We start from the raw sequence: 1,153,433 nt of genomic DNA on the forward strand, positions 1-1,153,433 counted from the left end.
AACAGAGGCCATAGGCCAGGGGATAAGTCCTGTCCAGGTAAACCCCCTGAGCCTACCACCACTAATACATCAAGCTCTAGTGCCCCTAGCAGTAGTGGTACTAGTGGTGGGACTGCTGGCAACAGTCAAGCAAAGGGTGTAGTTGGGTTCACTTATGGGTCCATCATAGAAACTGGGGTAGTCAGTCCCAAAACAGTTTCTGTCACACCTAGTGGCATTGGCCTTGCCACACTGGCTGCTTGTCCCCTTACAATGGATAAGTACAGGCAGACAGTATCAATAAATGGTGTTGAGGCTCAGGCCTACAGGGACACAGGTGCCAGTATCACTTTGGTGACTGAAAACCTTGTGGCTCCTGAACAACACATCATTGGACAACAGTATAAGATTATTGATGTCCATAACTCCACTAAGTTTCTTCCCTTAGCTATAGTTCAGCTTAGTTGGGGTGGAGTTACTGGCCCTAAGCAGGTGGTAGTATCACCTAGCTTACCTGTAGATTGTCTCTTAGGTAATGACCTAGAGGCCTCAGGTTGGGCTGATGTAGAGTTTTATACCCATGCAGCCATGCTGGGTATCCCTGAGGAATTGTTCCCTCTCATTTCTACTGAAATGAAAAAGCAAAGGAGAGAAAGCCTGAAAACTCAGGATCCCTCTCCAACAACAGTAAAAAGGGTATCACTGTGTCCCCTAACCACCCTACCATTCAGGATACCATTCCTGTGGTGGGAGAAACCTCTCCTGGGGTGGCACCTGGTCCAAGGGAATCATCAGCTGGCATAGCTGTACTCCCTGAGGTGGAAGTACCTCTCTGCAGGATAACTAACATTGGTGAGAAAAAGAGCACCATTTTAGTTAACATGGAGCATCCCTCCAACCCTCCCAGAGAAACTTTATTGCAGAAACCCTGCACTGCCTCACAACACTTAGGACAGCATCCCTGCCCTAGTGTGGAGCTCATAGGACAGCATCCCTGCCCTGCTCCAACTAAAGAGAAACAGAATCCCTGTTCTCTCTTCCAGCCATATGGACAAAGTTTTTGCCCAGCTATGGCTCTACTGAGACAGCATCCCTGTCTGGCATTTTCATCACTACAAATAGGTTCAGTGGACAATTCCCACTCCTCTAAATTAAAACTTACTGATAGAAACTCTGAAAATATATCTTCACATTGTTGCTTAGCTAAAAAACTTCAAACAGGGTGGTTTACATCCCCACAGGGAAGTAACCATATAGTGGATGATAAAGGGAGTAACCAGTCTATTGCAGAGCTACTCTCTACTTATCACCACTTAGACAATAAAGTCTCAACTGGCCAAGGTTAGCCTTATTGTCCTTCGTTTGGGGGGGGTTGTGTGAGAAAGTAGCCTCTTTCTAGCCTTGTTACCCCCACTTTTGGCCCAGGAAGGCAGAACAAAGGACTTCCTCAGAGAGAGGGTGTTACACCCTCTCCCTTTGGAAAAAGGTGTCAGGGCTGGGGAGGAGTAGCCTCCCCCAGCCTCTGGAAATGCTTTCATGGGCACAGATGGTGCCCATTTCTGCATAAGCCAGTCTACACCGGTTCAGGGATCCCCCAGCCCTGCTCTGGTGCGAAACTGGACAAAGGAAAGGGGAGTGACCACTCCCCTGACCTGCACCTCCCAGGGGAGGTGCCCAGAGCTCCTCCAGTGTGCTCCAGACCTCTGCCATCTTGGAAACAGAGGTGCTGCTGGCACAATGGACTGCTCTGAGTGGCCAGTGCCAGCAGGTGACGTCAGAGCCTCCTTCTGATAGGCTCTTACCTGTGTTGCGAGCCTATCCTCCTTCCTAGGTAGCCAAACCTCCTTTTCTGGCTATTTAGGGTCTCTGCTTTGGGGAATTCTTTAGATAATGAATGCAAGAGCTCATCAGAGTTCCTCTGCATCTCTCTCTTCACCTTCTGCCAAGGAATCGACCGCTGACTGCTCTGGACGCCTGCAAAACCGCAACAAAGTAGCAAAGACGACTACTGCAATCTTGTATGGCTGATCCTGCGGCCTTCTCGACTGTTTTCCTGGTGGTGCATGCTGTGGGGGGTAATCTGCCTCCTCTCTGCACTAGAAGCTCCGAAGAAATCTCCTGTGGGATGATGGAATCCTCCCCCTGCAACCGCAGGCACCAAAAGACTGCATCACCGGTCCTCTGGGTCCCCTCTCAGCACAACGAGCGTGGTCCCTGGAACTCAGAAACTCTGTCCAAGTGACTCTAACAGTCCAGTGACTCTTCAGTCCAAGTTTGGTGGAGGTAAGTCCTTGCCTCCCCACGCTAGACTGCATTGCTGGGTACCGCGTGATTTGCAGCTGCTCCAGCTCCTGTGCACTCTTCCAGGATTTCCTTTGTGCACAGCCAAGCCTGGGTCCCCAATACTCTAACCTGCAGTGCACGACCTCCTGAGTTGTCCTCCGGCGTCGTGGGACCTTCTTTTGTGATTTCGTGTGAGCTCTGGTTCACTCTTCTTCGTAGTGCCTGTTCTGGCACTTCTGCAGCTGCTGCTTGCTTCTGAGTGGGCTCTTTGTCTTGCTGGACGCCCCCTCTATATCCTCACGTAATTGGCGACATCTGGTCCCTCCTGGGCCACAGCAGCATCCAAAAACCCTAACCGCGACCCTTGCAGCTAGCAAGGCTTGTTTGCGGTCTTTCTGCACGGAAATACCTCTGCAAGCTTCTTCACGACGTGGGACATCCATCCTCCAAAGGGGAAGTTCCTAGTCCTCTTTGTTCTTGCAGAATCCACTGCTTCTACCATCCGGTGGCAACTTCTTTGCACCCACAGCTGGCATTTCCTGGGCATCTGCCCACTCCCGACTTGAGTGTGACTCTTGGACTTGGTCCCCTTGTTCCACAGGTACTCTCGTCTGGAAATCCATCATCGTTGCATTGCTGGTGTTGGTCTTCCTGGCAGAATTCCCCTATCACGACTTCTGTGCTCTCTGGGGAACTTAGGTGCACTTTGCACCCACTTTTCAGGGTCTTGGGGTGGGCTATTTTTCTAACCCTCACTGTTTTCTTACAGTCCCAGCAACCCTCTACAAGGTCACATAGGTTTGGGGTCCATTCGTGGTTCGCATTCCACTTCTGGAGTATATGGTTTGTGTTGCCCCTGTACCTATGTGCTCTCACTGCAATCTACTGTGACTGTACATTGCTTGTGTATATTTGCTATCCTCATACTGAGGGTACTCACTGAGATACTTTTGGCATATTGTCATAAAAATAAAGTATCTTTATTTTTAGTATATCTGTGTATTGTGTTTTCTTATGATATTGTGCATATGACACTAGTGGTATAGTAGGAGCTTTACACGTCTCCTAGTTCAGCCTAAGCTGCTCTGCTAAGCTACCCTTTTCTATCAGCCTAAGCTGCTAGACACCTCTTCTACACTAATAAGGGATAACTGGACCTGGTGCAGAGTGTAAGTACCCCTTGGTACCACTACAAACCAGGCCAGCCTCCTACACTAGAAACTGCTCCCTCCTATCTCCTCTAGAAGCCTTTTTTCGTAGATTCTTCTCTCTGAGCCAATGGAAGAACACTTAGTGGTCGAGTGAAGACAGAAGATCTAAGTCCCAATATCCTGATTGTGCAACTACCTTGACAACGTACAGGTCTAGGGTATACCATCGTCTTGACGTTATGACCTTCAAGGTAAAGATGTCCTGCCGGATATGGACGCCCTACGGTACATGCACCCTATGACCTGTTCCCAATTTAGATGTCAACACAGCGAGGAGCCCACCCTCTACCCCTAGGGAACCAGATGACCCTGCATCCCTGCCCTCACCACCCGACTAGCTTACTTATTTGCTTACTCTCCCTATCCTTTCTCGCCTATACCCAGAGTGTCCTATGACACAACACTTTGTCTACTCTCCATCTCTTATCTCTTATCCCTACCTATACCTTTTCTTCTGTGCTTTCTCTTCTCCCCCGGGTCAGTAGAACATGTTTTCAAACCACGAATTACAATATTCCACTGTCTTATCCACTTTCCTTATCCTTTAATGTACAATTGTTCACAGATGCCGGGACTTCGATCCCACCTGGATTTTGTACTGTATTGCAGTGTTTACAATAAAATCTTAGAAAAAAAAAAGAAACAATAATAGGGTTCCTACACGAAACTGAAAGTCCAGCTTCCGGTCTTTGGGAACCAAAATTGTATCCCAAAATGCCTCATATTTGCACATATTTTTCTGATCAGTAAAATCATGTGATAATTTGGAATGAAGTGCTGCCCCCAGCTCCTCAGAATCTACCACCCTCCAGTACTGTTTTTAAGGTCAAGTTTCGATGGAAAGTGAGCAATACTTGGAGAATCCCAAAGCTCAATGAGCTCATGCATGTGAAGTGACTGTTTAATATATCTGAGCCAATGAATGTTAAGGGAGTAATCAGCTTCCATTATGGCCTGCAGGGCTACAGTATAGGGGGCAAGCTGTGGTGTAGTCCAGAGCCATCTCCAGTACAAGAGAGGGCGTAAGCGGGATTTATAACTTATGCTCCTCTTAGTGCCCAGGTGCTTGAATAAAAGAAGCAATGGAGTGCTCAAAGGAAGAGAGACAAGTTTTCTTAGGAAAGTATTCTCAGTAGTTGATATCTCTTGGCCTTTGGCATGGCCCCATAATTCTGCACCATGAAGAGCAGAGCTCACAGCCTTGGCTTCATAGCTCTGGAGTACTGGACAAATTGGCTTAGTGGAAGACAGGCCAAAATCCTTAATCAAAACCCCCATAATTTGTTTTTGCTTCAATACCTGCTTAGCGATGTGTGGCTTCCAAGACATGTTCTCTGATAGCATTAGTCCAAGATAGCCAAACAAGTTCACCTTCTCATGTGGACTTCTTCCAAGTGTAACCTTCCCTTTAAAAGATCTTTGGGGATTGAACGCCATCATTTTTGTTTTGGAGGTGTTGATTGCCAATCCCCGAGCAGAGCACGATTCCTCAAAACACGTCAGGAGTTTCCGTAGACGACTCAGAGTCTTAGATATCAAAAGGGTGTCATCTGCAAATAGCAAGGCCAGAACTTTATGTGTACCTAGAAATGGTGCATCTGCCTGCACCTTGACTAAGGAAGAAACAATGTCATTAATATATAAGGAGAATAGAGTTGGAGCAAGGACACACCCTTGGCATACTTCCCTCGACATTGGAATCTTATCAGTGAACTGTCCCAAGTCACCCCACCTAACACGTGCGTAGTTACGCTCATGGAGCCGTACTAACAAGGTAACAATGTTACCGGGGATTGCCATCCCAGAAAGAACTTCCCACATCTTTTGAGGTACTAAGTCAAATGCAGATTTTAAATCAACAAAGGCAACATACAGATTCCATTTACCAATAAAAAATGGCTTCCAATATAGAAGAAAAAACCTAAAGGCCTGCGAAGGTCAGCTTGCAATGGGCTAAGAATATCATGCTCTGACATCCAGTCCTGAATCTTCCCCAAAGTGCAGTGGCAGAAGACTTTCTGCACACAGTCCAGTAGGCTTATTGGTCTATTGTTGCAGCGTATGGCTCTATACCCTTTCTGAAAATGGGATTACAACAGCACCCTGTAGGAAAGTACCATCTTCCTTGGCATGTTACCCCCATTTTTACCTGTATGTCAGTATGTTTTTGCCTGTCTCACTGGGATCCTGCTGGTCAGGACCCCAGTGCTCATAATTTATGGCATAATGTGTATGCCTGTGTAGTGCCGAACTGTGTCACTGAGGCTCTGCTAATCAGAACCTCAGTGCTTATGCTCTCTCTGCTTTTAAATATGTCACTGTAGGCCAGTGACTCCATTTACCAATTTCAATGGGCATACTGGACCCCCCTTAAAAGTCCCTAGTATATGGTACCAAGGTACCCAGGGCATTGGGGCTCCAGGAGACCCATATGGGCTGCTGCATTTCTTTTGCCACCCATAGGGAGCTCAGACAAACCCTTACACATGACTGCAATTGCAGCCTGCGTGAAATAGTGCACACACTATTTCACAGCCATTTTTACTGCACCTAGGTAACTTATAAGTCACCTACATGTCTAACCTTCACTTGCTGAAGGTTAGGTACAAAGTTACTAAGTGTGAGGGCACCTTTGCGCTAGCAAAGGTTCCCCCACATAGTTCAGGGCCATTTCCCCGGACTTTGTGAGTTTGGGGACGCCATTACACGTGTGCACTACATATAGGTCAATACCTATATGTAGTTTCACAATGGTAACTCTGAATATAGCCATGGAACATGTCTAAGATCATGGAATTGTCCCCCCATTCCAAATCTGGTATTGGGCAGCCAATTCCATGCATCCTGGGGGCTCCACCATGGACCCCCAGTACTGCCAAACCAGCTCTCTGAAGCTTGCACTGCAGCTACAGCTGCTGCCACCTCACAGACAGGGTTCTGCCCTCCTGGGGTCTGGGCAGCCCCGTCCCAGGAAGGCAGGACAAAGCATTTCCTCTGAGAGCAGGGTGTTACACCCTCTCCCTTTGGAAATAGGTGTTACAGGCTAGGGAGGGGTAGCCTCCCCCCGTCTCTGGGAATGCTTTGAAGGGCACAAATGGTGCCCTCCTTGCATAAACCAGTCTACACCGGTTGACGACTCCCCTGTCCATCACCACCCCAGGGTCAGAGCTCCTCCAGTGTGTCCCAGACTTCAGCCATCTTGCTTTACAAGGTGTGGGGGCACTCTGAAGGGCTCTGAGTGGCCAGTGCCAGCAGGTGATGTCAGAGACCCCTCCTGATAGATCCATACCTGATAAGGTAGACAACCCCCCTCTCAGGGCTATTTAGGGTCTCTCATGTGGGTTCTCTTCAGATTCTGCTTGCAAGTTCCTTTAGGAATCCTCTGCAACTACTTCAGACTATTCTGACCTCGGATCAACTGCAGCCTGCTCCAAGAAATGCTGTAACTGCAAGAAAGTGTCTACGAGAGACACTTTTCTTCAGCAACCTCAGCTCCAAGTCAGCAACTGCAACTGTTTCCACAGTGTGCATGCTCTGGGGACTACCTGTCTTCATCCTGCACCAGAAGGACTGAAGAAATATCCTATGGAGTGACAGAGTCACTCCACTGCTCCAAGCAGGCACCTTACAAGATGACGACTGGTACCCTGGGACTCCTCTCACAGCGACGAGAGTGCTCCTAAGGACACAGAAGGTGGACATCATTGACATAGACTGTCCTGAGGTCCTACTGACGCAATTTGGAGGAGCTAAGACCGTGCCTTCCCTGAGAGCGACGGTACCCCTGTGTACTGTGGCTTCTTCGCCTCCTGAGGCATCTGTGCACGCTTTCCAAAAGTCCTTTGGGCACAGCCTGGCCCAGGTCCCCAGCACTCCATCCTGTGAGGCTCAACTCGCTGAGTTGTTCTCCGGCGGCGTGGGACCTTATTTTGTTGTGCTGTATTAACTGTGTTTTGCACCTCCTTTGAACCCAGGTCCTGCGGCTCCTGGGCATGCTGGCTAGCATCCTGAGGGCTCTCTAAAGTGCTGTGAGCCCCCTCTTCCTCCTCACAAAGGGTTGAGGCCCCCAGGTCCCTCATGGGTCCATCCAGCACCATTTTGACGCAAAACACTCTTTTGTCGTAGCCAAGGCTTGTTGGCGCCTTCCAACATGAAATCTCATCTGCAACAATCTTCGCGCCGTGGGACATCTTTTGCATCATGCACCAACCCGCTGGCATCTTCCTAGGGTGCAGTTCTGCAGTCTTCGACTAACTGGGGACTCTTCTTTTGCACCCTCTTCTGGGTTGGCAGGGGCTCCTGTCCTTCCTGGAACTTCGCTGGACTTCTGGACTTGGTCCCCTTCCTTTCCAGGTCTTCAGGTCCAATAATCCAGCAGTTTTTCTTTGCAGACTTGGTTGCCTGCTGCAAAATCCCAACGACGGGGTGTAGTTTGTCCTAAGGAAACTTGCAGTAATTTACTCCTGCTTTTCTGGGCTCTGGGGTGGGGTAATTTACTTACCTTTACTGTATTCTTACTGTCCCAGCACACACTACACTTGTCTAGGGGGTAATTTGTGATTTGCATTCCACTTTCTTAATATATGGTTTGTGTTGCCCCTAGACCTATTTTCTCCCATTGCATTCTATAGGATTTCCTACTGTTTGCATTGTTCTATGACTATTTACTTGTCTAATTTTGCTGTCTAATGTATATATTGTGTATAATACCTACCTCCAGAAGGAGTATTGTCTCTATGATATTTTTGGTACTGTGTCACCCATATAAATACCTTTATTTTTGGTAACACCGAGTATTGTCTTTACTTGTGTATAAGTTCTGTGTAACTATAAGTGGTATTATATGAGCTTTGCATGTCTCCTAGTTCAGCTTAAGCTGCTCTGCTATAGCTACCTCTATCAGGCTAAGCTGCTAGAACACCACTACATTTCACTAATAAGGTATAACTTGACCTGGTAAAAGGTGTAAGTACCCAAGGTACCCACTACAAACCAGGCAAGCCTCCTACACACCCTTCCATGTCTCAGGAATTGGTGCCCTCGCTGCTGTTTCATTGGATAAGATAGTGATGTATCTCGACCACATTTCAGTATCCATTAGGAACAAATCTGCCGGAACGCCATCTGGGCCACACACTCTGCCGCGCTTTAAAGTACCTAATGAGTACAATACATCCAAAAGAGTAAACAATTTTTGTGATAAAGGGCTTGGAGTTTGATCGGTAGTTGTACTCAACACCTTATCAGATTCACCTAGTATACTAAGATGATCATCCAAATACATTTGACTAAAGTGGTCCCCAATCTGCTGCAGCTATGCTCGTTGTGACATTCAATATATAATTATCAGGGCCACCAGTGGCCACAGACCAGAATTTAGTGCAATTCTTCTCATGCGAAGCATCATTTTGTGCTGCCCACCACTTATCATCTTGCTCGCGTTTGACTTTACAAATAGCATTCTTATAAGACTTCTAGCTCTACGGATAGCCACTGCATCAGATTTGATGGCCTGGATCAAGAGTTTATTTGAAGCTCGACATTCCTTGTTGAACCAATTATGTTTTTCTCTACACCTACCACCATCAGAGTTAGTACCTGCTATGAAGTGGGCCTTAATGCTTGAAAAACATTGGCAATGAGATCCAGTTATTTGCTCGCCAGTGATTGCAAGGCCCACCTCTAAATTTGCCAATGATGTCCTCAAAGCAGCATTCGCAAAGCTTTTAATATCCGGGCGTGCTGATACCTTACTCCACTTTAAGTGGCGCTTATCATTAGTCATATTTATACCAGATGATAATATAGTGGGGATATTTGATTACACAGGGCAGACATTTGGACCAAGAGCGGATTATGATCACTCTCTCTTCTCTCAATGACTGTCAAATCAATAACTAAAGGCCTGAATCTTATATCAACTAAACAATAATCGATTCTACTTGTGTGGTTAACCTTATTGTAAGTATGACAGCCCTTTGTGTCATATTTTGTCCTTCCATTGAGTGCTCTAATCCCAAATTAAATAGTCAAGGTTTTAACTCGACAGCAACTTGCGTCCACCTTTTAATTGGTGGACTGTCCAAGGAAGGCACGGACCACGCCCTATCCTCCTTACAGGTAAACCCAAGGTCATCTCTTTTTTCATGATCATCAGCTACATAGCAATAAGGGCTTTGCCCAACCTTTCCACCATGCCTCTCCTCTGTACTGACTCCTAGATACTGCTCCGTTTCCCACCTTGTCTACCTTCTCTGAAAGAAATTAATATATGGTAATCTTATATTACCACCATTCCATAAAAAATATATTATTTCTAATCTCCTACTTTCCTCTGATCCTCCTGTGCTACATACATACTTGTGTAGATTTAAAGGTACAATCAATGATATAACGCTTCTTTCTCACAATAACACAAGTATTTCACACAATTGTTATCACAAGTGCAGTACTACACTTGTGTTGCTAAAACTTTCATAATTTCAAAATTGTTCATGAATACATCTAGTCTTAACTACTCTAACTAATTATTACAACCTTGAAAAGGACCCAGGCCTGTGGATCAATGAGGGTTAAAACCTGTGTTGGCTGTCTGTTCTCCAGCATTTCTATGAAGGGCCAAATTTGAAAAGGATACAAGTCAACAGTGAACTGATTCTGTCATAGGTATGATATCCAACACTTGCTTACTATGTACAACTAACTAGCAATATTGCTGCCTTGATCCCATTTGTTTGAATTCTGGTGATTTACATTTAATAGGTTATAGGAGAGTGGGCCGTATCTGTGTAATAGGAATGCACATACACACTAGCCAGATCTAAATATTGGCAAGTTAATGGGACACTGAGGCCCTCATTACGATTCCGGCGGGCGGCGGAGGCCGCCCGCCAGAATTCCGCCCTCCATAATACCGCTCCGCGGTCAGAAGACCGCGGAGGGTATTATGAGTTTTTCCCTGGGCTGGCGGGCGGTCTCCAAAAGACCGCCCGCTAGCCCAGGGAAAAACTCCCTTCCCACGAGGATGCCGGCTCGTAATAGAGCCGGCGGAGTGGGAAGGTGCGACGGGTGCTGTTGCACCCGTCGCGTATTTCACTGTCTGCAAGGCAGACAGTGAAATACATTTTGGGGCCCTCTTACGGGGGCCCCTGCAGTGCCCATGCCGTTGGCGTGGGCACTGCAGGGGCCCCCAGGGGCCCCGCGACTCCCCCTCCCGCCATCCGGTTCCCGGCGGGAGAACCGCCAGGAACTGGATGGCGGGAGGGGGAGTCGGAATCCCCAAGCCGGCGCAGCAAGCTGCGCCGGCTTGGAGGATTCCTTGGGGGCAGCGGGAAACCGGCGGGAGACCGCCGGTTTCCCTTCTCTGACCGCGGCTAAGCCGCCGCGGTCAGAATGCCCCGCGGGGCACCGCCGGCCTGTCGGCGGTGCCACTGCGTCCCGCGGCCCTGGCGGACGTAATCCGCCAGGGTCGTAATGACCACCTGAGTCTTGTAGAGCCTTTTTTTAAGCAGATGTTCACTTTCTGTTCAGCATTCTTTCTTCATTTTACAAATGGAACAGGCATAATGTGGTATAAAGGCAAATACACAAATTGCTAAGAAGGAATCACTGCAGTGGAACATTGATCTCAATTGACACATTAATGTTCCCAAGCATAACTGATTCTAAAACAATCTTGAACTGCAAGATGTTAGCTCTCCGAAATTTGATAGTACCATTAAAAACTTTAGAGAATCCTTTTGTAAGTTTAAAGTGAGTTAAATACTTCCAGACCAGAAACCCACATTACTGCTAATAGAAGTTGCAGATTGCTGAACATTTGTGTTTTGTGAATCAGTTCTTTTGACTATCCTTGTGGAGATTTCAGATGAATTTATAGAGTTCTGCTGAATTTCATCCATTACAGGAATTAAAAGAAATAGAATACTAACTGGTAGGTTGCAGTAACCGTTCACTTCAGAAAAGTAGCAATTTGGCAGCATTCCCAGTGACCCCAGATGAATTTTTATTGCTCTTTATTAATGAAGTGCTAAACCCGGAAAGATATACAGCAATGTCTACACCAACTTTGATGAAAAACTACAGCTAATTTTGAAGTAAACCCTAATTTTGTACTGCATTTACCAAGATACAAAGTGGAAAACTGTGTTGGGATGTGAAGCAGTGTGCTTCCATCCCCACGTCTGTTTACAAGGCTTCCTAAGTCAGCAAGCTGACGAGCTTTGGAGATGCATCAGTGTGCTTGTGAGTGGTACTGTGACCTGAAAGGAATTTGATAGCATTTCCTGCAACCCAAGATATATTTTCTTTGCTCTCTACTGTTTCTGCTCTGTATTGATGATGGGATAAACCCAGAAACACGTCTAGAGATATAAAACAATGTCTGCACCAACTTTGGTGAAAACCTACAGCTAATTTTGAACCACGTGCCAATTGTGTACTGCATATACCAGGATGCAAACAACTCATTGTGCTGGGATGTGAGGCACTGTGCTCCCAACCCCCTTTCACTTCAGAAAAGTTATTAAGATGAGGCTACATACTTCCTTGTTGAGCAATACATACTTTCTGTTTCGTTTTCTTTGAAAGCTTATTATTTTTACAATGAGTGGAGGTTTCTGTTCTGTGCATTTGTGTTGGCTTTTGCTTCACAAACAATGCACATTCTTATGGAATTTCTGACTGAACCACATGAGGATCACTGGGATTTCTGAATGTACTGTACTATCTGACATGAGATGTCTGAATTTACTTTTCTCTCATCAAACTCAAAAAGGTCCAATCCTAATAGTGATCTGACAGGTGACAATGGTGTGTATGACACTCCTTTTTTTAAGACATTACTATTCACCAAAGCCATTTCTAGCCCTATACCTTGTGATTTGTGGATAATGCATGCTTAAAGCAAGACACAGCCTTTCACATTTACAAATCTTGTGCTACAACATGTAGTTTGTTTGGATTCATTTAGCTTGTCATATTGAACTGACACTGTTTCAAAATTGTTTGGGTATGTGACAAACTGAGCCACGTTTCCCATTGCACCATTTCCACCAACCATCATCCAAACTTAAGTCATCATTATGAGTGTTTTGGGGGGAATAAGCGCTATTTATCACACCAGATAAAATCTGACTCACTGTGACTCAGATTTTATCAGTTATGGTAACTGGCTCGTATTCACAATTTTTGGGGAATAATATGGAGATTTTCCTGCTTACCTCACCATAATTCATATGTGATGGAAAATACTCTGTTTTCACCTGTTATGTTTTAGCAGGTTTGAGCTGCCAAAAGTGAATAGTGGGTGAGGTTTTCAACTCACTGTGCAATTACCAGATGTGGTAAATACCACTGTACTTAGAATTCTGATCTGTGTGCAAACAGTGCTTTGTACTGAAAGTCGGAAAATACCAACCTACTCATCAGAACCTTAACATGTGTTTGTAAAATTGCACAGTAATTGATACACAAACTTTTTTCTATGTTAGTACTAATCTAGCTGTGTGAGAAATTAATATTTCTAGTAATCTAGTATTTTTACATGTTTTTTGGCATAATGGTGAATAAAATCCTTCTTGTTCCATCCAGTTAATAGATTTAAATGTAATGATTTCCTGTTTATATAACTGCAGAATGGTTGAATAAAACATTTTTCACAATATCCAATGTATGCATGAGGCACAGAATTTCCATTTTATTTCTTTCAGCAACTGTTCCATTGTTCTTGGAGCTGTAGTTGAAGTGCTACATAAGTCTTGGCAAGAATATAAATATCTGACTGTATTTCTTCATATTTCACACTTTTAGCCTGATTATATTCAAGAAAGGTTTTAACAATTTGGGAGGGAATACCCTATGACTCAAAAACCTACTTCTAATTAGGTAAAATCAAAGTTCTGAAAAAATCTCTTCTCCTTCCCTGTAGCTATGGCACCCGCCTTAGTCACTCACTAGGGAAATACATGTTGGGGTTCAATCAGAACCAACAGTTTTAAAGAAAAAAACACAATGCAAGAAAATTCACAATGCAAGTTAGCACAATTGAATGAGCCAAAAGGCACCAAGATCACAAAAATAGTTTAAAGGGAACCAGAGATAGGAATTGTTCAGTTTTTAGGGCAAAAGAGCAAGGAAAAGGTAAAGAACCAATCAAAAGTTAATATTCACAGTTCATGCCTGATTGTATGGCCAGGGTGTGGGGGGCATGAGAATCTGACTAGGGCCCACTGAATGATCAAGACTGGAGTGAGGCACTGGCCGCCCCACGTGAGGCAGTCATCACCTCCCACTTTCGACTGATACATTTCAAATTGGCACATAGAACGTACCTCGAACAAACACAACTCTGAAGAATGGCTTGATCCCCTCAGGTTGATGCTTGTGCTGCGAACAGATTTGCTACAAACTTACTGGCAAAGTCTTGCCCTTCTGACCTACTGAACATATGTCTTTGATACCCTGGAAAAGGTACTGGGATGACCTGTCACCAGAGACCCCAAACCAATATTACTGCATGTTATAGAGGGCATTGAGGGGAACAGATATCGCAGAGCTTTACTGTGGATGGGATTAGTGATAGTGAATAGGGACATCACCCAGGGATGGAAGTCACTTTTGGCTCCTCCCACTACTAAATGGACCAAGTGCAGGGGCCACTGTATGGCCCTCGAGAGACTGAACTAGCAAGCATATGGATGTCCAAAAAACCTAAAGATTTAGCAGGGGTGGGCTGACTTCAGAGGTATTACCCTGAAACCCTGGCTGGCCCCACTCTGGATCTTACATAGACACCTAGAAGCACACATGGAGGGAGGCAGCTAAATATCATGTTCACACTATTCTTTAGACCTTTTGGATGGGAGTAGGACTAAATGTTCTCACCTTGTACAGTATCAAAGTGGAATATGGTACCGTGCAATGTCTTATTGTATAAGATCTATAATGTTTAATTTGGATCTCATGGGTTGATCGAGATTTTCTGAAAATCAATAAAAAGATGTTTGACAAAAGAGTTTATGCTCATGGTTGACTGCGACCTAGGTGCGATTTCAAGCTGACCACAATAGAGCAGAGATGGGATTCAGGAAGTGGGTGGTCCTAGAGAAATTTTCTACATTGGAGCATAATCTCTCAAATGGAAGGCAAAATGTTCAAGTTGGGCAGGGCCCATGGTTGTGGCCAGAGAAGGTCCCTTGAAGTTGGATACTTTTTCATCCAGTTCCTATTGAGGCTGTTGTTCTTGATACTAAAAGCTGCAAGAAGAAAAAACCTGGATTTCATAATTGCAGAGGTTGCTTTGAGGATCAAACAGATTTGCCACCTCATCCTGGTCCAGTGTTTAATCTTCAGACTTAGTCATATTTTTGGAAGTCACAATTCTCCAGTGGGGTAAGGCTGGAAGCTACAGTGAGGCAGGGCTACATGAGGGCAACTATTTTCACCATACGGTCTTAATAAACCAGTTTTCAGGGCAGCAAAAAACTCAGAGTGGGAAGGTCCCGGTTTCCTTGCCCTCCATTGGTGCGACTTTCCTGGGTAAGGATGTTGTCATGGTTCTCCGAAGGTGGGGAAGTGAAAAAAGACTGATTCCCAACAGTTGCAATGTTGTAGAAAATGTCTTCATTGTCAGTTCTGCAGCCACATGCACCTCAAGGCAGACTTCTAGGCACCAGCATTACTCTCCAGCCAGGACCAGTCTCCTTTGGTGATTTAGATGACTGAATTACTGGTCCTTCTGCTTTTTTGTTTCCCTGAAGCAAGTCAACTGGAGGTTAACAACTTGTCATTTGGAGAGGAGTTCTAGTTCCTGGGTACCTGCAGGATTCAGGTCACCTTGAGTTATTTTAAAATATTTACTAACATTGTTTATAGAACCACCATGTTCAGCTTACAAATTGATTATTCACCTATGTATGCAAGGTTTACAGATCAACAATATATAAATACAACTTGAGATCAATCCGGGGGCCAAAGGCCAAACCATGATGTCAGATCAGCAGCACTGAGGTGTTAAAAAAAAAAGTATGAACAATAGGCTAATATCTAAACAACCTAGGATTCTTTTAGATAAAATGAAGGGGAGGGTGTTGTGTGGTTGAGAAAAACAGTCTTAACATTAAAGAGGTTAGAGAGGAGGGACTGTCATAGAAGTTAAAGAAGACCAAATAGGTTTAAAAACAAAGGTTTGAACTGGCATTCGATAAATGATTTGTTCATGGGAGGCAGCCTCGTTCATGTCATTCATCTAGTCTATGTGGAAGAGTGGGAACCATTGTTTCCACAGCCTAAAGACAGGAAATAGTGGCCACAGACAATGGCAGGTCCACCTATCTCTTAGCGTGGTGATCAAGATCTGGTACTTCAAAGGTATCATAAAGAAAAGGAGCGAGTTGCAGGGTTAAGTTATTGCACAATTCAAACTCCCAATACCCTGTTCCTAGAAAATATGAGTAAACATGCAGGATAACACTAAATGTAGTACTTCACCATTTTATTTACTACATCTCAAACGTTCCTGCGTCCTAGTGAGCTTGGCTGCATGCAGTTTCTGAGGGGACCATGTCAGTCATGGAGTAATTTAAAATAAATGAGCTTCAATCATGCTTCTCAGATGTCCCTGTCTTGAGACTACAAAATCTCAGACCAGTCAGTATCAGAGTATTCTGTCCAAAGCTTAGTGTGTCACTTTACCTGGTTACCTGGAGGTATGTTCTGAGTGGGCATGAATGAGGATCTTCTATGAGTGCCATAACCCTGAAATGATTCCTGTTAAGGAGTTCCATTTTCAAATGTAACATTAATTCTGAAAGAGGGCATGCATTATGCATGCATTTTGCAGACAGTATTTCAATTGTACATGTTTCCATTCCTATTGAATCACCAATCAATATTTGACTTTCAGGGTCACAAAAACATTTTAAACCCTCTGCATCCCAATGAGGGTCCAACATCCTGATACCTCACTCAACCTGAGGGTTACGGTGTATAATTTGTTCATTGATTTGGGTATGATTGTTGTTAGACCTGGCATCCTTGTTGTGGTTTCCCTCTAAACTTTTGCCTTCAAACCTCCTGCTTTTGCTGAATTTGTTTTTGGTGGCCTAAGGACTCAGCATACTTTACCAGTGCTAAAGTGATTGTGCTCTCTGCTTAAAACATGGTAACACTGGCTTATACCCAAATGGCATACTTCAATTACTTATAAGACCCTAGGAAAGTGCACTATACATGCCAAGGGCCTATAAATTAAATGCTACTATTGGTCTTGCAGCACTGACTATGCCACCCATTTAAGGCAACCTTTGAAAATGTTACAGGCCTGCCATTGCAAAGCTTGTGCATGCAATTTAATCTGCAATTTCAACCTGGCAAAATAAACCTTTGCCAGGCCCAAATCCTTCATTTTTAATACATATGAGTCACCCCAAAGTTAGGCCCTGGGCAACCCCAAGATCAGAGTGCAGTGTATTAAAAATGTTGGACGTGTACTTTTACGTTTTACATGTCTAGGTAGTGAAAAACCCTTAAATTAATTTTTCACTATTGCAAAGCCTATCTCTCCAATAGAATAACATTGGAATTGCCGTTTTACATTTTATAGGTGTAATTTCCAAATTGAAAGAGATAACAGGATTGTTGTTTGGTATCTCTGGAATCCTAATTAAATATCCTAACTTATGGTGATCTTTGATTTGAAACTATGGGGGTGATTCTGACCCCGGCGGTCTTAGACCGCCGGGGCCAGGGTCGGCGGGAGCACCGCCGACAGGCCGGCGGTGCCCCGCAGGGCATTCTGACCGCGGCGGTAAAGCCGCGGTCAGACCGGCAACACTGGCGGTCTCCCGCCAGTGTACCGCTGCCCTATTGAATCCTCCAAGGCGGCGCAGCTAGCTGCGCCGCCGAGGGGATTCCGACCCCCCTTCCGCCATCCAGTTCCCGGCGGTCCGCCCGCCGGGAACCGGATGGCGGTAGGGGTGGTCACGGGGCCCCTGGGGGCCCCTGCAGTGCCCATGCCACTGGCATGGGCACTGCAGGGGCCCCCGTAAGAGGGCCCCTACAAGTATTTCACTGTCTGCTTGGCAGACAGTGAAATACGCGACGGGTGCAACAGCACCCGTCGCACCTTCCCACTCCGCCGGCTCGATTACGAGCCGGCATCCTTGTGGGAAGGGAGTTTTTCCCTGGGCTGGCGGGCGGTCTTTTGGCGACCGCCCGCCAGCCCAGGGAAAAACTTAGAATACCCTCCGCGGTCTTTCGACCGCGGAGCGGTATTTCGGAGGGGGAAGTGACTTAGAATGACCCCCTATATGTCTGAAAATGCCACTTTAAGTAGGTGGGCATTTTCTTCCCTTTGCCATTTGGTGCCTGCAGCCTGTCTCTGATCACATGAATAGGTGTAGTTGGCAGTTGGGTGTTGTATATTCATCCTAGACAGCCCCACACAATAGGAGCTTACGTGTGATTGGATGGGCCTTCACTGGCAGAATGGGATGGAGGAGCTGGGCCCAGTCCCACTTACACCTGAACAGGCTCTGTCCTGCCTCCACACAAAGCATACACCCTGTAGTTAAGCTGGAGCTCGTATCAGGAAGGCAGGGCACCAGTGCACTTCAAAGGCCTGACTCTAGACATTTGTTTGCCACTTCAAAGTCACAACTGTTTATCAAAGAAGAATCTCGGACACCATCACTTCAGAATACTTTTGGACCAGTGGATTGTCTGCCAAGAAGAAGTAATGCAGTGCTGCTACAAGGACTGCCACTCTGCTGGATGGCTGCTCTGAAGGAACTGCTGCCCTGTTGTGCTGACCAGCTGCTCTCTTGCTTAGATGAGAAGAACTGGACCTGCATCATTTGAACCCAGAACACACTAAGGGGGTTATTACCTGTCATCAGGCAGGTCGCTCCCCCCATATGCCACGCAGCCCCCTCTGGGTTGAACCTCCGTTGCTGCTTTTGCCGCCTGACTACTCGCTCCCTTTTTTCTGTACCCCTGCGCTTGGCATCTGTGCCACTTCGTTTTTTCATTCTGTGTCCCTGTGTTTTGCTTTCTGTACCCCTGTGCTCTGTTGTCCCTCTCCCGCCGTCTTTTCCCGCCATTTTTCTCCGGGTTTTCCCCCGGGTTTTTCCCCAGGTTTTTCCCTTGCTGCTGAGCCCTTGCTGCCCCGCCCCCTTCACTCCCATTGGCCGCCCAGCTCCCACCTCCCAGCTGCTCCTCCCTCCCTTTGCCCTCATATGGAGGCCGCGAAGCGGGCGCGCAGCGGACGCGCGCAGCGGATGCGCCGCTGGCGCGCCGAAGGCAAGCCCGTCTGCGCCTGGACCGCACCCAGCACCAGAACCCCTGGAACCCGCACCCCTGCAAGGCCAGACTGCACTACAACGCAAGCACCCTCCACGCACTCAACACCAGACAAGACCACCCCTGCTACCGGGCCACCCCGAAACGCACCCAGGGGCCTTTCACCTGCCAGAACTGCAGATTCACCAGCATCCAACCCTCCACACCACCAGCCAGAGAACCCAACCACCTCTGCTGCATCCTCCTCAACACCCGCTCCGCTTGCAAGCACGCCATCGAACTTTGGGACCTCCTAGACTCCACCGACGTCGCCTTCCTGACGGAGACCTGGCTGAACGCCACCTCAGCACCAGACATCGCCATAGCCATCCCACAGGGCAACAAGATCTCCCGCAGAGACCGCACCAACAGAGTGGGAGGAGGAATCGCCATCATCCACAAAGACTCCATCAAAATCTCAACAAACAGCGATGACACCCTCACCACCGCCGAGCACATGCACTTCCAGATCCACACCGACCCCAACACCACCCTCAGAGGAACTCTCATCTACAGACCTCCCGGACCCCGCCCACAGTTCAGTGACACCATCGCCGACCTCATCAGCACCCACGCCCTCGCTTCCACGGATTACATCCTCCTCGGAGACCTGAACTTCCACCTCGGGAAAAACAACGACGCCAACTCCACCGCCCTGATCGACAACCTCGAACTCAAACAGCTCGTAACGACACCCACTCACGCCGCTGGGCACACGCTCGACCCTATCTTCTCTGCAAGCCCCCACGTCTCCTTCAACCACACCACCGAACCACACTGGACTGACCACAGATGCGTCCACTTCACCTTCAGAAAACCCACCACACACCACCACACCCAACAGCTACCACGCCGCTGCTGGGGCAAGGTCACCGAGGACCAACTGACTACCGCCCTCGCCCTGAGACCACCCACCGACCCCACCGACCCAGACACCACCGCAACCAACCTCACACAGTGGATCACCGACTGCACCAACACCCTCGCCCCTCTCAAGACCTTTAAAACCAACCACACCAACAAGAAAGCCGCCTGGTTCACCGAGGACCTCCGGATCTCCAAGCACACCTGTCGGAAACTGGAGAATTAATGGCTCCACGACCGAACACCAGACAACCACACAGCCCTCAAGAGCGCCACCCGCAAACATCACCAAATGATCAGGACCGCCAAGAAGACCGCCTTCAAGGACCGCCTAGACAACAACGCACACAACACCAAAGAGCTCTTCAGCATCGTGAAAGAACTCTCCAACCCCAGCTCCATCACCAACGACATCCCGCCATCTCAAGACCTGTGCGACTCCCTGGCCAACTTCTTCCACCGCAAGATCACCGACATCCACAACAGCTTCAACCCCGACCCCCCGCACCCACCACCGAGTCCACCACCCCTGCGACTACCACCCTCACTAGTCGCCTGACCGTCTGGTCCAGCGTCAGCGACGAAGACACCATCAAAACCATGAACTCCATCCACTCCGGATCCCCATCGGACCCCTGCCCTCACCACGTCTTCAACAAAGCCAGCGCAGCCATCATGCCCACCTCCGGAAAACAATCAACTGTTCCTTCGAGACAGCAACCTTCCCAGAAAGCTGGAAGCACGCCGAGATCAACGCCCTTCTGAAGAAACTCAAGGCGGACCCCAAGGACCTCAAGAACTTCCGGCCCATCTCCCTGCTCCCTTTCCCGGCAAAAAGTGACCGAGAAGATTGTCAACAAACAGCTGACCCGCTACCTCGAAGTCAACAACATCCTGGACCCTTCCCAATCTGGTTTTCGCAGTCACCACAGCACCAAGACCGCCCTCATCGCCGCCACTGACGACATAAGGACCCTGATGGACAAAGGAGAAACAGCCGCCCTCATCCTCCTAGACCTATTAGCAGCCTTTGACACGGTCTGCCACCGCACCCTATCAGCACGCCTCCATGACGCCCGTATCCAAGAGAAGGCCCTGGCCTGGACCACATCCTTCCTCTCCGGCAGAACCCAGAGCGTCCGCCTCCCACCCTTCCACTCCAAAACCACCGAGATCATCTGTGGCGTCCCACAGGGATCCTCCCTCAGCCCGACACTGTTCAATATCTACATGGCCCCCCTCTACCACGTCGCACAGCAAAACAACCTCAACATCATCTCCTACGCCGACGACACCTAGCTGATCATATCCCTCACCGAAGATCCCCACACCGCCAAAGCCAACCTCCACCGAGGAATGAAGGCCATAGCCGACTGGATGAAGAACAGCAGACTGAAGCTGAACTCAGACAAGACGGAGGTCCTCATTCTCAGACCCACCCCATCAGCCTGGGACGACTCTTGGTGGCCCACGTCACTAGGCACAGCCCCGGAACCCACGGAACACGCACGCAACCTGGGGGTCATCCTCGACTCCACTCTCTCCATGACCAGGCAAGTCAATGCCGTCTCTGCGTCCTGCTTCAACACCCTCCGTATGCTCCGCAGGATCTTCAAATGGATCCCCCTCGACACGAGAAAAACCGTTACCCAGGCCCTCATCACCAACAGACTCGACTACGGGAACACCCACTACTCAGGAATTACAAACAAGCTCCTGAGATGACTCCAACGCATCCAGAGCGCCTCGGCCCGACTCATCCTCGATGTCCCCCGCCACAGCCACATCACACTCCACCTGAGAGGCCTGCACCGGCTCCCCGTCAACAAAAGGATCACCTTCAAGCTCCGGATCCACGCACACAAAGCACTGCACAACACCGGACCCACCTCAACAACCGACTCAGCTTCCACACCTCCACCCGAAGCCTCCGCTCAGCCAACCTCGCCCTCGCCACAGTCCCCCGCATCCGAAAAACCACCGGCGGCGGCAGATCCTTCCCCTACCTCGCTGCCAAGCCCTGGAACACTCTCCCCACCATCCTACGACAGACCCAGGGCCTGCTGGCCTTCAGAAGACTCCTCAAGACCTGGCTCTTCGACCAGTAGCACCCCCCTCCCCAGCGCCTTGAGACCCTGACGGGTATGTAGCGCGCTTTACAAATGCAGTGATTGATTACAACTTTGGAGGAGGTGTTAATCCGTCCCAAAAGTGATGGTAAAATGACGGATATACCACCAGCCGTATTACAAGTCCATTATATCCTATGGAACTCGTAATACGGCTGGTGGTATATCCGTCACATTTGGGACGGATTAACACCTCCTCCAAAGTTGTAATAACCCCCCAAGACTTGTGTCTAGACTGCAGCCAGCATCTCCTTCAGAACAGCCACTGCACAATGCAGCTTCGGTGCAGTCCCTCACATCTCTCATCAAAGGCAGCCTTGATGATGATGCTGGACTCTGCATTGCAGCTTCACAGCCCTTCAGGACCAATGCATGGTCATGACTGCATGCCACATCCCACAACACCAGATTTCACATCACAGGTCCCATTGACAGGATCCTCGACATCGATGCAACAGGACCTCACACTGCAGCCTCACCACATCTCACAACTGCTGCATCGTATTGGCTGCCTAACGCATCTCCAAAGCGGATCCACACAATGCTCTGAAACCCAGGATTTAATGTACTCTGTTCAGCAGGCCTAACAGGGTCCCTGTACCCAGCTTACACTCCATTGCAGTAGCCCTGAACTTGTGACTTTGACCCAGTTTGACAGTTGGCGTTTTACACCTTTTTGGGGTTCTTTCCTCTAAAAACTTTAAAATTTAAGATCCTCGGTTCTACATACTGGATTTTTGTCATTTTGGTCTTGTTTTAGTTTTTAAATGAAATTCTGTTTTTCTAACCTGGTATGGGATTCTTTTTGTAATGTGTTTTTACTGTTTTATTGTTAGAAGCAATTTGTAAAGTATTTGTGCAACACTTCAAAGTTAAACCTGACTGCTCTGTGCCAAGGTACCAGAAGGTGAGCACAGGTTAGTTTGAGGTTTGCTTGTGCCTTACCTTGGCTGGGATTGTGGCTGCTTCTTGACCAGGGATCATACCTCCATCAACCAGTAACCCAATTTCTAGCAGGGGGCTTGTTGTACAGGTATGCATGGGCTCATAACTGTGAGGATGTTTCTCTGAGAACCAGATTCTCCCTCTCCTTTTTTAATACCCAGTTACTATAAAGACGCTCTTGGCCCACAATTAGTTCAAGAAGGTGCTGCTTTATCAGTACCCAGTCGGATCTTTCCAAATCTTTAGAATAGAAATGCACTAAGTGAGCCAGGTGGTGTGCCTTGTAATAATTCAGCATCTCAGATAGACAAAGGCCTCCCGGAAATGTGTCTGCTTGCACTTTAGTGATTTTAAATCCGCGTTTCTGACTGTCCCAGATGTAGTCTTGAATAGGTCTGTTGAGCTTTTGAAGTAGATATGAAAAGAACCTTGTCGAGATCATTCAGAAAAGACAATTAACGTGAGGTGCTGTCACAATTTTCACTATTTGATCTGATCCCATAACAAAAGTCATACGAGAGATCACTGTTTTAAATAAAGGACTGTTTAGTCAGTAATGCTTGCATGTTCTTACATGATCTTTGCATTAGATCATTACCAATGTAGATGCCATCATATTTGATTGTGGCCCACTTGCAGTTGAGCCCATTTAATGTAATTTGTGGTGCAGATTGGTTGAGAAGCATAGCCTCACTCTTGTCTGAGTTGATTGTATCACCTGAGAAGTGAAAAAATGTGGTGTAAATAGCTAAGAGATGTGTTATAGAAGTTTTACGTTGGTAAGTAGGACCAGGATATCATCTGCATAGAGTAGTATTTTCATTTCTCCTGCCACTGTATCAATGTGCATGTGGTACAGGTTTGGGTTTCATTTGCCAGTGGTTCAAGCTCCAGCAGGAATAAAAGTTGTGATGAGGCCAGCCTAGATAAGTGCCTCTGGTTATCCTGAGTTGTTCTGACTGGAAAAAAACATTCTAAATTGTCGGTGAACTGCAGAGAAGTTTGATCTTTTGAAGGACATGTTCTTTGAAGCCAGCTCTTTTTAAGGTTTGAAACAGGTATGGCCATTTAACCCTGTTGAATGTATTCTCGACATCCAAAGATATCACCACTCTTGTGGCCTGGTCCTTATTTGCCTACCACAATATATAGGATAACAGTCCCATATGTTTAGAGGATGATCATCTGTATGCAAGATTCATTTGAGATCTGTGCGTTAGTGATGGAAATTATTTTTGAAATATGTATTCAGCCCTTTTGCCAGTATTTTAACTCTACATTGATTAAAGAAATGGGTTGGTAGCTGCCACAGTGGAGGAGGTCCTTGTCTGGTTTCAGAAGAAGGACAATGTTGGCCCTATTGAATTTGTTGTGGATGGAGTCCTTATCACACAGATCTTTAAAAACCTTTGTCAACAGAGGGGTAACTATATGTGCAATCACTATATAATATTCAATGGGGAGACCATCCTCCTCAGGGGATTTGCCTGTGATCATGCACTTTATAGCCTCCCAGATCTCCTCTTCAGTTATGTCTGTTTCCAGATCGTTTACTGATTTTTCAGTAAAACATGGGAATGTAAGTTGTTCAAAGGATGATTCTTCCTCCAGACTGGTTATGCGATCATCATGGGATAGCTAGAGCTCCTTGTAAAAGGACCCAAATTCTTCAATGTTGTGTATCATTTTAGTGAGTACTCGTTGTGATGTTCTTATTGCAGGTAGGGGGCTTTTGCTTCCTCTTGTTTTACTCGTAGGGCAATGATTTATTCTCCAAATTTGTAATGTCACTTCTTCATCCATCCCAGCGCTTTCTCAGCCAATGAAGTAAACATAGACTCGAGGTCCATTGTGGCCCAAGCAAGTCTTTGAAATGAAGTTGGTGACTGGTTCAAGCAGTATTGGGCTGCAGGCAAGCCAGGTCAGCAAAATAGAGGAGTGAAGGCTAAACGTTTGGGGAACACCACACCATGGTCTAACAGCCTTGCACAGCCTTGCTCAGCAAAAGTGAGTTCCAAGGATACATCTTTTCATTTCACAGCATTGGGAGCCACGTTTTCAGCTGTCACAGTACAGAAATGGGGGTATTCAATCATACACGCGCAGCACGTGGAGGAGATGAGGGGCTGTTTTCCTCATCATTGGACCTTCCTCGTCATTTAAATTACTCTGCATGCCCCCGGCCCAGAAGGTTTGGAAGCACTTTACAGGCAGCCACAGAAAGAGGAGAACTATACAGAATGAGGATCTGCCACCTATTGTCCAAGCAGTGATTAATTTGTCAAATAAATATTTAGGCCCATATGCGCTACGTTTTTCTTAAGAGCCCGGTGCTGGCAGCACCGAAAGCCAGGGTTGCTGACTACGAAGGCTGCCTAGTTTTGATTCCATCCCAGGCATTTTTCTTCCTCCACTTAACCTTGTCTCTTTTTCTTCCTCTTTCTGGTTCATTTTCATCTATATGGTACAACATTGTCATTGTTTTCCCATTTGTACCTTCATTTTGTTCTCATGTCTCTGCTTGTGTCTTTTTTTTTTTGTTGCCATGTGAGAGATTGGTGATGAAAACAATGTCCATGTCTCCAAAACTGAGGGCCGGGGCCAACCACCTTCGACTGCCTGAAAGATGTAAGCACTGGGTCCAATACTTTGGAACAATGACGGGTTGGCAGTCTGGTTAGTTCTTGCTCCTGTGACAAGTGGAAGTGGGCCCATCACCACACTCACTGGCATAGCTGCGTGTGCCCTCCTTCACTGAACACTCTATGCCTCCCATGTTTAATTTGAATATAGGCCAAACCCTCACCTCCTCCTGCCTACATTGCCGTACTTTTTGTAACCATTTGAATAAACTTATATTTGTTTGGAAAAACTATGATACTGGGTGGGTTGGGTGGTTAGGCCAACTACCCTTAGTATCGTGCAAGTACATTTGTCGAGTACGTTTCTAAAAGTAAAAAAATGCAAAGTCACTCGTTATTCAAAAATTATTTGAATTATTCTAGTTCGTTTCACAAGGAATTAAAAAATGTCCCACAAATCGCGTCTTTGATGAGTGTTGCTTCCAAAAATTACTTGGTGACTATCAAATATACATGGGTTTCAGTATTTAAATTGTCCACAAATCACATCTTTGTAGATCATGTTGTTCGAAATGCTACTTGTGCCGTATTTCCAAAATAAAGTTCTAAGCATGGCTGCACCAGCCAACACGTGTTTAACCCTATATAATGCCTGTAGGTCAGAGACTTTCTCAAGGTTTCATACTGAACTGTTGATGTCAAACATGTGGTTCTATGCTTCGTTTTAAATTTATGCAACCAAAAATAAGGTTTCTAGTTTCCTGCAGTACTCGTATATGCCCGTCTTATCTGTCCTTTTTTATCTATGTGAAAGATTGGTGATGAAAACAATGTCCAGGTCGCCCGGACCACCACTGGCGGCCACTTGCGTGAAATAAGCACTGGGTCCAATACTTCGGAACAATGTCTGGGTGGCTGCCTGGCTAGTTCTTTCTCCTGTGACAAGTGGAAGTGGGCCCATCACCACACCCACTCCCCCAGTTGTGCCCTCCTTCACTGAACACTCTAGGCCTACAATGTTCACTTGTCCTGCTGTGTGGTCGATTGAGGTCTGTCCTGCAGAACCAGCTAAATACAATGTAGTGCTGTGGGACCATGGAAACATGCATTTCTATGCACCGTGGCTGTGTATTTATAACTTTCAATTATGGCCAAGGGTTGTTAGTGAAATATGCCTACAAATGCTGCAATTATGGAAGAAGCTACAACCCAATGTACAACTGTATTTATGATCTATTAAGTTTTTATCAGTTGTACTAACTGGTCAGAAGTGCTTTCAGAACACCAAAACGCATTTTCTGAAAATCCCTAATGTTTCTGTATCAATGTGCTTTAAAAGACACAGTTCTCAACTAACGTTCATAAATACTAATACATTAAAGAATACCAGAACATTCATTGTGTTTCTGAAAATCTCACCATAGTGTGCCATGTTTTAAAAAAATGTGAAGGCCAGAATGGTGGTGGGCACAATCTTGTATAACCTCGAGACTTTTTTTATGCTGCAGTCATTCCTTAGTGTCTTGCCCACAAAACATCTACTACCCCTTACTATGAGCCTGGCCACTACGCGTATTCAAATTTTGACTGAAAATGAAACTGAGGATCTGATCAAAGGCATAGCAGGCTCCACAGCAGACCCTTGCCCGCCAAATATTGTTAAGTCCATCCTCCTAGAGTTCCTGACTGCTGTAAAAGCAAGACTGGTCATCAACTCCTCCCTGTCGATTGGGAAATTCCAAGGCATCTTGAAGATATCCTTCTTTAATACAATTCTAAGGAAATAGAAACTTTACCAGTCTGACTGAGCCTACAGCAGACCAATATCAAAAGGTCCCTTTATAGGTAAACTAATTAAACAGTCAGCTTTCTCCTAAAAAGTCATTCTTCAACAAACAGCATATACTATAATATCTGACAGACAGAACAGTTTCGGACCAGGACAAATTATGGAATCTGCACTAATCTCCATCTGTGAGGACCTCAAGAACTCTGCTGGAATTAATGATGTTTCTGCTTTACTCCTACCAGAGCTATTGTCCTCATTCGACATGGTCAATCCCTAACTATGAGCCCAAAGCCTTTATGAGTCTGGTATTCCAAGGATGAAATTAATAAAATCCTAATTTAACGACCAATCCTAAATAATCTCACTGCCCCATGTTAACTCCACATCCTACACTTGTCACACATGCATCTCACAGGGCTCAACAATAGTACTCTTACTTTTTTATGTCTACCTAACCCCTACTTCTGACCTTGTGAACTATTTCAGCCTCATATTATACAACTATGCCAACGATCCTCAGATTATCTGAAATTGAAAACAACCTTCCAAAGACACAACCTCCGGACATGGCAAATATTTAATGTCCTTGGAACACTGGCTCCTAAAGAATCATCCAAAACTTAACTTCTCAAAAAATATTATTACCAGGGCTGACAGGTGAGAATATTGCAACCCTTTATCTTCGTGTCCTCAGGAAATGGGGCAGACCCATATGACTTTGTATGATGTAAAAAAAGAAAAAAACTTGATAATCATGGACTCGAGGCTTGTTTTATTCAAGGAGAATACTCTGACTTATTTTCCCTTACCTGTGACTCTCACAAAGGATACATCAATGTCCCTAGTGATGTCCCACCAAGGCTTAGCAAAAGAAATTGTCTTTGGATTGTCAAAAAAATGAATAAGTAAACTACAAATAATTCAGAACACAACCACTTTCTTAACCTAAACAGAGGATGTTTGAATACTCCACTCTAATAGCTCTTTACTGACTTCTTGTGGCAAGAAGAATACCGTTTGAAGCCCTGTGCCTTGCACATCAGGCTAGAGCCATATGCCAAACCATGAGCCACAGCTGAAATAGATTATCAGGGCATTACGAAGTGATAAAACCCTCTCACCAAAAAGACCGCATCCTCAGGTTCCCTGAACACTATCAATATTGATATTATGGTGCCCAAACACCTTCGGTGATGGATGAAAATGCACTGCCGACTGCTCCTAAAGATGGGGTTTCCAACGTTACAGAATTTCAAGAGGACCTCTGCCAACGGCTTGAAAAGCTCACCTCAAGGATTTGCCGCAACTGATATCCCCTATGAAGGCTGGCAGCAGCGGCAGCGAAGCCTCAAAAGGCGAATTAAATGTTGGAATCAACTTCATCGACACTGAAGATGAGGAAGAATCTATAGCACCACCGAATTCACTGGTCTGTGAAGATATGGACTTTCAGGAGGACCTTGATCCTGAGGTAGTCATCGTACAGCCGTCAAGTGTAAACTCTGATGCTGCTTCTGCATCATTGGACATGTGCGATTTCCAATATTTCAGAGCAGCCACAAAGTGTAGCGAAATAACGAGGTTAGTAAAAAAAAAAAAACTCTATTGACACTTAGGTGGTCATTACAACCCTGGCGGACGGTGTTAAAGCGACAGTAAGACCGCCAACAGGCCGGTGGTAAAAATTTTGCAATTACGACCGTGGCGGAAACCGGCAACAAAGACAGCCACTATAACACTCCGACCGCCACAGCGGTACAAACAAACAGCGCGGCGGTCACCGCGAACATACAGGCGGGAGACAATGTACCGCCCACACTATTACAACCCACCAATCCACCACCTTTTCCGGGGCGGATTCACTGCGGATAAAAACACGGCAGAAACAGGATTCCGAAGTGGAAACGCTCACCTCTACACACCCCCGAGGACACCATGGACCCAGAACTCCAAATTCTCCCTGCAATAGTCTTCCTGCTCCTCTACTAGGAGCACGAACGCCGGCGGTGAAGACCACAGTGAGTACTGCACCTACGACACAGGGGAGGGGGTGGGAAAAAACAGGGACACACACGCAACACCCCCACCCCCACCCTCACCCACTACAACACACACACTAATGCATATTGATACAACACAGTTACACCCTACAACCCCCCCAGAATAATGCAAAGACAATAGAAAATGAGTGTAACCATTGTAATATATTAAAATCAAGTAGGCAAAAATATATATATACACCATGCACAAATTATATACCAAGCATAGTAGTCCAGGTAGTGCTCCAATTAAGTCAGTGGAACACTGGGCCCACACGGTATGGGCGAGGCCCACACAAGATCCCTGACCATGACGGAGAGAACACTGCAGGGGCATCAGAGAGCAACAAAACAGGCACCTCAGGGGGAGGGAAAGGGGGGGCACCTCAGCCAGTTGAGTGTACGACGCCAAATCTACGAGGGGGCCACATGTTCACTGTTCAATCCTGGGGAGTGCAAAGACACAGTCTCTCAAGTCTATACAGTGGGTGGGTTGCCCACTGTTCCATCCTGGGGAGTGCAAAGCCACAGTCTCTCGAATCTATACAGTGGGTAGGTTGCCCACTGTTCAATCCTGGGGAGTGCAAAGCCACAGTCTCTCAAGTCTCTACAGTGGGTGGGTTGCCCACTGTTCAATCCTGGGGAGTGCAAAGCCACAGTCTCTCAAGTGGATAACAGTCTCCACTGGTTCTGGAGGGGGCATGGTGCCCAGAGTGCTTCATCCTGCTAAGGACAGAGGTAGTGGATGGATCTCCCCACTGGTTCTGGAGGGGGCATGGTGCCTAGAGTGCTTCATTCTGCCCGTGACGAACTCAGTAGCATCAGTGCCCTTGGCGCTCATGGGCCAGCGGGTGCTTGAGGCGGCGGTGCCCTGTTCAGTGGTTCTTGAGGCTGCGGTGCCCTGTTCAGCAGGTCTTGAGACAACGGTGCCCTGTTCAGCGGTGCATGAGATGGCGGTGCCCTTTTCAGCGGTTCTTGAGGTGGCGGTGCCCTGTTCAGTGGTTCTTGAGACGGTGGTGCCCTGTTCAGCGGTGCTTGGAGTGGCGGTCTCCATTGCAGTGACTCAGCTGCTGGCGGTCCTTCATGGCCCAGCGGGGCTTTTGCTGGCAGTCTTTCATGGCCCAGTGGGGCTGGTGCTGGCGGTGGCCTCCTGGGCAGCTGGGCTGGTGGTGGCCTTCTGGGCAGCTGGGCTGGTGCTGGTGGTGGCCTCCTGGGCAGCTGGGCTGGTGCTGGCGGTGGCCTCCTGGGCAGCTGGGCTTGTGCTGGCAGTGGCCTCCTGGGCAGCTGGGCTTGTGCTGGCGGTGGCCTCCTGGGCAGTTGGGCTGGTGCTGGCGGTGGCCTCCTGGGCAGCTTGCTGTGCTGCTCTTCCCAGACTTGCTGACTTTCTTGTGCCCCTTCCCCACCTTGGAAGGTATTGCAGCTGACTCCACACTCCCACCTGTAGCCCTGGGAGCGGCTTTGGTGGCTGGAGTATTCCCCCTCTCCCGCCGGGCACTGGCCAACTTCAGATGCTTCACAGGTGGGGGACTGTCTGTGCTGTGGCTCTGTGCCACACTGGCTGCCCTGGTGGCCGGTGCACTCCAGATTCCGGTGACTACAGGCACCACTGGTCCCAGAGATGTTGTGGCTGAGGTGCTAGTTCGGGACCTAGGAGACGGACGGGGTAAGGGAGGTGTGGGAAAGAGGTCAAGGTTGGACAGGATACGTTTTTTGGACACACTGGGACAGGTAGCTGGAGGGGGTTTGGGAGTGGAGGAAGAGGTTGTGGTTGTAGGAGGTGTTCGTTTGCTGACTTTGGGTGAAGGTGCATGCGCTGGAGGCTGTCGTGAGGTGGAAGGCTGTTGGGTGGGTGTGTGCCTGCGTTTGTGTATCTTGGGAGGTGGCATCACAGACACACTGGGAGAGGACATGGGACGTGTGAATGGTAGTGGGGGTGGTGACTGCACGTGAGCGGGGTGTGGTGGTGGGTGTGCTGGTGATGGTAGTAGTGGCTGTAGAGGTAGAGCATGCAGGTGTGAGTGTAGACAAGACTGGGAGGGAGGAGGGACACAGTGGAGGCAGTGGATGTTGGTGTGTCTGCATGGGTGTAATGCTTGCGTGAGTGCCTGTGGGATGTGTGGTGCTTATGTTTGCCTGCATGCTGGTCTGTAGGTGTGCTTGGGATAGGCTGAGGTACAGGGGATTGGTCTGGGTGGAGGAAGTTGGAGGGGGGAGGCTAGAGACAGGGACAATGGCTGCCATCAGTGCTGAGGCCAGAGTCTGAAAAGCTCCCTGAAGGGCCGCCTGACCAAAATGAATGCCCTCCAGGAATGCATTTGTTTGTTGCAACTGCCTTTCTACACCCTGGATGGCATTCAAAATGGTAGACTGACCAACAGTGAGGGACCTGAGGAGGTCAATGGCCTCCTCACTGAGGGCAGCAGGGGTGCCCGGGGAGAAGGCTGAGGGGCTCCTGGGAGGGCGGTGCTGGAAGGGGGGGGGTGGCAGCTGTACCTGTAGATGCAGGGGACACAGATGTTGCCACCACCACAAGGGAGCTCCCATCAGAGGACGAGTTTGTGTCACTGGTCTCAGCTCCTGTCCCCGCCGTGGAGCTCCCTTCGCCATCCGTCCCACTGGTGAAGTCCGATTCCATAGTGTGGCCCTCCATGGCCATGTGGGATGCAGCCCCCTCGTGCTCCGGTGCCACTGCTCCTCCGTCTGATGATGCTAATGCACACAAGAACAGGGAGACCACAAAAAGGGGGGGACGACAGAAGAAAGACATGTTGAGTGCATGCATTACCGCTACCGTTGGTGGACACGACAGACACAGAAGCCCCCTGCACTGCGCCGCGCTCTTGGGCTCCACTGTTCAATTCCTGGGAAATGGCCTACTAGGCTATGGACAACATCTGCACACATGGATGACACAGGGGCATGACTAGGTATAGTTGGCACTCTACAGAAGTGCAGTGGGGTGCCACATGGCCTGCCTTACGTAGAGACCTTGCCTACAGAACTCACCCTGGCCTAGGGAAACCCACAGCCCACCTCCCCCACCCAGACACCTCCACTGCGCGCAAAATCAGAAGAATGCGAGTGTACTCACCCCCTTGTGGCTGCTGTGATGCCCTCAAGCGCCCATCCTACTCTGGGTACGCCACTGCCAGGATCCTGAACATCAGGGGGGTCATGGTGCAACGGGCACCCCTCCCACGTTGGGAGGCCATCCCCAGCTGAGCCTCCGCATCTTCTTGCACCAGCGGCGAATGTCCTCCCATCTTTTCTGGCAGTGGGTGCTCCGTCTGTGGTAGACCCCCAGGGTCCGGACGTCCTTGGCGATGGCATGCCAAATATGTTTTTTCTTGTGGGCGCTGACCTACATGATTTGTACAGGGGGAAGAGAAAGTTATTACCAACTGCACCGTCAAAGTGATTGGCCCCCATCCCTACCCTTGCCATGTGGCACATGCACTCACCGTTGTTTCATGCACGCCGCACTCTCCCCCCTTCCTTCTTACATCCACCCCTCTCCACACAGGCATAGCCCATACAACATGCTCCCAGTGTACTTACCTGTTTGTCTGGACGACCGTAGAGTAGCATGTACTGAGGGAGGACCCCGTCCACGAGTTTCTCCAACTCCTCCGATGTGAAGGCAGGGGCCCTTTCCCCAGACACTCGAGCCATTGTCTCTTCCAGACCGAGGTCACAGCAGCACTTGCAGTGTGAGTCCTCTCCTGTCGAAGATCAGGTATTGAGTGATTGAACAGATAGAAAATGGCGGTCACGTCCGCGGCGGTGCGTACCGTCACCGCTGGCGTACATCGTCATTGGCTCCTGGGACCCATAGGGTCCAATGTTAACCAATGCAGCATTGCGCCGCGGTTTTCGACTGCCTACCGCGACGGTGTACAATGCCAGCGCAGTTACCTCACATCCCATTGTCCAACTTTACAGGTCAGGCAGCCGCCATTTCAGGGGCCCACAGGCCTACAATTTAAACTGTGTCACACATACCTAGGCCTAGACTCAACACACATACAGGCCACTTTTTAGATTATGAATGGTGTTCTGTGTAAGCTGTGGATACGTACCTCTGAGTTGTTTGACTCTGTGCTCGCTGTTGAGCTTCATAGGCATCGTCCGCTGGGACATGTGAGGAGATGGCGGCATCCTCCGGTGTACCGACCGTTGGTGGACCTGTCGACAATGGAGAAAAGACATGTGATAATCACATACAGGCATGACCGTGCCACAATCCAGGAACTGTGTACCCAGTTGGAGGCAGACCTGATGTCAGCTATCCGAAATCCCACAGGAATCCCCCCTCAAGTGCAGGTGCTGTCAGTGCTCCATTTCCTTGCAAGTGGGTCATTTCAAACAACAGTGCCAATATCATCAGGGATGTCCCAGCCTATGTTTTCCAACGTGTTGTACAGAGTTTTGTCTGCCCTGCTGAAACACATGCGGAGCTACATCATTTTCCCTAAGGTGGAGGATTTGCCTACAGTGAAAGGTGATTTCTATGCCCTGGGACATATCCCCAACATCATAGGCGCCATTGATGGGACACATGTGGCTTTGGTACCCCCACACAGGAGTGAACAGGTGTACAGAAACCGGAAGAGTTATCATTCGATGAATGTACAGATGGTATGTTTGGCAGACCAGTACATCTCCCATGTGAATGCCATGTTCCCTGGCTCAGTGTATGACTCCTACATCCTGCCGAATAGCAGCATCCCTTATGTGATGGGTCAACTCCAGAGGCACCATGTGTGGCTATTAGGTGAGCACCTGGAAGCTAGTCAGTGGGAATGGTTGTGTGGGTCTGGGGATATCCCTCCAGGTTAGTGTGTGTCTAACAGTTGTCCCTCGCCATTTGCAGGTGACTCTGGTTACCCCAACCTGTCATGGCTACTGACCCCAGCGAGGAATCCCAGGACAAGGGGAGAGGAACACTACAATGAGGCCCATGGACGAACTAGGAGGGTGATCGAGCGGACCTTCGGCCTCCTGAAGGCCAGGTTCAGGTGCCTCCATATGACAGGTGGATCCCTATTCTACTCACCAAACAAGGTGTGCCAGATCATCGTGACCTGCTGTATGCTTCACAACTTGGCTTTGCGACGACAGGTGCCTTTCCTGCAGGAGGATGGTCCAGATGGCAGTGCTGTGGCAGCTGTGGAGCCTGTGGACAGTGAATACGAGGAAGCAGAGGAAGAAGACATAGACAACAGGGACTCAGTGATCCAGCAATATTTCTAGTGACACACAGGTAAAAATACAGACCTGCCTACTACATGTACTTAAACACTACTGCCTCTCTACTGTCTGTCGTTTTCACCCAGTGTATGGTCACTGAGTTGTCACTTTCCCTTACGATTTCACAGATGTGGGTCCCACTGTGTGACATCTGCTTTGATTCCTCATGGACTAGAGCTGTGTGACATAGGTATGTTGACATTACCAATGAAAAAGCTTTTTGCCACAGTTATTGCTAATACAGTATTCCGAAATCACAGACAGACTCCAGATTGTTTTGTGCTTTAAGGGTGTTTATTTAAGTGCTCAATATTGAAGGGGGTTGTAAAATGGGGAGGGGTGATGGCGAAGGAATGTCCATGGCAGAGTCCAGTCTATTAGTCTCACAGGTGCATGGGCATAGGAAGTGGCGCTGAAGCAGTTTAAGGATGGACAAGGTGACAAAGTGGGACAGTAGGATGACAATCAGGGGGGTCTCATTTCTTGGCGGGGGTCTTGCCATCGTTCTCTGTCTTTGTCCTGGATCTCAGGGACCGTTTGTGAGGTGGTTCTCCCTCTGCAGGGGGTGGGGTGCTGGGGTGGGGTGCTGGTGTGGTGGTCCTGTGGTGGTGCCTCCTGTTCACTAGTGCCGGCCGTGGTGGTGGGCAGTTCATCATCCAGGCTAGTGTCAGGGGTCCCTTGTAGTGCCACAGTGTCCCTCCTGGTGTTGAGTACTTCCTTCAGCACCCCTACGATGGTGCCCAGGGTGGAATTGATGGTTCTGGGTTCCTCCCTGAAACCCATATACTATTCCTCCTGCAGGCGCTGGGTCTCCTGAAACTTGGCCAGTACCGTTGCCATCGTCTCCTGGGAGTGGTGGTAGGCTCCCATGATGGAGGAGAGGGCCTCGTGGAGAGTGGGTTCCCTGGGCCTGTCCGCCCCCTGTCACACAGCAGCCCTCCCAGTTCCCCTGTGTTCCTGGGCCTCCGTCCCCTGGACCGTGTGCCCACTACCACTGCCCCCAGGTCCTTGTTGTTGGTGGGGTGGTGGGTTAGCCTAGGTTCCCTGTAGTGGTGGACACACAGCTGATTGACGTGTCCTGGGGACGGAGGTATGAGCCCGCTGGGTTGGTGCTGTGCTGGTGTTTCCAGATGGGGGAAGCTCTGTGGTGGCCTGTGACTGGGTGTGGGGAACCGACTGTCCGGAGGTACCCGATGGGCCAGGCTGGTCATCTAGATCCAGTTGGACAGAGGTGCTGTCATCACTGTGGGCCTCTTCTGTTGGTGGTGTGGACATGTGTGGACCCTCCTGTCCAGTGACGTTGGGTAGGGGCCCTGCAGGGGTATAAAAGGATGGTTATTACATCTGTGTGTGTCATGGTGTGCAATGGGTGGGTGACCGGGTACCCCAGTGCTTGCATTCCTGTGTTGGACCTTGTGTGATGATGGTTTAGGGGGATGTATGGGTATGTGCAGTGGGCATGCTTTGGTGATGGGTGTCCATACTTTGTTGTTCCATGCAGGGCTTGGTGTTAGGATGTGTGGTTTGTGATGTTGGGACATTTGTGAGGAGTTAGAGTGATGGGGGTGAGGGTGAGGGTGGGGGTATGTGATGGCATGCAGGTAGGGTGGGGGATGTAATAGTTAAGATTTGACTTACCAGAGTCCATCCCTCCACCTACTCCTGCGAGGCCCTCAGGATGCAGAATTGCCAAGACCTGCTCCTCCCATGTTGTTAGTTGTGGGGGAGGAGGTGGGGGTCCGCCGCCAGTCCGCTGAACCGCCAGGTGGTGTCTTGAGACCACAGAATGCACCTTCCCCCGTAGGTCGTTCCACCTCTTCCTGATGTCATCCCGATTTCTTGGGTGCTGTCCCACTGCGTTGACCCTGTCCACTATTCTTCGCCATAGCTCCATCTTCCTTGCAATGGAGGTTGCTGCACCTGTGATCCGAATAGCTGTGGCTCTACCCGGACGATTTCCTCCACCATGACCCTGAGCTCCTCCTCTGAGAACCTGGGGTGTCTTTGCCGTGCCATGGGGTGGTGTAAGTGATGTGTGGGGTGGTGTGTGGGGTGATAAGTGTGCTGATATGTAGTGGTGTGTAGTGTGCAGTGCGTGGAAGTTATGTGGGTGATGGTGTTGTGTGCCTGTGGATGCTAGTGTTGTTGATGGGGATGTCTCTCTCTGGCCTTTGTTTGTGATTTGTTGTCGTAAGGGTTTGTGGGTGATGTGGGTGTGTGTTTTATATTGTATTGGGTGTGTGGGAGTGGTGTGAGTATGTGTATCAGGTGTGTGTATTTCGAATTGTCCAATGTGGCTGTGTTTTGTATGTGTCTGTGTATTTTGAGGGCAGCGGTGTGTACCGCCAATGGAATACCGAGGTTAAAAGACCGCCGTGTGGATTCGTGGGTCTTGATAGTGTGGGCATATTTCTGTTGGTGTGACGGTGGAGGTTTTGTTATCGCCAGTTTATCACTGACCTTTAGTGTGGCGGACTTGTGTGGGTGTCTGAATTTTGGCGGATTCCGAGCTGTGGGTCATAATAGGGGTGGCGGATTTCCACGGCAGCGGCGGTGTGTTGGCGGTCTTCTGCACGGCGGTACGCAGCTTTTACCGACAATGTTGTAATGACCGCCTTAATGTGTATACGCTGATATCATACTTTTAACTAATAGTTTGTCTTTCTTTCTGTTTGAACGGTAGAAAGCATCCACAAAAAGAGGTGCACTAGAGGGGCCGGCGCCAAAGGGAAACAATGTAACTTTTTACTGCTTATGCTGTTCCAAACAGTCTGAAAGTATTACAAGCCAGAACAAATAGCTGTGTAACAAATGTGTTTGCACCTATAATATCACAAATTTTGAAAAGGAAACTACGGACATCCCCTATGATGCCATATGGCCTGTTAAAAGTACTGCAGTGACTGTGGTGAACACCTGTGTTAAACATGACTATTATAACCTTTGTTATGGGCATTAAAATAACGATCCACAACAGGTAGGCTCACGAGTGTCTATATGGGTGGTTCACAGCAAGAACAATTCACCACATATGTAGCAGGTTAGATCCGCACAAGGTATATAAGTTGTTAACAGTGGTGTATGGGTTGTCCGAGGAAAAGAAATATGTCCACACTGATATGATTAAGGTCTTGGTAGCAGCACTAAATGAGATCCGACACACGAGTGAGCCCTTCCCAAAACTTGAACGTATGCAAGGGAAGTGTACCTATTTTGACAGAAGATTGATAGAAAGGGTCATAGAAAGACTAATGTGTGATATTTATTATAAAAATAGAAGAATCACATCTTTAGCCCCACGAAGGTTGTTTTAAAAAATACAGAGGTTGAGGGTAGCGGGCCATAACTGTGTTATTTAAAGCTACATACTTACTCACTTTTAGGACGATAATCAGAATGTTGCAGTGCAACATGTCTATGAGTTACACCCTGGATACATGTGCATTGCCAGAATGGTATATGTGCTGTTTAACCGCTTCTGTGCTGCGGACGTAATGGTTACGTCCTGCGGCACAGTGCTCCTGTGCCGAGGACGTAACCATTACGTCCTCGCCATGGAACCCGGAGGGAGCGCTAGCGCTCCCTCCGTGGGGTTCTCTCACGCCCCCTCAAGGCAGGGATAGAAGGGGAAGCCCTTCCCCTTCCACCCCTGACCCCCCCGACCTCCCCCACTGACGTCTGATCAGAAGCCACTTCCCCATAGCGCTGGAAGCTCAGCATCCAGCGTGATCGGAAGAGAAATGCAAAGCATTTCTCTTCCGATCATGTGATGGGGGCCTGAGAGGCTTCCAAGGGAAGGAAAGGAATTTCCTTCCCTTTTAAGTCTCTTAGAGTATTTCAAAAGCCGGATTGTAAAGCAATCCGGCTTTTGATATGCCCACTAGACACCAGGGATTTATTTTTCAAGGGAAACTGGCATGAGGAGAGGGACCCCTTGGGCAAGGGTCGCTCCCCAGGGGAGGCAATATTTTTCAAGGCCTATTTCAAGGCCTTTTCTGACCCCCCTGGGGACAGATCGGCCTATTGTTAGGCCGATCTGCCCCCAGGGGAGGCAGAATCCACTAGGCGCCAGGGATCTTTTTTTGTTTTTTTGTGTTTCTTTTGTTTTGTTTTTTTAGTTGGGGAGCGACCCCTTAGGCAAGGGTAACTCCCTGGGGGGGAAATTATATTTAGGACATTTCTGCCCCCCTTGGGTGCAGATTGACCTATTTTTATGAGGCCATCATGCCCCCAAGGGGGGCAGAAACCACTAGACACCAGGGAGTTTTTTTTTATGCCAAATTCACAGAATGGGAGCGACCCTTTAGGCAAGGGTCGCTCCCCGGGGGGGGGCAAATTTCTTTTAGGCCATTTCTGCCCCCCTGGGGGAAGATCAGCCTATTGTAATTAGGCTGATCTGCCCCCAGGTGGGGCAGAAACCACTAGGCGCCAGGGTTTAAGGTTTTTTTTTTTGTTTTGTTTTTTAGAGGTGGGGAGCGACCCCTTAGTCAAGGGTCGCTCCCCTGGGGGGCAAATTGTATTTAGATAATTTCTGCCCCCCCCTTGGGGGCAGAAACCACTTAGGCACCAGGGATTGTTGTGTGTGTATGCGTGTGTTTTCTTTAAGGGGGCAGCCCCTTGTGTAAGAGTCTCTCCCCACGGGGGCACATTACTGTTGGCCATATCTGCCCCCCATTGGGGGCAGATGGGCCTATTTTAGGAAGGCCCATATGCCCCAATAAAGGGCAGAAAGCCCACCAGAGGGAAGCTTTTTTTTTTTTTAAATGACCCCCCCACCCCAAATAAATGGGGCCAAAGTTGTTCTGCCCACCAGTGGGCAGATGGGGCAAATACCCCTGATCCACACCCCGGGGGGGCAGAAAGTCTACTAGATACCAGGGAATTTTTAAAAAACAAAAAATATTGGGGTGGTAGCTGCCAACCAGTATGGGGCTCGTTACGCCCCCACCTCAACTCAAGGGGGTAAACAGTCTTTCAGCTCTCCCCCGCATTCTAAAACATCTTATCCCACAGCAAGCAAGAAGACGTTTGATTATTTTGGATTTTAGTTTTACATTTGGGCCATGAGAGCTTGGCTTACTCTCAAAATCGTCCCACTTGGAATGGTGAGGGCTGCACTTTATGGACTTTGGGACGCTGCCATGTACAAAAATCCACAAGACCTAGACACATCTGAAAACTAAACATTCGGGTGATTCCAGGGTGGTGTGTTTCACATGCACCCGCACCATTTTTGTAACCACAATCCCCTGCAAACCTCCAACTTTGCTGGAAATCACACATTTTTCCCACATTTTTGTGATGGAACCTTCCGGAATCTGCAGGAATCCACAAACTTCCTACCACCCAGCATTGTCTCATCTATACCGATAAAAATTCTGCTGCACTTGTCAGCCTAAAAATGTTTTTTTGCAAACTGCCCTTTTTGACCCCCTTTTGTTCCCCCTCAATATCGACATGTTTTTGGCTCTTCCCTTTCACAAGCACGTGGTCCACCTACACAAATGAGGCATCATTTTTACCTGGAGACTGAGGGGAACATTGGGTGGTATGAAATGTGTCCCAGTGCGGTGATCCCACACAGAAATGTGGGAAAAATGTGATTTTTTAGCTAAATGTGAGGTTTGCTGAGGATTCTGGATAAGAAAACATTGGGGGATCCACGCAAGTCACACCTCACTAAACTCCCTCGGGTGTCTAGTTTTCAGAAATGTCTGGGTTTGGTAGGTTTCCCTAGAAGGCTGCTGAGCCAAGGACCAAAAACGCAGGTGCCCCCGCAAAAACAGGTAGTTTTGTATTTGATAATTTTTATGTGTCCAGATAGTGTTTTGAGGCATTTCCTTTCGTGGGCAGGAGGCCCACCCACAAAAGTGAGGTACCATTTTTATCGAGAGACTTGGGGGAATGCTGGGTGGAAGGAAATTTGTGGCTACTCTCTGATTCCAGAACTTTCTGTCACCGAAATGAGAGGAAAAGGTATTTTTTCCGCCAAATTTTGAGGTTTGCAAAGGATTCTGGGTAACAGAACCTGGTCAGAGCCCCACAAGTCACCCCATCTTGGATTCCTCTAGGTGTCTAGTTTTCAAAACTGCTTAGGTTTGCTAGGTTGAGCTAGAGGCCAAAATCTACAGCTATGTGCTTTACAGAAAACAGCTGTTTTCTTTGTGAAAATTTGATGTGTCAATGTTGTGTTTTGGGGATTTTCCTGTCGCGGGCGCTATGCCTACCCCCACAAGTGAGGTACCATTTGTATCGGGAGACATGGGGGAATGCTGGGTGGAAGGAAATTTGTGGCTCTTCTCTGATTCCAGAACTTTCTGTCACCAAAATGAGAGGAAAAAGTGTTTTATTTTGGCCACATTTTGAGGTTTGCAAAGGATTCTGGGTAACAGAACCTGGTCAGAGCCCCACAAGTCACCCCTTCTTGGATTCTCCTATGTGTCTAGTTTTCAAAACTGTGCAGGTTTGCTAGGTTTCCCTAGGTGCCGGCTGAGCTAGAGGCCAAAATCAACAGCTAGCCACTTCGCAAAAAACAGCTCTGTTTTCTTTGTGAAAATGTGATGTGTCCATGTTGTGTTTTGGGGCAGTTCCTGTTACGGGCGCTAGGCCTACCAACGCAAGTGAGGTACCATTTTTATCGGCAGACATGGGGGAAGACAGAATAGCAAAACAAATGTTATTGCCCCTTGTCTTTCTCAAAATTTTTGTCCTTCAAATGGAAGACAGTGTGTAAAAAAGACGTCTTTTTGAGAAATGCCCTGTAATTCACGTGCTAGTATGGGCACCCCGGAATTCAGAGATGTGCAAATAACCACTGCTTCTCAACACCTTATCTTGTGGCCATTTTGGAAATACTAAGGTTTTCTTGATACCTATTTTTAATTTTTTATATTTCAGAAAATGAATTGCTGTATACCCGGTATAGAATGAAAACCCATTGCAAGGTGCAGCTCATCTATTGGCTCTGGATGTCTAGGGTTCTTGATGAACCGACAAGCCCTATATATCGCCGCAACCAGAAGAGTCCAGCTGACGTAACGGTATATTGCTTTCAAAACTCTGACATCGCAGGAAAAAGTTACAGAGTAAAACATGGAGAAAAATGGCTGTTTTTTCACCTCAATTTCAATATTCTTTTATTTCAGCTGTTATTTTCTGTCGGAAACACTTGTAGGATCTACACAAATTACCCCTTGCTGAATTCCGAATTTTGTCTGCTTTTCAGAAATGTTTAGCTTTCTGGGATCCAGCATTGGTTCCTTACTGATTTCTGTCACTAACTGAAAGGAGGCTGAAAGCACAAAAAATAGTAAAAATGGGGTATGGCCCAGTAAAATGTCAAAAATGTGTTGAAAAATTGTTTTTTCCAATTCAAGTCTGCCTGTTCCTGAAAGCTTGGAGGATGGTGATTTTTTCCCATTTTGTTTTTACAAAACTAACTTTTCGCTGTATTTTGGCTAATTTCTGGGTCTCCTTCAGGGAAACCCACAAAGTCTGGGTACCTCTAGAATCCTTAGGATGTTGGAAAAAAAGGACGCACATTTGGCATGGGTAGCTTATGTGGAGAAAAAGTTATAAGGGCCTAAGTGCGAACTGCCCCAAATAGCCAAAAAAAGGCTCGGCACAGGAGGGGAAAAGGTCTGGCTGCGAAGGAGTTAAAGAAGAATAGCTGAAATACACCCTGTAACTCAACAGTATCTCAACATTTCTGAGCTGACAGCAACGGTTCTGTGTGACATTCCTGAATGTATAACCAGATGGTGTATCATCACGTGGATGCCTACAACGGATAAATACTGGAGCCTGTACAAAGTACGTATGCCGGAGTTAAGACTTTTACCGACGACAGTGTTATGCACCGTAGTTTTAGAGCTTCTGACCGATGATTATTTCACAAATAAGGTTTTTTTATTGTTAGGCCTAGAACTGTACAAGCTTTTGAATGTTGTCAGTATCCTGAGTGTACAAAGTTATAGGAGAGGTGAAAGGGAAGTCATGGTTAGAGCTATCAAGTGTATACCTATAAAAATAGCAAAACTTGTGATGCTGAGACTGAGTAGTGGAATGGCCCCTAGTAATGTATGTAGCATGTGTCATACTATGTACTCATAGTGAAAAGTCACCATACTGTCCAACAATGCCACCCATAAGACTAGTTGCTAAAAACTGTAAAGTATTTTGTGTTTATGCTGTGCTAATATTCTTTATTTTTAATAAAATGGCCTCACACAAAACATTTGTCATTCATTTCCTAAATTGTAACAGGTGATAACATGTATGGTGGCAGTGGGTTAAGGAAGTTTTAATACAATGCAAGTGGTGTCGGTAGCTTCAAGGGTGCCGAAGCACTGTTTAGAAGGGCTCTAATTCAAAATGAGGTGATAAGGAGAACACAGGTGAAGATGTGGTCATCTGAGGAAGAGGCGTATTCACTCCATAAGCCTGTCCAGAAGCTGTTTAAGTGAAGACCTACAGTCATTAACGCTCAAGTAGATTATCAATGGCAGGTGGATATAATCAGTCTTCAAGATTTAGCAAAGCAAAATAATGGTGCTCAATATGTATTAGCAGTCATAGATGTACTGTCCAAGTATGCATACGCAGAAGCCTTATTTGATCACAGTGGGAACAGTGCGACCAACTCCTTTATAGCCATGTTCAGGAAAGGACGAGCTCCTCAAAAACTACAGTGGAAAAGTGTTTTTAAACAGAACGTTTCAGAAATTACTAAAACAGCACAATGTTAAACATTTTGTAATGCACACGGAGGTAAAAGCGGCCATTATAGAGAGTTTTAACATAACCTTAAAGTCTAAGATGTGGAAATATTTCACGGCCTATAACACTTACCGATACGTGGATGTTCTACAGGCTTTCATAGACGTTTAGAACTCCACTTACCGCAGAACCATCAAAACAGCACCCGTAAGTGTAACAACAGATAATTTGTTAAAGGTGTGGAGAACTGTGTACGGGAACTGGATCGCCGCTGGTTTAAAGAAGCCTCCTTTAAAAGAAGGCGACCATGTTAGGGTTTCAGAATTAAAAATCTTTACGAAGGTTACCAACAGGCTTTTAATGATGAGATATTTATAGTGGAAAGTGTGGAGCTGAAAGAGGATGCATATATTTACAGGCTAAAGGACTATGATGGGGAAAGGTGTCGGACGTCATTTACAAGGTGGAGCTACAGAAGGTATCTAATGATCCACACAGGGTGTATAGGGTTGACAAGATTCTGAAAAGGAATGGTAGCAGCGCTAACCAACAGGCTTTTGTCAAATGGCGAGTGTGGCCCAAGAACTTTAACAGTTGGGTGTTGACCAGTTCTGTGCAGGTTGTGTGAGTACGACGGAGTGTTGTTGTAGATGCCAAGATGGAGACAGCACCACTTTATATCACTCTGCTATCCAACGCCTCAAAGGACATGTTCCCTGACAATCCCATTTCTAATTATACAGCGAAATTGGCTAAACCCAGAGACCTGAAAGGGGATTGGGAGTTAGCCCTAACAGAAATCTAATACCCCAGAACATGGAATACTTTTTCAATGCTCGAGGCCAAATTTACTATAGAGCGTTAGTGGGAATCTCTGAGCATCCACACCGGATTCCCTCACCGCTGTTACCCAACTTTTGCAGCTGTGGTCGAAGCCATCAACAAATCCATAGCCAACATTGAAATTATTCAAATATTCAGCTAGTGCTCGATATTGTTAGAAGGAAGGTGTTTCTTAAACTCTGAATCGTGGTACCTCGTTTTTCTGCTCGGGTAAATTAGGCAGGGTTTTAGGATCAGTACAGCATTTCAAAAGTCAAGTAGAACGGGACCTGTCGTGCCCTGATATTAACACCAGTTTCTATACACTCTATGTGTATAGCAACATCATACAGTTACAGAGGATAGGGGATAGTTATTCTCTGTTGCTAAAATGGGTCCAGGTGAAGGGTGAAAATAAAACAATGATTAATATACAACAAACCCGATTGCGCATCAATTTCTGAAAAACATTTTGACACTATTACAATCATGATCCACGACGATCAGGCTGAGCCGGCGTCCTTTAAATATGGGAAAGTTATTGTTACGCTTAATTTAAGACCGCAACATGACAGCAACTATTAACAAGTCATCATGGTGAATATGAAAACATACAATGACCCCTCTATGTGTAGGGATTATTACAGAAACCAGGCTGGATATGGAGCCCCACCACCTTACTTTTAACGGGCCCCGGTTATGTACGTCGCCGGTTTGGGGGCTTTCTTCCGTAGTTTGTTTAGAAGAGCCATGCCGTTCTTGAGAAGAGGCTACGAATGGCAAAACCGCATGTCTAAGTGGCTGCTACAAAGATTGCGCATGACTTGGTGGGTTCTGTGAAGTCTGCGGTTGTCGAACGTATGAATAAACAGCCTCAAGAAGGAACGGGGTTGGTGTACAAGTCTCGCACATTCGTTAAAAGGAAGTGCGGTACTTCAAATCACAGGGGTCCATCTTCCCCTATAAAAAAGACGCTGATCTTCAAAAAAGCTCACAAATGAAGATCCATAAGTTGGAAGAGAACTTTGAAGAAGAAGAAGAGAAGGGGTGCTAACGTATTTTTTAAAAGTGGAGCAACCTGCAAACATGGCCTTTGTTCATTGCACATTGGGTGAATGCGCTAAATCAGAGTTAGACCTGTTTTCTCTAAAACCCACGCAGACTAGCATCAAAAACAGTTTTTTCATGGAGGTATTGCTGCTAGCTGCTTTAACGACTTTGGCGCCAATAGAGTTTTAGCTGTCAGGGTCCACGGATATTTATCTGGATCTCAACAATACGCTGCTGCACATCATCTGTAAAATTGTAAAAGTGGATGGTTCCAACATAGCGAACAACGCTAAAGTGGTGACGATCTCTTACCTCATAGCAACCATGTTTAATCAGGTGGACATCACCCTTGGTGATTGGCTTATCACACAGAGTGATAACATGTAAGCGTATAGGCCATTCATTGAGAGTATTCTGAATTACAGCCATGATGCCCTTGAGACCCAGCTTTCAGCAGGACTTTTCTACAAAGATACTTACTGCCATTTTGAAGCTACGGCCCTGGACGGTCACAATAAGGGTTTTGTAAAAAGAGCAAACTTCGCGGCCGGCAGTAGACAGTTTTACCTTCAAGGACGCATACATTCGGACAATTTTTACCAAGATAAACGACCCGGTAATGTTATCAATCCTAAGACCAAACTAACCCACAACAAGGACTCGTTCTTTTTCATCAATGGAGATGCGGAACAGTATAAACTTGTCCGCCAGTTTGTTAGTAAAGAGAGTGAAAGTGTCACCAAGTGTCAGACTGGCTCATGCAGAGGCCCTACAGCTATCAAATGCCAAGTATGCCTTGCAAAGTCTAGCTCTAAAGATATTCAGCACACCAGCCAGTAGCAACAACAAAATGTACTTCTGGGCCAACCACTGAAACTTATTATCATAGGGTTTGTGGACAATACCACTTTTTGCGGTCTGTATACCACAAACCCTTTCAATTTCAAACACTACAACATCAACTACGCTGCACTGGTACACAATGGGTCTTTGATTCCTGCAAAGCCGTACACACCGAGTTTTGGAACATCGAGGCCTATATTTATACTTCCTTTGTGCCAGAAAGGCGTAATTATTTTTTTACGCTAATCTGGCGCAAACTTAACACCATATTTATATTTTTACGCTAGACCAATCTAACATCAAAATATCAGAGTGTGCGTCATTTTCTGGATGCGTGAAACCGCCTTGCATCAATGAGATGCAAGGTAGGCGTTCCCGTCCAAAAAATGACTTAAACACCCGTGCGCCATATTTATCCAACCGGGGAAAAATGGCACAAGGCTGGAAGGCGTAGCCGGAAAATGACAGAAATCCTGATTAGCGTAAAATTTTAATGCCTGGGTCAGGGCAGGTGTTAAAATGGGGCAAACACACCACTACTTAAGGAAAACTCACACAAGTAACATCATTGCTAAAGAAGGACGACATGGAGGTGCTACTCATGCAGCATGCTAGAAGACGCAGAGCACAGGACCAACAGCAGCAGCTACCACCACACCAACATGGACCCCAAAGGCAACGCAGAAGGCAGGAGAGGCTATTCAGGACCAGGACAACCCTTGAGGGCCTCAGGGAACATGATATCATCCAGAGGTACAGACTAAACTGGCAAGCCATACAGCAGTAGCTGCGCCACATTGAGCCACAGTTGGCAGCCAGCTTGCAGACACCCCACATCATTCCACCGGAGACCAATCTTCTAGCTGTCTTACACATGTTGGCAAGTGGCTCATTTGAAACCACTGGTGCCCTGGTTGCTGGGATCTCACAGCTTTTATTGTCTGCCTTCCTTCCCAAGGTACTTGATGCCATCATCTCCCTCACACCCGCCACATCAGTTTCCCCAACACACAGCAGAAGCAGCAGGAGACCAAACAGGGGATTTATCAAATTAGTGGCTTCCCACACGTGCTTGGTTCCATTGACTGCACACATGTCCGGATTGTGCCACCTGCTGCAACCGAGCACCTATACCGCAACAGGAAGCACACACACTATCAATGTGCAGGCCATTGTGAATCACCAGGGATTGTTCACCAACATCATGGCAAAATATCCTGGGAGTGTACATGATTCATTCATCTTCCTCCACAGCACCATCAATCGGCACTTCCAGGATGGACAATATATGGCAATGGCCTTCTTGTTGGTAAATACAGAAACCTAGTAATTTACACAGAGCACAGCAACCCTGTAGGTCACACAACACCTACACCACTACATTGACACGTGGCCAGGAAGACACTGAGGTGTGACACTGGTAGTTATGTTTGATATCCTGACCCAATGGGATACACACCTATGGAAAAATGACGGATGCAAATAACAATAGATGCCACTCTAGAGCCACACAGGACCAATTTAAAACCACACAGTGACAATGACATAGCCTTAACTGGCAGTACAACTTGGAAAATGAACCTTTCAATATCATATGAGGCTACAGTCAATCCCACACACTTCCAAGCAATACGTCCTGTATAAGGGGTGTGTAATGTGTGTTGCTGCAGGTCAAACACCATGAGACACATAGCATGATAACGCTGACTCAAATGAAGGTGACATGGAATTATTGAGGCAGTAGAACATCTTACATCACTCCTGGGGTGACCTTGCCAGCTAGCAATAAGGAAGTGGACTGTGCTATGAAAACGTGGATGTGACATTAATGCAAAGTACATACTGCTACACATACTGACTGAGACAATTCCCCGTATACATAACAGATGTACAGGGAGATGGACCTTCCTACACTAAAACCTTCACTCCCACAACCAAGTTAGCCAGCTCACCTGGAGCAAGTTCAGTAGTGTAGGTGCACAATTGCACATGAGCCAACTGGGTGACGGAACAAAAATAGGTTTGCATAGATCTTGTCACACATGGGATAATTGTGCATTGTCAATAGTGAATACTTCAGTGCTGCCAACGTATGGAGATGTGTTGTGCATTGTCACCTAGCAAAATCAAAGGGCCTCACTGTTGCATTTCACCTGCAATTACATATGTCAAATTGGATAGGATGTCCAGGCCATATAGTGTCACCATGTTACCACCACAGTGGAATCTATTGTGTGTGTGGAACTATCACGTCACCTCCAGTGAATGCACATGGACACATCTGTCTCACTACATAACACATGGGAGATACACACTGAATTGCAAGTTTCTAAATATACCACAGTTATCAGGTCAATCAGCCAAACACCAGTTTTACTAGTCAAATACCCCAATGCAGAAAGAACATCACAGAAGCCTAGGATCCCACACAATACCACAAACACATATGAGTCACAGACGACACAAGATAACAACTGCCATGCTCAGTGACAATCACGGTGCAACCAACAACAAAATATGTACCCACATTTTCTCTTTCGGCTGATCAGGGTTACGGGATCCAGCCATAGATCATGACCCCATTTGCCAACTCAAGCACAGCAGCAGAGAGTGCCTATAATGAGGCACATCGTAGGACACGCACCATAGTTGAGCAGACTTTTGGCATCCTGAAGTCCAGATTCAGGTGCCTGGACATCACCAGAGGCAGCCTTCTATATGCCCCTGAAATGGTCTGCAAGATCATTTTGACCTGTGCCATCCTGCACAACATTTGTGTGAGGAGGAACATTACCCTCTATGAACCGGAACAACAAATGCCTGAAGAGGAGGAGGATGTCTGGGAAAATGAGAGGGAACATCCTAACAAAGCTGCAGGAATGCGTCGCAGACAACAGATCGTACAAACCTTTTTGTAACTATAGTCACTATCACCCTCTGTCTATTAATGGTCACCCACTGCCTGTACATTTTAGTGTTCTCAGGCACTAGGGTTCTCTGGACCATCTCACTCATACGTTATCACCTTACTGCCCTTCACCCAACCTGTCACGGTTTGCATGCTTCTTACCACTGTAGTCTGCCAGTCTCAGAGCACCACCTGGTATCTTGCTTGTTCTGGATTGACCAAGGTAAGGGTGACCCTTTCCAGTAGTCACGGTGCTGCTGACAATTCAACGCCTAGCAGGCCGCAACCTCCAGAAGGACTCCCAGAGGAAAAACCCAATATTGTGAAAAAAACTCAGATTACCGGAACTCCTGAAAAACGGCAAAAAAGAAGCGGACAAGAAAAAAGAATCCGGTACAACAAAACTTCAGGCAAAAAACAGGTTTGGTCCAAAAACACAGTAAGCAGGAGCATGGAGCACCACCAGGACGGAAGTGTTTTCAACACAAGGAAAAGAAGACCTTCTGTGCTTACGTACTGACAAACAGGAAGTGACATACAGGAAGAACTAAAGGCACCATCTTGGATTGGGAAAGCCACATAGAGGTGAATGGAAAAAGTGCGATTGTAGAAAAGGTAGTGCAGTGCATGCCGGGAATGAAACACAGACACATGGGAAGAAGAAAATATGGCCACCAGAAGAAAAGGAACAAGAAGAAAGAAAAAAGGAAAGAAGAAGTCCAGCAAATAGGTAAGAAAAATTATGAGGGCTGCAAGCGAATGAGGCGCGACCCAGAGCCCAAGAGAGGACTCCTGAGCCAAGCCACGGTTGAGAAAACAGGTCACGGCTCAAAAAGTAAACCCGCTGCATGACCGTCCGCCTGAAACGTGACTGCCGATCCAACCACGGCCCACGAGGGTGTTGCCGTGGGTCCCCATGGTGTCACAGTAGGGCCCCCCCAAAGCTCCAGGTTTGTCCGGAAAATGTTGAAAAAAGTGCGGACCAAGCCGGGAGCATGGACAGAGGAAGAATCCTCCCAAGAACAGTCACTTAGGTGATATCCTTTCCAGTGAACCAAAAACTGGAGACGATTCGGAAAAATGAGGGAACACAAATCTCCTGTACCTCATACTCAGGATGTCTATCAACCAAAAGAGGAGGAGGGCAATGGGCATGCCTGTGATATGGGTCAGGAACAAAAGGATTTAGTTGAGAAACATGAAAAACTGGATGAACTTTCCAGGTCGATGGCAAACTAAGTCAAACAGAGACTGGATTCAACACATGCAATATTCTAAAGGGTCCATAGTAACGGGACTTGAATTTATTCTGGGACAAACAAAATAGTACAAATTTAGAAGGAAGCCATACTTTATTCCCAGGCTGGTAAGATGGTGCAGCACTATGCCAGGTATCAGCTACTCTTTTCATATAACATTTTGCAGCTAAAAGACTGGTACATATCAAGTCCTGTACATGGGAGAGACTTTGAGAAAATGAGGTAACTGCTGCAACAGTGGAGTGTTCCTGGGTGACATTAGGAAACGCCGTAGGATGGAGACCATAAGTACAAAAAAAAGGTGTGGAACCTGTTGCACAGTGGACCATATTATTATAGGTAAACTCAGCCAATGGGAGATACGAGGACCAATTGCTTTGAGTGACATTACAAAAATAGCGTAAATATTGTTGTAGCACCCAGATTTAGGCGTTCTGTTTGAGCACTGGTTTGAGGATGGAATCCAGATGACATAACAACATCTATGTACAAACATTTACAAAAAGCTTTCCAAAAACGGGACACATATTGGGGTCCTTAATCAGAAATGATTACTTATGGAAGGCCATGAATGTTATGCCGCGGCGCTCGCCGCGGCCGCGGGCTCAGGTTGCCGCGGCCGGCGCTCGAGTTACGGCAACCACCGCGGTTGACGCTTGGGTCGCGGGGAATGCCGCGGCTCAGGCGCAAACCAGGGAGGCTCCAAGGAGCCGGTTTAAGGGTCGCGGCACTCGCCGCCTCCCTTATTATAAATTGTACCATAAAGGCAGACGCGGCATGGCCGCCTACAGCGCGTGATGCGCCTTACCGTTTCTTGCTTGTTTACATACCACTTACCGATATCCTGGGAACGAAACAGAACCCTTACACATGGTGCACTTTATACTTGTCCCTTCTTCCTCCCAGCATGCTGACCACTTCCTCTCTGCCCAGCATGCATTGTTAGACGCACATAACTGATTCACCATTGTTTTCTTTTCCCCAATCCAAGATGGTGGTATTTCTACTTCCTGTTTTCTACTTCCTGTCTAAGGGTATATAAAGGGATCTCAACTACTTGTCCATTGCGTTGCAACACTCCTTGGTGGTAGTCACGCTCTGATTGCTCTCCTCCTGCGAATCCTGTCTGTTCCTGTCCTGCCTCGTTTTTTCCAGTCTTCCTGATTTTTGGTCCTAACGTCCTGGTGTCCTCCTTTCATTTCAGGGAGTTCCTGTGGAGGTTTTTTACCCTACTGGGGTTTTTCCTCTGGGACTCCTTCTGGAGGGCACGGACTGTAGTGGTTGCTCATAGCAAACAGCACCGTGGCTACTGGAAGGGGTCGCCCTTACCTCGGCCAGTGCAGAACCTGCCGGAACAAGGACCGTTCCCCTACGCCTCTCATCCTCGATGGTAAGACCACTGAAACTCGTGACAATGAAGGTGGAATATATCCTGCATAAAGATTTGCAATGGGTAATTTCTTCAAGGCCGTAAAATGAGCCATTTTGGTAAATGAGTCAACAGTTACCATTATGAGATGGTGTCCTGCAGAAGATGGCACAGAACAAATAAAAGTAGTCGACAACGTATGCCACGGAAAGGATGGAACAGGTAAGGGCATCAATAAACCTGCTGGTTTAGTTCGGGATATTTTGGTCTGAACACATATTGGGTAAGAATTTACATATGTTTTAGCATCAGTCATTAAAGTTAGCCACAAAAAAGAATGACAGAGCAATTCCTGCGTGTTCTTGGTCCCACGGGGCCAGCAATAGTTGGGTCATAACACATCTGCAAGGCTTCTATTTGAACTTTCTTAGTAGGCAGAAACAAGGTGTCTTGATGATAATAGTATTCCTTGTTCTTTTTTAAGTGGGGACTTAGAGTGTTCTACTCTTCAAGAGGTAAATTCTGATATTCTGATTTCACGCAGTCAAGAAATGATTGTATAACTCCAATTATTCGACATGGTTCTATGATGTGTAGGGAAGAAGTAATTGTGCTTTCTGGATAACGACGGGACAAAGCATCTGCCACAAGGTTTTGGGACCCAGGTATGTATGTGTCTACAAAATCATACTGACTGAAAAATAAAAGCCCATCTGGCCTTACGACTGATTCAACATTGAAAAAAGCAGAGGCATTGTAGATTACGATGATCAGTCCTGGCCTCAAATGTCTCCTAAGTCCCGATCAGAAAATGCCTCCATTCTTTGCAGGCAGATTTTAAAGTGAGCGTTTCCCTTTCCAACACAGAATAGTTGCATTTAGCATCTGTCAGTAAGTGGGATAAATAAAAGACAGGATGTTCTAAGCCATCAATGTCTTGTCTTTGTTGTAACACAGCTCCAATAGCTCTGTCTGATCCATCAGTGACCACTATGAATTTCTTAGTTGTGTCAGGATGACATAATATCGGGGTTTGGATAAAGGCACATTTAAGATTCTGAAAGACCCTTTCTGCATCTTTAGTCCAAATGTAACGCTTTTTTAGGTTTTCTTTTTTGATGGTCTGGATTATAAGGCCTTGTTGTTACGTAAAGTACTTTATGAATTGTCGATAAAAGTTGGATAGCCCTAGAAAACACTGAAGCCCTCATTATGCCCCTGGCGGTGAGTGATAAAGTGGCAGTAATACCGCCAACAGGCTGGCGGTAAGTTCCGCCAAATCATGACCATAGTGGTGATAACTACCATAGACAGCCAATGTACCACACCAACCGACAAGGTGGAAATAACATTCACCACGGTGGTAGCCACCAACAGCCAGGCGGGAGACAAAGTACTGCCCACAATATTAAGATACACGAAACCTCCAGCTTTTCCAGGGTGGTACCAACGGTTCTGGAGGGGGCAACATGGCCATTGCTTTGTCCTGGCGAGTGCAAGGCCACAGTCTCTGTAGTGGGTGACTTTCCCACTGGTTCTGGAGGGGCAACATGCCCATTGCTTTGTCCTGAGGAGTGCAAGACCACAGTCTCTGTAGTGGGTGACTTTCCCACTGGTTCTGGAGGGGGCTCCATGCCCATTTCTCTCTGCTGGGTAGTGCAAGGCCACAGTCTCTGAAGAGGGTGACTTGCCCACTAGTTCTGGAGGGGGCAACTCGCACAGCAGCCCCTGGAGTGTGGTCTAAATGGCTTCCTCTGGCGGTGACGGCTGCACTGTGGTGGTGGTTGGAGGTGCCTCCTTGGCAGCCTCTGCACTGTCCGATGGCTGCACTGTGGTGGTGGATGGAGGTGCCTCCTGAGCAGCCTCTGCACTGTCCGATGGCTGCACTGTGGTGGAGGATGGAGGAGCCTCCTGGGCAGCCTCTGCACTCTCTGATGGCTGCACTTCCACAGCTGGCGGTGAGGGCCCGTGATCGCTGGTGGTGGTGTCAGCCTGACAGCCTCCGCTGGCGTAGAGTGCCTCGTCTCCTCCTGTTCATGGGTCCTGGAACCCTTACCCTTCCTAGCAGGGGTGGATGGGCTATTTCCCTCTCTGCCTGGTGGTGCAGGCTCCTTCCCCTTCTTCTCAGGTGGTGAAGACCCCTTCCCCATCTTCCTTGCTGGTGATGGTTCCTTTCCCTTCTGTGATGGAAGTGTGGTACCCTTACCACCACGAGTAGGTGGTGCTACCACTGTCCCTGTGGACTGTTTGGCTGAGGTGCTGGGCTGTGTCATTGGTACCCTGCCTATACATACAGGATGGGGGGAGGGGTAGGGAAGAGGTCAAATTGGGAAAGGAAAAGCTTTTAAGGGACGGTGGGGCGGGAGGAGGGAGGAATAATGGGAGTGGAGGATGAGGAAGTGGTTGTTGGAGGTGTATGTCTGCTAGACTTGGGTCCAGGTGCATGGACAGTATACTGATGTGAGGTGGGTGGCTGTTGGGTGTGTGAATGCTTGCGTTTGTGTCCCTTAGGAAGGGTGGACAGACAGGGTGGCAGAGGACAAAGGAGACGCGTGCATGGCTGTTGTGGAGGTGTCTGCCATTTAGTTGTGTGTTCTGCTTGGTGTGGTGATGCTGGTAGTGGATGTAGATGTAGTGCATGCAGGTGTGAGTGTGGAGGTGACTGGGAGGGAGGTGGAGAAGGAAGGGGAGACAGTGGATGTTGTCATGTCTGCAACTGTATGGTGTTTGCATGAGTGCCTGTGGTATGAAGTGTGGTGCTTGTGTTTGCCTGTGCCACTCTTGTGTGTTGCTTTGTGTGCATGCTCATCTGTATGTGTACCTCGGATGGGTTGAGGTTGTGGGGAGTGGGACTGGGAAGTGGTAGTTGGAGGGGGGATGGTAGAAACAGGGACAATAGCTGCCATCAGAGAGGAAGCCAGAGCCTGAATCGATCTCTGTTGGGCCACCAATCCACTATTAATGCCCTCCAGGAATGCATTGTATTGCTGCATCTGGGATGCCAGCCCCTGGATGGCATTCACAATGGTTGATTGCCCTACAGAGATGGATCTCAGGAGGTCAATAGCCTCCTCACTCAGGGTAGCGGGCCTCACTGAGGCAAGCCTGAGGTGCCTGGGGCGAAGAAGATGCCCACCCTCCTGGGTGAGCAGGCACAGGCAACTCACTTAGGGGCTACTGGGACGGCGGTGCTAATACAGGGGTTGAGGGCTTTACCTGCAGCTGGGGTGGTCACAGAGGTGTCCACCACTACCAGGGACCTCCCATCGGAGGAGATATCTGAGTCTGTGTTGTCTCCTCCATTCTCTGCCGTGGAGCTACCCTCGCCCTCCGTCCCTCAGCGTTGGTGGACTCTGCCTCCAGGGTCCTGTGGGATGCAGCTCCCTCTGTTACCGGTGCCCCTGCTCCTCCTTCAGATGATGCTAATGCACACAAGAACAGGTTGACAGAACAAAAAAGGGGGGCAGAGAGAAAAAGGAAACACTGGGTCAATTACTGCACCAACCCCACCGTTGGCATACACAGCACCCTCACACACAAGGAACAGGCCTAAGCAATATGCATTGTACTACCAGTGATATGGCTAGTCACCAGGGCAAGATGAGGAGCACACACCGCCAACTGCAGCACACCTGGGACCCACGATGCCCTGTCTGAAAGTGACTACTAACAAGCTAGGTTACATGTATTTGACATGCAAACATTACCCTAGAGATGACCCACGCTGCAATGTCTATGGGGCACCCACTAACATACAACCACCACCCGGATACTACCCCACCTGCCAAAAGATTTAATGATACCCACTATACTCACCTCCTTGTGGCTGCTGTGATTCACTCAAGCGCCCATCCAGCTCAGGGTATGCCACCGCCAGTATGCAGGCCATCATTGGGGGTCAGGGCCGATGGACACCCCTTCGTCATTGGGAGGCCTTCCCCAGCTGGGACTCCATGATCTTCCATGCCCAGCATCTCAGGTCCTCCCACCGTTTCTGACAGTGGGTGCTCCGCATGTCCTTGGCGCTGGCACCCCATAATCCCTTCTTTTGATGGCCGCTGACCTGCAGAGGTAATACAGACGGGAATACATACAGGAGAACTTCATTAAACTAACAGTCCAGCCTGTCACACACATGGCCCACCATACCCGTTTCCATCACCATTGGCACACACATAGCCCAGCGCACATGTACACCGCCAACAGAGAATCCCCCCTTACACAATGCCTTCACACACATCGCCATGCATCCACACCACATGCATCGTGTCCAAAGTGTACTCACCTGTTGGTCTAGAGGCCCATACAGCAGTCCATACTGGGGTAGGACCCATCCACCAGTCGTTCCAACTCCTGCAAAGTGAAGGCTGGGGCCCTCAGCCCAGTCACATGGGCCATGGTAGGTACCAGACACAGGTCACAGCAGCACACGCAGTGTAGGTCTTCTCCTGTTGAAGGTCAGGAAACAAGTGAGGAATCAGATAGAAAATGGAGGTCACGTCCGCTGCGGTGTACACGGTCACTGCCACCGTACATCCCCATTGGCCAATGTACTCCATAGTGAACAATATTATCTGATGAGGAATTGAACGGCCATGCACGACCGCCTACCGCCACGACGCCCAACGTTCACGGAATTACCTCACTTCTACCTGTCCCTCCATACAGGGCAGGCTGTTGCCATTTCAGGGGGGTGAACAGGCCTATCGAGAATTGCTGCGTCACAGGTTAAAGAGGCACAGACTTGGAAATTTACATTGTCCCAATACATAAGTGCACGATGTGGACTGCTGTTGTGGGTTAGTTGTTCAAATTGTGACAGCCTACTCACTCTTGTGTCCCTTAGATACCTACTGCTGCAGATGAATAGGAGATGGAGACATACCCAGGTGTATAGACCACTGGTGGGCTTAGGTACACTGGAGGACAGGCACATTATCCTCACCTATAGACTGGACAGGGCCACAATCAGCGCTGTGTGCCCATCTGGAGCCTGACTTGATCTCATCTATCCGTCAACATAATGGGATCTCCCCTCTTGTGCAAGAGCTATCAGTGCTCCATTTCCTGGTGACAGGTTCTTTCCATGTGACAGTGGGCTTGGCAGCAGGAATTTCATAGCCAATGTTCTCAATCGTGCTGGTAAGAGTGTTGTCTGCCCTGGTAAGACACACGTGCAGCTACATAGCTTTCCCCCAGGTGGAAGATTTGGCCAGTGTGAAGGCCAGATTCTATGCAATGTGACATATCTCCAATATTATTGGGGCGATTGACAGGACACATATTGCTTCCCCACCCCCCTCAGGTGTACAGGAATCGTAACAGTTTCCACTCCATGAATGTGCAGATGGTGTGCCTGGTGTACCAGTACATCTCCCATGTCATTGCTAAGTATCCTGGGTAGGTGCATGATGCCTTTGTCCTGAGGAATAGCGGCATCCCAAATGTGATGGCCCAAATACAGAGGCACAGGGTGTGGCTAATAGGTAAGCCTTTGTCCCCACCCGGTGTTTATTAGTGTATGCCTCTGATGTTAACCTCATGGGACAGTATGTGGCTAAATGTTGTCCCTCAATACCTGAGGGTGACTCTGGCTACCCAAACCTATTTTGGCTGCTGACCCAGTGAGGAATGCCAAGACAAGGGCTGAAGAACATTATAATGAGGCACATGAGTAAACCAGAAGGATCATTGAGAGGACCTTCGGCCTCCTGATGGCCAGGTTCAGGTGCCTGCATCTGATAGGTGAATCCCTGTGCTACTCACTGAGAAGGTCTTCCAGACAGTAGTGGCATGCTACATGTTGCACAACCTGGCCCTCAGATGCCATGTACCTTTGCTGCAGGAGGAGGAGACTGGAGATGCCCCTGTGGCAGAAGTAGTCCCTGATGATAGTGAGGATGAAGAGGCTGAGGATGAGGATGTGGACAACAGAACATTAGTTATCCGTCAGTACTTCTAATGACACACAGGTGAGACAGTGCAACTTAACATTTCTATGATTATTGGTGTATTCTGTGTGGCTGTGGCATGATGGCATTACCCACTTTTTACCTCTACTTAATGTTGCATATGGATTCTCAGTTTACAGGTGTTAGTGCAGTGATATCTGTGCATTGATGTGCTGACTACAGCCACCTACAGGTCATTATTTCTATGCTCTCACACTGTACAGTTCATTTGCAATGGATAGAACTGTTTCCATTAATACACTGTTTCAAAACATGAAATACAAGTTTTTGAGTTGTGTTCAAGGGTGTTTATGGTAGTGCTAAAAAATGAGGGGAATGTGCAGTGGAATGGGGTAATGATGGAGGAAAGTCCAGGGTACTGTACCAGTCTCTTTGTAGCACAGGAGCAGTGCCCAAGTGTCCATAGGAAGGGGAGCAAAGGCAGTTCAAGGTGGACAAGGTGACAGGGTGGGACACAACGGGGACAATCAGGAGAGTGTCATTTCCTGGCGGTGGTCTTGGCAATTGTCTCTGGCTTCTGTCTGGGTCACAGGGAACGTTTGCGGGGTGGTTCACCTTCTGCAGGGGAGGGATGCTGGTGGCCTGTGGGTCCTGTGGTGGGGCCTCCTGCCCACTAGCGGAAGTGGAGGGCTGTTCAGGCGACTGGCTAGTGGTAGGGGCCCGCTGGTATGCTGTTGCCCCTCCTCATGATGTTGGCCATATCTGCCAGCACCACTGCAATGGAGATCAGGGTGGTGTTGATGGCCTGCAAGTTCTCCCTGATCCCCTGGTACTGTCCCTCCTGCAGCCGCCTGTTCTCCTGCACGTTGTAAAGGATCTGGCCCATCGTATCCTGGGAATGTTGGTAGGCTCCCAGGATCTCAGAGAGTGTCTCCGGGAGAGTCTGTTCCCTGTTCCTGTCCTCCCCCTGGTGCACAGCAGTCCTCCCAGTTTCCCTGTTGGCCTGTGCCCCTGTCCCTTGAACGGTGTGCCCACTGCCACTGACCTCAGTTCCCTGATTGTCTTGGGAGCGAGGTGTGGGCTGGGGTCCCTGTACAAGTGGGCACACTGCTGATTGTCGTGTCCTGGGGACAGAGGTTTGGGTATGCTGGGTGGGTGCTGTGGTGTTGGATCCTGATGGGAGAGGCTCTGTGGTGGACTGTGATTGTGCTTGGGTGACCGGCTATCCAGTGGTCCCTGATCGGCTAGGTAGGTCCTCCAGATCCTGAAGTCCAGAGTTACTATCATCACTGGGGGCATTTTCTGTTGGGGCACTGGATAGTGGTGGCACCTCCTCTCCACTGACATTGGCTGGGGTACATGTGGGGATCTAAGTGATGTATTATGTTTCAAGTGTATGACATTTATACATCCCTGGCTTCCCCTCTATTGTTGGTGTTGCCCTGGCACCTTTTGCTTGTGTATGGTGATGTATTGTGAGTATGTTAGTTTCCCTATGCTGTGCATGCTTTAGTGATGGCTGACTGGGAGGGCTGTCCATGCATTGGTATGGCATGCAGGGCTTGGCTTTGGGGTTAGTCATATGTGTAGGTGCAGTGTGTGGGATGGAGTGGAGTGATGGGAATGAGGGTGAGGGTGTGAGGTGGCATGCAGGTATTGGGGGTGGTAGGTAGTAAATCTTGCTTACCAGTGTCCAGTCCTCTGGCATCTCCATCGAGTCCCTCAGGTGCAGTATTGCCAAGACTTGCTCCTCCCATGATATAAACTGGGGGAGGAGGAGGGGATCCACTGCCAGTCCTCTGTATAGCGAGCTGGTGCCTTGCTGCAATGGAACATACCTTCCCCTGTAGGTCGTTCCACCTCTTCCTGATGTCATCTCTTGTTCTTGGGTGCTGCCGCACGGCATTCACCCTATCCACGATTCTCCGCCATAGCTCCATCTTCCCTGCAATACAAAGCTGCTGTATCTGTGCTCCAAAGAGCTGTGCCTCTATCCTGACAATTTCCTCCACCATGACCCTCAACTCCTCCTCAGCGGCGGTATTTTGGCAGCCGTTAGTGTGGCGGTAAGTGGGATTTACCGCCAATGTCATAATGAGGGCCTGAGTCTCCTTAATAGAAGCAGGAGTTGGCCAGTCAAGAATGGCTTGTACCTTTTCTGGATCCATGGCGATGCCGACTTGATTGATACGAAAACCAAGATATTGTACCTCGATCTTGTTGAATTCACATTTTTCAGGTTTACAGTACAGATTGTTTTGTCGGAGTATTTCTAAAACCTGAAGAACGTGCTTAGTATGTTGTTAGGGGTAACGAGAATATATCAGAATGTCATCTAGATATATTACAACAATTTGGTTCAAAAGATCTGAGAACACGGAGTCCATAAATCTTTGAAATATGGATGGTGCGTTGGTGAGATCAAAAGGCATAATGCGCTATTCAAAATGGCCTAAAGAAGTACAGAAAGCTGTTTTCCATTCGTCACCTTTCTTAATTCATAAAAGATAATAGGCAGCCCACAGATCCAACTTGGTGAATATCTTGGCTACTTGGACTGCTTCTAAAACATCCTTAATAAGGGGTAGGTAATACCTATCCTGCATGGTGATCTTATTCAACTCTCGAAAGTCGATACAGGGGCGTAGATCCTTAGTCTTCTTTGGCACAAAGAAAAGAGTAGCCCCGGCAGGTGAAGGAGAGGGAGCAATCAATCCATGTTTTCATCTATGTATTCTTTAAGTACCTTCTTTTCTTGTTCAGACAAGGAATATATTCTTCCAAATGGAACCACTTTCCCAAGTATCAAGGGAATGGTACAGTTATATTCACAATGAGGAGGCAAAATGGGTTTTATGGGTTTCTGGAACACGTCAGATAGTAACCAGGCACTCATTGGTTCATGTTGATGGTACCAATGGCTTCTTTGGGGGCTAAGATGGGACTTTTATGGGACCAATAAGAGTTCTTTGAACACCAATGTTGTTAACTGAATTGGGATGAAAGCAATATAGTCCTTGTGTCCCAATTAATATATGGATTGTGCTGTGTTAGCCAAGGTATGCCCAAAATCATAGTATGATTAGGGGAAGATAACAAGTCAAAAGTATGGTATTCCTGATGTCTTCCGAATTGCAGGCAAAGAGTAGGAGTGGTATCAACCATTGGTCCAGAGGTTAAAGGAGAGCCATCAACTGTTTGCACATGTTCTGGTATCTCTTTAGGGACACAAGGTATTCCTTTTTCTTTAGCCCATTTCTCATTAAAAAAAAATCCAATTTGATACACCGTCCAGTATCGCAAATACTTGTTCTTCTTGATTATTAGGGCACTGTAGGATTATGGACAATATAGGGAGAGCTGTAGTATTTTCTCTTGAAGAGCAGATAGAAGATATTGCAGCACATCCTGTCCCCTTACTTCTCACAGGGGACGGGAGTTGGCATTTCCCGAAGGTCTGGAAGGACGAATAGAACACATTCGAACCAAGTGACCTGCATTTCCACAATAAAGACACAGGCCCTTAAATGATCTGTTTTCTGGCTCTGATTCAGATAAAGGTCTACGAGCAATACCTATTTGCATGGGTTCATCTTCTGTAGAAACTGAATTCTCTGACCGATTTTCATCAGGGCGACGTACTGAGGGGCAAAATGATCCTGACTGGAACTGCACCCTGGACTTTCGTTTCTCTAACTTACGTTCTCATAAACAGTACTCAATATTTAGTGCCAGATCCATCAGTTCCCTCAAAGATTCTTCCTTTATTTCGTCTTCTAGTCCTCGACGGAAAAGAGTTACAAAAGTACGTTCAACCCAAGTGGTTTCAGCCGCTAGCTGTTTGAAACCAGTTGTATAATTGACTGCCCTGTTGTATATCGCATAAAGCTTCTTCAGCCACGGCCTCCAGTCCAGGTCGTTCAAATATCTGTTTAAAGGCTTTAATAAAGGATGAAGAGTTTGACAATAAAGAGTAATCAGCGGCTACCAAGGAGGTTGCCCAAGCTAGGGCTGGGCCAGACAGGACACTGATCAGATATCCCACTTTGGTCTTATCTTGTTTAAACTGAGTGGGTTGAAATGCAAAATACACCATTAAGGAATCTAGGAATTCCATTAACTTGTTTGGATCTCCAGAGTAACGTGGTGTTGAGGCAGAGACAGTAGGTATATTAATGGACCGAGAAACCAAGGCTTGTCTCAGTGCTGTATTTTCGGCACACAGTTGTTGTAACTCTTGGGCTTGTTGTTGTACGGTATGAAGCATGGATTGTGCAGTGTCCACAACTTTTTCAGGAGGTTCTTCCCTAGTTCCAGAGCAACGCTGAATCTTTTGGCGTTGCAATCTGTCACAGTTTGCACACTTCTTACCACTGTAGTCTGCCAGTATCAGGGCACCACCTGGTTTCTTGCTTGTTCTGGATTGACCAAGGTAAGGGTGACCCTTTCCAGGGGTCTGTGCTGCTGACAGTTCAATGCCTAGCAGGCCGTAAACTCCAGAAGGAGTCCCAGAGGAAAAACCCAATATTGGGCAAAAACCTCAGATTACCGGAACTCCTGAAAAAAGGCAAAAAAAGAAGCTGACAAGAAAAAATAATCAAAAACAACAAAACTGTAGGCAAAAAACAGGATAGGTCCAAAAACATGGGAAGCAGGAGTAAGGAGCACCACTAGGATGGAAGTGTTTGCAACGCAAGGAAAAGAAGACCTTCTGTGCTTATACACTGACAAACAGGAAGTGACATACAGGAAGAACTAAAGGTACCATCCTGGATTGGGAAAGCCACATACAGGTGAATGGAAAAAGTACCATTGTAGAAAAGGTAGTGCAATGTATGCAGGGAATGAAACACAGACACCTGGGAAGAAGAAAATATGGCCACCAGAAGAACAGGAAAAAGAAGAAAGAAAAAAGGAAAAAAGAAGTCCAGCAAATAGGTAAGAAAAATGACGGGGGCCACAATCTAACGAGGTGTGACCCAGAGCCCAAGAGAGGACTCTTGAGCAAAGCTGCAGTCGTAAAAACCGGTCACTGCCCAAAAAGCATCCTGCTGCAGAACCGGCCGCCCGAAACGCGGACCGCCGATCTGACCATGGCCCGTGAGGGGAACACCGCGGGTCCCCGCAGCATCCACAACCATCCAGTGACCTGCACAAAGAATCAACACATTCCAACCATGTTTGGGATGCCTTCTTCTTATAGGACCTAAACTTGTCCTTATACTACTCAGGGGTAAGATCATACCTTGTGAGTAGGGCATCCTTCATGATAGAGTAGGTGAGCCCCTGAGGATCACCTAAGGATGTCAGAGTATCCTTCTACCTCAAAGTGCTTCCACAGACCCGCCCCCCAATGAGCTTCAGGGTCCAAATTCATATGGAGAGCAGGTTCATACCCCTTGAACCACAAGAATATGTCATCCTCCCTTTTGGATTCCTTCACAAGATCTTTAGGAATGTGCACCTCCTCTCAGGCTGCACTGTGATATTGCTGTCACTATCCCTAATTGATTGGCTCCTCTGATCCAGCTCCCTCAACCTGAGCTCATGGGCCAGCAGTCTCTTCTATGGCCATCCTCTTTTCTTCCATCTCCCTTTGAATCCTAAACTGTTCCAACTCCAACTGGTGAGCCCTCTCTGCCTGTCTGTCCTGTAACTCTTCAGGAGTCAGACCCTTAGATGACACACTGCTACCTGCCCCGGAGACTCTCTCCCTGGACATAACAGGCCCACCCACTATACCATTGTATTTGGATTGCGCCTCCTCACCCTCATCCTCCTCCTCCTCCTCTGTGTGCCCCTTAGCTTCCTTGGCTGTCACCCAGGCCCTCAGTGCCTTCTGCAGCTCCTCCTTCCTGGTGGAGCCCTTAATGGGACAGGCAAGATGTTTGCAGAACTGCCTCAACTAAACAACTGTATAGCTCTCCAGCTTCCGAAAGTAAAGAGCAGCTCCAGCTGATGCATCTCCAGATTGAGACATGATGAAGAATAAACAAAAGTGCAAGTTCGAAGGCAGAATAAAGAGTTCCAAATGAAGTTCAAAAGTCAATAAAAGATCAGCAGAAATATGGAGTTACGGAAAAATCCCCACCCCAAAAAAAGCAGACACAAGCTGTATGTGGTCACGTAATGGTCTGCACTGAAAACAGTAGTGTACATTTAAACACTGTATGTCAAGTACAAATTCAAGTCCAATCCTCACTGCTGATCACCAATGTTAGAAATGGGATCTTTGGTTGGCAGTCAGGTTACCCCTGTCCAAGCAAAGACCCTCACTCTAGTCAGGGTAAAGGAGAGTCACCCTTAGCTAACCCTCGCTCACCCTCTTGGTAGCTTGGCACGAGCAGGCAGGCTTAACTTCAGAAGCAATGTGTAAAGTATTTGTACCAATGCACACAGTCATACAGTGAAAACACTACAAAATGACACAACACAGGTTTAGAAAAGTAGGTAATATTTATCTACACAAAACAAGACCAAAAAGACAAACATCCAACATCCACAAGTCAAGATATGAATTTTCAAAGAATAAGGCCCTCATTACGACGCGGAGGCACCGCCGACAGGCCGGCGGTGCCCCGCAGGGCATTCTGACAGCGGCGGTTTGGCCGCGGTCAGAAAGGGGAAACTGGTGGTCTCCCGCCAGTTTCCCGCTGCCCCTTTGAATCCTCCAAGGCGGCGCAGCTCGCTGAGCCGCCGGGTGGATTCTGACACCCCCTACCGCCATCCTGTTCCTGGCGGTTCGCCCGCCAGGAACAGGATGGCGGTAGGGGGTGTCGCGGGGCCCCTGGGGGCCCCTGCAGTGCCCATGCCAATGGCATGGGCACTGCAGGGGCCCCCGTAAGAGGGCCCCACTTTGTATTTCACTGTCTGCATTGCAGACAGTGAAATACGCGACGGGTGCCACTGCACCCGTCGCACCTTCCCACTCCGCCGGCTCGATTCCGAGCCGGCGTCCTCGTGGGAAGGTTGTTTCCCGCTGGGCTGGCGGGCGGCCGCCCGCCCGCCCAGCGGGAAACTCAGAATGCCGGCCGCGGTCTTCAGACCGCGGTGCGGTATTCCTGCGGTGCAACTTTGGCGGGCGGCCTCCGCCGCCCGTCAAAGTTGTAATGAGGGCCTAAGAGTCTTAGGGGGTCATTCTGACCCTGGTGGTAAAATCCGCCAGGGCCAACGACCGCGGGAGCACCGCCAACAGGCTGGCGGTGCTCCCATGGGCATTCTGACCGCGGCGGTACAGGCGCGGTCAGAAACGGAAAACCGGCGGTGTACCGCCGGTTTCCCGCTGCCCTGGGGAATCCTCCATGGCGGATTCCGACCCCCATCCTGTTCCTGTTCCTGGCGGTTGTGGCACTGCAGGGGCCCCGTAACAGGGCCCCACCAAGATTTTCAGTGTCTGCCATGCAGACACTGAAAATGGCGACGGGTGCAACTGCACCCGTCGCACCCCTTCCACTTCGGAGCCGGCATCCTCATGGAAGGGTGTTTCCCGCTGGGCGGGCGGGCGACCTTCTGGCGGTCGCCCACCCGCCCAGTGGGAAACACAGAATACACGCGGCGGTCTTTTGACCGCGCAGCGGTATTCTGGAGGTTCCAGCCAGGCCGGCGGCTTCCGCCGCCGGCCGGGGTCAGAATGACCCCCTTAATCCTTAGAAAACAGTGAGAACGCTGTTAGCACACAAAAGTACTTGGGTAGCGTCAAAATAACACTGCACGGGCAAGTGTGCATCATAAAAGGTCAGTAATACGTCTATTTCTCACTCGCAAGCAAGACCGTGCGTCGTTCCTCCTCCGGTCGGGTCACCGTGCGTCGTCCTTCTCTCCCGCAAGACAGAGATGCGTCGATCTGGATGGGCATCTTGGGTCCGGGCAGGCTTTGCGTTGTTTTTCTGCACCCAGCGATGTTGCATTGAAAATCCAGTTGCACAGTATCACAAAACCGCGCTGTGTGGGTTTTGCGTCGCTATCAGCTTCCGTTAGCAGGTATTGTGCATCATTTCTCCAGCCGCGTTGTGTCAATCTTCCAGCCACAATGCAGGTGGATCGGTGATTTCAGCCGCGAAGCCGGCGGCGCGTTGTTAATCAGCCGCGTCACTCCAGGTGCATTGAAAATGTCCCCGCACTGCAGTCTGTGCATAGATTTTCAGTCTTTGTCTGCCAGCTTCACCTTTCAAGGGACCAGGAACTGGATAGGGCTCCACTTGGCAGGGCAGGAGTCTCAGCAGAGAGTCCAGATGTGATCTAATTTTCATGGGTTTGGGGACTCTTCTTATACCCCTTTCTGCCTTTGAAGTAGGACAACTTCAAAGGAAAGTCTCTATGGTTTTCCAGATCCTGCCTTGCCCAGGCCAGGCCCCAGACCCACACCAGGGGGTTGGAGACTTCATCGTGTGAGGGCAGGCACAACCCTTTCAGGTGTGAGTAACCACTCCTCCCCTCCCTCCCAGCACAGATGGTTCATGCAGGCTACACCCCAGCTCCCTTTGTGTCACTGTCTAGAGAGAGGTGCAACAGCCCAAATGTTAAAATGACCCAGACAGGGAATCCACAAACAGGCAGAGTCACAGAAAGGTTTAAGCAAGAAAATGTCTACTTTCTAAAAGTGGCATTTTGAAACACCCAATCTAAAAACCAACTTCACTAAAAGATGTATTTTTAAATTGTGACTTCAGAGACCCCAAATCCTCATGTCGATCTGCTCCCAAAAGGAATCTGCACTTTAATAACATTTAAAGGCAGCCCCTATATTAACCTATGAGAGAGATAGGCCTTGCAAAAGTGAAAACTGAATTTGGCAGTATTTTATTGTCAGGACATGTAAAAAACATAAGTACATGTTCCACCTTTAACATACACTGCACCCTGCCCATGGGGCTACCTAGGGCCTACCTTAGGGGTGCCTCATATGTAAGGGAAGGGTTAGGCATGGCAAGTGGGTACAAACTGCACACACAGACACTGCAGTGGCAGGTCTGAGCTATGTTTACAGGGCTACTAATGTGGGTGGCACAACCAGTGCTGCAGGTCCACTAGTAACATTAGGTTTACAGGCCCTGAGCACCTCTACTGCAATGTACTATGGACTTACTAGTAAATCAAATATGCCAGTCATGGAAAGCCAATTACACATACATTTTACATAGGAGCACTTTAGCACTGGATAGCAGTGGTAAAGTGCCCAGAGTATCAAAAACAGCAAAAGCAGAGTCCAGCACATATCAACAACCTGGGAAACAGAGGCAAAAGGTTAGGGGAGACCACACCAAGGATGCCAAGTCTAACAAAGCCTAACCCTCACTAAGAGAATAAAAATACTCGACAATGATGTGATGTGTAGGAAGTCACTAAAATATCACACTAAGGTTGTATCCTGCTAATTCAGGGGACCTACAAAAAACATATCCAAAAACAAATTCTAATAAGTCATAATCAATGTCAAGTAAACATTAATTTTGTGTGCACACCTATTGCCATGAAACCAAGTGTCTGTGGGATATGGTGAAACTACAAGCCATATCCATTCATAATATAAGCAAAGACCAAAGTGTAATCATGCTATGAAAAAAAGAGGGAGGCATCCTCGCCCTGAGTAATTCTTACCTCCTATATAAGTTATCAGAACCCCCTGGGGATAGCTTGGATGCTGGCTGCTCCTCTATTTGGATAATCTAGCAAGCATAGTAAATAACTTGAGTATAGTAATACTATGTTCTCTCCTGTTCTTATGTCAAACTATGTTGGATTAAGAACATATAGATCAAATCCATATGATCACAAAGATCAGAAAACCCACAAATTATGGTCTGGGTCCACAGTCTGTGATCCCCTGCCATTATAAAGAAAACACGGGTAAAGTCTAATTTCCGTGTAACAAAAGATGTAGTCAATAGTTCTGAGAGTGAAAAATTCACTCATAATTGAGCAAATTAGATGTTGCTCCACAAATAACTTAAACTGACAGGGATATGCCATGCATAATCTCATATTTACAAGGAGTGATGAGAAACTTGTTAACCCAAGCAACTACCAAAGACATTACAGAAATCAGATACCACCATCTAATAATCAAGATTTATGGCAGTGCTGTATGCCCTTAGGTTTGAGTCACATCTACCACTCTTTGTGTCATTTAATTTGACAGCCCCGGCCAAGGTAATGTTATTATCTATGAACAACTGTTGGAAGGTGGGTCATTAGTTGTGTGGCCGCACACGACCACCACTGGGAACCAAACACCCCATTGTAGCGCTTGACTCTCATAGGGTAGCGTTGCAGAGCAGTCCAAGGCTTACTCCGCATTCACAAGCACGCAAGCATGACTCTTAATAAATGAATGTCCAGTCTGTGCTTTTCTTTTGATAAAGCAAAAGTACATTTATTATTCACACACACTACTCAATACTATGCAACAATCTACAAATATATACAAAGTGATGAAATCACTCTGGACCAACAGTATGTACGGCAAAACAATCCCAGTGCCCCCATTTGCGACATTTGAACATTCTGACAGTATTCAACAGTACAGTGCAATGATGACACCTACATTTGTGAATAAATACTTTCATACTGCCAAGATGTGACTGTCAGTATCATTATTCAAATTAGCATAATCAGGGAACATAGGAGACCAAATTATAGCATTCTAACCATCAGGATTACTTTTGATTACTTTTAGATTACTCTTATTTAAACATAAAATAACAGTAGAATACATGGGGCCATACCAACCTACACCTATGGTAGGCACCCTTGCACAAACAGGAACAAAAGTTCACTAAAGCTTGTGCTTCAAATATCCAGCCAACCCTGGAGGGGTTATCTCTCAGGGGTCCCACCACACAAAGGGTGGGGACACCAACAGATGTTGGGGGGGAGGCTGCGCTGCTCCTGCAGCTCCCCCTGTCTCCCAGTTCTCCGTTGGTGGTGGCCCCCATCTCAATGGGACCACCACAGGCGTGTTAATGACTCAAAAAGCAGCCCCTGCCCCGCAAAGCATGCTGGGGCGGCTGCATAAATGATGAGCGGCTCTCCCGCTGCGAGGGGAGAGCCGCCATTCCTTTTTCTTATCCTGTTTTTCCTTTTCGTTTTTGATTTTATGTTGGGGGTGCCGGTCCCACCCGGACACCCCCGTGCTAAAACAGGGATCCCTCATTGGAGGGCGGCTCAGGGAGCCCACCCCTGGCCGCCCCCGCCGGCACCCCGCACGGCCAGCACCTCCGGGTGCTGCCGCGGGAGCCGGCCAGCTGACTTGGAGTCTGCCCGCTCCAGCGGGCAGACTCGGGATGCTGGCGGCGGCCGCTGGAGCCGCACGGGGGAGTGCAATGGCACTCCCCCTTCCTCCTGGCATCTTCGGGGCCCCGGGATGGGGTCCGGGGCCCCTCCTCCTCACGACGGGGAGCGCGACGGCGCTCCCCAGAGTCCTCCTGTTCTTGGGGCCCCGGGATGGGGTCCGGGGCCCCTCTCCTTTCGTAGGGGGGAGCGCGACGGCGCTCCCCCAGGCCCTCTTCTGCACGGGGCCCCGGGATGGGCTCCGGGGCCCCCTCTGGCCATATTCACGGGGAGCGCGGCGGCGCTCCCCGACTTTTCTTCGGCTGGGGGTGCGCGACGGCGCACCCCCACTCCCGCCTCTTCTCGGGGCCCCGGGATGGGGTCCGGGGCCCCTTTGGACCATCTTCACGGGGAGCGCGATGGCGCTCCCCGACTTCTCTTCTGCTGGGGGGTGCGCAACGGCGCCCCCCCCATTCACTCTTTCTTCACGGGGAGCGCGACGGCGCTCCCCGGCTTGTCTTCGCCGCAGGGGGCCCCGGGATGGGGTCCGGGGTCCCCTCTCCACAGCGGCAAGGGGGTGCGCGACGGAGCCCCCCCCATTCAACCTCCTTCTCAGGGACCAGGCTTCACGGGGCCCCGGGATAGGGTCCGGGGTCCCTTTTTCTTCAGAGAGGGGGAGTGCGACGACACTCCCCTGTTCTCCTCTTCGTCCTGGGCAGCCCCCCAGGCCCTGGCCCACCCTGGGGGCACAGTCTCAAGCAGCTGCGGAGCTCCACTCGCTTCGTAGCTGCTTTCACAAAGGTCAAAGGTCGCCATTCTTTGTCCTGTGATATCTCGGGCCCCCAAAGGCCGATTTTCTTCATTCTTGCGTCGTTCCGCTCCTGGTGACAAGCCCTTGCCACCAGGAGCACTCTCCTTAGGCCTCCTGGCCTCGAAGGGTCCCAGATCATCAGGGAGCCAGTCCCACTGACTCCTGCGCCACTCTTTCCTCTGGGTTCCCTCTTTTCCTTCTGGGCAGCGCGCTCTCCTTGCTCCAGCCCAGTCCTTCCCCCAACTAGTCCTCTGGGGGGTAAGGGGGCCAGCTTGCCTGGCCCTGGCATTCGCCTCGCTGGCCTGGGATCCTTCAGGGGCAGAGTCCCTGCCCCCAGGGCAGTCAGGAGGTTCTTCCTTCCAGTTGTCCATGACGCCCGTCTGCAGTCCCAGTGTCCAGCAGTGAAGTACAGCCAAGAGAGAGAGCTCTCCCCTGTGCAGGACCTTTTAAGTGGGGGCGGAAGTGTCCAGCCGGTCTGCACCTCTGGCCTATCCAGATGTGCCACATCACTTCCTTGCTCCCATTCCCCTCCTTCTTGCACAGTCTTCTGGGATAGCTCAAGATGGCATCCTCCAGGAGTTAGTTGCCACATGTGCTCTGAAAGTCTCAGCCCCTCCTACCTGACATTCCTCGCAGGGCTTCTCCAGCCTGCTCCTGGCACTGAATGACAGCTGGCTGATTGATGCTAGGCCCTGCTCCAGCAACTGGACAGAGCAGTAATTGGCCCTAATCCTGAGCTGAGGCAGAAAAATATGACATCCCTGGAAGACCTATAAGTTGTACAACTATGCTCCTGTAACCTACTGCATCATTCTTTTCTTACAGGTTACAGTGTACTTTGGTGTGACTCTGGTCTCGGTGGACCCCAGAGAACTGGAGTTGCACCCTAGGCCCTCCTTTCCCATTGACATTCAATGGAGTATCTCCCCAATGCAAATACCTTAAGCACCCTGACATTGGCATTGAACTGGGTGTCCCTACAGTGAAAAGACAGTAAGCACCCTGACTCTCCCTCACATGTATACACCCCTCTCATGAGACCTACTCCAGGTCACCACCCACTCTGCATAGTTCCTCCTGCGCCAGGACTATCTAAGCGCAGTTCTAGGGCTGCGCACACTAGGAATTCTCCTCCCACAGCCCTCACATGGGTGCACATCCATGCGCACACATGATCACATGTAACCTGCCTGGGGCCTCCTGCCTTGCTGCGCCACAGCAGCCTTTCCTTAGCACGGCAACACCAGCGGTAAACACGTGCAGTCCATTTTACCATGTGTTTATTGTGCGGTAGTCACCTCATAGGAGGCTTCCTCACAGTAAACAGTCAAAAACCAGGTGGTCAAAAATCGAAAAATCAGGGCAGTCCTGATGGTCAGAACCATCCTCTAACACACGCCGCGCCCAGCTGATTCCTACGGGGAAGACGCAGCCACCATACGTGGGTAGTCTTCACCTGGTCAGCGATAACAAGTGACGAGGAGTTCTGACCAAACACCCTCCTCGCCAATTGTCCGCGACCTCTAACACTTGATGCTGGTCATCGGCCACTAGGACCACCTCCTTTGCCCAACCATGAGATCACCTTACATGATCAGGGCAACACTAGTCCTACCCTTGCCCGGGGTCACGCAACACTACGCCCCTCTCTCCGTTGGACAAGGGTACAGTGCCTCAGCACTGCGGCCTCCACCTTGAGTAGGTGTAGAGCCTACTCCACGGGCCACTGGCTGGTCCCCCTTCTGGAGTCCACCCAGTGCCCTCCTTCCTTGGGATCCCTGCATCCTGAAAAAATGCAGACTCATCGGACCCTCTCCCTCAGCATGCAGCTGGGGTCTTTGCTGCCACCACCCTTTCGGGACGACTGCCTTCCCTCGTGCAAGAACAGCCCACTCTGAACTTCTTGGTACATCTCCCTCACAGAGAAGCACCACTGGCCCGGGTCTGGCTCCCAGAAAAGTCACCAGTCCGTCCTTACTACCGCACGGGTAGCGTTGGAGGAGGAGCACTGTAGGTACCTCGTCAGGCAACCCCCAGGTCCCTCCTCCCCTCTTGATAGCTCCGCATGGAACCCACCCGAGAACCTAGACCCTACCCTTGTTCTCCTCCGTGAGAACAGGGCCTACGCCCCCGCCGTCTCTAGGGAATGAGCTCTACCCCCCAGAGCACCCTTGGAGGACCCATGAGCCCTGGGTCAGCTTCACCCAGGCCCACTTCCTTGGGCCCTCCCACGTCTCCCAGCCTCAAGTCAGGAGACCTCCCAGGAACCCTCCAGATTCCTGTCTCGCTAGCGCCACTCTGCACAGGAGCACAGGGTCCCTTCACTTAAGATAGGCCCCACCTGGCTCCAGGTGACAGCTAACAGCACCACGGCAGGCGGACCCGCCTGTGGCACCCGGCTGAGGGGACACCTTCCCCAGCCCTTGCCACCTTACGGGACCCCAGGACGCACCCTGGGGCTGGGACACCAACAGTGTACCACGCAGGGGTCCGCTAAGTAAAGGCCTCTGCCGCCCGTCACTCATCGACAGCTCAGACGCCCCCTAACAGACGTGGCTCCCTGCCCCCTTCCCTTGTCCCGGGGCCTGACCCCACAGGACCTACCTGACTGGTCAGGCGGTTGGGCATCACCCCAACCACCACCTCAGGTTTCAACCCTCCTTACTCCAGGATGACATCCTTCAGTTTCCTTGGGTAGTCTCCTACCCTACCCTGACACCTCAGGGTCCACTGCTGACTCCCCCTGACTCTTCAGGGTTAGTCACCTAGCCCACCTAGGGAACCTAGGGGCTAACACCGCACTTCCTTCGGGCCTCCCATTACCATGGTTCACCCCGGGGTCCCTCACCCTCCCCACCAGATAACCTAGGGGGATCAAGGGAATCACAACTTCCTTTCACCCTCCCACCACTATGAGAACACCTGTCTGGGTTCCCTCCTCTGGGAACTCTTCGGGGGTGTCACTACCTGTGGGTTTGAAATCTTCCGCCTCCACCCTTCCGGTGGATTTAGCCTGCGCCAATGGCGGGTAAACAAAATCTCCTCAGGAAGACTGACTAGCTGGGGCCCCCTCCCTTTGGAAACAGGTCTTATCCTCAACAAGCATAAGAATTTCCCGGGGCCCCCCTAACCACTTCCTAACCCACGAAGTCAGGCCACCCTACCACCCCAGTCTGTGATGTGGGTATCAGTTGCTGTCCCTAAACCTTTAGAGAAAACCCCCCCTCGTGCGGGTCCAGTATGTGTAGTGTTAAGGGTTCAAAAGGATAACCTATGGCCTACAACACTTTGTGAACATTTCTTGGAAAGCTTCCTCCCGGCACCCTGTCACTTTGTGCAAACAAACTAGTCCTAACAACACAGTTAAAACCCTTACTTTTCATTTTCTCACTTGACATATGTGTGCACAGGGCTTTCCCTTCTCATACCTCTAGTTCACATGACCAAACCTTTGAACCCTTCTTAGAGCCTTACGCTCTCATATTTGCTCATTACTGCATAGGCAATGTGTGGTAAAACTGGACTTATCAAGCGCCATGAATGCATACTGGAATGGGATACTCTGGGCCATATTTATACTTTTTGATGCAAAACTGCGCCAACGCAGTTTTGCGTAAAAAAAAATTGCGCCGTCTAACGCCATTTGGAAGCGCCATGCGGGCGTCAAATTTATACTTTGACGTACGGCGGCGCAACCAACAGGTGGGAGTCATTATTTCGTGACGCACACAGCGTCGGTCTGTCGTAAAGGAAACCAACGTAAATGCGACGCACATCACTGTGGGTCGATTTACGACAGCGCAATCGTGAAAACGCCGTTTTTTTTCACGCTATTGCGTTACATTTTTGCGCGAAAACTGCCCTTTCAGGAGAGGAGACCCAAAATGGATCCTAGATGCCCCAACAGACCCCAGGAGGATGAGAGCAGACCAGGAACCAGCCAGGAGGAAGCATACAGGAACCCGGACATTTAAAAAAAAAAAAGAAAGTGTCGCTTCAGTGCAGAGGAGCAGGAAATCCTGGTGAAAGAGGTGACGGAACACCAGCACCAACTTTTCATCTCCTCAAAATTGCCACTCAGTAGGAGAGAGGCCATCTGGAAACAAATTGTGGACAAGATTAACAGTGTGACTGAAGAACGCCGGACAGTCACCGAGTGTAAGAAACGTTGGCATGACTGCAAACGTAGGACCAAAGAGAAAATGGGCAGGAACAGGAAGGCAGCAATGCAGACTGGAGGGGGGAGTCCAGCACAACAGGAGGCCCTGGACCACATGGAGGAGATGGTCGCAGCCGTCATCCCGGAGGAGATCGTCACAGGGATTCAAGGACTGGACAGCGCAGACTACCACGACACAACGCACATGCAGGGTAAGTCGCATGGGGAATTCAAATGCAATAATGAGGATTGTAAGCAGGGGGGGATACCTACTACACAATGCATGTAAGTCAGCACATATATGAAGTGGCATGGGGAAAGGGGCACGGCAGGGGGGCATGCCCAGTACTGACCGAAGCTGGGGCACGACAAAATACAGCAACAACAACAGTCCCACGGGGACATCCTGTAATTACAACAAGAGAGCCAAGGGAAAGCAGTGACAGGTGGGAAGGACACTACCTCAAATCCACATCCAGGCACTTGTCTTGCAAAATCTATTCCCCATCAACTAGGTCCCTACCTGTAATGCTGTAGCAAATACAACAACTGCAACTTAACTGCCACCACAGTTGACAATAACACCTCTCATCTCTGTGCAGCTATAGTACCAAATGGCAGGAACCCCACCCTGGAACATACATACCTAAAATAGGGGGTGAGGATGACATCTGCAATTACTCCTAGAAATAAGACAAAGGTATCAGTACACTCAAATGCTGAATGTCCATAACTGACACATACATAACCCTAAGTAAACAGCAATAGGAGCCACACAGCACTAACGACACACACATGCTGCATACGTCAGGGTCCCTCACGTGCCTGGCTAACAAGGCTACATCACTAATGTCATACTGCTCAGACAACAACATTGAGGAGGGGACACAGGCAACTGGTCACTGAAACACATCTGCACAGTCTTACAAAAAAATAGGACATTCATACGATAAACAGGCCAATCCAGTAAGACACACATTATACCCCATCATATACAAACATCAACAATGTTTACATCCATACCACATCCTAACATTGACATGCATAGGTAATGCCACGTAACATGTACAGTTCATGCAATGTGAATAAAAAGTGTATGGGGCAGGGCCTGAGAGGCAAGTGTGCTGGCAGGGCAGTCACAACACCCACAGTCAGTCAAAGTGTAGTGTGGCAAGTGAAACGTATACTTTGCGCATTAGCCTCAGGCTGGAGGCCTTTGTGCATCTTACCCTGAATGTACTAATACTCATTTGCTCACATCTAAGAGCCTCAGAGCACTTTGCACTAAATGATTCTCATTGCCCTTCCTATCAGTTAATGTAGCAAATAGTCAGTCCTAGGGTGTTGTTAATTAGTCAAATCACCCTGTTTTGCCTACTTCTGCACTGGAGTTTGCCAGAACATATTCACTCTGTGCCCCAGTCAAGGATACCGTCTGGTACGTTGCTGATAGATGTGGTAGGGGCTAAGGTTTGGCATTCCTGCGTAGGGAAACCTTGTCATCACCAAGACATATGTCTTTTAAATTCACTTCCTCGTCCCAAGACACGCATGGGGGAGTTTCCAAACAGAAATTCACAACTAGATGCTGCCTGCCTTGCTGCTGATGCACAACCAGATCCCAGCCCATTCCTCTGATATGAGGGATGATGTCTCCCCTGTGAGTCAGACAGGCAAGCTCCAAACTTAACATGCTGTGCTATACATAGAACAAGCAGAGGGAGAGTAGAAACTGTTAGGCACCATGATAGTTGTGTACTAATGTATTAGTCTCCTGCGGACTATTTCAATTCTAACAGTGTGTATTGTTTGGGTTATTGGGGCTCACACCTAAATTCCTACAAGTCAGTTGTACAATGAAACTTCATATCAAACAAATGCTGTCTTTGTCATTTGTGTATGGGAACATACCGGAAAAGATAGAAATGTGTAGGACCTGAGTGACCACCACTTCCCTGCGAAGTTCCAAAGATGTCATGCGCTCGGATGTCTAAACATTCCTTTGATGTGGGAGACCAGAGGCACTGCTAGTTAGTCTGAGCTAAATTGAATATCTGGGTGACAGAGTTATATACAAGTGGGTCAAACTTAGTCCCCCACACCATTAGCTATCCTGCTGCCTAGAAAGCCAAGAATCACATGTAGGATAATGAGAGCCCACCCAACAAAATGTCCCTCCATAACAATAGTGAAACACCGAGTGAGGAGTAGGACAAAAAAACGCCTATTTCTAAATAATTACAAAGCAACACCTAGAGGCAACCTGGCAGACATGTCTGAAAGATCCATATCATACATGTGACACACAGGTGGGCCATAGGCCTACAACAATGCCCTATGACGGACAGCAGATACCAAGACAAACACAGAGTACAAAGTTAAGGCATCCAAAGGCTTGTATCTTAAAGCAAAATTGTCACAACACAGACACACTAATTGTACCCTGTTTCATTGCAGAGGAACACGGATCTCCTGCCAATCTGCCTGTCCATGAGTTCCCTGATGACATGGATGACGAGACCATCAACCTCACACAAGAGACCCTTGACATGGTCCTTGAAAGCCTCCAAACCCCACCTTCAGTCACAAGGAGGAGCACAGAAGAAGCAGCCACCACAGTAGAACCACCCGCCACCCCAATTGTAAGACCTGCCATCTCCAACACAGCTGAGGACTCTGACGACACTGGCATCAGCTTCGAAAGAACTGTCGTTGGGGTCCAGCGGGAGCTGGCCAAGGAGGTGCGGGTGGGGATGCAAACTATGGCAGCCAGCCTTGAGGGGGTGCGTTCGTGCATGTTGTCAACTGCTGATCAGGCAGCTGCAATGCAAGCCAGAACATCGCTCTTGGAGGAACTTTTAAAAACACAGAAGGAAATCTGCACAGCTGTCATCCAGTTGACACAGCAACTCCAACTGCAAGCCAGTCAACGTGTGCACGAATGCAACATAGAACCCTTCAGGGCCGACCTGGCTGCCTACCATCGGGATGTGGCTGCCATTCTGAAAAACCAGCAGGCCCTCCTTGCTGCAGTACTGCCCTTCATTACTCGACAGGGATCAGCCCCCGGGATGTCTGCCTCCATGTCTTCTAACACTGAGGTGTGTGTTGCCCCTTCACAACCAACAACAACAAGGATACACCAGGCAACACACACATCAGAAGAAGAAGACATGGAACAGATAACATTCACACGCAAGAGTACCCGGAAGCCCTAGTCCCTGCACCATGGCCTACTCTGACCAAGGTCCTACGTTTTGACACATGCCAGTCTCACTACAACTACCCTCAATGACTGTTCGGCAATCCACTGTATGACTTGTCCCCATTGGCAGTGAATGTTTCTCTCCTACCATTTGGCAATTCATGTTCCTCTGCACCGTCTGTGACCTCACCCCAGCATGTCAGGAGCATCATCCACACCCCGTCTGTAGGATCACCATGTAAGAATGCACCAGAACGGACTCAGCTAACATTGTGAATGGACATTTTGCATTACACCACCTACAAATAAATATCACTTGCACACCTATTGTGTCTCTGTGTCATTTCACACTTCAACTGTGCAGTAGATAACTCCAAAGTGGCTGTGTGGCAACCATGTGGATTCTCTATACTACTGTCCTGATTTCATGTATACTGAAACATCTGTGCAGTGGCCAGGATTGCATCATAGCTTTACTATACTGAGGAAAATAACTGATGAAGGGACTATGCACACACAATCATGCTGTGTTGGACAGAATGATGCACCATCTACAGCTATTCTAGACAACTAATGGTGGCTGAGAAATGTAGGCACCATGCGATACTAAAATTGGAAATTATGCTGTAAAATGAAAGGAATGATAAACAAATTACACTGCATCAATCACCCTTACGGCGTATACTTCCATGAAGGAAAGTCATGCTGAATCAGTACACACATGATGTAGGTCAGCAATGACAGCAACAAGACAAGAGTGTGAACAAATCCTCATCTACAAAGCTCTCCCTGAACTTCACAATGCTGTCCGACCTATCTATTTACCTACAATAACAAGTCGGGAAGCACTCTTTGTGAAGTAGGATACATACCAACCCCAAACCTTGATTATCAATGCACACTACCAATGTTGGCTCTCCCACATGGTGGATACTTACCAAGTTAGCACACGGGTAGCTGGCATGTCAAACCTCATTAGCCTGGGGATAGCGAGCATGGAACACAAATGTCATACTAAAACTTTCTGCTACACTGATGTCAAGGCTATGAAAAGGTAGCAACTAACACATCAGGTAAAGGGTTAACAAAATGTTTAGTTCTAAGTAGTAATAAAAGAGGCAACTAAGGGAAAGGTAAACCTACACTAATCTAACCTGACTACTACTAACCCACAACTGTCCCTAACTAACCTAAGCTAAACTTACTCTACACATGTAACGAAACAATCTAAACATCAACCCCCCACCCACCATTAAGAGACAAGACACATGCAGGACAACACTTACTAACCTACACACATACTATACTATCCTAAACAAACATATATATATATATATATATATATTTTTTTTTTTAATTAAACAGGAATCCCAACATTGCCCCCCACCCACCCACCCACACAAAAATATTAGATAGAAAGAATAAGGACCCCCCACCCTCTTACCTAACACTAACTAAGCTAATTTCCTATACTTATCCTATAACTAACCCCCCAAACCCAACTAACAGTATGAAAAAGGAAAGAGGTGAGAGGGGAGAGGTAAAAGTTCAGGAGGGCAAAATGACTACAGATTTGCCCTCTGTAGTGTGCGCCGGATGGAGCGCACCTTCTTCTTCACCTCATTCATGCCCTCCGCAAGGTTGTCAACCTTGCGGATCAACCTGTCCAATTTTCTGGACAATGCCTGGAAGGCTGCAGGGTCAATAGGAGGGTCAGTGCTGGTCTGGGTGCCGGTGGAGGTGGAGGTTGTTGCTGGAGTGGAGTGGCCACGGGACAGCCCTGCTCCCAACACACGGCTGGGTCCAGGTCTGGATGAAGATGCCTGGTCCGTTGCTGTGTCCCCTTGGGCAGACCTGGTGGATGTAGTGGCGGTGGTTGTTGGTGGCACCGTTGGGGGAGCCTGTGGTGTGGCATACCACGCCCCGGAGGCCCGATCCGAATTATATCTGTGGGCCATCCTCCGATACCCACACTGCACCTGCAGGATGTGCCTGTACCTCATTGCACGGCGCTCAAAATGGTTGCGCTCTGCGGCACTCAGGTTTGCAGCTGTGAAGAGAAAAGGGAAATATTGAGCATTGAATTTACAGTGGGTTGAATACCACCATGGGTCATTTGTCCATTACTAGAAATGTATTTTTGGCAGCAATTGTTACAACATAGTTCACAGAAAGGCTCAGAGTAAGTACATGTGAATCCTGCATACCTAAGGGCATATCACACCTAGCATATACATGTCTCTACATGATGGATGACATCACCCTAAACTACTCAACCAAATCATACCTAAGGCATGAGACATTATGGCACCAGCTCTTCCGCATACTGACTTCACTACATATGTCATTCTATATGATAACAATCACACTCCTCACTCAATGGCATTTGGAATTAGTTGAGTGCTAAGATTGAACCCCTGGCCCAGAATCATATGTCCACACTAGGGGTCAGATGTAGGACTCTTGAAATAACAACTAGCAATTATGCAAAGCAGAACGGTGTCTCTGACACCGTCTGCGAGTCGCTATGGGGTCCCGAAAACCCACCTCATGAACATCAATGATGTGGGTTCCAAGTTGCCCCACCGTAGCGACTATGGGCACTCACGGGGATGGAGGCCTGCTGGGACCAGCAGAAATCCATAGACGTGACTGCTTTCAAATGAAGCAAGTAATTTTTCCCCAAGTGTAGGCCGTTTACCTGAAAGGAAAATGAGCTGCAATTAGTTTAAAAACAGAACAATTCAACTTGGAAATTTTCACTGTAATTATTGGTCCCTTAGACCACTGGCTGTTTTGTGCAGGATTATTTTGGTCCACTCACAAAGGTGAAGGTTTACAATGAGGACCCCTTCCAGTCAGCAAGTTGGTTACCATCCACTTCAAGTGGATGATAATAGCTACTCACTTTGCAACCACGTACTCGGTTGCAAATGGGATTGCCTACCACTGTGATTTGCAAGTAAGTCTGGTAAACCCCTTTATCATTTCCATTTTGAAAAGCATTTTCCTAATATGTACATGACCACCAAATACATTTTGGAATAGGAAACAGACGTTTGCAAATCACAAACATATATTTATGCCATTTGCAACGTGTAGACATTTTTCTCACTCTGGCCCTAGGTACTAACTCAAGTCACAAAAGGTGTTAAGTACGTGTAACATACTGGTTGCTACAGTCCTAGGTACCCTGTTTCACAGTAACATCCCAGTCTTTGTGGGTGGTGTGGGAAGAACAACCAACAATCCCATGTTCAATGCACACCCAGGAGTGTACAGAAAGTTCAACAAGTATGTCCCTTCACACACAACACCTATGAAGGGCTAGCAACATGTTGTAGTCAGCCCAACCTTGTCACATCCCAGGTCCACACATGTCCAAATGATATGACTTAGCCCAACATAACATACTATTAGTGAGGCATGTTTAACAACACACACAGAGGAGGTAGAACACCCATTCACATGATTCAAGTGAACACCTAGGCCATTGCACTCAAGTCACATACACTTCGAGTTCACCTTGTGGAAGTACATGGCCCCGGAAGATCTGACCTACAGTGTACACAGTCCATCCTCAACTAGGAAGAAACACTTGTCATCAAAGCCATGTGCCTAAGCTATCTGGGAGACTGTCAGTCTGATATGCAGACTCAGTTGATGGCAAGTCCCTGACCAAGTCTAACATTGACCAGTGTATTCCAAATGAGTCATACCATTCCCAATTGCCGCCCTAATTGAATGGGCTACAACCCCTCAATCTGAGAGATGACTAGGTATTGCTTTACAGAAACATTATTCAAATTTGATATCACACTAAAACAACAAAGCCAATGAACGGCCAGCACATCAAATCATGAATTCTCTTGAACACACAGTAATCCATCATGCTTCATTACCAAACAATGTAAATAGCACTCAGGCGACACTCACTGTAGGTATCGGGGTCGTCAAAATGGGCCACCTCTCCCACGGTGTACGGGGCTGGTCCACCTGTAAAGCATGAAACAAAGATTATACTCAGACTGGGTGAACGGACAAATAATTTCTGTTACAATGACACTGTGTGAATATGACATGGTAATGATAGACTTTCACACATGCTCATCCTGCATGGATGACTTTGTATTCAACATTATCATTGGATGAGTCTCCTGCTCCAGTGTCACACCCTACTACACTCATGCAGTGGCCAGGACAGTCATGTGTCGTCCAAGTTAATCCTCCATTAGTATGCCCCAACAATAATGTTAACCATACATCTCAGCATGTGCATCCCAGAGAGACATTCCAAAACTGGTTCCATGAGGACTGCATGACCACTCACAATCAAACAGGCTATGTGGACAGGTTCAACACACAGCAACCAGACACACATGTGACATATGTGTGAACAACATGACTAACTTCATGTGACGTGAAGGCAACACACATGTATAGCATCATCATGTGTTTCCAATTTTCTGTCTAGCTATGGCGTCTGCATATGTAGGTATGTTGTTTCTACATGACGTACTCACTGGCCATTATGACCAGTGGAGTACAAATAGAGCAGTTCACGTGTTGCTTTTCTGACACAAATGCAACACTACATTACATGCAGCTACAGGCATCTGGTATGTGTTGCAAAAATGAGCCATCGGACTGGTAGCATAGGTCTTCATACACATTCTGCAACAAATACACATTAGGACACATATGTATACCTTTGTAGCGCAGCATTTGCAACATTTTGTGACGCAGAGAGGGGGCGACTTAGCAAAATACAAATAGATGTTGGATTTTAATGCTGTTATTGCGTGTACATGTGTTGCAAAATATGGGGATTTATGTGTATAATCATGGGCCTAGGTTTCCCTAGCATTACACATAGTCAGCTACTTATTTTGCAGATTGGCTAACAATCATCACATGTTCACACACAGATTTCTATCATTCCCATTTAATTGATTTTTACTCACCAACATGGCCACCAATCCGGAGTCCCAGGTGGTCCAGCAGGTCCTCTTCCCTGGTGATCAGATCTGCCCAGCGGTGCTTGAGTTGGTGTACATTTCTCTGACTCCCGTAGACCCGGACCAGGTGATGGCGCACCTTCTCCCACCGGATTTTCCTCGCCTCCGTGTGATACCCCTGTATCACACGGCCCCCAGCTTCCAGCATTAGTGGGAGGAAATGGCTTAATAGCCATATGAACCCCCCCAATTCGTCTTCACCCATCCTGGACAGGCGAGGCCTACCTGACATATTGAGAGGACTAATAATGGACAAAATAAATATGAAAGTAAAAGTGGGAAATGGGGAAAGGTAGAGGTGTGAAAGAAAAAGAAGAAGGAGAAAAATAGCCCAACTAACCCCCCAAACTATGCTACCCACAACAGACTCCCACTGACAATACAAACTATCACAGGTATAGACAAAATAACACTAAACAGACTGAGACAATGTTATACAACAATAATAGATTGACACTAAGACAAAATACAAGGCACACAGGACACAAAAGCAGTAAAACACAGGACAACACCTTTCACACAACCACACAGTCTAGATAAATCTGAGACTGCAAAGTGAAAGTGAAAGTTAACTCCCAGTACAGATTTTGTAAACAGGATATCCTATTACATCACTTCCTGCATAAAATGGCCGCCGTTTTTATTTTCCCGTTATGCGTCATATTTTCACGGATACACAGTTGTGTGTCATTTTTTGTTGACGCATTACAGTGCACATGATGCGGAGTGAAAAAATATGATATAAATAGTAATAATTTATAATGTACGAGATGACCAACATATTGTCCATGTAGCGTCAATTTTACCACGCATACAGCATGGGCGTCATTTTTTTTACACGTACAGTAGTGCACATGATGCGGAGTGAAAAAATATGATATGAATATTAATAATTTATAATGTACATGAGATGACCAACATATTGTCCATGTAGCGTCAATTTTAACACGCATACAGCATGGGCGTCATTTTTTTTACACGTACAGTAGTGCACATGATGCAGAGTCAAAAATATTGTGGATGTAAATTATACTTTGAAGGCGAAATATTAAGACACTTTTGGATACATTTGTATTTGACTATGCATTGTGTGCACTCATGTACGTGAACAAATTATGACGGCCATGCTGTATGCGTAGAATATGGAGCAAATTTATCCTTATGTCTTCATGTTTTTAGCTTTGGAAAGGTGATTTGTCATGGTCAAACGGTGCGATGTGATACACATTTGTGTTTGTATATGACACATGTCCGTTGTTTTATGTATAGAAGGCATTCATACTGTAATGTTTGGGATACGTTAACTAATGTATTGACCATATTTGACGACATATTTGGTGTAATTGCTGATGGCTATTTTGAAATGATGGATGGGATACCATTATGTATTCCGTCTCCAAAATGTGTCCACATTTATGATGGTGATGCTTTTATCTGTAGTCCTAACAGGGAGTGGGAGAGTCACTTTCAGTTTTTATGGGGCTGAGCATGTCCCATTATGATTTTGTGTTTCAGATTTGTGTTGGACTTGTGACATGGAGGCCACACATGTGCCTTATGCATGTGTTTAGTCCACAAGTATATGATTCTTGTATGTTTTGGGGGCGGTAGAGGTGGACTTAGGCCCCCAGCACCCTAGGATTTGACCATCCAGAATAGCTACTGTATCCATGGAGTATATTTATTATATCATGGCAAACCTGCAGCAGCGGGCTAATGTAAGGCCATATGGTATGAATGACTGTTGACCATTCATTGATCTCATTAGCCCATTTGACGTTTGCAGTAATGATGAACTGGAGCTAACTTGCATACCATTTTCCTATGACTATGTTTGCAAGACTCTCAGCGTTCCCGATGTGATAATGAGAAGAATATTTTGGTTGTCTGTGTCCCTTTCTGCATAAACTGGTTTAGTGTCATGTTACAATCTTCCTGCTAGGTTCAAACTGGGACACAACTGTGATGGTCTACTTTCAAATATTAGATTGATTGTATGACATATGTGTACATGTGTGTGGGAATGTGGATCCACTATCACCTGTCTGGGTGTATGTTGTCACTGTAACTTCAAGGTCTCCTCCTGAGTTAGTGGCAGCTGATGTTGTAGCTATTGTGTATTGCTCATATCACACACTTGAGAGTAGCCATTGATGACATGGTCACGTACACATGGATGGTCCCACCCAGTCTCTGAACACGTGTAATGTGACTTTCAAATGATCTCCAATTTTGGGCTGGATGAGAGACTGTTTCAGTTGTTTGGATCCGGCATGTGTAATTGTCACATTTGTACTCTTGTTGGGCTCTGTGTATGGTAATGTATCATGTCACATCCTACCCTCTGTGCATACAGTTGTGATGTTTATTTTTGGTGTGATGAATTTTAATGGCATTCTTGATCAATGAGACGACATTCATCTTCAGCTATTTCAAACTAAAGGTGGTCAGAAATGGATAGGCCAAAGCATGGTGTGGTGTTTGTTATCTGTGTTTATTTACAAGTGTGGAATACAAGTGATTATAATAACTTAAGTAAAAAAATTGTTCACAAGCTGTTGGCGCCTACGCACTCCTGCTGCCGTGTTAGGTTGTTCCCCCTCCTGTTGCAGGCCAGCATCCTCCTCATCATCATCCTCAGGCATGTCTGGGTCTGGTTCAAGGAGGGGAATGTTTCTTTTTAGACAAATATTGTGTAATATGGCACAAGTGAGTATGATCTTACAGACCATCTCTGGGGAGTATAGTAGGCTACCGCCAGTAATGTCAAGGCAGCGGAACCTTGACTTTAGGATCCCAAAGGTCCGCTCCACAATGCTGCGTGTCCTCTTGTGGGCGTCATTGTATGCCCGCTCAGCAGCAGTATTTGGGTTCCCATATGGTGTCATTATCCAAGGCTGGATGCCATACCCCTGATCAGCTGAAAGAGAAACACAGAATGGTATCAATTAGATGTAGGAGGCACTGTTGTACGTATCTTTGATGGAAGTAGTTGTGTTGTGTTGTCTGTGACTATTTTGTGTACTAATGTGACAACCTTTGGTTGTTGGTGGAAACTTTGGCATTGTTTTTTTTCCTTGGCTGAGCAAGTGTTTGTTGGCTAACTGTTTGTCAGCAGGATGTATTGGTTTCTCAAGTACAGTGTGCCCTCCCTTGCATTGTGACTTGTGACACAGGTGTCCGTGTGTCCTCACTGGGGGTGTGATGATAGTTACATGCAGAGTTGAAACATGAAAGTGTATTAGAAACGTTCAATTGAACATACCCAGGCCATCCCATCCCTTCAAACGTATGCATTGTATTAGTGTACAGGTTATTGTGAGACTTCCAATTTGCAAGGTGACATTTAGGCAACCACAGTCATGAATGTCTTCACACTAAGCTGTAGAGTAAATTCCAATGTGTGAGAGGTTCAATGGTGACTTGTGAAACATGGCTAGTGATGTGAGTACCTCAGTGTGTTCCTGTCTAGGTGTTGCTATTGTGGTGTATGGGTTGTTTATCCTAGAGGGTTTCTTTGCAGTGTATATATAAGTAGGTTTTTGTCCTTACCAACAAGTAGTCCATTGCTATACCGTCCATCCTGGAAGTGTTGGTTGATGGTGCAGTGACGGAAGATGAATGCGTCATGTACACTCCCAGGATATTTAGCCTCAATGTTGCTGATCAGTCCTTGGTGATCGACTATGGCCTGCACGTTGATGGAATGTGTGTGCTTCCTGTTGCGGTAGAGGTGTTCACTCGCAGCAGGTGGCACAAGGCGTACGTGTGTGCAGTCGATTGCACCAAGGACGTGCGGAAAGCCACTGATGGCATAGAACCCCTGTTTAGTTTCCTGCTGCTTCTGCACTGTGTTAGGGAAGCAGATGTGGCGGGGTGTCAGTCCAATGATGGCATCCAGTACTTTAGGCAGGAATGCGGAGAAAGATGGTTGTGAGATTCCACCAACCAGGGCACCAGTTGTCTGAAAGGAGCCACTTGCCAGCATGTGAAGTACGGCAAGCAGCTTTGTTTCTGTTGGGATAGTACGTGGAGTCACTAAAGCGGGGGCCAATTGCTGTTCAATATTTGTCAGCAGCTGCTGAATGGCCTGCCAGTTCAACCGGTACCTCTGGATGATGTCTCGTTCCCTGAGGCCATGCAGGGTTGTTCTTGGGCGGAATATCCTCTCCTGCCTTCTGCGCTGTCTTTGGGGTCCCTGCTGTTGTTGTTGTGGCTGCTGTTGTTGCTGCAGGGCTCTGCGTCTACGTGCACGCTGAAGAAAAAGCACCTCCATGTCTCCCTGTTGCTGCTCTGCTGCTCTGTTGTTTGTTCTGTGTGTTCTGATTAAGTACAGGTGTGTTTGCCCCATTTTAACGCCTGCCCTGACCCAGGCGTTAAAATTTAACGATATTCGTGCTTTGCGTGATTTTTTTTGCGCCGCCTGCCGCGCGGGAGTGATTTTTGCCCGGAAGCATAAATACGACGCACCGCTAGGTGCGTCGGTTTTTGGACGGGAACGCCTACCCTGCATGTCATTAACGCAGGGCGGGGTGCCGCTTCCAAAAACTGGCGCACATAGCGCCATTTTCCTGGTGCGCCGGATCGGGCGTCAGGGTTTAAATATGGGGCAACGTTTGCGCTGAAAGTGCGTCAAAATTTTTGACGCACATTCGGCGCAAACGGAGTATAAATATGCCCCTATGTTTCCCGCCGCTGAACACCAAATGTTGGAAGGTGGGTCATTAGTTGTGTGGCCTGCACAAGTAACGAGTCCGCACACGACCGCCACTGGGAACCAAACACCCCATTGTAGCGCTTGACTCTCATAGGGTAGCGTTGCAGAGCAGTCCAAGGCTTACTCAAGGGAGGTGGTGTGGGCTAGTAATCCGCATTCACAAGCACGCAAGCATGACTCTTAATAAATGAATGTCCAGTCTGTGCTTTTTCTTTTGATAAAGCAAAAGTACATTTATTATTCACACACACTACTCAATACTATGCAACAATCTACAAATATATACAAAGTGATGAAATCACTCTGGACCAACAGTATGTAATCGTTCAGGTTTGCGACATTTGAACATTCTGACAGTATTCAACAGTACAGTGCAATGATGACACCTACATTTGTGAATAAATACTTTCATCCTGCCAAGATGTGACTGTCAGTATCAGTATTCAAATTAGCATAATCAGGGAACATAAGAGACCAAATTATAGCATTCTAACCATCAGGATTACTTTTGGATAACTCTTATTTAAACATAAAATAACAGTAGAATACATGGGGCCACACCAACCTACACCTATGATAGGCACCCATGCACAAACAGGAACAAAAGTTCACTGAAGCTTGTGCTTCAAATATCCAGCCAACCCTGGAGGGGTTATCTCTCAGGGGTCCCACCACACAAAGGGTGGGGACACCAACAGATGTTGGGGGGAGGCTGCGCTGCTCCTGCAGCTCCCCCTGTCTCCCAGTTCTCCGTTGGTGGTGGTCCCCATCTCAATGGGACCACCACAGGCGTGTTAATGACTCAAAAAGCAGCCCCTGCCCCGCAAAGCATGCTGGGGCGGCTGCATAAATGATGAGCGGCTCTCCCGCTGCGAGGGGAGAGCCGCGATTCCTTTTTCTTATCCTGTTTTTCCTTTTCGTTTTTGATTTTATGTTGGGGGTGCCGGTCCCACCCGGACACCCCGTGATAAAACAGGGATCCACCGTTGGAGGGCGGCTCAGGAAGCCCACCCCTGGCCGCCCCCGCCGGCTCCCCGCACAGCCAGCACCTCCGGGTGCTGCCGCGGGAGCCGGCCAGCTGACTTGGAGTCTGCCCGCTCCAGCCGGCAGACTCGGGATGCTGGCGGCGGCCGCTGGGGCCGCACGGGGAGTGCAGCGGCACTCCCCCTTCCTCCTGGCATCTTCGGGGCCCCGGGATGGGGTCCGGGGCCCCTCCTCCTCACGACGGGGAGCGCGACGGCGCTCCCCGGAGTCCTCCTGTTCTCGGGGCCCCGGGATGGGGTCCGGGGCCCCTCTCCTTTCGTAGGGGGGAGTGCGACGGCGCTCCCCCAGGCCCTCTTCTGCACGGGGCCCCGGGATGGGGTCCGGGGCCCCCTCTGGCCATATTCACGGGGAGCGCGGCGGCGGCGCTCCCCGACTTTTCTTCGGCTGGGGGTGCGCGACGGCGCACCACCACTCCCGCCTCTTCTCGGGGCCCCGGGATGGGGTCCGGGGCCCCTTTGGACCATCTTCACGGGGAGCGCGACGGCGCTCCCTGACTTCTCTTCTGCTGGGGGGTGCGCGACGGCGCCCCCCCCCCTTTCACTCTTTCTTCACGGGGAGCGCGACGGCGCTCCCCGGCTTGTCTTCGCCACAGGGGGCCCCGGGATGGGGTCCGGGGTCCCCTCTCCACAGCGGCAGGGGGGTGCGCGACGGCACCCCCCCCATTCAACCTCCTTCTCAGGGACCAGGCTTCACGGGACCCCGGGATGGGGTCCGGGGTCCCTTTTTCTTCAGCGCGACGACACTCCCCTGTTCTCCTCTTCTTCCTGGGCAGCCCCCCAGGCCCTGGCCCACCCTGGGGGCACAGTCTCAAGCAGCTGCGGAGCTCCACTCGCTTCGTAGCTGCTTTCACAAAGGTCAAAGGTCGCCATTCTTTGTCCTGTGATATCTCGGGCCCCCAAAGGCCGATTTTCTTCATTCTTGCGTCGTTCCGCTCCTGGTGACAAGCCCTTGCCACCAGGAGCACTCTCCTTAGGCCTCCTGGCCTCGAAGGGTCCCAGATCATCAGGGAGCCAGTCCGACTGACTCCTGCGCCACTCTTTCCTCTGGGTTCCCTCTTTTCCTTCTGGGCAGCGCGCTCTCCTTGCGCCAGCCCAGTCCTTCCCCCAACTAGTCCTCTGGGGAGGTAAGGTGGCCAGCTTGCCTGGCCCTGGCATTCGCCTCGCTGGCCTGGGATCCTTCAGGGGCAGAGTCCCTGCCCCCAGGGCAGTCAGGAGGTTCTTCCTTCCAGTTGTCCATGACGCCCGTCTGCAGTCCCAGTGTCCAGCAGTGAAGTACAGCCAAGAGAGAGAGCTCTCCCCTGTGCAGGACCTTTTAAGTGGGGGCGGAAGTGTCCAGCCGGTCTGCACCTCTGGCCTATCCAGGTGTGCCACATCACTTCCTAGCTCCTATTCCCCTCCTTCTTGCACAGTCTTCTGGGATAGCTCAAGATGGCATCCTCCAGGAGTTAGTTGCCACATGTGCTCTGAAAGTCTCAGCCCCTCCTACCTGACATTCCTCGCAGGGCTTCTCCAGCCTGCTCCTGGCACTGAATGACAGCTGGCTGATTGATGCTAGGCCCTGCTCCAGCAACTGGACAGAGCAGTAATTGGCCCTAATCCTGAGCTGAGGCAGAAAAATATGACATCCCTGGAAGACCCATAAGTTGTACAACTATGCTCCTGTAACCTACTGCATCATTCTTTTCTTACAGGTTACAGTGTACTTTGGTGTGACTCTGGTCTCGGTGGACCCCAGAGAACTGGAGTTGCACCCTAGGCCCTCCTTTCCCATTGACATTCAATGGAGTATCTCCCCAATGCAAATACCTTAAGCACCCTGACATTGGCATTGAACTGGGTGTCCCTACAGTGAAAAGACAGTAAGCACCCTGACTCTCCCTCACATGTATACACCCCTCTCATGAGACCTACTCCAGGTCACCACCCACTCTGCATAGTTCCTCCTGCGCCAGGACTATCTAAGAGCAGTTCTAGGGCTGCGCACACTAGGAATTCTCCTCCCACAGCCCTCACATGGGTGCACATCCATGCGCACACATGATCACATGTAACCTGCCTGGGGCCTCCTGCCTTGCTGCGCCACAGCAGCCTTTCCTTAGCACGGCAACACCAGCGGTAAACACGTGCAGTCCATTTTACCATGTGTTTATTGTGCGGTAGTCACCTCATAGGAGGCTTCCTCACAGTAAACAGTCAAAAACCAGGTGGTCAAAAATCGAAAAATCAGGGCAGTCCTGATGGTCAGAACCATCCTCTAACAACAACCAATAAAGTCTTTTTTTAGATATCTAAAGAGACCGCTTTCTTTCACCTTATAATCACTGTAATTGTCTGGAAATTGTGGTGTAAGAATTTGTTCTCTATAATATACCCACTAATGTAGTAAGAGATATGACAGCCTGCCACGTAACTCTGGACACAGTGGAAAACAGCAAATCTGTGTTTGTAACATAGTGAAACTAGATGTGCATGCTATAGCGTATGGGTTGTGCTATTTGCTAAGGCAGCACATGGAGAAACAGATTTTACGGCCTCAGACAGCAGAAAACAAAAACCACCCACTTAAAATCAAGATGGGCAGCATTGTTATATATCATCAGGTTCAAGACGTATGAACTACTATTTTTATCATTTGCTTTGAGAGCCCCCCCAAGAATGTAGTCCTGTCAAAAAAGTCTCTGTGAGTAGGAAAGAGACTACTTGTTGTTGCCTCACAATCACTATCATTTATGAAACTTTATCGGAGTATTGCGACATCTGAAATGATTCTCTGTAATGTGTCCCCACATATTGAACACGATTTGACAGCTCCCGCAAATAACTTAAGAACCTGTCGAAAAACAGAGAAACTGTCTTTGTTAAATGTCGGAGCAACATCCGTGTGCTATGTCATTTGGGGTATACTATACTATGGGGGTCATTCCAACCCTGGCGGTCGGTGTTAAAGCGGCGGCCAACCCGCCAACAGGCAGGCGGTCCAAAAAATGGAATTCTGACCCTGGCGGGAACCGCCAACACAGCCCGCCACTTTAACACTCCGACCGCCACGGCGGGACAGACAAACAGCGCGGCGGTCACCGCCAACAGGCAGGCGGCAGACAATGTACCGCCCACACTATCACAACTCACCAATCTGCCACCTTTTCCGGGGCGGGAGCCCCGCCGATAAAAATACGGCGGAAACAGACTACGAACGGGAAAACGCTCACCTATACACACTCCACGAGGACGGAGAACAGCATGGAACCCGAATTAAACATCCTACCAGCTATTGTCTACCTGCTCATCTACCACGAGTACGAACGCCGGCGCAGACGACAACGGTGAGTACTGCACCTACGACACAGGGGAGGGGGGAGGAGGAAAGCTTACGGGCACACACATATGCGACACCCCCCCCCCCAACTATCTACACACCAATGCAGAGCACCAAGTCACAGTGACACCACCCAAACCCCCCGGAATCATGCAAATACATAATTAAAGTGAGAAACAAAATTTATGTATAAAAGAGGTTCATTGAAGTCATGGTAAAATAGCAATATGAATTCTAAAAAATCAAGAAAGAACATTGCGAAACCGATAAACATATGCAATAAGTCCTGCACAGTCACTTAAATTTCCACTGTCCGTGGGCCAAAGTGTATCAACACATGGGCAAAGCCCACACAGGAGACCTGAGTCCGTTGGAGAGAACACTGCTGGGGCATCAGATGACAAAACTACAGGCACCTCAGGGGGAAGGGAAGGGGGGGCACCTCAGCCACATGAGTCCACGACGCCAGATCCACGAAGGGTCCACCATGCCCACTGTGCCATCCTGGGGAGTGCAAAGCCACAGTCTCACAAGTCTCTACAGTGGGTGGTCTGCCCACTGTGCCATCCTGGGGAGTGCAGAGACACAGGCCATCAGGTGGATTACAGACTCCACAGGTAATGGAGGAGGCAGGGTGCCCGAGTGCAGCGTGAACACTAGCTCGACACAGAACTGGCACTGTCAATGGGCCAGCGGTGCTTGACAGGAAGGGCCCAGCGGAGCGGTGCTTGAGAAGGCAGGGCCCAGCGGAGCGGTGCTTGACAGGAAGGGCCCAGCGGAGCGGTGCTTGAGAAGGCGGGGCCCAGCGGAGCGGTGCTTGAGGCGGCGGGGCCCAGCGGAGCGGTGCTTGACAGGAAGGGCCCAGCGGAGCGGTGCTTGAGACGGCGGGGCCCAGCGGAGCGGTGCTTGACAGGAAGGGCCCAGGGGAGCGGTGCTTGAGACGGCGGGGCCCAGCGGAGCGGTGCTTGACAGGAAGGGCCCAGCGGAGCGGTGCTTGAGAAGGCGGGGCCCAGCGGAGCGGTGCTTGAGACGGCGGGGCCCAGCGGAGCAGTGCTTGAGAAGGCGGGGCCCAGCGGAGCGGTGCTTGAGACGGCGGGGCCCAGCGGAGCGGTGCTTGACAGGAAGGGCCCAGCTGAGCGGTGCTTGACTGGAAGGGCCCAGCGGAGCGGTGCTTGAGACGGCGGGGCCCAGCGGAGCGGTGCTTGACAGGAAGGGCCCAGCGGAGCGGTGCTTGAGAAGGCGGGGCCCAGCGGAGCGGTGCTTGAGACGGCGGGGCCCAGCGGAGCGGTGCTTGACAGGAAGGGCCCAGCGGAGCGGTGCTTGAGACGGCGGGGCCCAGCGGAGCGGTGCTTGACAGGAAGGGCCCAGCGGAGCGGTGCTTGAGAAGGCGGGGCCCAGCGGAGCAGTGCTTGACAGGAAGGGCCCAGCGGAGCGGTGCTTGAGAAGGCGGGGCCCAGCGGAGCGGTGCTTGAGACGGCGGGGCCCAGCGGAGCGGTACTTGACAGGAAGGGCCCAGCGGAGCGGTGCTTGAGACGGCGGGGCCCAGCGGAGCGGTGCTTGACAGGAAGGACCCAGCGGAGCGGTGCTTGAGACGGCGGGGCCCAGCGGAGCAGTGCTTGACAGGAAGGGCCCAGCGGAGCGGTGCTTGAGAAGGCGGGCCCAGCGGAGCGGTGCTTGAGACGGCGGGGCCCAGCGGAGCAGTGCTTGAGAAGGCGGGGCCCAGCAGAGCGGTGCTTGAGACGGCGGGGCCCAGCGGAGCGGTGCTTGACAGGAAGGGCCCAGTGGAGCGGTGCTTGACAGGAAGGGCCCAGCGGAGCGGTGCTTGAGACGGCGGGGCCCAGCGGAGCGGTGCTTGACAGGAAGGGCCCAGCGGAGCGGTACTTGAGAAGGCGGGGCCCAGCGGAGCGGTGCTTGAGACGGCAGGGCCCAGCGGAGCGGTGCTTGACAGGAAGGGCCCAGCGGAGCGGTGCTTGAGACGGCGGGGCCCAGCGGAGAGGTGCTTGACAGGAAGGGCCCAGCGGAGCTGTGCTTGAGAAGGCGGGGCCCTGCGGAGCGGTACTTGACAGGAAGGGCCCAGCGGAGCGGTGCTTGAGACGGCGGGGCCCTCTTCAGCGGTGCCTTTCTGCACGGCGGGGCCCTCTTCAGCGGTGTCCTTCTGCACGGCGGGGCCCTCTTCAGCGGTGCCTCTCTGCACGGCGGGGCCCTCTTCAGCGTTGCCTTTCTGCATGGCGGGGCCCTCTTCAGCGGTGTCTTTCTGCACGCCGGGGCCCTCTTCAGCGGTGTCTTTCTGCACGCCGGGGCCCTCTTCAGCGGTGTCTTTCTGCACGGCGGGGCCCTCTTCAGCGGTGTCTTTCTGCACGGTGGGGCCCTCTTCAGCGGTGTCTTTCTGCACGGCGGGGCCCTCTTCAGCGGTGTCCTTCTGCACGGCGGGCCCTCTTCAGCGGTGCCTCTCTGCACGGCGGGGCCCTCTTCAGCGGTGCCTTTCTGCACGGTGGGGCCCTCTTCAGCGGTGTCCTTCTGCACGGCGGGGCCCTCTTCAGCGGCGCCTCTCTGCACGGCGGGGCTCTCTTCAGTGGTGCCTTTCTGCACGGCGGGGCCCTCTTCAGCGGTGTCTTTCTGCACGGCGGGGCCCTCTTCAGCGGTGTCCTTCTGCACAGCGGGGCCCTCTTCAGCGGTGCCTCTCTGCACGGCGGGGCCCTCTTCAGCGGTGTCTTTCTGCACGGCGGGGCCCTCTTCAGCGGTGCCTTTCTGCACGGCGGGGCCCTCTTCAGCGGTGCCTTTCTGCACGGCGGGGCCCTCTTCAGCGGTGCCTTTCTGCACGGTGGGGCCCTCTTCAGTGGTGCCTTTCTGCACGGTGGGGCCCTCTTCAGCGGTGCCTGTCCAGTCATTCAAGGGAGCCAGACCTGGCCAGGACTCCCTGCTTAGTCGCCCTCCGACCGTGCAGTTGCTGGACCCTTCTGTGACGGAGTCCTGGGCCCGCGGGTGTCCTCCCTCTCACCCGGGATGGGGCTTGTGGGGCCCTCCTGGTCCGCGCCCCTGCTGGCTGACTTCTCCGCCCTGCTGCCCTTGCCCTCCTTCGATGAGGCTCTCTGGGCCTTGCCTCCCCTGGATGTTGTGGCAGGTGACGGCCCAGGACTTTGCTCCTTGGGGGCAGCCGTGTTAGTCCTCTCGCGGCGGCCCTTGTTTTTACGGGTCCTCTTTCCAGGGGGGGGGCTGGCTGTCCCCTTGCTGCTGGCCGATGTATCAGTGCTGGGAAAGGGTGGACTCCAAAACCCGTGCACAATGGTGACACTTGAAGCAGGGCTGGTGGTGGCTGAGGTGCTCTTGGGACTCTTAGCAGATGGAGGGGGTGGGTCAGGTGGGGCAAAGAGGTTATGTGTGGAGAGGTAAAGTTTTTTAGGACCAATGTAAAGGGTAGGTGTAGTGGTTATGGGAGTGGAGGAAGAGGATGTGGTTGTAGGAGAGTCAGGTGTGCTGTCTTTGGGTGCAGGTGCTTGTGACGTAGGCTGTGGTGAGGTGGTTGGCTGTTGGGTGGGTGGCTGCCTGCGTTTGTGTGTCTTGGAAGAGGGGGTGACGGACACAGGGGACGTGTAAATGGCAGTGGGGGTGGTGACTGCACGTGTGCGGACTGTACTGGAGGGTGTGCTGGTGATGGAAGTACTGGCTGATGGTGGTGTGCATGCAGGTGTGAGTGGAGACATCACAGGGAGGGAGGAGGGAGACGAGGAGGAGGGGGACACAGAGGTGGTAGTGACTGTTGGCATGTCTGCATCTGGGTGTTGTATGGGTGAATGCTTGTGTGATCTGTGGTGCTTATGTCTGGATGAGCTGCCCTTGGGTGTTGAGGTGTGTGCAGGCTGGTCTGATGGTGTGGATGGGATAGGCTGAGGAACAGGAGACAGAGACAGGGTGGAGGCAGTTAGAAGAGGGAGGCTGGAAACAGGGACAATGGCTGCCGTCAGTGCTGAGGCCAGAGCATTGAACGATCGTTGATGGGCAGCCTGACCCGAATGAATGCCCTCCAGGTATGCATTGCTCCGATGCACCTCCCTCTCTACCCCCTGGATGGCATTCAAAAGGGTAGACTGCCCAACAATGATGGTATGTAGGAGGTCAATGACCTCCTCACTGAGGGCAGCAGGGGTAACAGGGGCAGGGCCTGAGGTGCCTGGGGCGATGGACATGCCCACCTTCTTGGGTGAGCGGGCACGGAGCGAAGGCTGAGGGGCTGCTGGGAGGGCGGGGCTGGTGCGCTGGGTGGCGGCTGTACCTGTAGAGGCGGGGGGCCCGGATGTTGCCGCCACCGCTAGGGAGCTCCCTTCCGAGGACGTGTCGGTGTCGCTGGTGTCACCACGGGTCCCCGTTGTGGTGCTCCCCTCCGTATCACTGGTGACCTCGGTGTCTGTACCATGGCCCAACGGGGCCTTGTGAGTAGCAGCTCCCTCGTGCTCCGATGCCAATTCTCCTCCGCCTGATGATGCTAATGCACTCATGCACAAGAAGATAAAGAAAAAGGGTGGGGGGAGAAATAAAAACAGGTTGACTGCATGCATTGTCAACACCGTTGGCGGAGAGGACAGACACAGGAGCCTCATGCACTACGCCGCGCAATCGGGGTACACTACTCAGTACTTGTGACTAGGCCAAAAGGTCTATGGACAACAAATGCGCACATGGGTGATGCTGGACCTTCGACTGCTGTACTTGGCACCCTACAGAGGTGGGGGGCGGGGGCACAGGGCCATGCCTAAAGGAGGGGACTACACTACAGAAAGCGCCCTGGCCTAATGTCACCCACAGCCCTCCTCCCCCACCCAGACGCCTCCACTGCGTGTAAAAATAGCAGAATGTGCTGGTACTCACCCCCTTGTGTCTGCTGTGATGTCCTCACGCGCCCATCCAAATCGGGGTAGGCCACCGCCAGGATCTGGGACATCAGGGGGGTCAAGGTACGACTGGCACCCCTCCTACGTTGGGAGGCCATCCCCAGCAGTGACTCGGCGGTCTTCCTGGTCCCGCGGCGGATGTCCTCCCACCTCTTTCGGCAGTGGGTGCCCCGTCTGTTGTGGACCCCCAGGGCCCAGACTTCCTTGGCGATGGCACGCTAAATGTCGACTTTCTGATGGGCGCTGACCTATTTGACATGTACAGGGTGGGAAAGGAATTTTCATCATTTTTCTGCATGTTAGATGTGATTGCCGCTCCCTCCCCAACCCTGCCATGTGGCACATTCTCTCATCTGTCGTGCCTTGCACTCCTCATTCGCTCCCCACCCCACCATCTTACATCCACCATACACAACCCAGGCATAGCCCATCCAACGTGCACCCAGTGTACTTACCTGTTGGTCTGGAGGACCGTAGAGTAGCGCATACTGGGGCAGGACCCCATCCACAAGTTTCTCCAACTCTTCTGAAGTGAAGGCAGGGGCCCTTTCCCCAGTCGCAGCAGCCATTGTCTCTTCCAGACCGAGGTCACAGCAGCACGTGCAGTATAGGTCCTCTCCTGTGGATGGTCAGGTCTCGAGTGGTTAAGCAGATAGAAAATGGCGGTCACGCCCGCGGCGGTGCGTACCGCGGCGGTGCGTACCGCGACCGCCGGCGCACATCCTCATTGGCTCCTGAAACCCATAGGGTTCAATGTTAACCAATGCGCCTTCGCACTGCGGTCTTCGGCCGCCTACCGCCACGGTGTGCCACGCCAGCACGTTGACCTCATATCCCACTGTCACACTTCTCAGGTCAGGCAGCCGCCATTACAAGGGCCCACATGGCTTAATTGCTACTGCGTCACACAGGCCTAGGCCTTGCGTTGCCACTCATACAAGCCTTTCAATGCATAGCGATTCGTGTACTGTGCAAGCTGGGTGAACGTACCTGTGGGTTGCTTGACTCTGTGCTCCATGTTGTCCTTCCTAGGCACCGTCCGCTGGGACTTGCGAGGAGAAGGAGGAATCCTCCTGTGTACCGACCGCTGGTGGACCTGTCGACAATGGAAGAACGACATATTATACTTCGATACCGACTTGACCGAGCCACTATACATGAACTGTGTGGCCAGCTGGAGCCTGACCTGATGTCCCCCATCCGCCAACCCACAGGGATTCCCCCTCTGGTGCAGGTTCTGTCAGTACTCAATTTTTTGGCAAGTGGGTCTTTTCAGACAACAGTGGCCATGTCATCAGGGATGTCTCAGCCTATGTTTTCTAAGGTTTTGTCCAGAGTGTTGTCTGCCCTGATGAAATACATGCGGAGATACATTATTTTCCCTGAGGAGGGTGATTTGGCCACTGTGAAGGGTGATTTATATGCCCTTGGACATATCCCCAACATCATTGGTGCCATTGATGGGACCCATGTGGCTTTAGTACCCCCAAAAGACGATGAGCAGGTGTACAGAAATCGAAAAAGTTACCATTCGATGAATGTTCAGGTGGTCTGTTTGGCTGACCAGTACATCTCGCATGTAAATGCCAAGTTCCCTGGATCAGTGCATGACGCGTATGTCATGCGAAATAGCAGCATCCCTTATGTGATGGAACAGCTACAGAGACACCATGTGTGGCTAATAGGTGACTCTGGTCACCCCAACCTGCCTTGGCTATTGACCCCTGTGAGGAATCCCCGGACCAGGGCAGAGGAACGCTACAATGAGGCACATGGGCGAACTAGGAGGATTATAGAACGGACCTTCGGGGTCCTGAAGGCCAGGTTTAGGTGCCTGCATATGACAGGTGGATCCCTAATGTACTCACCAAAGAAGGTGTGCCATATCATCGTGGCCTGCTGTATGCTTCACAATCTTGCATTGCGACGCCAGGTGCCTTTCCTGCAGGAGGATGGTCCAGATGGTGGTGTTGTAGCAGCTGTGGAGCCTGTGGAGAGTGAAGAGGAGGAAGACGACGAGGACGACACGGACAACAGCGACACAGTTATACAACAGTATTTTCAGTAGCACACAGGTAAGAATCACCCACGCCTTTGTACATTTACTTCTGCCCTCCTGCATCTCTACTTTCTGTGTTTCCCCCCAGTTCATTTAAACTGATTTTTGACCTTCCCTTCCCTTTTCAGAGCTGTATGACCCACAGCGTGACTGCTGCTTTGTTTGCCCATGGACTAATGCTTATAGACATTGGTATGTTGTAATCACATTGTGACTGAACATTATTGCACCGTTATGTCTAATACATTTGTAAAGAATACAAGCAGACTCCTGATTTTTGAAGTGCAATTGGTGATTTATTTTAAGTGCTGCATATGGGTCCATGATAGTAAAACGGTGATGGGTGGGGGTGGAGTAATGTCCATGGCAGAGTCCATTTCTCAGTCGCACAGGTGCATTGTCCATATGCCTGTGGAAGGATGGAGCAGGGGCAGTTCAAGGTTGGACAGGGTGACAATGTGGGACAGTGGGATGACATCAGGGGGTATTGTTTGCTGGCGGGGGTCTTGGCATCCTACTCTGTCTTCTTGTGAGATCTCAGGGTCCGCTTGCAGGGTGGTTGATCTTCAGCAGGAGGTGGGGTTCTGGTGGCCAGTCGTTGTGTGGGGGCCTCCTGTCCACTAGCGCCGGCGGAGGTGGTAGGCTGTTCGTGGTCCGGGCTAGTGACAGGGGCCCTTTGGGGTGCCACATGGTCCCGCAATGAGGTGACTATCTGGCCAGGACGATGGTCCCCATTGCGGTACCTATGATCCTGAGTTCGTCTCTGAACCCCATGTACCGTTCCTCCTGCTGTGCCTGGATCTCCTGGAACATGGCCAGTACCGTCGCCATCGTCTCCTGGGAGTGGTGGTATGCTCCCATGATGGTGGTGAGGGCCTCTTGGAGAGTGGGTTCCCTGGGCCGGTCCACCCCCTCTCGCACTGCAGCCCTCCCAGTTCCCCTGTTTCCCCGGGCCTCTGTCCCCTGGACGGTGTGCCCACTACCACTGCCCCCAGGTCCCTGTTGTTGTTGGGGTGGTGGGTCAGCCTGGGTGCCCTGTAGTGGCGGAAACACTGCTGATTGACGCGTCCTGGAGACAGAGGCATGGGCCCGCTGGGTGGGAGCTGTGCTGGTATTCCCAGAAGGGGTTGGGTCTGCTGTGGCCTGTGTCTGTGTGTGGGGAACCGACTGTCCAGAGGTCCCCGATGGTCCGGGCTGGTCATCAGGTTCTAGGTCGACAGAGCTGCTGTCATCACTGGGGGCCTGTTCTGGGGGCGGGATGGACAAATCTGGACCCTCCTGGCCGATGTGTTGGCGTTCGGGCCCTGCAGGGGTAAAAGAGTATGGTTATTGCTTCTGTGTGTGCCATGGCGTGCGATTTGGGGGTGCCTTTTTCCCCCAGTGTTGGCATTCCCTTGTGGGAGGAGTTGTGAGGGTGGTTTGTGGGGGGGATGGGTATGTGCAGTGGTCATGCTTAGGTGATGGGTGTCCATGGTTTGTGTTGGCATTCAGGGATTGGTGTTGTGTTGGGTGGGTTGTACTGGTGAGACATTGGCAGGGAGGATGTGTGCTGGGGGGTTGGGGGTTGGCATGCTGGTGGTTGGGGGTGTAGGGTAGTTGAGATTAGACTTACCAGAGTCCATTCCTCCGCCTACTCCAGCGAGGCCCGCAGGATGCAGGATGTTCAAGACCTCTTGCTCCCATGCTGTGAATTCGGGTGAAGTGGGTGGGGGTCCGCCGCCAGTCTTCTGCACAGCGATGTTGTGTCTTGACACCATCGACCGCACCTTCCCCCGTAGGTCGTTCCAGCGCTTTCGGATGTCTTCTCGGTTTCTGGGATGCTGTCCCACAGCGTTGACCCTGTCGACGATCCTTTGCCATAGCTCCGCCTTCCTGGCTATTGTGGTGTGCTGCACCTGTGTGCCGAATAGCTGGGGCTCTACCCTAATTATTTCCTCCACCATGGCCCTGAGTTCTTGGTCCGAGAACCTGGGGTGTCTTGGGGGGTTCCATGGGGTGGTGTGGGTTGGTGTTTGTGGTGATGAGTGTGGTGTGTGTGGTGGTGTGTGGTGTTTTGTGCGTGGATGTAGTGTGGGTGATGATGTTGTGTTCCTGTGTGTGTTGGGGTTTTCGATAGCTGTGCTCTCTCTCTCGCCTTATCCCTGAATTTCTAGTTGTGGGGGTTTGTGGGTGATGTGCGTGTGTGTTTTATAGTTGATTGGATGTGTGGGAGTGTTGTTTGTATGTGTATCAGGTGTGTGTATTTCAAATTGTAAATTGTGGCTGTGTTTTGGAGCTGTGTGTGTATTTTGACCACCGCGGTGTGTACCGCCAATGGAATACCGCGTTTGACAGACTGCCGCGTGGATTCGTGGGTCGTAATGGAATGGGCGTGTTTGTGTTGCCGTGACGGTGGAGGTTTGGTCATCTCCAGTTTATCGCTGACCGCTGATGAGGCGGCCTTCCGTGGATGTCGGGTTTTTGGCGGCTTGGCAGTTGTGGGTCAGAATGACCGTGGCGGTTTGCCGCGGCTGCGGCGGTAGAATGGCGGTCTTCTGACCGGCGGTAAGAGCCTTTTACCGCTGAGGTCAGAATGACCCCCTATGTGTCAAGATTTAAAGACAGAGGCCCTCATTACAACCCTGGCAGTCGGTGTTAAAGTGGTGGTAATACCGCCAACAGGCCGGCGGTAAAAAAAAATGGGATCACGACCATGGCAGAAACCGCCAAGACAGACAGCCACTTTAACACTCCGACCGCCACGGCGGTAGCAACAAACACTGTGGCGGTAACCGCCAACAGACAGACGGAAGACAATGTACCGCCCACCCTATTGCAAAGCACCAATCCACCAGCTTTTCCGGGGCGGTACCAACGCCATCAAAAGCAAGGCAGAAACAGTACACAGAAGGGAAACCACTCACCTTTTGACACCCAAGGAAGAACTAGGACGCCATGGAGCCCGAATCGCAGATCCTACCCATGTTGGTGTATCTACTAATACACCATGAAGTGTAAAGAAGGCAGCGACGACGGTGAGTACTGCACCTAGCACACAGGGGAGGGGAGGAGGGAAAAGAGAGTGACACACACGCGACTTGCAACACCCCCACCCACAACAACATACACACACATATCCAACAACATCACAGATACACCCTCTCACCTCTTGGAAGAAAGCAAGGACAAAACAAAATGAGTTTAACTAGTGTTATATTGGAACAAGTAGATAGATCAAGAGAAAAGCAAATAGTCAGTATACACAAATATTTACATCAAGCACACAAGTCCCATGAAATGTCCGTGGACCAGTGGTCCCAAAAAGCATAGGCGAAGCCCACACATGACACCTGCCTCAAAACGGAGAGAACACTGTAGGGGCATCAGGTTGAAAAAAAAGCAGGCACCTCAGGGGGAAAGGGAGGGGTGCACCTCAGCCGGATGATGGTACGACGCCGCTGCTCCTCGAGGGGGCTCCATGCCCACTGCTTGGTACTGGGGAGTGCAAAGCCACAGTCTTTCAAGTTTCTCAAGTGGGTAGATTGCCCACTGCTTGGTCCTGGGGAGTGCAAATCCACAGCCTTTTAAGTTTCTCAAGTGGGTGGATTGCCCACTGCTTGGTTCTGAGAAGTGCAAAGCCACAGTCTTTCAAGTTTCTCAACTGGGTGGATTGCCCACTGCTTGGTCCTGGGGAATGCAAAGCCACAATCTCTTGAGTTTCTCAAGTGGGTGGGTTGCCCACTGCTTGGTCCTGGGGAGTGCAAAGCCACAGTATCTCAAGTGGGTTGTTTGCCCACATGCTCTGGAGGGGGCTTGGTGCCCAGAGTGCTTCATCCTGCCAGGGATTGGGTGAGTGGATGCATTTCTCCACTGGTTCTGGAGGGGGCTTTGTGTCCAGAGTGCTTCATCCTGCCAAGGACGGGGTGAGTGGATGCATTTCTCCACTGGTTCTGGAGGGGGCTTTGTGTCCAGAGTGCTTCATCCTGCCAAGGAGGGGGTGAGTGGATGCATTTCACCACTGGTTCTGGAGGGGGCTTTGTGCTCAGAGTGCTTCATCCTGCCAAGGAGGGGGTGAGTGGATGCATTTCTCCACTGGTTCTGGAGGGGGCTTTGTGCCCAGAGTGCTTCATCCTGCCACGGAGGGGGTGAGTGGATGCATTTCTCCACTGGTTCTGGAGGGGGCTTTGTGCCCAGTGATGCTGCACCTGGGGTGTGGCAGTTGACATCCTCTCACCTGGGTGTCTTAGCCACGTGATGTACCTGGAACAGGTAGCATGATACTCCATGGAGGCAGAGCCACACTCCATCCTGCGACGACTTAGGCTGTCAATTGCTGGTTCGTGTCAGTGCTGGAGGTGGTGTCTCAAGTGGCGTGTCTAGGATCCAGGACATCACCTGCAGACTCTGACAGCTGCCCACTGGGGATGGTGCTGACGTCCAACAGAGTGGTATCCGCTGTGCTCGTGGCAGTGCCGATGGTGGTGCAGGTGGCAGTGGCTGCAGCAGAGATGCTGCCAGTGCTGGCCATAGTGCAAGTGTCTGTTGTGGTGGATGGTGACACCATATCGTCTCCGGCAGCCTCGGATGGCTGATCCTTGGGGAGGATGCTGCAGCCTGACGTTGTGGCAGCGGCGGTGCAGGTAGTGGTCAGAGCAACAGGAGTCATTGTGCCCTTTGGCTTGTGGCCATTCCCCACCTTGGCAGTCGCTGCAGGGACCTTGGCACTGTCCTCTCGGTGTTTGGGCGAGGCCATGCTGGGTGGGTGGTGTGACTTTCCCCAGCTCGAAGCCAGACCCTTTTTGGCCTTAGCAGGTGGTAGAATAGGGTGGTCCTTCTTATCTGTCGGTGGCACACTGGCAGCTCTGACAGGTGCCCCCTTCAATCGTACCAGACTAGCAGGGACCACCGCGGATGCAGATATGGTGGCGGAGGTGCTGGGCTGGGATCTAGACATCCTGGCCATAGGGGAAGGATGGGGGAGGTGTAGGGAAGAGGTTAATGTTAGCTAGAAAAAGTTTTTTAGACACACTGGGTCAGGAAGATGGAGGGGGTGTGGGAGTGGAGGAAGAGGTAGTGGTTGTAGGATGTGTACGTCTGCTGAGTTTGGATGAAGGTGCATGGGCTGGAGGCTGTTGTGAGGTGGATGGCTGTTGAGTGGGTGTGTGCCTGCGTTTGTGTACTTTGGGAGGAGGGCCTACATTTTGAGGAATAGCAGTATCCCTTATGTGATGGGCCAACTCCAGAGGCACTGGGTGTGGCTAGTAGGTGAGGCCAAGGTCCCCACACAGTATGAGTAGGTGTCTGGGTATGGAGTAGTCCCTAAGGGTTAGTGTGTGTCTAACAGTTATCCCTCGACATTTGCAGGTGACTCTGGTTACCCCAACCTGTCATGGCTACTGACCCCAGTGAGGAATCCCAGGACAAGGTCAGTGGACCGCTACAATGAGGCACATGGGCGAACTAGGTGTATTAATGAGAGGACGTTCGGCCTCCTGAAGGCCAGATTCCGGTGCCTCCATCTAACAGGTGGCTCCCTATACTACTCACCGAGGAAGGTGTGCCAGATAATTGTGGCATGCTGCATGTTGCACAACCTGGCATTGCACGCCAGGTGCCTTTTCTGCAAGAGGATGAGCATGGTGATGGTCCTGCGGCAGCGGTGGAGCCTGTGGACAGTGAGGAAGAGGAGGCAGAGGAAGAAGATTTTGACAACCGAACGAACATCATCATGCAGTACTTCCAGTGACACACAGGTAAGAGACTTTAACTCCTCCTCACATTTCAGAATACTGTAGGACATTGTATAAGTCAGCCTGTTAACCTTTGTCTATGGACACTGACAGTTCACTTTGGATTTCCATTTTTCAGATCTGGATACCCCATTCTGCCTTCTGCTATATGTACTGCTGCCCAACAACTGTCATACATTGGTATGAGCAAATGAACATTTACATTGCTATTTGTTACTAATGTTGTCATCATACATTTGAGAAAGATCAGACTGACTCCAGATTGGTTTGTGCTTAAAGGTTGTTTATTTAGGGGCTAATGAGTATTGGGGTATGTGCAAGGGGCTGAGGTAATGGTGGAGGATGGTCCATAGTAGAGTCCAGTCTCTTGGTATCACAGGTGCATTGTCCAACGAGTAGTGGCAGTTCATTTTGGACAGGATGACATAGTGGGACAGAAGGGTGACAATCAGGAGAGTCTTATTTCCTGGCGGGGGTCTTGGCAATGTTCTCTGTCTTCTGCCTGGACCGTTTGCGAGGTGGTTCTCCTTCTGCAGGGGGTGGGGTGCTGGTGGCCTGTTGGTCCTGTATCAGGGCCTCCTGTCCACTAGCGTTGGCAGATGTGGAGGACTGTTACTCAATTTGGCTAGTGTCAGGGGCCCTTTGTTGTGCCACTGCCTTCCTCATGGTCTTGCCTATGTCAGTAAGCACTCCAGCTATGGTGACCAGGATGGTGTATACGTTGGTGAGGTCCTCCCTGTTCCCAAGGTACTGTCCCTCCTGCAGCCACTGGGTCTCCTGCAACTTGGACAGTATCTGGCCCACGGTCTCCTGGGAATGGTGGTATGCTCCCATGATGTTTGAGAGTGCCTCGTGGAGGGTCGGTTCCCTGGGCCTGTCCTCCCCCTTGTTGCACAGCAGTCCTCCCAGCTTCCCTGTTGTCCTGTGCCTCTGTCCCCTGAACCGTGTGCCCACTGACACCAGGCCCCTGATCATCCTGGGTTAGTGGGGTTGCCTGGGGTCCCTGTAGTGGTGGACACACTGCTGATTGACATGTCCTGGGGACAGTCGCGTTTGGGCGCTGGGTGGGTGCTGTGCTGGTGTTTCCTGAGGGGGGAAGGTTCTGTGGTGGCTTGGGACTGTGGCAGGGGAACCGACTGTCAAGAGGTCCCTGATGGGCCAGGCTGGTCATCTTGATCCAGGCGTGCAGAGACGCTGTCATCACTGTGGGCCTCTTCTGTGGGGGGACTGGATATGTCTGGCACCTCCTGTCCGGTGATGTTGGGTAGGGGTCCTGTTGGGATGTAAATGCATTGTTATTTTATCTGTGTGTGCCACCTTGTGCAATGGGTGTGTTTCCCTGTATTACTGTGCTTGCACTATCGCCTTGGCCTTGTGTGAGTGGTGATTTTGTGGCCTGGGTGAGTCTCTCTATTGGACATGCTTTGGTGATAGGTGTCCATGTATTGTTGTTGCATGCAGGGCTTGGTTGTGGGATTGGTGGGTTGTGATGGTGGGGTGTGTGGGAGGTGGTGGAACCATGGGAGTGAGGGTGAGGGTGGGAGTATGTGATGGCATGCAGGTAGGGTGGGGGGGATACAGTAGTAAAGATTTTCCTTACCAGAGTCCATTCCTCCTGCTACTCCTGTGAGGCCCTCAGGATGCATGATCGCCAAGACTTGATCCTACTATGTTGTTAGTTGTGGGGAAGGAGGTGGGGTTCCACCGCCACTCCTCTGTACGGCTACCTGGTGTCTTGATACCACAGAACGCACCTTCACCCATAGGTTGTTCCACCTCTTCCTGGTGTCATCCCTTGTTCTGGGTTGCTGTCCCACTGCGTTGACCCTGTCCACAATTCTCCGCCATAGCTCCATCTTCCGTCCAATGGATGTCTGCTGCACCTGTGATCCGAATAGCTGTGGCTCTACCCGGATGATTTACTCCACCATGACCCTGAGCTCCTCCTCAGAAAACCTGGTGTGTCTTTGAGGTGCCATGATGTGGTGTGAGTGATGTGTGAGGTGATGGGTGATGTGATGTGTGGGGTGATGCATTGGGGTGTGTGGTGTGTGGATGGTGTATGTGTGATGGTGTTCTGTGCCTCTGGATGCTGGTGTGGTCTTTGCTTTTCTCTCTCTCTGCTTCTTCAAAATTGTTCGCTGTAAGGGGTTGTGGGTAATGTGTGTGTGTGTGTTTTATAGTGGTGTGAGTGTGTGGGTGTGGTGTGTGTATTTTGAATTGTTCAATGTGGTTGTGTTTTGTTAATGTGTGTGTATTTTGAGCGGAGCGGTGTGTACCGCCAATGGTTTACCGCGGTTGAAAGACTGCTGCGTTGATTCGTGGGTCGTGATACTGTGGGCGTATTCCTGTTGGCGTAACGGTGTGAGTTTTGCTATTACCAGTTTATCACTGACCTTTGGTGTGGCGGACTTGTGTGGGTGTCTGTATAGTGGCGGATTTCTCAGTGTGGGTCATAATACCCGTTGCGGATTTCCGCCGTGGTCACGGTATGTTGGCGGCCGTCGGCATGGCGGTAAGCAGGATTTACCGCCAGGGTTTTAATGAGGGCCAGAGTGTTTATTTTAACACACTCATAGAACACGATCTGACTTAGTGGCTCATGTCACTGCTGAAAAACAGAGAATCTGTCTCTGTCATATATCGGGGTAAAATACCTGTGGATACGGCATGTGGGTTATGTTATGTTATACGTCGACACAGAGACAAAGTTTAAACAGCCCCCATCAAATATACAATGGCATAGCTAACAGGCAAACCTCCTGAGATCAATACGAAGGGCCTCATTATGAGTTTGCCAGTCTCAGGACTGCCATGTTGGCGGTGGCGGTTGTACCTCCAAAAGGCTGGAGGAGAAGACCGCCAAATTATGACACTGGAGGCATTCAGTACAGAATACAGCCAAAGCAGTGCTGGCACTGCCACTGATGACTACTGTATAGCCACCTACAGGTCAGCGGGGACCATGTTTCCGCCAGACAGATTATGAGGTTACACCACAAAGGTTTCCACCACGGTCGCATCACCACAGAAACCCAGGTGGAAACGAACTCCATGAAAGGAGACACTCACCTTCAGGAGGCAATATTCATCCGGAGCAGCCATGAAACCAGAATTAGACATCATCGCGCTGCTCCTGCTCGCCCAATGACTCCAGAATCTGCAACGATGACAGCAACTGTAAGTTCACACACTTACCTGGTACTGTTGTAGATTGTCAATTTTGTACACTCAAACAACATACATTCACAAGGGGGTATGAGGGCAAAACATGTAACAGCACATGAGCACGCACACTCACATACAGCCACACACTTGCATATACGCAACAACCATGTGTAGTGCTTTCCTCTTATTTAGTTTCTAAGCACATACAAAAACCACTAGAAATGCACTTGTGAGGTCAAAGAAGACTTTTATTGTTGTTAATTCTTCCCCAACCACAATATTTATGAATGACGAATTAGTAGCTTTCAAGTCCGCGTTAATCAAACAAAATATATCAGTTTGCAATATACACAGCAGGTTATATTTATAAGATATTGAATGCAAAGCAAAACAAATACTTCACCGTGTGGGAACTATCTACAGCTTCATCTTTCTAAGGTCTGCAAGCTGATGACCCCTGTCAGCCGCGAGAAAGAGAGATTCATCTACCCACACGGGATTGCTGGCAGCCTGCGCCAAGCTCCAGCACGAGGTCCGGCAAATTCGAATCTGACTCTCTGCAGCCTGTTACATTTGTTACAAAGGTGTGCCCCCTCCTCTCAGACCTGGGAAACTGAGCAAGCCTTTTGGAGACTGGCCAGGTCTCCAAGACTACTCCTGTTCCCAAGCTCAAGCGAAGAAAAAACAACACCCATGTACTCTCTCTTATCATGTCTAGTCTACTGTGAGAAAAACATCTTGGTTCTCTGGTGCAAAAACACAGCTTGGAAAAATACAGCTTGGATTCTCAACTGCAATGTCTAACTCCACGTTAAAGGCAATGGGCAGCTAACCTAAATATCAAATGCAATGTCATGTTAAAGGCAATAGGCAGCTAACCTAAATATCAAATGCAATGTCTAGTGTCATGTCAAAGCCAATAAGCATCTAAGCTGAATACAAAATGCAATGTCTTATATCATGTCAAAGCCCATAGGCAGCTGAGCTGAATACAAAATGCAATGTATAATATCATGTCAAAGCCAATAGGCAGCGGAGCTGAATACAAAATGTAATATGTGATATCATGTCAAAGCCAATAGGCAGTTAAGCTGAATACAAAGTGTAATGTATAATATGATGTCAAAGCCAATAGGCAGAATATCTAATAGCATGTCAAAGTCAATAGGCAGCTAAACTGAATACATCATGTCAAAGCCAATAGGAATGCAATGTCAAAGCCAATAGGCGGCTCAACTGAATACAGAAAGTAATGGCTAATGCCATGTCAAAGCCAATAGGCAGAATACAGAATGTAATGGCTAATGCAATGTCAAAGCCCATAGACGGCTCAACTGAATACAGAAAGTAATGGCTAATGCCATGTCAAAGCCAATAGGCAGAATACAGAATGTAATGACTAATGCAATGTCAAAGCCCATAGGCGGCTCAACTGAATACAGAAAGTAATGGCTAATGCCATGTCAAAGCCAATAGGCAGAATACAGACTAATGCAATGTCAAAGCCCATAGGCGGCTAAACTGAACAAAACATACCATGTGCTACTGGTGAACATTGAGCAACTAATATGCGCAGTGGTGAAACACAAAGTCATTGGTCAAAACAAACTTTATCAAATGGCAGTACATTCCGCCCTTTGACCAATGAATTTTTGTTTCACATATCTCTTGTTTCAAACAAAAACAAAAAAACATCAGCACAAACAAAAAAAACATTATGATCAAAGCAATCCCTGTAAAGCAATAGAAGTGAATTAACACATTGAATTCATAACCTTTCACATCAGATACATCTATACAGAAAAGACTGGGCAATTTTTTTTCTCTGAATGAGTCTCTAATTCAACAGTGTTAGCAATTTGATGTGGCATGAGTTCTGCTCATGTAAAAGATGCACGGTCCACCTGAAAGGTTTTCTGGAAGGTAAGCAAAAGTCAGAGTTCCATACGAGAGGGAAAAAAAAAAAAAACCACAGCAAACAAGTTGAACTTGAACTGAAGGCGCAGTTTGCGCAAAATGGATCCATGGTGCTGGCACTTTACTCAGCCAGGTTCAGGTTGGGGATTCGGACCCTTCCCCGACCCCACACGCACACACCGGAAGGGGGACCACACAGCACACTCAGGGACAGTGGCGAAACGTGGTAGGATCTGCAAAAGAAACAAGTATGACTTTTCTTGCAAATAACATTTTTCATTTAAACTGCACCCTTCCTCTTTCTTTCCCTGTTTTATGATCAGCAGGACGTTTTTGAGGCCCTTTGTAATATTTTCTGCAGGTTCTGGAGGGTCACTTGGGGCTTCAGCCCACACATCAGCACTGAGGTTTTTATCTGCTGCGCCACAGCTTCCCTTTTCTTGCACTGTCAGAAGGGCTGGGGCAGACTCATTCTTTACCAAACCTCCATTCACTGCACTTTTGCCAATTTGGGCCATTCTGTCTCCAATTTGTATGAATGAATCAGATTCTTTTCTAGGTATCAGCATAATTTCGATTTTTCCTTGGTAATTTGCAGCAATCACTCTCCCTAAAACCTGATCACTTTGCCATTTCTGATCTGGTAACTTTCCTCTCCCCAACTGCTCTGTGACTGCTTGCATGACAGATTGCTTTTGTGCGTGCTGCACAGTTTTTATCAAATCTAGGGGAATGTGCATCTCTCTCATCTCTGCCCACCTATAAGTGGCTTTTTCTCTCAGCTGTTCACATTTCTGGGGCACCCACTTAGCCATCCCCACTAAGGCAGAATTCTGGGTGAACACTTCTGTCTCTGAATTTTTCTCATTAACATCTGCAAGGTAATTGAACCAGTTAGGTGCTAAAACATTAGCAATGAACCAAAAATCAGCGTAAAAATGACACATCTCACGTAGCTCTTGCTTTAAAATCTGACACACATTATACAACGCTGTTCCTTCTACTGTGCCAGAAAGCAACATTTCAGTCAATGAATCATTAGTAAAACAAACATGCTTTTTATCTTCAGTGGACACGAATTCAAATGGTGCATTCAACTTCATTGGTAACTCTTTTATCTGCGGTACTCTAGCCCTGTCTTGCAAGTACCAGATCCATTGTATGATTCTAGCTAGGGGCACTATTTTCTTTCCTTGTTCATGATTTAAATGTACATAAGTATTTCCTTCTTGCACTGCGCAGAAACCTAAAGTCTGCATTATTTCATTTGCAAATCACAAGCGCGCAACTGCATATAATTTTTCACAGTGACCATATGCAAAAGTGTTAGGATTTCACTCAAATGAGGGCTATTCTTTTTCCAAAAATCAAACAAGCTAATGAAAGTCGTCTCTTGCTCTAAAATCTTTAGTTTTACTTGTGCATTTTGCAACGGTAACTCGTAAATCACATTCTGGTCTCTCTCGTCCGTGTTATCAGTTAAGGAATGCATTTTGTCTGCCAAAAACCCTGGCTCACACGAAAACTCAGTGCAGCTCGGAGCTGTCTTAACCCCCTCATTACTGGGATGGGACAAGAAAGATTCTTCAAAAACAGCAGTTTTATAACTTTCAGTCGGGCTAATTTGCTCACGTAAATTCCTATTTTCATGTTCCAACTTCCTACATTTCTCCTGCATTTCTCTGTAAGCAGATAAAGGTATCCAGACCTTTCTGTCATCATTACTTCCAAAAGACACGTTTTCTACATATGCATTTTCTTCTGTAATTCCCCAAACAGAAAACAATTCACAGTTTTTCTTAGCACCATCAGGCAGTTTAACAACACATGACATGGTCTGCCGTGCTACTGTGATTCTCCAAACAACAAACAATTCACAGTTTTTCGTAGCACCATCAGGCAGTTTAAGAACACATGACATGGTCTGCCGTGCTACTGTGATTCTCCAAACAACAAAAAAAACAATTTCTGTAATTCTCCAAACAACAAAAACAATTACACTTTTAAAGTGTGCACTTAGAAATCTACCAACTCGTCAACACCCACTTAATCACCTCTTAATGACCGACCCCACTTCTGGTACCAATTGTAGTACTTTCCTCTTATTTAGTTTCTAAGCACATACATAAACCACTAGAAATGCACTTGTGAGGTCAAAGAAGACTTTTATTGTTGTTAATTCTTCCCCAACCACAATATTTATGAATGACGAATTAGTAGCTTTCAAGTCCGCGTTAATCAAACAAAATATATCAGTTTGCAATATACACAGCAGGTTATATTTATAAGATATTGAATGCAAAGCAAAACAAATACTTCACCGTGTGGGAACTATCTACAGCTTCATCTTTCTAAGGTCTGCAAGCTGATGACCCCTGTCAGCCGCGAGAAAGAGAGATTCATCTACCCACACGGATTGCTGGCAGCCTGCGCCAAGCTCCAGCACGAGGTCCGGCAGATTCGAATCTGACTCTCTGCAGCCTGTTACATTCGTTACAAAGGTGTGCCCCCTCCTCTCAGACCTGGGAAACTGAGCAAGCCCTTTGGAGACTGGCCAGGTCTCCAAGACTACTCCTGTTCCCAAGCTCAAGCGAAGAAAAAACAACACCCATGTACTCTCTCTTATCATGTCTAGTCTACTGTGAGAAAAACATCTTGGTTCTCTGGTGCAAAAACACAGCTTGGAAAAATACAGCTTGGATTCTCAACTGCAATGTCTAACTCCAAGTTAAAGGCAATGGGCAGCTAACCTAAATATCAAATGCAATGTCATGTTAAAGGCAATAGGCAGCTAACCTAAATATCAAATGCAATGTCTAGTGTCATGTCAAAGCCAATAAGCATCTAAGCTGAATACAAAATGCAATGTCTTATATCATGTCAAAGCCCATAGGCAGCTGAGCTGAATACAAAATGCAATGTATAATATCATGTCAAAGCCAATAGGCAGCGGAGCTGAATACAAAATGTAATATGTGATATCATGTCAAAGCCAATAGGCAGTTAAGCTGAATACAAAGTGTAATGTATAATATGATGTCAAAGCCAATAGGCAGAATATCTAATAGCATGTCAAAGTCAATAGGCAGCTAAACTGAATACATCATGTCAAAGCCAATAGGAATGCAATGTCAAAGCCAATAGGCGGCTCAACCGAATACAGAAAGTAATGGCTAATGCCATGTCAAAGCCAATAGGCAGAATACAGAATGTAATGGCTAATGCAATGTCAAAGCCCATAGGCGGCTCAACTGAATACAGAAAGTAATGGCTAATGCCATGTCAAAGCCAATAGGCAGAATACAGAATGTAATGACTAATGCAATGTCAAAGCCCATAGGCGCTCAACTGAATACAGAAAGTAATGGCTAATGCCATGTCAAAGCCAATAGGCAGAATACAGACTAATGCAATGTCAAAGCCCATAGGCGGCTAAACTGAACAAAACATACCATGTGCTACTGGTGAACATTGAGCAACTAATATGCGCAGTGGTGAAACACAAAGTCATTGGTCAAAACAAACTTTATCAAATGGCAGTACACCATGCTATGTAAACACATACGTCACAAACACACACAGGTACGCACGGAAACACTGCACAGGCCCACACTCACACAGTATACCACAACACATAACAACCATAACACAACCTCACTGAGGGTAGCAGGGCTGACAGGGGCAGGGGCATTGGTGCCTGCGGCAAAGGAGACGCCCACCCTCTTGGGTGAGCGGGAGCGGGCAACTGGGTGGGGAGCTACAGGGAGGGCAATGGTAGTAGGGGTGGTGGACTTAGATGGTTCTGGGGTAGTCCCAGATGGGTCCGCCACCACCAGGGAGTGTTCACTGGATGCAGGATTCCAAAGATGACGACATGGATCATGTCTCCCCAGTGGCACTCTACTCTCCCTCTGGGTTAATGGGTCCCTCAGTGTTGGTAGTATCAGCACTCTGGGTCCCGTGGCCAGCAGCTTCCCCACTCAGCTGTGCCCCATCTCCTTCACCTGCTGATGCTGAGAAACAGAGAGAGAGAGAGATAGGGTCATCACATTCTTTACATACACATTTATTACACCATACAAATGGTAACATCACATCTATGTGTAAATCACTCCCAGGTAGGAACCATTTTGAGCCAACATCATGTCATAATAACTTACTTCCCACAACCCTATATGACAACAATGTCAACAATGTCACACCCAACATAAGCCTACTATCTGACCACCTATCGCATCACCATCCTATCAATACAGCTAAAACACAAATTATTCCTACACAAGATGATTTGTCAACATAAATCGTGTGTCCCTATACAGAGCATCATTGTGAAACAACAAACCATCAATGGAAATCAGTGTTCACTTTGATTTCAAATTCATAGCTACTCCAAATCTACACTTGATCAGTCCATTGCCAGATGTCAAGCTTTATCTATGAAAGTTACTTCATCACATTCCAATTACTACACATCATGTTGCTTAGCTATCACATCTCTAAAATGTAACTGTGTCTAAAGCATTCACAATGGCAAATGGCTCAGGTTTCAGTTTACAAGTACACTTTTGATGATCTACTTTTAAAACCTTAATCTCGCTTTCTTAATCACAGACATTGGATAACCCCTTAACAAAAACCTGCACTCAAGCTACTTGAATTCAGTGTGAAAATCGGTGTCCTCTTGACAGTTTTGTCTCAGTCTAATAATTTCTCCATACGGGATAGAGTAGACTTCTGTAAGTGGGTGCGCAAACTTAGCATGCATAATAGCATTACATGCTGTAGATTTCCTAAACAGTGTAGATAAGATCCTGGTCCCTTGACTGTGTAATGTCAAATCCAGATAAGATATCTGTTTGCGATGAGATTGATTTATAAAGTAATATTGTATAAGTTGGCATTCAGAAAATGAACAAAGTCCAACAATAAATCCATACCTCCTGTACAACATCATGGGAATATCATGTATATATCTTCCCTAAAATACCACATGTTCAATGAGTGTGGGTGGGCACTCTGACCAAATATATGTTTTTTCTCTCCACCCAATGTACAGATTAGCTAACGAGGGAGAAAATCTGGAACCCATTGCCACACCCTGATACGGGCAAAACCTCACACCATTATTTATAAACACATTATTCTCCAAAACAAGGGCAATCATATCCATCAACATGTTAATGTGTTTAAGTAGGGTTACATCCCTAGATAAAAAAGTATCATACTGCTTGCAAATCCATGCTTTGTGGAATAGAGGTGTAAAGAGACACCATATCCAATGTGACAAAGCAGCAACTATCTGTCCAGGTAAAATTCATAAGTTGATTAAGAAAATCAGTAGTATCCTGGACAAAGGAAGGAAAATTAAATACATATGGTTGTAGGAAGATATTAATGCATTCGGATATATGTTCAGTTGGTGAATCAAGGCCTGAAATGATGGGTCTACTGTTAATGCGAGGAGAAACCTAAGCTATTACCTTAGATCAGATAGTAGGTTTCACGCATCAGGCCGATTGGACTGAACCAACATTGTATAGAGGGGATGTCAATTGCATGACGCCATAATCATCACAACAACATCAAATCAATACAATCTCATAATACTTCAATAACCACACCAAGTTTAGTAAAAGGTTAACAATTTTATTTCCCTATATTAACAACGCTAAAGTCACAAAAATAATTCTCAACCACAAATGATACATATAAGGAGTCAACAAAGACTGATTAGAACGCCTCATATATCTGAGTTTAATCAAAGCAAATAAGCAAATTAATTCAATGAGTATAACGCAATAACATAGCACCAAGATCTGTGCTAAAGTAATCAAATACATCAGAACAAATGATAAAACATCAATAGCAATTCAAGAGCATATGAAGAAAACCATATCCACCACTAACCACTGATTAGCATCAATATGTTAGGCTTCATGTAAAAACTTTAGTAACACAAATTTAGAAAAACAACTAACTCAGGTTATGTCAAAAATCATTAGCAGCAGTTGAAATTAGTGAGTTGCAATTGGTACCTGGAAAACAAAAACACATAACAAGTATGAATTATGCATTACCAAATGCACTACAAAATCAGCAAGTTTGTCTGCTTCATCAGAGGGACACCATCAGTAATCAGCACCGGAATACAGGATGGGACAGGGTAATGGTTTAGATTTTGGATCATAAGCTACACTAAACCATTAAAGCATTTAACATAAACTCCCAAAAGATCTGTCATAGTGACAAACCTAAAATCAACCCAAAAGACTCTCTGACTCTCACTAAGACTGACTCTGAGAGAAACAAGAATAACTCTCCCAAATAGGACAACTCTCAAAACCTCCCAAAGATCCAAAGATGACTGCTCACTAATCTCCCAAAAATGACTGACTAAAAAATAATGGTGACCAAACATTAAATTAAAACTGACAAATGAAAATGATTGGACAAAACATAAGGTGAGCAAAGTATGGCCAATTAGAATAAAAACAGATATCTAAGAATTATACACTTAAACATTAGTCGTGATTTCATTGGTTGTCAAATCCCTAAACTAATACATTTGTATCCTAGACTTCCTTCTCTTCTGTGGATCCTTTGTTTCCCCCTCATCAAGAATTTGTGCTCAGGATATGCGATTTAACACTGTTTCATTCATTTCCACCCTCAAGGAAAACACACGTTAGTAACATTTCTCTAACAATGAGAATACTAAGACTTCGGACAATAGTTGAAACATTTCATTAATTACATCATCCAATAACCTTGTATAAGCTTATGTTTTAGTCTTGTATATGTCACTGTTAACACATTTATTTTATTAAGAAACGCACTAGAGAAAATATGTTCAGAATAAATTAAAATAATTCTATTCATGCTAAGTTAACACAGACCTACATAAGATGGTGGCTATTTCATAAAACACTTGTTTTCATTACTACATTGATTAATAAAAGTTAAACCACACATTAGTCTATAAAATGAATACATTATAAATTCTAGATTTGTATAACTAAAATCTCTGCCTCCACACTACCAGGAGGAAAAGACCCTGATTTGTGGATTTTAAGAAGGATATTGTAGGAGGCTGGCCTGGCTTTTAGTGGGTACCTTGTGGTACTTACACCTTGTGCCAGGTCCAGTTATCCCTTATTTGTAGATTAGTAGTGTTCTAGCAGCTTAGGCTGATAGAGGTAGCTATAGCAGAGCAGCTTAGGCTGAACTAGGAGACATGCAAATCTCCTACTATACCACTTACATCATATAGCACTATATCATAAGAAACACAATACTCAGAGTTACTAAAAATAAAGGTACTTTATTTTAGTGACAATATGCTAAAAGTATCTCAGAGGATATACTCCCTTACGAGGTAAGTAAAATAAACAAAATATACACACAAACCAAAATCAGGTAAGTAAAACAATTAGAAAAGTAGTGCAAACACTGTAGAACACAATAGAATGCAATAGGAGACAATAGGCCTAGGGGCAACACAAACCATATACTCCAAAAGTGGAATGCGAACCACCAATGGACCCCAGGCCTAGTGTAGTGTGTGGAGGGTCACTGGGAGTGTAAGAAAACACTAAGGGTGTCCAAGATACCCCAACCCAAGACCCTGAAAAGTAGGAGTAAATTGACCCTACTACCCCAGAAAGACAGTAAAGTCGAGATAGGGTATTCTGCAAAGACAACAACTGACTGCAAAGCACTGAAGACGGATTCCTGGACCTGAGGACCTGCAAAGGAAAGGGACCAAGTCCAAGAGTCACGCAAGTGTCCAGGGGGGGCAGGAGCCCACAAAACCCCGGATGAAGGTGCAAAAGGGCTGCCTCGGGGTGGAAGAAGCCAAAGATTCTGCAACAACGGAAGGCGCCAGGAACTTCTCCTTTGGTCAGAAGATGTCCCACATCGTGCTGGAGGATGCAGAGCTGTTTCCATGCAGAAAGACAGCAAATAAGCCTTGCTAGCTGCAAGAGTCATGGTTGAAGATTTTGGGTGCTGCCAGGGCTCTGGGAGGACCAGGAGGTCGCCCCTTGGAGGAGGAGACAGAGGGGGCGCTCAGCAACAGAGAGAGCCCATGCAGAGGCAGGCAGCACCCGCAGAGGCACCGGAACAGGCATTCAGGAAATCTGAGCACTGCGGTCGTCTCATCACAACAAAAGAGGGTCCCACGAAGTCAGAGGTCAACTCAGCGAGTTGGGCAATGCAGGACAGAGTTCTAGGGACCTGGGCGGTGCTGTGCACGAAGGAAGTCTTGCAAAAGTGAACAGAAGCCCTAGCAGCTGCAGATCATGCAGTACACAGGATTACTGCCTGGCGTGGGGAAGCAAGGGCTTACCTCCTCCAAATTTCGACAGAAGGACCACTGGACTGTCGCGGTCACTTGGATCTAGCTCCTGTGTTCCAGGGACCACGCTCGTCAAGATGAGAGGGAACCCAGAGGACCGGTGATGCAGAAGTTTGATGCCTGCGTTAGAAGGGGGAGGATTCCGTTGACCCACAGGAGATTTCTTCTTGGCTTCCAGTGCAGTGTGAAGGCAGACAGCCCTCAGAGCATGCACCACCAGGAAACAGTTGGGAAAGCCGGCAGGATTAGGCGCTACAATGTTGCTGGTAGTCTTCTTATTACTTTGTTGTGGTTTTGCAGGCACCCTGGAGCAGTCAGCGGTCGATCCTTGGCAGAAGTCGAAGAGGGAAGTGCAGAGGAACTCTGGTGAGCTCTTGCATTCATTATCTGAAGAGAAACCCACAGGAGAGACCCTAAATAGCCCTCAGAGGAGGATTGGCTACCTAAACAGGTAAGAGCCTATCAGGAGGGGTCTCTGACATCACCTGCTGGCACTGGCCACTCAGAGGTCTCCATTGGGCCCCCACGCCTCTGTATTAAAGATGGCAGAGGTCTAGGACACACTGGAGGAGCTCTGGGCACCACCCCTGCGGTGGTGATGGACAGGGGAGTGGTCACTCCCCTTTCCTTTGTCCAGTTTCGCGCCAGAGCAGGGGCTGGGGGATCCCTGAACCAGTGTAGACTGGTTTATGCAAGGAGGGCACCATCTGTGCCCTTCAAAGCATTTCCAGAGGCCAGGAGAGGCTACTCCCCTCAGGCTCTTAACACCTATTTCCAAAGGGAGAGGGTGTAACACCCTCTCTCAGAGGAAATCCTTTGTTCTGTCTTCCTGGGACTGGGCTGCCCAGGCCCCAGGGGGGAGAAACCTGTCTGAGGGTTGGCAGCAGCGGTAGCTGCAGAGAAAACCCCAGAGAGCTAGTTTGGCAGTACCCGGGGTCCATGCTGGAGCCCGGGGGATGCATGGGATTGTCACCCCAATATCAGAATCGTATTGGGGGGACAATTCCATGATCCTAGACATGTTACATGGCCATGTTCGAAGTTACCATTGTGAAGCTACACATAGGTATTGACATATATGTAGTTCACGTGTGTAATGGTGTCCCCGCACTCACAAAGTCCGGGGAAATTGCCTTGAATAATGTGGGGGCACCTTAGCTAGTGCAAGGGTGCCCTCACACTTAGTAACTTTGCACCAAACCTTCACTAAGTGGGGGTTAGACATATAGGTGACTTATAAGTTACTTAAGTGCAGTGTAAAATGGTTGTGAAATAACGTGGACGTTATTTCACTCAGGCTGCAGTGGCAGTCCTGTGTAAGAATTTTCTGAGCTCCCTATGGGTGGCAAAAGAAATGCTGCAGCCCATAGGGATCTCCTGGAACCCCAATACCCTGGGAGCCTAGGTACCATATACTAGGGAATTATGAGGGTGTTCCAGTGTGCCAATCAGAATTGGTAAAATTAGTCACTAGCCTGTAGTGACAATTTTAAAAGCAGAGAGAGCATAAACACTGAGGTTCTGGTTAGCAGAGCCTCAGTGATACAGTTAGGCACCACACAGGGAACACATATAGGCAACAAACCTATGAGCACTGGGGTCCTGGCTAGCAGGATCCCAGTGACACATATCAAACACACTGACAAATACGGTTTCCACTATGAGCACTGGAGTCCTAGCTAGCAGGATCCCAGTGAGACAGTAAAAACACCCTGACATATACTCACAAACAGGCCAAAAGTGGGGGTTACAAGGCTAGAAAGAGGCTACCTTCCTACAGATATATATACAGGGAGCCTTATGATGTGTGTTGAACATATATCTAAATTCCAAGTCAGTAATGGGGCAAAGGTCACGCTAACCCTTCAATTTTGTCTCAAAGTAGCATGGTAATTTGTTTCATGGGGTTGCCAGTGAGTTTAACATAGGCTGAGGCATCAGAAAGTTGACTGTCAATTTTCCTGATATAGTCTGACTTATCCATAATGACAATTCCCTCCCCTTATCTGTGTCTTTGATTTCTATATTTGGAACAGAGGACAGTTGTTGATGTGCCTTCCTTTTGTTTGACAACAGGTTGTCTCGTGAGAATCTAGTATAAGTTCTTGAAGAATCTTCCCAGGTCTATAACTCATTGGCAACCAGTTTGTAAAAAGTTTCAATGGAGCTATCACCCTGTGCTGGTGGAAGAAAAGTAGATTTGGGTCTGAGGCCACTGTCAGAACTCAGGTGAGGGGAAATTCTTAAATCTGTAAGGATCTCAGTCAGAGAAGGAGTCAAGGAATCCATTGTATCTAAAAATAATAGTGTTGATGGTCCTCTATATCCCTAATGGTCTTATTACAGGTGTCCCTTCATACCTCTAAAGAGTAAAAAGTGTTGCAAAAAAAAAAAATGAGTTTCAATTTATGTTTGAATTTAAACAGGTTTATGTGTATTTGTGTAAAGTTGGGTTGAGAGGTGGGACAAAAAACCCAGCCCCCTGGATAAAAGTCTCTCTTGGGCAGGGATTAGATCATACTCTCACAAGTTTACTAGAGAAATGCCATCTGACACAGTCTCTTTATTGTAGGTGATAGGTATGGTGGAATTGGCTAACTCTTCTGGCCCCTGCTCTGTCGCTAAATGACAGTGTCTATTGCTTTCTGTTAAGTCCCATTTTCTGAGCATTCGAAGATGGGGAGTTGTTATTCCAGCACACAGCAACATTTAAGAGAACTACAGGAACCATCAAAGCCATGAATAGCAAACACTTCTTGCAACACCACTCCATGTAACTTCACTCCACGCAATTCCACTTCACACAGCGCCACTCTATTGTACGCAACACCACTCCACTCTATGCAACACTCTCCATACAGCTGCACTCCTCTCTATGCCACTCCAATCTAAGCAGTACCAATCCATTCCACTCCATGTAGTGCCAACCACTCCACGCAGTGCTAATCCACTCCAGGCAAAACCACTTTACTCCACACAACACCACTCTGCAACTCATAGATATAGATCTAAACAAGCATTTATAAAGCAATGGGTGTCGCGTTTGCTCGAGGTACAGCTATTAATGTGGAAAATTCCTAACTGGCCTTTAATTGCCAGACAAACTGAAAATAAAAAGTAAAAGAGTTGACATAAGCGAGCCGATTCAAAGTGCAAAAGACACAAAATGAAAGATGTTCGCTCGCAAAGTTATAGGCAAAAGTGCAATTATCCATGTTACAAGGGCGATGGCCAACAAACGTAAAGCAGTTACCAACAAAAACAAATGATTTTTGAAAGGCAAGCCCATGAAGGAGGGATAGTGATGGGAGTGCCGTGGGCGTAGTTAAAAGCCCAGATACATATCAACACGTCGGAAAAGCTTGCGCGCTGTTATGCTCGACCTAAAAACATTCACATTGACAACTCTAAAAGCACAAAGCTCAGCCGTTTGCGAGACTTATTGGCTTTCCAAATGCTTTTTATTAAAATTGACGGAACAGTCCACGAAAAACCTGGACGTCTGGTCACCCTACCCACCCGCATTGCTTTATTTGTGCAGTAATTGACACTCGTTAAAAAATTCTTTACAAATAAGCATTAATTTCTATGTTTATTTTGCTTATCTCGTGCTGAAAAGTGTATTCAAAACATTGACGAAAATCAAAGATTGAATGAAAAGTCCTCTAAGTATGAACAGCTGCTTCACCTCAGAAAAGAAGAAACACGCGTTACTGCTTGCAGATACCGAGAACAAGTTACAAATATTAAACTGCATTTTTTTCCTCAATGAATCTTTAAGCATTTCTTGAGAGGCAAGAGCAAGGTCGCATAGATTTGTTGGAGGCGTCTCCCCGCGTCATAGACGAAAGAGGAGAAACGTGAGTAGTAATACCAGAGAAAACCGCCCGGCACACTGCTAGCTGGGGTTTCCTTTCTTTCCTCCTCGGGCAGTAGTGAAAATCGAAGCTTCGTTCTTATAAAACGTCAGTGTTATAAATAAATCCATCAGGCGAAAGAAAGATAAAGAGCGTCCAGCAGCAGGAAAACATCCCGCTCGACCGCCGATCAGGTAAAGGTAAAAAAAAAAAAGAAAATGCTTGTATAATTTATTGTTGTATGTGAACGGCTTTGTGAGCTGTGCTGAGGCAGTCATCACCCGCCATTAGCCTATGAGTGTGGCTTGTGTGGCTGCAGAGGACGCCCACTCGCATTAAAAAGGCATCGCAGCCGTCATTTCCCACCATGATGCTTTTTTTTTTTTTTTCTTGTGTGTGCTTTCAGTCCCTAAAGATGGGGATGCTGTCTCGGCTTGGCTGACATTGCCGGCTTTAGTATTCATTTTCTGAATCAGGGACGGACCACCAAGCGAATGGGGATAGATGGGAGACTAAGGGCGGGTCTGCTTGCCCTGTAGCGCGCCCAAAGATGAAAAATCTACGTAACATGTTAAAGGGTAGCAATAAGGGCGTGTTTGTGTCCTGCGTAGACCTCCTGAAGTGAATAACGTGTTTGGACGTCAGTGGGTCCCCTGGCTCTCAATGTTAAAAGGAGGCTTTGTGGCCTTTGGGAAGTGATGCCACTGTTCAGTTTCTATTCTGTCTCCAACCTGTACGGCATATTCGAGTTCAGTGGTGTTGATAGCTCAGTTGCCCGAACCGAAAAAATAAAGTAGACCTAGCAGGAGACTTAGTTTCTTTATCCTGACCGTCCCAGCGTTCCATTATTCCGAGTTTGATTAAAATGCTTTGTTTTTTAATTAGGTCCTACTAAGCCTCAGTCGTACTTTCTGTGCGCCTGGAAATTGAATGTTGCTCGGTGTGTAAAAAGATACCTAATAGCAATACCGTCACCGAACCATAACAATCCGCACTGCCCACATTTCCACATAGGGACTAACCCGATTGCCTCGGGCATGCTTAACTACACTCTTGTCGGATAAGACAGTACTTTATGACATGAAAGGTTTACAAATGGGGAAAAGAACTTCCAAACTGTACCGAAATCTGTAACTGTCAAACGTATGATTTAGTGAAAGTAGGGCAGGTGAAGATAAAGCATGATTGTGGTCACGTGGTTTGTGAGTACAGGCTTTACTTGTTTGAGCGTGTGCCCGTCTGGCTGAAGAAGTATTGGGTTTAGGTACATTACTATCTCCGGGGCGATATTGCGTCACACTGTAGTCGGTGCTAAAAGCACGTGTTGTTTCTGAGGGTGTGACAGGGGTGTTGTCTCTGACAAGGGCACTCATTAAAGCAAAATCTTTACATTCGTAACCTCTGCTGTTATTTTTCCGCTGTACGCTTGTATATTTTTCTCAGCGCTTGACAATATAACATTCGCCTAATGTTCGCTTAAAATCTCAATGTCTGCGGAGTTTATATATGTTGATAGTCGTATTTTCGCGAATGAATCTTCATTTAAACCATCCGAGTTTTTATTATATTTACGGTATCTTTTGCTTTGGTCTGACAGCCTTCCTGTCCTTAGCCATATTGATTGATTGCATTTGGGAAGGCTGAAGATTAAGATAAGGTGTCTGAACCTTTGCCTACTTTTCCTGGTGGCATTTACCACATTAGACACCGGCACATTGCTATGTTTAATTGTTGCACTTTTTTTTTATCTCATTAGGTTGATTTCTTTTAACATTTCCAATGGTGTACAAGGTATGACATTTTTAGACTGGTTTGCCTGTACATAGTGGCAAAAATAGTGGTGCTGCATTCACCATGTGGTGTGTGAGTTGTTGTTTGCATGGATGCTGTGTATGTTATGGTTTGCAGAGCTAAACTTAAAGTGGTGGATTTCAGTGGTTTTTAGATTTTGCTTTTTCACCATAACTACACTGTAAATGTAATTTTAAAGTTATTTTTAAATAAAATACGTTTTTTTTTTACCACAACTAAAAGCTGTACAGAATATGTGTAGAAATATCTGCAGCCTTTTCAATTTTTAGTAACTTACAACAAAATATGTGTTGGACTTTTTTCCTTATGCAGGGTCATCCCCAATCTTTTTGCCTCCTGCCTCCTATTTTTTCTGACCTGTTTTTGTTGACTTTAGAACTCTGGGCACTTTACCACTGCTAAACAGAGCTAAAGTGTATACGCTCTCTGTGTAAATTGCATTGTTGATTGGTTTATCCATGATTGGCATATTTGATTTACTAGTAAGTCCCTAGTAAAGAGGACCATAGGTGCCCAGGGCCTGTAGATCAAATGCTACTAGTGGGCCTGCAGCACTGGTTGTGCCACCCACATTAGTAGCCCTGTGATCATGCCTCAGACCTGTCACTGCAGTGTCTGTGTGTGCAGTTTCAATCTGCCAATTCGATTTGGCAAGTGTACCCACTTGCCAGGCCTAAACCTTCCCTTTTCTTACATGTAAGACACCCCTACATTGCCCCATGGGCAGGGTGCACTGTACGTTTAAGGTAGGCCATACACTAATGCAGTGCTTAATTTGCTGGTGCCAAAGCCCTCCACTTAAACAAGCAGCTACTGCAATTAAATGCGAGAACACAGAATACTGAGGCGGTGTAATCCTGAAGCCATCTCGGGTCCCTTCAATCCATTTAAAGCCACGCCCGCCCCTTCAGCTCACTCTTGCAGCTTTCTGCCATCTCTCTTTGTGATACTTTTTTGTTTTTCTCTTCCTCCGTCTTTTCTATAGGTGTCTTTTGCCCGCAGCAAATGCTCGAGGCAGAAGAATAAGCGCCGGCCCTCAAAAATAAGTGCCGGTACTCAGCACCAGGAACAACAAGCAGAAATTAAGCACTGCATTAATGTGTTTTATATGTCCTAACAGTGAAATACTGCCAAATTCGGTTCTCACTGTTGCAAGGCCTATCTCTCTCATAGGTTAACATGGGGGCTGCCTTTAAATATGATTAAAGCGTAGATTCCCTTTGGGAGCAGATAGACATATGGAGTTTGGGGTCTCTGAGCTCACAATTTAAAAATACATCTTTTAGTAAAGTTGGTTTTAAGATTGTGTGTTTGAAAATGCCACTTTTAGAAAGTGGGCATTTTCTTGCTTAAACCATTCTGTGACTTTGCCGGTTTGTGGATTCCCTGCTGGGTCAGTTTGACAGTTCGACTGTTTACACTTCTCTCTAGACAGTGACACAAAGGGAGCTGGGGTGTAGCTTGCATATCCTGATGAGACATCTGTGCTAGGAGGGAGAGGAGGAGCGGTCACTCATACCTGAAAGGCCTGTGCCTGCCCTCACACAATGCAGTCTCCAACCCCCTGGTGTGTGCCTGGGGCCTGGCTTGGGCAATGCAGGATTTCACAAACAAGAGAGACGTTCCTTTGAAGGAGGTCTACTTCAAAAGCCAAAATAGGTATAAGAATGGCGCCCAAAACCACAGACTTTAGATCACTTTTGGACATCAAGAAGAACCTCTGCATGTAGAAAAGCTGAGAAGAAGTGCTGTCCTGCCCGTGCTGTGCATTTGTGGAGCTATCCTGCAGTTGCTGCTTCTGCCTGTGCAATGGGACAAAGACTGGACTTTGTTGTGCATTCCTGCTTGTGAAGAAATCTCCAAGGGTTGTCCTGAGCTTGCCTCCTATTGTTGAAGTGTCAGGGCCATCAAAGACTTCTCCTGCCAGCACCTGGACTCTCTGCTGAGACTCCTGCTCTCCCAGGTGGTGCCCTATCCAGTTCCTGGGGCCTTAACAGGTGAAGCTGGCACACTAAAATTGAAAATCCACGCACAGACCGCCATGCGGGGAAAATATCAACGCACTTTCCGAGACGCGGCTGAAAAACGATGCACTGCCAGCTTCGTGGCAGAAATCGTCACTCCACCAGCATCGCGGCTGGAAGGTCGACACACATAGCTGGAAAAACGATGCGCAACATCCGCTGCTGATAACGTCACAGCTCACATAGCGCGGTTTGCTGATACCGTGTGGCAGGATTTTCAACGCAAACCTTGCTGGGTGTGAAAAAACGACAAAACACCTGCCCGGACCCGAGTCCTTGCCTGGACCGAGGCATCCCTCTCCTGCGGAGAGGAAGAACGACACACGCCGACCTGACCGGAGAAGGAGAAACAACGCACGGTCTCACTTGTGGGAGAGAAATCGATGCATCCCCAATCTTTTTTGATGCACACTTGCCCATGCATGTTATTTTGACACCACCCAGGTACTTTTAAAAGCTAACAGTGTTTTTACTGATTTCTCAAGGATTTAACTCTTTTGCTTTTAAAATTAATAACTTGACTTGTGTATGTTTGATTTTTGTCGTTTTGGTCTTGTTTTGTTTAGATAAATATTTCCTATTTTTCTAGACCTGTGTTGTGTCATTTTGAAGTGTTTTCACTGAGTTACTGTTTGTGTTGGTACACACACTTTACACCTAGTTTCTGAAGTTAAGCCTGCCTGCTTGTACCAAGCTACCAAGGGAGGGAGCAGGGCTTAACTGAGGGTGATTCTCCTTTACCCTGACTAGAGTGAGGGTCCTTGCTTGGACAGGGGTAACCTGACTGCCAACCAAAGACCCCATTTCTAACATTGGTGATCAGCAGATGGGATTGGACTTGTATATGTACTTGACTTACAGTAATTAAGTGTACACTACTATTTTCAGTGCAGGCCACTACGTGACCACATACTACTTGTCTTGTGATTTTACTTTTTCTCTTTTTGGACTTTTTCTTGCTTCCATATTTTTGGTGACCTCTTTGTTGATTTTGGAACTTTGCATTTGAAATGAAACCTTATCAACATGCCTCAATCTGGGGATGCACCAGCTGTGTCTGCAAAGGCTGTTTTTGAGTTGGACAAGCTGGAGAGTTACATAGTTGCTCAACTGAAACGGTTTTGTAAGGAGCTTGCCTGCCCCACCAGGAGCTCCACCGGGAAGGAGGAGTTGCAAAAGGCATTGAGAGCCTGGGTGGCAGCCAAGGGGGCTGGAGGGCACACAGAGGAGGAGGATCAGGGTGACGAGGTGCAGAGGGTTCGAAATGGTGTAGTGGATGTAGCTGTTACACCTGGGGGAGGGTCTCCAGGATAGGTAGCAGTGTGTCATCCAGAGGTCTGACCCCTGAGGAGTTACAATACAGACAGGCAGAGAGGGCTCACCAGTTGGAGTTAGAGAAGCGTCGGATGGCCTTAGAGGTGAAAAAGATGAACTTGACTTATGAGCTAAGATTGAAAACGCTGGAAGTCATGAGGGCTGAGTCCAGCTTGAATGGTAGCAGCAACTTTTTTATATTTAGTATTGAAGACGTACCACATGCTCAGAGGCGTGGTGCCCTTCTTGAAGGAATGGGTTAACACACACCAGGAGGTTCAGGGGTATGAGGTAGCTCCGGTGATGCAAAGGGTCCCTGAGGTGGATTGGGGAACTGGCATGGGAAGCCATATTCCTAGTGATGGGATGGACACTCTACTGGCTCTAGGTGAGAGTGACAGGGAGAGGGATTCCCCCCAGGTAGACGTCCTGGTTATGGATTGTGAAGACATCCCCGATGAGTGTGGGTTGAGTGTGAGGGACAGTCAGGTGCTGTCTCACCAGTCTCAGGAGGGTGATATGGGTACTTTTTCAAGGCTGAGCCACTGGGTGGTTGGGTGAAGGGTAGTTTGGTTAATTCATTTGAGGGGCTGATTGATGTAATTTCTGGAGGGCATATATCTAGTCCTTATTTTCCAGAGCTATGTCAACACCAGGTTGAGTGTGAGTTCTCTGACCTCAGGGAACTTACACTGGTGGAAGACCTCTGGGTGAGCACCAGAGAGTCTGGAGAGGCATTTGGGGGTGCTCCTGAGGGAAGTGGTCTAGGTATTTCCCAACCAGGTGAGGTGGGAAAGGATTGCAGTGGCCCAGGTAGGTCCCAGTGTAGTGGAATGGGTGAGGGATCCCATGTCCAGTCTCATAGGAGAGGGAATGGGGATGGGCTGATGCCCAGGGTGCCCAAGATCCAGTCCTAGGTCCTGTAGGGTTCGATGAGGGAATGCCAAGAAGGGAGCCTAGCCTGTACCATAGGGCGATCTGCTGAGGGAGGCCCCACAGTGTCAGGAGAACTTGAGGGAGGGGGGGCGGCTGTAGCCAGTGTACCACCAGTTCTGGTGGCTGGTGGTACCACTGCTAGTGAGGGGGTGTAGAAGTCCAGACAGAGGGTTAAGAGGGGGTGTCGAGCCCCAGTGGAGAACCTGGAGGATCAGGGGCTAGCACTGAGGTCAGAGCCCCCCAGGAATTACCTTGGTGAGACCATTTCTGAGTTGGGGGGAATCCAGACTCTGCCAGATGGGCAGGGGTCAGGAGACCTGCACCAGCCAGACTCTTGTGGGGCCCTTGGGGACGGGGTGTCCCTTGTGGGGGGTAGGTGTGCCTCCCTGCAAGGCCTGGTGTGCCAGGCAGTGGTTCAACCGCCGAGTGGTGACTCTGGGTTGGATGGTCAGGATCAGGGGGTGAACTCTGACCTGATGGTGGGGGTAGATGTGCCCTCCAGGAAGTCCTAGTGTGCCAGGCAGTGGTCCAGTACGAGGGTACAGACCCTAACTGGAAGATCAGGTGCAGGGGTAAACTCTGACCTGAAAGGGGGGTTTGCCCAATCACCCCCCCGGCGTGACTTCTAGGGGTACTGTCCATGGTGGGGGGGGGGGGGGTTGCAGGACCCTGGGAGTGTGGGCAGGGGAGGGAGAGGCTCACCCCTGACCCCAGTTCAATCTAAGGGTACAGACCGTGGTTTGAAAGGCCAGGTTCAGGGTGTTCCCCCTGACCCGGAGGGAGGGGCTACTGCTAACAGTGCACCTACCGTGTTGTCTTCTCGGGGGGCACTCCTGGTTGGGGGGTGCAGGACCCCAGAAGGAACGGCAGGGGGAGGCATGCCTCACCCCTGTCCCTGGTCCAACCTGAAGGTACAGACCCCAGGTTGGAAGACCAGTTGCAGGTAAACATCCCTGCACTGGTGGGAGAATTGTGCAGGACTGCTTCTACAAGCACGCTGACAATTCTGGACTCTAGGGGTGCTGCTCCTAGAGGGAGGGTACAGAGCCCCAGAGGGGATGACCAGGGTCAGGCTGTCCCCCCACGCTCCACAGTCAAAGTGGTTGGAGAGCCTTGAGAGGCCTGGGGCCTGGCTCTCATCCCTGGCTCTCATCCCTGACAGGTGTCAGTGGTCACTGTGGCTTGCTGTCCTGGTGGACAGAGTTGCCCCTGGGAGAGGAAGAGAATCACACCCCAGGGGTGGAGTGGGCAACACCACTGTGTTGGCCCTGGTGATACTATCTACCCCCTCGGATACATCTGTGAGCAAAGTAAAGTTAGGTGCTGCGCAAATGGTATCTGCAGACGAGGAGAAGGGTTCCCTATGGGTTAGCTTAGTGGGCCCTGAGAGTATAGACCGAGGGTTCCAACTGGAGTCAGGAAGGTGTAGAAGTGGAACATGTCCCTGCTGTTGTGGGCCTGGGTCCCTGTTCTAGCGCCCCAATCAAGGAATTGATTGGTCTCCACTGGCTTTAAGCTGGTAGGGGGTTGTGTTGGACTTTTTTCCTTAAGCAGGGTTATCCCCAATCTTTTTGATTCCTGCCTCCTATTTTGTTTGACCTGTTTTTGTTGGCTTTAGAACTGTGAGCACTTTACTACTGTTAACAAGTGCTAAAGTGCATATGCTCTCTGTGTAAATTGTATTGTTGATTGATTTATCCATGATTGGCATATTTGATTTACTAGTAAGTCCCTAGTAAAGTACACCAGAGGTGCCCGGGGCCTGTAGATCAAATGCCAGTAGTGAGCCTGCAGCACTGGTTGTGCCACCCACATTAGTAGCACTGTAGACTGCAGTGTCTGTGTGTGCAGTTTTGAACTGGCAATTCGACTTAGTGTACCCACTTGCCAGGCCTAAACTTTCCCTTTTCTTACAAGCAAGACACTACTAAGGTAGGCCCTAGGTAGCCCCATGGGCACGGTGCAGTGTATGTTTGAGGTAGGACATATACTAATGTGTTTTATAAGTCCTAACAGTGAAATACTGCCAAATTCGTTTTTCACTGTTGTAAGGCCTATCTCTCTCATAGGTTAACATGGGGGCTGCCTTTAAATATGATTAAAGCATAGATTCCCTTTGGGAGCAGATAGACATGTGGAGTTTGGGGTCTCTGAGCTCACAATTTAAAAATGCACCTTTTAGTAAAGTTGGGTTTAAGATTGTGTGTTTGAAAATTCCACTTTTAGAAAGTGGGCATTTTCTTGCTTAAACCATTCTGTGACTCTGCCTGTTTGTGGATTCCCTGTCTGGGTCAGTTTGACAGTTGGGCTTTTTACACCTTTCTCTAGACAGTGACACAAAGGAAGCTTGGGTGTAGCGTGCATATCCTTATGAGCCATCTGTGCTAGGATGGGGGGGAGGAGTGGTCACTCACACCTGAAAAGGCTGTGCCTGCCCTCACACAATGCAGTCTCCAACCCCCTGGTGTGTGTCTTGGGTCTGGCCTGGGCAAGGCAGGATTTCACAAACAAGCAAGACGTTCCTTTGAAGTAGGCCTACTTCAAAGGCCAAAATGGGTATACGAAGGGCACCCAAAACCACAGACTTTAGATCACTTGTGGACATCAAGAGGAACCTCTGCCTGGAGAAGAGCTGGGGAGAAGTGCTGCCCTGCCTGTGACTGTGCTTTGTGGAGCTATCCTGCAGTTGCTACTTCTGCCTGTGCAAGGGGACAAAGACTGGACTTTGTTGTGCATTCCTGCTTGTGAAGAAATCTCCAAGGGCTTGTCCTGAGCTTGCCTCCTGTTGTTGAAGTCTCAGGGACATCGAAGACTTCTCCTGCCAGCACCTGGACTCTCTGCTGAGACTCCGACCCTGCCAAGTGGTGCCCTATCCAGTTCCTGGGGCTTTGACAGGTGAAGCTGGCAGACCAAGATTGAAAATCCAAGTACAGACCGCAGTGCGGATAAAATATAGACACACCTTCCGAGACGCGTCTGAAAAACGATGCACTGCCGGCTTCGTGGCAGAAATCGACGCTCCTTCGGCATCGCAGCTGGAAGATCGACGCACGCAGCTGGAGAAATGGCACGCAACACCCGCTGATGAAGGCTATTAACGTCACAACCCACAGTGCACGGTTCTGCTGATACCGTGCAGCAGGATTTTCAACACAAACTTTGCTGAGCACAGAAAAACGACTCAGCGTCTGCCCGGACCCGAGTGCTTGCCTGGATCGACGCATTGCTTTCCTGCAGAGAGGAAAAACGATGCACGTCGACCCGACCTGAGAAGGAGAAACGACGCACCGTCTCACTTGCGGGTGAGAAATCGAATCATCTCTAACCTTTTTTTCAATGCACACTCACCCATGCATGTTATTTTGACACTACCCAGGTACTTTTCAACACTAACAGTGTTTTTACTGTTTTCTCAAGGATTTAAGAATCTTTTGCTTTTAAAATTAATAAATTGACTTGTGTATGTTGGATTTTTATCATTTTGGCGTAGTTGTATTTAGATAAATATTTCCTATTTTTCTAAACCTGTGTTGTGCCATTTTGTTGAGTTTTCACTGAGTTACTCTGTGTGCTGGTACAAATACTTTACACCTAGACTCTGAAGTTAACCCTGCCTGCTTGTGCAAGCTACCAAGGGCGAGAGCGGGGGTTAACTGAGGGTGATTCTCCTTTACCTTGAGTAGAGTGAAGGTCCTTGCTTTGACAGGTGGGTAACCTGAATACCAACCAAAGGCCCCATTTCTAACAATATGTATATAGATTAAATACACTGAAACAGGTACCAAATGCCATTGTAGGAAATTGGGGTTCTAGCTGAGGGGGATGAAACCCTACTCAAGCAGCAAACAAAATCTCTCTCAGGGTAAAAACAAGCAGATCCAAAACTAGCCCATGATTAAACATCTGGTAGCTTGGTAGCTTGGCACAAAGCAGTCATGTTTAACTTAGAGGCAATGTTTAAAGTATTTATGCAGCATTTCAAACAGTGGTAAAGGGCAAATACAACGCTAGAAAAATCCCACACCAATTTAGAAAATATAGTGAAGATCAATACATTATTTCAGGCCAAAACAACAAAAATCCCATCAGTAGAACCAGAGATTTGCATTTTCAATGTTTTAAGTAAAAATAGTGCCTAGAAGAACAAAGCAGCAACTGTGGTTATTTGGTTGCACCAGACTGGGACAGAGTCACAAGTTCAGACGTACTGCAATGGAGCATGGTAGCATACAGGAACCTAGTTAGGCCCGCTGTACAAAGTACCTTAAATTCTAGTTTGTGGAGCTTTGCGAGATCCTGCGTTGAGGATGCATCAGGCAATGGCGGTTCTGAGAAAGCTGTAGGGCTGCGATGCAAAGTCCTGCATCATCATCGAGAATGCTATTGATGGGGTTCTTGCAGTGTGAAGGCATGTATTGGGGATGCCTTGAGCAGTGTCTGTCCTGGAGCGGCTGAGTGGACATGCATTGTGGTGCATTGGTTCTGCTCACAGGACCACAGCTGGGCTGGTGGGGCACCTTCAGGTCCACTTCTAAGGGTCTGAGACTGGTTTGACACTACGTGGGGGGTCGGACTCAGAGCAGACAGAGTACATGTGCTGGGTTCAAGGAAGTCGGAGCCTTTTCTGTCCCAGAGGCTTAGATCAGGAGGCCATCTAACTAGCCCTTGGAATGTCACTGCCTGTTCTGGGTTGAAGATAGAATTCCATTCCTTTTCACTCTGGCAGCATGGCAACACAACAGACTAACAGTCCTTGCAGAGCAGCATAGCAGTCTACCTGAGTCTTCCACAGGTCCAGAGGTGTACTGAAGATTTGGGTCTGAGGGTCCATTATGTATACCTGGTGTCCACTTTGAAGTAGGAGGAATTTCTAGAGGCTTCCACCCCCAGAAGGTGCTTGGAATTTCCTGCCTCCCTGCGCTGGCTCCAGCTTGTCTGGGCTTACAAAAGACTAGTATCATAGCCTTTCTGAGAGTGCTCAAGCAGAGCCTTTGTGATGTGCAGGTGTGGTAGGTGACAGCATCTCCCCTTAATCACATCAGAGATGGCCGATCCTGCCAACACCTATTCCCCTTTGTCTCATTATCTGGAAGCAGTACACTAAGGCCAGCTGCACCTAGTCATGTAACCCAGGATACAGGCTTTAAGCACCAAAAGGCTAGGACAAGAAAATGCCAACTTTCTAAAAGTCACATTTACAGCATTGTGACCTACAATCCAACTTTACAATTGAAGAGGGGGTTTAAATAACAATTCTTTAGACAACAAACTTGAAATTTCTACTTGCTCCTAATTGAAAGTTAGCACTTATTTAAAGTAATAAGGTAATCCAATGTTATCCTATGGGAGAGGTAGGCCTTCCAGTAGAGAAAAACAAATGTAAGAGTTTTTCAATTCCACAAAATGTAAAAGTTTAATTTACATCTCCAACTTTTTAAATATACTGAACCCTGCCCTCTGGGCTGTCCAGGGCCTACCCTAGGGGTGACATATGTATTAAAAAGGAAGGTTTAAATCTGGCAAAAGGTTTATTTTGCCAGGTCAAAATGGTAGTTTAAATTGCCACCGAGGCTGCAATAGCAGGCCTGAGACATGTTTAAAAGGCTACTTAAGTGGGTGGCCCAAGTGGGGCTTTAGGCCTACTAGTAGCATTTAATTTACAGACCCTTAGTACCTGTAGTACCACTTTGACGTACTTACAAGTAAATTGAATGGGCCAATTGGGTGTAAGCCAATTTCATCATGTTTAAAGGAGAGAGCTCAAGCACTTTAGTACTGTTAACAATGGTAATGTGAGCAGAGTCCTAAAAGCCAACAAAAAAGCAAATTCAGAAACCGGAGGGCAAAGGCAAAGAGTTTGGGGATGACCCCCCAGAAAGGATCAAGTCTACCATCCATCCTTAGTGAAAGCTTCCTTTGCACACAAGATAGATAAAGCATAGGCAGCATTAGTACAAGATGAACATAAACCCACATGCACACAGGAAGAGTGCGCACAAACAGCAGTAGTGCACACTTCCTTAACAGAGTAGGTGCATTCTATTAAGTATCAGTGCAAGTCTCCATCACACAAAACAATTACAACAAATGCCACAGCAGTTAAGACTACTCTCAAACAAATACAGTAAGTGCCATGTGTTCACATCCACACTGAAGTGAGGTTAGGGATAATTATCCCGATATTCACAGAATTAACACCATTTGGGAATCAGCAGTGCAGGCTACAGTGATTCACGTAAAAAGTACAGCCCAGGCAACATTTCATGCTACACACACAGAAGCACAGGAAGAAACACACAGGAATGAGCAGTTCAAGTTTCCTTCATGTGTGAACAAGTGCAATACAGATGGAAGCTATGCAGGTTTTGCACATGTAGCAAGTGAACAGGTAAAGTTCAGACAACAGCATAAACAACACACCCCTCAGTCATTTAAAGTGCTGGGGCAGAGCCAAGAGAGGCAACCCCACGTAGCATTGAGCCCTTCTTGGCTGATGTCAATAAATCACACTTTGGGGCAGATTTATATTCTGTTTGCGCCGGTTTTGCGTCATTTTGTTTTACGGAAATCTGGCGCAAACCTAACTCCATATTTATACTTTGGCGCTAGTGCCAAATTTATGGAGTTAGAGTCCTTTTTTTTACAGTGGAAACCTACCTTGCATTAATGAGATGCAAGGTAGTCGTTCCCGGGCAAAAAATGACTCTAAGGCATTTGCGCCTTATTTATGCTCCTGTGCAAAAATGATGCACTGGAGGAGGAGGGCCTTAAAAAATAAGCTTGTTTAGAGTCATTTTTTAACGCCTGGGTCAGGGCAGGCGTTAGGGGACCTGTGGGCTAATTTCCATGGTCTCTGACCATGGAAGCAGTCCACAGGTGCCCTTCCCTGCACCCAGGGACACCCCCTGCTACCCTCGCCCACCCCTGGAGGACACCCATGGATGGGGTGACCCATCTACAGTAAGTAGAGGTAAGTATAAATATAAATATATATATATTTTTTTTTTTTAAAGTGGCATAGGGGGGCCTAACTTGGCCCCCCTACATGCCACTGTGCCCGATGGCCAAGCCCAGGGGACCGAAGTCCCCTGGGCATAGCTATTGGGCAGGGGGCATGACTCCTGTCTTTGCTAAGACAGGAGTCATTTCCATGGGAGTTGTGCATCAAAAAATGAACTTAGCCGGGTTAGAGTCAATATTTTTTACTTTAACCTGACTTGAACCATTCTTTGACGCACAACCCCAACTGTGGTTGACTGAGACTAGCATGCAATCTTAAGCATTTTGCAATGATGCTCAGTCTTCTCTACGCCTCGGCTGCCCGGTTAGCATCATTTATTTTGCCGCTAACCAGGCCACAGCACCGGCTACCGTCATTCTTGAAATAAGACGCCTGGCTGGTGCATTGGAATGGCAGTAGCCGGCGTTAAACTTTTTGACGCAAACCTGCGCTGGCGCAGCTTTGAATCAAAAAATATAAATATGGGCCTTAGTCTGTGATTACGAGTTGTATGGAGTGAACACCACCAAAATAACTTAAACTCAGTAAGGGGAAGTGAACGTATGTATTTTAAAAGGTTTAAGGACAAAAAATGGTAAGAAAAAGTAAAGAGCTAATTGGTAGTCATTATTTGTGGTTGACTGAGACTATCATGCAATCTTAAGCATTTTGCAATGATGCTGAGTTCTGATACCCCAAGTGGGTCATTCTGCTCTAGGCTGTAGGCTGTATCCTGTGAAGCCCTCTAGAAATTGGATAGCCATCGGGCAAGGTCTTGCTGGAGCTGTTAGCTTTGGCAAGAAATGCTCAGAGATGGAAAATTAGAATTTCACTTCCTCTGAAGTCTTCTTGTTGGTTGGATACTTTTTGTGTCTTCGCCAGGCAAGGTTTCTAACTTTGCCATTGTTATGGAGCTCAAAATGCTTCAGCGGGGCAAGCCTAATGCTTTATCTGACATTGCTTTTGAAAGCAGACACATCTGCCACAAAATCCAGTTGACACACCAAACATCTTGGAAGTCTGTCTTAAAAGTTGGGAATTTTTACATTTTCAGTCTGCAGCTTCCTCTTAGTCTACCCTAGGGTTATTCGGATCTCAGAAATAGCACATAGGGGCCAGGACTCCAGCAGAGGCCACCATCAGTGCTCAATCCAGGTCCTGTTGCTACTGGTATGGTGGGCATTCCATGAAAATGCCTCTTGCAGCCTCATGTGTCTCTGTAATGACGCAGGAGGTCAGTTAACTGGACTGAGGAGTCCATTTCTTACACCTGGGTACAAGTGGGAGCAATTCCAGACCCTCAGTGCTCCACACAGTTCACGGGCAGTATGTCCAGCCCTTCTCTGTTCTTCCCCAGGTCGGTATGTGTACTGAAGAGCTGGGCATGAGATGCCACTTTTGTAGGATTCATTAATCAGTGTGTGGAGGTAAGTCCTGGGCACTTCCTAACCTATGAGAAAAATAATTCCTAGGGGAAACAGTTCCCACTTTTCTTTTTGGCACATTGTGCTATCTGACAGTGCCCTGTTCTTCGTAGCATCCAACAAGGTAGCACACTTCAGCCCTTGGTGGTTTATGGTGTCCAAGCTAGGGACTTATTTTGGAAAATTGGCAGTTCCCTTTACTTCAAACCCACCAAACTTGTTCTGAACTGAGACGAACTCCCCTTCCCACTGGGCTGGTACCAAACTGGTTACCTTGGCCCAGGAAAGAAAGGGATAGATGTACACAGAATAGAAATTGTGATTTCCAAATAGCGTTTTTTGTGTGTTTTTTGTTTCCAAATCACTGTTTGGTAATTGATATTACTATGTACAAAGGGGCTATACAGCTGCTATTCCCTAAATAGTGATTCATAATGGGTCGCAAATAGGCCTACCTCATGAATATTAATGAGGTGTGTCACAATTTGTGACCTACAATGATTCACTGCCATCACAGGGAAGGTGGCTTTCTAGGATCAGCAGACCACCATGACAGTGATTGCTCTTAAATAAAGCAATATATATATATTTTTTATAAAATTCAACCCATTTTCCTTAAAGGAAAAATGGGATGCATTTAAAAATAAAAAATGAAAAGTTACATTTTTATAACTTTTAGCTGGTGATAAAGTGCAAATGTTTTGCTGCCGCATTTCAATCCCAAAACATTCATACATCCCTTTCTGATTCTGTATTTGGAAGAGACGTCCTAAACAAGCCCATTCCAAATACCGAATTCGTATGGCTTCACAGTTCCAAATTGTGATTTAGTAACATGTTACCAAATCGCAGTTTGTAATAAATACATACCAAAATACCTTTTTCCATTCACAAATGGCCTGATCTTGTGAATCGGCCCATTTGCAACATAAAAAAAGGCATTGCACATCTAGGCTGAAGTTTTCTATTCTCTAGGTCTCCCTTGACACTTAACTATGAGTGGGGAGGCCTCCTTTTGGTCCCTTTCAATTTCCAGCACCCACTCTAGCTACCCTTCTTGAGGTGAGAGAACTTAGTACTCCACACCCCGTTCTTCCTGATAAAAGGCCCAAGCCACTGTCTCTATTCTGGCAGCAGTATTTACACCTCATTAAGGTGAAGCACTGCCAAGAGCCTTTTGCTGGCAGGCTAAAGCTAATTAGCCCATTAGAGGTTCATGCAGACAGTTTAACCTTTTAAAAGTTACTTTTCCTACATAGTTATCAAAAATCCGACTTTACCAGCTAATTGACTATTTAATAAATATTAGAATTAGTGGGTGAATCACTCGTGTAATATATGCCAAACATGGGTTAACAGAAATAGGCCCTCATTACAACTTTGACGGGCGGCGGAGGCCGCCCGCCAAAGTTGCGCCGCAGGAATACCGCACCGCGGTCTGAAGACCGCGGCCGGCATTCTGAGTTTCCCGCTGGGCAGGCGGGCGGCCTCCTTAAGGCCGCCCGCCAGCCCAGCGGGAAACAACCTTCCCACGAGGACGCCGGCTCGGAATCGAGCCGGCGGAGTGGGAAGGTGCGACGGGTGCTACTGCACCCGTCGCGTATTTCACTGTCTGCTATGCAGACAGTGAAATACAAGCGGGGCCCTCTTACGGGGGCCCCTGCAGTGCCCATGCCATTGGCATGGGCACTGCAGGGGCCCCCAGGGGCCCCGCGACACCCCCTACCGCCATCCTGTTCCTGGCGGGCGAACCGCCAGGAACAGGATGGCGGTAGGGGGTGTCAGAATCCCCAAGGCGGCGCAGCATGCTGCGCCGCCTTGGAGGATTCTGACGGGCAGCGGAAAACCGGCGGGAGACCGCCGGTTTTCCTGCACTGACCGCGGCCAAAGCGCCGCGGTCAGAATGCCCTAAGGGGCACCGCCAGGCTGTCGGCGGTGCTCCCGCCAACCGCGAGCCTGGCGGTCACAGACCGCCAGGCTCGTAATGAGGGCCATAGTATGTTATTCCGAAATTTAATTTTTCTCTTAGGAACAGCTACAGCCCTGTACAGAAAAATATATTTTGAAGGCTCGTCACTGTAACTACATGCTAACACTAGCATCTTGCATGTACCACTTTTAAATACTTTTATCACAATAATGTTTTGGCTACAAGGGCTATGTAGGGTTCTCTTAATTACTATACAAAAGTAGAGTTATTTCCTGCCAAAAAGGATTATTTTGCCAGAGTGATAATTCTAAGACTGTGGGACTTGTAAAAAAAAGTTGTTATTACGGGTGCAATTGACAGATTTGCTTATCGGAAACAGTAACTCCAGAAGCAGAATACGTGCACCAGGACAACACACAACTTATAAACATGAACGTAGTGGTTCAGGCTTGAGGTGGGGGCTGTAGGGGCAAGAGAGGGGTCATCTTGAACAATGGCATTTTCCAACCCTTAACACATAACTGAATGCAATGGGGGAAAATGTTAGACTTTGTGTCTCAGTGTTTTGTGATCTATGTTGCTAGATGTGTTTGTTCATATTATGTTAGCAGGTTCAGATTTGTGGACAATTCATCAAAGCTCTGCCCCCCTTCAACATGATAAAATGTGTGCTTTTGTGTAATAGATTAGTTTGCTTTGTATGCTAAAATGATTCTCGCAAATGCTCTGAATAATAACATAATTTTAATGCTGTGTAATTTTACTCATGACCTTGCTGGACATAACCAGTCTCCTTTGTTCTCAAATACTTTTTTGTTGCACTGCTTTTAAATAATAATATACTTTGATATCTTATTTAGTACTGTTGAAGGTAAACTGTGTTGATACTTATGTCTTCACACTAACTGTTTTTGCTTGTGTTCTGCACTCTAAGGCAGGAGAGGGTTTTGGTAGAATCTTTGCAGAAGTAATTGTAGAACTGCAGGGGACTGAATCATGTGTACATTTACATGACTTTTTTTTCTACTTCCCAAATCATGTGTACATTTACATGATTTTTTTTCGACTTCCCAAATCAGAGTCTGTGCCTGTCTGTTGGTGTGTACCATGTCATAATTGTTTTTTGTGTTCCGCCACCCTCACAGCTAATTTCTTCAGATCTTGACAATTGCATCACATTTGTGAGACACGCTGATATAGTATAGTGAATGACACATATATTTGATCAGTAGTTAGCAGATTCATGTTTAAGACGAGAATATCTTTAGAGTGCACATTTTTCTTGCATTGTTTAGCTTCAATAAATCTAAGCGTGACACTCCAATGAGGTTGCTGATATTCTTTGAAGTTATAATGGAGCATTATTAATAGAATTGGGCTGAATGAGGTCCTGTGAATGTTGGATCCATGAAGAAGATGGTGTGAGGGTAGTTGCAAGGTTGGGCTGAGATAAAAACAGACCCAGACAAGAAATACAAAAGTTGCCCACATTAACAAATTATAATTCAAGACTTTCAGAAACATGCTCTTTTGGTATTACCTAGGCAACATAATTTCTGCTAGATTTGTGGTGTGAATGTGTGTCTGCCCAGCTGCCAGCCTACTTAGATGTGTCCCTGACTTTGCAACCACAACTGTTGTATTGATCTCCTTCAGTCCATTACAGTTCCATAGTACTAACCGTTAAGAAACTATCCCACATTGGCCACCGAACCTGGGGCCAGATGTATCAAGCTCCCGGTTTGCATTTCTTAAATAGTGAATTTTAAGAAATCGTTATTTAAGAAATGCAAAATGGGAGTCGGTAATAGCGATTTCTTAAAATTCGCAAATGCAATTTGTGAGTTGCAAATACTGAATTGCAAAAAAAAATAGCGAATCAGTATTTGAAAATTGCAAATTGCAAAAACGGAAAACCGGAACAGGCTGATGACATCACAACCAGGAAGTGAGTCAGCCCATGCTGTTTCCAGGAGCCACAATCACAGGAGCAGGCAGACAGAGACAGCCCAGCACCAGGGAGGCAGCCTTGTGAGCCAACCAGGACCAAACAGCAACATGGCCAATGATGGGAATGTGAAGGAGAAAGGAGACAGGAAGCGCAAGGTCAAATTCAGTGAGCAGGAATTGGAGGTGCTCACTGAGGAGGTGGTCACGAACCACAACAAACTTTTCGGTAAGATCTCACTCCAGGGCCTTGAAAGTGAGAAGAGGAAACTGTGGTCAGACATCCAGACCAAATTATGCGTAGTGGGTGTTGCGCAGCGCTCTGCTCTGTTAAGGAGATACGCAAGCGATGGTACGACTTGCGTTCCCGTGCCAAAGAGAGGGTAGCCAGCAGGCTGAAGGGGGCAAGGAGCACTGGAAAAGGACCACCCACCCAGACACCGTCCACACTAATGGAAGACATGGTGGAGTCCACACTGCTTCCTGAAGCTGTCAGTGGTGTCACTGAAATTGACACCTCAGGGACACCCAGCACCACCAAAGGTAAGTCCTCCAGTTGGATGCACTCAATGAAAACATGGGATCAATGCACAAGCAGTTGGAGTCTCTGAATGAAAACATGTGCAAGCTGCGTGAGGGTCAGCAAACAGCAGTAGAAAACACAAAGGAGATGACAAATGCCATTACGGAACTCTGCAGAGTCAGCAGGAGCGTGTCAGCCACCATAGGCGCCATCACCAATTTATGGTCAGGTTGGATGTCTTCTGCAGATCGGTCAATCGGAGTGCTACAAACAGCGAACTGGGTGGTGGGGATAGTGAGGAGCCCTCTAGCCTCAGCTGACTCACAGCCCCTGTGATGGATCCTAGGCGTCACAGTACCAGATGCAGTACTGTCTTAGAACCTGCTACAAGAGGTGCCAGCGAGGCCACTGAGCACTCAAATGGAGTGCGTGGACATAGGAAGTAATGTTGAGGGGTACAGGGGACTAGGTTAACATGTAGCAATACAGTTATACTATGATGCTAATAGTGTGACAATGTTACTCACACCTGTTTGTCTATAGTGCATAGCTATGTCCTATTCACACGTTACTTGAAGTCAATGTAATAAAGATGCTAACTACAGCAATACATAAAATAGACATGGTATTGTCATTACTTACATCAGAAATAGTTGCGCATGATGTCAGCACGGCTTTGTCTGCCCTCTGCTGCACTGCTCCTGTCTACTGGGTGAAGGAGTGGTAAGGGATCACCATCCTCATCTGAGTCTGGCTCGGTGGGTTCCACGGGTATGCGCCTTGTTGTTGCAATGTTGTGTAACATAGCACATGTAGCTGCGATTTAGCAGGTTGTTTCAGGGCATTATTGCAGTGCACCACCACGCTTGTGGATGCACCTGAATCGGATCTTCAGCAGTCCGAAGGTCCTCTCCACAACACTGCGGGTTGTCCTGTGAGCAGCATTGTACCTCCTCTCGGCTGGCGCTGCAGGATTCGGGTAGGGCGTCAGTATAAAGGACCGCACTGCCTAGGCACTGTCTCCTGGAATGAAATGAGAGTAAAATGAGTACTTGTCATATCTTACGTCACATTTACATCAACGTAACATTGTCAACTATTACATTACCCAGTAGATATCCTTTGCCAAACTCCCCAGCTAGTAGTCTGGTGTAAATCCCACTGTGGCGAAAGATGTAGGATTCATGTGTGGTACCTGGATATCTGGCCACGAGATCGCTTATGAGGTTGGAGGCATTGCTAATTACTAGTATGTTAATGGAATGTGAACTTTTACGGTTCCGATGAACATACTCTGTGGCCGATGGTGGACAGACAGCTACATGTGTCTCATTGATGGCACCTATGACATGTGGGAATTGGGCAATCTGGTAGAAATCGATTTTTGTCTGTTGTAATTCCTGTGGGGTGTTGCGGAATCTTATGTGCTGTTGAAATTTGCTCAGCATGGAATTGAGAAATGCATTGAAAAATCATGAGAGGGCACTCCAGCTGCTGCTATAACCCTTTGGCAGCTCCCTGAGGCTAATAAGTGCAGGGAGCACAATACCTGCACATGGGTGAGTATACTATTGGTCCTATGTGTGGTGCGCTGCAATATGGGTTGTAGATTAGCTATTAGGTCAAGTATCATGGCTGAGCTTAACCTGTACTTCTCATATCTCCTCCTCTGTCTGGTCAAAAAGGGTTATGTGCACTCTAAAAATGCACTCTTGTCTCCTCCTCCCTCTCCTCAAACCTGCCAGGATCCTCATCCTCCTTGCCATCAAGTAGAGTGCAGCCATTGTGGAGAAGAGGCTGAGTCATTATGGGCCTCTTTATATAGGTTGCACCTGGTTACCACATGATTTCAGTTTGTGGTAAATTTCATGCGCAAAAGGCCATTCTGTGAATATTCGCTATTTGCAATTTTTTTGATGCATAGCATTGCGAAACAGAATTTGTGTGTCGCAGTCTGTGTATCACAAATAGCGACATGATTTTGCGGATCGCTACCTGCGATTCGCAAATCCAGGTTGCAATTTGCGTTACGCAGACAGCGATTCGCTAAATCATGTCGCCATTTGCGATACGCAGATTACCACACGCAAATTCATGGCACAGTTCTAAGGAATCGCTAGTTTAGTGATTCTTTATATTTGCATTGCAAATGCCTTACATACATTGCGAAAGGCATTTTTGCATTTACAAACGGCCAAATTTTGCGATTCGCACTGTTTGCAAATGCAAAAAAGTTTGATACATCTGGTCCCTGGCCATCTGGGAATTTAAAAGCCATCTGCTTTTTCCTCCTGGTATTGCTCTTTTGAGAGATGTGCTAGTGTGAACCTGGGTGGTATAATGTTGGGATGGCAATGCCACTTGCATGATGGTAAGCTGGCATATTCCATTCCCTGAGTTTCCTGGTATTGATTTGGCCCATTTAACCTGCACATCTGGCATACATGCTGGGGTTCTCACTTACCTATGATGATTCTAACCTCCAAAACGTGTTCTGTGTCCTGAAGGAGCACACCAAGTTGTACACTCTTGCTTGACATGTGACTACTAACCCTGTCCTGGGTTATTGACATAAAGCAGTGGCAGGAGCTCACCATTTTTAGAATACAGTGCTGAAAATACCCTTTCCTCTGGTTTACATGGATTGTAGTTTCTGCAATCTTCACCATTGTAAAGTCTTGCTTCTATGTGACACCCAAACGTTTGCGCTGACATCCTGCATATATGTGAAGTGTAGATGGTAGCAAGTGCTGGTTTCAGATACGAGCAGCATCCATTAGGATGAGTCTGGTTTAACTCGACACAAGATTGAGGTTGGAGCATGGCTTCCCCAGAAAGTGGACGTGTATTGCCTGCCCTCCTGAAGGTGAAGGGAGGTACTCTTGACACTGAAATGTGGGAGGATGAAGACAGGATTGTCTTTAGAAAGGTTATAAGGGCCTTTTTAGCAGAGGATTGTTAATTATTCCTTTTAAGCACTGCCATTTGGTTAATGCTAGGGAAATGGGTTTGATCAGCCTACACCAGTGGTTCCCAAACTGTGCACCGTGGCACCCTGGTGTGCCGTTAGAAGTTGCCAGGGGCGCTGTGCACATTTTGGAAACATGATATGAACAATTTAAAAAAGATTTATGCGTGCAGTTTATAAATTACCTACTTATGATGAGTTAAAAGTATTTTGTGGCCGAGTAACTCATTAGCATTTCATGTGGGGGAGTTAATTAAGCCCCACCTGTCAACGTCTTGCCGTCTGCAGCATGGTTACACCAAGTGTGATTACGTTCTTAAATGAAAGCCTTCGTCATTGCCAGGCTCTCGGCAATTCAAAAGAGAATGTTATTGACTCCCTTTCATGACCAGCATCCTCTTTTTAACCGTAACCGATCCACGTTGGCTAATATTGGGCACCCAACACTGTACTAGACCGCTGCACCCGTCTGCCCTAGTGCTGCCTGGTGTGACCTGTTGGTGTGGTCCTGACCCTTTCACAATACTTACCTTAAGTCCAGGAGATTGGTCCTATAAGTCGCTGTACTGAATGCAGTACTTGTTTTACTCTCCACAGGCTAGCATTGCAGCTTGTCAGGAATTGCACTGTGTCAACTTTTAAAAACTGTAAAGATTGTTCTTCTGCAATGTACGTATCTGAACATATTGATTCTGGTGCCAACTCATATATAAAGATACTTGATATTTTTGTAAATTGGTGAGGATCTCCACCTTCAGGCGAATGTCTCATTTATTGACTGTGTGTGTATTTGTAGATGTCTAAGATACGTCTCTGATAATCCTAAGGCTGCTCATCCACACTACCCCCTAAAGCAAGGCCCTGTCCACTAGTAAGGGAACCCCTGGACTCTGCATGATACATCTCATTTTGATATATCATATAATGAGCCAGCTTCCTACAGAAAGGTACAGAGCACACTTTATTAGGGAAGTGATTGTGTGTAAAGAATTTTGGGCTGGCACAGGGTTTGAGGATAAACTTAAATGCAGAGACTGAGTCTAGAGTGTCTACATTTCATACCTTTTTACTGTAAGCTAGTTGACCATGCAGCATCAACTGTCATTGATTTCATTTAAGCATGCATAATATGAATATTCTTGTCCTGCTATAAAATTGCAGATTCTCCAAGCCATTTGAGTCCTGACTTTATGAAGGACAAAAGGAGAATATTATCCCTTCCTGTGTTCCCTACCCCAATGGTTTTCTCTACCTAGTTCAGACAGCCACTCAAATATCCATCTGAGCAAACCATTTCAGAACATAACTACTTGGATTACGCCAGGACACCTCAGGGGGATCAGACTCGTAGATGGGACAATTTACTGTGGCTGGGGCTGGCTTTACTTCTTCTATTTCTGTTGGTTCATTTCATGAATGACTTTGAGTGACCTTATCACATGAAGAAAAGAGGAGGAGCTTATGATAATTGGTTATTTTATAGCCTCATATGGTTGGGGCAGTTTTTTTTTAAATTGTTATCTACATTATGGGTATTGTAGTGCATTTTGTCAAAAAGCTGTCACTGAAGCAGTGAGATAAGAACATGCAAAATGTTATCCTCTTGCCCTTAATAAAACCAGGATTCTCTTTCACAACTGGCTGGGAGAATATGCAATCCATTCATTATCATCCTGTTCCTTCTCAATACTCTTATTAGTTTCATCACTCTCACTTTGGCATTCATTCTATTTCTGACTTGAAGTCAAAACACTGGAATTCACTGCCCTACAATTTTAGGCCTCTCAATAAAATGCTTTCGTTTAGAAAAGCAAATCTGACTTTTCACCCACTGATGGTCAATTTTATTTCCTCCTTTCAATCTGTCCCTTGAGCTTCATCTCTGAAACTTTAGTGCTGGGACACACTGTTGGGTAACTGAATGCTCTATAAAATCAAACTTACTATAGTTATAAATAAACTGCAGATTGCAACACATAGGATTACTTTAAAGTTATAATTACACAATAGTACTCATTGAGTAGGTGAGTCTTTGGTGGTGAAATGATAATAAGAAAAAACACAGCATCCCAGATTCGTAATAATTAACTATACAACACATCCATTTTGAAAATCATTTATCAAAAGAAGTCCATATTGTTATGTGAGGCATCTGCAGGTTAATAGTGCATGAAAGGTTTGAAAAGTATAGCTAATGGGAGAGAAAATGGCCCATAATGAGTAAAGCATAGCTGGAAGTTATACCGCACAGTTAAAAAGTAAAGAGATTTCAATAAATGTTTTATGGTAGCATAGGCTGTGCTGGGTGTAAATGGGTATGTGCACCTTACAACCAATTATATACAGAGAATGAATTAACATATGCAGGCAATGTTTGAGGGTGCACAGAGCATATCTCAGGGTGCTAAGTTTCGCTGAAGGTGAGTATTGCAGAAGTATGGTGATACTGCAGAAATAATTGCAGGTGTTGATGTGGGAGTGACTGCGGATTTCCAGAGCATCAATGAAGATGCACAGAGCACAGCTCAATCTATCTGTATAACCAGAGGGTGTTTCAAATTATATTTTCAGGCTGCAGTTCAGACACAGTCTTCGTGAAAATAGATAGCTCCCAAGCACAAGTAGATAATGCCGGCTCTAAGCAGCCCAATGATGTGTGATACCTCTGTGTCTGGCTGTCATCAGACTTCTTAATGGATTACTCTGGGAGAGACAAGAGGACAGCCTTACTTAGAAATGTCTCTTCCTGTAACCACAGTATAGGCCAGTGGTTCCCAAACTTTTTCGACCTGCGGCTCCCTTCACCTATATTGGCCATTGCCCGCGGCTCCCCATTATGTTACTTTTTTTTCGGGTGGGCGATGTAAGCCCAGCCTCGGGAGTACTTCAATTATATTAAAGAGCATAACATGGATGTTTTTTATGTTTCCTCCTCCCTGCTAGACCACATCACCTCCAATTCAACCTCTCATTCTTAAACGTCTAAAAAATGTAGCCACATCTCCCCTCTGTGTCACACTTGCTGTCCTCCATGCACGTATTTTCTTCTCTGTTTACAACATCATTACTTTGCCTTGATCACACACACCTCATCTTTGGAGCACACATTCTGCCTTCAATCTGAACACTTTCTCCTCCAACACTACTTAAGAGTACTTGATCATTCACCGGTGCTTAATTTGTGCTTGTTTCCGGTGCAGAGTACCAGCACTTATTTTTGAAGGCCGGCACTTATTTTTCTGCCTCAAGCATTTACTGCGAGCAAAAGACACATATGGGAAAGACTGAGGAAGAGAAAAACGAAATAGTGTCACAGTCCTGAGAGAGGACTGTGGGCCTAAAATTTATTTTGGACAATTTACTAGCATTTTTAAACACAAATGGGGAAAAAAGAAAGGTGTGCTTTATAATGAGAAAAGGGTGGAAGGCTAATCTTTCACAAAGCAGAAACCCTGCAATTTTCCCCTGGACTTGTCATCAGCAAGGAACTAATAATTCTAATCATGTCATCTAATCTAAATAAACAAACTCAACTTGTGCATGTGTGCTGAATCAAGCTGTTAGCAGTTTTCTCCTGTCCGGCAACTACACAGGGGCCTAGTTTGGAGTGCTCGCCTCCGGGAAATATCCATCTGTTTTAAAAACAGAACATTAGTTGTTAATAGTACTATAATTACTTTATCGGTGCTGGTTAGGAGAATTTTCTGCGCATTCCTGTGATCTCCGGTCCTTCCGTGCTCTGTCTCTCACCCTAGATTAGAAATCCTGATAATAATAATAATTACATGATTATCATAAATTCGACAAGGAACATGTCTGATGTGCACACTTCAATGAGGATCCCACAGCTCTACAGGAGTTCCTAGGTCTTTGTTGAAGACAGACAGGCCCCCCAGGCTTTCAGAGGCACAGCAGTTTGCAGGATGGGTTGATTTTGGCACAAATTGGTGGGAACAGCAGAAAGGCCAGCAGGGCTGGGGCAGAGTCAGGTGCTTCTTCCTCAGGCTTTGCTTTTGATTCTCTTGAGTGTGCTCCTCCTTCATAGGTCAGCAGGAATCTGATTTCCTGATGCCAGGGGCTTCTCTAAATATTGCATTTATAGGCATTTCGGGGAGTGTAGGGTAGCAGCCAAGTTCCTACTTACCCCTGTGTCACTGCACAATTCCTGTGGGAAGTGGGCATAACCCTGTCCCAAAGTTCCTAAATCTGTCAACATCAAGATTGCAGATTTCTAAAAGTTGTGTCCTCAACTCTTCTGTGAGTGAAGCCAGATCTGCATACCAATGGTGGTGGGCTTCTTTAAAACCCCCTGCCTTGGAATGCAGATTTTCAGTTCATCCTGTTGGGTGGAGTGAGTAAACACCTCTCCCAGAGCAGGCTTTGTGGTTGACTGCCCGGGAGCAAAGGTCTCACCCTAGGAGGTCAGACTTGTGTTTGGTGCTGGCAGACTGGCTAAAACTAGTCAGTCCCCACATAGGTAGTTGGTAGGTTTTCAGGGGGCACTGTATTTAAAAGGCTTCCTTGTTTACTCACTATGTCTAAGACTCAACAAAGACATAGCATGGCAAATCTGCTTATGCAGATATGTCCTCACATGCAATATAACGATCCCTGCCTTAGGGCTGGAAGGCGTTCTGTACGGGTGATTTCTGTATATTGCATGCAGTGTTAGGGGACATGGCACATAGGTGGTGTGCTATGTTGTGTTTTCACTTTTATCTGCACCAAGACACGTGACATGCAATGTCAGTCTGTGTGTACTAGGTGAGAGGGCCCTGAGGGTGGCACAACATATGCTGCACCCCTTTAGGGGGCTTTTTTTGGTACTCGTGCCCTGGATACCAGGGATATCATTTACTAGGCACTTGCATGTGGACCAAATATATTGCAAATTGGGAAACAATTGTATAGTTTTAGGGAAAGAGATCTGGCACTGAGGACATGGTTTGCAGTAACAGAGTGCACTTTCAATCAAAATTGCATCAAATACATGGTAAAAATGGGGTTTACCATGTGAAAGAAAAGGGGGCCCTTTCCTATACTATTCCTGCCAAGGACATGATCGACTTAATCTACCTACTAAGGGTTGCTGGAGAGACAAGAGCAAAAGGTCTAGGCATGAAAAAAAAATCAAAAAATGAGGTCCCTTCTCAATTCCCTAGTGATTTCCTCATACCTACTAAGACATCTCACTACACAAAGTTTCGGAGGGGAAAGAGCACTCGGAAAATGAATGTGTAGGCCCTTTAGTACATCTAACTATGTTAAAATATACAGATTCTGGAGTGAGACTCATTCTCTGCAGACCAAGAGCTCTAACATCTGAAACCCTCTTGAAGAACACCAGGCACAATAGAACCACTAATTCAGCAGACACAAACTTGAAAGAGAAAGCCTCATTATTTGGCCAAAACTCAAACAATTCAGAACTCTGTGCACATCCCACATGGTAGTATATCTAGTTTGTGGTGGATTCATAAAGCTAATGCCCCTCATCAATCTGCATACCAAACATTTTTCACCAAGGGTTTTCCATTCACCTTGTTGTGCTCTGCAGAAATTGCTGACCTATAAAAGTTCACCGTTCTGTACAATTGAGGAGTACCTGCCAAAGAGGCAAAAGATTAAGAACCGATACTACATCCCCTGAAATGGAATTCTGATTTCTTGCCAAACACCAGCTATTCCAACAATGCCAAGCTGATTACCAACAATGCTAAGCTGATCCACATGTGGTAGGAGTTCCCCAGGCCCAGGATGCTTCATTATACTTTGAAGTAACGTACAAAATTCCTGACAACTCATCAAATGCCCTGAGACTTTAGTTTGCCCCTTACCTCCTGATTATGCACTTAACCCTCAGGATTTCTCAAGATTTGAGGAGATACTGACAGTAATAAGGGAAGATCCACTAAATATTCTAACAAGAGAGGATACAAAAGTTAGGATCTACATAATGGGGTAATCATCACCACCCTCGTCTGTTGCCTGCTGAGTCGCGCCAGACATCTGGATATGAGAATGAATTTCAGGAAGGCATAATGAATTTCTCCTGACCAGTCCTGTAGAAACATATCTAGTGTCATAGCTTCTGGGTCTGGCCTCCTGCTGAAATATTAGGCTAACTGTTTTCTCAATCTGGATGCGAAGAGGTCTATATCAAAGGTATCCCAGGTTAGTTGTAATGTTCTGAAATTGTTAATGCCCAATTGCCACTTTCTGCTGTACAAAAGATTGAACGAGTACTAAACTGCTATCAAATTGCTTTGGCCCAGAAGGTATTTCACTGTTAGTCAAATTTGATGTTGTAGACAGACAGCCAAAAATGCCCAGGCTATCTCCTTTGGTGATTTTGCGTGTGTTAGCCCTTAATTTGTTTCAGATATCTCAATACTGTTACTGACCCTTGCTACTTTTAGTGATTCCGGTTAGATTGTCCATCTGATTGAGCATCTTATTTTTCCTGTCTTCAGGCTTTGAATTGAAAAGGAGCCTGCTTAAACCCCTACATAGTTTATTTGCCCTGGCAGCTCCTTCTCTGGTCATCTTTCCCCAGTCAAAACACTGCCAAATCTTGAACTCAGTCATGAAGACTGGCACTGAATTATCATGCAATGTCTGGGGAAGTTGGAAAGATGATGCAGCCGTTCCCGTCTATCATATGATCTAACCACCACTCTGTTCCTTGCCTCTGTGTCTAATGTAATCAACCGGGAATATACCAACCTTTGGTTTAGATGCCTGAGTTGTAATCTGTTAGTGCCCTGTAATGTAACCGTCCCAGGAATACTACCTGTACTAATGATGCAAGGTGGGGCACTATTCTGACTAAGTGTCTGAGAGATATGAGAGCATACTTTAATGTCTCAACATTCTGTGTACCACATCCCCTAAAAACCTTATGAAATCCATGGTTTTTGATGGCATTAAACATTACTTTTCAACCTCAGGTTTTGAATGAGGTTCACTGCTTCCCGTACTTGAGCCACCAGAAGGAGCTTGTCTTGACCCATGAATATAATGTCATCCAAACAGACGATCATCTGTATACCCTGTGGCTGCCACAGGGTTCAGTATCTTCACAAAGCACCAAGGTAATGCGGAAAGACTTAAAAGGAGAAATCTGAATAACTGTGACTCCCAAATAAATTGTTGATATTTTCTGTGAGGATAAAAAAAAAATGGAGACTGCTAAACAAGTGTCTTTTAGGTCTAACCTGATCTTCCAGTCCCCCATCAACAGAATGTCCCTTAAGGCCTCTTCAGTCTCCATCTTGAAGTGTCTGTAAACTAAGAATTAATTCAAACCCTTTAGGGTCTGTACCATAAAACGATTGCTAAAAAAAAAACCTCTTTGGTGCAAACTGCACTGTTCTATAGCACCCTTGAGCAAGAGGTCATCCACCTCTTTTGTTATAAACTTTTCCTCTATGTAAGGGAAACACATTGGGAAGAGAGCCATGTCCTGGTAAGGAGTAAGTAGTTGGAAACCCATCACAGTTTGAGGCACACAAGAATATTCTGTAAAGGCAACCCACTGTTTAATAAAAAGGGCCAACCCACCCTCAACCTTTGTTAATTGAAGGGTGAGCACTCTTGCCTTGAGTTCCTGCTACTCATGTTTGTCCAGAGAATGGCACAAGCCTTCTTTATCTTTGGACAATCAAATCTCTACAGAGCCTCTTCTTTCCTCAGAGTAGGGTCTGAAATAGGTCCCTCCAATGGTGAAACCACCCTTGTATCCACCGGCGCTGGAAGAGACCCAAACAGACACTTGCAAATGGGAAGCATGGGCTTCATCCAATGTTGTAAATGTTTGAACATCCTTATTGATCTCTTTAATATACTCATCCCCAAATAGTGTACTTTGAGCAGAACAATCAGCTTCAGAATCAGCCAACCCCCCAATCGTGGGGTCAATCCTTAGGAGAAGACTCTTGCATCTCTTGAAGAAAATGCATCTATTAGCATTACCTAGGAAGCAAATAGCTCACTGAGCTAAGTTTGACATAACCACAGAGTGCAACTCCTCCCCAGAAGCCTTTGCTTTCTCTGTGGTGCAAAAACTTTAATAAGTGGACCAAGAACATCCAGAATTTCTTCTTGGCATGAAGACCATGCTTTGTTTATCTCTTTTCCATGTTTGGTTCACCTTTTTTTAACTTAGGAAGGTGGCATGCTTGGGATCTCACACATGCATTACTGCTACCTTGTTAGAGCTAGACGAAAGTGGGCATTCAGCCCTCATTTCATCCAAGGGATGATATCAGCTTAGCACCTACATATTTATAATTAAACGTTGGAAGGAACCACTCATTAGGATTAGGGCTCTAAATAAAGCTTGAATTGAACACGCTATTACCATCAGCATAGAAAAACTCTTCTGGTATAGAGTCAGTTCTAGCTTTCTTAGCAGGTGACAAGGCACTATCATCATAAAAAAGCATCATGATGTACATCATCTTCATAATATAGTAATAGACAAATCAAGTGTTCTTTTCAGTTGCACCATAATAGGATGAATCCACTCGTCAAATCCCATGGAATTAACGTCCATACACATTAGCAGGTCAAAACTGCAACCTTCTGCATGACCTTCCATGCCCATCTGTAAGTCAGATTGCTTTGATACATTGTGATTTTTCCTTCATGCTTGTGTTAGGTTATCAAATACAGCAGAGGCAACTGACTGCCCAATATCAGATGCTACCACCTTAAAGGAGGAAGCAACCGCTTTAGATACAGAGGAGTTGAGAAAGTCAGTAAGGTATTTCCTAAATAAGTCCTCCTCTTCAGTAGCATTATTATCATTTTGTACTGTAGACATATATTTTTAAAGATGTGCACATGCATAAACAGAGGATGTACTTGAACCAGGAAACGAAACCCCCATTTGTACCTGAAAAATGTTTTGTATTGTTTTGCACTTCTCTAGGCATATTAAGAGCAGTGCAACAAGGTAATTATCATACATAAAACATCAGATATAAAAATGGAGTCACATAAAAAGAAAAGAAAAAGCCCCAGAAATGACCTCTTGCATATATAGCTACACAAGATCACTGACAAAAAAGGAAAAGGAACCAAAAATGGTGTGGGATACATGTGAAGCACACCAACCTGGACTTCCTCAGATGTCTAGTTTTGAAAACTTTCTGAGCCTGTTAGGGTTTTCCAGGAGGTAGCGTACACAAGCCAAAAAGGACAGCTGGTCAGCATTGCAAGTCAGATGATACTGGGAGTTAGCCAAAATCTCCTGGCACATTTATAAAAAACAACATGCAAAAGAATCAAATATCCTCTTGCTTGCCATTGGGATGAGAAGCTTTAGTCTGCAGGGGAGCAAAACGATTGTTGAGATTGTAGGGGTGAGAGTGGGGCCTGATGTTAGGCTAGGAAAGACCCACACCATTATTTTTTAAAAAATATATAGTGCTACCCCATCTGCCCCCAGTGCAGCAGAAATACTTTCCCCCCATTTTTAGGCGTGAGGTAATGGTCATGGCAATGCTGGGCAGCCCCCACCCCTATAATTGAAAACAAAAGTAATCACTTGTGTCCAGTGGGCTTTCTGCCTCTCCCTCAGGAAAGACTGATGGGGTAGTTATCCCATCTGCCCCCTGGGGAGAGCGGGAAGACTGTCCCTATTTTTCATTTTTATAGAATGGGGGCATGCCCATTCCCATGCTGGGCAGCCCCCACTGCTACAATAAAAAAAAAGTAATCCCTGGTGTCTAGTGAGCTTTCTGCATCCCCCCTGCCTGTGGGGGAAAATGGGGGTAATTGTCCCCATCTCAGAAAGACTGTTTCAATTTTCCAGCACCCTCCTGCGGCGATCTCAAAGCAGGGATCCAATAGGGAAAGGTATCATTGGAAAGGGGGAGATTCTCCCCTTTCAAGTGATACATCCCGCATCTGAATCTGTGCTCGGGTGCAGAATTATCCCCCCGGGCACCGATAAAGTGAAATGAGCCGATCTACTCATTTCACTTTAATTTTCATGTAAAAATTACGTTGAGCGCCATGCGTGCTGATCATCATTTCGTTGAAAATCCTGAAATAGCCCTGGGAGCCGTGGAAGCTCTTCCCCAGTTAACAAGGGTATTTTTAGTTACAGGAAATCCCTCTGGTGTCCACATCAGAGGGATTTCCTGTCTTGTGTGTCTAGATTTCCTAATATCATCCCCTGACCAGCAGCTTGTGGAGATCTGAGGAATATAGCATACGTGAAAGGCTTAGAGTATGCGTCACATAGATGGGCACACATATATCTTTGAACTCACTGATTTCCTGTAGGTTTGATGGCAGCTCACCCATTGCTTAGTATTTGTTGATTTAATTTTCAGTGTTATTTGCTGGATCCTAGTTGGCCAGAAAATTCCAGTTTCACCTCCTCTTCTTTTGGCTGGAACTTGGACTAAGTACTGATTACTTCAGCTTGATTGCTTATATTCTGCTGATTGGTCTATGGCTTTTATTTTGTCTTCCCTGCTATCCATGTTAAACCTCTTGCCATTTGTAGCTATGTTTTACTATGCCATACACACTTCAAACAAGACCTTTTCTACTTTGAAATGGATATTTTATTGTAACAACAGATGTAATCTGCTTCAAAATGTATTTTCATTAGGACATAGGCACAATTGCTTTCATTATGTGATAGGATTTTTTGCCAAATGACGTATTTGTCTTCTTTTTCAGGCATTGGAAGTTTAACTGATTTCCTCAGAAACACATGGGCATTGTGCCAAGGCCTAACAAGAAATGGCAAAGCCAAAAGGTCACAACATTGAAACTATTGGCTTAGCTATTGCTTATTGTTCATGCTGTAAAGTACCAAAATTTCCGACTTTGGCAAAGATTTGTAGCGAGGAGTCTGATGCATCCTGAGCTAATGCCCTGTTTAAAATTTTTTTTAAAAAAAAAAGCACATTGGCTGCTTCATAGAGTTTTTTTTTTTTTTAGATTTTGCCTACAGCACACATGCTGTCAGCAAAAGCTCTTGTTTAAAAAAAAGAACTTAAAAGAGGCTTAGAGCCCATCCATTGCTTCCTTTACTTAACATTGGTTGTCTTCCACGTCACTCTTCTTTCCTTGCTTCCCACTGGTCAGCGCCTCCTCCTCGCCTCCGGCTTCGTCCTGGGCTTCGGTCTTCGCCTCTTGCTATGGAGTACAAACCAAGCACTGCTTCCTGTGGCCAGTGTCCTTCCACTGGCCACAGGCTCCTGCAGGTACTTTTTTTCTCACTTTTCATCTCTGCCCTCCCCCCATTCCTTTCAAATCATCACCCTCACCCCACTGTCCTTGTTTTTACCACTCACCCTGCCACCCTCCACCTGCTACAATGTTTGTGTGTTGTTGCCAATGCTTGTTTATAGTTACGGTCACTCTACCTATGGTTGCTGTCTCTCTTCTTGTTGCCTTTTTTTTTACACCCTCTGTTCCGTTCTGTTCTACTTTGGCTCTCTTCTGATGACAAAACATTTCTCAGCAACCCTAGAGGCACTTCATTTGCCTTTCCCAGAACTGAAACATTTACCTATCTGACATTGGGACTTCTAAAACCTATATATCACAGTAAACACAGTGGTGCCTGCCTCATGAGATGCCTCGTTTCTCCTGTTAGTCTGCAAAAGAGCATGAGTTTGGCGGCTGATGGTGAGCTGGTGGTATTGGATGGTAAAAACAAAGATGTGTTAATTTTTCGCAGGCATTTATTAAATTAGATTAAGTAATTTGCCCAGGATCACAGTGCTAACGCGTCCGTCTATGTCAATTTATACACATCAGGACTCGTTTTAGGTCGATGAACCTTTTGACCCAGTGGTGAGTCTCCGTAAGACGAGATTACCATGCATCAAATATATTTCACAATAACCATTATTGAATCTTCGGCACACTTAGACTCAAATAACCACACCTTGAAGAAAGATTTGTGAATTTATTCCCTATTGATTACAATCTAATAGTAAGCGTATTAAACTCAAACCAAGAAGCATAAAAGTATAATCACAAAGTGGCAATTATGATGAACTTTCGACAATGCAATGTTCAGAATCATAGGATAGATATGTTAGAAGAAAATAGACCATAGTGCATGATAAACAACAGAATATCAGTTCAGCATAGCTACATGTCAGTCACGTCAGTTCCGTCTGTCAAATGAATACCTCCTCTAACCTCCGATTAGCATTAGCATGTTGGGCTTCATGCAAAAAAACAATTTAGAACAACAATTTGGAAAACATCTAACTAAGATAGCTAATTAAATATACAGCAGTTGGTACCTAGAAAGAAAGGCATATAGATTCTGTTACCGTTTATAATTACCCTCCTCGAGTTAAGTCAGCATACAAGATCAGTCTTCGTCTTCAGGACATCAGATGGTTCACCGTCAATCTATCTAAAATGGAATCAAGGGTCACTCTCCTCATATAGAGGAAAGTATAATAGGGCGGGTTATAGGCTATGGTAATTTTGTCTAAGTCTCAAATCACCAAATAGAGTGACAGAGTTTCTGGATGCAATTGATGTCATCCCTTCCTAACTGCACTTCGTCTCTTGTGTCATGAGTTTTTATCCCTTTTTTCATAATCCATTCCCCTAAAACTCTATTGGTTATTAACTACACCCCATCATTGGTAACCAATCAAATTATTCATTAAGTAATGCATTTGTTATTTCTTGATATTGAATTGTCTTTCAATTGGTCTTCTTAATCAGCATTTTCGTAGGTGGTACGTCCGGGGTTACTTCACCATCTTGGCACACGTCTCGGGTCAGGAGTTCTTTTCCCCTCGTCTCATCGTCCTTGAGAGTGTCCATTACTGTTTCGAAGCACATATCCTTTATACTAAAACTGCTAGCATGCGGATGGGAAGATTCCTCCATGTTTCAAGTTAATACAGAAAAGAACAATAGCTGGTTCATGGTTATTTGCGAGTCCGCACACAGAAAAGCAGGAAAAATAAGCTTTAAATGAGAGTTTCACAGTGATTTCGCAACTCATGCTAACTTAAGACATACACGTTTTAATGAATACAGTTTTGATTGTAATAATGCATATACCTTATTATTATTATTATTATTATTAGTCAACATTAGTGTTCATAAATGAGTAAATCTTCACGTTTATTAATGCATTTTAATTATTATTTATTAATATTGCTTTGCCAAGTGTAAGTGTTTCACGTCTATAATATATGATATTTATACTACGCTCTCTCAGTCCCTCCTCTGATGAGGCACGTCATCACACAATTCTTCATTTTCAATTTTTCATTTTTCGCATAATGCGCATTTCAACATCTTGCCCTTTATGTGAACTTTCCCACATTTCATTGAACATTTTCTCTCTTTCACTTTCTTCATTCTGTTTGACTCTTTTTGATAAGTTTCTTCTAATTTTGTCATTAATTTTGCATGCTCCCCATAATCCTTATAGACAAATTAAAACAATTAGTAGGCCCAACATAATTTTTGCAAGAACACCATTCCAAATATTTGTAAACCAATTTCCTACCCGGGCAATTCCTTTTCCAAACTTTTCCCAAACTCCAGGTTCTTTCATTTCCTTCAAATCTGTACTATCTCTAGTCAGGTTAGTAAGCATGTTTCTAATTTTCTTACTATTATCAGGTATGTAAGAGCAGCAGTGACGTTCATTAAGCATTTTTCACCCCCCCCCCATTCTTTGCTAAAAGAATGTCTAAAGCAAGCCGATTTTGAAGAGTCATAGCTCTTTCTGCAGCTAGTTCAGTATCCATTAATAATATTGCTCCTGTAAAGTTTGTCAGCATGTTATCCACAATAGTAGACAACTTTTGAATTTTCATAGAATTCAAGATAACCCCAACTGATGGGATTATTGCTCCAAATATGTCACCAATGACAGCCGCCACTGATTCTCGTTTTTGTCAAGAATGTTGTATTTCAGAAGATTTAGATATCTGTTTTAAGTCATCAATCTGGTATATCTTTGGGAAAATTACTCCCAAATAACATGTCCCATACCATCCCTTTGGGAGACGATAATATGCATTTAACCCACAGATGTAATAGATTCCAGGAATCGCTGGGTCTTGTCCATTTAACATGAAGGTCCATTTACTCTGAAACAAAAACACATGCCTACATTCACTCGTACCCACAAACAAATTGTCTTGATCAGATTTTGGTCTGTATATACATAGCCTACCTACGTGTAATGCATCTATAGCTAACTTGCCTTGTGTTTTAATGGCAGTGAAAGCATAATCATTCGCATAAGTATGTTTTTCTAAACCTTTTTCTAATTTCTCCTTTAGTGTTTTGCGTCTATCATCTGTGTGATCTAAAAAGCTTTTCTCTACAGAAGACAGTAAGCATGTTAAGTTGTTGCGGTGTGCATAAGCAGTTCCAAATGTTATTGTTGGCTCAAAGAATCCTCTCACTATTTTTATATCATGCTCTTTAGCTAGCTTATTTAGGAATTCAATTACAGGCACAAAAGAAAACACAACATCCAGATTTGAATAGAAGTATTGTACATGCTCTTGATTATAGAATCTCGTTAGTAACAGGCTGCAGCTAATTCCATAAGTAAGAGGGAGACTATGATAAGTAACCCCCTCCTGCACAGATGAAGGAATTTTAGTACACACATAACAATCTTTCGTATCCATAGTTTCCACATACTCATTTAATAAGCGATAGAAGACGTTAGTAGAAAGTTCCCTCTTCGTATTATTTCCCTCATGAAGATGTTTAGTATCTTGTTCGAATTTCTCCCACGGTGATAATTTATTAGTTGTTGTGGTAGTCTCAGGTTTTGAAGTTGCATTAATAGTTTCACTCTCTCTCCACGGCATTCCCACAATCACTCCCACAATTATTATTGCGCACACAACACCTATCATAAGTCCTAACCAACCACACACTTTACTTCCTTTGTTGCTATAAGCCATGTTTGTATAGAATCAGAATAGCAGATCAACAATCAACTTAAGATGGCAAACTCTTTCTGCGTATTTACAGCGTCTTCTCTCACTCCAGGACCCTTTTTGTCAATTCAGGATAGCAGCTTGTCGTAATCAGGTTTCTTAATGTCAAATCAGGTTAAAAATTGTCTCCCTCCGGTAAGCTTAGAAAGTCTCTTTCTTTTCAGTTTTCGGGATAATTCAGAATTTCTTCTCCTGTAGTATCTTCAGGTACCGTAGTATTGGCCAGGTACTTCTCGATCAAAACAGAATGCCAAGAATTCTTGTTGCCACTCAGAGGTTGTAGCATATGCCCATTCAGGACCTGTATACCTTCGATTAGCTATTCTCTTTCTTTTTAATCTTCGTTCACCTTGCTGTTCCCCTTCACTCAGATCATCCACCTGTGAGGTATCGCTTTCTTCTATTATTGTCTTGTTCGTTAATTTTCTTATTCTAAAAGGCGACTTTTCTGGCCATGTATCACCTCTATGTGTCTTGTTTCGGTGATTTCTTTCAGGACGTTGGACAGCACCCTCCTCTTGTGATATGGTGTTTTCTCTCGATAGGCTTGGAATTCGATCAGAAGAGTCTGATTCGTTTTGATTTGGATTTGTCACTATTCCGTCTCTCTCTCCTTCTTGTTCAATACTGTATTCTGGTTCTGAATTGTATTCGTCTGCTTCTGGGAGAACCTCTCCTTGTCTTTGTTCTCCTGCTGCCTCCACTGAGATTGGCACTCCGTCACCTCTCTCGAACTCTCTGATAGTGTGAGGGACGCGGCTGTTCTCAGCGGCCTCTCCTGTAGTCTCAGATCCTTCTTGACTGATCTCTGATTCTGAGACTTCTTCTCTCGAAGTTGCTGTACCGGAATTTTCAAGTTCCTCTTCAACAGGACACGTTACCTTCTTTGTGTGGCTGGCATGTATCCAGTTGAGAACCCCGGCACACTTCACAGCAGTAGTGGTTGTCAATATCACTTGATATGGCCCTTTCCAACGCGGCTCAAGACATGATTTTCTTACGTGTTTCTTGACAACCACCCAATCTCCAGCTTGCAGAGAGTGTCCTGGTTCGCCGATTGGTGGTAACGTGTTAGCTTCTACCTGGTGAGAGAAAGAGCGTATTACGTCAGCTAAATTTTTGCAGTAATCCAATACCATATTATCTGTAATATTCACTAGTGCATTTGCAGGTACCGCTGGTAGCCTCATTGCTCTACCCATGAGGATTTCATGGGGGGACAATCCTGTTTTCTTATCTGGTGTGTTTCTCATGGACATCAGTACTAGCGGTAATGCATCTGGCCACTTCATGTTTGTTGCTGCACACATTTTCGCTATTCTTGATTTTAAGGTACCATTCATCTGTTCAACTAGTCCTGATGCTTCAGGGCGATAGCTACAGTGTAACTTCTGCTCAATGTTGAGTGCTGCACACAGAAGCTTGATCACCTCATTGTCGAAGTGTCTTCCCCTATCTGATTCTATAGAAACCGGGAACCCGAATCGTGGTATTAATTCCCTCAGCAATAGTTTTGCAACTGTGAGACTGTCATTTCTACGTGTAGGGTATGCCTCAATCCAATGACTGAAAACACACACAATCACCAACACGTACTTCAATCCTCCACAAACAGGCATTTCAATGAAATCCATTTGTGTCCTATTAAATGGACCTCCAGCTCTTCCAGTGTGGCTCAAATTTACCACTGTTCCTTTTCCAGCATTCATCTGTTGACAGATGATGCACCTGTGACAAGTAATTTCTGCGGCATGTCTGAATTTTGGATTAAACCAATCAACTTTAAAAGATCTGATCATGGCATCTCTTCCTAAATGTGCTTGCCCATGATATATTCGGGCAAATTGTGACAGTAGACTATTAGGTAAGACCAATTTTCCATCATCTGAGACCCATATATCATCTGCTCTTTGTGTACATTGCATTTTCTGCCAGGAGCGTTTTTCTTCTTTATTAGCACAGTTTTGTAGTGTCTTTAACTCATCTAAAGTATCAACCACTTGTAATGCTAGATTCAAAGTTGTGTCATTTTCAGGCTGAGGTAGCAATTCCCACTGTTCCTTGAATGATATAAAATTTAATGCACAAAACCTTGCTACCTGATCTGCATAATCATTCCCCATTAACACAAAGTCTTGTGATCTGGTGTGAGCACTGCACTTTACCACGGCAACTTCAAGAGGTAACTGAATTGCATGTAACAAATCTCTTATTTGCTCTCCATTTTTCACAGGTGATCCGGAAGAGGTCATGAAACCCCTTTGTAACCAGATCTGGCCAAAATCATGTACAATTCCAAATCCATATCTACTGTCAGTATAAATTGTAACTTTCAAATTTACAGCAGCATGGCAGGCCTTTGTAAGAGCTATTAATTCTGCCACTTGTGCTGAAAATACCTTTTCAAGCCAGGAGGCTTCGACTATGCCAGACATTGTACACACTGCATAGCCAGCTCTTAATGTTCCAGTTGAATCTCTTAAACAGGACCCATCCACGAACATAATGCAATCATTTTCTTTTAATTGGGTGTCCTGTATGTCTGGGCGAGGTTTGGTACAGAGGTCAGTCACCTCAATACAATCATGCTCAAATTCTTCCCCACTCTTTGATTTCTGTATTTTCATTGGGAAGCAGAGTTGCCGGGTTCAGTACTGTGCATCTTTTAAGTGTAACATTCGGTGATCCCAAAATAATCGTCTCATATTTGGTAAGTCGTGCATTTGTCATGTGCTGTGTTTTCGTTCTTGTTAACAAGATTTCAACAGAATGTGGAACCAAAACTGTCATAGGGTATCCCATTACTATGCCCTCACATTGGGAAAGGCTTTGACCAACTGCTGCAACTGCTCGCAAACAACCCGGTAGGGCTGCTGCGACAGGGTCCAAAGTAGCTGAAAAATATGCTACAGGGCGATTTGCATCTCCGTGGACCTGTGTTAAAACAGACAAAGAACAAGCATCACGTTCATGACAAAACAACAGAAAAGGTTTTTCGTAATCAGGCATCCCTAAAACTGGGGCCCTGCACATGCATTCTTTCAGCTCAAGGAATGACTCAAGTTCTTCTTTTGTCAAAGTGATCGTGTATGGCTCATCCTTGACATCTTTTCCTGTCAGTTTTATTAAGGGTTTTGCAATGATTGAGAAATTGGGTATCCATTGGCGGCAATATCCCACCATTCCCAAAAACATCCTGACATCTCTTTTTGTTGTTGGGGGATTCATTTGTATGACAGCTGTTATTCTCTCCTTTGATATTCTTCGGGATCCCTTCTCAATTAGATGCCCCAAATATTTTACTTCTTTCTGACAGTACTGCAGCCTCTTAGGTGACACCTTATGCCCGTTCTTTCCCAAATGGTTCAATAATGCAATGGTATCATATTTGCAACTGTCTCTGGTTTTGGATGTAATCAACAAGTCATCAATGTACTGCACAAGGGTTGAATTAAAAGGTAGTACAAGAGGTTCCAAATCCTTCTTTAAGATCTGATTAAAGATAGATGGCGATTCAGAAAACCCTTGAGGGATTCTGCACCAACTGTACACCTTATCTAGGAATTTGAAACTGAACAAAAATTGGCTTTCCTCATGCAATGGTATTGAGAAAAATGCTTGTGATAGGTTTACTACGGTAAACCATTCAGCATCGCAAGGAACTTGGAACATTATTACCGCTGGGTTAGGAACCACAGGGCAGCATTTTATCACAATTTCATTTATTTTTCTCAAATCCTGCACAATCCGAATCTTCCCACAGGGCTTTTTCAATCCCATAATAGGTGAGTTACATGGACTGCTCAAAACTTCTTTCAAAACCCCTTGCCTGAGAAAATCTGCAATAATCTGTGTCACTTCAATGAGTACGTCTTGAGTCATGTGATATTGTGGTACTTGTGGGAATTCTGCATTTGGTTTTATCTGCACCTTAACTGGTTTAACTCCTTTAATTAATCCAACCTCTTTTCCTGTCAAATCCCACACTCTCTCTGTTACGGATCCTTGTAGGTCAGCAGGTAAGTCGATTAGTGTGAACACTGGGAATAAGGTAATTAGAGGGTAATCTTCGCTCGTCTCCCTTCCTCCTATGAGCTGGTCCTCATCACCTTCATCATCACTGTTTGTCTGAACTTCTATTCCATCGTTGGAACAGGTAATTGAACATTTAGTTTTGCATAGTAAGTCCCTTCCCAGCAGGGATACTGGACTTGAGTCGCATACGACAAACCTATGCAGGCCTTGGAAATTTCCAATTTCAACCTGTACTGGATCGGTAATTGGATTTGTCAAATACTGATTAGCCACACCAACCACTCGTATTGTGCGTCCTGATAAAGGTAACCTTGGTACTTCCACACTGCGGACTGTAGAGCGTGTAGCTCCAGTGTCAACCAAAAATGAAACCTTATAGCCCATTACTTTTCCTTCTACATATGGGCCTCTCTGATCAACTTCTAATGAGGCTGCAAGCCTACACTCTTCACTGTCTGAACTGTCATCTGACCATTCGTCATTCATCTCATTTTCACCTCGCAAGGGGAATTGTTGTACAGTATTGTTTTGACTCGACACCTGACCTGTGACCTGCTGAGGAAGCATCACCTGTTGCTGACCCATCGGGGCTAGAGGTAACTGCATTTGCTGTCTAGGCACCATAGGAATCTGCTGTTGCATTGGTTGTACTGACACAGTTTGGAATCGTGGCGTCTGCATTTGCTGCATGGGTTGTACCCCTGACATTTGCGTCAAATTATTTTGATAATTCTGATTTTGTTGTCTCATTCTTGGACCTCGTGGATTCTGTTGTGCCCCAACACTCATGCTCTGCTGAACTGTACCATCATGCATCATATTTGGACAATCCCGCTTCCAATGTCCCATGCCCCCGCACGCGTGACATGATGACATCCTCTTCACTACCTGCCCATCATTTTGAATGGCAGTATTATTCATGTCTAAATTGCGACTCACAAAGCCTCGACCTCTACCTCTCGGCTGTACCTGAAATCCACCGTTCATTTGCGGTTGCTGATGCATCATTTGCTGAACACCATTTCCCTGAATTCCAGCCTGTGCAGCTCTTATCTGCATCACCATCACCTTTTCTTTCAGCTTTTTCTGTTTTAACTCAATTTCATCACTACAGTATTTCGCATACTGCAACACCTCGTCAATCGGTTTAGCTTGCCAACAAATCAAATGGTTCTTAATCATCTGACCAACCTCTGGTCTCAGCCCTTCAACAAATCTGAACACAAGATGATTCATGTCCTTCGGCTCGATTGTTTCAGTACCACTGTAATGTTTAAATGCTTTTAACAATCTCTCATAATAGGCGTGTATTGACTCCTTAACCTCTTGCGAAGTCCGGTCAATTTTCTGCCAATCGGTCACCTTCGGTGACACCTTTTGTTTTAAAAACTCAATCACTTTATGATAATATTTCATCACCTCTTCAGAAGGTGCTCCCGTCGCTTTATCCCTTGCCGGTTCCTTTGTGGGCCAATCCACCCCTCTTTTACACTCAAGCCACAAATCTGGTGGGACAATAATCTCAAATAAAGTATTCAAGTCCTCCCAAAGACATTTTGCAAGCTTCACAGATCTATCTGTCTGCTGATACCACTCGATCGGTTTTTCTCTCAACCTCGGGTAATCGTTTGTAAAGGACAAAATATCTCCCCTGGACCATGGCACATGGACTAAAACACCACCAGCCGTTTCTCTCATGGGCAGGATTTTTACTGAATCCAGATTGGGTGCGGTCGCTGTTTCGATAGACCCTGGGCTATCCCTCTTTCCTTTGTCTTTTTTCTTTGCCCATCTGTTTTCCCATTTCTCTAAAGCTCCCCAGATTTGCGCACTCTGCAGCAATTCTTTCAGGTGTGTCTTCATACCTGCGGATCTCATGTGTTCAAAATCTTTTGTGTCGAAGTCTAATCTGTAGCTTCGTTTCAAATGTTTCGTGTTCCCAATATCGATATTATATTTATCTGCCAGATTCGTTAATCTCTGGTGTATTTTTACCACTTCTTTGGTAATCTTAGGGCATAAGTATCTCAGTTCTGCCTCAGTGTAAGATTCTAACCTATTCACCCCCATTGTTCCTTCCACCAACTCAGCAGCTTCTGCACCTAGCCGTACCAGATTCAGGTATCCATCTGGTTTTTCTTTTTCAGGATTTGCTTCGGTTACTGTAGTTGCTGTAGCCTTTTGTGATGTACAAGTTTTCTCCAACCACTCATTTAACTGTTGTACTGTAAAACCCTGCAGTGAAATGTTCCCTGTATGTATCATTGGAGTATATGAGGTATTTGTACTCATGGTTTGAGGAGTCAAGACTCCCAAACCTGCTTGCTGCATTGCCTCAAGAGGTGCCCCTATTGGACTGAGGTCCATTAAGGGTCTTGATCGCTCAGAAATCTGACTTCCCTGGGCCATTATTTGTGGAGTTCTAATAGACCCTCCTCTTATGGTTTCATGGGCCATGATTCCCTGTTCACATGTCCTTGTTCTCTCTTGGGCATATAATGGTACTGGGGGACCAACAGTGATAGGTAGTGATATTGCGGCAGGTGTCTGACCTGATCCCAGGCTTCTAGGAGCCTCAACACCATAGGTCTGCTCTAATAATCCCGGTGCAGGCTCTTTCAAAGGACCCGCTACTGGGTTATACCCCGGTATCAGTTGTGGTGGTTGTGACACTAACTGTGGGGTTGACTCAATCTGAACCAATCTTGGTTTTGTATATATCGGGTCTGGCGGCACCACCAAGTTCGTAGTAGTCTCGAGTACTGGAACATCGGGATAAATTCTTTTTATCTGTGGTGGAGGTTGTAACTGTATCGGCACGTCTGGTGCAGTAGGTACACTGTCACCATTCTGTAACGAAGCTGTATCGCTAGTCTGTACCGTATCAGTAACTCCCTTCTCCTGTGTCTGGTTCCCAGGATCCAACCTAGTGCTCGGAACATTGTCACTCACCGCATAAGGTGGTGGTCGGTCATGTAGTAACCTATCCATAAACTCCTCATCCTCTGAATCATCCTCTTCTTCCCAGGTCCTTTTTTGTTCTTTAACTTTGTCTGAGCCTTTGTTAGTTTTGCAAGAAGCTTTCTTTCCCTGAGTCTCTTCTCCCTGTGTTATCACTGGAAACCCATCTACGATTCCCCGTCTCCATATCTTATTCTCGTTATCCCATCTTGCTTCTGCATACGATTTCTCTGCTCTTGTCAACCTCCTGTGAAACCTTTCCTTCCTATGTTTAAGAGCCATCAGATCCCAGATCGCTAGAGCCTCGTATTGTGCCGGTCTCGGAGGTGGTTTCTGTGTACTTAACATCCACCTCAAGTTTTCTAATACCTTTTGATTGAACGTCCCATGTTCCGGAAACGCTAGACACCCTTCTTTCTCTGTCAACTTGCGCCATTGTTTTAACCACAAACAAGGTGCAACACCCTTTTCCTCCATAACTGTATAAGCTGGAGTACCCTCGGGTGGTGTAGGTTCCCCATCAGTTGCAATGATATACACATCTCCCCTCAAAGCACTTTTAAATGCCTTAACAAAATTAATTTTAGTTTAGATTTAATCAGGAAACGGCTTAGTTCCCAGGACACTCTTCACCTGCCCTTTGCTCACCCTATTGCCTCTCACGAACGGCAGCCAATCCGTGCGCAACCCCTCTCAACATCTGACCTATCCCAGCGCGGCACCACTGACGTCACACTCATATACACTGCAGCTGACAAAGTCTTTCGGCTTGTCCACACCTCACTAACTTTTTACAACTCATACAAACTAATGCGATTTATTGCAAACACCTTAAATGACAATACAAATCTGCCAATTTACTACAGGAAGGGTAACGCATTCGCTTCAGAACTTTACAGAGATTTCACTTGAAGCCTCGGCCGCTACTCTCTCCTTCTCAGTTCCCTCATACGCAAGCAGAATTCGACCCGCAAATCCTACTCTCGACTTGTCAATGACTCCTTCTATTGCACTTTAGAACTTGTCAAATCTCCATCGAAGGTTTCACACATACGTTGTGACTCAAACTTGACTTGTCAATCACGCCCGATTGACCTATTAAATTGCACAGATTACAACATAAACCATATTTTTCATCCTACTCCGGAGTCTTAGACCTCAACAGGCCTGTACCTTTACCAACCACGTGGATAATTTTGAATAATAAGCGCTGCATTCACATGAAGTACGCCGACTTCCCTACTCTCATACTATGGAGTACGCCCACTCCTACTAAACGACATTTAATTTTGGCCTAAATACACACAAATCTTCACAATCTTCTGCAAGGTGCATAAGCTTTGAGCAAGCGCAAGGACCCTAACCACACATACTATAGCGCCGAGAACATTCCCAACTCATCTTAGGCAGGCTCCGAGATCCCAGGAAAGCCCATGGTGAACCTAGCCACTCATCGTTTTGCCAAATTTCATTATCACAGAAAACAAAATTAACAATGAAAACTCCGTCCTAGGGTCCCCAAGGGGCAAACCGTCGCTCTGCTACCAGAATTGCTAACGCGTCCGTCTATGTCAATTTATACACATCAGGACTCGTTTTAGGTCGATGAACCTTTTGACCCAGTGGTGAGTCTCCGTAAGACGAGATTACCATGCATCAAATATATTTCACAATAACCATTATTGAATCTTCGGCACACTTAGACTCTAATAACCCCACCTTGAAGAAAGATTTGTGAATTTATTCCCTATTGATTACAATCTAATAGTAAGCGTATTAAACTCAAACCAAGAAGCATAAAAGCATAATCACAAAGTGGCAATTATGATGAACTTTCGACAATGCAATGTCCAGAATCATAGGATAGATATGTTAGAAGAAAATAGACCATAGTGTATGATAAACAACAGAATATCAGTTCAGCATAGCTACATGTCAGTCACGTCAGTTCCGTCTGTCAAATGAATACCTCATCTAACCTCCGATTAGCATTAGCATGTTGGGCTTCATGCAAAAAAACAATTTAGAACATCAATTTGGAAAACATCTAACTAAGATAGCTAATTAAATATACAGCAGTTGGTACCTAGAAAGAAAGGCATATAGATTCTGTTAGCGTTTATAATTACCCTCCTCGAGTTAAGTCAGCATACAAGATCAGTCTTCGTCTTCAGGACATCAGATGGTTCACCATCAATCTATCTAAAATGGAATCAAGGGTCACTCTCCTCATATAGAGGAAAGTATAATAGGGCGAGTTATAGGCTATGGTAATTTTGTCTAAGTCTCAAATCACCAAATAGAGTGACAGAGTTTCTGGATGCAATTGATGTCATCCCTTCCTAACTGCACTTCGTCTCTTGTGTCATGAGTTTTTATCCCTTTTTTCATAATCCATTCCCCTAAAACTCTATTGGTTATTAACTACACCCCATCATTGGTAACCAATCAAATTATTCATTAAGTAATGCATTTGTTATTTCTTGATATTGAATTGTCTTTCAATTGGTCTTCTTAATCAGCATTTTCGTAGGTGGTACGTCCGGGGTTACTTCACCATCTTGGCACACGTCTCGGGTCAGGAGTTCTTTTCCCCTCGTCTCATCGTCCTTGAGAGTGTCCATTACTGTTTCGAAGCACATATCCTTTATACTAAAACTGCTAGCATGCGGATGGGAAGATTCCTCCATGTTTCAAGTTAATACAGAAAAGAACAATAGCTGGTTCATGGTTATTTGCGAGTTCGCACACAGAAAAGCAGGAAAAATAAGCTTTAAATGAGAGTTTCACGGCGATTTCGCAACTCATGCTAACTTAAGACATACACGTTTTAATGAATACAGTTTTGATTGTAATAATGCATATACCTTATTATTATTATTATTATTAGTCAACATTAGTGTTCATAAATGAGTAAATCTTCACGTTTATTAATGCATTTTAATTATTATTTATTAATATTGCTTTGCCAAGTGTAAGTGTTTCACGTCTATAATATATGATATTTATACTACGCTCTCTCAACAGGATGTTGAGTGGATGCCGAAACTCGAACTGGGTTTCTCAGCTCTGAAAGCTCCAAAGTCAGCAGCTCTGGCTGTTATGCCACATCCTCTCCCCTTTGTTGCCATAAAGAATACTAAGCGCAATTTCGCTGTGCTGACCCTGCTTGCCACTTACCGGTCTGTGAGCACTTTGAATTTTCATGTCCCCCAAAAAACGAATTACTTGTTTCAAACTTAAAATGAGTAGTCTTTATGTTTACAGAAAGTTACAACGTCGAGTTAAACACCAAAAATATGTGGTGCACCTTTTAACAATCTAACTATCGACTGTAATTGAAGAAAGAATTTGCTTTATGCTTGATACATACACAAATAAACCAATTACTAATACATGTTTAAATTTGTTATTACATAATCAGTAGTGATTCTGCTAATTTGTTTTACATCCACATTTATTCATCTTAAATTGTTCATATTGAACTTACTGTTGCAATTGGAGATATCATTGGCTCGTCAGCAGAGTTGTATATATAAGCTACTTTTTAAATCTTTATTAGAAAATTGTATTTATCAGGTTGCTATTCTTACCCAGCTCTGGCTGTTATGCCACATCCTCTCCCCTTTGTTGCCATAAAGAATACTAAGCGCAGTTTCGCTGTGCTGACCCTGCTTGCCACTTACCGGTCTGTGAACACTTTGAATTTTCATGTCACCCAAAAAACGAATTACTTGTTTCAAACTTAAAATGAGTGGTCTTTATGTTTACAGAAAGTTACAACGTCGAGTTAAACACCAAAAATATGTGGTGCACCTTTTAACAATCTAACTATCGACTGCAATTGAAGAAAGAATTTGTTTTATGCTTGATACATACACAAATAAACCAATTACTAATACATGTTTACATTTGTTATTATATAATCAGTAGTGATTCTGCTAATTTGTTTTACATTCACATTTATTCATCTTAAATTGTTCATATTGAACTTACTGTTGCAATTGGGGATATCATTGGCTCGTCAGCAGAGTTGTATATATAAGCGTACTTTTTAAATCTTTATTAGAAAATTTTATTTGTCAGGTTGCTATTCTTATCCACTTTTGGCCCCTGGGGTGAGGACATTTTTTTTAAAGTTTGAAAATGCTTTATTGAATAAAGAAACAAAATTACAAGAATAACAGCAGTTGACAGAAGCATATAAAATACAAATAAGTAGTTTAAACATGGTGCATTAAAAAAAATATTTAAAAAACAATTTAGCATATTATGAAAGGATTAGTTTTGGGGATAGAAGGGAAAAAAGAAGGTGAGAAAGAGAGATTAGAAAAAGAGCAGAAAGGATCCTCATTAAGGCATATTCAAGTAAGTGTAGACAATATATTCATACTATCTAATAGAAAAGATAGCTTAGTAAAACTACCAAAGCATCATGGAGGTTCCTATTTAATGATTGTAACTGAAGAGGTAACAAAATGTCCAGAAAAGGACTTAAACAGCTTGCATAGCAGATTCCATTTGATTTTCCGGTGTGTGGGAGAAGCATTTGCTATATCGACTCTATTATTATAGCATATCGTGTTCCACCATCCGATATACAAGATTTTAGGAGTTTCCTTCCGATTAGGCATTATACTATTTATCGCAATGGCAATGTGCGGGTCAACAAAGTTTTCCAACCATAATTTGAGAATGACGTATATGTGATGTACCTCCTAAAAAAATGTGTTATCAAACGGTATATTTATATAACAAATATTGGATGTCTTACCTTAAACTTGTGATCAAAAGGTAATCGAATAGGAAATATACTCAAGTGGCAGAAATAAGTAGCACTCTATGGCATGCTGCATGTTGCCGTTTGAGTGCATTTTACAGCTTGGGGCAAGCTCCTGGCGTTAAAACTCAGCGTGCACTACGTGACGTACTGGAATTCTGCCACTCATGTAAGTCCCTAGCATCTCACAGAGTTTTTAAATAACTCCGTGGAGTAAGACTCAGAGAGTTCCACCCAGGCCTGACCAAAACCTCCACACTGTGGAATGACTCTGGCGTACATAGTCGAGGATACTATTAGGTGAAGTACTCAAGAATCTTCAAATCCGTACTATGGCCCTAATTCTAACCTTGGCGGACGGCGGAGGCTGTCCGCCAAGGTACCGCCGTCAGAACACCGCACTGCGGTCGAAAGACCGCTGCGGTGATTCTGACATTTGCCCTGGGCTGGCGGGCGGCCGCCAAAAGGCCGCCCGCCAGCCCAGGGCAAATCAACCTTCCCACTAGGATGCCGGCTCAGAATTGAGCCGGCAGAGTGGGAAGGTGCGACGGGTGCAGTTGCACCCGTCGCGTATTTCAGTGTCTGCTAGGCAGACACTGAAATACTTTGTGGGGCCCTCTTACGGGGGCCCCGCGGCACCCCCTACCGCCATCCTGTTCCTGGCGGGCAAACCGCCAGTTACAGGATGGCGGTAGGGGGTGTCAGAATCCCCCATGGCGGCGCAGCAAGCTGCGCCGCCATGGGGGATTCTAAGGGCAGCGGTAAACCGGCGGGAGACCGCCGGTTTACCCTTTCTGGCCGCGGCTGAACCGCCGCGGTCAGAATGCCCTGCGAGGCACCGCCGGCCTGTCGGCGGTGCTCCCGCCGACCCTGGCCGCCGGGGTCAGAATGACCCCCTATGTCTATTAACATGTTTATCAGTAATAAGTGTTATCTTGGATTTTTGCTTTCTTATTTTAAGCAAGTTGCCTTCCAGCTTTATTGTGGCCACCCTAGTATTTAGCATTTATGTTTAATAAAGGGCCAAAGGCATTGTCAATAGATATTTTATTATACTGTAATTTGTCCTTGTGCTAGAGTATTTTCTTTGCTGAAGGAGTAATATTCATGTTCCAAGTTTTTGCTTTCTTTTAATAGGATTGCGGTATCATTAAATCCACCTACTTTTTTCTTTATAGAGATACCTCTAGCAGTCGCTTTGAAAACGCACCAGATAAAATGAACCTGAGTGTCTGTAGTGAGATTACGTTCGAAAAATGTTTTCCAAAATGAACAGAATTGTTCTACAAAAGTTTTATTACGTAATAAGATATTATTAAATCTCCATGTATTCGATTGTGGAGATTTCTAGTTAGTATGTCTGATGTAGTAAGATGGGCACGATCTGAAATGAGGATAGGGCTGATGTCAGTATGTATCATATGTTGAAACACATTTTGAGTTAAAAATAATATAGTCTATTATAGATTTGAAGTGGTGTACAAAGGAGCACTAAGTGTACTGTAAAACATCCGAGTGGGTTGCTCATCAAGCATTAATTAGACTTTTGGATACAACAGCATTTTAAAAGGTTTTTGGCATTTTGATGGGACTGTATCTAGTCTGAGAACGTCTGTCAACAGAAGGGTCCATTTACTAGTTGCAGTCTCCCCCCACCCCTCCCAACAATAAGATTTTCTAATGGGCAAGACAGTAATTGGGTAAAGAAATGCTCCCAAAATTGTGGGTCAAATACTGGTAGGACTGTATACATTACATATATAGAGTGGGACGTCATGTATCTCAAGGTGTAGAAAAAGCCATCTACCAACATCTTCGTTAACCTCTTTCTAGACGTGAAAATGTACACTTTTATGAATGAGAATTGCAATAACATTTTTATGTTGACAGCAGGAGAAACAAACTTGTGACCAACTCAGTTTCGATGTAGACATGTAATATTGTGTTCCTTAGGAGAGTTTCTTGTAAGAGGACAATTTGGCATTTTAATAGGTGAGTAAGAACTCTTTGTTTCTTTATGGTGTTGTGAAGACCTTTAACATTCCAGGTTATAACATGCAAATTGCATATTGTATATAGAATATGGCAATATAAGTCACAAACATTGTAGGAAAGACATTTTTATGAATTATTATTATTGCAAAAGGAACAGGAAATGCATGTATGAATATGATAACGTTCAGAGGCTGCAGACAGAAAAACATGTGTAAGAAGAGGGCATAGGAGAGGAAAAATATAAGGAGAGTAGAAAAAGATAAGAAGAAAAGTTGAAGAGAAAGGGGAGAAAAAGAAAGTACAAAGGCATCCCAATGATAAGGGAGAGACGATGACAAAAAGCCAAGCAACCTTAGCTATGAATATCAAAAGCAGAACAAATAAGTACAAAACGTTTCAGTTACATTTTTAGGTTTCACTGATAGCGCATGTGCTGTCAGTGAAAGCTATTGTTCTTAAACAAGCATTGGCAAAGCCGATAGATTGCGCCAGTGCACCATCTACTGGGCTTGTCAATGTTTTTTTTTGTTGTTTTTTTAAAGTGCTATGACACGGCCAGCTTTTTATTTTACTTTAAGCCATGTTGCTCAGCAATAGATGTCACACAGGTGAAACCTATAGGTTTTGTCAAAGCTTGTTTCAATTAGTTTTAGCCACACTTCAAACATCTGCGCTCCTGTACAGCATGGCTGCAAAACATTGCCAAAACCAATAGCTTTTATAGGTGAGACCCACTGGCTTTGCCTATGCTGGTTTACTCTTAGGTCCCAGGTTCATTCAGTGATGCAGATGTACTACATAGAGAGGTGGCCCTGCTAGGTACTCCAGCTGTAGAACTCAAGTACCTCACCATGCACATGGTCGGATAGCATGGGGGTACCAGGCAACTCTGTCTTCCTCTCTGCCATTGAATCAAAAAAATATGTACGAGTTGTCAAATAATAATAATTGAAGCAGCTTTTTATACTGCATCTCCTACCTCTCATCCAGAGTCTGTAGGCTGAGTTGGAACAGGTCACCTTAGAAGGTATGTGCAACAAAGCCAGGGGACGCTGTGTTCATCAAAGCAGGCAGCAGAACAAGGACAGCTGCCAGCTATTCTCAGTGCTCAAGCAGGAGTAATATACTGATGGTCACACCCCAAACAGATTAGCGATCATGTCGCTGCAGGCCCAAATATGTTACTTTTGTCCCATATGCATCCTGAAGGATGGCTCGGTTGACTGAAGTGCCCAGCAGTATCAGTTGTTCAATAGGTATAGGCCTGCGTTTTCAGGTGCATACTACCTTGCATGGAAAATCTGAGAACTAGCTATTTTCTTCAAGGTGAGTGGGTGTGTGATCTATGTATTCTGAAGGATAGCTTTGCTGTCTTGCATAGCTTCGTCATTTACGGAAATTGTGCTACATAGCTCTTCTGTTTGAGTTTACAGCTATAATATCTGTGCAACATGAGACAGATCTGCTTACTAAAATCTAAGTCTACTACGCCTGTGTCAGGAGAGAGCTTTGCTGTCAGAAATCTGAGCCTATTAGGTCTGTGTAAAGTGGAGGTTTGCTGTCTGAAGTCGGAGTAATGAGAGAGCTCTGCTGTCTCAAATTTGAATATTGGTCTGTGTAATGAGACAGCTCTGCTGTCTGAAATCAGAGTATTTGGTTTGTGTAATGAGAGGGCTTTGCTGTCTCAAGTGTACAGATGTAATGTTTAGATATCCATCGATGGTAGCCCATAACATCAGTGTAACCACAGTGAAATCTTTGCTCTCTGTTGTAGTTGCTTCTAGCATCTGCACAATCCACGGGATAGCTTGTAAGTATAATTCTATATCATTCCTTGATGAATCTTTACCTTAAGCAGCAATACCCATTTAGGGGTTTGTGCGACCAGGGACCCAGGCTCTGAAATGCCTTAAAACACAGGCTTAGAGCAGAGCCCAGCCACTCACAGTTCGGGAAACTCTTGATAGCAGAAGACTTCACAGAAGTATTCATCTCGGGGTGTCCACAAGTGCAGCAGTAGAGGTATACCAGCTAAGGGTGCTTCACCTCATCTTTGTTTGGATCTGCAACCTATCTATTTGCTGTTTGTTCAGTCTTCCCTTTCCTTTCACTTGTCTGTAGTAAACAGTAGGTGACCTGTTTGTCACTTCACAAAACCCTTGAATAAATCAAAAACGTTTCACATTGAGAGAGTATCATAAATGTCTGAGGTATGCACCAGTAAAAAATATTTAGTTTGAGGGAGAGGCTGCTGCCTGGTGTGAGCCTCTGTAATCTCAAAGAAAGCTCTGCATTTTTAAACAAATGACTTTAACATCTGTGCACTCATGAATTATCTATTGGAGAAAAGGAAAAACACTGATGCCGAAGGTGTACCCCTATGAACCCTGCTTAAATTAAAATATAGTTCTGCTAAGGTGCATTCATGGATCATCTGTGCAACTTTAAAGATACTGCTGGACTATGAGTATATGTATAGTAATCTGCAAAAACTCGGACACAGTTCTGTTGACTAAGGTACACACCTTTATGTTTAAGGAAAAGCTGTGCTCTTTCATGCGTATGCTTGTAATTGTTTTGTGCAATTAGAAATAGATTTACTGTCTACTAATCACTTAGAATCAGTGTAATCTGGGAAGAAGCTCTGCTGTCTTAAACATTCCTGTCACATCGACTCTAATATCTAAATAGGCCGAGGGTCTGCTGTGCTGTCTCAAACAGAACAAACACTTGTTTATTCTACATAGCTAGAGTGCCCCAGAGTTCTCCCCATACTCTGATTCTGGCAAAAAGTGTATTCCAAAGTCATTCAAAATATGTCTTTATGTTCTCTGGATGTTACAAGTCAGAGTTCACATGGGCCAAGACAAGAGACAGGCAGCCTCAAGCCCGGGCTTCACAAACCCTTCATTTCTTCTAATTGTATCACATGGTGATAGGAGTTTCCTCTCTGTAGGCCTCGCTGGCTTCTCCTTAATCTCCGCTTGGACGCTGTTCTTCTAGGAGCTCTCTAGTGACCTCAGCCTCCTGCCTTCATAAGACCTGGGCCCCTGTAACATCTCCTCTGCCATCCTAGTGACACTTCCTTTGGACATCACTGTGCCTGAACCTTTCTAGAGCTTCCATATCTGGACTATATCCTTTCTAGCGGCACCAACACCTAGGTTTTACACTATTTAGGCACTGTTTCAGTCTCTTGATCTCACTCCCTTTCCAATTTCATCAATCCCTTCTACGCACAGGAGCTATTTTCTTTTTCAAGAAGTATATCTTATTCAATGTAAACTTTTACCAAATTTTATAGCCCAGCATACGACTGAAACCAGGGATCTCTGTTTGTCTCCACATCTGGTGCTTTGTACTCTTTAACATACACTACAACAGGACACATCTAGAGTGAGAAACAGGCACCGATGCTTGTTTAGTTTGTCATTTATCATATCTGACCCTTCTTCCAGTTGCCTCGCTTAATATTTTTATCTGAAGTGTTTGATGCAGTCGTAGATTATTGCCCAGGAAGTCGCCTGGTGTGTTTCTCGACGTGCATTAAAATACGCTGGTTCTGTAATACAAACAGAAAGAAATATGTTACTAAGAAATCGAAAACCTCTCAAAACAAACCAGAGAGAAGAGTGAAAAGAGCAAGTATAAGCAAAGCCAGTTCGCCTGGCTTTCATTCATGCACAAATGTGCACAGACTATTAGAAGGTGTCTAACCTCTTTCTGTGCCTCCTGTCTCTGTGTCCACCCTTTATGCTGCATGCTTTCTGTGCAGCAGGGATGGCTCAATTTCTTCTCTTAGATTCCTCTTTGCAGTGGGAGGTAGAGAAGGCAGACTTTTTAAGAAAAGTGCGGTATCCTCGCACTGGCACGGTAACCTTCTGGAATTTGCAGCTCACCATTTACAAATGATTTCTACTAGTCCAGGCGCCACCATAATGGTTTGATGCGTTCTATAGAAGCGTTGTGGGAACACATTCCAGTTACTGCTGGACCTTGTTCCTACTGGGATATTTTATTCTTTTATGGATGGTTTCTAGCGTCGAATGTTCAGTACAGTGGCTCTTGTATGTATTCACAATGCCCCTTGTTTGTTTCCAGTGAAGATACGTTGCCAAATGTTAAAAGTGCATTTGATGCTAGATATAATAGCAACCATTTTCAACTGGCCAGCTCGAATTTCCATTCAGGTGACACGTAAAATAGTGACTCTCAGAAGTGCCCGATTTCATTAATAAATGAGTGTTCCATTCAGCGCGTCCAAATTAGTGCAAGAACAGAAGAACACATTGTCGCTTCCTAGCAGGATTTTGCATGCTTCCAACCAAAAGTGCCAGCATGCTTTTGCTGTTTATTAGCTTGAACCACAACACTAGTTAAATTGTAATCTAAGACTCAGAGATCCCGCTCTCAGTACTACCTGATCTATGCACTCAAATTCATCATCTAAATCCTACAAATTCCAAATACAATTACATGTTGTGTGTCATAGGTTTGCGGAACTGTATTTTAAATCCTATGAACTCCATGCCTTGCCTTAGACTAAAGTGGGTGAAGTAGGGCTTTTGTGGTTCCATTTTTTCAAACTGCAAACAATTATCGTTTCAAAGAGACATTAAAGAAACAGTCAAATGCAGTTCCCATCAGAGACTGTTTTTTGACACGTCTGTTCTTGTTAAACGCTGAGTGATTGCAGTCTCTCTGTACTGAACTGACCAAACTTTCAATGAGTTGGTTCTTAGGAGAGACTTGAATCAGTCCCTTACTCATAACTTGCATCCCACATATATAAATGGACTTTTTCTTTCTTGCTACTGCAACAGGCTTTGTAACTAACCTAAACCTTTGATTAATGTGGCACCTTTAAAGTGGGCCACACATTGGATTTGATCTTCTCATCTCTTCCACAGTGATGGTGAGTGAATGTTAGCCAATCCAGTGTCAGACCATAAGGCCATAGCTATTATGCCATCTGTACCAACTGGCACCAAGCATTCACAATTCCTTATTTACCCAGTACCACTTGAGGAGCCAGGTTATGCTGGAATGAATCACACCGGTTCAGCTTGAGACTGTGATTCAGCAGGGGAACATTCTGAATTTCTTGCTTGAAATTTTAAATACCAAATTACAGTCAATCATGAATCAAATTTCGTATTCCTAATAAGCCTATAGGAAGCCCTGTTAAACAGACAAAAACTGGTTTTCTGAAAACTTGGCAGTAAGAAATCTGCAAAATAGAAAGATTGAGTGATCCTGGCAGTGCTTCTATTTAGCATCAGCTTGCTCACAATGTACATCCTAACTACAATATTAAAAGGTTTGTATTAAACAAGCTAAGCCTGAGTTCCTAGATATTAGATTGCGCATGCCTCCAATTCTGTTAAACAGTCATTTTCTGTTATTAATGATTGTTGGAGAATGGGTAACTGGCAAGGGCAGGTAAATACTTACACTTAGCAATAGGCCACTGACCTCCACTTAGGGCCAGTTAGGTCTCAATAAATTAAACCTAGCTAAACCCTTGGTTGCTTGGCAACGAGCGACAAGGCTTAACTTAGGAGACAAAGCGTAAAGTATTCAAATATTACAACACAGTAATTAAATAAAACACAGGAAACAGTTTAAAAATCCAAAACCAATTCGGAAAAATAGGAAATATTTTTAGCTTTAAAATGACACCTAAGTGAATAAAATAGGATAAAGGAAACCGGAGATATGAATTTTTAAACAATCAATGCTTTTTAGCGCATAGAAACGAATAGCACCAATCTGGTCATCTGGTCGCACCTCGACCAGGGCAAAGTCAAAGATTAAGGCGACCGCGATGGAGCCCTGCTCGGCTACAGCAAGCGGGAGGCCTCAGTCAAAGTTTACTTTTGGAACTTAGTCGTTTTCTTTAAGATTTTCTTCAGCGGGACTAAGTTGCCAGTGCAGTCCGACCTCCAGGAGCCCTTCCTCAAATATGTGTTGCAGGAGCCCTCGGTGAAGATTTCTTCGTTTGGACTTAGTTTATTTTTTGTGATGAAAATCCTTTGACCGGGGCAAACCTGAATCTTGATCTGACGTCCATCGAGCCCTCTTCGGATACACTGCCTGGGAGGTCGAGGTCAACTTCCTATGTTCAGACTTAGCCTCTTTTTTGGAGATTTCCTTCACGGGGATGAACCTGCAAGTCAGGCGGGATCGTGGTTGAGGCAAGCCGGCTAGAGTTGCCGCGGCGGGTCGGTCCCTTTATGGAGCTTTTTTTCCAAAAGTTCTCCAAACTTCTGGATCTTCTCCCAGATGTTCTTTTGAGGTCCACAGCTCTACCCAAGGTTCCAGAAGCTCTGACATGCTCCTTGAGGGTGCGGACTGCAACTCCCAGAATGCACCTGGCGCAAACTCCAAATTGGCCACTGGACAGTGGTCAGCTGGTTGGTTTCTTCAGGAGTTGGTGCAGGGGATTCTGGTTAGCAATGTTTCACCTGTAGCAAACAGGGAGTCCCTCCTTGAACCAGTTGATGCCAGGCAAAGTCCTTCTTGTGGTGAAGCCCAAGTGTGCAGCTGGTGCAGTCCTCCATACTGCAGTGTCCAGGTGCAGGTCAGAGGTCCAGCAGGGCAGTCCTTCTTCTCCTGTAGTTCTTCCTTGTAGGGATCTGAAGTGTGGGTGCAGATCTGACAGTTTTATCATTGCTCCTGGGTGAAAAACAGGGCGGGTCCTGGTTCTCCAATCAAGTGCAGGGTCCTTCCCCCTGTGATGACCACTTCCATGGAGCAACATTCCTCAAAAATCCATCATGGCTGAAACTGATTTTTGGAGGTTACATCTGGCTGAGGCAAACACTGGTGTGGCTACAAATCTTAAACACACCCCTCTCCTGCCCTCTCCTAATCTAATCAAGGGGGCACCTAATTATCTGGGTTTGCAGGATATGAGAGAGGTGCTGGGTTGCTCTAAATGTCCTTCCCTGCCTTTGAAGGCCAGTTTGGCAGACCTCCCCCTTCCTGCTTCTCCATCTGCGGAGGGAAGTTCTCCTCCCCAGGCACATCTTTTTGTGTTCAGCCCAGGCTACATCACACTTCATCATGGCTGCCTGGCCAGGCTTCCAGAGGCTGACCAATCAGAACAGAGCACTACAGGGCTGAAGGTGGCATCTTTTTAGGTATAGTTTAAAACATTTTACCTGAAAAAGTTATATTACATGCAACAATTGTAAGTTGTGGGATTTATTATAACAATTAATTTGACACCAAACTTGAGGTATCTGACACTTAAGGGAACTTTATAAATTATAATAAAATCTCCGCATTCTAGCCTATGGAGGCCATTCACTACAATGAGGAAAAACGAATTTGGCTATTTTACCTCGCCAGGGCTTATAAAACTAATTTTATAAGGGCCCTGCTTATAGTTACATGGCGCCCAACCCTAGGGGCACATAGGGCACACCGTAGGGGTGGCTTATATGTAAAATTAAGGTAGTTTAAGACTGGAATTAAAAGTACTTCCACAAAGTCGAATTTGCTTATAACTTTAGTTTAAAAGCAACCAGCAAGGCAGGCCTGCCTTTAAAATGACACTGGGCACCCGAGCAGTGCACTACCTATGCTGGGGTCCCTAAACCTACATGCCCTACCATATACTAGGGACTTATAGGTAGGTTAATATTGACAATTATAAATAGCCTAATTTGCATATCAACTTTAGACAGAACACCTGCCCTGGGACTGCTAAGCAGTACCCAGGGCACAGCCAAGAGTCAGTAACCACCAGTACCTGTCCAAAATGTTTGGGGATGACCAGGACTAAAAGGAGGACTTTCCTACAATTATATTATTCTTTTTCAGTCAATTGAAATTCAGCCGTCTCATTGCTTTGCAGTGACAAAATCACGCTTAGCCTCAGAGATGCCACTCTCACCTTTTGTATAAAAAGAGAGACATTTTATTCAGCATGAGCAACTCCTTCCGTCTGACTTTTTGCTTAGGATAAACTGTCTGTTTCTTCTGTGCTTTCTGAGGCTGTAATATTTGCACTACTGCATGTAATAACAACTAACAAATTGACCCACTTCCCTTCTTTTAACTTCTTGCTCTTGAATCATATGGAGGGCCTGGTTTAGAACTCGGGCAGATTACTCCACCACAACGGTGACGGATACCCCACCCGCCGAAATCTAAATCTCACTATATTCTATGGGATTTAGAACTCTGTGGATGGAATATCAATCACCGTTGTGATGGAGTAACCTATCTGCAGAGTTTTAAACCAGGCCCAGAATCTTCAATGATATCTGTTTTATTGACACAAAGGTGGTGAATAAGCACTGGTTCCTTTGGGCACTGCTTGACCAGTTTGGTTAAGTCCTCTTTTTAAAGTGGTCTCATTGTTCATCACCCCCCTTTCTGTGCACTTTAGTGTAAACTAGAACTTATCTCTGTTAGAGATCATTATCAATGGCTACATTTCCATTTAACTGTCCTCATTCACTCCATTTGCTTCTTGTTCTACTTCTATATCAGTAATGTCCAAATTCTACTTTGTTAGGGCCGAAGCAAGAGGTTTATGCTGTCACGGTTTAGTGATATATAAACTTCCTGATTCTGGTAAAGAGACACTCATGCAGAGACGGGCCTGCTTGTTAGATTACCGGCTGTCTGCTGATATTTCACCAACTATGTCACCAATCCAAAGAAGCATCACCAGCAGGCTGCTCCAAGGCTTCTAGTGATGAGGAGCACCAATCCATGCCAGGTCAGATGATATGTAGAGTGGTAGGACGTAATCTTTGCCTTGAATTATAGTGAGTGAGACAGACTCACTTATGTGGAGGTTTTGGTGGGGTTCACTCACATTTGCCTGCAGCCAGTCTTATTCTCTCACTCGTCACTCGATCTCAGTCATTTACTTTGATTCTCACTTGCAGTCACTTTTACTTAGTCTGACTCAGTTCCACTGACTCATGTAGTCTCACTCTCTTTCACTCTGACCCACTCAGTCTCACTCATTCGGAGTCATTCTGATTGACTGAATCTCACGCCGACTCACTTAGTCTCACTCTAACTCACTCGTCCCCTTCCAGTCTCACTCATTCTCACCTTGTGTCCCTGAGTCTCCCCATGACTCACATCTTTATAATTCACTCAGTCCCACTCACTCTGATTCACTGTGTCACTGTGACTCACTCATATTCAATCAGTACCCACTCATTCTCACCCAGTCTCACTCATACAATGTCACTCTGACTCAGTCTCACCTAGTTTCCATGAGTCTCCCCTTAACTCATTCGTCCACCCTGATTCACTAAGTCCTATTCAGTCTGATTCAATCTGTAACTCACTCATATGCAATGAGTCTAACTCATTCACACTCCGTCTTAGTCTTAATTATTCTGAGTCACTCAGTCTCAGTGTGTCTCAGTCTTACTCATTCACAGTCAACCTCAGTGATTTACTCAGTCATACTCATTCTGACTCACTCAGATGCACATATTCACTTCAAACCCACTTAGACACAAGCATTCTCATTCAGTCTGACTTAATTAGTCCCGCTCACATGGAATTCCTATAGCCTGACTCCCCGGATAGAGTTCAAGGTTTCATGTTTATTTTGTCCTTGTGACAAGTAAGCCCAACCCCCCTTGGGACAAGTAAGCACAAACACTTTGACTGCCAGTTTGCAGTACCACATAATGGATCAGGGAGGGGCATTGTGTGCAGTTAGAGTAATATTTGTGTCCATATGTTAATGCTGTTCGAACTTGTGTTTATGGTTCATTGATGGAAAGCCTTTATTATTAGAATGAGCACTCTAAGGAAGAATTGTAAGCCTGGCTTCACTGCTGACAGTGGTCCCAGTATAAAAATGTGTACATATTTGCAAAGTTTAACTATATGAAGCTAAGTATAATGCTCCCAGAATGCTCTCTGTTACATGCAAATATTTGCATAAGCTTGAAAGCAAGATTGATGAGTCTTTGCTTTCAAATTAAATGTTCACAAAAAATGAAACTTATTAAAAAGGTTTTGCTAAACTACTGTGAAATTGTAGGTAGCATTTTTTTGACGCATCATCTAATAAAATGTGTAGAAGCATGCTAGTATTCCCAAAAAATATTCTTAGTAGAAAATCAGTGCAACCAGATTCAACAAAATTATGGGAAACATGTAAACAAACAATCATTGGTAAAGCCATGGGTCTGACATTAGTGGTCAGTCTTTTGGTTTTGTCAGTGCAAGTCTTGTTTTGACATTGTTTTTATAAAACTTTATTTTTGTGGGATCTGCCAGGCCCTTATCATTATATTAAACATTGCCAACAAGCAATAATACTTTTTGGTCTCAAAAAGCACACCTTGTCACAGTAGTCTCTGGCACTAAAACTACTTTGAGTGCCGTTATGCTCCATATGAAAGAGCAGAATGCTGACACTCATAGTGAAGCTAGTAAGAATATATACACATAAGAGACAGAATTTTAATAAAATCAAAAGGTCATAGTTAACTCAAGACCTAATTAGGGGCCCAACTCTTAAATATAGCCACAAAGTGCACTCATGGTATATGGAGATTTATAGCTTTAATAAATTCATTAAATTCTCAATAATTTACAGAAGTAGCCGAGAAAATCTCCTGGAAAATATTTGTGAGCTGCAGTTTAGCACAAGCAAATATTAATGTGTAGATTTCTCTCATTAGAAAATCTGTTCAACGTTTGCAAGTTCAATTTACCTCCGACCACTTTGTTCCCCAAACGAGGAAGATTTTTTTTTTCTACTCTTTTGAGGAGTAAATTTCCAACCTTTCTCACTATGGGAAAGGATTAGAAAAGAGTTGGTGAAAACTACTAAAACATGCAAGTTAATAGATTTGCACAGACTCCAAAGTGCATTTCAACACTGGAACTATTGTTTAATGCTACCTCAGCCCTAATATGTAGATCTGTGGAAAAGTGGCAATGCAGGAATTACTAGAATTCAAAACCTACTATGGAATGAGTTATGGCATAATCAGAGATGGTATTATCAGATCTCTTATGTAATGAGATTGCTGTCATAATGTATCGTAGCACTACATGGCACCAAAGGCACAAGTGGATTTTTTTTTACAGGACAAGTAGATTTATGTAACGGCCTGTCCCATGGACAAGTAGATATTTTATTAAATTCCACACCGCTGCTCACTCTCACTCTTTCTCTGTTGGATCTGGTCCTTTCTGCAGTGTTAATCCTAAACGTTTTGCCTTCTTCCTCCTATTTCTTGTCTGTCCTTTTTTGTTGGGTTTAAGACTCTGGGCACTTTACCACTGCTAACCAGTGCTAAAGTGAATATGCTCTCTGTCTAAAATTTATTGGTGATTAATTTATCCCTGGCTGGCATATTTGATTTACTAGTGAGTCCGTAGTAAAGTACACTATTGTGCCCAGGGATTGTAAATCAAATGCTACTAGAGGGCCTGCAGTACTGATTGTGCCACCCACATGAGTAGCCATGCAAACATGTCTCAGACCTGCCACTGCAGTGTCTGTATGTGCAGTTTTAAACTGCCTTTTCGACCTGGCAAGTGCACCCACTTGCGGTCCCAAACCTTTGGTAGATGTAAGTCACCCCTAAAGTAGGCCCAACGCAGCCCTAGGGGCAGGGTGCAGGTAGCACATGTACTAATGTGTTTCACATGTCCGGATAGTGAAGTACTGTTAAATTTGTTTTTCACTATTGCAAGTACTATCTCTCTCATAGAGTCACATGGGGATTGCCTTGAAATATCTTTTAAGTGTAATTTCCCATTGGGAGCAGTTAAAGATCTGGAGTTTGGGATCTCTGAACTCACAATTTAAAAATGCAACTTTTGGTGAAATTGGTTTTTGAATTGTAAGTTTGAAAATGCCACTTTTAGAAAGTGGGCATTTTCTTGTCTAACCATTCTGTGCCTCTGACTTTCTGCGGAATACATGCCTGGGTCAGGATGACAGTTGGGCTGTTAGTGCATTTACTCTAGACGGTCACACAAAGGGAGCTGAGTTGTGCCCTGCATATCCTGATGGCCCATTGTAAGAAAGTACCCTCTTTTTTGGCATGGTTACCCCCACTTTTTGCCTGCTGTCAGCGTGTTTTGACTGTGTTCACTGGGATCCTGCTAACCAGGCTCCTAGTGACTGTGCTCACACCCTCTAAATTTGGTTGCTTAGAACTTAGCATATCTCACAATTGGCATACTGGTGCCCCCCATATAAGTCCCTAGTGTATGGTACTTAGGTACCCAGGGCACTGGGGCACCAGGGGTTCCCCATGGGCTGCAGCATGTATTATACCACCCATTAGAGCCCATGCAAAATGTGTCTGCAGGCCTGCCATTGCAGCCTGCGTGAAAAGGTGCATGCACCCTTTCACTACAGGTCACTGCACCAGGTCACTGTAGGTCACCCCCATGGCAGGCCCTCCTAGCCCAGAGGGCAGGGTGCAGGTACCTGTGTGTGAGGGCACCCCTGCATGAGCAGAGGTGCCCCTACGAACTGCAGCTCCATTTCACTGGACGTTGGATGTGCGGGGAAGCCATTTTACCCTTGTACTGGTCACACGCCACTACCTGCATCCAGCTACATAATGGTAACTCTGAACCTGGGCATGTTTAGTATCAAACATGTCAGAATCATACCCCAATACTGTGGCCAGTATTGGTAGTATGATTTCATGCACTATGGGGGATCCTTAGAGGACCCCCAGCTTTGCTTCCAGCAGTCCTCTGGGGTTTTCCGGGCAGCCCGAGCTACTACCCATCAGACAGGTTTCTGCCCTCCTGCTGCTTGAGCAGCTCAAGCAGAGGAAGGCAGAACAAAGGATTTCCTTTGAGAGAGGGAGGTAACATTCTCTCCCTTGAAAAAATAGGTGTTACATGACTGTGAGGGGTAACCTCTCCAAGCCACCGGTATGTTTTGAAGGGCACATTTGGTGCATTCCTTGCATAAACTGGTTTGCACCAGTCCAGGGACCCCCAGAGCCTGCTCTGGCATGAAACTGTACAATGGAAAGGGGAGTTACCATTCTCCTGTCCATCACCACCCCAGGGGTAGGGCCCAGAGCCCCTCCAGGTGGTCACTTGATTCTGCCATCTTGAATCCAATTTGGGCAGAGGCCCCTGGTAGCATCTGAGTGGCCAGGTCAGGCAGGTCATCGCAGCCCCCTCCTAATAGGTGGTCAGCCTACTAGGTCACCAATCCCCCTTCCTGCACTATTTATGGTCTCCCTCTTGGGTGGGTCCTCAGATTCACCATCCAAGATTCCAGCAGGACTCCTCTGCATTGTTTACTTCATCTTCTGGCCACCAGGACTGCACCTGGTTCCTCCAGGAACCGACAATCTGCAACTCAAGTGATGGCTCTGCTCTGCCGCATTGCTTCTCCAGCTCCTTCCAGCAACTGCAACATTTCCCTGGCTGTGCATCCCCTGAGGGCAACGAGTCTTCAGCCTGCCTCCTCTTCTTGTGACTCTTCCAGCTGCTGAGGGTCCCCTTGGACTCCCCTCCTTGGGTCGATTCCCCTGGACCTTGCTGGTCCTCTTCAGCCTTGCAATTCTTCTCTGACTCTTGCATTTGCCAAGGCTTGTTTGTGGTTTTCCTGCACCACTGATGAACTGCATCATGACCGCTGACTTGGGACATCACTTGCTTCACTTCTGTAACTACTCTTTTGCTCCTGTGCTGCTGTCTTTCTTCATTCACCGTTGACCTGATCCTGCATACACAGAAGGGTGGGTAGTGGCTCCTGCCACAGCCGGACACTCCAACTCGAAGTGGACTTGGTCCCCTTCCTTTGCAGGTCCTCTTCTGTCAGGATCCATCTTTGGTTTCTTCCAGTCTTGTCTGGGTCTTGCACAGTCCTTTTCCAAAGCTCTCCTGTGTGTTTGGGGAAAAACCAGATACATACCTCTTCTGTCCTGGTCATGGGGAGGGGGGCACCCTAAGACTTACCTTTTGGGGTTCCTAGTTCCTCCAGCTCCCCTCTACTGATTCCACTTCCCTGGGTGGGGGGAATGCATTTCACATTCCACTTACTCAGTATATGGTTTGGCCTCCTCACAGGGCCTTTACTATTTGCTATTGTTTTTACTATTTGCTATTGCTTTCTATGCTAATCACTGACTTCAAATGTGTACATAATAGTGTGTTTTCTTACCTCCTATTGGAGTATTGCCTATTCAGTATTTTAGTATTTGTGTTACTATAATAAAGTACCTTTATTTTTATAACACTGTGTGGTTCTTTCATGTGTGTAAGTGTTGTGTGACTGTAGTGCTATTGTGTAAGCTTTGCATGTCTCCTAGATTATCTTGGCTGCTCATTCACAGCTACCTCTAGAGAGCCCTGATTTCCTGGACACTGCCTAGACTTTACTAATAGGGGATGCCTGGACCTGGTATAAGGTGATAAAATCCTAGGTGCTCACCCCACACCAGGCCAGCTTTCTACATTGGTGGTGCAGCGTTGGGATAAGACACTTGCAGTTGCCTTACCACTCTGTCACTGGTTACTTTTCACAGGAAAGACCATTACTAGCTTCTAGGCACACACTACACTTAATTGTTAGGATTTCTAGTCTCCTAAGTTTGGTTGAGCTAGGGATCTAGCATAGCCCTTGGTCCAATCCTTTCTGGGAGCCTAGTTGTTAGAGTAGCTGGGTACACCTACGCAACTCTAGCAAGAAAATGTCTCCAGAAGAGCACTATTCTTAGGCCCAGACTTTCACTGTAAGGGTTTTACCTTCCAAGAGCATAGGGAGATGTGTACCACTAGAAAACTGAAGACGGGAGAAATCCCAATAAAAGTCTACTTCTTGGCTTACTTCTCCAAGCTGACCAGGACAATGCTGGCAGCCAGGAGGAGTAAGAAGTAGAAACTGTCCATCCAGTCCTAGACAGTGTAGACTTAGGCTACCCTGGGGAGGGTCAGGAGGAACCTGGGGAACATCACAGTCCTGTTAGGAACACTGCAGGTAGTGAGAAGGAGGCCCACCTTTACTCCTAGAGGATTGGTACAGAGAGTTCCCAGGAGGGGGGATAGATCCTTCTCCTGTCTATTTCCATGTCTCCTCAGTATCTGAGGGGACCCACTGCTCCACCTCCGGGTAAGATTCCTTAGACAGGCAGCTTAGGAAACTGAGGTTGGAGAAAGCCAAGCTGAGGCTGCAGCAGCAACATCTGGCCCTAGATAGGGAGGCCTTGGCAGTGGAGAGGGAATGATAAGGTTTCACTACTAACACCACTTCTTCCTCTAGTGCCCCTAGCAATAGCAGTAGTGGTGGTAATAACACTGGTAGTAATAAGTCCAAAGTGTAGGTGAGCTACCATTGGGGACTATAGTGGGATCTTGGATAGTCAGAGAGACCACTGAGCCTGTATTGATCTCTGATGGGTGCATTGACTTTGCCACCCTAGCTGCCTGTCCCGTTAATATGGGTAAGTACAGGCAGCATCCCTTAATCAATGGTGTTGAGGCTGAGGCCTACAGGGACACAGGTGCCAGTGTCACTATGGTGACTGAAAAACGGGTGTCTCCTGAGCAACACCTACTTGGTCACATGTACTAAGTGGCTGATGCTCATAATAACACTCTATGCCACCCCATGGCAGTTATTGATTTCAGCTGGGGGAGGGGGAACAGGCCCTAAAAGAGTTGTAGTGTCCTCTGAGCTACCTGTAGAATGTCTGCTAGGTAATGTCTTGGAGACTTCAGCTTGGGCTGAAGTGGAATTGGAGTCCTATGCAGCAATGCTGGGCATTCCTGGACATATATTTGCCCTCACCAGAGCATAGGCAAAGAAACAGAAAAAACAGGTGTTGGAAATGGCCCTTTTTGCAGGGTCATCCCTAAACCTTTTGTCTCCTTCAAGCTAGCCTGGCTGATGAAGGGTGATACCCTGATGCTGGTCCCAGGATGCTTCAGTCCTGTCCAGGGAGGACCTGGCTTGACAGTTCAGGCTGGATTGCTCCCATAGGGAGCAGGGTCAAGACTGATTTGCATATAGCTGGGTTCGAACTGGGGTGAAGTGGCAAGAAAAATAACGATAGATTAAACCCAATTCTGTGACTAGGGTGAGTGTTTGAAAAGTTTCAACACTCAGTCCATCATTTAATTTGTGATATTGCAGTGTTGCACTGCCAATTTGACTTGGCAAGTGTGCCCACTTGCCAGGCACAAACCTTCCCCTTTTATACATGTAAGGCACCTCTAAGGTAGGCCTTAGGTAGCCCCATGGGCAGGGTGCAATGTATGTTAAAGGTGGGACATGTACTTATGTGTGTTACATTTCCTAACAGTGAAATGCTGCTAAATTCAAGTCTTCACTGTTGTAAGACCTATCTCTCTCATAAGTTAACATGGGGCTGCCTTTAAATATTTTTAAAGTGCAGATTCCCTTTGAGAGCAGATAGAAATGTGGAGTTTGGGGTCTCAAAACTCACAATTTAAAGATGCATCTTTTAGTGAAGTTGGTGTTTAGATTGTTAGTTTGAAAATGCCACTTTTAGAAAATAGGCATTTTCTTGCTTAAACCATTCTGTGACTCTTCCTGTTTGTGGATTCCCTGTCTGGGTCAGTTTGACATTTGAATCCCCTCTAGACAGTGAGACAAAGGGAGCTAAGGTATAGCCTGCATATCCTGATGAGCCATCTGTGCTAGAGTGGAGGAAGGAGTGGTCACTTACACCTGAATGGGCTGTGCCTGCCCTCTCACAATGCAGTCTCCAACCCTCTGGTGTGTGTCTGGGGCCTGGCCTGGACCCAAAACCCAAGACTTCTTTTTCTTCAAGATCACTTCTGGAACCAAGAGGAACATCTGCCAAGGAGAAGAGCTGAGGAGCAGTGCTGCCCCTGCCTGTGACTGTGCTTTGCCGAGCTATCCTGCAGTTGCTGCTTTTGCCTGTGAAAGGGGACAAAGACTGGACTTCGTGGTATATTCCTGCTTGTGAAGAATCTCCAAGGGCTTGATTTGAGCTTGCCTCCTGATTTGAAGTCTCAGGGCCGTCAAAGACTTCCTCTGCTAACATCTGGACTCTTGGCTGAGACTCCTGCCCCGCCAAGTGGTGTCCTATCCAGTCCCTAGGCCCCTGAAAGGTGAAGTTGGCAGACAAGTGCTGAAAATCCACACAGAGAACGCCATGTGGGGAAGTTTTTGACGCACCATCTGCAACACGGCTGATAAATGACGTGCCGTCTGCTTCACAGCTACAATCGACACACCACCTGTATCGCGGCTGGGAGAACGACGCATCGCAGCTGGGGGAACGATGCGGAACACACACTTGCAGCTGCTGATAACGCAAACCCCATGCAGCGCAGTTTTCTAATACCGTGCAACAGGATTTTCCATGCATCGTCCCTGGGTGTCAAAGTCAACCCAACTCTGCGCGGATCCGAGGAGCCCCGTCCGGAAATCGACACATCGCTCTCTTGCAAGGGAGAAAAATGTTGCATTGCCAACCCGACCGAAGAAGAAACAATGTACAACCTCCCTTGCAAGGAAGGAATCGACGCATCGCTGCCTTTTCCAATGCAAGCTTGCCTGTGTGGCTTTATTTTTTATGCTAACCAGGTACTTTGTGGAAAAACAAAGTTTACATTGTTTTATATGGAGTAAGACTCTTATTCTTTTGAATATTCATATTTTAACTTGTGTATGTTGGATTTTTGTCATTTTGGTCATGTTTGATTTAGATAAATATTACCTATTTTTCTAAACCAATGTGGTGTCCATTTTGTAGTATCTTCACTTATTACTGTGTGTGTTGGTACAAATACTTTACACATTGCTTCTGAGACAAGCCTGACTGCCTGTGGTAAGCTACCAAGGGGGTACGCAGGGGTTATCTAAGTGTGTTTCTTCATTGCTCTGACTAGAGTGAGGGTCCTTGCTTGGACGGGGGTAGCCTGACTGCTAACCAAAGACCCCATTTCTAACAGCAGGGAACTCTGGAATCTGGAACAATGGCCCAGGAAGCTCCTAAATAAAAGAGCAGAAAGGGTAAAAAGGTACCCCCAGCTACAGTCTCCAGTGAGGACTCAACTCCTGAGGGAGGAGAACCTACTCCTTGTGTGGAATCTACACCAGAGGAGCTCTAGGCTGACACAGCTGAGATGTTGGGTGCAGGGGGGGGCACCAGGGAGGGACTCAGTATGGAACAGAAACCCTGCCCTACACTGGAGAGCCTAAGGCAACAAGCTGCAGCACAAGAGGCAGGAAATATTAATGGCACCCATGAGGTGTACTGGGAAACAGCCTCCTATACTTAGAAGCAAGGGACCCTAAACTTGGTGCCACCAGGATACTGGTTATCCCTCTGAAGTTTAGGGAGTTCCTGTTAACTCAAGCACATGATATTCCCCTTCGGGTCACTTGGGGCAAAGCAAGACTTCGGACAGGTTTGTCCCTCACTTTCGCTGGTCCCATATGTCAGAAGACACCAAGTAGTTTTGTTGCTCCTATGTCACCTCTTAAGCTAGTGGCAAGACAGGTGGCACCCCAAATGCCCCTTTAATTTCACTATCAGTGGTTGAGGTGCCCTTTGAGAGGGTTGGGAGGGGGGTTGTTGGCACCCTGGATCCTCCAACAGCCTCTGGTAATTGATTTATCCTGGTGGTAGTGGACCATGCCACCAGATACCCAGAGAGCATTCATCTTAGGACCACTACAGCTCCTGCAGTGGCCAAAGCCCTCCTGGGGATTTTCTCCAGGGTGGGTTTCCCCAAACAGGTAGTTACAGACAGGGGCGCATAAGTCATGCTTCCTTACATTAAAGCCATGTGGAAGGAATGTGGAGAAACTTAAAGTTCACCACCCCTTACCATCCACAAGCAAATGGACTAGTTGAGGGGTTTAATAAAACTCTCCAAGGCATGATAATGGGACTCTGTGAAAACCTCAGGAGGAGATGGGATGTCCTATTACCTTGCTTCCTCTTTGCCTATAGGGAAGTTCCTCAGAAGAGAGTGGGCTACTGCCCCTTTGAACTTCTGTTTGGACACCCCTAACAGGGTCCCCTTGCACTTGAAAAAAAGGCTGGGAGCAACCTCTCAAGCCTCCAAGAAAAGGACATTGTGTACTAGGCCTCAGATCTAGGATGGCTGAGTACATAAAGAGGGCTTCCAAAAACCTTCAGGCCAGCCAAGAGTTGCAGAAACAATGGCATGACCAGAAGACTGTTGCCAGGACAGAATGTGTGGATCCTGGAGCCTATGGCTCCCAGGACACTCCTAGATAAATGGAGTGGACCACACACTATGTTGGAGAGAAAGGGTGAGGTCACCTACTTGGTTGACCTAGGCACTCCTAGAAGCCCCCACATGGTGCTTCATGTGAACCGCTGAAACCCTACTATGGCAGGTCTGACATGACTTTGCTCATGACAACTGATGAGGTACAGCAAGCAGAGAGTGATCTCTCCCTGACCTCTTCTCCCACAATACAGTAGATGGCTCAGTAGATGGGGTTGTGCTTGCAGACAGCCTGTCCGAGTCACAAAAAGATGACTGCAGAAACCGCCTGAGACAGTTCTCTGAACTGTTCTTCCTGATCCCTAGTCAAACTACATGGTGGGAAAACACTATTGACACAGGTGACAGCCTGCCTGTTAAAAGTAAAATTTACAGGCAGCCTGATCATGTCAGGGAGAGCATCACGTCTGAGGTGCAAAAAATGTTATACCTGGGAGTTATTGAGCCCTCTGACAGCCCCTAGGCTAGTCCTGTAGTCCTTGTCCCAAAACAACACTCCTAAAATGGTAAAAAGATGATGAGGTTTTGTGTGGACTACAGGGATCTCAATACTGTAACTTGCAGATGCTCATCGTATCCCAAGGGCAGATGAGCTCATAAATACACTCGCTTCTGCCAAGTATCTTAATACTTTTGACCTGACTGCTGGCTGTCGGCAGATCAAGTTGTCAGAATATGGTAAACCAAAAACTGCATTCTCTACTCCTAGTGGGCACTATCACTTCACAGTGATGCGCTTTGGATTAAAGAATGCACCTGTCACATTCCAGAGGTTGGGGAACAAAGTTCCTCAAGGCCTGGAAAGCTTCAGTGCAGCGTATCTTGATGATATAGCTGTCTTTAGCTCCACCTGGGAGGACTACCTGGTCTACCATGGGAATGTATTGGAGGCACTGCAGAAAGCAGGCCTCGCTATCAAGGCCTCAAAATGCCAGATAGGGCAGGGAAAAGTGGTTTATCTGGGCCACCTAGTAGGTGGTACCAGATTCAACCACTCCAGGCAAACTCCAGACCATTCTGGATTGGACTGCCTCTACCACACAGTCCAAAGTCAGAGACTTCCTAGGCCTGACAGGGTACTACAGGAGGTTCATTAAAAACGATGGCTCCATTGTAGCCCCTTTAAATTACTTTTTCTCTAAAAGGATGCCCAGAAAAGTTTTGTTGACAGCTAGCTGCCAAAAGCTTTTAATGACCTTAAACAGGCCATGTGATCTGCTACTATATGAAGAAGCCCTGATTACTCTAAGCAATTTACTGTGCAGACAGATGTTTCTGAGGTAGGGATGGGGCAGTACTATCTCAATTGAATGAAGAGGGCCAGGATCAACCTGTAGCTTTCATTAGCAGGAGGTTGACCCCAGGGAAAAGCGTTGGTCAGCCATAGAGACGGAGGCCTTTGCTGTAGTCTGGTCTTTGAAGAGCTGAGGCCATACTTATTTGCCACTCACTTCCTTGTTCAAACAGACCACAAGTCACTCCTATGGTTAATGCAGACGAAGGGTGATAATCCAAAACTTTTGAGGTGGTCTATATCGCTACTGGGAATGGACTATACAGTGAAACATACACCTGGGAGTAACCACTCCCATGCAGATGGACTCTCCAAATATTTCCACTTAGACAATGAAGGATCAACTAGTCAAGGTTAGACTTATTGTCCTTCCTTTGGGGGTTGGAAAGTACCCTCTTTTTGGCATGGTTACCCCCACTTTTTTCGTGCTGTCAGTGTGTTTTGATTGTGACCTCTGCTAATCAGGACCCCCAGTGACCGTCCTCTAAACCTCTAAATTTGGTTGATTAGGACTTAGCACACCCCACAATTGGCACACTGGTGCCCCCATGTAAGTCCCTAGTGTATGGTACTTAGTTACTCAGGGCATTGGGGCACCAAGGGTTCCCCATGGGCTGCAGCGTGTATTATGCCACCCATGAGAGTCCATGCAAAATGTGTCTGCAGGCCTGCCATTGCAGCTTGCATGAAAAGGTGTATGTACCCATTCACTATAGGTCACTTTGTCACCCCCATGGCATGCCCTCCTAACCCAGAGGGCAGGGTGCAGGTACCTGTGTGAGGGCACCCCAGCATGTACAGAGGTGCCCCTACGAACTTCAGCTCAATTTCACTGGACTTTGGAAGTGTGGGAATGCCATTTTACCTGTGTATTGGTCACAGGCCACTACCTGTGTCCAGCTACTAATGGTAACTCCAAACCTGGGCATGTTTGGTATCAAACATGTTGGAATCACACCCAAATACTGTTGCCACTATTGGTTGGTTGTAGATTCCATGCACTCTGGGGGCTCCTTCGAGGACCCCCAGCATTGCTCCTACCAGTCCTCTGGGGTTTTCCAGTTAGCCCGCACTGCTGCCACCCCTCAGACAGGTTTTTGCCTTCCTGCTGCTTGACCAGCTCAAGCAGAGGAAGGCAGAACAAAGGATTTCATTTGGGAGAGGAAGGCAACACTCTCTCCCTTTGGAAATAGGTGTTACATGGCTTGGGAGGGGTAGCCTCCCCAAGCCACTGGTATGCTTTGAAGGGCACATTTGGTGCCCTCCTTGCATAAACTGGTTTACACCTGTCCAGGGACCCCCAGTCCCTGCTCTGGCGTGAAACTGGACAATGGAAAGTGGAGTGACAACTCCCATATCCATCACCACCCCAGGGGTGCTGCCCAGAGCTCCTCCAGGTGGATACTTGATTCTGCCATCTTGAATCCAAGGTGGGCAGAGGCCTCTTGGACATCTGAGTGGCCAGGTCAGACAGGTGATGTCACAGCCCTCCCCTGATTGGTGGTCACCCTGCTAGGTGACCAATCCATCTTCCTGGGCTATTTAGGGTCTCCCTTGCGGAGGGTCCTCAGATTTGAAGTGCAGGATTCCAGCAGGACTCCTCTGCATCATTTACTTCATCTTTTGGCCACCGGGACTGCAACTGGACCCTCCAGGAACGAGCAATCTGCAACTCAAGTGACAACTCCGCTCTGCAACATTGTTTCTCCGGCTCCTTCCAGCAACTGCAACATTTCCCTGCCTGTGCATCCTCTGAGGTCGACGAGTCTTCAGCCTGCACAAGAAGCAATAAGGAATCTTCCTTGGAGTGAAGGAGTCACTCCCCTGCATCCGCAGGCACCAACTGCAACGACAACCGGCTGCGTGGATCTTCTCTCCTCCGGAGCTGCTTGGATCCTGCATTACAGGTGGTGGTTTGGAGTGATCCCCTTGGTTCTCTCTACCAGTTGTCGAAAGTGGGAGACGGTAAGCCCTTGTCTCTCCTTGCAGGACAGTTCCCCAGTGTACTGTGACTCTTGAAGGTACCTAGGCTTCTTTGTTCCTCCTCCAAGGGATCTTCAGGCTTTGTGTTGTCCCGGCCTCCGGCACTCTTCCCTACAAATCATAGTCTCCTGCCTGTTGCTCCAGCGACGTAGGACATGGGACTGCTCTCCAGGTGTGCAGAGTGGGCCTCACTGTGACTCCTGTGCCTGCTGCCTGTAGGTCACCTATGGAGGCTTCTTCCTCTTCTTGTGACCCTCACAGCTGCTAAGGGTCACCTTTGACTCCCCTCCTTGGGTCATGTCCCTGGACCTTGCTGGTCCTCTTAAGCCTTGCAAAACCTTCTTCTTTGAGTCTTGCATTTGCCAAGGCTTGTTGGTGATTTTCCAGCACCACTGACCAACTGCATCAACCAACGTGGGACATCACTTGCATCACTTCTGGAACTCCTCTTCTGCTCCTGTGCTGCACTGCTGACTTTCTTCATCCACTGTCGGCCTGGCCCTGCATCCACAGAAGGATGGGTAGAGGCTCCTTCCAGGGCTGGACATTTCACCCCGAACTGGACTTGGTCCCCTTCTTTTGCAGGTCCCCCCTTTGGTTTCTTCCAGTTTTGTCTGGGTTTTGCACAATCCTTTTCCAAAGTTCTCCTGTGTGTTTGGAGAAAACCCAGGCACTTACCTCTTCTTTCCTGGTCACTGGTGGACACCCTGGTACTTACCTTTTGGGGTCCCTAGTTCCTCTAGCTTCCCTCTACTGGTTCCACTTCCTTGGGTGGGGGACTGCCTTTCACATTGGTTAGGTTTGGTCTCCCCGTAGAGCCTTCACTATTTGGTATCGTTTTTACTATTTGCTATTGCTTTCTATGCTAATCACTGACTTCTAATGTGTATATAATAGTGTGTTTACGTACCTCTTATTGGAGTATTGCATATTCCGTATTTTAGTATTGGAGTTACTATAATAAAGTACCTTTATCCGTGTGTGGTTCTTTCATGTGTGTAAGTGCCTTGTGACTGTAGTGGTATTGCACAAGCTTTGCATGTCTCCTAGATAAGTCTTGGATGCTCATCCACAGGCTCCTCTACAGAGCCCTGGCTTCCTGGACACTGTCTACACCTCACTAATAGGGGATACCAGGATCTGATATCAGGTGATAACAGAGGTGTTCACCACCCACCAGGCGGGCTTCCTACACCCATCACCAGGCTGATGGGTCTTACTGAGCTAGTGTTGGGAGGAGCCCACACTTGCACCTGAATAGGGCTGAGCTTGTCCTCACACAAAGCAGTCTCCAACTCCCTGGAGTGTGTCTGGGCCAGTACAGGGTAGGCAGGGCCTTGTGCACTACAAAGACTTCTCTGAAGTTTGTCTACTGGCCAACACCCCACTGTGAAAAGTTGTCCAGTTCCAGACTCCACTGCAGTTCACAATCTGACATTTTTATGGCAAAAAATCAATATCTTAGTCAGAATCCAATATCAATGAGTGGGGTCAAGGTTGTGATGTGTAGAAACAATTGCTTTTATTACTTTACAAAATCACCCCACTTCATGTCATTAAAGCTAGGTGGGTTGTCGTTCTAAATACTGGATCGTGGTTGTGAAAAATGTGGGAAGCACTTCATTAAAGTAATGATGGAAAAGTTCATTTTTATACATTAAAAATAATTATGTTGCTAGACGCCTCTTTTGTAAGGCTGGGTGCGAGTTGTTTAATTTTCAGTGGCACTCTTTATGTGTAATATACGTGTCAGAACAGCGATGAAGAGAATTATGAACGTACTATTGTGGATCAATGTTTAAAATATAATTGGTCTTGAACTAACTGTTAAAGATAAGTCAGGTTACAACCAGTGTATGCAAGTATAATATTAAATGCAAGTAATAACATATAAGTCTTTGTTGACTTGGACAGTTATTTCAAAGGTAGACATGTATAATATTGATTGCACGTACATATTATATTTGTTTGACAAATAGAACACATGAGTATGTAAGGTAATTGTGGGAATGTTTGCATTGTTTTAGCAGAAGTTCACAATGTAAACAAGAGAACCGGCATTCAACCAGGATGCAGATAACACGCTCTGCTTAATTCTGTGGCTATCTTTTTTGTTCTTATTTATATGTTTATGGTTAAACTACACCTTTAAGCAATACGGATACCTTCTGCTTATGCTTAACAATGTGCAGGCGTTCTTAGGGTATAGTTTAACGTTTACAGTTTTTAGCACGTAAAACAAGTCCTTACCACTTATTAATCATATAGCGTAGTTAATCCTAAATGAGAAAGCCACAATTCAGCATGCAGTTTTTTTGTTGATTTCCTAATTAAAGTAGTGTGGGGATAAAAATCAAGATAGAAAAAGAATTAGTGGGACATGCACATTATATAAGTGTGAGAGATTATTGAGGAACACATCGTAACAGAATAACCCGTGGTAACATATACAATTTTGTTTTAAATGTACATACTAATACGAACTATGATATAATGTTTTTATTATTAAAGATAGATTTGTACTATAATGGCAACTGAGGTGATCAAGTGTTTTAGTTATTATGCTCATTTTGCTCAGCCTTCATCTATACATCGTTAACTCAACAGAACACATTAACTTTATATATCTAAGAAAACAAACTATTGTACGTTAGATATAGGTATGTCATCGGAAGTTGACCTGAAAAGGTTGGAAGGATTCAGCAGATTATTATAGCAAGGAGATGGTAAGATTTATTTTTATGGGGTTGTGCATGCCCACCTAAAGCTGCGCCTAACTCTCCACCATTGAACGTCTGATATTTTAGAATTTTGAGTGGGTAGGTGGTTATTAATGCATGTTTGTATTTGTGGAAGCCTCACTCAGGCAAAAGCCATGATCCTTGTCAAAGTGAACCACAACAGTCACTAAATTAATCTGTACTCAACCCTCTCATAGCTTGGCACAAAACCAGTCAGGTTTAACTTAGGGGCAAATTACTTCCAAAGTCTGGCGCAAAGAGATCTGTTCTCAGTAGAGGAGGCTGAGTGTCATGGACAGTAACCGCTGTAGCAGAAAGAGCCGGTAAAGCTTTGTGGATGGCTGTAGCGCAAAGAGACGGTGAAGCATCCCAGATAGTAGTTGCTGTAGATTTGTGCTGGTGGTCTTCACTGGCTGTCATTACTGGAGTGTGAAGTGCAGGTTTTGCTTTTCAAGTCATCACTGATAGTGACTTTTGATGGCAAAGAGCAGGTATCAGCGGAGCTTCACATTGCTGGTTGACGTGGGCAGGAGATTCTTTGTGCAAACGGGCCCATTCACGTTTGCGAGGAGCCCAAACCTCAGTATTTTTACTTTCACTTTGGGAGGAGTACACCCTGATGCCAGCCAGGGGTTTAGGACCTTGGGAGGCACCTCTTGGAAATCAGGGCCTCACCCTAGCAGAGGCCAGCAGGGCTCAGCCAGGTCCAGATCTGCAAGGCAGTTCCAGATGCTTATTGTGCCCCTGTATCTCAGGTATACTTGATCCTTGGAGTCACTCTGCTTAGCCTGGGATGATGGGAAGGAGATCCAGTCTTCCTTTTGAGACAGCAAAACAGTCCTTCAGGCAGCAGTAGTAGTAGCAGGGTAGTCCTTTTTCTGTAACTTACACAGATGTGGGACTGTTCTGAAGAGTGGCTTTAAAAGTCCATTATTTATACCTAGTGTGAGCCTTTGTGTGAGTGGACTCCCTCTCCTACCCCCCACATCTAGTTTTGGAAAGTTCTTCTCCTTCCTTTGTCAAGCCCTTAAAGTGTCTGTGGGAGACACAAGGCAGGGCAGGCCTGGTGACTGGTTGTTTGTGCAGGAGGCAAAGCCCTTTGAAGTGTAAGTGGGGCTAGGTACAGCCCCTTCTTTGTCATCCTGCTAGAATAGCCCATGCTGTCCACACCTAACCCCCCTGCCGTTCTCTTTGTGTTACTGTTTGGAAGCAATACAGAAACCCCAACAGCTTAACCATTCACAGTTGTGTGACCCAGGACACTCACAGAAGGCACAAATGGTTGGGACCAGACAACAAAAGTGGCATTTTCAGTATTCTAACTTAAAATCCAATATTACCACTAAAGATTAGTTAAAATAACATCTTATATTAGTGTAAACAGTATATTTCTATCTGCTCCCAATATAAAATTAACACTTAATAAATGTAATAAGGTAGCCCATTGTTTGTCAATGGGAGAGATAGGCCTTGCATTAGTGAAAATGATTTTGAGTTTCTCTCTATTAGAATATGTAAAACCTAAGTACACATATCCAACTTTTTAAATCAATGCACCCTACCCTATACGCCTTTAGGATCTACCAGTGGGGTGGCATATAAGTTAAAAAGGAAGGTTTAGAACCAGGCAAAAGGTTTATTATGCCAGGTTGAAATGGCAGGTATAAACTGCACTACATGCTGCCGTGGCAATAAGTGATACAGGCCCACCAGTAGCATTTAATTTACATTCCCTGGGTACATGTAGTGCAACTTATCAGGGACTTACAAGTAAAGTAAAGCTAGCTGCCAAGTAGGAAGAGAATGACCCATAGAGCTCTCATGTGCATGTCTGTTGTATCATGTGTTTAACTGTGTCAACAGCAAGTGATAGGGTAAGCAGTCAGAACATTGTGGCTTCTTCAATTGTTTGATATGTCATCTCAGATAACATGCAGTGTGGATTCAGTTCTGTGCTTTGACTCGATTCAGCACTGAAGAAATTGAGAAGAAGGTGAGATGGAAACAGCATTTTGTAAATGTTAGATAACAAATTTAGCCAGGAGTGTTTCAGAAAGGCTAAGGGTTGCAAGAGGAATCTTACTACTTGGAATTGTGTGAATAATAGACATTCATTTGGAAACTGCTCTCCGTGGCCAGACATCCCTCTGAGTATGTATGGCAAAGGGCATCCACAGTTCAGACAAATCTCACCTACTGACTTAATGTGGCTGCTATTGATCTGCACATGAGGTATAGGTGGACAGCCAGGACCATTCAATTTAGTGTGTCTGCATTAAAAGCCTAAACTCAGCCAACTAAAATCAACAGCATTTAGGCAGTATTTCTCTATGGCTTCACAAATGAGAGGGCAAGCATGGACCAACTGGTCAAAGGAATAGTAAACCAAGAAGAGAATGTATACACTCTGAAATGGTAGCTCAGATTTTCAGACACTCTTAAATTGACTAGAAAAGGAAAGGCCACCTTTGGCAGAATTATATGGATTTGGCATCTCACAATCCAGACAACCCTGAATGTGACTGTTATTTCAACGCAAATCTGTAACAGATCTGCCTCCACAGTCTTATCAGTTAAGGTCAGTCTTTTTTGTTCAGACTGCTCTCGGGGTAACTGCTACGGAGTCTCTGAGGTGCAGCCTTAGGGGTTGCTTCAAGGACCAGGGACGCTGAAAGACCTCCCCCTGCGCCCATCAGGCAAATATGTACTATATGCCACACGACCTTGCAGAGAACACCATTGAACCCAATCCTGATCATATGTGTGTGCTGAAGGGAAGGACCCCAGTTCAGAGACTGAATGGGCTTTCCATGGAATGTATTGGCAGATTATTTTTCGAAACCTAGTGGGATTACCACCTACGTCACTCACTAAACTCACACCTCCCGCATCCATCAGTGGCTCGATAGACTGACTATAGTTAATTAAACACACACTACTGAGTGTTGGGTTACATTTGTGGTTTGTGCTCTGGTGTGTATTGTCAAAACAAATTGAGCACGTCCGTGGCCTTGCTTCTTTTTGAGCAATCTGAAAATAAAAAAGAGCAGATCAAATAAAAAAGACTGAACAGGTGCAGGGTGGAACAGCTTTCATTGCCACATGCATTAACACAATGTTATTGTTTTTTATCAGAGCTACTTGTGAAGTCAGGGAGGCAGCCCCAAACTTCCTCCTTTCCAGTGCCTTACTCTGAATTAATCATCCCTCTGATTCTCATTCACCCGCCACATGCAGTTTTCTCGTGGTGGTGGTGGTTTGGAGCGGGGGTCTCAGTTTTGCGACTGCTTCTTTAAAAGCCAGTAAAGAAATAAAACAGCATCCGTCAAGCATTAGCCACTGTTGCAACACAAAAACCTTTCCTCCTAGTAGAAGGTCATGCATACCTAAAGCACGAGCGGGCTGCCGGCTCCTGCTTGTGTTAAGTAAACAGTTGGGAAGGCACAGGTCATGTCAACCAATGAGGACGGGAACACGCTCTTATAGACTTGCATTTCTCACAAGAGCACGGAGTAGGTGTCAAGCGACTGTGTCGTTAGCTGCAAGATCAACGCATACTTCTGGACCTCACACCATAACAGTTCCAGGTGCTGTACGTTTTTTTTGTTTTGTTTTTTTAACTTTTATTGGAGCACATGAATGTGAGTTTAGTCATCACTTGTATATTTGTAGGAAGCCAAAATATTTTACTTAGGCCAGTGAGTTTGTAGTCTGCAGGGATTTTGTAGTCTGCAGTGACCTTTTCAGATTTCAAATTATCTGATAATTCGTAATTATAAAATTGGATTTAAAAATGTAATGATTCTTACTGCGCAGATGTAGCATAAGTTATTAAACCGGTTTAAAAAATGTTTGGACTCCTCAAATTCTTTATTGTGATATTGGACGGGTTACAGCCGATTCCGCGTTGAATTGTGAGTATTCTCCGTCATATAATAGAAACCTTCCGATCCTGGAAATTAAAAAGGCTAATCTGACCATGACTACAAGGCTTTAGTACGAGTACCAGGGGGCAGAGTTCCCTCTCTGTCCCCTTTCACCAAGCAGATTTTGTAATACAAATAATAATGCATGCATAAGGAGCTTGCAGAAAACATACACGGTTCTTAAACAGCCCACAACCATACTATAATTGTGCAGTCTTGTAGTATTTAGGTGTCTTCGGTTTTGTCCTTATAAAACTGTGCAAATCATTCGACTATTAAGTATAATTCTGACATTACGCTTGTATACATTGATTTAAAAGCAGTTTCGTAACTATACATTTCTTGCATTAGCTGTTAGAAGCATTTAATTTGTAACTTAAGAGTGGCTTGGAGTATACCATTTTAATAAGTCGGCTAGTCATGTTTTACTTGAAACTGCAGTTTCCAGGAGCTATTTTTGTCACTAACATAGCTAAGTGAGTTATGCACTTGAGGATGAGATCTTTGCAATCGCCAAGTTGGAGGCAGTTGAATCCCAGCCGGGCCGACTCAACCTTCCAGACTACCTAAATGGACAAGGACACTGCAGGTAACTGGGTAATAACTACACCTGTCCTGTTCATTATTATAAAGCGTTGTATGAAGATAGGGAGACCCTATGTTCTTTAGGGAGCCTGGGTATACATAACAAAAAATAAGGCAGTTCAGTATAGATTTACATACGTAACAACTTTACATGTAATTTAAACTACTGTTAGGGGATATGTGTAACAAAAGGCGAGAGAGATTTTACTGGCAAGTGTTGAGGTTGATAGTGAACAAATGGGGAACATGGTACAAAGAAAAGCCATATTTTTCATAAGAACCGCGCACAAGAATAGAATGGTTAAACAATTGGATAGCAGGTATCTGATAGTTCTGAACCCCTGGTCAAGAACTGGATAAAGTTCTCAACCAGGCAGTAAATGTGTAATAGGTGATCTAAGGTAATGAAATGTCTATGTAGTGGATTCTAAGTCCACGGTTTAGATTTGCATGATTCTCACTATTTGTGTACACACCTTTTTAGAATAGCTACGTTTGAGGTCTTCTGTTCTAAACCATATGCCATGATGGTGTTCAGCGATGGAGAGCCATTATTGATAAATCACTGGCGTTATGCGTAATGTCAGATCAAACTAAAAAAAAAACTGTTTCATAATCTTTTGTGTGTTCTATTATCATTAGGTTTATTGGACTCCATTATTTTAAAAGCCTTGTATTAGACAGTTCTGTGGGTTCCAAAGCAGATGCTGCAAAAATAGTATGACATTCAAGACATAAAAATCCATCATACGATCAAAGAACTATGCATACAATACTTTTAGGTCCAATTTGCAGGATTGGATTTGGAGTGTCATCTGATTCGCAGTGTCTTTTCTTATGGCACCACACTGTGAATGCTTGTGTCAAACTGTGCAAAGTCTGCCGACTTAATTGTGTATCTACAAATCTGGAGTACAGTACAAGTGAAGGACAGGGGTAGTATTGGTTCACCTGCCAAATCCTATTAGATTTGGTACAATGTACATCTGTCAAGAGAGGTGTGGTCATTTTTATTCCATTTTGATCATAAGCAACTAGCCATGGAATAAAGAACAGTCAGAAACTAGCAAGGAATGATTATGGGACACCAACCAGAATGGGGTTTCTAATGTACAAGTATGATGTGATTAAAATGTCAGTTGTTTTCAGTTCATCTGGAGACAAAAGCTGCTTGATTGTTTGCTCTGTTGTTATCCAAGACCCTTGTTTTTTTTACAAATACATATACTATACATACTTAAGTACAGGGGCTTTCAGTCAGACCTCTTCATCCATTGGTCTTGTGTAGAGTCATTCATATTTGACTTCCACCTACCGCAGCAGTACTAGGTCAGTCCACTTCAGCCATTGTCTTACCTGACTTTGAGTGATGGAATTCTGCTGTTGCAAAATGTGCACGTCTACACAATAGGTAGTCATTTTAGTGCCAGGACTACAAGTGTGATGTGAGCTTTCACACCAAGTATAAATACATTGTGGCTATATTTTTATCCTGTTCAGCTTGAGGAATGTCAGTCTACCGAAACTGACAAAACTGCATATTACAGAGAATTGCTAAAGTTGCAAGATACATTTTGCACAGAAAACATTGTTTTTGTAAAAAAGGCATGTCATCAAGGGAAAGTTAACAGGACGGGGAAACATAATTGGGAAGGGGGACTAACCCCCTTTAAACAAAAGAAATGGAGAGTTGAATATTTCATCACAAATGGTTTTCTCTGTAAAACAAATCATTGAAAAATTAAAAAAAAAAAAAAAAAAATGGTTACATGGGAAAAACTTGTCAGAACTCCTTTAAGTATATTTTTAGTCTAACATAAACTTTTTAGACAATGCTTGTTTTCAACAGCCAACACCACGACTATTGACGTTGTCAGTGCTTGTTTTAAATGAGTGTGGCTGAAAATTTGTAGAGTAGGTTATTATATTGATTTGATGTGACTGTTGAGATAATCCTTTATCATGCAATCACAATTTCAGCACGGTCATTATTAAGAGCAGGGGAGAAGCCATGAAGATGAAGGTCACTCCTTCACTGACCCACCACTGCTTTTCTCCTTTCTTTCACTATTCCCTCTTTCTCTCTCTCTTCTTTTTCTCCCCCCTCTCTCTCTCTCTATCCCACCTACAATATCTCCCCCCCTAACCCCTCCTCCCCTCTACCTTTGCCCTCCCCAGTATACCTCCACATACCCCCAAAGGGAGTATTGAACGCTTGTCAATCTCCCTTCCCCTAATCCACCTCGTTACTATTGCTCTGCACGGCACCTCCCCCCCTCCACCTGCACAGTTTATCTTAGTCCAATTACCAAGGCTGGCCCTGTCTCCAGCGGGGCCCACCAATTACAGATCGTCTCCCAGAAATGTTAATGGCCTGACGCACTTTGTAAAACAAAAAAAATATATTGTCCTACCTTCAATCCAAACGGCTGACATAGCTCTTCTCCAAGAGACACATCTTGACAGTGTAGAATCAAGTAAACTACGCAGGGACTGGGTGGGAAAGGTACTCCAGCTGTTGCCCTAAGCAACAGGAGTTGGGTGGCGCCTACGGAAATGCAGGGTTGCGATATTGCTACGTAAGACACTGCCCATAACTGTAATTAAATCATGGGTTTACCCAGAGGGGAAATATGTGTTTGCCAATCTAAAGATGGGAGACTCTTCGATCTGTGTGGGTTCCATATACGCACCAACCGGTCCTAAAGAATAGTTTTTCTTACAAATCAACCGCCTTCTGGCTGAAATAGGAGCAACTCGGTCTATAATAGGGGGAGACTGGAACCTGGGACAAGAGTGGGACTGGATAGGATAGGTCCTCTTGATGTTAGTAATGATCATGACAGAGTTCTCCTAACTGACGTCATGGCATATCCTGGACTAGTGGACTTCTGGAGGGTTACACATGCAATCGACAAGAAATATACTTTCCTGTCGCCAGTACACTGAACTCTATCCCGACTGGACTACTTTCTAGTGTCGCACAACATAGCGGCCCAAATACAAGACACTCACATACTGGAATGCGGTCTTTCTGACCACTCATCAATTCAGCTATTAATCCGATTGGGTCTGATGTATCCAGGACGCAAACCCTGGTGCATTACCGTTCAAAGCTACAGAGCTCCCCAGGGCAAACTGCACCTGCAGACCCATATGTTCACTTAGACGTGTGACAATGTCTGTACTGTCACCTCCAAGAGGGCTCTATGGGCTGCAGCAAAATCGACCCTAAGCGGACAAATGATGCGAGATGCGGCACTAGACAATAGGGACAGGAAAGCTCGTCAAAAGACCCTAGAGGACGACATACGATGTCTTACGCGACAGTACACCATCCAGCCATCTGTTGGTACGCGCTGCTCCCTGGAATGCACCCGCATGGCACATAACAAGCTTTACACGTCTCAAGCCGAATATGCACTACATCGCTTGCAGGGACGGCACTATGAGCAAGGAGAGAAGGCTGGATGATTGTTAGCAGCACAGCTCTGTCAAAAAGAGGCTGCCCTGGCCAACCCGGCCATCACATTCTCTAATGGGGAGATACTCACGCGCCCCCAGGACATCGTTAATGAAGTCATGACTTTCTGTCAACATTTATACACCCCTCGGTGTCTGACTAGAGGCCTTGCTAATGACATTAATCTGCCCCACCTCTCGGCTGACGGCCGCGCCCTCCTTGACGGAGAGTTAAGTAGGGCAGAAATATAGTGCAAGCCATCTCCAATCTTTCCCACCATAAAGCGCCAGGTGAAGATGGTTTCCCTGGGTAATGTTATAAGTGGGCTGACGAACAGGCAGTTAGCCCCGTCCACGAGGCACTCGGTGAGGCATGTTGAGAAGGCTCTCTAGGTGCGATATCCAATAGTGTAACGATAGCTGTCATACCAAAACCAGGACAGAAACCAGTACTCTGTGGCAGTTATCAACCCATATCTCTCCTGAACGGGGATATCAAGATATTGGCTAGCGTTTTCGTGGCTGGCCTGCGTAAAGTTATCCCATCCTTGATCCAACACACTCAGGTGGGGTTTGTACCGGGACGCACTTCTAAGAACCACTTGCGTACTCTTTGCTATACTCTGTGGGAATCCAGGAACATGCCGGAAGAGGCTCTTGACCTATCCCTAGATGCTGAGAAAGCTTGTTTCCCGTATTGAATAGTCACCTTGGCAAACTTCTGTCTGGGAGATCAATTCATTGCCAAAGTTTGCCTGCTCTATGACCAACCCGTGGCGGAGGTCAACTGCAGGGGCTTTCTATCAGACCCCTTCCCAATTCGTAGAGAGAACGTGGCAGGGTTGTCCTCTTTCACCGCTTTTGTTTTTGCTAACAATGGAGCCCCTCGCTGCTACTATTCGCCAATCCCAGCAGATTAGAGGAATACCCCTGACAGGTGGAACCTCAACAATATACCTATACACTGATGACATATTACTCACCCTGACTGACCTGACTAGATCCTTGCCGGCTTTACTGGAGATCATAGATGGGTTTGCGAATTCTATCCGGCTATTGGGTGAACTGAGACAAGAGCGAAGTGCTGCCCCTCTTGCTAATGATGACGAGAGCTGCAATACATGGCTTTCAGTTCAGCTGGACCCGGAACCGCCTCAAATACCTGGGTATACTTGTCAACTAGGGTTTAAAATGTATGGTAGCAGCTACCCTAGACCCCCTCATAGCTCGCATGAAACTGGACTTCGCAAAGTGGTCATAACAGGGCCTCTCAATGTGGGGTAGAGTACAGGCAGTGAGAATGGTCACGCTCCTGCGTTTTACCTACGTTCTTGGTATGCTCCCCCTTCAGGTGCCCCTCTCAACCCTCAGGCCGATAGACTCAGCGTTGAGAGCTTTCGTGTGGGGTTCTACACGCCCACGACTAACACCGGCAAAGATAACAGCACGTCCCTCCTACGTGGGCCTAGGACTTCCTTTGGTGGAACATTATTCACTTGCTTTCCATTTATCCCAACTGGCATACATGTTACCGGAGTCCCCGGAACAACCACAGTGGATGATCACAGAGAAACTGCTGCTCTTCCATCATGGCGGTCTTAGTGGCCTGTACTGTAATGGCTCTTCACAGATTAGCCCAGCCAACCCGATACTGACGGCGATGCATGCAGCAAGGTGCAGGGCACGCGCTTACTAGGAATACATCCCTTTGTACACGCCCGGGCCCCCATATGGGGAAATAACAGCCTGCAGATAGGGGGAACTACCCTCAATTGGCCACAGTGAAGCCAGGCTGGTATTGACTGCATAGCCCAGGTTATCGGAGAGGGGATCCCCAAGCTATTTGATAAACTATGAGAGGAGTACAATCTCCACCCAAGACAAGAATGGCATTACAAAAACACTGTCTCCGACAATATATGGGTGATGCCCCCTGGGAGCTCAAGACCTCACCTGTGGTTACCTATACTAATACATGGGGTAGCCATGAAGGTGTAATGGCAGGCCTGTATGAAGTAATTACCTGACATCTCTATTCGCGGCCCCCCTTGAAACGCCACACTCTAAACAGCAGGCCCAGGTGTAGACAGACTGTACCGCGTAAGACTGGTCGGACATCCTAGACGCCCTAGACAGAGGCACTCGGGAAGCCCGACTGAAATTCTTCAGATAATCCATGACTAGTACTGGACTCCTCTGAAATTGCACAGAGCTGGACTCCTGCCACATTCGAATTGCTGGCGGTGTTCGGAAACCCGATGCAACTTACTCCATATCATATGTGAATGTCCGTCGATCCAATCACCGCTTACCCCCTCGCTCACACTCTTACATAATATGGGGCCTTTCCCCAACTTGTCGCAACTGCTGCAGAGATTGCTGCATAAGGCGCTAGCAACAGCAAAAATCTGCATCCTACGGCACTGGAGGTCAACAGTGTCCCCTGCCCCAGAAGAGTGGATTGCGGCAATGATTTGAATAGCAACACATGAACGTGTCATCTATAATTTACAAGACCAGGCAGCCCTGTTTAATCAGGTATGGGCCTCCTTCCTCACAGGGGTATCATGACTCACTTATCATTGACCACTATTACTCTTCACTCTTTCCAGCCACTGCTGCCTCAGGTGGGACATCAACATTCCTCCCCCCTCTCCAAGATCATATCCCCTCCCCTTTTCCAACTCTTCCCACCCCCCCTAGTAATCTCCCTATTCCTTGAGTGCTCTCTGGCCCGGTTCACCATCACTGCATCCCTTCACCACACTGATTTTCCTCCTCCCCCTCCCAGCCATTCTCCTTCCCCCTCACCCCACCATACAAGCATATATCCCCAGGGAAACAAACAACCCTCTTTTGCAGCCACTAAGCTCCACTACACACACCCCATGCAGTGTACTGCAGACCTTTAGCCACAGCCTCATTATACCCCTCACCCTCTGACCTACGAACGTGTTCCCTTGCTTACCCACCTACCTATTATCCTTTTCCCCTTCTCTTCCTTCCTTTTCTTTTCTTCTCCTCTCCCTCCTTTACCCCCCAACCTATCAAATGTCCTCCATCAGCCCATTTGCGGACTATCTATCTTGCAAGCCAGAGGGCATCGCCCGCTGATACACCTTAACATGGACTGTTACTCTCAGTGCCCTATGTTCTCTCCTAAGCCTTAACTTGACTGCCAGCATTTAGCATTTGAACTGGTAGATAGTTTGAACACCCCACACACTGACTACTAGTCTGTAGATACAATGCTAGGCATTATGATTATCGCCTTTATTGTTATACAGTGAAACAAAATGTCACGACCGATTTAAACACTCAGACACAACAGTCACCAGGACGTTATACCCCAAACGGCGGCGCACACTTCCCTCAGACTACAAATGTGTACCGTCAATCCCCATTCCTTTTTCCTTGAGGGTTCCAGGTCATCGCTTGCCTGGTGGTGTTTGACACAGGCTTGAGAGAGTGTGATCTATCCAGCCCCAAACATCTTCTCAGGATTTCTACATGGGCAGGGAGTGGGAAGTCCGTTGCCGTAGGTCATTGTTGCTCATGGTGTTTGGCCAGTGGATTAGGAGGATTTTCCTCAGACAGGTGTTGATGAACTGGCGAGGGGTAGGGACAGTGTAAGGTTTTTTTTTTATATTTAAGAACTTCATGGGCTGGGTCGGATTTTCCACACTGGGCTGGTCAACAGCAAGAGGATAGTCCAGCAGAGCTTCAGCAGTCGACTTCCTACATGTTCCTAGCTAGGTAGAGAAGAGCAGCACTCAGCTTCTTGTTAAGGAAACAGCTGCAGATGTCATACACGTACATGTCCAAAAATGGGTTCAATGAGCTTTACGGACAGTGGTTACTTCCAAAATTAGGGAGTTAAATCATGATCCACTGCCAATAGGAGTCAGTCCATCCACCAATGTCTAATAGTAATACTAATAATGCTGGCATAAGGTTTCCTCCATTGGCCACAGCTTATTCACAGATGACCTGGTACATCTTCCAAAAAGCTGTTGTATTTCTTTGAAACATCATTCGAAGAAAGAACCAGAAAACAATTGTTGGCAGCATCCATCCTTCATCTTGCAACTGTATCCAGTTGATTGCTGGTGTATAACACCCAACAGTAATTCATCATTCAGTAAAGTAGCAGTGGCAACACATATTTTACATTTCATATTTACCAAAACAATTGAAAATATGTTTACAGTGAAACTATAAGTTTGAAACTGATAAGCAAGAATAAAAATGGTGTATCTTATTATGCATTAGATATTTCTGTTTAGGATATTGGGTCTTAAGCATAAAGAAGGCTGTCTTGAATGATGCACATGCATGTGAATCTTTTTGTTCATACGTTTAAAACTTTTAATTTTACTTGTTTTTTGTCAGCATTTCAAAATATGTGCTTGTAGATAGTAATTTTGGTGCCCTGTATAGGGATGGCTTTGTATAAATATATAGTGTACAATTAACAAACAGCAAAGTGAAAAAGTTTAAATTTGGTCCCAGGTGGAACATTATGCATGTGTAATAGGTATGCAAATTTGCATTAAAATTCATAGTATTTTTTACCCAGAGAAAAACCTGTTTTCCTTACACTTTACTCCTGCCTTTGACAGGGGCAAATGTATGTACGTTTCAAAATAGGAAGCTACTAGCAAAATGTGTATGACCGCCCCCAAAATAAAAAGTTACTGTATGTTCGCCTACTTCTGTAAGGTGCCTCTTCTAGGGATGACCACAATTTCATCCTGTTGTAAACTTGTCAATAAGACAATGATAGCCATTTTGTCAAACTTGAAGCAGTTCTCATTACCTTTTTAAAATGTAGAATTGGACCAAACTTTGATTCTGTGAAACGGAAAGGGGGTCTTTTATTTTTAAGGGAAAAAAACGTGTTTTCCCTCCTTCGTTCAAGGAAGAAAACTACAGTAATTTGGGCCCACAAAACCTAGCTGGATGACTAATTACACGTTAAATTGATTGGCACGGTGAAACAAAACCAATTTCCTTGTCCGATATGTTAAGTGTTAAACACACACAACAAACACTCCCTGTCTACAAAACACGGTAGCAAGGATAATTTCCAACGTAATCACAGTGACCCTGGTGTCACCTGTTCCAAGCACCTATCAGTAATGACTTCTGACAATTTATCAATGTTGCTAGATATAGTGAGCTTTTATTAGGCAGTTTATCTGGTATATGTTAGGATTCTTTGTTTGTGTGTCTGGTTTTCAATGTGGTAAGTACTTGGGCTCTATGCTTGATCTTTGAGGGTGGCACTTAACCGTTTTCACAAAAATGTAAATGTGAATCTTCAAAAAATATTCAATTTATCTCAGTTTTCAAACATATATCAATACCAGGCAGATGATCATGACGTTTGCAAAAAGTGAACCATTCGCTTTACATTGGTTTTGCATTTCCACAGTGAACAACTGCACATCTTAATGTTATCCGTTTGCCATTTAACTCACACTTCAGATTGCTTGCCATTTCTTATTTGATGGACAAAAAGAATGTACACCTTCCCATTGCCCTCAATGAGTGATCTATTTTTTGATGCACCCCTCCCATTTAATGTGGGTGCTTAACATATGGGGACTCTGTCTGCATGAATGTCTACTGGTTCACATATGTTAACATCACCTTAAATTCAGCCTTCTTTAAACCCTGTATTCCTGTGCTACTATTCTATCAGAGCTTGGTATTTTCTGCCTTTTTGACTGATCACCTGTCAATCAATGAATGTACTAAGTCTTGGTGATTTTTTTTCTTAACTCCATAATTAACCTTCACACTTGCATGAACAGCATGGCCAAAATGCACATTATCAGTTAAGACTACTGCCAGGGATTCAGGGCCTGCTGTAGATCTCAGCGGAGGAGCTACACCATAGCAATGGTAACACATATCCTGTCCACCGAAATCTAAATACCACTTGGCCTGATCGCCACGTTACGACCCTGGCGGTCGGACCGCCAGGGTACCGCCTTCACTGCCGGGAATAAGGTTCCCGATCGGCTGATGGCAGTCGGACTCCTGGTCAGCCATGACAGCGCTGAACTCCTGTTTCTGCCAGCCTCTCCATGGTGGGGTCACCGCCATGGAAAGGCTTGCAGAAACAGTGGTGGGGGTCACTTCCCTTCTTTTGAGAAACTAATATTATTTTCCTGATCTTTATAGGAAATATTGTTATTTCTTATGTTTTATGTCTGCATATCTGAACTCAAGTATTTTCTCCAATCCCTTTATAAAGTTCCAATGCACTGGGGTTGACTACCTGCTAAACAAAGCTTTCAAAACAAATAAATAGATAGCATTAATAAACTGTTTGTGCAGGAGTATGAGGTGGAGAAAATGGTGAAACTAAAGAGCGTAAAACTGTAACTTGTCTGTGTAATGTTTGAAGGTCAGAAGGCATGTTTGTATGCTTAATTGTGATTTTTGTAACATGCATCTATGATTTGACTTCTCTTCACGTGTATGACATGGCGTTTTCACTCTTCGTACAATTTATTTATTCTTAAATATGACTTGAATTATTCAACAGTTGCTAGGTTGCTTGCCTGACTACATTACATCATTTTGGGGAGATCCTACAATGCAATGCAAATGTAATACCCCCATCAGACAAAGGCATTTTCAGTGCCAAGACATGTTTGCAGGATACGTTATACAGTTTCTAATTGGGCAACCGCAATGCTTACCAGAACGATAATTTCCACTATTGATGTGTTAGACTGATTATTTCTAATGTCCCAAATCCTCAGGATGCGCCTAACCTCAGGGACCGAAATAGTCAGAGTAAATTTGTCCTAAAACTGAAAGAGACCCAAGAACAGAGGAAAGGGTCAGGGTGCCTCCACATCACTGTGAGATGTAGCGCACCAGCAGTCTTGAGAAAACATCTGCACAGGAACCATACTTTACTCTGCTCCCACACTGGCTTGCCAGTTACCACCTATTGATAGAAAATAATATTTATCTTATTTAGATGTCCTGGTTTTTCACGGTTTGTGCAGCATTTATTTTTTTATGTTCCTGTTTTCAAGGGATCATCAAACCGTTCCACATCTGACATGAGCCATTTATAAAACAGTAGTTTATGGCTGTATCTTCACAAATATGTATTTTTTGCACAGCAACAGAAGTGATGCAAATGCAGGGTAATGTGGGTCATTAGACTTTAGAGAGAGTAGAATGCAGAGTTGATGGTTCGCTTATTTTGTTTTGCAAATATGTGTATTGGTTTATAGACAAAACAATATCCTTTCATCCAAGTACTAAGCATGTAAGATTCTTCACAACTTTGCACTACACTTTGTAGGTATTTTCAACTGAAAATGGGCTTTGTGTGTTGTGTGTCAACTTTCAGATTATTTGCTGGAGCTTGCTATTTGAGGTTGGAATATTTAAAAAGAGATGGCAGGGTTAAGATTGGAAGACAGGATCTTCGTGACATTGAAGTGCAGAGAAACATTTCTCCTTTCTAATTCATGTCACTGTTTGTGTATGATTCATGATGAGTGTTATCCAGTTAGGTTTGTTTTTTTAATTCTACTTTGATGTAACCATCCATGGTGGTTATTCATCTGATTTCAGTCTCTCTAATTCATGAAGATAAGCATCTCTTATCAGTTTCATGGGTGCATTTCCAGTACCTTGTCAATACTTTTTGGCTGCTATGGATGCTGTTAGATGGGAGAAACTTTGTATGGGTCATTGGACCCTAATGGATTTCAAGTGCTTAGGTATTAAGCGTTTTGCCAATACTATGGTCAGGTATTTGGATTTACATTTAGGTTTCTCTTTTCTGCCTTGTGAAGGGTACAATTAGTAGTTCAGGTCTGCTTTTATTAACCAGGTTTTTCCAGGTTTATGAAAGTTGTTCATTGTAATATCCAACATCCATGCCTGTCAACCATTATTGCTTAAGAAGTCCATTAGACAAATAACCTTTTTTAATTGAAACCTTCCAAATATGTTTTCTAGACCAGAGCTATTGCCAGCAAGAATGATTTAGTGGCATTAATGAGCATTCAGGAGGGCATTATATGCTCTCCTTCAGCTTTGGATACAGAACATGAGATGTGAGAGAGATGTATATTGGCTTTCGAAACTTGTTAAACCCTACCAGATGCACTCAACTATCTTATCATAATACTCACAAGAGCTTTCAATAATTTTGTGTTTGTGCAACAAGCTAATGAGGAACCTTCTACATGAGATTACATATGGCCCAACGTAAAGTGATTGTTATCAGAGGGTTAGCTATAAACCATGACCCAAAGTAGTAAGGACCCAGTTGTCGCGCCGCGCGGTGCGGCGCGAGCCGAGAGCTCGACTTCTGCCGGGCGTTCGGCTCGGGCCGCGCACCGCGTTATTAAGACGCGGCGCGCCCCCCGCCTCTCCTGCGCGTTTCGAGGCCCCAGAATTGCTTGGGGCCTCGTTCTTCCTTCTGCCTTTCACTGTCCCAGGGGTCTCTGAACCCTCTTACCTGTTTTTCTTCGTTTCTTTGTCCTTTCTTCTTTTTTGCAGTCTGTTGTGTGCCTTTCTTTATGTTTTTTCCTCCTTCCCAGATTCCTGTGCTTTCCCAGCATTCCTTGTTCCCTATTCTCTATGGTTCCTCTACTATTCTGTTCTATGTATTGTTTCCCTATCTAAGATGGTGTCCTTTTACTTCCTGTGGGTCACTTCCTGTTTTTTGGTATATAAGGGCTGTGTTTTTCCTCTTTCTTTGCGCTGCAACACTTTCTGCTCAGTTAGTGTCTTCGCTCCTGATTTCCTTGCCTTTTGGTTTTGGATTCAGCATTCTGTGTTTTCTGATTTTTGCTCCTTTTGGATTCCTGTTTGTTTGTTCTTGTTTTTCTCCAGGAGTCTTCCTGTTTGGAGGTTTTTTCCCCTTTTTAAGGGTTTTTTTCCCTCTGGCGCTACTTTCTGAAGGGCACGGTCTGTTCTTGGTGTCTCCATTGCCTACAGCACCGTGGCTACCAGAAAGAGTCGCCCCTTTTTGGGCCAAAGCCGAACATTGAAGATTCACGCCACCAGATCTGCAAATTCCAGGCGCAAGCAGCACGTGAGTCGTGACAGATTGCAGCGCCAAACCATTCCGACGTCCTCAAACACCATGGATAATACAGTGGCGGCTGCTGCAGATCCGGAGCAATCTCTGTTGACCACGATTCAGCAACAAGCCCAGGAATTGCAACAACTACGTAATGAAAATGCTGCGTTACGACAGGCTTTGGCCCTCCGCACCAGTGATGTTCCGACAATCTCCGCTTCTACCCCTTGTTTCTCTGGTGAACCAACCAAGCTTCGCGAGTTCTTGGATGCTTTAACGGGTGTATTTCGCCTTCCGACCTACTCAATTCTCCCACGACAGGACCAAGGTGGGTTATCTTATCAGTGCCTTATCCGGTCCAGCCTTGGCCTGGGCAACCCCGATGGTGTCCTCCAACGACCCTGTATTGTCAGACTATTCCGCCTTTGTGAGTCGCTTCAAACAGATGTTTAGTCGTCCTGGATTGGAAGCCTCCGCTGAAGAAGCCTTGTGCGACATCCAACAAGGCTCCCAAGACGTCCTGCAATATATAACCCGTTTTCGTCAGCTGGCGGCAGAGACCACTTGGGTGGAACGTACTCTGGTAACATTATTTCGTAGAGGACTCAAAGAAGAAATAAAGGATGAACTAGTGCATTCTACCAGAGCGGAAGATCTTCGTGGCCTGATGGATCAAGCACTGTCCATCGAATATCGTCTTCAGGAACGGAGATCGGAGAAGAAAAGGAGTAGAGGGTTTGCCCAGCCAAGTAGCTCACGTGCATACCTGCAGCGTTCCGAGGAACCTCGCACTCCTGCTAGAGACATCGAAGGGGAACCCATGCAGGTGGATACTACCCGAGGTCCGCTCTCTGCTAGTGAACGAGAAGACAGACGCAAGAGAGGGTTGTGCCTGTATTGTGGTTCTGCTGGTCACATGCTCCGTACCTGTCCAGTACGTCCGTCCAGGCCTTCGGGAAACGCCACCTCCCGTCCTCTGTAAGAAGGGAGGGGACGGGATCTACAGCTATACCTTCCATCAGCTCCTTTAATGACAATACAACTGCCTTGTTCATCTTTCCGGTCCTGTTACAACTTCCTGACGGTCGTCAAGAAAAGACTATGGCATTACTAGATTGTGGTGCTAGTGGTATATACATGGACAAGACGTGGGCTGCTGCTAACCTAGTTCCTACTCAAGCAAAAGAAGTACCCGAACAGGTACACACTGTGGATGGATCTTTGATATCCTCTGGTCCTGTAGACACCACTACCCTGATGTTAAGTCTACAGGTGGGAAACCATCAAGAACACATCTCCTTCGATCTTATTACATCCCCTAACCATACCATCATTCTTGGAATTCCGTGGCTCATCAGACATAACCCATATATAAATTGGGTTACCTGGACAGTCTCTTTGTCTTCGCAATTTTGTCATGAGAACTGTTTTACTTCCGACAAGTATTGGTCTCCGAAAAGATCCTTAGCTACTGAAGGTGCCACTGGTATGTCCATTAATACGGTCCAAGGGATCCCAGACCACTATTTGGAGTTTCAGGATGTTTTCCAAAAACCGTCAAAACCTGTGCTACCGCCACATCGAGAATATGATTGTGCAATTCCATTGGAACCCGACACAATTGTTCCTTTTGGGAGGATGTACTCCCTCACGGAACCCGAAAAGGAAGTTCTAAAGGAGTATCTGGACGAAAATATACAGAGTGGTCTTATTGTTCCATCGTCGTCTCCGGCTGGGGCCCCTCTCTTTTTTGTGCCCAAGAAGACTAAGGATCTTCGTCCGTGCCTGGATTTTCGAGGTCTGAATAAAATTACCATTAAAGATCGTTATCCTTTGCCTCTCATCAGGGACATACTGGAAGCAATCAGAGGGGCCCAACGTTTTACTAAATTGGATTTACGAGGAGCCTACCACCTTTTACGCATAAGAGAAGGCGACGAATGGAAGACAGCATTCAGGACCCCATTTGGCCATTTTGAATATAGGGTTATGCCGTTTGGTCTTACTAACGCCCCCGCAATCTTCCAGAGATTTATGGACTCAGTGTTTTCAGACCTACTGAATCAGACAGTCGTGATCTACCTAGACGACATTCTTATTTATTCTAGAAATCCTGAACTCCATACTTCCCATGTGAAACAAGTTCTTCAAAGACTTCGTGATCATCAACTATTTTGCAAACCAGAGAAATGTGAGTTCGACATGACGGAAGTCAAATATCTGGGCTATCATTTAAGTCCCACCGGCATAGCTATGGATCAAGAAAAGGTACAAGCTATCCTAGAGTGGCCTTCTCCTTCTACCATAAAAGAAACACAATGTTTCCTAGGTTTAGCAAACTTCTATCGACAATTCATTCTAGACTTTGCCAGTCAGACTAGCCACATAACTCACACCTTAAAGAAGGACAATTTAAAGAAGGGGTTTGTCTGGACTGAGGCTGCTGAAGCAGCCTTTCAAAGCTTAAAGAGAGCCTTCACCCAAGCCCCCATCTTAAGACATCCAGATACCACCAAGCAATTTATAGTAGTAACTGATGCTTCTGAGAGAGCCATCGGAGCTGTCTTACTCCAACGACAAGAGGATGATGGCCTTGAACATCCTGTTTTCTATTTGTCTCATATCCTTTCCACAGCTGAACAACATTATTCCGTACTTGAAAGGGAATTATTGGCTCTGAAAACAGCCTGCCTTGAGTGGAGACAGTTTCTGATGGGTTCCAAGGAACCATTTGAGGTGAGGACAGACCACCGTAATTTACGTTTAAGAAATTTTGTATGCCAGAATAGTCGTCAGGCCCTCTGGGCCTTTTTCTTCAGTCAGTACGATTTTTATATTACATATATTCCAGGATCTCAAAACATTCTGGCTGATGCTCTGTCTCGTCGATATCCAGAGTGTTCTCCTTCCTCATCCCAGTATCTTCTAGAACCCAGTAAGATCATTGGAGTGGCTCAGTCTTTCCTGGAAGAAGTACAACAAGAATACGCCAACCTATCGGACCATGACATAGAAGAACTAAGACCATTATTGTACAAGAAACAAGGATATTTTTATTACCAAGACCTGATATTCCTCCCTACAAACAAGGTGCAAAAGAAAGCATTACAAATGTGCCATGATTCCCCTGTAGCTGGTCACAGAGGCATCAAAGCCACACAAGAACTACTTTCACGATTTTTCTGGTGGCCTACCTGGAAACTGGATGTGGAAAGATACGTTCAGGCCTGTCCCATATGTGCCCAAGTCAAAATACCTCACACCAGACCGGCAGGATTACTACAGCCTTTGCCTGTTCCATCGGCCCCATGGCATACTATCTCTACTGATTTTATGTGTTCGCTCCCACCATCAGCAGGAAACCGGGTTATCATGGTCACAGTGGATTCTTTCACAAAAATGGCTCATTTCACTGGCCTAAAAAAGCTGCCTACTTCTCAAGAACTAAGTCAAATATTCATAGATCATGTCTTCCGTCTCCATGGACTTCCACATACCATAATATCAGATAGAGGACCTCAGTACATCTCCCGATTTTGGAAGCATTTTTGTAAAACCCTGAATATAAATAGAGCCCTATCTTCAGGGTTCCATCCTCAGACCAACGGACAGACTGAGCGTCTGAACCAAGGACTAGAGCAATATCTTCGATGCTTTTGCAATTCTACCCAAAGTAACTGGAGCACTTACCTCTCTTTAGCTGAGTTTTCCTACAATAACTCAGTCCATAGTGCCTCCAAGGTCACTCCCTTTTTCTGTTCCTATGGTTTTCATCCTACCTCTTTCCCTACTTCTCCACAATCCAACTCTCCTCTACCTGCTATTAACTATTTCTCCAAACGCCTTCTCCAACTCCATAAACTAATTTGATCTATTTTGTTACATACCAAGAGGTATATGAAGAAGGCTGCAGACAAGAGACGTACAACCAATCCAAATTATCATCTGCAAGATAAAGTCTGGCTCTCCTCCAAATTCTTGCCCTCACGTCTCTCTCAAAACAAGTTCACACCTCGTTACTATGGGCCTTTCCGTATTCTCCAGTTGGTCAATCCTGTCACTGTCCGTCTTCACTTACCCCATACATGGAAGATCCATCCGGTTTTTCATGTTTCTCAGCTTAAACCTTATGTGCCTGATCCTTACTCACGTCAGTTTCCTTGTCCACCTCCTGTCCTTGTGAATGATGCTCCTGAATATGAAGTGCAGGAAATTTGTGACTCTCGTCTTTTTCATAAACGACTTCAGTATCTGATTCATTGGAAGGGTTATCCTCTCAGTGAATGTTCATGGGAAGATGCCTCTTCCGTTCACGCTCCTCTCCTGATTCAACGCTTTCACCGTTTATTCCCTCTTAAACCTGGGCCTTCGGGAGGGGGACCTACTGTCGCGCCGCGCGGTGCGGCGCGAGCCGAGAGCTCGACTTCTGCCGGGCGTTCGGCTCGGGCCGCGCACCGCGTTAAGACGCGGCGCGCCCCCAGCCTCTCCTGCGCGTTTCGAGGCCCCAGAATTGCTTGGGGCCTCGTTCTTCCTTCTGCCTTTCACTGTCCCAGGGGTCTCTGAACCCTCTTACCTGTTTTTCTTCGTTTCTTTGTCCTTTCTTCTTTTTTGCAGTCTGTTGTGTGCCTTTCTTTATGTTTTTTCCTCCTTCCCAGATTCCTGTGCTTTCCCAGCATTCCTTGTTCCCTATTCTCTATGGTTCCTCTACTATTCTGTTCTATGTATTGTTTCCCTATCTAAGATGGTGTCCTTTTACTTCCTGTGGGTCACTTCCTGTTTTTTGGTATATAAGGGCTGTGTTTTTCCTCTTTCTTTGCGCTGCAACACTTTCTGCTCAGTTAGTGTCTTCGCTCCTGATTTCCTTGCCTTTTGGTTTTGGATTCAGCATTCTGTGTTTTCTGATTTTTGCTCCTTTTGGATTCCTGTTTGTTTGTTCTTGTTTTTCTCCAGGAGTCTTCCTGTTTGGAGGTTTTTTCCCCTTTTTAAGGGTTTTTTTCCCTCTGGCGCTACTTTCTGAAGGGCACGGTCTGTTCTTGGTGTCTCCATTGCCTACAGCACCGTGGCTACCAGAAAGAGTCGCCCCTTTTTGGGCCAAAGCCGAACATTGAAGATTCACGCCACCAGATCTGCAAATTCCAGGCGCAAGCAGCACGTGAGTCGTGACACCAGTATTATTGATGCGCCTCTAAGTGGAGCACAGAGTGGTTGCATGACCTAAACCTCCCTGTGTTAGACCTGACATGCCTTAGGGTGGTCATCCCTAACTTTTTGCCTGCCTCTTCCACTTTTTGGACTCTGTTTTGCTGGCTTTTAGACTCTGCGCACTTTCCCACTTCTAACCAGTGCTAAAGTGCATATGCTCTCTCCCTTTAAACATGGTAACTTTGGATCATACTCAATTGAACTATTTAATATACTTATAAGTCCGTAGTAATGTGCACTGTATGTGCCTAGGGCCTGTAGATTAAATGCTACTAGTGGGCCTGCAGCACTGGTTGTGCCACCCACGTAGCCCCTTACCTTATCCCAGGACTGCCAGGGCAAGGCCTGTGTGTGCAGTTTCACTGCCACTTCGACTTGGCATTTAAAAGTACTTGCCAAGCCTAAAGCTCCCCTTTTTCTACACATAAGTCACCTCTAGTATGTGCCCTAGTTAACCCCTAGAGCAGGGTGCTGTGTGGGTAAAAGGCAGGACATGTACCTGTGTAGTTTACATGTCCTGGTAGTGTAAAACTCCTAAATTCGTTTTTACACTACCGAGAGGCCTGCTCCCTTCATAGGCTAACATTGGGGCTGCCCTCATACATTGTTGAAGTGGCAGCTGCTGATCTGAAGGGAGTAGGAAGGTCATATTTAGTATGGCCAGAATGGTAATACAAAATCCTGCTGACTGGTGAAATTGGATTTAATATTACTATTTTAGAAATGCCACTTTTAGAAAGTGAGCATTTCTCTGCACTTAAATCTTTCTGTGCCTTACAATCCACGTCTGGCTAGGTTTAGTTGACAGCTCCTTGTGCATTCACTCAGACACACCCCAAACACAGGGTACTCAGCCGCACTTGCATACATCTGCATTTTGAATGGGTCTTCCTGGGCTGGGAGGGTGGAGGGCCTGCGCTGACACAAAGGACTGCCACACCCCCTACTGGGACCCTGGCAGACAGGATTGAACTGAAAGGGGACCTGGTGCACTTCTAAACCACTCTTTGAAGTCTCCCCCACTTCAAAGGCACATTTGGGTATAAAACAGGGCCTCTGTCCTACCACCTCAGACACTTGCTGGAGAAGAAACCTGAACCAGAAACTACATCCTGCCAAGAAGAACTGCCTGGCTGCTCAAAGGACTCACTTGTCTACAAAGGACTGCTGCCCTGCTGTTGGCCTGCTGCATTGCTGAACTCTTGTCTGGCTGGAAAAGTGCTCTCCAAGGGCTTGGATAGAGCTTGTCTCCTGTTCCCTGAAGTCTCAGGACCAAAAAGACTTCTCTTTTTCATTTGCACTCTTCGTGCGCCGAACATTTCGACGCACAGCTTGCTCCGCGGCGAGAAAATCGCTGCACACCAACGCTGATCGACGCAACACCTTCGGGGCGACCAGAACTTCGACGCACGGCCTCGCAAGGACAACGCCGCCCGACTTCCAGAGGGGAAATCGACACAACGCCTGCCGTGAGAATGAAAAATCCACGCACAGCCTCCCGGAACGATACGCAGCCGGAAAACAAGCCGAAGAATCCAAGCACAGACCCCGGGACATCTGGTAATCCCGCGAACCACAGAAAGAGACTGTCCGTGCGCCAGAAACGACACACGACTCCCCCGCGTGAAAAATAACGACGCAAGTCCGTGTGTGCAGGGAAGAAATCGACGCACACACCATTTTTCCACGTATCTCTTCTTCTGCGGCCCTTTGCGGAGATTTTCCACTGTAAACCAGGTACTTTGTGCTTGAAAGAGACTTTGTTTGTTTTTTAAAGACTTAAGACACTTAATATCACTTTTCAGTGATATCTCTACAATTTCACATTGCATCTTCATTCGTTTTGACCTACAATTATCCAGATAAATATTCTATATTTTTCCAAACACTGTGTGGTGTATTTTTGTGGTGCTATATGGTGTTATTATATGATTTATTGCACAAATATTTTACACATTGCCTTCTAAGTTAAGCCTGACTGCTTGTGCCAAGCTACCAGAGGGTGGGCACAGGATAATTTTGGATTGTGTGTGACTTACCCTGACTAGAGTGAGGGTTCCTGCGTGGACAGAGGGTAACCTGACTGCCAACCAAAAACCATTTCTAACACCCTGCAATACTCAACTAGCACAATACTGACTTTGACACTTTGTCCTGACTTCTCAGGAATGTGGATTATAAAAGCTCAGTGCAGCAGCATACACAGAATTCAACATGTAATTGGTCACATGACATGGGCATCCCCAGAAAACATGAGGCAGTCAGTACTTTTTCTGACTTGTGTTTTTTGGCTTTAGGACTCTGGGCACTCTACCACTGCTAATTAGTGCTAAAGTGCATTTCTCTCTGTCTAAATTGTATTGACAATTGGTTTATCCATGATTGGCATATTTGATTTTCTGGTAAGCCCCTAATAATGTCCACCAGAGGTACCCAGAGCCTGTAAATCAAATGCATACTAGTGGGTCTACAGCACTGATTGTGCCACCCACATGCCTCTGCAGTGTCTGTGTGTGCAGTCTTGCACTGCCAATTCGTCCTGGCAAGTGTACCGGCTTGCCAGGCCCAAACCTTCCCTTTTACTAAATGTGTGTCACCCATAAGGTAGGCCCATTATAGCCCAATGGGCAGGACGGAGGGTATTTAAATGGTGGGACATGTACTATTGTATTTTACAAGTCCTGATAGTGAGATACTGCCAAATTCGTTTTTCACTATTGCAAGTCCAATCTCTCCCATAGCTTACCATGAGGACTCCCTTTAAATATCTTTTAAATGCTGTATCCCATTGGGAGCTGATGGAGATATGGAGTTTGGGGTCTCTGAACTCACTATTTAAAAATACATCTTTTGGTAAAGTTGTTTTTTAGACTGCCTGTTTGAAAATGCCACTTTTACAAAGTTAGCATTTTCTTGCTTAACCATTCTGTGCCTCTGCCTGTCTGCTGAATATACATCTGGGTCAGACTGTCAGGCAGTTTGTGAATTCACTCTAGACAGTGACATAAAGGGAGCTAAGGTGTGTCCTGTATATCTTGATAAGTCTTTCTGAGCTAAAGTGGGAGGGAGGAGCAGACACCTGCACTTGAAAGGGCTGTGCCTGCCCTCACACAATACAGTCTCCAAGATGCTAGTGCGTGTCTGGAGCAGGGCAAGGAAGAGGCAGGGTCTTATGCACTACAATGCTTTCGTTTGAGGTTAGAGGAACCATTGCCAAGGAGAAGAGCTTGATGCTTGAGGAGAACCTGCCACTCTGCCTGTTGCTTTGCTGTGATGGCCTGATGCTGCTGCTTCTGCCTGGAGAGGGACAGGACTTTACTTTGCTTTCTAAAATCCTGCATGTAATTTTTTCCCAAAGGCTTGGACTGAGCTTGCCCCCTGTTCTGAAGTCTCAAGGACATCACAAACGTCATCCTCCAGTGCCTGGACTCTTCTGCTGAGACTCTTAACTTGCTAAGTGATGCCAAATCCAGTCCTTGGGCCCTTAGAAGTGGAAGCTGGTAACCTGTGAGGGAAAGTCCACTCACCACAGTGTGCGCGTCAGAAAAATAAACGCAGCACCTGTCCCTCAGCTGAAAAATGTACACAGTGCTTGCCTAGCGGCAGGAGAATCAACAGACCGCCTGTTCTCAACACAGACCCTTCACACAGCGTGTCGGAATTTTCCACGCATCGCCTCTGGGCGTCAAAATCTTCGACATCAGTACACAGACCAGAGGCTGCTTGTCCGGAAATCAATGCATCCCTTACCCTGCAAGGAAAGAATCGACTCATCCCTTACCTGGTGGAGAAAGAAACAACACACGGCTTCATTTGCCAGCTAGGAATCAATGCATCGCTTTCTTTTCCGATGCTGAAACAACTCATCCATTGATTTCTATGGATTAAGATTCTTTTTACTTTCATATCTTCGCTTGTGTATTTCAGATTTTTTTCATTTTTGTCTTGTTTGCTTTAGATAAATATTTGCTATTTTTCTAAAGTGGTGTGGAGTCCCTTTGTGGTATTTTCACTGTGTTACTGTCTGTGTTTGTATAAATACTTTACCCTTTGCTTCTGAGATAAGCCTGACTGCTTGGTCCAAGCTACCAAGGGTGTGAGCAGGGGTTATCTGAGCTGTGTAGCTCCCTTACCCGGACTAAAGTGAGGGTCCCTACATGGACAGGGTGTAAACTGACTGCCAACTAGAGACCCCATTTCTAACACTCCCCAAGCTTAACTATTGTATTTTTTTAGCCTATCTCATCCCAGCTTCCCTCAGATAAGGGTGGACAAAGACATGGGTGGTCTCCTCAGTAATTCTGGTGGAATTTCAGTTTTCAGTGTATAACATAAGGCCCACTATCTCTGTGGACAGTAGTGTAGAAGTCCTATGTAGTCATAGTTATACTGCAGTGACACCCCTGTAGGATTTTATAAAGGACAGTTGATTTATCGTTGATTCCATCCCCCAGAATATTGATGCCTCTTGACAGGCTCAACCTTATGGAGGAAGCTCTTGATATTGCTAGAGTTCAAGTGTAGAAGAGATAAAATTACCTAGAGAAAGTTAACCATTATGTAATTTTATTTATCAGTTTCCCTGATAAGGTTAAAAACATGGGATAGAGAAAGTACCAGAGGGCTGCAGAAAGTTGATCAGTACTCTAACATCAAGCTGGTCTCCATGTTACAACCATGTTTGTGCCTCATACATCGGTTGGCCTTCACCAGGACCAGAAGGATCCCTATTAACGTAATATAAACCAAGTAATGATAGACAGTTTTAGTGACAATGACTCTGCATGCACACACCAATCCATACATACGAATGTTCAACTTTGTGGTCACCAGGTATAAATCCCTCAACAGGTTTCTTGAGACCCATTAGGGGGCCAGTGTGAGGGGGCACTACAGTCACACTTTCTGCAAAAGTGCAAGACTCACTTCACACAGCAACCACACTTGTATCCATCCCATTTCCCTTAACTTAATAGGTGTCAATGCCAGGACCCCTAAATCTCATATATCACCTGACACACATCACCACAGCTCACCTCAACACCACTCAGTAACACACCATGTGCATTCTACGCACACAAGCATTTACATCTCCATCATATGAGCACTCCCACACACAAATAACAAAAACAATTTTTCCATGCACAGCCAACCCAAACAGCAACATCAGCATTCAACTATTTATTTCACACAGCAAACACCCTTAACACACATGCCAGTGATTGCTAATCACTGGTCATTGGGAAATCGTGCACACAGCAGATCAAGCTAACATTGCCACTGCCCATAACCTTGATGTCATTTTCATCAGAGAGGTGAAGTTCAGCAGTACCCACATCTTTGGTGGCTTGACTACAGATTCCACCACATTACAAGGCCAACAATAATAGAAGGTACCAATACAGTTCTCTATCTGTAATCGAGGAACTGCAATCTACATCAATAGCCATTACTGCACTCTTGCCTCTCACCTCAGCAATGTAGACTCTCACTTTTTACATGATTTATGAACCACCTAGAACCAACTCAGACTTCAACATCCAGATGGCTGTCCTTATCACGGCTTCCTTTTACAGTTTGCTCAGAGAGCATTCATTTTCCTCTCTCAAGACACCTCATCAAACTACCTGAAGGATACTTTCCTAGAGAGGATTGATCAAATGTAAAGCCACATCTACAACACAGAAGCACCGAATGGCTCTTTGTGATTGTGATTGTAGACACACATAGGGGTGTAATATGTTTTGAGGATAACACCAAAGATATTTCCATTTATCTAAATATACATATCTGTAATTTAATTCGTAGTATCTAAGAGTGTGTATGTAAAATGTGTGTTTTTTTTTTTTTATATAAGAAAAAGCACTGACTGGACAGTAATTTATTGAGTGTTGTTGTGTACGAGCAAGTTGGGATACCTGCCCACCCTGCCTCCCCTAAATAGGCCTTGGGCTGCTCTGCTTCTTTACCTTGAGTGAGTAAAATGCTACAAAGGTGTTCTTGGTTCCCAAGAAAGAGAAAGTTGCAGATTTATTACTTATGAAGGACTCACATCCTTTTCACCTAATAATCATCTAAGCCTAATTGGTGCAGTCGTTGACAGCCTTGACCACTTTATTTGTACATAAGGAGAAACGGAGTAGAGCTATAAAACAGCCTTGAGAGTCACCTTTTTTTTCGGCAGGGAAGCACTTTGCAGTTTCTCCCACTGGTCCCCATCAACAGTGGTGAGATTCTTATCCTGTAGCCAGGCCTGGATGATCAAGTGGTAAGGCATACTGCCCAATTCATGCAAGTAACTCCACAGCAGATGTCAATGGACCTTCTCAAAAGCGGACTGTAAATCCACAAGTACCACATTCAAAGGCTCTCTGTTATAACACATTTGTCTAGAATTAGCTAGAACCTGAAAACCCTGTTAGTAGCTTCACAATGTGAATAATTTGTATTGTTACCCATTGTTCTCAACCCATATTTCTAGTCTGGATAGCCAAACAGAGAAAAAGCATTTTTGCACATTGTTTAGCATTCTTTTTGAGCGATAATTCCTCAAATCGTGTCTATTGCCATTCTCTTACATAGGGGTTATTTCTGCACCAAGTCACCGTGGAGGTAGAGAGTCATTGGGCAGGAGACCCTTACATACAAATGTAGTGAGTTGCCCCACATTGGTCTGTTAATTGCCTCTATTGTCAACACAGTATTCAACATTTCTAATAGATACAAAGGATTGTGCTATAATAAAAAAAAGGTGTGGTGATCCTGAAGTGCTCCAGTGAAAAACATGTGTGTAGTAGTAACGACCGGAGTTTAAAGCATAGATCAAGTACTAGGGCTTTGAAAGTTATTTATGAAGACCAATGTAAATCCAAGTATTATGTCCGAAAGAGCCCAGAAAAAAAGGTGGAATAACAGTATTGTGGACATTTCAGCTACATGAGTAATTTAAAAAGGTCATCAGCAGGATCGAGTTAATTACATTTATAAGTAGCCTCCCTTAAATATTAACTGAATGAAGTTTTAGAGGGACATTTTCAGAAACGGTGCGTTCTTTCCTGTCTTCAGGTATCTCATCATATAGTAATGCAGAGGTGACAAATCTTCATAAGGCATTCAAAACGAAAGGGCTCACTCGTAGTGCGCCATCACTGACTATGAGAGCTGGATGAAATCGGTGAAATCAATCAACAGGCAAATTACAAATCGCTTAACTCAGAGGTTAAATTATATAGTTTATGACACATCTCCAGAGGGAAAAGGGGCATACAATTAGCGAAATAATATGACTATCCAAATATAGATTATATATTGCCTTGAAAAGACATCAATGACATATCTGGAAAGCTAGAGAGATGAGGAAAGCAATTGTGATTGGATATTCCCTTGCACAGTATCGGCGATTAGTATAATATCACAAGGCATAAGATTTAGGAAAGCCACTCATCGACTACTGGTTGTCCGTTTGCTGTAATCACACAATTATATTTTGACTATATATATTTTTGCAGTTGCCTATACAGTGCTCGGTACTGCATCAGCCCTTGAAATAATAGAATATTCCATGCACTCTTTTTTTACAAATATTTAAAAAACCTATGCCTTTTTGCCAGTTTTCAAAATGTCTTGGTTTTGGTAAAATTCCCATATTTTGCCGAAAATAATGTCTGTGAATGATGAAGCCCATTTGTGGTGAAAGGTCCCTGACATTCGTTGGACCACTAATTTGATTATGACAAGTATGTAGTTATTAGTTGCTGGAATGTGCAATTTGATATGCGCATTCTTTTTCTAGCAGCGAGGACATTTTGGGTGCGTGGCATGATTTCCTTTGCGGAGCACAGGCGGCGTTCTTGAAGACTGGAGGAAGAGCTCCACGTTTCAATGGCGTTGTCAAATCATGGCCTCATCTGTACCTTTCTTCTTAGCTGATTACATTTGTATCATTCTATGCAAACTGTTGTTGCCACAGTTAGCTCTTTCCGACATTTTCAAAATAATGTAAGCATTCCTCCAATAGAATATATCCATTAAGCTACCGTTTGTCCTTTAAGTATTTGTTTTTAAATCCGGTCACAAAAAAATAGAAGTCAGCAATATTCGTGAGTGTAAAATCACGGTTGCATTATTAGTGCAGTGGTTCCCTTGGTGGATTTTGCTGCTGTTCTACAGCTAAATGTGAAGAAGCAGATTCTGCGACTGACCGTCCTGGAAGAAAAAAATCTTGAAATAAGCAAGATCACAAGAGCGTTTGAGTGTTGCCAGGATTGGATGCCAGATGCACGGTTCTTTCTATCGCATGATAATGCCTAGCATCACAAGCTTCCTGGAGGCAGGCCAAAAGTACAAGTGTACCTATTTTAGATACAGACACTCATATCTCACATTCATTCAGCGAATTGTTTCCATTAAAGAACCGTACACCCTATTTTACCGGCGTACATGCTTGTCAGGATAGCTATATGCTCCTCCGTTTGCATCTGTTTGTCTCCAGGACGTGGCCTGTTTCCACCATTAAAGGAAAGTGGTGGGGTGTTCAGGAGGGGGATACAAGCATGCCAAAATCTTCCTAAAAATCTCACTCAAAGTTTTTCATTAAGCTTATCTAAATAAAAAAATACCACCTGACCTTCTGAGATGTCACTTGAAGGTGAAAGCGCGTGCAGTTGGACTGGAATGCACAATGCTATCACGAGGCGAGGCAGCCCTACGTCTATTTTCGCAGCAGATTAGAAAGGTGATTACTTTCTCCTTCAGCAGGACGTGTTTTTGATAAACAAAAATTGGCTCCAGCCTTACGGCGCCTAGATGTATCCTGCCTGCAAGTTATAGCTCGAGGCGCACCACTCCAGAATTTTAGGTGCAGTAACAGGCACAGCAGTAATTCCTCTTGCAATTTAGACGTGTGAAGTAAACGTACTTAACGCACGGGAGGAGTGAGAGGATCTAGTCTTATTTCTAAATGTCCACGTGGATCATGACGCCTTGATTTCATTCTTTGTTCCTATGCTTCGCCACATTATGTGATTACGAGGGTAGTGAGGAGCACCCCAAAAAGGGCAAATTCCTGGAATCCAGTAGTACAACTGTACATTAGCATACCCTTATGTGGATAATGTACACTTGCCACATGCTCGTTACTTTAAAAACACATAGACAAAGCCAGTTGCTTCGGCTCTTGCATAGTTAAAACGTGTTCACAATCATCCTTCACACCTAAAACGTGCAACAGCGGTGAAGACTGTCCTTACATACAGTACAAAGACAAAAAGGTATAACAAGCCTAAGTCGTAAACCATCATGGAACTGTCACATGTTCATAGAGTACATTTTTTTTCGGACAGTAAACCCTCACTCTCCAGGGGTGACATGCTGGGGTTCCCTCCTACATTCAAGGCAGTCACATTGTTTCAATGGACTACACAATATAGGGAGCTCTTTCCATGGAGAATTTATTTTGGTCAAAGAATTGAGATCCCTGCAGAGTTGTATATACAAATTTATCGAAAGGAACACGTAATCCGACTATAATGATAGTGCCAGTGATAACAATAAAAACATAAGGTGATGCTAGGTATAACCATTATTCCAACAAACGATGTTGGGAAAAACCATTAATCCCACATCTGTCAGTCGAAGTGTTGTGACCAGAAATAAAGCCCAAAGAGAAGGTCAAAGGTCTTCACCAGGACCTAGGATCCCTACTACTGTCTCTGTTCTAGTAGTGTGTGTAATGAGCACTGATATAGAGTAAAATAAAGTACCGAGCTAATAGATTGATGAAAGATATTCTTGTGGTCCAGTTAACATACATTAATAAAAGTAAATAGAGAGATGATGCATAGTGTTATATAATCCAGGGCTTTATAAAAGGCGAAACACAAATTGTAAATCAAGTTATTTATCACCTATAAATACATTTTACATCCAAGTGATTCACAACAAGCTCAAGCAAGTAATAAACACACCTAAATGTGACGCACATTACGTTAGATTCGAGTGTTCTATCTTACCCTTTGTTATATTTCCTGGACCCTTCAAATATATTCTTCCAATCACACACTCTCCCATGGAGTAATGTGTTGCTGGCCTAAACCTTTCTTCAGACCCCTCAACAAGGATTGAAGTGTTATCTGAATGCTACAGTACAACAACAGAATGGCTAGCCTGTCAACAGTTTATAAATAAAGAAATAAATTGTGGCTTAATCTGTTCGTTCCTCTCCGTTTTATAGACACAGTGACACTCATACAATGGAAGGAGAGATCAATATTCTCAATCTCTTGCGAACTCTCTCTCTCTCTCTCTCTCAAGCATAACATCCAGTGTCCAACTGGCAAGCATTTTCCTAGTTAATCCCATAGCAAATTCCTCCCATCCATCAGAGGTCTCGAAGCTTGTCCACTAATAAAAGTATTTGTCGATGTGCCCAATTAGTTGTGGCCACAACTAATTACAAATAGCACAAATCTGTTTGTTAAAAGTTATTTTTATCTAAATGCATGGTTTAAAACCTTGCAGCAGTTTTACGAGTTTTTTTTTTACTATTTCATAAATGTAAGATGGCTGAATAAATAAACTTTATTTCCAACCAATATAAGTATCATTTTAACAATCACCACTGTTTGTGGAAATAGTAAAACACAATATTCTCTGCTTTTTTGAATGTACGGACAATTTTTAGCCTGGCTTGATAGCGCAGGTGTCACCAGACAGTTATGTAAGAATCACCAGAAGAGGAGCTTTGGATCTGCCCGCATGTTTTCAGTGGGCAGAAGTTGTGTGGTTCCATTTTTTATAAATTTTATACATTAGTTATGCAGTTATGTCCTTGTGTAAAATATCATGTGAGATACTGGTAAACCGCATTTGAGCTTTTAATGTATTTTCACATAAATTTCACAAAATGTTGCAAAAAAGCTTACGTCATTTCAAACATCCCTACTATTCAGTTTGACCAATTTCCTTTGGAGTCATAAGTGTTCTAAGGTGCACCTTTGCAAAAGCTGGCTATCTTTGTCCTTGTCATCCTTAGAGCACCCAAACTATAAGGGATGCTTCTAGTGTAGAAGGGCACAGACAGCAGTGCGACACAGGCCGAATCACTCTCTTCAGCAAGGGAGCCAGCCAAAATCCAGTCCCAGTGTCCTGCTGGTTTTTCCTTCAAGCTGCCCTATGTCCTTTATCAGTCTGAGAACTTTAGGAGGCCAACTTTCCTGACCTCTGAAAATCACCATCAGAACTCTGGGTCCAGGAGAAAGCAGTTATCTGTGGCAGACAGAATTACTATGCCGGTCATGGTGTTAATATGTCTTCTTCAGATTCTAGAAGTGATCTTATTTGCAGATGGTGGGAGCTGCATGTTATTGTTGTAGCATGGCAGTGATAAGGTTGTCACTCTGCCCCACATAAAACTTTTTAGTCTTTCCTTTATGACCAAAACTGTCCGAGAAAGCAATATGACAGTGGTATACTAACTCAGCTTTCCGAGAACCCTAAGTTCGCCCAAGTTCATGATTACTAAACTGAAATAAAAAGACTGGCTTCAAATGCAGAGTACCTCTATGCCCTTTACATTTTAGAGTTTGAAAACACGAAATGGGATGTATTTCTTTAGTAACTTTCAGAGCCGAGGATTTTCTCAAGTAGAATCTTCACTATAAAGTGATATTTAAAACCATTTCTTTTGGAAGATATTTTATCGAGCTGTTTCCTGAACTGCATTATTTATAGTTTATTTTTCTATTAGTTTATTACAGGAGAGGAAACAAACCTTCCTAATTTCCAAAAAGCACAGCATACATTTACCAGTAAGTATGTTTATAACTATTTATGTTTTCATTCTCTGTTTTTGCCTCATTTTTATAGGAAATTTAGTCTAATTTCTTTTCTGTTTGCAACCTCAAAACATTTTCATCAAAGTACAAAAGGAGTTCAAAACACGGCAAATTCAATTTTCACTGCGTATTAAGATTATTTCCCCTACGCTGCAGCACCCGCTGATCGGTCCTATAAAGCGTTCCAAAATGACCCATTTGTTTTCTCGAAAAATAATGCAAAAATAAACTACAAAATATAATAAACTAACATCGCAATGCAAGGTTAGAATTCTGCAATAACATGTAATTGACTGCGGAATTATGGAAACAATTGTCCTTTGGGGAGGAGGTCCACAGATTTGGAAAAAGAATGATACGAAAAGTGACAAAATCACATTAGAACAGGTTGACAAACAAGCCAGTTTGTGTGCCCAATGTCTTATGGCCTCTTTGTTTGAATGGAAATTAAGGCGATGCAGAGGGGGAGAAATGATGAGAGAGGAAAGAAGAGCAAGAGAGACGCGCTCTGGGACTGTAAATGATGCCACTTTTAAACAGGGGTGGTTCCTTCACAATGGCGAAGGAGCGTCACCCCCCCCTTGCTAAGCTAGGAGCTGAAAGATAAAACAATACTTAATTATTGTTTTATCTTTTAGCTGCTGGCTCAGCCAGCAGCATGCTCAGGGAGGGGCGGGGCTGGGCCACAAGAGGTAGGAGGGGGGATGAGGAGAGACTGCACCTATGTACGCATGTTTGTTTGGCCGGCCATCTAAGGCAAGCCAAACACACATGCCCACTTACGTTTCTCCCGCCCGGCTTTGTTGAACAGCCGGGCTGGAGAAACTGCACAGACCCCCGGGTTGTGACTGAGCAGCAGTCCAAGCCACTCAGACCAATCCTGATGCTTTTCATGCTAGGTTTTAGCATGAAAGCAGTGCCAGGATTGCTGGGGAGCCTGTGCTGGTGTCCCAGTGAATGCTGGGTCACCAGAAGAAGAGGAACAATGAGTGAGGTGGGAGGTAATGGTGGTGACGGGAATAGGTACATTTTTAGAAAATATATTATTTATTTATTCCCCTCCCCTCCCCAACCTCTTCTGGCCACTCCCCTTGAGATGTAGGGCAGCCACCACTTCTTAGAAAGTCCACCTGTTAATGTAGGCTTGGGTCAGGAGTTATCCATTGCCACTGAATTAATAGAAACATCTGCATGTAAAATAATGGTGTGACGAATGGAGTGTGACACAAGCTTATCAAACTGTTTTTATGAATATTTAGATATTAATTTAGTGTGTACAAAACAGTTCATGTATATTAATTAGGTACAAAATGTCCATATGCATAATTTTATTTTGTTCTTCACCTGTAAAAACATTTTATTGCCCTTAACTAAAGTTTTTAAGGCGGTTCCAGATGCTGTGAGGTTATGTAGTTAAGGTTAATGACATAAATAAAACAATTTCCATTAGTGTGGATAACTAATAACAAAATGCTAAGTGGGCATGCTGTATGGACCATCTCCAGGAACTTTACGGCATTCTCAGTTTCCTTACAAATGAAATCAGTGATTTGCCTTGCCTGAGTTAGTGTGTCCTTTCACTACTCACTTGAAACAGAAGATTATTCCACCATGTAGAGTCTAGAGTTGAGACTCTAAATGAACTAAGACAAATGTACTTCAACCACAGCAAAGATGGATATAAAGGTGTTGAATGGTCTAAAGCTCTACAGCTTCTCCCAGCCTGTGCTCCGCCTGGGAAGAGGTGTGAAATTCTGCACAGGTATACAAGGATTTCATTAATCCTTCTTTTGGGTGATTAGTTAATCATTAATCACTCATACTCTTCATTGTTTTTAAAAAAAATGTTCATCGTTTTATTTGCATGCATATATCATGCACCATTAATTTTGAATACTTTCCCCTTTTGTTAAACTGATAAAATCTTACTAAGTGAAAACTAGAACAAGAAAACAATGTGTTGAAAGGGAAACCCAAAATTACACTGAAAAGAGCCCATCATTCATGCATTCAGGTGATGTTATCAAGATTTTAAAAAAAACTAAATAAGTTATGGCACTCAGTTATAGCACTGCAACAAACTTGCATAAAAGAGAAACCCCGATGTTCAAAATTGAGCCTTTCTGGATAGCCAGTGTGTATAGTAGTTAATCATGGGAAATATTTCATTATCCATTATTGAGTGTTACTTGTAGCCCTGTGTTTCGTCTCTCAAAGTGAGGATTCAGCCATCATGATTGCATCAATTTTACCTGTGTATTTAAAGCCCACAACTGGTATTGTTTAGAAAGTGAGAGGGGACTATCGCAATGAAGATCATCCATATAGTGTTGACATTAATTTCAACCTCACAGTTGGTAAGTGAAAGACGCCTCTTACTTTAAAAGTCCCCTCCATCTTGACCTGATGTGTTATGCTAAATTGACAATTGTCATATATTTTGTACAGCAAGAAAATTAGTAAAAATCGTAACTTGTCCCTCAAATGTCAAACAAACATTTAAATAATATTACATTGGAATTATAGACAAATCGTTACAAATAAGAGATTGAATGAGGTGAAAACTTTGAGTGCTCAGGTAACCACAACTATGGAACACTTTTAAATACCACACACCCTACCTTGTGCGGTGATTTCAATAATACTTAAAAAGTAGCTTTTCCCTTTCAAAAGGATTATTTTAACAAGTCGCAGTGCAATATTGACACTTGCAGCAGTAAGGCTACAGTGCTACACTTGATACAATTTCTTCCTTTTCATGGTAGTGAATAGCACAATAAGTGCTGTAGGCCACAGGTGACATCTAACTTTTATGCCATGAGTAGTTTTCTGCACCATATACTTTGAGGTTCTAGAAAAGTTAATTAGGCTAATCATGGGTTAGCCAATTTCTACATATATTAGGAATTGGAGCACATAGACTGGGCACTGGGCAGCAATGCCCAGTGTTCAGATTCTAAAAAACAGAAACAACCAGCAACTAAATTCAGCACAAAATGGGGAGTGACCACACAGAAAGGGACTTTTCTAACATAGGACCAACAAAAAGATATGATTGGGTGCCTCGGGCATTCTCTGTGTATATATGCACTAGCTGCACTCATCACATAATCCATCATGCACTGTGTACCTTGTTGATTTTCACCAGAAACTTGTTTCTAGCTCAAAGGGATCAGTGCTACACAAGTGAAACACTGACAGAAAGTTTGCAGAAATTGTCCGGTTAGTTTCAGATGTTGATTGGTGTAATTAGCCATTAAATGGGAGGCAAAGTTGCCCAGAAAGCAAACGTCCACATTTTAGGCACTGGAAGAATGACTTTTCTTCCGCAGCAGGAAAAAAGTTTTTAAGTACCTAAGTGTAATTCAAACATGGAGAATTGAATTATTAATTGTTTGCTGTCACTGTTATCACAGTTTCGTGTTCCCATCATCCACAATGTTCTCAAATCTGCTGCAGTTGTTTCACAGCTTGTTTGTTTGTTATTTGCTGAATGTATTTCAGGACATTCAGGCTTGCAAGAATTATAAATATGTTGCAAATTATTTTAAGTTCAGAAGTCTTGAATTGTAACATACTTAATATTGAGATATTTGTTTAAATTGGGTTACTGGTTGACTGGAGTGTGAGCAGCAACCACAGTTGTTGTCAGGGTAAGGCACTAGCAAACCCCAAATTAACCTATACTCAACCCTTTGGTAGGTTGACATGGAGCAGCCAGTCTTAACTTAGAGGCAATGTGTAAAGTATGTATGCAACAGTTCAAACAGAAAAACAGTGAAAACACCACACAAAAAAATCCCACACCAGATTAGAAAAATAGAGCAGAACTTAATAAATAAAACAAGACTAAAACTACAAACAATAAATAGAACCAGAATTATGAATTATCAAAGTTTAAACTGCAATACAGCACCCAAAAGCAGAAAGTGCCAACCGCAACTATCTGGTCATGCTGGACTGGGTCACAGTCAAAAGTTCAAGCTGACCACGATGGAGCAGGGGCCAGATACAGTCCTAGATTAGCCCTGCTAAAATTTTACCTTCTCAAGTTTTGTACCAAGGGTTTAGTTCGTGCGGATATATTTGGCGGGAGCAACAAGAGCATTGTTGGTGATGGTCGACGTGGTGTGAAGAACAGGCCGGGTATCACGGATCAATCAATCAATCAATCAATCATAGTATTTATAAAGCGCGCTATGTACCCGTCAGGGTTTCGAGGCGCTGAGGGGGGGGGGGGAGGGGAGTGCTGCTGGTTTATCGGTCGAAGAGCCAGGTCTTGAGGAGCCTTCTGAATGCGAGGAGGTCCTGGGTCTGGCGAAGGGATGTGGGGAGAGAGTTCCAGGTCTTGGCGGCGAGGAAGGAGAAGGATCTGCCACCGGATGTCTTGCGCTGGATTCGGGGTACGATGGCGAGGGCGAGGTTGGCGGATCGGAGTTGACGTGTTGGGGTGTAGAAGTGAAGTCTGGTGTTGAGGTAGGAGGGTCCGGTGTTGTGAAGTGCCTTGTGAGCGTGGGTCAGGAGTTTGAAGGTGATCCTCTTGTCTACCGGGAGCCAGTGGAGTTCCTTTAGGTGAGGGGAGATGTGACTTCGGCGGGGTATGTTGAGGATCAGTCGGGCGGAGGCATTTTGGATACGTTGGAGGCGTTTGATGTCTTTGGTTGGGATGCCTGTGTAGAGTGCGTTGCCGTAGTCAAGTCTGCTGCTGACGAGGGCCTGGGTCACCGTCTTTCTGGTTTCTGTTGGAATCCACTTGAAAATTCTGCGGAGCATTCGGAGGGTGTTGAAACAGGAGGAGGAGACGGCGCTGACCTGTTTGGACATGGTGAGGGCGGAGTCCAGGATGAAGCCGAGGTTTCTTGCGTGGCTGGCAGGGGTGGGTGGGGGTCCGAGGACGGAGGGCCACCATGAGTCGTTCCAGGCCGAGGGGGTGCGTCCGAGGATGAGGACTTCCGTCTTGTCGGAGTTGAGTTTCAGGCGACTGTTGTTCATCCAATCGGCGATAGATTTTAGTCCCTCGTGGAGGTTTGTTTTGGCGGTGAGCGGGTCTTTGGTCAGGGAGAGGACGAGCTGGGTATCGTCGGCGTAGGAGATGATGCTGAGATGATGTTGGCGGGCCAGTTGAGCGAGGGGGGCCATGTAGACGTTGAACAACGTGGGGCTGAGGGAGGATCCTTGGGGGACGCCGCAGATGAGGTTGGTGGCTTTGGAGCGGAAAGGGGAGAGACGGACTCTCTGCGTTCTGTCGGAGAGGAAGGATGAGGTGGGATGAAGCGTCACGTTGGTGATCCACAGGGGCGGAAGATGCTTGAAGTGTGAAGAGAGGGTCTTGCAACAACTTGCATTGATTTTACATGCGAGTGGTGCGGATGCGGTGCAAACAGGCCCGTTAGTGGTCATGAAGAGCCCAAAAGCTTAACAACTGAAGAGCCACACCCAGGGCCCAGGAACTGAGAGACTCCTCTTGGGGGTTAGAAACCTGTTGAAGATGGATCCAGGAGCTGTGGGGAGCCTGTTATTTTCCTGACGCTCAGATTACTAGGTCAGCAGACTAGCCCTTTGAGTCACTCTGGGGTCCTGGATTCAAGATGGAGTTGCAGGTCCAGTTCTTCCTCAACAGGCAAGAAGGCAGTAGGCAGCAGGTCAACACAGCAAGGCAGCAGGTCTGGCAAAGTAGCAGTCCTTTCAGAACAGCAGTCCTTCTTCCTTGCAGAACATCCACAGGCGAATATCCACAGGCATATCACAATAATGAGGAGAGAGAAGCCAAAAATCTGGGTTCCCTCAGCCTCCCAAATGTTAGACCATACAATGTCAAAGTCAAATTTATTATTTCAGCTCTTAGCCATACAATAATTAGAAGACAATTAAAAAGAATACAATAAATACAGTGCAATTATTAAAAGGAAGAAAGGGGAGCATACTAAAGATGAAACGTTAAAAAGCACAATCATAATCATGCAACATTACATCCAAATTTAACAATCGTAAAAACATGGGGTCAATGAAGGTGCAAGTGCAAAAAGGAAATACTTTGATAGTATAAGCCAGTCCACCATTAAGAGCAGTGTAATATTCCAACTAAGTGGACAGCAAAAATAGGACACTTATACGAATTGCCCCACTGAGGGAAGGCAGGCTTCTCTCTGGAGGCCCATGCAAGATATATAATTCAGTCATGGCACACAGTATATAGGGCCTCTTAAGTTAAGCTGAGCTATTCCCTAACATGGGTGGCCAATCTTTCTTATAGGGCCTCACCACCCATAGGAATGACGCAACAGCGTTAACCTGTAGAGCATCCGACCTCGTGCACACTGCCACTGCCGAATTAATATTTCTAATCACATGGAATTTAAAGAGAGGAATCAGTCTGCACCATTGGGGGGGAATCATATTTCTTACAGAACAGGATGAGGTAGGTTAGGTTATCTATCCAATCAAATCTACAGTCACAGTGGTCTGCTCCCACGGCAAACCTATGGGTGCGCGTTAGAGGTCCCCAGTCGGCAGGATGCCCAATCTAAACTTTACACACACAATTCTTCTAAACTCAGGCTATAACATATCCATGCACACGGGCCATGGGTGTTACTAAATTAATGCCTCAACTCCAGGCATTTGTTCATCATCATATGCACCTGGTACCATTCTTCGATTAAGTCTGTGTTGTTTTGCCTGACATTTCTGGTAGCAGCCCATAGGGATCCTATTTGTAAGTCAATTAAAACGTTCTGGACATGAGCTGACCACGTTCTCCCCCTGCACTCCTTTTTGTGGGTAGCATCTTCAATTGTTTTCAGATAAACAGCAGTCTTTGGCTTTTTTATCAGCCTAAATCAATAGAGGTTTGGTCTTTACACTGTGGTTTCGGAGATTGGAGTGAACTTTAACTCCCCATAGAGTGCCACCAGCCCCAACCCCAGCAGGTCTCTAAGAAAGTTATTCTCAGCCACCTGAAGTGGTCGCACATTCGCAAACCCCCAGAGCCACTACCCTCTGCTTATATGTTTGTGAAATGGTGCTGATGCTTCTGGTGCCACCTTTGCACCTAAATTTCAGTACCACACCCGCCATTTGTCTTAGGGCTTGAACTGCCTTCTGCACCTGGTCCCATTGTAGCTTCACTGAAAAACAGATACCTAGGTCAACAAACTGCTTAGCAATTTCTAAATTGGCATCCACAATCACCGGGGCCCTCTTAGAACTGGGAGATGGCCTGAGTACCATGCTTTTTGTTTTGCTACCATTGATAGTCAGGGTTTTCCTGGTACAGTATTCCATAAACTGCTGCAAGAATCTACTGGTGGCATTCTTATTTTGTGCCATTAATACAGTGTAATCTGCATAAAGCATCAATGGAACCCTTTTTCCAGCTATAATGGGGATATCTAAAGCAGTGGTTTCTAAACTTTTTTTTATCTGCGGCTCCCTTGACCTATATTGACAATTGCCCGTGACTCCCCATTATGTCACTTTTTTCAGGTGGGGCAATGTGAGCCCGGCCCCAGGAGTACCCCCATTTCTCTGCCTGAAAATAACTGGGATGAAGTCGATGAAGGTACCATAATCATATTGGTAACAAAATAAAAATATAACAGTTGTTTACTCTAGGAAAACACTTTAATTTGATTAAGTCAGAAACAATACAATAATAAATATTAATTGCCAAAAATGTTCCAATAACTATTGTTGTGGGAGTGATAGTGCAAGCCCTTTCCTGAGGCGGCTGCAGGCCTAGTGGGGCTGTGAGGTTAATCCAATACAGAGAACTAAAGTTCCGGGCCTACACTACTGGGCCAATATAGGTTTCTACACTGTTTATTACTCCCTTCTCGACCCATGTAACCAGCTCTCAGAACCTTCTGGTGTCTTTCCCATGAGAGCACTCCTCAATTCCTCCCAGAGTGCCAGCTATTGCAACGATTTCTTGGTTTTCAAGAGGAGTTTGTACTTTCCCTGAAGCTCCAGAAACAGCAATTCACATTTGTTGCCAGAATGGCACCGTACCATGGCGACAAAAACATCTTTGTTCATTTTATTACATTCATCATCAAACCAACTGGCCCCAGCACTTCCGCTTCCTCCCTTATGATCCATGGTATTGATTCTGGAGGACTTGGACCACAGGGCCATCAGCTCCTTTACTATCCCCTCATAGGCTACCATCACTCTCTCATTGTCATTACAGAGAGGGTCCAAAATTATAGGTTCAAATCTGTCCATAATATCTTCAAGGAGAGGGGGATCTTTCTGATATTTCTCACTGCTCCATCGTATTCTCTGTCTTCTATTTGATGGAGTAATTATTGGCCCAAAGTAACCCCTTGGGACTTTTCCACACTACCTGACCATCAAGAACAGAGTTTTAAGCAAAGTACTACAGGGTCATGGACGCGCTCCACCCTTCTTACAACAGTCAAATCGTATACCAATTCCCACCCGTCTACAAGATATAATTGATTAGTGTCGGCCTTCTCCCGTTATCAAATGTCGACATGGCGGTACAGTCTGAGGGGTTGCGGCCATTGGTGAAACGCATGTGATAATTTATCAAGAGATCAGAGAACGCATCCATTCTTGTTGGATTTAAAATGAACCAAGGTTGTTTCAGTGATACCCTGCCAGCAATCTTCCATTAAAACCTCATTGTTAATGATCGCCTCAGATGGCTGCATATTAAAATCGCCACAAACTATGACAAAATACTTTCCTATTTTCCCCTCCTTAATGGCTTCCACTTAGCCACCTCCTCCTTGACGCTCTCAATATAGGATACAAAATATTCCCATATCCCTTGAACAGTTGGGGACCATTCCTGGAGGCATGTGAACATTCAGTATATCAACCACTCTGTTTTCAGAACCAGACAGCCAAATTTTCATTTTCTGGACATTGGATGTTAGTTTTGCTGCTCCCAGTTGTGCAGTTCTACATTTCAATTTAGAGAACACCTAAACGGAATCTCCCCTCCCCCCGAGGGCCGTCTCTTCTTGCTCTGAGTAGCTTAGCTATAGTTTTCAAGGAACCCATTTACAGTGACTCCCTCAGTAGCCCAAATTTCCTAGAAGCAACAAATGGAAAACTTTTTAATAAACTTTAACTAGTCATCATCCTCGGTTTTGCCAGTCAAGCCAGAAATGTTCCAAGGTTGCACAAGAGGATAGTCATCACCTATCCAACCCATTGTGTCCACTTTGTGAGAGCCTACTTGGGTTACAGCAGTTGTCACAGGAGGTGGGGTTGACCAAACTCAGTCTAAACCCCGCCATACTCTCCAGGGGGAGGGGCCAGTGTTGCTGCTAACCATGACCATTCTGTACAAACAGGCTTTATTTCTCTGCTCTCTGTGTTTAGGACTTCTCTCGTCCTTGAGTTTTTTCGTGACGTGATGCGTAAGTTCTAATATACCGCTCCATTTCTAATCTCTGAGTTACTCTTTTTGGTCCCCCCTCTGGGAACTTATAGATTGTGGGACACTCCTGGCTGGTGGGTGCCATTTGCACTTGATGAAGACCTGATGTAACACCCTCATAAATGAGACCTGAGCAGGGCAAAATATCAACCCCCCATGATAAGGAAATTGTCAACCTGGCTGAGCACCAATATGGTAATACAAGATAGATTAATTCAACCTTTGCCGTGTAACCAGTGTTCCCCCTTGGGGCTAGCCCATGATCCTTGGTGAACAGTTTCACCGCCCTCTGGTAGCACAACAAGACCACTCTTAACTCGGGGATTGCACAGAAAAGGGTCAACAATATAGATCTATTTAAGGGCTTTGCAAAGCCAATGTCTGGAAAGTGGTCACTACTTTGCAGACAGCAGTCTGCTACTTCCCGGTCAGCTGAGGCAGTGTAGCTGTCCTGCTGGTAGCCTTTTTTTACAATTTGACCCCCACAGTACTTTCTGCCCTAACAAAGTCTGAAACCAGAGGATTAAGACCAGTTGTTGTTCCAGCCGCACCTGTACAGTTGGCACTGTCGCCAGCAGGGCTAGGTTCTGGCACTGTTGATGGCCCAGGCTTTTTGGCCCTGTCTGTTGTGGGTCACCGCTGTGACTCTATTTATAAGATGAGTTCTCCTCTTGGCTTTCTTTTTCCCTTTTGATTTTCATGCGGGATGTATCGCATGATTATTATATTCAGAATCTTGGTCTTAACCACCTGGCGAGGAGATGCCTGGCTTATTAGTGGCACTGTTGTTGTTTCCCACCTTTTTTGGTTTGGAAAGGGTTAAATCACAGGCGGCTTTACTTCATTAGAGCCAGTCTTAGCCGTGCCATCTGTTTGAGCCACATCATTCTTATTGTCACCCTTAGGGTTTGCAAATAGCCACGTTGGGGAGTATACAGGAAGGGAGGGATCTGTTGTTCCTTTATTCTATTGTTTGCCCTTCTTCAATCCTAATGATTGAACTTGCACTTTTATGATTGGTGGGTGGCAGTAAAGACATCCCATGGTTGAACAGTGGAGTATCTGCATGCCTCTAAGCACTAGCTTTGACCACAGGCACAGATTCCTCCATGCCGGGGATAGCTCCCAATCCTAGACACTTGATTTCATTGCTATTACTTGGTAATTTCATCAGTTTTTGTTAGTCTTGCCAGGGGAGCAGATGGTCCAGATATAGTTAGGCAAACTTGGATTGTGTCCCTCATCATTAGGAGATTATTAAAGTGGGGTGTATCCTGGTCTATCAGTCTTGTCAGATCTTCTGGGGGATGGGGGGGGTCTGTCTGGTAAGCTGCTTCCCGTTTTCCAGCAGAATGTGTCTGGGTCAGCAGAAATACTATATGATCCGACCCACTTAGCAACTTTTCTAGAAGCAAAAGGATCAAAACCAGGATTCTATAAAGATCATTCATAGCCTCTGAGAGTACAGAATCTTGTGGGACCTCAAAATTGGGTGAAATAGACCCCAGGGACTGGTTTCATATGTTGTTCAAGAAGATTGAGTCGTCAAAGTGGGGCCTTTCCATGTAGACTCTGCTACGTTCTGCCGGTGGGGTGTCTGAGGCAACTCGAGCCTCTACAGAGTCTTCCAATAAGATGATCTGGCCCGCTAAGCCCCTGGACCTCTCTTTGGCACCTCTTTATGTGCCTGTCCACATGCTGGACCACCAAGCGGTACATCGGGCATAGTATAATCCAAAAACATTAGGGAACTGGTGCTTTATTATCATTATCTGGGCTTTTATCAACCCGCTAGGCAGGCACTCCTGCAAGGCTAGCTAGTGGGTAGCTGGTCAGCTCATGGGGGGGTATGAACAGGAGTTTTGCTGGACTTTTCTACATGCTCTATCAGGGGACACCACTAGGCGCTGTGAGGCTTCCATTACACTGATTTGCGGATAAGGGTTGTATTTGCTCCTCAAGCTGGGATTGAGGCCCTTAGACAGCACTACCATCCCCATAGTCACTGTTGCACTTGTGGCCCGTCCCTTATCGGATTGTACTGTCCACTCTGTCTTCACTATAAAGGGTTGGATTGCTTTTACCAAGGCCCAATTCTGGAGCTATCTGTTTTCCAGGTCAGCTGCTTGCTGGGGTTTCAGGACTCAGCACATTACCATTAGACTGTACTAATACACTCTTTTGAGACCTTTCTGTAGAAACTTGTTATTAATTTGAGAGCAGATCTGCCTACAGCCTTAGAATTCAGGAGTGCCGTGTGGTGTACCACCTGATTCTGCACACCTTTTGTCAGCCACTGGTTCGGGACCCTTCATGTACTGCCCTTTCTTTTTGAATAGTTTGCATGTAATTTAGAATAGACTCTCAACGAACGCCTCAGGCCATCTATTTGCTATGTCTATTTGTTTGTGTCATGACAAAGTTGCAGTATCTTAGTACTTTTTAGGAATGCATAGGACTATCCTTATTTCCACTTTTCAGAGCAGGCTATGTCTATAATCTTTCTGCAACCCTCCACCCTCCAATCACCAACCAATAGGAAGGACTACTGCCTCCAAGTCCTAATACAAACATTCAACACAACTGCAGAATAGGAGGAGTGCGTGCAGGGTCCAACGGGGTCCGGCAGTTAGGAGGATGGGGCTGTGGCTATTATTGAAGGGAGAACAGCATCTGTGGCAGGGATAAAATTCATAAGTTCAGGGTTCAAAATTCACAGATTAAGGATTCAAAATAAAAAATTAGAGGGTTATCCCTTCCTCTCTGTACCCTAAATCCTACCAGTGGTAGATAGTGAAACCCTAAATTCTCTAAGATTTGTTATTAGGATCCACACCCACAGGTACCACCTATGGCATGCTTCATCATCGGATCCTCACCCACTGCACCTAATGTGAGTGGGTGGGCTTAATGCACTTTGCAATGAAGCACTTACTAAACAGGGATTTCTCTAGTTAAAATTGCCTTTAGGTTGCTCAGTTTGTGTTTTTAATCTGAGGTCCTTTGGCTCCCCCTCATGGGTAGAGGCCACCTGGTCCTTACTGGTCACTGGCAGCTCCACTTTCCACAAACCGCAAGTTTTGTGTGTACCAAGGCTTGTTGGCAGAACCCAGAGACGCAAACCTGACTGCAATCCTCCTTCTGGCGTGGGACATCACCTGCATTCTCCAGGAACCCAAGTTCGTCTTCTTGGGTGCAGTGCTGACTCTTCTTCTTCACCCATGGTTCACCTCCTGGACTCTGCTGTGCTTCTTGGACTTGGCCCCCTTCTGCCACAGGTCTTCTTGTCCAGGAATCACTGTTGGTGTCTTGCAGTGTCTTCTAGGCTTTGCATAATTCTTCTCTTCTCTGTGTGTGATCCAGGGAATTTACAGTGATTTACCCCTGCTTTCATGGTCGCTAGGGTGGGGTGTGGTACATACCTTTGGGATTTCCTAGTACTCCCAGCTCCCCTCTACACACTACACTTACGTAGGTGGGGGACTGACTTTCGCATTCCACTTTCTTAGTATAGGGTTTGTGCGCCCCAAGCTTATTTCTAACTATTGTGATTTTCACTAATTGCACAGTTTTTTAACTCCTTTATGCCTATTTCTGCATACTAGTGTATATAATTTGTGTATTACTTACCTCCTAAGGGAGTATAGTCTCTATGGTATTTTTGGTATTTGTGTCACCAAAATAAAATACCTGAGTACTGAGTTTCTTTCATGTGTGTAAGTACTAAGTGTGACTACAGCGGTATTGCATGAGCTTTGCCTGTCTCCTAGATAAACCTTGGCTGCTCATCCACAGCTTCCTCTAGAGAGCCTGGCTTCTAGACACTGACTACACTACACTACACTAATGAGGGATACCTGGACTTGGTATAAGATGTAAGTACCATAGGTACCCACCACACACCAGGCCAGCCTCCTACAGGGGATCCCTAGTGGAAATTGTTAACACAAACACTAACTTTTGCAGGATTTCTTCTTGGTATTGTTCTGTTCTACAGGTGGATTTATTTTTCCCTTTTGCTCTTACGGCTATATGAGTCAGCTACAGGCACAGATCAGCTGGCCTGTAGACTAGCTCTTGGAGTCACTCTGGGGTTCTGGGTTCAAGATGAAGTTGTGGGTCCAGTTTGTCTTTCCCAGGCAAGAGGGAAGCACGTCAGCATAGGAGGACAGCAGTTTATCTAGAGCAGCAGCCCAGCAGAGTGGCAGTCCTGGTAGCAGAAAAGCAGTCCTTCTTCCAGGCAGAGTATCTAAAGGCCCAGAAGTGTACTGAAGTGGTTGTGTCTGAAGTCTTTCTTTTATACACATTTCTGCCTAAGGAGAGGGAAGAAACTGTGCCTGCCCTGGCCCCAGACTAACTGCAGGGGGTATGTAGCCCTGTGGTTGGAGAAAGGACACAGCCTATTCAGGTCTAAGTGAGGCTGGACCCAGCTCCTCCTTTCCATCCTACTAGTGATGGCCCATGAATTCACACCTAAGCTCCCACTGTGTGTGGCTATCTAGGAGGAATACACAAAGGCCAGCTGGCAACTGCACCCAGTCATGTGACCCAGGCAGGCACCAAATGGTTAAGGCAAGAAAATGCCAGCTTTCTAAAAGTGGCCTTTTCAGAACTGTAACAAAAAATCCAACTTCACCATAAGTTAGGATTTTAAATTGTGATTCTTCTGGTTAGGGGTATTCATGGGCAATGGCTCCATTGTTATATTGTTTTTCTGCGCCATTGAGTTCTGAAGTGAATCAGTGTTGATCCTGGTCTTGATGAGTTTGTCTGTTTTTCACAGCTCTAGAGTCTGTCCCATTGTGCAAAGACTCTTCGATTCATTATCTTTATCTTGCTCTTGTATGGTGCCTGCTCTTCTCCTTGAGCTTTCTGTTGTTTAGAGACAAGACTCACCTGCCCTCGAGGCCCTTTAGGCCACTGCATAGGCCAGGCCATCTTCGGAGAATAAAGACGCACTAAACGTGATGGAACTGACACTCTTCAAAAGGTGTCTGTAGTGCCATTCTTAAGTCTCCTGGGTTGACTTCCACACACAGTCTGCAACCTCAGCATCTCACTGGAGCAGGATGAGAGCTTTTGCAACTCTTGATCAGTGTCCCGCAGCAAAAATACCCTGAATCAGTGACAAGATAGGTGGGCCTACGGCATAAAGTCCAAGTCTGCTTTTGTAATGCTGCACATCTTTGGGGAGGCTGATCCACTCGGCACCAAATAAGAGCAATCAGGTGAGTCTCCTGATCTTCTGGCATGCCAGCCCAATCCTGAAATGATCGACTCTGATGTCTTGGAGCCAGCGGAGGGAGAAGTTCTGTAGGAAGAAGAGGCATCCAAGGAAGCACATTCACCTTGGTTTATCCCGGTCTACATTTGAAAACCATGCCCTGCATGTGCACTGTAGACAGCCAAGTCTCCATCATAATCAAGAAATGGTTGCACATCAGAGCCCAGCACCTCCCATCAAGGGGCCAGGCAGTAAGCCCTGTGCTTGTGCCGCAGCCTTCTTTTGCACCACTGTCCTCCAGCATTGGTCGACACTAAAGCAGGGCCTCAGAGCCAAGAAAAGATCTTTCCAGAGTCTCAACCCTTGGCAAGGCTCGAGTCCATGGGTACTCATCAGTGTCAAACTCTCAAAGCCAGCTATTCTAATTCCGAAATTGCCATTGGCTCTGAAGTTGTCCACTTCAGAATGCGAAGAAAGGCTAATTCTTAAGAGACTGCACCAGGAGCTAGACAAGAGGCAAGAGTGAATTTTTATCCATCCTCACACAGGCTAGATCTCGGCCTCGGAAAAGTCTCTACCAAAGAAATTAAGAATTTCCTTTGAAGATATCCTACCACCAGACTCTTCTGGGTCTCAATTCCTCTCCAAAAGGCCCAAGTACAAATCTTCTGCTTGTCCTCCTCTTCCTGCTCCTTCACCACCCACAGCATCACCACCTCCTCCACCTCTGCCACCACCTTCAACTTCTCCACCACCTCCAGCTCCACCTCCTCCACCACCTCCTATGACTTCATCTCTGGGGTAACCTGAATTCTTGGTTGAGACACTCTCCAAACCAGAGCTTTGTGTATAATACCTCCCTATACTCAATGCGATGATAAACTTTGCCCCTGAGATCTTTAAGGATGGGGTCATATCACGGGTGATAACACCTGATTGAGACGAAATATAAACCAGCACCTTCTGACCCACTCTAACCAGGGGTCATGTCCCACTGTATTCTCTGGTTGTTACCACCACCAGAAAACGGGCAGTAGTCCAGGCAGAGGACAAAGCTCTGCCTCTTAAAAAGGAGAGCACATGAATTGGTGCTACATGGAAGAGAGTAGCACTGGGTGCAGCCCCCCAGGGGTGCATCCCAATTCAGTACACCTCCTTTCCCGGAACAATAGAGCTCACTGGGAGGAGATGGGTGTGCTCCTGTTCAGACCACAGGTTGCCACTGTTTGAAAAAATCAAAAAGGACTCAAAAACCACCAAGGCGATGGGTACCCTTGACCCCTTTAGGTTCATTCTGGCTGGGCCTCCTTACAGAAGCAGCAAGCAAGAGGTGGGTCAAAAGCCACTTACCAAGAACCAAATCAGTCCTACCACTAGAAGCACCGGGTTTATCACCAACAGGGTGGCAGAGGATTTGCACAAGGGGGAAGAGATCCAAAGCACTTGCACTTGTGACAAGGAGTCTCTACCTCAGGAACTGCCTCTCCCCTCCCCTCTGATCCCACTACACCTGTTGGAGGAAGACTTCAGGGTTTTTCGACTACTGGGAGGAAATCACCACAGATCAGAGGTCTGTACTTATCATCAAGCACAGCTACTGCCTGGAGCTCATTTCAAACTCACCAAAGATCCCAACTCACACCCTCAGTCCAGAGCATCTCCCTTTATTGCAAGAGGAGTTGCCGGTGTTCTTACTCAAATGAGCCATAGACCTAACGCCCTGACAACACCATGGAAAAAGCATCTACCCCCTGTAGTTCCTTATTCTCTGAAACTAATAAACAAACCTCTGCATCTCAACAGATACATCCTGTCTGGACTTTTGCACATGGTCACTGGACAAGATGACATCCCCTGGCTATAGCAAGGCAACTAGATCTAGAGCTAAACCTGAAGGATGACTGCTTTCACATACCACTTCATCAAGCTGATCGCTGCTACTTCTGCTTCATGGTATGTGGTCAACATAACCAGTAGAAGGTACCACCCTTCAGTGTCAGCAGAGCCCTAGGGGTCTTCACCAAGTGTTTAGTGGTGGTAGCCACTCACTTCAGAAGGAGAAAAATGCTGCTCTTCCCCTACTTAGACCACAGGCTGATCAAGAGTTCAGGTAGTCAGAAATGCCCAGCTGATAGACAGCAATCTCACTCCTTCACAGTCTGGGGTACACAGAGAATGCCACAAAATCACACTGGGACCTGTTCTAGGTCCAACCCTTCCTACGGTCACTCTTAATCTCAGCTTACGGCAAAGCTTACCCCAGCGCCGAAAGCAAACTGCCATTCTAATACCTACTGCTTCTTTTTCATTTACTGTACATATGGCAATGCACCTTCTAGGAATGACGGCCTCATGCACTGGCATAGTGCCCCATGCCAGACTCTATATATGCCCGCTCCAGGAGTGCCTCTCATACCAGTGGTCACAAATGGAGGATCAGTTTGAAGATCTCCTGCTGGTACTGCCCAGTACCCATCACTGTCTTCAGTGGTGAAACAGCAACAGTCTGTTGCTGGACAGACTCCGCACAGACCCTATCCCTTAAGTGACCATCACCATAGGCACATCTCTAGTCAGATTGGGAGCACACCTCAACAACATGACAGTCCAGGGTCTTTGGCCACCTAAAATGGTTTCTACATCAACCATCTGGAATTGTTAACCATTCTTCGAGCCCTCAAAGCCTTCAACAGATTCAAGGCAAGGTAGTCCTTGTGTGCACAGACAACATAACATCCATGTATTACCTAAAAAAGCAGGGAGGCACGCACTTCTCTCAGTTTTTGGCCCTAGCACAGCAAATCTGGCATTGGGCCATCCATCACCAAGTTAATCTCCTAGGAAAGTATCCTCCAGGATTCGAGAATGACTTTCCACACTTGCTCAATAAGTCCATGAATGGGAACTCTGCCCACAAGTCCTTGGTCCTTATTTTTACAGATGGGGCGTCCTAATCATAAGCCATTTTGACACGTTTAGAAATGCAAAATGCCCAAAGTTCGCTTACATGTTTCCGTACCCCCAGTCCATGAGCAATGTTCTGTTGATGAATTGGTCATGGATCTTTGTGTATGCTTTTACTCTCCTCCCACTGATATTGAATATAGTCCTGAAGTCAAACATCCGTCACCCTCATCCTGGTGACTCCAATGTGTGCCAGAAAAACATGGTTCTCACCCCTTGTAGAAATGTCAATTGCCTCTTATGAGAAGCTCCCCAACAGACAGGACCTCCTCACACTAAATCGTGGAAAGATCAGACCCCCAGACACCTCAGACTGGCTATTTGGCTCCTGGAGTCCTAGAGTTTGGTTACCTAAGTCTACCTCAAGAGTGCATGGGTATACTTAGAGTAGGCACGCTGCACATACCTGCTATGCTGCCAAGTGGAAGCGTTTAGTCCCCTATTGTACTCCAGATAACATAAAACCTCTAATGTCTATGGCACAAGACATTTGTTACCTAGTACACTTGTCGGGTTAGCCTATTCATTAATTTGGCTACACCTAGCCACCATTGCTGCGTATATGCAGTACATGAAAAACGAGTCCCTCTTCAAAACCCCTCTTTAAAGCTTTTATGGAGGGCCTTAAACATGACATTCCACCAAGAGTACTTCCAACTTCTCTCTGGAATCTCAATATTTTCCTTTCCAGGCTTATGGGGTCCCCTTTTGAGCCACTCAATTCATGCCATTTGCAGTTTCTATCTTGGAAGGTTGCCTTTCTGGTAGCCTTCACGTCTCTGCGGCTTTTCAGTGAACTGCAGGCCCTCTCATCAAAGAAGCCTTTCCTTTCAGGTCCACATTAAAAAAGTGGTTTTGGAAAATGCTCATGTAAGGTGATCCCCACATTCTACCGTAATTAGACAATTGATTTTCCAGTCTTTTTTCTATGACCCAACTCAGTATCTGAAAGAGAACTCTGCATACTTTATGTCAAGTACGCGGTTATGTTTATATCGATTGGACCAAATCCTTCTCCAAAAAAGCAACAGCTATTTGTAGACTTTTCACAGCCTCATTAAGGACTTATAATTTCACAGCAAGGATCACCAGTTGGACTGTTAAATGCATCTAGACCTGTTATACTAAAGCTAAAAGCCTGGGGCAGTCAGGAACCCTACCTTCCCACCTCAGGTCACACTCCCAAACAGGATGGTACTATGGCTTTACTAGGTATAGAAACTGTGGGAGACTGCTATGCAAAGGGCACACTTTGCACGTTGGACTCCTTAGTGGAGAAAGAGGGACTGTCACAATTTCTCATGTGTGGGGTAATAGAGGCAGTCCTGAGGGGCCTATTGGCGGGGGGATGGCAAAGCCATGGACTCATGAGGTTCTACTGGGCCTCCTGACTTTTGGCTACAGCCACAAACTGATTTAATGACTCTAAATCGGCGGTGCAAATAATCACTGACAACCTTCCATATAGGTACGAACGGTGGGAAGTGGTGCTAGGTAGGAGCTTCCAAAACAGGGATTGGACAATAGGGCTGGAAGAGGTTCACAAGGTCTCACATAACACACGCTTCAAATATACACAATTCACTTACATATATACCACCTACCTGATCCCTCACTGAATAAACATTATGAGAAATAGAGCACATGCAGTGCCCTAGGTGTGTATTGGATGATGCTGGGTTCATGCACATGGTGTGGGACTGCCCCGTGATCCAGCATTTTTGGCACTTAGTAGCAGCTGATGTGACTCGTACATTGAACAGACAGAGCATCCACTCCATAAAGATCTGCCTGCTGGGGGTCCACCCGAGAAATAAGCTACGTAAGTTGGGGGACACATTCTTAGAATTAGTCATGGTCCTGGTGAAATGGGAGATAGGGCTCCACTGGAGGTCACAGGATGGTCCTCCAGATATCCACTGGCGCTCATCACTGGAGTTGTGGGACATAGCAGAGGTTGTGGCATTACAAAACTAGAAGAGGTCAGAGGTGAGGGTTGCAGAAGCAATCCATTGCTGGACTATGGCTAGTGTGCTAGAGGCTTTCTTGGCAGAGGCGGGGACAGGACCCCGGCTCAAGACCCTGCTGATGTGTAGAACTGGGCATAGGGGATCAGCGGGGTGGAAGTGGGAACCTGTGGCTTTCTCTTTCTCCCTCCGCCCCTTCTTCATATAAGTAGGACATTGCGGGCCCCCAGCGGAACAGTAGAGGGGCTCCTTAATATCCTCCCCCTGTGGTTCCTGCAGCCCCACTGTATGTACGTTCCTTCTTCTTTCCCACCTCCCAGCCCCAACACACAAAACCCCTTTAGGATATAAACTTCTCAGTACTAGTCTACAAGATCTCATTAGACACAATTTAGGTATGAATAAACATATTGCCCCACCACGGAATGAATCTGTGTTTGTGTTTCCTAGTTCTTGTTGTTCAACACTTCCTTGATACTCTACCGTGGATCACCAGCCTCAGGTGTCACCTGGATGATGAGACCAACCTGGGGGTGGGCACCACTTCATAATCTTGACAAAGAAGTGAGGGACACCCTACATTTATTCAGAATCATTGAAATGCTGTCCATGTATGATGGGTGTGCCTACCCTGCCTTGCTTATGCACGTTACCTGTTTATTGGATGAAAAATCAATATAAATTTATTTGGAAAAAACTAGGGCTTTTCTAAGGAACATCGCCATAGCAGATATTTGTAAAGGTGCCGCATGATTCACTCCACACATGTTTACAAAGAATTATATGTTGTGTGGACATTCTTGCAAGGCAGCAAGCCATAGTTTGTCAAACTGTCCTGAGGACCATGTTTCAGACCTCTGCACCATCCACTGGCTAGCCACCACTTAGCAGAGTATTGCTTTACAGTCTATATAGAGCATGTGTATCTATAGTCACAAAATGCCACAAATGGATTATGTTACTTACATTGTAAACATCTGTTAGTTGCATATAGTACTGTAGATTCACCTGCGCCCACCTTCCTCCCACAAAGCCAGTGTTTGCTACAGATATTTTATACTTTCATATTACTCTCTTTCTACATGCATGGTCACTAATCTGTTTTACTCACTACTCCATATCTAATCTCACCCGTGTGGCACAAATCAATCTGACAATGGAATTGGTGCCAATGCTTATCCACGACCAGAGGAAGAGTCTACGAGGCCTTGTGAATTGAAAGATTTATTAAAAAAACACAAGTTGCAATTGTCCCAGCTCAACACTAGATGAACATAATCCCGTTCCGCTGTTACCTAGATAGCACAGGACACTACCCAATCACGGCTAATGCCCCATAGCGAATGCCACTTGCATAACCTACAAGCCAATACCTTTTTGAAGCTACCTTGAAGTTAGGACAGAATTATTGAGCCCTGGCGAGAGGTGGGTGAGCGTAATTCTGTTTAGGGAATAAAATCATGTTTCATGTTTAAACCGGTTTGTAGATGTCACGCAGAAATGTCTACATGTACCTCAATTTAGGATTTTGAGGTATGTTTTGTACAGAAACTCTTTTATTTTATGACCCGTTTATTCCAAGGAATTTAGGTGGTGCCAGTGGTGTCCATACCTGACCTTATCCGTGAATGAGCAGTATTTTGTGCCACATGACTAGGATTAAATCGGAACCCTGTGCGTAGGCTATTTGCACTGAGTGCTTTCTCCTGTACGTTTATTCGTATGGGGTAGGTACATTTGTTTCTGCCTTGGGACCTAAAATGGGGTTTATGTTTTAACTTAGTCGAACATTCCTGCCCAAAGGGGGCTGGCTGCTCCTAACTATGCATGTCTCCTTTTCTTACCTGCTAATAACCCCTGAGGGCTGTGCCTTGCTTCAAGAGTTGAGGGATGTTTAACACTTCCTTGATACTCTACCGTTGATCACCAGCCTCAGGTGTCACTGGGATGATGAGACCAACCTGGGGGTGGGCACCATGTGTCTGCCCATAGCCGTAATTGGGCATTGTGTTGTACCACTTCTTTTAACCAAACATTCTAACTTTACAAAAGCTACGTGGACCAGGGGTGGTGTGTCATTTATTGAGTCAATCAGCTGTAATAAATCTGGACACCAACTTACAGCACGAAGGACATGGACTTCTCCCACTATACACTGGATTAGACATGTAGAACTCCCTGGCATTTGTCTAAGATCGTGTAGCTAGGTCGTTCTTCAGTCGCTAGCCACTAATCGAACAGGGTGCGAGGGCGGGTCCACACATTTTTGGGCGCAGAGCACTATACACATTTTAGGTAACAATATCAGCCACTGCTTCTGCTCTCAGCCAGTCTTCCCAATGCTAGAGATAAAGTCCTTTAGGACTCTCCTTCAAGTAACAACGACAAAAGAATGAACCCATATGCTATTGACCAAAATAGTGCAATCTGCTGAAATCGTCAGGTTGCCCATACCTTACAAAATCTGTGAAATGATCAAAAATACCTAATCCCACTTTCTTCTGTTTCCACGACTAGTCTGTGTTTCCAGACTAAAACATGTTTCATAATGAGTAGTAGGCTGGGAAGCCTTATTATTTGAAAACGTGAAAGCATCTGAAATCAGAATATAAATGTTTTACAGTACACTGATATTTTTCCCTAAGTGGTGGCAATGTTCTTTGTTAAATTGCGCTGTCTCACATGACTGTCGCCTGATTACTGCCTGCATAGTTTTATCTCACTTTTATCTGTTGCATTCTACTGCATTTTTCCGGATATGGCTAGTTTAAGTGACTCAGCAGAGTTAGTTTGACGACTTTATTACGATAAATGACAGAACGAATTTTGAACTTTAGAAAAGCACGGAACTGACAGATGAATATCTCCTCTTCACTGACCTCTCGGGGCTATGAGAAAATTGTTTCACCGGTCTGGCAGCCTCCCCTCCCCCCGTCTTTTGATAAAAAGTCTGCACATTTAAGGTTTGCATTGAATACATTCAGGAACTTTGACTGAATCCAAAACACAGAACAGAAATCATGCATTAATTTAACTTCACTGTAAACTTTGTGAATGTATTGCAAGAGTTTATTTTGCAGCTCACTCGAGCTCATTGGCTATTCAGTTGTGTAGACAGGATTTCGTAGCCACACCCCACATCACAAAGCATCACAAAACTCTTGTGGCCATTCGACCTTTATGGAAACACCAAACCCCAACTTTTTCACCCTTTAATCCCTTCGCTGCCAGGCCTTTTCCCCCCTCAGGAGCCAGGCCTTATTTTGCCTATTTGGGGCAGTTCACGCTTAGGCCCTCATAACTTTTTCTCTACATAAGCTATCCACGCCTAATTTGCGTCCTTTTTTTCCAGCGTCCTAGGGATTCTAGAGGTACCCAGAGTTTGTGGATTCCCCTGAAGGAGACCAAGAAATTACCCAAAATACAGGGAAAATTTCGTGTTTTTTTTCAAAATGAAAAAAGGGCTGCAGGAGAAGGCTTGTGTTTTTTTCAGTGAAAATGGCATCAACAAAGGGTTTAGTGTGCTAAAATCACCACCATCCCAGCTTTCAGGAACAGGCAGACTTGAATCAGAAAACCCAATTTTTCAACAAAATTTTGGCTTTTTACTGGGACATACCCTATTTTAACGATTTTTTTGTGCTTTCAGCCTCCTTCCAGTTAGTGACAGAAATGGACGTGAAACCAATGCTGGATACCGGAAAGCTAAACATTTCTGAAAAGTAGGCAACATTCTGAATTCATCAAGGGGTAATTTGTGTAGATGCTACAAGGGTTTCCTACAGAAAATAACAGTTGAAATGAAAAAGTATTGAAAATGAGGTAAACAAACAGACATTTTTCTCCACGTTTTACTCTGTACCTTTTTGCTGCAATGTCAGATTTTTTAAAGCAATATACCGTTACGTTTGCTGGACTCTTCTGGTTGCAGTGATGTATAGGGCTTGTAGGTTCATCAAGAACCCTAGGGACACAGAGCCAATAAATGAGCTGCACCTTGCAATGGGTTTTCATTCTATACCGGGAAAACAGCAATTCATTTGCTGAAATATAAAGAGTGAGAAATAGGTATCAAGAAAACCTTTGTATTTCCAAAATGGGCACAGGATAAGGTGTTGAGAAGCAGTGGTTATTTACACATCTCTGAATACCAGGGTGCCCATATTAGCATATGAATTACAGGCCATTTCTCAAATAGACGTCTTTTTTACACACTGTCTTACATTTGGAAGGATAAAATGCCGAGAAAGATAAGGGGCAAGACACTTGTTTTGCTATTATGTTTTCCCGCAAGCCTCCCGATTAAAAATGGTACCTCACTTGCTTGAGTAGGCCTAATGCTCGCAACAGGAAACGCAACATGGATACATCACATTTTTACAGTGAAAGCTGACGTGTTTTTTGCAAAGTGTCTAGCTGTGGATTTTGGCCCCTAGGGAAACCTACCAAACCTATGCATTTTTAAAAACTAGACACCAAGGGGAATCCAAGATGGGGTGACTTGTTGGGCTCTCACCAGATTCTGTTACCTAGAATCCTTTGCAAACCTTAAACTTTGGCCAAAAAAACAAGTTTTCCTCACATTTCGGTGACAGAAAGTCCTGGAATCCGAGAGGAGCCACAAATTTCCTTCCACCCAGCGTTCCCCCAAGTCTCCTGATTAAAAGTGGTACATTACTTGTGTGGGTAGGCCTAGCACCTGTGACAGGAAGTGCCTCAAAACACAACGTGGACACATGACATTTTCCGAAAGAAAACAGAGCTGTTTTCAGCAAAGTGCCTAGCTGTGGATTTTGGCTTCTAGCTCAGCTGTTACCTAGGGAAACCCACCAACCTATGCATTTTTTTAAACTAGACACCAGGGGAATCCAATATGGGGTGACTTGTGGGGCTCTCACCAGGTTCTACTACCCAGAATCCTTTGCAAACCTAAACATTTGGCAAAAAAAAAACCTTTTTCCTCTCATTTCAGTAACAGAAAGTTCTGGAATCTGAAAGGAGCCACAGATTTCCTGCCACCCAGCATTCCCCCAAGTCTCCTGATAAAAATGGTACCTCACTTGTGTGGGTAGATCTAGCGCCGGCAACCAGGAAATGCCCCAAAACACAACATGGACACATCACATTTTCCCAAAGAAAACAGAGCTGTTTTTTGCAAAGTGCCTAGCTTTGGATTTTGGCCTCTAGCTCAGCCGGCACTTACGGAAACCCACCAAACCTATGCATTTTTTTAAACTAGACACCAGGGAAATCCAATATGGGGTGACTTGTGGGGCTCTCACAAGGTTCTGTTACCCAGAATCCTTAGCAAACCTCAACATTTGGCAAAAAAAAAAAAACTTTTTCCTCTCATTTTGGCAACAGAAAGTTCTGGAATCTGAGAGGAGCCACAAATTTCCTTTATGTAAGTACGAGACAGTCAATGATATTGAAACCTGAGCATATGAGTTACAAGGAGTTCCAGGGTGGTTCCACACCCAGCCACAGGGTGTGTAGGTTGTGAGCCAGCTGGTCCACAATGGATAAATACAGTTGAAAGAACCACAGCACATCCAATTATTCCAAATATTGTCCTTTATTCTTCTTTAGTTACCCATTGAGTAAAACATTCGCTACAATGTTCCATGTACAAACAGCCGACACGTGTTTCGTCGTAACAACGACTTTTTCAAGGCTTGTTGATATAGTATATGGTATTCAAACTGTGCCAAATCATGTCCATATTGTGGTATTCAAAGTGGAAATTCTTTTCCCATATGAGGGTATGTTGTGTTGAATTCTGGGGTACACTTTAGGACTATATCAAAGGTCGTACCTGGACCATGGTAAGTCCAACCGTAGAGTCGTCCGTGTGAGCTCGTAAATCACTTCGAGTATGCCCCAAAACACAGCGTGAACACATCTCATTTTTTGACAGAAACGCATCAGGAAACGCAACATGGACACATCACATTTTTACACTGAAATCTGATGTGTTTTTTGCAAAGTGCCTACCTGTAGATTTTGGCCTCTAGCTCAGCCGGCACCTAGGGAAACCTACCAAACCTGCACATTTTTTAAAACTAGACACCTAGGGGAATCCAAGATGAGGTGACTTGTGGGGCTCTCACCAGGTTCTGTTACCCATAATCCTTTGCAAACCTCAAAATTTGACCACAAGAACATCTTTTCCTCACTTTTCGGTTACAGAAAGTTCTGGAATCTGAGAGGAGCCAAAAATTTCCTTCCACTCAGCGTTCCCCCAAGTCTCCCAACAAAATGGTACCTCACTTGTGTGGGTAAGCCTAGTGCTCGCGACAGGAAATGCCCCAAAACACTATCTGGACACATCAAAATTATCAAATACAAAACTTCCTGTTTTTGCAGGGGGGCCACCTGCGGTTTTTGTCCTGGGCTCAGCAACCATCTAGGGAAACCTACCAAATGCAGACATTTCTAGAAACTAGACACCCAAGGGAGTTCAGGAAGGTGTGACCTGCTTGGATCCCCCAATGTTTTCTTACCCAGAATCCTCACATTTAGCTAACAAATCACGTTTTTCCCACATTTCTGTGTGGGATCATTGCACCGGGACAAATTTCCTACCACCCAACTTTCCCCTCAGTCTCCTGGTAAAAATGATACCTCACTTGTGTAGGTGGGCCAAGTGCCTGTGACAGGGAAGAGCCAAAAACATGTTGAAATGGAGGGGGAACCAAAATGGGTCCAAAAGGGCAGTTTGAAAAAAAACATTTTTAGGCTGACAAGTGCAGCAGAACTTTTATCGGTATAGATGAGACAGTGTTGGGTGGTAGGAATTTTGTGGATTCCTGCAGATTCCTGATGTTTCCATCACAAAACTGTGGGGAAAATGTGTCCGGAAGTTTCCATCACAAAAATGTGGGGAAAATGTGTGATTTCCACCAAAGTTGGAGGTTTGCAGGGCATTGTGGGTAAGAAAATGGTGCGGGGTGCCTGTGAAGCACACCACTGTGGAATCAACCAGATGTTTAGTTTTCAGATGTATCTAGGTCTTATGGATTTTTCTACATGGCAGCGTCCCAAAGTCAAAAAAGTGCAGCCCTCACCATTCCAAGTGGGACGCTTTTGAGAGTTACCAAACTCTCATGGCTTAATGTAAAACTAGAACCCAAAATGATCAAATTTCCTCTTGCTTGCCATGGGATAGGATGTTTTAGTGTGCGGGGCAGAGCTGAAAGACTGTTACCCCCTTCAGTTGGGGTGGGGGCATAACCATGCCCATACTGGTTGGTAGCCACCACCCCACTATTTTTTTTATTTTGTTATACCCTGGCATCTAGTAGACTTTCCGCCCTTCCTTGGGAGCAGATTGGCCTAACAAAAATAGGTCGATCTGCCCCCAAGGGGGGCAGAAATGGCCTAAATACAATTTGCCCCCCAGGGGAGCGACCCTTGCCTAAGGGGTAGCTCCCCACACCTAAAAACATAAAGTAAATAAATATATATATAAATATATATCCCTGGTGTCTAGAGGTTGGCCAAATTATATTAGGCCGATCTGCCTCCGGAGAGAGCAGGAAAGGCCTAAAAATATTTTGCCCCCCCCCCCCCCCCGGGAGCGGCCAATGCCCAAGGGGACGCTCCCCTTATGCGTAAGGATAAAAAAAAAAATCCTAGTGTCTAGTGGTTTCTGCCCCCAGAGGGGCATAAATGGCGTTAAAATAATTTGGCCCCCCGGGGAGCGACCCTTGCCCAAGGGGTCGCTCCCCACATAAATAAATAAAATAAAATACAAAACATTTTTATCCCTGGTGTCTAGGGGTTTTCTGCCCCCGGGGGGGACGAAATGGACTACAAATATCCCCCCCCCCCCCCGGGGAGCAGCCTTTGCCCAAGGGGCCGCTCCCCTTATGCGTAAGCATAAAAAAAAAAAAAAATAACCCTGGTGTCTAGTGGTTTCTGCCCTCCTGGGATCAGAAATGGCCTAAAAATAATTTGGCCCCCCAGGGAGCGACCATTGCCTAAGTGGTCGCTTCCCAAATACAAAACAAAATATATATCCCTGGTGTCTAGGGGTTTTCTGCCCTCCCCCCCCCGGGGGGGGGGGGGCAGATATGGCCTAAAAATAATTTGGCACCCGGGGGAGCGGCCCTTGCCCAAGGGGCCGCTCCCCCTATGCGTAAGTATAATATAAAAAAAAATCCCTGGTGTCTAGTGGTTTCTGCACCCGGGGGGGCAGAAATGGCCTAAAATTAATTCCCCATTCCCCCCCGGGAGCGACCCTTGCTTGAGGCGTCGCTCCCCACACATTAAAAAATAAAGAAAAAAAATAATAATAATTATCCCTGTTGTCTAGTGATTTTCTGCCCCCCCGGGGCAGATCGGCTAATTATATTAGGCCGATCTTCCCCCAGGGGGAGCATAAATGGCCTAAAAATCAATTGCCCCCCCGGAGAGCAGCCCTTGCCCAAGGGGCCGCTCTCCTTATTGAAATGTACAAAAAAAATCCCTGGTGTCTAGTGGGCATTTCTGCTGCCAGATCACATCGCGATTGAGCAGCAGAAATGCTTCGAGAGACATGAAAGGAAAGGAAAGGTCTTTCCTTTCATGTCTCTCCCGCCCCACCTTCTGGTTGCAAGAGAAATGCAAAAGCGTTTCTCTTCCGGGATCGCGCTGGAAGCATGCTTCCAGCACGATCTGAGGTGACCTCTGCGCGCTGACGTCATCAGACGTCACTAGGGGGGTGGGAGGGTCCGGTGGTGGAAGGGGAAGTGATTCCCCTTCCATCCCGACTGGTGGGTGTGGGCCGGGTGCAGGATGAGCTGTTCTCGTCCGAGGCACACAGGAACCGTGTGCCTGGACGAGACCAGCTCGCCTGCAGCACCCAAGCAGTTAACTGCTTAGATGAAGTTATATATGTGATTAGATACATTTGCTTGATTAGTAAAAGAATATGTGTCTGGGTCCAAAGATTTACTTCCAGACAGCTAGCACTATGGCAGGTCAGGGTGCCAAATACAAAGCCTGCGTAGTCTAGATTCCACCTCATACCTCTTTCATTCACCTCCAGACACTCCATATCCCTTCATCTTACTCTTTCAGATACTTTTCTACCCCTGCTTTCTTTATTTGTTACTTTAGACAGCAATAAAAAAGTCAAGTAACTCTTGTGATTATGTTTCTGCTAGAAAAGGATCTGACTTTTGTATAGTGGCAGTTTTGATGCCATAAAGTAGCACAAAAGGTTTATATGCCTACTGAATGGATCAAAACTGTATTATATGTGACTAGCTGAGTGGATTAGTAAAGCCAGCCATTACCTGCGAGATACTACAAATGAAATGTATGTGCAAGGGGGGCTATGAAGAGATGAAATGCACTTTTGCTGGGTGGTAGAGGGGGAATCGGAAGAGGAGGTAATGGTAGTGGGAGAGTCAATAATGATTGTTGGACTGGGCACTAGAGGCGCTAAAGTCTGTGATGATTGGTATGTGACAAGGTGATGTAATAGTGTGTCTTTTTTTGTTTTTTTGAGTGTCTTGAGAGAACATGCTGATTGAGGGAAGAAGCAAAGGTAAGGTGACCTCTAGTGTTGCAGGTATCACACACACACACCCACTAGCAATTTTGTGACTGTCTACATAGGTTAGTTGTTAGAAATGGGGTTTTTGGTTGCCAGTCAGGTTACCCTCTGTCCAAGCAAAAGCCCTCACTCTAGTCAGGGTAAGTCACACACTATCCAAGATTATCCTGTGCCCACCCTCTGGTAGCTTGGCACGAGCAGTCAGGCTTAACTTAGAAGGCAATGTGTAAAGTATTTGTGCAATAAATCATACAATACCACCATATAGCACCACAAAAATACACCACACAGTGTTTAGAAAAATATATAATATTTATCAGGATAATTGTAGGTCAAAAAGAATAAAGATGCAATGGAAAATTGTAGAAATATCACAGGAAAGTGATATAAAGTGTCTTAAGTCTTTAGAATGTAACAAAAGTCTCTTTCAAGCACAAGTACCTGGTTCGGAGTGGAAAATCTCCTCAGAGGGCCACAGGAGAAGAGATGCGTGGAAAAAGGGTGTGTGCGTCGATTTCTCCTCAGCACACAAAGACTTGCGTCGTTCTTTTCCACGCGGGGAAGTCGGGCGTCGTTTTCCGGCGCGCAGACAGTCTCTTTTCGTGGATCGCGGGGATTACCAGATGTCCCGGGTCTGTGCGTGGATTCTCCGACTTGTTTTCCGGCTGCGCGTCGTTCTGCGGGGCTGCGCGTCGAAGTTTCGATCTCACGGTAGGCGTCGCGTCGATTTCTCCTTGGAAGTCGGGCGGCGTTGTCCTTGCGAGGCCGTGCGTCGAAATTTTGGTCTCACGGCAGGCGTCGCGTCGATTTCTCCTGGAAAGTCGGGCGGCGTTGTCCTTGCGAGGTTGTGCGTCGAAGTCTCGATCGTCCTGAGGGCGTCGCGTTGATCAGCGTCGGTGTGCGGCGTTTTTCTCGCCGCGAAACAAGCTGTGCGTCGAAATTTTCGGCGCACGGAGCGTCCAAGTGAAAGGAAGAAGTCTTTTTGGTCCTGAGACTTCAAGGAACAGGAGGCAAGCTCTATCCAAGCCCTTGGAGAGCACTTTCACAGCCAGACAAGAGTTCAGCAAGGCAGCAGGGCAACAGCAAGGCAGCAGTCCTCTGTAGAAAGCAGACAGGTGAGTCCTTTGAGCAACCAGGCAGTTCTTCTTGGCAGGATGTAGTTTCTGGTTCAGGTTTCTTCTCCAGCAAGTGTCTGATGAGGTAGGGCAGAGGCCCTGTTTTATACCCAAATGTGCCTTTGAAGTGGGGGAGACTTCAAAGAGTGGCTAAGAAGTGCACCAGGTCCCCTTTCAGTTTACTCCTGTCTGCCAGGGTCCCAGTAGGGGGTGTGGCAGTCCTTTGTGTGAGAGCAGGCCCTCCACCCTCCCAGCCCAGGAAGACCCATTCAAAATGCAGATGTATGCAAGTGAGGCTGAGTACCCTCTGTTTGGGGTGTGTCTGAGTGAATGCACAAGGAGCTGTCAACCAAGCCCAGCCAGACGTGGATTGTAAGGCACAGAAGGATTTAAGTGCAAAGAAATGCTCACTTTCTAAAAGTGGCATTTCTAGAATAGTAATATTAAATCCGACTTCACCAGTCAGTAGGACTTTGTATTACCATTCTGGCCATACTAAATATGACCTCCCTGCTCCTTTCAGATCAGCAGCTGCCACTTCAACAGTGTATGAGGGCAGCCCTAATGTTAGCCTATGAAGGGAGCAGGCCTCTCAGTAGTGTGAAAACGAATTTAGGAGTTTTACACTACCAGGACATATAACTACACAGGTACATGTCCTGCCTTTTACCTACACAGCACCCTGCCCTAGGGGTTACCTAGGGCACACCTTAAGGGTGATTTATATGTAGAAAAAGGGGAGTTCTAGGCTTGGCAAGTACTTTTAAATGCCAAGTCGAGGTGGCAGTGAAACTGCACACACAGGCCTTGCAATGGCAGGCCTGAGACAAGGAAAAAGGGGCTACTTAAGTGGGTGGCACAACCAGTGCTGCAGGCCCACTAGTAGCATTTAATTTACCAGCCCTATGCACATAAAGTGCACCTTACTAGGGACTTATAAGTAAATTAATAGTCCAATCAGGTATGATTCCAGGTTACCATGTTTTAAGGGAGAGAGCATATGCACTTTAGCACTGGTTAGCAGTGGTAAAGTGTGCAGAGTCTATAAACCAGCAAAAACAGTGTCCAAAAAAATGGAGGGAGGCAGGCAAAAAGTTAGGGGTGACTACCCTAAGGCTGTCAGGTCTAACATGTGTCCCCCCCAGCTGAAAGTGGGGAGAGCTACCCGACCTCCTGGGAGCTCTCATCGCTAAGGCGGAAGTACCTGGAGAGACCATCAGCATTGGCGTGGTCAACCCCTGGGCGATGTTCCACCGTAAAGTCCATCCCCTGTAGGGAAATGGACCACCTCAAGAGTTTTGGATTCTCACCCCTCATCTGCATGAGCCATCTGAGGGGCCTGTGGTCTGTCTGAACCCGGAAGTGAGTCCCAAACAGGTAGGGTCTTAGCTTCTTCAGTGCCCAGACCACAGCAAAAGCTTCTCGTTCAATAGCACTCCACCTCTGTTCCCGTGGTAACAGCCTTCTGCTAATAAAGACTACCGGTTGATCTCTGCCCTCCTCATTCAGCTGTGCTAGGACTGCCCCTATGCCATGCTCTGAAGCGTCTGTCTGCACGATAAATTCCTGGGAGTAGTCAGGGGCCATGAGTACGGGGGCCGTGCACATGGCTTCCTTCAGGGCGTCAAAGGCTTTCTGACAAGCCTCTGTCCAGTTCACCAACCTAGGTTGCTTCTTGGAAGTGAGTTCTGTCAAGGGTGTTACAATGGTACCATAGCCCTTGACAAATCGGCGGTAGTATCCTGTGAGGCCTAGAAAGGCTCTCACCTCCGTCTGTGTTCGGGGTGGTTGCCAGGCCTTGATAGTTTCAATCTTGGCCTGGAGTGGCTGCACCTTGCCACCACCCACTAGGTGTCCTAAGTACACCACGGAACCCTGCCCAATCTGGCACTTACTGGCCTTGATGGTCAGGCCTGCCTGTTGCAGGGCCTGAAGCACCTCCTTGAGGTGAAGCAGGTGTTCCTCCCAGCTGGAACTGTAGACAGCTATGTCATCCAGGTAGGCTGCACAGAAGGCATCCTTGCCAGCTAGGACCCCGTTAACCAACCGTTGGAAGGTAGCGGGGGCATTTTTCAACCCAAACGGCATCACCCGGAACTGGTAATGGCCATCCGGGGTTGAAAATGCGGATCTTTCCTTGGCCCCCTCAGTTAGGCCGATCTGCCAGTACCCTGAAGTAAGATCAAACGTACTCAGGAACTGGGCAGCGCCTAGCCTGTCCACGAGCTCATCAGCTCGGGGGATGGGGTGAGCATCCGTCCGTGTGACTGAGTTGAGACCCCGGTAGTCCACACAGAACCGGAGTTCTGGCTTCGCACCGGGGGCAGTAGCCTTAGGGACCAATACCACTGGGCTGGCCCAGGGACTACTGGATTTCTCAATGACCCCTAGAGTCAACATCTTGGAGACCTCCTCCTTGATGCTGGCCTTCACCTTATCCGACAACCTGTAAATTTTGTTTTTCACAGGGAGACTGTCACCGGTGTCAATATCATGAACACAGAGGTGGGTCAGCCCAGGAGTAAGGGAGAACAGGGGGGAGAACTGCTCCAACAGCTCATAACAGTCTCCTTTCTGATTTAGAGTCAGGGAGTCAGACAGAATGACCCCGCTTACTGACCCATCACCTTCTTGGGCAGAGAGGAGGTCGGGGAGAGGTTCACTCTCCTCTTCCGTTCCTTCATCTGTGACCAGAAGCATGTTGATCTCCGACCTCTCAAAATGAGCTTTTAGTCGGTTCACATGGAGCACCCTTAGGGGATTCCTAGGGGTTTTGAGGTCCACTAGGTAAGTGGCCTCCCCTTTCCGCTCCTTTATTTCAAATGGGCCAGACCAGCGGTCCTGGAGAGCTCTGGGCTCTACTGGCTCCATTACCCACACTTTGTCTCCAGGTTGAAACTCTACCAGGGTGGCCTTCTGGTCATACCATTGTTTCATCACCTCTTGACTGGCCTCAAGGTTATCTTGGGCTTCTTTCCAGAAGCGGGTCATCTGGTTGCGGAGGGCCAACATATAGCTGACCACATCCTGAGGGGGTGTCTTTGGAGCTTTCTCTAATCCCTCCTGGACAATGCTTAAGGGTCCCCTGACAGGGTACCCATAAAGAAGTTCAAAGGGACTGAACCCTACCCCTCTCTGGGGGACCTCTCTGTAAGCAAAGAGAAGGCATGGTAAGAGGACGTCCCACTTACGCCTCATGGCCTCGGGGAGGCCACCAATCATGCCTTTCAGGGTCTTGTTGAATCTCTCCACAAGACCATTCGACTGGGGGTGATAGGGTGTGGTGAACTTGTAAGTTACACCACACGCATCCCACAGAGACTTCATGTATGCAGACATGAAGTTAGTGCCTCTGTCAGACACTATTTCCTTGGGGAATCCCACACGGGTAAATATCCCCATCAGGGTTCTGGCCACCACCGGTGCAGTTACTGTCCTCAGAGGGATTGCCTCTGGGTAACGGGTGGCATGGTCCACCAAAACCAGGATGAACCTGTTGCCTAAGGCAGTTTTGGGGTCCAAGGGACCAACAATGTCGATGCCCACCCTTTCAAAGGGGGTGCCAACGACAGGAAGTGGAATCAGGGGGGTTTTAACCCTTTTTCCTGCTTTACCACTGGCCTGGCAGGTAGGACAGGACCTGCAGAACTTGTCTGAGTGTGTCCTCATTTTGGGCCAATAAAAGTGGGTGACAAGCCTGTTAAAGGTCTTGCCCTGCCCCAAATGTCCTGCCAGGGGAATGTCGTGAGCCAGACCCAGTAGGAAGGTTCGGTAACATTGGGGGACCACCAGCACACGTGCTGCCCCAAAGCCCGGAACCTTAGGCTCACTGTAGAGGAGATCATTCTCCCAATATAGGTGGTGATCGCCAGAGGCGTCGCCGGCTGCCTGGTTTGAGGCTTGTTTCCTCAAACCTTCTAGAGTGGGACATTCTTTCTGCGCCTTGCAGAATTCCTCCCTGGTGGGTCCACCCTCAACTTGCCAGCCAGCAAGCTCAGGTAAGTCACCTAGGGCGGCAATGTCTTCCCCAGTTGGCTCGGAAGCCTCCTCCTCAGGAGCCCCGTCAGCCACTGTGGGAACAGCTGGGGCCGGTTTCCCGCACCCCTGGTTCCTCCTCCTGGCAGCTCTCTGGGCCATCGTTCCAGGCTCCAGATGCCCTTGACTTCCCTCTCGGTCAGCCATGGACCGTGTGGTCATGCAGACCCACTCAGGTAACCCTAACATCTCCAGGTGAGACCTGAGCTCCACTTCTTTCCAAGCAGTGTGCTCAAGGTCGTTGCCTAACAGACAATCTACAGGCATGGCAGGACTCACAGCTACTTTCAGAGTACCAGAGACCCCCCCCCACTCAAAGGGAACCAGAGCCACTGGTAGGTGACTCTCGCGATTGTCAGCGACTCTGACCTGGTGGAATGTATTAGGTACTATCTGCTCTGCTGACACCAGCTGACTCTTGATAGTAGTCATACTGGCTCCTGTGTCACGCAGAGCCTCCACCCTCTGCCCATCAATGGTGACCCACTGCCGGTACTTGGAAGTATTTCTGGGCATGTGGGCCTTGGGCACCATTTCTCCTTCTCCCAGGGACACTAGGGAAATCTCTACCTGCTCCCCAAAGCTAGTTGGGTCCATCTCCCCCCCTAGTGCTACACTAGTCAACCCAGGTGCCTGTCCGGTAGTGGACGGTGCCCTCTTGGGGCACTGTGGATCGCCTTTGTAGTGACCATATTGGTAACACTCCATGCATTTGGGGCTAGATTTTCCTGACTTGTCAAATGTCCCTGGCTTTTTCCCAAATTTGGAAAAGGAAGGGTTGCCACCCCCTCCCTGGGAATTCTTTTGGGGGCCTTTAGAGAGTTCCTTATCTGTAAGTTTATCTCCCCCCTCTTTCCTCTGTTGGGAACCCTGACCACCTTTGTGGGAGTCCCCCCCAGGTACCTTTTTGGACACTCTGGTGCTAACCCAGAGGTCCGCCTCCTCAGCAAGCTTCCTGGGATCAGTCAGCTTACTATCCACTAGGTGCTGGCGCAAATCTGTATAAGTAACATTAAGCATATGCTCTCTCAGGATCAAGTCATATAAACCTTTATAATCTGCTACTTTGTTGCCCCGCACCCATCCATTCAGTGCCTTACTAGAGAAATCAAAGAAATCTACCCATGTTTGTGTTGTTTGTTTGGTGCTGTCCCTGAACCTCTGACGGTATCCCTCAGGGGTCAGCCCAAACTTGGCAAGTAAAGTGGCTTTCTGGAGTGGGTATGTGTTTTGATCCGGTGGATCCAATGTGAGAAGTGTGTCCCTCCCCAATGGCGGCACATACCCCCACATAGCTACCCCCCATTGCCCTTCAGGAACCTCATGAGCCCTTAGTGCAACTTCATAAGCAGCTAACCATTTATCTATGTCATCTCCCACCACAAAACTGGGCACCACATTTTTGGGTATACAAACCTTCTTTTCTCCAGCAGGTCCTGTCTGTATGCTGCCACCATTATTGCTGGATTCAGACTGTCTTGCCTTGATCTCCAGCTCCTTGAGACTCAGTTCATGAGCCAACAATAGTTTCTTTTCAGCCAAAGCTCTTTCAGCTTCCACTTGTTTGGCTGCTCTTTCAGCTTCTGCTTGTTTGGCTGCCCTTTCAGCTTCTGCTTGAATCTGTTTGGCTGTTCTTTCAGCTTCAATCTGTTTGGCTGCTCTTTCAGCCTCAGCTTGTTTGGCTTCTCTTTCTGCCCTCCTCTCCTCCTGTTGCACCTCAATTTTCAGTTTTGCCATTTGCAATTGGAACTCCCTTTCCTCTCTCCTTTCCTCTGCGGTCAGGCTTTGCATGGAGACACTGCTCCCTGGTCTGGAAGGGTGCACAATTGCAGTGGTAACACCATCCATAGATAGTGAAAATCCTTCTGAGGGGCCATTTTCTGGCTCCCCTTCCTCATCATCCTCTAAATGGGCTTCTGCCCAGGCCCTCAGCGCCACTTGAAAGTCCTCCTTTCTGGAGGCCCCTTGGGTGGGTACCCTTAATGCCCTGCAGAATCCTCTTAGTTGTTTGACCGTGTATGTATCCAACTGGACTAGGTCAAAGTCCCCTGTCTGAGACCCAGTCAGAGACATGTTGAGTGAGGATTTAGTTTTTGAAAATTGTCAGGAAAAAAACGGATTTTCAAAAAGAGATAAAAACCAAGTTGACCTTCAACTGTGGGTAGGTAGTGAAATACTTAGCTACTGTATGTCACTGCACAAATACAAGTCCTATCCTCACCGCTGATCACCAATGTTAGAAATGGGGTTTTTGATTGGCAGTCAGGTTACCCTCTGTCCAAGCAAAAGCCCTCACTCTAGTCAGGGTAAGTCACACACTATCCAAGATTATCCTGTGCCCACCCTCTGGTAGCTTGGCACGAGCAGTCAGGCTTAACTTAGAAGGCAATGTGTAAAGTATTTGTGCAATAAATCATACAATACCACCATATAGCACCACAAAAATACACCACACAGTGTTTAGAAAAATATATAATATTTATCAGGATAATTGTAGGTCAAAAAGAATAAAGATGCAATGGAAAATTGTAGAAATATCACAGGAAAGTGATATAAAGTGTCTTAAGTCTTTAGAATGTAACAAAAGTCTCTTTCAAGCACAAGTACCTGGTTCGGAGTGGAAAATCTCCTCAGAGGGCCACAGGAGAAGAGATGCGTGCAAAAAGGGTGTGTGCGTCGATTTCTCCTCAGCACACAAAGACTTGCGTCGTTCTTTTCCACGCGGGGAAGTCGGGCGTCGTTTTCCGGCGCGCAGACAGTCTCTTTTCGTGGATCGCGGGGATTACCAGATGTCCCGGGTCTGTGCGTGGATTCTCCGACTTGTTTTCCGGCTGCGCGTCGTTCTGCGGGGCTGCGCGTCGAAGTTTCGATCTCATGGTAGGCGTCGCGTCGATTTCTCCTTGGAAGTCGGGCGGCGTTGTCCTTGCGAGGCCGTGCGTCGAAATTTTGGTCTCACGGCAGGCGTCGCGTCGATTTCTCCTCGGGAGTCGTGCGGCGTTGTCCTTGCGAGTCCGTGCGTCAAAGTTTCGCACTCACGGTAGGCGTCACGTCGATTTCTCCTGGAAAGTCGGGCGGCGTTGTCCTTGCGAGGTTGTGCGTCGAAGTCTCGATCGTCCCGAGGGCGTCGCGTTGATCAGCGTCGGTGTGCGGCGTTTTTCTCACCGCGAAACAAGCTGTGCGTCGAAATTTTCGGCGCACGGAGCGTCCAAGTGAAAGGAAGAAGTCTTTTTGGTCCTGAGACTTCAAGGAACAGGAGGCAAGCTCTATCCAAGCCCTTGGAGAGCACTTTCACAGCCAGACAAGAGTTCAGCAAGGCAGCAGGGCAACAGCAAGGCAGCAGTCCTCTGTAGAAAGCAGACAGGTGAGTCCTTTGAGCAACCAGGCAGTTCTTCTTGGCAGGATGTAGTTTCTGGTTCAGGTTTCTTCTCCAGCAAGTGTCTGATGAGGTAGGGCAGAGGCCCTGTTTTATACCCAAATGTGCCTTTGAAGTGGGGGAGACTTCAAAGAGTGGCTAAGAAGTGCACCAGGTCCCCTTTCAGTTTACTCCTGTCTGCCAGGGTCCCAGTAGGGGGTGTGGCAGTCCTTTGTGTGAGAGCAGGCCCTCCACCCTCCCAGCCCAGGAAGACCCATTCAAAATGCAGATGTATGCAAGTGAGGCTGAGTACCCTGTGTTTGGGGTGTGTCTGAGTGAATGCACAAGGAGCTGTCAACCAAGCCCAGCCAGACGTGGATTGTAAGGCACAGAAGGATTTAAGTGCAAAGAAATGCTCACTTTCTAAAAGTGGCATTTCTAGAATAGTAATATTAAATCCGACTTCACCAGTCAGTAGGACTTTGTATTACCATTCTGTCCATACTAAATATGACCTCCCTGCTCCTTTCAGATCAGCAGCTGCCACTTCAACAGTGTATGAGGGCAGCCCTAATGTTAGCCTATGAAGGGAGCAGGCCTCTCAGTAGTGTGAAAACGAATTTAGGAGTTTTACACTACCAGGACATATAACTACACAGGTACATGTCCTGCCTTTTACCTACACAGCACCCTGCCCTAGGGGTTACCTAGGGCACACCTTAAGGGTGACTTATATGTAGAAAAAGGGGAGTTCTAGGCTTGGCAAGTACTTTTAAATGCCAAGTCGAGGTGGCAGTGAAACTGCACACACAGGCCTTGCAATGGCAGGCCTGAGACAAGGAAAAAGGGGCTACTTAAGTGGGTGGCACAACCAGTGCTGCAGGCCCACTAGTAGCATTTAATTTACCAGCCCTATGCACATAAAGTGCACCTTACTAGGGACTTATAAGTAAATTAATAGTCCAATCAGGTATGATTCCAGGTTACCATGTTTTAAGGGAGAGAGCATATGCACTTTAGCACTGGTTAGCAGTGGTAAAGTGTGCAGAGTCTATAAACCAGCAAAAACAGTGTCCAAAAAAATGGAGGGAGGCAGGCAAAAAGTTAAGGGTGACTACCCTAAGGCTGTCAGGTCTAACATTAGTGTTTTAGAGCGACAGTTTAGCCAGTAGCAGAGATGGCATCTCGTTGGATGACTGCTGCTCAAGCCCTTACTCGTATGTAGGATCAGAGACTGAGACAGCAGATACTGAGACAGCATCTGTGGGTTAGGGCAAAGGTGCAGACTCTGGGAGTGATTTTTCAGTTGGAGGAGTCCCATTCGATAACTCCTCTTCCAGTGATTATGAGGGAGGTGATGAGGGGAGTCCTGCTGTCCCTTCAGAAGCACAGCCTGTGCAGTGGGACAATAGCGGGTTAGCCCAACCCAGAGAGCAGGTGCATGCGGTGGCAAGCACAGAGAGAGTGCTCTCTTGGGAGCTCCCCAATGTAGTTCCACTCCAAATTCCACTGCCCAAATTGTACTGTGGAGACATTAAAATTATCTATCACAAGACAACCTGGTTTTGTAAGGCAGGCACCTGCATTTTTGGTCCTGGGCTTGGCAGCCATATAGGGAAACCTACCAAACCCAGACATTTCTGGAAACTAGACATCCGGGGTAGTCCACAGAGGTGTGATGTGTGTGGATTCCCCAAAGTTCTCTTACCCAGAATACCCTGCAAATCTGAAATGTTGAATAAAAACTAAATTTTGTGTTGCATTTCTGTAACACCAACTATGGGAAAATGTTAGGATACACAACATTCCTACCACCCAGTGTTTTCCCCACCTGTCCTGATAAAAACGCTACCCCACTTGAGTGCCTATACCTAGTGCCTGCGTCAGGAATGGATCACCCCAGGGTCAACAGTTGCCCTCATGTAAGGACCAACATTGACCGTTGTGTAATCTATTCCTGACACGGGCACTACGCCTACCCACACAAGCGAGGTACCATTTTTATCGGGAGACTTTGAGGGAATACTGGGTGGAAGGAAATTTCTGGCTTCTCTCAGATTCCAGAACTTTCTATCACCGAAATGTGAGGAAAAATGCACAGGTTTGGTTGGTTTTCCTAGGTACCAGCTGAGTTAGAGGCCAAAGTTCACAGCTAGGCACCTTTCAAAAAACATATCTGTTTTCATTGGAAAAATGTGACGTGTCCACATTGTGTTTTGGGGTATTTCCTGTCATGGGCACTAGGCTTAACCACACAAGTGAGGTACCATTTTTATCAGGAGACTTGGAGGAAAGCTGGGTGGAAGGAAATTTGTGGCTCCTCTCAGAGTCCAGAACTTTCTATCACCGAAATGTGAGGAAAACATGTTTTTGCCAAATATTGAGGTTTGCAAAGGTTTCTGGGTAACAGAACCTGGTTAGAGCCCCACAAGTCATCCCATCCTAGATTCCTCTATGTGCCTAGGTTTAAAAAATTCACAGGTTTGGTGGGTTTCCCTTGGTGCTGGCTGAGCTAAAGGTCAAAGACCAAAGCTAGGCACTTTCCAAAAAACACATCAGATTTCAGTGTAAAAATGTGATGTGTCCATGTTGCGTTTCCTGATGCGGGCAGTAGGCCTATCCACCCAAGTGAGGTATCATTTTTATCGGGAGCTTGGGGAAACACAGAATAGCACAAGTGTTATTGCCCCTTGTCTTTCTCTGCATTTTTCCCTTCCAAATGTAACACCGTTTGTAAAAACACACCTACTTGAAGTATGGGGACCCCAGAATTCAGAGATGTGCAAATAATCACTGCTTCTCAACACCTTATATTGTTCCCAATTTGTAAATACAAAGATTTCCTTGATACCTATTTTTCACTCTTTATATTTCACCAAATGAATTGCTGTATTCCCGGTATACAATGAAAACCCATATCAAGGTGCAGCTCATTTATTGGCTCTGGGTACCTAAGGTTCTTGATGAACCTATAAGTCCTATATATTCCGCAACCAGAAGAGTCCAGCAGATGTAACAGTATATTGCTTTTGAAAATTTGACATTGCAGGAAAAAGTTACAGAGTAAAACATGGAGAAAAATGCCTGTTTTTTTCCAGCTCAATTTCATTATATTTTTATTTTAGCTGTTACGTTTTGTAGGAAAACCTTGAAGGGTCTACACAAATGAGCCCTTGCTGAATTCAGAATTGTGTCTACTTTTCAGAAATGTTTAGCTGTCTGGGATCCAGCATTGGTTTCACACCCCAAAAAATAGTAAGAATGGGGTATGCCCCAGAAAAAAACAAAATTGTGTTGAAAAATTTGGTTTTTTGATTCAAGTATGCCTGTTCCTGAAAGCTGGGAAGATGGTGATTTTAGCACCACAAAGCCTTTGTTTATGCCATTTTTAGGGAAGAAAAACACATGCTTTCATCTGTAGCCCTTTTTTCTAATTTTTCAGAAAAAATGAAATTTACCCTGTACGTTGGCTAATTTATTGGTCTCCTCCAGGGGAACCCACAAACTCTGGGCACCGTTAGAATCCCTAGGATGTTAAAAAAAAAAGGATGCACATTTGCTGTGGATAAGTTATGTGGACAAAAAGTTATGAAGGCCTAAGTGTGAACTACCCCAAATTGCCAAAACAGGGCTCAGCAGTGGGGAAGGGGGGGCAGCAGCTAAGCGGTTAACCACCTTTCTGCATCCATATTAATACAAATGCCATTTTGCATTGTGTGTATCAACAAATGCTGATCTCAGTCTGAACTAATGGCATAATTGTAGTTCTTTAATGACCCAAACATAACATTACTAGTTTAAATAAAGCCCTTGTTGGACTTGGCCCGGTCTGCAGAGTCATTCCTAAACTTTTTGCCTTCCTCTTTTTGCTTATTTGTTGGCCTTAGGACTTTACCACTCCTAATCTATGCTAAAATGATTGTGCTCTCGGCTTGAAACATGGTGTCTTTGCCTGATACTCAAGTGGCATATTTCATTTACTTATAAGTCCTAAGTTCCTAGTAAAGTGCCTCTGCATGTGCCCAGGACCCGTAAATTAAATGTTACTGGTGGGCCTGCAGGACTTATTGTGCAACCCACATAAGTAGCGTTTTAAAAATGTCTCAGGCCTACCGCTGCAGAGCCTCTGTGTGTAGTTTAAATAAACCTTTTGCCAGACCCAAACCTTCCTTTTTAATACATAAAGGTCACTCCTAGAGTAGGCCCTGGATATCCCAGAGGGCAGAGTGCAGTGTATTTAAAAAGTGAGGCGTACTTATAAGTTTTACATGTCCTGGTAGCAAAATAACCTTGAATGTGTTTTTCACTACTGCAAGGCCCATCTCTCCCATAGCATAACATTGGAGTTGCCTTATTATTACAATTTATAAGTATAATTTCCTAAATGGGAAGAGATAAACAGTTCATGTCTGGTGTCTCACAATTTAAAATCCTAACTTATAAGGAAGTCCGGTTTTTAAACTGCAGTTCTGACAGTGCCACTTTTAGAAAGTTTGAATTTTCTTGCCTTACCCATTTGGTGCCTACAACCTGTCTCTGGGTCACATGGCTGGCTGTAACTTACAGTTGGGCTTTGTGTATTTCTCTTGATCAGCCACACACAATAGGGGGCTTACGTGCGACTGGATGGGCCCTCACTGTCAGCATGGATGGAGGAGCTGGGCCCAGTTGTGTCCTTTCTCCACACAAAGGACTACACATTTGCTGTAGTTAATCTGGGGCTAGGGCCAGAAAGTCAGGGCATCTGTTCGCTTCATAGGCATGGCTCTAGAAGCATTTCCCCACTTCAAAGGGACAACTATTTATAAAAGAAGGACCTCAGACACCAGCACTTCTGTACACTTCTGGTCCTCTGGATACTCTGCCAGGAAGAAAGACTTCAGTGCTTCTATAAGGAATGCCACTATGATAGACTGCTGTTCTGAAGAAACTACTGCCCTGCTGTGCTGAGCTGCTGCTCTCTTGCTTGGGGAAGAAGAACTGGACCTGCAACTTCACCTTGAACCCAGGACCCCAGAGCGACTCCAAGGGCTAGTCTGTGGGCCTCCTGATCATCAAAGGTTCATCAACCAGCTTCTGAACCCAACTGCAGTGGGTTCTTGACCCTTAAGTGGTGCCTCTCAAGTCCTGGTCCCTTGGGATGTCTCATAGACTCCTAAACAAAGCTTTTGGGCTCATTGTGACCACAAACGGTTCTGTTAGCACGGAGACTGTGCTGCTCACACTGAAGTCCAATTGGAGTCACTACTAACCCGTCTATTTGCAAAGAAGCATTGACAGCTTGCGGGGGACCACCAATGTGAAGTTTCTGCCTGTCCTTCCGCCTGCCCTTCCGTGATGCTTTTCATGCTATGCTGACAACCGCAGGTCAACTTTCCTTGCTCCGCACAACCCTCCCCAATGTGAACAGAACTCTTGGCACAAAATTTGAGCAGTAAACCTTCAGATGGGCTAATCTGTGACTTCATCCGACCCGTGCTCCATTGCGGTTGGCCTGAATTTTTTACTTTGACCCCATCCAGCACAGCAAGCAAGCCGTAATTGGTGCTTTGTGCTTTTTGGAACTATATTCACTTTATTCTTTACAAATGTGGTCTTGTTTTATTTATGAAATTTTGCTCTATTTTTCTATCCGTCTGTGGGATTTTTTTGTGTGGTGTTTCACTGTTTGAAGTATTGCACAAATGCTTTAAACATTGCCTCTAAGTTAATCCTGTCTGCTCTGTGCCAAGCTACCAGGGGGCTGAGCATGGTTAATTTGGGGTTTGCTTGTGCCTTACCCTAACAAGGATTGAGGTTGCTGCTTGATCAGGGCTCACAACCCTGTGAACCAGTAACCCAATTTCTCACTACCCTCCTTTAGAATGTTTCACTGACATACAATAATAATACAATTTGTATTAATACTAATGTGTTTTTATAAAGTATTTTCTACCTCAATTATGCTAGTTTCTATATGATGTAAATAAAAGGTGTTACTTTTAGCCATATTTGACTGCTGCAAATAAACCTTTCCTGCATAGTCACTCAAACCTTTTCAACTTTTTTCTGAACTATATTTTTACGAGCTCTAGGAATTTGTGCACTTTACCACTGCTAAACTGTAGTGGAGTAAACTGCTTGTTCTTCCCCTCTAAATCAGGTGCTATACTTTGGAGCACCCTAGTTGGTATTTCTACCTTCCCAATAAGTCCATTGTCTATAATGCTTTAATTGTACCCATGGCATAGAAAGGTAAATGTCATGTGGGCTCCAGTGGTTATTTACGCCATCCACATATATATGGCAAATGCACATTTTTGCCAGGAGTACCATTGTGCTCTGGCTAGGCTGTAATTTAAATGACCTCAAGTGTCTTGTGGAAGGGCAAATTGCATTTTATAAAGAAAAAAAAATGTTTTTTTATATTTATATATATGTGTGCCTTGTCAGCCGACAGAGTAGGCTACTGACATATTTAAATAATAGGGCTTACCACATATTGGCTAAAAGGTGTTTCACTCAGCAGGCCTGGGTAGACTTTTCTCTAATGGACCTAGGTTGGATAAAAGCTTTACCTCGACCTAGGAAAAGGCTAGACAAATTGTTCAAAGTTATTTCCTGCTTATTTTAAAAAATTATCAGATTTTAAATAACTTATATAGAGAAGTACAGTTATGTACCTTAGGCTGCCTGAGCCAGAACTGGCTTAAAATCAGTTCTGCTACCTAACACACCCCCAGAGCTGAAATACACATCTTTCATTGGAAGGTTTGACAACACTGATTCCGATGACAGTGGCTTACCTCTGGGCCCAGAAAAGACCAATGGGGGTTAACTGCTGACCACTTAGGAGGGACTGGCTATTTGAGAATGAGCAGGTACAGTGGGCAGAACAAAGGACAGCTTTAGCACTACCTCTTTTGACCTGGAGATGTTAAAGAACAGTTCTTCTGTTCATTCACAGGACCCTACTAGTCAGTTAGGCAGCAGCCACAGAAAGGGGGTGTAAGAAATTAGAGAATTTGTTGAAGGATGTGAAAACCTACCTCAAATAATAATCACTATCCTTGTCAAGGTGAACCACAACAGTCACTAAATAAATCTGTGCTTAACTCTGGTAGCGTGGCAAAAAAGTAGTCAGGCTTAACTTGGAGATAATGTGTAAAGTATTTATGCAGTACTCAAACAGTAAAATAGTTAATTTAAAATAGAGTACGTGCTAGTAAATAAAAAGACACCAAAACAACAAAAATCCAGTTAGTAGAACTGTAGTTCTGAATTTCAAAATTTAAGGTTCAACAGAGCCCTAAAAAGCGTTACACACCAATCGTGCTCATCTGGTTGTGCTTGATCAAGACAAAGTCAAACATTATGCCTGGCCACAGTGGTGCATGAGACAGATACAGTGACCAGGTTTGTCCTGGTGAAAAGTTATACTTTGTGTCTCATTGAAGCAGTTGACTTCTGGCAAGAAAGACCCAAGCAGGAGAAATTTGAATTTCTTGGCTCTCCAAATCATAGTGTCAGGTAATAGTATTTAAAGTAAAAATCAGCATAGGTGTTATTGGTAGTAGCATTCCCATCTTTCCTATCAACAGCTGAAAAATGTTGACGCAAATAAGTGTGTTGGGCTGTAATATTTTGTTATCACACCACAAATACCAATTTTATCTATACCACAAACACCCGGATACCTGGGTGTTTTAAGGTGTATTTATCATTTAAAATACTCCAACAAACAAATATCTCAAATATCTCCCAGGAATTTGTTTCAGCCCATCCTGTTTTTTTAGGTTCCAGCATGCGACCCAATGATGAATCGTGCCACTACTGGAGTGGGTGAGGGTCTTTAAACAAACACTGAACAAGTTTTTATGATACCTTTGAAGTGTATTTGCTTAAGTTAGGGAAACAGTATCCTATACACCTTAATTTCTCTCTTCCCTTCCGATCTAACAATTGTTTGTTTGCATTCGGGGTTGGTAAAGTGGTGTATATATTACATTGGATATACTGTTGGTATATAAATATTGCATTGGTCTTTCAACCTGTTGTGGGTTTACAGCTACCCCTGTCTTTCTCATGTTATTCATCTTATCACTTGTAAACCTAAATATGGTACAGTTTTGGGAAAAAATGTCCCTGTCACATAAACACTGTGGCTGAGATGCAGAGCCAGCAATGCAAAACCACACCCTACAAAAGGTGAACACTGAGGAGAGATTTCTGGTGCCGGGGAGAGTATTTATATCAGTTTGTAAGCTGCACTGTTTCTGGCACCATCCGAACATCTTGCTTATCAACCTTAACTTCCCAACATTAGATACAAGGTCCTGGAGGAAGCCATTGCTGTAGTACACTTTACCCTGCTTCCATCTTAATTTATGGTGGTGGGAGGGGTGAAGAGGGCTGCAGTAACAGCTTCCTCTAGCATGCCCTGTCTGCCATACCTGCTGTATTCAGTAAAAGGACTTTGATCCCGTCTATTTCTTACCAAAGGTTGACTGCAGTGTTGCTTTTCTTTGCCACCTCCTAACTGGTTCATCCAGCTGATACGTCACTTACGTTCTTGGCTGAGGAGCACTGGCTCTGTACAGTTTTCTTACGCTTTGATTGTTTATCTGTTGTTAGGGGGAACTCTCTTTTCAATTGTTTCGTGCCTCAGCTTGTGTTGTGATGCACATTTTTCGGCCCCTGTTTTTGAAAAATCACTTTACTTCCTCCATGTGATCACCCAGCGGGAATTCATTTGCAGCCATTCTACATTTGACATGTTGTTTCCATTTGTTAAAAGCGACAGGGTGCTTTTATGTTTTTTCATTTCCATGTTTGCTCTCTCACATCAAAAAGTTCAAAGTTCAAACTACCACTCTGTTTTCCCTTCTGTCTATTCTGAGCAGCTCTCATCCCATCTTTCCAACATGCCACATAATTCCACAACTAACAATTTAAATCCAACCCTCATAATTCCACTCCACATGACATACATCCACTCCCAACCAAACCACATGGGTAAAAGACATTGTCATTTACAATGCCAATAGCTCTAAATCTTGCAAATGCGAGACCTATTGCATTGCAAATGCTGTTTTGTAACTGTGGCTATCTTCACTGTTCTCATGGTATCAATAGGCTACAAGAAGAGGGGTTAAATTTACTGTAACAAACACAAAAAGCACCAGTCATCTGAGGAACATGACTAAATTCCAGTTTGACAGTTTTCCAATACGCTTTTGACCAGAAATCGTGACCTTTGACCAGCCATGTAACAAATCCTTACAAATGTTTATGGTTGTATTTTGTGTAGAAATGGCATCACTTCTGATCATATCGGCTGGCGCTGTGGTTCAATGCCAATGAAAAAAAATTTGCATACTCCTCATCGCTTCTGGCATTACCTATTGTTTCACAGCCTGGGAGTAGGTGGCAGCAAGTTTATTGGAGGGCTTAGCAGTCAGGTAAGAAAATCCTTGTATTTAGTGTCATAATAAAGTAAATGTTTACAGTCAACAGCTAACCACTGTGTCTGTGTCTTTAGTTTGCAGTGCTTCTCCAGACAGTTTGACACATGGTACCTTTATTTCAGTAATCATTAGATATTTATTCTAGCTGTATCATTTTTGCATATTTGCCTCCAAATGTGTAAAGATGGCATTAGATTCAATTTTTATTCTTTTATATGAGTTGCGTGGTCTTTTGCTTAAAAAACGCCATATTAAGTAAAGGCAATACCATACGAACACACCAATATGTGCGGGGACTACGTATATGTACCAATGGGTTGTTCTTCTTTCCAGAAAAGATAAAGAGGGAAGGGAAAAGTGAGTGAAAGAATAACTGAGGTCATCATTACCAGGAAGGACATGATCTCTGCACTGTAATGCCCCTCTAATGTGTAATGGGTTATTTAACACATAATTTTACATGACTAGCCTAGATCCCTGGCTCATTGCCTACTTTCAGCCACTCTAATCCTTCTTATATAGAATGTGTTACATAGAAGCCAATGATTCGTACTGCATTCTGGAAGGACGAATACTTCCTTGACAGCCTTCCTTGCTTCCTGTATGTTGAGTCTAATTCTGTTACTTTACTATATTGATATTCCATGTTATTATATATTGCTTACGTCGCACTTAATGAAATTATAGCACTTGCAATGTTGTGGGGCTAGAATGTTAGTAGGTACTGCGATTCAAAATTAACACAGCAGCTTTGATTCATGCTTTCTGGTCCTTCACATTGTGCCTTGTTCCTATTTGCTTACATTACAAGAGGCAGGTAAGCTGTTATCAGTTGGAGTGACTAATATAGGTCATGCAGAATTCCACCCATAAATTCAGCCTCAGTGATCGCATACTTAGATGAACTTCCTACCAGGTCATCTCTTTTTGCTGCACACAAGGCCACACAAAAAATAAAATCGACTGACCTGATAACTTAAACGTGATGAAAGACTTTTTAGGGTGGACTTCTTTCTCACCATGTCAAGTAAGCGAAGTCCCCTTATTCCACTTCTCTTATCCTTTCTGCTGCCACCTAGACTCTCTTCTAAAAGACACATCAAAGCCTATACATGACCACCTCACCTGCAGCAGTGGGCAGAGGAAGGAAGACCCCTCCCCTCACCAAAGGATTTAAACAATTGTGGTACAAGCATACATGCCCCAATATTTGTGACACAGCCAGTATTTCTTATTTCCCTGCTGATAATTCCTGACTGGTTGCTTCAGAAAGTAGACATAAAAAACTATTGCAAGCTTGTCTCCCAGTAAGTGGATTGATAACTCAGACTGTATTGCAGCACAGTGAACTGCGACTGTGTAAGAGGTGTGATACTGCTATCAGAAGCTTTAATAAAAGGTTTGCATTACTCAGTGAGATTTAAAGAAACACCCAATGAAGTCCAGATCATTGAGGTCTTCCTATTCCAAATCTTTCAAAGATGGTGCTAAAGCTGTTTGCTACCACTGCTACCTTTGTGGCCCAAGTACACTAAAAAGCCCTGCCCTCTCTGGCACATGTTGACGTTTATAGCCAGGTTTCCTTTATTTTGTGCCTGATGCATTTCCTTGGTGTTTACCACGTGGGCCTTATACATGATGCTAAAGACAGCAATGTCGTGGTATGCTGCTACATGAAAATCAGTACCCTGAAATGAAACCCTGTGTACCCTGGCATCTGTCAGCTTATAACGTGTCAACTAGCTCATTGGTGCCTGGTATAGAAATCTGCTTTAGTCACCACAACGCATCCCCAGTAAATCTCAGTTTCACTCTAAATCTCAGTCCTGTGATGCTCTCTCAACATTACAAGGCTAGGCATGAACGACTGGAAGGCTCAGGCACCCAAGGCCAAAACTTTGGAATTTCAATTTTCGATGCATTCCCTTACTTTATGTGACACCATGTGCATTTTGAATTTGACAGGTATGCTCTCCCTTCTGTGAGTACCATGAAGACCCTCACCTCAGACCTAGATCCAGGTAGATTACATCAGTTATCATCTCAACTAATGTGATGGAAATGGCCCTTTCTGCAGGGTCACCCCCAAACTGTTTGCCTTCTTCTGCCTGTTTTTCTGCCTCATTTTTGCTGACTTTTAGGATTCTTTGCACTTTACCACTGCTGACCAATGCTAAAGTACATGTGCTCTGTACTCTAAACATGGTAACATTGGCTTCTCCTCAGTTGGCATATATAATGTACTTGTCAGTCCAGAGTAAAGTGCACTATATGTGTCCAGGGCATGTAAATTAAATGCTACTGGTGGACCTGCAGCACTAATTGTACCGTCCACTACAGTAGCAACCCTTGACCCTGCTTCAGGCAGGTCGCTCCTTTGCACGGCGTACCGGTGATGCCGCTGCCCCAGGTTCCCTATTTGTTCTCTGCCCTGGTCTCCCCGCCACTGCATCCCTGCGGCCCGCCCCCCCCCTCCACTTTAAATTCCTTTTTTCTGCTGCTGCGTCCCTGCAGCCCCAGCCCTGCTCACCCATTCACTGCCCCCTCCCTCCTCCCTGCTGCCCCTCCCTCCTATCTCCCCTTATATAGCAGCCCCTGCGCGGTTAATGGAGCGTTTCGTGACCCTGCTTCAGGCAGGTGGCTCCCCTGCACCGTGTGCCAGTGTTGCCTCTGCCACATGTTCCCTATTTGTTCTCTGCCCTGTTCTCACCACCGCTGCGTCCCTGCGGCCCCGCCCCCCCTCCACTTTCAATTCCTTTTTTCCAGCCGCTGCGTCCCTGCAGCCCCACCCCCGCTCACCCATTCACTGCCCCCTCTCTCCTCCAGGCAGCCCCTCCCTCCCATCTCCCCTTATATGGCAGCCCCTGCGCGGTTAATGGAGCGTTCCGTGACCCTGCTTCAGGTAGGTCGCTCCCCTGAACCGTGTGCCTGTGTTGCCACTGCTTCAGGTTCCCTATTTTTTCTCTGCCCTGTTCTCCCCGCCACTGCCTCCCTGCGGCTCCGCCCCCCCCACTTCAATTTCCTTTTTTCCCGCCGCTACATCCCTGTGGCCCTGCTCCCCTCCCTCCACTTCAATTTCCTTTTTCCCCGCCGCTGCGTCCCAGCGGCCACGCCCCCTCCCTCCACTTCAGTTTCCTTTTTTCCCGCCGCTGTGTCCCTGCGGCCCCACCCCATGGTCGCCCATTAGCTACCCCCTCCCCCCCTCCCCCCCTTATATGGCAGCCACTGCACGGCTGCGCCGCTGGCATGCTAAAGGTGCGCCTAAGGCAAGCCCATCTGCACCCGTCCACGTCCAGACCGAACCCAGCGCCAGGACCCCTGGTCCCCAAGACCACCACGGCCAGCAACGCCATTACACCGACAGCACCCTCCGCGCACTCAACACCGGACGAGCACACACCTGCTTCCCGGCCTCCCCTAAGCACACCCAGGGACCCTTCACCTGCCGGAACTGCAGCCTCACCAGCCTCCAAATCGCCAACCCTCCTGCCGAGCCTGACCGCAACTACCACCGATGCATCCTACTTAACACCTGCTCCGCACGCAAACACGCCGTCGAACTCTGGGTCCTGCTCGACACCTCCAACCCGGACGTCGCCTTCCTGACAGAGACCTGGATGAACGCCTCCTCGGCCCCAGACATCGGCATAGCCATTCCGGGTGGCTACAAGATCACCCACAGGGATCGCACCAACGGAGTCGGAGGCGGAATCGCCATCGTCCACAAGAACACCATCAGGGTCACGACCTGTACCGATGACACCCTCAGCACAACCAAAGACCTGCACTTCCAGATCCACACCAAGCCGAACACCACCCTCAGAGGAACCCTCATCTACAGACCCCCCGGACCACGGCCTCAGGTCTGCGACTCCATCGCCGACCTCGTCAGCAGGCACGCCCTAGCCTCCGCTGACTACGTCCTCCTCGGCAACCTGAACTTTCACCTGGAGAATAACAACGACCCCAACTCCACCACAACTAATTGACAATCAACCTCGCCACCCTCGGACTCCGTCAACTCGTCACTACCCCAACACACTCCGCTGGCCACACGCTGGACCTCGTCTTCTCCCACGTCACCTTCAGCCACACCACTGAACTCCCATGGACCGACCACTGCTGCATCCACTTCACCTTCCAGAAACCAACCACCGCACCCAACAGATCCCCCGCTGCAACTTGAGCAAAATCAGCCAAGACCAGCTGATCACCAGCCTCGCCTGAACACCACCCACCAAACCCACCGAACCAACCAATCCCAACCTCGCATCCTGCAACCTCTGGCGCTGGATCGACGACTGCGCCAACACTCTTGCCCTGCTCAATAAACCGTCCAACAGAGGTGCCAACAAGAGAGCCAGATGGTTACCCTCGGACCTTTGAGCCTCCAAGCAAACCTGCCGGAAACTGGAGAGAAAGTGGCTCCTCGAACAGACACCGGACAACCACGCCGCCTTCAAGAACGCCATCCGCAATCACCTCATCAGATATGCCAAGAAAACCTCCTTCAAAGACCGCCTGGACAACAACGCACAAAACAGCAAGGAGCTTTTCAACATCGGGAATTAACTCTCCAACCCCAGCTCCAGCACAAACGACATACCACCTTCACAAGACCTGTGCAACTCCCTCGCTGCCTTCTTCCACCACAAGATCACAGACATCCATGACAGCTTCAACAGGCAGACCACCCTGCCAATAACCGACTCCTCAGACTCTCCACCCACCTTCAACTACGACCCCCTGCTCGCCTGGGCCAACGTGTACGAAGACGACATCATCAAAACCATGGGCACCATCCACTCTGGATCTCCTTCAGAACCATGCCTGCACCACATGTTTAACAAAGCAAGCGCCACCATCGCACCCCACCTCCGCAAAGCCATCAACATCTCCTTCGAGACCACGACCTACCCCGAGAGCTGGAAGCATGCTGAGATCAAACCACTACTCAAGAAACCCATAGCGGACCGAGAGACCTCAAGAACTTCTGTCCCATCTACCTGCTCCCATTCCCGGCCAAGGTCATCGAGAAGATCGTCAACAGACAACTGACCCGCTACCTCAAAGAAAACAACATCCTGGACCCATCCCAGTCAGGGTTGCACAGCAACCACAGTACCGAAACCGCCCTCATCACCGCCACCGAGGACATCAGGGCCCTGCTTGACAATGGCAAAATCACGGCCCTCATCCTCCTGGGCCTCTCGGCCACCTTTAACACCGTCTGCCACCGCATCCTACGCACACACCTCCACAACGCAGGGATCCGGGACAAAGCTCTGGAGTAGACCACCTTCTTCCTCTCCGGCAGAACCCAGAGCGTCCGCCTCCCCCTTTCCGCTCCGAAGCCTCCAAGGTCATCTGTGGCATTCCCCAAGGTTCAGCCCTACACTTTTCAATGTCTACGTGGCCCAGCTCGCCCACGTCGCCCGGCTACACAACCTCAACATCATCTCCTACGCTGACAACACCCAACTGATCCTCTCCCTCACCAAGGACCCCCTCACCGCCAAATCCATCCTCCACGAAGGAATGAAGGCCGTTGCCGAATGAAGGAGGAACAGCAAACTGAAGTTGAACTCAGAAAAGACAGAGGTCCTCATCCTCGGCGCCAACCCCTCAGCCTGGGACGGCTCCTGGTGGCCGACCGCTCTGGGAGTAGCCCTAACACCCACCAACCATGCACGCAACCTGGGCATCATCCTCGACTCAACACTCTCCATGAACAAGCAAGTCAGCGCCATCTCCTCATCCTGCTTCAACACCCTCCGCATGCTCCACAACATCTACAGATGGATCCCCACTGATACAAGAAGAACAGTCACCCAAGCCCTCGTCAGCAGCAAACTTGACTACGGAAACGCCCTCAAATGACTGCTACGCATACAAAACGCCTCCGCACGCTTGATCCTCGATACCCACCGCCACATCACTCCCCTTCTGAGAGACCTACACTGGCTCCCCGTCAACAAAAGGATAACCTTCAAGCTCCTCACCTACGCACACAAGGTGCTCCACAACACCGGTCCAGCTTACCTCAACAGACGACTCACCTTCTACACCCCGTCCCAGCAACTCCGCTCAGCTGACCTCGCCACCGTCCCCCGCATCTGAAGATCGACTACCGGAGGCAGATCCTTCTCCCACCTCTCCGCCAAGACCTGGAACACCCTTCCCTTGCCCCTACAACAGACTAAATTCCTGCTGACTTTCAGGAAGCGGCTCAAAACCTGGCTATTTGAGCAGTAGCAGCACTCCCCCTCCCCCCCCGCTCAGCGCCTTGAGGCCCTTACGGGTGGTAGTGCGCTTTACAAATTCACTGATTGATTGAGTAGCCCTTTAAACATGTCTCATCCTGCCACTGTAAAGTCTGTATGTGCAGTTTTGAACTGCCAGTTCCACCTGGCAAGTGTACCCAGGGGCAGGGTGCAGTTTATTTAAAAAAGTTGGACTGGTAATTTTAAGTTTAACATGTCCAGATGGTGAAAAACTCTTACATTCGTAAGGCATAGCTCTCCCATAGAATAACGTTGGGATTACCTTAAACATATTTTAATGAAATTTTCCAAATGGGAAAAGATAGAAATATGGAGTTTGGTGTCCCTTGACTTTCAATTTAAAATCCGATTTCACCCTAAGTTTTGATTTTAATTTGTAAGTCTGTAAAAGCCACTTTTAGAAAGTTTGCATTTCTCTTACATTCTGTGCCTCTGCCTGCCTCTAAATACACGTCTGGGTTGGGTGACACTTGAGCTTTGTGCATTCCCTCTAGACAACCACACACAATGGGAGTTTAGGTGTGATTTGATGGGCCTTAATGGCCCGTTAACTGGCTTGATGGTGGGGCGGAGCTTAGCACTGCCTCACACCTGAATAGACTTGTCCTGTCCACCCACAGTAGGGCTTAGCAACCATGCATTGACAGTCCAGACAGCTTGGAACGAGGACAGGTGAGGCAGGGCATCTGTACATTTCAAAGGCCTGCTTCCTCCATCTTCCAGAACTAGGGAACCGATGTATAAATAATGGACCCCAAAACCCCAACCAAGGCAGATCTCTACTGGAACCAAGGATACTCTGCCGGGAAGAAGGGCTGCTGTGCTGCCAGGAGGGACTGTCACTCTGCAACTGCATTATTGTGTTGGCCTACTGCTTTCTCTGCTGTAGCAGGGATTGCTACTTTGCTATTTTCTTAGCTGTGTTAGCCTGCTGCCTGCTACTTCTGTCCTGCAGTGAGCGGGCTGGACTTGCTCTTTACATCTTTGAACCCAAGATCCTCCAAGGTCTTGTTGGCTTGTCACCTGTTCTTCTGCAGTCTCAGGGACATCAAAGACTGCCTGTAACTCACCTGCTTCAGCACCTGAGCTCTGCTATTTGTAAGTCTACCCTGCCAAGTGGTGCCACCCAGTTGTGGACCCTTGGAAGCAGGCCTTCTGGGGTTTTCATCAGATCTGCTGCAAAGCAATGCTGCACAGACCGCAGTCCAGGATTTAAGGTACTGTGTTCAGCAGGTCGAAGTTGGTCCCTGTAGCCCGCCCACGCTCCAGCACAGTCAACCTGAACTTGTGACTTTGTCCCGGTCTAGCGTGACCAGATAACCACAGTCGGTGCTTTGCGCTTTTATGTGCTATTTTCAACTGCATTTTTTAAGTTGCATATCTCAGGATCTACTTATTGAACCTTTGTCATTTTTGGTCTTGTTTTAATCAGATAAATATTCTTTATATTTCTAAGCTGGTGTTAGGTATTTTTGTGATGTCTTCCACTGTGTTACTGTAATTTAAGTGTTGTACAAATATTTACACATTGCCTCTTAAGTTAAGCCTGACTGCTCTGTGCCAAGCTTCCAAGGGGTAAGCACAGGTTAATATAGGTTGTGTATCTTACTTATCCTGACTAGGATTGTGGTCCCTAATTGGACAAGGTGCATACCTTGGCCAACTAGACTCACAATTTCTAACATAATGCATCTCTGCTGCTCTAATGATAAATAACTCTCTTCCGTGACGGGCACCTCGTCCCTCTCTTTTCATCCACTACAAAAAGCAACACCTTATCTGTTTTGTCAGTGTGGGGTTTTAATCCTGCTGAGTTTGCTTAGGATCCTAAAAGTAAGACAGCAGTTCACATGGTTGATGCTTTCATTCACAGGACCAGATCCAATCTAATGATCAAAAAGGGCTGAACAGGCTCCCAAAGCTTTTGCTTGAGTTTATGCAGTACATTGGGGCCACACAAGAACTATGAGTGCTCCTTATGAACTATATAATACAATACAATAGATCACTCTGTCTAATGTAATGGCCTCACCCCTTCCAGTCAGACTCAGGTAGCATTTTTCATAGATCCCTCTCTGACCAGAAGGTTGGCACATAGTCTGCAAGATCACATAGTGGCCGCTGCAGATTGTCTTTTCATCCTTGTTTCGCATAACAAAAAAAGATTATTTCACAGAGAGCACAAATAGAATAGCAAAGGGACGAATGTCCACTCCATTCTTTCGTCCTTTTCAATAAAGGAAAGGGAGGAACTCTTTTAGGTAAGTGGTTTCTCCTTGCAGCTTCTTATTAGATCTTTTCACAAACTCATTGCTTTGGTGGTGAACATAGACACGTAGATAGTGCTGTACTCCTCACATGTCTTTCATGTAAGCTGACATGAATTTTTCCCCTCTCTATAAAAACTTTCTTGGGTGAACCCACTCTTCACAAATGCTAGCCAGAACCCTTGCAGCCATATTGGGCTCACACTTCTCTGAGGCACTACCACAAGGTACATTATTGCTTTATTTTACAGCTACCAGGTTGAAACGTTTCGATTTGTAATGACAATTTTGATTTCCTTCTTAATATTAACATCATATACAAAAGTGGTAAACTATGCTGCAGTTACATCCGTTTCTAATCAGTGCACACAGGTGGTGTTGATGTTTCTTTTAAGAGATATCAACATGGCTGGTACTTATACTCTTAAGCTTCGATTGCCAGGGAAACAAAGTCATTATTTTAATCATAGAAGACCTACTAGATTGCCCAGATCTGTTTGTGCTTTTGTGGACAACGGAAATCAGCATTGACCTTTCGTTTTAAATGTTCTGCATTAATCGAGGACGGCCTATCACTTGGTAATGCTTGGTACAGTTCCTGCATGCCATGCCTGTGCAGTATCCTTTCTTGCAATCAGCAAACTGAATCCGATGAACTATTTTCAGTCAGTCAATCTTTATTTTAGCATTTTGACATAAAAGACAAAAAATACAATAGCAAGATAAGAACAAGAGAAATAAAACATTTGTTTGCCTACTGAATAAGACAGAATCAATCATAAGACATTGATTATACTGCTATAATAAAACTAAATCAGACAGATCATATAACATTTAGAATACCGATTGATCCATATATACAAATAAGTAAAAATTAGCTGCCACACGCAATTCATTGTAAACTTATTAGGCTAAAATGGTACATTGACAAGGAAATTCTGGTATTTATTAAAATCTTGATCCAAGAAGACTCAATGGACTGTATTAATCTCCTTCTTATTCACCACATTGCAAATAAAAATGTAGATACTGCGGTTTTTAAAATTCTTTGCACCTCTTTATACTGGAAGACCCCTACATTTCTACACATAGGGGCTATCCACTTTCTTCTAGGCGTATTATAAGCATTGCTGAGCAAAAAGAACGTGGACTTCAGATTTTCTAGAATCACCAAAAAAGGGGCAGACCAGATTTACAATAGCTCCAGACCCATTTGGAGGTGTAAGAATATAAAAGTAAGGTGTCATTCCTGAATTGAACAAATAGGCCCTCATTTTGACATTGGCGGTAAAAACCGCCTACCTCCGTGGCGACGCCCACCAAAAGACTGTCACCACGGCTACCATCCGTCCACCATATCATGACCACAGCCGGATTTCCACCACAAGAAGGGCAGAAATCCAGCTGTGACCATACAGGCGGATGGATGGCGGTAAGGTGGTGCTGCTACCACCAGCAGCGCCACTCCAGGAGACCGCCGCCAGCCGTATTATGAGAAATAATATGGCCTGGCAGTGTTCTGCTGGGGGCGCTGCTGGCAGTAGCAGCGCCCCGTCCCGTCCCCTGCTGGAAGACCCCCTGGATCCAGGTAAGTCAGGGCTCCACAGGAGAGAGGGGGATGTTGTGTGTGTGTGGGGGGGTGGGGGGAGTGCATGTATGAGTGAGTGTGTGTGTGAATTTGAGTGTGTGTGTGGTGTTGTTTACGTGTGTGTATGAATGTGTGTGTATGAATTTGTGTGAGTGCGTGTATGTATGGTAATGTGTATGCATGTCGGCGTGTATGTTATGATGTGTGTGCGGATGTGTGTGTGAATGAATGAATGTATGCATGTATGTATGTGTGGATGAGTGTGTGTTAATGGGGGGCATGGATGTAGGGGATGTGTTTGGAGAGGTTTGGGGGTGAGGGGACCTCCAATCAGGGTTTTCATGGTGTTATTGAGGAACCAGGAAAGATAGAATCCCCACCCAGGGTCTCCTTCCCAGCGGTGGAGGGACACCCTAGTCCTCGTGGTCCGTTTAGCAGAGAGTACACAAATCAGGCGGGGTCACCAACTGGAGGAATAAAGAGAAGTTTATTACATGGATTATAGCTCAAGCTAATACAGAGTCCCAGGAAAGTCAAGTGACTATCCTACGGAGGCTGCCCCTTCACTCTGGGGCACCCAACCTTATATACACACAAAACTGCTTAGTCAGAGGACAACTCCACCCCTAGCGTATTCAAGGTCCTCTGCGGCCTTCAGAATATTTCAGGGATACACGTGTGGTGGGAGAAAGTACGGATGCAGCTGGCAGGAGGTGGCAACGACCTGTACGAACCTGTTCTGACAGTTACTGATTAAGCACAAAAATTCTCGGAACTACGTTAGAACAAGTAAATTACAGCGATAAGCAGATTGCAGCCCAAGGCTGCGAGCACAAGGTCAATCATCAAAGTTCAGGAGGTTTGTCGAGCACATGGCAACATAATAAAGATAAACAGATGCCTAGCAGCTATGGTGTATGATTAAGTTTATGTACATTTTCTCAATCCCTCCTTTTGCCATTGTGAGGCAAGTTTGAACGTCATTCAGTGTCTATGTTAATGGACATAAGGCATTTTATCTCCTGCTCAAGGGACAGCATAGCCGTGTGTTGAGGAGGACGAACAGGCCAGGGGGCAAGGGATGCCATACAGCAACCGCACAAAGCAGGTAAGCATTGTACACAAAGACAACAGGTGAGGAATACAGCAGCAAGCACAAAAAGGAATATTAGTATCTTCCAGCCCCATTGGGAAATCAAGCCCCAAAACCAAGGACCATGTTCCTTCGTCTTGGTGTATTGTGGAAGCTATTGTATGCAACCTTTGAATAGCTTTATACACTGAAGGGGCATTGTCTGGAATATAAACGCAGCAGCTCGATCCGATCAAAGTACAAACTCCACCACGGTCCGCCAAGATGATGTCAAGAACCATTCTGTTTTGAAGAGTAACAAGGCGGTCAGCAGCGAGCTCTGCAGTGATGTTACTCAGAGCTCCTGCTGTTTCATTTATTGTTGCTTCAACGACTCGTGTGAGATGTCTGATATCCCTACTGTTCATCATAGGGCCACAAAATGGAAGGACTCCTTTAAAGTAGTCCAATGCTTCTTGTGCTGAGGTATCTTCTGCAGATATTACCCCTCTCCGAGTCCTGTGGTGTTGAGGGCCAGCTGTGTAAGTTGGTGGTAGTAACCAAGCAATGTAACACGTGCCGGTCCAGGTGGGTACCAAGTAGGTGTAGGCATTATTACCACAAACAAAATACGAGTTTCGTAATGATATCATGGTAGGCCAATTAGTTCCATTCAATATTACTGTAGCATTGCAGTTACTGGCACCTACACTTCTATTACCACTTTTCTGAAAACAAAGTGGAGTCTTGACCTGGGTTACAAAAAATCTTCGGCCAATCCGGGGTGTGGTATTAAAGGATAAAAAATATATGTCAGTAGACCTATTTCGTCGGTCAGCATATTCTGACTTTTCTTCCTTTGTTCCATAAACTCTCGTTCCAGTGGGCCAACATAACCGGTATAGGTGGGTGACCAATAGTCCAGAATTAGTAGCATCCATTGAGGTAGCCCAAATGGCTGATAGTTCATACCAGGCACTGCAGGAGCCATCAAAAGAAAAAGGGAATGAAATATATGGCAACCTTCTTCACACGGAACTCAGTAGCAAGCCACATATCCAACAATTTGTTCTATTTACAGCCAGCTGATGTTGATGTAACATAGATAGGAAGGTATTGTTTTCATATTCCTTACGTCGTACTTCCTCATGGGGTGGTAAGGAAACATGGCTGTGTTCTGAAGGCGGTGGCGTAGTTGGTGAGACCTCTGAATCAGAATCATGTATTATCCACCCAATGCAGGACAAAAGTACCAAAAATAGTATTGTTATGGTGAGACAAGCGATACGTGGGCCTAATAGTCTTACTTATTTTCTTCTTTCTCCTCTTGTCTTCTTGTATAACACCCATTTCTCTTTATTGCTTGTCACACTAGCAGTTCAGTCCGACCTAAGTGCTGCCCGTGACTGGTGGTTGCTTCACTGTGGGGTGATACCAGCAGTCCTATTGACACATTCTGGTCCGCCCCGACAGACAAAATCACGGCCCTGCAGCTATCGTCAGACTTAGTACATTGGACAAGCAATCAGTTCATTGTTCATTTTCTTATTTTCGTGGAGGAAATCGTATCATGTGGACTGTGGTATGGTATGGTCAGGAAACAATTGTTCAATGTGACCAAAATCTGAGGGAACCTCCTGCAGCACACTGTCGTTCTGTTTTTTATCACTCTGTGTAGTGTTGCTGAAATGGTCCTTAGTCATCGGGAGGTCACCACTTTTTATTTCATCCGAGGGTACAAGTAGGGGTACTTTCTTACAGTGGGATGCATGTATCCAATTCTTAGCTTCCTCCACTTTAACTGCTGTTCGAGTAGCAAGAAGGACCTGTCGCAGACCTTTCCATCGAGGTTCGAGACTCTTTTTCCGCTGGAAATTCTTTGTGAGAACCCAGTCGCCGGGGAGTATCTTGTGACCTGGATCAGTGGATACAGATGGGAGTGCTTCACGCACCTGTTGGTGAATAGAACGCAAATAATTAGTGAGTTCATTTAAATAGTCCATCAAAACAGGATGTTCTAGTTCTGAGTACTTGTGAGGTCAAGGGACCCCCCAGACATTTGCTGGCCTTCCCATCACTATCTCATGGGGTGACAACCCTGATCTAGAGTGAGGCGTCATCCTGACAGACATTAAAGCCAGGGGCAACGAGTCCGGCCACTGTATACGGCGTTCTGCGCATATCTTTGACATCTTCAATTTAAGTGTGCCATTATATTTTTCAACTAGTCCTGCTGACTGGGGGTGGTTAGCTGCATGAAACTTCTGGCGGAGGCCCAACCCTTCACACACCCTTTTCATCACCTGCCCTACAAAATGACTCCCATTATCTGACTAGACACACCTTGGGACCCCAAACCGTGGGAAGAACTCCTTCAGAAGTACCTTGCAGTATTATCTTTAGTAAGTGGGTAGAAGCTTACCCTACTAAACATACAGACCACAACTAGGACATATTTCAAGTTGTTACACCTTTCCATCTCAATATAATCCATTTGTAGTACTTCAAAGGGATACGTTGGTGGTGAAATATGCCCAGCGGGGACTGAGGCACCCTTCCCTATTTTATGTTGTAAACAAATCATGCAGGATTGAACCAGTTGGTCAGCTACTCTTCTGATATTTTTATTAGACCAAACCGGATCAAGCAAATCACAGATGCTTTTCGCACTAACGTGTGCAGGACCATGGGCCATAGTCACTACTGGCAGAACGAATGCATCGGGTAACATCCATCTTTCCCTCTATGACAGATCTGTCCAGCACAGCGTATTTTCATCTAACTTGGCCTTCCCTTCTTCCCATTCCATTTTCTCCTGTTCAGTTGCCTCATCCTGTATCTTCCTGACACTCTTTACCGTGTTCCCAAATATTTCATGGGGACGAACCTTCTCTGTACTATCTACCACATACATGTGTCCTGTCTTTGCATACGCTGTATCTTTTGCTGTCTGATCGGCTAGGGCGTTGCCCCGTCCAGTTTCATCTGTCACCTTTTTGTGTGCACTACACTTCATGATAGACATTGTTTTGGGCAATGCCAGGGCAGAAAGTAAGTTAGTTATAAGGGTCCCATGTTGAATACGTGTCACATGTGAGGTGAGGAATCCTTGTTCTGCCCACAAGCGACCAAAATTGTGTGCTACGCCAAATGCTGTCCGTGTAAACATTCACATTAAGTCCTTTACTTAACTCACAGGCTTGTGTTAGAGCTATTAATTCTGCGGCCTGAGCAGAGTTATGTGGTATTCTAGCTGTTTCAACTACAGTGGTAGCTGTTGTAACTGCATAGGCTGCAGAGGTAGTGCCATTGGGTAGCTTGATGCATGAGCCATCTACGTATAATATGCCATCAGGGTCTTTCAGTGGAGTGTCCTGTAAGTCCACTCTCCCTTTTGTTTCATCCTCTGTCCGGAGAATGCAGTCATGTATGTCATCATAAGAATCTTCAGTTTTTTCAGTAATTGGCAATAAAGTGGCAGGATTGAGCGTGTTGCATCTTTTTAATGTTATATGGCTAGCTAAAAGTGTCAGTTCATAAGTAGTTAATCGTGCATTAGTAAAATGCTGTGTTTTTGTTTTGTTTAATAGTGCGTCAACAGTGTGTGGGACCAACAGGGTGAGGGGTGAATCCATGACTATCCCGGCCGACGGGCGCACTGCGACCGCTGCAGCGGCAACTGCCTGTAGACAGCTCGGGAATGCACGGGCCACTGGATCCAGTAGGGCTGAAAAATAAGCACAGGGGCGTTGTTTGCCGCCATGCTCTAGGGTTAACACTGATCGTGAACATCCATTTCTCTCGCTCACGTATAACTGAAAATCTTAACGATAATCAGGCGTGTCCAGTACAGGTGCTGTGCAGAGTGTATTTTTCAATTTATCAAAACCAAACTGAAAATCGTCATTCCATTCAATTGTTTCAGGACAATCTTTGTGGGTGAGATGCAAAAACGGTTTTATCAAAAGAGAATAATTAGGAATCCATTGACGACAGAAGGAGGTAATACCTATAAAGGCCCTAACCTCTCCCTGTGTCCTTGGAACCGGTATGTCTTGTATAGCTTGTATTCTCTCAGCCGTCAACGTACGTCCCTCCTTAGACAGGAGGTGTCCTAGGTATATAACCTCCTGTCTACAATATTGCAATTTGGAGAGGGAGACCTTATGGTGATGGTGTGCAAGATGTTTCAATAGGGCTACAGTATCTGTTTTACAATTTTGTTCTGAAGTGGATGCTATTAAAAGGTCATCCACATATTGAACCAGCGTCGAGGAGCAAGGAAAAACAAGCGTATCTAAGTGACCCTTGAGGGCCTGGCTAAAAATGCTAGGCGATTCAGTATAGCCTTGTGGAGTGCGACAGAACCGGAAACTGCGAGCACCCAGTGAAAGCCCAAAGATGTGTCTGCTATCTGGATGAATGGGAATGCTAAAGAATGCATTTTTAAGATCGATAACAGAGAACCAAGTAGCGGAGGCAGGTATCATTGTTAATAATGTTGTGATGTCAGGAACAACAGGGAACTGGGGTATTACAATCTTATTGGCCGCCCGTAAATCAATAACAAATCGGAGTCCTGGAGACGCGGTGCCATCAGATAATTTTTTATGAACAGGAAGGACAGGACTGTTACAATCATTACCACGCGTTTCTTCAATGACACCCAAATCAATCAACTGGGTCACAATATTTTTGAGTTGTTGTTCAATGTGTTGGGATAATTTGTATTGGGGAAGACGAGGTAATTTGGCATTGGCTTTCAAGCGTATGACATACAGTGGTATGTCCAGACATCCGACATCGTCCTTATGTGTGGCCCATAAAATGTCTGGCAAATCTCGAAGTTCGGGTGGACGTGGTTTTGACAAAAATTGTGATGGGGAAATATTTGGACCTAAAGTAACATGAACTCCATCCGGAGAGCAATAAATGGTGGCGTACAATTTCTTTAATAGGTCCAAACCCAATAAATTCTCACTACAGGCCGAAGTAAGAATGAGATGGGAGGTAATGGTGTAAGGACCTATAGCAACATGCAGCAGCTGGGAGACGGGGTTAGCCACCGGAACACCAGAAAAACCCATAGAGACGTTAATATTGCCAGACAGAGGGACCCCTTGGACCTCTTCCTGTTTAACAGAACTTTTGGTGGCCCTAGTATCTACCAAAAAATCATGTGGAGTACCGTCTAATTGTACCTCAACGTGAGGGCCATTCTGCCTAACAGGAATAGAAACTGGTCCCACCCCCCTCTGTCGAAGGCTGTCCTAGTCAAAGGAGGACCCCTGACCTTCATACGCATCATAGTCATCATTAAAATATTGAAGCTGGGATGAAGCATCAAAATAATTCGGGCGGGGGGTACTGTGGGACCGTGAAGGGGCCTGCTGGCGGGGTCTGTCTACAGGACCAGACCTACCGCGTGGTCTGTTGTCCTGTTGCGGTGGGGGCATGGGGCAGCCTGTGGAGTTGTCCTTATTGGGGCAGTCATTCTTCCAGTGGCCCTCCTGCTTGTAATAGGCGCACTGATTGTAGGAGAGGGAAGAACGGGGAGGGCGTTGGGACTGCCTTCTGTCATTGGGAGCTCCTTGTGACCTTGATCTGGACTGCTGTTGTCGGGGCTGAGGGTAGGCCTGCTGAAATAACACCTTCGTTTTCAACTCCTTCGTTTTTTTCTTGTTCTTTTCTTGTTCTTCTATCTTCCTGTTCTCATAATATTGGGCCATTGTCAGTATTCCAGTGGCAGTGGAGTGGAGAAGTGTGGCTCAATGGTTAGAGCGGCAGACCCTGATGCAGAAACCTGTCCCGGGACCAGGGTTCAGTTCCCGCCTCGGCGGGTCTTGGGCTCAATTTCCTCAGACCTGATAAATCTTGCATTCGTGCCTAATCTAATTCAGGGGTCCCACTCTGTAACTCTGGGCAATAGCTTGCTTAATCTCCACAACGGCCCCAACAGCGCTGGGATGCCTGGCTTCACCTTTAAGGTTGCCCAGGAGTGGGCACCTCACAGGGAAATGCCAGGAGGGGTTCCACAGCGGTATGCGTACAGCGCCTTGAGACCCTAACGGGTGAGTAGTGCGCTATACAAGTACGAAGTTTACAGTTTACGGTTTACTGGACACGTACTTTCACACAATTTCAATTTTCCCTTTATGTCTGGTAATAAATTGTCCACGAATTTGTCAACAAAGAGTCTTTCACCCCTTCAGTGGTCATGTCTTGGCCGCTGTAATCAGAAAAGACACCCTCAAACCTTGTATAAAATTCCGAAACACCCCATCCTTTTTCTGTGTACAGGCGGCCAATTTATCCCAATTTATCCTGTGTGGTGCAAGTATGGTCTTCATTAAATCCAAAATACGCAGTGGGAGAGCCAATATAAGTGGGTCTGGTTTTGCTCCACCAACCCTGTCCCTTTCTGCTGCTGGCAATTGGTCCCACGTGCCCCCTAGTTCCACATGGTCGTGCCTCCGTACTTTTGACCATACTTCCTGCGGGACTACTGCTGCCATTAACATGTCAATATCGGACAACGTCATAGTACAGGATTCAAGAATTTGTTGCAGTTCTTTATAATATCCTGCAGGATTCTTACGGGGGTCAGGTAAGGCGGCTTTTAGGGTATATATTTCAGATCTTTTCCACGGGGTGTGTACCCACATTTGTTGAAAATGCCCTGCGGTATTAACTTGGCCAGCGTTATCCATCACCGGCTCTCGCCAAACCGGCGGAACCTCTCTCATGGGAAACATGGAGGCCCTTTTAGAAGGGCTACATGTCCACTGGCGGTCCCTATATACGAGAAGAGTAACAACATAATCAGTCCTGCGGGAGCTGAGGAACCATCATCCTCATATTCTTGTATTATAATGTTGCACATAAGTGTAGCTGCATGTAACTGAACTAAAGTATCCCATTGTTTCATAGTGTGGACAATGTCCCTGACCCCATAGTCATTCCAATTAGTCATCCACCTCTGTGTAATTTCTTCAATGACATCTTCCTCTTGTGAATTAGAGAACAAGTGTCCGTGGAGGGTGCGCTTTCGCGGGGTCATGGGATGGGGGGTATGTGTGGTGTCTAAACAGGAGTCAGGGGTGGGCCAAACGGGGACCAGTCGAGGGATGGGTACAGTCGGGCGGGGTGTATCCTCTATAGGTCTGGTGACAGGAGGGGTGGTGGTGGGTGGCGGAGCACTCACCTGAGATCCAACCGGGGGTGGCACAATAGGGTCACCTGGTGCAGGTTGAGGATGTAGTGTAGGATATATTGGTGGAGTATATAATGGGGGTTTATCTAACATATCGTTTAAAAGGGGGTCTTCCTCTTGTGGCTTATCCACTACTGTCCTGGAAGGGTAACACTTATCAGTTTGTAAGTGAAGCCTTCGGTCATGTTCTAAAATTTTCTGTTGATGTTCAGCTACGTCAGAGTCGTATACCTTTTCAGTCACCGTCCTGGTCTTATGTCTCTGTAATTCTTTCTCTGCCTTCTTACGTCTTTGGTCTGCTTCTTTCTGCCAAGTCCGTAGTGAATCAAACATCCCTGGTCTACTTTTTGTCCTGTAAATAGTCTAATTTATCTTTATCAAATGTCCCGTAAATAGGCCATTGTAAATCAGAACTACCTTTAGTTCTTTTTCTCCATATATCAGACCAGATAATCGGACCTATGCCATATTTAACATATATATCATGATTCGGAGTCCAGGCCGGAGGAGCGGGGCATGTTTCCTCCAGGCGGGAGTCCGTACTGCAAAGACAACAACACAATTTCCTAAAACAACTCTTACACCAGTGGTTTGAATACACCAAATGAGTGGCAAATATGCCCTTTGCTTCCTATATACTTAAATGACAACTGAGGTCAGTCTTACAACTGACGTCGATCTTTGCAAAGAGCGATAGAAACCGTACAGTACTCACAGACCTATTTTTAGACAGGAATCTTTCAACTCCTGTCCTTACCTGACACTTCTGTTATAGTCCGACTGTTGGGAACTCCAGTAGTTCACGGAAAACAGAGACCCGAATTCAGACAGCGCCAGGAGAAGTCGAGCCGGCTGGAAGACACACAGTGGTGATCCGCAGGTCCACGACAGAGAACGAAGCTCAGAATCTGGTGTGGGGCGCCTCCCTTGGAAGTCCAATCGTGAGTCCTCCGTCACCTGGTCAGTCCCCTAGATGCCTGACTCGGGTCCCTGTTCGGGTGCCAACTGAGGAACCAGGAAAGATAGAATCCCCACCCGGGGTCTCCTTCCCAGCGGTGGAGGGTCACCCTAGTCCTCAGGGTCCGTTTAGCAGAGAGTACACAAATCAGGCGGAGTCACCAACTGGAGGAATAAAGAGAAGTTTATTACATGGATTATAGCTCGAGCTAATACAGAGTCCCAGGACAGTCAAGTGACTATCCTACGGAGGCTGCCCCTTCACTCTGGGGCACCCAACCTTATATACACACAAAACTGCTTAGTCAGAGGACAACTCCACCCCTAGCGTATTCAAGGTCCTCTGCGGCCTTCAGAATATTTCAGGGATACACGTGTGGTGGGAGAAAGTACAGATGCAGCTGGCAGGAGGTGGCAACGACCTGTACGAACCTGTTCTGGCAGTTACTGATTAAGCACAAAAATTCTCGGAACTACGGTTAGAACAAGTAAATTACAGCGATAAGCAGATTGCAGCCCAAGGCTGCGAGCACAAGGTCAATCATCAAAGTTCAGGAGGTTTGTCGAGCACATGGCAACATAATAAAGATAAACAGATGCCTATCAGCTATGATGTATGATTAAGTTTATGTACATTTTCTCATTATGAACATGGATGAATGCTTACATCTTCATTCTCTAGGGACATGCTGTTAAGGCACCTGGGCGCCATGTCCAATCTGCGTTTCTCATTTGGCATGTTGTGCAAATTCTGTCATTCCCAGAGGCTCCAGTTGTTATTGTTACATCCCCCATGGTCTCTATTGGGTGATTGGTTGCACTTTGTGCCCCAAGAAAGATTGACTTGTGGAGTTTCTGACCGATGCTCCATTTTTGCTTGCGCGCTCTCTCTGCAAGGGGTGTATCATGAATATAGCTGGGTATCTAGGCACTAAGAGGTTTTTGATTGGTCTAGATATCCTTGATTTTACTTCAGGACTTGGACCAGTTTAGCGCTTGCGAAGGTGACTTTTAAGCGTTCATTTATCCCTCCCCTGACTGGTGGAAGAAAAGCTACTGATTCAATATGCTTTGAGTTGATTGCTTCTAAGCCATGGAGAGTTGAACACAGCTTGATTATGATGTTGCTTCTATTTAGACAGTCAGGTTATGGTTTGATCTTGTTGCTTTCTATTAAAGCAAGACTGTGATGAATGCCCGGGCTCGCGTTAGGCAAAGTGTCTAAATGGTTTGACTTGCTTGCAGAATAGTCATTTGGAGGGGCATTGTGTCACGGAATTAATTATTAGTGGTATCAGATGATCCTATGGCAGTTGTGAGTAAGATTGGATTGCCTCTGCTTCAGAGGAATGCTACAATTCTTCTAGTTACATCCTAGTTTGTGAACGTAGAGGGGGGCATACTTCCCCCAGGTGTTTGGGGTGGTTTTCTCTTTAGTTTCTTCATACGTGCCTTGTGAATGTGCTTGGTCTTTGCTGGTTCCTCCTGCTTGCAATGGACACCAGAAAGACAATAACCCAAGCCATCATCACCAGCAGACTAGACTACAGAAACTCTCTTTATGTCGGACTCCCCGTCCAGCTACTGTACCTTCTCCAGACCATCCAGAATACAGCAGGGAGACTCTTCCTAGACCTCCACAGGTGGACCCGCATCACCTCCCACCTCAAAGAACTCCACTAGCTGCCTGTGCTCAAGAGGTGCAAATTCAAGGTTCTCACCCTCACATATAAAGCCCTCCACAACATCGGATCCAATTTCATCAACCACGGGCTCTCCTTCCACCGGCCCACCAGGGAACTCTGCTTTACTACTCTCACCCTCGCTCAAGTCCAGAGAGTTTGATGTAGCTGCAGCGAAGGATGCTCCTTATCCTACCTCATCGCTAAGATCAGGAATGACCTCTCCCCTCATGTGTACCATGCACCCCCACCTCCACTTCAGAAGGAAGCTCAAGACATGCCTCTTTGATGAGTGGATACGAGTTTGCAGCAATTACCCATCGCACCTGGATACCCTCCTCCTCTCCCCCCCCTCAGTGTGATAAGCAACGCTATACAAATCTAATGATTGATTGATTGCAGCACAATTGGGTCATGGGTTACTGGTGTTGCTGTGGGCGTGGGTCACATTTCATAATGAAAAGCAAGTTGTGACTCTAGGATTGGAGTCAGGGGTGGTGTCAAAGCTGTTGAAGGGGTCTTCACTTATTGACTTCATATGTAGGTATGGTTTTATGCATATGAATGTAGGGGCTAAGTGCTTGGATAGTTTTATTCTGTTAATTAGCAACTTATCTTTGCATAGCACTAACTCTTGGCCTTGGCAGAGGGTGATCCAGTAGTCATATATATGATTGAAATTCTTTGTAGGCGTGTCGCCTTCAAGTGCAGTGGTCAGGATTAAATATTGACATGTAGGCGAACTTTACTACTGAAAAATTGTGCTACAATCCACATAGCAGGCTGTATGAATGTTTTTGTGACATGCACTACCATGATGCAGATGGTGCTGACAGATTTGCCCATATTGTGACACTTTGTGCTTCACCTCCAATCTGTCTGTGTATGTGTCTAAATTGTTTTTTGTGTCTCCAGTAATGTACATCCATTTTTGTCCTGGTTGTCTGCAGAAGGGAGTTTTTTCCTCATTAGTTGTTGATTTTATGAGAATGTGTGTGAATCTGTGAAGTGAGTAATACCATGCACGTGACTGCCGACCAGGGCCCGCTTTAGCGCAGTGCGACCGGTGCGGCCACACCGGGTGTCGACCTGGATGGCGTGGACGCTGAACTCAGGGAGGCGCTGTGTTTAGCAAAAACGTATCAAACTTGCGATTTAAAAGCATTTTGTGCGTCCAGCCTTCAAGAAACAATTAAAGTGTCAAGATAACTCTTGCGATTAATGTTCTTGCTAGACAAATGACTTTTGTCCATTGGCTGTTTTGATTTGCCATAAAGTTGCGCTGAGGGTTAATATGCCTGCTGTAAAGATCAGACATATATTTTATGTGGATAGCTGAGTGGATTAGTAAAGCCAGCCTTTACAAACGCTTTAAAACAAATGAAATGTATGTGAGAGAGGGGCTATGGAGAGATGAGGGGAACTTTTGCTGGGCGGAAGTGAGGGAATCTAAGGAGATACTCATCGGATGGGGGGCGCCAAGAAAGATTGTCGCACTGGGCACCACCAGCTCTAAAGCCGGTCCTGCTGCCAACCATGGTGGGAAGTGACTCACAACTTCTACAGCTGCTTTGTGAGCATGCAAGTATGTCAGAGAGTAGGATCAGATTTGACTTGAAAGAGGACTCATGTTTTTACCAATTTGGCGTTGCAGGAGAGCACCATTTAATGTCACTGTTTTCGGTGCACATTGCAAGTGTGTGTGACTTTACTTTGCATTTTCTCTTTCGTAATTCGTCGTTTAGTTATTCCAGAATTAGCTGTGCGAAATAGTAAAGCCACGTGGATTTGATATTATTGCATATACAAATTACATTGCCCGAAATTAGCTCCTAAGCAGGTAAAATGCCTCAGAACGTACCTATTTCTGCCACTGACGTGGCTTTAAACGGATCAAGCGTTTTGTGTGTCTGTTGGCAACATTTACCCGTGTACATTTTTTGCTAGAAACCCCGTTTGCACAATCCAAATGATTGTTTGAAAAATGACGCTGCTTTCAAAAACCGAAAACAAAAAGTTCACTGAGTTTAGTAAATAAGAAAGGCTTTCGTAGGTAGCAGTGGTTACTGTTGGCGGAGCGCGCAGCTTGCATAGGGCACGTGACCGGAATGTTCAGTGGCTCGACTCGATTAGCGCAAGGAGCCGCTCGGATGACTGGTGCCACGGTCACAAGGATACAATTGTGACCTTGTTCACACATGGTGCCAAATCCGTGCGCTGAATTGCCAATTGAGACCTCTTACCGTAAAATTCCAAATGCCAGATTGAGCGTTAAAGCTATTTGATAATAAAAGGAGGCCATTTAACGAGAAAGCGTGACTATTTGAGCGCTCCGAATGGTTGACTACATTCGAGTTAGTCCTCAAAATATGTGATTGCAGCACACCTTTTCCATGTATGCTTCTGTTTTGCTGCATGTGCCTTTTAATTCACTTTTTCTCGTCGTGATTTTCGGCTGATGGATGCCCCTTGGAGAATCCATTAGAGTTCATTATGTTGAGCCGATTGGCTGTTTATTTGGAGCCACAGTTTTACTAATGCTGTGCTGTACCAAAAGGTGTTTTTCTTTCTCTCCCGTCTGAAAGCTATTTATAATTCATCAGTAAGGAAAACACCGTACCAAGTAAGATCGCTGTTTCAAATTCTCTTCTCCTCCACGCAGCTCGATCCACCAGGTCCAATTTTCTGCAAGTACGTGCTACTGCATTTACGTATGTAATTATGACACGGGATTTCTCTTTTTTTTTATTTTAATTACATGAATTCACATTCTTTTGAGATGCCGAGTTCTGTGGAGTTTTTCAAACAGAAAAAGAATAGGACGAAGAAGGAAGGAATGTTGCATAAGTTGGTATTCAGGTAGTTTTGAGTGCAAGTGTGAAATGGTCAAATCCGACATACAGATAGCCGTATACAAACTATGAACTAACAAGCATTGCTTGGAGAAATTAGTAGAGTTGTCCTTGGAAGATTGAATCGAGTTGATAGCTGTTTCCTCCTAATAAAACGTATACATTCCTACCTCAGTGTTGTCGATTATACAATATCATTTGTAGCTAAAGACTGAGGTTTATAACACCTTCAAGACTTTGGTCTTAAATAGGGGGTAAAATAGGGCTGATATCTTTCACAAGTCGTGACATTTTAGAGAATGAGTGCTCAGCAGTTATGGTCTGTTGTTCATTTGCCCTGTCACATTTAGGATTTCATGGAATCTATTGACCAGTTTCTAATGAACGCCCCAGCACAAAGTATTTCCATATTTCTTTTACTGGTGACAGACATGAACAACAGCTTCTGGTTCATGTTAGGGAGGAAGGGTCATGCTCAACATAGGTGGTGATTTTTTGACATTGTTGATGAACTGTCTACTCGGTTTGAAAACTTTGGGCAAAATTACACTGAGGTCTCATGTCACACATTTGATTGTTGCTTGATCACCAAGAATAAACATGGTTTGCTCTCGTTCCCTAGTTCTTGGTATGTTTTCAGGGTTTGGTCCTACTAGCTTTAACATAGTTGTGCTTTGGTACATCTTTAGTCTGTTTTAGAGCATTGAGTTGGCCAACTCTAGAGAACTTTTGAAATTCTAAAAAATAATTTATTATTATCGAGTGTTTTAAATCTAGCATTTTTTTTATTGAAAGTCATGCACGTTTTTGGTGTAGGCCACTAACATCCACACTAGAGCTGCATGATCCCAATGCACAAACACCACACTCAATGCTTATAAATTACTAGTTTCATAATAGATTATTCATAAAGTAATTATGGTCTTTAATTTAAAAATATATTACATCTTTTGCTGCAGTACTATACATTTCCTTCCAAAAACACTAGACTTGTAGTAAAACAGATGTTATAAATAAATGTCTCTGATGAGCTGCTTTAATATTATTATCCATCTGAAGTTTAAAAAAGGTTTTAAAATGTTGTAATATTTAGAAAGACATTCATTTCAAGTTGATAAAATAAATCAGCAGTTCAGTTCATCTGCTGAAATCTTCCATATTCCATAAATCTCAAGACCTTGATCTCAGCTTCAGTGTTTAAGCCTTGTATAATCCTGGTCACATCTCCAATTTTACTAAGCAGTAAGGGGTGTGCTATACATTTCAGTGTGGCTATTGTTCATGTTTTAGTAAGTGTTATTACTGTTTCACCATATTGCAAGACGTCTTGTTGAATTGCAAAGAAGTTACTGTCAAGGACACTATCTCTTCCCCCACCTCACCCCATGCTTTGTCTTTGACCTTCAATTCTTTGTTCTTTCTCCAACTTTCTTGCAGCTGATCGTGGCCCCCATCTCTAAAGTTTCATATCAAATCCCCTCCTTCCAAATGACCACCATTTCTCTGCCTCTTCTTTTTCCCTCCTCATTCTCTTTACTCCTGGTTGCTTACTGTCTCTGTCATTTGGACTGATTATTACTCCTTTGCTTGCACCTCCACTTGCCTAGTCTTCTTCTCTATCTTTACTGTCCACTCATCATCTATTGCTGTTTCCCTGTCAATGGTTTTGTTAAGCTTGGCACTTGCACATGAAACATTAATAGCATGCATACTGAAATACTAGTCTTGCATGTTTGAGTAGTATCGGGGCAACTTAAGTTTGCATAGTTAATTTTTCAGAGTGCTCAAGAGGGTGGCCATATTTTTGATATTTCAAGACCCTAGGAGAGGAGATATATCTCCAAATTATTATGACGTGCAGATGGAAAGTTTCCTTAATTTTAAAAGGCAGCTAACATATGCAGTGTCTCAAATTCCCCAGAGAAGGTGTCATTTGGAACAGGGGTGCTTTTCCTATGTTTCTAACCCTGAGAAAGAAAGCATTGCGTTTTGAAAGGCTTGCGGTTCTCAGGAGAAGGATCAAGTAGCCAGTGTTTCAAGGGTTATGGAATAAAGGTCACACCCAAAGCTTCAATACTTTAGAGTCAGTAAACAAAGCTGAAGCCATTTTGTAACTGCAGATTACCAGCATCCCCGCTGTCACTGATTCCGATCAAGCCTTGGGCCTGGATACTATAGACCCTCCAGCAGAGGAGCGATCGAGGTGTAACTCTCTTCATTTACACCGCCTCCTTTACATCTCTTAATGTTGAGGCTCTCCTACTCTGTTTCCTCCTGTGAAGGTAGCGCCTGCAAAGCAACATGTCTTACAAACTGCCATAGGCAGAGTGCCCCTTTTTTAACTGAACAGGGCCTTTGGTAAAAAAAAAAATATATCCATCCGATCTGTGCCTTAATAACGAGGAGTATTTGTCCAGCTTTGACTCTCTTGTGGCTTACTTTCAAAATAAGGTAGTTCCATTCTAACAAATAGGGACACGTCGCCTTATTAGACATTTCTTTTTTGTCATAAGCATGTTTTTCTTTAGAATATTCTTATTTCCATACTACAGGAGCGCTTAATTTTGCACCTAAACCTGTTTCCTTAACAGGTTTATTAAACATTTGAAACGGAACAGTGAAGTGATTATTCGACTTTAATGTGTGATAAGAACTGCAAATAAAGGACCTACATTTTAGGCAGATCGTGTAATGGAAAGATATTGGGTATTTACACTGCATCCACTTGATTGTGAGGTTACACGGCTGGAAAATTTGTAGCTGTTGGTATCGCCCTGGCTTGATAATTTATCAGCCACTATGTTGTTCACTGAGTGTGGAGTGTTGCGCTATATGTCCTACATGTCCTCGTGAGTGTTGCGCTATATGTCCTACATGTCCTCGTGTCTGTTTTTTTAGAGTTCACAGGAATGAGGGAAAGTTGTTATACATTAACAGTTTTTTATAATCAGAATGCTTCGAACTAGGTGTACGTCCTACTTATTTAAAGTAATATCTTAGTGAAATTATTTATTTAATAGCTTTAAAGGCATTCACTAAAAAAAGTCATTTAAAAAAACTTCACACACTCGTATTACTGCATAAACGCACACTTCTTACCTCACCGAAAAGAATAAACAAATCCACATGGTGGACCGCTAAAACTACTGCGAGCCACGTATGCATTCCATCGTTCCTGCTATCATTTCATCATTTTCTTCGTCGTTAGTCACCTTCAAGTGTACTGTTTCGAAAAACTATGCAGACATTTCCCGTCCTCTATCCTTCTGTTTTTTCAGGTCTGACTCTCAAAGATGTTCTACATGAGCAAATTGCAATCGGTTGACGATCATTGCAGAATGAACTTCAGAGTGGGGGATCATGTATCCTCATAATACTGTCACATGCCTTCAGTAAGATAGGGATTCGTCAAGTCCGTCAAAGTGCGTGATTAATTAGCAGGGTACCACTGAAAAAAGCAGCGTGCCTATAAAAAGTTAAAGATAAAGCTGCAAAGAAAAACAAAATCACCTACTTGGAACATTTTAACACTCATCACCCTGTGGCTGCTTACCCGATCTATCCAACAAGGGAAACCATAAAATGTATGACCATATCTCATTCAACCTGATCTCCTGAAAGAGCACTCTAAAGTGCTCACCCCATTGGCTCCAAAGAACACCTCTTTGCCCTGCTGCTCAGTCCGTGATTGTTCAAACAAGGCCTTGTTCACTTCTGAAAACCCATACCTCATACAAACCCTCCTCTGGCAGGAAGGTACCACCATACCAATCATTTCATGTTTTTCCTGTTATTCCAGTGAGGTGTGTTTCGCAACAGCTGTAAGATTATGACTCTCATCATCTCCTTATGGAAGAATACCGTAAGAATTGTAAAGTTCACCCTTTGTATTTTTTCAGTTTTGGCACTCCCGGTCTTGTTCTCCTGCTGAACCTTTTGGCAGCCTTCAACATGGGTTTTTAAGATATCCTGCGCCACTAACTCAAAGAAAGTATGTGCATTGATCCATATTTGTGCAAAGTAGAGATATTACACTCTTGGCCTATTAGGAGTTCCCATGATATGCACTGTGTACCTGAATAATGTTTGAACATAAGTTTGGGTTTGCCAGATGCATACACGTACTATAAGTGTTTCTGAGATGCACAATTTGAGTTTTACTTGTATTTCTAGTTGTTTGATTACTTTTTCATCGTATATGTTGACCCACTCGGTAATTTGAATGATTTCTTTTATAAGCATATAATTTTTTTTCCATAAATATATTTGCACTTAGCTTTACCAGGGACTAAGGAAGCAGATAGGCCAGACAACTGCAAATTAAATATAACACTCAAAATACGAAACGTTTTCTACTGTGTCAGAAACTGAAGTTGGGACTCTATAATGAATGGGGTAAGAAATTGGTTTATTGGTTGCGGGGATGGAAGCCCCCCTCAGGTAACAACCACAGTCCTTATCAGGGTGAACCACAAAAGTCACTACATTAACTTGTGTTTAACCCTTTGGTAGCTTGTCACAAAAGCAGGCAGGTAAAGTACTTATGAGCACACAAACAGCAATAAGGAGAAAATACCACAAGAAAAATCTCAAACCAATTTAGAAAAATACAGTACACTGGTAAATGGTATTTAATAAAACCATACCAGAACAACAACAAAAAACAATCAGCAGAACACAAGGTTTTGAATTTTGAAGTTTTTAATGAAAATAGCACCTGAAAGCACAAATTGCCTCTCCCTGTTATCTGATCACGCTAGACCAGGAGAAAGTCACAAGATTATGCAGCCCATGATGGAGCGCGGTTGGATACAGGGACAAGTTTAGTAGTTTAGTCTCACTGAATAGTTACACTCTCAAGCCCAGCATGAAAAGTTATTTTCATATTGGTGAAGGCTGGGAAGAGCAGGTCTAGTGTCATGGATGGCCATTGCTGAGGCTCTAAGATCCAGACATTGTTGGAGCTGTGCATCGGAAGTTATTGCTGGCCTTTGTCACTGTAGCGTGAAGTGCAGGTTTCGCATCGCCAGTTGTTGAGGATGGTTGCTGTCAGCATGAAATGCAAGTCTCACTGGAGATTCACAATGGCAGTTGCATGAGCACCAGAGCCCAGCATAAGAAATATCACCTTTTTCTTCCTAGATGAGCTTCCATTGATGCCAGCTGTTAGAAATAGGGTCTTTGGTTGGCAGTCAGGTTGCCCCCTGTCCAAGCAAGGACCCTCACTCTAGTCAGGGCAAAGAAGAAACACACCTGGTTAGCCCCCTCTCACCCCCTTGGTAGCTTGGCACGAGCAGAAAGACTTAACCCCGAAGCAATGTGTAAAGTACTTGTACCAACACACACAGTAATACAGTGAAACACTACAAAATGTACACCACACAGGTTTAGAAAAATAGTAAATATTTATCTAAGTAAACCAGACCAAATACGATAAAAATCCAAAATACACAATTAAAAATATGACTGTAGCTGTTAAAAACTAAAAAAAATAGGGCCTAGAAGCACCAAGGCTGCAATTTGATGTTAAGTAGCATCGTGACGGAGTCGTTTTCCACAATGGTTCTGTTTACAGAGTCACACGGACCCCCAGGCACAGTACCTTAGCAAAAGTGTGGAAAACAGCCGGTGAACGGAGTCGGGGATCGCGGCGTCGTGGGATCCGATGCAGCATCGGTTCCGGTGCTGTAGAACAGAGGAGAGGCAGCGTCGCAAAGATGCATTGGGTCCTTGCTGCGAAGCGGTGGAGGTGAGGTGACCTTGAGGCGAAGTAGTGGATCTGCACACTTTCTCAGGGTCGATATCCGGTGGTCATGGCATGGTGCAGCGAAGTCGGGTGTCATGGACATCGGGGACACAGCACTTTGGGACTCATGGAGTCGTGGACTTCTGCAGGGCTGCTGCGGTGTCCGGCCTGCAGGGTTGTCGCACTCCAATGAGGACCACGGCCTCAGGTTCAGGTGATGTCACGGAATCCAGCAGCGGCGTCAGTCCGGGGTCATCCAAAGTCTGTACACTTATTTTTTCTTGATTTCCCACCAGCTTCTTTCGAGAGCCAAGGGACTGGATTAGGCATCACTTGGCTGGGCAGGAGTCTCAGCAGAGTGTGCAGGTGCTGGCAGAGGAAGTCTTTGATGACCCTGAGACTTCAGAACAGGGGGCAAGCTCAGTCCAAGCCCTTAAATAGTCTTCTCAAGCAGGAATATACCACAAAGCCCAGCCTTTGTCCCCTGTCACAGGCAGAAGCAGCAACTGCAGGATACCTAAAAAAGCACAGTCACAGGCAGAGGCAGCACTTTGCCTCAGCTCTTCAGCTCTTCTCCTTGGCAGAGGCACCTCTTGAATCCAGAAGTGATCTAAAGTCTGGGGTTTTGGGTCCAATACCTATACCCCGTTCTGTCTTTGAAGTTGCCCAACTTCAAAGAAAAGTCTCTCTTGTTTACAGGATCCATCCTTGACCAGGCCAGGCCCTAGACACACACCTGGGGGTTGGAGACTGCATTGTGTGATGGCAGACACAGCCCATTCAGGTGTAAGTGACTACTCCTCCTTCCACTCCAGCCCAGATGACTTATCAGGATATGCAGGCTACACCCCAGCTCCCTTTGTGTCACTGTCTAGAGGAGATTCACAAACAGCTCAACTGTCAATCTGACTCCGACAGGAAATCTACAAACAGGCAGAGTCAAAGAATGGTTTCAGCAATAAAATGATAAACACAAAGTGTATGGGGTTCCCTTATAAGATGGAACCGCTGGCTAGGGATTTATCCTAGGGCTCCTCAGCCTCAAACTATGAGTTTCCAAGTCGGGTGCTGTGGAAGATTATGTGGTGAGGGAAGTTTCCTTTATGGACTAGGTGGTCTCACACACTATACAGTGTCATGCTTCATCATATGACCACCTAGCCCTACCCAGGTAGGACAGTGCCACCTGGGCGGACTCAACCTCACCGTTAAAAGAACAGGAGGGAGTGCGTAAATTCAGTTTGTCTGGAAGTAAATGGGATCCAGCTATACTAGGCGGTCTAGAGAGGAGAACGGAGTAGGTGCTGAGCGAGCGCCTCCTTTAGAGTTTGTGTGACTATAAGGGGACACTCCCCCCTCCTTTTGACCTGGGGCCAGTAGCCTTTAAGGTTTAGGGCCTCCAAAGGGCATCTCCCCACAGTTAGGCTCCTTATCTTTATATTATCTGCACTCCTCCTAGCAGAGTAGTCCATAATTTGAAATGCATGATAATGAGGGCTCCTAGGCCCTGAAGAATGCCCCCAGACCTCCTTTGGCTCTTAGTAGCAGGCAGAAACATGTTGGCCAGTAATTTTTAGATAGGTGACCCAGTGAGTCTCAGTTCTCACATAGGTGTCCCATCATCTGTTCTTAACCACACCAGCAGACACTACGAATAAAGGTGTACTATTACACTGGTGACAGTATAGCTGGATCCCATATACTTCCAGACAAACTGAATTTACGCACTCCCTCCTGTTCTTTTAACGGTGAGGTTGAGTCCGCCTAGGTGGCACTGTCCTACCTGGGTGGGGCTAGGTGGTCATATGATGAAGCATGACACTATATAGTGTGTGAGACCACGTAGTTCGTAAAGGAAACTTCCCTCACCACATAATCTTCCACAGCACCCGACACGGAAACCCATAGTGTGAGTCTGAGGAGCCCTAGGCTAAATCCCTCACCAGCGGTTCCATCTTATAAGTGAACCCCATACTCTTTGTGTTAATGGTTCTATTTTTAGGGAGACATTATGGGGTGGTTCTCTTTCTCTCCCTGACTCTTTGTGTGTTTAGTTAAACAATTTCGAACTGACAATTCAAATACCAACTTTACCAAAAGATGCATTTTTAAATTGTGAGTTCAGAGACCCCAAACACCATATTTCTATCTTCTCTCATAGGGAAACTGCATTTTACGGATATTTAAAGGCAGCCCCCCATGTTAACCTATGAGAGAGATCGGCCTTGCAACAGTGACAACTGAATTTGGCGGTATTTCACTATTAGGACATGTACAAACACACAAGTATATGTCCTACCTTAAACATACACAGCATCCTGCTCATGGTGATACCTTGGGTCTACCTTAGGGATGCCTTACATGTGCAAATAGGGAAGGTTTGGGCCTGGCAAGTGGGTGCACTTGCCAGGTCGAATTGGCAGTTTAAGACTGCACACAGAGACACTGCAGTGGCAGGTCTGAGCCATATTTACAGGGTTACTCATGTGGTTGACACAACCAGTGCTGCAGGTCCACTAGTAGCATTTGATTTACAGGCCCTGGGCACTTCTATTGCACTTTACTAGGGAAATCAAAGATGCCAATCAGGGAAAAGCCAATCAACAATACAATTTACGCTTAAAGCATATGCATTTTAGGATCAAATCGGTTTATTGTTTTTAAAAAAGAAAAAAAATATATAAACACACAAAATACAGCTCATCGCGGGACATAAATGAAATATACCAACACAGTAGCAATCTCATATCTTTATGCAGAGGTCTCTCTCGTAAATCCCAGGACCACATCCAGAGGAACCACCCAGCCAGTCTTCTCGTTGCAGAACCATGTGCCCACTGGCAGTGTCCAATAGTCTTCCCAGGTGCCAGTCCCACAGATGAGAACACATAAACATATAAATGCAAACACTTGAACTATGCCTCCCTCCGAGAAACCATGTCATCCTCCTGTCTCTCCACTCTTCAACCCCTTGCATTGTCCAAGCTCAGCCCCCCCTTTCAACTTCCCCCCCAGCCCTCTAACCAAGAATTCAAATCAGCCTCAAGACTCTCAGGTAGATTGGGCATGTCAGCTCAGTAAATTCTGCGGAAAGAATCTGAAGGAATGGCTTCCACAACTCGCCCAAGTCTCCTATCCGCTGCTGGGAGGCTAGCGTAAGTTTTTTCAAAGCTAGGATAAACCACAGCTTCTGGAGCCATGAGATACATGTCGGGACCTTGTCTGTACCCCAGAGAGCTAGAATCAGTTGCAGCGCTGCGTTAAGTGCTAGGGCCATCTGCCTCCCTTTTACAGATCTTAAAGGAAAAGTAAGGGGATTGGGCAGCCCCAGTAAAATGTACGATGGGAGTCTTGGGATCTTAACTTGGAACGCCGCATCTATATCATCTATAATGCTTTCCCAATAACGGTGTAGCTTGGGGCAGTGCCAAAGCAAATTTTACAAGCGTGCCTGTAGCTCCACACCCCCTCCAGCAAAGGTCCGACTTATGACGGTTCCATGCATGCAACCGCGCTGGAGTGTAGTACCAGTATGAAGCGACTTTATATGATGTCTCTGTCCCTGCTGCATTATATGCTGTGTGGTGTATTCTATAGAATATGCTGTCCCATTCCTCATCTGAGAGTTCTCTCTCCAGCTCCCTCTCCCATCAAAACTGACCCTTTGACTTAGGCGGGCGGTTTTCCCCTTGCAGAAGCCAATAAAGTTCTGAGATGATTCTCTTATCATCCTTCTTTAGGAACAGCCATTTCTCAAATGACGTAAGAGGCCTATCTATTAGAGCTCTGTTCGCCGGCAAGAGAGCCCAGTGTCGGACCTGATAATACATCAGTCTATCCTCCTCCACTAGGCCATAGGCCTCTCATCTGGTCAAAGGACAACACCCCTTGTTTATCAAAAGGACTTTCTACTCTCCTACAGCCCCCATGTTACCAACGTCTCAGGCCTTCCAAACGGAGTCCAGACTCGAAGTCAGGGTTCGCACCTATGGGGGTCATAGGAGACGGAAAGGAAGTCAGCCCTAAACGGCAAGCAACTGCATCCCATACGAATAACGTTGTTCCGGTAATCAGGGAAGAATAAAGACCTCCAGCCCTATGCCGGCGCATGATCAGCGCTTAAAGACAGACTAAGGACCTGAGATTTCTGCATGTTCACTTTAAATCCCGAAACCTGGCTAAACTCAACTAGTATCTCCATAAGCGCAGGTAAAGAGGTCGCTGGCTCCGCAAGTGTAAGAATCACATTGTCTGCGTATAAGGTAATAAGATGGTGGTCTCCGCCAAATTTCACACCAGAAACCAAGGGGCTGTCCCGCAAGCGCTGTGCAAGGGGCTCCATATATAGCGCAAACAAAAGGGGGGAAAGCGGGCATCCCTGTCTGGTCCCACGCCCAACCGGAAACGGCGTAGAAAGCACACCATTAACTCGGACCGCCGCTCTAGGGGACCGATAGGCACATTGGATCCAAGATCTAAAGCCCGGGCCCAGACCGAAGCGCTCCAGGACCCGGAAGAGATATGGCCAATGAACCCTATCGAACGCCTTTTCGGCGTCGATAGAGAGAAAAAGCGCCTCTCTGCGAGATCTATCAATTTTATCTAGCAGATGCAGAAGTCGCTTCGTATTATCGCCACACTGTCGATTTGGAATAAAACCTGACTAATCCGGATCAATAAGACCCGGCATATAAGGATTAAGACGGTAGGCAAGAATCCCCGTGAATAGTTTAGCATCGATATTCAGAAGCAAAATCGGCCTATATGAAGCACACTCCTCCGGGTCCTTGCCTGGTTTATGTATAACAGCAATGGTAGCGTCCAGCATACTCGGCGTCAGGGTTCCCGTCGTCCAAAAGGAATTAAAAAGCCTCATGAGAAGCGGGGCGAGCTCCACACAAAATGTCTTATAAAACAATGCCGTGAACCCGTCAGGGCCGGGGGACTTCCCACTTTTTAGGCAGGAAATCGCCGATATAACTTCCTCTGGCCTTATCTGATGGTCCAACAGGGATGCCTTCCTCTCACCAAGAGGAGTGATTGCTATGCCCTCTAAATAAGAATCCAGGGTCGCGTCATCCCACTCATCTGCCGCGTATAACCCCCGGGAAAACCCTGCAAATGCCTCAGAAATCTGATCACTCGTGCAGGCATCTTCACCGGAAGGAAAACTAATCAATTTGACCGCCGACGCTGCGCTCACAACCGGTGCGCCAATAGCTTTCTGCATCTATTGTTCCCAATATAGTATTTGTGCTTAAGTCATACTACTGCATACTCCGCCCTATCCCAGTCCAGTCGTTTCAGCTGTTGCCTTACCTTCTCTAATTCTCGCCAGATTCTAGGCGCGCCAGTGGATTTATGGGAACGCTCCAGGACAACTACCCTCTGCTCTAGTCTCTCCCTCACCTCTCTCCTTGCTCTATTATCCTTCGCCGATAATGCCATCACCTCGCCCCGCACTACCGCCTTCAGCGCCTCCCACACAGTTTCCACAGAGGTGCTGCCATCGTCATTAAAGCTAATATAATCCCTAATCGCACGTCGAAGGGACTCCACCGCTATCTCGCCCTGAAGCAGGGAGTCCCTAAAGCGCCAGCTCGGTGTGCCAACGCGACCTACCTCCATGGCCAGTTCAACCATAATAGGGGCATGATCAGTCAAGGCCCTGGGCTCAGTCGTAGCCTCCCTGACCCGGGGCATAAACTCGTGCGACGCCAGAAAAAGATCGAGCCGTGCATATGTCTTGGTCGCCGCTGAATAAAAGGAATAATCTCGGGGGGTGGGATGCGACTTCCTCCATACATCCTCCAACCCACACTCAGCCAGCCATTGACGCCCCATCTCCGACAAGGCTCCAGTCTGCCCAAAACGCTGGCCCGAGCGGTCAAGCTCGTTATCCATCACCAGATTAAAATCTCCCCCTACCAAAATGGCACTATCAGGCGAACTAAGTATAGGGGAAACTGACTGTCTCAGAAAGGTCTCCTGCTGGGAATTCGGAGCATAAAGGGAAGCAATGGTAAAAGAGAAGGCCCAAGCCTTATTCTAATAGCCAGGCACCTACCTGGTACTTTGTGTACCTTCCCAACTATCTCCCCAGCAAAAGTCCTCGAGAGCAATATTGCCACCCCCGCATGTTTGGTAGTTGTTGAGGACCAAAGCTGTCTAGGGAACCATCTTGAGCGCATGCGGAACGTATCCTTGTGTAACAGATGGGTCTCTTGTAATAGACAGATATGGCTCCCAGATTTCTCTAGACCGGACAGAATCGCTAACGGCTTGGTTGGGCTGTTAAGCCCACGGACATTCAAACTCAAGCACTTAATTGTCATACCATCAAAGGGAGAAAATCGCTCAGGGGGGAGAGAATCCACAGAGGGGCCGGGACTCAGAACAGCACCTCAGCCGCTCCAAGTAATATGACCAACCCATTAGGGCCCATAATGACCAAACCCGCAAGGAAGCATACAAACATATATCTATAACGCACAACAGGTGCTCATAACAAAAAAGTCCTCTCCCACACATCCCAAAGAGGAAAAGTCTCAACAGGGCCGTAGAACCACACCAGTTCGCCCGTTAAGTCCATCGACTCCACCGCCAAGACCCGCTCAAATGGGCACAAGCCCGCAATCAGCGACCCCTTGCTGACCAATAGCACTCCGTCATTCCTCGCCTAGGCACTTGTCCCAACCGTTACACTGCTCACTGCCGGCTGACGTTCCGAGATCCGCTCTGACTCAGTAGGGCGCTGCTGCTTCCTCCTTCTCTCCTTCCTCCTCCAGCGTGGGCGAGCTCCTCCCGCCGGACCCAGATTCAAGTCCGAGCCCTGAGTGTCCCTTTCCAGGCCCAGGATCCGGTGAGCGTCAGATACCGACTTCACCTGGCGAAGCTGGTCCTCTCAGCAGAAAATAAGGCAGAATGGGTGTCCCCGTGTATAGGACACGCATGTGCACGCAAGTGTTCTGTGATAGGTTTAAACTCCTGCCGTCGCTGTAAGGTCCGAACCAACAGGTCCTGGTATAATTGCAATTGATGGCCTCTAAAGTGGACTTGCGGGAGATTGCGTGCCCGTTGCAAAATGTTTTCTTTCAGCCCATAGTTGTGGACGCATGCTAGGATAGCCGGCGGGCGGTCCCCGGCTCCTCCAGCTCGGCCCTCACAATGTACTCCATCCAGGACGATCTCCTGGGACGCCTCCAGGTCCAGAACTGAGCAGAACAACGCCACCACGAAGTCTCTAATGTCATCCTTCTCCGCTCCGATCGGCACTCCTCTAATTCGGATATTGTGTCTGCGCAAGCGGTTCTCAAGGTCCTCCACTGTCATCTGAAGGAGGTCCTGCTGTTCCCGCAAGCGTATAACCTCCTGCTGCAGGCCCACCAACTCCTCGCCGCGGGCCGCTTCCCCATCTTCAACCTGGTTTATCCACTCACCCACGGACGAGAGCTCCACCCGCAACTCCTTCACCTCATGCGATATATCTTTGCGGAGCTCCTGCAGGTCCCCGCGGAGTGATTCAAACAGGAAGGTGAGGAAGCCCTTCGTAACCGGGGCCGCCGCCTCCTCCGATGTCTCCTTCCTTGCCTCAGGGGACCTTGCGGCTGGCGGTTCTTCAGGGGCCCCCCCCAGCACTGGGCGTTGCCCCGTCAACATATCTCTTACCGTCCGGTCTCGCTTGGGCTTGGAGGTCGCCATATCCTCTAATTCTGGCAGCTACAACCCGGGTATTCAGCCAGACCTCTGAGCGCCAACACCGGACACCGTATTCCCCAGGCGGGCCCCTCACCAGCAGCTGTCAGCCTCTTCTCCGCGGGGCACTTCGCGGAGCCACTCCTAGAGACAGCTCTACTCCACACCAGATAAAGTCCATCACGGGCCGCCCGCACCGCCAACCGGAGTCCGGGACCACCTGCATCCCCACCACAGCAGAGCACAACCACTCAGGGGGGTCCTCGCCCTTCCGCCGTCCTCTCCGAAGGCTCAACTCGCAGGGCCCAGCAAGTAGGCCCCGCCGTCTCTCCTCTCTGGCACCGAGCTCACCAGCGAGGCCTCGTCACAGGCCCATCTCTCTAGGGAGTCTCAGCCCCCACCAAGGGCACCGCCGCACCTGCGCTGTCTCCTGGCTCGCCTCCAGGCTCCAGGACTGCCGCCTCCACCAGCCGCACGCGCCCCCCAACACACGTTGCCCTGCGCGCACCGGCGATTGGTCGCAGGTGCCTTCAGTGCTCAGGCCCCCGGCACCCAACAGCTCCAGGCATCTTGTCTGGGCCTTACGGGCCCCCCCGATCGGGGTCGCGCAGCAGATCCAGGGCCTAGGCGGCAGAGCTCGGACCAACGCGTCCGCTCACGCCGCCATCTTGCCAAATGAGCATATGCATTTTAGCACTGGTTAGCAGTGGTAAAGTGCCCAGAGTCTTAAAGCCAACAAAGACTGGTCAGAAAAATTAGGAGGAAAGAGGCAAAGCATTTTGAAGGTGACCCTGCAAAAAGGGCAGGTCCAACACCAGCCAGGTGTCCAAAACCAGGGGGGACACCTCTTGGGGATCAGGACTTACTCCAGAGGAAGCCAGCAGCAGGGCTCAGGCAAGTCCAAAAAGATCCAGTTGCAGCTGATCAGCTGAGCAGTTGCAGTGCGGCCTCTGGACACTTTCCCATAGAGGGTCAGCCAGTTTACCCCTGAGTCAATCTGGGTAGCCAGCGCTTAAGAATAACAGATCCAAACTTTCCTTTTTAGGCAGCAAAGCAGTCTTCAAGCAGTAGAACAGTCCTTCTGGTAGCAGGGAAGATCTTCTTCCGAATTTTCACAGGTCAAGGAGTGATCTGAGTTCATGTTCTGAGTGTGCTACTTATATTCGCTGTACCAGCCTGTGGGTGGGGGGGGGGGGGTTCCCATTTCTACAACGTAGTATAACTGTTTCACATCTGTATTCTGCACCATCCATCCACACCTTTATCTCATATAAGCAAGTGGTGTGAGAAGAACTATGTTGAAGTATGCCCTCAAGGTTGGGTGAGGGTTTTTGTCCTGAAAATAGGAATGCACCGATGAGAATGGAGAAAGTTACACTAATAATCTAGTGAGTTTAGCTCCCGTATTGTAGACCATAAGCATCCTTGTGTGTTTGCACATTTTATCACCCATATTCTAGCTGATTCTATGCCATAAGGACAAGCCACTGGTTTATTCATAGCAGGCCATGAACATGTCTAGGAGTGATTTGTGTAGATCTCCGTAGCATACTGATTGGGGTTCTGTGAATTCCTGAAAAATATGAATCTATATGAATAATATGTTTGTGTGTGTACAGTGTGTGACAGTTTGCATTTCCTGTGAATCAAACTGATTTATTGTTCCTAATTTTTACAGAGCTGTATTAGTTTGCACATTGATTATGTAATTATTGGAGACGTTTATTTATCCTTCCAGTCTTCACTATTGCTTGACGTTCAGTATGGGAAATTTGTCTTGATTTTGCCTGATGCACGACTTGATCAACCATAATTATTACAATATACTAGCATGGAGTTTTAGTTTTTTTCTTACTTTTTGAGAGCATTTTTGTGTTATGCTCTAGAGGTTTGGCTGTTTTTAAGTGTAGCTGACAAAAGCTTGAACTCTGTCTGACAGAATAATGCATACATCACAAAAGTGAATAAAGACAAAAGCATACACAACTGCTGACATATGCCACTGTTGACGTATTTAGATTAATTTTGCACTATTAGAGTATACCTTCTTAGAAATTCAGTTAATTGGTGGTGAACTAATATGTTGATAGTGTGTTTAACCTTTCTGTGTGCCTATCTTTGGTCCTAAATTACTGCACCTCAGTACAGCAACCCAGCACACTACAGCAACCCAGCACACAGCAATGTATCCTTGGGACACTAATCCTCCAAACTGAAAGACATCCAAGCAGCACGCATCTATCACATATCAGTGCATACTAGAGACTCTAACCTACCACAAAGTACTGTAGGTCAGAGGAACTACTCATCTTAACACACTGGATCAAGGCAATATTACGGACTCAAAAACATTGCATCTAGAGAAATGGATGCACTATCCTGAACTTCAAATTAGAGACACTACTGTATTGAAATACATCTAAAGAATGCCATAATGTGCTACATCATAAGAAGAGTGATTCACCATATTGCTGTGTGTCCTAGGGAAAAACAACCCATCACATTACACTGCATCAAATGGGCACACTACCATGCCACTCAAATACAAAATGGATCATTAAATCACTTTACATAGACTGGGGGACTTAAAGTCTCACCACATTGTTCTGCGTCCTTGACACACATACCTGCCACACTACACCCAAATGATATATCACTATGCTGTATCCTAGGGAGAATAGTGCATCCCAAATAATTGCCTCATAAGGAGGTGGTCTTTCACCCTCTCCATTGCCTCTATATGTAACAAGCACCAACCCTGCACAGAGTCCTTGCGACACTAACTCACTTAATTGTACCCTAGGTACACCACACACATCATGGCACACCATTTCATGGACAGTATACCACTAGACTCCCCTGTGATATGAGACTCTAGCCAGCTACACTACACTGCAAATTTGGATAACTTACGCATTGCACTGCATCATAGTGACACTTAGGGCCTGATTACAACTTTGGAGGAGATGTTAATCCGTCCCAAATGTGACGGATATACCACCAGCCCTATTACGAGTTCCATAGGATATAATGGACTCGTAATACAGCTGCTGGTATATCCGTCACTTTACCGTCACTTTTGGGATGGATTAACACCTCCTCCAAAGTTGTAATCAGGCCCTAAATCTGTTGACTTATGTACTGTAATTTAGGGACAGAAATCCACCACAAAGCACCATTCCATAAGACACCAGCACAGAGTGCATTTCGTGCGTTTAAGATAAGAACCACACAACACTGGGAAAATATATTGACTTATTTAAAAAATAACTCCTTCCTATACAATAACTTGTAAAGACAGCAGCTCATAACATCGCAGTCCAGGAACTTCATACAACTTTACTACATCCGGTACCGCATCCCAAAGATATATATATATCCACTCACCATTGCGCTGCATGCTAGTGGCACAATGGGGGTTATTTGAAGGAGGGCAGATATTGTCCCAACGGTACTCCTTTCAGTTTCCCACCTCATTTAGACATTAGGGTAAGATGTACTTTTGAGAGAAAAAATCTACTCTTGGAGGGCCATTGCAGTATTCATTTTTTGAAGTGGGCCTGAAATGGACAGGGCTGTCTTAGAAAGGAAGGGGGCAATTCCGACCAAAAAAGCTATGGGCAGACGAAATATTTGATATTGTCAGAGGTTTGTTGCCCTGTAGGAAATAAATTCTGATTCAGGTCATTCAATCTTGTTAGTAGTGCCTCGCAACTTGAAGTGATCACATTTGTGAATGACAACTATGACATATAAAACGATCATTAATGAGTGTGATTGGTGCTATTAAGTTCACAATGGAATTTTTTATTGCAAGATTTAAGATAAATAAAGAATATAATTTCTGTAATGCATTGATGTTCTAAGAGTGAACCATACATGTAGATAGGGGGTTTGAGTATTCAGCTGGATCAGTTAATAATAAAGGCGTACCCTGAAAGCTGTTATTTACAGATGAGGTTATCTGGTCTAAGCATTTCGCACATACACTCATGGCAAAAAATAAAAACACCGAAAATAACAAGAAGGGGGTGGGACTCTCAGATATTTATCCTTGTGGTCTTCACTAGTACACTGCTCAATATGTGAATTTATTTTACAATATATTCTTGATGGATTGTTCAATTTGTTTGTATTTCTCATTTGTGCTGTGGAATGTTATTTATTTGTGCCTCTGTATGTATGAGTCAAGTTGGGAATTCCGCAAAGAGGCTGTTGTTTTCTGAAGAAAAATCCATTAAGTAGATTTACTCAACCTGTCAAGTGACATTTTAAGCTCTTTCTAGCATGTCTTTCTCTGTGATGGGTGTTGTTGGTCCCATCATGTTTGAAAGTGTTTTGGCTCCATGATATGATTCATTTAAATGTAGAATAATGTCACTAAAGAACTAATATAGAGTTTAATGAGTGTGCTACCAACCAGCCGGAGTGAAGAAAGTACTGCAAGCCTAGCAAATCATACGTTTCCTGTAATGTTAATGGAGTTTGTTTGCATTAAAAGTGATACCACCTGCATGGAGGAAGCACTTTCTGTGAAAATATACAACATAACATGGCAGGATGGCAGGCACTTTTTTTATTTTCGAAGACAAACCTAAAAAATGAATGTTTGTTTTTGAAACCTTAAAAATCAATGACTCTCCTGAGCTGTTTGCTTCTCCTAGCGCATGAGGGACATTCTTTTCCTGTTGGCGACTGGCATACTCTGACAAAAGAGACAAACAAATATGTCTTCAGTGGCACTGGAATGAAGACCTCTCCCTAGAGGTGATAAGCCTTCTGGACTGTTACAGCTTCAGCATCCACGTCGGGCTTGTGCTTACAGCAGAAGTTTGCAACCTTCGCCAACTCTGATTGGAGAGAGTGAACCATGAGATGGGTCATCTGCTAATTTTTGCTGATGCCCCAGGACCTTCCAACTCTAAATAAGGATTTGCAATGCAACGGGTCTCGCGTTTGCTCATGTTAGAGCTGATCGCGCTGTAAACTCCTAACCCGACCTTTCATCTATCGGCAAAAGTGCTTTTATGTACGTAACCCGAAATAGTTAAATTAACTGTGTAAAGCGCTCGACTTCTGCCAAGCGAAATCGCACTAGGAAAATAGAGAAAAAGTAGTCCACGATCCGACAGAAAACAGCGAGCCTCGCATTTTTTCTGTACTTGGTCGATGCGCTTGAGGAGGGCTAGCCACTGGAAAAGGCATGACGTATGCATGCCCTTGACTAATGAAAGCAAGCAGATTTTACTAGGCAAGCCCACGAACCAATGAAAAACACTGACGTGACGTCGACAGAGCTCCGAGCCCTTTTCTAATACCTAAAGCGTCTTGCTGCGATACGCATGCGCGAGCGCACGCAACGCAGGCTCGACCCTAAAAAGAACATAAGTCTTGTTCCAATGTCAAAAAGGTATAGCAGAAAAGAGTGTTTTGTCGAGTCACATAACTATCATTGAAGTGTTGTAGTTGACAATATTGTTAAATTCATTAGAAATAAATGTATCTGAAATATAATTTTATCTTCTGGTAAATGCTACAACTCAAAGAAACAAAGGGGATTTTATTACCAAGAGCAAGCATAAAGCTGTTAATTAGTGTAAGACCAATTAAAACAAAAGGTGCATTGATATTGGACGGAAAATAAACACAAAGTAAAGTAGCTGCAGTCCACTGAGAAGTAAATGTGTAATAGTGACATGAAATATGATGGCATTAGATTCTGGAAGATGAGGACATCAGTGTAAGAAAAGACGGTCGGTCAGTCCTGTATTAGGAAAAAACCTGTTTATTCCATATAGCTGAATAGCAGCCTAACATCCATGAACGCCTACTTCCTAAGCCAATAGCAACTCCCCTGGTATCTCAAACCTGAATATTCTACATTCCACACAACATTATGATCTAATCTTTAAAGTAGCACAAACCTCTGTGAACGTAATACACCTGGGCAGTTCCTGAATTAAGGTGGAGAGCACCTCCAGTAAGGAGAACCCTGCAACACCAGCGACACTCTAGATTTGCTCACCTCAAATGTCTGCTTATCTAGCAAAGTTTTTAAGCATGGGATCAGCACAGTGCTATCCATGCAGAGCTAGATAAGGACAGAGGGGCTCATTCTGAGCCCGGCGGGCGGCGGGAGCCGCCCGCCTGAAGGGAGCGCCAAATGACCGCACCGCGGTCAAAAGACCGCGGCGGCCATTCAGACATTTCCTCTGGGCCGGCGGGCGCTCTCCAAAAGAGCGCCCGCCGGCCCAGAGGAAATGCCCCTGCAACTAGGACGCCGGCTCAGAATTGAGCCGGCGTAGTTGCAGGGGTGCGACGGGTGCAGTTTGCACCCGTCGCGTATTTCAGTGTCTGCATTGCAGACACTGAAATACACAGTGGGGACCTCTTACCGGGGCCCCGCGGCACCCCCTACCGCCATCCTGTTCCTGGCGGGTGAACCGCCAGGAACAGGATGGCGGTAGGGGGTGTCAGAATCCCCCATGGCGGCGCAGCAAGCTGCGCCGCCATGGGGGATTCCAAGGGCAGGGGAAAACCGGCGGGAGACCGCCGGTTTTCCTTGTCTGACCGCGGCCGAACCGCCGCGGTCAGAATGCCCTGCGGGGCACCGCCGGTCTGTCGGCGGTGCTCCCGCCGACCCTGGCCCCGGCGGTCTGAGACCGCCGGAGTCAGAATGACCCCCAGAGTCTTTTGCCATTTGTACAGCAAAATCTTTAAGCATAGGATTAACACAGTGTCATCCTCGCCAAGCTGTAAAATGACAAAAGCCATTTACCACTCCAGGCACAGGATTACAGCTTTGGACTGGTCAAATACCATCCAAGCCAACCTGAAATGAGTAAATCAACCCCTGACATGTGTTTCGATCTCATTAGAGCTCTTCAGAGGGGTTTAACTTTGTCAGACACAAGGGAGCACCCAGTGTAAGTCAAAACAAGGCTTTTTTAGGGTTAGAGTGATGCATAAATTATGCAAAAAACAAAAGTTCTCTCAGGCCAGAGGCATGTTTAAAGGCCTACTTAAGTGGGTAGCAGGATCTTTGCAGTAGGCCCACTAGTTGCATTTAATGTACAGTCCCTGGTTACATGTAGTACCACATTACTAGAGGCCTATAAGTAAATTAAATAGGGTGTTGGTCAAATTTACCATGTTTTAAGGAGAGAGCGCAAGGATTTTGTGCACCTTACTATTGCTAATAAGTGCAGGAGTCCTAAGGCCAACAGAAACAAATTCAGCACAAATGGAGGAGTGAGTACCACAAGTTCAGGGATGACCCAGCAGAAAGGGTCAAGACCAATAATAGCCTTCGCAGCATCATTGTTCTCTTTCTGTACATTCTCATCATCCACTGGGTATGCCATGTCACTTTCGTTCTCTTCTCTTTTCATCACACTCCAGTAGAAAATGAGACATCCAGTCCACACACACATTTTCACGTCTAGGAACGTACTCTGCTACACACTGATACTCTTTAAGATTTACTGCTAACTGTGCTCTTAATATTCTTCCACCTGCAGCTGACACCATGCTCACCAATGGTTTGTGGTATGTTCTCAGCACAGTCCGTGTACCCCACAATTTTTTTTTGAACGTGTCTAACACCCAATGTACAAGCCAATACTTCTTTCTCAGTTGTGGCTTAATTTGGAATCTCTCAATAATTGTAGGAAAATGGGATAATATGCAGTGAGTCTAGTTAGGCTTCACTATATAATACTCTCATGTTAGACACCAAAATGAAGACAGTTGTATGAGTATAACCAGAGCTTTGGTTTTTTAAAGGAAAAATGAAACCGTGCAGTTCAATCTTGCAAAACGTTACCTTTGTGGCCAATGGGAAATTACACTAGTGACACTTGGTCACTTGTAGGTCCAACTCAGAGCAGATCACCGGCTGGTAAGGTGAGGCGTGTCCCGGGTCCATGGTCTGACAGTCAGTAGAATGTACCTGGTTCATAGGGCCCAGGTGCAGAGTCATCCTGGTGCTGAACGCAGGAGCCGCAGGTGCTAGATTTGCAGCTGTGATCGTGCTGGTGAGGAAGATGATGCAAAATCTCGATAACAGGATCACCAGGGCACCAGAATGAAGATACTTTGGGGTTCCCTCGAGGCACAGCATTGAATATAGTTCGTGGTAGCCCAACTGGCCACAAACAAGCCTTGGTAGAAGCAAATGTAACTTTTATTTTCTTTGACATCCTGAAGTCCGGGAGAAAGCAGTAGCTGCCTGAAACGTCCTGGTGGTCCTGACTACATTTCCCACAATGCACTGGGCCATTTACTTTTGTGTGATCCCTCTGCGGGCCAATGGCCAGGGATACCTTGGTTCAAGAAGTACAATGACCTGTAGGCTGCAGGGAACCTCTAGTCCAGGGGAGCTATGGAGCTGCATTTGGCATGAAGAGTGATTTGTCTTTCATTTACAGGTGGTCTCATGTCTAGGATGCATTGTGCAGTTGCAGGGGGGTTGCCACAGGTTCAGGTTATCGTGCTTTTGCTTTATGCAGGTCCTGAGGTCGCAGTCACAGGTCTCATCCTTGTCCTTTATTGCAGGTTGATCAGATCTGAGGTTCTGGTCTCAGGGCAGCTTCTTAAATCCTAGGCTGTACAGATCAGGTAGCCCACCCAAGGGGTGTGGCTAACCTTCTGGGGGTGTACGCCTCTTGACTATGTAATTTTCCTGCCTGCCCAGCTTACAGATTTACCTGGAGTGAGGGGGTGGCGTTGTCCTCCTCGAGTATGCTGCCTAATTGCAAATTGGAGGCAGTGTGGGCTTTGAAGGAGCATGCCTTGAAGTGCCACTTCACTAGCCATCTTGCCAGGCAGGGAGGTGACACCTCCCACCCAGGCAGGCCTATTTTCTGACTCCTGGGAGTGTTCACACCTCCTGGTAGAGGGTCAGATTCCTGTGTGGGTGATAGCAGCTGGTAGGCTGTCAGCCGGAACACAGGAAGGCTGGGGCAACCAGTTGGACAACCTCTAAGACAGCCACTTGGATGCATGTCACATTAAAACTAACATGGGAAACAGGTTGAGTATGATGAGACAAGTTGTTTGATACCAAACATGGTACCTTTCGGTGGGCCCATAATAGAGCTCGCAAACTCTGGATGCCCAGGTGCAAGCCTATATTATCCTATGATTCCTGAACACCTTTAGTAGCCTTAATGGAAAGAGGCTTCTATAAGGACATATACATTTGCACTTATGCGACCCCATCTTTAATATAATGTACCCCGCATCCTGACTCAGAAGAGATAACTTAGGGATGACTGACATATTAAAAATAGTGCTGTGTCCTTGCCGCTCATAGTGAAGGCAAGGTTGAGTTTGGGCAATTTGCACTGCTCATGCAATCTGTAATGACAGGTGCTGGAGCACATGCAGAAGTCTTCTTCCTGCATCGGGTTCAGAAACTGCACGCACTCTGGTGAGACACCAAAGCTCATCCTACCTCCACTAGAGGTCAGTTGGATCTTTCGATTCAGTGAGAAGTATGGTAATCAGATTCATTCAATATAAATCAATAACATGAGGAACTTAAAGAATTTTAAACACCATGACCAACTTGGCCATGGAAACAAGACTCCAAGCGGAATAACGTTTCAAAGCTTTTTTATAACCACAAAATTAATGTAACATAAATGGTGCGCAAAACTAAGTTTTAAACATACATGAAAACCATAGGCTGACAAAAAAATACCTAAAAAGATTAAGCCTACTGAACATCAATACGATAAAACACTCCAAGAGAATAACACAAATTAGCAGAACTAGCATCTGCACATTAAACTCAGATTTCAAAGCAGATGATGATGACATCAGTAAATCATCAAACTCAATTAATAATCAGTTTTGGGGCTGGGTCATCCTTATCCCTAATACAAATTTGGACTTGCATGTGTATGGACGGACTATCACATGTGAGCAAAATAAAAGAGGATACAAAAATATTTTGGAAAAATCATCTAGCTAGGGCAACTCACTATAAAAATGCACTGGTGCAATTATCTAAGCTAAAAAGAAAACCTGAAACCACATTAAAGTTTATATACCAATCCTCATGGGATGCAAACAGGAATGTTTCATTGGCCAGAGCACTCACAGCATCAATAGACAGCAGCATTAGGGCAGTGCAGAACATGAGCTGCATGTATGGCAAATCAGCAGTTCGGAATGTATTGGGCATATTAGTACTGAACAGCATACGCAAAAGGGGCAAACAGGACTAAATGGTAACTTGGAAAGAAAATATAAGGTGACAGCACTAACACTCCAGGAAGACAAAAACGCTCACCAACTGACTACTAATTTCAAAAGTCTCTCCCTAACTAGAAATGTCTGTAGAGTTCTTGTTGTTTCTCATGGTGGACTCATCTTGTGCAAATGGATCAATATCCAATTATAATTTTAGACACCCATCACGTTTTCAACGGTTCCCAATTTTCCCAGGGAAGATGCAAAGTCATCCCGATGAATGAATACAATTCGGACAAATATTACATTATTACATATGAAATTTTACATTTATTTATCAATAGGATGATTCTAGCAGTTCTCATGCAAAATTAATAAGGCTTCCTGTCTTGTTCGACAGCTTGACCAAATAATGTTACATTTGTTATTAACCACAACATGTTCTCTGTCTTCAATACAATAGGACATTTACCAACAGAACAGCAACCTAGGAAATATTTCAGGTCAGAGGGAATAGAAAGAGTTAGCACTTTTCCACTACTGCTGCAAAAATGGATCTTCAGGCCTAGTTTAGCTAGGAAGCCTAAATACATTTTAATTCATTTATTACATATACATTCTATTGTGCACCTTACAATTCAAATCAAATATACAAAGCAAATTATTTTATCGTATTAATTATTTATAACTTTACAGTTTAAATGTACATTTATTTTTCTGCACACATGTATCTCATGTTAATAAAATAAGTATGATTAATTCATGTTAATTTAATATTCATTATATACTTCACTTCTATTGTTCCACTTTCAATAATACTTTTAATATTATTTCATGTCAGAAGTTCACTTGAAAATAAATGCACAATATTTTCCATGGCAAACACATTGTCGAAAACAAATGGAGGTCACAATGTCCATCATAGTTCAAATGTCCACATTTTTGCATTTTATGTTAATTTCTCAGTTAGGCTTTTAAATGAAACTTGTAAGTCACCATATATTAATTTCTGTGTTACTAGTGCATTAGTAAAATTTGATGTCTCACAGGACAGCTGTAATCTTTTATTTGGGTCACTCAGGGTGGCACAATTAGTGTTAGGTGATCCTTTTAACTCCCATATCCTGGGTACCACTAGTACCATTTACCAGGGACTTATAAGGGAGTTACATTCCTTGCCAATTGGGGATAGAAATTCACATGCATCATATTTTAGGAAGAGAGCACCGGCACTGGGGCTTGGTTGGTAGGCTCCAGTGCACTTTCAGAGTCATAACCATCTGCATTTGAGAAAAAGTGTGGGAGTGATCATACAAAAAGGGCACTTTCCTACAATGATCTAGAGGCATAAGACACCACCCATTCCTTACTTTTGTCTTTTTGCATTAATAGATCACCCAGGCGACATTACTAACATCAACTGCCACAACACACTCTTTACCAATCACTTATTACTTCAAAAACAGGTGCTTCAACAATCTCTTTCTATAGCATATCTGTTAGAAATGGGGTCTCTAGTTGGCAGAGGTCTACCTTTGTCCAAATAGGGACCACAATCCTAGTCAGAGTACGTCACACACAATCCAGATGATCCTGTGCCCACCCTCTGGTAGCTTCGCACTGAGCAGTCAGGCTTAACTTAGAAGGCAATGTGTAAAGTATTTGTGCAATAAATCATACAGTATCACAATGAAAACACCACAAAAATACACCACACAGGTTTAGAAAAATATATGATATTTATCTGTTTAGATTAAGATCAAAACGATAAGGAATCAATAAGCACAAGTCGCGATATCACTTTTGCAAGATTACAAAGAGTCTTAAATCTTAGAAATCAACAGTTGTCTCTTGGTGTCACAAAGTACCTAGTTTGTGTAAAAAATAACACTTATGGAGACTGCAGAGGAGGAGATGCGAGGAAAAATAGAGTGTGCGTCAGAATTTCCAGCACGGCACAGATGTTGCATCATTTCTTTCCATGCTGCAAGGGGCTTTGCGTCAATATCTGGCGCACAGTCTTGGTTCCTCGCTGTGATTCCGGGATCTTTTTGATGCCCAGGGACAATGCATGGAAATCCTGACATGTGGGACAGCGTTACAGGAGTTGCGTCGATCCGATAGGCAATGCGTTGAATTTTCTGTCACATGGCAGGCACTGCGTTGATTCTTCACTCAGGAAGTCGAGCTGTGTCATTCCGGGCTGTGCGTCGATCCAGTAGACTGTGCTTTGAATTTCCGGCTCCAAGACAGGTGCTGCTTCGATTCTTCCCTCAGGAAGTCGGGCTTTGTCATTCGGGTTCGGCTGTGCAGCGATTTTCTCGTCGCAGGGCAGGCTGTGCATCATTTGCAGCAGGTTGTGAGTCGATTTTCGGCGCACAAGGAGTTCCTTGAAGAGATGAAGTCTTTTTGGCCCTGAAACTTCAGAAAACAGGAAGCAAGCTCAATCCAAGCCCTTGCAGAGCACTTCCCAGCAAAGTCAGAGAGCAGCAGGGCAACAGCAGAGCAGCAGTCCTTCTCAGCAAAGCAGTCCAGATGAGTCCTTTGGGCAGCCAGGCAGTTCCTCTTAACAGGTTGCAGGTTCAAGTCCAGAAGTGTCTGAGTTGGTGGGGTCAGAGACCCAGTTTATATTCCCAAAAATGCCTTTGAAGTGGGGGGACTTCAAAGAGTGGTTTTGAAGTGCACAAGGTCCCCTTTCAGTACAGGTCTGTCTGCCAGGGTCCCAGTAGGGGGTCTGGCAGTCCATTGTGTGGGGGCAGGCCACTAGCCTTTGAAATGTAAGTGTCAGGCCCTCCAACCTCCCAGTCCTGAGGAAGACCCATTCAGTATGCAGATGAGTGCAGGTGTGGCTGAGTGTCCTGTGTTTGTGGTTGTTTGAGTGAAATGCACAAGGGAGCTGTCAACCAGCCCAGCCCAGACCTGGATTGGAAACAGGCTGTAAGGCACAGATGGATTTTAAGTGCAGAGAAATGCTCACTTACCAAAAGTGACATTTCTAAAATAGTAATATAAAATTCAACTTCACCAAAAAGCAGGATTTTCTATTACCATTGTGGCCATACTAAATATGACCTGTTTACCCATTTCTGATCAGAATCCACAACTCAAACAGTATATGAGTGTAGCTCTAATGCTATCCTATGAAAGTTAGCAGGCCTCATAGCAGTGGAAAACGAACTTGGGAGTTTTCTACTACCAGGACAGATAAAGCACACATGTACCTGTTCTGCCTTTTACCTACATAGCACCCTGCCATATGGGTTACTAACGGCCTACCTTAGGGGTGACATATATGTAGAAAAAGGTGAGTTTAAGGCTTGGCAAGTACTCTTAAATGGCAAGTCGAAGTGACAGTGAAACGTCACACACAGGCCTTGTAATGGCCGGCCTGAGACATGGTTAAGGGGGTATTTATGTGAGTGGCACAACCAGTGCTGCAGGCCCACTAGTAGCATTCAATTTACAGGCTCTGGGCACTGGTAGTGCACTTTACTAGGGACTTATAAGTAAATCAGATATGACAGTTGGGAATGTTATCATGTTTAAGGGAAAGTGCACATGCACTTTAGCACTGGTTAGTAGTGGGAAAGTGCGCAGAGTTCTAAAACTAGCAAAAACAGTGTCGTAAAAGTGGAGGGAGGCAGGAAAAAAGTTCGAGGATGACCACCCTAAGGCTGTCAGGTCTAACAATATCCACAACTTCTTTTTGACTAGTACCCCATTCATTCCCATAGTCGCCACCAAAATATGTATGAAAAGACAGTCACTCCTGTATTGGAAAAAGGTTTTTCCATGTGAAGGAAGAGCAGCTTAACACCCAGACTGCTTCCTTCCTGAGCCAGTGCCAACTCCCCCAGTATCTCAAACATTCTACATTCCCCCCAAAATTCTAATAATTAAAGTAACACAAACCTATTTGAACATAACAATCAGTTGTTTAATTGTATAGCAAGAAGTGTATTATTTGTGACACTATCGTGTTCATAGCCAAACCATGGAATTAACATTCATTTCAGAATGTATAGCAACCTCAGAAACTTGTATGTTGTCTGAATGGCACTGCGTAGTACCACATTGGAAAGCGAATATAATATGTGTGGAATTCCAGTACTCTTTGAGTTATGCCCTGCTGCTTTGCTGTTATAACTTTTCTACTCAGTAACTAGTATATTTTGTTTTCTGGAGGCCCATTCCTTTAATTTCATAGCTGCAGAAAAATGTGTTCTGGACATACCTTTTTATGTCCTGAATTTGTATCCATATATTCAGTCATTTTCTTCTTGAATATTTCTGGTGGGCATCATAAAAATGTTCCAGGTTAGTCTTAAACAATCTTCTGTGCTAGCAAAATTCTGCAAGGAACAGCCTCTGCTAACTTTTGAGATACATATATTTTGAAGTTAGTTAAATTTTGCTTTGGGTGTTCGACTGTGATATGTGACTATGTTTCAGCTTTATACATTTATAATAAGAATTGTTCTAGTTAATTTTCCTTCTCTCCAATTATGCCAAGGTCCATACTCAAAAGCTTTGTTTTACTATGATCCAGGGGCTTAACTGTCATTATACAAAAAAAAGGTGCAGTGGCACTTGGGCCCAGGGCTGTGAAGAACCCACTATGCTGTGAATATATCCATTTTTAATTCCTAACAGCGAGCCGTAGATTCACTTGGCATGTCGTTCAACCCGGCACAATCTAAATTTGATTAATACTTCATAAATAAATCTGTATACAGGGTATTGCAACTGTGTGTTTCTTTGCATGCCATTGTTATGCGATGTCGTATCTAGACGCCATTTCTTTTTATTAAGACACATTGCAAAATAATTATTGCTACCTTTCTGCAATGAAGTGGAATTAAATAGTAGGTACATCAACGTGTCACCACAATATAGCACATTAGTTTGATACAAGAACAAGCCCTTCGGGATATGTATGTATACCATTGTTGGTCGGGGGGTTCTCTTGGGTATTAAGAGAAGCATACAGCAAGGGGCCGTAGCAAGGAGGGTTAATCTGCTATGTTTATTTTTAGGTACAGTTCTGATGATTAAGGTTGGTGAAATACCTACACTAGGTACAGGATTAGGGCTAATGCATGTTTGATATGAAACTAGTTTAGGTTTAATGGGCAGTATGTATGTATCTGTCCTGCAAAGTTTTCTTCTTGCTGATGTTGCAGGCATACTATGATGCATCTACTCACTCGTACAGGATGAACAATCACGCTCCAGGGAACATCTATCTGATCGCTGCTTTCCATTCTAGTATCACGAAATGAGCATTTAATAGTTCAAGAAATAATCCAGCGTTTTAATATTGCAGGTGTTGTGAATAGCCTGATGTAACTGGTTTTGGAATAGATTGATTCTTAACAACGTTTTGAAATGAACGAAGTGCATAAGTGCTGGTAGGAAAGTCCAAAAACTGGGCCCAGCTATGTTGTTACTTAATATCAACACCACTGAACAAGTGTAGCTGTGAAGCAATTAAGTGACCTTAAACAGTTATTTTGAGATTCAGTTTTATGATTATGAAATAGCTTTAGCTTGCATTTAATGGTAAAGATTGTAAAGAATGAAGCTATAAATGTGTTTAGTCAACAAATCAAACCAACAGTAAAGTGCGACCAGCTGCAACATTCCTGTTGATGAATTTTCTTTCAGCGTGTGTCGGGGACTTATGGCCTCTTCACTCTGCTGATGGTTTTCTTTTCACATTCAAAACAAAGAAGATAACAAGCTGTGGAATCAGAGTATACAATTGGATAGTTTCTGGGAAGATGTATTCATGGAGTATGCTGCAGCCCTGGCGTTGGTCTTGTTTCTCACGCTATAAATGAGCCCTGTCGTGGCCTGTTCATGCAACTCCTACAACTGAACTGCCTGGGGGCAACGCAGTTAACTGCAGTAAACGGAACAGTTCCCCCAGAAAGAGGCATAGTGTGAGACATATAACAGAGCTGACCCTGTAAGCCCAACCAAACGGCCTCCCTACTGAGCACAAAAAAAGACCTTTGTGATTACTATAAAAATAATAGGTAAAGTTGTTTAAAGGTTCTAGACTAAGGACATGGTTTAGATCCCAGCAGAGGGAGTACTCTGTAGCAAACGTGACGGCTATCCCGTCCATTATACTACGATCCCATAGGCTATGAGGAGGGATATCTGTCATGTTTGAGATGGAGTTTACTCCCCCCTCCATAAGTCAGCCTCTTGTAGGTGGAACATTTGGGAAAAATAGTGGTAATCTTCCTTGTGCAAAAGAATTTAAACTGTAGAACCGTATTCCAGATGTTCAGAAATATGACTTTAAACGTCTTGCAAAAACATCCATGTTTAGTTCACTTTTGTTGTCTAAAAATATATATGTGACATAGGAAGAGATGCATCATAGGCTTTTTTAATTTTAGATCATTTGAAGTCTAGACTTTTAACATGTCATGTAGCACACAGCTATAATGTTCTATGTTTTAGTCCATAACATTGTGTGCCCCCATCCGTTTGGAATATGAGTGCTCACATAGTTCCCTTTTTGTTTTTGTATTTGTTCTTTTTGATATGGGGACAGATTTGTTTGTCGCTGTGATATTTGGTTTGTACGGACAGGTTTCTTAAAGGCCATATTCAAATTAGGAGGGTGTACATTGCTTTGTAATGACCTAAAATATGTTTGCTGGGGAGGAGTGTTCATAAACTTTCACCAGTTTCATCTGAATTGTTAGTATATGGGCCTTGATCAAAGCACGTCAGAGCCTCAGTGTCCAATGGTAATGTGCAATCCCCCCCAAAAAAAGAAAATTAATTTGTTAGGTGGTAAAGTACACACTTGGGCATTTTGGGCCTGATTACGATCTTGGCGGAGGGGATTACTCTGTCACAAACATAATGGATATCCCACCTGCCGTATTAAAAGTTCCATTATATCCCATAGAATTTGTAATATCTCAGACAAGGTATCCGTCATGGTTGTAACTGAAAAATCCCCTCCGCCAAGGTAGTAATCAGGCCTTTTGTTTCCATCAAGGCGATCCCAACAGAGAAAATAATAGTACCGTCACATAAGCACTATAGTGTCATACTAATGATCAAAGGCACCGTAGAAATGCTTGTAGCATAACATAGAAATCCTCCTACACTTAGGGCCTGATTACAACCTTGGCAGATGGGATACTTCTTCACAAACGTGGCGAATATCCTGATCGCCGTTTTTCAAGTTCCATAGGAAATAATGGAACTTGTAATACGGCAGCCGGAATATCTGTCACGTTTGTGACGAAGTTTCCCATCTGCCAAAGTCGTAATCAGGCCCTTTATGTCTGTGCTGCTAAAGTCTCCTTTCTCTGTCATTCACTACCCACATGCTTGTTTCCGTATGCAGGACTGTAGATGCACCCATGTTTTGTTGTTCTGTTATCTTTTTTTATAGACAAATGAACTGTTTGTATGTGTTTTTTTTGCCATGAAAGGTAGAGAATTCTCCAAGTGCAGCTTTAAAAGAGAAATGAGCGAGAGGTAATATACACTTCTAATGTACCGACATGAGTCTTACATATGGCGTCCTCGACACCTTCTGTCTTCCTTCTGACATCGAAAGATTGCTAGCAATATCATTATTCAGTGATGGATGCTATGCAGTGCTACCGTAGTTCAGACTGTCTGAGCAATACACAGTTGCTTTTGATAAGATCTAAACCTTGTACAGAACAACATGTTCTGTATTTCTCAGTCATCAATGCGTGCAGATCCTCTGTATGCTCCTTCTGCCAGCAGAACTTGCAGTTAGGATCTGACAGTTTCAGGTTAGTGAGTTTGCAAGATACAAATTTGTCGGACTAAGTCACCGACTGTTGGGGCCAAAGTAATTCCCAAGATTGCTTGTTAGGTCAGAATTAAAGGAATCAAACATTTCCAGTGCGCACATCTATGCTTGCTGCATCTGGTGTTCACGTCAGAGATGCTCCCAGGAGCTTCTCCTTCTTTAATACTTTTTCAGCTGACAAGAACTCAGAAACACAAATGCTATTCTTTATTGTCTAGTGGGACACTTTAAGTGCGGTCTTCCATTTTAAAGCATTTGTTGGGTAGGTAAAGTGTTTGTTGAGTAGATAAAGCGTTTGTCGATTCGGTACAACACTTAAGGAGTAGATAAAGCATTTGTTGAGTAGGTGAACTGTTTGCTCAGCACAAGGCTTACTTTAGACACATGAAGCTATTTACTAAATAAATTGCATGTGACTAAATGTGTGGCTGTGTTAATCTGAGTGACATTGTTTCCTCTCACAAAGTGGAGTCCTCTATTTAAGCAGTGAACCTACTGTTTGTAATGAAGCACAAGGGCCTCAGTTTAAAATTTAGCTGAAGAAGGCAATAGTCTACCTCTGCCACCCTTACCCAACACCCGTCATTACCTAAGCAGTGAGATAGGCAGGTGTAGCACTAATTGAATAGGAACATCCCCATCAGATGGCAGTATTTGCTAACTGGTTATAAGTGATTATAAAATAGCCTGGTGGGAGAGAAATATGGTGATGGGGCGTTGATGAGGTCAGCCATCTGATCGCTGCCATTAGACCATATCTTCCTCTCCTTGGGCTCAGGGAATTCCTGTTTGTTCCTCCTCTTGTGTTTTGCATAGCCTAAAAGAAGGAGTAATCCTGTTACCTATGCACATAAAGACAAAATGGTAATACCATGGATTATCTTAATTTCTGACAGGCAGCACAGCAGAGAAGGAACCTGGTGGCCATAGATTTCTGGCAAAAGGGACAGGTGAGGGCAGCTCTGCCCAGGTGTGGTGATATTGAGAATACAGTTGAGAATGGAGTAAGGGGGATAAATATTAGTGGTCGCATGTGGGCTGTGTTGGTCTGTGCTGTCACAGTAAGAATAAAATATATGCCTAACAATTTCTCTCTCCTTCGCTTTGGAATCCCTGCATATGCCCATTTTTCACAGTGTCCCCCAAGTAGCACAGACTCCACATATCTCACATGCCCCCGAAAATTCATTTGTAAAATATACTCACTACTGTCCCCTCTAAACATCTACACCAGGACAGTTACACTCCTAGCCTGTTTGTTTTACCACTAAGTAAAAAAATATATATATCATTACCCCCCTGCTCCCTGTCTGGTAGTTGTCTGGAGATATGGAAGGTAATTGTTAGAATTGCTAGCTTAATCGTTGCAATTACTAGGTTGCACCACAATATCAGGGCAATCCATGTGATTCCCACATTCATACTGTGTGTTCAAGGCAACATGATTGGAATCTCAAGAACCTAAGGTACTCTGTAAGAAGGCGTTTCTGCATAGGGTTCTGACGTGTCACTAGGTGGAAGAGGAACATGAGTATGGTAGTGATTGCACCACCATGCTGACGTTCACTTCTCCCACACCTTCTGCCACCACACTCAGCCCACCTCTGTAATGAAGCGAGGATACCTCCAACGGCAATGCAAACATGTTGGTGACCTATTGGTGGACCTTGTTCTAGGTATGTCGATAAGGGCCACATGATTACAATTAAAAGCCTTCAAAGTTAAACTACATAGCCAATTGCCGTCCAGGGAACCAGACATATGTTTCACAGTAAAAGCGTAATGCAGTAGTTTCTCTAAATCAGTGATACTCAAAGTACGGCCCGGGGGCCGCATGCGGCCCTCCTGACCTTTACATGCGGCCCTCTGCTTAACAGCAGGACTGGGCTGCTGTTTACTCAACTGTGCACAATGATTAAAAATGTGTTAAATTAAAGGACACCCCTTATTTAAATGTTAATTGGAGGCAAAAAAAAAGGAAGTAACTAGGTTGCCCTGCACCTTTAGGAAAGCTTTCATTTTTAAACACCTACTGCAGCAAAATTGCATAAATATAATAAGGTCTCTTCAAAAATCAAAACTGTATTTCATTAACATACAGAGTCGTTTCAACTTAGTACATCAGATTATATCAGTGCATTGAGAAGTATTTGCTTTTTAAGTGATGGTTTTCAAACATAAATCCAGAAACCTTCAGCCCCCCACCCTGAAAACTATGCCAATAGTGAACTAATAGGCACGTCAGTTGTTATGGGCACTCTTTGAGTGGCCTGGGTTCTTATTACACATGAACAGTATAGTTTATTAAATTAAACACAGGAGAAGGTTTTGCACAGGGCACATCCTGAAGTCAAGTATTTTGAGGTTCTCTTATATGCACGAATGAAGAAAAAGGGCAGAAGTGAAATAAAAGAATTGTCTAGGATCACACATTTTGATAAAGTGGGGAAGTCAGGATTCATACCAGGTTTTCTTGTTTCACATTATGCAGTTCACCCACCATACTGCACCCTCTGCCTTCCGTCTACCATCAATGCAGCCCCCGGTCACATCACAAACCAAACTTTGTGGCCCCTTGGAAAATGTTTGTGAGTACCCATGCTCTAAATAGAGCTTTCCGTTCAGGAGTTGCAGAGCACACTCACACTGAGGGGGTCATTCCGACCCCGGCGGTCAAGGACCGCCGGGGCCAGGGTCGGCGGGAGCACCGGCAACAGGCTGGCGGTGCTCCCCAGGGTATTCTGACCGCGGCGGTTCAGCCGCGGCCAGAAAGGGAAAACCGGCGGTCTCCTGCCGGTTTTCCGCTGCCCTGTAGAATCCTAAGCTGCACCGCCATGGGGATTCTGACCCCCATACCGCCATCCTGTTCCTGGCGGCTTTGGCCGCTAGGAACAGGATGGCGGTATGGGGTGTCGTGGGGCCCCTGGGGGCCCCTGCAGTGCCCATGCTAATGGCATGGGCACTGCAGGGGCCCCCGTAAGAGGGCCCCACCCTGAATTTCAGTGTTTGCTTAGCAGACACTGAAATTCGCGACGGGTGCTACTGCACCCGTCGCACATCCTCCACTCCGCCGGCTCCATTCGGAGCCGGCATCCTCATGGAGGGGTGTTTCCCACTGGGCTGGCGGGCGGCCTTTTGGCGATCGCCCGCCAGCCCAGTGGGAAACCCAGAATACCCGCGGCAGTCTTTTGACCGCACAGCGGTATTCTGGCGGTTCCCTCCAGGCGGGCGGCTCCCGCCTCCCGCCGGGGTCAGAATGACCCCCTGAGTGTTTAAAAGAGAACTTTGTTTTCAGAAGGGAGAAAATAAGCATCATATACAAAATGTGTGCACAGGTAAGATAATGTGCTTGTAATTAAATCATCCTAAATATCCGATATCAGAATGTGGTCTAAGATGTGAAAAATATGTAATAATAAGGTTTATTTCTTTGTAGAGGTTGAATTAGTGAAAGGAGTAAGCTGATTAGTACTTAATTTAGCAAAACGAAATTAAAATATTTTACATTTAATACTTCAAACTCAGCAAAACACCTCTGCTAAGTATTCTAAATCATTAACATGGCTACAGAGAACAGTCACCCCACAGGAAGCGAATGACTGCTGCAATTCTACATACAATTCACACTTTCCACAGGACAGATGAAATCTAAATATATCTCTGCTTAAAATCAATCAGACAAATGTCACATACTAACTTAATTCTGCTCTTGACAGGTTTTGACAGGCTTGATGGGACTTATATACATGTCACCCGAAATACCACAGAGACACTTTCTTTTTAAAATGTACGTTTGTGCCAACCAGCTCTGAAAAACATTACGTAGGTCAGATTTACATTAAGCACGCACCTGTCTGATGTTTTAATATATATTTTCAATGTGATGTGTAAAAGCAAAGCAAGAGCACGTAAACTGAATTTTCAAAAGTGTAACTGGCAAAAAATGTTAATAGTCGGTAAATAGTGAAACATAATTTTAAATAAATTGAGAGGGTGCATTAAGGAGCTATTTTTTAGCATTATACACTAGTTCTATGGCATGCCATTGCACTTGTTAAATGCCTCTTCTCTGTAACAAAGGAGGTATATTTACCAATCAAAATTGCCCGTGGCAAGCCATAATATATAAATGCCCCACTCCCCGAAGGCTAAGTATTTGAAATTAACAGGGAGATACAGGAAGAAAAATACATTGTATGATAGAGCAGTAGAACTTTGTCTGCGTTAACTGCTGTCGGCTAATTCATTGTTTTAATTCTAATGTTCTAAGGTAGCACATATGAACATCCAATAGGTTGTTATGATGAGTACATTGTCTGCCTTCTGTAGAAAGGATCCTAAGCTGAAGGCATGTCTGTGTAGTGAGAAAGAAGGGGTCATTCTATTTGAGGATGCTTGCTGGGCCTTTCTATCTGGTGCACTTGATGAGTTTTGTTTGTTGGTAGGAGGGTTTAACATCGGACATGCTGAGTGGATGCAGTTTTCTTTGGCTCGTTTGGGCTGATTTTCAAACAGTTTATTGTGTTTCGCTCCTGATGGTGCGCTGCAGCCACTGTGTGGGTTAATTTTAAGCTTCCCTTGCCTAAATCGTGGCACCGTTTTGATACTTGTTTTTAACTGCTCTCTCTTTAACGATTACTGAAAACTTGGAGATCTGCCCTTCTGCAACCACCTCCCAACAGTCTTCCTTGGAGAGTGCAGTCCGTGCAGCTGTCCAGACAGGCCTCTTGCTTGCACCCCAGGTCGCAAGGCATCCTGACTACTTATAGAGCACCTATGTGTGTCTTGTAGCAGTCTGCGATCCCCCTTCTTAGGATCCTCCAGCCAGAACTGGTTCACAAAAGTTCCGGGGGGAACCGTTTCCTCCAGAATCCCCAGCTGGTCAACCCTCTACTGTCCATCGGGGGCAATGGGAAGGCCAGTTCCACTTGAAAAGGTGGAGAGGGGATCCTAAAGCCCCACAGACAGCACTACTAGTGAGAGATCTCCAAACCTCAGTGGTGCCAATGCATGGCGTGCATTGAATGAAGTGGAGATGCCCTCACAATCGCACTGAAAGCTCTGTCGGCGATCCTGCTGCTTGGAACACTTGAGACGGTGGAGAGGGGGCTCCCAAAGTGATACGGAGAGCACTACTAGTGAGGATTCTCCATACCCATTGTTTACCGTGCCCGTAGATGTCAACACACAGCTGTACTGAAGTGGATGCAGATGCCCGCACAATTGCTTTTAAAGTGCCATCTCCAGTCTCTCTGCAGACCACGTGTGGGTGAAACCCAGGCCCAGGGCGTCCCGGTCTGAGTCTGTCCTCAGCTGTGCAAGGCTGGGCTGGGCCATACCCCTTAAATGTATTGCTTGAGTTGACCTTTAAGCACCACTTGAAGAGGAGAGCCTTGTTAATAATACAGCCATCTATCTCTGTGTTAATCTGCATTGCCTCCTACAATATTCCCAGTCTCAACCATATTGGTTGGTTCCATTAGGCAAACTCAAAGCAACAGAATTGCTTGGAGGGAGGGCACAAGACTGGAAAACACTGACACTGCACCCAAACCTCAAACAAACAGTACTCTTGAGGCTAGAGATACCATAATAGAAGAGGTTGAGTCGCTGTTAGGAAATGAAGTCACCAGCCAAGATTACACCCTTATTTGGGGGAAATTTGAAGAGGATTACCTGTAACGCTCAAACAATACATCCGTCTTACCTGCATCAACTATTGATTTGCCACAGGAGTCTAATGCTGAGAGTAATAATGCAACTGCCTCTGCCTTTTGCTCTCTTATACCATTAGAGACTACTATGGTACGCTCAAACAGCTTTGCTGTCCTCTCTGTTACCCAACCCTGTTCTGGCACTGAAGAGATTCTGGGAAGCAGCAGAATGGGTCAACACAAGGGGGTAAGATAGCTCCAATGCCAGCACGGAGGATTAGCAAGAAAGAAGCATCACCGAACTTACTAGCGGCTGTACAATGGCTCCAAGAAGAGATAAGCGATCAAAAGGGGAAGGAAGTGGCATTATCAACACTTGTTGAGATATTACAGAGCTCTAGACATTTTGTGTGTGTTCACTCAATCCTATTCATCACTATGTTGCACAGCCTCTCTCTGCAGAGAACTGCAATTTGCAACTGTATCATGGAACTGGCTCCCAACAAGCACCGAGCACCCACATCAGATGAGACCTGCCCTCAAACCAACTACCCAAGACTCACATCGGTCAGCACCTCGACCTGGCCTTGGTAGGGTCTGGCATTTGAAAGGAGCAGTAGGATGCTTATACCATGTAGCTCTGTCCAGCAACTCCAGGACCCTCCCTTGCTGAGTCTGAAGGGAAGGGGTCACGATGTGAGAGGCAGTGATTTCAACCACATGTACCTAACTAATATGCTCAAGTTGGTTTATGGGTCTAGACGAGATGTGTATTCTCTAGTAAACAAATTTATCCATCTGATAACGTCTACCAACAATTGCTATTAGCTGATCTGTCCCGATATTGTCTATGCAATAAGAGTGTCAGGAGGATCCTCTGATTACATTGATCTAGGAGTAAGGTATACACATATGACTGATGGTCTTGTGGGTTTAGATTTGTGCAAAAATCCCCGGCTTAGTAGCAGCATTCATTTTAAGTACAGCCCTCTATGTTTTTCCTGCCAAACCCCTACTGCTTGACCATGCTCTTCCAGGTCAAGGATGGGATCATGAACATCTATGGTTGATTGACTTAGAGTTGAGTCACAAGATACCTTGGCCGCCAATAAGGATCCACTCCCTTCAGAATGTATCCAACATATTGTTACGTTTAAAGGCCTGGCTTCTTCTTGTGGACTTTCATTAAGGGAGATCCCCAGTTTTGCCCCAGAACTACTATACATCTGGCATTAACAGTCTATCATGGAACGTGGCTGGTATGAAATTTAAGACCAGTGACCAGGCGTGGGGTTTGTATATAAATCTGTTTGACATCTGTGTCCGTCAGGAAACAAAGTGCCTTGAAAGCATACACAAGAATAGTTACATGAACTTCTTTGACCCTGCCCAGCACACTGGGAAAGGCCACCCAAACAATTCTTTTTACAGACATCTCGGAATAGCAGACTAAGCTCTCTTGATATTGTTTCATGTGATATTCAGGCGATAGCCATCCCCTTCAAAGATGACCTTTAGCTTCATCTGTATAATATCTATATCAGGGGGTAGTGGAGGTGGAGAAACCCCAACTTTAAAAAACCTTAGTGCCCGTAGGAGAAAATTTGACTCCAAAAACTCCCTGGTTATAGCACACAATTTAAATAAGACCTTTGTACCTTCTAACAATGTAGGTCATTCCCTTACAAAGGCTGAGGATAACAAATTGGGTATCCCTGCAATGTATATATCACCAGTTAACAGGGGTGTGGAATTATACTATAACTACTTGTCCATTGAACAGGCTGCATCTTAAATCTACTTGTCCTGAAAAAAAAACTACTTGTCCCTTTGGTGCCATGTAGTGTGACAACAAATTATGGCTGCAATCTCATTTTATAAGAGCTCTGATATTAGTTTCTCTGATTATTCAGAGCTAATGCTATAATATACTAGCATTTTCCTTCGTTTGCCACCTTTCTGTGGATCTGCATAGTGGTGCTGGAAGTAGCGGTAAGCAAAAGTTCCAGGCTTGGAATGCCCTTTTGAGCATGTGCAAACCTACTAACTTGCTCTTCTCTGATGTTTTCCCATTCTGAGAAAGGTTGGAAATGTACTCCTGACAAGGGCAGAAGTAAAACTTCTTTCAGGGTTAACAACAAAGTGGTTAAAGGGAAAGTGAACTTGTAAATGCTCAACAGATTTTTGCATGAGAAAATCAACACACACATTCATACTCATGCTTATATACAGTTCACAAATAATTTCTAGGAGCATGATTTCCTAGTTTACTTCTGTAAATTCTTCTTAATTCATGAAATACGAAAATATGCACTACCGCAAGGATATATACCATGAGTGGACTTCTGTGACTTTTTTAAATAATTGGGCCCCTAATTAGGTCTGACATTTACCAAGACTTTTTGCTTTTATTAAAATTATATCTCTCTCCCTCACTGTGAGCAATAGCAGCCTACCCTTTCACAAGGAGCATATAGACACGTAAAGTAGTTTTGTTCAGTGCCAGAAATTACTGTGGCTATGTGTGTGTTTGCTTTGTGGCAATGTCGGTTACAACGGTGAGGGCCCTGCAGCTCCCACAACAATAAAGATTTACAAAAGCAATGTCAAAACAAGACATGCATTGACAAAGCCATATGCAGGGCCCCTGGAAAACTGCAGCAAAAGACAGTCAAATTATGGTGCAGGGTTGAGTGACTTATGTAAATAAGAAAAGGCAAAATATGCTGCATAATGCCGCACATTTTGTAATAGTATTACTTCATTATTTCATCGTATTTAAAATTGGTAACACTCGCTGGGCATTGGCTGCACCTCATTAGTATCAGTTTAATGCACAAATATAGCAGGAAGCAATAGAAAAGTGATCAATCCAGCTTTGAAAGGGTCTTCCCTTAGTGGTAACACATGTCTTTGCATTTTAGTATCTTTTGAACTGTCAGCGTTAGAAACAATTTATTTTGTTAATATCTGCAGATTATGCTGCTACAGGAATTCCATAACCCTGGTTAAGTGCTGGACCGAGGTGGCCCACCAACTATTAGCTTTAACACTAACGTTTGGCTTGAAAGCATTCAATGGTCGAACTATGTCTGAACTACGAGCCCATCACTCTATTAATTGCCCTGGCACTCCAACAGGATGGAGTATGTACTATTTACTCTCTCTTTGAGGAAATTTCTCTCAGATATGAAGGTAGAGCCAAGGAGTGATAGTGATCACCATGCTCTACGTTGTACACTCCTGCATATAACAAATCATCTTGATAATGCCCAGATGTAATTAATTTGGGACATCAGCTCAGCCAATTACAGGCGAACACAAAAACGGTCATGTATATCTTCGCATCCCACACTAGGGCAGCGATAAATGAGGACCATATCATTGTCATAGCGATGCTAGATGCCAATCATATTGCTGAGGCTAGCATCCCTTCCACGTTGTTTATTCAAGAGAAACTCTTCACTGAAGTGGGTGAAAGTTTCCTCATAATGGCCCTTTAGGTAGAAAAACAGACAGAAAGTAGTTCAATAAAAATTGCAGAAATGCCCAAAATGGTCTGTACTAGGCACTGAAAAGCAGAGATACCCAAACTATGAAAATAAAGAGCAAGCAGTAAAAACTGGTCCAGCTAAAGGCACATAGGGAATGGTACACGCAGTTATGGAAAGACCTCTATGATGCTACTAAAGCCAAAGATTCTAAGAAGTTTTGGCACATTGTGATCAGTGAATGGCAGAGTGGAACACACTTATTGGCAAACTCTATTTAACCATGTTTGGCATAAACATTTTGTTGGTCTCTGGGGACTTAGCACAGTGAATTAATTAATCTGCAGAGTGCCAACCGTGCTGCAGGAAAACTGTAATCTACACTGCATATTGATCTCAAGAAAACACTAATAAAGGTATTGCTCCTGCAATAGTTCCTCTGCAGCAGGCCCAGACAGAATAACAGATCTGGGATTCCCAGCAGCAGGAAGGTTGCTTAAATTATACCGATTTATAAAAAGGGAACTAAGGCTGTTTCGGTTAATACAGTCCCATCAGTTTAAGTGATGCTATCCAGAAGGTGTTCTGTAGACAGATATTTAATAGATTAGATACATGAATAGAGGGACAGAGGATCACAGCAGCCTCTAGATCTGGTTTAAAGATAGAAATTAGCATAGCCAATCAGGTGTTTAGGCTTCTAGCTGTCTATGGGAAGACAGGAACCTTACATAAGTCACATCTATGCCTCCTCCTCATGGACCTAAAATCTGCATTTGAACTGGTCCCTCGCTGCAAACTATGGGAGGCCTTGGAATGTAATTTAGTACCTGCTGATATACTTGATATCTTGATGCACTTACACCAAGTCACTAATGCCCAAGTCCGCTAGGATCTCAGGGTGAACAAACTTATTGCATTGGGATACATAGAAGTGTATGCCAGGTTGCATTTTAGTCCCCGCTTTATTTTCTATTAAAATGATGTGGCTGCCTATTTGGGGGACTGCAGTAATGATGCACCATGAATTGCTGGTAGGAAGATCCTCCTTCTACCTTTTGCAAATGCTATGTTTTTGTTTTTCAAAACTCTGGCTGGGCTGCACATACTGATGGATCGCTTTGTAGACTTCTGTGACTCCTGGGGAATGGCGATTAATCAGTTGAAAACTAAGTTTAAGCCCATTAACCCCCTGCAAGTCTTTCAAAGGTTCCATCAGGTTGGGTGGTACCCCTCTGGATAGGGTCTCCAGTTTTGTGTGCTTGGGAATTAGACTAACGTCAAACATGACGTGGACTGCCCAAGCTAAAAAAAAAAAAATAGTCTGAAACTATCAGCCTGCAGCAGGGATACTCAAGCTTTATCATTCCACCAAGACAAAACATGTCTCCCTAGCTATCAACATTTATAATACAAAGGCGGTAGGATGCACTCTATATATGGCTGAGTAATGGGGTCACTTAGGACCGTCCAACTTGACATCTGTTGAGTATAATTTCTTAAGATCTTTATAACATTTGCCCAGAAGCACCCCCCTGCTTTCCTTGCGATGGGACATGGGCATTAAACCCTTCACGCTGGAGGTCAGTGTAAGACCTGTACATTATTGGCAGAAGTTTAAGTACACCCCAGCCCTTGAAATTATTATAATGTATTTTTCGACCTAGTTGCCCTTGATAAAACCAAGAAAATAAAGTGGATTCGCTATATTAAAAACATCTTAACCCAAATAGGATTGGCCTATATACGGGAATCAAGGAATCTGTCAAGGAGGCATTATTGGCACGTAAACAAGGATTGGACTACTTCAATAAAAGGCAAGGATCTCTTGCAGTTTTTTTGAAATGATAAATTACAGCAAATTTGAAGAGATACTTGATTATACCCAAACTAGAGTGCTTGGCAACTGTACTTGATGTTCGACATTGGGTTAGTGCTATTCGTAACTGTTGGGCTCTGATAAAGCCATTTTGGCTCCTTCGAACATTTGCTTGTTTGTATAATGTTTTATGCAATGAGAATCGTAATTTTAATTCTCTTTTATAGATGCTAAATGTCTGGGGAGTACCTGTTACTCAGTTTTGTAGGATTTTCCATGCACTTTATTGCCCTAAACAGTTTTCGCTATCGGGAACTAACTTTTAAAATACGTTGTGCCTAATCCTTTGTGTTGTTCTGTGAGGAATTACATATGTAAATTAGGAGAAGCAAACCTGACACGTGGTGCTCAGACAAATTATGCTCTCCAAGGCCTAAGTTTGCTGTTCTTGTGATTATAAGAACTTTTGTGGTACTAATTAGCCTTATTATGGCAATGATACTTGTTACCTGTACTCACAAACAATGACTGTATCTTGTTTACCTGCCATGTATGCACTATGCACCTTGTATTGTGTTTCTACATCTGAACACTGTGAGCTATCCGCTTGATGAAAACATACTTGATAAATTGAATGTGCTATTTTGAAAATTGTTTAATGTTGTATTTTCATGTGATATTATTTACGGGTTTTGTTGAGCATACTTTCATGATTTTATCAACCGAATAAAGTATTTCATCTTGGAAACTTAAAACGTGACTGTTCCTGGAGACAAGAGACCATCAGAGTCCTAAGAAGTACAAGCATGTAGTCCGTTCAAGGCAGGGATTCGTCAGCCAGGTGGGCTGTCCCCCCTCTTCCGTAGTTCCCCGTTCTTCTCAAAGTGTCTTCCTTGAGCATGGGTTTATTGTGGGAACCTCTAGAAGGTGGGTGTTTCTGCACAGTCCAATGATGCCACGTCACCCCTGCACTGCTAACAACCTCTTAATAGGAGGAGCCGAGATGCTGGTTCACCCCTTTATCAAACATGATGGGATTTTTTTTTTAAATGGCAGTTTCGATATTTGGTTTGTAACAGCTCTGTCCTAAGACTTAGTCCTTCCTGTATCTGCCACAACAAACTTGTTATTTTCGTCAATACCTCAGAAGGGAGCTCCTGGTATGAGTAGTGCCAAAGGAATGGCTACTGGCCTTTGCCTCCCTGAGAAAGGCATGACGTGGACTGTCAGCATGGTAAAATGTAAAAGCTCATCCAGTTTGTCAGCTTCTCACCTTCTCTACCATAGGAAGGCTTAATCCCTTGCAAGGAGGTATATTGCTTGATGGAGGCTTTGATCTTCTTGCTTGCCAGGAGAGTAATTAACTACTCTAAGCATGGTAGTTTAAAGTCCAAATCTCATTAACAGTTAATTCAGGAAAGCACTGCAAAACCCTAAATATATGAAGGAGTGCAATCATGTCTAAATTAATACCATGTATGTACTCTTGGTCATTTTAAACATAAGATAAGGGACTTTAATCTGTTCTCCTTGTTGAGCCAATCAGGGTAACAATTTGGTTTAGCTTTCATCTATAATGTCAACTCATTAAAGCACTACAGACTTACGTGAAAGCAATACAAACACTCACAATAGCTAAAAAGTAATGGGAATATTTCTTTTTGGATTCCCAGTTAAATTTTGAGGCTGGCACAGGCCATAATGAATTCACTAAATGTTCCATCTGCAGTAGGCTACCTGTGTACTGTTACTGTGCAGCATTAGGCTATGGTCCAACTCACTTAGCCCACTCACTGGAGTACCTGCGTGTGGACACTTGTTCATACTTCCCCAGCACAGAACATTTTCTTGAGCTGCTCAATACTGACGGTTAGTACTCAAGTCAATTTCAGCAGAGCTATATATAATGATTTGATACAGTGATTCTTACGGCTGAAATTAACGCCTTCACTGAGCTTCCATTTTAAATTCCAGATTTTTGTCACTAACTTGGCATCTAGCTTTCTTAATTTAAAGCCAGAACTGAACATAAGGTTGCTTTTAGCTTGCTTTCACACACACGTATAATACAACATTGCATACAAATCTGGTACAAGAGTACTACTGAAAAATAGCACCCTATAAAATAGATGAAACTTTAATGTAGTAATATTTAGGGCCTGATTGGGAAAAAAGTAATACACGCTGTCATTTTCCTTTACACAGTTGTAGATTTATGAATATCTTTGAGTAGTCCCAGAGATGTCCAGTTACCTAATAATGCAAAAATGGCACAGTCCTTTCTATTTGTAACTGTATACATCTATCCCCTGTTAGTGCGTGTGACCCTATCTTTTTAGTTATTTGATAACTATTAAGGGGTAAGCGGCGTTAGACCGATGAACGTTTTGACTCGCTTAAGATGATCACACCATCAATCCCACATCTCAAATGAATATCATCAAATAAACAATACAATCTATTAGAGTCAGTAACTTCACTCACCATGACCCATTTGGCCCCGAATAACCAATGTTTATTTCCCTATATTAATCAAGCTAGGGTTAGGTAAGTTAGTCTCAAAACCACATGATAAAGATACAGAAACAACACAGGTTGACCAAAACGCCTAAAGAATCTTAATGTTATCAAAGCGACAATTACTAAAGTTTCAATAACAACCGTACAGATCAATAGCAAAAGTAATTGAGCAATGCTAATAACATGTATTTGATCAACAATCGAATATTGTCATTTCGTTTGTCAAACAGATAAAAAGAATAAAAACCTCACTAACTCCAGATTAGCATTAGCATGTTGGGCTTCACGCAAAAAGTTTTTGTAACATAGATTTGGAAAACTTCTATCTAGGGCACTATCAAAAGCAGCAGTTGCTACCTGGAAAACAAAAGATAAAACAACAATACATCATCTACACAGTTATACCTGTCCTTAAGGATCAGCAAGCAGAATTTTCTTCATCAGGGGGACATCAGCATCAAGACAGAGGGAATTTGGGAAATAGGGAACAGTTCAGAATTTGGGGCTCTAAATCCTCTGAACCATCGGATTTAGTATCTAAGGCAGGCAGCAAGCGTGTTTAGTCTTTAAACATCAAGCGCAAAAGTAAGCACCAGCATCATGGTATGGAGCATAAGAAATCAACTCAAAATAATAAAGTACCAGGACATCAGTAGACAGCTGGTAAATGTCAAAGTGACAGAGAGTCAATGTGTCAGGATGAATCTCAGAATAATAGCTGAGCATTGAATGACCAGCAAAATCGACAAAGTGGCTGAGAACTCCAAGTGCAATGCGGTTAAGTTAAAGTTGTCCCACATTGTCATTGGTCAGAGGCATCTTGGGATGAAGATTGTCCAATTACAGATTTACTACATATCAGAGAGATATTAGTTAAAGTGCACGTCAATGATTGGTTCTTCTCAGTTAGCGTGCAATCAGTCGATACAATAAGAATCAACGTTTGAGTCCTTCTGCTGATATCAGAGGATTGCTGTTCATGTCCATAAGAACACCATTTTCCCATTTGCTTTGAGTCAACAGTTACAATACTGTAGATCCAATTCAGGTAGTGAGTATTTCCTCGAGAGAAGTAAGAGAGAAGTAACATTCTGTTAGTGCAAGTTTGGACAAGTTCAAGAATCAAACAATGGAGTAGTTATTCAGCGGACGTGAGATCATTCTACTAATGTTGCATTTTGCAGTATTTGGCATACATTCAGTTCTAGCTGCAACCTTGCTAAACTTGAGGTCTTTTAGTTAGCACAAGTAAAATTCATAACTTTTAACTGGAAGTATGATAGAGTAGTGCATTTTCAGAAATATATAAGCTCTCAATACATTTTAATACTTTTTTTTAATAAAGAACTTTATTGGTTTTACAGAACGAATTGAAAGGTAACTTATAATAAAAAACAAACATCATATGGCACCAACTTGGCATGGCACCTGGAGACGGACACCTCACCAGCCCCGAGCCAAGCCTCATAGACAAGTATTAAGCTCAGAATACATTATGCACTTGTACAAACTTGTGGAGGGGGAGGGGAAGAGGGAAAGAAGAAAGCGAGAGAGAAAGGAGAACGACAGGCGGATGGTAAGTGGGGATGGGGGGAAAGGGGGAAAAAGGAGAGGGAGGCCCCTGCCCGGTTGTGGGTTTCAGAGGAGGTCCCCTAGTAGTTCGTGCAGTTCCCAGACAGTTCAGGTGCACCACGAGGCCTCACATTTTCCCCACACTTTATAGTACTTGTTTGGGCAACCCCTGGCTTCATACACAAGTTTTTCGCGCCAGGCGCACTAGTCCACACCTCGGCTCCATCTGGTCAAAGCTGGTGCCGCTCTGGCCTTCCAATTCGCCACTGTGTCCCTTTTTGCCACCAGGCATGCCATTCCCAGAAAGATTCAAACTGCTCTCCTCAATCCCGTCTCTCCCATGACCCCCAGCAAAAGTAGCAACAGAGCCATTTCCACCTCGGCCCCCAGGACCCCGGAGATCGCCCTTAGAACCGCTCTCCAGTAAGTCGCTATGTATGGACAGGACCACACCATATGGAAGAAGTCGGCGTCCGGACCTGAGCATCGGGGACAGTCAGCCCGGGGCCAGAGGCCCGCTCTGTGTAATCTAATGGGCGTAAGGTAAGCTGTGTGGAGATAGCGGGACTGTAGTAGATGAAATCGGGTGGCCATGGCCAGGGTACGAGGGGCCATTAGTGCTTCCCTCCAGTCCTCCTCCTCTATGTGGCCCACCCAGTCCTCCCATCTCTGGTGAGGCCCGTCAAGAGGGCGAGTCGTGTTAGCGGTCAGGGAACGGTAAATTTGTGAAACCCACTCCCCCAGCCCCCCCCCCGCCCAGACTCCCGGTCAGCACCTTCGCCTCCATGGGACTGGATTCAGGTATTGTCTCACCCACCTGGACGTGTACCAGTAGTGCGTGGCTGAGTTGTAGCTATCTGTCAAATTGAGTTTTATTCAGATACATTTTAATACATTATTAGTGAATAATTTCATATATAATGGTGGCCAATCAAGTAGGCACATTTCGTGTTACATGTTAATTTTTCATGTTAATACATTTGATATGATAAATTAAACTCTAGAAATACATAAAACAATTATTAATGTTAATTTTAGCACTCACAATCCCTCCTCTGATGACTAAGTGCCATCACACTTTTAACTCAAATGCATTTATTTATTTTGTTTTCACAACTTTTCTCAAAATTGTGTCTCTTTATTCTTTTTCCCTTCTAATTTTCTCTAAATAATTTCTCCATTTTTATATCTACCCACCTCTGATCCTTTTTCAATCTTTTTGCTTTATTCACATTCCATAATTTTCTTATTCCCCACACTCCAATTAAACAAATTATATTAATCAAATTTCCCTGTAATATCTTCATTAAGATTCCTTTTCCCAAGTTGCCAAGCCAATTCTCCACATATGCAATTCCTTTGCCAGCCTTTTCCCAAACAGTTAGTTCAGATAGTTCTTTTAATTCAGTTTTATCTTTGGTTAGATTGTTAATAAATCCCCTAATTGCTTTGTTATTGTCCGGTATATATGAGCAACAATGTTGCGGACCAAGCAGTTTACAAACTCCGTCCTCCTTTGCTAAAAGGATATGTAATGCAAGGCGGTTCTGAAGAGACATAGCTCTTACCACAGCCAATTCAGTGTCCATGAGGACAATGGCTCCTGCAAAATCTGTCAGCATGTTATCCACAATATTACACAACTTTCGAATTTTAATGGCATTCAGAACAAAAATACATAAAACAATTATTAATGTTAATTTCAGCGCTCACAACATCTATCCCCTGAAAATTCCCAATATGGTTATACTTTACATCATTGGTTCTTAATCTCTGGTCTAGAGACTCATGGGCATCCGCGACTGCTTAGAAAATTAAATAATATTAACAAGATAATAAAGTGTATATAAATAAAGACGAAAATGTGAACTTTTTCAAACCATCAACAAATGTGAAGGAATTTGAAATGGCAAGCTAAAAATAAGTCAGTATCTTCAGATTTATATGTGGGAGCAGTGTAAGTGCATCATAGAATATTGTATCATTGATTAGTGGCCACATTTGAATTTAGAAAAGCCCCAACCTTCCCATTAAAATTTTGATTTGTTTTTTATCTTTTTGAAATAAATAAAATATTTCAGCATTTGTGTATTTGTATGATGACTACTTCTTCCTGTATTCTTTTGTGGATTGGTTTGCGGTCTAAAATGCTTAGGCAGGGGTCGTCATCTTTCAGTAAAGACACAATGGGGGTCCCTGGATTTGAATAATGATTCAATGGAGGTCTCCTCCTTACAGTAATAATTAAGTAGGGGTCAACAGAAGTTGAAAAGGTTAAGAACCACTGTTTTAGATATTTTGGGGCAAATTCACAAAGGCATTCAAGTGTGTGATGGTCTGCTAGGGGGTACTAATGATTGCATTTGTGATTTGGCCACCACGTGTTCATTGTTGGTGTACAAGGTATGATTTGCATGAAAGTTGTGCAATATAACCATAACTGGGGTATTTTAGTTGTTTTTTTATTTTATTTTGTAAAAATAATCGCACTTTTAAACAAGGTTAAAACTCTCTCTCTCTCCGTCCCCCTCCTAGACACCCCCCTTGAGGCATACAGTTCCGAACCTGTAATCATTCAGTTTGCAAAAGGAGAGCAGTGTTAAAAATAAATGGTCTCTATAAATGGTCTCTTTCTGCATGCTTCACTTCCAATCTAAAACTTTAGCCCATATTCCTGTTGCTATCATCATATGCCTTCTTTCCATTTCATACACCAGACTAGAAAAAATATATTCTTGAATCCCATTCACTGGAGGCATTTACTTTGGGTCACAAGTTCTCTACAGAGACTTAAATGAAAAAGAAACATAGCAACCACAAATGAGTGAATCTTTCTATAAAGCAAATCATTAGAAAACATCCGTGCCCACTTCTTTGGATGTTACTTATTCATTCTGCTGAAAACATGTATATATAAATATAGCATCACCATTGTTACTGATCATGTGTTGATTTTAGAAGTGAAAAATGCTTTCTCTCAAACGGAGATGACAGTGTTTACACTCGTTAGAGTTCAATTTGAAGCCCAATCTTCTTTTTGCAATGACAGAACTCACTGTAAAAGACCAGGAAATGGATTAGACTCAAAAGGCCCCTGTTGTGTAAATAGCCAGGATTTTGGACAATATAGATCCCATTTTACTGCCCCTGTTACAATAACTACAGAGGAATGGCTGAATTGTTTGCAATTGTATAAAGCCATGTTTTAAAAGGAAATATCAGTGGATTGGAAGTACATTAGGTAAGTGTCGTTCAACAATTTTCTGTTAACCAATTTCTTCAACGCAACTTTCATAGAAAGTTTAATCTTTCTTTAGATGTGCTGGCATTTTCCTTGCGGATGTGCTCCTCCAGTAAATGACAGATTATTAATGCTTCCTGAAAAATGTAAGGTTGTCTTGTGCAAAGGCAATTAAAAGCGAGTATGGTGTAGGCTTGTCATCCTCGAGGGTCTGTAACAAGCAGGGTGATCTTTTCACATTTGGCGAGGCATCACAGTTTTGGATTTCATCCATTTTAATGAATGAGTGAGTATGGGGGCTCTGTGGCCCGGGATTCACTGAAGAGCATGAAGGTGGCATGCAGTAATAGTACACTTCAGTGCGGTCCTGAGGAAATGTAGACCCTGGGACTGTAATTAAAATCTGGAGAGAAAAAAATCGACTTTGCTATGTATGTGAAACATGGTTATTTAACAGTTCTGTTACAGCAAACGCATAATTCACTTAGCTTTACGTTATTTAAAAAAAATTGTAAACCACTTGTGACTATTTTGGGTACGTAGAAATGTTGTCAAAAATACTTTCACGGTTTTCTGAAACCATTATGCAAGTAGATTTACACTAAGATATTTGATCTACATCTCTAGTAGATGTTTGATTTTACATTAGATGAAAGGATGTGCTACCCTTTTCACCCTTCAGTCTTTTATTGGTAGCTGTGTCGTTAATTTTGGAAATGGCTTTATTCAGAAGTCATTCACAGCCAAAGCCGGGGGATAATTGAGGCTTAGTTCCAGGAAGTGAAACGTACAAAGAGACCGTTACCGCTTCACAGTTTCCAGCTTGTTCGGAGCTCCCTCGCCCTTTCTGCTCATGGGCTCATTCTTCCCGAGCCCTCGTTTGGTGCTTCACGAATAGCCCCGGTCCATCGTGTGGCTGCTTCTCGTTCCTGTCCCTTTACGCCTTTTACTTGTTCCGCATAGCTCCTTGCTTCTACGCCCACCTCTTCTGTAGGCCCATTATTTGGGAGCACGGCTGGCTTTCGGGCGGGACAAATGGTGCACACGCACCTGGGGCTGACCTAGGGGTTCGTTGTGTTTAGAGTAACCTACAGCTTTAAAATACCTGCTACAAAGATGTTGTGCGTCCAGCAGTTTTCAGGCAGCAATAAAGGTGTCAAGGTAACTCTGGTAATTGATGTTTCCCCTGAAGAGGGATAGAGTTTTATCTAGCGACACTTTAGACTCATAAAGTAGCGCAGAGGGTTAACGTGCCTGCTGCAAAGAATGCTTACCATGCAGATCACAGAACTGTATTTTTTTGTGGCTCGCGCAATGGATTACTGCTTTTGTCATGGAGATCCTTTTGTTACTTGCAGTCCATGAGCTTCAATGCCAATATGGCACAATGACCAGTGAAGGTTCATCAATGAGCTTCATGAAAATTGCATAGTATAGGTTAGGATGTTATGTTTTCCCTTAGCCTTTCATCGTCTATTCCTAATGTTGCTAAAAAGTTTTATTTTGACTAGATATCCATTCTTATTAGTAAGGCCACCCCAGCCAGTGTTTTAAAACAAATGAAATGTATTGCAAGAGGGGATATGGAGGGATGAGGGGCACTGTTGGAAGATGTTAATCTGTGGAGGAGGAGGTATTCGTGGAGGTGGGAGGGTTCCAAAACTGCTTTTGCACCAGGCACCACCAGAGCTAAAGCTGGCCCTGTTTGGCAGATTATTTAGAGCTGTACCCATGTCCATTTTCTTTGACACATTTTATGGTCACCTTTTTAACCCCATGGGCCCCCTCATTCTTTACTCTATATTCACTTATGTTATGATACAACAAATAACTTACCTTTTGTTAGTCTCCTCATGTAGAAGTGGAAAGTTTGCATGGATAAAGCCCGTTGGACTTTTGTTGGTGTTAAACCTTACAGCCTTATGGTGGTCTTCCCCCCAGTCTCCCTCCATTTTCTGAATTTGGTTTTGCTGGCTTTAGGACACTGTGCACTTTCCCATAGCTAACCAGTGCTAAAGTGCTGGCTTTCTCTCCCCTAAAACATGTTAGCATTGGCCCATACCCAATTGCCATATTTCATAACATCTGCATTTCAAAGACCTTTCTTTGGAGTTCTTGCCACTTTAAAGGCACAACTGGGTATAAGTACTGGACCGCTGCCACCATCAACTCAGTACACTTCTGGACCTGTGGATACTGAGCCAGGAAGAAGGACTGGTGTGCTGCTACAAGGACTGTCACTCTGTTGAGCTGCTGCTTTGCTGGACTCCTGCTTTTCTGAGCTGGCCTGCTGCCATCTTGCCTAGAAATGAGAAAGACTGGACCTACATCTCTACAACTCAGAACCCATAATGACTCCAAGGGCCATCTGACTGGTCTCTAGTTTTCTTTAGTCACAGGGACATAAAACACTTCAACTCATCCTGCTACAGCGCCTGGGTTTCTTTGCTGAAAATCTTAACCTGCCAGGTGGTGCCAACCCAGCCCTTGAGTCTGAAAGTGGTTATAAAGTGCTGCTTCAATTGAACACATGCATCCTCATCAGAACCAGGGCATCCTCCTCGTTGCATGGAGTGGATCCAGTGCATTGACATCAGCTCCAGCTCTTCGCCTTCAAAATTGACACATCACCTACTGCGGGAGGACCAGATGTGCATCATATTCGGAACCAACGAGTTGCACTCGGAACCTCTGCATCACCGCAATTGTGTGGACAAAATTGATGCATCTCATCTACTGGGTGGTTAAACAGCAAAGCATCACTTTGGCTGTACCTTGCATCTTCGTTGATGGTGAAGCATCCCGTATCAAGGAACTTTATGTCAGTAGGCCCAAGTGGGTCCCTGTATCTGCGCCGTGCTGTATTACAGCCAGCCTGAACTTTTGACTTTGCACCAGTCCAGCGTGTCCAGATATCTCATTTGAGCGCTTATTGCTTCTATGCGTTATTTTGTATTTATTCTTTAAAAATTCATATTTCTACTTTGACTCATAGGATTTTTTACATTTTGGTCTTGTTTTATTTATTGCATTAAGCTCCATTTTATATTTTTGTGTAGCATTTTCACTGTTTTACTGTTTGAGGGGTTGCACAAATACTTTACACATTGCCCCTTAAGTTAAGCTTGACTGCTCTGTGCCAAGCTGCCAGAGGGTTAGCACAGGTAAACCTATGGTGTGTTTGTGACTTACCTTGACTAGGATTGTGGTTTATGTTCTGACTGGGTGAATACCTCTGCCAACCAGAAAGCCAGTTTCTAAAAGTTGGACACCCCCTTTGCAGAGGATTCGGCCTGCACATAGATCAGGTTTTGTTCTCTGAGAATACCAGAGTTAAAGCTCCACTTCTAGCACAAGTATGTTCTGGGCGGAACTCTCTCCAATCTAATGTTGAAATCAACATTGCAATAGTAATCCCATCAAGGCATAATTTAAAGAGTGGATTTACAGCTAGAACGAAGCGTAATTATACTTTGACAAACTTAAATCTCTTGCATTTGTTGACACTCAAGCAATGGAAGAGACTCAAATCCCTCCCAAAGCCATTCTAGTAGTCTACAGACAAGGTTCCAGATACCAAGGAGGTGAAATCTCTGTTGCCATTAGACTGGAGTCAGAGATCACAAGAAGCAGGTCGACCCCGTCAAAGGTAGGGGTGACTGGTGACACCCAGCAATACAGTCCAGCATTCTGGAACCTGCCTGGAACAGTGCAGCCTAAAACATTAGACACCCTATAAGCATTCATTAAGCTTAGGAGTACTGGCCTGGTAAATGCAGGATCTCTGGTGTCAGACGAGTGGCAGTCTCAGAAGCTATAATTACAAGAGAGCAGAGCTTGGATCCATGAGTGCATATCTTCTGAGTGTATCGTAGTTGACTGCCTCTTGCTGCACGCCATAGGTTTAGGGCAGGTTTATTTGAATGGTTGCCCACCAAGTAAAAAGGGCTGAAGTTCTATTAATGCAATCTGCTGTGTAAAATGTTGGCATAAGCAATAGGCCAAATCCTAGAGCGATATCAAGATTGTGCAACTCACCTGACTCCTTATCTGAAGGCAGTCGCTAAGCAGGGGTCTTTCCTGCTTCCGTTTACTGCTGCAAGGGTGAAGAGTTCGTTCAATGGCCTTCCAAAAGGGGCGAAAATGTTTCAAAAATGTAGATGGCACAGACACAGGAAAGAACCAAACACAAGACCAAATATATAAGCCAACAGCTTCATTTTGAGTGTCACTTTAAGTAGTTTGCATTGGTTGTGACGAGATTTATGGATGAGTATGCACACACAGAGGAATGTTAATGTGAAACACGGTTTAATTAAAGAGCCGCAACTACATTATAACAGGTGCTAATACTGAAAGAATTAAAAATAAAATGTGTTTTTTGGAATGAAATTACACACGAAGAGGTGAAGAACAGCATAACAAGTGTATCAACACTTACTTACATGAGCACTGCACAACATGCACTTTAAAATAATTCTTTCATGGGTGATTGTGCACTTTATATTATGAACTGGCAACCATCACAGAGTTTGTTTGACGTTAGTAGCATCTCCAAGTACAGTTCCTATGCCTATCATATTGTTCGTATGTATATTAGCAACAGTTTTGCAGAGCATGGGTTCTAAAGCCTCATATGAAAATGTGCGAGACAGCGGATGACATTTTGATTTCACTTTATACTTAATGGGTGTTATGGTGCCGCTAGCTGCTGCAGTTGCTAAGGTTGAATAATGGTACAATGTTCATAAATGCTCTTGTTCTATCTCCTCATTACCTCCTCCAGAAACAGCTCCCTGTGGGGCTGGCGTAAAAGAAATGATGTAAAAGAAATGTTAGTTCTGAGCCATGTGTCTGACGTTCAGTGTTTTGTAGCCAGAGAGGGAGAATCTGCACATGCAAAATGCTGTCACTCACAGTGAGGTGCGCCAGTGGTTGAATTGGGCTGACCCATTGCCATGTGCTGTATGTTGTGACGGGCAAAAACAAAATGTGATTGACAATATAACAGATCAGTGGGTTGAAGGCACCTGCCCTGAGGACTCTATATGTATATCTTTTTTTATTTAAGAATCTTTGCGAAAACATGAGTTTTTAGAGACAACTAAAGTGCCTCAAATGCCAGCCTTCACATCACTGCCTTGAGTACAGGCACAAACTCTGAAAAGTTGGTGCCTTTACTGAGGAGACTGCATTAGTTAAAGATGGAACAGCGGGTTCAAACTGTGGTGCTGTCTTGTCCTGGACGCTCACTAGTCTCTCTTCTGAGAGGTGATGCCCTGGTGTCCCTCGGACCCCCAAACCACAAATGAAGCACACTCAGGGACACACTGACTGGTATTACCTATATGTTTCAGAGAGTCAGTGCACCTCCTGTTTGCTTTTGTGCCCACATCTGTGTTGCAGCCTGGTGTAAAGGCAGAGTACCTTAGCATGCAAGGAGCAAGCACTAATACCACATTGCAACCTTAGGGCACTTCCTGGCCCGTTGTGTTAAGTGCACTTTCTATCATCCATGAAGAACTTTTTGGGGTAAATCTGCCAATCTGCCCACACTGGGGGAGGGCAGGGCAGAAAGACTTTTGGGAATATGACTCAATGTCAGTACAGCAAAGAAATAACCCTGGTGGCCAGTGGGCTTTTGCCCCGTCGTACCCCTCATAGGCAGGACAGATTGGTGGTAAATTGCCTACCCAGCCTGCTGGCAGAAGAAATACAGTTTGGCGTTTAGGAGATGAGAATGATGACCTGACGCCAATGTGGGCTAGCCCCTATCCCTTGTTTTTTGAAATAATTAACCCTAGTAGCTAGTGGAAGTTCTGCCACCCTTGTAGGCAGATTTGGATAAACCCTATTCTACCCACCATTGGGACAGAAAGACTGATGGCTCATGGGGCCCTTGGTGGGTGAGGGACAATTGTCCATGCCTGTGGGGTCCTCTGCCTCAACTTCCAGTTACCCTGGTTGTCTAGTGGTGGATTCCTTTTCTGGGGAAGGCGCTCATGTTGCGATCCACAGACTGGGACCCGCTAGGGAGAGTTACCATTGGAGAGGGGAAAGTCACTGCTTTACAGTGCTACCTCTCCCATAATGATTTCTACTCAGGGGCCTGAGATAAGCCACCAGGCATTGATCACAATGAAAGCAGCTGCGGCCTGAAGACGCTGGCTGTTTTCTCTTTCACTAACTGTGACGTATAAATCACATGGCGCGTTGCACTTTACATTAAAAACTAAAAATCCCAGGTTGGGAGGAAAGATCTGCCCTCTCAGCTCAAGTTGAAAGTTTAAAAATGAAATCCATTTGGTGCAAGGATCAAGTTATTGTCAGTACTGCTATGGTTAATCCGCTATCATCTCTGTTCTGCTCCACAGTGTGTCACACTCTCCTGGACGTGCTGACACTTTGTTGCTGGAAACAAAGCCCACCTTCTAATATAAAGAACTTTCATGGCCAAACGGTTGCTTAAATGAAACCTTATAACAAATATTGGAATGATGCTTTGATAACACGTGTTTCTATTGCTGATTAAAATAACCTCCGAAAATTTAAATCTTAAAGTTTATTTTTTTCAACAATTTGGAACATTTTTGGACAATGTTTCATCCTCAGAATAAACTGTGGCAGCATTTTTTAAAAAAAATGCTTTAATGGCAGTGGCTATGTCAGCTATGAGGCGTCAAGGCACAGATTTGCTATTTTAAAGAAAAATGCTTCTGGGTCGTATGTCCTCCTCAGTGGCCCTTCTTTTCCAAATCCAGTCCAGTTTACAAATACCACTGTAGAACACACTCCTTCATAGACCACTCATAACCATCTCCAGTAGAGACACAATGACCCTTCATTTTCTGTTTATATTTCTTATTTTGACAGATGCATTACAGAAATAAATGTTGCTACAAATTATATATGGTAATGAACAGCAGATTCTGACAGTATTTTAACCAACAAGTGAATTGTAATCCCGGAACGGTAGCATGAAGTGTACGAAAATTAACTAGTTAAACCCAAACTAACCTTAGAAAAGAAATAGTGAATATCACACGCAACATATTCAGAAAAATATAAACGCCTTGTGAAAGCACTTTGAGCATAAAGCAGGCAAGGGCTAAAGACTTGTTGTAGCTGAGACGCAAAAAGAAAATAATGAAAAATACGCTGGTCAATATTTTGGGGATAACCAAAAGAGAGACTGGTAAGATTAACAGTAAACACTGGCTGTCATTGGCATATCAGCAATCTGACGAGGAATGCAACCCCAAAAGAATGCCTAGAGGAATAAATGCAATGGAACGGTTAATTTAAAGAAACTGATATAGGGGACATAGTGACAAATAAGCAGGGTCTGCCAAGATTCACAAGGGCTGTGATCACTAATGTCAGAAAGGAGCAGGCTGAGCCATTAGGAAATAGGTGTCCTTAATAATGAACTCACCTAAACAGTAAGACATTATAGTAAGTAATGATGAAATGATCTTTATAAATGTGAAACACAGCAAGGACAGACTCGATGCATTGTTTGTGTGATATAATTAAAGAGTAACATGCAAAACAGCAATAAGAATTAAGAAAAGGTTTTAATGACTTCTTTGTAAAGCGAAGATTGCATGCTAAGTCTAGCACCAAAACGCATATTTGAGCTCAGTATTAAACGGGAGTGTAACTCAAGGTGAACAGGTGCATCGAGCATAAGCATGAACTGTAAAAATTAACATGTACGGTATAGTGGAATGTAACACTCTGTTACATATGTGTGACACAGAAACAAAAGGGCGTGCACATGTTTAGAGATTTTATTGTCAACTCTTGTTGCTGGAGGCTGCAAAAAAAGCAAGGCTCAGTTGGATTTCATGCTCAGCTGTTAAACGGTAGGCGTCGCCTTACCTGCATTTATGGGGTTTCAATCTACGCAACCCGGCAAAGCACACCTGTTCTTTTGAGAGTGTTTCATTAGATGTTACATTCGGTGAGAATTAATGAGGATCTATAAACACCACAATAATCTTGTTTTTGTTCATCATTGCTATGCTTCTCATCTGTGTGCTTTTGAATCAGTGTGCATTCTACTCCACTTTTGTAAAAAAAATTCTTCGCAGATTAGTTGTTGATGATCAGCGTTCCCTTCACAGAATGTTCTCACTCACGCTAAGCCTGTTTGCAAAGTCTGCATTTCCTGCGTGGCTGTGGTTTAATCACGGCTCCCAGAGACTGCAGATTTAAGCACAGCTTCCTGTAACATGTATGCTCCTAATCTCCAGATGTTGTGTCGAACATGTGGTCTGCTGTGTACCTGAGTTGTAGCTATGGACAGTACAGCAGTGCAGTGAATCCTGCTCCAGGAGCATGAGGCCCACTACACCATAGTTAATGCTTTTCCCTATGTTCTTTAACCCAACCAAGGCGAGGGGCTCGCTCTCCCTATTTGTACGGAGGCCTTGGACACCTCTTCTTTACCACAGAGGTAAGTACTTTAACTCCCAAGGTGTGTATTATGATTGACTACAGGTCTCATCAGACTGAATTTGTGTTTCCGTGTGTTGGGTCCTCCAAATAGAGTGGCTGTTTTAATGACTCCTCACCATGTTGCTGACAAGTATCACGTTTGAATGAGAAAATATTCAAAGGTTAGATTAGCCAAACTTTTGGATGAGACCATATGTAAAAAAAAGATTGTGCGTTAGTCCTCTTCATTTGATCTGCAATTTAGCACCTGGAACCTTGGCAATATCACGCTTTCACTCCTGGTGTTTAGAGTGCTTGCTTGATTGTATCACTGATATAGTACATGAGTTAAGCATCTCATGGTGAAGTAACTTAAGTAATAGAATAATTCTTTATTTTGTCTTTCAGTGAGCTTGGTGCACTGAACAAGTCTTAGAATGCCACCACCTGTAGAATATGCACCCCCCGATGGAGGATGGGGCTGGGTTGTGGTCTTTGGGGCTTTTATCTCCATTGGATTTTCATATGCATTTCCCAAAGCCATTACTGTGTTCTTCAAAGAAATTCAGGAGATCTTCAGCACATCATATAGTGAGATAGCATGGATATCCTCAATCATGCTGGCTGTTATGTATGCAGGAGGTAAGTGGGAAAAAAACTGTTGGTACATATATCACATATAATAATGAACTGTAGGACTTCTGTCTTGGCGTGCTTATGGTATATATTATATTCGCATACCATATTTGGTTATTTTTTTCTGTTATTAGCTGCCTCTGATATGTTTTTCATCTGATTTGTATAGCAGTTGAAAAGGACAATAATTTTGAAAAGTGAGCCACATGTTATTTTTAGAGAGAAAGTAATAAGAATTTAAAGCATAATCCGTTCATTAATATACTGGATTTATTACCTTAAATGAAGGTTTCATAACCGTTGGCATGTTTTCACCAGAATTATGTACTTTATGCACTATTTTGCATAGCTTCTATACCCAAGTTGAGGATGTGTTGTCCTCTCATGCTATCTCGCTATAAAACCCAATCAGTTTTCACGAATTTAAGCCTTGGTGGCTGGTGAACTTCCAATCTGGTGGAAGGTATATCTTTACCCCAAATTACAGTGAAGATAGAAAGTCCAGCCCCTTACGGCCAGATCTAAAAAAAAGTGACAATTGGTGCATTTTCCAGCACAATTTTCATTGGAATATAACTCAAAAATGTAGGTTTTATGGACAGTTCTGGGAAGTAACTCATGAAATATTCCATGATTCTGGCTCTGCCACAATAGAAGTAATATATGTAGATTTTCTGATAAGAAAATATGTCGAACAAAAAGACTGTATGCCACTTACCTCTTCCAAAGTTTTGTACTCTTTAATGTGATATCTCGCCAAGGGTGCCATTCCATTAGACCAGTATACCAGTTTTGTTGAAATGTTTAAAAATTCCAGGACTTTGCATACCAGCGTTGTCACTCAATAGTCCAAGTTTGATTATTATTACATGGACTCATTAGTGTGCTACAGCTGGAAAAGGAGAGAGATGTTCCCATTGGGGTACAAATGTGGCATGGTGATGCTACCAGTTCCACTCAATAGAACAAGCATCCACATGCCACTTTTCTCATTAGTGTCACAATTAAGGCTAGCCCAGTAAGGTACAAGAATTATCAATAATGTATTTTTGCTTGGGCAGAATTAGCAATAAAACACCGAGACATGTGTGGTTAGTTTACACAATGCCACAATTCAAGCACATGCAATTAAACACAAAAAAGATGCAGAATCCAAAAAATATTCTTATCCAGGCACACCTGCACAAGTGCGCCCATAAACTGATTTTCATACAAGTAATGCCTTCTAGTGTGTTTTGTGGAGTGGCTTGTCAATTGTGGGACAAATGGGGGTATAGGTCTAAGTACTTGGGATGAAAATAGGTAATGATATTACCCACATGTTTTGAAATCTAAAAATATGTTTTAGTACAAAACATGCAAAAAGAACAGTTGATGGACGGAATGTAGACCAAATCAAATATTCTCCCCAGTCACAGATCTCAGTTTAATCCATCAGTTTTTTTGCTGACCATGCCATTCCAGGTTGGACTCAGCCATATGCAAATCAGTCTTGACCCTGTTCCCCATAGGAACAGACCAGCCCAAACTGCCAGGCCAGGTCCTCCCTAGACCAGAAACAAGCATCCTGGTACCGGTTTCGGGGTATCACCCCTCTTCAGCCAGGCTAGCTTGAATCTGGTGGCATAGTGAGCACGAGACCTACGCCTGGGCATACCCTTCCCACTTGGGACCACAAATGCAAAAAGTACAGTTGATGGACAGAATGTAGACCAAATCAAACATTCTCCCCAGTCAGAGATCTGGGTTTAACCCATCAGTTTTTTGTTGCTCACCATGCCATTTCAGTTTGGACCCAGCCATATGCAAATCAGTCTTGACCCTGTTCCCCACAGGAACAGTCCAGCCTGAACTGCCAGGCCAGGTCCTTGCTGGACCAGAAACAAGCATCCCGGGACCGGTTTCGGGGTATCGTATCACCCCTCTTCAGCTTGGCTAGCTTGAATCTGGTGGCATAGTGAGCACAGGACCCAGGTCTGGGCATATCCTTCTGGATTCAAGCTAGCCTAGCTGATAAAGGGTGATACCCTGAAACTAGTCCTAGGATGCTTGTTTCCAGTTCAGTGGGGACCTGGCTTGGCTGTTCGAGCTGGACTGTTCCCATGAGGAACAGGGTCAAGACTGCTTTGCATTTGGCTGGGTCCAACCTGGGGTGGCGTGCTGAACAAAAAAACGATGGATTAAACCCAGATCTTTTTGACTGGGGGTGAATGTTTGCATTGTTCAGCATTCTGTCCATCATCTGTTCTTTTTGCATTTGTTGCCCAAGTGAAAAGGGTATGCCCTGACGTGGTGCTCACTGCACCACTGGATTCAAGCTAGCTTAGCTGATGAAGGGTGATACCCTGTAATCGGTCCTAGGATGCTTGTTTTCAGTCCAGGGAGGACCTAGCTTGGCAGTTCGGGCTGGACTGTTCCCAGGCGGAACAGGGCGAAGTCTGATTTGCATTTGGCTGGGTGCAACCTGGGGTGGCGTGGTGAACAAAAAAACAATGGATTAAACCCAGATCTTTGTGACTGGGTGTGAATGTTAGGATTGTTCGCCATTCTGTCCATCATCTGTTCTTTTCGCATTTAGTACAGAATCTGGCATAGTAACATCTAGATAAATACAAAAACAAATCTTCACATGTCGGCAGCCCACAGTTGCTAGATACTCTTAAAATATAAGATCCACCTACTTAAACAAATGCATTTAGTGTTTTGAAAAAGTACCAGAACCAATTTTATCATCAAGCAAGACTTAAAGCATGAGTGTTTCAAATGGATTTCCAAAGAATTCTCTACTCGCACACCCAAAACAACTTGTTAAGAACTAAGGGACTGATTTAGATATTGACGGATGAGTTACTCAATCACAACGGTGTCAGATGTCCCATCTGTCGAAATCTAAATCCCATACAATATAATGGGATTTATATTTTGGTGAAAAGGATATCCACCACTGTTGTGACAGTGTAACTCGTCTGCCAATATCTAAATCAGGCCCTACGTGTCAAATGTTTTTGTATCTATGCAGAAATATTGACTAAGATTTGTGAGACCTAACTTTGAATTTAACATTGATCATAACTTTATTCCAGACACAATTCCACTAATGCTTCTAGCAAGCTGTGACAGTTACAGATTCCTAGGATGCGTTTAGGAAATCCTTGAGAATTCCATGCTACTTACTAGTGTCACCTATTTTCTTAGCTCAGAAAGGTGACACCTTGGGTAAATAGACTAGGGTGTCTTGACAAGGTTCTCTGAAGGCCTGCAAGACCAAAAAAACTTCTAAATTGCAGCTTTTCAGGAGTGAGAGGGGAGGTCCAGTTAGTCACAGCCAAGGATCACTTTGGATTCAACTCGCTCCATCAGTGGTCACCAGCAGGGCTCAGATTATGTCTAATCAGTAGTGGTCAGCTGGGTGCCTCAAGACAAAGGGCTCTTGCAGATTGTTGTTCCTGTAGCTGTAAAGGTCAGCCCGCTGACTCTTGGAGTCCACTTCTTTGACCCGAGTGTAAGGGGGAGCAAGTCTAGTCCTTCAGGGTTCCTCCTGGGTGACAGGCAGCAGGTTCAGTCTTCTTCTGTTCTTCTGAATGTTATGAAACTGTGTTCTCAAGAGGGTGCCTAATACCAGCCATTGGGTGCGGATGACTCTTGGCTCCTCTCTAACAAATGGAGAGGATTGCCAGGAGTAAACCGTTTTGCTGCAGTTTTTGTTTGCCTTACTGCAAACACTCCCACAGTGCCCCTCACTCTCAAAATACAAAATAGGGACACCTTCTCCTCTTGTGCAGAGACTGGGTGCCCATCAAGAGGTATGTCCAGGTTAATAAGCAGTCCCCTCCTTTGTGGTCACTTCAAACTGTCAGATGGCAGATTCCCCCCAGTAGGTTACCAAAAGCTTGACCTAGAGGACAAAGCTGGGTGCTTTCAGGGGTCAGCTAGCATTTGCTTCTGAAAGGGGAGCCCCCTTTGAAGTAAATGACATTCCTAGAACTACTGACTCTAGTCTTAAGGCCCTGGAAGCAAAACACCTCCCTGCGTCCAAGCCATTGACTCTGCCCTGGCAGCAGTTTTCACACTTCTTGATGGCTAATTCTGTCGGGGCTACTGCTGCAGAGAAAATAAAACGTAGTGCCTGATTTAGAGTTTGGCAGACAGGTTACTCCTTTACAAAGGTGAGGGATATCCAGTCCGCATATCATGATTTCCATAGGAAATAATGGAATCGTATTACTGCGGATGGGATATTCATCACATGTGTGATGAAGTAACCGCATCCACCAAACACTAAATCAGGCCCTTCGTCTGCTTGCACTTCAGGCAGAGGAAAGGTAACTTTATAAAAGTTACTGTTTCTTATTTTCTAATAAAATCCAACTTCACCATTGAGTTGAGCTTTTAATAAATACTAAAAAGAGTGGTTTAATCATGTTTTAGGTGGTCCCAATTCAAAGAAAGCAGAGTTAATATGTAATCTTGCTTCTCTATTACATTATGGGCCAGCCAGAGTATCCTTGCAACGAAAATAACATTCAGGGCCTTGTCACTGTAGGAACATGGTAAAATTAACTTCCTACATGTCCCACTTTTGAATACCTTCCACCCGACTGTATGGGACTGCAAGGTTTATTTAAGGGTGTCTTAATAATATTTAAAAGGGAGTTTTACACCTGTCAAAAAGGGTGTTTTTAGCAGGTCTTGCTGCAGGCTTTATACTGCAGCAGTCAGGCAGCACAGGGTAGACCTGAAGCCATGTTTACCCTGCCACTGTAGTGGATGGTACAATAGGTGCTTCAGTCTAGAAGTGGCATTTAGCACCCAGTCCGTGGGTACATTTTCTCCACCATACACTAGGACTTAAAGGCCAGTTAAATGTGCCAATTAGGAACAAGCCAATTATACCACGTTTAAAGGGGATACACACGCTCTCTACTCCTAGTTGCCAGGGTAAAGAGCACAAATTTAAAGCCAGAAAAGCAGATAGGACAAACATTTGATTTGACCACACAGAAAAGATGGATTTCCAACAGAAGCATTTTCACATGCACACATAGATATGAGCCTGCTTAAGAGTTCTGCTCAAGTGGTTTTGAATTTGCACTTGCATGGAAATATCCCAGCTAAAAGTTTGTGAATACTAACAAATTCACCAATTCCTGGGCATTTTCATGATTACACAAATATCTCCACCGATAACCTGCCTTTTGTGCAGATTTTTTTCATGTTTATTATTACAACCTAGAAATCCAACTTTACATCCATTGATATGTGTACGTTCAATAACTACACAAGGCAATGCATAAATAACTTTAGACCGGGCCCTAATTCTAAATAGCTTTCTGTTGAATTCTCTGTAATTATTTATGTTTCCATTAATAACATAGTGAAAGCATGTTTGTGAATCATACGACTATGTTTTACTTAGGAATGTGTTTACTCTGTTCAAAGTAGAAGTTCACCATGTGGATTCCCCACATGCATGTCATTTAGGGGTCCTCAGGGATCGCAGCTGTGACCCCTGGCTTGCCCCCTTTGACCCCTAGCACTGTCTTTGCAACCCCTGGCCTTAGAGGTGGCAAAATCAGTGCCAGGAACACAGTGGCAGCTTGTCCTAATGGACGTCAATTAGGACTTCACTTTCTTTGTTTATCTCTCAGTTTTTTTTAATTACATGGATAGTGAGTAATGAGATATTATTCACTAATAGTGTAATACACAAATTGAAAGCAACAAAGATTGGAGCTCTAACTAACGTCCATTTTTTGTTACACCACTAGTGAATAATCTTTCATTTTTCAATATTAGTTTAATAAAAAATGGAGTAAAATTAGTGAGCATATGACCTGCCCGGGCAGCTGAGGTAAACAAAAAATGGTTTTAAATACACGTTGTGTGTCTGCTTCGGTGTGTGTGTTTACATGAGATAAAGAATGTGTGTATGCGTGAATGTGTTCATGTGTAAGCTTGTGGTTGTGATTGAAACTGGCAGTCAAATGGCATGCAATGTCACTTCTGCTACCCCAGGGAATTTGGTGAATTGACGTTTATGATTCCCAACTGTTTAACTTTCTCTGAAAATGTTTTCTGCATGTTTCTTTTGAAGAAGTTAAATAGTTCAGTTCAGTTCAAGTTTATTATGTTACGGAACTCCGATGGAGATCCACATAACAGTAAAAACATAAATACACAAATGAGAAGAAATATAAAAAAATAACAATTGAATTAAACTTTGATAAACAGATTGAAATAAATTAACCCCTTCGCTGCCAGGCCTTTTCCCCCTCCTGTGCCGAACCTTTTTTTGGCTATTTGGGGCAGTTCGCACTTAGGCCCGCATAACTTTTTGTTCACATAAGCTACCCACGCCACATTTGCGTCCTTTTTTTCCAACATCCTAGGGATTCTAGAGGTACACAGACTTTGTGGGTTCCCCAGAAGGAGGCCAAGAAATTAGCCAAAATACAGTGAAAATGTCTTTTTTTTCAAACATTGGGAAAAAGGGGCTGCAGAAGAAGGCTTGTGGTTTTTTTCCCTGAAAATGGCATCAACAAAGGGTTTGCAGTGCTAAAATCACCAGCTTCCCAGCATTCAGGAACAGACAGACTTGAATCACAAAACCCAATTTTTCAACACAATTTTGGCATTTTACTGGGACATACCCCATTTTTACGATTTTTTGTGCTTTCAGCCTCCTTCCAGTCAGTGACAGAAATGGGCATGAAACCAATGCTGGATCCCAGAAACCGCAACATTTCTGAAAAGTAGACAAAATTCTGAATTCAGCAAGGGGTAATTTGTGTAGATCCTACAAGGGTTTCCGACAGAAAATAACAACTGGAAAAAAAAAATATTGAAATTGAGGTGAACAAATCTGCAATTTTTCTCTGTTTTACTCTGTAAATTTTTCCTGCAATGTCAGATTTTTGCAAGCAATATACCGTTACGTCTGCTGGACTCTTCTGGTTGCGGGGATATATAGGGCTTGTAGGTTCATCAAGAACCCTAAGTACCCAGAGCCAATAAGTGACCTGCACCCTGCAGTGGGTTTTCATTCTATACCGGGTATACAGCAATTAATTTGCTGAAATATAAAGAGTGAAAAATAGCTATCAAGAAAACCTTTGTATTTCCAAAATGAACACAAGATAAGGTGTTGAGTAGCAGTGGTTATTTGCACATCTTTGAATTCTGTGGTGCCCATACTAGCATATGAATTACAGGGCATTTCTCAAATAGACGTCTTTTTTACACACTGTCTTACATTTGGAAGGAAAAAATTTAGAGAAAGACAAGGGGCAATAACACTTGTTTTGCTATTCTATGTTCCCCCAAGTCTCCAAATAAAAATGATACCTCACTTGTGTGAGTAGGCCTAGCGCCCGCGACAGGATATGCCCCAAAACACAACGTGGACACATCACATTTTCAGAAAGAAAAAAGAGCTGTTTTTTTACATAGTGCCTAGCTGTGGATTTTGGCCTCTAGCTCACCCGGCACCTGGGGAAACCTAGCAAACCTGCGCATTTTTGAAAACTGGAGACCTAGGGGAATCCAAGATGGGGTGACTTGTGGGGCTCGGACCAGGTTCTGTTACCCAGAATCCTTTGCAAACCTCAACATTTGGCTAAAAAAAACACTTTTTCCTTACATTTCGGTGACAGAAAGTTCTGGAATCTGAGAGGAGCCGAAAATTTCCTTCCACCCAGCGTTCCCCCAAGTCTCCCGATAAAAATGATACCTCACTTGTGTGGGTAGGCCTAGCGCCCGCGACAGGAAATGCCCCAAAACACAACGTGGACACATCCCATTTTTTTGACAGAAAACAGAGCTGTTTTTTGCAAAGTGCCTATCTGTAGATTTTGGCCTCTAGCTCAGCCGGCAGCTAGGGAAACCTACCAAACCTGTGCATTTTTTAAAACTAGAGACCTAGGGGAATCTAAGATAGGGTGACTTGTGGGGCTCTGACCAGGTTCTGTTACCCAGAATCCTTTGCAAACCTCAAAATTTGGCTAAAAAAACACATTTTCCTCACATTTCGGTGACAGAAAGTTCTGGAATCTGAGAGGAGCCACAAGTTTCCTTCCACCCAGCGTTCCCCCAAGTCTCCTGATAAAAATGATACCTCACTTATGTGGGTAGGCCTTGTGCCCGCGACAGGAAATGCCCCAAAACACAACGGTGACACATCCCATTTTTTCACAGAAAACAGAGGTGTTTTTTGCAAAGTGCCTACCTGTAGAATTTGGCCTCTAGCTCAGCCGGCACCTAGGGAAACGTACCAAACCTGTGCATTTTTTAAAACTAGAGACCTAGGGGAATCCAAGATGGGGTGACTTGTGGGGCTCTGATCAGGTTCTGTTACCCAGAATCCTTTGCAAACCTCAAAACTTGGCTAAAAAAAACACATTTTCCTCACATTTTGGTGACAGAAAGTTCTGGAATCTGAAAGGAGCCACAAATTTCCTTCCACCCAGCACTCCCCCAAGTCTCCCGGTAAAAATGATACCTCACTTGTGTGGGTGGGCCAGGTGCCTGCAACAGAATAAGGCCCAAAACTTGTAGAGATAGAGGGGATAGCACAGCAAGTTTATAAGGACATTTTCTTCTTTTATACATCTTTAGGCTGACTCTGCTTTGGGGATCCACATAAGTGAGGTGTCATTTTACTTGGGAGACTGAGGGGAACACTGGGGAGTAGGAATTCTGTGCTGGAGCGGTGATCCAACTAAGAAAATCAGGAAAATATGCTTTTTTAAGCAAATTTTGAGGTTTACAGAGGAGTCTGGGTAAGAAAATATTGGGGGATCCATGCAAGCCACACCTCCCTGGACTCCTTGGGGTGTCTAGTTTTAAAAAATGTCTGGGTTTGGTAGGTTTCCCTAGATGAAGGCCGCACCCAGGACCAAAAACATAGGTGCCCCCTCCCCCCCAAACACAGGTAGTTTTGTAATATATAATTTTGATGTGTCCACATACGTCTGTGATGTGCCAAACACTAAAATTGTGAAAAGAAACGTACTTAGGTTATGTGAAAAAGACCCCTCATCCACCAACCAAGTTGGTGGCATGCTTCATCATTGGGATCCCGACCGAGGCACCTAGCGTGTCACAGGTGTACTGCAACGCCTGATTACAGCGGAGCAGGTTTTGTCATTTTTACCACACATACTGGTTGGATTTGGCACGAGGGTGAGTGATGGTTCAGTGGATCAAATTTTATTAACAAGAGATTTTACAACAATGAAATGCACTGTTAATAACTGAAAGGCAAATAACTGAACCAATGACTCACAGCTCGTGAGCTGTAAAGCCGCTACAAGGCACCAACCGCTTTACAGTCCATTCACACACCTTTCATACATGACATGCACAAGACCATTCATACCGCCAGCCACGGGCCCAGCACATTACTCACATCGACAGACAGCGCCACTCAAGGGCCCATCACTTACATACGCCCACATGCCTGATACAACAATCACACCAGCTGATGGGAGTGTGTGGACTGGTGTTTGGCTGGCAGTGTGTTGCAGTAGCCAACAGCAAGTCAATATGTACACTATGTACACCCTCAGCCAAGCCCCACTCCACACACAATGGCATCATTTTTTTTTTTTTTTAAACAGAGGAACCCCTAACTAAGTCGAAATAATTACATAACTACAAACACAAAAGCTGTAACTAAGTACATGACAGAAATGCTAACCATGAAACTGAACACATGAAAATACAAAACAGACATGAGTTTACACTCATGGTTGTTCCCAGTAATTCTTCTGGGTGTGGTAATTCTTAAAACAACCACCCACACACAGCCCAGGCTTTGAAGGACAATCTGGGCAGTACATTCGAGTCTCCCTCTGGATACCTCTTTGAAAACGCACTCTACATTTCTTAGCTGGAAAGTTTTTTTGGGTGTGGGAGGAATGTGCTCAGCGATCTTTCAATCTAGCCACATCCTCCACCACTGCTTCTCTAGGAACTCTGGCCTGTTCCACCACAATAAGGCTCTCTATCACTGACTCCTGAAATTTCACAAATGTCATCTTTGACTCTGGAGTCCTATCCCTAAACACAATAAAAGCATTAAAGGTTGCTAAGTGGAAGCGGTGAATTGCTAACTTCTTATACGAAACGTAAGACTTACGAATAGCAGTATAAGGTTCCAACCTCTGATCAACTCTATCTACACCTCTCATGTGCTTATTATAATCTAAAATGCACACAGGTTTGCACACTTCAGCAACCTGGCCCCAAACAGTCACGGGGGAAGTACTCTCAACATGGATGGTACTTAGCATGTAGACATCCCTCTTGTATGAAAATTTCAAAGCTAGCAGCTCATCATTCCCCAAGGCACAGCACTGTCCCCTCTCATGTTTTTTACAAACAAGCTCCCTTGGATAGCCTTTCTGCGTACAACGAATTGTGCCAGAAGCAACAGTGTCCACTTTAAATAATTCCTTGAAAAACTGCACTCCAGTGTAGAAGTTATCTACATACAAATGGTGACCTTTGTTGAACAGTCGTCTACCAAGATCCCACACAATTTTCTCAGTGGCTCCAAAAGTGGGAGGACAACTAGGGGGGGGCAATATTGGAATCCCTACCAGTGTAGACACGGAAACTATACACAAATCCTGTACTACTTTCAGACAGCAAATACAATTTAATTCCATATCATACCCTTTTGCTAGGAATGTACTGCCTAAAAACCAAACGACCCTTGAAGAGGACCAAGGATTCGCCCACACTTATCTCTTTGCCTGGAACATAGACCTCCGAAAACCGATCTACAAAATGATTAAGGACAGGCCTAATCTTAAAAAGACGGTCAGAATCTGGGTGATCTCGTGGCAAGGCTAATGCATTGTCAACAAAATGCAGCATCCTAAGAAGAAGCAAATACCGATTACGACTCATGGTCGCAGGAAATATAGCTGTTGCCATCAAGGGACTAGTAGACCAATAAGAAGCCAGTGACGGCTTCCTTATCAACTCCATCCAAAAAGTCAAACCCAAAAACTTTTTTATCTCCTCCAAATTTGTGGGAATCCAGTGGGCAGCTCTAGAGTGTGGCCTAAGTCTAGCAGCGTTGTCCCTCAAATGCTTCTCCGCATACAAATTAGTCTGCTCAACAATCTCTTCCAAAAACACATCATCCATGAATAATTCAAAGAAATTGACAGGCAAAAAGTTCTCTGTATTGGCGCTATACCCCGGGCGACCAGTAAAGGCAGGCAACTCTGGCTTCTCCATGTTTGGGGCAACCCAGAGATCAGGTCTTATAACAGGAAACCTTTCAGCCCCAGGTTGCTGCACTAATGGCACATCAGTGTCCTCCTCTAAAACAGGCCCTTCATCTGCACTGAGTGTGGCTTCCTCATCAGAAGATTACTCTCCAACAGAAACATCACTGCCAGAATCTCTCACTTCCTCCTCTGCCTCAGATGCAGAGTCCTTCTCATAATCATGATCAGACAATGACTCAAAAAGCATACCAACCACCTGCTGAGCGGTCATCCTGCGGCTAGCCATGATCTTTCCTACTAAAATTAACTGGACAAATTCACCACCAACAACCAGCACTGTTTAAGATAAGTAATAAAGTGTAGCTTTATTAGTAAGAGTTATAAACTCAAAAACGATACCGCTCACTTGCCTGAAAAAGCTTGAATCACCAGCAACTACTCTGCACAGACACAGCAATCACCAATGATATCCCACTAAAAAGAAAGAAAGAAAAGCAAATTAGAAATAAGACAAAACAAATATCATTGTGCACAAATGTAAGGACAATTTCACACACAATCCTGCGTTTAGTACACCCCCTACAAACATGTCATTCATGCATGGCAACAATACTCCTTTGGAGTAAATTGTTTGTTCGATGGCATCTGTCGCTGTAGATACGCATGTTTTGCAATAGCTCGCCATCTGGTGTTGGGCCGGAGTGTTACAAGTTGTTTTTCTTCGAAGAAGTCTTTCGAGTCACGGGACCGAGTGACTCCTCCTTTTGTCTCCATTGCGCATGGGCGTCGACTCCATCTTCGATTGTTTTTTTTCCGCCATCGGGTTCGGACGTGTTCCTGTCGCTCCGAGTTTCGGAACGGAAAAATAGCTAATTTCAGAAGATTTTCGTCGGTATTGTTGCGTTCGTGGTCGGCGTAGTTAGATTCAACACCGCGTCTAAGATCGAAGAGCTCCGGTGCCCTTCGGAGTAATTTTTTCGATCCCCCGTCGGGGCCTGGTCGGCCCGACCGCGTGCAGAAGAACGCCGATGGAACGGACCTCGTTCCGTTTCTGTCCCAAATGCCACAATAAATACCCCTATACAGACCAACACTTGGTCTGCAACCTGTGCCTGTCACCTGAGCACAGCGAAGACACCTGCGAGGCCTGTCGTGCGTTCCGGTCCCGAAAAACTCTCCGAGACCATCGAGCCAGAAGACTTCAGATGGCGTCCGCGCCGAAAGCCCACCGGGAGTTCGAGGAACAAGAAGAGGAGGGATCCTTTTCGGTCCAAGAATCGGACTCCGAAGGATTCGACGATACACAAACCGTGAGTAGGACGTCGAAAACCACTCAAAAGAAGATTTACAAGGCCCAGGGGACGCCACTGCCATCAGGCCATGGCTCGACCCATAAATTCGGTGACCGACCGTCGGCACCGAAAAAGGCCCAAACAGTGCCGAGATCGTCCGACTCCGGTCGAGACACCGGCACGCAGCCTTCTCGGGACCGAGAAAGTGCTGGAGACAAGCATCGACACCGAGATACCGGTGTAGACACGGCTCGACGCCGAGACAGCGGCACCGAAGAAGATCGACGCCGAGAGGTTTCGGCCCCGAAAAAGAAAAAAGTCACCTCGGAGCCGAAAAAAGATGCAGACAGGGTTTCGGTGCCGAAACAAACTGCAACCGACCCAGTTTCAGGCTCTTATACAGAAGAGCACTCGCTAACCTCCCAAATGCAAAAGCATAGGTTTGAGGAAGAACTACACTCAACGGATGTAGACCATACGCAAAAGCGTATTTTCATACAGCAGGGGACAGGAAAAATAAGCACCCTTCCCCCTATTAGAAGAAAGAGAAGATTGGAGTTCCAAACTGAACAAACACCACAAACAAAAGTGGTGAAAAAAGTTACCCCACCACCCTCTCCTCCACCTGTGATTAACGTCTCACCAGCACAAACTCCATCACATTCCCCAGCTCACACCACCATGAGCCAGGGTGACCAAGATCAAGACGCATGGGACTTATACGACGCCCCAGTGTCAGATAACAGTCCGGAGGCATACCCTACAAAGCCATCTCCACCAGAGGACAGCACTGCGTATTCTCAAGTGGTGGCTAGAGCAGCACAATTTCACAATGTAAGCCTCCACTCAGAACAGGTCGAGGATGACTTTTTATTCAACACACTCTCCTCCACCCACAGCTCCTACCAAAGCCTGCCTATGCTCCCTGGTATGCTCCGGCACGCAAAAGAAATCTTTAAGGAGACGGTCAAAAGTAGGGCAATCACACCAAAGTGGAAAAAAAGTATAAGGCGCCTCCTACAGACCCGGCTTTCATCACTACACAGCTGCCACCAGACTCTGTCGTTGTAGGAGCAGCTAGGAAAAGGGCCAACTCCCACACATCTGGAGATGCACCACCCCCAGATAAAGAAAGCCGCAAGTTCGATGCAGCTGGTAAAAGAGTCGCAGCACAAGCTGCAAACCAGTGGCGCATCGCTAACTCCCAGGCACTACTTGCGCGCTATGACAGAGCCCATTGGGATGAGATGCAACATCTCATTGACCATCTGCCCAAGGACCTACAAAATAGGGCAAAACAAGTGGTTGAGGAGGGACAGACCATTTCCAACGACCAAATCCGCTCCTCCATGGACGCTGCAGATACAGCTGCACGGACAATTAATACATCCGTAACTATCAGAAGGCATGCATGGCTCCGAACGTCTGGATTTAAACCAGAGATTCAGCAAGCAGTTCTCAATATGCCTTTTAACGAAAAAGAACTGTTCGGTCCAGAAGTGGACACAGCGATTGAGAAACTCAAAAAAGACACGGACACTGCTAAAGCCATGGGTGCACTCTACTCCCCGCAGAGCAGAGGGAATTACAGCACATTCCGTAAAACACCCTTTAGAGGGGGGTTTCGGGGTCAAAGCACACAAGCCAGCACCTCACAGGCAACACCGTCCAGTTACCAGGGACAGTACAGAGGAGGTTTTCGGGGACAATATAGAGGAGGGCAATTCCCTAGGAATAGAGGAAAATTTCAAAGCCCCAAAACCCCTACTACTAAGCAGTGACTCACATGTCACTCACCCCCTCCACACAACACCAGTGGGGGGAAGAATAAGTCATTATTACAAAGCATGGGAGGAAATCACTACAGACACTTGGGTTCTAGCAATTATCCAACATGGTTATTGCATAGAATTTCTACAATTCCCTCCAAACATACCACCAAAAGCACAAAATTTGACAAAACATCATTCCAATCTCCTGGAGATAGAAGTGCAGGCACTATTGCAAAAGAATGCAATCGAATTAGTGCCAAACACACAAATAAACACAGGAGTTTACTCACTGTACTTTCTGATACCAAAGAAGGACAAAACGCTGAGACCAATCCTAGACCTCAGAATAGTGAACACATTCATCAAATCAGACCACTTTCACATGGTCACACTACAAGAAGTATTACCATTGCTAAAACTACACGACTACATGTCAACTTTAGACCTCAAGGACGCGTATTTCCATATACCAATACACCCATCGCACAGGAAATACCTAAGGTTTGTATTCAAAGGAATACATTACCAATTCAAGGTACTGCCTTTCGGATTAACAACCGCACCAAGAGTCTTTACCAAATGTCTAGCGGTAGTCGCTGCACACATCAGAAGGCAGCAAATACATGTGTTCCCATATCTAGACGACTGGCTAATCAAGGCCCATTCGTTAATAGAGTGCTCAAATCACACAAATCAGATCATACAAACCCTCTTCAAACTAGGGTTCACCGTCAACTTCACGAAATCCAACATTCTGCCGTGCAAGGTACAACAATACCTAGGAGCCAAAATAGACACAACAAAAGGAGTAGCCACTCCAAGTCCCCAAAGAATTCAAAATTTCAACACCATCATACAACGCATGTATCCAACACAAAAGATACAAGCAAAGATGATATTACAACTCCTAGGCATGATGTCTTCATGCATAGCCATTGTCCCAAACGCAAGACTGCACATGAGGCCCTTACAACAGTGCCTAGCATCACAGTGGTCTCAAGCACAGGGTCATCTTCTAGATCTGGTGTTAATAGACCGCCAAACTTACCTCTCGCTTCTGTGGTGGAACAACATAAATTTAAACAAGGGGCGGCCTTTCCAAGACCCAGTGCCACAATACGTAATAACAACAGATGCTTCCATGACAGGGTGGGGAGCACACCTCGATCAACACAGCATACAAGGACAATGGAACGTACATCAAACAAAACTGCATATAAATCACCTAGAACTACTAGCAGTTTTTCAAGCACTAAAAGCTTTCCAACCAATAATAGTTCACAAATACATTCTCGTCAAGACAGACAACATGACAACAATGTATTATCTAAACAAGCAAGGGGGGACACACTCCACGCAGTTAAGCCTGCTAGCACAAAAAAATTGGCGTTGGGCAATTCACAACCAAATTCGCCTAATAGCACAATTTATACCAGGGATCCAAAATCAACTCGCAGACAACCTCTCTCGAGATCACCAACAGGTCCACGAATGGGAAATTCACCCCCAAATTCTGAACACCTATTTCAAACTCTGGGGAACACCTCAAATAGACTTGTTTGCGACGAAGGAGAACGCAAAATGCCAAAACTTCGCATCCAGATACCCACACAAACAGTCCCTAGGCAATGCCCTATGGATGAACTGGTCAGGGATATTTGCTTACGCTTTTCCTCCTCTCCCTCTCCTTCCTTACCTGGTAAACAAACTCAGTCAAAACAAACTCAAACTCATATTGATAGCACCAACTTGGGCAAGGCAACCCTGGTACACAACGCTGCTAGACCTATCAGTAGTACCCTACATCAAATTGCCCAACAGGCCAGATCTGTTGACACAACACAACCAAAAGATCAGACACCCAGATCCAGCATCGCTGAATCTAGCAATCTGGCTCCTGAGATCCTAGAATTCGGGCACTTACAACTTACCCAAGAATGTATGGAAGTCATAAAGCAAGCCAGAAGGCCATCCACCAGGCACTGCTATGCAAGTAAATGGAAGAGGTTTGTTTGCTACTGCCATATTAATCAAATACAACCTTTACACACAACTCCAGAACATGTAGTGGGCTACTTGCTTCACTTACAAAAATCTAACCTGGCTTTCTCTTCCATTAAAATACACCTTGCAGCAATATCTGCATACCTGCAGACTACCTATTCAACTTCCCTATATAAGATACCAGTCATTAAAGCATTCATGGAGGGCCTTAGGAGAATTATACCACCAAGAACACCACCTGTTCCTTCATGGAACCTAAATGTTGTCCTAACTAGACTTATGGGTCCACCTTTTGAACCCATGCACTCCTGCGAAATACAGTTCCTAACCTGGAAGGTTGCATTTCTCATCGCCATTACTTCCCTAAGAAGAGTAAGCGAGATTCAGGCGTTTACAATACAAGAACCTTTTATACAACTACACAAGAATAAGGTCGTCCTAAGGACTAATCCTAAATTTTTGCCAAAGGTTATTTCACCGTTCCATCTAAATCAAACAGTGGAACTTCCAGTGTTCTTTCCACAGCCAGATACCGTAGCTGAAAGGGCACTACATACATTAGATGTCAAAAGAGCATTAATGTATTACATTGACAGAACAAAGAACATCAGAAAGACTAAACAACTATTTATTGCATTTCAAAAACCTCATGCAGGAAACCCAACATCAAAACAAGGTATAGCCAGATGGATAGTTAAATGCATCCAAATCTGCTACCTTAAAGCTAAACGACAGCTGCCCATTACACCAAGGGCACACTCAACCAGAAAGAAGGGTGCTACCATGGCCATTCTAGGAAACATCCCAATGCAAGAAATATGTAAGGCAGCCACATGGTCTACGCCTCACACATTCACCAAGCACTACTGTGTAGATGTGTTATCCGCACAACAAGCCACAGTAGGTCAAGCCGTATTAAGAACATTATTTCAAACTACTTCCACTCCTACAGGCTGAGCCACCGCTTTTGGGGAGATAACTGCTTACTAGTCTATGCAAAACATGCGTATCTACATCGACAGATGCCATCGAACTGAAAATGTCACTTACCCAGTGTACATCTGTTCGTGGCATCAGTCGCTGTAGATTCGCATGTGCCCACCCGCCTCCCCGGGAGCCTGTAGCAGTTTGGAAGTTACCTTCAACTATTTGTATATGTATCATCTCAACCTTAAATAGGTACATACTTAGTCACTCCATTGCATGGGCACTATTACTACAATTCAACTCCTACCTCACCCTCTGCGGGGAAAAACAATCGAAGATGGAGTCGACGCCCATGCGCAATGGAGACAAAAGGAGGAGTCACTCGGTCCCGTGACTCGAAAGACTTCTTCGAAGAAAAACAACTTGTAACACTCCGGCCCAACACCAGATGGCGAGCTATTGCAAAACATGCGAATCTACAGCGACTGATGCCACGAACAGATGTACACTGGGTAAGTGACATTTTCATTACTTACCTAAAACATGCAACTATGCAAACCGCAGGTCAACCATCGCCAAAACCGCAAGGAGCTTTGAACTAGAACAAAAAGGAGGAAAATATTTTTTATCACAAATGCAAATACTTCATCAGTTGACAAACACCCCACCATCAAACATTTAGAAATTGGTGCCTAAGTGGATTCTGCCATAGGGGCAGATGGGCCTACTAAAAAAATAGGCCTATCTGCCCCAAGGAGGGCAGAAAATACCTTTAGTAGTGTCCCCCCATGGGGAGCGACCCTTGCCCAAGGGGACAGCCCCCAAACAAAAAGACACACACACACTATCCCTGGTGCCTAAGTGGCTTCTGCCCCCCTTGGGGGCAGATGGGCCTAAAAATAATAGGACGATCTGTCCCCAAGGGGTGCAGAAATGGCCTTGGTACATGTGCCCCCAAACAAAAAGACACACACACACTATCCCTGGGGCCTAGATGGGCCTAAAAATAATAGGCTGCTCTGTCCCCAAGGGGTGCAGAAATGGCCTTGGTACATGTGCCCCCAAAGGGGGGGGCGACCCTTGCCCAAGGGTCCCCCCATCCACTAACACACACACACACACACTATCCCTGGTGTCTAAGTGGCTTCTGCCCCCCTTGGGGGCAGAAATGGCCAACAGGTCAATGCCCCCTTTGAGGGGGGCGCCCCTTGCCCAAGGGGCCGCCCCCTCCCACAAAAATAAACATATAAAAAAATAAATCCCTGGTGTTCCTGTGGTTTCTGCCCCCCTTGTGGGCAGATCAGCCTAAAAATAATAGGCTGATCTTCCCCCAAGGGGGCAGAAATGGCCCTAAAAGACATACACCCCAAAGGGGAGCAACCCTTGCCCAAGGGGCCGCCCCCCCATCAACTAAACACACAATCTCTGGTGCCTACGTGGCTTCTGCCCCCCTTGGGGGCAGATGGACCTAAAAAAAATAGGCTGATCTGCCCCCAAGGGGGGCAGAAAAGGCCAACAGTTCTATGCCCCCTTAGTGGGAGCGCCCCTTGCCCAAGGGGGCACCCCCCCCCCCCACATAAACAAACAAAAATAAAAACATCCCTGGTGTTCCAGGGGTTTCTGCCACCCTTGGGGGCAGATCAGCCTAAAATGGTAGGCCAATCTGCCCGCAAGGGGGGTGGAAATGGCCGTTAATAATTTGCCCACAAAGGGGAGCGACCCTTGCCCAAGGGGCCGCTCCCCGACACACAAAAAACACATCACAAAAAAAAAAAAATCCCAGGCCTCTAGTGGGCATTCCTGCTGCCCGATCGGAATGCGATCGGGCAGCAGGAATGCTCAAAGAGACACCGGGGGAAAGAAAAACCCTTTCCTTTCCCTCTGTGCCTCTTTTTGCAAACCCCCCACCCACTGGGAAGAGAAACTCACCTCTTCCTCTGTTGCCGCACAGGAAGCAAATGGCTTCCTGCGCGACCGGCACCCTGTAATGAAGTCAGCACGCAATTGCGCGCTGGCGTAATTATGGGGGTGAGTGGGGGGTGGGTGGGTGTGGAAGGGGAAGGGCTTCCCGTTCCATCCCTGCCTTTGGGGGGTGGGGGGAAGCACACAGAGGGAGCGAGAGCGCTCCCTCTGGGCTGTGTGCCGAGGAAGTAATGGTTACGTCCTCGGCACAGCAGCACTGTGCTGCAAGGCGTAACCATTACGTCTGCGGCGCAGAACCGGTTAATACAAAGTTAAAAAACCCCTAAAATAATAAAAAAATCTAGCACAAAACATTTCATTAGGCAGAATAAATAAGGCTTGAGATAAATTAGAAGCAGATCTAAGTGAAAGAGATAGACAAATGGAGCACAACCACTTATGACGATAAGGCAATAAGGTCAAACAAATTAAAACAACATGCTTCAAATCCTGAATGCGGTTATAGCATAGATTGCAAATGGCGGAAGAGCCAAACCATTTTGCTTATAATGTGTTCAGGGGGAGCTGCCCCTGTCGCAGTAGGAGCCAGAATCTTCTCACCCCATGAGGCAAGTTCCAGATAAGGTATGGCTGTGTGACCCCTAGCCTTAAAGAGTCAGCTATTATATGGAAACTCTGTCTATGAATACAGGCCTGACTATCCTGGCTGAAAATCACTGCCCAAGTTGCTTTCCTGAGAGCGAATTTAAGCTGCGCTGGTGAGAGGGCAAAGATTGCAGATGGATCTAGTTGTAAAAGATCCATGGCGTATAAGAAATTCCTACTGACGGTATATTTTACTTTGTGCCTAGCTAATATTTCTTTTTTTTGCATTGACCACAAAGAGTTGTCACAGCTCGTCATCAAATTAAACATCCAACGGATTATTGCGGCCAGGCCTTGTATAAAAGAGCTACGCAGGCCCAACTCAAGTCTTAGTAATGGCGCAGAGAAGGCAGAGTTTACAGTTAAAATATTTCTTAAAACATGTCCCTCGAGTTTGTCGAGAAAGATCCACTTAGAAACTGCAATATGCCCAATACCATACAGTAACGATAGAGTTATCTTTACCCAATATACCTCTAAGAGATGTTTAAAATGCCTTCTGCCCGTTAATCTATAAAGGGTATTCAAACCATTGGCTTGAGATTGGGCCTTTCTTTGATTATGCTCAATATGCTCTCTTTCTTTGAGATTCCCACAGACAATTTTACCTAGATATGTGTAAGAGGTTACTCTTTCAAGCTGTTGAGCTCCCATGGTCCAGTTAAAATTGCTGTACTTTATTTTTTTTTCCTGTGAAAGCATAAGATTTTACTTTTTGAGCAATTTATCTTTAAAAAGTGTGCTTCAGTATATTGCTTGAGGGTTTTTAGTCTGTTATTATGCCCTGTTGGGGTAAGATCTAAAATAATTATGTTGTCTGCCTAAAGTAGACAGCATAACGATCTGCCTCCTAATTTGGAAGCAAAACCCTCACATGAAGTTAAATGTGCTGGTAAGTCTGAAAGATACAGAGAAAATAACAGTGGAGCCAACATGCGTCCTTGTTTTAGGCAGTCTTTAGTTAATATAACATGAGATAGACCTAGTTCACCCCCTAGCAAAACTCTGCACCAGGTGGAGGAGTAAAGAGCAACCACGAGGTCAAGGAGGATGCTGGGCGTGCCTAATTTTAAAAGCTTCTCCCATAACAGAACACAGTCAACCTTATCAAATACTGTGGAGAAGTCTATAAAGGCTGCATAGATCTGCTCCCCTTTCAGAGAGACATATTTTTAATTAATTGCTTGCAAAATAGAAATATTGTCAATTGTGCCATGATTTCTCCTAAAACCTGACTGCTCTAAGGGAATAATTTTGCACCTTTCTGCCCAATCATTAATCTGTGACAGCAGGAACTTAGCAAAACGTTTTCCAACCGCATCCAAAAGTGCAATCTGGCGGTAATTCATAGGACAGTTTTCATCCCCTTTTTTATACAAGGGGACAATAACGCTACCCTTCCAAGAATGAAGGATTTCCCTGACTTCATAACAATACTGGAACACCGGGAATAAAATCTTGCACCAGGAGGATATGTCATGTTTTATTAACAACATTGGGATTTCATCTGGTCCCATTGCTGCAGAACTACGCATTCCTTTTATTGTAGCCTCAATTTCTTTTAGGGTTGGATAAGAGTATGGGGAATCTGATCTGGTTTGAGGGATTTCCACAGTAGTCCCATTAGAGGCATAAAGATCGGAGAGAAAAGTTGACCAGCTTAACTCACTAATAGCTATTGGGAGGGGCCTGGTTCTGGTACCGCACCCTTCGGCAATTAAGGACCAAAACGGCCTGGTGTGGCCGGAAGAGGCTGCTTCTCTTATTGCACCCCAGGATCTATCTGTGGCGTCCTTTTTTAGGCGAGCTCTTAATCTCCTTCTCCTTCTTTTTAGAATGTCTAACTGAGATTGCCTTATGGATGTATGATCCCTATGCAGTTTACGGATTAGAGCATTTATTTCTCTGTTTACTAATAAAAGGGAGTGGGGTTTTGGTACATTTTTATTCAGAGGCTGTTGACTAGGAACTGAAGCAATCAGTTGAATAAAACTAATGAAACTCTCTCCATTTCGTTCCCTACCCAGCTACCAAGGTCATTCAGGGTACTTTCTAGGATTCCTTTAAGTCCCTTAAAACTATTCGGGGACCAGTATGTTCTACCATTCTTAACGCTTAGCTGGGGGTGCTGCCCTGCTAGACTCCATGAGTCAGTATGTTGAGTCTTCAGATCAAGAGATACTACCAAAACATTGTGATCACTAAGGGTAGTCTGTACTACTAATAAATCCTTTAATATAAAGAAAGACTGATAGCTTGTTACCTCGTAGTCCAGGATTGCAGCACCCCCAGGCGATGTATGGGTCGGATGGGCTGGGGAGTCAGATGGAAGTCTACCATTAGCAATAACACAATCATTCTCTCTCAAATACTCTAGAAAGAGCCTCCCACGCTTACCAGACTTTATTTTGTGGGGAAAAATGCAAGGCAGTAATCTAAATGCTTTTTCCTTTTCCTCATCCCAGAAGGATGCAAGCCCTGGGTTAGAAATCTTACAATTTAGGTCTCCGACCATAATGATTTGGGTTTCTGGATCCCTATCACAAAGTTCCTTAATGTAAAGAAATATTTTCAGTAGGAGATTATTAAAATGGACACCGGGCGGAACATATGAGTTAATCAAAGTGAGGGAGGCTACCTTGTCACCAACTCCAATGCGGTGTAGTGTTACTGCTAAAAACAAATTGCTAGAATCCCTAAAGCATTCATGCTGCCAATATAGTCTATTCGACAGCAAACATGCGATACCCACTTTGCCTGATCTCTCGTTGAGGGGGAGGCCTTACTGCAGAAGGAAGAGTAATTTTTAAGCTGAAGCTCCCCAATAAGCCAGGTTTCTTGAAGACAAATTATATCGGAATTGAGAGAATTCAGAAAGTCAATTTTTTCCCCTTTAGACTTTATACCTGCCACATTCCAAGATACGAGGGTAAGCTCATTGTTACATTAGTGGTGCTATTGGTCTAGAGGTTGTATTTGAACTACTCAAAACTGCTGGTAACCAATTCCAAGAGTGAGAATTGATACTTAAATCAGGAGTTGGACAAACGGGAGGATCCCTAAATAATACTTCCCAGCCGTATGCCCACAAGTGAATTTTTAGGTCCTGGTAAGTGTGAGAGTTTGAGTCCTTTTAACCAAAGGAGAGTCTGAGGGGAGAGGTTTCCACACACCATCGGAAAATTGGAGATCCCACTTGGTTAACCTTAAAGCCGCCTCGCTCAAAACGGGAACTACATCAATACCTTTACGTTGTAAAGACTCCAAATTGCTTAATATTTTGTTAACTGTCAATTTAGAGAAAAATGATACACGTGACAGACCAGAATCTGAGACCTTCAAGAAAACCAAATGTATGTCCTTACTTTAAATCATTCTAAGAGGTTCAATATCAGCAAAACATTTTAACAATTGAGATCTGTTAAATAAGAGACCATTGTCAAATAAAAGCATGAAATCTAATGTTAAGGTGTCCACAGGGTAGTGACCCTGTCCTATTGTAACAGGTTGCAGCCAGGTCTGGGCGGGTGTAAGGCAGGTGTGGCTTCAAAGGTTTGAGCAAGGGGATTTAAGGATAACCTAGTTGATTGAGAGGAAGTTGGCTCACAAGTTGAAATTTGGTTGGCCATTTCTGAAATGCCGATAGATGGATGGAGGACGCGCATTGATGACAGAAAGTGCAAGGCAAGAATGTGAAACTGGGGCCTCCTGGATTAAGGAATCTTGCAGGCCAGATTGTTCTTTGGGAAAACGCATCTTTTTCTGACCTTTTTTGGGATGTCTCCGGGTTGATTTTCTAGGCCTTTTTTTTCCTTTTTATGCATTGGGGGGCTGCTCAGGAGTATCTGAGGTACTAGTTAAGATGTTAGCCTTTGAACGAGCTTTAAAGATTGGGAACATAGCCGTCTCTGAATTTTCACAGACCGATTCCAAGTCTGTCTCTGTTTTAAAGTCTCTTAGTACAAATCTAATGGAGTTTACTGGACTTTCAATTGGCATGCGGGTCATGGGGGGTTGTCCCACCTGCGGTGCTCCAGCCTGGGAATAAAAGTCAATACCAGCGGGTGTTTCACTGTTTACAATAGTGTGATTCCGTGCTAGGAGATCATTGCAGTGCTGCGTGCAGAAACCAGGATGTGTTCTATTGCCAGTTGTAAATTCTTTTAAAATCGCCATTACGGAATTGAGAATATAATTTGTCCTGCCAACCAATTTTTCTAAAAGGTTCAAAATAGAGGATAGGAGACGCTCTAGGCTTGAGAGCGAAGAGGAGACCAAATAATTTTGATCAAGATTATTACTTAAGGGTTTAATGTTTAGGCTCAGATCAGGTGTTGTTAAAAGGTGAGAACAAAGAGAAGAGTGGTTGGAGGGTGTACTGCAAAAAAGCTGTAATCCCTTGGGTAGAGGGAGAAGCGATGGTGGGGGAGAGGTTGCTTCTGATGAGAACCATATCTTTGGATAAGTTCCAAGTCTAGATCAGGGAGGGTGAAGTCCCTGGGAAGATTCTCCTGGTTGGTATATGAAAGAAGTGCATCAGTGCCAGGATCATGAGAAGAAGTTTCCTTTGCAGGGGGCAAGCTGTTGACGTCATGATTTGGTGGGGGAATTATAGCTGAATCGGGTGAAGAGACGTTACAAAAAGTCAAAGGCTCACGAATAGAGGAAGATGTACGAGACAAAGCTGGGCTCTTTTTGAAATCTGCTAAAACATGCACGGAGGCTGATTCCATGCGACATAGACAAGTGGGAAGGGGTTACTCTGGTACAGAAAAACCCTTTTGATCTAAAGAGTCTGCCTTTGAAAAAATACGGGGCGCCTTCTCTTTATCCCATAGGGAAAAAAAATGATTTTGGCACTTTGGGCCTAAGGTATTTGAAACTTTATTGCGCAATGGATTAGATTTTGTTTTTGAACATGATCTCCAAAAAAACAGACAACCGGAGCTCAACTTTTTTGCCGTCATTTTGTCGAGCCACCAACACCTCTCTCGTGGCCTCTATGGCTCTTTAAACTGAGGGTCTGTGAAAGTCTCCAATTTGCGACGCTGTATTGTCGGTCTGTCACCCTCAGCCTTTCTAAAGTCCTGTAAGATTTCTTTAAACGTAGTAAGAAGAGGCAGTGGTAGTAAATACGGCAAATTCGATATGTTCGTGATCGCCAGCTGCAGTAAAATGTGGTGTAGCTCCAAGATGCCAAAAGCTCCACTCCAAGCCACCGATCTGCAGTGGTGGGGCCAGGTGGAATGATGACCGTGGATGGGCCAACTGCACTCCCCCAACAACCTCCCCAGCCTCCTCGGCCCCTTCCGTAGGTACTTGAAATGGGCTCCTTGCCCACAACGGAACATCAACGGTGCGAGGCGGCGGGGCAAAAAGGCGGCCCCCAGCGGGGGAGTGGTAACTCACTGTCGATGTAGTCCTCTACTGCAGAATGGATGACGTAAAGGGGGCGAGGCAAGGGCTGAATGGCCCCCACCAGAGAGCTGGAATATGGCGTACTTGTTTGCCCCTGCTGCCCCCCTCCTCCGCCCCTCCGCAGGATCCTTATGGGCTCCTTGCCCGCTGAGGAGGGACGAGGCGGCGAGGAGGTGAGGTGGTAAAATGGCAAGGCAGTCAGATGCACAAAGAACAAAAAAAACGAGAAAAAGATTTTTCAGTTTTTTTGCGGTTTTTGGGCTCCTTGCCCGCAGCTGAGAGACAAGGTGGTGAGGAGGTAAGGAGGCAAGGCAGTCAAGGGCCCACAGAGCAAGGAAACTGGCCAGTACGATGACCTCTAACAGGAAGATAGCCTCCCAATGAGAAGCCGTGGTCTCCAATGGCTTACCGCGCTAGTGGACCAGGTGGAGCTCCCCTACAGCTGGGCCAATACAAAATCCGCTATCCCTTTCCCGCGATCCTGCTTCGAGAGCCTATGGGTCCTTGATAAAGATGAAAGCTGGTGGCCCGGGCTGTCGAACCGCACCTCTGCTCCTGAGGTGGTCCGCGATCTCGCGTCGCAGACCTGCGGGTCGATCTTGCACGCCCTCGATGGAGGACGGCCCTCCGGTGAGAGTGGTGGCCAGCAGCATCGGCAGCAGATCGAAAATCACTCTGTTCCTCTGTGGCGCGGTCCAGTGACGTCAGACGTACAGCAGGAGAGTGAATGATCAAGACTTACTCGACCCACTTACTTAAGCATTGCGTATGTACCCAGTTAAATAGTGTCATCCATGGAAAAAGTGCCCCAACAGATAAAATGCTTCCATGTTTGTTAGACTTTTCATCCTTGGAGTGTTCTCCCATAACCTTTTGCCTCTGTTTTCCAGGTTGTTGATGTGTGCTGGACTCTGATTTTGCTGTTTTTGTTACTCTGGGCACTTTAACACTGCTAACCAGTGCTAAAGTGCAAGTGCTCCTTTACAAAATGTGTATGTAACTGGCTTATCCACGATTGGCATATTTGATTTATTAGTATGTCCATAGTACAGTGCACTAGAGGTGCCCAGGGCCTGTAAATGAAGTGCACCCACTTGCCAGGCCTAAACCTTCCCCTTTTCTTACATGTCAGACACCCCTAAGGTAGGCCTTAGTTAGCCCCAAGGGCAGAGTGCATTGTATGGTTAAGGTAGGGCATATAGTATTGTGTTTTATATGTCTTGACAGTGAAATATTGCTAAATTTGTTTTTCACTGTAGCAAGGCCTGTCCCTCTCATAGGTTAACATGGGGGCTACCTTTAAAACTGATTAAAGTGTAGATTCCCTTTAGGAGCGGATGGACATGTGGAGTTTGGGTTCTCTGAGCTCACAATTTAAAAATACATCTTTTAGTAAAGTTGATTTTAAGATTGTATGTTTGAAAATGCCACTTTTAGAAAGAGAGCATTTTCTTGCTTATACCATTTCTGTGACTCTCCCTGTTTGTGGATTCCCTGTCTGAGTCAGTTTGACAGTTGGGCTGGTTGCACCTCACACTAGACAGTGGCACAAAGGGAACTGGGGTATAGTCTGCATTTCCTGATGAGTCATCTGTGCTAGGAGGGAGGAGAGGAGTGGTCACTCACACCTGAAAGGGCTGTGCCTGCCCTCACACAATGCAGTCTCCAACCCCTTGGTGAGTGTCTGGGGCCTGGCTGGGCAAGGCAGGATTTCACATTCAAGAGAGACTTTGCTTGGGAGTAGGCCTACTTCAAAGGAGAGATTGGGTATAAGAAGGGCACCCAAAACCACAGACTTTAGAACACTTCTGGAAACCAAGAGGAACCTCTGCCTTGAGAAGAGCTGAAGAGATGAGGAAGAAGAGCTGCCCTGCCTGTGACTGTGCTTTCTGGAGCTATCCTGCAGTTGCTGCTTCTGCCAGCGTAAGAGGGCAAAGACTGGACTTTGTATGCCTTCCATCTTGTGAAGATCTCCAATGGCTTGATTTAAAGCTTTGCTCCTGTAGTTTGAAGTCCCAGGGACACCAAAGACTTCTCTCTGCCAGCACCTGGAGTCTCTGGAGAAACTCCACCTCTGTCTTATGGTGCCCATCCAATTCCTGGGACCCTGAAAGGAGAAGCTGGCAGCCTAGGAGGAAGAAATCCTCGCACCGAACGCCGTACGGGGAAAAGATTGACGTGACCCCGATCTGCAGCTGAAAAATAGACGCTCCGGCTTCTCAGCTGAAAATCGACGCTCGCCTGCAACGCGACTGAAGAATCGACGCATGAAGCTGGAGAAACGACGTGCAGCATCGCTGGCGGAGGCTGGTGAGCTCGCAACATGCGCAGCGTGGTTTTCGGATCATCGTGTGGCTTGATTTCCGACGCAAGAACTGCTGGACGTGTAAAAACAATGCAAGGCCTGCCCGGACCCGAGAGTGCTGACCGAATCGATGCATTGCTCCCCTGCGGAGAGAAGAAACGACGCGCCCGACCCGACAAAAGGAGAAACAACGCAAGGTCTCGCTCATGAGTGAAATCGACACATCACAAGCTCTTTTTGACGCACACTGGCCCATGCAGGCTTATTTTCAACGCATCGAATGTATATTTTGACGCTAACAGTGGTAGTGTGTGTTTAAAACTACATGAATACTCTTTTTGCTTTTTAATTGATGACTTTTGTATTGTGGATTTTTGTCATTTTAATCTTGTTTTGTTTAGATAAATATTCTCTATTTTTCTAAACCTGTGTTGTGTCGTTTTATAGTGTTTTCATTAAGTTACTGTGTGTGTTGGTACAAATACTTTACACCTAGCACTCTGAAGTTAAGCATACTGCTCGTGCCAAGCTATCAAGTGGGTAAGCAGGTATTAGCTGAGGGCGATTCTCTTTTACCCTGACTAGTGTGAGGATCCTTGCTTGGACAGGGTGTAACCTGATTACCAACCAAAGACCCCATTTCTAACACTTGTGGACTTCACAGTTTTTTGCACAATTTGGCATTGTATATTATGATGTGTGTTTGTATGGTTGTAGTCAGCTCTCGATGGATGAATTGTGATGTGAATTTAAAGCGTTGTATGGCGCTGACGAAATACTGTTAAATTCATCACGTAGACCTGTAGCATTTATATTTTTAGAAGTGTCAAGTTGTGAAATAATATAATCGTTTAAACTATCTTTCTATTTATAGATGTGTAACATTTACCATAGCAAAGAGTAAACATAACAACTGAGGAAATGCGAAAATAATTTGGTGCACTCTTTCAATATCACCTAACAATAGAATTTACAACTCTTTGAAACAGACATACTCACCCTACTTACTATGCACCCCTACACAGCGAAATGATACTCCAGGCTGTGATAGGAGCATTAGGGTAGTTATAACTTAGGCTACTGAGAGGCGCTGTAGTGCCAACCTAACGACGGAATGTGTGCTTTAAATTGGTGATTAACAGTAACAGCAAACTACCTGCCTACATTAAAAAAAAAAAAAAATAGTTGTATCGAAAGTTTCGTACCCATGCATCTGTGGTTAATAACTGCTGTATCATAAACTGTCCTATGCCCAGCATTTAGTTCGATAGTTTTTGTAAGCTCCTTTAAACTTAGTTGCACGTTGAAATGTGTTTTGTTACACTGTTTATGCTAAACACAAAATTAATCTTTCAATGTTTTGATGCACACACAATGCCAATTAAAATGCACCACAAAAATGCTAAGTTTTAACAAAGCGTAAAGTCGCTTACTAGCTTCTTCATTACAACCTCCATGATAGCAGGATAGCAGTCACTCAAAAACACATAGCAATAATTGACCTTTGCAAACAATGCAATTTTTTGGGATGCCCAGCTTGTTGTACGCACCTTGGTTGTCTGTATTGTCCTCGGTGTCCTTTTACTTGACACTAAAACGGAAACTCTTTTGCTGTTATCCAAAAACAGCTGTCGAATGATGTTAGTCATACACCAAGCCACAATGGCAAACAGGAAATCAGGGACATCTGGTGAATTTGAAATATGTAGTGTCTAAATATATGCCCAAGCTTTGCTTGTGGTGAAACAATCAAACCCAAAATTCAATGAGAAGGGCTCTTCCCTCCCTAGAAATTTTTGAAAAATTGCAAATAATGCACTTTACAGCACACTTTTCAAAGCAAGTGCCAAAAAGCCCTAAGCTTTAGAGTCCGTTTTGAAAGAGACTTTTTCATATTCATAACTTTCTTTAAGCTACTTTCCCATGTCTCTCTTGGGTTGTCAGATTTTCGCCAGGTTCGCACTTTACTCTGATAAATTGAACAAGTTAGGTTTTCTTAGTTCCCTGAGAAAAGCACCTATTTTCGGGGTTTGTCTTTGCAAAAGAAAAATTGCTAACCAGTCATGGGGGACATTCCCATCACACCTGTTTCAACGAATCAGACCAGTGGGAGACCCATTTCCCACGACTGCTTTCAGCGAAGTTCTTGTTAGCCAGCTATACTTCAAGTTAGGCCTTGGGAGAGTGTGCATTATGGGTCAAGAATTACACATGGAGCAGCTGCAGGAAATACCCTTTTTATGGATTAGCACGAAGTGCTCCGTCCATTCTGTAATCTCTCTTTGGGCTTCAAACCACGCCCATGCCACATCAGTCACTTACATTGATTCGTGGCCTTGCCTTTTAAAATCCGCGTGCTTTCATTTGTGAAAGGAATGCATACGTCATGTCTTTTCCGGTGTTTAGCCCTCCTACACAGCACCAGTAAAGTACCAAGAACATACGAGGCTTGATGTTTTCAGCCTGGAGTCCGGACTACTTCATCTGTTTACTTTCCACGCAGCGCAATTGCGCTGCATTTTACATGGCGCGATCGCGTTTTTTTTGTTGCTTTACAACGCTAATATCTCTAACTCAAACAAATGCGAGACCCGTTGCATTGAAAATGCTTGTTTATTTTTGTATTCTGTTTACATTTTCAGGCAGATGCAACGCGTCACAGAGCTTCAATCCTAAAGAATAAACAGGGACCAACCACATACCTGAAATGTTCTGGGCCTCACAAAATAGGAGCAACACCTCGCTTATCTGATGCCAAATCCTCAGAATGAACTTTCAGGGACCTTGATTATGTTACATCAGTAAACATAGCCACGAAAATACTACTTGTTACAAAAATAGCACTTTGCTCTTAAATGAATACTGACACTGTTGCACTGCAGGGAGCAGGGCGGGCTTTATGGCAGTGCGTTGATTTTGTTGGGGTGCGCTGTGTTTAAAAATACCCTATTGGTTTAAAGTGCAGGTGAACTTCCTTGTGGATCCAGCAGTTTTCAGGCAACAATAAAATTGTTAAGATAACTCTGGTGATTAATGTTCCTATGGTGAGAGATCAAATGTCGTCTAGTGGTAGATTTGAGTCATCATAAAGTAGTGCAGAGAGTTAATGTATCTATTGCAGGGAACGGGTACTATGCACTTCACAGAAAAGGTGTCAGTCAACGATGAGTAATGCCATAAAAAATAAATGTCTGTCAGAGAGAGACTTTGGAGAGATGAGGTGCACTGTTAGAGTGATAGTGAGGGAATTCATGGAGAATGAGTTCATGTGGTGGGGTCACCAAAAAAGACTGAAGCACCTGACGCCACCATCACTAAAGCCGGCCCTGGCAGTGAGAGCAGGCTGCATCATTGGCTCCATTCTTTCGCTCAGTTTATTTCTGCCGACCTGGGTACGGTGCACACAATAAACCATGGATTCTAGAGTGGCGTTGAACTGACCACACTCAGCCGCTACAACAATTTTGTGCAAAATCACATGTTGAAAATCAAAATATTAGTGCAGGCACAATTAATACTGATTATGCACACATGCTTTTAGTGCAGTTCTGCTTTTTGCACAACAGTGCTTGTGAGAATTACAGCTGTGCATGCAACATTTGCTCGTTTGTCATTTAAAACATATATTTAGGTCGATTTATGTGAGAAAAGTACTCAAGTTTCTTATAGTGAATCATGCTTCAAAAGTTGAAGAATATGTTATTAACCCTAGATGTGCAAAGAACATCAGGCATACTGTCCCATCGTCTCTGTCTGGCTATTAATTCAAGACTTTGGCCCACATTTTAAAGGTCATTCTCATATATATCCTTGTCGAGAGCCACGTTGCACATTTGTTTTTGTAAAACTAGAGAAAAGTATTCTATTTCATTTATCATAATGCTCATTATGCTTACTGCTTTTTCTTGGAGTACAACTGAGCTCATATACTTATAGTTCACACAGTTTAATGATTTATCATCTCAGTGGGACTGTTGACAATACTGGAATCTGTGCATTGGCCTTGTGTTCCTTTGCCGCTGCGTGTAGCCTTAATTAGCTGGAATCTGTAGCTCTAATGCATTACAGGTTCTTACCTGTGACCACTAAAGAAATCTGTAAATTCAGAAAAAGACAAAGCCTAGAGTAATACCAGCTATCACTCATGGCATTAATTATTAGCACTCAGTATACCCTTCGGAGATTTACTCAACAAACGAGAATACTTATAAAGCTGACACTAACAAAGGTTGTTAGTCTTCATTGTCAGTCTGAGGCCAAGACATGAAGAAGACTGAAATAGTGGGCCTGTTTGTTTGATTAGGTGAAATGAATGGGAGGAGAGGCATGAATAGCCTTCATTTCCACATGCTTTTGTGCATTAACAGATGTGAATTACTTGTTACATTTGCTCACATTCAGCTAAGATTTCAGCCGTTAGTAGTAGTTAGCACTCTCAGCAGACTAGAATAAGCCCTAAATGTTTCACATTAATTATTTATTACACTGAGGATCTCATTATGTGTTTGGCGGGCACTGCCGCCTGCCAAACACTTTGGGCCAGAAAACCACCACTCCACTTTTCCGTCCGCCGGTCCCATTACATGTGTCTTGCTGGGCCAGCGGACGGAAATAGTGTTTCCGCCCACTGGCCCAGCGGGACACACACCACAACATTAACGCCAGCTCATAATTGAGCCGGTGGCAATGTTGCGGTGCATCAGGTGCGACACCACCCGTCGCGATTTTCACTGCCTCTAATTTGGGCAGTGAAAAGCGCGACGTGGCTGTCCCTGGGGGGCCCTTGCACTGCTCATGCCAGGTGCATGGGCAGTGCAGGTTCCCCCATGAGGCTCCCTCTGCCCCCTTTCTGCCAGTCATGCATGGCAGCGAGACCACCATGCAAAGGCTAGCGGAAAAGGGACTCATAATCCCCAGGGCTCCGCTGCCCAGGCGGATTAAGACCATCGGCAGCACCATGTCATTGGCTGGCGGCAACATGGTGATGTCCGAGGTCTGACTGTGGCGGCTCCACCACAGTCGTGATGTAGAGGTTGGACAGCAACTTGCACGGTGGTCCAACCGCCACCGGGGCCTTGGCGGTCCTAGGTCAACCAGGGACGAAATAAGGCCCTAGGAGTCACATTTTGTAGCAAATGATATGCAAAGAAATATGTTTCTAGGGTATTTTAGAAAGAAGTTAAAGTGTACGATTTGTCATCACTAAAGCTATATAGCAGTATGTGTGATATTACCTACTGACAATAGCCCCTGGGTAGTTATAGTGAAGACCACTTTTTTCCTTAGATTGTTTTTTGATTTTCCAATAACTTAGCTGCTGTTTGACAAATCATCACAAAAGTTTCTAAACTAATATAACACTCATTTAAGCTGGTGTCTTGAATGTTTCAGGGTGAGCCATCAAGCGGGGATCGAGAAAAGGGGGGGGGGGGGAGGGTCCAAAACACTTTTCCACCATTCTATGTCTGAGGGATTTTTCACATTTTGGACATGACTATAGTCTGAACCAAATTTGCCAAGAAAACTAGATCTTGGTCCAGAAAGTGTGTGTTTTTTAATAATTTGGTGTAAATCCATTCAGTAGTTTTGGAGTTATTTAAGGTTAAAAAATATAAATCTATAGGTACGTGGATCCTCAGCAGATCAACCCATGGTGAATCCACAGATCTGGAAGAAAAGCGAGGACCTGATTGGCTGGCTGCGATCCTGACTGAAAAGTTGCAGTTGCCATTTTGTTTGTTGCATCGGCTGGTGGGTGGGAAAAAAACATGGCAAAAACACATAAGGGGTCAGGATGCAGGTATCCCAACCCCACAGGACACACAAAGGGACTTCTAATGGACAAAAACTGTGCCCAAGATTTTTTTTGTCTGATCCACTGGGCTCCCCACAACTCCTGTGTAAATACATGGTAGATCCGAAGATTCAGAGAAAAATTGGAGAAAAAAAACATCCACTGCATCCAACTCCTTGCTGTGCATGGCCAAAAGCCATGTGCAGTTTGGGTTTGAGTGCATGCGGGAGTGTTGGCTGCAGGCCCTGCAGCTAAACCCAACGTGCACAGCCAAAGGTTGGATAAGGTATACTTATCCAAAGAAACTATAGCTCGGACCAGAAAGTAATTTAGGGCAACAAGTGGTAGTTTTAATATAAGATTATGTGCAAGTATAACTATAACTGTTGAGTTTGTATGGTTTTGGATGGTAAAACGTCAACTTAGCTATAATGTCTCTGTAACCTTTGTTATTTTCAGTGAATATAAACACACACACACACAGACACATACACACTTACTTCAATTATAGTTTTACTTACATAATTGTATTTTTGCCATTCAGCACATCTTCCAGAAGTATTTCAAATTGTATTTACACCCTTCGTCTTATATGTTATTTCTTACTACATTTATTAGCTCTTGAAATCGAGGAGTCACATTGCATTATTATAGACAGATATATTGCACATCACCCAAAATCCTTTCTACATCCATAAGTGACATGAGATCCACTGCACAGGCTCATTTAAAAATAACCATATAATTTTAAGAACACCTGCTTCTCGGGAACTGGAATCAGTTGTAGTAGTGGGTATGGCCAGCAGTGTGGCTTCATGCTGTTACATTAGTCACAGTGATGATGCTTTTTGAAAAATAATGCATGTCATCTGGAACAGGAATGCAAAGGAAATTCTACCGCTCTGTGTAGTTCACAGAAACTGATTCATTTTGTCTAATGTGAAATAATCACTATTGATTCCTATATGGTGAAATTTCACTTAGTCAGAGAATATGTGATATTTCTGACACATTTCAGTACATTTAAGAAATTACAGACGTCATATTTTGGAGATGTGCTTCAGTGTATATTCACATTCTGGAGCATCACACGAAAATTTCTTAATATTACTATTGACTCCTAACCTCACACTAAATCGGGGAATTTGCCACAGTCTGGTGATTTCTTTCTACAAACAGATTTACAGTTTCTTGTTTTGAGTGAGCCCAGTGAAGGTATTGCCTATGCCCAAAAGGTTGGGTGAAGTTGGCAATTTTTTGCTTGGTTTCCTTAATTTGTCCGAGGTGTAAATAAACTTCTCTGGCAACTGGAGCACCACATTTTCAGGTGTGGGATGTCATATTACAGTTGATGCACAAATGGGCAGTGGCTGGGAGCTGCAGCAGGTTGCTAGCAGTGCAGTTGGAGTTAAGGAATTTGCTTTTATGTGGTGTCTAAAAAGGGATTTTAGGTATGCTGCTGATTGCCAGAACTCCACCAGTTGTCAGAAATCCTCCAGGAGCAGTGGGAATATCTATTTTTTGCAGTGAAGGCCCACAAAAGCTCTTCTTCATTTTAAGCTCAGCAGACTTCCCTCTCAAATTTTAAGAATAATTTTCAAAAGCTTGTGTGTTATCTGACTTTGATACTTCACACACCCGTAAATCACATTAAGGCCCTCATTACAACCCTGGCGGTCGGTAATAAAGCGGTGGTAATACCACTAACAGGCCGGCGGTCCAAAAATGGAATTACGACCATGGCGGAAACCGCCAACACAAACACCCACTTTAACACTCTGACTGCCACGGTGGTAGCAACAAACACCGCAGCAGTAACTACCAACAGACTGGCGGAACACAATGTACCACCCACACTATTACAAGGCACCAATCTGCCAGCTTTTCAGGGGCAGTACCAAAGCACGGCGGAAACAGTCTTTAAAAGGGAAACCACTCACCTCTCGACACCCAACAAAGAACCAGGATGCCATGGAGCCCGAACTACAGGTGTTACCAATGTTGGTGTATCTTCTCATCTACCAGGAGTATGAACGGTGGCAGCGACGACCACGGTGAGTACTGCACCTAGCACACAGGGGAGGGGAGGAGGGAAAAGAGAGTGACACACACACACGCAAAATGCAACACCCACACCCCCAAACACAACAACACACACACATGTCCAATAACATCACAGATACACCCCGTCACCCCCTGGAAGAACACAAGGACCAAACAAAATGAATGTAACAAGTGTAATATTCAAACAATCAGATAGCCCAAGAGAACAGTAAATAATCAGTATACACAAAAATTTACAGCAAGTACACAAGTCCGTACACTGTCCCATGAAATGTGCGTGGACCAGTGGTCCCAAAAAGCAAGGGCGAAGCCCACACATGACATGTGCCTCAAAATGGAGAGAACTCTTAAGAGCACCAGGTCGAAAAAAAACCAGGCACCTCAGGGGGAAGGGGAGGGGAGCACCTCAGCTAGATGATGATACGACGCCACTGCTCCTCGAGGAGGCTCCATGCCCACTGCCTGGTCCTGGGGAGTGCAAAGCCACAGTCTCTCAAGTGGGTGGGTTGCCCACTGCTTGGTCCTGGGGAGTGCAAAGCCACAGTCTCCCAAGTAGGTGGCGTCTTCCACTGGTTATGGAGGGGGCTTTGTGCCCAGTGTGCTTCATCCTGCCAAGGATGGGGTGAGTGGATGCTTTTCTCCACTGGTTCTGGAGGGGCCTTTGTGCCCAGAGTGCTTCATCCTGCCAAGGACTGTGTTAGTGGATGCTCTTCTCCACTGGTTCTGGAGGGGGCTTTGTGCCCAGAGTGCTTCATCCTGCCAAGGATTGTGTTAGTGGATGCTCTTCTCCACTGGTTCTGGAGAGGGCTTTGTACCCAGTGTACTACATCCTGCCAAGGATGGGGTGAGTGGATGCTTTTCTCCACTGGTTCTGGAGGGGGCTTTGTGCCCAGAGTGCTTCATCCTGCCAAGGACTGTGTTAGTGGATGCTCTTCTCCACTGGTTCTGTAGTGGGCTTTGTGCCCAGAGTGCTTCATCCTGCCAAGGACTTTGTTGGTGGTTGTTTTTCACCACTGGTTCTGGAGGGGGCTTTGTGCCCAGTGATGCTGCTCCTGGGGTGTGGCATGTTGACTTCGTCTCACCTGTGTGTCACAACCATGTGATGTACCCGGAACAGGTAGCATGATACTCCATGGAGGCAGACCCACACTCCATCCTGCGGCGCCTTAGGCTGCCAATTGCTGGTTCGTGTCAGTGCTGAAGGTGGTGTCTCAAGTGGCGTGTCCAGGACATCACCTGCAGACTCTGATGGCTGCACACTTGGGATGGGGCTGACGACTGACAGAGTGGCATCGGCTGTGCACGTGGCAGTGCTGATGGTGGTGCAGGCGGTGGTGGCTGTGGCGGAGATGCTGCCAGTGCAGGCCGTGGTGCAAGTGACTGTTGGGGTGGATGGAGACACCATATCATCTCCGGCAGCCCCGGATGGCTGATCCTTGGGGAGGATGCTGCAGACTGACGTTGTGGCAGCGGCGGTGCAGGGGGCAGTGCAGGTGGCGGTGCAGGTGGCGGTCGGAGCGGCGGAGGTGACTGGGGTGCATGATGCTGCCATCCCAGATGATTTGGTGGTCACCAGCCCCTCCCCAGCTGACATCGTGCCCAGAGGTGATGTGCCCTTTTGTTTGTGGCCCTTCCCCATCTTGACCGCCGCTGCAGGGACCTTGTCACTGTCCACTCTGTGTTTGTGCGAGGCCTTGCTGGGTGAATGGTGTGACTGTCCCCTGCTTGAAGCCGGTCCCTTTTTGAGCTTTGCAGGTGGTGGAATAGGATGGTCCTTCTTTTTTGTCGGTGGCACACTGGCAGATCTGACGGGTGCCCCCCCTTTGACCGTACTGGAGTAGCATGGACCACAGTGGATGCAGATTTGGTGGCTGAGGTGCTGGGCTGAGATCTAGACATCCTGGCCCTAGGAGAAGGACGGGGGGAGGTGTAGGGAAGAGCTCCAGGTTAGCTAGGTAAATTGTTTTGGACACACTGGGATGGGAAGATGGAGGGTGTTTGGGAGTGGAGGAAGAGGTAGTGGTTGTAGGAGGTGTGTATGTCTGCTGAGTTTGGGTGAAGGTGCATGGGTTGGAGGCTGTTGTGAGGTGGATGGCTGTTGGGTGGGTGTGTGCCTGCGTTTGTGTACTTTGGGAGGAGGGCTCACAGACACACTGGGAGAGGACACAGGGGACGTGTGTATGGTAGTGGGGGTGGTGATTGCATTTGAGCGGTGTGTAGTAATGGGCGTGCTGGTGATGGAGGTACTGGCTGAGGATGTAGTGCATGCAGATGTGAGTGGAGACGAGACAGGGCGGGAGGTGGAGGACGTGGAGGAGGGGGACACAGTGGAGGCAGTGGATGTTGGTGTGTCTGCATGTGTATGGCGCTTGTGTGAGTGCCTGTGGGATGTGTGGTGCTTATGTTTTCCTATGCTACTTTTGTGTGTTGATGTGTGTACATGCTGGTCTCATGGTGTGCTTGGGATAGGCTGAGGTAGAGGGGATTGGGTCTGGGTAGTGGAAGTTGGAGGTGGGAGGCTGGACACAGGGACAATGGCTGCCATCAGTGCTGAGGCCAGAGCCTGAAAGGCTCTCTGTTGCGCCGCCACACCAGAATAAATGCCCTCCAGGTATGCATTTGTTTGCTGTAAATGCCTCTCGACACCCTGGATGGCATTCAAAATGGTTGACTGCCCAACAGTGAGGGATCTCAGGAGGTCAATAGCCTCCTCACTGAGGGCAGCAGGGCTGACTGGGGCAGGGCCTGAGGTGCCTGGGGCGGGGGAGATGGCCACCCTCCTGGTTGAGCGGGCACAGGAAACACGCTGAGGGGCTGCTGAGAGGGCGGTGCTGGTAGGGGGGGTGGCGGCTGTACCTGTTGTTGCGATGGGCACAGAGGTGCCCACCACCGCAAGGGAGCTCCAATCAGAGGAAGAGTCGCTGTCGCTGGTGTCCCTTCTGTTCCTGTCGTGGAGCTCCCTTCGCCCTCCGTCCCACTGGTGCACTCACAGTCGGTGGATTCACCTTCCTGGGCCAAGTGGGATGCAACTCCCTCCATCTCCGGTGCCTCTGCTCCTCCGCCAGATGATGCTAATGCACACAAGGACAGGGTGACAAAACAAGAAGGGGGAAAAGACAGAGGAGACACATGGTCAATGCCAGCAACACCACTACCGTTGGCGGACACAACACACAGGGAGCAGCCCTATTCACTAGGCCATGCACTAGCAGTTAGAAGTAAAATCACCTGCCCATGGGGGACTATGCCTAACACCATTTAATGCACACCTGGAACCCACAGGAGTCTGACTAGTTGTAGATGCCCACTACCACTATTGGGGTTGGAGTGCCTCAGAGCCTGCCTAACAAGGGACCTACCTGACCAAGTTCGCCCTGGCCTAGGGTAATCCACAGCCCACATCCCCCACCCAGACATCTTGTAAAGCGCGCAGAGGCATCTGAATGAGACTGTACTCACCCCCTTGTGGCTTCTGTGATGACCTCAAGCGCCCATCCAACTCCGGATATGCCACCGCCAGGATCTGGAACATCAGGGGGGTCATGGTGCGACGGGCACCCCTTCCACGTTGGGAGGCCATCCCCAGCTGGGCCTCTGCTGTCTTCTTGCTCCAGTGGTGCAGGTCCTCCCATCTCTTGCAGCAGTGGGTGCTCCGTCTATGAAAGACCCCCAGGGTCCGCACTTCCTTGGCAATGGCACGCCAAATACCCTTCTTCTAATGGGCGCTGACCTAGAGGAAAAGTATAGGATGAAAGGAAATTTACTCTCCCGTCTGGTTCGTTATACTCAATGCCCAACTGTTCCCACCCATGCCCTGACATGCATACACTCACCATCCTCACATGCAGGCCTCAGCCCCCACCCCCACATGTATCTTCCATCCACACAACTCCATACATACATGGCCCACGCATCATGCTCACAGTGTACTCACCTGTTTGTCTGGAGGACCGTAGAGTAGTGTGTACTGGGGGAGGACCCCATCCACTAGTCTCCCCAACTCCTCCGAAGTGAAGGCAGAGGCCCTTTTCCCAGACACTCGAGCCATTGTCGCTTCCAGACACAGGTCACAGCAGCACTTGCAGTGTAGGTCCTCTCCTGTTGAAGGTCAGGTATCAAGTGAATGAACAGATAGAAAATGGCGGTCACGTCCACGGCGGTGCGTACCATCACCACTGGCGTACATCTTCATTGGCTCCTGGAACCCATAGGGCCCAATGATAAACAATGCTGAATTGCGTGGCGGTCTTTGACCGCCTACCGCAATGCTGCACAAAACCAGCGCAGTTACCTAATTTCTCCTTGTCCCTCCTTACAGGCCAGGCAGCTGCCATTTCAGTGGGGCACATGGCATGGCACCTAACTGTGTCACAGCACATTTGGGCAGCAATACGGACAGACAACGCTACACACGGATTTACTCACATTACAGCAAAAACACTTTTGCAGCCTATGTGGTACATGACCCTCTGCTCACCATTCTCCTCCATAGGGTACATCCGCTGGGGCAGATGATGAGATGGCCTCATCCTCCGGTGTACAGACCCCTGGTGGACCTGTCATCAATGGAAGACAGACACATCATTATCACCTACAGACTTGATCGTGCCACAATCCAAGAACTCTGTGCCCAAATGGAGCCTGACCTGATGTCAGCTATCTTCCATCCCACAGGAATACCCCCTCTAGTGCAGGTCATGTCAGTGCTCCATTTCCTAGTAAGTGGCTCCTTTCAAACTACAGTGGCCATGGCATCAGGGATGTCTCAGCCAATGTGCTCCAACATTTTGACCAGAGTGTTGTCTGCCCTGCTGAAACACATGCGCAGCTACATTTTATTCCCCTAGGTGGAGGATTTGCCCACAGTAAAAGCTGACTTCTCCGCCCTGAGACATATCCCCAACATAATTGGTGCCATTGATGGTACACATGTGGCATTTGTCTCCCCCTGCAGAAATGAACAGGTGTACAGAAATCGAAAAAGCTACCATCCTATGAATGTGCAGATGGTGTATTTGGCGGACCAGTACATCTCCCATGTGAACACCAAGTATCCTAGCTCTGTGCATGACGCTTACATTTTGAGGAATAGCAGCATTCCTTATGTGATGGGCCAACTCCAGAGGCACCGTGTGTGGCTAATAGGTGAGCCCAAGGTCCCCACACAGTATGAATACGTGTCTGGGTATGGGGTAGTCCCTAAGGGTTAGTGTGTGTCTACCAGATTTTCCTCAACATTTTCAGGTGACTCTGGTTACCCCAGCCTCTCATGGCTACTGACCCCAGTGAGGAATTCCAGGACAAGGGCAGAGGAATGCTACAATGAGGCACATGGGTGAACTAGGCATTTTATTAAGCAGACTTTAGGCTTCCTGAAGGCCAGATCCTGGTGCCTCCATCTAACAGGTGGCTCCCTATACTACTCACCGAAGAAGGTGTGCCAGATAATCGTGGCATGCTGCATGTTGCACAACCTGGCTTTGCGAGGCCAGGTGCCTTTTCTGCAGGAGGATGTGCCTGATGATGGTCTTGTGGCAGCTGTGGAGCCTGTGGACAGTGAGGAAGAGGAGGCAGAGGAAGAAAATATTGACAACCGAAACAACATCATCATGCAGTATTTCCAGTGAGACACAGGTAAGAGACTGGCACTGCTCATCTCATATCTGACTACTGTAGGACATTGTATAAGTCAGCCTCTTAACCTCTGTGTATGGACCCTGACAGTTCACTTTGGCTTTCCATTTCACAGATCTGGGTACCTCATTGTGCCTTCTACTATGTTTACTGCTGCCCAACAACTGTCATCCATTAGTATGTGCAAATGAACATTCACATTGATATTTGGCGAAGAAGTTGTAATTATACATTTGTAAAAGTACAGACTGACTCCAGATAGTTTTGTGATTCAAGGGTGTTTATATATGGGCTAATGTTTATAGGGGTATGTGGAAGGGGCTGGGGTGATGGTGGAAGAATGTCCAGGATAGAGTCCAGTCTATTTGCATCACAGGTGCATTGTCCAAGGGGGCATAGGAAGGGGAGCAATGGCAGTTCAAGGTGGCAAAGTGGGACAGAAGGGTGACAATCAGGAGAATCTTATTTCCGGGCGGGGTCTTGGCAATGTTCTCTGTCTTCTGCCTGGATCGCAGGGACCGTTTGCGGGGTTGTTCGGGGTGGGGTGCTGGTGGCCTGTTGGTCCTGTGGCAGGGCCTCCCGTCCACTAGCACCAGCGGACGTGGAAGGCTGTTCATTGTTTGGACTGGTGTCAGGGGCCCGGTGGTATGCCACTGTCTCCCTCATGGTGTTGGCCATGACTGCCAGGACCCCTGAAATGGTGACCAGGGTGGTGTTAATGGACTTCAAGTCCTCCCTGATCCCCAGGTACTGTCCCTCCTGCAGCCTCAGGGTCTCCTGAAACTTGGCCAGTTCCGTGCCCATGGTCTCCTGGGAATGGTGGTATGCTCCCATGAGGTTTGTGGAGAGTGGGTTCCCTGGGCCTGTCCTCCCCCTGTCGCACAGCAGGCCTCCCAGCTTCCCTGTGATCCTATGCCTCTGTCCCCTGAACTGTGTGCCCACTGACACCAGGCCCCTGATTGTCCTGTGTTTGTGGGGTTGCCTGGTGTTCCTGTAGTGGTGGACACACTGCTGATTGACATTTTCTGGGGACAGTGGCATGGGCCCGCTGGGTGGGTGCTGTGGTGGTGTTTCCTGAGGGGGGAGGTTCTGTGGTGGTTTGGGGCTGTGGCAGGGGAACCGACTGTCCAGAGGTCCTTGATGGGCCGGGCTGGTCATCTTGATCCAGGCGTGCAGAGCTGCTTTCATCACTGGAGGCCTCTTCTGGGGGGGGACTGGATATGACTGGCACCTCCTGTCCGGTGACATTTTGTAGGGTTCCTTTTGGGGTGGAAATGCATTGTTATTGTATCTGTGTGTGCCATCTTGTGCAATGGGTGTGTTTCCCTCTACTACTGTGCTTGCAATATCGCCTTGGCCCTTGTGTGAGTGGTGATTGTGTGCCCTGGGTGAGTCTCTCCCTTGAACATGCTTTGATGATGGGTGTCCATGCAGGTCTGTGATGGATGTCCATGCATTGGTGTAACATGCAGGGCTTGGTATTGGGTTGTGTGGGTTGTGATAGTGGGGTATATGTGAGGTGGTGGAGTGATGGGTATGAGGGTAGGGGTAGGAGTTAGTGACGACATGCAGGTAGGGTGGGGGATATAGTAGTATAGATTTGCCTTACCAGAGTCCAGTCCTCCTGCTACTCCTGCGAGGCCCTCAGGACGCACAATCGCCAAGACTTTCTCCTCCCATGTTAGTTGTGGGGGAGGAGGTGGGGGTCCACTGCCAGTCCTCTGTACGGCTATCTGGTGTCTGGATACCACGGAACGTACCTTCCCCCATAGGTCGTTCCACCTCTTCCTGATGTCATCCCGTGTTCTTGGATGCTGTCCCACGGCGTTGACCCTGTCGATAATTCTCTGCCATAGCTCCATCTTCCTAACAATGGATGTCTGCTGCACCTGTGATCCGAATAGCTGTGGCTCTACCCAGATGATTTCCTCCACCATGACCCTGAGCTCCTCCCCAGAAAACCTGGGGTGTCTTTGAGGTGCCATGATGTGGTGTGAGTGATGTGTGAGATAATGGTTGATGTGATGTGTGTGGTGATGTTTTGGGGTTGTGTGGTGTTTTGTGAGTGGATGGTGTATGAGCAATGGTGTTGTGTGCCTCTGGGCACTGGTGTTATCTTTGCTTTACTCTCTCTCTGCTTCTTCAAACATTTTCGTTGGAATGGGTTGTGGGTAATGTGGGTGTGTGTTTTATATTGGATTGGGTGTGTGGGTGTGGTGTGTGTATGTGTATCAGGTGTGTGTATTTTGAATTGTCCAATGTAGTTGTGTTTTGTAAATGTGTGTGCATTTTTAGCACGGCGGTGTGTACCGCCAATGGTTTACCGTGGTTGAATGACTGCCGCGTTGATTCGTGGGTTGGGATAGTGTGGGTGTATTCCTGTTGGCGTAACAGTGTGGGCTTTGGTACTGCCAATTTATCACTGACCTTTGGTGTGGTGGACTTGTGTGGGTGTCTGTATTGTAGAGGATTTCTAAGTGTGGGTCATAATACCCGTAGCGGATTTCTGCCACGGCCACTGTATGTTGGCGGCCGTCGGCACGGCTGTCAGCGGACTTCACCGCCAGGTTTGTAATGAGGGCCTAAATGTTTTAAAAGTAAAACTAGACTGGCTGAATTAGAAATAGTCAATTTATTGAAGGTGGTTCTAATAATTGTACAAAGTCTTATTTAGATTTAGCACTGTTCTGAATCTGGTGATTTGATGAGTCTACATTTCATTGTGTCCATTCATCATTTCCCACTTAAATTATCACACATTTTGGACACAGCAGCCTTAAACTATTTTCCATGTATGTTCCTTGCCCCCTTGCATTTGTTACTGAGATCATTTACATTTTGGAACCCTAACATCTCTTTAAGCAACTCATCACTTTATTGTGTTTTTTGAGGACTCATTTGTGTCTACCATTCCACAGTAACAGTTACATCCTTGCTTCTGTTTATTGAGTGACCTTTCAAGGGTGACCTATTATTACAAGTTTTACTTCTGTAATTGTTTGCCTCACTGATGATCCATTCAGGTTTGAGAATTACTAACATCAAATCAAGAAACTTGATATCCTTAGAATGCAAGGCCAAGGTATTAAATATTTGTCTGCTCAGCAGCCTGACAGGTTACGGGCTTCATTTTTAAATGGGTATGTTTTTCAGTAATTAGTTGCAGTTGAAATTAAGTAAATGTTTTGTCTCATTTAGGGCTGAAGTTTAACCATTTTGTGTACTTGTACTCTCCAATTGATTGATAAAACTCTGTTTTAGAAATATATTTTCAATAAATGTTGATCAAAAATATCAACAAGTCTTGAAAGAGCTGGCCTGCCCTCGGCAAAAGAGGAAAACTAGTGTGGCCTAAACTTTACTTATCAATGAAGTAGTTATTTTTATTGCAATCAGTATTTCTTTTATTGATATCAGTAGTAGCAATTAGAAGGCTAATTACTAAGTTATCAATGTACAATGAAGGATCCCACCTTAAGAAACAGAGTAGTCTAAAGGAGTACCTCTTATCTAAAAAGATAAAACAACAAGCTAATCCTATTACTGACTTTATATCGGCCAATGGACCTTTTCTGTGAAAAACATTCTACTCCATCCCCAACTGAGCAAATTTGCAAGATGTTTTGCACATAGGAAGGTGAAAGGACTATAATCTATACGTGCATGTACGAACATGGCTAAATTGATACAGCACTGCCTCTTGCAAATTAGATATTCAGTCAGCTGAGATTGCCATAAGACTATTGCAGTCTTGCTACTGCCCAAATCCCTTCATCTTATCCCTTACTATAGAAAAAAACAGCTTACAGAATTTCTTGACTGTTACAGTAGTTGACCTGTCATCATTAAGTGATGGGCCAAATATTGCATGGGGCAAGCTTGCTAAAAATGTGCCTTCCCCCTTTTTACAGTGGTGTGAATCAAATTCTAGGCCTAATAACAAAGATGGCTATTCTCCTGGGGGGATGTGGTTGGTGGATGCAGAGTCTTATTTTAGAAAGGTAGCTCAAGGCATTTAATGGTAATTTAACAAGGAAAAAAAGGAAAAAACACCCACCTCCAAATCTGGTTTCTCAATAAAGAATACTTGTTATTGAAAATCTATATGTAACATTTAAATTGGAAACAAAAGTGATTTGCATATTATTTTTCATTATTATAAGATTCAAACATACGAAGCCAATTATGGTAAACAAATGATATACTGAAAGAGAACCCACACTCCCTAAGCATTAAAATATTTGACACTCATAAATACCAAACATACTATACATACATCACACACAACCTAATTCATAAAACAGCAACGTCAAACCAGCATAATTAAATCAAAAGCTGAATCACACTTAATGAAAAAGCTAATCACATTTATAATTGTTCTAGCACTGAGGGATTATATGGCCTATTTTATTTTTACATCAGAATGTCCTATTCCCAAAATCTAACAAAATAATATAATACATACAACACAAAATAGCACATCATCAGTTGTATTCATAATATCCACTGTTGCTATCCCAACTGGAGAGGCTGATGTGCAGTTGCTGATGCTCATTTCGGTGCAAGGTGGCCCGCCGGCCCCACACCTTCCTCTGGGCGTATGTAAATAATGCATCCTCTAGGATAAAATTCCAAGGAACAAAGGAAGGGGTATCCCCATCCCACCAATTCCCTCTGATTACAAAATAAAATAGCAAATAAACAAAATGTCTTAAAAACGTTGAAATACCTCAAAAAAGAAAAAAAAGACGAATTTAAATAAATAATGAAGGAAAGGGATAGAAATGCCATGAGCACCACTTCTGAATATGACAAATAGGTGAGCCTACTGGTTTGACCTTAAACCCAGAAGAGCTGTAATCCAAGTGATGCATATTAACCGTGCTGTGTAAATCTCTTCTTAATTGCAAAATTCCACCCTGTTTTGTGTATCACTCAACATCACTATGTCAAGACACGTCAACAGCAATACCTGAGACCATAGACTCATCTTAATGTCTCCCCATTTTCAACCTTACTAACATTTCCTTTGTAGCAGCCACTAATGAAGTACTTGCTAAGGGCTTGAATGTTTATTCCTAGCCAAAGGATCAGTGTCTTTGAGCTTATTAAGGAATTCAATCCATTTGTTCTGAGGATCAGGCTTAAAAAGCTTTTCTTCAACAGAAAACATACACTCAAAACTAATTTATCTGGACTAAAACCCCCTTCAGAACCTATCCCCAGCCTGAATAAGGTGGCCCCTGAGTTGAAGATTTTTAAGAAGAAATGAAGAAAGTACTGAAATTTGTTCCAGAAGCTGGACACAATCTTTCTAAGGAACAATCTAAAGCACTCCTTGATCTAGAGTGTAACAATTTGGTCACAGTTACACCCTGCAACAAGGGTGGCAGAATTGTGTGTAATACAGGTGTATACAAAACTAAGATGAGATCTAAGTTGTTGAATACAGAACATTGTAGGAGTATGAAAAGTGATCCTTCCAAAGCTATGTACTGTAAGATTGAGAATATTTGTGAGACAATTCTATAAAACATGATATCTAAGTCTGAATTTGCATATCTGCAGGCCACCAAACCTAGAATTCCAGTCATGTATGGGATGCCTAACACCCATAAACATGTATATGACCCCCTTTTAGGATCATTGTTTCAACCAGAGGGTCTCCCACTAAACCATTATCCAAATGTATTGACACATTCTTAAACCATATACTCCTAAGTTCACTTCTTTTGTGAAATATACTGCTCACATGATTTCCAAGATAAGAGGGCCTCAGGTTCAACCCCGACAGGAAGTTTCTGGTGACTATGAACATTGAGGCCCTATACACTAACATTCTTCAGGTAATGGCATTGGATGCAGTTAAAACAGTGCTCTTTGAGAAGCTCCTGAGCTTCCTAATGTTTTCATCCTTCAGTGTTTGGAAATCGTGTTGAACAAGAACTATTTTCAATTTGATGGTAACATCTATAACAAATTAACGGTGTAAGTATGGGGGTGGCCTTCATCCCCCACTGGTTGTAGATATATATATATATATATATATATATATATATAGGAGCTGTATCTGTAATGAAGTTGCTCCCTTTTATGAAGATATCAGGATTTGGTCCTGATACATCAACAACATATTTTTCATCTGGGAGGGAGATTTGGATACTTTAAATGAATTCACTGAATCGATCAATAGATCAATGCCTGTCATGATAACCCCAGATTCAGTCCTATGATTGATAATAATAAAAAAGTGGAGTTTCTGGATATTTCGATTTTTTTAAGCGGAAGGACAACTTCAGGTATCCCTTTAATACCAAACCCACTGCACAAAACATTTTATTGCAGTTTGAAAGTTACTATCCAAGGTGCCAACTTCAGGGGATTCTGTTTGGCTCATTCCTCCGTACCCGAAAGAATTGAAGCAGACTACAGGAATAAGTCATCTGGGAGCAAAATTTATCAAAATGGGATACCCCAGGAGACGTATACTCAACGTACATAAGAGAGCTAGGTACTGTGACAGTGAAAACATGTCCACTAATCTGCAAAGGGAGAACCAGGTCTGTTTAGTGAGGCATTATAACATAAATAATAAGATAAGACAAGTGATCAATGTCCTATGGAATATTCTTAATAGCAGTGAAGATGGCCTCATTTTGCCCAAACCAGTTTTTGATTTTAAACGTTAGAGCAATTTACGTGATTATCTGTTCAGGGTGAGGAGTAAGAATCAGTCACAGTTTGTTCAGAAATCAGTTGTGGGGTCTAGCCCCATTATAGGCAATCACCGATGTGGACAGTGCCACGTCTGTCAGGATTCCATTGTGTCAGAAGCTCTCACTTATATTAACACAAAAGGCTCATGATAAGGTCAAAAGCTTTGCCATTCAGGCCATAATATTATTTGCTTTTGTGGTCTTCATGCATGTTCCCCATTACGATTTCCCCCTTTGCCCATAATTTCCAGACTAGCCGCTTTCCCATAGTGAATTTTATTTCTACGTAGGAGTTTCTGCGCGATATATAGGTATTTATTGTGCATTGTGTGCCACATTAGTTGTTATGACCATTGACCATAGATTATGACAAGCTAAGGGTTTTACTTTGTGTTTGTCAGTACCTGGTGTGTCCTTTCATCCCAAGATTGACCATTTAGCATCCACTGTGCTCTCGTACCATATTAAAGCACTTGACGGGCTTATGAGTCCTTACCAGCGTGAAGTAGAGTGGGAGCACTATCTGTGTAAGTACTATCTATTTATCATCTGCACTCTAATGTGTATGTCACTTAAAAGATGTACTTCTGACTGCACGTGGATACATGGGTGTCGCTTCCTGTCTTGTTGAGTGATGCATAACACAGGAGGCTACCATGCAATTAAGAAAAGTTTGACATGGCACTGTTATTATGCATCCCTAGGGTTATAGCTCTTCTGGGCTTAAGGTTAAACCAGTGGGTTTACCTATCTGTCTCACTAGCACCCCCTGTAATGTACCTCTCCTTCTTTATTTAAATTCCCCTTGCTTCTTTATTGAGACATTTTTTGTTTTGTAATCCTAGAGTATTGGTAGGATGGAGGTACCCCCCTCCTTTTTATCTTAGATAATTGTTTATTTACATGTGCTCCGAAGAAGGTGCATTGCCTACGGGCCACCATTCATGCAAATGCATGTCGGCAGCTGCAAAACAGCCTCTCCAGTTGGGATACTAACAGTTAGAGATTATGAACTCAACAGATGATTTCTATGTATTGTACTATTTCATGTTTGTATTATATTATATTATCAGAGTTTGGGAATAGGACATTCTGGTATAAAAATTGGCCTTACAATCCATGTCAATGTTAGAACAATTAGGAATGTGATTACTTTTTTCATGAACTGTGATTCCGCTTTTGATTTAATGATGCTGGTTTGGCGTTGCTCTTTTATGAACTAGGTTGTGTGTGATGTTTAAATTGTATTGTTTATACTTATGAGTGTCATGTATTTTAATGTCTAGGAAGGGTGGGTTATCTAACAGCATATCATTTGTTTACCATAATTGGTTTTGTATGATTAACCCCTTCGCTGCCAGGCCTTTTCCCCTTCTGTGCCAGGCCTTTTTTTGCCTATTTGGAATAGTTCTCGCTTAGGCCCTCATTACTTTTTGTCCACATAAGCTACCCACGACAAAATTGCATCCTTATTTTCCAACATCCTAGGGATTCTACAGGTACCCAGACTTTGTGGGTTCCCCTGAAGGAGGCCAAGAAATTAGCCAAAATACAGTGAAAATGTTTTTTTTTTTTTAAATGGGAAAAAGGGGCTGCAGAAGAAGGCTTGTGGTTTTTCCCCTGAAAATGGCATCAACAAAGGGTTTGTGGTACTACAATCACCAGCTTCCCAGCTTTCAGGAACAGGCAGACTTGAATCAGAAAACCCAATTTGTCAACACAATTTTGGGATTTTACTGGGACATACCCCTTTTTTATGATTTTTTGTGCTTTCAGCCTCCTTCCAGTCAGTGACAGAAATGGGCGTGAAACCAATGCTGGATCCCAGAAACCTAAACATTTCTAAAAAGTAGACAAAATTCTGAATTCAGCAAGGGGTACATCCTACAAGGGTTTCCTACAGAAAATAACAACTGATAAAAAATAATATTGAAATAGAGGTGAAAAAAACAGCAATTTTTCTCAACGTTTTACTCTGTAACTTTTTCCTGCAATGTCAGATTTTTGAAAGCAATATACTGTTACGTCTGCTGGACTCTTCTGGTTGCGGGGATATATAGGGTTTGTAGGTTCATCAAGAACCCTAGGTACCCAGAGCCAATAAATGAGCTACACCCCGCAGTGGGTTTTCATTCTATACCGTGTATACAGCAATTAATTTGCTAAAATATAAAGAGTGAAAAATAGCTATCAATAAAACCTTTGTATTTCCAAAATGGGCACAAGATAAGGTGTTGAGGAGCAGTGGTTATTTTCACATCTCTGAATTCCGGGGTGCCCATACTAGCATGTGAATTACAGGGCATTTCTCAAATAGACGTCTTTTTTACACACTCTCTTCTATTTGGAAGGAAATAATGTAGAAAAAGACAAGGGGCAACAACACTTGTTTTGCTATTCTATGTTCCCCCAAGTCTCCCGATAAAAATGATACCTCACTTGTGTGGGTAGGCCTAGAGCCCGCGACAGGAAATGCCCCAAAACACAACGTGGACACATCCCATTTTTTGACAGAAAACAGAGGTGTTTTGTGCAAAGTGCCTACCTGTAGATTTTGGCCTCTAGCTCAGCAATGCACGTAGGGAAACCTACCAAAACTGTGCATTTTTTAAAACTAGAGACCTAGGGGAATCCAAGATGGGATGACTTGTGGGTCTCTGACCAGGTTCTGTTACCCAGAATCCTTTGTAAACCTCAAAATCTGGCAAAAAAAAAAAAAAATCCTCATATTTCGGTGACAGAAAGTTCTGGAATCTGAGAGGAGCCACACATTTCCTTCCACCCAGCGTTCCCCAAGTCTCCCGATAAAAATGATACCTCACTTGTGTGGGTAGGCCTAGCGCCTGCGTCAGGAAGTGCCCCAAAACACAATGTGAACACATCCCATTTTTTGACAGAAAACAGAGGTGTTTTTTGCAAAGTGCCTACCTGTAGATTTTGGCCTCTAGCTCAGCCGTCACCTGGGGAACCTACCAAACCTGTGCATTTTTGAAAACTAGAGACCTAGGGGAATCCAAGATGGGGTGACATGTGGGGCTCTGACCAGGTTCTGTTACCCAGAATCCTTTGTAAACCTCAAAATTTGGCTAAAAAAACAAGTTTTCCTCACATTTCAGTGACAGAAAGTTCTGGAATCTGAGAGGAGCCACAAATTGCCTTCCACCCAGCGTTCCCCCAAGTCTCCCTATAAAAATGATACCTCACTTGTGTCGGTAGGCCTAGCGCCCGCAACAGGAATTGCCCCAAAACACAACATGGACACATCCCATTTTTTGAACGAAAACAGAGGTGTTTTTTGCAAAATGCCTACCTGTAAATTTTGGCCTCTAGCCCAGCCGGCACCTGGGGAAACCTAGCAAACCAGCATATTTTTTAAAACTAGACATATAGGGGAGTCCAAGACGGGGTGACTTGTGGGGCACTAACCAGGTTCTGTTACCCAGAATCCTTTGCAAACCTCAAAATTTGGCCAAAAAACACTTTTTCCTCTCATTTCGGTGACAGAAAGTTCTGGAATCAGAGAGGAGCCACACATTTCCCAAATGGCCATACCCCCACCCTCTTATGTTTGGAAAAAAAACTTCCCTGGCCTCTGGTGGGCTTTCTGCCCCCCCTTGGGGCAGAATGGCCTTCCAAAAATAGGCCCATCTGCCCCCAATGGGGGCAGATATGGTCAACAGTAATGTGCTCCCATGGGGAGCAACACTTACCCAAGGGGCTGCCTCCCTAAAGAAAACACACGCATACACCCACACCAATCCCTGGTGCCTAAGTGGCTTCTGCCCCCATGGGGGCTGATTGGCCTAACAAAAATTGGCCGATCTGCCTCCAAGGGGGGCAGAAATGGTCTAAATACAATTTCCCCCTCAGGGGAGCGACCCTTGCCTAATGGGTCGCTCCCCATCTCTAAAAAATGAACAAAAAAAAACACAAAAAATTTAGTCCTGGCGCCTAGAGGTTTCTGCCCCCCCCCCGGGGGCAGATCGGCCTAATAACAATAGGCCGATCTGCCTCAAGGGGGGTAGAAATGGTCTAAATACAATTTGCCCCTCAGGGGAGCGACCCTTGCCTAATGGGTCACTCCACATCTCTAAAAAAAAACAAAAACAAAAAAAAAAACCATACAAAAAATTAGCACTGGTGTCTAGAGGTTTATGCCCCCCCTGGGTGCAGATCAGCCTAATAACCATAGGCCGATCTGCCCCCGGGGGGGGGGCAGAAATGGCCTAAAATAAATTTGCCCCCCCAAACCTCCCTGGGAGCGACCCTTGCCTATGGGGTTGCTCCCCTTGCGTGACATTGGTGCAACAAAAAAAAACCTGTGCCTAGTTGTTTCTGCCCCCTTGGGGGCAGATTGACCTAAAATCAGCCGATCTGCCTCCAACGGGGGTAGAAATGGTCTAAATACAATTTGCCCCCCAGGGGAGCGACCCTTGCCAAATGGGTCGCTCGCCATCTCTAAAAAAACAAACAAACAAAAAAAACATTTAAAAAAAATTGCACTGGCGCCTAGAGGTTTATGCCCCCCCTGGGGGCAGATCAGCCTAATAACAATAGACCGATCTGCCCCCGGGGGGGGCAGAAATGGCCTAAAATAAATTTACCCCCCCACCCCGGGAGCGACCCTTGCCTATGGGGTCGCTCCCCTTGCGTGACATTGACGCAAAAAAATAATCCCCGGTGCCTAGTTGTTTCTGCTCATTGGGGTCTAAATACAATTTGCCCCCCAGGGGAGCGACCCATTAGGCAAACAAACAAACAAAAAACACACAAAAAAAAATTGCCCGGGCGCCTAGAGGTTTCTGACCCCCTGGGGGCAGATCGGCCTAATAACAGTAGGCCGATCTGCCCCCAGGGGGGCCGAAATGGCCTAAAATAAATTGGCCTCTCCACCCCCCAGCCCCACCCAGGAGCGACCCTTGCCTACGGGGTCGCTCCCCTCCCGTGACATTGTTGCAAAAAAAAAAGATCCCCGGTGCCTAGTGGTTTCTGCACCCTTTGGGGGCAGATTGACCTAAAAATCGTCCGATCTGCCCTCAAAGACGGCAGAAATGGCCCACATACAATTTGCCCCTCCAGGGGAGCGACCCTTGCCTAAGTGGTCGCTCACCATCTGTAAAACAACAGCGACAAAAAAATCCCCGGTGCCTAGTGGTTTCTGCCCCCCTTGGGGGCAGATCGGCCTAATTAAAATAGGCTGATCTGCCCCCCAGGGGGGCAGAAATGGCCTAAAATAAATTTGCCCCCCAGGGGAATGACCCTTGCCTAAGGGGTCGCTCCCCTTGCGTGAAATTCACAAAGAAAAATAAAACTCCCTGGTGTCTAGTGGTTTCTGTCCCCCTTGGGGGCAGATTGGCCTCATAAAAATAGGCCAATCTGCCCCCAAGGGGGGCAGAAATGGCCTAAATGTAATTTGCTCCCTAGGGGAGCTCCCCACCTCAAAAAAAAAAAATATGTAATCCCTGGTGCCTAGGGGGGCAGAAAAGGCCTTAAAGAAATGCCCCCCCTGGGAGTGACCCTTGTCCAAGGGGTCGCTCCCTTATGCCAATTTCCACATTGAAAATAAATCCCTGGTGTCTAGTGGGCGTTTCAATAGCCGGACTGCTTTACAATCCGGCTTTTGAAACGCTGAGAGAGACTTCAAAGGGAAGGGAATTTATTTCCTTCCCTTTGAAGCCTCTCCGGCCTCCTCCACGTGATCAGAAGAGAAATGCTTTGCATTTCTCTTCCGATCGCGCTGGAAGCTGAGCTTCCAGCGCGATGGAGGAGGCCTCTGTGATTGTCACGGGGGGTGTTGGGGGTGGAAGGGGAAGGGATTCCCCTTCCATCCACGACCGGGGAGTGTGTGTGGAGGGCTCATGGGGGTAGCGCTAGCGCTCCCCCCAGTTCCCGGGTGCAGGACGAGGTGATCACGTCCAAGGCACTCAGGAACCGGTGCTTTGGACAAGATCACCTCGTCCAAGGCACCGTAGCGGTTAAGCCTAAAATAAAGAAAAATAATATGCAAATATTTTTTTTCTCCAATTTATGTGTTAGGTATATATTTTGAGTAGCAAGGTTTTTTATTTAGAACCCAGATTTGGAGGTGGGTGTTTTTGCCTTTTTTCTTGTTCATTTTCCCCATCCTGCTCCAATATCAGGTATGGTTTTCATTGAACAATTTGGTTGTTTGATTTTATGGTAATTTAACCTCAGATGTTGGTGTTTGCCTTTGATAAGGCTGGACAGATTGAGTAACTAGGGCTTTTATCCCTGAGTAGGCTGTCAGTAGTTTAATGTATGAGAGGGCTCACTTGACCCGTGTGCCGCTTCCGCCGCCCTGTAAGTGTTTTTTGGCTTTTTTTGTTTTTTCAGCGCCTCGCCGCCGGCGCTTCTGCCCCCTTTGTGCCCCCCTGATTGCTGTCTCCCCGATCGTGTATTGTGCCATTATTGTATTTCTGATTGTATTTCTGATTGTATTTTTCTCATTGTAACTGCTTGTAGTTTTGCTCGTTTTCAGTGTTTTTTGCCCCTTGTGCGCTCCCCGTTCCCTGCCGCTGCCTCCCTGCGGCCCGCCCCCCTCGCGCCCCCATTTGCCGCTCCCTCCCTCCCGCCTCCCAGCTGCTCCTCCCTCCCCCCTCCCTTCTTAATGGCTGGCGCTGCGCGTCCGCGCCTGGACCGCGCCCAGCGCCACACCCCCTGGCCCTCGCGCCCCCTGCATCCGCTACTCGATCAACGAACTCCGCGCCCTCAATCCCGGCCCCTCCACTGAATGCTACCGGGCATCCCCGAGGCACACTAAAGGACCCTTCTCCTGCCGTACCTGCAAATTCTCCTGCATCAGAACGACCAATCCAACTACTGAAACATTCAACCCCAACCACCTGAACTGCATCCTCATCAACACCCGCTCCGCACGAAAACACGCCATCGAGCTCTGGGATTTGCTCGACACCACTGCTCCTGACGTGGCTTTCCTGACCGAAACCTGGTGGAACGACTCCTCGTCTCCGGACATCGCCATCGCCATACCGGACGGCTACAAAATCACCAGAAGAGATCGAACCAACGGAATCGGCGGCGGAATAGCCATCGCTCACAAAGCTACCCTCAAAATCCACACCCACTCGGACGACACCCTCAGGACAGCCGAACACCTCCACTTCCAGATCCACACGGACCCCAACACGACCCTCAGAGGAACCCTCATATACCGCCCTCCAGGACCAAGAGCCCCCTTCAGCGACACCATCGCCGACCTTGCAAGCACCCACGCCCTCGCTTCCCCGGATTACATCCTCCTGGGAGATCTGAACTACCATCTGGAAAATGCCAACGACGTCAATACCGCATCACTGACCTCCAACCTCCTCAACCTCGGACTCCGCCAGCTAGTCAACACGCCCACCCACATCGGACACACCCTTGACCCCCTCTTCACCTCAAGCAACCACGTTTCCTTCAGCCACACCTCCGAACTCCACTGGACCGACCATCACTGCGTCCATTTCACCTATAAGAAAACCACAGAGCAACACCGCATCCAGCTACCTCCCCACCGCCGCTGGGGCAAAGTCACCCAAGACCAACTGACCAGCACCCTCATCAACAACCTTCCACCCGACGCAACCGACCTGAGCACAGCCGCCATCAACCTCCATCAATGGATCCTCGACTGCGCCAACACCCTTGCCCCTCTCAAGAAACCCACCGCCATCCAAGGAAAGAAAAAACCGTCCTGGTTCACAGACGATCTAACCACCTCCAAAAGCATCTGCCAGAAGCTCAAAAAGAAATGGATCCAAGAACGCACACCCGACAACCTCGTCGCCCTCAAAAACGCCAACCGCGAACACCACCAACGGATCCGCATCGCCAAGCGCGCCCACTTCACCGAACGCATCAACAACAACGCCCACGACTGCAAAGAACTCTTCGGCATCGTGATGGAACTCTCCAATCCAAAAGCCAACTCCAACGACATCCCGCCCTCCCAGAAACTCTGCGACGACCTCTCCACCTTCTTCCACCAGAAAATCGCTACCATCCACGACAGCTTCAACACCGGTCCACCGCCAGACCCCACCCCCGACGTCTCCTCCCGCGACTGCCGCCTCACCGCCTGGACCCACGTGGACGAGGCAAAAACCATAACAACCATGAACACCATCCACTCAGGCTCCCCCACGGACCCCTGCCCCCATCATGTTTTCAACTCAGCCAACGCCACCATCGCCCCCGAACTCCGCAAGATCATCAACCTCTCCTTCACTTCTGCCACCTTCCCGGACAGCTGGAAACACGCAGAAATCCAACCCCTCCTCAAAAAACCCAAGGCCGACCCCAACGATCTCAAAAACTTCCGTCCGATCTCTCTCCTCCCTTTTCCAGCGAAAGTCATCGAGAAGATCGTCAACACTCAGCTCACCCACTTCGTCGAAGACAATTCCATCCTGGACCCCTCACAATCCGGATTCAGACGAAACCACAGCACTGAGACTGCTCTCCTCGCCGCCACAGATGACATCAGACATCAAATGGACAACGGCGAAACCTCAGCCCTCATCCTCCTCGACCTATCAGCCGCCTTTGACACCGTCTGCCACCGCACCCTACTGACCCGCCTCCAGGAAGCCGGCATCCAAGACAAAGCCCTCCACTGGATCTCATCCTTCCTCTCCGACAGAACGCAGAGAGTCCGTCTCTCCCCTTTCCGCTCCAAAGCCACCAACCTCATCTGCGGCGTCCCCCAAGGATCCTCCCTCAGCCCTACGTTGTTCAACGTCTACATGGCCCCCCTCGCTCAACTGGCCCGCCAACATCATCTCAGCATCATCTCTTACGCCGACGACACCCAGCTCGTCCTCTCCCTGACCAAAGACCCGCTCACCGCCAAAACAAACCTCCACGAGGGACTAAAATCCATCGCCGATGGGATGAACAACAGTCGCCTGAAACTCAACTCCGACAAGACGGAAGTCCTCATCCTCGGGCGCACTCCCTCGGCCTGGAACGACTCATGGTGGCCCTCCGTCCTCGGACCCCCGCCCACCCCTGCCAGCCACGCAAGAAACCTCGGCTTCATCCTGGACTCCGCCCTCACCATGTCCAAACAGGTCAGCGCCGTCTCCTCCTCCTGTTTCAACACCCTTCGAATGCTCCGCAGAATCTTCAAGTGGATTCCAACAGAAACCAGAAAGACGGTGACCCAGGCCCTCGTCAGCAGCAGACTTGACTACGGCAACGCACTCTACACAGGCATCCCAACCAAAGACATCAAACGACTCCAACGCATCCAAAATGCCTCCGCCCGACTGATCCTCGACTTACCCCGCCGAAATCACATCTCCCCTCACCTAAAGGAACTCCACTGGCTCCCGGTAGACAAGAGGATCACCTTTAAACTCCTGACCCACGCTCACAAGGCACTTCACAACACCGGACCCTCCTACCTCAACACCAGACTGAACTTCTACACTCCAACACGTCAACTCCGATCCGCCAACCTCGCCCTCGCCATCGTACCCCGAATCCAGCGCAAGACATCCGGCGGCAGATCCTTCTCCTTCCTCGCCGCCAAGACCTGGAACTCTCTCCCCACATCTCTTCGCCAGACCCAGGACCTCCTCGCATTCAGAAGGCTCCTCAAGACCTGGCTCTTCGACCGCTAAATCAGCAGCGCTCCCCCCCCCCCTCTCTCAGCGCCTCGAAACCCTGACGGGTACATAGCGCGCTTTATAAATACTATGATTGATTGATTGATTGATTGACATAAGTGGCTATAGACAGTAGGTTGACTGGAGCCTCCAGGTCAATATACACACTGGTTCGATGGCATCTGTCGCTGTAGATACGCATGTTTTGCATAGCTCGCCATCTGGTGTTGGGTCGGAGTGTTACAAGTTGTTTTTCTTCGAAGAAGTCTTTCGAGTCACGGGACCGAGTGACTCCTCCTTTTGTCTCCATTGCGCATGGGCGTCAACTCCATCTTCGATTGTTTTTTTTCCGCCATCGGGTTCGGACGTGTTCCTGTCGCTCCGAGTTTCGGAACGGAAAAACAGCTAAATTTCAGAAGATTTTCGTCGGTATTGTTGCGTTCGGGATCGGCGTAGTTAGAATCAACACCGCATCGAAGAGCTCCGGAGCCCTTCGGGGTAGTTTTCGATCCCCCGTCGGGGCCTGCTCGGCCCGACCGCGTGTAGAAGAACGCCGATGGAACGGACCTCGTTCCGTTTCTGTCCCAAATGCCACAACAAATGCCCCTATACAGACCAACATTTGGTCTGTAACCTGTGCCTGTCACCTGAGCACAGTGAAGACACTTGCGAGGCCTGTCGTGCGTTCCGGTCCCGAAAAACACTCCGAGACCGTCGAGCCAGAAGACCTCAAATGGCGTCCACGCCGACAGCCCACCGAGAGTTCGAGATACAAGAAGAGGAAGAAACCTTTTCGATACACGAATCGGACTCCAAGGAATTCGACGATCCACGAACCGTGAGTAAGACGTCAAAAACCACTCATAAGAAGATTGTCAAGGCCCAGGGGACGCCACCAGGCCATGGCTCCACCCATAAATTCGGTGACCGTCCGTCGGCACCGAAAAAGGCCCAAACAGTGCCGAGACCGTCCGACTCCGGTCGAGACACCGGCACGCAGCCTTCTCGGGACCGAGAAAGTGCTGGAGACATACATCGACACCGAGATAGCGGTGTAGACACGGCTCGACGCCGAGACAGCGGCACCGACGAAGATCGACGCCGAGATGTTTCGACTCCGAAAAAGAAAAAAGTCACCTCGGAGCCGAAAAAAGATGCAGACAGGGTTTCGGTGCCAAAACAACCTGCAACCGACCCAGTTTCAGGCTCTTATACAGAAGAGCAATCAATGACCTCCCAAATGCGAAAGCATAGGTTTGAGGAAGACCTGCAATCCACCGATGTAGACCATAGGCAGAAACGTATTTTTATACAGCAGGGGACAGGAAAGATAAGCACCCTTCCCCCTATTAGGAGAAAGAGAAGACTGGAATTTCAAACTGACCAAACACCACAAACAAAAATGGTGAAAAAGGTTACTCCGCCACCCTCTCCTCCACCTATAATTCACGTCTCACCAGCACAAACTCCATCACATTCCCCGGCTCACACCACCATGAGCCAAGGTGACCAGGATCAGGACGCATGGGACTTATACGACGCCCCTGTGTCAGATAACAGTCCGGAGGCATACCCTACAAAGCCATCACCACCAGAAGACAGTACTGCATATTCTCAGGTGGTGGCTAGAGCAGCACAATTCCACAATGTAAGCCTCCACTCAGAACAAGTCGAGGATGACTTTCTATTCAACACCCTCTCCGCCACCCACAGCTCCTACCAAAGCATGCCTATGCTCCCTGGTATGCTTCGGCACGCAAAAGACATCTTTAAGGAGCCGGTCAAAAGTAGGGCAATCACACCAAGGGTGGAAAAAAAGTATAAAGCGCCTCCTACAGACCCTATTTTCATCACTACACAGCTGCCACCAGATTCTGTCGTTGTAGGAGCAGCTAGGGAAAGGGCCAACTCCCACACATCTGGGGATGCACCACCCCCAGATAAGGAAAGCCGCAAGTTCGATGCAGCTGGAAAGAGAGTTGCAGCACAAGCTGCAAACCAGTGGCGCATCGCTAACTCTCAGGCACTACTTGCGCGCTATGACAGAGCCCATTGGGATGAGATGCAACATCTCATTGAACATCTACCCAAAGACCTACAAAAGAGGGCAAAGCAAGTGGTTGATGAAGGACAGAACATTTCAAACAACCAGATACGCTCCTCCATGGATGCAGCAGACACAGCTGCAAGAACAATAAATACATCTGTGACCATCAGAAGGCATGCATGGCTACGAACGTCTGGGTTTAAACCAGAGATTCAGCAGGCAGTTCTCAATATGCCATTCAACGAAAAAGAACTGTTCGGTCCAGAAGTGGACACGGCGATTGAGAAACTTAAAAAAGACACGGACACTGCTAAAGCCATGGGCGCACTCTACTCCCCGCAGAGCAGAGGAAATTACAGCACCTTCCGCAAAACACCCTTTAGAGGGGGGTTTCGGGGTCAGGCCACACAAGCCAGTACCTCACAGGCAACAACATCCACTTACCAGGGACAGTACAGGGGAGGCTTTCGGGGCCAATATAGAGGAGGGCAATTCCCTAGGAATAGGGGAAAATGTCAAAGCCCCAAAACCCCTACAACTAAGCAGTGACTCACATGTCACTCACCCCCTCCACACAACACCAGTGGGGGGAAGAATAGGTCATTATTACAAAGCATGGGAGGAGATCACTACAGACTCTTGGGTTCTAGCAATTATCCAAAATGGTTATTGCATAGAATTTCTACAATTCCCTCCAAACATACCACCGAGAGCACAAAATTTATCAAAACATCATTCCGAGCTCCTGGAGATAGAAGTTCAAGCACTATTGCAAAAGAATGCAATCGAGTTAGTACCAAACACACAAATAAACACAGGAGTTTATTCACTGTACTTCTTAATACCAAAGAAGGACAAAACGCTAAGACCAATCCTAGACCTAAGAATACTAAACACATACATCAAATCAGACCACTTTCACATGGTCACGCTACAAGAAGTGTTACCATTGCTGAAACTACACGACTACATGACAACATTAGACCTCAAAGACGCGTATTTCCATATACCAATACATCCATCGCACAGGAAATACCTAAGGTTTGTATTCAAAGGAATACACTACCAATTCAAGGTACTGCCTTTCGGTTTAACAACCGCACCAAGAGTCTTTACCAAATGTCTATCAGTAGTCGCTGCACACATCAGAAGGCAGCAAATACATGTATTCCCGTATCTAGACGACTGGCTAATCAAGACCCATTCATTAATAACGTGCTCACACCACACAAATCAAATCATACAAACCCTCTACAAACTAGGGTTCACAGTCAACTTCGCAAAATCCAACATTCTGCCATGCAAGGTACAACAATACCTAGGAGCCATAATAAACACAACAATAGGAGTGGCCACTCCAAGTCCACAAATAATTCAAAATTTCAACAACATCATACAACGCATGTATCCAACACAAAGAATAGAAGCAAAGATGATATTACAACTCCTAGGCATGATGTCTTCCTGCATAGCCATTGTCCCAAACGCAAGACTGCACATGAGGCCCTTACAACAGTGCCTAGCATCACAGTGGTCACAAGCACAGGGTCACCTTTTAGATCTGGTGTTAATAGACCGCCAAACTTACCTCTCGCTTCTATGGTGGAACAATATAAATTTAAACAAAGGGCGGCCTTTCCAAGACCCAGTGCCACAATACGTAATAACAACAGATGCTTCCATGACAGGGTGGGGAGCACACCTCGATCAACACAGCATACAAGGACAATGGAACGTACATCAAACAAAACTGCATATATATCACCTAGAACTGCTAGCAGTTTTTCAAGCACTAAAGGCTTTTCAACCAATAATAGTTCACAAATACATTCTCGTCAAAACAGACAACATGACAACAATGTATTATCTAAACAAACAAGGGGGAACGCCCTCAACGCAATTGAGCCTGCTGGCACAAAAGATATGGCGTTGGGCAATTCACAACAAAATTCGCCTAATAGCACAATTTATCCCAGGGATTCAGAATCAACTCGCAGACAATCTCTCTCGAGATCACCAACAGGTCCACGAATGGGAAATTCACCCCCAAATTCTGAACACTTACTTCACGCTCTGGGGAACACCTCAAATAGACTTGTTTGCGACAAAAGAGAACGCAAAATGCCAAAACTTCGCATCCAGATACCCACACAGGCAGTCCCACGGCAATGCCCTATGGATGAACTGGTCAGGGATATTTGCCTACGCTTTTCCTCCTCTCCCTCTCCTTCCTTATCTGGTAAACAAACTCAGTCAAAACAAACTCAAACTCATATTAATAGCACCAACTTGGGCAAGGCAACCCTGGTACACAACGCTGCTAGACCTATCAGTAGTACCCCACATCAAACTGCCCAACAGGCCGGATCTGTTAACACAACACAACCAAAAGATCAGACACCCAGATGCAGCATCGCTGAATCTAGCAATCTGGCTCCTGAAATCCTAGAATTCGGACACTTACAACTTACCCAAGAATGTATGGAAGTCATAAAGCAAGCCAGAAGGCCGTCCACCAGGCACTGCTATGCCAGTAAATGGAAGAGGTTTGTTTGCTACTGCCATATTAATCAAATCCAACCATTACACGCAACCCCAAAACGTGTAGTGGGTTACTTGCTTCACTTACAAAAATCTAACCTAGCTTTCTCTTCCATTAAAATACACCTTGCAGCAATATCTGCATACCTGCAGCCTACCTATTCAACTTCCCTATATAGGATACCAGTCATTAAAGCATTCATGGAGGGCCTTAAAAGAATTATTCCACCAAGAACACCACCTGTTCCTTCATGGAACCTCAATGTTGTCTTAACTAGACTTATGGGTCCACCTTTTGAACCCATGCACTCCTGTGAAATACAGTTCCTAACATGGAAGGTTGCATTTCTCATCGCCATTACCTCTCTAAGAAGAGTAAGCGAGATTCAGGCGTTTACAACACAAGAACCTTTTATACAACTACACAAAAATAAGGTCGTCCTAAGGACTAATCCTAAATTTCTACCAAAAGTTATTTCACCGTTCCATCTAAATCAAACAGTGGAACTTCCAGTGTTCTTCCCACAGCCAGATTCCGTAGCTGAGAGGGCACTACATACTTTAGATGTCAAAAGAGCATTAATGTATTACATTGACAGAACAAAGAGCATCAGGAAAACTAAACAGCTATTTATTGCATTCCAAAAACCTCATGCAGGAAACCCAATATCAAAACAAGGTATAGCCAGATGGATAGTTAAATGCATCCAAATCTGCTACCTTAAAGCTAAACGACAACTGCCCATTACACCAAGGGCACACTCAACCAGAAAGAAAGGTGCTACCATGGCCTTTCTAGGAAACATCCCAATGCAAGAAATATGTAAGGCAGCCACATGGTCTACGCCTCACACATTCACCAAGCACTACTGTGTAGACGTGTTATCCGCACAACAAGCCACAGTAGGTCAAGCCGTATTAAGAACATTGTTTTAGACTACTCCCACTCCTACAGGCTGAGCCACCGCTTTGGGGAGATAACTGCTTACTAGTCTATGCAAAACATGCGTATCTACAGCGACAGATGCCATCGAACTGAAAATGTCACTTACCCAGTGTACATCTGTTCGTGGCATCAGTCGCTGTAGATTCGCATGTGCCCACCCGCCTCCCCGAGAGCCTGTAGCAGTTCGGAAGGTACCTTCAACTATTTGTATATATATTATTTTAACCTTAAATAGGTACATACTTAGTCACTCCATTGCATGGCCACTATTACTACAATACAACTCCTACCTCACCCTCTGCGGGGAAAAACAATCGAAGAGGGAGTCGACGCCCATGCGCAATGGAGACAAAAGGAGGAGTCACTCGGTCCCGTGACTCGAAAGACTTCTTTGAAGAAAAACAACTTGTAACACTCCGACCCAACACCAGATGGCGAGCTATGCAAAACATGCGAATCTACAGCGACTGATGCCACGAACAGATGTACACTGGGTAAGTGACATTTTCATTTCCAGTCATGATAATTTCGCCAAAAATCATTTATTTCAGGTGTTTTGTAAACATTTAAATGCAAGCAAACAAAGCTACAACACCAGGGTTAATTAAGCTATCACACAGAAGTCCATAACTGGAAACAGTCAGTAATGACCAGTATGGGGATTGTTACCCTCATGAATATATACAATTATGCTGAACTTGGTGGGATTTTAATGAACCATTGTGAGTGTGCTAGAGGTGAAGTAAACGTTGTAAAAGCTTCACTAATTGTAAACTTTGATTCCAGCACACTACCACAGTGTTGTCAAACGCACACTAATCATTTAAAGTAAATTCTTTTGACACAATTGAATGATGAATAGTAACCCAGGAGACAAACAATTTATTCTGCAATGGAATATTGTGAGAAATTGACGTCTAATCAAGCCCTGAGTCCATGCAAATCTGCTTACATACTACTTGTTTCAGAATCGATTTTAGTAGAATTGTGTAACAAATACTTGGGTCTTCTGAGCACTTCTGTACTGTTGCACATAGGCGTCCCGCAAACATGTTTACACTGTGTCACTGTTGTGTGTTGAAAAATGTTCATATGAGAGTTTCAAAATATTTTGGAAGTAGGATAGTTGAGTCATGTTTCAGTGATTTCACTGCTGGTACCCATGACACCCACATATTGTTATTTAGGAATAACTAGTTGTAAGAAATTGGGCTGCTGGCTGAGAGGGGTGAAGCCCTACTCATGCAAGCACCAGAATTCTTGTCAGTATGAAACCACATGCAAAACCTAATTTAACATGTGCTTAAACCTCAGGTAGCTTGCCACGAAGCAGTCAGGCTTAACTCAAAGGCAATGTGAAAAGTATGTGTGCAACACTTCAAACATTAACACAGTAAAAACACACCAACAAAGGATCCCACACCAGTTTAGAAAACTAGGGTAATTGCCGGAGGAGATGGTGATCGCATAGGCCACGTAGTTACGGCCGCCAGGCCCCGCCCACCACAGACGCCGGCAGATCAGAGCAGCGCAGGCCGGAGGACGCGATGGGAAAATGCGTTTGGGAACTCTCCGGTTTCTTTTGTTTGAGACCTGTCTTCTTTCCGCTCGAAGTAGCGGAGGGCCCCCCTCGCTCCCACACTCTGCTCCCGGGGAGTCTGGATTTGCCTGCGAAGAGAAGTACGGAGAACCTGGGAAGCAGCGCAAGTGGGATTAGAATGGCTGGTATGCTCTATCCACATATAAGGTATGGAACCTGGTCTGTGGTGGGGGCTCCTACGCTGGAAATGGTTTTTCTGAGACACTGAGAGACTTATATTGGAAGGCACGGTGCAGCCCTATTCCTCTCCTGTTTTTGGCAAGGGCCTTGACCTGGTATGACCTGGGTTGAGCACCAGAGGACACTGCAAATGAGGAGGGGCGTGCTGAGTTGCCGTATCCCCTAAATGGCGTATTAATATTGGCAGCAAGATGTTTTTTAAAATGATGAAGATGGATGACTAATAATATTGAAGTGCATAGAACTGGGATAAGTTTTTCTGGACATGCGTGGTTTGGTCTTTCTGAAATTAACGAACCTTCACCCTTTGGATACTTTTGGCTTGTTTTTGTGGGGTGTGCAATCCTGGCTGGCGCGATTTGGGGGGATTTGCGATGTACATTTTAGCAGCCTTAACAGCATTATGGCGCCAAAAAATAGCCAAAACCTGGGGGAGAAAGGAGAGGGTACACGAGGAGCGCGGGCTAAGAAATCTAATGGTGAAATGGCCCCCAGAACTAGATGGCCAATCCCGACACTCGGGAAGCCAAGTGGAAAATTGTCCACAGGGACAAGCAAGGAGGCCAAGAGCAGCGCCCCCCCATTATCTTTCCTCGGGGGAAGCAAGACACAACCCATGATTGCAGGCTTTTGGAAGGGGGGCTCCCAAGAAAACAGTCTCGTGCATAATGTGCCTCCTCAAGCTGACACGCAGACAATATTAAGTGGGAAACTAGGGACCGATTGTGAAGGGAAGATGCATCCTGATAATGCAAGCAAAGAGGAAGACTCTCTCTTGAACTGGCTGCACGCCCCTGAAGGTTTGGATGCTCCGGAGATCGAGTTGCCCAAGGGGGAAACGGATCCTTCTAGGTTATTAGAGGATGCAGAAAAACATACACTCTCTGGGGGAAATGGTCAACCAGGATTCGAGGAGCAAGAAACCTACATCTACATGCAAACTAGCCAAAGGAGAGTCACCAGCCCATAGATGGGTGACGTGGGGAGCCTAACTCATACGGCCCAAACACTTGGCATAGGACTTGAAGCAATTGGTTCAAAGGAAAAGGGGCCTGAGTGACCTAAAGACTGAGGCAATAAATTGTATTCCTTAACAGAAGACTCCGACTTCACCAATAGTGACCAAGGCTCAAGTAAAACCGGAGCTAGTATATCCTCCGAATCTGCAAGCTTCTTATCTCTCGCAGAGTCCACTGTGCGACAACGACGACGAAAAAGCAAGGGGCGGGCCCCCATTCGTGAAGGTGTGGAGTCCTCCATCCAGACCCAGACCAGGAAAGCACTTAAATGGTACTACTCAAGAACTAATCTGGTGAGCACAGCGGCGGTGCATACCCTGGAGGCCCAGGCCAATGTGGAGAAGGGAGGTGATACATTGGTATGTAGTTCAGTTCCCAGCACTGGCGCTAGGCATACAGACTCAGAAATGCTACAGTCTATATACGACTCGATTAAGGAGCTACAGAATGAGACAAGAGCAGAAAGCCGACGGGCAAGGATGGCTACAAAACATTTACAAGGAACGGTCCGCAAGGTGGTTAAATCATGTGCAGAAATTGATGGGAAGTTAAGCACAATGGAGGAGAGGACAATGGCAGTAGAAGCAAATATTGATGCTCTAAGAGCACAGACTGCAACACATGAAGGACAATTAACTGACATTATGTGGAAATTGGAAGATCAGGAGAATCGGCAGAGGAGGAGCAATCTATGCTTCTTAGGCATTAAAGAAGGAGAAGAAGGCAATAACATCAGGGCATATATGATAAAAATGTTGCAAGATGCATTTCCCGAACTCACTAACTGGGACTGGGAGTCGGAGTTCCAACGGGTACATCGCTACCCAGTAATACATTGAGAGGGTCACAAAGAAGAGGCAAAGTACCCTAGAGCTATATTGGTTTATTTTGGGAACTATCTCTTGAGACAGGCTATATTTGAAAAAGCCTGTCCCGATGCCCCGCGTAGTGGGGGGGAGTAACCTTCTTTACTCGATCTGATTACTGCCATGTCACTGTAGAGCGAAGGTGGAGGCTGCGGCTGCTGATCAAACCCTTTCAGGACAAAGGCAGAGAGGCGTATTTACTTGCACCCGCTCGTTTAAAGACTGTGATCAATGGGAAAGTTAGATTGTTTAATTCAGAGGTTCAAGATAAAGAATATCTACTTGGGCTTAAGACAACATAATGCAAGGATTTCAAAGGGGATACGGCTTAAGAAAGGTTTGGTGCTCTTGAGGGAGCAGGTTTAGGTGGCCGGATAGTCTGGGGTGGGGTGGCGGTCTGCACATAGGCGACACTAACATTCAGGCCAATGCTGGTCTGATTACCTCTATGGGGGGAGGTGGAGGGGAGAGGTAGGGAGAGGGGGGAGAGGTCATCTAGGTGGGGTGTTGGGAAAGGGGGTGAGAGGGGGGTGGAAGGGTGCTCAGGGAGTGGCAGCGGAGGCGCGGAGGTGGGGGGATGGTTGGGGGAGGGGGTAGGAGTGGGGGCAAGTTGCCATGGGGGGGAGAAAAAGGGGAAAATTGGTACCCAAAGAAATTCAGTCAAAGATATGATAGGCCAGTACAAACCGCCTCGCATTTAGGAACTCGTGCTACGGAGATGGTAACGAAGGGGCGAGGATGCAGAAGCGAGCTTGTTTGCATACATTGTACGGTTGGCATTGGTAAGGGTGGGATAGTTAAGTAAAATTAATCAAACCTATACATATGTTGACAATCCGGATAGCAACTATTAATGTATGTGGTCTAAATAGCCCCCGCAAGAGAAAGAAAATTGCAGATGACCTCAGGATATTGAAAGCGGATATTTATTGTTTGCAAGGGACGCACATAGAAAAGGCAGATAGGAAATTGCTTGAGACTTTGGGTCTGCGTCTGTTAGGTTGCACCGAACAGATGTCTAAAACAAAGGGGGTCGCTATCTTGACTGGCAATACTAGCTGTACCGCTACTCGGTGGAAAGTGGATGTAATTGGGAGATGGGTATTAATGGAGTGCTCATTCGACAATATCAGATTTACGCTATGTTCATTATATGGTTCAGTGGATGATGATCCCTCCTTATTTGATTTTATATCTGCAGAATTAGCTCTGTGGCCCACACCGTATATCGTATGTGGGGATTGGAACTTTAATGGGTCGTGGGACGGAGTGCAGAATTTAAGAGATATTAGGAGGGAAAAATACCTGGGGCGGAAGCCTAGAGTTTTTCAAGCCCTTAAGAATATGCAAAGGGAAGTAGGGTTAATAGACGTTTGGCCGGCTTTGGAGAAGCCAAACCCTTGGTATACTTATTTTTCTGCACCTCACAGGAAATTTGCTCGATCCGATTATTTTCTTGTTTCTCCTATATTTCTGAATGAATGGGAGATTAAGCTATACCCTTGTTTTATGGCAGATCATAATCCATTTGTATTAGAGGTCAGGATTAGAGACAAGCAGAGATTTAGGAAGAACTGGACCTTTGAGCGGGCTTTGCTGAACGACCCCCTGTATATACAACATATGGAAATGCGGTTGAAAGAATTTTGGGATTTTAATGTGGGAACTGCCCCAATAGAGATAGTCTGGGACACACTAAAGGCAGTTATAAGTGGGGAGACTCTCGGCTTCAGCATAAGGTGGCAAAAACAAGCAGCAGCCCAGCTTTATGTACTCATGGGGGAATAACAAGCTGCTGAAGAGCAGCTTATCGGGGTGATTAAGAATGATGTTGGGGTTGAGGACGCCCTTTATCAGGTATCAATAGCTAAAATTACATTAGGAAAATATTCAACTGATAGGACAGCGGAAATGTTTTTAACAAAACTGAGGGATTGGTATGAATTTAGCAAGAGAGCAGGGCAAATTTTAGCAATGTGGACTCGTCAGAGGGCTTCTTCAGGCTCAATTTTGAAAGTACGAAACAAAGCAGGGTTGATAGTTACGGGACCCGAGGCAATCAGGGAATCCTTTCGAGAATACTACGTAGAACTATATGGTGCCAGCAATACTGGCCTGGAGCATATGGATAGTCACTGGCGGACACTGACTCGAGGTGAGCGAATTACCACAGAGGATCAAATGGCATTGGGGCAGGAGGTGACAACGGAAGAGCTGTTAGACACGCTTGAGGCACTTCCAAACGGGAAGGCTGTGGGGCCGGATGGCATTCCCTTGGAGCTATATAAATGCTTTAAGACAATGCTCCTACCCGTGGTGTTGAAACTGGTGAATCATGTACAGCATGTGGGCAATCCCCCTCCGTCTTGGGACTCTGCTAGTATAGTAGTATTTTTAAAGAAAGGTAGGAACCCGACTAGTCTAAGCTTGTACCGCCCTATCACCCTCATTAATAGTGATGCGAAAGTCTACTCTAAAATATTCGCGACTCGATTGTCTGTATGTATTAGTAAATTGGTCAGCTGTAACCAACATGGATTTGTCCCGGTAGGGACACAACAGATCATATTAGGAGGGTGATAGCGCTGTTTGATGCTACGCATATAGCTGCAGAACCCATGACTATGATCCTGCTGGATGCCGAGAAAGCATTCGACAGAGTCAACTGGGAGTATATGTGGGACATTTTAAAGACATATGAATTAGGAGGAAGATTCATCACAGCTGCCAAAGCTCTATATAAGGAACCTAGTGCTAGAATACAGATCGGGGAGAATATTCACATAGGACTGAACGGGGTACACGGCAAGGATGTCCATGCTCACCCCTATTATTTGCATTATACTTAGATCCCTCTCTGGGCTTCTTGGAAATGAATGTTAATGTTCAGCCAGTCATTCGCTATGGGCGGGCAACAAAAATCCTGGCTTACGCAGACGATGTTGCAGTTATTACTGCCAACCCGGATCTTGCCCTTAAAGAAATCGAGTGCGCTGCAGAGAACTTTGGGGCAGTCTCGGGCTATCTTCTGAACAAAGATAAGACTCAGATAGTTTTGAATGAACACTGTAGGTCGTCAGATATACGAAAAGTAGAACATGCAGTCTATTTAGTGATCGATATCCCACACCAGGTAGAGGAGATTGTCCGGACTAATCTTCGGCCTATTATAGATAATGCTAGGTATAATTTTAGCAGATGGAATAATCTGCATATGACAATCATGGGGCGGTGCAATATGATAAAAATGATATTCCTTCCTAAAGTGCTATATTTATTTTGGGCGATTCCATTAGAATTTGAAAAATCTTGGTTCAGGAAACTGGATCAGCTGATAATGCGGTTTGTCTGGTCATATGGTAAGATACGTAGAGCCAGTAAATATATGATATTACCAAGGAAAAAGGGCGGATGGTCCCTTCCTATCTTTAAATTGTATCAGATGGCAGCTGCAATGCAGTATATGCAACCGTTGTTAAAAAATGGATGTCTGGTAAGCGATGGGGATTATGTCCTGAATATCTATTAAGTATTAGTCAGCCCTGCGGCAAATGGGGCACTGCTCACATTTTTGGAGCCCAGCTATTTTAAGACGGCTCGGTTTAAAGTCCTAAATGCTGCTTTCAATGTCTGGGGTTCGTGGAGAAAGAAATGTGGGCTTGGAAGATATAACTACTATACTTTGATTAAGGATAATACTTTCCTTACAGAGATTTTCTGGGATAATGTCATGGAAAGGTGGATTCAACAGGGAATACAAAGATTAGGTGATTTCATCGAGGGCTGTATAGTCACCACATTCGAAAACCTTCGAGGGAGATTTGGATTATCCCAAAGGGGCTTTTTTAAAATATCTACAAGTCAGGAATTGTATTCTTCGGAAAACCGATGGTCCAGCGTGGTTTGTAAAGAATTCTTTATTAGAGATGATGATCTCTGACAAGATTATGTTCAGAACAATATATGCCAGATTGTCTGATAATTTAGACGACGATCTAGCGAAGTGTAGCAAGAAGTGGTGCAATAGGCTGAATGTGGATGAGGAGGTTTTTTATGAATCCCTTGAGCTAGGCTGGACTGTCTTGATCTCAGCATCCCTTAAGGCACAACACTATAAAACAATCTTTGATCTGTATATTACGCCCGGGAAATTAGCAAAGTGGGGCCGGGTACAAGGAGTGCATTGCCCAAGATGTCAGTTATACAGAGTGGATATAATATATATGTTTGACACCTGCACGAAGCTGGTGAATTTGCGTATTAAAGTGGGGCAGTTTATTAAAGATGTAGCCAAATTAGACATTGATTTATCACCAGGGGTGGTCATATACGGGGTTTCGGAGTTAAGTGAGTCATTTGCTAGTAAATTTCTCTTTATTGTTATGTCAGTGTATCGATTGTGTATTTCTTCTGTATGGCTGGATCAAAAAAAAACACATATCAAAATTGGTTAAATTGTCTTCTCGCAATATATCAGTTGGAGCAAGCCCTGTATGATCGAAAAGGTGGAAAAAGGGAGACACAAAGGGCAAGAAATATGGGGGGTACTGGGCGAATGGTTAGCTAGTAGGTAATGATTGCTTGGTGGTATTGTATTCTCGGCTACATATTTCTTTTATTTTCTCTGTTTGTTTTTTTTTTGATGAATTATATATGTTTTTTCTTGGGTACTGAATAAAAAGAAAAAAAAAAAAAGAAAACTAGAGTAATTGCCAATAAATAAAACAAGAACAAAACAACAAAAATCCAATCAGTATAACAGGTCATAGGTAGGTTTAACTATTTATGTGAATGCAAATAATGCAAAAAATCACAAAGCTCTACTGTGGATATCTGGTTGTGCCAGACCGGTACAAAGTCACAAGTTCAAGCCGACCATGATGGGGCGCAGGCCTACTTCAGGGACCTACTTATGCCCACTGAGCAAGAGGGCCTTAAATCCTGCTTGAGGAGGTCTCATGGCAATGATGCATGACATAGCCGAGGTGATGAGTTGTTTCCCATTCTGCAAGTAATTTCTCATCCAGGCACAACTAAGCTCTACATTGTGTGTGGCTATCTAGGAGCAATACACAAAGCCTATCAGCTACCCCTAGTCGGTGACCCAAAGACAGGCTGCAGGCACTACATAGCGAAAGCATTTTCAAAATTGTAATTTGAAATACGACCTTACCATAGGAGGATTTTTCATGACAATTCTAACGACACCAACATGAACTGCTTACCTGGTCCTATTTGGAAATCACAGCTTATTAAATGTAATGAGGTAACTCCAATGATATCCTAGGGTGGACATAGGCCTTATAGTAGTGAAAAACTAATTTAGGTGTTTTTCACTACCATGACATGTAAAACCTAAACACTCATACCCCATGTTTTAAATACACTGCACTCTGCCCTTTGGGCTGTCCAGGGCCTACCACAGGGTGACTTATTTGTAATTAAAAGGAAATTGTGGACCTGGCAAAAGGTTTATTTTGCCACTTTGGGAGTGACCCTGCAGAGAGGGCCAGGACCAACAAGTAAAAAACCAATTTGGAACAAATGACAACATCTTTGAATTCTGAAAACGTTTAGTCGTGCATGTCTTGTGAGATGTAGAATTTATGATTATAATGTGCCGACATTTGCAGAGAAAGACTGAAGGAACGGTGCATGTTGATGTACCAGATTCATGAAGCTGACCCATGTCCCCTGTCCCTTGTTGTCAGAAACCTTTCTCCTCCCCAAGACTAGGTGAATATTGCATTTTAATAACCTCATTTAGAGTGCCCTTGAAAACCCAGGAATTATCATCAACTTTCCAGTTGCCTCGGAGGCGTAAGGGAATACTTCATAGTTGATTTAAAATATATGTAAAACATTTGTGTTAAGTTGGCTTGGGACTTGCATACCAAGAGGAGCGCATTGTGATAGGAATGGGTATTAATAGGATGACACAAGTACAATGAAAATCGAGTTTTTCAAGTCACACATCAGGAAAATATTTATGAGTGCCTCAAGAATACCAGCAAATTTGCATAGTCCCTGGAACTGAAATGGCATGTTAAAAGAAGATTTTAAACCGGATATTAGCAACATTCAAAACACAAGTGACAATATGCATTTTATTGACAAACAATACACCTTTCTCCAGACATCTTATTGATTTTTTTTAAGTGAATGCTTTTAATGTTCTTTTGTTTTCATGTGCTGCTCTTTATTTGTGTTGCCATAGTGTTTGTTACTTGATAAGTTATTGGGAAACATGCTAAAGGTATTAAAAATAAATGTATTTCAGAAGAGACTCAGCCATTGCAGGAGCAAGCAGAATTCTGTTAACAGTGAGGAAAGATGGAATGTGAGGTCTGATGGAGGTAATTTGTAGAAGGCCTCCGCTGCGAAGAGGGTAGAAAAATATTTTGAAAGAATAACAAAATGCAAATGTTGGAAAAGCACATTCAAAGTACCAACACTAAAATGATAAGTAGGAAGGCTTCTGACATCTTCCACAATAACAAGACGGGAAAGACTCCAGCAGAATGCTGGTCTGTTTTTTCATCGGGCGTGAAGAAGATCCTCCATGAACTCCTCGCATTTATAAGACTGCTAAAATAAATACCTGGAGCTATGATGTATCACAAGAAATGCTCACTGCTTTATTTTCCCTACACACTAAAAATAGATCAAGATATTTCTTTTCATTTGCGTTGAGAATTAGCCTTGTATACGTGATGATTAATTAATACAACAGTTCCATGCTATTTAGCTCTATAATTTGCGGGAGAATAAATCAGCACCATTACTCCCTTTTGTGTGTAAAAGGCCTTTTTATTGGAAACAGGTGCACTCACAATTTACTGCCCTTGGCCTTTTACCTTACAAAACTAAAACCTCGCTATACATAATCTCTCATATGAAATTACTACCCCCTCCCCTACCCTACTCTTCCCCCTCCCTTCCCCCCCTTGAACTTGCCGCTCATTAGTCCAGTCCTCCTTTCTTACTGCTCCTGTTTAATCTGTCTAGTACCTTAATAGTCAGATGCTAGCGTCTTGAGCGTGCAGGTCTCCAGCTCCTAAATCTCCATATGTTATTTTCGTAGCCTTGCTACTGTCCACCCTTGTCCAATCTGCAATTGTCTTGTCATATTTTCTTCCCATCTGTTATCGTCTGTCATGTGCCCGTTCTTGGTCTTCGCCTGTACCTGTTCCAAGTGACAAATACATAAGATCCCCGTGCACCCCTTTCCAACAGGGCTTACAAACTAAACCCCCTGAAGCCCCCCCCCCCCAGGGACTCCTTACCACTATGGGCGGGAGGGAGGGAAAAAGCTGCTGCTCACCCACCACTGTGTCACCATACAAAATGGTGACCGTTTAAAATGTCCGCCACATTTATAGAGTAGCCTCAGGCTACCAAAGTGCTGCCCCACGACTCCCAAAACGGCACCCAAAACGGTGCCAATGGGCTGAACCATCTCCTGCAAACTTCCCTGGGGGGAGACTGTCAATATCAACACTCCCCCCAGGACCCCCTTGCAGGAGAATAAATCAGCACCATTACTCCCTTTTGTGTGTAAAAGGCCGCTTTATTGGAAACAGGTGCACTCACAATTTACTGCCCTTGGCCTTGTGCCTTACAAAACTAAAGCCTCGCTATAGATAATCTCTCCTATCAAACCACTCCTCCTCTACCCTAACCTCCCCTCTCTCCTCCCCCACTTGAACTTGCCGCTCATTAGTCCAGTCCTCCTTTCTTACTGCTCCTGTTTAATCCGTCTAGTACCTTAATATTCAGTTGCTAGCGTCTTGAGTGTGCAAGTCTCCAGCCCCTAAAGCTCCATATGTTGCCCTGCTACTGTCCACCCTCGTCCAATCTGCAATTGTCTTGTCATATTTTTTTCCCATCCGTTATCATCTGTCATGTGCCCGTTCTCTGTCTTCGCCACCAGAAAAGGAGAGGGGCTGACCGCAAGGAAACCCCCTCTTCTTTTCTGCCCCCCCAATGGACACCAGTCCGCCGCTCCCCAAGAGTGCTTAGGGTTCCTTAAACAGCCTCTGTAACACCTCTTTTATTTGGAGCAGGTACAATTCCATGCCCACGAAGGACAGGAGTACACCATCGCCCCTAAAGAATTCCTTGTCCTCAAACCTGATATTTGTATGCTCTAAATATGTAAAGCCCTGTTCTGAACAATATGTGTGCATCTCCTTATTGATCTTCCTCCTCGGTTTTTCAATGGCTCCCGGTTTTCGTGCTCCCCTCCAAATTCGCCGAGGGACAAAAGCCGTCCAAACTACATGGTAACGCTGCCACTGCTGGCGCAAAACACTTAAATCCTTCTTCATGTGTTGCAAAATATCCAGTCCTGTCCACTTGACAAGTGTACATCTGGGCAAAAACCCCTTCCCTTCATTCTTTGCAGTGTCTCCAAAAGTTCCGTCCAACGCATACCCCCTTTTCCCTCCCACCTTACACGGTATAATTCCCAGTCCAATCCTAAGCTGTCCCCTAGTGAAGTCGACCGCGCCTGTCTCCACGCCCATTTGACAAAGGAATGTCCCACGACCCAGATGGATATGAACTGCACCGCTGGACCCGGAACAGAACCTGTAGCAAGAAAAAATATGTTACCTCTCCGTTGTCGCAACCCCCTGTCGCACATACCTCTTATATGCATTCGATTTCCATCGCCCCAACGCCAACATTGCTGCCTTCTGCCAACCCCGTAGGCCTGCCTCTGTCGCCATGCCGATTCTAAAGGAATGGGTTCCAAACTGCGAGGCCTCCATCCCCATAGTCCTCAAGCATGCCCTCAAAACCGCAAGCAGCTGGTACGCTGAAACCGCGTCACCCCGCAAATGACAAAAAACCCCAGCATTGTCTTCCCTCAACATCGCCTTCATTTGCAGTGCCAGTTGAACCGGACAAATTTCCCGCACATGGTAGGCCTTCATGAACAACTGCCTTCCCCTACCTTGTTGATCTGTCTTTGATCGCCGCAAATGCACCTCACCCGCAATGAAATACACATCTCCTCCCACCAGATACCATCCGATAACCTGGAACCTAAAAGCTCTGATACGTGGAATGCCCCCAAAAACATCCGGGACATAAGAGTCCGAAACAAAGCGCCTTCCGCTTCATCCCTAAAAATCACCGCTGTAGCCGACATAAGCTGTTTCAACATACCCAATGTAATCGGTTGCCATGCCTGAACTCTGGCTCCATGCTCCTGAGCCCAACCTTCCAGGATGCGCTGACCTAACTCCCCGCCGACGGCGCAAAACCCCACAATAACTTACCCATAAAAGCAATACTTGCCAATTTCCCTGCAATGGAAACCTTAGACAATCCTTTGTCCACCATACCCATAATGAAATTGACTATGTCTCCCACCCGGTCCTGCTCCAGCCGCCGTCGCCGCGCCCCCGACTCCACGAAATCCTGCTAGGCCCTTACATACGTTCGCTGAGTGGAAGGTGCCAACAAATTCACAACTAATCGCAGAATCCTCTGTCGCCTACGTTCCAAAGTGCCGCCGGCATAGTAGTTCTGCTCAAGGGTTCGTCCGCAACCAACCCATGGAACCTCTCCCACTGCGAACGAGATAACGCATCCGCAATGTCATTATTCAGCCCGGCACATGCCGCGCCCTGAAATAGATATCACGCCGCAAACATTCCAACACAAGAACACGAAGCAGCTGCAACACCTGCACTTCTCTAGCCGACTGCCGATTGATCACCTGCACCACTGCTAAGTTATCCACACGAAACAGTACTCGTTTATGCTTCAACCATTGGCCCCACACACACACCGCCACCACCAAAGGAAACAGCTCCAAAAAGGCAATGCTGCGACCTCCCGCGCGCCATGCATTCGGCCACTCCTCTACACAGAACTTGCCCTGCCTATAGATTCCAAATCCCAACGCCCGACGCATCCGAGAAAATCTGCACCACTCACCCACCACTGTGTCACCATACAAAATGGTGACAGTTTAAAATGTCCGCCACCTTTATAGAGTAGCCTCAGGCTACCAAAGTGCTGCCCCATGACGCCCAAAACAGCACCAATGGGCTGAACCATCTCCTGCAAACTTCCCGGGGGGGAGACTGCCCATATTGGCGCTCCCCCTCAGGGCCCCCTTCCAGCCTCTCAGTGGTTTTCTTGAATACCCTTTGTTCCTGAGCCTCCCTATGACAGTTTTCTGGATTTAGTTCTACATGAGTTCACTTGATATCTATCTGTCTGTTTCATACTCCTCCCCCAGACCTCTAGTGATATAAGCTTTCCAACTCTGACATGATCTGTTCCCCACCCTGCATTTCTTCTGCGTCTGTTCTTGTCAGAATCTGAGTTTAGATACACACCACTATTCTGTTCAAGAGGAACATGTATCTGTCAAATCCACTTTACTTAAGATTTGTGACTTTTCTCAGCTTAATGTCTTCATGATAGTCTGAAATGTTGAAGTTTAACAGCTTGCAGTTTTGTATTGTGAATCGTTCTTATTAAAATCCTCAATTTTGTTTATCATTGTTCTACTTTTTTTTTAAAGAAAAATACGTTTTCCTCATTTTTATAAACAAAACTTTTTTACAGGATTCCTTGAGGTTAAATTACAACTCTTTGTGGAAGCCTTCATCTCCATCCTCAAAAGAGGGGAAAATTGGAATGTCTAAATGTATCTTTTATACACTTCAAGTTATTTATTAGAGCAAGTGCCTTCCTTCACATTACTTACTTTTTCTTAATGGCCCTTTCAAATTGTACTAATATAAATTATGGTGATATTGGGCTTTTTAAAAGTTACTGCAGTTTGAACATTAGTCACAGTATTAAAACTGCTTATATGTAGCTCTGAATGTGAGCCTGATATCAGAAGATATGGTGTCAACTGGTAAAATTACGTAGCTGTGGCATATGGTATTATAATTTAGTTAGTTGATATACATTCTTCTACGGTAAACTGTGTTCTGAAAGATGAAATTAGGTTTCAGATTTAGGAACAAAGGGGGAGATGTACAAAGCTTTTTGCATGGCGCAAACTGCGAAATTCGCAGTTTGCGCCATGCAAAACGCGCATCGCAAAGCACATTCCCATTTTGCGAGTCGGTACCAACTCGCAAAATTGGAATGTGACTCGCAAATAGGAAGGGGTATTCCCCTTCCTATTTGCGATTCGCACCGCGATGCAGAATTGCTTTGTGACCGCGGTCGCAAAGCAAATCGCAGTAAGCGCCCATGTGAAGTGGGTGCTAACTCATTCGCAAAAGGGAAGGGGTCCAAAAGGGAAGGTGTACCTAAGGGACCCCTTCCCCTTTGTGAATGTTGCCAAAAATATTTTTTCAGAGCATGCAGTGGTCCAATGGACCACTGCCTACTCTGAAAAAATGAAACCAAATGTTTTCATTTTCTCGATGGTATTGCAACTCGTTTTCCTTTAAGGAAAACGGGCTGCAATACAAAAAAAAACTGCTTTATTAAAAAAGCAGTCACAGACATGGTGTTCTGCTGTCTCCAGCAGGCCACCATCCCTGTGAGTGCAGGGAATCGCAAAGGGGTCGCAATTAATATTAATATTAATGAGGTGGGTCTTTGCGACCCCCTTGCGATTCGCAGATGGTGTCAGGGACACCATTCTGCATATGGTTTTGCGACTCGCAAATTGTGAGTCGCAAAACCATTGCTACCTACATCTGGCCCTAAATCCGTTTCAAGTTTGGTAATTTAATTAAAACGATTATAAATTATGCAATTTAGTTCAACTGATAGAAGTTAGTTGTCTAATTAGAAAATGTTAGTATATTTAAAGACATGCACAGTATGTGCAAAACTGTTGAAAAAGATGTGCATTATTATGAAGGCATTTTCCCAATAATACTCACATTTTCTACAAGTGAAAATTGTAATTCATTAGTACGGAACACATATACAATTATATAATGGTGCTTCCCTTAAAAATAAGAGTACATATTGACAGTATCCAAGATAAACAAGAAATGTATGCAAAATTGTGCAAGCCCAAAGTGGAATAGAGTGCTATTACTAATACTATCACAGACTGTGTCTCAGATACTGAGCTACTACTCTGGTTTGTTGTGGATTTTGTTCTTGGGGACGGAATCACAGCATATGACACCTGGAAGCAATTTTCAATCTGGCAAAACAATCGACCAGATAACTCTGAACCATATGCTGTAAATATGGTCAATGGTAAAAGGCTACACCTTGACACATTATGTATAAAAACAAACCTTAGAGTATCAGAACCTGCACAGTTATACTTAAATCACGTCTGTCACTGGAGCAGTACAAAAGGTTTGCACTAAAAAGCAGACATCCTTTTTTCATAGTGCATATAGAGTGTAAACTCACATGGGACTTAATGATGTAAGGCGGCGGGGGCAGTGGTGTTAGGAAACCCTAAGCTTCCTCTACAAGGACCCTCAAATTTATGAGCTGATGGGGCTCCCTTTAAGTCTGGAAGCCTGGGGCCCCCCACACTGCTGGGGTGTCCGTTAGGCCCCTGGAGGGGAGCTGGCAGTCTTTGGGTGAGTCTCCAGCAAGGAATCTGTATCCCAATCTCTCATAGTTTAGATAGAGTGAGGCAATATCTCAGCTAGTAGCTCCCAAGGGTTGACTGGGATTATGGTGTGCATTGATGACTGAGTGCAGAGGTAGTTGTCATGGAAATTGATGAAGTGGGATACTGTAATGTTTTTACTGCAGTTTTGTTATAAGTTAGTACTGGCATTCAGTGTGCTTCATAGGCTGTCCCAAGTATTGTAAAGTGAAGCAGTTAAACAAAACCAAAAATCAAACAGTTATAGTGTGGAGTAGATCTGGATCTGTTGAAAAGTCTAACATACATTAGTGCCAAGCTGCATGTGGTGTTTTATAGACAATAGCTTCAACGGATCATTTAATGAGCACATTGAAAGCCACTAGGATCCAACGATGTAGAGGACCAGGCCAGTAGAGGAGATCATTGATGTGTCTAGCAGTTTCTTTTACTGAATTAACTGTTTGGAATTTGGTGTTTGATCTAGAGAAACAGAATGCTGTCATAGAGGTGTAAGGGAGACTTGGTTGATTATGGAGCAAGAGGTGATACATGAAATGTTTCTTAAAATGTCCTGGGAAGCTCTGAAAAGTGTCTGCCACAGAACCTGTGGGAGTCAGTGCTGTACCGACACACAACTTTGATGGATTTATACAATTCACCATAACACTATAGGAGAAGATGTCTACTTCTTTATAACTGTGAGCTCTAGCTCCCATCTACAACAGTGCTATTTCACACAGCAGACTTCTTTGTTCACCTTCAACAGATACATACACACACATAGACATATGTTGTGTCACCTGTGCAGCACCTATGACCCCAGCTGCACAGAAAGGGGCCTTATTTTAAATGATGGGCCATAAAGCAGGCTGGGACAAATCTAGCAATCAGTCAGATATTATCAGGTTGAGCTAAATTTAGAACCTACTTGCCCCTTCTGGCCAGTTGACAAAGAACAGGTGTTCTGTTCACTCAGAAAGTGAAGGACCAATAAAATGCCTGTAAATCTTAATTGTTTTCTTGTCACATTTGCTCTGTGTTTAGAGAAAGAGGTCAGGTGTCAATTTACTTCTCTGACCACTGAGTTCTAGAATTTTGTAAAGTGAACTGTTTGACCTGTTGTACAAAAAGTGTAAAATGAAAGGCTGCAGGGTTTCAGATTCTTCCTAACACACAACAGTGAAATAGCTAATAAGTCAACTGTACAAGCCTTTCAAAATATATCTCAGTTGTTGTGAAAGCCCATTTTTTGTACTTCTCTAGGGTGTAAAAATATTTTAATAGGATGAAAACAAACCAGAGCACTTTACTTGGTGATGTACAAATGATAAATGTTTTCCAAAACTTACCTTTCACTTTCTTTCTGGTACAATATGAATGGGAACAAAATACCTGATGTGTGGAATTTCCCAACGAAGTTTGGAGGGCTCCTGCTGACATCTACAGTGAGGTCACAGAGGGACTCAGAACAATGCTATTAACAATCTTGCTTGTTATTGAAAAAAGAACACTGGAGAGAGGGTGATGTTGAAAGGCAGCAGTGAGAGTATTAGAAACATAGAGGGACTGCAGGGCGAGATGATGCTCTTGATCAAATAAGAGAATGTCATGGGAAAGGAGTTCCAAAATATGAAATACTATAAGAACTATGCATGGCATTTGTGGTGGGTATGGTTGGTTTTGTGAGAGTTGCTGGATGTCATAGGCTCAGGGGCTTTTATTTGCTGCTTGAATTGGAGCCCATGAACTCTTTGCTGTGCCACTGCTTTAAAAACAAGAGCAGCAAAACAGTATTTAAAAAGATAATTCTTAACAATGATTGTTTTTTTTTTTAACCAAAAGAGGACTTACAGATACATTGCATATCTGTAGTAAGCATCGTATGAGAAATAGCTATACAAGAGAGTTGTAACTTTTTTGAAGTTTTCCAGTTCTTTTTAGGTCAGGTCTTCTGTGCCACTTCAGATGGCTGAATCATATTTGACAGGTAGGGGAATTGCAAGAGCTTTTCCTTGGCGTTTTTGGTAAGGGTGATTCAAAGGGGATACAAGTGGTTGAAGTCCCTCCCATTAGAAGGTGGAATTGCACAGTTGTTGAGAGACAGGCATTATGCTAGGAGGGCTGCATCTTTTTCACCAATTTCCTCATAAAGCATAGTGTATATCTAGGGGTATCATCTTTTCTAGGGCACAAGCTAAGAGGGGGAGGCCATGATTTCTAACACCACAGCGGAGCTCAGTATGAGTGGACAGTTCTATGGCATGGCCGAAGTACATAAATATCACTAGGTGCTTTTGCCTGCTTTCATTCATTTTTTAAATATCAGTTTCTTTCTTTGCATATTGTTTTGAATGTCTCTTTGTACAAAGATCAGGGACTCCTAAAAAGTCTAGGCACTTAACTGGGGAGCAGAATAATGTTGCTGTGGGTATCAGAATGGTCAAATCCTCTGCTGGCCTCTCCATCTGCCATTCCAGTGTTCCAGTGAGCTATTTACTTTCCTGGAAGCGAATCATAGTGCTGTCACCTGGTCCTACCATGAAACTTAATGGTAGAGGAGTGGAAGAAAACACATGTATTGCTTCCTTCCAGTATCTTATCCATGATGGGCAAAGGCGAATAGGTGAAGGTTGCCTTTCAGGGCACTTAATTAATCTGTAAGCAGCAGCAGAGACATTTTCTCTGTTGTTTTGGGAAGCATGCTCCGTTGAAAGGCGCACCAGGTGCTCTCACTGGTAAATACAGGGAGTGCAGAATTATTAGGCAAGTTGTATTTTTGAGGATTAATTTTATTATTGAACAACAACCATGTTCTCAATGAACCCAAAAAACTCATTAATATCAAAGCTGAATATTTTTGGAAGTAGTTTTTAGTTTGTTTTTAGTTTTAGCTATGTTAGGGGGATATCTGTGTGTGCAGGTGACTATTACTGTGCATAATTATTAGGCAACTTAACAAAAAAAAAATATATACCCATTTCAATTATTTATTATTACCAGTGAAACCTATATAACATCTCAACATTCACAAATATACATTTCTGACATTCAAAAACAAAACAAAAACAAATCAGTGACCAATATAGCCACCTTTCTTTGCAAGGACACTCAAAAGCCTGCCATCCATGGATTCTGTCAGTGTTTTGATCTGTTCACCATCAACATTGTGTGCAGCAGCAACCACAGCCTCCCAGACACTGTTCAGAGAGGTGTACTGTTTTCCCTCCTTGTAAATCTCACATTTGATGATGGACCACAGGTTCTCAATGGGGTTCAGATCAGGTGAACAAGGAGGCCATGTCATTAGATTTCCTTCTTTTATACCCTTTCTTGCCAGCCACTCTGTGGAGTACTTGGACGCGTGTGATGGAGCATTGTCCTGCATGAAAATCATGTTTTTCTTGAAGGATGCAGACTTCTTCCTGTACCACTGCTTGAAGAAGGTGTCTTCCAGGAACTGGCAGTAGGACTGGGAGTTGAGCTTGACTCCATCCTCAACCCGAAAAGGCCCCACAAGCTCATCTTTGATGATACCAGCCCAAACCAGTACTCCACCTCCACCTTGCTGGCGTCTGAGTCGGACTGGAGCTCTCTGCCCTTTACCAATCCAGCCACGGGCCCATCCATCTGGCCCATCAAGACTCACTCTCATTTCATCAGTCCATAAAACCTTAGAAAAATCAGTCTTGAGATATTTATTGGCCCAGTCTTGACGTTTCAGCTTGTGTTTCTTGTTCAGTGGTGGTCGTCTTTCAGCCTTTCTTACCTTGGCCATGTCTCTGAGTATTGCACACCTTGTGCTTTTGGGCACTCCAGTGATGTGGCAGCTCTGAAATATGGCCAAACTGGTGGCAAGTGGCATCGTGGCAGCTGCACGCTTGACTTTTCTCAGTTCATGGGCAGTTATTTTGCGCCTTGGTTTTTCCACACGCTTCTTGCGACCCTGTTGACTATTTTGAATGAAACGCTTGATTGTTCGATGATCACGCTTCAGAAGCTTTGCAATTTTAAGAGTGCTGCATCCCTCTGCAAGATATCTCACTATTTTTGACTTTTCGGAGCCTGTCAAGTCCTTCTTTTGACCCATTTTGCCAAAGGAAAGGAAGTTGCCTAATAATTATGCACACCTGATATAGGGTGTTGATGTCATTAGACCACACCCCTTCTCATTACAGAGATGCACATCACCTAATATGCTTAATTGGTAGTAGGCTTTCGAGCCTATACAGCTTGGAGTAAGACAACATGCATAAAGAGGATGATGTGGTCAAAATACTCATTTGCCTAATAATTCTGCACTCCCTGTATGAGGTCATGGAGGTCACGTTCTCAGGACTGGAAATGTAGTGTTGATGTTGTAGCCACCACTTCTGAGAACATTAGTAGAAAGCAAGTTCAAATTATCTAGACTAACTGAGCATGCCATGTCTGCATTGGCAGTTCACTTATGTTCCTACGTTCAGAGTTGAGCAATGAGCTGTAAGAGGAAGTTTGTTTCATCTCACATTTATATGCCTTCCTTATTTGAAATATAATTAACCATATTCTGACAGATCTATGTGCATGCATCCTCACAGAGTGCCTAAAACATGTTGTGTGCTCTTATTTAACTTGGTTTGCAAAGAATGTATTTATTTGGTGGTGTATTTGATGTAACCGTGTCCCATATAATTCACTGTTTTAGCTTAATTAGAGAGGTCGTGTTATACCAAATAATGTGGTTAGAGTTTGAACACTTACAGGAAAACAGACCAATAGAAACTAAAATCTAGCAAATATAAGTGATCCAAAACCCATTTAGTGGAAAAGCAATTTAATAGACATTCAGTTTGGTAAAAAAAGCAAAAAAAGACTGAAGATGCCTGGATATTATTAATTTACAAAATGAAAAACAAAACTGATTAAAAACAATTATGAATTCTCACGAAGCAGAAATAAATAAACCAAGCAGCCTTCGAGCAGCTCTGCCCCATCACTTGAAGTGGCACCCAACACACGTAATACACTCTTGCCCTACTGTCCCAGGCCTAAGGCTCACCAGCGGGACTTGGTAATTACGCATGATATACTCCACTCTCATCCTGAGCAGACTCCTTTGTTGCAATTGTCATAGTTAAGCTTCATTTGCTTTGTTACTTTTTTCTTTCTATGTTTTCTTAACCATCATATCAGATGTATGCTGCTAAATCATCATGATATGCTGTCACTTCTGGGGGATCACGGATTATTATATTGCTTTGTCCATGCCATATCATTTGTTTTCTCTCCTGTAAATAATCAATAACAATTTTTTTTTAAAAGAGACCAAGCACAAGGAGGCAGGGTAAGAAAAGGTTTGGGATAATAAGGAGTGTATAGGCAGTTCCACAAAAAACTGAAAGGATTGGGGGCATGAGTAAGGGGGAATAAATGCAAAAGAAAATGACTTTGTGGCGGTTAGAAGTGCCTTGCCTCAAAAAAGCAAGGGGGAGAATGGAGGAGAAGGAACTTGGGAGGAAAAGGGAGTAGAAAGAGGAAAATGAACTCAGAGGGTATCATGGCAGGACAGGATTTGTTTTAAAAATTAAGTGATATGGTAAAGAAAGAGGAGTGAAGGAGAAAAAATATATGCAAAGCATGTGGGAAAAAAGCTGTCTAAATGTGAGGCATTTTGAAAGCTTAGCTGACAATGTGCTGTACTCATTGCCTACCATTAGCTATGTGTTTTGTAACTCACAGTTGTTTGCTTTCTATTTGCTGGCTGTGTTTGTTTTATGCTGTCCAGCATATCTTTGTTCCTCCAGTGGAGCATAGCCTGTTTACCACCTGTCCCACTGGTTCCTTGTATCCATAAACAAGTTCTCACTTTCTGGGAACTCTTTTTTTCCTTTTTATGAGGCACTCCAAAAGAGAACATTTGATTTAATTCATCTCCCTTCTATATTAGTTCAGGAAGCAGTAGTTGTGTTGTATTTCTTTGAAAAGGCTTATTACCTCCTATCTTTCTGCTTGACTGATTCTACTTGCCAACGACAATTTGATAATCAGTTTTGCGTGCCTATGAGGTAGGAAAGAGGGAAGGGTGCTTAAACATCCCCAAAATAAACATGCTGGAGTTCAAAAGTGAATGGGTAATGAACAGGTTTTATCATTTTGCTTTTATATCTTGTCACATTTCCTTTGCTTTCAAAGACATAGGACAAATGATAGGCTGTGTCTTCTTGGGAGTTTGATTTTTACTTTTCTTTCTCTGACTTTAAAGAGAGAGGATTATGCTAATATCTTTCTGGTTATAGGAATGTGAAAAGGCTGTAGAATGCTATTTTTTCGAGCATATAAGATACATGTTTATAAATTAACTGCAAATATTTCAGAAAATATTGGAATTAAAAAACACAAATGAAGCACTTTTTGTTGTAATTCTGAACTGTGATGAAAAAATCAGTACACTAGGTGATGCTTATTTTCATACATTGCTTGTGTTCTGTAAATCTCTGTCTGAGCAAATGTAATGGTCATTCAGTTGAAAATGTGTTTGTTGTAATTGCAGTGCGCTACCACACCATGCATGTTCCACTCTGCTTCACTCAACTCTACTCTACGCCATCCACCCTGACACTCTGCTCTACTCTGTGCCAATCCATGGCACTCCACTCTATGCTAATCCACTCTGTGCCACTCTCTTCTATGCCATTCCACTCTGCTCTATGCCACTCCAGTCTACTCCAATCTGCACCACTCGACTAAACTCCAGTTAACTCTACTCCGCCACTCTACTCCACGACACTCTGCTCCGCTCTACACCATTACACTAAACCTCACCCTATTGTACTCCACCTGACTGTACTCCACGTCACTCTAATCCAGACACTCTAGTCCATAACACTTTAGTCCATGCCACTCCAATCTATGTTTCCAGATTTTGTGCAACTTTATGCCACTTTACTCCACAGCACTCCACTCCACTTCACAACATGCCATTGTACGAAACTCTACATCACTCTACTCCACTTTGGCACTTGACTCAAGGACACTCTGCACCACTTTACAAAACTCTACTCCACTCTACAACACTCTTTTCTGCTCCACTCTACCACTGCCCTCTGTGACACTCTACTCTGTTGTAACCTATGACACTTCATTCTATGGTATGCCACTCTATGATACTCTACTCTGTCACTGCAGTCTATTACACTGTACTCCACTCTATTCTGTGACACCCAACTCCACTCGACTCTCCACTATGCCACTAATTCTTAACCATACTGAACAGCAGCCACGCTTGTGTACAACAAGGCTAAACACATTAACAAATGCCAATAGTCTTGCCTAGACAAGCTCCAGAATAGCTTTTCCAGTGCTTGTGAAGATTGATGGCATTCACATCTACAGTTAATCTTGGAGCTTTTGAATAAATGTGACAGTGACATGGTTTCTCAATAATGAAGAGAATTATTTTTTTGTAAACATGGCATACAACTGTACTGGTAATGTTGATTCTAATGCAAATAGGTTATTCTGTAATACCTTTGTCAGTTAAGAAACGTTTGTGGTGTTGCACTTTAAACGTGAAACGTTTCAGAAAGAAGATGATTATGTGGCTTTGGGAGTGGAGAATTGTATTGAGGCTAAATATTTAATACAAAGGAATATGTTCATATGGATTAAAGTTCATTGTGTGTTCTCCACGTCTCTATATTACATTGTTAAAGGGACTAATCTTTTGTGGCAGTGAATCACCTGAAAGGTCATTAGTGATAAAGCTTAAACTCACTAAAACTTTGTTAGAGCTGCAAAGCCTGCATAAGTGGAGATATGAATGATCCAGTGTTGCCCCAGGGAATACAATTAATCACCAGAAAATGCAAAGTAGGAACATGTAATTCTGTCTTTTCATCAGTTCAAAGCACTTATTAATTCCTCCAAGCATTTTAAAGATATAATTAATTTTTTCAATCTGTTCACTGACACATTCAACCCATTACATTTCAAGCTGGTCATTTTCCAAATGTTTTGGTTTCTAGTATAGCACTCGGGATGGCACGTCATGTGCTGACCATGTTGGTGCCATGGCACCCGGGAATCTACAACACTGCAGTGAGGCTATTTTCTCAGGTTAATCTACAGCAAAGTCTCAATTCCTTTATTTAACTTTATTTCTGTGTTTTTTATGGATAGTTCATAGAGATAGTCTGAAACATATTTCCAAACGTGTTATAATTCTGGCAACCTTTAACTCTGTGAAACTTTTTATTCCGATATATAATATTTATAGCCAGTAGGTAGTTATAGTGGGGACCAACTTTTCTCTTACAAAAAGTGTTTTTTGTTTGGCTAATAACTTTTGTGCCGTTTGACGAATCTTCACAACATTTTCAAAAGAGTTTGCCACTCACTGTATGTGATGTGTGTAAAGTTTAGGGGTGAGTCATCATGCATGTGCCAAGAAAAAGGGGCAGTTCCAAGACACTTTTTCCCCATGCAATGTCTATAGGGATATTGCAATTTTTATACAAGGCTACAGCTCGAACTACTGAACGGAATTACACCACATTTGGCAGAAACGTTGTTCTTGGTCCACAAAGAGCCCTTTTTGTAATTTGGTGTACATCTGTTCAGTAGTTTTGGAGTTATTAAAGGAAAATTATAGATATCTAGGGATGCAGATCCTTCATAGATGTGCTGGTACCTGAGGATAAAGAACCCAAAAGCAAGGCACTGATTGACTGGCCACAACCTGAAAGAAAAGTTGCAGCTGCCATCTTGTTTCTCAACTGTGCCTGGGGGAAAAATTGCAAATAAAAAATCGCACAAGGGGTCAGGATAAAGGTATCCTGGCTCCATAGGAAACATAGAGGGGTCTCTGAGGGGCCCCTTATAGGCAAAATATTGCCCCCCAATATTTTTTGATTGATCCATACATCCACAGATATACTGCAGTGCTCAGTCTAATACCCTGTGTAAAATCACGGAGGATCCGCAGATCTGAAGACCAATAAATCTTTTTTTTTTTAAACATGCACCCATTTCCTTAGCACCCCCGCCTTGCATAGCGGAAGGCCTGCACACTGCAATGGTTGTATTTTTGTATGGTAATTATATATTACTTTACGTTAAAAAAAATAGAATTTCACTGAAAACAAAAAAAAGATTACAGGGACATTACAGTTAGGTTCATGTTTTTACCCACACATAACCATAGAAATTCAGCAGTTATAGACTACTCCCCCCATTTGGAGATAGAAGTCAGAGCCTAGTTGGACATCACAGTAATCTTTTCAGGTCACATATGTTTGTGTTACGCTTCTTCATCAGCAACCTCTTACCACCCTGGTAGGGCAGTGCCACCAGGGTAGACACAACCTCCTGGTGGATTACAGAGAAGGAGGGAGTTCTTAAATAAAACCTGATTGGACAACTGACAGGATCCAGATGAACTAAAAATACCTTGGTGTACCCAGGTGTAGCACCTGTTATATTGGGACCCCAGGTATTACTAAAAGCCTCACTAAGATAATCACTGAGGACAGTGGCTCAAATTATCACACTAAGACAAGATAATTTTGTGCTAATGGTTAGCCTAACTACTCTTTGGGATTAGTCAGGTTCATGGATCCCTAATGGAGTGACCTATTCGCCAGCAGCAAAAAAAGAAAAACTTGGTTGAACCAAGCACCCACGTGAATCCTACCTGGATATAAATATATTTCACCTGAAAACGTAAACATTTAAAAAGTAAAGAAAAATCTAAATGTAAAAATACAATGGCAATCCTAGCATAAACATGCAGCGTGTAACACTAGAGGACATCGTCCCTTCCCAGACCAGGGAGCTGGTATCACCCTAATATTAGGGTAAGGAATAGTCTCTTAGTGCTAATGCACTGTTTTCAAAATGCATTTCCTGCATGTACAATTGCTGATTTCATGCATGCACATTTGTTCACTTGTATCACGTGGTGTGCTTTGCAGTGTCACATGTGTTCTCACATTGAGACATTTCTGCCTCTGCATGTTTACGCTAGGATTGCCATTGTATTTTTACATTTTACTTTAATTTAAAAGGGAACCTTCAGACCAGGTTTTGGAGTATTTGGCATAGACTGGAGTCTGTTTTCTCTTTTAGTAGGACTGCTGGTAGTGTACAATGGTTAAGATTTTGTACATATGCTTGGTTATGTGTTACTAAAATCGGAGATGTTTAAAGGCATGGGCAAAGTGGACAGTTTCCCAGGCCCCCACCTTCCAACAATAACCCATTATGGTTAGGATGTAACATTTATACAACTTTAGCTTTTCTCTGAAAAAACCCACAGGACACAGGGATAATTGCTGAATATCTATGGTTTTGTTTCTGTGCTCTCTGAACCTAACTTTAATATCCCTGTACCTTTATTTGGCTTTCTGAGTAGCATCAGAGAACATCAATGTTGCTTTAGGTCCAGCAGGCCCCAAATCACGGTCCTATGTTTTATCTTGATTAGCAAAAAGGCGCTCACAGTTTACCTTTTGTTGAACTGTGGCTGGAACATACTAATCAAGTTAAAAATAAATGCTTGTCAGAACACTGTGTACTCTAGGCTCTGTGAATGGCCTTGGGATTGCTCTGTTTCTGGTAACCTTTTTGAGGCATTTTTTCCTTTAAACTCAGGCAAGTACTAAAATATTTTTTAACAAGAGACTATTGTGAACAGAATCCCTTGTGATGACTCAAACGTCTTTATACAAACCGGAAATTCTAACGAATAATAAAGTTTCAAGCGAGTATTTAATAACAAGTGACGATTAAATGTTAGGTTATTGTGCACGCAGTTAAAAATGCACTCAACTGGAACCTGGATGACACCCTAAAAATAAACGTTGCTAAACTGTAGGCAAAGATCATCATTGGTTATTATCAAGACCGGCGGCTTGGTAAAGAAAGTAAAGTTGTTATTTTGCTTCTTTGAAGCATTTTTTTGTTTCAACTACATTATATTTTTGTATTATTTTTTTAAACATCACCCTGAGGTCTGGAAAAAGGTGAAAACTATATTTGAGGGTATCATTCAATATTATCGTCCACGAAGGAAGAACCTTGCAGAAGCAGAACTCTCCCACCCTTATAACACTAATGAAGAACTAACTGAAAGTGGTGTTGGGTTAAGGAAAAGTGAGTTGTTCTAAGGCTTGGTTGTGTATTGCATCAATAGCAATGCTTGCATAGCATCTCAAAAACGTGCTTGCATTAAAGGTCTTAATTATACTGAGGCATATTCGTAATCATAATAGTTTATTTCCTAGAACTGCAATAACAATCACAGTGTTCTTTACTGCTGTTATTATTCGTTGGCAAGTAAACAAACATACTTTTCATTATTAACAATCTCTAAAAGCGAACTAGTGCTTCAGAACAACTGAATCTCATCTGATATCTGCCAGTAGTGAAGTATTTTCATAGTGTTATTGTTCAAGTGCAACTCGAGGATTGAAACCTAGTGGCTGAATGATCTCTTAATTCAGCGTGATGTTACTCAAACATGGAGAAATAAAAGTCTGTGTTCAATAAATGCTGATACGTTTCACTCTTGGCTAGTCCTCTTTTTCAGATCAACACGTAACTATGTTTGAGACACATCAATTAAAAATAGGAAAAACAGTAGAAATATTTACAACACTTTTGGGTGATTACTGAAAAGGGATTGGCGTAATCTTTTATGGTTGAGTAAATGGATTTGAGGTCATATTTAAACTAAGCAAGAGGTCATATTTAAACTAAGCGGATAATTTGAATTCCTGGACATCTTCTAGGAAACAGTGAGGGGGTACACAGGGTCTGTATACAGCTGAGAAAGAAAGGTTGGCTTATCGAAGTGGGTGTGACTGAGAGCGATATACAACCAGATGGGGGATGTTTTGAAAGGCACTTCTTGGAATATAAAGGTAAGCAACATGTACCATATCCTGTTTTGGAAGTCAGCCATCTTGCTTGGTGTTGAAGTGAAATTGGTGATTGTGTGGAAAGATTGATATAGAGTGGGTGGGAAAATTGATGATCTACATCATTACTTACCTTGCTTGTTATTAATATACTGATCATGAACTTAACTGTTTGGTAGTGGTGGTGTATGTGATGAAAGATTCCAGGAAATAGCAGAGTCAAATTGTACCCTTATCTTCCTGGCTGTGATATAAGTGTTAGAATTTCTGAAGAGAATTAAATTGATAAAGTAATTTTTATTGAGCAGCGATACTCAAAGCTTTTAACACTGGGACCGGAGGCTGCCGCCATGGACAGTTGGAAGGAAGAACCCCCTGACTGCTATCTGGTTTAAGGACTCTGCCTCTGATTTACCCCAGGACCAGTGGGGCTTGCCCCAGGACCAGGGAAGAAGCTTTGGCGGCGCTAGCATTTTCAGCTGTGCCCCCAGGGTAGGCCAGGTCCCCGGAGCTGCCACCGAAAAGCAAGAAACAAGGGAGAATAAGGAAGACAAGGGAGCCAGGACCCCATCCCTGGGCCCTGAGGAGGAATCTGCTGAAATGGGAGTGCCGTCACACTCCCTGTTTCCTAAGTAGGGGCCCAGGACCCCATCCTTGGGCCCCACAATGAGACAGGTGGGAGAGCGCCAATGCGGTCCCCGGGAGAAGGGGCCCCAGAACCCCATCCCTGGGCCCTGAGGAGGCATTGGGTGTGGGGGAGCGTTGTTGCAGTCCCCCCACAGAATATAGGTGGGGCCCAGGATCGCATCCCTGGCCCAAAATGCCCTCACCAGAGTTGAGAAGACCGGAAGCACAGCAGGCGTGTACCTGCAGGAACAGAAAGACCAGAACAAAGTGCCCACACCTGCAGCATCATGCGAGTGTGCTGGCCATGAGGGGAGCCAACAAGATTAGCTTAGGGTGGGCACTTAAAGCTGCTCTTCAACTGAGGAAGCTGCTTGCGGTGTGTCTGGGTGGGAGGAGGCACCGGATGGAAACAGAAACCAGGGCATGAGGTCGCAATAACAAAGTGAATAAGAAAACGGATGCAAATCTCCCTGGCACAGCGGTAGAGCTGCTGCCCTAAAATCAACTGCGTTCACCGATGAGCTCCCTATAATGCCCTGCAGGGTCTGCACATATTTTTTAACAACAAAACTGCTTGTTTTGGAGTGTGTGGGCCCCAAAGGGAAGGGGCCACCACCAAAGTATTCCCAAAATTGCTGGGGAGGCTGTAGGAGTGACGCTGCCTCCCCCCAAGAGAAGTGGCAGGGCCTCCACCCCAGGTTAGGTGGGACTCGCAATAGATAACCCCTCAAGGGTTTACAAGAATTTCCAAGCATTCCCAATTGTTGAAGCTCTTCTGCTACAGCTGGGAGTGAGGCCCCATCCAGGGACAAAGTCTGTGGTTGCAGCATCTGTAACCTTGAATTGGTCTAATATGAGATTTTATGCTTGCAAACACTCCATAGTGGTGAAAGGTGGTAATGTTGTGATTACAAATGTAATGCTTTTTAAGAGCTATGTTAAATTGCCTGATATTAGGTTAAAGGTTATTTTAAAGTGTATATTGCAACCACCCACTAGAGGTGAAATGATAAAGCTGCACAGATTGGGATTATAAATGTGATATTTAGATTATGTGATTAATTTCTAAAAGTAATGTTGCACTCACCAATCACACAGACATGCTTAGACACTTTCTCATGTGAACATTTTCAGAAAGTAATGACACTGGCAATCTTTTGTGTCCAAAGTACGCATGTTTTATTAGAAAGGTAAAGGGTGTTACTCCAAATTGATATACCATCATGGCATTTTATTACAAGAAAAGGTTTTGACATGATTGTTGAGTTAAGCCTCTCTTTGGGAGAAATAAGAGTGAGTATGCAATGTCACCAAGAGGCATTTCTATCCGCTTTTGTATATTTCTAAATGATTGCACAGTATTGGGTATGTGTGTGCAATCAATGTACTTTTTCCTTTTTCAAAAGAAAAAGCACAGACTAGATAATGATTTATTGACAGTTATTATTGTGTATCTGTGAGTGGTGATTATTAGCCCGCACCACCTCCCTTAAGTAGGCCTTGGACTCCTCTACTTCTTTACCTTGTGAGAGTCAAGTGCTACAGCGGGGTGTTTGGTTTCCAGTGCCGGACAAATGTGGACCCATTACTTGTGCAGGCCACACAACTAATGAACCATTTTCTAATAGTTAACAACTCAGAACTTTTGGCTTTGAATAAGGACATAAGAAAGAGAAAGGGAAATATTTAATGGTGTAAATGTATTGAAAATTGGAGCAGCAGAAGCAGTTATGTTTTCAAGGGAGGTGGCCTAGGAAGCGAGGAGAGGTTTAAAACCAAGTATCGGGATAAATCAATGCATTTCAGGTTAGCAGAAAAGACAGAGGAAAAGAGAGAGGCTGAGAAAGTGAAGAGAGAGATAAGGGGAGACTTAGGGTCTCATTATGAGACTGGCGATCTTGAGACTGCCAGGCTCGTGGTGGCAGTTGGACCGCCGCATTCCTGGCGGTCCAACTACCACATTACAACCCTAGTGGTCAGACTGCCAGGGGACCGCCGTCCCCACCAGGAACAGGCGGTCGGACTCGCGTTCAGCCACGGCGGCACTAAGTTCAGCACCATCGTGCTGATCACGAGTCCCCTTTCCTTCAGCCTTTTCATGGGAGGTTTAACTGCCATGAGAAGGCTGGGAGAAAGGAGGTGCTGAGGGCCACAGGAGGCACCTGCACTGCCCACGGCCATGTTCTGGGCAGTGCAGGGCCCCCTCTGCCTAGCTTTGCAGACAGTGCGCATTCCAAGGGTACTGCTGTGCTAAGGGAGCTGAGACAAATACCGTAGCAACGTTCCTGCCAGACTGGCCTGCAGGAATGTTAATATACAATGTTCTAGCCGGTCAGCCCATTGGAAACATTGTAATATGACAGGGGGTGAGGCTGCTGGGTTGACGCCGGTATCATCCCTACGAGTTTGGTGGTCGGCTTGTCTGACCAGCAAAGTCATAATCAGGCCCTCAGTCTTGAACCTTGCCTGTAATAATGTACGGAACAATGAAGGATAAGGGGCATAACGGAGTAAGTACTTGGGGCCAGATGTAGCAAACGATTGCGACTCGCAAACGGGCCGAATCGCAATTTGCGACAGTGCAAAATCGGAAATGGGATGTAAAAAGCCCATTTCCGACTCGCAAAAAGCGATGGGACCCGTTTGCGAGTCGCATCCGGTGCGACCCCATTTTGCGACCCGCAAATTGCAAGTCGCAATTTGCGAGTCGCAAACCTTATGCAATTGCAACTCGCAAATTGCGACTAGTCGCAAAAAGCCCAGTTTGCATGTCCCATTTACCACTAACTCAGAGCAGGTGGTAACCATTACCAAAGTATAAAAGGGGACCCAGAAGGCATCTGGGTTACTCAAGATGGCGGAGATATACCTGATAGCAGTGAGGAGGAGAGTCTACGCAGCCCAGCAGAGGAGGAGGAGGGGCCACAGACAGGAGAAGATATATAGAACCAGGCAGACTCTTTTTCAGCAAACTGAAGAGGAGATCTATGACAAATACCGCCTTAGCAGCGCAGCCATTCTAGAATTAATAGATTTACTGAAACCACAGCTAGAACACAAGACTCTGCGTGGCTGCGCCATCCCTACGCATGTGCAAGTACTATGCGCACTGCACCTCTTGGCCTCAGGGAGCTATCAGGGGGTCATTGCCGTGGCAGGTGGGGTATCCCAAAGTGCAGTGTCAAGGTTCCTCAGGGCATTCCTAGATGCCTTAGTCACGCACATGTCTCACTTCATATACTTACCAAGGAATGAGGCAGAAATTAACAGCACCAAGCTGGACATTTACCGCATTGCCCACTTTCCTCATGTCATAGGGTGTGTAGATGGGATACACATTCAAATATGCCCCCCTGCTAATCTGGAACACATTTTCCGCAACAGGAAGTGTACCCACTCACTCAACATACAGGTTGTTTGTGATGCCCATTATGTCATCACGGACATCGTAGCTAAGTTTCCTGGCAGTACCCATGACTCATACATTTTTAGGCATAGTGGGATACATCAACGCCTGGAACGTGGGGAATTTGGAGACGGTTACCTCCTAGGTAGAGCCACAGACACTTGCAGACATACACACAGGTCACTGTGCACGACAATCTGGACTTCCTAAACGTGTACTTTTGTGCCCAACAGGTGACAGTGCATATGCTCTCAGGCCTTGGATCATGACTCAGTTTTTAACACCCAGAACTGAATCAGAGAGGCAATACAACAGTGCGCATAAGAGGACCAGGAACCTGATCGAGCGCACCTTCGGACTGCTGAAGGCAAGATTCAGATGCCTCCACCGCAGTGGAGGCACCCTCCAATACACCCCCATTACCGCTTTCAAAATTGTGGTCGCATGCGCCATCCTCCACAACATAGCCACCCGACGTGGGCTACCTCTCACCCCTGCAGACCCAGATCCTGATGATGAAGAGCAAGAACAACCACATCGCCATCATGGGGATAGGAGTCTAGCTAATCAAGGCAGACTGAGACGGGACCACATTGCAACTCAATATTTTGGACGGTACGTGTCAACTCCCACCATACTCACCTATTAACCATTTGTTAGGTGGAACAAAAATAACTGTTTTATTAATGTCATGAAGAAACTATATACAAGTAGAAATTGTCCATGGGCAGGAAAATGCCAACCAGTCATGTGGCACATTAACGCCATGTGCCACATTAATCTGTCCTGGCTGTTATCTATGATCTCCTGCCCCTCCTGCCAGCCTGGCTGGTCCCTGCTGCGTCCATGGTGCTGTGCCTACCACCCCTCAGCACCCTACTGTGAGTGGCAGAGACACTGCTCACTGTTGAGCCCTCCTCCCAGGTGTATTTGTTAACTTCCTGGCTGTGATGTCATCATCATGTGCCATGAAGTGTTTCCAGAGTGTTCTGGTATGCTTTCTGGAGTGTTCTGCTGCATCTGCAAGCAATTTTGAAGGTAATCGCAATTTGCGACACCCACTCGCTAATTGCGAGTTCATTTTTTGCACACTCGCAAACAGCGACCTCGCAAACTGCGGACTCGCACACAGCGTTGCGAGTCCGGCTGCGAGTCGCAAAATCGGATCGCTTTTTTTTCTGGCATTCCAATTTGCGACTCGCATTTTGCGAGTCGCATCAACTCGCAAAATGCGAGTCGCAATTTTTATTTTTGCTACATCTGGCCCCTGATTATGTCAAACACTGTAGAAGACATGCTGGTGAAGAACTGAGAAGAGATGTCCGTGGATAAATATCTATTTATTAACCAACGAAGATTGACATAACCATTACTTTCACTGCTGCATGTTTATTTTCAACATCGTTGAAGGACTGAAAGGAAGAATAGCGAAACTAAACATATTTACATACACCCTATGCTCTGCAGCCTGTTAAGGAACATTAATCAGTCAACTATTCTGAATAAGAAACATTTTAGCAATTTTTCCTTCAAATTATTTAATAAATGTAAAACTCATAGTATTATTATATTATATAGTTAGAAAAAGTAATTGTAATTTACAATATTTACTGTAAAAAACGACATGCCAGATATCCTAAAATCTGTGGACTCACAAGGCTATGGTGCACAAAATTGCAGGATTTTTGAGTCCAGAAAAAAATGCCGTATACTAAAGTGCAATACAATTCAAAGGTATATTAGCGACTTGCAGTGTCTACTGTGCAAGCCTTTGAACTTCTGTGAAAAAAATATTGTCAATTAGTAATTCTTCAATGATTATTAAGTTAATAGAGTTACATAGATAAAGGAAGCTATTGTAATGTCCACTGTTTGCTGTAAGAAAAAACAGTCCTGATTCCTGAAAACGGTTTTGCATGCAGTTTTAGGTTTTCAAAATTGCATACTTTACAAAAAACACATTTGCAAGTGGGATTATGAAGTGCAAATGTATTTGTGACTTGCACTGTCAAAATTGTGAGTCTGTGCAGCTGTTCACGAAAAGAAGGCTTAAATGCTCCTTCTTTGAGACTTGCAGGAACATATAGCAGTGTTTTGTAACTGTTAATGTTGTTGCAAGCCTTTAATGGTAAACACATGATAGGGGTGGTGATCGTTCATAAAGTGGATGCTATCCATAAGCGGTATGTGTGCTTCTGGCAGCGGGCAGAGCATGCCTGGAATCACATTTTATCATGCCAATTTAATGTAAGGAACAGGAGCTGCAATGTTGACATTTGGGGAGCCCAAATGCAGGGATGCAGTAGAGGCACACATAACGTGACAAAGATTAAGCAACTGTCAAAGTCCATATTTGAATATGACTGAGAAACATCTTTTTACAGTACATACTACTTACTTGTATGCATTTTACTATGTTATTTCACCCCCTGGTAAGTCATGATCTATCATGCTGACTTTTGGTCTGCACAAAAATCATAGGTGAAGCAATAATCATTAGATGGTTGACGGCAAAAATAATTATACAGTGGCATGTGCTAGCGCAAGAGTCTTAATACATTTTTTAATGAGTGTTCATGCATTCTGAGTAAGGGATTTATGGAGAAGATATAATAATGTAGAAAAATAATGTATGCATGTGAAAATGTGATCACGATGAATGGCCAGCAATGGTCACGAAATTTACTTGTTAATATCCTAACACGGTGAAATGTTGAATATATGTTTGACTAATGTAGTGATATGTCTTATAAAAGGTTATACATTTTGTACTAGTTTTATTAATTATAGGCCTTAACTTAGCGAAGGTCTTGGCCTTGTTGCCAGGCCTCATGTCAAAGCTGTATTTCTTAAAGTTTAATAAATGGCTGTCCTAGAGAGTTAAACTGTGATTTTCCATTTACATTGTTTAAATATGCTCATAATCAAAAGTTCTCATGAGAACCGACTGCTAGAAGATGCTGTTCTTGCTAATGTAACATTTTGTGTGTAATATTTGTGAAACTGACTTTCTCAGGAGGAGAACAATGGAGATACTGACTGGATTAGAAGCTGTAACAATATTATTATCTGACAAGCTGGATGATGACATTGCAGAACAACCAATCATCGACATGTGAATGGAGTAATAGTAGAATTCATAGATTTGGAGTTTTAGTTTTATTGGAAAAAGTGTGAACATGAGATTAACTGACCAATAGGGATTTGGGAAATACTTTTAGTAGTTTTGATTTAACAATGCTTCAGTGAGAGAAGACACCGTCATTGCCCATTTTCTTGCTGGTTGAAAGGTCAATAGATTCATGCCCATTTTGGGTCTTGACTAGAGATGTGCTTAACTTTAATGCTAAAAGACTTTGGAGGTTATTACAACTTTGGAGGAGGTGTTACTCCGTCCCAAAAGTGACGGTAAAGTGACGGTATACCACCAGCCGTATTACGAGTTCCATAGGATATAATGGACTCGTAGTACAGCTGGTGGTATATCCGTCACTTAACCGTCACTTTTGGGACGGATTAACACCTCCTCCAAATTTGTAATAACCCCCTTTGTGTTTTCAGAACTTTAATGATGAATCCTGATGCCTTGCTGATCGACTGATGGCTTGAAGACAAAGACTGACTCTGCTTGCTGATCCACACTGAGGATAGGTATTATGAATTAGAATGTTGATTATTATGCACATTTGCTTTTCCTTTCTAGGTACCAACTGCACTGTTTTGATAGAGCCATAGTTAGATGTTTTCCAAATTTGTGTTACTAAATTGTTTTCCATGAAGCCCAACAAGCTGATGCTAATCTGAGGTTAGTTAAGGATCTGCACTAATGATATTGTGCTAATAGAGAAAAATGTTTGATGAATTTCTTTGCTGAACTTGAATGTATGTAATCACTCTGACGCAGTTGATTTTGTTATGAATTTGTACCATAACCTTAGTATGTGTTGGAGTTTAAGCTTCGATTAGATTACCTTTCTTCAGCTGCTTTGGACAGCCAGTATTGTTTCTATATGTGTTTCATTTGATATTGATGTTAATCTACATGACTTTAGCATTGTTAATATAGGGACATAAATATTTTAACTTTCATGAAAAGGTGTGGTTATTCATGACTGAAAGGTCATGGTGCGTGACAATTACTGACTCTATTGATTATGACTGTTATTGATTGTTGTTGATTATTGATATTGTGTATTGGATATTGATTATGTACTGGAGCTATGGTAAGAACATCTTAATTGCGAGTCAAAAGGTTCATCGACCTATTCGCCTCCCCTTGTAAGTTTACTTATTAAGGTCAGACGCGCTAACACATACATTACCTAATTTTCCAAAAGGTATCATGTAATCTGTAACAAAAGACATTGGTTTACCTAGCATCATGCTACTCTTCAGTATCTTAGAATGCTGCAAGTCACTCATATATGTAATACACATTAAATAAAGATAGTGGGCAAACGATTGGAATGCTAGGAGCATGTAAGCAGGAAGGGCAAATGGCATCAAATTCATTGGCTTGCTAACATTTCTAACATAACTATGTTGGTATGCGTATATAATGTGTTGAACATGTATTGTGATGTGCAAAACATCTTCAGTAAGTTTGTAAAAAATTTGTTTAGAAAATATTCCAATTGTAAGGTAAAAAAAAAATCTGTGTTTAGAGAAGTACACAACCATTTAGTACCTATATGCAATGCACATACTGCCAAGTGGTCAACATCTTTAGGTCTAAAGGCTAAAGAGATGGGGGATCTTCCTAAGATGATGGTTTTTCTACAGGCAGCTTGGTCATATGTTCATGATCTTACATTTCCCCCTACAGATATTCAGTGCACAAGATGCAATTTACAGTGTTTTAATGACTTCTAGTCTTAAATTTGCACAGGATGCAATTTACAGTGTTTCCTTGACTTCTAGTCTTAAATTCCTACTGCACACGACTAGTCCCACCTGCTCTCCACTTCATAGTGGATATAAAATATTTTTTGAGTTTATGGCTTTTGCAATCTAGGGAAACCTCAATATGCCTCAGACTCTTTGCCCTTCAATTTTCATACACAATATCCCAATTTCTACCATATCTTAATTGGAATACTGTGTGATACTCTCGGTGTTTCATTTAATAAGAAATACAAGGTTAATGATGTTACCAACTAATTCCAAGTTTTTGCAATCTAGCGAAATGTCAAGATGCTTCAGACTCTTTGCCCCTCAATTTTCATACACAATATCCCAAATTCTACTGTATCTTAAGTTGGAATACTCTGTGTTACTCTGGGTGCTCTCTTACTAAGAAAAAGAAGATTAATGATGTTACCATCCAATTCCAACATCATCTAAAACTACTTCAGTTCTCTCTGAATCTCATTTGGGGATTATTGCTGGAGTCATTATACATGCAAGGCTGGATCATGATGATGCAATTGACAGTCTCTGAAAGCTTAATTTCCATATTCCTTTCAAAAGATTATAATTTGTTCAAAGGTTTTAGAATTGTTACAAAAGTCTGGATAGGGAGCACATGTCACATGCCACCATCATAGGCTGCCACGAATAGTAGTAATTTGCTCATAGCTGTTGATCTCTGAAGAGCACGATTCTCAACTTGCAGACAGTTTGTAATGATTTTTTATGGGTTATGAACATTAGACACATCATAAAAAATGGATGATTGTTCTTTCTTCATTGCCACACAGTATGGGAAATTGAGGACCTGCTGATGAGTTAGAAAAGTATTAGTGACAAGGAAATATAATGGAAGTGGAAATAGAAATAACCATAGTGTCCCAAGATGCCTAATTGATTGATTGCTTGAAAATCATTTGTCTGAAACTAATATTGTATTTATTAATCTGAAGTGTTGCATAGGTGCTGTCAGTCACTCAATCAATGACTACTAGTTTATTCACACAAATTAGCTGGATGCCATGTGCCTTCCAAGGTTATTGAAAAAATTTAATCATAACATTTTAACAATGGTTTTCCAAGCAGGTGAGTAAATAAATCAAAAGAATGCAAGCTGAAAACTAGATTTTTGATTTCCTTTTCCACATGAGCTCGACTTAAAGTCCTAGTGAAAGTTTCTTGGTCTATTTAAAATAGTCGTCCTGTATTCTTTTTCTTATTGCAGGAGTTGAAAGTGCAGGCTCTATGGAGAGGTATGTTGGAGGAATTTCGGCACAACCTGGAATTCCATTTGGTGCTCAATAACATTATAAGTGCACCAATACAACAAAACAATTATAAAACATTAAATCCTGCTCGAGTAATAGTTTTAAATATGTCCAGAGCAACTGATGGTGAACCATGTGAAAGATCCACTGATCTCCTACAACCTTGGCAGGATCCCTTTACAGGACAAATGCTCACAAACACCAGCCATTGAATGAAAACTGTCACTATGTAAATAGGGCTATAATATTTGTTAAATACTTGACCCTTGAAGATGCTGTTGTTGTGTTGTGATCTTCTCTCAGTAGTAAATGCATTGTTGAAGGGAAAATATACAACACAATTTATCATAATGAACTAATAACATTACAGTACGGCTCCCATGATTGTGATGTAACACTACACATTTCTATGTACATGAATCATACGGTGAAAACCTTTAATGCAGAGATCATGTCTCTGGTAACCTTACCCTCGTATGGGCCTAATTGGCCCCTGCTCAGGGGATCTTTATTACAGAGAACTAATTTAAGATTCCCTATAAGAGACAGGTTTTTACCACGGCCTACCCACTCAAGATGGCCCAAACATGTTTCAGGGGCCCACCCTTAACTCCATTAATACACCTCATCCTTTGAGAAGCTATGATTTCTTCAGGATCATCTTGATGACAGTAACTAATGGCAAAGTCATAACTAAAAAAACGTTTTCTATTATGGTAATATTCTCTGCCCTGACCACAGTTGCCTCCCTAACCGAGATTCCTAAAGCATATATAAGCAGGGCCAGGTAATCAGAAACATAGGGGATCATTATGACCCTGGTGGCCGGCGGAACACTGGCGGTCATACCGCCAACAAGCTGGCGGTGTTCTGCTAGTGTATTATGACCATGATGCATTAACCACGGCCATACCGCTGGCCCCTCCACTATACCGACAGGCTTCCGCCGGGCAGTCATAATCCCCAACCCACAGCCTGTCCTTGGCGGTAAACACCACCATGGAAAGGCTGGCTGTAAGGGGGACTCGGGGTGCCCTTGGCATGGGCACTGCAGGGGCCCCCTGGCACAGCCCCATCGTGCATTTCCCTGCCCGAATTTAGGGCAGTGAAATGCGTGACAGGAGCTGCTGCACCTGCTGCACATCCACATTGCCTTTGGCTCAATGCTGTTTTCGTCCGCTGGCCCAGTGAAAAAGTCATAATAAGGGGCCAGCCATACCGCCAGCACTGGCGGTGTGTTGGATCCTGCGGCTTCAGTGGTCTTTTTCAAAGACCACCAAAGTCATAATGAGGGCCATAATCTTTGCATAATGGACCAAAATAAAGGTTTCTCCTCTTATTTCCGTAACATCCTATCTATTTAGCCACTTAGATTAAGCAAAGAACAGACACTGGTAAGCATAGTCTACAATGTCTAGATCATGTATTAAAGGAAAATATGTAGGCCTTTTTGCCAGAAAATAAAGCATATGAAGAAAACCTAACAGAAAGAATACTGCTTTTTTTGTTTTTAAATCTCTTTATTATGAGAGATATAACAACTTATACAGTTGATAGCCAAGTCGCTACTTGCGGTCCATAATAATCGGATCAATTTACAATAGGGAAAAGGACAGAGGGAGAAGTTACTGGCAGAAGGGGGGAGGACACAGGGGTTTTCATATCTCAGTATTACTATTATTAAGAAGCAATGTAGAACTTCCATTAACACAGTCAAAACAAAATAGGAGGCAGGCAATCCGATGTACCACATCTGCACGTGTTGCAACAGCTGGGTTCATTCTGTGTTTGAGTGTTCCAGGCGCCAGTTACATCTGTGGATGCCTAATATTCGCCTATTCTGCTATGGGTGACAATGGTGATCATTGTGAGTGACGAACACTCTTGTTCCTACTAGCTCTTTACTTCGGGCCTCCCACCAGGGTTCATAGTAGAGATTGTGTTCTCCTATGCTAATGCCAGGATATCTAGTTATGGAAGTCCCCGGTGTGTGGTGCACTGTGTTTCGCTCTGGTAACCTCACGTGTATCCTGTATCTAGTCACTGTATGGGCAGTGTCTCTGATGTGTGAGCCCTTCATGCCTGATGTCATCCCTTGTGATTTTAGGGCAGGTGTCATCCTTGGCCTCAATTGAAGTTATACATTTATCCCATATTCCCAATCCTTTTATCAGTACCCCTTATCTTGGAGTGAATGTAGAACCTGTGCTTCCGCCCTTGCCCATTTGAACAGGTCACTCAGCCAGCGATGTGTGTCTGGTGTATTCGGTGCTTTCCATTGCATTGCCAGAAGACGTTTAAACAGCATGAACGCCATATCTATGCAACTGTGTATCTTTTTCCCCTTCTTGGACCTTGTGCGGACCCCTAGTAGACAGTATTCGGGTGTAGGAGATAGTGGGTGTTCTACCAGTTCACCTGTTAATGAAGTTATTGCATGCCAGGACCATAGAACTGGCGGGCAGTCCTACATCATGTGGTAAAAGGTAGCATCCAACTCTCCGCACCCTGGACATTCATGACTAGTGTGGGGGAACATGTGCTGGAGCCGGTGTGGGGATAAGTACAATTGGTGTAAATAGTTAAACTGAGTATAGCGGAATTGTGGATTGCGTGACATCTCTTTTATCATGCTGAGCGTAGTGTTCCATGCCGTTGGCGATAACGGCGTTGGGAGATCCCGGTCCCATCTTGTCCTCCCTCTAATTTGAGCATCATCAGCGTTCCCGAGTATAGTACTATACAACTGGGATATGTTGTAGTGAGATCCAAGGCCTGCTAACAAATTGTGTAATGGGGGGAAATTATAGGTTCAGTATCCCTGATTCGCCATACTCTGCGTGTGAGTTGTTGTAGTGCACAGTAGGTTATGAACCGTCCTGGTCCTAAGTTGTGTACGGGTGCGAGTTCAGTGTATGACATAATGTTACCCTCTTTGAATATATCCCCAATTGTTTGTATGCCTAGTTCTGGCCATGATTCAAGGGTGTGTTGAGCGTTTGATTTCCACACCTCTTGGCCAGCCAATAGTGGAATCCTGGGCGAGTAAGGTGGGACTGAGCCCCCATTCAGTATGAAACGGCATCAGCACTTAAGGGCCACAATTATCAGAATATTCGTACTCAGTAGAGAGCTGGTGTATACTGTAGCCACAGCAGTACATTAGTATAACCCAGGTTGTCGGGCACCGACATCATCTCCGTACTGGGGAGGTTCTGTATCCATTGTAATGGCCATTGTAGTTGTGCAGCTGCATAATATAGCTCATAATTCGGTGTGCCTAGTCCCCCCTGTGCAAGCGGTAAGTATGTGTCAGCGAGTGCAACCTGCCGGCGTCCGCTGCCCCATATTAAGTATATCAGCAAACTATTCAGCATTTAAAAAAAAGAATGAGGGATAACTATTGAAAGTGCTGTGAAGTAGTATAGTAGTCTTGGGAGTATTATCATTTTCCCGATCGCTACTGTCCCCAAAGGTGACAGCATTAGTGAGCTCCAGAATGTTAGGGAGCCCCTGATCGATCTGACCGCTCGTCCTAAATGCCTTCCCTTAAGTCAGCTGCATTGTTTGTATATCTGAATACCTAGATATTTAAATGTGGTATAGCACCATGGTAGTCTATGAGGTGTGAGGTTAGATCTTAGTTCCTCAGGGACCGGTGTCAGTGGGAACAAACAATATTTCGACCAGTTCACCTGCAAGCCAGATAGGTCCCCGAAGTGCTCCTATAATTGCAAGAGGTCTGGGAGCGATGATGTGCATTTGTGTAAATATATTAGCGCATCGTCTGCGTAGAGGGATATAGGGCCTCATTACGACCCTTGCAGCCGGTGGTAAGCTGGCAGTAACACCGCCAACAGGCTGGCGATGTTCCGCAAGCTATTATGACTGTGGTGCAGCAGAGCCGGCCATACCGCCAGCTCCTCCACTATACCGGCAAGCTTCCGCTGTCCTGGGGATTATGAGTCCCCAACCGCCAGCCTGTCCATGGCAGTCAACACTGCCAAGAAAAAGGCTGGTGGTAAGTGGGACTGAGGGTGCCCCTGGGGGCCCCTGCACTGCCCATGCACTTGGCATGGGCAGTGCAGGGGCCAACAGACACAGCCCCATCGCGCATTTCGGCAGTGAAATGTGCAACGGGTGCTACTGCACCTGCTGCACATCAACTTTGCCGCCGGCTCTATTATGAGCTGGCTGCAATGTTGATGTGAGCCCTGACCTGACTTAAGGCCAGGAACCACTCTGCACGCCGAGCAGCTCCACCAGACTGCCCTCGTGCTCGTAAACCCGCCCTCGCTGCTGCCGCGAGTTCAAGGCCCTCCACCACCCGCAAGCACCCGCCTGCGCCTCATCCCTGGTGTCTAGTCGTAGACATAAGTATTGTGTGTTGGTCTTGTTATCTTGTGTGTTTGTCTTGCCATCTGTTTTCTGTGCTTGTGTGCCGTTTTTCTGCTTTTGCCTTTTTTGCTGTCTCTGCCTTTTTCTGCCCGTATCTGCTTGCTTTGATCTGCCTGGTCTCCCCGATCCTGCCGCTGCACCCCTTGTGGCCCTGCCCCCTTGCGCCCCCGCCACTGCGTCCCCTGTGGCCCTGACCCCCTCACACTCCCATTCGCCACCCCCTCTCAGCTGCTTCCCCCTCCCACCTCCCCTTCTTAATGGCGGCCACTGCTCGGTGCTCAGAGTGACCCCTGACCTGACTGAAGGCCAGGAACCACTCTGCACACCCAGCAGCTCCACCAGACTGTAAGTATTGTGTGTTGGTCTTGTTATCTTGTTTGGTTGTCTTGCCATCTGTTTTCTGTGCTTGTGTGCCATTTCTCTGCTTTTGCCTTTTTTCCTGTCTCTGCCTTTTTCTGCCCATTTCTGCTTGCTTGATCTGCCCAGTCTCCCTGTTCCCGCCACTGCATCCCCTGCGGACCCGCCCCGTCATGCCCCCATTCGCCACCCCCCCACCTCCCAGCCTCTCCTCCCTCCTGCCTCCCCTTCTTAATGGCGGCTGCGCGCTGGAGGCACACCAGAGGCAAGCCCGTATGCGCCCGTCTGTGCCTGTCCGCACCTGGACCGTGTCCAGCGCCTGTCCCCGTGCCCCTCGCACCTCCCACGCCTCCAGATGCCACTACACTACCGCTGAGCTCCTCACGCTCAACCCCGGCCAGCCCACCACCTGCACGCAGGCCTCCCCAGGCACACCCACGGACCCTTTGCCTGCCACTCGTGCCGCTTCACCTGCAATCAAGCCACCAAGCACCACAACAGTGCCGGACACCCCAACCATCTCAGCTGCTTCCTCCTCAACACCCTCTCCGTCTACAAGCACGCCATCAAGCTCTGGGACCTACTTACGTCCGCCTCCCCTGACAACGCCTTCCTCACTGAAACATGGATGAACCCCCGATCAGATCATCAGAAGAGACAGTATCACCAAACCAGGAGGAGGAATCGGCATAGTCCACATAAGCTCCATCAGGATCTCCACCGACATCCACGACACCCTGGATGCTGCAGAACACCTGCACTTTCAGATACACATCAACGCCACCCTGAGAGGAACCCAATTCTTCTGCACCGTCGCCGACACGATCAGCTCCCACGCCCTCGCCTCCTCGGACTACCTGCTCCTCAGCAACCTAAATTTCCACCTGGAGAACACCAGTGACTGCAACTCTGCTGCCCTACTGGACAACCTCGCCAACCTCGGCCTCACGCAACTGGTCACCTCGCCCACCCACTCAGCCGGGCACATGCTCGACACCATCTTCTCCTCCAGCAGCCACATCACCTTCACTCACACCACCAAAATCCATTGGACTGACCGCCAGTGCTTTCATTTTTTCTTCCTGAAGCCCACCACCAACAGCATTCGATCCCTCACCGCAAGTGGAACAAGATCTCCAAGGAACAACTGATCTCCAACCTCGCCCAATCCCTACCACCCAAAACCAATGACCCCACCACAAACAATGGCTCAACAACTACACCAACACCCTCGCTCCACTCAAGAAAACTAGCAACACTCACGTCAACAAGAAAGCTCCCTGGTTCACCGCAGACCTTCAGACCTCCAAATGAGAATGCTGGAAAGCTGAGCACCAAGAACACTCCCGGAGTAACTTCACCGCCTCAAATCAGCCATGCGCAAACACCACCAGCTCATCCTGACCACCAAAAGATCTTTCTACAAAGAACGGATTGACAACAACGCACACAACAGCAAGGAGCTATTCAACATCATCAAGGAACTCACAACCCCAAGACCTGCTCCACCGACCCTCCCCATTCACAAGCCCTCTGCGACTTCCTCGCCATCTTCTTCCACCGCAAGATCACAGACATACATGGAAGCTTCGCAACGCCGTCCCCCACCACCACCACTGACATGGTCGACCCCATCGCACCCTGCTGCACCAATGTACTGGGACCCCCACCAACGCAGAGAAAACCACCAAAACCATGAGCACCATCCACTCTGGCTCTCCCGCAGGCCCCTGCCCTCACCACGTCTTCAATAAGGCCAGCCAAATCATCGCTCCCCAGCTCCGGACCATCATCAACAGCTCCTTCGAGACCGCCATTTTCCCGGAAAGCTGGAAACATGCCAAAGTCAACGCCTTGCTTAAAAAGCCCAAAGCCAACCCTGAAGACCTCAAAAACTACCAACCTATCTCCCTACTCCCTTTCCCTGCGAAGGTCATAGAGAAGATAGTCAACAACCAACTTTCCTGCTTCCTGGAGGACAACAGCCTGCTTGACATCTCCCAGTCTGGATTCCGCAAAAAAACCCCAGCACCAAGACCGCCCTCATCGCCTGCACCGATGACATCAGGACCAGGCCTGACAAAGGTGAAACTGTTGCCCTCATCCTCCTTGACATCTCCGCAGCCTTTGACACCGTATGCCAACAAACCCTTCGAACACGCCTCTTTGACGCCGGAATTTGCCACAGAGCCCTGGACTGGCTCACCTCCTTCCTCTCCGAAAGAACACAGAGTTTGCCTTCCCCCCGTTCCAGTCAAAGGCCTCCAAGACCATCTGCGGAGTCCCCCAGGGATCCTCACTCAGCCCCACCCTCTTCAATATCTACATGGCTCCGCTTGCCAACATTGTCTGGCCTCCTACGCAGATGACAATCAGCTCATCCCCTTCCCCACGAGGAACCCCCAACTGCCAAGAACAACCTCCACACCAGACTCCTCGCTATCGCCAACTGGATGACAGCAAGCTATCTCGAGCTGAATTCAGAAAAGACCGAGATCATCATCTTCGATCCCAACAAGTCAGCATGGGATGACTCCTGGTGGCCGGCCACCCTGGGGTCGCCCCAACGCCCACCACCCATGCACGCAACCTCGGTTTCATACTAGACTTCACTCTCCATGACCCAGTAAGTCAACGCCATCTTGTCCTCATGCTTCAACACACTTCGAGTGCTCCGCAAGACCTTCAGGTGGATTCCCGTGGAAACCAGAAGAACGGTCACCCACACCCTCGTTAGCAGCAGACTGGACTACGGCAACACCCTTCACTCGGGAACAATGGCCAAGCTCCAGAAAAAACTCCAGCGCATCCAGAATGCCTCAGCACGTCTCATCCTCAACCTCCCTCGCCATGAACACATCTCTGGCCACCTCAGGGACCTCCACTGGCTTCCTATCAACAAAAGGATAGTCTTCAAAATCATAATCAATGCTCACAAAGCTCTCCACTTCACCGGACCGGCCTACCTCAACGATCGACTCAACTTCCACAACCCGACACACCAGCTCCACTCAGCCAACCTCGCCCTCACAACAGTCCCTCGTATTCACTGTACCACAACCGGCAGCAGATCCTTCTCCCACCTCGCCGCCAAAACCTGGAACTCCCTCCCCACCAACCTACGTAAGACCCAGGACCTCCTGACCTTCCGGAAGTGCCTCAAGACCTGGCTCTTCGAGCAGTAGCACCCCCCTCCAGCACCTTGAGACCCTTCCGGGTGAGTAGCGCGCTCAACAAATTGATTGATTGTTTTCCGCTGGCCCAGTGGAGAAGTCAAAATATGGAGCCAGATATACCACCAGCACTGCCAAAGACCGCCGAAGTTGTAATGAGGGCCTTAATCTGGTGTCTGTCGCCATCAGGTATGCCCCATTTTTGTGCCCGTTGTCTGTGCTGGGCTGCCAAAGGTTCGAGAGCTAATGCGAATAACAGCGGTGATAATGGGCATCCTTGCCTAGTGCCCTGCCCAATAGGGAAGCTTTCCGAAATGATCTTGCCCATTTTAACTCTAGCTGTGGGGTTAGAGTACAGAATACCAATACATGTCAAGAATACGTGGCCAAACCCCATGTTCCTCAGGGCTTCTCTTAAAAAAGGCCATTTGAGAGTATCAAAAGCCTTCTCAATATCTAGGGAAACCGCGACCCTATTGTGGTCTGATTCCAGAGCAGCTGACATGAGCTGCAATAGGCGTCTATTATTTAGGAAGGTGTTTCATCTGGGTATAAACCCTGAATGGTCTTCATGTACCAAGTGCGGCATTAGCCAGAGCAGCCGTTTCGTGAGAAACTTGCCCAATAATTTACAATCCAGGTTCAAGAGCGATAAAGGCCTGTATGACCGTATATCTAGGGGGTCCCGGCCTGGTTTGGGCAGGACTACTATTAATGCTTTGTGCTGTGAGTCTGAGAGCTGCCCTTTTGTTTGTGTAGCATCTCTAGATATGGTTTGAATATCTGTGCAGTTAAAGTGTGGTAGTATTCCACCGGTAGACCATCGCTACCTGGTGTCTTGTTGCGAGCTAATTGTCACAATTCTGACTGGATCTGTTCTGCTTCTATGGGTTTCTCTAACTCCATCTGTTTGAGTAGAGAGAGATGAGCGAGAGGAAGTGAGTGAAAGAAGTCTGCTACCAGTGTAGCAGGGGGGTTGGGGTCTTGCCTCATATAATCTGCTATAATATTGCTTAAAGGCATTGTTTATATCTGCCTGCGTGTTGACCACTATCCTTGGGTCAAGCCTTATGACTCCAATAGGAGTGTGCGGTAGGTCACCACGAATTAACCAAACCAATAGCCTGCGATCACCCTCTGAATGTGTCCTAGCGATGTAATGTCGATAATCGTATTTCCGCATGCACAAGTCCACCTCATTCCTTTGTGTTCGTGGTTCGCGAAGGGCGTCAGGGCCGAGCGTGCCCTGCGCCACTGTACGCTCAACGTTTCGTAGGTCTGTTTCTAGTTGTGTCAACTCGTAGGACTGCGTGTGTTTGACGCCTCCCACTGCAGACAGACAGTGGCCTCTCACCACAACTTTGTGGGTGTCCCATTCTGCTGCGTGCGACGTGGCCGTCCCGCCGTTTAATTCGGAATATTTAGAGATGTACTCAGACATTTCTTGGCAAAACGGAGGGTCCAACAGCATGTCTGGTTGCAGGCGCCATGTGGAAATGCGAGCGCACGTTCTACACCATTGCATAAAGGTCATCAAGGGCGAATGGTCTAATAGCATTTTAGCCAAATAGAATAGTAATAGCCAGTCCAGTAGAGCTGAGCAGCAAGTCAATGCAGGTGTGTAATCGATGAACCAGGGAGTAGAAGGAGTATTCCCTATCTAGAGGGTAGAGAAGACGCCACACATCGCAAAGTCCCCTTACGGATATCCACGTCGTCAGCGCATTTGATATTTTTCTTCTGGGAGCGATATCTATCGGTGGATAAGACCTATCCATGTATATGTCTGGCACACAGTTTAGATCACCTCCCCATACGATATTGGTCGTTGGGAGTTCCGGAAGAATGTAGGTGTGATTGATAGGAGGAAGTCACCCTTTTTCGAATTGGGAGCATATAACTCTGCTATGGATAGTGGTTTGCCATCTAGTGAGCCTTCCAGTAAAACATAACGGCCACCATTAGAATAGTGACCATAAACAAGGTGCCAACTTACTGGGCTAAGCCTAGCTTGTAACGTGTAGGCACAATGGGTGCTGAAATTAACAATGGTTCCAACAGTGTCCCTTCAGACTGGTATGTTACACACATATTCCTGCAAAGGAAAAGTCTGCAACACTAGTGCTCTAAAATGTGAATACTTTTTCCCCCTTAGCAAATAGAGGCACATGCCATTCAGAAAAGGAGCCCAAGGTAAATATTTTCCCAAGGGCCTTTGTGAATAGTCCTTACCTGTCAGACTACTTATAACCCTGCTATGGATAGTGGTTTGCCATCTAGTGAGCCTTCCAGTAAAACATAACGGCCACCAGCCTCTGTCATGCAGTGCCCCACCTTGTATGGAACCTCTGGAGCCACCCACACCAGCACCCCTTTGGCGTATGCTGAGGTCGTTGTACCAAATATTTGTCCCTGCCATTTGGTTTTGAGGGTGTGTAGTTCCGCTTCTGTGAGGCACATTTCTTGTAGTATCGCAATGTGTGCCGTCGGAGGTATATGTATATCCTGCTGAGTTCAGTGGAAGTAGCCATGCCTCTCATGTTCCACGTTAATACGTTATAGACGTCAGTGCCCATGTGTTTGTGAAATTGTGAAGTAATATGTGGTCAGGTCGTCACTACCCATGTGTTCACCCCCCCTCCGTTGCAGCTTGGTCGGTGTTGAAGAGTATGTATTAGAATACTTACAATAAACAAGGTGCCAACTTACTGGGCTAAGCCCAGCTTGTAACGTGTAGGCACAATGGGTGCTGAAATTAACAATGGTTCCAACAGTGTCTCTTCAGGAACCCATGGGGTGTGAAGGGGCGTTGGCGAAAGGAATAAAAGTGAAGTGGGCTTCGGCCCGATTCAAGTAAACTTCTCGCCCATTCTATTCTGTCTGCATAGTCATTTGTTGTGCCAATGGCTTGGTGTCAGGTCTCGGGGGCACCGAACAGGCTAGCGAGTAGCTACAGTGACGGGAATTGCTGAGTCACCTCGAACTTTTCACCAATTACCATACCATTCTCCATGTCTTCTGCGCAGCCAGAGATTCTTTAGTCTGTTGAACAAATTTTTATGTCGTCTGCTGTGCATGGAGTGAGTTCTAGACCAAGTGTGGGAGGGGATGTGGAAGCACTAGAGCAGCCCTGCGATGAGTTTGAGTCCATGCTTTTGTCCTCGTAAAGGTTGGCATACTGATTAGATGCAAGCTGATTGGCTTCTATCAAGGCCTGTGCCTGGCTCTCGCCTGCTTGTGCCCTGGATGGGCGCGCTGTGATTCCAGGTTTTTTCTTGCTCCGAGATTGGGGTGTAATCCATTCGTCAATTTTGAAATCATCACTTTGTGGTTGAACCAGGCCATTGGCATGTAACCAAGTCCACACATCTTCCGGGGATGGGAAGATGTAATTTTTTTTTCCCGTCTACCAGAAAACTGCATTAATATAAAGATTTTGACCTTGCACCTCCAGAAAAGCACATTTAAAAAAAAAAACGTAAGTTACACAGAATTGCACCATCAAACTCATCTCTGAACTCAAATATTTCACTGTGGCCATTCTCTGATTTACTTACAGAAGAGATTATGTTTTGCACACAATGCCGAGTACCTCCTCCAGTCTATTATCAAGTACCCCTAAAAATGCTCACTGAGGTCTTTGAATTCACACAAGGCCTAGACTGGTATGTTACACACATATTTCTGCAAAGAAAAAGTCTGCAACACTAGTGCTCTAAAATGTGAATACTTTTTCCCCCTTAGCAAATAGGGGCACATGCCATTTAGAAAAGGACCCCAAGGTAAATATTTTCCCAAGGGCCTTTGTGAATAGTCCTTACCTGTCAGACTACTTACACCTGACCAAGGTTAAGAGTGTAGTTGAGCCTTTAATTTGCTATTTAGCCCCTTGTATCTATCTTTTCTGTTCACATCACCGATTCCATATACACCAGTCAACATATAGCGCAGAATTCAAATCACCTCTGCATTAACCAAGTTGCTGCTCACTGAAGAGCCTCATAGTATTTGGGACACCATGTAATCATGATGATAAAATAAACAGGGAAAGCTGCTGTAGTATCTCAAACCGCTAGAAGGAGAGCACTTAGAACTGTGCGTTCTTTTGAAGTGCCCCGCATTTGTCTTTATTTTCTAATAGGGATTATTTACTTTAAACTTTCTCTGGCTTTTGCTAAAAAGAGCGCATTCCGTGTCAGCCAAGTCTAACGAATCCTCCATGCTTTACTTTGTATTCAAGGCAAATAGATGTTTTGCTGGGCATAGCAATTGTATTTCACTGGCTTTGTAATTTTAACTAGAATGTCCCAAATCATTTGTCTGAGTGGATGAACTAATGAATTTTTCATGTGCAATTGAAGGTCACTGGTGGCAGAGCTTTATGCCACCTAAGTTCCAGTGATGCTGTTACTGCTTGGCTATTAAATATCATCAATTTAAATCACGTTTCAAATGACTTTTCTTCTGTCACAAAGAGCATGCTACTCACTTACAGGAGATCTGTAATTGGTTCGGATATAAAAATTGCTGCAAGCGAGAAAGAAAGGCAGCAAGAGGACGCATGATTTCTGACATCCCATATTCCCTTCCTTTTATAAAATATTGCAGTGCCCCTAATAGATGTGGGGTTATAAAAGGGTTTGTACCTGAGAGCTTCCCATGTTATAGATATCATGATAAAAAATACAGCGTTCGTTTTTTTGCCTTCAAGCCACGTGTCATTTCATTTCCCTTCATTACAGTTTAAAATGGAAACTGGGACGGGTTTGCATTATGTGATTGTTTAATATAGTGATAGTGCAAACATTTTGATGCAATACTAACAGGATTCAAGCTATTCAAACATCTAATTTTTTGCTGAGTAACAGAAACGCGAGCAGTTTTTTAGTTATTGCGTTTTTAAGTTCCAGGAAGCCCTCAATAATTGCCAAAGAGTCAACGTGTTCACGTTTACAGTACATGGAGTTTAATCACTGCTTAATTGCTGCACAGGAGCAGACCAATCCTATTAGTTTCTGGTCATTTTTGTCTTTGACCCTGCACAGTCCACCCCCCTTCTCTAAGCGAGGGTTGCACTATTCAGAAACCACATGCACGCTTTTGTTTTTTATTGCAGATGCAATATTTGTATATATATTTGTTTGTATTGCCAGCATATGCCACAAAAAGAAAAAAAACAGGACAGAATAACTTTGCCTAAATTTGGCATCCATATGATTAGAATACATTTTCTAAATTAAAAAAATAAATTGACTGTTACATTTACGTTTCATAGAACAATATTGGTGCTTCCTAGAAAATAATTGTACTTAAAGCCGGGAGAAATCATAATTCTTATTGGTGGAAAGATATGGTATCATTATTTGCAACCTGAATTTGTCATTTAAACACATAAATATGAATAGAAGAATACAGTGATAACGAATTAAATAAACAAATAATTTGGCATACTAAGGTATTGGCCCACAAGTTGTGGCACTTAAGCCTACTTCTTTCTAGGTAGATGTGCAGAGATGTGATCAAGAAAATACAGTCACTCGTGCAATAGAGACAGGGCCTGAAGTGGGATAACCCATTACCTCGTGCTATACCCTGCAGTAGATGAAAGCAAAATCTGATAAACAGCTGAACGGACCAGTAGGTGAAAAAGGGTGACTCAGATCCACTCCAAGTATGTCTATTTGTATTTACGTTTTACTTATGATTTCTTTTTTTTATTTTATGAGGCTAATCAGACAGTTAAGGCTGTTTCCCCGCAATACATTGAAAACAAACTTCAATTTTCCTTGTTGTAGTATGGTTGTGATGTAACCAGTAATGTGACAATTACATCACCATTCTACCATAATAACTTATTACAGTTGAGCTATGACATCCCAGTGTTTATTGCAGATCCATCAGACAGTTTGAAAGAACAATCAATGAACAGGATTTCAGCTACAGATGCTGCTTTTTTTAAAACACTTTTTATTGAAGTTTTAACAGAAACAGGGTAGTATCTCCAGAGCTCTATAATAGTATGTTTCGTTCAACAGTAGTCAGATATTATCAATATATTGCATAATGTACACATTTCAATATTACACATTAATGAAAGCAATCTTGTGTATCTTTCAAAACATCGATCTATGAATAAGAACTGGTATTTAAGTTCCCATAATAACTATCAGTCTGTGATGTATCTGTTCATTTAGAAGGATACTTCCGCTCTGGAGCCTCCCCTTAAGCCCTCTCCGTGAGTCCGCTGCCGTCTTAAGTCCGCCATGTGTTTCTGGGCTTGGCCCCATACGCATTACAGAGTCCTTCGATAAGCTCCACTCATATAATCTCATTAGGTTCTGCAGGGTTTATTCCTCGTATCAACTTACAGGACTCACTGTGGACTAAAACCATACAATAGACCATAGTGGCCTTCAATCAAGAAGATAGTGCATCACTGTTGGGAGCATTACCACCTCCTCCATCTGACCCACCAATATGCTCCAGGCCCGAGCTCTCTCAATCAACCCTTGCCCTCGTTTGATCTCTCGATCTAGTACCATCTCCTTAGATTTTGCCCATTTTATTACCTCCCTCTTCCAACTCTCGGTCTGGGGGCCCCTTGTTTGTTTCCAATTTCTGGTTATGTCCTGTTTGTCTAACAAGAGTGCTAGGTCCTGGAACTGGTCAGACACCTTTTGCTTGGGGGTATGGGGATAACCACCAAGGAGACAGTGTTTGGGGCCATAGGGGACCTCTCGTTCAATAACTTCCATTAGGGCATTGACCACTGAGTGCCAGAAGATCTCCAGTCTAGGACAGGTCCATAACATATGAAAAAACTCCACTGCTTCCTCCCCACATCTCGGGCATTTGGCTTCCATAACATGAAAATGGCGTCTAAGTCTCCCCGGTGTTAACTATGCCATGTGAAGTATACATAGGTTAATGAGCTTAAACCAGGCATTTCTAGATGCTTTGGGGATCCATATTAGTATGTTTTCCCATGCCGCTTCCGTTATCTTCGCGCCCAAGTCCTCCTCTCACTTCAATTTAAGGCCCGTGAGTGGGACGGACAAAGTACTTCTCTAATCTTTGCATATAAAAAGGTTACTGCTTTATATGTACCTGTGCTACTAGTCAGATATTGGCAGATATTGGATAAGGGAGGTTCTGTTTGTCCCGTGTGCCAGTGTTTATTGATTGCCTCTGTAATCGCTCTATAGAGCAAAAAATGTCACTTGGGAGGTCATATCGTGTTTTAAACTCTTCAAAGGGTAGTAGTTTATCTGCTTTGAACAGCATCCCTATGGTTGTTGCAATTCCATCCCAATCTCCTCCATGTGGGAAAACTGTTGAAAAGAGCATGGGGATCTCTGGGGCATGGCCGAAATACATGTGTCCTACGAAGACAGCGCAACCAGCAGGAGTGTAACACACTGAGTTCCTCAGATAACGTCTTGGTTAGGGGGCTGTGCCGAAGAACCGCTCATGCCAAGGTCTCTAGGTCTGGGGTAAAAAGTGTCACTAGCCCGTTCAGTTACACCCAGCTGGCTATCCACTGTGTCAACCAATGTAATTGGTCAGCAAAATAATAGGCCTCAAAATAGGGTGCTGCCAGGCCCCTGCCATACGTCGGCCTCTGGAGATATTCAAGTGCCAGGCAGCGTCGACCCTCTCCTCACAGGAACCCAATAATCAATTAATTCAGTGTCTTAAAGAAAGGCCGGGGTATCAATAAAGGTAGTAAAATGAAGTAATATAACAATTGTGGCAGTGCGATCAGTGCTGCTCGCCCTGCAACTGTTATAGGCAATGATCCCCAAAAGTTCATATTACTATTAAGATCTTGCAATGCTCGTCCTATATTGCCTTCATATAGGTCAGTCTTGTTATGATAGATACCACCCCCAAGTAAGTCAGACAGTGCCGCTCCCACTGTAGGCCTCTCAGATCTGGTGGGGCCTCTCGGCCCTGTGTCATGGGAAATAAACTAGACTTCTCCCAGTTAACTCGAAGTCCAGATAATGATCCAAACCGATCCAGTAATTGTCGCCCCCCTCTCAATGCGGCATCTGCATCTTTTAAAAATAGTAGTAGATCATCTGTGTTAGAAATGGGGGTTTTGGTTGGCAGTCAGGTTACCCTCTGTCCAAGCAAGAATCCTCACTCTAGTCAGGGTAAGTCACACACAATCCAAAATTATCCTGTGCCCACCCTCTGGTAGCTTGGCACGAGCAGTCAGGCTTAACTTAGAAGGCAATGTGTAAAGTATTTGTGCAATAAATCATAAAATAACACAATATAGCACCACAAAAATACACCACAGTGTTTAGAAAAATATATAATATTTATCAGGATAATTGTAGGTCAAAACGAATAAAGATGCAATGTGAAATTGTAGAGATATCACTGAAAAGTTATATAAAGTGTCTTAAGTCTTTAAAAAGCAAACAAAGTCTCTTTCAAGCACAAAGTACCTGGTTTAAAGTGGAAAATCTCCGCAAAGGGCAGCAGAAGAAGAGATACGTGGAAAAATGATGTGTGCGTCGATTTCTCCCCTGCACACAGGACTTGCGTCGTTATTTTTCACGCGGGGAAGTCGTGCGTCGTTTTCCGGCGCGCGGACAGTCTCTATCTGTGGGTCACAGGATTACCAGATGTCCCGGGGTCTGAGCGTGGATTCTTCTGCTTGTTTTCCGGCTGTGTGTCATTCCGGGAGGCTGTGCGTGGAATTCTCGGTCTTACGGCAGGCGTTGCGTCGATTTCCCCTCTGGAAGTCAGGCGGCGTTGTCCTTGCGAGGCCATGCATCAAAGTTCCGGTCACCCCGAAGGTGTCACGCCGATCAGCGTCGGTGTGCGGCGATTTTCTCGCCGCGGAGCAAGCTGTGCATCGAAAGTTTCGGCGCACGAAGAGTCCAAATGAAAAAGAAAAGTCTTTTTGGTCCTGAGACTTCAGGGAACAGGAGACAAGCTCTATCCAAGCCCTTGGAGAGCACTTTTACAGCCAGCCAAGAGTTCAGCAAGGCAGCAGTCCTTTGTAGAAAGCAGTCAGGTGAGTCCTTAAGGCAGCCAGGCAGTTCTTCTTGGCAGGATGCAGGTTCTGGTTCAGGTTTCTTCTCCAGCACGTTTCTGATGAGGTAGGGCAGAGGCCCTGTTTTATACCCAAATGTGCCTTTGAAGTGGGGGAGACTTTAAAGAGTGGCTAAGAAGTGCACCAGGTCCCCTTTCAGTTCAATCCTGTCTGCCAGGGTCCCAGTAGGGGGTGTGGCAGTCCTTTGTGTGAGAGCAGGCCCTCCACCCTCCCAGCCCAGGAAGACCCATTCAAAATGCAGATGTATGCAAGTGAGGCTGAGTACCTGTGTTTGGGGTGTGTCTGAGTGAATGCACAAGGAGCTGTCAACCAAGCCCAGCCAGACGTGGATTGTAAGGCACAGAAAGATTTAAATGCAAAGAAATGCTCACTTTCTAAAAGTGGCATTTCTAGAATTGTAATATTAAATCCAACTTCACCAGTCAGCAGGATTTGGTATTACCATTCTGGCCATACTAAATATGACCTTCCTACTCCTTTCAGATCAGCAGCTACCACTTCAATACTGTATGAGGGCAGCCCCAATGTTAGCCTATGAAGGGAGCAGGCCTCCCAGTAATGCAAAAACGAATTTAGGAGTTTTACACTACCAGGACATGTAAACTACACAGGTACATGTCCTGCCTTTCACCCACCACAGCACCCTGCTCTAGGGGTTACCTAGGGCACACATTAGAGGTGACTTATATGTGGAGAAAGGGGAGGTTTAGGCTTGGCAAGTACTTTTAAATGCCAAGTCGAGGTGACAGTGAAACTGCACACACAGGCCTTGCAATGGTAGGCCTGAGACAAGGTAAAGGGGCTACTTAAGTGGGTGGCACAACCAGTGCTGCAGGCCCACTAGTAGCATTTAATCTACAGGCCCTAGGCACATATAGTGCACATTACTAGGGACTTATAAGTAAATTAAAAGTCCAATTAGGTATGATCCAAGGTTACCATGTTTAAAGGGAGAGAGCATATGCACTTTAGCACTGGTTAGCAGTGGTAAAGTGCGCAGAGTCTAAAAGCCAGCAAAAACAGTGTCCAAAAAGTGGAGGGAGGCAGGCAAAAAGTTAGGGGTGACCACCCTAAGGCTGTCAGGTCTAACAATCTGCATATAAGGCCATATAATGAGTGTCATTCCTCAACCCTAGTCCTCAATAGGCAGTGCCTTCCCTGGCAAGGCTTGCCAGGGGTCTAAAGCCATAGCAAAGAGGAGAGGGGAAAGTGGACGCCCCTGTCTGGTGCCCCGTTCTACGTGATAGTCTCCTGATATGGTGTTGCCTGTGCAAACTCACACTTGTGGTTCAGCGTATAAAAAGCATGTCCAGGCTATAAAATTCACACCTAGACCAAATTTGCATAGTACATGATATAAATAGGGCCACTCTAGACTATCAAACGCTTTCTCGTATTCTACTGCAAAGACCACTGCATCTGTCTTATTGTAAGTAATGAGAAAAGTTGGCGAATATTTACATCCGTGCATCACCCGGTAATAAACCCTGCTTGATCAGTATCGATCAACCTGGACATATATGGTAAGAGGCGTGTCGCAAGTATTTTACTAAGGACTTTGTAGTGTGCAGATAACATAGCTAGGGGTCTTTAAGAAGTTAGCTTAACGGGCAGCTTCCTTGGTTTCAGGAGTAGGATAATGAGGGCCTCCTGCGCTGATGAGGGTAGGGTCCCAGCCAACCTAGCTGCTTCATACACCGTACCCAGTCGGGCCCAAGACAGTCAGGAATGCAGAATAAAATTTGACGGGTAGCCCTTCCAAGCCCAGTATCTTATTCCGTGACATACTATCTACAGCAGCCTTCACCTCTGACAGGTCTATTGCCTGCCCCAGGGTCTCACCCTCCTTCTCTAAAACCGTCGGAAGGTTGGCATGTGATAAATACTCCTGGATGTCCATAACTGTGGTGTGTGTTTTACTTTTATGAAGCTCTAAATAATTATTATAGAACTCCTGATTGATGGCAGCCTGACTATGGACCTGTTGACCAGTGGATGTATCTTATTCCCTACTGTGATCGACCCTCTTTTTGTCGGGTTCGCCAGCCATGGCAGTAGTGAACCTGCGCTGTCGCCTTCAGCATGTGCCAGGTATTGTTTATAGTCATAGCAGGGGAGTCTTTCAACTCCAACTGGAACCTTTTCCCGTGCTTCTATAATGGCCGTTCGGAGTCCTGGTTTTCTGGGATACTCTCTCTCCATCTCCCTCAGTTCTCGCTCTGCCTTCTCTATATCTAGTTGTATCATGTATTCAACCCCTTTTGCAGCCGAGATACATTTCCCCCTTATGACTACCATGAAAGCATCCCATTCTAGGAGTTGTGTGTCTGTAGTGCCTGCATTGGCATTAAAGTAGGCAGTTATCTCAGTTGCTATGTCCGTCCTAAAGGCTAGGTCCTCTAATAGTTCCAGTTGAAGTCATCACAATGGCACTGGAGGACGGGGAAGTGCCCAGTACAGTTTCAACAAGAGGGGATTATGATCTGATATCATTCGGCTCAAGTACTCGGTAGCGCTCGTCAACTCATGGACATCCGGGGAACAGGGAAAGGTATCTAATCGCACATGTTGGTCATATAATGGGGAATAGAAAGAATAATCCCTCTCATCTGGGTGGTGAGTGCGCCAAGAATCTATCAATCCCCATTCCCATTGCCAGTCCCCGAATGCTTTAGTGGTGCGTCGAATTGGGGATTCCTGCAGAGGGAGGTGTGATCTATCTAGTATCATATCCCTGATGCAATTAAAATCCCTGCCTAGCAAAATAGATCCCATAAGATAGGGAGCCAAACGATGAGACAATGGCCTAAAAAATCCGCGTTGATCAACATTAGGCCCAAAAATGCTCCCCATCACTATGTCTCGACCATCTATCCTCCCTGCTATCAGGATATATCTCCCCAAGGGGTCTATGACAGATGCAGTGTGTTGAAAAGGAATTCCAGACTTGATTCAAACAAGGACCTCCCTAGCATAAGCAGAGTAGGTAGTACAATAGACTTGTCCTCTCCATTTGCGTTGTAGCGCTCTCCTTTTTTTGGCATCTAGGTGTGTCTCTTGTAATAGGGCTATCTGAATCCCTTGTCTAGTGAGGTAGGACCACACTTTGTGTCTCTTACCCATTGAATGCATCCCCCCTGATATTCCATGTGAGCACCTTAAGAGTAGCTGGATCAGCCATTAAAGAAGGGTAAGCCAGATTGTGGGTACCGTAAAGCACCCATGTTCATCGCTATCTGGAGTTCCTTCCAGAATGACACCAGTAAATACAGACATATGCGGCAGCGGGCAATCCCCAACAAAATAAACAGAAACTTCAACCAACTCCCACTCCCCAGGGCAAAGAGTAGAAGCTATTTGCCCAAACAGTCAACTGTAACATATTTTTCTATGGTTATGCCCTCTGATGTCCGGGCCTTGGTCAGCCGGGGGTCAGTAGCTCTATCTGCACTCAGTCTCCGGTCCCGGGCTGTCCAGGCACCCACCGAGTCATCAATTTATGGAATTAGAATAGGATGTCAAAATCCGTACAATTATGAGCTTCGTCTGGCCGACCATAGGTTAATTTATAGACAAGTAGCTCTCATCCGTATTGCTGTATCAATAATAGTATCTATCATTCCAACGGGTCTCAGGTCAGAAAATCTTGTCTGCGGTTCGTGGGATGACCACCGGTAACATTTCACTGGCAGTTGTCGGAGACACTGAGTCTCTGTCTGAATCCGTGCCATTGCCACTCATTTCCCTCAGTGGGGATCTGGGGATAGGTGATGATCCCCCTAAGGATGCCACCGCAGCTACAGCCGCCCGTCGGCCTCTTTGCACCTCCTGGGCTGATGGCGGACCAGAGGGCATTGCTTGATTTTGTCTTCGCGCGCGAGAGAGGCACTTTCTTTTCTGTGGATTAGGTGGTCTGCTCGGGCCTGGGTTGGGCTAACCTTCCGCCCAGACCCAGGCCTCTTGGGGGCGTAGTGAAGAATTGAACACCGGTGGGTATAACTACTCGTAGTCATGCAGGGAATTTCATAGAATAGATGATTCCTGCTTCCCTCAGCTTCTTTTTCGCTGATGTAAAGGCCGCCCTTTGGCATTGCACTTTCTTCATGAAGTCTGGAAATATGGAGACTTTATTGCTGTCTACCATTAGGTCACCACTTCTCCGAGCACATTGTAATATATGGTCCCTATCTTTAAAGTGAAGCAGTCTCGCCACCACTGTCTGGAGGTGCTCCAAGCGGTCTTCGTTGGGCAGGTACCCTATGTGCACACTCAAAAGCAAAGAAAGGAGAGAGACCCTCCGGGGCCACCTCCCTCTTGATCCATTCCTCCAGGTATCGTACCATATCAGTTCTCTCGCTTTGTTTGTGTAGCCCCACTATTCCGATGTTGTTGCAGCGTGCTCTATATTCTTCATCTTCTGCTCTGTTCTCAAGGGTGTGCAGCCTAGTTTCCATAGAGTTCATTCGTCCTCCTGCAGCTGCCACTGTGGGTAGTGTTTTGGAAATCTCTCTTTCAGCCGCTGTGACTCTCTCTGAGAGGCGTCTATGGTCGTCACGCAGCAATCCCAGATCCACGCATAACATATCAATCTTGACTTCCAGTGTTTCCCCCGATGCTGCTATAGTCTGTAAGACATCCTGTAGCGTGGGGACAGAGGGCACCGTCTCCGAGGGCTTCTCCAGAGTTCGCTCTGGCGTCCCTTCGGTGGTTTCCAGTTGCCTGGAACCCCTCATTTCCTCATCTCTCTTTTTCAGCTCTTTCCCCATGGCGTAGCTTCATGCAGAAGTCTTTGATTCTTAGTAGTCTTCTAATTCTAATGAGTGCTGTGTAAGGATCTGTGTATTTAGCCACTACGGAGGAACTCCAACCTTTCTACCCTCAACAGCTTGTCCCACCCGGCTATCTAGAGAAAAGGAGATCCCGGTAGCGGAGCCCACATGGAATCCCATGTATTCACTTTAAGGTATGTTGCACTGCTGGGTAGTTCAGCCATTATCTCCCAGGAATGGTTGCCAATTTGATATGGGTGGGGACACACAGCCTCGAGTCCTGGTGCGCACACACAGGTCCTTTCAGTTCAGTCTCTATCTTCCTCCTGTGGTGTCCACTAGTTTGTGTGCTGGAAAGTGTTTTTATCTCTGATCACTCCGTGAGCATGCTGTGATAGAGGTCTCTGCGCCCCTATGATAGTTGCTGAGATATGTTTCACCGTCCGGAGATTGCGCATAGGCCTGGGCATTCTTTTCACAGTCTTAGCCCGGCTATTAATCAATGCCCCCTCATAGTGTCAAATAGGCACTATTTGTAGGGTCCCCCACAGGACGAGTCTCGCACATGTCATTCACCAGTAAGTGGGTACTTCCTTGCTCCCTCCCACAACAGGTCTCTGCGGGGACCCCCCAAACGGCCCCCACCAATGAGGCAGCGCTCCTCCTGTATGCGTACACCCAGGGAGGCCACTGTCAGTCAGCACAAGGGGCGGGGACCCGCAGGGGGACCCTCACAGCTAAAGGTGCCAGTAGTGCCCCAGGTTGCCTCCTCCACCGCTGGTCCCTGGGAATTTCCGTCAAAAAACTGTTTGTCTTGGGAGCGAAGAACCACCAAAAACTCCATGAATGTGTTCCAACACGCCCTGAGAGTAAACTGAATTTCTTTTATAGGAAAAAGACAGGATCAGGCAGTGCTAGAATTCCAAAGATCAATTCTCGATTCTAGATTGAGAAAACGTCTTGCAAGGAAAATGTATTATATCAGATTTGATTTGGAAGACCAGAAGTAGGACAAAACAGGGTTGGATAATTTTAAAAGACCCAATACAAGGTTTCTGCAGACCATTAGAAAGGTGATTGCTGTTTTTTGTCAGCTAGACTCTGACATACCAAGATAGTTCCTGCCCTGCCAACCACCATTAAGGAGAAGTGCTTAAATAGTGATTTAAATTTTCTTCTTATGTGCCCCCATTGTATTTCCTGTATTCATGTAGTCAAGTGAATATGTTTTTCCTTTTATAAATGTGTTTTATTCAGCTGCCCATAACCAACCTATAATGTTTGCTTCATTATAGATTCATAGTGCTTCTGATATTTCTATATATGTGCTAAAGTGATTTATAATGTGTTATACATTTTAGAAATCGTATACTAATCCTTGTGTTTTACATAATTCATCACATGCCAACTCTTTTGATAATTATTAGAAAGATGTATTTAAGCCTGCTATGGACACATATTCAGCAGAGGGGCATCGTCGCTCATCGTGGGAGTTTTGAGCAAACTGTGGTTGAAGCATCCAAACTGAGGCCTTTTCAGCTCAGTTTTCCATACAGTCTCGGATAAAGACATATGTTTCAGATCCTAGTTAAGCGTCTCAACAAAGTATGATCTCTACAACAAGTGGGGAAACAAGATAAGCACAACATTCTGAATGCCGGAAGAAAGATACGATGCAGAAAGCATACAACAAAGTGTAGTGTATTGAGTGAGCCAAACACTCTGCAAGACGTCTTGGAAGGGAAGGTTTCATCTTCTCAAGAAATGTCTGACAAAAAATGGGGGCAAGCTATGCTTTTACAGCACAACTTATTAAGTATATTGGTCGCAAAGCAATATATTACAAATGTAGTTATAGAGGGAGAGCTAAGTGCAATTTACAATAAACGGCATTTGAAGAATCTTAGGAATACCATTTTTGTTAATGGCCCACTGGTTTTTTTTTAATAATGCTTTATTGTGTAAATTAGAATACTCTAGTAAAATAGGAAATATATAGAATTGTATTACATAGTTCCGAACAAAGTTAAAAAAAAGTGTAATGAACTTGAGAACTATAAAGATGAAAATACCTATCTAACAGGAATATAAAATTGTACTATACAATACTGGCATTTTTATTATGTTTTAGTAAAGAAATAAAAGAGAAGAGAGAAAAGAAAAGGAAGTTAAACAGCGCAAATTGGAAATCACATATTTATAATAGATCAACCATTGATTCTAAATAGAGAATTAAGGAGGTTCAAAAACAGTATTGGCAGTGGTATGAAAGGTCTTTTGTTGCGAAATAACTATTTTTTTCTTTTATACCATTCATTTTTGTATTTTTATAAAGCGCTAGTCAGCTGAAGTGTATAAGTACTCTGTGCAGGAGACTTGTGAGACGAGGGGCAAACCTTTCAATGAACAACTAAAGATTGTTAACAGTGTACAAAGAGACTTCAACCCAAGTTTGAAACAAAACATACAGTAACATTGCCTGTTCAGCAGGGTAGAAAAGAGAGTTGCTGTAGAGCTGGAAGCAGCGAAAGAAGATAGTAGGTTGCATGTGTGTAGAGGATGGGCGGTCCGGTCAGAGACTGAATCGCAAAAGGCTTGAAAGAGGTCAGAGGAAGATAGGTGGTGGAGAAAAGAGAAGTAGGCAGAGCAGTAAAATGATAAATCTTTAAGTGTTGAAGATTGTAGATTAGCAAGATAAATCTGTGTAAAGTTTTTACAGATGATTTTCCAACATTTTTCTGACTAGCATTTGGTCCGCAGTACGTTGTGCCTGCGACTCTTCACTGGCACCTCCTTTGGGGCCGCGGTGCCACTAAGGAAACCACAACTTCGATGGGGCATCATATGCTTTGGATTGCTAGGCCACATGGAGGACTCACCTTATGTCCTATAAAACGAGAATGATAATTTAATTCTTCAGGCCATAAAATGGTCTACTTCAGATCATCGTTTCTTCTCCGTTTTGCCATATTATAATTAGGAACGTGTGACCAGTAGTGAGAATCCTTGTGCACTCCTTCCTTTTATCTGAAATTTGTCTGTCTCCCCCCCCCTTCCTTTTCCTCTTGCTTTCCTCCATGCTACCCCTTCACAGTTTCTCTCACCTTACTGTTCAACAGACTCTGAGCCACGAGTTTAGAAGCAGGATAACCGGCTGCTTGTCTTACTTTTAGAAGTAAATATATGAAATAAAACCAGGACACTATTGCACCAAGCGATTCATTCTCCTGAAACTGGAAATTTCAGATTCTGTTTTTCGTGGCACAATATGATAACTGACAACGAATATGCTGCTAGTTATCAAACTTTGAACTTGCATAGGTAATGCTTGTGTAACTTAAACAAACGCTGTCAAATAATGGCAAGATATATGAATACAAAAACTGTTTTGTGCTTGTTTTCGTCCTATAGGTCCCATAAGCAGTATTTTGGTGAACAAACATGGCAGCCGGCCAGTAATGATTGTAGGGGGCATTCTGTGCAGCATTGGGATGATTGGCGCCTCTTTCTGCAACAGTGTGATTCAACTCTATATATGCATAGGTGTCATTGGAGGTAAGTGGTACTTGTTGGGTTCTCCTCTTATTTCACACTGAAGTCTATATTGTTCCCTTTGGTATTTCATATAATGCAAACAGAAAGAAGCATTTATGCCATAGGGTTTTGTGATATAGGGTGTTGTACAGGGTGTACTATTGTGTGTTGATGCTCGAATGGGGTAATTTTCAGGAAAAGGGAATATGTGGGTTTTCTAGAACTAGTGGCAAACACTACAAGCCAGCTCAATGTATGGTTCTTGTTTCAAATATTTACTTTATACGTGCTTAAGTTTGAGGCAAAATAATTAAAGTGATGTCCAGAATCACGCCTACTTCTCTCTACTCTCAAACCGATTGATATTGTGTTTTTATGGAACTCCACTCATTTCACTCCCCGCCTTCGGAATCGTTAGTAGGTTCTACCTTAATCTAGATTTTACTATTAAAGCTGCTGCTTTTCAAAGGCAGATTTAATCAGACTATGGGTCCATAATGGCTAAAATACAAAATCATATAGTGTAGCTTTATGTTTTTACTTTTGCAATTTTATATGGATCGGACATGGCTGTAAAGCAATAAAGCGCTTTACAACACACAGAATACAGGGTTACAGCTGGTTACATTAATAGTAGTTGAACTCAAATGTTTATATCCGTGTATGTATACAGGAGTTACTACAAGAGACAGTTACAACAAAAGGGCAGAGGACATGAACCGTTAAACGATGGCAGATCAGCGCAGTAGTTCGGACAAGGGTATGTGAACCAAGATGTCTGTCAAATAGGAGGAGCTTGAGGCGTTTTTTAAGGTTGCTAGGAAGTGGTTAGATGGAGTGAGGGAGGCAGAGAGTTCCAGATTCCACTAGCGCTGCCAGAGAAGGACTCCTTCATGTATTGTTCTCATCTGAAGGGGGGGAGGGGGGGTTTCAAGAGCAGGGATCAGGCATTTCTGTAACCCCTATTTGCCCTGGAGATTTTCAGTTTCTCTTTTGAATAGAGGGCGAGGAGGAGTGCAGTGCCCTGTGGGGGATGCAAGCGATTTTGAATTGGGCCAGCACTTCAATGGGTAGCCATTGGAGGGTTAGGAGGGCAGGGGGAATGTAGTAAAATTTCTTGAGACCTAAGACAAAGCATGCTGCAGCATGTAGTTCTTCTCTCAGGATGCCTAGATTAACTTTGGGAATGCCTGAGAGAAAGGCACTTCCATTGTCTAGTCTAGAGAGAACAAGGTACTGCACCATTGCTTTGAGGTCCTGTTCCGTAACCAGTTGTCTGACGCCCCAAAGCTGCCTCAGTGGGTGTCATGCACTGTTGGCATGGCTGCTATGTGGTTGTGAAGATTGAGACGATTGTCCAGGATGGTCTAGTGACCTGGAACTCATGACTTTGTTGGGGCAGCCTAAGAAGGCTGGAAAGTTGGCCATCCATTCTTGTACAGTTCTTTTTGCTTTCAGAGGTGAGATCAAAAGACATTCTGTGTTAGGTGGGTTCCATCTTTAATGGTGGATGGACATCCAGTTTTGAATCTTTAAGACTGTATTTGAAAGCAGATCAGCGTCCTCCAGGGATGAGATCTTCAAGTATATTTGGGTATTGTCAGCATAGATGTGGAAGAGAATCCCAGTATTTCTGAGAATCACGCATACTGGTTCTAGGTAGAGGTTGAATAGGATTGGGGAGAGGATCGAACCTTGGGGGATATCTTGGTGAATGCTGACTGGTCTCAAGAAAGAGTTACCCATTTTTTCAATTTGGGAACGGTTGGATAGGTAAAAGGAAAACCAGTTAAAGACCATTCCTTCATATCCCATGCGTAGTTCAAGAATACAAAGGAGGTCATAATGTTTGACAGTGTCGAATGCAGCATATAAATTCAGGTAGACCAGAAGGTAGGAGTTGCCTGAATCAAGGATTCCTAAATGAGTCATCGACTATTTGGGGATTGCAGTTTCTGTACTGTGACCCTGGTGGAAACTTGATTTGAGAATGTCTAGGAGGTTGTTTGTTTGGATGTGCGGGGCTAGTTGGGATGCTACGCAGCTTTCGATGACTGCCTAAAAATGGGAGTGTGGAAACTGGGTGGTAGTTGTTCAGGTTCTATAGATGAAGAGGTGGTTTTTACAAGAGTGGAGTGATTTTTAGTTATTCAGGGAAAAGGCCCTGATAGAGAGAGGAATTGACCAAGGTGGGCCATATGGGAAGTAGGTGTGTGGCAAGAGATTTTCTGATAGATCCTGGAATAGCTTCCTGATGATGTTTTTGGGAGGACTAATTTGGAGATAGTTCGTCATAGGTCCTGCTCAGAGATTAAAGAGAAAGATGATGATTGTATTGCTTTGCACAATAGAGACCCAACTGTTTCAAGGAAGTTATTGATGGGAAGCGAAATATGGATGTCTCTAACTTTCTTATCAAAGAGATCCGCAAAGTCATTGCAATGTGCCATAGATGGCTTAGGAGCTGAAGTAATAGCAGAGTTAGTACACTGTGCAGTAACCTCGAACAGAAGCTTTGTACTGTTTTTTGCAGAATTCATGAGGACTCCGATACAGGAGGATTTGGCTCTGAGGAAATGGCCTTTGGATTGTTGTCTCGCTTTATGAAGCTGTCATACTCAGAAAAGAGAGTGCATTTCTCCATTCTTTTTCATATATTCTGATAAGCTTTTGTTCTCCATAAAGCTCTTTAGAGAACCAGGGCCTAGCTGGTTTTGTTCTGGATAATGTGCACTTCAGTGGTGCACACTTGTCAATAAGATATTCCATGCAGGAGTTGAACTTGTCAGAGGCCTCGTTGATGTCAAGATAGGGAGTGACCATAGTTAGGGTGTTATAACCATAAGTATGCATCTCGTTAACACTACAGTAGAATCAGAAATGTCAAAGGCTTTTCACAAGAAAACAATGCCTAAAATTGATGGCAACCACATTTCCAGTACTGTGGCTACATGCCCTATAACGCCATCTGAGCCTCATGTGACCTTCCTGCTGCCTCCAGCTGAATAGCCAATGAGTGCCATCAGAGGCTTTCTCATCAGAAACATCTTGCATCAATTTCAAAATTGTCTGATGGTGAAGGCATCCCAACGTGGATATTCTCAGCTATTCATCTGCCATTTTCCTTCCTATCTCAGAGATGGCCAACAAGCCAATGGCTGTACATCTCTCTGCTAGTAATAACTCAAGATGCATAAGTGTATACTTCATTTGTTTCTGTTCTTAGACCTGCCAGCAATACCTAATAGACCACACTTAGGAGAGAGCAGCAGGTGAATCCCAGACAACACATACAACCTCTAAACCACCTCTTTCCAGAAATCTGTCACCCTATCACAGGTCCATGTGAGGTGTTGAAAGGTGGCACCATCCACCCTATACCTGACACATACTTCCAATCTAACCAGGTATAGTCCTCTCAGTTTGACTGAGGTTTAGTAAATTCAGTGGACATAATTAAAATATAGCAACTTAAATCTTACATTCCTGGAGACCTCTTTTACTAAAACACATGCTATCCCCTAATTCCTATCTGCTATTTGTTCAACTATGTTCACTTCCCATGCCTGCTGATTCTTTAATACAGGCTTGTTGATGTCTGCCTTGAGAACCTTGTACATCAAGGTCCTAAGGCAATGACCCGTTCCCCACTGTAATATTGTGTCAAGGATGCCAATGGAGGAGGGTCACCCAAATCCAGTTTGTGCTTCTTGAAAAGTAATGAACTCCCTCTCAGGGTACAAATCCCTTAATGTATGACAGCTCCCCTACCTCCAGCATAGCACGGACATGTCCAAGTTTATACTCTGAAATGGCTGTAGGATCCAAATGTCCAGGTCCCTAGTGAATATCGGTCGTGTAAGGATTCATTTAACTATTATTTCCTAATTGCCAGCCAGTCTGTCACGTAATCTATGAATAGTTTCCAGTGACATGCCATCTTCTTATGAGTAATTCCAACAATGAGGTATCCCCATACATGTCACTGAGTAACCACCTCTGCCATTTATCATCTGGTGTAACTCATTTAGCTGCATGTTGAATATGTCCCACGTAATCATAAAGTTCCATGTTGGGGAGGCCCAGCCCTTCCTTGACCCAGTCTAATTTACCATATCAATTGCTATACTACTCCACTTACCAGCCCAGAATAAAGGTACTAGCAGGCTGTTCAATTTCTTATAAATGTCAGGAGTCAGAGGGCACAGGGAATACATTATAGTGTACAAACATCTCAGTAGTAGCATCATTTTGATGAATGTGATTCTTCCCATAATAGATAGGAGTAAAGAATTCCAAAACAGAATCGACAACTGTAATCCTTCTAACACCATCCCCATTTTATCAGCGTATTGTCATTCAGCTGTCAATGTCACAATAATACCCAAGTAAGTAAATACGCAAATTAGCCATTTAAGCCCTATGTCGGGCAACTGCTCCTTTGGATATTGTATCAGTGCCCTCAAAAAGAACAGAATGGTCTTACATTTGTTGACCTTGAAGCCTGCTACTTTACGTCCCCAAGTATGGCAAAACTCTTAAGGTTGTTCCTGGGGCATTTTAGATAAGACAAAACACCATCAGCATACAAAGAGATCAAATGGGTGGTATCCAATACTCTAATCCCCCAGTCTCCCAGCTATATACTAATTTTAATTGCCAGTGGCTGAAGGGCCAGGGAGAAAAGTAATGGTGACACCCTTACTGATACCATGCTCAATACTCCAGCTTTCTAAAACAGTTCTGCAGTTCTTGACCTTCACTGTAGGGTTGGTATTGATCATGTACACCCAACTGTGCCAGACAGGACCAAAACCCATATGTCACAGGACCTCCATTAAATAACCCCAATTAATGTATTAATGTATCAAAAGTATTTGCCAGGGTAACAGCTACCTGCCAAAGGTCTTCATCTTTATCAACTACCAAGTGCAGCATGTGTGTTAGTCTGAGAATATACATTGCTGTGTTATGACTAGTTATGAAGCTGGACTGATCATCATGCACCAGGCTTCCCACCACCATCCGTAGCCTATTGGCCAGGTTTTTACAAGAACCTTAGTGTCTGAGTTAAACACAGTCAGTGGGCCATAGAATGATGGATCCACAGAGTAACCCTGCTTTAAGCATCATGCAGATTATGCCTTCCTGCATGGTAGATGGAAGTATACCCAGTTGTTTAGCATCCTTAAAAGTCTCCAGTAGTCTCTTAGTTCACGGGGTCAAAGCATCTGATAAATTTGACAAAAAAGAGGTCACTTGCCAGGGCCTTCCTTTTGGCATTGAGTTCTTTAACTCCTCCATAATACTCTCCCCTTCAAGCTCCTCACTCATAGTCCTGAAAATGTCTTGCACCTGCATCATGGCAGATGAGCCATAAGGGAGGGTTGGAGCAAGGATGAGAGAGATGTCGCATTCACGTTTTAGTAAACAGGCCAGCAATTTGCTAAACATGTCTCTCTCTCTCTCTATGTAATCTGTCAGTTCTCCTTTAGGGTAGGTTTATGTAGTTGATTACAAAATTACTCTGTTTCTCTCTTTACACCCACAATTTCCTGTTGTCTCTGAGGGGTTTGAGCTTCTTGTTGTTTTGTCTCATATATGTTTCCTCCTGAGCTTTCAGGTCTCTCTAGGGTTGCATTTTGTCCCATACACATTGCCGGGCATTCTCCCATCATTAGTGCTTTCATCGCCTCTGATTCATTCACTGTGGTGACCATAGTGCCCCAATTTTCCTTCTTCTAGGTAGTTGGTATAGTGTTCGTAGTATACAAGCAGACTAGCCAGCTCAAAAGTGGCACCTATCTCATAGCCATAAAGACTATGCCCAAGCACCTTGCAGCGTGTATTCAGGGGAAGGCCATGTCTGAGACTAAAGTACGGTCCAGCCTACTGAGGGTATTATGAGTTGATGAATGGCAAGAGTATTCTTTTTTGACAGAGTTATAACTCTCCAAATATCGATATACCCCAAATTACTGACCGCTTTCATCAGGGCAGCGGTCATACCTGTCTTGTGATTATGTTTTGGTTGGCATTTGTCACCATCCAGGACACAACTGAAGTCTTCCAGCCATGTCATTGGGACATCTACGTACACAGCCAGCAAGTCTGTCATTTTGCTAAAAAAGTTGTTTATGTGGTAAGAATACATACTTTTTTCCTGTCCAGATAACCAGGTTTGATAACCCTTCTACCCTTGATGCCTCTTTCTGAGTACCTAAGACAGAAAGGAATCTCAGTTACCACCCAAAATCAAACCTATGCAGAGAAAGTGGAGGACACCACTGAGCCCCTCCCCTTTATTCTAACGTTCACATCCTCTGTGTCTGTAGGGTGGGACTCCTGAAGGTAGGCTACGGTTACAATTTGTCACTTAAAGAAGGATGGAAGTCTGTGTTGCATTGTGTAACTATTTAACCCTTGGATATTCCACATAAGTATTTTAAATTTTGCATTCATCTCTTGACATGTGCACCCGGTAACATCCCAGCTCCATATAATGCCATGGTAGCTAGGAGTAGAAGGATTCCATATAGGAAAACTGCTCATCTAGTATGTGGGGGACTCCTGAAATACAAATGTGTCTGTAATAAGCTATAACCAATGAACAATCATTCAATAATACTCAGTCTTTGCCAAGCAAACAACTTTCCCACACAAGGTAATGCATTGTAAATTTTAATAACGTGTCTTCCCCTCAATTCTTCTAAAATCAAGATTTCATCCCCTGCAAGAAAAACAGAAAGGAAAAAAGAATCCTACCCCCTAACTGTAGATCCACTACTTGAATCACCCTAGTTGTCTGTAACACACTGGAGGTCAGTTGCCCCTAATTAGTATCTAGGCCTAATAAGGAACCTGGATATGCCCACGATTACTTCACTCCAGCTGCCCTAAGACAACTACCCAGTAATCATTCTTTAGTTAGGAGAAACCAAATAAGCAGAAGCCACCAACATCAGTCATACCTGTTCTGCAGGATAATATTCCCTTTACCAGGACCCAGACTCATTTAGTTATTCCCAAGTGTCCATAAGTGACCCTATTCCTCTCTCACTCTGTTGAATTATCTTGGCTCCTTTCACAGCCTTTGCCAGACGTTTCTGTGGACATAACACCAAGGGAAAACCCAGCACAAAAAAATGTATTGGGCCCCTCCACCACCCTACCAGAACAACTTCTGCCTCTCCAATTCCTCCAACTACTGCCAGTAAAGCACCTCTTTCCATCTGAATAGCTACACAATTTACAAGCCGCAGTCACTGTCCACAAGGGTCCGGACCTGCTCCCCATCTCGAGCTAGTCTCAAACCCCTTCCAGAGAAGTGAACATGTGGGATTTTCCCTTATTCACAACTCACAGCTTGGAAGGAATATTTACACAGGGTTCAAACCCATGGCCCTGAACTTTAGTTTCACTGGTCAAGAGAGCTGCTGAACTCTGTATGTAATCCAGAAATATCCTAATGACAGCTCCTTTGTACCTAATGTAATTTATGGCCCTGGCTTTCTGAAGGATGAGAACCCTATCCCAGTAGTTCAAAATCTTGGTGATGACATCCTAAGAGGGAGCGCCTGATGGAGGAGTTGGCATGAAAGCTTTATGAACCCTCTCAACCATGAAAGATTTCAAGACTCCCTTAGGTGGAAGCGTATTCATGATCCAAATCTCCAGAAATATTTAAGGATGTCAGCCTTTAGCTCCTTCCGTGAATCCCAGAAACCACAGGTTGCACCTTTGGGATCTCCCCTCCACATCCTCTATTTTTTGTTTATGTGGCTGGTTCGGACAGTGAGAATTATGTTATTTAGCTCATCCAGGTTTGCCCTCAGGACTTCAACGGTCCTTTCCGTTTGGAGAGTTCTTTCATTGATCTTCCACAAATTAGTCCTTAGAAAGTTCATATCCAGGCATATGACATGTATTTTCCTCTCCAGTGTGTGACCCAACTTCTCAACTTCAGTCAATATCTAAGGCCCAGATGAGTACTCTCCAGGATGTCAGGAGCAATCCCAACTTACTAGTCCAAGACAATGCCCTTTGCTTCTGATGCATACTCATCAGCTTCTGTTTGAACATTGTTTGTTTCAGCTTGTGCTTCTTCATGATGAATTTCAGTTACCAAAAAAAAAGATCTTCCCAGGTGACTAGCTTTTTAGTCTTACTAGTGGCTCGAAAACTGATTCTACAGTCATTGACAGGCCAGGCAGCAACTTTGTCTGTACTTCTGAAGGAGCAGATTAGCTCACTGGAAGATATTGTGCAGTGATCTTTTGCCCATAGGGCCGAGCATGCAAACCACTCCACTGCTACCAGGGCCCCATAAAGTACATCTGTACGTATACCACTATATGTGAGGGGAAGGAGTGAGACTAGATGTTGCCATCGCAAACAAGTCACTGCTGTGCAGCCTTATACCAGTCTCCTCAAACCCTGTATGCCAAAAGCAGAGCATTAATTTTAACTGGAGGAGGCGGTAGGAAAGTAAAGGAAAGCCCCAATGTCTCCAGAGAATTGTTGTACTTTCAGGAGTCCAGGAGGAGAAATCAGCCCTCTCAGCTGAGTCCAGTAAGGTGGGGCCATCATCAACAGGAGGCCAGACCAGTGGGCTGCTCATAATTCCCTCAAACACCAGCAGCAGGGAGTTTGCCAACATCTCCCAAGGCCCAAGTCTTACATGGTAGACAGTCTAAGGAGCCCAGAGTATCTCATTACAGCCTCAGGTCCCCTATAAGTTAGAGCCACTTCCACATGGATAAGAACCAATGCCTTTGCCCTTGGAGCATAGCTGTCTTTCTCTGTGGGGTCCATAGGCCTGCATCCTGTCCCTGACTGCAGGCTGTCTCTGCCTTGCTTCTAGGCCCACAGCACGACCCAAGCTGGAAACCCATTGCCACCTTCCCTCTCAGGCCAGTAAAATTCCCTCAGGAAATGAGCAAAGATGTGGGCCAGCGCACACAAAAATCGCCCAACTGGAAATCATCCCAGGCTATCGGGTGCAGAGGCATCTGTCCCCAGGAAGGATCATTTACAGACTCACTCCTTCCATGTTACCACATGGAGCTGCTCCTTCAAATGCAGCCAGATTGGAGAAGAGCTGTACAGTTGAGGGCTTCAAAGAGGGAAAATGTGTATCCAGTGTTTAGGGTGTCAACACTTCTGTATCGGGTCCAGAATGTGTCAGGGTTATTAATGGGGCCTGTTAGAAATACAGCCACAAGTTGGCAGTCAGTTTACACCTTGTTCAAGTAGGGGCCCTCAATCTAGTCAGGGTAAGGAAAATACACAGCTCAGATAATCTCTTCTCGCCCCCTTTGTAGCTTGGCACAAACAGTCAGTCTTATCTCAGAGGCAATGTATAAATTATTTGTACAAACACACACAGTAACACAGTAAAAACACAGACACAAAGACTCCACACTAGTTTAGAAAAATAACCCATATTTATCTAGATCAAACAAAACCAAAACAAAAATCCCACATACATAAGCAGAAATATGAATTTTAAAAGATTAAGGGGGTGATTCCAACCTAGGCGGGCGGCTACCACCGCCCGCCAGGCGGAAACCGCCATTCGGCCAAATTTCGGCGGACCCCATTCCAACATTCCCGCTGGGCCGGCAGGCGCTAACCAAGTTAGTGCCCGCCGGCCCAGCGGGAATGAGGCCGCAACACAGGAGCCGGCTCCGAATGGAGCCGGCGGTGTTGCGGCCATGCGACGGGGGCAGACAGTGAAAAGCTGGCCGGGGCCCTGTTAGGGGACCCCTGCACTGCCCATGCCAGTGGCATGGGCATTGCAGGGGCCCCCAGGGGCCCCAGGACACCCCTTACTTCCAGCCTCTTCCTGGCGGTGAAAACCGCCAGAAACAGGCTGGCGGTAAGGGGGTCAGAATCCCCAGGGCAGCGCTGCTTGCAGCGCTGCCCTGGTGGATTCTCCCAGCCGGGCCAAAAACGGCGGAAAACCGCCGGCCCCGGTGGGGCGACCGCGGCTTTACCACCGCGGTCAGAATGGGGTTTGAAGCACCGCCAGCCTGTTGGCGGTGCTTCCGTCATTCTTCGCCCTGGCAGAATGACCCCCTAAATTCCAATAAAACACTTAAAAAACACAATAGCTCAAACTGGGGCTACCACAACGTCATTGTTCCCAAGAGTCTAACACCACTCACGGGGAGGGTGCACCAGTCATGAAGTCACACAGACCCCCAGGTACAATCCCTTTGGTAACAAAGAAAACAAGCTGAACCATTGCTGGATCTAGTGCAACATTGTCTCCTTACTGAAGAACAGGGGAGGTGATGATGTAAGGGATTAGGTGTCGGTTCCTTACTATCTAGCGGTGTCGATCAATTGAGCGGGTCAAGGCATGATGGGGTGATCTCTCGGTCTACGGTCAAACCACAGAGCTACAGGCGCCGCACTCTGGACTCATGATGTTGAAGGACTTCAGTGTGGCTGCAGCGTCATCTGGCCTGCGTTGTCAGTCGGGGTCATTACACTCCAGTGGGGACCACAGCTTCAAGTTGCAGGCAGCAGGTTCTTGAGTCATTTGTGCCTGGTTTTTCTTGGCTTCAAGCCAGCTTTCACTTCTTAGGGCCAAAGAACTGAATTAGCACCACTTGGCAAGGCAGTGTGCTTGGCAGGAGTACCCAGGTGCTGGCAGGCAAAGACTTTGATGTCCCTGAGACTTCTTAACAGGAGACAAGCTCAGTCCAAGCCCTTTGAGAAACATCACAAGCAGGGTTTCAGAATGCAACGTCCAGTCCTTTCCTTCTTAAGGCAGAAGCAGCAGGCCAGCACAGCAAAGCAACAGGTACAGTGGCAGGTCCTCCACAAGCATCACTCTGTTCTCCTTGGCAGAGGTTTCTCTTGATCCAGAAGTAAACTGAAAGTCTGGGGGTTTTGGTCCACTACTTATACTCTTTTCTGCCTTTGAAGTAGGCAATCTTCAAAGGAAAGTCTCTCTTGTTCACACAAACCTGCCTTGCCCAAGCCTGGCTCCAGACACACTCCAGGGGGTCAGAGACTGCATTGTGTGAGGAGAGGTACATCCCTTTCAGGTGTAGGTGTCCGCTCCTCCTTCCCCCTCAAGCCCAGAAAGACCCATCAGGAAATGCAGGGCATCCCTCAGCTCCATTTGTGTCTTTGTCTAGAGAGAATTCGCAACCAGCCTAACTGTCAGTCTGATCCAGACATAGATTCAGTAGCCAAACAGAGGCACAGAGTGGTTAAGCAAAAAAATGCCCACTTTCTAAAATTGGCAGTTTGAAACAGACAATCTAAAAAACAACTTCACTAAAAGATGTATTTTTAATTGTGAGTTCAGAGATCCCAAACTCCACATCCCTATCTGCTCACAATGGGAAATTACACATAAGAGGAATATAAATGTAACCTCAATGTTAACCTATGGGAGAGACAGGCCTTGCAATTGTGAAATACAAATTTGACAGTATTTCACTATTAGAACATGTAAAACACACTAACACATGTCCTACCTTTTAAATAAACTGCACCCTGCCCATTTGGCCTACCATAGAGGTGCCTTACATGCACTAAAAGTGAAGGTTTGGGCTTGGCAAATGGGTGCACTTGCCAGGTCGAAGTGGCAGTGCAAAACTGCACACACAGACACTGCAGTGGCAGGTCTGACACATGTTTACAGGGCTACTCATGTGGGTGGCACACTCAGTGCTGCAGGCCCACTTGTAGCATTTGATTTAGAGGCCCTGGGCACCTCTAGTGAATTTTACTAAGGTCTTAACGAATATGGCAATCATGGAAAAACCAATCACCACTACAATTTAGTGGTAAAGTGCCCAGAGTCCTAACGCCAACAAAACGGGTCAGAAAAAAGGAGGAAAGAGATAATAAGTTTGGGGATGACCCTGTAAAAATGGCCAGGTCCAACAGGGCCACAGAGCCAGGAGCAGTTATGTGCTGTTGGCCATGTTGCTTGACCATGCCCAATAATCCATGGAAATGTATTTCTACTCTCTCTACGTGTGTTAATGAGAGTAGGGAATGTGCCACTGGTCATTCTCCACTGAAAACATAATGATTATCAGCTGATGCAAGAGAAAAAGAGGGTTGCTATGGACCTTGGTCTGTAAAGGATGTGGTAGATTGCTATAATATCAACTCACATTAGATAGAACAGGGGACTATTGGAAACGCACCATAGAGAAAAGGGTAAACAACTGAAATCTCAAGTGACCCAAGACAATTATACGGCAATCTGACCTGTATCTCACTCTCGCTAGCTGTATGAATAGTGCTTTGAATAAGTTCCTGGTGTTATGAGGGACAAGTCTCGATATTGGTTATAGTTGAAGTCAATGTGTACTACCGACTGTTGGGAACAATGAGATCAAAATAGTACCTCATGCCTTAGGCAAGATTCTCCTTGGATGGGAGTACAACAGACACTAGTCCATGGGGGCAATGGACTTATGGGATTGAGGAATCAGAGAGGAGGGTACTCAAGGTAAGCCTGGTATAGTCCCTTTCTTTGTGACCATTGTCTACTTGTGACTCTTGCTTGTTTAGCTGGTTCAATATGTATTCAGAAACTTACTGACATCCAGTGGCTCAGTGTGTAAGAGGGGCTCACTGGCGTTGGCAAACAGTAGCCAGATTCAGTTCTGAATGGAAACTTTGCTGAATGGAGCTCAGGGTTTTCTTGATGGAGTACCCAGATGGACCTATGAATGGCCAACATCTTCTCGTATCAGGCATGTCAGTCCTCCATTCCTGTCCCACTTGCTTTTTCTTCAGCCTTCAGTACCAATGGCCATTACACAGTGCTTAATATCTTATTGATAGGCATAGTCCTCCTTAACTGCTTATTACCAACATTCATGTCAGTTCTCTTCAACCATCATCAAGTTATTCAAATGGGACCCGAGGGATCTGCTGACTGAATGTGTGGGAACCCTTGGAATAACTCAAGGATTTATCCTCTCATCCATGAGATATAAGCTCAATGTTGACCTTTTTGTAATTCCCTTGTTCAACCAAGGTGTCAAGATCCATCATTAAGGCAATAGCACTCAGCTCAATTTATGCACAAACAGCAAACTATTTAAATCTTGCCTTTCACTTGTTTAGTCTTACATATTTGGTAAATACCTTAAACTGAATCCCACCCAGACGAAATTCCTTCTTCTCATCTACAGCTCCAAAAATAGCAAATACAGGATTACCTTTCGGGTATCAGGCTGGAGAGAGACACCCTCCCACCCCACTCTAACACAGTTGTATCGCTTAATGTTGCTTTCAAGACCTACAGCACCAAGAAGAATAAACTATTAGGTATCAAGTAGCATATTTGTGAAAGTAATTCAGTATCTCCTGAAAGCTGAACGTATAACTTCATCCAAATTCTAATCCTCTCCTACTTGATGGTGACAACAGCCTGTTCACTGTCATCTTGGTAATCACCTGAATAAAATGAATATGTGCTGCCACGTGACTCAACTAGCATTAAAGAATCATGACCACACTACTGTGTCCCTGAAGGGACATCACTGGTCACTTCTAGAAATCTGCAGTTTATTGGCTGCCTGGCCTCTCGAGAACCACAGTACTATGCAACATCCTGTGGTTTCAGAACTTAAGAAGACACTGAACGAAGCCTGTTTCCTTTCATACTTTTGGCTCCTGCCTGCTGCTCCTTCTCTTTTTTACCCCAAAATGGCAATCAATAACTCAAGGGTTGCAGCTGTCTTTCAAAAGGATTCTGCGGATAGTCCACTTCAGGTTTTTTATCTGCTTTTGTTTTTCCTTTCAAACATAGCTATTCCTCCATGGTTTCGTTCTCACTTTCCCAATCTAATATGTTTCCTGTCACTGTTTTGATCTCATTTTTCCTTTCCTGTTCTTTTACTGTCAGAACCTCTTTCAGAAGTCCACAGGGCATGCAGGGTCTGCTAACCGAACCACAGTGGTTTAGGCCTTTTACTCCTGATGTGCTGGGGCCCATCCATTATAGGTCGTGAGCTACTGGGCTAAGTACCCCTTTGGCACTTGACTTTCAGACTCCTCATCCACAGCTATAACTAAGACTCCCTCAGGAGGGAAGTGTAGATACAGGCAAGTGAACACAGCTCATAACTCAAAGTGTGAACAATACAAACAATAAATCAGTATCTAGCCAAATACTTGCTTTCAAAGAAGAAAAATGACGTGTTCTATTTTGAACTCTTCAAAGGAATAAAAACATTTAGGGAAAAAAACACAATCCCCTTGAGGTTGGGGCTATAGAAGTTGCCAGGCAAATCCCTGCCCCACCTTCTTCCTCATGGTGTGTTCGGGGTTATTCCCTGTACGCTGGTGGCCACATCCAGGGAATGCTCCAGCAGCTCAAAAGTGTTCAGCATTGCACTGAGTGCCCTCACAGTGAGTACCTGTGAGATCTGATCCTGTTGGAAGTTGTGCTGCTTGCAGGCCACACAGCAACACCCACTGGTGCAGTCCCTCTGTCCTGAGCAGTGCTGCCAATGTCTCAATTTATCAGAGCAGCTCCCAGCTCACAATGGCATGGAAAGACAGCCTCCCCATTTGGAAAGAGGGTTGGGAAGGTATCCTTCCTTTTTTATCAAGAGAAATAAGAGTCTGAGGAGTCCCGCTTGGGTGTAACGTCTTCCACAGCGTCCTCTGCAGTCTTCGGGGTGGAGGAGGGGATCTGGGGCAGCCCTCTCACTGTGTGGACTCAACCTGCTGAATGCAGCCTCAGTCTATTCTCAGGTGACGGCACCAACGTATTGACAACTTTTATACTGGCAGCCCCTCTTGGCATACCGGGTTGCTGAGGTACTCTATAAATCAGAGGCATACTCCTCTGGTGTAAAGCCTTCTACCACAGCATTTGCGTATCAGCGTTCTCAAAGCAGCAACTTCAGTGCTGACACGTTCTGGCATAAGGGGGTGACCACAACACAGCGATACAGCACGGTGCTTAGCACATGACTCAGTCCATGACAGCCCTCTCCTGGCATATGGGGATTACTGAGCCGACACTGAACACGAGCAACGATCCAGATTGGTGCCCTGCCGTTCCCTCACACCTTGCTCAGGGAGTTTTTCAGTAGGGCTCCCCATTAGACCTTTCTCCCTCCAGCACTTCTCTTCATCACAAGGCACACTGGTTTTAGGAAGTAGGCAGGTACTGGTGCTCAAAGCTCCAGAGCAGGTTGTCTTGGTTTTCCTGAGTGAAGGGAGACTAGTCTCTGAGTTAAGGAACAATAGTCTCCCCAGAAGGGAGACCAGCAGGCCTTTGCACCTGGTCATAGGCAGACATCTTGCAGAGCTTCCCTTCATTACACAGCCCATCTGTCTGTTTGGCAGATGACAAAGTTTGGGATCTCAACCTCCCCGTTTTATAGTCCATTTCCAGACTCTTACGGTCTGAGTATTTGAAGTTTTATGTTGAGATCCTGCTTCTTTTGAAGTGTACAATTCTCTTTTCTTCTTTCCCTTTGAAAGGATGTTTATCACAGCAAGCAAGACTTTGAAGCTGATTGATCCACAAAACAATTCATGGAAGTGACCAGAGTTCACATCAGGATATTAGCTATAGTGATAGTGAGAGTTCACACTTCGATGTCAACCATAGTGATATGTGAATCAAAAGATTATTCTAAGGCTCCAGCCTTACTCTTTGATTCCCATGTTAGTTCCATCTCCTTACTGAGTTGTGTCCAGGTCCATTCCATATAATCTATTAATGAATCAAGAGCTACCTTTTTAATTATAAAGGGTAGTCTCTCTCTCTGTCTTTCTCTCTCTCTCCCTCTAGTGTGTCCCCACCCAGTTCACAGGAATGCAGCAATATACAAATTTGTCTGGGGGATTCCTCTACTCCTCATGTCTTCATCAGGCTGGCCTGGGCTTCCCAAACTGGAACTCAAGGTCTTGCGTGTAATGTACCATTGCAGGCACACTTGCACTCATTGTACATTCACAGCACACTTCTGTACAGCACTGTTACCTCCATGCACAGTACCGTTACAGACACACATACGTTCAGCACACACATTCAGTCTGCATGCACCGTTCAGTACTGTAGCCTTTCCGTACTGTACAGACGCACTACACACACACTCACTGCCATGTGTGCGCTGTGTAACACTTGACCCTTAATTTGTGATACTTCTCATAAGCACACGTACACCCTGCTGATGCTTCCATTATCTTCCATCACTTCAAAACCCCTGAACAAGGGAGAGACGTTTTAGAGCAAACTTGACCTGGAAGCAATGATGGGCATGGGCACTCTGTTTAAATGAAAAACACAAGGCTGTAATCTTTAATAACAGAAAGTCTCCCAAAATCATAAAGGAGCAGCGCATACGCTCCTGTGAATTTCACTTATTGGTTTTCGTGATACCCCAAGAGTCTGCAGGATCGTCGCCAATGGATATAAAGTGTGTTTCTGGGGCTGCTTAAGTGCAGCACCGCCACCTAGATTGTCCACCAAAAGTTGCCCTGCGTCTTCTAGTGGGGTTACAGGTTTCCAATGGTATTAAAGCTCACCTTGAGCCCATCTTTTTACACATGCGCTCTACTTTGTGTGACCCTGATTGGTTGGTTCTAAAGCTGCATTAGCAGTGGTATAGAGAGAAAAATAACCCATATCCACATATTGTTCAATCAACTAATACTTTTTTGAAAATGCTCACACGCTTGTAATACATATTAATAGTATGTCATTGAGAGATGGTACAATCAGAGAACATTATTAATGTGGTTTGCAAGGAGTTCTAATGCCATGTATCTATTCTTATAATTGTGATGACACCCTGACAAAGCCAGTAGGCATCACATTTTATTGTTGCAGTCTATGATATTGTGTCTAGGTATATGCTTAGGACTACTGTGATTTATGGTCATGGTTTGCTGGGGTACCAACTGTTCTGTGGGTGACACAAACAGTACTTACAACTCTCTAATTGTGCATATTTGTAAATTACTGTGTAGTGTTTGCTGTGTGTGTGTGTGTGTGTGTAACAATATAAAAAGTTCTGGCTGGGCAAATATTTACAGAGTGTTGTTGCTGCGTACTAGCAAGCAAAGTCTGGGCAGGCCTTGAACTGTTCTGATCTACTACTTGAGAGTCAAGTTCTACAATCAGGTTTTCGGTTCCCAGTAAAGAGAAAGTTTCAAACTTACTAATTGTGAAGGACTCACGTTCTTTGGAACTAATAACCCACCTTCTAACATACACGTATACAGAATCCTTAATCATCCCTCTACATCCCATTGCTATATACACAATCAGGTTTGCTTTCCTTCTAAGGTTAGCATGAGCTGCAATAGAATTTGAAAATTATGTGCGTTTAATTTAGTCTAAAATGCCACTCTCTCCTTATTGTTTTGAGACAGTGGTTACCAACATTGACATGGAGATCTGACTTTAAAGCCGTCATTTTCATCATTTTTTTCAACTATCAATCTCAATGCATCTTTTTGTAACTACAGATACAAAAGATTAAGGGCATTTTTCTTTTAATTGTATTTATCATTTTTGAACATAACAAAGAACAAACACAAAGCAATGCAGTTCAAGCATAGAAACTGTATCACATGTGAACAGCAGACCATCATTACACATTTATAAATAGTGTTTCTATCGACACTCAAAGGGTGGTCAGGCGAACAGCCAGTAAAATGTCAATTAGAGACGAGGCAGAAATAATGACATGGAAAGAGTGGGTTCGGCATGAGCTTGCATCGTTAGAGGTCTGGGAGGGTGGCGGGGAAGTGGCAAGGGTGTTCAAATAGTCCCTCAGTGTTTGCAAAATATCTTTAGGTCTAGACCACACTGGCTGCAGTAAGGCGTAAAGTTTGCTATTGGGGTCATAATATGTAAGGCTTGTCAGCCAGTAAGTAATGTTTGGCGCATATTTGGAGCCCCATAGAAGTTCTATCACCCACTTAGCCAGCAAGAGTGAAATCGTAGTAAGGCACCTAATGGAACTTTGGCAAATCTCCAGTGTAGCTAAGAAGGGCCATAAGTAGATCAGGACGGAGTGGCCAACCCATAATGACCAATAATCGATCATACACCTCACACCAAAAGCGACTAACGTTTGGACAAGTCCAAGTCATGTGTGAAAAGTCCGCAATCAGTGCATGGCATTTGGGGCAGGTAGGAGAACAGCCCAAATCGATACTGGCTGTATCACTGGGGGACGATATAGGCCCTCCTTAGGAATTTGAAGTGGACTAGCTTTTGGCGCTGGTTAAGTCAGACAAACTGGCTCTGCCCACAGAATGCCTCCCAGACTTTTTGGGGGAGTGGACGCCTCCGATCTCTCTCCCAGGACTCCCTGAGCTGAGCATCTGGAACAGGAATAGCCTTAATACTCACTTGATAGAGTTTAGATACCAATCAAGCCCCTGAGTCTGCCATATCGACCAGGGTAAGTGGTGAAAATTCAGCCAGAGCAAACGGAAAAGTGGGGTAGCATGCACGCAAATCGCATTGTACACGATAGAGTACGAAGTGCCGCAAATGTGTGGCATCTGTGAAACAAGCATCTATAGCACAAGAAAATATATGATCGTCTGAAAAGACATCCCGGATGGTATGAAGTTGAAAAGTATATAATGTTCACTGAACCAGCACATCCTGTGTAATGGGTATAGAAGGATTTTTAATCAATTTCAGTGCTGGAGAATACAGCATGTCGCAGTGAGGTAGGCGAACAAGTTTACACCAAGCCCAACTAGTTGTTGAAAGAGTTTGAATATCTTTGCAATACATTGGGATGCCCTCAGGCAGGAGGGTGCTCAGCGTAACTGGAACCGACAGGTCCCGCTCTGGGATGGAGTATGGAAGGTGAGCATCAGTTTGATACCAGTGATATGAATACTGACATTGTGCCACAAGGTAGTAAAGCTGGAAGTGGGGGACCCCAAAACCACACCTCTCATAGGGGAGAGTGAGGACCTCCCATCGAATGCATGGATGTCTATCTGCCCGTACCAGCTGAATGATCAAGCCTTGTATGTCACAAAAAAGGAATTAGTAAGCAGGACCTGAATGCTAAAAAAGAGATACAAGAATTGTGGGAAAACCACCATTTTAATGAGCGATATCTGGCACACCATAGAGAGCGGCAGCTTCACTCATCTGTCCACCTGGTCAGTGAGTCTCTCCACCACAGGACCATAATTGAAAGGTATCACCTGTTCCATGTCTCTATAAATATAAATACCTAGGAGTCCGAGCACCAGCGCAGAGGGGACTCCGTCGGCAGGTGATGGGTAATGTCCATCAGCGGAAAAAGCTCCTGATTTGTTCCAATTGATATGCAGCCCGGAGAATTCTCCAAAGTGAGTTACTTCATCCAATGAAAAGTAATATATCCTCTGCATATAGCAATACCAGGAGTGGCCCACTGGTTATCCAACAGCCCGCTACCATCACATATCTACCGTTGCCATCCGATCAGGTTGACAGTGGCCTAAGTGGTGCTGTTTTATGAACCAGAATACACACCCCAAGAGTAGGTGCTATAGCTAGTAAAGTAGTGGTGGGGGGCCCATGTGGACACAAAGGAGAGCACAGCGCCAGTGGGGAGGTGGATCTCTTGTACCAAAGCAATCTGCACCACATGCTTGTGGAGGTGTTGCAGCACCAATTTGCCTTTATGGGGGTTGTTGAGGCTACATATGTTCCAGGACATGAGTGTTAGGTCTTTTTTGCTGTAGAGGCATTAGCCTCCACATTTAGAAAATGTGTGGTTATATATAGGAAAGGTAAGTATGAGAAAAAACTGCATTGCATAACATAACAACATTTCAACGCACAGCCCATAGGGGTAGAACAACCCTTCCACCTCCCTCACCCGGCCAAAAAATGCCAAATAATACTGAACAGAGACCATTAGAACACATATCTTTGTATAAACTAAGGGAGAATGACAACGCAACTGCAGATAACTCCTGGGCCACTAGCAGGATGTCAGTATGGATAGGAGAGGGCAGTTTATCTAAGAAACCTGTAATAAAGGCAACAGAACAGCGAAACAGTGATCATTACGTATAATCAATGAAGATACATTGTTTGGTTAAACATGGTGGGATCCATAAATTGATCTGCCCAATCTAGCCCGGAGAGGGAACAGTTCCATGCTAGAAGTGGGCCGAGCATCTGGATCATCGTCCCCTTGAGAGAAACCACGGGGTGATCCACCACGCCCAGAGTGTTGTTTGCATAATACCATGGTGTGATTAGGGTTGCAGTGCACCCTCTCCACCATAAATGTTGAGGTGAAGCCTTGACCTCCCAACATCTCCACCAGCAAGTTCTCAACGAACAGGTCAAGACGGCCTCTGTTAGTGGTTTGTGAGATTATGGCTACGCTTAGGTTGTTCCAGCACCCTGAGCCTCTAAGTCTTTGTTTTTTATAGCCACTCTTTTCAACCTCGCTTCAACTTTCCCAAGGCACTTTCTCAATGTTGTTGTATCATCTTCAATGGCAGAGATGCAGCCCTCCACGCCCTCCAGGCACGACTGCTATTTATCCAACCTGCTTTCCATGTTGTCTAGCCTGGAGGTTAACAAATTTGGTATCAATGGCACGGAATCCGGACCACAAATCTGTCAGTATGTCCTCCGCCCGAATGGCTGGTCCTATGCTGGACTCTTCTGGGTGCCGTCCATGTCCGTTGCTGGAGAGACAGCCATGTCAGCCTGCTGTTGCTTCTTAAAAGGAAGTTTCCACTGTTTAGTGATCACCCAGCCATGGCCGCCTGGGGCCAGGCCCCTATCCTCCTTAGACAGCCCACAGGATACTAGTGAGCTTCATATCACACTGTCCAGAGGCCAGGCAATGCGGCATTTTGCTGGGCAGCTGGTCCCAACAGGTCCGCCAGGCGGATGCCCCATGACCACCCACTCAAAGAGAAGGCAACGTGGCAGTACAGTGCAGCCAGAACACCCAGCAAAAGCAGGCCAGGCACATGGAACCACCGCCCAGTCCAGCAATGATTGGCACTCCACCAGACGTTGGGATCTAGTGCTGAGCAAGGATTATGGGGCGGTTCACCAGCTGATTAGAGCGCTGCCCCCCCGGCGGCCAGGCAGTGCATCAGGGGCCACCAGCAGCCACCCTCGCCACCACCAGCCCCTGGGAAGACAAGCCAGGCCCTAGCCCCACCGCAGCAGGACGCAACACAGGCCGTCCGCCCCCCCATGGGTGCCATTATGGGGCAGGAAGGGCTGCGCCACCCAGCGTCCACCGAAGCACGGTCCAGGGAGAGCTGACAATGCTTTCCTGCTATCATTCTCGTCCAGGCTAGGGGAAGGAACCAACAGTCGACTGCCCCAGATGGCCTGCGCCACTGGTCGGCCCTGTGCCTCAGGCTCACCCGAGACCACTATCGCCTCTGAGGCATGGAGGCTGGGTCAGGTGAGCACAGGCCGTATTGTCAGCAACGCCCCTGCACTGCAATATTTCAGCCACGTCCCCGTGATCCTCTCCCAACCCTCACTGCTCCGCCGCCCCTGTCAGCTTTCCTATGTGTTCTGGCTGCCCGCTCTCATCGGGTATATGGGAGCCGCCGCAGGATCTTCACAGTGCCGCAGCCATTGCGGTCAGCGGCTCAGCCACACCCCCCAGAGTAAGGGCATTTTAAATAGTGCAATCACAATAGGTCCAATAAAAATCCAAGCCTTCAGCCTTCACCCTCAGACTGTCCTAACATAAAATGATACAGTTGTTCAGCTGGGAGTACATACATTCCAAATCTACTGCGATGCTTTCTATGCCATACATGGATTTATTGAAACAAGCTCATCACTTGTTTTGTTCACTCCTAGTGCATTACTCCAATTCGATTTCTCTAGTCCACAAATTCTAACTGTGGAAGATAAAATTATGCTTTTGCTTTAAACTGTAAACTCACGCTTGTTATTACTTGCTTTTGCCATTATCCCCAATTGTATCAAACAGTCAAACAATGTGAAGGTCAGAGTAGACTTGTCTAAAACAAAGAACTGTTTGTAAGGTTTATTTATTTTCTTAACTTCTTCGGTGAGCCCCCAATGATAGAAGGTTTAAAAGCATGTGCCTTGAATGTCCAATATTGGTGGCTTCATTTAGGTACAATATGAAACTTAAAAAATAACAAGACAAAGTTTGTGCTGTAGCTGCATAATTATATTTAATGTACTTATTGCTGTAAAGCTTGTCTACAGTTAGGAAAACAAACTTTGAACTGTTAATAACATGATGAAAACAGTTTATCTGTTTATCCTTTTGATCTCTTTGCAGAGGGTGTGCACATTCTTTTCTCTCTCTGTACATATGTGAACGTAGGTAGTAAAACCTGTGCAGTTATGCCACCACATACAGTGCAATACCTGTCAGCCACCACAATTCAAGAATATAACAAATTCTGTGCACAGGGTATGTATGGTTTTTTTCTAAGACAAGACAGGAATTGAAGTCCCTAATCCGAAGGCATGATACAGTATTTCTGCCCCTATGGGGAGGCCTAATGGAGGGTATACCCTGCCAGCTGTTAGCCAGCCCACATGCAACTACACCCAAATAAATAGTAAATTCCTTTCACTTGCCATGGAAATTAGCTCAGGCTCTGGGTCAGCCGGCACCCATGAAACCCTACCAACTCTGGGCATTTCGTAAGCCTAAAGACTGATGGGTATCCAGTGTGCAATGGCTTATTTATATCCCAGTCAGTTTTCCTACCTAGGGAGATGGCTACAACATTTTAGCTTGCGGTCGACCCACACCCAGGGAACACTACCAACCCTGGAACCTTCTGATGAATGTCACATGAATGGAGCAACACTGCATTAATGTAAAGACCCTACATGGCCTTCACATCATCCAAGTTGAGACTAGTTCCTGCTGTAGCCGATAGGCACACCTACGTGCTGTACTTTTTTTTATCAAGATAATCTTAGGAATGCTGGGTGTCTGGACTTTTGTCAATCACCTCAAATTCGGAATCTTCTCTAACAGAAAGTTGAGAAATCTGAGATTCAAGGCAAAGTTTTATGTTTGCATGACTTTCTAGGTAAGAAAAAGTACTTGAATCCACACATGCCACACAAGCCTGGATTGCCCTCTCATTTTTTTTAAAGAAATGTCTGAGGTTTGTAGGTTTCTATGGGTGCTGTCCGATCCTGGGCCTAGATACCACAGCTACCTACATCTCCAGGAAGAATATAATTCAGTAGAAAAATACAGATTCCTCTAATTTGCATTTTTGATCTTTCCTGTCATGGGTGGTAGGTGAATCCACAGAAGGGGGTACTTTTTATCAAGAGACGTATGAGAAACACAGATTAGTAGAACAATTATTATTATCTTTTGAACTTCTCTCTTTAGTAAGTTTAGCTTGCAGATGTAAGTCAGGGCGCGGGAAAACACAGAGTTTGCATTCCCCTGAATTAATTTGGTATTACTCATAACATCTTGTCAGAGTTATACAAATAACCACTATTCCTAAACGTGTTAGGCACATTTAAAAATGCATAGTTTCCTTCATACTCAATTTTTATTCATATGATTTTACCTTATGAATTAATGTATGGTAAGTACACAATGAAAATCATTATATACAGAAATTAGTTTGATGGCCTGAGTATTGGATATTTTTGCACAACCAAGAAACGCAATTTTTCCCAACATCTAAAAACATTCTCACCTATTTATGTTTTTCCTTCTTTCTTTCTCACATTGTTTTTTGGGTTCAACAGTATTTTCTTGGGGAAAACCATGAGCGATCTACAACAGTGATCCCTGAATTTAGAATTTTGTAAAAATATCAGAAATGTACATCTTTCTGGGTTCACCCATAGGTTTTACACATCTTTTGCCTCGAGCTGCAAGTAGGTAGAAAAATATACACTTTCTTATGCATCACATTTTTTCCATTAGAAAAAAAACTAAATTTTGGTATGTTTTTGCAAATATAGTATACTTTCAGAATCCAAACAGCTGTCAGAAAAGGACGCAAATTTGTCCTGGATATCGTTTGTGGAAAACAGTATGTTGGATTAAGCACAAACTGCTTCAAGTATGAAAAAAAGTGCTCAGCACTGTGGAAAAAACCCTTGCACTTTAAAGCTGATTTTGCCCATATTTTTCCCCACAAAATATTTTACAACAAAAACAAAATTATCATTTTGTCCCATAATTGTGATTTAAAATTGGAGGGAAAAAGTAATGTGAAGCCCTTGACAAACCCATCACTTCTTTGGAAATCTGAAAATTGGAATGGCAAAAATCGCCAATACACACTCGAAAGTGCAGCTTGATGAAACTCGGCTACTTGAGATCTGCAGTGTCATTTTTTTAATGTATCATTTTTTGATTATTTTATATTAAATAATACAATTTAATTTGTTGTAAAATCTTTCTGTAATGAGGATGGCTTGGTCACACACGTGATTGTTGGTTGATGATTATCTCCGATAAAAGTGGAAGTTACTAAAAACGTAGGAGCAATACTGCTTGTTTTTTTTTTTTTGTAATATCATGTAGGGTTTTTCCCTTCTATTGTTCTGTGCATGTGATGAAGCAATCCATGTTGCTTTTGGAAGAAGTTCAGACAGTAGCATCCACAGGATCCGCTGGACATATAAATCACTATGGCATATAAATCACTATGGCATATAAATCACTATGGCATAGCTTCTCTCAGTGAGACAGAATGCATTTTGCTAACTATTTTTGTCTCTGTGGATCATGCATAATATGAAATTCCAAATGCACTGTCTACTAATCTTCATTTGATTGAGTCACTAACCCAAGCACATAAAGTCACACATACTTCAAACTAATGAGTGTACAAAATTGAACAAATCAGCTGCTATTAGACCCTTTAAACCATCCCAATGTGTGAAAGTAAGACAATTCATTCAGTTGCCTCCACATGAGAATGACGGAGGCTTTCGTTAAATATAACATTTACTCAATAACAAAATACCACATATGCTGTTACATTTTGTAGCTGGACATGTCAAATTTTTGGTAACAGAGCCTTAGTAATAGCTCAATTGAGTGTATTCTAGTTTTTTGTATATATTATGATATGTGTGCAAAATATCGAATGCATTGTTTGCCGTTGTATTTAACATATATTTTTCTCATTTCTGTGTTTTAGGATTTGGTTTAGCTTTTAACTTGCAACCCGCTTTAACAATTATTGGAAAGTATTTCTTCAAGAAGCGACCAATTGCCAATGGAATGGCCATGGCAGGAAGCCCTGTATTTCTGAGCACGTTGGCACCCCTGAATCAGTTCCTCTTTAATATGTTTGGCTGGAGAGGTAGCTTTCTCATCCTAGGTGGACTCCTTTTGAACTGCTGTGTAGCTGGGTCCTTGATGAGGCCCGTTCGACCTAAACAAGCTCCTACAAAAAAAGATGTTGAGAAAGCTCCTGTCGAATCCATGGCCAGTAATGACAAAAAGTTGACAGTCCTTCAAACGATCAATTCGTACTTAGACTTGTCTCTCTTCAAGCACAGAGGATTTCTAATCTATTTATCTGGAAATTGCATTATGTTCTTGGGTTTCTTTGCCCCAATAGTATTCTTAGCTCCATATGCCAAACACATGGGTATTGATGAATATTCAGCAGCATTCCTGCTTTCCATTCTAGCGTTTGTGGACATGTTTGCAAGGCCTTCTATGGGGCTTTTAGCAAACTCCAAACTTATCCGCCCAAAGATCCAGTACTTCTTCAGCTTTGCCGTTCTGTACAATGGCATTTGCCATGTAATGTGTCCATTTGCCAGTGACTACACCGGTCTTGTGGTATATTCAGTCTTCTTTGGCTTTGCCTTTGGAATGGTCAGCAGTGTCCTCTTTGAGACATTAATGGACCTAGTGGGAGCTGCACGTTTCTCCAGTGCGGTAGGCCTTGTCACAATTGTGGAGTGCTGTCCTGTTCTGCTTGGCCCTCCTCTTGGCGGTAAGATTTACCAGTTCATTATCTTTGCCTATATGTGTTCTATGTCCCATTTCATGCTGCCTTGTCTAATACATAAAATAAAACAGAAACGCCACAGTATTTATTTTACTGATAACCTACAGATTTGTGGAGTCATCAGTGTGCTAGTAATGAGTTCATTTTGTGTGCCGGTATTTGAATAAGCATTACCCTTTTCTCGTTTTGTTATTGCATGTGAACTAGAATTTTGTTGGTCAACCTATTCAATTTAATGGCCTTTAATATTTTCAATTTAGGTTTGAGTCTGCCCTCGAGTCCCACTTGGGAAATAACACTGGCCGGTAGTACAAGCACATTGTGCTCCCTCAGTGTGCGAAAGCTAAAGCCCTCTTCCTCAGCTACAATAGCCACTATTTCCAATATATGAAATTAATTGTGCAATTTTATCTAGTTCTGTGAAGTTGCATTGTTGCTATTTATTATTAAACAAAACACATTATTAGCATGTTTTGACAGATGCTTGAGTGGCACCCCATTCACCTATTGTAGTTATTCGCACGCCAGTAGCAAAAACAGGCGCTGCTTTGAGCACTGGTATAAAAAAATATTCTCCATAATTTTTACGTCCACAAATATACAAACCGTCCAGGATGCTGAAAAACGGAAACTCAACCTTTAAGTACCTCGATGGATTTTGTCAAGAGTGATTGCAATTTGGCATTTAAATATATTATTTCGTGATTTCATTAACGTTTTATTCTCCCAAAAACTATTTAACAATTGAAATCATTCAACCTATTCTACACTTTGTCTTTTCGTTGCCAGGTTACTAGTATATGCTTATTTAACACGCTGCTAATTGAAAGCATCCCTCCTTACAATAGCCATTGTGTTTACAATCAGTTATGTTTACCATAGCACTCAGCGTTTTGACTGTCTTACAGCTACATTTCTTATTGCTGGCTACTGAGTTCTTTTTGCCCGAACATCTTCAAGCTGCATACCCTCTATTCTGAGCTCGGCACAACAAAATGACTTGTGTGTTATAGCATACGTGATTTACTGCAGCTGTAGACTTGTACACCCTTTTTCATTTTTCATTTATGTCCTGCCGTGTGTCTACAAGGCAGAATTGGGAACATTGTTTGGGTAGGAAGATAGTGAGAAAGTGGGGCATGGGAACTGGAACCCAGAACATGAAGCATTACAAGTATAGACAATTTGAAAACAATAAAGTAGTTTGGCCCAGATTACAGGTTGTGCGGAATTGGGTGGAATGTTTCCCACACCTGGTAAAAGATTACCCCGGGTGAGGTCTTTACCATGTGTGCTAAAAATTATTATTCTGACTGTTTAACTTGGAAATGAGGCATACCCTGCTGAAGCAATATTTAACACACCAAACTCTGCATGCTTTGTCTTCTTCTTGGGTCTTTTTACCTGATACTTTTCAGCAAGTTTGACATGCTAGAATCTATTACTGTCATGGGTGGGCCAGAAAATCCCAGCCCCTCCAGAGAACCCTGCGTGCTCAGGAGTCGAAACTGTTATGTGCAATTTATTGGAATTAGTAGTTACTGGGAGCAACAGATTCTACAGTCCTAGTTACATTTTGGTAAGACAAACTTTAAAAGGGGACAAAGAGTCCTTTGTTGCTTCCAGGCACCCACCTCGGGAGGATGATAGGTGGATTACGAAAATATAACGTTGTATAAGATGCACTACATACAGGATAAATTACAGTGCTTCAGACCAGGGTACAAGGAACCGGAAGCCTGTTGTGTAATCACAAACCCCAAATGTGGCTCCCGGTTTGGAAGACGAGAAGCCATGAATAAGAAGGCCCAAAACTCAGATTTTAGTGCCCTAAACAAATATTCCCCATAACTGGGGAAAACCTGTAACAGGTAATGATAATCACAACAGAAAAAATGCCAGCCTCTGCCGAATCAGATTATATTGAGTAAGGTAAATATCGCACCCTATTCCAGGGCACTTGTAATATGGGCCTATCAGGAGTGGGGGATTGTGAAGCTGTAATAATTATCACACAACTTGGTATTCCATTCCCTGTGCAAACTGCTGTTTGCACAAACAGCACAATTTAAAACTGACCTTATAATCAGGCAACTGACCTTATAATTAGGGATATAGTGGGGAAAACTATTTGAGTACACCAATTCCATTTCAGGAGGCGGTTCATAAGATATTAGTATTTAAACTTACGTAAGTCAAATACATTTTTATGTTAATTTTTTATTCAAAAATTATATTTTGATATACTTTTTTAAAAGAAGTCAAGTTACTTAGGGCCTGATTTAGAGTTTGGTGGCCTGGTTAATCTGTCACAAACATGATGGATATCCCATCCTCTATATTTCGATTCCCATTCCCATAGGATATAGTAGGATCGTAATAGGTGGAAGGGATATCAGTCACATTTATGACGGAGTAACCTATCCGTCAGACTCTAAATCAGGCCCTTCATGTTGTAGGCATCGATACAGCTTTACTATGAGTGACAAGCACACAGAAGCAGGATTGACTCCGGTTTTAGTTGAGCATTTGCTTGAAGGGATCTGAGTATCAGTGCATTCATGTAGAGTATAGACAATATTACAAATATCCCTTTTGAATTGCATGTGATAGACAAATCATAAATATTTCACACATAATGCTAAATACGACACCCCTTTCATAGATTCCTTATACTAAAAGTATAATAATAAATACTTCCATATTCAAAATGTATTCTTCCTAGAACTACCACCATCTAGAAATATCTGTACCTTAACGCCTGCTTTGTTCTCACAAAAATTTAGCAGTTCACTAATTAATTAGACTTACCCTATTATAGACCTTGGACCATCCAGTGCAAGTGTTCCAAGCAAAAATAAAATCTCAAGATTGATGGTAACCTAAAAGGTCGGATATTTGGAAAGTCTCCTCCTCCATCTGTTTTGTACTCCAGTTCGGAGCCAACGTAAAAACCAGTAGATTCTTCAAATCTTAATGATAATCAACCTACGTAAGGTCGTCAAGTACCTAGCAATGCATTTTCTAATCACCACACATTTTAGAATATTGTAAATGCATATCTGAATCTTGAAAATTTACACTCCCAGCTTAGGTTCGCTTATACAATACCCAAAATAAAAAATAAAAAACTCAAGCCAGCTGGAGAGATTGACAAGCCGAAAGCCACTATCTGATCTATTCTACCTGTTAATCAGTTTGTCTATATCATCAGTAAAAGAAATAGCACTGGAGGCTCAGTTTTGCGGCTGTAGGGTTGAATGAGAGTCAAAGCAGTGTGAGGGAGCGACAGAGTTCAAGAAGGAAGGAGGTGAACATGTATTATGCATCTTTCGAGTCCTATGGTGAATGAGCTCTGAACCCTCGTCTGGGATTATCCATTGCATAAGAGATGTCACATTGAGCAAAACAATAAAGTGACATGTGGAATGTTTGAATGAATCTCAGCCACTGGTATTTACTTTGGCCACATTCCAGAGCACTATTTTTGGCTACCATGCCACGTCAGACAAGATCCTGCCATATTCAAGCCTGCCTTGGTCCCGCTCCTATAACAAAAGTCCAGTCCGAACCACTGTCACCTCTGAATGGGAACACATGCAACCCCAGACGGGCCTATGAAGCATAAGCATGTGCTATAAGAATCGGTACAAGACAATCTTATATAACATAACATAATGGGGCAAATATTTTTTTTAGAAAGAGTGTTCTTCAAATAGCTGTGTCACCTATATATTAAACATGATAGCATGTCAGAATTGGAACTAATAAATTACATTGATTATACAAGTATAGGATTTTGGACAACCGTAGTGCATCTCAAAAGTCCCTGTTACAACCAATCAAAATTATAATTATTCACAAATAAGATTTATTTTGAGAGTTGTCACCTAAAGTTGACGGAAATAATGAAGACATTTGCAACAGGTCCAAGTGCATATTATCATACACACTAGAGTGAGACCAAAACGAAGACAAGAAGAGAAGAGAAGAAAAATACGGCTATACCCGTTTTTATGATTCTAAGATATTAAAGTTTGTGAGGAGCAACACAGCACTTCATATTTCAGATCCCCCTGCTGTGATAAATTCAATCTAATGTGAAGTACTATAATATTACGTTTTGGTCATTGGAATCTGAGAAAGGGTCAACTATGTAAATCAGATGATTTCTAGACAACACACTAGTACACCTAGCATAGGAATAGCATTATGAAAGTAATAAGGTAATCAGTATTCTATGGGTTGAACAAGGACAATGTATTCAAGAATCCAGTTGTGGAAGACCTATAATGCTACTAGACATTGACTCTAAATTAGCCTCGATTGAGGTCTGAACATATGCCTCTGTTGAAGTTTACAATATTAGGTAATGAATGCCATACCAAGTTGACTACAAAGTGGATTTAGATAGCAATAACTGCACTGTGTGCTTCCATATTATGAACTGCTTTTGTACTATTTGCTGCAAGTCGGCATTATTTGTACTCTAATTAGTTAAATTGATTTTATGATTGAAGATCTTCCAAATCTTGGTATAAAGGATGGTTGGACCTGTTTCTATTTTTAAGCTCTTTGTCATTTGTTTAATTGGTTTTATAATGCAGTTTTTAAGGTTTGAGTTGTACAGCTCTATTGGAGTCATTGCATTGGAAAGCAGGTTTAATATTTGTTTCAGAATCAAAAACAGATCAGCATCAAACTGACATTGATGACTGTAGACTCTTCATAGAATTGAAAGTGTAGATGTTTTAACAAGGAATTACAGGGTAATGATACCACCATCCAGGAAAGACTCTTTATAAAGCATCTTTATTTTTGGATTTTGCAGCATTACTGTAAGATGGTAAAGAAGCATAGGAGATACCAAGAAACATATCATAAACAGTTAACCTCCATCCCACCATACCCACACCCAATATCATCAGAGACATCAAATATCCTTTGGAGAGAAACATACATTGCAGTACTACATACCAGAACAGGAGCCACACATATATTTAGCCTCATGAATCGGAACACCTTGAGTCTGAATTCCCAAGGAAGTACCTTCAAGCAGGAGATCACATGACTCTCTAGAGCTAGTATCTGAGTCAGACCCAATGACACTTTCTCCATGTGTTTGAAACTGTCCCAGTACCCTTACCATACCCCAATAACATCCAGCTTTTTTGTCATCCCATATAGACAGCCAAATATGTTGCTCCTCAGTCACCCTCAAATTCCAGCACATCCCTGACCCACATGGTCATCAGGGGCACACGAGTGCCTATCCAGCCAATAGCTACCCTCCTCCTCACCAAAAGGAGCACCACCTGTGCAAATCTATATGACACTTGGTTGCTCCAAGGCTGTGGCAGCATCCGCAGCAAGCCTAGGTGACGCTCCAATCGGAAGCCCAGTGGCAGTCTCAGTCTGTGGTATTATTCCCCCTAGTATATCCTGACCTCCCCATAAGCCTATGCCATGTGTACAAACGTTTCACTATCCTCCCTGCACCTGGGGCATTTCACCTCCCTAGTGGGATAGATGGAGTGCTACATCTGCCTCTAACAGGTTGCGCATCCCATTAGTGGCCCCAATGCCAACCCTCCACACCACTGCTTAATGAACCCCATTCAGAGCCCTAGTAGTCGTATCCCACTTGTACTCCAGATACTTTGTCAGCACCTCAGCCAGTGACGCCCTACATGTATTGTCCATTAGGATATCAGGGGTACAATCCAGTTTCTCCCCCACACTACCTCCTCCTGACACTTAATGTGCAACAATGACTGGGCGTGATCAGAGAGATACCTCCCCAGATATACTGTATCTTTTGATGCGTGGTGTGGAAGGCCCACTACCAGTATGTGATCTAACAGACTAAAAGTATTGTGCACCAGGGAGTAACAGATATATTTGCGCTTTTGAGGATGGAGTGCCCTCATGCTTATCTAATAAGCTCAGATTGTTCATGACCTCTGTGAGCGACTTAGACATTAGCAGTTTCGACCCCGTGCAAAGTGGGTGGCTGTCAATAGCACCATCAACAACACAGTTAAGGTCATCTGCCCAGCATATAAGGGAGCCCATTCTATCCTAAAGCAGGTTTTGCATCTCTATAGAAAAATGTCTGTAATCAATATTGGGTGTGTAGGGATTCAGTATAGTTATAGGTTTCCCATCCAGTGTACCGTGCATTAGCCCTCCACGTCCACCTCAATGTAAGTGTTATGAAAGGGCACTTCTGAGGTCACCCATATAATCACCCCTCTAGCCTAAGAAGAATATGTTGCAGTGTAGAGCTGGCACCGCCATTTCTTTTGCCAGTTTTGGCATTTCGCCGCCCATGAGGTGTATTTCCTGCGAACACGCTATGTGTATCATAGAAAAATGTATTTCTGTGGCAAGTTATGGAGTGGAAGTGTGGGATTGCAAAGGCCTGGCAATACTACAGCTGGTTGAAAACAAATTTCTGAGTAGAATCTTTGCAGTCCAAAAAACTACCCCTGCATTTATGTGTCTATCAGAATTAGGGCTAGTCCCCTTTGGGGATAAAATAAACTTGAACCTCTCTTATTATGGCTTAGGGTCTAGGGAAATCTGGATGCACAATTGTCAAGAGATGTTCTGGAGGATTGTCTTCCTCTTTGCCCTGGACATCCTGTGGCTAAGATATATTAAGGAGGAATTTATAGACTAACAATTCCCTATCCTGTTTAGCAATTCAATTAATATTGACCCAAAGGCAGTACTTAATATGAAGGAGGCTTTCTGGAGTAAACTCCATCAGGTGAAATTTGATAAGCTCTCAGCTAGTTTTAATTATAATTTCATTAATCAACTGCATGGGTGTGAGTTCTGCCTTTCCTGGTTTCTTAAGTGAAATGTGAGGTTTTATTTTAGTAGACTGCATTTTAACTTACTGCCTTTCCTAGTGGCCTGCCCTAGGAGCGTAGTCGGGGATCTTTATTTCTGAGTGCATGTGCTATAATATTGCTCAACAAAACACAATGCACTTTACTGTATTTTGTACACCCAGGCAAGGGAATGTTTTTTACCCCAATTTCTGGTTCTCTTAATACCAACTCTCACAGGGAAGCTTGTGCATGTTTGCAAAAACTGGAGAATATGGAGATATAGGTAGCTGTGGGAAACTTTGTCAATCTTACTTTGAGAGTAAGAAACAGATACCCCTCAGTATAATCCCCCCTTTAGCTTAAACTGAGACTTATAGGTTTTGCTGATTTTTGTGCAGAATCCATCTGTCTTAGACAGGGTTATATCTAGGTTTGATGGTACATAATCTGTTTTAATCTTGAAGTGTATTTCTTTTACTGGATTTTATGGCATGTTTTATAGCTAGATACTATTTTATGGTGTGTTTTTAGCATTTGCCATTATATCTATTGTGTGTACTTTTATGACCAGAGTGCAGAATAAAGTTTATTGATGGACTGAGTCTTGGTGCGTTTCAGGCGAGAATGAATTTGGTAACTTTTCGTATCATCCCTCAACCGCTGGGCATTCTAGGAGATCACATTATTGGAGCACCTCATGAGGGGATGTGTGAGCCTTCCTGTACCCCCCCCCATCCTTAGGTGCAATAAAAGTCACCCAAAGTCGTCCACCTCCCTCCCTGTGTCTTGGTGAAAACAAGGACAATGTGCAGCAACTCAAACTGAACAAAGCCCTCAGAGAGCAATGATGACCCAAACAGTAAACAAACCCAACCCCCGGCAAATAATGTAACAAAAAACAACATTCATGTTCCCCCATCCATGTAAAACTCTCAGGACTTACAGCATAAACCCAATCCTTAAAAACTAGGTCTAGCACTCCCAGCATGGGAAGAAGGCCGCCGACCCTATGCATGAAGCCAGATTCAGAAGACACGCGAGTGCACCATCTTGCCTTCCCCCGCTATCTATAAATGAGTATTGCATATCCTCATGCTCTTTCTTTACCCCAATTCAGTAAAAACTCTGCATTACAATGGGTGCAGAAGGCCACCAAGCCCGCCCTTTTCCCCACGTAGCTGGGAGCACATTTCCAGTCAGTACCAGCATCATCTGTAGGCCCACAGATGCAACAAAGCTTAGGCAGACTCCAAATGATTTCTCCCCATCCTGGTGACACTTGACTCCGGTTGCTCCATCTCAGCAGAGGTCCTCCCTTCTTCCACCACTCCACTTGAGCCCGGATCTACTTCCATGGTGTCATCTGATAGAATCACTAATCCGGGGGGGGCGGGAGGTCACTGGTCACCCATCAGGATAGGGTGCTTTCTTTTGACTCCCCGAAATGATTCCCCTCCCCTGGACTCACTGTGTGTTATCAGATTAGATGGAGATTTTGTAGTTGTCATAATGGGCAGTATCCCTATCAAAGGGGGCATGAAGGATACTGCCTCTGTCCTTATAGTTAAGGACACTGGCTGTGATCACCAGAGGAGGTGCCTGGGGGTAGGCGGGGGCATGGCAGGGCAGAGCAGTCAGTGTGCTATGTGGTGTCTCCACAACAAAGTAGGCAAAAAGGTCTGCTGACCTCAGGACATCCCTTACTCATTTCTCAATCAATTGTTGTGCAGATCTCCCATCAGCATACTCAGGAAAACCCAGGAGTCGAAGGTTATTGCAACACGATCTCCCCTCAACATCCTTTGCCTGGACCTCCAGAGTTTCTTTCTTGAAAAGAACACCAGTCATGTGTTTTGAAGAGGCCACTTCTAATTAGAGGTCCCCAATGGTCTCCTCAGTGACATTAACCCTTTCAGAGACTTTGCTTAAATCTGCGCAAAGTAGATTGACTTCTATAGATACTGTTTCAATCTGTCCCTCCAGAGCAGCCTGGAGCTGTGATTTGCTGTCAGCAGGTCCACACTGAAGGGCTCCCATGCCGGCAAGTCCAGGCTAGAATCACGCCAAGAGCCCCCCTGGCATGTTCCTCTATGAATGCCAACCTGGGGTGTAGTATAGTGCCCCATGGTATTGCTCTGGCAAGGGCCCTGGGGCTTACTGTTCCTCATGAGGGAAACACTCAGTGTGTAGTGAGTCTGAACTGAAAAGGAAAGGGAAGACAGGACCACAGCAGGTCCCTGCAATAGCGAAGGCAGATCTCCACGATTTCCATTAGACCGGTGTTGCCAACACTTACCTGCAGTTGTCCGCCAGGTGGCCACCTACCCGAAAGGATCCACAACACTCACCTACAATGGTCTGCGCCCCACTGAGTGCGACACTGTCTTTCACAGAGGGGCCACCATTCCAGCTTCTGTTCTGGCCTTGTTATACCTTGCCTGGGGCCTCCCCGGGTTAGGCCACCACACCAGTCCTGTTTCAGGCCCCAGTGGCCTTGAAATAGATAAGGTGGTTGAAACCACCAGGTACCATCAGTGTAGCCATACTCATGTGTAGGAAAGTGGCCTCTTTCTCGCATGGTTACCCCCACTTTTGGCCTGTTTGTCAGTGTGTTTGACTGTGTCTATTGGGATCCTGCTAATCAGGACACCAGTAGTTATGCTCTCTCCCTTAAATTATGGTTAAAGTATACTGGTAATCCAGTATTCCACCCACAATTGGCATATTGGTGCCCCATTATAAGTCCTTAGTATATAATACTTAGGTACCCAGGGCATTGGGGTTCCATCGGATGCCTATGGGCTGCAGCATTTCTTTTGCCACCCATAGGGAGCCCATGCAAAGGCTTCTACAGGACTGCCATTGCAGCCTGTGTGAAATGGTGCATGCACCCTTTCACTGCCATTTACACTGCACCAGGTCACTTATACGTCACCCATATTGCAGGCCTTCTAGCCCTGAAGGCTGGGTGCAGAGAGCTGTATGTGAGGGCACCCGTGCGCTAGCAGAGGTGCCCCTACGACCTCCAGGACCATTTTTCCAGACTTTGTGAGGGCGGGGACACCATTTTACATGTGCACTGAACGTTGGTCACTACCTATGTATAGCTTCACAATGGTAACTCCGAATATGGCCATGTTTGGTATCAAACATGCTGTAATCATACCCCAAGGATTTTGCAAGCATTGGTTGTATGATTCCATGTACTGTGGGGGCTACTTAGAGGACCCCCAGTACTGCCATTACATCAATCTGAGGTTTTCCAGTCAGCCCCAGCTGCTGCCACCTCACAGACAGGTTTCTGCCCTCCTGTTACTTGAGCAGCTCAAGCCCTGGAAGGCAGAACACATGATTTTCTTTGGAAGAGGGATGTTAAACCCTCTCCCATTGGAAATAGGTGTTACAGGCATGGGAGGGGTAGCCTCCCAGAGCCTCTGGAAATGCTTTGAAGGGCACAGATGGTGCCCTCCTTGCATAATCCAGTCTACACTGGTTTAGGGACCCCCAGTCCCTGCTCTGACGTGAAACTGGACAAAAGAAAGAGTAATGACCACTCCCCTGTCCTTCACCACCCCAAGAGTGGTGCTCAGAGCTCCTCCAGAGGTTTCGCCATATTGGATTCCAAGGTGGCAGGGAACTCTTGGAGAACCTGAGTGGCCAGTACCAGCAGGTGACGTCACAGCCCTCCCCTAATAGGTGCTTACCTGTGTAGCTGACCAATCCCCTTTTCAGGACTATTTAGGGTCTCTCTGTTGGATGGTTCTTCAGATTCGGATTGCAAAACTCCAGCAGGAATCCTCTGTATCCTTTACTTCACCTTCTTACCGACAAAATTGCATCCAGACCCTACAACTGCAAAAAAGAAGCAAAGCTGACTTTTGCAACATTGTATCTTCAGCTCGTGCCAGCAACTGCAACTGCTTCCCAGTTGTGCATCCTCAGAAGACCGCCAGTAACAAACAAAGTAATTTCCCTTGAAGTGAAGGAGTCACTTCCCTGCTTTAGCAGGCACCCCTCCACAGTGACGACTGGTGGCTTGGGTCCCCTCTCCTGAACAAGTGCGTGGATCCAGCAACACGGGTGATGGACTGAAGTGGGCCCAACGGTCCTGAAGTCCAACTGTCCACTTTGGTGGAGGTAAGAGCTTGCAAGACAGTACTCCTGTGCACTGCATGTTTTGTAGTTGCCAAGGTTTGTCGGCATCTTTCCATGAAGTTCTTCATGCACTGTGTAGCTCTGGCCCCCAGCACTCCTTCTTGCAACGCATAGTCTCTTGCATGATTCTCCAGCGGCGTGGGATCCCTTTGTGTAGTGCTGAGTGGGCCTCCTTTTGCACCTTCTTTGTGCCTGTGCTATGGGACTCCTGTGCACGCTGCCTAGACTTCCGAGGGCTCTCTGAGTTGCTGAGAGCCCCCTCTGTCTCCTCCTCCTGGGTAGAGGCCACCAGGTCCCTCCTGGTCGTGGCAGTGCCATTTTCCGCTAACCGCAAGCTTTGCATGTGCTAAAGCTTGTTGGCAGAATCCAGCGATGCAAACCAAACTGCAACGTATAAGCAATTTAATTGTGCCAATTGGGGTTACACCAATGTTACCATAATTTAGGGGAAGAGCACAAGCACTTTAGCACTGGTTAGCAGTGGAAAAGTGCACAACACAGCAAAAACGTGGTCTGAAAAGTGGAGGTGGTAGGAAAAACGTTGGAAGGAAGACCATCCTAAGGCTGTCAGGTCTCACAGAAGTCCACAAAAGCACACAAGGGTCATAAAACAAAAAAGCATTCCCAGTCACCCAGCGATATTTAATGCTGTTGCAATTAATATTGTTACTGTGTATGGAATAATGGAGAATTCAATGCAAAAAGGCCAACCAAGAAGTATGACATCCCAGAGAGCACAGTGCTAGGCATAAGGTCTTCCTTCCTTCTAGGGTTATGAAAAAAAATGCATGTGCATTTATTGATATATCTCTTCACATGGACATCATATACTTGCTCCACCACTCTGCCTTTCGGGAAGCTAAGCAAATCCAGGAGCAGCTTGAATCTAAATCGAACCAACACGAGTCTCTCTGGACTTATTTACCCACTACAAATACTTATCAAGCCAAGACTATATTTTAATAATACATACACTCTCAGTGATGATTTAGATAACTTGATACGATTGTAACCTTTAAAATAAGGATGATGCTTTTTTTACAAGGCTACAAAGTTCTCGGGACCACTGTAAATTTCATTACACCCTGTTTTCTCTCGTATGGAATGGACATAATGCATGGGATAACCTTTGGCATATCGAAGCCCAAAGGACACATTTTATTGTGTTCTCCAAATACTCTACATATGGCTCCTCAAGAGGAGAGCAGAGCTGGCTGTGGCAATCCCAGAATCTGTTGAAGCATTCGTTTCTCTTCCATTTGAAGAGATTTCCTTCTTGTGTAGTCCCACAGTCCTGCCCATGCAATGCCATTACCCTCCCTTTGCCTGATGTACCTTAAGTATAGAGGGAACGTGCCCCCTAGAGCTGGTCCTTGCAAAACTTAAAATTTCACTGTTTACTTTGAAGAGTGTACTAAACCTAGAGAGTAACAGGAAACACCAATTTAATTTATCAAATATGACACCTGAATAAGGGAAAGAATGGGCCCTTGTCAAGAAGATACCTGTAGCCTCACATTTTTTTCGCGCCCAGATAAAACATTCTAAAATCAAAGATTATAAACCCCGAATGTCCCACAATGTGCCACATATTTTGGTGACTACAAACTCTACATCGTCCGCTTAAAGCAGAAAAGTGCATCTTTGATTATCAAACTAAGGGGATGTCAGATGGAACCCTAACTAATTCACTTTACTGATCATTGATATATAAAGAACCCAAATGGGAGAATGGGAGAAAGGAGGTATTCCTGGTGTACTCCCATTATTTCCTTGAAGGGTCTCATACAACCATAGGTTACCAATGATCAAACTATGATGCAATCTTCGGGAAAGCGACACCAGTACTACCTTCACTCCCATTTTAATCATGGAGGGTCACACTTTTGACCTGCCGACATGATCAAGTGTAGTAGACAGGACCATGCATGACATAGGGATGTTCCCCTTATTTTTTCATACATTTATCTTAATTAATAGAGGATAAGGCGTATATGTCTACAAGTGTGTAATCCAGGTACCCATATAAAGTCAGCAGTAGCGACTCTATAATTATGTTTAGATCAGAGTTTTCACATTGTGATTGCCTTGCCGCAGAAGAACACTTTCTGTTGTGGATGCCTTTACTGGACAAGGGGATGATTGTCTGTCCTTAGAATTGGGATGTAGAACCTGCCCAAAGATTGTAACATGTTGCATTATTTTCTACCAGTAAAATATGTGGGTCTGCATGTTGGTGCTTTATTGAGGACCTGCCTGTTAATTAAACAGGCAGTTCAGACCTCCATTTAGACTACATAGGATAACGAAGGTGGCTTTTAGTCCTGTAGAAGTTGGTGGTTTTCAAGCTGCTGTCCAGGCAGGGGTTTAACCCAGTAATATAGAATACATTAGCATGAGACTGTAAATGGTTCATAGATATTATTACTTTTGACATGTGTACAGCCCACTCATTATATTTGCAGCTGCCAGTGGATGCCCCAGGCAGTTTAGTGACGTCCAGTATGTGACAATTATTCTTAAGAACTTTGGATGATGAGTGTAATTATTTGTACTTAATGCTATGAGCGTTTGGGAAACCCACCGTACTTTTGACCTTGTCTACCAGTATATATTTGATTGTTTTGATGAGAAGGTAGGGGACACCTCTGCCATCTTCCAAGTCTGGTGGTTGCCTTGCATGGAAGGAAACAGGTTCCTGAAACTACCTACCATTTTTTCAAATCTCTGGGATCAAACCTAATGTCTGATTGAGATCCTGCAGTTATTCAAAATGTCACTGACATGGCTAACAGATATATGTTGTTGAAGCCTTTAACCTAAGGCTATGTGCTGAATGCAGGTTGTTTTAGCTGAATTTTCTGCACTGGAAAATAATTAGATTCAGTACAGGATTCAGTGCCATCTTTCAGAGTCCGCCGAGGTCCAGATTTCATCAGTGTTAGTTATTGTGTAGAAATTAGTATATTTATTTTGACTATTATTCACTGGACATGGACAGTTGCAACAAGTGACCTTATGGTGAAAAGCTTGGGTCGTCTTACCGTCAGTTTGTTTGGTCAGTACAATGGGACCGTCAACATCCTTATTAAAGACTCTTTTTGTCATGCAGTGCTATATATGACCCTTGGACGTTCTAGATGTTAAAGACTGGCCTAGATTATTTGTGGGCTTTACAGACAGCCCTTGTAACAGAAAATGTCTGCAAATGGAGAGCTCGGTAATTCTGGAAAATTGATACATTGGGAATAGCAAAAAACATGGTGAATACAGTACTTGCAATTGACATTTGTTTAGCATAGTTTTTCCTGTCTGTTTAATGAATTACTTTTTAAATATGCTACATATGTTTTCATGCATTGCTTTGTGAATTGCGTAATTTTGCGTTGGTTTCTCATAACTGAATCCAGAAAGCCAAATTACATTTGGAGCCAAGACTCCGTGGTAATTTGAAACACGTTTTATTCAAGCAGAATATAAACTTTTCGATTCGATTTGAAAAGAAGAACCATCTGCTTCTACACTTTGTCGATCGCAAGTGGTCATTTTTAAAGCGAGTTCTGACATGCCCTGAAGTTGACTCGTGAATGCAAGATTCTGGCCTGCCACCTAGTGGACAAACAGTGTTGAAAACCGATGCAGCGACAGCGCTGACGCTTTTAAGGAAACAATACACGTTTTAGCTGTGCTAAGTTTTACAAGGTGCGTCGGAGAATGGCTTTTTACCTGGTTCAGTGACCTCGGTTATATCTTAGATATCGTGGAGCGTTTAGCATAAGCCAGGTACTGAAATTGATGGCTTTAAGATCACTCTCTGACACAGTTTTTTGTGTGTCACCGGGGCCCACCATAAAGTATATTTGATTGGAGTTACTTTATGTCAGATTACTAACCCCTCCCTTAAAATACCAGCAAAAACCTTTTATCACCTTATTATAAAAGCAGGATTTATAATAATATGTGACACGAATGTTGGTGCTTAGTTGTGTGAGATATTTTGTTGTGGTGGCGTGTTGTGATTTTGTGCTGCGTTATTGCAGAGAATTTCAGTGTTGTACTATGGGCCTAGTGATGCTTCTGTTAGTTCTGTTGTGCCCTCTTATGTTTTAACTGCAGTGTTATGTTGCTTTGTGTATATTAACCGATTGTTATGATGTTTAATTCAAAAAAATTAACAAGGGCTGATTAATTCCCAGCCTGCTGTATTCGAAGTTACCCGTACTGATCGTGGAACATTAGAGCAATACGCAGTTACTCTATTGCATTTTCTATGTGGACCACCTAGACAACTTATTCTTATGGAATTTCTAATTCTCACCATTAGTTCTACACAGTCGTGTTGGGTTACCGCTGCCCATATCCTCTGTTTAGAACTGCAGTGTGTGCAAGCTATACAGAGCAAAGGTAAAAATGGTGCTATAGGGTCAGAGCTTATTTATTCAGTACCATAGTATTGCAGAGTCCTTTAAGATAATTAAAGTTGGGACGTTGGAAAAGGCCTGGTGGTCAAAAAAATGAATTATGGACTATTAGAGAGTGAAACACTCCCTTCTGAATACCATTCTCTTCAGCCTTTCTCTTGGCCATCCCACGTTCGATGAACAGTTTTGTTCAGCACGTTCATACAAACATTTTAATTCTCATAAAGGAGTTCTGAAAGGTTACTTGATTGCCCGAATCTTACATGGCCGACTCCAGGTTGTCAGCTCGAAGTGTCTGTATGCTAACAATACGTTCAGCAGATCAACCATACTTTCGAAGGATGGTGCTTGATTTCATAGCCACTGTTTTTGTCATATTTCACCCTAATTCTTTCTTGTCGATACACTATGGATATAGAGGTAACTTAATTCACAGATTTGGAAAACACACCCTCTTATCTATTGTGTGACCGGCATTACATTCCAACTTTGCAATTTTTTCTTTTCTCTAACGTCTCAACCTTTTTGACGTTCAGTTGATCTGTAGCTCCTACAATGTTCTGTTTTGCACAGGCAGCTTTGTACCTGTTAATTGCTCGGCTGGTTTATTGATTTATTGATTTTGGGTTCTCTCTTGGTCATCGCCCCACAACATGTTCATCATTTGAAATCCCTATCTCGCTCATGGCCTTTTCTTACATCCTAGCTAACCGCATATTTTAGTGGACCTGACACATTTTTTGAATCTACTTTCGAGGTAACTTACACCATTCCCTTCCTTCGTTTCCTTTCCTCTCTCTGAAAAGTAGGCATCCTTTTTTAACTCATTTTTATTACGTTTTTTACAACATAAAAAACATTACAAAGTTACAGCAGCGAGAGCGCCCACCCCATCCATCGGCTTGTTGGACTCAGTGCATCTGATAATGATCACTCATGTTCATTACAAAAAAGCTAAAAAGTTGATGTAAACGACCTGACAGCAAAAATTAGCAAGGATTATAATGTCAAAGAGGTAGAAAAACCCCGCTGTACAGCAAATAATAGCATGAATGGGAGACAGCAAGGGTGAATTGGACGATTAAGGAGTGCATGACCAAGAGGAAACTGGGGTTAACAAGTGTATAACATAAAATAGTTCTGTCTCTGCTCTGAGGGCGTTTAGCAGTACACAGTCAGGTACTAAGTGAAGCATCTCCCTGATAATTGTAGATGGCCAGCATGTGGTGGAATTAGCTTGAAGGTACTGTAGTTTGTACCTTCCTCTATCTATGATGGCAGTGCATAGTCACTAGGTACATTTCCTATATGCATGCACTGTCCATCCCAGTCATTGGCTATCGGGGGTTTATGGAGGCCATTGGCTTCCTCATGATGGAGGGCTTTACTATCAGCTTGAGTCCATCTTAGGACTGTCTGGCACCAGGTTGTAATTGATGGTGGCGCCACATCTTCCACTGGTAGGTTAGGGCCTGTTTGGCCAGCAGGAGACCAAGATCCAGAAGGCAGACAGAACTCATGCTTTTCTTAGGCCTGTGTATTAAGCCAAGTGTGCATGCTTCCCAGGTTCTTGCAGCAAGTAAACACATGTGAGTTGCTAATGTGTGTACGACCATAGCCCAAAAGGTTGTAAGGACAAAGACTCCTGCATCATGTGGTGGAAGTCCACTGCTGGGGCTGCACCCTATGGACAGGAGACCATGACAGTTGGAAAGATTGCATTTATTTTCCCTGAGGAGAGGTAGGTTCTGTGCAGGATGAAGAATTTAAATAACTTGTACTAAGCATTTGAGATCCTGTACAAGGGATTTACAGCATCCAGGCCCATTTTTGCTCATGTAAAGTTCTCTCAAATTTGGCCTCTGATGTCTCTTTCAATTGTTGTAGCGGGAAATGAAGAATGGTCCCTTATTGCTTTGTAAAGCCAGCTAATACAATTCCCACCAGCACCTATTTTACAAAGCGTTTGCATTATAGTATTGGTAGCAGGCTCCTTTGTAAAACGTGTCTGGGTTTGAGGGGACTGTAATGCCGTGAAGGCCAACTAATTATATAATAATAGGTACATATGGGACTGGCTGGTGTGTAGGTGTCTAGCTATGCATCAGGCAGCGGTGTGCCATCACAACCAGTCAAGCAGAAGTCTAGCTTGGTTTGGCTGTAGGAAAAACAATGTTTTACACATAGGTGAGGATAAGGGGATGAGTAATCCCTCCTGTTTCTCCAAGGCCTGCGCTTGTTAACCAGCGGGTGAGCCATTGTAATTGAGCTGCTTAGTATTAGTGCTCAAAGTAAGGGGGTCTGGAGCCTCCCTGGCAGGTTTGCAATGGCTACCAGACGTCAGTTATTAGACCATATGAGATCCCCTAAAAGAGTGTCCAAATCTAGAAAAAAACTGGTGCTGAGGGTAAAGTGGAAGGTTTTCAAAATACTAAAGGAGTCTGGGCAGCATCACTATCTTAAATATGGTGATTCGGCCCATAACTGACAAAGGCATTCTAAGTGAGCTGACTGCCCTAAATATATTGCCCTCCATCATATTCCTGTATGTGATACACATATTTATATCTAATTATTAGAAGGTGGATCATTTCCCAGCTTTAGGACTGTTGGCAGTGAGTCCAGAATGAGTGGGAACAGGCATGATTTCCCTTTGTTGACTATTAATCCAGAAGCTTTTCAGATTTTTTTCAAAGTTTTTGCGATTGGGGCTAGGTCTTTTCTATAGTCCTTCAAATAAAGGAGGCCATCATCTGCATAAAGCAAGACATGGCGTGTTCCTCTTCTTGATGTTTGAAACTCGTCAGAGTTTTATTGCCAAAAGCTCCTTAGTAACCACAAACAGGTGTGTGGACTGGGGGCATCCCTGTCTGGTGCTCCACTCCATCATGATTGGAGCAGAGATGAATTTACCTAATTTGATTCTGATCTCCCTGTCTATGTAAAGTAATTGCACAAGTCATATGGTGAGTGCCTCAAAACCATATTTAAGTAAGGCTTCGATGAGGTAATCCCAATGCAGTGTGTCAAACTCCTTTTCCAAGTTAAATGTTATATCGGCCAAGAGGCTGCAGTTTCTAATAATTTATACACTCTCCAAATTTGTCAGGTGTGTTCTACCAGGAACAAATACAGAGTGATTCCTGATGGACAAACAGGGAAAGAGCTCACTGCATTTGGTCAGCAAATATTTTACTTAAAATATAATCTATATCTAATATGGGGATAGGTCTGTAAGATGTTGGGTCACACCCTGGCTTTGATTGAGAACATGGAGGCTTTTCGTAGTTTGCCAGGTAATTTACCCCATTCATGACCCTTTTTGTAGAATAAAGCAGTTAGGACAACTCGTAGGTTTATATAAATCCACAGGGAAAATATCCATCCTATGGTGTTTCCCATGGCAAAGTCTTTGATAGCAGCTCTGATCTCCTGGGGTTGTTAATTTCATCTCTGATATTTGTGGGAGAGCTGGAGAATACCAGATCGATTAGGAAGTCTCAGGTTGGCCCTGGGCTCCATTTGGGGCTGCTGAATAAATTTGAATGTAAAATTAGAGCAGCACCTGGGCTTTGGTAAGAAGTATATGTTGTAAGGTCCCGTTTTTACCATGAAGAGCAGTTGTAGAGGCATGTTTTGATTTTGTATTCAGCTTTACAGGTGAATAGGTGACCCAATTTTTCTGCCTCAGAGTGAGAACGGGTAGTATAAGTTGCAAAGTTTATACAGCAAAGTTTTCATTCTAGTGTTGCCGCCTACTCAGGGAGCTTTCTTAAAGAAATTCTCACTGATGGATCAGAAACCAACTAGCCCTCCGTTTTCACTTAGATCTGCTCTACTTGAAAAGTAGTCACCTTGATGAGTGGATTCTGTAGCCATCAGTTTTCCTGGGAAAGACTGTCTTCATACTCTTTTTGCTTTGATCTTCCTTTGAGACAATCTAACTTTAAGAGGGCTCCTCTTCATCTTTGAATGATCTTTTTGTGTTTCCAGTTATCAGAGAGTATGCAGTTATAGGGAATATGCAGCAGCTAGAGTTCATTTTTTTGTTTTTTGTTTCTTAGTTTCTGTGTGCTTGTCTACTGCCATTTCCTTTATATTTTCCTTTCCCCCTGTATTTACTGCTTCATTGGGTTCTGAGCAGTCTTTCTTTCTTGAGTAGTGAAACCATACCTTTGATTAGACCATTTGTGTCTGATGTGCCTATTTACCATGTTCATTGCATTTGTCTGAGGAGAAGTGGTTGCTGAGTATTTCCTGTTTTTATTCATAGCCTTTCTCTTATGGTTGACCCTATTGTTCTAAACTTGGTTTGAACATTGAAATGATTTTCTAAGATGTGTCTAGATTGTATAAAGTCAGATGTATGTTGATAATATAGGTGAATACAATGCAAAAACAGTTCTGAGTTGTTGCAAATAATCCTGCAGCAGCAATGCATTCTATATGGGAACAAAAGAGGTCCCCTCTTCCAGGTAAAATATAGCTTACCCTGTTTCTGCCTAGGGTACACTTACAATCTTCTGATAAACACTATTGCTCCAGTAATGCGTAGACGTCTTCAATGAAGCCTTCATGTATTCTCTTTCTTATGCGTTTCGTTGAATTCTGGGAAACTTGAAAGCCTGATTGTGTGTTGGTGAATTTCTAAGGTGGAATGACTTTCAAGGAGTGATGAACAATATAGCAGAATCTTAAATTAGGCAGGATTAACATGAGCCAGTGATCTTTCTTAAGAAAGGATTATTTAAGAACGTGTTGTGTGAGAAGCAGATCAGTCTTCCATTAAAAAGGACGTATTTCGTGTTTCTACCTGAAGCTAATAAGTGAGCACATAAATCTGTTGCCCCAGCCTCTGCTGTAGTTTAACATATTACAGTACAACATTTGCAGGATTTCTGGCCTTTTAAGTAAGGGAAGTTTTAAGTAGATTCTTTGAGTAGGAAATTAGAATGTATGTTTTACTAGGGATAATTTATGAGATGAAGATCCACACTAGAAAGCCGTAAACATATGATCTACTGTGCATAGGAACATGAACTACCAGTGCAACACATGATGTTCATGTGGGACATTAGATGGGCAGCTTAATAATTATTTTGCTTTTAGGAAAGGGGGCTGATCTTAAGCTCATTTTATTGTGTATCCCACTTCAATACTTTTTATGAAAATTGTAGATGTTAGATAAACACTGAACATTATAGAGCTGCTTCCAGAACCGTGACTCAATCCTCCCACAGGCAAGCAGGGCAATCATGGCAGCGACACACCATACAAACCTCCAGTGCCTTTCGAGACTGGCACAAGAGATGTGAGCAGGGCGTAGGGCTCTGTATCTCCAGTGTCTAGGACTTTCCTAAGGTATACTTTTAATGTTCTCAACAGCCTGTGGGTCCACTTGAGGATAGTTGCCAAAGATCACCATTGTCATTTTAGTCAAAAACCCCATTTAAAAAAACAGAAACTTTGTCTAGTCTCTCAAATCCTTCCAGCCCTTTGACCCCGGACCCTCTTGTTATGTAACTAAAAATTCTGGCAGGCAGTCCATGTGATTAAATGATAGCTCTTTAATTGTTACTGCTCAATAGAACACATGGACGTTTTAAATCTTCTAGAATTGGAAGTTACTAAATGATGGGGACATAATCTTGGCAAATGACACGCCCCTAAGAGTACAAAGTTGTTAGTGCTTGCTGGGTACTGAATGGAATGTTAAGAGGCGGTAGCTATCATTTTTAAGATGTGATTTATAATTAGATCTGTCACGTACTCCTCTATCACTTGGTTGAGAGAGGTGGAAGCCCCACTCAGGCAACAACCACAATTCTTGTCAGGATGAACCACAAAAGCCACTAAGTTAACATGTGTGTAGCCCTCTGTTAGCTTAGCACAAAAATAGCAGACTTAATGCAGAGGCAAAATGTGCATTATTTATGCAACCCACAAACAGTAATAAAGTGAAACCACAACACAAAAAATCCTAAACCAGTTTAGAAAAACAGTAAATTTTAAGAAATAAAATGATATCACAATGACTAAAAATAGTCAGGGGAACAGGAGATATTTAGTTTTACAATTTTGAGTTGATATAGTGCGTAAAAGCACAATGTGCCACTCGCAGTCATCTGGTTGTGCTAAACTGAGGGAAAATCAAAAGTGCAGGCCGACAATGTGAGTGGGATATAGGGACCAGATTAGTCCTGATGAAAGAGTAACATCACACTCTGGTGGGAAGAGTTCTGTTTGCAGTGGAGGAGGCTGTGAGGAGCAAGGAGAGCTTTTCAGGTGGCTGTCACGGAAGAGCAAGCTAAGTGGCGCAGGATGACATTGCTGTAGTAAAGCAAAATATAAACGCTGTGGGATAGCGTAACTGGATGGACGGAATGCGGAACCAATCAAACATTCACCCCCAGTCACAGATCTGGGTTTAATCCATCCATTATTTTGCTCACCATGCCACCCCAGTTTGAACCCAGCCATATGCAAATCAGTCTTGACCCTGTTCCTCAAGAGAACAGTCCAGCCCGAACTGCCAGGCCAGGTTCTCCCTGGACCGGAAACAAGCATCCTGGGACCGGTTTCGGGGTTTCACCCCTCATCAGCCAGGCTAGCTTGAATCCAGTGGCACAGTGAGCCCGGGACCCACGTCTGGGCATACCCGGCGCACTTAGGGCGGCAAAAGCAAAGCAAAATATAAACGCTGTGGGATAGCGTAACTGGATGGACGGAATGCGGAACCAATCAAACATTCACCCCCCAGTCACAGATCTGGGTTTAATCCATCCATTATTTTGCTCACCATGCCACCCCAGTTTGAACCCAGCCATATGCAAATCAGTCTTGACCCTGTTCCTCAAGGGAACAGTCCAGCCCGAACTGCCAGGCCAGGTTCTCCCTGGACCGTAAACAAGCATCCTGGGACCGGTTTCGGGGTTTCACCCCTCATCAGCCAGGCTAGCTTGAATCCAGTGGCACAGTGAGCCCGGGACCCACGTCTGGGCATACCCGGCGCACTTAGGGCGGCAAAAGCAAAGCAAAATATAAATGCTGTGGGATAGCGTAACTGGATGGACGGAATGCGGAACCAATCAAACATTCACCCCCAGTCACAGATCTGGGTTTAATCCATCCATTATTTTGCTCACCATGCCACCCCAGTTTGAACCCAGCCATATGCAAATCAGTCTTGACCCTGTTCCTCAAGGGAACAGTCCAGCCCGAACTGCCAGGCCAGGTTCTCCCTGGACCGTAAACAAGCATCCTGGGACCGGTTTCGGGGTTTCACCCCTCATCAGCCAGGCTAGCTTGAATCCAGTGGCACAGTGAGCCCGGGACCCACGTCTGGGCATACCCGGCGCACTTAGGGCGGCAAAAGCAAAGCAAAATATAGACGCTGTTGTTATTGCTGTAGTGCCAAGAGCTAGTCGCATCTCATGGACCTGTGGGGCACCTCCTGGGGATTAGGAAATCACTCCAGCAGTGACCAGCAGAGCTGAAGGAGGTCCAGTTGTGGGTCCAGTGCAGCAGGTGGGCAAGTCAGCTGTGGCCTTGGTCATCTGCAGTTAAAACACCTTCTCAGCCCCCCTTACTCCTCCTGCTGCTGCAGCTCAGGGTCTTTTTTGATCCTTTTACTCCTTTTCTCAGTCACCTCCCCTTCCTCATGGTCATCCTTCTTCTGCTCCTTTGGTGTGATCTGCATCCTACTGACCGTCTCAAAGGCTTTGGGGACTATCTGGAGGTCCACTTTGGTGGTCACCTTGCCCACAATAATCCCTCTCTCCTTGCAGAGCCTCTGCAGCTCATACCTAGTTGAGCTTGTCAAATGTTGCTTGCGTCTCCTCCCAGTCATCCTGCAAGGATGACCCATCTTGTCCATATCTAAGCCCCCTTTGTGTCACGGTCTGGAAGAAATACACAGACCTCAACAGCAGAGCCATTCACAGTCATGTGATCCAAGACACTGGCAGAAAGCACAATGGTTAGGACAAGAAAAAGCCAACTTTGTAAAAGAAACATGGGCAGAGTTCTGACTTAAATCCAACTTTACCACTAAAATCAATTTGAAATTACAAATCATGTTATTGTAAAGAGTATATTTCTATCTGCTTCAAATCCAAAGTTGTTACTTATTAAATACAGTGAGGTATCCCATCATTAGTCAATGGTGAGATAGGCCTTACAACAGTGAAAAATGACTCTAGGAGATTTTCACTGCCAGGACATGTAAAACTTAAGTTCACATGTCTGACTTTTTAAATACAGTGCACCTTGACCTATGAGACTTTAGGGCCTACTTTAGGGTGACCTAAAAGCAAGGAAAAGGAAAGTTAAGCCTGGCAGATACTTGATTTTGCCAGATCGAAATGGCATTTCAAAACTTCTTCAGGCTCACCAGTAGTATTTAACTTAAAGATCCTGGGTACGGGCAGCGTTATTTACTAGGGACTTGCAAGCAAATAAAGCTTTGCAAATTAGGAGTAGTGCAATTTTTACATGTTTGAAGGAGAGACAACGTACACTTTAGCACTGATTAGCTGTTGAAAAGTACATAGAGTCCTAATGCCAATAAAAGCAAATTCAGCAAACAGGAGGGATGAAGGCAAAATGTTTGGGGGAATACCACACCAAGGCTGTCAGGACTAACCATTGTCAAGACATTTTTCTACATTTTCTTAAACTACACTAGCTGTCCCTGATCAAACTGGTATACTTTACGGCACTATCTTTACGGCACTGTGCCTCTAATGAGACCTTCCTAATGGTTTCATTTATGTTTTTGAAGTTTTGTGTATTTGTATCCGGGCATGAGGGAGAATGTCAGAGCTCAATAGGTGTATACTCAATCGGTGTATACAGCATTTCCCATATTTGGAGAAAACATCCTAATTTAAGATAGAAAACCTGTCTACAAAGACTTACAAATGGCAATTAGCAGCAATGAAACCAAAAGGAGGCAAGTAAAACCCCATTCTTACAAAGAATACGGTTAAGCTAAATGAAGGCACAGGTGAGCAAGGTCTATCAAAGAGGAGGTGTTTTAGCTATATTTCGCTTGCTTCATAGGAAGCAGATACCCAGAGCCTTTATGGGAAGAGTTCCTTAATTTAAAGGCTTAGCCTGAAAAATATATTTTCAGTGCGCGGTGCTTCCCTAAGAATTGTCTGAGCAATGCAATGATCGAAGACACCACACAAAGTTTGGGTTCCGGATAGTGGAGAGAGTTGTTGGGTCCCGTTTTACGGACCAGTAGGTTTGTTTTTCAAGTACAGCTTTTATCAGTATGTGGAACTCATAATTTATGGGGCCAAAACAACGATTGCCCGAGATAGGTTGCAACATGGAGGGAAATGTTGTGAGGGGACACATGATCAACACTTTAAAGCCAACGGCGTTATTTTAAAGTTCTGTTTATGAATGTACCTTTTTGAGGTGTGTGGCAGAACCCTTCATAAATACTTATATAATTTTACATACAGCTAAGGCCATGCTGCCTGTCACCATGCTATTGTTTTTACAAAGAGATTGTTGAAGTGCATACTAGCCTAGCGCCTATAAAACAACACTGTTCAGTGCTAGCATGCTCCTTTTAAAATTATGTGCACTTAAATGTCAGTTTTCCATTGCTCATTTTCATATGTCCAAAAAGATTTTTCTAGGCTCTGCAGCACCTTACTTTAGTGGTAACTCCCTAACTGTAAACAACCTTGCTCAGTTTGAAATCAGAGGAACTAAAATAAAGATTAGTGGCTGTTTCAATGTTCTTCATGTAAGAAAAAGGTATAAAATATATTTGTAATTGAGGTAGGGCAAGTCAGATCTCTCAGTTGCTAGAGGATGCTAAGAGAGGAATCTCAAGCTTTAGGCCTTATGGCAAAAAGTTATGGGGGCTGTACGCAGTACGGCATAAATATTATAACATAAAGTAAGCTGTGTACGACCTCATATAACTTAGGCAGGGATTAGAGCAGTTAGTGATTGCATGTGACTAGCATGCATTTGGAGTTCACTCATATGTTCATTTTATTCACTACGTTTTTGATCATCATGTCAATAATTCCTACTTGCATAATTTGTAGGAGAATAGCTCATAATAAATATTTTTTGTAAAATAGCTTTGTGTTTGTGTGTGTGGGAGGTGTGTGTGGGGGTGGGGTGTTCGTGTGTGTGTGTGTTGATTTTATAGTTAAAGATGGGGCCCTGCATTTTTACTTTCTGATGAAAGATTCTTTGACAAGTTTATTTGACACACAACGCCATTTCTTACTCAAGCATAACTCTGTGGGAGAGGCGAAGGACACCTGCCAATTTCTCTGAAATGTCACAGTTTTCCTCAGGTGCTTAGGAAAACTATCAGATGTGGACTCAATAAACTTGGATAACATGGCATTATGCCAACATGGGCTATGACCCCTGAGGGCCTCAAAGGGAATGGTACCCCACAACATTGTTACAAATCAAACCGGAGAGGACCAGAGGTATTTTTAAAATCTTTCGCTAAAGTAGAAAACATGTTTCCTTGTCCAACTCAGGTGTGTTAAAAATGTAACAGTTACAAAGTTACATATTATTAGTACCAACATTGGATTCTTTTGGAAGATGGCTAATGAGGCTGAAGTAGAAGAGGTAGATACTGTGGATATTCTTGAAAATGTATGCCACTTCCTTACTCCCCATTTGACAACAAGGGGTTTCACATTAACTGAGAGCGAGAACATGATGGAGGTCATAGCTGACCATATAAATACAGAAGTGTTCTATTCAAGAATTTAAATAGAACCTGCTGAAGCAGCAGGGATCTTCACTAGATATAAATTAACCTGTCCACCAGTGCAATATGATCCTTTTAATTTAATTAAAATAACCTTTGGTAAATATTGAGCATATGATCCTATCTCAGGGGAGATTCAATGTGGACGGTACAGTTGGAACCTTTAACTTTACCCAAACATGGCAAGCGTTAGCTCACATACACAACTCACTTAGCAAGGTAGCTAAGGAGTGATTGTAGGTAAAATTATGGGGGTGCTATCTGAGATGATAGGGATTTACCAGCAATTTAGAGAACCTTATTACAAAAGTGATACCTGATACACAAAACAGGAATTAGCCTCAAAACACTTCATCATTGATCATGCACATTTTTAATTAGTGAATAAGTGCCTAGTGAAAGGGTATTTGGATATGTTTTAATGAAAAACAATATTTGATTGAAGAATATCTTAAGAATAGCTGTAATTTCTTTTAACACAATGGGAGACTTACAACAGCATTATACCTTTGCAAATGGTATAACTTTTTGGTCATAGGGATATATAAAGGTTGCAAGTTCTCCAAAAACATGTGATACCCAGAGCGAACAACTGAGCTGCAGCTTATAAAGAGTTTTAAAGTATACCAACTATATAGCAATTCAAATAGTAAAATCTTATGAATGAAAAATGGGTATGAAGGAAACCTATGTATTTCTGGAATGTACACAAGATACTGAGTTTAGGAACAAGAGTACTAAGGGGCATATTTATACTCTGCTTGCGCCGAATGTGCATCAAAACTTTTGACACACATTCGGCGCAAACCCTGCCCCATATTTATACTTTGACGGCCGACCCCGCGGATGTCAAAATCCCACTATGTGTGTCATTTTTTGGAAGGGGGAACCTGCCTTGCGTTAATGATATGCAAGGTAGGCTTTCCCTTCCAAAAAATGACTTTAAGGCCTAGGCGCCTTATTTGTACTCTGGCGTCATTTTGACGCACAGGAGGGGGTGGGCTTTAAAAAACGGCGCACAGCCTGATGGGCGCCGTTTTTTAATGCCTGGGTCAGGGCAGGCGTTAAGGGACCTGTGGGCTCGGAAGGAGCCCAGAGATGCCCTCCCCTGCCCCCAGGGACACCCCCTGCCACCCTTGCCCACTCCAGGAGGACACCCAATGATGGAGGGACCCATCCCAGGGAAGTTGAGGTAAGTTGGGATAAGTATTTTTTTCAGTTTTTTTAAGTGGCATAGGGGGGCCTGATTTGGGCCCCCCTACATGCCACTATGCCCAATGCCCATGCCCAGGGGACATAAGTCCCCTGGACATGGGCATTGGGCAAGGGGGCATGACTCCTGTCTTTGCTAAGACAGGAGTCATGTCAATGGAGGTTGGGTGTAAAAAAAATGGCGCAAGTCCGGTTTGAGGCCTAATTTTTGACTCAGACCTGACTTGCACCATTTTTTGAGCCACAACCACATTTTCCCATACGCCGGTGCTGCCTGGTGTGAGTCATTTTTTTTTACGCAGACCAGTCCGCAGCACCCGCTAACGTCATTCCATAAATAAGGTGCCCGCATGGCGCGTTAGCCGGCTGCAAAAAGTTTGACGCACAACTGTGCCCACGCAAAAAGTATAAATATGGCCCTAAGTTTAGGAACAAGAGTTGTTTGTACACCTCTGAATTCGGGGCTAGACATACTATCACATACAGGGCATTTTGTAAAGTGTATTCTTCCTTGCACACTGGCTTATATTAGGAAGGCAATTCGGCAGAAAAATCTGATAATAACAGATGTTCTACTGGTCTATTTCAACATTTCTCCTGATAAAAACGATTACCTTCTTGTGTTGGTGAGCCTAGCTCCAGTGACATGACATGCTCAAATATGACCCAAAAACAACTCCCACCCATGGAAAGCTCAGACATTCCTGAAAAGTAAACACACAAGGGAATCCTGGGCATTGTTGACCCCTAGACACTTGTTTGCTAGGAAGGCCATAAAATTCTTAAACATTGGCTAAATCACCATTTTCCTCACAGTTAGGTGAAAGAAAGTTCTGGAAGCTGAGGAAATCAAAAAAATTCCTACCAGCCAACTTTTCTAAACTTCTCCTAATAAAAATGGTATCCCACCTATGGGTCAGGGCCTAGCTCACGTGACATGAAACACCCTAAAACACAACATGGACACATCAAAAAAATCGAAGAGGAAAATGTCCTGATTTGGCGATATGGGTAACTGTAGAGGTCGGGTCCTGGCTTTCCTCTACCTAGGGAAATCTATCAAACCTGACATTTCTGAAAATTATACAACTGGGTAGCAGTTAGCCTGGTGTGAATTTTGTGGTTATCATGTGTTTTTCCTTTTAAACTCGAAGCCCTTTCAAACTTCAAACTTTAGGAACAAACACACATTTTCCTCACATTTCTATGAGAGACTTTCCAGAATCTGGGGAGATATACAAATTTCCTACTACTCAGCATTCTCACAATTGTCTCGATTAAAAACAGTTCCCTAGTTGCATCAGTGAGCCCACTACCCTGACACAACAGGCTGCAAAACGCAATGTGAAGCCACAAACAGTTCCTATAAAAAATTACATGATTTGGCAATAGGCCAGTGGCTGTTTTTGAGCCTGGGCTTACCCGTGACTCAGGTAAAGGTACCAAATCCTGAGATTTGTAACCATTAGAAAGCCCTGGGAGTCTAGGTGGTGTGCCTTGCATGTATCCCACAAACATTTTCATCCCCACAATGTTGTGCAAACCTCAAACATTTCCTTAGATCACACATTTTACGAGTATTTCTGAGACAAAAACTTCCGAAATCTGTAAGGATCCAGAAAATTCCTACCACACAGGTTTCCTAGTCTTGGCCGAAAAAATACCTCTTTTGTGTGCCTGGGCCTAGTGCCTGTGACAGAAATGGATCAAACCAAGAACAATAGGAGTTCTTGCAAGATACTTACATTATCTATAGCTTGATCTGTTCTTGTTGTGGACACTTGTCCCAGCCACTCAAGTGTGTGGGAATGCTGCGAGGCAGGAATTATGTGGATCCTTGCATATCCTGGATGTTTCTGTCACAGAAATGTAAGAAACATTGTGAATTTAGGCAAAATTTGAGGTATGCTGAGGTTTGCAGGACAGTGTGGATACAAATAAAAATCATCATGTGATTCACTCAACACACACTACCCTGGTCTTGCTTGTGTATCTGGTTTTAAAAATGTCTCTGTTGGTAGATTTCCATAGGTGTCAGGTGAGGCTGGCCAAAATACACCAGTTCCCCGATTGCTGATGTCTCCACATTGGGTTTTGGGCCTTTTGTGGGGTAGTGTTTTTTTTAGAAGAAGTGTGGAAGAACTGGGAGTAGGAATTGTATTTATCCCTGCAGATTATGGAAGTTTCAGTCAGTTACTATGGGGAAAATACAGGATTTTATCCATTGAGGCAAAGTTTCAAGTTTGCAGGGCACAGTGGGTAAGTGAGTGGGATCTATGCAAGTTACACCACCCTGAACTTCTCTGGGTGTTCAGTTTTCAAAACATGAGAATGTCTCTTTGAAGTCTATCCACTATTGAAGTACAGAGTCATACTGTTAGAAATGGGTCTCTGCTTGGCAGTCAGTTTGCACTCTGTCCAACCAGGGCCCCTCACCTCAGGGGAAGGTAGATACTCACTTAAAATAACCCTTGCTCGCCCCATTGGTAGCTTGGTACAAGCAGTCAGGCTTATCTTAAAGGCAATGTGTAAAGTATTTCTACCAACACACACAGTAATACAGTGAAAACACAGCAAAATGGACACCACACCAGTTTAGAAAAATAGTAAATAGTTATCTAAATCAAGCAAGACCAAAACAACAACAATTCAACATACACAAGTGAAGTTATGAATTTTTAAGAAAATAGAATCTTACTCCATAGAAAACAATGGAAACATTGTTGTTACACAAAGTCTCTGGTTTGCATCACAAATAAAGCCGCACAGGCGAGTGTGTGTCAGAAAGTCAGCGATGCGTCAATTCCTTACTCACAAGTGATCCCATGCATCGTTTCTTCTCCGGTCGGGTAGGCGATGTGTCGATTGTCTTTCCTGCAAGAGAGCGATGTGTTGATTTCCAGACGGGCTCTGTTGTTCACAAGATCATGCCTTGCCTAGGCCTGCCCCAGACACAGAACAGTGGGTTGGAGACTGCATTGTGTGAGGGCAGGCATAACCCATTCAGGTGTAAGTGTCAGCTCCTTCCCCCACTCTAGCCCAGATGACGCATCAGATAATGCAGGTTAAACCCCAGATCCCTTTGTGTCTCTGTCTAGTGGAGATTCAAAAACAGCCCAACTGTCAGTCTGACCTAGACAGGGAATGCACAAGCAGACAGAGTCACAAATTGGTTTAAGCAAGAAAATGCCCACTTTCTAAAAGTGGCATTTTCAAACTGACAATCTAAAAATCAACTTTGCCAAAAGATGTATTTTTAAATTGTGAGTTAAGAGACACCAAACTCCACATCTCTATCTACTCCCAAAGGGAAACTGAACTTAAAATATATTTAAAGGCAGCTCCCATGTTAACCAATGAGAGGGATAGGCCTTGCAACAGTGAAAAACACATTTGGCAGTATTTCACTGTTAGGACACGTAAAAAACATCAGTACATGTCCCACCATTAACATATATATACTGCATCCTGCCCATAGGGCTACCTAGGGCCTACCTTAGGGGTGCCCTACATGTATGAAAAGGGAAGGTTAGGGCCTGGCAAAAGGGTACACTCTTCAGGTCGAATTGGCAGTTTAAAACTGCACACACAGACTCTACAGTGGCAGGTCTGAGCCATCTTTACAGGGCTACTCATGTGGGTGGCACAATCAGTGCTGCAGGCCTACTAGTAGCATTTGACTTACAGGCCCAGGGCACCTCTAGTGCACTTTACTAGGGACTTACTAGTAAATCATATATGCCAGTTATGGAAAAGCCAATTACAAATGTAATTTACACAAGGAGCACTTGCACTTGTACTTTAGCATTGGTCAGCAGTGGTAAAGTGCCCAGAGTACCAAAACCAGCTAAAACAAAGTCCAGCACACAGCCAAAACATAGGAAGCTAAGGGAAAAAAAGACAAGGGAGACTACACCAAGGATTCCAGGCCTAACACATAACGATTGGTTTTGGCACTAACAGTTGTAATAGGATCAAAAGTAAATTCTGAGAACTGGATCAGAATATTGAACTCATCGCGTAGTGGTGGTGAGCCATAAAATCATGTCAAGAAACCATCCAATGTACAGTCTATTCAAATGCCTTTCATGTGCCTTTCATGTGTTCCACACAGAGCCATTCATAACACCAGCAATGGCCCAACACACACAACACTTGTATTAATAAACTGCCTCCATTCAAGGGCCCATCATATTTATATGCCCACAAGAGTGCCTTTCAACTAGTTATCAGCCGCTTACAAACACATCTCTAGCAAACAGTGCATACATACTGACAGCAAATGCCATACATACCATACCACTAGCTAGCCACCACACATACCACCATCTAACAGGCGCACATTTTGTCAGCAAACATGAGCACATACTGCAGACCAAAAACCACACATTTTGTCAGTCAAGGACCGCATGCACTGCCAGTCAAGAGCCACACATTCTGCCAGAGTCAGACATTCTATCACCCAACAGCTACACAATTGCCACTACACATATAGTGCCACCCACTGATGGGAGTTAGTGCCTTGACCAGGAATTTCACTTCAAACTTGACAATCTGCGTTCCACCTACACAAGATCCCAATGAAAACAAACCTAAGCTATATTTTTACTACTTGTACTTGTCTGTCTCACTCGTAGTCGTAATAACGCTGCACTGTATCAGCCTGATTAGTCTCAAAAAGACTTCTTTTTATGCACCTTCAGCCATCTGACTGCACTAAATCCAGCTCCTTTCCAGTGTGTGGAAGAAATTAAGGGGTGTCTGAGCATACACTTGGGATCCATTCCTCATACAGTGTTAGGAAATCTAACTAGGCTAAAATTGTTGGGCAAACTCTACTGTGTTTCCTAAAGAGCACTTCCAGAAGGACTATTGGCTGTTAGGGTTTGAAGGACAGGGTACTCAGCCAAAGCACAATACGTGTCCTGTCCACTGTTAAATGCAGTGCATTGACAGTAATGCACTTGTACTAAAGCAAACAGAACATTTGTCATGTTTTGACAAAGGATAAAGTTGGCACACAGAGAAAAGCAAGACCAATATGTGCCTCCTTACTGGAGTCAGTAAAGACATGGTGACTGAAATCAAATTTAGGACAGCAGCCTCTTGTATTTGAGTCATATTCCAGAGTAGATGGAGAAACGTATAAAGCTACACAAATGAACAAGTAATGGGAAGGGATCAATCCATGAACAGCGACTTGGGACAGAGAGTAACTCTAAATCTGTGTTCATTTTTGGTCTGTACCACACAAAAGTGAATTTCTTGAAAACTAAGTGAAGCAAGTTGGAAAGCACAGGGCAGACTAAGATAAGCAGTGTGGACAGTGTCTACTCTCCTGCCTCTTTCCTTGGTGAGCACAAACTATGCATCAGTGATATCGGCGACTCTTTGCCAACCCCATTCCTGCAACAGAGCAAAAGAGTCAATCCTGGAGCCTTTTTAACGCCCTCCACAGTGAATGAAGTTGAGGCTACTGCTTCTACTGCAGGAGGCTTTCAATAAAAGGCAACTGAAAATGAAGGATGGATATCAGTGCCCACAAGATGTTCTGCTTATAGATAACACATGCATTGTATTTTGCCATTGAAACAGGTGAGTAGACAACTTCTTATACCATGTGCGAGTTTTACGAATTATATTATATGGATGAAGAACCTGGTCATTTTTATCCACTTCAGCCATGTACTTGTGATCAAGTATTCAGGTGCACTTTGTGGTCTTTTGCGGACTAACCCCAAACCATGACTAAGAATTGCTCTCATCATGAAGTGCAGGGAGCACATATACTTTCTACCTGTTTGAGAATTTGACAGCAAGCAGATGGTTACAATGCAACACACTGCCCTGGCCTTTTGAAAGATTCTTCTAAACAAGGCCCTCAGGGAATCTTTTGTAGTGCTTCCTAATTGTAGCAGAAGACGCAGTATCACACTCATACAGTTTACTAAGCAGCTAGACTCCTGTATAAAAGTTATCAAGATAAAGGTTATATGTTTTATGAAGGAGAGATTTGACATGGTCCTGTATGCTTTCCTCACTAACTCAGAACACGGAAAGGCAAACTACAGTTTTTATTGTGAAGGCCTTCACTGTATGTACTCTCCGGCTGCACTCATAACTAGAAGAGCTCTTGCACAACATTTGCATCTTAATGCCTGAACAGGCTCTTTTGCATGGTATGTTCTGCATGAGCAGAAGTCACCCATTGTGCAAAATCAAGGACTTGTGATCTGCTGTATTTTTTCCAGGAGAATAAATCTCTGGAAACTTGCCAGACAAATGTTACACAAAAGGTAGAATTCTGAACAACCTGTCATGGTCTGGGTGATCCCAGGCAATGAGGCAGAATTGTCTCTGCTCATGAATGGGGTACCGCTGGTTGTTGCCTAATCTTCTACCCAGCATGGCATACATCATGGAGCAATGGCTGAATCCGTTTCAGCTGGCAATCAATTCTTCAGGCCTTCACATTCTGCTTCTGCCCACCTAGCATAGCATAGGGCAATGTGCAAGCTCACTTCAGCCATTGATCTGTTATTGTGCCATTTATATTTTACTACCACCCACCGCAACATACATGTGGAAATGGATGAGCTCATTTCAACTGTTGATCAGTTATTATGCTGTTTATATTTTACTTCCACCCTGCACAGCATATATTATTGGAAAACTTCAGCCATTGATCAGTATTATGCCATTCACATGATACTGCTACCCGACAGTGGCTGAACCCATTTTAACTGCTGATCACTTATTTAGCCATTCACATTTTGCCCCGGCCCACCACAGCATAGGGCAGTGTGTCAGCCTGTTTCTGCCATTGATCAGTTATTGTGCAACTCACATTTTACTTTTTCCCATTAGAGCATACATCATGTAGAAATGGATGAGCTCACATCAGCCACAGATCGGTTATTGTGACATTAATATTTTACTTCCACCCAGCACAACATAGGGCAATGTGTCAACCCACTTAAATTGCAGTTCCATTATTGTGCTCTTCACATTTTACTCCCACTCAGCACAAAATACATCATGGGGCAATAGGTAGACCCACTCATGCCACCGATCATTTATTGAGCCACCACAACCTCTTCAATACTGTGGACATACCAAAACATTAATGGCTGAATAACTGTTCAGTAGTTGAATTGGGCTGACCCATTGCCCCATAAGTATGCTGTACCGGGTGGGAGGAAAATGTGAATGCCACAGTAATTATTCAATGACTGAAGTGAGCTGACACTGTTGCAGTGGAAGGGTGCCAGAAAAGTCCCTGGGCAGTAGCAGGCAGAAAACAAAATAACCATATAACTTTCCCTTCCTGCTGGGGCCAGTTGCCCTCTTACCTGGCGGTATGGGCCCCAGAGGGGAGGGGCTGTACTTTCCCAATTACAGGGCTCTGGGATTGCCAGAAAGCCCCTGGGGGGTCATCTCTAAAACATAGTGTGCCCCCATGGAGGGTTGGTCCATGCTGACCGTGCAACTCATCCCCCAGGGAAGGTAATACCTCACAAACATTGCGTTTAAGTTGACCTATTCCTTGGGGGCTATTCCCATCCCCCAGAAACACAAGACATCACTGGTGTCTAGCAGGATACCTACTCGTATATCGTGCCATGTCCATGATTCATGAGCAGTGATAAGTTTGAGAGAGGCATCACTAGAAAGGAGATATGCTCTCATTCTACAGATGCCTCCCATAAACAGATTGGAGGCAGCTGGCAGGAGAAATCCTACCGGTTGCTCAGGGAGCTGCATTTACCTGCACTTTGTGGCACTGTCCGGTAGGATCTGTGATATCATGTGCTGTCAGTATGCTGTTTGTCATTGATGGAGGTGCTGACTTGGAAGCAATTCCCTGTCGGCCCCATAGGTGCCTACAGGGGAGAAGACTCTGGAGCGAGCATTGAAGGTTCCCCACACCCACTTACCAAAATGATCTGTTGATATCCTCCACACTGCAGAGGTAGCACAGAGGACGTTAACGAGTTGTGCTCTATATTGATAGGATTATGAGGTTAATGGGATTGATGGCCAAGTGGGGACTTTTTTGTGTTTCAGATAATCGCTATCACCAAACTTTGTCCCACTGACAACCATAACTTGAGAATTATTCAGAAATAAAGACCTTCCTATCTAAAGGGCTGGAAGGCACTGCTAGTGGTAGCAGAGAGTTGCCAGCAACAGTGATAGAGCACCTATTTAATATCGCCTGTGTCAAGGGACATACCGGGTCCAGATACCCAACTGCAACCAGGGTTCATGGTGCTGTAGTCCTTCACCTCTTTAGAAATATGTTTTTATCAGGATGTGCTCCTTTTGGATTTGCACATATAGAAGACCAGATACCCAGTGGAGACTGTGGAAAGCACTTGCATAAATAAAACATGCCTTTGGCACATCTTGTTCAAGGCAGGACTGGTATGAGTCAGTGGTGGGTTACATAGAAATCAGCCAGGCAATATAAGTTGTTGCTTGAGGCACATTGGGAGTGGCTGCATACCTTTCCGTCCGCTAGCTGCAAGTACTGCAGAGATAAAATATTCTATAGACACTTTTTAATTCCAGTCAAATGGAAAGTGATTTCCGTAAGTACAGGTAACTTTATCAGTTAGTTTCTAGGGTTGCGTTTTTTTGGTTGCTGTAATGTGTATATTAATGAATGCACATGATATGCACAGTTTGTTAGTGTTGACTGAAAATTGCCTAAGAAATAATAGAAAAAAAGAAAAATTAAATTTTTTGTCCTAGACAAATTTAATATGTTTGTCATATAGTGTTTTTTCCCTAATCGTGGGAAAATTATACCATGCAATGGTACTTAACACACTTTGGACAATTTAGAAACAGATCTCTAAAAATGTAATATATACTGATTACTATTAATGAAAATGTGGTGATTTTTCCATTCAAGATGAGGTTATAGTGAAGAGAAACTCCAAAGAATACATGTCCATTGTAACCCACAGCAGTGCAAATTAAAAAAACAGAGCGATTTATTTTCCGTATGTGTTAATATGTATTAGGGGATTAAGGTAATATTCAAATATTACTTGTTAATATGAAATTAAAATTTCCATTAGTATAGGAAATGCATAAAGCCAAAACTAACTGCAGTTTAAAATTGCATTGAATGTAGAATGTGATTGCCATAAAATACACTGGATTCCTGTCTCTCTTCATTTTTAAGATATAGTAATGTATATTTAGCACTGTGAAATACTGAATACATGATTCTGCCTATAGCCTGCTTTGAGGGTAGGAAAATACTACAGAGGTATTCAGGGTGGGTTAGGATGCATTTGAATGTCTTGATTGTTATGCAGTGTCTTCATGATATAAAAAGGCATTCCCTAAAATGAATCAATAGTATAAAAATGTTATCTCCATTCTCAAATCAGCCCAGTATAGATTTGTTGCTCAACAGTGTTTGCTCTGTGGGCTACTATATATCTCGCTGTTAAATACTTAAAGAGGTGCTCCGTGTTTATTACAATTGAACATCCTCTATCTTTTGCTTAGGTTGCTTGTCTAAGTATGGAGAAGCATTAATATTTAAACAAGGCTCTTGTTGTCCCTGAAACATGCCTTTGTTTTCTACTGTCTCTGATAAAGAATCTTATTTATTTCTATTAGCTGACAACAAGATCGAGTTAAAGCTATTCGCGTTTTAAACTCCTAACAGGACTTTTCTTGCAACATAAACTGAACAGTAAAACAGTTTCACATAAGCGAGCCCACGGCCACCATGAAGCGTGACGGAAACACACAAAAGGAAACAGAAGTTTGCTTGCAGTAAAACGTGCCAGCAAAAGTGCAATTATCCCTGTAACCAGCAAGAGTGCAATTAGCCATACAACCGGCAAAAGTGCAAATATCCATATAATAGGGCCGATGTCTACTACTGCCCAGCTGGTTTGTGCTGCTGGAGAAATAAAGAAAAATAATAGTGCAGAAACCATACTTCAAACATGGAGCCTCAAATATTTTCAGTAGTTGGCCGGTGCACTGGAGGAGGGCTACACACCAGAAAAGGCATGATGTATGCATGCCTTCCACTAATGAAATGAAGCGAATTATAAAAGGCAAGCCCACGAACCAACCAAACTGATGGGTGTGGTTAAAAGCCCATAGTGAGATTACAACAAGGATAGAGCACTCTGCGCGCGACCCTAAAATGGAGGGACTTTGTTTTGAATCCTTTTATTCCTAAAACCCCAAGGAGCTCAAAAATCACAAATGCTCCTTGTATGAGAAGCAGTCTCAAAATATAGGGTTTGTGAAGGGTGACAATGAAATGTCATGTTCAGCTACAATTATTGGCAATGATGCTGTGAAAGAGTCCTAATAAGGAGATTGTGGTCATAGATTTGACCATCAATCCTGAGAAAAACACTTTTGAAAAATCTATTAGTTTGAAATAAATGTGTATGTTTTAAAAAAATCTGTATTGAACTTAGTGGTCAAGTATTTGCTTTGTAAAGATTGATCTTTAATGAATCTGCACAAAACTTTCAATGTCGGCAAACAGTATATAGGGGAGAGAATCACAACAATTGTGTTTGTTTTAAAACAATCCATGACATTTTGCCCAAGAGCACAGCCAAAACTATTGGAGAGAATCAGCCATATTTGATTAGAGAGGAAGGCTGGGTCCAAAGCATTAGTTTTGCTCTGAGGGCAAATTTAGCCAGTATTTTTCTGAAATATTTTGAATGGAGCATTAAAAGTAGTTGGAGTCATGATTCGGATAATTGACCAAAATTTGAAAGCATAGTCAAATCTAATTGGCTGAGATGTTTTGTCTTTTTGCTGTTTTGTGTGCGAACTGATATTCACAATTCACAAATATTATTGTAAGCTAAATATTGCTGAGGCTAGGGAGAAAAAGGAGAGTATACCTCAAAAGGATGGTAAATACAATTGTCCATTAGTTGAGAATTACGATGTGAGATTACTTAAGAAGTGGTTCATACTATTTGAGAACCGTCTGAATAGAGTTAATTATTCTTTCTGTTGTAGCTCTCCTGCCACAACAATATTGTAAATAAAAACGTCTAGGGCTATATGAGTACAAAATGATCATACACCATCCCCATTGGGCGAAATCAATACCTGGTATGTGCGTTTTCTTGCAGAGTGAAATTTAAGTTGCAGAGTTCATGAACCAGTTATGCAGCTTTTCCACATTTAAAACAGGTTTCCCAGTTCAGGACTAAATAGTCAAATGTATATAAATAAGAAAACTAAAGCAAAGATACGATTGCCAGAACACTTATACAGCTCGTGGAGAAAGGGAATGATAGCGTTGTTCGTATGTTTGCAGGGCATATCATCATGACGTCATGGACCAGTTCTCAGCTAGGGCATGAGTTATAATTTCTTCAGTTAACTACAACCTGGGAATTTCAGTTTTTTTTAGTTTACAAAGTTATATTAAAACTGACATTTTCACTTAACTATAACATCACTTTAACCTCTCTTTGTTTCAGAGAATTTCCAAGATCTTTTTAATGTAAAGTAAGATATTATTACCATACGTAACTATAACATCACTTTAAACCCGTTTTTTTTCCAGTGATTTTCTATTGGGTTTTTTAGACATAAAGTAAGTTTGTATTACCTTACGTAACTATACCAACCTCCTGCTGGCAGCCAATCCCCCCAACACAAACTTTGGCAGTGGGCAGCTTTTGATTAGCCTGACCTGTAGGCAGCCCTGCACCCAACCACCCACGAGCAGCCAAAACTATGCAGGCCAACCCCTTGCCATGCACACAAGACTGCTACAGGGCCCAGAAGTTCAGAGTACCTCTACCACTACCCCTTATACTTAAAATTATTTTTCATTTTCTCGAAATGGGAACCTAACCCTTGTGTCCACGAATGGCAGCCACAACATTTCTCTTCTTGCTTTGGCCAGCCAAGCCAAGCGCAAGCTCCTGCAGGACTGACTTGAGACTCTCACTCCTGCAGGAGCACAACTGCAAAAAGATCCTCCGAACCAATCAGATTGCTCCATTGTTTGAAGTTGCATGCCCACTGGACACACTCAACCGTCCGGCATACTCAACCGCCCTGGTATCTATACATTTTGAAATGTAATTTCTTAAAAGCTACTGAACAGATTTACACCAAATTATAAAAATCACACTTTCCTCAGCCCCCACTTGACAGATCACTCCAAAACTTGCAAGGTACGAGCTGAGGTGAATAAAACATTTTTGGAAAGTTTTGCAAATATTTGTCACTCTTCCTACAGAAAGTCCGACCGATCTCTAACTACCCATTATACGTATATTATAATCATATTGTCATGGTATGCACGTAAGAATACCTATTACATTGTTAACTATTTATAGTTATCTGATTTATATGGTGGTATTTGATGTCCAGGATACAATATATACAATATTTTGTAGGTCGTCATTGTAGGAAAATGGATTATTGGTGGAGGTATGCACCTTCAGCTAGTAATAATACCATAATCAGTCAGGTCTCAATAAATGAATCCTTGCTCAGCCTGGGTAGCTTGGCAATGAGTAGTCAGGCTTAACTTAGGAGACAGACAAGTGCAAAGCATCGAAATAGTAAATAAGTGAAAAGCACAACAAAATAAAAATCCAACACCAATTTATAAACATAGAGACTATTTTTATCTATAAACTGATACAAAAATGACAAAAATCGAATGTAGGGAACCTGAGATACGAATTTTTAAAGATTACATTTTAAAAAGTGCATTCTAGCACCTAAAAGCTTGAAGCGCCATTCACGGCTATCTGGTCATGCTGGACCGGAACAAAGTCAGAGTTTTGCGCTGACTGCAATGGAGCATGTATTGAATAGGGTGAGCTCTTGGTCCCCTTCAAAACTTTACTCTCGTAGTTTTTTTTCTTAGAGCTTTTCTCTCGACATCAAGTCCTCAGGTTCCTGAGATCTAGAGTTTGATTTGACAATGGCTACCTGCTGCAACAGTAAGCCCCTGGAAGTTATTGTCCTTGGTGTTGATGGTGAGGACCTCCAAAGGTTTTGGGGAGCAAATCAGCACAGTCAGGCTGGTTCACAGTTCGATGGTGGTGGCTTGACTCTTGACGCCATGCTGGTTCTAGAGCTTTTTACCAAAACATTGCAAAAACATTCCCAATCTTTCAAAACTTCTTCTGAGTAGTTATGTTGTGTTGAAAGTGTCCAACAGTCCAAGAAAAGGGTTCAGAAGCTCTGGTTTGCCTCTTGGGGTCTGGAGTCTGGAACTAAATTGTCCACAATGCACTTGGTCAGTCCAGGTAAATCCAGTTGTAGCTGGTCAGCTGGAGTTGTTCTCTCCCTGGATGTTACAGGTGCCTTCTTCCAGAACATTTCTTCCTGTTTTTGCTCAGGGACTCCACTCTTTTTCCTTTTAAAGCAGCACAGTCCTTTCTTTGTGGAAACTTGAGAGTGCAGCAGGTGCAGTCCTTTAAAGTACAAGCCTTCTGTGGGGCAGTCCTCCTTTTTCTTTTGTTCCAGGCAGTGATCTGAGGAGCTGCTGCAGTTCTGTCATATTTATCCTTCACTCCGGGCTGGCAGAAGGCGGGCACTCCATCCAAAGGGTGTATAGTTACCTCCCTCCCTGGGACCACTTCCTGTGAAGTGCGGCACATTTTCGACCCAGAATGCACTTTTCTAACAAAAATCAAAATGAAGAAATTCTCTCCTTGGAGTTTGTGTCTTTGTAATCAAACCCTGAGGTGTGGCTATCATCTCACTACATCCCCCTTCTAGCCCATCTCCTAATTTATTTAGGGGGCTGCCATCTGGCCGGGGATCAAGGAAGGTGGGGCTGGCTTGGGTCCTGTGACATCTTGTTCTCCTTCCTTTGAACTCCAGCTATTCTCCCCAGCCCTCTTCCTCTCCCTGACTTCTCCAGGAAGCAACTCTCCTCTCGCCAAATGACTGTATTGTTTCAGCCCTGGGTCTCTTCGCACCTATTCAGGTAGCAGCTTGTCTCAGTCTGCAAAAGGCTGATCAATCGGAGAATGTTGCTACAGGGCTGCTTTAGGTAACTTCAGGATAGTAAGTTCCAACATTATGTTCTAGTAATAGTTAGAATAAATCCAACCTTGGCAAGCTGTTGGATTTATTGTAATCATTATCCTGATATTTGAATGGTATCACTAGCTAGCTCCATTCAAAAGTCAGACTTAAAGTTTAAGAAAGCCTTACCATGTTAGCCTATTGGGCTTACAGCACTAAGGTAGGTAAAATGACTTTGGCTTTTTTTCCTAAACAGAGCATATAAATCATATTGTAAATTGCCCCTGGTTTTTATAAAAAGACAGCCAACACTTGGGGCACCTAGGCAGACGTTCGGGGTGACTTATAAGTTATAAAGAGGTAGTTTTGGACTTTGGAAGTATTTTTAATTCCAAGGAGGAGAGTGGATTAGGCAGTTATACCTCAGGTGTTCAGAAGCCCCAGGCCAACAATTTTTACTATATTATTGAAGCATTGTTATCGATATTTTTCCCCCTTTTGTAATGTAGCACTGTAGGTCCTGGCCTGTAAGCCTGTGCCATATGATTAGTTCACTCTACACTGCAGCTTAAAGGAACCATTTTTGCACATACGTCTACCCCCAGGTTAAATATCCACTCATCAAAAATGTCAAAAGTGAAAATTATACAGCAAGCTAATGGGATATTTAATTTGTTAATACATTTTTTTAATTGATGAAATAATTAAAAGGATCATGCTGAAGTTGTTAATGTATATATTCATGCATCTCCTTTTTCCATTTCCTATGTGTATATCCCCTTCATTTATGCCTCTGAAACTGAAACTTTTATACCTTGAATGGTATTGCTTGCTAGCGCCAATCAAAAGTTAGACTTAAAGTTTAAGAAAGCCTTTCTATGTTAGCCTATGGGGCTAGCAGCAATGCAATATGGAAAATGACTTTGGCTGTTTTTCCCAAACAGGGCATATAAAATATATTGTATGTTGCCCCTGATTTTTATAACAAGGCAGCTGACACTTGGGGCACCTAGGCAGACATTAAGGGTGCCTTAAAAGTTATAAAAAGGTAGTTTTGGACTTTGGAAGTATTTTTAATTCCAAAAGTGAAATGTAGACATAGTTGTATTTTAAAATAGGCCTGCAATGCAGGCCTGGCATTAAATGACACTAAACACCACAGCAGTGTGCGCATAAGTGCATTAAGTCCACTGGGGTATCCAAACTCTGATGCCCTACCATACACTAGGGCTTACAGGTAGGTTGTCTTGGCCAATTAGAATTATATCACTGATCATATACCTTTAGAGGGCAGAGCCCTGTCCCTGGGACTGGTAAGCAGAGTGTATGGCGCTTTCAGGGTTAGTAACCACCAGTATCAGTTAAGAGATGGGGGTGATTAGGGCAAAAAGGATGACTTTCCTGCAGTTATCCTTTTCGAGATATAGGGGCCTGTTCATAAACTGTACTTTGTATGGTAGTACTACATTTGTATGACTCTTTGCAACATGCTATTCACAAACCTATGGGCAGACTGAATATGCATAATTTTTCTGCCCCTAACTCGCTTTGAGGGTAGGAAAACACTAGAGAAATATTCAAAAGTATACATCAAGACTTGCATGTAGCACTGAATCGCTCAACAAAAGAGTCACCCAGAAAGTTTAGCAAATATAACACTTGGTTCAAGTGCAAAAGTGCAGCATAGCACCATAGAAAGGGTTTTACCCAGAGTCGATATAACTCTAAAGACAGAATCCTTATTTTGATTCATTCTCTCAGCCTCTAGTGAAGTGTCCTTATATAGGACTTGCTCAAAGAAAAGTAGGGTTTTCCTTATATGGAAAACGCACTGTAAAACATGCTGGCTACCGGGGCAAGTGGTATGGAATAACACAACAGACTCAAGTAGACAATTCAGGTTCTAGGCATAGAGGCATGGCCTTAGTTGTAGTGTAGTTTTGGGCGATTATCATATCTAGCAAAGATTTAGTCTCATGGTGATGATCTCACCTCAGGCAGTGCATGAAATAACAAACACCTTAATTGCAGGTTAATCAAAGCACATCAGAAACACCATTTAATAATAATAAAATCTAAGCAGCCAAATGAAAGCTACAGCTCACAAGTTGTTCTACATGGTAGTTGCTGTCCACGGTTTGCAATATTGGGAAAAAAGGAAGCATCGCGTCCAGATGTGGCTTCTGTGTTACAGACTGCATTGTGGGAGAAAAAGAGTGATAAATGCATGTGTTTTGGAGTAATTGGAAGGAGAAGAGTGGATTAGGCAGTTATAGCTCAGGTTTTCAGAAGCCCCAGGCCAACAATTTATAAAAAATTATTGACGCATTGTTATAGAGATGTTTAGCCCTTTTGTAATGTAACACCATAGGTTCTGGCCTGTAAGGCTGTGCCATATTATTAGCTGACTTTACACTCTAGCTTAACACATACATAAACATTCATAGTGATTCAAATAAAAGGAACTATTTTTGCACATTCCAGTACATGCTCTCATTTACCCCGGGTTCAATATCAGCTTATCAAGAATGTCAACATTGAAAATTCTACAGAAAACTAAAGGGATATTTTATTTGTACAACATTTTCCATTTGCAAATCGTTAATAATTTATTTTTTAATTGATGATGAAATAATTAAACGGATTGTGCTGAAGTTGTTAATAAATAAATATGTTCATGCTTCTCCTTTTTTTCCTTTCCTGTGTGCATATCCCCCTCATTTATGCGTCTGAAAGCGACCGCCATACCTCAGAATCATATTATTTTGTCAGAATGCTCTACTTCTTGCTCATCATGCACAGTATTGAACCTTCAGTCATCTCTAATTTATGATTAATGTTAGTTTCTTACTCCACATTTGGTGACTGCACCTTACAAATGCTGTTAAGTGAACTGCAAGGACGTGCGGCAGCACCACCATTGGAGGGACTCCCTGTCCAGTTAGCCCTGGGCGGGGGCGGAGCCAACCACCAGAGTGCTAAATAGCACAGCAGACATCCCGCTGCGGAGAACATGCAGCAGCACCACCATTGGAGGGACTCCCTGTCCCAGTCAGTCCTAGGCAGGAGCGGAGCCAACCACCAGAGCGCAAAATAGTGCAGCACACATCCAACTGCGCGGGACGCACACGGGCTGCGCCTTGGCAAAGCCCAGGCCAAGGGCGGGCCCGTCTGTGCCCATCAGTGACCCGAAGAGGCCAAGCAGGGTCACACCTCTGGGCTTAAGGTAGAGTCCTCTGGTTTGATACTTTATTCGCTCTTGTTCATATATGTGGCATATAAAATAGTAACCAGAGGATGGGAAAGCAAAAAGCACAAGGGAGTCCTGTGACTACAGCCACTTCAACCAAAATCCCTAAATCCCACAAAACCTCGAAAAGATTTTCCAACTGTGCCACTGACAAAATTGATACCTTAATTGAAGAAGTTGAGTCTATGTTGAACGGTAAAGAGAGTAGATCCACTAAGAAGACTATTAGTGCCCTGCTCTCATCCTTTTTCAAATTTAGAATGCCCAAAAGGGGCAATCCAGTCAGTTGTGTAGAACTGTTACCATCAGTGGGGCCTGATGATGCAGCAGATTCAGAGTCCGAAAACAAATGCCGCACGCAAACAGTAGATGTGGGTGGCGCAAATAGAATCACTATAGTGCATGATATACCTTGTCCTAATAGTTTTTCCTTATTAGAAGATTTTGACAATAACACAGAGGTACGGTGTTCGGATCCCAACGTGGAAATACCTAGTCGACAGGTTAGAGGTGGGAACTTTCAGATAGAAGTGGTCAACTTAATTATGGATCTAAAGCAAGAGGTAAAGGACCTAAAATGAATGTTGACAGAGGCTCTTACCCTACTTAGTCCGGAGGCAAAGAAGAGAACCAGCGAGATCTCCCACGGAAAAAGCCATAAATCCACTCTGCCTACTGCTATACAGTAGAGTGGAGGAACAAACCCTGCGTGGGTCCCAACAAGCTACCGACTAGGCTAGCACCGTTACTGGGAACCAGTAAGAATGCCCCTAGGGTATCTAGCCACAGCAGTCATCTTTCACAGCCCAGTTCCACTATGGGTGAGCTATGGAACATTTCCGCCAGGCAATCCATAGAAACTAATCACAAAAGCGACCATTCAATATACATGTGCAAGGTCCCACAAATATCTACAAATGCCCAGTAAGATAGCCTGTCGCTAAAAAACAAAGCTACCCATTGGATAAGACACGTTAAAAAATGTGGCTCCATCATTCACTCAGATATTATTTCCGCTAGGCGCCATAAAGGCAACCCAGGCAATTGGGATACCATCGAGCTAGTATTAGCCAGCCCTGACCTGGTGAAAGGTCTGATATCTCTGGAGGCCCATAACCCATTATGTAATAGATCAAACATTGTTCTCAAAACCAAATGGCCCGATTGGGGTATCCCAGCAAAGGATCTAACTACCTGTCCAGAGAGTGGGGTCCCCTTCATGGGCTCTGTTGAGCCAGTTTCTTCTTTAATAGCCCCTTTTGAGAACACCACTTGGAGGGAGCACAAGACTATGGGCAAGAAACTGAGATCGACAAAGAAAACGCAAAGCTCTGATCTTTCAGATACTGATTGACTAAAAAGAACAGAAGCCCACTTGAACATTATTTCATCGTATGAGGTGGCATTTCTCATAGGGATCTGACTGGGTGCCCCCAGAGGACTGTCATGGGGGGGTTACATTCAGGGTGAGAGTCTAAGGTTAGCAGAAGATTCTGCAAGCTTGTCTTTAGTACGTTGTTCCAAGGTTGCCAACAATATCCACTTAACATCTAGGCCCTTTTATCCATCACTAATTTCATGGAATGTAGCAGGTTTATGGAATGAGACTGATGATCCTGACTGTGGCTCTCTAATTGATTCCTGTAGTATTTGTTTTTTTCAGGAAACATGGGCTACTTTGAATGTGTATAGACAGGGTTATATCTCATTTTGCAAGGAGGCTAGTCCCTCACCAGCGGGGATGGCAGGAGGGGGGTCTTATCACATAGGTAAAGTTTGCTCAGGCAGGACAAATGAAAGAAATGTATGTGGACTCAGCTGACATCTTGGCAGTTTCAATCAAGCCAAAATTGGGTCCTTTGCTTTTGTATGTCAATCTCTACAATAGACCAGGCTCAGAAAAATTCAGAAACTATCTCAATGCTAGATACCCTTGTTGCAGAATTACTTTCCTCACATTTTGTTATCATAGCTGGCAACTTTAATGCTTTTTTAGAGCCTAATTCACTCCTTGCTGAGTTAACTCAGGAAGAGGATGGAATATGGGGAATTCCATCGTTCTCCAGCCTGAGGAAACAGCCTAAGTACAGTCAAAGGATGTTGCAGGTCATAGATTTAATGCTGTTGCATGACACTCCAGGGCGCCCCACCTTTTCGAGAGGGTCTTAAATAGTCTGATTGATTATGTGATCATTGATGTTAGAATTTGGAGGGAAATTAGGGATCTCAAAGTGGGTGACCAATGTTACAGCAATCATTTTTCCCCTGTGTTAGAGTGGGAGAGGTGGTTTTCTGCTCCATGGGATAACCAACAAGAACAGGAGCTTTTGATCCCTATGGAGGTGGAAAGTAATCAGCGTTCACCAAGATGGGAAGCTTTCATGAACACAGGTGCACTATTTGCCTGAATGTACAACCTGGTGTCTGGCTACACTGGTGCCCTTGCATCTAATCCATTTTCTCCAGATAAGATTTTGGCAAATCATGCTGACCTTTTTACTTTCCCTGAAGGCCCTCTTTACCAGGGAGCATATGGGAGGCGGGAAGCCTAGAAAATAAAATTCATGGTTTAATAACGCTTGTAGGAGGGCCAAGTGTGGCCTCTTGGAAGCGCTCAGACAACAGAATAGACCAGCTGTAACGTTGGCAAGGTCTGAATATGCTGCGGTAATCAAGTCTAGTAAGGAGCGGTGGGCAAAGAATATATGGCAAGACTTGCTGATAGCAGCCAAGGGTCCCAATGTGAAGCTCTTCTGGTCCCTGATTTTGTGAAATGCATGCAATTTGAGCGTTAGGCCTGACTGCCAAATCCCTTCAAATTTTACCAAACTTTATAGCCAGGAGTCTGTTCCTCTAGTGGACACAGAGAGTGCTGATATGAACAAAACTGACGGGGTAAGTGTTATCAGTGCGTTCACTAGTAAAGAAGCAGCAACAGCGATTAAGGCCCAAAAACTAGGGAAGGCACCTGGGCTAGATGGGATACCAGCTGACCTGTGTAAGTCCGATCTGAAACTATGGGGTCCTTACATTAAGTACATCTGAAATGCTATTTTGGAAAGCAACATCCTTTCCAGTTCTTGGAAGGGTGTAATAATTGTTCCTATTCATAAGAAAGGGGATAAATCGGTGTCGGGTAATTACAGACTGATTAGTCTTTTGGATAATCTCAAGAAGATTTTTTCTTTCCAGGTTTTGATTAGGCCTAGAGCCTGGATAGATGAGAATGGGGCCCTAAGCCATTTGCAGGCGGGGTTTAGGCAGAAGACGGCCATGGTGGACCAGGTCTTCCGTGTTCTCACAATCAAGTGGAAAACGATGGACCTGGATGGCGGTAGGTTGTTTGTTGCCTTTGTAGATCTTAGATCTGCCTTTGATTTGGTCCCCCGGCTCAAGCAATGGGCGATCCTGGCTTAAATCATTGTCCCTGGCCCACTGTTAAACTTGATTACGGAACTGTATTCTGAGAGTTTTGCTAGAGTAAGGTGGGGAAGGATAGAGAATTGTCTGATGAGTTCCCAATACAGAAAGGCGTTAGACAGGGTTATGTCTTGCCTCCCACTCTTTTTATACATTTTATAAACGCTTGCATTTCATATCTATTTAATAGCTTAAACGATGCACCTAAATTGGGTGGGATTAAGACACTGTGGGGGTGATTCCTACCCTGGCGGTCCGAGACCACCAGGGTAGGGGACGGAGGAAGCACCGCCAACAGGCTGGCGGTGCTTCTTGGGCAATTCTGACCGTAGTGGTAAAGCCGCGGTCAGAAAAGGGAAGCCGGCGGTTTCCCGCCGGTTTCCCGCTGCCCCAGGGTATCCTCCACGGCGGCGCTGCAAGCAGCGCCGCCATGGGGATTCCGACCCCCTTCCCGCCAGCCTGGTTCTGGCGGTTTTCACCGCCAGAACCAGGCTGGCGGGAACGGGTGTCGTGGGGCCCCTGCATGATTTTCAGTGTCTGCTTGGCAGACACTGAAAATCGCGACGGGTGCAACTGCACCCGTCGCACACCAGCAACTCCGCCGGCTCCATTCGGAGCCGGCTTCCTCGTTGCTGGTGCTTTCCCGCAGTGCGGGCGGGCGGCCTTTTGGCGGTCGCCCGCCAGCCTAGCGAGAAAGTCCCGCGCCGCCCGCCAAAGTAGGAATCAGCCCCTGTGTCTATTGTTTGCTGATGACACCCTGCTTTTATCGCAAACTGCCTCTGGTCTATCCAGGTTTCTGGAGAAATTTTCAGGGTTCTGTAGAGACCATGGCCTCCAAATAAATAGTACCAAAACGAAATGTATGACATTTGGTGACCTAAAATCTAGAGTAAAGAAAAGTGTAGTGCTGGATGGTAAGACCCTTCAACGTGTAACTAATTTTGACTATCTGGGAGTTAGATAATGGCCAGCACATCTGATAAAACGCACTATGTGCCTTAAACAAAAGGTGGGGGGCATTCTGAGATTTGCTGCTAGAACACCTACCTTTTCCATTACACCAGCGGTAGATATTTCTAAAGTGCAAGCTAGAGCGAGTGCCTCGTACGGCGATGAGTTGTGGGGCCATGGCAAACTCCATGATTTGGAAAGAGCAGGGACATCCTTTATCAAGGCCCTGCTAAAGGTTCCCTCGAGTTCTCCTACCTTACCTATTTGAATGGATTTGAATTTGTATTCCATCGCAGATATTGCTGCATTGAGACCGTTGCAATACTGGATTCAGATTTGGTCCACACCAGCCTTCGATCCCTATAGGACTTAGTTAGGAGTGCTCTTGAGGGACTCCCAGGTTGGGAAAATCCAAAGGGGCTATTATGTTAAAAGTGGTCTTCTTAGACTCGGGTTGGGTTCCTATTGGTCGGATCCTTTGCATTTTCCAAAAAATGCCACACAGAACCTGAAGGATGCATACTGGGAGAGGGTGCAAATGTCAACATTAGCAGCTGTCCTGTCTGGTAGCATGACGGACAGTTTTTTATTATTTAAGTGTCAGCAGTTTGAGCACTTTTTAGATATCATTTTACATCCGGTGGAACTACGTACGACTTAGAATAGGATCCTTACCAGTACATGATCTTATTTCTAGGTGGAAGAAAGCTGTTAGTGTTCTATTCCACTGCCCTGCATATAAAAAGCAAAGGGCCCATTGGATAAAACCTCCCTGCAATAGCCTGGGTATCAGGTATTGTCACCTGGCCCTGCAGAACTAGTACTTGTGGGCCTGTGGTTTGTGCAGTGGCAGTGTTTTTAGCAGCAATATGGCGCATTCGAGTAAGACCCTAAACGACAATACATTTCTTCTACCAAATTATATAGATTATGTTTTAACAAAACATAATGGTGTTTATTCTTAGCCTCTTTTTAGTGTTTATACATTTTTACTATAATAGGCGTGATGTTTGTATCCAGGGCAGGTTAACGCAAAGTCATTATGAACTTAAATCCATCTGGCAAAGATTATTGTTTTATTTCCATGACTTAGAGCATCATCTTGTTTAGTTATTTTATGGTATAGGTCCACAAACTCTTCTGAATAATTAGGTCATTTGTACATGCTGATAGTCTATCCAGCGTGTGATTATATGCCTCAGGCCCTGGTTATATGGAATCCTTCATTCAGAGGATTGTATTGTATTTTATATGTTGTGGTTTTACGGGTGTTTATGGAATGCTTTTATGGCATCTGTTCCCAAAATAAAGCTTGAAATTGAATTGAACTGCAAGCAAATGACAAATGTTCCTAGCACATACAACTGGAGGTGATGCCGAATCTCTATTTCTGCTTAATATTTTCCAGACGTTTCAAATGGACAGCCTTCTGAATTAGGGACAACAGTAGAATGGATGAGACAGGCCACAAGTGAAGGTAGAACACAGCGGGTGGTGTATGTTATCTTCTCCTTGCTCCCATAAGGATCATTGGAACATATTTTGAGTAGCCTGAAAGTATGAGACTAAGCACTAGAAGACCTAGGAAGAGAGTAGCACTAGTGAAGCATAGACATGAGCAGAGTTCTGGTCAACTACAGCTAAATCTTCCCAACTCTAGTAAGTACCAACTGTTTGCACGTTTCAATTTATATTAACACCATTTTGCTGCTTTATTAATGCTTCTAAAGTTGTACCTACCACTATTGTCAGAAATTTAGTTTTGACTTGCTTTCTAAATAATTCTGAAATTAGAGACCAAGTAAAGCATCAAGCTTGACAAACATTGTTCACTGGAATTAGCAGCAGAATTTGAGCTTTTGCTGAATGTATCTTCAAAGTTTACTTTGCTTGTGGTTTTGTATAGTTTTACAGGTAGTGTTGTTGTAACTGGGAGATACATATACGTGATAACTCTTCACATAACAGACTTGTAAGTGGTATTATCTGTAGCAAATCATGTTTTGGTATATTAAGTCATCTTTGGTAACAATGTTTTGATTCATTCCTTTACCTTCTTCTGAATATGTTCTATTAATATGCAAGGTGGTCCTGTTTTGACTGTAAGTGACACATCCTGCCACTGATAATAGTAACAAGGCAAAAGCAGTAGTGTACCGCTAATCACATACAGCACAAACTGTCTTTCTACCACCAAAACCAGCATTGTTGCTGTACACAATGTGACATGGCAGATGGTCTTTCACAATGGACAATTCTCTTGACGCTTTCCATTTCATGTTAGTTTACATCCTCCACCACATTATACAACTGGGGTGGTTCTGATGACAGCATAGTGCAGAATGAAACATTATCTTTATTAAAATATTCAAGGCAGCGCACAACCAACTGAACAGAAAATGTCTTGGCACTAAAATCATAACACTCAAGGGCTAATTTCCCTACTAAATAATTTATATGAACATAGAAAATACCCTGTCTAACAAAACACACCATAACAACCCTCCCTTGTTTAAGAGCTCAAAGCACACATTACATTCCACTTACTTAGATGCAAAAATCAACAAAAAGGGATGATATAAACTGGAAATACCACTGTTAGATTTCCTTTTAGCAAACCTATCGTGGCATCTTACATCCACAAATATTTCTAGCCATCTCACCGTCAAAAGCCTTGCTCAACTGCAACATATTGTACACTTCAGTGTTCTCTAACAGTCTTACATCCTCTTTCTCATATCTTATCTATATTGGTTAGTTGTGAACATTTTCTCCAAACTTGTCTGGGTAATTCCTTTCTAAGCCAATCCCCACTCTATTTTATCATTTTTATGCTGTTGCTATCAGACAAGATATATCTTTGCCTGCTTTTACTTAGTCTTTCCCATCACTTACTCTTTTTCACACAAATGTATACCAGTGACAACTCTGTAGTGACCAGATCTCTGTCCCTCTCTAATTCCCAAAGCAAAATGTTGTTTATGGAACTGGGTGCTGTGTGATAAGTCTCTCTGTCACAGTGTCCTTTCCTCGGGATCTGCACGTTGATGAACAAAAGGCCCACCTTCCGGCATCACCAACTTAGAAAGCTATTATAGCACATAGTTATGATGAAGCCAGTCGGGGGGAAGGGAATAGGCTAGGGACCAGCAGGGAGAGAGATCTGAAAAGAAAAGGTTAGAACAAATATGCATTTACTCATTCATAGAAATATAACTCATCAATAGACTCTTGACTCAAATGAGTCTCCGATATCTGATAGAGACCCCTTTTGAAATGAGGGAAAAGCCGCTTCTTTGAATCATGGAACAATAATAAACTACGACCTCAGAACCAAGAGATGGGAAGCTTTAGACTATGATCATCATGGAACAAGAATAAACAACAACCTCATAACCAAGAGATGGCAAGAGCTTTGGACTATGATTATAATCAGAATATCAATCCTGTAACATCCATGCATTCATAACATAAACCTTTGATCATAACCTAGAACATCTCAAATAATTAAATATGCTTTTCACATATTATGCTTTCCAAAAAACAATGAAAACTATGATTTGCTTATCTCCATAAATACTTTCACATTCACAACTATAAAGGCCGAAAAGTTTTTACTCATTGAACTTGAAACGCTTTACTGATAACACCAGAAAGCGATTTTACTTGTCTTGCCCGAAGCGCTACACTCGTTATGCTAAGGGGGCACTTTACTCATGTGGCCTGAATCACTTTGATTGTTGTACCAAGAGCCTTTTACTCCTGTGGATTGAAACGCTTTGATTGCCGTGCCAAGAGCGCTTTTTATCTGTGAACTGAAGCACTTGAATTGCCGTGCCAAGAGCGCTTTACACCTATGGACTGAAGCGCTTGAATTGCTGTGCCAAGAGCGCTTTACATCTGTGGACTGAAGCGCCTGAACTGCCGTGCCAAGAGCGCTTTACATCTGTGGACTGGAGCGCCTGAATTGACGTGCCAAGAGCGCTTTTCATCTGTGGAGTGAAGCACCTGAACTACCGTGCCAAGAGCGCTTTACATCTGTGGACTGAAACACATTTGATCATCGCGCCTATGCCGCTGTAATCTGGAAACTGAAAACACTTTGCTCATTGTGCTAAGGGGTGCTTTACTTCTGGAAGTAATTACTTCCTCCAAAATTGAAGTCATCAAGGCCTTACCGCTACGAGTACGACCTGCTCGTTTTTGAATTCACCATGGAAGCAAGGATACTTCGATCGGATACCACTCTGCCATGCAGGAACTCTGCTCTTCTTCAGAGAATCCCCCATGAGGTCTGACTGCATCGAAGTCTTCAAAACAGTGAGCAACGTGCTTGGGTGTGGCTGGGCTTTATAGGCCTGCCACACCCCAAGATGGCTGCTGCCTTTGAAAACATGGGAATTGTAGTCCCTTCATGGAATAGCACTGATAAGTGCATCTGCTCCACCAATGTCCTGAACCTGCAGCTCTATGAGCTTTGCCACAGGGCAGACAACGCTGATGGCCACCTTTGGAGCAAGAGGGTTTGACAAGAGGTGCGCAGAAAGCGCTGCAGGCCGTGCAGCGGAGTTTCGGGTGGGACCTGGACCGCGCATGGTCTTATTCCTGACACTCTCTGAGGATCTTTCATTGCTGTAGTTTGCAAACATACTTTCAGCATCCTAATCATCCCTTCTGACCTTTATGCACCCCAAGTGAACAGTCTGGAAGTCTTCTTGTGCCTTAGTCCTTCCAAACCTAACAATTTCCTGAATCGTTTTGACATGAACTGCAGACATCAGACACCATTTCTTCCAGCAGACCGGCAATGAACACACTCCTTATAGCATTAATCAAATCCATTTTGGGTCTTAGGCCATTCTTCAGGATAATATGGCGAAGACACAAAACTGGCCGTACCCATATCTGCCAAAATAAATCTTTGACTGTCACCATGTTGGATGCTCGGTAGTGTGTTGCTAGTACTGGTCTGGGCTGTTTGCAGCTCAGCGGAGCAGGACAATTTGCAGGGGTAGGGAGCGAGGAATTGGTGAAATATGAGATTGTCGTTCTTTTGACTCATATGAAGTCTGGACTCACAGAATCGCTCCTACTGTAGGTACATACTATTGCAGCCTATGTAGGTAAATACTATTGCGGCCTACGTTTGTACACGGGCATTTTGACAGACAGTAGTCATGACGCAGCAAAGGGGATTCACAAGCAAGGTTGTGTCATTAAAAGACATGCTACAAGCACCTTCCTACCAGGTAACAACTCCATCTACACGCCAAACTCTGCAGAATTCAACTACGTTTTTTGATTACTCTGCGGAATTTGACAAACTCCGTAAGCTCCACCCAGCCTAGTTACATGTTCTTTCCTGGTCCTGATCATGTTTTCTTAGACCATTCCCAAAAGTAAAGTGGTGTCTTTGAAGAGCATGATGCCAGTGGCCAGTGTCTGCTTTCTGAAACTAGAAACCAACAAGGGTTATAAGTGAAGGCAAGGTATATGTAATAAATAAGAAGAAATATCACACAGGACAAAAAACATAAATTATGCATCAAATAGAAACTCTGATCGGTCATTATTATTATGCTTCCTTGCCTAGCCCTTAGATGGTAGTTCAATTGGCTCTTACCCCTGTAATTTCCTATGGAAAATGGCTTTCTAAACATAAGATTTTTGGCACAATTTTAACCAGGGAATTTTGGAAAGACAGTAAATGAATGAGTTATTAATGCTGCATGAGAAATGACTAGTAGATGGTCTCCCACTCAGTGACTTTGCAGTTTTCATGTCTAATGCCACAGAAGGTAGGGAAGGCTGATTGTCCGGTGACCTTGCTATTTTTACCAAGCCCTCAATAGCCAACTCAATTTAATCTCTATTTTGGTGGTAGTTCAGCTTGCTGACTCGTCTGTGTCACATAACTATGAGTCAGTCATTGATAATGCTTCTCTGTCCCCTTTTTTGAACACAAAAGATTGACCCATATCATGTAGCACTCTTACACTTTATCTTGTGTTTCATATAGATTGTTTCACCCACACTATATTGATTGTAGGTGTTGACTGGAAAGCCTGTGTGGTAGACGAGTGTGTAGATGAACTAGATATAGAAGAGAAACCTTTTGTATTTCATATGCAATGTTTATAATTAAATCTCCTCTAGCAGAGGAACCAATAAAATCCTAATTTAGGGAACTAAACCTTTTCATTTTCAAAGGCTGCTTTTCTATTGCTATACTGAATGGGTGAACAATCAAAGACATTGTCCAGTTGAATGTATTCTCCTAAATTCCGTATTGTAGAGGATGAGGACTCAAAGTGTTCTTGTGGACTTGCAATGACTACTTTGCAGTCATCCCAACTTATACCCCAACCATGATATAAAAAATTTAAAACTCAGGGAATGAGACATTGCTCTCTGTTGTGAAGCAACATAAGAATAGATATGCTGAAGAAACTATGGAAAAAATGAGAAATATGAAACTATAAATAACTTAGAGGATTTAATTTTGAATTTTAAAATACTAATACGTTTTATCGTGGATGACCTAAGTGTGTGTTACAAATGTGCTTTTATCAAGCCCCAGTCTCTTTACTTTTGAGTTGACTCATATTAGTAGTTTCAATAGTTTGCTCAAAACATTACTGCACCTAAATTGGCTGCCTTGCTCTCAGGGGATCCAATGATCTCATGGTTGCCATGAAAGATGCACAAACCTCTTAGAAGTTAACGTTAACAGACTTCATTGAGAGCACACTCCCACAGTTAGATATTGTTTACCTAGGAGTTTTAGGAATGGTCCCAGATTGGGATAAGCTGGGGTACATGCCTCCGGTTTCTAAAGTGTGGGCCTCAGGTGAAGGTGAATGTTTGGGGCTTTCAAATGAGGGCATTAGTGGGAGATGGCAAAGGGAGTAGAGGGGAACAAGGAGTGAGTCAAGGAGAACCTGTCACCTCAGCAACAACAGCACCTAAATGGAGAGCAAAAGAAATAAAATATGAGGAAATAAGGACATTAGTGGGCAGGTGAGAAACTCTCCTACAACATACTCTTAGCTAAAAGTATCAGAAGGTCTTAATAAAATCCCAAAAATGTTTGAAGAATTGAAATACTTATTTTGAGGGCATTGGGCCAGATGTATCAACAAGTGTGATAGTATCTCAGCAGTGTTTTTGTACTGAGTTGTGATATTACCTGACCAGTTCAGTTTACTATGCCAGGTATAAGCCAGCATGGTGCGAAAAACAAAAACAAATGTGAATGTAGAGACAATGGTCTGCAAAGAACAAAATACCTCTATCTGTCTCTGGATTAGCTTTTTACAATCTCCAGGCATTGTTAACACTGTCCCTTTGTTGTTTGTGGGTTTTCTTTATCCTAATGTGACTACTGGATTCAGGTGGCAGAATCACCTGTACTGTGGGGGACTGTGCCTGATCCCACACCCAGTAGTCTCATTAGGATAATGAGAACCTATGCGACGTGGCGCCCCACGTTGGGTGCCATGTCACGTAGGTTCTCATTATCCTAATGAGACTACTAGATTCGGGCGGCAGAATCACCTTTACTGCGGGGGACTGTGTCTGATCCCGCACCATGTGACACCTGTTGGCCTAATCTGGGTTTGTTTCAGCTAACTAGGAGTGCCTCATCTCCACCCAAGAGCAGGGGTGATTAGGGCAACCGTGCTCATGACATATATTACTCCTCAGGGGAATCGTGGCCCCTCAGATCTCATCCGTTTCTCTCAGTTACATTAGCCTCACATATGGAAGGACAGTCAGAGGCAGAGTATACTTCAATAAGGTTTTATTGAAGTAACTGCATCTTAGATAATAAACCATGTATTGCAATAACTAGGACGATAAGATAAAAATTGTGACAAGGTGAGTAAAACACAAGAATAATGCTACTGTACTGTCACTAAGGTTTGCAGAGATATTTCCCACCTAGGGTATGTTAGAGCCCAGCATGTTAAGCTCTAATTTTGCCTTTTAGGTTCCTCCTGGGAAGACATCATCCCTCATACCTGAGCAAGAGGCTTGTAGTCTACATAAGCAGCTGTAGCTAAGCAATCAGCATACAGTTGTGGTCATCTGGCTGGAATCTCCCTCTAATGTACATGGGTCAAAGTAGTGTTTTTATAATAAAACAGCTGATGTTCCAAGAAAGGATCCCCACGTAAGAGTCTGTATGTTTCTGCGAACATTGGAGACAAAGTGTACCACTTTTGCCAGCAACCTATCTTATGGCAGCCTTGAGAAAAACACAGTGAGAGAAATGTCTTGTTTAAGAACGAAGGGTTGACCTAGGTGAAGAACAGCTAGATAGAGAATATAAAACAATACCCTAATTGTGGCTAAAGTTATAATAATATCTAGGTTAAAGTGCACAGCGGCAGGTCTAGTTTTCTAAAATAATATGTATAAAACTATAGCTAAAATGGCTACACAGCACCTTAAAGGGACAGGTGTTGCATTACCCCAAAAAGTGACAAGCATAGTAACATGCATTTGCCCTAAATGACTGCTTTCTACTCCCCCAGATTAATATTTGCACTACATGAGTGGTTACATGAAATAGAGGTATTCCGATTTATTTTTAATCGTGGCTTCCAACTGGAAGCACTCTCAGTGCGAACATCCATTTGCAGATTGCACATTAAATTTAGTACACTGCATTAAACCTGGATTAAGCATAAGCAACATATGTAAATATACTTGTGATAAATCTACGATAAAAACATGGCAAATATAACAGTGAGCTTATTTTTATAGTATTCTTTAGGATAGCATAGTATTAGAATGTCAACAGGATGGATTTCATAGTGCACATATAATTAAAGTACACTCTCATCCATTTTTAACCACCAGTGAGCGGCACTGCTCCTGTTCTTTGTAAGAATTTCTTGTCATAGGGTCAGCGTAGTAAGTTATGTTAAATATGAAACTGTAACCACATCATTCTTCAAATACATCATTCTCCCATATTAACTTCTTTTGCCACAAAGTAGGTGAAATGATAAGCACCCGCATTCACTTAGAGGAAAAGGTTAATTTTGGAAAAGCTTATGTTTACTTTCCACGGTATCAGTTTCTCAATACTGATATTTAGCAATGTGAAGGGTTGTCCTGCTCGCACCATTAGTGATTGAATCTCTTTCAAAGCTTAATGGGCTGCACATACCTCATATCTAGTACACCAAACGTGTTTGCCAAAATAGCTGCTCTCAGCCTCCTCAAATGTCCTAGATGCAAATGTTGCTACCTATTCATTGTCCTTCCTCATCTGCATCATTAAAGACCCTAAGCAGTATGCAGGTTCATCGGTCACAATTATTAACTTGTGGAAGGGAAACAAGGTTTTAAAATTACACAAACATTGCTCTTCCATTTTTAGTAACTCTATCCCCACTTGGCTCTCTCCACAAAGCGAACCAAACATTTGGCACAATATACCCCACCAACCCAAAGAAATACTTTAATTTCTTTACCAACAGGATTAGGAGCATTTCTGTTGCATCTACAACTTTAATGCTAAGTTTGACTGTCACCAATAATGGAATGGCAAAGGTTTCTATTTACTCTACTGCTCTCTTTCATTTCTTACATTTTCTATGCATGCAGTCAGCCATGCATATCTGAAAATGCTCAACTCTTGACATAGCAATTTTCCTTGCTCTCCCATATTCCAACATGTCATCCTGGAAGTATGCCACATTTGGAACATTCTTAAACAACTTTAGGGTAGTGAGGCATGTTTTTCAATCTTTCACGCAATGCATGAAAGCAAAAGGGCAGGAATGCATTGTAATTTACATTATATGGTGCACTCCTGTCCTTTTGCCAGAGCTGGCACACTTTTAGCTGCCTAGCGCCAATGCAAGCACCCTTGCATCGTGTTGAAAGGGTTCCTGTGTTGTATGCAGGATGTTTTACGTAGAGGGAGGGTCACCTTCCTTCACAAAAACAATCCTGAGAGGCCTTTTCCTCTTTCTGTGTGCTGCCTCACCTGGGAAAGTGTCGTTTTTTGACACATTCCCAGGTCTACCACTAATGGTAAATTTGGGAATGCATGGGTGGATGCTTGGAAACACCCATGCTCCACCCATGGAACTCCTCTCTGCTGCAGAGTAGCGGAAGGCAGACATTTGTGCTGCCTTGTATTACTCTAGATTTATCTAGCCATGCAGGGTTACTCGAGGTGGCCTTGAGTTGCTTGATAAATTTCCCTTAGGTTGTGCACCACCATTGTGCCCTCTTGTGCTGTGCAAGAGCAACGCAAAACCTTGATAAATATGGGCCAGTGTGTCAAAAATACATAGGCTTAAGGCAGCTCAAATGCCATCCTCAAAAAGTTGTATTCCACTTACAGAATTATGAATGATGCTAAATGCTTTGACTTAATATCTATCATTTTGTGATGGTATGAAGGTGTAGGAAAGTCCTCCTTTTTGCCCTGGTCACCCCCACACTTTTTGGACAGGTACTGGTGGTTACTGACTCTTTGCTGTGCCCTGGGTACTGGTTACCAGTCCCAGGGTGAGTGCTCTGTGTAAAGTGGATATGCAAATTAGGCTAATTATAATTGTCAAAGTTAACCTACCTATAAGTCCCTAGTATATGGTAGGGAATGAAGGTTTAGGGACCCCAGCATAGTTAGTGCCCCCATAGGTGCACTGCTAAGGTACCCAGTGTCATTTTAAAGGCAGGCCTGCCTTGCTGGCTGTTTTTAAATTAAAGTTTCATGCAAATTCTACTTTGGAATTCAAAGTAGTTCCAAAGTCTTAAACTACCTTATTTTTACATATACGTCACCCCTAAGGTGTGCCCTATGTGCCCCTAGGGCTTGGTGCCATGAACTATAAGCAGGGGCCTAATAAAAATAGTTTTATAAGCCCTGGTGAGGTAAAACAGCCAAATCCGTTTCCCCTCATTGTAGTGAATGGCCTCCATCGGATAGAATGGGGAGACTTTAATTAAATTTTAAAAGTCCCCTTAAGTAACCGATACAAAGAGTTTGGTGTCAAATTTATTGTTATAATAAATCCCACAACCTCCAGTTATTGAATTTAATATAACTTGTTCAGGTAAAAAGTTTTAAACTTTACCTGAAAAGTTGCCAACTTCAGCCCTGCAGTGTTTTTGCTGCTGTGCTCTGATTGGCCAGCCTCTGGCAGCCTGGCCAGACTGCCTTGATGAGGTGTGAAGTGGCCTGGATTCACACAAAGAGATATGCCTGTGGGAGGAGATCTCCCCTCAGCAGATGGTGAGGCAGGAAGGGGAGGGCTGCCAAACTGGTCTTCAAAGGCAGAGAAGGACATTTGGAGCAACCCAGCAACACCCCCACATCCTGCAAACCCAGACAATTAGGTGCCCCCTTCATTAGATTAGGAGAGGGTAGGATTTTTAGCCACACCAGTGGTTGGGCTCAGCCAGATGCAACCTCCAAAAATCACTTTCAGCCATGATGGACTTTTGAGGAATGTTGCTTCCTGGGATTGATTTTTGCCATACTTCCCAGGAAGTGGTCTTCACAGCGGAATGACCCTGCACCTTATTGGAGAACCAGGACCCGCCTGTTTTTTACCCAGGAGCAGGGATAAAACTGGCAGACCTGCACCCACACCTAAGATCCCCATCAGATTCCAACAAGGAAGAACTACAGGAGAATGACTGCCCTGCTGGACCCCTGGCCTGCACCTGGATCCTTCACTCTGAAGGACTGCACCAGCTGCACACTTGGGCTTCACCACAAGAAGGACTTTGCCTGGCTTCAACTGGTTCAAGGAGGGACTCCCTGTTTGCTACAGGTATAAAATTGCTAACCAGAGTCCCCTGCACCAACGTCTGAAGAAACCAACCAGCTGACCACTGTCCAGTGGCCAAAAAGGAGTTTGTGCCAGGTGCATTCTGGGAGTTGTAGTCCACACCCTCAAGGATCATCTCAGAGCTTCTGGAACCTTGGGGTGAGCTGTAGACCCCAAAAGAACCTTAAAGGAACATCTAGAAGAAGATCCAGAAGTTTGGAGAACATTTGAAAAAAAGGTCCATAGAGGGACTGGCCCGCCGCGGCAACTCTAGCCGGATTGCCTCAACCGCGACCCGTACTGACTTGCAAGTTCGTCCCGGTGAAGAAAATCTCCAAAAAGAGACTAAGTCCGGATGTAGGAAGTTGACCGGGACCTCCCAGCCAGCGTATCTGTGGAGGGCTCCAAGGACGCCGGATCAAGATCTAGGTTTGCCCCGGTCGAAGAATTTTCACCCCAAAAAAACGACTAAGTCTGAAGGTAAAAATCTCCACCTAGGGCTCCCGCAACGCGTACCCGGAGAAGAGTTCCAGGAGGTCGGATTGGACTGGCAGGTTCGTCCCACTGAAGAAAATCTTCAGAAAAACGACTAAGTCTGAAGGTAAACATTTGGCCGAGGCCTCCCGCGGGCTGTAGCCGAGCCGGGCTCCATCGTGGTCGGCATAAACTTTGACTTTGCCCCGGTTGAGATGCGACCAGATGACCAGATTGGCGCTATTTGTTTCTAGGTGCTAGAAAACAATAATTCTTTAAAAATTCATATCTCCGGTTCCCCTTTTCCGATTTTTATCATTTACGTGTCATTTTAAAGATACAAATATAATCTATTTTTATACATTGGTTTTGGATTTTTAAACTGTTTCCTGTGTTTTATTTAATTACTGTTTTGTGATATTTGAATGCTTTACACTCTGTCTCCTAAGTTAAGTCTTGACGCTCGTTGCCAAGCTACCAAGGGTTGAGCTGGGTTTAATTTACTGAGACCTAACTGGACCTAAGTGGAGGTTAGTGGCCTATTGCTAAGTGTAGGTACTTACCTCCCCTTATCAATAACCCATTTTCCAACATAAGGATCATAAACTTTCTTGCCCCAGCCATCATAGACAGATTGTTGTGAATTCTGGGCAGGTTGTGCCAGTCCACATAGTAGACAGTCATTCAAGTCTCTGAGTTCACTGCATATTCTTACCTTGCTGTTGGTGTTACAGGCTAAAACAACCAGACTAAACTAATCTTATGCTTCAAAATACCCTATTAGTTTCTCTTCACACTACCTTTTTGCATCATTTATTTATGTATCTCAAAAATGTAAAACCATACGGGCAACCACAGTATCTTTTTAATCATTATTTGAATTTGACCCTCACTGCCAAGTGCTCTTCGGTATGGTACCATCTCAAAACATTATGGGATATGGAAAACCATTCAAACAAACATACTGTGCTGTAAACACGTTTATGAATTATTTTCTCTATCTCTGTATGTATACGAAAGTGGCTTATTATTTAGGGTAGTCAGCTGCCTACGTCAAGGAATAATATTTTTGTCAGGGTGAACCCTCAAACCCTGTGTAGCTATAGTACAGAACAGGCAGGTTTAACCTAGAGCAATGTGTAAAGTATTTATGCAGTACCAAAATGGTTCTAAAGTCAAAACATCAAGCAATAACCATGTTAGAGAAATAGAGTAAAACGTAATCAACAAAATGACACCAAAATGACAAAAATCCAGTGAGAGGAACCAGAAATATACATTTTTATGTAGAAAGTATAAAGTAACATTGGCGCTTAGTGGCACTACTTCTGCTCTGTTGAGGTGGTCAGCTACACCAAGTAAAATGGTCCTAATGAAAGTCTGTAAGTTAAAAAATTTGAAATAGTTTCTAAGTCTTGCTTCAGAAAGGCACTTCACCACTATTTTTTTTTTTTAGAAGAAAAGCATTGAAATGTCTTCTAAGTCATAATACCGAATGGGACTTTGTCACTATTTGAGAAGAAGAATCGTCCCCAGCATGGGCCACAACTGAATTTGTATCTGCCTCTCTGAAACCGATGATTGGATACCAGAAGGGGGTTGAACCCACTGGATAACTGGAGCTTTGCTGATGTCTCTCTGAAACCTTTCCAAGTCCCAACCTATGGTTTTTCAGAGGAGGTGGGAATCATTGTGCAGGATAAAGATGCAATTCAATCCGATGCTTTAGAACTGCTGTTCTGATACTTTTTCCAGCATGTTCTGATGAAACTATGGAGCACTGGAGAAAAAAGTTTTCAAAAGATCTCAAACTTTCTTCTGGCACCCAACCACAAGAGTACACGTCTAAGGCCCTCAGGACCTCAGAGGTGGGCACTTAAAAAATCTCAATGTATCAGACAGAGGCCAACAGCAGAGTTCTAACCAGGTTCAGTTATGACTGGTCAGCTGGGCATTTCAGGGAAAAGGACTCTTGCAGATTGTTAGGTCCCTGTAGCCCCACAGGAGGTCAGTCAACTGACTCTTGCAGTCAACGTATTTTTACTGGGAACAGGAGGGTGCAGGTCCAGTCCTTCTGTGCTCCTCTCAGGTCACAGACATGAAGTCCAGTCCTCTTTTGACCTTCCACAGGTCCAGTATGTGTTCTGAGGAGGGTTCCTTGCGGTGTCACATTTATGCTTGGCACTAGCTAGTGGGTGGGAGTGACTCCTTTCCGAATCACTGGGGTAAAAGCTCCTGGGGACAACCCTACCCACTTTTTCAGCAGTTCTTGTTTGCCCTTCTGCAAACAATTTCAGTGTTCCTCACTGTCAAATTGAAGATACAGAAACCCTTTCTCCCTTGTGCAGAGTCTGTGTGCTGGGTTAATGACCAGGTTCCTCCTCTTCCTCTATGGATACTCAAAATTGTTTCTGGGAGTAGCTATCTTCACAGCGGGCTGGATGCCAGTCTGCCTGTGGGGAAAAAGGCGTGGCCTTTCCTAATGTCACGTAACTTTTCTTGTAATGGGGCAAGCCCCTTTGAAATTATTGAAGATCCTGAGACCACCCAAACTAGTCCTACTGAAATAAGAAGAAAAAACCTCCCCACACTCAGACCATTGTTTCTGCTCTCGGAGCAGTTTTCACTCCTGTTTCACACCTCATTCAAGCTAAGTACGAACTGGGCAGTGGCTGGAGAGCTAATGCAAATTTGCCTCTCACAGCTTCAGACAAAGTAAAGGTAACTTTCTAAAGGTAACATTTCTAACATATTTAATAGCGGTCCAACTTTAACATTAGATTGGATTTTCACTTAATATGAAGATAACTCTTTGAATGGCTTCTTTATCTAGACTAGTCTAAAAGTTATAACGTTTTTACTCTATATTTTGATTTTTCCCATCTGCCAATTACAGCCTGACCAGTGATAATGTCATGTGGGGTCTAGTCACTGAGGGAACATGGCATTTCTAATGTCACACATGTTTCACTCTTAATTATTACACTTCCTACCTTGTAGGCAGCAAGGTATGCTTGGGGGTGACTTATTTAAAATTAAAAATCAGGTTTTCCTACTTGTCAAAAGGGTGATTGTGACAAGCATGCGCAGCAGGGTTCAAGCTGCTGCTGTGAGGCATGGGTGCCCCTGAAGCCAAACATTCGCTGCCACAGCAGTGGATGGAAAAATAGGTGCTATAGTCCTCAAGTGGCATTTAACTTTCCATGCCTGGGGTGTATTTGTGTACCACATACTACAGCCTTACATGACAGTTAATTGCAGCAATTAGATTTAAGCTAATTTCAATATGTTTTAAGAGGATCAAAGGCACTTTACTCTTGTTTAGTAGGGATAATGTGTACATAGTTTTAATGACGGCAAAATAGATAGGGCACAAAGTGGGGGAAACCACACAAAAAGATGGTCATTTCCGACAGTGTGACCTTGTCATTAGTTACTACCACATGGTTGGTAAGGTTCAGTCCAACACAAACGATCATACCTCTCTTTATCACATATATTTTGCCCCATGTATTATAACATACATTTGTAATACCCCACATGGATAGTCTTACCCTTCAGTACTCATCCAGGCTGTCATCTAAATTCTTCAGTCCTGATTTTCTGAACTTCTTGGAAGTTTCAACTTCTAGCAATGTGTATCAGGATAATGAATCCAAATGTATTTATGTCCTCTCCTTATTTCTCCATGACACAACTCAAAGGGCTTTAATGGCCTCATAATGAGTGTGGTGGTCCGAGGACCGCCACACTCGTGGTAACGGTCAGACCACCACACTCCAGGAGGTCTGAACACCACATTACAACCCTGGTGGGCGGACCCACCAGGGGACCGCCATCCTCGCCAGAACATTGTTTCTGACGGACTGACAATGTTCTGAATTGTATTTAGCCGCTGCAGTGCTAATTGCAACTCAGCTTTCTGACAGCCTTCCCATGGCGGTCACCCCACCATAGAAAGGCTGGAAGAATGCCAGTGCTGAGGGCCCCCTGCCCAGCACCATTGGAAAGCGCACTTTCTGCTTTGCAGACAGTGCGCATTTCGATGGTGCTGTTGTGCTCCAGTATTGGCCTCAGCCTCCTTAAGGGAGACCAATTTCATAGCACTATTCCCGCTAGTCAGGCCGGCAGAAACATTGTAATATGCTTGGGGTGGGTGCCACTGGTATGACATGGCGTCCTTCCTGCGAGTTTGGTGGTCGGCTCGTCTGACCACCAAACTCATAATGAGTCCCTATGTGTCCAGAAAACATTATACCAATTTCTTTAAGTCCTTTTTTCATGTTTTCTTTTTGCACACAACTAAGACTACTTCTTATTATTCGCCCCAGACCTCCTCATCAGCACCCTGTACACTAGCCACTTTTGTGTTGCCACACTCAAATAAATTTTTACACATTCAAGAAAAATGTCTCACATTTTTATCAGTAACTTCTCAATTGAATTTCAGTAGAGTACTCAAGTACATTGAAATGTTTTAACCTGAAACAATAGTTACAACATAATTAGTCATTCATGTTTTTGCCATCACTTCCTTCACTCCACTCATTCCAGATTTTTTTGTTACTTAGGGCCTTATTTAAAAACTGTTTAGCAGCTGTAAACCCTCAGATTCAGTACATCTGATGGTTTGTGCTGGCTAAAACACTTTTTGAAATATGGTAAACCTCATTAACAATTCAGAAAAGTGATTCTGACTCATTAAATAGGAAACCATAAGGAATCAGTATTAGAAAGGGGTGTGTATAGGGTGTTCCTTTCAAATACCAATTCCTTTTGGAATGTATTGATGTTTTGCGACTGAAGTCTGGTTGCAAAATATTAATATTTTACCACCTACTCAAAGTAAGCTGTAGCTCATTTTCAATTGTGATGGGTCCCCTTCCTCTATATGAATGTTGATAGAAACGTTTGGACCATTGCCTATTTCTAATAAAGGTTGTGTAGCTCTTTATTTTTTATTTTTTTTAAACACATCCTGTTTTCCTTCAATGAAAATGGACAGTATTTAAAAAAAAAAGATTGATTGTTTCTAACTAAATCATAGACATGTTGGTCTGCTGACCTCAGCAGGCCAAGATCCCTGTGATTGTGGCTAGAAATAGTAGGTTGCAAATTGCCACCTATTTCCTGAATATTGATGAGGTAGATCAAATTTCAACCCGCCATGATACTGTATTTTTTTTTAACCTATCTATTAATACATATGTTGGTTCGCAAAATCAAAAATTACTGGGATCTGGTGCCCAATTTGCGACCACTATTACCAAATTGATTCTTTGTACAATGCCCTTTATTTTTACATCATTGGGATTTACTCATTCACATACATCAATAGGTTCTCCATTTCTTTGGCAATTTTTATGGCTTTATCAGGAGGAGGACTCCTTCACACACAATTACTTTTCTTGAAATTTTCAGTTGGTATTTCTGTTATTTAGATGACACATAATTACTTATTTTTTAATTAGTTAAATCAATTAGTGATTTGTTAGGTGTTCTACTCACCCGGCAGGGTCTCAAGGCGCTGGGTGGGGAGGGGGGGGGAGTGATACTGCTCAAGAACCAGGTCTTGAGGTGCTTCCTGAAGGTCAGGAGGTCCTGTGTCAGACGTAGGTTGACAGGGAGGGAGTTCCAGGTTTTGGCGACAAGGTGGGAGAAGGATCTACCACCTGATGTGGTGCGGTAAATGCGGGGAACACTGGCAAGGGTTGGCGGAGCGGAGTTGACGTGTAGGGATGTTGAAGTTGAGGCGCTCGTTGAGATAGGCCAGTCCGGTGTCATGGAGAGCTTTGTGAGCGTGGATCAGGAGCTTGAAGACGATCCTTTTGTTGACGGGGAGCCAGTGGAGATCTCTGAGGTGGGCTGAGATGTGTTCGTGGCAAGGGAGGTTGAGGATCAATCGTGCAGAGGCGTTCTGGATGCCCTGGAGTTTCTTCTGGAGCTTGGCCGTTATTCCCGCGTAGAGGGTGTTGCGATAGTCCAGTCTACTGCTGACGAGGGCGTGTGTGACCGTTCTTCTGGTTTCCGCGGTCTTGCAGAGCATGCAAAGGGTGTTGTAGCATGAGGATGTAATGGTGTTGACCTGCTGGGTCATGGAGAGAGAAGAGTCCAGTATGAAGCCGGAGTTGCGTGCGTGGGTGGTGGGCTTTGGAGCCGACCCCAGGGTGGCAGGCCACCAGAAGTCGTCCCATGCTGATCTGTTGGGGCCGAAGATGATGATCTTAGTTTTCTCCGCGTTTAGCTTGAGGCGGCTTTCCTTCATCCAATTGGTGATGGTGTGGAGTCCGGTGTGGAGGTTGATCTTAGCGTTTGCGGGGTGCTTTGTGAGAGAGAGCATGAGCTGTGTGCCGTCTGCGTAGGAGACAATGTTGAGGCCGTGGGGACGGATGATGTTGGCAAGCGGAGCCATGTAGACATTGAAGAGGGTGGGGCTGAGTGAGGATCCCTGGGGAACTCGACATGCGGTCTTGGTGGCCTTGGGCAGGAATGGGGAAGGCAGACTCTCTGGGTTCTTCCAGAGGGGAAGGAGGTGAGCTAGTCTTGGGTTCTGTGGTGAATTACGGCATCGGAGAGGCGTGTGCAAAGGGTGTGGTGGCAGACTGTGTCGAAGGCTGCAGAAAGGTCAAAGAGGATGAGGACAATGGTTTCTCCTTTGTCGAGTCTGCTGCTGATGTCGTTGGTGGAGGTGATAAGGGCGGTCTTGGTGCTGTGGTTCTTGCGGAAACCTGACTGGGAGACGTCAAGAAGGCTGTTGTTCTCCAGGAAGCGGGATAGCTGGTTGCTGACTATCTTCTCAATGACCTTTGCGGTTATGGGAGAAGGGAGATGGGTCGGTAGTTTTTGAGGTCTTCTGGGTCAGCATTGGAATTTTTGAGCAGGGCATTGACTTTGGCGTGTTTCCAGCTCTCTGGGAAGACAACGGTCTCGAAGGATATGTTGATGATGGTCCGGAGCTGGGGAGCGATGATTTGGCTGGCTTTATTGAAGATGTGGTGAGGGCAGGGGTCAGCGGGAGAGCCGGAGTCAATGGTGCTCATAGTCTTGGTGGTTTCCTCGTCGTCAGTGGGGATCCAAGCGTTCAGGACGTTGGTGTGGCAGTGTGCGTTGGGGTCGACCTTGGCCGTGTTGGAGGTGGGGGGTGGTGGTGTGAAGCTTCCATGAATGTTGATGATCTTGCTGTGAAAGAAAGTGGCAAGAGAGTCGCAGAGGTCTTGTGAGTGGGATGGGATGGCTGAGCAGGCCTTGGGGTTGGTGAGTTCCTTGATGATGCTGAAGAGATCCTTGCTATTGTGTGCATTGTTGTCAATTCGCTCTTTGTAAAAAGATCTTTTGGTGGCTCGGATGAGCTGGTGATGTTTGCGTATGGCTGATTTGAGGGCGGTGTGGTTGTTTTCTGAATGTTCTTGTCGCCAGATCTTCTCGGCTTTCCGGCATTCACGTTTGGATGCCTGAAGGTCTGAGGTGAACCAGGGAGCTTTCTTGTTGGTGTGGTTGTTGGTAGTTTTCTTGAGTGGGGCGGGGGTGTTGGCACAGTCGTTGATCCATAATTTGAGGTTGAGGGCAGAGGTGTTGGGGTCGTTGGTTTTGGATGGTAGGGCGTGAGCGAGGTTGGAGATCAATTGGTCCTTGGAAATCTTGTTCCACTTGCAGTGAGGGATACGATGCTGTTGGTGATGGGTGGTGGGCTTATGGAAGTAAAAATTAACACAACGGTGGTCGGTCCAGTAGAGTTCGTTGGTGTGAGTGAAGTTGACGTGGTTGCTGGAGGAGAAGATGGCATCAAGTGTGGTGACCGGCTGAGTGGGTGGGTGAGGTGACCAGTTGCTTGAGGCCGAGGTTGTCCAGGTTGTCCAGTAGGGCTGAGGAGTTGCAGTCGCCTGTGTTCTCCAGGTGGAAGTTCAGGTCGCCGAGGAGCATGTAGTCTGTGGAGGCGAGGGTGTGGGTGCTGATGGTGTCGGTGATGGCGTCGCAGAATTGTGGGCGGGAGCCCCGTGGGTCTGTAGATGAGGGTTCCCCTCAGGGTGGTGTTGGCATTAACGTATATCTGGTGTTCTGAGGTATCTAGGGCGCCAGGGGTGTTGGTTGCAATCCTGATGGAGCTTCTGTGGACAGTGGCGATTCCTCCTCCTGGTTTGTTGGTACGGTCTCTTCGGGTGATCTTGTAGCCCTCAAGGATAGCTATAGAGATGTCCAGTTCTGATGAGGGGTTCATCCAGGATTCGGTGAGGAAGGCGATGTCAGGGGAGGTAGATGTGAGCAGGTCCCAGAGTTTGATGGCATGCTTGTGCACGGCGTGGGTGTTGAGGAGGATGCAGCTGAGGTGGTTGGACTGGGCGGCGTTGTTGTGATGCTTGGTGGCTTGAGCGCAGGTGAAGTGGCACGAGCAGCAAGGAAAAGGTCCATGGGTGTGCCTAGGAGGGGCCTCGATGCAGGCGGTTGGGTGACCAGGGTTGAGGGAGAAGATTTTCGAAGTGGTGTGGTGGCGTCTGGCGGCGTAGGAGGTGCAAGGGGCAGAGGGACAGGCGCTTGGCGCAGTCCAGGCACCGACTGGCTCAGGCAGGCTTGCACCTGGTGCGTGTCCGGTGCTCTAGCGGCCGCCATTAAGAAGGGAAGGTGGGAGGGAGGAGCAGCTGGGAGGCAGGAGGGGGTGGCGAATGGGGGCGGGAGGGGTGCGGGGATGCAGGGGACGCAGCGGCAGGAACGGGGAGACCAGGGCAGATCAAAGCAAAGCAGAAACAGGCAGAAACAGGCAGAGACAGCAATAAACAGGCAACAAGGCAAAAGCAGAAAACGGCACACAAGCACAGAAAACAGATGACAAGACAAACACACAAGATAACAAGACCAAACCACGATATTTAAGTCTGCCACTAGACACCAGGTATGAGGTGCAGGCAGGTGCCTGCGGGTGGTGGAGGGCCTCAAACTTGTGGAAGCAGCGAGAGCGGGGTTAGGAACATGAGGGCAGTCTGGTGGAGCTGCTCGGAGTGCAGAGTGGTTCATGGCCTTAAGTCAGGTCATAATTAGTTAATATGCTTGCTGCTGCCAATGTATGCAGCGTCGTCACATACTGCTCCTTGATATCTCACTAGCATCTATGCTTTTCTGTGTCTCTTTGCCACACTATTCCACATTCACCATTTTTGATAGCCACAAATCTCTTGTGGAGCACTCAACAGCCTTCCATCCACACCCATCATCACATTCTACTCTTTTCTATTCTATTATGTTCTGTTCTTCAGAATTTATAACGTGCATTGCTACCCATTAAGCCTCCTAGCACCAGAACAAACACTAACCAAAAGCTCTGCTTGCATGTCCTAAACGGAGCTAGAAAAGGAAGGTTTTCAGCTGCTTTCTGAAGGTAATTTCTGATTAGACAAGTCTAATATATGCTGGAATATTGTTCCAGAGCTTGGGTGTCAGGTATACAAAGGAACTTTCTCTGCCTCTTGCTCTCTTGATTCTTGCACTTGCAGTAGTTTAAGACCTTCAGAGTGCAGTGTCCATTTCGGAGTACAAAGATTCACCAGATGCTGAACTAGCTGCAGACCTTTCTTCTGAATAGCACAATGAACCAAACCAAGTGTTTTCAGCTGGATTCTCTTCGGAATCGGGTAGTCAGTGCATGTCTGCTAATGCTGGTGCAGGCTATTGGTGCTTAGGAATTTTGTGGACAATCTGTATGCTGCCATTCTGGACTACTTGCAGTCATCTTGTCACATACTTGGGGCTGCCTAGGTAGGGAGTAACTGTAGTCCAGAAGTGAGTTTTCCAGTCCCTACACAACCACTTTGTGCAGTGGGACAAGGAACCAAAGTAGCAGTTTTCTGAGGGTTCAGAGAAGTCCAAAACAGAATGCAACAAGTTTCTTGGCCTGGACCTCCATGGATAGCCTTTCATCGATTCAAAATCCAAGCCTACTGACTGTGGAGAATGGTCAAGGAAGTTGACTGAGGCAATCAGGCCAGTTAGGTTCCATTTAACGGGAGGGAATGTTCCCTGCAATTTGAACCTCCACCTTTTCACAGTTCAGTTTCAAACAACTGGTGGACCTCCAGTTACTTGTTTCAGACAGGCATTTAATTGATTGGAGGTTTAATTAGTGTCTGAAGTGAGTGAGACGACTGTGCGTGATCAGTGTAGAAGACCAGTGCAAGACTGCGTGCTCAGAATATCTCTACTAGTGGGAGTGCATATAGGTTAAAGATTGTGGGGGATTGTGAGGGTAAGTAATTCCTCCTGAAGGTAAAACTCCTGTTTTCTAGAAATGCAGCAAGCCATTTGAGAACATCTCCCGCAACTTCTACTTCTTCCAGCCAGGATTAGGACAGGATGTGAAACTATGTCAAAGGCTGCGCTCAGACCCAGCAAAATCATGGCTGATAAGCTGTCTTGTTCGATGATTGCTTTTAGTTCTTCAGCTGCAGCTAATAGAGCAGTTTCTGTGCTGCTGCCTGGCCTGAACCCTGTTTGGGTTGGTAGTGGCTGTAGGATGGCATGTGCCTCCAAAAAAGAGGACAGTTGATTATTAGCCTACTTTTTGAGTGCCTTGCTAACCCCTAGAATCAGGAATATGGGCCACATGAAGGGGATCTGCTGGTGGCTTTCAACATCTAACACCACATTATTCTTATTTCCAATTTCTCATCTCAGTACAGGTAGATGTTTTTAGATTCTTCTGCTCTCCACCATCAAACTGTGCTTTGACATAGCTATTTCTTGCTTTGACACAAATGTATCTCCTTACACAGACTCCAAATACATTTGAATATCTTCCTTTAATCCTTCCGCTGTATTGATGGTTCCTGCAGTCTTTGAAAGAACATGGGTGTTGTATCATTGACTAAATCTAATTATTATTTTACATTTTGAACACTGGAAAAAATATTTTTTATAGCCACGGTTGTCACCAAAGATTTTTGACCAAAAGCATGTGCTATGAAGGTAAAATAGTACTAAGTATGTAATGAACAAACATACCAAGTTATTCACTGTTCTTCAGTTGCCAGTTACCCACCTTCCTTTCAGGTATCACCAGTATGGGGGCCACATTCGTCTTCCATCTGAACTGTGTAGTTACCGCAGTCACTTCTTTGTTTTCATGATTTTAAAAAATGCAAGAAGATTAAATGGTATATATCCACCATAGCATCTTACAGTAGACGAGTAGACTAAGCATAAATACAACCACATACACATTTGTGCTTTCCTTGTGCACTTTCAGCATACATGCAAGACTCTAATGCAGGATAGGTAATTTGTTGGGCCAATTGCTTGGACCTTCATAAGGTTTAATGTACACCCTCACTGTATTTGATCAGGCGGACACAAGAACAACTGCTCATTCCACCAGATGCTTGGGCTTGTGAAGCACCACCTGCTTGTTGATTCTCACTTACATGCTAACAGATAAAGTGCCATCTTACCAGTTGAGTCACAGTAGTTCCAAATGAGTTGGCATGATTGGGAAAATGCAAGGGACCAAAGGACAAAGTAAACTTCAGTGGTGCTGTCCAAAGCCACCTCTCACTATGTCACCACTGAAACAATAAATCCCTCTCACATGCTGGTGATGTGCTTCCATTTACAGGGCCATGATAGCGTGCTAAAGCCAGGAAGTTCTTTGAAACCATCAAAAAACATTCTATCAGAACCCAGAGATTCATCGTAGAAGTTCATAGATCCAGCCACAAGGAGCAGCTAGATCCCAATGCAAAACATAAACGTAGGCACATTGTCAGTACATTTCTGTACCTGTACTGGAACTAAATGGCAATTTGAGTAGCAGATTAGGTGAGACCTTTCCTGCCATGTGTGAACAAAAAGAGCCATAAATAAAAAAAATGCATATTTGTATAGATAAAGTCAATCACACAGAAGAAACTCGTGCTCTGGCACCTACAGGTGATCTCCCCTGTACCTCTTCAAATGTTCAATTCTTCCTAATAACAAATGTAGTCATTCTCATCTGGTCATACATTAATATTTTCAAGCTCACAATAAAGTGGTGTTTCTACTCAGTCATGGGCAAAACCAGCGTAAAGAGCCCTGATACGCCCTGTCCTTCGCAAACTGAAATGTGGTCCCACCTAGAGATCACCTGCAAGAAACTTGTACTCTGGAACCTATATCATCTTACTTCATGTATCACTGTTAGAGGAACAGGAAATTCAATTTGTAGTCACATGCCATGACAAAAGTCCCATTGGGGACAAAACACATGTCAGCTGAGGATCATATACTTGATTGGAAGCGTGTGAATATAATAAAGACTAAGAAAATATATTGCATGGCCTTGGACTTATGGACTGACTTTTCTGTTCACTCTTCATCATTTGGTACGTTCAGCAGTCATTCAGATTTTGGTCCACTCACCACAGCATACAGCAAATGTCTCTCTTGCAGTCATTGCCTCTCTTGCAAAGTGAGTGTCAACAGTTTGCCTGACCATGTGCATATGTGCCTAAAAAGAAATATGCTTCAGTGCCAGAGCCCAATACGCAAAACATCACTTTGTCTATAATTTTTCAATAGGATTAATTATCCTTTTTATTTTGTATTCATCTTTGTGTGTCTAAACCATGCCTTCAATTTACAGTAAGTCATAATAATCATATTTCCTTTGATGTGCATTAAAAACAAAAAGGTTTTGTATATGTGAGTAAGTGCACTTGGCTGCCGGGGAGCTCATGTACTTTTCTATTAAAATGACATGGAAAGGTAAGAATAGGGCAACATATTTTTCTTCTTTTTACTTCTTAGCCTATTCTTACCATTCAAAAATAAAGAACGGTAACAACTGCATGCTAGGCCTATCGACTTCATAAACTTGTTCTATAAGCTGCTAAAATATGAAGTGTATTCTCTCGGAAATCAGTGTCTTTGAAGCTGAACCCTGCTGCTCTGTTCATTCAGAGCTACACTGATTACTCAGCCTCTAAATCTAACAGGGACAACAAACACAAGTATCTACAAGTTACAAGATGTAATGGGAAATGTGCTTTGCAAAACAAAATGTTTTTTATACATTACCCATGGCTTTTTACAGAGGACAGGACCAATAGAATTGTCAGGAACTTTTGGCAGGTTTGTTTGTTGTGCTTTGTTATGTTCTGCCTTTCAGTTTCAATGTTGCATGTAAAACGATCAAGGAGGGTGGTTGTGACACCTTTATCCAATTACCACGGGGACTATGAGATAGTACCCACCATTTTTATTAGTAAGCTTTGACACATTCTCAGGAGAAGTGACATGCATGTCTGTATTTATGTTTACTTACTGTGCGAGGATTTGTTGTGTACTATCTCAACGTATGACATGATAATTCAGCAAGCTTGCATGGTCTAACAGGTTTATTTAGTAATTGTTTTAGTTAGAATTTACGGTTTATGTTTTAGCATTTTTGCTTACAGAAAGTATACAGGATTACACAGGAAGTGAAGCAACTCATGAGACAAATTTCAATTAATTCTTAAAGGGTTTAGGACCTGAGGTTGTATTTCCGACACCACCTCTCCGCAAATGTTCGCTTAAATGAAAAATGCCCTGATTGCTTACTATCTATTTACAAGAGCCCATGAAGTATTCTGAGGCCCTGCATGTATTAGCTTTGTTACTTCCACAAATCGCACAACGGCTTTCGCTCTGAACAGGTCACATATCGTAGGATATTTTAATTCATGTTCAAACCACTTTAGATTAACATTAATGTGAAAAGTGGTTCTGTTTACTATGTGCATTTTGTGCTAGTGTTCATTTTTAAACAAATGTGTTGGGTCCACAAATTGCCTTGCATATCCACATCTGCGCCTGTGCAGAATCAAAACTAGAGTTATGCCGGCGTGAATGGCTGATTTCAGAACAACCCCTTTCACTGAGGTGGTTCGAAATTGATTAAAGAAGCCCGATATGGCTTCAGGATTATGCTACCCCAGTATTTTGTGCTCGCAGATTGAAGTGCAGCTGCCACGTGTTTCAGAGGAGAGCTCTGGAACTGGCACATTTTTATTTACAAATTAAGCACTGCTCTTGCCCTTTATCGCAGTGTTGAAATAGTGTACTGTAGCCACAGAGGAACGCATAGTGCAAACAGATGACAGAAATGGCCCTTGCCTGCAGTACCGACATCTTATACAACCACTCACAAAAAGTGTTAGTGGTGAAGAGCAGACTTGCTTTACTACCCCTAACTTAGGAGTAGAACTGTCATTAAGTGCAGCAATATGTGCAGGTCCCATATATTACTATGATTGACATGGTGCGCGACAGGATCCTGTTGTTACCAGGAACTCTCTTATCTCTATCGTCTTTCCTGAGATCTATTGCATATTGGAGTAAGCAGTAGTTTTCAGATTCTGTAATATGGAGGGATCCACCTGTAAATGAGCACTTGATACCATAAAATGTGGCTGCATATTTGTGAAGATAATTTGTGTTTCACAGCTTTTCTGGCTCGGGTCCAGTGTGTTAACATGTTCTCTTCATAGTGCATTACATATGTGCCTAGAAGAAAAGTATGCTTTGTCCTCAAGTACATAAAGAGTGTTCTTTTGATGTGGGTTAGCAAACCTATTTTGGGGTTTCAGTTTGTGGACTGTCTAAAATTGGTTCACTAATTGTACTAATAGGGGAAGGAGGACATTTGTAACTGTCTCAATACGACTAAATTTTTCCCAAACTGCTCTTCTTCCATTGTTCTTCACAGACATTACAGATCCATGTAATACGATACTTCCTTAGCTAAATGTCAGCACTTTACATAGTTAGCAAACGGGTTGTAATGGTGGAAGTACCGCTGCATTTGAAATTTGTAAGGAGAATGAAGGCCTACTGTTTACCCATGAAACATTGATTGCTTATTCTAATTGGATTTTTGTTTGTCAATGCCCCACTAAAAAAATTGTAAATCTTTTAGGTTGAAGTAGATGGCCAAAATTATTTTGTATCTGAAATCACCAGATCATAACACATTATGATATTAAGGAATGTCACCAGTGACTAAAAGCTTGGATAGCATTGGAAGTAATCCACTTTCTTCCATTAACACAGTTTCAGTTCTCAAGTCCAAAGGTGTCCTCATGTATACAAACTAGGTGGTTGAGGTACTTAGGTTGCCATGCTAACTGGGGTACCAATTTCAGGAATGAAATAAGTCAAAAACTGAAATTTAAAAACATTTAATAAAAAAATTGATTTCTGAGGTGATGATAGCTTGGTTCACTGGAATGCTAGTTGGTGGGGACAAGGCTAAGACTGCCCCTGCACATTTCATTTTTAACTGAATAAAAAACACAAAAGATAACTAATCTCTGGCCACGGATATGGCCAGACATGGGTCCCTTGCTCACTGTGCCATAGGATCCACAGTAACCCTCACTGACAAGGGCAGGGTAGACCGAAACCAATGTTGCTTGTGCTCATGTCTCAAGGAGTCCTTGCCTGGCAGTTTAGGATGGAATGTTTCCATAAGGAGCTGGGTCAGGAATGATTTGCACACAGTAGGCCTTTGTTTATAGTGGCACAGTGTGCAAAAAATGATGGACTGAAATGCTACCTGTTAGAAATGGGATCTTTGGTTGACAGTCAGGTTACCCCCTGTTCAAGCAAGGACCCTCACTCTAGTCAGGGTAAAGGAGAATCACCCTCAGCTAACCCCTGCTTACACCTTTGGTAGCTTGGCAGAGCAGTAGGCTTATCTTCAGAGTGCTAGGTGTAAAGTATTTGTACTCACACACAGAGTAACTTAATGAAAACACTTTAAAATGACACAATATAGGTTTAGAAAAATAGAAAATATTTATCTATACAAAACAAGACCAAAACTACAAAAATCCACAATACACAAGTCAAGTTATCAATAAAAAAGCAAAAAGAGTCTTTAAGGAGTTTTAAACACACACTAACACTGTTAGCGTGAAAAAGTACCTTGGGTGCATCAAAAATAACCCTGCACGGGCGAGTGTGCGTCAAAAAGGGCTTGCGATGTGTCGATTCCACTCAGGAGCGGGACCTTGCATCGTTTTTCCTTTCGTCGGGTCAGGCGAGTCGTTCATTCTCTCCACAGGAGTGCGATGCGTCGATCGGGTCAGCATTCTCGGGTCGGGCAGGCCTTGCGTTGTTTTTACAAACCCAGCGGTACTTGCGTTGGAAATCCAGCCGCACGATGATCCAAAAACCACGCAGCGGGGGTTGCGATCTCCCAGCCTCCGTCAGCGATGCGGAGCATCATTTCTCCTGCTCCGTGTTTCGATTTTCCGACTCGGAGCCGGTGGTGCGTCTATCCTTCAGCCGCGTCGTTCCTTCAGCCGCAGACCGGAGTCACGTCAATCTTTTCCTTGCACTGTGCTCTGTGCTTGTTTTTTTTTTTTCTTTAGGCTGCCAGCTTCTCCTTTCAGGGTCCCAGGAACTGGATGGGCACCACAGGGCACAGTAGGAGTCTCTCCAGAGACTCCAGGTACTGGCAGAGAGAAGTCTTTGCTGTCCCTGAGACTTCAAACAACAGGAGGCAAGCTCTAAAACAAGCCCTTGGAGAGTTCCTTATCAAGATGGAAGGCACACAAAGTCCAGTCTTTGCCCTCTTACTCTGGCAGAAGCAGCAACTGCAGGATAGTCTACAAAGCACAGTCACAGGCAGGGCAGCTCTTCTTCCTCAGCTTTTCAGCTCTTCTCAAGGCAGAGGTTCCTCTTGTTTCCAGAAGTGTTTCTAAAGTCTGTGGTTTTTGGTGCCCTTCTTATACCCACTCTCTCCTTTGAAGTAGGCCTACTTCAAAGTAAAGTCTCTTTTGAATGTGAAATCCTGCCTTGCCCAGGCCAGGACCCAGACACTCACCAGGAGGTTGGAGACTGCATTGTGTGAGGGCAGGCACAGCCCTTTCAGGTGTGAGTGACCACTCCTCCCCTCCCTCCTCCCCTCCCTCCTAGCACAGATATCTCATCAGGATATGCAGGCTACACCCCAGCTCCCTTTGTGTCACTGTCTAGTGTGAGGTGCAACCAGCCCAACTGTCAAACTGACCCAGACAGGGAATCCACAAACAGGTAGAGTCACAGAAATGGTATAAGCAAGAAAATGGTCACTTTCTAAAAGTGGCATTTTCAAACACACAATCTTAAAATCAACTTTACTAAAAGATGTCTTTTTAAATTGTGAGCTCAGAGACCCCAAACTCCACATGTCCATCTGCTCCCAAAGGGAATCTACCCTTTAATCAGATGTAAAGGTAGTCCCTATGTTAACCTATGAGATGGACAGGCCTTGCAACAGTGAAAAACGAATTTAGCAATATTTCACTGTCAGGACATATAAAACACATTACTATATGTCCTACCTAAACCATACACTGCACCCTGCCCTTGGTGCTATCTAGGACCTACCTTAGGAGTGTCTGACATGTAAGAAAAGGGAAGGTGTAGGCCTGGCAAGTGGGTACACTTGCCAAGTCGAATTTACAGAAAAACTGCACACAAAGACACTACAGTGGCAGGTCTGAGACATGATTACAGAGTTACTTATGTGGGTTGCACAACCAGTGCTGCAGGCCCACTAGTAGCATTTGATTTCCAGGCCCTGGCACCCCTAGTGCATTTTACTAGGGACTTACTAGTAAATCAAATATGCCAGTCATAGATAAGCCAATTACATATACATTTTGTAAAGGAGCACTTGCACTTTAGCACTGGTTAGCAGTGATAAAGTGCCCATAGTAACAAAAACAGTAAAATCAGAGTCCAGCACACATCAACAACCTGGGGAACAGAGGCAAAAAGTTAAGGGAGACCACGCCAAGGATGAAAAGTCTAACACTACCCGAATGTTGGCCTGTGTGTAGGCTTTTTGCAAGCATTCTCCCGTCACCCTTTGTGTGTAATTTGTAATTGAATAATCACTAAGTGATCACTGCTGTCTGAAAACTAGAACTGTTACCGTGAATCTCATGTCGTGTTCCAATGTCCATGCATTATTAATGTAAGATATTTAGAATGTATTCGAGAATTAAGAATCTAAAACTAATTGAATGATTCTAAAACTTTTATTCCTTGCTTTTCAGGTTGGATGGTGGATATAACAGGTGACTATAAGTACATGTACTTTGCATGTGGAGTCATTGTAATTATTGCCAGTATATGGCTCTTCATTGGGAATGCTATCAACTACAGAATGTTGGAGAATGAAAGGAAAATTGAAGGTGAAAAGAAGAATCAAGACGCTAAGGCAGATATTAAAGAAACGGAACCTCTGACCAGTAATAAAAATGATGATCTTTCCTTAAAGCCTGCCAAAGATGTTGATGATCCCCCATCAAAAGAAACCAGTATTTAACACAATACAGATTGCTAACATGCCGTGACTCTTGCTGGGAGTATTTTACTGACGAAAATGTGCCGTTTGGGGAAAGAACATTAAGGAACAGCAGAGATACAAATGAAACACAACTCATCATGCTTTTAATTTAAGGGGGTGGTGGATGCGGCTGTAATAGGCAATTTTTCAGAATGTAAAAAACAATAAATCTTCAATTACCACTCGTATTGAAAAAGCAGAAATAAGATATTTCTGCATTTGAAGAGTCTTCAGTATTTCAAGAGGTCTGCATAATTTAACAAATGCCTACTGCTTGCCTCGGAAAAGACGCAGAGAAAGACATATTTACCTATCAAAATTAGCTTCTATATCAGATTCATGAAACATTTGTTTAATTAAAAACAATGGCCATTGGTACAATTTGCAGTGTAAAGATTGACATAATCCTTTTTTATCTTATTTGAAATTGTATCCTAGTGTTAGGATTATACTTATAATCTTATGTGTTATAATAAAGTCACATTGGAGCTGGCAACAAGAATCATGGACAGCAGCTCTCAAGTGTACGTCAGTGTCTACATTCAAGCTGCTGAACAGATTGGGAGTCCTTGCAAATTTCTCTTCTGAGCCATCATCAACTTTCACAGTTTACTGCATCACAGGTCTTTTGCAAAAAAAGAAAGAAAAAAAGAGAGATTTAAAGGCAATAGGTTATTTTGAGGGGCATGTGCCTTTTACAGATGGGGTCTTAACCAAAGCCTCGTTTTAGTTATAGTACAATCAAAACAAAATTTAAATCATAAAACGTTTTGCTTTCGCAAAGATTCTTCAGTGTTTGGGGCTTCACTAGCAGGTATACAGTTGTGAAGTTTTTTTTCACTGTTCTGATCCTGTGTGTGTAACAACCAACCATTTTTTGTTTCATGTGGCAGCATATATGTTTGAATTAAATAGTGTCTACCTGTGGAACAGAACATTTTATTTGTTTTGCATTAATTATGCTCTCGATTATGTTTCACTTTAGAAATATTTGAGTAGTCTTTCATTCTTAAAGTCCCATCCACACGCATTACAGCTGATCACATGACTAAACCTGTAATTTACAGTTACATTTTGGCATGCAAGTAGACACAGCTGGCAAAGTTAAGTGAGGTACTTCAACTGAGATTCTTCTGAAATGTCTAAAAGAATACACAATGAGAGAAATCCTTAATGGTGTGCCACATTCCAAGTATATCTTTAAGATTTATGGCAAGCAAGTTGGTAACAGAGCAATGACACTCTGGCCCTCATTACAACATTGGCGGGCGGCGGTTGTAACCGCCGTGTGGCCGCCAATGCGGCCGCTCCGCCCGCCGGCCCTGCGGGGATGTGGGCCGCAACATGGGAGCCGGCTCCAAATGGAGCCAGCGGTGTTGCGGCCGTGCGACGGGTGCAGTTGCACCCATCGCTCTTTTCACTGTCTGCAGAGCAGACAGTGAAAAGCCGCATGGGGCCCTGTCAGGGGGCCCCTGCACTGCTCATGCCAGTGGCATGGGCAGTGCAGGTGCCCCTACGGGCCCCGCGACTCCCCGTACCGCCAGCCTTTTCCTGGCGATTCAAAACGCCAGGAAAAGGTTGGCGGTAGGGGGACTCGTAATCCCCTGGGCAGCACTGCTAGCAACGCTGCCCTGGTGGATTACTACGGCCGGGGCCATTGTGGTGGGAAACCGCCGGCCCCGGCGGTGCGACCGCAGCGCTTCCACCGTGGTCGTAATGACCCTGGAAGCACCGCCAGCCTGTTGGCGGTGCTTATGTCATTTCAGCCCTGGCGGTCCTGTACCACCTGGGTTGAAATTACCCCCTTTAACTGCTTCTCTCCAATGAAACCTTGATTTTGGTTTAGCTTCCACGCTGGCTGCATTTACTCTGGAAATCCTGCTCTGCTTTTAGAACTCAGACAATTACCATTTCCTAATAATGATTTCCTGAAGTTTCTGTAATGCAGTGGATGTCAAGAGGATACCCCAAGATCATCTCTGGGATCAGCTCCAGTGGGTGAGGCAGCTAGAGAACCTAGAAAAAATAGCTGAAGTCTTACAGATCAGTAGAAGTTGAATAAAGAGTGCTTTGATTTGCTTAAAGCAATGCAAGTGAAGCATTCACATTTGTGAACAAATATGCATTGATATATTTCAGAAATGTGTGCTTTCTACATGAGTCTATTTAAGAAAAATACTACTAGAGGTGTTAGGCGAGGTACCACAATACAAGGAATAAACCCAAATTTAAAAGAAAGAATTTGTACTTTGCTTTCACTTTGTTAGTGGTTAAAACCATTTCATGATAGATGACAAGAGTGTATGTGTGTTCACTCCATGAATGTGTGTATGTACCCATATGTATGTCTATCTATCTATCTATCTATCTATCTATCTATCTATCTATCTATCTATCTATCTATCTTTGTATTTATCAGTATGATTGTCTAATTGAATATTGTCATACGTTTGAATATTTGCTGACCAATTCCAATATACAATTCTTATTTATTTAGTGTAAGCCTTTTCAAATATGAAATAGAAGCGAAACCATTGAAAACACTTTTAGCATTGGTCAGTTCTTCACAAAAATCCAAATACGTTTTGTTATATTCTCTCTTCCTCAATGTAAGAATCCACAGGTAAGTACTTAATTCCAATAAGCTTCACCAGATTCACAGATAAGTTTATATGAGGAATATCAGCTTCTCTGAAACTCTGCTGATTAGGTTAATGTAAGATTTTACATGTATGTATGTTTTTCTTTTATTCTTGAGGTACAACATCATTCTCCCTATGGAGACTTCCCTTTCCAAATCATTCTTGTAATGCGCTTGAGTCTTCAGGACACACATTTAGAGGTGCACATGAGGGAAGTGCACAGTAAATGTGCGTTCACCCTAAAGGATTACAAATGTGAGTGTTCACAAAAGTTGCATTGATTTCGTCCCTTATACTTCACTCATTTCCTCTCTATAAAGTGGATTCCACACAGAATGTAACTGACATCTCTGTGCACACCTTGACCATGCTAATCTAGAATGTGACCAGAATGTATGTTTCTTTAACGCCTGAAACTGATTTTCATTCATAAAATGTGCCATGAGTTGGGCTCAGTGAGGCTCATCCATTCCAAATCATTTAACTGAGCTTCGTGTTTCTTATTAAAACACTTTGCATTTACATCACAGGCCTGGTCGTAAGCTTTATGTTTATTTATATGGCATGTTTATGCTCCAAAGTGTCACAGATTCATAGATTAGAATAATCTTCTTTGACTCTTCTAGGAAAATGTAAGTCATTTGTAGTGTAATACTTCTAAGAAAGCAAATCTAATCAGTTTTGAATTATTTGACTAGTTTTAACACAGTGTAATGAAAGTGCATTGCTTTCGATGTTTTTTCTATGCTCTAATAGTAAGTTAATCTCGGGTATTCCATAGGAAGCAAATCAAAGTGTAATTTTTCATGTTAGATTGAGGCATACAAAGATCGTTTCACACCTTTATGCTATGTTTGCGGATGTTTGTATTCTTATTTTTTTCTACCTGCCAAATTTCTAGAATATAGTTTTTTGGGATGCAAAAAGCATATTTAACGAAGGACATTTCAATACTCTGTTCCTGCTTTATCTTGTGGTGGGAATGCTGTTGGCTAAAAGTAGTGTATTTAAAAGTAGCATCTCCATAGCCTGTGCCTATTGATGTTTGAGAAATTATGTGACTGTATCTGTCAAATTTGTGTGGTTGAGAAAGTATTATGGGCATTCAAAAAATGTACTATGAAATTAAACGTACCTTTTATATAATGATAATGAAGCTTGATTTGATCAGTCTCTATGTTTATGATGTGAGTGTGGTATATAGATATTTTTGTCCTCCATAACAAAAAAAAAAGAAGAAGAATTCAGTTGTAATACCTTTATACTCCACATCTCTTCCTTTTATGTTATGAATGTATTGTATTGTATTCTTCTCCATCAGAAATTTAGAAATGATTTATTTATTTTATACACTTGTTTTTCATTATTCCAAACTAATACTTCATAATATGTATTTAAATTTTTCAGTTAAGTCAATTGCTCTTCAAAAGTATGTATTTTATGTCCCTTATGTAATGTTAATTATCCACCGACATATTCAGACCTGTTTTATATATATATATATATATATATATATATATATATATATATATATATATATATATAGTTAGAAATGGGGTCTCTACTTGGCAGTCAGCTTACACCCTGTCCAAGTAGGGACCCTCACTCTAGTCAGGGTAAAAGAGATACACAGCTCAGATAACCCCTGCTTATCCCCTTGGTTGCTTGGCCCAAGCAGTCTGGCTTATCTCAGAGGCAATGTGTAAAGTATTTGTACTAACACAGACAGTAACACAGTGAAAACACCACGAAAGGACTCCACACCAGTTTAAAAAAATAGCCAACATTTTTCTAAATCAAACAAGACTAAAACAAAAAAATGCTACATACACAAGCAAAGGTATTATTTTTTTAAAGTAAAAAGAGTCTTAATCCAGTGAAATCAATGGATGTGTTGTTTTAGCACAAAGTACCTGCTATGCATCAAAAATAAAGCTGCACGAGCGAGTGTGAGTCGGAAAAGCAAACAATGCATCGATTCCTTACTTGCACATGATGCTCTGCATCGATTCTTTGCAGGAAAGGGATGCGTTGATTTCCGGACAAGCAGCCTCAGGTCCATGCGGTAACATTGAAGATTTTGACAGCCAGGTTTGATGCGTGGAAAATGCTGACACACTGTGCGAAGGGTTATGCGTTGAGAACAAGAGCTGTGTTGTTTCTCCAGCCGTGAGGCAGGCGCTGTGTCGAATTTTCAGCCACGGGACAGGGGCACCCACGATTTTACTGATGCGCACACAGTGTTGTGTGGATTTTCCCTTGCAGGCTACCAGCTACCAATTTTATGGGCATAGGGACTGGATTTGGCACCACTTAGCAAGTCAGGACTCTCAGCAGAAGAGCCCATGCACTGGCAGATTAAGTCTTTGATGTACCTGATGCCAGAACAGGCGGCAAGCTCAGTCCAAGCCATCAGAGAAACTTCACAAGCAGGTTTTCAGAAAGCAAAGTACAGTCCTTTCCCTCTTCAGGCAGAAGCAGCAGGCCAGCAGAGCAAAGCAACAGACAGAGTGGCATGTCCTCCTCAAGCACCAAGCTCTTCTTCTTGGTAGAGGTTCCTCTTGATCCAGAAGTAATCCGAAAGTCTAGAGTTTTAGGCCCACTACTCATTTCTGCCTTTTTATATAGGCAAACTTAAAAGGAAAGTCTTTGTAGAGCACAAGACCCTGCCTCTTCCTTGCCCTGCTCCAGACACTCATTAGAGGGTTGAGGACTGTATTGTGTGAGGGCAGGCACAGCCATTTTTAAGTGTAGGGCTCAGCTCCTCCCTCAAACTCTAGCTCAGGAAGACTCATCTGTATAAAACAAACCTCAGCTACCTTTCTGCCACTGTCTAGAGTGAATTCACAAACAGCTCTACTGTCAGTCTGACCCAAACGTATCCAGCAGCCAGACAGAGGCACAAAATGGTTAATGAAGAAAATGCCCACTTTTTAAAAGTGGCATTTTCAAACTGACAAACTAAAAACCAACTTTACCAAAAAGATGTATTTTTAAATTGTGAGTTCAGAGACCCCCAAACTCCATTTCTATGTCTGCTCCCAATGGGAAATGGCACTTAAGAGATATTTAAAGGCACTTCCTATGTTAACCAATGGGGGAGAGAGGCCTTGCAATAGTGTAAACCGAATTTATCAGTATTTCACTATTGCAACATGTAAATCACAGCCAATAGGTCAGAAAAAAATAGGAGGAAGGAGGGAAAACTTTTTGGGGATGGCCCTGCTAAAAGGGCCAAGTCCGACATATATATATATATATATATATATATATATATATATATATATATATATACACACACACATAGACACACACACACACACTGAAAAAAACAACGGTTACAGGGACGTTATAGTTAGGCTCACATTTTACAAAGCCTTAGAAATTAGCCAGTTATAGTTAGAGTTATCTCAAGTAGCTATAACTCATGCCTTAAGGTAACTGTAAGTTGCACCCTCGCCATGCACTGCTAATTACCTTCAAATTATGCCAATCATGCCATCTTTGATAGCATCATTGATAATATCAATGTACTGTTTGCTGTAATTTTTTTGAGAAAAAACTGCATAGCGAGGGTGCGCATTAACTATAACTGGAAAATTGCTAAGGTTTTGTATGTTTAAAATGTGAGCCAACTATAACATCACTGTAACATTTGTTTTATTCAGAGTAATTGTATGTTTTTTAATAGTAATTTTCATTACTGTACGTTAATCCAATCACTGCCACTCATGGCCTTTGTGTGTGCGTGGTGGTGGTTAACACCTATACCCACCAAAACGTACACCATGCGCGGCCTTCACCCATGTGCAGCAGAGGTTGCCCGCAAGACCTGGCCTGCAACCGAACCCTGCGGCCATCCTCCCTAACCACCCAACGCCATGCTGCGCATTGCCCTCTGGCCATGCCTGGCGGGAGATGTCTGTGGCCTCTCTGGGTGTGAAGATATGTGTGAGAGGGTGTATCTGGGGTTGAGAGTGGCTGTCAGATTATGTGTCTGGGTGTGAGTGTGTTCATCAATGTTTTAGTGGGTGCATCAGTGTGTGCGTGGGTCTGTTAGTGGGTGCATGAGGGTGTCAGTGGGTCTGTGAGTGTGTGTGTGTGTGAGTGGATGCATAACTGAGTGGATGGGTGAGGGTCTGACTGGGGCTCTGAGTGAGTGCATGAGGGTCTTAGTGGGTCTGTGAGGGGGTGCGTGAGTGTCTGAGTGGGTGGGCACTGTGGGACATAGAAGGAGCTAGTCCGGGGTGTGGTGGTCCCCAGGGCCAACAGTGGCTCCACAAGGGCCCCCTCCAACAGGGACTTAGCCTTGAGGAGGTGGGGGTGTGAGGTTCCCATAGAGACCCCCTTTCTTTTTTTGAAGATTTCGAAATAAATGAAGCTGTAAGGGGTGGTGGTCCCTGGGGCACAGGGGAACCACAGACCCCCTTATTAATTAAATTGATAGCCACAGGGAGGTGGTGGTCCTTGGGGCTGTGATGAAGGCCATTGGGCCTTCCCCACTTACTTAAAAACATTTTTGCCCTGGGGTTGTGAACCCCTGGGTTGTAGGGGGCTGTGGCCCCTCTGCTCTTATTTGGACATTTGCCCTGGGGAGGTGGCAGTCCCCAGGGCTTATTAAAGCCAAAGGAGGGGGCCCCCTTGCACCCCCCTCCACTATGATGCCCCTGGGACCTGGCCCATCCCAGGGCAAATATTTAAAAAGTGCTGGAGACTGCATTTATTTTATTTTTATCTCAGAAAAGTACACGGATCCATCTGTTGATTTTTCCAATTGAAAAAAAAAAAAAAATGTTGTTTAGCCCCAGCGGGGTCCCTCAGGGTCCCTCAGGGACTCCAGCACCAGGGCTAAGGGTTCAGGGTGACCCTACCCTGACCCCTTTTCTTTTTGTCTTTTTTCTGGGACTCAAGATGGGACTCAAGATGGACCAAGATGGCTGCCAACACTTCCTTGCTGAAGTGTTGACAGCCAATCAGATATCAGTACAGGGACAGTTGGATCCACGGAGGAGCCGCGTCCCTGTATATCTTTTTTTGGGCCTTAAATTTCTCCAAAACTACTGAACTGATTCGACCCAAATCACAAAAAGCGCGATCTGTGGAACAGAGTTTAGCTTCCTGTCAGTTTGGTGTAATTCTGTTCAGTGGTTCCGGCTGTAGGCATGTCTAAGGTCCTATGGAAAAATGAATGGGGAAAATGTGTTTAAGGACCCCCCTTTTTCTTGGCCCCTGCTTGACAGATCACCCAGTAACTTTCAAGCCAGAAGCTGAACTTTGCTAATTATAAGTTTTGAAAATTTCATGAAGATTCATCAAACAGCACCAAAGTCATTAGCAAAACAAAAAGGTTTTTTCTTTAGAAACTAGGTCTACGATAACTACCTAGTCCCAACAGCCATGAGGTAATATATATATACCTATATTCATATAGTTTCAAAGTTCTCCCCCGCCACTGCCCAACTCCTTTAAGACAGAGGGGGTCATTCTGACCCTGGCGGCCGGTGGCCGCCAGGGCCACCGACCACGGGAGCACCGCCAACAGGCTGGCGGTGCTCCCACGAGCATTCTGACCGCGGCGGTTCAGCCGCGGTCAGAAGCGGCAAGTCGGCGGGCTCCCGCCGACTTACCGCTGCTCGGGGGAATCCTTCATGAGGATTCTGACCCCCCCTACCGCCATCCTGTTCATGGCGGGAAAGCCGCCATGAACAGGATGGCGGTAGGGGGGGTCGCGGGGCCCCTGGGGGCCCCTGCCGTGCCCATGTCAATGGCATGGGCACGGCAGGGGCCCCCGTAAGAGGGCCCCGCAAAGTATTTCAGTGTCTGCCTTGCAGACACTGAAATACGCGACGGGTGCCACTGCACCCGTCGCACCTTCCCACTCCGCCGGCTCGATTACGAGCCGGCATCCTCGTGGGAAGGGAGTTTTTCCCTGGGCTGGCGGGCGGTCTTTTGGAGACCGCCCGCCAGCCCAGGGAAAAACTCATAATACCCTCCGCGGTCTTCTGACCGCGGAGCGGTATAATGGGGGCGGAATTCTGGCGGGCGGCCTCCGCCGCCCGCCAGAATCAGAATCACCCCCAGAATGTCTGTGTACACGTGAGGGTGGACTCATGTACAATACCTTTAAACAGAAAGTCAAGGGGCCCTCACAGGGTATTGCAGCTAATGTCCTTTGTATTGTGAGTAATTGTCTCAGAAGCAAATGCATTTTGGTGACATGCCTTCCTCAATGGTCCCCAGTCAACAATCTGCCAATAATTCCATGGGCTTAAAAGTTGTGTAAAGCCTTCCCATTGGGCAATCAAAACATGGCAATGGAACGAGGACTATGGCCCTATTAGCCAAATGCTAATATTTTAAGGCTGCCCTATTTACGCCGAAACATATTTGCTGTAACTGGATAGTGTTGAAGATAGAGCATAAATCTTCAATTTGTCAGTGGACTGGGTACTAGTCTCTATGGATTGTAGTGTCATGTGAGTTATTAATGACAAACCCGTTTTGCTCCTGATGGACTCCGTAGAACTATGACATAAGTGAATGCAGGTTTAGAATGTTAATTTGCAGTTACACACAGATAAATAAAGATGTGCAACTCCCAGCTCAATGTGTGGCGTAGTCATTGGCAGGTTCTCAGGCTGTGGAAAGTGCTGAACTGGCGACAAGATAGAGGATAAGTAGCCTGAAAATTGCAAAGGATGCCTGAAAACAAAGCAATTCAGTTAAAAGAAACAGTCAGCTGCTTACCAGAACCGATTAAAAAGAGTCATCATACCACAGCACAGGTGAAGTGGCACAAGGAGAAGTGCCCAGGGTTGTGCTTATGCAGATGTCCATACCTGAAGCAGCACACCACCAAAGCTGTCAGGTGACAGCTCAGAACAACTCCAGAGCTCTCCAAAAAAGTGAAGGACTCCAAAGGAGACCAAGAAAAAGGTCAAAGTTCCAAGGACTGTCCAAGATGACCCAGAGGCCAGCACATCACAGGACCACAGAGGTGGCCTGGAAGAAGCAGGTCCTAGTGGACAGCAGACAGTATCAGAGAGCACTTCCTTCTCAGTGTCAGCCAATCCTGTAAATAGTTATAATACCGCCACCCTCCTGAAACCACTATTCAGTACCCCCAAAAAGCAGAATATTGGTGATAGATGGACTGCTTGGACAGAGATATTTGATGAGTTCATTGCTGCACTAGAAGACAAAGATAGCAAAATATCTTAGAAAGCTTGCTGGTGGGGGTGTAGAAGAAGTCCTAAAGAAAATGCTGTGAGCTGATGACATTACATACCTTGAAACTAAAGAAGCCTTGAATCTCAAGTTCAGTCCCATGCCGAAAGGTACATTTTTTAGCTGAGAATTACAGAGTTGGTGAAACAATAGTCAAAATTGTTAAGATACTGGATATGCTCATCAACCACTGTAAGTTCAATTAATTTAATGATGAGGAAGCAATACATCTCTGAGCTATTGATGGATACCTGTTACTCACTCAGCGACAAATGATGGGAGAAACTCCTAGTCTGGAGCGAGTACTCATGGCTGCCACAGCTGAGAAACGTGGTGGTTCCCCCATACAAAAGCTGGAAGTGAGGGGACTCTTAATCCCCAGGGTGGCCTGCATGCAGCGCTGCCCTGGCCGAATAGGACTTCCGGCACTGCAAGCCCCTCCTGTGTAGGGAAGCTGACGATGCAAGCAGTCTGATCGTGGCGCTTTCACCATGGTCATAATGTGGCGGTCTGACCATCACCAAAGCGGTGGGACCACACTTTGGCTGCGGTCCGACCACCACTGTGAGTCTGGCGGACCTAGGACCGCCAGACTCGTAATGAGGACCAAAGTGATGTCACCATCGAAAAATACGTTGTGCTTCATTTCCACATGAAGGTAAATGTCCTGCCATTGGACATATATGCTAAGGCTGTGGGATGGAGAACCATTTTGTAATGGTTTGCATGGTGAAGGAAAAAGGAAGTGCATCGTGGCGAGAAGACAAAGTGGCCCCCGAATGTTCCAGATGTGCTTTTCGATCCACGGCCACAAGGCCAGTTTACCTCCGAAAAATATGCATATGTTGGACTGGCCGCACGTTAAGAAAAATAACAGTCACAGAAAAGTCAACATGAAAAAGCATCAAAGTCATTAAAACATTGTCCGAAGATCACACTGAAAGTTAACAGCTGTTCAGTGCCTTTCATTATCGACGTGTGCATCGATGACCGAGGAGAAATATCTCCATTGCCATGATTTACGCCAACGAAAACTTAAATATTTACATTCGCTGCATCAACTTAATTGACAAGTCTAGCTTCATTTGTAGTGATGATGAAACACAAGAAGACAAAAGTGCCTGTTTACTCAGTTTCAGCACAGGTGCTGATATGGGACTGATCTCAGTCAACTACAACGTGAATGCTCATCACGAAATAGTAAGTTAGTTCCCTTTGTTGTTTCATGGGTTACTAAACCTTAAGACTATGAAAGTACAATTGCATATTAATAAGGACGTCCGTCCTTTTGCTCAGAGACAAAGATGAATTGCATTACATATTTAAGAAGCTGTTGAAAAGGAACTTGAATCATTACTTAAACATGATATCATTGAGCGTTCTACATGTCCAGTGCTATATGTTTCTCCTGTAGTGGAAGTACCCAAAAAGGATAGTGAAGGATCTGTACGCATCTGTGTGGATTTGTGTCAAATGAACAAGGCAATCGAAAGAGAACGACATCCAGGTCCTCACATTACTGACATGATAACACAATTGAATGGTGCAAAGGACTTCTCTCAACTTGATTTAAATAAAGGATATCAGTTGGAACTCAAAGAGAATTTAAGGTACCTTACAATGTTTTCTACACATATTGGTCTGTTTCGAAGTAAAAGACTAAGGCCCTCATTCCGAGTTTGGCAGTAACCTGACATGCCAGTGGTAGTGTTTTGACCATTGCCAGGGTATCAGTGCAGACTGCCATATCACGAGTAAGACAGTGAACCCAACGCAACACAGAAAACTCACTGCCAGCACTGCCGACGAGCAGCATCGGGCGGTGAAAGGCTGGCAGAAGCCAATGCCCCATCCACCATATTCCGAGTCACCACACCGCCAGGATATCTGGGGCGGGCCGGCCACGACAAAAACCTGGCAGAAACAGAAAGTACAAAAGGAGACACCTACCTCCAGGCACAGAGACACATCTGCAGCTGCCATGGCAAACAAACTGCTAGTCTTCCCAGCATTGTATCTCGCCATACACCTTCAGGGCTACCGACAATGACAAAGACAACAACCGTAAGTACGCCTAGCACAGATTGGAGGAAATGGCAGTGATACACTCCCAAACAATAACACACATTCCTCGCACAGCGAAGGCCACACAGGCACACACAAAATACGTCAATGCCAGGTAACCAATACACACACAAAGCCAAGCAGATACATGCCAAACATACAGCACAATGCACACCAACACACCCCATAACCACACAATGACAACTAGACCACAAACACCTCAACACAAGCATAGACAGGCACGTTTTGCAACATCAAACATACACACATGCCATGAATTGTATGTAGCAATGACACACAATAGCAGTAAACACACATTCAAACAATGACACAGGTGACACATCATGTAAAACCAACAAACAAGGAAATCCACACATACAGCACCATACACATGGATGCATACTACACCCCATAAAATCCCACAAGCAAGCAGTCAGACAGATACATTACAACATACCCGTGGCACAACCCATCTACCCAGCGCAAGCAACAACAAAGACACAACCCATACACAGACGTCACACACCGTTTCACACAGATGTCACACCACTGTGTAGAAGGAAACCAGGACAAGCATCTCAACTTGCCATCTCAACTTGCCAACCACAGCAATGTATAAAAATAAACTATATACAATATGTGCCAAATGGGAAGTACAATGACTAGAAATGCAGGACATATTTTCCATATATCGTGGCCCCAACTTGACTCCTGACAGCAAATAGGCGTCCACGTCATATGGGCATCAATGGGACAGGCAGGCACCTCAGGGGTGTGGGGGTGTTGGGGTGTTGGGGGTGGCTTGGATTTGGAAGGGGCATGTTTTGGTTTGGGCTTGGGAGGGTTGACTTTGGCACTGGGAGGGGTGGATATTTTGCTTGGTGATAGTGCAGGGGAAACACCAGAGGGGGCACCCGAGGAATGGTAGGTGGAAGGGTTTGGGAGGGGCAGGGGAACATGACATTTACTGGGAAATGGGGTGGGAGAGAAGTAGGGAAGAATTCAAGGGTGGCAAGGAAAACTCTCTGAAGTACACAGGGTAGTCACATGATTGAGGGTTGGGAGTGGAGGTAGAGGGAGCGCTCATCTGACGTGTTGTGCTGTACACGGATGCTGTTGTGTGGCAGGTGAATGTCGGGTGGGTGAGTGGGTGCATGTGCATTCATTGGTAGGAGGGGGAGAGATGCAAGGAGGGGGAATGTGAGATGTGTGAGTGAAAGTTGTGGTGGTGTGTGAAAGTAAGGTGGATAGGCTGCAGGTGACAGTCAGTAGTCGTGGTGAGTGCAGATGTGGTGTGTGGGGTGTGTGTCTGTGAGTCTGCTGTTGTAGGGATTGAGGGTACAACAGGTATGCTAGCAGGACCACTGTGTGATGATGCTGGTCTGGCAGGTGTGAGTGGAGATGTGACTGTAAGGGAGGATGTTGAGGGGGAAGTGTCTGTCGTATATGCAGATGTGTGTTGTGTATGTGCATGCCTGTGGGAATGTATGTGATGCCTATGTCTGTCTTTGCGCACCTTTTCTGTTGTAGTCGGTGTATGCTGTTCTGTAGATGTGCTTCGGACCGGTGTAGGGAGAGTCCAGACAAGGCAACATGAATGCCTTCCAGGAACACATTGGACTGCTGCATCTGGGATGCCAGTCCCTGGATGGCATTCACAATGGTTGCCTGCCTCACAGAGATGGACCTCAGGAGGTCAATAGCCTCCTCATTGAGGGCCGCAGGGCTGGCTGGGGTAGGGGCAGAGGTGCTTGCGGCGAAGGTGATGCCCATCCTCCTGGGTGAGCGGGCATAGGCAACTAACTGGGTGTGGTGCTACAGGGAGGGCAGTGCTGGTAAGCAGGAGTGGCAGACAAGGACGGTGCTGGGGTGGTCCCAGATGGGTCCGCCACTGCCAGGGAGCTACCATCGAAGGAGGAATCTGTATCAGATGTGGTGGTTGCTCCAGTCTCTCCCATGGTGCTCCCCTCACCCTCCATCCCACTGGTCTCCTCGGCTTTACTGGTGCCAGCCTCCTGGGTCCTGTGGGCTGCTGCATCCCCACTCGCCGGTGCCCTTCCTCCTTTGCCATGTGATGCTAATGCACACATAGGCAGAGGTGAAGAAAGAAGGAGGGTGGGAGAAACAGAAAGGAAGGAAATGGTGATAACGCACACATCCACTTCACATCCAAGCAATACATAATTCAGCCCCTGCCGGGTAAACAAGAGACCATTTTGCAATCAATTACAATTAAGTCATGCAAGTGATACACAAACTCATCAGCGATCACCTCAACCCTGCAGCCTATACACCTGAATGAAGGCCACTAAATGCCTATCAACTGGCTAAATGACTGATCCAACAATCCAGCCCAGGAACTTACCAAACCACATGTCAGGAATGTCCGGAGTACATGTGGTACAGAGGTCCATTGATGTAGCAATTGAAGCAATTGTAATGGTCAGGAAATATGCCTGGCATTACCCAAATACAGTGTCAATATGATCACTTTGTACTACTACAGTACATGCAGAGATGGAGGATGCCAGTGACATGATAGCATACCTAAGTGACCCATACATACAGGTGAACGTGTGTCACAGTACCACCAATTCTTTTCCTGCATGGCTCAACATAGCTATCATGTCACACTCCTAGATGATTGGTGTAACAACCAGGACTGTACATTCCCTAAATCTCATCTGACCACGTAAATCCCAAGTCCAGTGAGGGTCACAGTACACAACCATGCAGAAGTCACCTAACAGTCAACACTTATCCCCTTGTGGCTGCTGTGCTGCCTTCAAGCGCCTATCCAACTCTGGGTAGGCCACCAGTGACATGATATGTGGGCCATTGGGGAGTCAAGTTCCGATGGGCCCCCTTCCCACATTGGGAGGCTGTCCCCAGCTGGGCCTCTGCGGTCTTCCGGGCCCAGCATCTCAGGTCCTCCCACTGCTTCTTGCAGTGGGTGCTCCGCCAGCTATGGACCCACACGGTCTACACTTCCTTGGCGATGGCTCTCCATAACAAATTTTCTGGTGGGCGCTGACCTGCATGGGAAACATTGCGAAAATAGGGGACATGATGTGATTAATACCAATACAGCTGAAACCTTTAGTGACACACAACAAACACGGACCATGCACACTGCCAATATACCACAAATATCATGCACACAAAACACCTGATCAGTCATGACATGTCCACGTGTGCACACACATACATTGTCAAACTCCACCTGATGTGGGACAAAGGACGTTGTACTGACCTGTTGCCTGGAGCACCGTACAACTGCTCATGTAGGGGTAGGACCCCTTCCACCAGTTTCTCCAGTTCCTCTGTAGTGAAGGCTGGGGACCTATCCTCTGCAGCTCATGCCATTGTTGCCCCAAGGTACAGGACACAGTAGCACACAGAGTGGAGGTCTGTCTTGCCCGAATGCCAGGAGTCAAGTGAGCTGGCCTATACAAAATGGCAGTATCGACTGTCACCGCCCGCAGTGATCGTCATTGGTCCCAGTCTCCTACGGATGTCAGTGTTAACCAATGAGGAGTTGCCCAGTGGTTCAGACCACCTTCCGCCATGTTGACTTCCGCCGGCGGAACGAGGTTACTTCCAGCTGTCCAATGCATCCCGGACAGGCGAATGCCATATCAGTCTGGAATATGATGGTCCTGGGTTCACACTGCGTAATTACCTGCAAGTCATCACAAATTGATACATTAGGTCACACATTGTGGATAATGAAATGTAGTGAGTGTCTGGTGACATCGCCACACTTGTCACTACAGCTGTCAGTATTTATGATCCGTATAGTGGAACACATGGAATGTGTATGTTTACATGTCCTCTATACATCCATAGTCATAGGGATTATGTGCCATAGTCTGGTTAGGAATGGAGTGGGGAGTAAGGTGTCTTCACACAGCATGACAGCCAACTTTCATTAACCTAACTTTGTGACTGTTTTATGTCATACTTGGTGCACAACATTGTGAGAGGTTCCCAGATTGTTGTGTGTGTGTCCGCCCAGATATTGCCACAATGGAGTGATGAGGAATGCTCAAATTTATCGGCCACTCCTAGATCTTGACACCATGGAAGAGCACCATCCTGACCTATCGACTGACTCGTTTGTGCATCAGGGAACTGGTTGCCCAGTTGAAGCCAGACCTCCTGCTGGTTTGAGAAATCCCCATTCCATTCCTCCAACAGTCCAGGTGTTGTCAGTCCTGCATTCTCCTGTGATTGCCTCTTTTCAGGTTAAAGTGGGATTGGCTACAGAGTTGTCACAGCCCCAGTTCAGTAAGGTGGTGTTCTGGATGCCCTACTCAAGCATGTGCACAGGTACATTAGGTTCCCACAACATCCTAAATTGCCCACTGTAAAAGCAGTCTTCTACAACATATCAAATGTCCCACATGTAATTGGGGCCATTGATGGGACTCACATCGCTTTGGTACCTCTGAGGACCAATCAACAGGTCTACAGCAACCGGAAGAGTACATATTCACTCAATGTACAAGTGGTGTGTCTTGCAGACAAATACATAACACGTGTAAACGCAAAATTCCAAGGATCAGTACATGATTCCTACATCCTGAGGAACAGCAGTGTCCCTGCAGTGATGTCACAGCTTCAGGGAGACAGGGCCTGGCTCATAGGTATGTGTACTGCTCTCCATGTCAGATGTTTGTACCCCTCCAAACACAGTCTGCACTCTGCCTAGTATTGTTACCTATAGTCATGTTCCCTTTTCCACACAGGTGACTCTGGATACCCCAACCTGACCTGGCTCCCGACACCTGTGAGACATCCAACTACAGGAGGGGAGAACAGGTAAAAGTCTGCAAGATCATTGTTGCATGCTCCATAATGTGGCCCTCAGAAGGCACAGCCTACTGTTGGAGGAGGGGGACATTGATGCTGGAACAGTGTTTGGGGCCAGTGACTCTGATGGTGAGGGGGAGGCATACAAGGATGAGGCACATGAAAACAGGACTGACCTGATTCATCACTACTTTCAATGATGTACAAGTATGTGTGATTTGTATATCATCTGCACATGGAAGATGTATTGTTGAAGCCAGTCTGTAGCCAGTATTTGCATGCATCAAGGTGTGTGTGGGGATTACAGCATTCCATCTTGGTTTCTGACCCTGAAAGGTAACTGACTTACCATGAGTGGTAGTGGAAATGTACTGCTGCTTAAGACGTGTGGAATTCTGGTGCCGTTACGGTACAGTCTTGTAGTTCTACCAATGGTTTAGTGTCCTCAGTCCGCCTGTTTGGGTAAATGTAAGGGGGACTTATCAGCCTGTCCTGCTCCGTAGGCATGTCATGCTGCATTGTCAGCTGCTGTGTGGCAAGTACCTGTTCCTGACTATTCTGGGAGGTAAACAATAGAGGATGTTACCTATGTTACATCTTTCCTGTCCTACGTGTGTGAGTGCTTATGCAGGCCCTTACATATGTGGTATCATACCTGCTGGGCCAGTCATCCTGTGTATGTGTTCAAATGCTGTGGATGTATGACTGTGGTTCACATGCTTACAACATTGTGCGTGATTCCATTTCATTTTCCCTCTTCAGGTCACATCTCTGTCTGCAAGCTCATTACTGTATTGCCTGTTGCCATAGTTGACACTGGATACTATTACAATTTGGATGTCTTTACACACCTGCTGGAGTGTCCCACCACATCCGTCACTTCAACATTATTGTGGTTCCGACACGTGTATATATTTGCTTCTTGGAAACAGGATTGTCACTACATACAATGAAGAGACGTGCACCATGACTTGTGTTAATTTGTGTTTATTAAGTGTATGACTTCACAGAACAGAGGAGTGGGGTAATGGTCTAGGGCTGATCAGAGTGGATGGTGCAGCTGTTTGTCTCACAGGTCCTGTTTCCATTTGCCCAGTGTTAGAAATGGGGGTTTCTGGTTGGCTAGAGTATGCACCTAAGCCAGGCAGAACCCACCCACTCTAGTCAGGGCGAGGGAATTATACGTCCAAGCTACCACCTTGGTAGCCTTTCATGCGGAGTGAGGCCTAACCCAGAGGCAATGTGTAAAGCGTTTGCACAACGCACACAACACTCGTGATGCAAAATGTACACCACAAAGTAAACACAACACTGAGCTATCTAAAAATAAACTGTATTGCACAAAACATAATTAGACCAACATTACACATTAGTAATACCCTGCTACATTAGCAGTTTTCTGAACGTTACACAAGTTACTACTACTCTGCAAGAATACGCAGTTGTCACATTAGAACACGTAAGTACTCAGGATTCTGTAACGTAAGCAGTAGTCAGGAATTACAGTAAGCATTCTATGCACTTGTCATGAATACCTCATAAATACCTATAAAAGGAACATCAGAGAACATATTACAAGTCATAAAAATACATATCAGCAAATCATGTCCATAAAAGGAACATCAGCATATATATGTAATGGCAGGAAATCAGGTAGGAAAACTATAACCCCCCCCCCCCCCCCCAAGGTCTATACTAGGCTACTGGAGCCAATATCTCCAGAAAAACACCTGGTGTCCTGAAGAAGAGGCTAAAGGAGGGGCATAGGGGGCCTCTGGCGCTCCTGTGCGCACAATGGGGGCCACGCGGTGCTCCTCGGGGAGACGGGCGGTCGGCACCCTCTCCTCTTGATAAATGGGCCCCTCTGGGGGCCCGTGATTTAAGTGGGGGCCTGCCTTGGCCTCCTGACGCCCTGTCCGCGGGGTGGGAGCCAGGCGAGGCCCAACAAACAATGATTGGGGCGAGAGGAAGGGGGCCTCCATTGAGGTCTCCCTTCCCGGTTTGCAGGGAAACAAAAATGCCCTAGGGCAGAGACCGGGGGAAGGGGGCACTCCCCGCGCCTTTCCCCGAGTCCTGCGGTGTGGTTTTGGGAAGCTCAACCCCTCTGGGGGCCCGAGAAGACACTCGCCCGCACCCGACGTAGTGAGCGAGTGTACAAAGCTGTCCCAGGACGCCGCGGTGATTCGTTCTGAATCAGAGGTGGCTGGTGCCCCGGGGGCGCTCCAAGGAGTGGACCGTAACCCATGGGTGCCGACAGGATCACGCTTGCTCCGCTTTGCTTTTACTTTTGCCCGGAGGCACTGGGAGTAGCGCGGTCCTTGTGCTTAACATTAATCAGACGCCCGAGCTGTGGCAGTGATTTGGGGGCAATTAAGAGAGCGCTTTTCAAAGCACTATGACCAAATCTGCAGCCCGGGCTGCGGCTGTGATTTTTTTCCAGTCAACAAAAATTATCTTTCGGAAAAGCGCTCTTATGGTCACAAAGGAGCACTCCCAAAGCGCCAGGCAGCAACAGCAGCATTCCTTGTACTGGAAGAAATGTACAGAGGTCAGGGGCCACAGCACCCTGCCTACGGAGACAACTGATGAAGAAGGGGGCGCAGGGCTGGAGAACCTAGCAGCAGGTTAGCACAACAAGGGGGTGCACGTAGTGGCAGTTCCTCCTGGTGACCAGGCAGGTCACAGGTCAGCACAGCAGCAGCAGTCCAAGGCGGTCCTGGTGAGTCCTTTCAACAGCGTCCTGTCCAGCTCCAGGTAAGGTTCCTGGAACTCCAAGAATGTCCAAAGTGATGTTTCAATTGCAGGGAAAATTCCCCTGTACTTATACTAAGTTTTCAGTGTGTTTTGCAATGGGCAGGAGAGGAGGTTCCAGCCAGTTACAACTGGTTCTGGGAGTGCCCTTTCTCTCCTCCAGCACAGGCTCCAAACATCAGTGGGGAGTAAATGACCCTATTGTGTGAGGCCAGGCCACAGCTTTTACGAATGCAGGTGTACCCCGCCTCTCTCTTCTCTCAGCCCAGGAAGGCTTTACAATATGTAGATGCACCTCTGTGACACCTCCACCCTCCCTGTGCTCAGGCTGTCTGAAAAGTGTTCACAAAGCCCCAACTGTCAGTCTGCCCAGACATGGATTGGAGGCAAGCTGCAAAACACCAAAGTCATAAGCACATCTAGAACTGGCATTTCTGTCATAGTAATCAAAAATACACCCACACCAGTAAGCAGCATTTCTCCTCACTGTCACAACCATACCAAAATGCCTACGCTACCCCTCATTAGTCAGACAATACCCCTTACATATAAGGCAGGGCATTTCCGAAGCAATCTTATGAGAAGGCAGCACTCACAGCAGTGAGACACCAAGTTAGGCTGTTTGTCACTACCATACAGGCCACACAACCTGGCACATGCCCTGTCTTCTACGTACATGGCACCCTGCCCATAGGGCTACCTAGGGCATACCTTAGGGGTGTCATATGTAGTAAAAGGGGAGTTCTGGGCCTGGCAAGTGAATTTAGATGACAGGTCCCTGTGGCAGAAAACTACGCACACAGGCCCTACGCTAGCGAGCCTTAGATAGGTTTGACAGGCAACTTCAGTGGGTGGCGCAAGCAGCACTGCAGGCCCACTAGTAGCATTTAATTTACAGGCCCTGGGTAGAGAGATACCACTTTACAAGGGACTTATAGGTAAATTAAATATGCCAATTAGGTATAAGTCAATCATACCAATTTTGTAAGGGAGAACACATGCACTATAGCACTGGTTAGCAGTGAAAAAGGGTTCAGAGTCAAAACGTCAGCCAACAGAAGTCAGAAAAATAAGGAGGCAAAAGGCAAAAAGTCTGGGGAATGACCCTGTAAAAGGGCCAGGTCCAACATCCAGTATGATGTGAACTTGGTTTTGGACAGCCAACAGGGTGTAACAGTGGCACACAAGGGTGACAGTCCAAAAGAGGGATCACTTCCTGGTGGGTGGATTGGTCTTGGCCTCAGGTCCTGCAGGATATCTGGATGGGTGACCTCTTTTACAGGAGAGTCCCTCAGCGGCAGGGGTAGGGGTGATGGTGGCCTGTGGGTCCTCCTGCTGGGCCTCCATTCCAGTAACAGGTGCTGATGTTGATGGCAGTGGTGTTGCCTGACTACTGGATGGGGCCTGCTGTTGGGTGGAGGATGTTTGCAAGATATTGTTCAATTCCTTGTTCTCCCCTAATATGGAGACCATGGTGGTATTGAGTGCATGCCACTGCTGCATAGCCTCCTAGTCGTAGTCCCCCTGCAGCCTTTGGGTGTCCTGCAAGGTGGTGAGTATCTTGCCCATCTTTTCCTGGTTTTGCTGGTAGGCTCCCAGGAATCTGGAGACAGCTTCCTGACCAGTTGTGTCCTGTACCTGCATCGCTCCTTGGCCCACAGTTGCTCTTTCACTGGCCTTTACCCCCTGTGCCTGTGCCCCTGGTGCAGTGTGTCCCCTCCCACTGACACCAGGACCGTCATTGTCTTCGGTTTGCATTGTAGACTCCTGGCCCTGTTCTGTGGGTCACACTGATGATTGATCTAACCTTGGGTCACTGGAATGGGAAGGTGGGCTCTGCTGTGCATTGGCTGCCACAGGGGAGGTGGTTTCAGTTGTGGGCAGGGTGAGGCTGGTGGTGGTGGACTGACCACTCATGCCTGATGGGCCAGATTCGTCGACCATATCCACACTTCCAGGGGAGTCCTTCTTTATTGGACCTGCTTCCAGGCCTTTACTTTCTGTGATTGGCCTCCTCTGCTGTGTGGCTGTACTTGGGAGACCTGTGGAATGAGAGGTATTGTGGCAGAAGATGGTATTGTAGCAGTGACACATCATTGACTGGATTTGCAGGGCAGTACTGACATTGAGAGTTACTAGTCCACTGCTTGTGTTACCATCAGTGGAATGTTGCAATGGGACTCTTTTTGGAGAATAGTTAATGTTTGTCTTGCTACTGTCATTGCCATATGCTGATGTGCGTTCCTTATACTTATTGGTGATGGGGAGTGACATGGTTTAACGTGCAATTGCAGAGATGTGAAGTGGATGTAGCAGTCATGCAAGGGTAGGGAGTGTTGCATTGTGGTAGCTGTGATACTTGCTGCAGTGTGGAGTATCCATGCACTAGGTGGGCTTGTGAGGGAATGGTGTCAGTGGGGGGCTGTGGCATGCTAGGGTGGGTATTGGATCCATGGTGGGCTTGTGTACGTTAGGGTGGTGTGATGGGGTGAGAGGGTGGTGGAGGTATATGCTGTGCATGGGGACAAGTTGGCCGGGAAGTGCAGTTGATTTACCAGTGTCCAATCCACTAGGTATTCCCGTCAGCCCTTCTGGATGTAGAATGGCCAGGACCTTCTCCTCCCACTATGACAATTCTGGGAGAGGCAATGGGGGCCCACCACCATCCTCATGATGGTGATTTGGTGCCTGGAGGCCATGATCTGTACCTTACCCTGTAGGTCATTCCACCTCTTCCTAATTTTCTCCCTTGTGCGTGGATGGTACCCCACTGCATTCACCCTGACGACTATCCTCTGCCATAAGTCGTTCTTCCGGGCTATGGATGTCTGCTGGATCCGTGCTCCAAACAGTTGTGGCTCCACTGTGACGATTTCAAATACCATTACCCTCAGCTCCTCGTCTGTGAATTGTGGGTCTTTTTGTGGTGCCATGGTAATTGGATTGTGGGTGGAGGTGTATGTTGTGCAGGGATGCTGGGTGTGCTGTTTGTTAGTGTGAGTTTGGATAGAGGTATGTGCATGAGCTCTGTGGTGTTTGTGTGCAGTGATGTGATGTGTGTTCAGTGTGGTGGTGCCTCTGATATCTAGGTGCAGTGCCTCCCTTCAGTGTGCTCTTGCCTTGCTCTGTCAATGTTTCTGGTTGCAAAGGGTTCTGGGTATGTGTGGGAGTGTGTTTTGTAGTGCTGTGGACAGGTGTGTATGTGTCTCAGCTGTTGGGTAATGGTATTGTCCAATGTGCTGCAGTGTTCTGGTGGTGGTGCCTTTTTTCCCGCGGTGGTTTGGACTGCCAATGGATTGCCGGTGTGCTGGGAATGAGGTGCTGATTTGTGACTCGTTATTTGGCAGGCAGGATGTTCTCTGTGTGGCGATGCAGCCGCCTCCTTCACGCCGTCATTTCGCCCGACTGTGTCATTTTTATGGGTGTATTTTGGGAGGTGTTATGTGGGTGACTAATAATGCAGCGTCTTCACACCGCCATCACTGGTGGTCATTCGGCGGCCACTTGCACGATTGGTAAAGATCGCCAAACTCAGAATGACCACCCAAGTTTCAAGTTGTCATCAGCTGCAGAGCATTTTCAAGATGCCATTTGATGTATAACACAGCCTTTCATGAATGCTTACTACTATAGTGATGCCATATTGTCTCAAGCAAGTGTGTTGTTTACTTATGGATGCAGGTTTAACTTTCAATGCTAAGAAATGTGAATTCCATCAGACAAAGCTAAAGGTCTTTGGCCATATCTTTTCTGATGGAGGCATGACACCTGATCCAGCTAAAGTGCAAGTGTTGTCACCTACCAGTCCCCTACAAGATGTTTCCTTGTTACATTAATTCCTTGGTATGGCCAGTTACTGTTTTAGATATGTACAAGATGTTTTCACCGTGAGTGTTCCATTGAGAGACTTGATGAAAAAGAATGTTTCATTTCATTGATCACGTGAATGTGAGCAAAGCTTTAAGAGAATCAAACAAGCTATCGAGAACGATATTGAGATGGCATATTTTAATCTAAAGCTTCATACAGAAGTTGCCGTTGATGCTAGCCCAGCCTGTGCAATCCTTGTACGCCACAGCACATACCCAAATGCTTGAAGACATATTGGCATATGCAAGCAAAAGTTTGTCCCAAACTGAAAGTGCTTGTGAACATTTCCATTTGTTCTTATACAGGAAGCCTTTTATTTTTGTGACAGATCATCAAGCATTGTTGACCATCTTTAGCAATCGAAAGGCCAAGATGCCTCCTCACATTGAACATTGGGGATCTACGATTGCAAGAATACAACTACACAATCGTGCACCAACCAGGGAAGTACCACTACTTCTCCATAGTCCCTTTACTGTACCTTAGTACCTTTTCCAAGACAGCTGAAGCCTACATAAATTTATAAATCAAACATACCAGCTGTCAATTCATTGGAGCAAATTGTCATTGCCACTAGTCAAGATAGTGACATATTAAAACTGAAAGACATTATTGCACATCTGTCATGGAACCAGCACACTCCACCTCTTGCCAGTGACGTTGAATACTATAAGTTTTAAAATGTCAAAGATGAACTGTGCGTGACTCAAGAAGGCTTTATCCTAAGGGGTTTGAGAATTGTTTTTCCGGAGAGTCTGCTACAACAGATAATTGAAGTAGCCCATAAAGAACATTGTGGAATCATTACCACAAAACGAGGTCTCCAAGACTGGTCTGGATTCCTCATCTGGATTCCTCATCTCGATGGGAGAGTTGAAGGTCTGCGATCTATGCAACTGCCTGTCATCAAAAACCACTGAACACACCTTAAGCATGTCCGAGTTGCCAAAACAGGTATGGGAAAAAACTGCTTTTGACTTTATAGGTCCTCTTAACAATGGACATCACTTGATGGTGATTGTTGATTAATACTCCTGGTTTTCAATGATAGAACATTTCTCATCTAGCACTCGAGGGACAGTCATCAAAAGATTAGATGGCATCCTTGCAAGATGGAGTATTCCTGGGATCTTAAAATCTGACAATGGCCCACCTTTCAACAGTTGAGAATTCAGAGACTTTCTCAGTCATCTTAATGTGAAGCATCAGAAAAGCTCACCTCTTTGGCCGCAGGCCAATGGCCATTTTGAATGTTTCATTAAAAGAAAGCTGTTCAGCCTGCTGTATTGGAAAAGCTCAACCTTAAACCTGTCTTGAATTCTACCCTGCAAGTGTACCATTCGACCACAGGTGAAAACCCTGCAACTTTGACGTTTGGGAGAGCGATGACGAACAAGTTACCTCAATGGACCAACAGAAGATCAAGTACTGAATAAGAAACCCGTACCAAAGACTTGAATCGTAAAAGGAAAATGAAGGCCTTTGCAGATTAGCGACAACATGCAAAATACATTGTTTTCTCTAGACAAGATTGAGTGCTTGTCCGTCAGTTGCGAAAATGCAAGTCTGATGCTCCATTCGATGCTGAGCCATTCCACGTTGTAACCAGCAAAGAACACATGGTGACTGCCCAACGTCCTGGGAAGTCCATTACGCAAGATTCCTCACATTTCCACATGTAGCTCACCACTTGTCAGATATTGATGTCAATGCAGTGTCTGGTTCTGAAAGGACAATTGAAACATCCCTAACTGCTGTTACATTGCCAACGCAGACCATGGACACTTCTATTGCCAGTTCTCATTTTCAGAAGACACGATCAGGTTGACTAATCAGAGAGTCACAAAGGCTCATCAAAGAACTACGATTGTTTATATTGTGTATGTATTTGTAAAAAATAAATTGTCATTCTTTTTTATTTAACAGAAGGGGAGATGTAGTGTTCTGTGAGTTATTAATGACGGAACCCTTATGGGTCCTGATGGACTCCAAATAATTTTGACGTAACAGCTGGTGAAGTGAATGCAGGTTTAGAATGTTGAGTTTGCAGTTACACACAAATGTGTGTGGTATAATCATTGACTGGTACCCGAGCTGGTGAACACACTACATGGATGCCAATATGATAAACCTATTTTCACATACCACAGGTGGTTGATATGAGACAAAGGGAGAAATAAATACAAGTGAAGAGTCCGGGTGTGAGGGCTCACAATTTATAGCAGCGGGGGAAAGCTGCTCAGTGGGTTGAGAGCATTACGTTGCTTCTTAACACATAGTTTAGCAATTGATTTGGGGTGGAGTAGGGGCATGATCTAGTTGGGTTCAAAACTGTCTCTACTTCCATGAATAGGCATATCAATAGTCCTCAGTGTACAGTACTTTGAGGATGACTTAGCTGATTTTTTTAATCATCTTAGTTCCCAGCTGGGCATTTGCTGCCTTCCTTTTTCTCATAATTACAATCGAGTTGATTGGGCAAGACTCAGTACCTAACAAATTAGCAGGTTTGTACACATCCCAAACTGAGAGCTAGTGGTCGGTAATTTAAACTTTAACAGCCAAGCAATTGGTAAAAGCAAGACTCCTCCCTTTTCAAAAAATCAGAGCATACTTTGTGTGCCAGATCTTAAGACCAAGAGTGATGGCACAGCCCAGAATCTTCTGGCTGCTGATGTGCAAAGATGGGCCCAATCTTTGCCCTGTCACAACCTACTTGCACACATCCCACAATGCAGTAAAGATTGTCATACTTTGCTTGTAGTGCCCAACTTCCACTGTACTCTTGCACCTTGTTGAACTGGCTTCTGGGCGTGGAAGTCCAGTAGGAACCCACCAAACATTGTCACGCTATAAGCAATTGTAGTGTCCCAGTTCCACACATTATACCACTAGCAACAGGAAGATCTACTCATCACCCCTTCTCCTTCCTTGGCAGCAGAGTGACCTTGTTCCAGCATTCTCGTTCGGATTTATTTCACTTGTTGCACTGATAGAGTAACTATCTTCTGTTTTTTGACAAATACTGTTTCTGGTATGAGTACATATTCAGGAATAACAAAATATCAAACATTCTTCAGAATTATAAAATTCACGTTGACATCAACTAATCACTTGCCTAAGCTCAAATCACTACTGTTATGCATTAAAGCTAGGAATCATGTGAAAAGTATAAATGTCTTTTTTTCCTGTTTCTCATGTATATGAGCAAAATATCAACAAACACAACTATGAGTTTCTACTCCTATAAGAATAACTCTCAAACAGTAATTTAAACAAAGAGTATGTTTATGTATTACGGTTTGATTCCTAAGGAAACTTGGCTATATTCATTTCGGATTTAAGTCACTTCTAAAAATATTAACAAGCAATTGCAAGGGTTTCCCAACAAGTTTTGAAAAGTCCCGGCTTCAGTAATGATGTGCCCCTGTTGCTTAGCAAGAATACTTGAAACCCCAAGGAAACTTATTCTTGAACATTCTAAATGGCCATGTTGTTTGCGAACAAGTTCTGTAGCGTAATGGGAAAAGTTGTTTCACTGATTATATTAGGGCACCTTGACAGTTGTGTGTCAGAACAATGCAGGCATTTACGACGCCTGCCTTAAGAACGTGGCTCAAACCACGAATGCGCCCCTACAATGCATTTCTTTACCACGCAAGTCTTTACAATGACTTGCCTTGGGGAAAGCCCTGGAGTAGGGAAAGTGTTGGACATAAAGTCCAACATCAGTCCAACAACACTTTCTCTAAGGCAAGTCGTTGTAATGACTTGCGTGGTTAAGGAATGCATTGTAAAGACATATTCGTGGTTCGGGCCTCGCTTTAAAGGCATAGCGTGGTTTGAGCCACGTTGGTAAGGCTGTTTCCCCACCTTGACTAGTGCATCCTTTGAAGATGTGAATCCTCTGTCCAAGCAGCAGCAACACAGTGTACACCACCAGTGTTTCCTTCCTTTGAGTGTGCACAAATTCCACCACCCCAGAGTACTGCACTTACGTGTCTGTCTAGCCCAGGAAAGGTCAGTTAAGGCCATAGATCATAGCAGCGCCTCTTTAAAACCATAATATAATATCATTAGTAACATAAATTGTTGACTAATTACTACATTGCAGCACAGGAATACAATGTATTCATTCTTAAATACCTGGAAGAAACTAGTTATGCTCAGGCCATAGCCAGAAGTATAATTTTAGGGGGCATGGCCCTCAGCTATGAGCAAACATTAAAGCTGTTACTCTATAGGTGTATTGTTTTGCACATACTAGTTGTGTGACTAAATATCAACCCCCAGAATATCATGTTATATGAATAATGAGCACAGAATATTGAAAGGTAAGTGCACATAGAGCAGTATTGATTGTCTATTCTTAACTCAACATCTAAGTACCTTGAAAATGTATAAATATATTGCGTAGGTACAATTATGTGGAGTAAGGTATAGAAAAAACTATACTTACCTGTCGATATTTTGTTTCAATATTCTGTCCTTAATATTCCGTGCCTTTGATATTCAGGTGCACACAATGTGATTCTCTGTGAAGGAATACATAGCTTTTTTAAAAGATACATATTAAAGGACACAATCAACTTTTCACAATCTAACTTTAAATCCTAGATGGGGTTTAAAGTAGAAGATCGTGAAGTTGAAAAGTAGACTGACATGCAATGTGGTGTATTTCCTTAACCATTCAGGCTTTGTGTTAAGCTCATCAAATTCTTTTTAAAAAAAGCTGGCCTCAACTCAGAGCACTTCCGCCAACATCTCTTACCTCAGGTGGTGGATGTCCAGCCCCCACAGTCATTTTGTTTTTGCTGGAGGATGTCTTGCTAGGGATGTTATACATCAGGAAATCATCACAACTGGGAGCCAGGGATGATAAACATTACCTCACTTAAATCTGTGAAATTTCTTCTGCTTTGTAAAGTTTTGAGGTTCCTAGTTCCTACCAACTTCGCAAGTGAAGTTTTAATTTAACTTATCTCTATATTAAAACTTTACAGAGAGCTTGGAACATACCCATCAAGAACATTTTGAGAAATTAGCGGTGAACAGTGTGTTGTAAACATTTTAAGGCTGGAACAATGATGAAAACTAAATAGAAATTAAATGTCATTTTACAGGAGACGTGGAAAGGTCTCAAAATGTAATTAACAATACAACTTTGAGGAAAGATAGATAGTTCAATTATATTTGATCAAAAGTACTAGTCCAAACAGCATGGACTTGAAGCAGTCTCTGCCATTAGCATACACCCCTCATAGTTACAGGCAGGTTGTGTGAAAGGTGTTGTATAAAAGGATACCTTTGTAGGCCTCTACTAGCAAGAGAGGTAGGCATGGTAATAGGTTATTGTGAGAGCGGTAGGCATGGTAATAGGTTATTGTGAGAGCACTGGATGGGTCCATTTGAGGCCTGCAGCTTGGCTGAGGACACTAGTTCCATCTCCAGTTAAAGGAGCTGTAGATTGGCAGGCAACCTCACTGCCTCAAAGGCTCTGAGCGATGGCATTACAGTTTTCATCTAGGAACCTGCTCTGCAATATTATCTCTGTTTGATGCTGCTTGCTTGGTATATCCTATTTGGATGCCACAGAGATGTCCGCTTTGACAACTCTGGGCATTCTCTACTCTCATACACAATAGACAATAGAGTGGTGAATGTAGAAAGAATGGAAGTCTGTAATATAGAAATTGAAAATATTTACTTTCAGGCATATTGTTTCAGTATTACTACAGTCAGACCTTGTGTCATGAATCAGAAAAGAGAGTACCATATTCAAATGTGCACTAGACAGCCAAATCACCTTCTTAATAGAACCTGGACTTCCCAGCCAGTATGTTGTACTTTCTAGAAAATATACCTGCAAAGGTAGACATGGCTGATATGCATTGAAGGTGTGACATCACTTCCCACCAAGACCATATAGTAACAAATAGCAAGGGATTTCCATTGCTAAGCAATTTGCAAAAAGCCATGTGGATCAAGAAACAGTGGTTAGACCTTATTGGGGTTTTAAAGACCACTGTGCAAGGTGATTTTTAGATCTTACACTAAGATCCATTTTAGAAACTAAAATGCAAAATTGTGTTTTGAAATCATGTGAGCCAGATGTTTTGGGCAAAACATGCAAAGTTATAAATTTAACTTAAAATCTCCAATCAGCATTTATGATGTACCTAGTTCTCATTTTACTCCTTTAGGCTCTCTCTTACTTTCCCTCTTCTGTTTAAATTTCTGTCTCTACTGCCTCTCTCATCCTCTTCCCACTATCCCGTTCTGTTTCAAGCTGCATCTATCTTCTTATTCCTGTCCCTCCTTTTGTCTCATGCTTTTTCATATTTACTCTCCTTTCTTTTTCACAATCTTCTCTCCTTTTCTAGAACCTCTTTCTCTATTCTTCTATCTCATTGTACTTCTCAGTATTTGTTATTCTCTCTCTAATCCTCTTCTCCATGGACCATGCATGGCAACTGAAACTTTCTCTTATCTGTACATGGCCATTAGCAGCACCTGCCACCTTTCTTTGACCATGTGTTTTTCGCTGCTCCTCAGTGCCAGAAGCCTACTATCCTGGGAGTCTCCTGGAACTGGAGAAGTCCTCTACAATCATGGAACATAGAAGCCAGTGCAATGTGGCCATCATATCCTTGCTGCTTATTCGTATTGGATAGGACATCAAGTGGCATGGATTTGGTGGGTTTTAAATGCTTTAGGGCAAATGACGACCCATTGATGTCCATCCTACCATGTTCATAGTGTGTTGGATTTCAACAGGTTATTAAAGGTACTAGAAATGAACATGTTTCTGGTAAAAACACCCGAAACATTTTCTTTTCCAAAAATCAGAGTTGGCATGTGAGGGAAATGTTTCCCCCTCATTCCAAGTTTTTATTTTGCTGCATTGCTTCGCATGCTGTGCACACTGATGTTACACAGCAAAAGAAAAGTGAATTGGAAAAAAAGCAAAAATCTGCGGGGTCGACAAAAGTCCTACCACAGAGAGTTCCTACACTTTTCCCAATAACAATAGTACCCCACTTGTGTGACTGGGCACTCACACATGAAGGGAAAGGCTCAGTATTAAGGCCAGGGCTCCGCCAGCACCCACCTACCTGGCCCAGACCTTTCTGAAAGCAAGGGCCTATATTTATACTTTTTTTGCACAGAATTTGTGTCCTTTTTTGATGCAAAAGCAGCGCAAACTTACAGAATACAATTATATTTTGTAAGTTTGTGCCGCTTTTGCATAAAAAAATTACGCAAATGCGGTGCAAAAAAGGTATAAATATGGGCCAAAGTACTTAGGATAGTCTGAGGTTGTGTAGCTTGCAATACCTTTTCACACACAGAAGCCTTGCAAACACCATACTGTCATATCACTGTCAAATCATGGATTTTTCTAATATTTATGTGAAAGAAAATTCCAGAATCTGTTAGGAGCCACAAAACTCCTATCACTCAGCTTTCCCAATCTTTTCCCCAAAATAAAATGCTACACCAAATGTGTACCAAATATTGTGCATTGAGTACATTAGTTATACAGTATAAGATCTCATAACAGCAATTTAACTGCTATGACCAGAACCCCTGACCTGATTTAAGGTCAGGGACCCCTGATCTGATTTAAGGTAACGTCTCACTCCCCACGTCGTGCAGCTCCTCCTGGCCTCCGTGCCCTCTACCCTGCCTTCGCTGCTTCTGCGAGTTCGAGGCCCTCCACCACCTGCAGGCACCCGCCTGCGCCTCATCCCTGGTTTCTTGTCGTTGCCATAAGTATTGTGTGTCTGTCTTGTAACTGTCTTTTCTTTTGTGCCTTTGTTTACTGCTTTTCCTCCTTTTTACAGCCTCGTTTTAATTTTTGCTTGCCTTTTTGCCTTTTTTTATCCTCGTTCTGCCCGTTGTTCGGCTTCTCTGAAGTCCTTTCCTTGCTCGCCCTTTCCTGCCGCTGCGTCCCCTGTGGCCCCACCCCCCTTGCGCTCCCATTCGCCCACGGCTCCCGCCTCCCAACTGCTCCTCCCTCCCGCCTCCCCTTCTTAATGGCGGACGCTGGCCCCCGTGCTCCTCACACCGCTCGACACTGCTACAATGCCAACGACCTCCATGCCCTCAACACAGGCCGCTCTGCCACCTGCTTCCAAGCCACCCCGAAGATCACCCACAGACCCTTCTCCTGCCGGAACTGCAGAGACCGCACCAACAAGGTGGAGGAGGGATCGCCATAGTCCACAAGAACACCGTCAGTATCTGAACCAACACCGATGACATCCTTGACCAAACACTTACACTTCCAGATTCACATCAACGCCAACACCACCCTCAGAGGAACACTCTTCTACAGGCCCCCTGGCCACAGTTCAGTGACTCCATCGCCGACTTAATCAGCACCCACACCCGTGCCTCTACGGACTACATCCCCCTCGGCGACCTGAATTTTCATCTTGAGAACGCCAATGACAGCAACTCCACAGCCTTGATCGACAACCTCGGTCTCAAACAACTTGTCAACACGTCCACCCACTCCGCCGGCCACAGGCTCGACCCCGTCTTCTCCACCAGCAGCCACGTCACCTTCAGTCATACCACCGAACTCCACTGGACCGACCACCGCTGCGTCCACTTCACCTTCCAGATACCCACTACACTCCACCACCTACAACAGATCCCCCGCCACAGCTGGAATAAGATCACTGAAGACCAGCTGATCTCCATCCTGGCCTGTCCCCCACCGCCCATCGCCACCGACCCCAACACAGCTGTCCTCAACCTCAGACAATGGATAGACAACTGCGCCAACACCCTCGCCCACTCTGGAAACCCTCCAGCAACCGCACCAGCACTAAGGCCATCTGGTTCACCACCGACCTTCAGGCCTCCAAGTGGGAGTGGTAAAAACTCAAGAAGAAGTGGCGCCACGAACAAACAGAGGACAACCACACTGCACTCAAGACAGCCATCCGCAAGCACCACCAGCTAATCCGGACCACCAAGAGATCCTCCTACAAGGATCACATCGACAACAACGCACATGACAGCAAAGAACTTTTCAACATCGTCAAGGAACTCGCCAACCCCAGGCCCTGCTCCATCAAACTCCCTCCCTCGCAAGACCTCTGCGACTCCCTCTTCACCTTCTTCCACCGCAAGATCACAGACATCCACAACAGCTTCAACACCTTGACCCCCACAACCGCACCCAGCCACACCAACCTCCTGCTCTCCCTGGGACCCACATCAATGACGAGGACACCATCAAAACCATGAGCACCATCCACTCTGGATCACCCTCAGACCCCCTGCCCCCACCATGTGTTCAACAAAGCAAGCCCCATCATCGCCCCCCAACTCCGTACGATCGTCAACAGTTCCTTCGAGAATGCCACCTTCCCGGAAAGTTGGAAGCACGCCGAAGACAGCGCCCTGCTAAACAAACCCAAAGCGGACCCCAGAGATCTCAAGAACTACCGGCCTATCTCTCTCCTCCCCTTCCTGGCGAGGGTCATGGAGAAGAACGTCAACGGCCAACTGACCCGCTTCCTGGAAGACAACAACATGCTGGACACCTCTCAATCTGGATTCCGTAAGAACCACAGCACCGAGACCCCCCTCATCGCCGCAACTGACGACATGCAGCCCTCATCCTCCTAGAGCTCTTGGCTGCCTTAGACACTGTCTGTCATCACACCTTCTGCACATGCCTCCACGATGCAGGGATCCACCACAAAGCCCTGGACTGGATCACATCCTTCCTTTCCAGCAGAACCCAGAGAGTCCGCCTCCCTCCCTTCCTTTCTGAAGCCATCTGTGGTGTTCTCTAGCCCAACCCTTTTTAACATCTACATGGCACCGCTCGCCAACATCGTCCAATCCCACAACCTCAACATCATCTCAAATGCCGATGACACCCAGCTGATCCTCACCAAGGACCCCGCCACCGCCAAAACGAACCTCCATGACGGAATAAAGGCCATCGCCGACTGGATGGAGAGGAGCTGCCCAAAACTGAACTCAGACAAGACAGAGATCCTCATCCTCGGCTCCAACAGCTTCGCATGGGATGACTCCTGGTGGCCAGCCACCCTAGGAACCACACCAACGCCCACCAACCACGCACACAACTTAGGCTTCATCCGAGAATCAGAACTCACCAGGACCCAGCAAGTCAACGCCGTCTCATCTTCCTGTTTCAACACACTCCGCATGCTCTGCAAGATCTTCAGATGGATCCCCACCGAAACCAGAAGGACGGTCACCCACGCCCTCGTCAGCAGCAGACTGGACTACGGCAACGATCTCTATGCGGGAACCACGGGCAAACTCCAGAAAAAAATGCAACGTATACAGAACGCCTCCGCACGCCTCATCCTCGACATCCCATGCCGCAACCACATCTCAGCCCCCCTAAGAGATCTACACTGGCTCCCCATCAACAAGAGGAACACCTTTAAACTCCTCAGCCACGCTCACAAAGCACTCCAAAACACTGGCCGTGCCTACCTCAATGAGTGGCTCACATTCCATACTACCAACCGTCAACTCTGCTCCGCCAGCCTCCCTCTCGCCACCGTCCCTCAAATCCACCGAACTACAGCTGGCAGCAGATCTTTCTCCTACCTCACCGCTAAGACCTGAAACTCCGTCCCCGTCCACCTACGACAGACCCAAGACCTGCTGACCTTCACGAAACGCGTCAAGAACTGGCTGTTCGAGCAGTAGCACTTCCCTCCCCTCCTTTCAGTGCTTTTTGACCCTAGCAGGTGAGTAGCGCGCTCTACAAATGACTGATTGATTGATTTAAATTAGAATAAGGTAAAGCACAATTTCAAAGGAGTCAATGAATTTCAAAAAGCAGATTCATACTACATAAATCTTAAATTACAATATAACAAACTCCAAAAATGTTGATCAGTGTTATGCAGATATATGTGGAGAAGTCCATTAAAATACAAATGCTTTTAGCCTCAGATGCGCTGATTATAATTTCCCCAATATTTGGTTAATGGAGATGTGTCTAGTGTGGAGGGTCATCTAGTTATTAAACTATTTTTGAAAGCTAGTTAATTATATCTTCCATTTATGACATGGCAGGCTGCATTTGGTCATTTCAGATTCACACTACTACTAGTTAGGTTATTGGCCACCCTTTGCAGCAAGCACATTAAACCTAGAAACTAACTGGCTCCTGCAAGCAAAATAATAATCCCTAGAGCAGAAACATTGTCTTACGAGGCTGTATTTCACAACAGGGTAGTGCCACTAAAAAGGCTGTAGGCTCAAGCAATGTCAGTGAAATAGAAGTCATACTTGACTTGCTAGGACTCTGCCCCACCACAGTAGGCTAATCAAAGCACTATACCATATTGGAATCTGGAGAATCCTGATTAGATAATGACTCATAGGTTTAGCTAGTGACAACCACTTACATATCAGAAATAGGAAATGTCATGAAAATAATTTGCTTACAATGCCTTAATGCCCTGTACAGTTGTGAAAGCTCTTCACACAACAACTCTTATTTGCTGGTGAGAAGGGAGTTCTGCTAATGCCCATTGCATTCTTGGCCTCTTAGCTGTTACAGTGAACTAGTGTTGGTACCACTTTTCATATTAGTTCCTCACACACAACACTGGAATCTGACAGGGCTCGATCATATCCCCTCTATTATTCAACATCTACCTAATCCACTTACCAAACCTGATTAAATCATTCAACTTCACCTGTTAAAGACCTCTACAACTTCATGACTGCCTTCGGGCCATAAACACATGAATGATGAATAGCCATCAAAAGCTAAATACCACATCGACAGAGCTTATGACATGGACAAAAATACCAGCCTAACACCGGGTGGCAGAAAGAACATGAGGCCCCTCCAGCAGTATTGAGAGAAGTCGGAAACGCATGGTTAACCATTGATTCAGACCTATATTTTATGCCACATGTTAATAACGTAAAAGAGAGTGCCTCCTACACAATAAAAACACTATTTTGCATCCTCTTACATGTTGGATACCAAGAGAAACCGCATGCCATCCACACACTCGTAATCTACGAGTTTAACTATGCCAACAGCCTATACCTTGCACACCCACATTCACCATATGCAAATATATAACTCATCCAAAATGCTGCTGCAAGACTTCTTCACTGTCTTCTGCCAAGAGAACACAGAACTACAGTCTTGGTTTCACTCCACTGGCTATCTATAGAGCCTCCAATGAAAAGGACTGTTATACATAGAAGCTAAATTCAAGCAATAAAACAAATCATGACATTACATTCCAGGCTTGCACCACTTTTCATCCTTCTACCATATCATAAGAAATCTGTAGAAGGCACTGCATTCTCAATGCAGGCTGCCAAGCTCTGGAACTCGCAACCAGCCAGCATTCAAAGAATCCAGGCGCATATACACAGTTGAAAACCTGGCTATTTACAAGTCAACTGAAAACAGAGTATGACTGGGAGGTTTGAACATTCCAGTGTGCAGTCTTGATGAAGCATGCCACCTAATGGTGGGTGAGGGCACTGGCTCCTTCTAAGTAATTGCTTTATGTGACCACATCCCTTCTCCTAGTTGGAATTAAGAAGCAGAAACCATTAAACAGTTTACTTGAATGTATTCATATTTACAAAACAACTACACCAACCACATCTCACACACAAAATATGGAAAAAGATAGTTGCACCCCCTCAAGCACAATCTTTAGCTGACAATCCACAGATTTGAAACAGCCCAACCAGCAAACTATATTCGAAAAGCAGGCATGTTAAGAAGGGCTGACCCATGCCAGACGGGGTTATTTTACAGTTATGTATAATAACATTTCTGGCCCACTCCAATACTGATACCATAACACTCAGAGGTTGACAGCCAACTGTAACTTACACCTCTTACATCCAATTAGAGCATATTTGCTACAATCAGTACTATGCAGCCATTAAAGCCGACATGGAACAACTGAAGAGATCTGTCACGCACTGCAGGTCAATTGGAGGACTTTAGTCCATGACTGCAGGTCCCAAATATCTATACACTATGACCACTTCTTTCATCTCACAATGACTTTAAGATATGAGATGATAATAACAGTGCAGATCCCTGCAGATCTCTTCACTTCTCTACCCCTCCAACAAAGCCAGATCTGGCCCAGAACTATACAAAATAGGGCTCACATTTGCTAAGAGTTTGTGTTGGGGCTATGTCACCTTTGTGGCGCATCCCCAATGTTAAATTAATATTGGTATTTACTGAGCAATGCGAAGCCCTTTGCGTGGTTTAGTAAATAAAAAGTTACATAAAGCAGCGCTTAACACTGCCTTGCATTACCTTGCATTGCGTAGGCGTTCCATGGATGGAGCATGGGTGTTACCGTGCATCTACCCATTGACATAACTGCATCCCCAGGTTTACTAAAGCTGGTAAACAAGGGAACAAGAAAAATGTTAAGCTTTCCCCAGTTAGGTGGTATCCTTTCCAGCCCAAAAACATTCTTGCCCATAACACAGGCACCCTTGCACCATGGCACAAGCGTGCCCTCTTTGCTAGAAGACTGCAGAAATATGGTGGGTTTCTGTTGTTCTGTTGTTTCATTTTCAAGCAGCACAGCGCAGCAGTTTGCATTGATATGTTGTGTTGCATGAAATCTAAATCTGCCCCAAAATGTCTGATTAGACAACCCAATGCAATAATCACCCAAGCAAACTATTGTGATAAGAAATACCATGAAGGGACCTGCAGAGCTGTTCAAAGCTGCCAGCATACTGAAAAATAATAAACCGCATCTTCGTATCTCACACCTTGTCAAACACTACACTGCTATGAGCTGCGTCCTGTAACATTATAAGCACATCTCAGTGGCCATCATGAATGACATGGAAACACTTCCCACATAGGCTCACAAAACAAAGACAACACCATTCCAACCACACACCACCTTACATGGCTTAGCTTACTGGCCATGTAGGTAAAGGTGCACAGGAATAGTAAGCACTATACAAATATGCTGTACAATACAATATTTATCATTTGCGCATCACCAAGATTTGTTTTGAGCCTGTTAAAATCTTTGTTTCCATCACATTTCAGAAACAAATTGACATCCTACAGTAGTTTCTTTCACACTCCCTATATGCAAGACCACTGGAATTATACTATTCAGTGACAGTTTCCACAAAATTTTGACTGCCACATTTGCCACATAATCCATTATCTGCTGCATAACCTGCAGATTTTAACAAAAAATACATTTTGTTTCCAGCTCAAACAGTTGAAACATTACTAAAAATGCTGCAACCCATGGCACTGCACAATGGAAGGTCCTTTGCAAAGGTTGACTGGTCACATTTCAGTTACTTATAGCTGTATTTGAATGTGGAACTGGTACTAATGAAGTGAAACCTTTGCTCAGACAGTGGAAATATGTCTAAAAATGACAAAGTAGTTAAGTGATACTACAACAAAATGTACCACAGAAAGCCAAATAATTTGTGAACTCTTAATACATGATTTGGTCAAAGTTGCTGCATAATTTAGGAATTCTAGTGACCACATCCGTACCTCAGACATTGTCACATAGTTCACTATACAAAATCCTCTCACTTTCCAGTCAAGGAAAAGTAAAAACATTTCCACTTAAAGGAATAAGTAGCAATTGTCAGACATTTATCCTGTCTTGCAACACACTGCAAGAAGATAAAAAAATAAAGGATTTTTTACTGCTCATTCACTCTCTGTAATCCTGCACTTCTGAACTGTGCCAGCTCCCGCATTCATTTGGGGTGGCACTAATTTATTTGGACTGACTCAGGACTCAAATGCCCTGTCATGGCTATGGCCCTGGATATGGTGTTTAATGAGCAATAAGTGATTGTATAGTACTCAGATACTGATGTTCATCAGGCCTACTAAAATCGGTGCTTTATTGTTCAGTATTTAGAGCTCAAATGAAGGCTATGTTCATAATATTCAGAATATGCTCTAGGGTTATTGGATAATTGCTTTAACAGATCATCATGCTTTCAGATTCCTATCTAATGCAAGGAATTTATGATTGACGTTCATGATCAAGGCACATGGATAACGTTCCTAAGAATATCAATATAGGGATGCCAAGAAGTGCATTGTTTTCTAGTACATTTTTGTGGATTAGGTTGCCAGATCAAGTCCCTTTTTCAAATTCTTTCTATCCTGGAGGGCAGGTCAGGTTCAAGCTTGGGTTGCATTAATATGTTTTTGTTAGGAGAATTTAATGCTAAATTGGGCGCCACCTCCGCAATTATTATTTTATTTTTTTACCGAGCGACTTTGCAACGGTCCATGAGGGCCCTGATGGCAGAGGAAGGCTGCTCATCAAGTTTGGGCAGGCTGACCTCTGCAATCTATGGAGTTGGCAGAAGATTCTCTCAGTAGCTGGCCTACCTTCGTCGCATGTAACAAGGGGACTGCTATCGATTATATATATATATACTTCTAATTCCCTTTGCTACCTTTTTAACAAAGGGGGAGGTACAAGAGTCTGTGTACAGTGATCACAACGCAATTGAAGTGAAGATGATTTTGCTAACCAGTGCTCCCCCAACTAGAACCATCATCTGTACAGGCTTGCTCCCAAAAGACCAGGGAAGAAGTATCAGATGGCGTAAAGTCTTGATCCCCAAGTTGCAGGAGACTTTAATTAAGACAAGCCTGACTATGATTTTATATTCCTTGCTATCTTACAAAGTCCCAGCTGAAATGTTCTGTCTGATTTCCAAATCTTAAACTGTACTATCAGAGCCATCATGTCTGGCCTGGCTAGGCCCCTTAGAACTTCAGTATCAGGGTGGTTTGACAAAAAATGTAGACTGGCAAGTAAGCAATTGCCTAATGCCGTCAAGATGAAGCCCAGGGTCCAACAACTTGTTAAGCCAGCCAGGGCTGCCTATAAAGTAGCAGTGGAAAATAGAAAGCAAGTCCTTAAGAAAGACATGTGGGAGAAGGTACTGAGTACCTGTCACTAGGGGGATGCATCGGGCTTTTGGAGTATTGTCAATGGGAAGCCAGCCTATCAAGTTTCTCCTGATGGGCTAGCGACTAGCATTCCTGCCACAAAGTGGGTGGTACATTGTAGGAAGGTGTACTCCCTGGGCCCTGATGTCTTCTCGACTATGGCTGAGGCAGTGTCAGCATTTCAAATGGTCATTGATTTCCCACTAGAGGACGTCAAGTTTGCCATTATTGGTAGCACCTCTAACAAAGACCCGGAATCTGACGGGGACCCTTTGGACCTATATACGGGGAATGCTTGTTTTTGGGCTCCACTTTTGACTATTGTTTTGAACACCGCTGCCCAAACTCAGATCCCGAGCTATTGCAAGTAAGCGGTCATAGTCCTAGTCTTTAAAAAGGGATGACCCAGGTTGCTATCACTCAATCTCGTTACCCGATTCAACTGTTAAGATCTAGAACGCATTATTCTAATCCGCATAGAGGATGGGCTAACAATGTCCTCTGCGCAGCCCAGTATGGGTTCAGAGAGGGCAGGGGGGCAACGGAGCAGTGGCCAAACTTAAACCTGCTGGTGGGTAAATAAGTAGTGTTGAGGAAGGGAGCGATCTGCCTAGCCTTTATTTCAATGAGCTGTGCCCTCAACAGGGTAAACCGCTCCAAGCTTTGGAGTATCCTAGAGAACCTGGGATTGCCACAACCTCTGGTTAATTTCCTCAGAGCCCTTCACACTGGGGTCAACACCTCAGTTAGGGTCGGCCGTGAGGGTGGGTGCTCCGGCTCATTCAGTTTATCAAGAGGGTCAGGCAAGGGTGTGTTTTGGCATCTATACTATTTCTGCTGTAGATAAATGGGGTGAACCAATTAATTGCTACCAATGGTAAAGATATACCAAGTATAAAGTCCACCTTGGTTCCCTCACTATTGTACGCCGATGAGCCGGTGTTACTCTTGCGCACATCTAATGGCCTTAAGGGCTGGTGGACCTTTTTGGTTAATTCATGGGGAATCTGGAGCTTGATGTTAACATTGTGAAGACACATTATATGGTCTGTGGGTGGCGTCCCTCTAAACTTAAACAAATCACGATTAAGGGGCAGGAGGTCAGCAGAGTTGCCTCATTTCCCTACCTGGGGGTTACCTTTTATCATCAGTGTACGTAGACTCCCTGTCTTGCTAATCGTTGTTCTCATTTTAACCAAGCTTGGGTTGTTGCTTAGATTTTTGTGTGTGGTGGAGAGCAAACTGGTTTTATCACTCCTTCAGTTCTATAAGTTGAAATGTTTGCCACTTCTCTTATATGGGGCGGCTATCTGGGGATATTGAAATTGCCAGTCTATGCAATGGGAAGAAAATTTTTTTTGTAGAAGGCTCCGGGACTGGGTCCCTCAAGCTCTAGCTTCTTCATTCACGATGAGCTGGATCTAGACTATGCAGAAGACCTTGCGAAAATTGTATTGCTGCTCTTATGGATTGCTGCCTGGAGCGGTGAGCTTACTGGCGAGTATACTGCTTTCAGTAGAGAAATAATTGAAGACTGCCTTAGCTGTGAGAAATGTCACAAAATCCCCTTGTTAAATTATATTACAGGGATTGCTTCCCTGATTGGGTGAACAGATTTGTACCATAGCCCACAGTGGATAACCAGGAATGATATAACGTTAGTCAAGGAGCAATACCTCCAGCAGGTCAGAGAACATAGAGAGATACTAGCTCGGAGTAACTCATCTTTGAGGCACCTTTTACTCCTGAAAATCACACCTGGCCCAGAGGCGTATCTCTGCTTTGTCAGAAATCCATGGGAGAGATCACTTCTTACCAGATTTAGGTCGGGCATTATTAGGGTCAAGTCTTTCATTCCCCCGTGGCAATATGACCTGTCCTCTATTTAATCTGACCCTTGCGATGGTGCTCGCTCCAGACCCTTGAGCATTTTGTCCTGTTTTGCTGGCACTATGAACACCCCAGGAAGAGATTTTTAATGTTGCCAACCCTTAAAGCGAAGGGCTTCATACAATTTAGACCAGCCTTTCTTTAGCTTCAGCTTTTAATGACATCACCGTGGCTTGGGCGGTTTCCCCTTTTCTGAAAAGTGCTCTGTTTTGGAATAAAGTGATGAATAATAGCCTCTAGTATAATGTTCTGCTGTTCTATTTTATGTGCTTAGTAAGGAAACGACACACTCTTTTTAGTTACCTATTTAACAGTTCTTATCATGTATATTGATTTTATGAAATGGTTTTCAATTGGATTAGGTTTGTTCTTTTTGTGTGGCCTTACGGTCCCCTTGGCATGGTTTTAATTGTACTGAGCATGTTTTTTTTCGGTTTTCTTATGTGACTATGCTTTTATGATTATATTTTTAGTCGAAATAAAGGTAATCCATTCAAGTGCAAATAAACATCTTTGACACACAGCTGCCACTATACATATAGTAAACCTGAGCATGAAAAAATAAAAGCAATCAATAAACTGAAGTAAAATGAAACAAAGTGTGTGGTTATGTGGCATGAAGTAGTTTAAAAAACCTATCAGAGAAACATGTTGACCTAGGATTACTGCATGCATGATTTGTAAACAGTGACACATAAATGATTCTAAATTACAAATATCTGCTAGCCAATTAGTAGAATTTTCTGCTATAAATAATTTAGTAGAAAGTACCCATCAACAAGTTTATTGGAAATCCGATTATTCCAATCAAATATCCCAAATGACATAATATAAAAACATTGTCTTGGACTTTCGGTTCCTTCTAAAGGGTGCTCTGGTTTCGGACACTTTGAAGATCCCTCCTTTCTTGCATTTACATATTCCCCATGTTCTATGTTTCTACAGTATTTGTATTGAGGAACGCCTTCGATACTCCAAATGTTATGTGCTTTCATGTGGTTCAGCAGATACTGACATATGCTGCCACAGTGATTGCTTTTATAGACATATCAAAAAGCTTAGCCTCCTAGAGTCCACCTCATCATGGTTTTCTTTTCAAACTGGTCTGGCCATTACATCCTATAGTGATACTGAATCCTAAAAAAGGAATTCTGTGGAAGCAGCCTTTCCATATGAAGACTATTTGATAGTTTTCATGAAATGCTAGATACTCCTAGGAATAGAGATAAGCATCCTTCAATATATTCCATAAATGGCAACATCAAGGTATTTACGAGTCTTTAACCCCTTAGCTGCTGGGCCTTTCCCCCCCCAGTGCTGAGCCCTTTTTTGGCTATTTGGGGTAGTTCGCGCTTAGGGCTTCATAACTTTTTGTCCACATAAGCTAACCACGCCAAATTTGCGTCCTTTTTTTCCAACATCCTAGGGATTCTAATGGTACCCAGAGTTTGTGGTTTACCCTGGAGGAGACCAAGAAAATAGCCAAAATACAGTGAAAATTTAGTTTTTTCCAAAAAAATGGGAAAAAAGGGCCGCCGAAGAAGGCTTGTGGTTTTTTCCCTGAAAATGCCATCAACAAAGGGTTTCTGGTGCTGAAATCACTATCTTCCCACCTTTCAGGAACGGGCAGACTTGAATCAGAAAACCACATTTTCCAACACAAATTTGGCATTTTACTGGGACATACCCCATTTTTACTATTTTTGGTGCTTTCAACCTCCTTCCAGTTAGTGACAGGAATGGGTGTGAAACCAATGCTGGATCCCGGAAAGCTAAACATTTCTGAAAACTAGACAAAATTCTGAATTCAGCAAGGGGTCATTTGTGTAGATCCTACAAGGTTTTCCTACAGAAAATAACAGCTGAAATAAAAAAATATTGAAATTGAGCTGAAAACAACAGCCATTTTTCTTTATGTTTTACTCTGTAACTTTTTCCTGCGATGTCAGATTTCTGAAAGCAATATATCGTTTTGTCTGCTGGACTCTTCTGGTTGCGGGGATATAAAGGGCTTATAGGTTCATCAAGAACCCTAGGTACCCAGAGCCAATAAATGAGGTGCACCCTGCAGTTGGTTTTCATTCTATACTGGGTATACAGCAATTCATTTGCTGAAATATGAGGAGTGAAAAAGAGGTATCAAGAAAACCTTTGCATTTCCAAAATGGGATCAAGATAAGGTTTTGAGGAGCAGTGGTTATTTGCACATCTTTGAATTCCGAGGTGCCCATACTAGCATGTGAATTGCAGGGCATTTCTCAAATAGACGTCTTTTTTACACACTCTCTTATATTTGGAAGGAAAAAATGTAGAGAAAGATAAGGGGCAATAACACTTGTTTTGCTATTCTATGTTCCCCCAAGTCTCCCGATAAAAATGATACCTCACTTGTGTGGGTAGGCCTAGCGCCCGCGACAGGAAATGCCCCAAAACACAACGTGGACACATCCCATTTTTTCACAAAATACAGAGCTGTTTTTTTGCAAAGTGCCTACCTGTAGATTATGGCCTCTAGCTCAGCCGGCACATAGGGAAACCTACCAAACCTGTACATTTTTTAAAACTAGAGACCTAGGGGAATCCAAGATGGGGTGACTCGCGGGGCTCTGACCAGGTTCTGTTACCCAGAATCCTTTGCAAACCTCAAAAAGTGGCTAAAAAAACAAGTTTTCCTCACATTTCGGTGACAGAAAGTTCTGGAATCTGAGAGGAGCCTCAAATTTCCTTCCACCCAGCGTCCCCCCAAGTCTCCCGATGAAAATGATACCTCACTTGTGTGGGTAGGCCTAGCGCCCGCGACAGGAAATGCCCCAAAACACAACGTGGACACATCACAGAAAACAGAGCTGTTTTTTGCAAAGTGCCTACCTGTAGATTTTGGCCTCTAGCTCAGCCGGCACCTAGGGAAACCTACCAAACCTGTACATTTTTGAAAACTAGAGACCTAGGGGAATCCAAGATGGTGTGACTCGCGGGGCTCTGACCAGGTTCTGTTACCCAGAATCCTTTGCAAACCTCAAAAAGTGGCTAAAAAAACAAGTTTTCCTCACATTTTGGTGACAGAAAGTTCTGGAATCGGAGAGGAGCCTCAAATTTCCTTCCACCCAGCGTCCCCCCAAGTCTCCCGATAAAAATGATACCTCACTTGTGTGGGTAGGCCTAGCGGCCGCGACAGGAATTGCCCCAAAACACAACGTGGACACATCACAGAAAACAGAGCTGTTTTTTGCAAAGTGCCTACCTGTAGATTTTGGCCTCTAGCTCAGCCGGCACCTAGGGAAACCTACCAAACCTGTACATTTTTGAAAACTAGAGACCTAGGGGAATCCAAGATGGGGTGACTCGCGGGGCTCTGACCAGGTTCTGTTACCCAGAATCCTTTGCAAACCTCAAAAAGTGGCTAAAAAAACAAGTTTTCCTCACATTTCGGTGACAGAAAGTTCTGGAATCTGAGAGGAGCCTCAAATTTCCTTCCACCCAGCGTCCCCCCAAGTCTCCCGATAAAAATGATACCTCACTTGTGTGGGTAGGCCTAGCGCCCGCGACAGGAATTGCCCCAAAACACAACGTGGACACATCACAGAAAACAGAGCTGTTTTTTGCAAAGTGCCTACCTGTAGATTTTGGCCTCTAGCTCAGCCGGCACCTAGGGAAACCTACCAAACCTGTACATTTTTGAAAACTAGAGACCTAGGGGAATCCAAGATGGGGTGACTCGCGGGGCTCTGACCAGGTTCTGTTACCCAGAATCCTTTGCAAACCTCAAAAAGTGGCTAAAAAAACAAGTTTTCCTCACATTTCGGTGACAGAAAGTTCTGGAATCTGAGAGGAGCCTCAAATTTCCTTCCACCCAGCGTCCCCCCAAGTCTCCCGATAAAAATGATACCTCACTTGTGTGGGTAGGCCTAGCGCCCGCGACAGGAAATGCCCCAAAACACAACGTGGACACATCACAGAAAACAGAGCTGTTTTTTGCAAAGTGCCTACCTGTAGATTTTGGCCTCTAGCTCAGCCGGCACCTAGGGAAACCTACCAAACCTGTGCATTTCTGAAAACTAGAGACCTAGGGGAATCCAAGGAGGGGTGACTTGCGGGGCTCGGACCAGGTTCTGTTACCCAGAATCCTTTGCAAACCTCAAAAAGTGGCTAAAAAAACAAGTTTTCCTCACATTTCGGTGACAGAAAGTTCTGGAATCTGAGAGGAGCCACAAATTTCCTTCCACCCAGCGTTCCCCCAAGCCTCCCGATAAAAATGATACCTCACTTGTGTGGTTAGGCCTGGTGCCTGCGACAGGAATAGATCACACAACGGTCAATGTTGGTCCTTACGTGAGGCAGCTGTTGACCCTGGGGTGATCCATTCCTGACACAGACACTAGTTGTAGGCACTCAAGTGGGGTAGTGTTTTTATCAGGACAGGTGAGGAGTCACTGGGTGGTAGGAATATTGTGGATCCCAGCAAATTCCTGTAGTTTGTGTGACAGAAATGCGAGAAAAATTGAGTTTTTTTTCAACATTTCAGCTTTGCAGGGTATTCTGGGTAAGAAAACTTTGGGGAAGCCACACAAGTCACACCTCTGTGGACTCCCCCGAATGTCTAGTTTCCAGAAATGTTTGGGTTTAGTGTGTTTCTCTATATGGCCGCCGAATCCAGGACCAAAAACACAGGTGCCTGCCTTACAAAACCAGTTTGTTTTGCCATGGATAATTTTGATGTCTCCACAATATGATTTGGGTGGTGGAATTTGGGGCTGAACTAAATTGGGGAGCTCCCAAGAGAGCACTCTCTCTCTGCTTGCCGCCGCATTCACCTGCTCTCTGGGTTGGCCTAACCCACTATTACCCAGTTGCACAAACAGCTTGCGAAGGGACAGCAGGACTGTCCTCATCACCTCCCTCATAATGTACTGGAAGAGGAGTTATCGAATGGGACTCCTCTGACTGAAAAATCACTCCCAGAGTCTGCGCCATTGTCCTATCCCTCAGATGCTGTTTCAGTATCTGATGTCTCAGTCTCTGATCCTATGTCAGAGCGGTCCTCTATAACCCGAGTGCAGGCAGCAGTCATCCATCAAGATGCCATCTCTGCTATTGGCTAAACTGTTGCTCTAAAACACTAGCCTACGTAGACAGTCACAAAATCGATGGTGTGTGAGATACGTGCAACAGTAGAGGCCACCTTACCTGCGCTTCTTCCCTCAATCAGCACGTACTTTCAAGACACTCAAAAAACACCTTGTCACATACCATTCGTCACAGTCTTTAGCACCTCCTGCACCCAGTCCAACAATCATTATTGGTGCTCCCACTCCCTCCTCCTCGGATTCCCTCATTACCACCCAGCAAAAGTGCCCTTCATCTCTCCATAGACTTTGCTAATGTACTCAGCTATTTACATAAAATACAGATTTGCTCTTTGCAGTAGGCATATAAACCTTCTGCGCTTCTTTATGGCACTAAAACTGCCACTAGACAAGTCGGACCCTTTTCCCCCCAGGGAAACCACACACATATTGACAAAAGTGATATATATATGACAGCCAATCACCTGAAACTCAACTCAAGCAAAACCGAAATAATCCTCTTTGGCCCACACAAAAACACCTGGGACCCCTCATGGTGGCCCACCACGCTAGGCCCTGCACCCACCCCCGCCAACCACGCACGCAACCTCAGCATCATCCTAGACTCCTCCCTCTCGATGACCCAACAAATCAACGCTCTCACCTCCTCATGCTTCAACACACTCCGTATACTGAAAAACATTCAAATGGATCCCCACAGAGACCAGAAAAACTGTCACTCACGCACACATCAGCAGCAGGCTTGATTACGGAAACGCCCTCTACTCCGGCACCACTCTAAAACTCAAGCGCAAACTACACGCATCTAGAACTCAGCAGCACGACTCATCCTCGACCTCCGCCGACACGAACACATCTCTCCACACCTCAAATACCTCCACTGGCTCCCCATTGACAAAAGGATCACCTTCAAGATCCTCATCCTCGCACACAAATCACTCCACAACACAGGCCCTGCCTACCTCAACGAGAGTCACCTTCCACACCCCCACACGAAACGTCCGCTCAGCTGACCTCTCTCTCGCCTCTGTCCCCCGCATCAAACACACCACCACCGGGGGCAGATCCTTCTCCTACCTTGCACCCAAAACCTGGAACGCCCTCACAACCCACCTTCGCAAGACCCAAAACCTACTTCTTTTCAGGAAGGGCCTCAAAACCTGGCTTTTCGAACAGTGAACCTCCCAGCCCCTTTCCCTCCCCCCGCCCCCCCCCAAGCGCCTTGAGACCCTCACAGGTGAGTAGCACACTTTATAAATCTCTTTGGTATATATAGATCTACCTCTATATATATATATATATATCTATGTACATAGATATATCTATAGATATATCCATGTACATAGATATATCTATCTACATAGATATATAAATATAGATCTATATATAGATCTATTTTTGTTAGTTGTTGTATGGTTTCCTTGGGGGCCAAAATGGCCCCCAGGGAAACCCTACAACATCTAAAAAAAAAATTGCCCTGCCCACGGGCGACCCCCTGTCATTTTATTTATTTTTTATTTTTATTTTTTTGAAAAAAAAACAATCCCCTGGGGCGGGGGGGCGCGATCGCACCCCCCCCCCCCCCCCCCCAGGGGGCACCTACCTTTTTTTTTTTAATTAATTATGCCCCCGGGGGGGTGGCCCGTTTTCCGAGGGGGCCGCCCCCCCAAAGTGAAATCCCTGGCGTCTAGTGCGATCGGGGGCCAGGAAACACTTTGAGAAGGCCTCGTAAGAAAGGGGAGACTCTCCCCTTTCTTACGAGGCCTTCTCAAACTGTTTCTGGCCCCCGATCGCAGCACAGCTGCGATCGGGGGCCAGGAAACACCACTAGATGCCAGGGATTTCACTTTGGGGGGGGCGCTGTGCTGCGATCGGGGGCCAGGAAACACTTTCAGGAAGGCCTCGTAAGAAAGGGGAGACACTCCCCTTTCTTACGAGGCCTTCCCGAACGTGGGAAAGGCCGTTTTCCCCATCAAAGCAGGAAGCGGCCGCAAGGCTGCTTCCTGCTTTGATGGGGAAAACACCTTTGCAAGGTGAGGCGCGCTGACGTCACAAAGGGGCGGGTGGGGGGGTGGGGGGAGACACGGAAGCTTCCGTGTCTCCCGGGGGGGGTTTAAAAAAATATAAATAATATTGATACCCTTCCTGGTGTCGGCCACTGGTCGTGACCCGCACCAGGGAGGGTGTGTGGGCGTCGGCCAGTGGCCGACGCCCGCAACGAAGAGGTTAATCGTAGGAGACACTACATTTGTAGACTATAGGTGACAGTCACAATTATCCCATGATTTCCAAAGTTCTATAATGTAGGAAAGTACCATCTTGCCTGGCATGTTACCCGCATTTTTCACTGTATATATGTTGTTTTAGTTGTATGTGTCATTGGGACCCTGTTCTCCAGGGCCCCAGTGCTCATAAGTGTGCCTGAATGTGTTACCTGTGTAGTGACTAACTGTCTCACTGAGGCTCTGCTAATCAGAACCTCAGTGGGTATGCTCTCTCATTTCTTTCAAATTGTCACTGACAGGCTAGTGACCAATTTTACCAATTTACATTGGCTTACTGGAACACCCTTATAATTCTCTAGTATGTGGTACTGAGGTACCCAGGGTATTGGGGTTCCAGGAGATCCCTATGGGCTGCAGCATTTCTTTTGCCACCCATAGGGAGCTCTGACAATTCTTACACAGGCCTGCCACTGCAGCCTGAGTGAAATAACGTCCACGTTATTTCACAGCCATTTTACACTGCACTTAAGTAACTTATAAGTCACCTATATGTCTAACCTTTACCTGGTAAAGGTTAGGTGCAAAGTTACTTAGTGTGAGGGCACCCTGGCACTAGCCAAGGTGCCCCCACATTGTTCAGGGCCAATTCCCTGGACTTTGTGAGTGCGGGGACACCATTACACGCGTGCACTACATATAGGTCACTACCTATATGTAGCTTCACAATGGTAACTCCGAATATGGCCATGTAATATGTCTATGATCATGGAATTGCCCCCTCTATGCCATCCTGGCATAGTTGGCACAATCCCATGATCCCAGTGGCCTGTAGCACAGACCCTGGTACTGCCAAACTGCCTTTCCCGGGGTTTCACTGCAGCTGCTGCTGCTGCCAACCCCTCAGACAGGCATCTGCCCTCCTGGGGTCCAGCCAGGCCTGGCCCAGGATGGCAGAACAAAGAACTTCCTCTGAGAGAGGGTGTTACACCCTCTCCCTTTGGAAAATGGTGTGAAGGCAGGGGAGGAGTAGCCTCCCCCAGCCTCTGGAAATGCTTTCATGGGCACTTTTGGCGCCCATTTCTGCATAAGCCAGTCTACACCGGTTCAGGGACCCCTTAGCCCTGCTCTGGTGCGAAACTGGACAAAGGAAAGGGGAGTGACCACTCCCCTGACCTGTACCTCCCCTGGGAGGTGCCCAGAGCTCCTCCAGTGTGCTCCAGACCTCTGCCATCTTGGAAACAGAGGTGCTGCTGGCACACTGGACTGCTCTGAGTGGCCAGTGCCACCAGGTGACGTCAAAGACTCCTTCTGATAGGCTCCTTCAGGTGTTGCTAGCCTATCCTCTCTCCTAGGTAGCCAAACCCTCTTTTCTGGCTATTTAGGGTCTCTGTCTCTGGGGAAACTTTAGATAACGAATGCAAGAGCTCATCAGAGTTCCTCTGCATCTCTCTCTTCACCTTCTGCCAAGGAATCGACTGCTGACCGCGCTGGAAGCCTGCAAAACTGCAACATAGTAGCAAAGACGACTACTGCAACTCTGTAACGCTGATCCTGCCGCCTTCTCGACTGTTTTCCTGGTGGTGCATGCTGTGGGGGTAGTCTGCCTCCTCTCTGCACTAAAAGCTCCGAAGAAATCTCCCGTGGGTCGACGGAATCTTCCCCCTGCAACCGCAGGCACCAAAAAGCTGCATTACCGGTCCCTTGGGTCTCCTCTCAGCACGACGAGCGAGGTCCCTCGAATCCAGCAACTCTGTCCAAGTGACTCCCACAGTCCAGTGACTCTTCAGTCCAAGTTTGGTGGAGGTAAGTCCTTGCCTCACCTCGCTAGACTGCATTGCTGGGAACCGCGACTTTTGCAGCTACTCCGGCCCCTGTGCACTTCCGGCAGAAATCCTTTGTGCACAGCTAAGCCTGGGTCCACAGCACTCTAACCTGCATTGCACGACTTTCTAAGTTGGTCTCCGGCGACGTGGGACTCCTTTGTGTAACTTCGGGTGAGCACCGTTTCACACATCCTCGTAGTGCCTGTTTCTGGCACTTCTCCGGGTGCTACCTGCTGCTAAGAGGGCTCCTTGTCTTGCTCGACGTCCCCTCTACCTCTTGGTCCAATTTGCGACCTCCTGGTCCCGCCTGGGCCACAGCAGCATCCAAAAACGCTAACCGCACGATTTGCAGCTAGCAAGGCTTGTTGGCATTCTTTCGGCGGGAAAACACTTCTGCACGACTCTCCACGGCGAGAGAGTCTCTAGCCCTTTTCTTTCCTGCAGAAACCTCAGCTTCTTCTGTCCAGTAGAAGCTTCTTTGCACCCACAGCTGGCATTTCCTGGGCATCTGCCCATCTCCGACTTGCTTGTGACTTTTGGACTTGGTCCCCTTGTTCCACAGGTACCCAAGATTGGAAATCCATTGTTGTTGCATTGTTGGTTTGTGTCTTTCCTGCATTATTCCTCTATCACGACTTCTATGTCCTTGGGGGAACTTTAGTGCACTTTGCACTCACTTTTCAGGGTCTTGGGGTGGGCTATTTATCTAACCCTCACTATTTTCTAATAGTCCCAGCGACCCTCTACAAGGTCACATAGGTTTGGGGTCCATTCGTGGTTCGCATTCCACTTTTGGAGTATATGGTTTGTGTTGCCCCTATCCCTATGTGTCCCCATTGCATCCTATTGTAACTATACATTGTTTGCACTGTTTTCTAAGACTATACTGCCTATTTTTGGTATTGTGTACATATATCTTGTGTATATTTCCTATCCTCTCACTGAGGGTACACTCTAAGATACTTTGGCATATTGTCATAAAAATAAAGTACCTTTATTTTTAGTATAACTGTGTATTGTGTTTTCTTATGATATTGTGCAAGTGACACTTGTGGTACTATAGGAGCTTCACTCGTCTCCTAGTTCAGCCTAAGCTGCTCTGCTAAGCTACCATTATCTATCAGCCTATGCTGCTAGACACCCTATACACTAATAAGGGATAACTGGGCCTGGTGCAAGGTGCAAGTACCCCTTGGTACTCACTACAAGCCAGCCCAGCCTCCTACATATAAAGAAAAACATCTCTGTCCTAATTTATATCATAGGAGAAGTATTTGAGTGAAAACAGAAATAAAACAAGGCCTAAAGAACCTTTAACTTCAGATTCTGCCTGAATCATTTTACCAAAGTGCCTACATATTGTGGGTGACTGTGCTCAGACTAAATGAACAGAACTCAGTGATGATATCAGCAATTGGAAAGTCATTCCTATAGGGTAGAAGCAGGGATGACTGCATCCCTTAAAAGACTAAGGGCAGAGGGGACTACTCTGTCACAAACGTGACGGATATCCCACCCGACGTATTACAAGTTCCCTAGGATGCAATGGAACTTGTAATACAACGGGTGGGAAATCTGTCATGTTTGTGGTGGAGTAATCCCCTCCGCCAAGGTCATAATCAGGCCCTAACTGTGCAAACGTTTCATCCTCAAATTTTAAATCACTCCTTTGCTAAGATTGAAGGTGTAGATACAATACTGAACACATAACAGAAAAAAGTGTGTACCTTCAAGGGAATTTTTTCCTCCCATTGTTAAATCTCTAAATTGTTTTGATCATGTGCATTGTAATAGAAGCTCCTTCACAATCTCAGACAAAGTACTGTAAGATTACAATTGTCTCTTTATGCTGAATGTATTGTAAAATAAATTCAGAGCACACTAAAAATAAATCATTTGTTTAATGTGACAGAAGAAAATCTTTAATCAATTGAAGGTTTGTGTATCATCTGCCTCATTATTGATGATAAGACTTTCTTCCAAGTACTTAAAGTTAAACCTTCAAGACCTTTCAATCCAAGGCTTGCTAATAATTTTCATGTGTGAACTCCATACCACCACTGTGCTGCTCATGACATTATGATCAGATCCTAAATAATGGTTTTGATCACACCATTCATGCATGCCATCATCCTTAAGGACAATATTACCATATTAACACAGGTGTGAAGAGAAGATGCTTTATTTTGATGGCCACTAAATAACCAGGACCACCAAGTGACTGGTCACATTCTGCCTTTGGTGTCAGTAAGGCATGTGAAATTAGACGATGTAATCAGAGGCACATCGGCTCCTTGCTTGTTGAGTATGGCAAAATTATTTTGTACTTCTAAAATATGTGTTCAAAGTATGTCCCCGAAAATGAGCTCCTGTTATTTGCATAATAGACCTCTAAATGTCTGAAATATCACAGACCAACTCTGGTATTTACCTTCTGGCACAATAACAGCTTTGATATTTAAATACAAAAAGAAAGAAATGGTTATCAAATAATTCCATAAATAACGGTGTTAAGCTCTAAAATATATGTATACTTATTTTGTAATGATAAATACCTGCATCTAATCAGTCCAGCTGCCTATAGGTGGGTATCATCCAGACCAATTATGGTAATGCAAGCCCTAACCTAAGGGCATAAGTCACTTAAGAAGAGCTATAACGTCAGCATTTTGAATATGTCAATGCCACTGTAGATGTGCAAGTATCTGATATTTGATAGCCGCATTAATTGTCTCTGCCAAGTAAAGACCCACCACCCTACTTGGTGAGTGGCCAGTTATGGCACTCATTGAACTGAACCTTTTAAGCATGAATTGAAAAGGAATTGATCCTGGACTAATTCAGTTTTGGTGATACCACAATATTCAATTTTGATGATACCACAACATACCCATTAATCAGTTACATTCAAATGATTTACTAGGGAATAGCGTTTTCTATTGCCAATGACAGAAACAATCTTCACATAGTTAAAATGCAATGCATTTGTATTATACTAAATTATTTTACTGAAGTATTTTAAATATATATTTGACACTTTCTGCACAGTTTTTTTGTCACATGTGAACACATTGACTTCAAAACTTGGCTTTGCCCTCATTAGTCTATCTAGGTTATAGATCCAGATGATTAAGGATGTACATTTGACTCACCTAGCACTGGGAAGCCCCCAGGCAGCTATGCGCTTTAGAAATTTGCATCATATAAGATAGGAAACTATCATTTCACAAATATAAAGGACTCAAAACTTGTTATTTTTTTCTGAAAAATTGTTAGACCAGTGTTGCAAGATATAACAAATACAGCAAAGGTCTATACTACTTGTAAGTGGCATGCTGACTAGCAGATTCCTAAACTGATAATATTTATTATGAAATATGAACCTAGAAAGCTCAGGGTTAATTTGTAGAAAACTGGTCGTAACCCAAAGGTATCAGAGCGCTGTACAGAGAAAAATCGAGTCTAACGTCATCAGCTTAGTGCCATGAAAATGCCACATCCCATAACATCAGTAAATTATATCCACAAATCTTCATTCCTGTAACCATCAATGGGCTATCAATAGAGGACCAAATACCACATACCAAATAATATATGTGTTGTATCCACTAGTCAGAGCTAATTTGTACTAGCTCTTTGCTTAGTTTCCAGATAGTCAATGGTGCCACTAGTGGCTGTGGTGTCAGTAGAGGTTACCAATCAATCAATCAGTACTTGTAAAGTGCAACTTATCACCCGTGGGGTCTCAAGGCACTGTTGTGGGCATGCTGATCACTCGAACAGCCAGGTCTTGAGCTCCTTCTTGAACTGCTTCAGTGATGCGGCCTGTCTGAGGTTGAGTGGGAGAGTATTCCATGCCTGGGCTGTGAGGTAAGAGAAGGATCTACCTCTGGCTGTGGTCTTCCTGATTCTGGGGATGGCAGCAAGAGCGAGATGGGAGGATCGGAGTTGCCTGGCAGGGGTATAGAAGGTTAGGCGGTGGTTTAGGTAGTCTGGTCCGGTGTTGTGAAGTGCCTTGTAGGTGTGAGTCAGTAGCTTGAAGGTGATGCGTTTGTCGGTCAGGAGTCAGTGAAGGTCTCTGATGTATGCGGAGATGTGGCTGTGGCGGGGGATGTCCAGGATGAGTCTAGCTGCTGCATTCTGGATTCTCTGTAGCCGTGCTTGTAGCTTCTTTGTGATGCTGGCGTAGAGTGCTTTGCTGCAGTCTAATTTGCTGCCGCCCAGGGTGAGGGTAACCATCCTTCTAGTCTTGGTGGGGATCCACTTGAAGAGATGAGACTGCGTTTACTTGACAGGTCATGGAGAGTGTGGAGTCCAGGATGATGCCCAGGTTGCATGTGTGGATGTTGGGGGCATTCCCTGGGGTGGCTGGCTACCAGAAGTCATCCCGGGTGGAGGTGGTGGAGCCGAGTACCAGGATCTCTGTCTATTCCGAGTTGTCGCCTGAGGCAGCTGGCTTCCATCCAGGTGACAACGGCACTCATACATTTGTGGAAGTTTCTCCATTGGTTCAGGAGGGGATACGTTGGGTATCGTCAGCATAGGAGACAATGTTTATTCCGTGCTGTATGATGATTTTGGCGAGGGCGCATGTAGATGTTGAAAAGGTTTGGGCTTAGTGAGGATCCCTGGAGCACTCCGCAGCAGGTTTCTTTGAGTGCTGAAGTGTACGGTGGGAGTCTGACACTTTGGATTCTTCTTGATTGGATGCGTTGTGGAGTCTGGTGCAAAGGGTGGAGTGGGAGACTCTGTCAAATGCAGGGGAGAGATCGAGGAGGATGAGGGCGGCTGTGTCACCATAGTCCAGTATGGTGCGGATGTCGCTGGTGTCTGCGAGGAGGGCTGTATCGGTGCTGTGGTTGCTCCTGAAACCAGACTGTGAGGGGTCTAGGATGTCGTTTGACTCGAGGAACTCCGTCAGTTGCATGTTGATGGCCTTTTCTGTAGCCTTGGCTGGGAAGGGGAGCAGAGAGATGGGTCTGTAGCTTTTCATCCCCCTTGGGTCAGCAAAGGGTTTCTTTAGAAGTGGGTTGATCTCCGCATGTTTCCAGTAGGATGGGAAGGTGGCAGTTTTGATGGAAAGGTTGGTAGTCCGGCAGAGCTCTAGTGCAATGGTGGTGCTGGCCAGGATGAAGATGTGGTGCGGGTACGGGTTTGAGGGTGCCACTGAATGGATGGAGTTCATGTGTTTCCAGGTTTCTTCTGTAGAGATAGGGGTCCAGTGATTCAGAGTCTGCAGAGAGGGGGCCGTGGTGATGCTGGTGGGTGGTAGGGGCGGGTTATGGTGCTTAAATCCTTTGTATATGTCCTGATTTTGCTGTGGATAAAAGTGGTGAGGTTGTCACAGACATCTTGGGTGGGGGGGGGGGTCCAAGGTGTCTGATCTGGGGTTCGTGAATTCCTTGACTATGGTGAATAGCTCCTTGCTGTTGTGTGTGTTGGTGCTGATGCATTCTTGAATGGCAGCTTTCCTGACGACTCTGATGTGCTGGTGGTGCGTGGTGACTGCGTCTTTGTAGTCTGAAACGAAAATGGAAGAACAGAAAAACAACCACAGACCACACAGTTGTCTGCAGTTGCGTTTGGATACTTGGAGTTCTGTTGTAAACCTGTTCGGTTTCTTCCGGTGCTGGTTTCCGGTGGATTTTCTGAAGGGGGCTATGGTGTGCCCACATTCTATAATCCGGCAGTGCAGGTTCCACGCTGAGTCATTCGTATTTGTGACATCCAGTTGGAGGGGAGTGGCTGAGGGCATCGGTGAGCTGGGCTTCGGTGGACTTTGCTCCAGTTTTTCCCTGGGGGGTGGGGGATGTGGTGGCGTGCGGTGGTCTTCGTAAGACTGAAGTGGACGCATCAATGGTAATCCAGGTGATGTTACGCATTTTCAATGTTGCTGTTAACTGAGGGTCTGATCAGCCCAAGAGGAATCTGTTGAATAAAATAGTTTTGAATGTTGTTTGAAAAGCAATAGTCGATTTGCTCAGCCTAATCTCTGGTGGGACTGAGTTCATTTTCTAGTGGCTGAGCCGGTGAACATGAGGGCATAGATCATTTTCTTTCTCAATCTCACTGGGGCTCATAGGATGGAGATCACACTTCTTTAAGAAATACTACCATCGGTGACAGTGAGCTTGTGGGCTAAGTACTCAGGTGTGCCATAGTGCAGAGCTTTGTGAGACAGGCATGCTATCTTAAGAATGATTCTTGCTTAGACAGGGAGCCAATGGAGGGGCTTGAGTGATAGTGTAATGTGGTCAAAATGTACCTGTCTAGTTATCAGTCTTGATATGGCATTGAGGGTTTTTAGTGTTGGCAGTGTTTTTTTTTTTTGTGGTACTGTAAAGGTTGTGCTTATGTAGTATTGAATGGACATTACTTAGCAGTGTACTGGTATTTTGAGGTCTATTGTGGATGTGCTATTGTGGTCTTGCATACTGAGATTTTTGTCAAATGTTATACCCATGGATTTTGTTGGTTCGACGATAAGGGGTTTGCAGTCAAGACAATTTGGCATGCCTATCAAGCTAGAAGTGATGATATGATAATGTTAGGATCCTGGCATAATCATAAAAAAGTACCTGGCTTGCTTTTATTGATGTGTGGCAATTAACTTGCTTACCAACTTCTTAAAACCTATTTGTTTTATAACCTATTTATTGACGTTAGAATCAGGATTTGAAAAGTCTTTCCGTTCCTCAAAACTGAACACTAATTATAACATGAATATTAATTACAATACTTATTATTGATTAATAAACGTTAACAGAAAAACCAAAAAATCTCAGACCATCACCAACCACATGTACAGATGTTTTGGTGCGTTATAAAGACAGGGTGTTATACCCTTAAATCGCCATTCACTTAAGCAGGCATATAGTAGGAAATAATATTTTCAAAACAGAGATATACTGTGCATAAAGAGAACAGCAAAACTTTCTCCTTGTAAATCATTTTGAATACTATTATTATGCCACAATTACTTTACATATGTACCTGGTAGATCCCCTGTCTGTTTTTTCATAGTCCCACCAGGCATCTGCCAACCTTTGCTCTAGTTAGGAGTACTTCACAATACACCTAATATCATAAACATCTGGGCACTCCATAAACGTGAGCAGTCCATACCAATCAATCTCAGACATTTTATCTAAGCACTAGCTTCGGGAACAGGCAAAGTGACCACACAATATTCATTCCTACACCTGCCATGCTTTCTGCCTGCTGAGGGCATCCTCTGAGACAGGTGCATCTATGCTTGCTCTAGTAACGTGGACTGTGATTTCAGTTTTGCCTTGAGTATAACCTTGTATTATCAAAAAAAGAGTCTGTTTATTTACGGGTAGCATTTATATGGTACATACCTAGCCTCCAGGGCATCACAACGACTTAAAGGAAACTGGAAAAGGGAACTTGTAACAAAAATAAGTGAGCAGAATCTAACAGAGGATATAGTGAATTGTGATTAAGTACATTTACGAAGAGATAATTTATTGTGGAAGAAAACCATATTCAGATCTATGTGCCACAGTCTTGGGCTACGCAAATGGAAAGCTTGCTTGAACGTTGCTGCTGTTTTGAAAGCTGAGACGAGCTTGAAACAAGATTAATCAACTTCTGCTCGAGGTGTTTCTTTGACCTCCGGTAAGTTGAAGTTTTTATTTCAAGTGAGGTGGTTGGCCAGTACATAATGCTTAATGAGTTGAGCAGGCACGTTTGATGTCAGTCCCCACTTACAGAAGGAGCCATTGGAGGTGTTTTAGGATGGAAATGACTTGATCAGATTTTTTTTACTCCTGTCACTAGGCAAACTGATACAGGCAGTACAGGTTTATGAGGCATCAGAGAAGATTTAGGAATGCGTGCCGATATTGCATTTCCTCCATCCAGATGGCTGAAAACCAGTGCTTGAGCTGTTGATCGGAAATCAGAGCGAGTCATGTACTGTTTTATTTTTCTAAGTAGGTGGAGTTGAAATGCGGCGGATATAGTCAATTACTCTCTCGAAAAAGAACAACATTGACATGGGCCAGAGGAAATGTTGTGCTGAAAGGGTTTATGCATATTTCATTGACAAACATTTGGTCCATTGGGCTTCTATGACTACAGAAATTCTGTATGAGAGTCTTCCAATGTTGTACACTTTATTTAATAATGCTACAGTAGCAGGTCAATTGAACATTTGTGTGGCAATAACACCATTTTAAACCAACCCAGTCAAAAAGTTTCTGTCTATGAGTTTGTTATCTATGGACCCAGCTATTGCTTATACGTCATCATCACACTGATAGGAATCTGGCAAATATACAGTCCTTAGAAGCTGAATGAATACTGCTACAATCACATTTGCATACATACACAAAATGCTGACCTCAAATGCTTTGGGTACAGATTTTGTGCAAAAAATGTAAATCGTTTCTGCTCCCATCAAAGAAAAAGATTACAGTACAAAGTTAACTTGCTACTTTTCTATGTCAAGCATTATTTATAAAACTATTCAGGAAGTCTATATTCATTTGTGGTAACACCTTTTTTGGTGACTCAACGTTTGTCTTGTTATGTTGATTTTTGTTGTGTTCAAATGAGAACATCTATCAGAACTCAATTAAGTAATTTCGAAGATTTATCTCCCATTGTGTTCCAAAATCCATCAAACAAGTGAGGGTGTCATGATGATACCATCTTATAAAACAATAATAATTAATTACTGTTTGACTTCATGTATTGTTTTCTGAATTGGCACATGTTAGTGGGGGTCCTGAGAGTGCACACATTATACAGTTCTAGAAAAACGAAAAAATTGGACACTTTTGTAACTTATGCATTCACATTTATAGGGTTCTAGGAAATCATTGAAGCACTTGTACTTGACTTAAATGAGGCTCATCATCCGTTTTAAACTCTTATATTATTTAGTATTTTTTTATTTTTCACTGACAATTACTGTTTCCAAGTTAAAAACGAGAGCTTAAAGTCTGTTTTGCCTGACCATAAGAGGTTTTCAAAATGTACTGTACACCTTTTCGTGTAGCATTCACAACACTCCTTGCTAATGACTTTTTAACTTGTTTTGTGACTTTTCATGCCCTTCATCTCCTTTTCATTGACTCATATGCACATCATTTTGTCTTTCTTTTAAAACATGTTAAAAGGTAATTCTTGAGAGGGACAAAATAAAATATTGTGAAAATGTCTATCATTGTGTGTCGACTGTGGATAACTGGGGATTCTAATCTGGCCAGACATTCTGAGATGGGATTACAGTCCCGGAAAGCATGGAAGAAAAGAGACCCTCAAACTCGATCTTAATTTCCAACACCTAAAGCAGCTGATCCCAAGTACATCACTGGAGAAACAACAGAGAAGAGAAGGGTTTGAGGAAATCCAAATATAGGAGTTCGTGTCTGCAGTAATCACGTTCTCCGCTTGTGTGTTTAGGAATCGAATCGATGCTATACTCTCAGAACAAGTCCCCACTTCCCTAGTCTTATCAATCTTTACTGTTGGTCGAATTCACCAAAAGAAAGGTAGGGCATAAGGAGTCAGGCCAATATCATCTCTGTGAAGACGCACCACGGAGCTAAATGAAACTCCACGCTGTGAGATATAACAGTAGGGTTGTTAGACTTTTAATCTTTGGCGTGGTCTCCCTTAACTTTTTGCCTCTATTCCCCATGTTGTTGATGTGTGCTGGACTATAATTTTACTGTTTTTGTTACTCTGGGCACTTTACCACTGATGCTAAAGTGCAAGTGCTCCTTTACAAAAATGTGTATGTAAATGGCTAACCCATGATTGGCATATTTGATTATTAGTAAGTCCCTAGTACAGTGCACTAGAGGTGCCAGGGCCTGTAAATCAAATGCTACTAGTGGGCCTGCAGCACTGGTTGTGCCACCCACATAAGTAGGTCTGTAATCATGTCTCAGACCTGCCACTGCAGTGTCTGTGTGTGCTGTTTTAACTGTAAATTCGACTTGGCAAGTGTACCAACTTGCCAGGCCTAAACCTTCCCTTTTCTTACAATTCAGACACCCCTAAGGTAGGCCCTAGGTAGCACCAAGGGCAGGGTGCAGTGTATGGTTAAGGTAGGACATGTAGGTGGTCATTACAACCCTGGTGGACGGTGTTAAAGCTGCGGTAATACCGCAAACAGGCCGGTGGACAAAAAAAGGGAATTATGACCGTGGCGGAAACCGCCAACATAGACAGCCACTTTAACACTCCGACCGCCACGGCGGTACAGACAAGCAGCGCGGCTGTCACCGTCAACAGACAGGCGGCAGACAATGTACCGCCCACAGTATCACAACCCGCCAATCCGCCACCTTTTCCGGGGCGGATTCACCGTGGATAAAAACACGGCGGAAACAGCTTTTGCAATGGGAAAATGCTCACCTTAACACACTCCACGAGGAAGGAGGCCACCATGGAGTCTGAGCTACAAATACTCCCTTCGCTTGTCTTCCTGCTCCTCTACGATCACCAGCAACGTAGGCGCCGAAGACAACGGTGAGTACTGCACCTATGACATAGGGGAGGGGGGAGGCAAAAGTCAAGGGGACACACACGCAACACCCCCACCCCCAACCCGACCCTCACCCACTACAACACACACACCAATGCATTTCCAAACAGCACAGTAACAACCCACAATCCCCCCGGAAGAATGCAAAGACAAAAGGATATCAGTTCAAACATTGTAATGTATCAAAATACAGTAACCAGATATATACAGATATATATAAACATTCGAAAATCCTACATCACGAGTAGTACTGCAGGTATGCACATATCAATGTCCGTGGACCACTGGGCCCAAAATGCATGGGCGAGGCCCACACTAGATACCTGTCCACAATCGGAGAGAACACTGCATGGGCATCGGACAGAAATACAACAGGCACCTCAGGGGGAAGGGAAAGGGGGGCACCTCAGCCGGATTACAGCACCACGCCAGATCCACGACGGGGCTCCATGCCCATTGATGTATCCTGGGGAGTGCAAAGCCACAGTCTCTCAAGTCTCTACAGTGGGTGGTTTGCCCACTGATTTATCCTGGGGAGTGCAAAGCCACAGTCTCTCAAGTCTCTACAGTGGGTGGGTTGCCCACTGTACCATCCTGGGGAGTGCAAAGCCACAGTCTCTCAAGTCTCTACAGTGGGTGGGTTGCCCACTGTACCATCCTGGGGAGTGCAAAGCCACAGTCTCTCAAGTCTCGACAGTGGGTGGTCTGCCCACTGCTTTATCATGGGGAGTGCAAAGCCACAGTCTCTCAAGTGGATGCAGGTCTCCACTGGTTCTGGAGGGGGACAGGTGCCCAGAGTGCTTCATCCTGTGAAGGACAGACAGAGTGGATGCAGGTCTCCACTGGTTCTGGAGGGGGACTGGTGCCCAGAGTGCTTCATCCTGTGAAGGACAGACAGAGTGGATGCAGGTCTCCACTGGTTCTGAAGGGGGAATGGTGCCCAGAGTGCACCACGCTCCCCGTGACGGTCCCAGTTCCGTCACTGACCCAGCTGCACATGGGCTAACGATGCTTGATTTGGCGGTCTTTGCCCTGTTCAGCGGTCTTCACCATGGCGGTCTTTGCCCTGTTCAGCGGTGCTTGCCTTTGCTGTCTCTGACCTGTTCAGTGGTGCTTTGCCATGGCGGTCTTTGCCCTGTTCAGCGGTGCTTTGCCCTGTTCAGCGGTCTTCACCATGGCGGTCTTTGGCCTATTCAGCGGTGCTTTGCCATGGCGGTCTTTTCCCTGTTCAGTGGTGCTTTGCCCTGTTCAGCGGTCTTCACCATGGCGGTCTTTGCCCTGTTCAGCGGTGCTTTCCTTTGCTGTTTCTGACCTGTTCAGCGGTGCTTTGCCATGGCGGTCTTTGGCCTGTTCAGCGGTGCTTTGCCATGGCGGTCTTTGCCCTGTTCAGCGGTGCTTTGCCCTGTTCAGCGGTCTTCACCATGGCGGTCTTTGCCCTGTTCAGCGGTGCTTGCCTTTGCTGTCTCTGACCTGTGCAGCGGTGTGTGGCATAACGGTCCCTCAGTGGCCAGCGGGGCTGTGGCTGCCGGGGCCCTCCAGGTCACTGACGCTGGTGGTGGTCTCCGGACCAGTGACGATACTGCTGCCCTCCAGGGCACTGACTCTGGCGGTGGTCTCCTGACCAGTGACGATACTGCTGCCCTCCAGGGCACTGACTCTGGCGGTGGTCTCCTGACCAGTGACGATACTGCTACCCTCCAGGGCACTGACTCTGGCGGTGGTCTCCTGACCAGTGACGATACTGCTGCCCTCCAGAGCACTGACTTTGGCGGTGGTCTCCGGACCAGTGACGACACTGGTGCCCTCCAGGGCACTGACTCTGGGGGTGGTCTCCTCACCAGTGACGATACTGCTGCCCTCCAGGGCACTGACTCTGGTCTCCGGACCAGTGACGACAGTGCTGGCGGTGGCGTCCCGGCGGCGGGGAGGATGGCGCCCTTCTCCGCCGTGCTGCTCTTACCAGACTTTGGAGACTTCTTATGCCCCTTCCCCACCTTGGGAGGAGTCACAGCTGACTCAGCACTCCCCCCGGGACCCTTGTGAGCTGTTTTGCCGGCAGGAGTCTTCACCCTCTCCCATCGGTCACTTTCCAACTTAAGCTGCTTTACAGGGGGTGGACTGGCAGTGCTTTGGCTCCGTGTCACACTGGCTGCCCTGGTGGTCGGTGCACTCCACACACCTTTAACACGCACCACTGGTACCGGACTTTTTTTGGCTGAGGTGCTACTACTGGACCTATGAATTGGAGGGGTGGGGGTGGTGGGAAAGAGGTCAACGTTGCTGAGGAAGAGTTTCTGAAGAACACTGGGATGGGTAGCTGGAGGGGGTCTGGGAGTGGAGGAAGAGGAGGTGGTGATAGGAGGTGTAACTTTAGGTGATTTGGGTGCAGGTGCAGGTACTGGAGGCTGTCATGAGGTGGATGGATGTTGGGTGTGTGGGTGCCCGCGTTTGTGTACTTTTGGAGGGGGCGTCACAGACACACTGGGAGCTGACACAGGGGACGTGTAAATGGTAGTGGGGGTGGTGAGTGCAGGTGAGCGGGGTGTGGTGCTGGGTGTTCTGGTGCGAGTCCTAGTGCCTGTAGATGTAGTGCATGCAGGTGAGAGTGTAGACGACACTGGGAGGGAGGAGGGAGACGACGAGGAGGGGGACACAGTGGAGGCAGTGGATGTTGCTGTGTCTGTATGTGGGTGATGCTTGTGTGAGTGCCTGTGGGTTGTGTTGTGCTTATGTTTGCCTGAGCTACTTTTGTGTGTTGACGTGTGTGCATGCTTGTCTGATGGTGTGCTTGGGATAGGCTAGGGTACAGGGGACTGGGTCTGGGTGGAGGAAGTTGGAGGGGGGAGGCTAGAGACAGGGACAATGGCTGCCATCAGTGCTGAGGCCAGAGATTGCAGGGTTCGATGAAGGGCTGCCTGACCAGAATGAATGCCCTCCAGGAATGCATTACCGTGTTGCAACTCCCTTTCTACACTCTGGATGGCATTCACAATGGTAGACTGCCCAACAGTGAGTGGCCTGAGGAGGTCAAAGGCCTCCTCACTGAGGGCAGCAGGGGTGACTGGGGTAGGGGCTGAGGTGCCTGGGGCGAAGGTGATGCCCACCCTCCTGGATGAGCGGGCACGGAGCGAAGGCTGAGGGGCTGCTGGGAGGGCGGTGCTGGTAGGGGGGGTGGCGGCTGTACCTGTAGAAGTGGGGGGCACAGATGGTGCCACCACCACAAGGGAGCTCCCATTGGCAGACGAGTCTGTGTCGCTGTTTGGTGATCCGGTGACCTACGTGAAGCTCTCCTCGCCCTCCGTCCCACTGGTGTATTCAGAGTCTGTGGTGTGGCCTTCCATGGCCATGAGGGATGCAGCTCCCTCGTGCTCCGGTGCCACTGTACCTCCGCCTGATGATGCTGATGCACAAAAGAACAGGGAGAGCACAAAAAGGGGGGGGGACGACAGAAGAAAGACAGGTTGAGTGCATGGCTTACCGCTACCGTTGGCGGACAATACAGACACAGCAGCCCCCTGCACTACGGCGTGCTCTTGGCCTCTACAGATGCAATTCCTTGGATATGGCCTACATGGCTATGGTGGACATCTGCACACATAGATGACACAGGGGGATGTATACCTGTACTTGGCACTCTACAGAGGTGGAGTGGAGTGCCACATGGCCTGCATTACGGAGGGGCCTAGCCTACGTAACTCGCCCTGGCCTAGGGAAACCCACAGCCCTCCTCCCCCACCCAGACCCTCTACTGCACGCAAAGTCCGCAGAATGAGAGTGTACTCACCCCCTTGTGTCTGCTGTGATGCCCTCAAGCGCCCATCCAACTCCGGGTAGGCCACTGCCAGGATCCGGAACATCAGGGGGGTCATGGTGCGACGGGCACCCCTCCCACGTTGGGAGACCATCCCCAGCTGAGCCTCCGCAGTCTTCTTGCTCCAGCGGCGAATGTCCTCCCATCTGTTACGGCAGTGGCAGCCCCGTCTCTGGTGGACCCCCAGGGTCCGGAAGTCCTTGGCGACGGCACACCAAATGTCCTTCTTCTGGTGGGCGCTGACCTACATGACATGTACAGGGGAAGAAGAGAAGTCATTAGCAACTACACCGTCGAAGTGAGTGGCCCTCATCCCTACCCTTGCCATGTGGCACATGAATTCACAGTCCTTCATGGTCGCTGAACTCTGCCCCCTTCCTACTGACATCCAGCCCTCTCCACCCAGCATAGCCCATACAACGTGCTCCCTGTGTACTTACCTGTTGGTCTGGAGGACCGTAGAGTAGCGTGTACTGGGGGAGGACCCCGTCGACTAGCTTCTCCAACTCCTGAGCAGTGAAGGCAGGGGCCCTTTCCCCAGACGCAGAAGCCATTGTCTCTTCCAGACCGAGGTCACAGCAGCACTTGCAGTGTAGGTCCTCTCCTGTCGAAGATCAGGTATCGAGTGATTGAATAGATAGAAAATGGCGGTCACGTCCGCGGCGGTCACGTCCGCAGCGGTGACGTCCGCGGCGGTGCGTATCATCACCGCCAGCGCACTTCATCATTGGCTCCTGGGACCCAGAGGGTCCAATGTTAACCAATGCAGCATTGCGCCGCGGTCTACGACCGCCTACCGCGACGGTGTACAACGCCTGTGAAGATACCTCACATCTCATTGTCCCACTTTAGAGGTCAGGCAGCCGCCATTTCAGGGGCCCACATGGCTTCATTTACTACTGCGTCACACATACCTAGGCCTACACTCAACACACATACAGGAAGAGTTTTGTAATTGGTGTCGTGTTCTGTGTAGCTGTGGGTACATACCTGGGAATTTGTTGACTCTGTGGTCGCTGTTGTCCTTCTTAGGCACCGTCAGCTGGGACATTTGAGGAGATGGCGGAATCCTCCGGTGTACCGACGGCTGGTGGACCTGTTAACAATGGAGGAGCGACATTTGATCATCACCTACAGGTTTGACCATGCCACAATCCAGGAACTGTGTACCCAGTTGGAGCCAGACCTGATATCACCAATCCGCCATCCCACAGGAATACCCCCTAAAGTGCAGGTGCTATCAGTGCTCCATTTCCATGCAAGCGGATCATTTCAAACAACTGTGGCCATGGCATCAGGGTTGTCCCAGCCTATGTTTTCCAACATGTTGTCCAGAGTGTTGTCTGCCCTGCTGAAACACGTAAGGAGCTACATCGTTTTCCCTCAGGTGGAGGATTTGGCTACAGTGAAAGGTGACTTCTATGCCCTGGGACATATCCCCAACATCATAGGTGGTATTGATGGCACCCATGTAGCTCTGGTCCCCCCACGCAGGAGTGAACAGGTGTGCAGGAACCCGAAGAGTTATCATTCGATGAATGTACAGATGGTATGTTTGGCAGACCAGTACATCTCCCAAATAAATGCTATGTTCCCTGGCTCAGTGCATGACGCCTACATCCTGCGGCATAGCAGCATCCCGTATGTGATGGGTCAACTCCAGAGGCACCGGGGGTGGCTATTAGGGGACTCTGGTTACCCCAACCTGTCATGGCTATTGACCCCAGTGAGGAATCCCAGGACCAGGGCAGAGGAACGCTACAATGAGGCCCATGGGCGGACTAGGAGGGTGATCGAACGCACCTTCGGCCTCCTGAAGGCCAGGTTTAGGTGCCTCCATATGACAGGTGGTTCCCTATTCTACTCACCAAGGAAGGTGTGCCAGATCATCATCGCCTGCTCGATGCTTCACAATCTTGCTTTGCGACACCAGGTGCCTTTTCTGCAGGAGGATGGTCCAGATGACGGTGTTGTGGCACCTGTGGAGCCTGTGGAGCCTGTGGACAGTGATGAGGAGGAAGCTGAGGAAGAAGACATAGACAACAGGGAGTCAGTCATACAGCAATATTTCCAGTGACACACAGGTGAGAATTTTTTTTTTACTATTACATTCACTTTCACACTTCTACCTCTATCCTGTCTGTCAATTAGTAGCAGTATTTGGTAACTGAGTTGTACATTTCCATTACGGTTTCACAGGTGTGGTTACCAACGTGTGTCATCTGCTTGCATCCTTCATGGACTTGTGATGTGTGACATAGGTATGTTGGCATTACATTTCAAAACGCATTTTGTCACTGTCATTGCTAATACACATTTTCAAAATCACAGACTGACTCCAGATTGTTTTGTGGTTCAAGGGTGTTTATTGAAGTGCTAATTATTGGAGGGGGTGGCAAAATGGTGATGGGTGATGGTGGAGGAATGTCCATGACAGAGTCCAGTCTATTAGTCACACAGGTGCACTGCCCCTATGGGCATAGGAAGTGGAGCTCGGGCAGTTCCGATCTGGACAGGGTAACAAAGTGAGACAGTGGGAGGACAATCAGGGTGGTCTCATTTCCTGGCGGGGGTCTTGCCATCTTGCTCTGTCCTGTTCCTGGATCTCAGGGACCGCCTGCGGTGGTTGTCCGTCTGCAGGGGGTGGGGTGCTGGTGTGGCGGTCCTGTGGCGGGGCGTCCTGTCCACTAGCACCGGCAGAGGTGGTGGGCAGTTCATCGTCCATGCTAGTGTCAGGGGCCCCTAGAAGGGCCACGGTGTCCCTCATGGTCTTTTGTATGTCCTTCAGCACCCCTACGATGGTGCCCAGGGCGGAGCTGATGGTTCTGAGCTCCTCCCTGAACCCCAAATACTGTTTGTCCTGCAGGTGCTGGGTCTCCTGAAACTTGACCAGGACCGTAGCCATCGTCTCCTGGGAGTGGTGGTATACTCCCATGATGGAGAAAAGGGCCTCGTGGAGGGTGGGTTCCCTTGGCCTGTCTGCCCCCTGTCGCACAGCAGCCCTCCCAGTTCCCCTGTGTTCCCGGGCCTCTGTCCCCTGGACCGTGTGCCCACTACCACTGCCCCCAGGTCCCTGTTGTTGTTGGGGTGGTGGGTTACCCTGGGTTCCCTGTAGTGGTGGACACACCGCTGATTGACGTGTCCTGGGTACGGAGGTATGGTCCCGCTGGGTGGGTGCTGTGCTGGTGTTACCAGAGGATGGAAGGTCAGTGTTGGGCTGTGCCTGTGCAAGGGGAACCAACTGTCCCGAGGACCACGATGGTCCGGGCTGGTCATCTGTATTCAGTTGGCCAGAGCTGCTGTCGTCACTGTGGGCCTCTTCTGTGGGTGGAGTGGAGATGTCTGGACCCTCCTGTGTGGTGACGTTACGTAGTGGTCCTGCAGGGGTATAAGAGCATGATTATTGCATGTGTGTGTGTCATGCTGTGCAATGGGTGGGTGTGCGTGTACCCCAGTGCAAGCATTCTTGTGTGGGGGCTTGTATGATGATGGTTGGGGGGGTTGTTATGGGTATGTGCAGTGAGCATGCTTTAGTGCTGGGTGTCCATGCTTAGTTGTGTCATGCAGGGCTTGGTGTTGGAATGTGTGGTTTGTGTTATTAGTACATTAGTGAGGAGTTGGAGTGATAGGGGAGGGGGTGAGGGTGGGGGTTTGTGATAGCATGCAGGTAGGGTGGGGGATATGATCGTTAAGATTTGACTTACCAGTGTCCATTCCTCCACGACTCCTCCGAGGCCCTCTGGATGCATGATGGTCAAGACCTGCTCCACCCATGTTGTTAGTTGTGGGGGAGAAGGTCGGGGTCCGCCGCCAGTCCGCTGAATTGCGATATTGTGCCTTGAGACCACTGAACGCACCTTCCCCCGTAGGTCGTTCCACCTCTTCCTGATGTCCTCCCGATTTCTTGGATGCTGTCCCACATCGTTGACCCTGTCGACGATTCTTCGCCATAGCTCCATCTTCCTGGCTATGGAGGTGTGCTGCACCTGTGCTCCAAATAGCTGTGGCTCTACCCGGACGATTTCCTCCACCATGACCCTGAGCTCCTCCTCGGAAAACCTGGGGTGTCTTTGGCGTGACATGGGGTGGTGTAGGTGATGTGTGGGGTGGTGTATGTGTTGATGAGTGTGGTGATGTGTGGTGGTGTGGGGTGTTTTGAGCGTGGATGTTGTATGGGTGATGGTGTTGTGTGCCTCTGTGTGGTGGGGTTGCCTATTGCTGTAGTCTCTGTCTGTCGTCATCGTCTTCAGTTTTGGGCCGTATATTGTGTTGGGTGTGTGGGAGTGTTGTATGTGTATTTTGAATTGTCCAATGTGGAGGTGTTTTGGAGATGTGTGTGTATTTTGAACCCCACCCAAACCCCCCGGTCGTGGATGGAAGGGGAATCCCTTCCCCTTCCACCCCCGAACCCCGCCTCGGCAATCCGATGACATCAGCGCGCTTACAGCGCGTCGACGTCATCAAATATTGCAGAGGGACGCACTGGAAGCCATTTGCTTCCAGCGCGTCGAGGAGAAAGGAACTAAAAGGTAAGTCCTTTCTTCTTTGGGGGTTGGAGGGGGGAAACAGACACGGGGGAAAGGAAAGGGTTTTCCTTTCCCCCTGTGCTTGTTTTCAGTGGATTCCTGCTCCACGATCGCGGGCGGGGCCCGCGATCGTGGAGCAGGAATCCCCACTAGGCACCAGGGAGTTGTTTTGGCTGTTAGTTTTGGGAGTGACTCCTTGGGCAAGGGCCGCTCCCATGGGGGGCTAATTTTCTCTGAATTTCGGCCCCCCGAGGGCAGATCGGCAGATTTTTCGTCCGATCTGCCCGCGGGGGGGGCGAAATCCACTAAACACCAGGGAAATCGTTTTTGGCATCAATTTTAGGGAGCAACCCTTTGTGCAAGGGTCTCTCCCATTGGTGGCTAATTTTTACATATTTTGGCCCCCCTGGTGGCAGATTTTTCGGCCGATCTGGCCCCAGGGGGGGGCGAAATCCACTAGACACCAGGGAAATTGTTTTTGACATGTATTTTAGGGAGCGACCCCTTGGGCAAGGGTCGCTCCCATTGGGGGCTAAATTTTTTTCTTATTTCCACCCCCCAAAAAAATCGGCCGAAGGGGTAGGCGGACAAAACCACTAGACACCAGGGAATTATTTTTGTTTTTGTTTTAGGACAGCGACCCCTTAGGCAAGGCTCGCTGCCCGGGGGCAATAATTTTTGTATATGTATCGGCCCCCACTGGGGCTAGATAGACCATGTTTTTGGCTGATCTGGCCCCGGGGTGGGATGGTCGAAATCCACTAGGCGCCAGGGATTGTGAGGTGTGTGTGTGTTTTGTGTGTTTGGGGGCACGGGGGAAATTTCGTATTGGCCATCTCTGCCCCCCTTGGGGGCAGATGGGCCTATTTTTGTAGGCCCATCTGCCCCCAAGGAGGGCAGAAACCACCAATACGGCAGGGATTTTTTTTTGGGGGTTCCCCTTTATTTGTTTAGTGCTGGGGGTGCCCCCCCATTTGCCCCCTTTGGCAAGGGTCGCCCCCTAAAGGGGGCACAGAGCTGTTGGCCATTTCTGCCCTCCTTGGGGGCAGATCGGCCAATTTCTTTACGTCCATCTGCCCCCAAGGGGGGCAGAATCCACTTAGGCACCAGGGATCCTGTGTGTGTGTGTGTTTTGTGTGGGGTGGGCGGCACCTTTGGCAAGGGTCGCCCACCCAAAGGGGGCACGTTAGTGATGGCCATTTCTGCCCACCTTGGAGACAGATCAGCCTAATTTTTTAAGGCCCATCTGCCTCCTAGTGGGGCAGAAGCAGAAGCCACTTAGGCACCAGGGACAATTTCAGTTTATTTCTTCTTTTTGTTCTAGTTCTAGTTCAAAGCTTTTGCTTCCTTTGCTGTGGATCATTGCGGTTTTGGCAGTAGTTGTCCTGTGGTTTGCATAGTTGCATGTTTTAGGTAAGTGAAAGCAATTTACTCCAAAGGAGTATTGTTGACATGCATGAATGACATGATTGTAGGTGGTGTACTAAATGCAGTATTGTGTGTGAAATTGTCCTTAGATTTGAGCACAATGATATTTGTGTTGTCATATGTCTAATTTTCTTTTTTCTTTTTTCTTTTTAGTGGGATATCATTGGTGATTGCTGTGTCTGTGCAGAGTAGTTGCTGGTGAGTAGCTTGTTCAGGCAAGTGAGTGGTATAGCGTTTTAGTACATAACTCTTTGTGATAAAGCTACACTTTGTTTATTACTTATTTTAGTTCTAGTTGTTGTTGCCAATCCATTTGTTGTTAGTGAGGATCATGGCTAGCCGCAGAGTGACCGCTCAGCAGGTTGATGGCATGCTCTTTGAGTTGTCTTCACACCATGATTATGAGACTGACTCTGCATCTGAGGCAGAGGAGGAAGTAACAGATTCTGGCAGTGAGTTTTCTGTCCGAGAGTATTCTTCTGATGAGGAAGCCACTCTCAGTGCAGATGAAGGGCCTGTTTTAGAGGAGGACATTGATGTGCCAAGAGTGCAGCAGCCTGGGGCTGAAGGGTTTCCCATTAGAAGACCTGACACCTGGATTGCCCCAAACATGGAGCAGCCACAGTTACCTGCATTTACTGGTCTCCCAGGGTGTAGAGTCAATGCGGAAAACTTTTTGCCTGTCCATTTCTTTCACTTGTTTATGGACGATGTATTTCTGGAAGAGATTGTGGAGCAGACTAATTTGTATGCAGAGCAATATTTGAGGGACAACGCTGCCAGACTTAGGCCTCAGTCTAGAGCTATTCAGTGGGTTCCCACATATCTGGAAGAGATGACAAAGTTTTTAGGTTTGACTTTTTTGATGGGGTTGATCAGGAAGCTGTCACTTATTGGTCCACTAGTCCCTTGATGGCAACAGCTATATTTCCTGCAACTATGACACATAATCGCTATTTGCTTATTCTTCGTATGCTGCATTTGGTAGACAATGCTTTAGTCTTGCCTCGAGATCACCCTGATTGTGACCGTCTTTTTAAGATTAGGCCTGTCCTTGATCATTTTGTAGATCGGTTTTCAGAGGTCTATGTTCCAGACAATGAGGTAAGTGCGGATGAGTCTTTGGTCCTTTTCAAGGGGCGTTTAGTTTTTAAGCAGTACATTCCTTGTAAGGGATTAAATTGTATATGCTGTCAGAAAGCAGTTCAGGATATGTGTATAATTTCCGGGTCTACACTGGTAGGGATTCCAGTATTGACTCTCCTGGTTGTCCGGCCACTTTTGGAGTTAGCGAAAAAATTGTGTGGGAACTTGGTAGACGACTGTTTAACAAAGGTCACCATTTGTATGTAGATAATTTCTACACTGGAGTGCAGTTGTTCAAGGAGTTGTTTAGAGTGGACACTGTTGCTTGTGGCACAATCCGTTCTAACCAGAAAGGCTATCCAAGGGAGCTTGTCTGTAAAATACTTGATAGGGGACAGTGCAGCGCCTTGCGGAATAATGAGCTGCTAGCTCTGAAATTTTCAGACAGGAGGGATGTGTACATGCTATCTACCATCCATGATGAGAGTACTTCCCCTGTCACTGTTTGGGGTCAGGTTGCAGAAGTGCGCAAACCTGCGTGCATTTTGGACTACAATAGGCACATGTGTGGTGTTGATAAAGTAGATCAGAGGTTGGAACCTTACACTGCTCTCCGTAAGTCTTACGTGTGGTATAAAAAGTTGGCCCTACATTTATTTCATTTGGCAACTTTTAATGCTTTTATAGTTTTCAAGGATTGTTCACCTGAGTCAAGGATGACATTTGTTAAATTTCAGGAGTCAGTGATAGAGAGCCTTATTGTGGTGGAACGGGCAAGAGTTCCTAGAGTAGAAGTGGTGGAGGAAGTGGCTAGATTGAAAGATCACATTCCTCCCACTCCCATAAAAGACTTGCCCACAAAGAAATGTAGAGTATGTGCCCGGAGATGAATCCGGAGGGAGAGCTGGATGTACTGCCCCGAATGCCCTTCAAAGCCTAGGCTGTGTGTGCCCGGCTGTTTTAGAAGTTACCACACAAGAAAAAAGTTTTGGAAAATACTGTGAGCGCAAACTGCCTATTTTATATTCTCATATGTTTAGTTTCACGGTTGGCATTACTGTCATGTATTTAGTTAGAGCTTTTGTGTTTGTAGTTTTGTACTTATTTTATAATTAGTTAGTGGTTTCTTTTTTGTTTATAAACAAAAAAAAAGTGATGGCGGTGTGCGTGGGGTGGCGCTTGGCTGGCGTGCGTGGGGTGGCGCTTGGCTGGTGGTATGGGTGGGGTGGCACTAGGCTGGAGGGTTGTGCTTGGGGTGGCGCTTGGCTGGTGGTATGGGTAGGGTGGTGCTTGGCTGGCGGTGTGCTTGGGGTGGCGCTTGGCTTGCGGTATGGGTGGGGTGGCGCTTGGCTGGCGGTGTGCTTGGGGTGGCGCTTGGCTGGCGGTATGGGTGGGGTGGCGCTTGGCTGGCGGTATGGGTGGGGTGGCGCTTGGCTGGCGGTGTGCTTGGGGTGGCGCTTGGCTGGCGGTGTGCTTGGGGTGGCGCTTGGCTGGCAGTATGGGTGGGGTGGCGCTTGGCTGATGGTGTGCTTGGGGTGGTGCTTGGCTGGCGGTGTGCTTGGGGTGGTGCTTGGCTGGCGGTATGGGTGGGGTGGTGCTTTTCTGGCGGCGTGGGTGGGGTGGCGCTTGGCTGGCGGTGTGGGTGGGGTGGCGCTTGGCTGGCGGTGTGCTTGGGGTGGCGCTTGGCTGGCGGTATGGGTGGGGTGGTGCTTGTCTGGCTGTGTGTTTGGGGTGGCGCTTGGCTGGCAGTATGGGTGGGGTGGCGCTTGGCTAGTGGTGCCAGCCAAACGCCAGTCCACACACTCATCAGCTGGTGTGATTGCTGTATCAGGCATGTGGGCGTATGAAAGTGGTGGGCCCTTGACTGGCGCTGTCTGTCGATGCGAGTGTTGTAATGTGCTGGACCTGTGGCTGGCGGCGTGAATGGTCTTGTGCATGTCATGTATGAAAGTTGTGTGAATGGACTGTAAAGCGGTTGGTGCCTTGCCGTAGCTTTACAGCTCACGAGCTGTGAGTCATTGGTTCAGTTTTTTGGCCTTTCAGTTATTTACCAGTGCATTTCACTTTTGTGAAATCTCTTGTTAATAAAATTTGATCTACTGAACCATCACTCACCCTCGTGCCAAATCCAACCAATATGTGTGGTACAAATGACAAAACCTGCTCCGCTGTAATCAGGCGTCGCAGCACACTTGTGACTCGCTAGGTGTCTCAGGTGGGACCCCGATGATGAAGCATGCCACCAACTTGGTTGGTGGGTGAGGGGGCTTTTTCACATAACCTAAGTGCGTTTCTTTTCACAATTTTAGTGTTTGGCACATCACAGGCGTATGTGGACACATCAAAATGATATATTACAAAACTACCTGTGTTTGGGGGGAGGGCGCACCTAAGTTTTTGGTCCTGGGTGCGGCCTTCATCTAGGGAAACCTACCAAACCCATACATTTTTTAAAACTAGACACCTCAAGGAGTCCAGGGAGGTGTGGCGTGCGTGGATCCCCCAACATTTTCGTACCCAGACTCCTCTGCAAACCTCAAAATTTGCTTAAAAAGCATATTTTCCTGACTTTCGTTTGTACGATCACCGCTCCAGCACACAATTCCTACTCCCCAGCATTTCCCTCAGTCTCCCAAGTAAAATGACATCTCACTTGTGTGGGTCTCCAAAGCAGAGTCAGCCTAAAGATGTATAAAAGAAGAATATGTGCTTATCAACTCGCTGTGCTATCCCCATAATCTCTACAAGATTGTGGCCTTTTTCTGTTGCAGGCACCTGGCCCACCCACACAAGTGAGGTACCATTTTTATCGGGAGACTTGGGGGAACGCTGGGTGGAAGGAAATTTGTGGCTTCTCTCAGATTCCAGAACTTTCTGTCACTGAAATGTGAGGAAAATGTGTTTTTCTATCCAAATTTTGAGATTTGCAAAGGATTCTGGGTAACAGAACCTTGTCAAAGCCCCACCAGTCACCCCATCTTGGATTCCCCTAGGTCTCTCGTTTTCAAAAATGCACAGGTTTGGTAGGTTTCCCTAGGTGCTGGCTGAGCTAAAGGCCAAAATCTACAGGTAGGCACTTTGCAAAAAACATCTCTGTTTTCTGTCAAAAAATGGGATGTGTCCACGTTGTGTTTTGGGGCATTTCCTGTCGTGGGCGCTAGGCCTACCCACACAAGTGAGGTATCATTTTTATCGGGAGACTGGGGGAACGCTGGGTGGAAGGAAATTTGTGGCTCCTCTCAGATTCCAGAACTTTCTGTCACCGAAATGTGAGGAAAACGTGTTTTTATAGCCAAATTTTGAGGTTTGCAAAGGATTCTGGGTAACAGAACCTGGTCAGAGCCCACAAGTCAACCAATCTTGGATTCCCCTAGGTCTCTAGTTTTAAAAAATGGACAGGTTTGGTAGGTTTCCCTAGGTGCTGGCTGAGCTAAAGGCCAAAATCTACAGGTAGGCACTTTGCAAAAAACACCTCTGTTTTCTGTCAAAAAATGGGATGTGTCCACGTTGCGTTTTGGGGCATTTCCTGTCACGGGCGCTAGGCCTACCCACACAACTGAGGTATCATTTTTATCGGGAGACTTGGGGAACGCTGGGTGGAAGGAAATTTGTGGCTTCTCTCAGATTCCAGAACTTTCTGTCACTGAAATGTGAGGAAAATGTGTTTTTCTATCCAAATTTTGAGATTTGCAAAGGATTCTGGGTAACAGAACCTTGTCAAAGCCCCACCAGTCACCCCATCTTGGATTCCCCTAGGTCTCTCGTTTTCAAAAATGCACAGGTTTGGTAGTTTCCCTAGGTGCCAGCTGAGCTAGAGGCCAAAATCTACAGGTAGGCACTTTGCAAAAAACACCTCTGTTTTCTGTCAAAAAATGGGATGTGTCCACATTGAGTTTTGGGGCATTTCTTGTTGCGGGCGCTAGGCCTACCGACACAAGTGAGGTGTCATTTTTATCGGGAGACTTGGGGAACGCTGGGTGGAAGGAAATTTGTGGCTCCTCTCAGATTCCAGAACTTCTGTCACCGAAATGTGAGGAAAACTTGTTTTTTTAGCCACATTTTGAGGTTTGCAAAGGATTCTGGGTAACAGAACCTGGTCAGAGTCCCACAAGTCACCCAATCTTGGACTCCCCTAAGTCTTTAGTTTTAAAAAATGCACAGGTTTGGTAGGGTTCCCTAGGTGCCGGCTGAGCTAGAGGCCAAAATCTACAGGTAGGCACTGGCAAAAAACACCTCTGTTTTTCGTCAAAAAGTGGGATGTGTCCACATTGTGTTTTGGGGGCATTTCCTGTCACTGGCGCTAGGCCTACCCACACAAGTGAGATATCATTTTTATCAGGAGACTTGGGGGAACATAGAATAGTAAAACAAGTGTTATTGCCCCTTGTCTTTCTCTACATTTGTTCCTTCCAAATATAAGAGAGTTTGTAAAAAAGACATCTATTTGAGAAATGCCCTTTAATTCACATGCTAGTATGGGCACTCCAGAATTCAGAGATGTGCAAATAACCACTGCTCCTCAACACCTTATCTTGTGCCTAGTTTGAAAATACAAAGGTTTTCTTGATAGCTATTTTTCACTATTGATATTTCAGCAAATGAATTGCTGTATACACGGTATAGAATGAAAACCCACTGCAGGGTGCAGCTCATTTATTGGCTCTGGGTACCTAGGGTTCTTGATGAACCTACATAGCCCTATATATCCCCGCAACCAGAAGAGTCCAGCAGAGGTAACGGTATATTGCTTTAAAAAATCTGACATTGCAGGAAAAAGTTACAGAGTAAAACGTAAAGAAAAATTGCCTCAATTTCAATATTTTTTGTTTTCAGTTGTTATTTTATGTAGGAAACCCTTGTAGGATCTATACAAATTACCCCTTGCTGAAGTCAGAATTTTTGTCTACTTTTCAGATATGTTTAGGTTTCTGGGATCCAGCATTGGTTTCATGCCCATTTCTGTCACTGACTGGAAGGAGGCTGAAAGCACAAAAAATCGTAAAAATGGGGTATGTCCCAGTAAAATGCCACAATTGTGTTGAAAAATTGGGTTTTCTGATTCAAGTCTGCCTGTTCCTGAAAGCTGGGAAGCTAGGGACTTTAGCACCGCAAACCCTTTGTTGATGCCATTTTCAGGGAAAAAACCACAAGCCTTCTTCTGCAGCCCCTTTTTCTCATTTAAAAAATAAAAATGAAATTTTCACTGTATTTTGGCTAATTTCTTGGCCTCCTTCAGGGGAACCCACAAAGTCTGGGTGCCTCTAGAATCCCTAGGATGTTGGAAAAAAAGGACGCCAATTTGTCGTGGGTAGCTTATGTGGACAAAAAGTTATGAGGGCCTAAGCGAAAACTATTCCAAATAGGGAAAAAAGGCCTGGCACAGGAGGGGGAAAAGGCCTGGCAGCGAAGGGGTTAAAATAGTGACGATGAGAGTGAAGCATAAGAATAACGCTATCATAGTGCCACTAGAATCGATGGACTATTTTCTATCTGAGTCATAATTTGAGCACAGCATGTTAAGCTCTAATTCTGCCTTTCAGGTTCCCCCGAGAGGACATCGACCCTCATACCTGAGCAAAGGCCTGTAGTCTGCGTTAGCATCCGCAGCAAAGCATTCAGCAATCGGCATACAGTTGTGGTTCCCTGGCTGGAATCTCCCTCTTAATGGGACTAAGAAGTGTTTTTATAATAACACAGCTAATGTTCTAAGAAAATGTCCCTATGTAAGGATGTGTATTTTCTACGAATGTTGGAGACTAAACTTCTACAACGTTCACCGGCAATGTACCACACTGTAGCCTTGACTGAAGCACAAAGTGATCAAGAATGTCTTGTTTGAGAACACAGTGCTGGGCTAAGCAAAACAGTTAGATAAATGAAAATAAAACAAGACCGTAAAACTGGTTATTGTAAAAATAACAATGCAAAGCCGAATAGAATATATCTAGGTCAAGGTGCACAGCGGCCTAGTGTGTTAAACTAACGTGCATGGAGGTATAACTAAAATGGCTACACAACATTCTGAGTTCAGACCGACCACAGGCCCCTCAGATGGTTAATGCAAATGAAGGGTGAGAATCCAAAACTGTTGAGTTGGTCCATTTCCCTACAGGGATGGACTTTATGGTGGAACACCATCCTGGTACAGAGCACGCCAATGCTGATGGTCTGTCCAGGTTCTTCCGCCTTAGTGATGAGAACTCCCATGAGGTTGGGTAGTTGCTCCCCACTTTCAGCTGGGAGGGACACTAGTTAGACTTTTCATCCTTGGCGTGGTCTCCCTTAATGTTTTGCCTCTGTTCCCCAGGTTGTTGATGTGTGCTGGCCTCTGATTTTACTGTTGTTGTTACGCTAGGCACTTTACCACTGCTAACCAGTGCCAAAGTGCAAGTGCTCCTTTACAAAAATGTGTATGTAATTGGCTTATCCATGACAGGCATATTTGATTTATTAGTAAGTCCCAAGTACAGTGCACTAGAGGTGCCAGGGCCTGTAAATCAAATGCTACTAGTGGGCCAGCAGCACTGGTTGTGCCACCCACATAAGTAGCTCTGTAATCATGTCTCAGACCTGCCATTGCAGTGTCTGTGTGTGCAGTTTTAACCGTAAATTCGACTTGGCAAGTGTACACACTTGCCAGGCCTAAACCTTCCCTTTTCTTACATGTCAGACACCCCTAAGGTAGACCCTAGGTACCCCAAGGGCAGGGTGTAGTGTATGGTTAAGGTAGGACATATAGTAATGTGTTTTATATGTCCTAACAGGGAAATATTTCTAAATTTGTTTTTCACTGTTGCAAGGCCCTGTCCCTCTCATAGGTTAACATGGGGGCTACCTTTATATCTGATTAAAGTGTAGATTCCCTTTGGGAGCAGATGGAGTTTGGGGTCTCTGAGCTCACAATTTAAAAATACATCTTTTATTAAAGTTGATTTTAAGATTGTGTGTTCGAAAATGCCACTTTTAGAAAGTGGGCATTTTCTTGCTTATACCATTTCTGTGACGCTGCCTGGTTGTGGGTTCCCTGTCTGGGTCAGTTTGACAGTTGGGCTGGTTGCACCTCACACTAGACAGTGACACAAAGGGAGCTGGGGTGTAGCCTGCATATCCTGATGAGCCATCTGTGCTAGGAGGGAGGGGAGGAGTGGTCACTCACACCTGAAAGGGCTGTGCTTGCCCTCACACATTGCAATCTCCAACCCCCTGGTGAGTGTCTGGGGCCTGGCCTGGGCAAGGCAGGATTTCACATTCAAAAGAGACTTTTCTTTGAAGTAGGCCTACTTCAAAGGAAAAATTGGGTATAAGAAGGGCACCCAAAACCACAGACTTTAGAACACTTCTGGATACAAGAGGAACCTCTGCCTGGAGAAGAGCTGAAGAGCTGAGGAAGAAGAGCTGCCCTGCCTGTGACTGTGCTTTGTGTAGCTGTCCTGCAGTTGCTGCTTCTGTCAGAGTAAGAGGGCAAAGACTGGACTTTGTGTGCCATTCATCTTGAGAAGAAATCTCCCAGGGCTTGATTTAGAGTTTGCCTCCTGTTGTTTGAAGTCTCAGGGACAGCAAAGACTTCTCTCTGCCAGCACCTGGAGTCTCTGGAGAGACTCCTACATCCTGTTCCTGGGACCCTGAAAGGAGAAGCTGGCAGCCTAAGAGGAGGAAATCCACGCACAGAGTGCTGTGCGGGAAAAAGATCGACGCAACTCTGATCTGCGGCTGAAGAAATAACGCGCCGCCGGCTCCGTGGCTGAAAATCAACGCTCGCCCGAAACGCGACCGAAGAAACGACGTGCCCGACCCAACGAAAGGAGAAACAACACAAGGTCTTGCTCGTGAATGGAATCGATGCATCGCAAGCCCTTTTTGACCCACACTCGCCCGTGCTGGGTTATTTTTGATGCACCCAGGTACCGTTTCACACTAACAGTGCTAGTGTGTGTTTTAAACTACATAGAGACTCTTTTTGCTTTTTAATTGATAACTTGACTTGTGTATTGCAGATTATTTTCATTTTGGTCTTGTTTTGTTCAGATAAATATTTCCTATTTTTCTAGACCTGTGTTGTGTAATTTTGCAGTGTTTTCATTAAGTTACTGTGGGTGTTGGTACAAATACTTTACACCTAGCACTCTGAAGTTAAGCCTACTGCTCTGCCAAGCTACCAAAGGGGTAAGTAGGGGTTAGTTGAGAGTGATTCTCTTTTACCCTGACTAAAGTGAGGGTCCTTGCTTGAACAGGGGGTAACATGACTGTCAACCAAATACCTCATTTCTAACAAGGGTGATTACTCTGAGGATGTGGAGAAAGATGAAATGGAAGAGGAGGAGAAATAGGAGGATAACTCAGCAGCATCCCTAGAGCTAGAAGGAGAGACAAACCTCTTGCCCATGGCCCCAGACCCAGAGGAGGTAGGGAGAAACACTTGAGTGAGATCCCTTGCCACTGCAGGGAGCAGTGTGTATTCCCACAACCTGTACCCTAAGGAACTGGAGTACAGGGAGGTAGAAAGAGAATATAAATTACTGCTCATCTAGCTGGAGCTAGCTGAAAAAGAGAAAAGGGCTGAGGCAGAGAAAGTCAAAGCCTTTGAGGAGAAGAAAGTAGCTTTGGAGGAAAAGTAACTTTTGTCAGCTCATGAAATGACTCTAAAAGAACTGGCCTTGAAAAGAAAGAAACTTACAGAGTCCAGTGGTAATGGTGGCAGTGACATCATGGTGTCCAATGGAGACTAAAGGATACCTAAGGACCCGGTGCTTAGCTTTGTGGTGGGGGATGTCATAGACAAGAGGTTTGAGGAATATGAAGTAGCCGTAGAGAAAATTAGGGTCCCTGAGGAGGATTAGGGAGCCAGCCTCTGGAGGCATTTATCCATTGATGATGTTCGTTCTTTTTTGTCTCTAGGGAAGGGTGACAGGATGAAGTACCGACTCAAGAAGGAAGCCCTTGTCAGGAAATATGGCCTCACACCTGAGAAGTATAGGTTGAAGTTCAGGGACAGCCAGAAGATGTCTGACTTGTCTTGGATGGATTTTGTGGACTATTCCAGTAAGGCAAGGAGGGGCATATTCACTAACCTTTCATGCAACGCAGAACAGCAAGCAAAGTAGTGCTCTATTGGGTGAAAGGGAGAGAGCAGGAATGCTCCATATTTACAAAGAAATGGAGCATGTCTGCTCTCTTCTTGGCCTGGCGCACTATGTGCTGCCTGGTGCCAATGCAGGCACTATTGCAGCATTGTGCAAAGGTGCCTGTGTTATAGGCACAATTGTTGTTATGCGGGGGGACAACTTCCAGCACAAAAACAATTCTTAGACACATCTTACTTTTTCTCTGTGTGCAGAGGCCCACTTGGAAGGAGCAAATAACGAGGAAAAATGAACATATTTCTCCTTTTTAGACCCACTGGGGAAGGTGTAGTGTTTTGATGCATTCGCAGGTTTACTATCTTTAGTAAATCTGTAAATGCATCAAAATCTATAGGTGGATCCATGGAATGTTTATGCTCCGCCCATTGAACACCTACTAGCTTGAAATGCAATCAGCTGTGTTGTGGTACATTTCTTTACAAAGACATATAAGGCAGTGAAAAATGCCCTTTGCATGGCTTTGTAAGTCTTACGTAAGGCTTTGCATTGTTTATGCTTCGCCTTGTGTGATGCAAGGACAAGGCAAAGGCTTCATAAATCATAAATCTAGGTCACAAAGTGTGGGTGAAGGGCAGTATGGTGAGTAGTTATGAGAGCTGTGCAGTCTGATTTTGAGAGATTTCGTGCTCAGTAATTGTTTTCCTGAAATATGCCAACACCTGATAGATTTCTAGCACACTGTACCTACACAGCAGTAAAAATGAAGCAGACATTTGGATCAGTCCCAAGCGTGGTTCAAGTCGCCCAGCCCACCCAGTGTGAGGGGGAGGTCCAAGATAACACAGACAGGTCCAAAAATAAGGTGAGGGAAGAGTTCTCATGCTTTATTTCCAACAATAATGCTTTGATTGTTCCCAGTTGGGGCACAAGCAAGGGGGCCTAAGAAACTATCTACTGGTAAGAACTTCACAGGGGTGGCCAGTATGGCCTAAAGAGAAGTAGTCCCCACGAGAAGTAAGTAGAACATTCCTCGGTCTGCCATAGCTGGTTAACAGACTCGTAGGGTAGGCTGTTATCCCTGAATGTGGGAGTTGTCTTTTCCAACAGACAACAGTAAATGGGATCCCTTTCTCTGCTCTGAGGGATACTGGTGCCAGTCAGAGCATGGTGGTGGAAAGAATGGATTCACTGGATCATTACAATAGACATGTGTGTAGGGTAACACGGGCCAAGGGGCTTGACTTCGTCCACCCTCCAAGAAGGGTAATAGTTACTCCCTAATTGCCCATTGAATGTTTTGGTCCTTCCAGCTATTAGCCTCCATTGTTGTGTTTTGTGTTTTTTATGTGGATCTTTACTTCCTGCCTTCTTGAAAGTTCCTTTCTGACCCCTGCAGCTCTGACTTCTCCAGATGAAACTTATCAGGGGCCTGTTTTTCACAAAGGAGATTGCTAGGCTAAGGTCAAGAATGAATGGTGCCGGGAAAATTTGCTGGAGTTCTATCCTTTAGGAGAGGGAGATGTAGCCCCTAAAATCATAACAAAACGCAGTAGAGCAATATTCTAAACATTCTGCATATATCCTTACAGAAAAGTAAGATGCAGACTTCAACAATAATATGTACGACTGTGGATAGTGGTGGCAAAATGCAGTGGAATGCTAAAGAAAAGGTAATGGCGCAATCTTAGGGGCATATTTATGAAACATTATGCACAACTGTGCTAGTGCCATGCGTGCACTACATTTATAAAACAGCACACCATGGTGCTAAGAAAAGGTTAGCGTAACAAAAATGACACTAACCTTTGCGACAGGTCGGGAAGAAAAATGACACTAATGCTGTGAAAGTGGCGCTAGCATTATTTGCGGCACATTTTTTTATGCTAATCGTGCTAGCGCCATTTTTGCGTGAAAAGCATAAAAAAGGGTTATGAAAACTCCAAACACAAGCCACGAGGACCAAAGATGGAGAATGCAGGGCAGGCAAGACCCCAGAGAGAGAAAAACTATATGGGGATACCCTAATGGAGTAACAGTAGCTCAATCAGGGAAAAATACAGTTAAGAGAAACTACAACGTGAGCTACCTAAATAATATAATATCTGAAGTAACAGATACACTTCAGAGAAAAAGCCTTATAAGGACTGATAAATATCCATTGATAATTCAAAGTCGTATGCGAAAACAAAAAGCAGCTGCTGAAAGAATTAAAGGAATGACAAAAGATAACAGGAAACTAAATCTCAACTGAACACATTTTAATGAAGCGATATAACAAAACACAAGGAATCAAGAAATATAAAACATGAATGGAAATATATATAACGTTAAACTTCTAAATCAGGCACACCACAATCAAACTAGACGACAAAAAATGGATAAGAAAGACATATGAGGTAAATGAAAAAACAATTAACGTATAAATCTACATAAATAAACTAACGTGTCTAAAATACAGTACATACAAACATGTAAAGATTGTTTCCAACAATACATAAATGTACATTGATATCATACTGATGAATAAATATATTTATATATATAGATTGATGTTTAGAAAAAATTAAATTAGAGTGGTGTTGAGACAGGGATACTCTTAGGGAACCAAAGGCCTACGCGCGTTTCGGTGTTCCTATTGGTTATAGGTCACCTTCTTCAGGGCCAATCCCCTTAATAACAAACAACAAAGTTCATTTCAGCAACCAATGTTCTAATTATTTTTTCATTAAATACTTGGTACGCTGGAATCTTGTAGTCATGTCATCTAGTAAGGAAGAGAGAAAGATAAAGAATAGTATATTTTTATAGATTTGTTTGCTTACTTTCAATCAATTATTTTATTTCATTTTAATACCGTGTGCAGATATATGTGTCTTCATATAAAATTATATAGTAGACGTGCCCATTATCAGTTTAGAATATAAATTGAAACGTGTTCAAGTTTAAAATCTAATAATCGAAAAGATTATTTATTTACAGATTAGAGGTAAGAGAGTAAAGATAGTGAAATAATTATATTAATTATATTAATTAATAAAATCATTAAAATGTATTAGTATGTATATATTAGGTCAAGATTAATGAAATAGTGACTTGTGCTATAGTACTTAAAATTATTATTATATTATATCCCAAGCTTATAAACACATGCATCAGTGCATATTAGAAAAGTGGTACCATTCCATAGATAGTTGTTTATTTGCTTACTGAAGTAATATATAGTGGTAAATCGAGCAATGTTCAAAGCTCATGGTATGTCCAATCCTTGAGATGGACGTGATAACATCAATTGGACAGGAAGGACGATCTAACTATAAAGTAAGACAATAAATAGGATTGTGAATTAAAAGATGTAAGATGATCATCCTTTAAAAGTGAAAAACCGACTATCTCTATATTTTAATACTATAGTTGCTATTACCTATAGATTCTGTGGTCCACTATTTAAGAAAGACCCCAGAGAGACCCCAATCAGCCCTGTACAAGCCAGGATGGACCGTCAGACTCACCAGAGAATGGGAAAAGGAAGCAGAAGTGTCACTTCAGTGAGGAGAATAACATCTTGGTCAGAAAGGTGATGGAGCACCAGCACCAGCTCTTTGTCACCTCTAAACTGCCAATAAGAAGGCCATATGGCCAGTATGCATGCAAAAGGGTTGCATGGGGGCACAATAATTGCTAAACACATGTAATGGACACTCACCTCCCCCCGTATGCACAGACCATTTCTCAAGCCTCACATCACTCCCTTCACTGTGGCAACTGTACCATCTGATCATGTGTAACTCTCATTGGGTGACATGTACAAGGCCTGTTGCGCAGACTGGTCCAACAAGAACTGGGATATGCCTCCCAGCAGCATTGGGAATGGGCATAAATGCGATAATACACCATATATGGTGCATGTCTGTGATCATCATCTGCGCTACTGTATAAGTAGCATCAGTTACAAGTGGTCTTACCATCTCACTAAGTGCTTATTTACAAGGCCTCAGCGCAACACCATCATCATTTGGATTGATCAACAAGGTAGTAATGGCAAAGAAACTGCACCTCCTAGTATTGTCCAGTATGTGTGTCTATGAGTAAGTATACTAAAAAATGGTGCTCAAGTGGTCGAATTGCCCTACTACCTGAAGGCAGCAAATCATGTGTATAAAAGGAATTTTATACACAGTGTACATAAAAATAGTTGCAACCAAAGCACTCGTAATACGAATAGTTTTACATTATGTCAAATAAATTCTGATGTAGAGTATCCAAAGCGTGAAATACAGTAGTCTTCTTGATGTTCCAAAAGGTGATTTATTTGGTTCAGCAAATACTTGAAAAATACTTTATGTACACATTGCATACTGGGGTGGCATGGTGAGCAAAAGAACGATGGATTAAACCCAGATCTGTGACTGGGGGTGAATGTTTGATTGGTTCCGCATTCCGTCGATCATTTGTGTTTTGCTTTGCTTTTGCCGCCATAAGTGCGCCGGGTATGCCTAGACGTGGGTCCCGGGCTCACTATGCCACTGGATTCAAGCTAGCCTGGCTGATGAAGGGTGAAACCCTGAAACCGGCCCCAGGATGCTTGTTTCTGGTCCAGGGAGGACCTGGCCTGGCAGTTTGGGCTGGACTGTTCCCATGAAGAACAGGGTCAAGACTGATTTGCATATGGCTGGGTCTAAACTGGGGCGGCATGGTGAGCAAAAGAACAATGGATTAAACCCAGATCAGCCCCTTTGAGTTACTGTTTGGGCACCCTGTAAGAGGCCCATTGTGCTTGTTGAGAGAGTCTTGGGAAAAGCCTCTCAGAGAGTCCAAGGAGAATGTGCTAGATTATGTGCTGGGCCTGCGGTCACGCATGGCTGAGTACATGAAGAAGGCAAGCAGAAACCTGGAGGCCAGCCAGGAGCTGTTGGGTTTGGTGCACTTCAAAATCTTCTGGCTAAACGCAGGGAACAAAGATGGGAATATGCCTTTTGTCTTACAGACAATGCATTGCTGCTCTTCTCATCAATGCGGATTGGCACAGATACACTACTCGCAGTCCTGGCCTTTGTCATGGCATGGTAAAGTAACCCCTCTGGTGTCCAGTCATGCAATGGCAAACTAGGAATGAGCAATATTTGAGGTTCCGCCAACCTCCATTTCCAGGTGGTCCAGGAGGTCCTCTTCCTGGGAAATTAGGTCTGCCTACAGGTGCTTAAACTGGTGGTCTGTGTGCTCCACACCAAAGATGCGTAGCAACTGAAATAGCACCTTGCTCCACCGCAGCTTCCGTGTCTCTGTCATGTACCCCAGAATGACACATCCACCCATGGCCACCATATTGGGGAAGTAGTGGCAGTCCAGCCGCCAAATGAACCCTCCCAGATCATCAGCAGTCATTCTCCTTGCCCTTCCCTTCCCTGACATGTTGCATCCAGACTCCAGTGCAAACAAAAGAGCCAAACAAAATCACCAAAACTACCCCAATACCCAAATCAACTCATCTAACCCAGAAACAAACACCCGACAATTCACAGTAAATGCCAGCACAAAATGACAAAAAGCACTACAAAACAGACTTTAGAGACACAACACAGACAGCAGACAGCACAAAATATTCACAAAAGACCATGTCTCACATTAGAATAAAGCACCACACAACCTCTCCCAAGCACAGACAAAAAGACTGAAAAGGGAAAGTGAAAGTAACTCCACTTTTCAATGTGTACAGCAAGGAAGTTCCATTGCATCACTTCCTGGACGTATGCATCATGTTTTGATGTAATGCATTGTTTTTGACGTATGACAGCCATGCATGTTTTTTTTTAAGAATGGCTGACAGGGCATAACATTTAAATTTTGACATGCATGTGCGATGCATCATTTTTGGAATCCGCAATGGCATTGTTTTGTTTTTTTACGTAAACTGTGAAATGTGTTACTTTATGTGTGTTGGTCTGTGTGATGCATGGGTTGAGGGATACTTTGTGCATGTGTATGATACAATTGTTCACATGCATGTCTTCAGATGTGTACAATATGTGTACTATAAGTGTACATATGTGAGTAAACTTAAATTGTCACTCTTACACAACACAGTTTTTACATTTCCACTATTTGTTACACCACACAACTTCTGATAACTGGCCCATATGTGAGAGAGGTTCATGCACATGATACCCTTGACAACAGTATACCTAGGCTGGCGATTTTCCTGGTATATGACTCGCTAAGCCTCAACTATCTACGTGCATGTGTGTGACAACCTATGGTGTGTACCAACGGCCTATGCAAACCTGTAAATTACAGTTCCCCATGCTTTCAAGTATTTGAATGTGGTGGACTGATATGTCATGGTTGGTATTTTTGGGAAATGCTAATGAGTGGTGTGATCAGTAATGCCTACTAGAGTGGTGTGTTTAGGGATGTAATGTTTACATACATTGGAATCCTTCATAAATAATTGCGCACCATTGTAGCAAAACTCTCTGCTCATATCAGTTTTTGACATGTTCCCCTATGTAGATACATGTGTACTGTATCTAAATGTTCTGAGGTTTTTTCTCAAACACCATGGCCTATGTTGCATGTTTTCCTCTGTCCATGTGCAATGTTACAGGCCACACCAAGCCTGGCCCACCTAGGGTGGACATGTGGAAATTAATTTAGTGACAATATTGTTAGCACATACATATACTTTGACATCACAATTCCTCACCATATAGTTTTGCAAGGACAATCTGAATGGCAGGGCTTCTGTCAGACAGGGATATCATCAGTGCACCAGTGGCATTTTAAATGCCCCACACAACCCCATTGGTGCTGGTGTGTGCCCAAGATCAAGGTGCCCCCCTAATCCACAGGCCCCTGACTGTGTACCAATTGGATGGAGCCCCTATGAGGATTTTGGGAGGGGGGGTGGCATCCTCAAGTTTAATTTCAGCATTGCATAGTCAAGTGCAGAAAACCTACTGCACAATTGAAATCCCCTGCCTGATTATATGTTGGGGACTTATAGATTGTTGATGTCAACCATGCCCTAATATGTACTAGGGACTTAAAGGTTGGTGGGGTTGGCCTTGCCCTATTATGTGCTAGGTAATTACAGTTTGTCGGTGTTGGCCTTGGCCTATTATGTACTAGTTGTTGGTGTTGGCCTTGCCCTCTTATGTACTAGGGACTTAAAGTTTGTTAATGTTGGCCTTGATCTAAAATGTACTGAGGAGTTATAGGTTACTGGCCTTTTCCTAATATTTACTAGGGACTTACATTTTTTTGATGTTGGCCTTGGCCTATTATACACTAGGGGCTTATAGGTTGTTGGTGTTGGCCTTGCCCTATTATGTATTAGGGACTTACAGGTGGTTGATGTCAGCCTTTCCCTATTATGTACTGGGAACCTACAAGTTGGTTGTGTTGGACTTATCATTTACTAGCGATTGACACAACTATGTTTGATTAATTGATATTTGTTCCTCTTATGCATTGCTAGTTCATTGGTAGATGGTGGAACAGGTTCATGTCTGCAGACCCAGGGTACAGACCGTGTCGGTTGCCATTTTCATCAGTCACACTTGTTTGTACTGGCGAAGCACACAGGTGTAGTTGATGGCAATGTGACTGGGATATTTACTGTCATGCACAATGTGTGTGAAAATGTGTCTGGACTTAAATGGCTACAATGTTGTTTTGTGCATTGAGTATTTGACAGTGTGTGACCATTCACACACATTGAAGCCAGATTGTGTGATGTAGGCTTCTAGGTCAATGTGTCTGGAACAGTTTCTGCAGATTTTCCTTGTTACCCATATTCCTTATCTTCACTGACCCGTCCTTCATGCACATCATAGTAATTCATACATGTGAACTTTACTAACGAACATTGCTACTTCTACAGGCTAAGCAATATTTGCCATACCAGGTCCATTATTTGCTAGATGAGATGACTAACCTCCACATATCTCTCAACACCAGCCACAGCACTTGTGTTGTGTCTGAGTCACGTCCACATATTATCTAGCAAAGTAAAGTAGAGGAGTGTCTCAGCTGTCCTTCCACATCTGTTTGTTTGACATGAGCACTCACACACAGCTTCATTCACCATTCTTTGTCTCATGCATTATAAGTGTGTATAGATTGTGTGAATACTCCTGACAGCTATGAGTAGAATATGCATGTTTTCACATGCTTGTGTCCTTTTTCACACATATACTTTGTCAAGGGTTTGTGACTTGTTTTGACATTACTTGATATCCATGCTAGATACCAACGGGATATTGTCTGACAGACCAAGACATTCAGATTTTATTTCCTCTAGATTTATCTCTCTATTAGTCATACATGTGAGTGTCATTAAGGGGTATGTTGTAACTTGTCACATGTAATTGTGACATTCAGACATTGATTTGTTGCTTAGCAGACACCGACTTACTGTAGTTGATACTGACTACTCTTGTCCTACCTAGGCCATACATCTGAACAGCAGTCTTCACATTTTTGTTCTATGTGGCTACTGTCAATTTTCAACCAGACACACTTGTGTGACGTGTGTTGCAATGTAAAACAGACTTTGCAGACAATTAATTCATAGGAAGATTCTGTATAGTTGTTTGTTGTTCCTGATTGTGTTCCTATTTGTTTTCCAACTGTTGTGGCCTAGTCACACTTTCCAAGATGTGGATGAGTTTTGTGAAGGTAAAATTAAATATTCCAAGACAAATCTGTCTTTAAGTGATTTATCAACAAATTAGTGCTCAGTGATGATTAAAGTACAGTCTCTAAGTGAAGAAGTTATGCACAATATTGTCCCTTCCATGTGCTCCAACAGCAGAGGTTTGTTCTTCCCCATCCTCCAGTTGTGCATCATTGTCCTCATCCTCCTCCCTGGGTACCGCAACCTATTCCTCCGTGGGAACATTGGTGCTAACACAGATGTTGTGCACAAAATTGCACAAACTAGTATTATTTTGCACACAAGGGGTGGGGCATAGAATAGTCTTCCTCCAGATAGATCTAGGCACCTGAACCTTGATTTCAGGATACCAAGTGACCTCTCCACCACATTTCTGGTCCTTTTGTGTGCATCATTGTAAGCCTTTTCTACATCTGTATGTGGGTTTCCATATGGGGCCATGAGCCATGGCTAGATGCCGTAACCTTGGTCCGCTGCAATGGAAGGTGAGACAGTGTCAGACTTGCATTTGGTTCCCATTCTAACTGGCTTGGCACAGTATTTGTCATTGGAGTGGAGATTCTAACTTGACTTGTGTCTGGCATTGCTTATGTTCCTGTTTGCATACATGGTTGTATTTCTGGTGTGGTGGTGCACTTTCCAGTCACAGGGTGTGCCTCACGGGCATTGTAATTGTGGGATTTGTCTGTTATGACAGTAAACACAACCAAGATATGTGTTGTTGGAAAATGGGTTATTGGTAAGGGCAGGTAGGTACCTACACTTAGCAATAGGCCACTAACCTCCACTAAGGTCCAGTTAGGTCTCAGTAAATTAAACCCAGCTCAACCCTTGGTAGCTTGGCAATGAAGGTGAAGGTGAGGAGGTCCTGGGTCTGGCGTAGTGAGGTGGGGAGAGAGTTCCAGGTCTTGGCGGCGAGGAAGGAGAAGGATCTGCCGCCAGAGGTCTTGCGCTGGATTCGGGGGACGATGGCGAGGGCGAGGTTGGCCGAGCGGAGTTGACGTGTGGGGACGTAGAAGTTGAGTCTGGTGTTCAGGTAGGTGGGTCCGGTGTTGTGGAGTGCCTTGTGTGCGTGGATGAGGAGTTTGAAGGTGATCCTTTTTTCCACAGGGAGCCAGTGGAGGTCCTTCAGGTGGGGGGGAGATGTGACATCGGCGGGGTATGTCGAGGATCAGGCGGGCGGATGCGTTCTGGATGCGTTCCCGCCTCCCAGCTGCTCCTCCCTCCCCCCTCCCTTCTTAATGGCTGGCGCTGCGCGTCGCGAGTGAGCGACCCCTGACCTGTTTTTGGTCCAGAGCTCGCCCCCCACGTCCGCAGCACCAACCTGCTGTCTCCTGCCTCTGACCCCCGCCCACGCTGCTGCTAGCGTGTTCGAGGCCCTCCTCCACCCGCAGGCATCCTCCTGCGCCTCATCCCTGGTGTCTAGTGGGCTCTAGTAAGATTCACTTGACCCGTGTGCCGCTTTCCGCCGTCGTCCTGTAAGTGTTTTTCCTCATTTTCAGCGCCTTGCCTCCTTGCGCTTCTGCCCCCGTCGTGCCCCTTCTGTTTGTGCCACTTTTCGCCGTCCTGTAAGTGCGCTTTTACTGTTTTCAAGCGCCTCGCCTCCTGCGCTTCTGCCCCCGTTGTGCCCCTCTGATTGCTGTTTCCCCGATTGTATACTGTGCCATTAGTGTATTTCTGTGTCTGTTTTGAAATTGTGACTGTTTTAAAAAATTGTGCCCGACTTTTTTGCCTTGTTTTTCGTGTTTTCGCCCCTTGTGCGCTCCCCCTTGCTCTCCGCTCCCTGCCGCTGCCTCCCTGCGGCCCCGCCCCCCGCACCCCCATTCGCCGCTCCCTCCCGCCTCCCGCCTCCCAGCTGCTCCTCCCTCCCCCCTCCCTTCTTAATGGCTGGCGCTGAGCGTCGCGAGTGAGCGACCTCTGACCTGTTTTTGGTCCAGAGCTCGCCCCTCACGTCCGCAGCACCAACCTGCTGTCTCCTGCCTCTGACCCCCGCCCACGCTGCTGCTAGCGTGTTCGAGGCCCTCCTCCACACGCAGGCATCCTCCTGCGCCTCATCCCTGGTGTCTAGTGGGCTCTAGTAAGCTTCACTTGACCCGTGTGCCGCTTTCCGGCGTCGTCCTGTAAGTGTTTTTCCTCATTTTCAGCGCCTTGCCTCCTTGCGCTTCTGCCCCCGTCGTGCCCCTTCTGTTTGTGCCACTTTTTGCCGTCCTGTAAGTGCGCTTTTACTGTTTTCAAGCGCCTCGCCTCCTGCGCTTCTGCCCCCGTTGTGCCCCTCTGATTGCTGTTTCCCCGATTGTATACTGTGCCATTAGTGTATTTCTGTGTCTGTTTTGAAATTGTGACTGTTTTAAAAAATTGTGCCCGACTTTTTTGCCTTGTTTTTCGTGTTTTCGCCCCTTGTGCGCTCCCCCTTGCTCTCCGCTCCCTGCCGCTGCCTCCCTGTGGCCCGCCCCCCTCGTGCCCCCATTCGCCGCTCCCTCCCGCCTCCCGCCTCCCAGCTGCTCCTCCCTCTTACCTCCCTTCTTAATGGCTGGCGCTGCGCGTCGCGAGTGAGCGACCTCTGACCTGTTTTTGGTCCAGAGCTCGCCCCCCACGTCCGCAGCACCAACCTGCTGTCTCCTGCCTCTGACCCCCACCCACGCTGCTGCTAGCGTGTTCGAGGCCCTCCTCCACCCGCAGGCATCCTCCTGCGCCTCATCCCTGGTGTCTAGTGGGCTCTAGTAAGCTTCACTTGACCCGTGTGCCGCTTTCCGCCGTCGTCCTGTAAGTGTTTTTCCTCATTTTCAGCGCCTTGCCTCCTTGCGCTTCTGCCCCCGTCGTGCCCCTTCTGTTTGTGCCACTTTTCGCAGTCCTGTAAGTGCGCTTTTACTGTTTTCAAGCGCCTCGCCTCCTGCGCTTCTGCCCCAGTTGTGCCCCTCTGATTGCTGTTTCCCCGATTGTATACTGTGCCATTAGTGTATTTCTGTGTCTGTTTTGAAATTGTGACTGTTTTAAAAAATTGTGCCTGACTTTTTTGCCTTGTTTTTCATGTTTTCACCCCTTGTGCGCTCCCCCTTGCTCTCCGCTCCCTGCCGCTGCCTCCCTGCAGCCCGCCCTCCTCGCGCCCCCATTCGCCGCTCCCTCCCGCCTCTCGCCTCCCAGCTGCTCCTCCCTCCCCCCTCCCTTCTTAATGGCTGGCGCTGCGCGTCGCGAGTGAGCGACCTCTGACCTGTTTTTGGTCCAGAGCTCGCCCCCCACGTCCGCAGCACCAACCTGCTGTCTCCTGCCTCTGACCCCCGCCCACGCTGCTGCTAGCGTGTTCGAGGCCCTCCTCCACCCGCAGGCATCCTCCTGCGCCTCATCCCTGGTGTCTAGTGGGCTCTAGTAAGCTTCACTTGACCCGTGTGCTGCTTTCCGCCATCGTCCTGTAAGTGTTTTTCCTCATTTTCAGCGCCTTGCCTCCTTGCGCTACTGCCCCCGTCGTGCCCCTTCTGTTTGTGCCACTTTTCGCCGTCCTGTAAGTGCGCTTTTACTGTTTTCAAGCGCCTCGCCTCCTGCGCTTCTGCCCCCGTTGTGCCCCTCTGATTGCTGTTTCCCCGATTGTATACTGTGCCATTAGTGTATTTCTGTGTTTGTTTTGAAATTGTGACTGTTTTAAAAAATTGTGCCTGACTTTTTTGCCTTCTTTTTCGTGTTTTCGCCCCTTGTGCGCTCCCCCTTGCTCTCCGCTCCCTGCCGCTGCCTCCCTGCGGCCCCGCCCCCGTCGCGCCCCCATTCGCCGCTCCCTCCCGCCTCCCGCCTCCCAGCTGCTCCTCCCTCCCCCCTCCCTTCTTAATGGCTGGCGCTGTGCGTCGCGAGTGAGCGACCTCTGACCTGTTTTTTGGTCCAGAGCTCGCCCCCCACGTCCGCAGCACAGACCTGCTGTCTCCTGCCTCTGACCCCCGCCCACGCTGCTGCTAGCGTGTTCAAGGCCCTCCTCCACCCGCAGGCATCCTCCTGCGCCTCATCCCTGGTGTCTAGTGGGCTGTAGTAAGCTTCACTTGACCCGTGTGCCGCTTTCCGCCGTCGTCCTGTAAGTGTTTTTCCTCATTTTCAGCGCCTTGCCTCCTTGCGCTTCTGCCCCCGTCGTGCCCCTTCTGTTTGTGCCACTTTTCGCCGCCCTGTAAGTGCGCTTTTACTGTTTTCAAGCGCCTCGCCTCCTGCGCTTCTGCCCCCGTTGTGCCCCTCTGATTGCTGTTTCCCCGATTGTATACTGTGCCATTAGTGTATTTCTGTGTCTGTTTTGAAATTGTGACTGTTTGAAAAAATTGTGCCCGACTTTTTTGCCTTGTTTTTCGTGTTTTCGCCCCTTGTGCGCTCCCCCTTGCTCTCCGCTCCCTGCCGCTGCCTCCCTGCGGCCCGCCCCCCTCGCGCCCCCATTCGCCGCTCCCTCCCGCCTCCCGCCTCCCGCCTCCCAGCTGCTCCTCCCTCCCCCCTCCCTTCTTAATGGCTGGCGCTGCGCGTCGCGAGTGAGCGACCTCTGACCTGTTTTTGGTCCAGAGCTCGCCCCCCATGTCCGCAGCACCAACCTGCTGTCTCCTACCTCTGACCCCCGCCCACGCTGCTGCTAGCGTGTTCGAGGCCCTCCTCCACCCGCAGGCATCCTCCTGCGCCTCATCCCTGGTGTCTAGTGGGCTCTAGTAAGCTTCACTTGACCCGTGTGCCGCTTTCCGCCGTCGTCCTGTAAGTGTTTTTCCTCATTTTCAGCGCCTTGCCTCCTTGCGCTTCTGCCCCCGTCGTGCCCCTTCTGTTTGTGCCACTTTTCGCCGTCCTGTAAGTGCGCTTTTACTGTTTTCAAGCGCCTCGCCTCCTGCGCTTCTGCCCCCGTTGTGCCCCTCTGATTGCTGTTTCCCCGATTGTATACTGTGCCATTAGTGTATTTCTGTGTCTGTTTTGAAATTGTGACTGTTTTAAAAAATTGTGACCGACTTTTTTGCCTTGTTTTTCGTGTTTTTGCCCCGTGTGCACTCCCCCTTGCTCTCCGCTCCCTGACGCTGCCTCCCTGCGGCCCCGCCCCCCTCGCGCCCCCATTCGCCGCTCCCTCCCGCCTCCCAGCTGCTCCCCCCTCCCTTCTTAATGGCTGGCGCTGCGCGTCGCGAGTGAGCGACCTCTGACCTGTTTTTGGTCCAGAGCTCGCCCCCCACGTCCGCAGCACCAACCTGCTGTCTCCTGCCTCTGACCCCCGCCCACGCTGCTGCTAGCGTGTTCGAGGCCCTCCTCCACCCGCAGGCATCCTCCTGCGCCTCATCCCTGGTGTCTAGTGGGCTCTAGTAAGCTTCACTTGACCCATGTGCCGCTTTCCGCCGTCGTCCTGTAAGTGTTTTTCCTCATTTTCAGCGCCTTGCCTCCTTGCGCTTCTGCCCCCGTCGTGCCCCTTCTGTTTGTGCCACTTTTCGCCGTCCTGTAAGTGCGCTTTTACTGTTTTCAAGCACCTCGCCTCCTGCGCTTCTGCCCCCGTTGTGCCCCTCTGATTGCTGTTTCCCCGATTGTATACTGTGCCATTAGTGTATTTCTGTGTCTGTTTTGAAATTGTGACTGTTTTAAAAAATTGTGCCCGACATTTTTGCCTTGTTTTTCGCGTTTTCGCCCCTTGTGCGCTCCCCCTTGCTCTCAGCTCCCTGCCGCTGCCTCCCTGCGGCCCGCCCCCCTCGCGCCCCCATTCGCCGCTCCCTCCCGCCTCCCGCCTCCCAGCTGCTCCTCCCTCCCCCTCCCTTCTTAATGGCTGGCGCTGCGCGTCGCGAGTGAGCGACCTCTGACCTGTTTTTGGTCCAGAGCTCGCCCCTCACGTCCGCAGCACCAACCTGCTGTCTCCTACCTCTGACCCCCGCCCACGCTGCTGCTAGCGTGTTCGAGGCCCTCCTCCACCCGCAGGCATCCTCCTGCGCCTCATCCCTGGTGTCTAGTGGGCTCTAGTAAGCTTCACTTGACCCGTGTGCCGCTTTCCGCCGTCGTCCTGTAAGTGTTTTTCCTCATTTTCAGCGCCTTGCCTCCTTGCGCTTCTGCCCCCGTCGTGCCCCTTCTGTTTGTGCCACTTTTCGCCGTCCTGTAAGTGCGCTTTTACTGTTTTCAAGCACCTCGCCTCCTGCGCTTCTGCCCCCGTTGTGCCCCTCTGATTGCTGTTTCCCCGATTGTATACTGTGCCATTAGTGTATTTCTGTGTCTGTTTTGAAATTGTGACTGTTTTAAAAAATTGTGCCCGACATTTTTGCCTTGTTTTTTGTGTTTTCGCCCCTTGTGCGCTCCCCCTTGCTCTCCGCTCCCTGCCGCTGCCTCCCTGCGGCCCCACCCCCCTCGCGCCCCCATTCGCCGCTCCCTCCCGCCTCCCAGCTGCTCCTCCCTCCCCCTCCCTTCTTAATGGCTGGCGCTGCGCGTCGCGAGTGAGCGACCTCTGACCTGTTTTTGGTCCAGAGCTCGCCCCCCATGTCCGCAGCACCAACCTGCTGTCTCCTACCTCTGACCCCCGCCCACGCTGCTGCTAGCGTGTTCGAGGCCCTCCTCCACCCGCAGGCATCCTCCTGCGCCTCATCCCTGGTGTCTAGTGGGCTCTAGTAAGCTTCACTTGACCCGTGTGCCGCTTTCCGCCGTCGTCCTGTAAGTGTTTTTCCTCATTTTCAGCGCCTTGCCTCCTTGCGCTTCTGCCCCTGTCGTGCCCCTTCTGTTTGTGCCACTTTTCGCCGTCCTGTAAGTGCGCTTTTACTGTTTTCAAGCGCCTCGCCTCCTGCGCTTCTGCCCCCGTTGTGCCCCTCTGATTGCTGTTTCCCCGATTGTATACTGTGCCATTAGTGTATTTCTGTGTCTGTTTTGAAATTGTGACTGTTTTAAAAAATTGTGCCTGACTTTTTTGCCTTGTTTTTCGTGTTTTCGCCCGTTGTGCGCTCCCCCTTGCTCTCTGCTCCCTGCCGCTGCCTCCCTGCGGCCCCGCCCCCCTCGCGCCCCCATTCGGCGCTCCCTCCCACCTCCCGCCTCCCAGCTGCTCCTCCCTCCCCCCTCCCTTCTTAATGGCTGGCGCTGAGCGTCGCGAGTGAGCGACCTCTGACCTGTTTTTGGTCCAGAGCTCGCCCCCCACGTCCGCAGCACCAACCTGCTGTCTCCTGCCTCTGACCCCCGCCCACGCTGCTGCTAGCGTGTTCGAGGCCCTCCTCCACCCGCAGGCATCCTCCTGCGCCTCATCCCTGGTGTCTAGTGGGCTCTAGTAAGCTTCACTTGACCCATGTGCCGCTTTCCGCCGTCGTCCTGTAAGTGTTTTTCCTCATTTTCAGCGCCTTGCCACCTTGCGCTTCTGCCCCCGTCGTGCCCCTTCTGTTTGTGCCACTTTTCGCCGTCCTGTAAGTGCGCTTTTACTGTTTTCAAGCGCCTCGTCTCCTGTGCTTCTGCCCCCGTTGTGCCCCTCTGATTGCTGTTTCCCTGATTGTATACTGTGCCATTAGTGTATTTCTGTGTCTGTTTTAAAATTGTGACTGTTTTAAAAAATTGTGCCCGACTTTTTTGCCTTGTTTTTCATGTTTTCGCCCCTTGTGCGCTCCCCCTTGCTCTCCGCTCCCTGCCGCTGCCTCCCTGCGGCCCCGCCCCCCTCGCGCCCCCATTCGCCGCTCCCTCCCGCCTCCCGCCTCCCAGCTGCTCCTCCCTCCCCCCTCCCTTCTTAATGGCTGGCGCTGCGCGTCGCGAGTGAGCGACCTCTGACCTGTTTTTGGTCCAGAGCTCGCCCCCCACGTCCGCAGCACCAACCTGCTGTCTCCTGCCTCTGACCCCCGCCCACGCTGCTGCTAGCGTGTTCGAGGCCCTCCTCCACCCGCAGGCATCCTCCTGCGCCTCATCCCTGGTGTCTAGTGGGCTCTAGTAAGCTTCACTTGACCCGAGTGCCGCTTTCCGCCGTCGTCCTGTAAGTGTTTTTCCTCATTTTCAGCGCCTTGCCTCCTTGCGCTTCTGCCCCCGTCGTGCCCCTTCTGTTTGTGCCACTTTTCGCCGTCCTGTAAGTGCGCTTTTACTGTTTTCAAGCGCCTCGCCTCCTGCGCTTCTGCCCCCGTTGTGCCCCTCTGATTGCTGTTTCCCCGATTGTATACTGTGCCATTAGTGTATTTCTGTGTCTGTTTTGAAATTGTGACTGTTTTAAAAAATTGTGCCCGACTTTTTTGCCTTGTTTTTCGTGTTTTCGCCCCTTGTGCGCTCCCCCTTGCTCTCTGCTCCCTGCCGCTGCCTCCCTGCGGCCCCGCCCCCCTCGCGCCCCCATTCGGCGCTCCCTCCCGCCTCCCGCCTCCCAGCTGCTCCTCCCTCCCCCCTCCCTTCTTAATGGCTGGCGCTGCGTGTCGCGAGTGAGCGACCTCTGACCTGTTTTTGGTCCAGAGCTCGCCCCCCACGTCCGCAGCACCAACCTGCTGTCTCCTGCCTCTGACCCCCGCCCACGCTGCTGCTAGCGTGTTCGAGGCCCTCCTCCACCCGCAGGCATCCTCCTGCGCCTCATCCCTGGTGTCTAGTGGGCTCTAGTAAGCTTCACTTGACCCATGTGCCGCTTTCCGCCGTCATCCTGTAAGTGTTTTTCCTCATTTTCAGCGCCTTGCCTCCTTGCGCTTCTGCCCCCGTCGTGCCCCTTCTGTTTGTGCCACTTTTCGCCGTCCTGTAAGTGCGCTTTTACTGGTTTCAAGCGCCTCGTCTCCTGCGCTTCTGCCCCCGTTGTGCCCCTCTGATTGCTGTTTCGCTGATTGTATACTGTGCCATTAGTGTATTTCTGTGTCTGTTTTAAAATTGTGACTGTTTTAAAAAATTGTGCCCGACTTTTTTGCCTTGTTTTTCATGTTTTCGCCCCTTGTGCGCTCCCCCTTGCTCTCCGCTCCCTGCCGCTGCCTCCCTGCGGCCCCGCCCCCCTCGCGCCCCCATTCGCCGCTCCCTCCCGCCTCCCGCCTCCCAGCTGCTCCTCCCTCCCCCTCCCTTCTTAATGGCTGGCGCTGCGCGTCGCGAGTGAGCGACCTCTGACCTGTTTTTGGTCCAGAGCTCGCCCCCCACGTCCGCAGCACCAACCTGCTGTCTCCTGCCTCTGACCCCCGCCCACGCTGCTGCTAGCGTGTTCGAGGCCCTCCTCCACCCGCAGGCATCCTCCTGCGCCTCATCCCTGGTGTCTAGTGGGCTCTAGTAAGCTTCACTTGACCCGTGTGCTGCTTTCCGCCGTCGTCCTGTAAGTGTTTTTCCTCATTTTCAGCGCCTTGCCTCCTTGCGCTTTTGCCCTCGTCGTGCCCCTTCTGTTTGTGCCACTTTTCGCCGTCCTGTAAGTGCGCTTTTACTGTTTTCAAGCGCCTCGTCTCCTGTGCTTCTGCCCCCGTTGTGCCCCTCTGATTGCTGTTTCCCTGATTGTATACTGTGCCATTAGTGTATTTCTGTGTCTGTTTTGAAATTGTGACTGTTTTAAAAAATTGTGCCCGACTTTTTTGCCTTGTTTTTCGTGTTTTCGCCCCTTGTGCGCTCCCCCTTGCTCTCCGCTCCCTGCCGCTGCCTCCCTGCGGCCCCGCCCCCCTCGCGCCCACATTCGCCGCTCCCTCCCACCTCCCGCCTCCCAGAGGCAAGCCCGTCTGCGCCCATCCGCACCTGGACCGCGCCCAGCGCCACCCCCCCTGGTCCTCACGCCCCCCGCACCTCCTGCTTCCGATACTCGGCCCACGAACTCCTTGCCCTCAACCCTGGCCCCTCCACAGAGTGCTTCCTGGCCACCCCGAAGCACACCAAAGGACTTTTTCCTGCCGCACCTGCAACTTCTCCTGCAACAGAACTACGAAGCCAGCAACAACCAATACAAACCACCTGCACTGCATCCTCCTCAACACACGCTCCGCACGAAAACACGCCATCGAGCTCTGGGACCTGCTCGACACCACCGCCCCAGACGTGGCCTTCCTGACCGAAACCTGGTGGAACGACTCTTCGGCCCCTGACATCGCCATCGCCATACCTGACGGATACAAGATCACCAGAAGAGATCGCACCAACGGAATCGGCGGAGGGATAGCCATTGCCCACAAATCCACCCTCAAGATCCACACCCACACGGACGACACCCTCAAGACAGCCGAACACCTCCACTTCCAGATTCACACGGACCCCAACACTACCCTCAGAGGAACCCTCATATACCGCCCCCTAGGACCAAGAGCCCCCTTCAGCGACACCGTCTCCGACCTCGCAAGCACCCACGCCCTCACCTCTCCAGACTACATCCTCCTGGGAGATCTTAACTTCCACCTGGAAAACAACAACAACGCCAACATCGCATCACTGACCACCATCCTCCTCAACCTCGGACTCCGTCAGCTGGTCAACACTCCCACCCACATCACCGGACACACGCTTGACCCACTCTTCACCTCAAGCAACCACATCTCTTTCAGCCACACCTCCGAACTCCACTGGACCGACCATCACTGCGTCCACTTCTCCTTCAAGAAAAAAAACGAACACCACCGCATCCCTCTACCGCCTCACCGCCGCTGGGGAAAAGTCACCAACGACCAACTAACCAGCACACTCGCCAAAAACCCACCACCCGAACCCACCGACCCGAGCACCACCGCCATCATCCTCCATCAGTGGATCCTCAACTGCGCCAACACCTTAGCCCCACTCAAGAAACCCACCGCCAACCAAGAAAAGAAAAAACCAGCATGGTTCACAGCCGAACTGACCACCTCCAAACGCACCTGCCAGAAACTCAAGAAGAAATAGATCCTCGAGCGCACACCCGACAACCTTGCCACCCTCAAGGACGCCAACAGTGAACACCACCAACGGATCCGACTCGCCAAGCGCGCCCACTTCACAGAACGCCTCAACAACAACGCCCACGACTGCAAAGAACTCTTCTGCATCGTGAAGGAGCTCTCCAACCCTAACGCCAACGTCAACGACGTCCCTCCCTCCCAGAAACTCTGCGACGATCTCTCCACCTTCTTCCACCAGAAAATCGCAGCCATCCACAACAGCTTCAACACCGCACCTCCGCCAGACCCCACCCCCGACGACTCCTCCCACGCCTGCCGCCTCACCACCTGGACCCAAGTAGACGACGCCGAAACCCTAACAACCATGAATTCTATCCACTCAGGCTCTCCCACGGACCCGTGCCCACATCACGTATTCAACAAAGCCGACGCCACCATCGCCCACAAACTCCGCAAGATCATCAACCTCTCCTTCAACTCCGCCACCTTCCCAGACAGCTGGAAGCACGCAGAAATCCAACCCCTCCTCAAGAAACCCAAGGCTGACCCCAACGATCTCAAAAACTTCTGACCGATCTCTCTCCTCCCTTTTCCAGCGAAAGTCATCGAGAAGATCGTCAACGCACAGCTCGCCCACTTCCTAGAAGTCAACTCCATCCTAGACCCCTCACAATCTGGATTCAGACGAAACCACAGCACTGAGACCGCACTCCTCGCCGCCACAGATGACATCAGACAACAAATGGACAACGGCGAAACCTCAGCCCTCATCCTCCTCGACCTATCTGCCGCTTTCGACACAGTCTGCCACCGCACCCTGCTAACCCGTCTCCACGAAGCCGGCATCCAAGACAAAGCCCTCAACTGGATCTCATCCTTCCTCTCCGACAGAACCCAGAGAGTCCGTCTCTCACCCTTCCGCTCCAAAGCCACCAACCTCATCTGCGGCGTCCCTCAAGGATCCTCTCTTAGCCCAACGTTTTTCAACGTATACATGGCCCCCCTCGCACTACTGGCCCGTCAACACAACCTCAGCATCATCTCCTACGCCGACGACACCCAGCTCGTCCTTTCCCTGACCAAAGATCCGCTCACCGCCAAAACCAACCTCCACGAGGGACTAAAATCCATCGCCGAGTGGATGAGCAACAGCCGCCTGAAGGTCAACTCCGACAAGACGGAAGTCCTCATCCTCGGACGCACCCCCTCGGCCTGGAACGACTCCTGGTGGCCCACCGCCCTCGGACCTCCACCCACCCCAGCCAACCATGCACGAAACCTCGGCGTCATCCTCGACTCTGCTCTCACCATGTCCAAACAGATCAACGCCGTCTCCTCTTCTTGTTTCAACACCCTCCGCATGCTCCGCAGGATCTTCAAGTGGATTCCAACAGGAACCAGGAAGACGGTGACTCAAGCCCTCGTCAGTAGCAGACTTGACTACGGCAACGCACTCTACACAGGCATCCCAACGAAAGACATCAAATGACTCCAACGCATCCAGAACGCATCCGCCCGCCTGATCCTCAACATACCCCGCCGATGTCACATCTCCCCCCACCTGAAGGACCTCCACTGGCTCCCTGTGGAAAAAAGGATCACCTTCAAACTCCTCATCCACGCACACAAGGCACTCCACAACACCGGACCCACCTACCTGAACACCAGACTCAACTTCTACGTCCCCACACGTCAACTCCGCTCGGCCAACCTCGCCCTCGCCATCGTCCCCCGAATCCAGCGCAAGACCTCTGGAGGCAGATCCTTCTCCTTCCTCGCCGCCAAGACCTGGAACTCTCTCCCCACCTCACTACGCCAGACTCAGGACCTCCTCACCTTCAGGAGACTCCTCAAGACATGGCTCTTCGTAAGCTAGCAGCATCCCCCCCCCACCCCCCTCCCTCAGCGCCTCGAAGCCCTGTCGGGTACCTAGCGCGCTTTATAAATTCTTGATTGATTGATTGATTGATTGAACGAGCGTCAAGGCTTAACTTAGGAGACAGAGTGTAAAGCATTCAAATATCACAAAACAGTAATTAAATAAAACACAGGAAACAGTTTAAAAATCCAAAACCAATTTATAAAAATAGATTATATTTTTATCTTTAAAATGACACCAAAACGAATAAAATCGGATAAGGGGAACCGGAGATATGAATTTTTAAAGAATTATTATTTTTTTAGCGCCTAGAAACAAAAAGCGCCAATCGGGTCATCTGGTTGCACCTCGACCGGGGCAAAGTCAAAGTTTAAGGCCGACCGCGATGGAGCCCTGCTCGGCTACAAGCCACGGGAGGCCTCGGTTAAAAGTTTACCTTCACACTTCGGGGGTCATTCTGACCTCGGCGGTAAAAGTCGCTTACCGCCGGCCAGAAGGCCGCCATAACACCGCCGCGGTAAACCGCCACGGTCATTCTGACCCGCAACTGGCAAACCGCGAAAAACCCGACATCCTCAATATTCCGCCACACCAAAGGTCAGCGGGAAACTGGCGATGACCAAACCTCCACCGTCACGCCAACAGAAATACGCCCATACCATTCCGACCCACAAATCCCCGCAGCGGTCTTTCAACCGCGGTATTCCATTGGCGGTACACACCGCCGCGGTCAAAATACACACACCTTTACAAAACACATCCACATTGGATAATTCAAAATACACACACCTGAGACACATACACACACCACTCCCACACACCCAATCCAGTATAAAACACACACCCACATCACCCACAAACCCCTACGACCACAATTGCGAGTGAAGGACAGAGAGAGAGAGCACAGCATAGAGTACACCATCACACAGAGGCAAATCACGACATCACCCACACACTTTCCACGCACAAAACACCATACACCACCACACTCACCACACTCTACAACACATACACCACCCCTCACCTCATCCACACCACCCCATGGCACCCCAAAGACACCCCAGGTTCTCTCACGCAGAACTCAGGGTCATGGTGGAGGAAATAGTACGTGTAGAGCCCCAGCTCTTCGGGGCACAGGTGCAGCACACCACCATTGCCAGGAAGATGGAGCTATGGAGCAGAATAGTGGACAGGGTCAACGCTGTGGGACAGCATCCACGCAATCGGGACGACATCAGGAAGCGGTGGAACGACCTACGGGGGAAGGTTCGTTCCCGGGTATCAAGGAACAACATCGCGGTACAGTGGACTGGCGGCGGACCCCCACCTACTCCCCCAGAGCATGGGAGGAGGAAGTCTTGCACATCCTGCATCCTGAGGGCCTCGCAGGAGTAGGCGGAGGAATGGACTCTGGTAAGGCAAATCTTCACTACTTCATTCCCCCCACCCCACCTGCATGCCAAATCATACCCCCACCCTCACCCCCACCCCCATCACACCAACTCCTTGCTAATGGCTCACCATCACAACCCACCCATCCCAAAACCCAGCCCTGCATGCCTCCCCAAAGCATGGACACCCATCCCCAAAGCATGCCCACTGCACACACCCATCACCCCCACAAGCCACCGTCACAAAAGCCCCCATAAGGGAATGCCAGCACTGGGGGACACGGCCACCCACCCATTACACGAAATGCCACACACAGAAGCAATAACCATACTCTTATACCCCTGCAGGACCCGAACGCCACCACACCGCCACGGAGGGTCCAGAGATGTCCATCCTACCCCCAGAAGAGGCCCCCAGTGATGACAGCAGCTCTGTCTCCCTGGACCCTGATGACCAGCCCGGCCCATCGGGGTCCTCGGGACAGTCAGTTCCCCACAGACAGCCACAAGCTACACCAGACCTAACCCCCTCTGGGAACACCAGCACAGCTCCCACCCAGCGGGCCCATGCCTCTGTCTCCAGGACACGTCAATCAGCGGTGTGTCCACCACTACAGGGCACCCAGGTTGACCCACCACCCCAACAACAACAGGGACCTGGGGGCAGTGGTAGTGGGCACACCGTCCAGGAGACAGAGGCCCAGGGAAACAGGGGAACTGGGAGGGCTGCTGTGCGACAGGGGGGGGACAGGCCCAGGGAACCGACTCTCCAAGAGGCCCTCTCCTCCATCATGGGAGCATACCACCGCTCCCAGGAGACGATGGCTACGGTACTGGCCAGGTTCCAGGAGATCCAGGTCATGCAGGAGCAACAGTACATGGGGTTCAGAGAGGAACTGAGGAACATTAGTTCCGCAATGGGGACCATCGTCGTGGCCCTAACCCAGATAGTCACCACATTGCGGGACCATGTGGCACCACAAAGGGCCCCTGTCACTAGCCTGGACCAGGAACAGCCTACCACCTCCGCCGGCGCTAGTGGACAGGAGGCCCCCACACAACGACGGGCCACCAGAACCCCACCTCCCTCAGAAGAAGAACCACCCGCAAGCGGAACCTGAGATCTCACAAGAAGACAGAGTAGGATTGCAAGACCCCCGCCAGCAAACGATACCCCCTGATGTCCTCCCACTGTCCCACATTGTCACCCTGTCCAACCTTGAACTGCCCCTGCTCCATCCTTCCACAGGCATATGGACAATGCACCTGTGCGACTGAGAACTGGACTCTGCCATGGACATTACTCCACCATCACCCATCCCCGTTTTACAATCATGTTCCATAAATTTAGCACTTGAATTAAATCACTTTTTGCACTAAAAAAATCTTGAGTCTGCTTGTAATTTGAACAAATGTATTAGACATAACGGTGCCAAAATGTTCAGTTACATTGTGATGACAACATACCACTGTCACACAGCTGTAGTCCATGGGCAAACAAAGCAGAGGTCACGCAGTGGGGCCCACAGCTCTGAAAACAGAAGGGAAAGTCACAACTCAGTTAACAGGAACTGGGGGGAACTCAGACAGTAGAGAGGCAGGAGACTTTAAGTAAATGTAAAATGGCGTGGTTGATTCGTACCTGTGTGCTACTGAAAATACTGTTGTATCACTGTGTCCCTGTTGTCTGTGTCGTCCCCGTCGTCCTCCTCCTCTTCACTCTCCACAGGCTCCACAGCTGCTACAACACCACCATCTGGACCATCCTCCTGCAGGAAAGGCACCTTGCGTCGCAAAGCCAGGTTGTGAAGCATACAGCAGGCCACGATGATATGGCACACCTTCTTTGGTGAGTACATTAGGGATCCCCCTGTCATATGCAGGCACCTAAACCTGGCCTTCAGGAGGCCGAAGGTTCTTTCTATAATCCTCCTAGTTCGCCCATGGGCCTCATTGTAGCGTTCCTCTGCCCTTGTCCTGGGATTCCTCACTGGGGTAAGTAGCCACAACAGGTTTGGGTAACCAGAGTCACCTATTAGCCACACACGGTGTCTCTGTAGCTGTTCCATCACATAAGGGATGCTGCTATTTCACATGATGTACGCGTCATGCACTGACCCAGGGAACTTGGCATTTACATGGGAGATGTACTGGTCAGCCAAACAGACCACCTGGACATTCATAGAATGATAACTTTTTCTGTTCCTGTACACCTGCTCATCTGCCACTGGGGGGAACCAAGGCCACATGTGTCCCATCAATGGCCCCAATGATGTTGGGGATATGTCCAAGGGCATAGAAATCACCCTTCACTGTAGCCAAATCGGCCACCTCAGGGAAAACAATGTAGCTCCGCATGTGTGTCATCAGGGCAGACAACACTCTGGACAAAACCTTAGAAAACATAGGCTGAGACATCCCTGATGATATGGCCACTGTTGTTTGGAATGATCCACTTGCCAAAAAATTGAGTACTGACAGAACCTGCACCAGAGGGGGAATCCCTGTGGGTTGGCGAATGGGGGACATCAGGTCTGGCTCCAGCTGGGCACACAGTTCATGTATAGTGGCTCGGTCAAGTCTGTATGTCAGTATGACATGTCGTTCTTCCATTGTCGACAGGTCCACCAGCGGTCTGTACACGGGAGGATTCCTCCATCTCCTCGCAAGTCCCAGTGGACGGTGCCTATGAAGGACAACATGGAGCACAGAGTCAAGCAACCCACAGGTACGTAACCACAGCTTGCACAGTACACGATTCACTATGCATTGAATGGCTTGTATGAGTGGCAATGCAAGGCCTAGGCCTGTGTGACGCCGTAGAAATTCAGCTATGTGGGCCCTTGAAATGGGGGCTGCCTGACCTGTGAAGTGTGACAATGGGATATGAGGTCAATGCGCTGGCGTGGCACACCGTGGCGGTAGGCGGTCGAAGACCGCGGCGCAAAGCAGCATTGGTTAACATAGAACCCTATGGGTCTCAGGAGCCAATGACGATGTGCGCCGGCGGTCGCGGTACGCACCGCCGCGGGCGTGACCGCCATTTTCTAACTGCTTAATCACTCGAGACCTGATCAATGGCTGCTGCGACTGGGGAAAGGGCCCCTGCCTTCACATCTGAGGAATTGGATAAACTCGTTGATGGGGTCCTCCCCCAGTATGCGCTACTCTACGGTCCTCCAGACCAACAGGTAAGTACACTGGGAGCACGTAGTATGGGCTATGCCTGTGTTGAGTGGGGTGGATGTAAGATGGTGGGGAGGGGAGCGTATGAGGATAGCAACGCACAACAGATGAGAGCATGTGCCACATGGCAAGGTTGGGGAGGGGGGGCCACTCACATCGACCATGCAGAAAAGTGATGATATTTTTTTTCCCACCCTGTCCATGTCACATAGGTCAGCGCCCATCAGAAGATCGACATTTGGCGTGCCATCGCCAAGGACGTCCGGGCCCTGGGGGTCCACAACAGACGGGGCACCCACTGCCGCAAGAGGTGGGAGGACATCCGCCGCGGGAGCAGAAAGACCGCTGAGGCTCTGCTGGGGATGGCCTCCCAACGTAGGAGGGGTGCCAGTCGTCAATTGACCCCCCTGATGTCCCGGATCCTGGCGGTGGCCTACCCCGATTTGGATGGGCGCGTGAGGACATCACAGCAGACACAAGGGGGTGAGTATCAGCACATTCTGCTATATTAGCGCACAGTGGAGGCGTCTGGGTGGGGGAGGAGGGCTGTGGCTATCTCTAGGCCAGGGCGGTTTCTGTAGGCTAGGCCCCTCCGTTAGACATGGCCCTGTGCCCCCACCCCCCACCTCTGTAGGGTGCTAAGTACAGCTATCCGTGGCCCGGGCTCACCTATGTGTGCATTTGTCGTCCATAGACTTGTAGGCCAAGTCACAATAATTGAGTAGTGTACCCTGAGTGCGCGGCGTAGTGCAGGGGGCTTCTGTGTCTGTCCTCTCCGCCAACGGTGCCGCCAATGCATGCACACAACATGTCTTTCTTTCTTCTCTCCCCCCCTTATTTTTTGGTTTTCCTGCTAATGTGTGCATTAGCATCATCAGGCGGAGGAGAAGTGGCATCGGCGCACGAGGGAGCTGCATCTCACATGGGCCCAGAGGGCCCTGCAACCGACTCGGACTTAACCAGTGAGACGGAGGGCGAGGGGGGCTCCACAACGGGGACCCGTGGAGACGTCAGCGACACCGACACGTCCTCGGAAGGGAGCTCCCTTGTGGTGGCGGCACCATCCGTGCCCACCGCAAAAACAGGTACAGCCGCCACCCAGCGCACCAGCTCCGCCCTCTCAGCAGCCCCTCAGCTTTCGCCCCGTGCCCGCTCGGCCAGGAAGCCGGCCATCTCCTTCGCCCCTGGCACCTCAGGTCCTGCCCCAGTTACCCCTGCTGCCCTCAGTGAGGAGGTCATTGACCTCCTCCGGACGCTCATTGTTGGGCAGTCTACCCTTTTGAATGCCATCCAGGGGGTGGAAAGGGAGGTGCATCGGAGCAATGCATACCTGGAGGGCATTCATTCGGGTCAGGCTGCCCATCAGCGATCGTTCAACGCTCTGGCCTCAGCACTGACAGCAGCAATTGTCCCTGTGTCTAGCCTCCCCCCTCCAACTTCCTCAACCCAGTCCCACTCCCCTGTTCCTCTGCCTATCCCAGACACACCTACAGACCAGCCTGCACACACATCAACACCCAAGGGCAGCTCATCCAGACATAAGCACCACAGATCACACAAGCATTCACCCAAGCAACATCCACATGCAGACACAGCAACACCCACTGCCTCCACTGTGTCCCCCTCCTCCTCGTCTCCCTCCTCCCTCCCTGTGACGTCTCCACTCACACCTGCATGCCCAGGAGGGCCCCACCAGCCCCATTTGGGGTGTGACGGAGGACACCCACGGGCCCAGGAGTCCAACACAGGAGGGCCCTGCAAGCGATAGGTCGGATGGCGACTGAGCGGGAATGATTGCCCAGATCTGGTTCCCTAGGAACACAAGACAAGCACCGCTGAACAGGGCCCCGCCGTGAGAAGCCCCGCTCCGCTGGGCCCCGCCGTGAGAAGAACCGCTAAACAGGGCCCCGCCGTGAGAAGAACCGCTGAACAGGGCCCCGCCGTGAGAAGAACCGCTGAACAGGGCCCCACCGTGAGAAGAACCGCTGAACAGGGCCCCGCCGTGAGAAGAACCGCTGAACAGGGCCCCGCCGTGAGAAGCCCCGCTCCGCTGGGCCCCGCTGTGAGACGAACCGCTGAACAGGGCCCGCCTTGAGAAGAACCGCTCTGCTGGGCCCCGCTGTGAGAAGAACCGCTGAACAGGGCCCCGCCGTGAGAAGAACCGCTGAACAGGGCCCCGCCGGGAGAAGCCCCGCTCCGCTGGGCCCTGCCGTGAGAAGAACCGCTGAACAGGGCCCCGCCGGGAGAAGCCCCGCTCCGCTGGGCCCTGCCGTGAGAAGAACCGCTGAACAGGGCCCCGCCGTGAGAAGAACCGCTGAACAGGGCCCCGCCGTGAGAAGAAGCGCTGAACAGGGCCCCGCCGTGAGAAGCCCCGCTCCGCTGGGCCCCGCCGTGAGAAGAACCGCTGAACAGGGCCCCGCCGTGAGAAGCCCCGCTCCGCTGGGCCCCGCTGTGAGACGAACCGCTGAACAGGGCCCGCCTTGAGAAGAACCGCTCTGCTGGGCCCCGCTGTGAGAAGAACCGCTGAACAGGGCCCCGCCGTGAGAAGAACCGCTGAACAGGGCCCCGCCGGGAGAAGCCCCGCTCCGCTGGGCCCTGCCGTGAGAAGAACCGCTGAACAGGGCCCCGCCGGGAGAAGCCCCGCTCCGCTGGGCCCTGCCGTGAGAAGAACCGCTGAACAGGGCCCCGCCGTGAGAAGAACCGCTGAACAGGGCCCCGCCGTGAGAAGAAGCGCTGAACAGGGCCCCGCCGTGAAAAGCCCCGCTCCGCTGGGCCCCGCCGTGAGAAGAACCGCTGAACAGGGCCCCGCCGTGAGAAAAACCGCTCCGCTGGGCCCCGCTGTGAGAAGAACCGCTGAACAGGGCCCCGCCGTGAGAAGACCCGCTCCGCTGGGCCCCGCTGTGAGAAGAACCGCTGAACAGGGCCCCGCCGTGAGAAGAACCGCTGAACAGGGCCCCGCCGTGAGAAGCCCCGCTCCGCTGGGCCCTGCCGTGAGAAGAACCGCTGAACAGGGCCCTGCCGTGAGAAGAACCGCTGAACAGGGCCCCGCCGTGAGAAGAATCGCTGAACAGGGCCCCGCCGTGAGAAGCCCCGCTCCGCTGGGCCCCGCCGTGAGAAGAACCGCTGAACAGGGCCCCGCCGTGAGAAGAGCCGCTGAACAGGGCCCCGCCGTGAGAAGAACCGCTGAACAGGGCCCCGCCGTGAGAAGCCCCGCTCCGCTGGGCCCCGCCGTGAGAAGAACCCCTGAACAGGGCCCCGCCGTGAGAAGCACCGCTCTGCTGGGCCCCGCCGTGAGAAGAACCGCTGAACAGGGCCCGCCGTGAGAAGCCCCGCTACGCTGGGCCCCGCTGTGAGAAGAACCGCTGAACAGGGCCCCGCCGTGAGAAGCACCGCTCCGCTGGGCCCTTCCTCTCAAGCACCGCTGCGCTGGGCCCTTCCTCTGAATCACCGCTCCACTGGGCCTTTCATCTCAAGCACCGCTCCGCTGGGCCCCGCCGTCTCTGCACCGCTCCGCTGGGCCCTTCCTGTCAAGCACCGCTCCGCTGGGGCCTTCCTCTCAAGCACCGCTCCGCTGGGCCCCGCCGTCTCTGCACCGCTCTGCTGGGCCCTTCCTGTCAAGCAGCGCTCCGCTGGGGCCTTCCTCTCAAGCACCGCTCCGCTGGGCCCTTCCTGTCAAGCACCGCTCCGCTGGGGCCTTCCTGTCAAGCACCGCTCCGCTGGGCCCTTCCTGTCAAGCAGTGCTCCGCTGGGCCCTTCATCTCAAGCACCGCTCCGCTGGGCCCTTCCTGTCAAGCACCGCTCCGCTGGGCCCTTCCTGTCAAGCACCGCTCCGCTGGGCCCTTCATCTCAAGCACCGCTCCGCTGGGCCCTTGCTGTCAAGCACCGCTCCGCTGGGCCCTTCCTGTCAAGCACCGCTCCGCTGGGGCCTTCCTCTCAAGCACCGCTCCGCTGGGCCCCGCCGTCTCTCCCCTGCTCCGCTGGGCCCTTCCTGTCAAGCACCGCTCCGCTGGGCCCTTCCTCTCAAGCACCGCTCCGCTGGGCCCTTCATCTCAAGCACCGCTCCGCTGGGCCCTTCCTGTCAAGCACCGCTCCGCCGGGCCCTTCCTGTCAAGCACCGCTCCGCTGGGCCCTTCATCTCAAGCACCGCTCCGCTGGGCCCTTCCTGTCAAGCACCGCTCCGCTGGGGCCTTCCTCTCAAGCACCGCTCCGCTGGGCCCCGCCGTCTCTGCACCGCTCCGCTGGGCCCTTCCTGTCAAGCACCGCTCCGCTGGGCCCTTCCTGTCAAGCACCCCTCCGTTGGGCCCTTCCTCTCAAGCACCGCTCCGCTGTGCCCCGCCGTCTCTGCACCGCTCCGCTGGGCCCTTCCTGTCAAGCACCGCTCCGCTGGGCCCTTCCTCTCAAGCACCGCTCCGCTGGGGCCTTCATCTCAAGCACCGCTGGCCCATTGGCAGGGCCGGATCTGTGTCGGGCAGGGCTTCACGAAGCACTCTGGGCACCATGCCTCCTCCATAACCAGTGGAGTCTGTAATCCACCAGATGGACTGTGGCTTTGCACTCCCCAGGATGGTACAGTGGGCAATACACCCACTGAAAAGACTTGTGAGACTGTGGCTTTGCACTCCCCAGGATGGTACAGTGGGCAATCCACCCACTGTAGAGACTTGTGAGACTGTGGCTTTGCACTCCCCAGGATGGTACAGTGGGCATGGAGGCCCCTCGTGGATCTGGCATCGTGGACTCATGTGGCTGAGGTGCCCCCCCTTCCCTTCCCCCTGAGGTGCCTGTGGTTTTATTATCTGATGCCCCAGCAGTGTTCTCTCCAATGGAATCGGGTTTCGTGTGTGGGCTTTGCCCATGTGTTTATGCACATTGGCCCACGGACAATGGCATGTAGCCAATATGTGCCGGACTTTTGGACTATGTTCATATTCTTCATGTTGTGATTTATTTGTTTTAATAATCTAAGTTCAAATATGCTTTAATATACTTCTATTTTAATGATCATTTTATTTTGTCTTTGAATTATTCCGGGGGGTTTGGGGGGTGTAAATCTGACTTGTTGCTCTGCATTGGTGTGTGGGGATTTGGGGGGGGGGGTCGCGTATGTGTGTGCCCGTAATCTTTTCTCCTCCCCCCTCCCCTGTGTCATAGGTGCAGTACTCACCGTTGTCTCCTGCGGCGGCGTTCTTGCTCCTGGTAGAGGAGCAGGTAGACAATCGCTGGTAGGATGTTTAATTCGGGTTCCATGCTGTCCAGATTCCTCGTGGAGTGTATAGAGGTGAGCGTTTTCCCGTTCGTGATCTGTTTCCGCTGTGTTTTTATCGGCGGGGCTCCCGCCCCGGAAAAGGTGGCGGATTGGTGGGTCGTGATAGGGTGGGCGGTACATTGTCTGCCGCCTGTCTGTTGGCGGTGACCGCCGCGCTGTTTGTTTGCCCCGCCGTGGCGGTCGGAGTGTTAAAGTGGCGGGCTGTGTTGGCGGTTCCCGCCAGGGTCGGAATTCCATTTTTTTGACCGCCTGCTTGTTGGCGGGTTGGCCGCCGCTTTAACACCGACCGCCAGGGTCGGAATGACCCCCTTAGTCTCTTTTTCGAAGATTTTTCTTCAGCGGGACGAACCTGCCAGTCCAATCCGACCTCCTGGAGCCCTTCTCCGGATACGCGATGCGGGAATCCTCGTGGAGATTTTTACCTTCGGACTTAGTCGTTTTTTCGAGGTGAAAATCCTTCGACCGGGGTAAACCTGGATCTTGATCCGACGTCCATGGAGCCCTCCTCGGATACGCTGGCTGGGAGGTCCCGGTCAACTTTTTACCTTCGGACTTAGTCTCTTTTTTGGAGATTTTTCTTTACTGGGATGAACCAGCAAATCAGCCGGGTCGTGGTTGAGGCAAGCCGGCTAGAGTTGCCGCGGCGGGTCGGTCCCTCTGGAGCTTTTTTTTCAAAAGTTGTCCAAACTTCTCCAAACTTCTGGGGCTTCTCCCAGATGTCCTTTTAAGGTTCTTTTGGGGTCCACAGCTCACCCCAAGGGTCCAGAAGTTCTGAGATGGTCCTTGGAGGGTGCGGACTACAACTCCCAGAATGCACCTGGCGCAAACTCCTTTTTGGCCACTGGACAGTGGTCAGCTGGTCGCTTTCTTCAGGAGTTGGTGCAGGGGACTCTGGATAGCAATTTTTCACCTGTAGCAAACAGGGAGTCCCTCCTTGAACCAGTTGAAGCCAGGCAAAGTCCTTCTTGTGGTGAAGCCCAAGTGTGCAGCTGGTGCAGTCCTTCTGAGTGCAGGTTCCAGGTGCAGGCCAGGGGTCCAGCAGGGCAGTCCTTCTTCTCCTTTGGTTCTTCCTTGTTGGAATCTGATGGGGATCTCTGGTGTGGGTGCAGGTCTGCCAGTTTTATCTTTGCTCCTGGGTGAAAAGCAGGGGGGTCCTGGTTCTCCAATCAGGTGCAGGGTCCTTCCCCCTGTGATGACCACTTCCTGAGAAGTGTGGCAAAAATCAATCCCAGGAGGCAACATTCTCTAAAAATCCATCATGGCTGAATCTGATTTTTGGAGGTTACATCTGGCTGAGCCCACCCACTGGTGTGACTAAAAATCATAAACACACCCCTCTCCTGCCCTCTCCTAATCTAATCAAGGGGGCACCTAGTTGTCTGGGATTGCAGGATGTGGGGGTGTTGCTGGCTGCTCCAAATGTCCTTCTCTGCCTTTGAAGACCAGTTTGGCAGCCCTCCCCCTTCCTGCCTTACCATCTGCTGAGGGGAGATTCCCTCCCACAGGCACATTCCTTTGTGTGAAGCCAGGCCACTTCACACCTCATCAAGGCAGCTTGGTCAAGCTGCTCAAGGCTTCCCAATCAGAGCACAGCAGCAAAAACAATGCAGGGCTGAAATTAGCAACTTTTCAGATGAAGTTTAAAACTCTTTACCTGAACAAGTTATATTAAATCCAACAACTGGAAGTTGTGGGATTTATTACAACAATTACTTTGATACCAGACTCTTGGTATGCATCATTTAAGGAGACTTTAAAAATTAAAATAAAGTCTCCCCATTCTAGTCTATGAAGGCCATTTACTACAATGAGGGAAAAACTAATTTGCCTGTTTTTACCTCACCAGGGCTTATAAAACTATTTTTATAAAGTCCCTGCTTATAGTTACATGGCACCCAGCCCTAGGGGCACATAGGGCACATCTTAGGGGTGACTTATATGTAAAAATAAGGCAGTTTGAGACTTTGGAAATACTTTTAATTCCAAAGTCGAATTTGCATATAACTTTAATTTAAAAGCAGCCAGCAAGGCAGGCCTGCCTTTAAAATGACACTGGGCACCTCAGCAGTGTGCTGTGGTCCCTAAACCTACATGCCCTACCATATTCTAGGGACTTATAGGTAGGTTAACTTAGCCAATTATAATTAGCCTAATTTGCATATCCATTTTACACAGAGCACTGGCCCTGGGACTGGTAAGCAGTACCCAGGGCACAGCCAAGAGTCAGTAACCACCAGTACCTGTCCAAAAAGTGTGGGGGTGACCAGGGCAAAAAGGAGGACTTTCCTACATGTGTGATGTTGCAAATCATTGTCTCTTTGAGTCATGTTTGGTACGTTTGTACCTATTTTGTGTGTTGTAAGCCAGGAGACGGGTGTTGCATGTGAACCCCCCCCCCCCGGACATGATGCACCTCCCTTGCAAACTGAGCTGTTGTCGCAATTTCCTGGGTAACATGCATGTGTGCATGTAGAGATCATGGAAAGTGCAGCATAGTAGCTTGAGATGTATTGCCATGCATGTGACAAGTTAGCAAACACCTTTGTCACAGGACAGGGCATAAAGTGCTTCTCTGCACTGCCCTGCATCACCGGTAAAGGCCAACAATGTGCAATGTCTCTTTAATATGGTGAATTTCTGACCTCTACCAGTGTGCTGGCAGTAGTTCAGCTGCCAAAGTCCACTGTAGACACTCTTGTTTAATGGTTGAAAGATGACAGTTTGAATGTTTCAGTGCAGTAAGGTGTCCCTTCCGACACTTAATCAATGATGGCAATTTCCTATTGCAATATGTGCTGCACTGAGCATCACACATGGGTACAGTATGCACAATGGGAGTATCAGGTATTTGGCTTGATAGGACAATTGAAATGGCACCTCCAAGGTTGACATTATTTGATGGTGTTGCCTCAGGTTTCAAGATTGTAGGAAATGTGCAGCAGTGGCAATATGCAAGTTGGCTTGCGAAGTGCGAAACTAACTGCTGACCACTTCCACACTGAGTGATAGGTGTGAAAGAGCCATGTTTTTGATGCAGCGTCAGTGGCTTGACACCACCTTTTAAATGCACAGAGGGCATTATTCCACCAGAACATCATTAAATGTGACAGTCCAGTGGTGGAAGGGGCTTGTACATGTGGCCATATGTGAGGATGATGTGCATGGAATGTGTGGAGTGATGCATTTTGCATATGTGTTGTTCTACAGACATCTGTGCTTTCCTGACCATGTGTGTGCAGTGTGGCATATGTATCATTTGTACCACATTCTTAGTATGTTGGATGTGTCATGTTTTGTATGCTTGCTTACCTACAAGTAGTCCATTCCCATATTGTCCATCCTGGAAAGGTTGGTTTATTATTGAGTGTCGGAAGATGGAGGCATCATGCAATCTGCCTGGATATTTATCAAGGATGATGGTGAAGATCCTGCAATGGTCCACAATGGCTGGCATGTTTATTGAGTGTGTGTGCTTCCTGTTCCTAAAAAGGTGTTACGTTGCAGCAGGAGGGACGAGTTGGACATGTGTGCAGTCCATTGCGCCCAGCGCATGTGGGACCCCAGCGATTTGGTAGAATCCTTGTTTGGTCTCCCGATGCAGTTGCTGGGTGTTGGGGAACAGGATGTGGTGGGGAGTGAGGCGGATGATGGCATCCACTACCAGAGGGAGGAAGGCAGAAAATTATGGTGGGGATACACCACCCATTTGTGCTGCAGTGGTCTAAAATGAGCCAAAGGCCAGCATGTGGAGCACATCCAGGAACTTGGTCTGTGGTGGTATGGTTGTAGGACTTTTCACTCTTACTGTGATGTCAGAAGCAATGTGGTGGAGCAGCTGTACTATGGACTCCCGCTTGAGAAGGTAGAGTCTGATGACATCTTGTTCTCTGAGGCAAAGAATTGATGTCTGTTGGCAAAATATTCTCTCTCTCCTTCTGCACTGCCTTTGGGGCTGCTGTTGTAGTGGTTCAGGGTGTTTCAGTGGTGCTGGTGGCACTTGGCATCCTCGCTGCCGTCAGCTGCGGGTATCAAGCTGTAGCAGTAACGGGCCCATGTTGCCCAGATGTTTGCCAGAGGTCCTTCTGTGGGTTTTCCTTTTATACTTGTGGCTGTGCATCATTTTAACGCCTGATCTGACCAGACGTTAAAGTTTTGATGCTAATCAAGGTTAGTGTCATTTTTTTAGGTGATCCTAGGCGTGAGTCATTTTTTGGATGGCTTTTAAATATGGTGCTAGCGGGCTAGCATCATTTTTTAGGAGGGAACGCCTACCTTGCATTTTATTGTCCATAAATGGCACAGGAAAGTGGCTTTAGACTGCTCTCGGACGAAAGGGCTTGGAAATCAAAATAAAATTTGACCTAATATAGTTCCATGATAGGGCTAATGGAAAGGTTTGAGGCTAATCTATAAAGCCATTTTAATTAAGCATTGTAATTATTTGGCACTAAAACGATTTAATACGTTGACTTTGCACCTTCTTAGTGCTGTGTCATAAGTTAAAATATGCACCTGTGAACAGAAAGACTTGTTAGCCAGGCCTGGATGCAAGCTATTAATTGACCCCAGTCATATTTAAAACCTGATCATGCACACCTGAATAGGGAGTGAATCCCGGTTTGGTCAAAGTAACATTTTATCTTCTTGATGTCCTTGGTTAAAGGCCATGTTATGTGAGTTGTTAAAATCCTTAGCATTTATTAGCAATAACTAGAGCTTTCCAACCATTTGTGGTTTGAGAATAATGAAAGTTGAGAAAGTTATTACGATCTGTATATATTGAGTGCATTGGTATTTCAGGAGGTACATGTGTTGTAATTATTTTATCAATCATACTTTTTTCAACGTTTCCGTTTTCCCACACCCTCACACTTTTAACGTTTTTTCATCACACTTTCCATTTCCGCAAGTTTATTTTCTCTGCTGATAGAAATGAGCTGGACAGCACCTGGCCCATTAGGTGTGATTCGTGTTATATACACACTAGCTTCCTAATTCCATGCGGGAACATTTAGGCAGAATTGATTCTCACCAAGTTCATATGTGTAATACTTCTATATGCCATGACATTCTGTATTGTATAACTGAATCTAAGAATAATGTTTATTTATCTTTAAAAAATGAAGATATGTGAAAAGCTTTGTAGACCAGAGAAGCTGAAAATGTTTCCTAGACGTTCACAGAAGTTGCAAAAAACCTTCATGACCCCTGAGGACACAACATTGGGGTCTCCTGATTGTTTTGGGTAGCAAAAGTACAATTTTTGCATAGTAGTAGAATAGCCTATAGTGTAGGCATTTAGCAGGTCAGTGAGGTTAGAGGCTAAGCTATTGATGAGTCCTTAATCATTGTGTTTGTTATTTGTTTTTCCGAACATAATTCTGCAAGAATTCGGATTATTTGCAACTTTCACACCACTCATAGATTAATTGCTGCTAAAAACCCATTGCTTCTTTTCCCATTTCGGATGCTTCAAACTGCAAAGCTTGCTTGTATCACACCCATTATTAGACATCAAAGTGCGAGGGGGATACCCTTTATCCACAGGGGCACTTGAACAATTCTCTCATTGGATTATTTTCCCATCGATTTTGTTATTCTGACTGTACTATATTGAGCCATACTGGAGCAAAAAATCTCAATGTTGGTTGCCCTGTACCAGAGTAACAAAATAGGCTTAGTGTGAGAGAGTAGATTATTAGTTCAAGTGAATGATAGTCCTCGTCAAGGAATAATGGCAGCATTCCTTACTAGGTCCATTTAGGTGTTGGTAACTGTAGCACAGGGTAGACAGGCTTAATTTAAGAGAAATTTGTAAAATATTTATGAGTACCAAAGCAGGTAAAATGAAGAAAACATCACACAATAAAAATCTCACTTCAATTTATAAAAATAGAGACAGTTGTAATGAACAAATGGACACCAAATCAACAAACATCCTCTGTATGGAACTGAAGATATGATTTTGCAGAGTTTGGGATATTTCTAGCTTCAAAAAAGCAAAATTGCAACAAACATGGGTATCTGTTTTTGCTAGACCAGCTACAAATCAAGAGTTAAGGCTGACTGTGATTGAGGTTGCCCATGGGTTGGGGTTCCAACTGGATGAGTAGAGGGGCTGTCAACAGCAGCTGACTAAAGTGCCTCAGTGGGAGACTTGACTCCAGTAGTAGTTCAAAGCTCTTAACGTCGATAGTGGGAAAACTCAGAATGGGAAAAGTCCAAAGATCAGGCCCTGGAAGATGTAATCATGGGGTGCTACTTGGCACAGGACCTGGTGACATCCACTACATTCAGACCTAGAATCTTTTCTGTAACTCGAGATACTTTCACTGGTTCAAACCAGTAAGTTGAGTCTGATTCTGAGTTTTACTCCAGCTGCTGTGGCTTGATGGAAGTCCAGTGGCAGCCTTAGGTTCTTTGGGCAAAAAGTTCAGAAAGAGTTTCTAGATATCCCGTCTTAGAATTCTGAAGGGGATAAGTGTATACTCTAACATCTTCAAAGGGTCCAGGACACTTTGGCTACCATCTGGGGTTTAGGACTCAATCTCCCAGGAGCCACCAGCAGGGATCTTGGCAAATTCAATTGGAACTAGTCAGCTGGGCTCAGCAGACATAGGCTTAGTGCAGTTATTTTTTTTCCTGAAGCTGAACAGGAGGCTAGTCAACTAGTCCCTGGAGTCCACTCTTCTGTCCTGGTTGCAAGCAGCAGTAGGTTCAGTCCTTGGGGGTTCGCTCCACAAGTACAACAGCAGGTGCAGTCCTTCTTGTGTCTTCCAGAGATGTTCTGAAGAGGGTACCACTTTTTATGCCCAGTGCCAGCCTGTGGGTTGGGGAAACTCCTAACCACTCCCTATCTAATGGAGTAAAAGTTCCCAGGGGTACACTTACCCAATTTGCAGCACTTACTCGGTTTTACTGTACACTAACCTGCAGTGCTCCTCCATAACTAAACCCATATGGCAGAACCTTTCCTCCCCTGTGGAGAGCTCTGGGCACAGCCGTTAGGTATGTCTAGGGAGATGAGATATTCCACCTGCAAACCAGTTCTGGAAGAGGTTTTCCCGCCACCGGGATTGATGCAACTCTGGCTACTTGGGCAATGGGAGTGGCAGGCCTAGGTGTGAGTTACATCTGGCTTTGACAGTGAATGATCCTTTGAAGCTTGTACATTTGGTGGGCACATCCTCATGGTCATCTTGTCATCAGAAGGTCACACCTCTTCCCAACCAAATTCCTTTTGTTCCCTTTTCATGGGACCTATTCACACCTCCTTGCAGTGGGGTGCCTGGTAGGAGTTGGCGATTAACCCTAAAAATGCTGCTAGAGGCTTTAGGCAGGAAAATTACAACTTTTAAAAAGTATACACTACTTGATGGATGGAAAGGATGTATTAATCTCCGCCAGTCTGTTGTTATATATGTGGCTGGGTCCAAACTGAGGTGGCAGGTTGTGCAAAATATTTTTCTTGACCCTGTTTCAATGAGAACATTCCAGCCCTAACTGCCACACCAAGCCCACCCTGAACAAGAACACAAGCAATCTAGGGCTGGTTTAGGCTCAGCAATCAGCTATAGCTTGGTTCTAGTGACACATTGCACACAAGACTCATGTCTGGGTATATTCATGCAGGGGCAGGCCTGAAGTGTGCTTTGCATTGTCATTTTACTGGTGGCACAAAAGGTGCTCAGTAAAAAAAAAAAAAGAGAAAAAAACCCCGCAAACTAGCTCAATATATATTGTTCAATGGTCTGGTGACAAAGGCTCAGACAATACCTTATAGGATCATCCTTATTCTCTAAACAAATTGCATCATTATATCAAGCATTCTTTTATTTCAGTAAGGATAATGTCTATTTGAACATTAAATCGATTATGCACGCACACCCTGCGACAACATTCATTTACACACAATCTCTTACTATCATCCTTACCTCCACCTCACAACCTCGCACATCATTATCTAATATATTTCTATTTACAAAACAAACATTTCTGTACACAGTATTATCTAAGCATATTTCAAGCATTTACATATGAACATTTGAGTTATTAACATCAATTCTTTGGTTCATACTACAATCTTCCATTAATGTGGTTATATTGCTTCTTTCAATACTATGGTGGTCATTATGAACATGGCGGTCTGGACCGCCACGCCGGCGGTGGCGGTCATTACCGCCAACGGCATGGCGGTCCAGACCGCCATATTCTGAACACTACCACCCACCACCAGGCCAGAGTTCCATTTCCACCAGGGAATTCCTGGCAAGATATCCCGCCAGGTAATCTCTGGCAGAAAGCATATAGGTGACAGGAATAACCATTCCTGTCACCTGTATGTGACATGCCGGACCCCCCTTGCCACCACACCTACCCACCCCAAACCCCTAAATCCTCCCCGACCCGCCGAACCCCTAAAATTGACCCCCCAACCTTCCACCCCCAAAACCCCATGTAGGCCCCCCAACTCGACCCTCACCATCCCCCACACCCCAGCCCTACATACAGGTCCCCCCAAACCCCAACCCCCCACATCCACATGCACCCATTCACCTACATGCACATGTGCATACATGCACTCAGACACACATCCCCCCACACATACACTCATGCAAACCCCCCTGCACTCACACACTTACACACACTCCCTCCCCCCTTCCCTCTCGGACAGCACTTACCTCTTCAGTCGTGCTGCTCTGGGAGGGATCCCTGGATGCTGCTCCACCACCATCGCCGCCTCTCCATACACCGCCACGCCTACAACTGCTTCATTATAGTCGTGGTGGTGTACGGTCTGACGTGGCCATGAGGGTGGAGCAGCATCTGCCACCGCCCACCATCATGTCGCATGGCGGCGTTCACTGCCATCAATGGTGGTGAGGCTCCATGCGTCATTATTTGGCGGGATGCCGGTCGCTGACACTGGCGGTCTTTCATTGACCGTTGGCACGGTTGGTGGAGGGGTATCCCACCAAGTTCATAATGGGGGCTTACGACTTGTATTGTTTATTTCCATGCTGTAGCGTTATTATGATTACCCCATATTGTGGCTTATATCATGGATTTCAATAATGTGGCTTCAATTATGATTTCCATGTTTTTCAGTATTATAATTTCTATACACGTTTCAGCAAATATACGCCTTCTTTAGGAAAGCCACTCCAAGGTATTTCCAGTACAATTAACCTCAAATTAAGCAAATACCTTGCTGAGCCAAGAGACAGACCATACAATATACCTCGTATTCCATACACACACAGTCAAAAAACTTCACTGAAAAGACAGGCTATAAGAAAGCATGTGTATTTACTACTAAACCTAATCCAATGCCACCCTGCAGGCCACAGTGAAAAGAAAAATAAATATTGCCCAAAAGACAAACATGCAAAAGTAGGGGAGAAAGAGCAACACACTTGCTCCATTATTATTTCATGGCTTTTAAAAAGATACCACATTTGGAGTGAACAATAAAATCCCTGCAGCAGTTTAAAATGTAAGATTAACATTGCTCGTACCTCTCATTTAAACCCTGGTTACATGATTATCAAAAGGGGCATTGGCCCTTTCCAATGATGTGCTTTCTAACACTATTTACTATGGCCATTCTGGAAAGTTAAAGATGCCAATTAGGAGTTTGTCATTTCTGTCATGAGTTAGTGGCCAGCTGACATGCACTGGGGCCTATAGAGCAGGGCTACAGTGTGTTGAGTCGCCAGGGCTACAGTGTGTTGAGCACCAGTCAACAAAAATGGGGCTGACCATACAGAAAGAGGCACTTTTTTCACACTTACAATTGAAAGTTACCGCTCCCTAAACTGGGCATGGTCACCACCACTGTAATACAAGAGACCTGTAGCAGATAGGCCACAGGGATTATGATTTCCGACAACAGAGCCAGATGAAACTCCACTGTCAGAAATGTCTAAATGGGTTGCACTGTGAGTTTGGTTAGGTGGAGTTTATGGCTAGACCCCCACACCTCCGCACATTAAATGAGGTACACTCAATTTTATTAGCCCTTTCATTTCAGATCAGACTAGTATGACTGTGTCTGTAGGTTCACTAAAAAATTGAGAAAAAGGGAGAAATAAGTGGTGTCCTCAGATCAAAATTCCTTTGCAATTATTTATTCATTTTTTGGCGTTGTATCCTAGCAGCCATTTTACATCACGTCTACATTTCTCAATGTTTAAAATACAATAATTGAATAACTTCTGCCTGTTTCTTCCACAACATAACCATAAGGTCTACTCACTATATGTTTGGCTGCCATTGCTATGAATAGATCTAAAAGTGACTTATGCATGCTCTGTACAGAACCCTTATCTGAAAATACATGATGTTGGATAAGATGGCAATAATATGTGTGTCTGATTCAAGCACAAGTATTATATGCATCTTTCATGCACATTCTCAGAATTTGCCTGAACATCAGTTCAAGAAAGAGTCGTACAATGCCATTAAGCATGGAGAGAGGTAGATTTAACACAGAAGGTGAGAGCTAGACACTGATGAAACCAGTACAGAGAGGTGGACACAGCGAGAATGATGGTCATGACTTCTGTGGCACAGGCTAATTCTTTGGCATATTAACTGCAAGGTATGCGTATTAACTGGTGGACAGCCTTTCCATGACAAAGATACTGCTTGGCATGCATTCTGGTGACAGCGCCTCTAGGTGTTACATGAACCCGTAACATATGCTGGTAAATGCTCCTGATGTGTCAGTGTTAAATTGTTTTGTAAACTCCCCTCAAATCAGTCTCAGAATCTACAGTCTTGTAGCCAATATAGTTTTAAATGTATTATTTAAAACTTAACATTTGACCATTTAAATAAGTATTATTGATTCCTAGCTTTCTATGTTCACTCGCATGGTGTTTCTGTTCATTTCTAATCACATAAACTGCTAAGAAAAAGAGCACAAGACGTTCAATTCCTTTTACTGAAGAGCAATAAAGAAATCATTGAAAGTGGGGCCTGAGGATTTGGCGCATTTGTTAATTATCCAGAAGGAAGCACACTCCCCCCCTCCTTGAGGCACTTGGAGGTGACGGGGAGCTAATCCATTAGCCCAATTTACTTATTTTGGAGATGGGGCATGCTGCCCTCCTCCCCTTACCATTGCGAGGCCCGAAGGACCACATTTCCTGGAGTCCTTGTATTTAGTTTAGTGAGCCATCCTCCGCGAGTCATTGAAAGGTCCCAGGGATTCCATTTGACTTAGTTATTTCGGAGAGGGTTGTCTGCAGAGAGCAGTGTCTCAAGGACTCCATTCCCTTGGATACTGAGTTGTTCTATGCCTGTGAGAATGCAGGCAGGAAATATAAATTTGACTCCCTGCCTACACTCTCCCAGAGAGGGAACACAACTTTGCTCACGCCTGGTGGGAGCAGAGAGAAAAGCTGCTCTTGCCCCGGGCAGCAGCGAAGCAACAGAGCTGACTCTCGCTAGCACCCTGGATGAATGCTGGCTGGGGAGATGGCCGGGGCCATGGGGGTCATGGCACTCTCCTCAGCTGCTCCCAATGATGGCATGTTGTGGTTGCCCAAGGTGGCACTGCCAAAGACTTGTTAATGTTGTGGAGGGCATTAAAACACATTGTAGTAAATCTCCATGTAATCCATGACCTCCGAAAGATTTACCATCTTTTATGCAGTGCTCCATGCTGGAGCTGTATGCTCTTCAGCTGGAGTGCAGAAACCCATTATGGTTGACTTTATGAATGCAATTTGTGTCCTGAGAAATGTGGATAATGTATTTAAAGACATATTTATGTTAGCTTCATTTTTTTTGTTTTGTATTAAAAAGATAATTTTTATATTATTACCATACCTAATTATAAAGTCATTTTAACCTTTATTTTTTCCAGTGGATTTCTAAGGTTTTGTTATCATATTCACTCAACTCCCTCACTTAGCATACCTTTTGACTGTGCACAGTAAAGGGCTGCATGTAGGGCCTTGCATGTATCCATGCCCTACACCCCCCCATGATAGCCCCACACCCCAATGCTGGCCAACCCTCCAGGGTCACCCCACTCTGACACTTACCCCTAATTTTTTTCACATTACTCCAAAAGGACCACATATAGGGGCCGTTCTGGGTGCCTTAGTGCCTCACAGGAGCCTTGCTGGGTTCTGTGGGGGTACCACTAGACCTCGGGCACAAAATAGATTTTTGTTTTTTTTTACTTTGGACTGGGCATCGTGGTTCCTCTAACCTGCCCTCTTATGGCTTATTGTTTTCTTAACTTCGGGACACGGTGACCAAGTCCGTGTCCTGTAATGGCAGCCGCAATATTTCTGTAGATGTTGGGGTCACCCAATCAGATTGGCCGGTCCTGCGATACTGAGGCTGAGAGTTAAAAGCCAATCAGACTGGCCTATTTTTATAAATTTGCAGAACTGCAGGCATACTACGGGACCAATGGTCTAGATACATCTGTTTTTAAAAGCTTATTTTCTCAAAAATGTTAGAACAGATTTACACCACGTTACACAATGCAGACTTTCTAGTTAAAGATCTAGCTTTCTGCTAAATTGTGGGACCTGACTATAACTACAAAGCTTTTATACTAAAATGTTTCTGATGCTTACACCCTCCTCCCATTCTCAGAAAAATAATCTTAAAGAATAACATGAACATTGATAAATATTCGTAATGACATTGTTATGTCAGGGAATGATTTTTTTCGGTTATTTAGTCACTTACATGTGTTTAACCTATTTACATCGTGCACGGTAATGAAAGTGTTCAAATTTAGAAATGCTCACTTTCATACACTTCATACATGTATATTTACGGCTGTTAATTGCGGAAAGCTGCATTTTTGCTGTGCTTATTTACATTACATTACTTACATTATTAAAATGTGATGCTTCGAACTAAGCGCCTATTTTTCTTTAAATGCTTGCAGGTGTGATTATATTGCAAGTGCTATTATATTAATGCCTCATACTCGGTGTGTATTTAAGAAAAGGACAGCCAACACTCATCTACGGCTGACAGTTTACACTTTTGAATAGTTTAATAATTTGCCCTTATTTTCAAGGTAATCTTCATGGAGCTATATGGAGTCCTGTACTCATAAGGGAAATGTATCTGCCAACAACGTATTTTATGGAAAGATATCATTCTGCAGTCCTCGATATACTTTTAAGATCATTTGATAGACGCCTGGCTGACAGCAAAACCTCTGCATTGCAGCGATTGTGATGTGATGGAAACACTGAAAATAATCACCTTCGACTGCAAAGTAAAGCACTGACAGATGGTTGAAGCAGGTATTCCGTGTGTGTTTCTAGTCATTCCTGTGCTGAAAGTGTGATTCTTACAGTCATAATAAAAAAAGCTCCAGATATATTTTGATATTTTGATAAGAAATGTGAAATCCTTACGCTCTGCCCATCCATTGTGAATTTTTATTTTATGTTTCCTGAAAGAGGAGTACTTGAAAATTACCAAAATACGATATTCTCCTAAAATAGAGCCAAGAATCAACGCACATCTGATTTGCAAAAAACTGTCTGCGAGTAATGTGATGTACTCCTTACTTATTCCTGAAATGTCACACCTACCTCAGGAGAAAAGCCAATTGGGAATGCAAAGGTGCGAAATGTATTGAATACAGATACATTCCAAAATCTTACTTCCCACATTTCCATGGGTGCAGATTTAAGACGAATGATTTACAGGAGTAAAGCTCTGAGAGTCACAAGTTTTCAGGCACACATTTAGACATCTTTAGTGAATTCCACTGTAAATTCTAGTGCGAATGTAGTCATGCAAAAATCTGAAAACTGAATTACACTTGGTGACCTTTTTTGTTTTATTTCTATTTTCCCCAAATGTAAAGTATTTTACCCATTCACAAACCCTTTACCTCTCAAGCCTTTACCTATCCCTTACGTTGGAGCCATTTCTACCCTGCATAGGCATAGTTTGCAATAGCCACAACTGTGTAAATGTGCAGGTGTGTCCAGTCTCTGGGGGAAGGCTTATATGAATGTAATTCACAAAGAACAGACAAGTAGCTGGGTGAATGGGGATCAGCGTGCCTTTGCTAGATTATTTAAAGTAAGTGTGGGAAGTGCCATTGTAAGGTATGAATTGTCCCACTGCATTTGAACTGCTTGGGTTCATGTAAAGTTAACTAGTTGGATCGGTAGTAATTTTAATTTATTTGGAAGTTGTAAATGTGTATTTTGTATTCTTCCATAAATCTGTCCTTCTCCTCTGATCCCTTGATTTTCCTTTGTGAAGTTGGAATCAGTGGCTCCCTTCCAATTTTCCTGACCTTATTTGTAACAATACTTCAGAGCTTCTGTTACCAGCAGGTGCTACTCATTATTAGTAATTTGCTCATATGCAGCAATTAAATCTCACCTCCTATTATAGCTAGTTTAGGAACTACAACTACTCTGCCTGGACCCCCTTGTCCGCCGAAGATATGTGAAAATTATTCAAATAGAAGCTGCACTCAAAGTACCAAATTAGTGGTGTTTGCCACACCAAAGATTTATTTGATGATAAATGCAATTGAGTCCATTATGATTACCCTTTAGCAGTATATAATTGTCCTGTTTAGAGGCAGTGGTTGCATTGTAATTGTAGCTCACATTTAAATGGTCAATCAGCATTCACATAATGACGTTGATTGTTTTGTTATTGAGGATGAGTGTTCTTGGCAAATCCATGTGCTGAATTCCATCTCCAAACGCGGGAACTGGGCTTCCGTTTTATAAAGCTTTGTATCCCCGTACTTTGCTACAATTTGTCACATGTAACTAACATCACCAGTCTCATAATGTTTAAATTGTGAAATCAAAGCCCAAAAGGGGCATATGGTCAAGTAATCCAGTGCAGGGTTCAATACAAAGAGGGAATGCGGGCCGCCCAGACATGGGACACACTTCCCCTCAAGCAGACTGCATCACTGAAGCAGCATGCCTTCTTTCAGCACCTTGAGACCCTATGGGTAATTAGTTGCACTTTACAAGTCCTGATTGATTGGTTGAGTGAAAGAAAGCATAGGAATCAGGATTTGCTTTGATTACAGTGTCTTAATAAAGGTGACAGTAAATCAGTACCCCCACCCAATGATTCCAAGACTGTTAGATGATGTAGATTAAACAACCATTCATACAAAGGCAAATGCAGTATCCACACTCGAGAAGCCTCGTATTGAGCAGAAAACATAGATCCATCAAATATTCCTACTGGAAGATTGGTAATTAAAGTACTGGATAAGATTAGATCTGAAAGTGTTCAATTAGATTCTGATATATGATTAAGGTGTACATATTTCTTTATCTCCCTCTCTCTTTCCCTCCATGTAAAATGAGTTGTTTTCCAAGGGCCAGTACCCAGCTCTGCAACCCCTGTATTGGTGCCCCTCATTTCCGTTAATGAGCTAGCAGTAGGTGACAAAACAATGCAATCTTTGCAACAGTGGTTTTAGAGAGATACTATGTCCAAGGATATGCACCAATTTATTCCAGAATGTGCCCTCTAGACGTTTTTATATCCATTACACATTCCACTTAAACCCTGTCATTTTGTGACATTGCATTCTGTGTGATGGCACATTATGGTATTTTTTAGTAGTTGAAGCCCTAGCAGAAATGGCACACTTTGTACTGTTTATTGGATCCTCCCCAGCCTTGGTACTCATAAAGGAATATGCCGCACATGGAGCTTGGTCTTACACGTATTTATTCTTATGCGCGCCAGCTCAAACTCAACGCTCTAAACATGAAATCAGTTCACCACACCATTTATGTCACATTTCTACAGAGTGCATCAGGAACCAAAGGGAACTGGTATCGCTAACTCACAAAACACTACAATGTAGAATAAACTTTCTAGTGCCAGGGATTTGACTGATGTCTTTATACAAAATATAGACCACCAGCATGTGTTATCCTTAATAGTAATCTCAACCCAAGTATCTCACTTTGTTCAAAATCTTGAAATCTTTTATGCACCTTCTTGGACACTGATGTCCACCCTGTCCTCCACCCTTCATCATCAAAAAGATGGACTATTGAAAGAGGTAAACTATGGAAGAGTATCTCTGCTGTTTCTAATCTAATATGACTTCAGATTGGGTTGAGGCTTTGAGTCTAGCCAAATATGCCTATAGTAACATCTCAGACACTGCAACAGGAGTTTGCCTTTCTTTTGTCTCACTGGGTGGTAACCCAAGTCAATGCCATTGGGTGCAGACAAGAACAATGATCATATCATATATCCATGTGAGCATCAGGAACACCTTTCAAAATGTCCAATATCATCGGTGGACCACTACAATTACTTGCAAGATGCAGACAGGCAAACATAGACCAAAGTAATCATCTTACCAAACTGAGGACACATCTGGTTGTTCAGCAGAAACCTTTGGTTGCAATGTCACTGGAAATTGCAATTAACATTTTTTTAGCCAATTCCTATACTTCATATGGTCAATCAAGTGGCAGCAAAACAAGTCTTGCAGATCCACCTTGTATTCTACATGGCATTGCTATAACTGTACAATGAGAATAATAGGTCTAACAGATCTCCACCACTGGCTTGTGTAAGCAAACATGTGGAATATGTAGAGAAAGGAATTTGGGGCTGTTAAAGGCTCAGAAACCAGTTGCACTACTCGATTAATTGAAATAGATATGGACCACATGAAAGGTCCTGGGAACTAGCAGATTACAATTAAGCACCCTATTTACTTCCTTCACATTTAATACACAACTATACCACACCCTGTAATGTGTTCTTTAAATATCTCCGATGTGGTAAATCTTGTGATAGACATTGATAGATCTGGCATCCTTGGTGTGGTTTCCCCCTAACCTTTTTTCCTCAGACCTCCTGTTTTTGATGACTTCACTTTTGCTAGCCTTAAGGCTCTGTACATTTTAGCACTGCTGACCAATGCTTAAGTGCTTGTGCTTTGTCATTTAAAACATGGTACAATTGGCTATATCCAATTGGTATATTTAATGTAATTATAGGTTCCTAGTAAAGTGCACTACATGTGTCTAGGGCATATACATTAAATGCTACTAGTGGGCCTGCAGCACTGATTGTGCCACTCACTTAAGTAGCCTTTAAACATGTCTCGGGCCTGCCATTGTAGAGCCTGAGTGTGCAGCTCTGAACTGCTATGTTAACTTAGCCAATCAAATCTTTTGCCAGGCACAACAATTCCTTTTTAATAGATATAAGACACCCTTAGGTAGGCCTTGGACAGCCCCAAGGGCAGGGTGAGTGTGTTTAAAAAGTGAAGTTTTATTTGTCGTGGTAGTTAAAAACTCTTAAATTGTTTTTCCCTGCTTCATGGTTTATCTCTCCCCAAAAGATAACATAGGAGGTGCTTTACTACATTTTATAAGTGTAACTTCCAAATAGAAGGAGATAATTAGGTCATGTTTGGTGTCTCTGGAATCCTAATTTAAAATTCAAGTCAGATTTTAAATTACAATTAAGAAAGTGCCATTGTTAGAAAGTTAGCATTTGCTTGCCCTGGCCATTTGGTCTGTGCAGCCTATCTTTGATTACACGACCAGGTATAGTTGGCAGTTAAGCTTTGTGTATTTCTCCTAGACAGCAACACACAAAGGGGGCTTAGGTGTGACTGAATGGGCCACTACTGGCAGGATGAGAGGGAAGAGCTGTGCCCAGCCTCACTATCACCAGAGTAGGTTGTGTCTTGTCGCCACAAAAAGGTCTGTATACCCCCTTTGGTTATTGTGGAGTCAGGTGCAGGAAAGGCAGGGCATCTGTACACTTCAAAGATATGCTTCTAGAAGTTTCTGCTCACTTTAAAGGCACAACTGTCTATAAAGGAAGGACCTCAGACACCACCACTTCAGTACACTTCTTGAACTGTGGTTACTCTGCCAGGACTGTCACTCTGCTGGACTGCTACTCTGAAGGAGCTGCTGCCTTGCTGTGCTTAGCTGCTGCATGGTGCCCTCTTTCCTGGGGAAGAATAACTGGACCTGCAACCCACATTAAACCTGGGTCCGCAGAATGACTCAAGTAGCTAGTCTGCTGTCCTCTTGATCTGAGCCTCAGGGAAAATAAAAGTCTCCCCAACAGCTCCTGAACTCACCTTCAGCAAGATCCTGACTCCCAAGTGGTAGCCTTCAAGTTCTGGACCCTTTGTGTGGCTCAGTGGGCTCTTAATTCAAGCTTTTTGGCTCTTTCTAACCTTGAATGATCCCATTCACAATGGAACTGTGCCGTTCGCATCTAAAATCAGCACGAGCCACTGCAAGCCTGTCTCTTTGGCCTGCACACATCGATCACCCTTAGAGGGCCAGCAACACAAAGTACCAGCCTCCCTGTCTTTAACACCAGCTTGCTTCTTCCACCATGCCGACCACCGCCAGCTATGCTCTCTCTGCTCCCTTTGACTTTCTTCAATGTGAACGGGGGTCTTGGCACAAAACATGAGAAGATACACCTTCAGCAGGACTAATCTGGGACTGTATCCAACCCGTGCTCATCACAGTTGGCTTGAACCTTTGAATTTAACTGATCCAGTACCACCAGATAGCCGCAGTTGGTGCTTATGCTTTTAGGTGGTATGCAAAAGGCGATGAGGGCCCTGGCAGAATGCACAGAAGGGGATGATCCAGCCTGAAGTTGAGGGGATGACTTAGCCCCTGTAGTGGAGCCTCATATCAGGGCACGGAGCAGTGTCTCTCCCACGGCCTCTCCCCAGAGGAGCTGGAAGAGAGGAGGGAAGACAGTGAATTCAGGCTGGAGATATTCAAACTCAGGATGGAGTAAATCAAACTGGCCATGGAGGCAGCAAATGAGAATACTTAGAGGGCCTTAGCAAAGAAGAATGCTGATAGAGCCTTGGAGGAGAGGAGACTAGTCATGGACAATAGGGGAATGGCCATGAGCTGAGTTTCCGACAGCTGGGCCTCAGAGCTAAGCAGGTGTAGTCCATCAGTACTGGTGGCAGCCTACCGTCTGTGCCCTCTGAAGACAAAAGTGTCCATATTCCCAAAGGTCTGGTGCCTAATGTTGTTATGGGGGATGATATTGACAAACGGTTTGAGGCAGCTGTGGGTACACAAGCACATCCAGGAGCTCGAATACAGTAAGATGCTGTTGCTTGCAACATTCAGGTTTATTTGGGTATATTTATTACATCATTGAGTATGAAGTTTGCAATAACCAATGCTTGTTAAATGTCTCATTTACTATAACTAATGCTTGTTGATTATTCACATTTTATTCTACCTGTTCCAACTGTAACTGACAAAACATGTGCTTTTCACAATCTGATCTGTATTGAACGTGTGCCACAATCAGGAGGATAATTGCTAATTTCCTTAATAAGCAACTAACTGTGCCAAAACGTGCTCTTCACAATGTGATCTGTATTGAACATGTGACATTATCAGGAGGATAATTGCTCATTTCCTTAACAAGCAATCAACTGCCAAATGGCACATTTGATTATTTAAAGATGCTTGTGAGTCTGAAGCCTTGATTGGTTTCATACTTATTGCTCTGCTTACCTGTTTCCAGTTAAATCAAGTTTCTTGTCCTCCAGCCTGCCTTCAGTCAAGTACCAGTGCAAGTCAAGTTCCTTGTTCTCCAGCCTGCCTCCAGTCGGGTTCCAGTGTTCCTTGTTCTCTGACCAGCTTCCAGTCGAGTTCCAGCATTTCTCATTCTCTGGACAGCCTCCATTCGAGTTCTGGTGATCCTCGCCCTCCGGTCTGCTTCCTGTGGAGTCCCAGCTCTCCTTATCTGTCGTCTGCTGATGATCCGATATTTCCTGTAAAAGAGAGAAAATATGAAAAGTGAAAAAACCCAGTTTGGGTTCTTCTGAAATTTTCAAGCAAGTAAGTTTATTATAAGGTAAAAAAAGATTAATCACCTGAATGAAACAAAACAGAGCTCAGTCTTTAAAATTATTTATGACAAGAGGAATTAGCGTGATTTATCGTTTGGGTGGGAATCCTAGATTCCGCTAAACAGACATTAATGAAAGACGTATTTCCTGCAACAAGCGCTCCCCTGAGAATTAGGAGATTGGAAATAGAGCATATTTTTCAAAAATATTGCTGCCAAGAGATTATACGAGAAAACAAAGAAGCTCTTTAGTGAAGTTGATTGTTTTTGGGTTTGGACATTGCTTCAGAGATTCTGAAAGTTTTGTACAAATAGGAAGATACTTGTGCAGCCTTAAAGAAACATATGTCCAAGTGACAACAATAACTGACATTATGCAATATAACATTTTGTAATAATTTATTAAGTTCAATGTATTAATGAAGTAATTCTGTTGCAGCCCAGAATCCTAAAAGCCAAGAACCCAGTATTTTGCGAAATCTGAACTGCTGACACCCAACACTACATGCAGTCCTGGGTTCTAGCAGTCAGATTCTGCAGTCCACGAATCAGAAGCTGGTATTTTCAATTTTTCTCTTCCCAAACCTCCCTTCCCTAGAGGCTTATGAGATTGCCTTACAGATGCACAAGATTCCTGAGGACGATTTGAGGGCTAGTCTTTGGAGGCATATCCCTAGTGAAAGGAGGGAGTCCCTATTGGCCCTAGGGAAGGGAGACAGAATGAGGTGTTTCCCATTTAGAAAGCCCTTGTCAGAAAGTATGGTCGGACCCCAAAAAAGCAAAGGGAGAAGATTAGGGGCAGTTCAGAAGCTGGCCCAACAGACCTGGGTGGATTGTGTAGATTAATTTTGCAAGGCACTTGATGGCTGGGTGATGGGCAGTAAAGTAAAGGATTATCAGGGGCTGTACAATTTGATTGCAAATGAGAACACATTCAGTATATGTTTTACAGATATATGCCAGATCATGATGTACCCCTGGCATGTCATTTATGGCAGAACATGTCCTTTGACCGGCTTGTCACCCACTTTTACTTGCCTCAAATGAGGAGGCCCTCAGATGTGTTCTGCAGATCCTACCCTTCCTGCCAGGCCAGTGGCAAGTCTGGACGGAAGCACAAGGCTCCCCTGCAGCCATTTCCTGTCTTTGGCACTCCCTTTGAAAGGGTGGACATTAACCTTATTGGGCCTCTGGACCACAAGGCAGACATGAGCAACAGGTTCATCCTTGCCTCCGTGAACCATGTCCCCGGTACTTGGAGGCGATCCATCTGAGAACAGTGGCTACACCTATAGTGGCCAGGGCACTTATAGAGATTTTTACACATGTGAGGTTTCCGAAGGAGGTGGTATCAGACTGGGGTACCAACTTCATGTCAGAGTACATTAGGGCCATGTGGAAGGAGTGTGGGGTGACCTACAAGTCCTTCACTCCTTACCACCTTCCAACTAATGAGCTTGTTCAGAGATTCAACAGGACCCTTAAAGATATGATAGTAGGCCTATCAGATCCCATTCAGTGGAAGTGGGTTGTCCTCGTACCATGCCTTTTATTTGCCTACAAGGAGGTACCGCAAAAGTGGGTTGGCTTCAGCCCTTTTCAACTTCTTTACAGGTATCCTGTGTGTGGACCTTTTAGTAAGTAAAGAAAAATCTAGGAGCCAGTCAGGAGGACATGAAACAGTGTTATGACCAGAATATCACTCTGGTTGAGTTTCAGCCTGGTCATAAAGTATGGGTGTAATGGAGCCTGTGGAGACCAGGGCCCCACATGACCACTGGTCTGGGCCTTACAAGGTGTAGAAGCATAAGAGTGATGTCACCTACCCGGTGGACCTTAAAACTTCCAGGAGCTCTTTAAGGGTCATATCTGTCAATCTGTTCAAACCCCACTTCAAGAAGTCTGAGTTAACAATGCTCCTAGTGATGGATGATTGGATGGAAGAGGATAGTGAAACTCTCCTTGACCTCCTTTCTTCCAAGGAGCAGGATGGGTCAGTGGAGAGTTTCAGCCTTTCACCTACACTGACCCTAGAACAATAGAGAGACTTCCACCAGTTGCTGGGACAGTTCCTTCTTTATTCTCCCTTACCCCAAGACTCACTACATGGTTTAACCATGATATTGATACTAGGGACAGCATGCCTCTGAATAATACAATCTATTGGATGTCTGATAAGGTAAGAGCCAGCATCAAAGAGAAAGTCTTTATTGAGCCCTCAAACAACCCTTGGGCCAGCACAATGGTGTTGGTCCCCAGGGCTGCATCTCCAGGAATCACTCCAGAACTTGGGTTCTGTATGTATTACTAATGTACACCCCATCCCCAGTGCTGATGAGCTCATAGATAGGTTAGGAGCCACCAAGTTCCTCAGCACATTTGACTTCACATCTGGGTATTAGCAGAATGTCTTGACCGGGGAGGTCAAAGAGAGGCCTGCCTTCTTTACCTCAGAAGGGCACTTCCAGTTCCGGGTCATGCCCTAAGGGTTGACGGATGCCCCTGCCACCTTCCAGAGGGGAATCAACCAAGTACCAGCTGGATAAGGGTAATTCAGGGCTGCATATCTGGACAGCTTTGCAGTCTTCAGGTGTAGTTGGAAGGACTACCTCTGTCACTTCAGAGAAGAGCATAAAGTTCTGCAGAGGGCAGTCCTGAACATCAAGGCCAGTAAGTGCCAGAGAGGTCAGGGGTCAGTGGTGTACTTGGGTCACCAGGTGGGATGAGGAAAGGTCTAGCACGTCTGAGCCAAGATTGAAACCATTCTGGCTTGGGAACCCTCAAAATCCAGATGGAGGTGAGAGCCTTCTTAGATCTCACCAGCTACTACAGGAGATTTGTCAAGGGGTATGGCACCTCTATTGCACCCTTGACAGAGCTGACTTTCAAGAAGCAGCCACATCAGATGATCTGGACAGAGGCATGGCAGAAATCTTTTGACACTCAGAAGTTGTACAGCACCCATGCTAAAGGCCCCTGACTTCTCCCAAAAACTAATTGTGCAGACGATGCCTCAGAGCATGGCATAGGGGGTGTGCTCTCACATTTAGATAAAGAGAGCCTTGATTAACCTGTACACCTAATCAATAAGAGGTCACTTCCCAGGGAACAGAGGTGGAGTGCAATAGAATTTGTTGTGGTCTGGGGACTGAAGAAACTGAGACCATACCTCTTTGATGCTCACTGCTATGGAACAGACAGACCAAAGCCCCCTCAGATGTTTAATGCAAACAAGGGGTGAGAATCCCAAACTGTTCAGGTGGTCCATCTCCCTAAAGGCAATTAACTTTACTGTAGAACACCATCCTGGAGAAGATCCTGGAACAGATCATGCCAATGCTGATGGTCTCTCTAGGTTCTGCTGCCTTAGAGAAGAGACCTCCAAAGGGTTTAGGAAGTTCTCCCCACTTTCAGCTGTTGGGGGTGGGTGTTAGAACTGTGATCCCTGATGTGTGTTCCCCCTAGCTTTTTGCCTTCGGACCTCCTGTTTTTTCTGTCTTTGTTTTTGCTGGCCTTAGGACTCTAGCACTGGTCAGCATTGGGAAAGTGTGCAAAGTGCTTATGCTCTATCCCTAAAACATGGTAAAATTGTCTATACCCAATTGGCAGAGTTAAAGTACTTATACGTCTCTAGTAAACTGCACTACATGTGCCCAGGGTCTGTAAATGAAATGCTCCTAGCAAGCCTAACAGGATACTCTGCTAGAACGAAGGTCTGCTGTGCTGCTGAAAGGACTACCACTTTGCTGGACCACTGCACTGAAGGACTGCTATCCTCTTGCCTGAGTGAGAAGGCATGGACTTATATCTGTTGAACTCAAGCCCCCAGAGTGACACCAAGGGTTAGTTGGCTGGCCTCCTGATTAGAGTCTCAGGGACAGAAGCCCTCAACACCAGCACCCAGAGTCTGCTATCTGAGAGTCTACCCTAGCATGTGGTGCCATTCAAGTCCTAGACCCTTGGAAGTGGGCTTAGGATGCTCTGCAAGCCCCTGTGTGTGCAGTGGACCCTGAGCAGAACTGGTGCATCACCACTGCTATGTGGATTGGATCCATCCTGGATTCCACATAGCCTCCACGATCTCTTCAGAACGGACTCTGTGTGATGCATCCTCAGCGCAGGCCCTCATCAACGGCAGCCTTAACAATTCTGCCCAACTCTGCATAGAAGCCCTACCGCTCCTCGGAACCAACACATTGCCTTAACTGCATGACACATCCTTGACACCACCCTTTGCATTGCAAGATCTATGGATCCAACTAGATGCTCAGCATGGCCCTGTGTGAATCTGCAGCAAATCAGCAGGTCCAGACACCAATTTAAAATATACACATACTCACACAGCCACTCACACAGCCACTCACACTTCCATAGAGCCACTCACATACCCACTCATATATCCATACAGTCACTGATACTTCAACTCATAAACCCAGAGAAATGCTCACATACCTACTCACATACTTGCACATACACTCACACCTACTGACACATTCCATTGGCCACGAACAGACCCAATTAGCCGCTTACACACCCACTCAAAGGCCAACCCACACAGCCACATACGTACACAATCACAAAGCTATACAGAAAAAACACTGAAACACTCACTCACATACCCATACAGCCACTGATATCCCCCTCCGAGACTCATACAGCTACTTACATACCGACTCATACCCCTACCCATACACTCACCCTCCACACACTCCCACGCACACTTACACACCCACAAAAGCACAATCATATCCACTCAGAGACCCAGAAAACCACTGACCTGCCCACCCACCCATGCAGCCACTCACACACCCATACAGTCATTCACACACCCACCCACACACCTGAATACTCCCTGATATATCTACTCAGACACCTAAAGAACCCCTTACGCAGCCACTCACAGACCCACACAGGCACTCACACACCCTCCCACACACCTATACAGTCACTGATACATCCACTCAGAGACCCAGAGATCCACTTACACAACCACTCACACAGCCACACAAGCACTCACACACCCACTTATACACCCTAACAACTACTCACTCACCTATAGAGCCACTCACAAACTCTGAGTCCTAGAAAATGACTTCCGTACCCACTCAGACACAATACAGCTACTCACAAACCCAGTGAGAGACCCAGGAAACCACTCACACACAGGAAACCGGGCGATGGGGTCCCTGGGGCCAAACGCAGTCTGGTGAATGGGCAAACAGCTTAGCTGCCTTTAAGGGGATGGCCACATGCCAGGTCTTGTAGCCCACATCCCACTGCACACAGCCTTAGGCCATGCACATCATGGGTTGGTTGCATGTTGGTTGCCAGGTCCTGCGGTCAATCCCCCACTAAGCATGGCCAAAGGATGTGCACAGCGCCAGTTGGATTAACATATGGACCCAGGCCCAGCTCACCCGGTGCTGCTGCATCGCTCTTGCTCCTGTCTTCTCCTTACTTTTTCCCCATTTTTTGAGTGCATTATCCCTGTTTTTCCCTTGTTCACACTGCTATTCTCTTGCTCTTTCCTTTGTTTTTTGTGTGCCCTCTTCTTGCTTTCCCCTCATTCTCACTACTTTCTCATTGCTTTTTTCCCCTTTTGTGTGTCTTCTCCCTGCTGTTCCCTCAATTCCCTGGCTTTCTCCTGGCTTTTACCTCTATTTTTTATGTGCCTTCTCCTTGCTTTTCTTCGTTCTTACTGCTTTCTCCTTGCTTTTCTTCCATTTTTTTGTGTGCCTTCTCCTTGCTTTTCCATTGTTTCCACTGCTTTCCCCTTTATCCCCAGTTTTTTGTGTGCTATCGTCTTGCTTTTCCCTCGTTTTTCACTGCTTTCTCTTGGACCTGCAAGGGCCTGAATACCCTGTTGGATGATTAGCCGTGCTTTACAAACCCTGACTGATTGTTTTCTTTTGTCTCATTGTTTTTATTAGAATTTTTTAACAGGCACATCTTTAATTGTAACATTGCCAAACAGATAGGTCATTAATCAATATGAATAGCAATTAGTCAGTACAGTTTCATTAAGGCTAGGGTCAGATACATATCTGTATATATCATAAGTAACGTGATGGCAAAGACAAAAAGAATATTGTTTCTTCTAGCAAGAGATAAAACCATATACAGTTTCATTCATACTTCTCATTGATCAGGAATGCCTCAAGTAAACAAAAGAACAAACAAAAAACATGTATAACCTTCAAAATATGTATGGATGGTCGTCAAATGGAGCAGAAATGGGCAGAGCTGGAGAGTGGCCCGTCCTGGGAAGTGGCGGGGAAGTATCATCGTTGAGCTATATAGCATGGAGGGAAGTGGCATCGTCACGTCTGGAAAAGGTGCAGCACTTGTGTGTGGGTGGGACAAGAGAAAATCTGCAAGCCTCATGAAAGAAAGTGGACAAGTGGACAAAGCGCAAGACCCAGGACCTCCTAACTTTCAGAAAGCACCTCAAAACTTGGCTTTTTTAGCAGTAACCCCCCCCCCCAGTGCCTTGAGACCCTAACAGGTGAGTAGTGCGCTTAATACATTTGATTGATTGATTGATTGATTGACAAGTTGGCCCCAAAAAAAGCCAAACCCTGTCCAGGCTTCTTTCATTAAATCTGTCATGCGTTCCATCGTAAGAGCTTGCCAGAGGCAGGCATGCCATTGAGACATAGAAGGAGCCTTGGGTTTCTTCCAAGCAGCAGCTAATGTCATTTTGGCTGCCCCTAAGCACAACCACAGAATAGAGCGGTTGTCAATTGTTTGGTATTTAAGAAATGGAGATCGGAGTCCCAGAAGTTCAAGTTCTGGAGTGCATGGGACAGGGTATCCCAAGAGTTCCTTGATTTGGGCTAAGATTTCTATCCATTAGGGTTGAATAGTTGGGCAGTCCCACCAGATTTGTTGGAAATCACCAAGTAGACCACAACCCCTCCAACAGCAGTATGAGGTATTCAGGAAACTTTTCTGAAGTTTTGCGGGATGTAGGTACAATCATACATCACTGTGTAATGTGCCTCACACAGGCTTACTGAGTAATTACATTTTGGCATGTCTTTCTACAGCGTTTGCCATTGCTTATTGGTGATTGTGTTCCCAAAATGTGACATAGTTGGGTGTGGGGGTGCGTGTAGTGGATTGCAAAAGTGAATAGAGGAAGGAGGTGGATCACCGGGTGGTCCCTACTCTTTCCACAAATTGTTCTATGGGGAGGAGCTCCCTAGTGGCAGCTTCTCTCATTGGCAGGGTAAGAGCCCAGTGTTTCAGTTATTTATAGTGGTAGATTTTGAAGATGGGCAAGTGAAAGTTGGGGCAACAATTCTAAGAAGTCAGGATATCCTCACCATGAAACAAATCAGAGATAGTAAGACATCCGCCCTCCCGCCATCTATCAAATGGGCCCAGGTATAGTGCTGGTTGAAAGGCCTCATTATAGTGGAATGGTATGTAGGGAGAAGGGAATGTTGTTAAGCCATTTATGCAAATTACATTGTGCCACATTTTCGGCTTGGTAGGTTTTTTGGGTGACTATCTTTGGGCTTCCCAAATCGTCCTCCCCACCACTGCTCTACGCATGTGAAGCCAGTGTTTATCAGAGGCTTTAAGAGACCATTCTGCCATGATTCTTAATGGAGTTGCTCCGTAATAATCTGCAAAGGCAGGCAAAACCAATCCGCCGGCCTCTTGGGGACGTGCCAATAATAGTGTGAGAGGCAGGCACAACGGCCCTGCCATATGAATGTCGTTACCATGGTACAAATGGTTGAGAAAAAAAATTCTCTGATTCAATAGGAAGCCCTTCAAAGAGGTGTAAAATGTAAGTTAATGCAATCATTTTGACAGCATTAATGAGGCCCAACACTTAAAATCTTCTTTATGTTATCGTAATAAGGGAGGTATAGTTTGCATTGTATAGAACTGAAATTCTAGGAGTGATCTTTATATCAAGATATGTGATTTCTCTTTTCACACTTAGGAAACGAGAGAAGGTCTCAATCACCTCCATCTCTACTTGTGGGGCCGTAAGATTGAGACAGAAGGATTTACTAAGATTAACCCAGATTCCTGCCACTTTTGGGAGCAGGGAGGGATAGCAGAATATCATCCGCAAATAAGGAAATCTTGTGTTTGATAGAAATATAGGGGAGACTGCAAATCGAGGAGTGAACCTGTATCCTTGCTGCAAGTGGTTCTATGCTCAAGGCAAACAATGATAAAGATAGGGGGCAACTCTGTCTGGTACCGCGGGAGAGTTAAAAAAAGTTTGAAGGCCAACCCATTTACTAGCACTCAGGACCTGGGGGAGATGTAATTAACTTGTATCATATTTATAAAATGTTTTTCAAATTCAATCCTGCATAATGTATGGAAAAGAATATTCCAATTCACTTGGTCGAAGGCCTTTTTAGCATCTAGAGCCAGGAGTATTGTTGGCTAAGTATGTCACCTGCCTCATATTATCATGGATCCACCTTCTATTAATAATTCAAGATTGGTCCGGATGTATCAGTTCTGGCAAGAGATCTTCTAATCTATTAGCCAATATTTTCGTGTATATTTTGGCATTGATATTAATTAAGACAATAGGCCGATAGGAAGCACAGAGTTGAGGGGTTTTCCCCAGTTTCAGGAGAACTGAAATTAGGGCTTCTCCCATTGTAGGAGTCATTGCGTGGGAGTCAGCAATGTGATTATATAGTTATGTCAGGTAACGGAAAAGATCAGCACTAAAAGTCTTGTAAAAATGTGCATTAAGTCCATCTGGACTTGGGGATTTTTGAAGTTTGAGAGCATTTACTGCATCTTGTACCTCCTCCCTAGTTATAGGGCCACTTAAAGTGTCTTGAAAGGCTGAAGGAACCTGAGGTAGGGTTGTGCCTTCCAGATAGGCTAATTGTGCATCTATGTCAGAAGCATACAATTGTTTGCAATATTGTTTGAATGCTTCAGCCTTTTTCCCCTCAGTATGGTGAACATCCCCAGATTCCTCTCTAATGTGGCTTATATACACTTTCTCTGGTTTAACCCTCAGTTGTCTCGCTAGATGTGTACTTATTTTGTTACCATGATTATAGGTAGTTTTCTTTAGACAAAGGAGTGTTAATTCTGCTCTGTTCATATATATGGCTTTAAGTTTACCTCTCAATGCTATAACCTTCCTCTGAAGAGGAAGGGAGGGTGTGGTTTTATGCTCCCCTTCTACTTGGAGCAGTTCTGCTTCTAATCCGAGGCATTCTTTGGTCCTTTGTTGAGACAGAGTAGACATTGAATATATACATTTACCACGGATCACTGTTTTAAATGCATCCCAGTTTGTAGAGTGGTATATATCTTGGGTTGTATTCAACTGGAAATATTCCCTAATCGTTTTGCGGATCCCATCCAGAAAGAGGCGGTCTCACATCAGAATATTTGGGAAATACCACCTAAGAGCTTTCATGGTCGAAGGGTGCCAATACAGCATGGAGTATGATCGGAGAGAGCTATGGGATGAATATTAGCATGCAATATAGAATAAAGTAAGTGTTGACTAATGAAGACATGGTCTATTTTACAATAGGTTTGGTGTGAGTGAGAGAAAAAAATTTAATGCCGTGTAGTGGGGTGAAATTCCGTCCAGGCACCCAGCAAACCTAATTGACAGAGGGTCATTTAGTTTTTTTTAGTGAATGTACCGGCTTGAGTACTGTGTTGATGAGTACTATCTGTGGTGATATCCCATATCAAATTAAATTCTTCCATCAGAATAATATCCCCTTCTGCAAATGCCCCAGTAAGGAGGGGAGAGATATAAGAAAGTCTTATTGACCCGAGTTTGGCACATAAAGCGTTGTAATGGTGCATAAATGGCCCCCCAATCATCCCTTGACTATCATTATACACCCATCTTTATAGGATTTCCGACCTGAAATTTCAATGAAGTGTGAAAAAGAAGTGCTACTCCATTGTGTTTAGTGGTGGCTGATGATTTGTATATTAAGGGATAAGGTTTGTGTCACAACCTGTGTTCATCGCTGCTTTTCAGGTGAGTTTCCTGAAGAGTTACAATATCTAGGCACCTATCAAGAATATATTTCCATATCTGGTGACGCTTTGTGGGGGAGTTCAATGCCTTTACATTCCAAGTTAATGTATTAAGAACCATTTAGGAGTACATGATGAAAAGATGCAAAATGTCTCCCCACCAGGATACCAACAAACCTCTTTGTCATATTGTGTCGTTCCCTGGTGTCCTCCTGCCCCTAATTCTACTTCACCCCTCACCTCTACCCCCACCATCATCTATGAGCATTTGAGCATCCATCCAACAGTATGAAACAGAACACTGACTATTAAGTCAGTTGAAGCAACAAACTAAATGGGCGTATTGGAACATACCGCCACTACATCCCACAGATTATGTAATTTCAGGAGTATCCGACAACATGATATGGCTAAGGTTATGTAGGAGGCACCATAGGAATCCACTATAGAGTGCCACATAGGGTACCTCTCTTCATAATATGATTTGCACAGAGTCTAAAGGTTCTTGAAAGCATATGCCTACTGGAAGGTAGAGCATAGAGCCTCCATAGTGGACAGCTTTTACACGCTTACAGTGTCACAGGTTTGTTTAGCCGATGTAAGCATTAGGAGGTCCTGGTTATGGTTTATCTCTTGTTGTCTTGTTGTTCTTTCTTCTGGACACTCCACCCCTCCGCTGAAGATTTGTTGTTGGGGATTAATGGAGACCCTTCATTACTACCGGTGGTCTCCAGGGATGTCGAGATTCATACAGTCGTGTTGCTTGTTATGAAGTTCGAAAGCAATAACAAAGGGGTAGGTCCAACGGTATTTGATTCAGTCTTTATGGAGCCCTTCCATTACTGGCTTGAATTGCATATGTCATGCTAAAGTAGCGGGGTACTGTTGCTGTAAAGGGAGCAGGTAGCACTACTGGGAGGATCCGTTCCTTCATTTTAAAGGAGTGCAATTTTGCAAGAATATCCCTTGGTCTCTTGCCATTCCTGAGGGATTGAGTGCCCACCTGTGCACCCTCAGCTCATGTTGTCCTTCGCCTATGAAATCTGAAAATAAGCCAACAACAAAGGCCTCGGATCAGGTTCCCCCGCTCCTTCCTCCAAGCCTCTCACTCAAATGTTCTCCCTCCTAGATTTATTTCCAAATATTCACATTTAAGTAAAGCCATCTGCAGTTGTGAGAGAAGGTGTTCTGAGGCCTGCTCTATCACCTGAAGTTGATGTTCCATATCTCGTTGTTTCGTTTCCAGGTACAACGTTCACAGGCCGACAGAATCAACATCGGTTTTGGGGAAGTTAAAACGGGAGATAGTCTCAGTCTTAAATGGGTCAAAGGAGGTCGCCATATCAGATTTGAGTTTCTCCCTCCGTTCAAACTGAAGGTCATGCAGTGAGGAGAGGAGGTCCTCTTTGGTGAAGGACTTACTTGCTTCTGCAGGAAGTTCTGCACCAGTTGACTTTGCCGTCGCTGTAGGGAAATAACTAGATACTTGATTACTGTAGGTCTTCTTTGGTGGCATATAGTTTTCTATATCCCCGGTATGGGAAAGCTTATAAGAGGGTGTGTGCTGTATTATTTTCGCCCGGTAGGGCCTATACATTGTGGATGTGCGTGCAGCCTGTGGTATGCATCTAGGACGAGGGATGGTGAGTCCTATTTTCCCACGGTCTCTCCCTCATCCACCGTCTTCTCCAGCAGGAGCAGGGGGCGCATGTCTTCTACTGCAGTCATTTGCTTATACTATGCGTAGGATTCCCCCTCCAGGTACCCCACCCGGTAATGGAGCACCAAAATCCAGACAGTACTGTAGGGAATTTAGAGTTCCTTGCAATAAGAGTAATCTGTGCCGAGTCATGATGGATGCCATATCAGGCATGGCTATTCAGGACTCCGTTCTGGCCCCGTTTGATACCGATACTGTCCCCACTGCAAGCGCATTGCACCGGACTCCTCTCGGTCCTCTTGTAAACGTTGGTGCTGCAGCACACCTTCTAGGCCCCTCATTGATGTCCACAGCTGCCACCTCTCTGCAGATGCATGGAGTGAAGAGCAGGTAGGATGGAGTCTCTCTCCGCGTCTCAACAACTGTGGTCTGATTTTTCCACTCCACACTGGTTTCCTGCTGCTGCCTTATTGCCTTTCCTGCCTTGTGGTTTACACTGATTCAGCTGCAGGCTGTCTCAGCGGTCGCAGCTCAACCTGGCCTTCACCGCCGCCATGTTGATGTATGCCACATTAACATTGCTTTGGATTTCAGGGTGTTGTTACCAGTTTAGGGGCAGCTGCAGAAACGGGCTGATGACCTTAGATTTGCCAAATTCTGCAGGGTAGTTGGCAGAGCTACTGTGGATCATGTCCACACGGTCTAACTGATTGTTTTTGCAGGGATTTTCAACCTAAAGTAATTTCTAATTCCTATCTCAATCAATCAGTCAATCAAAGGTCACAAAGACGTCATAGTTAGGAAAAGCATTGCAATCAGTAGAAAACCACTGATAAAAACAAAGGTTACAGGGACATTATAGTTAGGAAATAGGATTTAAAAACCTTACAAATTCACTAAAAGAACAAAAGTTACATGGAAGTTATAACGTCAGATTTTACATACATAAAACTATAGAAGTTCACCAGTTGTAGTTATAGTTTTTTGAGATAACTATAACTCATGCCCTAATGTACATATAAGTCATGCCCTGGCCATGCACAGCTAATTATCCCACATATGACATCAGTCATGACATTTTCTTTGTCATCATTGATAATATCATTGCAAAATTTGCTGTAATATTAATGATGAGAAAACTGTGCATGGCTGGGCACTTGTTCTAACTATCTTAAGAAACTATAACTCGTGCCCTAAAATAACTATAACTGATGGATTGCTGTGGATTAATGTGTGTAAAATCAGAACCTAACCATAACATTCCTGTAACCTTTCTTTTTTGTGAAACAAAAAAGAATACATATATATATATATATATATATATATATATATATATATATATATATATATATATATATATATATGTATATACATATCTATATATATATTTTTTTCTCATTAAAAACATAAAAGGTTACAGGTATGGGTCTGAATTGAGATGCACAAAACCATAGAAATCAGCTGTTATAGTTAGTTATTTCAAGTAACTATAACTCCTGCCCTAAGATAACAATACCTTGTGTTGCACCCTCACCATGCACTGTTTTAGGGAGAAGATGTGGCGTTATGGACAGAGCTATGGACTTTGCAACTAGGGAACTGGGTTTAAGTTTTACTGTCAGCTCGACATCCTGTGATTCTGGCCAAATCACTTCATCTCCCATGACTAAAACCAAAATGAATGTGTCCTTGTGTAATGTAACAGATGCTCATTTTAAGCACTCCAATAGCTTTGGGTCATGTCTGTGCTATATAAAACTGCAAAAAAAAAGAAAAAAGAAGTGTTTTGCAAACTTCTGTCACTGGGCTATACTTGGGCTACATATGGGTGATATTTGTGCTACATTTGGGCTCTTTTTTCTCTAACAGCCATCTTGTGAGACTTATTTGTTATGAAGCTACCTGATTTCCTAACTTACGGCAGTATCCTCAGTAGAAAATGCTTTCCATTTTTCTATCAAGATGGTGATGAGATGTGCCACATTTTTGGCTTGAATTCAGAAATTTAGCACTCTAGTTGCTCATTAGAAGACTGTAGTAAAGCTGCTGATCACCAGGGAGTTAACTTACAGTCTGCTGCTGGTGTTGATAGTGCATGTTTCATTCTGCATGTCAGAATGTTTTAACCCCTTCTGTGCCGGGGACGTAATGGTTACGGCCACCGGCACAGTGCTCCTGTGCCGAGGACGTAACCATTACGTCCTCGGCCATGAGCTCGGAGGGAGCTGGGCTTCCCTCCCACCCCCCAAGGCAGGGATGGAAGGGGAAGCCCTTCCCCTTCCTCCCCGACCCCACCAGTGACATCTGATTGACGTCAGTGTGCGATCGTGCGCTGACCTCATCAGAAGCCACAGCCCGCGATCGGAAGAGAAATGCAAAGCATTTCTCTTCTGATCATGTGATGGGGGCCTGAGAGGCTTCAAAGGGAAGGAAAGGAATTTCCTTCCCTTTGAAGTCTCTCAGAGCATTTCAGGAGCCGGATCGAGAAGCGATCCGGCTTCTGAAACGCCCACTAGACACCAGGGATTTTTTCTAAAAAGGAAATTAGCATGAGAGGAGCGCCCCTTTGGGCAAGGGTTGCTCCCCAGGGGGGCAATTTTTTCAAGGCCTTTTTTGCCCCCCCTAGGGGCAGATCGGCCTATTGGTATTAGGCTGATCTGCCCCCAGGGGGATAGAAATCTCTAGGCGTCAGGGATCATTTTTTTCCTTTTTTTCTTTTTTTTTCAGATGTGGGGAGCGACCCCTTAGGCAAGGGTCGCTCCACTAGGGGGCAAATTATATTTAGGCCATTTCTGCTCCATTTGAGGGCAAGGGGGGCAGAAACCACTAGACACCAGGGAGTTTTTTTTTAAGGTGAATTCACGCAAGGGGAGCAACCCCTTAGACAAGGGTTGCTCCCCGGGGGGGGGGGGGGCAAATTTATTTTAGGCCATTTCTGCCTCCCCTTGGGGCAAATCGGCCTATTGTTATTAGGCCGATCTGCTCCCTGGGGGGGGGGCATACACCTCTAGGCGCCAGGGATCTTTTTTTTTTTTGTGTTTTTTTTTATAGGTGGGGAGAGACCCCTCAGGCAAGGGTCACTCCCCTAGGGGGCAAATTATATTTAGGCCATTTCTGCCCCTCCGGGGGCAGATTGGCCAATTTTTGTTAGGCTAATCTGCCCCCAAGGGGGGCAGAAACCACTAAACACCAGGGATCTTTATTTTTTAGCATGAATTTCATGCAAGGGTAGTGACCCCTTAGGCAAGGGTCGTTCACCTGGGGGAGGGGAGGGTATTTATTTTAGGCCAATTCTGCTCCCCTTGGGGGAAGATTGGCCTATTTTTAGTAGGCCGATCTGCCCACACGGGGGCAGAAACCACTAGGCACAGGGGATTTTTTTTTGCATTAATTTCACACAAGGGGAGCGACCCCTTAAGCAGGGGTCGCTCCCCTGGGGGGACACATTTATTTTAGGCCATTTCTGCTCCCCTTGGGGGCAGATCAGCCGATTTTTGTTAGGCCGATCTGCCCTCATGGGGGCAGAAACCACTAGGCACCGGGGATTTTTTTTGCACCAATTTCACACAAAGGGAGTGACCCCTTAAGCAAGGGTCGCTCCCCCGGGTGGGGGAGAGGAAATTTATTTTAGGCCATTTCTGCTCCACTTGGGGGAAGATCGGCATATTTCTATTAGGCCAATCTGCCCCCGTGGGGGAAAACACTTAGGCACCAGGGATTGGTGTGTGTGTATGTGTGTGTTTTCTTTAGGGGGACAGCCCCTTGGGTAACGGTCTGGGGGCAGATTGGCCTATTTTTGGAAGGCCCATCTGCCCCCACGGGGCGGCTGAAAGCCCACCAGAGACCAGGGAAGATGATTTTTTTCATAATAAAAGGTTGAGGGTATGGCCACACCCCCACCCCAAATAAATGGGGCCAAAGTTGTTCTGCCCACCAGAGGGCAGATGGGGCAATTACCCCTGATCCACACCCCAGGGGGAGCAGAAATTCTACTAGAATAAAAAAAAAAAAATTGTAGGTTGGTGGCTACCAACCAGTATGGGCCTGATTATGCCCCCACCCCAACGGAATGGGGTAACAGTCTTTCAGATCTCCCCCACACACTAAAACATCTTATCCCACAGCAAGCAAGAGAACATTTGATTATTTTGGGTTTATGTTTTACATTTGGGCCATGAGAGATTGGCTAACTCTCAAAATTGTCCCACGTGGAATGGTGAGGGCTGCACTTTATGGACTTTGGAACGCTGCCATGTAGAAAAATCTACAAGACCTAGACACATCTGAAAACTAAACTGGTGGATTCCAGGGTGGTGTGTTTCACATGCACCCCGCACCATTTTCTTATCCACAATGCCCTGCAAACCTTCAACTTTGCTGGAAATCACACATTTTCCCACCTTTTTGTGATGGAACCTTCCCGGAATCTGCAGGAATCTACAAAATTCCTACCACCCAGCATTGTCTCATCTATACTGGTAAAAATTCTGCTGCACTTGTCAGCCTAAAAATGTTTTTTTTCAAACTTCCCTTTTGGACCCCCTTTGGTTCTCCCTCAATTTCCACACGTTTTTGGCTCTTCCCTGTCACAAGCACTTGGCCCACCTACACAAATGAAGTATCATTTTTACCAGGAGACTGAGGGGAACATTGGGTGTTATGAAATTTGTCCCAGTGCGGTGATCCCACACAGAAATGTGGGAAAAATTGATTTTTTAGCTAAATTTAAGGTTTGCTAAAGATTCTGGGTAAGAAAACTTAGGGGGAGCCACACAAGTCACACCTCCCTGGACTCCTTTGGGTGTCTAGTTTTCAGAAAGGTCTGGGTTTGGTAGGTTTCCCTAGATGTCTGCTTAGCCCAGGACCAACAACGCAGGTGCCTACCCTCACAAAAACAGGTAGTTTTGTATTTGATAATTTTGATGTGTCCAGATAGTGTTATGGTGCATTTCCTTTCGTGAGCAGTCGGCCTACCCACAAAAGTGAGGTACCATTTTTTTGGGAGACTTGAGGGAACGCTGGGTGGAAGGAAATTTGTGGCTCCTCTCAGATTCCAGAACTTTCTGTCCCCCAAATGAGAGGCGAAAGTGTTTTTTGGCCACAATTTGAGGTTGGCAAAGGATTCTGGGTAACAGAACCTGGTCAGAGCCCCAAAGGTCACCCCATCTTGGATTCCCCTAGTTGCCTTGTTTTAAAAAATGTGCAGGTTTGGTAGGTTTCCCTAGGTGCCGGCTGAGCTTGAGGCCAATATCTACAGCTAGGCACTTTGCAAAAAACATGTCAGATTTCAATGTAAAAATGTGATGTGTCAATTTTGTGTTTCCTGTCGTGAGCGTTAGGCCTACCCACGCAAGTGAGGTACCATTTTTATAGGGAGACTTGGGGGAACACAGAATAGCAAAATAAGTGTTATTGCCCCTTGTCTTTCTCTAAATGTATTCCTTCCAAATGCAAGAAAGTGTGTAAAAAAGACATCTATTTGAGAAATGCCCTGTAATTCACATGCTAGTATGGGCACCCCGGAATTCAGGGATGTGCAGATAACCAATGCTTCTCAACACCTTATCTTGTGCCCATTTTGGAAATACAAAAGTTTTCTTGATACCTATTTTTCACTTTTTATATTTCAGCAAATTAATTGCTGTATACCCGGTATAGAATGAAAACCCACTGCAAGGTGCAGCTCATTTATTGGCTCTGGGTACCTAGGGTTCTTGATGAACCTACAGGTACAATTTATCCCCACAACCAGAAGAGTCCAGCAGATGTAACGGTATATTGCTTTCAAATATCTGATATCGCAGCAAAAGGTTACAGAGTAAAACGTGGAGAAAAATGGCTGTTTTTTCACCTCAATTTCAATATTCTTTTATTTCAGCTGTTATTATCTGTAAGAAACACTTGAAGGATCTACACAAATGACCCCTTGCTGAATTCAGAATTGTGTCTACGTTTTAGAAATGTTTAGCTGTCTGTGATCCAGCATTGGCTTCTCACCCATTTCTGTCACTAACTGGAAGGAGGCACAAAAATGAGTAAAAATGGGGAATGTCCCAGTAAAATGTCAAAATTGTGTTGAAAAATGAAGGTTTGCTCATTCAAGTCTGCCAGTTCCAGAAAGCTGGGGAGATGGTGATTTTACCACCACAAACCCTCTGTTGATGCCATTTTCAGTGAAAAAAACACAAGCCTTCTTCTGAAGCCCGTTTTCCCATTTTGTTGAAAAAAAATAATTGTTGCTGTATTTTGGCTAATTTCTTGGTCTCCTTCAGGGGAACTCACAAAGTCTGGGTACCTCTTGAATCCCTAGGATGTTGGAAAAAAAGGACGCAAATTTGGCATGGATACCTTATGTGGAGAAAAAGTTATGAGGGCCTAAACTTGAACTGCCCCAAATAGTCAAAAAAAGGCTCGCCACAGGAGGGGAAAAGACCTGGCAGTGAAGGGGTTAATGAAACACCAGAGGAAGATATTTAAGAAAAAAGTTAAAATATGTCCTAATTTTTCATTCTTCAGCACTTTTGATGATTTCTATGCAAAAATTAACTCCCTCATTTTGTCCCTTTCTAAATTTAGGTGGCATATTTGAAAGCCCCTTCGCCACCTTACAGCCGCCATAGTGTCATTTTTTGACATTAAGGTGGCACTAAAGTGGCTTTTTCCCCATGCCGTATTTACATAGTGGTGCAATGCGTGCATTGTGCCATTTTGTGAACCCTTCTGCCACATTATGCCTGTGCCAGGCATAATGTATGCAAGGGGCGCTTCAGCTCTAGGAGGCTCACAAAAATGGCACAGTGAAATTTAATAGATTTCACTGTGCCATTTTTGGCATAATTTTTAATGCCTGCTGAGAGCAGGCATTAATATGACGCTCCCATAGAATCCTAATGGCTTTCTTGCACTTTGCACACTAGCATCAACATTTTTAGTGCTAGTGTAGCAAAGTACCACAACAAAATAAAAACTGTTGATGTTATTGTTCTAATGACCACAATGGTGCGCCGTATTATAAATAGAGTGCAACCATGGTGTCATTAGGTGCCCGTAGGTGGGTGCAGGAAAAGTGGTAGATTAGCTCTGATGCGCCTCTTTTTCATAAATAAGGGCCTTGGGGCCAGATGTTCAAAGCTTTTTGCACGTCGCAAACAGCGGATTTCGCTGTTTGCGACATGTAAAAAGCACATCGCAATGCCCAATCCCCGTTTTGCAAGTCGGTAACCTGGTTACCGACTCGCAAAGCGGGACTGTGAGTCGCAATTAGGAAGGGGTGTTCCCCTTCATAATTGCGAGTCGCAGCGCGATGCTGTATTGTTTTGTAACCGCGAACGCGGTCGCAAAGCAATCGCAGATTCCACCAGTGACACACTGGTGGTAACCCATTCGCAAAAGGGAAGGGGTCCCAATGGGATCCCTTCCCCTTTGTGAATGGCATGAAAAAAAAATGTCAGAGCAGGCAGTGGTCCTATGTACCACTGCCTGCTCTGAGAAAATAAAACGAAAACGTTTCATTTTTCAGTTTTGTAATGCATCTCGTTTTCCTTTAAGGAAAACGGGCTGCATTACAAAAAAAAAAACTGCTTTATTTAAAAGCTGTCACAGACATAGTGGTCTGCTGTCTCCAGCAGGCCACCATCACTGTGAGTGCCGCCACTCGCAAATGGGTCGCAAATTGCGACCCACCTCATTAATATTAATGAGGGGGGCCTTTGCGACCCCCTTGCGAGTCGCAGATGGTGTCAGGGACACCATCCTACATTCTTGATTGCGACTCGCAAATTGCGAGTCGGTCTGACTTGCAATTTGCGAGTCGCAATCCAGATTTTTACTACATCTGGCCCTAAATGTTTGAAGTTTTATCAGTTGACTAAATCAAGATGACTTCAGGCTGGCCATACGTTTGTCAAAAGTAAGACTGTTAGCTCTCTAGTCGTTCTTTAGAACACTCCGGGAGACTGCATTAGAGCGCAAGGTAATCAACTGCTCCTGTTGGAAGTGCATATTTTATTGAGAATGTCAGACTTCATTCTCATATGGCTGAGAAACACAGGGTGAATTTACAGAAAATAGTCTAAAATCTTTGCTTCCCGAGTACCTTCCATAACCAAAAATGTCAATTGGAATCAACATGGGAACCCACTCTTTTTTTGATTCCCCCTTTTTCTCAGTCGCCGCTTGATGGATTGCCTTGAAACTTGAACAGCAAGACCCTAAAGGACACTTTCTTTGCAAAATGTTGTGAAGGTTTGTCAAATGGTGCCAAAGATGTAGCCAAGGAAAAAAATGCTTTTTCTATGGAAACTAGTTCCTAACTATAACTACCTCTGGCTGGCGACTGGTAGTAGGATAAGACATTTTTTTGTTTTGCCAATAATTTTGGCACCACTTCACAAAATGTAAATGTATGATTTGGACAATTCAGCTTCTGTCTTGAAAGTTTCGAGGTGATCCATCAAGTGGGGGTTGAAAAAAAGGCGGGGCCCAAAATGTGTTTTCCCCATGAATTTTCCCCTAGGGATTTTGAACATGACTGCAGCCTGGAGCACTGGAATTACACCAAATTTGGCAGAAAGCTAGCTCTTGGTCCAGAAAGAGTGGTTTTTGTGTTGTGGTGTAAATCCATTCAGTAATTTTGGAGATATTTTAATAATAAAGGTAAACAAAATATAGATGACTAGGGACACTGATCCTCCACAGATCCACATATCCCAGTGCTGACATCTGATTGGCTGCCAACACTTCAACAAGCCATCAAAAAAAGAAAAGGAGCGTTGGTCTAGGGGTCCCTTGCTGACCCCGCCAGAACGAAAAAATCTTTTTTACTTAAATCTCAAAAAAATCTATGACCCACATCTGCAGATTTTAAAGACATTTAAAAATAAAAAAGTGCATTGTCCTGACCTTTTTTTTTTGCCCCTGGGTGGGCCAGGTCCCAAGGACACTGGGGGATTGAAAGATGAGGGGGCCACATGGGGCCCCCTTCTAGAACTCATATTAGCCCCAGGAGCTGCCACCTCCCTGGGACATTGACAAACAAATACGCAGGGGGGCCCGTGCCCCCCCTCATCCTCGGGGCCACCACCTCCCTGAGGCAACACATTAATTTAAAAAAAGGGAACCCTGTAGGGTTACCCCCAGGCCCCCAGGGACTGCCACTTTCCTGAGGCAATTTAATCAATAAAGGAGGCTCATGACCACCCCACAGCCGCGGGGACCACCACCTCCCCGAGGCTGAAATTAAATAATGAAGGGGGTCTGTCACAGCCCCTCAGCCCCGGGGACCACCACCTCCCTGGGAGTATTTAAACATTGGAGGGGGGCCACACAGCCCCCCTTTTGGAGCCAATAATGGCCCTGGCGACTACCACTCCCAAGGACCGGCTCCTGTTATGTCCCCAGGTGCCCACCCAGGACATAGCTGTTTGTTCTGACTTGGTGGGAGCTTTGACAGCTCCCACCAAGTCAGAGCAAACACTCTGCTTCCGTCGGGCAAGAGCTGTCAAAGTGCTCTCGCCCACTGGAAGCAAAGGTTTCCTCTGTTTCCCTGACTGCAGAGATGCAATTGCTTTTACAGCAAGATGCATGTCTAGCAGCTCCCTATGTGGAAAAGAAATGCTGGCTCTTGCAGGAGGTGGGGAGCTGATTGGGACCGCAGGGTCCTGCAGACTTCTCTGTGATCCCATTCCACACAGGGTGACCTATGGGGCACCCAAGACAGATGGGTGGGCACTAGGGGATGGGGTCCCCGGGGCCAAGATTGTCCTGGGGATAGGGGTTGCGCAGCCCTCTCCTCCATTTAATTAAGGCTCGGCCCCGGAGGATGGGGTCCCCAGAGCCAAGATCAGCCCTGGGAGCAATGTAGCCCCCCTTCCCCACTGAATTGTGGTGGGCCCTGGGGGACGATGTCTCCAGGGCTGAAATCGCCATCCCCCTCCCTTTACATTGCTAACAGTATGCAACTGTGCAAGTCATCTGGAAGCTGCAACCATTTCTATGTTTTTTTAAATTCTATTTTCTAACAATAACCCCCCTGTAACCTTTGGTATGGTCAATATATATATCCCAACACCGCGTTGCCTGAAAATCCGAGACACCTTGGCAAGAACAAAACAACGTACCGTGACTCAAAATACACCAGCTTGTTTATTCAACTTGCAGCCTTGAGAGCAAAAACAAAATCCTAATGCGTTTCGGAGCCTACGCTCCTTGGTCACAGGTATATATATATATATATATATATATATATATATATATCTTATCTACTGGCGGTTGCCAATAGGCAGTTATAGTTAGGATCATGTTTCCATAGAAAAAGCATTTTTGACTTTCCTATATCTTGGTCACCATTTGATGAATTTTCATGAAACTTTCTGAAAAAAGTTATGACTGTGATTCTAGTTGTGCACAAAAAGTTTGGGGGTGATCCATCAAGCTGGAGCTGAGAAGAAGAGGGGTTAATAAAATGTGTGATTCCCATGTTAATTCCCGTATGACCTTTAAACACGACTACCTCCTGAACCACTGGACAGAATTACACCAAATTTGGCAGAACGCTAGCTGTCGATACGCAGATTGTATTTCTGCTTATTTGGTGTAAATCCATTCAATAGTTTTTGAGATATTGAAGGGGAAATACATTTGTATATATAGGTCCACTGATTCATCGTGACATTTTCACAATTATCTCGGCAAATTTGTGAATGCACGCAATAGCAGGAATGCTGCCTGCAATCTGACTAGAAAGTTGCAGCTGCCATTATTAATAATGGGACACAGTCTCCAGGGCTGGAAAATAAAATTTAAATTGACATAAGTGGTGAGAGTGGTGGTACCCTGACCCCACGGAAGTGATATAGGGGTGTTTGAGATTCAATATATGGGTTAAAATGATTTTTTTACCACATATGATATTCATGAATATTCAAGAATATTTGAGGATATTGAAGGATATTCAGGAATATTCAAGGATATTTGAGAATATTCGAGAATATGCAGAGAAAAATTAAAAAACTTTCACAGACTCATTCATACACTAATGCATTCACTCATACATTCACTCAGAGACTCATTCACCCACTCAGACCCACTCATAGACTCACACACCCACTTTCAGACCCACTCAGACACTCACAGATCCACTGACAGAGACAGGCCCTGTGGCCAACCCCCGCTGCATATGGCCAAAGGCTGTGAGTGGCTAGGGGTTGGCTGATTTATAAGGGCTTGGTTGCAGGGCCTGACCACAGGCCAGGCCCTGCATCCAACCCCAACCACACACGGTCAAAGGCTGTGCATGGCAGTGGTTGGATTAACATATAGTAATTAAAATTACTTTGTGTTAAAAAAAACATAGAAATACACTGAAAAAACAAGGTTACAGGGACATTATCATTAGGTTCTGAATTTACTCATGCAAAACCATAGAAATTCAGCAGTTATAGTTAAAGTTATTTCATGTAGCTATAACTTGCGCACTAAGGTAACTATAACCCGTGCCTTTGCCATGCACAGCTAATTACCCCACATATTATAGCATTGATGATATCTTCTATGGCATCTTGATATTATCACTGCAACATTTGCAATAAAATTATTGATAAGAAAACTGTGCATGGCGAGGGCGTGAGTTATAGTTACTTAAAATAACAGATTCTAATGGGTGATTTTCTGTGGTTTTATATCAGTAAATTCAGAACCTAACTATAACATCCCTGTAATCTTTGTTTTTTAATATATATACATATATATATATATATATATATATATATATATATATATATATATATATATCTTTCAAAGTGTAATTATAGTTAGGGTGAGCAGAGATAGGGATTTCTGTCCCTTAATACCTCTGCACTGGTGTTTGATGAATGTCTGCAATCATTTGCAGACCTGCTACCCCTGTTTAATTGTTGGAGTACTGAAAGTTTTTCAGTGTTTGGTCAAGGGGGTCCAAAAATTTGTCTTGAGATCCAAAGCATTTTACATAGACTTTCATATTTCGTGTAGCACAAAATTTGCCAGTTGGAGTTTGCTGAAATTTGGCAATATTAGATGCTAAGGGGCCCACGTGATTCTTTTGGGTACCACAGGTAAGTAGACGAAGTATTTTTTAAGTTATATGTTTTTTTCCATTTAGTGATATCTTGTAGCAAGGAAGCCCAAAAAATAAACTGGATTGCATATCTAAATGTTCAGATTTGATACAAGAACAACTAAACGACCAGTTTATGGTCACATGCTAATGAAAACCTATAAACAAATACATAATGAATAGAATACATCTTAATCTACATACGTTTTCTTTGCATGCTCTTTGACCCACAAAATAAAATTGCCCCCACAAGCCAAACAATAATTATCTTTCCGAGGCACCCCTGTGCTTCAAAATGAAAAATGAATGTAGTGGCTAGCCACAAAAACCACTATTTGGAGGACATGATAATTGGCCATGAGGAAAAAAATATAATTTCACTTTCCACAAAAACAACAATTGCCTTTCATTTCACTTTGGCCTGATTATGTAGCACAATCCTACTAAAGGTAACAAGGAAGCCCAAAAAATGAACTTGACTGCATTGTAAAGTTTTGAATTTACTGTATGAAAAACCCATTTATGGTCACGTACTAATGAAAACCTATAAACAAATACATAATTAATAGAATACATATTACTCTACATACATTGTCTTTGCATGCTCTCTGCCTCACTAAATACAAGAGTGCCCAACAAGCCAAAAAAAAAATGAAAAGGTTACCTAGCGGTGAGCTACACAAACTACCACACAGAGGACATGATAATTGGCATTTATGACAAAAAAAATAATTCAAGTTTTTATAACGATTGTTTTTCATTCACTTTGGACTTCATATGTAGCACAATCCTACTTAAAGTAACAAGGAAGACCAAAAATAAACTAGACTGCATTTGCAAACTCTTCAGGCCTTTAGCATGTTCTACATTGTGAGATAATGTACATTTTTATGGTGAATCCTGTAGGGAGTGCAAATATAAAAAGGGGATCCCAAAATACATGTTTCCACCAATGCATATTTGACCTAGCTGGAATGCAATTAGGTAGGGTAAGTTATAAGGCATTTAAACTTATTGATATCTGTCACCGCTGTACTCTTGCAAAATTTCACAAAATGTTGTGAAACTACCACAGTACATAGCCATAAACCTATTCAAAAATATACAAAAAATGATAAATACCCCTCCCTAATACCATTTAAATAAATTGATAATAAACAGGGACCTACTACTTACCTATATCTAACACCCTAACAATGAATACATCTAAAGTGTAGTAAAAAGAATATGGCTGGCTTTTCATTCTCTAAAAAAAGCCATTATCCAATTTTATACTTGCTTGTGATTGGCATTTACCACTGTATACTGCAAAGTTATCATGGCCCAATATATAACTAAGGCTTAGCTGTATTATTGGATTGCAGTTCCCTGGTGTCACTCATGGTGTCACCTGGGAATCCAATACTAAAGTCAGATTTTCAAAGGGACGCAAGGCTGCCATGCATGGCCCTGCATTGATTGGTAAATCTGGAGAAAGCAAGTCAGCACAATTCACTGTTTTGCCTTACTATGCACACCATAGTCTACATTGCTACTAATTTCACATATATCCATATGCCACGCCACTGTAGCCACTCCACTATACACTATTCCACTCTGCACCACTCTACTCTACGACTCTTCACTGTATGAGACTCCACTTTACGCCCTTCCACTATATGATAATACACTGTACGCAATGCTACTGTGTGCCACCCCAGTCTATGTCACTCTGCTGTAAGCCACTCCGGTGGACGCTACTCCAGTATACGCTATTCCACTCTAAGCCATTTTACTGTACACCACTCCACTGTATTCCAATGTATGCTACTCCACTCTACAACACTACACTGTTCACTATTCCACTGTATGGCACTCTACTGTAGGCTATTCCACTCTCTATGCCACTCCATTGTATGGTGCTCCACTCTATGCCACTTCATTCCATGCTATTCAATTGAACCCCACACCATTGTTTGCCACTCCACTGTATGCTATTACACTCTACTCCACACCACTGTACGCAACTCCAGTCTACACCACTCCATTATACGCCACTCCACTGTACCTTGCTCCACTATACACTATTACACACTATGCCAAACCACTGTACAACACTCTGCTCTATGCCACTCAAGACTGCACTATTACACTGTACACAACTACAATCTATGACTCTTTCGTGTATGCCACTTTGTTATACGCTAGTCCAATAGATGCTATTCCACTTTACCCAATTATACTCTATGCTATTCTATTGTATGCCACTCTACTGTATGCTACTCCACCCTACATAACTCCAATGTGTGCCACTCCACTTTACCCCACTCCATTCTACATTATTCCATTTGATACCACTCTACTGAACTCCACTCCACTGTATGCTATTACACTCTACCCCATTCCAGTGTAAGCCACTCCAGTCTACACCACATAACTGTACGCCATCACACTGTACACAACTCCACTACATATGCCTTTCCAGTCTGCGCCCCTCTTTGCTGCACACCACTCCACTCTAAGCTACTCTGTTCAACTCTAATCCATTGGTCACCACTCCACTCCACACCACTCTACTTTATGCCACTGAACTGTATGGTACTTCACTCTATACTCTACCCCACTCTATTGTACACTAGTCTAGTATAAACCAATCCACTGCTTGCCAGTCCATTCTACTCTATGCTATTCCACTCTGTGCTATGCTACTCTACACCACTCTGCTGTACTCAGTTCTATGCTATTCCACTGTATGTGACTCCATTGTACGCTATTACACTGTACACATCTTCAATCTTTGTCCCTCTAGTGTATGGTATTCCATTCTACCCCACTCCCTGTATACTATTACACGCTACCCCACCCCACAATACACTACTCCAGTCTAAACCACTTGTATGCCACCCTGCTGTAAGCTACTACACTATATGCTATTACATTCTACGCCATTCCACTGTAGTGCCACTCCAGTCTATGCTACTCCACTCTATGCTATTCAACTTTATGCCACTCCACTGTATGCTACTCCATTCTATACCACTCTAGTGTACTCTCCTCCACTCTATATAACTCCACACTACATAACTCTACTGCACTCCGTACCATTCTCTTAGATTTCGCTCTACACCCGTACTCCACTGGCAAAATATGCACTCAACTCTATGCCAACACACTCTAATGTACAACACTCTACTCCACTCTTCAAGAGTTTCCAAAACTGTACGACACAGCACTTCACTCTACTCTATGAGATACCACTCCAATTTATAACAGTTTCCACAACACTTTGGTATGCTACTTGAATATTTTACCACCTCACTCTGTACTAATCCACTGTACCCTACTCCACTCTATGCCACTCAAATGTACACCGCTCCACTCAATGCTATTTTACGCTATGCCACTCCTCCCTTCTATAGATCACTGTAGAGTATTCCATTGTGTGCTATTCCACTGTATGCTTCTCCACATTAAGTAGTTCACTCTATGCCACTACATTGTATGACACTTTCCTCCATTCTATATAACTCCACTCTATAAAAGTCTGCCACACTTCATGGAACTCTACAGCATTCTGGTCTACTTTAACCCTGTACATTCCACTGTCCACCTCTATACAACACTCTATTTGCTATAAAATACTTTTCTATATGACACTGCACTCCACTGTACTGTACCAGACCCCACTCTATTAATCATAGCAGTTTATGACCTATGCTACACCAGTACACTCCACTTAATGCCACTTTAATGTACGACACACCAATACTCTCTGTTGTACTTTACTCCACATTATATTACACCACTCCACTTTGCTATACTCCACTGTATGTGAATTTACCTCACTCTACGCTTCTATACAACAATCCACTCTATGCCCATCCACTCTATGCCACTGTACTACTCTGTATGACACTTGACAACACTCCACTCAACTTCTCTCTCTACGATACTCTACTTCACTCTGGGTCAGATGTACAAAGCCCTTTTGCATTTCTGAACAATCCAAATCGATATTTTGGACTGTTAAGGAATGCAAAATGGCCTTTTCTTATGTACAAAGGCTTTAAGAAATCGCCAGTTGCGATTTCCACCCTATAGAAATCGCAATTTGCGGCTCCCAAAATAGGAATTTGCAAATAGGGATTACCTATTTGCGATTCCTATTCTGATGTACAAAGCAGTTCCTAAATGTGACTTTGCCATTTAGGAGATACAACTATTACCAACTTGAAGTCAGTGGTAACTAGGTGAAATTTAAAAAAGCACCCCACTGTGATTTTTTTGAAGTGCAATAGAGCACGCACATGCCCCTTAGGCATATGTGTGCTCTGAAGGTGCAGCCCTATTTTTGGGGTGCGCCAAGGGGGGCCTTTTTTTCTTTGCCTGTGCCACCCCTGGTTTTGCATTTCCTAAATAGAGATTTCTTTATAAGAAATCTCTATTTAGGAAATGCAAAACCAGTCAATTGACTAAAATGCAATCGGATCTCTTATCACCGATTTCCTAAGGGTGATTCCTACTTTTGTACATTTGGCCCTATATGACATGGCACCCCATCTACGACACTCTCCTCCACTCTACTCTATGACACTCCACTTGACAATACTCCACTCTATAACACTCTAATTCACCCTACTGCACTTTAAAACACTCTACTGCACTCTTTGACAGACTACGATACCCTACTATACTGTTTGGCACTCCATTCCACTGTGCGACTTGCTGCTCCAGTCTACGATATTTTCTACAATACTTGACTCCACTATGAGACACTATGCCACTACACTATATAACACATTTTACTACACTGTACAATATGCTACTACACTTTACTCTACTCCACTCGATTTCAATGTACAATACTCCATTGTATGACAATAGACTTTACAACACTCTCCTCCACTGTATTGTACGACACTTCATATAACTCTCCTCTTGCGACACTGGACTGTAGGATTTGAAACACATTTTTATTAACATTTTTAAAAAAAAACATTGATATTCAATAAAAAAAGGTTAAACCTCTGTTGTAATTAGGAAAATGTATTTCACTGCACAAACCAGGTTTAAACTACACCAGCTTTAGAAATTCTAAAGTTATAGTTATAACGTACATTTATAATTTATCCACCACCTTCAAATTATTTTAAGTAGCGAACCTCGTTACACACATTTCAGCTCACTATATGTATATATTACCTAGTGGTGGTTGCCACTAGGGAGTTATAGTTAGGACCTAGTTTCTATAGAAAAAGCTGTTTTTTGCTTGCCTATATCTTTGATGCCGCTTGACAAATCTTCATGAAAATTTACCAAATAAAATCGACAGTCACATGAGCTACTGTTTGCAAAGTTTCAGAATGATCCGTGAAGCAGGGGTTCAGATTAAGGAGGGGTGAAATTTAGGGCGTTTCAAATGGTAATTCTCAACGGAAAAAATTATCAGTGATTGTGTCAAAACCACTGGATGGAATTACACCAAATTTGGCAGAAAGATAGCTCTTGGTCCAGAAAGAGCCCTTTTTTGTTATTTGATGTAAATCCATTCAGTAGTTTTTGATAAATTGAAGAAAATCCAAATTTGTATAGCTAGGGACGCAAAGGATTCACAACCCCTTCCAATCTCGTGGCAAAATCTGATTGGCTGCCAATACTTAAAACCAGGGAATTGTTGGCAGCAATCTTAGGACTCAAGTTGAGCTGAGTCCCAGACAAAAATGAAAAAAAAAGAAAAGTGACTAGGGTATGGATACCCTGCTCCCTCAGCTCTGGTGCTAGGGTCCCACAGGGGTCCCCCGCTTTGTCTTTTTGTCTTTTCTAACCCCCCTGGGAAGGCCAAACCCTGCAGGCAATGCTTATCGAAGTACCCCACTGCAGCCTCAGGGACCGCCACCATCCCGGGGCATTCATCAAAATTTATGTGGGCGGGCTAACCACCCCCCCACAGCTGTGGGGACCACCACCTCCCCAAGGCATTGATTTGATTGTGTGTGGGGGGCCATGTGTCTCTCCCTACGCAGCCTGAGGGACAATCACCTCCCCCAGGGAAACCTGGAAAAAAAGAAAAAAATAGAAAGGGGGTCTATTTCATACCCCCTGCAGCCCCGGGGACCACCACCTCCCCGGGGTTTTTCTTTACTGGAGGGAGGCCGCACTCGAGGAGCTACTAATGGCCTTGGGGACCACCACCCCCCAGTGCCAGCTCCTGCTATGGCCTGGGGTGCCCACCCCAGGACATAGATGTTTGCTGTCGCTAGGCTGCAGCTTTGACAGCTGCTGCTAAGTAACAGCAAGTTGTTAATTTGAGCAGTGGACATGTGAGTCTGTCAGTTTCATTGAACAAGATATAGTAGGGAAAGCGGAAAGAAGAGTCTAGATAGTGCTAACACGCTTTAAAATAATAAAAATTAACACAATTAACATATAGACATAAAGGGTAGGCCTCAGACAAAAAGCTGTATTGTAAAAGCAATTGAGAGCACTAGGCTTTCCCATTGACGTATTTCCTTTGAAAGGCTGCACAATGCATTTTTATTTTATTTTTTCAAATTCTGACCCAGGTCAGAATTGTGAAATATTAAACTTTCAATAGTAATATAATGTCGACGCCTATCCATGAACTGTAGTTGTCTTAAAGTCAGTAAATTTGGGGAATCTTTCTATGATTTACAAAATGTTTAATAAAATGTTTAATTCTAAAGTGTAATATCTGTGAGCCACTATTTCGTGTCTCCTCAGACAGCATAAGCTTTGTCCTTCCCATGATAACACCGTGTGCTGATGGGACGAGCTGCAGAAATCTGCAACAACTTTTTTCAAAGTGGTGGTATGGAACATTAGAAATGTGCGTGTTCCTAAAGCAGGCTATTCACATGCTAGGACATTCTTTGGTGAGTCCACAGACCACTCTACAGAGTCTTTTGCAGACTCTTTTGAGATTCATTCTGAGAGACCACTTAGTTTTGCCTGCCTGGATCTTTGCTGCTCTAAGACTCTACCTAGTTTCTTAAACCTCCCTTATGTGACGTTCTGGTTTAGGATTTAAGATTTTATCCTAAGAGCTTCTTACCTTCACCTCTCTAATTTGGAGCTATTTATGTGTTCTAATTGATGTTTTTCTTTCATTCTCCGTAGCTTAGAATAAGGATTGTTCCTTTATGGAACACACTTAGTGCACTTATTCTGATATGAATGATTTTTGATTGATTACTACTACTTGATTACTTGAACAATGACTAATAAAGATTTACTAAGAGATTTTAAATAAAGTGTTGAAACTCACACCAACTCTCATCATTGACTCCCAAAGTTTAAATTTGAAACTGTGATGTATAAATTGATTTTGAGTTTCAGCTCCTGAATAATTCTTACATACTGCAAAGGTCTCTTAGCATGGGCTCAGTAAAAGAAGGGACTGCTGATTTGATGAGTTGGTAAGATTATGCCATAAAGTCACTCCTCCACTAATAGTGTTATGTGGGAATTCCTAGCTAGTAACTAGATGAGGCCTGGGATGAGTCAAAGGAGGTATGGCAAAGGGGAAAGTCTAGAAATGGTTCTTAAGGAGATTATTGTAGTAAAATGATGTTTGGGATGAGTCGTAGGAGGGATACAGGAGGGAAGAGTCTAGGAAGTGTTATTTTGGAGATCTTAATAGTAAAATGATATTTGGGGTGAGTCAATGAGTTATAAAGGAGGCAAGATGTGGAAAGGGTTTTATGAGCGATCCTAGTAGTATAATGAGGTTTGGGGTGAGTCAAGGAGGGATAGAGGAGGAAAGAGCTAAGAAAGGATCTTAGGGAGATCATAGTAATAGAATGAGATTTGGAATGAGTGGTGGTAGAAGATATATTGAGAGAGTTATAGGATGAGACATAGAGTAGTGCATTGGAGGGATTTGAAGGGTTTTCTTTCTTTCTTTCTTTCATTGGTTCTTAGGAGTAAAGAAATACATACATAGATACATTACTACATAGAAATGGCATACATTTATAAGAAGAATAATCAGAGATTTAGAATTGTGTTGCATAAAGTCACATATGTGGAAGTAAAGATAGATATTAAAATTTTAAAATGTTGCTGTACAGAAAAGCTGATCTATTTGTGTACTTTTATATATTTTTCTCTTAATTTATATGTATGTTTTCCTCAATATGTCAATAGTGAAGCACTTATAAATACAGTTGTTTATGATCATATTTCCATATTGTGATTTAACCGTGACTAATATATGCATTTTTTAAGCACACCTAAGGATTATCTATATATTTTAAACCATAAGTACAAAGAAATTCACATATGTAAATACATACATATAATCAAATTAGACATATTTACTTGCACAGGCATATGCTGTACATATGTGTTTTAGTGTGGTGGATATGTAGGAAAGAGCCAACTTGTGAGTAGTCTTCTGAAGATAAGATCGTTACCCATGGCTCATGTTTAGGGGTAATGAATGACGTAGTTTGGGGTTTGAGTCAAGGTGCCAATCTTGAGCGGAGGTTCCTTTGTTGTGTGTATTTTTTAATTTTAAACTCAATCATGGCAACTTTTTCTTGGGCAACCCACATCATTTTATAGCACTTACCTTTTCTCTTTAGAGTGATCCTGCAGAAAATCATTCCATCTACCTTCTTCCCTCTTTGTGGAAAAAGTAGTTTGGTCAGAGTGGCAAACATATTTTAACATTGCTCACTGTGGGGGGCATTTTCTAATAATTTAGTATATATCTTTTGTCTGCTTTAAGAATCTACCCTTATGGGCTCATTAGGCATACTTTAATAGTCACTTAGCTAATATATTAAAATAGGTTTTCTATGTGGCAAAGCAACTTTTCTTGTCGTCTGTCATAGTAGTAGTTTAAAACAACCGCCAGTCAGAGCACAAATTGCTTCTTTGAAGCCATACATTTTGATTATCTGTGAAAGGTGTAAGTGCACACTATAGGTAAAATGTTGCCTTTCTGTGTCCTGCACACATTTTGTTGGGGATACAGTGAATACAGTGGCTTAACGCAAAATTATGGTGTCCCCCTATAGAATGTATGTGGTGTTGTGACTCCCACATGTCACCACTGTCCAAATGCTTTAGACTGAATGGGGCCTCCTAAAGGGTGGCCGCCCGCATGCACCATAGGGGTTATAGGGACCTGTGCTCACCCCTGTGTGAATAGTTACATGGTCATCAACAACAATAAATGTAAAGACAAATATGGAATATGAATCCTGCATTTTGCCATCATTTTGGTGTAATCCAAAATTTCAACTGAATGACAGGTATCTGCTTGGTGTGGGTACTCTGTAGTTATATTTCATTTTCCAAAATGTATTAAGCATAAACAAGTAATCCGAAGGGTGAAGGAGTGATGGTCAATGCAAAAAGTTAATTTGATAATGTATAACAAAAAATAACATAAAAATATAAACAATGTGGAAACGAGAGTACCGGGTAAAGACTCAGGTTGTTCCCGCAACAGCACATCTAATTCATTTGTACTCGCAGAGAAAGTATCCAGCGTCACAGACCTCTCTGCAGCTTGTAGCCTTTCCCCAGAGGAAGAATCCAAGCTTAAAAAAAGTGACTAAGTACGAAGGTAGAAATCTTCATAGTGTGAAAGTGACAAAAGTATCTAGCCAGTAAAGGGCCTTCCTTGGGCATGAAATTCATCCTTCTCTTGTTCTTTACTTTTCCACCAAAAATCAAAGACTTTACCAAGACCTTCTCCTACAGCTGTCCAACAATGTGGTGACCTGTCCTGCCACAGCCTGCTGCCTTGCCCCACTAAGGATTTTTGACTTCCATTTAAGAGACTAAGGGCCTAGTTTAGAGTTGTCAAGTGAGTTACTCTGTCACAAACGTGACAGATATCCTATCCGCTGTATTACAAGTACATTTTATCCTTCCTCAGAACTCTAAATAAGGTCCTAAGCTGGAAGGTAAAATGTTTGACCACAGTGAACCTGGTTCTATATCTGACTGACACTCCATCATGGTTGACCTTAACTTGCACATAGGAACCGGTCAAGCACAAACAGATGTCCTCTGTTCGCGCTCTACTTGCCACTATTTTGACCCTTATAATTTTAAAATTCATAACTCCATGTTCCGTTCGTGGCTTTTTGTTGTAGTTTTTATTATTAAACTTAACTCTGTTTTTATAAATTGATTTGGGATTTTTCTTGCATGGCATTTTGACTTTAAGCATTTTGGTATTGCATAAGTACTTTACTTATTGCCAACAAGTTAAGCCTGTCTGTTCTACGCAATAGCGACAGGGAGTTGATGTCAGGTTCAGTTAGTGATAAATAGTTCATAAGAACAAGTGTTGTGGTTATTAATTTAAGGGCTACTCATTCCCCAAACTAATACTCCAATTTCTTACAAGCTGTATCAGGATATTAAACAGAGTAACCACAGTCTAGGACTCCAAGACAATTAAACAATCAACACGTGTTTCAAAAGATATTGCCATGAATAGTCACATATGTGCTGGAAGAACACCCTCAGCTCCAATTCTACCCAGAAAGTCTACTGCCCAACCCCCTCCCAAAAGATCTTTCACTGAGGACCAACAGAAATCTTGTCACATGGGTTCCTAATATTACACCTAAAGGTAGCAAAGTGGTGCTGACAGTACCATTAAGCAGATAACTGATAGCCGTGAATTAGTTGACTGGACCACATGTATCCAGCATCACTTATGACGAGGTAGAAATGATCAAAATTACGAACAATATTCTACCTCTACCCCAACAAAAGTGGTACATGAATAAGAAGGGGAGATTTTTTGTGAGAAACTCGTAGTGCATGAACAACTGGGGTTTTCTGATTTAAACCAGAAATCATGGGCGTCCTTACTGTATTGGGCAATTAATTAAATCTGACTCATTAATGCAGCATAACGGCCACTTCGGAACATTACAAAGACACATTTACTTTGTGTTAATAAAGGAAAAACTATTTAAAAAAAATGTACCAGCTTTGTCATGAATTAGGAATTTGAAAGCAGCTTATTTTTTTATTGACAGCAAAATCAAGCACTGAGAACAGACGCAAATAAGGTAACATTACATGTTACAAAGGGGATGGGGGAAAGTAAAACTGTCAAAGCCCAGCTCACCTGAGTCCTTGTTCAGTTCTGATGGAGGTTGAAGACAATCCGACCCCACCCTGAAACTGCTTGTTCCAGCACACTAGTTTTTAAAACATTGCACTAAGAACAGAAGCTCAAGGGAAGGGGGGAAGTGGATAAAATAAAAAAGAGAGACAACACCGTTCTTGCGTTTCCACTGTTGAAGTGCTGCACAAATCTGCGGCCCTTTCTGACTTCTGTAGAAACTGGTGCCTAATGAAACATAAACAAAGAACAGATAAGTACAACCTATTCCTAAATGGGTTCCTGACTATCCCTTTTTTTTATTAGAAATTCTCTTCTAAAAGTACCTCTTGGATCCTTGTCTCTAGTTTCCAGGTTTGGAATGTGTTACTGCTCTGGGATGTGCTTTCTATTGCTGTAAAGCTTCTAAAACATTAAACAAATACCGTTATCAGAATTACCAATATCAAACATTCATCTTAATATAACTAAAGCCTAAACTCCCAATTACAGACTCACTTTTCCCATATTTCCAGAATCTTTTATAAAACAAATACTGTACTTTTACATCAAAATACAGCATGTACTTTGTGCAAGTCCTTGATTTACTGTTTGTCTTGCTGTTAATGGTTTCCACTGTTCGATTCTTAAAAGTTCCATAAAGTATTCTTGTAACAAAGAGTTTGAATCACAATGTTCGTGGAAGGTATCTTGTTTCAAATTGTCTATACACGAATCCAGAAATTGTTGTCAAAGTTCTTTCAGGTAATAAAAGTTTTGCACTTACTTGTTGCTGGCAAGAGATACTGATCAGTCTAACCTTGTCTTCTTTCTCTTTTGCAGGTTGCTTGTAGGAGAGAGGCTGAGGCAAGGAGGAACCGGAAACCGGAGGAAGGAAGAGCCAGCAGCTGCTCCCATTGAGGCCAATGAAAGTCTGTAGAGAGCAGGAGTGCCAGTGCCGAGGGATCTGGTCTCAGGTAAGCGGGAGGTAGACGAGCACAAGCACTGGGTGAGGTTCGGGGGCTGCCTTTTATAGACAGGGCTGGGTGTGGTTCGAAGAGCTGGGTGTGGTTTGAAGGGCTGGGTGTGGTCCTCACATGCTGCACATGTTCTTGAAAGGTGTGCAGAGTTTCAGTTATTATACAAATGAGTTGAATTAACACATGGCCTAGGGAGGAGTGTTTTAAAGAAGCCTTGGTAAGAGCAAGGCCCAATGTGTAAACAAAACAGCATATTAAACAACATACACAGAAGCCTAGGGGGGGGAAGGTGAGATAACAAGAAAGGCTTTCAATAGTAAGTTTAAAAGGGAGCTATTACAGAACCCACTAGTGCAGTGAGAGGGGACATGCTCTTTGCTGTGCACAAACCCTAACAGTTGCCCCCCTCAAAGGCCCTCCTACAGGACGGGGTTTTCCTGGATTTTTTAAATAAAACCGTCTAATCAGCTGTGGGGCATGTACATATGATGCTGGTTCCCATGAATTCTCAGATTCATCATATCCTTTCCATTCTACTAAATAAAACAGACGTCCACTAATTCTTTTTGAGTCTTTTATGCTTTTCACTTCATATTCTAGATTTCCCTTAATTGGTATGGGTGGAGGTGATGGTTCAGGTCGGGTTTTTGGGTTGTACGGCTTAAGCAAGGACACATGGAATGTAGTATGTACTGGATATTCTTTTGGTAAATCTAATTTTACTGTTACCGGGTTTACTATGGCAGTTATACTAAAGGGTCCAATGAAACGTGGTTGCAGCTTTCGGGATCCCTCTATATTTAGGTTCTTTGTGGAGAGCCATACCTTGTCACCAATTTTATACATTGGGGCCTCAGATCTGTGTTTGTCTGCTTGCCTTTTCATGCTTTCCTTGTACTTTAATAAATGTTTCCTGGCTTTGTCTTGTATGTCACCTAACCTCGTTAGTCTATCCGTTACTGTAGGTAACAGGGAATCTTCTAACAAAATGGGTATAGCTCTTGGATGATACCCCTGCAAGAAATAGAATGGTGAGCAAAGTAGAGCTGAATGCTCAGTATTATTATAAACAAACTCCGCTAAAGGGAGAGCTTCCAACCATTCACTAGAATAATCAGCCAATAAACAACGTAGCGTTTGAAGTAAGGTTTGGTTCAGTCGTTCAGTCTGTCCATCTGTCTCTGGGTGGAAAGCAGTGGATAATGCCACATCTATTTTCAGTTTTTCACATAATTTTTTCCAAAATCTAGAGTTGAACTGGCTCCCTCGGTCTGACACCACTTTGCTTGGCAAACCATGTAAACGCACAATTTCCCTTATAAAAATATCGGCAAATTCTGCCGCCGTGGGTAATTTCCGTAATGGTACAAAATGTGCCATTTTAGATAAAAAATCCACTATAACCAACACTGTTGTGAAAGATTTTACAGGTGGTAAACCTACAATAAAGTCTACGCTCATAGTGTGCCAAGGTTGTTTGGGTGTTGGCATTGGTATTAACAAGCCGTCAGGGGCCTTATGAGAAGATTTATGTCTTGCACAAATTGGACAGGTAGTGACAAATTGCTTAATGTCCTTTCTTATAGTGTCCCACCAAAAGTGTTTTTGCACATTTTCCAGGGTTTTTACCCAACCAGGATGACCTGCCAACGGTGAGGCGTGATGCCACATTATCACCTGTGTTTGTAATTCAGAGGTGGGCACTAACAGCATGTTGTCATGATACAATAAACCTCGTTGTATTGTGTTATGGGAATCCTTTAACCAATCCTGAGGTGCTATTTGCATGTGTGCATTATATAGATCTGTGATGAAATCCTTCTGTTGTACTGGTGCCAAAAACTTTTGGGGAGGAATAATGGGTTCTCCTATTTTGTCTTGTTTCATGTCTGAGGTATGTCCGTATCTAGATAACACATCAGATTGAATTTGTTGTGCACCTGGTCTATAGGTTATTACAAAGTCAAATGTGCTAAAAAAATTTAACCAGCGCATCTGACGTGGTGTTAGTGCTTTAAGTGATCCAAAAAACTGTAGATTCCTATGGTCAGAAAAGATTGTAACTGGGTACTTGGCTCCCATTAAATGGTGCCTCCATTCTGAAAAGGCTACTTTGATAGCTAGTAGTTCCCTTTCAGCCACAGTGTAATTTGTTCAGCTGGTAATAACTTTTTGGAATAGAAGGCTATAGGATGTAACTGGCCATCTACTGCATCTCGTTGAGAGAGAACTCCTCCTAAAGCTACTTGTGAAGCATCCGCTTCAACAAAAAAGGGCAAGTCAGGATCAGGATGTTTCAGAATTGGGGCTGAAGTGAATTTTTGTTTTAGGAGTTGAAAGGCGTGTGCCGCCTCATCAGTCCAAAGAAATCGTTGCCCTTTCCGCAACAAGGTAGTTATTGGGGCCGCAATGTCTGCAAAATGTGCAATAAACCTCCTATAAAAATTGGCGAAACCCAGAAATTTCTGAATATCTTTTACAGAGGATGGTTCTGGCCAATCAGCAATAGCACTGATTTTCTTTACATCCATAGTTATTCCTTGAGGTGACAGGCAGTATCCTAAAAAGTCCACCTTGCTGACATTAAAAGTACACTTTTCTAACTTAGCAAAAAGATGATTTTCTTTTAACTTTGATAATACTGCACGAACATGTTGGGTATGTTCTTCTGAGTTCTTAGAGTAAATGAGGATGTCGTCTATGTATACTATGACACAAACGTACAGGAATTCGTGTAGGACCTCATTTATAAAGAACTGAAAGGCCGCAGGAGCATTACATAACCCAAAAGGCATTACTGTGTACTCAAATAAACCAAACTTTGTCTTGAAAGCTGTCTTCCACTCATCCCCCTCTTTTACTCGGACCAGGTGGTAAGCTCCCCGCAGATCTAGTTTAGTGTACACAGTAGAATGTCTTAACTGATCCAACAACACAGGTATTAGAGGAAGAGGATATTTATTCTTTATTGTAGCCTCATTTAGTCCTCTATAATCGATACACGCGCGCAGGGATTTATCCGGCTTCGGGATAAAAAAGAGTGGAGATGACACCGGAGATGTGGAATGACGGATGAACCCAGACTGTAGTAGGTCATCTAGGTAGGTTCTTAAGTATTTGGTTTCTTCGTCAGTCAAAGCATATACTCTGTTATTAGGTAAAGGGGCCCCTGGGATAAGATCTATACGACAGTCATAAGACCGATGTGGGGGCAGCACACTAGCCTTTACTGGATCAAAGACGTCTTTAAAGTCAGAATATTCAGGAGGGAGACTTGGTTCATCTTGTGTAAGACTAGCACAGTGTAATACTGTGCTCTGTTCTGTACCTGCTTCTTGATAGCAATTGGTTCTACAGAAAGAGGAATCCAAAGTAACAGTTTTATTCACCCAATCAATTTTTGGGTTATGAGTTGTTAACCAGGGTACCCCGAGAATCAAACCAAAATTAGGAGTATCTATCAGATCAAAGCTAATCACCTCTGTGTGCCCGTTCAGACAGACCATAACAAGTGGACTTGTTTGTTTTGTGATTAATCCAGAGGTTAATTCTGACCCATCCACTGCACATACTGCTTCTGGACAAGGCTTTAGGCACATAGGAAGTCCTAAATTTTCAGCTAACTTATTATCCACAAAATTTCCTGTCGCCCCTGAGTCCAGTAGGACAGGGAGAGAATGCCTCACTTGGGTAGTAACAATTAAAACGACCTGAATTATGAAATGTCTAGGTATGTGCGGTACCATGAAGGCTGCAGCATTAGAGGTTTGATTAAGATGTTTTCTCGAACAAGTAACCTCTCCCCTTGTCGAGCTTAAACGTTTCCCGATTCAGTTGAGGAGGTGGAGGAAACAGCACCCTTTCGTGGAGTTTTAGGCTTTACTGGCCATTCTCTGGCAAAGTGACCTGCCCTGCCACAATATAAACATAATTGAAGTTTTCTCCTTCTTTCTTTTTCCTCTGATGTGAGTGGACCTCTGAGTGTCCCTATTTGCATAGGCTCAGGTTCAGGGAGTTTATTATCTGAGTCTTTCTTCTTGTGTCTAATAAAAGTTAACCGTGATTCCAGTTTGTATTTATCTCCCTTTCTTTCTCCTAGTCTATGTTCTAATTTCACAACTAAAAATACAAAGTCCGGATAGTCTTTTGGCAAATCAACGATATGAGCCAGCGCGTCTTTTAACTCGTCTCTCAAACCTTTATAAAAAAGGGAGAAACGCTTTTCTTCTGGCCACTGTGTCTCGGTGAGTAAACGATTAAAACTAGTGAGATAGGTCAATAAATCCTTGTTACCTTGTTTAAGATTTAAAAGCTCATTATCCCTTGCCTGCATGAAAGTGTGTTTTGCAAAAAGGCTGGTCATGGTACGTTTAAATTGATTCCAATTATGGAGGATGGGATCATCTCTCTCCACGAAAGGAATTGACCAATTGGCTGCTGTGCCACCCAAATAAGACAAGACGAATGCCACTTTCGTAGCATCAGTAGGGAATTGTTGTGGCTTACAAACGAAGTGTAATTGACATTGATTGATAAAAACATGGAATTTGTTACTATCTCCATGAAAACGTTCAGGTGCTGCTAAGGGCACAGCATTAGGAACATTAACAGTAACCTCAACTGGGGGAGGCAAAGTTGTATGTTTTGATGGCGCCCCTGTCTCTGAGGAGGTTTTCAACAAAGGCGTAAAAGCTGAGTTCCACTGAGATCCCCTAAATTTATACCTGCTTATATCCTGTTTTAAAGAGGTATTCTCCATCTTTAATCTCTCTATTTCCTCTTGCATATGTTGCAAGATGCCAGACACTGATTCATTATGAGCCAAGTCCTCATTTAGGGCCTGCGCCATATCCGTGACGTCAGTGCCCTCTATTGCTTCCCCGGTATTCATCGTCCACCAGAACTGAAATATATATGTTTTTTTTTTTTAAGGCTTGTGCTTCTGTCAAAGCCCAGCTCACCTGAGTCCTTGTTCAGTTCTGATGGAGGTTGAAGACAATCCAACCCCACCCTGAAACTGCGTGTTCCAGCACACTAGTTTTTAAAACAGTGCACTAAGAACAGAAGCTCAAGGGAAGGGGGGAAGTGGATAAAATAAAAAAGAGAGACAACACCGTTCTTGCGTTTCCACTGTTGAAGTGCTGCACGAATCTGCGGCGCTTTCTGACTTCTGTAGAAACTGGTGCCTAATGAAACATAAACAAAGAACAGATAAGTACAACCTATTCCTAAATGGGTTCCTGACTATCCCTTTTTTTAATTAGAAATTCTCTTCTAAAAGTACCTCTTGGATCCTGGTCTCTAGTTTCCAGGTTTGGAATGTGTTACTGCTCTGGGATGTGCTTTCTATTGCTGTAAAGCTTCTAAAACATTAAACAAATACCGTTATCAGAATTACCAATATCAAACTTTCATCTTAATATAACTAAAGCCTAAACTCCCAATAGCAGACTCACTTTTCCCATATTTCCAGAATCTTTTATAAAACAAATACTGTACTTTTACATCAAAATACAGCATGTAATTTGTGCAAGTCCTTGATTTACTGTTTGTCTTGCTGTTAATGGTTTCCACTGTTCGATTCTTAAAAGTTCCATAAAGTATTCTTGCAACAAAGAGTTTGAATCACAATGTTCGTGGAAGGTATCTTGTTTCAAATTGTCTATACACGAATCCAGAAATTGTTGTCAAAGTTCTTTCAGGTAATAAAAGTTTTGCACTTACTTGTTGCTGGCAAGAGATACTGATCAGTCTAACCTTGTCTTCTTTCTCTTTTGCAGGTTGCTTGTAGGAGAGAGGCTGAGGCAAGGAGGAACCGGAAACCGGAGGAAGGAAGAGCCAGCAGCTGCTCCCATTGAGGCCAATGAAAGTCTGTAGAGAGCAGGAGTGCCAGCGCCGAGGGATCTGGTCTCAGGTAAGCGGGAGGTAGACGAGCACAAGCACTGGGTGAGGTTCGGGGGCTGCCTTTTATAGACAGGGCTGGGTGTGGTTCGAAGAGCTGGGTGTGGTTTGAAGGGCTGGGTGTGGTCCTCACATGCTGCACATGTTCTTGAAAGGTGTGCAGAGTTTCAGTTATTATACAAATGAGTTGAATTAACACATGGCCTAGGGAGGAGTGTTTTAAAGAAGCCTTGGTAAGAGCAAGGCCCAATGTGTAAACAAAACAGCATATTAAACAACATACACAGAAGCCTAGGGGGGAGGGAAGGTGAGATAACAAGAAAGGCTTTCAATAGTAAGTTTAAAAGGGAGCTATTTCAGAACCCACTAGTGCAGTGAGAGGGGACATGCTCTTTGCTGTGCACAAACCCTAACAAAAACATAGTTTTTGCCCATTCATTCCATCTCATGGATCTTTCTATAAATGGAAATATAAAAATATATCTATTAATGAGGAATAAAATGCAAATTTTGATACTTAATCTGCATTTACTGGCCAACGGCGACCATTTTGCCCCGACACATTGTAGCAGTATTGATCGGGCGTAATTTATCAGTGTAAAACTACGAGAGTGTGATAGTTATCAAACAACTCGTAATTCAATATCTGTCAAAACATGGGTTTGCGCATGGATCAGAGTTAACTCCGTACTCGCAATAAGGGGCTAAGTAGCAAGATTCTAGCTACTTGGTAATTGGGGTTGGCTATTATTTGTCACGGAGTAGTGTTATCGCTGTATTTTTCCCAAAGATTTCTTCCCGCTCGTTGTTTCAGTGTTTGGTTCTTTCTGCTGTCTGGCCTGTTGAATCTAACTAAAGGTTATTTACTCCTTTAGCTTTTTCCTCTGTCAGCAGTAGTTTTTAGGTTGAGCGTTAGCGTTCGGCCTGCTGTATATTAAAGTATACAATAGAGTGAGTTCCAGCATTTTGATTTGTTAGTTGCAGCGCCCTTCAAAAATCCTAGCTTGCTAGTGGTCAGTTCTGCCTCTTTGTCCTACCTTTTTTCACTTTGGGAGCAGCACAAAATACTGTGTAATTACGCTACGTCCTGTTTATCTCTTCTGTAAAGGATTTTTTTTGGCATTTGCCTGTTTCACCTCAACAGTGTGGGTGCTTGTTCAGTCCCTCCTCCCCACCAGCTCCCTCTGTAAACATAAACCAACATCAGAGGGGGGCTTTTCCAGGGCCAGCTCGCCCTCGCTCTCTTTATTTTCAGTCTGTGTGGCAAGAAAAGTCCATTCAGTATTTTACAACGCTAGGAGCTCTAACTCGAGCAAACATGAGAGCATTGCATTCCCCCACCCCACCCCCAGCTTTGTAAACTCCTAACCGGACTTTACTTGCCACACAAATGAAAGAAAAAAAACACAGCGTGATCGCGCTGCGTTTTTTTTTCTTTTCATTTGTGTGGCAAGAAAAGTCTGGTTAGGAGTTTACAACGGTAATAGCTCTAACTCGAGCAAATGCGTGACCAATTGTATTGAAAATGCTCGTTAAATGCTCTGGGTTACGTCCAATTCTCTCATCTTCACAGGCTGCTGCAGCCCCTCCCCAACCTAGCACGACTATCAGACGGCCCCTCTCACACACTCAAATACAACTGACAACCCTGACCTGACACAGCATGTGCTGCTCCTCCTTAGAGCATGACAAGGAGGAATCACCAGGGGAGACGCTGCTTCTGAACAGCAGCGTTCATTCTCCCCTCCCAAGGACGATTAGTTGCTGCTATGCAGGAGTTCTCTCTTCGTTATCACACCTCCATTCACTCTGGCCGAGAGAAATATCTCTCATACACCACCTTAACAAATCCAGAAATAAACGGGAAGGCAAGCCCTCTTCTTGCACTTTTTTCACTTAATGGAGAGGCTCTGTCACTCTGTAAGTGCCATCTGCAACATATTCGCCATGCCTGACAGGCAGAGGGTGGCCAGTCTTTTCTTTACTTTTGTCAAACCAGGGTCCCACAGAAAGTATTTAGGAGTTGTTGATCTTTCATCATGAAATCCTTTCTCAAACAACATGCAAAATAATGCCCCTTCTTACAATGCAAGTGAAACTGAAAGAGACAGAGGTCTGTAGTTTAATGCTTAGGAGTCAACAGTGAGTAATGTGCTCTCTGCTGGGATGTTTTCCTATGTTGAACAGGTTTTATTCTGCACACGCCCTGCTCACCCATTCTTTCTATGGTCGATAAATGGATCGTTAAGTTAATGACACCTGTTACAGTGCCATGAAATGATGTAAAATGCTTTGGAATGCTTTTACAATAACTCAAATTGTATGCACCTTTCCTCTTTTTATTCCCTGTTTCTGGAATGCTCTGCTTTTGGACTCTATTACACTAGTGTCTGCAACTCATTTCATTCTTCCACACCGAATACATCATCGTCCTTTTATCACTTTTATGATACGATGTGCTGATTTTTTCCATTTGGTTGCCAATAGTGGGCTCCAGCACTATTTCTTGGGGTCTAAGGCTTATTCATGGCACAAGTCTTAAAGAAAATAAGTGGGGGGACTGACCAAGTTAGACACTATGCAAGTGACATCACTGCACATGACACCACAGCGTGTGAAATCGCACCTGGAATCACATATAGTGGCATCACAACCCATGACCTGACAAGAAATAACATCACAAGAAGTGATATCTGGTCTTAAGACCCCACGCATATGCTTACCACAAGAAGGCAAAGCCTTAGCTAGGGGTCCCTTTGCCCGTCGTGGAGCAAATGTTTTCTTCAGCTTGGGCCGAGTGTATTGTTAAGTTAATGACACCTGTTACAGTGCCATGAAATGCCGGAAAATGCTTTGGAATGATTTTAAAACAACTCAAATTGTACGCACCTTTCCTCTTTTTTTTCCCTGTTTCTGGAATGCTCTGCTTTTAGACTCTGTTACACTAGTGTCTGGAACTCATTTCATTCTTCCACACCGAATACATCATTGTCCTTTTATGACATGTCCGACACGCTGTGCTGATTTTTTCCATTTGGTTGCCAATAGTGGGCAAGCGTGTGAAATCGCACCTGGAATCACAGGTAGTGGCATCACAACCCCCGACCTGACAGGAAATAACATCACAAGAAGTGAGATGTGGTCTTAAGACCTCATGCATATGCTTTCCGCAAGAAAGCAAAGCCTTAACTACGGATCCCTTTGCCGGTCATGGAGCAAATGTTTTCTTCAGCTTGGGCTGAGTGTAAAGTGCAGAATAATTGTTTTCCTTTGGAAAGTGTGTATTTAAGTGTTATTGCTGTTCTTTTTTATTTATTTTTTTAAGAAAGAAAAAAAAGAGTGCAGGAAATAAAAAGTGGAAAATGAAATTAGCGAGGAAGCTGTGTAATTGAGCTAAGACGTGCAGTACCTAGTGTCTGCGAGAGGCAAAATGCCTACAGCACCTGGTATTCCCAGGCGGTCTCCCATCCAAGTACTAACCAGCCCTGACCCTGCTTAGTTTCCGAGATCGGGCTCATTCAGGTTGGTATGACCGTGGCAGGAAAAGCTGCAGTTTCAGCTCTCTTCTGCTCACCAAGCCCGCCGCCCGGAGCCTGCTGCTCTTAATTGTACCTGCACAGGCTCCCCTTGGGAAGTCGGACATGCGCTCATTGCCGGAGGCCCAATGCCCCAACTCACATGGAACACCGTTTTTAGGGTCGAGCCTGGGTCGCATGCGCTTGTGCATGCGTTTCGCTTGTGAGATGCATTAGTAGTTAGAAAAGGGCTCGGAGCCCTGCCCATGTCACGTCAGTGTCTTTCATTGGTTTGCGGGCTTGCCTTTCAAAATCTGCTTGCTTTCATTAGTGGAAGGCCTGCATACATCATGCCTTTTCCGGTGGTTAGCCTTACTTTTGCGCATCGACCATGTACTGAAAACATGGGAGGCTCGCTGTTTTCCGTCCGGTTTGTGGACTACATTTTAACTTTTTTCGCAGCGCGTTCTCGCTTGGCAGAAGTCGAGCGCTTTGCATGACATCGACCCTGTTACATAGTTAATTGCACATTTGCCTGTTACTTAGATAATTGCACTTTTGCCGATAGGTTTAATGTGGCAAGAAAAGTCCGGTTGGGAGTTTACAACTGCTAATAGCTCTACCTTGGAGAAATGCGAGACCTGTTACATTGAAATGCTTGTTTTCAAAGGGCACTTGGCATCTGCTGCCTTCTTTCAGCAGTCAGTGCAGTGGTTACAGAAAAGAAACGTGTCTTCCTTGGGGTCAATCTCTCATGGATCATGGAATTCTCCTCACAAACAACCATTGACAACATTTCAAACGCAACAGATAGAAATTTAAAAAAAGTAATTACCTCATCGTGATTCACACAGGCATCAACAATTTAAAGCAATTTGAAGACCTTTTTACTATTAGAGCAGGACAAGAGGGATCTCTCCATCCAACGGTGTTTGACACTCCTAAAATAAGACTTCAAGATTCACGAATGTTTACAAATGTATTATCCAAAACATACGAGCCCCCCCTGCATACTCCTGTAGGTTACAAATTCGTGGGAAATAAACCCCAAGAGCTGGAATGGTATGAACGCTAGCCTATCAATTTGAAGTCGGAGTAACCCAAATAACCCCTCCCCAAAACCCACTATACAACTGTACCAGGAAAGAAGACTTTCCAAAAAAGTCTAATCCTTAAAGTACCACATCTTAGCCGTCCCCGGGAGCTCACACTGTTTGATGTTGAAAGCATTCTGAAATAAAGGAAGCATAGACTATGGTGCATAGTCTGCCTCAAAAGCGACCAACACTAACTGCATGTAGAATTAAAGTATGAACCACCAAATCTTTTAGTGATACTAATCACTTCCATTGCTGAGATGACGAGCAACCTAGATAGTAAGAGTTACAATCAGGAGCAGACCAACAGCTGCACATGAAAAGTGTCCCCAAACCCTGCTGCCAGCCTTCAAGGCAGAAAAACAGTAATTATTACCAACAAAGAAAGACTCCAGGCCCGCAGCAAACTGACTGAGAAGCTACTAACAAGCGGGAAGCCACTAAGAAGAAATAACAATGGAGGGGAGCTATTCTCCTGTCAACAAAAACCCCACACAAAACATACTTCTATTGAATGTCATTAGGTTTGCTAAAGAGCTCACTCTTCCCTTCAGCAGGAAACTAACAGGTGACCCCTCTTGTACTGAATCAAGGTCAGGGCAGAAGAAGCATCCCTTTAAGAACTGAACTAGGAATAGAATTCCACATTAAACCCCCAAAACTACCAGCTGAAAAGATGTTCCTCCAAAATCGGTCTTCCCCATATTAATTTGTCTTATAAACACAGACCAATAACCTGATTGCCAAAGGTTTTTGCTAAAACATAGAAACCTGAATCGTGTGTAACTCACTCACTATCGCTGAAGAGCAACTACCCCAAATCTATGTCCATAGTTAATAGGTCAGGGATTGTGCCAGCACAAAGTAGGGAGTTGGAGCAAGTTTCACTTCCAGCCATGTGATGGTGTTCCAGAGGGATTGAGACACAGTTCTTACCCCAACCAGTCCGTTATAGGAAATTGTAACTTGAGAGAAAGATTCAGTAATGTAGAAAATAGCATGATCTACCTTCGCTGGAGCACCACTTATTGCATATTTTGAAGTGCGCATGAGAATAACAATTTGTGCTTCAGAGCATTTGGAAATTCGTTTATGAGCACTTCATTCTTCCATGGAACTGGAGGGTTCACATACTTTTTTCCCGGGAATTGCCACCCCTTAAGATTATGGAATAGAAAGAGTAGCCTAATGAAGACTAGACAAAGACATGCTGTGCAGACAGACTTAAGAGTATAGCTGAATTGATGACGTTAAGTTGTGCGAGAAGACGATATGAGAACACAATTGTGAATGTTTTTCACGTACTTTTATTGTCTAAATAATATGACCTAAACAATAGTGACTTGGCATCTGTACAAAAACTACTGAAAGAATTATTTGGTTATAGGAATAGATAGTACTTTTTTGAATCTCTTTGATGAATTGATGTGTGTTGGATTTTTGTAAATAATTGACAACAAGTATTTGCAATGCAATGGGTACCGCGTTTCCTTGCGTTAAAGCTATTAGCGTTGTATATTCCTAACTGGACTTTTCTTGCCACATAAATTGAAAATGAAAAGTAAAACGGTTGAAATAAGCAAGTTGATTCAAAGTGCCACAGCAGACATGAGCATGAGCGAGAAGGAGAGACACAAAAGGAAAAATAAGTCTGCTCGCAGTCAAAAGTGTCAGCAAACATGCAATTTTCCATGTAACAGGCTTGGTGTCCAAGAGGGTAACAAAACCGCCCCAAGGAGGGACAAACATAAAGCATTTACCAATTATAAAAAAGGATTTTTGAAAGACAAGCCCATGAACGAGTGATAGTGATGGGTGTGAGGTGGGCGTGGTTAAAAGCCCACAGATAGATTACAATAGGTCAAAGCGCTTGTGCGCTCGACCTAATGAATAAGTTAGACACATCCAGTGCTAGCCTCATCATATCACTTTCCACCCAAAGCACTGATTAAGCCAATAGGTCTCACCTATGCGAGATCTATTAGCTTTGTCAAATTTATTTTGCCATGTTGTACAGCTGCGCAGCTGCTATGAAGCATGGTTCGAAATAAAATAAAATAAAAATGCGCTATTATGGAGCAAGCGTTGACCGTGCCACAGCTCTTTTTTTTTACTTTCAGCCATGCTGTTGTACATGTTTAAGAAATAGCATAGACAAAGCCAATAGATCTTGTATAAATATGACCTATTGGCTTTGTTATTGCTTGTGATGTTTAGCAAGGGTTGTTTAAGTGATTTTCAAAGGATCGCAGGAGGTTAATTGAGCTGGATTCGAACTTTATTTACCAGTTTCAAAGTCACCCATTAGACCATTGCATTATTATATAAATATATGTACATTTTACACATTTTATATATATATATATATAGAGAGAGAGAGAGAGAGAGAGAGAGAGAGATATATGTACAGTTTGTAAATCTTTACAATTTAGTCACAGATAAGATTTGAATAAAATTTCAATAATCAATGAGAAAGGAAAAGCAATGGCCGATCCTGAAATAAAACCCAGATTGGATACAGTTATGTGTTTCATTTATCAATTGATCCTTCCTTACCTGTTGTTATATATTGCTGCTTCCCACATGGTAATGGATCCCTTCGAATGATATTGAGTTTTTTGTGCAGCATGCATCCTTCTTATATGTCATGTAACAGGGCTATAGGTTAACCGAGTCACAGTAAGAATCACTCACCTAAAGCACGTTGATGGATAAAAGCAATAATATTGTCACACTTTAGGAACTAGCAAATAATCAATCTATCTGAGTGAAGCTCCTAAATGTTCCTCTCCAGGAAATCTTTGGTAAAGGCAAAATATTTATTGGGTTTCAAGAGAAACCAGAGTATGCATTTCATGGCCCTTGTCTGTGGTGTCAGGAAACACCATTCCACAAACTGTCGGGATGATTTAGTTTACTAAGTTCATCTTAGAAAACTGTTTAAAATACAACCAATTTATAATAATTGTTGTAATCTGTTACATTGATAAAACACTTGTCACAAAAAGAAACAACAAGGGAATTCAGAAGTTACACAAAATGATGGGTATGTAAGTTTATTTGTATGTCACGTGACAGGAAAGACTGCAACACAATAATTTCCCTCCTCATGTCATAACGTCGGCTCCTTTAACTCTGCACATTTTGAATGGTGCCTCACACAGGCTTTTGTGAGGACCGGTGCCACCCAAGAAGAGGATTTTTATATGCCTACCTCAAAGCATGCTCGATGGCTCGTTGCTATTCTTTCAGAGACAATGTATGAGCCAGTGTACATCAGCTGCTGCAACAAAACAAGTATTGGCAAAGAGGAACGAGTAAGAGCTATTAGCTTTGTAAATTCCTAACCGGACTTTTCTTGCCACATAAATTGAAAATGAAAAGTAAAACAGTTGACATAAGCGAGCCGAACCAAAGCTCCACGGCCTCCATGAGCATGAGTACAAAGGAGAGAAACAAAAGGAAAAAGAAATTTGCTCTCAGTCAAACTCATCTGCAAAAGTGCAATTATCCATGTAACAGGGTTGATGGCCGAGGCAGCAACAAAACTGCCCCAAGGCGGGCCAAACGTAAAGCATTTACCAATGATAGCAATGGATTTTTGAAAGGCAAGCCCGTGAACAAGTTATGGGGATGGGCTTTTGGTGGGTGTGGTTAAAATCCTACAGTAGGCAATAGTGCTTGCGCACTCAACCTCAAAATGAAATGCTATATTTTTAAAAATGTACATAAGGAGTGATGAAAGAAATGTAAGCAAGTGTTTTTAAAGCAAGAAGAGTGAGCAACTATGATATGTTGCAGGCATAAGATAATCATGGTGAGCAATAAGGTATCAAGGCTATATCTCCCTCCTAAACGTGCACTGGGTGCCTTCCTTTAGCTAGGATCAGATTCATATTTGCACCACTGAGAAGCCTCTTCCTCTTACCTGTAGTTGCACTCTGCAACTCTTCTCTCCCAGGTGGTTCTTCCAGCAGCAGTAAAAGGTAATGATGGTGGGCTGTTAAATGGTGGTTGTTGTGTTTCCATGCTTTCACTCAGGACTTGGACAGCACTAAGTGACACGAGGCAAACAGCTCTAGGCTGATATCATATACATGTTGGGTGGGCATCTATTGCATGGAATTTGATCACCAAAGTGTGAAAACATACATTCACCAAGTTGAGAAGCTTTGCACATCTTCCAGTTTCAGAAGTGTAGGTTTCCAGGATCCTAGGTAGGATGCAGGTGCCAATGGCAAACTCATATGCAAGCAATTGCACCAACTCTGCTGTCCAACAATAAAAAGCGTACCATTCAGCCAAAGATAGACAATTTTCTTCTCTTCAATTTGTAGTAAACTGATGCACATCCAGTGGCAAATCTTCCTCTTCTCAGAGGCTGTACTCTCGTACCATGGTCAAGGACAAAACACAAACAGCAGATGGTAGCCTTGCAGGGGTTCTTGGACCACAGCAAAGTTACTGACCCCCACTTGTGTCACAGGCAGTCCAACCTAAGGCTATTCTGATTGGCTGCCAATGACCAATCTCAATGGGCAAGAGGGATCTACTCTGATCAATTGAAAGGATGGCCAGACAGATTTCTGACTTGTTGAAAAGATCGCCACTCAGATTGCAATGATTCCTGTGTCAGGAAAAAACTGACGATCTGCTGCAGCTTGTCAGAATCACTATGGGCAACTCATACTTCTGCAGACCTTGTTTTTACAATATGGTAGGCATAAAAAGCCTAAACAAAGTTCATTTCTGTTTTATAGAACAAAATCTTCCCTTTTCCTCAGTCTGTTTGCAGAGAAGATTTGGTTGCTTATCAACCCAATTCCTCTACTAAAAATAGCCTGGATTTCTCCAATTTCCCTTTTCATTTTTTCAGTGAACCTTTTCACCCATCTCTTATAGTATTTGGCAGTATGAATTTCTGAGTAGTAAAACAAAATAGAAGAACTGAGTTATTGGTTGCAGGGAGTGAACATTACTCAAGCAGCAGCTACTGTCCTTGTCAGGGTGAGGTCATAAGCAAACCCTAAATTAACATGTGCTCAAACCTATAGTAGCTTGGCACAGAGTAGTCAGACTTAACTGTCATCTGCAGCTTCACCCTGTCACCGATAAACTGTATTTCAATTGCACTAAATAGCAATTGACCTATTCCTTGGGCCTTACATTTGACTTTCAAAATAAGGCTCATCCCTTTAGGAAGCTATTGGATGCAGTAGTCTTGCTGGGAGTATCGATTCCAGAAATACAGAGACTGGAGGACCCTACAGGAAGCCTTGCTGTCAGCAGAGTGAAAGAATAAACTTTTTTGACACATGACCTCAGAGCCCAGACAAACAGAAACCAGCGCTCAACCAGTGGGCTGAAACCATTTAATGTTTTCTTTCCTTTCTAGGTACCAGTTATCGTTTAGGAGATATTCTACAGAGTATAGGCTGTCGGCCCCTCTTCAACAGGGTTAAGAACTATTTCAATGTTGGTATGCGTTGATACCTTTATGCTTCTCTTGCAGCAGTTTCTGACCTATATGTCTATATGTTGTCTTGTGCAGATATGTAATTTCACTATTGAGGACTTTTGGTCCTATTATTTATTGTTTTTTGGATTTAACGTGTTCTTATTTCCGATGGGTGTTGGGGTGCATACAGCAACAAGGGGAGTGGGATGAGTAAGAGAGTTTTGGAAGAAACGCCAGCTCTCGGTCAAGGGGGAGGTGAGGAGAACAAGTGTAGCTATGCTGAGAGATAGCAGTGTCACAGTATTGATGTTACTCCCTAACACATTATTATGATAATCACCACACTTACATGGAATATCAAAGGCCTTAACTCTCCAACCAAATGTCCCAAGCTATGGAAATACTTGCTTAGTCAATGATATGATGTGGTGCCACTGCAGGAGACACACCTCAGGAAGGATGATGATCATAGATTGCAACATGAGGCCTATCCTGTATTGTACAAATCATCTGCTCCTACCAAGCACAATGGTGTAGCACTCCTTTGACACTCCTCCTTAAAATTTCAGGCAGAGGGTTGTAAAAGTGATAAGGAGGGTAGGATAGTATTGGGGAAGTGTTGCCTGGAAGGCCGAACACGTACCTTCGCATCCATGTATGCTCCCAACGACGAACAGCTCCAGTTTCTACACTCACTGCTGTCCTTATTAGGAAGCTTTGCAGAAGGTGAAATCTTCTTGATCTGGGACCCTGAGATGGATAGTATCCATCCCCACAGGTCTCCCACTGGAAGTTTCCGTAAAGCCTTAAAACAGGCCTTCTACTCAATGTGCCTCATAGCTGTCTGGAGGACCTTCCATCCGATGTCCCAAGACTATGCTTTCTTCTTGCACTCCCATTGTACTTACTTCTGGCTAGATCATGTATTTATTAAACAATCCTTAACTCATACCTGTTGAAGCCTCATTTCATCCCATTGCACTCTCAGATCACGCCCCTGAAGGACTGAAGCTGGAATGGAATGCCCCTCCATTCAAATACAGCTGCTGATTCTTTCCATAATCCCTCACTAAACAAAACAACTGAACAATCCAAAGGACACTAATCTATTTAATAATTGGGATGCCTCCAAAGAAGTGGTGAGAGGAAAGTGCACAGCCCATCTATCTACTCTGAACAAATAAAGATCATTCAATAGACTTGCACTGGAAGCTGAACCTCATGAGGTAGAACAAGCCCATAAAGAGAACCAGTCTCTAATCCTACAAAGAAAAGGGGCAGCATTAAGGGGAAAGATCAACACAATCTATACCAATAGAGCTGAATTTACTCTCTTACACCTTAAACACACAAACTATGAACAGGGCAACAAAGTGGGTTCTCATCTGGTGAGGCCAAACACAAGAAAGAATGCATAGGAAGCATTAGTCAGGTGGGTGGTTCTCTGGCAGCCTCTGATGATGAGAAAGCGAAGACATTTGGCCAATTCTGTGAGTAGCTGTATGCCGCTAACCCTAGAAATAAAACAGCACAACTAGAGTACCTAGACAGGGTGAGGATCCCCAAAGTGATGGAAGACAATACCAATACCCTAGAGAGTCCTACACGAGAAGAGGAAGTCCAAGCTGTGATCACTGCTCTGACACTCCGTACGTCACCTGGATCTGATAGTTTCACAGCCAATTCTAAAAACTATAGCGCCGACCTGATACCTCACCTGATAGCGTTGTTTAATTAAATGACCAAGAATCAGGCCGTTACCTCCTCCATGAGTGAAACATAATTCTGAAACAGAGGAAGAACCCACAATCCTACAGCTCATATAGGCCTATTGTGCTCCTCAAATAGGATGCCAAATTATATTCCAAGATTCTGCCACCAGACTGGGATGATATTTTGCCTGATCTGGTCCATCAAGGCCAGTCAGGGTTTATCAAAGGGAAGCCAACCCATAGCAATCTGCAGAGGGAGATCCACCTAGTCTAAAAAGCTACTACAAAATTCATACTAGCAGTCAACTGGGTGGATTAGTCCTTCCACTTTTATACCCAATGGCGCTTTGGCTCCTGCGATAACTTTAGAGCCATAGTAAAGGCTAACTGTGCCATGCTACAATCACGCATTCTGGTTAATGGGATGAGCTTGTATCTTTTCTGGTTGGAGAGAGGGATGAGGCAGGGGTGTCCTCTCTCCCTACTCTTGTTTGCTCTGAACATTGAACCTTTCGCAGCCAAAGCACATGTGGCTCTCTCCATTCAAAGACTCCCCTTTAGATTGACAGAATACAAAATCTTTTTATTTGCAGATGATGTGTTGCTGTAATTTACATCACCCCGACCTCGCTGATGGCTCTATAAACCGAACTTCAGATTTATGAAAGAGTGGCGAGCTTCGCCATCAGTTTACATAAATCCTTTATGCTCAACTTGACCCTGCCTCCTCACGACATGGAGACCCTGGCGAACTCCTCACCTTTTACGAGGGCTAAAAAAGACATCACATACTGAGGCATCAGAATCACCTCTAAAATAGCAGACCTATATCGAACAAATTACCCCCCACTCCTGCAATAGCTAAAAGTTGCCTTCAAAGGATGGACCTCCATGTACATCTTGTGGGTCAGCTGTATTCATGCAATTAAAATGACTGTATAAGCCAAATTACTCTACCTTTTCAAGGGCCTACCCATTGAAGTAGAATGTGACTTTGTACCAACCCTATGCTCCCTACCAATATGCTTTATATGGCAAAACATCAGAACTTGTCTGCCCTACAAATTGCTGAGACGAACCTGAGACACAGGAGGACTAACCTTACCTGATCTTCATTTATATTACAACGCAGCACAATTGAGGGTGATTTCTGAGTGGTCCATACCGGAATCCTGTAAGCACTGGCTCCATGTGGATAGAGTGGTGGTGGGCAGATACATATAGGATATAATGCGGAAGCCGAGGGCAGACCGCCCACCCAATGCTTACATTACTACCCCTACTAAAACAACTCTCAAATTCTGGAATGAGGTGAATCGGGTCACTGAATGGACTACCTTTCCCTCTCCCTTTTCTTCGATTCAATATAATCCAGCATTTTCACCCTCTCTTCATCCTGGCCTCTTTGGCTTACATAGGGAGGGTGGTGCCTCAGCATTTTGATCTCTTCCACGGTTGGAACATCCTCACCTTTGAGAACTGCCTATTTAATCTTCCAGACTCAGGATGCTTCTGATATGCATAGCTGAAACATTGGGTACTTGACCGGGACAATAATACAGCGGCCACCAGAGACCGTACCGCTGTTGAATAATTCTCTAAAAGAGCGGCAGGCTCAAAAGGATGCATGTCCTTAATTTATGACCTTCTTCTTTCTACTGTCATCACCCTTCAACTCTGCCACATGGCTTTTTGGGTGCAAACTCTTGACAACACAATCCCTGTAGAGAAATGGTGCAAGCTTTGGAGAGACATCCTCAATTGTAATCCTTCCATAACTATGCAAGAGGAGCACTACAAATTTTGTTTTGACCGGTACCTTTATCCCGTCAAACTGGTGAAAACAAATTCCCATACACATCCAGGCTTTGTTGGGGGGGATGTGGACTACTTTGGGATGTTCATCACATCTGGTGGTGACTGCCTAACCATTTGCTCATTCTGGCCTGAAATTGTAGCCTAACTTAAAGACATCCTGGGATACCTGATCCTGGTTTCCACTGAACTAGACGCTTGAGGAAATCATCCCGTAACCCCAAAAGAACAAACAACTGGCAACAGGGCAATAATGTGGCTGTATCGCCCTAGTGACTTCTTGGAAGAAAAAAGAGGGGTCATTGTTAACACAGTGACACACCCGCTTAGGGCAGGCCGTCACTATGGAGATGATGGCAGATGTTCTATTGGACAAGTATAAAAACTTTGAATATGTTTGGGGCCAACTACTAGAATATATTTTGAGAGGACTTCCACTATTTGTGTGCCCCACACGTACACAGGCTCCTTATCTTTTTCAGTTTCAAAACCTCTGAGCAACACCTCCCCTTCTTGAGACATTACCTCATCTATGACATGATAGTCTCTCTCTCAGACTTACACTACCTCTCATCATATCACATACCAACAACTGCACTAACTTCTTGCACTTTTGTTTGTAGGGTTTTTGTTAGGGGTTGGGAGATAATAATGGGTGCATTGGTTGATTTGTTGATTAAGTTTTTGATCAACAGCGATGCACTGTCCTATTGTATGATTATAGTAGGTAACACTTTCATATCAGGGAATTATATTATCGCTGTAGCTATCCTATGGTATAGCATCAGTGTCTAATGATGCTAATGCTGTCAGTACCCTGTTATATAGTGACAATAGCACCAAAAAGCACAAAGTGCCAACTCTGGTTATGTCACACCAGGACAAAGTCACAAGTTCAGACCAACTACGGTGGAGCTCAAGTCAACTACAGTGGAGCGCAGACCAACTACAGTGGAGCGCAGACCAACTACAGGGACTCAATTCGGCCCCCTAAATACAGTACCTTAATCCTGGTTGCAAAGAGATGCGGAGTACTGTGTTGAGGATGCATCATGCCATGCATATCTGGACGAGAATATGCACAGCACAGCTGCAATTCTGGGAAGCTATGAAGTGTGAAGCGGTGTTTTTGTATGGAATTGAGTCACACAGTGACAGTTCTGATGGGCTGAATTGAGAGAGTTAATTTCCTTCCATGGAAATGTGTTGCATAGCAGCACTTCAAATGGGCTGCAATGCGAAGCCCTTGCATCGGGGAAGTCTGTGCAGCAGAGGTGGTGCATAGGTTCTGAGGGTGATGCGATTGGCAACAGAGACCCTGTCCTCTGCACCAGTTCTGCAGGAGATGTACCATGGAGATGCATTGGTTCTGCTGGATCCACAGATGGGCTGGCAGAGCACCTTCAGGATCACTTCCAAGGGTCCAGGACTGGGATGGCACCACTTCGGAGATCAGGAATCACAGATGGCAGAGTCCAGGTGCTGAGTTCAAGGTTGTTGGATGCATGTTTTGTCCCTGAGTCCCCTGATCAGGAGGCCAGTCAACTATCCCTTGGAGTCACTCTGGGATTCTGGGTTTAGAGGCAAGAGGGCAGCAGTGCAGCAGGCAATCATAGCCTGGCAGGAGTCCTTCATGGCAACAGTCAAGCAGAGTGACAGTCCTTTTAGCAGCATAGCAGTCCTTATTTTTGGCAGAGTCCATAGGTACAGAACTGTACTGAAGATTTGGGTCTGAGGATCCAATATTTATTCATGGTGCCCACTTGGAAGTGGAGGAATCTTCTAGAGGTTTCCACCCCTAGGCATCCCCTTCTTTCCCGTTTTGGACTACATTTGTCTGGGGTCACAAAGGATCAGTGTTAAATCCTTTGCGAGAGTGCTCAGGCAGAGCCTTTGTGGTGTACAAGTGTGGTAGGTGACAGCTCTTTCCCCTTGTTAGCTTAGAGTGGCCATCCTGCCAACACCTAGCTTCCCATTGTTTCACGGTCTGGGGGAAATCCACATGGGCCAACTGACAGCTACACCTAGTAACGTGGCCCAGGAAAAGGCTGCAGACACCAAATGGTTAGGACAAGAAAATGCCAACTTTATAAAAGTTGCATTTTCAGATTTGTGTAAAACAAATCTGACTTTGCCATTAGATAGAGCTTTTAATTTGAATTCTTTAGACACCAAACTGAACTGTCTACCTGCTCCCATTTGGAAGTTAAATGTAATAAGGTAAGTCCACTATTATCCTACAGGAGAGGTAGGCCTTGAAATAATGAAAAACAAATGTAAGTGTTTTTCACTGCCAGGACGTTAAAACTTATAAGTACATGTCTGCCTTTTTAAATACACTGCACTCTGCCCTCTGGGCTGTTTAGGACTTACCCTAGTGGTGACCTATGTGCATTAAAAAGGAATGTTTAGGCCTGGCAAAAGGTTTATTTTGGCAGGTCAAAATCGCACAGTAAAAAATGCACACTAGGTTGCAATGGCAGGCCTGAGACACATTTAAAGGTCTTTTTAAGTGGGTGTCAGAATTAATGCTGCAGGCCCAGTAGTAACATTTAACTTACAGGCCCTGAGTAGATTTAGTACCACATTACTGGGGACTTACAAGCAGAGTAATAGGGTTTAAGCCAATCATACCATGTTTGAAGGAGAAAGCACAAACACTTTTGCTGAAATGAGCAAAAACAAAGTCAGCATAACAGGACAGTGAAGGCAAAAAGTTTTGGATGACCCAGCAGAAATGGGCAAGTCTCACAAACAGAACAGGTATGAGTCTATCCAAACCTAAGGCCTAGTGGGCCTACTCGCAAAGCCAGTCTTCAGTTTCTTGCGGAATTCAATAATTGAGGAGCAGGCTCTTTTATGAAAAGACAGGTCGTTCCACACTTTCAGAGCAATGTGGGAAAAGGCTCAACCATCAGATTTGGTTTTCCATATGGGTGAGTGCTAGAAGTTGGGTTACTAGTTGACTGTAGTATGAACCCTTATTAGAAACTGGGTTTCTGGCTGGCAGAGGTATGCACCCTGTCCAAGAAGAAAGTAACCACAGTCTTAGCCGTGGTAAGCCAGATGCACACTAAAAGTTAACATGTGCTCACCCTCTAATAGCTTTGCACAGAGCATTCAGGCTTCACTCTGGGGGCAATGTGTAAAGTGGTTGTGCAAGACCTTAACTAGGAAAACAGTATAAGCACCACACAAAAAGATGCCACCCCTAGATAGAAAAAGAGATCTTCATTTAATGAACAAAACAATACTAAAACGGCAAACATCCAAACAGTAAAAGTCCCGATATGAATTGTTAATGATTAAACCTAGTTATTGTGCCTAAAAGCATAAAGCGCCAACCAGAGCTATCTGGTCGCACATCATTGGGTGAAATCCCAAAAGTTCAGGCCGACCGTGGTGGAGTATGGGTCAGATACAGTCCCAGACAAGTCCTGCTGAAGTTTTACCTTCTCAAAGTTGATCCAAGAGTCCGTTTCTTTGGGAAGAATCTTGCCGTGAGTAAGGACAGTGACGCTAGCAGTGGTTTGTAGGGACGAGGAGTTGGTCAGGCACTGTGGATGGGCAGACTGGAGTTTCACGGTTGTAAGCGACTGTACTTGTTGTGTAAAGTGATTAACTTGTGGAGCCTTGTGCTGATTCTTTCGGTGAGCGGTACGGTTTCAGTTTTGAGCGGGCCTGTTCACTGTTGCGAGGAGCTTAAAAGCTTGATTTCAAGAGCCAAAAAACCACTGTCAAAGGCCCTGTTTGTGTTTTTGGGTGCTCCCTTGCCAGGATAGTTTCCTTTTTGGCCCAGATGGGCTGCACCTTATCCCCACCTACCTGGTGTCCCAAGTACACTACAGACCCATGCCCTATCTGGCTCTTACTGGCCTTGATAGTCAGACCTGAAGCACATCCTGGAGATGAAAGAGGTGGTCCTTCCAGGTGCTGCAGAAGACAGCTTTATCATCTAAGTAAGCAGCACTGAAGGTCTCCATCCCAGCCAAGACCTGGTTCACCAGCCTCTGGAAAGTGGTAGGAACATACTTTAGTCCAGAGGGCATCACTGTAAATTGGAAGTGGCCCTCTTAGATAGAAAAGGCTGACCTCTCTGTAGCCCCCTCAGTCAGGGCAATCTGCTGGTGCCTTGGAGTTAGATAAAAAGTGCTCATAAACGTGCAGCCACTAACTGATCAATGAGTTCATCAGCTCAGGGGATGGGGTGTGCATCAGTCTTAGTGATTGAGTTGAGCCCCTAGTAGACAACAAAGAAACTGATGTGGTACCCAGTGGAGCCCCCTTTAGCACCAGGCAAAAGCAAACAAAGTCTACTTTCTGAAAGCTGGAGCTCTGCTTACAGAAAGTTGAGTTTTCATCTGTTTCCCCGCACGCAAATATGCATGCAGGGAAACAGATTAAAACATTGGTACCACAAGCAAGGAGCTGCTATTTAAAATAGCTCCCTGCCTGTGGGAGAAATGCCGGCTCCCGCAGGACGTGGGGAGCTGGCTAGGACAGCTGGAGGCTTGAGGCTCCCCCTGGGGTCCTGTCACTCTTTCTCTCTCTTCCATCCCATGAAGGAATAGGAGAGAGAAAGAGAGATTGTTTTTGCAATGTTCTCTCCAAAATATGACTTCAAAGAGTCAAACTACCAAGACTATAACTTGTGCCCTAAGGTAATTATAACTTGGTCCCTCAGCATTCACTGTTAATTACACCAAAAATTGTAGCACTCATGACATCTTCGATAACATCATTGATAATGTCAGTGTAACATCTGTAGTAAAATTGTTGATCAGATAACTGTGCATTGCAGGGGTGTGAGTTATAGTTACCTTAGGGCGACAGTTATAGTTACTAGAAATAACCGTAACTATAACAGGTGAATTTCTATGTTTTTGTGCATTTAAATGTGAGACTAACTATAACATCCCTGTAATCTTTGTTTTTTAATTTAATATATATTTTTATTTATATTAGAACAAGCTGCTTGTTCAGTTAGCATTTGCACAACATATAATCAGTACTTTCTATCCAACACTGTATCGGATATGATAGTTTGTGCTGCCCATTCAGGAGACAGCTTCTACCAGCTAGACATAGCATTTCCTTGGAACAATATTTCCAACACAGTATGGTTTATCATATAAGTGGTCCACTGACCCAGCAGGGTGTGAAGGCATTCCGGCCATAACTATCCTGAGACGCATGATGTGCAACATGCAGTTTGGCTGGTGCTGATCTACCACCCTCCTGAGATGATTGCCATCTACATCCCAGGCTGATTCTTGACACTATCTCTAAGTATAGGGCTGGGACTAATCCGTTGGATTGGATGATGCAGAAGAGTACACCTGCTATGGTCTCAGTGTAGACATAGGGTTACACAGGATTCTCTAGCACTTCTAGAACCACATTCATCATGGTTGGATTGTTTATCTTCTTTACCATGTTTCTAATGCGGATTGCTTTGCTTTGTTTCATTTGCCTAATTATCGCAGCTCACTACTTCCATGACTGATTACGATTGTTTCGATAAATGTATTAAAAACATATCTTGAATTTTCGTTGTCTTGCCTTTGCATGCAAGAGTACCAAAGCGAAAAGGATAAGATTTGTTCCCACAGCTTTCCTGGTGAGTTGGAGTGTCATGTTCAGGTTACCATAATCACCATCTAACCTAGTGGGTTGGGGGTTTTGGGTGAGGCACTGTGAGCTAGCCAGAAGGACCACATTATTGTTGTTACCCCAGTTACAGCCTTAGAGGCTGTTACAAAGGCTAACCTTCCAAATGCAAAATCTTTACATCCACGATGGATACAATGGGCCATTCCTTGATTGCCAATGAAGTACAACTTTGGCTGCCTTTTCCAAAGACCACTGTGCCAGCGGCTGCCAAAAGACTGCAGCGGCCGCAGTAATCCACACGCCCTATTACAACTCACAAAAACCAAATCGGCAGAATACAGCCACAAATCTAACACCACCATACTGAAGGACAGCAGCAGATAGGCGGTCCCAGCACCCACACCGCCACACCAAAAACATACCGCCCACCATATTACGACCCTCAAATCAGCACAGCAGGCTTTGTGCGGTGGTAATCCAATCACGGTGTGGACCGCCGCGGTTGAAAAGGAACCTCCACAATAACACCACATTGACCAATTTGAATACCCCACACCTGATACACATACACACCACACACCCCAAAGACACCACCATAAACACACACCCACACAACCCAAAACCCTTTACTATGACAAACTATTACAACACATTTCACAGCCTCTCGGGAGAATGCACTAGACACATATAACACAGCCACCTGTACATCCCTCATGCATCACACTTCACATAATAGTTTTGGACACAAACACACACATCACCATCAGTATGTCCCCACAAAAGCACCCCTGTTTTACAGATGATGAGTTGCGGACAATGGTGGTGGAAATCATCAGGGTAGATACACAGCTATTGAGTGCATAGTTCCAGCAGACATCCGTTGCCAAGAAGCTGGAGTTGTGGCACAGGTTCATTGCTACAGTGAGCTCATTGAGAAGCCATCCACACACAAGGGAGGACATATGGAAGAGGTGGAACGACCTGTATCGCATGCGTCCCCATCCCCTGCATGCCCACCTAACCCCACTAACACCAATCAAAACATCTGCACTCACAAATGCACTAAATGCATGTTCAGAATGAATGACTACAAATCCCACAATGCATCACTCTTTCTCAACCTAACAATGCACACACACCCTCACATAGGTAGCCCTGCATACTGAAGCATGCCAAATAGCACTCACTTAGCGGCCTTTGTCAAACAGATTAGGTAGATGTGAATAACAATCACTGTTATCCGCAGGTACCATTGATTATGTCACGTGTTAGCAAGTGCCACGAAGAGCCAGTCCTCCACCAGAAGAAGACCCCAGTGATGACAGCTACTCATGATGTCTGGAACTGAATGAGCTCCCTGGCCCATCCAGCACCTCTGGGCAGTATACCTCCACTAGCCTCATCCAGGCCTCGATAGAGCCCCCCCACAACTGTAGGAGGCACAACTCTAGTTGCCCAACACCCCCAAACCAGTGTCCCCAGGCCACGACAATCTATAGTGTGCCCACATGTGCAGGGGCCTGAGTAAGCACCCACCACTCAAGACGATGAAGGGCCTGGTGTACACTGTGACGGGACACAGGCACAGGGGTCTATGGCAAATGGGAGGGCATCTGTGGGCCAAAGGGTGGGGCACCCCAGGGAGCCACTTGCCCAGGAGGCCATACACATGTCCTGGGAGCATACCACCAATCCCAGGACAAGATGGGCAAGATAATCACCATGTTCGGGTAACACCAAAGGCTGCAGAGGGAGTACCAACAGGAGGCCATGCAGCAGTGGCAGTAACACAATGCCACCATGAAAGTATTAATGCAGGATTTGATATCCATCCTGCGCAAGTCCTCCACCCACCACCAGGCCCCTTCCACTAGCCACAGTTCTGACTAGCCCTCTGCATTTGCTGCAGCTAATGGGATAGTGGCCCTGCCTGAGGATTCACAAGCCACTAGTGACCCTCCCCCTGTAGCTGAGGAACCCCCACGCAAACATGGCCGCAGAACCAGACATCCTGCAGGGACTGAAGCCAAGACCAACCCCACTGCCAGGAAATGAGCCTCTCCTGACCTGTCTCCTGTGTGAGACACCTTGCAGACTTACTACTGCCATAGCTCCATGTTCCTATCACTCCTGGATACTGGACTTGTGCTACCTACTGCTTGGCCTAACAAACTGATGATTTCGAACACCATGACCCCACTCTTTTACACCAACCCATGCTTTTGTAATCACAATAAATAGATTAGAAAATAACAATTGGTTTAGTGTGTTTAATAAGGGACAATGAACAAACAATAATGTGGTGCATTAATCAAAGCGTTTTGAGAATATTAAAAAATGGTAAGCCTTTGTCCATACAGGTCAGTGCCAGATGCTCACAGTCAATGTCCACACATCTCTGGGTCCACAGGTAGCAGGGAGGGAAGGGAACTCAGCATCCAGCATCTGGTCTTCTATGAAAAGTGTATACAAAACCTCTGTTATGATGGATCACCATAGCAATGAAATACTTCATTCACCTGCAATATAAAGTGTCTACAGACATATCAAATGGTATCTACACATACTGGATATTTTGAACAAAACGTAACTAATCACACAATTTCTATCTTGGACAAATGACGCATAACAGAAATGCTGTCTAGCTCAATGATCAGTATGCTACCCACAACTGATAGATCTACAAAACAGAGAAAACAAATTTGGGGACACTGTACTCTGAGGTGATGTATAAGGACAGCTGTGAAGAAGGTACATCACATTGTCACTTCCCAAAAAATCATATATAATTGAGCATGTAAGGGGTTTGGATATAAATAGAAATCAATTCATACAGAATGACAATAGCAATGGCAGTAGTATTTTGGCCCAATCATACCTTCCTATCAGGTACACTCTACTGATGTACCTAACTGAGACATAACACTGCTCACATCACAGATGTCAAACAACACCCATACTGTAGTTCTGCATGAAAACTGGCATATTTAGAGATAAACCTACCAGAATGTCACTGAACGTATTGCTGGATGAGCTGAGTTCTTGTGATGACATCATCCTCGTCCCCATCTTCGTCAATGTCCATTGCTCCGACTTCTGCTACCGGTATGTCCCCTACTCCCTCCTCTTCCAGCAATGGGACATGCCTCCTTAGTGCTAAATTGTGCAGCATGCAGCAGGCGACGACAATCTGGCACACCTTCAGAGGTGGGTTGAGCAGGGAACCTCCAGAGAGGTGAAGACACCGGAACCTCGCCTTCAGAAGAACAAATGTACTCTCAATGACCCTTCTCATCCTTCCATGAGTCTCATTGTACCGAATCTCCGCACCGGTCCTTGGATTCCTCACTGGTATCAGTAGCCAGGACAGATTTGGATACCCTGAATCACCTGTGGATAATGGACACATCCATTTCAGTACCGCTATTTTCAGAGTTGAAAGAGTAGGATTGCTGAGGTCACAGTGATTATACACACACTCATCACACTAACTAATGAGGTAGCTTCTCTCCCTCTGTAGATGCGCCATTATATGTGGGACACTGCTGTTCCTGACGATGTGGGAATCATGTACACACCCAGGAAACTTTGCAGTCACCTGGGAGATGTATTGGTCTGCTAAACAGACCATCTGCACATTAATTGAATGAAAGCTCTTTTTATTTCTGTACACTTGTTCGTTGTACCTGGGTGGTACCAATGCAATATGGGTACCATCTATGGCCCCTATTACTTGAGGGATATGTCCCATTGCATAGAATTAAGCCTTCACATTGACATTCCACAACACAATACTGAACATAGGTTGAGACATACCTGATGCCAATCCCACTGTCCCCTGGAATGAGCCAGTGGCCAAAAGTGAACGCCAGAAAGTACCTGCTGAGTTTGAGGAATGACTGTAGGTTGGCGTATGGCTGGCATCAGATCTGACTCCAAGTGGGTACACAGTTCCCTGACTGCGACACAGTTGAGACGATAGGTGACTATGATGTGTCTTTCTTTCATGGTGGCAAGGTCAACCAGGGGCCAGTACACAGGTGCATTTCTCAGCCTCCACAGTGGTCGGTATCTAAATATAGCAAACAACACAAGTGTGACTACAATTACACTTCATTTATCCCTTAGTGTGACAATATTTCTGTAATATACTTCATATCCGCAAGCAAGTTCCATACATAGGGGGTTATTACAACTTTGGAGGAGGTGTTAATCCGTCCCAAAAGAGACGGTAAAGTGACGGATATACCACCAGCCGTATTACAAGTCCATTATATCCTATGGAACTCGTAATACGGTTGGTGGTATATCCGTCACATTTGGGACAGATTAACACCTCCTCCAAAGTTGTAATAACCCCTATAGACCTGAATTTTGATGAGAGACCCTTCCTACAATATAACAACTCACTGAAATGATCTGGAGCGAATACACCATATATTTGTGGCATCTGGTGTCAGGCATTATAAATGAACAGTCACCCTTTGACCTACTACAAAATCATATGTTTATGTGTCTGCATAATATTCCTCATAACTCACAGTACAACTGGCAATACATGATTTACATTGTTCACCACTATTGTTCACAACCATTTGTGCTTGGCATGTACATTGCCTGTACAAGCTGAGACACACATGAAATACTGTACAGTGTACATTAGATGTGTGTACAATGGCTGCTCTTGTCCAGCATGCAGAGGAATAATTACAGTGAGCTTAATCCACCGGCGTATGTCGTCATAGTGGTAGGCGGTCGTAAACACTGTGCAACTCCTCATTGGTTAACATTGATGTCTATGGGAAATGGAGGCCAATGATGATGACCGCCGGTGGTGAGGGTTCAGTCCGCCGCCGCCATGACCACAATTTTATACACCCTGTCTCACTTGAGTCCTGACCCTCCAGCCATCACGACATCCACTGCGTGTGCTGCTGTGTCCTGTTCCTGGAAGCCACAATGGCAGGTGTCACAGGGGATAGGGCCCCCACCCTCACAACAGGAGAACTGCAGAAACTTGTGGATGGGGTTCTACCACTGTATACAAAGGCGTATGGGGCTCCAGAACAGAGGGTAGGTTGTATATTGGTGTATTAGTAGCAACATGGTTGTGTGTGGATGTTAGTATGTGTGTGCTGCATACCCTGGGGAGGGTGATGCATCGGACATGCATGCTGGGGAAAAAGTATAAGTATAATGTCATGGATGGATGTCTGATGTATGCGGTTTGTAGTTCTATCATATTTCTCATTGATAAGTCTACATGACTGTGCCCGTCTTTCTGTGTCACCCGTCCAGGTCAGTGCCCATCAGAAGAAAACATTGTGGAAAGGCATCACCAAGGAAGTCTGGCCCAGGGGGTCCATTGCTAGTGGAGCACCCACTGCAGGATGTGGGGGGAGGACCTGAGACGCGGGGCCCGGAAGATCGCAGAGGCCCTCTCCAATGAGGAAGGGGTGTCCGTCCGACCCTGACCCCCCAAAGGCCCACATACTGGCAGTGGCCTACCCGAAGTTGGATGGGTGCTTGGTGCAACACAGCAGCCTCAAGGGGGTGAGTAGAGAGTGTATTTCTTGTGTTATTTCACTCTGAATGGACAGGATGAGTGAGATATACAATCGTAGAGGCCTAGTGTACATATGATAGAGTATGTAGCTAGGATATTCTTGTACAAGGTGTGCAGATATGTAAGATATGTAAGTGTCGGCACCTAAGGATGCCAGACATGTGTTAAGTTGTACAATCTAGGACTGGACTGGACGAAAGTGACTCTCATGTACACTTTTTTTCCAGAAATTGTTGGTTGTGTAAGGGCATACACAGGTTGGCATAACATTGCAATGTTGCTACTTAGGGATTCCCTTTTAATAGCTGTAATCAGGATTTATAGAGGCATGCCAGTGTCCAGCAGATCCAGAGTTGTACTGTAGAAGGATGATGGTTGTGCTTACTTACTTATGGGTAGCAATTTGGGAGTGCTAAAGAATGTGGTCATGTAGTTAGAGTGGCATACCTGTGATTGCTATGTTAATGGCTAAAACTGTGTTAATATGTGCTAGTGGTGTCGATATTGACCCTATACTCCCTTTCTTTCTCTCCCACCCTCCCTCCTTGTCCTCTTCTTTCCTTGTGTGCATTAGCATGCGAAGGAGTAGGGGCACCAACAAGTGGGGAGTTTGCAGCCCATGGGACCCCAGAGGCAGTGTCCACTGATGCCGAGGGGACCAGTGGGTTGGAGGGCGAGGGGAGTACCATGGGGAAGACAGGAACTGAAACATCTGACTCTGATTCCTTCTCCGATGGAAGCTCCCTGGCAGTGGCATACCCTTCTGGGATAAGCCCTCAAGCATCTTTCTCTGCCACCCCCCTTTCCAGCACCACCCTACCAGTAGCTCTCCACTCAGTTGTCTGTGCCTGCTCACCCAGGAGGGCAGGCGTGTCCTTCGCCGCAGGCACCTCTGCCCCTGCTACAGTCAGTCCTGCTGTCCTCAATGCAGAGGCTATTGACCTCCTGAGATTCATCTCTGTGGGGCAGTCAACCATTGTGAATGCCATTCAGGGCCTGGCATCTCTGATGCAGAAGGCCAATGCATCCGTGGAAGGCATTCACGGTGGCTTGGCTGGCCTACAGAGTTCGTTTCTGGCTCTGGCCTCTTCACTGATGGCAGCTAGTGTCCCTACTTCTTCCATCCTCCCTCCAGCTACCTGTGCCCAATCCCAGAGCCCTCTCCCCTCACCCATCCAACCCACATATTAATACAAGCATTTACCTAAAGCAACAGAAAAGACATGCAAAGACATGCACAGGCACCACAAGCAACACCACATGAATTCACACACTCAACATTCACAAGCAGACACAGCAACAGCCACTGCCTCCCCTGTCTCCCACACCACCTCCGGCCTTACGGTCACATCACCATTCACACCTGCCAGCACTGCATCATCACTTTCAGATCCTGCCACCACTTCTGTTTTGACCACAGTCACCACAACAGCAGACACTCAGACATGCACCCCATACACTACATCCACAATCACCACAAACACCATCACGACCACATGCAGCACACTCTCCTCACTTACAGACACGACCCCAACATACATTCAAACAACCTGTTTGTCCTCTTCCAGCCTCTCTTCCCCCCTCCTCCCAAGTCACAGAAATGCTCCCACTCAGACACTTAACATTCCTTCACCTGACACATATACACTATGCATACACCTGCAGATATGTCCTGTACACCTACGCATCCAATAAACACTCCCTCTACCTCCACTCCCAGACCTGTATCCAAGCCCATCACCCCTGTTCCTAAGAAGCTTTTCCTTGCCTGCCTTGATCTGTTCCCTGATCCTGTCCCACCTCGTGTTGCCTCTCACCATCATGGTTCCCTCTCCACACCTACTCCCTCCATCTCCAAGTCCTCCAATGAACCCCCTTCTGTTTCCCATGCCCATCCCCAGCCAAAAAGCCTCTCCCTGTACTAAAGAAAACACCTGTGCCTAAAGCGAAATCAAATCCCCCTCTCCCTCTGACCAAATCTAAAGTTGAACCCCCATCCCCTCCCAAACCAAAGCACAAGTACCGCCCTCCTAAACCAAAGCCCAAGGACCCTCTCCCAAACCTTAACCCCCGCCACCACCCCCACCCACTGACCCCTGAGGTGCCTGCCTGCCCCATTAATGTCCCTGCCCTGTGGAGGCCATGAGGCTGTCAGGAGTCAATTTGGGCCAATTGCCTGGGCCTATGTACTTTAGCAGTGATTTGCATTTGGACTGGCCTATGGCCCGCTTTTGTATATAACTGTTATTTGTGTGTCAAAATCAAAATACAGCTGCCCAGTAGACCATGTTGGTGACACTTTCAAACACTTTTTGAGCCTTTCTCAGTTTATGGTTTATATACAAATGTATTTGAATGCTGTTTACTTTGCATATCTATGTAGTGTATCTGTATGGCTACATTGGCTGGATCCATAACATGGGCAGTGAAGATTATGGATTGCTATGTTTGTGTACATCTGGTTGTGGTATTTGTGTGGTTGGAGTATCTTGATGTATGTGTGGAGGTATGAGTGTGTTGTGTGTCCATGGTGTACGTATGTTCCCTTTGCATGGATGACTGACTGTTCCAAATTGGTTGTGCTGTGTTTTCCTATTCCATACAGTTTGTGTTAACATGTTGTTATGCTTGCTGGCCCTGTCTAATTCAGCATTAGGGTGCCTGCATTACTTTTGTGGCCTATTGAGTGTGGATTGCTGTGGGTGGGTGTATGTGAGCTTCCGTTGTGATGATTTTCACCTGGGTGTGTGTGTGATGTGTGTGTTGGGCGTGGTGTGTGTGTTTTGGTTGTGCGTGTGTGTGGTCTGTGTGAGTGTGTCTGTGAATGTGTGTGTGTGTGTGTATTGTATGGGTGTTCTATTGCGTGTGTGAGCGCATTTGACTCTCCCCTTCCCTCCATTGTGTGCTAGGCGGGTCTACCTACCGATGGTGTCTTCGTCTTTGTGCCGGTCCTATAGGAGGAAGGTGAAGGAGAGCGCTGCGAGGACATCCAGTGCACATTCCCTGGCGTCCATGGACTCGTCTGTATCCCTGGAACTGAGTGTCTCTTTTGATACTGGTCGTTTCTGCCAGCTTTTTTTGGCGGTCGGACCGCCCCAGAAATCGTGGCAGTCTGCTGACTCATTATAGGGTGGGTGGTTAACTGCTTGCCTGGAGATTTCAACCAACATCAGCGGCGGTCAGACCGCACGGGCGGGGTACTGGCTGTGTTACAGTGGGATCACCGCCAGGGTCATAATTTGGTGGTCTTCACCACTAGCCTGGTGGTGGGCCCACCTCTACTGCCGATGTTGCAGTACTGTGACCGCCAAAGCTGCGGGCGCCGAAAAACCCACCAGTGCTGGCGTTCTTAAGACCAGCGCATGACAACTGCTGTCAGACTTCCACCTGAAATCGGATGGAAATCTGACAACAGTCGTGCTGGCGGTCGGCAGGAAAGAGGCAGTTCCACCACCAGCACTGCCACGCCAAAAGGATGCTGCACACCGTATTATGACATGTAATACAATGTGGGGGTGTCCTCATGGCCGGCCTCTGTCTCCGGTGGAGATGCTGGGACCCGTCCCTTCCCGGAGGACCTCCTTGGCGAATGTGGTAAGTGATCGTCTGACAGGGGAGAGGGGTGGGTGGATGTGTGTGAGTGCTCGTGTGAGTGTCTTGAATGTGGCGGAGATGGGTGGGTGTATGTTGGTGAATGCTGATGGATGGGGTGAGTGCATGTGTGTGGTGTGGAAGGGGGATTGAATTGGCCTATGCAGTGCGGAGGGGGCATGAATGGATGCATGCGGGTGAGGGGCTGTAAATATGGGTATGCGCAGAGGGGGTGAATGCGTGCGTGTCAGCAGTGTTTGTGTATATATGTCAGGGTGAATGGGCGTGTCTGTAGCATTTGTGTGGGTGAGTGGGGGTGTGTTTGTGTGTAGACGTGTGTGAGTGCATGCGTGCAGCTATGTGGAAGTGTGTGCGAGTGTAACCTGAGGACAGGAATGCTTATTCCTGTCGCCAGAATGCAAGACCGCCAGCTTTTTCTGCCAGTGCGACTGAAAAATGCCTACGGTCTCCCGCATCATAATACCACTAGCTGTATTATGGCGTCTGCCATGCTGGAGGTGCTCAGCTCCAGCCTGGTGGACCATGGAGAAGAGGCGGGACAGGCTGAGTATCGGCATTTTGGCTTCGGCCAAACCACCAAACTCGTAATTTGGCGGTCTTCACCACTGACCCGTCGGCGGTGAGACCGCCACCACGGCCCTGGCGGTCATAATGAGGGCCTAGGTCTTTGACCCAAAATTGCAAACTCAAGTGATTCTCCAGTACAAGAGTACCCCATGCCCACTAACTATATATAAATATTTTATTTTCACTCATGGTTCAGCTCAAACTGCTGTAGGAACAACACATCATTACTCTTCAGCTTGCACAGCTGTTTTTTGAGTGATGAGGGAATTGCACTGCACAGCTAAATGAACAGAATGACTTGGCACTGGAACATACAGATCCTAAATTCCCATGACTTATAGTGTGTGATTTGTACTATCGTGTCCAGTCTTTTAATGATAATTTATATCACTGGCACCTCAATTCAGAGACTCTAAAGGAAACACCATCAAGCATAAAGTGCTTTAGCTAAAGGTGGTAGAACTCAAAGACAAACTGCCACAGGCTTATGTAATACTTACATTGGGCCATCAAAGTGTTGGAATACAGGTTGTAGGGTATTCACTGGATGATAAAGCATCCAAAACTGCAGTCATTACTGCAACTGTAACTGCAATTACTCATTCCCATACAAGGGTGGAAGATGAAATACTGGCTGCCATAAACACCTCGGCTGATGGCACCCGTTTACAAATGCATATCCAGCAAAATATTTCTACTATTTAAGTGCCCAAAATATTACTTATGTAACAATTCCAGGGGTGGGTTATCACATTATCCTCAGCCAAGAACCCGGGCTGGAATTAGTTCAAGCAGTGCATGAGGGTGTTGCTTCTGCTATGCTGGTATGGCAGCTCCTCTTTACAAAATTGTTATTGGTGGCTTGGCTGTACAAACAGACAAAATAATATGGGGCATATTTATGGGAGACTGGTGCCACCTGAGCTTCACTGTTTTTGATACTCTGGTGGTACAGGCCTCTCAACCATGTCTATGAGGTCACACAAAGCAACTTTGCATGGCTTTGCATGGCCTCACATATATGAAGTAAGACAAAGCAGCCCAGTTCACTGTGTTGCTCTAAAATGTGCCAAGGGTGCATTTCATGGGCTTTATGATGGGTTTTATCATGCAAAACCCGTAGATTTTGACTCTGCCCCAGATTTACTTAATCAGGTAAATCTGGGGCAGCGCCAAAACCTTACACCTCCTCAGAGAAGGTGTAATGAGGATAAATATTTGTATTTCTCCTCATTTTTTCCTCTTTCCGTGTGTGCTGCATTTTGCAGCACACTTAGAAAGATGAAAACACCTCTCCGGATTCTTTTTGTGCAGGAAGTTGGCCCTTCCTGCACAAAAACAATCCTGCATGCAACACAGGCATCCTTGCACCATGATGCAAGGGTGCCTGCGCTGGTGCTAGGCAGCAAATTGTGCACCAGTGCAGGGGGAAAAGGACAGGAATGCACCATATATCATAAATAAGGTTTATTCCACATTGCTGTAGGGCAGCTCCAGCAATACGACTTACAGCACTGCCCTATGGTAATTCCCCATGAATATTGGCCTATGTCCTTAGTTATGATATTTGCAGGCAAATTAAAGGTTCCATGTTTAGGTGCCCTCCGCAGACACCCCTCTTAGTCTCAAACAAGCCTATGTAGTGTGTGTTACTTAAATTATTGCTTTAGATTCCTTTGAGGGTGGCTGCAATATTCGGCTGACGCTCTCACTCTTATTAAAGATTTGCAAGTCTTCATTGAGACATATGCAGTAGCTGCATTCCACTCGGACGAGGGCCCTGCTTTTTCCTCCAAAGCATTCCGAGGGAAATGTACTAGTGGAGAGAAAAAAATGAGATTTATAGCAATCATTCACAGCCAGAGTATTAGGTTCAGGCCATCGTTGGAGCCAATCCAATGTACGTCCCAGATCCCAATGGTCGTGGCGCAGTGGAGGCAGAAACTCCTTCTGACACAAATGTACATCTCACTGTCTTACAGGAACTACAGCACTTCTGAGATGAGCATTCTACTACACATGCTACTGCAGTGGGAATGAGGGATACACCAGCATCTAGAGGTTAGATACCAGAAGTTGGAGATCTAGTCCAAGAAAAGATTTAATGAGAGAAGAATTTGGCCCATAATACTGTGCACCATTGGTAGACCTTGGAATTCAGGTTACCAGAACGGTCACCCTGCCACTGCTTGCTGGTGGTAAAGAAAAATGCTTTTTCTACATTGATCAAGTCAAATTGTATCATGTGGCTGGACCTACATAGTATGGAATTCCTAGGTAGTTCCCTATCCCCTCTCACTACTGTAGAGGAAATACCTCTTCATGCATTAAACAATGCTGAAATTATTTCCCCTAGACCGGAAAGGTTGGAGAATGAACATTTGTTGATTCCAATTACTGCTACAGGCACCAGAAATGCACCATTCATATATCTACAATCTTCAACTACTTCTCAAAACAATGGAGGTGTTTATGATCTACTTCCTTTAGAGGCATCCACCAATTCCCTTTCATCTGCAGCAGTTCCTGTTTTCATCTGGGTACTTTGTCGACATTGACAACTTTTCTTCAGACTCTACTGAAGCTTGTCTTCATGGTATACATAAGCTATTTCATTATCTGATCTGTCTATGTTCCAATTTGTGGATAATTCTCACCTTGCTGGCTCTATTTCTTCGGATTGGATTCAGGATTGTTTTCTTCTTGCTTATAAATGGGCATTATCTTCCGGAACTCTCTGCTGTTGAACTTGTAGATGAAGGATTGAAGCCTCACTTTTCTTTCCACAAAGTGCGAAGAAACTTGTTCTTTGTGTACATTTCTGCTTTTCCAGTTCCTGATGGGATTGTTTGGGGTGATGTTCCATATGATATATTTGGTACTACAGAGTCTATTCAAATTCCATATATTTTTAACATTTCTATGGGGAATATTCTTACACCTTACGTTGTTTCTGACGATTGGGATGTGATTCAGTGCTTTCTGAGCTTGAATATTATACTGTATTTAAAAGTGAACATATGTATATGATCTCTGCAAATTGTGGTGGAATGTTTTGTTACTATTACTATGCACACCAGTACCTATGTAGAGCAAGAACCCCACGTGCAATTTTTAATTACACACAATGAGAACACTGTCCAACTCCAACAGTGGAAAGTTCTAAAATATCAAATTTCATTTCAAATTACCAGGAACAAAAGCAAGAGAAAATATGCTGACTGCTACTAACTTAATTTATTCAGATTCATTCATTTTTCAACTAGCCATTAAAGGTTATGAATATTGGAAAGACACAATTGATTTAAAATCAGTTTGGGGAACACAAAATTGGCAAGTACAGGGCCTTATTTAAAGCATAGCTGATTCCATTACAAATGATTTTTGTAATAACACTGTTCAGCAGATGACTTGCCAAGTTCAAGGAAAAGTTAGAGACATGAATGTGCCCGGTATCACTTCAATTGCAAAATTTGACAATTAGTAAAGTTTGGTTAGTTACATAGAAGATCAGTTCGATGTATGGTTAGAAATAGTACATTTAATTCTACACTTTCAGGTCCCAACAGGTGATTATTGTGACCAGTGGACACAAATTGTTGTCATGCACATTTTATTACTCTAAACAGGGTTTTAAATCAAGGAGACTAGAACCTTGTTATTTCGAGACAAATCATGCAGGGATTGTCATTCCATACAGCGTGAGCAAGTTATGTCAGCAATGGTTGTAACATTCCACTTTCACAGCTGTAAAAGAATACCTCTCTCTCCTCACTGTTGACAGGGATTTGTAAGATTTCTTGTTAGGCCCTAGATCACCACACTCCAAATGATTCTTGTATGCAATATACATCGAAATATGGAAGGTTTCTCAAATAGAAGCTTCTGCTCAATTAACCGGTTCTGTGCCTTGGACGAGATGATCTCGTCCAAGGCTACAGTTCCCCTGTGCCTTGGACGAGATCATCTCGTCCATGGCACAGGGGAAATTGGGGGCGCGCTAGCGCGCCCCCCGTGCACCCCCCCTTCCCCCCCCCCAAGTCGGGATGGAAGGGGAAGACCTTCCCCTTCCAGCCCCGACCCCCCCCACCCCCCCCTGTGACGTCAGCGCACGAGCACGTGCTGATTTGTCACAGGGGCCTCCCTAGTCGCGCTGGAAGCTCTGCTTCCAGCGCGATTGAAAAAGAAATGCAAAAGCATTTCTTTTTCAATCACTTGGGAGGCCCGGAGGGGCTTCAAAGGGAAGGAAAAGTATTTCCTTCCCTTTGAAGTCCCTCCAAGGGTTTCAAAAGCCGGATTGCTTGCAATCCGGCTTTTGAAACCCCACTAGACACCAGGGATTTTTTTTTTTTTATTGAAACTGACAAAAGGGAGCGACCCCTTGGGCAAGGGTCGCTCCCAGGGGGGGCATTTTTTTGAGAAGGCCTTATCTGCCCCCAGGGGGGGCAGAAACCTCTAGGCACCAGGGACCATTTAAAAAAAAAAAAAAAAAATTATGTTTCATTTCTTTTTTTTTTGGTGGGGAGCGACCCCTTAGGCAAGGGTCGCTCCCCTTGGGGGAAAATTATATTTTGGCCATTTCTGCCCCCCTTGGGGGCAGATTGGCCTATTTTGATGAGGCCAATCTGCCCCCAAGGGGGGTAGAAACCACTAGACACCAGGGAGTTTTTTCTTTGCGTGAATTTCACGCAAAGGGAGTGACCCCTTAGGCAAGGGTCGCTCCCTGGGGGGGAGGGCAATTTATTTTAGGCCATTTCTGCCCCCCCTGGGGACAGTTCGGCTTATTATTAGGCCGAACTGCCCCCAGGGGGGGGGGCAGAACCCTCAGGGCAAATTTTTTTGTTGTGTTTTTTTTCTTGTTTGTTTGTTTTTTTCGAGATGGGGAGCAACCCATCAGGCAAGGGTCGCCCCCCTGGGGGGCAAATTGTATTTAGGCCATTTCTGCCCCCCTGGGGGCAGATTGGCCGATTTTAGGTCAATCTGCCCCCAAGGGGGCAGAAACCACTAGGCGCCTGGGATTTGTTTTTTGGCGCCAATGTCACGCAGGGGGAGCGACCCCGTAGGCAAGGGTCGCTCCCGGGGGCGGGGGTGGGGGCTGGGGGGGGGGCAAATTTATTTTAGGCCATTTCTGCCCCCCCTGGGGACAGTTTGGCCTATTATTAGGCCGCACTGCACCCAGGGGGGGGGGGGGGGGGCAGAACCCTCAGGGCACCAGGGCAAATTTTTTTGTTGTGTTTTTTTTTTTGTTTGTTTTTTTCGAGATGGGGAGCGACCCATCAGGCAAGGGTCGCTCCCCTGGGGGGCAAATTGTATTTAGGCCATTTCTGCCCCCCTGGGGGCAGATTGGCCGATTTTAGGTCAATCTGCCCCCAAGGGGGCAGAAACCACTAGGCGCCTGGGATTTGTTTTTTGGCGCCAATGTCATGCAGGGGGAGCGACCCCGTAGCCAAGGGTCGCTCCCGGGGGGGGGGCCTGGGGGGGGCAAATTTATTTTAGGCCATTTCTGCCCCCCCTGGGGCAGATCGGCCTAATATTAGGCCGATCTGCCCCCAGGGGGGCGGGAGGGGGCAGAAACCTCTAGGCGCCAGGGCCAATTTTTTTTTTTTGGTTTGTTTGTTTTTTTAGAGATGGGGAGCGACCCATCAGGCAAGGGTCGCTCCCCTTGGGGGGCAAATTGTATTTAGGCCATTTCTGCCCCCCCCGGGGGCAGATTGGCCGATTTTAGGTCAATCTGCCCCCAAGGGGGCAGAAACCACTAAGCACCGGGGATTTTTTTTTTGTCGCCAATGTCACGCAGGGGGAGCGACCCCGTAGGCAAGGGTCGCTCCCGGGGGCGGGGGTGGGGGCTGGGGGGGGGGCAAATTTATTTTAGGCCATTTCTGCCCCCCCTGGGGGCAGATCGGCCTATTATTAGGCCGATCTGCCCCCAGGGGGGGCAGAAACCTCTAGGCGTCAGGGCAATTTTTTTTTTTGTGTTTTATTTTTTTTTGTTCTTTCTTTTTTTAGAGATGGGGAGCGACCCATCAGGCAAGGGTCGCTCCCCTGGGGGGCAAATTGTATTTAGGCCATTTCTGCCCCCCTGGGGGCAGAAACCACTAGGCACCGGGGATTTGTTTTTTGGCACCAATGTCACGCAGGGGGAGCGACCCCGTAGGCAAGGGTCGCTCCCGGGGGGGGCCTGGGGGGGGCAAATTTATTTTAGGCCATTTCTGCCCCCCCGGGGGCAGATCGGCCTAATATTAGGCCGATCTGTCCCTAGGGGGGCGGGAGGGGGCAGAAACCTCTAGGCTCCAGGGCCAATTTTTTTTTTTGTTTGTTTGTTTTTTTAGAGATGGGGAGCGACCCATCAGGCAAGGGTCGCTCCCCTTGGGGGGCAAATTGTATTTAGGCCATTTCTGCCCCCCCCGGGGGCAGATTGGCCGATTTTAGGTCAATCTGCCCCCAACGGGGCAGAAACCACTAGGCACCGGGGATTTGTTTTTTGGCGCCAATGTCACGCAGGGGGAGCGACCCCGTAGGCAAGGGTCGTCCCGGGGGCGGGGGTGGGGGCTGGGGGGGGGAAATTTATTTTAGGCCATTTCTGCCACCCCTGGGGGCAGTTCGGCCTATTGTTAAGCCGAACTGCTCCCAGGGGGGGGGCAGAACCCTCAGGGCACCAGGGCAAAATTTTTTGTTGTGTTTTTTTTTTTGTTTGTTTGTTTTTTTCGAGATGGGGAGCGACCCATCAGGCAAGGATCGCTCCCCTGGGGGGCAAATTGTATTTAGGCCATTTCTGCCCCCCTTGGGGGCAGATTGGCCGATTTTAGGTCAATCTGCCCCCAAGGGGGCAGAAACCACTAGGCACCTGGGATTTGTTTTTTGGCGCCAATGTCATGCAGGGGGAGCGACCCCGTAGGTAGGGGTTGTTCCCGGGCAGGGGGGGCTTGGGGGGTCAAATTTATTTTAGGGCATTTCTAGCCCCCCCTCCTCCCGGGGCCGGCTGAGCTAGAGGCCAAACTCCACAGGTAGGCACTTTGCAAAAAACACCTCTGTTTTCTGTGAAAAAATATGTTCTGTCCACGTTGTGTTTTGGGCCATTTCCTTTCGTGGGCGCTAGGCCTACCCACAGAAGTGAGGTACCATTTTTATCGAGAGACTTAGGGGAATGCTGGGTGGAAGGAAATTTGTGGCTCCTCTCAGATTCCAGAACTTTCTGCCACAGAAATGTGAGGAACATGTGTTTTTTTAGCCAAATTTTGAGGTTTGCAAAGGATTCTGGGTAACAGAACCTGGTCCGAGCCCCGCAAGTCACCCCTCCTTGGATTCCCCTAGGTCTCTAGTTTTCAGAAATGCACAGGTTTGGTAGGTTTCCCTAGGTGCCGGCTGAGCTAGAGGCCAAAATCTACAGGTAGGCACTTCGCAAAAAACACCTCTGTTTTCTTCCAAAATTTTGGATGTGTCCACGTTGCGCTTTGGGGTGTTTCCTGTTGCGGGCACTAGGCCTACCCACACAAGTGAGGTATCATTTTTATCGGGAGACTTGGGGGAACGCTGGGTGGAAGGAAATTTGTGGCTCCTCTCAGATTCCAGAACTTTCTGCCACAGAAATGTGAGGAACATGTGTTTTTTTAGCCAAATTTTGAGGTTTGCAAAGGATTCTGGGTAACAGAACCTGGTCCGAGCCCCGCAAGTCACCCCTCCTTGGATTCCCGTAGGTCTCTAGTTTTCAGAAATGCACAGGTTTGGTAGGTTTCCCTAGGTGCCGGCTGAGCTAGAGGCCAAAATCTACAGGTAGGCACTTCGCAAAAAACACCTCTGTTTTCTTCCAAAATTTTGGATGTGTCCACGTTGCGCTTTGGGGTGTTTCCTGTCGCGGGCGCTAGGCCTACCCACACAAGTGAGGTATCATTTTAATCGGGAGACTTGGGGGAACGCTGGGTGGCAGGAAATTCGTAGCTCCTCCCAGATTCCAGAACTTTCTGCCACAGAAATGTGAGGAACATGTGTTTTTTTAGCCAAATTTTTAGTTTTGCAAAGGATTCTGGGTAACAGAACCTGGTCCGAGCCCCGCAAGTCACCCCATCTTGGATTCCCCTAGGTCTCTAGTTTTCAGAAATGCACAGGTTTGGTAGGTTTCCCTAGGTGCCGGCTGAGCTAGAGGCCAAAATCTACAGGTAGGCACTTCGCAAAAAACGCCTCTGTTTTCTTCCAAAATTTTGGATGTGTCCACGTTGCGCTTTGGGGTGTCTCCTGTCGCGGGCGCTAGGCCTACCCACACAAGTGAGGTATCATTTTTATCGGGAGACTTGGGGGAACGCTGGGTGGAAGGAAATTTGTGGCTCCTCTCAGATTCCAGAACTTTCTGCCACAGAAATGTGAGGAACATGTGTTTTTTTAGCCAAATCTTGAGGTTTGCAAAGGATTCTGGGTAACAGAACCTGGTCCGAGCCCCGCAAGTCACCCCTCCTTGGATTCCCCTAGGTCTCTAGTTTTCAGAAATGCACAGGTTTGGTAGGTTTCCCTAGGTGCCGGCTGAGCTAGAGGGCAAAATCTACAGGTAGGCACTTCGCAAAAAACACCTCTGTTTTCTTCCAAAATTTTGGATGTGTCCACGTTGCGCTTTGGGGTGTTTCCTGTCGCGGGCGCTAGGCCTACCCACACAAGTGAGGTATCATTTTTATCGGGAGACTTGGGGGAACGCTGGGTGGCAGGAAATTCGTAGCTCCTCCCAGATTCCAGAACTTTCTGCCACAGAAATGTGAGGAACATGTGTTTTTTTAGCCAAATTTTGAGGTTTGCAGAGGATTCTGGGTAACAGAACCTGGTCCGAGCCCCGCAAGTCACCCCATCTTGGATTCCCCTAGGTCTCTAGTTTTCAGAAATGCACAGGTTTGGTAGGTTTCCCTAGGTGCCGGCTGAGCTAGAGGCCAAAATCTACAGGTAGGCACTTCGCAAAAAACACCTCTGTTTTCTTCCAAAATTTTGGATGTGTCCACGTTGCGCTTTGGGGTGTTTCCTGTCGCGGGCGCTAGGCCTACCCACACAAGTGAGGTATCATTTTTATCGGAAGACTTGGGGGAACGCTCGGTGGAAGGAAATTTGTGGCTCCTCTCAGATTCCAGAACTTTCTGCCACAGAAATGTGAGGAACATGTGTTTTTTTAGCCAAATTTTGAGGTTTGCAAAGGATTCTGGGTAACAGAACCTGGTCCGAGCCCCGCAAGTCACCCCTCCTTGGATTCCCCTAGGTCTCTAGTTTTCAGAAATGCACAGGTTTGGTAGGTTTCCCTATGTGCCGGCTGAGCTAGAGGCCAAAATCTACAGGTAGGCACTTCGCAAAAAACACCTCTGTTTTCTTCCAAAATTTTGGATGTGTCCACGTTGCGCTTTGGGGTGTTTCCTGTCGCGGGCGCTAGGCCTACCCACGCAAGTGAGGTATCATTTTTATCGGGAGACTTGGGGGAACGCTGGGTGGCAGGAAATTCGTAGCTCCTCCCAGATTCCAGAACTTTCTGCCACAGAAATGTGAGGAACATGTGTTTTTTTAGCCAAATTTTGAGGTTTGCAAAGGATTCTGGGTAACAGAACCTGGTCCGAGCCCCGCAAGTCACCCCATCTTGGATTCCCATAGGTCTCTAGTTTTCAGAAATGCACAGGTTTGGTAGGTTTCCCTAGGTGCCGGCTGAGCTAGAGGCCAAAATCTACAGGTAGGCACTTCGCAAAAAACACCTCTGTTTTCTTCCAAAATTTTGGATGTGTCCACGTTGCGCTTTGGGGTGTTTCCTATCGCGGGCGCTAGGCCTACCCACGCAAGTGAGGTATCATTTTTATCGGGAGACTTGGGGGAACGCTGGGTGGAAGGAAATTTGTGGCTCCTCTCAGATTCCAGAACTTTTTGCCACAGAAATGTGAGGAACATGTGTTTTTTTAGCCAAATTTTGAGGTTTGCAAAGGATTCTGGGTAACAGAACCTGGTCCGAGCCCTGCAAGTCACCCCATCTTGGATTCCCCTAGGTCTCTAGTTTTCAGAAATGCACAGGTTTGGTAGGTTTCCCTAGGTGCCGGCTGAGCTAGAGGCCAAAATCTACAGGTAGGCACTTCGCAAAAAACACCTCTGTTTTCTTCCAAAATTTTGGATGTGTCCACGTTGCGCTTTGGGGTGTTTCCTATCGCGGGCGCTAGGCCTACCCACGCAAGTGAGGTATCATTTTTATCGGGAGACTTGGGGGAACGCTGAGTGGAAGGAAATTTGTGGCTCCTCTAAGATTCGAGAACTTTCTGCCACAGAAATGTGAGGAACATGTGTTTTTTTAGCCAAATTTTGAGGTTTGCAAAGGATTCTGGGTAACAGAACCTGGTCCGAGCCCCGCAAGTCACCCCTCCTTGGATTCCCCTAGGTCTCTAGTTTTCAGAAATGCACAGGTTTGGTAGGTTTCTCTAGGTGCCGGCTGAGCTAGAGGCCAAAATCTACAGGTAGGCAATTCGCAAAAAACACCTCTGTTTTCTTCCAAAACTTTTGATGTGTCCACGTTGCGCTTTGGGGTGTTTCCTGTCGCGGTCACTAGGCCTACCCACGCAAGTGAGGTATCATTTTTATCGGGAGACTTGGGGGAACGCTGGGTGGAAGGAAATTTGTGGCTCCTCTCAGATTCCAGAACTTTCTGCCACAGAAATGTGAGGAACATGTGTTTTTTTAGCCAAATTTTGAGGTTTGCAAAGGATTCTGGGTAACAGAACCTGGTCCGAGCCCTGCAAGTCACCCCATCTTGGATTCCCCTAGGTCTCTAGTTTTCAGAAATGCACAGGTTTGGTAGGTTTCCCTAGGTGCCGGCTGAGCTAGAGGCCAAAATCTACAGGTAGGCACTTCGCAAAAAACACCTCTGTTTTCTTCCAAAATTTTGGATGTGTCCACGTTGCGCTTTGGGGTGTTTCCTATCGCGGGCGCTAGGCCTACCCACGCAAGTGAGGTATCCTTTTTATCGGGAGACTTGGGGGAACGCTGAGTGGAAGGAAATTTGTGGCTCCTCTCAGATTCGAGAACTTTCTGCCACAGAAATGTGAGGAACATGTGTTTTTTTAGCCAAATTTTGAGGTTTGCAAAGGATTCTGGGTAACAGAACCTGGTCCGAGCCCCGCAAGTCACCCCTCCTTGGATTCCCGTAGGTCTCTAGTTTTCAGAAATGCACAGGTTTGGTAGGTTTCCCTAGGTGCCGGCTGAGCTAGAGGCCAAAATCTACCGGTAGGCACTTCGCAAAAAACACCTCTGTTTTCTTCCAAAATTTTTGATGTGTCCACGTTGCGCTTTGGGGTGTTTCCTGTCGCCGGCGCTAGGCCTACCCACACAAGTGAGGTATCATTTTTATCGGGAGACTTGGGGGAACGCTGGGTGGAAGGAAATTTGTGGCTCCTCTCAGATTCCAGAACTTTCTGCCACAGAAATGTGAGGAACATGTGTTTTTTTAGCCAAATTTTGAGGTTTGCAAAGGATTCTGGGTAACAGAACCTGGTCCGAGCCCCGCAAGTCACCCCATCTTGGATTCCCCTAGGTCTCTAGTTCTCAGAAATGTACAGGTTTGGCAGGTTTCCCTAGGTGCCGGCTGAGCTAGAGGCCAAAATCTACAGGTAGACACTTCGCCAAAAACACCTCTGTTTTCTTTAAAAAAAATGGGATGTGTCCACGTTGCGTTTTGGGGTGTTTCCTGTCGCGGGCGCTAGGCCTACCCACACAAGTGAGGTATCATTTTTATCGGGAGACTTGGGGGAACATAGATTAGCAAAACAAGTGCTATTGCCCCTTGTCTTTCTCTACATTTTTTCCTTCCAAATATAGGAGAGTGTGTAAAAAAGACATCTATTTGAGAAATTCCCTATAATTCACATGCTAGTATGGTCACCCCGGAATTCAGAGATGTGCAAATAACCACTGCTCCTCAGCACCTTATCTTGTGCCCTTTTTGGAAATGCAAAGGTTTTCTTGATAGCAATTTTTTACTCTTTATATTTCAGCAAATGAATTGCTGTATACCCGGTATAGAATGAAAACGCACTGCAGGGTGCAGCTCATTTATTGGCTCTGGGTTCCTCAGGTTCTTGATGAACCTACAAGCCCTATATATCCCCGCAACCAGAGGAGTCCAGCAGACGTAACAGTATATTGCTTTCCCTAATCTGACATTGCAGGGAAAAGTTACAGAGTAAAACGTAGAGAAAAATTGATGTTTTTTTCACCTCAATTTCAATATTTTTCTTTTTCAGCTGTTATTTTCTGTAGGAAACCCTTGTAGGATCTACACAAATGACCCCTTGCTGAATTCAGAATTTTGTCTACTTTTCAGAAATGGTTAGGTTTCGTGGATCCAGCATTGGTTTCATGCCCATTCCTGTCACTGACTGGAAGGAGGCTGAAAGCACAAAAAATTGCAAAAATGGGGTATGCCCCAGTAAAATGCAAAAATTGTGTTGAAAAATTGGGTTTTCTGATTCAAGTCTGCCTGTTCCTGAAAGCTAGGAAGCTGCTGAGTTTAGCACTGCAAACCCTTTGTTGATGCCATTTTCAGGGGGAAATCCACAAGCCTTCTTCTGCAGCCACTTTTTCCAATTTTTTTGAAAAAAACGAAATTTTCACTGTATTTTGGCCAATTTCTTGGCCTCCTTCAAGGGAACCCACAAAGTCTGGGTACCTCTAGAATCCCTAGGATGTTGATAAAAAAGGACGCAAATTTGGCTTGGTTAGCTTATGTGGACAAAAAGTTATGAGGGCCTAAGCGCGAACTGCCCCAAATAGGCAAAAAAAGGCCTGGCACAGGAGGGGGAAAAGGCCTGGCAGCGAAGGGGTTAAGGCAAATAGACCAGGAAAATTTAGAGAAAGCATTAGCCGTTGTTGATAATGGGATGATTACCTTGTCCACTCTTATTTACATAATTAACAACATTAGTCATCTGCAATTGATATCATACAAAATAATGTCATTTTTACAACATGGACAGGGTCAGCATATATGTGAAATTGAACCATGTGCCCTGGAAGCACATGAACTCGAAAGAGTAATTCTTGTCCTTCAATTTAACACAGAAACAACAGATAATTGCGAAGAATGATGCAACATACACAATGCTGAATATAGAAGAGTTAGAAATGTTGCCTTCACAGTGGCCAAGACATCATCAGCAGTGTGGTTAGTACATGGAGTCATCTCCCTGCCAATCTCCTCATTTCAATTTACATTATGTTTGAAACATTTTCTGGTATGTAGGTTTGAATCTTTAGGGGAGAGTTTTATGCATGAGGTGTGCAATATGCCTTTTGATTACACATTTATGAGTGGGAAAAATTAAGTGGTTCTTAATGGAAGTGATTGTGAAATGTCTGTAAGCCACTCAATGATTTATAAACAGGAGACATTGCATGGAGCATGTAACATGTCAGTGGCTAATTTAACATGGTACTTGAAGAGACTTCCCGCCCCCTTAATTCTCCCAGTGTTCAGTTACTTTCAAATGAAAGTTACTTAATGTTGAGTGATAAAGTCTGCTGTGGGATCAGAGCAGGTATCTCATATGTGATGTCTTTTTTTTTTTTTTAAACATGTTTTTATTGATTTTTCAAAACGAAAGCCATACATTTTCTTGCATACAAAGTCATTGATAGCAATTTGTCATTGGTTGCAGTCTGTCGTCTGGCTCTCCCATATTAAGGTCAATATATATAACAAACTACTAAGAACTTGTGTGCACTTCCCGGTCCGCTATTTCTACCCAACACTTCCGAAGTTGCCGCCACGTAGGACGAAGCGTTCAGTTGTAATGTGGTTCTATTGCCACTGGTGACAGGGGCCCTCATCGCCACACGAGTGAGGGCGGGTGGGGCAGAGGAAACAGGGGGTGGGGGGCAAGGTGGAGGGATATGGCACAATGGATCATAGCGCTGGTGTCTATTGAGTGTGCAGGCCTTTTGGTGCTGTGGCATGCATGCATTGGGGGGGGGGGCTGCTGTGCTATCAGTGCTGGCGAGGCATTGATGATGGATATGTTTGCGTCCCCAAGTGTAGTATTGCCTTTCTGCCGGGTGCTGGGCCTGCGGCCTTCCGGGTGGGAGCAGCTGTCTTCGATTCAGGGGGGTCTTTCATCATTTTTGGCTTCTAGCCTGGACACCAAGACGCCCCAGGCCTCGCAGCCCGGCTGTCGAAGTCCCCTACGAGCTAAATTTGTTAATACCTGATGCTCAGCGCGAGCCCAGCGTAACATGAGGGCAAGCCAGACTTTTAAGTCGGGTGTGTTGCGAGCCTTCCAGTTCATTGCTATCAATCTTTTGTACATTGCATACGCTAGATCTATAAACCTGTGGAAGTGTTTATTTCTTTTCGTCCTTGTCCTTGTCCTTAGTCCGAGTAGACAGGATTTGGGATTCGTGTCCAGGTTGAGCCCTGTGATTTCCGCTAGGGCTGTGACCACCCCCTCCCATTACCCCCGTAACCGCGGGCACTCCCAGACCATGTGATAGAACTGTGCTGCTGGTGTTTTGCATCTGGGACAGGCTGGATCTGACCCGGGGAACATGCGTTTAATCCTGGCCGGCGCCAGGTATGTCTGATGTAGATAATTGAACTGTGTATATCGGAATCTGGGGTTTCTTGAGACCTCACGTGTGTGGCACAGAGCTTTTGGCCATTCTGTCCCTGAGATCGGAGTGGGCAATACGATGTTCCACCTCTCCCTAGCTTTCTGCAGGTTGTCTTCCGGGGGTCTGTTCAGAAGTTTATAAAGGTTTGAGACTGCTTTTCCTTGGGGGTCCCAGTTCAGCATGTGGTGCAGGGTGACTGAGATATCAGGCTCTACCTCGCCAGATGCCCACGTTTTCCTGATTGCATGGCATATCGTGTGATATGCCAGGAATTGCCCCGGATTGATCTCTGTAAGGGCCTGTATAGCTTCGAAGGTCATTAATTTCCCTTCCTCAAAACAGTCTCCTACTGCACTTATACCCGCATCTAACCAAGTTGTAGGTGAATATGAGCCGGCTTCCACCCACCCGGGGAGCCGATCCAATGGGAGGAGTGGTGAGTAGGGTAGTTTTTTAACTCCCTTTTGGATATACTTCTTCCAATATGTGTGTGCCACTATCATCAACGGGTTTGTGCATGTGCTTTTAGTCTGCTTATCCAACAACCAAACTAGTATAGGAGCGCCTTGGAGTCGGGATTGCAGCCATATAGTTTCTGCCGAGCTAGGTCTATGGAGCCAATTTAAGATCCACTGCAGGTGTGCGGCCGCAGAATAGAGCTCAAAGTTTGGGGCGCCCAGTCCACCCATTGCTACCGGGTGATGCAGCGTGGTAAGTGCAACCCGCCTTCTGCCCTTGCCCCACACCAGTTGTAGTAGGATGGAGTTCAAGCCAGTGAAAAAGCTTTTGGGGATAATGATTGGTAGGGCCGCAAAATAATACAACAGTCTAGGCAATATCAGCATGTTTGCTATAGCTACTTTACCCACTGGTGAGAGTGGTAATTTATTCCAGAAGCGTATTGAGCTCTTAACAGAGGAAACCGCTTTCCCCAGATTTCCATCCCTTCCGCCCTGTGGTAGATGTTGATCCCTAGGTATCTAAATGTGTCGAAGCACCATTTTAGGTGGCCTGGTGGGGCTCTTTCTTGCCTCGCAGGGGGCCAGCTGGTTAGTGGGAATATACAGGATTTCCCCCAGTTAACTATTAGACCAGATACCCTTCCGAACTCAGACAGCAGCGACATCACTGGGGGCAGCGACTCCTCCACTCTGCGTATGTATATCAGGGCATCATCTGCGTATAATGATATGGAGTGGAGAGTACCGTTTCTTGACACCCCCCATTCTTCTTTTTTGGCACGGACGCGTGCAGCTAGTGGTTCCATCGCTAAGGCAAATAGGAGGGGGGAGAGGGGGCAACCCTGTCTTGTTCCCCTGCTAATCGGAAAGCTTTCTGATATTACTCCTCCCGTCTTCACCCTAGCCTGTGGGGCAGTGTATAGAATGCGTACCCAGTTTGTGAATTTTGGACCGATACCCAGTAACTGCATAGTGGCAAACAGGAAGTCCCATTCTAATGTATCAAACGCTTTTTCTATGTCGAGCAATATCACCACCTCCTCGAGTGCGGTCGGGGGGGTGTCACCCATCACACTGAGCAGCCTCCGAATATTTAGGAAGGTGTTGCGTTGCGGGATGAATCCATTCTGGTCATCGTGTACCAGGATATGCATGTAGGGAGCTAGTCTGTTAGCCAGGATTTTGCCAAGTATCTTACAGTCTAGGTTCAACAGTGAGAGAGGTCTGTAAGACCTGACGTCAGTGGGGTCACGCCCCTGCTTTGGAAGGACCACTATCATTGCCTCTCTCATTGAGGGGGGCAGGATACCGTTGGTCCCTGCTTCTTCAAACGTTTTTAGGAGATGTGTGTTAAGGTGTGTCGCAAAAGTGGAGTAGTATTCTGATGGCAGGCCGTCTGTCCCTGGGGCTTTATTCTTAGGTAGTTGTTCGAGGGCCTTATTCAGTTCCCCTAATGTGATGGGGGCTTCTAGTGTCTCTCTGTCGACGTGCATTAGTTGGGGCAGGGGAGAATCTGCTAGAAAGGACTCAAGCTGTTGGGTGGTGCATGATGTGCTTTTGGTGTATAATTGTGTATAATATTCCCTAAACGCATCGTTTATTTTTACCTGTGTGGTAACTATTGTGCCTGCGTCTGTTCCTATCGCCCTGATTGGAGGGCACCGCCGGTCCTCCCGCAGTAGCCATGCGAGCAGCCTACCAGATCTGTCGCCTTCCGACTGTAGCCTAGCCACGTGGTGTTTGTGATCGTGAAGGCGTAATGTAGCATCAGCCTTTGCATGTTCCGCGCGCGTTTCCTTCAGGGCCGTGTATGGCGTTTCATTGTGGGCAACTGCGTTTTCTAGTGCTCTTAGTTTCTTCTCCAGCTTGCTAACCTCTGCATGGAGTGTGCGCCTCACCCCCCATGTAGTGGAAATACAATGTCTGCGGATCACCACTTTGTGTGCGTCCCACTCCATTGCTCTTAGTTTCGTGGTGCCGGTGTTTAATTCCCAATACTGTTTTAGCGCTGTTCTCAGTGAGTCTGTGAATGCAGGGTCGTGTAAGGCTTCCGCTTGTAGCCTCCACGTTGGAATAGCCTGGCGCTTCCTGCCCCAGTCCAAAACTATTTTAAGCGGTGAGTGATCTGATAGTGTCTTGGCTAGGTATTCTATTCCACTGGTCCCTGTGCAGATCTCCTGAGTGCCCCACATCAAGTCTATCCTGGTGTGTACCTTATGTGGTGCTGAATAAAATGAATATTCCCTATGTCGTGGGTGTTTCATGCGCCATATGTCATGGAGGCTTATGTTACTAGCCCATGTCGATAATGGGCGGCTGAGGTGTCTGATGACTGTTGAATATGTGGGGGGATTTGACCTGTCCAATGCTGGATCAGGCGTGCAGTTGAAGTCACCTCCCCATATGGCGGGTGTTTCGGGGTTCGTTAGTAACGCTGGAGTGAGTGTGCTCAGGAACTCCGGCAGTGCGCTATTGGGAGCGTATACCCCTATACTTGACAATTGTTTGCCGTCCAATTTACCCTCCACTACCACATATCTGCCCTCGTGATCTATCTTGTGTGATGTTTGGATAAAGGGGAAATTCCCTGCTATCCATATGAGTACCCCCTCGCGAAGGTTGAATAGGATGTGCCCACAATCTGACCCCCCCATTTACTACGTAGATCCTGCAGGTCTGGGTCCCGCAGGTGAGTCTCTTGTAGGATTGCAATATGTGTGCCATGGCATTTGAGTCGTGCGTGCACCCTGGATCTTTTGCCCGGAGTCCCCAGTCCCCTGACGTTCCAAGTGACTATGTCATATTTGTATGTGCTATGGGTTGTGGATTGGGCCATATTCAATTTGTGAGTATATGTCTTGCTCCCCGGATCCCGGGGAGGCCCATTGGATCTCCGCCGCCCCCGCCGCCCCCGCGGGCGGGCCCTTCACCTCCGGGCACTGATCCAGTGTTGTGAGCAGACCGGTAGTGCACAAACTAATAGTTACCCTCTTTCCCTCCCCAACTGGATCCCAACCCCAACTGTGAACTTGCAACAGGCTACACACCCATTTTAGGTGCGGGCTAAGTTGTATCCGTATGGATGTCTGCGGGGAGCAATAATACTGTCCGGATGCGGCTCATTTTAGGGGCTCGCATCCTTCTGCAGACACGGTCCGCAATTGACTTGGGGCACTCCCAGGGCACGACCATCCGCCCGCCACCCCCCCCGCTCTACGCCGCCAGCCACGCACAATATGAATAAAGGAGTTATCTCCAGGAGCAAACGTGCAAGGATACATAAGTTCGGGTGATGTGACCACCCACTTCAGGAGGAAGTCGCAAAGTTCAATTCTGTACTCCGGCTGTGGCGGTTGGTCCCCCCTGGGGGGATAGTTCAGTAGTGTTTGTTCAGAGTGTGTCTGCGGACCTGGGGGTGATCTCCGGGCCCCTCAATGCCTCCATTAATGTATAGTCCGAACTGATCGAGTCAGATTCCGAGCCTTCCACTGGCTGGGTCCTGAGCGTCTCAAAAGAGTTCTGTGTTAGTAGGGGTGTTTCTTTAAGGGCCTTGGCTCTCTCCTCTGCAGCCTGTTCCACCGTGGGTTGACCCCTGGCGTGCCTCTTGGATCGTTTCCTAGGTTTCGTCGTTGACCAGTTCTCGTCGGCACCGGCTGCTTCGCGGGGTTGGGCGATGCCTTTGGCATGCATCCACATCCAGGCATCTTCCGGTGAGGTGAACACATGGATGCGTTCATCTGTTATTACACGTAATTTAGCGGGGAACATTAATGCGTATTTTATGTCATATTCCCGGAGGCGTTGTTTAACTTGGGTGAAGGAGTTACGTTGCCTTTGCACTTCCTGAGTGAAGTCTGGATAAGCGTGAACAGTCGAGTCCTCATACCTGTATGGGCCTTTGCTGCGGAACTGTTGGAGTATCGTGTCCCGGTCCCTGAAGTTTAGAAACCTAGCTATCAGCGGTCTCGGAGGTTGGCCTGGTGCCGGGGGGCGTCCGGGGATTCTGTATGCTCTTTCCACTGAGAAGAATTTGGATGGGGTTCCATTCAGGACCTCTTTAATTAACCAGTGTTCCAGCAGGAGCTCTGAGCTTTGATCCAGTGATTTTTCAGGAAAACCAAGAACCCGTATGTTGTTGCGGCGGGATCTGCCTTCCGCCTCCTCTGCTCTTCTCAGCAGTGACTTTACTTCTGCATCTAGGCGGAGAATTTGTTTTTGGTTATCCGCTACCGTGGGGGCCAGTTCACTTAGCGCCGCCTCCGTTGTCTTCACTTTATCAGATGGTTTGCCATGGTCTACTCTGAGGATGTTCAGATCTTGCGATACCGTGTCTATCCTGGTCTCCAGTGAGGTTTTAGTGTCCATGATTGCTTGTAGTACTTTCTCGAATTGCGAGGAATGTGACATGAGCGTGGACTCCAACGACTGCAGAGAGGGCGTATGCTGCTGATCTCCGGGTGCCTGGCCTAGCTTGTTCCGATCCTGGTTTTTAGCTGATTTGGGCCTTCCGGCCATTTTGACTTATTTGTTGCGACCTGATTCCTCCTAAAATCACGCGCCCACCTACGTTCTCTGGGCCCTGCAAGCGAGGAGGGCATATATATCCCCGCTGGGCCACACCAGTGCAGACTTCAATTTTTGAGGTTTCGGCCCTGCTGGTGGTCCTCTAAATGAGATCTTATTCAGGCGGTCTAGTACCTCTCGTCGCTAGGTCCACACGCGTGCCTCGAGCCGCCGGTCGGCAGTCAGCTCCAGGCTCTAGGTCCTCTTTCGGTATGAAGTAGAGGAGTGGCGTTTCCAAGTGTATTTGCTTAGTGTGTTACGGGCTCGCACAATTCTTTAAGCACTGTTCCACCCTGTGGTGCAGGTCGGCGCCATTTAACAGAGGATATGGCTTAGCTTGATCCTGACCGACCCTGCGCGATCCACGTCTGTGGTGGCTTCGATATCCAGCTGCAGGTCTAGAGACAACTCCCGGGATGGGCGCTCCACGCCATCAGTCATGAGATAGGGAGGCACCCCCAGTGGCCCACCTCAGGATTCGTCTCCCGTCCTTCATCCCCCCATGTGGGCGGGAGGGGGTAGTCGATGGAAGGCGAAGGCAATGGCTCCCAGTTCCCTTTGGGGCGGTCCCCGCAGACGCTGTACGCCCGTCTTGCCGCCAGGTCCTCCAAATCTGGTGCAAAACCTCACCCCAGGGGGAGACGGCGCCAGCAGCCTCCTGGAGAGGGCGCGTCTGCTGTGGCCGAGCTCACAGCCGCCCGACAGGCCTCTTAACCATGTGTAACAGCTGGGGGGTCCAGGGAGCGGTCCCGACCCGCTCATGGAACAAATTCACCCCTGGCCTATTGTTGTAGTCCCACAGGGCCTTTCGCGGAGGGGGAGGCGCGTCTCTCCGCTCGTCTCCAGCCGCGGCGGGGGCACCCACCCGGGGCCCCTGCAGACCCCGCCGTTAATTCGCCGCTGCTCCTTGGAGCTCCCCGCGCCTGGTGGGGGGGGGGAAACTCCGGCGGCCGATAGGCGGGCGAGGAGGGGGGGGCACCCAGGGCGGAACTGAGGCAAAATATGGGCTTAACGCCCTCGCGAGGTGGGCCGCTCTCGCTTCCACCTCTCTTCCAGTCTTCAGGGCGGCGTCCAGCCCGACACGGCCGGCAAAATGGTGGCCGCAGCTCCCCGTTCCGATCCGCTCCGCGGCAGCTCCTCCGCCCGGCCGCTCGAACGCCCCTGGAGCCGTCAGCAAGGGGAGAGCGGTCCCAGCAGCGGATCCCGCCACAGGGATGTGGCAGCGGCGCCCCAGGAGCACCCCGCAGATATTTACGTGGCGAACCCGAGAGGAGCGCTTAATCAAGCGTCCTTCCCGGTCGCCATCTTGGCTCAGCCCCCGTGATGTCTCTTTTTTAAATAGTGACTTCCTGTGATAATGTGCTATTCCCCTTCCATGCATGAGAATAGGGTAGCAAGTTTGTGGCCTTCAATTCCTACCTTTAATATTAACTTTGGAAAGCAGAGCAGACTGAAAAAGTGCTGTTGTTTCAAAAACATATGGGCCCAAATTTTAGAAAAGTTAGCACCACCTTTGCACAATTTGTTTTACGCAAAAGCAGAGCTAACCCAGCACATATTTAGATAGTGTCACTAGAGCAGTCTAGCAACACTTTTCAGGACTTAGGGTCATTTTTTAGGAGCGCCTCCTTACCTTGCATCCTTTAATGTCAATGATATGCAAGATAGGCGTTCTCTCCTAAAAAAAGATGCTAGTCCGCTAGCACCAAATCTACAAGCTGATGGGAAAAAGACGCACACCTAGGACCTGGCCAAAAAATGACACTAACTCTGATTAGCATACAATTGTAACACCTGGTCAGACCAGGAGTTAATACGAGTCCCAGCCACAATTACATAAGGAAAACACACAGAAGGAAGTCTGCCAACAACTCAACAAGATGGATCTGTTACACCGCAGGAACCTCAACCACCACCACTACAGCCACAAAGGCAGCGCAGAAGGAGGGAGAGAATATTCAACACACTTGCATTCATCCTTGGCCTCAGGGATGAAGAGCTCATCAGACTTTACCATCTCAAGTGGGAGTCCATCATATGGCTGCGCCACCACATTGCTCCTGACATCACAGCAAGAGTGGAATGTCCTACAACCATACCACCCGTGACCTAACTCCTGGCTGTCCTCCTGATGCAGGCCTCCAAATCATTTCAGACCACTGCAGCACAAGTGTGTGGTATCTCACAACCATCCTTTTCTGCCTTCCTTCCTATGGTCCTGGATGCCATCATCTGCCTCACAACCCACCACATCCGGTACTGCAACACTCAGCAACTGCAGCAGGAGGCCAAACAAGGATTCTACCAAATTGCTGGCTTCCCGCATGTGCTTGATGGAATGGACTGCACACATGCCTAACTTGTCTCTCCTGCTGCAATGGAACACCTTTTTAGCAACAGGAAATAAACATACTCAATGAATGTGCAGGCCATTGTGGACCATCGTGGAATATTCACCAACATCCTTGCTACATATCTGGACAGCGTGCATGGTGCCTATATCTTCAGACACTCAACAATAAATCAACGCTTCTAGGATGGACAATATGGCAAAAGCCTACTTGTAAGCCAGCATACACTTCATAACACAGACAACACAAGAAACATGTGGGACAAACAATATATACACCACACTACACACACATGGACAGGGAAGCACAAATGTTTGGACAGCAACACATTTGCCACATGCTTCACTACACCACATTCAATATACATCACTCTCACATTCCATGTATTTGTCATATTGTCCATGTATGTGGGGTGGGGGTGAGGGTGGTGGCAGTGTCTGAAGGGGTTGTGGGGGGCGCTGTGTCTGAAGGGGGTGGGGGCGCTGTGTCTGAAGGGGGAGTAAGGGGAACTTTGGCTCAAGAGGGGGGTGGGATGCTGTGGCTGGAGGGGGGATTTAGTGCTTGCTGGGGGAGGGGGAGTCATCTACTGGTGACAGGGAAAAAATTCCCTGTCACCTGTAGCCTTTCCGCCATGGTTTTCATGGCAGTGCTACTGCTGCAGAAACCATGGCGGAAAGCCAGCTCCTAATACCGCCGGCAGTCTGTGGACCATGGCGGTATGAGTGGAGATGTAGCGGGTTGGCAGAGGCCAACCTGCCAACCTGTTGGCGGTGGGACCGCCACATTTACCCTGGTGGTCAAAAGACCACTAGAGTCAAAATGAGGGCCTTAGAATGGAAAAGCTCAGCTGTGTGTATTGCATTGGCCATGCACTGTCAAACGACTCACATATTGGCACTGCCCCACATTTATGATGGCATAGAAACCTGAGGCAGCATTGACAATTAATGCCACCCTAGTGGTAACATCATCATTACATCTCATCAAAAATGCCTGATATTCTCATAGTGTTCATTTTTCCCATGTATGGTGCATAGTGCAGCACCATTAAAATAGAACATCCCTATCATTGATAGATCATGTGTAGGAATGGACACCTCACAACACAACAACAATCATACCCGTAAATCCCACATCTCCCTACCATGAAACAAGAGTGCTTACAATGGACTGTGGTGGCTGAACTACTGCCAGTGCACTGGTGGAGGCCAGAAACGCATAATATTAAAGAGACATGAGATATTGCAGGGCTAGACTAGTGATGCAAGACAGTGCAGAAAAGCACCTCATGCCCTGTCCCACAGGTGTCTGCAAACTTGCTGCATACATCACAATACATCCCATATAACTGTGCCACACTGTGCATATGAACCACATACAGATATGCATGCTAGCCAGCAATTGACAACAACAATGCTTTGTGCAAGGGAGGTATTGCAAGGCCAAGGGGGTGAGATTCACATGCAACACACAGGGCGCAACACCTGTCTCATGGCACACAACACACAAAATAGGTACAAATATAGCCAACATCACTCTTCTGCAGGTCTAAAGTAATGGGACTAAGGGTCAAATGTAGACTACACCGCACATATTCTGTTGGGTGAACTGTGAGGCCAGAAAATAATCAACGGTTGTGTGGTGCTTGTGCTGGTGTGAGCAGTGGGGGATTTGGAGTCTTTTGTGCTGTGTGTTGTCTGTCTTGTTCATTTAGTAATTTTTGTCATTGTATTTCCAATTTTTGTTCTGTCATTGTGTTAATATTGTCAGGTGTTTGTCTTACGGATAGATACATTTGTTGGAGTAGTTGGGGTTAGATGGAGAATACTATAATTACTTGTTTTGGGGTATTTAGGTTGCAGGGGAGGAATACTGCAACATGTCAGGGAAGGGAAAGATGAAGCAGGTGACTGGGGATGAACTGGGAGGCTTCATCTGGTTGGTCTGCCTCTATCTCCCTAACATGGTGGCCATGGATTACCGTGTGATAATGGGCTTCTGGACGGAGTCATAGAAGCTGTACTGGCGCAAGGTGCTGTACTACCTGACACGCATCTTCTCTGTCCAGTGCTCTGACCAACAGTTGAATCACCAATGGGCAGACCTCATCTCACATGAATGGGATCTCCTGGATCACTTGGTAATTCGAGTCGGTGGAAGTGTTGGTAAGTAACCCCTTGAACTACATACTTATTTGCATTTGCATGACAGTAATGTTGTATAGCCATTTTAGTGATGTTTCTGGGCACGTTAGTACTTAGGCTTGCCACTTGTGCCCTTTAGCATAGTTACATTTTATTCTGCTTCACTTTTAGTTTTCAGAATAGGCTATGTTTGTGGTGTTGTTTTTTTTCTTTATCTAGTCATTCTTTCTACTAGAATGACATTGCATTTCTTAGCAAGAAATTCGTTTCACTTTGTGCTTTCCTCAAGGCTGCAGCGAGATAGGGTTTCCGGCACAAGTGGTACACAGCGTCTCCAATGTTCACAGGAATACACACATTATAAAAACACTTCTCTCTCCCATGCTCATTAGAGGTAGATTCGAGCCAGATGACCACAACTGCATGCTGATTGACTTTACTACAACTGCTTGCTGAAACTACCTGTTCCCTGGCCTATATGCGGATGGTGTCTCTATAGATAACAGGCTTCTTTGCTCAGGTATGGGGGATGATGTCTTCCCAGGGGGGGAATCCTGAAGGGCTTAATAAGGCTTATTCAATAAATCTTATTGAATTATTTTCTGCCTGACGTAACTGAGAGGAAAGGATGAAAGCTGATGCACCGCAATTTGCCTGAGAAGTCATCTTGTCATGTGCCCGGTTGCCACAAATCAGCCCCAATTTTGGGCAGAGATGAGGCACTGCTAGTTGGCCAGAAACAGATTAGGCCAACAGTTGTCACATGATGTGGGATTGGACTCAGTTCCCCACAATTCAGGTGAGGCTGTAACCCCAATCCAGCAGCCTCATTAGAATAATGAGAACCCACTCGACATGGCGCGATCATCGTTTGGTCAGGCACTGATTTTCGGATCCTCCTGAGTATCTCTGTCTCACTACATGCTAAAGGCACCTCAATACTATATACGGAGACATCCTTGGTATTGAGGATTTCCTCATCAGCTAGGTAGGTAGTACCTATCTGATGCTGCAGGGTGTTCAAGCTTGAACCTCAAAAGTATCAATCCCTGTTTGGTGTCCTTACCACTGAACAGGTATATCCATCATGGTGATCCTGCAACAAGTGGTAGTTGCAGTAAGCATGAACCCTCCCATCACTGCCCATTCGCTAGCAAATGGCCTCCCAGCCCGGGGGGGGGGGGCTGTAACGTTTCTAGTTGAGGCTCATCCAGCCTACAGAACAGAAACATTCTACTCTTCGGTCACCTTTCCAGCAGTTGATGGGATCACCAATACATTTCATCACTGCACACCAGCTAACACACCTGCACAATATAGAGCATATGCATACTAAGAGATACCTCTATCTTTCCAAGACTATAATAACTGGCTTGATGGTGCCCTACCACACACAAGACTACCTGTTATGTTAGGTCCTCTGAACAATGATGGTCCTACCTAGTCTTTATCTGCAACATATACACCAATTTCCTGATGCAGCCACCTTGGCGGTAGCTGAGGATTGCCACTTGTATGTTGAACTTACAGCAATATACAGACAGTATTTCATGTTTGCATTACAAACTGTAATAACAAACCCAGTAAGAGCTGCCCCAGGACAACCACATGCAGTCACACCAGGCATTAACCCTGCGACTGTACATTCGATCATGAATAAAGTATCTGCCAAACTGGAGGATATTGCGTTTTGGTCAGCTCAAAAAATAAATGCGCAGGAAGCAGTTTTTTCCCATAAGAGACCTCAGGATAAACACAGAATACTCTCTATGTGCTTGTTGTTTGGGATGGTTTCCACATTAGATAACTGCAATACTTGGGGGACGGTATTTGTCATGCTCTATACCACTGCCCACAGTATACTGACACTTGCCAATCTTCTGGAAGTGTTCAAACAAATTCACAATGAATACGGGACTGCCTCAGCCCTGGATTTGGGAATTCTATAAATGGGCAATTTTACCACTGTATCTTCAATAATATTGAATAACCTAGAAGGGGAAGCAGTTGCACTAGCAGTACACATCTGGCTGCGGGACGTTCCTGTACAAGATCAGAAACGCAAGCTGCCAAAGATTATCATTGAGACCTACTCTAGTATTGGTCAAGATAGTCTAGGAGCCAGACCAATTAAAACACAATAATAGGGTAAATCTAATAAGGATTCTACCAAGCAAGCACCTGAGGGTTCTAAAAAATGCTGGGATAAGCAATATCAAACATCAAAAAAAAGAAAGGGGAGAATCTCTGCATTCAGAGACCCCTCAAAACCGCTATAATCTTAGAAATAGAGATAACATAAAAACTCCTGATAGATATCAGTATAATGATACAGACCAATCTGATTCCTCTCAGGACTCACCGGATAATTGCAGTGAGAGAGGTGGGTGGTGAGAGCAGCAAACTGAGTATGTGAAACCGAGAAAGGAGTCACAGAGCTCGTCAGAGGTTTCTGTTAAAAAAGAAGAGAAACTTCCCCAAGAAAAACCCCAATTCAAAAAGAAAAAAGTGGCAGCGATTTCTATAAAAAATGCCACTCAGGATGACAACTTTACTGAAGAGCAGGAAGTGGGCACTGGCACTGCTAGACAGTGCAGAAGAGGTCACAATATTTCGCTGGAATCTTCAAGAGCATCTGAAGGTGAAAGCAACTGATGACTTCTTACAAGTCCAGACTGCAGACATGCGCGTCTCCACACCCAAGAGGGTGTATAAACTAAAAATACAATTAGAAGGAGAAAATAAGCGCACCAAAGACCCTATCTTTTGGGATCCCGTTGTTACTAAATGAACAACAATTTTCTGCCAAGATATAGATATAGCACCTGAAAGTAGGGAATTAACAAGTTTTAACACCTTAGGCTCACAGAAAATTATTTTGCAGACTCCCACAAGGCTATAAAAACAGTCCAGGATTGTTTGCAGCTTGTGTTTCTTCAATTTTACACTACATTGACCCTAAGCTATTGTCCTACACAGACGATATCTACCTTACGGATGATAATCTCATTCAACATGTAAGATGGGTTGGCCACATTGTTGTGGGAGTTGCCAAATTAGGCTACAAATTTAATTTAAAAAAAACTAAAATAGCCTTCCTTAGTGTCCTGTTTTTGGGATACAAACTATCAGATGAAGGCAAGAGCCTAGCTCCCCAGTTTTTAGAAAAATGTGCACAAATTCAATCATCAAACACTATCAAAAAACTCTAGTCATTGTTTGGCTTTTTAAACTTTGGCAGCTGATGCATTCCAGATTATGCACAATGCATTAAATCATTATATGACTTAATACATCCTGACTTTTCAAGAAAATATTGGACAGTCGAACACGCCCACATTCTCACAGCATTGCAACAAGATATGCTTGCAGCTAAACACTTACATACAAGAGACAGCAAAACACACTTGGTCATCAGAGTAACTGCTGGTTTCATTGGTTTCACCTATGTAATGTTCAATGAGGGTGATACCATCCCTATTGCATGCAAATCACATTTGTATTCCACAGCTAGCTAAACAATGATTTTCTCCCAGAAAAAAAAATCTGACTGTTGTTCAGATGACTGTCATTAAAGAAAGACCTCCGGCCCAGGGGAAATGCATTATTGTTGTATCACCAATCCCGGCCACTGATGTTTTGACCCAAAATTACAAACTTAAGAATTTCTCCAATATGAACTATAATACCCAGTTCCAGCAAACACATATCAAATAATGATGTACACTGATGGCTCAGCCCAGCCCACAGTAGGCACTAAACATCATTATTTAACAACTTGTGCAGTTGTGAGTGTCTACATGAAGGATGGTGAATTCCATCCACAACATGCTTGCACGCAGACTTTAGGGGACTGCACTGCATAACTAGCAGAACTCAAGGCTCTGTTGATGGCACTGGAACACACAGATCCAGGACAGTTAACATCAATTGTGTGTGATTCGAACTACTGTTTCCAGTCCTTCAATGAATATCCGCATCACTGGCACCAGAATTGGTTCTGAGATTCAAAAGGTAACACTATTACACATAAATTACTGTGGGGGAAGTAGAGGATCTGAAAGAAACACTACCCAATGTCCTTGTAGTTTATACATTGGGACATCAACGTGTTGGAATACATGTTACTGGACATAACTTGGCTGATGAAGCGGCCAAGTCAGCAGTAGCTATGGCTTCTGTTGCTGCAATAACTAGTTTACGGACAAGGTTAGATAATGAAACACTGGCTGCTGTGAAAGTTTTGGCTGAAGGCAAGCCTATGCCAAAGGCATATCCTGCCAAATATTCCTACCATATATCTAGCCTCAATACTGCCCTAGTAACAATCCGGGGGTGGGTGATCATGTGATCCAACCAAGATCAAAGACTAGAGTTGATCAAAGCAGCACATGAGGGTGTTACTTCTGCCCATGCTGGTGTGGCGGCTATTATTTCATTGTTACAAGCACGCTACTGGTGGCCAGGTCTATGCAAACAGACCAATCAGTATACCTTTGGTTGTGACATCTGTCGGCAAATGAAAGGGTCCACCGTTGAATGCCCACTGCAGACACCCCTCCTAATTTCCAACAAACTTCTACAATGTGTGTACCTGGATCATTGTGGTACCCTGATGGTGCATACAAATACCTTCTAGTCACTTTTCACTCCTGCTTCAGATTTCTATGGGCATGGCCACAACGCTCGGCTGACACTCAAACTGTTATTAAAGGTTTGCAAGTCTTTATCAGCACATATGCAGTTGCGGCTTTCCACTAGGACCAGGGACCTGCTTTCGCCGCAAGGGCTGCTTTCGCCTCAAGGGCATTCAGGGACACCATGGCTCTGTTAGGGGTTCAGCTGTATTATTTGTCTCCATATCATCCTGAGGGAAACAGTGTTGTAGAGTGAAGAAACTGAGATTTAGAGCAATCCTTAACAGCTAAAGTATTGGGCATGGGTCGTAGTTGGTTTAATCACCTGTATGGAGTCCAGAGAGCACTTCATAATCTGCCCAGAGGTTCCCTGGGAGGGCGTACATCATATGAATTCACATTCGGAACACAAATGTATGTTTCATATCTTGAATGTCCTGGCGTGGAGGCGGTAGATACACCCTTTGACATAAATGATGTGTCACTGTCTTTCAGGACTTCCCACAGTTCCATGAAAACAATGCATCTGCCAGTGCTGCCTCCTTTGGAAGAGGGGATCACCAATAACACTTACCGGCTGGATTCCAAAAGTTGGGGATCAAGTGTGTGAAAAGATTGCTGTAAAAAAGGAGTTTGGTCCTTCTTATTGTGCACTGGTTCCAGTCATGGGAATACACAGTACCAGTACTGTTATTCTACCACTGTTGCCTGGTTCTAAAGAAAATTGTTTTTTCTCTATTGACAATGTCAAGCTACACCATATGGCTGATCCTGCACATCAGACCTAGAAGACTCCTGGGTAGTACCCGAATCCCTCTCACTACAGACCTGGATGTTCCTCTACAGGTTTTAAACAGCAACGTTGACACCTCTCCAAGCTTTGGGAGGGTGGAAAATGATCTTTCATTAGTCCTGTTGACTTCTCCTGTGACAAGCAATATCAACAATATTCATCAATTCTACTCAAATTCTACACAAAGTGATGGAATAGCCTACTATGAACCATAAAGGGAGACTTCTGCCAGCTCTCCTCTCTTAAACTTGGATCCAATTTTTGCACAAACTGCTTCTGGATACTTTGCCGATGCCAATTACACTTTTACCGACTCATCTGCCTCTTCTGCAACAAGACTACCAAGAGCATGTAAGCTGATAAATTGGCTCAAAAATAACTATTTCATTTCTCCATGAAACTAACTGTGGCTTTTATTAACTGTACTTGCCTTCCTTGTTTGGATTGGGTTTGTCATCGTCTTTTTCTAACGAATACATGGTCATTACCTTCCTGAACGCTCTACAGTTAAACTGGTAGATGAGATCCTAAAACCACATTCTTCCTCCCATAAGGTCTGCAGAGACTTGTCCCTAGTGAACATTTCAGCTATACCAATTCCTGATGGGATTGTTTGGGCAAAAGTACCTTTTGATATATATGGTCTGTTAGACTTTTGATCCTTGGCGTGGTCTCCCTTAATTTTTGCCTCTGTTCCCCAGGTTGTTGATGTGTGCTGGACTCTGATTCTGCTGTTTTTGTTACTCTGGGCACTTTACCACTGCTAACCAGTGCTAAAGTATAAGTGCTCCTTTACAAAATGTGTATGTAATTGGCTTATCCATGATTGGCATATTTGATGTATTAGTAAGTCCCTAGTACAGTGCACTAGAGGTGCCCAGGACCTGTAAATCAAATGCTACTAGTGGGCCTGCAGCACTGGTTGTGCCATCCACATAAGTAGCTCTGTAATCATGTCTCAGACCTGCCACTGAGTGTCTGTGTGTGCAGTTTAACTGTAAATTTGACTTGGCAAGTGTACCCACTTGCCAAGCCTAAACCTTCTCTTTTCTTACATGTCAGACACCCATAAGGTAGGCCCTAGGTAGCCCCAAGGGCAGGGTACAGGGTATGGTTAAGGTAGGACATATAGTAATGTGTTTTATATGTCCTGACAGTGAAATATTGCAAAGTTCGTTTTTCACTGTTGCAAGGCCTGTCCCTCTCATAGGATAACATGAGGGCTACCTTTAATTCTGATTAAAGTGTAGATTCCCTTTGGGAGCGGATGGACATCTGGAGTTTGGGGTCTCTGAGCTCACAATTTAAAAATACATCTTTTAGCAAAAGTGATTTTAATATTGTGTGTTTAAAAATGTCACTTTTAGAAAGTGAGCATTTTCTTGCTTATACCATTTCTGTGACTCTGCCTGTTTGTGGATTTCCGGTCTGGGTCAGTTTGACAGTTGGGCTGGTTGCACCTCACACTAGACAGTGACACAAAGGGAGCTGGGGTGTAGCCTGCATATCCTGATGAGCCATCTGTGCTAGGAGGGAGGGGAGGAGTGGTCCCTCACACCTGAAAGGGCTGTGCCTGCCCTCACACAATGCAGTCTCCAACCCCCTGCTGAGTGTTGGGGCCTGGCCTGGGCAAGGCAGGATTTCACATTCAAAAAAGACTTTACTTTGAAGTAGGCCCACTCCAAAGGAGAAGTTGGGTATAAGAAGACACCCAAAACCACAGACTTTAGAACACTTCTGGAAACAAGAGGAGCCTCTGCCTGGAGAAGAGCTGAAGAGCTGAGGAAGAAGAGTTGCCCTGCCTGTGACTGTGCTTTGTGGAGCTATCCTGCAGTTGCTGCTTCTGCCAGAGTAAGAGGGCAAAAACTGGACTTTGTGTGCCTTCCATCTTGAGAAGAACTCTCCAAGAGCTTGATTTAGAGCTTGCCTCCTGTTGTTTGAAGTCTCAGGGACAGCAAAGGCTTCTCTCTGCCAGCACCTTGAGTCTCTAGAGAGACTCCTATTCTGCCCTGTGGTGCCCATCCAGTTCCTGGGACCCTGAAAAGAGAAACTGGCAGCCTAAAGAAAAGGAAATCCACCCACAGAGCGCCATGCGGGGAAAAGATCGACGCAACTCTGCGGCTGAAGAAACAACGTGCCGCCAGCTCCTCCGCTGAAAATCGACGCTCGCCTGCAACGTGACCGAAGAATCAATTCACAGAGCAGGAGAAACGACCTGCAGCATCACTGATGGAGGCTGGGAGGTCGCAACCCACGCTGCGTGGTTTTCGGATCATCGTGTGGCTGGATTTCCGACGCAAGTAGCGCTGGGTGTGTAAAAACAATACAAGGCCTGCCCGGACCCGAGGGTGCTGACTGGATTTACGCATCGCTCTCCTGCTGTGAGAAGGAACGACGCGTCCGACCTGACAAAAGGAGAAACAACGCAAGCTCTTTTTGATGTACACTCGCCTGTGCGGGGTTATTTTTGACGCACCCAAGGTATTATTTCACTCTGACAGTGTTAGTGTGTGTTTAAAACTACTTAAAGACTCTTTTTGCATTTTTATTAATACCTTGACTTGTGTATTGTGCATTTTTGTAGTTTTGGTCGCGTTTTGTTTAGATACATATTTCCTTTTTTTCCAAACCTGTATTGTGTCATTTTGTAGTGTTTTCATTATGTTACTGTGTGTGTTGGTACAAACACTTTACACCTAGCACTCCAAAGTTAAGCCTACTGCTCTGCCAAGCTACCAAGGGGGTAAGCAGGGGTTAGCTGAGGGTGATTCTCTTTTACCCTGACTAGAGTGAGGTTATTCAAATTCCATATGCATTTAAACTTTCCATGAATGATGTGATAACACCTGTTTTTTTTTCTGATGACTGGGATGTAAAACCAGTTGATTCTATGCTATCTGAATTAGAATATTTTACTGTAATAACATGAAGATGTTTATCAATCAAAACAAAATTATGGAGGTACGTTCTGTCATAATTATTATGGACATCTGTCCATTCACATAGCAAGTACAGACAAGTTGTTTAGGATTGGCAAAAATTAAGAACTTGAATGCATGCAGTATTCCTGCTCCTGCTAAATTTTACAAATGGCAAAAATACATCAATGCGACTGAAGATCAGGTCGATGAGTGGACCCAAAATGGAACATTTAACACATCACTGTCACATCCTGATGGGTGTTTATTGTGGCCACAGACATAAATGGTTGTCATGCACGTTTTGTAAACTCCACAATGGTTTTAGAAAAAATAGGCCAGACCCTTGCTATGTGTATTCAGAACATTCGTTATGGTAACATCATACAATGTAGGGGAATTATGCCAGCAATGGTTAAAAAATTCCTCACTAGATGCAGATAAAGAACATCTCAGTCTCCTGTCTAACAACACAGATTTACAGGATATCCTGTTAGGCCCCCGGAGACAACGTAAAAAGTGCTTCTTATATGCAGTCTGCAATGAAATTTTGAAACTTTCCCATTAAGAAGTCGCTGCCCCGTTTAGGCAAATAGATCAGGAAAATGTACAGAAAGCATTAGCTGTTGTAGATAATGGGATTAACACTTTATCCAACTGCATATGCTCTTTAAAGAACATTGTTTTTTCTGCAATAGACATTGTACAAAGTGACATGTCATTCTTATAACATGGACTGAGTCAGCTAAGGTACATCATGCAGTTGGGTTGGACACTACAAGCATTAAAATCAGGTCACGTTCCCTCACAACATGTCAGTGTGAGGGATATATTTTCTGCAATTAATTTGAAGCAACAGCAACTAATAATAGCTATGAAGGAAGCAAATTATGTTATGCTAAACATCGAGAAATTAGAAAAGTTGCCTTTTACTGTGGCTGAAATACCATCTGCTGAATGGTTAATACACTGGGTTATTAATCTGCCTATTTCAACACTGCAATTCATGTCCTGCTTAAAACACATTCCAGTAGGCAGATAGTTACATCCATAAGGTGTGGGAGCTTCCCTTTTTGCACAAATGTTTCAATGGCATGAAAGAGGTCTTTCTTAGCAGCAGTGAATGCAAGACTTCTGTGACCCATTTCATGGTTTGTAAACAGCTGTCCTTGCAGGGGGCGTGTAATACTTTGGAAGCAAACTTAGCTTGCTATATGAAGGGAGTTCCAGCCCCATTGATTAGACCTGCCTTCCAGGTGCTCTCTAATGGAAGCTAAGTGCTTCTTAGCAGTGAAAGCTGTTGTGGGATGCATGCCTGAATAGCTTTCATTGTTTCGGTCTCCCACATTGTCACCTGTTGTGAGAATGTTCTTTTTTCTCCTACACAACAGGCAAAAAAAACAGATATTTGGCCTCGTATTGCTACTTCAATTGTGAATTTTGACAAGTATTGCAGACTAAAGGCTTTATTGTTTCAAAAACATGTGGAGCTGACATCTGCACGCAAGATCTATGCGCTCCAAGTAGTGAGGTCATCAGCAGAAATACAGTCCCTTTCAAATACAAACTTTCTGAGACATTTTGATGAACTCGTGGAATGAATATTTAATGCATCCAGTGCTACTGGGATTTCACATTTCTCTAAGGCTGTTGGTTCTTGTTTCGTTCACACCTTTTCCTCTAAATTTGGCTTAACACCTTCAGCCATACACTCAACATTTTCAAATATTTTCAGGGGATTTTGGATTAATTTGGCTATAGTAGGTGACACCCTGCTGTTTTCTTTTTTTTGCAATTGCTATCCCTTCACATCAAGGAGGACTGAAAGTGCTTCCACCAGCGTAAATGTGTCGTGAACGCATGATGCAGTATTTTAGAGCACCACTCCTGTAAGAACTGGAGTGCAACTGGTGTCTGTCATTTAGACCAGTTTTGGATTGTGTGCAGCCCGTGTTTTGATGCCTCTGGCGCTTTTGAGCATGTGCACTGAAAGATTGTCTTTCTATGCTGCGCTTACTTTCATTGGACGCTGATCTGTTGATGTTCTCGCTGAGGGCTCATTACCATACTTGCGTGTTGAGGGTGCGCTTGCTACGGGAAGCTGTATATGAGTTGCCCTTCATGAATCATGTAGTTCTTGACTCAACAACGGGCGCAACAATGAATGCTACTGCCTCGACTGGAGCTCAGGCTTTGGAACATGAGTGCTCTTTGTTTTTTCTTGGCAATGATTTGCTCACATTACCACCTGCCAAAGTGGAACATTTCCATGCTTCATTTGTCCTGGCTGTCATTGGAGATTTTAAAAAGAACATTGATTTTTAAATTTGGTCTTATTGGCGCCACTGCTTACATTTTAAATTGGCCCCTTCCAATATTTCACATGCTCAAATGTGTTTTCTCTTGTAATTATTAACATTTAAGTATATCTCCTTTATAGCTTTGCATTTTGGTTGCATTTATATTTTTAATATTAGGCTTTTTTACCACTTCTGACCCGGCAAGGGCGGGGTGATGTATAGCCATTTTACTGATGTCTCTGGGCACGTTGTTTTAGTACTTTGGTCTGCTGATTGTGCCCATTAGCCCAGTTACATTTTTTTCTGCTTCACATTTATTATTTTAGAATAGGCCACATTTGTAGTGCTGTTTTTTTTTTCTTTATCTAGTTGTTCTTTCGCCTTGGAAAGCATTGCATTTCTTAGCAAGACATTCTTTTCACTTTGTGCTTTCCTCAAGGCTACAACAAGATAGGGTTGCTGGCACAAGTGGTACACTGCATCTCCAATGTTCACAGAAACACACATATCCTTAGGTGGGGACATCTTCACAAAACATCAGCTGTTTTATTATCAAAACACTTTTCTGTCCCATGGATGTGAGACGGAGATTCCAGCCAGATGACGACAACCGCATGCTGATTGACTTTGCCACAGCTGCTTGTTGAGACTACCGGTTCCCTGGCTTACATGGGGATGGTGTCTCAATAGACAACAGGCTTTCTTGCTCAGGTATGGGGGATGAAGTCTTCCCGGGGGGAATCCTGAAGAGGAGATTAGGTCTTATCATTCTGTGCTCTATCATAGCTTAGGTAGGAACTGCAAATATTACGCACAGTGACAATATGGTGGGACCTTGCCTGCGTTTGACTTTTTGTGTCACCATTTTGCTTCATTATGATTCACCATTCTAATTATTGCATTTCATGCCATTTTATCTAAGATGCAGCTGATTCAATAAATCTTATTGAACCATTTTCTGCCTCTGTTTGTCTTTGAAAGTGTGACACTAATGTAACTGAGAGAAAAGTATGAGATCTGTTACACCACGATTTCCCTGAGAAGTCATCTTGTCATGCACCTGGTTGCCACAAATCATCCCTGCTCTTGGGCAGAGATGGGATGCTGCTAGTTGGCCAGAAAGAGATTAGGCTGATAGTCACATGGTGTGCGATTGGACCCATAATTCAGGTGATGCATCTGCGCAAATCCAGCAGCCTCAGTAGGATAATGAGAGCCCACACAACAGTAGGACATAAGGATTACTTTAGCAGGTCATGACAAAGGTGAGGACAGCAAGTTCTGTGTCTCAGCCAACCTGCATTTATGAGAGGTCAGCATGCACTGGGTGCTGACAATTAGCACATTCCTTTCTTTGTATCTTGTGTATCATACATTCTTATTGAAGTGCAGAAAACTAAACACATATGTGTAATGGTGCAAGGGTTCATGTTTTCCAGGCACAACTGTCCATGTCCATCATGGGCATGACAACTGTAGAAACTTGCATTGTCATGTTTATGTTATGACAGACATTACACAGGAGTATACGGAGTCACAGATGTGTGTGTTCCTTGAGTCATGTCTGGGCAGAGTGACACAACAAGGGACTGAGTAAAAGAAGGGCTTAGAGGCCCTTACTGCAACATTAGCGACATATTTTTTAAGGTAATGTGGCTGATGGAGGCAAGCATTGCTGCACCATATGTCAAACGTTGTGCAATGCAAGCATTGTGGCACTTTTAAACCCTGAAACCACATAATACCTACTCCAGGCATGATGAATACAAGGGGTGTGTTCCGGCGGTAGGAGGCACAAAGAAATTGAGCAGTTAAATCTAATAGATTCCACAGCACCATTTTTGGAGTTAAATGGAATGCGTGACTAAGGCAGGTTGGTAAAATAACACTCCAATTTTTTTCAATGTGCCTAAAATCACTTAGCAGGTCTGGCACCTTTATGTATGGTGCCAATCATGCAAAGTGCCACAATAATGTCATAGTTTACAATGCTAGTGTCCTAACTTGCTCTATGGTGCGCCGCATGTCAAATATGGCATACACATGGTGGAGTTAGTTGGTGATACGGGGCTGTAAAAAAGTGGAGGACCTGAGTTGCTCCATTTTTACATAGATTTTCAACAAAGCCCTAAGCTTCAGACAATTGACAGTGTACTGTCCCCAAGAAATTGTTATGTATGTATTTGAGACATCTAGGTATGGATGAATCTCATATTTGTACGTGTTTTTGAGGGCTAACAATATCTGTCTAATTAACATGTTATAGATGCCAGTTGGTCATTCCTAAACCTAAGTTAACTGGGTCAATCAGCTAAGTAAGTGGAATGTGTAACAATTTTCCATATTTTCCTATCGTGTCTTGAAGGCGGACCTGCACCCTACACCACTGGAGAGGTTTCACAATTTGAAGACCACAGTGCTGCCAGTAAGTGTTACCATGTATGTCATATGTGAGTATGTGAGAGCAAGGGTTGTGTATGAGGTACTATAATGTGTGCAATGCTGTGTTAAAATGGCATGTGTGTCAATGAAGACACCATAATCTATCCTTGGACAATGACAGTATGTCTGATGATATGTTGAGGATGTGGAATACAACAAAATGATGCATGCATGCAATGGATTTATGAGTCTTTGGAAAAAGTAAATATGCACACAAACACAGTGATGTCAGTCAAGATATGTATCAGAGGTGCTGGGTTTCAGAAATGTATGGATGTTGGCAACATATTTGTTACAGTAGATGTTACTGCACTCTGTGCCACATGTAGTACAAAGTAACTCTTGGCATGGTACAATTAATGACCATGTGTAAAGGTCTACAAGGGGTTTATCAATGAGCCACTTGCACCACGGGTGCTTCACTTCTCTTCAGAAATGAAGTGATACACTAGCCACGAAAGGAGCTTTTCAAGAAGGCCAACAGTTAGTTGAGTCCACATTGAGTTTTCAGCTCTTGTTCTGATGAGTGTGGTAGATGTCTACGGATTGAAGCAAAAATATTTTTGCCTAGATGATCTACCCTTCATGATGAGTGTGAGGAAGCATGGTCACATCACAGGTGTATGAGATTTGCATGGAGAGTGTTTACCTGGCACTCAGGAGATGTTATAAGCTTGTGCCTTGACAGTGTGCAACATTGGTTAGCCTTTATCCCTGCAACATTACCAATATATTGTAGATGCTTGGAAGGCCGATTGGTATTGACTTTGAGCTTGACATTTTTTGTTGTTGATTTTTTTAGTTCTGATGGACAACCCGCGTCATCTGAAGATGCTGTTCCATTTCATGCTTATTTTTCCTCTGCCCAACGGAGTTTTTGATGACATGTTCCTTTCATGTTTTAGCAGCCTCAATGACTCCAGCACAGAAGTGTGCATTTGAGAAAAGGGCATAGTGATACCTGCACATACGTGCAGTTCACAAAGGGTACCACAGGATGGCCAGGTGATATAAAGTAAAGAAAGCATCGGGCCGTGGCAGGCATTTCCTCATGGAGGACCGGCCAAAAAGCCTGCAACCAGCACACACACAAGTGGAACCTCAAAACAGAAGGTATGGGGCGGGTCTGAAGGTTTTGCCCCCTTAACATCAAAAGTCCCAACTGTAGGAAAGTACCATCTTGCCTGGCATGTTACCCCCATTTTTACTTATATGTATGCTTGTTTTTGCCTGTGTCACTGGGATCCTGCTAGCCAGGACTCCAGTGCTCATAAACTGTGCCCTGTATGTGTTCCCTGTGTGGTGCCTAACTGTATCACTCAGGCTCTGCTAACCAGAACCTCAGTGTTTATGCTCTCTCTGCTTTTACAATTACCACTGCAGGCTAGTGACTAATTTTACCAATTCTGATTGGCAAACTGGAACACCCTTATAATTCCCTAGTATATGGTACCTTGGTACCAAGGGTATTGGGGTTCCAGGAGATCCCAATGGGCTGCAGCATTTCTTTTGCCACCCATAGGGAGCTCAGACAATTCTTACACAGGACTGCCACTGCAGCCTGAGTGAAATAATGTCCACATTATTTCACAACCATTTTACACTGCACTTAAGTAACTTATAAGTCTCCTATATGTCTAACCTTCACTTAGTGAAGGTTAGGTGCAACGTTACTTAGTGTGTGGGCACCCTGGCACTAGCCAAGGTGCCCCCACATTGTTCAGGGCAATTTCTACAGACTTTGCGAGTGCGGGACACCATTACACGCGTGCACTACCTATAGGTCAATACCTGTAATAATAATATGTAGCCTCACAATGGTAACTCCGAACATGGCCATGTAACATGTCTAGGATCATGGAATTGTCAATTCCATGCATCCCCGGGGCTCCAGCATAGATCCCGGGTACTGCCAAACTAACTTTCTGGGGTTTTCTCGGCAGCTTCCGCTGCTGCCGACCCACAGACAGGTTTATGCCCCCCTGGGGTCTGGGCAGCCTAGTCCAAGGAAGGCCGAACAAAGGATTTCCTCTGAGAAAGGGTGTTACACCCTCTCCCTTTGGAAATAGGTGTGAAGGGCCTGAGAGGAGTAGCCTCTCCTGGCCTCTGGAAATGCTTTGAAGGACACAGATGGTGCCCTCCTTGCATAAGCCCGTCTACAACAGTTCAGATCCCCCAGCCCTGCTCTGGCTCGAAACTGGACAAAGGAAAGGGGAGTGACCACTCCACTGACCAGCACCTCCCAGGGGAGGTGCCCAGAGCTCCTCCAGTGTGTCCCAGACCTCTGCCATCTTGGATGCAGAGGTGTGAGGGCACAATGGACACTTCTGAGTTGCCAGTGCCATCAGGTGACGTCAGAGACCCCTCCTGATGGGTGCTTACCTTTTTCTGTAGCCAATCCTCCTCTAAGGACTATTTAGGGTCTCTCCTGTGGGTATCTCACCAGATAACAAATGCAAGAGCTCACCAGAGTTCCTCTGCACTTCCCTCTTCAACTGCTGCCAAGGATCGACCTCTGACTGCTCCAGGACGACTGCAAAACCGCAACAAAGTAGCAAGAAGACTACCAGCAACATTGTAGCGCCTAATCCTGCCGGCTTTCTCGACTGTTACCTGGTGGTGCATGCTCTGAGGGGTGTCTGCCTTCACCCTGCACTGGAAGCCAAGAAGAAATCTCCAGTGGGTCGACGGAATCTTCCCCCTGCCAACGCAGGCACCAAACATCTGCATCACCGGTCCTCTGGGTCCCCTCTCATCTTGACGAGCGTGGTCCCTGGAGCTAGATCCAAGTTTACCCGACGGTCCAGTGGCCCTTCTGCCCAAATTTGGTAAAGGTAAGTCCTTGCCTCCCCACGCCAGACAGTAATCCTGTGTACTGCGTGAAATGCAGCTGCTCGGGCTTCTGTGCACTTTTGCAAGACTTCCTTCATGCACAGCACAGCCCAGGTCCCCAGCACTCTGTTCTGCATTGCCCAACTCGCTGAGTTGGACTCCGACTTCGTTGGACTCTCTTTTGTTGTGCTGAGTCGACCATTATGCTCAGATCTTCTGAACCCCTGTTCAGGTGCTTCTGTGGGTGCTGCCTGCTTCTGCGTGGGCTCTCCGTGTTGCTGAGTGCCCCCTCTGTCTCCTCCTACAAAGGGTGACCTCCTGGTCCTTCCTGGGCCCTGGCAGCACCCAAAATCCTCAACCGTGACTCTTGCAGCTAGGAAGGCTTGTTTGTGGTCTTTCTGCGTGGAAACAACTCTGCATCCTCCAGCATGCCGTGGGACATCTTCTGACCAAAGGAGAAGTTCCTGGCACTTTCCGTTGTTGCAGAAGCTTTGGCTTCTTCCACCCGGAGGCAGCCCTTTTGCACCTTCATCCGGGGTTTAGTGGGCTCCTGCCCCCCTTGGACACTTGCGTGACTCTTGGACTTGGTCCCCTTCCTTTGTAGGTCCTCAGGTCCAGGAATCCATCTTCAGTGCTTTGCAGTCAGTTGTTGTCTTTGCAGAATCCCCTATCTCAACTTTACTGTCTTTCTGGGATAGTAGGGTAACTTTACTCCTACTTTTCAGGATCTAGGGGTGGGGTATCTTGGACACCCTTAGTGTTTTCTTACCCTCCCAGCGACCCTCTACACTATACCCTAGGCCTGGGGTCCATTCGTGGTTCGCATTCAAATTTTGGAGTATATGGTTTGTGTTGCCCCGAGGCCTATTGTCTCCTATTGCATTCTATTGTGTTCAACAGTGTTTGCACTACTTTTCTAACTGTTTACTTACCTGATTTTGGTTTGTGTGTATATTTTGTGTATTTTACTTACCTCCTAAGGGAAAATATCCTCTGAGATACTTTTGCCATATTGTCACTAAAATAAAGTACCTTTATTTTTGGTAACTGAGTATTGTTTTCTTATGATATAGGGCTATATGATATAAGTGGTATAGTGGGAACTTTGCATGTCTCCTAGTTCAGCCTAAGCTGCTCTGCTATAGCTACCTCTATCAGCCTAAGCTGCTAGAACACTTCTAATCTACTAATAAGGGATAACTGGACCTGTCACAAGGTGTATCTACCACTAGGTACCCACTATAAGCCAGGCCAGCCTCCTACCCCAACTACAACACCATCCCATCCACAGCCAAGACCAGCTTCCACTGACACCGAATTTGAGGAAGAAATGCCAAAGGACATGGCCAAAATTAAATTGAGTTTGGCGAAATTAGAGGAGGCAAACAAACAAAATTACAAACTTTTGAAGTACAGCAAAAAGAAGTTGAAGAGGCACTGACTTTGGACCCTTTCCTCTTCACAGTCCTTTCCCTTCCCCCTAGTTTAATTTGTAAATAGTTTTAGTGAGTTTTAAATGGGTAGGCATAGGTAAGGTAGCATAGAGTAGGTTAGATTTAGGATATAGTTGGTATGGTTAGCAGGGGGTGGGATTTAGAATGTTTATATATATATTTGCTTAGACAATAGGTTTGGTTAGTCTATGTTTAGCTTTAGTTAATGTTGTCCTTCTTGTCTATTATCTCTTAGTGGGGGTGAGGGATAAGTGTTTATTGTGTGGTGTTACATGTATAAAATGAATTTAGATTCAATTAGTTTATTGTAGAGATAAGTTAGAATTAATTAGTATAGGGGTGTGTGGTCTGGCCACACATAGAGATGGCTGCCACGAGGCGGCGCGCCCGGGACGGAAGCAGGGGCACCAGGGGAGCTGTGTGTCCAGGCTACTGAGCCCCAGGAGACCTTCTGAACGACAGGGCTTTTTCTGCTGTGCATGCTGCTCGGAGCCAGACACGGGCGGGCAGGAGCTTGCCTGCCATTGAGACGGCAGCCTTGCATGCCCTCTCAGCAGAGCAGATGGTGCAATCAGGACAGCTGCGAGACCAATGCAAGCGGCCCACCACTACTACTTCCACAGAAGCTGACCCATCGGGGTCCCCCTCTCTACCGAAGACCTTACCCGCCTCCCCCCACCTATCATCGGCACAGTCCTCCTTGCCGGTGTTTGTTCCAGCATGTAGCCGCGTAGGGCGGAATCGGCTGAGACAATGGGGGGTACGGGGGAACGACGTGGATGTGGCCCCCTTCCACCAATGATGGTGCCATACCAGCCCTGCTACAAAGGCCTTCTGGGGATTGCCCCCACTTCATGTCTCTGATGGCCCCCACCCTGCAACATAACATAATGCAGTCCCTCGCTGGCCTAGGAGGGAACGGCCAGGGAGAGGTTGGTAGCCATCCCCCCAGAATTCACCCTGTCAGCATGCCTTCAGAGAAAGTGGGGGGCCCTCCCAACCCAGCCAGCCTCCCCTCATCATCAAGCTCAGACTTGTGGACACTGATCTGCCCTACGGCGCCTCGTCTCACCCCACCTCCTTGTGTGTAGCCTCAAGTGTTCTCCTCCTGCCTCCTCTTTTGGGGTTGTGCTTACATTACCTGCACCCAGCGGGCCGTTGCATCTCAGGACCAGTACGTGAACTGTAGGAAGCTGGCCTGGTTTGTGGTAGGTACCTATTGTACTTACAGCTTATACAAGGTCCAGTCATCCCTTATTAGTGAAATGCAAGCAGTGTCTAGAAGCCAGGCATTCTAGAGGTATCTGTAGCTGAGCAGCCAAGATTTATTAAGGAGACATGCAAAGCTCATGCAATACCACTGCAGTCACACAGTATTCACACACATGAAAGAAAACACTCAGTGTTACAAAAATGAAGGTACTTTATTTTGGTGACATAAATACCAAAAATACCATAGAGTTATACTCCCTTAGGAGGTAGGTAATACACAATCTATATACACTAGTATGCAGAAATAGGCATAAAAACAGTTAGAAAGCAGTGCAATTAGTGAAAATCATAATAGTTAGAAATGGGCCTGGGGACACACAAACCATATACTAAGAAAGTGGAATGCAACTGTCTGTTTCCCACCTTGGCAAGTGTAGTGTGTAGAGGGTTGCTGGGAGTACTAGAAAACCCCAAAGGTAAGTATTAGAACCCACCCCATTGCCCAGGAAAGCAGGAGTAAATCACCATAACTTTCCCAGAACACACACAGAAACGAGAAAGAAGATAATGCAAGAACCAGGAGAGACTCCAAGACACAAACAGTGGATTCCTGGACCTGAGGACCTGTGGAAGAAGGGGACCAAGTCCAAGAAGCACAGAAGAGTCCAGGAAGAACAGGCGCCCCTCCTAACCCAGATGAAGGTACAAAAGAGGAACCACCAGTGAAGAAGAACGGTCAGTATTTGTTAGAAATTGGGTCTTTGGTTGGCAGTCAGGTCACCCCCTGTCCAAGCAAGGAACCTCATGCTAGTCAGGGTAAGTTACACACATTCCAGATTATCCTGTGCCCACCCTCTGGTAGCTTGGCACTGAGCAGTCAGGCTTAACTTAAAAGGCAACGTGTAAAGTATTTGTGCAATAAATCATACAATACCACAATATAACACCACAAAAATACACCACACAGTGTTTAGAAAAATGTATAATATTTATCGGGATAAATGCAGGTCGAAATGATTAAAGATGAAATAAGCAAATGTAGGGATATCACTGAAAGTGATATCAAATGTCTTAGAGTTGAAATATTACTGTAAAAGCAATAAAAAGTGTCTTAAGTTCTCCTAGAAACAACAAGTGTATCTTGCAGGGCAAAGTACTTGGTTTGCATTGAAAACAACCTCGCAAGGGACCGCAGAGGAGGAAGTGCACAGAAAACGTTGGGTGTGCGTCGGCTTCGCTCCTTTGCACACGGACTTGTGTCGTTATTTTCCAGGCGGGGAAGATGTTGCATCAATTTCCGGCACGCAGACTTGGATACTCTTTGGGTTGTGGTGTTTTCAGACGCCCCTGGGACGATGCGTGGAATCCTGGGCTTGTAGAGTGAAGTCACAGGGGCTGCATCGATTCCGGAAGGTGATGCGTGGAATTTTCTGGCACACGGCAGGCGCTGCATTGATTCCTCTCAGGAAGTCGGACGGTGTAGTTCTGAGTCGGCTTGCGTCGATCCAGTAGGGGCGTCCTTCGAAGTTCCGGTTGCGTCGCTGGCGCTGCATCGATCTTATGTCATGAAGTCGGGCTGCGTCATTCCGGACTCAGCGTGTGGTGAATATTTCACTGCGAGCAGGCTGTGCATCGTTCTTGGAAGGCAGTGCGTCGAATGTTCACCGCACGGGGATTTCAGCTGCAGGAGAGAAGTCTTTTTGGTCCTGAGACTTCAGGGAACAGGAGGCAAGCTCTATAAAAGTCCTTGGAGAACACTTCTGCAGCAAAGCAAGAGAGCAGCAAGACAGCAGGGCAACAGCAAGGCAGCATTCCTCTTCAGAAAGCAGTCAGGTGAGTCTTTTATGCAGCCAGTCAGTTCTTCTTGTCAGGGTGCATGTTCTGGTTCAGGTTTCTTCTCCAAGAAGTGTCTGAAGTGGTAGGGCAGAGGCCCTGTTTTTATACCCAAATGTGCCTTTGAAGTGAGGTAGACCTCAAAGAGTAGCTTAGAAGTACACCAGGTCCCCTTTCAGTTCAATCCTGTCTGCCAGGGTCCCATTAGGGGGTGTGGTAGTCCTTTGTGTGAGAGCAGGCCCTCCGACCTCCCAGCCCAGGAAGACCCATTCAAAAAGCAGATGCATGCAAGTGAGGCCGAGTATCCTGTGTTTGGGGTGTGTCTGAGTGAATGCACAAGGAGCTGTCAACTAAACCCAGCCAGACGTGGATTGTAAGGCACAGAAAGCTCTTACCTCCACCGAAGTTGGGCAGTACCACTTTAGTCTACAACTCGTGATGTAGGATCCACACAGCTCAGCAGGAGAGGGGATCCACGCAGTCAGTCATCATTGCAGCACGTGCCTGTTGAAGCAGGGGAGTGACTCCTTCACCCCAAGGGAGATTCCTTCGCTTTTCTAGTGCATGCTGAAGATGGGCGTTCCTCAGAGGATGCATGACTGGGAAAAAGTGGAAATTGCTGGCAGGGGCAGAAGATACAATGTTTTAGAAGGCATCTTGCTTCTTTGTTGCAGTTTGTAGAGTCCTAGAGGGTCCAGATGCCGTTTCCTCGGTAAGAAGTTGTAGTGGATGACGCAGAGGATTCCTGCTGAAGTCTTGCAATCCGAATCTGAAGAACCACCCAAAGGAGAGACCCCAAATACCCCTGAGAGGGGGATTGGTCACCAAAACAGGTAAGCACCTATCTGGGAGGGCTCAAGCCCCAGGAGGGCAGAAGCCTGTCTGTGAGGTGGCAGCACCTGGGGCTGCATTGAAAACTTCAGAAGGCTGGTATGACTGTACTGGGAGTCCACTGTGGAGCCCCCAGAGTGCATGGGATTGTGCAACCAATACTGGAATCAGTATTGGGGTACAATTCCCAGTTGTTAGACACCTTAGGGGACTGGTCACCTAAACACGGAAGCACCTACCAGGCGAGGGCTCTGATATCACCTGTTGGCACTGGCCACTCAGATGCTCCGAGAGTTCTCTGCCAACCTGGAATCCCCCAGGGACCCTCTGGAGGAGCTCTGAGCACCACCCCTGGGGTGGTGATGGACAGGAGAGTAGTCACTCCCTTTTCCTTTGTCTAGTTTTGTGCCAGAGTAAGGACTGGGGGTCCCTGATCCGGTGTAGACTGGTTTAACAAGGAGGGCACCAAATGTGCCCTTCAAAGCATTTCCACTGGCTTGGGGAGGATACCCCTCCCATGCCTGTAACACCTATTTCCAAAGGGAGAGTGTTAACACCCCTCTCCTAAAGTAAATGCATTGTTCTGCCTTCCTGGGATTGAGCTGCTCATGCCCCAGGAGGGCAGAAGCCTGTCTGTGAGGTGGCAGCAGCTGGGGCTGTATTGAAAACCTCAGAAGGCTGGTATGGCAGTACTTGGATTCCTCATTAGTTACTTGCTTGCCAAAGCCTTGGGGTATGATTCCAACATGTTTGATACAAAACATGCCAAAGTTCGGAGTTACCATTATGTAGCTGGACATAGGTAGTGACCTATGTCCAGTACACGCGTAAAATGGGATCCCTGCACTCACAAAGTCTGGGAAAATGGTCCTGGAGGTCATGGGGCACCTCTGCTAGTGCAGGGGTGCCCTCACACACAGGTACTCTTCACCCTGCCCTCAGAGCTGGAGGGCCTGCTATAGGGGTGACTTATAAGTAACCTGGATGCAGTGTAAATGGCAGTGAAAGGGTGCCTGCACCTTTTCACACAGGCTACAATGGCAGTCCTACGGAAGCCTTTGTATGGGCTCCGTATGGGTGGCAAACTATATGCTGCAGCCCATAGGGATCCCCTGGAACCCCAATACCCTGGGTACCGAAGTTCCATATACTAGGCACTTATAAGGGGGCACCAGTATGCCAATTGTAGGTGAAATACTGGGTTACCAGTATGCAACAACCAAACTTAGAGGAGAGAGAGCATAATCACTGGGGTCCTGGTTAGCAGGATCCTAGTAAACCTAGTCAAGCACACTGACATCAGGCAAAAAATAGGGGTAACCATGGCAAAAAGAGGGTATCTTCCTACAGAACCATAAGCAGGTGACCCCAAACCGTGATCACTCGACAATATCAGTGACCTCTGGCTATCTTCCCCCACACACAATACCAACAGTGAGTGTAAAGAAATGGCTCCCTGTTGCAGTTACCCCCCACTTTTTGCCTGATACTGATGCTGACTTGACTGAGAAGTGTGCTGGGACCCTGCTAACCAGGCCCCAGCACCAGTGTTCCTTCACCTAAAATGTACCATTGTATCCACAATTGGCACACCCTGGCATTCAGATAAGTCCCTTGTAACTGGTACTTCTAGTACCAAGGGCCCTGATGCCAAGGAAGGTCTCTAAGGGCTGCAGCATGTCTTATGCCACCCTAGAGACCCCTCACTCAGCACAGACACACTGCTTACAAGCCTGTGTGTGCTAGTGAGAACAAAATGAGTAAGTCGACATGGCACTCCCCTCAGGGTGCCATGCCAGCCTCTCACTGCCTATGCAGTATAGGTAAGACACCCCTCTAGCAGGCCTTACAGCCCTAAGGCAGGGTGCACTATACCATAGGTGAGGGTACCAGTGCATGAGCACTGTGCCCCTACAGTGTCTAAACAAAACCTTAGACATTGTAAGTGCAGGGTAGCCATAAGAGTATATGGTCTGGGAGTCTGTTTTACACGAACTCCACAGCACCATAATGGCTACACTGAAAACTGGGAAGTTTGGTATCAAACTTCTCAGCACAATAAATGCACACTGATGCCAGTGTACATTTTAGTGTAAAATACACCACAGAGGGCACCTTAGAGGTGCCCCCTGAAACTTAACCAACTAGCTGTGTAGGCTGACTGGTTCCAGCAGCCTGCCACACTAGAGACATGTTGCTGGCCCCATGGGGAGAGTGCCTTTGTCACTCTGAGGCCAGTAACAAAGCCTGCACTGGGTGGAGATGCTAACACCTCCCCCAGGCAGGAGCTGTGACACCTGGCGGTGAGCCTCAAAGGCTCACCCCTTTGTCACAGCCCAGCAGGGCACTCCAGCTTAGTGGAGTTGCCCGCCCCCTCCGGCCACGGCCCCCACTTTTGGCGGCAAGGCTGGAGGGAACAAAGAAAGCAACAAGGAGGAGTCACTGGCCAGTCAGGACAGCCCCTAAGGTGTCCTGAGCTGAAGTGACTCTAACTTTTAGAAATCCTCCATCTTGCAGATGGAGGATTCCCCCAATAGGGTTAGGATTGTGACCCCCTCCCCTTGGGAGGAGGCACAAAGAGGGTGTACCCACCCTCAGGGCTAGTAGCCATTGGCTACTAACCCCCCAGACCTAAACACGCCCTTAAATTTAGTATTTAAGGGCTACCCTGAACCCTAGAAAATTAGATTCCTGCAACTACAAGAAGAAGGACTGCCCAGCTGAAAACCCCTGCAGCGGAAGACCAGAAGACGACAACTGCCTTGGCTCCAGAAACTCACCGGCCTGTCTCCTGCCTTCCAAAGATCCTGCTCCAGCGACGCCTTCCAAAGGGACCAGCGACCTCGACATCCTCTGAGGACTGCCCCTGCTTCGAAAAGACAAGAAACTCCCGAGGACAGCGGACCTGCTCCAAGAAAAGCTGCAACTTTGTTTCCAGCAGCTTTAAAGAACCCTGCAAGCTCCCCGCAAGAAGCGTGAGACTTGCAACACTGCACCCGGCGACCCCGACTCGGCTGGTGGCGATCCAACACCTCAGGAGGGACCCCAGGACTACTCTAAGACTGTGAGTACAAAAACCTGTCCCCCCTGAGCCCCCACAGCGCCGCCTGCAGAGGGAATCCCGAGGCTTCCCCTGACCGTGACTCTTTGAATCCCAAGTCCCGACACCTGGGAGAGACCCTGCACCCGCAGCCCCCAGGACCTGAAGGACCGGACTTTCACTGGAGGAGTGACCCCCAGGAGTCCCTCTCCCTTGACCAAGTGGAGGTTTCCCCGAGGAACCCCCCCCCTTGCCTGCCTGCAGCGCTGAAGAGATCCCGAGATCTCTCATAGACTAACATTGCGAACCCGACGCCTGTTCCTACACTGCACCCGGCCGCCCCCGCGCTGCTGAGGGTGAAATCTCTGTGTGGGCTTGTGTCCCCCCCGGTGCCCTACAAAACCCCCCTGGTCTGCCCTCCGAAGACGCGGGTACTTACCTGCAAGCAGACCGGAACCGGGACACCCCCTTCTCTCCATTCTAGCCTATGCGTTTTGGGCACCACTTTGAACTCTGCACCTGACCGGCCCTGAGCTGCTGGTGTGGTGACTTTGGGGTTGCTCTGAACCCCCAACGGTGGGCTACCTTGGACCAAGAACTGAACCCTGTAAGTGTCTTACTTACCTGGTAAAACTAACAAAAACTTACCTCCCCCAGGAACTGTGAAAATTGCACTGTGTCCACTTTTAAAGTAGCTATTTGTGAATAACTTGAAAAGTATACCTGCAATTGAAATGATTCAAAGTTCCTAATGTACTTACCTGCAATACCTTTCAAACAAGATATTACATGTTAAATTTGAACCTGTGGTTCTTAAAATAAACTAAGAAAAGATATTTTTCTATACAAAACCTATTGGCTGGATTTGTCTCTGAGTGTGTGTACCTCATTTATTGTCTATGTGTATGTACAACAAATGCTTAACACTACTCCTTGGATAAGCCTACTGCTCGACCACACTACCACAAAATAGAGCATTAGTATTATCTCTTTTTGCCACTATCTTACCTCTAAGGGGAACCCTTGGACTCTGTGCATGCTATTCCTTACTTTGAAATAGCACATACAGAGCCAACTTCCTACAGTGAGGCACAGAGTTGCTGTGAGGACTCCCCGGCAGAGAGGATCAAATGGGGGTAGTACCCACAAAGGAGGTCTCTCTGTGAACCGGAGTCTTAGGATAACCTACAATGCCTTCCCACCCTCCTCCTCCACCCTGTTTCTCCTACAAAGATGTGAGCCGAGTAACGGCTAGGGAGGCCCTTCGGACCTGGACGTGCTATCCTAGCAGAGCAGCTACCCTAGGTAGCCGGTAGCAGATGATGTTGGCCTCTGGCTGGGAAACTGGATGGCAGTACTATTCGGGACGGACTTCAACCATGGGCGTCGCCCGGCCTAATCCAAAATGAACTCAAGCAACTGTACAGGATGGTCGGCTTCTGGTCCCCTCCTCCCTTTATCTTGTCCACTCTCCTTTGGGCACTGAACTTAGTACGCTCGCCCGGGGCCGGGCTTTAGGGACTCAATCCTACAGTCCCAACACGAGGCATCTGTCAAAGCGATGCCCAGTGGCAAAGTAGCAGGTAAATCCTATGGCAAGCCAGCCAGTCAGCTCCTCTTCTCCGAAGCCCTCCACCACACACGTCCTATGTTCTCTGCCAAGGGACTGCAACCGGCGGACTTGCCCCACAACACAGCCAGTCCATCACAGGAAGCAACTATGGACTTTTTTTTTTTTTTAGAAATTAGAGCTGTGGGTCACAGACTAGAGGGTATGGACTCTGCTATATCCTCGCTGGCAGTGGAGACAAAATCCATACGCTTAGACATCGCAGATTTCCAGACCCAAGTGTTGCGGCTGGAACAATGGTAGCAACAGTGGAGGACAATCTCAACACCACATCGGACCGTGACCAAGAAATTCTGTATCTCCGCAGTAAGCTTATTTATTTAGAGGACAGGAGCAAATGTCAATTTTTTTTTTATTCCCGGAACAAATATAAGGATCAGGTATACAGAATTTTTGCGTACAACCCTCCCCGCACTAACATGCTTAACCTTTGACTCTCCATGGGAGTTCCAGAGGGCACACCGACTGGGCCCAAAATGACAGGCTGGAGCATCCAGACCCGCCCGATTATTGCCTGTCTCATGCGACATGGGCAGATCTGACAACTACTTCTCACGGCTCACTCCCATGGACCATTCCGGACAGGGGAATATAATGTACGCACCGCATGTGACTTCTCGAAGGAGACCAACGTACGTCGAAAAGCACTCCTAACACTCGGACCCCAACTACGTCAACTGGATGTGAAATATGGCTTGTTTGACCCAGTGCGGATGTGGATCACCAAAAACGGATCTTCCAAGGAATTTTATGACGCAGAGGACTTACGGCTCTTCCTGCACAACCTATCTCCACAGGTTATGGATACAACCCCTATGACTTGGCTTCCAGGACAGACCGTTGACGTTCAGGGCACACCGCCTCCCCCAGCCACATTGGAGGAAGGAACCTTTCACAAAACTGATCCTCAACTTGGAGGCAGGGATCCAGAGAGGCTAGTGAGGATTTAGGTGACAGAGATGAAATACTGCAGGCAGTGGCACACCATACTCATATGTCAGACAGGGACAAATCTCGCTCCCTTTTGAAACCACTTCATGCCCCTACCTGATGTTGCAGCGATGCCATGGGTTGCAAGATGCCCGAGAGGCTTGATCAAGATGTGGAAACCTCACCCCTGTATCGGCAGACAGATGAGTCCCTTGCTGCATTATGTTAAATGTTGTTATGGCGTATTCCGAATATAGTTAAGATTCACTACTGAGTCAAGATAGACCCAGTTCTGATTTGAGGTCTATAGGGTTGTTCCTCTCGGGACTCTGACCCTTCTGTACCTCCTTCCCCCCTCCTTTTTACTTACATCCTTATCACCCCGTTGGTGTACCAGGGCCCTGCTAGAACAACAGCAGGATCACATGACCTGTATGATTTAATACGTAACATGTAAGATACAGGATGCAGTATACAATTCTCTAGCCAAGCCAAAAAGGGTTCTGTATTGGGCCCAAGCCCACAATGTCTCATATCGACTACTTTATGGTGTATCTTCTGTTGTTTTCTTATGTTTAAACTGATGTTGGAACCGGGCAGTTCAAGTGCCCCGGATTATGCGATTGTAAACTGATATTGTTACTAATATAGCAGCATAGATTACACTACTCCACACAAACTGCTCTTACGCATGCAGAGGTTTCTCGCGCTCCCCCCACCCCATCCCTGCCCAGAAGGTAGACAAGACCAGAAAGGCATCCCTTTGGCTCCCTCCGTTCATTTCTTTTCTTCTTTGGGACACACACCTGGGACTCTGAGGATTACTCACGCTCAGTCCTGAATGATAATCACAGATTAGCTCTACACCAGTGACTCGCCATGTGCGACATGCCAGCAGAAGGGGCCCTCCTGGCTGAACAGGTAGGCTCCACAGGTCTGGACCCGCAGTCCACAGATCCAGACCCTTCGGGCTCTGCCCCTACCCATAACTGGTAGGCCCACCTCCCTCCCTAGTTACTACCCAGCTTCTCCTCTCACCTTTCCCTCCCATTTCCTTTCCTCTCTCTCTCCCCTTCTCGTACCCCCTCCTCCCTTCCCTTCTTACTATCCCCCTTACTTTTGTGTTTTTTCTTTCCCATCTTCCTCTAGCCCCATCCGTTCCACCCTACCCTTTCCCACCCTCCTTGGGTCAGCAGAGACAAGCACCTGGGGCCCTACACCTCCCTTCTTCTCCACTGCCCTAACCCACCCTTTGCCTTCCGATCACCTCTTCTCCTCGGCCTCCATATCCTCTATCCTCTAACGGGTCCCCTACATCTAGAGCTGTCACGGCTGATCCTACCCCAACCTCCACACGTCCAATTCAGATTCTGTCTTGGAATGTCAATAGTCTGACTCACTTTGTGAAAAGAAAGAAGATATTCTGTTACCTTCAGTCAAAGTGAGCTGATGTGGCCCTTCTTCAAGAGTTGCATTTTGAATCTGTTGAATCTAGTAAACTGCACCATGAATGGGTAGGAAAAGTGGGATTTAGTTGTCGTCCTCCACTACAAGGCAAAGGGGAGTGGGACACCAAGAAAATGCCGGGTAGCGATCTTGCTTCATAAGACATTGCTCGTAACTATCACAAAATTATGGTCGGATCCAGAGGGATGGCATGTGTTTGCCAAACTGAAGGTAGGAGATTCCTCGCCATGCGTTGGTTCACTATATGCACGCACAGGTCCCAAGTGATTGTTCCTCCTCCAAATCAACCGCCTTCTTGCAGAGATAGGAGCAACCCGCTACGTTATAGGAGGAGACTGGTATCTGACCCGGGACACAGTGCTGGATAGGGTCGGACCCATAGATGTCTGCAACAACCATGATAGGGCCATCCTGGCCGATATGTCCTCCGCTCATGGGCTGGTGGACCACTGGAAGCTCATGCACCTTACTGACAGGGAATACACATTCCTATTGCCAGTACATGGGACTCAGTCATGATAAGACTACTTACTCGTGACGCATAATTTGGTGGCCCAGATACAGGACACCCGCATACTGGAGTGCGGTCTCTCAGACCATTCCCCAATCCTCATACCCATTATCACGGGTCTTCTCCCTCCGGGACTCAAGCCACGGCGCTTTGCTGTACACCATTATCGTTCCCCACAGGGCAAAGCGCAACTGCAGGCCCATATGTCCATTTACATGCGTGACAACAAAGGCACAATCTATTCTCTTTTATCGGTGGCCACAAAAGCGACCCTCTATGGGCAAATGATTTGTGATGTGGTGCAGGCCAGCAAAGACAGAAGAACCCGCCAGGCGGCCTTGGAGGGCGATATTATGTATCTTATCCAGCAATACACTGCTACCCCATCTACCCTTGCTCGCCAGCGCCTGGAGCGGGCTCAGATGGCTCTCAACTAACTGTACACGTCCCAGGACAAATGTGCTGTGCAACACCTGCAAGGAAGACAATATAAACAAGGGGAAAAGGCAGGTCAGCTCCTAGCTACCCAACTCGCCAATGGGGAAAAACTCACCCTGCCACAGGAAATTGTCAACAAGTTTGTGGCTTTCTACCAGCATCTGTACACCCCGGAAACGATGGCCAGTCCTGCCCAGGTGGAGGCCTTCTTCGGAAGCACTCACCTACCCTGTTTATCGGCTGAGGGTCAAGCCTTGCTGAATGAAGAGATAAGCAAGACTGAAAAAGCACAAGCTATCACTAACGTCCCTTATCATAAATCACCGGGGGTGGGGTCTGTTTTCCTGCAGAATTCTACAAATAGGCCAGGGAAGAGGTGATAGATTCTATACATGAGGCACTCAGAGAAGCATGCCGCGAGGGCAATGATTGCAGTTGTATCTAAGCCCAGGCGAGACCTCCTCCATTGTGGCAGCTACCGACCCATCTCCCTCCTGAATGTAGATATTAAAATCCTGGCCAGCATCTTAACAACCCATTTGTGGAAAGTTATCCCATCTTTAATCCATCATACACAATTGGGGCTTGTACTGGGACACACCTCTAGGAACCACCTACGTGCTCTCTCTCACTCCCTGTGAGAAGCCAGGAATCTACCGGACGAACCCTGGCCTTGTCCCTCGACATGAAGAAAGCACTTGACCGCATCAAATGGGACTACCTGTTTGCGACCCTGCAAAAATTTGGTCTGGGTGACCAATATATCACCAAAGTCCGTCTGCTATTGGATTGTCCCATGGCACAAGTCAACTGCGGGGGCTTCCTATCTGAACCATTTCCAATCTGTAGAGGGACAAGCCAAGGTTGCCCCCACTCTGATTCTCACTGGCCATGGAGCCGCTATCAGCCACCATTCACCAATCCCCACTGCTAACATGGATACCTGTACAAGGGGGGTCCCCAAACTCTACCTATATGCAGATGACATCCTACACACCCTAGCAGATTTAGGCTGTTGCCTACTGGCTCTGCTGGAGATCATTGACGGGTGTGCGACCCTAACTGGGTACCGGGTGAACTGGGACAAGAGCGAAGCACTGCCTCTTTCGCTTATCACAATAAGAGCAGTGAAACATGGGTTTCCTTTTCGTTGGACACTTACCCGCCTCAAATACCTAGGAATACTTGTTAACCGAGGATTAGACCGTATGATGGCAAATGACCTGGACCCTCTCATTGCCCGAATGAAAATGGACTTAAAAAAATAGTCTAATTTTGGTCTCTCCATGTGGGGCAGGGTACAGGCAGTAAGGATGGTAATGTTACTGCGCTTTACATAAGTGCTACCTCTTCAAGCGCCCCTATCGACCTTGAGGCCGACAGACAAAGCAATTAGAGCCTTCGTGTGGGGTTCCTCTCCCCCCGTTTAGCATCAGCAAAACTTTTGGCACGTCGCTCTTGTGGGGGCCTGGGGCTTCCTTCGGTGGAACACTACGCCCTTGCCCTCCACATGTCCCAGTTAGCAAACATGCTCCCTGGTGTAACTGATCCACCATAATGGGTGAAAACAGAAAGACTTCTACTCTATCACCGAGGTGGCCTTAGTGGCCTATATGGCGCCGGCCATTCCACAAACCTACCCCACCAACCCGGTACTGAAGGCAATGCATGCATCCTGACATAGGGCACATCGCCTTCCTGGAATACATCCTTCTTTACCTTCTCGGGCTCCTCTGTGGGGAAATGACAACCTGCAAGTTGAGGGAGACACCCTGAGCTTTGCACAGTGGAGTGCCGCCGGCATTGACAGCCTGGATTAGATTATTGTGGATGGCGTACTTAAACTGTTTGGGAGGCTGCGGGAGGAATACAGTCTCCATCCTAGTCAGGAGTGGCGCTATCTACAGCTCAGGCACTGTCCTCAGCGAAGTATGGGTGCCACCCCTTGGGTCATTTAGGCCTCACCTTTAGTGGCTTATCTAAAGACGTGTGGTCGCTGTACGGGTGTGATGGCAGGCCTATATGAGGTTCTTACACAGAATCTATATTTGCAACCCCTCCTCAAAACACTACACTCTAAATGGCAGACGTGCCTTCAGACGGACTATGCCATGGACGATTGGTTGGTTATCATTGAAACACTATACAGGGGAACCCGGGAAGCCCATCTGAAGTTTTATCTTTTTAAAATGATACATGAGTGGTACTGGACTTCTGTGAAATTACACACAGTGGGTCTTTTACCGCTCAGGGAATGCTGGCGATGCCCGGAGACCCGGTGCGATCTGTCCCATATTTTTGGTGTCTGTTCATCGGTCCAACCTCTGTGGGAAATAGTGGGCTCCACCCTCCGTGCCTCCCTGCTGCTTCGGCTACCACTCTCCCTTCTCTCATACTCCTGCACAACATGGGACATCTCCCTGCTCTGTCATGGCTGCAACGGAGACTGCTTTATAGGGCTCTTGTGACAGCCAAGATCTGCATTCTTTGTCACTGGAGATCACCTGCCCCCCGACCCCAGAGGAGTGGATAGCTGGAATGATCCGGATAGCCGCTCATTAACATGTCATTTATCACTTACAGGATCAAGCTGCTCTTTTTAAGCAGACGTGGAAGCCCTTTCTCACAGGAGAATCTTAGACTGCTTACCATACATTGACCCCACCACCTATCACTGCCGTCAAACCTACGACCTTGGCTTCCCACCAACCCTGGCTCTGTCCCCTCCCTACACTTTCCCCCTGCACCGGACCTTCCCCCTCCCTATTCCTCTATCATACCCTCCTGCAATCCCCTCCTCCCCCCCAGATTGCGATGGGCGCCAGGAACCTCTAGGCCTAAGGCCTCCATGTTTACCTCTTCCCACCTCCCCACCTCTATTCTTCACTGTTGGTCCCTTCTCCTCTTTATACCCTTCCTGATTTTCTGTTTTTGCATTTTCCATCCCCCTTGGTGCAGTTGTCCTTTTCCCCTCTCTTCCCTCCTAACATCTCCCTACCATAACCAACTTTGCCTTGCCTTGCCTCTCCCAACCCCCCCATATAGAGTGTTACTAAGTTCCACCTCACCTGACACTGCCTGGTCCCACGGCACGTTACTTATATCTAACCCGACCCCCTCAACAGCCTATCTCGATGAGGACAGTATGCACTACCCACTAGGAGCAATGGCCCGAAGGCACTACTCATTGATCACCGCTGCTCCACCTTGCTTGAGCTATATCATCAATGCCAATGATCCCTCCCCCACCCTGGACCCCGAGCATCTGGTCTGGTAGATGGAATGCTTAGTTCGATCGCTGCTCACCAGCTCCAAGAAGCAATGTAAAGCTGTCTCGTAGGGGTGTACTACTCCTTAGCGCTCACTGATATTTCCCAGTATAAAGGGACCTTGGACGTTGTTAAATAGGAACGCCACACAGTCCTTCTCACCCAATGCTTACAAGTCCCCCATTAAGTGTCCCCAAAACACTCCTCTCCCCCCTTCCTTCTTCGTTCTCTAAATCCCACCTTTTCTGTTAGGATAACAGACACTGATTTTTTCTGTAATGTGCAAAGGATGTAGCAGTGCAATATACTCTGTTTTATTCCTGTACTATTTTTTGTACAGTTCCATTTCGCTAATGAAAAATTGCACACAAAAAAAGATTAGTTAGTAGAGGTTAGGTTAGTGATGATTAATGTGTAGTTTAGGTTTTTGATAGGCAGAAAGTTTTAGTATAAATAAATCATGTTAGTTTCCTGCAGTGTGGTTTCCATGGTGATGAACTTTCTGGGTGTTATTATGCCTGCACTGGTCACATTAGACATATGCATTTGGGTGTGCATTCAGTATTGATCTACATGTTTGACTATGTGCATCCCCTATGGCCAAGTACCTGTCTGATTGGCAGTGGTATTACATCAGCTACTCAATACAATATTCAGTGCTGTTCCTGACACTCTGAATATACATGGATACAAATTCTAAGAAAGGTAATCAGACACCATCTATTGGTTTTGGTAATTAATGTAACATTAATTGTTCAAAAGTTTAGAACACTGCACCCCACCTCATTTGGGAAATAGATACTGGCACACTAATGGCTGCCCCTCACTGTCTTACATATGCCTATTTTGTTTGTCACATCAATGTCTTACTGATACAATCATCTGTGATATTTCCAGACACTTATGTTCTGAACCAAACATGCCATAGGTAAACTTCCATGGTACTTGTTTCATACATGCTTGGAAGACTCAACATTGTGGACTCTCCCAAATTTTTTATCAGTCACCTTAATCATATTTGAGTCTATGTGTGTGGTGTTGTGTCTGACAGAAAGTCACACATGTCCTTTTGTTCAGTACTCATTGTCATATCTTCACACAATACATACATTTGAAACAGTCAATGGATCACAGACAAAAAGCTGAAAATATGTGAATTGTTTTTGTTTTTTACATGTGCAAGTTTTGTATCAGATTATGACATTGTACACTATTGAATATCCAGTCAGAGTCCAAGGGGAGGGACATGTCATGAGACATGTATAGGAGAGGTGTGCATCAGTGAGGAGGTGTCCAAATTGATAATAGGTAGGAATTGAGACCATGAGAGTCCATGCATAATAAGTCAAAAGTGGTAGAGTGAAGAGGGCACATTGCCAGCTGTTACAACACTGTCATGATCTTAAGCACAGAATTAAAGAGATACTGTCCATGTGCCAGAGACTGTAGCTACTAAGTGTTTTTTCTGGTGAATTATGTTCCTTCCACATCTTCATCCTCTGATGTGTGTGTTGCCTCTTGTGCCATGGGTGGTGCTGGTGTTGAAATTGAGGGGGACACACACATCAGGGGATCAAGGTGTGGAATAAAAGGTCCAGCAATGCCATTTATGGGAAAGCAAAAGCCATCACTGCAGCAAGGAGGAACTGTTGGTTTTGCAACGCAGCATCTACATCACAGTGAAAGGCAGTCATGCCAAGGAGGGAGGCCAGAATCCATTGCCTGGACTCCAAGACATTTTGGAGAGCCCCCAGCGTGCTGTCAATCATGCTGCTGCCACTTTGGGAGGGCAATTATCTGGCCTCTGCCTCAGGACAGCAGCTATGTTGGCCAGGGACTGCTGGAGTCCAAGTAGCAGAGAGTGATGACAGAAGAGTTGTCCTTATTTGGACTGAGACATCTCTGCACCTTTTCTAGGCTGCCTGCCATGGCCTCCATTCCCAGCCCCACCCGCTATGCCAGCTCCCATTGGACTCCTACCACTGTCTTCTGAAAGGTAATATTTGTGCCCTCAAAGTCCAGGGCATTAACTGTACTGGTCTGTGCAGTGTGTTGGTTGTAGGGTGGTTCATTTGGTCACCCCTCAATAATGTGTGTCCTTCCTGTGACTGGAGATGGCATCTGGAAGGAACCCTGGACATCCTGGAAAGTGTCAGCATTGATGGTCGGCAGCTGGTCATTCAGTTCATCAGAGAAATCCAGGACAGGCAGCTCCGCAGGAGGTAAGGCATCCTCCTCTTCAATAGGATAGTGAAATGTCAATCTTGGAAAGGAGTGGCTGTTGCCATGAATCATCATTTACTTGCTACTGGTGGCTTAGTGACATGATACAGACCCACACATCAAGGCACACATTTATGCACCCCTAGTGGCACACTGTGCCACCTGACCATGACTTCCATGAAGTCACCATTGACACAATCTGCCAGTCCACATTTCCCAGTGTGTTACACCCACATTGAATGGCTTATCAGGGTCTTCTGCATATGTACCCCTTTCATTGATTTGACTGTGTTACATATGAATGCCATGGACATTTTTAGGGATTTGTTCACACACCACATACGGAGATGTACAGAATAATTTGCATGTGATTTTACAGATATTTGAATAAGTAACTGACTCCTCTGCCACCCCATATGCCACTTTGAGTCCTGTGTTTGCATCCTGCACCACCATTGTGAGATTCAACCACCTCATGTGTATGTGTGCCAACAAGAATTTCTCCCTTCCTGTAGAACAACACTCATCTGTGCATCTCAGGTTTCCTTGTAGCATAGCTGCAAGGATGCCTGGATTTCCGGACTGAGTGTTGTTTTGCTGGAAGGTAGACCTTCCTGTTTGCACACATGCACATGAGGTGGTTCATTGTAACGATGTGTGGTCAGGATGCTGAACACATGGCCCAAAGTGGCTGGGAGGATGCATGTGGAAAGCCCACCCACTTCCATCACTATAAGAACACACATGGGGTTGCATATGGACCTGACACATTTTGTGGCTTGTTGATGTGTGGATGCATCATGTTGGGACACCACTTCAGGGGTTGCATTGTAGTAGTGGTACTCAGGACTGACATTGTTGTAGTCCTATTATTGACTACTTTCAATGTGAGTTGCAATCATCATCACTCATTTTAAGTGGCAGACGCATTCCTTTTAGTTGAATTTGCAGGATGTGTACCTTCCTGCACATGTGCATTTGGACCGGCAAGAGGGGCACACCTACACCATGCTGATTGTGTGGCAATGTTGATATTGTCTGTCAAATCATCTGCCATAACCAAGGTTAATAGAGGGATGCATTGACTCTCTGTGACAACTACACATCCCTGCACATTTGAATTTATGCGGCACAGAACAGCAAGCTGAGCTTTTGCACTACATCGTTCATCATAAATGGGTAAATATGTGCCACAATACCCTGACGCAGACATCATAGTTCTCTACCAATGCATCTTGTTTTACCTTACACTCCAGTAATGGAGAGTAGTAGTTCATAATTACCATGCCAAGGTAAGGCACCTTGCATACCTTATCCTGGCCTAATTCTTATGTGCCCCTCTCACACCTGACACTGCATGTAGATGGCATTACAAGCGCATAGTTGGGATCTTCCCATGCACCACGTGTGACCCACCCAACTTGTGATGGCTTCAAAAATATGGTTTTGGATCTGGTTCAGTGTGGTCCAAAAACTCAAGGGTGGTGTGGGGGTGAGAAATGGGTGTGCGACAAGTTTGTGTTTCCAAAGAGTTTAGTTGTTTAATGTGTGTTGCATTGTGTATCGTACACAGGGCAAACTTTTTAAAGTATATGATGTATTGATCCCAAACCACCATTTACCTTCCAGCCCCCTTACCCCAGCCAACGATACCATGAAAGCACCTTATTTACATTACTGGTCACCATGGTAAACATTTCCACAGTAGCCTCATGGGTTTTAGCACCATTGTGGTGCTTTACTGCATTGCTACCATAAATGACAACACTAGTGCAGCAAAGCACAGGGAAGTCCATTGCTTACAATTCTTGCAGCCGTTTAACATCTGCCTTTGGCAGGCCTCACAAATATGTTTAAAAGGTAGCATAGTGCAATCTTTATGGATTTTCTGCCCCACTTGTTCTTCCCTCCCTGCTTAAGAGGTTTTCCCTTGCATACATCATATCTGGCACAGGCATATTGTGGTTCAAGGATGTACAAAGTGGATCTATGCGTGCATTGTGTGACTTTAGTAAAGTAGCACAAGGTAAATGGACAGCTTGAATCCACATTGTCATCAATTGATATGAAGATAATATTGCAGTAAGGGCTTGTAAATATGGGCCCCTAGTGAGACAGTGAGAACACTTAAAGCTGATGTTATGCATGAAGGTGTCCTTTTGTGCTTGACACCGACCATTTCCACTACACAGGCAACCTTGCTATATGGTAACATGGAAGCTACTTGTGCAGCAGCACAGATGATTATCACATACATGTTGTGTCTGATCACTTTTGTGTCCATTCCCAATGGTGCATAGAGGCATATTGCAGTTTTTGTTGCCCCACCCTGTGCAACAGGTGTAGTACATGTTGCCCAATGAGTGTTACACATGGGCAGGTGGTTCAGATGCAACAGTGAAGGGATTGATGTGAGGGTTAAGATATGGTCTATGCATCTGGGGGGGAAGATGAGAGCGCATTAGAAGTGTTTGACCATTATTGTGTCCACATGCAAACCTTTTGCATGCATTCAGTGTGTCCTATGTGACTCCCCCTTCTGCCATTTGCTAGTTTCAAGATTGCCCCACACTGCAACTTACCCTGCATTTGTGGTAGGTCTTGGAAGTCTGCACTGTCCTGTCCTGAGACTTCTGTGACCAGCTCCTCCGGGATGACCACTACCACCATCTCCTCCTGCTCATCCAGGTCCTCCTGGGGTGCTGGACTTCCACCTCATGTCTGCAGTGCTGCCTTTCGGTTCTTGGCCAATTTCTCTTTAGTTCTGTGCTTGCAATCATGCCACCGCTTCTTACAGTCAGTGACAGTCTCTTCCTTTCCCCTCCTACTGTGAATTTGTTTGTCCATCCTGGCTTTTACTGGGCTAATTGAGGTCTCTCTGGGATCTCTACTGTCCTGCATTCTCCATCTTGGATCCTTGTTGCTTGTTTGGCATTTTCACAAGCTTTTTTTATGCTTTTGAAGCAAAAATGACGCTAGTACGACTAGCATCAAAATACGTGCCGCTAATCATGTAAACACCACTTTTGCAGCACTAGTGTCATTTTTCTTTTCATTTTTCTTATAACCACCTTTCTAAGCACCAGGGTGCACCATTTTATAAATGTGGCACACGGATGGTGCTAAGGAATCTCGTTAAGCCACATTAAAAATGTTGATGCAAAACTGTGCCAGAATAGTTGTGCATACTTTTTCTTAAATTTGGGCCATGGTTCTTACATCTGCCTGTGAAACATTATAATTAAAGCGTCGAGGTCAACTGCCAAGATACAGTTGTTGTTAAATACAATGGAGCTTTTTTTCAAGAGGCTTGCTCTCCTCTGTGCCATTTTTTTAATGCAGTGGTGGTGCATTCTGTGTTCCATATTTACAAAGTGACAGGTTAGGCATAATGTGCTACTTTTCTCTGTCCTGCATCATTTTTCATCTGCATTACAACTGGCTGCATCAGGAAATGTTAAGCACATGCAGGGCAGGCGTTCCCCCATAAAATCCACCACCGAACAGACAGATCCATATCTACAAGTTTATGGGAAATTGATGCATTGCAGGCAAATGACGCACAAAGTCCAAAATGCATTTCCAGTGCATTGGCAACCCAATCATAACAATTATGCATTGGCACTGGTACATATGCAGAGCATACCCAAAGCACTTTGGCAAGCTCAACTATGCCATGGACCTACTCATAGTGCACTTCTGAGGAGGAAGAAGATGACCACCACCATTACCACAGAGACAGCACAGGAGAAGGGAGCGGACATACTGACAGATGACTATCCTCATAGACCTCTGAGAAGAGGAGGTCAATACCTATTACAGGCTCAGGAGGAAGTCCATTGTCAAGCTCCTACACCAAAGCTGCAAACAAAATCCCAGAGGCGCACCAACATCCCTTTACACTCCACATGCTGGCTACTGGTCCATTCCAAACCACCACAGTCAGAGCAGCTGAACTATCTCAGCCATCCTTTTCCCCAATCCTCCCTTCCATCCTCAATGCCATCATAAGCTTCACAACCCAGTACCTCATGTTCCCCAACATACAGCAGAAGCAACTTGAAAACAAACAGGGCTACAATGCCATTGCTGTATTTCAACATGTGTTGGGGGCAGTGGACGGCACTCATGTGCAACTGGTGCGTCCTGCCGCTACATCCCACATGTACCACAACTGGAAGCACACATGTTCAATCAAGGTACAGGGAATAGTGGACCATCTGGAGATGTTCATCAATGTGCTGGCACAGTACCCTGGGACATGTTCAGACATTCCATTGTAATCAAGCGCTTCCAGAATGGGAGATATGGGAATGGCCTACTGGTTGCTAAGTACATCTGAAGCACATGACCGACCTCATGACAGTAAAATATGTTGGATAACATAGCCATATTTGTGTTGGGTGAATGAAGCAATGCATACGTAGTAGGTGTGAGTCTCGTAGTTGCACCATACTACCTGGCACATGTGCTATAGAACCCTCCAAGTCACACATGTTGAGACCTGCTAAGCCACTGTGGGCCTCATGTACAAGAGAACTACACTGCTGAAGCATCAATTTCCATAATGCTCTGGTGGAGCAGGTAGATCAATCATATGTATGAGGCAACACAATGCAATGTGCATGCGTTGCCTTACTCTACTTCTAGGATGTGTTCCATGGGCTTTGGGATGGGTTTCCCACACAACACTAATGGGTTTTGACACATTCCCAAATTTACAAGGATCGGTAAACCTGGAAATGTGTCAAAACTGTGCTCATCCCGAGGGGAGGTGTAACTTTATTTCTCCTTGTTACTTCCTCTTTCTGTGGGTGCTGCATTTTGCAGCACATATAGAATGAGGGAAAAGGCCTCAATTTATTGTTTTTGTGAAGTAAGGTATCCCTTACTGTACAAAAAACAATTGAGCCAATAACATATTAACACATGCACCATGGTGCAAAGGTGCCTATGTTGGTGCTAGTCACCAATTTGTAATCTTGTGCATGCAGAAGGAACATGAATGCACCGTATATCATTAATACAGCACATTCCTGCTCTTTTCTTTTGATGTAGTGCAGAACAGCTAAGTGACTTCCTGTGCTACCCTGCAACAACTCATAAATGAGGACCTGTGTGTGGCTCGAAATGGTGGAAAGATCATCAGCAATGCAACACTATGTAAAATGCTGTGTTACAATACCATGTTGAATGATGGGCCTCAATTTCTATTGTCTGTGTGTACACAGGTAACTCCCATGGTCATGAGGCATGCCATGTATCCAATACCTGTGAAACTGAGAAAGTTTCAAATATTTGACCCTCTGCAGGTCATGTATACCATGGACATTTACATTAATCATCATATGCACACTTATCATCCTATGTGAGTTCCATTTATTGCCACACAAATCTACTCTATCAGTCCTCCAAGGGTTCATACTGTGTAGCAAGGTAGACCCTTATGCAAAAAGTACATCTCATAGGACAGACAGCCAGACATTCACCATTTAGATAATGTGCTTGTCTTGGTGCAATGCTGCCCATTGTCTGCCAGTGCAGGATGCAAAGTCAGGACACTACATCATGTTGAAAAATATGTCTTACATTGTCCTCGATCAGTGAGGCAGTGCAGTGTCAATAATTTACCAGTTGCGCTGTACAGTGTGAGACTAACATATGTCTCCCCTCATGTTCTGTCAACATAGTGGACACAGTGCACTGCCATGTGTAGACTATCATGTCCCACATTAACATGCACTCACTAATCTCTCCATGGCAGTAGCAAATGAACAACATTGACTACTACTGTCACATCAAAATATGTGTGAATGAATGTGACAACATCATCTGCACAGGCTAAAATTTGAAAATCAGACATGTTGTTGGTCAGAAATGCCAATAGTAGTGCCAAACCACCACAATAGAGAAGTGTGACAGAATTGTCTCCCCGATGGCCAACTGACTCTCCATACCAGTAAAGATTCACCACGTTCATGGCATTGGCACTCATAAGTATTACAAATAGTAAGTGTATCACACAGTGTTAGTCAAGCCAAAAATGTGTATGCCAAACAATGTGAGTGAACGTCCCAGATTGGTTGAAATGTGTATGAGTTATTCAGGACACATAACAGAATTACTTGAATATGGGCCCCTCAGCCATGATGAACATTGATTGATTGTCTCCCTCCTGTCTTTTCAGCTGACCAAGGATATGGTCCACTGTCACGGGTCATGACCCCATATGCACAGCCCCAGATTGAGGCCCAGCAGAGCTACAACCATGCACTTAGCAAGAACCAGTCCATTGTAGAGCAGACGTTTGGAGTCCTGAAGTAATGCTTTCACTGTCTTGACATGTCCGGAGGGCGATTACTCTACTCCCCCCACATCATCTGTAAGATCATACTAGTGTGCTGCCTTTTGCACAACATATGTGTGCGGACCAATGTCCCATGGGATGTGTGAAATGAGGACCACGAAGTCCCAGGCCAAGATGATGAGGAAGATGAGGACCAACTTAAAAAATATATCTGCAATTGCTCGGACATGATGGAGAGACCAAATAGTAAAGAATATTTTGGCAGATGCATGAGCCACATCAATGGACACAAATATATGGAATTCATTGAACAAGTGTACTAAAATGCCAAAAACAATTATGAACACTACCATTACATAAGCAATCTTACTTCATAGTCACAGTAAATATCAAAACACTCACATCACACAGGCTAGTAATTGGCATTGTGTAACAAATACCGCTCAACAACATCTTGTTAATCCTAAAATGTGTGCATGTCAACAACTTGTGCTAAATGCATATCCATTGAGACAACAGACACCAAACAAAGATAGCAACTTGGCACAGTTTGGACATGTTCTGATAATGTGTGCTGTGCAGTGTACTGACCATCAGACACCTTACCACAATCCAAAGGTGTGCAAATGTACATAGACTTGTTTTGACTACCCAAGCTGGCCTTGCGCTCACCAAAATATAGGAAAGAATTAAGGCAAACACTAATGTGCATTGGCACTGTGCATGTGCCACACATATTATTCCAGACCCAAGCCCATACAGCGGATGTGTATGTACCACAGCATGATATGGTGGCTGTTTGTCATCACTCTATGGTAACTGCTGGTTTGCACATATCAACATGTGTAAAATATGCCTAGCCACATCCCTTACACATCTAGACAGTCAATATGTCCCCCAGGTGGCACATATACTGTAGACCGGCTGAACCAGCCAGCCTATGTCATTCACTGAGTGGGTAATGCATCCTCAACACATCCTAAGATAGCAACGTATACAGATATGGGTTTATGAACCACAGTTTGGTGCTGCTGGTGGATCACTATTTTCCGACCATAGGTAGCACAAGCCTCTCACCCATATCTCTAAGCCCACTCTGTCACCCTGTGTGGCGTATCATGGCCTCATAGCTATGGAGTAAATCAAGGCACCTCAATAGGCTGGGTTTCTTTATTCTGTGCCATGTGGGCATTGCAGGGATCTTGTGGGCGGCTCTGCAAGGCAACATCCATGGATATTCAGGATGACTCATTTAAACTTATAGATGTAAACATGGTGCTGTAGAAAAAGCTTATGCCTTCACCAAGCCTGACGTCAGGTTGCATCATAGCTCTTCCCGCACCTTCCTGCACATAAACCATCCATAGTGTTGTTGCTTGTTCTATGTTTGCTGCACAAAGCAGCACACATGGAAATGGAAAACCCAGGGAGAAGTAAAAACATTTCTCCTTTCTACACCTCTTCTGGGAATGTGTAAGGTTTGTGGCCTGTGCCAGGTTTAGGTGAGTCTGATAATCTAGGTCAGTGTCAAACTCCATGGTGTTGCATGTCAACATTCACTGCAAGGCCCATGCAACACCTACTTGATGCAATACAGAGCAATGCAGTGCTTCACAGTGCCTTGCCTTACTCGATAATTATGAGGTTATGCCAAGCCATGCATGGTGGCTTTGCATTGCACCATGAGTATGATTGAGAGTCCTACGCCACCAGAAAGCCTAGAAAAGTGACTCTCCTATAGAGTAGGACCCTTGTATATGAGCCCCTAATGTAAACCACTCCTCATCACTCAGGGCTATATTTTCTACCATTTAGCCTCATGGTTGGACCACTGCTGTGGCGCTTCGATGACACAAAATGCTAGTAAATAATTACAACGCCATGCAAGGGGAAATTTGTGCAGCCTTTTTTTGGATAGAAAAAAAATGTAATGCAAGTCAGCAGCTTTTGCTGCATTGCATTACATTTCATTCTGGAAGGCGTGTTCGGGGTGGAACATGGGCGTTCCCATGCATCGACTAAGGATTTTATGTTTGTACACCTGGGATTGCGTGAAATCTCCACGCCTCCCAGAGGATGGCGTAACAAGGAGCTAAATATTTAAGGTCCTTGTTATTTCCTCTTTGTAAGTGTTCTGCATTCACCCAGAGTGCATGTGTTGGTGCTAGGCTGCCTGACGTGCATCAGTGCAAGGAGAGAGCAGAAATGCTCTATATCTTTGCAAATATGGAGCGGTTCTGCCTTCACCCTTTCGCTCAATGCAGCACATCAACTTGGGTTGCTGCTCTGTGTTGTTGCGTCAAAGTTCAGTTAATAGGTCCTCTTAACATGCCAGGCACATTGACATTGTTACCTTGGGTGCCCCAGTATTCACACCAGGAGGTGTATTATAGAAGCACCCGGGGGGAACAACGGACGTTTGTGCCAACTTTGCGTGCCTCCTGGCCACTTTAGAATCGCAGATGCTTGTTGAGCCCCTTCTGTAATACGGATAGCACTGGCACTCATATTGTGGCAGAGCTTTCATCACAGAGTGTTCTTTCATTTGGAGTGTGGACCCATGCAAGTGAGGGAATCCATTTGCCTCTGTCTGTGCCATATCATAGATGCAGGTGCAGAGGGAAAGAAGCTGTCAGGAGGCACCCCCTGATGGCAGCCCTTTGAAGGAGGGAAAGTGGGTCCTATTGTCCACCCAGACATCCCCTTGCAGATGGGGATGGCGCTTTGTGCTTCATTGCCTTACTGCATATCTATGAGGCCAAGACACGCAGGGTGGTAATGCATCACCTCTTGGATATGATTGAGAGGCTTGCGCCACCAGAGCATCATAAAAAATTGATGCTCCAGCAGCGAAGGCCCAATGTATGTTACAGGTGAACCCACTCACATGTAATTATGTCCAAATGTTTGACAGGCTGTTTGGGGGACATCTAAACATTTCTTTTACATGTTGGTGTGCAGATGTTCCCAATTCCTCATTGTGCTGTACAGGACATGTATGGGCCATGTCTATTTACTGTGCAGCATTAACATGTACAGAACTCATTGAAGGTGAGGATCAAGCATGGAAACTATCTGATGTGTAGAGCATTGTCATGGACATGTACAGATACTGGAAAGGCACAACTAATATATTAACTTGCAGATTGAGGTTTGTTAAATCATTAGTGTCACAGACCTATGAAAGGCAGGCACCCTTGCACCATTTTTGCAAGAAGTGATGTATTTGTACTTGGTCCAAAATCTGTGCACCTGTTTCTTGATTAAGCACATCATAAGTGTGAACACTTCAACCTGCCGTAATATGTGTATCATTAAGCCATGTGAACTGTGCCATATTCTTCATGTTCAATGTGCAGACTTACATAGACATTTGTCATTTCAATATACCGTGCTTCCTATATCCACAATGTATGTGTTCTACATTCACAGTGCAATGTACCATGTTATGTCCTGTAAGTAGAACCTTACACTAGGGCTGAGGTGGACAGCTTCAAGGACCGGATGCTACCAGTGAGTGTCACCCGAATGGTTACTGCAAGGATTGTGTGTAATGCTGAATAATGGTTGCAATGAAATGTGCAATGGGCATCCTAATTCGAATTAAATAATTTGTTCCAGACTGTGAAATAGGTCAAAGATGCATGTGCGTTAGATGGTACTAATGTCATGCAATATGATAGATCGGATGACAGAGAAGTTATGAAGAAAATGCTTTGTTAAAGTATGTAAATGTAAAATGTTAAAGCATTTGGGAGAGGATTTATAGGTACACATGGCTTGGGATGGTTAACCTTCCAAATGCATGTCAGATGCACATTGCTACTGTAGTTGTCCACAATGCATTCTATGTACATTTTGTATGGCAAGTCTAGACACGATGTGAGAATTCGCGCCTCAGAAATGACCAAATAGGTGAGGGTAGCTGGCCCAGATGTCAGCATTCCACACATGGTAATGCAGATACAGGCCTCACTCATGCCGTCTAATGCCCAATTTTCCATATCGGATACATAGTGATACTTTTGCACTGTCTTATAACCAGAAATGGCAAGGTGTGTTTGGCCAAAGACATGTCTGCACTGCGCTGTCATCCAAAAATCCATTACTTAATTCATCTTCTGTGGTGTTACTCATAACACGTTGCAAAAAAATGTCACCAAGGATGACAGTTTGAATAACACTTTCTAGTTACATCACACAATACTTGTGCATATGAGTTGTACAGCATGCATGCACACACCCATCACATGAATATGCAGAGGTATGATGGGTAGCAAGGTGACATTAATAGCTGACATGTAGGGACAAACACTAGGCTATGTAGAGGGACACATGCTATAACATGAACTGCATGTAATGAGCCATAGAATGGTCCCCCAGTTATTTAAATTAGTCATTATAGGAGATGTATCGAACATCTCTGTTTGATGTGAGCTAGTTAGCTGCCCTTCATCCAAATTTCAAATACCTGGGACAAAGTAAGTCATTGTAGCAATGTGTCTGGAATTGTGCCCTTGCCATATCAGGTACACTGAGTGCTGAGTTACAATATATGTACTTGTCAGACACTGCTTATTTTACATAGGTTGATGGTCATTGAATGAAGCCCCTTGCAAGCTACATAAGCAACCCAACTGATCAATTTCTAGGGGTATGTGTACCATACCATGTGTACCCAACAGCATTTCACCTAATCATTTTCTGTATTGACATGGCTATACCTAGATTTAGCCAAACAATCCAATTTGCAATTGCTAAGTGTACTTAGGTCGTAGGAGAAGTAAAAGTTTTTTAGATAAATGGTCACTTTCTATTTCAAGGAATTTGAAGTTTATTTACTAGCACAGTTACTTAAAACCATTGCATAACGAAAAAAATAACAATCCTTTACACCCTTCAAAGTAATAAAACATTCTGTAACCATAAAATCAGACCTTGAGACCATTACATGATAGTAAATAATCAATAAAAACTTAAATACAGAAGATTATTAACAGTGCAAAATATTCAGCATTTAAAAATGTCTCTCATTGCAGCATTCCTGGGGTGCAGAATTTGATCAATCAGCAAGTTTAAAGACAGAGATTGGAATCAGGAATCAGCCCTGTGGCTGCTCCTCACATTCAGAGTACAGGGTGGCCTGCAGCTGTACACACAACCTTTCAGTGATAAAGTCACAGAGCTAAACTAATCCAGATCACAGAGGGACTTAACCAAAGAGCCCCAAAGGTTCTTTCTGATATATTTTTGGTCACCACTCTGAGGATCCTACTACATGGCAGTTCAGGTATGGCTCCTCAGGGGCAAAACAGGCCAACATAGTCTGTCTTTGTGTGTGAATCCCTTTTTGATTGAAATAAGCTTTTAGCAGCTGCTTCCGTTCCGCTAATAGTTCTTTGTGAGTACAAAGCAGATGCAGCAGATCTTCCTTGGCTGTGCCGCATATGCCGCAAGCCATTGTTGTGGAAACTCTCTGCCAATGCAGGCGGTACTGAGCACACAGCAGCAACCCCAGGCAATATTTCAAGAACTGTTCCTTGATAATTTCTGCATAACCTAAACTAAAATATCTTTGGGGAGCCAGTGTGCTGTAAGTGTTCAGTGTCATCCAACTGTGGGCCCTATTTGTTAATGCAGCTTTATCTTCTACCATCAAAAAGTACTTTATTGATGTCCACACCAGCTTTTTAAACACAGCATGGCAGGTAGACGACTCCCAAAGTTGGGACAGGCCAATATTATACAGACTATGCTTAAAATAGGTCCTGGTTGGTGATGAGTCTCTCAGTTGCAGTTCTTTCCATAAAAAGTAGTTAAGAATATCTGCAGGAGCCTTCTGAATTTTATTCCAGAAAATTACGAAGGCTCCTTGCCTTGCCAAGGTCTGCCTTTGAAATCCGAACTCAAGCCTGACCTGTGCTGGAGAGATATAATTTGGCAGGCTGAAGATGATTCCATAAGCTCTCACAATGGTGCTATCCAAAATGTTATCATCCCTGCCCCACTGGAGTTCGCTGCTTTATGTTATCATTGGTATGAGTTTGGCTTGTATTACACAGACTAGAGGAGATAGTGTTGGCCCCTTCAGTTTTGTCTTGAGGTTCTTCAGTGAAACGGTCAATGTAAGGCCTCTTCCTCTGATTGTCTCCCTCTAGAGAACAAATTGGCCCTCCTTGTCAATGATCACCCCAAAGTATTTATATTCTGATGCCGATTGGAAACGCCTTGCCCCAGAACCATGCCTGTGGTTTCCTGTGAATTTTGCTAATGGTCATGGTACCTGTCAAAATTGATGTTTAAATCACTTGCCTCAGAATATTTTTGTGTTGCAGTGAGAAGACGTTGTAGGCCAACCTGTGTGTAACTGACCAAGACCACGTCATCAGAAGGAAACTTGACAGTGTTAGCACTCCTAACCTTGGGGGGGTGAGCATTGCAGGCATTAAGGCCCTCATTATGACTTTGACGGCCTTTTCTGAAGACCGCCGAAGCCACTGCAGCAAGCAGACCGCCAGTGCTGGAGGTCTGCTGACCGCCATATAATGAGTCCAGAGAGGTGGATATCTGACTCCATCGTCCACCACCAGCACCACCACGGCTACAAGACACTGTTTGCCGTATTATGAAACTTAATACGGTGTGGTGGAGTCCCATACACGGGTACGGTGCTGGTGAGGGAAAACGCCAGGGCCCATCACCTCCCGGATGACCACCACGCTGGAAAAGGTAAGTTGGTCATCTGAAAGGGGGGCTTAGGGGGCGGGGTGTTGGGTGCATGTGTGTGGTGTGTGCATGTATGTGTCTGAATGGGTGTGCGTGAGTGCATGTCTGTGTGCGTGGAGGGCATGTGTTGGTGCATGTGTGTGGATGAAGGAGGGGTGGATGAGTGTGGAAGAAGGTGGTGTGGATGTGTGTGGATGAAGGAGGTGTGTGTGCATGAGTGTAAATTTGGAGGGGAGTATGTGCATGGATGCTGATAAGTGTGGGGGCACAAGGGAGTGTGTGGACATGGGGGTTTATGTGCTAGCGACAGTAATGGGGATTCCTATCGCTGAGTGTGTGACTGTCAGGCTTTTCATGGTGGGGCAACTTCTGGGAAAAACCGCCCAGTATGCTGGCCTGTAATGTGGCTGGCCACCTGAGGCCTGCTGCTGGCCACATCGGTGCGACCGCACCGGCGGGCAAGGTGGCGTTGTGGCAGTTTGGCTTCAGCCAAACCCCACAACTGGTAATGCAGCAGGTTTTACTGCCGGTTGTGCGCCTGTAAGACTGCTGACATGAGGCGGGCAGGCTGATGACTGCCAGCCTAGTAATGAGGGCCTATGTGTCTGAGTCAGGTCAACCAAGAAGAGATTAAATAGGCTAAGCGCAAGGACGCACCCCTGCTTGAGCCCCTTGCTCATTGGTATGTGCCTTAATAAAAGCGAGTCATCATCTAGCTTTACCTGTCCCCTTGTATCAGTATAGAGGGAAATTATCAAATCCAGCAAAGTCTGAGGGATCCCCCAGTATGTCAGTTTGCTCCAAAGTCTATCATGGTTCATGTGGTCAAAGGCTGCTCTAAAATCAATAAAGCATTAATGTAGCTGCTGTTTTACTGCTTTTGCCTTATCAATGAGCAGTGACATAGTCAATATATTTGTTGCTGTAGCGCAGGATTTTGAAAACCCAGTTTTATTGTGTGGAATTATCGGTCTCTCTGTAGACCACATCAAGAGTTTCTCCTACGAAATACTCACCTCATTGTCTATAAGGGCAACTGACCAATAGTTTTTTGGTGAGGACCTCTAAACACATCTGAATATGGGAGAGATTATTGAATCCCTCCAAGATGGTGGGATTGCCCCAAACTGCCTTGTTTCAGAGAAGAGTGGTTCTAATACTTCTGCCAAGAACTCTGTCCTGTTTGAATATTGCAGGCAGACACCCATTAGGCCCAGGTGCCCCCTCTCTTCTACCTATGCTGATTTGTTGTCTGATGTAATGTTGGCTGTTGGTGGCAAGTGGCATATCTTGCTGAATTCTGGAGGTGATAAAGAGTTTCCTTCTTCTAACGGCTGGAGGGGATGCGTTCCATTGGCGGTTTACTGGATTCTGGACCGGTTATTTGTGCAGTGCAGTCCTGTTGGAAGTGATCCCCGAGGTGCCTTACCCACGCTTCTTCGGGGACATGGGAGATCGCACCCCCATGTAAAGCATGGGTCAACCTATTAATCCTCCCCAGAACCTAGCATTGTTATTCTGCTTCATATCAGCAAAAAGCTTGGCCCAGACCTCTTCTTCTCTTGATCTGTTGGCAATCCAATTCAGTGCTTTTTTAGTTTGACTTTTTTCTTCTGTAGAAGTAACTGCAGAGCATTATTCTCCAAACTGTGGCTAAGGGCCCTTAAAATGTGATTTATCACTCTTTTAGTGCGCTTGATTTGGACCTATTGCACCTTCAGGATACTTCCCAACTCATTAGTAGTTTGGAGCACTTTGGGCTTGAATGGTGCTTCAAACCTCCATGCCAGACTGCTAGTGAATGTCATCCATCTCTCTATTTCACTAGTTGTTAATCTCTGTGCTTGGAAAAGAGACATTGCTGACTGTGAGAGATCCCCGATAGTTGATTGAGTGAATTTGTTTCACTTAAAAATAATTTTGGAGATCTTCCTGGGTGTGACACAGGTCTGTTCAAAGATGGGCATAGTTGTTTTTAGAGAGATCTCTTAAGGATGATCATCGCTACCATCTTTGTCTCCTAGCTGGAAAGAAGCTACCCGATTGAACAATGAAAGAGAGACAAACGTGTAATCTATTGTTGTACATGTTGTTGAGGAACAATAAGTAGCCTCCGGAGGGTTGTCTTCTGGGAACCTACCATTGGCAGCCAGTAGATTGAAGTGCTCAAGGTCCTCAAATACATGCCTACCAGTTTTGGTTAAATGGCCAAGTTTGTTTTTACCTTGCATTGGTATGTCCTAAAATGAGGTTTGAGCAAAAACTGCACCTTCTATGGAGAACACTGAGCAGAAATGGATTCAAGTCCCCTGTGAGGATATGTTTACCAATTTCACCTCGCTTAAGTATGTCACAAGCTGATCCATTAATTGCCTTACTGCTGTGATTTTGTAGTGGGATAAATGTAAGTACTGTTAATGGTTACTTCGGATGTCTAGTCTGCAGTTCGGTTGTTATATTTATTGCATTAATGGCTGGCAAGGCTGTGCAAGTGATTGTGACATAAGTTACCAATCCACCTGCTAGATGGCCATTTTCTCCTCCTCCCCCAATTGCTGGTGTAAAGAAACATACATATCCCTGCAGAAATATTGGTTCTGACAATGAGGTTTTCTACAACACAATGATGTCAAAACTTTTTAAATAATGAGGAAAGTCCCAATCAGACAGCTTTCTGGCACAGCCATTAATGTTCCAAGAACACAGGCGGAGTTGTTTATTACTTAATTTGATGACTGCTGCTTTTTCCTGGTCCGGACCATTAATATTCCAAGAGCACATGAAAGGTTGATTATTGCTTAATTTGATAACTGCTGCTATTTCCTGGTCCTGTCATTGGCTGCCCGGTTGGCAAATGCTTGTTCTGAAAATCCATCCTAGGTCATTGTACGGATTGAGTGAATCAATTGTCTCCTGACAATACCTATGAGCATCCTGAGAGGTCTTTTTCTTATTTGGTGAGTAGCCCATCACTCCTCTGAGCACAAAGGTAGTGGATTTATTCAGCCTGTGGGAAATTTGCCTCTGCCTTGTATGAGCAAAGGTGATGGGTAACTAGGATCATGGGAGGGAGTGATGCTAATCCCCCAATTTCCAAAGACAAGCTTTTCACAAGGACTTTCAGTGTAGTATTGGATATTCTTCAGGTTGTCTTGGTGACTTCTCCCATTATCAGGGTTTCAGAACAGGTAAATTCACTCCACACAAGGTCTGTTGAGGATAAACCTGCCAAGGATGGAATGATTGCCAACAGCTGGAGTGTGTTGTCTCTATTCAGGATGTCATGGGTTTCTCTGGGCTTGTGTTCTGCAGAGGAGGCTGCTCCCTAAGTAGTGGAGCATGGATACCCGAAACTTCCTTTTTGTATTCCTTATATAGATTGCTCAGCATTGAGGGGAGAGAGGATAACTTAATTACAATTGGACCACACCCGCACCTCGATTGTGCTTCATGCGGCCCAGTATGTGCTGGTTTAAGGAATTAATTCAAGTCCCCTAACTTCCTGTCAATGCCTACAACAAAGACTGCCAAGGTGGTGAGAAGAGTCAACTGCCCATCTATTTTGTCTAACTGGTATTGAAGCGCCCCAACCAAAAAGCTGCATCATATTTAAGAGAGATCCCCAAGCACTGTCTCTGTTTGACCGAGCACCTGCATTGGACTTTTTCTTGCCAAGTGAACTGGATACCACTGCACTATCCTGTTTTACAGCTTCAGAGTTGGTGCTTGAGGATGTATCCTGTGTGTTGTGTGTGTAGGCTGCTAAAATATCCTCCCATTCTTGTGTACCAAGATCTGAAAGAAACCCATAAGCTTCTGACTGGTGCCTTTGGGCTCCCTCATGGGGGGGGAGGGATACAGGAGGCAAGTGCCTTGTCTTGTCACGATTTAAAGGTGGAAAGAGTAGTGTGGTTTGAAGAGCTTAAGGCTTAGAATCCTTAGAAGGGGTGTTGCCCGTGTTCAGAGACATTGGACTGTCTAACTGAAGTATAGTTAGGGAATCTTTTTTTTGCAATTCCTTCTCCTTGCACTGGTGCCCTTGTTAGCCCGCATATTGGGTGGTTCTGTGCTCCATTGTGGGCCCTCTGTGAAGAGTGGGCTGAGTCTGATCCTAGATCACGCTCGTGGGTAGCAATGACACCCCCAGGGCCACCTGAACCAAGTGCCCTGATTGTTGTGGGGTTAGTGTAGTATGGCCCGGAGGTGCTGGACCTGTGGTGGATGCCTCAACACCCCCCGGTCGTATTTTGAGCTTTATCGCGGGTGCCAGGAAGTTGCCTTCTTTTGTTTGTCCACCACTTGCTAAGGGTTGAAGAGGAGATTTCAAGCCTTGAATGCAATCATTGCTAGAGGAAAGAGCTGGACCTGCATTCATCAAAATGCAGAATTTAGAGTCTATTTTCAGTTGGAAAAGGACGGTGCAGCCCCTCTTCTCATGGACCTTTCCTTCTCCATTGCTATTTATTGTATCCTCCATGTCAGAACCAATTTCAATAAGCGGGGGATCTGATTACGATTGCACGAGGAGTTGGGTTGAAGCTTCTTTTTGTACATTTTCCCTACTGTTTTAATAGAGGGGAGCCCCCTTGTTTGCCAGGGCCTCATGCTTAGTCTGTGCTGGCTCCACCAAAGTAGCTGAACTGTGGTTTGTTATCCCTTCATTGCAGCTAGGGTAGTAGAAATGACCTTTAGATGGATGGCACTGCCACTCCCCCACCCGCTGAATATGCCCTTGCAAGTGAAGTGGGGCACAAGCATGCACATCCTGTGGGCGAAGGGTGGACCTCCCTAGGGTTTGTAGTTTGGAACTTGTGGTTTGGGAGCTTTTGTTGCCTTTTTTTGCCTTTCATGGCCTTTGCTTTGGCTTGTCGTTGGATGGCATCACCACTCCATTGCCCATAGAGGTAGAGATGTTGGGGGGCTGAGCTTGCACATTTTAGCAGACCCCCACCTTATATAGAGGTATAAGCTACAAAGTTGATCTATGGCAAGCTGTAGAGGCAAGTTGTAATGGGATGTAGTAGGCTATAATAAAAGCAAATCATTCAAGCCAAACTGGGGGTACTTCTAGTAAAGAAGTAAGGCTGCAAGCTATGCCAAGACCAGGCTTGGCTGTTTCTGCAACCACCATCTTCAGATCTGTTGTGTGGCAACTGGGTATAACAAAGTTCAACTGAGCACAATTAAGCATCAGGCCCAAAAGGTAGGTGACATGCTGCGACAGAGGGGAAAGGCACCAGTGGAGAAAGCTATCCAGGGGTCAGCGGGGAGGAAAAGTGGGCAGGTAAGTGAAGGAACATGCATCAAGCAGCAAATGGGTGAGCAGAGCGGGCTGGATGAACAGGTTAGCTGGCCGGATGACAAATGTTGGGGCATGTTAGGCGGTGGGATTAGAAGTCCTGCTGGGAGGCAAAGGCAGGCAAAGTGACTGAAGAAATGCAGAAGAGCAGTAGGAAGCAACTGGTGGTACCAAGCCAACCCAGGTAGGCAGACACTCATCTCTAAGCACCAAGAAAGTGCTAGCTAGGGTATTAGCCGAGCCACTAACACCAGTGGAGCTCTTGCATCTGCTCCTGTCTGCTGTTTTCTGTCTGTCAGCTTCTCTGGCACACTGCGTCTCACCTCACCACGGCACCTCCACAGACTTCACCGTTCTGCCCAGTTCACTGACTCACAGGCATGGCACCATCTAGCAGCTTCTTGTAGCCCAGGTTTCCCTCCTGAACACCTGGCTGATCTGGCATACACCTCCGACCATGTCTCCGGTCTGCTCCGGCCCGCTCCCCGCTGTCCACTCTCCACACCAAACTCCGTCACCACAACCCTGCACTGTCTGCAACAACTCTCTCCCTGATAGCCTCTTCAAGGTGATTTTTGGGGTTTAGAGATGCCACTTGATGTTTGAAACTAGATGAAGCATGATGATGATTGACACAGATCCTAGTTTAGCCTTTTCTGATACATTTTTATTCCAACAGACAACATGACACCTGAGCAGCGGAAGAACCACCTTATCTGGCTGGAGTTTTACAGGCACATTTGCCAAATGGCAAATGCATACCATGGAAAGGCACAACAATTTGTTGAGGAGAGAGCAGCTGGCACTTGGCAAAAAACACCACAGGGGCCAGCAAGCCGAGATTAGCTAGGTATGAGCCAGGGTGCTGCTGCCGACCATGGAGGTGCATCATTTGCATTAGCCAGTACATCAACCAGTCAGCTTGCAGGACCACCCCAGCCCCAGGCCCAAACCACAGGACAGGAATCTGAATTTGAACAGCTGGTCATTCACAAAGGACCAGTCAGACCTAAAGTTCCAGGTGGCAGGCCTAGAGCGCAAAGTGAACTTGGCGATCCGTTTGTGTGAAACACTGCAGCAGCCTGTGGACCACAAAAGGGAGAAAATGTAGGCCACAGGGACCCTTTCTGCCCTTCCCTGTGTTTTAAGATGTGTTTTTATAGCATAGTTTAGGAATAGCTTCTGTAGTCATAGGTTAGATTAGGTTAGGTGTTGTAATTTTAATATTTAATTGGGGTTAGTTCATTACTTGGGTATAGGGGTGAGCAGATTATTTAGTGGGTGGGTGTTGATGTTTAGGATAGGTTTTAATAAGACATAAAAAGTAAATCAAAAATGCAAAATACAAACAAATTTATCTTTTGTATGCATTATGGGGGTGATTCTGACCGCGGCGGACGGCGGTCGCCTCCCGCCAAGCGGTTTCCGCCGAAAGACCGCTCCGCGGTCAAAAGACCGCGGCGGTCATTCTGGCTTTCCTACTGGGCCGGCGGGCGACCGCCGAAAGTCCGCCCGCCAGCCCAGCGGGAAACACCCTTCCCACGAGGACGCCGGCTCAGAATGGAGCCGGCGGAGTGGGAAGGTGCGACGGGTGCAGTTGCACCCGTCGCGAATTTCAGTGTCTGCAAAGCAGACACTGAAATTCTCCGTGGGGCCCTCTGCCCCCAGGGGCCCCGCGGCACCCCCTACCGCCATCCTGTTCCTGGCGGGAGAACCGCCAGGAACCGGATGGCGGTAGGGGGTGTCAGAATCCCCATGGCGGCGGACCGCCGACTTTCCGTTTCTGGCCGCGGCTGAACTGCCGCGGTCAGAATGCCCAGCGGTGCACCGCCAGCCTGTTGGCGGTGCTACCGCCGACCTCCGCCATGGCGGTAATTACCGCCAGGGTCAGAATGACCCCCTATATGTCTAGATGTATAGTTTTGTGGGTCCATTTTAGTCTGGGCACAGTATTTGGCTTAGCCTAGGATTGCGGCCTGTGCCCTTTTAACCAGATAATATGCTTTGTTTTTCATTTATTTTATTTTATTCATTTTAGTTCAGTTTGTTTTATTAAGTAACCGTAAACGGGAGGCAGCTGCACTAGCAGTGAGCATGCAGCTCCGGGATGTTCCTCCACAGGATCAAGAACGTGAGCTGCCCAAGATTATCGCAGAGACCTATTCTAGTATTGGTCTAGATAGTCTGGGGGCTAGACCCATAAAACCACAATTTCAGGGTAAATCTAATAAAGTTTATACCAATCAAGCACCTGAGAGTTCTAAACAATGCTGGGATAAAAAACAACAAACACCTAAAAAAGAAAGGGGAGAATCTCCGTGTACGGAGACCTGACAGAATAGATACAATCTCAGAAATAGAGAAAATGTATACGCCTGACAGATATCAATATACTGATACATGCCAATCTCGTTCCTTTCAGGGCTCACTGGGAAAATGCAGTGAGAGAGGTGGCCGGTCAGGGTGAAGAAATGAGTATGTTAAACCGAGACAGGAATCACAATGGTCTACAGAGATTGTAAAAAAAAGTTGCAGCAGTTGCGATTCGTCATGTCACTCCAGAAGAGGGCTCTATTGAAGAACAAGAAGTGGGCACTAGCTCTGCTACACAACGCAGCAGAGGTCACAATAGTTTGCCTGAATCTTCAAGAGCATCTGTAGGTGAAAGCAACGGATGACTTCTTACAAGTTGAAACTGTGGACATGCGTGTTTCCACGTCTGACAGGGTGTACAAAGTAACGTTACAGTTAGAAGGAGACATTGAACGCACAATAGACGCAATCTTTTAGGACCACGTCGTAAACATTTATGATATTCTACTGGCCGAAAAGGACTGGCCACCTGAATTTGTCTGTACTTGCCCATATGGGAAGAGGTTATCAAACCTTCTTTCTTGTCTCTTGTGCTCGAAGAATCCTATGCCATTGATTGGGCATTGGTGCAGGCAACCTCGTAATATCGCAACAACTTAGGGTGGGATAAATATTCCACCTATCATGTAATTCCAATTAAAAATCAACCCCAACCTCAACCCCAGTACCAAATAAAACATGATGCTAAAGCACCTGTGACCCAAATCTTCACACAACTAGACTACCAGGGCGCAGTCAAACCTTGTGTCTCACTAATGAATAATCCTTTATTCCCTGTAGGTAAACCGGACCAATCATACAGAATGGTCTTAGACTATAGACATTTAAACAGTCATACACGCACATATGCTATACAAAACTCATATAGCACGGCACGTATGAACAACATAATGTGCAAAAAATACAAAAGAACATTGGATATTTCAAATGGTTTTTCTTCTGCCAAAATATAGCGCCTGAGAGTAGAGACTTACCAAGTTTCAGCGCACTAGGCTCCCAGAAACAATTCTGTCATTTACCACAGGGGTATAAGAACAGTCCAGGACTGTTTGCGGCTCATGTAACTTCAATATTGCACAACATTGACCCTGAAGCATTGTCCTATGTAGATGATATCTACATTATGGATGATGAATTACTGCAACATCTCAGACGGGTAGCCCGCATTGTTGTAAATTTGCCGTATTCGGCTATAAATTCAATTTCCAAAAAACAAAAATAGCCTTACTTAGCGTCCTGTTTCTGGGATACAAACAATCAAGTGAAGGAAAGAGCATTGCACCACAGTTCTTAGAAAAATGTGCACAGTTACAAACTCCAAATACCATTAAAAAACTCCCTATTGGGTTTTCTAAATTTTGGCAGAACATATATTCTAGATTACGCATCACAAATAAAACCTTTATATGACTTAATACATCCTGACTTTTCCAGTAAATTTTGGACAGTCGAACACACTCGAATTCTCAGGGCATTGCAACAAGACATGCTTTCAGCATAACACCTACATACAAGGGACGATAAAAGGCATCTGGTCATCAGAGTAATTGCTGGTGCCATTGGATTCACCTACGTAATATTTAAGGAAGGTGTGACAGTCCTGATTGCATACAAATCACATTTGTACTCAACAGCAAAACAACGTTTTTCTCCCACTGAGAATATTCTCACTGCTGTTCAGATGGCAGTCATTAAAGAAAGACCACTAGCCCAGGGCAAATGCATTATTGTTGTATCTCCAATTCCAGCCCCTGAGTCTGTTACCAAAGCCAGCGTTCCAAACGCTAAAGCATTACATCCATGTTGGATCCAATGGGCTATGTCTCTGACAGCCACTGATGTAGACTATATTTTTGACCCAAAGTTACAAACTCACGAATTCTTGCAGTATGGACTAGAATAATCCGTTCCAGCAAATACATTGCCTATTGATCAATATCAAAGAGTCCTGTACACCAATGGCTCAGCACAACCTGCAATAGGCACAAAGCATCAATTCTCCGCTGCTTGCGCAGTTGTAACTGGCTATATAGAGAGTAGTAAGTTCTATCCAGAACACACTTTTATGCAAACCCTAGGGGATTTCACGGCACAGCTAGCAGAGCTAAAGGCTCTGGTGATGGCAGTGGAACATACGGATCCTGCACAGCACATTAGGGGGTTGCCTCTGCCCATGCTGGTGTGGCGGCTACAATATCATTATTGCAAGCTCGTCATTGGTAGCCAGGTCTATACAAGCAGACCAAGTACTATGTCCTTTGTTGTGATATATGCCAACAGATTAAGGGGTCCACCGTCAAATGCCCACCGTAGACACCCCTCCTGATTTCTAACAAACCATTACAATGTGTGTGCTTGGACCATTGTGGTCACCTAACACCGGACAGTGCATACAAATATATTCTAGTCGCTGTTGACTCCTGTTCCAGATTTCTATGGGTGTGGCCATAGTGCTCGGCTGACGCTCGGACTGTTATTAAAGATTTGCAAGTCTTTATCGGCACATATGCAGTTGCGGCTTTCCACTCGGACCAGGGCCCTGCTTTTGCCTCATGGGCATTCAGGGATGTCATGGCTTTGTTAGGGGTCCAACTCCATTACTCGTCTCCATTTCATCCCTAGGGAAGTAGTGTCGTGGAGCGACAAAACCAAGATTTAAAGCAATACTTAATAGCCAGAGTATTAGATGGGTTATAATTGGCTTAATCACCTGTATGGAGTCTAGAGAGCACTTAATAATATGCCTAAATGGTCCCTGGTGGTTCGTACTTCATACGAGTGCCTGTTTGGAACTTGAATGTGAATGTGTGTTCCAGATCTTGATGGTCCTGGCGTGGAGGCGACAGAAACACCTTTTGTCATAAATGAATGTGTCACTGTCTAGCAGGAATTACAGCAGTTTTGTGACAACAACGCTTCTGCCAGTGCTGCCTCCTTAGGAATTAAGGATGTTCCAATAACATCTACCAGCTGGATTCCAAAGGTTAGGGATCTAGTATGTGAAAAAGTTGCTGTAAAAAAGGAGTTTGGTCCTTCCTATCGTGCACCGGTTCCAGACCTGGGAATACACAGTACCAGAACTGTTATTCTACCACCGCTGCCTGGTTCTAAAGAAAACCGATTTGTCTCCATTGACAATGTCAAGTTACACCATGGGGCCGATCCTGCACAGTAGACCAAGAGGAACAACCAATAGTACCCAAATCCCTTTCACTACTGGTCAAGATGCCTCTCTACAAGTTTTGAGCAGCAATGCTGACACCTCTCCGAGCTTGGGGTGGGGGGTGGAAAATGATCTTGCATTAGCTCCACTAACATCAATTGAAACAAGTATCATAGAAATTGCTGATTGATTTGATTTGCCCTCTACACAAACAGATGGCGTCATTTACAGTGAACCACCGCAGGAGACTCCTATCACTTTTCCTCCTTCAAATACGGCTCCAGTTTTTGCACAAACTGCTTCTGGATACTTTGCAGACATCAATGACACCTTTTCAAACTCATTTGCCTCTTCTACATCTGAACTGCCAAAAACACGTAAGCTGATAAAGTGGCTTAAAACAATTACTTTATTTTCCCATGGAACTATCTGTGGCTTTCCTTGACTGTATTAAATTTCCTTCCTTAGATTGGCTTTGTTATTACTTTCTTTCTACTAATACATGGTCATTACCTTCCTGAACGATCAACAGTTTAACTGGTGGATGAGATCTTAAAACCCCATTTTTCTTCTCACAAAGTCCGTAGAGATTTGTCTTTCGTGAACATTTCCGCTATAGCAATTCCTGATGGGATTGTTTGGGCTAAAGTCACATTTGATATATATGCCCCCAACGGAGGTCATTCAAATACCATCTGTGTTTATACTTTCTATGAACAGTTGATTCTATGATGACTGAGTTGCAGTATTTTATTGTATTTGAAAGTGAGGATGTTTATCAATCCAAAGAGAATTATGGTGACATGTTTTGCTATAATTATTATGGACACCATTTCATTTACAGAGCAAGTACCCCAAAGACTATTTTTAATTACACACAATGGGAACATTGTCCAGCTCCATCACAAGGGAGTTCTAAAACATATCCAGAAAAAATCACATATTTCTCTGGGCACAATGTAAAACATTCTGAGTCATATTATTTCAAATTGCCATTGACAAAAAATGTACACATATTATTGACAGACACAAAATTCATTCATTCATATTCCTTTGTTTCCCAGTTGGCTAGAGAAGGCTTTGAATACTGGTTGAAGTTGATTGACCTAAAAAGTATGTGGGGAACAACAAATTGGCAAATAAGGAGAAAGGAAGCTTTGTTTTAGAGCATGCCTGATACCTGCTGAAATGATATTTTTAAATGAAACTATACAACAGAGAAGTTGTTTAGGCTTAGCAAAAAGTAAGTATTTGAATGCGCCCAGTAATCCTGCCCCTGCAAAATTTTACAAATGGCAAAAGTATATAAATGCAACTGAAGACCAGCTCCATGAATGGGTCCAAAAAGGCACATTTAAGACTTCACTTTCTCGTCTTGGTGGGTGGGTATTGTGGCCAATGGATACCAATGGGTGTCATAAACATTTTGTAAACTCCACGGGGGGGTTTAGAACAAGTAGGCCTGACCCTCGCTATGTGTCATATGAACATGCGTGTATAGTAACAACACACAGTGTAGGGAAGCTTTTCTAGCAATGGTTGAAGAGTTCCTCACTAGATGCTGTTAGAGAATGCCTCAGTCTCTTGTCTAATAATACTGACTTACAGGATTTCCTGTTAGGCCTCAGAAAACAATGAGGAAAGCACTTCTTATATGTAGTCTATACTGAAATTTGGAAGCTTTCTCAACAAGAAGCTGCTGCCCGGTTAAGGCAAATAGATCAGAAAAACTTACAGAAGGCATTAGCTGTTGAAGATAATGGGATTAATACCCTGTCTGACCGAATATGTACCTTAAATAACATTGTTTCCTCTGCAATAGACATACTACGGAGCGACATGTCCTTTTTACACCATGGTCAGAGTCAAGTAAGATCCATTGTGCAGTTAGGTTGGACACTACAAACACTGAAGGCCGCTTTCCCTGGTAACAGGTCCACATGAGGGACATATTTTCCACATTTAATTTATCGCGACACCAACAACTAATGGCAAAAAAAGAAGCGACTTATGTCATGTTAACCATTGAGAACTTAGAAAAGTTGCCTTTTAATGTCGCTGTAATACCATCTGCTGAGTGGTTAATACACTGGGTCATCAATCTGCCTATTTCAAAACTTCAATTCACATCCTGCTTAAAACACTTTCCAGTGGGCAGATATGAAAGGGTAGGAGATAGTTACATCCATGAGGTGTGGGAGCTACCCTTCTCATACAAATATCTCAGTGACATGAAAGAGGTCTTTCTTAGCGGTAGTGAATGCAAGACTTCTGTCAGCCATTCAAAGGTTTGTAAACAGCTCTCCTTGCACAGGGCGTGTAACGCTTCGGCAGCAAACTTGGCTTGTTATTTGAAGGGAGTCCCAGTCCCCTTGATTAGGCCTGCATTCTAGGTGCTCTCGAATGGCAGATATGTTCTCCTCAATAGTGAGAGCGGATGTAGGATGCCAGCCGGTAAATTTATGTTGTTTCAGTCTCCAAAATTGTTACAGGCTGCAGGAATGCACTTTTTCCTCCTACACAACGGAGGGTAGTGGCTGAGATTTGGTCCCATATCACTACTTGAAATGTGAAATTACAAGTTGAGCAGATTCAAGGCTTAATTGTTGCAAAAACATGTGGCACTTACATCTGCACACGAGACGTATGCGCTTCAGGTTGCTGGGTAATCGGCAGAGATACAGTCCCTTTTAAGTACTAACTTTCGATAGCACTATGGTGAATTCGTGGGACGAATATTTAATTCGTCCAGTACTACTGGAATCACATGATGCAGTACTTTGGAGCATCACTGCTAGAGCAATTGGAGTGTGACTGGTCTCTGTTATTCAGCTCGGTCTTGCATTGTGTGCAGCCAGTGTTTCGGTGCCTCTGGTTTTCTTTTGAATGTGCACTGAAAGCCTGTCTTTCTATGCAGTGCTTGGCTTCATTGGACGCTGATCTGTTGATGTTCTCGCTGAGGGCTCATTACCAGCCATGCGTGTTGAGGGTGCATTTGCTACGGGAACCTGTTTAGGAGTTGCCCTTTGAGGATCATGCAGCTCTAAACTCATTGTTGGGCACACCACAGAATGCTGATGCCTTGGCTGGAGCTCAGGCTTTGGAACACAAATGCTCCTTGGTTTTCCTTGGCGATGAACTTCCTACTTTACCAAGACTCCCGATAAAAATGGTACCTCACTTGTGTGGGTAGGCTTAATGCTTGCGACAGGAAACACAAAATGGACACATCACATTTTTACATTGAAATCTGACATGTTTTTTGCAAATTGCCTAGCTGTAGATTTTTGCCTCTAGCTCAGCCGGCACCTAGGGAAACCTACCAAACCTCCACATTTTTTAAAACAAGACACCTAGGGGAATCTAAGGGTGGGGTGACTTGTGGGGCTCTGACCAGGGTCTGTTACCCAGAATCCTTAACAAACCTCAAAATTTGGCCCAAAAAATACTTTTCCCTTTCATTTGGGTGACAGAAGGTTCTGGAATCTGAGAGGAGCCACAAATTTCCTTCCACTCAGTGTTTTCCAAAGTCTCCCGATAAAAATGGTACCTAACTTGTGTGGACAGGCCTAGCGCCCGCGAAAGGATATGCCCCAAAACACAACGTGGACACATCACATTTCCCCAAAGAAAACAGAGCTGTTTGTTGCAAAGTGCCTAGCTGTGGAGTTTGGCCTCTGGTTCAGCCGGCTCCTGGGAAACCTAGCAAACCTGCACATTTTTTAAAGCTAGACACCTAGAGGAATCCAAGATGGGGTGACTTGTGGGGCTCTGACTGGGTTCTGTTACCTAGAATCCTTTGCAAACCTCAAAATTTGGCCAAAGAAACCCACTATTTCCTCTCATTTCAGTGACAGAAAGTTCTAGAATCTGAGAGGAGCCACAAATTTCCTTACACCCAGCGTTCCCCCAAGTCTCCCGATACAAATTATACCTCACTTGTGTGGGTTGCCCAGGTGCCTGCAACAGAAAAATGCCAAAAACCTGTAGAGATTGAGGGGATAGCACAGCAAGTTGGTAAGCACATATTTTCCTTTTATACATCTTTTAGGCTGACTCTGCTTTGGGGACCCACACAAGCGAGGTATCATTTTACTTGGGAGACTGAGGGGAACGCTGGGTGGTAGGACATTTGTGCCGCAGCGATAAACCTACAAAGAAAAGTGAGGAAAATATGTTTTTTTAAGCAAATTTAGAGGTTTACAGAGGAGTTTGGGTAAGACAATGTTGGGGTATCCAGGCAAGCCGCACCTCCTTGGACTCCTTGGGGTGTCTATTTTTAAAATGTGACTGGGTTTGGTAGGTTTCCCTAGATGAAGGCCGCACCCAGGACCAAAAACATAGGTGCCCCCCCAAACACAGTTAGTTTTGCAATAGATAATTTTTATGTGTCCACGTACTTGGCGCAGTGACACTGATAATAGAACCCATAACAAGTGGCCTAACTATAAACAAGGCCGCCATCTTAAAGGAAATAAATAATTAAATGGACTAAGACAGAGCAAGCTAAGTAGGTTAAAAGTCACTGGGTGACGGGGACGCGAGTTTACAAGCCTACGGCTAAGCTAACTCCTGTTATCCCGTTAAAACAAACTAGGATTCACTACAAAGGCACAACCAGATAGCCAGAAAAAGCAGAAAAGAAAAGAACAGGTGAGTGGGGGGTCAGACCTGCCTGTGAGCGTGGTGTAGGAAAGGAAAACGAGGCCCCATGCCCAATTTGGGGCCTCGGAGAATGCAGATCAGCCTAGGGGCGTGTCGCGTCTTGTGACCGAGTGCCGCAGCCCGAGCCGAATGTTCGGCTCGAGACGCGCGCTGTGGCGCAACAGTAGGCCCCCCCCGAAGGTCCAGACTTGTGTGGAAACAAAACGGTGAAAATGGTGAATCAGAAGAGGTGCTTGAACAAAGATGCATCTTCCCAAGAGCGTTCACTGAGAGGATAACCCTTCCAATGAATCAGATACTGAAGACGTTTGTGAAAGATACGGGAGTCACAAATCTCTTGTACCTCATATTCAGGTACATCATCCACTAACACAGGAGGAGGACAAGGAAACTGACAAGAGTAAGGATCAGGTACGTAAGGTTTGAGCTGGGAAACATGAAAGACCGGATGAATTCTCCAGTTACGAGGCAAGTGAAGACGGACAGTGACAGGATTAATCCGCTGAAGGATACGGAAAGGACCGTAGTAACGAGGTGTGAACTTATTCTGAGAAAGGCATAAAGGCAAGAATTTTGATGAAAGCCAGACTTTACCATGAAGGTGATATTCTGGAACATCGCTACGTTTCTTGTCTGCTATTTTCTTCATATATCTCTTGGTGTTCAACAAGTTAGATCAAATCAATCTATGGATCTGTAAAAGTCGTCTGGAAAAGGAAGTAACAGAATGCAGAGGAGAGGTAGACTGAGGAGTAGTAGGAAAAGAGGTAGGATGATAGACATAAGAACAGAAAAAAGGAGTGACCTTGGAGGCACTATGGACAGTATTATTGTAGGAGAATTCAGCGATAGGAAGGTAAGTCTTCCAGTTGCTCTGGGTAGAATTACAAAAACAGTGAAGGTACTGCTCCAATCCTTGGTTGAGACGCTCAGTCTGTCCATTGGTTTGAGGATGGAAACCCGATGATAGTGCTATATTGATATTCAGTGTCCTACAAAAATGTTTCCAAAACCGGGAGATGTAATGAGGTTCTCTGTCAGATACAATGTTATGTGGAAGTCCATGGAGACAAAAAATATGATGGATAAATATCTGACTTAGAGCCAGATGTAGCAAACTGTTTGCGGCTCGCAAACGACGGAAATCGCCGTTTGCGACTCGCAAATGCGTGTCTGCTATGCAGAAATGCATTTTGCGAGTCAGAACCGACTCGCAAAATGCATTTCCGAGTCGCAAATAGGAAGGGGTGTTCCCTTCCTATTTGCGAGTCGCAGTGGTATGCAACTCCATTTGCGACCGCGTACGCGGTCGCAAATGGAGTTGCAGTTACCATCCACTTGAAGTGGATGGTAACCCACTCGCAAACGGGAAGGGGTCCCCATGGGACCCCTTCCCCTTTGTGACTAGACCCAAAATTATTTTTTCAGAGCAGGCAGTGGTCCAAGGGACCACTACCTGCCCTGAAAAAATCCGAAACAAAAGTTTTTTTTTTTTTTTCTAAGTGCAGCTCGTTTTCCTTTAAGGAAAACGGGCTACACTTGGAAAAAAAAACTGCTTTATTTAAAAGCAGTCACGGACATGGAGGTCTGCTGTTCAAAGCTGGCCTCCATCCTCGTGAGTGCCCAGAGTCGCTATGGGGTCGCAAATTGCGACCCACCTCATTAATATTAATGAGGTGGGTCTTTGCGACCCCATAGCGACTCGCAGAAGGTGTCTGAGACACCTTTCTGCATAGCAAATTGCGACTTGCAATTTGCGAGTCACACGGACTCGCAAATTGCAAGTCGCAATTTGCTACGTTCCTACATCTGGCCCTTAGTTCTTGGGATGTAGGTAACTTTTTAAGGGCAGTGAAGTGAGCCATCTTAGTAAAGGAATCTATGGTGACCATGATAACTCGGTTTCCTGCTGAGGCAGGGAGCGAACACATGAAATCAGTAGAAATGGTGCGCCAGGTAGCTGGTGGAACAAGTAATGGTTGTAGTAATCCTGCAGGTCTGGTACAGGGAATCTTTACTTGAGCACATATGGGACAAGCCTGAACGTATCTTTCGACATACGACTTCCAGGTAGGCCACCAGAAAGATCGCAAGAGTAGTTCTTGTGTGGCCTTGATGCCTCTATGACCAGCAACCAGCGAATCATGGCACATTTGTAGTGCTTTTTCTCTTACTCCATTAGTAGGGAGGAACAACAGGTTCTAATAATAAAAATATCCTTGCCTTTTACATATAAGGGGGTTTCGTTTCTTTAATTCTTGATCAGAGAGGTTGGTGTATTCCAGTTGTACCTCATCCAGGAAAGACTGAGCTACTACGATAATCTCATTAAGCTCAAGTAGATACTGTGATGGGGTAGGAGTACAATCTGGATAACGGCGAGACAGAGCATCAGCGAGAATGTTTTGGGATCCAGGAATATAGGTGACGTAAAAGTCATACTGACTGAAGAAAAAGGCCCAACGAGCCTGACGACTATTCTGGCATAAAATATTACGTAAACATTGTAGATTACGATGGTCTGTTCTCACCTCAAAGGGCTCCTTGGAACCCATAAGAAACTGTCTCCACTCTAGGCAGGCTGTTTTCAGAGTTAATAACTCTCTTTCTAGTACTGAGTAATGTTGTTCCGCCGCAGAGAGTACATGGGACAAATAGAAAACAGGATGTTCAAGACCGTCAGCTTCTTGTTTTTGAAGCAAGGCAGCTCCGATGGCTCTTTCTGAAGCATCTGTAACAACAATAAATTGTTTGTTGGTATCTGGGTGTCTCAATATTGGAGCTTGAGTGAAAGCCTTCTTTAGACCTTGAAAAGCTGTTTCAGCCACCCTAGTCCAAACATAAGCCTTTCTTTAAATTCTCCTTCTTTAATGTTTGAGTTATGTGGCTGGTTTGTTTTGCAAAGTCTAAGATAAACTGCCGATAAAAATGAGCCAATCCTAGAAAACATTGTGTTTCCTTAATAGAAGAAGGAGAAGGCCAATCTAGGATGGCTTGTACCTTTTCTTGGTCCACAGCTATGCTAGTGGGACTTAGATGATAACCCAGATATTTGACTTCAGTCTTGTCAAGCTCACACTTTTCTGGTTTACAAGACAGTTGATGTTCCCGGAGTCTTTGGAGGACTTGTTTCACGTGAGAGGAATTCAGTTCAGGACGTCTAGAAAAAATAAGGATATCGTCTAAGTACATGACAACTGTTTGGTTTCAAAGATCAGAAAACACAGAGTCCATAAATCTTTGGAAAATGGAGGGGGCATTAGTGAGACCAAAAGGCGAAACTCTGTACTCATAGTGACCAAATGGGGTCCTGAAAGCTGTCTTCCACTCGTCTCCTTCTTTAATACATAAAAGGTGGTAGGCTCCCCGTAGATACAGTTTGGTAAATCGTTGAGCCCCTCTGACTGCCTCTAATATATCCTTGATGAGGGGCAAAGGATAACGGTCTTTTATAGTTATCTTATTTAGGCCTCGAAAATCCAGGCAGGGACGAAGATCCTTCGTCTTCTTGGGTACAAAAAAGAGGGAAGCCCCTGCCAGAGAGGACGATGGTACAATAAGACCGCTATGTAAGTTTTCTTCCAGATACTCCTTTAGAACTTTCCTTTTGGGTTCTGTGAGTGAATACATCCTCCCAAAGGGAACGATAGTTCCAGGTTCCAAGGGAATAGTACAATCGTAATCTCGATGTGGGGGTAACACAGGTCTGGATGGTTTTTGGAACACATCTTGAAATTCTAGATAGTGATCAGGGACTCCTTGGACTATATTGATGGAACATCCGGAAGTAATTTCAGCAGGCATCAATCTCTTAGGTGACCAATATGTGTCTGAAGCAAGGCAGTGCTCATGACAAAACTGTGAGGACAAGGAAATAGTCTGGGTTTCCCAATTTACATAAGGATTATGTCTTATGAACCACGGAATCCCTAAAATGATAGTATGGTTGGGGGATGATATGAGATCAAAGGAGATGTGTTCTTGGTGGTTACCAAATTGTAAACTTAGGGGGTCATTCCGACCCCGGCGGTGATGGACCGCCGGGGCCGGGGATGCGGGAGCACCGCCAACAGGCTGGCGGTGCCCCGCAGGGCATTCTGACCGCGGCGGTTTGGCCGCGGTCAGACCAGGAAAACCGGCGGTCTCCCGCCAGTTTTCCGCTGCCCTGGGAATCCCCCATGGGGGATTCCGACCCCCTCACCGCCGACCGCCAGGAACAGGATGGCGGTGAGGGGTGTTGTGGGGCCCCTGGGGGCCCCTGCAGTGCCCATGCCAATGGCATGGGCACTGCAGGGGCCCCCGTAAGAGGGCCCACTTTGAATTCCAGTGTCTGCTCAGCAGACACTGGAATCCGCGACGGGTGCAACTGCACCCGTCGCACCTTCCCACTCCACCGGCTCCATTCGGAGCCGGTTTCCTCGTGGGAAGGGGTTTCCCGCTGGGCTGGCGGGCGGCCTTCTGGCGGTTTCCCGCCAGCCCAGCGGGGAAGCCAGAATGGCCTCCGCGGTCTTTCGACCGCGGAGCGGCCATATGGCGGTTCCCTCCAGGCGGGCGGCTCCCGCCGCCCGCCGGGGTCTGAATGACCCCCTTAGTGTCAGGGTGGTAGTATCAACTGGACCAGAGGATATTAAGGACCCATCCACTGTGTGCACTTGTTCTGGAATTTCTTTGGGTCGTGTTGGTATTTGTTGAGTAGTGGCCCAAGTCTTATCCATGTATATGCCACTAGCACCACAATCAATTAAAGCCATTGTTCTTTCTTGACGGCCGTCCGGTAACTGTAACATCACAGGTAAGATAAACAAAGTTGTGTCATTGTCCTTGAATGAACTGATGGAAGGTATAACCGATGATCCCATCCCCTTCCTTCTTACAGAGGACGGGAAGTGACGGGAAGTGGCGTTTCCCGATGGCCTTTGAGGACGAACGGGGCAGGTACGAAGCATGTGGCCGGCAGCACCACAATACAGGCACAATCCTTTCTCACGTCTGTCTTCCCGCTCGCTAACGGAAAGTGGGCCTCGAGTGGTATCCACTTGCATAGGTTCACCCTCTATGTGTCTGGCGGGAGGACGAGTTTCCTCGGAACGATGCAGAAAGACCCGTAAAGTGCTTGGCTGGGAAGATCCTCTACTCTTTCTCTTCTCCAATCGTCGTTCTTGGAGATGGTATTCGATGGAAAGAGCTTGATCCATCAGACCATGAAGATCTTCAACTCGGGTGGAGTGTACTATCTCATCTTTTATTTCTTCTTTAAGTCCTCTACGGAATAAAGTCACCAGAGTTCGTTCCACCCAGGTGGTCTCCGCCGCTAGCTGTCAAAAGCGAGTAATATATTGAAGGACATCTTGTGAGCCTTGTTGGATGTCACATAAGGCTTGTTCCACAGAGGCCTCCAATCCTGGACGACTAAACATCTGTTTAAACCGATTCACGAAGGCGGAATAGTCCGACAATACCCTGTCATTGGATGATACCATCAGGGTTGCCCAGGCCAAGGCAGGACCGGATAACGCACTGATAAGATATCCCACCTTTGTCCTGTCGTGGGAGAATTGGGTAGGTCGGAAGGCGAAATACACAGTTAATGCATCGAGGAATTCTCGCAGTTTAGTTGGTTCACCGGAGAAATGAGGAGTAGAGGTGGAACAACGCCACTGCGGAAAGCCAAAGCCTGTCGTAAAGCAGCATTCTCATTGCGTAATTGTTGCAGTTCCTGAGCCTGTTGCTGAATAGTTTCCAGAAGAGATTGATCAGGATCCGCAGCAGCCGCCACTGTATCATCCATGATATTAGACGACGTCGGGAGAATTTGGCGCTGCAATCTGTCACAACTTACGTGCTGCTTAAACCTGGAGTCCGCAGGTCGAGTGGCGTGGGTCTTGAATGTTCTGCCTTGGCCCAGGTAGGGGCGACTCTTTCAGGTGGTCACGGTGCTGCAGGCAATGGAAACACCAAGAGCAGACCGTGCCCCTCAGAAGTAGCGCCAGAGGGAAAAAAAAACCTGAAAAGGGGAAAAAACCTCCAAACAGATAGATTCCTGAAACAGGAACAAAAGAACAGGAATCAACAGAGGCAAAAATACAGGAAAGATACTGGAACCGACGAGAACCGGCACAGGAAGGCAAAGAAACAAGAGCGAAGACACCATCCAAACAGAAAGTGTTGCAGTGCAAGGAGAGAAAGAATCACATCCCTTAAATACCAACAAACAGGAAGCGACCAACAGGAAGTACAAGGGCACCATCTTAGATAGGGAAAAGATACATAGAATAGAATGGACTAGGAGCCATAGAGGGCAGGTAACAAGGAATGCTAGGAAGATCCTCTACTCTTTCTCTTCTCCAATCGTCGTTCTTGGAGATGGTATTTGATGGAAAGAGCTTGATCCATCAGACCATGAAGATCTTCAACTCGGGTGGAGTGTACTAACTCATCTTTTATTTCTTCTTTAAGTCCTCTACGGAATAAAGTCACCAGAGTTCGTTCCACCCAGGTGGTCTCCGCCGCTAGCTGTCAAAAGCGAGTAATATATTGAAGGACATCTTGTGAGCCTTGTTGGATGTCACATAAGGCTTGTTCCACAGAGGCCTCCAATTCTGGACGACTAAACATCTGTTTAAACCGATTCACGAAGGCGGAATAGTCCGACAATACCCGGTCATTGGATGATACCATCAGGGTTGCCCAGGCCAAGGCAGGACCGGATAACGCACTGATAAGATATCCCACCTTTGTCCTGTCGTGGGAGAATTGGGTAGGTCGGAAGGCGAAATACACAGTTAATGCATCGAGGAATTCTCGCAGTTTAGTTGGTTCACCGGAGAAATGAGGAGTAGAGGTGGAACATCGCCACTGCGGAAAGCCAAAGCCTGTCGTAAAACAGCATTCTCATTGCGTAATTGTTGCAGTTCCTGAGCCTGTTGCTGAATAGTTGCCAGAAGAGATTGATCAGGATCCGCAGCAGCCGCCACTGTATCATCCATGATATTAGACGACGTCGGGAGAATTTGCCGCTGCAATCTGTCACAACTTACGTGCTGCTTAAACCTGGAGTCCGCAGGTCGAGTGGCGTGGGTCTTGAATGTTCTGCCTTGGCCCAGGTAGGGGCGACTCTTTCTGGTGGTCACGGTGCTGCAGGCAATGGAAACACCAAGAGCAGACCGTGCCCCTCAGAAGTAGCGCCAGAGGGAAAAAAAAAAACTGAAAAGGGGAAAAAACCTCCAAACAGATAGATTCCTGAAACAGGAACAAAAGAACAGGAATCAACAGAGGCAAAAATACAGGAAAGATACTGGAACCGACGAGAACCGGCACAGGAAGGCAAAGAAACAAGAGCGAAGACACCATCCAAACAGAAAGTGTTGCAGCGCAAGGAGAGAAAGAATCACATCCCTTAAATACCAACAAACAGGAAGCGACCAACAGGAAGTACAAGGGCACCATCTTAGATAGGGAAAAGATACATAGAATAGAATGGACTAGGAGCCATAGAGGGCAGGTAACAAGGAATGCTGGGAAAAGAAGGGAAATATGGGAAGGGAGAAAAAACATAAAGGAAGGCACAACCAGATAGCCAGAAAAAGCGGAAAAGAAAATAACAGGTGAGTTGGGGGTCAGACCTGCCTGTGAGTGCGGTGTCAGAAAGGAAAACGAGGCCCCATGCCCAAGTTGGGGGCCTCGGAGAATGCAGATCAGCCTAGGGGCGAGGCGCGTCTTGTGACCGCCTGCTGCGGCCCGAGCCGAATGTTCGGCTTGAGACGCGCGCGGCGGCGCGACAGCAGATCTAATGGACAAAACACAAACAGTGGTCATCAATGAGGAAGCTCAAGCTGCTTTAGCAAACTGGGCCCATGCACCATCTGGACATCTAGGAGAGAATGTCACTTATGCATGGGCACAGCAATTACATATTCCAGTTACTAAAGAACAAGTGCAACAAGCAGTAAAGGAGTGCCCCACATGCAACCAGATTAGACAAATGCCCCTGCAAAAGAAGCCTAGCGGCCATATCAGAAGAGGAACTGCAGCTGCTACGGTGTGGCAATTGGACTATATTGGGCCGCTACCAAAAGGAGGAGGAAAAAGCTACGTATTGACCATGGTGGACACATGGTGGACACCTACTCTGGCCTTATGTTGGGTGCCCTGTAAGTCTGCAGACCAGAAGTCCACTTTGCGAGGGTTAAACTACCTGATAAAACATAATGGGGTACCTGATGAGATCCAAACAGATAGGGGCACACACTTTTCAGGGAAAACAGTGCAGGACTGGGAACAGGAACAGGGAGTTCGGTGGATTTTGCACCTTAGTTATGATCCACAAGCTGCAGGCATGATTGAGAGATATAACGGATTGTTGAAAGAACAGCTAAAAAATTGACCAGTTGGGCAGCAGACTACTTTCATTCGGATGACAGGGCATGATAAAGAAACCACCCATACAATGATTGTCTGGAAAACAAACCCTTGAGCTTGATTACCTTCACAGGCTACCTCTGGTAGTAGAGGACTCGACCTGTTTGCTCCAGAGGATGGAGAAATACCTGTAGGACAGGTGAAAACTGTTCCTCTAGGAATAGGAGTAAGAGTACCACCTGGAACATATGGTAGAATTGCCCCTCGATCCAGCCTAGCCATCAAGAGAGTGTCGGTGCTAGGGGGGAGTCATAGACCCAGATTATAGAGGAGAAGTTAAAGAAGTATTGTTGAACCAAGGAGATGCTGCTGTATCATATCAAGCACATGAAAGACTTGCTCACTTGATTTGTGAACAAGCGTACACCCCCCACATTGAAGAAAGATCTGCCCCCCGATAACACCCAGAGAGGTGAGGGAGGATTTGGAATCCCAGGAAGAAAAGAATGGGTGCACCGTCCAGGGAAAAAGCCAGAGGCAGGTGAGATAGTGAGTCAAGGGGTGGGGAGTACGTTTATTGTACTTTTAAAGAACTCTAATGTACCTGTGTTTGTACCTGCAGTGAGACTTACCCTATGGTCGTAAATGATGACATCTGAGTCGATGACGTGGTTCCTGTTTGCAGTCATAATTACAACTGGAAGAGGTGTTTGGGTTTGACTGAATGTAGCAGAGAATGCCGTTACGGACCTTCATGTCACTTGTGCACCTCAAGCCGCTAACGTAACTGATGACCAGGGAAATGTTTCACTTTGCAACGTGAAGGTACCTGGAGGCAAGTGGATGGCTGCCAAAGCTGTGACCTGGAAAGTAATTGGACAGCAAATCCGACATGCCAACGGACTGAATGAGTTGCAGGGGACGCCAACAACAGTACAGGCTTTGAATTATACGCTAAATATGATATGTAAATATTGTGATGCCATTGTACCTTTTACACCAGCACAGGCATATCCGTGCACACCCTATGATTGTTCTGACAAACAAAGTATTTTACCAGGACATATGGTGGTTGTTACGATGAACAATGGAACCAAAGGAGCTAAATATTCCAAACCACCAGCCTTCATGTTTTATGTAGCCGAAAGATGCATGGTTAGCAACTTAGGCAATGTTTCCATAGTTGGATATAGAATAGGATGTAAACAAGCTCTGCATGCAAGCATAATTAACCGTATTGTGTTACAGATAAATATTGCCAAGGGGAATGTCTCAAAGTATGATCCATTATGCGCACCATGGACACCACAATTATGGTCCTTGCCAAAGTTACGCATTAGAAGAGATCTAGGATCCTTGATAGCCGGGGGCACCGGAATCTGGGTAGAGGCCCTGAATTCTTTTGATATTAAAGCCATTAGGAATAAGCTATCTTCTACAGGATATAGTACAGGAGAGGCCATAAAAGTTATTTCTCAATGGGGGCCCACACACTCACAAGAAGTATGGAAGATCCTGCGTGGGTTGTAGCGTGATTGGCAATGGCATAATTTCACTTATGAACAATTCGGAAAAAGCTTTCAAAACACACAAACAGTGTCCAAAGGCATCCAGTGCATACTATGGCAAAGCATTGTTAATCAACAGTATGCAGACTTAAAAGCAGAATGGGGAGAGCTTCAGGGTGAATATTGGAGACAACAATTGCATTTGCCTGAAGAAATATGGGTAAAGCCCATACAGTTTCACTGTGAGGGAGAAATATGTTATGCTCATTTTGATATAGCAAGAAGTGATCTTTCTCCTGAAATATGGTACCCCTTTATAATGCTCCCCATAGTGATAGGTAAAGAATGGTGGATACCTCACACTGACAAAAAGTAGATTGATCAAACAAATCACACTGTAGATCCCACTAGATGTGCAGATAGGTCTAAGGGGTGGGTATGTACCCACACTGGACGGGTGCTAGATCCATGCCTTCACCCAATACCAGGAGAATGTGAATGGTTACCTTATCCTATTAATAGCACAGACTTATATCAGATAGGGAGAGAGAGTATATGTTACGTTACTAATCATCCCTTACTTATTAACGGATTTGTACAAACCACCGGAGAGCAAGTAATGTGTATGTGCAATATTATCAGCATTATTGACATAAGCACTCACATCTTATACCGACCGACTAAGTTCACCACAACCACATTACAGCCGCAAATGCGAGCACAGTTAGAATGGAACATCCCGCTTGTTGTTAAGCGACCTAGACTAGAGGCAATCAGGCACTACGCACAAGTCACATTTGCTAAATTGGATATGGCAGCTAAATATACCAAGGATACCGCCATAGAGATGACCATAGACGCCAAGCAGCTTATGCACACTGCTTCACGCATCCAGCAAGTAACTGAGCACCATTGGTATGACATCTTCTTAGGCTGGGCACCAGGAGCTACAAAGACGCTAAATATAGTGTTACATCCATTAATTGATTGTTTGTGTTACGTTAACGACTATACTATGTAGACTATATGTACGCCCAAAACAGCTTTATACTAAGATGCAAGCGCTTAGAATAATGCTGACAAGTATTAGTAGTAAACTAGCTAGCGAAACGTCAAAATAAATGATTTTGTTTCGCATGCATCGCGCTCATCTAAGGGGTGGAGTGATCAGTATAGGGAAAGGTGCGGAAGACATTGTGACGCGGAGGGTTAATTAGCTAGGACAGTGTAAATGAGCGTGATGCCTGCTGAAACCAGAACAACGTGGAGAAGTCCACAATGTCGTTTTCAAGTTTGTTTACCAACATTCCTTAGATAAAATTATTCGCAGCTGCAAGTGTAAGAAACAGGATGTGTAGGAGAGAAATACGGAGGTCGTCTCAACATTGAGAACAGGAGTACAGGAAAAAGATGGAATGAAAACAATGGCTAGGGAGCGGCAAAGCAGCCAAGGGACACGTGCTGATACCATAGCTAGAAAATGCGAGAAAGGGATAGAATCCAAGCTTCAGGTTATTTAAGCACTGAAGTGCGGGTGAGGGGATTGAAGCTCACAGATGGGGTTGTGAAAGCTGCCATCGCCAGGCCCACAGTGCTGCCTCCATTTTGCTGTTCAGAGACGGTGACGCTCGAGGGGGAGAGAGGTCCAAGTGGGCGGTAGAGGGCTTCCCAGCATTTCATGGACTAAGTTAAGTTCCACCCAGGGATGATAGGCCTTTGTTTCTCTGCTCTATTACTATGATTGATTATTATGCTTGCACTATGTTTATAATCTGAAGTATTCAGCTCGTATATATTTTGCTTCCTGAAGATCTTAGTGTGAGCTTGCTACAGTAATTGAAATGCGTGATTCGTATACAGTTAATCAAAGCTTATATCTGTCAATGAATCCTTTGCATATATATAAATAGATGTCAATGAATTCTTTGATTATATATAAATAGATGCTCTTTATTGCTATTTTTCATTCTACTTCGTTGATGTGCCAAATGCTTACATTTACCTGAAATTCTAGTAAAGTTAAATTGTGTTCATAATTGGCGTGTGGTCCTTCATTGAGCGTCCTTATTGACTTATATTGAACAGATCAGGTGCCAATCAGTCACCTGGATAAGACAAACTGAAAGGCCAGAAAACTTAACCAATGACTCACAGCTCATGAGCTGTAAAGCTACGACAAGGAACCAACCACTTTACAGTCCATTCACACACCTTTCATACATGACATGCACAAGACCATTCACGCCGCCAGCAACTAGCCCAGCACATTACAACACTTGCATCGACAGACAGCGCCACTCAAGGGCCCATCACTTACATACGCCCACATGTCTGATACAGCAATCACACCAGCTGATGGGAGTGTGTGGGCTGGCGTTTGGCTGGAAGTGTGTTGCAGTAGCCAACAGCAAGTCAATATTTACACCGCCAGCCAAGCGCCACTCCACACACAATGGCATCACTTTTTTTTTGTTTTAAAAACAAAGAAACCACTAACTAATTATAAATAATTACAAAACTACAAACACAAAAGTTCTAACTAAGTACATGACAGAAATGCCAACCATGAAACTGAACACATGAAAATATAAAACAGGCAGTTTACACTCATGGTAGTTCCCAGTAATTCTTCTGGGTGTGGTCATTCCTGAAACAACCACCCACACACAGCCCAGGCTTTGAAGGACAATCTGGGCAGTACATTCAAGTCTCCCTCCGGATACCTCTTCGAGCACAGACTCTACATTTCTGAGCTGGAAAATCTTTTTTGGGCGTGGGAGGAATGTGCTCAGCAAAGTGGCGATCTTTCTATCTAGCCACATCCTCCACCACTGCTTCTCTAGGAACTCTTGCCTGTTCCACCACAGTAGGGCTCTCTATCACTGACTCATGAAATTCCACAAATGTCATCTTTGACTCTGGAGACCTATCCTTGAACACTATAAAAGCATTAAAAGTTGCAAGTGGAAGAGGTGAATTACTAACTTCTCATACCAAACGTAAGACTTACGAATAGCAGTATAAGGTTCCAACCACTGATCAACTCTATTTACATCTTCCATGTGCTTATTATAATCTAAAATGCACACAGGTTTGAGCACTTCAGCAACCTGGCCCCAAACGGTCACAGGGGAAGTTCTCGCATCATGGATGGTACTTAGTATGTAGACATCCTTCCTGTCTGAAAATTTGAAAGCTAGCAGCTCATCATTCCACAGGGCACTGCACTTTCCCCTCTCAAATTTTTAACAGACAAGCTCCCTTGGATAGTCTTTCCGGTTGCAATGAGTTGTGCCACAAGCAACAGTGTCCACTCTAAACAATTCATTGAACAACTTCACTCCAGTGTAGAAGTTATCTACATAAAAATGGTGACCTTTGTTAAACAGTTGTCTACCAAGTTCCCATACAATTTTCCCAGTAACTCCGAAAGTGAGAGACTCAGCCACAGCTATTTCTTTGCCTGGAACATAGACCTCTGAAAACCAATCTGCAAAATGATTAAGGAAAGGCCTAATCTTAAAAAGAGAGTCAGAATCAGGGTGATATTGTGGCAAGGCTAAAACATTGTCAACAAAATGCAGCATCCTAAGAAGAAGCTGTTGCCATCAAGGGACTAGTAGACCAATAAAAAGCCTTATCAACCACATCAAAAGAGTCAAACCCAAAAACCTTTTCATCTCCTCCAAATTTGTGGGAATATACTGGGTAGCTCTAGAGTGTGGCCTAAGCCTAGCAGCGTTGTCCCTCAAATACTGCTCCGCATACAAATTAGTCTGCTCAACAATCTCTTCCAAAAACACATCATCCATAAATAACTCAAAGAAATTGGCAGGCAAAAAGTTCTCTGTATTGACTCTACACCCCGGGAGACCAGTAAAGGCAGGCAACTCTGGCTGCTCCATGCTTGGGGCAACCCAGAGTTCAGGTCTTCTAACGGGAAACCTTTCAGCCCCAGGATGCTGCACTAATGACACATCAGTGTCCTCCTCTAAAACAGGCCCTTCATCCGCACTGAGAGTGGCTTCCTCATCAGAAGATTCCTCTCCGAAAGAAACTTCACTGCCAGAAAATCTCATTTCATCCTCTGCCTCAGATGTAGAGTCAGTCTCATAATTATGATCAGACAATGACTCAAAAAGCATACCAACAACCTGCTGAGCATTCATCCTGTGGCTAGCCATAATCCTTCCTACGAAAAGTAACTGGACAAATGCACCACCAACAACCAGCACTGTGTAAGATAAGTAATAAACAAAGTGTGGCTTTATACAAAGAGTTATGTACTGAAAAACGTTACCGCTCACTTGCCGGAAAAACCTACTCACCAGCAACTACTCTGCACAGACACAGCAATCACCAGTGATATCCCACTAAAAAGAAAGAAAGAAAAGCAAATTAGAAATAAGACAACACAAATATTATCGTGCACAAATATAAGGACAATTTCACACACAATCCTGCATTTAGAACACCACCTACAAACATGTGATTCATGCATGGCAACAATACTCCTTTGGAGTAAATTGTTTTTACTTACCTAAAACATGCAACTATGCAAACCGCAGGTCAACCACCACCAAAACCATGCATATATGAGACTAACTGAGAGAAATGGATGAGATCTGAGTGACCACGATTCCCCCGAGGAGTCATTTGTGTAATGCGCCCAGTTGTCGAATCATCCCTACTCTTGGGTGAAGATGAGGCATTGCAAGTTAACCGGAACAAAACCCGGATTAGGCAGACAGGTGTCACGTGGTGCATGATTAGACTCAGTCCCCCGCAGTACAAGTGATTCTGCCGCCCAAATCCAGTAGTCTCATTAGGATAATGAGAACCTACACTAGAGGGGACTACATGCTAGTTCAGATGCACATAAATTTCACATGTACTATTGCCTAGGTCTGATTTATTAATAGGTATACTACACACTGGTTTTTGTAAGTGATTTTATTCACACATGACCAAAGGAGAAAGTGGCAAGTGGCAGTCCTTGTAACAAAACGCAACATTGTGAGTGAGCCATAGGATGTCCAGTTAGAGTCTATTGTGGATACATTGAATGGGTCATGTGGAAGAAAGGAGTGTTTCTGTGAAGAAGAGAAGGGGAAACTTTCCAATAGGGATTATAGAGCACATCACCACTCCACAAATGGGTGAGGACAACAGGTGAGACTGCAAATTGAGGAAAATACCAGTTGGAAAGTCCAATCGCATGGTCATCAATACTGGGGAAAAGAGAACGGGCTATTCAGAGAAATGCTACTGGGCAGTTTTTCTGTGCAAAGATGTGAAGTCCATGTCTTTCTTCTCTGATGTGTGTGGTGCAACCTGTGAGGTGGGTGATGTTGGTGCCGGAGGTGACAGAGGCACACACATCAGTGGGGGAAGATGTGGATCCACAGAGCAATTCTACATCCCAAAAAGTAAGTCAGCACTACACTAAGAAGGGTCTGCAGGTGTCCCAGCAAAGCGTCAATGTGCGGTGATAGATACCCATTGTTGATACATGTGTGACCTGCTTCTGCTCCATGTACTCCAGGATGTTGCGGATCACCCCAGATTGTTGACAACCTCACTAGTGCCACTTTGGCATGGCAGTTGTTTGAATCTCTGCATCATGACACCAGTGATGTCAGCCACTGTCTGTTGGAGGCCACAGAGCAGAGAGTAGATTCCTGTTATTACTGCTGAGGTATCCTTATTGAGACTCAGGCACCTACGGACTGACTAGTGTACCCACCATGGTCTCCATCCCCTCCCACACCACAACTAACATCCCCCAGTGGACTCCTGACACATGATGTTGAAATTCAACTTTGGGGTCTTGGGAGTCCGGGGCTGGTGGTGGGCTGGCAGGTGGTGCTTGTTGGGTGATGGGTGGATCATCTGGAGACCCTGCAATGTTGTGGGCCCTTACCACAACTCGAGATGGCTTGTCAAAGGAGACCAGGGAGTGTCTTGGTCTAGGGTTGGCAGGTTGTCATCCTCAGCAAGGCCATCACCCAGGACAGGCTGCTAGTCTGGAGGTGTAGGTACATCCTCTCCAGTATGATAGAGATGTGTTGATGGTTTGCTAAGTTAGATGTTGACATGATTAACGTGATTGACACACAGACTTGCTCCTATTTGACTTTCAGTACAACATTGAGGCCTAGGATGTTTATTACACAGAGGTATTAAGTCCAAGTTGGCAGTATCTCTGTGGCAAGCCTGACATTTCGTGTCATAACACATATTCCAACACAGGGCTCATTGGGCCTATCATTGCTGCACGTAGGGTAGGAAGTCAGGTCCACATCTGCCATGGTGATTAGAAATATTTTTCATGGTGACTATACTGAATGTGTTTGGACATATTGTCATCACTACTGTGCATATAGCGCCTAACCCCAGTGGTACATGCATTCCCTATGGCCAGGATTCATCCCCTGGCTCCTGTGTAGGTGGTGTGTGTCTCGTCATGAATTAGAGCATGATTTTGAGTATGGCTAGCAGCTTACTTCATCAAACATGATAGATATACTTTCCCCCACATTTCAATCAACACAGGATATCCATGGGATTGTAATATGGCAGATGGGATATCCGTCATGTTTATGACGGGGTAATTCTACCCGGAAACTCTAATTCCTGCCCTTCGTTATGATACTGTCACTTAGCTTTCACACTGTACACTATGGCACTCTGCCTTATTGTGCTGTCTTGCATGCACATTGTGCGTTTATGTGGCCAGAGGTTAATTTAGTAAAACAACTCTTGCATACCTATTCACAACAACAAACCTTGCTGCACTGCAGGAATGTGGAGGACCATGTATTTCCTCTTTATGTATACTCATGTGAGTTCATTGCATACACATTTGGCTTAATATTTGTTGCCAATGGGCACTGTGTGCCAACTCTGAGAGGATGGGCCGAGTCCACTAGGTAGGTTGCTAGCAGTGACACTCACCACTTTTTATAATTGCCAGATTTGTGTATCTACATAGTATTACACATTCTTTGACTCAGGCCCACTCATTTGTACATGTACATGTCTCCTCTGACACTCCTCTTTTGTTTTCAGAGACTCAACTTAATGCCACACAGTGATGGATCCCAGATTATACATAGACTCTCATGTGCCTAAAACACAATATGTGTGACCATATTCAATTAATTGACGTTACCAGCTGTTAATGAGAGCTATGGCTCATTGTTAGAAATGGGGTCTTTGGTTGACAGTCAGGTTACCCCCTGTTCAAGCAAGGACCATCACTCTAGTCACGGTAAAAGAGAATCACCCTCAGCTAACCCCTGCTTATCCCCTTGGTAGCTTGCCAGAGCAGTAGGCTTAGCTTCAGAGTGCTAGGTGTAAATTATTTGTACCAACACACACAGTAACTTAATGAAAACACTACAAAATGACACAACACCAGTTTAGAAAAATAAGAAATATTTATCTAAACAAAACAAGACCAAAACTAGAAAAATCCACAATACACAAGTCAAGTTATCAATAAAAATGCAAAAAGAGTCTTTAAGTAGTTTTAAACACCCGCTAGCGCTGCTAGCGTGAAAATGTACCTGGTGCGCATCAAAAATAACCCTGCACGGGCGAGTGCGTGTCAAAAAGGGCTTGCGATGCGTTGATTCCACTCTTGAGCGGGACCGTGCACCATTTCTCCTTTTGCCGGGTCGGACGTGTCGTTTATTCTCTCCGCAGGAGAGCAATGCGTCGATCCGGTCAGCACTCTCTGGTTTGGGCAGGCCTTGTGTTGTTTTTCCACTGACAGCGGTACTTGAGTCAGAAATCCAGCTGCACGATGATCCGAAAACCCCGCAGCGCAGGTTGTGATCTCCCAGCCCCTGTTAGCGATGCTGCACGTCATTTCTCCTGCTCCATGCGTCGATTCTTCGGTCGCGTTTCCTGCGAGCGTCGTTTCTCAGCTGTGGAGCCGGCGGCGCGTCGTTTCTTCAGCCGTCCTTGTCTTTAGGCTGCCAGATTCTCCTTTCAGGGTCCCAGGAACTGGATGGGCACCACAGGGCAGAGTAGTAGTCTCTCCAGAGACTCCAGGTGCTGGTAGAGAGAAGTCCTTGCTGTCCCTGAGACTTCAAACAACAGGAGGAAAGCTCTAAATCAAGCCCTTGGAGATTTCTTCTCAAGATGGAAGGCACACAAAGTACAGTCTTTGCCCTCTTACTTTGGCAGAAGCAGCAACTGCAGGATAGCTCCACAAAGCACAGTCACAGGCAGGGCAGCTCTTCTTCCTCAGCTCTTCAGCTCTTCTCCAGGCAGAGGTTCCTCTTGTTCCAGAAGAGGTTCTCTCAAGTCTGTGGTTTTGGGTGCCCTTCTTATACCCAATTTCTCCTTTGAAGTAGGCCTACTCCAAGCAAAATCTCTTGTGAAAGTGAAATCCTGCCTTGCCCAAGCCGGGACCCAGACACTCACCAGGGGGTTGGAGACTGCATTGTGTGAGGGCAGGCACAGCCCTTACAGGTGTGAGAGACCACTCCTGCCCTCCCTCCTAGCACAGATGGTTCATCAGGATAAGCAGGCTACACCCCAGCTTCCTTTGTGTCACTGTCTAGTGTGAGGTGCAGCCAGGCCAACTGACAAACTAACCCAGACAGGGAATTCACAAACAGGCAGAGTCACAGAAATGGTATAAGCAAGACAGTGCTCACTTTCTAAAAGTGACATTTTCAAACACACAATCTTAAAATCAACTTTACTAAAAGATATATTTTTAAATTGTGAGCTCAGAGACCCCAAACTCCACATGTCCATCTGCTCCCAAAGGGAATCTACACTTTAATCAGATTTAAAGGTAACCCCCATGTTAACCGATGAGAGGGACAGGCCTTGCAACAGTAAAAAACGAATTTAGCAATATTTCACTGTCAGGACATATAAAACACATTACTATATATCCTACCTTAACCATACACTGCACCCTGCCCTTGGGGCTACCAAGGGCTGTCTGACATGTAAGAAAAGGGAAGGTTTAGGCCTGGCAAGTGGGTACACTTGCCAAGTCGAATTTACAGTTAAAACTGCACACACAGACACTGCAGTGGCAGGTCTGAGACATGATTATAGAACTACTTATAGAACACAACCAGTGCTGCAGGCCCACTAGTAGCATTTGATTTACAGGTCCTGGCACCTCCAGTGCACTTTACTAGGGACTTACTAGTAAATCAAATATGCCAATCATGGATAAGCCAATCACATACACATTTTGTAAAGGAGCACTTGCATTTTAGCACTGGTTAGCAGTGGTAAAGTGCCCAGAGTCCAGCACACATTAACAACCTGGGGAACAGAGGCAAAAAGTTAAGGGAGACCACGCCAAGGATGAAAAGCCTAACACTCATGCCTGTACCTCTCAAGGTTTCGAATCGTAGTATCTTAGTATCAAGAGGGGAAAAATGTTTGGTAAAGTAAGGATTGCACTGCTAGGGCTAAGCAATATTTTAATCACTGAAAATGTTGGTTGCTTTCTTGATCAAACATTTGAAAAGTAGAGTCAGAATGGTCATCATTGTCATGGACTCCCAATGTTGTCTTATGCTAACAGTTTCCATGTAAGTGCAGCACGGCAATAATACAATGCCACGTCCAGAACCAATACCATATGTATTTTGTATTCCCTGCAACCCTTATCCATTTGTAGAATCATAGCCTTGCCTTACCTTTTGCCTCTACCTTATTCCTGAATCCTCCTAATCACGATCTCCATCCCACCATTAGGAGAAAAAGGTTTTTATCGTTGATGCAATGGCTACCTGGTTTTTAAAATGTTATCATGCAATAAATAGCACAAAACTCTCAAAGTGATTACTTTTGATAGGAAAAGATACAGATAACTGCAGTGAGGTATTACTGTTGTAACTTGTGCAAAATAAGTACTTAAGTGACTATCTGGTATCTAAAATGGTTGCATTATGTTTTTCAGCAGGCGCAGAGACCACTACCAGCAGACCCGTCTCGGCTGGGAAATCAGTATAGGTGCAGTTGACTGAAGGAGAGGGAGATGTTACCCCAAAGTTGGTGGTAAATCACCTTGCTTTCTTATTGACAATATACTACTGCACTGGTTAAGTGATGCTGATATCCCGCCCCTTCATCTCAAGAGTCTAATCCCTGCCCTCGGCACCTCATCCCCAGTTGCTACCTAAAACTGCAGCATGGTATGATCTCAGATCCTGCTGTGAGTGTAGGCATTGATTGAATTCAGGTGCATCTGCTATGGCAGAGTGGCATGATGAAACAAGGTCTGCAATGCACAAACCAAAGACAAGATGTGTTTCTCAGTGCCCACTCAGTTACCTACTAGCGCTTCACTTTATCATTCTGCCCCAGCTTACCAAAGAAGTCAATCCTATCTCAGCATGTGATGTTGTGCCACATTTCTCTGCCCAAGTGAAGTTATCTATCTTCAATTACCGATGGATGGTATCAATATTTTCCTCCTACCAGTGACCTTGAAGTTCTTCTTCACATAGATTGATGGGAGAAAAACTATTGGAACTTGCAATCTGTAGTACATGATCATTTATTGACACCCAACCAACCATTCCTTAGCTAAACCTCTACCTAGCCCAACCCCTATAAATTATTGTGTACTATCTTTCCCCGCTGCCAAGGGAAGGTATTTCTTGAGAATAATCTGTGTTGGGGGCCTTGGTGTTCTCAGGGACTAAGGGCCTAATTTAGAGTTTGACAGATGAGATACTATGTGATAACTGAAGGAATAAAGATCCCATCACTGCAGTATAGTTCTTCATATTCTTCTATTTTTTGTTGACTGTAATCTAGCAGATGGGATATCCCTTATCTGCCACGTATGTCTCATTGGACAGACTATCAGCCAAAGACTATCACCTAAGTTGGAGAGGAGCAGGGCCATTGGAATTATAAGTTCCCAGCTTACATATTTATATGCCTTTTTTTAATGGTAGGAAAGGGAATACAGAATTTTAACACACAAAGGCCCATATTTATACTTTCCTTGTGCCTCTTTTACGTCACTTTTTGACGCAAAAGCGGCGCAAACTTACAAAATGCAGTTGTATTTTGTAAGTTTGCGCTGCTTTTGCGTAAAAAAATTACGCAAATGCAGCGTTAAAAAAGTATAAATACAGGGCAAAGTGTCTGTTGGGTTGCACTATGAAATTCATTATTATTAAAAAATCCTGTTTTCTTTTGTTTCTTTCAATTATATGTTGTGTTCTGGCTTAAAATTATTCCTTGCAGTCAGTGCTATGATTGATTATATGGCTATGATGTTATGCAGGGGTGGGAAAAACTTGGCTCAGGTTGTGTGTGACTGACTAGTTCCACTACAATATTATCACTCATCACATCCAAATAAAAATCCAATAGCCCTAGGGGAACAGCAGTGTTTGGCTACTGTACTGTGCCACTATAGACACTATGGGGCATATTTAAGAGACTTTTGTGCCACATTTACAGCTTTTTTTTGTTCAACTTAAAAGTGGTGCTAAACTACTGCCACATTTATATTTTGATGCTAGTCCCATTAGCCACAGTTAGCAACATTTTGGGGAGTGGCAACCCACCTTGCATCGTTTTGCGACAATGATATGCAGGGTAGGCATTCCCTTCCAAAGAATGACATTAGCCCTTCAGCACCATATTTACACCCTAATGCTAAAATGACGCACATATAGGAACCGGTCCCAAAAAATAAAGCAAAGCCAGATTTGCATCAAATTTTAATGCCTGGTCAGACCAGGCATTAAAATGAGGCCCATACTTCTCTACTTCAGGAAAACACACAGAAGGAGCATTGGCAACCTCCTGAACAACATGGAACTGTTATTGCTTCAGCTTGGCACACACCGCAGACATCAGCGAGGAGAACAGGTCCCTCCAGCACCATCGCAGCAGCCAACAAAGGCAAAGCAGAAGGCAGGAGAGGATCTTTTTACAGCATGCAGACATCCTTGGACTCCGGGAACAAGATGTAATCAGGAATTACCATCTAAACTGGGAGTCAATTGTATGCCTGCTGACACATAAGAGAAGTTTGCGCTGCCTTTGTGTCATTTGTTTTTTACAAAAAAGCAGCGCTAAACCAATGCCACATTTATATTTTGGCGTTAGCCCCGTCTAGCGTCAAAATATCAGAGTTAGAGTAATTTTCAGGAGTGCCAATCCACCTTGCTTCATTTTGGGACAATGATATGCAAGATAGGCTTTCTCTTCCAAAAAATGATGCTAGCCCTCTATGCCATATTTACATCCCAATGCTTAAACGACGCACAGAAAGGAACAGGTCACAAAAAAATGATGCAAAGCCCGGTTTGGCCAAAATTTGAACACCTGGTCAGACCAGTCATTAAAATGAGGCCCACACAGCACTACTTAAGGAAAACACAAAAAAGGAGCAGTGGTAACCTCCTTGACCGCATGGAACTGTTGTTGCTCCAGGTTAGCACACGCCACAGACATCAGCCATGAAAACAGGTCGCTCCAGTACCACCACAGCAACCCCAAACACCACAACAGCAGCCACAAAGACAGCGCAGAAGGCAGGTGAGGATCTTTCGACAGTGTACAACCATCCTTGTGCTCAGGGAACAAGATTCAATCAGGAATTACCGTCTGAACCGAGAATCAATTGTACAACTGTTGCACCGCATAGAGCCAGACATCATGGCAAGGGTAGAAGCTCTAACAAATATAGCACCCATGACCAAACTTCTCACTGTCCTCCATAAGTTGGCATCAGGATTTTTTCAGACAACGGGCACACACGTGGGCGTTATCTCCCAGCCATCCCTCTAGGCCCTCCTACCAAAGGTCCTGGATGCAATCATCTGCCTCAAAACCTACCATATCTGCTTCCCCAACACCCAGCAACTGCAGCAGGAGACCAAGGACTGTTTCTATCTAATTGCTGGGTTCCCACATGTGCTGGGTGCAATGGACTGCACCCATGTCCAACTGGTGCCACCTGCAGCAACAGAACACCTATACAGGAATCACAAGCACACCCATTCGATAAATGTGCAGGCCAATGTGGACCACCATTGGCTATTCTCAAACATTCTTGCCAAATACCCCAGCAGCGTACATGGTATATACATATTCCAACATTCCACCATCAACGAGTGGGTCCAGGATGGACAATATGGCAATGGGCTACTAGCAGATAAGCCACTATACCAATCAGTGCACAGGCAACACCCCAACCTTGTAGGAAAAACAAGACATACACCACACTAAACACACATGGGAGGGGGAACACTGATGTACAGACAACAACACATATGCCACATGCCACACTACACTGCAATCATTGAATATCACACACACATACATCCACATGTACATAAAACAGCCACAACCTGACTGGCACACAACATGAGGACAGGTGGAGCTATGTCCCCTTCACATACAGTAGCTGGGCCCAAAACACTACTAATGTCCACCTGTTGACACCTAAATACTGATCCCACACACATTACACCAAACAATGAATACCTCAGCTACGTGAATGGCATAGGCCATGTAAATGTAAAGAAAGTCACACATAGGCACAGCCCCATATTAGTTAAGGTGTTCAAGCCTCAGGCAGCACCAATATCAAATACCACCCAAGTGTTGCCATTACCAACGACATATCACCTATACATACCAGACAGACCTGTAGTGTGCACATTCATCTGTCTGCTTGATTCTGTCACACACATAGGAATACAACATCACCTGCCATGAAAGACCATGGGGCAGAATAATGAGAAGTGGTACATCACCTAGTCCAGTGCCACCTCACATGCTCCCCTTAGCAGCCCACCATGGCGCATAGTTTTTGAAATCCTGTAAAGATAATGGATGCCATGGTAGGACTCTCTAGGCATATAGGGGGTCATTCCAACCCTGGCGGTCGGTGTTAAAGCGGTGGCAAAACCGCCAACAGGCTGGCGGTAAAAAAATGCAATTCCGACACTGGCGGAAACCGCCAACAGAGACCGCCACTTCAACACACCGCCCGCCACGGCGGGACAAACAAACAGTGCGGCGGTCACGCCAACAGACAGGCGGGAGACAATGTACCGCCCACCCTATCACAACCCACCAATCCGCCACCTTTTCCGGGGCGGTAGCCCCGCCGATAAAAACACGGCGGAAACAGACATTTCAAACAGAAAACGCTCACCTCCATACACCCAACGAGGAATCTGGACAGCATGGAACCCGAACTCCACATCCTCCCAGCTATTGTCTTCCTGCTCCTCTACCAGGAGCACGAACGCCGGCGCAGACGACAACGGTGAGTACTGCACCTACGACACAGGGGAGGGGGGAGGCAAAAAATTACGGGGACACACATATGCGACACACCCACCCTCACCCACTACAACACACACATCAATGCATAGCAACACATCACAGTTACCCCCCCAAACCCCCCGGAAGAATGCAAAGACAAAAGGAAATGATTATAAACTTTGAAATATATTGTATGACTGAGTATAAAATATATCACATCTAAAACTTTATATACATAAATTGTCCAGTCCGATATGTGTATCAGGCATTGTTCGTGGGCCACTGGGCCAAAATCACATGGGCAAAGCCCACACAGGATACCTGACTCCAACGGAGAGAACACTGCAGGGGCATCAAATAGCAAAACTACAGGCACCTCAGGGGGAAGGGAAGGGGGGGCACCTCAGCCAGATGAGTCCACGACGCCAGATCCACGAGGGGCCTCCATGGCCACTGTTCCATCCTGGGGAGTGCAAAGTCACAGTCTCTCAAGTCTCTACAGTGGGTGGGTTGCCCACTGTGCCATCCTGGGGAGTGCAAAGCCACAGTCTCGCAAGTCTCTACAGTGGGTGGCTTGCCCACTGTGCCATCCTGGGGAGTGCAAAGCCACAGTCTCTCAAGTCAATATCAGTCTCCACTGGTACTGGAGGGGGACTAGTGCCTAGAGTGCTTTGTGCAGCCCTGCCCGACACAGATGCGGGCCTGCCCCTTCCGCCAATGGGCCAGCGGTGCTTGAGATGAAGGGCCCAGTTCAGCGGTGCTTGAGACGGCGGTGCTTGAGACGGCGGTGCCCAGCGGAGCGGTGCTTGAGATGAAGGGCCCAGCGGAGCAGTGCTTGAGATGAAGGGCCCAGCGGAGCAGTGCTTGAGATGGCGGAGCGGTGCTTGAGATGAAGGGCCCAGCGGAGCGGTGCTTGAGATGAAGGGCCCAGCGGAGCAGTGCTTGAGACGGTGGTGCCCAGCGGAGCGGTGCTTGAGATGAAGGGCCTAGCGCAGCGGTGCTTGAGACGGCGGTGCGCAGCGGAGCGGTGCTTGAGATGAAGGGCTCAGCGGAGCGGTGCTTGAGATGAAGGGCCCAGCGGAGCAGTGCTTGAGATGAAGGGCCCAGCGGAGCAGTGCTTGAGACGGCGGTGCCCAGCGGAGCGGTGCTTGAGATGAAGGGCCCAGCGGAGCGGTGCTTGAGATGAAGGGCCCAGCGGAGCGGTGCTTGAGATGAAGGGCCCAGCGGAGCAGTGCTTGAGATGAAGGGCCCAGCGGAGCAGTGCTTGAGATGAAGGGCCCAGCGGAGCAGTGCTTGAGATGAAGGGCCCAGCGGAGCGGTGCTTGAGATGAAGGGCCCAGCGGAGCAGTGCTTGAGATGAAGGGCCCAGCGGAGCAGTGCTTGAGACGGCGGAGCGGTGCTTGAGATGAAGAGCCCAGCGGAGCGGTGCTTGAGATGAAGGGCCCAGCGGAGCAGTGCTTGAGACGGTGGTGCCCAGCGGAGCAGTGCTTGAGATGAAGGGCCCAGCGCAGCGGTGCTTGAGACGGCGGTGCCCAGCGGAGCGGTGCTTGAGATGAAGGGCTCAGCGGAGCGGTGCTTGAGATGAAGGGCCCAGCGGAGCAGTGCTTGAGATGAAGGGCCCAGCGGAGCAGTGCTTGAGACGGCGGTGCCCAGCGGAGCGGTGCTTGAGATGAAGGGCCCAGCGGAGCGGTGCTTGAGATGAAGGGCCCAGCGGAGCGGTGCTTGAGATGAAGGGCCCAGCGGAGCAGTGCTTGAGATGAAGGGCCCAGCGGAGCAGTGCTTGAGATGAAGGGCCCAGCGGAGCAGTGCTTGAGATGAAGGGCCCAGCGGAGCAGTGCTTGAGACGGCGGTGCCCAGCGGAGCGGTGCTTGAGATGAAGGGCCCAGCAGAGCAGTGCTTGAGATGAAGGGCCCAGCGGAGCAGTGCTTGAGATGAAGGGCCCAGCGGAGCAGTGCTTGAGACGGCGGTGCCCAGCAGAGCGGTGCTTGAGATGAAGGGCCCAGCAGAGCGGTGCTTGAAATGAAGGGCCCAGCGGAGCGGTGCTTGAGATGAAGGGCCCAGCGGAGCAGTGCTTGAGATGAAGGGCCCAGCGCAGCGGTGCTTGAGACGGCGGAGCCCAGCGCAGCGGTGCTTGAGACGGCGGTGCCCAGCGGAGCGGTGCTTGAGATGAAGGGCCCAGCGGAGAGGTGCTTGAGATGAAGGGCCCAGCGCAGCGGTGCTTGAGACGGCGGTGCCCAGCGGAGCGGTGCTTGAGATGAAGGGCCCAGTTCAGCGGTGCTTCGGATGAGTGCCCAGTTCAGCGGATCAGTCCACAGCGTGGAGGTCATTCGCCACCTGATCTGTGGCTGGCTGCGCCTTCCTGCCCACCTGGGATGGGCCTGGTGGGGCCCTCCTGGGCTGCAGTACCGGGCCTGTTGGTGTCGTCCTGCCCACCTGGGATGGGGCATGGGGGGCCCTCCTGCACAGCTGGGCTGCTGGCGGTCTTGTCGGGCGTGCTGCCCTTTCCAGCCTTCCCTGGTCGCCTGTGGCCCTTCCCCACCTTTGGCGGTGTGCCAGGTGGCAACACACTCCCTGCCGGAGCCATGGTAGGGATTTTGGTCCCAGGTGTTTTAGGCCTCTCGCGCCGGGCACTTACAATTTTGGCATGTTTTTTGCGGCGGTGGGCTGCCCGTGCCTTGGCTCCCTACTGAGCTGGCTGCCCTTGAGGGTGGGGGACTCCACAGTCTATGGCAGACTGTCTTCACAGGGCCCGCTGTTGTGGTGGCTGAGGTGCTGACTGGAGTCTTTTTAGATGGACGGGGTGGGGGAGTTGTTGGGAAGAGGTCAAGTTTGGAAAGGAAAATAAGTTTAGGAAGAGAGGGACGGGTAGCTGTAGTAGGTATGGGAGTGGAGGAGGAGGTTGTGGTTGTAGGAGTTTGAAGTCTGGTGTCTTTGGGTGCAGGTGCTTGGGCTGGAGGCTGTCGTGAGGTGGATGGCTGTTGGGTGGGTGTCTGCCTGCGTTTGTGTAGCTTGGAAGAGGGGGTGACAGACACACTGGGAGAGGACACAGGGGACGTGTGAATGGTAGTGGGGGTGGTGACTGCACGTGTGCGGGGGTTCTGGTGGGTGTGCTGGTGATGGACGTAGTGGCTGAAGATGTTGTGCATGCAGGTGTGAGTGGAGACGTGACAGGGAGGGAGGAGGGAGACAAGGAGGAGGGGGACACAGTGGAGGAAGTGGGTGTTGGTATGTCTGCATGCGGATGTTGCTTGTGTGAATGCCTGTGTGATGTGGGGTGCTTATGTCTGGATGAGCTTCCCTTGGGTGTTGAGGTGTGTGCAGGCTGGTCTGAAGGTGTGTCTGGGATAGGCAGAGGTACAGGGGATTGCGTATGGGTGGAGGAAGTTGGAGGGGGGAGGCTAGAGACAGGGACAATTGCTGCCATCAGTGCTGAGGCCAGAGTGTTAAACGATCGCTGATGGGCAGCCTGACCCGAATGAATGCCCTCCAGGTATGCATTACTCTGTTGCACCTCCCTTTCTACACCCTGGATGGCATTCAAAAGGGTAGGCTGCCCAACAATGAGCGTACTCAGGAGGTCAATGACCTCCTCACTGAGGGCAGCAGGGGTGACAGGGGCAGGGCCTGAGGTGCCTGGGGCGAAGGAGATGCCCACCTTCCTGGGTGAGCGGGCACGGGGCAAACGCTGAGGGGCTGCTGGGAGGGCGGTGCTGGTGCGCTGGGTGGCGGCTGTACCTGTTGTAGCGGGGGGCACGGATGTTGCTGCCACCACAAGGGCGCTCCCTTCAGAGGACGAGTCGCTGTCACTGACATCCGCACGAGTCCCCGCTGTGGAGCTCCCCTCGCCCTCCGTCTCACTGGTGAAATCCGAGTCAGTTGCATGGCCCGCCATGTGAGATGCAGCTCCCTCGTGCTCCGATGCCACTTCTCCTCCGCCTGATGATGCTAATGCACAAATGAACAGGAAGACAACAAAAAAGGGGCGGGGGAAATAAAGAAATGTTGAGTGCATGCATTGGCGACACCGTTGGCAGACAGGACAGACACAGAAGCCCCCTGCACTATGCCGCGCCCATGGGGTCGACTACGCAATCCGTGGGACATGGCCTACAAGCCTATGGGCGACCTCTGCTCACATACATGACACAGGGCAATGAATAGCTGTACTTGGCACCCTACAGAGGTGGGGGGCGGGGGCTCAGGGCCATGCCTTACGGAGGGGCCTAGCCTACAGATATCGCCCTGGCCTAGGGATACCCACAGCCCTCCTCCCCCACCCAGACACCTACACTGCGCGCAAAGTCACCAGGATTTGAGTGTACTCACCCCCTTGTGTCTGCTGTGATGTCCTCACGCGCCCATCCAACTCAGGGTAGGCCACCACCAGGATCCGGGACATCAGGGGGGTCAAAGTATGACTGGCACCCCTCCCACGTTGGGAGGCCATCCCCAGCTGAGCCTCCGCCGTCTTCCTGCTCCAGCGTCGGATGTCCTCCCATCTCTTCCTGCAGTGGGTGCCCCGTCTCTGGTGGACCCCCATGGTCCGGACGTCCTTGGCGATGGCACGCCAAATACCGATTTTCTGGTGGGCGCAGACCTATGTGACATGTACAGGGAGAGAAGAATAATCATCACCTTCTGCATGCTCGATGTGAGTGGCCCCGCCATCCCCACCCTTGCCATGTGGCACATGTTCTCATCTGTCGTTTGATGCATGCCTCAATCGCTCCCCTCCCCACCATCTTTCATCCACCCGACTCAACACAGGCATTGGCAACAAAGCATGGTCCCAGTGTACTTACCTGTTGGTCTGGAGGACCGTAGAGTAGCGCATACTGGGGGAGGACCCCATCCACGAGTTTCTCCAACTCCTGAGCAGTGAAGGCAGGGGCCCTTTCCCCAGTCGCACGAGCCATTGTCTCTTCCAGACCATGGTCACAGCAGCACTTGCAGTGTAGGTCCTCTCCTGTGGAAGATCAGGTATCGAGTGATTAAGCAGATAGAAAATGGCGGTCACGCCCGCGGCGGTGCGTACCGCGACCGCCGGGGCACATCGTCATTGTCTCCTGAGACCCATAGGGTTCAATGTTAACCAATGCAGCTTTGCGCCGCGGTCTTCGACCGCCTACCGCCACGGTGTCGCACGCCAGCGCATTGACCTCACATCCCATTGTCGCACTTCACAGGTCAGGCAGCCGCCATTTCAAGGGCCCACATGCCTTATTTTCTACTGCGTCACACACACCTAGGCCTTGCATCGGCACTCATACAAGCCATTCAATGCATTGGGAATCGTGTTATGTGCAAGCTGTGGTTACGTACCTGTGGGTTGATTGACTCTGTGCTCGCTGTTGTCCTTCATAGGCACCGTCCGCTGGCACATGCGAGGAGATGGAGAAATCTTCCCGTGTACCGACCGCTGGTGGACCTGTCGACAATGGAGGAAAGACATGTCATACTGACATACAGGCTTGACTGAGCCACTATACAGGAACTATGTACCCAGTTGGAGCCAGACCTGATGTCACCAATCCGCCAACCCACAGGGATCCCCCCTCTAGTGCAGGTGCTGTCAGTACTCCATTTCCTAGGAAGTGGGTCATTTCAAACAACAGTGGCCATATCATCAGGGATGTCCCAGCCCATGTTTTCCAAGGTGTTGTCCAGAGTGTTGTCTGCCCTGCTCAAACACATGCGGAGCTACATCGTCTTCCCTGAGGTGGGGGATTTGGCTGCAGTGAAGGCTGATTTCTATGCCCTTGGACATATACCCAACATCATTGGTGCCATTGATGGGACACATGTTGCTTTGGTCCCCCCCAGCAGGAGTGAACAGGTGTACAGGAACAGGAAGAGTTATCATTCCATGAATGTACAGATGGTGTGTTTGGCTGACCAGTACATCTCCCAGGTTAATGCCAAGTTCCCTGGGTCAGTGCATGACGCGTACATCATGCGGAATAGCAGCATCCCTTATGTGATGGGTCAACTCCAGAGGCACTGTGTGTGGCTATTAGGAGACTCTGGTTACCCCAACCTGTCATGGCTACTGACCCCAGTGAGGAATCCCAGGACAAGGGCAGAGGAACGGTACAATGAGGCCCATGGGAGAACTAGGAGGGTGATCGAGCGGACCTTCGGCCTCCTGAAGGCCAGGTTTAGGTGCCTCCATATGACTGGTGGATCCCTAATGTACTTACCAAAGAAGGTGTGCCAGATCATCGTGGCCTGCTGTATGCTTCACAACCTGGCTTTGCGACGCCAGGTGCCTTTTCTGCAGGAGGATGGTCCAGATGGTGGTGTTGTAGCAGCTGTGGAGCCTGTGGAGAGTGAAGAGGAGGAAGGCGAAGAGGACGACATAGAGAACAGGAACACTGTAATACAGCAGTATTTTCAATGACACACAGGTAAGAATCCACACCGGCATATTACATATACTTAACCCCTGCTACCTCTCTACTGTCTGTCCTTTTCCCCCAGTGTATGGTAACTGAGTTGTGACTTTCCCTTCCGATTTCAGAGATGTGGGCCCCACTGCGTGACATCTGCTTTATTTCCCCATGGACTACAGCTGTGTGACATTGGTATGTTGGCATCATAATGTGAATATGCCATTTGGCACGGTAATGTCTAATACATTTGTACATAATCACAGCCAGACTCCAGATTGTTTTATGCAATAAGTGTGTTTATTACAGTGCTCTAAATTGGTGGGTGGTTGCAAATCGTTGAGGTGTGATGGTGGAGGATTGTCCATGGCAGAGTCCAGACTATCAGTATCACAGGTGCATTGTCCAGATGCCTGTGGAAAGTGGAGCAGGGGCAGTGTAAGGTTGGACAGGGTGTCAATGTGGGACAGTGGGATGACAATCAGGGAGGTATCCTTTCCTGGCGGGGTTCTTGGCATCTTACTCTGTCTTCTTCCTGGAACTCAGGGCCCGCTTGCGGGGTGGTTCTCCTTCTGCAGGGGGTGGGGTTCTGGTGGCCTGTTGGTCTTGTGTCGGGGCCTCCTGTCCACTAGCGCCGGCGGAGGTGGTAGGCAGTTCTTGGTCCATGCTAGTGTCAGGGGCCCTTTGTGGTGCAACAGTGTCCCGCAATGTGGTGACTACCTCATTCAGAGCCACTACGATGGTGCCCATGGCGGTACTGATGTTTCTTAGTTCTTCCTTGAACCCCATATACTGTTGCTCCTGCAGAAGCTGGATCTCCTGAAACCTGGCCAGGACCGTCGCCATTGTCTCCTGGGAGTGGTGGTATGCTCCCATGATGGAGGAGAGGGCCTCATGGAGAGTGGGTTCCCTGGGCCTGTCCCCCCCCTGTCGCACAGCTGCCCTCCCAGTTCCCCTGTTTCCCTGTGCCTCTGTCCCCTGGACCGTGTGCCCACTACCACTGCCCCCAGGTCCCTGTTGTTGTTGGGGTGGTGGGTTAACCTGGGTGCCCTGTAGTGGTGGACACACCGCTGATTGATGTGTCCTGGGGACAGAGATATGGGCCCGCTGGGTGGGTGCTGTGCTGGTGTTCCCAGAGGGGGGAAGGTCTGCTGTGGCCTGTGGCTGTCTGAGGGGAACCCACTGTCCAGAGGTCCCCGATGGGCCGGGCTGGTAATCTAGATCCAGGGAGACAGAGGTGCTGTCATCACTGTGGGCCTCTTCTGGGGGTGGAGTGGACATTTGTGGACCCTCCTGCGCGGTGACGTGGCGTTCGGGTCCTGCAGGGGTATAAAAGTAGGATTTTAGCGTCTGTGTGTGCCATAGCGTGCAATGGGTGGGTGCCTGTTTACCCCTGTGCTTGCATTCCTGTGTGTGGGCTTTTGTGACGGTGGTTTGGGGGGGATGGGTATGTGCAGTGGGCATGCTTAGGTGATGGGTGTCCATGCTTTGTGGTCACATTCAGGGCTTGGTGTTGGGATGGGTGGGTTGTGAGGGTGAGACATTTGCAAGGAGTAGGTGTGATGGGGGTGGGGGTGAAGGTGGGGGTATGAGTTGGCATGCTGGTGGGGTTGGGGGGATGAAGTAGTTAAGATATGACTTACCAGAGTCCATTCCTCCGCCTACTCCTGCGAGGCCCTCAGGATGCAGGATCGCCAAGACCTGCTCCTCCCATGTTGTAAATTCTGGGGGAGGAGGTGGGGGTCCGCCGCCAGTCCGCTGCACCGCGATGTTGTGCCTGGATACCATGGAACGCACCTCCCCCGTAGGTCGTTCCACCGCTTCCTCATGTCGTCCCGATTTCTTGGGTGCTGTCCCACAGCGTTGACATTGTCCACTATTCTGCTCCATAGCTCCATCTTCCTGGCAATGGTGGTGTGCTGCACCTGTGTCCCGAAGAGCTGTGGCTCTACCCGTACAATTTCCTCCACCGTGACCCTGAGTTCATCGTCAGAAAACCTGGGGTGTCTTTGCGGTGCCATGGGGTGGTTTGGGTGATGTGTGGGGTGGATTGTGTGGTGCTAAGTGTGGTGATGTGTATTGGTGTGTATTTAGAAGTGCGTGGTAGTATTGCTGGGTGACAGTGAATTGCGCGTCTGGGTGCTCGGGTCTCTTATCTCTGTGCGTGTTCACGAATCTCTAGGAGTAGGGGTTTGTGGGTGACGTGGGTGTGTGTTTTATATTGTGTTGGGTGTGTGGGAGTATTGTTTGTATGTGTATCAGGTGTGTGTATTTCGAATTGTCCAACGTGGCTGTGTTTTGTAAATATGTGTGTATTTTGAGCGCGGCGGTGTGTTCCGCCAATGGAATACCGCGGTTGAAAGACCGCTGCGTGGATTCGTGTGTCGTGATAGTGTGAGCGTATTTCTGTTGGCGTGACGGTGGAGGTTTGGTCATCGACAGTTTTTCGCTGCCCTTTGGTGTGGCGGACTTTTGTGGATGTCTGTATTTTGGCGGTTTGCCTGTTGTGGGTCAGACTGACCGTGGCGGTTTACCGCGGCCGCGGCGGTGTTATGGCGGTCTTCTGCACGGCGGTAAGCGCCTTTTACCGCCGAGGTTGGAATGACCACCATAGTCCTTTCATGCACCGTACATAGGGACCCATGTAAAAAAAAATGGTGTGCATTGTGCATGTGTTGAAAGTGTCTGTGATAAATCATGTATAGGAACCTAGGACATTCCACTGCACCAATTTTGCTCATCCTCCAACTGTGTGATTCACACCCTAGTACACTTGATGGGTGGCACAGCCATCATCTTCCACAAAGGGTCACTAAGTGTCGGACTGCATGAGTAGTGCCACATGGTAACATGGAGGCCAGAGTTTGGCTTTGTAGGGCTACCAGGGTGTATCTTCATATGACACCACTGTGGTTCAAGGGGGTGGTAGGTTCCACCAATAGTAGGACACTGCCCCAAATATAGACAACACCACACGTATTTGCAATGGTTGAACCATCAGTTTGGATTTAATTTGACAATCCCCAGGTCCCTGAGCCACAGTCCAAGATTGTAATGTCAATCACAACAGGCCAATGAAACCTTTTCACAAAAGAGAAAGTACACAATACCAGAAGCAAGTCTGAGCCACCAATCCACCTAAAACTTCTGCCAAGGTACATACGAACCCACCATTAAGCATTATACACGCAGTTTCTCTCATTCCTTTGCAGCCGACCAAGGTTATGGCATACAGCCATGGGTGATGACTCCATTTGGTACCCCCACAGCATTGGAAGAGCGTGCATATTATGAAGGACACAGAAGGACATGTTGTAGAGAGGACATTTGGACTTCTGAAGTCAAAGCTCAGGTGGTGACTGTATGCAGGTAGCCAAGTTTAGATAGTAAAATCCATCAAGTACTATCAGTACAGTCCAGCATAGAGCCCCCCTCTGGGAGCCCGTCAGGCGTTGCAGCGCCAGCCTGGCGAGGAGCATCTCCCGATGATGATGCCAGTCATCCATTGTGATGCTTGAGGGGTCTTGCTCCTGAGATTCCAGGTCTTCTAGGATGCTAGAATAATTTGGAACAGTGTACTTTAATTTGTATGACTATTATTGGGAGACTGAATACTGGACCATATAACCTCCCGGTCCCTCCCCCTCTTTTTTCAGATTGATGTGCAGCAGCTAGCTGTGGGACCCTTTTATAGTTTTCTGTTAGGATAATAATTTCCATTGGAGACCCTTGAGATGGATGATTTACAGGGTCTTAGTTATGATGATGAGATGGTGTCAGCAATTCTGCAGACACCTTCCATCCTCAGTAGTGATGGGTCAGCCCCTACGGGTACTCTCAAGGCTAATTGGGAGAAATAATCAACTCTGAAAAGAGAACTGAGAAAAACTGTCATGCACGGGACGATCATGACAGAATATCTTCGCGCAAACATTGCGTCTAATGGTCTTCTTGTATCCAATATACCCCGGATATTCCTACAGGACTTGGCCTTTAGAAAAGATTGGGCACAGATAGTGTGGAAGTGTACCAGAGATTGGCTGGTCTTAATTATTAACACTTCTAAACGCTTGGCCGACACTATCACTATCCAAATCAACACCATAGAGAGTACCTTAAAAACTAATATCACCTTGACAGCTTTTAAAAGTCGTCTCTCCGAAATCACAGCTGAGCTGAACAAAACAAAAGAGTTTTTAACTCAACAAAAGATTACTAAACTCCAGAAAGATATTGTAAAGTTCAGCAGAGAGAAGGTATATCCTTACATCAAAGACGATTATGATGTGGATAATCAGTCTCGGTCATCAGATGAATCTACTTCATCTTATAAAAAAACACGTAATCACAACAACGGATCCTCATCTGACAGGTGGAGTACAGATGAGAACCAGGCTCAACCTTTCTTTAATTACCCGCCATACCCTGTACAACAACCAATACCTTGGCATCCTCCTTACCCTTATTTCCAAACACGCCCAATGTTGCCCTTCGTGCCTTTTTTAGGCTGCGGCCGGGGCAGAGGCAGAGGCAGAAGGAGAGGAAGAGGCAGACACATTCAATGGTCCGGAGAACAACCTCAGATGGTTACCAGGAGCCAAGTGAGAAATCCCCCTGTGAGAACTTAGTTGTTAATTTGTCGGATAGACATCTCACTGAGGAAGAAATGAATGTGCTGAACAAGGGTCTTGGATTTGTGCCTACCCCCGAGGAAGATTCCTTCCGCGTACACATTGTCCTTAAAGAAAAAATGCAAACAGATTTTGCGAAAAAATTGGGCAAGTTCAAAGATGTGGAACCACAAATGTCCGATTCAGGCTTAAAAAAACCTTCAGTCTTTGTTCCTCCACCAGTAACCATGGATAGTGAAGTCCTAACTTTTGAAAAAGCAGTCCTAGCTGATGTAAATAAGCTGTGCCCTAAACATCCTTTTATTAATATACCCTCTAAAGAGAAGAGGGTTCTGCAAACTTTAGCATCAGATCACAATATCACCATTAAGCAGGCTGACAAAGGTGGGGCCATTGTGGTCATGAATTCTATCAATTACAGACACAAATGTTTACGCCTTTTAAGTGATACCACCTACTATGCAAAGATAGCGAACGACCGTACCGGAAGATTACAGATTCAGATTAGATGTCTCATTGAAGAAGCCAGGAACAATCTTTGGATTTCTCCTAAGGAGGCAGAATTTCTTGACACACCACATCCCCGTACTCCATATTTTTACTGTTTACCAAAGATTCATAAGGGAAAAACACCACCTCCTGGACGCCCTATAGTATCTGGCTTGTGTTCGATTTTGGAACCTTTATCAATTTTTTGTGATCACTTTTTACAGCCTTTGGTACAGAGTTCCTCCACTTACTTGCAAGACACTAAAGACGTCTTGAATTTAATTGAATCTATTAATGACTCAGGAGTTGTACAGGGCATTATTACCCTGGATGTTAAAGCTCTATACACGAATGTCCCACAATCAGATACCTTACGAGTAGTTGAGTCAGCTCTCCAGGAAGTATCACCTGGATTATCCACACCTATTACCTTCATTATGCAATGTGCAAATCTTGCACTGACAGAAAATGTCTTCCTCTTTGAGGATCAGTTTTACCATCAGATTCGAGGGACATCGATGGGGAGTACATTTGCACCAAGTTTAGCATGCTTATATATGTATGACTTTGAAAAAAAGTACATCTTACCGCCCAATAATCCTTTTCAGAATTCCATCAAATTGTGGCGACGTTACATTGACGATATCTTAATCATATGGCAGGGTCCTTTGGGAGTTGCAGACAACCTTACAGCTTGGATCAACACCCTTGATCCTTATCTGAATTTTACTGCTACAGTGTCTGCCACCCACTTACCGTTCTTAGATATTATGATCACTATTAATAATGGTAAATTATCCACCAGTGTTTACCACAAGCCAACAGACCGCAACTCCCTTCTTCTATACGACAGTCACCATCCAAAATACTTACGAGATAATTTACCGGTAGGACAGTTCTCTGGCTTAGACGAAATTGCAGTTCACCTCAAGAATTTGATCACCAGGCGGATGCACTTCAGAAGAAACTTTATGAACGCCACTATCCCCCCAAAATCGTGCATCAGGCACGTAAAGGAGCTAGAAACAACAACAGAGACGCCTTACTCACTACCACTGAGAAGGTACCTCAGTCTAGACTAACGTGTGTATCCACCTATACACCACTGTCTAACTCAATCAAAAAATTGATTAACAAACGTTGGTCAATACTGACATGTGGGGGTTGTGAATTACAAAAACCCCTTTTCGCATTCAAAAGTCCAGCTAACATCAAGGACTTGGTGGTGCACACCTGGCCATGGTTATCAAGGGATATTCCTACCCAAAGGACGCTTTGGGACCTTCCCCCAGTGGAGGGTCACCACCCCTGTGGCACCTGCAATGTATGTTCCCTCACCAGACACCTAACAACTTTGCAGTTAGACCCTATTGACACCTTGCGTTTGAAAAAACATACTAATTGCAACACAAAAAATTGCATTTACATGATAGCGTGCCCTTGCAATTTGCACGCTACATTGGCATGACAACCAGGTCTGCCAAGATACGTATCAATGAACACAGAAGTAATATTAGATGCAAGAGAATAACGACTAAAATCTGTGCACATTTTTTGGAAACATCACATACGCCTGACGACCTTTGGTGGGTCATTTTGGAAGCACCAATAGTCCGACTCAGTGATCCATGGTATCTTTTCAAGATTGAGCAAAGATGGGTGTTCAAACTAGGGACCAGTACCCACGGCTTGAATGATGACATACCTTGGACTTCACTTTCTTGATACTGGGCACTAACATTGAAATGTCGATACAATGTTTTTTAAGACATCCTCCCCTCCCCTTCCGTGTTCAAACAGACCTCACATGACGTATCAAAAGCATGCTCACATATTTTTGGATGACTCTTTTCAGGTCATGAAGGACCACACAATGATTTTTGTAATATGTCGCAGTTTGGATGTTGGACCCCAACTTCTTGTCCCCTACTCCGGGCATTCAGCAATAGAATTCCTTCTTCTCGTTATGAGGTGAATTATTATGAATTTGAATAATGTCACATTAAATACTGAATATATTTTTTTACATACATAGTGATAGCTTACTCTTCCTTGGACTCGACTGAGTTTTTTGATAAGTTATTTTCACAACCCTCGGTAAACGAACAGATTTTGATTTATGGGGATGTTATGAATTGCTTAACATCCAGATCCTGTTCTCTTTAACACTGTGAATCGGGACCTTCATACTTTTGACCCCGGGAGACAGGCAGTCCCACCTTTATTTTCATGCCCGCAAAATACTGCAAGTCCTTTCTCTATGTTTATTCTCAAAGACGCGCGCGAGCCGCAAGGAGCAGTTACTCCCGGCATCGCACAGCGTCTTATAAGGACTCTGACAGCGCCAGCAGAATAACTAATGCGGGCGCTGTACCCCTCCACTCATTAGTTGGGTAGCATTTTTTCCTCGCATGGGGGCCATTTTATCGATTCAGCACAGGACTGACCAGTCCTATTAATTAGACCTCGGAGTGAGCCTGTCTCACGCCATCATCGTGACATTGGTTACACTTAAGTTGTTTCAAATTTTTTGACTGCATGACTGTATGTACCTGCATGTCCCTTGTTAGGCACTTTAGTTCACATGTAACAATGGGTGCTATATATGTAAACATTCGTTTTTGTTGTTTTTAGTAGGCAAGATGATACTGGTGTGTTAAATCTTGCATAATATATGTATACAGACCAATGTTCCCTGGGATGAACAGGTATATGAGGAGGAGGATAACAATGCTGCAGCACTTTTGAAGGAGGAACTACAAAACACTGTTGCAGGAGTTTGCAGGAGACTTCAAATGATACAGAACTTCTATATATAGTCACTGTACTAATATTATCACTTTGTAAATATCACCAATAAATAACTTTGCACCAAAATGTCCATGGTCTACTCATTCTCCACTACATATACCATTGGAATGTTGCTCGGCACCTCCATGCCACACATCAGTGTCACATAACTCATGGCCATGTGGCTCTCGAAGGCCTAGATCCACACACCACAAAATCTAATGAGGTGTTAAGTGGGCAATGTGCAAAATCCTAGCCCTTTCCCCACATCATCACCACGCCTGGCAGGATGTATGCTAGGGGGGCATACATAAGGGAGGGGCTGTTATCAAATGGTGCTTTAGTTATGTAGAAACTGAACTGTATCACATCTCAGGCGGATCGCTGCTTGCCAGCACTGTGCACGTGTGACAAGGGGTAGACCATTGGTAACAATGGACCTTCATTTACTGTTCAGGGTTAGTAGCCAACATTGGAGCCAAAGCCTGCACTGTAAATCACTGGGCTTGCGTCCTGGCATTGCCACTGGGCCCAACCCTGCCACATGGTGTGCTATACCTCAAATATGGCACTCACACGTTGGCTGCGGAGTGTGCTACACGTTGCTAGACAAAGGGATGGTGAACCACTCTCCATACATAAGGCCCATTGCCAGGATTTAAGAATAAAATGGGACAATGCACCATCAAATTAATGTCTGGGTGGAATGTAGGCAGAGTGTGTTTCGCTCCATATGTACATTCTATACACACTTGTCACACAAATTTACCGTATTGACACATGCCTGCAGCTAATCCGAATATACAAGTTAAGACTGATGTATGGGTGTATGGCTTAGGTAGGAAAGGGTTTGCAGTTACCTACAATGGTTGACATGTGTCAGCAAGGTAACTGATTATAGTCTGTATTATACCAACACACACAACATATCCATATACACCTCTCATTGACACTCACATTCCAGGCCAAGAGAAAGTTACCAATAGTGACAAAATTCCCTAAAATGTCTAGGTCTCCAAAATGCCTCTCTGGTGTGGGATGTGTAAGTATGTCCAGCAATGTCTACACATGTCACATACCATCCAAAAATGTATGGGAGAAGAAGGAGGCAGATAGGCTGCATGTGGCTAATATAAAAAGCCGCACTGAGGTGATTTCACACACTAACATCATACACTCATGGTGAAAGTGACATAGGCTGTGGAATGCAGGATTTAGTGCATACTCATGTACAAAAAGGATGTAGATGGACAGCTGAGAGATACCCACAGATACTTGGGGATACAATGTGGGGAGGTCACTTGGAAACAGCACAAGTGCGCTGGAATGTGTAATGTCATATGTGTGTGGAAGTCATGTAATCTCGCAAAGCCAGGCAATGGGACGGTAACTATCATGCAGCCAGTAGTAGAAGATGTGTACATCTTCAAATTACACAAGTCAGACATAGTATTCTGTCCATTTATGACTGGACAATGTTGCTGTAAAGATGTGTACAAAGTGTAAGCAGCCTAAAGATTGGCAGCGATGAAGGACACAATCTATTTCTAACAAGATATGCAGTAAAAGATAGAGAAGGTACACACATAGACCTATACTGACTGTGCAACACATCAATGTCATCATGTTGTCACCAAACACATGTACAAAGAGGATGTCTAAGTCAGTACATAGCCCACTTGTGTTTGCCACTATAATAACCTGTTAGTTGCCCTTCGCATACTATTCTGACAGGATGCAGTGACAGATAACATCATATGTCCCCTGGCTCATTCCAAAATTACAAGTTACAACAGAGATACAAACCCTAACCAAGCTGCTCATAGAAATTACTAAGGATGCAAAATCATGTCTGCCAGCCAATACCAAATGATGAGACATGTCCTGCATGTACAAGTAGCCAGTCCTCTGTACATGATAGGGCAAGGGTGACATCAAGTACCCCAAAGGAAAAGGAAAATCCCAGTCCTTTTGATCACAATTCTGCATGTGACTGTCTGCAGGGAACTGGGCATTGGTCTGATGAAGAGCTATTATGAAGAGGCTATATCCCTGCCCAAAACCCCCTAACCCCACTGCATAGGCGACATTGACTATTGACATAGTCAGGGGCCTGATGCCTGTGCAAGGTGGACTAAGTAGAGTGGAGCACCGTAAACCTGCGACTAAACATGTAACCATGGGTCTGTGTGGACATAAAAACTCCCACAGTAGTGATGATGACTAGGCTGTCATCTTTGCCTGACTGCAACACTGCAACACAACAGTATGCCTTTGTATGTGACAGTCATAACAAACATGATGTGGTAGATTGTAAGTAACTAGTTGGTGCTATGTACACATATGCCAGATATCTCAGCACACATGTACCACTCACATCCCCACAGGTACCCCAGCCAATGTGAGCGGAGAGAAGGTGCCAGCAATATCCAGTCCCCCCACAGAAGAGGCCCACAGTGATGACAGTTACTCTGGTCTTCTGGATCTGGATGACCAACCTGGCCCATCAGGGACCTCTGGACAGCCGGTTACCCAGGCCCAGTCACACACCACCACAGAGCCTCCCCCATCAGGAAACACCACCACAGCACCCACCCAGTGTACCCACACCTCTGCCCCCAGGACATGTCAATCAGCAGTGTGTCCACCGCTACAGGGACCCCAGGCCACCCCCCAATACCCAAGACAATCAGGCACCTGGGGTCAGTGGCAGTGGGCACACGGTTCAGGGAACATAAATACAGGCCAACAGGGAAATTGGGAGTACTGCTGTGTGCCGGGGGAGGACAGGCCCAGGGAACCGACTCTCCAGGAGGCCCTTGCAGAGATCCTGGGAGCATATCAACATTCCCAGGACACGATGGGCCAGATCCTGGACAATGTGTAGGAGAACAGGCAGCTGCAGGAGGTACCGTACCAGGGGATCAGGGAGGACTTGCAGGCCATTAACAACACCCTAGTCTCCATTGCAGGGGTACTGGCAGACATGGCCAACATTATGAGGGAGGAAGTCTCACACCAACGGGCTCCTGTCACTAGCCAGATATCTGAACAGCCTTTTACCTCTGCTGCCGCTAGTGGCCATGAGTCCCCGCCACAGGACCAACAGGCCACCTGTACCCCTCCCCCTGCAGAAGGTGAACCACCCCGTAAACGTTCCCCGTGATCCATACAGAAGCCAGAGACACTTGCCAAGACCCCACCAGGAAAGGAAACTCTCCTGATTGTCACCCTTGTGTTCCACTCTCTCACCCTGTCCTCCTTCCATGTCAATGCTCCCCTTCCTATGTCTCCTTGGACAATGCACCTGTGCTACAAATAGACTGGAACTATACCCTGGACTTTCCTCCATCATCACCCCCTCCCATTGCCCTTGCCCCTCCATATGTTAGCACTTAAATGAACACCCTTGGAAAAAAAAGAATTTTGGAGTATGTCAAATTTTTAAAGTATGTATTCATTTCAACAGGTACAGACATTGCAATTCAACTGTACAGAAAATGCCACACGGGCATCTCCAGCCTCCTCCTTCTGAAGAAAAGGCACATGGCATCTCAGGACAAGGTTGTGCAACATGCAGCATGTCACTATAATCTGTCAGACCTTCTTGGGTGAGTAGAAAAAGGGTTCCACCTGTTAGATGGAGGCACTGAAACCTGGCCTTCAGGAGGCCAAAGGTCCTTTCCATTATCCTTCTGGTTTGCCCATGTGCCTCATTATAACGTTCTTCTGCCCTTGTCCTGGCATTCCTCACAGGGGTCAGCAGCCATGATAGGTTTGGGTAACCATAGTCACCTGAAATATTGAGGGACAACATTTAGCCACACACTAACCTATATGGCTCACACCATACCCATACACCAACATATACTGGGTGGGGACCAGGGCTCACCTATTAGCCACACCCTGTGCCTCTGTAGTTGGCCCATCACATTTGGGATGCTGCTATTCCTCAGGATAAAGGCATCATGAACCGACCCAGGATACTTACCATTGACGTGGGAGATGTACTGGTCCGCCAAGCACATCATCTCTACATTCATAGAGTGGAAACTCTTACAATTTCTAAACACCTGTTCATTTTGATAGGGCGGGGGACAAATGCCATATCCGTTCCATCAGTCGCCCGAGTTATGTTGGGGATCTGTCCCATTGCATAGAACTCGGCCTTCACTGTGGCCAAATCTTCAACCTCGGAGAAAACAATGTAGCTGCACATGCGTTTAATCAGGGCAGACAACACTCTGATCAGCACTATTGAGAACATTGGCTGTGACACTGTCACTGGGAAAGAACCAGTTGCCAGGAAATGGAGCACTGATAGAACTTGCACAAGAGGGGGGATCCCATGGGGTGATGAATAGCAGATATCAGGTCAGGCTCCAATTGGGCACACAGCTCTGTGATTGTGGCCCTGTCAAGTCTACAGGTGAGGATGATGTGCTTGTCCTCCATTATTGCCAAGTCCACCAGGTTTATGTACACTGGGGTATGTCTCCATCTCCTATTCATCCGCAGCGGTAGCAATCTATGGGGCAAATGTGTGAGGAGCTGGTCACAAAATGAACAATGGGGCTACAACAGAACTTTGCATTCTGTTAACCTGCAATGGGTAAGTGTGACTAGTATAGTATGTCCAATTTTCAACAGTGACATAGCAAATTTCAAGGGCCTGCCCCCCACGCCCTGTGAAATGGCATCCGCCTGTCCTGTATGGAGGGACAGGTGGAAGTGAGGTAATTCCACTGATGTTGTGCGCCGTTGCGAGAGGCAGTCGGGAACCGCCGTGCAACTCCTCATTGGGTAACATTGGGCTCTATTGGATACAGTGGCCAAAGGGGATCTACGCCAGCGGTGACGGTATGCACCGCCGTGGACGTGACCTTCATTTTCTACCATATTCCTCACTTGCTACCTGATCATCCACAGGAAAGGACCTACACTGCTTTGCTGCAATGACCTGTGTCTGGAACCTACCATGGCCCGTGTGATTGGGTAAAGGGCTCCTGCCTTCACTTCGGTGGAGTTGGAAAGACTGGTGGATGGGGTCCTACCCCAGTATGGACTGCTGTATGGGCCTCCAGACCAACAGGTAAGTACACTGTGGGCACTAAGCATGTTGCATGAATGCATGGAGTGGTGTGTATGAAGGCCTCGTGTAAGGGGGGTGGGTGAAAGTTGTCTTGGCGGCGTACAGGTTGTGTGCTGGGCTATGTGTGTGCCAATGGTGATGGAAACGGGTATGGTGGGCCATATGTGTAACAGGCTGGACTCGTCTAATGGTTTTTCCCTGTGTGTATTGCCTCTGCAGGTCAGCGCCCATCAAAAGAAGGGTATATGGCGTGCCATTGCCAAAGACGTGCGGACCCATGGGGTCTCTGGCAGGCGGAGCACCCACTGTCAGAAACGGAGGGAGTACCTGAGATGCTGGGCACGGAAGACGGCGGAGGCCGAACTGGGGATCGCTTCCCAACGAGGAAGGGGTGCACGAAGAACCCTGACTCCCCTGATGGCCCGCATACTGGCGGTGGGCTAGCCTGAGCTGGATGGGCACTTGAGAGCGTCACAGCAGCCACAAGGGGGTGAGTACAGTGCCCATCATTACAACTTACGAATGTTAGCGTGGTATCTGGGTGGGGCTTTTGTGTCAGTGGGTGCCCCTAGGCCCCGCCTGACATTGCAGCGTAGGTCCCCTGGTGGCTAGAACTCTGAAGGGATAATGCTGCTACCTAGCTTGTAAACATTCACTACTGGTCAGGGCTCCGTGGGTCAAAGGTGTTTTGCATTTGGTGGTGTGTGCCCCTCCCCATGCCTTGGATGCTAACTTTTTCTCTGGTAGTGCTATGCATATTGCGCAGGCCTGTTCCCTGTGTGTGAGGGTGCTGTGAACGCCAACTGTGGTTTTGGTGCAGCCACTGACAAAGTGAATCCTTTGTCTCCCCCCCACTTAATGTTTTGTCATCCTGTCCTTATGTACATTAACATCATCTGGCGGAGGAGCAGAGGCACCAGCGACGGAGGGAGCTGCATCCCACAGGACCCAGTAGGAAGAGTCCACTGACGCTTAGGGCACCAGTGGGACGGAGGCCGAGGGGAGCACCATGACGGAGAATGGAGGCGACAGTTCAGACACAGATACCGCCTCCAATGGAAGCTCCCTGGTGGTGGTGGACAGCTCTTTGACCACCCCAGCTATAGATACAGCTGCCACCCACCGTACCAGCACCACCCTCCCAGCAGCCCCACATCTAGTTGCCCGTGCCAGCTCACCCAGGAGGGTGGGCATCTCCTTCGCCCCAGGCACCTCAGACCCTGCCCCAGTGAGCCCTGCTGCCCTGAGTGAGGAGGCTATTGACCTCCTGAGATCCATCTCTGTAGGGCAGTCAACCATTGTGAATGCTATCCAGGGGCTGGCAGCACAGATGCAACAGACTAATGCATTCCTGGAGGGCATTCACACTGGATTAGCGGCCCAACAGAGATCGATTCAGGCTCTGGCCTCCTCTCGGATGGCAGCCATTGTCCCTGTTTCTACCATCCCCCCTCCAACTTCCACTCCCCAGTCCCATTCTCCTCAACCCAAGCACACAGGCAGACGAGCATGCACACAAGACAACACACAAGAGTGGTTCAGGCAAACACAAGCACCACACTTCATCCCACAGGCACTCACACAAACAAAATCCAGATGCATATTACCAACATCCACTATTTCCACTGTCTCCCCCTCCACCTCCCTCCCAGTTCGGTCCACACTCACACCTGCATGCACTACATCATCATCCACTACCAGCACCAACACCACACCAAGCAGAACACATACCTCACTGGCAAACACCTCCACAACAGCCATGCCTGTGTCCTCTCCCACTGTGTCTGTTCCCCGCTCTAAATGTACACAAATGCAAACACTCAGACACCCAACAGCCATTCACCTCACAACAACATCCAGCCCATGCACCTGCACCCAAAATCAGCAGACAGACACCTCCAACAACCACTCCCTCTTCTTTCCCTACTCCCAAACCTTCTCCCTCGTCCCGCCCCAGTGTCCCTAAAAAACTGTTCCTATCCACCATTGACCTCTTCCTTCTCCTCCCCCCATCCTGCACATCTGGCCAGGGTGGGAAGAACCAGGCCAATCACCTCAGTCATCCAGTCCACGGGCCCAGTCATCACCACACCCACTCGTGGTGGAAAAGGATTCAGGGCACATGTGCTGAGGGTAAAGGAGCCTGCTTAAGCTGCTACCAAGAAGGGAACTGAGCCTGCCCAAGCTGCTGCAAAGAAAGGAAAGGAGCCTGCCCAAGCTGCTGCCAAGAAGGGATAGGAGCCTGCTCCAGCAGGCAGGAAGAGCAAGGGACCTGGGAGAGGAACCCCCACCAGCAGCACCACCACCTATACCTCCAGTGACCAGCCATCCGAGGTTGCAGGTGATGGGCAGGAGCCTCCCCCCACCAACAGCAGCATCACCACTGAACAGCCGTCATCGCCAGCAGACGGTATGTAATCCTGCCTCTATGGGCTGCTGTGCAGCCTGCCCCCTGCAAATCCAGTGGCTATGACACCCACCTGAGAGACTGTGACCTTGCACTCTCCAGGATCAAGAGCAGAGGGCACGATGCCCTCTTCAGAACCAGTGGGTAAAACACCCACCTACCCCAGACTCCCCAAGATCAAGAGCACCAGACTCCCCAAGATCAAGAGCACAGGGCCCGATGCCCCCTCCAGAACCAGTGGGTAAGACATCCACCTAACCCAGACTCCCCAGGATCAAGAGCACAGGGCCCGATGCACCCTCCAGAACCAGTGGGTAAGACACCCACCTAACCAAGACTCCCCAGGATCAAGAGCACAGGGCACGATGTCCCCTCCAGAACCAGTGGGTAAGACACCCACATAACCCAGACTCCCCAGGATCAAGAGCACAGGGCATGATGGCCTCTCCACAACCAGTTGGTAAGACACCCACCTACCCCAGACTCACCAGGATCAAGAGCATAGGGCACAATGCCCCCTCCAGAGCCAGTGGGTAAGACACTCACCTAACCCAGGCTCCCCATGATCAAGAGCACAGTGCACAATGCCCCCTCCAGTACCAGTGGGCAAGTCACCCACTCAAGAGACTGTGGCCTTGCACTCCCCAGGACCAAGCACAGGGCATAATTCCCCCTCCAGAGCATGTGGGCAAGTCACCCACTCGAGAGACTGTGGCCTTGCACTCCCCAGGACTAAGCACATGGCATGTTGCCCCCTCCAGAGCAAGTGTGCATGGCTCCCACTCGAAAGACTGTGGCCTTGCACTCCTCAGGACCAAACACAGGGCATGTTGCCCCCTCTAGAACCAGTAGTGTTGTTCCATCTCCCGGCTGAGGTGCTCCCCGTCCCCTGTCCCCCTGAGGTTTCTGCCTATTTACCAACAGATTCCCCTGCAGTGTTCTCTCTGTGTTGAGGCAGGTGCTATGTTTGGCCTTGGACTTTGGCCTGTGGCCATGTGAACTACTTAGGTTGTGGACTGGGCTGTGTCCCTTTTTGTGTGCATATGTACAGATCTCTTGTCTTGCCTCACTTATTTATCTTGATGTGTTTCTCTCATTACATTCACTTTCTCAAAATCATTTTGTCCTATTCATCCGAGGTACAGGGTACAAATTTTTTGGTAATGCAGATGGTTGTGTGTATGGTGTTGGTGGGTGGGTGTTGCGTGTGTGTGTGTCTCTTTATCCTCCCTCCCTCGTGTGCTAGAGCACTGTCCTCATCGTCGTTGTCTTCACCGGTGTTGATGTTCGTGGTGGAGCAGCACGTAGAAAATCATGGGGAAGACATGCAGCTCGGACTCCATGGCGGCGTGGTTCTTCCCTGTGTCTCCAATGGTGAGTTGATTTTGTTGGTACCGCCCCGGAAAAGGTGGCGGTTTCCAGGGTCTTAAAATGGTGGGCAGAACATTGACTTCCGCCTAGCTGTAGGTGGCTACCGTTGTGGTGGCTGTTGTTTCCGCCCTGGCGGTTGGTGTGGTACATTGGCTGTTTATTGGAGATAACACCACATGGTCATAATTTGGCAGTAATTAAGGCCGGCCTTTTGGTGATATTACTGCCACTTTAACACCAACCGCCATGGTTGTAATGAGGGCCTACATGTCACACGTGAAGCAAAGCTCCATGAAGCCTGAACCTAACTACACACCACAGTGGTGACACACATGCACTCAAATTGCCAGGGGTAATGTGAAATCAACGCAGCTATAGTCCACTGCATCCTCTGAGTATGATTTGTCATGGGTATCACCTTTTACTACCTTTTATTGGATATGGGCCATCATATCTACTGTGTTGTTGGCAAAAGTACATTTGTATATTAAACATTACAATGTGGTAGACCCACAAATATGTGTTAGATCACATATGTACACTCCTAGTACGCAAGTGGTAACATGAATGTGGACACAGCCTAACAACACATGCACATATGCACATGGTATCAGTCATCGCATCACACACATATACAAACATATTGGTAAATGTTAGACTTTTCATCCTTGGCGTGGTCTCCCTTAACTTTTTGCTTCTGTTTCTCAGGTTGTTGATGTGTGCTGGACTCTGATTTGACTGTTTTTGTTACTCTGGGCACTTTACCACTGCTAACCCGTGCTGAAGTGCAAGTGCTACTTTACAAAATGTGTATGTGATTGGTTTATCCATGATTGGCATATTTGATTTACTAGTACGTCCCTAGTAAAGTGCACTATAGGTGCCAGGGCCTGTAAACCAAATGCTACTAGTGGGCCTGCAGCACTGGTTGTGCCACCCACATAAGTAGCTCTGTAATCATGACTCAGACCTGCCATTGCAGTGTCTGAGTGTGCAGTTTTACCTGTAAATTCGACTTGGCAAGTGTACCCACTTGCCAGGCCTAAACCTTCCCTTTTCTTACATGTCAGACACCCCTAAGGTAGGCCCTATGTAGCCCCAAGGGCAGGGTGCAGTGTATGGTTAAGGTAGGACATATAGGGGGTCATTCTGACCCTGGCGGTAAATACCGCCAGGGCCGGGGTCGGCGGTAGCACCGCCAACAGGCTGGCGGTGCTCCGCCGGGCATTCTGACCGCGGCGGTACAGCCGCGGCCAGAAGCGGAAAGCCGGCGTTGTACCGCCGACTTTCCGCTGCCCATGGGAATCCGCCATGGCGGCGCAGCTTGCTGCGCCGCCATGGGGATTCTGACACCCCATACCGCCATCCTGTTCCTGGCGGTTCGCCCGCCAGGAACAGGATGGCGGTATGGGGTGTCGAGGGGCCCCTGGGGGCCCCTGCAGTGCCCATGCCAATGGCATGGGCACTGCAGGGGCCCCCGTAAGAGGGCCCCACAAAGAATTTCAGTGTCTGCTTTGCAGACACTGAAATTCGCGACGGGTGCAACTGCACCCGTCGCACCTTCCCACTCCGCCGGCTCCATTCGGAGCCGGCTTCCTCGTGGGAAGGGTGTTTCCCACTGGGCTGGCGGGCGGACTTTTGGCGGTTGCCCGCCAGCCCAGTGGGAAACCCAGAATGACCGCCACGGTCTTTTGACCGCGGAACGGTCTTCTGGCGGTTCCCGCTTGGCTCCCGCCGCCCGCCAAGCTTAGAATCAGGCCCATAGTAATGTGTTTTATATGTCCTGAGAGTGAAATTGTGCTAAATTCCTTTTTCACTGTTGCAAGGCCTGTCCCTCTCATAGGTTAACATGGGGGCTACCTTTAAATCTGATTAAAGTGTAGATTCCCTTTGGGAGCGGATGGACATGTGGAGTTTGTGGTCTCTGAGCTCACGATTTAAAAATACATCTTTTAGTAAAGTTGATTTTAAGATTGTGCGCTTGAAAATGCCACTTTTAGAAAGTGAGCATTTTCTTGCTTATACCATTTCTGTGACTCTGCCTGTTTGTGGATTCCCTGTCTGGGTCAGTTTGACAGTTGGGCTGGTTGCACCTCACACTAGACAGTGACACAAAGGGAGCTGGGGTGTAGCCTGCATATCCTGATGAGCCATCTGTGCTAGGAGGGAGCGGAGGAGTGGTCACTCGCACCTGAAAGGGCTGTGCCTGCCCTCACACAATGCAGTCTCCAACCCCCTGGTGAGTGTCTGGGGCCTGGCCTGGGCAAGGCAGGATTTCACATTCCAAAGAGACTTTACTTTGAAGTAGGCCTACTTCAAAGGAGAAATTGGGTATAAGAAGGGCACCCAAAACCACAGACTTTAGAAACACTTCTGGAACCAAGAGGAACCTCTGCCTGGAGAAGAGCTGAATATCTGAGGAAGAAGAGCTGCCCCGCCTGTGACTGTGCTTTGTGGAGCTATCCTGCAGTTGCTGGTTCTGCCAGAGTAAGAGGGCAAAGACTGGACTTTGTGTGCCTTCCATCTTAAGAATAAATCTCCAAGGGCTTGATCTAGAGCTTGCATCCTGTTGTTTGAAGTCTCAGGGACAGCAAAGACTTCTCTCTGCCAGCACCTGGAGTCTCTGGAGAGACTCCTACTCTGCCCTGTGGTGCCCATCCAGTTCCTGGGACCCTGAAAGGAGAAGCTGGCAGCCTAACAACAAGAAAAAACACGCACAGAGCGCCGTACGGGGAAAAGATTGATGCCAATCCGATCTGCGGCTGAGAAAAACGACAGGCCGCCGGCTCCGCAGCTGAGAAACGACGCTTGCAGGAAACGCGACCGAAGAATCGACGCACGGAGCAGGAGAAACGACGCACAGCATCGCTGACGGAGGCTGGGAGATCACAACCTGCGCTGGAGGATTTTTGGATCATCGTATGGCTGGATTTTCGACTCGCGTACCGCCGTGCGGAGTTATTTTTGACGCACACCCGCCCGTGCAGGGTTATTTTTGACGCGCACCAGGTACATTTTCACTCTAGCAGCGCTAGTGTGTTTTTAAAACTACTTAAAGACTCTTTTTGATTTGTAATTGATAATTTGACTTGTGTATGGTGGATTTTTGTTGTTTTGTTCTTGTTTTGTTTTGTTTAGATAAATATTTCCTATTTTTCTAAACCTGTGTTGTGTCATTTTGTAGTGTTTTCATTAAGTTACTATGTGTGTTGGTACAAATACTTTACACCTAGCACTCTGAAGTTAAGCCTACTGCTCTGCCAAGCTACCAAGGGGGTAAGCAGGGGTTAGCTTAGGGTGATTCTCTTTTACCCTGACTAGAGTGAGGGTCTTTGCTTGAACAGGGGGTAACCTGACTGTCAACCAAAGACCCCATTTCTAACAGTAAAACATACCAATGTTACTGTAAAGATATGACTGGACATGCACACGCAGGTAGCCATACTATACTGACTACATACATGCATAGCCCCTATGACATGTTATGTGAATCTGGGTCCACTGTAAGCCTTTCCAAAAAAATCCACGCATTCGCATCATTCGTCAAAATATTTTGATGCAAACTGCAATATTCCATACTACGCATGGCCAAAAAAAATACGTCTGGCCCCTGTGCGTCATTCGCAAGTGCACAGGCCTTGTCAGGCTTCATGGGAAGGAATACAACACATTACCATCATGCATCGCAATTTTAGATGAAAACTCCAAAACTTCATACTTTCCTATTAAAAAAATGACACCTGGCCCCTCCGCATTAATTGCAATTCTTGAGGCCTTATCAGCCTCAATGGAAATAAAATGGATGCATGAACATCATGCATCATAAAAAATTAAGCATATATGAAAACGTGACCCACAGGCCCAACAAATGATGTAACAGGACATTCTGCCTGCATACATGGTACAATTAGTTCACTTTCACTTATAGACTATTACTGTGTGAAGGTCTGTGGAGCTGGTGCTGTTGGAGTGTTGAAGTTTTAGGAGAGTTTTGTTCTGTGTCTTGTTGCTGTTGTGTTGTATTTGTCATTTTCTCATTCTTTTGTAGTGTTTTTGTACTGTATTTGTCACTGTATTTTGGAGTGTTTGTCCAGGGTTAGTATACTTTGTTGAGGTAGTGGGGTATTTAGGGTTAGGTGGGGTCGTTTTATAGTCAATTTATTTTTGGGCACTGCATTATGTCTGGGAAAGGGAGGACAACAAAGATGACGGCAGAGAACCTTCCGATGATGCTGGTTTTGGGTGGCCCCGTAATTCAGGGCTACCCCACAGAGGCCCGGAAGCTGCAGTGAGGTAAGGTGCTCCATCACCTAACCCAAATATTTGGATGCAGACACAATGACCACCATCTGAAACACCATTGGGCTGACCTGATATAAAGGGAACAAGACCTACTGGATCATATGGGGATTCAGATTAGTGGACCAGTTGGTAAGTATCCCATTTGCATAGTGACACCATAATTTGCATGTGCATGACAAGCGGACATAACGTTGAATGCAGCATGTTTTGACAAGGGATCTGGACAGGTTGTTTTGGGTCTGATTAAAGAGCCCCAACGCCATCTCAGGGCTGCCATTGTGATTTTCATTAATGAAGCTGAGGCAGGGCAGAAGTGCAATCTTCCCTGTGTCATAATAACAAAGTGGTGTGATGCATGCATAGCACCACTCATTTAGCCCTGCACCACATGATAGCTATGCCAGGCATCATGCATGGGATGGGGGCCTACCCCTGTATGGGGGCTAAAGTAAATCTGATATATTTCGTAGCACCATATTTCCCGCACTTTGAACGCCTGCTTAGAGCAGATGATAAAAAGGGGCTTATCATTGTAGATGATGGGCCTCTATGTACTCAGCAGAACTTGTGTAAATGTTTTGGTGCTACTCCTGCTGAGTACATCATTTGCATCTATATAAAATGATGCAATTGCCCCCTACCTTCACCATGGTGTGCTGTATGTTTTATACAGTGCACACATGGAGAGGAAAGGGGGCCTTAAGGAGCACAAGGACAGTAGTGATGCACTAGGTGCAACACCACTTTCCTTAAATCTGCCCCGTAGTGTCATTGCCAACGGCACTTAAGGGAGCTTGTCTATGCACCATGTATCAATGCACTTCTCAACACTTTGCAATACTCACACAACCCCTGGGCAGTTGGCAGCATTTAGCGCTGATAATGAGTTAGATGTCTTCAACATCTGAAGCAGGGTCAAAAGCAATGGGTGATACAATGGAATACCCACTGCAACAACCATTGTATGCCCCTCAGATGCAGAAAACTGTGTTATGCAGCCCCATGTGGTCATGGAGGCATAAAGCAACAAAACAACTGCATGACAATTCCATGTACAAATGGTGCAGTTAAATGCACCACAGGAGTGTAAGGGAAAGTGACTGCTTTGTTGGTGCCAGTGTCTTCATTATCTGGCCCTATGTCTCATAGGCAGATCATATATGTTTGACAGTTGTTCAGATCTACCACTAGGTTGACTTGCTCACTTGGCTTAACAAGTTTATTTTGAAACTGTGGTCCATGCACGGAAATGTCCAAATATCACAAAGCTATGTTTTCTTTTAATGTATTTCAAGTGGGCCTCCAACCTACACTAGTGGAGAAGGGTCCAGATTTGAAGACCCCAAAGCTGCCAGCAAGTGTCACCTTGTGTGTCACGTGTGGCATTCCAGGATTTTGTGTGAGTCTGATGTGTGCAATGCAATGATTAAATGTAATGTGTGACCAATGATATGAAATCATCTGAGTTAGGATATTGACATCATGTCTGATGCAATGTTGAGGACTGAGAATGGCTTAATTGTTGCAAAAGTGGCAACGTGCGCTGCTACGTAGTTGTGGGTGTAAGGAAGTGGAAAGCATGCCCACATATACATTGATGTCAATCATGATAGGTGCCAGAGCTGCTGTTTATCTGATTAGCATGCTTGTTTCCAACAAATTTGTCACTACACTTTTGAAAGCACTTTGTGCCACACATAGCTTTCAGTTACCCACAAAATGGTACTGATGAAGAAAATGTATTGAGGTCTCTAGGAGGCCTATGTAGGTGACACTTGCACAACTGGTTCCTCACTACTCTTCAGATTTTAAGTGAGGCCGCAATCATCCAAAGAGCCTTATTGTGCTGGCCAACAGTCAGTAGAGTACAAAATGAGAATACAACTCAGCTCCAGATTGTTGTGGGAAATGTCTACGGATTGCAGCAAGCTAGATCTCTACAGATTTACGAACAATGGGGGTCATTCCTACCCTGGCGGTCCGAGACCGCCAGGGTAGGGGACGGAGGAAGCACCGCCAACAGGCTGGCGGTGCTTCTGGGGCTATTCTGACCGCTGCGGTAAAGCCGCAGTCAGAAAAGGGAAGCCGGCGGTTTCCCACCGGTTTCCCGACGGTTTCCCGCTGCCCCTGTGAATCCTCCACGGCGGCGCTGCAAGCAGCGCCGCCATGTGGATTCCGACCCCCTTCCCGCCAGCCTGGTTCTGGCGGTTTTCACCGCCAGAACCAGGCTGCCGGGAACGGGTGTCGTGGGGCCCCTAACAGGGCCCCACATTGATTTTCAGTGTCTGCTTGGCAGACACTGAAAATCGTGACGGGTGCAACTGCACCCGTCGCACACCAGCAACTCCGCCGGCTCCATTCGGAGCCGGCTTCCTCGTTGCTGGTGCTTTCCCGCTGGGCAGGCGGGTGGCCTTTTGGCGGTCGCCCGCCAGCCCAGCGGGAAAGTCAGAATGACCGCCGCGGTCTTTTGACCGCGGTACGATCTTCTGGCGGTTCCCGCTTGGCGGGCGGCGCCCGCCGCCCGCCAAAGTAGGAATGACCACCAATGTCTGCCTATCATGATATTTTTGAGTGATCTTGGAAACATCACATGTCATTTTTTTTCGATGAAAATCCTTTGTTCGGGGCAAACCTGGAGCCCTCTTTGGATACACTGCCTGGGAGGCACTGGTTAACTTCCTACGTTGGGACTTAGTCACTTTTCCATAGTTTTTATTCACCAGGGCGAACCTGCAAGTCAGGCCGGGTCGTTGTTGAGGTAAGCCAGCTAGAGTTGCCGTGGCGGGTTGGTCCCTTTATGGAGATTTTTTCCAAAAGTTATCCAAACTTCTCCAAACGTCTGGATCTTCTTTCAGATGTTCCTTTAAGGTTCTTTTGAGGTCCACAGCTCACCCCAAGGTTCCAGAAGCTCTGAGATGCTCCTTGAGGGTGCAGACTACAACTTCCATAATGCACCTGGTGTACACTCTTTTTTGGCCACTGGACATTGGACAGCTGGTCAGTTTCTTCAGGAGTTGGTGCAGGTGACTCTGGTTAGCAAGTTTTCACCTGAGGCAAACAGGGAGTCCCTCCTTGAACCAGTTGAAGCCAGGCAAAGTCCTTCTTGTGGTGAAGTCCAAGGTTGCAGCTGGTGCAGTCCCCCAGACTGCAGTGTCCAGGTGCAGGTTAGGGGTCCAGCAGGGCAGTCCTTCTTCTCCTGTAGTTCTTCCTGGTAGGGATCTGAGGTGTGGGTTCGGGTCTGTCAGTTTTATCCTTGCTCCTGGGTGAAAAACACAGGGGTCCTGGTTGTCAAATCAGGTGCAGGTTCCTTCCCTCTGCGATGACCACTTCCTGGGAAGTGTGGCAAAAATCATCATTCTAATGGAGCTACATTTCTCAAAATTCCATCATGGCTGAACCTGATTTTTGGAGGTTACATCTGGCTGAGACCACCCACTGGTGTGGCTAAAAACCTTAAACACAGCCTTCTCCTGCCCTCTCCTAATCTAATTGGGGACACCTAATTGTCTGGGTTTCCAGGATGTGAGGGAGGTGCTGGGTTGCACCAAATGTCCTTCCATGCCTTTGAAGACCAGTTTGGTAGCCCTCCCCTTTCCTGTCTCTCCATCTGCTGAGGGAAGAGCTCCTCCCCAGGCACATCTTTGTGTTGAGCCAGGCCACTTCCCACCTCATCAAGGCAGCCTGCCAGGCTGCCAGAGGCTGGCCAATCAGAGCAAAGCAGCAAAACACTGCAGGGCTGAAGTTGTCAACTTTTCATGTAAGGTTTAAAACTCTTTATCTGAACAAGTTATATTAAATCCGACAATTGTAAGTTGTGGAATTTAATATAACAATTAATTTGATACCAAACTTGAGGTATCTGTTACTTAAGGGGACTTTTAAAATCAAAATAAAGTCTCCCCATTCTAGCCTATGAAGGCCATTCACTACAATGAGGGAAAAACAAATTTGGCTTATAGTTACATGGCACCCAGCCCTAGGGGCACATAGGGCACACCTTATATGTAAAAAACAAGGTAGTTTAAGACTTTGGAACTACTTATAATTCCAAAGTCGAATGTACATGGAACTTTAATTTAAAAGCAGCCAGCAAGGCATGCCTGTCTTTAAAATGACACTGGGTACCTCAGCAGGGCACCACCTTTGCTGGGGTCCCTAAACCTACATGTCCTATCATATAGTAGGGACTTATGGGTAGGTTGACTCATCCAATTATAATTAGCCTAATTTGCATACTCATTTTACACAGCGCACAGGCCCTGGGACTGGTTAGCCGTACCCAGTGCACCATCAGAGTCAGGAAAACACCAGCAGAAGGTGCAAAATGGGGGCAAGAAGTCAGGGGGGCCTCTGCAATCAGCCCTGTTTTCCCACAGTGCTCCTCTGGGTTCTTCAGAATTGCTTCATGCAATGTGAATGGGCTGCAAAATTCACATAAAATCACAGCAATACTTCATTGGTTAAGATCCTCCCAGGCTCAGGTGATTCTGTTACAGGAAACTCATTTTAAGCAACAGGTAAACTGTCCTCATGTCCCGAACTTTATTTCCCATTCCTTTTTTGCATCTGCCAATGCGGCCGCCAATGGGGTCACAGTTCTGTTTAATCAGGACTTCCAAGGAGAAGTTCTTGAGGTCCATTGTGATCCTCAAGCAAGATTGATAGTAGTAAAGTATGAAGCCAATTAATGCACATTTCAAACTTGTATGGTCCCATGGAAGATGAAATTACCTATCTGCATAGTCTACATGACCTTTTGAGCACACTTCCTGGCTTCTTGGTAGCTAGCAGTGATTTTAATATAATTCAAGACATGAATCTTGATGCCTCCTGAAACAATCACTCACAAAACAAGCCGCATGCACCCTGTTTTTTGACAAAATGTATTCGCGTTCTGGCCCTGCAGGATCCTTGGCGGCTGGACCATCCACAAGATCAATGTTATACTTGTTTTTCTAGAAGGTTAAATTCGGCATCAAGGATCGACTTATTCTTAGTACCTCATGCTTGGCATAGAATCGGCTCTGACATAATGTCTAACCCCTTCTCGGATCATTCCGTTCCATTGCTTCAGCTATCTTCTTCTTATCAGCATCGCGAAAGACCCAGATGGTCGTTAGAGAAATCTTTATTAACTAATGAAGGCTGGATCTCTTCTCTTAAAGTATCAGTTACTGTGTTTTTGCTAGAAATAAAGCAACTGCCTGTATCTTCGCTATCTGGGAGTCATGTAAAGCACATTTTAGAGGGGAATCCGTAGCTTTTAATGCTTTTCTTAGAAAAATCAAGAAGAAAAAAGTTAACAGCCTTCAGCAGGAATTCAATCTTGCCACGCGTTTGCACTAGCTACTCAGCGATCATAAGTCACGGACTCGCCTCCATGATGCTAAAACCTAATTGAAAAACATTTTGTTACAGCACGAGACTGTTAATCATAAAACTTTCTTTCATGCAATATTATGAAGAAAGCAGGCATGTAGGTACGTTTTTGGCACACTATATTAAAAACATCAGAATACTTCTTTAATCAAAATCATTTTTAATGAGTCCCAGGGGCACATTGTGGACCAGGCCAAGGAGATAGGGAAGGTGTTTTTAACACACTATACAAATATCTATACCCCCAAGTCAGCTACATGCGATGAGCTTATTAATGAATATCTCGCATCAGTTTCTCTACCGAGTCTTGACCAAGAGCTCCAATCTGCACTGCTGCAGCCAATCACGAAACAAGAGGTAGTAGAAGCCATTAGGAACTCTCCAAATGGCAAAGCGGCTGGGAAAGATGGTCTTCCAGAAGAGTTGTACAAAGGCTTGTCCGAGCAGATTGTAGCAACCCTAGCTGTGCTCTTTAATGATATACTTAAAGGAGAAGAAGTACCAAATTCATTTACCCGGGCGACCATTGTCAGCTTCATTCTTATCGCCCTATTAGTCTTCTTCACTTAACAATGATTATAAGATTCTTATGAAAGTTTGGGCAGCTTGTATTACACCCCTATCCCAGGGTCTTATTCATCATGACCAGTGTGGGTATCTCCCGGGAAAATGTATTTCCACTAACCCAAATTTTCTGCTCCAGGCAATCGATTATTAGTCTACAAATAAAAGCTAATGCTCGATGCAGAAAAAGCTTTTGCCTTGTACAATGGGAGCTCCTTTTTTGCAATCCTCTGAAAATAAAACTTTCCTAATGAAATAGTGCAACTTTTCTCTAACCTTTATCAAGGGGCGGAAGCCAACATCCTAATCAATTCACAAGTAGTCGGTAAGGTTTCGATACTGCGTGGGACCCAGCAGAGATGCCCTTTTTATCTGGTCTTTTTTGCTCTTGTTATCGAACCATTGACGTCTGCTCTGAGGCAAGACAATTCTATAAAACCTCCGATGCTGGGTGCGCCCAATCTCAAACTCTTCGTGGTTGATGCAATTTTGTAGCTTGCGTCCTACTTGCAGAATATCGAGAAGGTCTTCAGTAAACTTCAAGCGTTCTCCAACCTGGGAGGCTATTGGATTAATAAATACAAAACAGAGGCATTGCTTTTCAATGCTTAAGACTCTACTTTACCAGTTGAGATGCAAATTAACTACCAGACTTCCCATCCTATCAGATATCTAGGCATCTATTTCACTCAAAACATGTCTGACCTCTGCTCGATGAACTTCTCCCTACTCTTAAGAAACCACAAGCTATTTTGCTCAAATTGCAGAATTCACCTTTAACGATAATTGGTTGTTGCCTTGATCAAAATGATGGTACTAGCTTTATCCTTATTTATATTCTCCAATGTTATAATCAAGGTTCCACACATTTTTTTTTTCAAGGATCTTAATGTAATGGCACAGGAAGTTATTTGGTCAAATAAAAAATCTTGCACTAGGTTGGAGACATTTCAGCTGACTTTAGAGAACCGGCCTAGTTTTACCCCACTAAAAAAAATATTGTGAGTCAACCTCCATAGATTGGATTGTAAGTGCTGCCTCTACATACCATGTTGACTCAAACTTATATTTGAAACAGATACTTCTTGAAAACAATATTCATTTATCTCATTTTCTTAGAATGCGTGGCTCCTGAAACGTACCAGATATAAGATCCCAAATCATCTCTGGTTCAGTGGTGTAGAACTCCAACAAAGCTATCATTTTATTCATTTCCATCCAACTATCTCCTTAAGAGAAGCTGTTGAATTTGCACTTGCCCTCCCTACCAAAACTCTAAATGACTGGGAAAATCTGGGGTTGGGAAAAATTCTGGATTTCCAATTAGGGGATAGTGCCATAACATGGGCACAACTTAAAATCAGCAATCCAGCTATTCCAGCACGTATAAGCTTTTCTTATTTTCAAATACTTCACTTCCTCCAATCAATGGGTTCTGTAGGGCAGTATCCAGTTGCATCACAATCTTTCAGAATTACACAAGCTATATGGGTTCAGAAAAGGACAGGGGTTGGTAACTGGCACAGTATCCTTCTAGAAGAAATGTCAGCTAAAGTTCTCCCTCCTGCACTAAGCAGAATAGCAGCTGCTACATCCTGTGCAATGGATTCATAGATTTGGGAGCATTACAATAGATATTCCTCCAAAGCTTTAAGAGGTACCAATTTCAAAAGAGTTTCTTTCTTCATGAAGTGGATGCTCTACTATACTTCCGCGTAACTTAATAAGATGATGCCATCAATCTCAAGCAACTGCTTCCGACGCCATTGCTAGGTTGGGGATTGGCTCCATGTCTGCACTCTATGTTCTGCTGTCACTCCCGCGTAACTTAATAAGATGGTGCCATCAATCTCAAACAACTGCTTCCAATGCCATTGCGGGGCTAGGGATTGGCTCCATGTCTGCAATTTATGTCCTGCTGTCACAAACTTACCTTCCAATCGATTAGTTTGAAATTCCAGGTAACATTAACACCAGAACCAATGGGGGCACATTTGGCATATCTAAGTATTTAGGGCTTTCCAAATGTACAAAGCAATACTTTTTTTATTGCAACACTGAAATCCCTGATTTTGCAACAATGGAAGATTCCCCCAACCTCCATCATATGATCTCTGGGGGAAAAAATTTGATCAGTTCAAGATAAAGAACTTTCTATGCACAAAGAAACGGGGCCATACGGAAGTATCATTCTGTTTTAACACTCAGTTTGATCCAGAACTGAATCTTAATCTAAGGTTCAACAAATTAACACGTTTCCACAAATTATTAGAGTATTATTACTTTATGTAAGAAGCGTACTAAAACTCAACACAAAGGCCCTCATTACAACCCTGGCAATCGGTGTTAAAGCGGCGGTAATACCTCAAACAGGTTACCGGAAAAAAAAATGGAATCGTGACCATGGCGGAAATATAGACAGACACTTTGACACTTCGAATGCCACGACGGTAGAAACAAACACTGCGGCGGTAACTGCCAACAGACAGGCGGAAGACATAGTACCACCCACTGTATCACAACAGGCCCATCCGCCACCTTTTCTGGGGCGGAACCAACACAAACAAAAACACGGTGGAAACAGTACACAGAAAGGAAAACACTCAACTCTCCACACTCCACGAGGGACCAGGACGCAATGGAGCTTGAATTGCAGATACTGCTGATGCTGGTCTTCCTTCTCTTCTATCAGGAGCACCAAAGACAGCGGCGAAGACCACAGTGAGTACTGCACCTACAACACAGGGGAGGGGGGAGGGAAAAGAGAGTGACACACACATGTAACACGCAACACCCCCACCCCCACCCTCACCCACACCAACATACACACAAATACATGCAGCAACATTACATATACATGTACACATGTGAAAGCTCATTCTCAAAGTTCAAAATCCAGTAAATACAATTATGTGCACCAACTACACAAGTCTGGATAGTGCGCCAATTATTGTCCGTGGACCACTGGGCCCAAAATGCAGGGGTGAAGCCCACACTAGATACCTGACTGGAAATGGAGAGAACACTGCAGGGGCATCAGATCGAAATGAAACAGGCACCTCAGGGGGAGGGGGGGCACCTCAGACAGATGAACGCACGACGCCACTGCTGCACGAGGGGGCTCCATGCCCATTGCTGTATCCTGGGGAGTGCAAAGCCACAGTCTCTCAAGTCTCTCCAGTGGGTGGTTTGCCCACTGCTTTATCCTGGGGAGTGCAAAGCCACAGTCTCTCGAGTGGATAACAGTCTCCACTGGTTCTGGAAGGGGCCTGGTGCCCAGAGTGCTTCATCCTGCCAAGGACTGAGGTAGTGGATGTATCTCTCCACTGGTTCTGAGGGGGCCTGGAGCCCAGAGTACTTCATCCTGCCAAGGACTGACGTAGTGGATGTATCTCTCCACTGGTTCCGGAGGGGGCCTGGTGCCCAGAGTGCTCCACGTGCAGTGTGGCCGGTACAATTCGCTCACCTGGGTGTGCGTGCCACAACATTGGTGAGGTACAGGTAGCATGATACGCCATGGAGGCAGCAACATACCCCACACTGCTGCAGCTTCAGCTTCCACCTGCAGGTGCCAACAGTGATGAGAGTAATGTGTCATGGAAGCTGCCCAGGGTCCTGGAACTCTCCTTCAGCCTCGGACGACTGACAACTAGGGATGGTAGGCAGTCAGCGGTGGTGCCACTGTCCGAGGACATCGCGGGGCCGCTGGTGGTGCTTGCGGCGTTGTTTGTGGTGGCGGGGCTTGCGGCGGTGTCTGTGGTGGCGGTCCTGGCGACGGGGTCTGTGGCGGCGGGGCTGGCCTTGGTGCATGGGTCATCACCTGCTGAGGGAGAAAGCAGGATGTCTCCTGCAGCCTCGGACGGCTGCCCAATGGGGAAGAGGCTGGGGACTGTCTCAGTGGCTGTAGATGTGCCGGAGGCGGTGCAGATGGTGGTGCAGGTGGTGGTGCAGGTGGCGGTGCAGCTCGCGGTGTTCGCCGCCGTACAGGTTGGCATTGACGTGGACAGAAGGTGTGACACTGGTCCCTCAGTCGGTGCCAGCATGCCCTCTCCTGACCTGCCCTTCTGTTTCTGGCCCTTCCCCACCTTTGATGGTGGCGCTGTTGTCTTGCCACTATCCCCTTTTGATTTCGCTGAGCCCTTGGTGGCTGGTACTTTCGGCTTCTCCCTCTGGGATGTGGGCACCTTTTTCACCTTGGCAGGTGGCGGACTGTCCTTGCCCTCGCTCCGTGGCACACTGGCAGCCCTGATGGGTGGCGCACTCCATGAACCCGCAGTTGCTGGCACCAGTGTGCCTGGGGATGTGGTGGCTGAGGTGCTGGGCTGGGACCTGGAAAGCCTGGCCCTAGGTGTGGGACGGGGGGGAGGTGAAGGGAAGAGGTCAGGGTTTGCTAGGAAAAGTTTTTTAGACACGCTGGGACGGGTAGATGGAGAGGGTTTGGGAGTGGAGGAAGAGGTACTGGTTGAAGGAGGTGTACGTCTGCTGAATTTGGATGAAGGAGCATGGGCTGGAGGCTGTTGTGAGGTGGATGGCTGTTGAGTGGGTGTGTGCCTGTGTTTGTGTACTTTGGGAGGAGGGCCCACAGACACACTGGTAGAGGACACTGGGGATGTGTGAATGGTAGTGGGGTGGTGATTGCACATGAGCGGTGTGTGGTGATGGGCGTGCTGGTGATGGAGGTAGTGGCTGAGGATGTAGTGCATGCAGGTGTGAGTGGAGACAAGACTGGGAGGGAGGATGGAGACGTGGAGGAGGGGGACACAGTGGAGGAAGTGGATGTTGGTATGTGTGTATGGGTATGGTGCTTGTGTGAGTGCCTGTGGGATGTATGGTGCTTATGTTTGCCTGAGCCACTCATGTGTGTTGATGTGTGTGCATGCTGGTCTGATGGTATGCTTGGGATAGGCAGAGGTACAGGGAATTGGGTCTGGGTGGAGGAGGTTGGAGGGGGAGGCTGGACGCAGGTACAATGGCTGCCATCAGTGCTGAGGCCAGAGCCTGAAATGCTCTTTGTTGGGCTGCCTGGCTAGAATGAATGCCCTCTAGGTATGCATTTGTTTGTTGCAAATCTCTCTCAACACCCTGGATGGCATTCACAATGGTAGATTGCCCAACAGTGAGGGATCTCAGGAGGTCAATAGCCTCCTCACTGAGGGCAGCAGGGCTGACTGGGACAGGGCCTGAGGTGCCTGGGGCGAAGGAGATGCCCACCCTCCTGGGTGAGCGGGCACGGGACAGATGCTGAGGGGCTGCTTGGAGTGCAGTGCTGGTGGGGGAGGTGGCTGCTGTTCCTGTTGATGCAGTGGGCACAGAGGGGCCCGCCACTGCAAGGGAGCTCCCATCAGAGGAGTAGTCGCTGTCGCTGGTCTCTGATCCTCTCCCCCTCGTGGAGCTTCCCTCATCCTCCATCCCACTGGTGGCTTCAGACTCTGTAGCTTTGCCCTCCAGGGCCATGTGGGATGCAGCTCCCTCCTGCTCCGGTGCCAATGCTCCTCCGCCTGATGATGCTATTGCACACAAGAACAGGGAGATCCCAAAAAGGGGGGGGGAGACAGAAGAAAGACATGTTCAGTGCATGCAGACCCAACATCTCCAAGTGTGAACTGTGTTCCACCTCCTTCCAAGGGGAATCCTCCAGGTCATTGCCAATCAAAGAATCCACAGGCATGGTTGGACTCACAGCTACATTCAAGGAACCTGAGACCCCCCCCATTCAAAGGGAACCTGTGCCACTCTACACAGGCGCTCTGAGTTGTCCACGGCAACTACTTGGTGAAGTACATGGGGATCTATCTGCTCTTCAGACACCAGGTGACTCCTCACTCTAGTCACACTGGCTCCTGTGTCTCTCAGAGCCTCTACCCTCTGTCAATTAATGGTCACCCACTGCCTGTACTTTGTAGTGTTCTCAGGCACAAGGGTTTTCTAGACCATCTCACTGTTCCCTAGCGAGACAAGGGTCATCTCAGCTGGCTCCCACCCACCTGCAACCAGCTCCTCCCCAAGCGCTACACTAGCCAAACCCTGGGACTGCACACCAGTGAGTGCCGCTGTACTCTTGGGGCATTTGGGCTCCACCTCACTTGACCCACTTGGTCACATGCATAACACTTACATGGGGAACCCCCTTCCACTGGTTTTCCTTTGGAGAACCCTGGCTTCTTTTCACTGGGGGGCTGGGAATCCTTACCCTGGGAATCAGATTGTGGCTTTTTAGAGAACTCCCCCTGTTTACCCATACCCCCCTTTCTTCTGAGAGGGAACCTGCCCACTGTTGGGATAGTCTCCCCCATACCTCTTGTTGACTGTGGTGATCTGCCAGTGGTCCGCTTGCTGCGCAACCTCTCTGGGATCGGTCATCTTGATGTCAATTAGGTGCTGGCACAGCTCTGGAAAACATAAACTGTACAAGTGCTCCCAAGCACTTAAATTGTAAAGTCCCTTACACTGCCCTTCAACTAACTATCCAGTGACCTGCAAAAGAAATCAACACACTCCAACCAGACATGAGACTCTTTCTTTTTGTAGGACCTAAACATGTCCTTATACTGCTCAGGGGTCAGACCATATCTTGTGAGTAGGGTGTCCTTCATGATGAAGTAGGTGAGCCCTGAGGATCCCAGAAGGATGTCAGAGTATCCCTCCCTGCTACCTCAAAGTGCTTTCAAAGACCCGCCATCCAATGAGCTTCAGAGACCAGATTCATATGGAGAGGAGACTTGGACCTCTTGAAATACAAGAATATGTCATCCTCGCTTTTGTAGTCTTTCACTAGGCCTTTTGGAATGTGTACCCTTGTCTCAGGCTGCACTGTGCTGTTGCTGCCACCATCTCTACTAAACTGGTCCCTCAAGCTAAACTCATGAGCCAACACTAACTTTTTCTCCTCTATGACCACCCTCTTTTCCTCCATCCTAAGCCTTTCTAACTTCAACTGGTGAGCCCTCTCTGCCTGTCTGTCCTGCAGCTCTTCAAGGGGCAGACCCTTAGATGAGACACTGCTACCTGCCCTGTAGACCCTCTCCCTGGACATAGCAGGCCCACTCACAATACCATTGTGTATGGATTGTCTGTCCTCCTCCTCTGTGTGCCCCTCAGCTTCATTAGATGTCAACCAGGCCCTCAGTGCTTTTTGCAGCTCCTCCTTCTTGGAGCCCTAATTGGACAGGCAAGATTTTTGCAGAACTGCTTCAACTGAGGCACTGTACAGGTCTCAGTTTCCCTAAGTCAAAAGCAGCTCCAACTGATGCATCTCCAGATTGAGACATGATTAAGAGTTATCTGAAAGTGCAAAGTTCCAAAGGCACAAATGAGTTCCCAATAAAATTCAAAAGTCAATCAAAGATCAGCGAAAATATGGAAACGGGAAAAAAAAATCCAAAAGAGAAAAAGCAAAAACAAGCTGTATGTGGTCACATAATGGTCTGCACTGAAAACAGTAGCGTACACTCAATCACTGTATGTCAAGTACAAATACAAGTCCAATCCTCACTGCTGATCACCAATGTAAAAAATTGGGTTTTTGGTTAGCAGTCAGGTTACACGCTGTCCAAGCAAGGACCCTCACTCTAGTTACGGTAAAGGAGAAACACACTTGGTTAGCCCCAGCTCACCCCTTTGGTAGCTTGGCACGAGCAGGGAGGCTTAACTTCAAAGGCAATTTGTAAACTATTTGTTCCAACACACACAGTAACTCAGTGAAAACACTAACAAAATGACACAACACAGTTTTAGAAAAATAGGTAATATTTATCTAAACAAAACAAGACCAAACGACAAAAATCTGACCCACACAAGTCAAGTTATGAATTTTCAAAAGAACAAGAGTCTTAACTCTTAGAAAACAGTGAGAACTCGGTTAGAGTTCAAAAGTACCTGGGTAGCATCAAAATAAAGCCACACGGGCGAGTGTGCATCGAAAAAGGCCAGCGATGCGTCAATTTCTCACCCGCAAGCGAGAACGTGCATCATTACTTCTTCGGTCAGGTCAGCGTGCGTCATTTCTTCTCTCCCGCAATAGAGCGATGTGTCGATCTGGACGAGCACCTCAGGTCCAGGCAGGCTTTGCGTTGATTTTCCACGCCAAGCAATGTTGCATTGAAATCCGATCGCACTGTGTCAAGAAACTGCACTGCGTGGTGGCTTACATCCTTAACAGGAGCCGCTGTGGATGTTGTGCATTGTTTCTCCAGCCGCCTTGTGTCGGTCTCTCAGCCGCAGTGCAGGTGGAGCATCGATTTTACCCGCGAGGCAGGCGGCGTTTTGTTTATCAGCCACGAGGTGGGTGGTGCGTCAAAAGTTTCCCTGCATGGCAGTCTTTGCATGGATTTCAGTCCTTTTCCACCAGCTGCACCTTTCAAGGGCCCAGAGACAGGTTAGGGCACCACTTTGCAGGCAGGACTCTCAGCAGAAATGCCAAGTGCTGGCTGAGAGAAGTCTTTGTTGTCCCTGAGACTTCAACAACAGGAGGCAAGCTCAGTTCACACAAAAGTCAGTCTTTGTCCTTTCTCAGGTAGAAGCAACTACTGGAGGCCAACCCAGCACAGCACATTCACAGACAAAGGGTCAGTACTCCTCCTCCAGCCTGCACCTGTTTTCCTTGGTAGAGGTTCCTCTTAGTTCCAGAAGTAATCTGATTTTCAGGGGCCTTGGGTGCTTTTCTTATACCCTTTTCTGCCTTTGAAGTACACTTACTTCAAAGACAAGTCTCTGTTGTTTTCATGATCCTGCCTTGCCCTGGCCAGGCCACAGACATACAACAAGGGGTTGGAGACTGCACTGTTTGAGGGCAGGCACAACCCTTTCAGGTGTAAGTAACCACTCCTCCCCTCAGCCCAGATGGCCCATCAGTATACTCAGGCTACACCCCAGCTCCCTTTGTGTCACTGTCTAGCGGAGGGGTGCAAACAGCCCAACTGTCAAGTTGACCCAGACAGGGAATCCACAAACAGGCAGAGTCACAGAATGGTTTTAGCAAGAAAATGCCTTCTTTCTATATTTGTGACATTTTCAAACACACAATTTAAAAATCAACTTCACTAATAGATGTATTTTTAAATTGGGAGCTCAGAGATCCCAAACTCTGCATGTCTATCTGCTCCCAAAGGGAATTTGTGCTTTAATAATATTTAAAGGCAGCCCCCAGGTAAACCTATTAGAGAGATAGGCCTTGCAACAGTGAAAACCAAATTTGGCAGTCTTTCACTGTCAGGACATGTAAAACACATAAGTACATGTACCACCTTTAACATACACTGCGCCCTGCCCATGAGGCTGCCTACGGCCTATCTTAGGGGTGCCTTACATGTATAACTTTACAAGATTCCACTGCGCCATTCTAGTGTTGTTTGTTAATGCCTTCTCAGGGCAGGTGTTAAAATGATGCTACACTATTTCCAAAGGGCATCCTCAAGTTTTGCTGTACTAGCATCAACATTTTTGGCACTAGTCCAGCAAAGTGCCACAAATGTCGATGCATTTGTGCTAACGTGTGCCATGCTGTGCTGTATTTAAATAAAGTGCTACCATGGTGTCATTAGGGGGCACAGGGCGACGCAAAGAAACTGGCACTTTGGAGCCGATGTGCCAGTTCCTTGTAAATATGCAGCTTAGAGCCTTCATCATGTTGCTTTACCTTTGAGGTGGATAACTTCCTTTTTCTGGCTGTTGAGGAAGTCCTGCCCTGAGTCCTCCTGACTCCAACTCTGAGAAGCGAATCAGTTCAACTTCTGACCCAAATGAGATTGAGAGAGATAGACCTGTAGAGTACTGCTGTTGATGAATAAGAAATTGAGCATTTTATTAACTAAACTGACTGTTCTGGTTTCTGAAAACCCAAAAAATGAAAATACATCAAGACGTGGACTATGCAAGTAAATCTACCTAAGTGCGAAAGGGCCAATAACCCTCAGGAAAAGCTCCCATCAGCCCCCACATATTGCAAATCATTGAAATCAACTTTACAAATTATTTGAACTCTCTCACTTTCTGCCACCATCTTCACTGACACTCACTCAATATATATCACTTATTGGTGCAATAGTTTCCTGTACCAATCCGAGCATGGTGGTACTGTATACTATTGTTGTACTGTATCTCCTCTGTTCCCATTGAAGCAACACAAGGGCAGTAATAATTAACTTTACTGGGGCAGCTCTGCTAGGGAATGAAAAAAGGATAAGGATGGAAGAGAGGCAGGCATTTTTGGCTTTATGCCCTTTAAGGGAATGTGGAGGCTTCTTCACTGCACACTGGCCCAACTCCAATCCGGTCACACATGAATAAATGGTAGGGCTGCATGGATCCGACACAAAATGTACAAAGCTCTTTTATCTATCTCCATATTTATTATATTTATTTTTGGCAAATCAGTTTAATGATGAATATTCTGAAAGTTCTATAGTGACCTACTCAGTCAGGGAAGTAAAATTTGTCCTCAAACCCAAATGTTTTGCTCAGAAGTTGCTCAGCTAACTGACTTCAGTCTGAACAATCACCTTCATTTTCCACTTGTCGTGTTTCAGGCACAGTGTAATTGTGTGTTATGAAGTATTGGTTCATTTTCATCATGGTCAATCTCTCCACATTTTGAGGCAAAAGACTGGTCCTTCTGAGAGTGACAACTGCCCCAGCTGCACTGAAAATATAGTGTGTTCTTTGTTGTCCTAGGGGAAACCTACTCTGATGAAAATCCCCATTAATCCTATAGCATTGATTTCCACCCTCTCAAAAGGGGTGCCAACAACAGACATGAGAATCGGGGGAGCTTTCCGCTTTTTACAGTCTTCCAACTAGCCTGGCAGGTGAGACAGGTCCTACAGAATGTATCGGAGGCTGTCCTCATCTGGGACCAATAGAAGTGGGAGATAAGCTTGGCAAGATGATTCTGTCCTGCCCCAGATGTCCTGCTGAGGGTATCTCATGAGCCAGCCCCTGTATGAAGGCCCTATAGCAATGGAGAACTATCAACTCACGTGTTATCTCATGCTTAGGAACCTTAGGCTCACTATACAGGAGGTCATTTTCCCAGTATATGAAATGATCTCCAGCGGTGTCACCAGATGCCTAGACTTCGGCTTGCTGCCTCAGGCCATCTAGGGTCCAGATCTTCCTGACTCTTGTCCTGGGCAGTCATTGATCTGGTGGTCCTTAGACCCACTCAGACAGCCCTAAAATTCCCAGGTGTGACCTGAGCTCAATTTCCTTCCAGGTAGTGTGTTCCAAGTCATTCCCCAACAGACAGTTCACAGGCTTAGCAGGGCTCACAGCAACTTTCCTGTGTCTCTCAGAGCCTCCGCTTTCTGTCCATTAATGGTGAACTACTGCCTACACTTGGAAGTATTGGAAGGCATGTGTGATTGGAGCAACATCTCTGCATCACCCAGGGACAGTAGGGTTACCTCATTAGTCTCCCACACACAAACTGGAACCAACTTCTCCCCAAGTGCTACACAGGCTATTCCTTGTAACTGTCCAACACTGGACAGTGGTACTCTTTTGTAGCACTTGGCATCTCCCTTGACATGTCCATACTCATAGCACTCATAACACTTGGGGACCAACTTTCCAGTTTTCTTATCTATGAAGCGCTTCTAATAGTGGCCAGATTGACTGTGGGACCCTTTCACCTGTGAACCCTTTTGGGGGCCTTGATAGAACTCCTCTGATGTATTTTTATATCTTCCCTATGTCTTCTGTTGGGATGCTGACCACTATATTGGGAGTCCCCTTCAGACATCTTCTTAGACACTTTGGTGCTGATCCAGAGGCCTGCCTATTCAGCAAGCTTCCTAGGGTCAGTAAGCTTTCTATCAACTAGTTTTTAGCGCAGCTCTGGAAAACAAGTATTGAGCATCTGCTCTCTCAGCATTAGGCTATACACTGGAATAAAATTATCCACATTGCTGCCCCTCACTCAACCCATCAGTGCTTTGCTGGAATAATATAGGAAATCCACCCAGGTCTGATTTGGGAGCTTCTGCATGTCTCAGAACCTCTGACTGTACTTTTCAAGGGTCAGACAAAACTTAGCAACAAGGATTGCCTTCATGGGGGTGTACCTTCTCTGGTCCTCTGCCTCTAGTGGAGAGAGTGTGTCGCTTCCCACCCCGGTAGTTAGGCACCATCTCATGGAATATGGAGACTCTCATCCCACCAGCAGACTCTGTTGGTGCACTGCCACCATCACTGTTGGGTCTTGTGGGATGCTTGGCTTTTAACTACATCTCCTTCATGTGTTTCACATGCTTCAACAGCAGTCTTTCCTCAGCTAAAGCCATCACAGCCTCCGCCTTCTCCTGTGCTAAGGTTCTCTCAGCCTTAGCCTGCTTGGCCCCTCCTTCCATCTTTAATTTGGCCAGCTCCAGCCCAGGTTCCTTTCTTCCCTGTTGTCCTCCAACTCCTCTGGGGTAAGGTCCCTGGAAGACACACTGCTCCCTGTATGGGAGGGAACTTTCAATCCTGGAAGTAGGTTGCCACAATTCCCATCAGGCTGCATTGCAAGACCCTCCTGTAAGTCTTGCTCAAATTCTTCCTCATTGTCCAGCTCTTCCTCCTCATTGTCTGTGAGGGCCTTATGGGCCTCTGCCTATGCCCATAAAGCCTTTTGAAGCTCTTCCTTCTTAGTGCTGCCCTTGGCGGTTAGCCCCTTCTCCTGACAAAACTCCTTCAGCTGGGCCACGGTGTAGCTCACCAGGTTAACCAGGTCAAACTCCATCTTTGCAGGTGAAACCACAAATCAAACAGTTATGTAGAGTGACCATAAATTTGGAAGGATCAAAAAGGCCAGTTAGGGAGAATTTACTCAAATTGGTCTTATGCATGGAATGGTAGTGAACACCAATTTACTGGAAGGCACAGCACAAACACAAGTCCTACCCCCATAGTTGATCACCAATGTTAGAAACAGGATTTTTGGTTGGCAGACTTATGCATGGTGTCCAAGCAGGAACTACAATCCTAATCAGGATAAGGTAGATAAACACCAAACATTGACCTGTGCTCACCACCTTGCAGCTTGGCAGAGAGCAGTCAAGCTTAACTCTAGAGGCAATGTGTAAAGTGTTTTTGAAAATCTCCAATCAGTAAAACAGTGAAACCACAACACAAAAAGATACCACACCCAGGGCCTCATTTATAATGTTCTGATGCAGGGCATCACCGCAATCCTTCTTGCTGCACTGCCCTGCATCAAACAAAATGGCAGGAATGCATTTTATCTACAACATACAGCACATTCCTGTCCTTTTCTCCTGCGCTGGCATACAAATTGCTGCCAGGAGTCAAATCAGGCACCCTTGCTTCATGGCGCAAGGGAACCTGCATTGTGGGGATGATTGTTTTTGTGCAGGAAGGGACACCTTCCTGTGCAAAAACAATCATGAGAGGTGTTTTCCTCTTTCTATGTGTGCTGCAATTAGCAGCACAGATAGAAGGAGGAAACAATGGGAAAACATATCTCTTTTTTGTTGCGTCACCTTACGCCACCCCTGGGCTTTTGATGTGTTCCCAGGTTTACAAAACCATGTAAATTCTGGAATGCGTCAAAATTGTGACCTTATAGGTATGGGTCAGCAGCTTGCACTGCCTGTGTGTCACAAAAAGTAGTGCACCGACAGCATACACCGCTTCTAAATAAGTCCCCCAGTTAGAACAATAGATCTTAATTTAATGAACAAAACAAGAGTAACACAACAAAAATGCAATAGGTAACATTTGAGATTTCTGAAGATTAACCTTTGTTATGGTGCCTAAGAGCATCAAGTGCCAAACGCAGCTATCTGGTTGTGCAAGATTGGGTGAAATCCAAGTCCAGGTTGACTGTGATGGAGCATAGGTTGGATTCAGTGCCAGACAACGCCAGCTGATTTTGTTTATCTTCTCAAAGTTGAGCCAATAGTCCCATTTGTAGGGAAGAAGCTCGCAAGCAGGAAGACTCAGCCTAGTGTTGCGGATGGGTGGCCTGGAGCCTTGGGGCCATGAGTGGTGGTGTTTGCTGTGTGAAGTGACAAACTTGTTGCAGCTTGCACGGATATTTCAGGCAAGCTGCACGGTTCTGGTGCAAGTGGGCTTCTTTGGAGTCACGAAGAGCCCATAAACTTGATTTCAAGAGCCAGAAAACCACTTTCAAGGGGCCAGGACCAGAGGGTTAGGAACTCGTTGAGGATTGGCACAGGAGCTGTGGGGAGTCTGTTATGGCCCTGAGGCTCAGATCAGGAGGCCAGTAAACTAGTCGTTCAGTCACTCTGGGGTACTGGGAGCAAGATAGAGAAACAGACCCAGTTCTGCTTCCCCAGGCAGAAGGGCAGCAGTCAACAGGGCAACACAGCAAGGCAGAAGCTCCTACAGAGTTGATGGTGTTTGAGGTCCAGTTTTTATACATTGGTGCGCTCGTTCTGGAAGGTGAGAGAAGTGTCTTGACAGCAGCTTTGAAATGCAGGGACTCCCCTTCCTCCCCTGCCCTGGCTCTAAGCTAGCTGCAGTGATAACAAAGGGTCATTAGGCATATTGTGTGAGGACAGGGCAGAGTCCTTTCTGGTGTAAGTGTGAGGCTGTGACCAACTCCTCCCTCCCATCCTGCCCAGGATGGCCCATCTGCGGCACCTAAGCTTGCATTGTGTATTGTCTGCAGGAAATGCACAATCCCAGCTGTCACCTCAACCAAGACTTGTATTGTAGGTGGGCTACAGGCACACAGGGCTAACAGCAGGAAAATGCTAACTTTCTCAAAAGTGATGTTTTCAAAATTGTGATTGTAAATCCACCTTTACCATTAAAGAGGATTTATCATTACAATTCCATAGATACTAAACATGACAGGTCTAACCCCTCTCAATCAGGAATTACAGCTTATTAAATGTAATATGTAATCTCCAATTTTATCCTATGAGAGGGGTAGGCCTCAGAGTAGTGAAAAATGTGTTTGAGGGTTTTTCACTACTAGTCCATGTAAAACTTAAAAGTATATGTCCTGACTTTTAATTACACAGCACCTTGACCTAAGGGCTACCTATGGCCTCCTTTAGTGGACTGAATAAAACCTCACACACAGGGTGTGCTGAATGATAGAACTATAGATACAATCATCTGTGAAAAAGGAACAGCTGGTAAGTTGGACATGTTGTTTTGTCGCTTAATAGGGACACTGTACACACTTCTTGAAAACCGATGTGCCCCTGTGAAGTATAAGTGACCACTTAGTTTGGTCGGAAGAACACTACATATAACCTCATGTGAGAATCTGTATTAGAAGGCCGTTGATAATGAACGCTAGTGTTTGTAGTGAAGTTTATGTTTTTCATTATAGATTTCCCATTAACAGCAATAGAAAACAGTTAGGATTCAGCTTAGTTCCTTTTCAGGTATGCCAGTAGAAAGATAGAGGGGAGAAGGTTAGGACACTGAGGCTAACAATTAACATTTATTTAATCTCTTTTAGGTCTCCCTCCTCGATGTTCCCTTACAGTCCTTCTCCCCTTTCCTTCACCTGATCATCTCAACTGTCTGTTCTGTAATAGCTTTCACCAGTTGGGAATATCAAGAGCACAATGCTTATTCCATGGAGTTCGGCTGGCTGACATTGGCAAGGGGTTTTAATCACCAAGTCGACATGGCAGTTTAAACTGCACACACAGGCTCTGCAATGGCAGACCTGAGACATGTGTAAAAGGCTACTTATGTGAGTGACACAATCAGTGCTGCAGGCCCACTAGCAGCATTTAATTTGCAGCCCCTGGACACATGGAGTGCACTTTACTAGGGCCCCATAAGTACATTAAATATGGCAATTGTGGATAAGCCATTGTTACCTTGTCTTAAGCAGAGAGAACATGCACTTTAGCACTGGCTAGCAGTGATAATGTGCCCAGAGTCCTAAAGCCACCAAAATAGGTCCAGCAAAAATAGAGGAGAGTCAAAAGGTTTGAGAGAAGACTGCCCTACGGCTGACAGGTCTAACAACCCTGATGAAGGAGCAACCACAACTCTAGTCAGGGTAAGGTCCAGGCAAACTCTAAATTTGCCTATGTTCACCTTCTGATAGCTTGGCACAGAGCACTCAGACTTAACTTAGAGGCAGTGTGCTAAGTACTTGTGCAACACTTCAATCAGGTAACCAGAGATAACACCACACAAAAAGGTACCACACATAATGTGATACAATTATCTGAATTTAATAAGCAATATAAGACCAAAATGGCAAAAGTTCAATTAGTAGAACCAGAGATATTGAATTTCAAAGTTTAAGTAAAAATAGCACCAAGAAGCACAAAGCACAATTAGAGACATCTAGGCCCATATTTATACTTTTTGACGCTAAACTGCGCTAACGCAGTTTAGCGTCAAAAAATTTTGCGCCGTCTAACGCCATTCTGAAGCGCCATGCGGGCGCCGTATTTATGGAATGGCGTTAGACGGCGCAATCAGACCGGCGCTGCCTGGTGTGCGTGGAAAAAAACCACGTAGACCAGGCAGCGCCGGCGTTGGGAAAAAATGACGTTAGGGCGTCTTAAAATGGCGCAAGTCAGGTTGATGCTAAAAAATCGTCTTAACCCGATTTGCGCCATTTTTTCGACGCCCAGACGCCATTTCATGACTCCTGTCTTAGTAAAGACAGGAGTCATGCCCCCTTGCCCAATGGCCATGCCCAGGGGACTTGTGTCCCCTGGGCATGGTCATTGGGCATAGTGGCATGTAGGGGGGCACAAATAAGGCCCCCCTATGCCACAAAAAAAATAAAAAAATAAAAAAAATTATACTTACCTGAACTTACCTGTACTTCACTGGGATGGGTCCCTCCATCCTTGGGTGTCCTCCTGGGGTGGGCAGGGGTGGCAGGGGATGTCCCTGGGGGCAGGGGAGGGCACCTGTGGGCTCATTCTGAGCCCACAGGTCCCTTAACGCCTACCCTGACCCAGGCGTTAAATTCAGGCGCAAATGCGGGTTTTTTTGACCCGCCACCTCCCGGGCGTGATTTTTGCCCGGGAGTATAAATACGACGCATTTGCGTCGCCGTCATTTTTTTAGACAGGAACGCCTTCCTTGCATCTCATTAACGCAAGGAAGGCGTTCACGCAAAAAAATGACGCTCTTTCTTCATACTTTGGCGCTAGACGCGTCTAACACCAAAGTATAAATATGGCGTTAGTTTTGCGCCGAATTTGCGTCGAAAAAAACGACCCTAGTCATGCCGGACTGGGCCAAAGTCACAAGTTCAGGCAACAGTGATAGAGCTTCGGCTGGCTACAGGGACTCAGTTAGGCCTGCAGAAGAAAGTACCCTAAATCCTGCTTGCGGACTGCTGTCTAGCTCCCTGTCAGAAATGCATTGTGCAACTGAGGCAATGTTGGTTCCAAGATGTGGCAAGGCTGTGGTGTGAAGTCCTGCTACATTGACGTCCAGGATACTGTCGGTGGGACTTGCGATATGAAGGCCAGTGTTGAGAATACATTGCACAGTTAAAATGATGCATCAGATCCGGTGAGAGGTGAAGCTGTCATGCTATGTCATCGTTGAGGCTGCTCTCAATGGGGGGATGTGAGGAGCTTCCACTGGGAAATGTGCTGCGCAAGTGGTAGTTACGAGGGCAAAGGAATGCATCAAACCCAAGATGTGGGATGCAGCGGTGATGCACGTCTTTTGTGACGGGTCCAATGCACACAGCGGCAGCAATGCATCAGTTCTTCTTGAGGATGGGCTGCTCAGCTGAGGAGATTCATAATTTCTAATGCGGGATGCATTGCTAGGCAGAGAGGATGCATCTTTTCTGCTGGCAAGCACCTTAAGCCCACTTTCAAGGGTGTAGAACTGCAGTGGCACCACTTGCAATGGTAGACTCACAGCTGGCAGAGTGCTGCTGCAGAAGCAGGGTGGCTGGAAGTCTTTGATGTCTCAGGCACTTGGGGTCAGGTGGCCGGCCAACTATCCCCTGGAGTTACTCTGGGTTTAAATTATACAGATCCAGTCCTTCTCACCCAGACAGGAGTCCAGCGGAGATCAGTCCAGCAGATCAGCAGTCCTTCAGCAGAACAGCAGACCTTCTTCATGGCAGAGTATTCACATCCAAACGTGTACTGAAGTGGTGGTGTCTGAGGTCCAGTTCTTGTACCCAGTGGGGGAGATTTCAAAGACAGGCACCTGAAGGGCACAGAGTCCATGCCCTTCCTGGATCCAGACTAACAACAGGGGATGTGCAGCCCTTTGTGTGGCAATTCAGGTGCAAGTGAGGCTGGGTCCAGCTCCTCCCTACCATCCTGACAGGATGGCCCATCAGGTCACACCTGTGCTCCCACTGTGTGAGGATGTCTGGGGGATACACAGATCCCAGCTTTCAACTGCCGCAGATATGTGATCGGAGGCAGATAACAGGCACCAAGGCCCATATTTATACTTTTTGATGTAAAACTGCGCTAACGCAGTTTTGCGCCAAAAAAATTAGCGCCGGCTAACGCCATTCTGAAGCCATTTTTCACGCACACCTGGCAGCGCCGGTCGGCTAACGCCATTCAATAAATACGGCGCCCGCATGGTGCTTCAGAATGGCGTTAGCCGGCGCTAATTTTTTTGGCGCAAAACTGCGTTAGCGCAGTTTTGCGTCAAAAAGTATAAATATGGGCCCAAGTGTTTAAAGTAAGAAAATGTCAACTTTCTGACAGTGTCGTTTTTAGAATTGCAATTTAAAGTTCTACCTCACATTACAATAGGATTTTAAATCATGATTCCCAAAAGTTGAAACTTGGAAAGTCCATCTGTTCCCAATTGGGAACCACACTTATAAAATATAATAGCTTAATCCCAATGTTATCTTATGGGAGAGATAGGCCTTGTAGTTGTGAAAAACAACTTTGGGAGGTTTTGACTACCAGGACATGCAAAGCGTAAAAGCACATATCCTACCTTTTAGGTACTTTGCACCCTACCTTCTGGGTTGTCCCAAGCCTACCTTAGAGGTGACATATGTATGAAAAAGAAAGGTTTGGGCGTGAAAAAGGGTGATTGTGCCAGGTCAACTCTGCAGTGTAAAACTGCGCACACATGCTCTGCACTGACAGGCCTGAGATATGGATAAAGGGTGAATTAAGTGGGTGGCACACTCATTGCTGCAGGCCCACTAGTAGCATTTAATTTAAAGCAAAGCAAAATACAAACGCTGTGGGATAGCGTAACTGGATGGACGGAATGCGGAACCAATCAAACATTCACCCCCAGTCACAGATCTGGGTTTAATCCATCCATTATTTTGCTCACCATGCCACCCCATTTTGAACCCAGCCATATGCAAATCAGTCTTGACCCTGTTCCACATGGGAACAGTCCAGCCCGAACTGCCAGGCCAGGTTCTCCCTGGACCGGAAACAAGCATCCTGGGACCGGTTTCGGGGTTTCACCACTCCTCAGCCAGGCTAGCTTGAATCCAGTGGCACAGTGAGCCCGGGACCCACGTCTGGGCATACCCGCCGCACTTAGGGCGGCAAAAGCAAAGCAAAATACAAACGCTGTGGGATAGCGTAACTGGATTGACGGAATGCGGAACCAATCAAACATTCACCCCCAGTCACAGATCTGGGTTTAATCCATCCATTATTTTGCTCACCATGCCACCCCATTTTGAACCCAGCCATATGCAAATCAGTCTTGACCCTGTTCCACATGGGAACAGTCCAGCCCGAACTGCCAGGCCAGGTTCTCCCTGGACCGGAAACAAGCATCCTGGGACCGGTTTCGGGGTTTCACCCCTCCTCAGCCAGGCTAGCTTGAATCCAGTGGCACAGTGAGCCCGGCACCCACGTCTGGGCATACCCGCCGCACTTAGGGCGGCAAAAGCAAAGCAAAATACAAACGCTGTGGGATAGCGTAACTGGATGGACGGAATGCAGAACCAATCAAACATTCACCCCCAGTCACAGATCTGGGTTTAATCCATCCATTATTTTGCTCACCATGCCACCCCAGTTTGAACCCAGCCATATGCAAATTAGTCTTGACCCTGTTCCACATGGGAACAGTCCAGCCCGAACTGCCAGGCCAGGTTCTCCCTGGACCGGAAACAAGCATCCTGGGACCGGTTTCGGGGTTTCACCCCTCCTCAGCCAGGCTAGCTTGAATCCAGTGGCACAGTGAGCCCGGGACCCACGTCTGGGCATACCCGGCGCACTTAGGGCGGCAAAAGCAAAGCAAAATACAAACGCTGTGGGATAGCGTAACTGGATGGACGGAATGCGGAACCAATCAAACATTCACCCCCAGTCACAGATCTGGGTTTAATCCATCCATTATTTTGCTCACCATGCCACCCCAGTTTGAACCCAGCCATATGCAAATCAGTCTTGACCCTGTTCCACATGGGAACAGTCCAGCCCGAACTGCCAGGCCAGGTTCTCCCTGGGCCGGAAACAAGCATCCTGGAACCGGTTTCGGGGTTTCACCCCTCCTCAGCCAGGCTAGCTTGAATCCAGTGGCACAGTGAGCCCGGGACCCACGTCTGGGCATACCTGGCGCACTTAGGGCAGCAAAACAAAGCAAAATACAAACGCTGTGGGATAGCGTAACTGGATGGACGGAATGCGGAACCAATCAAACATTCAACCCCAGTCACAGATCTGGGTTTAATCCATCCATTATTTTGCTCACCATGCCACCCCAGTTTGAACCCAGCCATATGCAAATCAGTCTTGACCCTGTTCCACATGGGAACAGTCCAGCCCGAACTGCCAGGCCAGGTTCTCCCTGGACCGGAAACAAGCATCCTGGGACCGGTTTCGGGGTTTCACCCCTCCTCAGCCAGGCTAGCTTGAATCCAGTGGCACAGTGAGCCCGGCACCCACGTCTGGGCATACCCGGCGCACTTAGGGCAGCAAAAGCAAAGCAAAATACAAATGCTCTGGGATAGCGTAACTGGATGGACGGAATGCGGAACCAATCAAACATTCACCCCCAGTCACAGATCTGGGTTTAATCCATCCATTATTTTGCTCACCATGCCACCCCAGTTTGAACCCAGCCATATGCAAATCAGTCTTAACCCTGTTCCACATGGGAACAGTCCAGCCCGAACTGCCAGGCCAGGTTCTCCCTGGACCGGAAACAAGCATCCTGGGACCGGTTTCGGGGTTTCACCCCTCCTCAGCCAGGCTAGCTTGAATCCAGTGGCACAGTGAGCCCGGGACCCACGTCTGGGCATACCCGGCGCACTTAGGGCGGCAAAAGCAAAGCAAAATACAAACGCTGTGGGATAGCGTAACTGGATGGACGGAATGCGGAACCAATCAAACATTCACCCCCAGTCACAGATCTGGGTTTAATCCATCCATTATTTTGCTCACCATGCCACCCCAGTTTGAACCCAGCCATATGCAAATCAGTCTTGACCCTGTTCCACATGGGAACAGTCCAGCCCGAACTGCCAGGCCATTGGAATGCATCTCTTGGGATTCCAAACTTGTGTAGGCATTGGATGAGGATGGGATACAGTGTCAAATGCTGCACAGAGGTCCAGGAGGATGAGGGCTGCTATGTCTCCTCCATCCAGAGTCATGTGGATGTCAGCCCTGGTGGAGATGAGGGAAGGTCTTATGCTCTAGTTGGGTCTCAAACCAGACTGAGTCATGTTGAGGAGTTGGTGGTCATTGAGGTGTTCTGTGTGATGTCTGATGATGAGTTTCACTAAGACCTTGCTGGGAATGGTAACATGGAGAGCAGTCTGCAGTTGGAGAGTGTTGAAGGGTCCACGGAGAGTTTCTTCAGCAATGAGTGGGACAGCTGCATGTTTCCAATTGTCTGAGAATGTTGCAGAAGAGATGTAAATATTGAGAATGGGTGTGAGCATAGTGCTAATGGGTTGCAGTCCTCTGAGGTATGCGTGGAGGGGGCACAGGTCCAATGAGTGGATGAAATTCTTGATGACAGTGGTTTCTTCTTATTCAGAGATATTGTTGCACAGGTCCTGTAAGGGGGTGATCGAGTTGTAGGCAGCAGCTGGTGAGGAGAAATCCTTCACAATTGTGAAGATTTCTTTGCTTCTTTTGCATCCCTGAAGTGGTGGTCTGTAGTTGCGAGTGCTACTTAGTGAGAAGTTGGCTGTGTTTTGGAGCCTGAATGACAGGTGTTCCAAGATGGAGGATGAGGTGTCCATGGAGGTGGTGCAGCTGATGGTGTTCCTCCGGAAAATGGAAATTTCACCTCTGGGCCTGTGAAGTCTGTCCTACCTGATGATCTTGTTGCTGGGGGGATGGCAATGGTGATGTCAGATGCCTATGCAGTGTTCAGCCAAGTTGTCTTGAGGAAATGTAGGTCTGGGCACTGTCATACAACAGGTCCCAGATCTGCGTGGCATGTTTGGTGAGTGAGGGGGTGTTGAGGAGCATGCATGTGAGTGTAGTGTTGTGTGGGTGGTTGCAGGACTCTATGAGTGTGAGAGAATGGGGTGTTGGGTGCTGTCAGTGGAGGTGCTGTGAGTGCTGGGTGTGGATCAGTGCATGAAAACTTGTAGGATGCGCAGAAGAATGCTCCCTCAGGATGCAGCTAAGAAGCAGAATAGGGAACGGTGGCCAGGGTTGAGGTCATGGAAGGTCGCAGCGGGGGAGGTGGACCATGATTCATGGTCCTGGTCCAACCACAGAAAGGCTTGCCTTTGTGTGCCTTTGCCTTTGGTTCACCAGAGGCACTCCAGCTTCACATGTGTGCTGCGTGTCCGTGCTACAGCCACCTTTAGGTAGGTCCTGGGAGTGGGGAGGAGTGATGTCACTTGCTTTGCAGATAGAGGATGGGAAATCCAATGATGTCACTTCCTGTGCAGATAGATGATGGGAACATACATTGATAAAGTATGCATAGTAAAGGAAAGTGTACATTTTTTACAAATCCTATTTAAATGGTTTGCCACTGTTAGACAATGATTTTGTCTTCCATGGAGTTCGAGGAACACTATTTTTTGACACCATTATTAATTCAAAAAATAAAATAGTGTGCGTTACAAGAACTGTGCACATGAATGGACGTTTTCTGCTGGTCACTTCAAGCAGAAAAATAGCCTATGAATGCACACTTCCGATAATAAAAAGTGTGCCTCATATATTCTGTGCACATCTATTAAGGCTTAAACTGGTCTTCAGTTTTAACTTTACTTTGGCCCTCATTATGAGACGCCTGGTGAACTGTGATACGTGTAGTAGCTGTTGTTGCTGCACATATTGGAATTTACGAGTTGGGAGACAAATATTGACCCTTGAAACCTTTAAAATATTTGCAGAAAATACACAGCATTTGCCAGAATGTATGAATTATGGTGTGGCAAGCACCAAAATCATCATGTTATTCCCCAAAACCTCGTAATTGGGCAGCATTCATCACACCCGATAAATTATGAATGGGCAGAGTTGGATTTTATGAGATGGCACAGTGAGCAAGGGACCCATTTCTAGGCACACCCTCGGCCAAATAGGCTACATCGCCAGTTGTTAGACTTATTACTTGCATTTCTCCCACCACCTTTTGTGTGCTTGATGTAACACTCTAAGTGGTCAAGGGTATGCCCAGACACTAGTCTTTTGCTCACTTTGCCACTGGAGTTAAGCTACACCTGACTGAAGAAGCCCAATCAGTCAAGAAACCGATCTTGGGTTGCTTGTTATATGGAAGTTTGGGTTGGACTGCTGTTTTCAAAGGGGGACCAAGACCGATTTGCATATGGCTCGGTCTGATCTGAGATGGCATGGTGGGCAAAAGAAAGATGTGATGGATTGCCATCCTGATTGCTTGCCAGTGGTTAGGTGTCTTGCAAGCATACCTCCCATCACCTTTTGTGTGTGTTGACTTTATTTATTATCCATATTAATTAATGTCAATGTATGGTGCACTTATTAGACAATTTTAGATTCAGTATGTAAGTCCCACAGAATGCCTGCTTTGTAATTCTTATGCATTGTGGCAGTACTACGGATTGCAATCAGCCTGTTCTAGTTGTCTTTGCTCCAGGGAGATGCCTCACATTTTCACTGTGTTGGCTTTTATATTTGTGTGGAATGTATATTGCACTTGCAGTTGTGCTCACGTGTTTTACCTTCTACATTTGAAATGCTATGCTTTCCGATATATTTTCAACAATTTTAAACATTTCACTTGTGAGCTGATTTCCCAGAATTGCTTTTTTCCATTATGCTTCAAATACAAAAATGCTCAGGAACTTCAATATGGAACTTCAATATGGTAGGAGATGGTGCAGTTTTGCGCAAGAGTAATCAGGCACATTAATAATTAAAAAAACAGGTATCTGAAGAGAAAGGGTAGTTGACGTGTCAAACACATGAGAGCACATACATTACTTCGTTGATTTGCATTCAGACATTACTATTGTCATGTTTAAGCTACCAGCATTAGGCAAACTATACAACTGCATTTAGGTATGTCTCCATGGAATGCAAATTGAAATTGCACATAAGTGCTCTAATTAATAATCACAGTTATCAATCAAGTGGTGTAATTAGGAAATATACTTATTGGATCTGTTTATTACCAGAAAAATCGCATTATTTTAACAGGAAGCAAAAGTTCATGAAAGTCTTATTTGGTACAAGGTAAGTTTAGATTCAATTCTACATACAAATGGAGTTAATCAGTTACTAAACATCAAGCTGCGTGACGTGAAGTCCGCTGCTTACTGCACTGGGGTGTTTCAGACATTGCCATGGTGAGTGGTAGCACTTATTCTGTGAAAAGTGGACTATTTGCTTTGACGTCGTGACAGTGTTTCTGAAATTCTTTATGCAGATACTTTGAGAGGGGTCATTTGGTGAGAATGTCACCAGTGGCAAAAGCCCATGCTGGGGCTAATTGAAAAGTGTGCAACATTTGTGACATTATTGCCAACATGACGGATCCCAGGGAACTGCATGCAACACTCCAAGAAGAACTTAAAAGCAGACATTAACATCTTGTAGGCGATGATTGCAGCTTGTTATGTGAAGATTTAAAACGAGTTTAACAACTTTATTTTATTCATTTCACTTTTTTAAACTTTTCAACTCTGAATCATGTGTGCATTCAAAATGTTTCCTCTGAGAAACTAGCTAACGTGTTCTTTTTTTTTTTTCCTTTCTGTCCTCATTCATCCCAGACACCAGGTCTTTTTTCTTCGCTCTTATAACCAACCATTCTTCTTGACCCAGGGTGGGAGGGACCTCCTTCTTTCTCTCTCACCAAGTCCACCTCACGATGAAATAAGAGGGAGGAATTTTGAGAGACAGCAGGGAATTACTTCTGCATGTCCGCCCTTAAATTTTTGAACTGCTCCGATCTGCCAAAAATAACTAATAAGGGGTAATCTCGATCTCAACCCCCAACACACCAGCCAACGTATGTCTCACTGCGACCAAAAAAGGTTGAATCGCTGAGCACTCGAAAAACATATGGACATCCGACACCTTTTCCATTCCACACTTTCCACATTTAATCACCTCACCTTTCGCCATCTTTGACAGTTTATATGGAGAAAAAAAAGCTCTATGTAGTGTAAATACATGATTTCGTCTAAACCGAGCAGGTCTGACCATTTGATATAGAGTACGCATAGACACTTCCAAAACCTCCTCGAGCTGTATTTCTGAAAAAACATCACCCCATAGTTCTTTAGGCAGATTAAATTCGCCACCCCCTGCCTCTACCAACTCCCAATACCATAACGCCACAACTTTTTTTGGGAGAGGATCTACCAAGATTTTATCTTCTATCTGAGACTGCCAACCACATCTCTTAATATCCTTAGCTATCCACCCTTTCAATTGAAGATATATATATTTTTTTTAATAAAGATTTTAATTATTTTAGAGAAGAACAAAAAGGAAAAACACAACGAAAATACATCAAAGCAATAAATAAAAACACATATAGCAATACCATAGCACCCTCCTCACGATGTACCATCTGCCCCTTATGTCCCGCTCGTCCTGTGGGTCCTGGGGTCTTACCAGGTCCACAGCCTACATAAAGTCTGGAGTGAGATTTAGGTTGTTGGGGTTTATAGAGTTTTGGTCCCTGCACTGTAATACTAGAATAGATTAAATTGATGACCCCTGTTGAGGCCACGCCTGAAGGAGATCGGTCTGCGTTCCACCTCGTCTGGCTTAGGTTCGGCCCTTCCCACACACAGAGCAAGAATCACCCACAGATCCCGGGTGATTTATGCTTTTGGGGGGATTGCATGGTGATTTCTGCTATCTTAGGTTAATCAATCAGCCAGTAGACCCATCCAACTCCCCCACACTCTGTTATATTTTTCAGGGCAACCTTTCGCTTCGTACACCATTTTTTCACAACCTGCACACCAATCCACTCCTCGCCTCCATTTGCTAAGGGTCGGCGCTTTTGCGGCCTTCTATTCCGACATGATGTCTCTTTTTGCTACCAAACAGGCTACCCCCAGGAATGTACGCTTCGACCTGTTTAGCCCTATCTCGCCCATTGCCCCCAGTAATAGTGGAGTCGGGGATATTTCCACCGTTGACTGCAGTACTTCGGAGATCTCCCCTAAAACTGACCTCCAGTATGCCTCTATAATTGGGCAGTCCCAGACCATGTGTAAGAAGTCTGCTCCCGGTTGAGAGCACCGGGGGCATTCGTCCGTGGGTCGAAGATTCGCCCGGTGGAGTATTTTAGGGGTAAGGTAGGCAGCGCGTAAGTAGAGGGCCTGTAGCAGTTGAAATCGTGTGGATATGGCCAATGTTCGGGGGGCCATTAGTGCCTCTCTCCAGTCTAAGTCTTCCATGGGGCCCAGCCCTCCCATTTCCGGCGAAGTTCCTCAAGGGGAGGGGATCTGTTAGCAAGGATGGGGCGATATATTTGGGAGGTGCCCCCTTTGTTTAGATGCCCCATCATAACTTTTGCTTCCAGCGGGCTAAACTCTGGGATGTTGTCCCCTGGTCGTACGTGTACCAGTAGAGCATGTCTGAGCTGTAGATATTTGTGGAACTGGGTGTTGTTTAGGGAGTATGTTTTCTGAAGCTCCTCAAAGGGCCGAATGTGTGAGTCTCTCCAGATGTCACCAAGTGTAGTTATCCCAATATTGTCCCACTTTCGAAAGCCCTCTAGTGTGGAGATTTCCTTTAGCCATTTCCCCTGCCAGAGAGGTGTCTGAAGAGTTAGACGAGCCCACCAACCCGTGGCCCTCTGTGCTGTTCGCCATCCTGTAAAAGCCAATCTGGTCACCTCTGGGATAGATTGCGGGATCACGCCTCCATACAGGGCGTTGAAAACCCCGTTGTAGCCCATCTCCTGAAGTTCCAATCTGTACGCAGGGTCGGACCATCCCCCCGATAGCCAGTCGTTAATCACCAGTAGGTGCATGGCTAGGGAGTAAAAATGGATGTTGGACATTCCCAGACCCCCCTTGTAGATGTTTCTTTGGGGAAACAACCTGAACAACTACGTTTGAATTACTACTTGCTTAAACAACGAATCTTGAAGTACTACTGGGTCTTAACAACGAAGTTTTGAACAACTACTGGTTTAACAACGATTTTACCTTAACAACTAATGCTAGAACAACGAATTTTAAGGTAAGTGAATTATTTTTTGATGAATTTTAAGGTGAGTGTTGTGTTTTGTTTTTTATTTGTTTAGGGTTTAATTATTATATGTTTAATTTTTTAAAGTATATTGTGTAGATTAAGTCATGGATTATATGGGTTGTGGATGTTATGGGTGGGGTTTTGTATTAATACTCAGGTGTTTTTTTATATGTTGTAATTCATGTTGTAGGTTTAGGGGCGGGATATATGGGATGTAGGGTTTATGGGTGGGGGAAGTGTATTAATACTCAGGTATTAATTTAAGTACTTGTGTTTGTTTATATGTTGTAATTTATGTTGTGGGTTTAGGGGCGGGATATAGGGGATGTAGGGGTTATGGGTGGGGAAGTGTATTAATACTCAGGTATTAATTTAAGTACTTGTGTTTTCTTATATGTTGTAATTTATGTTGGGGGTTTAGGTGTGGGATATAGCGGATGTAGAGGTTATGGGTGGTGAAGTGTATTAATACTCAGGTATTAATTTAAGTACTTGTGTTTTTTTATATGTTGTAATTTATGTTGTAGGTTTAGGGGTGGGATGTATGGGATGTAGGGGTTTTGGCTGGGGAAGTGTATTAATACTCAGGTATTAATTTAAGTTATTGTGTTCTCTTATATGTTGTAATTTATGTTGGGGGTTTAGGGGTGGGATATATGGGATGTAGGGGTTATCGGTGGGGAAGTGTATTAATACTCAGATATTAATTTAAGTATTTGTCTTTTTTTATATGTTGTAATTTATGTTGGGGGTTTAGGTGTGGGATATAGGGGATGTAGGGGTTGTGGGTGGGGTAAGTGTATTAATACTCAGGTATTAATTTAAGTACTTGTGTTTGTTTATATGTTGTAATTTATGTAGTGGGTTTAGGGGTGGGATATATGGGATGTAGGGGTTATGTGTGGGGAAGTGTATTAATACTCAGGTATTAATTTAAGTTATTGTGTTTTTTTATATGTTGTAATTTATGTTGTGGGTTTAGGGGTGGTATATGTGGGATGTAGGGGTTATGGGTGGGGAAGTGTATTAATAGTTAGGTATTAATTTAAGTATTTGTGTTTTTTTTATTTTGTTGTAATTTATGTTGTGGGTTTAGGGGTGGTATATTTGGGATGTAGGGGTTATGGGTGGGGAAGTGTATTAATAGTTAGGTATTCATTTAAGTTCTTGTGTTTTTTTATATGTTGTAATTGTTTTTGTGGGTTTTGGTATGGGATATATGGGATGTTGGAGTTATGGGTGGGGGAGTGTATAAATATTTGGGTATTAATTTAAGTAGTTGTATTTTATTAGTTTGGTATTATTTATTGTATTTAATTAATTGTTTTTTTTTATTGAAAGTATATTTAGAATTAGGGGTGGGATATGGTGGATGTAGGGTTTATGGTTGGGGTATTGTTTTTATGAATATGTATTTATTTATATGTTTGAGTTTTTTTACTTTATGTTATTTTTTTTTTGGGATGCAATTTGCTTTATTGGTGGATTCTGATTTGGACATGTATTGATATTTTATATGTTTTTATTATGGGTGAATTATATTTTTGTGTTATATTTTTAGGTTTTGTATTTTTTTTTGGTTATTGAAGGTGTAAAAATAAATTAGTTTTAAAATAGTTATGTTTAAAAATTTATATTTGATTTTTTAATAGTATAGTAGTTGGTATAGTAGGTTTTGGAATATAATAATTATATTTTTTTTTATTTTGAATGTTTATTAGATTAAAAAATAATGTGAATTTTTAATTTTGTTAAAATATATATATATATTTTTTTGTTATATTTTTTTGATGTTATGTAATTAATAATGTTCATATTTTTTAATTATTTTTTAGGATGTATAATTTTTTATATATATTCATTTGTTTACATATTATTTCTAAAAATTAATTAGTTAAAACATTTTTTTTAGGTTATATATAGAATAGTTGTATTTTTTTTAGGTGTTAAAATTTTTTGCAATTGCAATAATGTTTTTTTCCATGCACATTAAATGAAATAAAAAAAAATTGCCATTCATTTTTTTCAAAATATTTGTTATTTTGATCAAAAGCAAGTTTAAAAAAAGCAAAAAAAATGTTTTAAGTATTATTTGATTTTTACATATTTTTTGAAATTTTTTCATTATTTATTTATATTTCTTTATCTATTTTTAGTGTTATTTTCTTAATTTCCCTATTATAGTCTATGAGTGAAATAGTCAGTTTTCTATTTTTAGTGGTCTTCCATGTTTACGTTGTTTGACGTCTTCTGTATTCAGTCGGAGGAGCGTCGTGGTCAAGATAGGACGGAAGCGGAGATCTAGTTCAGGTAAGTGGGATTATAACTTTTTTTATAGTATGTAGTCGGGTATTTTTTTTTTAGAAATGGTTGTCGGAGGTAGTTACAAGGTAGGTAGTAGATTTTCGGTGTTAGTTATGTTTGTTATGTTTAATTATTTCTTTTCGTATAGTTTTGTATACGATAGTGGTTTCGTAAAAGTAAACAAATTTGTTTAGCAGTGTTATATCTTATAAATGCTTATACTGCTTTTATTGTAGTTGGAAAGAATTGAATATATTTTTGCAAAAATTATTTTTGGGATTTTTGAGGGAGTCAGTTGTTCGTTTTAAAAAAAAAAATGTAGTTTTTGTAATAGGTTATGTGGTTAATTTTTTTTGTGTTAGTAGTATCCTTTATATCGTTTTCATTTCTTTTTCTTGATAGTTAATTTTTAATAAATGATGTGGTTTTGGTTAGTATGTGATATTTTTTTTTACTTTTTTTTGGTAAAAAAAAAGTATATTTGGTATTTTACATTATTTAGATATATTTCCAATTTCCTGTTTAGTGAAGTATTATATTTTATTTTTTGATCGTTATTATAGTAGATAGAGTTGGTTTTTGTATCAAGATTTTAATCTGAATATTTTTGATTAGTTTTTGGATGATTAATGTTTTTTTTTTCTTTTCTCAGTATGAGATGCTTCTTTCTATATTAATCAAGAAGATTTATTCACCATCATGTGTTTGGATAAAGACATGAAAACTTCAAAGGTAGGAACAATGTTTGTTGTGCAAATTTAGTGTAAAAATAATTTGAAAAATGCTAATTTAATTCATGGTGTTTGTTTTTTTTTAGAACTGGCAAGTAATTTTTTACGTAGGTTAGTTGTTGTTAGAAATGTAGAATGTATGCTTGACTGTTGAGGTAGTCTGATGGTGTTATTGTATCAAATTGTTGTATTATTGCCAAAATTATTTCGGTCATTATTTTGCTTTTTTTATTTGTGTGTGGATTCAGGCTACCTGACAGTGATTGAGCAAGTCTCATTTCTTGGAAACTTTGTTCCTTTTTCAAAATTTCCATGAAATGATACAGGTTTGTGTGGGGTTTACCTATTACTTTATTGAAGGCGTTGTGCCATCCTTCTATTGCATTATTTGTTTTTGCACCACCTTCTAAACAGGTTTGGTAGCAGTTCCACCATTCTATTGGAAATCTTGGCTTTCGTCTGCGACCAGATCTGTTTAGGTGTCCAATCCAGGTTTCTTTGAAGTAATTTAGTAAGGCTTCTAAGTTTTCTTCATTTTGTGTATAATAGTTAGACTCTGTTATTGTGGTGTAATACTCATCTACTTTTGTAGGTGGTACAAAGCATAATGCTGTGAGTTTTTTTAATTCAAATTGTAGTATGCAATCTGAGAAATATTCTCTACTTAGAGATGATTTTTGTATTCTTCGCCAATATGCTTGTGAAAAGTGGAAGAAGCATCCTTGAATTTGGGTTTGTGGATATATTTTTAGTATTGTATTGATCATTGATAATTTGAAATCTAGTATTACTTTTCTAGGTATTTTATTTACTGTTTTGTTTTTGATTGTGATAAAAATTCACTGTAAGTAGAGGAATGTTTATCAGGTAGTAATGCATACACTAGGGGGATTGTAGTGTTATTTTTTGTGGCATGTATGGTGTAAATTTGAGTGAATGGATGGAGTGTAGATTTAAAGGTTCCATTCATCATCCAAATTTCACTATTTTGTAGGTTTAGTAAGTTGGATGTTGTGCTGAATATTAGTATTCTTTTTTGAGGGTTTTTGTTATCGTCAATGAGGAAATTTTCTTTGGAGAAGGTAATTGTTAGTTCTGAGGGGATGTTAATGTCTTCATAGGTTTGTGGTGTCATATGTTGGGGATTACTTGCCAGTCTTTCTCGTTGAAATATTCTCCTAAGGTTTGGTGCAGAAGGCATGCTACCAGAAATCTGTATTGGAATATTTTGTACTACCTCCCTTATAACCTGTCCGCAGGAGTCATTGGAGGTATGTGCAATGTTTTTTATTTTTTGTATGTTTTCTCTTATTTCAATTTCTATTGCAGAGGCAGAGTGGTTGTGATCTGTTGTTTTAACAACGGTGTTTTCTAGAGTTACAGCTTTGCCTCTACAATGTGAAGAGTAGAATTGTACACACCTCCAATGGCTCCTGAGGTTGACAACCTTGTCTCTGCAATAAAGATAACCTTCATACTTTAGTAGCTGGTTTCCGGTTCTTGAGGTTATGTAACTTGCTTCTCCTTGCGATGCCATTTGTGAAATATCTGTAAATAATATAAAAAAAACAGGTTAAAAGAAGTTTGCGGTTTTTATTATTAAATTTGTGGTGGATTTAGTTTACCACTTAGTAAGTTAATTAAAATATATAATGTATTCTATTTGTAATGATTTGGGGTTGGGGGGGTGGGGTGTTTTTGGTTTTGGGGAGTGGGTGTGGGGTTAGGGGATTTTAGGTTTTGGGGTGGGGTTGGGGGTGTGGGGTGTTTTTGGTTTTGGGGAGTGGGTGTGGGATCAGGGGACTTTAGGTTTTGGGGTGGGGTTGGGGGTGTGGGGTGTTTTTGGTTTTGGGGAGTGGGTGTGGGGTAAGGGGATTTTAGGTTTTGGAGTGGGGTTGGGGGTGTGGGGCGTTTTTGGTTTTGGGGAGTGGTTGTGGGGTCAGGGGATTTTAGGTTTTTGGGTGGGGTTGGGGGGTGGGGCGTTTTTGGTTTTGGGGAGTGGGTGTGGGGTAAGGGGATTTTAGGTTTTAGGGTGGGGTTATGGGTGTGGGGCGTTTTTGGTTTTGGGGAGTGGGTGTGGGGTCAGGGGATTTTATGTTTTGGGGTTGGTGGTTGGGGGGGTGGGGCGTTTTTGGTTTGGGGGAGTGGGTGTGGGGTCAGGGGATTTTAGGTTTTGGGATGGGGTTGGGGGTGTGGGGCGTTTTTGGTTTTGGGGAGTGGGTGTGGGGTAAGGGGATTTTAGGTTTTGGGATGGGGTTGGGGGTGTGGGGCGTTTTTGGTTTTGGGGAGTGGGTGTGGGGTCAGGGGATTTTAGGTTTTAGGGTGGGGTTATGGGTGTGGGGCGTTTTTGGTTTTGGGGAGTGGGTGTGGGGTCAGGGGATTTTATGTTTTGGGGTTGGTGGTTGGGGGGTGGGGCGTTTTTGGTTTTGGGGAGTGAGTGTGGGGTCTGGGGATTTTAGGTTTTGGGATGGGGTTGGGGGTGTGGGGCGTTTTTGGTTTTAGGGAGTGGGTGTGGGGTCAGGGGATTTTAGGTTTTGGGATGGGGTTGGGGGTGTGGGGCGTTTTTGGTTTTGGGGAGTGGGTGTGGGGTAAGGGGATTTTAGGTTTTGGGATGGGGTTGGGGGTGTGGGGCGTTTTTGGTTTTGGGGAGTGGGGTCAGGGATGTTAGGTTTTTGGGTGGGGTTGGGGTGTGGGGTGTTTTTGGTTTTGGGGAGTGGGTGTGGGGTAAGGGGATTTTAGGTTTTGGGGTGAGGTTGGGGGTGTGGGGCGTTTTTGGTTTTGAGGAGTGGGTGTGGGGTCAGGGGATTTTAGGTTTTAGGGTGGGGTTGTGGGTGTGGGGCGTTTTTAGTTTTGGGGAGGGGGTGGGGGCTAGGGGTTTGTTTTGTTTTATTTAACTAGAGAATTTGGTTGTATGTGATAATGAAAATATTATACTTACTTTAAGTTTTTTTTCGTATTTTAGAAGTTATTTTTTTTAAATTGATTTCTTTCCATTTTTTAGCTTTTCTGGTGTTTTTTTGGGTTCTTCGAATCTGTAAGAAATAAGAAAAAGTGTATTATTTAGTTTATTCTTTTGTTTTATTAATTATTTAGTTATTTTGATTTAGGAGTAATTTTTTTAGTAGGTTTCAAATTTGGTGAATAATATTTTGTTTTAGGTTAAATTTATCAGGTGATTTTTCTCTTTTAAAAAAAAATAATTTGTACTTTTAATATTTTATATATATATTTTAATTCTATTTTGGTATTCGTTATTTAACAATTTTTTAAATGCATTTGTTTATGGTTTAGTGAAATTGTTTTTGAATAATGGTAATGGTTTACCTTTGATGTTGAAGGTGTTGTGTTTATCTTTTTGGGTTAGATTCTTGATATTTATGCCTGTAACAAAATAGTACGAAAGGTATGTTAATTATATATTATTTTAGCTGTGTTATAGGTTAGTAAATTTATTTACATTTATTTATTATGAATATTTTACCTTGTTATCTCAGTAGATGGCGGTATTGGATAAATTATATTTTGATTCTTTTCCGTAGTGATATGCTCGTCTTCTCTGTAAGTTGTTCGGTGTATTAATGGGTAGAAAATGGAGGTGGTTCGTATTTATATGTGTTTTTGTAACTATTGTTTTATTTGTAAATTGAATGTGTTTTGGATGTGTTTTTTTATTGCAAATTCGTTTGTGATGTTAGATTTATATAATTGTAGAGTGTATTTGTTTTGTAGTTTGCATTTTTTTTAAGTTCGTTTTCGTTTGTTTAGTAGAGAAAGTACTTCCTGGGTCATGTTGAAAGTGTTGTAGGACTATCGTTTTATGTGGGTTTTTTTTTTGTGTTCTGTTTGTTTTATAATTATTTAAGTATTATTTATTTTATTTGAAAACGGTGTTTATATGTTTTAGATTTTTGTGATGTTTTGTGTTTTTGTATGTAGAAAATATATAGTTATTTTCGTTTTCGCTTAATTTTTACGTAGTAATGTAGTGGTTTTAATATTTTATTTATTAATCGTTATTGTTTAGTTGTGGTATTAATTAATAATATTGGAGTTCGTTTTAAATATATTCGGTGTTTAGGCGTTTTCGGTGTTGGATAGTATTTGTGTATTCGTTGTTTAGCTAGTCATTTGTTTGGGCAGTAGTTATTTTAGGATACGTTGTTTCAGTATTCGTTGTTTGGGTAGTAGTTTGTTTGGTTACTAGTTATTTGGGGAGTCGTTATTTAGGTAATTTATTATTTGGGTAGTCGTTGTTTAGGTAGTAGTTATTTGTGGAGTCGTTGTTTAGGTAGTCGTCGATTACATAGTAGTCGTTTCATGGAAGATTCGTGATTTAGTGGTTTTCGTTGTTAAGGAATAATTTAGTTAATGTTTTTTTTCGTTGTTTAGGCTTAGTTGTAAAATAATTCGTTTTATAGGTTTTTTCGGTGTTGGGAAGTCATTGTTTAAGTAGTAGTTGATTAGGTAGTAGTGGTTTAGTGTCATATTCATTTCTTAGACATGTGGCAAGGGCTAATTTGGGGCGGGAACCATGCCACAGGAATTGGCGTGTCATAGTCTCGACTTCGTTGAACCATTTCCGAGGGATTAGGTGTGAGAAGTTTTGCAGTTGGTATAGGAATCTGGGGAGCACCATCATTTTGTATAGTGCTATTCTCCCCAGTGTGTTGAGTGGTAGATTCCGCCAGCGCTGAAGGTCTTTTCTGGAGTTTTTAAGGAGCGGTGTAATATTTAGTTCCCAAGCCAGCTCAGGGAGCAGAGTTATGTAAACCCCCAGGTATTTGAAACTTTTGCGACGTATTGGGATGTTTTTCTGCCAGCTTACACAGTCTCTCGAGGGGTGGAGTGGGATCAGTAAGGATTTGCTAGAGTTCAGGGTAAGTCCCGAGGCTTGCGAGAAGAGCTCCAGGAGGTCTAGGACTCGCGGGCCACTCATTGCCGGATTAGAGAGATAAAGCAGGAGGTCGTCAGCATACAATGCTACTCGGTCCTCCGGTCCCACGGGCCATGCCCCGCCTGTTACTAGTGGGTCTTCTCTCAGCAGCTTTGCCAATGGTTCAATTGCCAGGGCAAAAAGTAGCGGCGATAGCGGGCATCCCTGGCGGGTCCCGCGACGGATGGGGAATGGATCGGATGTCACCCCGTTTACCTGAATGCGAGCTGTCGGATTGGAGTAAAGCAGTTTTACTAGGCTTCGGAATTTGAGTCCATATCCGTTCTTCTTTAGAACTTGTTCTAAGTACGACCAATCCACGGTGTCAAAGGCTTTCTCAAAGTCTATTAGAAGGAGGGCAAGAGGGGACCTGGTCAAGGTATCGCGGCGAGCCAGAGCATTATGCAATCTCCTAATGCAGTGTCTGGTGCTACGTGAGGGCATGAAGCCACATTGGTCTGGGTGTACCAGCGAGGGAAGCACTACCTTCAGTCTGGTAGCAAGTAATGTTGAGAGCATTTTAATCTCAGCATTCAACAGGGAGATGCGTCTGTAGGCTGAACGGTCACGCAAAGGTGGACGGGTCTTCGGAATCACCACTATTGTGGCTTGGTCTATTCCGGTGGGGAAGCGGCCTATCTTCACTGCTTCGTCGAACATGTTGAGCAGATGAGGGCTTAGAATGTCCCCGCATCTGTTGTAGAGCTCGGATGGGAAGCCATCCGGTCCGGGTGTTTTGCCTGACACTAGACCGGACATGGCAGTTGTTATTTCGGCCAGGGTTATGGCTTCCTCCAGGATCTCCCTGGTTGCCTGGGGGATTTTAGGGTGGATTATGTCATCAAGAAGGGGGGATTCCTTCTCGATTCGTGGGCGGGGGCGCACAGTGTATAGCTGAGCGTAGTATGATGCGAAGCTCATAGCGATTTCTCTGGGGGTCTTCGCGATTGAGCCTGTCTCGTCCGCGATCTCTGGAATACCTGTGTTGGCTAGCGGCCGCGAGGCCAACCAATGCAGGAGTTTGCCATTTTTGTCACCCCATCCATACACGCGCGCCGCCGACACCCTCCATGTGTGCTTTGCAGCCTCAAACACTAACTGTCTTATTTCCTCTCTAATCACTGTTAGACGCCTCAACGCTAATGCTGATGTCGCGGTAGTCTCAGACCGCTCTGGGGCCAGGGCTTTGGCTTCGAGGGTTGTCACCTGCGAGTCTCGCGCCTGTTCGCAGGCGCGCACACGGTACTTGGTGTAGCCTCTAAGCGTGGCTTTACATGCCGCCCAAAGTGTGCCCAGGGATTGTACGGTTCCCAGGTTTTGATCAAAGTACTGGGTAAGGTGGTCCCTTATGTCAAGAGTGAAATCATTATTTTGTAGGTACCATGCATTCATGCACGACATAGAATTTAAGATATTTTAACCTCGACAAAGCCCCACCTGCCTTCTGTGAAATGTCCTTCCAAGACAGTAAGTCCCCTTCCTTAACTAGCTCTCCCCAGTGTTTAAAACCTGCCTTTTTAATTGGGAAGGCCAAAGCATCCTTCAACAATTCTGGCGCGCCTGGCGAGTCCCAGATAGGTGACCATTTGCTATAGTAATCAATCCTAAACAGAGACCTGACACTATACCATAGTTGCGCAGCATCCCTCAGAAGTTTTAGCTTGATTTTTTTGAAGTATTTGGGATCCCCAAATTTAAACAAGTAGTAGTTTAAAACCTCCTTTACTTGTGCTAACATAGCCTTGAACATAAAGCTAACGTGTTCTTGAGGCTGTTTTCCATACGTGTACACCTTTAGCTACTACTAGTTATTTCATTGTAACCGGCAAGGCTTAATTAGATGAAAGAGGCAACAAAAACAGAAGAGATTACAAGTATCCATGATCACGATTATGGAAAATATTTCTTTAGAAGGCACTGGCAGTAGGGACTGGTGATTGAAAAGGACAAAGACACTTGAGAGAACTTGGTGCCCGGTCTGCTGTAAAGCACTTTCGTACCAGTAGGTCGCTGGAGCGAACTCTAGGTTGAACACGTGAGTAGTACTAGCAGATAGACACTAGTAAAATCCAGGGAACTGGTTTGGTGAATACAACTGCATGCCACATTTAAGTTGGCATGAGTCTTGAAAGGTGATCAGTGGCAAAGAAAATCTCGCAACCAGGCTTTCTATCTGTTCCCAATGTTACCACTTCTTACAAATAGGTCTCAAGAATACGCTTTGGTGTCGATTCTGGAAAGGCATAGCCGGTGCCAGTATTAAAGAGACAAGCCATCTTTTTATTTGGTCCAAATGAAAGAAAGATGTTTTAGTTATTTGACCTCTGGTTAGAAAGGAAGCGTGTGAGATGCGAGAAAGACAACAGCAGTGCCCGTGATATTAAGTCAGTGAGGCTTAGCACTCAACATAACAACATGAAACCACTCACTGCTTAATGTGTAGGTTGTCCGATATGGGCATGGGATTTCCAGCTTAATGCTCTTTAGATCAGTCAAAATAAATAAAATTGCAGCAAGCGAGATAGTTCAGGTATCGGGGGAAGACAGAGACTGGAGATATCTTGGAAAGTAGTGTGTTCTGGCACGATTGCCACAGTAGCATCCGTCTATTCATGGTGGCATCTCTTTGAAAAGTAAGTATTTTTGATGCCAGAGAAAGTACTCTTCAGAGCAGCTGACACACAAAAAAAAATTACAGAAGAGGTTCTTTGGAACTATAATTGATGTGCTTGTCAGTTCCAGTTCAGGACATCTAGGGAGGAAAAGTGGTTACTTAGGGTGACCATTAATTGGCAAAAATAATTACAAGTGAAGCCATGCCATCTACTTGTATTTATCCTTCAAATTCTGACGAAAGACAGTGTTTGCCAGTGCAGTTGAAATGAAAGTGAAGACAGTTTGACAGGGTAATATGGAGAAGGAGAATGAAAAAAGAACTCTAGTATTCAGAGAGGAAAATGGGTAGTTTTGAAGAGGAATGATCATGCTCATGAAAACCAGAACATGGGAGTGGTTGGGAAGAATAATTGACGTTTAATGATCAATTTATTCAAAACTGATAAATTAAATTACGAGGACAGCCCTGTGTGTGAGTATTCATAAATGTACTTATCTTGCACCTTTGCACCTTTACATGGGAATGACCCCAGTGTGTGAACATTCACACTCTTGTGCTTGAAGACCCTACATACACTCTGATATTGATTGTATGGCCACATGCCAAAAACTACATTTCTTTAGTGGACAACGAAATGCTAATTAATGTTATTCTGTTCAAATTATAGTCCACTTTATTGTGCGATGTTCACAACAGCCGTGATTGTTTAGAGATAATTGATCTGCTATTATAGCTGCTAAATGTATGCCTTATGTAAGCAGCCTCTGATATGAGAACAGAGCTTGTCTTCAGTGAATACAGTATACATCCAGATTGGGGATTGATTAATGTGGAGGAACCATGTTTTTGAAATCTCCCTCAGTACCTTAAAGTCAGGAAGCGACACTATAGCTTATTGCATCACAATTCATTTGCATACTATTCAGTTGAAACATTTACACAGCACAACTGATTAAGGTTAAAAGACAAGTGAAAAAATGTATGTTGATCACTTTGGCTTAGCTGATTATTAAACATATTATAAAGTTATTAGTGGTTATAATATGTGGAGTTATACCACTGAGAAGACAGATGCCCTGCTTATGTCCCAAAAGAGGGTGTCGTCTTCACATTCCACTCACTCTCATAGGTAAAAAACAACATTGATATTCAGATCATGGAAGAATGAGCTGACGTTGTCGTCTTCCAGGCAGATTTAAAAAAAAAAAACAGTCAGTAAGAATATGCCAAATAATTGATAGTCCATTATGTACTTCTTCGGAAAAGCATTGCCACCAAAGTATGCCATTATGTAGTCAATAAATCTTGTAGTCAATGCGCAAGTAAGCTGCTAGAGGCCATCGCATGGAATATTACAAAAATATGTTTTACTACTGCATATTCTCAATCTTATGTCCAGAGTACAAAAGTGCAAAAAGGAATAGGCAGTGGGGTAACCATACAATCAACGTTTTACCCACATCGGTGGACTTCATCAAGGTCATGTGATACATCAAATTCCTCTTTAACAAAAGTGTAATTGAAAACAGACTTCCATTACTTTAATATAGTAAATGTTTATGCAGAGTAAATCACAACTCCCAATGACCATGTTATAGTTACAAATTCACATCGTGATCCAATGTCATAGTGCCCCATCTGGTACACAAACAATTAATAAATAACATGAGAAGTATATCTCACTGTTTCATGGATCCTTTAAGGCTAAAATGACACCATGACCCAAACAGTATTCTGCACCTCTATATTAACATTCCCAGTAGCTTATTTTCAAATTAATACATTGGTCATATTGACTTCAATGTTAAACCCTATATAGAAGGCATTCATATTTAATTCTGAGAAAATTCTAATCATATAACCAGATATATCTATTCAAAATTATTGTTCTATCTGCTTTAAAATCATATTATTCAGCAGTTTGCATGCATGAAAATGTAATGGTATACTGATAACCACAGTTATAGTTCAAGGAAAGTGTACACTTAACAGTCTGTGGCTGAGATAACATAGAATACAATGATAATAAAAGAAACATTGCTTAGGTTTGAGAAACAACACCTAACTAAATGACAATACTTCTGGAATCATGTCCTCTGGACAGAAAAGACCAAAGAGAAGTTGTTTACTGTACTGTGAATTACTACAAGAGCATTGGACCATCCTTTGTGCACAGTAGTAGAGGGCTGATGATTTGGGCCAGTTTTGCAGCTGCCGGACTTGCTTGATGTCTGCTCCAAAGCCCATCAAGTGCAATGGCAAAATAAAGTTAGGACTGAACTGTTCATACCGAAGCACAAACAACTCCATTTAATGCAAAAATATTATTCCAGCCGCATCAATTAACACCCTGCTGCCTTTTGCTGCATCCCCTGCCAAAAATTCAAGAGGAATTCTCAGAAAAACAGTTAATATTTGGAACGCTCTGTGTGCCTAAAACTGCCAGCACACACCGAGGCTGCACTAAGAAAATGCTTTGGAAGGGACACAATGTGTTGTAAGTCAGAAAAGTAAATACACCGCATAATCACCTTGCTGCCTTCACCGCATCCCTGTCCTCTACCAAAATGGTCACTTTTTTTAACAAACACTCATTGTACCTAAGGCTGCCAGCACACACCAAGGCCACACTCAGAAAATGCTTTAGAAGGGACAGAATGTTTCGGAAGTCATAAAAGCTAATACAGCGTGCTTGACTGCAGACACATGCATTTCTAGGGAGTGCATTTGTAAAAATGAAAAAGAAGTACCTTGGGGAGAATGTGGTTAGTGGAAGGACATTGGCTAGCAGCCAGTGTGTGGAAGCTGCGCTTGGTCCAAGCTCCACACGACGGCATGGTGGCAAAAGCGGAGCAGGCAGCAGGCAGGAAATGAAAGCAGACGATGTGCTGGCCAATGAGAAGCAAGTAAATTAGAGCGACAAATTAGAGCTGCATTAGAATCCATGAATGGTAAATTCAGATAAGTAAGGGGACGGTTCTAAGCCCCATTTAAGATTTTCTTTACTCACACAACATTTCACAAGCACAGCATGCAAGCATGCATGCATGCAAAACCTAAAAACCATTGTATGGAAAGTGCTCAGAGTAATTATCAGAGTATTAAGAAGTGGTTCAGATTAATTTAAACATTTGTATTCATCACTTTCTTGCTCTTTGCATTAAGTGTGGAAATTAAGACTGACCTCATTGAAGGGAGATTGCTGGGTCTTTCACAGCATCTTTAACTTTTGTTGCTAGGATGTTGATCCTTTTGCCTGCTTGAATGCCCTATTTAATACCTGCTGTATAGAGATGTGCAGTAGAACAAAGCCAAACAAAGAAGCTAGTAGAGGTATTTCATTAACAAATCAGCTGTTTTATAAATCATATAAAGAAGTACATTGTGGGAAAGACCTGGTTTGAGAACTTTGACATTACTTACTTACTGTTGGTGCAAATAAAAATATGTATTTTGTTTATTGTATTTTCATATAATGTAAAATGCCAGTGGTAGTGGTTGTACAGACAGCAATGGCTCACTAGAATTCTGTGACAATGAATGCAAAGACTGTACTGTGTTGGTGCAATACTAGTGGGGTACTGTTCTGTGGGGCATTCTACAGGAGAATTATTTACAACATTGGTCTCCAATCTCTTCTGTAACAAGAACTATTTATTTTCAATGAAAATCATCCTGGGCTACTAATATTATTAGAGACGTCATAGAGACCACTTCAGAAAATATTCCATTGGTGGCCACCCAGTGCAAGGTTACTAGCAATGATCACCTCAGGGTATCCTTCAGGGTTACCAGCAGTAAAGTGAAAAAGGCTTTGTAAATTGGGAATGCCTTTACATAAGCAATACATAACAGCCATAGCTGAAATTTTGCAGGCAGTAGGTTAATAATTATTTGTAATATGTCTCTCCAGTACCTCATGATTTATCACTCCAATATCAGTTTTAAATATGTTTTGGAAATTGAACCATTTCTTTTTTTACCAAACATCAGCATTTTTGTTCTCAAATAAACACTTTGCTTTTCATGTGCATATAATAATTCAGCTAAGCAAAAGCTTCTAATTTAGCAATCTGAGCTGCACACGAGAGATACTTACAGATAGCAGTAGCTCACGAGCTACTCGGTGGAGAAGCCTGCTCTCGTGCTTAAGATATACACGGTGTCACCTCACCAACTGTATGGCTTTCAACAAAAAGAAAACGAAAGGAAATTTTACAACTAGACCTATGCCAGTGCGTTTTAACAAATGCATGCTGGGTAATTCTATTGAACAGCTCATAATACTTAGAAATATGGTGTACAATAAATGCTATCAAATTAGGAGTGTCAAAAGTGTCAGTAAGAATTGAGCAACAAACACTCCAAAACACACATTTTAGTAGATTTTTTACAAGAACATTTACGGCTGTATCCAGTTAAAAATAATTTCTTCTTCCTTGATATTTCATCTTACTGTTTGGGATTTATGATCATTGCTATTTCATGATAATGTTAGATGCTTCAAATGAACAGCATTTTAGTTTACTGCTGTAATACACATTACCTTTAGCAAGTTTCATTCTCATGGCAACCTGGATCTGATGATGAACACCTGCCATACCAGATGGTATGGAGAGGAATTCTTTCTTTTAGTAGAAGAAAATTATCTGAAACACGCACTAATATTAATTTTTCTACAGAGTCGAAAATGAGAATTATGAAATTTCAATAAGGTGTCCAGTCCTTTTTGCAATATTTACAAGTTGACACATTTATCCATCTGTTGTGAAAAGTATGATTGCTTGTAGTTTGGGTAAAATTCATCTAATATTTCACCTACAAACATTGTTTTATCGGTCTACACATAAGAATAACATTTACAACTAATTATTAAATAAGACATGTAATAACGCAGGATAATACTTATGTCCCCAGAAAAGTATAATAACTTTATGCCAAAATTATTAAGGTATCATAATGCTTGCAGTTGAACAATATAAACATTATGAATCTAAAAGCCCACTGCAGGGCGTGTCGGAACATGCATATATGGGTGAGGTTGTAGGGACAGAGGTGGGGCAAGTCGGGGGGAAGTATCCATGCGTGTATGTCTATTGTGAGAGGCTCCTAGGGGAGTGCATTGGACCCCATGCAGAAGAACAATGACATTTGTATCTAATCTGTTTAAGCTGTGCCATCCTGTGAAGCTCTGTCAGCCGTCAGTACAGGTTGTCTCAAGTGTCTTATAAAGCACATTCTTGCCACTTGTAATCAGCGCTGCATGTGAGATGTTAAGTTCGGTATTGCCGAAGTGTCCTGAAGAATAGGCAGTTGTAGGGAGAGGGTTGTTGGGAAGGAGCTGTAGTAATTCAGATGCTTCCACACGACAGTCCAATAGCACACCTGAGCTGGACAGGAACAAATAATATGATAAATATTGCATGCATTAACATTACATTTCCAGCAGAGGTTATCTGGTAGGAACTTGGCTCTATGGAGTTTCCAACGGGACTCCGAACCTATGAGTGTGCCACATCAGTGGGGTGGAATTTGGCAGTAGGTTTGGATTGCTCCGATTTGATGAGAACACTATAAATGTCCGACACTAGACCACAGCAACTACCCCATATACAAAAATATTGGAGTGCAGGGGAATCCGGGGTGTTATCAGTGGTAGTTCCAGGGAGGCTCACATACAGTGATGTATTTGTCCATATCACCACAGGTCTGTCACACTAAGGCTGTTATCGGTCTGTGGTATTGTGAACGACTTTAGGACCCTGTCCTCTAGGATCAGGTCGATCCTTTGGAGCCCTGTTGTCTGCAGGTGGCCGTACAGTGCCACACAGGTGGATATTCATAGGTTTATGGGCCTTTAAAAGGTGTTTTTAAGTGTTTAATTAAGAACTGGGGAAGTTGGAAAAGCAAGGTTTCATTGGGGGAATTGAAGTGCGCAATCGGATACTCTATTAATTTTGGGGAAAAAAATGCATTTGTTGGTTTATTAGTAATATTAGTGGTTCACCTTTAAATGTGTGGTGGTGCTCCAGGTGAAACATTTGTTTATTAGCAACATAATGTAAGACAGTGATCTATTGTTTACTGTTAAAGTCTGTTTTGGAAGACTCCAGTACAGACTTTGAGTTACAATACTTCCCTGTGAATGGCATATTATAGCAGGATAACATCCTGTAAGTAATTGGTTTGGGTCTTGGTATCTTGATCTAGATTAGCCACACTACACGTTCCTTTATCCAGTACTTTGTAGTTACTTCTTGTTATTATTTTTTTTATAAATTCCTTTGCATGAGAAAAGTGTGCATTTAATGGTCTTATCTATCTAGGTAAAAGTCTGGATCCATATGCACCCCTCTCTCTCCTACAAGGTATCTTGAGTGGCCATGCCATAGATATTTAGACCACAAGGCATTAGAAACCCAGTGAAGAGAGGGTTAAAGCCTCTACAGTAAGACCTGGAAACCAACACCACTAATACATTTACACAGTAAACTTTCTTATCACCCTCCATGACTATACTGTTGTGCTCTCTTGTACCAAAGGTCCAGCTCAGTGGGGTCCATATCAAATGAGCAATCTGAGTCAACAGTTGGCTGTGTAAGTCCTACATGGAAAGACGAATCAGCCCTCTCACCCTCTATCTGTGACTAGTAAATAATTTGGGTAGTTTTAACATGGTGTTCTCTGAAGCCTTTAGAGACTATTAAACGTAGGCTATCACTTGAAGGCCAATAACATATGGTGTCCAAATCTCTACCCTGCTGCTGCCTGAGATGTAATTTTGCATCTGTAAATAAGCTTACAGTGCAGCAGTTTTTATGTACCTTTCCTATAATTTGGGAGTGTGGAAATGTGGCTGCTTAGACTCCTTACTAACACTTACCCATCCTGCCATGCCTCAGCAATGCTCCCCGGACCATGTCTTCTTCTGCTTCTTTCAGCCTGATTTGATTCCTTAGGTTCGCCACTTTTACATCACCTGTTATGTTCTTTGCTCCTGAGGGGTTCCCCTCAGACCCTATTCTATTCCTATTTTGACACTGTACTGCTCCCCCTACTGAACCTTACTCAACTCTTGTTTCCTTTTAATATATTGACAAATAGAGGTTAGCCTAATGCTTTCTAATATAATTTTTTCCCGCATTATTAGTCTGGCCAAACTAAAGACCTAGGGCCTGATTAAGAGTCTGGCAGATGGATTCACTTCATCAAGTTAGTTTGGCGGAGGGGTTAACCTGCCACAAACGTGACAGCTATCCCGTCCACAATATTACAGTGTCCATAGGATATAATGGAATCGTAATATGGTGGACTGGATATCTGTCACATTTGTGACGGAGTAACCCCATCTGCCAAACTGTAAATCAGGCCCTTAATCCTGACAGAAGATCAGGTGGGTGTTGAGCCAATACATCTTAAAATAATCAAGCAATGAAGAATATAACCTCTACATAAGGTGAAGTCAAAACTAATTACACAGTTGTCAGGAACCTGACACTAACACGTCAAGGGAGCAAAAAGCAACACACTTAGGCTCACTTCTCCAAAACAATCAGGGGACTAGAATGCTATCAGAACAGATTTTTCTAGCGATCTAATATATTTTATACTGGTATGTAAATGCCAATGGGCATGATTAAATGTAGATATGAGTCTACTAAGTGGGACTAGGTTTTGGGACCCAATGTATAAACAAACATCATAGTAGAAGTAAGACAGACGGCTGACCAATTAAATAAACTATTCTTTGAATTGGGTGTTACCTGCACAGCAGTGGTCTCTCTATTAAGAACTGTTGACAGATTAAATATAACAGGGGCTTGACATCTTCAGATTTGGCAATTGAGGTGGTGTATAAAATAGATGAAAAGGATGTGTATAGTGAAGTAGTGGTTCCATTTATGTAGTACCTTTCAGGATGTATTAAATGAAGGGTCCTTATTTCAGATATTGAGTATCAAGAATATCCTGTGAGCAGTAACAGATGCCTATCAAGAGAGATGCAAGTTGAAGACCTGTTTTTTTGTTGATTGGTACCTTTTCAGGTGCGGAAGAGTTTCAAAAGGATTGGGGGAAAAAAATATTAAGTGTAAAATCACATTCCAAACTAAGTGCCTCATCATGAATTTTGCGGATTCCTGGTGGTTTCAACGTCAGATTAAGACCCTGGGTGTTGGACCACCAGGAGACCGCCGCCACCTCCGCGATCATGGATCCCAACAGGTTTGCAGCAGTCTAAATCATGATGAGCCACGGCGGTGCCTATCTCAGCACTGCCCTGCTGATCATGACTTCACTTTCTGCCAGCATTTTGATGGCGGTTTCACCGCTATGGAAATGCTGGTGGAAAGGCAGAGTTTGGGGCACAGGGGGGCCCCTGCACTGCCTGCGACTATATCTTGGGCAGTGCAGGGCACCCCCGCCATCACCCTCAGAATGTGCACTGTCTGACCGATGGAAACTTCGTAATATGATGTTTTTGCCAGTCAGCCCAGTAGAAACATCATAATATGACAGGGAGTATGGCCTTCAGGTTGATGGCAGCTTCATCCCCACAGCTTTGGCAGTCCGACGGTGAGACGGCCAAAGTCGCAATGAGACCCTAAGTAGCCATTCAGTTAAACAGTTAATGTTTACACAAAACATAAATGCTATTTTTCAGAAAAATATGTAGTACTCTAATCCAACTAATATTTGTGAAACTGCATATAATTGGAGGGTAAAATTTACTATCTAATCTAAACAAAAGAAGAGAACATATTGGACTTTGGGATGGTCAAATTTACTATTCCCAATCCAACCGTGGAAACAATAAGGGACAGTGTTGGGATTTGAAGGGGTCAGATTTAAAATCCTCACTCCAGACTTCCAGTGTTAGGGACCATATTTACTATATCCACTCCATAATAAACAACACTAGGGAAACAGCAAAAACTGAGATATAAAGTAGATATAAATAAATGTATACAAAATAAAATATTCATTAACATAAAACACATTTTATGAAAAATGTAAACTAATGATAACAACAATTAATATAATTAACCTTATACTAAAAGTATTTTTTATTAGAAATATGAACATTGTTAACATACATATTAAATGATGGATTTACACTACTAGCAAAAAAATGAATTCCCCTTTTCGAAAATTATTAAGCAATTCTTTAAAAAAATATATACAATTGTCCTAATATATTTTAAATGACTTTTCAGGGAAAATAAAAAATAACCTAACAATTGCTGAAAAGAATTAAAAATAACCAATTAAAAAATGTCAAAATTATAAAAATATGAGGAACTATATCGTAATTGTAAATAAAATATTTAAATATTAATTTATTAGTACGTGACCCGAGATCCAAATGTCCTTTAAAATTGAAACAGTTAAAAAAAAGAGACTTAAAACACTTATGAAATGTTTATATATTCAGACATTGTATGAATAAATTACACATTGTATTTATCATACAAAAATGTATAAATTTTATTTAAGACATGCCTACCAGCAAATCTTATAAAGCCCCAAACCATTCAAAAAATGATATACATATCATCGTATCAATAATCTCAACCTCGAAATACTGGTGCCCATGAAATTATGGCTTCGAGGTTTTGTATAATTGATATTCTGACAAAAATATTAGTGATCCACAGCACTGACACCAATATTAATGATGTACAGCACACCAGTGCCCTGGTGATCGGGCACTGTCTCCATTGTTCCCACTTGGGCTCCAGAAACTGCTTCACTAGGCGATTCCAACGTGGTGACAATCCAACAATGAGAGGGTCAGTTGTAGCTGAAGAGCCCGGCCTTTAACATTCCCTGTTGACGAGGTAGTGCGGGTACAAGTCAAACATTTCAGTTGAAGATTTTGCATACAATTTGAATGAGAACTTGGTCTTTGATCATCATGAAGGGCACCATAGACATAGTGAAAAGAGGCAAGGTAATAGTGACTCTCAGCATCTCCTTATTTGAATGAATCCAGTACACTGGAGCAACCGCATTGACCCAAATGCAGCAACTAGATATGGCACTAATACACTAAAATTAATTGGGACTTATAAAGTAAAACACATATCACGCTGATCAGGGGAAGAGAGCATGATGCCTACCACCAGCTCAAACCATGAAAAACTGCCAGCATTGCTGGAGGAGGGCTGTATGGCCTTGTTATATTAAAGCAGCTCAGAGACTTTACATGTTACCGAGCCATCTGATTTAAACATCTTGCTAATTTCAGTTATAATTGTGACATCTTGATAGATCAGCTTGCAGGTTAGGGTGTACTCTATGGCAATATTGGATGTCTGATGTGGGACACCAGCTCATAAAAGTGAAAGTGGTGCACTCGTTGTCATCTGCCTCCAAAATGCATAGCTGTGCTTGTTTCTCATTACTCACCTACAGACTACATCTGAGGCCTAACATAACCCCCAGGTAAGCCTGCACACCCAGCACCAGCTTTCAAAATATTCCTCTTAAAGTAAATTACAACATACACTGTGGTTCAAGCTCTGATCATAGTGTGAGAGATAAATAACAAAATGAGGACCCTTCCCCATGGACTTCGTTTAGGGGTCGCGAGGGGTCGCATCTGCGACCCCTGCCTTGCCCTTTGCTACCCCGGCCACTTCCATTTTGACCCCTGGCCTCAGAGCTGGCAAATTCAGTGACAGGAACACAGTGACAGCTCGTCCTTATGGACGTCAGTTGGGGCTCCACTCTTTGTTTTCTGTCAGTTTTTATTACATTAATAGTGAGTAATAATATAGTATTCATTATTATTGTAATAGAAAAAGTACAGTTTGCTGGAATATGCCCTTTCATGGTATCTGAAGTAAGTAAAATGATTTTAAATGTATGTTGTGTGCTTGCTTTCGGGTGAGATTGTGTTTAGAGGAGTGAGAGTGTATGTAAGTGTGAATTTGTGTGTATGTATAAGTATGTGTGTGAGAGAAAGTGGAGGTGAAAGAGCGTGTGATGTCACTTCCGCTGCCTCTGGCATTTCGGTGAATTGATGTCCATGCTCTCTCCCCTTATACTTAATCCCTTGTTTAATGGAATACCGTTCAGGTGATGATGATTTCATTTGAGAAACGGATAGATTATACTGATAAAAATGTAGAAATGTTTAACTTTTTTATTTCTTAGTGCATTCTTTTTGATTTTATTGGCTAGGCTTACAAAATTAAATTGATGACCTATACTGCCAACCAAAACAGTACAAGCTACTTTCATGTTTTATATTAAGCATAATTGTATTTTTTATTCAGCTTTTGTGGTTTATATTTCAACTAGAGTACATAATGCCATCTTGAGTACTACTGTCTCTACTTTATTGTTATTTGCAGTCGATCCTAATTGTGAAGAGCAAATGAGACAATGGTTCCTTACAAATTGTTTTGAAAGGTGCTGCATGATGGATCCCAGGATGATGGTCTGATGCAAGCGTGCAGTAGGTGTGAGCACTGGCAGAAGCACCCTTGTAGTCACTGGTTAGGTTCTACTGTGGAGCCAACATGTCACCTTGCCTGTAAAGAAAGTGTGCTATGATGCAGATGTCATGAGATCAACAGCAAGACTACTGCATGAAACATAACAGAAATTAGCGTACTGCAAGTAAGGAAACACAAATTGCTTCGAATTACAGAAAATAGTGGATTGTGAGATGATACCTTTGTGCATCTCTCACACCAACCTCCTCTGTGTATTGCATCTGTTTCATAAATTCAGGGGACAGCTTGTCGGTTATGCTATCCTTGCAGTGAAAATACCACGTACAGTTCCATCCATTTATGAGACTACTGAACTTTCTTTTGTACCATACAGCCCATACGCCTGCTTGTGCTATTATTATTATCAAGTGCCTGTATAGAGCAGCTGCTAATTACACTCGAAGATTTATGCCTCTTCTATTTCTTCCCCATCTGTTTTGATTTTCAGGGTACCATCTGTTGGGACTCTTTAGGTCCGCATTTTGAGACAGCATTAGCTAAATGTTAATACACAATATACATGCCTAAAGAAGCCTTCGGTTAGGGGCCTTAATTCATTTCACTGTTAAACTGTCATTGACATTTTCCTTCCCTCCACCACAACATACAACATCGACAGTGGTCAGCATACTCCATTGGCTCTCTCCAGCATACTCCATTGGCTCTCTCCAGCATACTCCATTGGCTCTCTTTTTTTTGAGTGACTGCACATTAACCATATCTTCCCAAAATAGCTCCATTCTCTTCAGTGACAAAGCTGGTTCACAGTGAGCTTTTTTTTAAATGTGTTTTGTTATATTAAGTTTAAATACTGGTTATTTATTGTGGCTGCATTGCCGGTGTCCAGTTAGATGATCATTTGTTTTCACATTTTAACCCTGCCTGCAACATGAGTGCATGTTTCAACTTAATTTAGTCGGGTGACCTTCACAAAAAATAATACTATTATAATACGTGGCACAACTAGTTAAAATGTATCGAAGATACAACATATGTGAACGATTTTTACACGTAACCATTTTATCTTTCTGATTCTTTTTTTATAGATGCTCTTATAAGGTAATTGTGAAATTGAAACATTGTAGTTGCCTGAAATATGACTGCATGGTTAGGTCATAATTTAATCTTCTCTGCTTCACAAACAATAATAATATTAAAATACAGGGCAAAACTAGTTGAAAACACATAACTAGAGGGGGAAGATGGCGGGCTGAGATCGCAGCTGGTAGTACCCTCTCCCCACTGCTTCATCGATCGCTGACCCCCATCCACCACGCTGCCCTACACTGAGCTGAGCTGAACTGCCTCACCACAGCAGGACTATCGCGAGCCGCTCTCCTTTCCCATGCCACATATGTGGCAGCTCTGCAGTCTGAGAAAGCATGCTTTAATGCCTTTTCCTGACCTACTAAGGTGGTCTGCTCCCGGTAGCTTTTTCAGTGGCTTAAGGCTCCCAGTCGGAAGCATGGTTCTACTGCGTTAGTTTTTGCTGCATGGCGGCCGGGGATCCCACAATTTGGTGAAAAATTGCAAGAATTTGAAATGGCACAGGGGCACAGATAGTTGACCCAGCTCTTCAATAAACAACTGCGCTTCTCAAGTTGGTCGCCCAATCTTGAAACTTTTGCGAGCAGTACAGAAGCAAGCTTGCTTCGGGCATAGGTGTGTTCTCATGAGACCTCAGCCTCCGGAGAGAAAACTACGCTCATGGATGCACTAATGGCGATGACTTATCCAGTATAGAACTAATCTTTGTCTCTGAAACTTCAGAGACGGAACTTGTAGCCAGCCCCATTTTATCAATCTCCCCTTGCTTGTTACTCCCCTCAAGGCATCATCCCAGCAGGGTTACAGCGGTGAATTGGAATTCGCACCAACAGAACAATCAGGATTGGGCCTGCCTGCTGACCCTGTGAGTTCCTTGGTGTCTATTCATGGGAATAATTCGAGCAGACGCTGTGCGGCAGTAGCTGGTGTGGATTCAAGGGATACACCCGGTATTTGAGCAGTGCCGTCAGTCCTGGCCCTGACCTTGCTAAATCTTTCTCTTCATCTTCACCTTCAGCCTCATCTTTTCCTCCGTCTTTGCCTTCAGTGTCATGTTCAGCCCCCACTGATATGGCCAATGCTAGTTAGGGAATCACCACCACAGAGGGCATTCAGAAAAAAGAGGAGACCTCTGGATGTTCTGTATCAATGAAAAACAGGTGGCTTTATTGAACCGGTCAGAAGAATGCCTAATGTCTAATGAAGCTCTTAAAGGCTCTCAGCCTAATCCTATGGCTCCATGGACTTACTGTAGAACAGCTAGCAGTGGTACAAAAGGCAGTCTGCTGCAGTATTGGGTGATGTCTAAGGGTGAGGCAAAATCACTAATTTCCTGGTTGTCGGTGGTTAACACTAAAGGTCAATTATTGTCAAAGGGGGAGAAATGACATTCAAGGAGAGTGTCTATTACAGCTTCCCTTGATTTTGAGGCAACCTCTCCTCTTGGGTCCAGTCCTAGATCTTCAGGTGAGTCCCTCTCCACCTCTCCCTCTCTGGGGACTTGCAAAGATATTACTGCAGGAAATGGTGCACAGACGCTAACTTTGGCGTTAATCTTTCAGCTTTTACAGGCACAGTGGATGGCGGCACAACATTATGCACACGTTCACGTAGATAACGCAATCTTTAGCTGAAGTCACTGCCAAAGTGTCTGCTGTTCTTACAGAGATTGCTGAGCTTCAGTAGTGAGTGGCTGACGCAGAAGTGAGCAGGTCCACAGTAAAATCTGTTGAGAAACATGATCACTGCCTGGATTTGATCCTGATTAGACTTGAAGACTTAGAAGGAATAACCTTGGAGTTTTTGATATACCTGAAGGGAAAGAAGAAGTAGACCCCCGTCAATTCCTTGTCCAGCTTTTTGGCAAGGCTTTCCCTGGCCTTATGGACTGGGGCATTGACTCACAAATTCAGCAGTCCCACTGGCTTCTGCCAGCTGAATGACCGTCTGAAAGCAGTTGGGGCCCACGTTTTTTTGCAAGAGCCTGTCAGGATTAAGATTGTTAAGAATGGGCAGGCTCAGTTCTGTCCCACATAATAGGAGGTTGCACAGGCTCTGAGCAGATTTAAGGGGCCCACACTGTAGACTGAGTTTGCTTTTGTTGTTTGCTTTGTTAGTCTGTATTAATTTCTTGCAGCGATTTTGCTTCACTGCTGATCTTGCTGGTGTAAGCTTATTCATTATAGTGCTAAGCTTGGCTTTTCTTGCTAGGGTTTCACTGTAGTTATTTCTCATTTTCTAATTTTTCTTTATTTCCGGGCAGGGTGGGTGGTGATGTTTGGTGGGGCACAGGGAGGTAGTCTTTCAGGCTGTCTAAGTCCACTGACAGCCTCAGAATGGGGTGATTCCCATTATGGGGAATGTGGGATCCTGCATCAGGATAGGGGTGGGGGTGGGTTTGTGCCTGGGGGACCAAGCCACAAGGTCTCACAGATAAATCTGCTATGGTCAGTAGGCTAGCGGTGTTGTGAGGTGAAATAGATCAGAACAATCAAGTACTGTCAATCGAATCAATGTCTGCAGGGGTATATACTGGTTATGGCTTTTGGCATTGGGTGCACTGCACAAGGTTAGGTGCATCACTAAAATGATTATATTTAAGTGCATGTATTGGAATGTATCTGGCCTTAACTCATTTAATAGACCTCAGTTCGTACGGGAGGAGATTAAGCTGTACAGTCCACATCTGTTAACTTTAACAGAAAACCATCTTGCTTATAAAGGCTACTCCTTACGCAAGCAGCTGGACTATAACACCATTATTAGGACCTTCCAGTCTGTCTCCATTCGGGGGTTGCTATTATGGTAGCTAAGAATTTAGAGATTAAGTTGCTGAAACTGGCCACAGATCCGAGGAGCAGATGGGTGATTGCACAGCTGGTTATTCATGATTAGAAGTATGTTGTCTGTGCTATCTACGGGCCGAATTTAGACAACCCTGGGGTGTTTGATATGCTCTGCCTTGATTTGCTGGACTGGTCTGAGGAGCTGTTAATAATGGGGGATTTTAATTGGGTAATGGATTATAACATCAACTTTATCATTCATCATGCTACCCCTCACATGGTTAGAACTAGGACAGCTATCCAGGAGCTGACAGATACTTAGAAGACAATACATCCAGCTACCCCAGGTTATACTTTTGATTCATCCCCACATTGAGGATTGACATGGTATTTGCTAAAGGGCTTCTGCTACAAGAATTACCTCTGATCATACCACCATTTTATTGTCAATCAAAATCTCTGTGGTGAGGGGGGAACTGCGTCAGTTTCATTTCCCTGATACCTTCTTACTAACTACATCATTTTTAGGTGTCAATATAAGCACACATCACTGCTTGTTGTGTGGGATACTATGAAAGCTTATGTCAAGGGGGGTCTCAGCACAGTTTATCTTTAGTACAAACGAGCACACACTCAATATGGCTAGACATTTGGGACTTGTAATCTAATAACTGGAAACTTTGCATGCCAGGGCTATAAGTACACGTAGTGCTGGTAGCCCCGACAAGCAAACTCTATATCCTCAGTTAATAAATAGTCACTTTTGGGACAAAACCTGAAGGATAAGGTAGTTGGTAGCTTTCCAAAAATAAAGCCCTACCATATGAATATGGGGAACAGATAGGATGGAAAGCTTTAGGTACTCGCTTGCTCAAGAAGTTTGACTGAATCTGGTTAGGGTTTCACTGGGACCCATGGAATAACTTGCAAACTCAATTGCGATTTTCCCATTGCCGATCTGGCTGGCTCGTTTGCTCTCTGTCTGTTCTGTTTTATATCCTCCCTTTCTTTCTTGAACATTCTACTTCTTTTATTACTTCTGTTTAAATATTGGTCACACTCTCATCCTACAATGAGAGGTTTGGTTATGACGTTTCCATGAGCGCATTCAAATGGTCTCAATCACGGTTACCCCTCATCTGTTTTTCTTACTTTTTTTATGTGTTTTTGTTATACATGTACTGACCGATTCTGACAAAATGCAAAAAAAAAAAAAGTTTTAAAAAATCACGTAACTAGAAAAACAACATCATATGTTACTTTTTTTCAAATGTAACATTCTTTTAAACATTTGACACCCATGTTTAGTTGGCAGCATGTTTATTTTTTGTGCCATAGGCTTCCGATAAAAAAAATAATTATCTTATTGGATTCCTAAGGCCAGGCCTACTGGCGTTGCCAGTGCCTATTTTGAAGTCCTCTTCGCATATTAACCATCTTTATGGAATGAACTTCTCTGGTCTTTTGAAGTTTAAGTGGTGGTATCTGGGAGACTGGTGATTAATGTTAACCATTACTTTTTACTTACATGTGAAAGCAAAACCATTCTACACTGAAAGATGAATTCCTAAACAATCATTAAGTATTGCATTTCTGGTACACTCAAATAAGCTGTATTGCTTATGTTGAATATTACATTCGAGAAAAAAGTAGCACCACTCTGTCTTGCTACCCAATTAACAGGCAGTGGCAATCAGGTCTGTGCATTACTATCTCAAAAGTCATGTTAGTACTTTATAGATAACACAATACGTAGTACCTGTGTATTTAAATTCAGGAACGCTATTGAAAGCAAACACTGCGCATGAAAAAGCGATTTTGCCAGTGCTTATTATCCTTTTGTTTGCAGATTATGCCCTTAAATTTTTCGATGTACAGTTTATAGGTTTTGTATACAAATCCACTGAATAGCACATATCTCTTCTTATTCCCATGGTGCCTGGCTTTTCTAAAACTAATAGTGTTATGTTTTTCCACAGGCTGTCCTTTTGCAGTTTTAACATTATATTTTACGCATTATATTTTATACTGTATTTTATTTACTATTTTTGGTGTTTTTGTAGCTCGCATGTGTTACCTAATAGACACTTTTAAAAGATGAATCAGCACCCCTATCAATGTCAGTGAACATGAGGCCCAACACATGGCCAAGGGTGGGATGACCTTGTAGAAATCTAGGGATGTTGTAAAGGCTTTGCAAAAAGGGACAAAAGGATGTGTATAGCTGATTTTAACCTGACCCAGGTTGAGCAGAGCTTTGGGTTCAGATTGTAGGCTAATCAATGGTGGATGAGTTACTCTGTAATGAACTTGACAGATATTCTGTCCACTTTATTGCAAGTGCCATAGGATATAATGAACTTGTAATTGGATGGGGTAGCTGTCATTTTTGTGATCGAGTAACCCATTTGTCAAACTCCAAATCAGACCCTTAGTCTGTGTATTTTTTGTTGAACTTAACTGAGTAGATCTATCTAGATAAATTGGAGTCACACCGATGTGTAATGGGTTGCAACATTCTGAAAGTGTTGAGGGCTAGGGCCCATATATGCTTTGAATTTGAAGATGTGGATCTTCAGGTTTATTCTTTATTTCAATGGGAGCAAATTGGCGTGCCTTCAGGATGGGAGATATAATCCACGGTTTTCAAATTGGTTGTAGTTTTTAATGATTATCTTTGGCCACCTGAATACACTCTGGTACTGTTGTCTAAGCAGGACAGTTGCAGTGCTCTGGTAAGTGGGTGGGTTAAAGTAAGGGTAAGTACTTTCTTCGGATTATACTTTGTGAGCTGGTATTGTGACCACAGAGATGATTTTGGAACACACCTCTTTGGAACTGTTACCCACGCACCTTTTTGTTTTATGCTTTCATCAATATTTTGGGGGTTGCTACTTAGACTTCTGGAGTGTCATAAAGAATTACCTCTTTTGCAGTTAGTGCTACCTAGTAAGAGACTTTATTATGTTGGTCTCTCTAAGCATAAAACATTTTCCTTTAATAATGCTGCAACTGTTTGCTAGCCGCAGGTGTATTTGAGTCTCTGCATACATTTGAAACTGGAGCCACTGGTTCGAGATCAAGTGTTGTACTGAATCCCTATAAAACCATGCTTATTGTTCTGGGCCACATTTAGAATCACTCTAGTAGGAACTAATTGACCATATTGGAGATGAGAGAAAAACGAAAGAGAATCAGAGTGGATGGGTGACCATCATCAAGTATTTGAATGCGACCTTCTCTTAGGCAAAACAAAGTTGAATCAGTGTCCTTGGCTGCTTTAAGCCCTACTTGGTAGTTGAGCAACAGGTATAGTGTTTCAACATATTCTTGATGTTATATAGGCATCTTGAATTGCAGCATCTTCCTGACTGGTAGTTGGTTTGAGATAGGACAGAAGTTGGAAGGTTCTTGGCATCATGGCGTATCCATGCTGAAGTGAGGTATTAAAAACACTACTATGATCTTGGCTGAAAAATGTCAATGTAGGAAGAAATCTCTGTGCCACTGCAAAGTGATGCAGTCTTTAAAGGGTATCTACTTTCCAGCACAAAACTTTGTTCCCAGTGGAAAAGTCCCCTTTGGTAGCAGAAAATAGAGTTCTGTGCTACTTTGCATCAAGGAGACATGGGCTTTCTAGCACACACACTCATGTTATGATGCAAAGCCCATTCCATTAAAATTGTCTGACTGGGCTTTATATAAAAAAAATAGTGGCTCTTTGAGATAGGACCAAAGATATTTATTTCTCCAAACATTTCACACAATGCATGTGCGCTGCGCAGTACAGCACACAGCCAATGTGTGAAATGTGTTTCTAAAATTATCTAGGCATAGGATTTTGTACTGGAAGGGTATCCTTCCACCACATTACCTATGTTAGACATCAAGCATACACCTTTGTAAAGGGGTGCAAAGGTGTGTGGTTATGACTATGCAGCCTGTTGTGTGCCAGCATTGGTGATGAGAGCAACAGCAGGCCAATATTTAGTTAATATGCCTCTGCACTGCTTTCTCCCTCTTGTGCAATGCAGCACTCCATCTTTGGTTGCTGCGCAGTATTGTACTAAAAGTAAATCTGCCCTGAAGTCTTTAAAAATGCAAATGGATACATTTAAAGGGGAATTCTCTTTGTCTTAGCATCTGAATTTTCGGAGAGTTGGTCATCAGTTGTGGAAAATTGATCCAAAAGCCTTATGAATAAATGGCAATTTGTGATTCTAGAATTAATTACTCTAATCATTTCTGAAACACTTTAGTTATTTTATGTTGTCATATATCACTTCACTAAGGAACTATATTAATGCACATTGATATTCTGCTTTTGCCAGTTGTAGATTAATAATCTGCTTAATTGGACTGGGCATTGGTAAAGGAAACTCGCTGAACCGATATTTTTCTACAATTCTGAAACTACATTCCTTATGTCATACCGCCTTTAATAGGGTAACACAGTAATTTTTTCCGTCTCGTAAAGTAATCATGCCCAATTTTGCTGCAGGTAATACTGTCTTTTCATTACTGGTTAAAACACCACAGTTTATAAGGCTTCGTAAAAGCCCAAACTAACATATCTGTAATTTCAAAGATGAAATAGGAAAGTTCTCTGGGTGTGGCACAATGTGTTATAATCAGGTTGTATGAGTTGCAGACAAAGAGCGATCATGCTTTCCTTGATTAATTAGGTATTCTCCCACCTAGGTCTGTTTAATGATGTAAATGCACAACTATATGTTAGCCTATTCCTGATGCCTGCGTTGGCATCAGTGTTTAACCATGATGTAAGATTCGAAGTTGGAATGCATGGGTGATCCCGTGACAGACAAAAGAGACATGGTGAAGAATGGAGTGTGGGGATTTTCCTGTGTTGTGTGTTTACTATTACTGAGTAGTTCTTGTATGTTTAAATATATTTATGCCTATTTCACACGAGACGTGATTGTGTCACTACAGTCTGTGCATGGTTTATCTCTATCTTTATCAGCCTTTTGCCATTGCATTCGTTTGGTTATTTCATTGACTGTCCAGATGGAGAGTTTTGCTGTTACTGAGCTCATACAGGGTTAGTCAGCTGGGGTAGTTTCTGCCTTCTGAAATACCTTTAAAGGGATTTCCTTCATCATACTGTAATCTCATTGACATTTATAGCTGGGTGGTTGCTAACAGACTTAGGGCCATATTTACAAGAAAGTGGCGCATCAGTTCCGATGCAACACTTTTCTTACATCGCCCCTGCTCCACCTAACAACACCATGGTTGTACCGTATTCACAATAAGGCGCACCATGGCGGTCGTTAGGACAATAGCATCAACATTTTTTATGTTATTGGGGCGCTTTGCTGCACTAGCATCAGAACTGTTGATGCTAGTGCAGCAAAGCACAGGGATACCTATTGATTAAACTGGGTGAGTCATTTTAACGCCTGCAGGAGTTGAAAATGATGGGAAAAAAGGCACTGTGAAATGTTGTAAATTTCACTGCACCAGTTTTTTGGGCCTGCCTGTATCTGAACACCCCCTTGTATACAGTATACCTGGGGCAGGCATAATGTGGCACAAGGGTTTACAAAGTGGCGCAATGCAAGCATTGCGCCACTTTGTAAACATGGTGTGGGAGGAAGGCCTCCTTAATGCTGCCTAAGCGTAAAAAAATTATGCTAGGGTGGCACAACGTGGCGCATGGGGCTTGTAAATATGCCCCTTGGTGCTCAAGTTTTGTCAGCCGTGGTCTTGTAAAATGTGTTGAGTGTCTGAGTTTCATTGATTAGCAAAAATGCCAATGGTGTTTCAGTTTGTGCTGCTTTTTTACTTTTACTTATTCTGACCCATTCATTGGCGCTTGATATGTGCCATCCTCACGAAGTTAGCACTGGGCCAAGAAAGACAACGGAGAAGGTAATGACCAGTTACTTAACTGTAATCTTCCTTTTTACAAGTCATAGTCTTCCTCATCAATGTTCTAGGCTCCATCCCATCCCATCCCAAGTGTAGGGCTACAGTGGGCTCCAGGAAGTTAGTATTTCAGGAAGTAGATGCATAAGCCCACCTTATAAGTCATAACGGAGGAGGGGAATATAAGGAGAGCTTCTTTTTTTAAATAATTTGGATAAGAAAATTATGTCTATGTATTGAGGGTGAAATCCATAATGTTAGGACAGGAACTAAGTAGATTGTGACTAGAAGTAATGAAGGTTACTGGTAATTTCACCTGATCATGGCTAAAAAGGATGGTTGGAAAAAATAGGTATACTGGACCCCATGCAATAAATGAATACATATAAACTAATGAATAATATGATGTGCAAAAGATAAGTGACTAGCTGATTTTTGGTCAGGCAATGCACTGATTGCTTTGTGGTCTGAATTCAATTTAATGATACACCAATTAAATCGTTGGATTCTAAAGGACAGACGCCATGTAGAAAGCTGCACTCAATTTCGGAAGCATAATGCTCACAGCTTTACTCTAAGAGCTTGTGTTCTTCCAGCTGGGATATTTATCAATGATTTCTCGAGTTATTGCAACTAAACTAGTAAGTCAAGAAGTTCCATTTATTTATTATTTCATTAGTACTATCAGTTCATAAAGCACTTTTCCTTTTGAAGTTATAGCGATGTGGAACTGCATATTTTTATTTTACGTGTATTGGATTGCAGTACATTCATCAAATAACCTGACCATCTCTTAAGGGTGGTCTTGTGTTGGTCTCATTGCTACAAAGTGCCCAATTTGATGATTGTAAGAGGTTACTATTCTTTTTTATCAGAGTTCACTGTAAACCAGAAATTCACTTTGGGCAATGGTTTAATCAAACTGTAAAGTCTCTTTCCGGCATTACGTGGTATATGCGCAATTTTACAATATTTTATTTTGTCCATAATTTGCATCACCGAGACTTTGCCTTATTTGAGGCAAGTCTACAGCCCAATTCACAGAACAGTTTTTCAGCCTGCTAGTCTTTGAATAAAATCCAGGCCATCCAATTGAATCCAGGCCATCCAATAACAGCGTGCAGTAAATAGAGACGTGGCTGAAGTTGGCATTAACTGATTAATTGCTTCTGGCGGACTGCGCAGAGCAAAGGGGCGCGCATTGTGAAGGAAATGAGGAGCAGTTGATTTGAATCCCTTACTTACTGTAATCATAAACCACCTCAGAATAACATGATTTGCAACAGCAGGGGCTACATAAATTCCCTGGATTCAATCTGCCAAGCATTCACCTCTCCCCTGCTCTTTAGTGCTTCACAGGTTGGCGTGGAACTTTCTTTGCAGATTCTTGACATTCAAGAACTCAGGCACTGACATCACACACTGCTGTGTTGCTCACAGTCAGTTCTTTGTTGATGCAGTACATTTGGTCAAAATTATAATTACGGAAACGAATCAGGCGCGCATTCATCTCTCAGAATTAGCTGCCTTCTTTTCCACTTTAGACTTTTTGTGTTAGGAATCTTCTCTCCCACCTATGCCCGTTGTGTTTAAAGAATTACATTTTGCGCTCAACACTGCAATGCCCTATAAAGTAGTCACTTGCCAACCACAATATTATTTTTCAGTAAGACACACAATTTGCTGAAAATGAAGGAAAATGTAAATGACGACAGCGCAGTGATTAAATTAATGTTAGGTATGAGAACACAGATGTTTTAGTGCCATACCTGTGCAACCATGTCATTAAATTCAAATCTTTAATTAACTGGCATCTGTTTCTTGTTCAGCTCGGAAAAGATTCATTGAAATCATTTGGAGAAGCATGTAAATATGAAGCAAAATATCACCTACCTTTTCCCCAAACTATGTACGTTTTCATCTCACTGGCTGACTAATTGCCCAGCTAGTTTAGATTGCAGAAAAGACCTACACAGCCAGGCAAGGTTGTTCCCCTTTCTAGCCCTAATCATAAAGGATGGCTATACATGTGTTGATAATAGTCACCCGTTTAGTCATTATTCACTCCGAGATGTCACCCTGCTAATTCATGTTTGATGACAACAAAACTGTCATCAAACACCAATTGTATTTGTAAATGTGTATCGTAGCTGTGCTTACAAAGCTCGCAGTCCAGATTGCTTTACCAGGTGTAAAATTGCATCATTGTTACACGACAATCTTGCTACTGGTTTTGTACACTTTGGCAAGCGAAATATATATGTGAGTATAGTTTTTTTTCGCATGCCCATAATCATGTGTAGAGACGGGCTGCACACAAAATGTAGCACAAGTCAACACATTTTAAACACGATACAAAACAAGAAGACTTTTTTGCTTTAATAATGAGGAAAGGCACATAAAGTAAAGGCGATTGGAATACATTAGCGAGAACATCGGATATAAAAGTAGAAGGGATTGTTTAATCAAACAGGCAGGATTTACTATAGGCTTTCTTGAAGCTTAAATGTATCTAGTAGGTACCCTGGCTAACCGATGCTGTGTCTGAGCTCAGAAGAGCACTGGGCCTACTGGCAGGAGGTGATCAGACACTCCTATCTCGCATCATATGTTCTCCTCCAACCACTGCTCCCATTATGAGTGCCTTAGTAGGGCAGGAGTAAAGGACTGAGATGAGGAAGAGTATTGAAGATTACTGGTAAATAATTGGGACATTACCACATCGCCTGTCTTCCTTCTTCCAGTGCTAACATGTGAGGATGTACCAATCAATATGAACTCCATACCATCTTAACAAGAATCACATGGAAGCAAGATCAACTGCAACCTTTATAGTTATGTTAGTAAGTGACTCAAAGGGCCAGTCCAAAAAGCAACAGACAATGCACTCCAGCATCCAACTTATAATGAGCCACAAATATTCAACACCTCAAGTAGCAGCAAACAATCATCTGATAAATATACCCCTTGCATTTTCACCTCGGAGGCAATCATTCTATGGATGATTCGATCCTCAAGAGGACCAGGGGAAGGATACCCAGAAGAGACCTTCAAAATAGTAAGCTTGAGCCAACAACTTAACATACACTAAGAAAACGTACTTCCACTCCCAGATTCCCTCTCACTGAAGGACCGTGCTTGACAAAGAAAGCTTCAGACTTGTGGAAAGAGTCAGCCCTATCAAAACCTAATAGAGTGTAAAAGAATACCTCATCAGGAGAGGGATTCGGAAAAAGAACAGGCGAGATAAGAACCTGGAAAGGTGGGACACAGAAGAAACCTCAGGCCAAAAAGAAGTCCAAGGCTAGAGAACTAGCCTATCCAGGAAGAAGTGACTGTAAGTTTCATGATCAAGCAAATCACCTAATTCACCCACCCACCTAGAGGAAGTGGTACACACAAGAGAACCTTAGCAGAAGAAAGGCTCAAAATAAATCTGCAGCAATCTACAGATCATACAACACCAGAGGCACAGTCCAAGATGGAACAGGGGAATGCAACATTTGACACCGAAAAATTGCAAAAGAGACTGAAACTCATTGGGGTAAATGACCGATAATCAGATCAAGGATGTCTGAATGTCCAAACAATCTTTCGCTTGAGGTCAAAGAAACAAGGGAGGAGAAGGCAGGCCAAATATCTCTGAAGTCATGTAAGGACATCCACAGAATGCTGAGAATAGAAATGGCAGCCCCAAAATAAATCTCTTCCTGAGAAAAACAGAGTACCTCCAGAGATAGAAATCCTGTGAACACAGACAATGTTAAGTACACCATTAAGGAACAATCATGCTGGATGATTAGAGCAACATCCCAGAAGCAATCGTACTGACTTTGAGCTACCCACTCAACCTCCTAGTTATGAGGCAAAACATTGAATTGTGGAAATTAGAAGAATAAGAAGGCAAAGAGGATTGAATAGCACTGGAAACACTCAGGTAGGTGTCCACTACCAGCAACAAAAGGCTGGCTAGCATTGCTCTGAGACTACGCAGGCACTGCCATGTCTGCTTATTCAAAAGTAACCTGAAAAAGAAGCATACTCTGCAGAACACATACAAGAGGCCCTACAGTCAAAAAACCATAAGTGAATCTAACCCCCAAGTCAGGGGAAAAACAGTCACTGTGCAGAAGAGGAGGAGCAAAGTGTTCCCTGAGAGGAAAACAGATCCACCTGAGATGTCCCCCACAAGGCATTTTGTATCAGATAGAAACATAAAAGGATGGGGACTAAAATAGTTGTCAACCCCATTGCCCAACCCCAGGGAGACAAAAGACCTAAAGCCGGACCACCCATTTCTTGGGTTGAACAGCATCCCCAAGACAGTATAGGACTGGACTCTTGTGAAAGCTGGATTTTAAGTAGGGAGGAAGTGAGACTTTTTGTTGTTGATCGCAAAGTCGTGGTCCTACAGTGTTTGGCACACCAAGTAGTTATATGCCTGAGCATGAAAAAAAAGATGATGCCACAATCAACTGATCATCTCAATAAAGAAACACATTAACTTACAAGGAATGCAACAGAGCACCAAAATGAACCACACATTTAGCAAAACCTCTAGGAGAGAAAAACACCCCAAAAGATAGTACCTTAAATCAGTAGTATTGATTTCCCACAGAATATAACAACAAGCATTGGTGGGTACAGTGAATCATCACATGATCATCAATGAGGCCTACAGACAAAAAGAAATACCCACAATAAGCATGTTGGCCTATAAAGCTATCACCCAGAAAGGACAATGGATGAGGTCTTTTTTGAAAACTTGAAATCCAGAAGTGAATGAAAATCTCCATTGACTTTGACAATCAAAAACAGAATGGAATGCATGCCTCCTTTCCTCTGCCTACTTGAGCATCAATCGTGTTGAATAGGTATTCAGCAGTGACTGAATGCATGGAAGTAGTGCATTCTATTGAGCCTGCAAATTAGGCATACGAATCGGGCAGAAACAGTCTTGAAGAGGCTGAACTTGTTGAATGAGTACACCAAGTTCTCCACCTGCAAAACCCATTAATGAGAAACAGCTTTCTGTCAATGTTCTAGAAAGTGTATTGGACTGAATCTCCTCCCTCCTTGCTGTTCTTATGTGGACATTTTAACAGGAGTTCCCCCACTTCAGGGATCCAGTGTAAAACCCTGTGTGCCACCTACGAACAAGGTTTGTCACTGGATGACCCGACACACAGATTTTTAAATACCTAAATACGATGCTTGGATTGGGTGGATCCATCTTCCAAAAACATTGGAAGTAATTGTGTTTTTGTTAGTTATTGGAGCCCTGGTTTGGCCCATCAGTTGATCAAAAGCAGGACTACAACCTATTCGGTGAGTGATGACAGTAACGCTGTTCCTCTGGGGTTTTCTACAACCACTTGGCACCCAGGGCAAAGGTAAGTTCTGGCCCCTGCCTTTCAGGGTCATATCTAGTGATGGATTTTCAGTCCCGACTTCCAATCAATTTTCTCCATTATCTGACTTGGATGGTTTAGACTGATGCCTTGTTCTGTCCATTAGCTATGGTGACATGTCGGCTGCTGGCTGAGTGGCTCTTAATCCACCTCTTACCAAGGCGGGCCATCCCCTGTATTTCTGTTTGTTCCCTCTTGTTTTGAATCTACTTCTCTTGAAGAATGTACTCCTCCTCACAGTTGTGTCAGGCCTTCATCTAATCACTCCATAGTCTTAGAGTCCCAGGCCTTTATTGACTCGTATTACATCTGCCCTCCTATACCAAGATTGTCTCCTAGAATGTTGGTGGCCTGGTGTCTAAACCTGAGTGCCCAAATTGTGGTCTATTTATAGATTAATTTGATATTTTCCTGTTCCGCAAAACGTGGGCAGTTGCCCCACAGCATTGAGCAGGGTTTGTTAATTGTTCCCTGGCTGCTTCCACCTCAGGGAGGGGCAGGCCCTTGGTAGGTTGTCAGTTTGGATCAAAACCACTCTCTGTTGTATCTCTAAGAATATTGCATTGGGTAGTGCTGACTCACAGTGTGTTTCCCTTTCCTTTCCATCAGGCAGGTTTTATTATTTATACCATGTATACTTCAGGCATAAGGGCAATGGTGCTGAGTCAAAGATTATATTCTCTGATTGGTACACATTTGGCTGCCCTGCCCGTAGATACTTTTAAAATAGTGGTAGGCAACGTTAATTGGAAGTTCAAGCTATTGTCTGTTATTCAAGAGGATCCTATGGGAAATGAAGGTCAAGTGTGGGGAATTCCTGGTCTCACACTTTCCCCGGTTAAGAGGTGGTCTGCTGCTGTGCTTTAGCTCAATGCTTTTACATATAGCCATGGTCTCTGAGTGTGTAATGGAGAACCGTCACCCCCACTATACCAGCCTTATTGATTATGGCAATCCCTGGTAGGTATGGCAGTAATCCTCAGGCAGAACAGTGATCACAAGGCCTTGTGGTGACACTGAGCGCTCTGAGCAACACCCTCTTGAATACTCTGTATTAGCCACTTGATAGAAGGTTGATTCCACCTAATAACTGGAGTAGAATTAAATTATGCTCCCAGGCAGGGTCAGAAGTACCTTTGGGCAAAGTGTTTGAGGTTATGTCTGTAGTCCTGGAAGCTATAGTTTCAGAAATTAGAAACCCAGCATTTTTTCCAAGATAGTGTGAAATCCACACATTCTGGTAGAATCAAAGTCCATTCTTAATAGGAGTAAAGAGGCTTGTTGTTATACAAAATCATGCCGACTAGCTAGGTGTGCCCTTTCCCAATCTATTAAATCGGGGTCTAGACCTGCCATCTGGACAGCTCAGTTACTATATAAAGATTCAATTATGAATGTGAAATGAAATTGGGAACGGTCTAAATGGGAGTTAATGATGAGTGCCATTCAAAATAAAAACTACCAGTCCTTTTGGCGTATTGTCGCAAATAAGGACTCTGTTACCCATGTCCTATAGGATGGTAACATGTCCGCTGCTGCCTGGCTTGAACACTTTTCCCAGTTATATTTGTGAGTTGTTAGTCAGGGTCTGAACCAGGAAACTGTCAACATTCAAGTCACTAGAGTGGTGAGCTTTAACACCCCCCCCCAATGTCATTATGACTGAGCCTTCCAGTGAGTCGGTGACACAAGTAGCCTATAGTATCTCCATCACTGAGATCTTTGGAGCCTTGGACTGGATCATACCTAACAAACCCCTTCTGCTAGATAAGATGCCTGGTGATGTCTTTAAGTCTTATTGGGATGTTTGCTATCCTTATTGTTCATTATACTTTAGTCCTATGATGAAAGGTGCATCTATGCCCCCTACCTGGGTAGGAGCAACTGGGTGAATTTACAGACCCTATCCTGGTCAACCAGGGATTGAGGCAGGGGTATATGTTAGCTCCAACCTTCTTTCTTCTATATATTAATGCTATATGTTAATGATCTAGTGTCACAAACTGAGCATTGTGAGGAAGATGCTCCATACCTTGTTGGGGTCACTATCCCGGCTCTACTGTTTTCAGACAATAGCCTTTCACTATCTAAATCCCTTATGGGGATCTAGAACCTTCTGGATTGCTTTGGGGCTTTCTGCAGGCAGCGGGGGCTGGACATTAACCTTGGCAAGACTGCATATATGGATTTTAACCCCTGCCCAACTACTTGTGCAAACCCGATCCTTCAATCTCAGTTAGGTTCCTGCCTAATTATGACCATAGCCAACCAGAGTAAATGCTTACTATTTGGAGATCAGAGGAGATAGCTCTGTTAATTGCCAATGTGAAACAGAAGTTTGAATCCTGGGGGTATAGCCCTCTCTAAACCCATGAAACAGTGCTATCTGTTTCCTCTCTTAACCCCAACAAAGAGGCAAAACACGACCTGGGTTCTCACCCGTGCACTCAGTTTCACAAAATGCTCATGGACTCATGGCAAAAGGTACTCAACTGAGTAAACAAGAAACAAATGCACTGATCCAGAGGCCAAATATCGACCTGCATTCATCCCCTGTGTACTATATATTACAAAATGCTTGTGGCGCAACAGCTGCAGGCTTTCAACTGATAGAACAAGTAATGGATGAACTGCTAGAGCAGTGGTGCTGGATAGCGTCTGCACTGAATGCCCCAAAGGAAGGATTGAACTCCTGCACAAGTTAAAACTAATCTACAGGCAACCTCTTTAAACATTCTCTCCTTGAATATTGTTGGAGCAAAAGAGATAATCCCTGATGGATTTTCGCTAGCAAGACGGGAAAAATTTGAACGCATCGCTTTGCACAAGACCTGGCTGACCTACTACTGCATTTGGCTGGCTATGTCCTCCACCAAGTTAATGCTAAGAAACTACATTGAGCTGGAATACCGAGAGGGGGGCTTGCGGTTTATGTATCAACTGCACTAAGCATTACATCAGAGCAACTACCTATTACCTCCTGAGACCTGCAGGTTATTAAGTTCAGTTTTCAACAAGATTATCAAACAGGAAAAGTCTTATTATTCAACATCTATGTTCATTCCCAGAAACAAAGAAAGACTGAAGTATTTAAGAAACTAATTTATGAGATAACCTAGACAAGATTTACAAGCCCCAGCTGGGAACTTCTGGTGACAGGTGATTTTCATGCCAATTTAATATATACACCAGATGATGATGAGCAGCTGGCCACAGAAAATGCCATCTAGGCGGTTCAACCCCAGGCCAGCGATCCATGAAAACAACCTGATTGTACTGGGAAAGAGCTGGTCACTGCCCTTGAACATCTGAGCTTAAGGGTAATTGACGGAAGAACCCAAGACGATAACCCTCCTAGGTTTACATATTACGGTGCGTTACCGGGATCGATAGTTGATTATACTATTCTTACTTTGCCACTCTTAAAGCAGGTAAAGAATTTTAAAATTAAAAACACTGTACAAAGTGACCACTTTTATTAACATCTAGAACTGAGTTTTAACGCAATTAGGCACTTATCAACACCCATGGAACTTGGAATACTTCGAACAATTAATCCCGAGTATTTAAATTGGACACATCACTGTCTGGCAAAACTGGTTGCCAAGGCGAAAACAATATTGGAGTGTAGTATAGCTTCACATGCCACCCCAATAAAAGCCTGGATCACGTTTTCAACAAGATTTTTAATACATAGCTCAACGCACATGCCCAGAGTGGGTCATACAAATGGGCGATTGGAGAGCCCGACGTGCAAAATTCAAAATCTAAGAAAGGAGCTGAGGCAAGAAACCAGGAAGGCCATGAAATGTAGTACAACCTATACCTACATGAGCTTTAAATATCTGAAAAAGCAGTAAAAAACAGCTGTGGGTAGAGCAGAAAATGAGATATGAAGAATTCTGGCTAAGACTTTTCTTTAACTCTAAACAAACAAACAAACACCAGAGCCTTCCATGGCAACCGTTAATGGCATTAGTCGGGATATAAGAATAATACATTGCTTGAGTGTTACTGAAGAAGACTGGGTAGTCTACTTGATGAAGATCTGCTCTAGGCAAGATTGTTTCCGAGGGCAAGCCTCAAGCAGTGCTGCTGCGGTAGATGAATCAAGCACCCTGGTCCAGTTTACAACATGTAACATGCAACATCACTCAGTTGTGCCAGTTAATTACGAATGCACCATGGCAGCTATAACAAAAGTGATAATGGCAGGGTGAACTTATGGGGCACCGGGTCCTAATGGCATCCATCAGGCCATTTTCAGTCAGACCCAGACTGCTGGTCTAAACTGGTCTAAACCATTAACAGCAGTAAATAACAAGGTGGAGTCCACTGGTCTAATTCCTACTGGTTGGAGAGGGTCAATTATTAACCCAATCATTAAAGGTGGCGATCTATCAACCCCAGTGGTCTACAGGCTTATTGCACTAACTGACTCAGAAGCCAAGTATTATGCCTCATTAATCTGTGATGACCTTGTAGAATACTCAAACGTCACTAATTTGGTTCCTTCCAACCAGACAGCATTTCTGAAAGGTTATGGAACCATCATCAATATGCCAGCGTTGAAAACTATTACTCATAAATGTCAGCTCTCAAAGAAAAAACAATATCTATGTTTGATAGACTTTAAGAGCTTCTTTGATCGGGTGGACAGAGCCCTCCTATGGGGAAAGTTAAGGAGATTGGGCCTCTACGAGAAAACCATATGAGCCATTAAGCAATTGTATACAAACACCTGGGTTCAAATTAAACTGGCAGGTGGGACGAGGCTTTCAAGGAAAATACCCACAACCATTAGTCTTAAACAAAGGTGTGTCCTTACTCCACACCTGTTTAATCTCTTTATGGCTGACTTGTCTTCCAGACTTGACAAGGTAAACTCACTCCCACCGAAACTTGGACAAAAAATTCTGACTCCCCTTTCATATGTGGATGACATTGTCCTACTGAGTCACACGAGTGTGGGATTACAAAGATCAATTAACGAGCTAAAGGATTTCATCCTGGTTAACAAAGTAGGAATAAATACTACCAGGATGAAAACAATGTCCATGTGTAATAGTTCGGGATCTGCTCTCAACATCAAGCTTGGAGATGTAAAACTAAAAGAAGCCAGCAGTTATAAGTACTTGGGCTTTTATGTTGACAACAACCTGAACTTTCAAGTCCACAAACAATACATGGAGAAGGGAAGCACAGCATTGACTTCTGCCTTTTGTACACTTGCAAAGAAGCTGAACGGCCCTTCATTTAAACCACTACTGGCAGTTATTGCCACAAAGTTTCTTCCAACGGTGGCTTATGGCAGTGCTGTAAAAGATGCCCTCATTTTGACCCATCTTCAAACAAAAACTTACAAGCGAGCTTTGGGACTCTTGCAGAGTGCATCTCCAGCACAAATCATATTAGAATTTGGCCTTACACAGCAGATTTTGGGGAGAAAATACCTCACTACAAGATACTTATTAACCAATCTAGCTCATTAGTTAGTGCCGGATGGCATTCTGTGGACAATGACCCAAACTCAATCCACAGGAAATACTTGAGGTCATCTTTGCATGAAACAAATACATCTAATCTATGGGATTTGAATCTCCCATATCCCTCCTTTTGTCGAACCATTATTAGAATTGCTAAATTACACTCTTTGATTGAAGACAAGTATAAATTTGTAACCCGGTCGCATGCTTGGATGGTAATACATAATTACAATATCTTAAAGCCAGCAGCTTATCTTAGCACAACATATCCAGTGTATCTCAAGCATCAGTTATTAGCTCTAAAGCTAGGGGCTTAGCCATCCCTGGCCGATCAATTTATATGGAGGTATCAAGGCCCAAAATCAAGCAGGCTATGTGGTGCCTGGAAGGAAGACTTCATACATTTAGCATGCATATGTCTGGCATTAAATGAATTCTGTATTTTGTAAATTGTAAACTGTTGACATTTCTTTCACAACATACTAAACAACTTAAACTTAAACGATGTGTGGGTACAGCCCAAAACAGAGTCCCCTGAACAAATCTAGCAGTATTTTGGCACTTTGGTTTTATTGATTAACGTCTTATAAGTTTTAACGTAAGTTATTATATTTGGCTTTAGAGGCTATTTATAAAATATATTTAACAGAACTGCACTGTATATACTGGGTCAATGGAAAATATTTCAGATTCCTGGTAATTGTGTTTTATTGGAAAATATTTCAGATTCCTGGTAATTGTGTTTTATTGGAAAATATATTATTAGTGAATGTTTTACACGTGCATAATAGTGTGATGGTTTTAATTAACTTAAAACAATAAAGAGCTATGTAATGTTCTTGTTCATTCTTGCCCGACAATTAATGGAGTGGCCCTGGAGAGACTCCAGGTGTTTGATTACCTGGGGGTTATGTTCAGAACAATTTGATTGGTCATCCTTTATTCAGGTTCATGGGATTAAATGAGACCAGCAATGAGGGGGTATTTTGAGGGCTCACCATGGATCCCTTTTTCATTCAGTGACTCCAGCTCTTGAAAACTATCGAGGTAAGGCTCTAGGAGCTACCCTGTATGGTGGAGAACTTTGGAGCGTTCAAGATTCACGACCACTACAGATCAAAGAAAATCATTTTATGAGTTATCTTATTGATCTACCAGTTAGTGCCCCGCTTGTCCCTCTATGTCTTGATTGTGGCCTAAGAAGTATTAATGATGTATTTGGGTTGAGGATGCTTTCATATTGCTGAAGGCTCTAGGTAATCCCTGGGTGGCCTTTCAGATGGCCCTAGAATATGTTGTGGGGAAGCCTGGGGCTAGGTAGATTACTTGTCTCCTTACCATGAAAGATCAGCTGGGTTATATTGGATGTAAACATTTGTGATCTTCCCCTGTTGATGCTGGTTTAGTTTCAAAATCTGGGCTAACAGGTGCCTATTGACATTATATGTATAACCAAGCTTTATGTCCTTATAAGGCTGGCTCATTCACTGATTCTATTTTGGAGTTTAAAGTGGACTATCACTCATATGCTTAATTGGATGAGACTGACCCTCTCCTTGCAAAGTCTCTAAATGTTAAATTATGCTTGGGGATTCTCCCTATCCGCACCTTTACAGCTAAATGGAATCATCATACTAGCAACTGCAATAGGTTTCACCCGTTTCACCAATAGGTGGTGGAAACTGCTGAGCATGTCATATTTTTCTTCCCAAAATATCAAAGCATTAGAAATAACTGGATTTTACTTGTTTGCTGTAACCTGGGGACAAGGACCATTAGGATCACATTTAGAATTATAAAAAGAGATACTAGCCAATGCTTGTGTTTCTTGTCTCACGTTTTGTGGTGTATCTGTGGAGGTTCAGACAATACAAAACATCAAGCTAACAGTTTAAGTTTAACCCTGACCCGCCTCTTTCTTTTTAAACTGTCTATTTTAAAATGCATGCTTTTTTTTTTTTTTTTCGACTTGGCTTTGTGTGAGCCATCTGGTTGATGGTTTTATGGCTATCTGGTTGATTTATGAAACAGAACCCTGCACTATTGTTCTTATTGTTTTATCTTTGATATTCATGTATCCGGTTTTTATTCTACTCTTTTATGGCCATTGTGCTGAAATAAAGATTTATTGAGACTTTGGGATTAGTCTTTCCTGAACTGGAGCATGTATGCTTTTCAGATGTTGGTGGAAGCAAAGGAAGAAGCATGAGACATAGATCAGAATCTGACACCTTGGAATGTACCCAACCATGGGCCCTCCTATGAAAATACTGCCATAACTGCTTTTGCTGATGAACCAGTCTTAAGTGAAGGGTTTTCAGAAGTGACAGCCACTAGAATAACATTAACAGAAAGGCAATAAGTTATTCACAGACTTTTGGACTATTCTCCTGGACTGAAACCTAAAGCACAAGGAACAAAGGAATGGGAGATGATGGAGTAGGGTTTCATTTATCACCATCAGTTTCCAGGAGCTCGAAGAGCTGTGTCTCCTCCCAGAGAACGTGGCCCCATAGGCAGCAGCTGTGGAATATAGCTCATCGAAACGATTACAAAACAAAAAATGCAATTGTTCATCCATCAAGGATAGGGGAAGCTGTAGGGCTGTCCCCCTTTTATAGAGCTTCAAAGATAACCTAAATCTCCATGAGAATGGACTAATGGATGTACTGAACATCAGTGCCAGCGCACAGTGCAAAGGTACAAGCAGAAAAGGAATTCTTCAAAGCCATGTTGGCCTTCTTTTACATTGACTACACAGGAAAACATCATCTGACATCAGAGCAGAGTGGCATAACAAATGCCCAGGAAGGGCATCTCTCAATAAAAGCCATCGAGCTGGTACTCATTAGTTAGAAAACAGGGAAAGGCTTGGCTTCTCAATCTCCTTCCATTCCTTTTTCAGTATGTTAGAAACCTCCATCTGTGGCTGCAGGAAAGCAGAACCCTGAGAATTTAAGTAGGGAAACAAGTGCTCCTGCACATCAGACATAGCACGGACAGCAAATCATCGGATTCTCATGAAGATGATATAGCATGCAGTCAAATAACAAACCTGTATATATTGTGCCCTGGCTTTAACTTCCTCCACCCTCTCCTCCTCAATGTCACTATTAGGAGAAGAGTGCCAGCTAGGACCCTCGAACAGAGGCAGCCTGGCAGTGGAATGTACTCTCAAAGGCAACATCAATGAGTACCTGTAACTGAGCATGAAAGAGTATTACAGAAACAGGTAGATTGCCCTATTCCAGGTCCAGATAATCTCCGTGCTAATTGCACTAGTCCCCTTGATAGCAAATGTAAGTATGCTGAAAATGCGAAGACCCTCCCAGTCTGAAATAAGATCTTCCATGGTTCTGGTTTCCCTATGTCTAAGGATAATTAGAATGTGCAAGCTGTGTCCCCGTGCAAATGGCCACCATCACCAGGAAAGGTCTGCCTTATCGAGATGCTATAGCTATGAGCAGTGGCGTAGCGTGGGGGGTGCAGGGGGGGTCGGCCGCACCGGGCGCAACATCTGGGGGGGCGCGCTCGCACTCGCGAGTGCTAAAATCCACGGGTTAGGGGGCGCAAATTACTTGCCTTGCCCCGGGTGCTGACAACCCACGCTACGCCACTGGCTATGAGGTCAGCAGCAGGCAAAAGCAAGTGTATTCATTGGCACTGGCCTTTTACTTCTCTTGGAGATGTTCAGGAGTCTAGGTCACTAGTACATGTCTACCAGGAATATGCGTGAGTGAAGGAGCAGTGAACGCTGAGGTTAAGGCACTACACCACAAATCATCTCCCATACTGACTGGTGGAACAATGAACAGCCAAGAGGGGTGGATGCCAGGATTTGAACCACCATGCAAATTCTGTCCCACCAAGGGTGTGCCAACCACAAGCCCCACATCAGCAGAAGCATGACAGCAGAGGCTGCTGCTGCTGCTAGTGTGCCTTAGAATATGTGCAAACGAAACATCAGGTGAGAACCGCGTCTGAAAAAGCAATGAAAGGGCAAGCGATCTTCCCCAAGGGAACATAGCGATCTGAGTCACTGAAGAGGTGGGGAAACGGAAGATGTTCGGACTAAGGAGGGGGGCAGAAAAAAAAGACCTTTCTTGTCTCCAGGCGAAGAATCAACTCATAGATTACGACTTAGATGAATGAAGGAAAATGCGGTGGTACTTCGGCTTCCTTTTATTTCGTTTTCTGCCTCCATCCCCTGGTTCGCGGATATTTTAAATTGTTTGAGGGAACTTCCCGTCCAGCTTCTTCAACCTCAACTACCTCTTCAGCAAGAACACATAGTGGAAAGTTAGAAGGCAAAGTGCTGGCACAATTTCTTTTGGAAAACATTAACATAAAAGTTGCCCTCTAGCTAGGTCAAGTACCTTGTTTTGTTGTCGGAAACGGGAATCTTTCATGCATAAATACATTTCAAACATGATGGATGGCCTGACTACTCTTTATCCCAAAGTTATTTTGTTTTAGTGTTGATGCGATTCATGCTTACATTGTAATGTCTGAAACCATGAACCTCAAAGTACCTTCTAGTGAAAAACATGTCTGGTAAATATTGTATGCATGTACTGGTTTGCAAGAATATTTGTATTTCAAGAGAGGTGCTTTCAGAAGAACCACAGTTTGAGCTCAGAATACACCAATCCTAGAGATCCAGAATACAGGGTTTACTACAAAACGGTTCAATGCAATGAAAGAGATGCGCCTTTTATCAGAGTAGTGCGTACATATAGGTTTGTTATCCGCTGAGTGCAATGTTGTTCATGATTTAGGCTAACCGTATTTCCATGACTTACTTTGAACAATATTTACTGAATGTTTATATTCCTTCCTTAATGAACCTTTTTAATATATAAAGCAATTTGATATCCTTTGAATCAATACGTTTATGTGTTAAAATGCAACAATAGGTAGGTGGTACAAATGCCATACAAAACGTCTTCCATAAAAAAAAGTCTTCCATAGTTTATTTCTACATAGTGTACTGCATAATTTGCCTTTTATCATTGCTACCAAAATCCATCTGTGCATCTCTGAACGATAGTCATTTATAGATTTTAAAAACGAAAACAAGTACTACTAGCTAGATTCTCTACTGACACGTTCTTGTGCTGTAGTTGCATTAGAGAACTATCTTTTGAGAAGCATCATGGAGAAAGCACGGAAAGGAAACACTTCTCTTTCTCTAGAGCATAACTGTATCACTGCAGAAAGCTGAATCTTATCTATTGTCTCAGATCTCCTGAATAAGAAGCTGGCAGATTATTCAAATCAGATCAACTCAACTTTATTCGGTTCATAACGTTGATAAAACATGAAGGCACAACATCTTATAACAATCCTTCATAACACGGGTAAGGATAATAAAACGTGCAGAACTCCATTCCCATTTAGTAATTGCTCCACACGAAGTAAATCCTATAACGCCTGAACCCCCCAATTAAAAAGTAAGGTGCAAGAAGTAAGAATAAAACCGATCTCATTCTTAGAAAAAGGATTCACAATTTCCCAAAAGGAATTTCTAATTAAAGTACTAACTATGAGAAAACATCGATCTCAATCTAACTGTTAGTTTCGTCTATATAAATCTAAAATTGACAGGGCTAAAAGAAAAATGCTGTCAGTTTTCCTGCAATCCTTTCCTTATTCTTATTACATTGAGAAGGTATTTTGCTAAGACATAACTAGCCTTAATGTTGTTCATGATTGGTATGATTTTTGATAATTATACAGATCTTCACATGGAAACAGTGGCTTGAAATAATTTTTTCTACATTCAATATACAATTTACAAAAAAGGGCTACACGCATAGTCAATTGTGTCACAGTATTGTCACATGGACATTTAACATCATTATGGGCCCACTTTACTCCCGTCAGGAAGGCTACCAGATGATGTATCACAGAGAAACAGAATGTAATCAAAATAAATCTGTGGTAAGCATTTCCGACCCTGCTAAGATAACACTGTAGGCCTTGATGGCTAAGGTACAATGTATATGCCATCACAGTACTTTTAGACTCCTCCCTAACCTTAGTTGCTCTAGAATATGTGTCCCAAACATACTATTTTAATACAGTTTTACAGAATTGTGAGGTATTTTGTGGCTTCTTCCACAGGTTCATATCCTTAACTTCTATAAGTTGTAGGCTCTTACTAGCATGTGATAACCACAGTATTTTGTGTGCATGATCCAAAACTATGCAGTCCCTGAGTACTTCGTGGGTGAGTTGAGCCTCTGCATTTATCCAGACCGAATGCCATTATAGTAACGGGTTGGACTCTATAATAATCGAAATAGACTAGGTGCCCATCTCCATTTTTTCAGTAGTTTCAGGGGTTGATTGTGGTACCTCCAGCAATCCTCTAAAAAATGTATCCTCTTGATTTTGCTGGATGATATAATCTTCCAGCCCATCCACACAATATGTTGCAGCAGATACCGTCTTGTAAAGCATTAACGTTTCTGGTATAGGTTTATTACCTAGTTGGGTAGCAAATCTATATACCCCCTCATTGTTCCTTGACATGTTAACTGCACTAACTCCATTTTGCGCGTTCCAGTCCCCATTAATTGAAAATCCCAAGCCTAAATAGCTGAATTGCTTTGTACTTGCATTCTTGTTACCTTTTAAAAGGTAGGAATAGTCCTTTCCTTGTTTGCTTTGGCATTTCATTGTGAAAGCTGTCTCCTGATTTGATGTTTTCCATAAAATCACTACCAGAATTAATGAGGGTCTAGCATTAAAGCAAAAAGTAGGGTATAATCTGCATATAGCAGAATCGGTATGTGCCGAGATCCAAGATTTTGCAGTTGCTCCTCTCTTCCATTAGTGCATACTGAAAAAAGAAGGAGGGATGGAACACACCCCTGTCCTATTCCTCTGTGAATCTTGCAATCCATACTGTACTCTTGCAGTTAGGTTGCCATACATCTAAGCAAGTAATGATATGTCTTTTGGGGCCCCTGCAGCTGTCACGCATTACTGTAGTATGTTATGATTCACCATATCAGAAGCACTGCTTCGGTCCATGAAACACATATACAAAATGCCTGCTCTGGCCCTAGTATACTTCCCCATTAGGAGATTTAAGTTAAGATATTGGTCCACTGTCCCTAACACTCTTCTAAAGCCATACGGTGTTTGTGATAAAATGTTATTTTTCCTCTGCCTAGTCCTCTAATCTTTCCAATAAAACCTTGCCTAATATTGTAGCTGAAGAGTCGAGCAGTGAAATAGGTCTGTAACATTTTGGGTCTTGTTTGCTGTCCTTCTTAAATAAAGGGATAAACAAGGATTCAGATCAAGTAGGCGGTACTCTGCCTGACCCAGCTGCATTGCAGACAATTGCAAGCAGGGGGCCAGAGGTCCAGGAGATATTTATACACATCAATAGGGTCTCCATTTGGACCCTGAGCTGTACCCAGTGTGGATTTAACTGGTGCCCTCTGGATATCTTCTTTAGTCAAGGTAATACCGTATTGGGTTATGTCCACTGACAACCCTTCCTCTAGATCTAAGTCTATGAAAGTTGTAAAAATCGAGAGAAAGTGGTCCACCCATATTTGTGCTGGAATTGAGCTGTCAAGGTTAGGTGTAGACTTATCTTTAAGGAAAGGGTGTTAATAGTCTTTCAAAATAGTTTGTTATCCTCAGTTTCAGCAGCCTGTACTAGACTTGCCCAAGCTGCCTCTTGAAGTTATTTCTTGCTGGCTTTAATGGGCATTTTATAACATACTATACTACTTTGGTTTGTTACACAATCCTTTGGGTAGGCAAGCAGCTGCTTAATCTATTCCCTTTGTTCAAACCATACTTAGGCCCTTGTTTTTGCACCTAGTTTATTTGCTTAAGAACTGATTAATACATTTAGAGATTGAGATATGAGCATCAATAATTGAGTCGTTATCCACATCTCCATACAGGCAGAAAAATAAATTATTTATATTTAATTTTATTAACTTTGTCATAAAGTTAGCAGGGCCAACTCCCGTCCATTTTATTCTTATACTGTTTGTCCATCCATTTTGATGCCCCCTATTTTAGATGGGCTTTTATACATAGGGCAGTGCAGTAGTAATATTAGGGTTTAAGGATTATGGTCGCTAACACAGCCTTACCTCACCACCAGATTAATTGAGGTCACCCTGTGGTTTCTAGAAACTAGTATAAGGTCAATATTACTCTGCCCCCTCGCCTAATAAATGTAGGTAGATTACAAGCATCGTCTGCATCATATAAGTCCGTAAATTTCATATTATATTTAAAAACCAACGTGTTCAGAATGGAGCCATATGGGGAGTGACTAAAATGATCACTATTAGCTTCGGAAGATTAAGGTAAGCCACATACCTTAATCATAGCTACAGTACATTTAGCTAGATTAACCCCTTTGCTGACAGGCCTTTTCTCCCCTCAGGTGCCAGGCCTTTTTTGGCTCTTTGGGGCACGGCGCGCTTAGGCCCACTTTTTGTTCACATAAGCTACGCACGCCAAATTTGCGTCCTTCTTTTCCAACATCATAGGGATTCTAGAGGTACCCAGACTTTGTGGGTTCCCCTGAGGGAGACCAAGAAATTAGCCAAAATACAGTGAAAATTTCGTTTTTTTTTTTTTTAAATGGAAATAAGGGCTGCAGAAGAAGGCTTGTGTTTTTTTTCCCTGAAATTGGCATCAATACAGGGTTTGCAGTGCTAGAACCACCAGCTTCCCAGCTTTCAGGAACAGGCAGACTTGAATTAGAAAACCCAATTTTTCAACACAATTTTGCCATTTTACTGGGACATTCCCAATTTTAACGATTTTTTGTGCCTTCAGCTTCCTTCCAGTCAGTGACAGAAATGAGTATGAAACCAATGCTGGATCCCAGAAACCTAACCATTTCTGAAAAGTAGACACAATTCTGAATTCAGCAATGGGTAATTTGTGTAGATCCTAGAAGGGTTTCCTACAGAAAATAACAACTGAAATAAAAAAATATTGAAATTGAGGTGAACAAAACTGCCATTTTTCCCTACGTTTTACTCTGTATCTTTTTCCTGCAATGTCAGATTTTTTCAAGCCATAAACTGTTACATCTGCTGGACTCTTCTGGTTATAGGGCTTGTAGGTTCATTAGGAACCCTAGGTACCCAGAGCCAATAAATGAGCTGCACCTTGCAGTGGGTTTTCATTCTATACCCTGAATACAGCAATTCATTTGCTTAAATATAAAAAGTCAAACATAGGTATCAAGAAAACCTTTGTATTTCCAAAATGGGCACAAGATAAGGTGTTGAGGAGCAGTGGATATTTGCACATCTCTGAATTCTGGGGTGCCCATACTAGCATGTGAATTACAGGGCATTTCTCAAATAGACGTCTTTTTTACACACTGTCTTATATTTGGAAGGAAAAAATGTAGAGAAAGACAAGGGTCAATAACACTTGTTTTGGTATTCTATGTTCTCCCAAGTCTCCCAATAAAAATGGTACCTTACTTGTGTGGGTAGGCCTAGTGCCCGCGACAGGAAATGCTCCAAAACACAAAGTGGACACATCACATTTTCTCAAAGAAAACAGAGGTGTTTTTTGCAAAGTGCCGACCTGTGGATTGTGGCCTCTAGCTCAGCCGCCACCTAGGGAAACCTACCAAACCTGTGCATTTTTGAAAACTAGAGACCTAGGGGAATCCAAGACGGGTTGACCTGTGGGGCTCTCACCAGGTTCTGTTACCCAGAATCCTTTGCAAACCTCAAAATGTGGCTAAAAAAACACTTTTTCCTCATCTTTCGGTGACAGAAAGTTCTGGAATCTGAGAGGAGCCACAAATTTCCTTCCACCTAGCGTTTCCCCAAGTCTCCCGATAACAATGGTACCTTACTCTTGTGGGTAGGCCTAATGCCCAGGACAGGAAATGCCCCAAAACACAAAGTGGACACATCACATTTTCTTAAAGAAAACAGAGGTGTTTTTTGCAAAGTGCCTACCTGTGGATTTTGGCCTCTAGCTCAGCCGCCACCTAGGGAAACCTACCAAACCTGTGCATTTCTGAAAACTAGAGACCTAGAGGAATCCAAGACGGGGTGACTTGTGGGGCTCTCACCAGGATCTGTTACCCAGAATCCTTTCCAAACCTCAAAATGTGGCTAAAAGAACACTTTTTCCTCACATTTCGGTGACAGAAAGTTCTGGAATCTGAGAGGAGCCACAAATTTCCTTCCACCCAGCGTTCCCCCAAGTCTCCCGATAAAAATGGTACCTCACTTATGTGGGTGGGCCAAGTGTTTGTGACAGGGAAGAGCCAAAAACACGTCGAAATTGAGGGGGAACCAAAGTGGGTCCAAAAGGGCAGTTTGAAAAAAATCATTTTTAGGCTGACAAGTGCAGCAGAAGTTTTATCGGTATGGATGAGACAATGCTGCGTGGTAGGAATTTTGTGGATTACTGCAGATTCTGGAAGGTTCCATCACAAAAATGTGGGAAAAATGTGTGCTTTCCAGCAAAGTTGCAGGTTTGCAGGGCATAGTGGGTAAGGAAATGGTGCGGGGTGCATGTGAAGCACACCACCCTGGAATCAACTTGATGTTTAGTTTCAGATGTTTCTAGGTCTTGTGGTTTTTTCTACATGGCAGCTTCCCAAAGTAAAAAAAAAGTGCAGCCCTCACCATTCCAAGTGGGACGATTTTGAGAGTTACCAAGCTCTCATGGCCCAAATGTAAAACAAAAAACAAAAATAATCAAATGTCCTCTTGCGTGCCATGGGATAAGATGTTTTAGTGTGCGGGGGAGAGCTGAATGACTGTTAGCCCCTTCAGTTGGGTGGGGGCATAACAAGGCCCATACTGATTGGTAGCCACCACCCCACTATTTTCTTTTATTGTTTTTATTCCATGGCATCTAGTAGACTTTCTGACCCCCGGGGTGTGGGAGCGGGGGTAATTGCCTAATCTGCCCACTGGTGGGCAGAACAACTTTGGCCCCATTTATTTGGGGTGGGGGTATGGCCATACCGCCAACCTCTTATTTTGAAAAAAGATCTTCCCTGAGATGGGCCTTCAAAAATAGGCCAATCTGTCCCCAAGGGGGGCAGTTATGGCCAACAGTAATGTGCCCCCATGGGGAGCGACCCTTGCCCAAGGGGCTGCCCCCCCAAAGCAAAACACACACATACACACACATCAATCCATGGTGTCTAGAGGTTTCTGCCCCCTTTGGGGGCAGATTGGCCTAACAAAAATAGGCCACTCTGCCCCGGGGGGGCAGAAATGGCCTAATAGTAATTTGCCCCCCCCCCCGGGAGTGACCCTTGCCTAAGGGGTCGCTCCCCAAACTTAAAAAAATTAAAATAAACAAAAAACAACTATCCCTGGTGGCTAGTGGTTTTCTGCTCCCAGGGGGGAGAAATGGCCTAATAATAATTCCCCCCCCCCCCGGGAGCGACCCTTTCCCGCTGGGTCACTCCCCGAACATAAAAAATAATTTTTTTTTTTTTTATCCCTGGTGTCTAGTGGTTTTCTGCTCCCTCTGGGGGCAAATCGGCCTAATAATAATGGGGGCAGAAATGGCCTAAAAGTAATTTGCCCCCCTGGGGAGTGGCCCTTGCCCAAGGGGCCACTCCCCTTATGCGGAAGTACAAAAATAAAATCCCTGGTGTCTAGTGGTTTCTGCCCCCCGGGGGCAGATCGCAAGGCCATGGGGGCAGAAATGGCCTAATGATAATTTCCCGTCACCCCCCCCCCCCCACCCCCGGGAGCGACCCAAACATAAAAAATAAATAAAAATTCCCTGGTGTCTAGTGGCTTTCTGACCCCCCTGGTGGCAGATCGGCCTAATAATATTAGGCCAATCTGCCCCCGGGGGGGCAGAAAAGCCTAAAAGTCCTTTGCCCCGCTGGGGAGTGGCCCTTGCCCAAGGGGTCACTCCTCTTATGCGCAACAACAACAACAACAAAAAATCCCTGGTGTCTAGTGGTTTCTGCCCTCTTCCCCCGGGGGCAGAAGGGCAGAAATGGCCTAATAATAATTTGCCCTCCTGGGAGCGACTCCCCAAACATAAAAAAAATAGAAATATATATATATATATATAATTTTCCCTGGTGTCTAGTGGATTTCTGCCCCCCCAGGGGCCAGATCGGCCTAATAATATTAGGACGATCTGCCCCCAGGGAGTGCAGAAATAGCCCAAAAATAAATTGCCCCCTGAGGAGCGGCCCTTGCCCAAGGGGCCACTCCTCTTATTTCAAATAACAACAAAAAAAACAAATCCCTGGTGTCTAGTGCCATTTCTGCTGCTCAATTGCATTGCTATCGGGCAGCAGAAATGCTCAGAGAGACATGAAAGGAGAGGAAAGGCCTTTCATGCCTCTCCGCCCCCTCCACATGATCGGAGGAGAAATGCTTTTGCATTTCTCCTTCGATCAGCGCTGGAAGCTCAACTTCCAGCGCCGGGGGGGAAGGCCTTCGCGCGCTAACGTCATAAGATGCCACAGGTGGATCACAGGGGGGCGGGGTGGAATGGCAAGCGATTCCACTTCCATCTCTGCCCAGGGGAGGTGGGTGCTCGGCCCACTGGGGGAGCGCTAGCGCTCCCCCTTGGAGACCATAGCCGGACAAGGTGGTCTTGTCCGGGGCACAGAAGGGGTTAAAATCTCCAGGTCATAATATAAACAGATTATTGCTTTTATCTAAGAGAAATCTCTCTAGTGCATCTACCTTAACGTCTACTACCTTAACTTTGTTGTAGTAGTTTATTACCAGAAAATCAGGATTTATTTCCAGTCTTAAGAAGACAAGCAGGTAGTAAGGTGAGACACAAGATATTTGGAGTATCCTAAAGGGTACATCAGTGGAAATTAAGACAGTTAGATCACCTTTCACCCTTTCCATTATTTATTTCAAAACAGCTGTACATAATGAGGTAAAACTGTCTACATCAAAATAATTTATAAGCCGTGTTTCAGTAAACAGACTATTTGGGTTCATTAACCTATTTAGTGCAATCATCTGTGGATGGTTTATTTGCCAAATTGGCTATGTTCCAGGAAACTAGTACGATTCTCCAGGTTACATCAGTACAGCCATCTTATGCCCAGAGATAAGGTTTTCCTTTGCTAACATTTGGGTAACTCTTCTTATACTTTGAGGCATCATTAGTTCCTTTACATCAGATATAGAGTTGGAATTGTTAGTGCTTGTAAGTCAATCAGTTTCCTCAATGAGGATAATGGGGCAAAACAACTTCTCACTTGAAATGGTGCTTTGGATTTGGGAGTCCTATTTCCTTGAAGTGGTAGAAAATGTGTAGGTCTATAGAAGTAGCCAAAAGGGGCTACTTTATTGTTACTCCCATAGTTTCTGTGTTGGAAAGTTGACAGAATATGTTTCACTAAATGGGGATATCTAAAGTTTACTAATATACAGTACCCTTCCTGCGACTTCTGCAGAGGTCCTGTCCAACTTACTTTTCTGACCATTAATATTTCCTGTGATAAATGGTTCACCATAGATGTCCTTTGTGCAACCCAATTTGGCACTTTATTTTTAAGCTTGGGATCGATTCTCTTTGTGATGGTTTCAAAATAGGAACACCTGCTAAAATGGTAACATAAGGTGTAGGTTCCATGGGGAGATGGATGAAATCTCAGGGGGGAAATTGTTTTTCCCCCTGACCCTGTATTACTGTATTCTGAAAGGCTCTTGTGGTGCATTGTAAGAAGGCTCACTGAAGGGAATTGAGGTGGACCTATTAGCTCCTTAGATTTGAGAAGACTTAATTGTTGGGGCTGTTTTTCTCTGTTGATTCGGAATTGTGTATCCAATATTGTGAGCTTCAATAGGAGCTTTATCAGCCATATTTCATTCTAATTTTATTAATGTTCCATCATTCATTTATGGTTGTGGCAGCAGGAAGTTAGGGTGTTTTTGCAATAATTCCAGCACTTTCAACATCCTGGATTCTAGGTTATCTAACCTTTTTGTAATACCCTTTGCAACTGACTTCATTATTTCCTCCAAATTTGTTGTTTTGGTTGGGAGATTCAGATTTTAAGGGAATAGAGTTGAGCCCACTGTATTAGATTCAAGTTGCACTCCTTTTTGGTCACCCTTTTCTCTTTTTGGCGGGGGAGTGTGCGTTGGAAAGGCCATGGGGATTTCTATTTGTGAAGGGAGTGAGCTAGAGACACATGGGTTTGTATGTGAGCTCCTGAATGAATTGGAGGGCACTTCTATTGAAATTGACTGACTTCTTATTGTTTCTTTGGCCAAGAATAGAGCATCTATGACAGTTCGCTGAGGGGCTTCCAATCTTTCCTCTATGTTGCCTATTTTCTTACTAATGATGTTCAATGCCCCTGACAAGAAATTTGTAATTGTGCCTGAAGTGGAAATACTGTTTGGAACGGGATTTAATGAAGTCTTTATTTCACCTATTTTGTCAAGAGAGAGCATGTGATGACATTTAGATCAAAATAGTAAATTATAAAGCAGGAGGTAACAACGGATATTAAGAAAGTCAGATGGGAGATGGATATATATGGGCCAGTAGATCGACAACATGGAGCAGAGCAGAGATACGAAGAAGGAGGAACTCAACGCCACTGGCATGAATTGGCAGACTTGTATCATAAGACCACAGACCTCCAATTCCATCTGAGAGAAAAGATCCAGCTGATCCAACATCCAAATAAAGGATATCCCACTGCAGGCGGACTCCAGGAGCCTGGAGGGCTATGTAAATCAACTATTCCGTCACATAGTGCTAGAACTTGTAGACAAGGAAATCCATCTTGATTGCACCCACTGAGCCTGCCGCCCCGGGGACTCCTCATGATCTTCTGACCTGTTTGAATCACTCTTGCCATAAAGAATGTATTATGTCATCGGTTACAGACCAGGGCTAAGTCACATTTGAGTCCTCCTTTATACAGAAAAATGTTGGGAAATTTCTGATTGAGTTTAATCAAAGCAGCAACACACGTGCCAAAATGTAGTTCCATAGAGCTGTATTTTCTGTGTGTCCTCTATTGTACTGGAAAAAGCTATAAAAACAGGTGGTTCCAAACACATTTCCTCTGGGTAAAGGGATACCTGACACATGCAACTACATGAAGGGTTTCTGGTCTCAACCTGTGTGCACCTTATATATAAGTGACCTATTAGCTGTTGTAACTGCTTGCCAGATAGTCAGGATGAGGGATATGTGCCTTTCAACAGTAAATTCCTGAGCAAAGTTCGAATAAGGGAATATGTTATTTTTAATGTTCCATATTTGTGTTTGTTAGAAATGTAGATCTCTAGTTGGCAGAGGTATACATCCTGCCCAAGTAGGGACCACAATCCTAGTTAGGGTAAGTTACAACACAATCCAACTTATCCTGTGCTATCCTCTGTTAGCTTGCCACAGAGCAGGCAGGCAGGCTTAACTTAGAAGGGAATGTGGAAAGTATTTGTGCAATAACTCATTCAGTAACACAGTGAAAACATCACAAAAATACACCACACAGGTTTGGAAAAATAGATACTATAGATACTATATATCTGAATAAAATAAGTTAAAAACTGAAAAAATCCAATATGCATAAGTCGATATATAACTTTTTAAAGGTTTACATGAGTCTCAATCCTTAAGAATCAACAGTTATATCCTTTTAACACACAGTACCTGGGATGTGTCACAAATAGTGATGCACGGGGGCTGCTGAGGAGTATATGCATTGAAAAATAAGGCACTGTGTCAGATGATTTTGCATTGCACAGACAATGCCTAGTTTCTTTTCATGCTAAAAGGTGATGCGTCGAATTCCAGGAGCACAGCCTTGGTTCCTCACTGTGATGGAGGATATTTTGATGCCCAGGGATGTCACGTTGAAAATTCTTGATGCGCTGGTAGAAAGTGCAGGTGCTGCATCGATTCAGTAGGTAATAAGATGATTTTTCCACCGCGAGTCACGCACTACGTTGATTTCTGCAGGCGTTGTGTTGATTGTCTGACACACGGGGATATTCTTCTCTGGGGTGAAGTCTTTGTGGCCCTGAGACTTCAGAACAGAAGGGAAGCTCAAGCCAAGCCCTTTGAGAGCACTTGTGGGGAAGGCAGAGTCTTTCCAGTAGAGTCAGAGGCAAATAGGCAGCAGTGCAGCAAGCATGGCAGTAGACCTTCCCAGCAAAGCAGTACAGATGAGTCATTTGGGCAGCCAGGCAGTCTCTCTGACAGAGTCCAGGTGTAGATCCAGAAATGTCTGATCTGGTGGGGTCAGAGACCCCGTAAATATACCCAAAAGTGCCTTTGAAGTGAGGGAAACTTCAAAGAGTGGTTTTGAAGTTCGCAAGTTCCCCTTTCAGCCCAGTCCTGTCTGCCAGGATCCATGTGCGGGGGTTATCAGTCCTTTGTGTGAGGGCAGGCCACTGGCCTTTGAAGTGTAAGAGAGAGCCCCTCCATCCTTCCTGCCCAGGGAAAACCATTCAGCATGCAGATGAATGCAGATGTGACTTAGGCCCTCATTACAACCCTGGCGGTCGGTGTTAAAGCGGCGGTAAGAACGCCAACAGGCCGGTGGTAAATAAAATGGAATTAAGACCATGGCGGAAACCGCCAACATAGACAGCCACTTTAACACTCCGACCGCCACGGCGGTACAAACAAACAGCATGGCGGTCACCGCCAACAGACAGGCAGAAGACAATGTACCGCCCACACTATTATGAAAGGCCAATCCGCTACCTTTTCCGGGGCGGATTCAACGCAAATAAAAACACGGCAGAAACAGGACTTGGAAGGAAAAACACTCACGTCTAAACAACCCACAAGGAACCAGGACGCCAAGGAGCCTGAACTCCAAATACTCCCTGCGGTAGTATTCCTGCTCCTCTACCAGGAGCACGAAAGATGGCGGCGACGACCACGGTGAGTACTGCACCTACAACACAGGGGAGAGGGGGAGGGAAAAGAGAGTGACACACACACACACAACACGCAACACCCCCACCCCCACCCTCACCCACACCCACAACAACACACCAATACATGCTGCAACATTACATTTACACCCCCCACCCCCCTGGAAGAACGCAAGGACAAAAGGAAATGAGTTGAACGATTGTAATCAATAAAAATCCATTAGTCAAAACTTTATATATAGTATAAACAATTATGTACACCAACCAATCAAGTCCGGGTAGTGTACCATTCATAAGTGGTCATTCTGACCCTGGCGGTCTTTGACCGCCAGGGCGGAGGACCGCGGGAGCACCGCCGACAGGCCGGCGGTGCTCCAATGGGGATTCCGACCGCGGCGGTAAAGCCGCGGTCGGACCGGCACCACTGGCGGGGTCCCGCCAGTGTACCGCAGCCCCATTGAATCCTCCGCGGCGGCGCAGCTTGCTGCACCGCCGCGGGGATTCCGACCCCCCCTACCGCCATCCAGATCCCGGTGGTCGGACCGCCGAGATCCGGATGGCGGTAGGGGGGGTCGCGGAGCCCCTGGGGGCCCCTGCAGTGCCCATGCAACTGGCATGGGCATTGCAGGGGCCCCCGTAAGAGGGCCCCTACATGTATTTCACTGTCTGCTGCGCAGACAGTGAAATACGCGACGGGTGCAACTGCACCCGTCGCACAGCTTCCACTCCGCCGGCTCGATTCCGAGCCGGCTTCATCGTGGAAGCCTCTTTCCCGCTGGGCTGGCTGGCGGTCTGAAGGCGACCGCCCGCCAGCCCAGCGGGAAAGTCAGAATTACCGCCGCGGTCTTTCGACCGCGGAACGGTAACCTGACGGCGGGACTTTGGCGGGCGGCCTCCGCCGCCCGCCAAGGTCAGAATGAGGGCCATAGTCCGTGGACCACTGGGCCCAAAATGCATGGGCGAGGCCCACACTAGATACCAGACTCAAAACGGAGAGAACACTGCTGGGGCATCAGATCGAAATGAAACAGCCACCTCAGGGGGAAGGGAAGGTGGGCACCTCAGCCGGATGAGTGCACGTCGGGGCTCCATGCCCATTGATGTATCCTGGGGAGTGCAAAGCCACAGTCTCTCAAGTCTTTCCAGTGGGTGGTTTGCCCACTGCTTTATCCTGGGGAATGCAAAGCCACAGTCTCTTAAGTCTCTCCAGTGGGTGGGTTGCCCACTGCTTTATCCTGGGGAGTGCAAAGCCACAGTCTCTCAAGTCTTTACAGTGGGTGGGTTGCCCACTGCTTTATCCTGGGGAGTGCAAAGCCACAGTCTCTCGTCTCTCCAGTGGGTGATTTGCCCACTGCTTTATCCTGGGGAGTGCAAAGTCACAGTACCACAAGTGGATGCCTTTATCCATTGGTTTTTGAGGCGGCTTTGTGCCCAGAGTGCTTCATCCTGCCAAGGACTGAGGTAGTGGATGTGAATCTCCACTGGTTCTGGAGGGGGCTTTGTGCCCAGAGTGCTTCATCCTGCCAAGGACTCAGGTAGTGGATGCCTTTCTCCACTGGTTGTGGAGGGGGTTTTGTGCCCAGAGTGCTTCATCCTGCCAAGGACTCAGGTAGTGGATGTGACACTCCACTGACGGTGGTGCAACATGCAAGCTGCCCATGCTCCTGGAACTGACCACCAGCCTTGTACGACTGACCACTGGGGATGGCAGCCATGTTTGCGGTGGTGCCACTGGCTCAGGATGTTGAGGGCCGCTGGCGGTAGTGTCAGTATCGGCGGTTCTGGTGGCAGGCTCAGTGTCTGGGGTGCTGGCGGCGGTGTCAGTAGCAGCGGTGCTGGTGGCGGGCTCACTGACGGCGGTGCTGGTGAAGGGCTCAGTGTCTGGGGTGCTGGCGGCGGTGTCAATAACGGCAGTGCTGGTGGTGGTGCTGGTGGTGGTCTTGTCCACCGTGCAGGTTGGGGTCGATGTGGACCTGCCTTTGAGTTTCAGGCCCTTACCCACCTTGGATGGTGGCGCAGGTGTCTTGCCACTTTCAATCTTTGTCTTGACTGAGCCCTTGGTAGCAGGTCTTTTGCCCTTCTCCCTCTGGGATGTGGGCAACTTTTTCTGTTTTGGAGGTGGCGGAATGTCCTTGCCCTCGCTGCTTGGGACACTGGCAGCCCTGTTGCTTGGCGCACTCCAAAATCCTGTTATTGCTGTCACCACTGTGCCCGGTGATGTGGTGGCTGAGGTGCTGGGTTGTGACCTGGAAAGGTGGGCCCTAGGGGACGGACGGGGGGGGGGAGGTGTAGAGAAGAGGTCAACATTTGATAGGAAAAGTTTTTTGGACACACTGGGATGGGTAGATGGAGGGGGTATGGGAGTGGAGGAAGAGGTAGTGGTTGTAGGAGGTGTTCATTTGGTAACTTTGGGTGAAGGTGCACGGGCTGTAGGCTGTTGTGAGGTGGATGGCTGTTGGGTGGGTGTGTGACTGCGTTTGTGTACTTTGGGAGGAGGGCTCACAGACACACTGGGAGAGGACACAGGGGATGTATGAATGGTAGTGGGAGTGGTGAGTGCACATGAGTGGTGTGTGATGATGGGCGTGCTGGTGATGGAGGTAGTGGCTGAGGATGTAGTGCATGCAGGTGTGAGGGGAGATGAGACTGGGAGGGAGGAGGGAGACGTGGAAGAGGGGGACACAGTGGAGGCAGTGGATGTTGGTATGTGTGCATGGGTATGATGCTTGTGAGGGTGCCTGTGGGATGTGTGGTACTTATGTTTGCCTGAGCCACCCTTGTTTGTGGAGGTGTGTGCATGTTGGTCTGATGGTGTGCTTGGGATAGGCTGAGGTACAAGGGATTGGGTCTGGGTGGAGGAAGTTGGAGGGGGGAGGCTGGACACAGGGACAATGGCTGCCAACAGTGCTGAGGCCAGAGACTGAAATGCTCTCTGTTGGGCTGCCTGGCCAGAATGAATGCCCTTCAGGTATGTATTTGTTTGCTGCAACTGCCTCTCTACACCCTGGATGGCATTCAGAATGGTAGACTGCCCAACAGTGAGGGATCTCAGAAGGTCAAGGGCCTCCTCACTGAGGGCAGCAGGGCTGACTGGGGCAGGGCCTGAGGTGCCTGGGGCGAAGGAGATGTCCACCCTCCCGGGTGAGCGGCCACGGGACACACGCTGAGGGGCTGCTGGGAGGGCGGTGCTGGTGTGAGGGTGGCGGCTGTACCTGTTGATGCGGTGGGCACCGGACGGCCTGCCACCGCAAGGGAGCTCCCATCAGAGGAGGAGACGGTGTCGCTGGTCTCTGCTCCTGTCCCCGCTGTGGAGCTCCCCTCGCCCTCTGTCCCACTGGTGACTTCAGACTCCGTTGTCTCGCCCTCCACGGCCATGTGAGATGCAGGTCCCTCCTGCTCCGGTGGCACTGCTCCTCCGCCTGATGATGGTAATGCACACAAGAACAGGGAGACCACAAAAAGGGGGGGGAGAAAGAAGAAAGACATGTTCAGTGCATGCAACACCGCTACCGTTGGCGGACACTACAGGCACAGCAGCCCTCTGCACTACGCCATGCACTTAAAGTTCCCTAATTAATCACAGGGACATGGGGTACAAGGCCTATGCCCGATTGCTGCACACATGGAGGTCACAGGAGCCTGACTAGGTGTAGGTGGCTCTTACCACTGGTGGGGTTGGGATGCCACATTGCCTGCCTCACAAAGGGTCCTTGCCTACAAAGCTCGCCCTGGCCTAGGGGAACCCACTGCCCACCTCCCCCACCCAGACATCTTGTAATGCGCGCAGAGTCAGCTGAATGAGAGTGTACTCACCCCCTTGTGGCTACTGTGATGCCCTCAAGCACCCATCCAACTCCGGATACGCCAGCGCCAGGATGCGGAACATCAGGGGGGTCATGGTGCGAAGGGCACCCCTCCCACGTTGGGAGGCCATCCCCAGCTGGGCCTCCGCCGTCTTCTTGCTCCAGCGGCGAATGCCCTCCCATCTTTTCTGGCAGTGGGTGCTCCATCTGTGGTGGACCCCCAGGGTCCAGACGTCGTTGGCAATGGCACGCCAAATATCCTTCTTCTGGTGGGCGCTGACCTAGAGGAATAGTACAGTGGAAAAGGAAAAACTTTAACCGTCCGGACCATCACAGTCATTGGCCCATGTTCCCACCCTTGCCCTGATGCTACACTCACCGTCCGCTCATGCAGGCCTCAGTCCCCCCCTTGTATCTTCCATCCACACCACTCCAAACAGGCATTGCCCATACAGCATGCTCACAGTGTACTCACCTGTTTATCTGGAGGACCGTAGAGTAGCGTGTACTGGGGGAAGACTCCATCCACTAACTTGTCCAACTCCTCTGAAGTGAAGGCAGGGGCCCCAGACACAGAGGCATTGTCGCTTCCAGACTGAGGTCATAGCAGCACTAGCAGTGTAGGTCCTCTCCTGTCGAAGGTCAGGTATCAAGTGAGTGAATAGAGTGAAAATGGCGGTCACGTCTGCGGCAGTGCGTACTGTCACCGCCGGCATACATCGTCATTGGCTCATGGGACCCATAGGGCCCAATGTTAACCAATGCAGGATTGCGCCGCAGTCTTCGACCACCTACCGCGACGGTGTACAACGCCGGCGCAGTTACCTCATATCCCCTTGTCTCACATTACAGGTCAGGCAGCCGCCATTTCAGGGGGCCACATGGCATTATTTTTAAATGGGTCACACATATCTAGGCCTTGCATACACACAGAGGCAGGCACATTGTGGATTGACAAAGGTGTGCAATAAATTCTTTTTTTACTACCTCAGTTTTGGCTGACTCTGTGCTCGCTGTTCTCGTCCATAGGGCACGTCCGCTGGGGCAGGTGAGGAGATGGCGGCATCCTCTGGTGTACAGACCGCTGGTGGACCTGTCGACAATGGAAGAGAGACATGTAATAGTCACCTACAGACTTGATCATGCAACAATCCATGAACTGTGTGCCCAGATGGAGCCAGACCTGATTTCAGCTATCCGCCATCCCACAGGAATCCCCCCTCTAGTGCAGGTCCTGTCAGTACTCCGTTTCCTGGCAAGTGGGTCTTTTCAGACTACAGTGGCCATAGCATCAGGGATGTTCAGGCCTATGTTCTCAAACGTGTTGTCCAGAGTGTTGTCTGACCTGCTTAAACACATGCGCAGCTACATTGTTTTCCCTCAGGTGGAGGATTTGCCTACAGTGAAAGGTGACTTCTATGCCCTGGGACATATCCCCAACATCATAGGTGCCATTGATGGGACACATGTGGCCTTGGTACCCCCCTGTAGGAGTGAACAGGTGTACAGAAACCGGAAGAGCTATCATTCAATGTGCAGATGGTGTGTTTGGCCGACTAGTACATCTCCCTTGTGAATGCCAAGTTTCCTGGCTCAGTGCATGACGCTTACATTCTGAGGAATAGCAGCATCCCTTGTGTGATGGGGCAAATCCAGAGGCACCGTGTGTGGCTAATAGGTGAGGACAAGGAGACTATACCCTGTGAATAGTTGTCTGGGTCTGGGGTTGTCCCTACGAGTTAGTGTGTGTCTAACAGTTGTCCCTCGACATTTGCAGGTGACTCTGGGTACCCCAACCTGTCATGGCTACTGACCCCAGTGAGAAATCCCAGGACAAGGGCAGAGGAACGCTACTATGAGGCACATGAGCGAACTAGGAGGAATATAGAAAGAACCTTCGGCCTCTTGAAGGCCAGGTTCCGGTGCCCCCATATGACAGGTGGCTCCCTATACTACTCACCAAAGAAGGTGTGCCAGATCATCGTGGCCTGCTGTATGCTGCACAATTTGGCTTTGCGACGACAGGTGCCTTTTCTGCAGGAGGATGGTCCAGAAGGAGGTCTTATGGCAGCTGTGGAGCCTGGGACAGTGAAGAAGAGGAGGCAGAAGAAGAGGATATCGACAACAGAAACAACGTGATCCAGCAATTCTTCCAGTGAGACACAGGTAAGAAGACATCACTGCCTCCTACATCTCATACAATTGTTAGACCTATCATATGTCTGTCACTTTCACCCAGTGTATTGACCCTGACCTGTCACTTTGCCTTTCCATTTCACAGATGTGGGTCCCACTGTGTGACCTCTGCTATGTTACCTCATGGACTAGAGCTGTGTGACATAGGTATGTTGACAATACAATGGACATTGCTATTTTCCTCAGTTATAGCAAATACACATTTGTGAAAGCACAGACTGACTCCAAGATTGTTTTGTGATTCAAGGGTGTTTATTTAAGTGCAAAATAGTGGAGGTGGTTGTAAAATAGTCAGGGGTGATGGTGGAGGAATGTCCATGATAGAGTCCAGTTATTTGTCTCACAGGTGCATTGTCCAAAGGGGCATACGAAGTGGAGCTAGGACAGTTGATGGATGGACAGGGTGACGAAGTGGGACAGAAGGATGACATTCAGGGTGGTCTCATTTCTTGGCGGGGGTCTTCGCGTTGTTCTCTGTCTTTGTCCTGGATCTCAGGGACCATTTGCGGGGTGGTTCGCCATCTGCAGGGAGTGGGGTGCTGGTGTCGTGGTCCTATTGCGGCGCCTCCTGTCCACCAGCGCTGGCGGAGGTGGTGGGCAGTTCATCGTCCAGGCTAGTGTCAGGGGCCCCTTGTTGTGCCACAGTGTCCCTCCTGGTTTTCACAAGGTCCTTCAGCACCCCTACAATGGTGACCAGGGTGGTGTTGATGGACTTGAGGTCCTCCCTGATCCCCAAATACTGTTCCTCCTGCAGCAGCTGGGTCTCCTGAAACTTGCCCAGTGCCGTTGCTATAGTCTCCTGGGAATGATGGTACGCTCCCATGATGTTGGAGAGGGCCTCATGGAGAGTGGGTTCCCTGGGCCTGTCCTCCCCCTGTCGCACAGCAGTCCTCCCACTTCCCCTGTTTTCCTGTTCCTCTGTCCCCTGAACAGTGTGTCCACTGACACTGCCCCCAGGTCCCTGCTGTTCTTGGGTTTGTGGGTTTGCCTGGGTTCCCTGTAGTGGTGGACACACTGCTGCTTGACGTGTCCTGGGGACAGAGGGATGGGACCGCTGGGTGGGTGCTGTGCTGGTGTTTCCTGAGGGGGAGGCTCTGTGGTGGCATGTGCCAGTGTGTGGGGAACCGAGTTTCCCGAGGTCTCAGATGGGCCAGGCTTGTCATCTTGCTCCAGTTGGACAGAGCTGCTGTCATCACTGTGGTCCTCATCTGTGGGTGGGGGGGGTGGACATGTCTGGAACCTCCTGTCTGGTGACATTGGGTAGGGGTCCTGCAGGGGTGTAAAGGCATGATTTTTGCATCTGCGTGTGCCATCGTGTGCAATGGGTGGGTTACCCTGTACCCCAGTGCTTACATTCTTGTGTAGGACTTCGTGTTAGAATTGTTTTGGGGTCTGTGTGGGTATCTGTAGTGGACGTGCTTTAATGATGGGTGCCCATGCTTTGTTGTTGCATGCAGGGCTTGGTGTTGGGATGGGTGGTTTGTGATAGTGGGGGATATGTGAGGTGTTGGAGTGATGGGGTGATGGTGAGGGTGGGGGTAAGTGATAGCATGCAGGTAGGGTGGGGGATATGGTAGTAAAGAGATGACTTACAAGAGTCCAGTCCTCCTGCTACTCCTGCAAGGCCCTCAGGATGCAGTATAGCCAAGACCTGCTCCTCCCATGTTTTTAGTTGTGGGGGAGGCAGTGGGGGTCCGCTGCCAGTCCTCTGAACTGCAATCTGGTGTCTTGAGACCACGGAACGTACCTTCCCCCACAGGTCGTTCCACCTCTTCCTGATGTCATCCCGTGTTCTTGGATGCTCCCTCTCTGCGTTGACCCTGTCTACGATTCTGCACCATAGCTCCATCTTCCTAGCTATGGAGGTGTGCTGCACCTGTGATCCGAATAGCTGTGGCTCTACCCGGATGATTTCCTCCACCATGACCCTGAGCTCCTCCTCAGAGAACCTGGGGTGTCCTTGAGGTGCCATGGTGTGGTGTGGGTGATGTGTGAGGTGGTGTGTGTTGTGATGTGTGAGGGGATGTGTTTGTGTGTGTTGTGTGAGGTGCGTGGATGTTGTATGAGTGATGGTGTTGTGTGCCTGTGGATGCTAGTTTGTTGATGGTGGTGTCTATCTCTGGCCTTCTTTAGTAATTCTGGTCGTAAGGGTTTGTGGGTGATGTGGGTGTGTGTTTTATATTGGATTGGGTGTGTGGGAGTGGTGTGTGTATGTGTATCAGGTGTGTGTATTTGGAATTATCCAATGTGGTTGTGTTTTGTAAATGTGTGTGTATTTTGAGCGCGGCGGTGTGTACCGCCAATGGAATAACGCGGTTGAAAGACCGCCGCGTGGATTTGTGGGTCGTGATAGTGTGGGCATATTCGTGTTGGCTTGACGGTGGAGATTTTGTTATCGCCAGTTTATCACTGACCTTTGGTGTGGCGGACTTGTGTGGGCGTCTAGATTTTGGCAGTATATAGCTGTGGCTCGTAATAGCTGTAGCGGAATTCCGCCGCCGAAGTGGTGTGTTGGCGGCTTCTGCGCGGCGGTAAGTGGGATTTACCGCCAATGTTGTAATGAGGGCCTTAGTGTCATGTTTATGGCTGTCTGGGTGGAATGCACAAGCTGAGCTGTCAACCAGCACAGACCAGACGTGGATTGGAGACAGGCTGTAAGGCACAGATGGCAGTAAGTGCAGAGAAATGCCCACTTTCTAAAAGTGCCATTTTAAAAATAATATTATTAAATCTAACTTCACCAGTAAGCAGGATTTTCTATTACCATTTTGGCCAAACTAAAGATGACAGGGCTACTCCGTCCAGATCAAATCTACCACTTGAAAGTATATGAGGGCAGTTCTAATGATAATTTATGCAAGGGTGGCTCCTCCATAAGGGTGGAGGGAGTTCCCCCCCCCCCCCCAGCAACTTTGTTTATTATCGTGTTGGGGGGAAATGGGTGGTGCCACGGGGGTGACGAGCAATGAGGCTCAGTACTCCCTCTCCGAGCGCAGGTGTGTTTGGCCAGCTGTCTCACAGTTGCTGGGCTGGAGAGAGCCGGAACAGGGCTCCCAGTCTGCCTGGGAGTGCCCTGGCTGGGCATTTCCAGCTAATCCTGACACTGCTCTTAGCAGCGTCATGAATGGGGCAGGGCAGGCTGGGAGCCTGTGTCTGCAGAGGAGTGGGAGGAGAGGATGGAGCGGCGTGCGACAGAGGAGGTAAGTGTTTTTTTATTTTTTATTTCATAATTTTTAATTTAATCCGCTCCTCTCTCCCTACCCCCACACGCCACCCCGTCCCTTCTGCATCGCATGAGCTGCAACTGAATCTATGAGAGGATCAGGTTTCACAGTAGTGGAAAACAAATTTGTGAGTTTTTCACTACCAAAACATGTCAATCACATAACTACATGTCCTGCCTTTTACTTACATAACACACTGCTCTATGGGTTACGTAAGGCCTACCTTAGGGGTGACTTATATGGAGAAAAAGGGGAATTTTAAGTCTTAGCATATATAGGGGGTCATTCTGACCCTGGCGGTAAAAGGCAGTTACCGCTGGTCAGAAGACCGCCATAACACCGCCGCGGCCGCGGTAACCCGCCAGGGTCATTCTGACCCACAACTGCCAAACCGCCAAAAACCCGACCTCCACTGAAGGCCGCCACATCAGCGGTCAGCGATAAACTGGAGATGACCAAACCTCCACCGTCACGCCAACAGAAATACGCCCATGCCATTACGACCCACCAATCCACGCCGCGGTCTTTCAACCGCGGTATCCCATTGGCGGTACACACCGCCGCGGTCAAAATACACACACCTTTACAAAACACAGCCACATTGGATAATTCAAAATACACATACCTGATACACATACAAACACCACTCCCACACAATCAATACGATATAAAACACACACCCACATCACCCACAAACCCCCACAAATCGAAATTCAGAGACAAGGCGCAATACACAGAGAGAGGGCACAGGGAACGCAAACCACAACACACACAGGAACCCAACATCATCCCCCACACTACATCTACGCACAAAACACCACACACCAGTACACTCATCACCACAAACACCACCCCACACCTCATTCACACCACCCCATGGCACCCCAAAGACACCCCAGGTTCTCGGACCAAGAACTCAGGGTCATGGTGGAGGAAATAATTAGGGTAGAGCCCCAGCTCTTCGGCACACAGGCGCAGCACACCACAATAGCCAGGAAGGCGGAGCTATGGCAAAGGATCGTCGACAGGGTCAACGCTGTGGGACAGCATCCCAGAAATCGGGAAGACATCCGAAAGCGCTCGAACGACCTACGGGGGAAGGTGCGGGCGATGGTGTCAAGACACAACATCGCTGTGCAGAAGACTGGCGGCGGATCCCCACCCACTCCACCCGAATTCACAGCATGGGAGCAAGAGGTCTTGAACATCCTGCATCCTGAGGGCCTCGCTGGAGTAGGCGGAGGAATGGACTCTGGTAAGTCTAATCTCAACTACTTCCCCCCCCCAACCACCAGCATGCCAACCCCCACCCCCACCCTCACCTCCAGCCCCCCAGCACATATCCTCCCTGCTAATGTCTCACCAGCACAACCCACCCAAACCAACACCAACCCCTGAATCCCAACACAAACCATGGACACCTATCACCTAAGCATGACCACTGCACATACCCATCCCCCCCCCCAAACCACCCTCACAAATCCTCCCACAAGGGAATGCCAGCACTGGGGGACAAGGGCACCCACAATTCGCACGCCATGGCACACACAGAAGCAATAACCATACTCTTTTACCCCTGCTGGGCCCGAACGCCAACACACCGGCCCAGAGGGTCCAGAAATGTCAATCCCACCCCCAGAACAGGCCCCCAGTGACGACAGCAGCTCTGTTGACCTAGAACCTGATGACCAGCCCGGACCATCGGGGACCTCTGGACAGTTGGTTCCCCTCAGGCAGCCACAGGCCACAGCAGAACTACCCCCCTCTGGAAATCCCAGCACAGCACCCACCCAGCGGGCCCATGCCTCTGTCTCCAGGACAGGTCAAGCAGCGGTGTGTCTACCACTACAGGGCACCCAGGGCAACCCACCACCCCACCAACAACAGGGACCTGGGGGCAGTGGTAGTGGGCACACCATCCAGGGGACAGAGGCGCAGGAACAAAGGGGAACTGGGAGGGCTGCTGTGCGACAGAGGGAGGACAGGCCTAGGGAACCCACTGTCCAAGAGGCCCTCACCACCATCATGGGAGCGTACCACCACTCCCAAGAGACGATGGCGACGGTCCTGGCCAGGTTCCAGGAGATCCAGGCCATGCAGGAGAGCCAGTACATGGGGTTCCGGGAAGAACTGCGCAGCATCAGTTCCGCAATGGGTACAATCGTGGTGGCACTCAACCAGATTGTCACCACATTGCGGGACCATGTGGCCCCCCAAAGGGCCCCTGCCACTAACATGGAGGAAGAACAGCCCACCACCTCCGCCGGTGCTAGTGGTCAGGAGGCCCCGACACAACAGCAACGGCCCACCCGGACCCCACCCCCTGCAGAACATGAACCACCCCGCAAGAAAGGCCTGAGATCGAGGAAGAAGATAGAGTAGGATGTCAAGACCCCCGCCATGCACGGATCCCCCCAGATGTCATCCCACTGTCCCACTTGTTCACCCTGTCCAACCTTGAACTGCCCCTGCATATGGACAATGCACCTGTGTGAACGTGAGTCTGGACTCTGCCATGGACATGCCTCCACCATCACCCATCACCCTTTTTGAACTATACACCAATTTTTGCACTTCAATAAACACAATTATTGCACAAAAACCATCTGGAGTCTGCTATTTATTTTTTTAAACCAAATGTATTCGATATAACCAACCAAAAATGTCCAAATACATTGTGATGACAACATACCAGTGTCACACAGCGGTACTCCATGGGGAAATAAACCAGAGGGCACTCCGTGGGGACCACATCACTGAAATAGGAAGGCAAATTCACAAGTAAGTTACCATACATTGGGGTGAAAGGTCAGACAGTAGAGAGCCAGTACTGTTACAGATATAATAAAATGCAGGAGTAGATTCTTACCTGTGTGTTACTGGAAATACTGCAGTATCACTCTGTCCCTGTTGTCTGTGTCGTCCTCTTCGTCTTCCTCCTCTTCACTCTCCGCAGGCTCCACAGCGGCCACAATACCACCATCTGGACCATCCTCCTGCATGAAAGGCACCTGGCGTCGCAAAGCCAGGTTGTGAAGCATGCAGCAGGCCACGATGATATGACACACCTTCTTTGGTGAGTACATTAGGGATCCACCTGTCATATGCAGGCACCTAAACCTGGCCTTCAGGAGGCCGAAGGTCCGCTCGATCACCCTCCTAGTACGCCCATGGGCCTCATTGTACCGTTCCTCTGCCCTTGTCCTGGGATTCCTCACTGGGGTCAATAGCCAAGGCAGGTTGGGGTAACCAGAGTCACCAATTAGCCACACACGCTGTCTCTGTAGCTGTTCCATCACATAAGGGATGCTGCTATTTCGCATGACGTACGCGTCATGCACTGACCCTGGGAACTTGGCATTTACATGGGAGATGTACTGGTCAGCCAAACAGACCACCTGGACATTCATGGAATGATAACTTTTTTGGTTCCTGTACACCTGTTCATTGTCTTTTGGGGGGACCAAAGCCACATGGGTACCATCAATGGCACCAATGATATTGGGAATGTGTCCAAGGGCATAGAAATCAGCCTTCACTGTAGGCAAGTCACCCACCACAGGGAAAATGATGTAGCTCCGCATGTATTTCATCAGGGAAGACAACACTCTGGACAACACCCTTGAAAACATAGGCTGAGACATCCCAGATGAAATGGCCACTGTAGTTTGAAATGATCCACTAGCCAAAAAATTGAGTACTGACAGCACCTGCACTAGAGGCGGAATCCCTGTGGGTTGGCGGATGGGTGACATCAGGTCTGGCTCCAGCTGGGCACACAGTTCCTGTATAGTGGCACTGTTGAGTCTGTAGGTGAGGATGACATGTCGTTCTTCCATTGTCGACAGGTCCACCAGCGGTCTGTACACGGGAACATTCCTCCGTCTCCTTGCAAGTCCCAGCGGACGGTGCCTAGGAAGGACAACATGGGCACAGAGTCAATCAACCCACAGGTAAGTTCCCACAGCCGGCACAGTACACGAATCTCTCTCGATTGAATAGCTTGTATGAGTGTCGATGCAAGGCCTAGCCATGTGTGACGCAGTAGGAATTAAGCCATGTGGGCCCTTGAAATGGCGGCTGCCTGACCTGTGAAGTGTGACAATGTGAAGTGAGGTCATTGCGCTGGCGTGGCACGCCGTGGCGGTAGGCGGTCGAAGACCGCGGCGCAAAGCAGCATTGGTTAACATTGAACCCTATGGGTTTCAGGAGCCAATGACGATGTGCGCCGGCGGTCGCGGTACGCACCGCCGCGGTACGCACCGTCGCGGGCGTGACCGCCATTTTCTCTCTGCTTAATCACACGAGACCTGAGCATCCACAGGAGAGGACCTATACTGCAAGTGCTGCTGTGACCTCGGTCTGGAAGTGACAATGGCTGCTGCGACTGGGGAAAGGGCCCCCGCCTTCAGTTCCGAAGAGTTGGAGAAGCTCGTGGACGGGGTCCTCCCCCAGTATGCGCTACTCTACGGTCCTCCAGACCAACAGGTGAGTACACGGGGGCCAATGCATAGTGGGCAATGCCTGTGATGAGTGGGGTGGATGTACGATGGAGGGGAGGGGAGCGAATTACGAATGCATGGCACGACAGATGAGAGCATGTGCCACCTGGCAAGTTTGGGGAGGGGGGGCCACTCACATCGAGCATGCAGAAAAGTGATGATGTTTCTTTTCCCCCCCTGTACATGTCACATAGGTCAGTGCCCATCAAAAGATCGATATTTGGCGTGCCATCGCCAAGGACGTCCGGGCCCTGGGGGTCCACAACAGACGGGGCACCCACTGCCGCAAGAGGTGGGAGGACATCCGCCGCGGGAGCAGGAAGACCGCCGAGGCTCTGCTGGGGATGGCCTCCCAACCTAGGAGGGGTGTCAGTCGTACCTTGACCCCCCTGATGTCCCGGATCCTGGCGGTGGCCTACCCCGATTTAGATGGGCGCTTGAGGATATCACAGCAGACACAAGGGGGTGAGTACCAGCACATTCAGCTATATTTGCGCGCAGTGGAGGTGCCTGGGTGGGGGAGGAGGGCTGTGGGTATCCCTAGGCCAGGGCGATTTCTGTAGGCTAGGCCCCTCCGTGAGGTATGGTCCTGTGCCCCCGCCCCCCACCTCTGTAGGTTGCCTAGTAACGCTATTCATGGACCTGTGTATTCTGTGTGGGCAGTTGTCGCCCATAGGCTTGTAGGGCATGTCCCAGGGAATGAGTAGTGTACCCCAAGTGCGCAGCGTAGTGCAGGGGGCTTCTGTGTCTGTCCTCTCCGCCAACGGTGTCCCCAATGCATGCACTCAACTTGTCTTTATTTCTCCATTCCCCCCCCCCCATTTTCTTTGTTTTTCGGTGAATGTGTGCATTAGCATCATCAGGCGGAGGAGAAGTGGCATCGGCGCAAGAGGGAGCTGCATCTCACATGGCCCCGGAGGGCCATGCAACGGACTCCGACATGACCAGTGAGACGGAGGGCGAGGGGGGCTCCACCACGGGGACCCGTGCAGACGTCAGTGACACCGACACGTCCTCGGATGGGAGCTCCCTTGCGGTGGCGGCAACATCCGTGCCCACCGATACTACAGGTACAGCCGCCACCCAGCGCACCAGCTTCGCCCTCCCAGCAGCCCCTCGGCCTTCGGCCCGTGCCCGCACGGCCAGGAAGGCGGCCATCTTCTTCGCCCCAGGCACCTCAGGCCCTGCCCCAGTCACCCCTGCTGCCCTCAGTGAGGAGGTCATTGACCTCCTGAGGACCATCATTGTTGGGCAGTCTACCCTTTTGAATGCCATCCAGGGTGTAGAAATGGAGGTGCAACAGAGTAATGCATACCTGGAGGGCCTTCATTCGGGTCAGGCTGCCCATCAGCGATCGTTCAACGCTCTGGCCTCAGCACTGACGGCAGCGATTGTCCCTGTCTCCAGCCTCCCTCTTCTAACTCCCTCCACCCAGTCCCACTCCCCTGTTCCTCTGCCTATCCCATCCACACCTACAGACCAGCCTGCACACACCTCAACACCCAAGGGAAGCTCATCCAGACATAAGCACCACAGAACACACAAGCATTCACACAAGCAACATACAGATGCAGACATGCCAACAGCCACTACCTCCTCTGTGTCCCCCACCTCCTCGTCTCCCTCCGCCCTCCCTGTGACGTCTACACTCACACCTGCATGCACACCACCATCAGCCAGTACACCCATCACCAGCACACCCTCCACACCAGTCCGCACACGTGCAGTCACCACCCCCATTGCCATGTACACGACCCCTGTGTCCTCTCCCAGTGTGTCTGTCACCCCCGCTTCCAAACCACACAAACGGAGGCAGGCACCCAACCAACAGCCATCCACCTCACGTCAGCCTCCAGCCCAAGCACCTGCACCCAAAGACACCAGACTTGACTCTCCTACAACCACATCCTCTTCCTCCACTCCCATACCCACTCCAGCTACCCTTCCCATGGCTCCTAAAAAACTAATCCTCTATAAACTGGACCTCTTTTCCTCACCTGACCCACCCCCTCCATCTCATAAGAGTTCCAAAAACACCTCAGCCACCACCAGCCCAGCAACTCCCAAGAACGTCGTGGCTGGTTTTTGGAGTCCGCCCTTTCCTTATGCAGGGACATCGGCCAGCAGCAAAGGCACAGCCAGCCCCCCCCCTGGGAAGAGGAGCAAAAAACTGAAGGGCAGGCGCGACAGGCCTGATACGCCTACCCCCAAGGAGGGTAGCCTTGCACCGTCACCTGCTACATCGGGTAAGGGAGCCAAGGGCCATGGAGAGTCTGCCAAGGAGGGCAAGGGCAGCAAAGCACAAAAGGCAGGGAGCAGCCGACCTGGCCATGAGGGCCCCACCAGCCCCATTCCGGAGGTATCGGAGGAGACCCAGGGCCCCAGGACTCCATCACAGGAGTGCCCCGCAACGGAAAGGTCCGATGCTGACTGAGCAGGAAGTATTGGCCAGGTGTGGTTCACTCGAAACACAAGACAGGCACCGCTGAACAGGGCCCCGCCAAGACAGGCACCGCTGAACAGGTCCCCGCCGTGAGAAGCACCGCTGAACAGGTCCCCGCCGTGAGGAGCACCGCTGAACAGGGCCCGCCCTGAGGAGCACCGCTGAACAGGGCCCCGCCGTGAGAAGCACCGCTGAACAGGTCCCCGCCGTGAGAAGCACCGCTGAACAGGGCCCCGCCAAGACAGGCACTGCTGAACAGGGCCCTCCTGTCAAGCACCGCTCCGCTGGGCCCTCATCTCAAGCACCGCTCCGCTGGGCCCTCCTGTCAAGCACCGTTCTGCTGGGCCCTCATCTCAAGCACCGCTCCGCTGGGCCCTCCTGTCAAGCACCGCTCCGCTGGGCACTCATCTCAAGCACCGCTCCGCTGGGCCCTCCTGTCAAGCACCGCTCCGCTGGGGCCAACTGTCAAGCACCGCTCCGCTGGGCCCTCCTGTCAAGCACCGCTCCGCTGGGCCCTCCTGTCAAGCACCGCTCCGCTGGGCCCTCCTGTCAAGCAGCGCTCCGCTGGGGCCTCCTGTCATGCACCGCTCCGCTGGGCCCTCATCTCAAGCACCGCTCCGCTGGGCCCTCCTGTCAAGCACCGCTCCGCTGGTCCTCATCTCAAGCACCGCTCCGCTGGGGCCTCCTGTCAAGCACCGCTCCGCTGGGCCCTCATCTCAAGCACCGCTCCGCTGGGCCCTCCTGTCAAGCACCGCTCCGCTGGGGCCTCCTGTCAAGCACCGCTCCGCTGGGCCCTCCTGTCAAGCACCGCTCCGCTGGGCCCTCCTGTCAAGCACCGCTCCGCTGGGGCCTCCTGTCAAGCACTGCTCCGCTGGGCCCTCATCTCAAGCACCGCTCCGCTGGGCCCTCCTGTCAAGCACCGCTCCGCTGGGCCCTCCTGTCAAGCACCGCTCCGCTGGGGCCTCCTGTCAAGCACCGCTCCGCTGGGGCCTCATGTCAAGCACCGCTCCGCTGGGCCCTCCTGTCAAGCACCGCTCCGCTGGGGCCTCCTATCAAGCACTGCTCCGCTGGGCCCTCATCTCAAGCACCGATCCGCTGGGCCCTCCTGTCAAGCACCGCTCCGCTGGGCCCTCCTGTCAAGCACCGCTCCGCTGGGGCCTCCTGTCAAGCACCGCTTCGCTGGGCCCTCATCTCAAGCACCGCTCCGCTGGGCCCCCCTGTCAAGCACCGCTCCGCTGGGGCCTCCTGTCAAGCACCGCTCCACTGGGCCCTGCTGTCAAGCACCGCTCCGCTGGGCCCTCCTGTCAAGCACCGCTCCGCTGGGCCCTCATCTCAAGCACCGCTCCGCTGGGCCCTCCTGTCAAGCACCGCTCCGCTGGGGCCTCCTGTCAAGCACCGCTCCGCTGGGACCTCATCTCAAGCACCGCTCCGCTGGGCCCTCCTGTCAAGCACCGCTCCGCTGGGGCCTCCTGTCAAGCACCGCTCCGCTGGGCCCTCCTGTCAAGCACCGCTGGCCCATTGGCAGGCCCGGTTCTGTGTCGTGCAGGGCTTCACGAGGCACTCTGCCCACCATGCCTCCTCCTTGACCAGTGGACTCTGTAATCCACCTGATGGACTGTGGCTTTGCACCCCCCAGGATGGCACAGTGGGCAATCCACCCACTGTAGAGACTTGAGAGACTGTGGCTTTGCACTCCCCAGGATGGCACAGTGGGCATGGAGGCCCTTCGTGGATCTGGCGTCGTGGACTCATGTGGCTGAGCTGCCCCCCCTTCCCTTCCCCCTGAGGTGCCAGTATTTTATTTTTGTGATGCCCCAGCAGTGTTCTCTCCAATGGACTCGATCTCGTGTGTGGGCTTTGCCCATGTGTTGCTGCACATTGGCCCACAGACATTTGGACTTTGCAAAACTGTGCCGGACTTTTGCTACTTGTATATATATAGTTCTAGATGTGTAATAATTCTTTATATATTGCTAAGTTCGCTATACTTAATTATTGATATAATATAGTTCTATTTTTACAATCATTGCCTTTTGTCTTTGCATTTTTGTTTTGGGGGTTTGGGGGTGTCACTCTGACTTTTCAATCTGCATTGGTGTGTAGGTATTTCGGTGGGGGTGAGGGTGGGGGTGGGTGTGTGGCGTATGTGTGTGCCCGTAACCTTTCCTCCTCCCCCCTCCCCTGTGTCGTAGGTGCAGTACTCACCGTTGTCGTCTGCGGCGACGTTCGTGATCCTGGAAGAAGAGCAGGAAGGCAATGGCTGGGAGGATGAGGGGTTCCGGTTCCATGCTGTCCCGATTCCGCGTGGAGTGTGTCGAGGTGAGCGTTTTCCATTGGAAATGTCTGTTTCCGCCGTGTTTTTATCGGCGGGGCTCCCGCCCCGGAAAAGGTGGCGGATTGGTGAGTCGTGATAGGGTGGGCGGTACATTGTCTGCCGCCTGGCTGTTGGCGGTGACCGCCGCGCTGTTTGTTTGTGCCGCCGTGGCGGTCGGAGTGTTAAAGCAGCGGTCTGTGTTGGCGGTTCCCGCCAGGGTCAGAATTCCATTTTTTGGACCGCCAGCCTGTTGGCGGGTTGGCCGCCGCTTTAACACTGACCGCCAGGGTCAGAATGACCCCCACAGTGTTAGATGCCAACACAAAGTGACAGTGAAACTGCACACACAGGCCTTGCAAGGGCAGCCTGAGACATGGTTAGGAGGCTACTTATGTGGTCCACTAGTAGCATGCCCTGGCACCTCTAGTGGACTTTACTAGGGACTTCTTTACTAGGGACTTACATGTAAATTAAATATGCCAATTAGGTATGAGCCAATGTACCATGTTTTAGGGAGAGAGCACATGCACTTTAGCACTGGTTAGCAGTGGTAAAGTGACCAGAGTCCTAAAGCCAACACAAATGAGGTCAGAAAAAGAGGAGGAGGAAGGCAAAAAGATTGGGGTGATCCTTAAGAGAGGCCTTTTTCCAACAGTATTAAGCTTGATATCTGCCATTAAATCAATCATATTGAGTTACCATTGAATCTGTCATAATGCACTGGTATGCTCAAATGTCTCACAAGATGTTGGACAGGCATAAGTGTGTGAAAACGTATACACAGAACTGAGAACCTTTGTGCCAAAAATGAAGGAATGTTCATATTTTCTATTATATCTTGAATGTGCAAGCAATTGACACAGAGCATACACCAATATGTAGCCCTTATTATTCTAGGATCAACATATTTTTCCATTGCCTCTCCATTGTATTCTGAGTGCATGTGCTGGCATTTCGACTCTGAGTACTAGTAGAATTATCCACCCTCTGAAGGCTTCTGCTCAGTCTGCTAAACATAGTAAATATGGGACCAAATATGCCAGTAAGAGTTAGTAAATTTTACACTAAGCTCTTGCACAATCCATGCCTCATATAAACCGAAGCACTGCAAGGGCTTAAGTCACATTACACATGTACAGAGTGATTGATTAGCATCCCTTTCTACTCCTTTATGGTGTTAGTCCCACATTGCACCTCCTTGCACTAAGCAGAGTTTAATGTATACAATGTGGGTGTTCCCACACAAATCCTACCACAAACCAAATACATTGGTATTTGCAAAGCACACACTGTGTGACTCATGTAGTATAGCACAATGCTCTGAATGCATCAGATTTCTATGCATGGCCCTAGTAGGCACAACAAGTCACACACTTTTAATATGATGAAAAAAGAATTGGACCTAACAATCTTTCCCAAATATTACCAACAATGAAGGTTTTTACTATGCAAGTGAGACAATGTCAGTGTCAATGCTAGCTACAGAGAAGGAGGATGCAGAGGACTTTTTGCCTCAAGATCAGCTTCATTTATCTAAGGGAGTAGGAGGGCATTCAATTGTACAGATAGAAGAAGGAGAACATCTTGCATTTATTGCAGAAGATTGGTCCACATTTGAATCCATTAACCAACTGGTCATTCACATACCCTTCAAACATGTATCAAACTAGGCAGTACTTTGTATATGAACATTTGGGTTCATTCAGAGCACTTCTGACAGATTGGGAGGTATTTCTGAGGGGGCATGTTCTTCATTTGTGAAACCTGTCCTGGATGCTATCATTACAACAATACCTCAGTTTCCACATTTCCCTTATTAGAGGTAAGATCACCTGAAGGTCAAGCAATGTTTTTACAAGAGTGCATCCATGTGCCACATGCACTAGCAGAACACATCTACTCTAATCAAAAGCACACCTGTTCAATTAATGTACAGGATATTCTGGATTGTAAAGAAGAATTCCCTGAAGCCTGGAAGTGCACATGATGTCTACATATCCATACACAGCACATCAAATCAGAGCTTCCAAGGTGGGCTCTATGGAAACTCATTTCTGCTAGGTAAGAATTCCGTTTGTAATGTCAATATTTGATGTCTGTTTTTTTAATAATGTTAAAGGTACCTGTAATAATGTCATAAAAAAATTAGTTTGTGTTTTTAAAAGTTGTAACTGATATATATGTATGTGTTTGGATAAACTTCATGACTCAGTCTTTCCTATATCTTTTCTCTGAATGAAAAGACTTTCCACTATATGTTTTAAACATATAGTTTAAATTGTGTGATGTTTATTTGCTATCAGAGTTATTTATGAATACATTATCTAATAAATCTCACTTAATGTAATTTTTTGTAAATATTAAAGACTCATTTTAAAACTACTAGATGGCCCACATTTAATAAGGTGTCATGCAATGCAGAAAGTCAAATTCCTGGGCTGCATTTTGTGAATGGGAAAGAGCTGAAATATATTGTACATTTATGCCCTTTTCCTGCACTGATACACTTTGGTCTACCTAGTGTCAGTGCAGACACCCTTGTAACTCAAGGGGGCCTGTTTTGGTATATGCATAATTATTGTACATGAAGGGATATCTTCCTGCACCAAAACCACTGATGCATAGTTATCTTTGTATGTGTGGTACACAAGGTAGCACAAATATGAATTGATCAATGTTTTGGCTGCCTTGGTTAGGTGCACCCTTTTGGCACTAACTCATGTTTATAGTATTGCCATATATAGGTTTGTGTATAAAGACATTGGTGGATGTGTTTGAATGAACATTTTCAAACCATTTTATATCTTACCTGTTGGAAGGTAATGCAAAGTGAGTCAAAAAAGTAACAAAATCCAGCATACTGTTCCATCTGTGCATATTAAATGACATTTTGTTTTTTTGTGTGTTTTTGCTGAGTTTAACAAATGATGTTATGACAGCACAAACAATGTATTTTCTCTAGTAAATAAATGTTTTATATGTATGCTGAGGTATGTTTTTAACTCCATGTTTGTTTGAAAAAAGCTTTTATGCGATTTACTTCGATGTGACAAATCAATTGTCTAATTTCCAAACGTTAAGATAATGCTTTAGTGTGTGATTGAGTATGTCTTAATTTCCCAATGTATCCTATCTCAAAATCATACTATTGTGTACATAGATGATAAATAGATGATAAATATAACTTTGCATTGGACACATCTGAGACATATAACATTCTAAAGCTTTCTACAATGGTATATGTTTATGTTTTCTTCATAATTTCAGTTCTATTTGTTGTATGTTGTACCTATGTATCCAATGTATAATGTATGTGCTATTCTTATTAATACAAAAAAATCATATATTTTTAGATGATCAAGAATGTGGCCTTCAGGCCTGGATGATGACTCCATTTAGCCAGTCCCAGTAGGATGGTCAGTAGAAATGTTATAATTCTGTAAATAAAACACATAATTATGTGAAGAGAGCTTTTGGGATCTTGAAATCAAGATTCAGATGTTTGGACTAGTCACGAGGGAGAGGCGGTTGCAGTCCACCTATGATTTGTAAGATGGTAGGGGTCTATGTTGTCCTGCATACCATAAGCATGCCGTCCAGTGTTAAATTGGAAAGTTATAGTTAGGTACCAGCAAGTGATGATTATCATTTTGTTGACTCAGAAGGACTTAGTGATTCTTCAGAAGTCCATAGAATAAATTATTGGGCTGAAAATGTTTTCACTACATAACACATTTATGTTGTTTATGTTTTCAACCCTTTTACAAATAAAGATAGATTATGTCTATATTCAATCTAGAATGTCACAATAATGCATGATAGTAGAATACCTATTTTGTTCCATAATAACTTCCTTTGTTGAGTTAGGAGTATTACATAAGTAACAATTCAACAATATTATTTGTCTTGAATGAAAAGATAGACTTGTACATGTATGGTATATTTTAAAAATGTTAGTATTATCTTATGAATTCATCCTTCTTACTAACCTGTAGTAAATGTCTGTGCTTTCCGTCTCAAGATGTAGAAATTGGCAGGTTTGATTAACAGGCTTGATCCTAGCATATGCTACAATGTGTAATCATGGCTTGTTATGTAAATGTCACTAGAGGGCTCCTACGTCCATTGTGTGACCCACTGCAAATGACACAGCAAACCCCACTCAAGGAAAGGCTATTGAGTGTTGTTTTGCATTTCACAATCTACCTCTTAGACATGTCAAAATAAATACCTTTCACAGACACAAAACATACTTTAAAGAAAACATAGATCTTAGTAATTGAATTTCTAAATAACTTAGCGCATGGCCAATGAGGAACACACCTAGGTTTAAATTTCTACCTGTTATTACAGCCAACATTGTCTATAGGCTATTGTTACAGCGGTAAGTCTGGCTGCTGGCATAAGGAAACACGGGATAACCAAATCAGATCTTAGAATGCTACATTGGTTTACTTAGGATATAAAAATACTTCATCTACTATTTATAATTGTTGCAGCAGCAAAATGCACTGATGTTCTACTCTTTTATTTTCAAAATATGAATTGAAATTACCTTTAACTAAGATATCTTTTCCATGACATAATCCTCCAAAGGTCTTTATGTTGCAGTATTCAACATTCAAATGCCTTGGGTGTAGAAAGAAGATTTACTCACATTGAAAGGATGCCATGGGGGCTGTGTCCATTCCCTTTCTGCACTTCAAAGGTGCCTCTACTGTCACAGGCAGATGTAGTGGACATCTGGCCCTGCATTCCCTTTTGTTGATCCACTCAGCCAGGCTTTGATCCCAGTGGATATGCAGGCTGGCCTAGAACGCATGTACATTACCCACTTGGAAGTGGTTGTACATTACCATACTCACACCTTTGTGTGGGCACAATGAGCTCTGACTAGTTTTGTAAACAGTATTCTTTTGTTTTAGAGAGGGAGGAGCACTCTATGATCATTTACATCCAAACACAAAGGAAGTGCTGAAAAAGTACCTAGTGTTACCCATGACAGCTTATAGCGCATTTGTTAAGAAACTGCCAAGATGTGTTCCAATCCACATGATGCCACTGTGAATACATTTTGCATCCTCTGTCCCTCCGAAGACTGCTAGACCACTGGAAGATACAGGTGAAGGAACTGCCTTTTGTGTGAAGACCTGAAGAGGACTGGACCTGCTCTCCTTGTACCCAGGATCCCAGAAATAAATCAATTCGCAGCTTTTCATGCTGACTGTTTAAAACTGCACCTAACCTGGTCACTTCTAATGGCTTCTGCTTGAGTAAGTACTGACCCCCAAGTTCTTTGCCCAAGTACCCGAACCCTGTGCTGGTGTTTGAGTGTACTTCTCCCTGCCTAACAATACAAAAAGACATAAAACTTGTTTAAAAATCTTCTGCCAAGACAACTGCTGTGTGTCTGAGACAAGCCTGGCAAACAGATCTCTTAGGGTGTGTTGTCACTGTGAGAGACGTTTATGCTATCCTGCTAATTTCTTCTCTACAAAGACAGGGTGTTTTCAGCGAGACTGCCATTGATTGACATCTGTTGACCTATAAACTTCTTCACTTACGTCCTCCAATGATATAGGGCCTGATTCTAACTTTGGAGGACGGTGTTAAACCGTCCCAAAAGTGGCGGATATACCACCTACCGTATTACGAGTCCATTATATCCTATGGAACTCGTAATACGGTAGGTGGTATATCCGCCACTTTTGGGACGGTTTAACACCGTCCTCCAAAGTTAGAATCAGGCCCATAATATCTAATGTACTTTTATAATATCAAATGCATTTTGGTATCGATGTCAAAAACGTAGGCACATAATTAGGCATTTTTGAAAAACAACCATTATAAGAAAAGCTACAAATGTAAAAAAACACTAAAATCAAGACACTATTTTCAACTCTAGGGTACTTATACCTACATCAGTTCTACAAAAACTATCCATACTATTCCCTAAAAGAAATTACAAAACTCACCTTCCACCCCTTAATTTCTACCTATATTTGTTAACTAAAAATATATAACTAATTACTCATATAAACCTACCTAACCATTACTAAAACATATATTCTATTTCAAATACTAAAACATAATCACCCCTCCCTCTAATATACAAATCTGAAATACTCCATAAATGGCTATCCAAAACTATCTAAAATCTGCATCTAAACTAACATTAATCCTAATTGAAACCATCTAATAGATCATATTAAATATTTGTTCTACAAACAAAAAAGATTAGGAAAGTAAACATCTATAGACTGTTCAAATTATTTAAAATTAAAGTATCTTTGTACATGGCATAAAGTGCCTCATGGCATCCCTGCAAAATTATAGTGATATTATTTAGCTGCTTGTTATTCATGGCTTCGAAGTATCTTCAGTAGCATGAAATTGTTATTTAAAAATAGATTATAAATTCCTATTCCTTTGTTGTCTACTTCACAGAGCATTTGTCAATGTCCCTTGTGTTCCTCTTGTGGTTAACAGTTTTTTATGTCACAGCTTTTTACTCTCTGCTTGCTTCTTGTCCTTGTTGGGAGAATGTAGTTACTGTTCTTGCTGCTCTTTGTCCAAATTTTGTTTTCTGCAACCCCTTGCAATGAACAACAGATGGTTGTATCATGGCTTTCTTTTCCTTTGTTCATTTAAATTAGCTGGTAAAAATCCCAATTAATGAAGTATAAAATACAGCCAAATACAAAAAGATTTAAAAAAAATAAAATAATAATAATTATCTACAGGACCAGCAACCGCAAGGTCAATATTGTGCAGCAGGTTGATGAGACACAACATCTGCCCAATGATGTTGTATGTACTGCACTCTTCTAACTGTTTTGTACACATCCTTTGGTATTGTGGGGCTCTCTCCATGTGCATACTTATTTGGCCACCCCTGACCCACTCTCCTACCAGCAAACAACATACGAGGGAGGTAATGCATAATTAACCAGCATGTGGCCCCCCCTCAAGCTCTTCAAAGTTACCTTTTATAACACTGTCAGAAATTGTCCTAACCTAAGTATTTATAAACAATTTAGGATATCCCAAAAAAAGCAAATAATAAAGAAACATATTGCTAAACTATAAAAGGATTAGAGAGACAAACACACACTTTTGTAAATAACAGAAATCCAGAGGCAAACAATAGCAAAACGTTTCAAATACACAACTAAACAAAATGTATGAAAGTCAGCAGCAAGGAAACAATCAAAACTCCTCAAACATCTCCAGGAATAGCCAACCAATGAATGATACTTCATGTGCATAAAGGAACAACTTTAGGCACAAATCTATCCTGAACACAACATAGCTTCCCATGGACCATTTCTCTAGGATGTTTGCATTGACACTATGCAAGGATAAATGCATCAGCAGTAGGAGAAAAGAGAAATGCACCATATCTTTTAGTAGGTCAAGTTCTGCTCTCTCCCTTTCATGGAATGCAGATCACAAACTACACTACCTGTGCTGCATTGTGTGAAAATTGTGTCTAATGTGCAATACAGTGCAGTAAGTGTAAGTGTATTTTCAATGTTGAATTTCAATAATTCAAGGATTTTAGACACTCTAATTATAAAAACTTAAACATTATGGTGAGAGGCAAACACATACTAGTCCATTGAGATAGAAATGCAAGATTTTCTAGTTAGAATAACTATTTTAACACTTACCCTGAGCAGTGGGTAATTTCTCACGTTCAGCAGTGACTGTACAGACCCCCCTAGTATATTGCAGCATGGATTTGAAATATTTTGTGGCTCAAAAATTTTGTGGTACACTACTGAGCTATTTGCAGCAATTTTGCAGCATTTTTTTTGCAACCATGTATTATTCAGATTTAGGAGATGTGGCTTAGGTTTTAACCAATGGTTCCCAATTTAAATAGCTGACAGGTGCTCATTAGGACATCTTCTGTGAGTGCTGGCTTTTTGGGAAAGTACTTTGTGTGTTGAAATTGCACTGTCTTATAAGTTACATGAGGGCTGAAGTGATCGTGAGAAGAGGATATGGCAAGCTCTTGCTAAGCTCACCCCTGAAGATAAGGAGCATAGTATTCCATTCTATGGGCTTCCAATCTATGACTTCCCATGCCTGTATGGTCTGTCAACTATTGTTGCTCAAATGAGAATTTACCTTAAAAAACAAGAGTCAAGAAGTGTGTGGCAAAACAGGAAATGGTTAGTTTAAATAAATTGTATGTCCAGGAAAGCAGTTACAGCACCAGGGTCTGAGGACTGTCCCTCAGTTTACATTGAGTTTAAGCCCATTTTACACATTTCTCTGGGTGCCATAAAGTCATAAAAACTTTCCATCCTTGGTAAAAAGTGTGAGCAGTTGTCAAGGAGTTGTAAATACAATTCCAGATAGGGAATACAGGTGGACCTCGACTTGGTGTAGACACAATGTGGTCCAGTGAGTATGTATCTAGATGTCCAGCCTGAGGGGTGCATGGTCACCGCATGTGCTGTGCTGTGTGTATTGTACTTATTGGCTAAATGTACCTAACTACATGTGGTATTTAACTTTATGGTGTCTTGGGAATGCCTTGCTTCCTCTGGCCACATTGTAATGTAGTAGGATCCGATCTAAGTTTCCCTGTTTGTGTGTTGGGCAGTCGCCTAAGTGTTACCCCACCTGTGACCTGTCAGTCACTAACCTTCAGGCCTTGGTCACAGAGTCAGCCTGGCCACATGCCTACGTACTGAGGCTAATGCAGAGTTCATGACAGGGGGATCTAAAAGAGGTGATGCAACTTCATTCGTGTAGAAAGGTGTCTTGTTGTCATGCACATCATCATTGATTAATCCAATGTTAAAATTATTTATTAGACATTGGATTTCTGGTTGGCAGAGGTATGCATCCTCTCCAAGAGGAACAACAATCCTAGTCAGGTTAAGTTAGATACACACTAAAGTTAACCTGTGCTCATCCTCTGCTAGCCTGGCACACAGCACTCAGGCTTAACTTAAGAGGCAATATGTAAAGTATTTGTGCAATACCTTAAACACCCAAACAATTAAAAATCCAAACAAAAAGACACTACACCTGGTTAGTAAAATACAGCTAAATATTATGAACAAAATAGGACCAAAATGTCAATAAGTACAATTCAAGATAGGAATTTTTAAACATTATGGCCCTCATTATGAAATTTGCGGTAAATACCACTCACCGCCATGCCGACTGGCGCCAACATAACGCCGCCACAGCGGATAACCGTCAACCATATCATGACACACACATACCAATCCGTCATTATCCAGCTACACACACAAGTCCGCCAGCCTAAAGGTCAGTGATAAACTGGCGGTAGCAAAACCCACACTGTTACGCCAACAGAACTACACTCACAACATTATGACCCAAGAATTACACACACTCAACCAAAACAACACCACATTGGACAATTCAAACTACACACAGCTGACACATATACAAACACAACACCCACACCACTATAAAACATACACCCACATTACCCACAACCCTTACGACTAGAAATAATTGCCAGCAGAGAGAGAGACAGCAAGAGCACCCACAGAACCAGAGCCACAGACCACCATCACCTATATACCACCCACGCACCTTACGTTACAAACCCCAACACATCACCCCACACACCCTCACCGATACCACCCACAACACACTCATGGCACCACAACGACACTCCAGGTTCTCAGAGGAGGAGCTAAGGGTCATGGTGGAGGAAATCAACCTGGTAGAGCCATAGCTATTTGGATCACAGGTGCAGCAGATATTCATTGCTAGGAAGATGGAGTTATGGCGGAGGATCGTGGACAGGGTCAATGCTGTAGGACAGCACCCCAGAACAAGGGATGACATCAGGAAGAGGTGGAACAACCCACGGGGAAAGGTACGTTCCATTGCAGCTATACACCAGCTCGCAGTACAGAGGACTGGCGGTGGACCCCTACCTCCTCCCCTACTACTTACAACATGGGAGGAGCAAGACTTGGCAATCATGTATCCTGACGGCCTGGCAGGAGTAGGAGGAGGACTGGACTCTGGTAAGTCAACTCTCTATTACTATCACCGCCCCTACCTGCATGCCATCACAAACCCCCACCCTTATCCTCACTCCCATCACTCCACCACCTCCCACATACCCCACCATCACACCCAACCATTGAAATACCAAGCCGTGCATGCAACACCAATGCATGGATACCCCACACAGACCTGCATGGAGACCTATCACCAAAGCATGCACTCTAGAGACAATCACCTAGCCCACCAAATAACAACTCACACAAGGAAAAGTTGTCAGGACAACAACAACCAGAGAGGGCAACACACCCATGCCCAATATGTCACACGCAGAAACAATAACACTGCATTTACATCCCCACAGGTATCCCAGCCAATGTCACCGGCGAAGAGGTGCCAGCAACATCCAGTCCCCCCACAGAAGAGGCCCACAGTGATGACAGCAACTCTGGTCGCCTGGATGACCAACCTGGCCCATCAGGGATCTCCGGACAGTCGGTTACCCAGGCAGAGTCTCACACAACCACAGAGCCTCCCCCCTCAGGAAACACCACCACAGCACCCACCCAGCATGCCCATACCTCTGTCCCCAGGAAATGTCAATCATCAGTGTGTCCACCACTACAGGGACCCCAGGCCACCCCACAAACAGAGGATGATCAGGTACCTGGGGTCAGTGGCAGTGGGCACACGGTTCAGGGGACTGAGGCACTGGACAACAGGGAAGCTGGGAGGACTGCTCTGTGACAGGGGGAGGACAGGCCCAGGGAACCGACTCTCCAGGAGGAACTCACTGCAATCCTGGGAGCATACAAACATTTCCAGGATAGGCTGGGCCAGGTACTGGACAAGTTGCAGGAGAACATGCGGCTGCAGGAGGGACAGTACCTGGGGATCAGGGAGGACTTGAAGGACATCAACACCACCCTTGTCTCCATTGCAGGGGTGCTGGCAGACATGGCCAACAATATGAGGGAGGCAGTAGCACACCACGGGCCCCTAACACTAGCCAAACCACTGAACAGCCCTCCACCTCCACTGCCGCTAGTGGACCAGAGGCCCCGCCATAGGACCAACAGTCCACCAGCACCCCTGCAGAAGGAGAACCACCCCTCAAACGTTCCCTGCGATCCAGGCAGAAGACAGAGACTATTGCCAAGACCCCCGCCAGCAAATTAGACTCTCCTGATTGTCACCCTTGTGCCCCACTCTGTCACCCTGTCCACCTTGATCTGCCATTGCTCCATTTCCTATGCCCCCTTGGGCAATGCACCTGTGATACAAATAGACTGGATTCTATCCTGGACTTTCCTCCATCATCACTCCAGTCTATTGCACTACCCCCTCTTCTTTAGAGCACTGCAATAAACACACTTTGATAAAATACAAGTATGGCGTATGTCGGATGTTTTCAAAAGGTATTCGGTTAACAATGGTTCAAACATTGTAATTCAACTGTACAGTAATGTTTACATTGGAAAGACTTGTAGTTGGCTGCACTGAACACACCAGGAGCATTAGTGGGGCACCAACATCTGCAAAAAGAGATGCCAAAGGGTACAGTGAGTGGGCATAGAGGTAGGAATACACAGCCTGCCAGTGATAATGTCACACATCAAACTGTCAATTATATGTGTATCAACAATGTCTTACCTGTGTCTCATTGGATGTATTGATGAATAATTGCACTTCTGTTGTCCTCATCCTCATCCTCTGCCTCCTCATCTTCACTGTTCACAGCCTCACTGCTGCCACACGGCTATCTCCAGCCTCCTCCTCCTGCAGAAAAGGCACATGGCGACGCAAGGCAAAGTTGTGCAATATACAGCATGCCACCATGATCTGGCAGACCTTCTTGGGTGAGTAGCACAGGGATCCACCAGTTAGATGGAGGCAATGAAACCTGGCCTTCAGGAGGCCAAAGGTCCTCTCTATATTCCTTCTTGTTCACCTATGTACCTAATTGTAATGTTCTTCTGCCCTTGTCCTGGCAATTCTCACAGGGGTCAGTAGCCATGAGAGGTTGGGGTAACCAGAGTGACCTGCAAATATTGAGGGACAATTGTTAGCCACACACTAACCCTTAGGGCCTACACCATGCCCATACACCAACATCCATGAGTGGGAACCACGGCTCACCTATTAGCCACACCCTCTGCCTCTGGAGTTGAGCAATCACATTTGGGATGCTGCTATTCTTCAGGATAATGGCATCATGCACAGACCCAGGATACTTAGCTTTGACATGGGAGATGTACTGGTCCGCCAGGCACACCATCTGCACATTCATGGAGTGAAAGCCCTTTCGATTTCAGAACACCTCTTAATTTCGCTGGGGGGGGGACAAATGCAATATGCGTTCCATCAATAGCCCCAATAATGTTGGGGATATGTCCCATTTCATAGAAGTCAGCTTTCACTGTGGCCAAATCCTCCACCAGGGGAAAACGATGTAGCTGCACATGTGTTTCATCAGGGCAGACAACACTCTGGTAAGCACAATGGAGAACATTGGCTATGAAATTCCTGCTGCCAAGCCCACTGTCATTTGGAAGGAGCCAGTTGCCAGGAAATGGAGCACTGATAGCACTTGCACAAGAAGGGGGATCCCTTTGGGGTGACGGATAGCAGAGATTAGGTCAGGCTCCAATTGGGCACACAGCTCAGTGATTGTGGCCCTGTCAAGTCTATAGGTGAGGATAATGTGCCTGTTCTCCATTGTTGCCAAGTCCACCCGGGGTCTGTACACAGGGGGAATATCTCCATCTCCTTTACATCTGCAGCGGTTGCAATCTATGGGCCAAAAGAGTAAGCAGCTGGTCATTATCTCCACATTCCAACCACTACAGTTCAGTGCATGTTGTGATTGTAACAGCATTTTGTTGGAGATGTCCAAATGGTGCATTTGTGTACTGTGACACAGTTATTAGCCATGGCCTGCCCCCCCTGAAATGGCATCTGCCTGTCCTGTATGGAGGGACAGGTGGAAATGAGGTAAATCTGCTGATGTTGTGCGCCGTTTCGGAAGGCAGCCGAGAACCGCCGTGCAACTCCTCATTGGTTTGTCGCGTGGGCTCTCATTATCCTAAATGAGACTACTGGATTTCTAGGCAGCAGGATCGATAACGGTGTGGGGGACTGAGTCTGATCCACGTGTAAAGAACTCTGTCACCCTAAATCCGGTTTTTGCTCCGGCTAACTAGCAGTGCCTCATTTCTCCCATGGGGAAGAGATGATTGGGCAGCCGAGCACATGACATCTTTGGAACTTCTCAGGGAAGTCGTGGTCACTCAGATCCAAACCAACTCTCTCATTTACAATATGGTCTCATATACAAATGACAAAGACAGTATAAGTTTTACATAATGTTTTAATAAAACGACTGTATTTTAGATAATAAGGCGTGAGCCGCAATAACCAGAACAATACAACATAGTAGGATTGAAATAGTCACCAGGAGAGTAAAACATAAGAACAAAGCTATCATATTGCCTAACAGTTTCTACTCTCCCTCTGCTTGTTCTATTTAGAGCACAGCATGTTAAGCTTCTAGCTTGCCTTTCCGAATCAAAGGGGAGACATAAGCCCTCATACCTGAGCAAAGGCCTGTGATCTGGTTCAGCATCTGCAACGAGGCAGTCAGCGTCTAGTTGTGGTTCCCTGGTCGGAATCTCCCTCTGCATGTATTGGGACAAGGAAGTGATTTTATAACTAACATGTCATCGTGATCACAAAATGTCCCTACGCAGGAATGCCAAATCTAAACTCCTACCACGTCTATCGGCAATGCACCAGACTGTATCCTTGACTGAAGCACAGAGTGAATATGTTATGAAGAACTCCAGTGCTGAAGTAGGCAAAACAGTGTGATATGAATAAAAAAACAACACCGTAGAACTGGCTATTTTGTAAAATAACAGTACAAAGCCTAATAAAAATCATTTAGAGCAAAGTGCACAGAGGCTCTAAGCTGTCAGCAAATGAATAAAATACATTCAGGGCAAAGTGCACAAAGGCCTAAAGCCTGAAGCTAATGCGCAAAATATACGTAAAACAAACCACACTACAGGTTAACATTGGGCCCTATGGGGTACATTGCCAATGCTGATGTACGCCGGAGGTGACGGTACGCACTACCACAGACGTGACCACCAATTTCTATCTGTGCACTCACTTGCTACCTGACCTTCAACAGGAGAGGACCTACACTGCATGTGCTGCTGTGACCTGTGTCTGGAACTGAGTACGATGCATGGTGCATGAATGCATGGAGTGCTGTGTGTGAAGGCCTCATGTAAGGGGGGTCATGGTGGATGGGCCCTGGGTAGCGTTCAGCATGTATGGTGGGCCATGTCTGTGCTAATGGGGATTGGAAGGGGCATGGTGGGCCATAAGTGTAACAGGCAGGACGGTCGGACTAATACCTTTCCCTGTGTCTATTTCCCTGCTGGTCAGCACCCATCAATAGCAGGGTATAAGGCGTGCCATCGCCAAGGACATGCGGACCCTAGGGTCTACGGAAGGTGGAGCACCCACTATCAGAAATGGTGGGGGGACCTGAGATGCTGGGCATGGAAGACAGCGGAAGCCCAGCTGGGGATTGCCTCCCAATGAGGAAGGGGTGCCTGTTGAACCCTGACCCCCTGATGGCCCGCATACTGGTGATGGGCGCTTGGGGGCATCACAGCAGCCACAAGGGGGTGAGTACAGTGCTCTAATATACAACTTACACCGGGTGGGGTGGTATCTGGGTGGGGGATGTGGGCCCTGTGGGTGCCCCAAGCCCATGCCTGGCATTGCAGAGTAGGTCCCTTGTTGGGCAGGGTTTTGATGTGAAAGTACTCCAACCAAGCAAGTAGGCATCCACTACTGGGCAGGGGTCTGTGGGTCCCAGGTATGCTGCAATTAGCGTTAGGTGTTCCTATCCATGGGCTGGTGACTAGCATTGTGACTGGTAGTACATTTCCTAGTGCAGGGTTCTGCAAAGTTGGTCCTGGAGAGCCAGGTCCATGCCAGGTTTTTAGCATATCCACATTTAGGAAAATGTAGATTTCTGAAACATCTTTTTTCTAAATATGGATATGCTAAAAACCTGGCATTGATCCGGCTCTCCAGGACGGACTTTGCAGAACCCTGTCCTAGTGCATAGGGTTGTTCCCTGTGTTTGAGTGTGTTGTGTACACCAACGGTGGTGGTGTCGCCTCCATTGACCCAGTGTATCCTTTGTCTCTTCCCCCCTTTTTTGTTTTGTCATTCTGTCCTTATGTGCATTAGCATCATCTGGCGGAGGAGCAGAGGCACTGGCAACGGAGGGAGCTGCATCCCACAGGATCCAGGAGGCCGAATCTACCGACGGTGAGGGCACCAGTGGGACAGAGGGCGAGGGGAGCACCACAGCGGAGACTGGAGGGGACAGTTCGGACACGGCTACTTCTTCCGATGGGAGCTTGCTGTTGGTGGCGGACATCTCAGTGACCACCCCAGCTACAGGTACAGCCGCCACCCCTGTAGCAGCACCACCCTCTCAGCAGCCCCTCAGTGAGTTTTCCATGCCTGCTCACCCAGGAGGGTGGGCATCTCCTTTGCCCCAGGCACCTCAGGCCCTGCCCCAGCTAGCCCTGCTGCCCTGAGTGAGGAGTCTACTGACCTCCTGCGATCCATCTCTGTTGGGCAGTTAACCATTATGAATGCCATCCAGTGGCTGGCAGCCCAAATGCAACAGACAAATGCATTCCTGGAGAGCATTCACACTGGCTTGGCGGCCCAACAGAGATCAATCCAGGCACTAGCCTCTTCTTTGATGGCAGCCATTGTCCCTGTTTCCACCCTCCCCCTCCAACTTCCTCTTCCCAATCCCATTTCCCTCAACCCCAACCTATCCCAAGCACATAGACAGACGAGCAGGCACCCAGGAAACACACAAACGTGGACATGGCAAACACAAGCACCACACTTCATCCCACTGGCACTTACACAAACACCATACAGAATCAGACATACCAACATCCACTACCTCCACTGTGGCCCCCTCCTCCTCGTCGTCCACCTTCCTCCCAGTTGCGTCTACACTCACACCTGCATGCACTATGTCCTCATCCAATGATCACCATCACCAGCACAACTTTCAGTACACACCCCTCACTTGCAGTCACCACCTCCACATCCTTGCACACATCCCCTGTGTCCTCTCCCATTGTGTCTCTGATCCTTCCTCCCAAAGTACACAAGCACTCACACACCCAACAGCCATCCACCTCTAAACAGCATCTACCAGCCCATGCACCTGCACCCAAACACAGCAGACTGACACCTCCTACCACCACTCCCTCTTCCTCCCCTCCCAATCCATCTCCCTCTTCCTGCCCCAATGTCCCTAAGAAGCTTTTCCTCGCCAGCATTGACCCCTTCCCTAGCCTTCCCCCACCCCATCCCTCACGTCAGGCCAGGGTGGTCAAAACCCAGCCAAACACCTCAGCCACCCAGCTGCAGGAAGGAAGGGCAAGGAGGCAGCCGCAGCTGCAGGAAGGAAGGGCAAGGAGGCAGCCCGAGCTACAGGAAGAAAGGGCAAGGAGGCAGCCCCATCTACAGGTAGGAAGGGCAAGGAGGCAGCCCCAGCTGCCGGAAGAAGGGGCAAGGGCCTGCAACAGCAGGCAGTAGAGACATGGGGTCTGGTGCAGGGACTCAGTCGGAGCCCCCACCACCAACCACGGTGGTGCAGCCATACGAGGCTGCAGGGGAAAAGCTGCCTCCTCCCGCCAGTGCCGCCACCAGCACTGCCACCAGCAGAAGCAGTCCCAGTGGGCAGCCATCCAAGGCTACAGGGGAAGGGCTAGAGCCTCCCCCCACCACTGCCAGCACCACCACCAGCAGCAGCAGCCCCAGTGGGCAACCATCCACCAATGCGAGTACCGCCACCAGCACTGCCACCAACAGCAGCAGCCCCAGTGGGCAGGCCTCCGAGGCTGCAGGGAATGGGCTGGAGCTTCCCCCCACTACTGCCAGCACCACCTCCAGCATCGCCACCAGCAGCAGCAGCCCCAGTGGGCAGCCATCCGAGGCTGCAGGGGATGGGCTGAGGCCTCCCCCCACCACTGCCACCTTCACCACTGCCACCACTGAGCAGCCGTCACCGTCGGCGGACAGTGTGTAGTCCTGCCTCCATGGGCTGTTGTGCATCCTGGCCCCTGCAAATCCTGTGGGTCTGACACCCAGGTGAGAGACTGTGACCTTGTACTCCCCAAGATCTGCATCACTGGGCACAAAGCCCCCTCCAGAACCAGTGGAGAAGCCATCCACTCACCCCATTCTCCACAGGATGAAGCTCACAGGGCACAATGCCCCCTCCAGAACCAGTGGAGAAGCCATCCACTTACCCCATCCTTCCCAGGATGAAGCTCACAGGGCACAATGCCCCCACCAGAACCAGTGGAGAAGGCATCCACTCACCCCATCCTCGCCAGGATGAAGCTCACTGGGCATGGTGCTCCTCCAGAGCATGTGGGCACTTGAGAGACTGTGGCCTTGCACTCCTCAGGACAGAGTAATGGGCGTGTTGCCCCCTCCAGAGCCAGTGGGCAAGTCACCCACTTGAGAGATTGTGGCCTTGCACTCCCCAGGACCAAGCACAGGGCATGTTGTCCCCTCCAGAACTTGTGGGCAAGTCACCCTCTTGAGAGACTATGGCCTTGCACTCCCCAGGATCAAGCACAAGTCATGTTGGGCCCTCCAGACCAGTGACGTTGTACCATCTTCCAGCTGAGGTCCCCCCTGTTCCCTGTCCCTTGAGGTGCCTGGCTATTTTCGACCTGATGCCCCTGCAGTGTTCTCTCTGTGTTGTTGCAGGAGTAGTGTGGGGCCTTGGACTATGTGATGTTGCCCTGTGGCCCACGGACATTGAGGACTGGGCAGTGTCCCTACATTTGTAAATATGTATATACTTGTTGATTTGGATGCACATATTTTTACTATTTTATCTTAATACACTCACTTTAATCAATTAATTTTGTCCTTGCATTATTCCTTAGGGGTACATGGTGAATATGTAATGTTGCTGCATCTGGTTATGTGTATGGTGTTGGGGGTGGGGGTGTTGTGTGTTGCGTGTTGTGTGTGTCACTCTCTTTTTTCTCCCTCCCCTGTGTGCTAGGCGGCAGTACTCACCGTGGTCGTCTTCGCCATCGTTGGTGTTTGTAGTGGAGCAGAACGTAGAAGAGCATAGAGAAGACATGCAACTCGAGCTCCATGGTGCCGTGGTTCTTCCTTGAGTGTCCAGAGGTGAGTTGTTTCCCTTCTGTGCAGTGTTTCCGCCACGCTTTTGATGTTGTTGGTACCGCCCTGGAAAAGGTGGCAGATTGGTGTGTTATTATACAGTGCACGGAACATTGTCTTCCGCCTGGCTGTAGGAGGTTAGCACTGTGGTGCCTGTTGATTTCACCCTGGCGATCTGTGTGTTAAAGTGGCTGTCTGTCTGAGCTGTTTCCTCCGTGGTCATAATTTCATATTTATTACCGGCGACCTGTTGGCGGTATTACCACCACTATATCACCGACCACCAGAGTTATAATGAGGGCCTATGCTTTAAAGCACTATATTGCATTTTAAAGCACCAACCGGGGATATCTGGTCACACTGAACCAAAGTAAATCTAAAAGTTCATGCCAAACACGATGGAGCGTGGCTCAGATACAGTCCTAGGTAAGTGCAGCTGACATTTTACCCTGCTTGCTGTGTAAAGAGACGAACTTGTGGTGGCTTGTGCTGAATCTTCGTGCAAGTGGTGTGATTCCAGTGCAAGCATGCCCATTTGTGGATGGGAAGACCCCAAAAGCTGGATTTTTGGAGTCACAATACCACTTATAAGGGCTGGAAGGGTGCCTCTTGGGAGTCAGGAGCGAGTTAAAGATGGGTCTAAGTACTGTAGCAGAAGTGTTGGATGTCTTTGTGTCCCTGAGAATTCAGAAAACAGAAGGCAAGCCAGTAAGCCCTTGGAGTCACTTAGGTCCTGGGGTGGGGAAAAGCAGGACCAGTCCTACTAACTTCCAGGCAAGGAGAACAGCAGGCAGCAGGGGAGGCACAATGGAGCTGGAGTCCAGCAAAGTCCAGCAGAGTCCAGCAGTGTGATAGTCCCTTCAGCAGCACAACAGTACTTCTTCTTGGCAGAATGTCCTCAGGTCTAGAGGTTTACTGAGTTGGTGGTGTTAGAGGTCCAGGACATAAACCCAATTGTGCCCTTGAAGTGGGGATGCTTCAAAGAAGGGTCTTCGAAGTGCACCAAAGGCCCTCCCTTCCTGCCCCGGCTTCAGACTCACTACAGGAGGCTGTGCAGATCTTTGAGTGTGACAGGACACTGCTCTTTCAGGAGTAAGTGTCAGCCCCTTCTACCCATCCTGCCAAGGATGGCCCATCAGGATGTTGATGGCTGTTCAATCACACCTAAGCTCCCTTTGTCTGTGGCTGTCTATTGGGAATGAACAAGCCTACCTGTCACCCCAACTGACGTGTATTTGAGACAGGCAGTAGGCACCAAACCGCTAAAGAGAACAAAAGCCATCTTTCTAAAAGTGGCATTTTCAGAACTGCAATTTAAAATCCAACTTCACCATAAGTTGTGATTTTAAATTGTGAGACTACAGACACCAAACTTGAGAATTGGATCACTTCCAGAATGGGAATCCCAATGGTATACTATGGAAGAGATAGACCTTGCAGTAGTGAAAAATGGACCTGGGAGTTTTTCACTACCAGGATATGTAAAACTAAAACGTACATGTTCTGCTTTTTGCATACATGGCACCTGCTCAGTGGGTCATATAGGGCCTACGTTAGGGGTGCCTTATACGTATAAATAAGGGAGGTTAAGGCCTGGCAAGAGGTTTAACTTACCATGTCGACATGTCACTTTAAAACTGCACACAGGCTCTGCAACGGCAGGCCAGAGACATGATTAATGGGCAACTTAGGTAGGTGGGTGGTTTAATCAGAGCTGCAGGCCCACTAGTAGCATTTAATTTACAGGCTTTAGGCACATGAAGTTTACTAGGGATTTGTAAGTAAATTAAATATGCCAATTTGGTATGAGCCAATGTTACCATGCTTCGGGTAGAGAGCACAAGTACTTTAGCACTGGTTAACAGTGATAAAGTGCACAGGGTCCTAAAGCCAGCAAAAACAAGGTCAGAAAATGGAGGAAGGCAGGATAAAATTTTGGGGAAGACCACCCTAACCCTGTCAAGTCAAACATTATCTCTATACTGATCAAAAGAACCCACCCATTACACATAAGCTACTCATATTGCTTTACCATTTCTCACTTGTACTCTGAGGTGACATATGTGCAATACATAGCACAATCATGGTTCCTAATCAACATACCTGCTCCTTCAAGATAGTTTGTTAGCCTGGGAAGCGATAGGCAAAACAGATGCAAGCTTTACAAGAAAAAATGAGCTTAGGCCACCAGTTTATGCAATTGATAAATAGCAGCAACAGTTCTTCCCCTTAAAATAGAAGATTATTTTTTTATCATGATATTCAAGAAGCAAAATAAGAGCCTATATTTGGTATTGTAGAGGAGGAATTATAGCAACCTACTTTTTTTTAGGATTTGACCAGAATCTCCCCTTTCTTATTATATGAGATAACTATGGGGGTCATTACAACATTGGCAGTAAAAGGCGCTTACCGGCGTGCAGAAGACCGCCAATACATCGCCGCCGCAGCGGGAGACCGCCACAGCTATTATGACACACATCACGGATTCCGCCGAAATTCAGACACCCACACAAGTCCGCCACACCAAAGGTCAGCGATAAATATGCGGAAACAAATCCTCCACCTCCACGCCAACAGAAAGACGCCCATGCTATTACGACCCACGAATCCACACGGCGGTCTTACAACCGCGGGATTCCATTGGCGGTACACACCGCTGCGCTCAAAATACACACACACCTCCAAAACACCGCCACATTGGACAATTGCAAATACACACACCTGATACACATACACACACCACTCCCACACACCCAACACAATATAAAACACACACCCACATCACCCACAAACCCCTACGACCACAAATTAGAGACGAAGGCCAGAGAGAGACAGCACAGAAAATATAACACCATCACACAGAGGCACACTACACCATCACCCACACAACATCCACGCACAAAACACCACATACCACTACACTCACCACACTCATCAACACATACACCACCCCACACATCACACACACCACCCCATGGCACGCCAAAGACACCCCCGCTTCTCCGAGGAGGAGCTCAGGGTCATGGTCGAGGAAATCATCAGGGTAGAGCCACAGCTATTTGGATCACAGGTACAGTACACATCCATAGCCAGGAAGATGGAGCTACGGCAATGAATAGTCGACAGGGTCAGCGCTGTGGGACAGCACCCAAGAAATAGGGAGGACATCCGGAAGAGGCGGAATGAACTACGGGGGAAGGTGCGTTCAACGGTATCCAGGCACCACATCGCGGTACAGCGGACTGGCGGCGGACCCCAACCTCCTCCCCCACAACTAACAACATGGGAGGAGCAAGTCTTGTCCATCCTGCATCCTGAGGGCCTCGCAGGAGTCGTTGGAGGAACGGACACTGGTAAGTCAAATCTTCACTATCATATCCCCCACCCTACCTGCATGCTATCACACACCCCCAACCTCACACCCTCCCCTATCACCCTAACTCCTCACTAATCTACCCATAACACCAACCACCCATCCCAACCCCAAGACCTGCATGACACAACTAAGCATGGACACACATCACTAAAGCATGCCTACTGCATATACCCACAACACCCCCCAAACATCACCACACAAGCCCCCACACAGGAATGCCTGCACTGGGGTTCACGCACACCCAACCATTGCACACCATGAAACACACACATGCAATAATCATGTACTTATACCCCCGCAGGAACCCGAAGGAACGTCACCACACCAGAGTGTCCAGACAACACCACTCCACCCCCAGAAGAGGCCCACAGTGACGACAGCAGCTCTGCCCTTCTGGATCTTGATGACCAGCCCGGACCATCGTGGGCCTCAGGACAGTCGGTTCCCCTTGCCCAGCCACAGCCCAACACCGAGCTTACACCCTCTGGTAACCCCAGCACAGCACCCACCCAGCGGGCCCATACCTCCCTACCCAGGACAGGTCAATCAGCGGTGTGTCCACCACTACAGGGCACCCAGGGTAACCCACCACCCCAACAACAACAGGGACCTGGGGGCAGTGGTAGTGGGCACACGGTCCAGGGGACGCAGGCACAGGAACACCGGGGAACTGGGAGGGCTGCTGTGCGACAGAGGGAGGACAGGCCAAGGGAACCTACTCTCAACAAGGCCCTCTCCTCCATCATGGGAGCATACCACCACTCCCAGGAGACGATGGCAACGGTCCTGGACAAGTTGCAGGAGACCCTGCGTCTGCAGGAGGAGCAGTATTTGGGGTTCAGGGAGGAGCTCAGGACCATCGGCTCCGCCCTGGGCACCATCGTAGGGGTGCTGACGGACATTCAAAAGACCTTGAGGGACACCGTGGCACTCCAAGGGGCCCCTGACACTAGCCAGGACGATGAAATGCCCACCACCTCCGCCGACGCTAGTGGACAGGACGCCCCGCCACAGGACCAACACACCAGCACCCCACCCCCTGCAGACGGACAACCACCACGAAAGCGGGCCCTGAGATCCAGGAACAGGACAGAGCAAGATGGCAAGACCCCCGCCAGGAAATAAGACCACCCTGATTGTCCCCCCACTGTCCCACTTTGTTACCCTGTCCAGCTTGGAACTGCCCCAGCTCCACTTCCAAAGGCCAGATGTGCAATGTACCTGTGAGACTAATAGACTGGACTCTGCCATGGACATTCTTCCACCATGACCTCTCCCCATTTCACAACCCCCCTACATTTTTATGCACTTCAATAAACACCCTTGAAACCTCAATAATATTGGAGTCAGTCAATGATTGTGAACTTTGTATTGTCAATTACAGTGTTAAAAAAGGTTACCCATTGGAAGGTCAACATACCAATGTCACACATCACAAGCCTTTCAAGGGTGCACGGTGTTGACACGTAGGTTACCACATTACTGAAACTGAAATGGAAGGGGACAACTCAGTTACCAAATAGGGAGTGAAATGTAGGTACAGGATAGAGGTAGACGTGTGAAATGTAATATAATGTGAAACATGAAATTGTACTCACCTGTGTCTCATTGAAAATATTGCTGTATGACTGACTCCCTGTTGTCGTTTTCATCTTCATCAGCTTCATCCTCATCACTGTCCACAGGCTCCACAGGCTCAACCGCTGCAACAACACCGTCATCTGGATCATCCTCCTGCAGAAAACGCACCTGGTGTCGCAATGCCAAGTTATGGAGCATGGAGCAGGCGATGATGATGTCGCACACCTTCTTCGGTGAGTAGAATAGGGACCCACCTGTCATATGGAGGCACCTGAACCTGGCCTTCAGGAGGCCGAAGGTCCGCTCGATCACCCTCCTAGTCCGCCCATGGGCCTCATTGTACCGTTCCTCTGCTCTGGTCCTGGGATTCCTCACTTGGGTCAGTAGCCAGGACAGGTTGGGGTAACCAGAGTCCCCCAATAGCCATACACGGTGCCTCTGGAGTTCACCCATCATATCAGGGATGCTGCTATTCCGCAGGATGTAGGCGTCATGCACTGAGCCAGGGAACATTGCATTTACCTGCGAGATGTACTGGTCTGCCAAACAGACCATCTGAACATTCATCGAATGATAACTCTTCCTGTTCCTGTACACCTGTTCATTCCTGTGGGGGGGACCAGAGCTACATGGGTCCCATCAATGGCACCTATGACGTTGGGGATATGTCCAAGGGCATAGAAGTCACCTTTCACTGTAGGCAAATCCGCCACCTCAGGGAAAATGATGTATCTCCTTACGTGTTTCAGCAGGGCAGACAACACTCTGGACAACACATTGGAAAACATAGGCTGGGACATCCCTGATGCAATGGCCACTGTTGTCTGAAAAGACTCACTTGCAAGGAAATGGAGCACTGACAGCACCTGCACGTCAGGGGGTATTCCAGTCGGATGGCGGATTGGTGACATCAGGTCTGGCTCCACCTGGGTACATAGTTCCTGGATTGTGGCACGGTCAAACCGGTAGGTCACAATGACATGTCGCTCTTCCATTGTCAACAGGTCCACCAGCGGTCGGTACACCGGCGGATTCCTCCATCTTCCAATATGTCCCAACTGACGGTGCCTAAGAAGGACAACAGCGAAGAAACTGTCAGCATTCCTCCAGGTATGTACCCACAGTCACACACAAGACTACAACAGACAATTAACCCATCCAGGAAAGGTTTTGAGTGTAGGCCTCGGTATGTGTGACGCAGTAGTAATTGAAGATATGTGGGACCCTGAAATGACGGCTGCCTGACCTCTAAACTGGGACATTGGAATTGTGGGGTAACTGCGCTGGCGTTGGACACCGTCGCGGTAGGCGGTCTTAGAGCGCGGCGCAATGCTGCATTGGTTAACATTGGACCCTATGGGTCCCAGGAGCCAATGAACAGGTGCGCTGGCGTTGATGATGCGCACCGCCGCGGACGTCACCACCATTTTCTATCTGTTCAATCACTAGATACCTGACCTTCGACAGGAGGGGACCTACACTGCTAGTGCTGCTGTGACCTCGGTCTGGAAGCGACGATGGCTGCTGCGTCTGGGGAAAGGACCCCTGCCTTCACTGCACAGGAGTTGGAGAAACTTGTGGATGGTGTCCTCCCCCAGTATACGCTACTCTACGGTCCTCCAGACCAACAGGTTAGTACACAGGGAGCACGTTGTATGGGCTAGGCCTGGGAGGAGAGGGCTGGGTGGATGAGGGAAGGGGGCAGAGTACATAGAACAGTCATGCATTGGGATGAATGGGCCACAGGGATAGAGTTGGGAGGGGGCCAATTACAACGACGGTGCTGTGGGTAATGACTGTTCCTCTTTCCTTGTGCATGTCATGTAGGTCAGCGCCCACCAGAAGAGGGACATTTGGTGTGCCATCGCCAAGGAAGTCTGGACCCTGGGGGCCCACCAGAGACGGGGTACCCACTGCCGGAAGTAATGGGAGGACATTCGCCGCTGCAGCAAGAAGATGGCAGAGGCTCAGCTGGGGATGGCCTCCCAACGTGGGAGGGGTGCCCGTCGCACCATGACCCCCCTGATGTTCCGGATCCTGGCGGTGGCCTAACCGGAGTTGGATGGGCGCTTAAGGACATCACAGCAGACACAAGGGGGTGAGTACAACCTCATCCTATGGACTTTGCGTGCAGTGGAGCTGTCTGGCTGGGGGTGGTGGGCTGTGGGTGTCCCTAGGCCAGGGCGAGTTAGGTAGGCTAGGCCCCTCCGTTATGTAGGCCATGTGGCACTCTACCCCAGCTCAAAAAATTGGCAAATTGATGTATAGTTGCCCCTTTGCCATCCATGTGGACAGATTTCTACCATTGCCATGTAGGCCATATCCCAGAAATTGCATGTGCAGAGGGCAGGAGCACGGCGTAATGCAGGGGGCTGCTGTGTTTGTCTTGTCCGCCAACGGTAGCGGTATGCCATGCACTAAAACTCTCTTTCTTCTGTCTCCACCCTTTTTCTGCTCTTCCTGTCCTTCTGTACATCAGCATCAACAGGCGGAGGTACAGTGGCACCGGAGCACGAGGGAGCTGCATCCCACATGGCCATGGAGGGCCACACCACAGACTCTGAATTCACCAGTGGGACGGAGGGCGAGGGGAGCTTCACGTCGGCCACAGGATCACCAAACAGCGACACGGACTCGTCCGCCGATGGGAGCTCCCCTGTGGTGGCGGCACCATCTGTGCGCCCCACTTCTACAGGTACAGCCGCCACCTCCCCTACCAGCACCGCCCTCCCAGCAGCCCCTCAGCGTTCGCCCCGTGCCCGCTCACCCAGGAGGGTGGGCATCACCTTCGCCCCAGGCACCTCAGGCCCTGCCCCAGTCACCCCAGCTGCCCTTAGTGAGGAGGCCATTGACCTCCTCAGGTCACTCACTGTTGGGCAGTCTACCGTTGTGAATGCCATCCAGGGTGTAGAACGAGAGTTGAAACACGGTAATGCATTCCTGGAAGGCATTCATTCTGGTCAGGCTGTCCTTCAGCGAACCCTGCAATCTCTGGCCTCAGCACTGATGGCAGCCATTGTCCCTGTGTCCAGCCTCCCCCCTCCAACTTCCTCCACCCAGACCCAATCCCCTGTACCCCAGCCCATCCCAAGCACACCTACAGACCAGCAGGCACACAAGTCAACACACACTAGTAGCTCAAGCAAACATAGGCACCACACACACCACAGGCACTCACACAAGCATCAGACCCGTACAGACACAGCAACATCCACTGTCTCCACTGTGTCCCCCTCCTCCTCTTCTCCCTCCTCCCTCCCAGTGTCGTCTACACACACACCTGCATGCACCACATCTACAGGCACTAGGACTCGCACCAGGACACCCAGCACCAGAAGTCACTCACCTGCACTCACCACCTCCACTGCCATTTACACGTCCCCTGTGTCCTCTCCCAGTGTGTCTGTGACGCCCCCTCCCAAAGTACACAAATGCCGGCAATCACTCACCCAACATCCATCCACCTCACGACAGCCTCCAGTACCTGCACCTGCACCCAAAACAGCTAAAGTGACACCTCCTACAACCACCTCCTCTTCCTCCACTCCCAGAGCCCCTCCAGCTACCCATCCCAGTGTACATCAAAAACTGTCCCTATGCCAAATTGACCTTTTTGCACCCACCCCCCCTCCAATTCATCAGTCCCGTCGTAGCGCCTCAGCCAAAAAGCCTCCAGTACCAGTGGTGCGTGTTCCAGGTTTTTGGAGTGCCCTGTCCACCAGGGCAGGCAGTAGGACCCGGAGCCAAGGCACTGTCAGCCCACCCCCTGTAAAGGCTCCGAAATTGGAGAGTGGACGACAGGACCGTGTCAAGACTCCTGGTGGGACATACAGTGAAATGGGATCCAAGGCGATTGGTCAGTCATCTGTAACTCAAAAGAAGGTGGGGAAGGTCCAGAGGAAGTCTCCCCAACCTGTTGTGAGTGTCACGGCGGAGAAGTGCGCCATCATTTCCGGCAGTCCAGACACAACCACCAGCACCGTCATTACTGGTCAGGAGACCACCACCAGAGTCATAGCCCAGGAGGGCTCAAGTATCGTAACTGGTCCAGAGACCACTGCCAGAGTCATAGCCCAGGAGGGCCCAAGTATCGATACTGGTCAGGAGACCACCGCTACCGCCGGAGTCATAGCCCAGGAGGGCTCAAGTATCGTAACTGGTCAGGAGACCACCGCCAGAGTCATAGCCCAGGAGGGCCCAAGTATCGTATCTGGTCAGGAGACCACCGCCAGAGTCATAGCACAGGAGGGCCCAAGTATCGTAACTGGTCAGGAGACCACCGCCAGAGTCATAGCCCAGGAGGGCCCAAGTATCGTTACTGGTCAGGAGACCACCGCTACCGCCGGAGTCACAGCCCAGGAGGGCTCAGGTATCGTAACTGGTCAGGAGACCACCGCCAGAGTTATAGCCCAGGAGGGCCCAAATATTGTTACTGGTCAGGAGACCACTGCCACCGCCGGAGTCACAGCCCAGGAGGGTCCAGACTCCCACAGCCCCGCTCGGCAATGATGGAACGTCAAGCCACACACCAACGTCCAGTGTGGAGTTCGTCATGCCACACACCAATGTCCAGTGTGGAGTTCGTCATGCCACACACCAATGTCCAGTGTGGAGATCGTAATGCCGCACACCAATATCCGTACCAGAACCGCCATGTCAAAGCACCGCTAAACAGGGCAAAGACCGCCATGGTGAAGACCGCTGAACAGGGCAAAGACCGCCATGGCTAAGCACCGCTGAATAAGGCCAAGACTGCCATGGTGAAGACCGCTGAATAGGGCAAAGACCGCCATGGTGAAGACCGCTGAACAGGGCAAAGACCGCCATGGCTAATCACCGCTGAAAAAGGCCAAGACTGCCATGGTGAAGACCGCTGAAAAGGGCAAAGACCGCCATGGTGAAGACCGCTGAACAGGGCAAAGACCGCCATGGCTAAGCACCGCTGAATAAGGCCAAGACTGCCATGGTGAAGACCGCTGAACAGGGCAAAGACCGCCATGGTGAAGACCGCTGAACAGGGCAAAGACCGCCATGGCTAAGCACCGCTGAATAAGGCCAAGACTGCCATGGTGAAGACCGCTGAACAGGGCAAAGACCGCCATGGTGAAGACCGCTGAACAGGGCAAAGACCGTCATGGCTAAGCACCGCTGAATAAGGCCAAGACTGCCATGGTGAAGACCGCTGAACAGGGCAAAGACCGCCATGGTGAAGACCGCTAAACAGGGCAAAGACCGTCATGGCTAAGCACCGCTGAATAAGGCCAAGACTGCCATGGTGAAGACCTCTGAACAGGGCAAAGACCGCCATGGTGAAGACCGCTAAACAGGGCAAAGACCGCCATGGCTAAGCACCGCTGAATAAGGCCAAGACTGCCATGGTGAAGACCGCTGAACAGGGCAAATACCGCCATGGTGAAGACCGCTGAACAGGGCAAAGACCGTGTGGGTATGAATAGTCCGGCACATCAGGCATCGTTCTCCCATGTGCCGCTGGGACTGTGACAGGACATGTACTTTCACGGGGAGACTCATCCAGTCTGGGCACCAGTCCCACCCAGTACCAGTAGAGAACTGCATCTACTTGCGAAGATGTGTCTTTGCACTCCCCAGGATGTAACAGTGGGCAAGCCACCCACTGTAGAGACTTGAGAGACTGTGGTTTGCACTCCCCAGGATGGCACAGTGGGCAACCTACCCACTGAAGTGACTTGAGAGACTGTGGCTTTGCACTCCCAGGATATGGCAGTGGGCAAAGTACCCACTGTAGAGACTTGAGAGACTGTGGCTTGCACTCCCCAGGATGGCACAGTGGGCAACCCACCCACTGAAGTGACTTGAGAGACTGTGGCTTTGCACTCCCCAGGATAAAGCAGTGGGCAAAGCACCCACTGGAGAGACTTGAGAGACTGTGGCTTTGCACTCCCCAGGATGGCACAGTGGGCAACCCACCCACTGAAGTGACTTGAGAGACTGTGGCTTTGCACTCCCCAGGATAAAGCAGTGGGCAAAGCACCCAATGGAGAGACTTGAGAGACTGTGGCTTTGCACTCCCCAGGATACATCAATAGTCATGGAGCCCCGTCGTGGATCTGGCTTCGCATTCATCTGGCTGAGGTGCCCCCCCTTCCCTTCCCCCTGAGGTGCCTGTATTGTTTCTATCTGATGCCCCGGCAGTGTTCTCTCGGATTTTGGTCAGGTATCTATTGTGGGCATCGCCCATGCATTTATAGACTGTTGGTGCACGGACATTGTTGTGTACATCTCTGCACTACTTCTTGTATTGTACATTTATTTTTGACAGATTTTGTGATGTATATTTCCGTATATTTTTTAATGAGTAGTATATTGGCACAAAACAAAGTTTGACCGCTATTTGCTTTGTCTTTGCATTCTTCCGGGGGGATTGTGGGTTGTTACTGTGATTTTTGTGAATGCATTGGTGTGTATGTTGTAATATGCGAGGGTGGGGGTGTTTGGTGGGTGTTCCCGTAACTTTTGCCTCCCCGTGTCGTAGGTCCTGTACTCACCGGTATGTTCTGCGCCTACGTCGCTGTTGGTCGTAGATGAGCAGGAATGCAAGGGCAGGTAAGATTTGTAGTTCTGGCTCCATGGTGTCCTCGTTCCTCGTGGGATGTGTTGAGGTGAGTGTTTTCCCATAGCACAAGCTGTTTCCGCTGTGTTTTTATCCACGGTGAATCCACCCCGGAAAAGGTGGCGGATTGGTGTGTTGTGATAGTGTGGGCGGTACATTGTCTTCCGCCTGTCTGTTGGCGGTGACCGCCGCGCTGTTTGTATGTACCGCCGTGGCGGGTGATGTGTTTAAGTGGCTGTCTTAGTTGGCGGTTTCCGCCAGGGTCGTAATTCCCTTTTTTTGTCCGCCGGCCTGTTTGCGGTATTACCGCAGCTTTAACATCGTCCGCCAGGGTTGTAATGACCACCTATGTGTACTATATCTCTATTCTTTCCAAATATAATTAGAGTGGTTGGAGACCCAGACCCCACCTGCTTTCCCATGAAACAATGGGACAGTTGCTATAAGGCATTTCCAAGAAATGCACAGTGTATGCACTTCTATAGTTGAATTATACTAAGACATATGGCCTAAAACACTGTGTGATAGCGTCAAAGATGTTTTTAAAACCTATGTGTTTCCTAGATTTTTTGGTACTTGTTTTTAGTCATGTTTGATTAATAGATTACATTGATAAAAGTATCATTTCACCCTATATTGCCTAAGAGAAGTGGTATAGTTCTTGTATGAATGAATTTTGACTACGGTGCGATATAAAAAATCAGTTGATATACACGGAGGCAATCACGTAATCTGGTTGGAACCATGAAGTGGGAGGTACTCAAAGGAAATTGGAATGAAAAGCATGAAAGAGAGAGGTGTGAAGACTGCTAAGAAATGTGCTCTCTATTTGTTCTGTTTCATATTTCTTTTCAGAAAAAATCCTCTAGAGCCATTGTACTCTATTTTCCCAACACCGTCTTGTTAATACACGAGGACCTGAAAGTGCATCAGTGTCACATAATACGAAATACACCACTACCCCAGGGATCTGGTAATAACTAATGAGGTTCCCTTTTTAGGCATTAGGGGCCAAAACATGTAGGCCACTTGTTATGACGCACCGGACAGTTTACACGTCTGTTAAATATCACTTTGTTGTTTTTAATAATATCCTTGTACCTTTTTTAGCTACATTATTAAATTGGATAGTTGAGGCACAGTAGATAACTGTAAACATCCACTTTTTCACCTCACAGATCCCATCACTATCCTGTCAGATGGAGTTGGCATTCACCTGGAGAAGCGAATATCAAGATGTGAAACCCCATGATGATGCCATGCAGTAAGAAACCATAGTGGTGATCACTTACGCCACAAAAAGTTTTACTTGTTGAGGGTTTTGGGATATCTCCTCGGGGATCCAGGTTCTAGTCCCTAGTAGGGTTCACTCCCTTTGATTAGCCATGCATACTGCATGGAGGAAGAGTGAACTCTGAAAATGCTTCTCTCTCCCCATTTTGATATTTTGGCATGTTCTGAAGTGCCTTCCCTGCTGGAACCATCCTATCAAGGATGCCTCTCAGTGTATCTGTATCCTTATTTTTCACTGTGTTCGTCACTCCATTGTTTTAATATTTTTCCTGATTTGTTTGCTTATTGTAGCTAGAACTACTACTGGATTTTTCTCTGTATGGTCAGCCTGCCTCTTCTCTAATTCCTCTTCCTTAACGAGGAGATTGGTGGTTGCCAGTTTCATTGTTCTAAGATCCATATGATTGCCAATGAGGTTTTATTTTCCCTTTTGAGGTTCTCCTTTTAATTGTGACCCATTTATTGAGACTCTTCACACCTTTCACTTATATTATTCTGTGCAGGAGTCTCCCCTTCTTCAGGCAGTGTAGAAGAGGACCCAATAGACTGTTCAAACATCCAGTCCTTGGCGGTTTGTGATGCCAAAAACGTATGCAATGATGTGGGTCCTTCCCAGGACCTAGCACAAGTGTTACAACAATTGCATCTGTAGAATTTGGCACTAAAGGAAACTTTGGAAACATAAGCTATATACATTCCTCTAGTTCCTTCAAGTGGCACACGTTTCTTAGACTCCTTTTTGGATTAATGTATGCTGCAATTTGCTTGCAGCCCTTCAAAATGTACACATGACCAAGTCAGAAGTGGGTCACCTGAATAGGTATCTAAATTGATTTGCTATGGCCTGGGCCTCACCCTTGATAACAGATTCTGATACTTCTTTGTAGTTGTATGATGTCTTTTTATTATATTCTGGAATATCTGAGTGTCCTGATTTGAAATAGTTTGTAGAGGACACATCATGTGATATTCAGAAAGGAAAAATAAATGTTTTGATGTTGTTACTCATTTTCCTCATTGGCAGCTGAAACTACCTGGGTAGACGTAACTCAGATGATTCTTGTTCAACATGGTTTGAAATATGAAATCAGACATGAGCTGATTCATGTACTTCATTTTCTGTTCTTATTGAATTGGTGCTGTTAATTGAACATAAAAACATGTTTTGAGGAAGTCATTTAAAGTTCCCTAAGGCTTCTTTGTCTGGTCCATTAGAGAACACAGTAAAGTAACATAACTTAACATGTGTAGTGTTAAACAAGCTCTTTCTTCTGGTTACCAGCATCAGTTGTCTCTGAAAACAAAGCCAATGAATGGGAGTTTGATGATATAGCTGTACAGATACTGTAATCCTACTTAGTATAATTGAGCTTCAGATTTCCCAGTTAAGGAATTCTATTACAGGAAAGCAGCCTGTAGTGCTATTCTGCACCTTTTTATCAAGGATTTTATTCGAGTTTTTCACAATCCATTGATTCCTACAACAACTAGTTATCTGTATTTGATTCAGTCACAGAAATATAGACAACTTGTTTCTAAAGGTTTGCTTTATTGAAAAGTCAATGTGTAAGATCGAATGCCACTTTTTTGCCCCTGAAAAGAAGATTTTGTTATCTTCTTGGTTCTTGCCTGTATATACTTTGCCAGTCATGTTTCAGCCCTAATTTAGGTCCATTTGTAATAGCTCATCAGATTGTTCCTGTAGCCTTTCACTTCAAGTTGCCTCACATCTGGAAGAATCTCTGTGATTTTCACGCATCTCAGTTGAAGCCAAATGTTCCTGATACAGATTAGATTCCTTATGAACATCCACCAATTCGGAATCTGTTTTATTAGTCCATTATCCTTTGTTGTTTTATCACTTATGACAACAAAATCCCAAAATGACCTGGGTTTCTGTTACAACAAGACCAAGAATGAAAATGAGAACTTTCTGGAGTCCTGTGTGGACTGAAGAGAAAAAAGCATTGAGTGCTTTGGTAGGTGCCATGTTAATCCACAAGCAGGTAAGCCAAGGTTTTCTCATTGAAACTGTTTTGATCAATCAAGTTAGGAGATCACTAATTTGGTAGGACCATAAACAAACTACTTAATGAAAAAGAGGAGAGAAACATGTTTGGATTAGGGGTGGGCAGTAAACTCCGTTCGGACAGTGGACTTTGCAGAGTTTTGCCACTCTATGCTCTGCTTGGGGCGTGGAGTTTGGCAAAAACTCCACCAACCACCACGTAGAGCTTCCCAGCACCCACCCTACAAATATGAGAATCTCCTTGGCAGATATAATAATAGTAGTTGATGGTTGCTTACGTGTGTAACCTTTTTACGTTTGTATATTAGCTTGCAGTGTTTTAGGCTTCTTTATGGGGAAAAAGAGTGTATTTCATAGATTGATCAGGTGGAAGTTGGGTGAACCTGGATTTGCCTAGAGACTCCACTTCACCTTGGAAAAGTGACTGTCAACTTGCTGCCGACTTTGGGTGTGGAGCACGGTCCCCATGATCTCTGTGTCCTACCTGGACTCTATTGATGCTGCCCAGCGACACAGGTCCAGCAAAAAGTGGCCTGAAATTAGCACCTTGGTTAGTTACCAAATTGACTCCCTGCTGAAGGTGTAGTGTGGGCCATAGTCGATTGTGACTTGCTGCTGCTGTCAGGTAGGTGGCCAGGGTGCAGGCCTCTGAATTCCTGCATGCGTGGGTGTGCAGGCACCATTCATCCCTATTTGATGCCTGTGACATGGTCCTTGGCTCATGTGTATCAGAACATCAGATGCCAATGCCGGTGTGATATGTGCTAAATCCCAATGAAATGGAGAGCAATTACCAACTTTCAAATAGCTCTCTATACTAGTGCTCCCCTAATACTATAGATTAGCTTTGTTTTGCCTCCATCCTCTGGACACTTTGTTTGCCAATATGCTCCAATCTTGCAGTACAGAGCACTATAAAAGTGTTGTTACTAAATCATTCATTTGTCAAGGGGTGTATGGGATAGTGGAACAAATCAGCTTTAGAGCTCTGCTCCTTCATGCAATGGAATGTTGCATCCAAGCTCCTTGTTTGAAATCGTTTTCCTGAGGGTTTCCAATCCTTAAGGGGACACAGAGTACATCTAATAACAGCGGTATTGTTGTAATTATATTATTGTGGTCTTGTAAGCCCATTTATGGGGTTCATCAAGATATTGGCCCTCATTACAACCCAGGCGGTCGGTGTTAAAGCGGCGGTAATACCGCCAACAGGCCGGCGGGGAAAAGATGGGATTACCACCACAGCGGAAACCGCCAACATAGACAGACACTTTAAAACTCCGACCACCACTGTTGTACAAACAAACAGTGCGGCGGTAACCCCCAACAGACAGGCAGAAGACAATGTACCACCCACCCTATCACAAGATGCCAATCCGCCACCTTTTCTGGGGCGGAACCAACGCGATCAAAAACACGGCAGAAACAGTACACAGAAGGGGAAATCACTCACCTCTCCACACCCCACGAGGAACCAGGATGCCATGAAGCCAGAACTTCACATCCTGCCGGCGATGGTCTTCCTGCTCCTCTATCAGGAGCTCCAGAGACAGTGGCGACGCTCACAGTGAGTACTGCACCTACAACACAGGGAGGGGGGAGGGAAAAGAGAGTGACACACACACACGCAACACGCAACACCCCCACCCTCACCCACAACACCAGACACACAAATACATGCTGCAACATTACATATACACCCCCTCACCCCCCCTTCAATAACGCAAGGACAAAAGGAATTGATTTGAACGAATGTAATCAATATAAATCCAGTACTCAAAACTCTAAATACAGTATATGCAATTATGTACACCAACTACACAAGTCAGGATAGTGCACCAATCATTGTCCGTGGACCACTGGGCCAAAAATGTATAGGCGAGGCCCACACTTGATACCTGACTCCAAACAGAGAGAACACTGGAGGGGCATCAGATGGAAAATAAACAGGCACCTCAGGGGGAGATGGAGGGGGGGCACCTCAGCCTGATGAATGCACGACGCCACTGCTCCACGAGGGGGCTCCATGCCCACTGCTGTATCCTGGGGAGTGCAAAGTCACAGTCTCTCAAGTCTTTCCAGTGGGTGGTTTGCCCACTGCTTTATCCTGGGGAGTGCAAAGCCACAGTCTCTCAAGTCTTTTCAGTGGGTGGCTTGCCCACTGCTTTATCCTGGGGAGTGCAAAGCAACAGTCTCTCAAGTCTTTCCATTGGGTGGTTTGCCCACTGCTTTATCCTGGGGAGTGCAAAGCCACAGTCTCTCAAGTTTTTCCAGTAGGTGGTTTGCCCACTGCTATATCCTGGGGAGTGCAAAGCCACAGGCTCTCAAGTGGATGTCTTTCTCCACTGGTTCTGGAGGGGGCTTTGTGCCCAGAGTGCTTCATCCTGCCGAGGACTGAGGTAGTGGATGTGAATCTCCACTGGTTCTTGAGGGGGCTTTGTGCCCAGAGTGCTTCATCCTGCCAAGGACAGAGGTAGTGGATGTCTTTCTCCACTGGTTCTGGATGGGGATTTGTGCCCAGAGTGCTTCATCCTGCCAAGGACTGAGGTAGTGGATGTGAATCTCCACTGGTTCTGGAGGGGGCTTTATGCCCAGAGTGCTTCATCCTGCCAAGGACAGAGGTAGTGGCTGTATCTCTCCACTGAAAGTGATGCATCATTGAAGCTGCCGAGGCTCCTGAAACTCACCACCAGCCTCGGACTACTGACCACTGGGGATGGCAGCCATGTCTGCAGTGGTGTCACTGGCTCAGGATGTCGCGGGGCCGCTGGCGGTGCTTGCGGTGGTGTCAGTCGCAGCGGGCTCTGTGGCAGCGGTGCTGGCGGCGGGCTCTGTGGCAGCGGTGCCGGTGGCGGGCTCTGTGGCAGCGGTGCTGGAGGCGGGCTCTGTGGCAGCGGTGCTGGCCGCGGGCTCTGTGGCAGTGGTGCTTGTGGGGGGCTCTGTGGCAGCGGTGCTGATGGCGGGCTCTGTTGCGGCAGTGCTGGCGGCGGACTCTGTGGCGGAGGTACTGGTGGCGGGCTCAGTGACTGCGGTGCTGGTGGCGGGCTCAGTGACTGTGGTGCTGGTGGCGGGCTCAGTGACTGCTGTGCTGATGGCAGGCCCAGTGACAGTGGTGCTGGTCGGGCTCTATGGCGGTGCAGATGGCGGTGCAGCTGGCGGTCGTCTCTGCCGTTCAGGTTGGCGTCGACGTGGACAGAAGGTGTGACACTGGTCCCTCAGTCGGTGCCACCATGGCCTCTCCTGACCTGCCCTTCACTTTCTGGTCCTTCCCCACCTTGGATGGTGGCACTGCTATCTTGCCACTATCCCCTTTCGGTTTCCCTGAGCCCTTGGTGGCAGGTGTTTTCAGCTTCTCCCTCCAGGATATGGGCAACTTTTTAAGTTTTGCAGGTGGCGGAATGTCCTTGCCCTCGCTCCGAGGCACACTGGCAGCCCTGATGGTTGGCACACTCTATGACTCCGCAATTGCTGGCACCACTGTGCCTGGTGATGTGGTGGCTGAGGTGCTGGGTTGGGACCTGGAAAGCCTGGCCCTAGGGGACGGGTGGGGGGGAGGTGTAGGGAAGAGGTCAATATTAGCCAGGAAAAGTTTTTTAGACACACTGGGACGGGTAGATGGAGGGGGTTTGGGAGTGGAGAAAAAGGTAGTGGTTGTAGGAGGTGTACATCTGATGAATTTGGGTGAAGGTGCATGGGCTAGATGCGGTTGTGAGGTGTATGGCTGTTGGGTGGGTGTGTGCCTGTGTTTGTGTACTTTGGGAGGAGGGCTCACAGACACACTGGGAGAGGACACAGGGGATGTGTGAATGGTAGTGGGGGTGGTGAGTGCACATGAGCGGTGTGTGGTGATGGGCGTGCTGGTGATGGAGGTAGTGGCTGAAGATGTAGTGCATGCAGGTGTGAGTGGAGACGAGACTGGGAGGGAGGAGGGAGATATGGAGGAGGGGGACACCGTGGAGGCAGTGGATGTTGGTATGTCTGCATGGGTATGATGCTTGTCTGAGTGCCTGTGGGATTGTGGTGATTATGTTTGCCTGAGCCACTTTTGTGTGTTGAGGTGTGCATGCTGGTCTGATGGTGTGCTTGGGATAGGCTGAGATACAGGGGATTGGGTCTGGGTGGAGGAAGTTGGAGGGGGGAGGCTGGACACAGGGACAATGGCTGCCATTAGTGCTGAGGCCAGAGCCTGAAATGCTCTTTGTTGGGCTGCCTGGCCAGAATGAATGCCCTCCAGGTATGCATTTGTTTGTTGCAAATGCCTCTCAACACCCTGGATGGCATTCAGAATGGTAGACTGCCCAACAGTGAGCGATCTCAGGAGGTCAATAGCCTCCTCACTGAGGGCATCAGGGCTGACTGGGGCAGGGCCTGAGGTGCCTGGGGCAAAGGAGATGCCCATCCTTCTGGGTGAGCGGGCACGGGGCACACGCTGAGGGGCTGCTGGGAGGGCGGTGCTGGTATGGGGGTGGCGGCTGTACCTGTGGATGCAGGGGGCAAGTGGGGCCCGCCACCGCAAGGGAGCTCCCCTCAGAGGAGGAGTTGATTCTCTGCTGTCACCTCCTGTCCCCGCCGTGGAGCTCCCCTCGCCCTCCATCCCACTGGTGGCTTCAGACTCCGTTGTCTCGCCCTCCAGGGCCAAGTGGGATGCAGCTCCCTCCTGCTCCGGTGCCACTGCTCCTCTGCCAGATGATGCTATTGCACACAAAAAGGGGGGGGAGACAGAAGAAAGACATGTTCAGTGCATGCAATACCACTACCTTTGGCGGACACTACAGACACAGCAGACCTCAGCACTACGCCATGCACTAACAGTTCCTAGATTATTCACAAGGCCATGGGGTACAAGGCCTATGCCCGATTGCTGCACACATGGAAGTCACAGGAGCCTGACTAGATGTAGATGACTCCTACAACTGGTGGGGTTGGGGTGCCACATAGCCTGCCTCACAAGGGACCTTGCCTACAAACTTCGCCCTGGTCTATGGGAACCCATTGCCCACCTCCCCCACCCAGACACCTCGTAATGCGCGCAGAGTTAGATGAATGTGTCTGTACTCACCCCCTTGTGGCTGCTTTGATGCCCTCAAGTGCCCATCCAACTCCAGATACGCCACTGCCAGGATCCGGAACATGAGGGGGGTCATGGTGCGACGGGCACACCTCCCACGTTGGGAGGCTATCCCCAGTTGGGTCTCCACTGTCTTCTTGCTCCAGCAGCGAATGTCCTCCCATCTTTTCCGGCAGTGGGTGCTCCGTCTGTGGTGGACCCCCAGGGTCTGGACTTCCTTGGTGATGGCACCTCAAATATCCTTCATCTGGTGGGCGCTGACCTAGAGGAATAGTACAGAGGAAAAGGTAAATCTTTCACTGTCCAGACCATCATAGTCATTGGCCCACATTCCCACCCTTGCCCTGACACACATACACTCACCGTCCGCACATGCAGGCCTCAGTCCCCACCCCCCCATGTATCTTCCATCCACACCACTCCAAACAGCCATTGCCCATGCAGCATGCTCACAGTGTACTCACCTGTTTGTCTGGAGGACCGTAGAGTAGCGTGTACTGGGGGAGGACCCCATCCACTAACTTCTCCAACTCCTCCGAAGTGAAGGCAGGGGACCATTCCCCAGACACATGAGCCATAGTGGCTTCCAGACTGAGGTCACAGCAGCACTTGCAATGTAGGTCCTCTCCTGCTGAAGGTCAGGTATCAAGTGAGTGAACAGAGAGAAAATGGCGGTCACGTCCCCGGCGGTGCGTACCGTCACCGCCGGCATACATCGTCATTGATTCCTGGGACCCATAGGGTCCTATGTTAACAAATGCAGGATTGCGCCGCAGTCTTCGACTGCCTACCGTGATGGTGTAGAATGCCAGTGCAGTTTACCTCATATCCCCTTGTCCCACCTTCCAGGTCAGGCATCCGCCATTTCTGGGGCCACATGGCAAGAATAATAACTGTGTCACACTTATGTAGGCCTTGCATACACACAGTAACAGTCATATGGCGGATTAATAAATGTGTGCTAGTGACAATTTGTGCTACCTCAGTGTTGGCTGACTCTCTGCTCGCTGTTCTCGTCCATAGGGCACGTCCGCTGGGGCAGGTGATGAGATGGCGGCATCCTCCGGTGTACAGACCGCTGGTGGACCTGTCGACAATGGAAGAGAGACACGTAATAGTCACCTACAGACTTGATCATGCAACAATCCATGAACTGTGTGCCCAGTTGGAGCCAGACCTGATGTCAGCTATCCGCCATCCCACAGGGATCCCCCCTCTAGTGCAGGTCCTGTCAGTACTCCATTTCCTGGCAAGTGGGTCTTTTCAAACAACAGTGCCCATGCATCAGGGATGTCACACCCAATGTTCTCCAACGTGTTGTCCAGAGTGTTGTCTGCCCTGCTGAAACACATGCGCAGCTACATCTTTTTCCCTCAGGTGGAGGATTTGCCTACAGTGAAAGGTGACTTCTATGCCCTGGGACATATCCCTAACATCATAGGTGCCATTGATGGCACACATGTAGCCTTGGTACCCCCGCAGGAGTGAACAGGTGTACAGAAACAGGAAGAGCTACCATTCAATGAATGTGCAGATGGTGTGTTTGGCCAACCACTACATCTCCCATGTGAATGCCTGGTTTCCTGGCTCAGTGCATGACGCTTACATTCTGAGGAATAGCAGCATCCCTTATGTGATGGGGCAACTCCAGAGGCACCGTGTGTGGCTAATAGGTGAGGAAAAGGAGCCTATACCTTGTGAATAGTTGTCTGGGGTTGTCCCTACGGGTTAGTGTGTGTCTAACAGTTGTCCCTCAACATTTGCAGGTGACTCTGGGTACCCCAACCTCTCATAGCTACTGACCCCAGTGAGAAATCCCAGGACAAGGGCAGAGGAACGCTACAAGGAGGCACATGGGTGAACTAGAAAGAACCTTCGGCCTCCTGAAGGCCAGGTTCCGGTGCCTCCATATGACAGGTGGTTCTCTCTGCTACTCACCAAAGAAGGTGTGCCAGATCATCGTGGCCTGCTATATGCTGCACAACCTGGCTTTGCGATGACAGGTGCCTTTTCTGCAGGAGGTCCAGCTGGAGGGCGCGTGGTAGCTGTGGAGCCTGTGGACAGTGAAGAAGAGGATATCGACAACAGAAACAACGTTATCCAGCAATGCTTCCAGTGAGACACAGGCAAGAAGATATCACTGCCTCACACATCTCATACTATTGTTTGAACTATCATAAGTCTGTCCCTTTCACCCAGTGTATGGATCCTGACTTGTCACTTTGCCTTTCCATTTCACAGATGTGGGTCCCACTGAGTGACCTCTGCTATATTTCCTCATGGACTAGAGCTGTGTTACATCGGTATTTTGACAATTAAATTGACATTGCTATTTTCCATAGTTATTGTAAATACACATTTGTGAAAGCACAGACTGACTCCAGATTGTTTTGTGATTGATGTGTGTTTATTTTTGTGCAAATAAGTGGAGGGGTTGTAAAATGGTCAGGGGTGATGGTGGAGGAATGTCCATGACAGAGTCCAGTCTATTTGTTTCACAGGTGCATTGTCCAAAGGGGCATAGGAAGTGGAGCTAGGGCAGTTTCAGGTGGACAGGGTGTCAAAGTGGGACAGAAGGGTGACATTCAGGGGGGTCTCATTTCTTGGCGGGGGTCTTGGCAATGTTCTCTGTCTTGTTCCTGGATCTCAGGGACCGTTTGCGAGGTTGCTCTCCATCTGCAGGGGGTGGGGTGCAGGTGTTGTGGTCCTGTGGCAGTGCCATCTGTCCACTAGCGTGCGGAGGTGGTGGGCTGTTCATCATCCAGGCTAGTGTCAGGGGCCCCTTGTTGTGCCACAGTGTCCCTCCTGGTGTTGACAAGGTCCTGCAGCACCCCTACAATGGTGACCAGGGTGGTGTTGATGGACTTGAGTTCCTCCCTGATCCCCAGATAGTGTTCCTCCTGCAGCGGCTGGGTCTCCTGAAAGTTGGCCAGTACCGTTGCCATACTCTCCTGGGAATGATGGTACGCTCCCATGATGTTGGAGAGGGCCTCGTGGCGAGTGGGTTCCCTGGGCCTGTCCTCCCCCTGTCGCACAGCAGTCCTCCCAGTTCCCCTGTTTTCCTGTGCCTCTGTCTCCTGAGCCGTGCGCCGACTGCCACTGCCCCCAGGTCCCTGATTTTCTTGGGGTGGTGGGTTTGCCTGGGTTCCCTGTAGTGGTGGACACACTACTGCTTGACGTGTCCTAGGGACAGAGGGATGGTCCCGCTGGGTGTGTGCTGTGCTGGTGTTTCCTGAGGGGGGATGCTCTGTGGTGGCTTGTGCTAGTGTCACGGGAACTGACTGTCCCGAGGTCCCAGATGGGCCGGGCTGGTCATCTTGATCCAGTTGTACAGAGCTGCTGTCATCACTGTGGGCCTCTTCTGTGGGGGAGTGGACATGTCTGGAACCTCCTGTCCGGTGACGTTGGGTAGGGGTCCTGCAGGGGTGTAAAGGCATGATTATTGCATCTGTGTGTGCCATTGTGTGCATTGGGTGAGTGACCCTGTACTCCAGTGCTTGCATTCATGGCCAGGTCCTTGTGTGATATTTGGTTTGGGGTCTGTGTGGGTATCTGTAGTGGACATGCTTTGGTGATGGGTGTCCATGCTTTGGTGTTGCATGCAGGGCTTGGTGTTGTGATGGGTGGTTCGTGATAGTGGGACATATGTGAGGTGTTGGAGTGATGTGGGTGAGGGTAAGGGTGCGGTATGTGATGGCATTCAGGTAGGGTGGGGGATATAATAGTTAAGATTTGCCTTACCAGAGTCCATTCCTCCTGCTACTCCTGCGAGGCCCTCAGGATGCAGTATTGCCAAGACTTGCTCCTCCCATGTTGTTAGTTGTGGGGGAGGAGGTGGGGTCCACCGCCAGTCCTCTGTACTGCAATCTGGTGTCTTGAGACCATGGAACGCACCTTCCCCCGTAGGTCGTTCCACCTCTTCCTGATGTCATCCCTTGTTCTTGGATGCTGTCCCACTGCGTTGACCCTGTCGGCGATTCTGCGCCATAGCTCCATCTTCCTAGCAATGGAGGTGTGCTGCACCTGTGATCCTGTGGATCGCTGTGGCTCTACCTGGACTATTTCCTCCACCATGACCCTGAGCTCCTCCTCTGAGAACCTGGGGTGTCGTTGTGGTGCCATGATGTGGTGTGGGTGATGTTTGGGGTGGTGTGTGTTGTGATGTGTGAGGGGATGTGTTTGTGTGTGTTTTCTGAGGTACGTGGATGTTGTATGAGTGGTGATGTGTGTCTGTGGATACTAGTGTTGTTTCTGGTGGTGTCTCTCTCTGGCCTTCTTTCGCAATTTTGGTCATAAGGGTTTGTGGGTGATGTGGGCGTGTGTTTTATATTGGATTGGGTGTGTGGGAGTGGTGTGTGTATGTGTGTCAGGTATGTGTATTTCGAATTGTCCAATGTGGTTGTGTTTTGTAAATGTGTGTGTATTTTGAGCGCAGCGGTGTGTACCCGCCAATGGAATACTGTGGTTGAAAGACCGCCGCGTGGATTCATGGGTCGTGATAGTGTGGGCGTATTCCTGTTGGCGTGACGGTGGAGGTTTTGTTATCGTCAGTTTATCACTGACCTTCGGTGTGGCGGACTTGTGTGGGTGTCTGAATTTTGGTGGATTGCGAGCTGCGGGTCGTAATAGCTGTAGCGGATTTCCGCTGCGGCAGCGGTGTGTTAGCGGTCTTCTGCACGCCAGTAAGCGGGATTTACTGCCAATGTTGTAATGAGGGCCATTGTCTTTAAAAAAAACAAAAATAAACTTTTAATTAAAAGTAGTATCCAATAAACAAATTTAATTGCCCTCTTGTGGTGTTTATAGATATTAATGACTCAATGATACACAGCTGTATGCTTTGTTACAAAGGTTTCTATAGTTCTGCTGTATTGCTGTTAGTATTACCTTGCAGCACTGTTAGTGGTCCAGTATCTTGACACTGTTCTTGAATATGTCGCTGAAGACTGGAATTGCTATTTCTGGTTGAGTTGGTTGTGCAGTCCATGGGTGGAGTTAATATGCTTCTTTGGTGTGTATTTTTGTTTGTACTTGTGTTGGCAGCAAAAGATAGGCCCACAAACTGCTCTCTTTGCCATTTGATTTAAATTACACCAGTCAGTGCTTTCAGCTACATCATTACCAGCACTTTTGCAGTTTAATTAGAATATTTGTATTTTCCTGGTGTGATTAATTTTGCAGGTACCTTCATTGCCACCTTGCCGGCGGACGAAGGCAGTCATGAACACCATTGGCCAGTTGATCGAGTCTCTGGACTCTTCGATTTCTCTCACTATCTGCAAAACCAGTGTGCATGGTTGCAGAATTGTATTTTAGGAACACACAAGTGCCCCAGAAATAAGAATGCTGGTTATAGTGTGAGAAGAAGGTAACGTCAAGTTCTATAATTGCTGCATGCTTTGTACTGCAGTTCAAGTGTTTAGGAGGAGAAATCATCAGAGGAGATGTGAACTGCATACATTTCCCCAATACTACGAGTGGATGGACTTCTGCAGAATTTCAGTGAGTTTTTGGCCCATATTTATACTTTTTGAGGCAAACCAGGGCTGGCGCTGGTTTGCGGCAAAAATTTTTACCACCGGCTAATGCCATTCCTACCCGCCATGCAGGCGCCATATTTAAGGATTGAGGCTAACCGGCGTAGAGGAAAATGGGGGTTGTGCGTCAAAAAATGGTGTAAGTCAGGTTTGAGTAAAAAATCATGGCTCAAGCTGGACTTGCGCCATTTTTTGGCGCACAACCCCCATTGACATGAATCCAGTCTTAGCAAAGACAGGAGTCATGCCCCCTTGCCCAATGACCTTGCCCAGGGGCACAGTGGCATGTAGGCCCCCCATGTCACTTTAAAAAAAAAATACTTACCTTAACTTACCTGTACTTACCTGGGATGGGTCCCCCCCATCCATGGGTGTCCTCCAGTGGTGGGCGACGGTGGCAGGGGGTGTCCCTGGGGGCAGGGAAGGGCACCTCTGGACTGCTACCATGGTTAGAGACAATGGAAGTGAGCCCTCAGGTCCCTTAATGCATGCCCTCACCCAGGCCTTAAAAAAAAGCTGGGCGCCGTTTTTTAAGGCACGCCTCCTCCTGTACACCAAAATGATGCGGGAGTATAAATAAGAAGCACAGGCCTTAAAGTCTTTTTTGGGTGGGAACGCCTACCTTGCATGTCATTAACGCAAGGCGGTTTCCCACATCCAAAAAATGACACACATGGAGGAATTTTGACATCCGCAGGGTCGGGCGTCAAAGTATAAATATGGGGCAAGGTTTGCGCTGAAAGTGCGTCAAATTCCCTGGAGTTCAGTTCTGCGAGTTCTGCCCACCTCTAGTTGAACAAAATTCAGAAAACATTTGATGTGCTGGTTAATGAGAAGGTGAAACGTTCCTTCTAAACAATAAAAAACAATTAAGATCACCTGCAGTGTAGGTGCAAATAGTTTGTAACCGTGTCAACAAATGCACTAAATGAAATCTGGATTTTAATCTACATACCTATCCACCAGTGCACAGGAAAAGTTGCTGCAATTAAATAACATACAGGAGGACTCACTAAAAAAATGGGTACAGAAGCAGGCTAGTATACCACCATATTATCAAGTTTGAAGTATGCTACAAAGACTATTGCATCCAGAATGTCAACTATAAAGACATATTGAGGTAAACGTATGTAAATAGGTATAGGCTTACCATACTTAACTCCACATATATGTCCCTTGGTGATACATACCTATGTAAATTGTAGAGGTAGAGATAAGAATAATAAATCTATTGATGTATATGTTCTCAATTTCACAATAATTTGGTTGCTAATATTCAAGCTACAAAATGTTGTACAATATTTTTGCGCTCAACATTCTAACATGCCGTCAGGAGGAGGAGCAAGAGCAGAAGAAAGTATTTGAAGAGGGTGTGGCAATCAGAAAATAATCAACAGAAGAATGTCCAATGTAAAAACAAAGAGAGTTTGGGAATAACAATTAACCTGCATGTAAGGGACCAATGTAGCCTAATAATAACAGGTCACATGCACACTATTGTGAAGCCACTTTAGAGGCATCTCAGTGATCAGATGTTCATGGCAGTAAGAGCTATCCCTTTGTTTAATTCTATAGACCTCCAGAATCAAAATTCTCTATAGTGCACTCCTGTTCCACATGTAGCTTAGCGTTTGAAAATCTAGCTCTTCAGGAAGAACAAGAGGTTAGAAAATGTTATTCTCTTTTTGCGTTGCCTAGTCTCTCTGTCTGCTTTACCATCTCCAGAGATCGTTTGTTTCCTCACAGAGCAATACAGTTGTTCCAGATATTAACTTTCAGTGCACGCTCATTTTAAAATCTACTTTATTGACTTTCCCTGTGGCAGAAATATTGGATTTCAACCATTGTTTTTTATGGCTTTTTGAGGTATTTGCTGTCCACTTAGCTATCTCTTTGTTATTAACTCTCTATTGTTGGTATGTATTAAATCATTCCATGATTTTCCTGCTACTATAAGTTTATGGGAAAAATGTGTGAACTTAAGCTGAACTATAATGTTTCTTCTGTTCTCATGGCCGTGCATTCTTCTTCAGATGCTATGGCTTCAAACATTCTCAAATTCAATTTGATACTAAAGCCTCAGCAGGCTTGGTCATCCATGAGACTTCAGTATGACCCACAATCTCCAGAAAAGACAACTTTGACTATATCCGCGGAAACTTTGCTCAAGGAAATTCACACTTTGCATCCATTTGTAGATGAAGAGAATACTAGAATTCAGACCTTGGATATGAAATGGTCTGCTATGGACTCTCATCTTAATGAGGCTGAAAATGCATCAGTGATCCTCTGGATGAATTTTCAAAAACACCTTTGATGCAAAAATATATTTGGAAAATAGAAATCACCCAAACGACATTTGCACTTATGGTGGCCCAGAGGAGGTTCAGCAAATAGACCCTGATTCTTTCTTTAGTAACATCTTACCACAGATTCTGGATTTACCCAAGTCCATGGCTCTCAATTTTCAAAGGGCCCATAGGTTGGGACATAGGTCTCTGACACCTACTTCTTCAACTAAACCTAGAGGTATCATTGTCTCATTCCTGGAACATAATGAGTTTCTCACGGGTCTACAAGCTGCTAAATCCAAGAAACAATTATTATATTCTGGTTCTAAACTCCTCCTCATGCATGATGTTGCTAAACCAACCGTAGATAGAGAGAAGGACTTTCTCTCTCTTTGTCCGGCATTGCGATCTATGGGTGAACACTTTCGTCTTCTTCATCGATGTACATTTAAAGTCATTTATAAAGATAATTCATGACATAAAGTTCTATAACTCTCATTGACGCTGCTGGTTCTTCTACTTGAAATGTTGTATGTTTGCTGTATTTGCTTTGCTTCCCTAACAAAAGTTGTCAATTTTTTCTTGTTTTAGTTATGTTCCATCTTGTTTCACTCTATGTCATCATTCCTTGACTGATGTTCCTGCCTCGTGTATGGCGTGGTGCTCCTATCCTGTCATCCTCATAATATGGGGTATCCACCTCCATGCTCATGTTTTAATACCCAGAGGCACACCTTTCAATCACCACATTATTGGCATGTACAGTCTTTTGTATCTGTCTTCATTTCTGCTTCCCTTGCCCCTTTCGTTCTTTTCCATTACTGATTCTTCCTTCTTTCCCTCCATTTTTACCCTTTTTTCTTGTACTTCTACTTTTCCTTTTTACTATCATTCCCAGTTAATATATACCCAGTGTAGGTTACTTTACTACTATATGTTGTGTCATTATTTACATTTAAAGTTATAAGATGGAATGTCAGAGGTTTAAATCATCCTATTAAAAGACAAAGATTTATTTCACATCTGGGCAAATATAAACCTGATTTAGTACTTCTCCAAGAGACTCATCTTCCGGTTTCAGAGGCACATATATTGAAATGATCTTGGGTTAGTAAAGTCCTTGTTTCTCCTACTCCAAATAAGAAGAATGTAGTTGTTATTTGTTGTAATAAACATTTGGAAGTTTCTATTCTTTCATAGAAAACTGATTTGTGTGGTAGATGAATTGCTGCTAAATTTTCTATCAATAAGATGCATATTACTGTTTTCAATGTATATGCCCAACCCCAAAATGATATATTGTTCTGGTTTGATTTAGAGAAAACATGTCTACAGTATAATTATGATTATGTTCTTTTAGTTGGAGATTGCAACCAAGTATGTGACCCATTTCTTGATAGACAATCCGCTGTTAAATTTTCTCCACATAAAATGCGTTAACCTATTTCAAATCTTGATTTCGGCTAAAAGAAAAATACCCCAAAATATCTTAATCAGTATGTTGTCTTTTATTTTATTCACTTCTTATTCTCATTATTTGTTGTTCCTAAATAAAGCTATTACAACCCAAGAAAAGGTCTATCGTTTTCTTCAACTCAATTTTTAAATTGGTGGTAACAACTAATTTAAACCTTATATTGATTATCTTGTTTTATTTTTGTTCAAAAAGTTCTCAGAAGCTGATGTTAAATAGAGATAGTTGGCATTTTTAATAATACAGCACCACAGAGACATCTTTTCTCCCCTTGCCACTCTGCTCATCAGAGAAGATACTGGGCAGTTCTAGGTGACACTAGCCAAATCTTCCAGGACTACAGGCTCATAATTTTGTTTTCCTGACAATGCTTCAGCCACAGGTGCCTCACACAAAACGAGAACTCCCTCTGATATTTATAGCCCCATGGCGAGTGTCAAAAAGAAAAGGGGAAGACAAGGTATTCAGACTAATAAGACTGAGGCTAATACTCAAACATGCCACTCTGTGATTTCACTCTCAACTAATCCATCACCCCCTATCATGTGGAGGCCACTTGTGACTCAGTACTTTCTGTACTGAGCACTTTAGGGAGAAGTGTTTCCTCAATTTCAAGGAATTATTAAGGCTGAACTTTCTCCTCTGAGGCATCCTCTGGAAGCTGTCAGGACATAGCTTGAGTCTTTATTTCCTCATATGAGTAGTGTGAAAGCAGCCTCTGCAGCTGCCAACTCTACATCTGAAATCTAGTTGGAATTCTCAGGAAGAGCAGAGGTAAGACCCATCGTCCAGTAATCATCCCAAAATTGTGCCTCAGTTGCCTCAGAGGTGAGTCTATTCCAACCCGTAGGTTATCACAGTTCTCTTCTAGAAAGGCTTTATCCTTCTAAAGGGGGTGAAATTTGCCAGCAAATCAAGATTTCACTTGATAAGGGGCAATAAGTCTTACTCTAAATCCCAGTCGGAAATATATTAACCTTCTCCCCACAGTATGTCCCTATGTGGCAGTTCTTTTTGGAGTTCCACCCTTACAGAAGAATCAGGGGGAGTCCCAGGCAGAACTATATAACAAGGTATTGAGCTGGCTCATTCACCACTGGGGCTTTTCCTTTTCCTCTGCTGAGGATATCCTGCTGACCCACAGGGTTGGATGGATTGGCCCAGGTCCGATTGAAACTCAGGGTTATTGTGTTATCATCAGTTTTAGAGCCCCACATTTGGTTCAGAGATTACTATGTGGACATTTGAGCAAAGACGTTCCTAGGAGCTCAATCACTCTTGTACTACTTCGCTTTCTTTATCCCCACTACTTTATGTTATTATCCCAGAACCTGCAGGTTTACAAGCCTTGTGAAGATGATTCAATAGTTTGATGAACACATTCAAGCTACCTCAAATTTAACTCAGACAAAACAGAGATCATCATCTTTGGCCCCAATAAGGCAGCATGGAACTACTCTTGGTGGCCCACCACCCTCATACCACCCCAAACACCCACCACCCACGCATGCAACCTTGGCATCATACTGGACTCGTCTCTCTCCATGACCCAGCAAATCAACGCCATATCATCCTCCTGCTTCAATACCCTTTGCATGCTATGCAAGACTTTTAAATGGATTCTTTTAGAAACAAGAAGAACAGTCACCCACACCCTCATAAGCAGCAGACTGGACTACAGCAATGCTCTCTACGCAGGGACCACAGCCAAGCTTCAAAGAAAACTCCAGCGAATCCAGAACGCAGCCGCACGTCTCATCCTCAACCTCCCTCGCCACAAACACATATCCACCAACCTCAGATCCCTACACTGGCTGCCCATCATCAAAAGGATCCTTTTCACAATCCTTGTCCACGCTCACAAAGTCCTCCACAACACTGGACCGGCCTACCGCAACAAAAGAGTCAACTTCCACATACCAACTCGACTGCTCCGCTCCGCCGATCTCGCCATCGGTACAGTCCCCCACATCCAATGCACCACCTCTGGTGGCAGATCCTTCTCCCACCTGGAACTCCCTCTCCACCAACCTACGTAAGACCCAGGACCTCCTAACCTTCAGAAAGCACCTAAAAACATGGCTTTTTGAGCAGTAACCGCCCCCCTCCTACTCCCCGGTCCCAGCACCTTGAGACCCTACCGGGTGAGTAGTGCACTTAAGAAATGTATTTGATTGATTAATTGATTCACTGAAACAATAGCTACACAGTTGCCAGGATCAACCCCCCTCAGATTTTACCAGGGATCCGTTTTGCGTGCCTGTATCAAATCATTTTGAAGTCTTATCTGATATAGACTGACTTTCACTATTTCATTCTGCGCCTTTACCCACTGAACTTCCTAAAGGGCCAATGCTGTGATGAAGGGCTGCAGCTCACTGTATGTGTGTGCTAGGTGGTCCTTTTTGTTCTCTTTTGAGCTAGAATATCGCAGGTCTCAAGGACAAGAATATTTTGTTGCTAAATATGACATCATTGCTGTTCAGGAAACATGGGCCAATTCATCTTATTCAAGTTCTGGTTTCTCTTGTTATTTTTGGCCTGCTTTACCTTGTTTTGTGTGGCAGAGCCAGGGGCTGTCTTTACATTTGGTTTCAACTAAATCTCAATATAGAAATGTCATTATCAATATGGGTAGCTCTGCCTACCAAGCCTTGCTTATTTAGGATAACCTGAGTTTTTTTTCTTTTCATCTGGTTATTTTTTATAATAATGATTTATCTAAATCTGCCTGTGTATATTCTAAAGAGTTTTTTAATTAGTTAGAAGCCAACCAGAGCAGGGGCCATCTCCCACAAGAGCTATCTTCTTTGTGGGAATTTCAATGATGAATCAGTGGTAAATCTAGAGAAACTTGGGATGACAGCCTTGCAACTTATAAGGATCTCACAGACAGTAGACGGAATAAGCTCGGTTACATCTTAGCTGCAAATTACCTTGTAGATCTGGTTTATTATTTTCAGAATGATGACCCAAGCTTACCCTCCATTAGACTGTGTGGATGGGCTTCTGATATAGATTACATATTTGTCACAAGAGACTTTCTCCTGTGGGTCTCACAGGGCTCGGTATAAGAGACACAGTAGGCGTATAACAACACACTCACTGCTGTAGGGCATTTTCTGGTGCATAAGGATAACCCCCCAGTCACATCCATAGAGATTACTCAGCATTGAAATGATGGTCTTAGATTGGTTTGTTTTTTAAAGAAACCCAGGGTTGCTTTTATCCTTGTCATAAAGAACAATCAGACATCTTTTTGGGGATATTTGGCAAAGAAGAGTGGGGATGCCCTTTCTGCCCACTACAACCATTCATATGCCTGTATTAAGAACTATCTTTTGAAACAAATTGGGCCAGTCCACGAACGCCCACATTGGTTTGACAGATATGGTTCTGCTGCTAACCGTCGCCTGAGAAATGCTCTTTCTGCAAACTCAGAAAATACTAGTGAGGTCCATGAGGCTGGGAAGCGCTACAAAAGTGCTTTAAAGCAGAGGAAGGAAATGGTGAGTAAGTGGGATTTGGCACATCTTGAGTTGGCAGCCATAAACAAGATTTGACAGAGGGACACCGTGGCTAATCCCTTCTTGACATGTAACGTTACTGGTTCGAATAAGTTAAACATTTTAGCACTATTTATCATGCATTGGAAGATTAGTCTTGAAAAGACCTACTTCGGGTGTACTTGGGTAATTCCCTTCCATGCAAACTTTTCTTATGAAAGGTGGAGGATGCTATTAGGAAAAGTCCATGTTGTAAATCTCCTGGGCTGGATGGAGTACCAATGGACCTTTTTAAGTGCATCATGATCCCCCATTTCTGGGTGCTTTTGATTATAGTACAATTTTTTAAGAAAGAGCATTGAAAATCACTAAAATGTACTTGCTTGATCAACCCTTATTGGTAGTACCTTAAAGATTTCAGGAAGGATAGTTTTAACAGTTTGAGATCTTTGGCAAGCCAAAAATAACATTCAATCCCCCCACCAATAGGGCTTTTATCCTGGGCTAGGTACGTGGGAATAGTGCCTGAATCCGCATTTGATTGTGGGCAAGTATACCACCTTCAGGCACTGCTCACTGAAGCTGGCCTTTATGGCACTGCTTTTGATTGTGTAGACAGTACAAAGCTCTGGTTGATTTTGTTACCTTTTGGGGGTGGAAGTTACCCTGGTGAATTTCCTGCGTGAGCTGCATCTAGTGGCAAAGGTGAGCTATGGCCCAGCAGGAGAAATGTACAACATCTTTACTTTAGCTCGTCATGTGCACTAGTTCTGCATTTTTGCACCTTTATTGTTCATTGTCTATATTAATCAATTAAGATCCCACTTAGCTGATACCCCAAGCTATGTCCTGAAAATTGCCAACTTGCTTTTCCCAGGCATTACTGTATGCTGACAATGCTGTTTCAATGGGCAGAACCCTGAGAGCATTGCACATTCTAGTGGAGTCTTTTGTCTCTTTTATGGGCAGTTTAAATCTGTCAACTAATTTGGGGAAATCCCACATCATGGTGTATGTCCCTGAGAGGAGGCATATAGTGACCCTGCCAGTTAGTGCCATTTTATAACATAACCTTGCCTAAAGATTGGATTTGGTACTTAGCAAAAACTCCCCTAGAGATTATTTTGTATCCTTAGCATCTTTGGAGTTGGCTTTTTACCTACCCTTGGAACTATTGCAGAGGGAGATTGCTCCTTTTCCGCTTTAGGGCAGGCACAGTGTGACGACTTCTGTGTTGTTCAGATGTCTCCAGTTACTGTGATGTTGTCCTGCTTGTCCATTTGATGGGGTGTCTGTGCAATCTTTGCTGCATTTTAGTTTTTTTTCGCAAATTTTATATTTTTAACTTTTTCTTAAACCTATTTGAAAATCTCTTGCATTACAGAAGTGTAAGAGTGTACTGCTTTATTTGGAGGTTCTCAGTAGTTCATATGTGTGTTACAGTGTCTGTTCCTTTTTTTATTTTGTCAGCTAATAGTAGGACATTGATGAAAATCTGATGTTTTTAAAACAATCTATGGATTTTTTTAAATTAAATCACAACTTATGGTAGGTCATTTGTATTTATTTTATTTTCTGAGGACCTTATGGTCAAACGAGTTTAAAGTCCTTTCTGTATCTCCATCTGCCTGATTTACCAGTATCTAATGGATGTTTTATCATGTGATTTGTTTATTTGGGGCTGAAATCAAATTTTTCTTCTTTGAATACTTCAGTTGCAGTTTTATGTATACTGTTAGTGGAATTGTACTCATTATGGGTTTCAACAGACTGCATAAACATTGAATTGAACTCTCAAACTGATTTTCTTGAAGGTGAAATGCAGTAGATATGCTAGGAAATAGTCTCATCGTGGTCCTAAATTGTGTTGTGTAGACTTCTCAACATGACTGCCCCCAACCACGATCTTTAACATGGCAGAGGAAACCAGGACTCTGCAGACATTCATGCATGCTGCAGCTAATAAATGATGGTTTCCAAGAGCTATTTGACTTGGTATTATCTTTAAAGTTGAGGCACACCACCTTGCTTACCAATTACTTCAAACTCACCAGAACTTACTACAAAGAGACTGGGACTGAGGCTGAGGATTTTTGCAAGCACTTTATCAGAAACTTCACATTAATTCATGAAGCCCAGGATACCATTGGCAAGGGATCTTAAGGATCACATTTCTTAAATCCCCAGAATTGATATCCCTCAACTCAGATTATAATGGTTGTTTCTCAGTCCAAGCTGTTCATTATATTGCAGGAGTGTTTCGCGTATATGTCAGGACATAGAGTAGCGAGAAGTACATCCATTCATCATGTTTGCCTTCATGCTTTTTTAACTGAGTGTTGTAAAGAGTATCATTATTTATTTTAAAACACAAAAGCAGATACTTTCACCTTCACTGTTTCTGTTTGATATATTTTAGTGCGATCATTGTTTCATACTGGCCATCTTGTTCCTCTCTGGATCTTACCATGCCCCTGAAATTTATTTTCCCAACCAAAATATCTCTTAAAAAGTCCCCTAAATCCTTGTTTCTGACAGAAGGAGAATCTTAACTAAAATTGAAAATTAATTGGGCAAAACTTTCTAGCAAATGGCCAACATATTGTGGTAAATTAAGAGGAATATCTTTGGATATATTTGTATTGTATAATGTACCTGTGTTGTAATATCATTAGCTTAATCCATTTCTAATAATTTTGATATATCTCGATTTTGCTACAAAGGGTTTATGCCCCAGTAAAAGAAGCACAAATCTAAACAAATTAATTTAAAAAAAGTAGGAAATAGTAAGTAATGTACTATATCTGAGCCCTTATTGCAGGGATTTTGATAGGTGGTATTTCTTCCACTCATATAGGTCATTTTTTGATTTCAACAACTGTTCACACAACCCTTGAGGTTGTGCACAGCCCATGGAAATTAAGTCTTTCATTGGATATTCTGAATTTAAGATTTATGCTAGCAACACAAACTGTCTTAACTTAACCTCAAGGAGATGCACTTGGCCACACTCAGGTTTCTTCATATTCTTGTAGCTTCTTGTAGCTTAATTCCCCTTCATTAAGGGCCTCACAAGGATAGGAGACATAGGTGGTCATTCTGACCTCGGCGGTAAAAGGCGCCTACCGCCGGTCAGAAATCCTCCATAATTCCGCTGCGGTCGCGGTAACCCGCCACGGTCATTCTGACCCGCAGCAGCCAAACCTCCGAAAATCCGACAGCCACAACAGACCGCCAGACCAGCGGTCGGCGGAAAAGTGGAGGTGACCAAACCTCCACCGTCACGCCAACAGAAATACGCCCATGCCATTACAACCCACGAATCCACGCGGCGGTCTTTGAAACGCGGTTTTCCATTGGCGGCACACACCGCTGCGGTCAGAATACACACAAACGAACAAAACTCAGCCACATTGGACGATTTGAATTCAACACACCTGATACACATACACACACCACTCCCACACACACAATACAATATAAAACACACACCCACATCACCCACAAACCCCTTCGACCAAAATCCGAAAAGAAGCACTGAGAGACACATCAGCGATCACAGAATACCATCACACAGAGGCACACTACACCATCACCCACACAATATCCACACACAAAACAACACACACCACCACACTCAACACACTTAACTACACATACTCCACCCCACACATCATACACACCACTCCATGGCACCCCAAAGACACCCCCGCTTCTCAGACGAAGAACTCAGGGTCATGGTGGAGGAAATCGTTCGGGTAGAGCCCCAGCTCTTCGGCACACAGGTCCAATACACCAGCATTGCCCGGAGGACGGAGCTATGGCAGAGGATTGTCGACAGGGTCAACGCTGTGGGACAGCACCCCAGAAATCGGGAAGACATCAGGAAGCGATGGAACAACCTACGGGGGAAGGTGCGTTCCATGGTATCCAGGCACAACATCGCCGTGCAGAAGACTGGCGGAGGACCCCCACCTCAACCCCCACAATTTACAACATGGGAGGAGGAAGTCTTGAACATCCTGCATCCTGACGGCCTCGCAGGAGTCGGCGGAGGAAGGGATTCTGGTAAGTTGAAGCTTCAATACTGCTTCCCCCCCACCTGCATGCCAAATCATACCCCAACCCTCACCCCCACCCTCACCCCCACCACCATCCTCACCCCCACCCCCAGCACACCTATTCCCTGCCAATGTCTCACCATCACAACCCACACATCCCAAAACCTAGGCCTGCATGCGTCCACTAAGCATGGACACCCATCACCAAAGCATGCCCAATGCATATAAACATCCCCCCCACAAGCCACCCTCACCAAAGCCCCCACACACGAATGCCAGCACTTGGGGACACGGGAACCCACAGATACACCCATATGGCATACATTGAAACTATAACCATACCACTATACCCCTGCAGGACCCGACCGCCAACACACCGCCACGGAGGGCCCAGAATTCTCCACACCCCCCACCCAAGAGGCCGTCAGCGATGACAGCAGCTCTGTCGACCTGGACACTGATGACCAGCCCGGACCATCGGGGACCTCTGGACAGTCGGTTCCCCTCACACAGGCACAGGCCACTACAGACCCAAACCCCTCTGGGAACACCAGCACAGCTCCCACCCAGCGGGCCCATGCCGCTGTCTCCAGGGCGCGTCAATCTGCAGTGTGTCTACCACTACAGGGCACCCAGGATAACCCACCACCCCAACAACAACAGGGACCTGGGGGCAGTGGTAGTGGGCACACCGGCCAGGGGGCAGAGGCCCAGGGAAACAGGGCAACTCGGAGGGCAGCTGTGCGACAGGGGGGGGACGGGCCCAGGGAACCCACTCTCCACGAGGCCCTCACCACCATCATGGGAGCATACAACCGCTCACAGGAGACGATGGCAACGGTACTGGCCCGGTTCCAGGAGATCCAGGTACTGCAGGAGGAACACTATCGGGGGTACAGGGAGGACATCAGAGCCCTCACCTCCACCCTGGTTACCATGGTAGGGCTGCTGCAGGACCTCATCAACACCAGGACGGACACTCAACAACAACAAAGGGCCCCTGCCACTAGCCTGGACCAAGAAGAGCCAACCACCTCCGCCGGAGCTAGTGGACAGGAGGCCCCCGCACAACAGCAGCCCACCAGACCCCCACCTCCTGCAGGAGAAGAACCACCCCGCAAGAGGGCCCTGAGATCTCGCAAGAAGACAGAGTAGGATGTCAAGACCCCCGCCAGCAAAGGATACCACCTGATGTCATCCCACTGTCCCACATTGTCACCCTGTCCATCCTTGAACTGCCCATGCTCCATCTCTCCACAGGCCTATGGACAATGCACCTGTGTGACTGTTACTCTGGACTCTGCCATGGACATTCCTTCACCATAGCCCCCACCCACTTGAAACCACCCATCCCATTTTGAGCACTGAAATAAACACCTATTTTGCACAAAACTATCTGGAGTCTGGCTGTGATTTCAAAATATTGTAATTGACATGACAGTGCAAATATGTCCTTGTACATAGTGAAGTCAACAAACAGCTGCCACAAAGCTGTAGTCCATGGGGAAACGAAGCACAGGACTCGTAGTGGGGACCCCAGATCTGAAATAGGGAGGGAAAAGCCACAACTCAGTCATCATACACTGGGGCAAATAGACAGGCAGCAGAGATGCAGGAGAGTAGTTCACATTTACTAAATTATGTTTGAATTGTTACCTGTGTCCTATTGGAAGTACTGTTCAATGATTCTGTCCCTGTTGTCTGTTTCAGCCCCGTCGTCTTCCTCCTCGTCACTCTCCACAGGTTCCACAGCTGCCACAACACCACCGTCTCGACCATCCTCCTGCAGGAAAGGCACCTGGCGGCGCAAAGCCAGGTTGTGAAGCATGCAGCAGGCCACGATGATGTGACACACCTTCTTAGGTGAGTACATTAGGGATCCACCTGTCATATGCAGGCACCGAAACCTGGCCTTTAGGAGGCCGAAGGTGCGTTCGATCACCCTCCTAGTACGCCCATGGGCCTCATTGTACCGTTCCTCTGCCCTGGTCTGGGGATTCCTTACTGGGGTCAGTAGCCACGACAGGTTGGGGTACCCAGAGTCCCCCAATAGCCATACACGGTGTCTCTCTAGCTGTTCCATCACGTAAGGGATGCTGCTATTCCTTAGGATGTAGGCGTCATGCACTGACCCAGGGAATTTGGCATTTACATGCGAGATGTACTGGTCAGCCAAACACACCACCTGGATGTTCATGGAATGGTAACTTTTTCTGTTCCTGTACACCTGCTCCCTGTCTCTTGGGGGAACCAAAGCCACACGGGTCCCATCAATGGCACCAATGACGTTGGGAATATGTCCAAGGGCGTAGAAATCACCCTTCACTGTAGCCAATTCGCCCACCTCAGGGAAAATGATGTAGCTCCTAACGTATTTCATCAGGGCAGACAACACTCTGGATAACACCTTCGAAAACATGGGCTGAGACATCCCAGAAGCAATTCCCACTGTTGTCTGAAATGACCCACTTGCCAAGAAATGGAGTACTGACAGGACCTGCACCAGAGGGGGAATCCCTGTGGGTTGGCGGATGGGGGACATCAGGTCGGGCTCCAGCTGGGCACACAGTTCTTGTATAGTGGCACGGTCAAGCCGGTAGGTCAGGATAATGTGGCGTGCTTCCATTGTCGACAGGTCCACCAGCGGCCTGTACACGGGAGGATTCATCCGTCTCCTCGCCAAACCCAGCGGACGATGCCTAGGAAGGACAACATGGAGCACACAGTCAAGCAACCCACAGGTACGTACTCACAGCTTGCACAGTAAACGATTCTCTATGCAGTGAATGGCGTGTCTGAGTGGCTATGCAAGGCCTAGGCCTGTGTGACGCAGTTGAAATTGAGCCATGTGGACCCTCGAAATGGCGGCTGCCTGACCTGTGAAGTGTGACAATGGGATGTGAGGTCAATGCGCTGGCATGGCACACCGCGGCGGTCGGCGGTCGAAGACCGCGGCGCGAAGCCGCATTGGTTAACATTGAAGCCTATAGGTTTCAGGAGCCAATGGCGAAGGGTGCCGGCGGTGGCGGTACGCACCGCCGCAGTACGCATCGCCGCGGACGTGACCGCCATTTTCTATCTACTTATTCACTTGCGACTTGAACTTTCACAGGAGAGGACCTATACTGCAAGTGTTGCTGTGACCTCGGTCTGGAAGGGACAATGGCTGCTGCGCCTGGGGAAAGGGCCCCTGCCTTCACTGGAGAAGAGCTGGAGAAACTTGTGGATGGGGTCCTCCCCCAGTATGCGCTACTCTACGGTCCTCCAGACCAACAAGTGAGTTTAATTCAATATGGATTTGGGGCCACTGGCTGGCTTGGGGGCCTGGCGGGGGGCCTGGCGGGGATGGGGGGCATGTTGGGCCTGGCGGGGGGCCTGGAGGGGGGCCTGGTGGGGATGGGGGGCATGTTGGGCCTGGCGGGGGGCCTGGCGGGGGGCATGGCGGGGATGGGGGGCATGTTGGGCCTGGCGGGGGGCATGGCGGGGATGGGGGGCATGTTGGGCCTGGCGGGGGGCCTGGCGGAGATGGGGGGCATGTTGGGCCTGGCGGGGGGCCTGGCGGGGATGGGGGGCATGTTGGGCCTGGCGGGGGGCCTGGCGGGGGGCCTGGCGGGGATGGGGGGCATGTTGGGCCTGGGGGGGGGCCTGGCGGGGGGCATGGCAGGGATGGGGGGCATGTTGGGCCTGGCGGGGGGCCTGGCAGGGGGCATGGCGGGGATGGGGGCATGTTGGGCCTGGCGGGGGGCCTGACGGGGATGGGGGGCATGTTGGGCATGGCGGGGGGCATGGCGGGGGGCCTGGCGGGGATGGGGGGCATGTTGGGCCTGGCGGGGGGCCTGGAGGGGGGCCTGGCGGGGATGGGGGGCATGTTGGGCATGGCGGGGGGCCTGGAGGGGGGCCTGGTGGGGATGGGGGGCATGTTGGGCCTGGCGGGGGGCCTGGCGGGGATGGGGGGCATGTTGGGCCTGGCGGGGGGCCTGGCGGGGGGCCTGGCGGGGGGCCTGGCGGGGGGCAAGGCGGGGATGGGGGGCATGTTGGGCCTGGCGGGGGGCCTGGAGGGGGGCCTGGCGGGGATGGGGGGCATGTTGGGCATGGCGGGGGGCCTGGAGGGGGGCCTGGCGGGGATGGGGGGCATGTTGGGCCTGGCGGGGGGCCTGGCGGGGATGGGGGGCATGTTGGGCCTGGCGGGGGGCCTGGCGGGGATGGGGGGCGTTGGGCCACTGGCAACGAAAATGCAGACAAACTTGAACGTGGTATTTCTCCCTCCCTGTACGTGTCACATAGGTCCGCGCCCATGAGAAGATCGGGATTTGGCGTGCCATCGCCAAGGAAGTCCGGACCCTGGGGGTCCACCATCGACGGGGCACCCACTGCCTTAAGAGGTGGGAGGACATCCGCCGCGGGACCAAGAAGACCGCCGAGTCTCTGCTGGGGATGGCCTCCCAACGTAGGCGGGGTGCCTGCCGTCAACTGACCCCCCTGATGTTCCGGATCCTGGCGGTGGCCTACCCTGATTTGGATGGGCGCGTGAGGGCAGCACAGCAGACACAAGGGGGTGAGTACAAGCATTATCTACTCTGTTGTCGCGCAGTGGAGGTGTCTGGGTGGGGGAGGAGGGCTTTGGTTCCCCCTAGGCCAGGGCGATATCTGTAGGCTGGGCACCCCCGTAAGCCCCTGTGTGCCCAGCCACCACCCTCAGTAGTGTGTCAGTACAGCCATCCCTGGGCCGTGTCATCCATGGGTGCAGTTGTCAACTCTAGGCGTGTAGGGCATGTTCCACGGAATGCGTAGCGGACCCCAAGTGCGCAACTTAGTGCAGGGGGCATCTGTGTCTGTCATGTCCGCTAACTGTACCGGTGATCCATGTACTCAAAATCTCTTTATTTCTCTCTCCCCCCCCCTTTTTGTTTGTCTTTCTGTGCTTGTGTGCATCAGCATCATCAGGCGGAGGAGAAGTGGCATCGGGGCAGGAGGGAGCTGCATCTCACATGGCCCAGGAGGGCCATGCCACAGAGTCTGACTGGACCAGTGAGACGGAGGGCGAGGGGAGCTCCACAACGGGGACGACTGGACCCTGCAGCGACACGGACACGTCCTCGGAAGGGAGCTCCCTTGCGGGGGTGGCACCATCCGTGCCCCCCGCCATTACAGGTACAGCCGCCACCCAGCGCACCATCTCCGCCCTCCCAGCAGCCCCTCAGCGTTCGCCCCGTGCCCGCTCTGCCAGGAAGCCGGGCATCTCCTTCGCCCCAGGCACCTCAGGCCCTGCCCCTGTTACCCCCGCTGCCCTCAGTGAGGAGGTCATTGACCTCCTCCGAACGCTCATTGTTGGGCAGACTACCCTTTTGAATGCCATCCAGGGGGTGGAGAGGGAGGTTCATTGCAGCAATGCGTACCTGGAGGGCATTCATTCGGGTCAGGCTGCCCATCAGCGATTGTTCCAGGCTCTGGCCTCAGCACTGACGGCAGCCATTGTCCCTGTCTCCTGCCTCCCTCTACTAACTCCCTCCTCCCAGTCTCCTGTTCCTCTGCCTGTCCCACCCACACCATCAGACCAGCCTGCACACACCTCAACACCCAAGAGCAGCTCATCCAAACACAAGCACCACAGATCACGCAGACATTCACACAAGCAACATTCCGATGCAGACATGCCAACAGTCACTACCACCTCTGTGACCCCCACCTCCTCGTCTCCCTCCTCCCTCCCTGTGACGTCTACACTCACACCTTCATTCACCTCACCATCAGCCAGTGTTTCCATCACCAGCACACCCTCCAGTACAGTCCGCACACGTGCAGTCACCACCCCCACTGCCATTAACACGTCCCCTGTGTCCTCTCCCACTGTGTCTGTCACCCCCTCTTCCACACCACACAAACGCAGCCACCCACCCACCCAACAGCCATCCACCTCACGACAGCCTCCCGCTCCTGCACCTGCACCCAAAGACAGCAAACTTGTCTCGCCTACAACCACATCCTCTCCCTCCACTCCCATACCCACTGTACCTACCACTATCCATTGTCCCAGGAAAATCTATCTCTTTACTGCTACCTTCTTTCCTGACCCTGAGCCCCCCCCTCCTTCTCGTTGGGGTAAGAAGAGCACCTCAGCCACCACCAGCCCTGCAGCCCCCTTGACAAGGGTGCAGGGGTATTGGAGCCCACCAGCCCGCAGGTCTGGATCTTCACCCAGCAGCAAGGGGACAGCCAGCCCACCCCCTGGGAAGAGGAGCAGAAGGCGGAAGGGCCGCCGCCGGAGCCCGGGTTCTATATCCCCCCAGGACACTAGCCAGCCACCGTCAACAGCCACAGCTCCAAAGGGAGGAAAGGGCCACAGACTCCCGACTAAGGAGGGCAAGGGCAGCAAGGCGGAGAAGTCAGGCAGCAGGCCTGCTGCCCATGGAGGACCCGTCACAGCTGCCCAGGAGGAGCCCGCAACCCCCATAGCCGCTGCCCAGGGAGGAACCGGCACAGCTGCCCCGGGAGAGCCCACCACCCCCATAGCCGCTGCCCAGGGAGGACCCAGCCCAGCTGCCCAGGAGGGCCCCACCACCCACAGCCCAGGTGGGCATTGAAGGAGCACCATCCCCGCTGCCCAGGAGGGCACCACCAGGCAATGAGCAGTTGGCCATAGAATGGCCGCCGTCTCCAGCACCGCTCCGCTGGGGACCGCCGTCTCCAGAACCGCTGAACTGGGCCCTTCAGGGCAAGAACCGCTGAACTGGGCCCTTCAAGGCAAGAACCGCTGAACTGGGCCCTTCAAGGCAAGAACCACTGAACTGGGCCCTTCAAGGCAAGAACCGCTGAACTGGGCCCCGCCGTCTCCAGCACCGCTCCGCTGGGGACCGCCGTCTCAAGAACCGCTGAACTGGGCCCTTCAAGGCAAGAACCGCTGAACTGGGCCCTTCAAGGCAAGGACCGCTGAACTGGGCCCCGCCGTCTCCAGCACCGCTCCGCTGGGGACCGCCGTCTCAAGAACCGCTGAACTGGGCCCTTCAAGGCAAGAACCGCTGAACTGGGTCCTTCAAGGCAAGGACCGCTGAACTGGGCCCCGCCGTCTCCAGCACCGCTCCGCTGGGGACCGCCGTCTCAAGAACCGCTGAACTGGGCCCTTCAAGGCAAGAACCGCTGAACTGGGCCCTTCAAGGCAAGGACCGCTGAACTGGGCCCCGCCGTCTCCAGCACCGCTCCGCTGGGGACCGCCGTCTCAAGAACCGCTGAACTGGGCCCTTCAAGGCAAGAACCGCTGAACTGGGCCCTTCAAGGCAAGGACCGCTGAACTGGGCCCCGCCGTCTCCAGCACCGCTCCGCTGGGGACCGCCGTCTCAAGAACCGCTGAACTGGGCCCTTCAAGGCAAGAACCGCTGAACTGGGCCCTTCAAGGCAAGGACCGCTGAACTGGGCCCCGCCGTCTCCAGCACCGCTCCGCTGGGGACCGCCGTCTCAAGAACCGCTGAACTGGGCCCTTCAAGGCAAGAACCGCTGAACTGGGCCCTTCAAGGCAAGGACCGCTGAACTGGGCCCCGCCGTCTCCAGCACCGCTCCGCTGGGGACCGCCGTCTCAAGAACCGCTGAACTGGGCCCTTCAAGGCAAGAACCGCTGAACTGGGCCCTTCAAGGCAAGGACCGCTGAACTGGGCCCCGCCGTCTCCAGCACCGCTCCGCTGGGGACCGCCGTCTCAAGAACCGCTGAACTGGGCCCTTCAAGGCAAGAACCGCTGAACTGGGCCCTTCAAGGCAAGGACCGCTGAACTGGGCCCTTCAAGGTAAGAACCGCTGAACTGGGCCCTTCAAGGCAAGAACCGCTGAACTGGGCCCTTCAAGGCAAGAACCGCTGAACTGGGCCCTTCAAGGCAAGAACCGCTGAACTGGGCCCTTCAAGGCAAGGACCGCTGAACTGGGCCCCGCCGTCTCCAGCACCGCTCCGCTGGGGACCGCCGTCTCAAGAACCGCTGAACTGGGCCCTTCAAGGCAAGAACCGCTGAACTGGGCCCTTCAAGGCAAAGACCGCTGAACTGGCCCTTCAAGGCAAGAACCGCTGAACTGGGCCCTTCAAGGCAAGAACCGCTGAACTGGGCCCTTCCAGCCAGGAACCGCTGGCCCTTTGGCAGACGTGGCAGGGCAGGATCTGTCTCGGGCAGGGCTGCAGGATGTCCTCTGGCCAACATGCCTCCTCCAGTGGCAGTGGAGTATGTTATGGACTGTATGGACTGTGGCTTTGCACTCCCCAGGATGGCCCAGTGGGCAGGCCACCCACTGTATGGACTGTTTGGACTGTGGCTTTGCTCTCCCCAGGATGGCCCAGTGGGCAGGCCACCCACTGTATGGACTGTTTGGACTGTGGCTTTGCTCTCCCCAGGATGGCCCAGTGGGCAGGCCACCCACTGTATGGACTGTATGAACTGTGGCTTTGCTCTCCCCAGGATGGCCCAGTGGGCAGGCCACCCACTGTATGGACTGTTTGGACTGTGGCTTTGCTCTCCCCAGGATGGCCCAGTGGGCAGGCCACCCACTGTATGGACTGTTTGGACTGTGGCTTTGCTCTCCCCAGGATGGCCCAGTGGGCAGGCCACCCACTGTATGGACTGTATGGACTGTGGCTTTGCTCTCCCCAGGATGGCCCAGTGGGCAGGCCACCCACTGTATGGACTGTTTGGACTGTGGCTTTGCACTCCCCAGGATGGCCCAGTGGGCAGGCCACCCACTGTATGGACTGTATGGACTGTGGCTTTGCTCTCCCCAGGATGGCCCAGTGGGCAGGCCACCCACTGTACGGACTGTATGGACTGTGGCTTTGCACTCCCCAGGATGGCCCAGTGGGCAGGCCACCCACTGTATGGACTGTTTGGACTGTGGCATTGCACTCCCCAGGATGGCCCAGTGGTCATGGAGTCCCCTCGTGGATCTGGCGTCGTGTACTCAAGTGGCTGAGGTGCCCCCCCTTCCCTTCCCCCTGAGGTGCCTGTCCTTTTTTCTTTCTGATGCCCCTGCAGTGTTCTCTCCGTGGAGTTCTTGTCGTGGGACTGGGCCTTGCCCCTTTGCTCAGGACCCCTGTGGTCCACGGACAGTGGTTGGACTACATTTAGTAGCTGTATATATTTTGTACATAGTTTATTTATTTATTTGGATTACTGCTGTCCATTTTTCAATATATCTGCCCGTTTAAGATCTCTTCTTTTGGTCTTTGCATTATTTCGGAGGGGGGGGTTTGTGGGTTGTGACAGTGATCTGTGGGAATGCATTGATGTGTGTGTTGTAGTGGGTGTGGGTGGGTGGGTGCGTGCCGGTAATCTTTTCCCTCCCCTGTGTCGTAGGTGCAGTACTCACCGATGTCTTCCGCGCCGCCGGGCGTGCTCCTGGTACAGGAGCAGGTATAGGAGTGCGGGGATGACCTGCAACTCGGGTTCCATACTGCCGGAATCTCGCGTGGAGTATGTGGAGGTGAGCGTTTTCCCGTTCGTAGTCTGTTTCCGCCGTGTTTTTAACGGCGGTGCTCCCGCCCCGGAAAAGGTGGCGGATTGGTGGGTCGTGATAGGGTGGGCGGTACATTGTCTGCCGCCTGGCTGTTGGCGGGGACCGCCGCGCTGTTTGTTTGTTCCGCCGTGGCGGGCGGAGTGTTAATGCGGCGGGCTGTGTTGGCAGTTCCCGCCAGGGTCAGAATTGCATATTTTGGACCGCCGGCCTGTTGGCGGGTTGGCCGCCGCTTTATCACCGACCGCCAGGGTCAGAATGAGGGCCATAATGTGGGTCTTACTCCCTTGTAGCATGAAATGTATTTTGAACCTTCTACCAAATATCACTGATGGGGTTAAAAACTTTGTATTTTGTGCCTAAATTGTCTTTTTACAAATCTATCACCATATGTACAGAAAATAGGAATTGCGAGTTCCTAATTGCGATTTTTGCCAAATAGCAATTAAGAAACTGCATTTCCTCATGTTGGAAAACTCACAAACTTCAGATAGAGGGGTTACAAATAGACGAACCCCGTGAATATTAATGAGGTAGGTCGCAATTTGCAACCCATTAAGAATTACAGTCATCACAGGGATGGTGGCCTGCTGGGGTCAACAGAAGGCAATATCTGTGATTGCTTTTTAATAAAGCAATTCATTTTTTTAATGCAACCAGTTTCCTTGAAGGAAAATGGGATGCATTTAAAATTAAATGAAACAGTTAAGTTTAGTTTTAAGGCAATGGTTCCTTAGACCACTGCCTGCTCTAAAAAATATTTGTTTCAGTAGTCAGAGAGGCAAAAAGGTCCCATGGGGACCCCTTCTTATTTGCAAATGGCTACCAGCACCCTTGAGGAGTCGGTAAAAAATAATTGTTTTGCAACCGTGATTCGGTCGCAAAACATTCATACATAGCACTGCAATTCGGTATTTGTAAGGGACACCCTAAATTCGCCCCTTTCAAACACTGACTTGCTAAACACAAATTGTGATTTGGTGACATGTGTTTCCACTTTAGATTGTGACACAGGCATAATGACAATGCCTGAGTGCAAAGTTACTATCAGAGGAAAAGAGGTGGGGGTACTTGCTGACTCAGGTTCACTCCATACATTGATAGGAGATAGGAAGTGAGTCACTATTTTTGGTACAGAAAAAATGCAACTGTTAAAGCCTGACATCAATCCTGTAGGTTATGGCAGAGTTGTTGATGATGTAATTAGCTAGGTTCCCTTAACTATGAAGTTTAAAGGCAGCAATATTGTAGGGGAAATTTAAGTGGCACAGAGGGGTGATAATTTGCTAGGTTGGAGACACAAACATGACTTGTGGATTATATTTAATCCCAATTCACCAGATCAGGTCATGATGATTGTTTGGTTGAGTGAAGATGCTAATACTATCCATCATTTTTCTGCAGTCTTTTCAGACAAATTAGGTCTGCTGAAAAGGTTTGAGTACAAGACTATACTCAAAAAGGGAAATAGGGCAGATGTCTATTAAACTGGGAAAAGGTCCAAATTTAATAATGCAACCATTATTTGCTGAATTAGAAAGATTAAAGGGAGTGGGAGTGATTGACGAGAATGAATGTTCTGAATGGTTAGCGCCTGTAGTCTTGGCACTGAGGGATGAAGTGGAGTATATTAGGATGTGTGTTGATCCTGTGATCAAAACATAAATACCTGGGTGGGCAGGCAACCTCTATCCCACATTGCAGAGGAGTCATTACTGATAGGGAAGGCTCAAGTGCTTGACCTGTATTTTACCTACCATCAAGTTTCTTTAAGGGAAAACTCTAGGCACTCAACCTTGTTCGTTATGCCCCTGGGTGTGTTTTGTTGAATTAGAATGCCATTTGGGTTGGCCTCGGAGGCCGCCAAAACATAGTGATGAAAGTGATGAGAATGTCCAACACATTTTGTTTTTCAAGGATTGTATTCTAGTTTATGGCAAAAACAGAGGTGATCACAATGTGGTTTTGGAGCAAGTAACTTTAAGGCAACAGAAGAGTGGGTTGACCTTGAAAAGGAAGAAGTGCCAATTCAGAGTGAGGACAGTTACTTATTTGGGTTGCACTGTCTCTGTAGAAAGAATCAGTTCCAAATTAGGTTTGGTGAAATCTATGGTGGAGGCTCCAGTACTAAGTGACAAGGAAGTATTCCAAGTTCATAAAGGATTTTACTTCACAGGTTAATCTGATGAGACAACTCCTTAAGAAGAGGGAAGAGTTTGAGCGGAATGACAGGTGTTTGAGTGTGAGTCCATTAAGAAAAATTTAGCAATGTAATACTTTGACGTCCGTAGAAAGACCATTTTAACCACCTATGTCAGCTTGAAATGACTTGGTGGTGCAGTGTTGTCCAAGCTAGATAATGGGGATGAAAATGTGATGGTCTTGCATCCAGGACACTGAGGGGATCAGAAGTTCACTTCTCAGTTGTGGAAAGGGAAGCTCTGGAATGCACATGGGTGGTGAAACATTTTGAATTGTATTTGTGGGTATTGCCTTTTATAACACGCTGTGATTACAAACCACAGGTGAATTTGTTCTCATGTAAAAGGGATAAGTGGGCTACACCCAGGATTGCCATATGAATGAAAGGAGTGATAGAGTTGAATCTTGAGGTAAAATATGTGATGGGTTCACAGAATAAGGTGATAGATTGTCTTTCTAGACTACTTATGGAGGGTTATGTAGGTGTCATGGTTTGGTTAGGAAGAATTGAAGAAGGAAGAATGAGACTTGGAGAAAACTAAAGTTGTACATTACTGTAAATTAAGTGAGTTTGCAGTGAAAGGCTGTCCAAATGCAGATGTTCTTGGTGAACTTGAAAAGTGATATGGTGTTGTCAAAGAAGAGTTTTACATAGAAGGAAGTGATTAATACAGAAGTGGGAAGGTGTAATGGTTAACCTTTGACTAATTGCAGGGTGAGAGAGCTTTAGAGGTGTCCATGCATTGGCAGTATGGTTCAGAATGGGGTCAGGGACGGCAGCATGTGTGCCCAGGTTAACAAAATGAGGAAAACAAGCATCCCTTTCACTGGTAGAAGTTCCTAATGAACCCTGGCAAAAGTGTGGAATGGATATAGTGGGACCTTTTGATTTGTTGAGGCTTTCAAGAGATTTGTTGTATTGGTTGTTGACTATGTCATGAAGTGGGTAACGGCTAAACGTTTCAATAATGTCATTTCCAGGACCATCATTGAGTTTTTGAAAGGAGAGTTTTCTAAAGAGGGCATTTAAAAATGTAGTGACAGATAATGCTGTGCAGTTTGTGTCACATGAAATGAGAGATTTCTTTTGTGCCCTAGGAATTGAGTATTATCCATATTGTTCATAGTCACATCAAAAGTGACCCTTTGGGCACATACGACTACACCAAACAGTGTGACTGGGATATCTTTATTTGAAGGGTTGAGGGACAGACTGGATAAAACCAAGATGCCTTCAGTTGTGTAGTTCAGTGGAAGTGGTGGTAATCCCGGTGAGCGGCAGCATTAAGGAGCACCAGCATATGTACAAAGAAAGATATGATGGCTTGCATAAAGTGAAGAGTCAAAGGTGCAAAGTGAAAGGAAGCCCATTCAAAACAATGGGACCTTCATTTTAACACATGCCTTAGGCAGCCATTAAAAATGATGCAAAAAAGTGTGCAGTGGAATCTCATAGATTCCACTGTGCCATTTTTCGGGGCCTCCTAATGCCAGAACTCCCCACCTTGCATACATTATGCCTGGCACAAGCATAATATGTCTCAATGGTTTACAAGGTGGACCAATGTGTGCACTGAGCCAATTTGTAAATATGGTGCAGTGTTTTTGCCAACCTAACGCCACATTAGCATAAACAAATTATGCTAATGTGGTGCTAGGTAATGCTAGGGCCTTCTTAAATCTGGCGTCTTGATTTGTAAATAAGCGAACCACAAATATCATGGGAGCTTTTAGGACTGCTAAAGTTTATACTAATGTGGTCATTTTAGACACTGGTAATGTGTGAACAGTCAGTGTTGGTGATACTATTATGTTGGATGTCTCTGAGAGTGACTATATCAGATTGAGCTCCAAGAAACCACATAATGAGGAATGCAAAAGAAAAGACAGTTCTGAGGGCTTCAGTAGGCAGTGAAGAAAACGTGTGTAGTTGAGTAATTTTGTCTAGGATCCTTAGAACCATACTTTTTATATTTTTGTGACTGATAGTGCATACCATGTTATTTAATCTTACAATATACTTCATCACTATTGTACTTGCTGAAATATATATATATATATATATATATATTCAGAAAAAACAAATGTTACAGGGATGTTATAGTTCTGAAATGCAATTAAACAAAACCGAAATTCACTTAAAAAAACAAAGGTTACAGGGACGTTATAGTTAGGTTCTGAATTTACTGGTATAAAACCATAGAAATTCACCAGTTATAGTTAGAGTTATCTCAAGTAACTATAACTTGTGCCCTACGGTAACTCACACCCTCACCATGCACTGCTAATTGCCCCACAAATTACAGCACTCATGACATCTTTGATAACAACATTGATAATATCAATGTAATGTTTGCAATCAATTTTTTGATGAAACAACTGTGCATGGCAAGGGCATGCAATAGTTGACTGAGGGCTTTTCTATGTGTCTTTAATTAAAGTTACTAACTATAACGTCCCTGTAACCTTTGTTTTTTTCAGTGAATTTCTATGTTTTCGCAAACTTAAGTAATTTTCATTATATATGTTATTCTAACCACCACCACACACAAAGCCCAGGCCTTGCAGCCAAACCCCTATAACCACTCAACCTTGCACCATGCACAGCCTTCAGCCATGCATGGTGGGGGTTAGGTGAACGGTCTGGCCTGTGGCCAGGCCCTGCAGCCAACTTCCTTAACCACCCAACCCTGTGAGAGAGAGAGAGAGAGAGAGAGAGAGAGAAAAAGAGAGAGAGAGCGAGAGAGAGAGAGATAGTAGCTGAGCGATTCAGAAAGAAAAAAGCGATTTCGGATTTGATGAATGATATACGTAGAATGAGATATTTTAGAACAAATTAAAAAGAAAAGTGTATTTGTCATTTAACTTTTGAAGTGTAAAACAAATGAAAGACAGGAAATGACCACAGGCACACCTGGAGTAGAACCCTCAACTTTCAGTGTGGGGGTATGTGACTTTCAACATTAGACCATAGGTGACTCCTTACACTGTTGTTTCCAGACATACCTATAACATTAAACCCATATATGTGAAAGGAAAGAAATGTAAATGTTCCATCACTAGGAAGGTTTAACGGTCAAAACACTAGTGAATAAACAAACACACTGCCAAGTGATATTAGGATTTGAACCTTCAGCCTACTGAATGACAGCACAAGACCTTGAACATTTGGCCAGAAGTGACTCTGTATCCAAACGTAACTATAACATTTGTACCAAACATCTTGCTAGTTTGACGCTTTGAGGTCATTGCATGGAGACTACTGCAATTACATTTTCTCTTTCTCTCTTCCATCAAGAGAGAGAGAGAATGACAGGGCTCGGGGGAGTCTCAAGGCCCCCACGGTCCTAGCTGGCTCCCAACATCGTGTGGGAATCAGCATTGCTCCCACAAGCAGGGAGCTGCTTTAAATAGCAGCTTCTTGCTTGTGGTAGCGATGATTGCATCTGTTTCCCTGCACCCATATTTGTGTTCAGGGAAACTGATGAAAACATCACTTTCTCCACATGAGAGCTGTTGTTTTTTTTTTTTTTGCTTGAAGCCCTGGAAAGGTGGCTGTACCCGGGGCAGCAGGGGACCCATTTGCATTTCATTTCTTTGAAGCCCCAAGGAGGTGGTGGTCCCCGGGGCGGGGATAGTCTGAAATTGACCCTCCCTCATTGTTTCATTTTAGCCCCAGAGAGGTGGAGGTCCCTAGCAGGGACCTCATACACACAGAATATTGTCAACCCAGGGAGGTAGCTGTCTGATATGTAATATGGATAACACAACAATAATTGTTTGGGGAAAACGACACTGTGAAAACATTAATCAATATCTTAATAGGATCCCAATTTGCAATCCAAAAATAATGTACATGTCAGACTAGTGGTGTATCACATAATGAGAGAGTCAATCAAGCCCAAGTCTTGATGGTGTCCTTTGGGAGGGTTTAAGTCTAGATTTCGCTTCCCGATTTCTCAGTGGGCGATATATCATGCCATGGCAACCAGTTCGGGGGTTATAATATTTGCTATTACAAACGTGCATCCTGTTTATACAGTGTGAACCAATCAATGAATCTATGTCTTTCCCCCAAACAGTGATTGTTATGTTACTCATATTACATCTCAGACAGTTATTTGGGACTGAGGTACGAATTTTCCCAGGACATCAGGTGTCTCCACATGGCAAATATGTATTTTGAGCTCCAATGTGTTTGGATTTACCATTATTATTTATGTAAACAGGATATGATGAATTGATGACCCAGGTACGAATTTTTCCCAGAACACCGGCTGCCTACATATGCTAAATATGTATTTTGATCTCCACTGTGTTTGTATGTATCATTATTAGTTATGTAAACATGATCTGATGAATTGAAGACCCTGGATTGATCATTTAAATTGAAGGATATTATAATTTATATCTATGCAATTTAATATGATACAGGATTGAGATTCGAGGAATGTACTATACATTGTTGATTACAATTCTGCTTTTCTAAGATGACACCAGTGTGTATACTGCACATTTTGTCTGTTCTTTATGTTTATGTTTGGTATTTCACTTGGTGTAATGGTGCATTCTTTCATGTGATCAAGGCTGCAGAAGCAGCCGAAACGTGTCAGTTTCTGGAGTAAATCCCTTTTTCATCTGCAGCTTGAGTGAGCGTGTTTATTTTTGGACTAAGGATATATAGATAAATTTTATTAACTTACTTATACATTTTTTTAATGAATTGCATAGTATTGCTATTTCATCTTCTATTTTTTGAAGCAGTTTGGCTTTTTGATGTTCAAGTTTTTGTTGCTGTATAGATTGTGTTTGGTTGATCCCCGCAATTTTCTATGTTCTGCATTGTCTTTATTTTCTAGTTCGATTATTATACTGTACATAAAGTTATTGCTGACTTTTGATGGGGCAAAGGGGGATGTGTTGTGTTTGGGTCTCAAGAGTGAGAAGCTGTAAAATGGAATGCAGTGGAAGCAGATGTTGGGAGTGGGAGGAAAGAGACTGCAGGCAGACAGCAGACTGTTGGTGAAGGCATCAGAAGTCTCAATAAATACTACAATCATTTCCCAATGTCATTGATTACATGTACAATTGCATTTTTGCATTCCGAAATGGCTTGATCTGCAAAATGCTTTTTAATATGTACAAAACACAGTATTCACCACACTTAGGGCCAGATGTAGGTAAGTATAATTTTGCGACTTGCAATTTGCGAGTCACAGCGACTCGCAAATTGCAACTCGCAAAACCAAATGCAGAAAGGTGTCTCAGACACCTTCTGCGACTCGCTATGGGGTCGCAAAGACCCACCTCATTAATAATAATGTGGTGGGTCGCAATTTGCGACCCCATAGCGAGCCCATGCACTCACAGGGATGGTGGCCTGCTGGAGACAGCAGACCTCCATGTCTGTGACTGCTTTTTTAATAAAGCAGTTTTTTTTTTCTTTTTGCAGCCCGTTTTCCTTAAAGGAAAACGAGCTGCAAAAAGAAAAAACTTCCGAAACCATTTGGTTTCGGTTTTTTCAGAGTAGGCAGTGGTCCATAGGACCACTGCCTGCTCTGAAAAAACATTTTTTTCGACATTCACAAAGGGGAAGGGGTCCCATGGGGACCCCTTCCCTTTTGCGAATGCGTTACCACCCACTTTAAGTGGATGGTAACTGCGAGTTGGTTTGCGACCGCATTCGCGGTCACAAAGGAACTCAGCATGGTGATGCGGTCGCAAATAGGAAGGGAACACCCCTTCCTATTTGCAAGTCGCAGCCTCAAATTGAGAGTCGGTATTGACTCGCAATTTGAGGTTGTGCATCGCGTTAGGCCTTTTGCATGCCGCAAACTGCGATTTTCACAGTTTGCGAGGTGCAAAAGGCTACCTACATCTGGCCCCTAGAAACTAAAGAGATTGAGTTACTCCATATGTCCAAAGAGTAGCAGGTTGTTACATTCCCATAGGTTGTTGCTCCAGTACTTCATTTAAAACTAGAGTATGTTTCAAAAAGATGATTTTCATTCCTCTGCATATATGCTTGAACTCTGGATTCAAAAGGCCATAAATTCTTGCACACCGTACACACACCTCACCATTAACAATTAGCACTTACATGGTGTATTTGTTCATTTGTAGTGCATAAGCGCTCGTCTTCTGGACAACTATGAAAAACAATGTGCTTTGGAGCTGGCAAACTGGCTGGAATCTGACCAGCAAATAAACAAACTTGTTCTAGTGTTGCTGATAAAGGCCAACAGACTACTTTCCGAAGGGCCTTAGGTGTTTGGTTCCAGAGTAGGAATGTATGTGGTACACTGAGGAGGTCTTGTCTTCACGTCCTGGTGGTGTATGCTTGTTTTGCTGATATGTTTATATCCAAAACCAGATCTCTTTGATAATGAACCCTGCTTACATGTACCCGCCTCTTCACCTGCTGCTCAGTGTACATGTGAAATCCTAGATAAACATTATTTACTTGCACTTTTTTCTTATATCTCTTTATTGATTTTGGTATAGTCAAGCATGTCGAGATAACCATATACCTCAATAGATGAGAAACGAAGGCACAAAGAAAAGGAATATTTCGATCAAAAGTAGAACAATAAAGAATACAACATTTAACTATGCCACATGTCGAGAGTTAATATTCCAGTAGAAATTACAAATTACAAAAGTAGGGTGCCATCTTTAATAATAGGATTAAGTGCGCTATAGTAGGTTGGCGTGTATGTCTTTATCCCCTAGAAGAGCCCAGCTACGCCACAGGTCAGTACTGGTGGGGCGATGCAGTACTTAGCAAATGCGACCGGGGCCAGAGAGGGAGACCAGGTGGCAACATATATGTGGGTGCTCAAGCGGCGGTGGTGCACTACCCGGGGGAGCAGGTGTATTCAACCCAGCAGTGTGTGGTGGTCCTGAGTGCAGAGGGGCTCTGTGCTTATTCTAAAGGGGGTGGCGGTAGGCTTCAGAGTATTCGGGGTTGTGTTTCATTTTTAGCTTCAATGTGTACAGTGAAAGCATCCCAAAGTTCATAGTCTCCGTCTGACAACCCCTGAATTGTAGGAGCCGTAGAGTTTGGGCCTCTGCATGGGACCACTGAAGCAGGTCGTGAAGCCCCTTGGCGTTTGTAGGGGGCACGTGGGGACTTCCAATGAGTTGCTATAAGGTGTTTAAATGTTATTTAAGCCAAATCAATAAGTCTATGGAGTTGTTTGTCTCCCTTAGTGAGACAACACAGACCCAGCAGGCAGGACTCTGGGCACAGCGTCAGGGCATGGTCGGTAATTTCTGTAATTGTTTCAGTGATGCATCGCCACGCTGCCGCCAATGATGGACAATTTCAGACCATATGATAAAAGTCCACTAGAGGTTTCGCACATCAAGGGCATGTGGGGTCCATTGTGGGGAACATGCGTTTTATGAGGGAGGGAGACAAGTAAGAGTGGTGTAAGTAATTACATTGGGTGTAGCGAAGCCTAGGGTTCCGTGAGACGCATTTAACGGAGGAAAGCACAGCTTTCCAAGCTGTCTGCGACAGGAGAGTAGGTAGTACTGCATCCCAGCGAGATCCTGTAAGTTCCAGACTCGGAAAGGCCTCCAACAGTAGCATAGTGTATATCTGTGTTATCACTTTTTTGGTGCGATTAATGGATAAGATCAGCATGACAATCTGTAACGTCTGTGATTCGTCATCTCCCGTGTCCCACATAAGACGCAGTAAATGTCATGTCATACAATATGTCAGAAAGGCGCCTGCTGGTATACCCATATTTTATACTAGTTTGTTAAAAGTTAGTAGTGTAGCTTCTGATTAGAAATTGCTCATTTTCTCAAGACCCACCTCTCGCCAGGGGGCCATGTTGTGGTGCACTAGCAGGTCGCGCGTTCTAGGCAGATGTAGCAGTGAGATTAAAGGTGAGTATGGCATATTAGGACCCTTACCCTGTACGTAACGCAGCCAGCATGTTTTAGCAGTATCTAGTATAATGTTACCACGGGGTGTGAAGCATGTCCTTTCCGATAACCCGGCCAACAGTGGGGTTGGGGCAAGTATATCCATCATCACTTTCTTCTCTGCTGTGTGATGTTCCCCTGTCCAACTAATAGGCCACTGTAACTAGGCGGCAGCGTAATACAATTCGAAGTTAAGCATACTGAGGCCCCCATTATCCTATGTGTATTGTGTCATGGTCAATGCCACGCGACGTCTGTCCCTTCCCTATAATAAACCAGTTAGTATACTCTGTAGGGACTTAAAGAATGAGCAGGGGAGAACTACCAGCAGCGTTGCAAAATGGTATAATAATCTAGGGAGGATGAGCATTTTGGCTATGGCCACTCTGCCCATGGGCGACAAAGGGAGAGATCCCCAAAAGGGAAGCGATCCTCATATAGACCGAATAACTCTGTCTATGTTGCCCTCCTTAATGTCCTCCATCGAGTGATACACATGAATTCCTAAATACTTAAAGGTGGTATGAGACCATGGTAAGTGGTACCCTGGTAGGTCCAGTTGAAGATCTAGGGGGACAGGGATCGAGGGGAATATACAGGATGTAGACCAAGTTACTCGCAGTCCAGAGATTTCGGCAAAAGAATCTAGTGCATCCATTATCCCCGGCATGGAGACCACATGGTCTCACAGGTAAATTAGGGCATCTTCTGCATATAGAGATATAGGGCCTCATTACGACCCTGGTGGCCGGCGGTAAGCTGATGGTAACACCGCCAACAAGCTGGCGGTATTCCGCCAACTATTATGACTGTGGCACTATAGCCACGGCTATACCGCCGGCCCCTACACTACACAGCCAGGCTTTTGCCTGGCGGTCATAATCCCCAGGGCAGCTGTGCAAGCACCGCTGCCTTTGGGATTATGAGACCCCGACCGCCAGCCTGGTCACGGTGGTAAACACCGCCATGGAAAGGCTGGCGGGAAGGGGGACTTGGGGTTCCCCTGGGGGCCCCTACACTTGGCATGGGCAATGCAGGGGCCCCCGGGATAGCCCCATCGTGTACTTCACTGCCTGAATTTCGGGCAGTGAAATGCGCGACGGGTGTTACTGCACCCGCTTCACATCAGCATTGCCGTCGGCTCTATTACGAGCCGGCAGCAATTTTGATGTGACTTTTACACTGGGCCAGTGGATGGTAACACTGTTACCGGCCCCTGGTCCAGCGGAAAAGTCAAAATAGGAAGCCAGGAATACCGCCAGCACTGGTGGTATTCTGGCACCCCCTGCCTCTACATCTTCTGAGAAGAAGAGGGCCATAATGTGGTATGTGTGTAATTCTGAAATGCGCTATTGGCGTGCATGTTTATGAAGCTTGGCGGCCAGGGGCTCTATAGCAATGGCAAACAGAAGTGGAGAAAGCGGACATCCCTGTCCACTGCCCTGTATATGGGGAATGGGTCAGAAATGATTTGCCCCGTCTTGACCCGAGCCAAGGGGTTAGAGTATAAGGTAGTAATCCATGCTATATACCCCTTGCCAAATCCCATTGCACCCAGCGTTTTGATGAGGAAGTCCCAGAGACGAGTATCAAACGCCTTCTCAATGTCTAACGATATGGCAACTCCGCGATGGTAAGTCCCGAGTTGTTGTGCAATATGCAAAGTAGTCTCCTGATGTTCAGGAAGGTGTTTCTGCCCGGTATTCACACGGGCTGATCATCATGGATCAGTTGTGGGATAAATGGGAGGAGTCTATTAGCAAGGATTTTCCCCAGTACTTTAGAGTTTGTGTTCAGCAGGAAGAGTGGGCGATATTACCTGACATCTAGAGGATTCCGGACAGTCTTCGGGAGCACCGCTATGAGGGCCTCACATAAAGAGCTCGGTAGCTGCCCACTGTCATGTGCCTCATTGAACATAGTGAGCATAGGCTGCAAGAGGTGGCCCTTCTGAGTCACATAATACACTATTAGAAAGACATCCGTGCCAGGAGCCTTGTTTCGGGCCTTTTTGGTAAGTGCGAGACGTAACTCTTCCATGCAAATGGGGCCATCTAGCGCAGCCACCTACTCCGTTTGCAAGCGCCTCAGGAGAAGAGAGTCCAAGAAGGCAGATACCCGTCCTGATGGAGGAGGGGGGGCGCGTATAGCCTCTGGTAGTAGGCATGGAGAGCTTCATTAATCACCACTTGAGTGTTCACTATCATGCCCGATTCTGCCCTGATTGCCCCTATGGGTGAAGCTGGGGGACATCTTGGACCAGCCAAGCCAACAAGCGGCCCACTCTGTCTTCCTCTGCATATTGATGTGTCTTGTAATGTCTGTAATTGTGTTTGCCTAGTCTGGCGTCAGCCTCCCGGTATCTGGCCCACAAGGGGTGGAGCTCCTGAAGAGGTACTGCGCCCCTGGCAACAGCAATCTCTACTGTCCACATTGTAGCCTCCAACTCGGACAGCTCCTGGATCAGTACCTGCCGGACCCCCACTGAGGCGGCCATGAGGTGGCCACGCACCACTACTTTATGTGCATCCCATTCTGTTGCTCAGTGCACTGTTGTGTTGTTATTATGTGAGAAGCAAGTGGTTAAACATATGGCGAGCTCTTTGCAAAAAGGGGGGGTCAGACAATGCCTCGACCTGCAAGCGTCACATAGGTATCTGTGTTTGAGCGGCCCCATCTTAAAACCACTCTTAATGGACAATGGTCGACATAGTGTGTGCAAGGTGATCAGAGCTGTGAACCCTTTGCACCATCATTGACAGTGCTAGAATCAGATCTATTCTAGTGTGAAGGGCATGGACGGGGGAGTAAAAGGAGTATTCACACTCTGTTGGGTGTCCCATGTGCCATAAGTCACTTAAGCTATTTTCCCTCCTCCAGATTTCAAACTCATGAGAAATGTGTCTACTCGGCACAGTCGGTAGTGGGGGGAAGGAGGGGTCAAGGTGGATGTCGGGGGCACAGTTAAAGCCCCCCCCCGATGAGCTCTCCCCGGAAGGGTCCGAAGTAGCCCAGCAGTCATCGTATTCAAGAAGCATCTTTGGTTAGTGTTGGGTGCGTATAATGCCACTAGGGACAGTGGGGCACCATCAAGGTAGCCCTCAGTTACTACATATCTACCGTTGGGGTCCACTTGTTTGCGGTCAACCTCGTTCCCAATATTTGGTCTTTCCAGCTAGAGCGCAGCCTCCCAAGGATGGACTCCAACAAGTGTGTTTCCTGCAGCATTGCTATGTGCACCAGGTGGTGCTGCAGGTAAGCATGAATGTGCTGTCTCTTATGTGATGTAGCCACACCTCTGACATTCCATGTGATCACATTATTGCGTGGTGCATGTGTTGTCTAGCCATTTTAGTTATAGCTCCATGCATGTTATTTTAACACACTAGGCCGCTGTGCACTTTAACCTAGATATATTTTATTCAGCTTCATCTTATTCTTATTACAATAACCATTTTTATGTTCTTGTTTTATTTTTGTCCATCTAACTGTTTTTGCCGAGGCCAGCACTCTGTTCTCAAACAAGACATTCTTGATCACTCTGTGCTTCCTCCAAGGCTACAGCACGGTACATTGCCGGTGAACGTGGTAGAAGTTTAGTCTCCAACATTCGTAGAAAATACACATCCTTACCTAGGGACACTTTCTCAGAATATCAGCTGTGTTATTACAAAAACACTTCCTTGCCCCTTACACATTAGAGGGAGATTCCAGCCAGGGAACCAAGAAAGTATGCTGATTGCTGAATGCTTCGCTACAGATGGTAACGCAGACCGCAGGCCTTTGCTCAGGTATGGGGGTTGATGTCTTCCCAGGGGAACCTGAAGGGCAAAATTAGAGCTCCCTGAGGGGTCGCCCTTCCAATAGTACACCAGGCGGCGCAGCGCAAACGGCGCCTGTTGGGGAGGTGGAGGCGAGTGACCTCCAGAGAAGCGACAGAACGCAACGAGGGCTCTGGTCACATCCCAAGAACACCACTAAATAGGGCTGGTCGAAGTCCGTGCCTCCAGGGGTGGCACGCGCTCACGATGGTTTGTGTCTTCCAATCTGCGGTACAGTCGAGATGCAGTGCTTCGCAGGTGCATTAGGACATCAACGTCAGGGAAGCACAGAGATGCTGCTGCCCTATAATATCTCCACACTGGCCCCCTCGATCTGGGCCCAACAAAATTTCACAGCTTCCCCTAGGCCAAAATGCCAGGGCGTGTCAACTAGCCCCCGACCGCTGAGTCGAACCTCGATGCACCCGAGCACTGCCGTGCCCCTTGGGTCACCACCAGGTAGCAGGCATCTCCTCCGCTTGAGGCTAGGAATAACCAGCACCTCTCCCACTTGGCATGGCACAGGCCGTGTCCTGAGAAGTGCCGCCGAGGCCCAGTCTCAAGGTCCCGGCTCCGTCTGCCTGGGCGCGGGACCACACGCGCCTCCAGCCGCCGCCTGCATCGGGTTCCTCACCTCACACACGCCTCCAGTTGCTCACCTCAGTCGGGGCGGCGTCCTGCCCCAGCATTGCCAATCCATGCACTCTGCTGAGCCGATGCACGTCGTCACTGTGGGCCACTCAGGCTCGGCCCACACCAGGCCGTATCTGCGGCATCGTTTCCTCTCCCGATTCTTCCCTGCCACTGCTCATCTCCTTCCGAAGCAGTCCAGGGGCGACAGGGATCGCAGAAATAAGCTGGGGGAAGTCGGCAATCTCCTGGGTGCAGGGGATTTTGGGGGCCGGGTGCGGAGCTTCGAACTACGCTGCCGCTACCGTCGCCATCTTGGCCACGCCCTCCCATTATTTACTTGCACTTAACTCAATGTTATGTGAAACAGACAGAAAGGACGGCCTTGAAACCTTCCAACTAACTGATTAGTAGCATATAAAAGCGAGCAGTGGAACCGCAAGCAACTCTGAAGTACATCTTAAGGTATCACAAGTAATAGTAATTCTATTGGTTTCTAAATAATTCCTTGTGGATTATGGTGAGGTTACTGTGTCAATTACCTCACTCCTGCTTATCTACAGAGCCAGGTATATGCATTGTGGAGTTCTACACTACAATGTTATTTTACTTAATTTATCTATTACTTTTATTTTTTTGTATTGATTTGTAAAACACATATATGGGACTACAATGTATATAGCCCAGACAAAAGCTATCATTGTGCTTGGCTTACTACTTCTTTGTGTAATACTTTTTGATAGCAACATTAATCACAGCACTTACTCCTATATTATTATGTTCTGCAAAGCACTTTTTCCCTAATTGAAGGTTGGTTGAAGTGGTTTTACCAGTATAGTTACAACTATAACTAGTCCTGTATTCCCTAATCCAGATTTCCCAGGTACTAGAACACTGTACCTGATATTGAAGGTTAGAAAATCCTGAAATTCCCCAACTTTTTGTAAAAAAAAACAACCACCCTGGGAGGTTAATTCGGACAGCTGAAATGCTTCGACTGAAGTGCAAGGCAGGGAGACTCCTATACTGTGAAACCGAGGGAGGAGCAGACAGCTAAACAGTCCTTCTTGCCAGGGTGCCAGCTTGCCTGAAAAAAGTAAATGTGAACAACAGGTTAATCTGCAACTGTAAAGGGTGCTTGGAAGCTGGTATTGGCATTAATTGATGGAATCCCTTTAAGCTTCCAGCTGACACAAATGTACCCTTTTTGAGTGGTATTGCAAGGGACTTACCATCTGAGCTGTGAAGCATATGCTCTTAAAAGGCAGATTTGAAAACAATGCACTATGTATGGTCTATTAGTAAGATCTATATTTTGGAAGTACTTTATTTTTAAATCATAAGGCATTTCACACATTTGTTTAGTGGTCAACATTATACTATGTGTAATGCAAGTTTAAAATAATGATTTACCTATGGACTTAGGACTTAGTAGCACTAAACATACATGAGTCACTAGTCTTAACTGCACTAACCAGAATTCAATTATGTGACTCCGGTTACACATACAGACCCATGCAGCCTGTTAACTAATAGAGGTTTCATAATGTACCACAGTGCATTTACCACTGATTAACTTAACCTTTTTTTTCATTTAAGCTGTTTGTTATCTTATATGGATGTACCTGAAGGTGAAAAAACGTAAAATCTACAGAATATTCATTTGTTTTAGCCATGCCTTTGAACCCCCATCTGAAACTGACCTGCCACAAATACGCTCAGCATCACCGTCCCCATACTTTGTAGGTCGAGCGTAGCATTCGACGTGTTGTATACTTTTAAGAATACTTATAATATGGGTTCAAGCTAATTCAAACGATTTCATTTGTTGGTTTCAGTGTCCTTTAAAAATCCCTACTTGCTAGTGGTCAGTTCTGCTTCTTTGTCCTGCCTTTTTCTCTTTGGGAGCAGCACCACCCATTGTATAATTATGCTATGTCCTGTTTATCTCTTCTGTAGGGGACTTTTTTTTTTTGCCTGTTAATCTTACACTGTGGGTGTGTGTTCAGTCCCTCCTCCCAATCAGCTCCCTCTGCAAACAAAACCAACTTCAGAGGGAGGCTTCTCCAGTCCCCCTCGTTTATCTTACCTCCCACGTTTGGCTTGGAATGGAGAGCTTTAATTTCCTTGTTGCCTCTGACATTGCCTCTGCTGTGCTCTGATCAGAGATGCTTCAAGGGTGTACCCAGCTGATTAGTGACAGAAAGCGCGATGTTTTTATGAGTATGATCCCACAAGCCTGCATTTAAATACATCAAAAATGCAACTTACAATTTATTTACACAAAACTAAATACACTGTAGAAAATGAGAAACAGGCACAAAAACGTACAGTAAGCACTGAGAAGGCAGCTCTGGCTATAACTGGCATTGCCTCTTTAAACGGTCCTTTGAAACTGCCCTCGCTCTCTACGTCTTGTCCTTCCTGTGCTCCTTTCCGCAGTCAAATGGTTTGCATTGACCCTGTTACATGTATAATAACCAGAAGGTATGTGTGCATATGTTTTCTACTTGTTTTGGTCAGTGGCTCACAAAAAAAATTAATAAAAAAATGAGGAAGGTGTGTCGGTGTGTGTGGAGCTTGACTTGTGCCTTTGGGCCAGGTGCGTGGTTGAAAGCTCCTTGAAGACAGCAAGTTTTGTAAAGAAGATGGTCATGGGTTCGCCCGGATTCTTGAAGTTGGAACATCTGAAGTGCCACGGCCGTTTAGCTGTTTTGTCATGCTGTCTGGGTGAAATAAAAGGATCTGTATGAAACCGAAAACTAAGCGTGTGACACGAGCTGTCCAAGTACCTCATGTTTTTTTGTTGAACTATTTGATGTACTTCACTTTATATTATGACCGTGGCATTTTTGACATTCTTAATGTGGTGCGTGTAGCAAGAATAAGAAAACAACATAATATTGTCTCCTTTCTGTAGAATTTCATGCAGAACACGTTTATTAATTTCAGTATCCTTATGACAGGTGTTACTTTTACGGAGACAGGCCCTGAAGACACCCTACCATTCTCATCTGTGCTTGTCTGATTGTTGGCGCGCTTCCCGTCTTCTTTCTCCCTGAATACTTCATCTTCAGCCTTGTACACATAACTTCTCTTCCCTCTCTTTTAACACTCCTCAGCTCAAGCTCACCGGCCTATTTTTTCTCATCATCCATATGCTGTTGTATCCCTCCAGACTCAATGAGAATGACATAGCCCTAAAGAGCCTTATGTAACTGTGGAAACCGGTTTGTTTATATGCGGGAGTATTGGTGTCTTGAATCATTTTGTGCCCTATTTGATTATATTCACCAACATCTGTCATAATTGCTTGCAATGCTGAACATCCTTCAGTACTACATTGCATCCAATCAATGAAGTCCTGCAGGATTGTGTGCTTCAAACGTGCACAGCTATGGAGAACGTGTCTGTTTAAATCATGGGTACTCGCAAACATTTTCCCAGGGGCCAAAAATTTTGGTCTTTGACGTGCCTGGGGGCCGCATTGATGCCAGGGTGGTGGCGATCGGGTGGGGTGACTAGGGGGATTGGTGGCAAGGTAGGTGTAGGGGAAGCAAAGGATGTACATCTAGTGGCTGAAATAAACAATGGGAAACCAGAAAACCTGGAATTAATCCCGGCTTACCCAGTTTTCCAAATTGTGTGATCCTAGGCAATTGTTTAGTGTCACTTTCCCTCCTTTTTCTGAATTATCACATTTAAGATGACCTCGAAATACATGATCCATGGTGCACAAAACCTGCTTCTATGTTTGATTTAATAAACTATAAAGTTGTTTATGTATGATAGCAACCCAGGCCACCCATAAAGTGCACATACCAAGTGACTTGACTCTTTAATTTACTATTGGTGGTGTTCTCAGGGTAAGGGAAATAATTAATGTTTCCAAATATATGTTTGAAAACTATCACTTTAAAATGAATGCATCTCAATGTACTGATGAAATAAATTGTACTAAGGCGAAAAGGTTCTGCATGTTAACTAAATACACTTAATTAATTTTGAAGAGACTGTCTTAGTTTTACACTTATGCTGCAAGATGTCTTTAGAAATGAAGGTGTTTCTAAAGTGCAGGAGTCCCTAGTTACTTCCTTTCTTTAACTCCAATTAAGTTTGAAATAAATGATTGTGAGTGTATTTAATATTTTTGTTAGTTTGGAGTCGAGCAAACAGCTGCCCAGTGCTCCTGTTGCCCCAGGGGCCGCACGTAAAGGTCAGAGGGGCCGCATGAGGCCCGCGGGTCGTACTTTGAGTATCCCTGGTTTAAATACACTATTTACGCTCTTTGGCGTTATTTTGCAATTGTTTGAATTTGAGTGTGAAAATGATCAATAAGGAAAATGCCAATATTAGGTGCAGAGTCAGAGAACATCCAGACATATTTAACTTTAGCTTCATATTTATAGTCTCTTTCATTCCTGTCCAGTCTGTACCTATGTTTTACGAAAAACTGCCACTTTATTCTTTAGAACGGCGTTGGGATAGTATTGGAATTGGCAATTGTATATTGGTTTGATACAGCTAATGTGTCCTAGACACTGGTTTTACTACGTCGATGTAGAAGAGTTGACTTAAAAAAGATGATTTTTGTCTTTTTTTTCAACGAGAATTTTATCTATGCTTTGGAATGGTTTGATGAATGTAACTTCCATTTTATGTAGCCTGAAAACCGAGAAGGCGCCTTTCAGTGTACATGTCATTGACAAGAAAAGTATATGGTGTCTGGCTACTCTGTACCTGTAGTCATACATACAGTTCCCACTGTTTAGTTGAAGTACACCCTACAGCACTCAACTCGGACATGTGAAGTTGTATGTACGTGTCGTGCTTTCCTTCTCTTCCAAATGTCAACTTTAGCATTTTTCTTTCCCATCTAAAATGCATTTGCTGCCATTCTTGTTATGCAAGGAAGGCACAGAAGGAATGGAAGCTCCAAAAAAGTTACAAAAAAAAAGCATTTACAAGTCCGTTTTTTTTCATTGTTAGGTCGAGCGCACAAGCCAACAACTCTCATGGTAGGGTGGGGAAGTGGTAATCTATTGGAATTAGCAGACAGATTTAAATTAGGATGCTAAATGGCAACAAATTTTTATTTTTTGCTGCAGATAGAGGAAGAAGGTAAATTGAAGGGCTTTAGTTATATGCAGGGGCACTGGAATAATGTGGCAGGAAAAGACAAAATTATGGGGCAGAGTTGACCGATTTACGTGGCAAGAAAAGTCCACTTATGAATTTACAATGCCAATAGCTTTAACTCAAGCACATGCGAGACCTATTGCATTGCACATGACCCTATATAGAGATACGCATGCATCTTCAGGTGTAGACACCTTCACAGGCAGCACAGAGACAGAACTACAAGGTCAGTGAGGCAGGGACACTGGAACAGGAGGACAAAGGCACTGTGAGAAGGCACATGGCCCTATATAGGGATATGCATGTGTTTTCTCATGTAGGCAGTTAAAGAGACAGTTGAGGTCCTCGTCGACTGTGGTGAGACAGGGGCCTTTATTCAACTTTGCAAAAGGTACCCGGGTCCAGAAAGAATCGTAAGAACTGAGTCACTGTCTAGTCATGCACCGAACAAACACAAAGGGCCTCATTTCAACCTTGTCAGTCTTTTTCCAAGACCGCTGAGGTACCGCTGTGCTGAAGACTGCCAGTGCAGGCGGTTTTCCGTGCAGCAAATCATGACTGCTGGCAGCCCTCCGGCCTTTTTCGGACGGAGAGCCGCCAGCAGCCATACTGGTGGTCGGCGGGGAAGTGGAGGCTGCTCCACCTCCACCGCCCGTCATCAGAACACTGCCCACCGAATCCCAACCCAGGATTCTGTGTGGCGGTGTTCTGGTGACGGGGAGCTGGCGGCAGAGCAGCCCCCATGGATCCCGTCCCCTCCCGGAGGATCACCAGACAAGGTAAGGTGATCGTTCGTTAGGGGAGGAGGGTGGGGTGGTGTTGTGTGTTATGTGCGTGCATGGGTGTGTGAGTATGTAGAGGGTGTGTGTGAGTGCGTGTACGCATGCGGGGGTGTTTTGTGTCTGGAAAATGTGTGCAGGTTGGTCTGTTTGCATGTCTGGTTGTATGTGTGCGGGTATGTGTTGTAGTTTATGTGTGCGTGTAGGGGGTGTGTATGTTAATGTTGGGGGTGAGGGTGTTGGTGGCGTGGGTGGATCCTGCCACCATTGGGGGGTGGCGGGGGTCGGTGGTGTGGGGGGAGGACTTGGGGTGGGGGGAGGGGGGGAGGAAGAGACCCCTATCAGTGCCAGGGAAGGAATTTCCTGGCACTGATAGTGCCTAGCGCCATGGATTTCGTGGTGGTTCCAAACCACCCGAAATCCATGGGGGTATGCAGGGTCCTAATCCCGCCGGCGGTCTCGTGACGGCCCCTGGGCTGGAGACAGAAGTCTCCAGCCCAACAGTCGTCACCGCCCTGGGGGTCGGAGTGGAGAAGTGGCGGATGACCATGGCAGTAACCGCCATGTTCATAATTCCATTTTATTTTCCGCCGGCCTGTTGGCGGTATTACCGCCACTTCTCCCCTGCCCACCAGGGTCGTAATGAGGGCAAAAGTTTCTTATTAATAAAGAAGTGTGCATTTTCTAAACAAATTGCCTAGTGCCAGGAATTGCCTGGTACAGTCATGGTTTGGGATTGATTGAAGGGTCATTTGACAGGGCTCAGTGCTGTTGGGAAGTTGGTCATCATTTCCTGCTCGTCAGGTAATACCCGAAGACTGAATGCTCTCTGGTTAGTCATGCGCAGTGCAGTTGTATTGCTTTTGGTGGTATTGTATTGCAGTTGTGTTTAACTTCCAGCTGAAATTGCAGGTACTGCCAAGCAGTGGATGGAAATGAAAAAATATTGTCTCCAAATACAGTAAACCACCATTCTTATGCTAACTGTGATTACTGCCTCTGAGAGTACCACTGCAGGGATTACCACTGCTGAGATTACCACTACCGTGATTACTAGCTCTGAGATTACCACTGCAGGGATTAGCAGTGCTTAAATTACCACTACTGTGATTATCACTACTGTGATTACTACTGCTGAAATTACCTCTGCAAGGACTACCACTGCTAAATTACCACTACTGCGATTACTACCTCTGAGAGTATCACTGCTATTACCACTGCTGTGATTACTACCTCTGAAATTACCCCTGCAGGGGTTACCACTACTGAGATTACCACTACTGATATTACCACTACTGTGATTACTATCTCTGAGAGTACCGCTGCTGATCTTACTACTACTGTAATTACTGCCTCTGAAATCTCCCCTGCAAGTGTTATCACTACTGATAGTACCACTGCTACCTCTGAGATTACCACTGAGGGATTACCACTGCTGAGATTACCACTACAGAGATTACTATCTCTAAAATTACAATTGAAGGGATTACCACTGCTGAGATTACCACTGATGTGATTACTACAACTGAGATTACCACTACTAAGATTACCACTACTGTGATTACTACCTCTGAGAGGACCACTGCAGGGAGTACCACTACTGAATTACCACTACTGTGATTACTACCTCTGAGAGGACCACTGCAGGGATTACCACTGCTGAGATTACCACTAATGTGATTACTAACTCTGAGATTACCACTGCTGATATTACCACTACTGTGCTTACTACCTCCTCAATTACCCCTACTGTGGTTACCCCTTCTAAGATTACCCCAACATTGAGTAAAATAAATTCAAGAGTAAGTGTACCCTAAGTTAACCTACACCTTAAAATGAAACCTTACTTTATAACTACACACCACCCTATCTTTATGGCCATACAGTGCCCTCTCCTTAACCCGGTGGTTACATTGTACCGGGGAGTGCCAGTGGGCCCATTAGTACATACTTTGGAGAACAAGGACGCCTCCACTCTGTCCCATGGTGGTCCTATTGGTCTTTACAATGCATTGGCCTGTCCTTTCCATTAGTCCCACCCAGGCCTACGCATAGACATGACTGTAGTATTCTCAAGTGGCAGGGACACCAAGCGCTTCATTTTCCTAATTTAATTCTTATGTTAAACAATTCTGTGCCCAGGCAAAGACATACTGTCATTTTCATAAAATAATATTTTATATGCTGTAACAAGTCCAGCATTTCAGGATTTTTATTGAGTATTTCCCTGTTCTTTGTCCATGTACACAGGCATGCTATCAGTTTTAGGTGGACCAGTCCCTTTGATATTTTAGAAGATGCTGCTTTGTTTCACTCTTTGCCTTTTATTTTGGTAGAACACAAAAATGTGTTCCCATGACATTGACCCTGTTACATGGCTATGTGCACTTTTGAGGTTACATGAATAATTGCACTTTTGCAGATAATTTTTACTGCGAGCAGATTTTCCTTTTGTGTGTTTCCTTTGCGCTCATGGTGGCCGTCGGCTCGCTTATGTGAAACTGTTTTACTTTTCAGTTTATGTGGCAAAAAAAGTCCGGCTAAGAGTTTAAAACGGTAATAATTTCAACTCGAGTAAACGCGAGACCTATTGCATTGCAAATGCTTGTTTTTAATGCACTTCGACCTGTACAAAAAACAGGAAATATCGTACAGAATGCCCTCTTTAAAACAAGGTTCACATAGTTATTCCAGAATTCCATGGGGATATTGCTGCTGGTTTTGATAATCCTAGGTGCCTGGAACTACCTCAAGGAACCATGTGTGACTCGCAATCAGGTCCATGAATTGGTCAATTGTATTAGTAACTGGGAGGGGGGACGTCGGGATGGGGACGAACGAAACAGCAGATAAGGCCAGCAACGCCACCATTATCCGTTGCAAGCACAAGCCAAATAATTTGTCAAGGTGTACTAAAAATGTTTTTCTCCTTGTCTGCTCTTGCTGCTTCTGTCGCCATCGAGACACTTACTTACTTCTGCAGAAATTCTATATAGAACCAGCGGTTGCGGTGCATGCAGAAGACAGTGCCAAAGTGATGCATCTCGGCACCGCGGGCATTCTTTATATGCGAAAACAACTTTCAGTTTGAAGAACTTGCCTAGGTTTTTCGTGACATAACTCTCAGCAAGTCGCCACCTAATGAGGATTTAGCACCAGAGAAACTGCAGCGGCAGCAGGAGCTAAAAGACTCGTTAGATGTTAGTGACAATGGGAGAGCATTAAAGTGACTGTAACAGAGGAAAGGCGGAATGGGACAAGAAAGCTTGCTGAAGACCAATTCAAGAGAGTAAACTATCTCACTCAAGGATAGACCCAAAACACTGAAACAGTAAATTCTTCCAAAATTGTGTTTGAATTTCCCAAGAAAATAAGCAATTATCTCCTTTTTTCTCTGAATACAGATGCATGGTGAGATACTTAAAGTGGCGCACGAGGGCGGGACGCCATTTGCTACCCATACTTGTGTAAATGAGTGAAAGGGCGTCTGGGGATTTACTGTGGCATTAAGGGGCATATTTATACTCCGTTTGCGCCGAATTTGCGTTGTTTTTTTCGACGCAAAACTAACTCCATATTTATACTTTGGCGTTAGACGCGTCTAGCGCCAAAGTTCATGGAGTTAGCGTCATTTTTTGGCGTGAACACCTTCCTTGCGTTAATGAGATGCAAGGTAGGCGTTCCCGCCTTAAAAAATGACTCCCAGGCATGTGCGTGGTATTTATACTCCCGGGCAAAAATGACGCCCGGGAGTGGGCGGGGCAAAAAACCCCGCATTTGCGCCTCTTTTTAACGCCTGGGTCAGGGCAGGCGTTAAGGGACCTGTGGGCTCAGAATGAGCCCAGAGGTGCCCTCCCCTGCCCCCAGGGACACCCCCTGCCAACCTTGCCCACCCCTGGAGGACACCCAAGGATGGAGGGACCCATCCCAGGGAAGAAAAGGTAAGTTGTGGTAAGTATTTTTTGTAAAAAAAAATTGTGGCATAGGGGGGCCTGATTTGTGCCCCCCTACATGCCACTATGCCCAATGACCATGCCCAGGGGACATAAGTCCCCTGGGCATGGCCATTGGGCAAGGGGGCATGACTCCTGTCTTTGCTAAGACAGGAGTCATGTTAATGGCGTCTGGGCGCCAAAAAAAAATTGCGCAAATCGGGTTAAGACGATTTTTTTGCCTCAGCCTGACTTGCCCCATTTTTGGATGCCCAAACGCCATTTTTCCCTACGCCGGCGCTGCCTGGTGTACGTGGTTTTTTTTCACGCACACCAGGCAGCGCCGGTTGGCTAACGCCGGCTAACGCCATTCAATAAATACGGCGCCCGCATGGCGCTTCAGAATGGCGTTAGCCGGCGCTAAATTTTTTGGCGCAAAACTGCGTTAGCGCAGTTTTGCGTCAAAAAGTAAAAATATGGCCCTAAAGTTCTTCCTGATTCGTGAACTCATCAGCTCCTCTTATGTTGCAAATCAGTCTTGTTTTAATATTTTTATTTTTCGTTGCTTGGAATACTGTGTAATTTCCATGTTCTTGACATGTAATTTAGGATTATTGTGTTCTCTTGTCATCAATTCACTTCGTTCTCTTTCATGGAAGATATGACACAAACCTAAAGAACACTCAAAGAAAGATTTTCATTTTTAAATTCTCTCTGTATTCCATTTGTACATTTTGACCTCCCATCTATACAAATGAACTGCCCATTTTTCGTTATGTAATACAAATGTTTTTTTATTAACACCTGTTGGACCTGGCCCTTTTTGCAGGGCCATACCAATGTTTTTGCCTCCTTCCTCCTATTTTCTGACCTGTTTTTGTTGGTTTTAGGACTCTGGGCACTTCACCACTGATAACCAGTGCTAAACTGCATATACTAACTGTGTAAGTTTGTATTGTTGATTGGTTTATCCATGATTGGCATATTTGATTTGCTAGTAAGTCCCTAGTAAAGTACACTGGAGGTGCCCTAGGGCCTGTAAATCTAATGCTACTAGTGAGCTTGCAGCACTAGTTGTGCCACCCACATGAGTAGCCCTGTAAACCTGTCTCAGACCTGCCACTGCAGTGTCTCTTTGTGCAGTCTTGCACTGCCAATTCGACTTGGCACATGTACCCACTTGTCAGGTGTAAACCTTGCCTTTCTGTACATGTAAGGAACCCCTAAGGTAGGCCCTAGGTAGACCCATGGGCAGGGTGCAGTGTATGTTAAAGGTGGGACATGTACTGATGTGTTTTACATGTTCTAACAGTGAAATACTGTTAAATTCGTTTTTCACTGTTGCAAGGTCTATCTCTCTCAAAGGTTAACATGGGGGCTGCCTTTAAATAACTTTAAAGTTCAGCCTCCATTTGGGATCAGATAGAAACTTGGAGTTTGGTGTCTCTGAACTCACAATTTAAAAATACATGTTTTGGTAAAGTTAGTTTTTAGATTGTTAGTTTGAAAATGCCACTTTTAAAAAGTGGGCATTTTCTTGCTTTAACCATTCTGCGACTCTGCCTGTTTGTGGATTCCCTGTCTGAGTCAGTTTGACAGTTGGGCTGTTTGTGAATTTCCTCTAGACAGTGAGACAAAGGGTGCTGGGGTGTAGCCTGCATATCCTGATGAGTCATCTGTGCTGGAGTGGAGGGAGGAGTGGTCACTCACACCTGAATGGGCTCTGCCTGCCCTTTCACAATGCATCCTCCAACCACCTGGTGTGTGTCTGGGGCCTGGCGTGGGCAGGATCTTGTGAACACCAGATACTTTTTTCTTGAAGTTTGCCTACTTCAAAGGCAGAAACAGGTATACGTAGTGGACCCAAAACCCAATACTTTAGATTTCTTCAAGATCACTTCTGAAACCAAGAGGAACCTCTGCCAAGGAGAACAGCTGAAGAGCTGAAGATCTGAAGAGGAGTGCTGCCCCTACCTGTGACTGTGCTTTGTTGGACTATCCTGTAGCTGTTGCTTCTGCCTGTGAAAGGGGACAAAGATTTGACTTTGTGGTATATTCCTTCTTGTGAAGAATCTCCAAGGGCTTCAACTGAGCTTTCCTCCTGTTTTGAAGTCTCAGGGCCATCAAAGGCTTCCTCTGCTAACACCTGGACTCTCTGCTAAAACTCCTGCCCTGCCAAGCGGTGTCCTTGAAAGGTGAAGCTGACAGATCAAGAGCTGAAAATCCACGCACAGAACGCCGTGCAGGGACATTTTCGACACACCATCTGCAACGTGGCTGATAAACGACACGCCGCTAGCTTCACAGGCTAAAATCGATGTTCCACTTGCATTCGGACTTTGAAATCGATGCATTGCAGCTGGAGAAAAGACGCACTACACCCGCTTGCGGCTGCTGATAACGAAGCAAACCCCACACAGGGTGGTTTTCTAACACTGTGCAACTGGATTTTCCACGCATCATCTCTGGGCGTCAAAGTCATCCCAACTCTGCACAGATCCAAGGTGCTTCGTCCAGAAATCGACGCATCGCTCTCTTGCTAGGGAAAAAAATGACACATTGCGGAGCCGGCTGGAGAAGGAATGACATACGGCCTCCTTTGTGAGGACAAAAATGGACTCATTGCTGCCTTTTTCAACGCACACTCGCCCGTGTGGCTTTATCTTTTTTGCTAACCAGGTACATTGTGCATTTCTCCATTGTTTTATATGGAGTAAGACTCTTATTCTTTTGAAAATTCATATTTTAATTTTAACATGTGTATGTTCGAGTTTTGTTGTTTTGGTCTTGTTTAATTTAGATAAATATTACCTATCTTTCTAAACTGGTGTTGTGTCTATTTTGTAGTGCTTTCCCTGTGTGTGTTGGTACAAATACTTTACACATTGCTTCTGAGGCAAGCCTACCTTCTAGTGCCAAACTACAAAGGGGTTGAGTGGGGGTTAACCAGGTGTTTCTCCTTTGCCCTGACGAGAGTGAGGGTCCTTGCTTGGACAGGGGGTAACCTGACTGCCAACAAAAGACCCCATTTCTAACAATACCTATTATTTACAGTTCTAGTGAATGAAAACTTAGATAGTAGCATAATACAAAACATATCCCTGGCAGGGATAGTAGCTCAATAGTCTAAGTTTCTGAAAAGAAGAGACAAAATAAACAGAAAGAAATATAAAATGCCATGAAATTTGATAGAACAAGAAATGATCCAGGCCTAAACCTTACTTTTTAATACACATTTGTGTAGGCCATAAAGGCTCATAGGGCAGGACGCATTGGGGCATATTTATACTCCGTTTGTGCCGAATTTGCGTTGTTTTTTTCGACGCAAATTCGGCGCAAAACTAACGCCATATTTATACTTTGGCGTTAGACGCGTCTAGCGCCAAAGTATGAGGAATGAGCGTCATTTTTTTGCGTGAACGCCTTCCTTGCGTTAATGAGATGCAAGGTAGGCGTTCCCGTCTAAAAAAATGACTGTGACGCAAATGCGTCGTATTTATACTCCCGGGCAAAAATCACACCCGGGAGTGGGCGGGGCAAAAAACCCCGCATTTGCGCCTCTTTTTAACGCCTGGGTCAGGGCAGGCGTTAAGGGACCTGTGGGCTCAAAATGAGCCCACAGCTGCCCTCCCATGCCCCCAGGGACCCCCCCTGCCACCCTTGCCCACCCCAGGAGGACACCCAAGGATGGAGGGACCCATCCCAGGGACATTCAGGTAAGTTCAGGTAAGTATAATTTTTTTTTTTTAAATATTTTTTTTGTGGCATAGGGGGGCCTGATTTGTGCCCCCCTACATGCCACAATGCCCAATGACAATGCCCAGGGGACATAAGTCCCCTGGGCATGGCCATTTGGCAAGGGGGCATGACTCCTGTCTTTACTAAGACAGGAGTCATGTAAATGGCGTCTGGGCGTCGTTAAAAATGGCGCAAATCGGGTGGAGGCGATTTTTTTGCCTCAACCTGACTTGCCCCATTTTAAGACGCCCTAACGCCATTTTCCCCAACGCCGGCGCTGCCTGGTGTACGTGGTTTTTTCCACGCACACCAGGCAGCGCCGGTCTGCTAGCGCCGGCTAACGCCATTCAATAAATACGGCGCCCGCATGGCGCTTCAGAATGGCGTTAGCCGCCGCTAATCTTTTTGGCGCAAAACTGCGATAGCGCAGTTTTGCGTCAAAAAGTATAAATATGGGCCATTGTGTTTAAAAAGTTGGATATGAGGGTTTAAGTTTTACATGTTCTAGCAGTGAAAAATCTCTAAAGTTGTTTTTCACTGCTGAAGGGTCTATCTCTCCCATTGACTAGCACTAGGTTATATTATTACATTTAATACCTAACAACGTTTGATTGGGAGTGATATGGGGTTTACATTAAAATGATTTGAAATTCAAAATCCTCTTTAATACTAAAGCTGGATTTTAGGTCACAATTCTGAAAATACCACTTTTAGAAAAGCCACTTGTGCCTTCTGCATGATTATGAATGGGTCTGCTGTTGGGGTATGTTTATTCCCTCATTCCTTCCAGACAGTGATACAAAAGGAGATGAGATGTGGGCAGGAAGGGCCATCTTGCCGGGATAGCTGGGAGCAGTGCCGGCCTTAGGGGTGGGCGAGCCATGCAGTCGCACAGGGCCCGCAACTTAGAGGAGCACAGACATGTATCTGAAAATGTCACAACAATTTACCATCAACGTCAGAGTGCCTGCCCCTTAGTGCCGGTGCGCTCGTTGGCCAGCGCTCTCATCTGAACAAGAGCTGGGCTCAATCAGCTATGGAAGCAACAAAAACAAAATGGGGCAAAGAGACAGAAGGGAGTGTGTGCACCTCAGAAGCCCTGTAAACTGACATGCACCACAGAAAGTGGGAGGCTTTTTATGATTTCTGTAAACACTGGCTATGCCGCTGCTAGCCCTGAGATTGCAGAACGGCAGCAGGTAATGTAAGGGCACAGTGCCTGTTAGAAATGGGGTCTTTGGTTAGCAGTCCGGCTACCCCTGTCCAAGCAAGGACCCTCACTCTAGTCGGGGTAAGTCACACAAAATCCAAATAAACCCTGTGCCCACCTTCTGTTAGCTTGGTACTGAGCAGTCAGGCTTAACTTAGAAGGCAATATATAAAATATTTGTGCAATATATCATGCAATAACACAGTACAGCACCACAAAAATACACCCCACAATGTTTAGAAAAATATATAATATTTTACTATAATAAAATGCAGGTCAAAACGATTAAAATGCAATAAGATTATGTTGAGATATCACTGTAAAAGTGATGTAAAGTGTCTTCAGTTTTTTAAAAGCAATAAATGTCTCTTTCAAGCACAAAGTACCTGGTTTGCGTTCAAAATCTCCGGAAAGAACCGCAGAGGAGGAGATGCATGGAAAACAGGGAGATGTGCGTCGATTTCTCGGGCCGCACACTGCAATGCACCGTTTAATTTTTACGCAGGGATGGCTTTGCATCAATTTCCGGTGCTCGTCATGTATCCTCTTCGGGTTGCGGGGTTTTCGGACACCCCGGGTATGATGCGTGGATTCCCGGCACTGACAGGACGACGTCACAGGGGCTGCGTCGATCCGGTGGGCATTGCGGGGAAATTTCTACCGCAGGGGAGGCGCTGCATCGATTCCTCTCTGGAAGTCTGGCTGTGTTGTTCTGGCTCAGCTGTGTGTCAATCCAGTGGGCCGTACATCGAATTTCCAGTCACAACGTTGGCACTGCATCGATCTCCTCATTGCGAAGTCGGGCTACATCGTTCCGGTTCGGCGTGCAGTGAATTTTTCACCACGATGCAGGCTGTGCATCGTTTCTGGCTGGCTGTGTGGCGATTTTCGCTGCACAAGGAGTCCTTCTTGTAGAGATGAAGTCTTTTTGGTCCTGAGACTTCAGGGAACAGGATGCAAGCTCTATCCAAGCCTTTGGAGAGGACTTCTCACCACAGCCAGAGAGTAGCAAGGCAGCAGTCCTTCACAGAAAGCAGACAGGTGAGTCCTTTGGGCAGCCAGTCAGTTCTTCTTGGCAGGATGCATGTTCTGGTTCTCTTCTCCAGGAAGTGTCTTGTTCAGAAGTGTCTAAGTTGGTAGGGTCAGAGACCCTGCTTAAATACCCAAATGTACTTAGAAGAGCACAAGGTCCCCTTTCAGTTCTATCCTGTCTGCCAGGGTCCCAGTAAGGGGTGTGACAGTCCTGTGTGTGAGGGCAGGCTACTGTCCTTTGATAGGTAAGTGTCAAGCCCTCCACCCTAACAACACAAAAGGATGATGGACGGAGTGCTGACAATGCAAACACTCACCCCCAGTCACAGATCTGCGTTTAATCCATCGTTTTTTTGCTGCCCATTCCATTCCAGTTTGGACCCAGCCATATGCAAATCAGTCTTGACCCTGTTCCCCATGGGAACAGTCCAGGCCGAACTGCCAGGCCAGGTCTTTTCTGGACTGGAAACAAGCATCCTGCTACCGGTTTCGGGGTTTCACCCCTCATCAGCCAGGCTAGCTTGAATCCAGTGTCATGGGAAGCACGGGACCCACGTCTGGGCATACCCTTCCCACTCAGGGCGACATTAGCAACACAAAAGGATGATGGGTCCCTTGCTCACTGTGCCACTGGATTCAAGCTAGCCTGCCTGATGAAGGGTGATACCCTGAAACCGGTCCTAGGATGCTTGTTTCCGGTCCAGGGAGGACCTGGCTTGGCAGTTCGGGCTGGACTGTTCCCATGGGGGAACAGGGTCAAGACTGATTTGCATATGGCTGGGTCCAAACTGGGGTGGCACGGTGAGCAAAATAACGATGGATTAAACCCAGATCTGTGACTGGGGGTGAGTGTTTGAAAAGTTTCAACACTCCGTCCATCATCCTTTTGTGTTGCTAAACTTGCCCTAAGTGGGAAGGGTATGCCCAGACGTGGGTCCCTTGCTCACTGTGCCACTGGATTCAAGCCAGCCTAGCTGATGAAGGGTGATACCCTGAAACCGGTCCTAGGATGCTTGTTTCCGGTCCAGGGAGGACCTGGCTTGGCAGTTCGGGCTGGACTGTTCCCATGGGGGAACAAGGTCAAGACTGATTTGCATATGGCTGGGTCCAAACTGGGGTGGCACGGTGAGCAAAAGAACGATGGATTAAACCCAGATCTGTGACTGGGGGTGAGTGTTTGAAAAGTTTCAACACTCCGTCCATCATCCTTTTGTGTTGCTAAACTTGCCCTAAGTGGGAAGGGTATGCCCAGACGTGGGTCCCTTGCTCACTGTGCCACTGGATTTCAGCCAGCCCCGCTGATGAAGGATGATACCCGGAAACTGGTTCTAGGATGCTTGTTTCCGGTCCAGGGAGGACCTGGCTTGGCAGTTCGGGCTGGACTGTTCCCATGGGGGAACAGGGTCAAGACTGATTTGCATATGGCTGGGTCCAAACTGGGGTGGCACGGTGAGCAAAATAACGATGGATTAAACCAAGATCTGTGACTGGGGGTGAGTGTTTGAAAAGTTTCAACACTCCGTCCATCATCCTTTTGTGTTGCTAAACAAGCCCTCCACCCTCCCATCCCAGGAAGACCCATTCACAAAGTAGATGTATGCAAGTGAGGCTGAGTATCCTGTGTGTGGGGTGTGTCTGAGTGAATGCACAAGGGAGCTGTTAACTAAACCTTCACTTTCTAAAAGTAGCATTTCTAAAATAGTAATATGAATCAAACTTCACCATTCAGCAGGATTTTGTATCACCATTCTGGCCATACTAAATATGACGTGGCTAATCCTTTCAGGTCAGGATCTACCACTTAAACGGTATATGAAGGTAGCCCTAATCGTATCCTATGAAAATAGCAGGCCTCACAGTAGTGTAAAAACAGATTATGGGGTTTTACACTACGAGGACATATAGAACACACATATCCATGTCATGCCTTTTACCTACATAGCACCCTGCCCTAAGGGCTACTTAGGGCCTATCTTAGGGGTGACTTATATGTAGAAAAAGGGGAGTTTAAGGCTTGGCAAGTACTTTTAAATGCCAAGTCGAGATGGCAGTGAAACTGCACACACAGGCACTGCAGAGGCAGGCATGAGATATGGTTAGAGGGCTACTTATGTGGGTGGCACAACCAGTGCTGCAGCCCACTAGTAGCATTTAATTTGCAGGCCGTGGGCACATGTAGTGCACTTGACCAGGGACTTACAAGTAAATTAAATAAGCCACTTGGGTATGAGCCAATGTCACCATGTTTTCAGGAGAGAGCATATGCACTTTAACACTGGTTAGCAGTGGTAAAGTGTGCAGAGTCCTAAAGCCAGCAAAAATGAGGTTAGAAAGAGAGAAGGTGGAAGGCAAAAAGTTTGGAGGTGACCCTGTAGAAAGGACATTTCCAACAGTGCCTCAGTGGATTACTGTTGGAACGTGCGCTGCATGTAACATCATTGTCGCAATCTGCTGCACTGCAGAAAGGGCGACTGCCTCCCCTACATTGGTTTGTGTGAGTTTTCAAATGCTAAAAAAAGAAAAAAACAGCCATGTGGGTGGTACATTATGTATGGCACCCTGCCACTGGACAGAGTGATTTATGACTGCATTTCTCCATTCATATCTAGTAAGTACATTTCCCCATTATCTGCACCGTGAGAAGTTCAAGCAACTTGTTTTAACATGCATCAGGGATGAAACAGGGCTTGTTGTTTTAACTTTTAGACTAAGGTGTTGCTCACTTTAAAGTGCAGGCTGCAGAGTGGTCAACTATTTTCAGCCTGTCAAATGTGATGTAGGATCTACCCGTCCTCTGCTGCAGAGCACCCTAGTTCAGGTCCTGTCACATTTCCAAAGTGTTTTCAATGTACTATATAATCCTGAGTGGAACTCATTAAGGCTTCAGAAACACACACAATTACAGAGACCAATAACAAGAATACTGCAAGCTTGCACAGAATTTAAAAAGGTCGATAATTTCACCATCACTAGTGTATGTTGCGCATCCACATTTAGCAGACTGCCCAAAAATGTCTCAGAAAATTTCACAGAAATTTACCATCAACATCAGAGTACCAAAACTGGTGTAAATTAATGTCATTTGTTTTTTATTTTCATATCACCAATCCTTCATACCCTAAATGATTGCAGTGAATATTTAACATTCGGAAAATGTTTTTGACAGTTCCTTTCACAGTAGGCCTCTGGGGAATGATCTTGCTCAAAGTTGAAAACTATTACAAATTACTTGCACTCTTGAATGGACCAGGACTGGCTGGCTGGCTTTGCACTGATATTGGTTGAGCATGAATTTGGCCGAACTTTCGACTACAGTAAATTAATGAAAAAATGTGCATAACAGAAAGCAAGGAAAGTTCCCTTTTTGTGAAGAAGTAGCATAATATTGTATTCTGTTACAGGTGCACTTGTATAATACTTGTTGTACTTGTTAACAATCTACTAAAATAAAATGATTAGCAATGAAGAACAATTTGACTTGTGTCATGGGGGTTCATACTGTACACTCTGCACAGGGCTTGAAATATCCTAAGGCCGGCACTGCTGGGAGCAAAGCTGTGTCCTGCCCCACTTACACATCAAATGACTTGCCCCAAGCACACATAAAGGAACCCGAAACTAGTCTTTTTTCACCCCAGACTTCTTGGAGTCTTGACAAGGGAAGGAAAGAACTTTCCAAAACCAGATGTGAGAGTAGTATAGGGAATCCCCACACATCAAAGGCTGGCACCAGGTATGAATATTGGAAATCTATTGCCATTCTTCAATGCATTGCTGGACCTGTGGACATTACAGAAAAAGTACTGCTTTGCCCCCTAGAGGACTGCCATGCTGCTTGAGGACTGCCTTGCTCTCTGAGATGGAAGATTGGACCCATTGCCTTCATCCCAGTCTAATATGAGTGGCTCTAAGGGTCAGTTGGACGAACTCCTGTCTGAGCTACAGGAGCCCAACCAGCTCCAGAGGCCTTCCTGCAACTGCCTAGCTGATCTGCTGCACTGGGCCTCCAACTAAATCTGCATGAGCCCTTTTTACCTTTGCTGGAGTGAGTTCCTGGCCCCCCAGCAATTGCCCCAGATCATAAACCTTTGGCTGCCATCAGCTGAGCTTCTCCTGTGAAAGAAGGTGAGAACCTGAACTTTTGGCCTCTTTGCTACAGTGAATGGGCCCATTTGTTCAGAGTTCTGCACCCGCCACATGAAACTTCGGTGAGCCCAACTCATTGATGACCTGCAACACAAGATCTACACTTTCCACTACAGCAACAAGAGCCTGCGTTGACTGCCAATGTGAAACTCTACTAATGACAATCTGCAATATCAGACTAGCTCTTTGTGCTACAGCAACGCAGCCCATGCTGTCCTGACTGCTCTTCATGCTACAGTGATGACCCTCCATGAATATCCCCCTGCTCCCTGCAGCCTACTCCACCCCTAATGGTCCTCGTCACTATGGTTTTTGAGAAGGCAACATTTCAGCAGGTCTAGCATGATCCCGGTATTTGGCCCACAGTCCATCGTGGTCGGCCTGCACTTATGAATTTCCACTGGTCTAGCACAACCAAGTAACTGCGTGTGGTGCTGTTAGACCTGTCGGCCTTAGGGTGGTCTTCCCCCAAACATTTTGCCTTCATCCCTCCTACTTTTGCTGACCTAGGGTCTAAATAAGATATTGGCGGATGAGTTACTTCATCACAATGCCACCCAAATCTAAATGTCATTATATCCTATGGGATTTAAGATTTCGATGGATGGGATATCCCTCACTAATGTGACGGTTAAGTTACAGTTTAGAAAATGTCACTGTTAGAATGTTGGCATTTTGATATCGTAAACTAGTTGGTGCCTGCAGCCTATCCTAGTTTCCCAAACAGCCACACAATAGAAGGATTAGGTGTGTCAGGTGGGCCATCAAATCGCAGGATGGGGAGAAGATGGACACAGCTCCACTTACAACTAAATCAGCTTTACCTGCCCTCAGACAAATGGCGTGTCAAACTTGCATTGTTCATGCAGTCATTTTGGAGCCAGGATAGGGAAGTCAGGAAACTTTAAGCTCTTCAAAGGTAATTCGCTAGAAATGTATCCTGCTTCAAAACAGGTATGATGTATAAAATCAAGACCCTGAGAAACACTCTTCGATACCCCTCTGGACCTGTGGAATACTCATATGGACTGCTATTTTGCTCTGCAAGAAGGACTGCTACTTTGTTGTCCTGCTGTCCTGGTGCCTGAGTGAAGGACTGGACCTGTCTCTTGAACCCAGGACCACCAGAGTGACACCAAGTTCAAAGTGGCCGGCCTCCTAGTCAGAGCCTTAGGGACAGAACAGGCTCTACCAACCTTGAACCCAGCACCTGGACTCTGCCAGCTGTGAGTCCTGTAACCCCAGGTGATGCCACCTCAGTGCTGGACCCTTAGAAGTGGACCTGAAGATGCTATGCCAGCCCATCTGTCAGTTCAGTAAAACTGATGCATCTCCTCGGTGGTCCCACAGAACAGGTACATCACCTCTGCTGCTTGATGCATCACCCCCAGCACCAATACATCACGTCTGCTATTCAGACTTCCCTGACAAAAGGACTTTGGATCACATTCACAGCCCATCAGTGGCTTACATCTACTCTCAAAGATATTGCCTCGCCCAAGGCAGCCTAATCAGAACCACTGCTACATGACGCATCTCCACTGAACAACATTTCATTGTCTGTGCTGCATGACTCATTCTCAAAGCAGGCATTTCTTCGCAACCAGGTTTAGGGTACTGTGTTCAGCAGGTCTAAGTGGATCACTGTAGCCAGACTGCACTTTATAGCAGTCGGCTTGAACTTGTGACTTTGTACCAGCCGTGTGTGACCAGGTGCTGGGTTCTTGGAAGCCTGTTCTGTCCCTGAATCTCTGATAAGGAGGTTAGTCAACTAGCCCTTGGAGTCACTCTTGTGTCCAGGGTTTAAAGATCCAGTCCTTCTCATAAAGCAGCAGGTCAGCATAGCAGGACAGGCAGTACAGCAGGGGGGCAGTCCTTTCAGCAACACAACAGTACTTCTTCCTGGCAGAGTCCACAGGTCCAAAAGGCTACAGAAGAATTGGGGTTTGAGGTCTAAAGTTTATTCCTGGTGCCCACTTTGAAGTTGGAAACATTTCTGAAGCTTTCCACCACTGAGTTACCATGAATCCTTTTCCTCACTGTCCTGGTCTCAGCTTTTCTGAGGTCATGAAGGACCAGTGGCAAACTGTTTGTGAGAGTCTTCAGGCAGAGTCTTTGTGGTGTGCAAGTGTGGTAGGTGACAACTCTTTCCCCTCATTAACTCAGAGTGACCCATCTTGGCAATGCCTATCTTCCCTTTTGTCACATTATCTTGGAGCAAGACACAAAGACTAACTACCACCTACACCTAAGCATACATTTTAAATACACAGCACATTAACCTGTGCGCTGTTCAGGGCTTACCTGAGAGGTGTCCTATATGCACTAAAAAGAAAAGTTTAGGCCTGGCAATAGATTATTTTTGACAGGTCAAAACGGCAGGCCAAAATGCACACAGAGTCTGCAATGGCAGACCTGATGCAGATTTCCAGGACTATTTCAGTGGGTGATTCAATGAGTGCTGCGTGCCCACTAGTAACATTTAATTTACAGGTCCTAGGTACATGTAGCGTTACTTTACTAGGGATGTACAAGTAAATTAAATGTGCAGGTTAGGTGTAATCCAAATTTACCATTTGTCAAGAAAACAGTGTCCTAAAAGTGAAGAAAAACAGGTTTAGAAAACAGAAGGGCGATGGCAAAAAGATTGGAGATGACCCTGCAGAAATCGCAAGCCCAACAGGGGCATTCAAGTGAAGTCTGGAATGGACTTGTAAACCAGACGCGATTGCCCCCTCACTCTGATGCCTCAGAGAGTATTTTATCCAGTTGGGCAGGACAGAGTAGAAGGCAGTGAGGCATAAGTGGGTATATGTGATTTGCCCCAACCAGCACCATGAGTATTCTCTAACATTCATACACTATTGAGCAATTGGTTGTGAGTAGGCACATGGGGAAGTGGTGCCTAAGTAACAATGGAGAGATAGGGACAGTCTGGTAAAACACAGGGTACTGCCTATCTTTGCAGAGCTCCGTAGACCATACAAAGAAGGGCCTTGCGCCACCTAGCACCACATTAGCATCATTTTTTTAATGCTATTGTGGTGTTAGGTTGGCAAAAACACCATGCCAAGTTTGCAAAGTGGCGCAATGCACGCATTGTGCCACTTTGTAAATCTTTGCACCCCATTATGCTTGCGCTAGGCATAATGTATGCAAGGTGGCGTTCCCCTGTTAGGAGGCCCAGAAAAATGGTGCAGTGGAATCTATGAGATTCCGTTGCACCATTTTTCCTATAAATTTTTACTTCTGCTCAGTGCAGGTGTTAAATTGAGGCGCACTATTGTTTATAATGGGCCTCTATGTACTTTGCAAGATTAGTGCCAACATTTTTGGTGCCATCCTGCAAAGTACCACAATAGGGTCATTAATTATGACACTATTGATCCTAACATGCCCCATGGTGTGCCATATCATTAATACAGTGCACATATGGTGGCATTAGGGCGGGCGCAAGAAAAGTGGTGCTTTATGTGGCACACCACTGTTTTTAAAATCTTGGCCTAAATCTTTTTAAGCCTTCTACTAATTTACTTACTTTACTATTTAGTGCCAGAACAACCTGTACTAGGGTAGCAGAGTTCTGTATAAATAAGTAATAATAAAACTGATCTCCAAATAGCATTCTTTATGTTGGAACTCCCCATTCAATCTAGCAATTTTTAGCAGCAGTGGAGGCCCAAGTTTTGAGATGCTCTAATTGAAATACAACCTTTGTCTCATCAGAAAGTTCACAAATAGGATGCTTTTTGGCACCCACAATAGGAGGCTCAACAACTGGCTTTAGACGGTTCGTGTTTGATTTAAAAAAACATATTATGAATATTTCTACCACAGGTAATAGCTGTTTTCCAATGCTGCATTCCATTGTTTTAAAGCAGGCCTCCATATTTGTCACAAAATGCAAAAATGAACCAGGCCAAATGTTTAAGATCAGGCCTATTTGCTTAATCTACAAAAGTGGATAATCCACCTACCGGATCCTTTACATGAAATGCAAAGTCAGTAAAAGTATAAAAAAAATTAGGCTCATTGAAGTTTAAAACAAAAACCTTTAAACTGCTTTGTTTACAAAAGCTTAGTTTTGTTTTTAATTGATTTCAAAGGAGGGATATAAATAATCACTTTTATTTTTCAAGGGTTGCAAGATTTGAATAGCAGGAATATAAGCATTTCTTCAATAGATTCACTACGTCTTTGCAAAATGGCAAAATGACATAAAACATATTAATGATTGTATATTCCTTGTACAGGAGCGATGTAATCAGTTGTCCAAAAGAGACTGTTGCCTAATCTACTCACTACCTTTAATGTCATTGAGAGATTTGACCTTCTGTTTTCTTGTTCTGCAAAGTATTGTAATTGTATTGTATTGTAATAGTATTTATACAGCGCTTACAACCCCTGACAAGGCGTTGAAGCGCTTTTCGGTGAGTAGCACGCTACTCCGGAACCCAAAAGGAATTAGTGGTGGATTAGTATAGGGAAATATGAGTACAGTTTTAGTATTATTATGAGTTAATTTGAGCCGCGGATATGTGAGTTTATTAATTGGATTGACTGGAGTAATGGAGGGTTGGAGTAGGGAATAATCCAGAAGTGTTAATTAGGAGTTTATAGTAATATGATTTAGGCTTGGGATGACTGAAGTGGGAATGGAGGAGGGGAGAGTCTGTGGAAAGGGTTATGGAGATCATAGTAGCAGGAGGGTTTTGTATGAGTTAAAGGTGAGATAAATGAGGGAGAATTTAGTAGAGTTGTTTTTTGAGATCATGGTAGTAGAACGAGGTTTGGGCGATTTAGATGTGGAAGAGGTGGGAAGAGCTTAGGCAGGGTTATTTAGGAGATGAAGGTAGTGGAATGGATTTGGAATGAGTCAGAGTGGGAATGGAGGATAGATTGATAGAGACATGACATATGGTGATGGGTAGACAAAGTAAAGCTTACAAAAGAGTAAAAATATAATATTTTTTATTCATAATTTTTTCATATATATATATATATATATATATATATATATATATATATATATATATATATATATACGGGAAACCCACATACTGGATTATCAAGCCGGCTGCTGCAGATTCATATGGATGGATGATATTTCTCTCAATGTATTGATAAGTGACTCGTATAGTACCAGCACAAGAGACACTAATTGTATATTTTTAGAGTCAAACTTAATTACGAAAACAGTTATCCACAAAAAACGTGTACACCAGCTACTTGCAGTGTGGATTGGGCCTTTATAAGCATCAAGCACACATGCTGTGACCTTCCCATTTCCAGTGTTTGCTTATTAATTAAACAAATACAACCATACGGATATGGCTTCCTCGTCAGAAGCCCGTTGGAAGGAGAAATCAGGTAAACTATTATTTACCCAGAATGATCCAGGAGTACAAGGGACTACTACACCAGGAGCTGCATTGAAATTACAACTTCTTTATGATAAATTTGAAAAACTAATGAGAAGAGAGTTGTCCAAGTGGTGGGAGATCGAATCACTTCAACAGTACATTGACATTGAACGGGTTCCTAGGGGCCTACGGATCTACACAATTCCATCTTATGAAGATCCAGACCCTGATTTATTAGAAGAATGGGCTGAAAATGCGAAAGTGAGCTCTTTGAATATGATGAGGCTTCTAATAAAGTATGCGCCTAAAGAAAGGGCCAACATTCTTGAGGAAATTGACCAGATAACTAAAGAAATCCTTACGATGGTAACACAAGTGAATTTTGACGAGGTGAAAATAAACTTTGATAAAAAACGTATTAAATATGAGGAGGACATTACAGCTAAAAAACAGAGAAAATCTCTGAGGGATTTCAAAGACTATCAATCTGGCAGAATCTTGACCTTTCACCGGAAGTATGAGTATATGTATTCTGAGGAGTACAGGGAACCAGTATCCGACATCGGGAAAGGTGCTACTGGAACTGACGTTCATGAATCGGAGGAGAGTGATGTTTCAGACAGTAACTTATCAGATACGACAGAAAGATTGTGGGGTCTGTCAAAAGTACCGACAGAGCCAATTTTTAAAAAATATTTTGGCTACTCAATCAGGGGAGGACAGACCAAAAGAAGGATTTGTTTCAATCACGCGGCAGAGGCCGTGGCTCGAGAGGCAGAGGAAGAGGAACCATGCAGCGAAAACACGAAGAAGAAAAAGAAGGGTCCATGCCAGGAAGAATGACTACAAGTGCACGAACAGTCACATAAGAACTGTAGTCAATTTGTCTAAGAGACACCTGACGGCCGAGTAAAACAGCCCATTGGCTTTGGACTTATCTTTTTGTCCGACTAGATGTTTTGATTATGTACAGACCAGAATTGATCTTTTTCAGTTTGTGAGAAAGCTTAAACTGAAAAAATGGTTTCAAACTAAGGTGACAACACATCCAGCAACAGTGGAGAGGGCCTAAACAAGTAGACTATTGATTTCTGATATTGACATGTTAGACACATTATCCATCTTGGATGGGAACACACAGGCACACGATGATCCCATTATGAATTTGGGGGTCTTAGGCATAGATGTAGATGTTACATGTCCTAGTCCTTTTAAACCTAAATCTACTTTTCTACCAGCTATACAAAATGAAGCCATTGATGTGTTTGAGAGGGATGTAATTAGTCAGTTGAAGAAAATTTGGTTTGGACCATCAGGTAAAAAATATGATAATCTGTCTCCTACCCAACGTACAGCATTGGATACATTAGCTAAGGACTCTAAAATTGTGATACGTGAATCAGATAAGGATGGTAATGTAGTAGTCTTGGATAAGACTTACTACCTGAAGGAGGGAGTTCGACAATTGAGTGCAGCAGAATGTTATGTCAAAGCTGAACAATCTGATTTAAAGAGGTCCACTGTGAGATATCATGACATGCTGAAAGAATGGAGGGAGATAGGTCTGCTTGAATGGGAGGAATATCATTTCCTCAAATGTGATCATCCCAAGACACCAGTCCTGTACTTATTACCTAAGCTTCATAAGGATAGTCTCAATCCTCCTGGTAGACCCATTGTGTCTGTGATGTCCTCACAACTGGAAAATACATCCAGATATATTGATTATTTTTTACGACCATTTGTTGAGTGTCTGCCCTTGTACGTTAAGGATACTACACATTTCTTGAAATTGATGGATGGTCTACATTGGGAAAAGGATTTCCTATTATTAACCATGGATGTCACCAGCTTGTTTACCTGTATCCAACATGACTTGGGTCTCAAGGCTGTGAGGCATTATATGAGGGCCCGATCCATTTCATATTTGGGGCACACAGAGATGATATGTGACATGGTCTGGTATTGTCTCTCAAACAACTTCTTTCTGTTTGACAATATAATATATAAACAACTACAAGGGGCAGCAGTGGGTACTTACTTCGCTACTAGCTATGCAAATTTATTTATGGGCTGGTGGGAGGAGCAAGTATCCCAAGATTGAAAAGAATTTGAGGACAAAGTGGTATTGTTGTGTCGTTATGTTGATGACATCTTTGTAATATGGAGGGGAGATGAGAAGTCAGCCATGAAATTTGTAACGTTATTGAATACAAATGAGGTTATTATACAGTTAAGTGTACAGTACAGTAAGACTGCAATTCAATTCCTTGATGTTGAAGTGAGTATTGATAATGACCGGGTGGCAACTAAATGATACAGAAAAGCAACAGCTGGGAACAGCTTGTTACATGCAAGTAGCGCTCACCCTTCTAATCTTATTAGGAGTATTCCGTATGGTGAGTTGCTACGTGCCAAAAGAATTTGTAGCAGTAATGAAAGTTACCAACAGGAATACAGTGTAATGTGTCAAAGACTTTCAGAAAGAGGTTATAGTGACAGGATGATCAGGACAGCAGTTGATAAGGTGGATCTTTAAACCAGATCAGATCTCTTACATTCCCCAAATACAATGAAGAATGATGAGCAGAAAATAAGATTTATTACTACTTATTCAAATCAATCCTTTCAGTTAAGACAAATTTTGAGGAAAAGTTGTCACATCCTGCAAACGGACTCCCATTTGATGAGCGTTGTGCAGGATCTGCCTTCCATTACATTCCGCAAAGGGAGATCTATACGTGATGATTTGAGCCACAATATGGTAATTAATTCTGGCAGCACGATACAGACTGGTGTTCCTATTAAGGGATTCTATTGCTGCCAGCGCTGTAAAGCCTGTAGATACAGTGTTAACTGCACGGATGTTATTTGGGGTGCTAGACAAAACAAACATTGGATTACAGGACACTATGGGCCTCATTCCGACCCTGGCTGGCGGTGTTTCATTGCCCATTCTGACCGCGGCGGTGAAGCCGCGGTCAGAAAAGGGGATCCAGCGGTTTCCCGCCGGATTTCCCCTGGCTGGGCTGAACCTCCATGGC

General features: G+C 45.7%; 1 protein-coding gene and 1 non-coding gene across 14 annotated transcripts; one reads left to right on the top strand and one right to left on the bottom strand.

Annotated features, from left to right (window-relative positions):
- Positions 1-120,706: 120,706 nt before the first annotated feature.
- SLC16A7 (solute carrier family 16 member 7) lies at positions 120,707-596,557 on the top strand. 13 transcript variants are annotated; one of them, XM_069229057.1, is made up of 8 exons: positions 120,709-120,994; positions 230,688-230,748; positions 238,261-238,336; positions 277,681-277,831; positions 360,363-360,596; positions 487,005-487,148; positions 512,277-513,086; positions 592,471-596,557. In XM_069229057.1, exons 5-8 carry the CDS (start codon positions 360,392-360,394, stop codon positions 592,740-592,742), a joined length of 1,431 nt encoding a protein of 476 aa, XP_069085158.1. In that variant the 5' UTR covers positions 120,709-120,994; positions 230,688-230,748; positions 238,261-238,336; positions 277,681-277,831; positions 360,363-360,391; the 3' UTR covers positions 592,743-596,557. The 13 variants fall into 13 exon arrangements, with proteins under 13 accessions (XP_069085165.1, XP_069085167.1, XP_069085166.1 ...); XM_069229058.1 differs by lacking the exon at positions 238,261-238,336 and adding an exon at positions 259,842-259,880; XM_069229061.1 differs by lacking the exons at positions 120,709-120,994; positions 238,261-238,336 and adding exons at positions 200,163-200,280; positions 259,842-259,880.
- A 177,101-nt stretch (positions 596,558-773,658) lies between these two features.
- Positions 773,659-773,779, bottom strand: LOC138288635 (U5 spliceosomal RNA). The gene has a single exon (XR_011202497.1). It is a non-coding gene; the product is annotated as a U5 spliceosomal RNA (small nuclear RNA).
- Positions 773,780-1,153,433: the final 379,654 nt, after the last annotated feature.

The sequence above is a fragment of the Pleurodeles waltl genome, chromosome 4_1 (genome assembly GCF_031143425.1).
Source record: "Pleurodeles waltl isolate 20211129_DDA chromosome 4_1, aPleWal1.hap1.20221129, whole genome shotgun sequence".
In the NCBI taxonomy this organism is placed as follows: domain Eukaryota; kingdom Metazoa; phylum Chordata; class Amphibia; order Caudata; family Salamandridae; genus Pleurodeles; species Pleurodeles waltl.

Bases quoted from the DNA above. Each gene is read 5' to 3' on its own strand.
- SLC16A7 (XM_069229066.1), top strand. From the start codon at position 360,392: ATGCCACCACCTGTAGAATATGCACCCCCCGATGGAGGATGGGGCTGG. The intron at 360,597-487,004 runs GTAAGTGGGAAA...TTCGTCCTATAG, and splicing joins GGCTGTTATGTATGCAGGAG to GTCCCATAAGCAGTATTTTG. The intron at 487,149-512,276 runs GTAAGTGGTACT...TCTGTGTTTTAG, and splicing joins ATGCATAGGTGTCATTGGAG to GATTTGGTTTAGCTTTTAAC.